The sequence below is a fragment of the Apus apus genome, chromosome 2 (assembly GCF_020740795.1).
Source record: "Apus apus isolate bApuApu2 chromosome 2, bApuApu2.pri.cur, whole genome shotgun sequence".
NCBI classification, from domain to species: Eukaryota; Metazoa; Chordata; class Aves; order Apodiformes; family Apodidae; genus Apus; species Apus apus.
The window spans coordinates 76546874-77659183 of record NC_067283.1 but is presented as its reverse complement, the minus strand read 5'-3'; the positions used below and the strand labels follow the sequence as shown (position 1 = coordinate 77659183).

At 38.0% G+C, this 1112310-nt stretch overlaps 1 protein-coding gene across 5 annotated transcripts; it reads right to left on the bottom strand.

Moving 5' to 3' along the window:
* Positions 1 to 155819: 155819 nt before the first annotated feature.
* LOC127380456 (cadherin-12) lies at positions 155820 to 701560 on the bottom strand. Of its 5 annotated transcripts, XM_051609381.1 has the most exons (14): positions 701321 to 701560; positions 534289 to 534355; positions 383074 to 383217; positions 320751 to 321160; positions 276947 to 277241; positions 226154 to 226273; positions 220589 to 220756; positions 203329 to 203516; positions 193581 to 193834; positions 175330 to 175466; positions 167372 to 167493; positions 165726 to 165843; positions 160852 to 161103; positions 155820 to 156899 (listed from the first exon to the last, which is right to left on the bottom strand). In XM_051609381.1, the coding sequence occupies exons 4-14, from the start codon at positions 320973 to 320975 to the stop codon at positions 156403 to 156405; spliced, it is 2376 nt and encodes a 791-aa protein (XP_051465341.1). In that variant the 5' UTR covers positions 320976 to 321160; positions 383074 to 383217; positions 534289 to 534355; positions 701321 to 701560; the 3' UTR covers positions 155820 to 156402. The 5 variants fall into 5 exon arrangements, with proteins under 5 accessions (XP_051465341.1, XP_051465345.1, XP_051465344.1 ...); XM_051609385.1 differs by lacking the exon at positions 160852 to 161103; XM_051609384.1 differs by lacking the exon at positions 226154 to 226273.
* Positions 701561 to 1112310: the final 410750 nt, after the last annotated feature.

Here is a 1112310-nt window from a genome sequence, read left to right as displayed (position 1 = left end):
TACAGGAAAGAGGGAACAAGAAAAACTTGACAATGGAGGAATACAGGAATTCATGAACGAGGGAACGAGAAAAAATCGACAACGGAGGAATACAGGTATGGAGGAACGAGGCAACGAGAAAAACCTGACAACGGAGGAATAGAGGAATGCAGGAACAAGGAAAATTCGACAACGAAGGAATACAGGTATGGAGGAATGAGGGAACGAGAAAAACTGCACAACGGAGGAATACAGGAACAAGTTAATGAAGAAAACTCAACAACGGAGGAATACAGCTATGGAGGAACGAGGGAACAAGAAAAACTTGACAACGGAGGAATACAGGAATGCAGGAACAACGGGAACGAGAAAAAATAGACAACGGAGAAATACAGTAAAGAGGGAACAAGAAAAACTAGACAACGGAGGAATACATGAACAAGGGAACGAAAAAAAAACAACAACGGAGGAATACAGATATGGAGGAATGAGGGAACGAGAAAAACTCGACAACGAAGGAATACAGGAATGTGGGAATGAGGGAACGAGAAAACCTCGACAACCTAGGAATACAGAAAAGAGGGAAAGAGAAAAACTAGACAAAGAAGGAATACAGGAATGCGGGAACAAGGAAAAGTCGACAACGAAGGAATTCAGGTATGGAGGAACTAGGGAACGAGAAAAACTCCACAACGAAGGAATACAGGAACGAGTGAACGAGAAAAACCAGACAATGGAGGAATACAGGAAAAAGGGAACGATAAAAAATAGACAATGGAGGAATACAGTAATGCGGGAATGAGGGAACGAGAAAAACTCGACAACGGAGGAATACAGGTATGGAGGAACGAGGGAACGAGTAAAACCTGACAACAGAGGAATACAGGTATGGAGGAACGAAGGAACGAGAAAAACTCCACAAGGAAGGAATACAGGAACGAGTGAATGAGAAAAACTAGACAATGGAGGAATACAGGAATGCGGGAAGAAGGAAAACTCGACAACGGAGGAATACAGGTATGGAGGAACGAGGGAACGAGAAAAACTTGACAACGGAGGAATACAGGAATGCAGAAACGAGGGAACGAGAAAAACCTGACAACGGAGGAATACAGGAATGAGGGAACCAGAAAAACTCAACAACGGAGGAATACAGGAAAGAGTGAACGAGAAAAACTAGACAACGGAGGAATACAGGAATGCGGGAACAAGGAAAACTCGACAACGGAGGAATACAGGTATGAAGGAACGAGGGAACGAGAAAAACATGACAACGGAGGAATACAGGAACGAGGGAACGAGAAAAACTCGACAACGGAGGAATACAGGAACAAGGGAACGAGGAAAACTCAACAACGGAGGAATATAGGTATGGAGGAACGAGGGAACGAGAAAAACCTGACAACGGAGGAATACAGGAACGAGGGAAGGAGAAAAACTCGACAACAGAGGAATACAGCTATGGAGGAATGAGGGAACGAGAAAAAGTAGACAATGGAGGAATACAGGAACAAGGGAATGAAGAAAAGTCGACAACGAAGGAATACAGGTATGGAGGAAGGAGGGAACGAGAAAAACCTGACAATGGAGGAATACAGGAACAAGGGAACGAGAAAAACTCGACAACGGAGGAATACAGGAATGCAGGAACGAGGGAACGAGAAAAACTCGACAACGGAGGAATACAGGTATGGAGGAACGAGGGAACGAGAAAAACTAGACAATGGAGGAATACAGGAAGAAGGGAATGAAGAAAAGTCGACAACGGAGGAATACTGGTATGGAAAAACGAGGGAATGAGAAAAAATAGACAACGGAGGAATACAGGAACGAGGGAACGAGAAAAACTCGACAACGGAGGAATACAGGTATGGAGGAACGAGGGAACGAGAAAAACCTGACAACGGAGGAATACAGGAACTAGGGAATGAGAAAAACTCGTCAACAAAGGAATACAGGTATGGAGGAACGAGGGAACGAGAAAAACTAGACAATGGAGGAATACAGGAACAAGGGAACGAGAAAATCTCGACAATGGAGGAATAAAGGAATGCGATAACGAGAAAAACTAGACAACGAAGGAATACAGGTATGGAGGAACGAGGGAACGAGAAAAACTCCACAACGGAGGAATACAGGAACAAGGGAAGGAATAAAACTCGACAACGGAGGAATACAGGTATGGAGGAACGAGGGAACGAGAAAAACCTGACAACGTAGGAAAACAGGAACGAGGGAACGAGGAAAACTCGACAACGGAGGAATACAGGTATGGAGGAAGGAGGGAACGAGAAAAACCTGACAACGGAGGATTACAGGAACAAGGGAACAGGGAAAACTCAACAACGGAGGAATATAGGTATGGAGGAACGAGGGAACGAGAAAAACCTGACAACGGAGGAATACAGGAACGAGGGAATGAAGAAAACTCAACAACGGAGGAATACAGGTATGGAGGAACGAGGGAACGAGAAAAACTAGACAATGGAGGAATACAGGAACAAGGGAATGAAGAAAAGTCGACAACGAAGGAATACAGGTATGGAGGAACGAGGGAACGAGAAAAACTCCACAACGGAGGAATACAGGAACAAGGGAAGGAATAAAACTCGACAACGTAGGAATACAGGTATGGAGGAATGAGGGAACGAGTAAAACTTGTCAACGGAGGAATACAGGAATGCAGGAACGACGGGAACGAGAAAAACTAGACAACGGAGGAATACAGGTATGGGGGAACGAGAAAAACATGACAACGGAGGAATACAGGAACGAGGGAACGAGGAAAACTAGACAACGAAGGAATACAGGTATGGAGGAACGAGGGAACGAGAAAAACCTGACAACGGAGGAATACAGGAACGAGGGAACGAGAAAAACTCGACAACGGAGGAATACAGGTATGGAGGAACGAGGGAACGAGAAAAACCTGACAACGGAGGAATACAGGAACAAGGGAATGAAGAAAACTCAACAACGGAGGAATACAGGTATGGAGGAACGAGGGAACGAGAAAAACTAGACAATGGAGGAATACAGGAACAAGGGAATGAAGAAAAGTCGACAACGGAGGAATACTGGTATGGAGAAACGAGGGAATGAGAAAAAATAGACAACGGAGGAATACAGGAACGAGGGAACGAGAAAAACTTGACAACGGAGGAATACAGGAACGAGGGAACGAGAAAAACTCGACAACGGAGGAATACAGGTATGGAGGAACGAGGGAACGAGAAAAACCTGACAACGGAGGAATACAGGAACAAGGGAATGAAGAAAACTCAACAACGGAGGAATACAGGTATGGAGGAACGAGGGAACGAGAAAAACTAGACAATGGAGGAATACAGGAAGAAGGGAATGAAGAAAAGTCGACAACGGAGGAATACTGGTATGGAGAAACGAGGGAATGAGAAAAAATAGACAACGGAGGAATACAGGAATGAGGGAACGAGAAAAACTTGACAACGGAGGAATACAGGAACGAGGGAACGAGAAAAACTCAACAACGGAGGAATACAGGAAAGAGTGAACGAGAAAAACTAGACAACGGAGGAATACAGGAATGCGGGAACAAGGAAAACTCGACAACGGAGGAATACAGGTATGGAGGAACGAGGGAACGAGAAAAACATGACAACGGAGGAATACAGGAACGAGGGAACGAGAAAAACTCGACAACGGAGGAATACAGGAACAAGGGAACGAGGAAAACTCAACAACGGAGGAATATAGCTATGGAGGAACGAGGGAACGAGAAAAACCTGACAACGGAGGAATACAGGAACGAGGGAAGGAGAAAAACTCGACAACAGAGGAATACAGGTATGGAGGAATGAGGGAACGAGAAAAACTAGACAATGGAGGAATACAGGAACAAGGGAATGAAGAAAAGTCGACAACGAAGGAATACAGGTATGGAGGAAGGAGGGAACGAGAAAAACCTGACAATGGAGGAATACAGGAACAAGGGAATGAAGAAAACTCGACAACGGAGGAATACAGGAATGCAGGAACGAGGGAACGAGAAAAACTCGACAACAGAGGAATACAGGTATGGAGGAACGAGGGAACGAGAAAAACTAGACAATGGAGGAATACAGGAAGAAGGGAATGAAGAAAAGTCGACAACGGAGGAATACTGGTATGGAAAAACGAGGGAATGAGAAAAAATAGACAACGGAGGAATACAGGAACGAGGGAACGAGAAAAACTCGACAACGGAGGAATACAGGTATGGAGGAACGAGGGAACGAGAAAAACCTGACAACGGAGGAATACAGGAACGAGGGAATGAGAAAAACTCGTCAACAAAGGAATACAGGTATGGAGGAACGAGGGAACGAGAAAAACTAGACAATGGAGGAATACAGGAACAAGGGAACGAGAAAAACTCGACAATGGAGGAATAAAGGAATGCGATAACGAGAAAAACTAGACAACGAAGGAATACAGGTATGGAGGAACGAGGGAACGAGAAAAACTCCACAACGGAGGAATACAGGAACAAGGGAAGGAATAAAACTCGACAACGGAGGAATACAGGTATGGAGGAACGAGGGAACGAGAAAAACCTGACAACGTAGGAAAACAGGAACGAGGGAACGAGGAAAACTCAACAACGGAGGAATACAGGTATGGAGGAAGGAGGGAACGAGAAAAACCTGACAACGGAGGATTACAGGAACAAGGGAACAGGGAAAACTCAACAACGGAGGAATATAGGTATGGAGGAACGAGGGAACGAGAAAAACCTGACAACGGAGGAATACAGGAACGAGGGAATGAAGAAAACTCAACAACGGAGGAATACAGGTATGGAGGAACGAGGGAACGAGAAAAACTAGACAATGGAGGAATACAGGAACAAGGGAATGAAGAAAAGTCGACAACGAAGGAATACAGGTATGGAGGAACGAGGGAACGAGAAAAACTCCACAACGGAGGAATACAGGAACAAGGGAAGGAATAAAACTCGACAACGTAGGAATACAGGTATGGAGGAATGAGGGAACGAGTAAAACTTGTCAACGGAGGAATACAGGAATGCAGGAACGACGGGAACGAGAAAAACTAGACAACGGAGGAATACAGGTATGGGGGAACGAGAAAAACATGACAACGGGGGAATACAGGAACGAGGGAACGAGGAAAACTAGACAACGAAGGAATACAGGTATGGAGGAACGAGGGAACGAGAAAAACCTGACAACGGAGGAATACAGGAACGAGGGAACGAGAAAAACTCGACAACGGAGGAATACAGGTATGGAGGAACGAGGGAACGAGAAAAACCTGACAACGGAGGAATACAGGAACAAGGGAATGAAGAAAACTCAACAACGGAGGAATACAGGTATGGAGGAACGAGGGAACGAGAAAAACTAGACAATGGAGGAATACAGGAAGAAGGGAATGAAGAAAAGTCGACAACGGAGGAATACTGGTATGGAGAAACGAGGGAATGAGAAAAAATAGACAACGGAGGAATACAGGAACGAGGGAACGAGAAAAACTTGACAACGGAGGAATACAGGAACGAGGGAACGAGAAAAACTCGACAACGGAGGAATACAGGTATGGAGGAACGAGGGAACGAGAAAAACCTGACAACGGAGGAATACAGGAACAAGGGAATGAAGAAAACTCAACAACGGAGGAATACAGGTATGGAGGAACGAGGGAACGAGAAAAACTAGACAATGGAGGAATACAGGAAGAAGGGAATGAAGAAAAGTCGACAACGGAGGAATACTGGTATGGAGAAACGAGGGAATGAGAAAAAATAGACAACGGAGGAATACAGGAACGAGGGAACGAGAAAAACTTGACAACGGAGGAATACAGGAACGAGGGAACGAGAAAAACTCAACAACGGAGGAATACAGGAAAGAGTGAACGAGAAAAACTAGACAACGGAGGAATACAGGAATGCGGGAACAAGGAAAACTCGACAACGGAGGAATACAGGTATGGAGGAACGAGGGAACGAGAAAAACCTGACAACGGAGGAATACAGGAACGAGGGAACGAGAAAAACTCGACAACGGAGGAATACAGGAACAAGGGAACGAGGAAAACTCAACAACGGAGGAATATAGGTATGGAGGAACGAGGGAACGAGAAAAACCTGACAACGGAGGAATACAGGAACGAGGGAAGGAGAAAAACTCGACAACAGAGGAATACAGGTATGGAGGAATGAGGGAACGAGAAAAAGTAGACAATGGAGGAATACAGGAACAAGGGAATGAAGAAAAGTCGACAACGAAGGAATACAGGTATGGAGGAAGGAGGGAACGAGAAAAACCTGACAATGGAGGAATACAGGAACAAGGGAATGAGGAAAACTCGACAACGGAGGAATACAGGAATGCAGGAACGAGGGAACGAGAAAAACTCGACAACAGAGGAATACAGGTATGGAGGAACGAGGGAACGAGAAAAACTAGACAATGGAGGAATACAGGAAGAAGGGAATGAAGAAAAGTCGACAACGGAGGAATACTGGTATGGAAAAACGAGGGAATGAGAAAAAATAGACAACGGAGGAATACAGGAACGAGGGAACGAGAAAAACTCGACAACGGAGGAATACAGGTATGGAGGAACGAGGGAACGAGAAAAACCTGACAACGGAGGAATACAGGAACGAGGGAATGAGAAAAACTCGTCAACAAAGGAATACAGGTATGGAGGAACGAGGGAACGAGAAAAACTAGACAATGGAGGAATACAGGAACAAGGGAACGAGAAAAACTCGACAATGGAGGAATAAAGGAATGCGATAACGAGAAAAACTAGACAACGAAGGAATACAGGTATGGAGGAACGAGGGAACGAGAAAAACTCCACAACGGAGGAATACAGGAACAAGGGAAGGAATAAAACTCGACAACGGAGGAATACAGGTATGGAGGAACGAGGGAACGAGAAAAACCTGACAACGTAGGAAAACAGGAACGAGGGAACGAGGAAAACTCGACAACGGAGGAATACAGGTATGGAGGAAGGAGGGAACGAGAAAAACCTGACAACGGAGGATTACAGGAACAAGGGAACAGGGAAAACTCAACAACGGAGGAATATAGGTATGGAGGAACGAGGGAACGAGAAAAACCTGACAACGGAGGAATACAGGAACGAGGGAATGAAGAAAACTCAACAACGGAGGAATACAGGTATGGAGGAACGAGGGAACGAGAAAAACTAGACAATGGAGGAATACAGGAACAAGGGAATGAAGAAAAGTCGACAACGAAGGAATACAGGTATGGAGGAACGAGGGAACGAGAAAAACTCCACAACGGAGGAATACAGGAACAAGGGAAGGAATAAAACTCGACAACGTAGGAATACAGGTATGGAGGAATGAGGGAACGAGTAAAACTTGTCAACGGAGGAATACAGGAATGCAGGAACGACGGGAACGAGAAAAACTAGACAACGGAGGAATACAGGTATGGGGGAACGAGAAAAACATGACAACGGAGGAATACAGGAACGAGGGAACGAGGAAAACTAGACAACGAAGGAATACAGGTATGGAGGAACGAGGGAACGAGAAAAACCTGACAACGGAGGAATACAGGAACGAGGGAACGAGAAAAACTCGACAACGGAGGAATACAGGTATGGAGCAAGGAGGGAACGAGAAAAACCTGACAACGGAGGAATACAGGAACAAGGGAATGAAGAAAACTCAACAACGGAGGAATACAGGTATGGAGGAACGAGGGAACGAGAAAAACTAGACAATGGAGGAATACAGGAAGAAGGGAATGAAGAAAAGTCGACAACGGAGGAATACTGGTATGGAGAAACGAGGGAATGAGAAAAAATAGACAACGGAGGAATACAGGAATGAGGGAACGAGAAAAACTTGACAACGGAGGAATACAGGAACGAGGGAACGAGAAAAACTCGACAACGGAGGAATACAGGTATGGAGGAACGAGCGAACGAGAAAAACCTGACAACGCAGGAATACAGGAACAAGGGAATGAAGAAAACTCAACAACGGAGGAATACAGGTATGGAGGAACGAGGGAACGAGAAAAACTAGACAATGGAGGAATACAGGAAGAAGGGAATGAAGAAAAGTCGACAACGGAGGAATACTGGTATGGAGAAACGAGGGAATGAGAAAAAATAGACAACGGAGGAATACAGGAACGAGGGAACGAGAAAAACCTGACAACGGAGGAATACAGGAACGAGGGAACGAGAAAAACTCGACAACTGAGGAATACAGGTATGGAGGAACGAGGGAACGAGAAAAACCTGACAACGGAGGAATACAGGAACGAGGGAAGGAGAAAAACTCGACAACGGAGGAATACAGGTATGGAGGAACGAGGGAACGAGAAAAACTTCACAACGGAGGAATACAGGAACAAGGGAATGAATAAAACTCGACAACAGAGGAATACAGGTATGGAGGAACGAGGGAACGAGAAAAACTTGAAAACGGAGGAATACAGGTATGGAGGAACGAGGGAACGAGAAAAACTAGACAATGGAGGAATACAGGAACGAGGGAATGAGAAAAACTTGACAATGGAGGAATACAGGAATGCGGGAACGTGGGAACGAGAAAAAAACGACAACGGAGGAATACAGGTATGGAGGAACGAGGGAACGAGAAAAACTTGACAACGGAGGAATACAGGAATGCAGGAATGAGGGAATGAGAAAAACTCAACAACGGAGGAATACAGGAACGAGTGAATGAGAAAAACTAGACAATGGAGGAATACAGGAATGAGGGAACGAGAAAAACTTCACAATGGAGGAATACAGGAACAAGGGAATGAAGGAAACTCGACAACGGAGGAATACAGGTATGGAGAAAGGAGGGAATGAGAAAAACTTGACAATGGAGGAATACAGGAATGCAGGAATGAGGGAACGAGAAAAAATTGACAACGGAGTAATACAGGATCGAGGGAATGAGAAAAACTCGACAACAGAGGAATACAGGAACGAGGGAACGATAAAAACTAGACAATGGAGGAATACAGGAATGAGGGAACGAGGGAACGAGAAAAACTAGAAAACGAAGGAATACAGGAACGAGGGAACGAGAAAAAATAGACAATGGAGGTATACAGGTATGGACGAATGAGGGAATGAGAAAAACCTGACAACGGAGGAATACAGGAACAAGGGAATGAGGAGAATTCGACAACGATGAAATACAGGTATGGAGGAATGAGGGAACAAGAAAAACTTGACAACGGAGGAATACAGGAATGCAGGAATGAGGGAACGAGAAAAACTAGACAACAGAGGAATACAGGAACGAGGGAATGAGAAAAACTCGACAAGGGAGGAATACAGGAACGAGGGAACTAGAAAAACTCGACAACTGAGGAATACAGGTATGGAGGAACGAGGGAACGAGATAAAATAAACAACGGAGGAATACAGGTATGGAGGAACGAGGGAAAGAGAAAAACCTGACAATGGAGGAATACAGGAATACAGGAACGAGGGAATGAGAAAAAATAGACAACAGAGGAATACAGGAACGAGGGAACGAGAAAAACCAGACAATGGAGGAATACAGGAACAAGGGAACGATAAAAACTAGACAATGGAGGAATACAGGAACGAGGGAACTAGAAAAACTCGACAACGGAGGAATACAGGTATGGAGGAACGAGGGAATGTGAAAAACCTGACAACGGAGGAATACAGGCACAAGGGAACGAGAGAAACTCGACAACGAAGGAATACTGGAACGAGGGAACGAGAAAAACTAGACAACGGAGGAATGCAGGAACGAGGGAATGAGAAAAACTCGACAACGGAGGAATACAGCTATGGAGGAATGAGGGAACGAGAAAAACTTGACAATGGAGGAATAAAGGAACGAGGGAACGAGAAAAACTCAGCAACAGAGGAATACAGGAACTAGGGAACGAGAAAAACTAGACAGCGGAGGAATACAGGAATGCTGGAATGAGAGAACGAAAAATAATAGACAACAGAGGAATACAGGAAGGAGGGAACGAGAAAAACTAGACAACGGAGGCATACAGGAGCGAGGGAACGATAAAAACTAGACAATGGAGGTATACAGATATGGAGGAATGAGGGAACAAGATAAACTTGACAACGGAGGAATACAGGAACAAGCGAACGAGAAAAACTCGACAACGGAGGGATACAAGAATGCAGGAATGATGGAAAGAGAAAAACTTGACAATGGAGGAATACAGGTATGGATGAATGAGGGAAAGACAAAAACTAGACAATGTAGGAGTACAGGAACGAGGGAATGAGAAAAACACAACAATGGAGGAATACAGGAACGAGGGAACGAGAAAAACTAGACAACGGAGGAATACATGTATGCAGGAACGAGGGAACGAGTAAAACCTGACAAAGGAGGAATACAGGAACAAGGGAACGAGGAAAATTCGACAACTGAGGAATACAGGTATGGAGGAACGAGGGAACGAGAAAAAACTGACAACGGAGGAATACAGGAACAAGGGAAAAGGGAAAACTAGACAATGGAGGAATACAGGAATGCGGGAACGAGGGAACGAGAAAAACTAGACAATGGAGGAATACAGGAACGAGGGAATGAGAAAAACTCTACAACGGAGGAATATAGGAACGAGAGAATGAGAAAAAATCGAGAACTCAGGAATACAGGTACGGAGGAACATGGGAGCAAGAAAAACTTGACAACGGAGGAATACAGGAATGGAGGAATGAGGGAAAGAGAAAAACTAGACAATGGAGAAATACAGTAATAAGTGAATGAGAAAAACTAGAAAACAGAGGAATACAGGAATGCAGGAACGAAGGAATGAAAAAACCTAGACGACGGAGGAATACATGAACGCCAGATAGAGGGAACGACAAAAACTAGACAACTGAGGAATACAGGAACAAGGGAACGATAAAAACTAGACAACGGAGGAATACAGGAACAAGGGAACGATAAAAACTAGACAATGGAGGAATATAGGAATGCGGGAACGAGGAAACGAGAAAAACTAGACAACGGAGGAATACAGGAACGAGGGAACGAGAAAAACTGGACAAAGGAGGAATACAGGAATGCAGGAATGAGGGAACGATAAAAAATATACAACAGAGGAATACAGGAACGAGGGAACGAGAAAAACTAGACAATGGAGGAATACAGGAATTCGGGAATGAGAGAACAAGAAAAACCTGACAACGGAGGAATATAGGAACGAGGGAGCGAGAAAAAATAGACAATAGAGGTATACAGGTATGGAGGAACGAGGGAACGAGAAAAAATAGACAATGGAGGAATTCAGGAATGCAGGAATGAGGGAACGATAAAAAATAGACAATGGAGGAATGCAGAATGAGGGAACGAGAAAAACTAGACAACGAAGGAATAGTGGAAGGCAGAAACGAGGGAAAGAGAAAAACTAGACAACGGAGGAATACAGTTATGGAGGATCTTGGGAATGAGAATAACTAGACAACGGAGGAATAGGGGAACGAGGGAACGAGAAAAACTGGAAAACGGAGGAATACAGGAAGGAGGGAAAGAGAGAAACTAGACAATAGAGGAATACAAGAACGAGGGAACAAGAAAAACTAGACAATGTAGGAATACAGGAACAAGGGAATGAGGGAAAGAGAAAAACTAGAAAACGAAGGAATACAGGAACGAGGGAACGAGAAAAAATAGACAATGGAGGTATACAGGTATGGACGAATGAGGGAATGAGAAAAACCTGACAACGGAGGAATACAGGAACAAGGGAATGAGGAGAATTCGACAACGAAGAAATACAGGTATGGAGGAATGAGGGAACGAGAAAAACTTGACAACGGAGGAATACAGGAATGCAGGAATGAGGGAACAAGAAAAAATAGACAATGGAGGTATACAGGTATGGACGAATGAGGGAATGAGAAAAACCTGACAACGGAGGAGTACAGGAAATTGGGAATGAGAAAAACTAGACAAGGAAGGAATACAGTAATGGAGGAACGAGGGAACGAGAAAAACTAGACAACAGAGGAATACCGGAATGATGGAATGAGATAAACTGTACAATGGGCGAATATAGGAACGAAGGAACGAGAAAAATTAGACAACGGAGGAATACAGGAATGGAGGAATGAGGGAAAGAGAAAAACTAGACAATGGAGATATACAGGAATAAGTGAATGAGAAAAACTAGAAAACAGAGGAATACAGGAATGCAGGAACGAAGGAATGAAAAAACCTAGACGACGGAGGAATACATTAATGCCAGAAAGAGGGAATGATAAAAATTAGACGACGGAGGAATACAGGAACGAGGGAACGAGAAAAACTAGACAATGGAGGAATACAGGAATGCAGGAATGAGGGAATGAGAATAAATAGACATCGGAGGAATACAGGATTGAAGGAAGGCCAAAACTAGACAACGGAGGAATACAGGAAAGAGGGAATGAGAAAAACTAAACAGCGGAGGAATACAGGAATGGTGGAAAGAGGGAAAGAGAAATCTAGACAACGGAGGAATACAGGAAAGAGAAAACCTACACAACAGAGGAAAACAGAAATGAGAAAAACTAGACAATGGAGGAATACTGTAATGCAGGAATGAGGGAATGAGAAAAACTAGACAACGGAGGAATACAGGAATGTGAAAATGAGGTGACAAGAAAAACTAGACAATGGAGGAATACAGGAACGAAGGAACATGAAAAACTAGACAGCAGAGGAATACAGGAACGAAGGAATGAGAAAAACTAGACAATGGAGGAATACAGGAATGGAGGAACGATGGAATGAGAAAAACTAGACAACGGAGGAATACAGGAAGGAGGGAACAAGATAAACTTAACAAAGTAGGAATACAGAAATGAGGGAGCGAGAAAAACTAGACAATGAAGAAATACAGGAATGCAGGAATGAGGGAATGAGAATAAATAGACAACTGACGAATTCAGGAAAGAGGGAATGAGAAAAACTAGACAACGGACGAATACAGGAATGTTGCCTTTCGGGGAAAGGCGTGATGACCTGGTTCCAGAACGGCACGGCGGCCAACCCCAGGCTGCTCGGTCCTTCAGCTCACAGACAGCAATGTGGTGGATGGCAAATGACATTTATATAGTGTTTACCGTGGTGTTTATATGAGTTAGGTCTGTGGTGTCACTTCCATCTGCTTACATCGTGAACTAAGTGCTATTGGCTATTAGGAGAGGGGCCTTATCTTTCCGTACAGCGTGAAATCTTCCAGCCACCGGACCCTAACTACCCACATTTCCCCCTTCCTTATGCACAGTTAAAATTGGTTAAAATGTGACAGTCTTAAAAAAGGATATGTTAACAATCTTAAAAAATGTGTTACAAACCTGAATAGAAAACATAGTGCACGTTAGACAAGAGGTAGTTGAAAGTAATGAGGTATCTCTAGAGATAGCTACAGGAAATTCTGAAGAAAAACATTCTTAAAGCAGTTGTTGGCGTTCTATCAGCATGATGTCAACCTTCTCCAGCCGGCTCTTGACAAACGCCACGAGCCTATTCAGTATACAGGGTCCAAAGATCAAGGTTATCAGAATCATTGCGACTGGCCCTATCAAGGTGGATATCAGGGTGGTCAGCCAAGGTGAATAGTTAAACCAGGATGTAAACCAGCTTTCCTGCGCCTCTCGTTCCCTTTTCCGTTTTTCCAACCCCTCTCGCAGTTTGGCCATCATGTCCCTCACTATCCCGGTGTGGTCCGCGTATACACAACACTCTTCCCCTAGTGCAGCGCACACTCCCCCTTGCTGTAAAAACATTAGATCTAGTCCTCTCCAATTCTGCAGCACTACTTCAGATAATGATCTAAGTGATTGTTCTAGCGCACTTATTGATTGTTCAATTCTAGCCAGGTCTTCATCCACTGCTATCCTCAAGGCACTGAATTCTTTATTCTGTTGGACCATGGATGCCACTCCTGTGCCTACTCCCGCCCCTCCTAAGATCATTAGGGTAGCTATTGTTAGTTCTGTAAAGGGTTCTCGCTTTGACAGATGATGTTCTGGGTTAATCAGAGAGTCATAGACAACGTCTTGGGGATGGTAAAAGACTTTAGGGACTATAGCTACCTGGACACAATATTCTGAGGATTCATCAAATTTGTCCAACGACAGACAAGGTGTAACTCCCGTGACAGAGCAAACCCACTTGGTATTGTCGGCCGGTACTAACCACTTTGCAGGGATTTTACCTTGTACCTTACTATCACACAGCTGTTCTTTGTTCTCGGGGACTTTACCTACACACACGCCGCTTCCCACCACCCGTGCTAGTGTGATCCCTTGCTTTTCTGTCTCCCATATACACTGGGCCAGATTTGAACCATTCATTTGTAGGGGTGTGTTACTTATTGCTACAGCCTCATAAAAGGGTGGTTTTATTCCATAGCACAGCCAACAATGCTCCGTGAGATTTGGATTAGTTTTGTTCAGTATTTGGTAGCTAGCTTGCATCATTTTCCAGAGCGACTCTCTATCAGGAATTTTGGTGGTGTGTGTTGTCATGGGAGCTTTTGTCAGTTTTTTCCTGATTGTCCATCTTTTTAGTCACATAGTTCTGATTAGGGATAGTCAGGGCTTTGCTGATAACTGCTTGGTTGGGGCCTACTGGCAGCGGATCATTCGAGACGACCTCCTTTTTTATGAGGATTAAGCCACCTCGGTCGGTCCCTGGCTCTGAGTACCTTACTCCCCAAACTTTTCCAAGTAACCAACTGTCCTCTTCGGGCTTGGTAACATTTAAGAAGAGGAACTGACAAGTTCCACGCCACCATCCTCTCGGTAAAGCACACCCATATGGACCCCACTGAACTTTTAGGTATCTGTCTTTGCCACTACCCGATATCCAAAAAGGGGCTATGGTCTCACATCCCCAATAATTACAGAAGTACTGGCTAGGGGAGTTACAATACCCTTTCCCAGGGTTTGAGCTGGGACACATGTAAAATGCTAGGTCTACCGTACATCTGTTTTTTGGGACAAGCTGACAGAGACTGGCACTAAAACTTGGCACACCTGATGTTATTTGAGTTGCGATAACCTGCTGATCCTTGACTCGAAGGAGTGACCATTTAAATGGCTGGTGAGGGTGTGCTAATGTTACCTGTCCTGCAGTGACAAGTTCTAAAATCAAGATCACACAAAGACGTCTTAGCCCCCCGCCACAGAGGCTATGTCGCCGTTGTTTGGGTTCTGCCGGTGTGGAGCTCTCTGGTGTGGACAGGTCACTTGTTGACTTGTCGTCTTCTGTTGGCACCGGGGCGTACGGGTTACGAGGGCGTCCGATGATCTGGACCTGTGGAGAAAAACTCACAGTTTTCATTAGTTTTATTCTGAAGGTCAGGTTTAATGGACTTAAGTGGGCACCATTTGACTTTTCCATCTTTTTTAACAGCAGCATACCCTCGCCCCGTAAGGACTAGTCTCCACCCTTGTTCCCATTCTCCCAGCTCATTTCTGATTATGACCAACGGATCTTCTTCTAACGCCCGAGTGGCCCAGTGTTTTTGGGTTGGGCTATTCATCTCCTCCCCCCTGGGAAACTGATTGAGTGCCAAAAGAGCGGTCGCTAGCAGGCGTGCTTGGTCTCCTGAGGGAATGGTGTTGACAAACCCTTCTGTTTTTGCCAGCAGCTCTAATTTAGATTTCAGAGTTTGATTGGCTTGTTCAACTATGGCCTGTCCTGTGCTATTATAAGGAATGCCTTGTGTTAGGGTGATATACCATTTCAAAGCAAATGCCTGGACTGATTTGGAGACAAAATTTGGGCCATTATCTGTTTTGATCTGATTAGGGATGCCAAGCCACGCCATGACCGTTAACCAATGTTGGATGGTTGCTTTAGAGTCAGTTTTAAGGTGTTGCGTGGCTACGATCACTCCGCTATAGGTGTCTACAGTTACCGCTAGCCACGCCCGAGGTTTCAGCAACTGGCAGAGCATAAAATCTGTCTGCCATATCACACAGGCTTTAAGACCTCTGGGGTTGACTCCACTGGACCATAGGGGTGTTTTCTGACAGTGAGGACATGTGGCTACTATGTGTTTTGCGTCAGTGACTGAGATCCCACATTTCTTTGCTAATGCTTTTGCTCCGATGTGAAGGGACTCATGTAGCTGACGGACATCTCTCAGCGTCCACAATCCTTTTGCTGCGGCGTCTGTTTTATCCTTGCCGGTTTGAAAGAACCCTTTGATTGGGTCATGGCTGTTGACGTGGATGACCGATATGGTGCCCTTTTGAGAAAAGAGTGCCTCTTCCAGCATTAGAGCTGCTGTGGATGTTGACACGCTGGGTCCTGACATGGCTAAGCAAAGCTTGGCCACAAACATGGAATCAGTCACAATGTTGAGGTGTTCCATTGGGAACAGTCCACATGCCAGTACCATGGCCATTGCTTCCAGCTGCTGGACTGAAAGTGCACAGTCAGTCATTTTGATGCAGTGCCATTCTTCTCCTGACTGCCATACTGCTGCCGTGGTTGAGGTAGTTGAGGATGCATCTGTAAAAACTGTTGGTCCCTGTTGGGGTCGATCTAAGATCTTCCGTGGGAGGTCGATGTCGACAAGTGCCAGCATTTGAGTCCATGGGGGTTTTGCAGCGTACCGGACTTCTCCACCAAATCCAGCAAGGGCTATAGCTAGATACTCTGACATTGACACTGATTGCATTGGGAGCTGTTTGCGGAAGGGTAAATATATTCTGGCTGGTTCGATGCCCAGGTGTCTTAGGGGGAGTTTTCTGCCTTTCATGATGAGATTACCAAGGCACTCAACTCCTGGAGAGAATGCACGTGATGGTTTTCCCTGGACTATCCATTGTATTGGTTGGGCTTTTTCAGGGGGCCCCTGGGCAAGTGCCCCTACTCCCCCTCCCTGTGTGAAATGTACATAGAGATCAACTGGTGTACCTGGGTTCCATCTGGCGAGCGTGTTTGATGATACCTGTTGCTCGATGAAGTCAAGAGAGTTCATTGTTTCTGTTGTCAGTGTTTTTTGTTCCCATGGGTTCTTCCCTTTCAGAAGATCGTGCAGGGGAGCCATGATTTCAGGGGGTATCAGGACAATATTGTGAAGCCACTGCAGGGATCCCACTAATTGTTGCATATCATGGAGTGTTTTGATGTCCCGGTGGATTTCATTTGAGGGGGTGTTATGTAGGAACTTGTGATCCCCACTCCCAAAAAGGTTACACATGGTCCCTTTTTAATTTTTGCGCTCGCAATTTCAAAGCCGTTTGTTTCCAAAGTTTCCGAAACTGCTGATACCAGTTGGTCTACCTGACTTCCTGAAGGCGCGGCGATCAAGATGTCATCCATGTATTGAATGATGGTTGCGGTCGGATTGCTGCGTCAAACCGGTGCCAGCGCTCGATCCACTGTGATCTGGCAGATGGTAGGCGAATTGATCATTCCTTGAGGCAGCACCTTCCACTGGAAGCGCAGGTTGGGACGTTGGCTGTTTGGAAACACAACAGAAAAAGCAAACCACTCCCTGTCTTCCTCATGAAGGGGTATAGAAAAGAAATAGTCTTTAATATCAAGGACGGCACCAGGCTGTCCCTCTGGTATCATGGAGTTCATGGGCAACAACGTTTGAATGGGACCCATTGGTTGAATTCTCTTGTTTACCTCACGCAGGTCATGGAGGAGGCGAAACCCTTCACCAGACCGTTTGGGTATTACAAAAACTGGGGTGTTCCACGGGCTGGTGGAAGGCTCTATGTGACCTCGTTGTAGCTCGCGGTCAACTAGCTGAAGAAGGGCATCCATTCGAGGCTTTGACAGGGGCCACTGCTCGACCCACACTGGGTCGGATGATTTCCACATTAGTCTAATTGGTGGGAGTGGGTGTGCGGCAGTGGCCCTCAGAGTAAATTTGTCACCCTGGCTTTCAAAAGGGTTAGAGCATCCCTTCCCAACAGAGGTGGGACTCCTGACATGACATATGGGAAAAGGGTGATGGTTTTCTCTGGTCCTTTTTCAGTGTGGAGTGTGATTGCTACCAATTGAACGCTCTTTCGAGCCAGGCTTAATCCCCCAACTCCACCCACCATGGGGGCATTTTCCAATTTCCAGTGCTGGGGCCAAAGTGTCTCAGGAATAACTGTAACATCTGCTCCTGTATCAATCAAAAAGGGAACACTAATGGTGGTGCCATTTGAGATATTATAGAGGGAACAGGTCCCCCACACCACCGGTGGGTTATCACACTTTACTGCCAGGGCCACCCAGGGGTCTCCCCCCCAGGAGGTGGTCCTTGCTGTCCCTGGGGTTGAGGCTGGTTCAGCTGGGTTGCTGGTTGGGCTACAAAGCTGGTTGCTTCTTGAGGGGGCGGCGGGTTCAGAGGCATTTCGCCCCACCCAGGGTTGGCATAGTTGGGCCGCCTTGAGTTCCAAGTGGGAGAGGGCTGTGTGCGGCCCTGGTACCCTCTCCCCCTTCCGTTTCCCTGATTTTTAGATCTGCATTCCCTGGCAAAATGGCCTTTCTTTCCACAGACCCAACACGGTCCTCCGGGCCGATTTAAGCGGGGGGAGAGCGGTGTTGATGGGTCCCCCAGCTGAGGACAGTTTGCTACCACATGGCCTGCCCGACCACATTTAAAACATGCCATCACATTAGCCATAGCAGTACACATAGCTGTCTGAATCGGGGCTAGATGCTCTTCCTTTGCAACATGCTTAATCATGTCTGCAATAGTTGACCCCACTGGCAGCGATCGTAGGATCTCCTTGGTTGCTGAATTGCACTGCTGACGTAAGCAATCTGTGACAACTGGGCCTTTCGCTTCAGCAGGTAGGGTCGAGGAGTCGACCGCTGCCTGGAGGCAATCCACAAATTGTGTAAAGCTCTCACTTTCATTTTGCCTAATTGTGGACCATGGTGATGGGTTAGCAATAACCCTGGAGGCTGTGCGAATGGCTTCTCTGGCCGCACGAGTAGTTGTCATAATTTCATAAACCCGCAGGCCCACGGCCTGCGCTTGGGGGGTGATCATTGTTGGATCTGTGCCCATCAGCCGTTGCAGGCTGGAGCCATATAGTGGGTGATCCGCCCCAGTGACTTGGGCTAGTTGCCTCGCACAGTTGTCCTCCCATTCCTGTTTGAAAACAAACATCCCTGCTCCACCAAAGATCAATCTACAAGCTTGTCTTATATCGAATGGAAGCATATCATCTCCCCCAAAAACACCATCTAAAAGTGTAGAGACCATGGCAGAATTAAGCCCTTTTTCCGCAACTGCCTTAACAATTGCTTGTATTTCCTTAGGGTTTATTGGTGAGTGGACCCTCTGTCCCCTGTCCGTCACCCGGACTGGGAATGCTCGCATGGCCGGTGGGACCCCTTCGGCACACGCAACCTCTACTCTCCTCCAGTCGGTGACAGTGTTTTTCCCTCGCGGTCCCTTTTTATTTGGGATGAGAATGTTTTTGCTTTTGACTCTATATATTCTCATTTCCTCCTCCTCTGAGTTTGAATCGGTAACCGGCCACTCATCCCGGCTGGTGTCCGATCCGAAGTCAGAGCTCGACTGACCGGCTACTTCCGGTTCCCAGTACCTTTTTGTTGAGCTCCGGCCCCGCCCACTCCCCTTACGGGCGGGCCATTGCCTCCCCCTTGGCTCGTCCCCCCCTCCCGGCTTGCTCCGCACCCAGCTTGGTGGGGGATTTGCCCTACGAAGGCATTTTTTCAGATAGCGACTCTGGTTGGCTTTCTGCCCTTCGTTCCTGCTCCCGTCCTCCTCCGCCTCGCTCACGGTCCCATCCTCCTCCGCCTCGCTCACACTCCCCTCACATTCTTTCACCTCCCCCCTCCTTCTGTGTGCACTTGCTGATACCAACTTTTCCTCCCTTTTACCATCACGGGCATCTTTACCTCGCCCCCCCTTTTTTTGTTCAGCGCCATTTTGGAGCGCATAGGGCGGCGGTTCAGCCCGAACCTCCTCAGACTCTGCTTTCTTGGCGGCGCCCCGAGCCTCCTCCACCAACCCGCCCCAGAAGGATTGAGCTCGTTTCTGTCCCTCCGTAAGCGGGTCGGGGTCCGGAGACCGAGGGGACGCATCACCTTCCCTCAGCTCCGCCACCCTTAAACCCTCCCCAGACTCAGCAAAGCCATCATCACCCGGGGGGTGCAAAGTCTGTGTGGCTGCCCCGACTCCCAACTTCGGGGTGGCCAGCAAACAGTTCTTTGCCGCCCTCCAGGTCTCCTGCTCCTGTATAGCCTTCTGCAATGCCTGCACGACTTTCCCCCACGACTTAAGGTGCTTCCCACGACCCAAGAGCATCGTCTCCTTAGCCAACGCTTTAGAGCATTTGTCCCACACCTCAGGGTGGAGAATATCTACCGGCTGGTCAATGACCCCGATTTCCAAAAGCCTCACAACGGCGAGAGTAAAATCTTTAGCCTTACAATCTATACCCCACTGCTTATGTAATTGCAATACGACCTTAACATGGGCTTCCATCCTCCTTGTCGGTCCGCTCCTCCCCGCCGGGACGGTCCTGCCTCTCCGGCTGCCGCTTTCCTGACTCCAGGCGAATTTCCCGATTCCAGGCGTATTCCCAGGTTTCGGCACCACTTGTTGCCTTTCGGGGAAAGGCGTGATGACCTGGTTCAAGAATGGCACGGCGGCCAACCCCAGGACGCTCGGTCCATCAGCTCACAGACACCAATGTGGTGGATGGCAAATGGCGTTTATTAGTGTTTACCGCGGTGTTTATATGAGTTAGGTCTGTGGTGTCACTTCCGTCTGCTTACATCGTGAACTAAGTGCTATTGGCTATTAGGAGAGGGGCCTTATCTTTCCGTACAGAGCGAAATCTTCCGGCCGCTGGACCCTAACTACCCACACAGGAATGCAGGAATGATGGAACAAGAAAAACTAGACAACGGAGGAATACAGGAATGCAGAAACGAGGGAATGAGAAAAACTAGACAATGGAGGAATACAGGAACGAGGGAACAATAAAAACTAGACAAGAGAGGAAGACAGGAACGAGGGAACGAGAAAAACTAGACAACGGAAGAATACAGGAATGAGGGAATGAGAAAAACTAGACAATGGAGGAATAAACGAATGCATTAACGAGGGGACCAGAATAACTAGACAACAGAGGAATACAGGAATGGAGGAATGAGGGCACAAGAAAAACTAGAGAACGGAGGAATACAGGAACAAGAAAAACTACACAACAGAGGAAAACAGGAATGAGAAAAACTACACAATGGAGGAATACTGTAATGCAGGAATGAGGTAACAAGAAAAACTAGACAATGGAGGAATACAGGAATGAAGGAACAAGGAAAACTAGACAGCGGAGGAATACAGGAACGAGGGAATGAGAAAAAACTAGACAACGGAGGAATACAGGGATGCAGGAACAAGGGAATGAGAAAAACTAGACAACAGAGGAATACAGGAAGGAGGGAACAAGATAAACTTAACAAAGTAGGAATAGAGAAATGAGGGAGCGAAAAAAAAACTAGACAACAAAGAAATACAGGAATGCAGGAATGAGGGAATGAGAATAAATAGACAACTGATGAATTCAGGAAAGAGGGAACGAGAAAAACTAGACAACGAAGAAATACAGGAATGCAGGAATGATGGAATGAGAAAAACTTGACAACGGAGGAATACAGGAATGGAGGAATGAGAAAAACTAGACAACGGAGGAATACAGGAATGCAGAAATGAGGGAACAAGAAAAACTAGACAATGGAGGAATACAGGAACGAGGGAACAATAAAAACTAGACAACAGAGGAAGACAGGAACAAGGGAACGAGGGAATGAGAAAAACTAGACAATGGAAGAATACAGGAATGAGGGAATGAGAAAAACTAGACAACGGAGGAATACACGAATGCATTAACGAGGGAACCAGAATAACTAGACAACGGAGGAATACAGGAATGAGGGAACGAGAAAAACTAGACAACAGCAAGCGTGAAGATGGCCAACCCTGTTTATCAGATACTCTTGATCCACTGGAAGTTACAGTTGCATTGGAGCATAAAAACATATAAGCAAGAACTGGGTAAGGAAAAATACTAATTATTATTTACATTTAGAAGAAGCAAAAGAATATCCAAACTATCTAGTCAGTAACAGCTGAGAAAGAAAAAAGTTTGAACAGTTTTCCGACATAAAACCAAGTACTGGTATTTTATTAAAGGTGAGATGTACAGACAGTCTTTGGAATGAAAATAAAGTGTACTTTCGTGGAGACTATATTGTAAGATGTTTGCAGTCTGGGTACGTTTCAAAGTCCCAAAGCACTCCAGGAACAACAGATGCCAATGGTTGTCTTTCAGCTCTATCTGCTCTGGACATTTGTAAATTTGTCTTATAGGTACAGACTACCTACAATTGTCTCTACAGTGGATTTTGCTCTTCTGGTGTTACAATTCATAGAAGAAAGTTCAGAAGCTATAACCACTTTAAATATAGAGCTACTAGCTGACTTAGCAGTGTTAGCTGAAAAAAGAGATTTACATCTGCACTTTAACAGGCATTTAATGCATTGTACATACATGATAGTCGATCCAGTGGCCTCAGTCAGGAATAAGCTGCATTACACACCATCCACAGGAGAGTTTCAGCCCTGTCAGACTCAAAAATCTTACCTCTCACCCCTGCCAAGGCCTCTGCATCTGTCTGGGTGTAGGAGTGATGCATAGCATTGTATGGATGTGAAAATTACTGGAAATTACACCAGCTAGTTAAACAGGCTAAATACTATGCAAATCTCTGATTTCAGATTAATTAAAATGTTTAAGAAGAAAGCTGCCTCTTTCCCCCATTATTTTATTGTATTTTTATGTTTTAGTGGGGACTCTGGCTTTACTCCTGTAGAGGTTTTTTATTAGCTTATTTGTTTTTCTGTTTTCCAAAATACTTGCCTCTGCATTTTAAAATTTACATAAAATCCGTAGATTTCTGCTAGTGTCTAATATGAGAGGCCTGATAAAAGTACAGTGTTGGCTGACAATACTATGATTTCTCCTGCACAAATCCTCCATCACTTAAATTTTGGTAAGTTAAAGGGACAATAACGGAGCTACAGGGTCCTATTATCTTAGAATAGAATCATAGAATGGGTTGGGTTGGAAGGGACCTTAAAGATCATCTAGTCCCAACCCCCCTGCATGAGCAGGGACACCTCCCACTAGATCAGGTTGCTCAAAGCCGTGAACATTTCTGGGGGGGAGCATCCACAGCTCATATGGGCAACTTGCTCCAGTTTCTCACCTGCTGTGAAGACTTTCTTCCTAATGTCTATTCTAAGTCTACCCTCATCAAGTTTAAAGCTATTACCCATTGTCTCATTGCTACATGCCCTTGGAAAAAGTATGTTAAGTAAAAAGACATATAGCTTATAAAATAAAATTTCAATTCTTATTAGACTTACAGATTTACTACCTTCATCATGAATCTTAATAATTGTGAAAAGTGCAGTGTAGACCAAGTGGCCAACTATTAAGCCCTCCTCCATGTCTTGCAAGAAGATACAGGCAGTCTTGCTGTGTTGTCACACAGCAGAAGCAAAAAAGATTGTCTGGGAAGATGAAAATCAAATAGAGTGACATCTCCTAATATTTGTATCAGTCTTTCAAGGAAGAAGAAAAAACTGAACAACACAAAAAAACCCAACCAACAAACAAAAACAAAAACAATCAAACAAACAAAAACAAAACAAAAAAGCCAAAATGAAACAAAAAAAAATCCACATAAACATAAAAAACAATAACAAGATAAAACAACAAGAACACCCCCCCGCAATAAGATGACTAGAAGTTTATATTTGCCTTGACAGAATTTTTGGCAGAGAGTAGAACAATCTAACCAACAATCTGTCATCATCTAAGTTGCATTCACGTACTAGCACTTGAAATGGTACGTATTCTTTTAGCAGACCCACTACCTTCCTGATTCAATCAGTGGTATGTTGCAGCATGGCAGCATGTTTCAGCAGGTTTTACCTCTGTGACCTGAGAAATCTGGACATGCTGTGTTCAGTTATTAATTACTAAGCATATTGTCTTCAAATATCTAAAGACTCCCTGTGAGTCTTCTCCAGTGATGAAATAATCTCCAGCAAGTTTTTGTTCTGAGACTTCAGAAGTAAAATGTTAAATGAAATATTCACAACAAAATTAATCTCGCTCTGTCTGGCATGAAAAGTGCAAATGGTCCCAAGGTAATAGACAACAACCCTCAGTAACAGTAAACAGAGTTACAGCTTCCTTTTGTAAGTTGTATCTTCAACTGTGATTTAATTATATTTTGTTATTTTCATTACTATTCAGTGTTTTAATTCTTAAAAGGATAGATTTGGATAATTACGTGATTTGAATGAGATAAAGATTTTCAACAGTGTATTCTTAGAAGAATCAGGCTTCAGAGAAGGGGGAATTCTGCTAGGGGAAGGGATTGACTTCTCCAGGCTTTCCCAGCAAGCTTCTGGCAGGACAAGAAATAGGAACATGGTCTCTTCAGGCCATGCCTGTTGTTCTTTCCGGCAGCCTACATGGCTGCTTTTTATAAGTAACAGTGACAAAAAGAAGGGCCAGGAAAATGCCTTTATCATAAACCACTAAGCAAGATGCTTCCAGCAATTGTTGAGCCACTGATTTGCAGTCATCCCTCAAAACACTGAGCATGAAGAGCAGCAACTCTTTTCATCCTTGCAGTGCCTATCTGCACAGCACCGGCATTAGGCAGAGAACGAGCTGCCTAATTAGGAAGGCTTGTCCTGGCTTTAATGAAGTTAAGAACAGCTGCTTTAAGTTTTGTTATTGGACTGTGGATACCATTAAATACGCTTTGTCCCCTTCCAAATGGATCTGTTCTGTGGCCTTTAGCAAATCAATAAATCTACTTAAACAGGATGGAAATACTCTGACTTGGGAAGTGCCTTGTGTAAGGTTTGCCAGCAAGTTCCTGGCTGCCTGCTGTTACCTCCTAATCCAAAAGGAGTAATCACCATTTAAAATGACATGTTGCACTATTTGTAGCATTTTCTAAAAGGCTGCTTAGCCAGGTGCAACTCTGATCTTACAGGGGCAAGACACACAGCTGCAAATGAATAGAAATCTGGAATTTTGTAGTGCCAGTGAGACAGAATCACCAGATGGAAAATTTAGCAGGAATGATTATGCTTCTCCCCCTCTGCATTTCTGAATGAAAAAGAATGCTTGAATGCTGAAAATTATGACATATTAAACAATTATTGTGAATTGCAGATAGCTGGCTCAGATATACCTGAGGTTCTAAAATCACGAATGGCCAATTTAGCAAAGCATTATTTCATGCTTTTGCTGCAGATTTTAGGGGAGCAGGGAAAAGTGCACAGAATCTCATCCTAACGGCTTCCAGTGGTATTGAGAAACCCAAAAAATGGCAAAGAGGGAATTAATATGCAGAAGGTTGTCAATCTATTCTATTCAGAATAACACAATCTACTGGTTTGCCATCAGCTATTTAGTAATTAAAAATATCCAGCACATATTGAAGATCTCACCTCATAGGCGAAGAGTTACACACAAGCATATAGATGTTGTATCAGATTATTTAGATCACTGGAATATTTTTAATGAGCACTTTTTTCTTTGTGAGACATACTGTCAGGATGGGGGATGTAGGGAGGAAGCTGTTGGAAATTACCTGTATTTATAGTGGGAATAATCTGACTTTTTGAGGAATTAACAATTTTTCACAAAATGGCATTTTTCTAAATCTTATTAGTGATAGTAGGTGAATTCAATTGTCACCAAAAATCGTAGGAACCATATATAGGTAGATTATAGAATTCACCCTACTGCATGGGAAGAAAGCCAGGAGCCTGTAGCATTAGGCACTTCTTTCCATAAAGCTGTCTTTTGTGTGCTTGCATACAAGTATTTCAAGACGTGGATATATAGAGATATGCCAGGAAAGTTTTTTGTCTTCATATCTCGTAGAACAGTCACACAGGTAAGTTGTCTCAGCTTTTATTATTATACAAAAATAATATAATATTTTTATATCTGCCATGTGAATAAAGTATTTTTAAAATTATAACTTTTTAGATAAATTTTTAACTTCCTGTGTTAAGACCTCAATGTGACAACACAACATTGAGGGTAGAAAGTACTGGCTTTATCCTTTGCCAAAGGGGTGAAATAAGGACACCTACCCAAATATTTTCTTGTGCGTCTTCTGAGGATTATTCTGACCTGGTTGGTAACAGCCAAATCTGCTGAAGTTGCTTCAGTATATATATATGTTATATAGATAAAATACTGATTAAATACGTTTCCTGGTCTTAGAGCTACATCATTTGAGACAAAGGGACTCGAGCACTGATCTAGAAATCAGGAGTCCAGGTTTCCTTATTGTGCTGTAGACTTTCTCTGTCAGGGCCTGACTTTGGATGTCTGGTACCTAAAGAAAAATGTAGGAATTTACAGGATTTGCAGAAGCGACAGGTCTTAATTCAAGCTTAACCTATATGAAGACTAATTCTGAAGGTACAAGCTGTGGACTGAGGTCACCGAGGTTCCAGCTGCAAAACAGAATTCTCTGTGGCTTTGAAACTCACCTCTCTTTTGAATGAAGAACACATCTATAAAGTGGAGATAACAGTGTGATATTGGACAGAAAAGAATTTAGAAGTTCTGAGGGGATCCAAAACAAATAACTTGATGCCGGCGGCGAAGGAAGCAAGCAGTCCAGAATCAATGTGATTGATAAAGCAAGCTTCAATTTATTGAATACACAGTGTTACTTTTATACCCTTTTCCAAACCTACATGTAGTGAATTCATTGGATAGTAACTACTTGTAGTGATTTCACTGGATGGTAACTACTTGCAGTGATTTTATTGGATAGTAACACACATCTGAGTTCCAGGGTTCTTCCTTGTTTTCTATTATTCTACTTCTCTACCTTGTCCTTGAGTTAGTTTAAGCTAACAGAGAGATTGTTTATACTTGTGTTAGGCTAAAAAAAAGAGATTGCTTGTACAGCTGCGATTTGTGTTACACTCTCAAGGCCTCTCGAGGAGATAGCAAGGGCCCATGGCCCTGCTGCTCAAGCTATTCTGCAACAATTCCCCCTTTTTCTTTTTGTACAAGCAATATCTTATCAGACAATTTTGTTACATTTTTCGTAATACAATGGTAAGCTATCTTGGTTACAATCACAATAAGCAATAGTATAGCAACCCAACGCATTCCCTATGTAATGATTGATACCAGCCAGGGAGAAAGTCCTCCAAATATGGATGTCAACCAGGAGTCAAATGGATTGTTGTTAATTGTGATTTGCTGAGTGTGTTCCCTTAACCATTGGAGCTGCTTATGAATGGAGGCACTATGATCTGATAGATTGAAGCAACACATCCCTTCAAACTCTGCACATCCACGTCCTTGGCCCAAGAGTAAAAAGTCAATGGCCACTCTATTTTGTAGGACAGCATGCCGTAGGTTGTTCGTGTCTTGGGCCATGGCACTTAAGATAGCCGAAGTTACGTTAGCTTGTTTAACGGCCCAACATGCCAATTTTCCAAGGGATGCCAATGCATGTGCAGTACCTATACTAGGTATCATTGAGGCAAACACTCGTGCCGTGGTTGACCATAGTGCCACTTTGTCATTACAGTGTGGAGTCAAGGTATTTAGGGACCTTCTTGTGCGCCTACCACCATTGGTCAGTATGTTGCGTATTTGTGTATGGTCTAGGTGTAGCAGTGTTAACTTTCCCAAATAACAGGGTCCACCAAAGGTGTTCTTGGGGATCCCCTGCCAGGCACGATCACCACAAATTAAGAATATTCCCGGAGGTAAGGCCTTGGCAGTACTATTTACCCAAATTGACTGGTTCCCCAGTTTCTGCAACCAGAGCTCCCAACCCTTGACTCACTTAAGAGTTAGTTCCACAGTAACTTCCCTGTGACTGATAGTCATACCCAGCAGTAGGTGTGGTCACGTTTGTCCCCCTTTGGGATCCTGCCAACATTATACAAGTCTGAGTCCAATTTTCTGAGGTGTTACCTATTGTCATGGACCCCAATAAGTCTACCTTCTGAGGATCCCAAGGTAGGCTAACATTCAACCCATTTATTAATTTAGCACTACAGCCACTAACCATTGTTTCATTCTCACAGCTCCCATTACTGTGTTTCTTAAAATGACTCCGGTCATAGGAGGGCACCCCTATTAAGCATGTACGAAATGGGTCTGCAGCTGATGCAAGAGATAAACAAAAAGCTGATTGACCAGTTTGATTCGCCTAGGTAACCCACAGATTCTGTCGAGGACTAAAGTCAAGGAGGATGGCCTTTCCTCCATTAGCTACCCAAGTTACCAACACTAGACAATTTAGAACAGTCCAACCGCTCAGTCCCATGATCTCAGGGCCTTTAGGCAGCTTCTCTTCTATGGGTCGTGGTTGGCACCGTGCGAATCAACAGTCACTGTATCTTCTCTTTTCGCTGGACGTGTCCACTTGCTGGGTACCCACAACGGTCCTGTAAGAGTACTAACACACATATAACCTCTACCCAGATACCGAACCTCAGCAGGGCCCTTCCAGATACCTGTAGCAGGATCTCTGTACATCACATACAATGGTTGTCCCCTGTGTTGTCGGTTTTTCTCGAGCCCACTGTGAGTATATGCAGGTGAGGCCTCCTGATCAGCAAAAATACAAAGATAGTTCATGACAAATAACACCTTAAAAAGCTCTTCCTGAACATCTAAAATATCACTAAATTTCGCTATATACATTTTCAGAGTTTGATTAGCTCTCTCCACTATGGCCTGTCCTATAGGAGAGTGAGGCACCCCTGTAACATGTTGTACCCCCCATTGCTGGCAAAACTTTCGCATTCGCTCACTAGAATATGCCGGGCCATTATCTGTCTTAAGCTGCCTTGTAACTCCCATCACAGCAAAACAGTTAGTCAAGTGACGGATGACATGAGAGGCTTTTTCGCCCATCTGGGCTGAAGCCCACACAAATCTGCTAAAGGTGTCGATGGTAACACGGACATATTTCAGTCACCCAAACTCAGGAACATGCGTGACATCCACCTGCCATACCTCATCCGGGCCTAGACCCCAAGGGTTCACCCCAACCCCAAGACCTGGACCATGGTGGCTGCAGGTAGGACATGCCTTCACGATACCTCTTGCTTCTTCCATCGTGATGTTGAACTGCTTGTGTAGACCTCAAGCATTTTGATGAAACGTTGCATGGGCCTCTCGAGCCTTGGTGAATTCATTAATGGGCACCGTCACTGACACTAACTGATCCGCCCATGCATTGCCTTCGCCTAGTCCTTCACTCCACTGATGACTCCTAATATGCAGAACTGCATATGGCTCCGTCCTATGGAGTATAGCAGCTTGTAACTGTCTCATAAGATCAAACAGACGAAGGTTCTGGATACCTTTGATCCTAGCACTCTCTATCTGTTGGGCAATTCCAGCCACATATAGTGAGTCAGTTATCACGTTCAATGGATCTTGTGGCCAATGCTTGAATGCCCAGACCACGGCAGTTAATTCCAGCGTTTGCAGTGTATCACCAGGTCCTGCTTCCAGAGTAATGTGACGCCACTGGTCTTCCTTGAACCACGTTGCCGCTGCTCGTCGTGATCGTTTCCCAGCATCCGTAAAGACTGTAATGGCTTCATTCAGGGGCTGCTCACTTCGCTTTGGTAGCGGAAGCCATTTATGTTGGCTCATCCACTTTAACACTGGTGTTTTTAGAGAGCTGATATCTCTTGGGCAACACCTAAGATGCTACGTTGTAATGCTTGTGAGTGTTGCAAATACCATTCCAAATTGGCTCTTTTTATAGGAAGATATATTGTTCCTGGTTCTTTCCCCGATATCTGTAACACTCGGGTACGGCCTTTTTTGATCAATTCAGCAAGATCATCCACCTGTTGTTGGATTGTTGTCTTAGGCCGTACACCGGTGAATAACCATTCCAGGACCTTAGGCTCCTTCTCCCGCTTTTTCTTTTTGCACTGTGTCAGTGCACCAACAAAGTGTGATGCTCCTAACAGAATAGTCAAGTCTATATCCAATAGCGGGTCAAGGCGGTCAACTGTACGATCCACTATAGTTGTAGCAATCTGGTTGATCTTGCTGCGCTGTGCAGCTGTGAGTGTCACTGGCTGCACAGGATCAGTTCCTTTCAACAATGGCCGTAAGATTTCTAGCTCATTGTTGGTAATTCCAACCACAGGATGTAGCCACTGCAAATCTCCCATGAATCTCTGGGCATCATGTAAGGTTTTGATGTCTATCTGAATGGACAGTTTTTGTGGCTGAATGTGTGATTCTGTAATAGTCCACCCCAGGTATTTCCATGGAGCCTCCCGTTGAATCTTGTCAGTAGCTATAATTAATCCCTGCTGTTCAAGCTGTTGAGTCAAGAACATATCATGGTCTCGAGAAAATGGAGGTTCTCGAGCGATCAGAATGTCATCCATATAGTGAAAAATCAAGGCCTCTGGCCAAGCTGCTCGAACGGGTTGTAATGCTGCATCAACAAATAGTTCGCACAATGTGGGACTGTTCTTCATTCCTTGAGGCAACACTACCCATTCATAGAATCATAGAATCATAGAATCATAGGGGTTGGAAGGGACCTCGAAAGATCATCTAGTCCAACCCCCCTGCCAGAGCAGGGTCACCTAGAGTACATCACACAGGAAGGCATCCAGGCGGGTTTTGAATATCTCCAGAGAAGGAGACTCCACAACCTCTCTGGGCAGCCTGTTCCAGTGCTCTGTCACTCTCACAGTAAAAAAACTTTTTCTGATATTCACCTTAAACCTCCTATGCTCCAATTTGTATCCATTACTCCTTGTCCTATCACTGGTCATCACTGAAAAAAGCTTAACTCCATCTTCTTGACACTGACCCTTTACGTATTTGTAAACATTGATGAGGTCACCCCTCAGTCTCCTTTTCTCCAAACTAAAGAGACCCAGCTCCCTCAGCCTTTCCTCATAAGGGAGATGTTCCACTCCCTTAATCATCTTTGTGGCACATTGCTGGCTCATGGTCATCCTCCTGTCTACCAGGACCCCCAGATCCCTTTCACCTACATACCGGTTGGCCGGGGCCTCCCGGTTTATAGCAGGTACTGTAAAGGCAAAACATTGTGTATCCTTAGGATGAAGTCTGATTGTGAAAAAACAGTCCTTTAAGTCTATAATCAATAGGTTCCAATGTTCGGGCAGCATTTCTGGATTGGGTAGGCCAGGTTGTAAAGCCCCCATGGATTGCATCTGTTGATTAACAGCACGTAAATCATGTAATAGACGATATCTGCCAGATTTCTTTTTATGTATAAATATAGGTGTATTCCAGGGACTAGTAGAGGGTATTAGATGTCCTTGCTGTAGCTGCTCATTCACTAGCTCATGCATTTGCTGTAGATTTTCCTTCTTCAGCGGCCACTGCTCGATCCAGACAGGTTCACTAGTCAACCACTGTAATGGAATCGGGAAAGTCCTCACAGTGACCGCCATCAAAAAGGCCTATCAGTGGTCAAAACAATCCCAAGCTGATTCAAAACATCCTGACCAATCAAGGCATTCACCTTCTCGGGTAGTGGCATTACTGTTCTCCATAATACACTGCCGTAATAATGCTCCCTTCATCCACTCCTGCACATCTGAACGATCAATTGCATCGGTAACTCTATCCACAAAACTAGCAAATGACTCTTCCCTGCCCTGTTTAATAGACACATAGGACGGGGTGGGTGGTGCTGTCTTAACCATTGATATAGCTATGCGGGCTAACCACATTGATTCACTTAATACTGCCGGACCTAGTTGTACCTGCATATCCACAGTAGCAAAAGGACCTACACCCATCAAATGTTCCACCGTAACACCATGCAATGGGTCCTGCTGATCGCGGGGGATGTTAACTACCCTGTCACAAAGTCTATTCCAATGTGCCTGCCACAACATTAATTGAGACTGCGTCATAATCATTCTCACAATTGTCTTAACATCTGGGCAAAGAATTCCACTGCCCCAAATATAATTCAACATTTGTCTGGTAGGTTCACTGTGTAACCCAGATTCATTTACGGTAGCACATAACTGTGACAACAGCTTCCAATCAATAGGACTATACTCTCCTCTTGCCCCTTGATCTGTAACTTCAAAGAACACCGGAAAGGCACAAGATTTCTGCATAACACTTAACAAGTCATGATCACCCTTCTCAATAGCTGTTCGCGAGATCTCCTGCCAGTTTAAATGCAACACTCCCGCGGAACTTTTTCTGAACTTCTCTTCCCGATTACTATCACTTTTCACTACCAGCTCGTTCTTATGATTTTCTGCTGTCTCTCATTTCAACTCCTCCTCGGCATTCTCTGGCAGTCTGCCTTCTCCATTATGTTCTTCTAACTGCGGAGCCGATGGCCCCCCTCCCCCAGAAGCACTAGCAATCAAAGGCTTCACTGACACCGGACACCCTGTGGGGGGGGTGGGCACGTAATCAACCTCTAACTGAAGCTTGCCTGCCTCTTTTTCCGTACCTACTCCTCTCAAGTGACTGGAAGCAACTGCTGCTATTTTTTCTACTGCCTGATACTGTTTAAGACAACTTATCACTGCCTGCCACGGCTTCAGTAATTTTTTTGCATGCTTATCACCATCTATTACCTTATTCCATAACAAATCACCATACTCTCATACAGCCACGCCTCAACCTGAAACAACGCACCTGGATCCTTAAAACAACCGTGATCTTTCCCAAAAGCCCGTTAACTCCTTTTTAAGGTCAATATCCTTTACTGCCCGCTTTTCTAAAAAGCGTAATAATAAATCAAGGGCTACCCCACTTTCCATTTTCGGCCAGTATATCTATATATCCCTGACCCTTAATAATTTAGTGCAGCCTTTTACCTTATCTTAGAGTGCTCTCTTCATCAATCGTCATGAGTAGCCCAATAATCCAGATGGTGAACCTCTGCTATCAGGTCAGTTCAAGCGCGGATTAGCCTGTCAAATGCCTGCATTCCGTGGCTGATCTTCTGCTCCCTGGTCGCTGCTACCGGTGCTTCTCTGGAGCTCCTGCCGACTTTGGTGACAACAAGGGATGGGGGTCCCTGTTCGGGCGCCACTTGCTGGCGGCGAGGGAAGCAAGCAGTCCAGAATCAATGTGATTGATAAAGCAAGCTTTGATTTATTGAATACACAGTGTTACTTTTATACCCTTTTCCGAACCTACATGTAGTGAATTCATTGGATAGTAACTACTTGTAGTGAATTCATTGGATAGTAACTACTTGTAGTGATTTCACTGGACGGTAACTACTTGTAGTGATTTCACTGGATGGTAACTACTTGCAGTGATTTTATTGGATAGTAACACACATCTGAGTTCCAGGGTTCTTCCTTGTTTTCTATTATTCTACTTCTCTACCTTGTCCTTGAGTTAGTTTAAGCTAACAGAGAGATTGTTTATACTTGTGTTAGGCTAAAAAAAAGAGATTGCTTGTACAGCTGCTATTTGTGTTACACTCTCAAGGCCTCTCAAGGAGATAGCAAGGGCCCATGGCCCTGCTGCTCAAGCCATTCTTCAACAACTTGATAAGTAAGAAATAAAATAGTACCATTTCTAGAATCTGGCATCGTCTTCTAAGCTGGTGAGAGTATGATACATTTATTTTGTTTTGGATGGGAAATGATCCTGGAAAAAATATAAGGAAGGAAACGGAAAAATTACAACAGTTTACTTGAAGAATCAGCCTTCTCTAAAAAAGGGTAATTTAGCATTGAAATTATTTTATTGTCTTCATATTCAATGTATAGAAATTAGATATATGCTTTGGGACGAACACAGGAAATTAGTATCCCTGATTAGCCTTTCAGATACAATCAAAGTAATTTAAAACGTGACTGACACAAAACAAGATAGTGCAATACTGACATTTAAAGATAATGTTGATTATTGTGAGAATTTCAAATAAATGTAATGTTTTATTTTTATGGAGAACATGTAATTGTGTTTTTAAAATGAGCTTCTCATAGCTGTTCCAGTGAAGCAACTAAGAAACACTAACCCAAGAATAATAATATTCTAGTTTGATCTAGTGCTTTTTTGTGTGAGTAGTTCTTCCTCCTTCTTATTAAGTCTTATTAGTATGGTAAATCCTGGTGTTCCCCAAACTTAGTTACAAATGTGTGCCACAACAGTGAAGAAAGTAATGAAAATTACAATTCTCAAGAAAACCTTTGCTGGGACAAGAGCCCTGCAGTGAAACTAGGAACACAATCGAGCTATTTTATTGCTCCACAGCATTGTACAGTTAGATGATTAATGGACATAGAAACCTGAGACAGCTGGTGCATGAACTGATAATTTTGTGTTACATATAGTACACATGCATGCATGCAAGAATGCTTGTGTATAACATTTTGGTGAAAGTATTCTGTTAAAAATACTTTCTCAGTAACAAGTGCACTTTTCAAGTAAACATATATCTTTTACAAAATATTTCCATTTTTCCAGATATTTTTAAATGAAAAAAAAACCAAAACACAACAAACAAACAACAAGCAAACAGTATGTAAAAAAGCACCTGTATTAAGGTAATAGATGTAGTCATTCCAAGATGACAAGATTGAGAGTAGTTTATGTCAGCATTACATTCCTAATAGAAGTCAATAGGCCACTATCTAACAATGGGGATAAAGGAAAATGTAATAGGTGTTTCAAAATCTGTTTCCACGCATTTCTAAACCCATTCTCAATTAAGTGGAGATTGATTTTATCCCAAAATGACAGAATCCAGGAAGTCTTTTGAATACTGAATATCCTTGAGGTCTCTATTGTCTAGGTCTCTAGCTACAGGAGCTAAGGAAGGTAAGAGATAAGTTTGAAGGGGCTGTATAGTATGTAAAAACCTGTGGGGACTTCCTGCTTTCATTCAGGAGCTCAGACCTTTTGGATCCAAACTTTTACAAATGGCAAATAATCAAAAAGGTCCTCCTACATATTCAAGCACAGAGAAATTATTACAACACCCATCAAACTCTTGCTTTTCCTGTCTTCTAAATTTTTCGTACTGCACAAAATCAGGCACCATGGAAGTGAGTAAAATGTTTGAATGATGTGCTCCAGCCTTAATGACAATTGTTTTTTCAATTTCTGTGCCCAAGCCAAAGATTGCAGAAGGTTATTCTGTCATCTAAAATTGTTTAATTTGCCTATGACAATGTATGTAAGAATATCCTCTGCAATCACTAGCAAAGATCAATAGGCATCAGCACTTCAGTTTCCAAACCTTAAGACGACATTTCATTTGGACCTTTATAACCATTATTCATCTTATTTATTACTGGATCAATTTCATTTAAGACCAAGACTTTAAGGACAAGACATTATGCCTTCAGAATGGTAATTTCTCAGAAAGCACACTTCTAAATCAGGTCAGGAGGACTGAATCACAAATAATTTGGTTTTCTTCTCTACATGACTTATATAAAAATATCTTTAGAAATGGCAGCTCTAGATTGTTAGGAAATAGCTCAATTCCATGAACATTCAATTCAAGTCCATGGTTGAAAATAACAAAACAGTAGAGAGTTGATAAATATTTTTCTCTCCGTTTTGTAATATATTTGTGTTATTTCCTTTCTTTTCACATAATTTTGAAACTGAGGACTGTTGTGATCATCTCATCTAATAGTCCACAAAATTTCATTAATGAATTCTTGCATCAAACCTGTAATTCCTACCTAAGCAAGAGTAGGTGCCATTCAGGCAGACACTCAGTCTTGGTTCAAACCCTTCAAGTGATGGAACAGCCCTCACAGTCGTGGTAAATTACTGCAGCTGCTAGTCACTCACACATATTTCTAATCTGAACTTCTCTAGAGTAATTTCTGATATTTTTTGGCTTTTCTTTGATAAAGTTTCAAATATTTTCTTATCATCAACTAAAAGGTTCTCATACGTGATGGGAATGTTATCCTTAATTTTTTTTTTTTTTTTAATAAAATTGATAGCTTTAGATCTTTTTTGTGTGAGGCCTGTTTTCTAGATGACCGATTCTAATTTTGGGGATTTTTTGCTACAGTATTCTAGAAAACAGCCTTATTTTGAATATCATTGCAGTCACTGGCAGTAAATCAGTTCCCAAAGATGGCTGGAAATTTCTTCACAATTTGGTCATACATAAATGTCTCAAAAAAATACTTGTGACACTTTTTTGTTTGACTAAAAAGAACAGATATGACTACTTATTTTTTGTTGGTAGCTGCCACAATAAGATTTCAAAGTGGCAGTAAAGATGTTATACTTTTAATTTGTATTGTTGAAAATACCAGTAATAGTTAATTTAATTTAAATCTGCCTTAAGCAATATAAAAGACAATAACTTTTCAATAAACAGAGTCTAATTACCAAAGTCAAAAGGTATAGGTATTTATTCACTACAAAGAAGCATAACTTTATGGAATTCTGTCAAACTACATTGATTTATATCACCCCATGACAAGAACTAGAGCTTTTCTTCTCCATGATTAAGTAGATATGTTCAAACTCACTATTTTACAGTTGCTGAATTCTCCTGCATTTACTAAGAAATAGAAATTTTACCATTTAAAATAAAATTTTATTTTAAAATAAGAGCTGATCCATTTTATAGATCTCAAAATTATGGAATACTTTTCCTGTTCTCAGTTTTGAAACTAAAATCACTCACTGTATCACAGATAATTAAATGCATATCATCTGATGATATAGCTATGCAATCCATTCTAAAACAGCAAAGAGTAAAATATAACCAAAAGTAACTCTGAACACTCATAATAAACTCCATCAGGAAAAGAGCTGAATATTGCATTTATATACATATACATATATTATTATAAAACACATCTGTGCTACAAACTTATAAAGAACCTGTCTTTCGTTAGCTGATGAAGTGAGAAGATCATTCTCTTTGTTATGTTCTGTTCAAGGCTTTTTCTTTTTCTCAGAAAGGTTTTCAGCACTGCAGAATGGCTTACAGATGCCTGTATGCAGAAATGCTTGCAAGAAAGAGGACACAGACAGCTGTGAAAAACGTCTCAGAATTTCCCCTTTTTTTACTACAAATAATCTCTAACAAATATTAAATGTTTAATATAAAGTATGCATGTGCACATATAACATAGATGTACATATTTAATGTACATGTAAACATATACAGAAACTTCTCAAAGAAAAAGAAAGTGTTGAACTCTCAAATCCTCAGTGTGAGGTGGATTCTTGAATGAGGAGATTACTGTAAACAAACCTGATAATCTCTGCTATCTCTTCAGTTTCATCCTGAAGATCTCTACCTTGAACTAGGGTAAAACATGAAAGTTATATGAAGTTGACCAAGGATAATCAAACTAAGGCAATTCAAGACATGCAGAAAAGCAGAAAAGTGTAGCCTGAGAAAGTTTCTCAGTTGAGGTTTTAAGTATTATCTAAGAGCTTGGTGTGAGTTTTGAGGCTTGTTCTGAGAAAATTTAAACTCAAAAATCTTTCTGTTCATATGAGCCTAGGACCTTTCATAGCTCTGGAGCATTACAGCAGAGTCTTCATATGCGTATAAACAGAATTTATGTAGTTATTATGGAGACTTTACAATCCAGGATAATATACAGTAGTCAGATAAAAAAACCTTTTTTTTACAGAATATGAACAGAAAATACCTAAAAATGCCAATTAGATTAAAATGCATAACATTAATTTGACCAGAATTTAAAAAATAAAGATACTGAAATGACTGCTTTTTTCCTAAAAGACTGTAAGTTCCACTTCAACATGAAGAAAAGCTTCTTTACTTAAGGGTTACGGAGCACTGGAACTGGCTCCCCAGAGCCAGGTTGTGGAGTCTCCTTCTCTGGAAACTTTCAAGACCCACCTGGACTCTTCTTGTGTGACCTGCTGTAGATTCTGTGGTTGTCCTGCTCTGGCAGGGGGGCTGGACTCGATGCTCTCCAGAGGTCCCTTCCAACCCCTAGCATTCTATGGTTCTGCAGTTCCGCAATATGGCTGAAAATCCAGTTTTCTTTATATTTAAATGGATTATTTTGCTAATGCTAATACATTTCATTTCAGCCTTAAGGTCTTAGATTTCTTTATAGAGAGTTATATATTATGATTGACTACATCATTGGTTCTTATTAGTATGATTGACTATTATTGCCTATTTCATAGTAAAATACATGGACATATATGTATTACATATAAGTCTATATGTCTTTATGTGTCTGTATACTTATGTATATATGTGCATATGTTACATATGTTGTTGCATATTATAGATGAAATGTTACTGCATTTCACTGAAGTGTAGTATATGACAGTACACAGCATGAAATATATAAAATACTCTGTATTTCTATATTATAGTGTTCAATTTTTTACTACAGTATAGCGTAACATGTTATTTGTTGTTATAATTTATGTTATATTATATATTATGCATATGTTACATTTTGACAAAGATTTAAAAACCTTTTAATGTTTTGGTATATGTTAATGTTTCATTCAATATATAAATAGCAATCAAAATTTGGTTTTACTAATTAAAAGATGAAGTTATTTATGAAAAATAGCTGTTACATTTTCTGGGAAAATCTAGTACTGTGCTAATAACCATAAAAAAATTGAAACAACTTTTCAAATTACATGTAATTTAAAGTTTAAACAAAAAATGTAAATGCAACTGTTTTTCGAAATGCCGAATTTTTGTTCTACATTTTTTATTCAGTCTCCTTAAGTACTAGAAAACAGTAACATTTCCTTTTTACTCTTTCACCACGTATTCCAGATTCCAGGGTTTTGGTGTTTTGTGGGTTTGTTTGGTTTTGTTTTGGTGTTTTGCTTTGTAGGTTTTTTTTCCAAAAAGTTCAGACAATGAAAAGTATTCAATCATGCATTTGCTGCACATCTAGAAAAACATCCAAACTTCATCTGGTCAATATATTTTACGAACAGTGGAGAATGACCTTGAAGATAAGAGTGGCTATTGTATGTATTACCCGAAGAACTTAATGCCATAAGCTCATCCTTCAACTCTATGGAGCAACAGTGTCTCCTGCTGGTCTATTAGTAGCAGAAGTCAGGCAATTATTAAAAAAAAAAAAATTTCCACTCGATTTCAGTTAACATATATCAAGGTTCTTTCATATTAAGCCTAAGAATCTAGTGTAAATTGTTGCCCTGGGAAGTGGTTTTACTAAAAATTAGTTTGAGTACTTTAGATACCTGGAATTAAATGTGTACATACATACTTTGGAAGCAAATCTCTTCCTTGGGGGAAAAAAAAAAAAAAGTCTCCCTGAGCCTGTGGTCTCACCACTCCTTTCTTATGACCCAAATGCTCTTCCCCCGACCCTGGCCAAAGTTATACCAATTAGAACAATTAAGCACTGCTTGCACTTGATGAAAAATTTCAGTCCCTTCTGAAAAGAACGCTTTCTAAATCATCCTAATTCCTTCAATTTGATTTTTTTTTGCTACACACATGAAAGAAAAGAGAGTAAATGTCTATCTTCAAATTCAACTTCAGACAGTTTACTTGATGAAATATGTATTTGCTTATACATTTCTCTCTAGGGATGGCATCTAAATGTGCACGTGGAACTTGACAGCAGAGCTTTATAACCTCATATTCTACTCATTGATCTCTGATTGTTATGTACTAAATAATTAATTTCCTAATTATCTAAAAAAATATTTAAAGCTATAAGCCTTATATACAGAAATTCAGTAGTGTGAAAATACTGTGGACTAGATAATACTACTTGTAAGTATGTCTGGTAGGCAACGTACAGAGTCGAATGTACTTAGAAAATATTTCTTCCACGCCAGGGTTACATTCTGAAATTAGGTTTCATTTGACATTAAGTTATTGTGCTATGCAAGACAAATATGCCAATAAAATATCTGAATGCATATATGGAGGTGGGTAACAGAGAAAGCTAGTAATATTTCAGCATCTATGAAGAATATCATACAGAACAGGTAAAGAAAGCCATGCTTCTTTAGAATGACAGATATGCCTTCTCTTCCCGCCCCCCCCCCCCTCCCCCCCCTTCTTTTTCAGTGACTAAATATATATGAAAGGTCATACAATAGTAAGCAGAGAGAGACATTCCATGGAGGACCTTGGAGTCCTGGTGGACAACAAATTATCAATGGAACATCAATGTGCTCATGTAGCCAAGAAGGCAAATGGTATCCTGCAGTGCATTAAGAAGAGTGTGTCCAGCAGGTCAAGGAAGGTCATCCTCCCTCTCTACTCTGCCCTAGTGAGACCACACCTGGAGTGTTGTGCCCAGTTCTGGGCTCACCAGTTCAGGAGGGACAGGGATGTACTTGGGAAAGTCCAATGAAGGGCTACAAGGATGAATAAGGGACTGGAACACCTGTCTTAAGATGAAGGACTGAAAGACCTAGGGCTGTTTAGTCTGGAGAAGAGAAGACTGAGAGGGGATCTTATTAATGTTTACAAATATCTAAAGAGTGGGTGTCAAGTGGGCCAGTCTCTTTTCAGTGATGCCCTTTAAGAGAACGAGGGATAACGGTCACAAACTGGAACACAGGAAGTTCCACCTCAACATGAGGAAAATCTTCTTTACTGTAAGGGTGACGGAGCACTGGAATAAGATACCCAGAGAGGTTGTGGAGTCTCCTCCTCTAGAGACTTTTAAGATCCATCTGGACATGTTTCTGTGTTTCATCTGCCCTAGGTGATCCTGCTCTGGCAGGGAGGCTGGACTCAATGATCTCCATAGGTCCCTTCCAACCCTTACTGCTCTATCATTCTATGCTTGTATCAGAAACCTTAAGGACAACAGAGAATGATATGCAACCAAGTATTACTCAGCTTAAGTCAGGCTTGTTGAATTGACACACAAGAAAGTATTATCAAGGTACAGAAATAAGACATATTCTGACCTTGTTGAATATAATGAAGGGTGGCACTTGTATTTCTTCTAGCAAATGTTATGCAGTAAAAAACTGCTGCTCTATGCATGGAAGATTGTATACTTTTTAATTTAACATAAATAGAATTGCTACATAGACATTTAAAGCCATTTGAGTTATTTTTTTAGTATTTTTCCTCAAATAAAGTTGCTCTTCCTATTATATCCAAGTTCACTTCAAGTGAGTTCATCTGTATAAATTCTTATATAAATTTATAAAAGGTCAATAAACATATTGAACTTAAGATGAAGCTTAGCATAGGCTAAGGAATACATAGATGACATAGTAGCTTAGTTTCATTTGAATTTCAGACCTGCAGTAGTTTGAGATATTCCTGTACCAAAGCTCTGGTACATTTTACACAAGAGCTGCACATATAGAAAATTCAGGTGCTGGAAAGCACAAATTTGGGGATGCTCAGATATTGGTCTCTTTTCTACTAAGGCTGTGATTATACAGACACGTACGTTTTCTTATTAAAAGCCTAGTATGAGATTTTAAATCTTTGAATATTGAGGCTCTTTTTAAAGAAGGTGTCAGTGTCTGCAAGTCTCGGTTCAACCAAATTGTTCTCTAAAAAGTAAGCTTTCTGATGTCTTTGATAATACAATTTCTGTACAGACTGGAGGAGTTATACCATATGCGTATGGTTCTACTGGCTAAGATATCCAATATAAGAAACAGATAATATATAATGGCGCCCAGGTTTGCCTTTTAAATTCTCTGCTCGGGTCAAGAGAGGATGAAAAGGGAGAACCATTTCAACCCTGGGTGAAGGTACAACCCCAGATGAAATCCTCCATTGATCTAAATTATCAATTATATTGTGGTTGCAGTGGATCAATGCTGGCTGCTTTCATCTGAAAGACTGGTATGAAACTTTACTATGAAAATGTGATTTGCAATTTTTCAACAGGTGTATTGAATTGAAAACTAAATTTGTTAATACTGTCTGTAACTTTTAATCAATGGCTACACAATTTCAGTAATGACTCCTTAAAATTAGAGTTATTGAAAAGGCATACAAGTAGTGATAAATAGAGTAAGGTGGTATTGATTAGCCCGTAGAAGACATTGATTTGAACTGTAAACAGGTATTATGCTGGAAGAAACTTATTACTGTATGTCTTTTTGCCACTCTTGTTCTAAGTTGCCTGCAAGCAGATTCATGGTATTTATTTGATTATGGTTTTAATAGGTTTTTAATAGCTTGAGCAGATTTATGACTGAAGAAACATGAAAGTCTGAAAAAAATAATGTAAAATGGATCGAAGGCACAAGTTTCCACAGGCTTTTTGCATTTAATAGATTGTGAATTTTTATGATTTACTGAACAAATATGCTTACCGTATAAATGTAAGTATTTATACTGTACCTGCAAATAAACTTTCTCAGAATATAAGAGTTGTGCACAACCTTTTGTCATCTAGAAAATATGTTTCATCGTTACTTTAGCCAAACAAGAAATTTTGTACTGACTTTTGCAAAGCAAGTACGTTATACACGCACATGCTGTGTGAGTGTATTATTTCAGAAAAATAAACTTGCAAATTACTAGAAATCTTTCTGTTTTACTGAGGAAAAGTAGAATAATATTCTATCTAATCTACAATGAAATATATTATCTTCAAGGTCACTTCCAACCAGGATGATTCTATGATTCTGTGATATCAAATGACACAACAACATAAAGAACTAAAGAATCAGGAGTACAATAATAATATGCAATGTTTAAACAAGAAAAAAAAAATGGTCCTCTATGCATCAATGGGCTTTTAATCCAAATGTGACAGGTGAGGACTAATGTTGCAGCAGAAATATGTCTAACTGGTAGGTAAGAAACCAAAAAGGGAAAGAATATACATAATGTTTAAAACTATAAGAAGATTATAAAAATATAATTAAGAGAGAAAAGTTATACAAGCAGCAAATCTACACAGGTTAGATAAAATTCAGTAAACTTAAGTTCTGCAAAAAAAAAAAGAAGATAAAAGATTCTTGTTAGAATCTTACTCTTCACATCTGCTACAGCAGTCATTGCTTTGGCTACTGTTGCTTATCCCTGCTCTCACCAGCACAAATCTGTGTTGCTAATTCTGTACTTGCACTGTGTGCAAGCCTCTTATTGATGGCGGTGGAAATGTCAAGCATGAAATGTGTTCACTATACGCAACAGATTTCTATAATGAGGAAAATTTTATCCCAATTTTGTCTTCAGATGTAACACAGATCTGTCCTGAGAAAAACATGTACAAAACTGGGTTCTTGCAACAAAGCTCAAGTTGTATCTTTTAAGGAGCTGATTGTCATCTCGTACTAACTGCATACCCCTCGATTCTGGTAAATTCAGTGCAAGGACACCCAATGAAAACATTTCTGAAAGGGATTTTGAGCCTTCACAATCTGTCATTTGGCAGACAAATTATATGAAACAGTTAAAAAGCCACCACAGTTATATTTTTTACTGGTCTCATTAGGAGCTGAACACTTTGTAAAATCCAGAAATTGGATCTAAATGTCATCTTGTCTTTTAGAAAAAGTAGGTTACTTATTTAACTGACATAAAAACCAATGTTTTCAAACCCATTTTGATCTAAGCTTAAAATCTAAGAAAAACTCTATTAATAATACCTGACAGCTCTATATTTTTCTTTTTCTATACATCCATTTTAAAATATCAGCTTCAGTCAGAAAAAAAGAGAATAAAATTCTATTTAATATACAATTAAATATATTGTTTTTCTATCAAATGACAAAACAACATTAAAAAAAGAACTCATTAATCAGGATGACAATAAGAATTGGCACTGTTTAAACACAGAAGAGGGTCTTACAGAGGTTTTTCACTTTTTTTCCCAGTTTCCTGTATGCTGAATATAGTTTAGTGTAATGCAGCATAATTTCATAATATATGCCTGCAACTTTGTATTTGTCCACTGTTAAAAATTCCATTGTGTTGCATTTGCAAAACAGAGTTATTAATTTTTTTTTTTTTTAAAGTTGCCATCTTGTTTTCTAGAAAATGTAATTAAGTCATTTTCTTTTGCTGAAGTGATTGAGGAAAATAACTAATGCAAAATGTGAAAGCTTATATGTATATTTTATGAGAGAGGTGGAAAAGTTGAAAACAAGCTATATGACAAAGAAAATTAGGACATTACTCTAATTTGGTATGCAGACAAAAATTTTCTCATAAGGATTCAAAGTTGCATGTCAGCTTCATAAAAAACTATTTAGAGTAACCAAAGTTTTATTGTTTATCCACATCTATCACCCACACATACATGTACACACATAAACATACAAAAGAATAAGTATAGCGTGGAATCTGGAGCTCCTGATTAGCATTTCTTTGCAGGAATATTTTTATATTTCTAATTTGAGAGCACCCTCACATAAAAGAAAAGGATACTCTTAAAAAAATCCCAAATGTGAGAGTGATGCACACTGAACAATAACATCATTCTACTCTGGTGAGTATTGGCAATGGTTAGTGTCACCGTTTGACTCAGGTCCGACAACAATGCTCTCGATCCCCTCCCCCCCCCACCCAGGTAGGGAAGGAGAGAGAGAAAAAGAGAGAGACTTGGCTGGATTGAAAACTAAACTACACAGCTTTAATTAAAACACTAATGAATCATACCAGAAAATATATACAATTATATACAGATATATTCAGATATGGGCAAAAGCCTCTCGCCTCCCCCCACCCCCAGCAACTCCCACAGCACTCCCCTGAACTGGGAAGAGTCCCGAGGAATCCTGGAGCCGCTGCTGGAGAAAGCAGAGAGTTATGAGAGTCAGGAGAGCTCGAGCCTAAGGGTCGACGGTGATGGATGACAGAGTCCTCCCCGGACGCCGGCCATGGACGGAAGAGAAGGCGAGAAAAAGCAGGACGCTGTCTTCTATAATCTCTGACCTTCCTTTGAGCTTACGTAGATATATGGAATGGAATATCTTTGGCCAATTTTGCTGTCTGTCTTACTCAGCCTCCCACGGGGGGGGTCAGAGATCTCCCCATAGTGTCTGAGCCGGCGGAGTGAAGGTGTAACCTTGAAGCCTTAGTAGTTAGAAAAACATTCCACTGTCTTATCAGCCTAGCAGAACACACAGTTGCTAGTTAAAAGAAAGCTTACTGAAGGAAAAAAAAATCAGTGAAAAGAAAAATTGGCTTAATCCTGGCTCAAACCAGGACAGTTAGACATGCTGGTGAGACATGAGATTCCTCTGACATATAGAACATGTTCTAGAAACACTAGGGACCACAAAGTCCCAAGGAGAGAAACTAAAAAGGACCAGGTACCTCATAAAAGAACCACAATGGGTCCTGGATGAATCACAGTGGTTCAGAAGCTGTAAACAAAACTCCCTAAAGAACCTTCTCTGAGGGTTGCTGAAGGAAAGGAACAAGACAACCAGGATATCAGGGCTCAGAAACCTCTTCCCATCCAGGAACAAGACAGGTGCTGGGTGAGTGGGAGTTAGGAAAGGCCTTGGCAGGGAGCTTCCCCCTCACTCAGGAGCAACTCAGAGCCCCAGCCTTTGGCCCCAGGCCTGCTTCAGCCATGACGTGACCTGACCCACAACCTTGTCACCTGCATCACCTGGATGTCGTCTGATATGCTTTCCCTAGACCTTGGCCCCATTCAGCTCTCTGGGGCATGGTGGGACTGTGCCCACTGGGTCAAAGAGGGGATGATGTGGATCTGCTGGCCTGCAGGCACTCATTGGCCCAAGGTCCATGGCCCGTGCTGGTCCCTAATCTATCTCTCTATACCTGTCTGGCTGGCTATCTATCATGAAGTAGCTACGCTCATGTTTCTTTAAACCACAAAGTTTTCATAGCTAACAAATTTTCAAGCAACACTATATTTACTGTCAAGATGTCTCTAAATCTAAATTTGCCTGTATGTTGTAAAAAATAATTATTAATATGAATATTTATTTTGTAAATGCCTTTACTGGTATTCAGAAGTCATACCTCATTGCTTTCCAGTTTCAAAAGCTCAAGTAATCCAGTCAAGGTTCCAAAAGATATTCTTGATATGACTCAACGATCAGTCACACAGAATATTAAGCCAAGGCAGACTACCATCTGAAATAAAAACAAACTGTTAATCCTGCACGTTGTGCACAGACACAGAAGTTTGAATTTTGGATAAAAAAATCGTATACTGCTTTTTCTTATTTTGTTAAAATGCTACTCAGTATTCAATGTTAGGTATAGGTTTATGATGGAAGTTTTGTCATGGAAACCTCCTGTTTCCATGGGAATGTTTACCCAAATATAGTATTTCATTAAAATAAAAAATTGTGATGTTTATTACATTTGAATACTTAGTTACTTAGAGATTTCATCTACATTAGTAATCTTTTTTCTCTTAGGCAATACAGATGCAGACAGCAAGAGATATACTGTTCTATGGCAAATATTTTCAAATGCCAGCAGCATATAAACAGATGCAATAGTCTATTCTGCAAAGGGCCTGAAACAACAGGTCTGGAAGGTGCAACGTATCCTCTTTATAGCAATGGTATATTAAGTGTGAAATGGAGAGAAAACTATAAACATTTCACTACTGCTTAGGCAGTCTGGATCATGAAGTCAAGGAACCAACCCAGACCCTAGCTACTCTCATGTTACTAGGTGTATACAAATTTACCACAGGCTGATGTCCAAATGCAAAAAACTGCAGCTTAAAAACAGCCAAGAGGACGGATTAACAGTTTCTACATTATTTTGTAAGACATTAAGATGTATGTAAAATATTAAGTAAATTGAAATTAACAGCATTTAATAACATAGGAATGTACTTTAAAACATAATCATTGTAATAAAATAAATCCTTGGGAGTTTTGCAGTCTATTATAGAATTTAGTATTTTGATAAATTTCCCTCAATATATTTCCCTTAATTTTAAAGAATACTGAGTACTCATAGGGTAGTAAAATGCAACACAAAGGAAGTTCCTCTCCTTCTTACCCACTCTCTCTCAGTGTAAGTTGTACAGTGGGGCAGGTTACGCCACATGGACCATTACAAAGAGCCCCAGTTCCAAGGCACTGGTCCCAATACTGGGAGTGGAGCATGGGGGTACTTCAGCTCTGAAGCTTGGTCTGCATGCACTAAAGAGTTCAGGCAGATAAATGTGATCTTGTTCAGATGGAAGGATCACTTGACACGTGATCTTGTTCAGATGGAAGGATCACTTGACACAAAATGTCCTCAACTGGAGCATGAATTCAGAGGGTGTATGATTAAGATTGAATAGATTGAGCTCAGCCTAAGTGCAGTCCAGGCAATTTCTTGGTTCAGATTGAAACATCTGAGTTTTACCCTAATTGATTGACATAGTAACAGGGCTTAGGAAGAAGAACTAATGTCCCTCCAACCCTAGCAAAGGTCTTTGTTAGTGAGGCTTGCTTTCTATTTTTTAAAAGAACACAGCTTTAAACAGGAATAACAAAGCCAAAGTTGATTCACCACTGAAAAAATATGTAATGATGCTTAATGTATTACCCCAGTTGTTGAAAAGCTTTTCATCATTTGGGACATTTTTTCTCATCAATCTGATACTATTGCCAGGAGCCTGAGGACACTAGGAGGCCTTAACAACACAGCCCAGCCTCACCTGGGGCCTCTATCCTCACCTGCTGCCCCTGGGACCAGGGTTCCTATTTCAGTGCAGGTCTGGGCCTTCCACTCTTTCCTGACCTGAGCTGTAGGTGCATCTGTCTACTAAGCTGTCTATGGCTGTGCTTCTTGGAGGGTTCTTGGACCTATGCTGTAAATAACCTCACTTCAGCCCTGTTTTCTGGTTGGACCTCTCAAATCTGTGCTATAGCTCCAGTCTTCTCTTTCACCTCATAATATCTTGCCTCTGACTGGGTTCTCTGGATGGAACCTGGCACTGTTTTGCTGTTTGCTGTACTGTTGATGTCCTCCAATGCTAACACCTGATTCTCCCTGCCATGATCAGGTACTGTGGGGCAACACCTGTTGGAGAGAGTACTGCCTGTTCTCAGTCACCTTTAGCCCTTGGCTCCTCCTCCATTGTGTGGCAGTCACATTCCTTCTGCTTCCTGGAAAATGAAGGAAAGGGGGACACAGCTAGGATGTTTTTGTTAAAAGTGCCTGTAGCAAGGTGCATGCACTAAACTTGGCTGTAGGAATTACATCAAGCTAAGCAGTGATTTGCTTAGCCTCACAGATATGGTGACAGTTCCGTTACACATGATGCCAAAGACGCCAGAGATGTTGAGTTGATTTCATACTTTAGGGACCTGTTCGGAGATCACACTAAAACCTCTCCTAAATCCTGTTGGGGCTTACAGCAATAGTAATTATGCAGTGCAGAGTCTATTTCTCACCATGTTTCCGTCATGACACTATCCAGTCTACTACAGCACCTCTCTCAATGCTTGGAGATGTGGTTTTTCTGCATTTTTACTACTGCTGCCTCCTCAAATATAGTATATATAGTAAATATAGCCATGAACACTGGCAACCAATACTTTGTCTCCAATTACCATCTGCACAACCTATCTTCAGGCAGCATGCCCAGATTTGTGCAGCAAAAGAATAGCAGCCATGAGACCTGAAATCTCTCCTATGCATGGGATGGTCTGGCTGGGCTGGAGACTGCTGACAGAACAGAAGGAAAATTTGTTGTTGTGGGCAGGCACAGGCTGCTCTTTTTGACCTTCCCAGGCAGAAAACTCCTGTGGCTATTTTAACATATTTAACACTCCTTGAATTCCTCTTGTAGTCTTGCCTTCATGTTACCTTAAGTGCTACAACAAAACATATGGTAATTTAACCACAAATCACTAGAAAAAGAATACAAATTCTTTTCCTTTTAGAATAATTGCAAAACAAGTTTTATGCCTACAGTTTCATGGATGAGACATTTCAGTGTCATGATTTCCGTCTTAATGGCTTAATCAAACAGGTTTTAAGGTTTATGTAATTTCTTATTAATCTACTTACTGAGTATAAAATAGCTGTGAAATTCATCATTGCTTTTATATTTCTTGAGGAAGATGAGTGTTTGGTATGTATTTTTTTAGGACAGCTCCTTGCTGGAAAAGTGAACAGTATTTTTGAATTCTAGTTACAGGATTTAAACTTCAAAGTTGTGGGGTTTTTGTCATTTTATCATTTTGTCCTCCAAAACCAGACTGTTTTGTGTACATATATATATATATATATATATATATATATATATATATCTGTACAGAAACAAGCTTCAAAAATCACAGGAAAAGTATTTTAGCAATATCTCTGAAAGTGGCATCCAACAGCAACTTTTATTACTGCAAAGGATACTATAAAACAGATTTTAACCTTGTGTCTGTTCCCACATTGAATTCAGGCTCTTCACTGTCAGGGACAATTATCTTTTTTATGTCTTTATCCTCTAACCTGTATCTCATTGGTTCCCTCCTATCTCACAGGATTCATGAGACTTTGGTAGAGTGTCTTCTAACAAATTTTAGTATTATCTACAATTTTTTTTGAGCTCAAGTTCATCACATCATCGAGAATGGAAAAAATGCACCACTATTATTTGTACTAAAAGATCAGGACAACCCAAATAAGCTCAGGATTTACTGTGCTTAATTACTTGCTCTGCCAATGGAGATGGTTCATAGAAGTAAAACTGGGAATATGGTAGGTACCTGGTGGTGTCTTCATTTGAGAAAGTGCAACTCAAAAGCCCTGATTCAGCAGAAAAGATAGTACTCTAGGCCTATCTTTAAGCAATTTTCTTCATTGTTTGTTAGCGTTATTCTTAGGAAATATTTGGTGCTTAAAACTAGGAACACATTCCCAGATCTACAAAATAAGTGGCTTTATAACACTCTCACGGAAAACCTGTTGCAGCCATAGAACTTGAATTACTACCTCCTTATTATTAATCTAGAACCACGACCTTAAATTGATTTATTTTGTGGACATATGGATAGCAGAATCTTGGCTTTTCTACATCCACTCAGGCTTCTCAGTTCTACACTGATGGCAGGTTTACAGATTTTAGCAGACAAGTGTTTTTTCTTTCTGTCCATGCAGTCTTTCAGCATTTCTAAGAGTCAGTTTATTTTTTGTTTCTGACTGAGAGCAAGAGATCACACTAACCAGTTAAAGTAAACCTGATGTAAATGAATAAAGGCTCTTTTAAGCCTATTGAGACAAAACAGAAAAACCAAGGAGCTCTAAGACGACTTTGTTTTACTGAGAAGTAGTCTAACATGACAGTTAATGGTGAGACAATTGATGCTGACTTGAATTTCAGTTAACCTAGATGTACACAGGTATCTTAATAATGCTACTTCATTTTCATTGAAGGTTTGTGTAAGAAAACTGTCCTATTGGGTTTGTGTTTGGGAATTTTGGGGGATTTTGCAACCTGAAAATGAGAGGTGAGAGAAGAACTGGAAGAAACTCATGTAATGACAGAAAACTAATTTTGCCCCAAATGAGCATATAATGCATGAGTCATAAAGTATTTACCTCATGCTATTTTGTGGAGGAAATGAGGTGCACTTAGTACAAGTTAACCTTTTTGCAAGCACGTCACTGGAAGGACTTAATTTCTAACTCCTGAATGATCATATGACTTACTCTGTCAATGTAAAGACCAGAACTGAACAGCACATCTTTCCAAAGGCAAAAGGGCACTTTTTAATGTTACCACAAGCTGTCCTGCACCTGTTCTTACGCTGAAGTTTTCACCTGATTCACTTTGGGGAGAATGTTACTTAGCATATCATGTTGTTTACAGTGAGGTTTGGTGCATAAAAAACTAGAAATATATTAGAAATTATGTGAGGACAAATTCTGTTTCAGACTTCAAATTACTCTTTCAAAATATTTGTACAGGATGTTGAAAGATGCCTTTGCATGCTCTTTAATAGTGCTTAATAGATTTTGGTGGAATAAAACATTAAATCCTCCCTTTGAATACAAAGGATTTAAAGCAAAACTTTCTAATACAGATTATTACTGATAAAAGAGACTCTTCACTGTTTTGTGTCTGAAAAGGTATGGATAATAATAGATGATAAATACTTTTTGTTCAAAGACATATCTTTTATATTTCATATTTTATCAGACTGTTAAAGCACATCAGTTACTAACAGAGCATTTCCTTTACAAATACAAAACAAATTAAAAATAATGTCTTACTCAAAATTGCAGCACCTTATGAAAAAATCTCTCTTCTCTCTAATCTTTATCAGCTGTATGCCTATTTTATTCTGACAATCCTGGGGACAAATCCCTTCCTTCAGAATGCCCGCAGTAACTCAGTGAAGTGCCACGTCCCCTGTGCCCCGTCTCCTCTGTCTGCAAACAATTTCTAAACCAGTTTCTTGCTGCTCTCACTGAGTACTGAAATCTTACCTCTTACAGGACGTAGGAACTGCTAACCAATGCCTCCTGTTGAGATGAGAGGTTTCCCCACATAACCCTGGCTGTGTTGTCAGAGAAATTTCTGTTGAGCTGGCACTGGTGATTTAGCACCTCCAGCCATTGCACCACCATTCCTGAGTGGTGAGCTCTTCCTCACTCAGGGAAGGCTCAGCAAGATCCACCTCTTCTGAGTCATAAGTTTCTGGCTTGAGAGTAACACAATGTCACCCCTGCATGAAAGAACCTCCCCAATCCCCCACCAAGGTCCCTCAGAGATACATCTGTGGTGCTGCTGGTATAGGCTGCTGAGCTGCAAGGTGTCTCCTGTAACACCTGTAACACTGCTGCCACATACTCCTCCCCTTCATATGCAACGTGGGACTCTGAAATAGCAATTTATCTTCAGGACTGTGCAATTGAGTAACAGAGTCATTACTTCTAATACAGCATCTGATTCTTTTAATTCTACCAGGCTTGCAGATTGGTTGCAAACTTTCTTTAGCATGCTCAGGGCTCTGTCTATAAAACAGTGTAACTGTTTGTAATTCTCATATGAGGGCTAAATATCAGTTAAAATAGAATTATTCCATTAGGTAAAGGCTTTTTTTGTGTGTGTTTGTACTCTACAGTTGCCTAAATTAAGTATATGGAAAAAATAAAATTGCTGTTTGTTTTCTGGCAAGAATAATAATAAAAAAAATTTCTCAAGTTTTTCAAATATCAAATGTTTAAAATGTCAAAGATCTATCATTAAAAAAATTCCTTCATTCTGAAAACATTTATATGGACATGATTATCATAAAACCTTGGAACATCATGGTATAGTAATATTAAGACTATGCACTTAAGGGAAATAGAGAAAAGCTGCTTGATATTTTAAAATATAAAGCCCATGTGTTAGAAACAGATAATGTGTATTAAACTATTAATAAACTAAAAACTTTGTAACACCCCGATATTGCGGTTAGAAAAAAGGAAGTACTAACAGAAAAACACCCATGTGAAACTGCCAAGCTTTGCACAATGTATGCTTTGCCACCGCCAAGTATGTATTATTAAACTGCCAAGCTTTGCACAATGCATGCTTTGCCACCGCCAAATATGTATTATTCAGCAAAATGTTATATAAACCATACCATATATGGGAAAGGACTAAAGGAGTTCATGAAGAGGACACAAGAGGAAGAGTACTTACTTCATCCCAACGATTACCAGGAGGCAGAAAAGGACCCCCTAGCAATAAATCGTACATGCGCAGAGTACAACACGGAGGGAAAGCAGAAGTACACGAATACGGAAGAAGAAGAGCATAAAAGACTGGTGATTTGGTTTAAGCGTGTGGCAGTAGTGGAGCGCAGACTCCCCTGTCACCCAGCGCTGCTTTTGCTCGCTTTCTACTTGCTATGAATCAATAAAACCTTGAATATTACTCAGTTGATTTAACGAGTAATTTTTAACACATGCGTAAGTATAAAAAGGTGTTCCGTTCGGGCGGGATCGGGATTCCTGGAATATAACGACTGAGAGGTTCGACATACTGAACCAAGTGAGTGCGGACCCTTTAGTACTACGTTTCCCAACTCCCGCGAGGGACTGGGCTAGGAACGAGGGGAGCGAGAGTGAGTGTGTGTGACGATATTCCAGAAGACGGGGGCAGAAGGAAGCAAGCTTTTGAACCCCATGGGGAAGGTCCCCAAGGATACCCCTCTTGCATTTATGTTAGATGATTGGAGATATTTTCCTGGAACAGCAGGGAAAACTAAAGAAAAAAATGATAGAATATTGCACTAAGAAATGGGGAGGGAAGAAAATAAAAAAAGGAATAACATGGCCTGTTTATGGGTCAGATGAAGATTGGGTAAGACAACAATTGAATTTCTGGGTGAATGGTAAGAATCCATTTAATCCAGAGGAGAGTGCATATGCAGCAATTTGGGTAGAAAAGCCTCAGACCTTCTTATTTTCTTTAAAAGAAAAGAAGGAGAGAGAAGAAAAAGAGGAGGAACTTTTATTAAATCCACCCCCATATGTTCCTCCGGCACCGGCACCGGTACCACCACCACCTCCAGTAGTGCCAGACGTGCCTAATATTGCAAATCATATAACCCCTCCAGTTAGGAGGAGAACCAGGAGTCAAAAAGATCAGGCTCAAGTGTATCCCCTAAGGGAGAGGACCCCAACCTGGAATAGGATATGTATCTGTTCCCCTAAATTCGGGAGATTTAAGGGAATTTAAGAGGACTGAAATGGGGAATTTATTAGATGACCCATTGGGTGTAGCCGAAAGGTTAGATCAGTTTTTGGGACCCAGCTTATATACATGGACAGAAATGAGCTCTATATTAAGTCAGCTGTTTACCGCTGAAGAAAGAGACATGATTAGACGGGTAGGAATGAGACTATGGGATGCCCGACATGCCCAAGGGCCACAAGCCGACATCAAATGGCCTCTCCAGAACCCAAATTGGGACAATCAAAATCCGGAACACAGAGTCCATATGGGGGATTTAAGAACTATAGTCATCCAAGGCATTCGGGAAGCAGTACCCCGTGGACAGAACATTAGCAAAGCCTTTAACGAAAGACAGAAAAAAGATGAAAGTCCCACCGAATGGTTAGAAAGGTTGAGGAAAGCTCTGCAGCTGTATTCTGGAGCAGACCCACACAGCCCTTTGGGACAGGCTGTATTAAAAACTCATTTTGTGGCTAAATCTTGGGAGGATATTAGAAAAAAGCTTGAAAAATTGGAAGATTGGCAGGATAGAGGTTTGGATGAGCTGTTAAGAGAAGCTCAGAAAGTATATGTAAGGAGAGAGGAAGAGAGTACTAAACGGCAGGTAAAGATGATGGTTGCGGCAGTTAGAGAAGACAGGAGAGGACGTCCAGGGGGATTAAGGGATAAAAAAAGGGCGGCCAAAGAATGTAGAATGAAAAGATCAGGGAAGTTGTTTTTACTGTGGCAAAAAGGGACATATTAAGAGGAACTGCCGAGAGCGAATTTGAGATGAGGAACTGATAAAGGCAGAATAGGATAGTCAGGGGCTCTATATTATAGGGGATCGGAGTCACCAAGAGCCCTTGATAAAATTAAAGATAGGTCCCCTAAGACAAGAGTTCACCTTTTTAGTAGACACAGGGGCAGAACGATCAACAATTAGGAACCTACCGGAAGGATGCAAACTTTCTGATGAAAAAGTTCAAGTTATTGGAGCAAAAGGAGAACCTTTTAAGGTAAATAAAATTAAAGATGTAGTATTTGAATCAGAAAACAAATTTGGAGTGGGTGAACTCTTGTTGGTTCCCGAAGCAGATTTTAATTTACTTGGACGGGATCTGATAGTAGAATTACAATTAGAGATTAAAGTGGAAAACCAAAGATTGGCCATTAAAGCTTACCCCTTGACGGTAAAAGATAAACAAGAAATCAATCCCGAAGCCTGGTACTCCCCAGATTCAATAAGTAAACTTGACATTGCCCCGATAAAAGTTCAAATCCAAGAACCCCAAATTCCCGTACGAATAAAGCAATACCCCATTTCTATTGAAGGAAGAAAAGGGTTAAAACCAGAAATAGATCGATTATTAACTCAAGGGATTTTGGAACCATGCATGTCTCCGTTCAACACTCCTATTTTACCAGTAAAGAAATCAAATGGTAAATATCGATTAGTTCATGATTTGAGGGAGATCAATAAGAGAACAATCACCCGGTTCCCGGTAGTGGCAAACCCATATACTTTACTAAGCCGATTAGGGCCACACAATAATTGGTATAGTGTTATAGATCTAAAAGATGCCTTTTGGGCATGCCCTTTAGCCGAGGAATGTAGAAATTATTTTGCCTTTGAATGGGAAGATCCAGATACTGGACGAAGAAAACAACTTAGATGGACAGTACTTCCCCAAGGCTTTATTGTATCACCAAATTTGTTTGGACAGGCCCTAGAAGAATTATTAATGGAATATCAAGTATTGTCAGGGAATATATTATTACAATATGTGGATGATCTATTAATAGCAGGGAGTGAAAAGGAAAAAGTTAGAGAAGAAAGCATAAAATTGCTTAACTTTTTAGCATTAAAAGGGTTACGAGTGTCAGAAGAAAAACTTCAATTTGTAGAAGGAAGAGTTAAATATTTAGGCCATTATTTAATTAAAGGACAAAAAATAATAGACCCAGAGCGAATTAGAGGAATATTGGAATTGACAATGCCTGGAAATAAAAGACAAATAAGGCAAGTTTTAGGTTTATTTGGCTATTGCAGGCAATGGATAGAGAATTACAGTGCAAAAGTAAAATTTTTATATGAACAATTAACCAAAAATAATTTGCCGAAATGGACTTTACAGGATAAAAAGAACTTTGAGAATTTAAAGAAGGATTTGAGTCAAGCACCAGTCCTTAGTTTACCAGATGTAAAAAGACCTTTTCAGTTATTTGTAAATACGGACAGAGGAACAGCCTTTGGAGTTTTGACCCAAGAATGGGCAGGGAAAAGGAAGCCAGTGGCATATTTATCGAAATTATTAGACCCTGTAAGCAGAGGATGGCCAACATGCATATAAATTATTGTAGCAGCAGCATCATTATTGGAAGAAGCAAACCGCATCACTTTCAATGGAGAAATAGTTTTATATGCACCTCATAACATTAGGGGGGTATTACAGCAAAAGGCAGAAAAATGGCTTACAGATAGTCGATTATTAAAATATGAGGGAATTTTAATTGAATCGCCTAAATTGTTACTTAGGACTGTAGGGGCAACTAACCCGGCTGAATTTTTATATCAGGGAGAGAATAACACAGAAACACTACATGATTGCTTACAAACAATAGAATGCCAAAGTAAAATAAGGCCCGATTTAGAAGAAGAATTAGAAAAAGGGGATATCTTGTTTGTAGATGGGTCATCTAGAATAGTAGAAGGGAAACGGCTTTCTGGGTATGCTATTGTTAAATTGGAAAATGGAGAATTCAAAGTTATGAATTCAGGACCTTTAAATGCTAGCTGGTCAGCTCAGGCATGTGAGTTATATGCTCTTTGGAAAGCTTTAGAGTTATTAAAAGGAAAAATAGGCACAATATACACCGATTCAAAATATGCATATGGGATAGTATATACATTTGGAAAAATTTGGGAAGAACGAGGTTTTATAAATTCACAAGGAAAAGGTTTAGTTCATGAAGAACTTGTAAGAAGAGTTTTAAAGTCTTTACGAGGTCCACTTGAAATAGCAGTAGTTCATGTTAAAGGTCATCAAAGAGGCACGAACTACAGAATCAGAGGAAATAATGTAGCTGATGAAGAAGCCAGAAGAGTTGCTGGTAATTCTACCACCCTTTTAATGGTAAAAGAGACCCCAGACGCTTTAAATGAAAAAAACTTTAGCTTTAATAAAAAGGAAAAAGAGAAATTGTGTCTTATGGGAGCCAAAGAACAGAATAGAAAACAAGTGTTACCTGATGGCAGAGAAGTTTTACCCCAAGGAATGGCCAGAAAAATAATGACAAAAATATATCAAAAAAACTCATTGGGGAACTCAAGCTTTAGTTGATCATTTCGAACAATTATACTCTTGCATTGGGGTATATAACGTGGCAAAGACAATAACACAAGCTTGTGAAACATGCCAAAAAGTAAATCGAAACAGAAATAGGCAAAGACAACTGGGAGGGCGACCCCCAGCAATTAGGCCTTTCTCAAACATACAAATTGACTTTACTGAACTTCCCAAGGTAGGGAGGTACAGATATCTTTTGGTAATAGTAGATCATTTAACTCATTATGTAGAGGCCTTTCCCACGGGAAGAGCTACTGCCAACCAGGTAACAAAAGTGCTGCTCGAACACATAATACCTCGATATGGTGTGATTGAAGTTATAGACTCTGATCGCGGGCCACATTTTACCTCAAAAATTATAAAAGAATTATCGGAATGTTTAGGAATAAGATGGGACTACCATACGCCATGGCATCCACAGAGCTCAGGGAGAGTCGAGAGACTGAATGGGGAAATTAAAACAGTGTTAACCAAATTGATGATTGAAACGAAATTATCTTGGTTAAGATGCTTACCTATCGCATTATTAATTTTGAGAACTAGACCTAGATCTGATTTGGGAATTTCTGCGTATGAAATGGTATATGGTATGCCCTATAATATTGAAAAACCACAAGAAAATGTTTTGGTACAAGACCAAACCTTAGAAGTATATATTTCACAATTGTCAAAACATAGGGAAGAATTATGGAAGAGAGGGTTGATAGTACAAAGACCTCCATTGGACTTGAAAATACATAATATAAAACCTGGAGATTGGATCCTAATCCGGGTATGGAAAGAAGAGACTTTGAAACCTAAATGGGAAGGACCTTTTCTTGTTTTGCTTACCACAAAAACTGCTGTAAGAACAACGGAGCGTGGTTGGACTCATGCAAGCCGAATAAAAGGACCTGTGTCCCCACCTCAGTGGAAGGTCATCAGCCCTCCAGGAGAAACCAAACTGATACTAAAGCGATAAGCTCCGAATGATTTGGACTTGGTTTGAGAACTTATCTTTTTATGTACAGTGTATTTTAGGAATCATAATAGCATTGGTGATATCTTTAATTGTATATTATTTGTGGAAAATTGTTAAATGTGGAAGAGGAATTTGTTTCCATGAATAGAAACCAATCACATATAGAGGAAGTAGGAACAATAGATTTTGAGAGATTAGATTATAAAGTATCCTTGATTTTTACACCTATTTTAGAGAATTTATCCCGGGTAATAAAATCCCAAATACCCAAACCTCCTTATAATTGGAGGAAAGTAAGAAGCCTGATTAATAATTTTAGGGACTTATTAGACCAAGGGCCAGCTTATGAACCCTGTACCATTCGTTATAGCAAAAAGTGTAATGCAATAATAACTTTTTGCTGTGGAGGTTGCTCACTAGTGGTGCAGGAATGGAGATACGATCTTTTTAACTGGTGGTGTAGCAGATGCGACAGAAAATTTCAACACCGGTTACTTTATCAACCAGAATTAGAAGAGGCAATAGAACAGAAGCTATTTGAGTCAGCAGAACAATACCAATTGGCTATACTACATGTGAATCTTTGCCAGTGGGTTTCAGCAATCACCGCCCATTTAAAATCTAGTATCATATGCATCGGACGATGCAGGGAACCAACAGAAGTTGAAGGTTGAGACCCCTTTGGGTAGTACCCGCTGCCGAGAAGAGAATTAACCTCGTAACTGGTTGCAACCCAGTTGACGAGCGAGGCAGGGAGAATAACCCTATAAAAGGGAAAAGTCTAAGACCTGAAACCTGTTGGACACCAAGATGTTGACTATTTTGATAACAAGTATTTCTATACTTTGGATGAGAGCTGGAAATCCACATGAACCTATGATTTGGAAATTAGTTAATTTAGAAAATCCTGAAACTCCAATCAGAGTAAACTCAAATTGGACAAATGTAAATTTTACCGTATCTTTGACACAGCTAGTTACAGGGAATCGTCGGGATGGAGCAGACAAATGTAGAGGTTTCTATGTATGTCCCGCGTCAAATCCAGGAAGGAACTATTGTAAGCTCCCCTACCATTTTTATTGTGGGTATTGGGGTTGTGAGACCTGGGCCTCAGATTGGCTAATTTCAGAATCCAGTAAGGATAAATATATTCATATAGAATGGTATCCCCCTAAATGTAAACGACTGACTATAGGCAAGGATGGTCATGTATATGGACATTGTGAAGATGAGGGTTACTGCAAAGAAGTAAACATTAAAGTCCTCAGGACTGAGGAAGATTCTTGGCTAGCAGGGAAAATGTGGGGAATAAGATTCTGGGAGCCAGGGCCAGATAGAGGGAATATGTTTCAGATTATTAAAACAAGAATGCCGCATGATTCCGCCTCAGTGGGTCCTAATGTTATAATAGCTCCTCCAAAAACACCTAAAAGAAATCAAGAATTGCCCAAAATAGCGAAAGTCAATTCAACCATTATGGAATTAAGAAACCACAATGATCCACAAAATAGGTCAGAAATAGCGATAGCACCACACAAAAACTTTCAAGACCCCTTGTGGGAAATAATGAAAGCATCTTATTTAGCATTGAACAACACCAAGCCAAATTTAACTAAAGAATGCTGGTTATGTTTTAATGTTAGACCACCTTACTATGAAGCAGTAGGACAATCAGATAAAATTAAATGGTCAAACAGAACAAATCCCTCAGAATGTCCTTGAAGTGAGGACAAGCAGGACACCCAGGGAATGACTTTACAGCATGTAACAGGAAGAGGACAATGTATTGGTACTGTCCCAGAGCAATATAAAGGATTTTGTAATAGCACGATTCATAAGACAAGAATAAAGCAAAAGAGAAGTGAAACCTACAAGTGGGCAATACCGGCTACAGGAGCAAAATGGGTGTGCTCAGATATTGGGGTGACACCGTGTATATCATTACAAGTATTTAATGTATCTCAATTTTGTGTTCAGGTAATAATCATTCCACGTTTAATGTACCATCCAATGGAAGATGTTATGCATCATTTTGAGAGATGCCTCAGTAGACAAAAAAAAGAGAGCCAATTACCGCAATTTCCTTAGCTACTTTGCTAATTGCAGGAGGTGTGGGAGCTGGAACGGGTATAGCCTCAATTATTAAGAGTGAACAAATGCAGGCATTACAAATAGCAGTAAATGAAGATCTAATTAGAATAGAACAATCAATTAATCAATTGTCAACCTCGGTCAAGTCTCTTTCTGAAGTAGCCTTGCAGAATAGAAGAGGTTTAGATTTGTTATTCCTCAAGGAAGGAGGATTGTGTGTAGCCCTCCAAGAAGAATGTTGCACATTCATAGATTATACTGGAGTAGTCCAAGATTCAATGGCAGAACTTCGAAAGAGACTAGACCAACGTAAAAAAGATCTAGAGACCGGTACAACATGGTATGAAAATTGGTTTAGTGCAAAACCATGGCTAACTACTCTTTTGTCTGCTCTGGCTGGACCATTGGTATTAGTTTTATTGGGATTAATATTTGGACCATGTATTATAAAATATGTGTTACAATTTGTAAAAGAAAGATTTGATATTACTAAATTAATGATTTTGACTTCTAGAGCTGAATATCAACAAGTGCCACAAAAAGTACCAGAAGCATATTGTACCTGTGGTACTGATAAATATGCATATCTCGAATGTAATTGTAAACAACCTTGTGGATGTGATTGGAGATGTGAAGCTTGCGGAAGATTTATAGAAGCAGAAGAGATAGTTTAATAACATAGGATAAAAAGAAAAAGGGGGGAATTGTTAGAAACAGATTATGTATTAAACTATTAATAAACTAAAAACTTTGTAACACCCCGATATTGCGGTTAGAAAAAAGGAAGTACTAACAGAAAAACACCCATGTGAAACTGCCAAGCTTTGCACAATGTATGCTTTGCCACCGCCAAGTATGTATTATTAAACTGCCAAGCTTTGCACAATGCATGCTTTGCCACCGCCAAATATGTATTATTCAGCAAAATGTTATATAAACCATACCATATATGGGAAAGGACTAAAGGAGTTCATGAAGAGGACACAAGAGGAAGAGTACTTACTTCATCCCAACGATTACCAGGAGGCAGAAAAGGACCCCCTAGCAATAAATCGTACATGCGCAGAGTACAACACGGAGGGAAAGCAGAAGTACACGAATACGGAAGAAGAAGAGCATAAAAGACTGGTGATTTGGTTTAAGCGTGTGGCAGTAGTGGAGCGCAGACTCCCCTGTCACCCAGCGCTGCTTTTGCTCGCTTTCTACTTGCTATGAATCAATAAAACCTTGAATATTACTCAGTTGATTTAACGAGTAATTTTTAACACATGCGTTATTAATTAAGTCTAAAGAATATGCTTTTAGTTACATAAACTGAGAATTCCTTTAAATAGCCTTTTCAGATAGGCTCAGTTTAAGAGTCATGATTTAAAATAAAATTTAAATGTAACACAAACATTTGGTTTCAAGTAATGGCTCATTACTCTACACAAGTATTTGATATAAGTAATGACTTCACTAATTATTAATTGAATATCATTACTTTAAATAGGAGATGAAAAAGAGTTAATTTAGGGAAGCCAGGAAAAATTGTAAGGTTTTTTGAGCAGAATCAGAGTGAACATTGTTACAAGGCCATTCTGTATAGAAAATTACTTTTAAAATGTTAAACTAGAAAATGCTGAATATAAAGAATATTAAATAGGAAAATTATACATAAGAAAATTATTTTGATAATCAACAATTTCATTATTTCATCTACACACATACAGATCGTGTTAATTAACTTAAATGTAAGTGTGAAGGACCAGACCTTTCCTCACACGAATATAACATGCCCTTTACGTCAGCAGTCACAACTGGCTTAAAGATGGGTGCTCCACGTGGCAGTTTAAACGCTCTCCTGCCTGCCTCCTCCCCCAGAAAACAACAACTCCAACACCATGAGGAGGTAGCTGCTGCTAGCTGCTAGCTAGAGAGGAGCAGTGGCGGGAAAACGGCAACAATGTTGCAAACGGCAAGTCTGCCTGGTAACAGCAGTGGCGGGAAAAAGTCCCTGCCTGATTGGCTGAGAAGCCCCAGAAACAAGAGACTGGCCAATTGAAGCAATGGAGACCCATAAAAGAGACAGCGCGCCTGCTGCTTGGGGGCGCGCTTTTGGACGGACACTGAAGCTGCTGCTTCTGCTTGCCTTTGGGGGGTGACCTGCGCCTTCGGGGTGCCTGCCAGCCAGAGGTTCCCCGCTCTTGTTTCTGCTCCTGTTTACCTGCTAGTCCTGGCTCCCGCTTCGTCACTGCAGCTCTCAGCTAGTCCCGGCTCTCGGCTAGTCCCGGCTCCCACTTCACCTGCAGTTCTGGCTAATCCCAGCAGACCCGGCTCGCCCGCAGCTTTTGCAGTCCCAGCTCCCGGCGTGCCTGCAGTTCCTGCCAGCTTGCCAGTGGTCCTGCCAGCCTGCCTGCGGTCCTGCCAGCTGCTACCCACCTGCAGTACCTGCCCGCTGCTGAGCACGTGTGGTGAGACTTCTTCCTGCCACCTGTGGTTCTAAGACCGGGTTGCAGGGGAAGTCACCCGCAGCTACTATAAAAGTACCTAGACCATCTCAGGAACAAAGTAAGGGATTGTATTTTGGGTATAATTCTCTCCCTGAGGTGTTCCTGTCTCACCTGCACACAAACCGTGACCTTATACGGGACAAGCGTCGGGCAGATCCCTCTTCCCCTGTGTGTGATAATAATTAATCTGGGTGTGTAAATAAGGTTTACCTATACGTGTAAGTATTAGAGCATACGTATGTTCTTGGTATTTGGTGGTTTAAAGATATTTTACAGATCTATGTCTTTTAATTACTCCGAGTTTCCTGCCCCAAATTGTTTTATTTTTTCCCTTCAATAAACTGTATTTGTAAATTCTAGTTGGGGATTGGCTGCTGTTACTGGAAACACTAGTGAGCATTGAACAAGTGTCTCACCCGAAAAGTCAGTGCCGAAGTTCACTGCTCGTCTGTGAGAGGCAAGCGCTACGTGGGGACCTCTCGGCAGATCTGGATAAGTTAAATTCACTCCAAAAAGGAGATATAATAGGTTGCAGATCATGACAGTAAGTTCAAAGACCACATTTGGAAATATTTTAGGTAACAAAGTTTTTTAACTTTATAACAACTACGCTCAGATTTACAAGGCAAAATTCCATTAGATAGTTACGTCATTTCAACCATGTAAATATAAAATCACAAGCCCATGTATGCAAAAAGGCTTCAGTTTTCCTAGAGCCAAGGGGGGATATATTTGCAGTTTTTGGATATATAAAGTGGAAAAGACATGGTGCCAGCAGTATCTCAGTTTGAAGAAGTTTCACTGTAAGAAAAGATCAACTTCATTAAAGAATTTCTAGCTATATGAAGGGCATTTTAGTGATAAGACAGGAAGTTGTTTTGCATGAGAGGTTTTATTACAATTTACATTAACAGGGTGTTCAAGAAATCTTGTATGAAAAGGTTAGTTGCCTTTATCCATAAATCAGTAGTTCTGTTGTTTTGATGAAGTCTGAAATATTAATTATGCTCTCTAGCCACAGAGGGGAAATTGAGGGTAAATACAGGTGTATACTGAATTTTAATTCTACTTGCTGGTACTTGCTTAATTTCTGGACATTTACCAATACATGTTTTAAAATGTAAATGTGAAGGGCAAAAAATCTAATATGTTCTGTACAAAGGACTGACATTTAATGGAATGGATATTTAATCTAAGCATCATCTTATGAATACAGGATCCTGAAATACACAGACAAGGACTATTGAACCTGGATATTAAGCAAACTGAAATCTGACTGGTGGATCATTAATGTGAAACATACTGCATTAGTGATTATCTTGATTGGTTGTTATCATGGAAGTTCATTTTGTTGTCTGGTAATGATTAGGTAATTATTTAGAGTCAATGAGTTCACATTAATCAAATGCTGAATGTGGAAATGAACATGGGAAATCAGTAAAGATGAGCTGGCTGACCTTTATCAGCAATTATTACTTACTGAAATTTCTGTTTAATATCATTTCTCAAAGGCAAACCAGTACATTTTTTCTAATATAGTACTAATATCTACTCAGCACATGTACCATTGTACTTGGGAAGTGAAATCTAATCTTCTTAATACAAATACATTGAAGTGATTTGAGACAGTTCTTAGAAGTACATGTTTATCAGTCAAGGGGAAAAAAACATCTCCACATTGTTCCAACTTGGACATGGGAAACTTAGGAATTTTTTTGTCTTAATAAGTCTAATTTCTGTGAGAAGATCCTTTCATGTACTAGCAAGATTCCAGCAGAGAAAGAATGTAAGAATAGAGGGAAATGAGACAAAACTAGGTGAAACAGCAGATTTTTTTAATTAAAAAACAACAACCAAAAATCAAAACAAACAAAAATAATCAAACAAAAAGAAACAAAACAAAAAACATCAACAAACAAACAGTAAATCCCTAAATCATAGTATCTTAGAAACTCATTTTGGGACTTCTGAAAACTTCCAGACTGTCCTTCAATTAGTCGCTGAGGGTTGGAAGAGACCTCTGGAAATATTCTAGCCCAATCACTCTCCTCAGCCAGGGTCAGCTAGAACAGGTCAACCCAGACCATGTCTAGTCAAGTGTTGAGTGTCTTTAGGGATGGAAGCTCTACAACCTCTCTGGGCAACCTGTTTCAGTGTTTGGTCACTCTCACAGTAAAAAAACAAACAAAAAAAACCAACAACAACAACAAAAAACCCAACACTTGTGAATTATTCATCATGGAACAATGAGCTCCATGGTTCAGTAAAATATTCTTACTTGCAGAAGTAGTACTCTAGTGTTATTTCTCAGAATCCCACAGCCACTGCAGTAAAATAAAGGTATCACTTCTGGATAATAATTAGAATCCACTCTTGGCATAGGTTTTAAATATTTTTGTCTAAAACACCTTTGTTTCTCTGAAAATAATTTTCACATCCCGGAAATATATCAGTGTCCTCTCAAGTGTCCTGTGTCGTGTGAATTGCTACCATTTTATTTTAGATACATATTTGGATGCATTGACTTTAACCTAACATGCCAGAACAGGAAAAGGTGCAGGGTAACTACACAATCTGAAATCTTGAGAATATAAATATTTACTGTCTAAGGTTCATGAAAGGAGTGCTATGTTTATTTAAAATTTGTTGATTACCTACCTAAATAAACACCTACTTTAAAAAACAAAGTTATACTGCAAAATAAATAACTTTAAACATATACCTTGTTGAGAAAACTGGCAGTGTTTCTTCACCTAGGGTTCAGCTTCTCTGCTCTGCCACTTATGGTCTCTGCTGTAGCCATATTTGCTGGTTCAGAAGCATTTTTGCTTGCATGTAACATCTCTGTATTCCACACAGACTAAACTAGTAGTGAAGTGAGCCATGTGGATCATGTAACTTGGATAGCCCTATGACTCGGCGTCCTTGGTTCTCCTCGTGCAAGAAACACAAAGCAGAGAAATTTCTATTAAAACAGTGTAGATCCTGGCAGATTTTTTTTTTTCCCAACCTACTGCTTGGTCAGTATTAACAGAAGGCTTTCCTGTGTTCAGGTACCTACTTTTGTGCCAGAGAGTGCTCAAATATATTTAAGAATTTTAATAGTATTTTTCTTCAAATTAAGGTTGAGGTAATCATAGCCTCCTAAATGTTTCCTACCAAGAGCATCAGTAAATAGAGTGCAGAGGATTTTTCAAAGAAGAGTTGATTTATGTTTTTGCAAAGTGACATAGAATACTATTATACAGTATTTATAATGTGAACAGAAGCTACTATGGTATGCTAAGACTGACACAAGCTCTTTTGGAGAAATGTATTTCCCCTACCTTTATTTTCTGTTACAATTACTTTCTGAGAGAAAAAGGTGACCATTTTAAGTATCTGGTTCAATTAACATCTGCACAGACCAGTTTAATTACTTATGTCTTTTATATATATATATATATATATATATATATAGTGAGAATTCACACTAGCTGTATTTTATATGCACATATGCTTCCATGCTTTTTAGCTACTCTTTTAGCAGTTACTCTGATTTTAAACTACATCCTTATCTAGTGGGGTTTGTGCTGACAGTTTTATGTTGGAATGTTCATGTGTGAATGAACTCTTTTTTAAAAGGAAGTGTTTAAAGTTGAAAATCTACTTCTTCTTCTTTTTTTTTTTTTTTTTTTTTTTTTTTTTTTTTTTTTTCTTAAGACAGACTTGATTGTGTGTATATATATATCTGCAGTTTACAAAGACAACTCTTTCTGTAATCATGGAGAATTCACCATGGGAATCATTGTTACCCTTTCTTCACTAGACCAGTTCATAGCTGTGTTGTGCAGCTCTAGCTCAAATTCAACAAAACTGGTATCTCCAGGGGTAAGCCTGTGCATATGATTAGCAGCTCCATGGCACATTCAAAGCCAGAACAGGCTTGTGACTCTCATGAGGTAAGAGCAAAGGCAGCACTGTGCTCCGTGCCTTCACAGAAATGTATTCACAAGGTGACTTCATGCAGTGACACTGGAAGAGCTCTGAAACATATTCCCAGCAAAAAATAATCCACCTACGAGAGAATAGTTAGAGTAATTCTGTGACTTGAATTCTGATGTTGAGGGAAGTCCAGACGAAACAGTCTTTAAGATTTTACAAAATTAATTTGCCTAATTAGGTACAGCAGAGGTGACAGTATCCCTGGTGCACCAAGGAGTGTGCTTGTCTTGACAAGTTATGCATGGCCAGAAAAAAACAGTAATTTCCTTTTGACAAGCATTATTACTTATAATTCATGTTAATGCCACTACAGCATTAATGCAAAAGGATAAGCAGATAAAACAGAAGCTACTTGATCAGCCTCTGGCGTCATCCCCCTGGTGCTCACACAGCAAGCCACAGACAGCCCTTTAGCTTTGGTCCCATGGCAGATGAGACCTGTTTTATCACTTCATTCTCCTCTTCGGGCATTCTGCAGCCTGTCCTGTTCTGCTGTAACAGTGGACAGCTAGGCAGGCTGAGCAATGGCCCATGACACTGAGGGAGGCTCAGGGAGCCTAGAGCTGGTGAGCTCAGAGGTCTGCAATATTCAGTGTTTGGTAGGTCTTTGCCGGGGAGACCATAGCAGAGGGGCCTGGATGGAGGAGCCCAGGGTTTTGGGAGAAGCAGGATGGTGGAAGGGACCAAGGCACAGCATCAGTAACAAGCTGCAGCTAAGAGACTGTAAATGCACGGGGTATAAATGTGACTTTAGTGATGGAACACACCTTTTTGGTTTGGAATCATGGTTTTAAGTTATGGCAAAAAGTGGCTTAAAGCTTTGGAAACATGCCCATCATGGACTTCATAGAGGAATTTTAAGATAACACCTACTTTTACTGAAAGAGGATAATTCAGATAAATGTTAGGAGCTAAAGCGTTCATTGAAATACCTCTTTTCACCAAAATCCAATTGTGTGTAAACCAAGTGGTTGCAGCTGCCTTGCTGCAGCTTTATTGCCATGCCATGGATACCTCATAATGGTTGTACAAACTTGGATTTCACATGGCTTGATCCTTCGCAAGTAAAATTTTGTAGCACAAACATTCAAAAGGGAAAGAAACAACCACAGGGAGTTGTTCTGTGTAGTAAAGGGCTGTGAAAATGTCAAAATATTCCCCTGTTATTACTTCAGGGTAAAGTAATAACTGTGCCATTGTGTAATTTTAGAAGAATAATAAAATCTGAAATTGTATAACCTCAGAGTGGCAGCAACTGCTTATGTTTTTTGTTGAGAAACAGGGAAGAGACTTTTTCTCTCCCTTGATGTGACTGTGATTTAGCCAAGGATGGAGTTCAACATAGTTTTTAAACCAGTATTTACATTTTTGTAGATATCAGTTTACATATGGTAGTCTGACCCCACCATACTAAACACTGAAGGGACCACACAGAGCTGGAACTTACCATAAGTAAATAGCATTCTTAAGTTACTGTTTTAAAAACTTAGTGCCCTTGATCCCTAAAAAGAGTGATCATCTCATTATGATCTTCCTTCTTTGGAAGTCATTAGAAAATTACTGTTACTGGGTGAATAAGTTTAAGGACGTTTCTTATCTTTAAGAGCTGCAGTTCTAATCACCTGAATAATATGGCTCTTCTTTGTTTATTTATCTATATATTTGTAAAGGAAAATCTAGACATGTACTACAGTATATCTCTATTTACATATATATATATGAATATATTGCTTTATATTGCTACTCTGTATATATATTTCTATATATCTTCCCATACATAAAGTAACTCTCCAAAATAGTTTTCCATTCCTGACAGTACTTAGTTATACCTGTTGTATCATATAATTTAAACTTGAAATTGTTCTGCCTAAGTTTAATGATTAAAGTATTCAGTAGATACAATTTAAACTTTGTATGATACAAATTCTAGCCTGGGAAACTATGAGGGTTATGCAGGGGGAATAAGATAATTAGCATAAAAAGAACCATGAAGAATCTGCTGAAAATAAGGAAAATAAGGAAAAATCAGGTATACAAGCTCAAAAATAATTACTATTACAGAAGTAAATCAGAATTTAGGCATCTGGACTAGTATTAAATATAGTAACAAGAATGGCTAATTCCTGAAATTGAAGTAATAAAAAACACCTGTGCTTATAACTACAGTAGATAGATGAAAGAACAGTTGATACAATTAACATATCAAATGATTTAGCCTTGTGGAGAAAACAATGAATTGAAACTTTCTGCCTGCTTTGATAAGTCTTTATTTTCATGGCTAGCTACCAGAAAATCCATGGAAACAAAATTGTACCAAGTTTGCCGGTTGTTTTCTGTAGTTTCACAGAGATCACTTGCTTTTAAATTCTAAGTATTTAAATTTAAATTCAATTTTGTGATACATAATACATATAAATTAAACTTTAGGTCAGAGAAAAAATAGAATTAGGAACTTTGTTTTCATAGAACTGACAAAACCAAAAATACCCCACCACAGTTGTAACAAAGTACTTAATGAGCCTGCCAGATGCTGAAGACATTATTTGTAGAAATTAATTCCACCCATTTCTAGCTTTGGGAGCTGTATTTCTTCATTTGTTCCTTTAGATAGCAATTTCAGTAAAAACTATTTATACATTCAGAGCTTATGGAGGTCCTTCAAATTTATACAAAGTAGTATATGATCAAATTCCTCATATTATGTAGACCTAACATTTTTTTCAATATCCACAGAAGTAATTAATCTGGTATGCACTTAAACTGTCTTTTACAGAAAATATCAAAAAATTATGTGTAAATGCAACACATGCTACTGCTGTTGATTTAGGCCGTCAGACATATTAAAGATACTGCTTCAAGAAGTACCTGAGATGCTGTAGCTGGAATAATTTTATGCAGAAATAGTATTTTAATACTGTCTCTAAGCATAGGCTGCTTGTACTAACAAAGCACACCTTCTCTGTGCCTCACTTCAGCAATTACAAAATATTGAAAAGGCTTATCAGGTTTGTTTTTTTTTTAATTCTGAAAATGGATTTTTTAACAATTCCTTTTATTAATTTGTTACACTTATTAGCAGCCTACTATTTTCCTGTTGCTTTATGTATCTCAATACTGGTCTTTTCATGACTGCAAAATTACTTACCTTTAGGAAAGTCAGAGCTCAAGGAAAGACACTGAAGATCATGTAGCCTGAAACAGAAACTCAACTTCATGGGAGCTTAGCTTATTTTTTAAAAAGTAGGTTTTTAAAGGTGAGTTTACTGGAAGATGTGTATTGTAAATACACATACGACATTGATAGCAGTGTCAGATCACTGCAGATCATTTCAGAAGAATGTAGCTCTGGTTCTTACTGCATGTTTACTTATGCTGCCAGCTTTTATTCTACTTCAGTCTAGTGCTATAAAGTGTGAGCTCTTTGATGCAGAACATTTTTATTCACAGTTTTTTGCATTACCTAGTGGTATTCACTAAAGATAATAAATAGGTAGTGTCCTTTGGAGTCTGTGAGTAGTTATAACAAAATATTGAACATGTTTGGAGTGTCATCTTTCTAGCAAAGTTCACAAAGTTCCAAGTTCTTGCACTTCTATTGGAAAAGAAACCAACTGGTGTACAGTAGTACAACTGTTATACAGAAGGGGTTACACAGGCACTATAATCCATCTCTCAGGAATCTTAGCCTAAATGCATAATTCAGATGATCAGAAATCAGCTTTTGCCAGAAAGACTGACTCTGTGAACAGAAATGAGAAAAGCCCTGTAGTTAATTAAGTCAAGGACCGGATATGTGCCCTGTCTTGGAAATCTCCAGTATCACAGTATTTTCTTCCAGCATTTAAAGTTCCTAAGCTTCCCAGCACTCTCTGCAAGTAGTATCTGATAACCAGAACAACTATTTGTAGTATAATTTTGCTTATGAATCATAGTTTTGCTCTAAATTTAAATAACTATTATTTAACTGATTTTATTAGAGACATTATAACTGATGTCTATAATGAAACATCTAATACCTGAAAAGTTGTAGATAAGGAACCTTCTTCCTTTTGCCTCTTTTATTTATTATATATTGGTTAGTGGTATAATAAGAAAGATTCTTTTTATTCGAAATCAAGCTGACTGAAAGGAGGATGTACTTTTAAGTAAGCAACAAATTTACCATAAAGTGTGGGTTCCTTTAGTTACATTGTGTCTATTCCCAATACAATTCTGTCTTAAAGGATTTACTGATGTCTGGATCTTGTTGGAACAGTGATTTCCAGCTTTCTTCATGTAAGTGAAATGTTTTAATTATTCTGGGGAATCAGTTATATAGTGGGTGCACTGCTATCTGTGTGTGTACACATAGCGTATGTAAAAATGTTTTTTGTCTTCTCACAAACAGTGTAATTTTATGTGCATCAGTTATTCAGATACTGCATTCGAGTGTTATGATTCTGTCAATGTAACTGTTTTTTTGAGCTCAGTTTTAGTAAATGACCTCTTTAAATGTAAGATTAGAATATTGACATGGCACCTTGATTCTCAGTTAGTCCTTAAATTTCTTACAGCTAAGATCAGAATAGGTCAGCAATAAAATGGTCCTGTCAGGTTAACAGCCAGAGGAAAGCTTTGAAAAGTAAATCTGCTTAGCAAAGGGAACAATGATATGATTTGTTCCACTAAATTTACTTCAGAATTAAAAGGTGAATCTTTGTACATTTAATAATTGTCAGAATTCTCCTGTTTTGAAGAGCCATTGACTTGAAAAATGTATCTTGAAACACACTGTGGCCCAGATGCATCGCTTTAGATGTGAGACAGTTGCATAGATATATCCCTTCAGTTCTCACTGCACTGATGCTTACTTAGCTTCTTGGAGATTTGAGAAGACTGCAGTGAGCTACCATGTCCTTATAGCAATGTAAATCTTCCACAGGTTCCTGGCATCAAGGTCAAATTTACTCACTACAGAGCCTTAATTACACTTTGGAAGTACCAAGAAATAATCCTGGAATGCCAATTTGAGCCAACAGTCTTCACCTGCTCTAGTCACTTGAATTTGCTTTAATCTGTAAGTAGGCATATAGATCAACTTGGACTGTTCGTGTACATGGGAAGCAACTAAAGTCAGCCATCTGGAGTTTCTGCCTTACATAGCAATTTTGTGTAGGATTCTCTGTGAATGGAAAATTATATGAGCACTTACTTACACATAGTTTTCTGTTTAATAGATTTAAAGGACTTTTTAACATCAGATTATGGAGAACTTAAACAAAAAAACATACACCAAAATGTTAAATATAGGTTTACTACCCATTTTCAGGTAAAGAGCTAAAATAAGGATTTTACAATTAAGCATATTTAAAATAAACATTTATAGTGAAAGACCACAAGCCAACATCAGGTACAGACAGCATATGGTATTTATGAACCCAGTGATAAGTGGTAACAAAATAAAAGGTCGCAATAAACAACCACATGGTGCAATGTGACACCAAGTAATATGTTACTTTGAATTTGAAATTTGAAATTATGAGCTATACCAGAGCATCTTTTACCTGATATTTTGAAAGATTCTCATGCTATTAGGGGCTTACTGGGATTTAGAAGGACTTTATTACCTAATTTCTGTATTATCTTTTTGTCAGCTCAGAGATGAGGTTTGTGATTTTGAACTAATTTAAATTATTTATTAAAGATTCTCTTTAAAACAAACTAACTAAAAATTAATATATATATATATATGTAAATGTATCTATATTTAAAGACCAAACAAAGGTGGTTTTGGAATGTATTTTAAGAGCCAGCTAGACTTCTTACAAAGGCATGTAGTGAGTGGACAAGGGGTAATGTCTTTAAACTGGAAGAGGGTAGATTTAGGTTGAACATTAGGAAGAAATTATTCACTATGAGGGTAGTGAGACACTGGAACTAGTTGTCCATAGGATTTGTGGCTGGCTGTTTCCTGGAAGTGTTCAACAGCAGGTTTGATGGGGCTTTGAGCAACCTGACCTAGTGGAAGTTGTCGCTACCTGTGCAGGGGGGTTGTAACTACATAAAGGTCCTTTCCAACCCCAATCATTCTATGATTCCATTATTTTTCTGATGCCTTCTTGATAGACTTGGGTTACTTTTCTCCATACATACATACATACATTATATATATATATATATGTGTATACATATATATATATACACACACACACACCCCTGAGGCTCAGTATAAAGTCAGGGATCATAGAAGTCAAGCCCCTTCCTTCTTTTTCTTCCCTTCTCTTCCATTCATGACCAGAATCTGGGGAGGACTCCATCTATCCATCACCATCGATCCCTAGGCTCATGTGCTCCTGACCCTCAGAACTCTACCCTCAGCTCCTGTCTGATTTACTGCTATCTCTGGAAGCAATGTGGGACATCCTGGGTCTGCTCACAGCTCAGGATAGTGCCATGGGAGTTGCTGGGGGTGGGAGGCAATAGGGTTTTGTACATTCCTGCACATGCTTGTATATGATTGTACAAATTTTCCTTTATTATTAGTATTTAATTAAAGCTATCTAGTTTAGTTTTAAATCTGGAAAGTCTCTCTCTTTATTCTCTCTCTCCTTTCCCTACCTGGGTGGAAGGGGAATGGATTGAGAGCATTTTGTCATTGATTGAATTGCTGATCCTGAGTCAAACTGTGACAAATATTTTAAGATCTGTTAAAATATTTTATCCTTTGCAAAAATAAATGTATTAAAAAGAAGCAACATCAACACAGCTCTGTAAATCTGGGACATGTTAATACTAGTAAAGTGTGTAAGAGCATAAAATACTAAATTCATCAAGTTGTATGGCTAAATAGCCCATATACAAACACATAACAGCCAGAGGAAAGAGAGCATAATGTCAGAGACTCATACACATTACCAGCTGGGAGTTGTTAAGCTTCAGTAAACCTAACCTGAAATAAGAAAATAAATATTTCAAAAATTTGTTTTACAAAATTTACAAATGGCCTATATATCTAAACTATACTAAACTAAAAGAAAACTACTCTGAACTTGGCATGGAAGAGTGGGAACTTTTTGCATCATCATCTTTACCTCTTAGCATTTAAATATTTCAAAATGGCATGTCTCTAAAGCAAGTTAGATGGAGTACTTCTTATCTACCCTGTAGGCTTGCATATGTAAACATAGTGGTTTCCAGATCAATCACTTACACCAGTGTTTACAAGACTGAGCATTTCTTTATCCTCTCATCCAGTTTTGCTGAAACTCAATGAAAGCTTATGCAAATAATAGAATGGTGATGCATAGAAATAAATTATGTTGCAGTTAGTATGTTTCCTGGTTTTCATTGTCCTTTTAACTTTCTGTTGCTACCTTCCTTTACATATTCTTACTCTGTTCACAGCACTGATGATACTCTTTGAAGGCTTCCCTTTAAGTCATACACATCTAGTCTTCAATTTGCTGAGGCCCTCCAGGTAATTACGTATCTCCATTTCCACATAGGTTTTCTATATCTGTGTATCACTGTAAAATGAAATAGAATACTGGGATTACATTTGCTGAGATTTCCAGTTGAATGTCAGAGGCTAGTGAGTCTGAACTAAGCTTAGAAGTATCTTTGGAGGTAGCCTTGCCCACCCGGCATGTCTACATGGGTCCTTCTTAGCAGCCCTCCCTCTGGCTGCCTTACTTGTCCTGTTTTTGTTTTCAGACTTCTGGAAATAATTTAGTTGTGCTGTCATGCAGTGAGACTCCCTACCCCCTGGTCAGGAAGCCACCCTGCCTCATAAAATCATGGTAGGCTTCCTTGTGGATATATTCCCTTTAGTGTGCTCCTTTTATATTTTCTTGTCTGTGTAGAAAATGTCCAAGCCAGCTGAATCAGGTAAATAAAACACCTAATTGCTCTCCTTTGCCTCATCATGCATCTAACTATGGATCTTGAGAAAGAACCATGAAGTAATAACATACCTGAGCACTGACATCTCTTTTCCACTCTGGGTCTAGTTTGATACTGCTCCCAATCAGCAGTTGGCTTCTTTGCAGTGATTTTTTAATGCTGGAACAGACTCTGAGAAAAAGCACAAAGAAAAGCCTGACATCTTGTGTGGAGTGTCACATTTTACTAGTAAATACAACCTGATAAAGATTCAGAGGCAGCTTTCTTCTTTGTTTGGTACTTCATCAATTCAACAAGTGTAGCATGTATTCTGACAGTTCTACAGCTTATTATTTCTCTTGTCAGAGTTACTTCAATGATCAGTGTATTGTGTGAGAACTGCTACGCATAGTAACCTCATTAATAATAATTCCCAACATATATTAAGTGCAGAGATATTGCTATACACTGAGTGAAACAATTTCTTGGGTTAGAATAGCTTCCAGCAGGAGTTTGTGCATTCCAGATACTCTGAAGTATCCTCTTGTTTCCGTTTTGGCAGAAAAAAAGAAATTATCCCAGAAAGAAGTCCTCCTTGATATAAATAGATGTCTCATTGGCAGTGTCAACCCAGAGACCATCCATATCACTATTTTCAGTTAGTAACATGAACACTGAAATTATTCAGTCCTTTTTTGAAGTCCAGTTATCCTAATAACTGATTAAATTCTTGTGAGGAATTAATCATGTGCCTGTCTGTGAAAATTACTTTAGTGACAAAGATATGGGACTGAACCACAACTATGGTGGTTAAGCCTATAGAACTGGGAGGTACTTCTGTGCCAGTGAGGTCACTGCCTTTTGTTATTACCTGGATCCATGTATTATAAGTCTTTTCAGAATGCTGTACACTCTGTATGTTGTACATATACTTTTCAGAAAACTCTACAAGAAAATTATAGGTGGAGTTTCAAGGAAATTATTTCTCTCCCCCCTCTTCTTGTCCCAGACCATCCCAAGTATAAAAGAACTCAAATCAGGAAAAACAGATCTGAACTGTTTCTGCTCAGGCCTAATGCCACCATGTTTTCCAATGTCCATTGCCATTACCAGTGTTCAATCAGTCCTGAGCAGGGCATGGTATGGAAATATTTTTTCTTAATTTTCCTCATGATTCCTTCTGGTGCTTGGCAGCAGGTGTCATTCTCTCTTTTAGACAAGAGATCAGGAAGAAGTAAAGAAGGGGATTTTCTGTTCACACAGTAATTTTGCTTCAGAATTTCACAAGGAACATGTTAATAGTACAGAAGGATTAAAATTACAAGTATGAGGTAAGGACAAGATAAAATTTAAATCAGGAAATATGTAGTGTCATTTCTTGAAAATTATTGAAATTAAATTGAGACAGAGGATTACTTTTATCATGATCCTATGAGTTTACTTCCTAAACTCAACTATGTTTTGAAATCAAATTGCCTATTTGTATTTTTATCACAGAATCACAGTATTGTCAGAAGGCACCACTAGAGATGATCTAGTCCAACTCCCCTGCTAAAGCAGGATCACCTAGAGCACATTATTCAGGACTGCATCCAGGTGAGTCTTGAATATCTCCAGAGAAGGGGACTCCACAACCTCCCTGGGCAGCCTTTTCCAGTTCTCTGTCACCCTTACACTGAAGAAGTTTTTTCTCATATTTAAATGGCACTTCCTATGTTCCAGCTTGTGCCTGTTGCCCCTCGTCCTACCACTGGGAAATACTGAAAAGGGTCTATTCTCCCTGCACCCACCTTTCAGATACTTGTAGGCATTATAAGGTCTCCCCTTAGCCTTCTCTTCTGCAGGCTAAAGTCCCAGCTCTCTCAGCCTTTCCTCATAAAAGAGATGCTCCAGTCCCCCAGTCATCTTTGTTGCCTTCGGCTGGACTCTCTGTAGTAGCTCCCTGTCTCTCTTGAACTAGAGAACCCAGAACTGGATGTAGTATTCCAGATGTGACCTCACCAGGGCAGAGTAGAGCGGCAGAATGACTTCTCTTGACCTACTGGCCTCACTCCTCCTTACACAACCCAGGATTCCATTGACCTTCTTGGCGGCAAGAACACATTGCTGGCTCATGGATAATTTACTAATTTACTATCTACCAGAACTCCCAGATCTGTCTCCTCAGAACTGCTTTCCAGCAGGGCCACACCTTACCTGTATTGGTGCATAGAGTTCTTCCTTCCCAGGTGCAGGACCCTACACTTGCCCTTGTCGAACCTCATTAGGTTCCTCTCTGCCCAGCTCTCCAGCCTGTCCAGGTCACACTGGATGGCAGCACAGCCCTTAGAGTGCCAGCCACCCCTCCCAGTTTTGTATCATCACTGAACTTGCTGAGGATACACTCTGTCCCCTTGTTCAGGTCATTGATTAATATGTTGAACAAGACCGGATGGAGTATTGAAGACTGGAGTGACTTTAGCCTTCCTTCAGTCCTCAGGCACCTCTCTTGTTCTCCATGACCTCTCAAAGATGATGGAGAGTGGCCTAGCAATAACATCTACCAGCTCTCTCAGCACACTCAATTGTGTGCTCTTTACACACCAAACACATTTGGTTTTATGTGGTTGTTTTAAAAATAATTCTCACTTTTTTTTTTTCCTTTTTTTTAATAAAGAGCCTTCAGCCTCTCTTTATTCCATATGCAATTTTGCAGTAAAAAGAAAACTTCAGATAGTTTATTTGAAATGTCTGAGAGTGTTACTTGTTTTCTCCTTGCTTGACTGTAATACTGAAACTGTAATAAAATTTTCCTTAGCTCTGCTCATTATCATAGTAAAAAAAACAATGTTGCTTACGGCAGTGTAAAGATACTTAGTGCAGTTTATAAGGAAATCTGCACAAGTTTAAAAGAACTTCCTGAACATAGCTTTTTTTATTATTATTATTCCTTTTCTTTCCCTTTTTTTCTGTTGAAATATAGGTGCTGTTGGAGCACAGAAGACAGGAAATTAAGAAGAAATTACTGTTTAAAAGCAGACTATTACATATACATCAGATCAAATAACTTAAAATGGGAGTCTTGATTTCTAGAAGTAGTGTGTCCTGCAGGATGATTACCCACAAAATGCTAGAAACTAGCACAAGAAGTTTCCTATCATTACTTCAGATTGCCAGTTCTTCCTTCAGCAATTTTATAAATTAGAACATTCCATAAAATTATCATGGAATCACAGAATCACTTTGGTTGGAAACGCCTTTAAGATCATTGAGTCCAACTGTAAACCTAACACTGCCAAGTCCACAACTAAACCTTATCCCTAAGTGCCACATCTATACAGTACCTCCACAGATGATGACTCAACCACATCCCTGGATAAGGACATAGCATATTGCAGGAAAACATAAGAATCTGGCAAAACCACACCACCCCTTCCACAAAATGACTGTCATTAGTCCTAAGAAGAATGTGAAAAGTGAAAAAAAAACCCAAACACATAAATGTGAGAACTCTTGAATCTCACAGCTACTTCAGGCATGATTCTTTGAGAACGTTCAGAGTTTTGTATTCTTAGGTTAAAAGCATCACAGAATTACAAGACTACAGAGATACACATTATTATTATGGAACCCCTGGAAATCTATCATTTTAACTTCACACAAGTGACTAAAGTACAAAGCTGGAGATAACATACCACAATCAGCTATTGTGCCACTCAGAACCTTTTCATCCAACATAACAGATGAGCCACTGGACACATACAATCACCTGGATTAATCATATTTAAATGCTCACACTAAGATCAAAATGGAAAGCCAATCCTCTTTCATGCCATGATCTCTAGATGCTAGTAGACAGGTGAACAAAAAGTACTGTACCTCATCAAAATGAGCGAGTCTTCTCTCAACAAAGCCTGAGGGATTTTAAACTCTGAAGAGCCACTAAAACAACATAAAGTGTCCTACTTTCATACTCCACCATGCTGAGATATTGCACCTTTCTTACAATTATTTTCAGAATCTCAATTATAGTAGGAAATGTGTATTTTTCTTAAAAAAAACAAATATAAAAATCAGCATTCAAAGTCACTGCAGAAAATAAATGTTGTACTGAACTGTGACAGTGCTCACACAGTTAAATCTTTTATGATTAATTCATCCATTACAGCCATGGTAAGTTGTAAGAGTTAAAGAACTGCACTCTGAAAATAGCTAAATTGACAGCAATTCAATTTTTTCCTCCATTCCAGATATTTAAAAGAAGCTCCAATTTAAATCAGTCTAAATTCTCAATAACTTGCACTGTTAAGTTTTTTGTATTGTTTCTACAAGAGGAAGGGGAGCATCAACCAGTTATAGTGCAGTGCAAGCCAGGTAACAGTCACTCCTGGATAATGGCCAAATAACTGGCCATATGGGATTGCTAACAATTGAGTTTTAAATGACCTTACACATCTTTTAATCAGTCAACGGCCAAGTCTGGGTGCATGTTGTCTAACAGCAATAGGAGCAAGTTCCCAAATACTAGTCGGACTAGATATTTTACTGGTCAGTTTATTTTGAGGCTAAAAGGAATGCTACATCTTTCGCTAGAAAAGATTGACCAGCCACAAATCTACTGGACAATCTGTTTCAGTGTCTCACCCCTGCCATAGTGAATAATTTCTTCCTAATGTCTAACCTAAATCTACCTACTTCTTCCTGCTAGGATGGCCTTTTGGCAATCTTGCTAGTTGCAGCCTACATATTAATTACCTATACTGTATAAGCAGGGACTGCAATTACAGAAATGCACTAATACATCCAAGTACAATCAATATTAATTCTATTGAAAATAGTATTGATTTGTAACTTCCATCACAAAACGATACAATGTGTATTGAAACTTTGTAATCATAGTTAATCAGAGAGAAGTAGTTACCTAACAAGGCACTTCTTATCCCATTTTATATTGTTTCTTTTTAATTCTCAATATATTAAAAAATACTTATTTTTGAGTGAAAATACTGTTTGTTGATTATGAGTCTCATTTGTGAGAAATGTAATTTTCCCATTAGAATATTTTTTTACTCACTTGTGTAATCCTGAACATGATTATTAGCATGGATAATTGCATACCTTAATATCCATACTAGAAGTGTACTGTCCATTGTGTGATTCTAAGCTATCATTTGCTGATCATCATAAGAAGGAAAAATGTTTAATGTCCAGGAGAGAACTGAGCCTTCAGTAAGTAATTATTCTCTCTATATATAAAATAAACACATTAAATAAATGAGGAAAACCAGATTGTATAAAATGATGACATAGATTTTTTTACATATTGGTTTACATATATCTTAGTCCTCTAGCATCGGCTAAAATTAACAGTGACTTTTAAAGCCAATGCAAAGGAGTAAAATTCTATTTGAATCAACTAAGCAATCATTCAGTAATAAGAGAGAATTTGGTCTCCATCTCTCCATTAATATGCCAGGTTTAGCATTAAAATATTCATACTAAATATTAAATTTCCCTTTAAATTACTAAAAACTTCTCAAACATCACACATCAATATAGAAATTATAACAGTATTTCATTGAGTGGCAGCAATCACATTTTATTGAACCCCATAAATTTTATTGAAAAATATTCTTCAGAACCTATTAAAAGTATACTTTATCATTAGGTTTTATTACCAATCTGATACTTAAATATCTTAGAGGAGGTTAGTACAATTTCTCTTTGCATAATAATCTATTAAATGCATTATTCAGTATGCATCTTTGGAGGTAGCAATAGTACACCTAAAAGGCAGTTTGATGCAAATTAACTTTGTCAGTGGATCAAAGTATGTAGATACCTCTTTTCACTCATATGTCACCTCTGTGCAGTCAATCCATTGTCCACTGGTGGTTTGTGTTAGTTGGCAGCAATGGACACTGAAAGACTGAAAGTGCTGAGACAAGGTATAAAGAGAGATACAGAAATTACAAAATCTGAAATGTCTTTCAAATTATTTCTGAAGAAGCATTTCTGCTTTCTTCAGTGAAGTTTATTCTAAGAGTTGAGAAATGCAATATATTGACAGTGGGTAGCAAATTCTTTTTTTTTTAATTTTCGCAGAAGACAATGGGCTTGTACTAGGCAAGACCATACTGTGTATTCATTAATCCACTTAGTATACATTATCCACCCATTTCACCCATCAGCAGACAGCAGATGTACTTCTTATTTTCAATTGTGTAACCTTAGACCAAGCTATTGGCATAAAAAAAAACAAAAACAGAAACAAAAGCAAAAGCAAAAACCAAACCCAAACCCAAATCCAACCAACCAAACAAAAAAAATTAACCCTCAAGAGACTTTGATGTTTTGTGAGATGCTGTCACCCAGACAAGCACGAGCCTGTGTCCTTGCACTGGTATCTCCTCCCCAGGGGCAGCACTTGGCTTTTGTCCTTGCTGAATTTAAAAAATTTCACAGGATCATAGAATGGTTTGAGTTGGAAGAAACCTTAAAGATCATCTAGTTTGAACACCCCTGTAGTGAATGTAAATGTAAATTCCTTGAGTTTTGTGGACAAGATCAGGAACTTATACCTGCTTTTAATGGAAGCACCACAAATAAACCACTACAAAAATTATTTTAAATAACATCAAATTAAAAAGTAGTGTAATTATTTCTTATGGGATTATCAGTTCCAAACTTTTATGGTGCAGCAGAATTAGACATTGTACTAGCATAGTAATAAATTACAAAACCAAACCAAACCAAACAACAAAATGAACACCTAAAAACAACAAATGAAACAAAAAAAACCAAAGCAAGCAAACAAACATTTTTCCAGCCTATCTTTCATAATTTTGTACTGAAAGAACGTTATGCAGTCACTTAGTAGTCTGCTCCAAAACTTCATGGCTTTAGAACTATCTTTATATGAAGATACTGGTACTGGATAGCACCACTTCAAAATAAATGCTGAAGGCTTTGAAACAGGTAGGTGTGGGATAATAGCCTCCCAGTGACATGACGTTGTTTTAACAGTTGCTACTCAAAGATGAAATTATTAAAAATGAAGTGCAAAGTCTATTAAACTTTCTAGAGGTTTTGTAAACCAGTATTTCTTATAATCCTTGATATTATAAGTCTCTGTAAGTGTATATTATTTTACTATTTGTAGCGCTCCCATGATCACAGTGTTATGGAGCATACAAGCATGCTGGAGAAGTTCCTTCTTCCAGAATCTAAAATACCAGTATAAAACAGGGGACAGCACTTTGATGCAACCAGTCTGAACAAAGTAACAGATGATATTTTTCATTTCCACAGTTCTGTACAGAGAGAAAGCCTATTTGAAAGTTTAATGGAAGTGTTAATGCCTATGTGATAACTTACAGCAGAAATACATAGAAGGAAAATGTGGAGATTACTTACTAAGTGTCAAAACTAAATTTGCTCCTTTAGATACACTACACATAGTTTATCTACTCCACTGCTCTTATGCAGTATAAAGAACAAAAGTTCAGGGCATAACAGATTAATGAGACATTAATAGCAATATAAATGAGGAGGTTAGGAAATTTACATTACTGTAAGCTACAAGATGGATTAATGTAAATTCTGTTTGCAGCCTCAGATTTAATTCATCGGTGTTTCCAAGAGAAAATGCATTGTTTGGAATATGCTTCAAGAGAATTGTGCAGCATGGTTATATTACGACTGTATAACTTGAGACTTTTATTATAAATACAGAGCTTAATTCCATTAAATGTAGAACAGTTTCCTAATGGAATATAGCTTTTATTTGGTAGCGAGGTGAGGTAATATCAGTTCTGTGTTGAGGTCTCGAAATACGTGAAACAAAAGTATAAACAAAAGTGGTAAATATTACAGAGGTCTAAAACTACATATTATTTCCTTTATCATACATACTCATATGACTACTTTGATTGCTTTTCTGCAATTTTGTTTAAATGTTTCCTGCATTAAAATTATCAAATTATTGAATTCAAGTAAATTTAAAATTTAAAAAAATAAAAATACCTTTCTTTATTATGAGTTAGAATAAAATAGTCATAACACACTGCTGATACTTAGCTGTATGTTAAGACACAATTTAGAAGAGAATTTAAGAACAAATGTAAATAATTCACTGCCTAAGGGTGGACTTGTCTACATGTGTAAATGTAATTGTTATTTTTCTCTCTTTTTGTATATTAGACCTGAACACGATTATTTAAAGCATTTTGACAGTTTTTATGATTGTCTTTTGTAGCAAGCAACACCTGAAATGAGGCAGAACTGCAGTTTAGTACTGTAAAAATTAATTTATTGAATATGAATACAGTTAAAATGGTTAGACTACCCTTCTTTTGGGGAATTCATACTTATGTAAAAGATAGGAAGCAAAATAACTTATCTGTAAAGAGAATTAGGCCCTTTCATGGCTGCTTTCTTTCCATTTGTCTCTGCCTGCCAAACTGCAGTTCTGTGGCAGCTCTTGCTGTAGCAGCTGCCACTTTAAACCAGCTCTGTCAGTTTAAGGCCTTTCATATAAATGTAAAAGTAATCTGCAGGAAGCGTGTTTCTATAATTCTGTGCTATTAGCAAATTAAATGTTTAAGCAATATAGGCTTGTTGTTAAGAAATTCTTTGAAATGTGGAAGCCCCAATGACATTAAAACTATGCTTCTAGTGTTACAAGGTGTGGGAAACTGTTCTTTTCTTCCCCACATAAGTCTAAACAAAAGGAGGACTGAAGTGCAGTTGGGCATTGAACCTGCCTTATTTGCTAAGTTTAATATCCACTTATGCTCTTGGTATTTTCATGTTGAAGATAGCTTTGTCACACCCTGAATTTTCTATTTATGCCTTTAAAGAATGGGAGATTAATTAACTTGGGAAACAGCTTAAGTCCGACCACATATTATTCTGCTCATTCTTTTATTGTTGTTATTAAATACTTGACTTATGTAAAGGCAGTAATGTGCTCTGTTTAAATTCTATTACAAATCCTAGAAAAAGCCTTTCTCTGTAAGTGCAAAAGCTATTGGTTTCTCTTTATAAAGAGATGAGTTATTTCAGTGTATATTTTTTATAGGCATGACAGGAGACAAGTTGAGCAGTGAATGTTGGCTTTATGAATATTTTTCAGAAAAGTGGTTCCATTAAAATATTATCAGAGTAGGAAAGAATGGTTTTTTTGTTTGTTTTGTTAAAAAAATATTTTTTCTCCTGCAGCTCTTAAATTTATTTCCTAAATTCTAGATAAAATGCACGTAACTTTCCTAATCTTCAGTGTGAAGCCTTTCAGAGGTACAGTAACAGCTTACTCACTACATCATTCATATAAGATCTGAAAGCCCAACACTATGCTCTTCCTTCGCTTGACGTGCATGAAAATTTAGCTTAGTCTTTTTACGTTCCTGGTGGTCAGACAAGCCATCTGTATATTGGTTATTCTCTATTTTGTTTGGAGGCCTTGATAGGTATTTTTGAAGCTTATATTGGTGCATTTGTACATGTCTGGCTACATTACAGTCCCTCCTCACTTTTTATGTTTGATACACTTACTAGTTGGTGGGTGAATTTTGATATATTGATATGTATCAGTCTGATCATATCTATTTTAGATCTGTGTCCTCTTGAACAGTCAACATTAATCTTGTCAGCATGGTGAAAGTCCTTGCAGATCCTTACAGATCTTCAGCCCCACACATTAATCTAGTATATATTATCTTTTTTTTCAGAACATTGTAATGTGCTAAACATCATACAGGGGGGAAAAAAAACACTAAAAAGAAAAAAAACAACAAACACAAGACCAAAACCAAAACAACAACAGATTTATGATTGCAGTTTAATTTTTTTTTTTTTTTTTTTGTCAGTCACTACGGAAGTCCCGGAAAAAGTCAGGAAGTCTAAGGCACTGATCATTTATAACTTCATAAATCATTCCGTTTCATTTTGTACAATGAAATTACAGTTTTGCATGTACCAAAGATCTTTACTCCACATTGTGTTTAATGATGTTCCTCTGTATACTTTCCTTCTCCTACAAACTTGGTAATTTATACAACTGCAAATCCTTAAAAGGAAAAAAATTACATTTACTAGAGTTAAGTCATCAAGTGATCAAGCGATTTAAATAATTTGCTTTTAACTACAAAGTGTAATGAAGACTTGAGTACTTCTTCCTTGACTTATTGCCAGTCTCTTATCATGGTGAGAACTTCCAGTGGAAATCAAAGGGTTTGGCATTTGTAATAAATGAGAACATGGATTTTTAACATTAGTATTAATCATGTCAGCAAAGGTTACAGACAGAATAGATGATGTAAAAGAATAAACAGGGTAAGGTAGTTTCTGGGATATATCTGCTGACATAATTTAGAGGCATGCCAGAGCAAATTAGTTTTCTGTTCTGTTAATAACTGTTAACAAAGTTAATCCTGACTTTCTGTTTCCAGCTGTGTATTCACCCTATGCCAGCTATTTTAAGAGAAGGTCAGCTGTGTAGTAAGGGTCTGGGAGTCTAAAATTCTTCATATGTTAGTGACCATGGAAGTTAATATAATGAAGTGAGTAAAAAAAACAGCTTAATATTTAGATTACAGGTCCTTGTCAGGGTCATTTTGCCCATTGTTGAATTAACATATGAGCAAGTAATAAACACTGATATATTCCAGTGCAATAATAATAAAGGTAGACATATATGCTGTGGAAATCAGTCTTTCCTCTGTGAGTAATACACAATTAAAACTTAAAATTGGAGATAAAGGTAGAAGAAAGGCTGGATGAAGAAATGCAATGTTGAATTGAAAGCCAGCGTTGTAGGAGAAATGGAATTTAGTGACAAAGTGAAGATCAAAGTACATGCAAGGCAGAAATATTTTAATAGATTTTATGATGAATAGCACACAAAATGAGATGTTATAGTCAAATGGTTTAGCATATCTGAGTCACACGTCAGAAAGAAAATGTATCTAAGAGGTAAGAAGCTTGCGGACACAGGGATTTTTTTATAAGTCTGCATGAAACAAGCAGAAATTACTTGGAAGAAATAATTAAAATTTTAAACACAAAATGAAGTGATTTGCTTGTAGACAAGTAGTTTAATTAAAAGCAAAGGGAAATATTTATTTTTAAATATTATCTTGCTGAAAATGTCTAAGATCAAGAACTAGTACTGTGACTGCATGCATCAAACTTTACTTGCAAGTCAAGATACAAATGAATAAGCACAGTTAAGTACAATCTTTATGGGTTTGAGCCAATTAGCCTGTGAGATCGATGGTATATTGCAACTGTAAGTGCAAATTTATGAATGTTGAGCTTTCAGATTTTTCTTCTCTATTCTTTTGTGCAATATTGTGTCCTCATACTAGGGAGACAAGGAAAAAAATCATGGTAATAAAAAGTACATTGCTATGCACTGATGCTGGAATAGGCCTATTGATAATAATTAATAAATATATAAATACCTTGTTTATAAAGGAACAAAAAAAAAACACCTTTCCATTTATGGATTTCCACAGAAACTGCCTGAAAAATCACCATTACTGTATTCATAATAAAAACAGATTTTTTAGAAAAAAAAAAATCTGTACCAGTTTTACAGACTCATTAATATATTTATGACTCTTTCTATGTCAGGCTGTTACACACGTAAGGATAATCAGTATTACATATTATGGTCTGATGCTGGAATGCTTCATCACTGCTGAAATGTCTTTCTGACATGCAGAATATAGCCAACTGCTTGATAAGTGCCATAGTAAAGTTCCAATCAAGGGACATAAACCCTTGCTTCTTTCCTAGAAGATCAAACTGCCATTGAGTTCAGATGCTAGTAAGCAGAGTTGGCGCTTTTTTTTTTGCTTTTTTTTTTTTTTGGCATTGTTTTTGTGGGCTTTTTTTTTCCTTGGTTAGTAATAGTTCAGGTATATTCTTGGCCCTGGGACTACAATCAGAAGTCTAATCATTCTAAAATTTATTCAATAACATACTATAGGTCAGGTACACTTTCCTGAATGATAAATTAAAAACACAGTGGAGTTTTAAACATGCTGAAAGCTCCCCCTGCTGCTGCTGAACCATTAAGAGATGAGTCATCCCTTTGGATTTTGTGTTTAAAAGAAAAGCCAAGGTCAAACGTTACAAGCCAGCTAATGCTCAAATAATATTTATTTCAATAATGACATTTTCAGCTGATGAAAGACAAAAGCTAATATGTTTGCATTACGGTTGAATTACTATCGGAATCATAGAATCCTAAGGGTTGGAAGGGACCTCGAAAGATCATCTAGTCCAACCCCCCCGCCAGAGAAGGGTCACCTAGAGTACACAGGAATGCGTCCAGGCGGGTTTTGAAAGTCTCCAGTGAAGGAGACTCCACAACCTCTCTGGGCAGCCTGTTCCAGTGCTCTGTCACTCTCACAGTAAAAAAAAATTTTCTGATATTCACCTTAAACCTCCTATGCTCCAATTTGTATCCATTACTCCTTGTCCTATCACTGGTCATCACTGAAAAAAAGCTTAACTCCATCTTCTTGACACTCACCCTTTATGTATTTGTAAGCATTGATGAGGTCACCCCTCAGTCTCCTTTTCTCCAAACTAAAGAGATCCAGCTCCCTCAGCCTTTCCTCATAAGGGAGATGTTCCACTCCCTTAATCATCCTTGTGGCTCTGCGCTGGACTCTTTCCAGCAGTTCCCTGTCCTTCCTGAACTGAGGGGCCCAGAACTGGACACAATACTCCAGATGCAGCCTCATCAGGGCAGAATAGAGGGGGAGGAGAACCTCTCTTGACCGACTAACCACCCCCTTTCTAATGCACCCCAGGATGCCACTGGCCTTCTTAGCCACAAGGGCACACTGCTGGCTCATGGTCATCCTCCTGTCTACCAGGACCCCCACGTCCCTTTCACCTACACTGCTCTCCAGCAGGTCAGCCCCCAACCTGTACTGGTACATGGTGTTTTTCTTCCCCAAATGCAAAACTCTACACTTGCCCTTGTTGAACTTCATCAGGTTTTTCCCCGCCCAAGTCTCCAGCCTGTCTAGGTCTCTCTGAATGGCAGCACAGCCTTCTGGTGTGTCAGCCACTCCTCCCAGCTTAGTGTCATCAGCAAACTTGCTGAGGGTACATTCTGTACCCTGAATCATGACATAAGAGAAAAACTATGGTAAGAAAGAAGTTATTTCAGTTAAACAAAATGAGGAAAAAAGTTAACCATACAATCCTTTTTTTAAGCTGCACCACTGTTTCACATAGAGAGGAATATTCAGTGTATTTATTTGAGTCACATGTGTTTAATGTTATAAATCTATTCTGGTTAAGATAATTTAGCAAACTCTGAAGATTACACTTCAGAAATTTGGGTAGTTTATTGTTGTATTCTGTAAGTAAGGTGCTGTGAAATTGCTTAAATTGAAATGATTCTTGGACTTAGCCTGAGTTAAGGTAACTGTTTTCCAGTCTTCACTACTGTATTGACGAAAAACATATAAATACAGGATAGTTACATACAGGATAGATACCTTTATACCATTCTGCTTATGAATAATGTGCTTCTGTCATCAATAAAAAGCAAAAAGTCAGTTGATTGGAGGATATGTGAAGATAAATTACTTCTTTTTGGGAACTGATTTAAGAATATCAACAAATACATTATGTAAAGAGTATACTGTGCTCAGATCAGACTGGAAGTTACATCAGTGAAATTGAACTAACAGAAATTAAAGGAAAGCATCTAAATAGCATCCAGATAGAAGAAAGAAACTGGAACTTTAATTATTTATTTATTTCAATTTTATGTATTGGGATTCTGCTGTCTTTGACATGGCAGCAGCATCACAATTCTCATTTTTTCCTGTGTTTTATTCTCCTCAGAGTGCTGGTCACATTTCACTGTCTTGATATTTATCACTCAAACATGTAACAAGTTATTCAGGCCCATTTTGTTCTCAATTTTCATAATCTACAGTTATCTGTGTTTGTTTTTGTGTTGGGTCTACAGTGACTGTTTGCCAGGTCCTCACTTGGCTGCTCCATCACACCGCCTCCTCAACAGGATGACAAAAACAACAACAACAAAATAAAATGGAAAAGCCATCTTGGTCAAGACAAAGACAGGCAGATCACTGACCAGTTACTTCCTCAGGCAGAAGACACTCAACTAAGGCAAAATTAATTTAATTTATTGCCAACTAAAAATAGTTTTGATGTTGAGAAACGAAGACAAAATGCATCTGTCCTTCTTCCCAGGCTCACCTCCACCCTTTCACTCCAACTCCTCTACCTCCTTTCCCCTGAGGGGCACAGGGGGATGAGGAATGGGGAGCTAAAATTCTTAGGGCATATGTAATCTAAAACTGATGGCTTTTACTTGAAGCCTGTTAGGAAGTTTTCTTAGAAGCTGACACTATAAGGTACTAGCTGGCTTAAAAGTGAGCCATCAGTCTGTGGCTCAAGTGACTTAACAGGAAAACTGATTAAACCAAGACCAAGATCTGTCTGCCAGCTCAGGTTACAGACAAATAAGAACATAGTAAAGCTAAAAATTTAATTATGCAGATATCAAACTGTTAGTAAATTTTGTGTAAAAATGATTGCTATCAGAATTTAAGCCCTAAAAATTTTCATACAAAAACTCATGAAGTCTTATTTTCAGCAGGACTTCTGTAAGATCTTAGCTGAACATACAATTCTGTTCTGTATAGAGTAGAAGACAGAGGACAAGTAGAAATTATTTCTGCATCACTTCTATTTTTAACACAACTTTAAGTTAAATTCACATTGACAGATTAACCCTTTACTTAGTTTGAGTTGTTTGGAGGTTTTTTTCTGCCATCAGCTAACCTGTTTTTCTCGCTTTTTCTGAAGTTATATGTGAACAAAGGTGAACAAAAGGCAAAGTATGCCTAGCCTTTTGATGGATATGCAAGGGAAGAAGAATGAAACACTTTACCTTCCATCTTAAACCAAGAGCAAGTGCAGCCCTTTTGTTCCTCATAGAGTTTCTTTTTATTCCCTCATTCCTGACGTACAAGGAGTAGAAGGAAAGAACATGACCACGCATTTCATAGGAGGACACATATTCTTTAGCACTGAATAGAATTTCAGTAGGCATTTTTTCTCTTGCCTGGTTGGTGCAGAGTTAAATAACCCCCATAATGTGACCACAGAGGGAAAGCTTCTAGCTCCCCTAGAAATGCAAAGAAGCAGTTTCAAATCCATATTATGTGGAAATTGAATATATATCATGTAGTGAATTAGCTATGAATTATCAAAGGCAAAAATCAGTGAAGGAAGGGTTAAACTAGATAATACAGAGAAATGTATGAAGCTATGTCAAATGGCAATGAAGTGACATGGCAAATACCTTCCATGAAAGTTATTTAAAGATAACATTTAAAACTGCATGCACAGTATTCCTGTCTGACTTCTTGACAGCAGGGTAAGATACAAAAAGAGTCAATCATATTACCACTAGTTCTGTTTCAGAACTAGTCAGTATTTAGTTCACCATTTTAAAGGCATACGGGACAAATACTAACTAGTAGGATGATAATAAAAATCATTTAACACTTACAGAATTCACAAAATCCATGAGGAAATGACAGTAAAATGAGGCAAACGTCTAAAATATCAGCATTAGATCTGACTAATATTTCACATTTCAATGTTTTGGGATGATTACCTACAAATATTCATTTTTTAAGAAGGGTTGCCCAGTGTAACTTTGGGCATAGCAGATTTTTATTTTTTTATTAATGTTTTAATATCCTTTTCCTGCTTTGCACAGTTTAACTTGAATTAGATATTAGGCTTTTGGGGAAGACCTGGCTCTGTAGTTGTGCATAAAAATATAACACGGACTGTGCAGCTACACTGTTAGACATGCAGCTTGAGCTGAAGGGTGATAAAATAACACAGTGTTTGCGAATCGGTCTGCCGACGGCGAGGGAAGCAAGCAGTCCAGAATCAATGTGATTGATAAAGCAAGCTTCGATTTATTGAATACACAGTGTTATTTTTATACCCTTTTCCAAACCTACATGTAGTGAATTCATTGGATAGTAAACACGCATAGTGAATTCATTGGATAGTAACTACTTGTAGTGATTTTACTGGATAGTAACACACATCTGAGTTCCAGGGTTCTTCCTTGTTTTCTATCATTCTGCTTCTCTACCTTGTCCTTGAATTAGTTTAAGCTGCTGTTTGTGCCACACTCTCAAGGCCTCTCGAGGAGATAGCAGGGGCCCATGGCCCTGCTGCTCAAGCCATTCTGCAACAATTCCCCCTTTTTCTTTTTGTACAAGCAATATCTTATCAGACAATCTTGTTACATTTTTCATAATACAATGGTAAGCTATCTTGATTACAAGCACAATAAGCAATAGCATAGTGACCCAACGCAATCCCTCTTTAATGATTGATACCAGCCAAGGAGAAATTCCTCCAAATATGGATGTCAGGTAGGAGTCAAATGGACTGTTACTGTATTCCTTAAACTGGCTCCAGTCATAAGAGGGCATCCCTATTAAGCATGTACGAAATGGGTCAGCGCTGATGCAAGAGAGAAACAAAAAGCTGATTGACCAGTTTTATTCGCCTAGGTAACCCACAGATTCTGTCGAGGACTAAAGTCAAGGAGGATGGCCTTTCCTCCATTAGCTACCCAAGATACCAACACTAGACAATTTAGAACAGTCCAACCGCTCAGTCCCATGACCTCAGGGCCTTTAGGCAGCTTCTCTTCTACGGGTCGTGGCTGACACCGTGCGAATCAACAGTCACTGTATCTTCTCTTTTTGCTGGACGAGTCCACTTACTGGGTACCCACAGCGGTCCTGTAAGAGTAATAACACACATATAACCTCTACCCAGATACCGAACCTCAGCAGGGCCCTTCCAAATACCTGTAGCAGGATCTCTGTACATCACATACAATGGTTGTCCCCTGTGTTGTCGATTTTTCTCGAGCCCACTGTGAATATATGCGGGTGAGGCCTCCTGATCAGCAAAAATACAAAGATAGTTCATGACAAATAACACCTTAAAAAGCTTCTCCTGAACATCTAAAATATCACTAAACTTTGCTATATACATTTTCAGAGTTTGATTAGCTCTCTCCACTATGGCCTGTCCTATAGGAGAGTGAGGCACCCCTGTAACATGTTGTACCCCCCATTGCTGGCAAAACTTTCGCATTCGCTCACTAGAATATGCCGGGCCATTATCTGTCTTAAGCTGCCTTGTAACTACCATCACAGCAAAACAGTTAGTCAAGTGATGGATGACATGAGAGGCTTTTTCGCCCATCTGGGCTGAAGCCCACACAAATCTGCTAAAGGTGTCGATGGTAACACGGACATATTTCAGTCACCCAAACTCAGGAACATGCGTGACATCCACCTGCCATACCTCATCCGGGCCTAGACCCCGAGGATTCACCCCAACGCCGAGACCTGGGCCATGGTGGTTGCAGGTAGGACACGCCTTCACGATACCTCTTGCTTCTTCCATCGTGATGTTGAACTGCTTGTGTAGACCTCAAGCATTTTGATGAAACGTCGCATGGGCCTCTCGAGCCTTGGTAAATTCATTAATGGGCACTGTCACTGACACTAACTGATCCGCCCGTGCATTGCCTTCGCCTAGTCCTTCACTCCACTGATGACTCCTAATATGCAGAACTGCGTATGGCTCTGTCCTTTGGAGTATAGCAGCTTGTAACTGTCTCATAAGATCAAACAGACGAAGGTTCTGGATATCTTTGATCCTAGCACTCTCTATCCGTTGGGCAACTCCAGCCACATATAGTGAGTCAGTTATCACGTTCAATGGATCTTGTGGCCAATGCTTGAATGCCCAGACCACGGCAGTTAATTCCAGCGTTTGCAGTGTATCACCAGGTCCTGCTTCCAGAGTAATGTGATGCCACTGGTCTTCCTTGAACCACGTTGCCGCTGCTCGTCGTGATCGCTTCCCAGCATCCGTAAAGACTGTAATGGCTTCATTCAGGGGCTGCTCACTTCGCTTTGGTAGCGGAAGCCATTTATATTGGCTCATCCACTTTAACACTGGTGCTTTTAGAGAGCTGATGTTAATCTCTTGGGCAGCACCTAAGATGCTACATTGTAATGCTTGTGAGTGTTGCAAATACCATTCCAAGTTGGCTCTTTTTACAGGAAGATATATTGCTCCTGGTTCTTTCCCCGATATCTGCAATACCCGGGTACGGCCCTTTTTGATCAATTCAGCAAGATCATCCACCTGTTGTTGAACTGTTGTCTTAGGCTGTGCACTGGTGAATAACCATTCCAGGACCTTGGGCTCCTTCTCCCCCTTTTTCTTTTTGCACTGTGTCAGTGCACCAACAAAGTGTGATGCTCCTAACAGAATAGTCAAGTCTATATCCAATAGCGGGTCAAGGCGGTCAACTGTACGATCCGCTACAGTTGTAGCGATCTGCTTGATCCTGTTGCATTGTGCAGCTGTGAGTGTCACTGGCTGTGCAGGATCAGTTCCTTTCAATAGTGGCCATAAAATTTCTAGGTCATCGTTGGTAATTCCAACCACAGGACGTAGCCACTGCAAATCTCCCATGAATCTTTGGGCATCATGCAGGGTTTTGATCTCTATCTGAATGGACAGTTTTTGCAGCTGAATATGTGATTCTGTAATAGTCCACCCCAGGTATTTCCATGGAGCCTCCCATTGAATCTTGTCAGTAGCTATAATTAATCCCTGCTGTTCAAGCTGTTGAGTCAAGAATATCTCGTGGTCTCGAGAAAACGGAGGTTCTCGAGCGATCAGGATGTCATCCATATAGTGAAAAATCAAGGCCTCAGGCCAAGCCGCTCGAACGGGTCGTAGCGCTGCATCAACGAATAGCTGGCACAATGTGGGACTGTTCTTCATTCCTTGAGGCAACACTACCCATTCATACCTGTTGGCCGGGGCCTCCCGGTTTATAGCAGGTACTGTAAAGGCAAAATGTTGTGTATCCTCAGGATGAAGTCTGATTGTGAAAAAACAGTCCTTCAGGTCTATAATCAAGAGGTTCCAGTGTTCAGGCAGCATTGCTGGATTGGGTAGGCCAGGTTGTAAAGCCCCCATGGATTGCATCTGTTGATTAACAGCACGTAAATCATGTAATAGACGATATCTGCCTGATTTCTTTTTGTGTACAAATATAGGTGTATTCCAGGGACTAGTAGAGGGTATTAGATGTCCTTGCTGTAGCTGCTCATTCACTAGCTCGTGCATTTGCTGTAGACTTTCCTTCTTCAGCGGCCACTGCTCGATCCAGACAGGTTCACTAGTCAACCACTGTAGTGGAATCGGGAAAGTCCTCACAGTGACCGCCATCAAAAAGGCCTATCAGTGGTCAAAACAACCCCAAGCTGATTTAAAATGTCCCGACCAATCAAGGCATTCACCTTGTAGGGTAGTGGCATTACTGTTACTGGTGTAAATACAGCTCTTCCATCTATGATGATTTGAATCCTCTTCTGGCTCCGTTGCACTGCAGAAGCTCCTCCGACACCCTGTACACTGTCCATCACACCCTGCAGTGGCCAATGAGAGGGCCAAACTGAGCTGGAAACAATAGTCAGGTCAGCTCCTGTGTCCAAAAGAACCATAAGCTGTAATGATTCGTTGTCATGCTTTAACACTGCGCTGACTAGAGGGCGATGATCCATGTGCATAGTAAGCAAAGTAAGTCCTCCAGTTGAACCGAATCCTCCGCGACCTCGCTCCGGAACTTGAGGGGTCTGTACTGCATCCGTTAGTTGTTGCATAGGGACGAGTTGAGCAATCCTGCTTCCTTTTGGAATAAACATAGGAGGAAAGTGTGTCTGGACAACTACTTCAATTTCTCCATGATAGTCTCGATCGATGATACCAGGAAGTATAAACAGTCCCTTTAGTCCACTGGACGAACGTCCCAACAATAGTGCTCCGTGTGTCTGTCCATTAATCATCACCGGTCCTTTAACTCCAGTAGGAATCTTTTGAGGCTTGTTATCAATGAGAGTCACATCTATTGCGGTTGCCAAGTCCAAGCCGAGGCTTCTGGATGTTGTAGACTGTAATTCGTCGGTAGTTCGCAGTTGTCGTCGCAAGATGGAGCCGCTGCTACATGAACTGCTGTTGGTGTCCGCGCGCTGCAGTTCCTGGCGCTCTGCCTGAAGACCGATTTTGCGGAAGAGACGCAAGGGCTGCTAAGACTTGGCTCTGGGCTTGCACTAAATTGTTCCCTAATTCTTTCACTGCGTCTACCAACATTGCTTGCGGTCCGACCGGCACCTTACTCATCCGCTCTAACATTTCCTCTACGGAAGCATCCCCGGGCAGCGTCACAATAATAGCCCTAGTAGCGGCATTACAGTTCTCCATAATACACTGCCGTAATAATGCTCCCTTCATCCACTCCTGCGCATCTGAACGATCAATTGCATCGGTAACTCTGTCCACAAAGCTAGCAAACGACTCTTCCCTGCCCTGTTTAATAGACATATAGGACGGGGTGGGTGGTGCTGTCTTAACCAGTGATATAGCTATGTGGGCTAACCGCATTGATTCCCTTAATACTGCCGGACCTAGTTGTACCTGCATATCCACAGTAGCAAAAGGACCCACGCCCATCAAGTGTTCCACCGTAACACCATGCAACGGGTCCTGCTGATCGCGGGGGATGTTAACTGCCCTGTCACAAAGTCTATTCCAATGCGCTTGCCACACCATTAATTGCGACTGCGTCATAATCATTCTCACAAGTGTCTTAACATCTTCTGGGCAAAGAATTCCACTGCCCCAAATATAATTCAACATTTGTCTGGTAGGTTCACTGTGTAACCCATATTCATTTACCGTAGCACGTAACTGTGACAACAGCTTCCAATCAAGAGGACTATACTCTCCTCTTGCCCCTTGATCTGTAACTTCAAAGAGCACCAGAAAGGCACAAGATTCCTGCATAACACTTAACAAGTCATGATCACCCTTCTCAATAGCTGTTCGCGAGATCTCCTGCCAGTTTAAAAGCAACACTCCCGCGGAACTTTTACTGAGCTTCTCTTCCCAATTACCATCACTGTTCACTATCAGCTCGTTCTTATGAGTTTCTGCAGTCTCTCGTTTCAACTCCTCCTCGGCATTCTCTGGCAGTCTGCCTTCTCCATTATGTTCTTCTAACTGCGGAGCCGATGGCTCCCCTCCCCCAGAAGCACTAGCAATCAAAGGCTTCACCAATACCAGGCACCCTGTGGGGGGGGTGGGCACGTAATCAACCCCTAACTGAAGCTTGCCTGCCTCTTTCTCCGTACCTACTCCTCTCAAGTAACTGGAAGCAACTGCTGCTATTTTCTCTTCTGTCTGATACTGTTTAAGACAACTTATCACTGCCCGCCACGGCTTCAGTAACTTTTTTGCACGCTTATCACCATTTATTACCTTATTCCATAGCAAATCACCGCACTCTCGCCACGCCTCAACCTGAAACAACACACCTGGATCCTTAAAACAACCGTGATCTTTCCCAAAAGCTACCAGGCCCGTTAACTCGTTTTTAAGGTCAATACCCTTTACTGCCCGCTTTTTTAAAAAGCGTAATAATAAATCAAGGGCTATCTCACTTTCCATTTTCGGCCAGTATACCTATATATCCCTGACCCTTAATAATTTAGTGCAGCCTTTTACCTTATCTTAGAGCGCTCTCTTCATCAATCGTCATGAGTAGCCCAACAGTCCGGACGGCGAACCTCTGTTGTCAGGTCAGTTCAAGCACGGATTAGCCTGTCAAATGCCTGCATTCCGTGGCTGATCTTCTGCTCCCCGGTCGCTGCCACCGGTGCTTCTCCGGGACTCCCGCCGACTTCGGTGATAACAAGGAATGAGGGTCCCCTGTTCAGGCGCCACTTGCCTACGGCGAGGGAAGCAAGCAGTCCAGAATCAATGTGATTGATAAAGCAAGCTTCGATTTATTGAATACACAGTGTTACTTTTATATCCTTTTCCAAACCTACATGTAGTGAATTCATTGGATAGTAACCACGCATAGTGAATTCATTGGATAGTAACTACTTGTAGTGATTTCACTGGACGGCAACTACTTGCAGTGATTTTACTGGATAATAACACACATCTGAGTTCCAGGGTTCTTCCTTGTTTCCTATCATTCTACTGCTCTACCTTGTCCTTGATTTAGTTTAAGCTAACAGAGATTGTTTATACTTGTGTTAGGCTAAAAAAAGAGATTGCTTGTACAGCTGCTGTTTGTGCCACACTCTCAAGGCCTCTCAAGGAGATAGCAGGGGCCCATGGCCCTGCTGCTCAAGCCATTCTGCAACATCTGTCTGCTACTGAATTACTTTGGATGTGAGTATGTCACTGTCATAATTGACATTACATTAGAAAAGTACTTGTTTCCTTTCTTTTTCAGAATATTAAACTGATACGCACCATTTCAACACATAATGAGAATCAGGATGTTACTATAAATAATGTATTATGTTAGGATTCAGGAGGACTAGGTTCTGCTTCTGACTGCTGCTGCTTTTACAGAATATAATTCAATGTTCTCTCTTCTGGGGTGTTAGTAAACATTATAAATTGCTATAATTTTGTTTCCATGGATTAAAACTGTTGCTTGCTCAGCCATTACATTTCTTGTTCCACTTTTACATGCTTAAGTTGTGCTTGTACAAGACTTTGTATTAATTTATAGAAGTATCCTTAAGTGATTCTAAAAACCCCCCACACTGCAGGATTAATCTGGAAATAAAAAATGCTACTTTTTTTAGGGGTCTGGAACTCAAAACATTAACAAACTTCTGAATGGTTTCAGTGACCTTCATATTTCAGGGTGTTTTCATTTGTATTTTTTTGACATATCTGTGGATGGAAAAAAGCAAGGGAAGTACCCTTAACTAGCAGATTTATTGTCAGTGTCTAGATATGAACAGAAGGACTGTAGGCGGTGGCAAAAGTGATTAGTAGGACTGTGTCATCTGTATTAATAAAAACAACACTTTCTCAAAGGAAGATGTACTGTATTTTCTAAATTGTTGTTTATTACTGGAGTGAGGATCAATGATACAGTACTGCTAGATGATTTTTTTGCCTTGATTCACTGACATGGAGCTCTGTACTTCCCAAGGCTCTAGGTGAGATCCCCACCAACTCAGTGCATGCAAAAATGTTTTTTTCTAGTAATCTGAAATGTGCCTTTCTCCTCTTATGATCCCTGTGAGATAATATCTTGCTCCAGCTCACATATATCATCTAAGGCAGCACACTCTGTTAATCACCCCTTAGATATATTGAAATAATATGATGGAGAAGAGCTATTCTTACTGAACATTTTAGCATTCAGTATTTACATATGCTGGGTTGGTGTGGGATGCCTAGTGTTCATCAAGCTGCTGTATCACTCCCCCTCCTCAGGTAAGCAAGGAGAGAAAACTACAATGAAAGTCTCATGGGTAGAGATAAGGACAGGGACACTCAGCAATTAACATCATGGGCAAAAAAGCCTCGACTTGCAACTCACTCACCAACTCTTAAGTGAGTGAGTTTAGCATGAATTGCTTGTATCCATTATGAAGATTTAAAAAGAAAGTGTATTTTTTTTAGTTCTTCTTTGTAGTCCCAAACTGCACTTCCTGATAATCTTTCTTGAGGCTTTGGAAGGCTGACTTTTAGCTGTGATTGAATGTTTCACACTCCCCTTCCTCCCCAAGGTTCTTTTTTAATTGCTTTCCTGGGATATGTTACTTAACACACTCCTGTCCTCAAGATTCTCATAACAATTAGAGCAATCTGAGTATAAACTTGGAGAAAAATACTTAAGTGTTGTCTCTTTTTTCTATCTTAATAAATGGTCATTTTTTGTATAAAGAATGAATATAATAGCATGGATAGTGGCTCTGGGAATAGATACTTCATTTGAGAAATGGCATTGGCATTTAACTCCTGCATTCTTGCTTTTATTTGATTTCTGCAGGGATTATCCATCACAGCATTCTTGAAAGATGGGATTGGGGAAGCTACTTATATCTCTAATTACCATTAAAGCTCTGAATTAAAGCCAAATATACAAATATTTATGCTTCCGTTTCCTGGGGCTACAAAACGCTTCATTCTGGATGCAGAGAAGTTTAGCAGCTTTTTTATACCAAGAAGAAGTTAGCTGCAGTCTTGCAACATGGAGACTCTGAATTTTTAAATACGTCTGTTCTTCTAAATTTTCATCAAGGTCTACTGTAGACATTTGTTTTCATCATCTTGCTACTGCAGTTCTAGTGCAAAAAGGAGTTTTTGCTGAAAAACGTACCTGATTATATAAAAATCTATATGAAGTACAGAGTCTATGTGAAATCAGTTTGTAAATCTTCTTTGCCAACATTTAAAACAAAATTTTGTTTTGATTTAAGATTTACTTTTCTAGAGATTTTCATCCATGTTGTAAACACTTTATTTTTCTGCACTTCACACACTATTTCTTCAATGCAAAATTTTGGCACTGGTCAAATTGTTCTTAGCACAGTCAGCATTTGGAAAACTTTTTTCTTAAAACTGAGACATTCTCCACTAAGATTCCCATCTGTTAAAATTCTTTGGAGATATGGATAACTGGGCATCTCTAGAATTTTATATGCATGGTGTGGAACCTGATCTTTCCCAGTGTAAATTTGAGTCTGTGCCATATGTTAGAAATCACAACTGATTGTGATGGCTATTTAGCTGAATGTTTTCATTAGATCTGATAGCTTCTTCAGATATGAAATGTCATGTTAAGTGCGTGTTCTGATATGCATGAGTAGGACTGATTGCCTGTACAGCTGTGCTAAATTTTCACGGTTGTGTTTAGGGACAGGTACTGAATAGCAGTTTTCCAACACAAGATCAGTTTAATTATAATTGCTTTTGGATATGTATGTAAAATCACTTGGAAGGATAGCAGTGAGATTCATAAGAGGACAGTACCTAAAACTATTTCACCTAAAGCTTACCTGTATCTTATTATTGACTTGCTGCTTTTTCAAAAAAACAGTGAAGTAGTGAAATAGTCATTCACATTTCTACATAGGTGGAAGACGTGTGTAGGTGGAATAAGGTTTGAAGCATATGCGCATGCATTGGAGGACCCACAGTTTCTCAAATTAATTCAATAAAATTTAATGGTTTCTGCGGATGTGAGCAGGAAATATAAAAGGGCTGTTCAGGCCCTAGAATTAAATACAGAAAGTAGTATTTTAGCAATGGTTAAGGATAACTATGGCAATCACTGAAATACTTAGAACATGAAATCTCTTAGTCCATCTTTTATTCACCTTCCTAGTAAGTGGTCCATGTTCTTGATCTTTAGGTTAAGTAGTTACACATTTTCTATTTCAGCCATAGTCGCGATCTGCGACCTATTATACCTCCTTGTTGGAGTGAATTTAACTTATCCGGATCTGCCAAGAGGTCTGCACATAGCGCTCGCCTCTCACAGAGGAGCTGTGAACTTCAGCACAGACTTTTCAGGTGAGACACTTGATCAATGCTCACTAGTGTTTCCAATAACAGCAGCCAATCCCAAACTAGAATTTACAAATACACGGTTTATTGAGGGAAAAATAAAACAATTTGGGGCAGGAGACTCAAAGAGGGTAATTGAAAATAAAATATCTTTAAAATATCTTTGAAACACCAAATACCAAGAACTTACATATGCTCTAATACTTATATATATAGGTAAACCTTATTTACACACCCAGATCAATTATCTATGAGGGGAAAAGGAAGGAGGGATATGCCCAACGCTTGTCCCATATAGGGTCGCGGTTTGTGTGCAAGTGAGACAGGAACACCTCAGGGAGAGACTTATACCCAGAATACAATCCCTTACTTTGTTCCTGAGATGGTCTAGGTACTTTTATAGTAGCTGTGGGTGACTTCCCCTGCAACCCGGTCTTAGAACAACGGGTGGCAGGAAGAAGTCTCACCGCACGTGCTCAGCAGCGGGCAGGACCACAGGCAGGCTGGCAGGGACCGCAGGCAAGCCGGGACGAGCCGGGTCTGCTGGGATTAGCCGGGACTGCAGCTGAAGCGGGAGCCGGGACCGGCTGGGAGAGCCGGGCTGCAGGAACTAGCCGGTAAAGCGGAAGCCGGGCTGCCAAAGCCGCGGGCGAGGCGGGACCAGCCAGGACTAGCACGCAAACAGGAGCGGGAACAGGAGCGGAGAACCTCTGGCTGGCGGGGAACCTCTGGCTGGCAGGCACCCCGAAGGCGCAGGTCACCCCCCAAAAGCAAGCAGAAGCAGCAGCTTCAGTGTCCGTCCAAAAGCGCACCCCCAAGCAGCAGGCGCGCTGTCTCTTTTATGGGTCTCCATTGCTTCAATTGGCCAGTCTCTTGTTTCTGGGGCTTCTCAGCCAATCAGGCAGGGACTTTTTCCCGCCACTGCTGTTACCAGGCAGACTTGCCGTTTGCAACATTGTTGCCGTTTTCCCGCCACTGCTCCTCTCTAGCTAGCAGCTGGCTACCTCCTCATGGCGTCCCAGTTGTTGTTTTCTGGGGGAGGAGGCAGGCAGGAGAGGGTTTAAACTGCCACGTGGAGCACCCATCTTTAAGCCAGTTGTGACTGCTGACCTAAAGGGCATGTTATATTTGTGTGAGGAAAGATCTGGTCCTTCACACATACTCAAACACATTTTTGGCTCTTAGGAAGCATTCAAGAGAACTTACTTTATTTGATAAAACACTTGTGGTAGCTGGGAAAATAAAAGCAAACTCTGCATTTGTGGATGTGAAACTGGTAATGTTCTTCCATTATACATCCTAATCTATTTTATAGACCAAGCTTTCAGGACAGCTTTTGAGTGCTTGCATTAGTCTCCTGAAACTCCAACAACTGTGTTGTAAAAACAAATATTATGCTTGCAATTTTTTTCTAAATACTCTATCCTTGCACCACTCACCTTAGTTGCAGAGGTGGGATACATAACTTCTTTTATACTTTAAACATGTGATTAATTTCTTGTTCTTGCCTTCCTTCTGGCTTCACAAGACAAGAAAGAAGTGACATGATTTTTCTCTTTCCATGATCACATAATTTAATCCTCCAGTGCAGTATTTCCGTTATGTTGAATTGCTGTCTCTAATATTATGTTCTCATTTGTTGTGTGCTATAGCAGGGAAATTATACTGTGTAGTGCAATGACAACACTTCTCTTACAAAATTTTACTATTAAATGTTGTGGCTTTCATGATTCTTTTTAAGTGTAACAGAGGGATTGTTTATAAGGCTAAACTATGAATTTGTGTATTTATTCTAGGAATAATTTAATACTGGCTAATGAAGTCAAGTCATGTTCCTGTTGCTTACATGATATGAACTTTACTCTGCTTTATAAAAATAAGCTTATTTCTGCAACAAAGTCTCTTTGATGGAAATGGGTAGCTAGAAATTCTGTAAGCTAAGGCACTGTAATAAAAAATCTTAGCAGTTCCAAAATACTGGATTTTAATTTTCTCAGTGTGCCAGCAGTTCTGCATAAGCATACACAAAATTAAAATATACACAGTTTTTAGCGTGTTGTATTTTAAAATCTAGTAGCTTGTCTGTTTACATCTGATGAAATTTCTACATGTATTGATTTTTTTTGTCAAATTCCATGTTGCATTGCACAGTGTTTCAATGCAAACTTGCAGATTTGGTGATGAACTAAAATAATTCAGTGTTGATAGCATTAGCATAATTTAGGAATTATTAAACACAGAGGGATTAATATTCTGTAAAATACAGGGGAAAAAGTTAACCTGGTTTTGTGTTGTAGAGTGAGTACAATGCCATTAAAATTGCTGTTTGTCAATAGCTGTTGCATCACTGTTAATAAGATAATTTTTTTAAAAAGCAGCTAAATGTTTTCCTATACATATAAAATTAGCATTAATTTGCAATTTCCTAAGGTACATTTTATTTAAATATATTTTCTATGTGGCTTGTTTTGCATTTCCTAAGATTTTAGTTCATGTCCCATGATAGAAGAAAATGGTCACCTCATCACCTTTTGTTTTTTGTCTGCTTTTCTAGTGGCTCTCCTGCCAAGCTTATGCTTTGTGTTTTGTGCCTCCTCTATATCAGACTGACACATTCTGCAGCTCCTTTCAAAATGCAGGTACTGCAGTCATCCAGATTGATATTTGCAATGACAGGGCCATGGCATTGAAATCTTCTTACTGAGATTAGAAATCATGCATGTTAGGTTTGAGATTTGGCACTGCCTATCTGTTTAGACATTGAGTGCTAGAATTTGAAAAATATGGAACAGTTAAATAATCTAAAGCAAATGTTTAAGCCAAAGGTACATCTTAACCATCTGTCATTTGCTGTTTCCTTGAAATGATGTTGAGAAGCAAAATAGGTGGGCCTTTCCCTATGTGTTGTGTCTGTGTGGCAGGGCTTTGGTAGGAAGGGAAGTGTGACAGGGGTGGCTCCCCTGAGAAGCTGCTAGAAGCTCCCCTGGTTCCAAAATCCTGACCCATCTCTGGCCAATGCTGAGCCCTTCAGGGATGGTGATAACACCTCTGTGATTAACACATTAAAGTAGAGGAAGCAAACTGACCCAAGGGCAGAGGAGAGGAGGAGGTGAGAACAGATACCTGAGCAGAGATATAAAGATCAGTGAGAAAGGAGGGGGAGGAGGTGCCAGAGCAGAGATTCCCCTGCAGCTCATGGTGGACCACGGTGGAGCAGATGTGGACCTGCAGCCATGAAGGACCACGTGCCAGGGGAGGTGGCTTGTGCCTGAAGCAGACCATGACCCTGGGAAGCCCACTCTGCAGCAGTCTGTTCCTGAGACACTGCACCACATAGGAGGGGCTCACGTCAGAGGGGTTTTTGAAGGACTATTTCCCATGGAAGGGACCTCACACTGGAGTAGGGGAAGAGTGTGCAGTCCTCCTCCTGAGGAGGAAGAATCAGCAGAGACAAAGTGTGACAGACTGACCACAGCCCCTATTCCCCATCCCCCTGCATCACATTGGGGAGGACATAAAGAAATCAGGAGTAATTTGGGCCTGGGAAGAATAAAGAATGGGGAAAAGAATTTTGAAGATCTGGTTTTGTTTCTTTTTGTCCTGCTCTGATTTGATTGGTGAGAAATATTTTTTTTTCCCCCCAGTCAATCCAGTTTTACCTATGACTATAATCAGTAAACTCTGTCATTATCTTGACCCATGAGGTTTTAGTTATGTTTTTTTCTCCCCATCCCATGGCTGGAGGCGGGCACAGAAAGAGTGAGTGGCCAAGTGGTGCTTTTTACTGGCTAGGCCTAAACCATGACCCCTGCTTGCCTTAATCACTCAGTAGTTTGGCCACTCACTAAGAATTGCCTTCCTAACCTGAAAGGAGTTCGACTCGATGCCAGAGCTGTGATGGTTGCTTCAGAATACAGTCCTTAACATTCATGAAGTTTAACAGCAGGAAAATTGATCACAAAAATCAGATTGAACATGATCTCAGTTTGTAGGAAGCTTGAGAAGATTAAAATAATGCATTTGACCCAACTGTATTGTGTTTGTAGACTCACCCATGCTTTTCTGAATTAATAATGCTGAAAGGAAATACATGGGAGGCAAGTAAAGCCGAACTTGTGTTTCACAACTCAATTAAATTGAGCAAAAATTAAAACCAGCTACTCTGAGCTTAATGAACAACTAGGAAAAGGGTGAGATGTTCTTATGAATGCATCAATTTGAGAAGTGCTTACAAATGGACAAATAATTATAGGAAAAGTCACTTTGAAAGAGAATTGTAATATGCTTGTGGAATTTTTTTCTAACTATTTATCATAAGTAGAAGGAAGAGTAGTTGCTGAGCCAACAAGATGTCTGTTCTGGAATTTGTGATTTTTTCTTTGATCTTCTGTTTTGCTGATTAACAAAATTTCCTGGTCTGCTTTCTCATCTTTCATAAAGGTGTAAGTACAATTTATGCTACTACCCATATGACTTCATAATCTTACAATATTTCATATTTGCTTCATGAAAGATGCAGTCTTATATTTTCTAGACAATTACTTTTCCACATGAAGGAGTTATCTTTCCTAAAGTTAAAAAAAAAAAAAAGAAAAAAATAGTTTACTCTGTCCTTTCATTTTCCATCTTGAACCATAAAGAACTACTAAAACATATTTTGACAATTTTTTAAGTCTTTTACAGCTAGAAGTGGTTCAAAATAATTCAATAATATTATTAGAAATTATAGCTGCTGTATCTGTACTGTACAGTTCAGTGACACCAACAACCACATCCTTGCTTCACTTAAAACTTCAAAGAGAAAGACCTACTTGATTTTATTTCCGACAAGGGAGGCATGGAGAAACTGTTGGAAGGAGACAATTTTTTTCCTTCAAATTACTTTTGAATGCTATGAACCATTTATCATTCTAAGAAGTGGTAGCAATGGAGTTTGCCACAACAGATGGAATATTAAAAATATCATGTTACCAGTGAGACAATGTTGTTCATTACACCTAAAGTCATGCTGCTGCATTTACTGTCTTGGTTTTAATGATATAATTTAAAGAGACATAAGGAACCTGGAATTGATTACAAGGTGCAAAAGTTGTGTATTTAAGGGTATACAATTTGAAACAGCCTGTACAATGCAGAAAATATCTTAACCTTATTGATATGTACTTCACTGAGAGAAATTACTTTGAAATATTTTGTCATTGTTAGGATTTTAATGGCTTCCCATTAATTCTTGTCAAATATGACACAAATTTGAAAGGAGAAATATTTTTTTAGTGGTATCCTCCCTAATTAAAGCTCACATCTTTCAACATTTATAAAAAGGATCTGTTTTCTTGCAGACCAGTGATTCATTCAATGAAGAGGCTTAATTTTCCTGGTGTTCACTAAATCAAACTATCCTTTTCTGTCTTCTAGAGTGCAGTCTTCAAGAGAATAATAAAAAAAAAGAAAGCAGGAGTATGATTGTGGCTATAATGTGAGCTTCTAAAATCACTCATTTTATTAGCTACCTGCATTGTGGATAAGTGCGTGCTGTGGAAGACAATCTTGTAATAATTTTAGATTTAGGTTGAACGACCACACAGAATGGATCAAATTAAATCTCTGCAGAAACTGGTATTGTTATTTTGATGAACTCTTGGTGGCCTATCTGAAAACAAAAACAGTATGTGCTTAATTATGTTTATATCATAGCTTAAGTCATTAAAAGATGGCATTTTTCCCTTTTAAAAATTAATCAGGACACATAGATTGAGTATTTCTGTAAATTTAAACATAGGTTATTATTTCTATTTTGCTAAAAGCACCTATGTCACATTTACAACATGGCAGTTAGTACTTATAGCTGCCAGTACATCCTTTTCAAAGTGTAAAGTTTAACTCCTTTGATTTTGATCAACCAAAAAAAAAAAGCATCACCATCAGTTTAAGTGAATAGATACTATAATGAAATGTCTTTAGGCCTGAAGAGAAAACAATGTTTTAAATGCTATTCTGGATCAATCTTGTGGGATTTAAGCAGTGCTTTCTCAACATTTTAAATAAACAGCCAAAAAACCCAAACTTCCCAAACCCTAGAATCTTTTTTTCAATTATCCTGTAAACTCCAGCCTCATATAGAGTTAGATACCAAATTCAGTGAATTGGGCAATGTCAACGTTTGACTCAGTTTGACAACAATGCTCTCGATCCCCTCCCCCTCCCACCCAGGTAGGGAAGGAGAGAGAAAAAAAAAGAGAGAGAGACCTGGCTGGATTGAAAACTGAACCATGCAACTTTATTTATAATACTAATACGTGATATAAGAGTGTATATATATATATATATATATATATATATATATAGTGATTATACAAAGGTGTGGTAGAAACCTCTTGCCTCCCCCCACCCCCAGCAACTCCCACAGCACTTCCCTCAGATGAGACAATTCCGAGGAATCCCGAAGCTGCTCCTGGAGAAAGGCAGAGAGTTACGAGGGTCAGGAGGGCTTGAGGTCGATGGGTCGACGATGATGGGCAGATGGTGTTTTCCCAGACGCCAGCCACAAACAAAAAAAGAGAGAAAAAGACAGAAGAAGGAAAGCAGACAGAGAGGCAAAGCGAAGCGGCGAGAGAGCAAAGCAGGAAGGAAGGAAGTTTTCTTCTGTCATCTCCGACCTTACCCTGAGCCTACGTAGATATATGGAATGGAATATCTCTGGCCAGTTTTGCTGTTCGTCTAACCCAGCCTCCCACGGGGGGGCCACAAATCCCCCCGTAGTGTCTGAGCCGGCAGAGCAAAGGCACGACCTTGAGAGCTCAGCAATTACAAAAACATTCCAGTGTCTTATCAACCTAGCAGAACACACAGTTGCTAGTTGAAGAAAGCTCACTGAAATAAAAAAAAATCAGCAAAAGAAAAACTGGCTTTATCCTGGCTCAAACCAGGACAGGCAAAGAAAAGCTTTTTCATATGATTTTACTGCTTTGAACAGTATTTAACAGTATTTAACCTGAGATTTCTGGGATTCAACAGATAATCTGTAATCAGAACCACAGAAGATAAAAAGCCCTTGTAAAATAGTCAAGGGATAGTAAAGCACTACAATTTATACTTCAGATACTTAAAAGTTTAAGTCTTGTTCTGGTATTTTTATCATTACTTTACCATTAGGTTCTTCAGCCCTCGGCCATCTGTGGGATTCAGTTAATAAGTTTAATATAAAATAGAAACATATTTGTGAGACGCCAGGCGCTCCCAGAGATATTTAAGATCTAGAACCCAGTGGGGCACTCAAGTAGGCATAAAAGCTTGGCTTTCAAATCCTGGCTTTCTGGGCAACAGAGCAATAAGTAAGTTAATGGGCCTTTATACCTTAGATGAGTGTTCTAACAACTGTACCATAAAGTTTTGGAGTATAAGAAAAATCTGTAAATGCTTGGGTTTTTTTTCTCTCTACAAAATTGAAAAACCATTGTCCAAGTGCATGTTGACATCTCATTTATTTAGAGGAAAGGTAAGCTATTTCTTATCTACCCTTAAAATGTAAATAAGAATCTGTGCGGGAGGGGTGGAAGGGGCAAAATCCCTGAAATGCCAAAAGGCCCAAACCACTGTTGAGAGAGTATAATTTTCTGGAAAGCTTCAGTTCTGCATCTGAGGGATGCAATTCTTCTATTTGTCTGGCTCCCGTCTTTTAGGGCTTTAAATTCTCCCTGCTGTTGACATTTGCTAATGGCTTTCACATCTTTGACCAGTTCATTCTTTTGGGATTATCCAGTCCAGAAGAGCATTTCCTGTCCATGGTTTATAGAACACATATGTCAAGAAACCATCTTCAGGACACTATATATCTCCTGGATGTATGTGCCCAACCCTAATGTCCTTCCAGCAGATACTAGGATGATTGAAGCTAAACAGCCTGGCTGTGTGACTCATTAATAAAAAGCTCTTATAGGAATAATTTAAGGTTCCCCAAAGTTATCTCTTTGCAGCTATTGCATATCTATGAGGCTATCAAAGCCTATTTTACTATTCTGTTTTATACATACATAATAGTATGTATAGTCTAGTAACTGTGCTCTAAATGATCTTTGACCATGATTAATATCCTGCACATCAGAAATAACAGTAGTTTTTAATTATTCATTCAGTTAAATTTTTTATGAAGTATTCTAAAACATTAGCAAAATCTTTGAGGTTTCAACTGAATGAATGCTGATGACTGTAACTGTCAGCTAATTGAGTTTAAACAACATTATAAAACATAAATGGTAATTATTTGATATTTGAAGTCTGAGCGATCTATACTTTTTTTAGCATAGATTTCCTTCTGCAAATTTAAAAAACAATTCTGAATCAAATTACAAAGAGAACTAAGTTTATTATCAGGTTCTTTGATTGTTTGGGTTGAGTGTGATGTCATACTGACTTTTTAGATCAGAAGAAACTACACATATGTCTACTTCAATAATCCATAGCAGATGGTCCCCAATGAAAAAGCAGTTTTTGTTGTATTTGCAACTTCCAAAAAGCATCATTTCATTTTGGCAATAATTTAAAATCATGCAGACCCTATAAAAATATTTCAGCAATGAGATGTTTTTGCCTTCTAGTCCGGAAAACAGCTGATTTCCAGTTTTGGTGTGGGTCTCACATTTAGTCTGTCTATCTTTAAAACGTGTATTATCTATCTGAAGACTCATCCTTGGTTAGGTACTACTATTTATTAGCTGTTTTCTTAACCTTCACTTGGATGAACTAAACTGATTGAATTGTTTAGTTCTCTGAGTGCAGTGTCAGCTAGATTGCAAACCTCTTTTGCACACCTTCTGTGAAGGAACAAATACTCTACATCTCTACCTCATACATTTTATTCATTGTTTTAATGGAAATTGTTTTAATCCTTAGAAGTGTATTGTTGTTACAATAGAAGCAACAAGCATAACAAATAAATTATGGTCCATAGTGGAAGAGGTTATACTTGCATGAATTTCAACTATTTAGGCTCAATGATTTCAATAATTCTTTTGCTGTAGGTAAAGGAATCTAATTTATGGATAGTATTAAAGACTGGATAAAAAAAAATTAAAAATTAGACTGAAAAGTACTGTATTCAGTAACAAATTGAACTAATTTGCAGGTAGGTTTTACCATATCGATTCAGTCTGCCCCAATATTCTCAGGAAAGAATTATGTGATGTATGAGATATGTCTATTGTGAGAGAAGACTCAGCTTCCACTGTAAAGCTTGTTGTTTTGTTATTATTATCCCAATAATGTATTATCCCAATAATTCGTAAGAAGTAATTACATTTAGTAACTTAGGGCATCATGGGGAATCTCTTAAAAGCTCTTAAACTGAAATTACTATCTGTGCTTATACAACACGTGTGATCCATCTCAGATTAACTATCTGCCAGGTATGTGTACCTGTTTGACAGTCTTCCACTGCTTTATATTTTGAATTATGAGGAAACATGAGCAAATTAAGCAGCTTCTTATGTTACACATGAAAGAAATAGGCAAATGAGCAGCTTTCTGATCTTACAGGTAATTATACATATATATATTTGTATGTTTCTTACCCAGTACATTTGATCAATTTTTTGACTAAGTAATCATTTATAAAATGCTATTTGATCTATTAGAAGTGAGCTGTAACCTTAGCTGGGAATTTTCTCCTTTGGTACTTTTAAATTTAGCTCTTAGCCATACTAGTTCTTAAACATACCAAAGGCAATCTACAAAAGGTCTGGTTTAGATTTCTACCATTGTAGCTTGGAAAATCTTCCATATTTTAATTTTTATTATGTTTTACTATTTTATGAAAATATTACATAAGCTGTATGACAACTCTGGGAAATAATAATTATATCTACGACTTCCAAAGAGTACTGAACTACTTTATATGACAGATACGAAGTCAAAGTATTCCTAATATTTTTCAGGATCACCATAATTTTATCCATTGTCTTACCTAACTTGAAATCTCTCTGTTCTTCCAGTCAATTTTTATTTCATATTCACATTGATAATTACAGCTACTGTACAGGGGTAGAATGAACTAATGAATTAGGTAGAACTAATGAACCACCACATAAGCTGAAGGTGGGGGGGAAAAAAATCAACAATCTCTTTCATCATTTCTAATTAGCCCAAAATTAGATTACATGTTAAATTTTTACTCACTCTTCAGTAGGTGAAAGAAAGTAGCAGTCACACACAGGAATATGCATTACTTTACTCAATTATAAATAAACTCAGTAAGGCGTGACATATTGCAAATCACATTGTCATACATTAATGTTTTGGGGTTTTTTTAATATGATTATTCTAACTTTAGATACTTGAGTATTGAAATATTACTCTTATTCATAGAAAAAAATCACAAAGAAAAAAATCAAGTCTTTTCCTTTTGATCTTTTTAAAGCCATCATTAAAAAGACTTAGAATAGAGATGTATAATATTCAGTCATTTTCATGAACCGTAAGAGATATAGCAAGCAGTGCATTATTTCCCACATAATTTATTTATCAGGGAGACAGTGAAGACATGATTTTCCAAGAATACTATGAGCAAACCCACAGCCAGAAATAAATCTGCCTTTGTTTAGCCCATATCCATGACTAAACTGAAGTAGTTTGCTCTCTCATCTAATGTTCCCTCCCCGGCCAAGAAGGGGAAATCTGTAAGAGAAGCCCCATGAGTTGAAATATAAACAGATTTCATGAAATAACAAAACTAATAGAAACACCAACATAAGGTATGTAAGCTTATACTCAACCTGGTTCTCAGGATGTAGCAGAGGGAACAGCAAGCCAAGAGGGAAGAGCCTCAGGAAACATAGTTCCCCACCTTCCACACACCTTTGCCTTTCATAGTAAACGTGATGTAAGTGGTGTGGCATACACTTGTCAGTCAGCTGCCCTGACTTCAGCTCCCAGCTCACTTGGGGCTGCTGGAGGCCTGTCCTCCACATCTGACCTATGATTCAGTCCCAGTGAAGCCAGGACAGGAACTTACATCTCTGCATGCTTTGCGCACATGGTTCTAAACACCTGTGGAATTTCTGCAGTAGATTTCTGTAATTGTCAAGTCAGAAATGTCACCTTTAAAATCCCAGGCTTGTATATAGTAATAAAATATTTTATCCCTTCCTACTGTAATGTATGGTGAGAATCCTGTTCTACAGTAAGTACTTCACCTTTCCTATGGTGCAAACCATAATTAAGGCACTGTCTCATTGTCCTGGTTTGAGCCAGGATGAAGCCAGTTTTCCAGGACACTCATCAAACATTTTGATCCTCATAATTTTTAAGGGAATTGCTCCACTCAGCATTTGAAGAAGGTTCATTAATGCTGACATTTTCTCTGGAGATTTTTAAAACCAGTTTGTAAATATTAATAGTGTTTAAAATTACATTGGAGGCAGCAGTTTTAAATGTAAAAAAGACATCCACATTAGGTTGCAGATTAATCAGAAGCTGTAAAAATGGGGCAACAGGATGTGTTCCCACTGGAGCAGGGTAGAGGTTTAAATGCCTCTTGAAATACCCATGTAAATTGTTACTTAACACTTATAAATTGGATTCATGCCTTCCTTTTCATAACCACAATTGCCATTTTGTATTTAACTTTACACTTAACTTCTGGTATTTCCTGACACTTCTTTTGCTGGCAAGATGGAATGCAAATTTTGAAATATGATTCAGCATAATGGAAACTTGCACCAAGTAGTGCTCTTATACTCTGCAGTTGTATTCTGAAAGGATGGTTTTAGTAACCTTGGGGAAAAATAATTTCCACAGAAATTGAGCTTGTATTTTCTAAGAAACTTTAGATAAATGTTATGAGCCTTTGAGAAGTTATTAGATGACACAGCTTTCTCATTTTTGAGTTTTATCATCTAGCTGAAGCACTTTGAAGTAGTCATACAGATTTACGTGGCAGGGAAAAGTCAATTACAGTCTTGAATTATTAGCAGTTAGAAGGTGATACATGGATGGATAAATTCAGAGACCTCCAAATTAGTGATTATTGTAGAGATAGAAATGCTCAGCAAATACATGTGTTTAAATTTATTCCATTAGGAGCTCACCATGCTTTTTACATGACTGTGTACAAGTTATTAAGTTTAAAAACAGGTATTAATTAAACACAGCTCGAATGTACACTGGTGTGGGAAGTACTAAGTTTTCCATAAGTATGTTTTAATATCTAAGTAAGTGTATGCTGGAGAACTTATAAAGTAATATGAGCAGAGTCCTAGGGCATACTTGCATGGCACACTGATGCTCAAACTAGCTTCAGACGAGTTATTGTCTGCACAAAACAGTGCAATGCAATTCTGCACTGCAGTTCTATTGCTTGGGGTTCCAGTGTCCCAAACTAAAGCCCTAATAGTGCCTCATTACTTCATTGGATTTATCACAAAGCTGAATTTTATGGCACTACTATTTTAAGTCCTAGAGAAAGCTTAACTGTGAAGTAGAAAGATGTTCTTTCTAAAATGGGGTACACGATGGTGAGGTAGAAACTACTCTGTACTGCACTATCATGTCATCAGCAGCAAGCGTTGCAGTGGTGTCAATGTTTGACTTAGTTGGACAACAATGCTCTCGATCCCCTCCCCCTCCTACTCAGGTAGGGAAGGAGAGAGAGAAAAAAAAAAGAGAGACTTGTCTAGATTGAAAACTGAACCGTGCAACTTTATTTAGAATATTAACATGTGATATTAGAGTGTATATATATATATATAGTGATTATACAAAAGTGTGGCAGAAGCCTCTCGCCTCCCCCCACCCCCAGCAACTCCCACAGCACTTCCCTCAGATGAGACAACTCCGAGGAATCCCGAAGCTGCTTCTGGAGAAAGGCAGAGAGTTACGAGGGTCAGGAGGGCTTGAGGTCGATGGTTCGACGATGATGGGCAGATGGTGTTTTCCCAGACGCCGGCCACGAACAGAAGAAAGAAGAAAAGAGAGAAAAAGGAAGACAGATAGACAGGCAAGGCGAAGCGGCGAGAGAGCGAAGCAGGAAGGAAGGAAGTTTTCCTCTGTCATCTCCGACCTTCCCCCGAGCCTACGTAGATATATGGAATGGAATATCTCTGGCCAGTTTTGCTGTTCGTCTAACCCAGCCTCCCACGGGGGGGGCCACAGATCCCCCCGTAGTGTCTGAGCTGGCAGAGCAAAGGCACAACCTTGAGAGCCCAGCAATTACAAAAACATTCCAGTGTCTTATCAACCTAGCAGAACACGCAGTTGCTAGTTGAAGAAAGCTCACTGAAATAAAAAAAAAAAATCAGCAAAAGAAAAACTGGCTTCATCCTGGCTCAAACCAGGACATTCCACCCCTTATTCCATACCATACATTACGTACAGGCTCTATACCTTACCAGTTGCTAAATCAAGAGTTCTCTCCCAACGTCAAATTACCCTGAGGTACATATTGTACCTCACCATCCTCCATCATCACACACCAAGTATGTCCAGGTCCCTGAGCAAAAGCAATACCCCGGACAGGTTTACCTTTGCCTGAAGCAGGATAGACCCAGACACTTTTACCCAACAAGTTTCTTTCACATACCACAGGGACTTTATCCCCATCTGTAGTATGCAAAAGGTCTGATTGAGCAGCCCCAGCCCGATTGATAGATCCTCTGGTATTAACTAACCAGGTGGCCTTTGCCAAATTTTTATCCCAGTTTTTGAAAGTTCCACCCCCCATTACCTTTAGGGTAGCTTTCAACAGACCATTATGCCTTTCAATCTTCCCTGAGGCTTGTGCATAGTATGGGATATGGTATATCCACTCAATACCATGCTCTTTAGCCCAATCAGTAACCAGACTATTTTTGAAATGGGTCCCATTATCTGATTCAATTCTCTCTGGAGTACCATGTCTCCACAGAATTTGCCTTTCAAGACCTATGATAGTATTCCTGGCTGTGGCATGAGGCACAGCATATGCCTCCAACCATCCTGTACTTGTCTCCGCCATTGTAAGCACATAGCGCTTACCCTGGCGGCTCTGAGGCAGTGTGATGTAGTCAACTTGCCAAGCCTCCCCAAACCTGTACTTTGACCACCTCCCCTCATACCACAACGGTTTCAATCGTCTTGCCTGTTTAATTGCAGCACACGTTTCACAGTTGTGGATCACCTGCGCAATAGTGCTCATGGTTAGATCCACCCCTCGATCACGAGCCCATTTGTATGTTGCGTCTCTGCCCTGATGACCCGAAGCATCATGGGCCCATCGAGCTAGAAAGAGCTCACCCTTGTGTTCCCAGTCTAAGTCTACTTGGAACACTTGGGCAGCCTCATCTGCTCGTTGGTTGTGTTGATGTTCCTCAGTGGCTCAACTCAGAGGTACGTGTGCATCTACATGACGTACTTTTACCACCAATTTCTCTATCCGAGCTGCAATGTCCTTCCAGAGGTCAGCAACCCAAATAGGTTTACCCCTTCGCTGCCAGTTGTTTTGCTGCCACTGCTTTAGCCAACCCCACAAGGCATTTGCTGCCATCCACGAGTCAGTGTAAAGATAGAGTCTCAGCCACCCCTCTCGCTCAGCAACATCCAAGGCCAGCTGGATGGCTTTGACCTCTGCAAACTGACTTGATTCACCTTCTCCTTCAGCTACTTGAGCAACCAGTCGTGTAGGACTCCACACGGCAGCTTTCCACTTCCGGCGGTTCCCTACAAGACGACAGGAGCCATCGGTGAAAAGGGCAAACTGTTTCTCATTCTCTGGTAGATGATCATATGGTGGAGCTTCTTGAGCTCGTCTCACCACTTCTTGTGGTGGCATTCCAAAGTGGGTGCCTTCTGGCCAGTTTGTAATTGCTTCCACAATACCTGGATGATTAGGTTTCCCTATTCGAGCTCGCTGGGTGATTAAAGCAGTCCATTTACTCCAAGTCATATCGGTGGCATGATGAATAGGAGAGATGTTATTCTGGAACATGAATCTTAGCACTGGTAATCTGGGCACCAGGAGAAGCTGCGCTTCAGTGCCGATCACTTCTGAAGCAGCTTTAACTCCTTCGTATGCTGCAAGTATCTCCTTCTCAGTTGTGGTGTAGTTGGCCTCGGAACCTCTGTAGCTCCTGCTCCAGAAGCCCAAGGGTCGACCTCGAGTCTCTCCTGGTGCTTTCTGCCAGAGGCTCCAATTGGGACCATTGTGTCCAGCTGCAGTATAAAGCACGTTCTTAATGTCTGGCCCCGTTCGAACTGGACCAAGGGCCATTGCCTGCACAATCTCTTTTTTAATCTGCTCAAAAGCTTTCTGTTGGTCAGGACCCCATTTGAAATCATTCTTCTTTCGGGTCACCTCATAGAGGGGTTTCACAATTTCACTGTAACATGGAATATGCATTCTCCAGAAACCAACAGTCCCTAAAAAGGTTTGAGTGTCCTTTCTAGTTGATGGTGGGGCCATAGCTGTTATTTTATTTATCACATCCATGGGGATCTGGCGACGACCATCTTGCCACTTGATTCCCAGGAATTGGATCTCTCGTGAAGGTCCCTTGACCTTACTTCTTTTCACAGCAAAACCAGCATCCAGAAGAATTTGGATGATCTTTTTACCTTTCTCAAAAACTTCTTCTGGTGTGTCACCCCACACAATGATGTCATCAATGTACTGTAGGTGTTCTGGAGCTCCACCCTTCTCCAGTGCAGCATGAATCAATCCATGGCAAATGGTTGAGCTGTGTTTCCACCCCTGGGGCAGTCGATTCCAGGTGTATTGGACTCCCCTCCAGGTGAAAGCAAACTGTGGCCTGCACTCTGGTACTATAGGAATAGAGAAGAATGCATGTGCAATGTCAATAGTGGCATACCACCTAGCTGCTTTCGACTCCAGCTCATACTGAAGTTCTAGCATGTCTGGTACAGCAGCACTGAGCGGTGGTGTCACTTCATTCAGGCCACGATAGTCCACTGTTAGCCTCCACTCGCCATCAGGTTTTCGCACTGGCCAGATGGGACTGTTGAAGGGTGAATGGGTCCTGCTGATCACGCCTTGGCTTTCCAATTGCTGGATCAGCTTATGAATGGGGACCACCGAATCTCTGTTGGTGCGATACTGCCGTCTGTGCACCGTTGAAGTAGCAACTGGCACCTGTTGATCCTCAACCTTCAGCAACCCCACTACAGAAGGGTCATCTGATAGGCCAGACAAAGAACGCAGCTGTTCAGTATCCTCAATCTCTACAGCCGCTATACCAAAAGCCCATCGGTACCCTTTTGGGTCACGGAAGTATCCTTTCTTAAGATAATCTATACCAAGGATGCACGGAGCATCTGGGCCAGTCACTATAGGGTGCATCTGCCACTCCTCACCAGTAAGGCTCACATCAGCCTCCACAACAGTCAGCTGCCGAAAGCCTCCTGTCACTCCAGAGATAGTGACGGAGTCTGTTCCCTCATGATTCGACGGCACCAGTGTGCACTGTGCACCCGTGTCCACCAAAGCTCTATATCTTTGTGGTTCTGATGTGCCAGGCCATCTAACCCTCACAGTCCAATAAACTCGGTTATCCCTCTCCTCCTCCTGGCCGGAGGCAGGGCATCTGTAAGGCTGAGCATTAGAACTCGATGAACCATCCTGATTATTGACTGATGCAACCTTCCTCTTGGAAGAACCATCTCCTGGGTTTGTTCTGTTTAGTAGCTCTTGCACACGCAACTGGAGAATATCAGTGGGTTTCTTATCGCAGACTCTCATGTCCTCTTTAAAATGATTTTTCAAGAGAGACCACAGGTGGCGTCGCAGTGATTCCTGTCTTCCTCGCTGCTGTCTCGTAGCAGGACGTCTCTTATTAATGACTGCAACACATGGCCCGTCGTCTCTAGGGAGAATCTAGGGTTTACTTCCCCATCCATTTGGCATCCTATTCTTTCTGTCAGTCACATTTTCAACGGCTGAGGTTTGAAACTGAAGAGAATCAGAGATGATGTCTCCATACTGCCGTGCTTTGAAAGCCACCTCACGCACAGTTGGTCTTGCACCTTCATTAAAGCATCCCATGAAGGAGAATATATGGGCATGTGCTGCTGGCACAGCCTGAGCAAATCTCCGGAACATCGGTGTGTCACACTCAACATCATCAGGATTTGTAAGTCCATCTTTATCATAGATAACTTCTCTCACAGCTATCTCTCTCAAGTATGTGATGGCTTTCTCAAGAGTGGGTGTTCTACTCCGGCGCCATTCAATGTCACCCTTGTGGGGGTATCTCTCTCTCACAGCTGAAAGGAGTCGGTCCCACAGGGTGGTAGTTCCCACCTTATTACTAAGTGCTCTGTCAATACCAGCATCTCTGGCCAGGGATCCCAACTGCTTGGCTTCTCTTTCATCCACGTTGTGGGTTTCAGCACCACTATCAAAGCATCGGAGCAACCACGGAAGAATTCCCTCACCCTCGATGCGGGTAAAGTCCTTTCTCATGAGGCGCAGTTCTTTCATAGAGTGAGGATAGAAAAGGTTTTCGTCGTCATCGTCGTCGTCATCATCTGATTGAGGAGGGCCTGCTGTCGCTTTATCCGTTTGAGAGTGGCCTGGTTTTTTATCTGTCTGAGAGGCACCCGCTCCATCAACTGTATTAGAATCCTCTTCTTCTTCGTCCCCCTCACCTTCTGCTGCTTTAAGGAACTCTGGACATCTCAGACGAGAGCGGGTGAAAAGGGTGGAGCGCTTTGCCTTTGCCTTGCTCCTAGTCACAGGATCGACTAGCCTGATTTGCGATGGATCAGACTCTATCTCTGTAGGAGCAGTGGTTTTTGTAGCAGTAGGAGTGGTGGTATTGGCAGCAGTGGTGTTGGCAGCAGCAGTGGCAGCAATATTGCCTGTGGGGGAATGGCAGTGAGCAGAACAGCAGCTGGCCCTACGCATCCACATTATATTATAAACATTCAGCAAAAACATTCCTCCTGTGACAATGCTATTCAGATCAAAAGCTGGGAGATTCAACTTGAAAGAAAACAGAGGTTTAAAGATGGACCATCTAGAACTTATACTAAGGCTGTACATATACAGTGCCCCCATAAAGAACAGTATCATAATCCCTAAAATGACCAAGCCTGTGATTATACGGTTGATGATGGCTACCGTTCTATCAATAAACCACAAAACGATCACAAGAGCAGCCACAAAAAGCAGAATGCTCTCGGCTGCATACCACAAGTATAGTTGCAGGCTTGATAGAAAATCTAGTAGATTCATGGCATCAAATGTCTGTTCAGTTTTCATTCCTTCAAGAAATTCAGCAAAATTGCTCGCCATTGTTACGTGAGGGATTTCTCCCATCAGAGATGGAATTTGTAATCTGGGCTTAAAAATTCGAGCCCCACGTTGGGCGCCAATAAATTGTTGTCAACGTTTGACTTAGTTGGACAACAATGCTCTCGATCCCCTCCCCCTCCTACTCAGGTAGGGAAGGAGAGAGAGAAAAAAAAAAGAGAGACTTGTCTAGATTGAAAACTGAACCGTGCAACTTTATTTAGAATATTAATATGTGATATTAGAGTGTATATATATATATAGTGATTATACAAAAGTGTGGCAGAAGCCTCTCGCCTCCCCCCACCCCCAGCAACTCCCACAGCACTTCCCTCAGATGAGACAACTCCGAGGAATCCCGAAGCTGCTTCTGGAGAAAGGCAGAGAGTTACGAGGGTCAGGAGGGCTTGAGGTCGATGGTTCGACGATGATGGGCAGATGGTGTTTTCCCAGACGCCGGCCACGAACAGAAGAAAGAAGAAAAGAGAGAAAAAGGAAGGCAGATAGACAGGCAAGGCGAAGCGGCGAGAGAGCGAAGCAGGAAGGAAGTTTTCCTCTGTCATCTCCGACCTTCCCCCGAGCCTACGTAGATATATGGAATGGAATATCTCTGGCCAGTTTTGCTGTTCGTCTAACCCAGCCTCCCACGGGGGGGGCCACAGATCCCCCCGTAGTGTCTGAGCTGGCAGAGCAAAGGCACAACCTTGAGAGCCCAGCAATTACAAAAACATTCCAGTGTCTTATCAACCTAGCAGAACACGCAGTTGCTAGTTGAAGAAAGCTCACTGAAATAAAAAAAAAATCAGCAAAAGAAAAACTGGCTTCATCCTGGCTCAAACCAGGACAAGTGGAGAATACTTCAGCTTCCTCAGGGCTCCTGTAAATTGAAGTAATAAGCTAAATGCAGCTCTACTGATTAGAAGGATTTTGAACTCCCTGCTTTTTGTAAGAAGTTAGCTTTGTTGGCTTATTCTGAGTGTTGTTACTACTGAGAGAGAACAAATGGTCGATCGTTATAGAAAATGTTTCTTCTGAAACTTAATCATGAACCACATTTCTAATCAGAGTGAGTACTATAGTTTAATTCAGAGGAACTGCAACCCTACAAGTAAAAATAAAATACAGAAATAAATGCTCAGGAAAACACTGAATTATGGAATTATAGAATCTTAAAACCATTTAGGTTGGAAAAGACCTTTAAGATCACTGAGTCCAACTGTAAGCCTAACACTGCCCAGGCCACCACTAAACCATGTCCCTGAGTCCCACGTCTACACATCTTTTAAATACCTCCAGGGATGGTGACTCAAATTAGGTGCCATAGTTGTTGCAGTGGTATAAAGCTATTTTGCTTTCCAAAAAGCTTAAGGAATTTGAAATGGTTGCTGTGACGATACAGTTTTGTAGTTGCATCTTCTAAATTAGGAGTGATTGCTTTTATTTCTATTAATTGCTCAAGATTATACATGGAGTAAGCAGTAAAAGAACTTTACAATTCTATTTTATGTTGAGTTGAACACTGCTGTATGCCTTCAAGCAATTTACTTTAAATTTAATATAAAAGTGACATATTTCTGTAAATTTATTAAAGAAAAAATACTACAGGATACTTGAAAATTAGTTCCTGTCAGACATCCATGGGTATAAAGATAGGATTTGGTTATGCATTTCTTCTGGGATTTAGTTAGAATTTCTTTTTATAAAAGGAAAATCTCAATTTCAGAAATATAGCTATGTCAAGTAATGCTTTATCTTCATTCTTTGTTCATTTTCCTACAGGTTTTTACTTTACAGTTCTTCCCACAAATTTAAAAGTTGTCAATTCTGAAATGGCAGTATGCATTTTGTGATGATACCATGATGCCATCTCAAATGCAGTGTATTTTGTATCATGCAGTGCTTGAAATGTCATGTTTATTCATATCCCTTTGTGTGATAGGGTGTGTCACATATGCACAGGATGAACCAAACCAGTGTCCATTATTATGATGTATTATTATTTAGAGAACTGTTATGCTTGGCTGGACTAATGAGAATTTTTTTTTTTTCTGGTCACTGCATAAATAATATGAAATGAGCCAGTGTCTGCTCTGAAAAGTCCACAGTCTAAATAACCATAGACAACAAGAATAGCAGTGTCCTATTATGTAGCTATGCACTTAACAATGAGTACACTTTGCATCATCTTGTAAATAAAATCTGTGAACATACTGGAGAAAAATCAATTAGTAGTAATTTCTGAATTAAGATTTTTCCTGTTGAGACTGGAAAGATTTTAGGTTTCATAAAAGCTTCTGGCATTTTTTAATCATTTTTTATTTGGGCTCCAAAGCCAGTGAGTGTCAGTTGAAGTTATGGATCTGGCTTGGTAGCTGTGAAGCCTGTATGAAGGATGATGTCAGATGAATCATAGAACACTCGTCTAGGTACAATTAAGTATCAGCAGTTTCATCACCTCTCTTCACTCCATTTCTAACCCTGTGTCCTGCATGGGACTTGGGTGTACACTATAGGAAGCTCAAGCCCTGCTTGGGTGCTGTAGTGCGGCACCCCAGCAGTAATGGCCTTGCCCATCCTCCCTTGTCAAGCAGTCCTGCTCTTGATGCTTTATAGCACAGCCCAGTGGAGCTCAATTGCTGTTGCTGGGTAACATCCCTTTATCTCTCAGTGTCTACCAGGTGATGGGCATATACATACCCTGTTTGGAGTGCACCTGCTCTTCCAGCATGAAGTAGTACTTCATATTGTTGTATTTATTTATTTATTTATTTATTTTCCTCTGTTTCTCTTTCTGTCAGAGAATCAAGTATCACTTCTGATACTTTCTGCCTGAGGTTTCCTCAAACGCCACTTCCGGCATCTGTATCTCTCCTTGTTTGAGCCAGGATAGGACTAATTTTCTTTCTAGTAATTTTACTTTTCAGTTAAGTATCTCCTAAGTAGCTGCACTTGCTGAAATTAACAGCAACTTAATTTGTTTAATTGCCAGCCTGGTGTTAAACTGTGACAGTATCATTGTTGACAGCCACTTTCTGATGGTGGCTACTGCTGTAATTTAGTGAATGTAAGTGGAGTTAGAACTCAAATGCCACAGAGTTGTCAATCTCCCTAAGTTGTAAGCCTGAGCCTTCAGAGAATACGCTGGTTTGTAATATTGTTCTGTATTGCTGGCAGTAGAGCAGTCCATCCCTAGCTAGTTTCAAAAAGGTAATAAGGGGAAAGAGATGACTTGAAATGCCTGAGGCTCGTGTATGTATAATATACTGCTTCGGAGCTCCCATTTTTTTTCTAAGAAAAAAAAAATACTTTCTGCACATCAGGATCTTTTGTCTCTTAAATAAAAAATCCCACCTTAATTTCCTTTTTTACTGTCATTTATCTAGGGAAATGCAGTGTTCTTATCTTACAAAAATTCCTAACCATTTGTGTTGCTAGTTTTTTGGGGTGTTTTTTTGTTTGCTTGGGGGTTTTTGTGTGGCTTTTTTGTTGGGTTTTTTTGTGTGTGTGTTTGGGGTTTTTTTTCAAAAAAATTGTTCTCATAATGAGTCTCATAATGAGCCCATTTGTTCCTCTTCTTACATATAAATGATACACTGTAGTTCCACCCATCAGCCACAAGCCACCTATTCTAGTCTAGTTTAAGTAAGCTTTTAAGGGATTAAGTTCTCTTTTCCATGCCACTCTCAAAAACCACCAGTCTCATTGCCTTCAGTGCTTTTTCTTACAGGAAATAACAGAAAAGTCTAATGAGAAAAGTGGAGAACTGAAGGTTTGGACATTTGTCGGCTTTTCATTGTACCCTTTTCTAAGACAAGATGAAAAATAGTTGTGGAAGATGCTGAAAAATTATCAAGAGAATCTTTTTTCAGATGCTGTGAAACTATGGAAGAAAAAAAAGTAATGTATGTCATATGAAAAAAACAGGGTAAAGATCTAAAAAAGCAGTATTTTTAGTACCATTCAGTGCCAAGGAGAGAATTAAAAATACTGTGAGATTTTTTGCTATATGAAGAGCATAAAGTCAATGTAAAATATTTACAGAGGAATAATTTAGCTTTACAGCCACACGAAGTAGTTAACAGTGATGTACCCAGTTTGCTATCCAGTTTTTGATTGAGGGGATGTCATCTACTTGGATTTGTGCAAGGCATTTGACACTGTCCCACACGACATCCTGGTCTGCAAACTGACAATACATGGATTTCACAGATGGGCCACTCAGTGGATAAGTAATTGGCAGGATGGCCGCACCCAGAGAGTTGTGGTCAATGGTTCAGCGTCCAAGTGGAGGCAAGTGATGTGCAGTGTTCCTCAGGGGTCAGTATTGGGACCAGTGCTGTTCAACATCTTTGTGGGTGACATGTGAGCAAGTTTGCTGATGATACCAGTGTGTGGAGTAGTTGACATCATAGAGCGAACAGATCCCATCCAGAAGGATCTTGACAGGCTGGAGAGGTGGGCCAATGCCAGGCTCATGAAGTTCCACAAGGACGAGTGCAAGGTCATTCACCTGGGTTGGGGCAAACCCAGGCACAAATAAAGGCTGGGGGAAGAATGGCTGGAGAGCAGTCCTGAGGAAAAGGACTTGGGGGTGGTAGTAGATGAGAAGTTCGACGTGAGCCGCCAGTGTGTGCTCGCAGCCGAGAGAGCCAACTGCATCCTGGGCTGCATCACAAGAAGTGTGGCCAGCAGGGCCAGGGAGGGGATTCTGGACCTTCTACACTGGACCTTGGTCATTACATAAACCTGCATACCAGAGTATCTTATCACTTTTGTGCTCACCAAATTGGATTCTGCAGTCTCTCAAAATTACAGTCTCTCTAAACAGAAAAATTAGTTCTGTGCCATCAAAACTGGGACACTGAGGCAAGAGGAAAGAAATTACTTTTGTGACTGTACAGCAAAATCTTATGCTGAGAAATAAGATGCTATGTCTTTCTTAATTTGCTATGCCTAATTTTTACAAATCTAGATGTTAAAAAAAATAAAACAGGAGAGGGGCATGGTAATTTTTGGAAAGTCCGAATAAAGAATTTCTAGTAGAACCTTTCCAGAACTTTGACCAGACTCTAAAATGTGGTTTTGCAACAGAATGTCAATTGAACTTTGAATTTGTAAATATTTTGAAATTAAACTCCTTGGAATAATTTTAAACAACTTGCTATATTGACAATATTGTACTTCTTTCACCAGGAGACTTGCTCATGTCATCAGTTAATAGGTGGAGACAAGTTCAGTTTTATAGCCATCATGTTCTCATTTGCTTTTGAAGTCTCAAGTTGCTAATTAGCAGTACCCACCATGCTTCAATATAAAATGACTGAGAGAAACAAGGAACTCATAATCTACAAAACAATATCTGTGTATTATATTCCCTCTCCATTGCAACTACTTACACTTTATTTCACATTATTGAAGATGAAAAGATAAACTACTTTAACAAAAATTCTAAATGTGATTCATTATCTTCCCAAGGAAATCAACAATAATTTCTGCTTGGTAATTTAAGAGGGAGAAAATGGTTGCTTCTTCAAAGTTTGGGAAATATTCTTTTTAAGTTTGAGAAGTTAAGGCTGGTTCAGATTTAAATTCAGGAGGAATAATATCAGGTAGCTTTTTATATGTGGAAAACTACAATGAAGCTTTAAACCAACAGAAAACAATCTTATGGTTTATTACAGTGCCAGAAAGTGTGGAAGAAAGAGGGGTAAATGCAAAACAAATCCAGCTATTTAAACAGACAATTTTCACATTTACACTTTCAGTACTGTCAGATGGATCAGACTCTGAGATCCTTCATTATTATGTGTCCTTGGAGACAAGATTTTCTAAAATGTTCTGATAAGATATTTTGGCTTAGTATGTACTGTTCATGTTTCAGGAGGCTGTGATTACATTTCTAAAACTGGAGTCTTTGCAATTCAGTACTGTGATGTTTGTTTCTGTGCTGAATTTCACCTGGCAGCTTTCTGGGAAAAAAGAAAAATAAGAAACCACAGTTGAGGTATAACTGAAAAGAGCTGGATTCTGTAGTGGATTGACATTTATAGTACATATAAATGTAAATTATTTTTTAAATTATCAACATTTTCACTATCTTCATGCTTAAATGCAGAAATGAGCATTAAATAATTCAATTCCTTTCCACTCATGTTTTATGAAAGTTTAAAAATAGGTTCCAGCAGAAATGCCTCCTGACACATCCAAGAATCCCCTTAGAGAGTCTCATCTCTTGGTTGTGATCCACAACACATCCATCATAACCTTAAAAAAATTGCTGGTTATAAATTCTATTATATTAACAATGTTAGCAACCTACATAGCAACTATAAATAACTGAGTAAAATTTATAAAAGCTGTCTCCATTTCACACTTTAACCCACAGGAACATACTAGTACAAAAAAATTCCAGCTCAAATTAGAGGCCTCAGAAAAAAATAACCAGAAAATAATCAGAGATACAGCATCCATCTTACCAGACTTCTTTGTAGACCAAAGGAGGGGAGAGAGAAATCAGAGACTTAGAAACAAATGAAGGCATATGGATAAGAAGACAAGTGTGAGTTTAGTACTGTAGTTAAAAGCATTCAAGGATTCTTGCTGCATTAGCTGTGAGAAAACAGTGTGGAGAAAAAGTGGCTGGATGGAATACCTGGAAAGCTCAGTTGTTAATGTAAAGCTCTACAACATCAGCACTTTCTTTCAAAGTAGCTCATCAAAGGTTGTAGCCATTACACCAATTTAAACATTTATTTCATACCCCTACAGAGGACAAGATAAGCACATTCTCTTGCCTTGAAAAAGACTATCTAATGAAAAAGAATGTCATTGGTCACAATTGTACTGGAAGACATCCCTTGAATACTAAATTACTGAAAAATTGACTTGCACTGTTTCCTCCTTCTATGCCTTAAAAAGAATCGTAAGTATGCAATAGATATTCTTAATAATGGAAGCACTGCCTCTTGATCTTGTTTTTGTGTTCTTCAGAAGTGAGAAGATAATAATGAGATTTAGGTTGCATGTCAGCATATTTCTCTCTTCCTGCCTCTTTTCCTTTTTTCTTTCTTACTTATGGAATGTTGGCAAAGCTGTGCAATTTTGTTTCCATTTACTCCTACGTTTTCAGTGGGCAAGAATTCAAATTTAAACAGAAGAAAGTACAGGATAAATGGAAAATCACATATAATACCTTGATGAGAAAGCACTCGGTGCCTTTATACATGCTGTAACAATTATGTGACAGAATAGCAACTGTACCATTCAGAATTACTGACTTAGACATTTGAAATTGTTACACTTGTTTACAAATAACAATTATACAACTGCCTACACTACTGGATAAAATTTATGTATCACCATCTTTTGATTTTATTGTTTTATTTTTCCACAGAATCTCTAAGAACAAACAAATAAATAAATAAATAGTCATAGCAAGTTAAAAAAGTGCTCTGTTTAATGGAAGAAACAGAGAGTTGGGAGAGAAAAAATATTTTACAGAGAACTAGATAAAGGGAGAATTTAGTACTCAGGGGTAGCTTTCACAAGCTACACTGCCTCAAAAGCAACTTCTCCCAGGTTAGTACGTGGATAATTTTAATGATGGAGAGATGGAACTTATTCTACAAGAAAAATATATATTTGTCATGTAAATAAAGCTGCAATGGTTTCCCCCACTCTGCACCCTCCTGATTTTCTGTGCATTTTCACAAATAATGCTGTGCAAAAATACGTTTAAAATATATATTTATACAGTTAGTCACAATTTGCTCTTGGAGTGGCTAGATTCTGTCAAGCTGTGTAAAAATTTTCTGCAGCATATATAAAACAATGCAGTCTACAGCCTTGTTAGTGATATTTGTTAATGACACGCATTATGTTTTTGCGGATATTGATAGTGGAACAAAGTTAAATAAAGATCACTAAGTGTGTTGAGTCTGGAAAGGAATCAAGAAAACAACATGTACGTACCTGGATCAAAGTAGCAACTGTATCATGTTGACCAAAGTGATTGTGGAGTCTCCATCTGTGGAGATGCTCAAAATGTCAGTTGACAGAGAACTGGATGACATGCTAAATCTGAAGCTTGACTAGATTACCTTAAGAAGTGTCTTCCACCTACTAGATTTTTGTTATTAGAAATTTCTAACCACATAATCTTTCAATGTTATTTACACTGTCTACTTTAGTCTACTATGTGGAGCAAAACCTTTCTATGGTATAACCAAATGATCTTTGGCCACAGTCATTTGTGATCAATTATACTGTGATATTTCCCATCATCAGTCCTCCTTATCTGTTTTTGTTGCAGTCTTATGCTCTGGTGTTATTCAGTTTTGGTAACATTGACCTTTTTTCTTGTCTTGATAGTAGCATACTTGGATGCCCATTATATAGTCGGGCATAGTTGCAACTATCTAGAAAAAGTAAGTTATTTCACTACCAAAAAAAATTTTAAAATGTAGTTTTCCTCAAGAAGTCTTGCTTTCTGTGGCATAGTTGAACACCCTATCCATATAGAACAAGTACCTATTTTGACTACTCTGCCCTTGAAATGGCACTCATTTTTTCTTTTAGAGTACTATTTTCCTGCTGGGACAAATAAAGGGAAATGGATACTAAAAAAGATTAAGGTATAAATAATCCTCACTGCATTCTGACTCCACTACACAGAAAATAAGCTGAATCACAGCTACAGCGTACACTGCAGAATAAAAACATACCCTTTTTTATACTTCAGTATTCTTGGATTATAATTTGGAAATTGTAAGATTTTTTCATATTATAAATATGTTTTTATGAAGATAATTACAACAAAGACAGTTGTCTTGTCCTACTCAGTGGATTTCAAGGGAGGTGAAACTTTGATATACCACAAAAGTGCTCACGTGCCATCTCAGTGGCAGTGTGTGGTGTATAAAAGAAGCCATGACAAAAGGCCTAGAGGAACCACAACAAATGCTTTATTAAGAGATCACTACTTAGATGCTAATGGCAGGTGTAAGAAGCCAAAAATAAATATATCAATATTGTTTTTGCAGAAGCTATGAATATATATACATACACTGTTTTTGCAAAAGCTATAGGTATGCTGCATTAGGTATAACTGTAGAGAAAATTATTTCTTAGAAGTAAGATGCAATCAAAGGCTTCTGTGGTAAAGCTTCAAAAGAAAACCAGTTCATACCAGAATAGCGGTTAGAAATTCCAACCTTGTAGGCAGGGCATGGGACCAGGTAAACAGGGGTGGGCCATCAGGTGGTAATCTTAGGCATATCGGATAGGCTGTAAACCTTGGAGTACCTAGCCAGTGGGGAAACAAGGAAGGGATAATTCAGTCGAGATTAGGGAATAAAAAGGAGAGCTGAGTCCCCCACCCAGTGTGCCTACTTGGTGGGTCACCAGCTCTTGCAAGAATGTAAATAAAAAGCTGTGCTTCACTGAGAAGTCTGTCTAAGCCTGTGTTGTCAGCTATTGCAGCATTTCTCACAGCAGGTAATCACAAAGTTGTTGACTCACAATGACTACTCCTGTAACCAGTGAATGGATCAAACTAGGAAAAACAGCTAGGGTTTCGTAGCCTTTTAACTCATAGAAGAAGAACAGGTGAAGAAGAAAGAAAGATGGAAAGACAGATTAGAAGAGAGGATAGATATCACCAGCATTACAGTGAGGTCTTTCTCAGCGTGCTGCCCAGCTCTGCAAGCCTCCAGCCTCAGGTCATGGTCCACAGGGTAGACAAGCACATGGTGCTCTTCCACTGCTTTTATAACATCTTATCAACCAGAGACCACCCTGGGGGAGGCAACATACAGTTGAGGTTCTGCACTTGTCCAGTTCATCATTCTGGAAATTTCTGGGGTCCACAGCTGCACAGTCAGACATTCCACAGAGCTCTGGAACGGGGCTGGGTAGGTGAGAGACACACACGACTTCTTCCAAGGTGATCCCTGTGGTCAGCACATGCGTAGAACAGTGGATGGAAATCTACCAGGGGAGGCAAACCAGAGAGGAGCCAGGGGGAGGGGGATAGCCTCCTGCACTGTTCATGCTTGCCTAGCAGAGGACTCCATCCTGAGTTGTTTGAGACACAACAAGGGATGTTCCACATACCCTTGTCAGTCACCGAACACTCTCTGATAATAGGTTCTAGTTGCACAAGCAGAACACTGCTAAGAGAAACTCCCTGTATAAAGTCTGCATTACTTCTGAGAAAATACAGACAACACATTTCTGGCACTGAATAAATTCCAGGTGCAGTTCTATAACATTAATTTAAGGAAACTTGATTCTAGAACAACAAATTTTAGATGCCTGGTTGCCAGCAGGATTATGTTTATGTGATGACTGACAAGAAAAATATGGGAATTGAGTTCCTGGCAAGAAGCAGATGCAGGTTGCAAACATTTAACAGGACATTTCTAATGATCAGAGGGAGGAAGATATGTAGAAGTGAATTCCTGCCCACACAAATCCTGTCTAATGCCAGGCAAAATAATTGTCCTTTTGGCAGGGCTAAACTAGAACATTTGTTGTGGGATAGTATAATAAAAAAATTGCACTTTGTATGAGAAAACATAGGTAAAGATAGATAACTGTCAGTTGCAAATACAAGGAGGTTGTACTTTTTTAATATAAAAAACATTACATGAAAAAAGAAGGAAGGAACTTTGTAGTGTTAATTATTATATTAAACTAGTCTACAGGTGTAATGTAATTTCCAAGTTGCTTATTGTAAATAGTATCATATTTTTATTGCAATGGGATAATTTGGCTAAGAGGAAAATGATTTGACTGTTTTTCACCCAATTAGTAATCCCCATTCCTTTTATTTTTACTTCTGGTTTTGAGAGCAGATTTCATGTGGAATGAAACTACTGTTGTAATGAAACATCATTGTACCTTTAATAACAGTCATTTAGACAGATTCGTACTTCTTGCTGTGCACAAATAGCTCAGCAGTGTCACTTCAGGACAGTGTAAACCAATGGATGTGCAGAATCACATCATCCCTTACGGAGCAGAAAAGATTTTATGGCTGCAATCCCTACTACACTGTAGGGATTAGTTTACTGTCTTACCAGTGTCATTAGTCAATTCTCAGAGAGGAGTTAGAGCCCGGGCCCAATATGCTGCTGGTACATAATTTTGGAATTACTGGGCAACCTGAGAAAAGATTATTTGTGCACTGTGTCTTTTATTGAAAATAAGGCTGGGAGAGATTCTTTTCAGTTCAGTTTTGGAGATAAGCACAATTTAGTGACACAAAAGGAGGTTTTGGTGACCTGAAGGAAGAAACAATGATTCTGATATGAGAATTTAGTCAGGTGGCTAGGTCAATATTGAAGTGTGCTCTGTGATCCTAGCTAGCCATGCATTTCACCCACGTCATTTTTGGAGGGGCTACACTGAGGATTATACCTATCAATTTAATTCAGAGGTTTAAATCCTGACACAATGGGAGAGGCTGAAATGAGTTTTCTCAGCTATCAGAATAGAAGTGAAAGATAATGTAAAGAGAAAAAATCAAATATTTTAAAAATACTTGCATGCAGAATTAATATGTAGTTGGATTTAGATCTATTTTAGTGTTTATCCTCCTGCAGCAGTTTGATCCTTATCAGGTGCGCTTTGTAAAAAGCCAATAGAATTTGAAGAGTTCATACTGAAGTAAAACAAGTTCTTTTGTTTCTGCTCAAAATTTAGAAATTAAATTTGCAAGGAACTTAGACGTGTACTGATGGGAAATTCTCTTGTCATTGATTTATGGAAAACATTCACGAGACATTAAGGTCTCACTGCAACATGAGGTAAGAAGGATGAGGAAAGATGACCGAACACATATTTGGCTAACCTAAATAGATAAAACATCTCTGTCGTGTGCCCAGAAGGCTTGAGACAGACAACACACAGAAAAAAAATAAAATAACCCCGCAACATTTAATGGTTCAAAGCAGCAGTGGCTTTAATGTCACAGCTGTAAAACAATAGGGTGAAAACCAATGGGCATGTTGAGGAAGGAATACCTCTTTTGCTTTGTCCTTGATACTGTTTGACCTGACTTACAACTGTGGGTTAATTTCTGCTGTGCTTCTTATGCTGACAGGTAAGGAGTTACACAGACACACACACATTTGTGTGCTATAGTTTGAAAGAAGGACTAGATTAGCAAGTGTTGCCCTCTGAGTTCAACCTGGGCTAGAAAAACTCGAGTCACAGATTGCCCCTTCTCTTCTCCTCAGAGGATGAATATGCCCCAATTGGCTAGTTTTACTTTCCCAGCTTGGGATCAGCTGGCTACACCAGGTATGTCTCTAGAACACAAACTCCTGGAAGGGCAAAGTGAATGGGATATGCAGGAGGAGCCTGACCTTTCTAAATTTGCCAGATAGCAACTGTTATGTTACATTTTAGGAGTCTGCACTGCAAATGAAACCCCTGTAAGTATTGTTGTATGTTTTACAAGACAATGTGAAGACCTCCAGAACGTTTCTTGCTGGGATGTGATTTCTACACTGCCCTTTATCTTATGCTTTAAACATATACACAGTATGATGAGTGTTTCATTGCAACACAGAGAAAAAGTAGCAATGCATGTTTGACCTGGGTGTCATAGCCAAATATGTGGCTAGGCTTCAGGATGCAGCACAGGCCAGTAGCTCGAGTACAAATGCATTAGGGACTTTTAAAGTACAATTTTTTATAGCTTATTAGATTTTAGATAATGCTTATCACTCCTTCAGTTCTCAGTACTCAGCTTAGTCCAATGATAAGAATACCTTTAAGTATTTCCAAGCCATGTTTTCCTTTTGGTTAATTTTAAAAATTTTAATGATGCAGCAGTTGTTAATGTTGTATTCCTAGTGTGCAACAAACATTCATGGTTTTATCAAACTCATGCACATTTAAACTGTTACACCTCTCAAATGTGGTTTGAGTAAAGAGAAGAGGGGTTGAGAACTGGTGATAGAAAACAGAGGGAGTCACAAACTGGCAGAATTTCAGACAGAATACATATGGCATAATTTCACAAAGTAATGTTTATCTTCAATTTAACTTCCCTACACTTATTTTATGAGTGAATTATTATTTTATTTTCATTTTTACTTTGTTTTCTTCCAGAATCATTTGTCTTTGGGGCAAAAAGCTTTTCAGAAAGTTTCCTTTAATGGGATGGCTGAGGAAAGGTGAGCTGCTGTGACTACATATCTGTCATAAAAAATTCTGTGATAATTTTCGTGGGAATGATCGTAGAGTAACATACTGATGCTCAAGCTAAAAAAAAAAAAAGATAAAGACTGTGGACTTGATTTGTTATACTGACCTTTAGTGCCTGGGGATTTAGTCTGGGCCAATTCTCACTCCTTGGGCTATGACCAGATTAATTGTGTAGTCTGTGAGGAGTGGGAGAAGGGTGGGAAGGAGTCAGAGAACAGGATGTGGTCAAGAAAACCCAAAATGCTTCATTTTGATCTTTCAACTTGTTCCAAAATGAAGTCTCAACTCCACAGTTGGTTAAACTGAAAAACAAACAAAAAAGACCACAAACAAGATAACAAAACAAAAAACTTTATTTCTTTTAGCTGAAGTAGAAAGTGTTTACTTTGGTGGAGAATTATGTTTTGAGGGAATAGGGAGAATGCCATTCCTGTAAGTAACTAGAAAGTCTATGAATAGTAATTTTTTTTGTGGTGATGCAGCAGACAGATCAACACAATCAGTTATTTGCACAGCTCTACCTGCAGAATTACTTTGCAATCCAAATGGTAAAAAACTGTATTCCTTAAATAACCCACTGAAGTTATTCTTAATAAATTGTGTAATTTACTGTAGATGTAAATTAATGTAGCTACATTGCTTAGTCTTGCAAAAACTTAATTGCAATTCAAGTTATCATCTGGTGATAGTGTCTTGGCTACTGTGGCCTTCAGATGCAGAAAGGGACAACTGTCCACCCCCAACTCTCCCTGACATCTCTCTACTGAACACCAACAACTGTCTGCTGGGACAACTCTACATACATGAGCAAATGACACACTGTGCTGCACTTCTACTTGCCAGCTGGTGCTGCACTGCTACTCTGCACTGCACAGCACCACGCAGGTCCTTGTTGCATGTGGCAGCTCCACAAAGCCCTTGAACATCGCTGGGGCTCTGTGTGGCACTGCAGGGAGCCCCGAGCACCTGGCAGCAAGCAATCTCTCTCAGGAGGTGGAGGAGGAACTGCTAGCAAGTTCATTTGTGCCCTGCCTGCAGTACACATTGCATCGGGGGAGGAGGAGCAAGCATGCAGACAAGGGGGTGAGTGGTGGGGAAGGCCATGGGGGAAGTTGAACACCTGAGCACTGCCAGTGGGAGAGCCTGCCATTTTGAAATACAGAAATTAAAACTTTGGCCAGCATAAGAATGGCCAGCTAACACATAGAAGGGACAGGTGAGTTGGGAGAATTATGGGAGGGTTTTTCTCGGGAAGCTGAGGAGCATATAGCTGCCCCACTGCAGGGAGGATCGGTGGTGCTGTGTTGCACAGCAGGGAAGAGTGGCACAGTGCCATGTGCCATCTGACAATCCACTTAGAATTGTCCCAGTGGAGAGCAGTAGCGAAGCATCTGGCTGAGATTTGGTGACAGCAAGTTGGCAGCAGCTGGTGGTGGACAGTTGTCCTGGACCCCTTTAGATGAGATGCAAGGAGTGTGAGGTGCAAAGGGCCTGGTTTTTGGTCAGAGTCAGCATTTTATTACATTATCTTTACTAAGATAATGTAAAACACAAAACTGGTCTGGGTACAAACATTACAAATAAAAGGTGGCATCTGGAATTTAGCTTGATCAAGTCCTTTATATCATTAAGGAAACAAAGTGTCCTTTTGCTTGGTTATGAAGTACAGAACAAAAGCTAGCCAGCTAGCTCTACTACCTATTCTGGAGACAAAATTCAGAATAAGGATATGCCACAAACACTTTCCTGTTAAATAATCTATAAACCAATACTAATGATTTTTTTCTAGTGCCAGAACAGTAATTTTCATAGCAAGCTATGTCTACATAAATTAAATATTCAGCTTGAAGTCTGAGGCACAAGGGAAAGCCTTGCTTGTCTTCAGGCTCTCATCACTGTAAGTGTTGAAACTACAACTCTTATGGAACTGCATAAATTCATATGGATGCAAACCCTGGACTTTTCAAGCTGGCAGTGTTACCCCCCTGAGAAATGCTACTGAATATTGCCTTAAGACAATTTCTGCAGAGTCACTTCATAATGCTAATGCCCATTGCTTTGATGGTTTTGTCTGGGGGTAAAAATTAATCATTTTCACAGAGGGGATCTAGAAGGCAGCTTATACACATCATTGTTGATGTGATGGCATAGTTCATTGGCTGGACCATGGCTAGGATTCCAGCCTAGTGTTGAATTAGCAGTAGTGAGGAATAACTGGCTCTGCTTTTCCTATATCTGCTGACTCTGGACCTGTCCAGGTATCCAGAGACAGCCTGCTCACTGCTGCCTCCCCATACTTGATGTCTCAAGCAATTAGAATAATGCCTCAAAGGGAATGAAGCAGTGACCCAGTCATTCCCTTTCTCCTGTACTTGCTGTTGTGTCCTGGGAGAATAGGGAAGAACTAGGTTTCTCTGATGCACTTTTCTAATTCTAAATACTTTCTGCCAGGCACCATCTGTCTTCACAACAAAACAATAGAAACCATAAGGTAACACATCCTGTACTGAAGTATTGGAAAAAAACTGAGGTTTTGTTTGGTGGTTTTTACTGGTATTAAAATAGGTGATTAGTTGTCATGAGGTGCCTCATGAACATTGTAGTTAAAGAGAAGAATTCCTGTAAAGGAGAGCAGAAAAAAACCATGTCCCATTCTACCCAGTGATTGTACAGTCATTTCCAATTCCCTGGTTTACAAAAATAAATGTTTGCAGGGCATCATTTCCCACAGTAGCTGGTGCAAGCCCTACTGGTCACTAAGGGACTCATGGCAGGATTATCGTTCTCCACAATTCCCACACTATCTTGAAGAAGCAATTTTCCATGCAGCTAAGTTCCTATTCCACACTGGTTTAGACAACTTTGGCACATTTATCTGTTTACTAGCTCCCAGTGGATCTATTTGAGATACTGTAGGAGAGTCCTTCTGCCCTCTACCAGCAACTTGTTAGTATTTGGTTTTGTTTTCGTGGAAATATATGTGCTGAAAACAAGTTGTTGAGCAAAATTGCCATATTTTTCTATTGAAAAAGTGTTTTCATATGGTTGCATAAGTTTTGACCTGAAAAACTGCAAACTTTTTGTTAAAAACAAATTCATGCTTAGAAAATGTAATTTATCTGTTATATCCTGTTGAAATGAATTTCAGTAATCTGAAATTGAAATATAGGAAATATTTCAGGTTTCTTTCCTGAATTAATTAATGTTGATGTCTAGGAGCACTTCGAAAATTTTTTTCAGTTCTCCCACCAATTTAAGATGAGAATAATTTTCAGAATTATTGCACAATGGGGGAATTTTCTTTCTGCTTTTTTTATACTCCATAAAAAATCAGTACCAAGTTCTATCTTTAGAATAAATCATGTCAAATGATTAAAATTAAGCCAAATAGTAAATACTAAGATAACTACCTTGTAACAAAATAATTTCCTTTTTAAATTAATTGTTTAGACCAATATTCTGTAAATCTGTGAAAGTCATGTTGAGTTTACATTTTTCTCTCTCTGGGTTTGCTGACTGTCTTGCTGTGATCTTCATTATTCAGCACCTTTTCAAGTGGAGTTTACCTGGTTATTGCTGGGTCAAGGCTGATTAATCCCTGAAGCAACAACACACTGCATCCAGGCAGTCAAATCAATAACCATGGAACAAAGGTTAGCTGGTAAATGGGATTAGGTCTTCTGTTATGAGGCTTTAGATCTACACACATCTAAAATGTTAGTTTTCTCAGCATCTTTCCCTTAGAAAGCCTGTTCATTCTAGCAGAGGTGAATGAATCCTGCTTCTTCTAAAGAACAATTGAATGTTGCATTCTTCATCTTAAGTGTGTGGCCCTGTGTCCTGGTTTGAGCCAGGATTAAGCCAGTTTTTCTTTTGCTGATTTTTTTGTTGTTTTTTTCCTTCAGTGAGCTTTCTTTTAACCAGCAACTGTGTGTTCTTCTAGGTTGATAAGACACTGGAATGTTTTTGTAATTGCTGGGCCTTCAAGGTCACGCCTTCGCTCTGCTGGCTCAGACACTGCGGGGAGATCTGTGGCCCCCCTGTGGGAGGCTGGGTTAGATGGACAGCAAATTGGGCCAGAGATATTCCATTCCATATATCTACGTAGGCTCGGGGGGAAGGTTGGAGATCACAGAAGACAACTTCCTTCCTTCTTCCCTTCCCTTCTCTTCCGTCCATGGCCGGCGTCCGGGGAGGACTCCATCCATCCATCATCGTTGACCCCCAGGCTCGAGCTCTCCTGACCCTCATCACTCTCCGCTTTCTCCAGCAGCAGCTCCGGGATTCCTCGGGACTGTCCCATCTGAGGGGAGTGCTGTGGGAGTTGCTGGGGGGCGGGGAGGCTTTTGCCCACACCTGTATATAATTGTATATATTCTCTTATATCTTTCATTAGTGTCTTAATTAAAGCTGTGTAATTTAGTTTTCAATCCAGCCAAGTCTCTCTCTTTTTCTCTCTCTCGTTCCCTACCTGGGCGGGAGGGGGAGAGGATCGAGAGCTTTGTTGTCAGACCTGAGTCAAACGGTGACATCCTGGGATATTAGTTAAGCAAATATTTAATTATTTTAATCTAAAGTGGTAATAGTAAAATGAATAATGACTGGTTTAAATGTAGATTAGAACTGAATAAAAAATTTCTTGTGGATACAAGCTTCCAGCTACACAAGGAAAATATCTTTTTTTTATTAATCTTCTACTTTGTCAAATAACTACAGTTCTTGCTTAAAGGTCAATTCTTTGAAATAATAGGATAGTTTGCATGGAACTATCATTTCATATAGTGTTTTATTAGAAACAGTATACTTTTTTCACTTGGGACCCTATGCCCTTGTATATCATGCTGCCCTCCAGACAAGGGGAAAAAAATTCAGGTCATTCTTCAGGCTTAGCTTCAGTCTCTATTGTAAGCTAAAACATCCCCACAGGCAAGCTTTATCAGCTCTTCGAACAGATTGGTGAAATGTGGGAGAGATCTACATTCATATCCTTTAATTATAGTCCCCAAACACTTACACTGGGGAAAGGTAGGGCATTGCTTTGTAAAATTCACTAAGAATCTGATTAAGTGTGGAAGATCTTCAAAAGACTCAAATACTTTGGTCAATTTTGTTGTCTCTGTAGTCCACTCCTCCCTGTGGGAGGGCTGCAGATAGGACTCTTCTGCTCCTGGTAGCATCTGTGGCTGCAGATTCACTGGGTAGAGTGCAGTGACCTTCAAGTTTCAGCAGTAACATAAACATTCCAGTGTTATCAGTCCACTAGCTGGTAAACTTGCTGCTAGTTAAAAGAGCGCTCACTGAAGGAAAAAAAATATTTAAAAAAATCAGTAAAATGAAAATTGGCTTCATCCTAGCTCAAACCAAGACAGTTCCCTAAACAGAGGATATGTATTCAGGTCATCAAAGATAACTATGTCTATGAATCCTTGGGTTAGATAGCTGAATGGTCCATATGAGTAATGTATAAAGATTATTTCATTTATTCTGATTGTTACTGATTTGCTTGATTAACGCCATGGTCCCACATTATTAAAACTGCATGGATACTTGTCACTGATGTCAGTATGTGTGACTTCAAGTCCCCTAAAGTAGACTCATCTGTATTTGCTATGCAGAAATAGAAGTACCTGAATGATACTGTACTATAGAAAAGACATAGTCCAGCCTTCACCACTTCCTGGAAGAAATTGTTTTATATCTAAGATATACAGGGAATTTCCATATATAGCTTAAACAAACAAATAATCCTTAAATTCAGTTAAAGGAACTATTTACCTTACACAGATAGTTAAACATTTCTCTTGAAAGATGAGGACCTGCTGCTGAATAATTTCTGAAATTCGAAACATTTGCACCTTGTATCTATTTTCATTCACACCTTAAATTCATAAACCTTATTAAAAAGCAGTTAAAGGAGACAGTAATGCAGATGCAAGATTTTGCTATCTATTTCTCACTGCTAATATTTTCCTATTAAAGATGTATACATTTAAGTGTGTCATGGTATAGACAAACATGACTGAATTAACACTTAGTGAAGAGAAAAATAATTTAATTACAGTTTGGAGAAATGAAATCCTAACTGCAAGCAGAGCCATGTCCTCATTCTCATTCTTGTAGAAATAATAAAATCTGAAGTATTCTTTTTTAGAGAAAGGTGCTGTGTAAGAGGAACATTTTGTAATTGTGACCTTGTGTCTTTCTTCAAGAGAACATTTAAAATCACTTTGTAAGCTGCTTTCAAGAATGTTAGTGTTTTGACAGTAGACTGAAATCTGAGACTGCAAAAGTTTTCATAGATGAATGTGTTTTGGTATAACTACACATGAATTTACATAGCATAGATTAAGCCCGTAAAACCTATGTGATATTCTTTCCTGGATTCACTAAAATAAGTATTGTGTGGTTTTTGCATGTGTTTATATATACACAAGTACATTTTGCTTTCATGCACAGAGACAAATAGTCTGAGTATGTTGTACTTTTAAAAGATAAGCATTTCAGGTTTTTTTTAAATGGAATTTTATGCTTGTTTGCAAAAAAAAAAAATTATGTGAAAATTCCTAATTTAAAAAAAAAAGCTTGTTTATACAAATCATGAGAGAGGGCAGAAAGGGCAGAGAGTAATTACATTTGTAATTAAACAATTCCTAACAAATAATTCAAACAATGGTAATATTCTGCTAAAATTGGAAAATACTTGTTTTTCAGTTAATTTTTATTTTGTGTTTGCAGAATTGAATCTATAATTCATGGTAAAAAATAAGGATTGCATATCAGAAAACACTAAAGAAAAGCATACTTCCACTGACGAGCAATACAGTTTCCCTTTGTTTATGTTCTTTTATAGTGTCACTTACTTCAGAAGTCAAGTGCTTCCTAAAAATTAACTGATTTTTTCTCTTTCCTCCAAGGTAGGAGAAAATTCTCTCTCTCAGCTTGAAATGGGAAGCAGTGTCAGAGAGATTTGTTTTTTAACACTAACACAGGAACGGATTGTCTGAATTTCATGGTTACTGCTGTAGAACCAAGGCTGGCAGATTGATATGTATGGTAGGGGACACTATAGATACTCATTGTAGGAAATAAAAATTTTAAAATACTTAAAAAAACCCAACCAAAACCAACCAAACAAACAAAAAAACATGCTAAAAATCTGAGAGGCAAAATAGTGGGATTATTTCTGTTATACTGAAAGGGGAATTTAAACAGATAGAGAATTTTAAGAGGGATTAAGGCAGTTGGCCATTTTGTTTAGATGGTGTTAAGTAGCTGCTAGTGAACCTTTGAAAATATCCCCAGAAATCTAGAATTATTCTTCTTTAAACACTGAACTGTGACACACAAGCTGGCCACCTACTCAGTCCACATTCTTTGTATAGTCAATGAAGACAGCCGGCCTAAGATGAGGCTGCAACACCCACTGAAGAACCCTGTCCTATTTTAGAGCAGAGGAGACTAAATTAGTCTGAGACACTAGAACCAAAGAGAAAATCAGCACATGTAATTAAATATCCATTTTTTAATTATTATTTTTTTCCTTAAACCAGCTTCTCTTGTATTCTTCTAAAGTCTGCAGGTTATTGCTCTTTTAGACACGCCTGGCATATTGATGAGCTTGTTTTCCACTGAGAAACAGCTTTCTCAGAGGTTCATTAACTTCTGAGGTGGAGAATGAAACTTCTTGTTAGAGAAAAAGACAGAAATACCTACATTAATATAGTTTCATAACATAACAATTCTGTATAATATTTAAGGATCTTCTGTGGCACAGAAAAGAAGATATCCTTGTTTCTTCACAGACAGTCATCTCTGATGCAGAAGATACAGACACGTTCATAATTGCATATACAATGCTGATAACCCCAGCTGGTTCATACAACTGGATTATTTCTGCCTAGAGAGCTCAAAAAAATCTCTGTATTTCAATTCAGGATATGAATCCTTACAGTTCCCTGTCCTTCATGTCAAAACAGGCAGGAGGAGAGATTTTCTAACATGCGTCAAAAGCTTGTCTTCCACCACAGGTAGCCAGTGATTGTCAGTCCACAGTGCATAGCCTCAGACTAGCCAGTGAGGCTTTTAATATTGTTTTATGGCCCAGTTTACTATTAAGGTAAATGGAAAGCAGATAACTTTTGTGAGAGTGTGAGAAAGCTCATTTTCATATTGTGTTTGTCATCCTGGCCTCAGTTCAGTATAAAAAAATTCCTACCTTTAACAACATGCTTTTGGCTTGGAGAGTTCAACAGGTTATTGATGTGCCCAGAATGTTCCCTGTGAAGCTGCTTTACAAAATCAAGACAAAATGAAAGTTTTGTAAAAGCTTTAAGATGCAAGCAAAATGACATGAAGTTGCTAATTTAAAAAGTATTATTACCTACTGGCAAGATTACTAATGTAAATATTTTATTTATTTATTTATTAACATCTCCACAATCATAAATATTTCTTTAGCAGGAATTATGATGCAATTCAATTATCCTGCATTAACACATTGCTAGTAATGTGTGTTTACAGCCCAGAAGTCAACCATAAAGTGGGCTGCATCAAAAGAAGCATGGCCCGTAGGCCAAGGGAGATGAATCTTCCCATCTACTCTGCTCTGATGAGACTCCACTTGGAGTACTGCCTCCACTTCTGGGTCCTCAACAAAATAAGGACATGGAGCTCTTGGAGCAAGTCCACAGAAGGGCTGGAGCACCTCTCCTGTAAAGACAGGCTGAGAGGATTGTGGTTGTTAAGCCTGGAGAAGAGAAGGCTACAGGGAGAGTTTGTGGTGGCTTTCCAGTAATCTGAAGGGGGCCTACAGGAAAGCCATGGAGGGGCTTTTTACAAGGGTATGTAGTGATATCATAGAATCACAGAACAGTTTGAGTTGGAAGGTACCTTAAAGATCATCTAGTTCCAACCCCTCTTTTAAATATATTAAATGTGTTAAATAGCAGCAGTCCAAGTACCAACCCTTGGGGAACACCACTCATCACAGTTCTCCATCTGGACATCAAGCTGTTAATCACAACTATTGGAGTGCAACCATCCAGCCAGTTCCTTGCCCAGTGAGTGGTTCATCGGTTGAATCTGTATCATTCCAGTTTCAATACTAGGATGTCATGCAGGACAGTGTCAAAAGCTTTGCACAGGTCCAAGTTGGTGACATCAAAGTTGTGGCTGTCTCGTCCTTGGAAGTGTCCAAGGCCTGGTTAGATGGGGCTCTGGGGAACGTGATCTAATGAGAGGGTGTCCTTGCCAATGCAGGGGGTTTGGATCTAGATGATCTTTAAGGTCCCTTTTATCCCAATCCATTTTTTGATTCTATTATTCTATGACTCTTCAAAGAGTCTGGTCTCCCTGTGGGCATTAAGTTTTACCCTAACAAGAAATCAGTACCAAAAGCAAGTTTTGAAACTTAACATTTAAGTAAGGTGATGTACAACTGTTGCCTGATGTGTAACAGGCTTGCAGGATCCATACTCTGCCTCCCGTAGCAGTGTAGAGGATCCTTCTTCTGTCACTATTAAGTAATTTCTTCCCTGTTGAGGTCTGTCTGATAATGATACAGTTAAATTAATCTCATAAGTAAGCTGCCACAACTCTTGATGACTTGATCAGCACTTTTGTTATAGCTGAATTCTGTCTATTCCTCTTAATAAAGCTGTGAGCACTTAGCAGGAGAAGCTTTACACTAAATACAAGAACTGTGGAGAGTCATTGAAGGGTACTTGCTATTGATTTATGCATGTGGCATGCACAGAGCCTTCCAAAGTGTCAATATGCATCGCACAGTGCTGTTCTGTTTGGATTCGTACCTCTCTTTACAGTCAGAGCTACTGCTGAAAAGAGATCAGAGCCTGTTGATTTCTTGATAGCTAGTATTTGAATGCCAAAGTGTTTTTTTTCTTGTTTCTGTCAAGTTTTAGGCAAGCTGAAATAACTTTATGATCGAAAGAATCGTTCTCTATGATGCTAGCATATCACTATAGATTATACAACTAGGCTAAACCCCACACATACTGATATGTTGCTTTTAAAAATATTTGCATAATTTTCCATAACACTATCAAAAGCTGTAAGTTCAGTAGGTACATGACTGCCTTCAACAAGAGCTAATGCTGGCAAACCTTTGCTATGCTGAAAAGAATAGAGAAAACAACTGGTGTGAGTCTGTGAATTTTTTCATACTGAACAGGCTAAGAAATCGTATTTACATGGAATTTAGCATAGTTTGTACTAATTCTTTTGAATTTTCAGTCTGAATTAAAATGACAATTTATCTCTTCTAGAGTTTACAGGAATGTCAGTGTCGACAGTGAGGTAACCTGAATTTCAGCCTTTATTTCTGTGATCTCTTACATATTTAAAAACAAAAATTAAAATTAAAAATTGTTGTCATTACATTGCCATTTCTTAATACACGTAAGGCATTTTTTGTTCCTGGTACTAGGATTTATGCTCACTATTTCAGGATTAATTTGAAAAGTCCAATATTATTAAAAAAATAATAAAAAAATAAGCCGCCATGCATGGTATATCAATGAAATATTTATCTTAAAAAAATAAAAATAAGAAATAAAATAGAAATACCTAATGCTATCTGCTATGATTATTTTTTTTTCCTTAAGGAGTAATTACTGTTTCTAGACATATTTAAACTATATTGGGTACTGCAAACTTTGAATGTACTTTAACAAAAGTGCCGAGGTCCAGTTTCCGTGGCAAGCCGGGAAAGAACATGACACACCAGTATGATGTAGATTCAGTCCATGTTTATTAGGCTGCGTGCAGATTATATAGTCTTAGGACAGCGTGTACACCACCCACGTGGCAGAGCAAGGTTTTTGAGTGGTTAGTGCACACTGTTTACATGTCCCCATTCCCCTTTTAATTGGTCCCAACTCGAAACCCTTTGTCCAGCCTCCCATCCTGTTTACCACACTACCTGACTGCTGTACGTCATCTTCACTATCTAGTTCCCACAGAATGGCCTTCACTGTTTCTCTTGTTATCTAAAGTTTCTCATAATCATTACTAACTAGTTCCCACAGAATGGCCTTCACTGTTTCTCTTATCTAAAGTTTCTCATAACCATTCAGCACAGCTAGGGCCCCAACACAGAAGTATATGTGTCCAGTTTTTGAACACACCAAGGCCATTTTCTACTTTGTGAGGACTCTTAAATCTACCAGCCACAAGAGAGCAGCAAAGACCCAAATTGTCTGGGTTGTCAGCGCCATTGACAAAACTTGAACATACCAGAGTGGCTTTTTGATTCTTCCACTTCCCTTTTTCTCTCACCATCAACATTTTAGGAAGGTCATGTCAGTGCTAGCAGAAAGTCCATCAATGCAGACTTTTAAAAATAACTGGACAAGCCTTCCATGATACATACTTGGTGACACTCTTGCATGAGGAAGGTTAAATGGCTTTCAATAAGCATATCCAACATTAATTTTTAATGCCAAAACCAATTGGTAAAGCCTGTTTTCTCCACACTATGGATGAGAGGAAGTGGATCATGGTGTAAAAAAACTAACTCTTTTCCTCTGTTCCTAAGGTGCAGAATATGAAATGTTTTTCTGTGATGCACCGCTTTAGTAGTATTTCTTCTTCTGAATGGCACAGGTTGTTCAGATTTTTCTGTCACATTGATTACAAAGCATCTGAATACAGTGATCTTTGTTTTTAAGTTTCAATTCTCTATTAATTCCACAAATGGAAACTTTGTGTAATCTAAACCAAAAGAATCCCCAAATATCTAGTGCCTTTTAAGTACAAAGTAATCTTAAATGGCAAGACTACACATTTAAGGTTTCTGTGTATTTTCTTTCTGGCATTAATACTTGTCAGAAAATAAACTTTAAAGAAATAGAAATGCATTAAATTTAGATGAATAAGAATGAATGACCTGCAGCCCCCTTGGCTTGTGCTACACAGAAAATTTCACACACAGTTGTGAAGCTTTTGTTGTGAATTAAAATTCTAAAATCTTCAAGCTGTATGCTTTGGTATTTCGCTGGTACTATGCGGCTGTTTTTAGAAAGGTGTTGAAATTCCCATACTTCAGGCTCCTTCATTGAGCAGATGTAAGCCAGGATAGTGCCATTTTCTGAAAACTTATTGCTGACAAATGTGAACATTACCTGAACCACTAAGTATTTGTGGTAGGAGAAGCTGAGATTTTCCCGGAATTAAACTTATACATCACATAGAGCTAGAAACTGATCATGGTGGTCACTTTCTTAGTCCTCCATTGTTATCCTGGTATAGGTGAGAAGTTGGACGTGAGCCACCAATGTGCAATTGCAGTCCAAAAGGCCAACCACATCCTGGGCTGCATCAAAAGGAGTGTGGCCAGCAGATTGAGACAGGCGATTCTGCCCCTCTGCCCTGGTGAGACCTCACCCGGATTACTGCATCCAGCTCTGGAGTCTCCAACACAAGGATGATGTGGACTTGTTGGACCATGTCCAGAGGAGGGCAGGGGAAATGATCAGAAGGATGGACCACTTCTCTTACGAAGACAGGCTGAGGGAATTGAGGTTTTTCAGCCTGAAGAAGACTCCAGGGGTACCTTATAGAGATCTTTCAATACCTGAAAGGAGCCTATAAGAAGGCTGGGGAAGACCTGTTCACAAGGGCGTGTAACGATAGGACAAGGGGTTAATGGTTTCAAGCTAGAAAATGGTTGATTTAGGTTGGACATTAGGAAAAATTATTTAATATGAGGATGGTGGAACACTGGAACAGATTGCCTAGTGACGTGGTTGGGGCTCCATCCCTGGCATCATTCAAGGTCAGGCTTGATGGGGCTCTGAGCGATCTGTTCTAGTCTGAGATGCCCCTGCTTATTGTAGGGAGGTTGGACTAGATGACTTTTAGAGGTGCCTTCCAACCCAAAACATTCTCTATGATTCTGTGATTCTATGATATCATTACTTTTATTATAATGCTAATATAAACTTTTTGATAAGTGACTATAAAGTTGATGCTCATATAGAGCAAGTAGAGATGAATGGTTGGCATCTCTCTTTCATATTCTATTTGCCCTACCCATTAGCTCTTAGGCCCCATTAATCATAATCAGAACTCAGTCTTCCAAGTAGATAGCATTGTGGGGTTTTGTTTATGCTAGCTTTGCCTTGCGCATACTGGGAAACTATGAGTTCTCCATACCTATTCTGTTGAGTGAGGGAATCAAGTTCTTTCAGCAAGTAAGTCCTTTTGTGTTTTCTAAATGTAAGGGCTGTGTACTGTCCCCTAAACTGCACTCCACACTTGTTTTTTTGTGGAAAAGGACTACATACATGACTGTCATACCTAATTTCACACGTATGCATTTAGGTGACCTGTCTCAAAGACAAAAAATAAATTGCTTATCAGTAGCTAGCATTTTTGAGATGTGTAGTCCTTATGTTCATTTGTGTTGTGCTCGCCTTTCTTCTCTCTAGCAAAGTCATCTTCAGCTGTTTCTCAGGACAAATGAAATAATTGCAAAAATTCTTCTTCTAATATAGAATATAACAAGCGAGCGGAGGGAGGCAAGGATTACAGCATATCTTATGCAGTTAGAGCAAGAGGATCTCAATGCCTGTGAGTAGTAGCATGAGTGTACTATGACACCAAAAATATGTTAAGCAGCATATTGATTGTTCATCAAGATTTGTAATGATTGCGGGTCTATTGTGAGCTCTTCACAGACTGTTGCAAAAATATGCGTTAGTGGACAGACAAGATATTAACTGCATATTTTAGGGTGCAGCAGCTATATTCAAGACAGAATTTTTTCATCATCCCCAATATGTGATCAAGAGTGCCAGCACATGAACAATCCTACTTAGGCTTCAGAGCAGAACAATATAATAGTAATTCAGTTTATTAGTGAGCATCTCCCGTAGTAATGATGACATATCACTGCTCATAGATCAAAAGAAGCTTTGGTACCTAAATTATCCATTGTGTGATTTTCTGTAAACATGGAAATTGTTCTAGAGAGGATGTTATAAATAGGTTAGTAAAAAAGACTGAACCTTTGGTCTGGAAGGTGAACCTAACTCTAGCACTATATTAGTCCTGAGTTTGTGTTTCTTTTCCAATCCATTTGCATGCTATTACCATAATTTCTTAGTAGTATAACATTTTTCAGTCAGTCATGCTGACTCAGTCAGTCAGATACTGCAGGCAGTAAGAGCCTGAGTTGTGTGAAAATACATGGTGATAGATTTCTTTGTGGTGCTATCAGGACATTCAAACCAGCAAAGGCTTTGAAGCCTTTCCAAATTCCTTCTTGTTTTTTTTTACCTCTTTTTACACAGCACTGTTATGCTTTGGACAGAGGTTATCTCCACCACAGAACTGTTGATTTTGTACTATTTCATCAAAATAAGAAATGTCAGTCTGAGTCTCTATACTGGAATGATTAATCGCAATAGAATTGCCAGATTAATGATGAAATAATAACCTTATGCTCCTTTAGATGCTTGGAAAACAATGTATTGAAATGTATTGGTCATTTTAAAAAATACTTTATCCAATTTTCAATATTTCTTAAAAATACTCTGCATTTGTTTCTAAAAATTAATAATTTAGAATAAAAAATATTACCAAATTTGATTAAATATATTTAAAATTAGCTTATTTATGATTAAGGGAAAGAAAAATCTACAAACTGTTTAAATACAACGTGATAAAGGAAATTAGACAGCACCATATTCAGATGAGTAAAGTTATTTCCTGTGTATTCCTAAATGTACCAGTCTGAAGGAAGGAAAAAAAAAAAAAAAAAAAGCTTGGTTTTAATGTAAGAAACCTGGGGTTAGAAAAAGAGATTTTACTGTCTAGGTAGGCAGTATTCTTAAAATACTGATGAGCTTTTTCTGCTTTAAATGGGATTTAATTTGAAAGATATTGACTTATATTACTGTCCATTTGTCCTAGTGTGCTGTACCTCATTTCTTTCAGCAGCACCTCTTCTGTATGTCTGATGAATCATACTAAAACTTTCTGAAATGCTTTAAAGCCATTCATGAGTAGGTTCATGTATTTGTTTTAAACACATTTCCTCACAAAAGTGCATTTACTGTTCCAGCACCTAGAGATTACAGACTATTGTTCTTTCTATAATTTAAAAATAAAATTTCATAAAATATATCATGTTGTCAGTGAAAATTTGTTCTGTAACCCAGAACAGACTTGGCAACACAAAATTACTATTATTTGCATATAAAAGCCTTGTGTCAGTGTAAATCAGAAGTGTCTCTACTGGAGTTCATGGTGTTACATTACTATAAAACATGGATGACATCCAAAGTGAAACATTTGAAAAAACATCCTACAACAAAAGGATATAAGTAAAAAACCAAACCAAACCAAAAATGAAAATAAATTGTTGGTTTACTTTAAAAAAATCTGCAAAGTAGTTAAATAGCATATTCAGATGCCCTGTCACACACAAGGAAAAAAATATTCTGATATCTCATTAAAAATTGCATATTGTTTTCCCATGGATTTTTCATAAAGATAATTTTTTTCTCACCTAAATTGTACTTCTTAAGCCCTTCATGTCTGAGTATTGCAGGAGGAATGCAGGAAAGTTTACTCTCCATATTTTAAAAAATTATTACCTGCAGTAGGCTCTTCTGCAAGTGCTTTTGATGCTATAAATAAGACAAAATTCTTCAGTTATGTTAAATATTGCCGACTCAGCATGTGCAAGCACAGAAAAAAATTAGCAGATGTGGAGCACTTAGGAAAAAAAACCTTCTTTACTCTCTTTTATTGAATGATTACAGAGAGCAACTTTATGCCAGAAAAAAAAAGGTCAAAATGGTACTTCAGGTTTAGCTGTTGGACTAGATATCTAGGTTTTCTGTACACTTCAGAAACGTGAGTCAGAGCAGCCAATTTATTAGCCAAACACTGAGAGGAAATTGGAGTGTACCTAACTAGATCTAATTGAAGCATTTTCAGTCAGAGTCCTAAGAAGCATTTAAAGACCAGTCTGCACTTTTTCTTTATTGATCAAGCTCAGCCTTCTTGTAAAATGTGTATTTCAGTCTCTCTGTTGAAGGCAGAGAAGTTTCTGGAAGGAATATATAAATGAAGGGTCATTCTTGAGGCAGGGAAGAGGAGTTTGCCAATGACTTTTCAGAGCCTGTAGAAGGTGCAGTATTCACAGTGAGAGAACCCAGACTGCAGAGTGCCTTGCTTGCAACCCTAAGCTTTCCTGTGGAACGTGTTGTTTATGTTTTCCAGGTTTGGCTTAATAAATCACATCCTCTTTTACACTCAATTTTACATAGCTTCAGTGGATGGTGTGAAGAACACAATAGTAGCCTCAATGCACTCTTGGGAGAAGCAAGTTGTTTATTAGCTCTAAATACTAGAGGGCATTAAATCTGGAGATCTTAATTTTTGTGTGCATGCTTTAGGTACTGAGCTATTGCATAGGAAAGAGTGAGTTTCTTATCATTTGGCAAGGTCTGTTTTCTCATTTATTTTGATTGATTTCTACAAGTGACTTTTGCAGCCCCTGTGATATGCTACACTTATACACGAGATTGCCATTGACAATTTAAAAGAGGGAGGATTTTCTTCTTCATTTCAGCAGGATGGATTCAGATGTTTTACTGAGTACTGTCGAGGACGAGGCAGTTGGCCAAACGTAAACAGGAAGAAGAATGAAGTGAGAGAGGATTTTGAGGATTACAGTAAAAGATTTGTTCTGCTGCTGGCTTTCTACTTTAACCCAAAATTCTCCATAGAGAAGATATCTTGATAAGAAAGGAAAACCTATGGACACCTCCTCCAAGAACCTGGCACACTATCTTGGCAAGAAAAGTACTCTTCAGAGCACATTTTCAATTGTGCATAAATGAGGCCACACCTTTTAATTGCCAGACCAGCATTAAACCATGGCAGTGGTATATAGGTGCCAGTGAGAAGGTTTCAGATTACTTGTTCTTCCTCACACCTTTGGAGGCTGCACAGGGTATGGCTACAATGGAGTTAGCTTTTCCTCATAACAACCCTCTGTGTTTGTGACTAAAATGGTATCAATAACACACCAATATTTTGACTATTACTGAGCTGTCAAAGCTTTATTTTTCCCAGTATGCCACTTCAGTGAGTAGTAAACCAGGAGTGCACAAGACATTGGGAGCAGACACAGGCAGGACAGCTGAGTCCAACTGACCAATGGGATATACCACAGCACATGATGTCATATGGGGGCGAGGTTTTTTCTTGGGAGGTAACCATTGCTTGGAGGACTAGCTGAGCACTGGTCTACTTGTAGGAGGTATTTTCTCTACCACTTGGTTTTGGTTTTTGTTTTCTTCCTCCCTTCCCCTTTCCTCCACTTAATAAATTGTCTTTAGCTTTTATCTTGACCTGTGAGTTACCTGACTTTTAGTCTTCCCATTTTGTCCCCCATTCCCATGGGGGTGGGGAGTGAGCAGATGACTGTGTAGTGCTTAGCTGCTGCCTGGGGCCAACCCACCACAGAGGCTCTGTCATGTGCAGAAAAGAAGGCAGATTTCTGAATTCCTGAATATAGTGAAAATAATAAGCATGACAAATCCTGATTCAGCTCAGTGTCCTAACAAAATGAAGAGGTCAGTCATGGCTCACAACTTTTTATTTCATTTTGTTTTATTTAATTCAGCAATGCTTTAGTGCAAATAAATTAATGGTCTCTGAATTATACATCATACGTGGTGTGCTATTTCTAGGGGCACCATTCTACCCTACAGTCTTTTACAGATCATTTCAATTGGAAGAATGGTCCCATTTAGCTTTTCCCATGTATATAAGATTCTTCTGCTGCTATAGTGTTTGAAATGGGGGTTTCACTCTGCTCATGACAGCAGTTTTCTAGAGCTATTACCTTGATGAGTTGTCAAATCAATACACTGTTTCATAAAATCTGAACCCTGACAGGGCTGTCTCCTCTCCATAACCATCAAGAGAGAATTCAAGCACATCTGTCAATTTGGGCTGCAGAGCACTATCATCCAGATAGGCAACAACTCAGAAAAATCCCTGTGCTCAGTGTCTGTCATTGAATATCTCTGGTCAGCAGATAGTATAATGAAATCACTTCATTAAATCCAGCAAACTTGAAAAAAGATAAACTGAATTTCTGTTCTTAAATTTCTCCTTTTAAGAATTGCAAAGTAATATCTTGCTGTACTGCGTTTGAAACATGTTTCATTTGTTATTGCTAAGTATCTTTCTCATAGAATATATTTTTCATAATTTAGGACTAAGAAATAAAAAGAATAATAATAAAAAAGAAAATATAGATTCTTATCTAGCTATACAAAAAAAATGTTAAATACACCTAGCAAAAGAAATAGGACATAACAGCTCCGGCGTCCTTCACCTCCTCTTTGTATCTCCTTTCCTTTGCAGAAGGCAGGTGAGTACTGTAGAGCAATGGGAGAAAATATACAAAAAGCTTTGATGTGATTACTTTTTCCCTTATTAAGTTTATAGTCTGGTTTCTGCTGAAGTCAGCTTGCAGAACGTTAATTTGATGTTTGTTCATTCTGAAACATCTTATGTAAACCCAAACTACAATTCTTCACCTGTAATGCTGTGTCATGTATTTTTTGTCAGATGTTTCTGCCATTAAAGTTCAGCTGTAATCAGATATGCAGTAAACCCCATTAAGTAGAAGAGTAATGAATGCACAGGGAGATAAATGCCTAACTTCAAAGTAACTCAAAGTGACTAAGGCAGCTGGGGTTGAAGGCAATGGGAGCATCCTGAATAATATCCAATGTATTGCCCTGACTACACTAACTACAGAGAGGAAATTAACTCCCCAGATAAAATTAAAGATGCAACTATTTACTGCAGGCATGTGACCAGATAATGCAAGACATTCTGTTAAGGCATACTTACTTTTGACCTTTCCTAATATGATTCTGTTTTTTTCCCCATACACCTTGATAGCTTCAGAGAAAGAAGGAAATTAATTTATGCTTCTTGAATTATTATATACTTCTTGACAAAATTATATGCTAGCAAAGCACGCATTTGACTAATACATGCCCAATGTTCAACATATAAAAACAATAAATTACCTCAAACATCACAACACAAAGCAGGAGAGAAGTAGGCTGCACTCCTGAACACTGGGCTAACACTGGCCACCCCATCGATCCAGCCAGTCATTACTTTCCCCCTTCTGTTTCTTCATGTGTTCCCAGGACACGGGGAAGTAACCAGGATGTATAACCTTTAACTTTCAAGTTATCATCTTTACACAGTAACTAAATATATAGATTTTTTAAAATCTAGACTAAGGCAAACTGTGACATCATCACTGACAGCAATAGGTATTAGTATCCCTGTTAAAGATAAAAGCGTGTAAGTACTGTATGAAGGTGTTCACAATTGAAGGAAACACAGCAATTAAAATAGTTTAAATATGATGAAATTACAAAATATGCATGCATATATGCATGGGGTGTGTCATTAAAAAAAAGAAAGAACTGGCATGGCATTATTCATGCAATCTGGAAAATCAGAATTGGGGGAATGGTGATTTGAGTTAGATCAATTAAATTTGCAAGAAAAACATAAAAGGAAAATTAGATTGGTCAAACTGGGGTAGTAACCTTTTCCAGAACTGGCATAAGCTGATACTCCAGCAAAATATGTAGGAACAGACCAGGTAATGTAACTCCCCTCTGATGCTAATCAAGAACTATTAAGGTATTTACTGAGCCAGGTATGATGCCTCTGTATTAATCAACCCACAAATTATTACTTTTTCATGAATATGTCTAGCCTGTTTTTCAGCCCTTCTAAACTCTGAGCCTCCATGACTATCTGAGCTACTCATCATGGAAAGAACCACCTCTATTATTTTTCATTTTCATCCCAAGTCCCGCTAATTTCAAAAGATACCCCTTACTTCTTGTACTAGAAGTGGCAATAAATAATTTCTGTCTCTCCAGTCTATCTAGATTGCTAGTTATTTTACAGATTGCTAGCCTATTCTTTCACTTCCAACTGAGATGTCTAAAACTGTCATAATTAATACGCATATGTAGTTAGGTCCTGTGTGCCATTGAGTTGATTAGATGTTAGGAGCCTAAATACACAGAATGAGTTTTGGGGAAGTCACAGGATAGCTGAGGCTGGAAGACACCTCCGGAGATCATCTAGTCCAACCTCCTCGCTTGCAACAGGGTCAGTTAGAGCAAGTTGCTCAGGGACGAATCTACTTGAATTTTTAGTATCTGAGGGTGGATACACCACAACTTCTCAGGGCAGCATGATCCAATGCTTGACTGTTCTGACAGTAAATAAGCTTTTTTCTTAAATTTTGAACAAATTTCCTGCACTCCAATTTGTGCCGGTTTCCTCTTGTCCTGTCACTGAGAAAATTCTGGCTCCATCTTCTTTACTTCCATCCAGGTACCAGGTATTTATACACATTGATAAGATCCCCGTAAGCCCCAAGAAGTATTGTAACTGGGACCACAGCAATGAAAGTAGGATAGAAAAAAAAGGTCTGGGGACTTTTGTTGCAATCTGAAGTTGAATAAAGGAAGTTTATCAATTAAAAAATAGAATATATTTTTTAAAAAAGGAAATAAGCCCCCCCAAAAAACCACAACAAAAAAACCCACAAAACAAACAAACAAAAAACAATCAGGAATTGACCTTAGTTTTGCTCAAAATAACAACTGTTGCTTGTGTTCTGACAACTGACCTCCTTCTTCATTTAAGTAAGAAGTAAAAAAGGAATCAGGTTATTACAGATTTGCAGTTAAGAGAAGGTGGTACAGGGGTATAATATATATATTGATTTTCACTCACACTTAAATGTCACCTCAATAGGGTTATTATTAGAAGTCATATAATTATTTGTTTTCATGAAAGTTTGTAAAGCTAAAAATATTTCTATACACAGAATATTGGAATGTTTATGCTAATAATAGTAATAAAACTAATCAAATAACTGCAAAGAATTTATAAAAAAATTCCAGCAAGTAAAATTGTGTCATTAATGTCATATGAAATGCCTGTAGTATAGTGCATTATTAGAGATTGGTTATTTCATAGCAGCACAGTCTCCTGAAGTCTTTCAAAACAATAATGGAGGTAAATCTGAAATTAATATAGCATCTGCAGAACTGCATTTTTAATTAATGTGAAGGATAGGTTGTGTTTATGTGGATATGGACACGTTATTCTTAAGGCAAGAATATTTTCCAGGTAGTCTCTAGAATAATATTGTCAGTAATCTGTTGAGTCATCTATTGGTCTTTGCTGGATAATGAACTCTGCTTGCATTACCTACAGTAAATCCAGTGACTTTATTTAGAACAGCAAAAATTTAGAGCATTTTTTTTTAAATAAGTACAAATTCTAAAAATATAAAATATTCAAACATATCTTCATGCAAGAGTCATCAACTACTGTCCTTGCTTTCCAAATTCTTGCTGTTTGACTCACTGACAATATTGTAAACCTACATTTCAAGAAGAACGGTATTTTCATATTTATGTGGTACCATTCTTAAATCCAAATATTAGAAATCTTTTATGTTCTGATCCCATAGAGAAATTGCTGGAATGTTTCCTAAGTAGTAGCATTTTCACCTTTCATGGGAGGACAGGGAACACTTTTTCCTTCTTCCCTGAAATTCCTTTTAAATGTTCTGTTAAAAACTGGCCTTCAGTTCTCTATGTCCACATATAAGATTATCAGATAGATTTCTTTAGCTACTTCCCTTCTTAGCTGAATGCTTTATATTTAGAGTTTTATTTCAGCTCCTCTAGTACATTTCACAACTATTTAACTTAAAACATGCATTTATTTATACCAGTGAATCTTTTCAATGCCTTCATGTGCAGAGGGCATTTTACAGAATGTTTTGTGATTTACAGAGGGGGCACTGTTAAATTTAAGATTATGCTAGATGTTTGTGCATTGGTATCTTTTGGAAATCTCAACAAAAGTATTTCTCTCAATTCTATACCTTCTGTGCTTTTAAGCATTCACTTACCCAGTTAATGGATCTTTCCACAGTTGGGAGAAAAAGACATCCACTTCAACATCTTGATTGTGCAAGTGTTTGTAGATATAGTGCTTAAAAATTTCTGTAGTTCTATGATACAATTTACAAATGCACTGAGGCTCCCTAATCCTGTTGACCTCATGTCATCTGAAATGCCTTGACATATTTTAAACCTCATAAATTTCCTATTTGTCTAATGAACTTTTTAAAAATAAGGTATTAAAAACCTGACAAGAGTCTTTCAGAAAGCCGGTGAGAGAACATGGAGTAAAAAACAAATTCCCTGGATCCAAGGTTACACATAAATGAGAAAATAATATTTTTCTTTAGTTTTATAAAACTGCTAAGTTTAAACTGTTTGATCACTCTTTAAAAAAACAGTTCTTAAAAAATATTAATTATAGTTTTATAGGACAATTGCGTAAGTCATTACATACCAATTTATTTTTTAAATCTTCCTGGAGGTTTATTGATTATGTGACAGAAACATCTCTGTTACAAACTTCTTAAATGTAAAAAATATGCATTTGGTATTAATTTAACATAAAACAACTCACTCTCAAATATGCATTATGTGTAGCAGCATGTTTAAAACTGCGTTTTGTGTCTACCCATTTTGGAAATCAGGCAGGAAGTCTAAGCAGACTGTCCTGCATAGAGCAAATGCCAACCTATTCAAGAAACCTAGCATTCACCCAGTATCCACTGGGTGAATACTATACACTACAAATACGATTTTGCCAGAAGCAAGAATTCCAATGTGATGTTAAAAACTCAAATGCTGCTCTCACTTCACTTATGTTGACTTTACTAGTGAAATACATGTAAAGGAGTAATAGAATTGCCAAGAGCAGAGTTTGGCTATAGGATTGAACATCTGTAAATGAACAGTGTAAGATGCTTATTTTAGCTGTGGCAGCAGGGTAGAAAACCTCTGTTACATGAGGAAGCATTGCTAAGTAGCCCCACAAGTGCAAATTTTGTATGAATCAATCTGTGTTGTAAATAGTAGCAAATACTTTTAAAAATTATTTTTAAGAGCTGTTTTAGACCTACTCTGCAGTAACACGTTGCCTTTGCTAGGATGCCAAGATGTGGGAAATTAACATTACCTTCCACACAAAAATTGCTATGCTGTCAAATGGGCCTCACCACTCCATTTGCTTCCTTGCCCTGTGTGAAAAGAGCTTTTGTTGGTTTAGTTTGTCTTTCAGGGAACAGAGAATGCATTTGCTGATAATGAAAAAACACACAAACCTTTCTTGTTGCTATATGCTATGTTTCTTCCGCAGCACTCTGCTGGTAGCAGCCATGCCAATCATGCTTTTAATGTAACCCTGTCCAGTTGTACCAAATTATCCAAAACTTATTTCAACTACACACCTTTTAAAGTCTCATTGGGGATTAATGTGTACAACTTTTAAATACCTTTATGTATCCCCAAGAGAGTAAAGGGAACTTCGTGTATGTTAATATCAGACTTGTGAGCTAACTATACCTGATAGTTAATAATTCTTCAGTGGTACAAAAACTAAGCAGTAGACCTGATGTGAATAAAAGACTTCTTTCTGATTAATGAAAAACTTGGGTTGACCTTGCCAGTGTCATTTATCACAAGTAGAACCAAAGCAGATTGCATAGTACTGCAGATTTTGGAAGGGTAATATAAGGATATATGCACTTTGGGGGCCATAAACCATTGTCTTACAAAATGTTTATGCCTTAAATAATCAGAAGAAGTCAGATGAAATAGTTTTATGAGAGATCTCCCATGGCATAACACTTTGCATATATCTGTACTTCAGTTACTTGCACAGCTACATGCATGCATGGGTATGTATATAAAGTATGGATAAACATACTGTTGTTGTTTTTTTTTGTTCTGAGTCTGTTAATATTTTAGCAAGAGAAAAATTATTAAGGTTTCCATCCTCTGAAGGTTTTCTAAAATACTTGATGTGGGCCTGGCAGTGAAATATATGCTGAACTGCAGCAGATGAAAAATAATTCTAATATGTGTGGCTGTAGTACTTAGAGAGTAGCAAACTAATTGCAAAGAAAAGTGATATGGAGTTCTTTACATAGACTTTTTAGTGACATTTACAAGGGAAATAAATGTCTTAGTACTAAAAATTCAATAATATTTTTAAAAAACACTCTCCACTTTATGCTGTCGTAATAGTCTCATTTTAAAAGAAGAGGGGGAGCCAAATGAAATTTCCTTCACATAAAGGAACAGCTGCTTTCATCTTTTTATTATTTTGAAAAAATGCAATATTTGCATGAACATTTTAAATCATTTGATGTATGTTTAGAACTTTTTAAGTTTGGGTTTTACATCTTAGGAGTGAGCAGTAAGTAGCATTTTCAATTTAAATTTTCAATGAAATTTTGGAAGAAGAAATACGAAGTCTTGACATACTGTTTTCTTCTTTTTAAAAAAACAAACATAGCCCCCAAACACAATGTACACCCTCCCTTAGTTTTAGTCATTAGATATACTCCTGGAAGTAATCTCCACTCTTGTTCTAAAAGAAGTCAGCATGTTGCTATTGCTTCTTATCTTGAAGTTCTTGTCCAATTTACTATCCAGTTTTGTAACACCATCACAGCAGACTCTTTACCACTTAAAAGTTTCAATAGGCACTTTAGTGGAATTACGAAAAAGCTACCACTCTTCCACCGTGATGCCAGAAAGCTATCTTCTTTCTAAGTCAGGTCAGTAAACTGTACCTTGTAGGCCTGAGTTTGTCTCAGTGTAATTCCAGAGCAACAAAATAACAACAACAAAAAACTGTGTATATTACAGGATTTATCTTTCCTTCGCAGATCAAAACAAAACTAACAGTATGATAAATGTAGTAAATTGCTGGAAACCATTGCAGTCTTTTATAATCAAAGGAATCCTGTCCTATTATAAAGCTTAGGTTTATCTTTTAAATTTGTTGTCGATTTACTTTTCCTTTTATTTCACTGTTGCAGTTTTACTTAAGTGACTTTGTCAGGGTTATAACTTTCTTCTCCAAACATGTCTGCCAAGATCTTAAAGCGAGGTCCCCAGTCACTCAGATAATCATAATCCTGGTCTGCCTCTGTAGTAATGGAGTCTATAGAGCTCAGAGACTCTGCCACAGATCCATTTCCTTCATAAGCGTAGGTTGCCAAGGAGTCATAAGGGGGGGCAGTTGGATCTACATCATTTTCCTGCAACCTTTGATTAATGAAATCTCTTATGTCTGTGTTGTCTTCTACTGGTGGTCTCTGACGTGGAAAACGCAAGGTTTCTGGTTTTATGTCCCTGCGCATTTTGTTATCTTCAATCACTTTGGGATTCCTCAGGGCACCTATGTCAAAAGCCTGGGTGTCCTCTTCTCCACCTCCTTCATCATCATAATGGATGACATTATCTCTGATGTCTTCTTTAGAGGTCATCAGGGTGTCCTTTTTCTTCTGCCTCCGTAGTGCTACATACAGTACCACAATGACTGTAATGAGAGAAAAATGAAGTTAAGACATGCACAGAAATAATTTGGTAGTCTAATGATGTATCATTATATCTTGCTTTGAAAGTCGCAAGCAATCAAAGGGACTTTTTTTTTTTTTCCTAGAAGATGTGCTCCTACTATTCTTTTTAAAATAGCATTGCTCTAGCCAATGAAAAATAATTTTTTCTTCGATGTGTGAGTCTAGCTCTTCAGTGCTCGTTGTGCTGCTGAAGGAAGTGACAAATAATTTTCCTACTGGCCTGCTTTGCAAACAGATAGAATTAGACAGGACTTCAGCTTTTTAGTTCAGGGAGACAGAGAGATGTTTTGTTTGTTTTGGTTTTTTTTAATATGTCTTCCATAGCAAAGTAGAGAAAAATCCCCAAAATTCCACATTGGAGAGGAAAAAACCCCACAATATTAGAGAAAAAAAAAAAAATAAAAATCTTCCTTCAGTGTTTTATACAGCACACTTAGGCCTCACCAGGGATCTGCTTTAAAAAAATCCCATGTTATATGGTTTTAGAGAGACAAGGCATCCAGGAGAGCTGGTGGATTTTCAAGTATTACCTCCTCCAAGGTCAACTGTGGTCCATCCTGATAAGCAGGAAATAAGCAAAGGCAGCAAGGGGCCTGCATGGATGAATAAGGAGTTCCTGAGTAAGCTCACACATAAAAAAAAGATGCACATGAGAGGTGAAAACAGAGACAGGTGAGCCAGGCAGAATATACACTGACTGTTTGAACATGCAAGGATGTGGTAAAGAAAGTCAAAGCACATCGAGTGTTGAATCTCATGAAGGACGTAATTAGCAACAAGAAGGGCTTGAACAAGTACAACAGCAGCAAAAGAAAAAGTAAGAAAAATATGGGCCCACTGCTGAATGGAGCAGGAAACCTTTTCAAAAAGGACACAGAAAAAGCCAACCTACTAAATGGCTTCTTTGCCACTGTCTTAATTGGTAAATTTGTCCTTCAGATCTCTGAGACCACAGGGAAAGTCTTATCACTAGTGAAAGAGGTTCAGCTTAGGGAACACTTTAACAAACTGGATGCACACAGGGACATAGGAGCTGATGGGCTGAAAACGTTTGTTGAAGGAGATGACTGCTGATGCACTTGGGAGTTCTGGGCCCAGTTCTGGGCTCCTCGATACAAGACAGACATGGACCTCCTGGAGTGAGCCCAGCGCAGAGTAACAGAGCTGATTAAGGGATTGGATCATCTGCCAAATAAAGAGAGGCTGAGAGAATCGGGACTGTTCAGCCTGGAGAAGTCAAGTCTCAGGGCAATCTTATCAATGTGTATAAATACCTACCGGATGGAAGAAGATGGAGCTAGAATTTTTGCAGTGATGCCCATTGACAGGACAAGAGGAAATGGGCCCAAATTGGAATGCAGAAAATATCTTTGTTACTGTCAGAATGGTCAAGCATTGGATCGTGTTGACCAGAGAAGTTGTGGTGTATCCATCCTCAGAGATATTAAAAACCCAAGTGGATTTTTCCCTAAGTAACCTGTTCTAACTTACAGCAGGGTCAGTTAGACTAGGTGATCTTCAGAGTTGCCTTCCAGCTGTGATTTTGTTATTCTATATAATAAAAAATGATGCAAACAGATTTTATTCCAAATGACAACTCAATAGCAAACAATAGTTTGTCTTTGAAGATACATTTCATTGGTTGTAAAATCTACTTGTAATAAACTGGCATTTTTTCTGTTTTTAATTCACTAACTGCCTTTGGTAGAAGTAACAGTGTTCTAAGCACTGTTGTTGAAGTAACACAATAATAAATACAGGAATTGCAATGATTATAAATTAATGGTCAGACTTGTGTGGCCTAAAATAACTCCTAATTCTGGTAATATGTTGCCTGTCTTTTCTGTAGAAATTAGTTCAAGAAGAATAACTTCAACTGCAGTTTTAATGACCATGTGTCAGACAAGGTACACAGCAAAGAATGAAAATCCAAAAGTAGTTTTTAAACTGATCAATGGAATAGTAAGGAGAAAGTCTATATATAAAATAAATGCCATTCTCTTAGGTTACACATAGCACTGGAGTTCTCATTCTTTACATATTAGTTTTTCTGGGTAATATTTCTAGGCTGATTGGAATTAAGGGAATTATTAAAGGAACAAAACCACTTTTCCAAATCAAATCTCAGGAATTCAGTAATTCAGTCTGGTGTTCTGTGCAAAGCAGGAATTAAAATATCTTCATTAGTGTTGTATATGCCAAGAGCACCAATCAGCAGACGACTTGGTAAGGAGTTCTTTGACATAATTATTTTCTATTTTAAAATAAAAAGTATATTTATTTCAACAAACCAGTAGAGAAACAAATACAAAGTTCTGTTGAAGGCTTCAATCTAGCACATTTTTGGGAAATTCAATCCTCCAGTATTACTGCTTCCCCAGATATTCTGCTGTTGTAAATGATGTCTGATAAAAGCACCAGGCTATCTGTCACATAGTTCATACTGTCCAGATTTCTGGACACAAAGGTAGAAACTTGAAAGGCTTTGCTACATAAATGTGTTTAAGACCCCTAGGGACTGCAACAGAGTGTAACTGCTCTGGAACAGAGAGCTTAGATATCCTGGCATCCCTGACTTAAGACATAGCTCTAATTGACATCCCTTCATGTGAAAGTAAGTTGGTGTTGTCTTTTTTTTTTTTTTTTTTTTTTTCATAATGGATTTTATTTGATGCTGTGGCTCACCCCCAGCTCCTTTTATCTAGGAAAACCCTAAAAGTAAAAAAGTAGTCCCAAGGAACTGTGGAAAAAGAGACAGCATTAATCTTTCTTCCAAAAAACTGACCTAAGGTTGGGTTGGTTTTGTTTTTAATATTTTTGTTTGTTTGGGGTTTTTTGTTTTGTTGCTTTGGTTCGGTTTTGTTTTGTTTTTTAAAAGCTCTTTGGAATGGGTGTATTTGTTACTAATTCCTATTCTATGGGAAGTATGACTGTTTGTCATTCCCATTTGCAACATTTTTCTCACAACAAAAATTTTTTACACAGAACAGAAATTCTGACTTTTACCCACTGCTACCAAGAAGCTGTTTATATAACCCTGAGCCTTTGCTAATTTACTTAAGTGGTAAATACTGTTTTATCCATATGCAAAGGGACATCCATGTCATATTCTGTGTCTACAGCTATTTTTGCCTATGCATTATTCCTACATCAGGAAGAGAGTGAGACCTAAGAAGCCCACTAGTATCAAGAAGAGATATAGAGTAGCTTCTGTAAGAATCAGTCTGTTTTCTGCAGCCCACATTGTGCCTGTGTAAACTACAAAGTTGATTTTATTTTCTTAACAGTTCATGAAGGCTATATAAGTAGTATGGATATGAGTATCGACTGCTTTGGGCATGCTGTAAATAAAGCAATATTTACATATACTGTAGATCAAATGACAATGCCACCTTACGGAATCAACACCTGGCTGAAATTAAAGTCTTCTATAAAGTTTTACATGGATCTGGCCAGCCACAGTCCACATTACAATTATTTTCTCCCCTCTCATTTCTTTGTTCTCCTTTTGCTCAAGTTGGCATAAGAAAGAAAATAAAGGCCCTTACTAAGTCCTTACTGATGTTACTCTCAGTAGGACTTGTCTACCTTAGCAATAATTTAAAAATATTAATTCTTCAAGAAAAGTATTTAAACAAAACTGTTTCAGAGAAAAATCTGTAATTTGAATTCCACTGAAAGATGGTTCTCTTAATGAAATCAGAAATGTGTAGGTGTTGGCAGATTCGTGGTCATGGCCAATGCTTTCGGATGCTTTTCCAAAAATGCAGAAGCATTTCTGGAAGTTCTCATAAACTGCTACATATTTTTAATGGCTTTTGTTAAACAACAGATTAAGCTAATAGCAACACAAATTAATCCACAGGTGAATAATCAGAGAAACACACCTCAAATGTTTTAATGAGAACTAACCTAGCAGTATTACAATGCACAACAAGATTGCAATCAGTGCTCCTGTACTGAGGCCTACTGGTAGGAAGATTGCTTCCACGTTGCAGGATAGGATGGTGCCATCAGAATCACATCTGCAAACACGGATAGTCACTGTGTTTGTGCTGCTCTGGACAGGGTAACTGCTATCTTCTATTACTACTGGAAGAAAGTAGAGCTCTTGCTGCCTTCTGCTGTAACCATTTCTCCTGGTTTCAATCCCAGCTGTGTTGTCTGTAAAACATGGTACAGTCATTACAGGATTTTTATTGTATACTTTAATTCACTGTTTTAGTTTGTATCACCTTTAGCAACACGCAGCTATTCTGGTTTTGAAATTCAGTGAATGACATGGTTTATGTAATTGCTTTGTTTTATCATTACAGAAGGTATTGCATGCTGATTGGTACAGCTATTTTTTGCAGAGCATTAAATAATATTCAATATCTTGTAAAATTGTTAGCTTGCCAGCTAAAATTTCATATAAGTTATAAATAATAACTTGAAAAAGCATGACAGTTATTAGGAAGGCTTTTCTGGTTTCCTTTTCCCTTTATTTCCTTATATTCCAAGCCTGTGGTCCCAGGGACTTTAATTGCACATAGATTGAGAATCAAGTCTCTATTAATTTATTTCCCTTTAAAACTGAAAGTAATATACCTAAAAAAAATAATGCAAAACCCCTTCAACTTTCCTGCTCAATTAAAAACAAGTACATAAATGAACCAAGTAGTTTTTAATCACTACCTTTTCCACGAGTTAGTCATGAACATGTTCAGAACTCCTAGAAGTTACGTTTTGTTATTTTTTCCTATCAGAGATTCAGTTACGACTGCTTTTCTTAAATCAAACAGAGTAGCAAGGGAATGATGTGCAGATTAGAAGAATTACATTGAAAGCAAAACCAAAATGGAATTAGCAGGGAGTTAATTAGCTGACAGTTCTGAATGAAGGTAGCCTGCAGCAGTCATCCTTTTGCCATCTCACCCATGTGCTTTACTGTATCTTTAGAAGAGGTCACTTGCTGTCCATATAATGACTTTCATCCCCTCTTGGAGTAGAAGGATTAAGGGCTCTGAATGCAATACTCAAATACTTGTGTGCAATTCCTATTAAGGACAGTAAGAAGGAACTCTAAATACCTAACATCAGATATATTATGGTCAAACACCACTGAGAAAGCACATGACTGACAAAGTGTATATATATTAAGTCCCCTTTTCATCAAAATCACAGGGACATGTCAAGTTTGGTGACATTTGGTTTTGAAAAAAAAAAAATTGTTTCAAAAAATATTTGAATCTAACTTCCATATTCAGCTGGTTCTTCCTGTGATTAATCATCTTCACTGTAGAGTTTTTAGATCAAACTTGAAGTCAGCCAGCTTAATCTTATTTTATTCTTATTTCTATTTCTATTAATACAATTATTTCTGTCTTTTTTCCCCCCTCTGATTGCAATGTTCAAGATCACTTTAATACATGTTGCAGTGTAACCAAATGACTTTCCATTCACCTTTAAGGAAAATCAAACAGACTTTGAACAACTTCTGTTGCTCTTCTCTGACCCCTTTCAATTGTTCAAGCTCTTTTTGAAAATATGGACACAGGCATGCATTCAGACTCTTCACAGAGCAGCCTGGAGCTGCCGTTTGAAGCTGAGACATCTTCTGGTTCTTTAGCCTTCTGGCTAGTTTCAGAATGTGCATGTCAGTCTGAAGAGAAGGAAAATTCTCTCTCTTGAGCAAGAGTGTGCTCAGCAAACAACCACCCCTCTAGGGAGCACAGTGAGGCCAGCAAGGTAGAAAAGAAGGTGGACAGTTCAGGTGGAAGACCTCCAGCTCTGGTGGATTGGGCTCAACACTGCTGAAGGCATAGCTTAGAAACATAGTATTTCACTGTGTTTATATTTAGAGGGCTCCAAATGGCAACCTTTAGCTTCTCTCTTGCTTCCGTCTTCATTAAGTTATATTCTGAGGAGGTACAGAACCTGGAAAAGTTTATACTCTTGAGTGTACTAAAACCATATTACACTGCTATAATAACACACCACTTGTGATTTTTAGCCGTATAGAATAGCACTGGTTATTTGGCTTCTTTATGTCTTTAAAAATGTTAAATAACACCTTTACTTGTAAAAGTGTTAATTATAACACAGTGACAATATGGTTTCCTCAGAAAAAATAAAAATTCCTTTCACAGGTTACCTGCTTGGTACTTAAATTGTTACTAACATTGAGTGCTAACTCAAAAGATAATGGCATTTATGTTATTAAAGGGTTTCTGTAGTGACAATAAGGTTGTTATACCTCTAAATGGTGCATAGAACAGACATTCAACCTTTTTGGCAAAAGGCAGAAGATACCGAAAACACTGTACAGAGTTTCTGTTTGGTCAGGTTTTTCTAATAGCTCTGTAATAACATCCAAAATTTTAAAAATACCAACACAAAACCAAAAACAAACAACAAAAAAACTTTTTAAGATTGCAAGATACTCCACAAACCTTTTTGTTCTGTATTTCTTATGCTTAAATAAACTCTGTACTTACTTTTTTCGTTTTAGTAAATAGCAAGAAATGCTTTTAAGAGTGTGTGTATAGGTATGTATACACAAAAACTTTTATGTATGAAAAATTGTGGGTCTATGTGATTTCTAATTCTATATTTTATGGGAATATTGTCTTAGTTTTTATTCAGTAGAGGAAGTTTGTTAACAGACTACTGAGATCCACAGTAATCTTGGTGTCAACATTACTGGTTTAAAAGGGGAAATTAATTTTCTAATAATAGTTGAGCAATTTCCTTATCAAACACATACTAAGCACATGTCACAAAAGCTGTAAATGAGAAAGGTCATTGAGTTTAATTACTGTGTAGTTTTCTTAAGTTTAAAGACTCTTTTGAGGAATTTAAATATGTCAGAATGACTTACGGAGGACTGGAAGGCTTATATTTAAAACAATAATTTGAAATTATTTGAAAAAAATAAATCTTGTTGACATTAAAGGGTATTTTAGTAAATGGACAGAAAGAAAGAGATTAAAGCTGTTACTTTAAAGAAACATTGACCAAAAGAGCAAAGGTATTTAGAAATACACAGTATTGGTGCTATAAGACTACGTAATTACAAAGGTACTATCCATATAGCCTTCAAATATGTTGAAAAACAATCATGAATATAATTTAAAAAAAAAAACAAAACAACACCCCAAACTATTATATACTTTTTATTAAGCTTAATTCTTATAACCTACATAGTTAAATAAGCAAAGGAATGTTACTGAATTAACTTTATTAGATGCCATTAGGTATTCTTTCTTTGCAGAGTAATGTAAACTGTTTTTTATGGAAACCTTATTATATCACAGTCCTTTAAAGACCACCTAATAGTTGGTAAGCTCATTGTTAAAGTGTTTTTCCTATCGATTAAAATAATTAGTGGTAAAAATGTACTACATTTTATTATGATGTCTTAGCTGTTCAAAAGAATGTTTGAAGATATTTACCTTAGGAAAAAAGGTCACTGTTTTAATCTTGGCTTGTTCTTTGCAATTTAGCAAAAAACATTCAATTGAAAAAGAAAGAAAATAAAAATATCAGTTATGACAAATAGTGGGGGAAAAATCAGAAATGTTAATTATATAAATATACAAATAAGAGTATTTTGGGATGTTATACCGCATCGGCACTGTCCACATTTTGAACTAATTCTTCTGCTGAACTATGCACCCTCCACAAGCGCAATAGCTAGGTACTTTCAAAACAGCAAAGTAGTAGTATTTAAACAAGGCAACAATAGTGCTTTGTTTAAAGGTTTACCTGTGTCCTGGTCTGAGCCAGGACAGAACCAATTTTCTATCTAGTATTTTTACTTTTTAGTTAAGTCCCTTCTAAGTAACTGCACTTGCTGAAATTGACAGTGTTTTCCAGTCAGTGTCTGCTTCTAGGACTGATAATGCTCAATGTTTATAGTTACTGCTGGAGAACAGTATGCAGAAGCAAGGCCACTCCTTGTGCTCTGGAAAGAAAATGGGGGGAAGGGGTCACACCTACAAAACTTCCTATGGAGAGGAGCTGTCGAGACAGATGACCAAAACTGACCAAATTAATCATCCCATCCCATACATGTCATACTTGGTATAAATCTGAGGGATCACGAGGGTCAAGATCTCTTCATCCATGACTGGTGTCCTGGAAGGACTCCGTCCATTTCCCTGCCTTTAAACCCGATCCATGTGTTCCTGAATTCGTGCGTTCCAGCATCCAGCTCCAATCTGCTGCTGACTCCAGAAGCCCAGCCCAAGACTTTCCCAGGGCTGCCCTGCAGCCTTAGTGGTGAGGCTTAAATAATTATTCATTATTTATGAAAATAATTTCATTAATTTATTTTTCCATCTTTAGTGTTTCATTAAAGCTGTGTAGTTTAGTTTCCAACCTGTAAATCTCTCTCCCTTCTTCTCTTTCCTTTCCCTTTCTGGGAAAGAAAAGGGGTTAATAGAGAGCATCTGTCATTTGCTTAATTGCTGGCCCTCCATTAAACCATGATATTGTGCATTGGTATATCAGTTATTCCTGAGATATTGAATGATGAAAGGGAGAAAGTAAAACAGGTAGCAGTGTTTTTGCAGGCCTGTAGGGAAATCTCAGCCTTGGTGTTCTGACAATTCTTGTCCCCTAAAAATGAGAAAATGGAAGAGTCTTGAAATTATATTAATGTTTGTTCTGGATAGTTTAACAATTAAAAATGTCAAACAAAAATGTTAAGACTGTAGACAAGACTGTAATACAAAGTAATCATATTTGTCATTATAATCACGCTTGCTGCTCTGAAAGAGAGAGGTGGGTAAGCAACTTACTTCTGTAATCATGGACTGTGAAATTTGGTTTGTTGGAAGCCTCAGCTGACAGTCTGAAGGAAAACCTTTGACCAGCTGGTGACAAATCTTTGTCTGCTGCTGTGACAGTCTGTATCACCTGGAACCAGATCAAGATTAATTTTGAAGTCAATTCCCTTTTCTGAAATAAGAAGTTTTGTAGAAATGCAAAGTGAACTTCAAATGAAACAACGGGAAGTGAAATCCTGCTGGATTACTGTCATTCCCCTAATATAGGGGAGAGTGGAGCCAAGAAGTCTGAATATTCTTGCCTCCAGAGAACTTGTGATGTCTCATAAGGTCCCTCTTTGACACTTCTGAAGGAAACCAGAAAGATTTATTCTAAATTCATAGCAGCTAATATTTGTACTTTGTATCTAAATACCAGTGATTGTTTTCAGGTGAGTGATTACTTAAAAACAGTTTACTTTATCTGCTACTACTACTATCTGTGAAGGCCTGTACATGTTGTAGTACTTCACAGAGCTGCATCCTAATTTTACAGTTCAAAATGAAGTAGACGCAGTTCAAAGGTCTGTACCATATAGGTGTGAAGGAACTTTGGGGTCCCATAGTCCTATCTGCTAGACTTAGGTAAGCACAGTGAAGTTAAAATGTTCCATAGTAAGACTGCTGTTGATCTTTTTTCAAGTAAGGCATTTTATGTAACAAAATCCTAAATATTTTTATTTTTTGACAGCTCTGTACTTGCTCAGCCTTCCCTTTCTGCTGTTAGTGCATGGATAAGGTACTAATTAATGGTACCTGATAAACTAGAAATTAAATTAGGATGCATGGTAATTAGCTAAACCATATATATATATATGCACACATATATACATATATAAAAGATTAGATAAGAATATCACATGAAGTCATGGACAAATCTGTAATGAAGGCAAGAAAATTCACATGGACTGATTATATATTACATACATATAAGGAGAAGTCACTGATTACACAGCAGGCCGAATATAAACCTTCCATGGATGGCAGTAACTCTTAAAGTTGAATAGCTGAATTTACAAGTCTTGTCTTGGAAAAAGTATTAGCTGTTAACATGTATGATGGTCAGCCTTGGTTATTTGCAGCACTGTGTTTGATTGCACAAATTTGGGCAGAAGGAGCACATGTCAACAGCTTCGGGGGCCAACTTTATTAATACTGGCATCACTCATTGTACAAAGTGATATTCTGAATCTGAAATAGATTTTGCATGCTATGTATATATTTGAAACTATTTATAAAAAGTTTTCCAGAGGATTGTCCTTGGAGCTGTAAGTTCTTTTTCTCAGAATAGGACACAAAAATCTGAGTAATGCATATATTCACTGCAGTTTATCCTTATATTTAAATGTCTTTAAGGAAGGGATTATTTCCCCTGTCATAGCTATGAAACGCACAGTAAAGGGTGGCTCAGCACATATAATCAGGGATAATAAAAATAAATAGACAATAAATCAACCATAAAGTTAATCAAACAGAATTTAAAAAGGTATTTCCAACACAGATATTTTATTTATAGAAGAATTCTAACCATGATGTCATTTTTAAACCCAGAAATTTCTATGCTATAAAAAAAAAAGGAAAGAAAAACTAAAATAGCAAGCATTAGAAATTTGAAATACCTGTCCTGGCTTGGCATTTTCACATACAGATGTCTCATAGGGAACTGAAATTTCAGGAGGAAACTCGTTGACATCCAGGACATTTATTATAACGTTGACTTTGCTGGTTAATAGTGGGTTACCTATAAATGATTTTTAGGAGAAAAGATTAAGGAGTACTATTTATGTTAGCTGTCATCAACAGTACCCATGACCTGTTATGATCCCAGTATTGTGACTTTTAAAAGCTCTTGACTTTTGTTTATTTCTGATTTGTGTTAAGGAGTACAACTTCTTATTGTTTTGTACCAAACTTGGAGCCTTTACTCTTTCATAGAGTAAGGAGTCAGTCAACATGATTATGTTTCTCAGAGCATAAGTTAAAGAATTTGAAATTGTACCTGTAATTAAAGATGCAAACTTTTCTCAGATCACTTTCATGGAGTCTGTGAAAAACACTACCAATGATTAAAACGGAATTCTCTTTTCCAGAATGGGATGCAGAAACTCAGGATTCATTACTTAGCTATTGTTTACATATTCGAGATATGAAGGAGCTAAGTGGATCATATCCATGTAAAAGATGGAGAAAAGTAAGAAAGATATAAAGAAAAATCTTGCTGAAACCCTGACAGTCAGTGTCAAATTTAGCAGTGAAACATGTAGAGCTAACATTCAATTTGTGGTTAAACCATTAGGCTATGTTGTAATAGTTATGTCTTTATAAGTATTTGAAAGCAGGAAATACTTTTGTGCAAAAGAAATTCTAAAAAACCGTTAATATTATGTGCCATACCAAAGCAAATAATCTTCATCAGTTGCTAGATGCATTTTATAAACAAGTTTACTTGTAAATGTTATATCTGATAGAAAGGAGACACAAATTCAATACAAAACAGAAAATATTCCCTTTTACTTTATGCTGACACCTCTTGCAAGATAGCAGATACATTAAAAAAGATTAGCTGGTGAGTCAAAACGTTAATTATTTTATCCTTTTTCATTTAAGAGTGGCAGCCACCTTACAGACATAATTAACTACTCAAGACATCTATGCTATGAATCAGGGTGGTGTAGAGGTGACAGCATGGGGCCATGGTTAAGTATAAGAACATTTTTCTTGACTGTTCAGACATAATGGAAACTTCAAATTATTTGCATTAGCTGCTTACTTTACAGTTTGTATAAACCTTTACATTTCTCTTGTTTATAACTAATACAGCAAGGGGAAAAGTCTCCTCATGGTGGCGCTGTAGAACGTTTATGATTTTCTTGTTCTTAGGAACTACTAAATGAAGTGTTTTCAAGAAGCCTCTGTCAAAACCAAAAATTACTCCCCATATTCCCCAATTATTTCCTTCACCTGTTTACAAGTAAAGGACAAACTGGCCATCCTAAAACTCGGCTTGGAATCTAAAAAAATAAACCACAAAAAACCACTACCCAAATCACACAGTATTTGTAGTTCCTTCCTATGAACATATCTAATTAATAATGACCATATCTAAAAAAGTCATTTTACATCCTCAGTAATTTCCAGTTCAGCATCATCCCTACTTGCAGAATGTCTCTTTGGAGAAGAGTATGGAGCAGTATAAATGAAGATAGTTCGGTCTAGCAGCCGGGAATTAGGCAGTGGTTCTTCAGATGTTCATAGAGCCACAAGTAATCTAGATCACATACTCACAGTTGAATTGGTTCCTTTGTATAATAGGAAATTAAAAAATAGCAATATATTATTTTAGTAAGTTGAGCAGGACCCCAACTCTGAATATATAGAGACAAGTAAAGCCCTGAGTAGGTCAGGTCCACACAGTTGCTGGCAGAAACAACCTAACCTAAATTTTCACTTTAGCAGTACCCACTGCAAAGAACACAGCAAGTAATATGCAGTAACTCAGGTCTTCCTTTAGTTTTTATACATTTATCTTAAGGTACAACAATGAAAAACAGGAGTTCAGGATACATTCTTCAAACACATTTAAGATTAATGTGTTGCCCTGAAAATACAGGCATAGATGTTAGCTTGTTTCTATTTAGGAATTTGTTAATGATGCCTTTTCAGTAAAAGAATGAATGCATTCCAAATGTATGCATAATTTACATGGGAAATATTAGCTGATTTTGATAATTTCTAGTAAACATGTAAGTTTCTGTAAGAAGTCTGTTTAGGCTATATATATTTTTTCAAATATCTTACATAAACTATTTTTTTTAGCTTTTTGGAACAATGTACATATTATGGGACTGTGTATTTTCTTAAACATTTTTCCTTCCCTCAAAATCATTATAGGATAGCATGCTTTGGAAATATACCCAAACAAGAATATACTTTTACATGTATTTGTCATGGATAATCTGTGATTTATTGTCTATGATTCTTTGAAAGATATATTAGAGGCCAAAATCTTTTCTTACTAAGTATTTTAGCAAGGTAGAATTTTAGCTTGCATAAACGGCCAGCAAAAAATCAAACATGAAATCAAACAGAATTACTACAATATAAGATGGACTTACGTTTGAGTTTCACTTCATTTCTGTGATTAATTTTCTTTCTGGTTTGCACTAATATCAATACAACTACTCATGTGTATAAAGGAAGACTGCATGAAGATTGTGTACAATTTTGAATTAATATATAATTACAAAGACCTGTAATACTTGATGTGAATGAGAATGAAGAATTGTATTTCAAATACCACTTTGCAGACTTCATCTCCATTTTCTCTGTTTTGTTTGCTGTTTGTTTCAAAATCTAATCTTGTTGAGCCCTGTGAGCACAGCAGTGGTGTGCATCCTGGTATCAGTGAGTAAGTCACTGAAAAAATCTGCTCATGCCTTTTAAACCCAGATTACAAAGACAATGAGACAAGTTGGTTAAATTGCTAGCCTAGGAATTCAGAAATTGATTTCAGGTTTCCGTTCTGCCTCTAAGATACAGGCAAATTAATTAGCTCCTTCCTTCTCCAGTTTTCCTTTCTGTAAGACAGTGACAACCCTGCTTCCTTATTTTGGTCCAGTACCACCATCTGTTAACATCTTTTTGGCTCAAGGATATTACAGCAGTAGAAAATATGCAAAATACTTTGACTAATGGACCTGTGAAAACTCAAACTATCTGAAAATACTGGCCATTGAGGAAAACTGGTGATTCCTTAATCCTGATTATGGTATGCAGGAGAAGATGAACCACATCTTGATATTTTCTTTAGCATTCACAAAATTTGAGCCTACAGTTAGAGCAGCTGGGAAGATGGTTTAGACAGGAGGCATTATGTTTACTCTTTATTTATTTTCAACCTTAACTAGCATCTTGAGGACAGGAAAGCAGAAATAAGATCTTATGCACCTTATCTATTTCCTCTTTTGTAAGATGGAAAAAAATATTCCATACTAAGTAATTAAACAGCACACTAGGGAACTTCAACACTGGACTCGGATTTTTTATACCTTTAGATTGTTACAGCAGCCCTTGGCCTGGGGCAACTAGTGGTCTTGTGAACAATTCACATGTATGTGCTGTGAATTAGTATGGGCAAGGGCTCACTCTAAAAGAATCGATTTACATTTGGGCTCCCTGTTTGGAATGTAAGCGTGTTTAATGGCATAGAAATAGGGTACTCAGTGCCAGCAGGCCTTTGCCCTTGAAACAAATGCAAGCCATGTCTGATTTATTAGTTTGGATGGAGTCTGTGGGTTCAAAGAATGTTCAGAAACAGCAACTATGGAGGTTACTAGGGTGTTGATTTATTCTTAGAAGAACTCAAGGAATGAAAAGAAGTATGGAGAAACTGGGAAGTGAAATGGGAGAAAAGATGTTAGTCTGAAACATTCCCTCCCTGTTCATCCATTTTGTTCTATATAAAGGCTGTGGGGTTTTTTATTTCTACAGATGAGTAAGGGAGCTTCTGCTTTCAAGCCTGGAGAATAGAAGACTCAGGAGGGGCCTTATCACTCTCTTCAGCTACCTGAAGGGAGGTTGTAGTCAGGTGAGGACATGGCCTGAAGCCGTGCCAGGGAGGTTTAGCAAGCCTGCTCATGACCACGGCATCATTTTCCATATATAGGGGGATGATGGCAACACAGGTTTAATTTCCTTTTCTCTCTGACTTGATGGGGATAAAACTGGTTGTCTTTGTCTTGTTCAAGTAAATATGATTTTCAGGATGACCGTTAGGATGTGTCTAAAAATTGTGCAGTTGTGGGTTTTTTTGTTGTTTCTCTCTAACAGAGAAAAGATAAAATACTTATTTTAGCAAAAAAAGTAATTTAAGTAACATAAATTAATATGTTTATTACTAGTTTGCAGTCTTTTTATTTTAAGGAGACAAGGTCATGGAGAACTGAAAATATTTAGGTAACAATAGTGCCCATTCCTGAGGAAGGTTTGTGCAACCTTTCATACATAATCATGTATATCACAGAATTACAGAATCACTCAGATTGGAAAAGACCTTCAAGATCACTGAGTCCAACTGTTAACCCTACTCTACCAAGTCCAGCACTAAGCCATATACCCAAGCACCACATCTAAACAACTTTTAAACACATCCAGGGATGGTGACTTAACCACCTCTCTGGCCAGCATGTTCCAATGTCTGACAACCTTTTCAATGAAAAAGTTCTTCCTAATGTTTGTCTAATCTAAACCTTCCCTGGTGCAGCTTGAGACCCTTTCCTCTTGTTCTGTCATCAGTTAGTTGTGAGAAGAGACCAGCACGGACCTCTTTACAATGTCCTTTCAGGTAGTTGTAAAGAGCGATGAGGTCTCCCCTCAGCCTCCTTTTCTTCAGACTAAACAGCCCCAGTTCCCTCAGACACTCCTCATAAGACTTGTTCTCAAGGCCCTTTACCAGTTTCACTGCCCTTCTTTGGACATGCTCCAGCACCTCAATGTCTTTCTTGTACTGAGGTGCCCAAAACTGGACACAGTATCTGAGGTGTGGCTTCACCAATGCCAAGTACAGAGGGACAATCACCTCCCTGGTTCTGCACATTATTTCTAATACAGGCCAGGATGCCATTGGTGTTCTTGGCCACCTGGGCACACCACTGGCTCATATTCAGCCTATCAATAAGAACCCCTGATTCCCTTTCTGCTGGACAGCTTTCCAGCCACTCTTTCCTAAGACTGTAATGTTGCATGGAGTTGTTTTGGCCCAAGTGCAGCACCCGGCACTCTGCCTTGTTGAACTTCATACAACTGACCTTCACCCATCTAGTCTGTCCAAGTCTCTCTGTAGAGCCTTCCTACTCTCAGGCAGAGCAACACTCTGTCCTGGTTTGAGCCAGGACGAAGCCAGTTTTTCTTTTGCTGATTCCTTTTTTTCATTTCAGTGAGCTTTCTTCAACTAGCAACTGCGTGTTCTGCTGGGTTGATAAGACACTGGAATGTTTTTGTAATTGCTGGGCCCTCAAGGTCGTGCCTTTGCTCTGCCGGCTCAGACACTATGGGGGAATTTGTGGCCCCCCCGTGGGAGGCTGGGCTAGAGGAACAGCAAAACTGGCCATAGATATTCCATTCCATATATCTACGTAGGCTCGGGGGAAGGTCGGAGATGACAGAAGAAAACTTCCTTCCTTCCTTCCTGCTTCGCTCTCTTGCCGCTTTGCTTCGCCTCTCTGTCTGCCTTCCTTCTTCTCTCCTTTTCTCTTTCTTTCGTTCATGGCTGGCGTCTGGGAAAACACCATCTGCCCATCGTCGTCGAACCATCGACCTCAAGCCCTCCTGACCCTCGTAACTCTCTGCCTTTCTCCAGGAGCAGCTTCGGGATTCCTCAAAATTGTCTCGTCTGAGGGAAGTGCTGTGGGAGTTGCTGGGGGTGGGGGGAGGCGAGAGGCTTCTACCTTTGTATAATCACTATATATATATATATATATATATATACACTCTTATATAACGTATTAGTATTATAAATAAAGTTGCACAGTTCAGTTTTCAATCTAGCCAAGTCTCTCTCTCTTTTTTTCTCTCTCTCCTTCCCTACCTGGGTAGGAGGGGGAGGGGATCGAGAGCATTGTTGTCAAACTGAGTCAAACGTTGACACACTCCCTGCCAACTTTGTGTCATCTGCAAATGCTCTGAGGGTGCATTCTATCTCTTCATCAAGATCATTGATAAAGATGTTAAAAAGAAGTGGTCTCAACACTGAGCTCTGGGGAACACTACTCGTGAGTGGCCACCAACTGGATTTAACTCCATTCACCATGACTCTCTGGGCCCGGCCATCCAGCCAGTTTTACCCAGCAGAGCAGGTGCCGTCCAAGCCATGAGCAGCAAGTTTTTTCATCAGAATGCTGTGGGAGACAGTGTGAAAGGCCTTACGAGGTCCAGGTAGACAATATCCACAGCCTTTCTCTTATTGACCAGTGCCAAAGCACTGTTCAGTACCATTTTTCTCTAATAAGAAATAGCAATTTTAGAGTTTCTACATTAGCATTGAACAAGAGGCATTTTTTTTTTATAACAGAAGTTCTTCAAATATAGTATTCTCTCTTCCTCTTTTTCTTCAGATAATTTCTTTTCTTCTCTCTAACCTTTTTTGGATATGCAGTGTGTCATCCCTAAAATACCAGCCTTTATTTCTGTGCCAGCTCTTGGTCAGACAACTGCATATAAAGTTTTGACAATTCGTATGCCTCAGATCCTACAAAATATTGCCAATTCCTGGTGTAGGACTGGTATTGCAATTAGTATTTTTTTTAATGTTATGGATAACAGTAAATGTATAAATGTTCTGAGGTATGCTGAAATTAAACACTAAGATGTCTTAGGTGTAGATTATTATCTGAACAATTGTTAGAAATGGGGATTTTGTAATATAGCCTACCTGCTATAGCATTACATAAACATGTTATTACTATATATGTGTCTACAGAAAAGGAGACATGGAGATTTTAGATAGTTTTAATTACTCTTGGGAATAATTAACAGATTCACAGCAAGTTTACTAAAACTGCTCCCTCACTGCAGAAAAAAAATATAGAAATCTCAGATGTTCTTTGGTCACCACTAAATCCAAATAGTTAAGCTATACTGAAACACTGACCATTGCAAGATCTCCCTTCTGCATCTGCCTTTCAGTTTCTCTGGAAACAAATTACAGTTGTGCTGGACTTTCTGCTTTAGAAATTTGCAACTCTGGACACATAAAAAATGCAGAATGAATAGGAAATACAGTAGGGGTCCTCTTCTACAGCCTGTTGATGTCAACAGAATGACTTCTGTGATATTTACACTACAGCTAAGTGACAAAAAGCCATGTATTAAAAAGTATGGTATAAGCCTGTGAGAGTCTCAGCTTGACAGAATCATGAAAGAGGAATGCTATCCAGAAGGATGGCAATGAAGAAAGCTACAGCTACATAATGCAGCGGAAGAAGTGAGCTCTTATTAAAAACAAAAATAAAACAAAACAAATGCAAACAAAAAAACCACAACAAAACCCTAAAAAAGGCAAACCAAACCAACCAAACAAAAAAACAACAATAAAATCCCCCTTACAAAACAAAAATAATACGGCCCTAAATTGGCTGTATTTGGCCATATTGGCCCTAAATTGGATTATAGTGTACTTTTTGTCTGAGAATTGAATGAGCCTTTACATTTTTCTGCCTTCAAAAAGCAGATGGATCTGTTATTTGATTAACTTATTTAATATAGAGGGAATTACAAAAGCAGAAATAAGAAACAGGAAGTTTCCATACAGCTCCTCATGTTCTTTGTGCTGACAAAATGGTGTTCAGGTTCTAAGGGAACTGTGCCTACAGAAGGGCTACTAGGAAAACCTTATTATACAGAGATGTTTGAACATCACACAGCCTCACAGTGAGTCTGGCAAAATGATAACTATTCGGTCTTCTTAAATAATCACTTGGCAATATATACATGCTTCACAGCATATTTATGCTTGAGCACTACATTCTGTAAAAAAAAACCCACCACATTACCATATTAATTCAGTTTGTGTCATACTTACTAACTTTACTTGCAAGTATAGAGAAATTGTACTGCGCTGTGCTTTCTCTGTCCAATAATTCATTAGTAGCAATGGTTCCTTCAGTAGCATCTATTGTAAAGTAGCTGTCCACATCATTCTTCCAATCAATGAAGTATCTATATGTGAAAAAAAATTGAACAAAGTAGATGCAAATGTGCAGAGAGTACTCATTTTACATAACAGCAGTCTAGTTATCTCAAAGTTTGTTTGTTGATTGGTTTTGGTTTTTTTCTCCTTCAAGTTATTACCATCCTTTCAGGAAGAAGACAGTTGCTTATTTATCTTTTGCAGAGTTGAATGCTCATGGGAAAATAATAAAAGATTTAGTATTTCTGGTGTTCAGATTATTTGAAATATTTGATCTCTCAAGCTGATGCACAGCTTCTGTGACCCTGATCACTTATACCAGTCACTTTTCAAAGTGACTGGTATACCAGCACTAGATAGGTTTATAGTGAAAAACAGAAAAGATATGTAAATAGAGCTTAAAGTTGAATAGCAATGACAAGTGGATCAGATCTGGTCTCTTCACATCCATTTGTAGCTGTCGTAGGCTGGAAACAGTGCCACCAGGGTTGCAAAGAGGTGTCCTGCTGGACATATATATACAAGCTGTTAGCACAGTCTACTCAAAGATCCTTCACCTAAGGGATGTTGGGAGAGTCACAGTATGGGAGATAGAGCATGCTTATTTCCTTACATCTACAGGAGTCATAGAAGGCTCTTTGCTTTTGGGAAGAGAGGGCAACTTTCATAGGAGCTGTGAGAAACAGGGCAATACAATATTTTTTTTTTTTTTTATTCTCCTGAGCCTTTGTTTGTAAAAAAAGTACAAATATAGATTAGATTCGAAACTCAAAAAGTGTATTTGTTATTTTTCCCTAGCAAGGTCTTAATAGAAAACAGAGATGTGCTTGTAAACATAGTTGCTTAAAAGCAAAAAGACAATTACTCTAAGCCCACTTCCTTTAAATGCTAATTAATTTGAAAGTATATTTCCACATTTGATGCTACTGTTTGTAGTCATAACATAATATTTTTTCTGATGCAGTGCTGCCAGCTACAAATTTGCTTTTCATTGTTAGTCTCTTCATACCTTGATGATTTTTTCTCAAAAACTGGGCAGCATGAAATTGAGAAAGCCATTTGTGATCAGTAGGCAGTAAGAACAAAATGGTAGTCAACAAGTACATTTGGAAGATCATAAAGACCAGAAGACTGTTCCTATGACAGACATCTCAATGCATGTAAACAAGTGAAAATAAGAATAAAAAGTAGTATTTCCTTTTCTGATTAGTGTGAATTATGGGAAGACAATAGAAGGAATGTGATGATAAACACTGTGTTTATTGTTGTATAAGGAAGAAATGGTAGAAAGGGATATATAGCGTATTCCCAAAGAAAATATCTCAGATTTGGATTCAAGAATGCAAGTAGTTAAGGAAGACTTAAATAAAAAAAAACCCCTCAAATCAGGAACCATTCTCCTTTGGAGACATTTTGTTTAATCAAAATCACAAGAAAATCTTATCTGTAGATGAAATAGGCTATTTCATCAATTGAAAGCCACCATTACCAGCTCACTGCTTTATTTTAAAAGCCTCTGAAATTATTAACTAGAGGCAGCATGTATATTTTTACGCAGCTGAGCAAGCACATTTTCTTGAATGTGATAATATATACCCATATTTGTGTTTTCAATCTCATTGTTCAGAATGTGGTTAACATAAAATTTATGAAAAATATAGAAGCCTTTTATTAGAAACATCATTACACTTAGACACTCAGGAACAGTGAACTTAACTTTTTCAGACTTTGCATTTTTAATAGATTATATTTTTTTCCGAAATTAAATATGCAGCCACACACAATAAATGGGATCAAAGCATGAGAAAGTAATTATCTTACCTTTCCTCTTAGGAAGATGAACTTTGTCTAAGTATTCTACACACCAGAGTGTGAGCCAGTGAAGAAAGCACAGGGCCTAATTCAAAACACAGTGTGATAACCTCCTTCACCAGGAGGCTTTGAAACTACAGAAAACACATTCAGTTTCAACACTGTTATGTTTGAAGTTGAGTTCAAGCATGAATATTTGTAAGATCAGACTCTCATAGTCTACCTGCATGCATTCACTCGGGTCATTAACTTCATGTATAAGCCCAGTGCATCTACTCCTAAACATAAGAATCAGCAGGATAAGCACTGTAGGACTAGCACTACTCCTGCTAAAACTAATGGCAGAATTCCTCTTTGGCTTCACTGGTAGTGGGATCTGCGGGAATTGAATCGTTTGATAAAAACAGAACTGTAACTTACTCAAAATTATTCTAAGTTAATTTTCTTTTCCTGCTTTAACACTCTGGAAACTCTTATGCCAGCATTGTTAGCATAGTTAATAGCTAGCATCTATTTATTTATTTGACTGTGTCATTATCATTAAAGATGTCTCTTTGTTCTCTCTGTATGTGCTGCACAACTGGTAAAATTAAGGGTGACAGTGAGTTATTTAAGCTCTTCTTACCATCAGAAGCTATTCATTCGATTAGTCTACAGAGGCAAGAGGAGGGGAGGAAGTATTTGCGATGTATTGCCTAAAATATATATATATTTACAGGAAAAACTGCAAACAAGCAGCAATTCTTCCTACTTTCATTGGTTGTCCATATGCAGCACCCATGAAAATATATCTGGCAGAAGATCCCCTTACAGACAACTCTTCTGGCCATAATATTGCTCCTGGACAATTCAGTAAGTCTGTAGGGCTTAGTAAAAGAGTGAATGGGACCCCATTTGGCTGCTTTTGGAACATCCCAAATAAAAGGTAATTTTGGGGGGAAGACCTGAGAGAAATGTAGGTTCCTTTTACATCCCCAAAACACTCTTTCATATAATCTGACACACAATGTGAGATTCTTTGTAAACAGCAGTCTTTTACTTGGAAAAAATGTTTTCAAGTACAGAAGAAATGGAAAATGGTCTCCAAAAAGAAAAATCAGTAACTTTAAAGAGGCAAACCCAGGTTTCTGGGACATAAAGCCTGACATTTGTTGTTAGATTGTGACACAAAGAGGAATGCATTGAAATACTGGTACTAGGACAGCTGTCTAGATCTTCTAGTCATGGCCTAGGAGTTTGAAGCAACTGAAGTTGGTTTATTTGACTGCTCAGAGTTCCTGCAAGACAGATTATGGATAACTGCACTAATCCCAAGAGGCAGCTCTCTCCTTGAAATGTTACGAAGACCTGCCACAACCTTACTCATTGACATAGGATAAAGCAGTATTATTTTTCAGAATGACCTGAACAGCTCTAAACAGCAGAAGATTGACATATTTTTCATATTCACTGACAGGGAAGAATCTTTGAACTATACGTCTTCGTGAATATACTTCCCAGTAGAGGATTCTGTGCCAGATTGTATTGTTGAAGTGTGGGGAGACTAAGTGTGGAAGGACATACCTTTGCTAACACTGTTTGGATCTTCCAAGAATAGTGATATTTGTATATCAAGTACAATAGAAGAGTCAGAATTAAAATGTTTGGTTTCTTAAATAATAAGGGTCAAGTCTGAAGGACTTATTCAGAGTGTTCACTAAGACACACACTGGTCTCCTAGGGGCTCTGAAAATAACTTGCATTCATTTTGGCTAAATGGTGAGGCTGTATGTAGGTGGGGTCTTACAGAGCACCCCCTTGAAAGAGGGCTTATCTTTTGAAGAGCAGAGACCAATGGAGAACACTGTTTTGAGTCTAGCTGCAGTGCAGAGAATAGCAGACTACTTGATGAAGTACTTTTGAATACATGACCAACAGCAGATGACCCCTGTGAGAATAACAAGTACTCTGAGCCATCAAGCAGACAACTGTAGTTGCTTCAGACTCTTATACCATTAATGGAAGAACTGGACTGCTGTCCTGCTACTGCTATGGAAACATGCATGACAACGTGCTCAGGAAGGATGAGAAGTGGCAGGAGGCTAAGAAGGCTGTGAAGCTCAGGACTTGAGTTGTGGCTTTTGGTTTTAAAAATGTGGATGGGAAGACTTCCCCTGTCAAGTAGGGATTGCCTTGGAACAGTGGGGTCCATTCTCACTGAAAGTTTGTAAACCTTGCAGAAGTGTTTCTTAGTTGTTCTGTCTTGATAGTGACAGCAGTGGTGACAGAATGCAACAAAGGAATCATATAACGAGTTACAGCATGCAACAACTTACAACATACTAGGGTTTTTATTTTCTTTTTTTGTTTTTTTTACTTTTCAGTTCATTCTTAAACCCAATACAGAGTATGCATTTGTGTTCGCATGAATTGGTTCTTAGTAGGGATAATCACCAGCTGTTCCCAAATTTGTAGAGGAAAGCAAAGTGAAGCTTAGACTAAGCCCAAGAGAGGAGCTTAGGAGAAAGTTACAAAGGTCCTTTACAAGGTTATAGCCATTTGTTTTTCTTTTTCCAAAATTCAACCGAGTATTCTAGTCTTGCTAATATTACCTTGATAATGAATAACCTATACTGTTGCTGTTCCATACTGAATTCTCCCTTGCACTCCATATACACAAACAAAAACACACAACTGTCTGTTGATATTTCTGCCACGCAAAATATGTTACAGCCACCATTGGTAGTCAGTATCATTTTCTCTTCTCAGCTCTCTTTTGACAGGGTTTTATTGCCTCCAAAGAAGGACAGTTTTAAAGTACTGGCCTAAGTATTTTGTTTTTCAAGGACATAAGGACATCATCTTACGAGGTGGTTGTGGTTGCTGTGATTGCTCTAATGACAGAAGCATTCCCAGGTCTTCTTTTGAAGAGGGTGTCATAAATATAGAAGAGGCAAAATAACAGGGAATGAACAGGTACTACAAATATTTACCAGGTGCACAATGTTGGCACAGTGAAAGCTGGGTCATATAAAGGTCTAAATGCTCTCTTGTGCATTCCTACCCCAAAGGCACCCTGGTGTATTTACCCTTACTTGTGCTCATATGTACCTGACAGTTACATCCATCTGTACTGAAAAGCAGCATCTAGGTCTCAGACAGGCTGTTGTGAGATCATTTCAGAATGGAAGGTCTCAGAGACTAAAGGAACAGAGCAACAATACTTTGCCCATATGCACCCATATCTCCTAAAAAGTTAGAACACAAGCAGGAATAGTCATGTGTAGCTCTCCCATATAACTGCCTATGAGATGTATGAAGGGACTTATGAACCTGGAGAAAAAAATATATTTCCAGAAAGTTTCTTTTCTGATACTGGACCTGAAAGATGAGTAATTGGTAACATGGCTGACCTCTGTCCATTTGAAATGGAATATGCAGTTCTTGAAACTTGTTCAGGGTATCACAACCATGCAATTCATGGCATGAAATGAGCAAGGTAAAACAGATGTAAGAATGTCCATTTTAGAGAAAGAAAAGATTGCTTCAAAGTTAGACTGGGAGGATTAAGGCCAAATGCCACTGATACCAAACTCTAAAGGAGTTTCAGTTAAAGGGTGCTAAACCACAGAAGATTGGTTTGGTGCAGTAATAGTGAACATGAGAAGAGCTATGATCTGCCCAAGCTGTTGACAGGAAGAGTGAAGAAAAGCTGCTGTCTACACCCTTTGTCACTGTTTATCTAGTAAGCAGGGAAGAGAAGCATGGATCACACCCCTAAGATGCTGTTAAGCTGAAGACAATCAAACCAAACTTGCTTCTGCTGTAACAACATAAAATATAGAAAATCATCTGAAGGAATAAAGTAAATTATACCATTGGAATTGGCATGAAAATAGAAAGCAATCCTCCAATTCAGTGAGCAGTAACACATTTAACATTTAATTTCTAGCTGGCTTTTCCTTATATTTTACTGTTCCACAAATAGGGTACAGTAATTGCAACCAGCCTTCTAAAAGGAGAAAAGGGAAACAAAATATTAAAAAAGATGAGAGAGGATATTCCTTTCATTTTTTTATATTTGATAGAGTTGTCCATCATCTGCGCAACTCATCAGCATAAATATTCTTGTCTGTATTTCAATTTCTGTTGTGAAATTGTACCTCTTGTGAAATTACTTGGTGCCTCACTCAATGAGTATCCTTGACTTAAAAAATGTAGCAGCAATATGAGCTCAGCATAACGAGAAATTAGGCATTAGAAAGTTCATGGCTTCTGACCATTGTGCCTTTGGGCAGAATAGACATTTCCTCAAAAATTTTAGTTTTTAGTTGGAGAGTGACAAATAGCCTGGTTGATAGAGGCACTTTATAAAAATATCTCAACTTGTCTCAATTCACACTTCGCTGATGTAAAGCACATTCCTTAACAGTGAGATAGAACACTGTTTTCTGAGAGAAATTTTGCAAAAAAAGAGGTGAGGAATTAATTAGAAATTTGCTGGAATGTGACAGTTCAATATTTGTGTACAAGACCTTCAACTGATTAAACTGTGTTCACTTTAAGCTTTATTTAAATACTGAAGTGCAGGTAAATGAAATTCAGAGTTTATGCCAACTTGGAACAGTTAAATACCATGCATCATATCTGGAATAACAGGTGAGAATCTAAAAAAAAAAACCCAAAAAACTTAGAAATAAAGGAAAGATAATGAGATGCATTGGGGAAATATGATCAGTTAGGATCTTTTTGTAATTCCAATACATATATAATTAAATAGATGAAAGAAACATGTAAAGCAAGAGTAGCAAAAAGGATGAGGGACTAGAAGAATACAAATGAGACCTTAGGTATGATTTGACTTCCTGGAAGTCCAAAGGAATTTTCATGAGTAGAATTATTATGTGCTGTGGATGGAAATTAATAAATAATTGCATATAAGGAGATGTTGAGAAAATTATACCTCTACAACAGAATTTTGTCCTGGATATCATGTCACTAGATAGATATCAACAAATTGGAGGGAAGTTGAAGAAGAGGAAGGAAATCTGTCTTGGATCTATGTATTATGAGTTATAAGGAAAGAAAAAAAGAACTAAAATGTGTTTAGCTTGGATAAGAGATGACAAAAGGGAGACATGATAATGGTCTACAGATATCTGAAGGATTTAAACAGCGAGAATGAAAAGGTGGTTTTTTTTTTTTCAGCACAGAGAAGCTGAGGGGCAAAATTAAGAAAGGGAAAACATATTATATAGCAAAATCTGTCTGGCAGTGATGCACACAAGTGGAATGATACAGGTTCTGACACTTGGTAACACAAAGCTAAGCTGGGTAAAGTAATGGAAACTGTGCAGGTAGAGAAATTTCTAGAAAGATAAAAAGGGACGAGACCTGGGACACCTCCCTCCCCCCAAGCTGCTGCTGGCCTGTGGATGTAAGTTTGAATGGGGGGAGCAGCTGTGTCTGTGGGGAGGAGAGGATGGGTCAGGTGATCTACATGGACCAATCACAGTGTTCCTGTGCATGTGCTCAGTACTAAATGGCTCCTAAGAGCGCCCCCCGGTGGCCTCTCTGGCTGCTGTGTTGCCTGGCTGGGGGGGCTGCTTTTTTTGTCATCACTGTGCTGCTACTGTTCTCGCATCCTGATTTCTTGCCAAGAAGAACAGTGTTCACTGAGAGAGGTTGCCTTCTGCCTGAGTAGGACTGGCTCAGTTGCTCCAAGGCTTTTGGGTACTGTCACTAGGACCCCGGACTCAGGCACCTCCATCTGCTGCCAACTCCAGTTTAGGGCTTTTCTGATTGGGAAGTAATTGCTAACTGAGGAGCATGGGTTCCATCATTACATGTTTGTATGTAATTTTCCATTATAATTATTATTGCTATTATTTAATCAATCCCACTCCAGGTTTTTTTTTTCCCAGGCTTCAAGTCTCTCTGCTTGATTTGCCCTTTTTATCTTTCCCTGGCAGGGTAGTGAGGCCATAACAGCATCTGACGCATGGTTATTTGGCTAAAACCATAACAAATAAAATTACTTTTTCTTGAATAACAGTCTGTTGATATAGAAGATAAATGTCTTAGTATAATAAAAACAAATACAACCTCTCTTGTGCAGAGACCCTAGTTTTTAATACCCTGGGTTTGGTACATTATATTCTGCTTACAGGGAGTAAGTCCAGGTAGTCTTACCAACTGTCACATAAAAACATAATCAGATATATTTATAGTGAGAATTATTAGAAAAATCTGATGCTGATAACAGGAAAATAATATTTACAGTTTTCCTGTAAGATTTTCCTGTCATTAACCAACAAAATGTGAAGCATGTGGTACTATTACAAAGTGGCAGATGGTAGGTTTATTTGTTTATATATATAAATAATTTATTAAGCCATATTACTTAATGGGAGCAGAAGCTTCCTGTAACTTTGCTGAATATCTTCAGAATGCTGTTGAGGCATTAGAGGTCAAACCAAAGGAAAACATGACTGATTTGCTGTCAGATCTTATCCTTTGGTTAATCCTGTGGATACTAGCTAGATACTGCAAGAGCAGTACCCATAATACACATAATTACCTTGGTGCTTAATCTTTTTTTTCTCAGAGAGAGTTACTAGGCATGAGGGGGGGGAACCCAAAAAAACCCCAAAACCAAAATACAACAGCAACAACAACAAAAACCCAACAAAAAATAAACCCTAGCTGAAATGTGAAAAGGAACCAGCACCACCACCAGTCCGTACTATCTATTCCCAGTAACACCTAACAACATCTCTAAGTGCCCAGTGAGACACAGAGAAGGGCATCTGTTGCTGTTCCACATTAAGAGATTATCTCCTATCCTCACCTCCCTCCTTGCTTCCAGTCAGTATTAATCCTACAGTTCTGCCAAACGCAATTTTCTCATAAAATTAAATGGACCAGTTTGTAAAGAAGTATTTTTATTTCAGCTCTTTTCTAACCCAGCTGTGTAAGTGGCAGAATTGTCTTTCAAAGTATACCAGATTGCACTTGCCACACCTAAAAATGAATACACTCCCCAATTTACTGATATATTAAAAAAATTTCTGGCAGTTTTACCATTACTTTGGTGTGATCATTCAACTCAAAATACCATATATCTTGATGATTTTGTAGAAGTTTTTGAAGGTACTTAGTACTGATGTAAAGCTGTTGTAATAGTCCAAACTGAGTGTTTTTAAACATTCCACAAAAGTAATGTGTCTAGTCTTTTAATGGAAGAGTAAGCTTTGTGTTTGTTAAAAAAATTGGCATAAAAAGCAGAAAGTGTTTGGATTCTTTCTATAAAAGCCCAAGTAAGTCTTTGCACTCCTCTGTCCCTTTTTCCAAAGGAGTTCAACAGTATAATCTCCCAGACTAATCTGCTATCTCTAGCCTTCCCAGAATGAATCTTTCCTATAATACACATCATGTAACGATGCTTTACAGAAGGACAGATGGAATTGACAGACTTTGGGAGAAGGAGCAAACACTTCTTGTCAGAATGTTGTCATCTATTTTGACTTGGGCAAAGCATTTGACAGCATACTGCATGACATCACTGTCTCTGAATTGGAGAGACATGGACTTGATGGATAGACCACTCAGTGGGTAAGGAATTGACTACATGGTTGCACTCAAAGAGCTGTGATCAATGACTAGATGTCCAAGTGGAGATCAGTGAAGAGTGTCATTCCTCAGGGGTTGGCATTGGGACTGACATTCTTTAGCATCTTTGTTGGCAACATGAGCAGCAGGATCAAGTGCACCCTCAGCATATTTGCTGATGACACCAGGCTGCGTGGTGCAGTCAACGTGCTGGAGGGAAGGGATGCCATCCAGACAGACCTGGACAGGCTTGAGAGGTGGGCGTATGCAAGGCCATGTGCAAGGTCCTGTACCTGAGTCGGTGCAATCCTAAGCACAAATACAGGCTGGCTAGAGAATGGATTGAGAACAGCCGTGAGGGGAAAGACGTGGGGGTGTTGGTTGATGAGAAGCTCAACATGAGCCAGCAATGTGCACTTGCAGCCCAGAAAGCCAACCATGTCCTGGGCTGCATCAAAAGAAGAGTGAATGAAGGAGGTCGTTCTCCTTCTCTGCTGAGCTCTTGGGAGAGCCCACGTGGAATATTTGTCCAGTTCTGGAGCCCCCAACAAAAGAAGGACATGGAGCTGTTGGAGTGAGTCTTGTGGAGGGCACAAATATAATCCAAGGGCTGGAGCACCTCTGCTGTGAAGACAGACTGGGAGAGTTGGGGTTGTTCAGCCTGGGCAAGAGAAGCATCTAGGGAGACCTTATAGTGGCCTTCTAGTACATGAAGGAGGCCTACAGGAAAGCTGGGGAGGAACTTCTTACAAGGGCATGTATTGATAGGATGAGGCTCAACAATTTCAAACTGAAAGAGGGTAGGTTTAGATATTAGGACAGAATTCTTTTTCTGTGTGGTGAGACACCAGAACAGGTCGTCCAAAGGAGTTGCAGATACCTCCTCCCTGGAAACATTCAAGGCCAGGTTGGATGGGGCTTTGAGCAACTTCATGTAGTGGAAGGTGTCCCTTGGAACTATGCAATCTTTAAGAACCCTTCTAATCCAAACCATTCTATGATTGTCCTGTGCCTATCATATTTATGCCTTTCATGTAACATACAATCTTACACATTAAAAGATAATACAATTTGAGTCTTCTGCATACTGCATGACTGGTTTCAGTCCTTCATACATGGATGCAGACATTCTGCATTTTTAATCAGGAGAGTGAAGGACTAGTGATTTTAGCAGTCAGTGGCTCATCTGAGTAAAATCAGTGCAAACAAATCATACTTTGCTTCTTGAAAATTGACCATTATACAGAATTAATTGACAGGGAAGCAGTGGCTGTCGACAGCCAGACTCTAATGATGGGTCAGAGTCAAGCAAGGGAAGCTGTTAAACTTTTCATAAGCCTTATAACTCTTACATAAGAATTTTAGTAAAACATGCTAGGCAATCTAGGAAATAAAATGTGCTGTAGTTCAGTTATCAGCCCTTTGAAACTGCCAGTTCTGCCTGTCAACAAATTCCTGTGCTTCCTCTCCCCTCTCCCTTTAAAGGTTTTGCTCATTTGCTTATCAAACCCTTTAGTCAGCTCCATTGTCTGCTCTGCATTTCTCATTACCAGCTGAGTATCTTATCAAAAGCCACTGTCATTTGGAAAATGCATTGTTTTTATTCATTTAAACATCATTTTTCCTGCCTCATTGAGCAGGCAGAACTGCAAGACAGCCAGACAGAGGGAAAGCTTTCTCTTTTAGTTTAATTAAATTTCTGTTGTTTGGACTATGAGCAGCAGTAGAAGGCATGTTGGACTTAACCCCTTCAACCCCAGGCTTTGCTGGTTTTAGCTGAGGAAAGGGCATGCTGGGATGAGGAGCTGAATGTGTAGCAGTATCTCTATCAATGGGCAGAATATAGAAAGACAGGGAGCAAATCAGTCTCAGTGAACCCCCCCACATTCATAAGAAACCTGAGAGAAGGAAAACAGATGTGATGACTGTCAGATATTCAGCCTCAATAGAAGCTGAAACTTTGGACTTGCATGCATATGATCTAAACACCACAGGACAAGACAGAGAAGTTTCATGGGCCTCTTCTCCCATGCCTGGCCCAAAATGCTTTGTCTTCTGATAAAGAACTGAGGCAGTAAGTAGCATAGTTGCTATAGAGGAGAGCAGGTTTAGTGGCATAAATTTAACAGGAATAATCTTAGATTGCTTTGGTTTTGCATCATGTAAATATTAGCTCTGTTCTATATTTTTTGTATAATAAAATCTAAACAAATCTCTCACTTTTTTCCCCCATAAAAAGGCTGAAGTAAAATGCTGATGCTGAGACAATCAAAGAAAAAGCAAATAACAGCAATCATGCTAACTGTAGAGAAAACTGCAGCACACAGTAGAGAGATTTTATCGCTTGCTTAGATCCTCAGCTGGGACTTACTTGGGTTGTCAGCTGGATCTACAAGAGGAAACAGTGAAGTCAGGAATTGGAGGCTGCATTCTTGCTCTGAAGCTGGTTTGGTGAAGTACTCAAAAGAGATTATTCAGGATAGCTCTGACACTGCAGGAGCTGATGCATTTTCCTTTTTCATTTCTCCTTCCCAGTCCTCTGCACATATAAAGGAACTCAGAATTTGCAGAGATCAATATAAGTATGGAGTCACCCTTTCAAAGGTTTTACAAATTTCATGAGGGCCTCAGGCAAAAGTTTCTGGATAAGCACCTCCTTGCTCCCCTTTGCACACTGATGATCTGACGTGAGCCAAGTCAGGTGTCATAATTTGCATCTAAAATTGGTTCTTCTCTCCTACCTGATCTGGAATTTCAGGTCTGTGTTTCCTCCACACTGTTTTCAGATTTACTGCCTAAATTAATCTGTTGTTATAAATCTGTAGACTTCTTACTTAAATGAATTCTTACAGCAGACTTTTAAATTATTTTATTTTTGTTTGCACATACTAAAGCAAACATATGCAAACCAAATATATGCAAAACTCTGTATGCAATACTTATTAAACTATTGTAATAAACTTGAGAATTTTAAGACAGGAAAGTAAAGCCAGTGCTTACAAACACACCTAAAGGAGAAATTAAAATTGAAAAGACCTGAAATCTGACTACATTGTGATGGTTAAAATAGTTATTATCAGGAAAGGGACATAAAATCATTAATTTAAAATGTTGGGAAGCTTGATTTTGTAGTAGAAAGATGGTTTCAGGTTTTAATTTGTGTACCACTGTGCAGAATAACCCACTAATGATTCCCTGTAGCACATATGTTTTTGTTAGATGTTGGTTTAAGCCCTGACCCTTTTTAAATCTCTTAGTGTCAATCCCTGACAGGTTCACAGCTTGAGGTAACATAACTGCAGCCATTAAACCTCTGTTTTAATCTCACAATTGCTTTCTAGAATGTTTGAGAAATCAATTGCTGGAGAAATTTGAAATAAGAGCCCTTGATCAAAAATCAGGAAGACTATTATTTGAGCTAAAGTAAAATTGGAGTATGTGCCTCTGGGATGTGAACTGGCTTTGTAAAATCACATCACCAGGTGGTAAAAGTGCTGTGAAGTAAACCAGAACTATTATGGTCATATTGTTCCTTTCCTCTCTCTGAGTTCTTAGCTATTCTCAATTAATTTAAAAGCTTTCCCTACCAAGCTGGTTTTTTTCTGCCTTGGAGCTGAATGCACACTTCTTGATTTTCAGCCTCCAACTGCCTCTCAAACAGGTCATTCATTGAAAGCAGTAGTCCATAAATGTACTTGATCTAAGCATACTTTTAGACCTAAACTCCTGATTGGCATTTTATAGCTTAATAGGCTTGCATATGTGAATTGAAGATCACTTGCTGGTTTTCACAAGCTGCAGTAGGTTGTCTGAAGGAACTGGAGTTGTTTAGCCTGGAGGAGGCTGAGAGGAGACCTTATTGCTTTCTGCAACTACCTGAAAGGAGGTTTCAGCAAGGTGGGTGTTGGTCTCTTCTCCCAAGTAAGAAGTGATAGAACAAGAGGAAATGGCTTCAAGTTGCACCAGGGGAGGTTTGGATTGGATATTAAGAAAAAATTCTTCACTGAAGGGGTAATTAAAAACTGGAATAGGCTTCCAAGGAAGGTAGTTGAGTCTCCATCCCTGCAGGTGTTTAAGAGCCATGTAGATGTGCTTAGGAACATAGTGTAAGCACTAGACTAGTTAGGTTAGTGGTTTGTAGAGTTAAGTTATGGTTGAATTCAATGATCTTAAATGTCTTTTCCAACCAGAAAGATTCTGTGATTCTGTAAGCTGATGAATTACTAGCCTCTCCCAGTTTGTTTTCAGTTGCTTTTGACTTGCTGGACTTAGAAAATAGTATTTCATGCTACATATGATTCCAGAAGTTGATCTAGGAAAATTCATGCATGTCAAATGAATCCTAGCAATCTTTTATTTGGGAAGGTCTCACTTTCCTCCAGTGCAGGCTTTCTGACTTGCACCAGAAAGTACTCCCCTGTACTCCATGTTCCTGACAGTCTTGTGAAAATCCACACAGATCAAAAAGTCAGCCTGCATGTGCTCCAAAATTACTAAGAAGGGTTTTTCAGCTCACCTCTGGCAGTTCTCAGTGAACATGCGGCAGTATCACGGATACAGTTACCTTCCCCACCAAGGAATGATATATGACCACTTCAGACTTAAGTCTATAGATTTACAATTAAGTTAAAAGAAATCTGCACTTTTTCTGGTAGCGGCTACTTGTAGTAGCTCCAAGATGATCCCTGGAACCAAGGTACCACAATCCTTCAATTCACAGAACTGAGTCATTTGTCAGCTGACCTGTGGTCACTGTCTGCTTCTGTGCACCTAATTAATTGCAAATATGAAATAAAACATTAATTTAAACTATCATTATTCATTTAAACTGGCATAAAATTTTGTTATCCATATCTTGCTTCATGTTAAAGGTAAAGCAGAGAGATACAGTCAGTCGCTGTGACTCTGCTGAAGAGCAGAAATCCCTGAAGCTGTAAGAAAGCAGCTTTCTTTTTGAATGACAGTGTATCCACAGAAGAGAAAGGTTTGAAGAGAAGTCACCTTCCTGTTCAGTTCTTTAAAACCACCCAGATGTTGAGAAGCAAGCTAACTCTTTCAAACCTAGAGAACTGCAGAGCCATACATGTGAATGTATGGAGAGGAACTTGCAGGAAAAGGACAATAGAGTGGAGGATGTGACTGCCTGAGGTCATGAAGACAAAGCCTAGAAGCCAGATAAGTAAACAGAGGAAGAGTCAGAAAGTCAGGGAGAAATAGGAAGGGGAAGAAGGAATTTGTTGCCCTGTTTAATAGATAGATGGGGAAGTTTTTGTGTATATAGCAGCTGAGTGCTCACTGAGTCAAATGAGACTAGAAATTAGGGAATCTGGTGGGGAAAGAGCAGATATGTTGGCCAAATATAACCCTTGTGATTCAGAGAAAATTTTGGGATAGTAACCTAGTTTCTACAGTCTACAAAGAAGATGAAAGTAGCTGGAACAAAAAGAAAAAAATACATCAAGCCACTGAGATAAAAAAGTACATCTACTATCAGAAGAAGAAAGCAATGCAGCAGAATAGGATGTGGTTCAGGAAGAAAAAGGCAGAAACCAGCTGTGCAAGAAAGAAAGATGGACTGTGAAATAGGAGACTGGTATTAGACTGCCAGAGCACAGGATGCTCTGGCATTTCCTAAAAGGGTGGGCTACTAAGAGGACTGAAAAAGATAGCAAGGGATCTGCAGCAGGAACTGAGAGGTACTGGTGCAGGGGTTTCAGCTAGTTAGTCTGGATAAATTAGAACTTGAAACAGAGGTCTTAAAAGTGGTTTGGAGACTGGGACTTCAGTAAAAGGCAAGGGATGGAGTAGAGCTAAAACTGAGACAAAAACACACAGGAAGCAACAGAGCATGACTGTTCAAAACTCACCAGAGCAGCTAAAAAGGAAACAAAATTATTGAGTCCCACAATCTTTTATTTGTGCAAAGCCAACAAGCCAACTGGCAGAGCATTTTGTCCCCCTAGTGCAATACCATATAAACAAAAATATCTGTAACTTAATCTGTAATGAAATGAATAGGCTTGAGGTGCTGGAGGAGCTAGATGTCCCAGTCTTTCTATGTGTGTATGTAACTATAAGATTAACTTTGATGTCACAGGATAGGACTTTCTTTTCAAAGAAAAAAGCAAATTCATAAAATGTGCGCCCCAAAAAAAGTCAGAAGAATTATGGGTTTAGAAGGTCAAGCACTTCCTGTTAAATATGTAATTTCAATTAATCTTGTTTGTGCTCGTACATCAGGATAAAGTGTTTGAGAATTCAGGAAGTAATATACTATTTGCATTTTCTGCATCTTTACATAGTAAAATATTTCACTGCAAAAACAGAACCTATCCATAAAAGTTTCTAGACCACTGTGAACTAGTTCAGAAATTAAATAAGGCTTTTCCTTTGGAAGCACAGACAGGGAATACAGTCTTGTCCCTAAGATTTTGAGGGTGTTTGACCTGTAACTAGTACACATGACTTTTTCCTTCTTTAATATCAAGGTGTCATAATTCTGGACTTGGACAGGAAAATGCACAGTCTCCACAGCTTTTCTGCCTTGAGTGGTTCTTGCAGTTCATAAAGCAAAACTCCTGAATCAAGCAGAGAAGATCTGAAGGACAGTGCTGTGGCATAGAATATGAAACTCATTGTAATTGGAGTCATATCTGGCATTCACGTCAGGAGAAAACCTTTTATGTTTTATGCCAGAAAATCATCACCAAGGAAATCTGAAAACATCAAAGGTGTCAATGCAAAGTTGATGAACATTACAGACACTTAGATAAAGATCACTACTTTAGAAAATATTGCAGATAACTCTATGTGTACTTTCTTGTTATTTAGACAGCTCTGTCTGTGACATTCATGCATGTACGGACACATGTAACAGTGATCTTAGGAAGTCCTGAGATTCCTTATACCAAAAGCACCAGAAACTTTACTAAAAGCATTTGCATATTTACACATTACATACATTGAAATACTCTACAAAACATGTGCTGATACTTTACTTCTCCCCACCCCCCCCCTTTTTTTTTTCTTCCCCTCACAGATAGTTTGTAACCATCGTAAACTAGAGGACTCTGAAGAACATGAGATCATTGCTCTTTTCAGAAGTGCTTTGGGATTTTTAATAACTACAAAGTACATAGGACTTCCTCCTAACATTTATGCTGTTTCTTGCAACACTGCGGATAAAATGGGAATAGACAAAGCAGCTCTCCTGAGATACATAAACTCCAGATTTAACACATTTTGAAAGTCAAGTGCATTGGGGTAATGTCCCAAAAACAACTTCAAAGCCAGTCACCCTTGCAAGTGTTGAATACCTGCGGTCCCTTTTCTCCTTGTGGTTAATTTCCTGTTTCTCACTGAATATGTACTCTCTGCCTTTCCAGTTCAACAAATACTATACCACAAAACTGTTTAAAATTCCTGACTTGTCCAAAAGCTTGATTCCAGTAACAGAAGCAAAGAGAAAAATAATATAAACCTCAACATTGTCAATGGCTTCCAGCAAAATATTTTTCTTTTTCAAACAGTTGAATCCAGTCTTCATTCTTAGCTGTTACCTCCCCCTTCCTGATGTGTCTAGCATAACAGAGCTGAAGCTTTTGTCTGATGATATGGATTTAGATGCTACTGCTGCTTCCTCTCATGTGAGCTGCTCTAGCCTGCTTTGTTCTCCAGAGTTGTACCTTCTGTTGCATACAGTGCAGATTGTTTTTTCTATCCCAGCTTCTATTGTTTGGCAGCTTGTTCTTTTTGTTGTTGTTGTAACAGGTATCTTAATGGCCAAACTGCTCTAGGAAAACATTTCATGAAAAAAATAATTATTTTATAGAGAAACTGTGCCACCCAGCAAATTGTATTAGCTGTTTCCTTAAAGTAAATTATTTGCTTTTCCATGTTAGTTTAGAGAGAATATTTACACAGAAGATGCTTGGATTCTTTCTCTAAATATGATTAAATTCATGGAGCCATTCTTTAAATCTATGAAACAATCTAGATTTTATCCAGTCAAAAGAGTGTAATTGGTTAGGCTACAGTAAGAAGCTGTAATCAAACACAACTTATGCTTTCAAACTAACTTATGCTTTCTAACTTCTGGTCATATACCTTTTTTTTTTTTTTTTTTTTTTTACTTTCCACTCAGAGGATATATACTTATGGAATATTTAACACTAGTGCATCAGGAGCTAACAGTTGCAGATAGTTTATTTTCCTGCTTGCACTAGTCAGCATTGGATACAGGTAGGATCTTCTAGCATGGTCAGATCTCCAATAAACTAGTAAGAATCTTATCTAGGAGGGTTTGTGAAATAAAAAAATTCTCACTGATGAGTTGTTATATATTCAAATGATTCTGCTGTCATATGAAAAACTGTTCAATAATATGATTAAAGGTTTGCTATCTGGTTGCAAGAGAGTATGGACTTCAACAGAATATGGACTTCAATAAGGCTATTTTCATAGGCTACCACCAGGGAAAAAGATTCCCATTTCAATCTTTGTTATGTAGATTTTGATCTTTCTTCAGGGGAGGAATGTGTCACAGACACATGAAGAAGTATTTTTCTGTATTATACAAGAATTAATAATTTATTTTTTTTTAAATGGTGAAACAAACATTAGTTACAGAAAAAGACCTGGAACATTTTATGTCTTCTTTCTAAGTTCTTTACCAGTGAATCTCACTCTTAGCAGCACTTTGGGTTGTATGAGATTTATTGAAGAAAGAAAAGCTTTCTTACCTAACTGAGCTGCTGCCAGCATCGAGGTCTTGTGCTGTCACTGCACCTATAATGGTCCCCACAGGTGTATCCTCATAAACCTCCATTGTATACATAGGCTTGCTGAAAACTGGAGGTTCATCCATGTCCAACACATTTATCTTCACAGTGGCAGTATCTTTGAATGGACCCACTGAGTGAAATCGATGGTCAAGATGGAGATTGGAGGCCTCAACTTTAAAAGTATATGCCTTTTTTGTTTCAAAGTCTAATGGCTGCAGAAAGCAAAAGAAAACAAAAACATTGATTTTGACTAAAGATTGATGTTCTTGACTAAAGATTAAATATTGCAAAATCATTTTGGTAGGATTAGTTTGGCAGAACTTAAGCCACCTTCAGTGTAAACTTCAGCTCCTGAACTAACCATTGAAATTGGTTTTGCAGTTCTTCTCATGCTAAGGGAGTTTCTGAAAGCACCCAGGTTAATAACACGCAGGAAATTACTGTTTCTCAACATAAAACACAATCAGGATGACTAGCATAGATGTAAACAGTTACACTGTAGATGTCTAAAGTTAAATGAGTGAAATTGATTTCTTGCAAATGTTGCAAATGCTTGCATGTCTTGCAAATGCCGTGTGTAGGTTGGCCAGAGATACGCATTTGCAACTCCCATGCACAGGCGATAGATAAGCTGTCTCTAGCTGATCAAGTTCCTTAAACAGAAGACTTCAATTTCTTTTAGCAGCTAAAGCTTTCAAAGGACCATGACAATGATGGAAATGAGCCCAAATAAAAACTGTGATGTATACCAATGCGTCAAACCAAACATCAGATGTGGCTTGGAATGTGAATTCAAGTTTTCCGCCAAAATGTCTATCTTAGCTGGGAACCGCTGTTCACCCTGTGTATTCAAGCTGCACATACGCTGAAAAATGCAGACTTTGACTCTGCCTTATGATCTTAGGTATATTCCATAAGGTCTTGAAGGCCTTTTGTTTTCCTGTGTGGGTTTTTTATGGAAATGCATCCTCTAATCAGATTGTTTTGGTGTCCATTTCTGTAAATTTAGAAAAATAATAATCTCAAAAACCTTAATGCACTCTTATTTAGTTAAAAGGTGCAGAGGCTCTGTTTTCGGTTAAAGGCTTTAGCTACGTCAATCCCACGTTTTTTGTTGACAGTGTTTTTCCGATGTCTGGGTAACACTGGCACCTAGTGGTTTCTGCTTATAATTGTCAAGTTGGAAATTTTTCTAACGGGAAAGGGCATGCGATCTGGGAAAGAGAGCAGGATCACAAGTGTATGAGCAGTAATATTTCAGTATCTGTAACTTCTTTTTTTCTCAGACATCATTACTGCAGAATTTACAGTCATTTGTCACAGCTAGAATAGATTTAAATTCTGCCTTTTTCTGTCTTTATCACAACAGGACATAATTGGCCAGATGACTGGCTGGTGTAAATTGAACTAGCTCCATTAAAATAAATTGAGTTACCTTGACTTACATTAAGTGAACAGCTAGCATAATTATTTTAAATGCTTATGAAATATTTTATAATTGTATAAGATTAGATGGTCAGTCTTTTTTGAGCTGGGGATTTAAAATTAGCCATCCAAGTCTGTATGCCATAGAAAATAATCAATCTTGAAAGCCAAGTACTGCTAACCAATCCATTATTGCATGCAAGCATCCTCCTGCAGATAAAATTCCTAGTAAGAGCCAGTGTGAGTTGCACCTTCATGACTGGACTTAAATAAAATAGGCTAAGAAGAAACAAACAAAATTAAGTGTGGAAGATCTTCTTCCCTGGTGGTGAAACCCTAAGCTGTTACCTTCGCTGCAAGTGGACATGCTGCTTCATTATCTACATTGATGTCACACTGCCTTTTCCCATTCTATATTACTTATCTTCACTGTTATGCAATGCCAAAAAATTGCCCCCAAACAAACAAAAAAGCACCCACAAACTCTTCTTCAGCTGATTATATAAATTGTTAACCCATTTAAAAAAAAAAAAAAAAGTAAAAATAAGGGGAGAAAACTTGGCCCCTACAGAACCAGTCTGGAAGGGAAAAAGTCTGACTATGAGGGGTCAAGGTGGCCTGGAAGGCCAATGGCATCCTGGCTTGTATCAGGAATAGTGTGGCCAGCAGGAGTAGGGATGTAATTCTCCCCCTGTACACAACACTGGTGAGACCTCACCTCGAGTACTGTGTGCAGTTCTGGGCCCCTCACTTCAAGAAGGATATTGAGGTGCTGGAGCAGGTCCAGAGGAGAGCAACAAGGCTGGCGAAAGGACTAGAGGGAAAGTCTTATAGACTGAGGGAGCTGGGGTTGTTTAGCCTGGAGAGAGTCTCTTCAACTACCTGAAGGGAGGATGTAGTCAGGTGGGAGCTGGGCTCTTCTCCCATTTAACTAGCAACAAGACATGGGCATGGCCTGAAGCTGCTCCAGGAGAGATTTATGTTGGATATTAGGAAGTACTTCCGCACAGAAAGGGCAATTAGACATTGGAATGGACTTCCCAGGGAAGTGGTGGAGGCACCGTCCCTGGACGTGTTCAAGGAAAGGCTGGATGTTGCACTCAGTGCCATGGTCTAGCTGTTTTGGTGGTGTTAGGTAACAGGATGGACTTCATGATCTTAAAGGTCTTTTCCAGCCTTGGTTATTCTGTGATTTTTGTGTGTATCTTTCATACCTCAAAACCTGCATTAAAACTATTTAGATTGGTTCATGTGATGCGAGAATATATTTGAAGATAGATGGGCTAAAGGAAAGAGCCATAATCCATGTGGTTCTTGGAAGCTGTCTTTCACAGTTTTGTTTCAAGACTGTAGTACCAGATCATGGTCTTTGGCCAGAGCCCAGTCACAATACTTGTGATGCAAAGGGAAAATAAACGTTGTTTTGGGATGGCCAAAGGAATGGGATTTCAAGCAATTCTGTGTATTAGTGTGCTTTGGCTGGCATATTTTAGTGCACAGCTACCCAGAAATCAGGTAAAGTAGCTTCATTTCTTCTTTTCCCCAAGCATTATGGGGCAATGTTATGTCATATTTTTGAAAAGACAGTTTGACACCATGAAAGGAAAATGTTTTCCTGCTGTAACCTCAGAGCAACTTGTTCTTTCTTTCAGTCCTTCTATGGGTCTAATGATGTAGTTATAGGTGAAACAATATGTGGCCAATGCAGAGCACAGATGGCACTCAAGAGACAGGCTGAAAGTGATGAGCCATTGTCAGAGAAAGAAATTTGTGACAGTTGCTGACAAAATAGCAGAATTTAGCCTTTCAGTATAATATATTTAGCATTTTAATATGTGAGGCTAAACTGCAGCTGAAATGTCTGCTGAAAGATGAGGAATGTTGCAAACCTAGGATTTAATTTCAAAACAAAAAAAGATTTTGTACAACATATGTAATGCAGCAAGAGTATGGTTTCAATGTATTGTGCTTACGGGGAATCCATGCTATGATCTCCCGATCAGTTCTGGTTCCCGGTTTTGCACAGTTATCCATATAGATAGCTATAGACAGACAGTCTCAAATTTTGGCATTTTTCTGCCCAGAGTCTGCCTGAAAACAGAAGAACTGAATGTTGGCCTAGGTCTCAGGCAAAGCTTTTTGGATGTTTAGTTTTAAAGATGTTAAAATAGCATTTATTTGTATTTCTGCTTTTAGTATATACCACTAAAATCTGTGAAGGACATGAGTGGTTGACACAGTATTTTAGCTGTCTTTTTTAAAATTTAAAATATTTTTTTTCTATTACTTAAAAAATGTCTGACAGTGTTCAGTCCTGTTTTCATTTAAAATCTGGAATTATGTTAAGGGTACAAATATAGCAGAATGTTTAAATTAGAAAAGCACTGTAAGATTATTGAAAGGTGTTTCAATCAAACAGATTTTAATGGAATTACTTCAAAGAATTTTTTATTTTTTTTTAGGTAACCAATAGAAATATTTATTCCTTCTATAAAGCTAAGTTTGAATAAGGCTTTTATTTTACAAAACTGTCAGGTTTTTCCACAGTAAACAGCATTTTTGCTAATATTAAGGCAATGTCTTATTAACTGTGAAATATTCAACAATTAGAGGAGTATTTGTAACTGATATTCTAAGTACCAGTGACAGAACAGATGTATTTGGCCTCCCTGCTGGTTCTTATCTGCCTTTTCCTGTGTTGCAGTTACAAGCTGCTCTATATAGTTGCGTAGTAAAGCACTATCAGCATATACACAGCTGTATGCAGCAAAGGCATTCCACAAACCCCCAAATCAAATAACATATACTGACAAATCACTTTATCTTGCAGTTCTGGAAGTACCGTGAACTGGGCCCATTTAGTATGACTAGGAAGGCACATAAACAGCTCCATGTCAGAAATAAATATATTTTGAAATATTACTGTTTCCCATATTCAAGGTAGAAGTTAAGGAATGCTACTATATAGGTGCATATGTATGTACATTTATATTTTAGATAGACAGATAAATGAATAGGTAGATAGATGAATAGATGGGGAAAGAGAGAATTAAAGAACAGAAAGAAAAAAAATAAGGGATTAAAGATATAATGAATTATTATAAGAAGCATGGCAAGAGTGGGAAAATAACTATCCTGCCAGTCTAAAGAGGCAGGACCAGAAACTACAGAAAGAGATTTTAATCCACACAGAAGAGATACAACTGTACTGTTTAGTGATACAGGCTTTCATGATCCACAATGATGGAAAAAACATATTTTGGGATAATACTGTACACTCCAGGACATATGGATAATTGCAGACACTAACCACATCGAGAGAAAGCACATAGTAACTTAGGCTTGTCTTCATACTAGCGTTGTGCACTGTGGAACAACAATGTCATGTGTAGCTGTCTAGAAACCTGGCAACAAATTCCCCTTGAAGATGGGTTGAATGTCTACATGTTTTGTGAAATACTGCCATAAGACCATTTGCTGTGCATTGGCATGTTTCAGTAACTGCACTGGATATTAAAAAGCATAAGGAAATAAATGGTATTATAGAGCAGGTTGATTTATTAAAGCTAGCTCCAGGGGAACCAGGAACATTCATTAATTATGGAGACAAGAATCTACAATAAAAAAGAGATCTGTAGGCCAAAACTACAAAAAGTGCTTTAGATTTGACCAAATCTGAAGTAATTGTTTCCAGATTTGATGAGAAGCAGGCAAAATACATATGTTCTGTATCTGAAGAACAGAAGAAGCTGACCAATGTTAGGGGTTCAGCTGTTTGCTGCTCTCAAGCGTCTTACCAGTTTCTGCAGGTGCCTTTCCCTGTTCCAGGAATATCAAACCAAACAGGTGTATCTGCAAACTCCTGTGGCTGAAGAACACCCCTTCCTCACTCTGTCAGTCTTCTCTGTGGCTGTCGTGGTCCTTATGATTGCATCTGTATCTGGTTCACCACTTTCTGCCTATACTGAAGGACTTAATATTGCCTGCTCTTCCTCCTGGAAAGGTAAAACTCCAATTCCCACTCCCACGAACTGATGAGTTATGATTATAGGCAGCCAGAGCCCATGTACATACCTGCAGAAGGTATTCCCTGCCTTGGGAGAACGAAGGGGAGAGGTGGGTGACTAGTCTGTACACTTTTATTAGTAAAGCAAGTAGTAGTGACAACTCAATTCTGGCTGAGGGATGTCAGGAGTGTGCCTTATGCTCACTATTATGATGTACAGATGTTTTTACATCATGGCAATGTCCCAGCACTACATACGTGGGCTGTCCCATGAGCAGGACAATTCAGCTTAGTCGGCAGTCAAACTTCTACTTATTGACTCCAATTAAAGGCATCTAAAAAGTTGTGCCTGATGTTACAAGGAGGCATACACACCAAATACCTCTGTGCAGCTACTGGGTCTGTTCATTCTCCTCCCATTTTCTGTTCTTTTGTCATTGCTGAAGTTACTATTTCTCACCATGCAGTGCCTTGTCGTCTCTCTGAGATAATGTGATTTCATGGATACAGCTTTGTTGCCTGATCAGTTAGTGGTACCCAGTTTACAAAAAAAAAAAAAAGATTCAGATATTCCCTGAACTTCCACTGACCCATATAGAGAACCTCACCTAGCACGTGCAGCAGTGTAGGATCGTACCACGTGAAACCTAGAAACAGTTTTTTTTTTCCTGGGTTTTAATGATACCCTTCACAAATCAGCAATGTCTGATCCAGGGCCAGGGCTTGAACCCTGCTCAATATCTGGATTAGCTCACACTGAGCCAATTAAGAGGTTTCTGTACACAATGTGCTTATCCTATAATCTTATCCATAGTTTAATAAATGTAGTGCCAAATGTTCAGTAAAGACTGGATCCTTCTGTTTTCTGTTGGGTGTGGTCATTAAAGATTTCTTATAATTTTCACTAAAATCAGGATCTTGCCTGGGAAACACTACTCTACATGCCACCTGAGGCCACTACACTCCATTACAAAAATAGTAAGAAGGTCCCTTTTGTCACTGCTGCCTGGACCTTACTGTAACTTGTTGAAGCATTGAAGTAGGATGACAGATACTATGTAAATGTAAAACCCAATAAATACTGTATTAAATACAACCAGACAAGGGAATAAATCAGCCATTCTTTTCCTAATATATTAATATTTCTTCCTCTTACAGAGAAATGTATGCAACACTATCCTAAAACCAGACATTTCCCTCTCTTTTTGCTGATGCTGTTTTCCTTTTTTTTTAGAGATGGGAATCTGGGAATCTACTACATTACTATCCACACAGTGGTGCTAAGTGATATATGGAACATTTCTTTAGCAGAACATAAGAAAATTTATTCCATTTTTAATATATATGTAAATAGCACAAGACGAGTATTAATCAGGTTTATATTGGATCATAGCACGAAAATAAATCAGCAACCAAACCAAATTATTTAAGATGTGCACCTCATCCAGCTGTAGTTATTTCTGCCTATTTAGTGTCCAAAAAGAAGAGCCTCCACCAATGCACTTAGAGCACTAAAAGGAACAATTTGGCTTGTGCAGTTTTTTATCATCAAATGCATTTTCCAATAGTCGAGGACAGCTCAATTTTCCTCAGTTTTGAGATAATAATATCTCCATGGTTTTGTTTGGGGTTTTTTTGCATAACAACACAGCAAAACATAACAAATCATCTCTGCAGTGATTGACAGTTTCTGGCTGCAAGAAATGTTTTAGGAAAAATACAAGCAAATTTTATAAATGGTTTTGAAATAGCTCAAAACTGAATTACTGCAGCACTTACAGCATCAGCATATGCTATGATACAGAAAAAAGTGCAATCTTGTTTTTAAAGCACATAACACTTTTTATTAGTGGCTTTGACTGTTTAAATCCATAATTGAAAGTGTTGGCCCTGTTCATTGACCAGCTTTGATTTAAAGGACTTAAATGCATATCTAACTTAAATATTTGCATAGTTCAACAAAGTCAAATCAGTCTTTTGAACACCATGCAGTGTGAAATAGCTTCTGTGCAAGCAAATAAATAGTGCTGTTTCAGGCTTGTGCAGTACAGGCAGCATGCGTTTTAATAGATGTCTACAGAATTATGAATGTCCAGCACTTCTGAAAATCTGAAAAACTGCAACCCATGCAAACACATTTATAGTATTACAAGCACAGAGGATATGAAAAGACAAATGAGTTAATGGTATCCTTAAGAACATGGACTGCTCTTGTTAAACCTGGGATCCAGCAGAGAATTTAAGTGGATGGATTTTGAATGCTTCTGAAGTGCCTTAAAACACTTGGATCATTTAAAACTTTGTGAATGAAACCTTTTCCTAAGAAAAGTCTTGTGAAATACAATGTGTAGGGACTGTATAAAGGCATTATTTCCTTTCCACAGTCCTTCACAGAACAAAGGTGGCATTCCCTGACCTTCACAGCCTATCACTCTCCCCAGGCTTACCATGATGAAGACAATTAAGATTACATTTTTTCCCCTCCTGTTCAGTGACGGAGATCTATCATTTACACTAGGCAATACCAACCAATGTTCTGCTGCTGTAAAAGTGCCCTAAAATTTTAGAAAAGACAAATAAATGCAGCAAAATACAGAGACCAACTGTAAAGTATCTGGATATAGATTTAGTTGTGTCAATTTTTTTTAAAAGTAGTGATTCAATTAGATATTATTTAATTTCCCATATAGCAGTCTCAAAAGTGGCCAGGCATTTTGCCTGTCCTGGCAAAGTCATATATGGATGCCTTTCATCAATAACAAATATTGCATGCTGAGCTGTTTGAATCTGCAATGCCAATTTGCATGATTTGCCTATATAGTCTAACATATATATACTTAACCATAAGTATTAAAAAGTTCCATTGCTGTATATAAAAACAAGCAGCAATCCAGGGAGACCTGAATCCTATAAAATGCTTTATGCTTAAGCATTCATTTTTCAGTGGTTCCCACTCATTGCTGTTTTTGACTGCCAGTGCATATGGAGGGGCATGCAGCTGCTCAGCCTGACAGTTTCAGATGGAACTATTTTTGAGTCATCTGCATAGAGGGAAAGAGGTGATCAGAATTATTTTTTAAAATGACACCAAGATTACAAATTCACGTAACGAGGAAGCAGTATATTCAAACTTTTAGTCCGAAAAGACAGGGGGGTGTGAAGAGTGGAGTTTCATGTCTCATTGACAAGTAACTTCACATGGGTATTGTAGCTTCCATTTTATGTCACTGGAACCAGCAAAGAAATAAGTGACTTGACATCATCTGGTCCTCTAATGCTCCCATGGATAATTTACTGTTGCCCAAGTCAAGAGGCTGAAGCCACAAATTTTGTTGCTAGAATGAGTATAATGCAAACATAGATTAATGGTCAGAGCTGAGGAAAATTTAAGCACACAAATTCTAAATTTCATTGCAAATAAAGCTTCTTTTTTCCTAAAGCTTGAGTTAATACACATGTTCAGAACCCTCGTCTTCCCAGACCTTTGTTAAGTGTTTAGCTCAAAAGTGTGCTCATTTTACAAAAATTACATCTAGAAACATGAGCTGTCTATAAAACATAACCTGGCCTTTCAAAATGAGCTGCTGGTTCAGATTTCTTTTTTATTAAAAAAGTTGATCATTGGTGTACTGGTACATGCCTGGGCTCAGAAGACCACCGTTTGTTAAAATGTGACTGTCCCTGCTTTGGATCTGTCCTGTTGAGTGCTTTAATCACTATATTCCAAATGACGCTTGTGCTTTCCATTTTTTGAAATTCATTAATTCAGTAACCTTGAAATTATCCTAGTACACTAAAGAAACAATCAACAATTGAGATGCAGTGTGCTCCTTTATATGAATATCTGATAACCAGCTGTTGGGGACATTATTAGGAGACTGGAAGTAGGACATGTCATTTTGCAACCACTTGTGAATCCTCTATCCTGAGCAGACTACACACAGCACTGTACAACAGCTTCATTATTAAAATAACATGCTGTGAAGTGGAGCATTTTTCACATAGTTTTACATGGAAAATTTTCCATAAAAGATAAATTATACTTTCTAGACAGAGATAAGAATTACTTTTCTGCCACGCAAATGGACGTTATTTGTGAAAATATAACCTAATTCTATATTAAATTAAACACTACACTATGAATTCTTTTAATACTAAAAATCACAACCACCGCTTCTAATAAAGGTACTCTGTGTACTTACCAGGTATAATTTAATACTCTTACCTAGTTTCTCATTTGAGACATAGGTACATTACACCCTACATACCACATACCTTTTTCAGTTTTATGACTCCTTCCTGGGTGTTGTCATCTGTTGTGATGTCAAACAAGTTTCCTCCATCTCCTGGAACTATGTTGTACTCAATTTCTGCATTCTTCCCAAAATCAGGATCCACAGCTCTGATCCTTCCAATAGCAGAACCAACACGAGAGGACTCAGGTACTTTTAAATGGAAGATACCTGTGATTAAATAGTAAAGAGTAATTCTTGGGATTTCTTGATGATCAACATATTATGTCAGATTAAAATTGAAAAGCTTGTGTGAAATAAACAGACAAATAATCCAAATAAAATTATGAGATTGAAAACCCAGACGATTCAAAACATAGGCATGTTTCACCCACTGGACAGGCTAATTTACCCAAATTTCTACATATGTTTCAATACAACTGTAAGGACTTCCCTATTTCTATCTCTTAAGCCAACTATCTATATTATTAAATACTACTTGTAGACAGAATGTTTATAAGCATTTTATTCCTTCTGTGTTTAACAGTTTTTAGTATTTGAGTTTTTATTTTGTTTTAGAAAACATATATATGCATTTCACAGTAGTAGAAAGGAAAAAAAATAATGGAAAAATAATTTTTGCCCATTCCTGTAGTATTCAGTATCAAAATTACTCTTAGTATTCGTGAGAGGGGATACAAAAGGCATAGTTTACAGATTAGCCGCCAGAGGGTGCTCTTACTAAAAGGTAAGTGGCAAACATTTTTAGCTCTGCACACTTCTATTTTCAGTTTATTTACTATTAATGGTAATAAAAGTTTAAAAAATGCCCCATAAATTACAATTTTAAAAAATAATAATTACTGATGATATGTGAGGACAAAATGGTTTCATTCAGGGAACCAGTTGCGTTGAAACACTGCTAGATATGAGAGTTAAAATAGCTAAAAGACAAGATCCAAAGCATTTTGAGTCAGCCTTGACTTTAATGACACCAGTAGCAGCAGGCCTTAGTTTAAAACATATTACCCTGGCTTATTACACTGCTGCTGAAGTGCCTGCCTCTCCTCAGTTGTGCCTCTTGCTGGGGTTGTTACCTTGCCCAGCTGCCAGTGAACACCACTCTGGCTGGTATTTCCAATGGGCAGGTATTACTTGCCTTCCTCACACAGCAGCCTTGCTGTCAAAACTGCCAGCAGCTTTTGGAGAAGACTTCAGCACATCTGTGGTGTTTGATTCACTTCATGCTGGCTCTCAATAAAACTAGCATTTGCTTGTCCCAACATTTTGCTTTCCTGGGTCACCCTGCAACAGCTCTCACAGAGCAGCCCCTTTGACACAGGAAAACATCTGCAATAACCTTCTCTGTTCCACTAAATGTGAACATACAGGAGGAAATGTACACCTTTGTTTAAGTACTATAGCAGGATGGGCATCAGTGACTGAGGCATATCAGGGGGATGTCTCAGAGTTTTCCACCTGCTATTGGTTCAGTCATACTTCACAAAATAAGACTCTGAAAAGCTGTATATCATGTAACAGCAGGATAAATGACTTCTGCGTCCAGTCACTGAATTAAACAGTTCCTTGTAGTTATTACTTTACAATGGATGCTGTGTCAGCTTTTTCCGCCTTACAATACTTAGAGGTGAGGAAAAAAGTGACATTAGCACTGCTGGATTATGAGAAAACCTGCTCTTTTGTGAGCTAGTAGTTTGGGCTATGGTACCTATATAATTGTCTGCTTGATTGCCTCTGAAAAAATGTGTTTTGTTTGCTTCCCCCATCTGTCCATCAGTATGCAAAGTATATCTAAGACCAAAACTTCCTTTATTTGTTTAAGAAAATCCCTAAGTCAAGTCTGCTTGTGTCAGCATCCACACTTGCTCTGACTGAGCTACTAAAGGTTGGGCTATTGTCATTTCACTATTTTTTACAAGGGAACATGCTAAAGGAATCTTTCCTTCTTTTTCCAAGGGAATATACTAAAGGAAGCCTTACTTCTTCTCTTGTTTTTTTTAACAGTTGCAAAGGATCACTATGACTTAAAATATTATCAAGATGACAGTAGCTTCAGCTGTTTCTTAGTTGTACATCAGTGACTTTGAGTAAACTTTTAATGTATTTACAAATATACATATTACTGGGTCTCTGCTATGCAAGTATTCAGAAGAGGTGGAAGAAAAGGAACCCAAGAGGGCTCTGCCTACACTTGAGTCTTATATTATGTTTCCACAACACAGTTCCAACCCAGACGCCCAGGTCTTTTACAGACACCTACATTGCATGACAGAAATCATTGCTGCAGTGTTTACATTTTTCAGCCACATTTGGTGAATGTAAAATGTAAGAGCATACGATAATGGATTTTTCCTTCTTTGCCTTGTTGATATATTCTTAGTGAATAGAAGAACACTCAGATTTGTTAAAAAGCAAACAAACAAACACCATCACCCCCCCACCCCCCCAATTCTCTGTAAAATATTGTACCTGGCTGTAAAGCATATGGGACTTAGATGAAGTCCAAGAAACACTACATTACTCATTTCAGATTGTTTAGGCTTTTATCAGTTATTTTCAATGACTTGGCATTTCATCACTTCAAGAAATTCAACGCCAGTAAAGATGGGGTCATTCAGATTAATTTGAAACTGAAGTAATCTTCAACTCTGCCAGAGTCAGATCTCTGAAGATGTAGTATGTAATTACACTGCCATCGTCCTCATGTAATAGTATTTTCACATCATATGGAAGCTGTTAATGGGGCTACTGTGACAACAGACTTTCAGAATAAAATAAATTAAAACAAATCATGAATTTTGTTGCCAGCTCAGGGAAAAACTTCAGGAGTTGAAGTATAATGAATAGCATGAGAGCCTTTTTTTTTCCCCCTTATAAAACAGTCTTTGTACAGAGGACATTTGAAATGATCAATACATGCTACACATGAAATGTAACAGAAAGACAGTTTTGTAGCTTTTTATTTTTCTGTTTCTAGAAGACATTACTTGCTATGGACTTTCTCAGTTTAGCATTATTTAGTTTTTATTGTCCATTTTACCTGTGTACACTACTACCTCCACTTGCTATAGAGGTATATTGAAACAGGGCTGAGTAATAGGCTTTTACTCCCAAAGGTCCTGAAAACCATGTTCTCTGCAACTTCTAGGAATGATGGAACAAGCGGTTTAGACAAACTTACGTAGCACTTGGTTACGCTGCTCCGACAGTTCTGTCAGATTTTATAGATTGCTTCATGTGACTTTTCTGCCTAATTTTTTTTTTTTTCTACTTGCAGAAGTCTCCTCTGAATGTGTTTTCTAAGTTTGCTGTTCGGTTTTGTGAAGAATGAACGATATAGGATGTAGCAAAGGAGCAAGCTCTTATTTCTCAGACTGCACTACAAAACTGGATTTTGCAACTAGTTACACTTTTGCTGATTTCAATCATCTATATTGCATGCATGTCAGAATACTTTCACATACAGGAAAGCTAGAGGGAATATAATGACTGGTCAAGATTTTTCACCTTGTTGTAAATGGAATTTTAAGAAAAAAAAAAAATTATCTTTTCTAGGTCAAAAGTCATGTGCCAGTTGACATGCTTAACTAACACTTCACACTGAAATTACACTTAAAATTCAACATAGAGTTTAAAACTAGAGAAAGCTCATTGATTATGTAGCTTAACATAAGTGTTCAGCCATTCCCTTATAAAGCCTGTGTTGCCTCTGTTGTGATTCAAGGTGTAAAACTGCCTTGGAGTTTCAAGTTGAGCAGCATCAGTAAGAATGATAAAAATAAATGCGTGCTGATGCTGAAATGACTGAGAGGGCTTATTACTCAGCTCCAAAAGCATTTGGTAAATCGAAGTGGAGGTGAGCTAACAACTAATACATGCTGCCTCCTAGTTTCTAAAACAAAGACCATTGCAAAGCTCATAGTGGGAAGAAATCAGAGGCAAGTAAGTGTCATGTAATCAGTTGTCCTGACTGAAATTCAGCACACATTTACAGGTCTTCGGCATTATTTATCAGTTTTAGTTTTTAAAGCTCAAAAGCTGTTATGGAGATTGATTTTTACTTACAAAGGGGTTTTTTTGGTGTTTTTTTTTTTTTTCTCCACACCTGCCATTTATAGGCACACCATCATTTACCAAAGTTTTTCAGTTCTGATGAGAATAAGAAATGAAAACAATAATTATATCTCATCAGCAAAATAATCATTAAGAAATTACCCAGGTTAGCATCTAAAGACTTAAGCTAACTTCATAATGACCAAAAAACAAACAGTTGTAACTGCTACTTGAGCTATTTTTTTTCTGATCTGTCACCATACATGCACTGTGTGTATGCAAGATTATCCTCTCCAGCTTTTTCTTCGTCTATATGTTTTTCAATTCTCTCTCTGAGCTGCTAAAATATTGCATTGCAGTTAATCATGCAAACATGAATCTTATAAGCAACAACATTGAAATAAAATTATTTATTTATTTTCAATCTAAATCTTTAGGGTGGATTGTTTTTTGGTGTGTTTTTTTGGGGGGGTTTTGTTTGTTTGTCTGTTGTTTTTGTGTGTTTTTTTTTTCAGGAAAACAACAAAACCAAACATATTTATGCATATTGTAACATTCTTGTCAGCTTAAGTTACCAAGACATTTCATTTTTTACCCTGGCCAGGTTATAAGGGCATTGATTTCTGTCTGTTTAGGAAGAATCCAAAGACAACTGTTACAAGAGTGTAATAGGCAAAAGAAAGAACACTGTAAATACAATCAGATACTAAGTATACCAAACCTGTTATATCAGCTACAGCCTAATGATGAGGGACACCTGATGTATGTGCTCCTAAAACTGGGAAGATGTGATATAGCACAGCAGAGAGAGACATCTTTCATGTCTCTCCCAGCTGCAGTTCTGTGCCTTGCAGAGGGCTAGGACCTTGCATAGGGAAGAAAAAGAACAGGCTCTGTGACCATGTGCTCTGGTGCCCATCACGCATCACCTGGCATAGACTGGTAAAACTTCAACTATGGCAAGGCTTCTTCCATCTTCAAACCCACTGCTCTGAGTTAGGGTTTATGGTTTCATTAGATATAGTATAACCATTCTTAAAAAGTCCTGATTCTCTGCAGTGGATCCCAAGGTCTACATACAGCAAGAGCTACAACTGCAGAGAACCTGGATGTCCAAAGGTCCCTAGTTCTTCAACACAAAACAAGCAGAAGCAAAACCGCTTCTGAGTTTGATCAGGCTCAAGTTTAGGGTAATCCACACGACAGAGCTTCCCCTGAGCTGGCAGCTGTCAAGCCAGGACTCTATCAGCCCCTCAGGTGAGCTAGCAGACTGAGTTTTGGAGCCATCCTCTTTCTTCCTTCCCTGAAGGGAAGTCTACTAATTAAGAAATTGTTACCAATTAAAGAAATCAGAAAAAAAATCCAAAATATAATTAGAGAATCTATATTTTGGGGTATAATATAAAAGCTTGCATCAAAAGTCTTTATGCAAGTTCTGTAGTGCTTACAAAAATTATCAGGATGTAGCATGCCTCACAGGTAAGAAAAGGACACTTTTCAGGAGCAAATGTCTTCCCTTCTTCAGAATCTCAGGCAACATGTACTTAGCATTTATCAGGAAGGTCTATTGGTAATATTCTGGTGATCACATAATCACTATTAAATAAATCAATACACCGATACCCTCTATAAAATTTAAATTGTATTATATATGTGAAATGTTAACATGATAAAAAGTATATTGCCAAGGATGGAACACAGAGTTTGCAATGCTCTGCTTAACATCTCTGCTTCTTAAATATCTTGAAGAAGCTTTTTCATATTTTCTTTATTACTCTGGCATAAAATATAATAACACAATCATACTATAATTCATTCACTCTTAAGAATGTGGTCAAATACTTTACTTTGGGATCTCAGCCAAGTGCTCTAAATCATCTGTGCTGGAAGAATCATTTTTCTCTCCATCGACTAAGGAAATTAGGTCCTTATCTTTAGTCCTCCAAGTCACACTAAGTTGCATGCCTAAAATCACCTAAACAAAACACGCTCAAGATCTGTATTAGTCAGAGGACTCTCTGTGAAGGTTCACATGCTTGTTGGGTACATTTTATGTAATTGGTTTTCCCTAAAATACATATTACTTTTCTTCACCATATTGTCACAGTCTGAAGCAGAAAATTATTTTTTAAAATTTTTAAATAAAAAGTGATATCACCAAGCACATTTTACTGTTCTTTGTTCTAAGTTTGGGGTTACTGTATGCAGTCTCCTTAAAATACTTGTGTTTCAGTGTGTCATATAGACCAAAAAAATATGCCATAGGATGGCAGTTGGTTTCACATTTGTGGTCCCTAATACTTTACAGCAAGTATGCTTATCAAAAGTGGTATTTTCATCTTCCAATTTAAGTGCTTAAAGGTGAGATATCTACATAATACTGCTTTTTAATGAAATCTGCAGGTAGCAAGTGCTTAATTATAGATAGTTCTCTTAATTTATAAAGTCAACAAATTTGCTGTAGAATCCATCAAGAGAAAAATAATTGTCATGAATTTGAAAGAAAACTTGAAAGAGTTCCTCTAGAATATTTATGTTATTGCTTTTTAGTTTTATAGCTTGCTTTATGCAAAAATTCAACTAAACATATTTTTTGGACCCAAGAGAAGACATTTTCCAAACTGCTTGGCATCTGCAGCTCCTATTGCTGTCAGTAGGAAACTTTGGATTGTTGCAAGCACATTTTGGGCTTCCCATTTAATGCTTTTTCAAAGAGAAGAGAACATCTAAAATTTTGACTACAGCTGTGGTGGTTAGGTTTTTTCTGACAATCATGAGCCTAAACTATTGTGATTATAATGAGACAATTACATATGGTCTGTTTCACTTCATGTTGCACAGTAGCCTTTAACTTTTCAGAAAACAAGCACAAAATGGTCAGAAGCAGAAAGCCTGTATTGATTTCTTGTTTGGATGTAAGACCATGGGGAAAAAGGTAGATGCTGCCAGAAATTACAGTGATGCAGCAAGTGATATTAGAGTCACTTTGCAACCGATTCTCAAGGCACTGCAAGGCAACATGTTGCTGTTAAATCTGTAGCCCAAGCTACTTTTCTGTATCAGAGAGTACGTGGAGGTGCATGCTACTTTTAAGTTATTCCAAGGTTACTGTGGATAATTTCATGCATCCAATCTAAATAATCTCTATGTTTTGAATTAACAATTTCTTCACCACTCCCCACAGAAAATGCATTGGGGTGGAATGAATGTCATGCCTGCCAAAGGTTGTCGAATGTCTATGAGCTGTATTTTTTACACCTTTTATACAGATGGTAGCAGATGTAAATGACAATTATTAATGACAATCACCTCCTATGATGATAATGATGTGTTTAAAAATAACTGACCTACAAATCTTGCTGTTAATGATCAGTTACCACTTCAACCTGATGACTGGAGGGAAATAAATTGGGTAAGTGCAGACTAACAGTGGAAATTTTTGACCAATAGATAATATTTATCTTCTAACCTCTGTTGTTTTAATTTGTATTTCTTAGACTATTGCTTACTGTGCAATCATATAACTACATTTTACCTAGTGACAACTTCCCTATATTTTTAATTGGTTATGAAACAGTACCAAGAAACAGCTACATTTGTTTTCATGCTCTGCTTTGCATCTGAGAGTTCAATTTATTTCAGTTTAGGGTTTTAGAGCTTTTTTTGTTTCACTCAATCAGTGCTCCAAAAAGTCCTCTAAGAATAGCCTTTGCTAGTTAGGCATTCTCAAGGAAGTTAAAAGGCAATACAAATGTAGCAGACATCACATTTCCCAAACATTTAGTGTTTTGAGAAAATCTGTGGTAACTGAGTATTTCCTCCTCCAGTTAATTTCTCAGGTTTTTTAAAAATATTATTCCTCAGTTGGGTAGTTCAGTCTGGATCAAATGTTTCACTCTTCAAGATGCTTTATGATCAAGTTCATGCAATAGTGACAGTTACCAAGAAAAAAAACCACACACACACACACACACAAAAACCAAACAAAAACAACCAAAACCAAAATGTCTCTGGGGAGCTTTTACTAAGACTACATCGAATTCTGGAGGCAAATCAGCTCAAACGGAAAGTGCCTGAAAACTTCTGGGGTGGAAAGGAGTAAGAAATACCTAAGAGAAAGCTGGCATAAGTGTAAATAGAAATCTGTATAGATATTGAATTTTGTATTAACTCCTTTATGTTGCACACCCATGAACAGTAACAGAAGCCTGCTTAACTGTCAGGTCTTATGACCCAAGGTGGGCTCCATGGCCTGGACTGCAAAGCATAGGCTCAAAAAAGGTACAACTGTACAAAGAAATTTCAGTTGTACTCTGTGGCTCAGAAGCTATCCAGTATAGAATGGCCTGTTTCCATGCTATTAAATTAATTTACCCATAACAAAATTGGTCAGCTTCATGGAAAGTGACTGAAGAGAATAATTCCCAGTCCGTGCTAATTTACCCAAATGCCCTGAATTTGTGTGAAAAAGCTTTACTTGGTGTTGGTCAAAACTGTGCCCAGTGACTGCACTAAGGCTAACAGTACAGATTATTTAAATGTCCAGGAACTTTCCCTGACACTCTTATGTCCTTCTTTAAGTCCTCAACGTATACCTTTTATGTAAAAAAGTCTATAATTGCAGAGGCTTTTTTTATGACTGGCTGTCAAATATGTAGCTAATTCGGGTGGGTCCAATATAAACATCAGGCAAAGGGCATTGAGCTGACAGTGTAGTGGCCAAACCAAGCAAGATGGAGCTCCCAAGAGCTCCTCTGGGATGGTGAACACTCATGATCCCAGTACAGCAAAATGCAGCGAGACTCAGAGCTGGAAGAGAACCAACAAAGGATTATTTTAGCAGTATTATTACTGGGAGAAAAAACAAACACTTGAGAAGGAGAAGATGACTACACAGAAGTTCTAAGATGAAAATGAGATCAAGGATAAATTTCTGTCACTTTTAAGATAGGGGAAACAAAACTGCATATCTAACACAAGGATAAACAGGGTGAGGAGGAAAGAGAAGGTCAGAGGAGGGGGAGACAAAGATGCAGATAGTACAGAGGTATGAGACTTGGAAGGAATCTGGATGGAAGAGGAGTTACCATAAGTCCTCCTTTGATTCCAGTAAGAGCACTATGCAAATACTGGTCTACTAGTATTCATTCACGCACTGATTTCAGTATTGTGTTGCTGGTGTGAAAGTTGTAGTTAAGTGACTCACTGGTATCACAATCCAAAATTATAATGATCTCTTCATGTCTGCTGGTTTCATGATTGGCTTCCAATTGCATGGGCTCATTTCTAGAATTTTTGCATTCCTGTCTTCTATCATTCCTTGAAACGGTTGGTTAAAATATATATTCAACTAAAAAATACAGTTTTAATTTAAAACTCACAGGTGAATGGAAATCAGACTTGCTTCAGATTTTATGACATAAAAAGGTTTATGCTTGGTTTACAAAACCAAACTGGTGCTTTTTTCCCTTTATGTTTTATGGCATAGTGGTTAGAAAATAAAGATGGAGTAGGTCCAGGAGTCAACCTTCCCTCCCTTTCAGATTCAAAGCAAGCTCTGACTCACCTTGCACCTAATCACTGCCTGCAGGCTAGTCTGCAATGAATCTGTCCACCTGTCTTGTGTAAGTATCTCCCATTTGGTATAAAATAAATAATTAGCTGCTGGAACTGAATTAGGACATCTTGCCTGCCAGGCAAATTCTTAAATCAATGGAAGATAGACTCATTTTCATTGAGTATTCAGAGCCAATGAAGTTACAAGTGACATATACAAAGCACAAATTTTAACAGGTGTCCAGAAAGAACCTGATACTTCTCTACCTAAATAACTTCCCAGAAAGTTAAAATACTTAATTAGTACATCAAAGCTTTGAACCTTAATCCCAGGTAAGTTTTCTAGCAAATTGTCCAAATTGTCCATGAAGAGAGAGAATAAATATCCACTGAGTTTGTTTTTTTGTTTGGTTTTGGTTGTTTATTGTGGGTTTTTTTCTTAATTCAAAACCTCTGCTTTCATTATTTTAATTTTTTAGAATACTAAACAGATTACTGTCCTAATCTCAGTCTTTTTCTGTAAATGTCTAATGTACTACTGGGTAGAATCTGTGTTGCATTCTTCTGAATTCTTTAAAAGCAAATACCGTTATTTGAGAAAGTTCTCTTTCATAGACCACTCATCCAAAGCAGTGAGTTAAAATATTTTTCTTTCTGTCTCATGTGGACCAGAAGACCTTTTATTTGCATTCTGCATCCAAATCCAATTTTGCAATAAGATCTCAGCAAGACTGGTTCAAAGCCACATGAATGGAATCAGCCACATTTAGTTTACTGAGTGAACAAAAATAACCTGTTTTTACATAGTAAAATCTACACTAAACAGTATGTGTGCACTTTATCTGATGTACTAAGTTTCCTAGAATTATAAATAAATAAACATAATAAGAGTATTCAATCCTCAGAGCATAAGTATGTATAGGCAGGCTATTCCAAGTTCAGCACTCAGGTGTCTTTTCTTTCAAAATATTCTATATATTTTAATACTTGAAATAAAACCTATTAAAATATGCCACAAACCAATAAATAATCACTGAAAATAGATGCTACCTGAGGGTAACAACACGCAAATTGTATTCCTAATATCATAATTTTGAAATAGATAATAGATAGCTCATTGAAGTAGCATGCAAAGTTTATACAATTTAGAGGAAAAAAAGGCTGGCTCTCTTTATTAAGACTTTTTTTACTTGTACTGAAATTCCTGAATTTGCATCAATGAAATATATATTTTTTCTGTTTTCTGAATTGTCTGCTTTGTTGGCTTTTCTATTTAAGATTGTTGTTTCCTCTGCTGTCTCCAGTGGAGAATTTAATACATTCTGTGAGATGCATTGTACTGGCACTCTTGAAGTCAAAATCCAATTAGCTGCAGACTTCTACAGTATGGACAGGCAGATGATGTGCAGAGGACCAATTCTTCAACCTTGCCTTATTTAAGGTGTCATTAGCAGAAAGACGAATAGTTGCATTTCTTTTTCCAAGCAGGTCAGCATTTCTGGAAATTTGCCATGCTCTTTTATGCAAACTAACTTGATGGATTTCACCAGGATGCTTCTGGGAAGAGCAATGACAGCAAAAATCTGGCCCTTGTGATGTCTAGATGTTGCTCTAGAGCCGTCTGAACATTTTAAATGTGGTTGCCAAGCAGCCCTGATAAATGGTTTCTGAACATCAGAGAGCTGTTTTTTAAAAGCCAAATGGTGAAAAAGTAAACAAAATTCAAGTACTGGGTCCAAACCTTCATTAATTCTTCTTCTGTTAAAAACAGTTTACAGTCATTCCCCTACAATATTGATTTCTCCCGTGAGTTGGAAATAGTATGATAAAACATAGCTTTGGCCAAATAGTTCTTTTTGAATAAGAGAAGTAAATTAAGGGAGTGTCACCTTAGAAATACACACCTTAAAAATAAACCCAACTTATTGCTGACTTTGTAAGACACTTGAGAATGGTCTTTTATTTGCTTTGTTCAGAATGGAAAGTATATACTTTTAAAAAATCAGTTGCCTTTCTTCTATACGAAGGCCTTATCCTCTAAAAGTATATTTATGTCATATTGAAATAAAAAGACATACTATGACTAAAATGATTCACATGCTTTTATTGCTTAGCATAGAAGGGTTTATTTTTCTAAACTGTTTTCACAGTTGCTCTGTCATCAGTGAACAAAAAGAAGAGACAGGGAAACTGAAGCACAATAACCTTACAAAGTATGAATCAACCACTTCACTTAATTGGTTTGATTCCATAAAACATAATTTATACCAACTAATTATACAGTTTTTGTCATTTAAATGTTTAAGTAAATATAACCTAGCCATCCTTCCTTTAAACTAATTTTAAGAGTTGGAAACAATCCACATCTTTCCTTGCAGCTAGCTCAGAGCTCAGAGTGGTCTAATGCTTGATGCATTAAGAGTTAGCCCATTAGCTTCCAGGAAGGATGTACTGACGTGTCTTTTTACATACCCAGCTATCGTGTATTGAGTAGCTGAGAGATAAAGGCCCTTCAGGATCAGGATGCGTGTCTACAGATAAACACCTCTTATTGACTCTTCTCTGTTTAAAGGCAATTTTGTGTTATACCAAATTTGCATTTAATTGCTTGAACATTGATGCTATGATAGGAAAAATAACTTTCCTTTCAGTCTTTCATTAGTATTTTCTGGTTTGGAAAATAATCAAACATTGGTATGAATAATTTATTTAATATTTATGAAAAAATTCTACCTTTAACAATGAAACATCCACAGTAATGCAGGAAGTCAGTTTACTAATGAAGAGCCAGGCAAGACTTTTCTAAATTACTTTTGGAAAGAAATTTCAACTAATGAAATAATTTAGATTCATTTTTCCTTCTATCTATAAAGAAAATAACAATTTTCTAAAGTGACTCAGTTTTCTGAAATGTGGGCAAAACAACTGACAGAAATGTTTAGGTATTTCCCCTTTGTTGCACTCTCATTACTGTGAGACATGCAAGGTGGGAGTTCCCCACTGACTATGTTCAAAAGCACAGGTTCTAAATAAAAAATTACATGTTCAGCAGGATAGCTGGTGAGTTTTCATCACCGGATACTGATACCCTACCCGAACCTGCCTGTCTGCTTAAAGGACCCTCAATGAGATGAAGGTGTTCTGTGATACATTTTTTTTTGCAAGCTTGTAATGTATTATTTAGCAATGTAGCTTCTTCCAACTATTAATAATTTATGCTCTCCCATTTCTGCTGTGAAATCTGTTTTTTCAGTTTAACTGAGTTCAGAAAATAAATTTAAATTGTATTCTGTGATAATATCTTCTTATGTGATAAGGTAATCTATAGCATGGCATCTTTGATTTCCCCGGTCCTGTTATGTGACGCAAACACTATCTGTCCTGCAGCAGATAGTGTTAAAGGACTTTCAGTCCTGTTTTTCAGTCTGCACTTGGACTTGGTGGCTTTATTGGCCAACAATGAGTAATGCTGGTCCCTGCAAAAGAGAAGGCTCTGAGGTGTTCCCAGGCCTGAACTTGGCACCTACCTAGACCTGTTTCTAAGGCTTATTTTTCACATAAACTAAAATTCTGAACAAGTATCCTTTTATCTATTGTAGTCAAGCAAATTAAAAACTCCATTTCCTAGCGGGGATTTACTCTTGAATCACACCAACCTTTTCAAAGAAAAAAACAGAGAAATACAGATGCTATATTAGAAAAGAATTCATACTTAACTTTTTTCTATCAATTATTTTTGCCTACCTTTAATTAGCACATACCACTTAACCAAATAGGACTGGAAAAATAGATCCCTGTTTTAATTATTTTGATTAAACAGAATTCTTTAGCTTACGAGAATATAAATGTTACCTGTAACACAACTCAAAAAAAAAAAAAAAAGTATTTCAGGTAACTGTCTGCCTTGATCAAGCTTGTTTCAATGCTCTGGAGTCCCCATAAATGGCATTTTAGTTGTAAGCCATGATAAATGTTTATTATTTTCAATATCAAGAAAAACATCCAATATCATTCTCTTCTGTTCTGTTGTGAGTCACTGCTATAATTCTGCTCCTGTGCCATTTGATATAATAGAAAGGAAAAGTTTTCAACCCTATTAGCATGCAAAGCACAAGACAAGCTTTGTCTCTTGTGATTTTTCTTTATTTTTTCCTTCTGCATAGCAACAATTGGGCAAAGACGCCATAACTACAGTGCATGCATTAAATGAGGCCTCAAGGCTATCTTCTTCAAAGACACTGATATATTCCATGATTTCTCTGTGTCATGAACACTAACTGATGCTACGTGAGACTTGTGTATTTTTTGCAACACCATAGTAGATGAAGGCATACAATAAAATAGAAAATTACTAAGGCTCCTAACACCAAAGACAGTATAAAATGCAACTGAAAATCAGTCATGGAAAAGAGCAGTGGGTCCAAGAAACTTGGCAACACACTGCGTTTTTCAGTTTTCTGGCAGTTACATTATTTCCTCTTTCAATTGTGCTATGCTTCCAGCAGCAGGGTCTCCAACTGAAAGGAAGGGGCAGATTGCAGTGGTGTGTGGCTTAATAAGCAGTAAGGAGAAGGACAGTGGGACTGGTGGTTCAAAGAGACCCTCTGGGATGATTTACTTGTTAACCAGATTTGAGGCATCTCACAAGTATTTTGGTAGGATGTCAGGAAACACAAGAAGGCTCCAGTGGCTGTAGTCCATGTGAGCTCTGACAAAATAAGGTAAGACTGGGGAGAGGTCATAAGTGTGAAGCTTAAGAGGACAAGTGAAAGCTGAAGTTAAGGGCATCAATAGTAGCATAGTCTGAAAACTGTCTCACTAGGTACAATCAGGGAGAGAAAAATGGAAAGGCAAAGTTTTTAATGCCGCCAGAAGGAAAAAAAAGTGTAAGGAGAAGGGATTCACATTATTGGAAAGTAGGAGCATTTTCTAAAGACTAAGTTATGATAGGGAAGATGCAGAATTCATTTCATTTTGGCTGTAAGAAAAACAGGCTTCAGAAAGTTTAAAAACTTTCCTATGACCACTGTGATTCTAAGTGAAAAGTTCAGGAATACTTACAGGTGTTGGAATGATTCTATGAAAACACACAAATTCTTCACTGAAGAATGCTACAGAAGGGGATGGGAGTTCAGTAGGAAATGCAGAAATAGTAGATCACACAGAATAAAATTAGGGTCCAGTAATGAAGAGAAAGCAAGCCACAACATAAAGCCAAGGGTTAAGATGGGGACGAGTACAGGCAACTTTAATGTCTAATGCTAAACAAGAATCTCAGCGTAACAGGTATGTTCAAAATCTGTGGGAAATAATAAAATCAGTCAGGCAGTGCAGTACCATGAGCAAAATACCCAGGGAAGGCAAAGTAGACCTTATCAGGGGAGGAATAATGATGTTTGTTAAAGGAAACTCTAAGTCAAAAGAAGACTCAAAGAAGAGAAGAGTATTAACACTAGCTAGTCAGGAAAAGTTCTTTAGTTCTAAATTTTACAAGAACCATAATGAATTTAAATGCAGTGTTTGTGCAGGAGCAATAAAGGCCAAGATTACATGATGACTGCACTCAGCTTAAAAAAAAAAAAAAAAGTGAAATAAATAAAACTGAGAGATACTACTATAAAAAAATCTGAATGGAATAGGGGTGTCTAGGAACACCATTCTGAAGATCCACAGCAAATGGACAACAGCCATTAAAACACAAATCAGTAAATGTTAACAACATATCTAATAAAAGCAAGAACACAGTTTTTAAAAAAAAGGAGTTGTGTCCCAGGGAAGAAAACAGAAAGAACGATAAAATCTGATTTGTCTCTAAAACCACAATAAAGGAGGCAAAAAGAAAACGAAAAAATAGTTTGAATAAATCTCTGGCAAACAAGCTAATAATAATTATCTTTTAAAGACATCTGGAGGCAAAAGCCTGAGGGGAACTCTGTAAAGCCAACTCAAAATTGAGATACAGAAGAAGTGCTCAGAGAACATAAGAGCGCAAATGTAATTCTTAATAAATTATTTTTGTGTTCAGTGTAGAATATCTGCGGAATTTTTCTATTCTTTAATCCTTCTTTATGGGGGACTCAAGAGAAGGTTAAATTAGCAACAGAAGCAGTTGTGGAACGAACAGACAAAACAGTAATACCTAATTGGGATCAGCTGTTACATGCCCAAGAGCCTGAAGGATGAAATAAGTGGACTATTATGAAGTGTAGTATTTTGCTTCAAACCACTGTGACACATGAAGGCTTGGAGGTTCTAATATATAACTGATTTTTTCCCAAAAGATTTCCAGGTTCAGGGGAGTTGAGGAGGGATATAACTGACACGCACAGGGCAAAACAATAGCAGCAGGATTAATGGTCACAGGGAGATTATGCCATATGGAAAAATACCGCGTTGCAGCTTTTCCAAATAAAGTTCATATTCAGCTACACTTTCTGAATTCTTTAAAGAAGTCAATATGGAGGCAAATATGTAGGGTTGGATTCAAAACAAACAAAGGAAAGCTGTTTCTCGTGCAATATATGATTAATCTGTGCACCTCACTAACATAGGATGTTGGGGACTCTGATACCTTAGATAAATTTCAAAGCAAAAGGACAACCTGATGTAAGAAAAATCCACTAGGGGTTGTTAAATACAAATACACAATCTGGGCTAAAAATCCTTAGAAACTGGGAAAATGTTCTGGAGTACTTTTCGGCCCTTTCTGAGGTACACCCTCTAGTTACCAGTGTAGGAGACAGAAGGCAGGCCAGATGGATTTTTGTCTTGACATGGTCATTCTTACATGCCTGTAGAAGGGCAATATACTTGCATACTGATGAAAAAAAGAAGATGTATTTTTAAATGAGAGAAAACTGTGAAGTTTCAGGTGTGACTTGGTACCTAAGGAGCATTTAATCTACATAAAGTGGAATTGCTATTCATGTGGAAGAAAAGAGACAGAAGGTAAAAAAAACTGCCATGATTTTACAGCAAATTCACATGAATGTTCTAATATAAAATTGTCTTACTAAAAATTTTTAGCAGATATTAGTTTTGGCATACTTATCAAGGTTTATGATTGATTAGTGTCTGCATTTCAGAAGTACAAAATATACAAAACCTCAATAAATTAAAGGGCATCAGTGATAATCTTGTTAATTATAGAGACAATGAAACTCTTTAGATTAGCATACTTCTGAAAAGTTTAAATACTAATTGATATGAAATGTTATGAATTGTCAGAGGATGACCATTATTTTGAGACTGTGTTTTCAAGGACAGTCTGGGCCAACACATGTAAAAAAAAATCTGTTGCAGATTATCAAAACAACAATGCTTAGCATGAGTCAGTTCTCTTTGATACCTGGAAGTTTCAGGTTATAGTCTTTTGTCTTTTGAAGGGGATAATCCAATTTCCCTCGACAGAATAGTATTTCCCAAAAAATTTTCAAGTATAAATAAAAGGAACTCTCAGTCTCAGACTTATATTTCCTCTAAAACATTTAAAAAATCATACTTTCCAATCAAGCTTTATATTATCTATGAAAACAACAATATATTCTGTTAGGGTTTTTTTCATAATTTACTGTTCTTCTTTCTGGATCTCAATTCCTTATCCAAAGGATTTTTCACAATAATACTTTCAATCCTGCTTATTTGAAAATTAGTGCATTTGGAATACAACATACTCTTAGGAAATCTGGGTGGGTTGTCATTGACATCCGTGAGAGTAATGTTTACAGTGGTAGTACCAGCTAGTCCTCCCAGTTGTCCTCCCATGTCCTTGGCTTGGATTAGAACTTGATATTGTTCTTTCACTTCTCTGTCCATATTTGGCAAAGCTGTTCTTATTACACCTACAAGAAGAGATGGGAAAGAGAATGAACAAGTAAACAAAAGGCCGTGATTGTCTAGTATTATATTTTAATACTGGATATTTTGGACCAGGAAAGGAACCCTTCCTGAAGGGGTGATAAGAGAAGTGTTCACACAGAAACACAAAAATAATCTGGGCTTTTCAAAAGTGTGTTCATCAGCTATTCAATTACTCAAAATCACTGCTGTGTCTTTTCAGTCAGGACATGAATGGCTGAAAGAGAATGGTGCATTTTCTCTAGGGCTGTGAATGGTGTAAGCATAGATTTGCCACACCAGTACTGAAGAATGCTGAATTGTGCAGATTAGGACAATGTAGGAAGAGATGCCCATGTGTTTCAGAGCCTGCATCTTCAATTGTTTCCAACCAGTCACTCACCATTACAGTAAAGCTACTGTAGGCCAAGACAATATCCCTTTTGTACAAAAGGAGGTCTTTATTAGAAGACTCATCTCTGCTTGAGAAAGCTTTCTTGATATAGCATGTATATGCAGTGAAAATTTTATGAGATTTCTTAAAGAAAGGCAATTAAAATATCATGGTAAGACATTAACCAAATTACTCTTAATCTTTATAGTGATTTTGGATAGCTGATGTCTAAATAGGTATGCCATGTCTCTTCTGATTTGTTAGATACAAGGAAGACTTGGAGAGAGAGAGAGGTAATATAAATCATAAAAGTAGCTGCTGAGGTTGTAAAAAGCCATAAGGGATAAGGAACTCATGCCTTTATCTTGAAACTAGTTATAGAGGAGAAAATGCATTTCTTTGTCAAAATTTTACAATATTATATTGCAAAATGCTATATAATCAGTAATAGTTTTCAGAAAATTGCTAAGTGCAGATTGGTGCAGATAGCATGCACAATTGAAAAATAAAAAAAAATGGAACCCTGCTTCTCCTCTATGTTATTATCGATTTAATAATATAATTGTTTAATACTGTTAGATTATAGTGCTTGTTCAGAGTCTAAAATAACTTTGACCTAAATCTCTTTTTTTCTGGAACCTATTAAAATTCCTGTTGAATTTAATTCTGTAACAATTTCCTTTCTCTCCACTGGTAACACTGATTATGAAAATTACAACATTAATAATAGCTACTATTTTCTACCTCGGCATGGCATATACTGTACTGCATAGATCTGGAGTATGACTAGCAAATACTTTAACACATTTAGATACTGCAACATCTGAGTTTTTGAAAACAATCACTGTTGTTAAATGTTTTGTTTATTTCAGACAGAAATCTTGAATTGTAAAATTGTATTAATATTAATGTGATATTCATAAAGAAAAAAATAATTTGTATATAGGATTAATATTACTATATTTCCTCCAAAATCTCTTAATCCATGTTTTGCATAGTAGATACTATATCTTCTACAGTATTTTACAACATCCTTGATATGCTCATTCTAAAGAGAAAGAGCTATAAGAACTAAAGACTTCCCTTGATATACCAGCGAAACAAAATAGCAGTAAGTATAAAAATCTGAAAATGGGCAGATAGTAGGTTGTGTGCAGGAAATGCAGTTCATCTGAGTGTTATACATGTGTTATGTACAACTGAGTGGCTTTCTCAGTTAGAAATATCACAGATAGTCTTCAGAAAATGAACTGGCTGTCACTCTAGTAGTAAAATTCACAGCCACCCACAGTTTTTTCCTGTATGGAAAGATAAGGGCATTCTCTATATTTTTCTTTAAAAAAACCTTTGTCTCAAAAAAACACCAATGAAAATAATTTTCATGTCCAGATGTTCATAGGCATTTTTTTCCTTTTCTACCTACTCTATTTCAAAAGAAAAATAAAACCAAAAAGCAAACACAAAGTCAAAACCTGAAAAATACTCTTTCTACCAAAAAATCCCCATCAGTTCATTGGGATGTGGATAAACGTGATTTAAAGTTACCTAACCAGCAAAATAGAAAAATAAAATGGAGATTAAAATCCCTGGGAAAGAAAGGACTATGAATTTTGGTATTAGAGCTCCAGCTTCTCAAAAAATACCCAAACTTTAAATCAAAGGCTTATTATAATGTAGAGGTCTTACATTCATGTAATGTTGTTTTGAGTTTTTTTAAGCCCTTCTACCTTAAGATTTTACAATAAAGATTGCTTGGTTCCAGAATTGAATAACTGCTTTTTATTTGTTTTTCTTTGCAAATGTCATCAATATGAAATGTGCAGATCAGTATGGTTTTGATGACATTGCTGAAAATTAAAATAGTATGTAGAGAAACTGGGCCAGAAAATATATTCTGCACATCAGAAAATTGGGCAGAAAGCTGTTTGTCAAAAAGAGCTTTTAGTAACAGGAGAGAACATACAGAGGAAAGATAAGAGAGGTTATCTGTCTTAAGAGAACTGCTCTGTCTTAAAGAAAACACATTAAAATCAGAAGAGCAATTTCACAGCATGAAAAAGTAACCCCCATGTGTAAGATTTGAGGAATTAAAATGTGCCAGTCCAAGAGCTGCTCTCTAGCATGGATTGTAATGCATTTAAGCTTCCTGCTAGAACAATAATAACTCTCTTACTTCCACATAGTTTACTCTCCTCCAGCAAAGCACTGTGAAAAATTAGGAAGTCAGTAAAGAAGAGGAGTAAAGGGGCAGCTGTCACATTCAGACCCATAAAGGTTAAAAGCTATTTAACTGTACTAGATTAATGTCAGAGTAAATATTTATCACCTATCAGAAATTGTTTGAGAAAGGATTAAGTGTAAAGTCATGTGCATGCCAAACAAAATCCTTATTTCACATATAAAATTATGGTCAGTGATTTCACTGTTACTGCTTCACAATGAGATCTTGAGGTAGTAATAGAAATTTCCACAAGTATATCAGCTTTTGTATGGTAGAAGCAAAAAAGTAAGCAGAATCTTTAGAACTGTTTGGAAAGGAATAAAGAAGTGTTATGCTTAAACCATTTTATAGACATCCATATGAGCAGCCTTCTTGAATACTATGTGCACTTTCTCATACCAAGAAGGAAGAAAAAAACAATCAGTGGTATGTAATAGCTTCTGTTTAAAGTCTTCAATATAGAAAAGAGGCAACTGGGAGACAATATGAAGAACATAAGTTCATGGGGAACTAGTAAATAGGAATTAACTATTTGCTGTCACATGCAAAGCAAGTGTGAGGTATGAAATAAATTAAGAGGTGTTACATTTCAAAGAAGAAAGAGGAGCTGTTTTTTTCACCTAAACATTTTTTTGCTATGGAATTTCTAGTCACTGGGTGTGCAGATACTGTGCTTCTTGACAAGTCGAACCTACTGGGAAGTGGGCCAGTTGTGGAGGAGAAATTCTGCCAAAATTGTAGTTATATGGACACAGTTAATCATCCAGGAACTTCAAAATAAGCTGTTGGAAGACCAGAAATGAATTTGGGGTGCATCACTAAACAATCATTTTATCCTTCACCAGAGCTGAGCAGGTCATCACTTTTGGAAATATGATACAAGGCAGCATGGACCTGTAATCTGACCTAGTATGGATGTTCTTAAGTTATTTACATAACTACAAAGAAATGTCTCCAAAATGTCACTAGAATGCAAGAGATGGGACAATAAACAAACAAACAAACAAAAAAGCACCCAAAATGTCAACCCAGAAAATGCTTATCCATCAGTAATTTTGTACCAAAATGGCTGTCTTCCCCTTTCCCGTCAAAACCACTCTAGGCAGGTGTCTCACCATAAAACTTTGCAGTGAAAAACAACTGTATCATCCCCTCAGTTATAAAACTAGGAGTTGAAAATGCCAGATCTGTAGTGCTACCCAAGACTTCTGGATTTTAGAGCAAAGCATTAACCAGCATCCTATAGATTATTACTCACATACTATTACCTCTGTAGTCATTTTCAGACCCACAGGCAACTCTCATATTGTGATCTATGTAATGTAAGACAGCTTACAAGCACATTTTGCTCACAGAAGCAGGATTCCATTTTTAAAAATTATTATTATTTTATTATTTTATTTGTTTTTGTTTTTGTTTTTCTGGTATAGGATTTTAAGCTATACTAGTCTAGCTGTTCCATGAATCTTCCTTTACAGCTGTGTCTATTCTTTTAACACCAAGGTCCTCCTGAGTAACTCATTAAAGATATTAATAGGCAGATGTGGAAACAGTGGGTTTATATGATTTTCCAGGGATAGCAGGGTGCAGGACTACACCTATACTCCACTCACAATTCAGTGAATAATATATGAGAGCAGATGATCTAGCAACTCAAATCACCATGGGAAAAAAAATGTTCTTCTTCAAGTACTAATAATTATTAATTTTTTTCTTTGGAAACTTGTACTGGAGCTACAATTGTGGCTTCAGTAAAGGTTTCCATTTAATTCCTCCTCATTCTTTCCAATATTTAAAAAAAAAAAAAAAAAAAGGTAAATACTTTTTCTTATGGCAGACACTTGAAGAAGTCCCATTTTGGTTTGAAAAGTAAAGTTGCTAACTGCAAATTGCAGTATGATCTGCTAAATGGAGCATGTGACAAAGGAATGTGCCCAGTGAGGATAGTGCACTAACAGCTTTATGAGGCTCTCACTCCAAAACTATTGACTGAACATAGATAAAGAGTCTTTAACACACAATCTGACATTCAAGTATAGCTTCACTGGAAGGAGAAACTATATGCTGAAAGGGGCATATGTACAACTATTCCTGTAACATTCAGGATGACACAATGCATGTCATTCACCATGTAGGTTATTGGGTCCTTAACTGAATTACTAAATATAGAAAGAAGGATGACATTTAGAAACATAAGACCTGATACATCATTAACATGACTACCAAACTTGCAAATACTTCAGTCTCTTTAAACATATCCTTTTCTGCTCACACATCCAGTAACCCCAGACAACTGTACTATGCCCCAGGAAAAGAGGAGAGCAGGAAATTATTATCTGCTTCACAGTCTCATGTTAGGTCTATATAGCAAAACAATCATTGCTAGATAATTTCTGACTGCATGTTCTACAAGTAAATATTCTGAGATAAAAAAATCTAGAACCAAGATAAAATACTGAATCATCAAGGAAAAAGCCAAAATTAGAATGTAACTAGCACATAAAATTTTAGTTATAGAGAAACAGTAAAGTATTTAAAAAAAAAAAATGTTCAATGTATACATATTTTAGATATTCAAGGACTGATTGGAGGACGAGGTTTCTTCTGTTTCTACAACAGACTGTAATTCATTCAAAAACTACTCAATACTGAATGATGTCCATAGTTACTCTCTGGCTTTTGGCCATATCAGCCTAGTTCATATTTACTCAGAGAATAAATGAATATGAATCAAATTAATCAAAATCCAAAGTATAAGTCTTCCACTGACTCTGATAAGCTATTTACCTGTCTTTGGATCAATGGAGAAATATGGCTGCCCCTGAAGAATGCTGTAAACCACTCTAGCACTGTTTCCATAAGTGGGATCATCAGCATCTGTTGCCTTTACTTGAAGCACGTATGCACCTGCAAAGAAACACAGGTAATCACATTTTCAGTAAAGAGCAGTGATCAGGGATATTTCAGACATATTAGTCCTGGTGCTAGTGTATTCTGTGTAATTCTTGTTCCACTGGAAAGAAGCCAATATTAAACCAGTGAATTCTTCATATCTATGCTAGTAACCAACTAGATAACATCTGAGGCATAATGGGAAGGAAGGGGAGGCCAGAACTGGACACAGTATTCCAGATGTGACCTCACCAGGGCAGAGTAGAGGGGTAGAATGACCTCTCTCAACCTATTGGTCACACTCTTCCTTATGCACCCCAGGATTCCATTGGCCTTCTTGGTGGCAAGGGCACACTGCTGGCTCATGGATAATTGACTGTCTACCAGGACTCCCAGATCCATCTCCTCGGAACTGCTTTCCAGCAGGGCCATGCCTCACTTATATTGGTGCATGGGGTTCTTCCTCCCCAGGTGCAGGACACTACAGTTCCACTTGTTGAACCTCATTAGGTTCCTCTCTGCCCAGCTCTCCAGCCTGTCCAGGTCATGCTGGATGGCAGCACAGCCCTATGAAGTGTCAGCTACCCCTCCCAGTTTGGTATCATCACTGAACTTGATGAGGATACACTGTTCCCTCATCTAGGTCATTGATGGATATATCGAACAAGACTGGACTGGGTACTGACCCCTGGGGACACCACTGCTTACAAGCCTCCAAACTCGACCCTGCTCCATTGATCACAACCCTCTGAGTTCTGTCACACAGCCAGCTCTCAATCCACTGCACTGTCCATTCATCTTCCCCACACTCCCTCACGAGGATGTTATGGGAGACAGTGTCAAAAGCCTTGCTGAAGTCAAGGTAGCTGACATCTGCTGTGAGTTGCCTTCAAAACAAGTGTTTGGTCAAGCAGCTCCTGAATCTGCCAGTGCATCAATTTCTAAATCCATTAAAAGACTACTGCAGTCTCCTAAATCTGAAATTCACATTCCCATGGTAAAATGAAATTAGGTGTTTGGTGCAGCCAGTTGTCTTTAAAATCCAGACTTGAGTCTTCTTCCCTTTCCAACACAACTCAGTAGTAAATAACAATACTATGGACAAAGATACTCTACTGATACTCTACGTTTAGACATGGTTATATACCAGATCTACTGCAGTCTGCTTTATATTACAACTTAAAGGGGACTCATACCATGGAGTGAAAGAATTGCAAATGAAGAAAGAAAACAAACTGTAAATGGCAATACCCTTGTCCCTCATGCAAGTCACGAAGCTATTTACCTGCATTTCCCTATTGCCTCCTAATGAAAGTAGTGTTCAAATTATAGTCTTCATCAAAACAAATGGCCACATATTTAGGCTTTCCCATCAGCTTTGAAGAATTAATACTTTCCTATGATTTTCTGTGCAAATGCATGCTGGAATTTGTAATGCTCATCTGGAGTGAGTGAAGATTAAGACAACCTACGTGAAGGACAACACAGGGAGGAGGTTTATCCACACCATTTTTGTTTTAAAAAATATTCTTTATTTGGAGGTCATTTGACATTTCTGCAAGAACACCTATGGAATACTGCAAGCACTTCAAGAGGGCTACTTTTCTGTAATGAAAACTGGCAAGTTTTAAAGGATGTTCACAATCTAAAATGAACCTTAATGGACTTGTTGAAGTTCACTTCTCAGAGTCCCTCACTGTTAGATGCTCCATGTGAAAGGTCCTTCCACTTAGACAGGAAAGTAACTCATTGCCAATGCAGCTGTTTGGAAGAATTTCCAGTTCCCAACTGCCCCCCCACCACATTTTTTTCCTTGTGTGATTTATTCATTTATTTGTAAAAGTTCAGATAAGTCATCAACTCATTTATTTACCATTTTACTCTATCAAATCAATACCTAGAATAAATCTGATTTTGACTCCTTATGGTTAAATGACATTTCATTATTGCTGTTATAAAAGAGGCCAAGAAGGACAGATGATCTTTATTTCATAGATTGAAAACTACTTATATTTTCTCTCATTATGCTTATCTTTTTACGCACATGGTAGAGTGCATAAGTTCAATTCAGATCTGCAGTTAAAGATAAGCCAAAACAAAAAACCATATGCAATACATAAAACGCATCAGCATGACACTGAATTAGTGGAATTCAGAAATGTTTTTCTTCCAGGTGAAATAAAACAGAAAAACACACCCCAAAACCAAAAATTCTATTTGGCTTTGATACTGTCCCAGAAAACATCCTTGTCTCTAAAATACAGACATGGATTTGGCTGGACCACTTGGCGGAAAAGGAATTGCCTGGATGGTTTCATTAAAAGAATTGTGGTCAATGGCTCAGTGTCTGAGTGGAGACCAGTGAAGAATGGCCTCCCTCATAGGTCTCTGCTGGGACCAGAATTATTTAACATCTTTTTCAGGGACATGGATGGTGGGATCAAGAGCATGCTCAGCAAGTTTGCATATGACACAAAGCTGAGTAGTGTGATTGATACTCTAGAGGGAAGGAACAACAACTAGAGTAACTGGAGAAGCTCAGGAAGTGGGGCCATGTGAACTTCATGAGGTTCAACAAGGTGAGGTGTAAGGTCCTTCACATAGGTTGGGACAACCCCCAGTATGAACACAGGCTTGGGGATGAAGGGATTGAGAACAGCCCTGCTGAGAAGGGCTTGGGGGTACTGGTGGATGAAAAGTTGGGCATGAGTGGGCAATGTGCACTTGCAGCCCAGAAGGCCAGCCAAATCCTGGTCAGCATCAAAAGAAACATGGCCAGCATGTTGAGGGATGTGATTCTTCCCACCTGCTCCACTCTCATGAGACCCTATCTCGAGTACTATGTCCAGTTCTGAGGCTTCCAACATAAAAGACACATGTACCTGCTCAAGTGGGTCCAGAGCAGTGCCAGAGAGGTGGACCACCTCTCCTGTGAAGACAGGCTGAGAGAGTTGGGGTTGTTCAGCCTGGAGAAGGCTACAAGAAGACAGCTTCTTTTCTATTTTATGAAGTTTAGGTAAGAAATGTTCAATTAGGATATTGAAACTACCTTAATCTTTCTTAATATTATTTAAGCATTCACATATATTTAAGATGTTGGCATGTGAAGTATTGAATATTTTAGTTGGGGGATTTTTAATAAGTAAGTTGGTAATTTTTCATAAACTTAATCCTTAGAGTGTCTCAGGAGACTGAAAGAACAGACACAGCAGTAAATGTGTTTTTGCATATCCAAAGCAAAGCTACTGTGACTGAGAATGGATTTTGGAGCTCATGTCCTACTCCATCATTTGTTTACTAAACGCCAGCTTAAAACTAATCAGCATCCTCTTTACAGAGTAACAACCAGATCCCTGTCTTTCTAAAACCACTACAACCAACAAGCTCCTGCTACACCATCAGGAGCAGCTTCCTCCAAACCAGACACTTAACCAAAACGAAGATTTGATGAAAGACTGTGAGTCAGAATGAGCGCTTTCATGGTGATACTCACAATGGAGTTTATGTCACTTTTCATTAGACTTTACCATGTAGTCATCTACACTCATGCCAGGCATCTGCAGTTTGTTTTGAAGCAAGGGCTAGGCACAGGAAATGTGGCAGCACTGATCTGCTTGTACCAGTGATGCACAGGTAGGCAAGTGAAACATCACAGCTGAATCCCTATCTAAGTTCTCATGCAAAAAAATGTGATGTTGCAAGGAAGCTGCCTGCAGCCATCAGCCTGCCTGCAAATTCTGACATTGACCTAGTAGGTCCCTGATGATCCCTGTCCAGACCAATTCTTAGTTGTCTAAAAATAATAGTTTATATATTCTTAGGTACATGCTCCAGGTAATACAACCTTATTACACAAAAAGAAAGAAATGTAGATTTATAAGCTATGTTTTATTAAGGTAGATATTTAAAGTCACACTTTAGTCTGATAAATAGCAGGCACTGAATATGAAAAATAACCTATTTTACATGTATAACAGTTTCAACTGTACTAATTCATCTGCCAGATCTTTTACAACAAAGAGATAAAAAGTAAAGCTCGTATTTTATGGGAAGTCAGGCATGTTTTTTTAATGTGCCTCCAGTCTTTTACTAATTTAAATACATACCTGATGTTCTAAACAGGTTTTCTGAAATTGGTTTCTTATCCTTCCAGTATTATCAAACATTTCCCATTGTATCTAACAAGCTTTCTATTTTATTGCAAATCATAAAACCAATATACCTTTAAAAGTAGACTCTAAAATCTAATTATTTTTTTGCAGGCAATAATACAGGGCACTATAGCTGTAAATCTTTAATGCAGAAAGTTAGTGATGGAGGACCACATTTACTATTGCTCATGACATTTTAATTAAAGGATGGACTCATAGATTACTACATGGAGTAATCAATTTTTTGTTGTTTGGAAATACTTTATATAATAGTCAGCATTTAAAAAGACATGTTTATTTTAGTGTGCATTCAACAAATAATTTATATCAGATATTATTAAATGAAGAATGCAGATATTATTAAATGAAGAATGCAATTATGTGCTTAAGTAGTTATTTCTGTTTCAAAAAGAAAAATAATGCTAAACCATTCATACAACAAATGCTATGGAATTTGTATGAAGATTATATTTTCTTGAAAATATTACAGACAGTGTTGGAGTCTAGTATTTTATAATAAGTTGATTTAATCACAGCAAGCATACTGGCCTGTATCTTACTCTGGCTGAAGTCCAAAAGTAATCCAGCAATAACTGCAAATTTAATGGAGCCCAAGTTGTCTTAACTCATTGGCCAAACTAACTAAAGTAGCACTAAAAAAACCTCCCAGTTTATATTAGATGACAAGGGTGTACTGCTAGAAAGCCTGGATTTATACCATAATGAGAATGTTTATGAAATAAGAATTTAACTGCTAGGACTATTACAGTTTGTTCTGGCAGTCTTTCATTAGTAAAAATGCTACTTTGCCTAAATCAAAAGAATCTCTGAAGAAAGGGCAGTATTAAGTTTCTTCCCATCCAAAACCTACTTGAACATTTGTTAACATTTTTTAATACACCCATTTTGTGTTGTGTTTTTTTTCCCATACTGCTTATGAATGACCAGTCAAAATACTTTTTAAAGAAATATTCCAAAAATCCTCAATTTCAAAACAGAACTATTTTTCCCCACCCCAGATTTTTTCCTTATAAAACACTAAAATATTTAACTGTTGCACTCTTTGAGCTTGGAAATAAGTTTCACCATCAACAAAGTGTGAGGTATCTTACTGGCTGTGGAGCTATTGGTTACCAAAAAAACCAAGAAGGAAATGATAATTTCTTATGTTTAGTTTGTTGAAGTGAAGGGTATGATCAAGAATTCAGAGAACTCATTTGGGAGTAGATAAATTGTTTATTTCACTGTACAGGAAGATGAGAGGATTCAAGGCTAGGAGGAGAAGACAACTGATTTATTTAGACATGGTTTCTGCAAAAATAATGTATAGTTAGTAGAACTGCAAAGATGAAGAAAAAAGGAGGTTGTGATATCTTAGGTCTTTTCTCATTAACATCCCATTAAGTTTTGCAATAAATGCCAAAATTCAGTTAAGTAGTGGCAGTGCATAATTTTCCATAGAAAGTAAGGGGGACCTGCTTCGAGGCTTGAAGAAACAGGAAAGGGATGGATGGGAGCAGTAAGGTTTGGGGATAGTTTAGAAGGCAATGGTTACTGGAAGTGAAAGCAGAACTTGAGCATGTTGTAAGTGTTCCACAGCCTCTGGGAGGAGCCTCTCGCCGCTCCTCACAGATCAGAGATTCAATCAGAGCAGCTTGCTCGGGCCCCTGTCCAGCCAAATTTTGAATATCTCAAATAACAGAGATTCCACAGCCTCTCTGGATGCTTCTATTGCACCCTGCCAAACAGGTTCCCAAACAAGATCAACTCTCCTCTTTTGAACTCAAGGGCTATCATTTTACCATTTGTCTTGTTCACCTTTTTTTCTGTCTTTTGTTAGCAGGAAACAAGTATGAGACATTGTATGTGAGTTTTCATAGAATTTTCTATTTGTAATGGACTATCAGGGTAGCTGCATGTACTCATTATGAGTAAAGATAGAACAGCAGGTCTTCTGCCGTAAGTTTTCTTTTTCTCCAACAAGACTATGTTGTAGCTAGAAGAGCTGTTACCATCTTGTTGTACAACCTCTCCCCTAACACATTTTGTGTTTTTGTCCCTGCTATGGAGTTGTTGGTGCCTAGTACTTTTGAAAGAAAACAAACAATTGCACAAATGTTTTTTCATATGGGCAGGAGGAAGGAGGGACAGACTGTATTTTATACAATATTCTTCCTAAACTATTCCAAGAATAGCACCTTGGCAACCCAAACAATGTCCATCCTTTTTTCAGTATGCAAGAAAAAACTTAGTAAATCAACATCTACCTTTCTTGTTTGTTTGTTTGGCAATTTTTGTTTGGTTGGTTTTGTTGTTGTTGTTGTTGTTGTTTGTTTTTTAGGGGGGGAGAGGGGGAAGGAAAAGTGAATTTAAGACTCACTGCAGCACTACATTGCAATTCAGATCAGGAGATCCCTTGTCTCAATATATATTCCCCTGACCTGGCACTAGCAATTTTAGCAAATCTCCAGTACTGGGAGAACATGTGCATCTGTAAAAAGAGATGCTGACATTGCCCTTTTGGGATTTATCTTTTATACAAGAAATTATCAATAATATGTTTTGAAGTTATACTCCTAAAGCTGACTCCCACAAAAGTAATGTGAGGAAGGCATATTTAACTTGGAAAAGCCAGTTTCCAGTTTATTTATTCATGACTGTGCAGCCCTGATAATAACACAAGCTTGCTGGCTGGTATCTTGAATACCAGACACAATCAGGGAAACACACTTTTCCCCTGTTTTGCATTCCAGACACCACACTGAACATATATATTTTTTTTCTCTCAGCTGTCAGAAGCAGCCATGTCCACAAAAGCAATATTGGCATTCCCTTTTGCAATTGATGAAGAATGGCAGCTTTTTGCCACTACTTTTGCTGTGCTGGTAGCTAAAAGCAGCTGTTGCAAGTCTCAGCATTTAGTGCATAATCAAATATATTTCTAGTATCTCTAGAATAACATTTGATTTACAGTGGCAAGAATCCAGGGAGTTTGGAAGCTGGCTTTGTTAAGCTGAACCACATACACACTGTGATTTCATCTGGAAAACAATGCTTTCAGCATTAAGGCTTTTTGCCTGGCAAATTGGAAGATATGACATTGTGAAGGAGAAAGATATTTTTGTCTCTTCACTCTTATGTTGCAAATGCTTTATAAAATAGAACTAAGATTTTAGAAAGAGTCAGTACATTTTATTTCCCATAATGTTTTTGTCTCTTCAAGTTCTTCTTGCAAACTAATGAGTCAGTCCCTTCCTCCTGGCCATCCCTGTCTCCCTCATGGATGATGAGGGTGAACAGAAGCCTACAGCTGTGCAATTTTTTGACAATTATTAAGCTCAGAAATCAGCAAAACAATTATTTTCTTTTCCCTTTTTTTCTCCCTAACATCATCTGTTGGGGTCAGTCAGAATTAAGCCACTAAAGGCACACAATATGGCTAAGCTAAATGACTGTTAGCATTGAATCTTTATTTTATTTATTTTTATTAATTTAGGCTATTTATTTATTTATAAAGGCATCCAGCTGCTTACAGAGTCCCAAGGCTGTGATAATGTTTACAGAGGTTGCACTTCTGAAGAAAACGAGGATCTTGAAATAGCAGCTAATAGTCTATACCCAACATGCACATAAAGGAGTAGCCTGGTAAACTAACTGCTAGAAATAAAGTACAAGGAGAGCAGCACAAGAGCCAATTAGCAAATCCTAAGCTTAATATTTATCCATTTGAGAAACACATCTCTTGAGAGTGATTTTTCCTTTTTGTTTTCTAGGCTGTGGATTGTTTTCCTCTCACTGATTCTGACAAAACTTCCATTTGCATATACGAAATACAGCATTGAGAAAAAAAATAGCTTTGACTTTTGCTTTTATCATCTTGTCAACTTGATAATTTTTCAGGCCATGACTCAACCAGGACTTAATTTTGCCAGTATACCCATCATGGCTAGGATATGGGAGATAAAAAACCCCACTACATCCTCTAATCATGATACCTATGCTGGAAAAAACCCTGCTGTAGGTATCTCTGAACTAATAAAAGCATGCTTTTGTTGGTTTAGTTTATGTGTTGCAGGGAGGAGGTGTAAACTGTATTAGAAGCAATAAAGTTTTTGATATCAAATACTATGGTCTGAACTGGAGGGTTTTGCCAAAAATTCTCCGTGAAATTAGGTGTGTCCTGGGAACTAAATATTTTCTTCAATGGAATTGTAGAATAATAGATCTTAGCCATACTTGAGGCACTAAAATCTTAAGGGTTTGAGGAAAAAAGCCTCAGACTCAGAATAACAGCACAAAGAGTAGCTATTCATTCATTAATCTATAAGTGGTTTCTGTGTGATCAAAGTACTTTTCAGATGCAAATCTTCAAAGAAAAGGTTGAGTGTTAAGCTCAGTTTGAGTGAGAAAAGTGATATACTGGAATTGATTCCTAGCTTTTGTATGCTAATGCAACCTGATGTCATCATGTTTAGCTGTACAGCACTTGCTAATACCAGCTGCATGCTTTTCAAGAACATACCATCTTTCTAGTGCCAGATGAGAGTACCAGGAAAATAAGCATCTTTAAGCAACCCAGGAAATCACATTAGCTTTTCTCATATAAGAGTTCCTAAAGATTCTTAAAGTGTGGAAAAGGATTTGAAACTGTGATAGTTTTCCCCCTCCCTCATCTGCCACCTCCAACAAAAAACAACAACAAAAACAATAAATGCCAAAAAACAAAAACCAAACTAAAACAAGCCAAAACATGGTGGACATCACACAAAGAATTCAGGAGACAGTATGTCATAGTGTACTTCCTTTATTTTATTGTTTTAAGTTTTCATGAGCTGGAGTTTCACACATCAGTTCTTTAAATGTCATATGATTTATTCAGAACGTAGTAATAGGAAAACCTGAGCTTTACATAGGCCGTAAGAAGAAACAAGTGTGGAATAAATGTCATTCATACTGAATGTCATTAAAGTGACACTCTTTTGATTCTCAATAGATGTTCAGATGGTATATAGATGCTGGTTTATTTAATATTTTTTTACCAAGATGTTGGATCTGTTTAGAAATTATACAATTATCTGTTCACCAAGGCATCTTTATCTGAATCAAGTTCATTTCTACACCAGAATCTTGTGAAAAATCTTGTGGTTTTTGGCTGGAATGACAGATGTTTTTCAAGATCTTTCGGCCAGTTATATTTTACTAGAGCCATGCACTTAGGATCAAATTTTGATAACCAAATTTCATACTAATCTGGTGACATTTCAAGGAAAGTTATTTGAAGAGGTTGATGACTGAGTACTTTTCAAATTTGTTTTGCCTGGATCACAGCTCTTCCTACCTACTTAAAGCGTTGTGTCTTAATCTCTCAAGAAGAATGCAGAGAAGTCTTTGTTAACCTTTTATTTTCTTCATGGAAAATATTCACCTACATCTTTTTTCCTACAAAAAATCTACAAGTCCCCTAAGGACAAACTTAGCTTAGGCAGAGGCATGAGAACATGGAAAAATAACCTCAGAACACAACAATGTCGCCTACACAATCTAGTGGGCAATATGGTATTCCGTGAAAGATGATGATTTTTCTTTTATTATTTAATCAGAATATTGCTTTGAAGACTTTTTCTGCTCCTTCAAGATCAAAGTACTGAATAATCCATAGAATTTTACTCTGTATATTTGCATTAAAATTTAAAATGTCACTTCAGCAGTGAGAGGGGGACAGCAAACCCACATACCCATGACAGGGATCTGACTAGAGGAGCTTCAGAACTTGGAACACCATGGGTGTCTTCAGGCCCAACAAAAGGTTTTACTCATGCAAACTCATTTTTAAGAATAAGAAAAATGGTAAAAGAGGCATTGCTATTCCAAGCGACATTAGGCTAAGCCTCCATCACTGTATTTCAGGAAAAAAAGATGGAAGAAATCCATCATTTGAAAACACTCAAGGATAACATGGCACTATGTAAGTCCTGGTTCGTTTAAACCATGAAACACAAACCATCGTATCCCTTCCAAACATCTCTTACCTTTTACTACAATAGTTGGGCTTCCTAAAATGAACAAATTTCCTTTTCTACAGGAACAAGGTAAGGAGTAATGAACTGAACATATAGCAAGAGAGACCGAGGTTTTTGACAGATGAATAGAGACAACTTGCACTGTGATGACTATTTTCCTCAGCTGGGCTTTCTATGCTCCCCCTGTTGTAGGAATGGCCCAGCCACTTATGAAGGTACAAGCTGAGGTAAACTTCAGATTTCCTTCATAATTCACAACAGTTAAATGGACTTTGCACAAGCAGCTGAATCATCTTTGCAGCAGAAACTCCTAAGATACAGGTGGAACAAACAGCTGTCATCAGAAATCAGTGCAAGCATTCAGGTTGAGTGGTCAGTCTTCAAACAAAGCTCTAATGCTAACAGTAAGGACATATTCATTCATCTATCTATCTATCTATCTATCTATCTATCTATCTATCTATCTATCTATCTATCTATCTATACCTACCTACCTACCTACCTACCTACCTACCTACCTACCTACCTACCTACCTACCTACCTGCCTATTTACTAGAGGGATTTTAGTGTTACTATATTTTGAAGTTCTTGAGAACAGATTAGACATTCATTATGAATGTGATTGACCCTCACAGAAATGCATTACATGAATGTGAGATCTCTTCTAACCCTAGCTTTGTGATTCTGTGCACTGGATAAACAGACATCCCTCCCCTCACAGTATTTCTATGTCCTTGCACTTGTGGCTGTGATAGAAGTCTCTCTGCATTAGCATTTTAATTTCTTTCAGGACTGCACTTCAAAAGCAAATCTTTTGATTGTCCCCACTTAGTGTGGCCTGGCTAATATGGAAAGAACTGTTCAAGAATGCAAACTGGATTATTTGAAGCTAAGCTAGAAATTTTGCTGTAGGTGTGGTCTTGATGCAACACAGCTGTTAATAGGTAGGTATTCAATCCAAGAGGCCAGACGAGAGTGTATTTGAAATTGTGAGAGTGGTTATACTCTGCATGCCAAGTTCTCAGCACTCACTGTTTCATCACACAAATACTTTTCTGTTGAATCATAATACTATCTAGTGTGATGTAGGTAGCACTCTTTCTGTGTATAGCACCAGGAGTAATACTTCTCCAATCCTTTTCAGAACCTTTAGCTACTATGTAACAATTAATCAGTATAATTATTATTTTATGTAAGGAACAATTGTAATTTCATTAGCAAAAATCTATTAAGTTTTAACTGAAGAGAGAAAATATCATGGTAAGACTACTATGCATACTTAGCCAATTTCATAGCAATGAAAATAGAATATTTTAGTGATTAAGAGAGAGAATAAATTCAAACTACAAGGTCACACTGAACATATAGAACTTTTAAATATACCCTCTTAAAATTAGCTGTGAGAATTACTCTACTGTCTCAAATATGTTATATTAGTGTGACAATTCCCTTCTTTTCATGTGTCTGCATTCTGTTCTGCTTTTGATTTGGGGTTCTTTTTTCTAAAATTATATTATAACTGTCTAGTGTACCAGTCTGATTTGTTATTGATCTGAACTGTAAATCCCATTTTGTATTTACTTCACAGTTTGGATCAGTATAATGCCTTGACAATACAGTATTATTAAAAAAAAAACAACTCTCAAGCATCCTTCACAGCAGGCACATTTCTGGACCATGTGCTGCCAGACTAAGGACTGTCATGATTTAAACCCAGCTGGCAACTAAGCACCACGCAGATGCTCCCTCACTTGACTCACAGTGGGATGGGGGAGAGAATCAGAAAAGTAAATGAGAAAACTCATGGGTTGAGGTAAAGACAGTCTAATAGGTAAAGCAAAAGCTGTGCGCACAAGCAAAGCAAAACAAGGAATTCATTCACTCCTTCCTATTGGCAGGCAGGTGTTCAGCCATCTCCAATATAGCTGGAATCCATCATGCATTAATGGTTACTCTAGTAACTCTGAATGTTTTGCTCTTCCTTCTTCCTACAGTTTTATGCAGTGAGCATGATGTTGCATGATGTGGAATATCTCATTGGCCAATTTGGATCCTTGCTCTGACTATGCTCTGTCCCAGCTTCTTGTGCACCTCCACACTAGCAAAACATGGGAAGCTGAGAAGTTCTTAGCAACAACTAAAAACATCAGTGTATTATCAACATTCATCTCATACCAAATCACATCCTAAATACGAAACATAGCATTATCCTAGCTACTAAGAAGAAAATTAACTCCATCTGAGATGAACTCTTCTCTCATGAGATCCCACCTGGAGTACTGTGTCCAGTTCTGGAGCCCCCAACACAGGAATGACAGAGATGTGTTGGGAGAGAGTCCAGAGGAGGGCCACGAGGATAATCATGGGTCTGGAACACCTCTCCTCTGAAGACAGGCTGAGAGAGTTGGGTTGTTCAGCCTGCAGAAGAGAAAGGACCCTGCCTTCCATTACCTGAAGGGGGTCTACAAGGAAGCTGGAGAGGGCATGTAGTGATAGGATGAGGGGTAATGGTTTCAACCTGAAAGAGGAAAGATTTAGATTAGTTATTAGGAAGAAATTATTTTCTGTGAGAGTGGTGAGACAGTGGAACAGGTTGCCCAGGAAAGTTGTGGCTGCCCTCTCTGGAAGTTTTCATGTCCATGATGTATGGGGCTTGAAGCAACCTGGTGTAGTGGAAGGTGTACCTGCCCATGGCAGGGGACTTAGAACTGGAGGATCTTTAAGGTCTCTTCCAATCCAAACCGTTCCATGGTTCTATGAAACGAGTTTTCTTAAGGAAAGCTCAGGAGTTAAAGAGATGTCAGCATTTCACTGGAGGAATGCACTTCCCAGGCATACCTAGAACAGTATTCTGGACAAAAGGTCAAAGAAACATGTTTTTTCAATTTTTTATGCCTTACTAAGCATGTCTGTTTCAAGATACTACAGGCAGAGTTTTTCTTAGCCTCAGGAAAGACAGTGACTGAAGGAGAAGATTGGAATAGGGAGATCTTGTCATGCTCTTACTTCTATATCAGACTGTCCATCAACAAATTATTTAACTAGTTCTTAGATTCTACTTGATAAAATGGAAACACAAGCCTTCACACTTACAGTGGCAGATGTTCTTCTAAGTTCAATGCACAGTGATTTTTTTGTGCTCTGTAATGTGGTGATAATAGAGAGGTATTCTATTACATTACTAGTCATGACTTAATAATATACATAATTTGGAAATGTAGTGTTGGGCAGAACACCAGGCTATCCCAATCTAAGACACATAAAGCAGTATATTACATTCTTTAAATTCTTTAAAGTCATACATTTTAAAAATTATGGACTACTGTCAATAAGCTGTTCAAATGGCAATCTCATGAGCTGACAGAATTACAAAATATTGCTTATTTGAGACAGTATTTTATTATATTTAGAAGGCACCTTGTAACTTCTGGCTGTGCTAATATCTGGTTTTCTTTTTGTTCTTTGGCCTTATCAAAAACTGAAAGATAAAATGTGGCTTTTGGAACAAAAGAAAATCAAGCAAAAACATTATTTTAAGTTAATTTCAAGCATTCCAATACATGCAAAATATTTCAGTTTTGACCACATTAAACAGGCAAGAGCAAGAAAGCTTTTGTTTCCAGAATGGCATGAGGAGTGGAAGAGACACATATGCTGTGGGTGTTCTCCATTCAGCTGCCTTTTTTGGCCTGGGGAAGTTCAAATTTGTACTGCCCACATTTCTGGAAAATTTTGCATGTGTGACTACTTATAAACTTTTACATTTTATTTATTTAATTATTCACAAGGTTACATGCCTTTTTTTTCTAAGACAGCTTCCTGACTCATGCAATATCATTATTTAATTTTCTCCTCAGTTTCTTCTGTACGAGCATTCCTGATCAATTACAATTCAAGTGCTTTCAGCAAAATGGAATTATATTAACAAGAAAGCCTGAAAGACAGCCATTTACCTATAACAGGTTGAATAAGACCACTACTAGCAGTGAAACAAAAAAATTGGATCTTCTACATAAATTGTATTATTAAGTTAAAGCCTTTCCTAGAACCCTTTTGTGTCTACAATCAGATAACTGGCAAACAATTTCAAGATATCTCGATTTGAGTTTTTAAGGGAATGAACTCTTCACTAGCACACACATACACAAAAAAAAACAACAACTCAAACCTTCAGAAACAATTTCATCCTTTGTGACTCAGTTTTAATCTCTTGAGAGATTCAAGGCAGTGCTGTGATTCCAACATAAGCTACTACTATGTTAAGAAAAAAATTTGATGGAGAGGAGACAGAGGGTTTTGAAGTACTGGACAAAATATCTTCCTTCTCTTCTTAGAGAAGACTATTACTCTAAGAATAATCTGTTTTTAAATTGTTATTATTTTCATCAGTGTGTCCTAATTGTGTGTCCTGAAATTTTATTATTTAATTTCAGTCACTCAAGATTCCAATCTCAGCACTCTAGAAGTTAATGTGTGTAGCCACCCCATAATGTAGAGTGTTCATTTATCAACCAAATCTTATCTCATCCTGTAAAAAAAAAAAAAAAAAAAAAAAAATCCCAAATCCTCATGTGATAATCTGCATTATTGATTGAGTGGGTTATGGCTCCAAAAGTTCAAAAGAATTAGGCCAGATCTGATGACAAGTTAGCCAGCAGTCTTGGGATCATTCTAGGTAATATTAAAGGCCGTTGTTATATGTTTGTACCACTCTTCCTTGTCTGTTAGAAGTAAGTCAAAAGCCCAGATCTCTGCTCTCAAAACTCCTCTTAGGCATGACTGGCAAGCAAACTGTTCTCACAACTGGCCAAAGAGCAGATTTTTTGGCACTCCTTATATTTTTCTGAATTAAGAATATTTCAGGTCATGTTATTCTGCACTTACCTTTGTAAAGCCTTGTTTGAGAAGGGTGAGATCCTGTTTATCCTACAATTATCAGCAAGGCTCCAATTACCTTGGATAGTGAAAGACCATAAATATAAATGTTTATGTTTTGAAATTTGAAATTAATCTCGCTCTACCACTGTAGACAAAACCAAATGTTTGCTGTCATATTCTTACTTATTCAGGGAAACAGGATTAAAATTAAAATTTTCAAAGTTGATTTTGTGAGCTACTGACTGATTTTGAGCAGCCTTTCTTGTGAAAATACTGACTCAAAATATTGCTTGCATGATTCTGCATCCTATTCTTCAAATCGTTAACTATGCAGACATTGCATTCTGTATCCAAAACACGACTGAACGCTCTGGGAACTCTTAAAAGATTAGACCTCCTATCACAGATACATGTTGATGTATACACAAAATGGAAATTCAAAATATTTTGTCATCCCTTTTGCAAAATGGCATGCCTTTGAAAAAATATTTTTTAAAAAAATCTGGTTAGATTTTGAAGCCTTTAAGAAGATTTTGTGTGTGTTTTATGTTTACAGGAATAACTTCTCTAACTTACAAGATCAGCTTCTAGATTTTTTAGCATTTTCAAAATGATGATAGCCAGGGTTGTTTTACTAAATTCAGTTGAAACTCACACTGTTAAAGATTTTTAGAAAGGTAGTCCAACTTATAAGAGTAACTAAGATAGTAGAGGAGACAAAAAAAAACCCCAATCAACCAGCCAAAAAACCCACCAAAACCCAAACCTTTAGTAATTTTATTTTTTTTTACGTCCTAAATCTAAACATTTTAAACATAATTTTCTTCCCCAAGAGCCACAATCACATTTGTCAACTTAACTGATCCCTGAAATAAGATCCAAATTATTCAACAGTGTGATAAAATTAGTAACAAGCCTCAGGCATAAGTCAGCCGTTGTTTCTAGCATTCATCTTTGTTTTATTAAGTAGTAGAGACCTATGGCAAATGAGATCATTCTGAGTACTACATAGGATCTTATTGTAATTCAGCTGAACAGCCACTTATTCCTCCAGCAGAATAACTTTTTTCATTTTATTTTGTTTTTTACAACTCTGGAGTCCTTTAGAAGAAGTGGCACAAATGCATTTGCAAGTACATATTGCAGCTGTGGAAGAGGTGCTAAACCTTTCAGCATCTGAATGCACAAAGTTCCCAGCTTTCTTCTCAAACTTATGAAGGCTTCTGGTCATAGGACAAATGAGTCTCCAATAGCAAAACCAAACACAAAACAATAAAAAATGCCAAGTCTTCCACCCAGCTGCTAAAAGTATTCTCTCTGCTTTAGAGAACAGTGATACCTTACCTAGTTTGTTTACAGTTCCTCTCCTTGGCTGCTGAGAAGACTCATACCTTTTGCAATTTCAAGGGGCCAAAATCTTCAACAGCCGTATTCCCATTCCCATAGATTCCAGATGTCAAGTCACCCAGAGTAAAATGGGCTTCTGCTTCAAATTCATCCCATTTAATCTGCAGTCTCCCATGTTTGTATATTACATTTGCTTACTCTCCTCATTTCTTTTGCCATGTCCCCTACTGTGCCTGCTTTTCTGCAACCATCTGCCTTTTCCACCTGCCTCTTTCCCCCCTGGAACTGCCACTCTCAAACTTTACCCAAGTCCTGCTTGATAAAATGTCCCAGCAGCAGCTTCTGCTTTCTCTAGGTTTCTCTCCGCAGAAAAAAAAAACCTAAAAAAGCTCTTTTGTAGTCTGCATCCTTACTAGAAAGCAATGCTTCCTGATGCAGCCAACATTTGGCTCCACTGCATCTAGCACCAACAGGCTTCATGTCAAGAAGCTCGTAAAAATGAGTGTGTGTCACAACTAGCTAAACAATATGTCATTTTAATAAGATATCTAAGCAGTGCCAGGCCACTTCTAATTGTCTGGTTTTTTATTTATGTGTTTCACTTTCTCTGTGGGCCTCTATGTTTTTTTTATCACCCAAAGTAAAAAAACAAGGATATTTATAATAATTCATGTGAAAGGGGACTAGTTGAGGATAAATTTATAGGAAGACAGTGGAGAAAACAGGCTTATTGATTTGTCTGTTCTTGCAAATATAATGCAGAATACAGTCTGGTTTTCTTAAAATTCAGTAGGTGTGCAAACGCTGAACTGAATGAGGGAATGCACTCTTGGACTGTTATGTAAAAATGTCTAATTAACTTTCCTTTGCCACTTTCAATATGTTTCTACTACATTCGTGGCACTACTGGGCTTCTCAACGGTGACTGAACTTTGCAGCTGCAAATTACTGTCCTTCAGAAATTCTAAATATTTTCTTACGGAAAACTGGTAAGCACTCATCAGTTGCCAGTTGTGGTCACACAAAGAAAAATCCTGCTTGTCTATACTTATTATTTTACACTGCCTAGAATTCCATTTGTTTATTTAGGATAAACACAAATTTTCAGAAGTCTTCTGGAATATTTTCCTCTAGAGGAACGCAGATTAATGTTAATTTTAATCCAATAATGGTTCGCAAACTTTCTTCTCATGGACCATCATACAGTAGCAAGATATCATTCAGACTGCATGCTGTTTAGGCAGAAATGAGCGCAGGGAGTATTACGTGTTCATCTAGTTACCTGCTAAGTTGCAAACAGTGAAATGTAGCAGGGCAAGTATGATGGGCAGAAGGTGCCAGAATATACTATCCTCAAAGACCCCTATGGATATGGTCACCTATGTTATCTTCAGCAGAGCTAATTATTGATTACTCGAGACATTCATACCACTGGTAACCTACAGAACGCATTTAGCAATGACTGTTATCATATTTGAAAATAAAAAATTACTACTACAGAAGTCCCAAAATCAACTGAGATGTGCTGTAATGAAAGGAAATGAGAGTACCCAAATTTATCTATGTTTTTTTATTTTCTGTAGTCCATTACTGTGTCCAGAAAGCTTTCTTTCATAGAATTATGGAAAAATTTCCTTATGGAACCATTTTATAGTTCTGAACAGATAATTCAAGTAAAACCTTAATAAACTGGTTTAGTTTCTGAGTAATTTTTTTGTTCTCTTAATATTCACATGACATCTATTGTGCAAGGAATAGCTGTAATCTTCCACAATGCACAACTGTATTTGGGCAATTATATTGTTAAGTCACTATAACCTTTTTTTCTTCTTCTATTTAATTTTCAGCAGTTACAAAATACTCGGTTTTATGATAGAGAAACAGCCTCTAAATTATTATTGCAGTTTCTATTAGAAGTTTTCCAAAGAGACGATCCACCAGATGGTGCTATTCTCCTAGCAGGATGCAGAATTTGGTCCACGAAAGCTCCCAAATTCTTAACCATAATCTGTAGCTGCTGTTCCCCCTTTTATCTATGTCCTACACATTTATAAATGCTATGCTGACTTCGATTTAAAGTCTTAAACTTGGGAAAGCATCTGTTCCTGAAGAGAGGTTAGATGGGCAGAGGTAACCCAGCATGTTGCTCAGCAATAGAATTGCCTTCTGTCATCATTTGCTCGTAACTTCCTACCTTCTATTTGCTGAAGAAAAACATTTCGTGTTCTGATGTAAAACATGCATGCAATCAAGGAAACAGAAAAACCAAAAAGATAAATAGAAGAACAAAACCTTCCATCCCATAGTTTTTCCCTTTGTATCAGTATTTAAGTTTGTCTTACATATTTGCTCACAATGTCTTTCAATTCCCTAATATATTTCTAATTTTAAATAAAACAAAATAAAATATCTTGGATTTAATATAAGATTGAGCTGGATCTATCCACCAAATAAAATAAAATTTAAAAAAATCATAGGCTTATTCTGTTTTACTTTAAAATATCAATTCAAATTAGTTATACTACTTCTCAGAGAAGAATAATTTTACATTTACCATTCCATTATTAATCTCGTAAGACTGAAACAGTGAATGCAAGTCCAGATCCTACGTACACTGGGATGATGCCAAGCCTGCTTAACCTGGCTGACTTTTCTTCTGCCTAGGGCCGATTTCTACAGTGGATTGTATTACTGCTTTTCTAGAACAACCTTGTCTTCTAAAATTAAGCTAAAATGACAGGAGCCACAATGATGTTGAAAAATAATACAGATATTATGGCCCTAACTCAAAATTTGACAGAATTTGACTTCTATCTCCAGCCTGTTTGTTCTTATCAACTGTGGTCTCTTTTGATATCTCAGATTGTGGGAAGTATAACTGCATTCAAAAACATATATTTTTCTTTAATTTCCCTTCAAGAGAATTAATTGCTGCTCCTAGGCTGTGATGCAAGGGTTGACTTCTGCATTTATTATTTGTCCTTTTCACTGGGGCAATTCATTTAATTAACGAACAATGGCAGCAGTGCAAGAAAGGTTAAGCAGAAGCACTCTTGAAAGTCAGTCCTTTCCGCAGAAGGAATGAAAGATATCAGATAGTTTGACTTAAAACATTAGAGTCATTATGATATTTTGAACAAGACTCTGTAAGTTTGGAAATCCTTTATTATATGTATATTGATGCCCTTGTATCAAGATAGGTGTTTATTCAGGGTTCCTTAAATAAACATAAGAAAAAATTGTGGTTTGGACCAAAATAAAGCCATTAAAGTTACCTATTTTTGCCTTTTTTTGACATAGTGACTGTTATTGCCTATGATTAATGAGTGATGTTTGTAGGGACTGTGGCAAGAACCACCAGGGAATTCCTCTGACAGCAATCCACACACACCGAGGACTCCATACAGACTGATGATCTGGGGCAGGACTCACTTAACGGGATACATTCTTCAATAGCACTGCAGGAAGATATCTGAAATTACATGTTTATTTAAGCTTTTTATTTTCCAATGGCTTGGCTTCAACAATGCATGGCCATTAGAATGACCTCATTCTAATGATGTCCCATTTTTCCTCCCTTTCACTTCTTGATTACAAGGCATTAACAGAAGCATTTGTATTTCCAGCATTATAAGGAAATACGGAAACAAATATGGAATAACTAATCCTTTTTTTTTCTCTCATCGTCTAGTGATAATAAATTTGTGCCCTCCTGCATAAGAAGCTATGGAGTAGATTAAATTGTCTATTTTTATTGTAATTTTTTTTTTTAATAACAAGTAAACAAGCTATGTCACAGTAGGACAAACTTCTTTATGTGCAAGTTCATGAAAGGAAATAACTAAAAATCAAAGATGTGTTCTCATCATATAAGACATATGCTAGCTAGAAAAATGCTTCTACTCAGAACTGAGCCTTACTTTGGAAACAGAGGAGTGAAATGATGAGCTTTCAAAATCCATGGTCCCTTATATATAAAACACAGGAATTGAACATACTATGGCTATTTATTAAACATCACAGGGGTGTCCACCATTAGTTTTTTGCAAGAAAAAAATTACATATATCACTGCTCATAGGCAGCAGCACTAAGAAAATAAGTTCTTGCTCCACAATGAATCTTGTAAAGCACCCTGTCACCTTTGTAAATGCAGTTCATTCCATCCATATTCGTGCAAAGCTAATATAAATCGTATGTTAGTAAAACAAGTAACTTCAAGATTTCTTCCTTTTGATACAACAACTTTTTTTTTATAGGAGCAATCCCACTTCACCAAATTAAGTCTGAGGTTCTGTTCTGTTCTGTTCTAGATACTTACTGTAGTCTCTCTGGGCTCAGGGTTTGGTAAAGCTAAAGCTCATACACTTATCCCCACAATTTATTGTTGGCACATATGTCTTATTTTGCTTGATGCACAGAAGAGAAAGCTATTTGTCAGCAAGCTACAGGTATGCTACCATATGGCATATGAGAAAGACTTACCAAATCACACCTTCATGTAAGTATATTTAATGACACATTTCCACCTCTTTTTACCACAGGAAAAAGAAAAGCTCCTATAAGAGATATTAGGACTGCAAAAAGGCTGGGAAGACTTTTGTCCCTCCTTCTCAGTATGTACCTAGATATAAATCCCAGTTACTCCCATTCACTTCCCAAGGATAAAGCCTGGGAAGTGCTGACAGTTAGCTATCAGCATCTTATCACAGAGCCATTCTGGGGATAGAAAAATAGGCAGCTGCTCAGGACAACAGAGCACAAGGAGTGACAAATCGTCATGGCTTGCAAGCTGCTGCACCCATCACCCATTTGGCTTGCAGCTTGTGTCTGCTGCTGTTTCTGTGCATGCTTTATCAGGAAATGGCACTGGCCTCCTGAACAAAACAGGAATTCAACTTGCAGGACATATAAAACAGCTTGCTACCTGCAAAACAGCCAAGTACATAAAACCACCTCAGATGTTACCTAGAAAATAAATGGGCAAGTATTTTTTTTTTCTTCCCAACCCTCTGCAGTCATTAACCAATAAAATAAGTACTGTAAAACTTCAACATTGTATTAAAAATAGTTACATGATGTATGTGTTCTAAGGTTTAACACAAAAAAGATTAAAACAATTACAGGAGTCTAATTTTATGTTAAATTTAAAGATACTTCACTCCTGCACTTGACTTTATTTTTATCTTCTCTTTAATCTGCGCATATTTGAATTTTATTAGATGAAAAGTAAATATGAAAGGAGAATCTACCAAACGCAACATGTTCTGTTCCTCTTTTTGCTTCAGAAAGTTTGCTTTCAATTCCTTGAATTTTTAGGTCAGTAAATTAAAAAATAGACCACTTCAGCTTCCTTTTATCATTACACATTTGATTTTAAAAAGTCTTTAGGCAAAATTCTGTCCTCAGTTACACACATGGAGCCCACTGAAGTCAGTAATTACCATTTAATCAGGTAAATACCTTATTCTTAGGGAAAGAAGATAAGAATGAGAGCAAGGGCAGGAAAAGAAAGGATTCAGAGCACAAAATAATGGGCAGACTAGCAGAGATAATTTAATAATATAGACATATCTGAGGCTGAATGTGAGTATTCTCTTGTCCTTCCTCTGATTTTGTGAGTTAGCATTCATTTAAGATCAGTGACATGTCCATGTTTTCTCAGTTTCATTTAAAAGACAAAGGGAAAATTGTGTTTAGTTATAATTGCATTTATGAAGACCATGCAGCTTTTTAAGTTTTCACTATTGCTATTTGTGGAAGGCACTAAATACAGTCAGAGCAGAGGAATGAAAGGACAGTTGAAAGACTAAAAAGGCCAAAACCCTAAACCCTAGGATTATAATTCCCACCAACAGCAGAAGTAACAGTGGAAGCAGCGATGCAGACAAATTACATGCATTGCTACCACTATCTCCTCTATCCCTGAGCTAAGGTATCTAAAATTACATAGCTAGGTCTATGCAGCTTAATGTCGTGCTGCATTGAGATGAACAAGAGCTTTCTTAGGCTGTAGAAACAGAAAAGCCACAATGCCAACCTAAACTACCCCAGGCAGGCAGAGAGCAGATTGCTTTGGTTAAACTACTTTTAATGTCCATACTATTTTCTTAATGTTGTCTCGTAGCAAACACAAAAAAAACTTCTGCACCACCATTTGCTAGCAGCATTAAAAGTAGGTACAAGGTGAACCGCATGGGCTGCACAGCCATGTGTCTACTCTTGCACCCTGGAATCAGGAGACATAGCACTGTTAGCTGCTCCTACCCAGATCCATACCTGCATTTATAACCTTCTCTAGGTCAGACCTCACACAGCTGACTTGCCAGAACAATGGCTGGGAGCTCTCTGCACCTGAACCCAGTGCAATGTTCTCCAGCCTAGCTTGAATAGCCTTCAGAAGCAGCAGCTAAAGCCAAAACAGGTGATTTGCCCCTAAAAGGGATAAGGAGTGTTAATGTGATTAATTCTGTTTGCTCGATCATGGGGCTGCTACTTCTGAGCCACAGTAATATTTTAGATCTCCACATTCCTTTTTGCAGAAAGTGCTTTATTATGGTCTTAAAATAAACATTAAAAATTCCTATCAGAAGCACAACTGCACTGGCTGAACCAGAATGTATTGAAACATGGACAAATTACACAAAGTTTACTAAGCCATATTTTCAGTGATTAGCCTGGCTTCAATCAGATAAAGACTTGGGAGTCTGAGAGCTAATCCCAAGTTCTCGTAGATTTGTTGAGTCTGTAACTGAATTTGAAAGCACATGAGAGGATATTCTTTCAAGTAGGTTTCTGATACCCTGCATACCACTGGCCAGGAAAAACTCAAAACCACACTTGTTTATGATTTTTCAGAATTTTTGACACCACTCTCCACTAGAAAATGAGATTAAGATATATGTGGAATTGATCAAATAATGGGAAGAAGAATAATTACAGCATAATTAACTTTGAATTTGCAAAGTTGGATCAATTCCAGAAATGTTTTAGAAAAATGCACGTTCTTTACTGAGTAGGTCTGCATTTATGTAATTTTAAAATATAACTAAATACAATAGAGTGACTGATGATAAAATTACTTTCCAAGTGGCTGCATGTATCTTGTCAGATGGTTTCAACAGCTTCACAGAATCATAGAATGGTTTGGTTTGGAAGGGACTTTAATGATCATCTAGATCCAACCCCCATTCATAATGGTCAAATAAAGTGGAAAAGATAGATTCTTCTTGTTTAGTTTCTAAAATTCTACTTTCAAATTATTTTGTGGTTGTTTTGCTGGATTTTGTTTGTTTGTTTTCTTTAAAATATGAGAATTAAATAGCCATATTTCCTTGCTTTTCAGCTGGCTGCTGCAGCATGACTATGCAGCAACTTAGTGGGCATCCTACATATTCACCAAATAACAATTGGTGTAATTGTCTCTCATGCGAGACATTCAACAATAACAGTCTGAAAGACTGCCTTTTGAGGAATACCAAAACAGAGAACAATTTACAAGTAGACACACAGTAAGCATCACTTTTATTGTGTTTTAGTTATGTTTCTTGACACTTAGGTTGTAAATATGCATTCAAAACATCCTCAAAAAAACCATTCTGATTCACAAAGGCTGCCCTGGGGGTTTCAAGTTTATCTTCAGTTGCCATGTTGCATACTATGCAAATTCTTACATCATACAAGCCTAAATTTGGTGCATAGTCATTTTTTGAATATTGCTTTCATATAAATTAAACAATTGTACTCAAAAAATGACAATACAGCAGAAGGATGATACCAAAAGATTGACAGTTCAAAAATACGTGATTACAGGACACTTTACTGCAAATCACAGAATCATTAAGGTTGGAAAAGACCTTAAATATCATTGAGTTCCAACCCTCTGGGGGTCAGCAGAGCAAAGCAGAGGGGCAGAATCACCTCCCTGGCCCTGCTGGCCACACTTCTTTTGATGCAGCCCAGGATGCAGTTGCTCTCTGGGCTCCAGCACACACTGGCGGCTCATGTTGAGCTTCTCATCAACAACCACCCCCAAGTCCTTCTCCTCAGGACTGCTCCCTAGCCATTCTTCCCCCAGCCTGTATTTGTGCCTGGGGTTGCGTCGACCCGGGTGCATGACCTTGCACTTTGCCTTGGTAAACTTCATGACATTGGCACTAGCCCACCTCTCCAGCCTGTCAAGGTCCCTCTGGATGGCAGCCCTTCCCTCTTGGGTGTCAACCACACCACACAGCTTGGTAACACCAGCAAATTTGCACTCAATCTCACTGTCCATGTCTCCATCAAAGACATTAAACAGCACTGGTCCGAATACTGACCCCTGAGGGACACCACTCATCACCTGCCTCCTTTTGGACATTGAGCCATTGACCACAACTCTCTGGGTGAGGCCATCCAGCCAATCTGTTCTCCACTGAGCGATCCATCTGTCAAATCCATGCCTTGTCAGTTTGGAGACCAGGATGTCATGCAGGACAATGTCAAATGCCTTGCACAAATCCAGGTAGATGATGTCAGTTGCTCTGCCACCATCCACCATCTCTGTAGCCTTGTTGTAGAAGGCCACCAGATTGGTCAGGCACAACTTGCCCTTAGCGAAGCCATGTTGGCTGTCATCAATCATCTACTTATTTTCCATGTGCCTTAGCAGACTTTCCAGGAGGATCTGCTCCATGACCTTGCCAGGCACAGAGGTGAGACTGACCAGCCTGCAGTTCCCTGGGTCTTCCTTTTCCCCCTTTTTAAAAATAGGGGCCATGTTCCCTTTTTTTCCAATCAGCGGGAACCTCACCAGACTGCCATGACCTCTCAAAGATGATGGACAGAGGCTTAGCAATTTCATCCGCCAGTTCCTTCAGGACCTGTGGGTGAATCCCATCAGGTCCCATAGATTTATGCACCTTCAGGTTTTTAGATGGTCACAAACCTGCTCTTTACCTATGGTGGGGGGTAATTCACTCCCCAAGTCCCTGCTTTCACCTGCTGGGGCCTTTGTGTCGAGGCTGGAGCACTTGCCAGAAAAGGCTTCACACGAGCTGTGATCGTACGTTTTGTTTTTTTCTGTGTGAGACCAGGTTTAGAAAGGTAGAGCAATAATATAGGAACTTTTTAATTAAAAATGTCATTGTCTCGAATGCTATGGAAAATACACCAACATCTATGACGAATGAAGCATGGAAAACAGCACTGTGAACACGATGGTCAAACTGCTGGGTAAGTATTCTGCCTTGAAATCTTTTCCATGTCAGATGTCGCTAAACTCTTATAGTATGGTTCTACTGTGAAAATAATCTGTCAGAAAATAAGAGTTTCTCACTCTGGAGATCTGCTTCTTGTATTTACTCATGTGACTGGAAACATCAGACTCTATTCTAGCTACTTACATTCATTTGATCTGCAAGGCTGGCTGGCTACATAGATATGATTGAGTGTGCTTACTTACGTCTCTGGCAGCATGAACATAATTGTTAATTAGTTTCCAAGAACAAAGTCATAATTGCCGATAAAAATTCTGTATCAAAGCACAAGTGAGCAATTTTGTTCATGACAGCATTTGGGTAACGTGAGTTCAATACGTCTAGGCTTCAGACTACACCAAGCACTGTCAATGTTTAATACCTCAGATCAGAGCCGCAGTAAAAATTAGAGTGCTTGAGTTTGCCTCATATTTTAGAAATTGTGAAAAAAAACATTTCAAATGCTCACTGTGAAGGAAAATTGAGAAGAAACATGAGAAAGACAAACTATGGGGAGCCAAAAGAAAATTTTCTTCCATATCCACTGCAAGCTGGCAGTACATCTGCTCAGTGCCCCCCATCTGGGTGTATCTAATTAGAGAATACCTGGAATAGGCTCTCAGAGAGCTATTACGGAAACAGCTCTGCAGCAGATGCAGCTTCAGTCCCTAAGGGCTGAAAGATAAGGCTGCAAGAACAAGAGGACCACTGAGCAATGGGAATATTGTACTGCCTCATGTTGTAGTTCTGTACAGCAAAATGCTTCCAAAAGAGCTAACTTGGAATTTACATGAAATCCAACAGGGACTGATGATTGCACAGACCAGCAAGTACACAGACAGTGAAACAACACACTGAGACATAATAAACACATGCAGTCCCATACTGATGCATCACAGTTTCAACTGATGTGGCACAGATTTCTTTTTTGGGGTTTGTTTTTTTTGTGGGTTTTTTTGTGTTTTTTTTTTTCCCTGTAGGGAACCTTTTTTTTTTTCTGCATTTTTAAATTATTATTTTCGGGTTTTAATATAAACTCCATTTCAAATCACATTCAGCTGAAATTTAACACAGAACTTACCTGTTTAGATTCTGGGCAAAAACTTATCTTACAGATAATTTTCAGAGGTTAAAAAAATTACAGTACAGCATCAGCAGAAAAAATGATATTTTTCTCTTTTTCTAGCTTTTCTTTCCAGCAAAAGTATCATGTTTGCCTAGCATAGCACTTAGTGCTTATGTAGATTGAAAGACAACATTAAGCTTCTTTCAATAACATATACTGGTGAAAACCAGATGCAACTTCAGTTTTATTGGAGAAGTGATGTAAAACTGTTGTATGTGAGAGAGCTCAATTCCTTTTTTACTTATTGATATTGATCCTAAACCTCCTTTACTCTGCAAGAAGGAAGAGTTGGGATCCGGCAGAGCCTCATTTGGGCCAGCCATGTACCCATAGCTCATGGCACAACACCAAATACAGAACTGTTTAATCACCTTTACTGCTGTCCTCACAAGAGCTACCATCAGCCCTGCCATCTTCTTAAAATACAGCCATGCTCTTAAAACTACAAAACACATCAAGTATTACCTACTGTCACAAAGTCTATACCTATTCTCTGGGCTGTTGATTAAGTTTTGCTTTCAGAATACCTGCTGTTGCCTGGGTCTTACAGGCTATGGTGTGTGTCTCAGGTTCCTCACACTGGCTTGCTTCCACTTTGCAGAACAGAAGGAACAGTGCCCAAGGGAAGCTGACTGCCAAGGTGCTACAGAGCCAGGGTCCCACACACTTCTGCTCTTTGGCCTCTGCAACAGCCTGTCTAGTGCCTGGAGCTTGCTGTGAATAGACACTTCCAGATGCTCACGTTTTGGACTGACACCAGATGTGGACAGCTGAACAGGTCCTCTGTAATCATCTGTGGCCAGTTGCAGTCCCTTTGGCTGGAGAATCTCTCACTTCAGTTTACCCGAATCTTTGCATTTAAGCATTAAACTGTTCCTGCATAAGAGGTGATCTGAATACAGTGCAATATAATCCATTATGGAATTGTAAATATTAATGATGTTTGTACCTAGAGCAATGGCAACATTAATTATACTCTTAGGAAGAAAAATACAATCCTCCTTTGGTTTAGGCTAATTTCAATTAGAATTCAGTGCAGTTTCTCAGCATTATCACCTGCCTTTTACAGGCTCAGTGGGGTTTTCAGGCATAGTAAGGTGATTTGTCAGGTTCTTACTGGTAGCTTAATAAAACTGTGAATCAGTGAAAGCCACTGTACTGAGTAAATCTGAAGACAGTTGGAGATCAGCAGACTCAGCTTTGACTGTACAGTGCATCTACTCAATGTCATGAGGGTGATCATAGAATCATAGAACGCCAGATTAGAAGGGACCACAAGAACAATCTGGTCCAACCTTTAATCAAAGCTCAGCAGTCTAATGGCAAGCACAGGAATGCATTAAGTTGGCTGGGACCAGAGGCACACAAATGAAGTAGTGAGTGGCTTGCAAACCACTTTATTTATGCTTGTACTTTTAAAACACTAAAGGTACATGGAAAAAAAGGCTGTAATTCTATGCCTTTTCTAGAGGGAAAGAAAAGCTGTTTTGTCTGCTGATATTTGTCATCTGAGAGAGGCTAAAAATCCTAGTGAATATCTATTAAAAACCCCACAAATCCTAGAAATATTAAATACTTATAAATATTTTAGCTATGTTTACAGATCTGTACATACCTGCACACCAACATCTGAGGTAAAAGGCTGTTAGCACTTCTGCTGGGAACTCTACTATGAAAAAGATCTTGATATGCACAGCACATGCCATGCAGCCTCCAACCCAATCTCAGATCTAGTTCTCAGCACACAGCTGAGTCTGCACGAAGTTTGCAATAGCCATGTGGCAAAACTGAATCACACTTCAGCTAAGATTGTAATTATAAACATTTACAATATTAAAAGGTCTTTAAAAGGCTTTGCAATGAGTTTTGACCTTGGGAACAGTGTCATAAAAACTATTTGAATTTTGGAGGGTAGACTAATCACTGAAAAACTGAGGTTCAGCTTAATCAGAGATATTGCAAAATGTGACCTGAGAAGCTTTACTACAAACTTCTTTAAAGTAATACTTAGAAAGGTTAAAGCATTTTGTTTCAAAACTTTCATGCTTTGATTCCAAAATGAATAATTTTTTTGTCACCCTAACCTAAGAAAAAGCAGTTACTTGTGCAGATTTATTTGTATATCATAACTCTTTTTACTTGCACAGTATGAAAATAAATATTAAAAGGAAGGTAAATAATTTTGATGTACATTTCTCCCCAATAAGATTGGGTCCTGAAGATTCATCAGCATACATTTTTCAGAACTTGAGATTCATAAAACAGGAAAATACAATGTCAGAGCATTCATTGTCTCCAGATGAAAAATGGACAAAAAAGGAAAAATAGATTTCCTCTCACAGGTTAAAGATCTGCTTTAGGAAAGGGATCAGTGGCAAAAGTGAATATATTGTATATTACCCAAGGTGTTACATGCCATTTCTTACTGTGCAAATGTAAAAGGAAGGTGACGTGACCATCTTAAAAAAATACAAGTGTATGAAAAAAATGCCATCTTTAAAGGTCATTAGCCTTTCATACGGCCTGTGGCCAAAAAAGGGAAGAACAGTGAATGTTGTATGACACCATAATGTGTAATTTAAAATAGCACTGTTTTAAAATAAAGGTGAGAAAATATCCCTTAAGACAAAGCCCTGACATCAGATGTCTGACAAGCTTATATTATTTTCTTCTTAAATACTCTCAGCAGAATTTTTTTTCCATTATTAGTTTATTAAGCATGTAATAATTATAGGTCATCTGCTATTCTACATATAGTATGGACATTTAGCCAAGCAGTAGTTTAACATGAAAAGCTGCATGCCTTACATCTGTTCTAAAGTGTAAGTGCTCGGTCCTGCACTTTGGTCACAACAACCCCATGTAAAGCTACAGGCTTGGGGATTAGTGGCTGGCAAGCTCCATGGTGGAGAAGGCCTTGAGCCAGCAGTGTGCCCAGGGGGCCAAAAAGACCAACAGCATCCTGGCCTGCACCAGGAACAGTGTGGTCAGCTGGAGTAGAGAGGGGATCATGCCCCTGTACCCGGCACTGGTGAGGCCACACCTCAAGCACTGTGTGCAGTTCTGGGCCCCTCACTACAAGGATGTTGAGTTGCTGGAGTGTATCCAGAGAAGAGCTACCAAGCTGGTGAAAGAAAAAGAATAAGTCCTATGAGGAGAGGCTGAGGGAACTGGCATTGTTTAGTTTGAAGAAGAAGAGGCTGAGGGGAGACCTTATTGCTCTCTACAACTACCTGAAAGGAGGTTGTAGGGAGGAGGGAGTTGATCTCTTCTCTCAAGTGAATAATGATAGGACAAGAGGAAATTGCCTGAAGTTGCACCAGAGGAGGTTTAGACTCAATATTAGAAAGGATTTCTTTACCAAAAGAGTGGTTGGACACTGGAACAGGCTGCCCAGGGAGGTGGTGGAGTCACCATCCCTGGAAGTGTTTGAAAGAAATGTAGATGTGGTGCTTAGGGACATGATTTAAGCACTGAACGGGTAGATTAGGTTATGGTAGGTGGATTTAGGTTATGGTTGGACTTGATCATCTTCAAGGTCCTTTCCAACCAGGGCAATTCTATGATTCTAAAGAATTATTTCAATATGCTTGAAATTCATGCTAAGATTAAATGCTACATTGATTTGCAGAACTGGGGCATAACATCTGTAGGAATACTTGGGAATTTGCTGATATGTAGAACTAAAATTAGTTCTTTGTAAATACAAAGACAGCTGAAAAATGTTCAGAACTTATCTGAACATCTGTAATAAAAGTTCATGGGAATTCATCAGTCTAATTAAATAGATGATCTTGGTAACATTTCAAATTGTACTTTCAGAACATAACGCTACATACAGTACTCCTCTTGATTTTAAAACAGCTCATCTCACAAAATTCTCTGAATTGGAAGAATCCTGTTCCTTCTAAAAATATGCTGATCTTTTCCAGAAAATGGGATTTTTTTGTTTCCCATAGATAAAATAAAGTGTTTTTACACATATCATATTTCTCATGTGAAATTGAAGAAACAAAATATGGACCAGCAAACAAAATAAATAACCAAAATTAATACAGGTGTTCTCCAAATTGTAATACGGTACCATGTCCTTAATCTGCTAAGCTGTAAAAATACAATGTAGCTCAGGTAGCCATGAAAAAGTAGGGGGAAAAAACTGAACAACCAGGACCCTTATTTTTTTCCCCTAGATGTTGGAACAAAACCACATATCTCGGTATCAAACAATTAATAGAAAATACTGCTATCAAGAAAAATAATTCAGTATGGCATTTTATTTGTCTGGATTGGATGAGACAGAGTACAGTATAGAAGAGTATACAGTATAGATTGGATTGTAAAGGTATGTCTGTGGTTTATCTTCCTGATGATAAAAATGAATGTATTTCTGACAGTGAAAAGAGTATTTGCTACTCTCTACCAGATAAACTTTATGCCAGGGATTAAGTACTTGCTAGCACAGTATGTGATGGGAAAAAACAAATGTGCATGACCTGTGAAACTTAGGCCAGTCACCAAGGAGGGCTGCCACACTCCTGCATGTACACCTGCCTGTTCTCACTTAAGAGAGCTGAAATGTGCTGAGACATATGTGTTCACAATATCAGAAACACAGGAGCACATATTCTTTAGGTTGTGCCAAAGGAAACACTCATTTTTTTTTTTAATTTATGCCTATTATCTGAGTGTAAAAGCTAATATTGAAAAACACCTCTTAGAAGCCTGTGTGATATACTCACTTATCACAGAATAGAATGATAGAATCATTAAGGCGGGAAAAAACCTCTAAGATCACGCCCAACCATCAATGCAACACCACCATGCCAAATAAACCATGTCCTAAAGTGACATGTCTACCCATTTTTTTAACACCTCCAGGGACTGTGATTCTACCACTTCCAAGGGCAGCCTGTTCCAATGCCCAACTGCTCTTTCAGTAAAGAAATTCTTCCTAATATCCAATCTGAACCTGGTACAATTCTAGGCCATTTCCTCTTGTCCTAACACTTGTTCCCTGGGAGAAGAGACCAACCCCCATCTCAATACAACCTCCTTTCAGGTAGTTGTAGAGGGCAATGAGATCTCCCCTCAGCCTCCTCTTCTGCAGACTAAACAATCTCAACTCACTCAGCCACTGCTGTTAAGACTTGGTCTCCAGACCCCTCGTCAGATTTGTTGCCCTTCTCTGGACTTACCCCAGCAACTCAATGTCCTTCTTGTAGTGATGGGCTCAAAACTGAACACAGATTTTGAGGTATGGCCTCACCAGTGTGCCCCTCACGGGTGCATGATCATAGAATCATCATAGAATCATAGAATCATAGAATCTTAGGGGTTGGAAGGGACCTCGAAAGATCATCTAGTCCAACCCCCCCTGCCAGAGCAGGGTCACCTAGAGCACATCACACAAGAACGCATCCAGGTGTGTTTTGAATGTCTCCAGTGAAGGAGACTCCACAACCTCCCTGGGCAGCCTGTTCCAGTGCTCTGTCACTCTCACAGTAAAAAAATTTTTTCGCATATTCACCTTGAACCTCCTATGCTCCAATTTCCACCCATTACCCCTTGTCCTATCACTGGTCATCACTGAGAAAAGCCTAACTCCATCTCCCTGACACTCACCCTTTACGTATTTGTAAACATTGATGAGGTCACCCCTCAGTCTCCTTTTCTCCAAACTAAAGAGACCCAGCTCCCTCAGCCTCTCCTCATAAGGGAGATGTTCTACTCCCTTAATCATCTTTGTAGCTCTGCGCTGGACTCTCTCAAGCAGATCACTGTCCTTCTTGAACTGAGGGGCCCAGAACTGGACACAATACTCCAGATGCAGCCTCACCAATGCAGAAAAAAGAGGTAGGAGAACCTCTCTTGACCGACTAACCACACCCTTTCTAATGCACCCCAGGATGCCGTTGGCCTTCTTGGCCACAAGGGCACATTGCTGGCTCATAGTCATCCTCCTATCTACCAGGATTCCCAGGTCCCTTTCTCCTACACTGTTCTCCAGCAGGTCAGCCCCCAACCTGTACTGGTGCATGGTGTTTTTCTTCCCCAAATGCAGAACTCTACACTTGCCCTTGTTGAACTTCATCATGTTTCTTCCCGCCCAACTCTCCAGCCTGTCTAAGTCCCTCTGAATGGCAGCACAGCCTTCTGGTGTGTCAGCCACTCCTCCCAGCTTAGTGTCATCAGCAAACTTGCTGAGGGTACATTCTATATCCTCATCCAGGTCGTTGATGAAGATGTTGAACAACACCGGTCCCAGTACCGACCCCTGAGGGACTCCACTGGTCACACACCTCCAACCAGATTCTGCCCCATTGACTACAACTCTCTGACTCCTTCCCATCAACCAGTTCCTAATCCACCTCACTACCTGATCACCAAACCCATACTTGATCAACTTATCTACAAGGATGCTGTGGGAGACGGTGTCAAATGCTTTACTGAAATCAAGGTATACCACATCTACCGCTCTACCATCATCTATCCACCTAGTAATTTCCTCATAGAAGGCTATGAGGTTAGTCAAACATGATTTACCCTTGATAAAACCATGCTGACTGCTCCTGATGACCCCCATCTCCTTGATATGCCTGGAGATAGTGACAAGAACAAGTTGTTCCATCACCTTTCCAGGGATGGAGGTGAGGCTGACCGGTCTATAGTTACCCGGGTCCTCCTTCTTGCCCTTCTTGTAGACTGGTGTGACATTTGCTATCCTCCAGTCCTCAGGCACCTCTCCTGTTACCCATGACTTACCAAAGATGATGGAGAGTGGCCTAGCAATGACCTCCGCCAGCTCCCTCAGCACCCTTGGGTGCATTCCATCCGGACCCATCGTTTTATGGATGTCCAGATTACTCAACTGATCCCTAACCCAATCCTCATCTACCTGGGCAAACTCCTCCTTTATCTTGACTTCTTCTGGGGCTATATGAATCTGGGGCTCATGGGGAAATCCTGCAGGAGTAAAGACAGAGGCAAAGAAGGCGTTCAGCACCTCTGCCTTCTTTATATCCTCTGTCACCAGGGCTCCCACCTCGTTCATCAGAGGGCCAATATTGCCTCTAGTGTTAGATTTGGTAGCTATGTATTTGAAAAAGCCCTTTCTATTATCCTTAACCTGACTTGCAAGGTTAAGTTCCAAGGAGGCCTTAGCTTTCCTAATTGCCTCCCTACATCCTCTGACAACAGACCTATATTCCTCCCAAGTGACCAGCCCCTCCTTCCATGATCTGTAGATTTTCCTCTTCCACTTGAGTTTGCCCAGTAGTTCCTTTTTTAACCATGCAGGTCTCCTAGCTCCCTTACTAGATTTCCTAACCATTGGGATGCTCTGATCCTGTGCTCGCAAGAAGTGGTCCTTGAATGTTGACCAGCTATCTTGAGCCCCTTTACCTTCTAGCACCCTGTCCCATGGGATTTCCCTTAACAGTTGAATAAGGAGGCCAAAGTTTGCCTTGTGGAAGTCCAGGGTTCTGATCCTGCTGGGTATTCTGTTCCTTCCACACAGGATCCTGAACTTCACTTCCCTAGTCTTGCTTACCGCACTATTTTTGATATAAGCTAGGATACTCTTTGCCTTCTTGGCCACCAGGGCACACTGCTGGCTTATTTTCAGCTGGCTGTCAATCAGAATCCCCAGATCTTTTCTGCAGGGCAGCTTTCCAGCCATTCTTCCCCAAGCCTATAACATTGCCTGGGGTTGTTGTGGCTGAAGTGCAGGACCTGGCCCTTGACCTTGTTAGACCTCATACAACTGACCTCAGTCCATCGATCCAGCCTGTTCAGATCCCTCTGCAGAGCCTTCCTGCTCTCAGGCAGATCAACACTCCTGCCCAATTTGGTATAATTTGAAAACTAACTCAGGATACAATAGACCCCCTCATTCAGATAATTGATAAAGAAATAAAACAAACTGAGCTAACTGGATTTAATTCTATTCACCACAAGTCTCTGGGCTCGGCTATCCAGCCAGTTTTTTACCTAGAGAAGAGTACACCTGTAAAAGCCATCAGCAGCCAGCTTCTTTAGAAGAATGCTGTGGGACACAGTGTTAAAAGATTTACTAAAGTCCAGGTAGACAACATGCACAGACTTTCCCTTACGCACCAGGTGGGTCTCAGAAGGAGATCAGGTTGGTCCAGCAGGACCTGTTTTCATTAACCCATGCTGGCTGGGTCTGATCCTCTGGTTGTCCTGCACATGCCATGTGAGTGCACTCAAGATTAACTGCTCCATAATTTTCACTGGTACCAACGTCAGGCTGACAGGCACCTAGTTCCCTTAGTTCCCTGGTTCCTATTTCCAGCTCTTCTTGTAGAATGGTGTCACACTGGCAAGACTCCAGTCATCTGGGCCCTCCCCTGTTAACCAGGACTGTTGATAAATGATGGAGAGTCGTTTGGCAAGCTCCTTTGCCAGCTCCCTCAGTACTCTTTAGTGGATCCCATCTGGCCCCATAGAGTCATGAGTGTTCAGGTAGCATAGCAGATTGTTAACAGCTTCCTCCTATATTATAGGTGTTTATTCTGCTCTCCATCCCAGTCTTCCAGCTCAGGGGTCTGGGTACTCTGAGGATAATTAGTCTATTAAAGACTGAGGCAAAGAAGGTATTAAGTACTTCAGCCTTTCCCTCATCCTTGGTGGCAATGTTTCCCCCCCACTGCATCCAATAAAGGATGGAGATTTTTCCTTATCTCTTTGTTTTGTTGGTAATGTATTTGTAAAAAACATTTTTGTAATCTCAGCGGACAGATTGAGTTCTAGCTGGGTTTTTGCCTTTCTAATTTTTTCTCTGCATGACTAACGAGACCCCTACTCTTCTTGAGTTGCCTGCCCCTTCTTCCAAAGGTGGTAAACTCTCATTTTTATTTTGACTCCCAGCAAAAGATCCCTGTTCAGCCAGACTGGTCATCTTCTCTGCCAGTTTGTCTTATGGCACATGGGGACAGCCTGCTCCTGAGCCTTTAAGACTTCTTTCTTCAAGAATGCTCAGCCTCCCTGGACCCCTTTGACCTTCAGGACTGTCTCCTAAGGGACTCTTTCAGCCAGTGTCCTTAACAAGCCAAGGTCTGCCCTCCAGAAGTCCATGGTAGTGGACTTGAGGGTGGTAGTAGATGAGAGGCTTGAGCCACTTAGGAGCCACCAGTTTGCACTGGAGCCCAGAGAGCCAACTGCATCCTGAGCTGCATCAAAAGAAGTATGGCCAGCAGGTCAAGGGAGGGGATTCTCCCCCTCTACTCTGCTCTTGTGAGACCCCACCTGAAGTACTATGTACAGCCCTGCAGCCCTCAGCACAGGAAAGATATGGAGATGTTGAAAAGGGTCCGGAGAAGGGCTACCAAGATGATCAAAGGCCTGGAGCACCTCTGCTATGAAGACAGGCTGAGAGAGTTGGGGCTGTTCATCCTGGAGAAGAGAAGGCTCCAGGGAGACCTTATAGTGGCCTTCCAGTACCTGAAGAGGGCCTACAGGAAAGCTGAGGAGGGGCTTTTCACCAGAGAGGGTAGTGAGAGGACAAGGGGTAATGGTTTTAAACTGAAAGAGGGGAGATTTAGGTTAGACATCAGGAAGAAATTATTCACCACAAGGGTAGTAAGGTGCTGGAATAGGTTGCCCAGGAAGTTTGTTGATGCCCCCTCCCTGGAGGTGTTCAAGGCCAGATTGGATGGGGCCTTGTATAGCCTGGTCTAGTGTGAGGTTTCCCTGCTCACAGAAGGAAGGTTGGAACCTGATGATCTTTAAGTCCCTTCCAAATCAGTAAACACTGCCTTGGAGCAATCTAAAGTATGAATGAAATCCTGGCTTCAAGAAAAAACTTTAAGAATGTAACTATTCAGCAAATCACTTAGGCATATGGGTAATTTGAAGAACCTTTTTTAAAGTCCTGAAGCAAGTAAGATTAAATAGTTATACACAAAAGAAGGGATTTATTTGGGATTTATTATTGGAGTGACTGAAGGATATATAGTAGCTTCATTCCCTTATTGCATGGTCTTCCTTCATCATATTCTTCTGTTCCTTAACCATGGCCAAAAATTTAGCGGTATAATTGGTAGCCAGAAAGCTCTGAGGAAAAATCTAAGCTGTAACACAGTAACTTTCCTTACGTGCTCATTTTTCCAACTATAAAATAAAAGCAGAAAACATTAATTTGCCTTCCCCTGCTATCGCTGCAATATGGACAGATAAATCTTTATTACAACACTTAAATCAATTCTTTGTTAAAAATAATTTCTCCTATTTGATAATTCTGTGGCATCACTCCACTTAGTAAGTTAAACACTTTGCAAACACAGGTGACTGTAAGATAGCCTTCTCCTGATGTCAGTCAAGGTGTGCATGGCTGTATAGATACATTTTCCAAATATTTAACTTGTAATCAGGTTTTTTAAAAAGTGATATGTTGAGAAACTATTATTTCCTTAATTCAAATACCTGAGCTTAAAACAAACAAACAAAAAGAGCAAAGTTGGACATTGATGCCAAATTCAGTCATTTTCAAAATCTAAAGTAATAAGTCTCTGCTGCCTCAGTGTGCTCTTTCTCTAGTAAGGCTGTGGCATTTTTTTTAATTTTAATTTTAAGTTCGTGTAGCTTATTTGAGGTTTTCTTTAATATACCATTTTATTGCAGTGACTTATGTTATTTAAACAAGACAGAAGACAAAAAAATGACCAGTTCAACATGCTAAAGACTTGTGCTACACATACCTGCATAAATAAGGTATTTCAATATTTGTATGGCACAGCTATGATACAGTAGATTTTAGTTAAGGATAGCACTTCATGCTGTTGAAACAATCAAAGTAGAAAATCTACAATTACTACTAGATAGGAGTTTAAATCACTTACTCATTAGAGTTACTCTGAGCTCTGGGATTTGTTTTCCCCAGATTTACATCTCTCTTGCTTTTGAAGATCAAAATCACTTGACACGGGAGACCAGATAAAAGCAAGGCTTAAGTTGGCAACCCTTGCCAAAAAAACCCAACCAACCAACCAAAACAAAGCAAAACAAAAAAACAAAAACAAAACACACAGCCAAACAAACAAACGAACCAACCAAACCAAAACACACATTAAAAACCCCCAGAAACATACCATTCAAATGGTAAAGACCATATGTGACTGTTCTCTGGGCTGAAGTGCATTTTCACTCTTCACTTGTAGTGAGGATTCTGTTCTAGAAATTTAGAAATTTGCCTTTCTGTGCCAGCCCCACCCCCATAATGTCTTTTATGTTTATTCATAAATTCTAAAACCTTTGAGATAAGCAGACCTTGATATACATAAAATCTTGAACTTGTGAAATATCAAAGCTAAAATTAAATGTACCTAAATATGGCCTAGATATATTGCAACTTATCGCTTAGCTCATAAAAAAGCTTAACATTTTGTTATTGTTTTGATGAATCTACATCTGTTAACACCCAAATACAGGCCCATGCATCATCTGTCTAAAATCTGAGTATAGTAATTATTCAAGGTGTCTTGTCTTCCCTCTGAAATTTCTAAATAATTTACAATCCAAGGTATTGATTTTGCCAAAAGATCAAGAGTGGCAAAATCTGCCAAACAAAATTCTATCCTAACTCCAAATAAAATAATAAAATTTTTAAAATATAAAAAGATGTGGGCTATAAATTCATTATCAGACATATTTTAATCACTGAAACGAACAGGAGAATTTTTTATAACTCGCAGTTGAATAACACCTCTAGAATACTACCTATAGTTGCTCAAACTATTCAATTTTCAACCTTGTTTCAAATGAAAAAACAAACAAACAAACAACAAACCAAACAAAATGCTGGAATATATTATGTTGCTGATTTTCTGTAACTTGATTATTTCTTGACTGGTTGCTCAGAGCAAAGCTACGGGAAACAAATATGTAATTCTTCCTGTAAAATGCCAATTACATAATAATAATAACAATAACAATAATAATAATATCAACAACAATAACTATTATTATCATTATTATTATTATGCTCCTGGTAAAACCCCAGACCCTAAATGACACTTCTTTTGACACCCACAGTCATACTTAACAGTAGGAGGAGATTTTTCAATTATAACAGCGCATCAGTCTTTCAGTATTACAGCAGTTGGAGGGTGGATATAGAACAGTATTTACAGCATGACAAAGAAACAGTTTTCAGCCATCAGAACTTAGTTCTGAGAGAAAGACAGTGAACAGCCACACAGCTGTGAAGGTTTGTTAAAAAAGCTATCAAGTGGATTTTAATAATACACACAGACACGAGATACAGATTAAGTCACTCTTCTGTTATATGGTGGTTGAATGCTTATCTTCTATCTCTTAATTGAATGCTCAGACCATCACTCTCTTGAAGAAGGAGGAAGATGATCTGTTTTATATAGGATTATTAAATATTCATCAGGCTTAAAAAAGGGAAAAGAGAGAAAGACTGAGAAAGGCTTTCTGAACTGGTGGTTAAAACATCAGGATGTTTTCAAAAAATGAAATAATTAAAGCTGCATCTGCAGCATCTTGTATGCATTTTACATCTCATTGCAAAAATCAAAATAATGTAACCACTTTTTCAGCCACTTTTTGCATAGGATGTAACTCTGAACTCTGAAAATGTCACTGGCTTTCTTCTGAAACAGAATTATGTACATCTACTTTATGATTTCTGACAGTTCTTAGGCCTTAATTGACATCTAGCTGCTCAGCAGATTAAAGTTCAAATGGTTCTGCACAGGCAGATTGGGGACAGGCTTAGGTGACATTTTAGGCACTCATGAAACAACTTCATAGAAATTTACTTTTTTCCAGGTTCAGGCAGGTACTGAGATACTTCATTTGCAGTTAGATAAATAAATCATGTGGACATCTGTCTCTGCATAGCATACCCCCAAACACCTACTGTAATAATACTGAATTTGAACTGTATCTGATCTGTTTGGGTTCCAGAGATATTGCTTGGACTATCTGGCCAAGTTCCCAGAACATTTTGGTTCACTTTTATAACATATGCTAGCAAAATGTAGGTGCCTACACATTAGGGATGCACAACATTGCTTGAGTAACTTGGTGGTTGGTAGAGCTGAAGCTACTAAAAGCTATTTGGGAGTCTGAAGACTGACTAGAGTTTTCAAAACCCTTTAGGTGCTCTGCACTTAGTGATATCAAGAAAAAAACAACCAACCAAAAAAAACCCACCACAACAACAAAAAAACCACAAAAAAACTCCAAACAAGCAAGCAAAAACAAACAAACAAACCCAACCAACCAAAACCCAATAAAAAACCCAACACCTTCAGTGCCACTCTTTCAGTGCCACATTACCTTTGCAAATCTGGCCTGAGAATATGCTGATAAAAAAACATTCACAAACAAGATCCACTATTAAGTCTAAAACCTCTGTTTACTGTTGATGAAAGCAGTACTTAGACAATGCATACCGAGTCCACAAGTCAGCACTCAAATCATAAAACACATTTGTAAGCTGGGCAGGGAGGCTCTTGTGGGCTTTAATGTAAGGGGTCTTGGTAAAAGTACCACTGAAAATAGATCATTAGGACATCCCTGCAAGGTAGCTGGTGGTTTAGAAAGTCTCTTGCACTATGCTGCCATAAAACCTACCCTGTCATCATTGTTACTGTCCCCTTGTGCTACCCAAAGCAAATTGATAAAGGTGGCAAAAATATAAAGCATGCAGGCTGCAGCATAGGTATTACTGAACTGTGACAACTTCAGCTCTACAACAAATCAGAAGGATGTGCTGGTGCAGTTCTTATCCTGTATCTTTCTTTTAAATCAGCAGCTCAGAGATTTTTTTATTGCTGTGCATTGGCCCAAAGAAAGGATTCCTTCTTTACTGCTTGCCAGTTCAATTATCAGTTTCACCGGGGTTTTCAAATTTAGGGAGCTGCTTCCTTGCTGCCATCTTGTGATTCAAGCAGCCAGTCTGACATCTTGGCACCTTTCAGATCATTTATGGAAGGTCTTCTTCAGAAGGAAAGGCTAGAATTTTATTTTATTTGTTACACAGAGAAGGTGATGTAGAAACAGAGGATTCATTCAGAACCACATGCAAGAATCATGAAAAAATCCCAGGACTATCACACATCTGCTGAATACTGTATGATAAGGTTTGGTTTGTGTTCAGACATGAGGTGATATAGAATGAAAGCAGAAAGAAGAAGTGGATGAATTTGGAGCTACTGAACCAGAGAGCTAGCAAGTGGGGCTGATAATTTGAGCATATGTGTCTATATTATCTTTTGTAAGACCATAAATTTAAGGTTTGAGCACCTGAACTTGACCTTCAGGCATCTTTCTCACCTGAATTCTTTCAAGACTGCTGAAAATATTGGTAACTTTGCCCTAACACTTAAAGGACAGCAGAAATAAAGGGGGTTTAGAGGCAAGCAGCGAAAATGATTGAAAATTTTTGCATATAGAACTTTAAAAATTTAATCTGTTTAATTTAGAAATGAGACATCTAGACAGGGCATGATAAGAGTCGTATACAGTAGCTAGGACTATACCAAAGCTAAATTATCTTTTCTTATTAATCTTTACCTTCCGGACTGAAAGTAAAAAATGTTAAAAATAGCAAAAGGAAGAGCTTTGTAGAATGGCGTGATCAATTTAGAGAATGTACAGTCACAAGACCTAACAAAATGCAGATAGATAGGCTTGTAAGGTGATATTCCTACAATATGGAATACATAGCCATGTAACTATCTTATGTTTCAAGTGAGTTAGGATACTGCTTTAGATCAGAACAAATGGTAAAACTGATGCTTGCTGTACTAACAGCAATAAACACATATGGAAAATGAACTATATGGTTGAGGAGATATTCTCCAGCTGCAGATAACCCGACCTGGTTATTACTGGATTGACTATTGGAATTCATATTATCTTTTATCAGCTAAAATATCTACCCCAAAATATCATGCCAGACTCAGTGGGAGGACTAGCAGTCAATTAATTATTTCCAGTGAAGATCATCAGCTGTAAACAACTGTGTACCAAAATGCAAAAGCTTAGAGGAAATTGCACCTCTGAGGGCATCTGCAACACTCTCCATCAATGCCTGGTGTTGATTAGTGCAACAGGTTATCTTTGCTGGAGGACCATGCTATTTCCCTGCTCCCTCAGAACTGCTCTATAGAGTCTCACTCATACCTGGAGTGTCATTTATTTATGAATGAATATCCCTTAAGCTTCTTATGAAAATAAAGTATGGTCCTGAAGTCTGTTAAAAGAAACAATAGCAGTCTCTTTAAGAGTGCCAGTCTGAATCAAGTCCAAAGCAGAATTAGAAGTATTGCATTTATCTCCAGTAGATCCTAAAATGAAATCTGTAGAGTTTGTAAAGCTTTTCCTCTTTCTCTGCTATCATTCTTTACTTTCACACCTGCCTGAAATCAGCACTCATCTTTATTTCCAGTCATTTTCTCTCTAACCTTCAATGATCTCACTTTTATTGCTGGTTTCTGAACAAAATGTCCCCAGACATCACTGGCAAGTAAGGATGTCTGACCAGTAGAATATTGCTTTGCTGCGACAGGCTTTTGGCCTTTCAATTCATACTATTTCACTCCAGGAAAAAAATAAAATAAAAAATACTGGCAGTCCTGAGTTTTTAGCAAAGAGGACAGTTTATATCATCTCCATTGGTCTTCTTCCTATGTAGCTGTGACTTGTTAAGCTTGTAGGTTGACTAGCTTATCTGGGAAGCATGGCAACTTGTCTCAATTGTGAAGCATAGAAATTAGGAAACAGTCAAGCCTGCCAGGTTCCCAGCTCCTGAGAAGACCACCTGGCCTACAGGTTCCCAGCCAGTGCTTAGCTTGTCAGGTTGATATAAAAGATGCTCTTCTACTAATTTGGGAACCACCTGTTTAATTTGCCAGACACCAGCTAACCTGGAGGATGACTCAGCAGGCAGCCATCTAGTTTTTTCATAAGCAGTTTTGATAGAATTACATGTTTGCATCTTTCAATTCTACAGAAACTTAACAATAATGACTCTTGTGGAAAGGTTCAGCTCTTTTGAGACCCCTGTTTGTCAAAGGCTGGAGGGATGTCAGGCTCAGGTACCCATAAGATCTTTAATTGTTCCATAGTTAGGAAAAACCTATGGTGTATGGGATAGATATTGGGCTGGACTGCCCATCTATGCTGTTCCTTACTACAAATAAGGAGAAACATCAAGGAATCATTAAATCCAAGGCTTACAGACAGATACACTTACTAATTGGCCGTTATGTCATTTAAAGATACTTTAGTATGTGCTGTTCTTCATTCTGCAGATATTTTTAGACCTCTGTTTTATGTAGATTTTTTTTTCCCAAGGTATTATTTTTATCTGCAGTGCCTTTGCTGTAGACTTTAAGCCTATGGGATTCTCAACACAGAGAATAATTTGTCCTTAACAGAATATCTGGGACCCACAATTTATTTATTTATTTGTGCTTGTGATTTTTTTATCTTGGCTCTTGTTAAGCTAGATTCTCACAAACACATTTCTTATCACTCCAGGCCTTCCTAGGATTACATCTAATTTGCCACATGGAGTTATTTCTGCACACAAAATTAAAGCCCTTAATCATATTTGGTTTAGTGACTCCCATTTGCTTAGTAATCTTGAGACTGTTTTGCTTTCTGTTTTGTCCTTTGCTAGGGCTGTTGATTGATTCACACAATCCATCAGTGACTGATTTCTTAGACCAGTTATCTTAGTACAAAGTAACACTCATATCTGCTTTTATTGCTCTAGTTTACTGCAGTTATACATATATAAATGGGGATTAAGAATACTAGATGTGCACACACTGTCCATACAAAACATAAATATCAATCAATTTTAATCTTGGCCTGTTCTCATTGCCTACAGTGTCTTTATGAGATGATAGCTAGGACATGATTACTTGTCATAAATGAAGAGCTACCTCGTGCCAGTGAAACCTTGCACTTGTTTCTTCTGTGAAAAATTATAAATAGAACTGAGCTTATAAGCTAAAAATAGCTCAATGGCTGGAAAGCAACTTTAAACAAAAATTATATTCATTGCCATGCAGGCAGTAGCTTGAAAAGCACATTTTATAAAACGTTTACAGTCACTCAGTGGCTGAGAACAGTAATACTTTTAAAATATGTTTAATGTTTAAAACCACTTGGTGCCCAAAGGAACAACTCTCACTGAAAAGATATTTAATGTTCATTTTGTGGTAAGGAAAAAGCAACTTATTCTTAATTTTTAACATCTACAGCTGATCAGTGACTACTACAGCAACAATCAATACAACATGTTTGATGTTTAGAGATGCTATGTGCTTGTGTCAAAACAACTCCTACTCTCTCAATACTGCACTAAAAAAACATGCCAGTACCTTTCCCTCAGCAATAATATCATTAACAAAATAACTCTCACATAACCCCAGCAACTCCTATGCGATACATCTGGAACCTAAGATGATTATGCAAACCACAAGACAGTACCAATAATTACAAAGCTTCTCCTTATATACTAAAAGAATGATACTCAGCACCATGAAAATTACCAACATACATTTAGAGTAAAACCAAATAGCTTAATTTTAATAATGAAAGTATGGGATAGTTAATCTAACAGGGGGGTCTGCAGCAAAAGACTTAGGTGTGATGAAATATAAAATGTTATTTATTTTATGTTACTGCACTGGAGTAAAGTCAGTGTGTGGATAGGAACATAATGGCTTTATCTGCCATGACATGGGTGTTCAAGTTCACCCTCTTCCAGTTAAAGACAATAAAGTAGGCCTGTATATACATGAAGCAAGACTCAACTGCTTTTCATGAATTCAGCACTGCCATTGACATTTTGGGACTGTGAAACCTGCTATCAGAAAACACTCTACAGCGCCTCACCTTTTTAACAGTAAAAGCTTCTCAGACATTTTGCTGTGTCCATGTTTATGGGGTTCTGTCTGTCAGAGCTTTCATTTTACATAGGTTCTCCCAGCTAACAATATTTGCCCAATCTTGTTTTGCTGACAGTTTCCAACAACCAGTGTGTGAAGTGAAACTCACGCTGAGTATGACAATAGCCACAATCCTTTCATCAAGCAACCTTTGATTCTCTGCATTGTTTTCTTCCTTTTGATCTAAAAGGGTTTTGTCTCTAAGGTTTTTCACAGTAGTTGAAGCTGCCTAGGTTGCCTACTGTTGTATCATCATGTCAAGAAACACTTGTTTCAAGAGCATTTACTGCCTACTTGTAATTTTCTCTCAATATCTCTGTGTTGGTTTTTTTTCCACTTCTGTTTTGTTTTGTTTCTTTTTTTTTGTACAATGCTGCTTACACCTGGGGAAAAAACTCTTTGACAAAGGCTAAGCAACCACAACCTCTTTTTCCTTTTACTTCTTCCTTAAAACTCACCTTTCTCCACAGTGGCTATAAAATTTAGTGTGATAATCAGTGCAATAGTAATCTGTGTAGGGTAAGTTACCATCTGATACAGCTTCAAGATTTAGAACTGAAAGGCAGTGATGGGACATTAATTTTTCTAAAAAGTGGCCTATATGACCTAGGGCACTAGGTGTGACCCAGGAGATAGATGAATTGGTACACTCTGCAATAAAGTACCAAATCAGAGGACATGTTAAAACTACTCGGTGAATCAGTGAGTATATAGCTCTAGATTACTTGCATAGATAAACAGTATCTGATTTCCAAAAGTCAGGTTCCTAAGCAAAAGCTCTTAAAGAAAAAAGAGGGAATAGCCTTTTCTAAGATAACATCTAAATAAAAATAGAAACCAAATGGTAGGAATAAATTGCAAGTCTTTATATTAGAGGTAGATTGCCACTTGCATTTCCCTTGGATCTGAACTCCTAAGTTGGCAGTGAAAGAGAATATATACGCAGGTGACAGCTTGACAAAACTAAAGCTTGACTGCAAAGCATTACAGGGGAATCCTAATGTAACAGGTAACTGAGGACAGGGGATTTCAAACTGTGAAATACAAAGTAAGAGGCATAGGAATAAATACCTTATAGGTACTTTCACAGAAGTGGGCTGTACCTTGGTCACCTGTTAGCTCTTGATCTAGGGATCACTGTGGAAAAACCTCCAAAGTTTTCATCTTAATGATGAACAGTGGTCAAAAAAGGGAAAATGATTGATGGGAAATACTAGATGAGGGAAAAAAGCATAAATGAGAGAATAAACAAGAATATTAAAAATATTTGTGTCTTGATTATGACATCCAATTCCCATTATTGTCTCTAAGGACTTGATAACACCATAAAAAAGCATGGAAACCAAAATGGAGATGGAGGTGCTGCAGACAGGGGCAGACAGATTATATTGCCAGTTCTCTCTCCATAAGTTTGTGTAATACCCTTCAAAAATATCTCTGGCCTTTACAGATTCCCAAAGTGATATCTTCTGCAAAAGCCTGGATACGTTTTTGGAAGTCCTTAAAAATATATTGCCAGAAGCCAGGAATCTCTATCAAGGGAAGTATCCCTCAGTATTTGCTCCAATGCTTTACAGTCCTTCCTTTCCCAGCCTTTTATCAGTGTAAACTTCAGGCTAAACTCAGGCACACGATACTGAGAATGCAGGTTCCTACCCACCAGTTCATCAGGCTGCTTTTCCACAAATTGTAATATTTTCACATGAAACTACATAGACAGATATATTAAACACATGTTCCATTTGTGAATGTATATATATGAGCCTTTATAAATATTTAAGTGTAAGCCAATGTTTAAATATAATAGGTCAACTAAATATTCACTTCAGAAGGAAAACTGCCAGGCTATTTTTAGGATGCCAATACTGTGAAAAGCAAATCCATAACACTCTTCAATTAGTTGCCTTGCACCACGGAGGATAGCCAGTAAAAATAATCTGATACAGACTTTATAGTATAATTGACTATTTTAGTGTTACAGTGTAGTGTTCCAATTGGGGCAGCTTCAAACAGAATATTCAAGCTTAATCAGTAAGACAGCTATTTACTGTGAACAATTGCCCCCCTAAGCAATGAAGAGTTAATCTAGTGGAAATGTATTAAATGAAGTTGCCTAGGAAAGAACATATGGAATCTATATATTATGGAATTGATAGGTTTAGTGCAGTCCTAGCCGGTCCATGTATAAGCATAGAGGAATAATGGAAACAGCTTAGAAAACATGCAGTAGGCTGTGACAGAAGTTGCAAATTTGTCACATGTAATTCATATGATCAATTACACTCAGCATAGCCAGTGAAAGAAATGCATGAGAAATGCAGACATATTTCTGTGGATATTTTTATGTATAAATATATAAAAATACATAATAAGATCTTTTCCCTTAATGTGTGTTTAACACTGGTATGTCCTTACTCTAAGTCACCTAGAATATAGCTTTGATAAGGGTATAACCTTGGTTTAAACTCACAATATATTTGCATGCTTACATAAGCTGTAATGCAACACAAGCTGCCAGAAGCAACACAGTTGATTAAATTTTACTTAAGGACAACATATTTTGCTAATGCTAATTTACAAACTTGGAAATTACAGCTCCCTTTTCCTTCCTCATACATAAATTTCCATTTCTGCTTTGTCAAAAAATTTAGAACCCTTATTAAATCAAGACAATTTTTTCAGAAAAAGGTATCGATGAAACCAATTCAGTATCAGGAAAAATAAATAAATACATATTAGTAGTCCAGCCCTTAAGCTTTTATAAGTCTCTTCTTAGCCATAAAATAACAGCATAACAATCTCTGTTCTTAAAATATTAGTTCTGGATTGTAATCTGACTCCATCTCCATAGTCTCTCTGAAGGGAATTTTAAATCATTGTCCTTTCCAACATACATTCTTCACCAGAAAGTATTCTTTACCCCATTTACTATGTGAGCAACACACTGTCAGATTTGGAGGTATCAATATCCACCCACAATAGAAACTATGCACACTTAGAAACTACCAGAAATACAGTACCCTTTGTGTTACATCAGTCAGTAACTAAAGGGCTTTTCAGGAGAATATATTTATATTTGTGATTGGCTGTCCTCTCCATCATACATGAGCAGATTACAGTGCGTGTATGGAAGGAACAAGGCTAGATGGCCATTCAAACTTTTAGACTAAACCAGGTAAGTTTCCTAGTTTGCAGTGGGCTTACATTGGAGTTTTATAATACAGTAAACTCCCTGCTAATATTTTTTTCTTTGTAAAAGGCATAGAAGGAATTTGGCTCCAGTAAAGAATGCACCACCAAAATGGCAATCCCAAAAATCTCACAGTATGAATTACCATAATATTTTAAAATAAGTGGTATTGATAAGAGAGAAAACGAAAAAAATCCCAGTATACAGAAACAGTGTAAGTTTTTATAGAACCTCAAAGTAGATTTGAAGGGAAAAAACAAATTTCCACCTAAAACATGCATGGAAAATAACACACCAAAGTTCTAGAAAATCTACCATGAAAAATTTGGGTATGACAGATACGCCTAAATCGTATCTGTGTGCAGAAAACCAGATATTGAGGTCCTGTGAATTTCCATTTTTTGTACCTGTTCTATTAAAAAATCACAGAGGTCCAACTTTTTCATTGACTTGCAATTTTATTATAGGTCTGTGACTGGAACACTGAGTCCAGGGATAAATGCTAAAGCATTTCAGCCATCAAATCTTCAGTGACAGCAATTAGCACAAAGGTCAGATATGTTACAAAACTGAGAACAGTGCAGCCATAAAAATTTCTAGGATGTGTGCAAGGGCTCTGAAGCAAACTTTTCTGCCTAAGAGTTCCCAGCCCCACTCAATCCTCTCTTACGGCTGCAGATTGTGGTACCTCAAGGGTGTTTCATACAATACACTTTATTGCACTGTACAAATGGAATATATATACTATACACTGGTTGTTAAGTCATGAGGATTTTATTAGCTGCCTTGCTTCATTGTTCTTGATCAATTTTCATCCATCCTGTATTTTTCTTGTAGAGGAAAATAAGAACTGTTATGGATAAATCTTCTGAAGGTAGTGAATGAGACTGAACAAAGTGAAGTTCAAGAGGATGCATTTTTGTCATGGCCTCTGTTTCCAAAGGAGAATAGATTGAAAAGCATTTATTTTAAAATGCTGTACGCATGAATCATTTAGTCATGCAACTCCCAGTCAATGTAAAAGCCACAATGCATGGCACACCCTGAAGAGAGTTTCCCATTAAATACAACCATCATTAGCATTTTGTCTGCTACTGCACATACATATTTATGAAAATAAGAAAGGAAGGTGAATGGAGAGCAACAGAGAGACAGAATGAATACAAGCACTGCATTTCACTGTGTAAATAGCATTATTCATTATTATTTTTCTCATTTCTTTCTGATCAAGTCTTAAAAACAATTTAACAACTAACCATACATTCACTGGTGGGAAAACTTTATTCTGAACTTGCCACAGAAACAGATGTGAAAATATAACAAATGTTTTCCATTTATAAACATTAGAACTGTAAATAATATTACTGGACGTCTCTATAGGGGCGACAACAAGAGCGCACATATGTAGTGAATCTGTAGATGCACCTCTGTGGGTGACAATAGTGAACTCATCTCTACACATCTATGGGACCAAAATGATTATCTCTACGTGTCTACTCATATCATGTTTTATCACATTCTGCCTTTATCACAAAATTTAAAATACTAGCTCACTAATTCCATATAGTAACTTGTGTAGATATTTAGTGGCCTTCTGGATTGTATTTCAAAATATCACCCGCTGACCTGCATATCTAAAGGGGCAAGAGGATCCCTCTACACATTTCAGAAGGTTTCCAAAACTATTAGCAACTACAGGGAGCATTAAGTGACTAGTACTGGCTTGTGAAGTATTGGGAAAACACAGCTTAGGAGACAAAATGGCAATAAGCTGAAACTAGTACTGGGAAGTTAAAGACTTCCCAGCCCAGAATGAATTAACTTCTGCTACCTGTAGGGAAGCCTGAAGTGCTACCTGGCAGCACAACAAAAGCAGTGTGCTTGAGTTGCTAACACACTGCTCAGGACCACTTCAGAATCATCCATTAGGCAGAGAACCCATTTAGCGTATTCTCCTGCTCCAAACATGATTTTTGTCTTATCTGGCAAATGCCTATTTTGTAGAGAAAATTCTTCAAACAAAAAACCTTCCGTGCTTCAGCATCTTTACTACAGTTCACCTTTCTTTGGAGATAAATCTATTCTCTTTTCTATTCGCTAACTTTTTGAAACCTTACCATGTTTCCAGTCAATCTTCTCTTTTTCAACTTAAAAATCCAATGCACTTAATATTTTCTTGAATATTAGGTTTTTGAGACCTTGAGCCAAATTTGCTGATCATTTTTGACTGCTGTTTTTGCATTGTTGAGAGCCACATGAAGGCAATCATTACTTTTAGCACTCACAGTGTAGCAGGACTTGGATAAAGAATTGTCTCCTAATTCACAAGTAGGGGATCATGCAAGTGCTGCAGGAGTTTAACAGCCACAGACAGGGACAGTAAATGGCAAGATGATGCTGTACAAACTAATTCTGTGCAGCAGTGTTAGCTAGGAAGAGAGGAGAACACACTTCATCATGTGAAATAACAGATTTGGGTGTACACAGATCCCTGGACCTCAGTGTACCTGCCTTGAATATCTTTTTTTCTCTCTTCCTGTCCTCAGAGACTTTGACACACAAGCTCTCATTTTGCAGGAGAACAAGTTTCTAAATAAGCAAATAAAGCTAAAACAAAATGGTACTCTGTCTATTTCTAAGCACAGAGAGTCACATTTCTAATAATAAGTTTTAGAGGTTATATTTTCATTTCAGCCTTCTCCTTACTTTCTCAGCAGAAAATGCACATTGAGACCATTAAGTAATATGCAATTAGTTCTCAAGTGTTTAAAGATTCTTACTCACCTACTGGAGACATTTCTGGGACACTGGCAACATAAGGTCCATCCAGGAACTTTGGCTCATTGTCATTAATGTCCTGCACTTTGATGATGAACTCTGATTCAGGCTCTAGTGGTTTCTTGGTGTCAACATCCACAGCCTGAGCTCGGAGTGTGTAGAAAGGTTTTTCTTCTCGATCTAGGCTCCTTATGGCATGAATGTCTCCTGTGGTCTCATCAATGGTAAAAACGGTGCCAGCACCATCTCCTGAAAGGGTGTATTTAACAGTGCCCACTCCCTTGTCCAAGTCCGAATGAAGCTGGAGAAAGAAAAAATAAAAAGAACACAACATTAATGGCTTTTTCTAGGCTGGAAAGCATTTATTTTATTTTATTTTATTTTATTTTTATTATGTAATAAAAGGCAACTGAGGAACGAGTTTCATAGGTCCTTAACTGCCTTTAAATGCATGGAAAAAATGCAAGTAACATGTTATCTAATATTTTTATTGCTGTCTAGTACTCAGCACAGAGCATTTAAAAATTCTGCTTGCTTTCTCCCATGAATACTGTTCACTATTAAAACTGCATTGAAGGAGGTCTTCAGATTTGTTACAAACTGAAATTTAAGACCAAGGATGGAAAACCACGATTGTGAGATGGCATGAGTGAGTGTCAAAAGCTTTCACAGGCATGTGGCTTTCAGAGAAGTAGAAGAGATGTTAATTTTCATTTCACACACAAAAGCTTGACTGACCCTTAAACTGAAACTCAAACCTGGTTTAAAAAAGACAATGTACACCTCTCAATTACAGTAAACACTCAACAGAACTAAAAATACTACCTCTTTTAAATAAATACGTGATTGATTGATTGCCTCCTTTCTGAGAGTCATAGTGCAGACAGTTTGAAACTAGCAGTCATTTTGCTCATTGGAAGAATACAGTATTCAGTAATTTCTGCCTTAATTCTTTCTGCCTTAAATACCAATATTCACATTTTCCAGGCTGTTAGTATGCTAAATCTCTAATTTGAAAAAAAAAAAAAAAAAAAAATAAACTTAAGTTCTTGAACATTTTTGTCCATTTGATCAGTGTTTATACTACTATAGTGTGGCCATAAACGTTAGTTCAAATGCAAGAAATTTTGAAATCAAAATACAGTGTGATGAACTTCTTTCTCACATGCCTTCATTTGTTTCACACTCATCCTTTAAATACATCTAAGTGTTTTGAATACATACTCAAGGTTACATCACTGATGCTGAAAATCGCTTTTAAAACATTCACCTGTTTGTCCCATCTAAGGAAGACTAAAGAGATCTACTGTAATGGATACAGGTTGGAAGAGAATTTTCAAGAGTAAATCCCCTTATGCAGTATACCAAAGCAATTATGAATGTAGGCTTTATTTACATGATGTACTACCCAAGGTGAAATACAATAGAGGAAGCATGGGACATGAAAGGAGATTATGTAGAAAATGAATGACTGAGAAACTAAATGGTTTTGGTAATGGGGCAAAAAGCTAAGCTACAGAGAAAGAGGTAAAGGCAATTATTAACATTTATAGCTATTGCCTTGAAATTGAAAATAGGTCCTTGTGAATGTGGAAGAGGTCATGGTTTGTGGGACAGAGCGAACAAGAACATAATCTCTTCTTTGTCCGCTTTTTTATCCCATTATTCCTGCTCAGTGAATATACTAGATTTTGATCTTTCATCTAACTACCCCCTGCATGTGATCTAAAATTACCTCTCCAGTCTGAAGTAAAGCATTTTGCTTCTTGAGCACTCCTTCACTGTGGAAAGATTCAAAAGAAGTTAATTCTTTTCCTCCTAGGGTGCTAAATATTTTCTTGCTTGCAAAATGAAAAGACAACTGAGTCTGAGGTAATGAATGTTTATTTCTTCCTCATCATTTTAATTTAAGTGGCTCACAAGTTTCCTGTTGTTCCACTATACCTTGCTCAGTTAAAACTTAGTATTTTCCTTCCATTATCCTACAGAGGCTTAAAGACACACATGGACTGGAGAAAAAAAAAAATAAAAAATTATGAGACAGCTCAAAGAACAAATGTTAGAACTTTCTAGAGGGAAACACACCATTTTCTTACTTGTGTCCCTGTATTAAATAAAGTATATCTAGGCTTTATTGTGAAGTCTGTCTTGTTTCATACTCTTGGAAGAATATCACAGAGCAAAGGAATGTGGTTTCAAAGCAGGGATTTGTAAACGGGGAAGTGTGCCATGAATATAATCTCTACTTCCATCTCCAGTCATCAGATTTGGCATTAAAGATGAGATGGCTGAGTGTCTTTCTGATTGACAGCTGAAATTATGTTCAACTAGTAACAAATTGCACTGCTGCATTGCATGTGTTATTTGAGTGCTTGGATTACACCAAAGAGAAATAATTATAGTTGTTTCCCCAAGCTGGGGAAAAAGTTGAAAAAATATAACAAGAAAAAAGCAAAACAAAAGGTCCTATGAGAAAGGAAGAGTGACATACAAAGACAAGCACAAGCATAGCTTTTTTTTCAAATGTATTGGAGCAAACAAGCTTTCTAACTGGCACCATTAGCAATTCTACAGTTATAGATGTGTTTACTGTTCTTCACAAATATCATTCAGCTACTATAACATTGAAATAATTCCATTTATTTAAGCAGAGTTGTATTGCTTTGCTTTAGCTGGAATCTGTCACACTGTATTTATTCATCAAATCACGCTAATCTGATTTCAACGTAGTCTTCTTAAATGTCATTGCTGGACAACGGGCAAATGGATGCTTATTTGTAACACACATTGAGCTGTGCTATTTGTGGACCAATTCAACATCACAAAGTGTCTAATTACTGTAGGGGAAGAGCTGATTGATGTATTTAAAATGAACTAAATTCTCCAATAATAAAGGGCACAGAATACTGAGATTCAGATGCAAGGACAAAGAGAGAGAGGAACTATGGCCTGTTGGACTTGCAAAATGCTACAAAATAATAATGACTTTCAATGTCTAAATTTTTACAGAAAGCAGTTTAGTTTAAAGAATAAGTGCCTGCTAGTGTGTCTCTGATTTATATGTTACAAAGTATATTGCAATGGAAGAAAATACTTTTTTTTTTCTCTTCTTTTTTCCTTTTTTTTGGTGCAGAAAAACATAGAAAAGATTTGTGAGAGAACAGCTTTTCTGGCACTGTATCCAGTAGTAGTTTTGGTTTTGTATCCCATTTCTCCTACTTGCTTGTACTTATTTTCCAATTCTTGTTCTTCTGCTATTTTAGCAAAAGTAGAGTACAGGTGAACAAGTACTCAATTTTTACCTAAGTCCCTCATCAATGTGTTTACATTTCAGAATTACTTGAATTTACTGCAACAAGGTGGTAAAGATTATTGCTTTCACATTGATTTTTTTTCTTACTGTTTTGTTTTCTCTGCATATCTTATATATTAAAAATGTCACAAAGGTTTGGAAATGCAAGGGATTAATTTCTACTTCGGCTCAAATCTGCACTGCTTTTTCTCACTACCTAAGTAGCACAGAGTTTAGTGTCAGATCTTCGGCCAAATCTGCCCCAAGTGTAAAATCAATGATTTCTTGCAGCAAACTCTGTTAGTGCAGAAAATAATGAATATTTTTCTGTGATGGCAAATTAAGATACATCATCCCATAATTCTTGCTAATGTGTGCAAACAATAAGACACATGGCAAAGTAAATGACTGGTAAAAAAAATAAGTATTAATAACAAGATGGAGGCTATTGTGAAATACATTGCGTAAATCTATGCAGAAACTATGAGAGCATTGTTCAATCATATCCAATACAAGATACCTGATTGAGTAAATCCATGTGATCTACCAGTCTGATTCAGCATATAACTAGCTGAAAGCTAATCTGCTTCAGAGAGGATGAAATATTTGGTAACAACAAGCACACCTAGGAAGAATTATTCATTCAGTTCTCCAGGCAGCTACATCCAATTCCTAACAGGCATTTGTATCATTTTTATTTAGCAATGAATTAAGAGCTTACTGCTTCAATAACTCAGTGATATTAACTCCATGTCACTTTGAGGGTTCATACACCTGCACAAATATTTTGATATTACATATGAAATGCATTAGTTAATGTATTTCCAGAACTGCTGTATACTCCCAGTTGAGTTCAACATGGTAGTAGTATGGATCAGAAGTAATTGTTTCTTAGTGATAGTTTGCTCCCCAGTAACCTAAGCATCTGACTGCAAGCCAGATTTGTAAATTGGCAGACATAGGTAAAGAAATCAGAAACAAAAGAAGCTTAACAAATTGCAAGATAGTCTAGCCATAAAATGCAGTAATCGCTTTACCCTCACAGAACATGCAAGAACAAGAGCTACAGTGTTCACTAGGATTACTGTGATCTTAACTTCACAGCAGTAATGACATTGAAACATTGTTGTATTAATTTACTGGTTCCCTTTCTCAATTTCCCATCCATAGACAATAAAGGAAAAAAGGTAGAGAAAGAAGTATAAAAGTTGCAAGTGTCAAGGAATGTTTAATATCCTTAAATTATTCATCCTGGGATATACTTTAAGATTCTAGGTCCTATTCCACTGTCAATTTCACAGGCTGAAAAAAAAGCCACTGTTCAATTTATTTATTGCTAGTAGATCAATTTAAATGCTACATTGAAGTGCTATCTGGACTGAAAACACTGCTAAATGATCCAAGATATTAACCCTTCACTGTATGTAAAACAGTACTGGTTATCCATACTATATCTGTATCTTTACATCATTAATATTTAAGCAATATATTTTAGGACCTTATTCCATTATTTCCTTTGCCTCTCTCTACTTCAAAGTACCCCCAATTGCTCTGTAGCCACCCCTGTACTTCCCACCCCTGCCCTTTCTTGGGTAGGATGCACAATGAAAACTGCTTGAGAAGTCAAAATAGCCAGTTAATTCCAGTATTACCTAAGACTGCAAACATGGAATGATATCCTAAGTTGTGAAAAGCAGAAATAGGTTAAAAGCTCATTGTTGTATGGAAAACATAGATACAAGCAGATATATTCTGGCAATTCACAACTAAAAAGGTCTGTGTGTTGGAACAGGGATGCCCACTACAAGAGAGGCGGGTGTAAATAAGAGAAACATTTGATACTAACCATCTAAGATGACTTTCTGTTTGGAACATTATCTTTTTAAAAAATACTACCTCTACACACATTTTCTATTGGTAAGAACCCTATGGTCTACACAGATTGCATATTTCCTTTAAAAACTCAAAATTAGATTCTAATGCACTGCTCTTATACAAACATATTTTTCTTCTCTCTAAAAATACATAAAAGTTGACAATTTTCTCAAGATAAAAGGAGGGTGGTGGTGTGAGAGACTTTAATTCAGGAAACTGAGTAATAAAAACAGCAATACAATTGCTGTTACCAACTCCAAATATTTTTTATTTCTTCCCTCTCCATCTCTCTCACACACACACCCAGTCTGGAGGACATTTAGGGAAAAGGCAAGATCTGCTCACAACACACTCTGTGCAAATGCTTCTTCATCATAAAAATTTGGATTACCTAGTACATCTTCTGAATACTCAGCTAACATGCATTAATAAGGCAAGACTGCAGACTAATGCTTGTGCTGGGAAGAGTTAGGACACTACTACATAACAGGTCAGATTAACAAAAATCTGTAAAATAGTCATATGGAAAGAAGTAGCAACTAAAATCATAGAACCATTTAGGCTGGAAGGATGAAAAAAAAAAGTTTTTTAAAGGTCATATGGAAAAAATGTTTTTTTTTCCTTTAAAGAGTGAGCATTATTTGCAATAGGAAGGCGTGTCCTAGTACTAGTACAAGGCTTTTACAACAGATACCTAACCCATAACTAGACCTTCTTAGTGCTATGAAATTTTAAACATACTTAAAAATTTAAATTAAAGGATGTATATACATATATAAAAATATATTTTTTATATATATGATAATATATTAAGTATATACTAGTAAGTTGTATCACCATGACTAGTTTTCTTATGGATGTATCACTATGGCTTCTTCTCCTACATTTAGTAAAATATCTGCTTCCAAGAATAGGCATTTTTCTCTCTAATTTTTATTAAAATGGTAATAGACAACACAGTTCTGCATCTTAATATATCTTTTGTACACTGTCCAAATTAGATGAGAATACTTTATTTTTCAAGAGGAATTCAATAGAAAAGTTTTCTACTCTTTTTCTAATTATTCCTGTTTGGCAAACAAAGCTGAGTTTTATTTAAATTAAAACATGAATTATCCAATTAAAAAAAACACAAAACATTATCTCCTTCTGTCATGAGGATTTATTTTAAGCATACTAAGTCAGACCAGACTTCTCCAGTAATGAGTGTGGCTGCTAGTTAGTAATATGATGGCAAATAAGTAATTAGTAAGGAATAAAAACAGTATCTGATGTGGTCAGTTCAAATTAATCCTTATCCCTATCACCATCACTGACTTGAGGGACCATGGATTATTATTTTTCTAATTTTGCTCTACAAGAATATTTTTGTTGCATTATGAGAAATTCAATACTAACACTTGAAAAAGCACATTTCAAAATAAATATTTTTTTCTTTCATGAAGTGCAATTGTCCATGAACAGAAAAAAATACTACTAAATGAAAAAAAATTGCACTAGTAAAATATTGAAATAATGAAAATTTGTCAATAATATTTCATTATAATTTGATTTTACAGGTAATTGTGTATGTAAGTTACAAGTTGCATATATTTCTGACAATGATCTTACTTCACCACTTCAGCTGGAGTTGATAAATAAAGAAACATGGTTTCCTGGTCCTCTCTCGTAAACTTTAATTTAAGAATCACTATTGGAAATAATTTATTTGTTAAATTTTTCTTACTGAACTCATGTACTGCATGTTACAATGTGCTCTGTGTATATATGTTGATAGGTTTAAGTCCACAGTTATTTTGAATTCCATTTGAGAGAGCTATTCTGCAGAATGGTTAACAGATGATGGGACTATGAATCTCCTCAGGCCGCTAGGTATTAACACAAAAGTAACAACATAATCACAGTTTACAAAAAAAAAAAAAAAAAAATTCCAGTATTGGCCAGTAGACAACAACCGAAGAAAAAACTTCATGCAACTTATTAATTTCCAATTTCTTCTTCCTCCAATGCAATTTTATACATCCTGCTGAGGTAATATCAGCTACAATGCAGTGTGCAGCTACTGATGACAGCTAAGTGGAAAATTATTTCACCATCTCATTAAATTTTTATAATTACAAAATTTTTCAAGCTATTTAACAGAACACAGTAGAGAATGGAATCTGAAACCCTCATATCCAAAGACCTTAACACATCACATGGGAAAAGTGAGGTTGTGCCATGTATCCTCAGACATAGTTGTGGCCTCTTCTTTTCACTATTATGTAGTGGAAATCTACGATATACTACCTCCTTGTTCAAAGGAGTCTGTGCAAGACTTCACCTGTTACAAATGAAGGCATTTCAGTTGGCACCAGTAGGGCTGGTTTTACACCTGTGAAAGCACTGGTGCTCCCTCTATCAGTGTCTGGCTGGAGCCCTAGTGGCTAAGGAGGAGCATAATGCAGCTGCCTGAAACTGAGAAATGAGGAAAGGGAAATTGCCATAAAGAGGGATCTGCAGAAAATTAATCACAGCTTTCAGCAGCAGATACTTGTGTTCCTTTTCAAGGCAATACCTTTTTTTTTTTTTTTTAATTCTGAAAACTAAATGAAGACATTACAATGAAATTCTATATTCTTGCTATTTAACTGTGTGTGCTCTGCAAAACACCCAATAGCACTGCTGTATTTTTTTATTTTTTTTTTCCTAATGACTGCCTAAGCATGTTTATTAAGATAGTCTTTCTGAAGATTACCAGATAATCAGTGGTCAAAAAGTTGAGAATAAGCAGGAAGTTTATATTGCAAAAATGTCACTGAAATTAAGCCATTGGGAAAGTCGGATATTTTGGGGCTAAAATGAGGTGTTTATGCTTGTGATGCAAAGTGACAAAATATATTTTATTTCAAGAGTATAAGAATAGGATTCTTTTCCTGTAGAATCATTCTCTATACATGCGTTGAGCTATATGGCAAAAAAATAATGGTTTATTTTTCTTATATGTTAACTACTTGGGATTTACATGGAAAATACCTTTAGCATCAGTACCAAATCCAACACAATAAATAAATTAGATTTTTCATCTTATATAATAATGGGTCATGACCCTATGGACATTTTTTTTCTTGAGATTTAAGTTCCCGTGGAAGCTCTAGCTACAGCCGCTTGGTTGCACAGCCTTTTTATCATCTCACAGGAATTGCTCTACTACTGCCAGTGGGAATACCTTTGTGTAGGCTGTAGGATTAGCTCTGAATATGTCATAGAGCAGTGTATTGTATGCCATTGTGCTTCTGAAGTGACAGACAAAAAGAGAGCTGCCTGATGACAGTCGCCATGGCAAACAGGGGCTATGGAATGACATCCACTGCTGAAAGAGACCATGGCTCTGAGCATCTTTGCACTCTATCCCTTGGTGGCATTCACTTATCCATCCCAAATGTCTGGAGCTAATTGAGTTCCCTTGAGCTTCTTTATATCATACTGCCCCACATAGTTAAAGTAGCTGAATCATTTGCCTTTGTAAACCTGGATCTTCTTAAATTAATAATGGAAAACTCAAACTTCCTGCTGAAGTTGCTTTTCTGAGGAGGCAGCAACCTGTATGAGGGACAGTAGATGTGGAGCAGCATACCTCTCCATACCACAACTCCAACTAGGAGAAGACATGTATCTCCAACCATGTAGTCGTAAGTATCTAAAGGAATAGTAATCATTAAGCCAGTTATTTCCTACTGTTAATCAATCCCTAACACAGATAACTCTGATTATGGGTTAGCTGACTTCCAGAGTCTTAGAAATGGTGCACCTGACCACACACAAAGCGAATCTCTTGCCTAAATCTTGCTCCCTAACTCAGCTCTGCAAACTATCTAGATAGCTTATTCAGAAAGTCAAAGGCTTGGTATAGTTCCTAGAAGCATAACCTCCATAAGACTCCCTAAACTACGCTTACCGTGCTTCAGGAAGCCAAAATTCTGTGACATGCAAAGACATGAAAGGATACAGATCACCATATAGACTCTATCTGTTGCATTACCCAGTGATCTACCTATGCTGAAATCTTCTCTGTGTGTATGTCTCGAAGCTGATGATAATAATTTTTAGAAATCACTTATAAATACACAACTTTTAAGCACTTCTCATGGGAGCTCTGTCATAACTCAAAAATAGAAAAGCAACCCTCCCAAAAAAAAAACAACAAACAACAAACCAAACCAAAACCAAACCAAAACAACAAACACGAACCAAAACAAACAAAAAAACACACAAAAAAAAGAAAAAAAGCACACAACAACAAACAAACAAACCAACCCACAAAAAACCAAACCAAAACAAAGCAAAATAAAGGTTCCTGCAGTTAGAACATAAAAAAAGAACTGGAGCTGTCGGGTCTTCTCCTTTTCTGGTAAACACATAGTTGGAAACGTATGTTGGAAAAGTATCCGTTTTAAGTCCATTGCATTTGGAGAGGTCAAAGATTCTAAATGAACTGTAAAAGCTTATGGTTAATTTGACATTGATTGGAACTTTTAATAGCAAATAAATCTTCTCCTGTTTCATTTTTTATTTATATCATTATGGTCTTCATTTCCAGTCTGAGCTATTAAAGTCTGTTGGTGCTGATTAAGCTTTCTCCTCTTTGATCTTTGCCTTAATATATGTTTTTAATTATTTCAAATATTTTTCTTCACTGACTGTATTGCAAATGAATACTAAAACTCTCTTCCTCATGTATTTAAATTTAATGTTACAATCAATGCAAAAGACTGGTTCTGTAAATCATACTTGCAGTAAAGCACTGTCAATTAAGGTGTCTCTTTTTGTTTGATATTAACACACAAGAACAGGTAGGGAATGATAGAGCACAAATATTCTGCCTCAACCTGTCTATCACTGTGACAAGACATAATATTATAAAGTACCTGACCGTTTCTCTTTTCTAAGTAAGAAAAAATTCACAGAGGGTAAAAATATTAATTTTAATACATATATTAGAAGGATAATTTTAAGGCATTTATAGGTACAGAATTTTATGAGGAAAACTGAGTATCTTCTGAATTTTTAACTTGTCTTAAGTTGGCCCAAAAAACTCAGGTAAACAAGTGATGACAACACAAAAAAACACAAAACGATCCAGCAGTTACGAATCAATCAGTTTATCTTGATGTCAGTAAAGCATTTGACACCGTCTCCCACAGCATCCTTGTAGATAAGTTGATCAAGTATGGGTTTGATGATCAGGCAGTGAGGTGGATCAAGAACTGGTTGAAAGGAAAAACTCAGAGAGTTGTAGTCAATGGGGCAGAATCTAGTTGGAGGCCTGTGACTAGTGGAGTCCCTCAGGGGTCGGTACTGGGACTGGTGTTGTTCAACATCTTCATCAATGACCTGGATGAGGGTACAGAATGTACCCTCAGCAAGTTTGCTGATGACACCAAGCTGGGAGGAGTGGCTGACACACCAGAAGGCTGTGCTGCCATTCAGAGAGACCTAGACAGGCTGGAGACTTGGGCGGGGAAAAACCTGATGAAGTTCAACAAGGGCAAGTGTAGAGTTTTGCATTTGGGGAAGAAAAACACCATGTACCAGTACAGGTTGGGGGCTGACCTGCTGGAGAGCAGTGTAGGTGAAAGGGACCTGGGGGTCCTGGTAGACAGGAGGATAACCATGAGCCAGCAGTGTGCCCTTGTGGCTAAGAAGGCCAATGGCATCCTGGGGTGCATTAGAAATGGTTAGTGGGTCAAGAGAGGTTCTCCTCCCCCTCTATTCTGCATTGGTGAGGCCGCATCTGGAGTATTGTGTCCAGTTCTGGGCCCCTCAGTTCAGGAAGGACAGAGAACTGCTTGAAAGAGTCCAGCATAGAGCCACAAAGATGATTAAGGGAGTGGAACGTCTCCCTTATGAGGAAAGGCTGAGAGAGCTGGGTCTCTTTAGTTTGGAGAAAAGGAGACTGAGGGGTGACCTCATCAATGTTTACAAATACGTAAAGGGTGAGTGTCAAGAAGATGGAGTTAAGCTTTTTTCAGTGATGACCAGTGATAGGACAAGGAGTAATGGATACAAATTGGAGCATAGGAGGTTTAAGGTGAATATCAGAAAAATTTTTTTTACTGTGAGAGTGACAGAGCACTGGAACAGGCTGCCCAGGGAGGTTGTGGAGTCTCCTTCACTGGAGACATTCAAAACCCGCCTGGACGCCTTCCTGTGTGATGTACTCTAGGTGACCCTGCTCTGGCAGGGGGGTTGGACTGGTCTGATCAACACACATTCTTTATGTCAAGGACCAACAAGAAATTTGTAAAATACAAGCAGTAATTGTGTAATAGTAGAGTAGAAACTTAGGAAATTTTGTTCCCTCAATGTAAGTAGATTCAACAAATAAAAACGAGACTAATGAAGAGCTACTACAGAAAAAAGATCAGAAGTATGTTTTTGAGGTGGCTGAGTTAATGTGGTCACTTTGAAGGAAGAGGAATGAAAGTGCTTAAGGAGAGTACGCCTTGCAAGCCTGCTTGTGCATCACCTCCTGCATCATGACGACCATACTGCAACATGACACCATTTCATATTCAGAATGACAACTAGAATCAGAGGTGGAAGCCAGGGCATACAGGCAGAGGGAGGATACCTTGTTGAAAAAAAGGTTGTATTACTTTCAATATCCCTTCAAAACAGGAAAAAATGCTGACATAGCTGGCAGGGATATTAAATTTATTTCCTATTTCAGAGTTTTAGAAATAATAGTGAAAGGGTCATATAATAGAATCGTATAATCATTTGGGTTAGAAAATATCTTTAAGATCATCAAATCCAACCTTTAATCCTACTCTACCATGTTTACCCCTAAACCATATCCCCAAGCACCACATCTACACGACTTTTAAACATATCTAGGGGTGGTGACTCAACCACCTCTCTGGGCAGCCTGTTCCAATGCCTGACAATCCTTTCAGAGAAAAAAATAAATAAATTCTAATTTCCAGCCTAAACCTCCCCTGAAGTAGCTGTAGGCCATTTGCTCTTTTCCTATGACTACTTGTGAGAAGAGGCCAGCACCTACCTCTCTGTAATGTCCTTTTCAGGTAGTTGTAGCGAGCAATAAGGTCTCCCCTCAACCTCCTTTCCTTCAGGCTATACAGACCCAGTTCCCTCAGCTGCTCTTCATGAGACTTATTCTCTAGGCCTTTCACTAGCCCAGTTGCTCTTCTCTGCACCTGCTCCAGCACCTTGATGTCTTTCTTGTATTGAGTTGCCTAAAATTGAACCCAGTACTTGAGGTGGGGCCTCACCAATGTGGAGTACAGGGGGAGGATCACTTCCCTAGACCTGCTTGCAGTACTATTTCTAATACAAGCCAGGATGCCATTGACCTTCTTGGCCACCCGGGCACACTGCTCGCTCATATTCAGCTGCTTGTAGATTATCTACAACTGTTTACTCAATCAAATACAAGTAGGGTCTTCAGGAATGGTACCAGTCATTTCAATAGAATGTATATAAATACATTATATTAAATCTTAATGAATTAGAGAATGCAATAAATAAAGCAACTAAATTGGTAAAATACAGATAAGAGGTCATTCTCCCCCTCCACTCCATCCTGGTGAGGTCACATCTGGAATACTGCATCCAGTTCTGGGCTCCCCAGCTCAAGAGAGAAAGGGAACTACTAGAGAGAGTTCATCAGAGGGCAACAAAGATGACCGGGGGAATGGAGCATCTGCCTTATGAGGAAAGGCAGAGAGAGCTGGGACTCTTTAGCTTGGAGAAGAGAAGGCTGAGGGGAGACCTTATTAATGCCTACAAGTATAGGGTGGGTGCAAGGAGGATGGAGCCAGACTCTTTTCAGTAGACCCTAGTGATGAGGACAAGGGGGGCACTGGGCACAAGCTGGAGCAGTGGAAGTTCCATTCAAATATGAGGAAAAACTTCTTTACTATGACACTGACACAGGCTGCCCAGGGAGATAGTGGAGACTCCTGCTCTGGTGATATTCAAGACCCACCTGGATGCAGCCCTGAGTAACGTGCTGTAGGCAATCCTGCTTTAGCAGGGGAGTTGGACTAGATGATTTCTAGAGGTCCCTTCCAACTCTGACAATTCCGTGATTCCATGCTATGAAAAAACAGCCACCTCTGCTCTTGTTATTGGGGATGGAGAAGAAAGTGAAGAGCATAGAGCCATTTAACGCAGAGGGCAGCATGGTTATTACTAGAGAGACCTTGCAAGAGGGAAGAAGCAGGAAACAAACTAGAACAGCTGGGTTCTGTTGTGCAAAGTGAGAGTAAACATTTTCTTTTCTCAATTCACACACTTGGGTAAAATTTCTTTCCACTTTTAAGTTTTAAAAAAGGAAGAACTCAAAACAGAAACAACTTTCCCTGTGTGGAAATAATTCATAATTTCTCTCTCTCTCTTTCTAATTTTCCAGAACCTCAAATAATAATATTTTATTACCTCAAGATTCCAGAGATGGGATAAACTTGATCAAATTGTGCTTTTTGAAATTTTCACAATAAGCCTTCCATTAGACTGAAATTACTATGAAATCCTTCCATTGGTGCAGGATATTACTTGTTACTTGCTATGTGACTGGGGGTTTATCCATTTACTAATCTTCACAGAAGTAGGGCTTCTTTCACTGACAAATGTTACAGTTATTGATAGCTAAATTCACCTGGATTTGCAGTAGCTGCTAAATAATGATCAAGGAAGTCATATTCACAAAGGGAAGAATTTTTTGACAGTTTTTCTAAAAAATACTACTTTTGTGTGATAGATTATTTGCACATGCCCTTTTAGAAAATAACAACAGACTTAGCTATTAAATAATAATAAATTAATTGGCTGGAGACCTTTTAAGCATCGTACACCATCTATTTCTTCTGCTGTCTGTCTTTCATGGATTTGCAACACAGTTCTCAAGTTCATCATCTTGACACTTGCTCCAAGTAAAGAACTGAGGACGATGAAACATTTGTGCCTCTCTGAGAATACAATGTTAAAAGAATTTATAATAAAGAACAAATTTCTACTTTGTCCTGACAAACTGTGAATTGGGCACTTCAAGACAACATTCATTCTATTGACAGATGAATTTTACCTGTACCTGAAAGATACATATATATAGAAACTACATATATCTAAATGAGATGATGGAACACTGGTACCTTTTTCAAATTAGATCAGTCAATCCTAAACAAATTACCATCTGTTTTTTAATGAAACTCTTACTCTAGCAATATTTGCACTGTAAATTAAACTGCATTTAACAATGAAGCGTAATGCAGTCTAATCTACATAGGACAATAAGTCAATTACTGCTAGAATCTAATTAATTCAGGAAGGTAATATATAAACAGAGTGCTTTTGCAATTACACTTATTGACTAATGAATTTGACAAAAATGAGTAAGCCAGAAAGCAGTAGTTATTTCTGTTGTGGTTTTTTGTTTGTTTGTTTTGGTTTGTTTGGGGTTTTTTTGGTTGGTTGGTTGGTTTTTTAACAGGAAAACACTATAGAGACAGAAATTACAGAATCTGTGGAAAGTCAGTGATTCTAATTCTACTTAAAAAATTATTATAAAAATATTTCATTTCAGTGCAAAGTTATTTATTAGAAAATCTCACTCCTTTCAAGGATATCTGATGGTGATTTATATTCTACAGAATTGGATTGTATAGATTCAGTGCAGTGAATACTGCCTTACCAGAGTATTCTCTTGTACGTATTGCTTACAGTAATCAAAGAGTATTGCTTTCTAGCATTGAAGCAAGCTATATTTTCCTATTTCATTCAGGAGGCAGTATCTGCTTCCTGGACAATGACTACCAGATGCAGCCTCTGAAAACAGTGTGCAAACCACCTGTGGGGAGACATGCAAGGCTGTACTCTGCAGTGTTGCACTTTATTTACATATGAGGGATAGCATGTAACTGCCAAAACCCATAACCACAGTAGCGCACAGGTCTGTTTGTCCCAGCCACGTGCTTCATAGAGCTCTTTCTATTAAAGGAACAATGGGAAGCTCAATCAATAAGAACACAAAAAGAAAAAGGCTTTATGGACAGAGCTTCCCGCTCTACCCTCACCTTCCACATTTGCACAGGGAAAGAGCCATTCTTGTTGCGCTGCTATGAGATCCAATTTAGAGCTACATCCTTTACTCTAAAATTAAGTCTTTTGAGAGGCTAGCTTAGGGGTATGGAAACAATACAGCATTCACTTGTAGTGGGCCTTTTTAAGCCTTCAGAATACATTAATCCTTTGCTGCCATCCATCTGGCTTTGTTTTGAGTGCTGAAAAACATGCTTTGAAAAATCATCTAGCCAAGGCAAAAGAAAATATTGAAGTAAAAAAGAGCTTTTGATTTAATATATGTGTGCTTTAAAAGTGCGTATTTTTCATTTTAATGATACTTTTACAGGAAGTATGAAGTGGTGTTGTGGGATGCCAAACACCTGTCACAATGAAATTTCATGCTATGAAATCATGAATAAACTAAGTCCCAGCACACTTACAGACTTATCAGGTTGATGTTCTTCTCTAAGAATTCAGCTGAATAATACATTTTCTTTTAAAATTGATAAAATGAGGGAGACACCCTTGTGAAAGGTTTTTACATTCATAAATATATGAAGATTTTTTTGATAATTTGTTCATTAACTTAATGACCTAGTTAGACTGGGCTTAGTCAGCATGATTAACAAGGCATTACAACACCAATCTCCCATAAGATAAAAATATTTTTTAAATTAGTTTGTTTTAAACAGTACTTCTAAGTAATGGAGTTTTCATTACTGAAACAGCTGTTACCTGGAGCAACAGTAATTTACTTTCTTCCTAATTTGAGATAACAGCTGCAGCTAGTAGCACTGTAGCATTTCTGACTTCCCTAAGCATCTATTTTGTAGTCAACTGTGTTAGTGCTGTGGAACCCTGATGACAATTTTGTGACTCCTTTATTATCATCATCACCATGGAACTGACCATGGAATACAGGGCTCTTGGGATTTTTGTTTTCTAGTAAAACCACTAATATTTACCCTTGTAAAGATAAACCTACCCAAAAACATTCTTAAGTGTGAGATGAATGAGAAATGGAACCTCCATTTTAGAAGAGAAAACAATGTGAGAATGAAGATATCTCTTCACTCCATAAATTAAAAAAATGTGGTTTTTTCATACACATGACAGAACCTCAGAAATGTTGATTAACCTCTCCATCAAAGAAATTCTGATACATGCCTTCTCTACTGAAGAAAGTTTGCCCTTGAAAGGTACCATTTTCATCTTTAAGAAAGAGCAACAGGAAACATTTTCAGAAGACAGAAACTCTCCAGCATGCTCATGATCTGTGAATGTAATGATTTAAATGGTCTTATGAACAGGTGCTTCAGTCAGGCTGTACTCTACAACCCCAGCTAAGTGGTTACAGAAGAGTAGTTACATATCTCAGCTGGAGGGTGTTTATCCCTATGGCTGCAGTGCAGTGTTCTAACACACATCCCTCCTCAGCACAGCAACACAGATGCACTGGAACCACTCAGGGAAGGTTGTAAGGTGCTTCCAGGTGAATTCCCAGAAATTAAAAGAAACCTTTGTTTTCCCAGTATTAGCAGCTATGTTTTGTAGGTTGATCCTGCTGTTACACCCACCTCTCTTCCTCAGGAGTTTCTGTGTAATGCTACAACAGGGCAGCAGATACCAGCTCATTCTGTATTTTGTCCACTACTCCTAGACTTCCATCCCTTTCACAGCAGGCAGTACTTCTCAGCAAGGAAAGGCAAGGACAGGCAAAGTAATACACTACTTATGGCAACAGCAAATTAGCAGCACATATCAGCACTGCAGGGTGTATATAGGATTTGAGTAGTAATAACACTGTCAAAATCCTGAAGGTATTATGGACTATGACACAGGAAAGTTAATGATCAGGTTCTGCACACCTACGTTCATGTAAGAGCTACAGATGATAACTGTATACGAATATATAGAGGGCATTATCAACACTACTTAGAGAAAGGGAAACAGACAAAGAAATAGGGCACAAAAAATCTCAGTGGTACAATTTGTAAATAGAATTGGTTGAAAATATAGTGACTTTAATGCCAGTACTCTATTTTTTTAGCTGCCTTCCAGCACAATAGCAGCAGTAGATGAGCATTAAGTTTGCTTTTCATTCAAGACACAGAATCCCAAACAAGAATCAGAGAAGTGGAGCAGAATAATCTAACTTCATACAATTTCAGCTGGGAACACCTAAGAAATGATCAATCCTAGTAACTCCAGCTGATTCTGAAGAGCAAAGATAATGATTTCGACAGAGAACACCAACTAAAGCAAACTTGTCCTCCTTCCATGTGAAACTGAGTCAGCTCGATAAAGGTTCAGGGATGAAAATACTAAAGGTCAAGACAGTGGAACCAGAGGGCCTATGAGAAGAACATTTGGATCATTTATCAGCACAAAAGTAAATAATCAAATGAAGTTTCCACAGCTGCTGTTTTTACACACACAAATATACACCACATGTCTTCCATATGCTTGTTTTAAAGTAGTTCTTTTTCCTGGTACATGGAAGAGAAAAAAGAAAACACAGAAAAGAAGAAGAATTAAAAAAAAAAAATCAAACATGTAAATCATATGCATTACTAAGGGATGTTGCAAACCAGCTAGCAAATGTTTCCAAAATAAAGGGCAAATTAATTTTACATAGCCAAGCATTTAAAAAATATGTATTTTATGAGAATCTCACAGGAAAAAAACCCACAATGATGGCATTTTAGACTGCGTTCTACATACAAGATTTCACTGTCACAGACTGTGAATAATGTATGCAACCCTTCTCCTCTTTTTCATATAAAAAAGTTTTGAAATATTAATTTTTGTAGCTTAGAAAAAAATAGAGTGAATATTTTTGTGAGCATGTATTGAGGAGAAAGTACTAGCCTTCACAGGAATAAATATACTATTAACAGCATATACCAACATTTAAAAAATTATTTCTGTTTTTTGTAACTACTTTTACATTTTTTTTACACCAAAATTTTTCTCTTGAAAGATTCATTTTTGCGTCAGACTATCCTAATTTTACTTCCTTTTAAAAAAAATTAACTAGACCTCATGTTATCATTCATTAGTGCTGTGGAAAAAATCTGTTTAAATAGACCCTATTTCCTAAGCCAATTGATCAACAAATAATTTTTCATTTATTTATCATTATCCTTATAACATTGCATTGCCTGTTTCATACTTTGTCTTACCGACTAATTAGGATCAAGTTAAAATTTATTAAAATGGAAGTCTCTCAGTGTTCCTTGTATGTTGTTTCTTTTTCTCCATATCGCAAAAAATAATAGCTGAACATATTCTAACACAAATAAGACAGAGAATTAACCACAAAAGGATGTGCATGGACAAATGCAACTTTTACTGAGGCTTTATTTTGTACTTGTAGTCCAGCTCTAGACCTCACATGCAGGTCATTGACATTTTTGTGAATATATAAATGTATACATACATACAAACACAGACACACACATATATATACACTAGACTCCATGAATATAGCTTGAGGGTTATTTGTTATTTATTTAAAAAGTAGTTCAAGAGCACAATAGGATATACATATGAGCAAGCAATGGAAATTTTTGCTTAGGTACCTCTGTACCTTGGAAGCACATCCTCTGCACTTGCCAGAATGGATGCGGTGGCCCAGACAGACCTGCCACAAAAACATGCAGCTGTCCAGGTCTCAGACTGCAGGGAGTGCCACAACCTTCCATTGGTAATGGATGGCAGTACGGGAGACAGTTGTCTGAGGTGTGAATAGGTGGATGATCTACTCAGCCTGGTGGCAAAGCTATGAGAGCGAGTAGGAAGGTTAAGGAGCACCAGGGAGGCTAAGAAAGATACTGTTGGAGCCATGCTCTACTCTCTCTGAAGCAGAACAGTCACCAGTTACCAGAAATAAACAGAGATCAAGGGGACCCTGTATCTTGCCCCCAACAGGCAGACAGCAGTAGCTTAAAAACAAGGAGTGAATGGAGGCATGTCCGCAGTTGGGCCACAAACTCCCTCCTTGCACACCTCTTCTTCCCACATGCCTCTGTACAACAGGTATGAGGCTCTAGATGTGGAAGGCCAGTGAATGGATGATAGGGATGATGGTCCACCTATAATGGAGATGCCACCAGGGTCATAAAGGCAGACCCTTTGTATCACAACAGCATCCACTATGAAGACAGGTTATAGTTCTAGACAGCTCCCTTCTGAAGGGAACAGAGGGTTGAATATGCTGGACAGACCCTCCTTTTAGGGAAAGTTGATGTATTTCCTGGGACCTGGGTTAAGGACCTCACTAAGAAACTTCCTATCCTCATATGGCCCTTTACTATTAACTGTTACTCATCTTCCATATGGGCAGCGATGAAGCTTCAACGCACAGTCCAAGAACGATCAAAACAGACTTCAGGACCTTGGGACAGTTGGTGAGGGAAACTGGACAGAGGATACCTTTTTCTTTCCTTCCAGTTGTGAGCAGTGACACTGGAAGAGACAGATGCAGTCAGTCTATTAATACATGGCTCCATGGCTGGTGTCACTGCCACAGTTCTGGGTTTTTTTTATAATGGGTTGGCCTACACAGCACCAGGCTTGCTGGCATCAGATGGGATTCAGCTTTCTCAGAGGGGGAAGAGGTTCTTTGCCCCAGAGCTTGCAGGGCTTATTGACAGAGCTTTAAACTAGACTTGAGAAGGAAGTGGGGGGGGCGGTGTTAGAATAATAGCAGGCTTTCCTGTGACAAGCTGTGGGATGACATGCCAAGGTTAGAGGTGCTAGCGAGAGCTCTCAGCCTGTTCCTTGAAGATGGGATACATACACTGCAGCACACTTGCAGTCTTACAGAGATGAGCCAGGGGCTTCTGAGGTAACAGGAGCCAACAGAGAAGCACCAGAGAAATACCTCAAAGGAATTCCAGCCATCCCAGCCAGTAAGTCAGCTTCATGAGGGGCTCAGCTTAAATGCCTCTATGCAAACACACGCAGCAGGAGGGATAAACAAGAGGAGTCAGAGATGTGCGCATACCTGCAGTGCTATGATCTTACTTGCATCACAGAGATGTGGTGGGATGGCTCCTATCACTTGAGTGTTGGAATGGAAGGGTATAGGCTGTTTTGGAAGCATAGGCAGGGATGATGAGGAGGGGGTGCAGCCTTCTAAGTCAATGATCAGCTGAAGTGCATGAAGCTCCACCTGGGGCTGGATCAGGGGACATTACAGTGGGGCTCTGCTACAGACCACCCAACCAGGAAGACTGAGTGGATGAGGCCTTTTATGGACAGACAGGAGTAGCTTCACATTCACAAGCCCTGATCCTCACATGGGACTTCAATCACTCCAATACCTGCTGGAGGAACAACATAGCAGGGCATAAGCAATCCAGTAGGTTCTTGGAATGCACTGATGAGTGTCATTCTCCAAGTGACAGAAGAGCCAAAGAGGAGAGGTGCTATGCTGGACCTTGTTCTCACCAACAGGTACAGGCTGGTGGGGAATGTGAAGCCCAAGGGCAGCCTTGGTTGCCCTGACCATGAGATGGTGGAGTTCAAGATCCTTAATTCAGCGAGAAGAGCACACAGCAAGTTCACTACCCTGGAATTCAGAAGAACAGACTTTGGCCTCTTCAGAGATCTCACCAGCAGAATACCATGGGATAAAGCCCTAGAGGAAAGAGGAGCCCAGGAAAGCTGGTCAATATTCAATATCAAGGATCACCTCCTCCAAGCCCAGGAGCAATGCATCTCAACAAAGAGGAAGGCAGACAAAAATGCCAGGAAGCTTGCATGGATTAAGAAACTGAAACACAAAAAGGAAGCCTACAGAAAGTGGAATAAAGGACAGGTAGCCTGGAAGGAATACAAAATAAAATTGTCTGAGCAGCCAGGTGTGAGGTTAAGAAGGCTAAAGCACAGACAGAATTAAATGAAGAAAAAGAAAAGCTTCTATAGGTATGTTGGTGATGAAAGGAAGACCAGGGAAAATGTGGGACCTCTCCAGAAGGAAACGGGAGACTTAGTCACACAGGATATGGAGGAGGTTGAGGTACACTATGACTTTTTTGCCTCAGTTTTCACGGCAAATGCTCATGCCACACCACCCAAGTCACCATTTAAGCAATCTGCAGGTGCACAAGTCCATGAGATCCGATGAGATATCTCCATGAGTGCTGAGAGACCTGATGGAGGAAGTTGGTAAGCCACTATTCATTGTATTTGAGAGGTTGTTGTAGTCTGGTGAAGTTCCCACTGATTGGAAAAGTGGAAACATAACCCAGTTTTTAAAAAGGGAAAAAAAGAAGACTCAGGGAACTACAAATCAGTCAGTCTCACCTTTGTGCCGGCAAGATCATGGAGCAGATCCTCCTGGAAACTATGCTAAAGCACATGGAAAATAAGGTGATTGGTGACAGCCAACATAGCTTCACTAAGGGCAAATCTTACCTTACAAATCTGTTGGCTTTCTGTGATGGGGTTACAGAGTTGATGTATAAAGGAAGAGAAACGTATATAATCTCCTTCGACTTGTGCAAAGAACTTGACACTGTGCTGCATGACATCCTTGTCTTGAAATTGGAGAGACATGGACTTGATGGATGGACCACTTGGTGGATAAGGAAATGGCTGGACAGTCACATTCAAAGAGTTGTGGTCAATGGCTCGACATCCAAGTGGAGATCAGTGTTGAGCAGGGTTCGTCATGGGTCAATATTGGAACTCAGGCTATTTAACATCTTTGTTGGTGATGTGGACAGCAGGACTGAGCGCACCCTCAGCAAATTTGCCAACAACACTGGGCTGTGTGGTGTGGCCAAGACACTGGAGAGAACAGATGCTATTCAGATGGGCCTGGACAGGCTTGAGAGGTGGGCCTATGCCAATTGCATGAAGCTCAGCAAGGTCTACTGCAAGGTCCTGCACATGGGTCAGAGCAATCTCCAGAACAAATACAGGTTGGGTGGAGAATATGGATTGAGAATAGCCCTGAAGAGAAGGATTTGGGGGTGTTGGTGGATGGGAGGTGATTCTGTCCCTCTATTCTGCTCTGGTGAGACCCTACCTGGAGGACTGTGTCCAGTCCTGGAGCCTCCAACACAAGAAGGACATGGAGCTGTTGGAGAAAGATCCAAGGAGGGCCACAAAAATAATCAGAGGGCTGGAGCACCACTCCTGTGAAGACAGGCTGAGAGAGCTGGGTTGTTCAGCCTGGAGAAGAGAAGGGATCGAGCCTTCTAGTACCTGAAGGAGGCATACAGGAAAGCTGGAGAGGGCATGTAGTGATAGGATGAGGGGTAATGGTTTCTAACTGAAAGATTTAGGTTAGAGATTAGGAAGAAATAATTTTATCAGAAAACTGGAGCACCTCTCCTTTGAAGATAGGCTGTAAGAGAGTTGGGGTTGTTCAACCTGGAAAAGGCTCCAGCAAGTCCTTATAGCAGCCTTCTAGTACCTGAAGGGCACCTACAGGAAAGCTGGACAGAGACTTTTTACAAGAGCATATAGTGATAGGACAAGGGAGAATGGTTTCAAACTGAAAGACAATAGATTTAGATTAGCTATTAGGAAGAAATTATTTTCTGTGAGAGTGGCAAGACACTGGCACGGGTTGGCCAGAGAAACTGTGGCTGCCACCTCCCTGGAAGTTTTCAAGGCCAGACTGGATGGGGCTTAGAGCCACCTGGTCTAGTTGGAGGTGTCCCTGCCCATGGCACGGGTGTTGGAACTACATGATCTTTAAGGTCCCTTCCAACTGAAGCCATTCTAGGATTCCATGATTCTATCATGTAAAGATTTTTTTTTTTTTCTAGTACCTAGACTTTTTCAAGGAATGTAGCCTATGAAAGGTGTACATTACAAGCATGAAAATAGGACATATTTATTCATATAAATTGTATAAATATAAATATCACAAAGAGGTACTCCAAAAACTGAGGTAATACTCTCCTATTTTATACTACTATTCTGCATAATTTCTTCCTCACCTTCAGTTACTTGACTTTATAAATCACTTCTGCTCAGTAGCTCTTCTTAAAACACTGGAAAATTTAACTAAAAGCTAGGGAAAGTGGGCTGACTAAACATGCCTGCGCTCAGCTAGCCTTGGGTAGCTTCTCCAAATCTATTTTTTATTAGACATGAGCTGTACCTATATTACCAAGTAACATGAACCATTAAGAGTGGATCTGTAGAATGAAGCAGCTGATGCTGAGGAGTGCTTTCCACAATCAATACCTCAGGGTTTTTTTGCTGCAGACAAGATCTCATCTGGTTCAAAGGACTAAGTGCCAATTCATGTAGTGCATCCTCCTGGCTTATTTTTAGCCAGAAGTGATCTAATTTTTACCCTCCAAGACCTCTCCTGGTATGAACAATAGTACAGCAAGACTGAATGATCAAGAGATTTGCCTCAAAAGTGTAGTTTAGATTGGAATGAAAACACTAGCTATTGGAATGAAAATACTAGCTATCAGGCAACACACAAATGCCATGATTATGAAACATGGTCAGGACTTCAGTATTTACAAAGGATAATACCCACTTTTTATTTTGAATAAAAGTTAATTTTTTAGGAAAGGTCTAATTTATTTTTGGAACACAGCTCAAAATGGAAGTGGGATTTATTTTAAATTTTTATTGTAAAGAAAGGCAATTTCTCTTTAAGTCAAGCTATAAAAGCTATGCAGCTTTACTTCATCAGCTGGTTATAAAATTAGTGGTGGCATAATGTGTAGTGAACTGGAATTTAACAGGAAAAATGAAAATTGACTTTAAAATCCCTGAAGATCAAATTTCTGAAAAGGATTTTTGTTAATAAAGTCTGTCAATATTGTATTGGGTGTTGGCAGCTTTTAGACAACTGTCACCATTATCTTTCTTGGTATGCATTGGTTGAGGCCCTTCTTCATCTTGTCCTTTAGTTTGTAACACCCATAAATACTAAGACTATAAATTATTTTTAGCTATTTAAAAACATTATCATGATACAAGGTCAATAGCTTTGCAAACTCATTACATAATTTTACCTACATTTACCTTTGTAACTTACTTTTTTTCCTGCAGCTTGAACTACATTACTGGAAAGTAACACTGGAGATAAACTACTGAAGCAAATAACTTCTGCACATTCATCTAACTCACAGTATACCAACTGTCTGACATTACAAATATTGTAATAGAACCTGCACAAACAGCATCAAAGAATCTTTGGTTCCTGACCTGTGGATATTTGGCAGAGGGATTTCAGGCTTTTTTTCCCCAAATAAGATTTTATATTTTTCCCAGTAATGCAAAATTGTCTGTATAATGCATAAAATGTCATCAAATGTAGTACACTTCTTATTATCTTGTATAGCCTAAAGGAAAAGTATTGCAAATAAGCTAATTACTCATACCATTATTTTTACAAGTTTTAACTACTGATGCTTGGAGATAATTAAAGAAAATGAGCAGCCTATCAGAATTATTTAATAGTCTGAGGAAGATATTACTTCAGAATCAGTCTCTAGGGCTGGCCTCCCCAAAGAAACAAATCAATAATCTATTCCAAGGAACACAAGTGAAAAAGCATAAAGCATAATGCAGATAGATTATTAAGAATTTAACAGCACAATAGTTTTGATTACCTGTTTTCTCTGTTATTTTAGTAATTTTATAATCTAGTTTGAGAACCCATGAATACAGGGTAGCAGGACGCTCTGCCTCACTGGGCTTACCTCCGTTTCCCTTTGTGATTCAGTTGATCTTTGCCTCCCAGTCTCACACTCTCTGTCTCTTCACTGCACTTAGCATGGAGTTGGAGAGTTTCCACAGAAAGCAAAGGACATAGTAAACTCTGAACTGGTGACAATTTTGAAAGTATCAATAGAAGGCCAAGATGGTATCTGTGGCACCAGCTGCTCTCCTGTGTGGGAGAACATGGAACCCAGCTTCGCTCCAGCTAGGCCAAACAGAAACCAAACCAGAACTGATACATAAATGAAAGAATTGGCTTAATGAGAGAAAAGGCTTTATTGGTTTTTCCTTTGTTTTCCAATAGAGGATTTTGGAGGCATGACTAACTAGTTAAATGACAGCCAGTCACTTTATTCTATAAAAGCCTAGTCCCATCTTTAATCGGAGAGACCCCTGTATACTTTCCCTAGGAGGTGTGCTGGACCTTCTCACCTTCAGAGGGGAAACATGCTTGAGCAGTTACTCAAGAAGTTGAGAGAAAGGGACACCTGTCTGTAACCAAATAAAGTGTTAAGAAGTATCAAATCCTGATATATGAATTCTTATTAATATTTTAACTGGCTAATTTTAAATATTAAAGACAGTTTTTACTTTTAAGCTTTGAAGCTTTAAGACATTAGGATCCTTTTAAACATAAAAGACTGCAGTTGTATTATAACATTGCCTATAGGTATTATTTTAATCATTGCACTAAATCTAGCATAAGACCTACTAGTAAGTTGCTAACACTCAAACAATTAGCCTTTGCTTAATAGGTATTGACTATTCAAAAGTTACCTTCTTGTTTTTTTATCCTAATACCCTGCTTGCTACCCTACTATCTTAACAAGTGCAGACAGAACTTCCTACTTATCATTTCAGATGGTATCAAACTGTAGACTATTCTTTGTATTAAAAAAAAACATGCAAAAATAATACAAAAAAGCAGAAGAATGGACTTTCTAGTCTGTAGAGTTTCAATACAACTGTGTTAGTTATCCTGACAAACTATTCAGTGTTTCCTGTGTTTCAACTCCCTGTTTATGGAAGAGAGCTACTACTTACTTGTCTCACAGAGTCACTACAAGGATAATCATTGCAATGTTCAGACGCCTTAGTGATGAGGCCCATAAAAGCACCTCTCTGAATCACAGTACCTTATAGATATGGCAGTAAGTGGAAAAAGGAAATAACTAATTTTGTGTAGAATCAATTAAAATTTCTTTAAAAAACCCAACAAAAACAAAACTCAGAACAACAACAAAAAGTTCCTCCAAAACAAAATAACAGCTAACACATTAATTTATTTTTAATTGAAAATATATGTAATTTAACTACCCTTGGTAATAAAATTATGTTATAGTTTCTACAAGACTCACCTGGCAGAATTTCACACTCAGCTTGCCAAATAACAAATTATGTAGTAAGTGCAACTCAGAACCAGGCCCTACAAAAGCTTTTAGACATGGCAAATTAAATATTGCAATGAACATGTCAAAATGATAAATAAACCAATCTTGTTTGCATCCCACATGAAAGAACAACTTTTTTTTGTTCTGTGTTTTGCTATACTAAAAAAAAAGCCAGAATTATTGTTTCTAATACAGATAACAAGTGTGCTATAGCCCTTCAACATTTTGATAATACCACATTGGTCTATCAGGACAGAAATTATTCAAAATAAGTAAATAATGTACTTCTTTAAAATGCCACAGTAACACATACCTTTACTGAAAAGAAATTACCAGTAAAAATGGACAGCATTTCAAATTTTGAGCATCTTTACTACAGTTCTTAAACTGCACAAATCCTGTCTGCCAGAATCCATTAGGCTTACGCAGGAACCTACTGATTCCCCAAACACTCACTGTGTTGTTTTTTTCTCAGGCTCTACTACTGACCTCAGTTAGGTTTAAACTAGAAGTAGTTATCTGCTGTTGGGCAGATACAGCTGGATTTTACAAAGAGTAGCTATTAACTGGCTTACATGATAGTGCTGAAAAAGTGTTCTCAGATTCTAGAAGAAAGACAATGCATTGATAACTTCAATGACATTTCTTCCCTTGGCTTGTTCTGCAACAGCTTATGCTTCACTTCTCAAAGAAAAAAACATTTTTAGAGCAATTAGACTGCTCTGCACCACTTTTAAAATTATAATACTTATTGCGTAGAAGACATAATACATCAATAACATAGGCTGATGTTTTTTGACACAATAACTCTTGTTAACTACCAAATCTGTGTTTTGACACATCTGTTATAGAATACTGAAAAACTGTACTCTCTTCAACAGAGTAATCCTACATCAGCACCAAGATACAGAAAAAAATACTCATAATCAGCTGTGATCAACAGCTTACTCAGACACCACTGCTGAAAAGCAACAATCAGAAAAAAAATTGAATAGAACAACGTCTGCTGAATGGCACAGTGTCATCACCAGGGACTATGATTTACTCACTGCCATAGTCACAGGAATAAAGGGTTTTACTAACTAAAATTAATTTATTCCCATTATCCACTAAAATACAAGAACTGAAAATTCTCTTTCACCTACTTCATCTTAAGCTTCTTTAAAGCACTTTAAGGACCAGAAAACTACTTTTAAAAACCCAGAGAAGTAAAGAAAAATCAAAAGGCTGGTGTACACACTCCTTCCTGACAGGCCTAAATTCTTCCTCAACCTGCACACAAGACATCTACTCTCCTCCAATTTATGTGGTATTCATTTTTTATACCAAGATTGCATGCAAATGTATAAGGAACTCTGAAGGTTTTTGAATTTGTAAATTCAACAAGGGCTTCTTCCATAGAAGTACAGCAGAAGTACTTAGTTTTTGCTTTTCAGTTTATCAGGCAGTCAGACTAATATGACATGATTTCAGTTCTTACCCACTTTTACCAGTTTTCTTCAGTTTTGTGAAGCAGATTGCAAAGTACGATTTGAACAACCTATTGCAGTTGCTCAGAATGGAGTAAGATTTGTATAAAAAGATAAAAACATCACTGCAAGAAGACATACAGAAATATTAGTGCTTTGTATCTGTCTTTTGCAGCCACATTTGAGTTGGAGCTGGAGTGCAGGTACACCTGCAGTTCAGGGGTTGTCAAATTTGTGATACATGCAGATGAGCTTGCTTGGGAGGCTTCATTGCATGTGATGGAGTCCCCTCCCATGCTCAAGCTGGCCTGAGCACAGACTGAGCAGATTCCCTCTCATCTGAAGGCAGAGAGACAATCACACAGGCAGCATGGAAAACTGGGTGTGCAGGCTGCAGCCCAGTCTTTCAGCTAAAAGGATACTAAGTATGACCACAGCCATGCATAATGTAGACATTCAGCACTTAGGCCAACTGTAGAGATAAGGGGTCCTCTGAGGGGCTTGTAGGGGGCCTGAGCAGACTCAGTTCTTTTTAAGGATCTTTTAGAGGAAGATCCTTTGCCAGCTACAGTGTGAAATGGTAGGTACTGAGAGAGCTTGCAAGGTGTGAGTATGTGCAAGTGTCACAAAATTCTTGCTAACTGGATGTTTTTCTCAGCATCACATTGAAGGGGACTTTAAAGACCATCTAGTTCCAACACCCTTGCCATGGGCAGGGACACCTCCAACTAGACCAGGTTGCTCCAAGCCCCATCCAACTTGGCCTTGAAAACTTCATGGGAGGTGGCAGCCACAACTTGCCCAAGCTAACCTATTCCAGTGTCTCTCCACCCTCACAGAAGATGAATTCTTCCTAATAGCCAACCTAAATCTAGCCTCTTACCCTTTACAGCCATTACCCCTTGTCCTGATTCTGTGATCTCAGCAGGATGCTCCTCAGCACTACTGTCTTAAAGTCGCTAAACCAGTATTATTACTAATATAGCCACATTCACTAAAGAACTAGTACATTGAAACACAAAGTACTGCAGATATTTGCATTTTACTTAGAAAGAGTAATGTTTATATTTTCACTGGGAGAAATAATATTTAAGTAAATAGATTAATCTATTTAGAATGGAAGTATTCTTTGATCATATTCTTGCCCATCAAACTGTTAAAATGACTTTCAACCAAGTTAAATTAATCACTTCCAGGAACAAGACCAAAACAAACACTTCTCATTTAAGGTCTCTCATTTACATTCTTTCCTAGATGGAGAACTTCTCTTACTGCCAGTGATCCCCACAGAAGAATGGTGTGCTGCGCTGTCTGAATGTGGCTTCCAACCCATAACTCTGCGTCTAGCAAAGGCCAAAAGTGGGTATGTGGAGAAAAGTATAGGAGAAAGCACACTTCACCACGTAATTTTCAAGCCTCCAGTAATTTTTAGAGACATTAATGACAACTCTGTAGTTACTAGCCTTCAGTGGATTGATTTTTCATTAATTTCTTCACTTTCCTTTTCATACACATGAAAAATTCTTATACCTGCAGCACCCTGTGGCAGGGAATTACCTATTTTAGCTCTATACATTTTGTGAATCATAGAATCAATCACACAATTGCTAGAGTTGGAAGAGACCTATAGAGATCATCTAATCCAACTCTCCCACTGAAGTAGGATAACCCACTAGAGCACTTTACATAGAACGGTATCCAGGCAGGTTTTTCGTATCTCTGGAGATGCAGGCTCCACAACCTCCCTGGGCAGCCTATGCCAGTGCTCCATCACCCTCACTGTAAAGAAGTTTTTCCTCATATTTGAATGGAACTTCCTATGTTCCAACTTGCACCTGTTGCCCCTTGTTCTGACACTAATCACTTCCTTTTCGTTGCTCTGAATGTGCCACCTCTTGGATTGATTTAATATCCCCCATCTTGCCTTGGTGAAGGAGGGATTCCTCCCCTTTCACTTCATCATACTGTTTGAGACATTAAGGAGACTTTTCATATCTTCTTTATCTCTTTTCCAGGCCAAGGAATCTCATCTTACTCAGTTGTTCCTATCAAGGAGTCAGTCCAAAGGTATTGATTTCCTTTGTATCTTTCTTTGTACTTTTACCCGTTCTTTGGGACACATGTCCTCTTTGAGACCAGAGATAAATAATTTACACAGTGTTGGACATATAGGCTCACCAGAAATTTAGATACAAAGCTGTATTGATGAAAATAATTTCCTTCTGCTGCTGCTAGCAATTTTTAACATCCCATTTGCTTTTTTGGCCCTCACCACACATTGAGCAAATATGCATACAACTATTATAAAACAAGATCTCATTTGAGAGAGATTATGGTTGCCTCAGAGCACAATGCTTTATTAATGAAGTTATAATTATCTCTTCCTCCCCTCAGTATGTACCACTTCATATAAAATTTTGTCTTATACTTTAATCCTGTTTCATAAGGCCCTTTCCCATTCTTCCTATTCATCCTTTGTCTTTGCTAACGCAAGTATTTCACATGAACAGCAAACGCTGTCACCTGGATACTCATACCTTTTTGCACATCATTTATGATAATGTTCACTAACACAGGCTCCAGCCTAAATCCCTACTGATAATGAAGTATCAAAAGAGTATCCAAGATGAAACATAGAAACCTTTTTTCAGTGACCAATTAAGTATTTTCATGACACTAAAAGTGAATAATCCATTAGTGATATTTTTTTTTAGCAAGCAATAGAAAGGTCATAATTACACTAGTTCAACAGTATCAATAGTAACTCTAGCTTACATGTTCAGGAATAGACTGTTAAAGTAAATACAATGTACTCAAGAAATAACTTCTGTAATTAAAGTTGCTGCTAGAAGACAGGAGTTTTGTTCCAAGCTCAGCTTTGTTCTACACAGGCACTTTTTTCTCTTGATGTAAATACAAGGACAACTACTGCACTCAACTGTTCAGAAAAAAAAAAAAACACCACCATATTTCTCAAGCATTTTTTCACTATTTAAGCTAACACTGCCATAGCTCAGTCATAACATTTTGGCTACAATCACCGGAACCAATAATTATAGAATACAATGTTCAGGTATGTGAACCTAGAGGAAAAATATCATTGTTTAATTAGCTGTTAGTGCAGTGAGAGAACTTAATTTACACTGTGATATTATGTATGGGGCATCCTTTGCAATCCTGCTTTCCTGCTGAAGTTGCAGGAGTCCTGCCAGCTCTAAAAGAAGGATCTTGACTCCCTCCATTACTGTCTATCTACACCTTTTTTGCTATAATTTCTGAATTTTCATAAAATTGCTCTGCCTTGCCATCTTGCTTCTTGAGTAGTTCTTTAAATCTAATTTCATCTATGTTATTTTAACTTGTTTTTTTTAATTCCCTTTTTATATTTTCTAATGTAGCAACAGTTAATAGTGTGGAAGTTTTTCTTATACCGATATATGAAACAAAGCCTTCTCCAGAAGAAAACAGAATATAAGCTAATAATTAGTAATTAAAACTGTATTAGATTTACTTTCAGCCTGTGTCAATGCTGTCAGGGCTGAAATCACCACTGAGGAGATGGACTTGGAGGTGTCGGTTGATGAGAAGCTCAACATGAGCAAGCAATGTATGCTTGCAGCCCAGAAAGCCAGTTGTGTCCTTGGCTGCATCAAAAGAAGCATGGCCATAAGGTCAAGGGAGGTGATTCTGCCCCTCTGCTGAGCGCTGGTGAGACCCCACCTGGAAGACTGTGTCCAGTTATGGAGCACCCAACATAAGAAGGACATAAAGCTGTTGGAGCGAGTTCAGAGGAGGGCCACAAAAAAGACCAGAAGGCCACAAAAATAAATAAATAAAGCAAAAATAATCAGAGGGCTGGAGCACCTCTCCTGTGAAGACAGGCTGAGAGGGTTGGGGTTGTTCAGCCTGGAGAAGAGAAGGCTCCAGGGAGACCTCACAGTGGCCTTCCAGTACCTGAAGGTCACCTACAGGAAAGCTGGAGAGGAAGTTTTTACAAGGGCATGGAGTAACAGGACAAGGGACATTTTGATGTCTCCTAGTCCTGAACTCACTTTTTCTCCTCTTTCATGCAATTAATGAAAACATAGTTCTCATCTTTGTTTCATCTCTGAATACCTAATTTTCATTACTCCAAGGACCACAGGCAAGAGGTGTTGCTACTATCACTTCTTTACTTCTAACTTTCCCACTATGAACTACCTAAATAAATCAGTAAGTGAAGTCACTCAATCAATGAGAAATGTTCTAGGTTGCTCATCTTGGAAGATGAAACTTCCAAAAGTAAACATTAAATGAAAGTCTGACTTCCTTATGGGAGTTTTGCATTTCTATGGTTCTACTTCTTTCTCAGGCTTTCCCATGCAGCTGTCAAAATGGTTTTGTCTTTCCCATACTTTATGCAATATATAGGATGGAAAGCTTTTAAAGTTATCATCTTTTTCACCAACCAGATGTGAGAGAGAAAACGGTCGCAGTTCAACACAGCAAGATGAGAAGTACAGAGTTCTGCCCGGCATTGTGATTCCTCTTACAGTTTTTTTACTGCTTCATTTCTCCTCATCAATTTTCTTATCTGTAATAAATTGTGACAATGCTTTTACTTGAAAACGTGCACGGTATAAAATCAGTCAGACAGCTTAGTAAGTCTGGCTCATGTGATCATGCTTGGTCATGCCTTAAATTATCATCCAAGGATCACCAAGGCCCAGCAAGAGTTTCACTCTGCACACAGAGTTGGGTATATAAATTACGGTGGGTTAAAATTGTACTAAACAAACTCATTATTATAAATACTATTTGAAAGATCTTTTAAATTAAAATCGTCCAGAAATTAGTACTTGTGATGTCATGCATCATGGGAATCAATTAACACATTACTATCAGTGGTCTCTAAAACAAGTCTCATCTCCTTGAAGAAGGCACCACGCAAATGACTAATGGAAATAATATGCAAGTTTCTCTCTAGTATTGTTACTTCAGCTGTGGGCATATATCCCAGTTTGAGCCAGGATAAAGCAAACTTTCTTTTTACTGGTTGTTTTTGTTTTTTAATTCAGTGAACTCTCTTTTAAGTGGCACATTCGCAGAAAGCAGCAGCGAGTTTACCAGCCAGCGGACTGATAATGACCAAATGTTTATAGTAACTGCTGAGAGACCAAGGATGCTTTGTTCTTCTTGTTGAATCTGCTTTTTCAAACACTAAAAGAGTAGAAGGGTCATATCTACAACACTTCCATAGGGAGGAGTGGACTAGACAGTTGGGAAAACTGGCAAAACACATTATTCCATCCATGTATTTACAAGGCACTTAGTATAAATTCAGGGATCATGGAAGTCAAGTTCTTCATCCCTTCTTCCATTCATGGCCAGAATCCAGTGATGACTCCATCTATCCATCTCATTTGATCCCTAGACCCACGCATTCCTGACACTCATAATTTTCCCCTTAGCTCCTGTCTACTCTTCTGCTGTCTCCAGCAGCAGTGTGGGACTATTTGGAACTGCTCACAGGTAAGGAGAGTGCTGTGCAAGTTGCTGGGGGTGGAGGGAGGTGATAGGGGTTTTGTACATTCCTGCACATACTTGTATATATCTGTACATATTTTATTTTATAATTAGTATTTAATTAAAGCTGTCAAGTTTTCAGTCTGGAAAGCCTCTCTCCTTATTCTCTCTCTTGTTTTACTACCTGGGTGAGAGGGGGAGGGGATTGAGGGCATTATTGTTCCTGGTTTAATTGCCAATCCTGAGTCAAACCATGACAATAATTTATTGGTGCCCAACGTGGGGATGTACCTTAAGCCCAGGCTATAAATTCTGATTAATTGGCTGAATGTTTAGAATTCCACCTCTGATGGGAGTATTCCCAGAGACAGCTACGGGCAACACTTCTGCTGTATATGTTGACAGGCTGAAAACTGGACAGATAATTTCTGCAATGTTTTTGCTGGACTTTTTTCCCAACATGCAGTTGTACATGTGGTATGCAGCTGGGATAATACTGCTCTGTGTAGCTGCTCTTGTTACTGTTCTATGGTTTATTGACAGGACTATAGCCATAATCAACCATGTAATAACCTATCTAGTGACCACAGAGGTTCTGATACTGATCTGTATGGTGGCACTGTATGTGTATAATACAAATTCTCATGTGAACAGAAAGATCTATGTTGGTAATGGCAGTAGCAGGTTCCGTTTTAGCTCTCAATTTTCCCTCGGGCTGAATCTCCCAGCTCTTATCTAAATAGCATTGTTTCACTAGGGATGTTTCTGCTGAATGCTTACAATGTACTGTGGATGCGTAGAGGGAGATGCCACTGCCACTCCCCCACAGGCTGCTGCCACCACTGTTGCTGCTGCAAAGACCAAGGCCACTGTCACTCAATCCAAATGAGCAAAAGTTAAACCTGTGACCAAGAGTGAAGCCAAGGCAAAAGGTCCCAGCCCTTATCCCCATCTGAAATCTCAAAAGTTTCCACAAGAGCAGGAAGAGGATGAAGGAGAAGATTCTTCTCAAGCAGATGGAGGAGCAGGCCCCTCTCAAGCAGATGAGGATGAGGATCTTGTCCAGCCTTTCTTTCTAAAGGACTTGCGTCTCATAAGAAAGGACTTTAACTGCAATGAAGGTGAGCTACTTCCTTGTTGGTTGCTCTGATGTTTTGATAGTGAGGCTGACATCTATGGCATGGATTAAAGAGAAACCAGGCAGCTGGGATCCCTGGCCAGTGATGCCAGTATTGATAGAGCAATTGGTAGAAAGCCAGGAACTACCACCTTATACAGCTGACTTCTTTCACCTGTAAGAGAGATACCCCAATAAGGGTGACATCAACCGGCACTGAAGCAGAACATCCACTCTTGAGAGAGCCATCAGGTATTTGAGAGCATTAGCTATGCAATCTAGCTATTACCTTAATCTTAGCTATTATCGGTGATAACCATGGGATTAGAAATCCTAATGAAGTCCTGTGTGACACACCCATGTTCCAGAGGTTTGTGTAGGCTGTACCAGCAACACATGCCCATATATTCTCCTTCATGGGATGTTTTGAGGACTATGAAAGACCAATTGTGTGTGAATTGGCTTTCAAAGCACAACACTATGGAGACAAGATCTCTGATACCCATCAGTTCCACACGTCAGCCATTTAAAAAATGACTGACAGAATGAATAGGATGCTGGACAGATGGGAAAGTAAACCCTAGTACCTCCCTAGAGAAAGTGGAGCTTGTATTACAGCCATTAAGAGGAGATGTCCTGCTAAGAGACAGCAACAAGAGAGATGGGACCTGCTTTGATGCCATCTGTGGTCTCTCTTGCATGATTAATATAAAGAGGGCATGAGAACCCGGGACAAGAAACCCACTGTTATTCTCCAGATACATGTACAAGGGCTGGTAAGTAGAAGAAATGGAGGAGATGGCCCTTCCAGGAAGAGAGGTGATTTAGTCTCTAGTGACTGGTCCTTCAGCATAGATACCTACCAGCACAGAATCTGGTAAGTTAGGAAAAACCCTTATGACAGCTTTAAATGAAATATTATTGTGACTCTCTTACCAGAAACCTAGTAGAAATATAATTTTATTTTAAAATAGATTAATCAGAATATAGATATGAACAGAGACCAGTTTTTTTTTTCTTCAAAGAGTAGTAGCTTTCAAATTCACTGCATATAATACTTGCCCTTTTATTTTTTCTTTCAAGTTAACGTTTGTGAGTAACACCAAAATGATAGCCACAGCACTGTAAATTTGGCTGAGAAAAGATTCTGCACAAGCAGTGCAAAACTTCCTTCGCAGGCTGCCCTGTCCTGCAGACACTCCCCCAAGAGGGAAATAACTGTAAAATCAGAGTGCACATTCAGAAAGAGCTGTTGATTTAAACCTGATGGAAAGTCATCAACATTCATTTCATTATATTATAAACTATCCACTATGAAATGCATACATGAGTTCTATGCTGATGCTTAGGATGATTAGGTTTTAGAAAAGTACTGGTCTAGTCACAGATACAGAGCTCTGCTTCCTCCAAATCAGCGCTGTTCCTGCCTTGATGTATGGTGAAACCACTGAAGATGATGAGGCTTTCTCAGGCCTGAGGCAGATGAAAAATACCATATTGTTACGTGCACCCTGTACTGCCAAAGGGCAGTTGTGACTATTATATTTTTCACCTGGTAAGAATCATAACAGCAACAAAAAAAAATCTGTAGTAATTTGTATGTGCATAATAGAATGGAGGTTTAAAGAACAAAATGTTGCAGAACATACATTATTCCTTAGTAAGATAGTATCTTGCAAGCTGAGAATATTTAGTTGTTGTACACCAGATAACAGAAGAAAAATGTCTGCCCCTGCATGTCACTATTGAGCCATAAAAACAAACAAGGATTACAGCAAGATTTTTAATGTTCTGGTGGGGTCACACCCCCTTGAGCCACTCCTGCATTAGGGCAATTAAAACTGCTACCTTGTTAGTCATTATAAACTGTGCTGGGACACGGCCATGCTTGAGGATCATAGATGATTTCTATCACCACTGATTGAGAACTGAGCTTTTAATAAAAAAAAAATATGAATGAACTTTTTTATCTTAATCCACACGTGCTGTTTTGCATGGCCTTCTGGAGCTTTATAGCACCAGGAAAACACATAAAACACAACCAAGTAAGTACATGAGCAAGCCTTATTTCACTGCAAGCCTTCCACCATCCCTTCAGTTTTAATGGATCACATGATAACATCATAGAATCATAGAATCATAGAATCATAGGGGTTGGAAGGGACCTCGAAAGATCATCTAGTCCAACCCCCCCTGCCAGAGCAGGGTCACCTAGAGTACATCACACAGGAAGGCGTCCAGGCGGGTTTTGAATGTCTCCAGAGAAGGAGACTCCACAACCTCTCTGGGCAGCCTGTTCCAGTGCTCTGTCACTCTCACAGTAAAAAAAAATTTTCTGATATTCACCTTAAACCTCCTATGCTCCAATTTGTATCCATTACTCCTTGTCCTATCACTGGCAATCACTGAAAAAAGCTTAACTCCATCTTCTTGACACTCACCCTTTACGTATTTGTAAACATTGATAAGGTCACCCCTCAGTCTCCTTTTCTCCAAACTAAAGAGACCCAGCTCCCTCAGCCTTTCCTCATAAGGGAGATGTTCCACTCCCTTAATCATCCTTGTGGCTCTGCACTGGACTCTTTCCAGCAGTTCCCTGTCCTTCCTGAACTGAGGGGCCCAGAACTGGACACAATACTCCAGATGCGGCCTCACCAATGCAGAATAGAGGGGGAGGAGAACCTCTCTTGACCTACTAACCACACCCTTTCTAATACACCCCAGGATGCCATTGGCCTTCTTAGCCACAAGGGCACACTGCTGGCTCATGGTCATCCTCCTGTCTACCAGGATTCCCAGGTCCCTTTCTCCTACACTGCTCTCCAGCAGGTCAGCCCCCAACCTGTACTGGTACATGGTGTTTTTCTTCCCCAAATGCAAAACTCTACACTTGCCCTTGTTCAGGTGGCAACCTGAACCTTCATCAGGTTTTTCCCCGCCCAAGTCTCCAGCCTGTCTAAGTCTCTCTGAATGGCAGCACAGCCTTCTGGTGTGTCAGCCACTCCTCCCAGCTTGGTGTCATCAGCAAACTTGCTGAGGGTACATTCTGTACCCTCATTCAGGTCGTTGATGAAGATGTTTAACAACACCGGTCCCAGTACCGACCCCTGAGGGACTCTACTAGTCACAGGCCTCCAACTAGATTTTGCCCCATTGACTACAACTCTCTGACTTCTTCCTTTCAACCAGTTCTTGAGCCACCTCACTGCCTGATCATCAAACCCATACTTGATCAACTTATCTACAAGGATGCTGTGGGAGACGGTGTCAAATGCTTTAATGAAATCAAGATAGACCACATCCACCACTCTACCATCATCTACCCACCTAGTAATTTCCTCATAGAAGGCTATGAGGTTAGTCAAACATGACTTACCCTTGGTAAAACCATGTTGACTGCTCTTGATGACCCCCATCTCCTTGATATGCCTAGAGATAGTGCCAAGGACAAGTTGTTCCATCACCTTTCCAGGGATGGAGGTGAGGCTGACCGGTCTATAGTTACCTGGGTCCTCCTTCTTGCCCTTCTTGTAGACTGGAGTGACATTTGCTATCCTCCAGTCCTCAGGCACCTCTCCTGTTACCCATGACTTACCAAAGATGATGGAGAGTGGCCTAGCAATGACCTCCGCCAGCTCCCTCAGCACCCTTGGATGCATTCCATCCGGACCCATCGATTTATGGATGTCCAGATTACGCATCTGATCCCTAACCCAATCCTCATCTACCTGGGCAAACTCCTCCTCTATCTTGACTTCTACTGGGGCTATATGAAACTGGGGCTCATGGGGAAAGCCTGCAGGAGTAAAGACAGAGGCAAAGAAGGCATTCAGCACCTCTGCCTTCTTTATATCCTCTGTCACCAGGGCACCCACCTCATTCAGCAGTGGGCCTATATTGCCTCTGGTATTAGTTTTGTTGGCTATGTATTTGAAAAAGCCCTTTCTATTGTCCTTAACCCGACTTGCAAGGTTAAGTTCCAAGGAGGCCTTAGCTTTCCTAGTTGCCTCCCTACATTCTCTGACAACAGTCCTATATTCCTCCCAAGTAACCAGCCCCTCCTTCCATGATCTATAGATTTTCCTTTTCCATTTGAGTTTGCCCAGCAGTTCCTTTTTTAACCACGCTGGTCTCCTAGCTCCCTTACTAGATTTTCTACCCATTGGGACACACTGATCCTGTGCCTGCAAGAAGTGGTCCTTGAATGTTGTCCAGCTATCTTGAGCCCCTTTACCTTCTAGCACTCTGTCCCATGGGACTTCCCTTAACAATTGATTGAGGAGGCCGAAGTTTGCTCTGTGGAAGTCCTGGGTATTCTGTTCCTCCCACACAGGATCCTGAACTCCACCATCTCGTGGTCACTGCAGCCAAGGCTGCCATTGACCACCACTGCTTCAACAAGGCCCTCCTTGTTGGTGAGCACAAGATCCAGCAGCGCTCCTCTTCTAGTTGGCTTATCCACCATTTGCATTAAGAAGTTGTCATCAATGCACTGGAGGAACCTCCTAGACTGTGAAAGGCTGGCTGTGTAAGTCTTCCAGCAGATATCGGGGTAGTTAAAATCTCCCATGAGGACCAAGGACTGTAATTGTGAGGCTGCTTTCAGCTGCCTGTAGAAAGCCTCATCAACTTCCTCATCTTGATCAGGAGGTCTGTAGTAGACCCTCACAACTGTATCACCCATACCACCCTGCCCTTTAATTCTTAGCCACAGGCTTTCAACTTGCCCCTCATCAGCCCCTGCACAAAACTCGATACATTCTAGCTGCTCTCTCACATAAAGAGCAACTCCACCACCTCGCTTCACCGACCGATCTGTCCTAAAAAGCACATAGCCATCCATGGCCACATTCCAGTCGTGTGAGCTGTCCCACCATGTCTCTGTTATTGCTACCAGATCATAACCCTTAGACCGCACACAGACCTCTAACTCTTCCTGTTTATTCCCCATGCTGCGTGCATTGATGTACAGGCATTTCAAGAAGCAAGTAGAGCACACTGGTGGGACCAAATCCTCCTTAGACCACCCCCCTTCAGGCCCTGGTATGTTTCTCTTGGGTTTGTCCCTAACAGACCCAGTTTTCTCCCCTTCCCCCTTCACATCTAGTTTAAAGCTCTCTCAATGAGCCCTGCTAAGTCCTGCCCCAAAAGCCTTTTCCCCCTCTGGGACAGGTGCATCCCACCTGCCACCATCAGGCCAGGTGTCTCGTAGAGCAGCCCATGGTCAAAAAAAACAAAGCCCTGCCTTTGGCACCAGTCTCGTAGCCATTCATTGATAAGTAAACTCTTCCTGTTTATCTCTCCACCCATTCTTACAGGAGGTATGGAGGCAAACACGACTTGTGCTCCAGACCCCCTAACTAGCCGTCCCAGGGCCCTGAAGTCTCTCTTCATTGCCCTTACATTTCTTGTAATAATTTCGTCACTACCAACCTGAAAAATCAGCAGTGGGTAGTAATCAGATGGATTTACCATACTAGAGAGTTTCCTTTTAACATCTCTAATGCGAGCCCCAGGGAGGCAGCAGACCTCCCTGTGGGATGGGTCTGCTCGACAGATGGGCCCTTCTGTTCCCCTCAGAAGGGAGTCTCCCACCACAATTACCCTCCTTTCCTTCTTAGTTGAAGAAGTCCTAAGTCGTGGAGCTGAGCAACAAGTCCTAGGCAGTTCACTAGACATATCTGTCACTCCAGCCTCATTTTCCTGTCCCTGAAGTTCCAAGGCCTCATACCTATTCTTCAGGGGCAATTCGGAGGGTGGAGGGAGTTGGGAGGGTTTTTTCTTGCCTCTCCGAGGACGGACCTCCCTCCATTTCTCCATGTCCCTAACGTTCTCTCCTTCTGTCTGAGGACAGGAGGGGAGGGGATCCGTCACTTCTTCTAGCACCTCTTCCTTCTGCCCTTGCCTCAGGGTTTGGCTCCACCAATCTATTTCGCTCTCACATTCTCTGATGATTCTAAGTCTTTCAACCTCCTCTGTCAGTCTAACCACCTGCCTGAGGAGATCATTGATTTGCTCACACCGCACACACGCGGTGCCACTGGCTCCCTCTACTACCAGTGCCAGGCTCAGGCACTCGCTGCAGCCAGAGACCTGCACAGCTGCGTGCCTGCTCAGAACCTCCGTCTGAGTTCCCATATCCTTTTTCAATACGGTTTTAGGGGGTGTTGTGACCATGCTAGAGAAATTTACCGGTGTTCTCTGCTTCCTGCCTGCCCTCGCTCTCCGCGTGCGCTTGTGCTCCCCGCCCTCGCTCCACTTCCTGCTCCTGCCGCTGCCGCTCTCTGCTCTGCGCTGCCGCGTGCTCTCATCGTATTCCAATTATGCTTTGTAGCCTGGGTCTGCTTACATGGATCTCTGCTAAAGGGGGCTATCTTTTCTTTGGCAATCAGATGGATTTTTATGGTTCTTCCATATGATGCAAGCAGATGATTTCCAAATTTTTATTTCATATTCAGGTTAGACGGCTCTTAAGGTGTCAACATGAAGACTATTTCAAGATCTCTAACTGTGAGCTAGACTAATCCTCATCAGTTTCTAAGCTATATTTTGATTTGCCACTTGACACGTCCTGAGATATTCTTCTAAAAACAGACATAAAAGGAATAGTGCATTGGCTGATAACAGCTGACATTAATCTGTGCTCTCTTAGAGGTGGCTTTGAAAATTAACTAGTCACCCCTAACTGTTTAATGCAATTGTCATCTGAATTAATAGACATATTAAACTGCTACTTATAAATAATTGTGATGTTATTAATGCAGCCTTTCTATTATAAGTAATGTAAAAGCCAAGGAACATATCACTATATTGTGTCTGGCTATGATGGCTGGAAGAAGATAAAAAAACTTGTGATTTCAGGTCAGATGAAATATCCTGCCCTTTATCATATACTTAATATCACTTTAAAATATAGCACAACAGTATTATGGAAAGAAGTACCTTCAAAAATATGATTTTGGAATAAAGCTAATTTATGGTAAATATAAACCAAATGGATTTCTTCGATCAAACTAAATTGAATTTCATACCTTAAAAATTTTCTGTAATTTAAAAAAATTACATAAGATCTAAATATATTTAATAGTCACTGTTGAGTGTATTTCAGTATGTTGGCAATGGTTTAAATTTATAGAAACCATGGCTTTCAGCATCAGTATTTAAAACCACAATTTTTTTAAAGAACGTCTCCCATTCAGTGATATACCTTCTTAGACAACTTTGTGGGGAAAAACAGGGAAAACACATCTCCATCTGTTTTTTTTTCTGTTGTGATTTTGGTTTGTTCTGTTCTTTTTTTGTGTGTGTCTGTTTTTTTGTTGTTGTTGTTTTATGGTTGGGGTTTTTTTGAAAGTGATCTTAAAGAGATTAGGCAAAGAACTATGTAAAACCTGACAAGTTTTTTTTTTCAGGTATATTAAAGCAAATAATAATATAATATAATATAATATAATATAATATAATATAATATAATATAATATAATATAATATAATTGTTGAAAAAAACAGTCATTCAGAATGAATTACATTATTCAGGAATCAATTTTTTTACTTAATGTTATTGATGTATAATTAAATATTCAAATTTATTTGAATATTCACCACCAATATAATTCCATATTTTATTTTATGGGGTTTTTTTAGGTAACAGTGGTATATCATATTCTGTCTAGAAATATCACGATTGTGTGTGCTACACTGTAATTAGATCTTTCCTCATATTTGGAAAGTGTTTTTCCACAACTTTTAACAGTTAAAAAAAGTCTTAAGAATTCAAAAACATGACAGGCAAATCTGTGATGCGATAATGTTACTCTTCATGAAAATATCAGGTTAGTTCAGAAGTTGCTTATAAGCTGAAATTCAAATGTACTGACAATAGTAAATTATTGTAAAATTATTAGTATTTTGGCTGCTTAGAACTGACACTAAATGATGACCCAGGCTAGCTTAAATAAAGGTCTTAAATAAAGTCTAAGGAATTACAGTGATGCAGCAACAGCAACCCTGTCATCTGAGGTAAAAAGCACAGGAATCACGTTGTCTGTGCTACAGCATTGAATGTGATTAAAGTCCTCGTTAGCATCGGTAGCTAGTGGCCAGAACAAACATGTGTTAGAGAAAGTGTCATTATTATCAACCAGACATCACAAAGATGCAATTTTTCATTATGTGACCCCCCTCTCTTCAGACTGTAAAACATTATATTATCTTTGTGATATAAGGATACTGCTTCTTGTAAATAATTCTTACTTTTTCAGTGTTTAACACTAGTGCCTACAAGTGCAGTATCCAAGTACATTTTTGTCTGGTTTGTCAAATCATCTAGTGAACTACATGAAGTCTTTTGCTGTTTTACTCATGCATCCTCTATTCAGAATAGTTTCCTGGAAGGGTAGGAGGAATAATTAATTTTCTGTGAATTCTATTTAGGAAAATAAAATAAAATCAACAAAAAAACAATCCACATTCCCAGTTTTTAATTTTTAAAAAGTTAAACATGTTATTAAAATAAAAACTGAAGCATGATGCCTCCTTCTTATGGAAGGTGAATTTGAACCTCACTGTGTAGGCAAGTGGAACCTGGGGACTCAGGAACTGGGCTCTTGACCTCTTATTTTCATTGAGTAACAGCCTTTAATTTAACTGAAAATTATATACAACATAAATTATAGACTGTGCTACTATTTTTTCAGGTTTTATTTTCAGCTTTCCTTTCTGAAAACTCTATTATATAATTAACACTTGGCTATCAAATTACTTATGCTGTAATACAGAAACAGTGACCATAAAATGAGAGAATTCCATACATTCTCTGTATGTTTATGTGTGTCAGCACACAGACTATAAAAGCTATCATGTGAAACAAGCAAACAAAAAAATTACGTACTTGAAAATGATCTGAACAATCTGAAATAAAAGTAAATTATACTGAGGTGCAGGATAACAGAGCAAAAAGCAGGTATCTCTGTTAGCTGAAATCTGAATTGGAGTAACCATAACAATCATAGAAATGACTGCACATTTTGGGCTAGAGACTTCTGGTTTAAATCTTATCTCTGATATCTGTCTGGCATTTGTTGCTAAAAATAAGGCTGTTACAGTAGATTAAATTAGTTGTGCACCATAAGTATCTCAGAACTTCCATTTTATGAGGGGGGACAAAGAAATGAGACAAACATACAAAGGTAGAAAGTAAATGTTATAAACTTAAAAATAACAATGTCTGTATTGACTATATGGGAGGCTGAATTGTGAAGGGGATGAACAGAGAGAACTACCGTCAGTTGAAAATTTTCCCACCAGAAAAAGGTACACAATTATAGCACATTTTACTATTAATCTGTGTCATTTCAGCTTTAAAGAAAGAATAAAAAATTACCTTTCCCACATACTGAGGTTCAGAGCCCATGTACTCCTCCAGCACAAAAAATTGATTCCACACCCAGCCTCGTTTGACTCGCTGGCCAGATGATCTGCTCCCTGGCACTGGGACATTTTCTCTTGGCCCTCCTAAAGTCTGTTGTGGTTGTGGATGCAGTGGTGTTAGAAGACCTCCATCAAACAGGACCCAGAGAAGCAGGGATAAGCAGTTCCTTGTAAGCATTGGCAATGGCTTCCCTACAGCAAGTAATAAAAACTCCAGCACTTAATGCAGAGCAGAGGAATCCAGGTTTGAGGTGTCTGTGGCCTCCACCACTTAGCTTCTGATTTTATTGCGGAAATGCTAATGCAGGCATTAATCCTTCTGATGACAAGGTTTTTGCCGCATTAAATTCCATCTAAAGGGACCTATAAAAGAGATTTACATGGCAACATCAAATTACATAAAATTACAATGAAGTGTTCATCAAAATTCTCACACCTAGTTAGTTTCTAGAGACAGAGGAAAAGATTAGGAATCACAGTTTTAAAAGAGATTGCTATTTTGATTGTAGCACAGAGCTGCTCTAGAACACTGTACAGTTATTCCCGGAATAGTTCATTCTTGCTGTGCTTAGCATTACTCTTGTGTCTGTCTGAGCATAAGCCCATCGCCTTTGCTTTATGACCCACTTATTAGACAAAACTGTTACCTATCAGTCATGTAAAAAATATTTACTCTGGATTTAAGCAGAAAACATTGAGGGAAGAGGGCACCCACTCTTCCATCCTACTGTCCAGAGCAGGAATACTTTGCTTGTTATCTGTTAGAAAAACATGTTGAAAGCATCCCTTTCTGTCTGAGGATGGACTTTGACAAAGTTTATACTGAACCTTGAACTCTGGAGGATAGTTTTGTATGAAATCCACAGGAAATAATAAATGGGAAATAGTGTCCATACAGCTAAATACCCCAAAGCTTCCAACACACCATATGAAGTCTATGACTGACATTTTATTCTCACAACAAACCTTGTATCAAAATGATAGCCATGTTGTTCTTCAGGACTACTGTCAAGTATGTTAAAAAATGCAGTCCTGATATATGGAGAAAATTATAGAACTGCAGTCAGCATTGAAAATGAAACAACATGGAAGCCAGTAAGATAAGACAGTGATACTTATTTGTACTGACAAATGCCAGGTACACAGATTAAAAATAAATCAGTGCTAACTAACTACCGGGCTGAGACAGAGCTATCACATCAAGGTGACAATTAAAACTGCGTTTATCCTTGTAGCAGCCAAATGCTATCAGCAACCAAAAAAACAACCCTAAAGGCATTGTTATGCTCCCACATTGCTCTTTTTATACCAGCACAGATCATGTTAACAGAAAGACAGGTAGGAAAATATACTGTGTTTTCTAGCCACAATATAATTAACAAGGGATGCTTTCCTTTTGTATTTATTAAATGTTCTGATTCATTGCCTGAAATTAATAAAATGACAGTGCTAAAGGTTGCAGATATTTAAATATTATTAATGTAAATATTTAAATATTATGGAGTATGAAACAAGCTCAATAAAACATAGCCCTAGCTGTCAGTTGCAACTTTTCACCAAATTCAGCAGCAATAAAACTGGTGAAAATGACTACTCACACCATCTAAAAATGCTATGACCCAGGTCCCAGTAAAGACATAGTGAAGACTGCTAAATCTAAGCAATCCATTCTGAAAGAAATTGGAGCTATTCTACAATTTAGATTTATTCAATAAACAATAACAAATTAATTATCTTGTCTCATTAAGACCTATAACCTAAGAAGGAAGAGACAGCCTACTCTACAGTCTCCTCGTTGTCAGATAAAAGAAATAGCGGTTGGAGGATTTAAGATGGATGCATTTTAAAAACAAGAATACAATTTATATCACTATGGAATTCACCACTTTATTAGGGCCATATTGTATCATCCATTTTTAAGCAGAAGTTTCTACCAAATCAATAGAGCTCTTCTTAAAAATCAATGACACAATATGAACCTCAGAAAAGAATAAACAGTGAAGTGCTTAACCATATATATTTTTCATTTTCAAACACTGCCAATGGTTATATTTGCCCTATGAACAATATTATTACTATCCATAACAATAAGTAATAGACATATTCTTATTTGTTAGGTCCATGCTGAAGTATCTAAATAGAAAAGATTTATAACTGGGAGCTTGGAATACCTAGCAAGTTTGAAGATGTAAAAAATCCACCCTAGAAAAATGTTCTGATTAGAAAGGCTATGTTTTAGGTCTTAATTTAAAAAGAGAAAAAAAATGTAGTGAAAAGGTATCTAGTGCAAATGAGTGTTTTAATTCTGCCTTCAGAAAGGATTAAAAATGATGGAAAAACTGTCTGCTCATTATCTTTTAAAAAAATATAAATTCTTTTTTGTGCTCAAGACATTTCAATTTTTTCCACCTAGAGTAAAACACTCTTAGGTACAATGGGTACAAACTTCCCACTTATATTACCATTTGTGCTCTATGGATTTTATTCAGCAAAGAACCCTACCACACTAGACAACTGCACTCAATATATTCGGCATGTACTTCCATTAGCAGCTTTTTTTATTTAACACTTCACATGACTTTTTCTCTCTTCAGTGCATTCAGTGGTCTGTAACATCAGGTTCAGATTGTGTTCACCACAACTCAGTTCCAAACTCCAGTGTCTCTCTTGATCCACAGCTGCAGAGCATGTGCCTAATTTTTATGGCAAAATCATGCTAATCATGAAACACAGCAAAAAAACAAAACCAAAGAAAGAACTCGAAGTATCCTTTTGAATAGCTAGCCATAGATGGGAGCTGGAGATAACATTAAAAAAGTGGTGGAATAGTCTGCACTGCTTCACAAACCCCAAAATCGTGCTCTGTTCAATTTAACTGCTATACCACTGCTCTTTGCTGAAGAGGCTCTCTACAATATAGTTCTTCCAGCAGAGCTCTGCCTCTGGCCATGCCTGTCAGTCAGGGAGCTTTTAAAATGTTATACAGCACCAAAAGTAATGCAAAGAGATTGAAGGACTTCAATGAAAGGAGAATAATTCCCCCTTGGCTGGAAGGTTAGTAGCCAAGTGCAAAAAATGAAGCACTTTAACCCATTCTCTGTTGGCCTCCCGGACTGACTCCCAGAACATGTACTGCAGAGACATCAAAGCACAAGGCCATTGCTTGCTTCATTCCCTACAGCTTCCAAAGGTGATCAATGGGAGGGTCAGAGAAAAATGATTAGCTAATTGGTGTTGCAGCCCAGGACTGCAGCACAGATGCCCTCATCACCTGAAAGAGAGCTCACCATGAAGAATTTTTAGTTTTGTTTGTGGGAGGCTTTTTTATTATTATGTTCTTATTTTATTCAAAGCTCAGCAGTTAGAAGGCCGATAATTGAGAATCAAGTACTTTGGCACTCAAGAGAACTAGTTCAGTTTGCTGCTGTGTGACACTTGAGCAGTAGGGAAATAAGGCAGCAGGTCTCCCCCTGCTGCCTCTTCTTCTCCAGCATTTTATTGCTGGCTTTGGAGGAAGCCTGGTGGAAGTAGCCTAATAGAGTATGTGTAATAATATCGCTGGAACTTGCACAGCAATTCAAAGGCTAAAATCGATATTTCTTTTAGTCTGTTTTTAGCGGTTTGTATTTTCTTTTTAAGCTACATGTTAGCCATCCAGATTGGATGCCTAAACCTGTCTTGGAGCCTTTATGTTGTCATATGCTCATGAGACATTTAAATCTATCACTCTCATGTACCTCTGACCAGAACACAGCTATGAAAGCTAGAAGACAGGGATTTAGAAATCCAATCAAAACATTTAGATATAAGGCAAGTAGTATGTTTCCTAATTTTTAAAGGAATTCTTTCTTCTAATACTCATGAAGATATGCTTATATAGCAGGAGAGTTCAGCACAAACATGCACTCTCAATGCATCTCTTCCTCATAGAATATGAAAGTACAGAAGGCCAGATTTTTCTTAGATTTTGCTTTTTTTTCCCAAGATTAGCTGTTGATAGTGATTTATTCAGAGTATCTTATATGGATTTAAATATCATTATGTGTTACTTAATTAACCCATAAAGAGATCTACAGAGGGAGAGCCTATATGAACTTACCCCTACAGAGGCTTTTATACACTGAAATTACATTTATTTGTTTCCCCTGTTGAAAAAGGGAAGTGACGCAGGAGCAAGAATGGACAATCTGTTAAAACACAGTAATTAAGAAACCTCGATCCTATTTACTCTGTCTCTAAAAACTGCAGGCTTAGAAACTCATGAAATGCAAATGATGAATTAAATATCACTACTAAGTTTATTTTTTGAGAATAACAAAATACAGTATAAATGGTGCTCCTGCAAAAATATTGATACTGACCTGGATTATACTGCCATTAATCACAAAAGTCTGAGCAAAGGAATATTTTCCATATAGCAAAACTGATGCATGCTTTTACGGCTGCAATAACCCTTAATCAAAGACAGCTATGGCACCATAGACACAAATCACCTCACCAAGCTTGGCAAAGGTTATCCGGTCTAGAGAGGACAGCCATACAGCCTCTGCAGTCACTAGCATGCATATAAGGCCTGACTTAGGGAAGTCTTTGAAAAGAGACTTTAAATTATCTTTGATCTTGTCATAGTTTAATCTCAGGAAGCAGCTCAACCCTACCCAGTAACTCACTCCCCCTGCACTGGGATGCAGAAGAGGATCAGAGGTGTAAAAGTGAGAAAACTCATGTCTTGAGACAAATACAGTTCAGCAGGTAAAGCAAAAGCTGCATGTGCAAGCAAAGCAAAACAAGTTCATTCACTACATTTAATTGGCAGTCAAATGTTCAGCCATCTCCAGGAAAGCCAGGTTCCATGTTGTGTATACATTACTTGGGAAGACAAGCATAATCACTCCAAATGTGTCCCCTTTTCTTCCTACCCCCCTAGTTTTATTGCTGATCATGACATCCTTTGATATCCCTTTGGTCAGTTGGGGTCAGTTGTTCCGACTGTGTCTCCTCCCAAGCTCTTGTGCATCCTCAGGCTACTTGCTGGTGGGGTGATGTAAGGAGAAAAGGCCTTAACACAGTGCAAGCACTGCTCAGCCATAAGGAAAACAACACTGCATTACCAACACCATTTTAATTACAAAAAAAACCCTCAGCACCATATGGGCTACTATGAAGAGAGTTAACTCTACCCCAGCCAAAACTAGTGAAGATCTGTATGAACTATCGACTTGGATGAGTTGATAGACATGTAAGAAAGACTAAAGCTCTATAAAGCACTCAAAACTGTCTTCAGTCCAGCAAAGCTGATAACTGGGGTCTAGGGCAACTGTACCCAACCAGCTCTCTGCCGAACCCTCCTACACAGCCAATGCTCCCCTGGGACAACCCTACAATAACCAGGAAGTGGTGCTTGTTCAGCCCTGTGAACAGAACCACAGGGAGCAGGCAGCTCTGCTCATGGGGCTTGGATTTTTGCAAGGAAATCTTGTCTATATACATAGGGGAGTTCAACTGTGTGTGTCACACAATTTGAAACACAAAACATTAAAGATGAAGTAAAGGCGACTCAACCAAACGTACTGCAACTTGTTTCAGGTTGCAGTCCTGAACATCACTTCTAAAAAAATGTGTTTTGATGCTTTTTAATTGCATTTGTTGAACATAACTTTAAAAAAATATCTCATAAAAAAAAAAAAAAGACAGCAGATTTGTCTAACAATTTTAAATCCATTAATCTTGTGAATATTAACAGCTAGGCCCAGAGACAACAGGACTGAGAGATAACACACCAGTTTTCTTAACTGTGAGAACATTCAACTCATGTCTCTCAACATTCTGGAATCCCATTACACTGGGCTTACTTCAGTGCTCAGTAATAACTCTTATGCTTAGTAATTTATCTCTTTTCACAACTGGTTTTGATTTCTTCTTACCCTACTGACATATGTTCTGTTGGGATTGGCAGTTGTAATGAGTCTTTGACTCTTTTCTAATTATTGACAAACTAACCAAAAAATCCTTCATAGTTTTTAAAACATCAGAAATAGAACTTCTATTTCTGTTCTTTAAAACGGGGCGGGGGGGGGGAGGTTGTGTGTGCCCACTCTTACAGCATAGGAGTAATAAGGTCATTACAGCAACTAGGCAGGATCTAATAAGGTCATTACAGCAACTAGGCAGGATCTAGTTAGACTGACAACAGCTATTCTAACTAGAGAGAACAGCCATCTATAAATAACTTCATCCAAAATACTCCTTAATTGGTTCCTTCTTTTTTTCAGAACCAGATGTGTTTCATGAAAACTCAACCAATACCCAGAGCTGTCTATGAACAGCTAGTGTCTCCTCAAGAAACTTTTCACTCAAGTAAAACTTTCCACTCTCCAATCAATGTGAAAGTGTTCCCAACCTAAGTCAGCAGTTAAACTCAGATATGTTAAAAACAGCTATGAGGTATTTTGTGTACAGTCTCTAAAAAAGATAGAACAATATTCCTGTCTGACTTTAATCTTTGTAAATCCTCGTGTCTCTCATGTGCGAGTGTTTATTTCCCAAATTCAAGTCTAACGAACTGAGTAATTTTATAACAGATACCTGCCGTGAATTTCAGTAACTATGGCCCAACACTGACAATAGATGAGGGAGGTGCAGGAGAAAACAGAGGGCCTATTTCGGTGACATGTACTACTGCAGTCTTATCTGTCTTGTCCAGAGAAATAAATGCAAATCTTATTTGTGAAAACAATTTTCTTTTCAGATCCTTTCCTACCCTTCTAAATTTTAAATCAAAAGGACAAGAAAATAATATATTAGAAGAGAGACAGGTTTTGTCATTTGTGTAACACTCACACTCCACAACATAAATTACTAGAGGCTTCCTCTCACTACCCCATTTGTCCCCGTGTGGTACACAAGTGGGCCTCTATCAAGTGGTATGAATATATTTTAACAGTTTCAATTGTGCAAGTACCTTTTAAGTTAATAAATTAAGTAAAAAAAAAAATAAAGGTAAGTGTTCCTTTGTCTCTATTTTGTTGGTCATACATACATGCCTCAGCATTACTAAAAATACAGGAAATAGATAACTTTACATGTGAAATGCAAAATCTCATCAATCTTTGAAAGCTTATTTACAATTTCAAAATAAAACCTGTTTTTGGAAACAAAAATATCCATAAAGACTCATAAGCCATTTTCAGTTAGCAGTGATTTAACTTAGAAGTAAACCATATATAATCTTATGTTTTTACTGTAACATCTTGCTTTGAATTATTTTAATAGTCAGATAAAACAGTATCAATAAAAATCGAGCATATATTTTAAAAACATATTGCACCCAATATCCTCAGACTTCATGAAAGGCAGTAGTTCCTTTTTCTTTTGTCTTTGCAATTTTCTCCCTTAATTTTTTCTGACCTTCTTCCATGATACAGTGAAAATGCAACTGTATAGTAGATCGGTGGTTTATGATTTATATAACTTATTTCAAGACATATAATGAGTAGTTTGCTTATTGCATGTTTTTCTTTACTTTTTTATAATAAGCATAAATTTGGCTATTTACTACAGTTTGCAAAATTAATCAATAATCCCTTTTTAAGGTTAAGCTCAGTGAAACAAAATGCTGAAATAGTCCCTTACGAAATTGGACCTCAGCTGAACTCACAAAGAACAACATTACAGAGAGGATGATGTCATACCTACAGCATTATAGATTGCAGCCAATCAATCAGATATATTGTAATCACTAAGGGCACAGTCTTATTTGACAAAAAAAACAAACACAACACCTTCTGGCCTCAAGGTAGCAATATTGACAAATTTAGTCTGGAGCAACCTAAACAAACACTTCCCTAAAATAAGTTAATTAACCTTTATAGAGACAGATAGATACAAACTTTGTCCAGGCATAAATGATGTACTGAGACAAAGACTAAGCTGGAAAGAAAGCTAACACTTTGCACTGAAAAGCTACAGAGGGAGCTATTGCTTTGGTGGAAATAAACATATATTTTCCTGATGTAACTTCTGAGCTGTAGTGAAGTATGACCCACTGTGTGGTTCTGCAACAAAGAATCATTGAGGTTGCGATGACATCAGCCAGCTCCTACAGCATTCATAGATGCAACCCATCAGGTTCCATGGACTTATATAACTCCAGATAGTTAAAAGTGCTCAAAACCTGATACTCCTCCACTGAGAGTAAATCTTCCTTGCTCTGTTCAGTAGCACCTGGTACTTCTTGATTTTCTGAACTTTCAAAGCCTCACTGGCAAACACTACAACCAAGTCTCTCTGTGAAGACAGCTTTTGTTCTTCATGCTAAGCCAGTATTTGAGCCAAAGTAAACTCTCTCATTTGTCAAGCCCTCTTCTCTTCTTATTAGGAAAAGAGTCTTTGAAAACCCCAAGAAATTATAGAGATAATATTAGCCTTTCTTTATTATTACTAGTAATTTTATTTGTTAATGTGGGATCCCAAAAGACAGGTATACGTTCTATGCTTCTAAATAAAAGTAGTTTAATTTTTCAGAGCCACTATATACTTCAAGTGCCTGGTGAAATACTTAGAAACCTTTCAAGGAACAAGATATGCTGTGTACTCTAAGGACTTACAAACTAATAGGCATAGAGTGTAGATACTTCATAGATATTAAATGCACCAAATTAATGCTATTTGGAAGACAGAATTTTAATCTAGTGAACAAGAAGATTATCTCACCAGCTCACCTATGATATTTATATGAAAAATTAATTTATTTAATATAAACCTATACATTTCAATATTTTTGGGCCACACTTTATTGTATACATAATAATAACGATTTATTTGGTGACATAATTGTTATCTGGATAATATTCACATGTAAGTAAAGAAAGTTCAGTTTGCACAGTTAGTTTTATAAAATATATCTGTAAGTTAAGTCATTTATACCTCTCATATTCTTTAAAAAGGTACTCAGTTTCCTACCTTTCTCTAAGAAAGACTAAAATACTTTCTCATCATTTTGTGACAGATTATTAAAAAAAATAATAAAGTGAATAATTAATTCACCGTAAAATCAAGTATTTGCTTTGCTGGGTGTTAGTAAGGTGTTAAAAGCAATTAATTATATGAAATACAGTAGAACCTTATTGCTCAGAGAAATTCCAGCTGAACTGCTTTTATGACTGCCTCACCTTAGCTAAAATTTCCTTGATGTTACAGCTTTTGAATTTCCTCTGAGAGTTTTATCCCCAGAATGACTCCTATTTTCCATTTCAAAAACAAACTAAAAAATGTCTTTGTTTTTAGCCCTTTTGATATGTATACACATTTTTATATGCTTTATGGCATTAAAGTGCCTTAAAACCCAAACCTTGCAACTTAGAAATTGAATAACGTTTTACTTTTGAGACAATTAATGGCTCTTCTACTCCTTTGAATTTGTAGCGGAAAAAAATAATTAAAAAATCATGGGATCATAAAATTGCTTGGGTTAGAAAAGACCTCTAAGATCATTGAGTCCAACCAGTAATCTAGCACTGCCAAGTCTACCATTAAACCATCTCCCTGGGTGTCATATATACACATCTTTTAAATACCTCCAGGGATGGTGACTCAACCACTTCGCTGGCCAGCCTGCTCCAGTGCCTGACAACCCTTTCAGTAAATAAATGTTTCCTTATATCCAATCTAAAGCTTCCCTGGTGCAACTTAAGGCCATTTCCTCTTGTTACTTGGGAGAAGAAACCAATACCCACCTTGTTAAAACCTCCTTTCAGGTGGTCATTGAGAGTCTCCCCTCAGCTTCCTCTTCTCCAGATTAAACAACCTCAGTGACCTCTGACACTACTCATAGAACTTGTCCTCTAGACCCTTCATCAGCTTCATGGCCCTTCTCTGGGCATACTCCAGCACCAAACTGTCCTTCTTGTAGTGAGTGGCCTAAAACTGAACACGGTATTTGAGGTGCAGGTCCACCAGTGCTGATTTCAGAGGTAAAATCACTTCCCTGTTCCTGCTAACTACACTATTTCTGATACAAGTGAGGATGCTGTTTGCCTTCTTGGCCAGTTGGGCACACTGCTGGCTCATTTTCAGATAGGTGTCAACCAACACCTCCATGTTGTTTTTTAGCAGCCACTCTTCCCATGCCTGTAGCATTTCATGTGGTTGTTCGTGGCCCAGGTGCAGGATCTGGATCTTGGCCTTGCTGAATCTGATACAATTGGCCTTGGCCCATAGATCCAGTCTGTCTAGATCTCTCTGCAGAACTTTCTTACCATCAGGCACACCAACACTCCTGCCCAACTTGGTGCCATCTGCAAACTTACTGAGGGTGCACTTGATCCCCTCATCCAGATCATTGACGAAGATAATAGAGAGAACTGGTCCCAGTACCGAATCCTGGGGAACACCACTTGTGACTGGCTGCCAACTGGATTCAACTCCTTTCACCACAGCCCTTTTGGCTCAGATGTCCAGCCAGTTTTTTACCCAGTGAAGGTTACACCCATCCAAGCCATGAGCAGTCAGTTTCTCCAGAAGAATGCTGTGGGAAACTGTCAAAGGATTTACTGAAGTCTATGTAGACAACAACCAGTGCAACAAACTCATGGGATCAACAAGAACTTTTAATTGATTCACCACTTGAAACCCCATATACCTCAGCTGTCTAAACTGTCAGATGCATTTCCCACTATTTACCTGCTAGCTTAATTCTGACACACAGACAGAAAGGAATTTCTAGTGAGCACCAAGGCAAGAGAGACACTAGACAAGAGCCCAGCAGACACACCTCTCACCTGGCATGTGTAAACCAGAATTTCTGTTGGGCAGTTCCAAACCTGGACTGGCACTAAGGTCACCGACTTGAGAGCCATAACAATATTCTGCTTCACGCTGGGGAAGGCGTTTTTCCTCCCTGTTCTGTCAAGCATTTGAAAAATCCCACTTTCCATCTCAAAATTATTGAAATATTGTAGGTTTACATATGACTATTTCACATGATGTTTCTGTTATACTTGTTTTCTTAATGATGGAAAGCTCAGAAACACATCTATTGTCCGCAAAGGAAACAAAAAGAAAAAACAAGGTTCCATGATTCACGTTTGTTATTAGCATGGAATAGGCAATTCATCCTCTAGGATGCATACCCCCCAAATGCAGAAAGTAATGTGTCTTCTGAAGGCACTTTCCAGCTCAGTAAAAAAGGCTCTGCTTCTCTGTGACCTGTGTTAGCCATCATTATGGTATTCAAGCATCACTAATGACAATTAAATATTTAACTAGCTAGCATGTGGGGCACTAGTTGGCAGAGTGGTTGGGCAGCAGCCCCTGTGAGCAGTGAACAATCAGAGTAGAAAGAATTATTGTGATTATATCTTAATGAGGTGGCTAAAATGTCTCTCAGCTAATCAATGAAAAAGACTTACCCACTTGGTCCTTGTTCAGGAACAACCTGAATAATAGTTACACAAATAAGAGCTTTCAGCCAGATTATAGAGACTTCTGTATTTTACCATCCCTGAGAAATAACCACACCAAATTATGTAAGTGAACCTGCACACAAGGTGCAGGGAATTGATAATTGCCCCATAAATACCTAGATGAGTGTCAGCAACTGTGCAGCATTCCAGTTGTATAACTTGCTCAATTTAAATAAAGCAAGAACAAAATATAGCACCAAAATTCCAGGTGGTCAACACATTGATCAACGCATCCCTTTATTGCTCATTTATTAATCACCTTCCCTATCTGTCTCTCTTACCTTTTATAAAAATTTTAGAGCTAGCATTTAAAGGGCAAAGAGAAGAGAGAGGAAATGGGAATGTATTGTTTATTAAAATGCAACAGCTAACACAAGACATGAAGTTAATAGTTAGACACCTAAATGAAAGAGGTCTGCTTCTCAAAGATGCACTCACTCAGAGGCTGGTGTGCAAAGAACTTGGGAAAATCAGGACAAGATTTTAGACACATATTAGCATAGGGCACAGTGTACATCTTCATGTAAAATTTGGGGTTTCTTTACTTGTGCAAGTACCAGGAAAATTTACAGCATCCTCAATAATGCTTTAGTTCACATGCTTGCTCTCTGAAGGGATCTTTGAAACAGAGCAACCAAACTGTGACCTATCCAATTCTGAAGAACACTAGAGTCTTTTCAAGTTTTGGAGCAAAACTTTTTAAATTGACTTTCAGAGCTGAAGTCTCTTTCAGCCTAAGGGAGGTAGCAAAATTTCACCTCTGAGATGTCCCTTTTGTTCTGCAAAGGCTAACCATTCCACCTCCCAAACGAAAAAAACAACCCCAAACCAACAACAATAAAAAAGTATATTTTTCTCAGAGTAAAGGCAAAGCCAAGTTCTACAAATCCTCTTACCGAACTCTTTTGTTTTGTTTTTCCTATGTGTATATTTATACATGAATACTAATACACAAATATATACATAAATATATATATATGCCTCATAAGAAAAATGAAAGTTTATTCCTTAGAGGCATGCCTAACAGTGGTAAATTGTCAGAAAAAACTTCAAATACATTGACTGCTGGCTAACATAAATTAACCTTCCAAATACAGTATAAAAATCCTTTCCAATTCCAAATTTATATAAAAACTAAACATTTCTGAAGGATGCAACCAATTATAGGACTTCCTCAGAGTTTTTTGAAGTGAAGGTTTCCCTTCATTTCCCTTACCATTTACACTCCAAAAAAGACTCAACAACAGAGTTGCTGTTCTCCAGTAGAAAAAACAACAAAAACCAACAAAACCAAGCAGTGACTTAGTACATCTTCCATTTTCTACAAAGTGCAGTGGTCCAGTGTCTAGATGCAGAAATAAGAAAATTATGTCTATTCTTCAACTGAAAAAAAAACAACCCTGAAATTAATGCATTAACAGAATTTAATCGTTTTTTGTATTTGATCTTGTTGCTTTGTTGTGTTTGGCTTTTTGTTTTGTTTGTTTGATTGATTGTTTGTTTTAAACACATATTTTACACATAATCTTGATGTTTTCTAATCGTATAAATTAGGAATATGATTCTATATTCCATTCTCTATCCACTAAGGTAATAAGTGATGACATTATTAAGAAAACACAAAGAGCTCAAATGTGTTAATTTCCAATTTCAGTTTTGTGATGCAAGGAAATTCAATCATACTATTCTACACTCAATTTAGCTTTAGTAGAGACCAGAATCTGGCTCTATATTCTTATTCTATGTTTTAATTATATTATATAGTCATTCACAAAACTTTTGAAGCCTAAATAATACCTCCCACAGCTACTAAACAACAACTTTGAAGGATGATGAAGTGCAAGCTTCATATTCCAAAACCATTTCGTTCAAGTACTTCTGGAATTGTATAATATCACTTAAGCTTTTAATAATGTTAGATGAATTCTGAATTTGGCCCCAAATATTTATTTTCCAGCTATCAGTTTTATAATGAACTAAATAATTGTGAAGAAAACTTTTAACAGTTTTGAAAGAAGAAAAAACCAAACAGTTGCATTTAAATTATCAACTCAAATGGCTGAAAATATTTTGAAGTCCATTACACCTATTTATATAATTTTGTAATTGTTCTTTACAATACGGTGATGCAGTCAAGTTTTAAACATCAACTGAGATAGTAGATTACTTTCCAATACCATCAAGTGATAATCCAAAAATTCAGAGATTTCATTAAATTACTGATTTTCCTTTTTATTCAGTTAGCAATTATCTGTTTGCAAACATGATATCTCTTAAGACAAAGACTTGGTTGCCTATTTCAGAGTTCAGAATTTTACATTGGAATGGATAAAATATACTGTTGCAGAACACAGTACATTATTTTGATCCTAAAGCTTATTGTTGTTCCTAACAGATTTACACAACCAAATACTTCTGGTGGAGGGGTTTTTTGTAGGTTTGTTTGTTTGTTTGTTTGTGTTGGTTTTTTGTTTGTTTGTTTGTTGTTTTGTTTTTTAAATCACAGAAGTGGTAACATCCCTATAAGTAGGTTCAGTATTTCAGAGCTGCATAAATTAGACTGCTTAGCAAGGTCTGCTCTTGGCCTCATTCAGATTCGACAAACTGAAGCTTGTCAGGATTCTTGCACATCACCTTTATTCAGTAAAGACAGGCTTACTGAGCACTGTTTAAGACGAAAAAACATGGTCACTTACTCTGCAGTTGCTTGCACTCCACTCATTCTGGTTGTAACAACAGCAGATTCACCTTGTTTAATAGAAACTGCTTAAATAATTTCTTCTCCCTACTTCAGTCTCTCTTATCGAATAGTGTCTAAAGTTAAAGACCTGATTTGACTAATAATTTTTTGCTATCTACATAAGCATGTATGTGAATTATAGTACCTATTCATGCTTTCAAGTACTCATTCATAAGCATTTTACCAATATAAGTATTGCTTTGCAATACTGCTGGTACTCTGAATCATTTAAGTCAGTCAGAAAAGTATTAAGAAGTAAATTATTCACGTGTCCTCTATGCTTAATTTCATTCTTAGAGCATGCTTTGGCATCTGTATGCCTACTGGGATTCAAAAATCTTCTGTAAGATCATTTTACTACAAAAAAGACTCACTTGGATACAAACAACCTGCCACCAAGCTGACAGCAGACTTTTCATCAGTCACAATTATATCTCCTTCTATCTCCAATTTTTTCAGATGTGAAAATTCAATTATTTAATGAGTTGTGTGAGAATAAGCACTACCTCATTATTTTGAGACTCCGTGTAAGATAGTCAGCTCTTAAGAGAAGGAGGGGTACCTGCAATTACCATGTCACTCCAGAGGACTGGTCTGAAAGGGCTGCCCTTGTGTCTCTTCCCAATTGTGTGAGCAGAAGCATGACAGGAGACTTATCTATCACCATTAATAATCAGAGAAAGCTAGGCTCCTCGAGCACTGACTTGGATGAAGAACAAGATTAAAGATGATTATGAAGTTGCACATGAGTTATTAGCTGTTAGCCTGATGTAAACATGACTAACAGATAATGGAATTAGTTTGGCTGAGCAGAAATCACCTGGAGAAGCCTAACATTTGTCTTCTACCATAAAACATTTCATAGAGGAGACAGAAGGGTAGGGAAAGTCTTGCATGTTACTTTGCGAGACTGGGTGGAGTATGACATTGCTTGGAACAGAATCCTCTCAAGAAAGTAGATGTGCTGTTTATATTTGCACAGGCACCTGGGAGCTCACAGGAAAATAAAATTACTGTGGGGAATCATAGAACCATAGAATATACTGCGTTGGAAGGGACCCATCAGGATCATTGAGTCCAACTCCTGTCCCTATGTAGAGCACCCCAAGAAATCACAGTATGTGCCTGAGAGGATCATCCAAAAGCTTCTTGAACTCAAGCAGGCTTGGTGCTGTGACCACTTCTTTGGGGAGCTTGTTCCAGTGCTCTGCTGCCCTCTGATATCCAATCTAAACCTCCCCTGATTCAGTTTCCTGCCATTTACCCGAGTCCTGTCATTGGTCACAGGAGTGAAGAGATCAGCACCTGCCCCATCTCTTCTCCTCATGTGGGAGCCATAGACTGCAATGAGGTCACCCTCCAGCCTCCTCTTCTCCAGGCTGAATAATCCAAGTGACCTCAGCAGCTCCTCTTAAATCATCCCTTCCAGACCCTTCACCATCCTTGTGGCTCTCCTTTGGATGCTTTCCAATAGCTTGATGTCTTTTTTATATTGTGGTGCCCAAAACTGCACACAGTGCTCAAGGTGAGGCCGCACCAGTGCAGGGTAGAGTGGGACAATCACCTCCCTCAACCAGCTGGCAACACTCTGCTTGATGGACTCCAGGACATGGTTGGCCCTCCTGTCTGCCAGGGCACACTGCTGGTTCATATTCAGTTTGCCATCAACCAGGACCCCCATGTACCTCTCTGCCGCACTGCTCTCCAGCCACTTGTTCCCTAGTCTGTACTTACCACCAGGAATGCCCCATCCCAGGTGCAGAATCTGGCACTTGCCCTTGCTAAACTTCATGTGGTTGGTGAGTATCCGCCTCTCTAACTTGTTGAGGTCTCTCTGCAGGGCCTTCCTGCCCTCGAGGGAGTCAACAGATCCTCTCAGTTTTGTATCATGAGCAAACTTGCTTAGAATTCCTTCAAGTCCTGTGTCCAGGTCATTGATGAAGATGTTGAAGAGGGCTGGGCCTAGAATGGAGCCCTGCGGGACTCCACTAGTGACCAGTTGCCAGCCTGATGTTACCCCATTCACTGTCACTCTTTGTGCCCAACCTGTGAGCCAGTTGCTCACCCATCATATGGTACTCTTGTCTAGCTGCATGCTGGACATTTTGTCCAGGAGGATACTGTGAGAGACAGTGTAAAAAGCCTTGCTGAAGTCCAGAAATATTACATCCACTGGCCTTCCTTGACCAATTAGGTGGATTACCTTATTGTAAAAGGAAATGAAGTTTGACAAGCAGGACTTTCCCCTCTTGAAGCCATGCTGGCTGTGACTGATGACTGTGTTGTCCTCCAGGTGTTTTTCAATACCTCCCAGAATAATCTATTCCATAATTTTACCAGGCACTGAAGTTAGACTGACTGGCCTGTAGTTTCCAGGGTCCTCCTTCTTGCCCTTCTTGAATGTTAGAATAACATTAGTCAGCTTCCAGTCAACTGGGATCTTTCTGTATTCCCAGGACCTCTCAAAAATCATTGAGAGAGGCCTAGCAATGACATCAGCCAGCTCTTTGAGGATTCTCGGATGGATCCCATCAGGCCCCATGGTCATACAGGGATCTAACTGTAGCAGCAGATCCCACACAAGTTCAGGGTAGGTCAATCCTTGTTGGAGTCATGGTCCTCCAGTTTTGGCTATTGAGGCCCCCCTGATCCATCACCAGCATCGTCTGCTTGACTTACAACATTTTGGAATTGCCGGCTCCCGTGCCCTTAGGAGGTGATGTTTAAAGAGTTATCAGCACTCATGAACGCCACCACCTGGACAAATATTTTCCCAGGGGACTTGACTCAGAAGCTCCCTGAGCAGCCTGTAGTCTGCTCTCCTCATGTCCAGTGTTGAAGCTTTGCTGGCAGTTTTTCTCTTGTCAACAGAGATTTTGAACTCAATCACCTCGTGGTCACTGTGGCCAAGATGACCTCCAATCTCCACTTCACTCACAAGATCCTCTCTGTTGACAAGCAGCAGATTAAGGAAGGCATTTTTGTGAGTTGGCTGCCTTATGACCGGTTCCATAAAGCTGTCATCCAGGTGGATTAGAAATCATAAGAAATGGCCTGGGTGTGCTAGCTGTTATGTTGCTCCCAGTTGATTTCCGACAAGTTGAAGTCCCCCGTAAGGACTTGTCCCTTTATTCTTATCCAAAGACTCTCAACTGTGCCACTGCCAACTATAAGCGCCATACACTCTAGCCCTTCCATTACATACAAAGCCACTCCCCTGCCCCTTCTGCCCTGCCTGTCTCTCCTGAAGTCCGTACCCATCCAACAGGATGCTCCAATCATAGGACTCCCAACAGGTTTCACTTATGCCAGTAATGTCAGATCTCTGTGACTGGGCCAAGGCTTCAAGTTCATCTTGTTTATTCCTCATGCACACACTAGGGAAGAAACACTTCAGGTGTAGTACACTGTGTCCAACACCTTGCAAAGAAGAATGAGGAATCCCATTAGTGCTTGTTTCCTGAAGTTTTGTCACATCATCCCATTGCTCATCATTGGCAACCCTGGTTTTGTCCCCTACCCCCTTCCAAGCTAGTTTAAAGCTCTGTCAACAAGCCCTGCTAGCTCCTGTGCTAGAACTCTTTTTCCCCTCTGAGAGAGGTGCATATCATCCTGTTTTACCATCCCAGGTGTTGAGCAGATTATTCCATGATCAAAGAATCCACCATTTTTCAGCTTATGTCACTCTGGGAGCTATGCATTGACCAGGTAAATTTTTTCTAGTCTTAATCGTATCATCCCTTGTTAACAGGAGGATCGAGGAGATCACAACCTGAGCTCTCAAGCCTTCAACCAAACATCCAAAGGCCCTAAAATCTCTTTTAATTGCCCTTGGACTTCTCTTTGTTATTTCATCATTGCCTGCTTGAACAACAAGTAACAGGTAGCAAGCTGAGGGCCTTACTAGAGTAGGGAGTTTACCCAAGCCCCCAGGAGACAAGAGACATCCCTGTGAGTTGTGTCCGGCCTGCGTATTGGGCCCTCTGCTCCCTTCAGAAGGGAGTCTCCTATTACGACTACCCTTCTTTTCTTCTTAGCAGAGGAGGCCACAATGCAGGCTGCAGTTGGTTTAGTTTTGGGAGGCACATCTACCTCAGAAGGACCTTCTCCCTCCTTATCAGTAGTCTGTCCTAGTTCAAGGACCTCATACCTGTTAAAGGAGGTGCCAGACCTGCTTGTTGGATTTTCAGAGGCAGGAGGAACCTTCCTCCTGGTACATTCAGTGAACTGCTTCCAGCCCTTGTCATCAGCAGACTCTTCACTAGTTTCCCTGCTTGGTTCTGGGTTCACCTGCTTCTCCACTGGAGTGAAGGATCAAGACTCCTGACAGTCTTGAGACTGAAACATCTCTGAAAATAAACTGCTGATCTCTTTCTTGCTTGCTCAGTTGCTATGTAGTCTGTTCACTTCCTCCTCTAGCTTCTTCACCTGGCAGCACGGCTCTTCAACAACCACACACCTTTTACAGAAGGACTGATTGTCAGCCCAAGCCTCACAGAGAGGCACCAGACACTCCGGGCAACTGGTAACCTGAAGAGCTGTATCTGCCATAGATAGGGCAGCCTGGCTGGAGATCTCCACTATATCTGGACCAGTAATCCCACTAGCTATACAGACTGAGCTTTTTGGTGTGCCAATACCATACCTCCAGAAGCTTACACAAGTACACTAGTAGAGTCTGTTGCTGCTGTTGGCTGTGCCTGATGCTCAGGAAGGAGCCCTGCCACTCATGTTGCCCATGCAAATGGGAATGGGACAAACTGACAGAAAATGTTTCTGATCTCAAATAACTTTCTTATAGTCCCACCTTCTTCAGTAAATATATTTCAGTAAACTATTGAAACTAGTGAGCATTTTTCTTAAAAGGATTTTTTTTCTCTAAATTTGTGTATTTACTTTGTTACTAAATTTGTACACACTTAAAAGTCCATGATATGTTTGGGTTTTCTTTTTTGTTGCTCTTCTTTTTCTTCATTATTTTCAACACCGTGTAAGTCAATGAACAGCAATAGACTTGACATTTCATTGTTAAGCAGACACTAAGGAAACTAAAGTTGGAATCTAGCACATTTGCCTGCAGGAGAAAACAAGCAATTTTTTCCTGAGAAATCAGTGATCAGACCTTAAGAATAAAAGATAAAATGTTTTCTGGATTTCAGATACACAGAGAGACTTCTAGACAAGCACAAAGAACAATAATGGTACTGTGACAGATCTTTAGCAAAATAACTGACAAAAAATCTGCTTATGCTTATTAAGGAGGCTAGAAACACAACATTGAAAAGTGTAACATTCACACAACCTGTGACAGAAACACCAGAAAAATAAAAAAAAAAAAAGGGGGGGGGGGCAGAGAGCAGGGGGAGAAAGAGAAAGAAGAATAATCACAAGCTAAACTTTAATCCTACCTTACATCCCTATTTTTTCTTATGAAGAGCAAAGAAAGAAGATGGTCAAACATCAAGGAAAAAAAACATGGGGTGGACTGCGTGCTACTGAAAAAATTTAATTTCTTTTGCATCTACATAAAGCATGAAGTCAGTGGTATATCAACCATTCAAAATTCATCTCTGTGTGTTCATTAGCTCCCTTTTGTTTTGCTAATGTTGATCAGGAAAAAGAAAACAGAGAAGAGAGGGGAAACATTTGTGAAAATTATGCTGAAAAAAGCCCAACAAATAACTTGCCCCTTTTCTGTCCACTTTTGTGAAATGCATTTTAGAACAATGATATGAATGACAGAACAAGCCTTTGTGATCACAGGATCTGGGGGCATTTTAAAGTGACATTTCAGAAGAAGAGAAAGCAGATTGCGGGGGGGGGGAAATCTGTATACATCATTGTCACCTGCAACAAACTCTTCAAGTCTCTTAATATCCTGAAAAACTAATACTGGAATTTTCTCATTCTTACAGTAGAAAGACTGAAAATCATTATATACAATCGATGCTGTAAAATTCAGTAACTTAATCAAGGATTAGGGCCAAATTTGCTACAAGGATGTACTGCAATTGCAATTCCGTGAATACTTCTTACAAAGCCTATACATTTCCTATGGCTCTCCATTTGTTTTTTTTGCACATGATCACTGCAGAGAACAAGTTCTAGGACATCCAGGACTACTACTCAGAACAGCTTCTGAGAATGGTGGGATACGAGTACACAGTGCCCTGGGTCAACAGCATAGAATCATAGAATCATAGAATCATAGAATCCTAGGGGTTGGAAGGGACCTCGAAAGATCATCTAGTCCAACCCCCCCGCCAGAGCAGGATCACCTAGAGTACATCACACAGGAAGGCGTCCAGGCGGGTTTTGAATGTCTCCAGTGAAGAAGACTCCACAACCTCCCTGGGCAGCCTGTTCTAGTGCTCTGTCACTCTCACAGTAAAAAATTTTTTTTCTGATATTCACCTTAAACCTCCTATGCTCCAATTTGTATCCATTACTCCTTGTCCTATCACTGGTCATCACTGAAAAAAGCTTAACTCCATCTTCTTGATACTCACCCTTTACGTATTTGTAAACATTGATGAGGTCACCCCTCAGTCTCCTTTTCTCCAAACTAAAGAGACCCAGCTCCCTCAGCCTTTCCTCATAAGGGAGATGTTCCACTCCCTTAATCATCTTTGTGGCTCTGCGCTGGACTCTTTCCAGCAGTTCTCTGTCCTTCCTGAACTGAGGGGCCCAGAACTGGACACAATACTCCAGATGCACCCTCACCCATGCAGCATAGAGGGGGAGGAGAACCTCTCTTGACCTACTAACCACACCCTTTCTAATGCACCCCAGGATGCCATTGGCCTTCTTAGCCACAAGGGCACACTGCTGACTCATGGTCATCCTCCTGTCTACCAGGACCCCCTGGTCCCTTTCACCCACACTGCTCTCCAGCAGGTCAGCCCCCAACCTGTACTGGTACATGGTGTTTTTCTTCCCCAAATGCAAAACTCTACACTTGCCCTTGTTGAACTTCATCAGGTTTTTCCCCGCCCAAGTCTCCAGCCTGTCTAGGTCTCTCTGAACAGCAGCACAGCCTTCTGGTGTGTCAGCCACTCCTCCCAGCTTGGTGTCATCAGCAAACTTGCTGAGGGTACATTCTGTACCCTCATCCAGGTCGTTGATGAAGATGTTGAACAACACCGGTCCCAGTACCGACCCCTGAGGGACTCCACTAGTCACAGGCCTCCAACTAGATTCTGCCCCATTGACTACAACTCTCTGACTTCTTCCTTTCAACCAGCATGATGTTCCTTTGGTTACTGTGAACCTTTTTCCTGATGGTGCTTTTTGGTTGTGTTATTTTTTCTGCTCAACAGCATATGCTCACCCATTCCACAAACCCATTTCTCAGCTGAAACACTAGAACCAGTTTTTTAGTTTCTTCCAGAGTCAACCAGGGAAAACAGAAGTAAAAATCTGAAGAGAGAAAAAAATGCTAAAACAGTCCTCTTTTAAAAAAAATCTGTAAATCACAAGGCAACAAAAACTTCATTCTTTGACCTTCTTACTACAGTCTTTTGCATTTGCTACAAACAATAATATATTAAAGGAGAATTTTTCTCCTATCTTTTGAGGAAACAAAAACGGATAATACAGCCTTCAGTTTTGCACTGGAAGAAGATGTAGGTAGATTTTTTTTTTCATGTTCCACATACAGAAGTAGTTAAACATTATTTTGGTATGGTATCATGTCCTTCTATGGACCTCCTCAACATGCTGTTCATTCAAAGCAGGTTCAGAATGTTTACCATGTAAATTTTTGACAGAGTTTCCATTATAAAAGAAACAGAGTTTGTGTCCCCTGCATCTAAGACACTTAATACGCAACTTCTGAAAATACTGACACAAGTACAATTCTACTGTAAGCTTTACAGTTACAATGTTAATAGATACCTTACTAGTGTTACATTGAATTCTATTCCTGAACTTTTTTTGGGGAAAAAAAAAAAAAAATCTGACATAGCACGGTAACTGTAATGCAGGCAAATCAAGAGTATATAAATTTCAATGAAACAAAAATTGGTTTTCAATTTCTTCAGTCCCTGAGTAGGAAGAAAAATAACCAAACCCACAAACAACCAAAAGATGTTTTTGTGGAAGTAATGGCTAATTTAAGGAAAACACGAAAGAAAGAAGTTTAAAATATAGCAGTATGGTTATTTACAGTCCAATAGTCCAGCTTGTGGGTGGTAAACATGAAGCACATCAAGCTTCTTAAAGATCCAAGAAAGTATTTGCTACATAAAAAGTTGCTTTCATTTAATTTCTTCCAAAGACTAAAAACTGGTGATAAAAATAATCAAAGCGGTGTATATTTTGGGAGTGTTCATTTATATGTCCACATATACCATATTAATATATGTTTCAGAGTGTAACACATATGACTTTCTAAGCACTAATGAATAAAACATCTGAAAAAATAGTCACAGAGTAATGACAACAGCAGCTATATTTCACAGGAAGAGAATTGAAGGTAAAGAGCAGTGATCTGAAAAAGTCCATCAGGGCAAGCAACAAAATAGACCAAAACTAGGATCCAAACTAAAACTAATCCTGTATCTTCAACATTTATTTGGTCCTTCCTGGATTTAAGTGATAGATTAAAAAACTAAAAGGCTCATATCTAAACAGTTACGTCATTTTCAAAAGCTGCATCCTAAGACTACAAAATTGGATTAATAGCTGAAAATGTTAATTAAAAACCACATGGCAGAGCAAGTGCTTTCCTCAGCTTCTGAGATTTCACTTCTAAGATTGTCTGTTGGTGCCTTAATGTTGCAGGAAATCACATGCACAGAGCATGCAACATGCATTTGCTTTTATGAGCACACATGTAACCTTGAAATGCCTCCATAAAAAGCACCTGAAACACCACCAGTTTCTTTAATAGCTTAGAAGCTCCATGAAAGCCCAAGTTTTCAGTGAAGGAAAGCAATTCAGTGGAAAGTAAATTTCTCATTAAGGTGTTCACACCTGATGAAAATCTCAAAAAGGCAAAATAAAACACAACCCTCAGATGAAACACCATCTAATTTGTTCCATGCTTCTGTTACACAATAAGCTCTCTTTTTTGAACAGGCTTTACTTGACCTTTTTATCCCAATGAGTGAAAGTAGCTGTTTCTCTTCCACTTTCTGTTCGTTCCCACTCCAGCTTCCTCCTTGGGAACTTACCTGAATATATTTGAACTTTCATCACTTTCCATTTCCCCTAACCCAGGAGGCAAAAAAAAATTCATTCTCCTTTAATACAATACAGAAAAAAAATGTTTTATAGTCCCAATAATCACAGCTGCTTGTATCGTATCAGCAGCAGAAAATCAGAAACAAGTGGTTACCTAAAATGTAGGTGATCTATTTCTCTGGTTCTGTTTTATAGACAATATGGACTCATTTTCTCATAGAGGTGGTAACATGCATTACAAAAGACTGCAGTAGACTGAATAACTTAGATGGCATTTTTTAGCCTTTGCAAGTCTGAAATTCCACTAAATTCTTAAGCCAGCAAATATCTAATCAACTTCTTGGTCAGCTTGCTCTCTTCTCCCAAGGAACAAGAAAAAGGACAAAAGGAAATGGCCTCAAGTTGTGCCAGAGGAGGTTTAGATTGGATATTAGGAAAAATTTCTTCCCTGAAAGGATTGTCAGGCAGTAGAACAGGCTGCCCAGGGAAGTAGAGTCACCATCCCTGGAGGCATTTAAAAGACTTGTAGATGTGGTGCTTAGGGACACAGCTCAGTGGTAGACTAAGCAATGTTAGGTTAATGCTTGGGCTTTATTATCTTAAAGGCCTTTTCCAACCCAAACTATTACAACAAAATTATTTTATAACATATTTCTTTGTCAAACATGCTTGAAGAAAAAAAGATTAATGGAATTTCAGTTTCCCTGAAGCAGGTAAAGTAAATGGACAGTAAAATCATACATGAGGCAAAGTTTACTGGTGAGTGGCAATGTATTACATCATTCACACTCAAAATCCTGTGAAATTTCTGTTTTTCCTGCTGTACTGCAAATTCAGGTTCTCTTTTTAAGCAATCAAAATGCATTTAAAGAGTCATCACAAACAGACACATTTTTAAAAAGTCAGTCCATCTGCACCTTTCTCTACCCTTTCAGTTTTCAATTGTCCATATAACCAAAGAGGTGATTATGTTAATCTTTGCAGACAGTAACTGTTGTGCTCATGTCAGAGCTCAGAGTCTTAGATGGGATCAGGAACAGACCAGAATTTGATTTCTACTCTCCTGACCTGTAGTTCACAAAGTTATTGCAAAAGTACTTCCTGGAACTCCCAAAGAGACATATCAAGAGGTATTTATCATTTTCAAAACCTGTGCTGGGCTTGTATAAGAGCAGAAAACTTCCACATATTCATACCATGATAAGCCTACTCATTCAAACCAGCCTCATAAACTGAGTGTTAATGATTTCACACTAGATAATAAATGCTTATTTTTCAAGGCTTCCACTCTTAAGTATTTCGGCATGATGTGGTTGTTTGTTTTATAAAATGTAGATAGGCAAATTATGTCATACTTCCCAATTTGTGTCACAAATAGTGTATTTAAACCCTACTGCATCCTACAGGAATCACAAGTGGCTTTAAATGAGACACCTATGTCTCCTTTTGACAGCCAATCAAGAAACAGCAAAAATGAGTTAATGCAGCTTAGCTTTCTGTATAGCACGTTAGGGGACTAAAAAATTTAAACTGTCATAAAACTGATTTTAAGCCATGTGTTACACCGCATCTTTCTCTTCTACTCAGGAAAGTAATTTCTATAAACATTACTGACACATTGATTAAATCAACTAACTGATTGGTTTTGGTAAAGAAGAAAAAGCAATGTAGCAATTTCAGGAACTGTTATTTTGTAATGATAACTTTGTTATTAAAATAAGTATTATCTTTTTTCTTTTCTTCTTTTTTTTTTTTTAATATATGCAATTTTCACAATTCAGGTGTGACCATGAAAATTTGTCTGCCACTCACACTCTAGTAGCATGCCACTTCATTGGGACCACCGCAGTTCATATACTTATTCTATAACCTCACTGCTTACCAGATAATCTATTACTACCAGATCATCCAGCCTCTTTTTACCCAGGTGATGCCAACACTCCCAAAATTACTTTTGCTTTAGTACTTGCATATTCACTTTCCTTAATATAAATTTCCAGAACAAGACAAAAAAAAACAAAACATGCATGTGACTGGTGTGATGGCTGAACCATTATTCAGTTCATAGAAGAATAGACAAAAATCTTATCTACTTTGCAAAAATTACATGCTCCCTGGGAATCCTCAGCATTCACACAAGCATCACAGTAGTTTGTAGTAGTACAGTGTGTGCAGGCTACTATGACTAATTGGAAAACCTTTCTGGCTCTTCAAATCTTTACTAGTGCTTGATCTATGCAGATTAAATGGGCACTTGCTCTATTATCTTCTGGATATACCAAACATTGTTTTGGAGAGATAAGGTTTAGGTTTGTCCTATCCTTATAATATCTTAGTGATAAGCAGTTGCCCACACATTTAAAAATCATTTTAACAGAATCCAATTTAAAGCAAAATTAATATTTACCTCCAGCTTTCAAAATAATTTTTTAAAAAAATTTATTTTAACCTTTCTTCATCTCTACTACTTGTATCTCTACTACTTATAAATCTGTTTGAAAGAGTGACTTGGTATATTCAGTTAAAGTTACATCTGGATGTTTTTGTCTTCCCCTCTCAAAACCAGATGCAGCTGCTATCGTCTCACAGGGAAGGTGGCAGCAAGACATAAGCATTTTTTTCCTTACTTTATACCCCAACCAGCACTCTCTGAGAGACTGTCTGCTTTACTGCCTCCATCAAAAATCATCACCTGTTGGTGAGATGTTACATTCCTGGAGCTGTGCTCCCCCATCAAGTCTCCCAAAACACCCAGGCATATTCCATCTTTATACTGGAAAATAACTGTATATGCTGCATACACAGGAAATCAGCTGACTGCACTTTTTGAACAAAGTAAGTACTTTTCTGCTTCCTTAGTTATGTGTGGTTTATATCCTGTGCTTCATTGAACAGGTAACAACCTTTTACTCTGTCAAAGAGAAATTTCATCCCCTCTCCTCCTTTGGTGAAGCTCTGATATATACCATTGTGATATAAAATCAATAAACACTACTGAATTTGTATCTATTTTTCTTCTATATAAACAAACATACTTCACAAATATTCTGATGTTTTACAGATATGTAGCTCATTATTACTATCAAGATAAAAAACGGCAGCAATTAGTCACTCACATGACTGATCTTCAACATTTCTTTCTAAGGCACTGTCAACTTCCTCTTCCACTTTGAACTGTACAATGATAAGCAGACCAGGATCTTTCACCTTCATTACTGCATGCTGAAGATCACTGACACTTTTTTGTCGTTTTTTTTTGACACTTATTTGTGTTAATTATGTGGATTACTGACTCCCACATAAGTCTACTTCCAATTTTTACTTTTTTACACTTTTTACTTTTTATTTTTTTACTTTACTGCATGAAATCTCAAACAGAAGTCTCAAAATGTTTTTCTTATTCCCATATTACTAAATGTAAAAGACCACAGCAATATAGGAGTGTGAGAGTTATTTTTTCAGATTAAGCAAGTGGTGATTAAAATCCTACATTTTGAGCATTACTTTTCTTGTCTGCTATCCATCAGCCTTTCAAAGGACTCAGAACTGTATAATATGTTTTTAGCTTACTGGGGATGCCCAGCACAGATGCTAAATTAAGGTCATATTTTAATAAAATGTAAATAGCTAGATTTTTTATTATTATTATTAGCAGTCAGCTAGCTGAGCACTTCCCATTACCAGCAGAAGACACAGCCCAAAAAATGGATTACATCTTTCCTCATATTGCTCATGCTGTCCTAAATTGTGATTATTTCAGTTTTATTAACAAACTGTTATTTTGCTAGTTCACTATATGACAGTACAGGGCAGCAGCTGAAAAGCACATATGATTCTCCTTCCTTGCAGGTTCCTACTTTTCTTTTTACACGTAAGGATTTACAATTGCTAAGAGGTATTTGGTTTACTAACCACCAGTTTAGGCTCTGTAATCTGTAGCTTGCACTGTTGGCCTATGTAATGGGCTATCACAGCTTATTCTATTTCCTTGTGACCTGAAATTCATATAATTAAGTCAATTTTTATTTTTTATTTAATCCAAATGACCTTTATGACTGTTATGAAAATATATTTTTCTCTGGTGACACAGTTTCACAAGTCTGTTCTTTAATTGAAATCCTAGTTTGCAATAACAGTGACATATGGGATAACTTTGAAAGAGAGTATATGTGAAGTCCCAGGCTCTAATGACTTAAATCCAACCTGCAGTGTCTCATGCTCAGCTGTTGCTGGACTGCACTGTACTGAATGATAGGTCTGTAATCAAGCTCCTGTCTTTGCTCTATGAACATCTAAATGTTGTAAACAGTGGTCCCCACAATTTGTGCAAAATCTCACATTCTTAAAGATCTTTCCTCCAAGCTACTAGTGGACAGATCAATAACAGTCAGTTTCAGCAATCCTTAATACACTTTCATAAAAATATGTATTTATACATTCTCACGGATCATGGCTGAAATCCCTTTCTCATTTTTAAAATGTTTCCTTCCAGCTTTTGTTCAATTTTGTTATTTACTTATTTATTTTAACTAACAAAGCATAGGCTTTTATGTTATTACTCCAAATAACAGGCACAATACCTATGTCAATATCCTACTTGGAAGAATCAGCAGATAGCCTGAAACTTGGCTTCCTATAAAAATATTCCAAGATTTGATCTCTCTAATAGACATTCTTTCACTTTCTCAAAATCCTTACTGGAAATTACATCTTATATCCCACATACCTTCCAGAATAATAATTAAAAATAAATAAATAAATAAATAAACACTGTTATTAACCAATCCATGACTGTGTTGTGCCCATATACTGATAAAGCAAGTCATGTGTCTATATATTGCTAAGGCAAGTATTCAAGATGGACTTTGGTATCTTGAGATCTACTTATAAATGTTGCTTTGTTTACTATATTCCTTAATACTTTTTCCTTTACTTTCCCTTCATACTATTTCACTTTTTACTATTTTCCCTGTTTTCTCTGTTTGTGTTTCATACGGTCTAAACTTCTAGCTCTTCAGTGCTCTTCAGTGCTGCTCAGAATCTCTGGTCATCCTCCTCCATTTGTTTCTTCTCTTCAGATTAAATGTTCAAGATGATGAGGTCCATTCCAACCCCGACAATTCACTATATACAATGAATTTTACCTTCTTACTCCCTTGTCACCTGATTCGTAACTATTTCACTCTTTCTGATGTAGAAGTGCCAAATCTGAAATTACTAATTGTTTTATCTGTGCAGATTATCTATTATTATTTAACTGCAATTTTGGTCAGTTACAGCTCAGCAGGTATTTTCTCTTGTCAAAGTTCACCCTTTTTTCTAGCCTCTGAACACCAGCAGCCCTTGCAAAGCAGCAGTCTATTACAGTGCTTCCATCTTCTTCCAGACAGGCTTGTATTTACTTACGTCTGCAGACTAAATTCTGGGGTTTTATGGTTTCCAGCTCTGAACTGAGTGTGCACTTCTGTCTCAGGTATTTTGTCTAGGGTTGTTGGCAGTGTTCTGAATTCTGTTTGTTGGTTCCCTAGACAGCAATGTCACCTTTCAGTAAAATTATAACAAATCTCACTGCCACATGCATATAATGTGATTATGTGCAAAACAGCCTCCAGGAACAAGCAAAGAATGAGTAATAGCAATGTTTCTGAAATCCAAGTAGAGCATTCTGACACATGCATTTATTGCCTTGCTTATTCTTTTTCATCTCTTCCATACATGTATGGATTCACTTAAATTTGCATTAATCCTTCCCAGTCCCTTGAGCCTTGAAGTCATGAGTACAGAAGTAAACTTGGCACTTTTCAAGTTCTGCAACAGATCTGGTCACATGAGATGGACAAAAGGACACTTAAAAGCAACTTCAGATAGCAGTATGTTTCTAGCTACCTTTGGTGTATTGAGATGCAGCAATGATAAAAAGTCAAATAATTGATCATAAGTAATTTCTACTTTTTGTCTAACTTTTTTTGGTTTAACTTTCAAATTAAAGCTACTAACCCAAAATCTGATATGGATGGAGCAGAACACAGATTTCCATATGTTTCATTTTTAATCTCATTTGTCTCTAGGACAAATCTACTTTGTGGGTTTTGAGCAATCAGTATCAGACTGTAGAATCTCTCTCAAACTCTGCTCTTTAGTTTTACACACAATACTATACATATTGAAAAGTGACCTAGCTTTGTATCAGTCCATACAGTTACAGATCATAAATCAGATGATTTATGACTAGCTAGCCTATGCCTGACAATGTTTGTGAATGCACGTTGATAGGAAGGTGGCATTAAAATAAAAAGCAGCAGCTCTGGATTTAAGTACACACAGATAAAGTAAGAAGGCTCAAAATTTACTTCCAGGTGCATGACTCCTTTGATATACACTATAGAACTATATAGTCATGAGCTGGATTATTCTTTCTGCCATTTTTCTTCACGTCTTCTGATGTTTTCCCCATGATCCATGTTAGATTGATCTGCAAAACTACGCATACACAAACCTTCATATGGCTCAGGACACCACACTGTTTCTTATGCTAATATTCAAATACATATATCCTGACTTTTCACTTGACCAGAAGATGAACTACGTAAGACCAAAAATCAGGTTGCCCTTTCCCTCACATCATGGATAGAGATGATACACTTATGTGACTGAATGCTCAGACATAGCAAAATATTACATGATGTAAATACATCTGTGCAATGCCATTGCACAAATGAACATGAACCTGCCACATGACAGACGTGCTGTTAGTCATATGAGAGGCAAGAGGCAAAAGAAGTCAAAAGAAGACATAGAAGAAAGGGCCATAAAGAGCAGAACACCATGAAAATGGTAGTAACATTGCACAAGTCTAAGAGGCCTCCAAGTCAAGTGAGCCACAGAGGAAACCTGTTGGACATGGCTGTCCATGCAGGATGTATTATTGCTTTGCTTTATAGCTTTAATAAATATATGGGACTTCCTATTGCATAAGATAATGTAGAGAAAAGGTAGCAAGGAAAGGTAAGCATAAAGCATAAACATCTCAGAATCCATTGGATGAAGAAAAAAATGTTATCTTATGACTTACATTTTGTAAAGTATGTAAGTGGTTAGGACATTAAAATATATATATGAATGAGAGCGCTAACATCAGAAATAGCTAAGAATTGGTCTAATCAGTTTTCCAGAGATTCTGAGTTACATTTTTAAGTTTAAACAATTCTTAAGAAAAACAACTGGGGCTGTAGGCTATGAATTCTAAATTGTGTCCAGCTTTACACAAAAAGATTACTGTTTGCTAACAAATAGAATACATCAACAGCTTGGTTTTAATTGTTTGTCTCATGTTCACAAAAGGATTTAAAATCTGAAAAGACAAATAATCTCTTTTACAGCAATGTTAAATGAATGTACATATGCATGTAAAGTACAAGTATCCTATTAAGACACTACATAAAAATCTAACAGTCCACTTCTGATATCATCAAGTCACATCAGGTAGCTAGATTCTAGTTAATTAAATACGCAGCAAGTAGCTAATACAGTGCATAAAACTCTTACCTTCATTGAACTGTAAGACCTGAAATTTCCTTGCAAAGCAAATGCAACGAAAAGGAAATACTGAACAGGGATGAGGACAAAAAACTACTGAATAGCTGAGCATCGACCTATAAATTTTGTAGGTATATTTATGGTGGCCTAGTTTTTTTTTCTACCTTCAGAGATGGAGCTTATTAAATTAAATCTAAAACATGCAATAATTCATTTAGTCAGCACTGCAACACATCCAGTGTTCTTCATCTGTCATCATGGCATTATGCACCTCCAGTCTGCTACACATTGAACCCCATCTCTGTGATGGAAACCAAGCTCAAATTAAAAAGAATAAGAAAAGTATTCAAGTATCTATTTTAAAAGTTTGTGAGTCTGTGTTATATTACAATATTTGATAAAAAACATTTTTGAAATGAAAATAATAATCTTCTAGGATATTTTGCTTACTCAGCTGTAAGGGCCAGAATCATGTCCTATTTAATTTTTTTAAAAAGGACTACTAGTGGCTTCCTTTTGCTGATAAATGAAATAGACAATAGAAAATAACCAAATTGTATAACTGAACGCTTTAGTCACTGAGAATGGAATCACAACTTACATTCAATTTGCTTCACCTCTTCTACAAGAAGTTTCAAAAATTTACATTCAGGTCTTTAAGTATAGTAGGTTTCCATCAACCTTGTTGCATTTTGGAGGTGCAGGTAGTGGGGACACATTCATAGCACTTCAAAGAAGCCTGGGTCTGCTGCACTGTAACTGTTCTGCATCACATATTTGGGGCACCTTATTTTGTAAAGCTTATAAGTTCACCAAAAGCACAATCTAAAGCTCATTTTGAAGACTGAGTATATATTTAATGATGTGTATATATACTATATATATACACTAAATTATATAAATACATTCAATAATAATGAAAACCAAATGTACCTAACATATGTAGCCTAATGGTTAGCTTCACTCGAGACCTGTACCTTCAAGAGAAGTAGAGAGAAAATGTCCTGCTGGAGTTGAATTGTTGACAGCAGTGGCTTTAATTAGGCTTCACTTTGGTTCATGTCATTACTATTCCTCTTTCTGTATACAGCATTCTCAGAACTATGGAGAACTGTCTAGCCAGTCTTAAAACCTAAAGTCAACTGTCATTCATTCTTCCCAAAGCCACGAATCTCTGGATTGCATGTGACACACAGTTCTTTATCAAAGCTGTCATTATTGATAAGGAAAGTGCTGATAACTTTTTCTTTCATAAGAAAATGCTGCCCTGGTGGAACACCTACTCTTCAGCATATCATAAAAGAAGCTTCTGAGAAAGACTTCATTATCAGAGACAGAAAAAGACTCAACACACAAAACAATTCATCTAGCACTAATCAATGGAGCAATATGGAAATTAGTATTAAGAACTCAAATTTATCTCCATAGCATCAATACAAATTAGTTGAAACTCTCAAGACACCCTATTCGCCTTCAAATCACACACACTACAGTAGTGTTTCTCTGAAAAAGTTAAGCGCAAAAGCATGTTGATAGCTTTCTGGTTCTTTTTTTCTGCACTGTGGTGGTTTTTTTGTTTGGTTTTTTTTTTATTTACAGCTGATTTTCTTTGTACATTGTTGTGTCAAACAAATTTCAGTCCCTTCTGTATTGCATGTTTCATAACTATTGTTACCTTGAGCTCTTCCTAATACCTTAACTTTCAATATTATTTGTGTTGTGTACATTAGAGTATTCCCATACAGATATCTAGGGCTAATTAATTACCAATGTTAATTTTGAAAGATTTCAGGGAACCAGAATTTATTTTTTCTGTAACAGAATGTACCATTCAAATACTCCACCCTCCCTTGTTACTAATCTTTCTTGACAAAATGGACCTTGTTTTTAACCAAAAGTTTTTGTGCCTTTTTTTTATTTGTTTTATTGAAAAAAAAAAATAAAAACCCTTCTGTCTTAAACTTCTGAAATTTAAACAAATTTAAACCAAACAAAACCCAAAACCAAACCAACCAAAATAAAAGAAAACCCTTTTCTAGGGAACAAGTTTTTGATCTCGTAATTTGCAATCACTTGACTGTATGAGTCTTGGAACAGCTTAACCCTGCTGGAGTACTGGGAGTTGAAAACAGAGCCATAAGTCATTCAAAAACTAATTTCCCTTAGATTTACAGTGAAAGCTCAGCTTTGATGTATGACATATATGTCCCAACAAACTGTCCATTCTTAATGTTATCATGCTTCAGCCACATGCTTCCATCACTTAAATATAAGGTATAAGGGACATATAGATCACTGGCACAGGACTACAATAATGAATTAATAAACCAAAAGTGACAGAGAATGCTTTGAAGAAAGCAGGTATGATGAACAGACATCAAACAGTGTGCTAAGCCTCTGATTAAGCAATATGCTTCTCTCCCAGCCCTAACTTCAAGCATGTGAGCAGTCCTGCTGATCTGAACCAGCCTCAAACCTGGCACAGTGGAGGGCACTGGGGGAGCAGGGCATCCCCTGCCACAGGAGGAAACCCTGCCACAGCTTTGCTTCCATTAGGGACAAGTCAGATATGTGTGGTAGCAGTAGCAGCAGCAGATGTTCAGGGTACAGATGGCCTGGAAAGTGGAGGCTTTTGGGAGGGTCCGGGGGGGAGGGGGGGGTGATGACTGGGCTTCCTGATGCTTTTGGGTTCACCAAGGGTAAGCCCTTACCAACATACTGTGGAGACAAATTGCCACTCTGCCTCACCACTCTTTCACAGTCAACTCTCACAGGGTTTTGTTTTGTCTGAGGGTTTTTTTGTTGTTTTTTTTTGCTGTGCCCATAAAAGGCAATTTAAGAAATGCACAGGAACATTGATGAGTTCAACACATGCATAGCTAATAGATCTCTTGCTCAGCTTACAGTTGCTCGTATATTAAATTCAATGACTATGAAATCTTCCTGTCCTGAACAAGTCACTAGGGTACCTGGAATTATAAAACACAAAACTAAGATCCAATGTGGGGGAACTGAAAGCCTGTATTTTAGACAAACAAAAATTAGGAAAGATGCAGTGAAATATGGAATCAAAATTAAGCCTTGGTATATGAATAAGAGAATTATATTACAAAATGGAAAAAAAACAAAAGTGGAAGAGAGAGGGAGAGAAAGAGTAGAAGAGCAAACGAGAGGGAGAAGGAAAGGAGAGAAGAAGAGAAGGGAGGAAAGACCCCTCCAGTAGCAATGGAGTTTAAAGCTTTGAGCAGAACAGGAAATGCCATTTTGTCTCATGATTTGGAAGAGCAGATATATATAGAAGATTTAACCTAGAGTTTCTACTGCCCAGACTACAAGATTGGTCTTGGACCAGGAGTTGCAACAAGACGGTTTTTGCCAACTCCAGCCCAAAGGCTGATACTTGGCTTACTAATGAAACCCCTAATTTTAGGCAAATTTCAGATATCCCCTTCAAGTCAGGTCTGCAGCAAGATCTTGAGAGTATTGTATATATTACAAGTCCTTCAAAAATGCCCTATGAAGTCTACACCAAAATTACTAGACTTCCACTGCTTCCAAGCCAGTATTATCATAGAATAAAGCAGCCTGCTTTAAGTTACTTCTCATTCCTTTTCAAATATCTGATCTTCATCCCTGCCTGATATATGTAAGACCATAACTCACTATAACACTGGGAGACTCCTGAATTTCTCATACAGCAAAACAATTTAGCTTAGCTCATGAAGAATAATTTTTAAAATATCCTTCAAGCATCTTCAAGCATCACAGTACTTCAAATAAGTCATAAAATATATTTAATCAAAACAACATCAACAAATTAAAAAAGGTAACGTGCAAGTTTTTACTTTTTCTCAGAAACCAAAGAAAGCCAACAGAACAGTTGGTAAGAACTAAAAACATTTATCTTATTTTCTCTTTCTTTCTGAAACTAGGGAAAACATTTGAGAAAATTCCCTTGTAAAAAGAAATTTCCAGAGACATTGGCACTATTTTCTCCATTTGCGTGATCACTCATGTCATCAAGTGAAAACAGTGTATGAATCTCAACCATAAATACAATTATAAACCTATTTTCAAGTTCGGAAATCACCTGTAATATTATTGTGAAGCTTCTATATTACCTCTTTCATAAACTCATGTTTATTGTATCCTAATGTATCTTTAAACTTTGTTTGAAAACTTAACATTTCCTTTCAAACTTTGTTTAAAATTCTGATATACAAGAGTTGCATTGTTCACCTCGCTCAAATGGCATACCAAAGAATAAAATTACGAAGTACCTTTTTTATAAATATTTAAGTACCTAAATGTAGGCAGTCCAAATTATATAACTTAAAGAAAACGGGGTATTAAAAATTACAGCCTTATTTAAACATACCTTTTAAACTTAGGAAAAGAAATATATATTAGCTCCTAGATTGTGAGCCAACCACAAGCTCTGCTCAGTGTTTTTTTTGTTGGATTTTTTTTTCAGTTCGTAAAGAACTAAAGGAATACTGCTGAATTAAAAGCAATCCTACCTCTTAAAAGGCTCACCCTATGACATCACTGAAGCATCAGAAAATTCATCTGCTAATGAACACCTCGAACCGTGACTACATCTATGACAAAAAAGGCTTTGTCTGGCTATGCATAATTAAATTATCTAATTTCACAAAAGAAGTTTGTATGAACATATTTTTGTCCTACTTACAAGACAGAAGCTTATCTGCATCTATGTCAGCAGAAGAGATCCATGGAACTAACTGTACAATGGTAATTAAAGCATTAGTGTAAGATTAGGAAAAGATAAAATTTCCATTGAATCTAAACCAGAGTATATTATATGCTGCAGAAAAGAAAACAAACAAACAAACAAATCAACCGTCTTCCCTGCCTTTGTAAGGGCTTACTCTTGTTTAAAAGTATAAACAATTATTAAGCCTGTTCCAAGTCTTCAAATTTATCTAACTATCCATCTTCATTTTAACATAAATGTTGTGGGTTTGAATGTTTCATATTCTTCAATGAAATCTCACATTACTATGTACACATAAAAATTACTAGAAAACATTCTGCAACTCATCTTGTTAGCAGCATGTTCTTGCACAGGCACAAATACTCAAATGAGCAAGCATTGAACAGAAATGCATTCCTCATATTCTATTAAAAAAAAAAAATAATAAAAAAATTACAATCTCCCACATTAATGTCTCTCAGTCTAATTTTCTCTTTATAAGCAAAGTGATTTAGTTTTATAAATTATATTACCAGTTGGCTAGGAACTGTATTTCTGTAGATTCTACAGCACTTTTGTAGTTTTACCTAGCTTAAATTCCTTGAAGAAGTTAGGTGTCCACAGTATGTGAAAACAGGTTGGGTGGAGAACAGATTGAGAGCAGTCCCGAGGAGAAAGGCTTGGGGGTGTTGGTTGATGAGAAGCTCAAGATGAGTCATCAATGTGCACTTGCAGCCCAGAAAGTCAACTGTATCCTGGGCTGCATCAGAAGCAGCATGGCCAGCAGGTCAAGGGAGGTGATTTTCCCGCTCTGCTCTCATGAGATCCCACCCGGAGTACTATGTATACTTCTGGAGTCCTCAACACAAGGACGTGGACCTGGTGGAGGAGTCCAGAGGAGGGCGACAAAAATGACTGGAGGGCTGGAGCACTGCTCCTACGAGGACAGGCTGAAAGTGTTGGGGTTGTTCAGCCTGGAGAAGAGAAGGTTCCGGGAGGACCTTATAGCAGCTTTCTAGTACCTCAAGGGGGCCTCCAGAAAAGCTGGGGAGAGACTTTTTACAAAGGCATGTAGCAAAAGGACAAGGTATAATGGCTTTATACCGAAGAGGGGAGATTTAGTTAGACATTAGGAATAAACTCTTTATGATGATGGTGGTGAGACACTGGAACAGGTTTCCCAGGGAATTTGTGGATGGATATTCTCTCCCTTTAAGTTTTCCAGGACAGGTTGGATGGGGCTTTGAGCAACCTGGCCTAGCAGGAGGTCCAACCCAAACTATCCTATGATTCTATGATTCTGTGTAGATGATTGTTTCAGAAGATAATTAGAATATGTAAATGTAAGTACCTAATATCTCCTCTTCATCTTACATAATTCCTCGTGTTTTCAATTTTTTTGTCATAATCACTGTGGCAACTTCCTTCCTCCGCTCAAAAATCCAGGGACTGGCTAACCTCATAATAATAGAACAAAACTGTCACTCCGCTGTTACTTTAGTTCTTGGTAAACTTAAATTGCTTTAAAGATCTACGCTCTAGTCCACAATCACATCTGACATATTTGTAGAAAACACACATTACAAAAACCCTACAATTTTAGTAATTAGTTTATTCTAAACCTGCACATTGTGCATAGAATAAAAACAAAGATGCACATGGTCATTTTTTGCAGCTTTTCACAAATGTCTAGCCCAGAACAGAACCTGAGCTTTCCAAGGTTTCCATTGTACCTAGAGCAGGCACCTAGGTACCAGAATTGTGAAAAATCTGTGATTGGTGTATTTCAGTACTTATTAATTGATCAAATCTCACTTAGCAATTCCTACACTTCAAACAATCCAGACCAGCTTCTCCCAGTGAGGCTTGGTTTAAAGACCTTGCACCTGGAGAATAAACTCCCTTGAAGCACCAGCCCTGGTAATCTGCATGTCTTTCACGATCCCAGTGCAGCTCAGGCTATTAAGTATGCTAATAAAGCTTCTACTGTCTAGTAACTTATGCACAACACTATTTTTACAGCATTATATTTAAAATGTTTTGACAGAGTGTTCTGAGAACATGCAGCTGAATATCAAACTACTAAATTACAGGAATTCTTTAGATGACATTATAGCTGATATGCTGTATGTAACACAAGCACATGCTCAAATACAGTCAACGGAATTTATAGTTCACAAAATTATGAAGATGGCATTAAGAAATTAATAGAAATCAACATTTCACTGTTTTGGGAGGATGAAACTTTGTAGCATTATTGCTTTTGGTGTTTTCCTTAGTTCTGTCTTAAAACACAGGCATATAAAACTGATATTAGTAGATCGAATTAAATAAAAGACAGTAGCAGGTAAAAAATACTACTTGCCTCCCAGCTCACAAGAGATAGGATATATTGCTTTATCTATTTGCCACAGAAAGGTACAAGAAAAGGTACATTATTGACCTTTCTCCTCTTTGATCTTTCTCTAAATTATTGAAACACTTAACACAATGTTTTGTTGCCAATGTAGAAAATAAACCAAACTGATACTGAACAGACAGCCTCAGAGGTCTGTTATCCCGTCCATGTATGCACATACACTCTGTTAGCATTAATGAGAATTATCCATGAATATGAATGAGAGATCAGACCCCTTAATTTGTTTAGACGAGACTAATTTTAATCAGTGTGAGCTAATGTATAATTTTGTAGCACACTTGCCTGGTTGGTGAGTCAACACATTCTAGGAGCGCCTGTGTAGGCTGAGGATTTTTGAAACAGAATAATGTTAAATCATTTGTCAGGAATATTACTCTTAGGGTACTTGTACCCTGGTGAGGAGAAGAGGAGCCATGGTGACATTGAGCCTCCTCGCAAAAGCAAACCAGGACAGAGAGTGAGTGTAGAATGTCAGAAGCATGATTTCACATTGAAACCCTATTATGAAAAAAAAGAGTCCTACAGCCATCACTGGTCTGCTGTAATAAGTCTTTGCTCTTGTTTACTAAACACAGGTCAGTAAACACAGAAAAAAAACCCCAAACCAAGAAAAAATATTTAAATGCATTGCACGAATATTACCAGAACACACAATACAAGGTGAGAACAAAGACCTGCTCAGGGAGAAACCTATGATGCTTTGACCTCCATTTGAAAATTATTTTCAGTCTGAAAGTCTGAAAAACAAAACTCTGCTTTTATGTGAAATACACTATCTTTCCACTGTTTCATTTTTTTTGGTAATCATTTTCCTAACTCTATTTTGTAAAACCCACTCCACAGAGATCAGACTTCTTTTTGGAGATGCTTAACTGTGAATAAAGTGCCTGTTTCCATAAATAAAAAGAACACAGAAACAGATAGATGTAGAAACATTTTTTTTCCACAGGAAACACTCAGGACATCTCCCAGAACTGAAGACATATATCTGATGGTAAAGAACAAGAATTTGCACCTGTAAAAATGTATCTATAAAAGAGACCAGTAGTGTAGACCCATTTGGAATATGATGATCCATAGCTGTGATTAGGCCTTTTGTGTAAGCTTTCCTTCAAGGTTTCACATTATTGGATGTTCAAACCATCTATTTGACAAATTTATCTTTCACTTTTTAGAACAGCTTTCAACTTTTCTCCTGTACTTTTTGAGGTTCTGTGTGAAACCATGAGTAACTCGCAGAGATCATCTTAAACAACAATCTGTATAACCTTGTATTACACCCCAAAATTAGGCAGTCTGAAACATACACAACTAGAAATATATAAGAAGTTTAAGAAGTTCTAAAAATATCCTTGTGTTACTGTTTTTCTGCCTTGTTCCCACAAAAAACAAAGAGATTTTGCAACTGAATTCCGCACAAGGCCAGCAGGATCTAACTAGTAATTGACACAAATACACTGCTTGAGTTTCAACAGACATTTTTAGCCCACTGAATGATGGAAAAGTGAGCAGTCCACACAGAAAGCCGGATTCTTCCATTCCACTAAGTTGCATCACTCTCAACAGTTCAGTGAGGAAGAGAAGAGAGAGAAATGGTATAAACACACCTGTAGGCAAACTCTCAGTGCTGTATATGTAAAAAAATGGCACACACTTGGATATATGCAATTTAAGACATGTTCTTAAGAGAATTTATGACAGGAATCATTAGCATATAGCAACAAGCTCATAATAAAGGCAATTTGTCACATGGATTTCACAGGAGAGTAAATTTTCTTCTTATACATACACAAATATTCACTTGTTTGTTTGTTTGTTTGTTTGTTTATTCCAAAGGTACTGTTCCATCAAAATAATACCCACAATGAGAAAGAGAAGTACAGTATTGAACTGTCTTTTTCATCTCAGTAAAGACTGAATGCTTTTTAAGGCAGACAATGCATTTCACTACTGATTTCATCGTATGAAAATATTTTATGTAAATACTGAGATTCATATTAAGTCTTAAAGATAATTAGTAAGAGAAACTCCTCTGAGATTTCTGTTTGGACTGTTTTAAAAACATACTGCAGAGTGAGGATAGAGAAGAAACCAACTGGATAGTGGAATTAATCTGAATCTGAGAGGATACTTGGTAAATTATTAGCACATTATTACCACTATACAGCTGTTTTTCACAGTTTACAAAAGTATTAAAATTAAAGATTGTTCTAGGAGTTTTCTAGAAGAATACTAGTTTACTGCTATCTAATGTCATGTAATATTTATAAGATAAGAACTTATTTACATCCGCCATTTCGGTGAAGCCACTGAGGTGAGGAACACCAGAGCAAGGGATCATGCTGGTGGACCCCTTCTGCAGCGGCTTAACCTCAAGGAAACCCTCAGCAAAATCAAGGAAGAGAAGGCAAGAGAGAGAGAAACTGAGAGAGTGGGAGGGAGTCAGTCCCAGTCCCTGTCCCTGGGTGGGGAGTGAGAGCTTCTGGGGAGCGGCAGCTCTGACTCACCATGGGCAGAGGCAGAGGGACAGGGCCTGACCCCCTCAGGTAGAAGAGCAGCTCTTGGGGAAACACAGCGACCAGGAGCAGTAAACAGGGCCTGGCGCGGCAGTTTGCGCGGCAGTTCGCGCAGGCAGAGCGTGCGGAGGGGGGCATGGGCCCCCTCTTTGGTCAAGGTAAGAACTCTCCTGTCTACAGAGGGCCTCATCTCCTCAGTCATCCTGACCAGGTGTCCTGTAGCAAGCCCCCACTGTGATATCACCCTCCCTTTAATCCTGAACCATACGCTCTCTGTCAGCTCCTCATCCATCCTTAGGTGCAGCTCATTACTGATGATTACCTTACTGTACTCATCACAATTAGTCACATGCCTAAATATATTTGGAAGTATTTTTGGTTAAAGATCCTAAGTTTCTCATATTAAAAGTCGTAGTTTATAAACAATTATATACCTATTCATAATGAAAACTAAGTCCATGAATCTCAGACATGAAAAATTATGGATAAAATAATTAAATAAAACAATTCCTGATGCAAATAACTTTCTAAATTTGAACACAGCTTCATACTTAAGTGATCTACTATATCCCAGTTCTTAAGCATTACTACCTTCTAATCTATACACCACTAGCTCTTCTGAATCAGATTTGCTGCTCAAGCACAGTTACACAGACACATGAAGACACAAGATTTGTTGATACTAATTGAAAAGAATTCTGAATCTTCCATCACAACATAATAAAGCTTGGTAGTGAACTTTAACTTAACTTCTACCATTACCTATCATACCTCAGATAGAAACTGATGACTGCCAGGTAACTGCTTGCTATGGGTCTTGATTAACTATGCATGAATGCATAGAACTTCTGGGTTTAAAGTATGTCTAGTAGCTTCAGTTCTTGCTGCCTATGAGATGATGAATAGCAACAGAATTCTACTGCTTATGTTTACCAGAGCTTTGGAAAAAATCTCTTCAAGATTCTCAATGGTATAGCTTTCACCATGATAGTTTAATGTTTTTTAAAGCCTGACATAAATCAAATGAAATATTAAACTCAGAGGAAATTCTTCAGGCAAACTGAAATTAAATAATCATTGGTCTTTTTAATGAATGCTTTCATTCAACTTTTTGTCTAGTTGTTTATATTTTGTCCCTTGTTTTTGGACACATTATCTCAGACAACCATATTTTTTAAATTATGTTACAGAGTTGATTATCTACACACAACCTATACATATTCAAAAGTTCATAAAACTAATTATAATAGCAGCAATCTTTTTGCTAGTTAGTTGTGTCAACTTATTTCAGAAAGCCTTGTTTTGTGAATTTCATTGCACGCTTCAAACAAGAAAACTGAACTCCCATTTAGGGTACATATGCAAATACTGTTCCTTTTCTTACCACCTCATGCATTTTGTCTTATTTTGGAAAGGCATCAATATGTTCTTGGCTAGATGTTTTTTGCAGCTTCACTTCTAGGAAAAAAAATATTGCTAAATTCAAGAATCAGAAATGTCAAACAGAAAATTCTGAAACATTTGGCCAGCCTAAAAATTTGACTTATATTCAGGGCTGGGCTCAGAGACCCTGCCTGGACCCAAAATACTCAGCGAGCATTATCTTCACGGGTAGACAGCAGTGCAGTTCATACTTTTCACAGCAGCATATCCTCCTTTGACATCTCTTTCAGATGTCTTGACTTTCCCATTTTGAGAGCTCTGGAAAGCTCTGAGTTATCAAACCAAAAGGCAAACACCATCCTGGCCTGCATCAGGAATAGTGTAGCCAGCAAGTCTAGAGGGATGATTGCTCCCCGTATGTGATACTGGTGATGCCCCACCTCAAATACTGTGTTAATTTTTGGGCACCACAGTATAAGGACATTTAGATGCTGGAGCAGGTGCAGAGAAGGACAACAAAGCTGGTAAAAGATCTTGAGATAAGTCTTATGAGGAGAGCCTGAGGGAACTGTGGCTATTTAGTCTGGAGAAAAGGAGGCTGAGGGGAGACCTTATCATTCTCTACAACTACCTGAAAGGACGCTGGAGAGAGGTGAGTGCCCATCTCTTCTCACAAGGAACAAGTGATAGGATGAGAGGAAATGGCCTCAAGTGGTACCAGAGGAGGCTTAGACTGGATATTAGGAAGAATTTCTTCACAAAAAGGGTTGCCAGCTATTGGAAGAGGCTGCCCAGGGAAGTGGTGGAGTCACCATTAATATTTAAAAGTCATTTGGATATAGTGCTTAGGGACATGGGTTAGCAGTGGACTTGGTAGAGTTAGGTTCATAGTTGGACTTGATGATCTTAAAGGTCCTTCCAACCTAAACGACTCTGTGATTCTATGTTATTTTTATGACTCCTTGAAAGAAGGTCCCTTGCAATCAAATCAAATAAAGTTGTTAAAATTAGTGCAGTTAGAAAGGAGAGTCTTGAATTCAGGTCTAGAAAGTTACAGGGGTATAAAAAGAACCATCAGTGTCCTTCATACTGTTTTGAACAACTGTTCTCCTTGACTGTTGTAGAGGTAAGAGCAGTGCCTGCTTCCTCATGTCTTTTGGATTATAATTTGTCTCTGAGAGTATAAGCGCTGTAATTTTCTTCCTTTGTAAAACTGAAATGATGCTGTCTTATGTCTGAATTGTTCCTGTCCTGAAGGAATACTCCCCAAAGCAATACTCCAAAGAAAATTTTTGCTGGGGTTTGGTATACAGGTCTGTATTGCTTTCATCCTAGCCTACTGAATACATCACTACCTTACCTCTACTCTGTTTCTGTTCGCCTTCTGTATTTTAATCAGGTTACATAACAATTACATGGCTCCTGAACTTTAGTGGAGGACACTATAAAATCAGTTCCTTCTTACTGATCCCACACTGTATATTGACATAAAAGAATCTACATGATTAACAAAACAGCATATTGCTCTGCCATCATAAACATAATTTTGCTTTTCCCTAGAAAATGATGTCTTACATTAAAAGTTTCATGCTTTCTTTAACATTCCATGCTTTTTGCATCAGTGTGCTGATGACTCACATTTATTACTGGAAAAATTCAACTACAAAGCAATACAAGGCAACAACTGTCATAAATAAAGAACACACACAACCTTCTGCTAACTTTACATTTTCAAAAGTCCATAGCTGTATTTAAATTTCTTATGGCTGCTATTGATTCAAAGAAGTGATTATGACATTGATGTACACAGTGCTGAGTGAATGCTGTCAAGACAGCTCCTCCTGTGTTTTTAAGATCTGGTTCTGGTTTTGGGTTTCTTTTGTTTTGTTTTGTTTTTCCCTTTTGACAAACAAAGTATTGGATCTTGATCCAGTACCAATGAAATCAATTTAACAAATATTTCATTCGATCAAGATCTGGTATTATTTTTCTTTGGTATAACGTACAATTGAATAGTCACTCTAAAGTGAATATCATTGATAAAACATACTTAAGGAATTGTCCCAACAAATGTGTCATTGATCTCACTGTGAAGAGCTTATAGTGATGTGAGATAATATGTCTAGACACCTAGGAATATAACCTTTTAGAATTTCTTTCACTTACGTGACTATAGCAATTCAACCTGAAGTAGCAGAAAATGCAAATGTGATCCTATCAGACAGATACGGCTTGTATCTGTTCTTAGGGAAGCTAATAACACACTGAAATAATCTCACTGAAGTCACTTGACTTAGTTGATATGTTTGAGACATAATATCCTGTATCTACTTGAGAGAAGATTTTACATGCTGCATGAGGTTCAAGGTGCACTTTCAAACTGCAACTAATGTTACATAGGTGATCTTCACAAATAATGTGTTGGAGGAAAGAACAAATTGAACATATGAAGTAAAATGATAAGAAAACAATCCTTTTTTAAGAATTTAAAGAATTTAAAGAATTTAAAGAATACTCTCTTACATGACGTAGTCAGATTAAATGCTCTGTCAAGTCTATCTCCCCTCACTAGTTTTATGTGAATAGCAAGTCTTTTATTGCAAAGAAAAATGTAAAATAGTTGATACACATAGAATATAAAGTGTTTGAGTCAAGCTCTATCTTGGCATAATTTTTACTACAGATGTGGTAGCATTATTTATGTACATGTATATGTCACGGTAAGATGTACAGGGCAGAGGGTTAGATAAAAAGTTATTCTAGCCTGGTTTACATGTGACTGAGACTTCACCATTCTTCCATGACGTTGGATGGAAGAGCAGCAAAGGAAGCATTATCTCTCTTTGTGAACAGAGGAGCACAGGGTTTGCTGCTTTCAGGCTCCAAGAGAGCTCACAAAGATAAACTACTCTTATAGACAGAGAATCAGCTCTAAGACATAAGTTACAATTATTATTCTAACATCACAGCAAGAGCTTCTACCCTCCTTTAATGCCACGCAGTCAAGGGAGTTAAACAAAAGAGAGGAAAGTATTTCCTTTCCTTACTGATAGACTGAAATACTTACTTTCAAAGTCTTTCATAAAGAGCCCCTAGTAAAAAATTGCAGTCTGATTGTCTGACATTCAGTCACTGTTTGCCTTTACGGGGTGACTGCGAAAACCATTTCTCAGGTACTATTTCTCTGCGTTCAGTAGCTCATTTTGATCCCAAAAGCATTAATCCAGACAGCTTGCATTTCTTCCCTTACAGTCATGTAAGATGTACTCTACTCAAATTAAGGAACATTGACCTTGAAAGGAAGGGAGGGAGGGGAAATAATAAATCCCATAACCAAACCCATTCAACAGCCCAGACCAAGATCTAAGCTCTGTCAAAATGATTTCTTATTCCATTTTACTGAAGCAGCACTATGCTTTATCACTTCTGAGTTCATGTTTTACAGCTGAGGTAGCCCACTTGAATTGGTAAGTTGTTTAGTTAAAGTATACATGTGCTGTTCACATTGTCAGTATGATTTAAAACAAAAGAACATTTTGCAGGTGAAATATAGCCACAACTGCAACAGGAAGGTTGTGGTTTGACTAACCAGGTCCTGGTTTGACTGATGAGGTCCTGTTTTACTAACCTGATCTCCTTCTATGACAGGGTGACATGCTTGTTGGATGAGGGAAGGACTGTGGAAGTTGCCTACCTTGATTTTAGCAAGGCCTTTGACAAGGTTTCTCACAGCATTCTCCTAGAGAAGCCAGCTGCTCACGGCTTGGATGCGCATAAGCTTTGCTGGATGAAAAACTGGTTGGATGGCCAGGTCCAAAGAGTTGTGTTCAAAGGAGTTAAATCCAGTTGGCGGCTGGTCACGAGTGGTGTTCCCCAGGGCTCAGAGCTGGGGCTGCTCCTGTTTAACAGCCTTATTGATGACTTGGATGAAGGGATAGAGTGCACCCTGAGTAAGTTTGCAGATGACACTTAGATAACACTGCTTCAGGGCAGGGAGGCTCTGCAGAGGCATCTGGAAAAGCTTGACCGATGGCCCAAAGCCAATGGAATGAGTTTCAATAAGGCCAAATATTAGGACCTGCACTTCGGCCCCAACAACACCCGGCAGCGCTACAGGGTTGGGGAGGAGTGGCTGGATGGCTGCCTAGCAGAGAGGGACCTGGGGGTGCTGATTGACAGTCGGCTGGACATGAGACATCATTGTGCCCAGGTGGCCAAGAAGGCCAACAGCATCCTGGCCTGCATCATGAACAGTGTGACCAGCAGGACCAGGGAGGTGATTCTGCCCCTCTACTCTGCTCTCGTGAGGCTGCGCTTGGAATACTGTGTACAGCCCTGGAGCCCTCAGCACATGAAAGATATGGACCTGTTGGAGAGGGTCTAGAGAAGGGCCACCAAGACGATCAAAGGCCTGGAGCACCTCTGCTATGAGGAGAGGCTGAAAGAGTTGGGGCTGTTCAGCCTAGAGAAGAGAAGGCTTCGGGGAGTACTTGAAGGGGGCCTACAGGAAAGCTGGGGAGGGGCTTTTCATCAGAGAAGATAGTGATAGGCCCAAGGGTAATGGTTTTAAACTGAGAGAGAGGAGATTTAGGTTAGATATTAGGGAGAAATTCTTCACTATAAGGATGGTGAGGAACTGGAATGGGTTGCCCAGGGAGGTTGTTGATGCCCCATCCCTGGAGGTTTTTAAGGCCAGGTTGGATGAGGTTTTGTGCAACCTGATCTAGTGGTAGGGTTCCCTGCTCATGGCAGAGGGGTTGGAACTTGATGATCTTTAAGGTCCCTTCCAACCTTAATGATTCTATGATTCTGTTCAGCCTTGGTGAGGCCGCACCTCAAGTACTGCTGTTTTAGTGCTGTTTTAAGCACTGCAGTATAGGAAGAACATTGAGGCCTGGAGAGGATGCAGAGAAGGGCAACTAGGCTGATTAGGGGTCTTGAGAACCAGCCCTATGAGCAGAGGCTGAGAGAGCTGGGGCTGTTCAGCCTGGAGGAGAAGAGGCTGAGGGGAGACCTGAGAGGAGGTTGTGGTGAGGTGGGTGCTGCCCTCTTATCCCTAGAGACTAGTGATAGGACAAGAGGAAATGAGGTCAACTTGCTTTAGGGGAGGTTCAGATTGGATATTAGGAAAAATTTATTCACAGAAAGAGTGGTGAAGCATTGGAACACGCTGCCCAGGGAGGTGATATTTCACCGTCCGTTGAGGTGTTCAAAAAAAGGGGTAGATGTGGTGTTTTGGGAGATGGTTTAGTGGTTATGGGTTGTAGGGCAGGTGGTTGGACTTGATGATCTTGAAGGTCTTTCCAACCTTGATGTTTCTGTGATTCTGTGACACTGAAAACAGAAACACTAAAGTACATATAAACAATTGTTGTGTCTCATTATGCTCCTTCTCTTTCCCAGTTACAGATATACTACAGTTAGACTTGTGACACCAGTTACTCTGTAGTGGAACTGACAGCTTTAGATATTCTGGGAGCTTCTGCCACAATCACAAGTAAAATGGGTCAGGTGATCTTAGCTAAACATAATGTGCTACTACTGTCTGCACTGCACACACATTTACACACAAAATGCAATATAATTTGGACAAATGCTAAATTTGCCTTGTGAGTATGAAATGTGCAGATGTTGAAACACTTTAATAAATTTTGACTTTAAAAATTATGCTTTCCAAGTCACCAAAGTCCTCAGTTTACAACTGTTGATGTTTACACTTCATTACACCTGCTAGTGGTGTTAAGAGATATTTTTATCAGGGGGCTTGAGTCACTGCACTTCTTTGGTCAGTCAGGGTGCTGCTTTAATAGAATAGATCCAGTATTGTTATACAGGAATAGGCTTTTTTTTTTTTTTAAGCAAAAGACTCTGTATTAAAGTGCAAACCATACCCAAAAAAAGGCTATTTGCTCAAACAGCAAGGAAACTGAAGGCTTTCTTATTGTGATTTACAAAGAATGAAACCTGGATCCAGCATGCTAGTGCCCCGTGAGTCTGTTTAATTTCATTTTTATGTTATTGTAAAATCTTGTGAAGGCAATATTGAAAGTTGTGCTCATTTTCTATTATACTGCAATCAGTGGCAAACTCTATGCAGTCATAGAATCAATGAATCATTAAGGTTGGGAAAGATCTCTAAGATCATCAAGTCCAACTGTCAACACAAAACTACCATGCCACTAAACCATTTCCTGAAGTGCTACATCCACATATTTTTTTGAACACGTCCAGGGATGGTGACTCCACCACTTCCCTGGCGAGCTCTTTCCAATGTCTGACCATTCTTTCAGTAAATAAATTCTTCCTGATATCCAATCTGAACCTCCCCTGGTGCAATTTGAAGCCGTTTCCTCTGGTCTTATCACAGGTTACATGGGAGAAGAGACCCATCCCCAACTCATTACAATCTTCTTTCAGGTAGTTGTACAGAACAATAAGGTCTCCCCTCAGCCCCCTCTTCTCTAAACTACAAGCCGCTCTTCGTAGGACTTGTGCTCCAGACCCTTCACCAGCTTCATTGCTCTTCTCTAGACATGCTCCTGCATCTCAATATCCTTCTTGTAGCAAGGGGCCCAAAACTGAACACAGTATTTGGGGTGGGGCCTCACCAGAGCCAAGTACAGGGGAACAATCACCTCCTTAGTCCTGCTGGCCACACAAAATTCCTGATGCAGGCCAGGGCGCTGTTGGCCTTCTTGGCCACCTGGGCACACTGATGTCTCATGTCCAGCCAACTGTCAATCAGCACCCCCAGGTCCCTCTCTGCTGAGCAGCTCTCCAGCCACTCCTCCCCAACCCTGAAGCACTGCCGGGGGTTGTTGGGGCCGAAGTGCAGGACCCAGAACTTGGCCTTGTTGAACCTCAAACAGTTTGCCTTGGCCCATCAATGATGTCTGATCAGGTCCTGCTGTAGAGTCTTCCTACCCTCAGGCAGATCAGCATTCTTGCCCAACTTAGTATCATCCACGAATTTACTGAGGGTGCACTCAATCCCTTCATCCAGGCCATTGACAAAAATATGAAATAAGACTGGTCCCAAAACTGAGCCCTGGGGAACACTGCTTGTGACCAGCTGCCAACTGGATTTAACTCCATTCAACACAACTCTCTGGGCTTAGCCATCCAGCCAGTAAATGTAAATTTTCCATGTACATTTACAACATTATCAGACTACAATGAATCTAAACACTCCTCTACCTGTACTTTGTGAAATGTGAATAAATAAAAACTTGAAAGTAATGCAAATGAAATCACTGACAAAAGATCCATAAAATTTGGAACTAGGTCAAAAGAGAATGCATTAGTATTCAATATAATTCAGTCTTAAGTTTTAATGTTCTACTTCTTTTATTCTTGCTGCCAATTGATTATCTTTCCGTGAAGTTTACACATTACCATTAAATGTTAATAATATATAAATATTAAACACACTTTGTAAAGTTAGCAACACTATTCATATCTTAAATCTCTGTAGGTGATACAACAAATTACTAAAATCAGTTTCAGTGGTCAGAATTATAAAAATCCTGTATTTATGGAATTGACAGCAATAAACAATGGGCAAGATACAACTGATATTTAATACAAACATTTCTCCCCACAGAACTGCAGATAATGGGGATACTGGTGTTAGGAAAGAAAAGCCAACACTTTTAAATTAAGACATTTTTCTTAATACTTCACTATTTTCTATCCTTTCTGTCCTCTGTATGCAATACTTAGAAAATGCTGTAACCACCTTAAGACTTTGCATATTCTGAACAGCTTAGTAATATTCTGTTCTTTATTTTGCTCAAGAAAATGCAAACCAACCAACAAAAAAACCCACAAAATAAACCCTCTGCAGCACTGACAGGCTGAAATGTCACTACCAGATTCCCCACTGCAAATCCCTGTCAGGTAGGTTACTGTTAAAAAAGCAAAGACTAAATTGTGCATAGCTGCTTTAGATTTTAGTCCCATTTGGTGACAATAGGTAGCTAAAGTATACATGTGCGATAAACTTAACGAACTCTGAAGGTGTTAAATTATTGTGTTGACTCAAATTTGTTTTTTAAGAACTTGGTTGACTTCACAGCTGGTGAGTTGACCTGGGATCCTATCAACACATCAGCCTTCAAAACAATGGAATGAAAAAATAGCGCACGGATACTATTAATGACATTTTAAAGGGCCTGTATGACTAGTATGGCTATGATTTTAAAGAGTTAAATTGTATTATTGAACTAATATTTCCTTTCATTCCATCTGCCCATCATGTGAATCCCTTTACAACCACACAAAAGAAAAACTGTACACAAGAATGAATGAAGCTTTTTTAAAAGAGTATGTGAAAAATTGTGGATCCAGTGTAATATGAAAGATCTGTAAGATGAGCTCATCTGACACATCCTGGTTTAGTCCTTTGGCTGAGTGTCTGGTTTAAAATTACAGATGCTGGGGAGTAACTGTTAAGCAAAGGAATATAGGTGAAAGGAATAGTCTCTTTTAAGTGGGGAGTTGGTCCTGGGGAAATTACAACTGCAGCACTTAAAAATAATAGCAGATAGTCTGATTTTAGAGAAGATATATTTAAGAGAAGAAATACTAGAAAATAAACAATAAAAATTGAATGTGATTAGGAAATTTCCATTCAAATAATGAGGGGTGTATAGATTTCATCATACAAAGTATGTAAGGACTAGAGGAAGATGTAAACGCCTCATGCTTTGGGTATTAAACCAATTTCAAACGTTGCTTAAGATTTATTTGGCATTAATCTGAAAAATGAAGGTGTTCATGTATGTGTATACTAGCAAGAATGCCACTTTTTTCCTCAGATGCATTTACTAATCTGTACACAGAAAAAGGAACTTCCTTATCTGCTAGTAAAATCCATCACTAGTTAAATGTTCATTCTTTGACATTAGACAGTCTGAGAACAATAGAGAAGAAATATTATAGATATCCAGGAATATAAATAAGAAGTGTAATTTAGAAAATGCATATTCTAATTATAGAAAGTAAAAGCTAAATATTTTTTTCTTTTTCTGTGTCATTCTAGATAATCTACATGACTCTTGGCACAGCACACGAAGCCTGGTATTTATCAGCCAAAGAAATCGCTCTTCAAGGTAAGAATATTGTTTCACACCACGTATTTAAGAAACAGACAGTTGTAATCTCAATTGTGAGTTAGAAATACAAAAGTAAAAAATTAAATGTGTATTATCTTCAATTTTAATAAAGTGCATCCAATTATGGGGAGGTGGGGAAATATTTGGAGATAGACTCTCTTGAACTAAAGATTTATGTTTGTTAGTTTCCTCCAGATGTTCAGACCATATTATTTGTACAGGTATCTAAACCTGCCTTAAAAGGGCATTTCACAAACATATTTAGCAGGGAAAGAAAAAAAAAACAAACAGGAAAGGGAATGAGAAGTGGTTCACAAACAGGTTCAAAGGAGAATAGTAAGTGTTAAATGGCAGCAGCCAGTAGCAGTTCAGCCTCCCCTGAGATGGCAGCAGTTCATTTCCCCTGAGGGAGCAGAATGAGAAAAGGTTGTAATTACTGGCTGCCATTGTTAGTGAAAATAAATACACTGCTTCCATATTCACGTAGAAATAAAGCCTCCATTCCTTTTCCTCCCACCAGTTCCTTAATCCAAACTACAAATGCTTCTGTTTATGGCTATGATAATCCCCAGGTTTAATATCTGACAGTAGAGTAATTTGTGCTCACAAGCCAATCTCTTGTAAAAGTTTGAGTTAGGTATTGTTAAGACAGTGACTCGGTATTTCCTTAGGCACAGAAAAAAAAAACCCATGATGATAGGAAACTGTGATGGGAAACATGACTCCCAGGACACAGTTGAACTAGTCCTCTACCTTTCTTCTGCTAAATGGAAACAAAATGAAGGAAGAAAACAATATCTTGAACTTTTTGTTGGGCAGATGGAGCACATTACAAATGTTGGGAAGAGAAGCCTCTCTCTGCACAACATGGGGGAGAAAAGGAATCAAACCAAATTAAATATTAAATAGCAAAGGAATATCAGCAGAGAACTAAAAAAAAAAATCAGTACTGATAAACTTAAATTTGTCCAGGAGAAAAAGCTCAACAACTTGCTGATGGCAAGTCCTGACATCTTCACCTAGTCTCAAATGGTCAGAGCTGCTGTACTGTCCAGCCCATGACACTTCTTAATGACCACTCAGTGAATTAACTTGTCCATTATTCAACATCCTGGCCACTGAATGACGCTTCAACTCAAAACGTACCTGTACAGGAGAAATAAAGAGGTAAGAGCTCTGAGAATTTGGCTTTGTTTATGCAGTTCATGAAATTTCAAAGCTCTCCTGAGTGCTTATCAGACCTACACGCTTTGTTAAGATTTTCTAATTGTATCAATCATACCCAGTGCACCACCCAGCCACACCCATTCTCACATGCCAGATTCAATTCCCAGCCAATGCAAAGGCTGCAGGTTTAACCTCACCTGGAGTACCATGCCCAATCCTGGAGCCCACAACTAAAGAAGGACATGAAGCTCATGGAGAAAGTCCAGAAGGGGCATGAAGATGATCAGAGGGCTGGAGCACCTCTCCTGTGAGGACAGGCTGAGGGAATTGGGGTTGTTCAGCCTGGAGAAGAGAAGGTTCCAGGGGGACGTTATAGCTGCCTTCCAGTATCTGAAGGAGCCTAAAGGAAAGCTGGGGAGGGACTTTTTACAAGAGCTTGTAGTGAGAGGATGAGGGGAAACAGATCAGAGCTGGAAGAGGGGAGATTTAGGCTAATGTGTACATCAGGGAGAAATTCTTTAGCGTGAGGGTGATGAGACACTGGAACTGGTTGCCCAGGGAAGCTGTGGAAGGCCTGTCCCTGGAAGTGTTCAAGGCCAGGTTGGATGGGGCTCTGAGCAACCTGATCTAGTGGGAGGTGTCCCTGCCCATGCAGGGGGGTTGGAACTAGATTATCTTTAAAGTCCCTTCCAACTTAAACCATCTATGATTCTATGATTCTATGACCCAGCTCCTGGTGAAGTCAGAAAAGGATAAATTGATTCTTCATCCAGATTTGACCAATCTCAATTATTTTGGTTTTGCCATTTCTATAAAATAGATCCTGCCAGTTACTTTGTTGCTGTAGGTTTTTTAACTGTGGGACAATATACTAAGCAGATTTGACAAGTGCTTTTAATTGTGTGGTCAGTAAACATGAAATCCATTTAAATTAAATTAAAACTAACTTATGCATTTACTGTAGTAGGGCTGCTATCACAATACCTTCCATAAAATATAGTGTATTGTCTCAAAGAGTGATGAATAAGATAACCTTACTATAAAACTCTTGTAAATGGCTATCAAATAACATCTAGTTTTACCAAAAGACTGAAAATTTTTATCATTTTAGAACATTAAATTACAACATGCATGTGATTGCATTTTCATATAAAATTATCTAATAATATTTAAAATTATTACTTAGAATTAGTTTCCCTTCTAGCGGCTGTGTTTTGCTTCTGTAGCTGAGCTAAACATTTTTACATAATAAAGATAAATACTAACACTTTCATTTGTCTTCCTAATAATTTTCAGAATAAAACCAAAGATTTAATAATGTTTTAAAAATAATTACAGGGAAAAAAACCTTACTACTGTCATATATCCTACTCACAACATTTATCTTTTTGTTATGGCTCTCTCTGTCTTTTCAAATATTTGCCTTCAGTGGTACTGATGCTACTAAAGAACATTACATTTGGTAGATCTGCATTAAAAAGAACTTATTTTTCCTGACAAGCTATTTAAAACATCACATTTATGCCTTACGAATTGCATTTTTTATATATTTATATACATATATCCCATGAAACCTAGACCCACCTGACCCAAGTCTGTTTATGTGCAAGAAGCACACTTCCTATTTGGGGATATTATTGCTGAAGAGATATGAAGGATATATTTTCCAATACAAATACTGTTGTTTACTTGCACTGGGGAGGGAGAAAATACTGTATCAGAAAATTTAGAAAAGGTCTCCTAAACCAGCTAGTACTGATACAGACATGAGTAATATCAGACCAATATTCTTCAAAAGTGAAATCTGAAAACAAGAAGGGCAGGAAAACCATCACCACCAACAGATATAACCTTCAACACTTGTATGCTTTATAGTTTTGGAGTGGATAAGACCTCTAGTTCTATTTTCTTAATAATTTTTGCACAAGACATAAAGGTACAAAGTCAGAGGCAAAGAAATGGCAATATTTCCCTACCATGGTATCTGCCCAAAGAAAATCTGAAGAACAGCTGCTAGAAGGAGAAATGCCTGATGCACCTGAATGTTGCATTCAAAAATTTTTAGGTAGATCAGTTTGTGGTTTGCCTGGTACAGCCTTCACTGACAGAAGCAACTGAGGTAGGCTGCATGGTAACCCAACTTCACCTGCTGTTTATCAAATAAGTAAGATTGTATCAAGTTAGATTTATTAAATCTCAGCTCTTACCTGAAATAGTAATCTATCACTAGGTTTCTAAACACAAACCCAGTTCTTACCTACACTAGGCAGAAGACATGCATGCATTTAGAGACAGTTGTGAGAACTTTCATTCAAGAGAAAATTAAAACATAGCAACCTGGCATTTTTACCAGAACTAGCATCCCTAGGTATGTGTCACAGAAAGGGCTGTATAGCCACCAGGCAATGAAAAATGAATGGTAATTCTGGATATTCAGCATCCCCCTTGCAGCCTCTCCACAGAACTGTAACAATAACATTTAGAAAGATAGTTAAGTATGTGCGTTTTCCATTTAAAATATGCATGCTCATTGATCACAAATAATCCAAAATAAGTCATACAGTTATTACAGAAAAGTGAGCTGATTAAAAAAGAGTGACCTTTAGAAAACATTAACAAAAAAAATATCCATTGCTTGTTGGAAGATAATGCTCCATGGAGTTCCAGGCAGAAGAAAAAAAATCTACTTAAATAAACAAACCAACCCAGTTTAAATAGCAAGCTTAGAAAAAAATACTTTTACAGGGGAAAAAAAACAACAAAAACAACAACAAGAAAACCAAACCACCAAAAACCCTAATATTTCCTGTGTTGTTGTTTTGGTTTCTTTCGCTTTATCTAGTAAAAATGTCCAGATGCTTGCCCTGATAGCTCTGTTCCATTCTGCCATACACAATATCTCCTCCAGGCAGCCTAGGATTACTCATGTTCTTGGCTGCTAGAACTCATATATGTCCTTGACTTACACATTTTGGCTCTCAGGTTTAGAAAGAGTGACAGGTAATTGCTATGTGCTGTATCTGATGGGTAATTCAAAGCAGGATTGAAGTCCATTGATGGACCTGAATTTAGTTGCTTACACTTTCTGTGCACCAGACAAAGGACATTTCCATTCCAAAGAATAAAAGAGGGGAGGGAGGAGGAAAGCAATGAGGATACACAAGGACAAATGCAGAAGAAAGTGATAGTGCCTGAAAATTTCAATTGATTTATATGCAGTTAGGACCAAAAAAATGGGGTAGAAGTCTTTACGATGAATTACAAAACCATCAGAAAGAAGTGATGCTCTTCAAAAAACATTTAAATTAGCAAGTTCATTTGAGTGTTTTCCTTATTAGCACTTACCTTCTCGACAACACCTCTTCATCGCTGTATTTATTCTGACACACCCACTCTTTCAGGCAGAAGTCAAGTATATGACATTTTATCTCTTTATTTATTTTGACATATGTGCTCCTTTAAGTAGCAGTTCAGAGAAAGAAGGGCCAAATTACCAAAAGGTCTGTTTCATAGAAAAACTGATTACTACCTTCTAGAAGGTCAGATTAAAAAAAAATAAACATGAGAACATGAAACACAGCTTATATGCTGAGAGGACCGATCATCACATGGTGATAGGGGAAAAAAAAAAAAAGAAAAATGGATATTTTTTTGAAAGGCATAGGGATTAATTTTTTCTTCTTTTTCTTCTACCAGTGTAAATCAGGGCTTCTGCAACATCTGCTTAGAGTTACAGTGAGGTAAATCTGCACTAGACAGGTTTACTTCAGCCCTAAATTACTACTAATTTACCCAAAAAAGAAATAAGAAGTGTTACTTGTGACAGGGAATCCAATTAATTTTTATTCCATATACAATTTTCAAGCTATATAGTTAAATATTTAAAATTGTGGTAAACAAGCATCAACATTATTATTAATACTTTAGGGAAAAATGAATACAGTTAACAAGCAAAGACAAAAGTTTCCCAAATGGAAATGAAATTACTTTTCATTTTGTTGTATAATTAATACTCCAGTTTAATGACTGAAATATTACTTGAACTTGTGAACTTAGATTTGGCAGAATGGATTCATCATCAAATGTCTAGCAAAACTACTGAGTAAAAGTCTGCTCAGACTGTTCAAGTCAATGGAAATCTAGTCAAGAAACACTAGTTTTTAGTTTTTCCTCATGCTACAGATATTTTTAATTAACTGTCATTACATTGTACTGTCTGGTATATTTGTTGCATTTCACAGGATCATTTTTATTTGCAGTATTTTGTTAAATAGGTAAAATGAATCATGGGATGGACCTGCCTTTATTTTTTTTTTTCCTTTTAGATTATAGATTGAACTATGTATAAACCAGATATATCAAAGTGTGTAAAATGCACACAGACCCAGTATGCCTGAGGACAGAATGCCAAGAAGGTTATTATTAATAAATGTACTTTTTGATCTTCATATAGGCTTTTAAGAATTGCTTAAACTGCCATCTCAACTCCATACACAGGAACACCATACTATATATATATATATATATATATGAAGGGTCCAAGGGGACTGAAGAACACAGGGGAGTGGTAAGGGAACTCAGAACCTAGGTTCTGACTTCAAATCAAACCCTGCATGTAGTAGTTGAACTGCATGAACAAACCAGACCAAAATCTTTGTGAAGTGAATAAATGGCCACAGAGAAGTGTTCATCAAATGTATGTGTGCATTTACAATTACATTTAGCACCTACTGGCAGTCTTCAGAGAACACCAACCAAGAACCTACCTAATGCTTATAAACTCTAAATGACCTAGGTCAAAAAAGCTGGATTTTGGTATCAGTGTTGGAGTACAATCTTGTTCAAGAAATGCCAAAAGTCTTGTCTGCTTTCTGGAAAAGGGAGGGGTTTGCATCCTTATATACCTTCACTAGAAAAAAAAAGAAAATGGAAATGTTTTTCTAACCAAGTCAGCCACAAATGTATTTTGTAAGTATATTTAGTGTGCTGGACATAATATTAATGTGGTCAGTGAGTAAACGTATGCATGAAAAGAATAATAATTCTGATCTAAATTCGGAAACAAAAACTACCCATCCAAGTCATTTAACTGAGTATTTATCATCTGCTTTGGGGACTGTTCTCAATACACTGTACTCTGAAAGTTGAAGGACAACATAATTCTGGTACATAAAAAAACAACTTTTAAACTTCTGTGGGAGACAGCACTTTATTTTGTTTAAGCACTTTAGTTAGATACTTTCTTATTTTGAATCTCAGACCTATATGTTTCTTACGAAAGTCTCCACAAAGGTTTCCAGTCTGAGCTGTGATTACAGGCCTCGGCCATTGTGCACAATAGCACAGAGATGGACTTCAGCTGCCACAGACCCCAACTCACTCTCTGCTGCTAAACAGGACAGTAAACATACCTTATATTATACATATGTCAACCATTGCTTTCATTGCCCTAAATAATATTGACAGCCAAGACATATGCAGGAGAAAGATGCCACTACAGCCCCAGAACTGTCTGGTGTACATCAGTGAGCCTGATCTTTACAGGAAGACTTTCTTCATCCTCAAAACTGAAGGGATACTTTTGAAAGGAACTGAACCACAGCTGCTCCTTACAGTGCAGTATCTTAGCTTTCATCTGGTTGAGAGAAAAAGAAGCCTCTTTAAATGATCCATTGCAATGGTATAATTGTAAAATATGTTTCCTTGACTTCTGCTAAATACCATGTTCAGTAATAAATATGGTGATGTAGGTTTGTATTTTACTTTCATATAGATATTATCTACCCCTGAAAGTTCTTTTTCCACCCTGAAACTACCAGGCTTGAAGTGTCAACAAAAAAGCAGACTGAAGGCTTTCTCCCTCTCAAAACACCACTGAAGCTTCAAAGCTATGCTACAAAAATATTGCCTCAAGAAGTATTCATCCAGTGACACACGCCAAACCCAATGCCATCAGCAAGTTACATCTTTGCAAAACAAGTGGACCTTAGTGAAAGTTTCTATTAATACAAAGGAAGATAGGGTTTGAAACTCATTCTTTAACATGGTGTACCTATGACAAAGAGCAATAAAAAGAGAAGCCAGGAAAAGGTAGTAGCAAACTCTACATTTGTCTCTAAATCAACTAATTTTGAGTCTGAGAAGTTATTCAGAAGGTGCAACTTTCAGAGTGGCTTGAAAATGAGAACACCTAAAAATATGCTGAAAACTTACATATTTTAAAGTATATATATAAATATATACACTGCAAGATACGTTTCTTCTCAACTTCAAGGTATGAATAACATTGAGAGATATGAGTTAAAACTTGCAGAGCTTTGTTTCCATGAACTAGTTAAGAGCATGTGATTTCTGTAGTGCAGACACACAGACCCCAAACCTGGAAACAGAACTAGCATTTACTGTGCTAGCTACTTACTGTACACTTCGATACAGCCCCTGACACAAAGAGTATACAATCTAAAACAATTAAAAACACAGAAAAAGGAGATAAAGAGATGGTAGAGTGTTGGAGTACACGTATCCCATTCATGTGAATACAGGAGTGTTTATGGACGGGTTTTCTGTTTCAATTAAAATGAAAAATTTACACAGGTGGACCATGGGAGAAAAGCAATGTTCTTGCAGCATCAAAGGAAGGAAGAGAATGTATGTGAACCTGATGAAGCATCCAATCATGGTAGATTAAGAAAAGGAAAGGAAAAAAAGGAGAATGCTAAAAGGAACAGAATGAAAAGGAACACTAATTCTTAGGAAGAAAAATAAGCTATATGAAGAGGAAGGTGCTACCCAGGGGTGCAAGAATAAATACCTAGGAACCAGTCTAAGAAGATAACAGAAGGAGCAGGGATAACAAGAGTCTGGTGGGATGCAATGGTCTCGCTAGGAAAGCTGATGTTAGTTCACCAATGCATGTTAATAACAGAGTGCTTGAAAAGCCTCCCTTTCCGGTAAAGCAAATTCCCCCATACATTTGAGAAAGGAAACTGGGGAAACTTACTAACCCCTGAAGCTTATTCTCTCTCACTGTGACCCTGTCCTCTTCAAATTACATATATGTTTGCCTTACATTATCTGGATTATTATCTGTAGTAATTAAAAGTTGTTTTCTTTTTCATATATCACTATCATTGTTTCAGCAGGACTGTTCCTTGCTGTTGTATGGTTGGTTTCAAGCCAGCTTTCAGAAAACTCTCTTTGCTTCTCCCTTTTCCAAACCTCAATATAAAAAATTCTTAAAAAAGCTCCTAAAACATTAAAGCATTAGCATAAAAAGCTGACTTTCAATGAAGTTGGCCCAAAAGGAATCTTCTGTCAATAATGAGATGTAGCTTGAACTCTGCATACAGCTATATATTTAATGCTATTTCATATGGCCTTAGACTGAAAAAAAAAACAAGAAACATAAAAAAAAAAATTAAAGTTGAAGACGGGGAACTAGGCTATACTAATGTCTTCCACTCTATTTCTGTGTAACCTGTGTTTCCATGTGTGCCAAGTCTGAAAAGCTTAAGTGAGTCAGATGCCCCAAATTATTTGTTTAATGAGGAATGATAATTCTCCTATTGAAAAGGTCACTTTTGGAGCATCACTACATATGAAAAAGCCCAGAATCCATTCATGGAAAAGATCAGAAAATAATTATAACATTAGTGTCTACTTTTATCAAAACATGAGGAAAACCAGAATTTCCCTGTCACTGGTGAACTGATGTCTCATACAGTTTCTGAGGTTAGCATACCAGAAATTAAGTGCTCTTCACATAGAAGAAGATAGAACATCTGATCTTGTAAAATAATAACAGAGATGTAAGTGCATTTTGTAAGATTTGTTTAGAAACCCACAGACACACTACCATGAAAGTGTAATTTATTTATATTTTACAGCAACAGCTTTGTGACATAAAAGGGGAACAGAGCCATCATGTCAAACAATGTTTATAGTCAGTCCTTCTGAAAGACTGGAATGAAAGTTCCTGCTCTTTGTTTGTAATCTGGATGTCTGCAACTGCATAGGAATTGTTTACACTAGATTTTTTTATTTGTGTTGCATTAAGTTATTGTCTTTCAATTTTTTGAATGAAAACTCTGATGCATATTAATGAATACTAATTATTCTTAGAAACTATTGATTATTCATGAAAGGAAAAAAGTGAAGACAGGCATAATGGAAGCTGATTTATGCATTCTAATTTTTCTGCCTCAGTCAAGACTTCCATCTCTGTCTGGAAGAAGCACAAAACTTAGCACGATATATTAATGTAACAGTAAAAAAGAAATGAGCCTTATACTAGACCAAAATGAGGATCAGTGCCTGTCATGACTTCCAAAATTAACTTCCTTTCCAATAAACAGTGGATATACTGAGTCAACGTTGTAAGAAACATTCTTTCAGAAATAATTTTCAAGGAGAGTATAATGATTGACAGTTGAAACTGTCAATATTCTTAGTACATTGCCCCAAAACCTGAGGTCATTCTCCTATATGCTTATGGTTTTGTGAGAAAGAGAACTTGGTATTTCTCAGTGAAAAAAAACTAACATAATAAGTAACAAACCTGCAGACAACCAATATTTCCCTGAATCGTTATGTTTGTTTTTTTCTTGTTCACTGTTGGTTTTTTGTGTGTGGGGGAAGGGATGGAGCAGGTCAGGGCCTTGGCAGGTATTTTTGGATGAAATAATATATCTCCATATTGAGCAGCTGAGCTTTAATGCAAATATAGTGCTATGAATTGTATTATGAGCATTAGATGATAACCAAATATAGAGATATTTAATGTCAGTAAACAGTATTAGCTGAAAAAAAGCACTCCAATTAATTCACACTTTTTTAAACTGCCTAGGAGTTCTACACCTGTTTAAGACAGCAACATTTGAAAACAGTTAACTTTCCATTAATCTTTTCTTTGATATGACAGATTTTTAAACACAATGTGTAAATTTTTGTGGGCAACAGGAAGAAAACTCACATCTTTAATGCAATAGATCTTAATTTGGTCCTTTGAAGTATTAGAAAAGTTTGGGTTGTTTACTAGCTCCTCAGTAATATCTATGCTGTCAGGGGATGTAAAGTGTGGACTTGACTGAGACTATCAAATTCAATTCACTTTAGACATTTTAGGGTGGATACACCATGGGTACAGCAGGTCATCTAACTAACTCCAGGCTGTGTAAGTATCCCTGACTTTTTCGTATTAATCATTTAATCTCTCGAGACAGCCTTCCTCATCTGCTCTCTCTCTTTTTGTTCCAGATAGAGATCTTCAATTATCAGTCTATTTCTTTTGATATGTCACACTTTCTATCCTCCCATGAAAATTACATCCTCTCCCTCTTCAATCAAACACTTTCCCCCCCCCCCCCATCAACTGCCACTTTAATCTTCTGACCACTTGTATTGAACCAGCAGCCCCTCTCACCCTTATCCTTGCACAGAACTGCTAAACCTGTGAAAGCAACCACTCAAACCCCACCAGCCTCTGAGTATAACATTACACATCAGTCACAGTCCTCAGTCTGACAGTAACCTGGAAAGCTGCATGCATATTCTTGACTCACAGCTCAAAAAGCCCTTTTTGTCTCGTTTAAATGCCATGGGACTTTAAAGCCTTGCGTCTACAAGCTTCTGCTTGCGAAGGAATGACACTCCTTATCCAGAATGAAGTTTTATCATAATGTACTTTTTCTCTGCAGCTGCTGTGCTTCCTCAAATAGATGTAGTAAGCACAAAGGGGGAAAGTGTGCTTGCCGCTTCTCCTCCCTTCTAACACCCCTGCTAGCTTCTAACATTTTTTTTCAGGCTTCAGAGAACCACTGAATCGGCAGTTACTGCAGCCATTCATAAGAAGCTCCTTAAAAACGGCACCCCTCCAGGGAGGAGTTCCAGGCTGGGACATTCGTCTCTGCCCCCAGCCCTCTCCCCACACGCGGCTCCGGCTCCTTTGCTGCAGTGCAGGCTGCCAGTTTACTCAGTTTGAACTTTCCATGGAGAAATTCGGCATGATGCAGTCAGCCAGATAAAGCAGCACTTACCTTAATTGAAATCTTTTTTCGAGTAAAGCTGGAGCATCAGTCACATCATCAGTGATTTGGAGGTAATCTAAGTTCCAATCAACACCCTCCGGGTAGCTGCATACTGCTCTGCCTTTTTGTCGTTGACGTTGAACTCTTCACTGTCTAAAGGAGAGAGAGAAAGATAAGCTGAAATCCTCAGAGGCTCCTGGGGAGTGAGAGAAGAGGCACCAAAGCAATGTTTCTTAACATGAGATTCTCAGCAAGCGTGCTCAGGTCTGGAAGATCGTGTAACTGCTGTGATAGGCTCCTGTCACGTCCCCTGAGCCGCGAGATGATCATTGACCTGATTAGCTCTGAACACTCCCTACATGCAGAGAAAGCACTGAGAGGATTGGTAGGTCGCAAGGGAATTGAGAAAGGCACCAGGGCCACTTGGGAATCTTCATTCTTCCAGACTAATGGATGTGCTGCAGCTGAGGCAGTAATTTGTGAGGAGGTTATGCACAATGTTAACCATCTGAGGACTTAAACAAATGTGCTTTTGCATGCTGTTTCTCAAGGTGCACCAGCATTCAACACAGGGTAGAGCTGAGTAATTAGAGGCTGATGTAGTCATTTCATAATATAAGGCTTCCTGTATGAGATGTTCTGTAAGCTGAGAGAGAAAGTGGGTTCATACATTTGTCTCTGACCCTGGAGACAACCGCAGCTAATGGGTGGAATAAGTGACATTAGCATGGTGGGCTCATGTTTGCCCCCAGATGGCAATCAATCACCATGGAAAGAAAAAGAAAAGAATAACAAAACCCAAGCAGACTAGAATTATTTAACAAAGTGTATGTGGCAATTTAAATAAAATGTGGAGAAAGAATGCCAAATTCAGCATAGAGTAAAATCAGTAGCAAACCACAACCATGTAACTTCTCTTCTACACTCGCAGTAGAGGGGAAAAAAAACAACAAGGAATGCATATAAAGGACCTCATTTGCCTTTCACTTACACCAATACAAATAAATCTATTAAAGATGACACTTTAAATTTAGATGGGGAAAGAAGAATGAGGTATGTTTGTTAGCTCTTTTAGATTCTAGGGTATTATGGAAACTCGGTTTTTGTGCATCAAGCACTCAGCCTTGTGGTCAAATGAGTTTAGCCAAAGTATGTCAACTTCTATGACTATCCTCATAGGCTATTTTTCTCCTTGGACAACAATTAGGGCACTATGCAGTTGACAAAATTTTCATTCAGCTTTATCTATGGAAATACGAGTTTGAGACTAGGAGAGGAGTTCACAGAATAACATACTTAGTAATGGTGGTCTGATGCACCAATAAAAAATTGATAGTTTTATTTTGATAAAAACTAAAGAAGATTTGGAACCTATAGTAGCAATGATAGTGTATATGCAGTTATTGTAAGTTATTCTATGAATGCTGAAATAAAGGTATTAATAAAAATATATTGACATTCTTAACCATGTTTATTTATTTGGGTCTGCTTTTATCCACTTTTCAGGTAGATTACCATAATTATATTTGAGTAGGATAAACAGCCAAGAAAGCAACTTTTAAGTTGTTCAGCAAATGGCAGAGAAAATGGATTACAGATTTACTTTCTGAAAACATTCACAGCAGAAATCTTATTATTACAGAGAAAACAGTGTCATGTGATTTAAATCACTCAGCAGTAACCAGAGAAGTTTGAACCTCCAAATCATTTAGCAAGACATAGAAGAAGACAATGATTTCTCACTCTTACTGCACTCACCCTAAGGGTAATGCCTAAGAAAAAGGCAATAAATCTAAGTGTCCCACATTCCCACTACACAGTCCAGCCTTTCTGCAAGCCAACTTTTCTAACTCCAACAGTGCTAGCTATATAATCTTCATGATCCTCTCTCTCTTCACACCAATCAAAAGCTATATGCAAAATCTGAATAACAAGACTGTCTTTGGCGGAATTTCATATTCAGACAGCAAAATTCTTAGAACACAGGTTATCTTTTAATATCATTTACAGAATGCCTGTCACCCAGGGATTCCTGTTTCACCTGGGACTATTGGAAACAAAATAATAATTAGTCAAATAAGCAGGCTTTTACACCTACCAATATAAACATAAACACATTATTGGCCTTGACTAAATGGCTTTCACGTGTCAAGACTAAGGTGATTTGTTCCTACAGCTCTCACTGAGAAAGAGGTTACTCTCCTTATCCATGAATTTGTACCTCAGAATGGACAGCAGGTTAACCCAACACTTAACAATCTTACCTGTTCTGACATGGCATCTTTCATGAAACAGGTAATCCAAAAAAACATACTGCATCATTATGTTTTCAAATACAATTAAATTAATTAAATATTTAAAAAACCTTATTAAGACAAATTTTTGGCCATTCCTGAAAGCTTTCAATTTATAGTTACTTGCTGTTTTGTTTACCTGAGACCTAACTCTCACCAGCCCAGAAATTTTCAATCTTTCACAAACTGCCTTTCCACAACCTAAGAGATCTTCATGTCAGGAATACTTCTGTTACTATCCCCTTTTCAAATCTCTTCAACTATTTTTATACTAAAAAAATCCATTATTCTAATATAGATTGTAATCTTTCTTACTTAATATTCTGATTGTCTTTTTAAGGTTTAAAAGTCAACATAAGTTGTAACAGAATCATTTTAATTGTTTCTTACCACAAGTAAAGGTCTGAAAAATAAACCAGTAGGTTCAGAAAAGGGACTGAATCCTGAAGTGACAAAATTTGAAGTGACAACATGATTTAAGTTTGTGCAGAAACAACTGGAACTTACTGTTAACTTGAACAATTGGGTAAAAAACTGGTATTTTAAACTCAGTGTTAACAAAAGGATACAGTAATTTGTGTCACTCATAAATTTTGCTGCAGTTTAAGTATCAGAAGCAAAGTCAGTTGTTTTGGGTCCTATTCCAAATCTTAGACATCAATTAACATTCTTAATTCAGTTCCTATCAACAGAGGTTGGTTCGTGCCATAAGACATTACTGTAGCAAAGAATTAAAATATACACACGTGAGGAAATTTGTAAATCACAACAGGATTTAAAAAGTCTACAAAAGAAAAATTTCTTTATTTTGGGATTGTTCTTCAATAAGAAGTAAAAATATTGCCTGATGGGAAAGACAAGATACTAATCATGGGGGGAAAAAAAATCTCCTGCCAAAAAATATAATCTAATATTTAAAAATTTGGAAGACCTTTACAGTATCATTCCATAAGCCAGAATATTTTTACTGTCAAAGGTCATTATATATATTGATGCTTCACTGAAAGATTAGCTTAATTGGTTTGGGGTATATTTTGCCAGATTAACAGCATTTTTTGAAAGAGCTGAATTTCCTAAACTGGTCATTTGAATAGACAGAATGCCAAAAATAAATACAAAAAAGTGATATTAGTGTAAGTTTCTTAATATTCAATACAAAGATCATCAGTTCAAAGACATGAGCCACTGTGGGACTTCACCATGTACCAATATAAATTCAATACAGAATAAAAGACCATAGAAGAACACTAAGAAAAGTGATGGAATCACCTCTACACTAATATATTAACAACTTTTCTGCTGGTCTAAATTACATATCCAGTAGATTGCCTCATCTGTGCTGATGCTCAGGAACTCAATGAACTAGAAGTTCATCGTACCTATACTCATAGATTCAACCTTTGGTTTGAAAAAGATATATTATGCATAACGTACTGAAAGCATCAATTTGTTCAGTATTTTATTCTTTTTTAATAAGTATTTAGCAGAGGTATTGTCTGCATCTTTTTTTGGATTGAAAAACAGTAACTAGAAATCAGGTGTGGAAATACGCTAGGATAGCAGCTAAACCAGCAGAATAAAAGACTTTATAGAAGAGACTGAGGAAAACCATATTTCTAGTTGATTCCTCCAGAGAAAAACATGTAATAGATCACTTAAAGAAGAAAAAGAAAACCATTTGAACTTTCACAACCTTCAGATTTTCTGCATTTTAGCAACCATTTTTTCTCAGTGACAGCTAGGGACAATCAGACTAGATAACTCAGTAGTATCTGACAATTGCCATGCATTTTAGCACTGAAATTTTACTTTCATCCTCATTAATTTCAAAGGGACAAGCTGAGCAAATTGAACTCCAAAGTCTCAACCGGCTTACATCAGCATAGCTGCATTGATTTAAGTGGAACTGTACAGCAGATTTATAAATTAGTGTGATCTTATGTAAAAGCAATACAGTTTGTCATCAACGAATATTACATCAGATTCCAAAGATCAATCTTCCAATTTTTTTGTATTTATTTTTTTTTTCCCTACACTTTCTGGCCACAGTGAGTACAGATAACACAGGAAACTTGTTTGCATCTAACAGAAAGTGTAATTTTGAACATTCAGTGCTTTAGTTCAGCACCTTGTTCAACAGGGTCTGGATGTTAAGTTAAAAATGTGATCTGCATGGAAGGAAATAGCTGAATTCTAGCCATATGCAGTGGAAAACTGCTCACTTAATCAAACTTCTTGTGGCTCAGACAAATCCAAAGCAATTTTACTCTTATCTGGCCACTGCTCTCACTCTCAGTTCAGCAGTAATAATCAGTACCATTCTTTTTACTTAGGCTAAACTTCCAAAGATAAGGGAAGTAGTACAGCTTATTGCTTTAAGACATTTCTGATTACAGTATGCAGTGTGCAGTTTGAGCTTTGCTGTACACTTTTATTAAGCAAGGGTGGTAGACTGAGACATTTCAATGTTAGTGCTGTCTACTTCTTCAGAAGCCTCCTCACAATGTTGGAGATACTTAGGAGGCAGAGGTTGCCATGGACTTAAGTAAAGGTCCACAAAATGCATGAAGAAACAAATTAAAGTTTGGGACTGTCCTAATAATACAGTAGAATAATTCCAAAAGCATAATGAGAGTGGGAAGGCTGGTGGTGACAAAGTACTCCACCATTCAGTTCTGGAAGGTATTAAGATTGTTCTTACCAAGAGTAGGAAACTTAGGGGCTGAGATAGTATAGAGCCCTGTGAGTGAAAGAAAACATGGAAGGACAATGTTTTTAAGGATGTATTCACATCTGGTAGAGAAAAGGGAAGTAAAGGTAGAAAGAAGCTGTGCCATGGAAACAGCCCACCACTGTTTTGGTTATGCCTCCTCAGTTTTCCTACCATCCGAGAAAAATATACTTTGTTTCACAGAGGAATATCCTTCATGTTCAAACACCAAGTGAATTATGGTTGACAATAATTATAAAGAAAGAAAAAGAATGGACAGTTATTTGAATATATGTGCCTGCAAAGCTGTTTATTTAGAGGTATGTATTGTAAAGGCAGTTTTGTTATAACACTGAGTTATTTCTGTTCAGTGTTTGGTCTGTCTTTCTGTATTAACTGAGAACCTAATGGCTACTAGAATGTAGGACAGTAGAAATTTTACATACCAAGGTAGTTTATCTCTGCTAAAAATTTGTGTCAGTATTACGTCTATACAGTTCAACTGAAAAGAAGTTGCACAGCTGTAACCAAGGGCATGGCTTTGTAGCAAAGTGTGACATTATTTCTGGTCTGGATCTCCTTTTTGCTGGGGGCTGTAGACCTCCTTTAGGCCCAACAGCAAAAAGAGGAACACACTGCAAGCTGCACCACAGGAGCAGTGTGGGTGACATAATGACTCACGGGCATCCTTTCTAAAGTACAATTCCTCCCTTGCATTCTTCTTTCTCAGGTGAAGGGAACAGTGTGATTTGTGGTGTGACTTGTCTCAGTAGCAATTTACAACAACTTCCCAGTAAAATCTGTCTGCTTCCTTTTGCCATCCACTTGTTTTAGCATGCAGGGATATGGGAGAAAGGATAGATAGTGCAGAAAGTAGTGAGCAAGCATCCAATATACTGCTTCTAACCACATAAATATCTTATACCTATCCATTAGCCTCCATTTTTCCATCTGTCTGAATAAGAAGGGGTTGCTTGTCCTATTGAAAGGGACAAAACTGAACTACAATTTAATCTTGGGATTCTCCCTGGCATTTTTATAGCTGAACCCTGCTCTGATACTTACTCAGACTAATACTATAAATCTAACACACTTTATGGGCCACATTTTTGGTGTCATAAACCATCATATCTATCAATTTTTCAAGAGAACCACAGAGTTTTAGAATGCCTAGAGAAAATCAGGTCTTTTGAGGTGACAATATCTCTGCCTGAGTTTGTTCAGGCAAAACTGGATTCTGGAAAAGCTCAGAAATAATAACAAATATAAGCATTAATTAAACCAAGCTTTCCAGCAATCCTGAATTGAATGTCTCTGACTATTTTTTAGTCTTTGGGGAAATTTTCTTTTTTTGTTTTGTTTTGGGTTTTTGTGGGTTTGTTTGTTTGTTTGTTCTGTTTTGTTGTTTATTTTTTATTTTAGCCTTAACTACTTTTCCTTACATTATACCATTCTTCTGTTTTTCAGTTTGTCCATTTCATAGTAATCTTCTAATCTGTTGTGGTTTTTAAATTATTTTAAAATCTGCTTTTTCTCTTCAAGTATTTTTGATATACTTACTCTCTAGGCATAGGAAACATCGTGTTTCTTACCTTAATCTGCTCTCTTTCCAGTTACTCATTCCTTAATAATGTTTCTCCCTGCACAATTCCAGTATCACAAATACTTCCTATCTTTTTTTCTCCAAGGATTATTTTACCCATCTTTCTTAACATTCCTCCTTCATTGTTTTATTGCTTTCTTTTTGTCAGTCTTAGAAGGAAAGGTACTCTTATCCTTTTTTGGCAGTGTTAGAATAGATAGACAGAGAAGGAGAAAATAGAGGGAGAATATCAGCGACATTTTTTCCATATACACATGAAAAATTCTTATATAGGAAAAGGAATGAAGTGCTGACAAAATTGCTTTTAGCATCACATTCCCTCAACTACTGTTCAGGAGGAGCTGGAAATGCTGTAAAGGAGCATGACTGCAAAGTTTTAATTCCCAGTTTTCTCTCATTCTTCATGGTCTGAAAGAAGTTTTCTCTCAGTTAACAGACACCAGCACCTTGACTGTAAAGGATGACTTTCTTCTGCACAGTAAACAGAGAAGCCTTTACTATGCTATAAAGAGTACCTGGAACATTATTTTAATGCAAAGCCCTGAAATAATAGGTTGATGGGAACTGTGGCAAGTAAGACATGCTCTCATTCAGAGTCAGCACTCTCCCTTCATGTGTGACCATGTTGGTTAGCACGTTGGCTAGATCCTGCTGTGGGAATATTCTAGCTAAACCACACCAAGCTGACAGTGGACAGGAGAGTAAGGCAGTCCCTTATCCCAGTCTTCTGAGCAGAGTAGGACTTTCAGAGCCTTCCAGGAATGTAATTTAGTTTCTTCTGTGTGCCTAATGGCAAGACCATTACTCCCGAGAGCACTGTACTGCATCCAAGTGTTTAATAAGTTAAGTGCCTTTCATGACGTAAAGAAGCTGAACTGCATTATGTATATAGATCTTATTTTTGGATACCAAGGAACATGAAGATTTCAATCTAGTATGTAGACAGTGACACTAATTAGAAGGACCTAACCCTGTAGAGTTTTCTTCTTGTTTGTGCCACTCACATCATTAACCCTTCCAATGCTCTCCTATTGCAGACAACAGGCTACATATTACTAACTCATTAGTTTGTTTATCTATAGTCTATAAAAAAATATGATGCTTCCTTCCATAGAGCTGCATGTTATTCCTCATCTGCCTGTTTTTGATTCTATCCTGCACTTCAGAAACATCAGTCTCATGGGCCTCTTTTATTATTGGGTTTCCTAGGACTTCCTTTAGATGATCAGCAGAGATAGAAGAATGAAAAGTCACTAACACAGAAAACTGTCATCTTAATTTTTCCATCTCATAGTCGTTATTTACAATGGGGTCTATCAGTGCCAACACTGTAAAAGCACAGAACACACAGACTCAGATCATGATACGAAATGTGACACTCAGCTGGACCCAGAAGAAAAGTGAAGGGGAGGAAGAGGAGAACGGAGAAAAAAATTGTCTCCTTAGCTCAGGCAGCCCAAACAAATGCTGTGTCTGAGCTGCAGCCCTTTCACTCAGGAAAACAGAAACAATGTTTCAGCAACATAAACTTGAGACATCATATCCCACAGAAGGAATAAAGAAGTAACATCTTCAACTCTACTTCACTGCAGCTTGCTGCCAAAAACCATTACAGAGCAGGCTGGAACAGAGTTTCTTTAATACTTTCTTGCTGTGGAAACATATTGGAAGAGAACATGCTTCCAGAAAGCACAGTCACATTTTACCTCTTTTTAAGATGTTCTGGTTTGGTTTGGTGGGTTTTTCGGTAGCTGGGAAGGGCCCCGGGAGTGGCTCTGGTAAGAAGCTGAGAAACTCCCCCCGCTCCAAACCCAGCCAAGGATCCCTTAGAGGGACAACAGATGCACCTCTGCCATTAACATACAAAAGAACTGATATAACATCTGAGCAGAGAAGGACTTGAAGGGAGAAGAGCTGTGATGGGGAAGGAGAGCAGTGCTGGTGGTTGGTGAGGAAGAAGGGGAAGAAGGTGCCCTAGTAGAAGTTTCCCTGCAACCCATGGCAAGATGGCAGCTTTTCCCCCCTGCACTCATGGAGCAATGTGGTGGAACATTCCCTGAAGGCGCCGGGAAGGGTGAACTTGCCCAGTGGTCTTGGATGTTGTGGCCAGAGGATTTGCTGCTAGTGGACTCTGATTACGCAGCTTTGGAAGACCCCGGTGCCAGGGGAGGTGGCTGTTCCCAAAGCAGCCTGTGACTCTGTGGGAAGCCCAGGCTGGAGCAGCTCCAGACCTCGTGGGAAGGACTCATGCAGGAGAGGTTCGTGGAGGACTCTCTCCCGTGGGAGGGACCCATGGGAGGGAAGCAGGGAAAGACTGTAAAGAATCTTTCTTCCTGAGGAGGACGGCACAGCAAGAACCACCAGCCTGTGAACTGACTCTAAACCCCATCCCCTGTCCCCCTGTGCCACTGGGGGAAGAAGGTACAGAAACTGGGAACAAAGTAATTTGGGCCCAGGAAGAAGGGAGGGGTGGGATAACATATGCAAGCACTGCTCTGTGTGTTGTCTGTGTCCTGTGTGTTTCATGAGTGTGAAATTAAATTATTATTTTTCCCCAAGTTGAGCCTGTTTTGCGCGGGACCTTAATCAGTGAAGAACCTTCCTCATCCTTTGTCTTGACCCATGAGCTTTGTCCTCCTCATCCCAGTGTGTGTGTGTGTGTGTGGAAGCTGAGTGAGCAGCCATGGGGCTGTTCCTTTGTTGTCGTGTTGGGCCCAAACTATAACATAAAAAAATACGGTTTGAGGCAGTTGGCTAAGTAATACGATTTGGCCTCCAGTGGTTAAACTGAGTAGAGTTCTCTAGCCACAGAAGACAGATGACTCATACAATACATTAAAAAAATTGTTCATGTTAATAATTGTATATTTTCTGGACAGGAAGTATCATTATGTGATCATACTCATTTTGGACCATTAGCCTCTCTTACCCCTTTTTCTGAATCTAGAGGAATGAAAGATGGCTTAATTATAGCACTAGGAAATTACCTCCCTTTGAGGGGTAGGGGGTGGAGAAGATGGTGTTATAAGCACAATACAAAGTTGAGACTGTAGGATATTACCTTAAAATACTTATTCTCAGTTTCTCTGCTTCATTTGCCTCTGTAATAAATAGCATGTTTAAAAAAGACGTATATGGATTGAGAGAAGAATTTGGAAGCCAGAAGGTATTGGCCTCACTTCTGAACTTCAGAGTTGCATTTTCCCTTGTGGTTGAAAGTTGTGATTTGTGATTGATGTGAAAATGTGTAATATTAACACTGTCTGTTAAAAATGGTCTGTTAAAACCTTCTATATGTGTAGTGTCCTAAGTAAATGCTCCATATTCATTCATGTTAATTTGTCTCTTTACAAGCACAGCCAACTAGCCTGTGTTCAGCTATCTCCTGAACCATCTATACTGATTATTAATCAGTTTGCAGAAACCCTGTATCTTTTTTCTCTCCCTACTCATAAAGACACTTCTGAGAATAATAATTACACTGCTTAGCCTTTATATAGTATTTCTTGTCTTTCAAGTGCTTCACAAATATTAATTCATTAATTAATCTTCCCAAAAGCTCATATTACTTCCATTTTAGAGATGAAGAAGCATTAGCAGAGAGGGCAAGTGACCTGCCTGAGGCCATGGAGAGTAGAGAAAGGGGAGAGGACTAAGGGGAAAGATGCTTATCGCTAGAAAGAAATGGAGGCAGATGGGACAATTATGATGATGGTTCAGCAAATATTCATAAGATTCCAGTGAAGAATTTAACATACCACCGGAGGGCAGGCAGTGGTAGCCCTACCATGTATTATACAGTCACTCAGTATGCCAAAGGATCCAGAAATAAAAAAAAAATATTGAATTGAAAAATAAAACATATTGTGCACTTGAACAATTTTTTAAAAGCAAAGCACAGTCTGTTCTTAGATACTAGCAAAATCTTAAAAGTAACCATAAGCACAACATTAAGGTCAGGATACTAGAAAATTCTCATTTATTGGGCATCTCATTTGATGTAGGGCTATCTGTACTGGAAATTGGATCAACTAAATGCAAAAACTGTCCAATACTAGTGGCATTTATTTAGTTAGGATTTTTATGCCTGGGTTCATTTTGCATCTATCGAGTCAGATAGACAGCATACTATCTGTAAGACTAGATCTAGAGCTCACATTTAGTTCAAACTGTATGTAAAAAACCAGACTTGCTTCTTAAACCTTGTCTTTCTGTTTTCCAAATAACTTCTTTTTAATCCTCTAAGTGCCTCACTTAATTTTTAAGTTTTTTTAGTTTTATAATAAAAGGATAAATGTTTGTTCCACTTGCACTTGATGCAGATATTGACAATTTGTATAGAATACTGTATTGTGTTGATCAGTGATGACAGAAACAAGGTGGCAATCTATGTCCTCTCATATTCAAAACTCTCACATTACACTGATATCCAAGAGTACAAAAAGCCTTGATAAAAATGGAGTGCAAAAAAGCCCCTGTTAATTCCAAACACTTGTGTAAGATATGTGCTGCAAGGTCCAGTGCTAAAAGGGGAGCTCCCATTCCTGTGCCCTGTGCATTTCTCTCTCAAGTTATCCCCTTGTCTGGAGAGACACTTAAAAGGAAATGTATTTCCCTGGAGAACAGATATGCCTGTTCTGTTTCCTGGGAAATTATTTTCTTACCAAGGTCTAAGAATCATAGAATGTATGGGATTGGTAGGGACCTTTAAAGGTCACCTAGTCCAACCCCCCTGCAGTAAGCAGGGGCCTCTTTGACTAAATCAGGTTGCTTGGAGCCTCATCAGGCCTAACCCTGAATGTCTCCAGGGATGGGGACCACGCGGCCGCGCAGAGCGGAGCGCGGCAGCGGCACCGGCAGCAGTGAGAGCTGTTCCTTTTAATTACTGAGAGAGTTTTGAGACTGGGCCGAGATTCACGGAGACTGTAAAGCCAAAGCGGGGAGACTCGAGACTGAGCAGGAATCCTCTGAGGAACCGGAAGGCTGACGTGAGGAGGGCATATCTGAGAACCATGACTCCCTCAGAGCAGCGGCACTGGCAGCAGCCACCGCAGAGAGCAGCTCGAGCCAGGTTAGTGGGTCGGCACAAGCCATTTAGTGTGGGTGTGTGAGAGGGCACACAAGGAGCAGCAAACAGTGCTTGCTTTCTTTTAGCTAGACAGACCATCATGGTCACAATGCGACCGAAAGCCGCAGTGAGAAAGAATGTGGGAACACAGACTGAGCTTTCGTGCAGATATGAGGCCGTGCAGGTCTGGGGCTGCAGCAAATGCCTGAGCCTGGCACTGGTACCGGAGGGAGCCAGTGACACCGCGTGTGTGCAGTGTGAGCAAGTAAGTGATCTGCTCGGGCAGGTGGCTGAACTGAAGGAGGAGGTAGAAAGGTTGAGAAGCATCAGAGAATATGAAAACGAAATAGATTGGTGGAGCCACATCCTGAGGCAAGGGCAGAAGGAAGAGGTTCTGGAACAAGTGATGATCCCCTTTCCTCCTGTCATCAGACAGAAGGAGAGAGCTGATGGGACAGGGAGGAATGGAGGGAGGTCCCTCCTCAGAAAGGCAAGTGAAAACCCTCACAGTCCCCCCCCACCCTTCCAAGTTGCCCTTGAAAAATAGGTACGAGGCCTTGGAACTTCAGGGCCAGGCAAATTAAGATGGAGGGGTAGATCTATCTAGTGAGTCACCTAGGGCTTGTCACTCAGCCCCATGCCTTAGGACTTCTTCAGTTAAGAAGGAGGGTAATTGTGATGGGTGACTCCCTTTTGAGGGGAATAGAAGGGCCCATTTGTTGACCAGGCTCATCCCACAGGGAAGTCTGCTGCCGCCCTGGGGCTCAGATAAGATGTTAAAAGGAAACTCTCTGATCTGGTGCAGCCCTCTGACTACTACCCACTGCTGGTTTTTCAGGTGGGCAGTGATGAAATTGTTACAAGGAGCCCAAGTGTAATGAAGAGAGACTTCAGGGCCCCGGGATGGCTGGTTAGAGGGTCTGGAGCACAAGTAGTGTTTGCCTCCATACCTGTTGCAAGAATGGGTGAAGAGATAAACAGGAGGAGTCTGCAGATCAATGCATGGCTAAGTGACTGGTGCCAAAGGCAGGGCTTTGCGTTTTTTTATCACAGGCTGCTATATGAGACACCTGGCCTGCTGGTGGCAGGTGGGATGCACCTGTCCCAGAGGGGCAAAAGGCTTTTGGGGCAGGAGTTAGCAGGGCTCATTGACAGGGCTTTAAAGTAGATATGAAGGGGGAAGGGGAGATAACTGGGCCTGTTAGGGACAAGCCCAAGAGAAGCATGCCAGGGCTTGAAGGATGGTGGACTAGGAAGGATTCTCACTCTGTTGTTTCATTTGAGAGTAAGGATAGATGTTTAGAAATCATGGAAGCACCTGAGAAGTGTCTGGTAGGAAATGGAGCCCACAGTGGAAAAAAGGTGTTGGAATCATAAGCTCATCTGAAGTGCATCTATACCAATGCATGCAATATGAGCAACAAACAGGGGGAGCTTGAAGCCATGATACACCAAGACAACTATGACATAGTGGCTATCACAGAAACGTGGTGGGATGCATCACACAACTGGAGTGCCAAAATCAATAGCTACAAGCTCTTTAGGAGGGATAGAAAAGGAAGGAGAGGGGCTGGAGTGGCCCTGTATGTTAGAGAATGCTATAAGAGCTTGGAAAACAAGTATAGTCATGATGAGGTTGAGAGTGTTTCGATTAGGTTAAGGGCCAATAAAGCTGACACTGCTGTGGGAGTCTGCTATAGACCTCCTGACAAAAGCAGTGAGGTGGATGAAGCTTTCTATAAGCAGTTGAGAGAAATCTCCCAGTCACTTGCTGTTGTTCTTGTGAGGGACTTTAACCTCCCAGACATCTGCTGGGAGTACAACACAGCAGAGAGGGAACACTCCAAGAGGTTCCTGGAATGTGTGTAAGATAACTTCCTCACACAGCTGATAAGTGAGTTGACCAGGGAGGGTGCCCTCCTGGACCTGCTGCTGGTGAACAGGGAAGATCTTGTGGGAGAAGTAAAAGTTGGAGGCCATCTAGGGCACAGTGATCATGAGATGATTGAGTTTTTGATCCTTGGAGAAACAAGGAGAGGGGTTAGTAAAACTGCCAACTTAGACTTCCAGAGGGCAAGCTTTGACCTGCTCAGAAGACTGATTGACAAAGTCCCTTGGGAGGCTGCCTTGAAAAATATAGGAGTCCAGGGAGGCTGGACCTACTTCAAGAAAGAAGTTTTAAAGGCACAGGAGCAGGCTGTCCCCGTGTGCTGGAAAAACAGTAAGCAGGGTAGACCAGCCTGGCTAAATAGGGACCTTTGGCTGGACCTTAGGAACAAAAGCAGTGTGTATGACCTTTGGAAGAGAGGACTGGTCACTCATGAAGTCTATAAAGATGAAGTGAACCTATGCAGGGTGAAAATTAGGAGAGCCAAATCACAGCTAGAGCTCAAACCAGCTACAGCTGTTAGGGATAATAAAAAAAATTTCTATAAGTTCATTAACAACAAAAGGAGGATTAGGGAAAATCTCCATCCTTTACTGGATGCAGAGGGAATCTTAGTAACAAAGGATGAGGAAAAGGCTGAGGTGCTCAACACCTCCTTTGCCTCAGTCTTTAGCAGTGCAACTAGCTGCTTCATGGATACCCAGCCACATGAGCTAGGAGACAGGGAGGAGATGCAGAATGAGGTCATCACGATTAAAGAGGAAGTGGTCAGAGACCTACTACACCACTTAGACAGACACACGTCTATGGGACCAGATGGGCTACATCCAAGGGTGCTGAAAGAGTTGGCAGACATGATGGCCACCCACTTTCCATTATTTACCTGAAGTTCTGGCTAACTGGGGAGGTCCCAATGGACTGGAGGGTAGCACATATAACACTCATCTAAAAGGAAGGCAGAAAGGAGGATCCGGGAAACTATAGACCTGTCAGTCTGACCTCAGTACCATGGAAGGTCATGGAGCAGATCATCTTGAGTGTTATTATAAGACACATAGAGGATAACCAGGGAATTGGCCCAGTCAGTATGGGTTTATGAAAGGCAGGTCCTGCCTGACGAACCTGATCTCCTTTTATAACCTGATGACCCGACTATTGGACGAGGGAAAGGCTGTGCATATTGTCCATCTGGACCTCCAAAAAGCATTTGACACAGTTCCCCATAGAAGTCTCATAAAAAAAAATGGCTGCTCATGGCCTGGATGAGCATATGATCTGTTGGATCAAGCACTGGCTGGACAATCAGGCCCAGATAGTGGTGGTCAATGGAGTCAAGTCCAGCTGGCAGCCAGTCACAAGTGGTGTTCCTCAGGGCTCAGTGTTGGGACTGTTTCTGTTTAACATCTTTATTGATGATCTCGATATGGACATAGAGTGTATTATCAGTAAGTTTGCAGGTGACACCAGGCTAGGCAGGAGTATTGATCTGTGTGAGGATAGGGAGGCTCTACAGAGAGACTTGTATATATTGGATCGTTGGGCTGATGTTAATGGTCTGGGCTTCAACAAGGCCAAGTGCCGGGTCCTGCACTTGGGCCACAACAACCCCAGGCAATGCTACAGGCTTGGGGAAGTGTGGCTGGAAAGTGTCTGGCAGAGACTGACCTGGGGGTTCTAACTGACAAGCAGCTGAATATGAGCCAGCAGTGTGCCCAGGTGGCCAAGAAAGCCAGTGGCATCCTGGCTTGTATGAGAAATAGTGTGACCAGCAGAAGCAGAGGGGTGATTGTCCCCCTGTACTCAGCACCGGTGAGGCCACACCTGGAGTATTGTGTCCAGTTTTGGGCACCTCCATTCAAGAGAGATATCGAGGTGCTGGAGCGAGGACAGAGGAGCGCAATGAAGCTGGTGAAGGGCCTAGAGAATAAATCTTATGAAGAACTTTTGAAGGAGCTGGGAATGTTTAGTTTGAGAAGGAGGAGGCTGAGGGGAGACCTCATCAGTCTCTACAACTACCTGAAAGGTCACTGTAGAGAGGTTGGTGCTGGTCTCTTTTCACAGTTAATTAGTGACAGAACAAGAGGGAATGGCTTCAAGCTGCAACAGGAGAGATTTAGACTGGACGTTAGGAAAAAAAAAAATTCACAGAAAGAGTGGTTAGACACTGGAATAGGCTGCCCAGGGAGGTGGTTGAGTCACCATCCCTGGATGTGTTTAAGGGTGGTTTGGTTGTGGTGTTGGTGGATATAGTTTAGGGGAGAACTTTGTAGAGCAGGGATGATGGTTGGACTCAGTGACCCCAAGGGTCTTTTCCAACCGGAATAGTTCTATGATTCTATGGGGCCTCCATCAAATCTCTGGCCAACCTGTTCTAGTGTTTCATCATCCTCACAGTAAAAAACTTCTTCCTAATGTCTAATCTAAATCTCTACCCTGCTCTATTTAAGACCATTGCCCCTTGTGCTATAGCTACATAACCTTGTAAAAAGTCCCTCCCCAGCTTTCTTGTAGGCCTCAAATCCGAGAGAAAATTTGATTATTCTGTTTTGGAATAATAAATAGATCTTTCCTTATGGAAGATTTTTAAAGTAAAAATCATATTTCTCTCTCTTTCTTGATTTCTACATCCTTTTAAAATTAATTATCTGTGTAAAATATATTTAAGACATATTCCGGAAAAAAATTGCCTGTAAATAACAATGAGGAATGAAGCCTTTATTGACACGATTTTGATATCACTAATACAACTTTCTTACTTTCTCATGGCTTCAGCTTTGCAGCTACTAAACATGCTTACCAATCCAGTCACTGATAACAGCAAGAAACTTAGTTATAATCTGAAATTTTGTAGCGTTGAGAAACAAATTGATTGGAAAGAGCTTCTGCAGCACATTGTAATCAGGATGACACTATTCAGTTTGTTTTTTATCCAGTGATTAAATTTTTATTTAGCTCCTGTGACACAATGGTGTTTCTGTTACGATAAAAAATTAATGATCACAAAACTTTTGTAACAGATCACACACATAGCTACAGGACTGATGAGGAGGATGCTCAATAATGACATGAGGGTAACATGCCAGAAATAAATACTGCATTTTGTCTGGAAAGTTCAGTTAGGTTTGCTTTGCTTAGACTAGCCTGTTGAAGGCCTGGGTGACTCCACAGATAACTCTTGCTGAAATTCAGAGCACCATAAAGAAAGAACTATAGCAGACAGGAAGAGTGGCAAAGCAAACAAAAAGCCTGGCTCAGCTGTGATGTGGTTCAGCATGGAGGAGAAAAAATGGTTTATGCAACTGGCATAAAAATGGAAAGGATACAGACCAGAAGCCCTGAGTTTCTTTCCAGGTAAGTGTTACAGCTGCAAGGGTATGCATAAGCTGCTGCAGCTTCATCATGTGTTCCCTTTCTGCACCATATTTAAACTCTAAAAGGAGTTTAATGCAAAGGAAAATGCAGATTTTATTTACATGTCTCCAAAATTAAATTTGGAGGCTGCTGAGAAAGGATGGACCTTAGAAGTGCTGGTTATAGAAACTGAATTACTGTTTTGGAACTAAATTATATTAAACTATTATTTATTTATTTATTTTACTGAAATCTGTACCAAAACCTAAGCAGTGCTATGCAGTTCAGTGCTGTAAGTTAAATGAGGAGTTATCAAGGTAAGGCATCTATGAGTTCTTAAATGTTGGGACTTTACAAGTAAACTAGCTTTACGTATCTGCTCATCTTTAATAAAAAATGTTTAATACAATATGAATGTTGCTGATGTTAATATTTTTAATTACCTAAAGTTATTCTAGACTAGGCAGGAAAGTTTCAGTTTTACTTTTCTATCTCTCTTTATGTTTGCATAGGCTTTAGCCTTGTATTCTTCAACCAGGAAACAGAATGTAATTATTCTGGATGTCTTCTTTTATTACTTAATTAAAACTATAGAAAATGGCATAAAGTAAACTCACTCTATCACATTGACATTTGCACAGCAGCACATTTGCAATCAAGCAAAAGCATATTTGTCCAACATAATTAATGATATAAAAGATACAAATTATTTATTTATTATGATATTAATAAAAGTATTAATATTTTGAAGAAAAACAGCATTTATAATAAATAATCCTGATCTCCGTGAACATATCAGGATTAAATTGCTTTAATGTAGTTTAGAAAATAATTAAATACAGACTTACACTCATATAAAAGAACTCTACTGCCTTGTGAACAATGGTAAAATACAAGTCTCGGAACAACCTCTAAGTAAGCACTTAAATAATTAGTATATTGTAATATTGGATTAATTTACTATGCTGTATCATTGAACTTTAATTCTGAAAGTGCTGCTTTTTCAAAGGAAAGCTCCTGTACTAATAATGAAAGTCTAGAAATCAAGTTCAATACCTAAAAACAAAATAGAAAGAAGTGTCTGTACTTTGTGTCATTTATTTTTGTGAAAACACAAGTGTGAGATTAACATTACATTCACACACATCACTCCTTCAAAACCCTGAATCTTCAAAACAAGGAAAGAAGGAATAATGAAATAATGGTTAGGATAGGCCAGAAAAAATCTGGTATCTGAGTATAACTACAGATCTAACAGAAGGGAGATTCACAGGCAATGCCCGCCTCAAATGAGTCTCTACAAGTAAGTTATCTGTTGTTCTTCCGACACGTTTTTACAGTGCTTCAGTCACTCTCCAAATAAGTAAAATACTTATGAAAGTGGCACTTCTAAATAGTTGCGCTGCTTTTCAAGAGCTTGGGGCTTCCCCATTGTTCATGTCTACCTTCAACTCAACTTTTTATCCTTTTTGTCTAAAGTTGCTCAGATGGTAAATTATATTCCCTTTTGTTTGTAACTTTTTGCAGACTATTTTTTGAAGAATACAGGAAAGCTAAGGAAACAATGATGACATATGTACCCTTTCATTTATAACACAATGCTGTCTGTTTCTATGCCTCATTGTCAATGCTAATATGCATACTCCCAGACACTTTGCTTCCACTTGGTATTATACATTAGCAATCTTTTAATCCAGGTCTCACACCATGAAGTTCAAGAATATCATGTTTTGTAAAACATCAGACACAAATATTCATATTCCAGAAATTATGAGTGATTTTTATCCTCAACATCAAGCAGCCTGGGAATGGTTGCAACTCGCACGGACATCTCTTAATTAGATCAAATGCCAGTAACAGCATATCAGGGCAGAAAAAGACAACTGCAAGTTAGCTGCCCAAATACATGTTTTACAGTATCACACTCAGCAAACAGTAAGTTTGAGAACAAAGGAACAATGCAGGATGTAACCCTCACATCTCATAAAAAAATCCAGCCTATGCTTCAACTTGCTTCACTGTGGTCTCAAAGAAAGTTGTTCCAGTGATTTAAGTAAGATTATTTACATGAAATTTCTAGGCCAATAGATCACAGGCCAGACCTTGCATACACTTCTTCAAGAGACTACCCCTACTGGTGCAGATACAAGCCAAAAAAATGAAATTAACTCATTATATCACACCTTAATGTTTCCATGACTGACTTCTGATGTTATAATCATGTTCATAAACACAGTTTACTCAAATTACAAGAAAACATTCTAACTTTTTAACAACTCACTGATAAGCTATGATATATATGTGTGTACATATAGATGGAATTACTCATAGGAAGAAAAGGTGTTATACTATATCCTAACCAAAACCAAAGTATTCAGAAGTTTTCAGAAGGTATGCTTTGGTGCAAATGTATTAATTTTCACAACTAAGACTCCCACTGTAAAGAATGCTGCAACATTCCTGTATGCCTTGCAATATTGCTAATACTGCACAATCTCATGAGTGATTTATTTCATTGGGTTCATGCCATCATAATGAATCATCTTATTTAAGCTAGTAATTTAGGCTACTGATAGTCCATTATTAGAGAAGAATGTCAGTAAGTTTTCTACCACCTGAAGAGAGATGTATTTCTCAAAATGAGATTTATCATTCTTGGCTGGCACCTAGCTCATTTCCCTTTGATTATTAGAAGATCATGGACAATTTTCTAAAAGAAGATGCCAAAATTCTAGACAGTTAACATTAGGTGAGGAGCATAGTCCCACCATTACTTGCCTCAAGCTTTCTTTAGTCGAAGTGTAAAGAAAAAATATTTATTTACCTATCGGAAAAATAAATCCTGGTCAAGTGTTTTGTCCTCCTCTATCAAGCTTTTACAGCTACATTCCTTAGCTTATCAAATAGATATTTCCAGAATCATATAAGCTAATGTCATAGCATGTCACTTTACTATAATAATGATAAGGTAATACTGCGCACACCAACTTCAGCTAACAAAAACATGATGAAAATGCAAAGCACAGGTACTCTTCTTTGAGATCCCAAATGTACTTCATAAACTATCAACATACTCAGACCATGCCATCTCATTAAACAGGTATAAATCTTTTACAGAGCGGAACTTCAGCATTAAGTTTCTCAACTTAGCTAATACTGTGTAAGTACGTGTTCAAACTTTTAAGCAAATAATCTCCTTCTACAATTTTAACTTTAAATAATTTCCTTGTTTTTATCAAAGCAGTCTTACCCAAATTTTGATCTGTTTGTAATTATTTTTCCTCTATGACCCTGGCTGGGGGAAGGAATAGAAGATGAGGAATACAATTGCATAAATTTAATTTCAGTATCTTAGATTTTCTATCTTACTCATCATTAAGTCTTTTCCTACAGGAATGCTTTTGTTACAGGGTGAATTTTCAATGTAAGAAATTAGCTAAGCCAGTCCCTACTGTTCCTGCCTCTAAACAGCCAGGAAGTACTGCTATGCTTGAGGTAAACCAAAAAGTAGGACTGGTATCAGTGGGAAGTGAATGGACACAGCCTGGGTGAGTTGCTGTGTTCCTTAACAAAAGAGGTTTATGCTGCAATCCAATGACAGGATAAATCTGTTAATATAATAAACGAGAGAACAGCTGTGACAGATAGCTATTGTAATTTCACAGCTGAAAGTTCATGTCAGTCAGATGTAATATATGATAGCTGTTCCTGTAAACAATAGGGGCATTCCATGTTTTTAATATCGCACTGTAAATGTCTTATCCTCAATTCCTTGGGAATGCCATTCCCATACTTTATCATTTAACACAGCTGTTACGCAACAAGAAACTTCCTTCAAAGATCGTGGTATTCACATATTCCACGTTCAAGGAAGCAGTAGGTAAATGTTAGATCACATTCTCTTACCAACAAAACAAAGAAACCAGACCTTTACACTGAACACAATGTCTTTCCTGCTGCAAAAAAAAATGGAGATCAACTCTATATCACACTAACAGCATCACTTAAGTGAAGCACAAAGGCCTCCTACATAGCAAATACTTCCATTAACTACCACAGCTTTGCATATGGGACTCAGAAATTTTCCAGATACTGGCAATTCACCAATTCAAAATTAAAAGGTATCTTCAATACAAGAGACACACTTGTCCACATTCATGCATCAGACACTTTCCATAACTGATATACTCTCCACAGGTACACATACTTCCCTGCCAAGCTACAAGGAGATATTTTCTCAGCAATATTATGGAGGAATCTGTGAACACTTCCCTTAGAAAACAGTGCAGAAAGCCATGTACAGTGATTTGAACCTTCAATATTACACCTTTCATGCAAACATGTAAATCTATCAAAAACTAAAATTACAAGTAGTTGAAATTTAAAACATTTTTTCATCAGACAAAGCTGAAAAATGCCCTGAAAATTCTGAAATAAACTATTTTAATTTTTTTTTTCAGTTTTTGCCCTGATAAATTCCAAACAGACACAAAGCTGATACATTTTTTACTTGAAATATAACCTAATTTTGAAATCTTGTAACCTTGAAATAAAATTGCATTTGTCTTGCATGCCAATGTACTCAGTTAAAATAAATAAATTAAAAAAAACCAACACCACAATATGACTGTCAAATATACATTGAGTAACTACCTGAATGAAAAATATTTGATGCCAAGAAGCAATGCTGAGCCTTTAAGTGAAATCACTGAGGCACATGGCATATTTCTTCATTACGCAGGAGTAGAGAAAGATGGGCAAGGCAAGGTAGCAAAGACGGGGGAAAAGCTGTTTAAATAACACCTTGTCAATATCTTATTTTCTGAGCAAATTATCCATGCCTATGTGAAAAAAGCAGGTAGAGAAAATAAGTGGTATGCCTGGCTTGTCACTATGTCAGCTGTTACCTTTACTGAAACTAAAATAATTTTATTTTTATTGCATTTAATAAAGTCAATATCGTCTTCCCAGGGAATTCATATTACATGCAAATTTTTAATAAGCACATTAATAAGAACATTTCTGTCAGAAAATACGTGCCAAAATGAAAATGTTTTGAAATAAGGTTTTCTTATAATTTGTTCTGACAACAAAAATTTGTTCTGTGATTGGTTGACCATGGCTGAATGACAGGTGCCCACCAAGCTACCCTATCACTCCCCTTCACTACTGGACAGGGGAGAGAAAATATTACAAAAGGCTTGTAGGTTGAGGTAAGGCAAGGGAGAGATCACTCAGCAATTACCATCATGGGCAAACGAGACTGGACTTAGGGAAATTAAACTAATTTATTACCAATCAAATCCAAGTGGGATAATAAGAAATAAAACCCAAATATTAAAACACCTTCTCCCCACCTCTTTGCTTCCCAGGCTCAACTCCTGATTTTCTCTACCTCCTCCTTCCCAACTGTGCAAGGCAATCAGTTCATCACACATTGTCTCTGCCACTCTTGCCCCTTCACACTCTTCTTCTTTCCAGCTTTGGGTCCCCTCTATGTGAGACAGTTCTCCACAAATTTCTCCAGCATGCATTCTTCCCACGGGCTACAGTTTTTGTACAAAATGTTCCAGCATGGCTCTCCCCCAGAGTCACAATCCTGCCAGCAAACTTCCTCCATCATGGTCTCCTCTCTTCATGGATCCACAGGTCCTGCCAGGAGCCTGCTCCAGCACAGCCTCTCCATGAGGTCACAGCCTCCTTTGTCATCCACCTGTTCCAGGTAGGGGCCCTTCATGGGCTGCAGGTGGCTATCTGCTCCACCAGGGACCTCTCGGGGCTGCAGAGGGACAACATGCCTCACCATGGTCTTCACTACTGGCTGCAGGGGAATCTGCTCTGGTGCTCTGAGGACCTCCGCTGCTCCTTCTTCACTGACCTTGGTCTCTGCAGAGTTGTTTCTCTAACATATTCTCACTCTCCTTTCCAACTGCATTTGTACAGGTGTTTTGGGTTTTTTTCTCCTCTTAAGTAAGTTATTAAAGAGGCACTACTACCATTGCTGGTGCATGGGCTTGGCCTTGGCTAGTGGAGAGTCTGTCTTGGACCTGGCTGGCATTGGTCTATTGACCACGAAGGAAGCTTCTGGCAGCTTCTCATGGAAGCCACCCCTGTAGCCCCTCTCCTCACCCCCACCAAAACCTTACCTAGCAAACCCAATATACAAGTTAAAAGTGTACTGGAATCTCCAATATTCTCATCTTAATATTCTTTTTTATATTTGATGTTTTGTTCTGTATTGTACATTAATTGCAATAATAAATTATTTAAGAAACTGAAATAAAAATAATGTAGGTTTAGGATTTGGAGGAATCTAGTTTCTTTTAAAAATAATTTCAGTTTGATTGATTAATTCACTCCTAAGTAGGTGAAATACAAATCTAAAATAGTTTTCATCTTGATTTCAGTTAAGATTTTTCCCTTCTTATCTGCATTGTCTTGAAATAACAGAAGCCATTTCAGCTACAAAGACACCTATGGCTAAATTCCCATTCAGGTCAGACTTTCACCTTCTGATGCTTATATTTTGTCTTTTATGTCCTTCACTGTAAGCACCAGGCACTGGGTAAATGAAGTCCAGTGGAATTAAACAGAGATGGAATTGGCATGAACAAGGTTTGCTATTGTTTACCCCAACAGTACAGCATGGTTATTGGGAATAAAAAGGTTATAATGAGATTAGAGTGTGGAACAACATGAATTCATTCTTATAACAGTGATTGTAATGTTAATGGGACATCGTACAAACACAACCCATCCCATTACATTTTAAAGAATTTAATCGTATCTCCGTTTCCAGCTGCAATATACATTCTTCTTACTGTAATAAATTCACATGTATTATGTGTAAATTAAAAATAAAGAGGAAATCAAACCTCATACTGTTCACTTTTTTTTATTTCCCCATCTGTCACTGTGCAATATGTGAAGCAACAGATAATATCACCTCTGTATACAACCCCAACTCAATACTGATAACTCCATTTTCAATTCCTAATGTTCCAGTTCCAGACACATGAAGGACAAGAAGGTGATCAAAAATAGTCGGCAGGGATTCAATGAGGAGAACTCACGATTGACCAACTTGATAAAGATCTTCGGTGAAATGCCTGGCTGAGAGGAGAACAGTGGATACTGTCTACCTTGTCTTCAGCAAAGATCACGTAAGATCCTCATGGAAAAGATGTTGAACCAAGGGCTGGATTAACAGACAGGGAGGTGGATCACAAACTTGCAGAACAGCCAGGCCCAAAGGGTAGTGATCAGAAGCACAAAGTCTAGTTGGAGGCCAGTAACTAGTTCAGGGGAAGTTTAAAGAAGAAAAGCACAAGTTCTGCACCTGGGCAGGAACAAGCTTATGCACTAGTATAAACTGGTGACTGACCATTCAGCTTTGCAGAAAGGACAGCTGGGAAAAGCAGCTTTGCAGAAAAGGACTGTGGGTGGACACCAACTGAAACATGAGCCAGCAATGACTCCTTTGCAGCCAGGGCGAATAATGGTATCCTGGGATCCATTAGACAAAGTGTAGCTAGCAGGTCAATGGGGGTGATGTAGGACAACTCTCTGCTGCCAGCTCTCCACAGCCATTTCTTTGAGGCCAACTCTCCGCATGACAATGCTGTGTAGTCAACACCACACCAGTCAGCAGATTCCACTGGTCCTCCCTGATGCCCAGTGCCGTGTCAGTCCTCCTGAGTGCACAGCAAGCTCCGCAAATTATTAACGACTAATTAACAATGAGATAAAGGCAACAATGAGATATAGACAACTAGATCAACTACAAAACTACAACTAAATCATTACTTAATCATTCCTTGTTGTGCGGGGTTGAAAAGGCTGCTAGGGTGGTAGGATGCTGTGCCCATAATCTGAGGCTAACAAAACAGCAGGCTCTTCTGCCAGATGGCTGACTTCCTCCTTCATACCCAGAGCTGCCCCCAGAGCTGCTTCCCCCCCTGCTTCCTGCTTGCCTCCTTGGCTGCTCGCTCCACTGCCTACATGCCTCTTTTTCCTCCCCCTAGTGCAATGTGTCCTGCAGGCAAGGCAAAGAATGAGCTCACTGACAGTGTCCCCTGTGAGATACCACTCATCACCAGGCACTCAGGGCTCCCTGTGACACCACACAGAGCCAATGCTCAAGGGCTGTGCAGAGCTGACTGTGTGGCATAGAGAACCAGAGGCATCTGCTCACTCACATAGAGCAGTCTCACATACAGCCAACTGCATAGAGCTGTCCTGCAGACAGTTGGCCATGTAGAAATGGACATCCAGAGTTGGCTGTATAGAAGTGAGCACAGAGAGTTGGTTGCAGAGAGTTGGCCACAGAGAGCTGTTCCTTTCCACACCTGCAGTGCTAGGTCCAGTTCTGGGCTCCCCCACACAGAAGAAATATACAGCTATTGCAGAGAGTTCAGTGAAGGGTCACAGAAATTATTAAAGGACTGAAGCATCTTCCATATGAGAAGAGGCTAAGAGAACTGGGCCAAAAGGTCCAGGGGGATCTTTATAAATGTGCATAAATACCTGAAGGGAGGGTGTAAATAAGATGGACCCACGTTCTTTTTGGTTGTGCCAAGTGACAGGAACAGAGGCAACAGGCACAAATAGAAATACAGAATGTTCCCTCTAAGGAAAACTTTTTCACTGTCAGAGTGACAGCACTGACACAGGTTGTGCAGAGAGCTTGTAGAGTCTCCATCCTTGGAGACATTCAACAGCTATCTGGTGACAGTCCTGGGCAACTGACCCTAGGTAGCCCTGCCTGATCAGGGGATTGGACCAGATGACCTCCAGAGCTTCCTTTCAATCTTAGCCATTCTGCAGTTCTATGAATTTTAGGTATTGATGACAATGTCATAGGTGTGACCTAAGAAAACTGAGGATCAAAATGCCAATATGCTTTCATTTTGCTGACACACATATAAAAAATTACATTACATTTGTTTCATTTAATGTTGTTTTTGGCAGAATGAAGGACCTCAGATTTTTGTCCTAAAACGACTGAGATTTATCAAGACTATTTCATACCAATATGGTCAGTTCCAACAAAGGGATAAAGCAATTACCAAAAATAATACTGCAAGAACAATTGCCAAAAAAGCACACAGAAAATGTACATTTATAAAAACTGTAATGCACAACCAAATAATTTGTTGTTTATATATCCATAAAACAGGGAGCTCTTAAAGCCAGAATTTCTTTCAGGGTTAAAATACTAGGAGCTGGATGAATATGAAAGTAAATTCAAAGATCCTCCCAATTGTGTCCTACAAACAATACCTGAATTACATCATTCTGCTTTGTGACTTTCCACAGCAGCAAGAGATGACAACATGACATTTTTTAATAACCCTACTAAAGTGGCAAGCATTGAAATACAGGAATAGTTTAGGTCTTGAGGCAGCAGCAGAACTAAAGACAAGGATAAGATGCTGTTAGAATACATATTCAATGTACTCCAAAGCCATTATTTTTTAAAGCAAATAGGATATCTGTGCCAGTCTCCTGCAGTTTTACTGTGTTGTTTTGTTATTTGATGTTTCAAAAAATGTGTGATAAGCAAAAGCCCCTGAATTTATGTGTGTCCTACAAATGCTATCCATGTATAATACAAAGATATTTGATTCAGCATTTGCTACAATACTCAATAATCTCTAAGTAATAAGAATTAAGCTTTTCTTTTGCTTTTTGGGCTTTCTTAAGAGAAATCCAAAAGGCGGTGAAAGAGAGGAGGTTCCTAAAAAGAGCTCTGTAGTTCTGCAGTTACTTTGCTATCAGCATCCTAGTCAATGAGTTCAGAGCTAGTATTGGTTTATTTATGAAGAGAAACATTAGTATCTCTAAGCTGAAAAGGTACAACAGCTCAACTTCCAATATGAAGACATGCATCATTTTCTATATCCCATTTAGGTGGCCTCAGGAACAAGCAAAGCAATAGCTTTTCTTTCCTAGACATAATTTTAATTGTCTTCTACTTCACCTTCATCAGATTCAATTGACATGCTGATACTCCTAGTATTAACATTATAGTTAGTTTCAATCTGGTGGCCTTAATCTACTTCTACATGAGGGGACAAGTGAGCACTCTATCATATTAAACTTGAAGCTGGGGTCCACTGATAATCCAGACAAGGAATTGTGCCGATACTGTTTTCTGACCTTTGCATTAAATTTAAAAATAGAGTAAGCACTTGAAATAAACTTCAAACCTTTCAGCAGCCTCAAAAGATATTTCTGTACTGTTAAATTAACCAGTGTCTGTGAATGTTCCTGAGCACTGGGATCAATCATTCATGCAGCAAAATTATCAGAATAGTTTCTGTCACACTTGTGGCCTCAATGTTTTCTTGCTAGCTATTTCCATGCATTGCATGGAAGTAGCAAAGAATAACAAGGAGTTTGCATGAAAGCATCTTGTTCTGAAAGCTAAGAGAGTTAACTTACATTGTTACTCTCTGTTCTGTACTTTTTAGCCTCCGTCCCAGAGAATCACAGAAACAGAATAGTTTGGGTTGGAAGGGACATTTAAAGGTCCTCTAGTCCAACTCCCCTGCAATAAGCAGGGACATCTGCAACTCACTAAGGTTGATCAGAGCCCCATCGAAACTGATCTTGAAAAGTTTCCAGGGATAGGACTTCTACCACATCTCTGGGCAACCTGTTCCAGTGCTTCACCACCCTCATTGTAATAACCCTTGTGTGTTTAATTTGTTGATACAGACATAGTCAAAGTGACAAAGATTGGTAAGGAAAATTTCTCTTAATGATGTCCCATCGGGATTTCAAGGTAGGCAAAAGGAAGCTCTCATGGAAATTGCATTATCTATGTTGCATAAACTTAGAAGCAAATGTAAAAAAAATAAATTCTGCCTTTCAGGGCTGTCAGGCACTTAGCTAAAGCTCCAGCTTTACTCAGTCTTTATGTGAAGTGGCTGAGGGAACAGGGTTTGTTTGGTCTGGAGAAAAGGAAGTTCCGGGGAGACTTCATTGTGCAGCCTGAAAGGAGGTTGTATCGAGGTGGTAGTTGGTCTCTTCTCTGACAGAACAAGTGATAGGACTGCAGGAAATGGCTTCAAGTTTCCTGAGGGCAGGTTTAGATCAGATATTTAGATTAAATTCTTCACTGAAGGGCTTGTCAGGCAGTGGAGCAGACTGCCCAGGGAAGTATCTGAGTCACCAACCCTGGAGGTATTTAAAAGACATGTAGAAGTGGCACTTAGGGCCTTGGTTTAGTGATTGACTTGGCAGTGCTACCTTAACACTTGAGTTTTATGATCTTAAAGATCTTTTCCAACTGAAATGATTCTATGATTCCATCATTCTGTGACAGAGAGACACAATCAAAGGAAATTTTCAGCAACCCTGAACAAATAAACAATCAGTACTAGACACAGATGCAATACATCATGACTGAAAAACGAATTCACATACTGTTTAATGTAAGAAATCCACCAGACAATGGAAGACATCTAAAACACAAAGGAGAAACAAGCGGTTTCTAACTTTCACACCGTATGTCTTGTATGTATTATCAGGCTGCTGAAGAGCACTTTACACTGTTCAGGCACTTTTCGCATTAAAGATCTCCAGTTCTGACTGGTCTTTCTAGAAGTAGACATTCTCAAAATATGAGTGATCAGGGCTGCCAAATCCTGCATTTGTGTTTCATATAGACAAGTGCTGAGGTACCATTTAGTCTTAAATTCAGTTCCCAGAATAGCTCATTTCCACAGTGTAATGAGGTGGGGTTATTTTTTGTTGTTGGTTTGTTTTTCCCTCCTGATTCATCAAAAATCTATTTTATAGAAAGCAAGCCCTGTGTCTGCTGGTCATTTAGAGGAAAATTACTAAAAAGATCAATTCTCTTTCTGGGCTTTTTGTTGTTGTTTTTTGTTTTTACATCTTCAAAGAATGTTACTTACTTTCTAGCTGCTATTATTACTAATTTCCATCCCATTAGTCAAGAGAGATGCCATGACTCATAATGAAACAGGAAAGCAGAAAACCCTGCAACTCTTTAGTATTTCAGCATTGCAGACAGTATGATGGCAAATGCTAAAACACTTCTAGATGTGTAAGAGCCAGATCCAACTCTGCTTACCATGGGTCAGAAAACTTCCACTGATAGCAATTGATTTTGGATCTGAAGCAAAACAAGTGAAGAATACAATGGAGTAATGTAGCAAACTTCAATATTTTGAATTCTTTAAATTGAAAAACGTCAGTCTGATTCAAGTATATGCAAAATACTTAGTGTTGAACTTAGTTATTAATAAAGTCTCTCTCCCTTGGTACTGTTTGTTTTGGGTTTTTTTCAAAGGAAATAAAATTTGGTAATTTAATGCCCTTAACTTTTTAAAATGTAACCAAGATAAAATGATCAGGAGCACAAATAAAGAGAGATAACAGAATTAATCTCGTTTAAATGAACTGCTTAGAATGCAATATTTAATTTAAGTTTTTCTGATACATATTTGCTTCAAAATGGAAAGTAGCAGGTATATGGAAAATCCTCAGTAACAAATTTGTTCCAATAGAAAATTTGTTCTGCAAAAAGTGAGGGTTTTTTTTTGTTCCTAACTGTGATGCTAAATTATACAATATATTTATCAGAACTAGAATTCTAGGACAAGATGCTGGAAAGTCCAGTTTTATTCCTGGACTCCCATTGGACTCACATTAGATAATTTTGGTTAGCTGTTTTTCTGACTTGGTTTCTTTTCTGTAATGAATATCTTGTAAAGGAATTATATATAATTTTTAAATAAAAATATTTGTGATAAAATTGAGGGTTTGTTACCTAGCTAGGTCTATGTGATATATGGAAATAGTTTTATATTATGGTCTTTACTAATTTTTACATCTTATTAATAATATGTTGCTCCTCATTATAATGTTAAAAAATACATTTACTTCAAGCAGTTTTGTTTAAAATTTGACAAGAGTATTCCATTTAATGGAAAAGATTGCTTTAAAAAAATACTTGTATGAGTGACTGCTATCACCCTTTGGATTCCATAGTCAAATTATCATCCTAGCTATCAGTCTAAAAGTAATATCTCTAACAGCAGACTGCTGCTTTGGAGTCAGGCTGCAATTCGAACAGCTGACTCCCTGTTCAGGTTCACTGCCTACCAAAATAGCCAATCTTCTGTGAGAAACACTATCAAGAGCCTGTTGATTATTTTCAGGAAATTCATGAGAGCATCACACTAACAGTTTATAGAAAAAAATTATTCCTTGTATGCCCCTCAGGATATATCTATAGAACAGTAGGTTCACTGCAACAACTTTATTTCCAAACCACAACATCCCCATAATGTTAGGCAAATTGGTCCACTAAGCTTTCCAAAATCCTTTTCTTTGATGATATTCTCCTCCCAACTGGTAACTTAGTTTAAAATATTTATCAAGACATGAAGGAAACCTCTGAGATTTACAGTATAAAATAAATAATGGGAAGATTATATATAAAGTGAACTTTAAAAATATGCTGCCCTCAGTTGCATGATAACAACTTCATTCTACTGTATGCTAGTTAATATCAATGGCAAATGTCACATATTTTCCTGCAACACCATTTTCAACTTCACAGCTCCACCAAATCAACATTACAAACAACACAAAAATAACATAACTGTAAAAACCCTATAAAAGAAAATAAAACTATTTATATACATATATATATTTGAATTACCATATCTTAAATGGAGCAGATATGGAAAAAGGTCAAATGAAAGAAGATAATTTCCAATCTGCACAGGTGCATACCCTATTCAGAGAAAGATTCCCAACCAAAGTCTGCTCTGTAAGTTTTTAAAATTCATTTCTACTGTGTCTGCCTTGAAGCAAGAAAAGGAGGGTATAGAGCTGTAGTCATGAGGACTCTGGTAATCCAGTGTGCTACCTGCTACTTACTGCTCAAGCCGTTTCTTCTCTGAAAGAACAGGTAGACTTCTTCTAAGGAATATTTCTTATCCTCCTGCTATTAGAAAAACTCTGTCTTGAAGTAAATGTAAACAGTGAATTTTGCTCATAATTTGCCCATTCACTACTCCAGGTAAATGAAATACATTTCTGTTCTACCTCAGACTTACAGACCTATGATTCACCAAAGGACTGAATTTCGTGCTTACATCTTCCCTTGTCCTGGATGCTAGGAGCCGAAAAGTATATTTGCATGAAATATTTGTCTATCAAAATAAAACATTGTAAAAGAAGATGTTAATAAAAACCCAGAAAAAAAATGTGTATTTTGATAGTAATCTTTCAAATAGAAGTAGACCTATAGGTATCACAAATCAGTACTAAGTAATTATTTTAGGTGACCAACCTGAGTTCTTATAATGAACAAAATTTCACTTAAAGGGCAGAATTGTGTTCTGGAATTTAGTACTCCTAAAAGCACGCAAAATTAGGGGAAAAAAAAAAAAAAAAAAAAAGGCAACACAACAACAATGATGAATAAAACCAAGCCAAACCACAATGCATAAGCAGTGAAGCCTTAAAAACGTCCATAAATATTAAAACTTCCCTTTTGGGATGCACCTGAGTATCACAAAGAAAACAAAACTTATCCAATAAAAGGAAGTGGATTATTTCATTTTACCCCACACGTCAATCAGTCTAACTATTCATATTCTGAAAATTATGGGATCATGTTAACCTCCTCAATGACACAGTCTTATTTATATTCCTAGTGTAAATTTATACTTTTCAAAGTAACCATTCAAAATCTTATTCATCACATGTTTGAAACAAACATGCAACAGCATAAGCATTACAAGGATGTTGGCATGGAGGGGTGAAAGTATTAGCACTATGATCAATTGGATTTGACAAAACAAAAGCTGTAGGATTATCTTTGATAGTTCAGAGCAACTTAAAAGGATTCAATAAGAAGACATATTAGGCTAACAGAGCTATGGAAAAGCTGAGGATAAAAGTGAAACTCTAAATAAATACAGTAAGTCCTTTTGTTTTTATAGACTTTTAGCCTAAAAGTCTAGAGCATGAAGTATATGGTCACTGTACTCAAGCAGTGCTGAGAAGAAAATGTGCAAATCTGAAGACTGAGTAGTAAAGATACTAGCCCTTGAGCAATCTCAGCTTTAAATACTAAGTTAAAGGTGTGCAGTGCTAAAAATGATACAGTCTTGGATATTTGCTATAACAAAAATCAAAGGAAAACTACTTTAGAGCCCCCAAAAGGAAAAAAAAAAAAGGTAGAAATACAAACAGTATAACTTCAAATAGCAAACTGGGATATTCAAGGACAGTTCTTGACATGCAGATAATTTATTCAGCCATGGATTTTTGTTGTGTTTTTTTTTTTTTTAGTTGCCTGATAACAGAAGAAATTAGTCCATACATCCTGTGCAAGTATCTGTTTCCCTCCCTAGACTTGCAGCATGCTCACTGACTCATACTACCTCTTTTTATCTTTTAAAAACTCCTCTACCTGTCTCCTCTCCACAGGAGAGCTCACTCATGGAAGATGATCAAAAGTTTAGTTATGGAATATGCAGTGTGGATATCTAAAAAAAGTAAACTCATTATACACAAATTTTATGGATTCAATATGTTATATTGTGTATCTGAATAACAGGAGAATGCAACTGCATTCAGTGTAGGACAGTGATTGAAAAGGTGGATCCATCCATGATAAGAAAACAACAAAATTCAGAGATTTGCAGAAATTAAAATAGATGTAAAGTTCACCTAACTTGCACTCGTTGCTTTGCCCCAATTCACAGACTGGATCAATGTAACATTAACAGAGCCCCAGATAAGAGAATATTCTGAAGCCAAAAATCATAAATTACAAAATGTGTGCCAACCCTCACAGTGCAAGCAAGCCAAATAAAACTACCTTAGCTCTCTAATAAATCCATTCAAATCTGTACACCATAGAATCATAGAATTATAGAATGGTTTGAGCTGGAAGGGACCTTAAAGATCATCCAGTTCCAACCCCCTTGCATGGGCAGGGACACCACCAATTAGATCATGCTTTAGATTTAACCTATGTCTGCAAACCATCAGGTTGTGCATTCCTCTAGGTCATACAAAAAAAAATAATTAACTGAAAGATACAAAGAAATATTTCATAAAATATTATATTTAATGTATTTTTAAATATTGTTCCATCCTAGTTTTTTTATTTGCATCAACTGTGACACCTTAATACTTAATTTCAGGTAGGCAAACAGTTCTGAAAACCTCAACAAATGTAAGGGAGTATAAGAGAGCATAATTTTCAGTTTACAGATCTCTGAGTTTTGTAGGTAATGTGCTCCATTGAACATGCATTTGGTAGTTAAAGGAAGTTTCCTCATGACATTAAAATCTCCTTGAACTCAAGAGGTGTAGGTTCAAATTAGAACAAAGGGATATTTGCTAGGTTCCAAAATGCAATGCAGTATCATAGATAAAGTGCCATTGTATTCTCCTCTGTACAAATAATTGTGAAGGAGCAAGGGCTGCAGAGATGCATATGGAGCACTTCAAACTGGCATGCCCAGAAAATATGATCCCGGAGGGACGTAAATGAATTGGACTCCTTGAGTTCTGAATTCTATCACAAAGTGAGGCACTGAATTTCTGCATTAACTAACTCAGACATGAGTTTCAGCTGAATTCAGGCAAAATGAAAGTACGCTCTACTTTGCTCACAGACTAATTTGTGCTGTCCAGCACTAACAGTCTGATCATAAACTAGGCAATATTGTCTCTCCAGATGGAGAAGATGGAGCTCAAAGAATACATCTCTGGGTTATTACATTCAAAGTAGTGTTATGGGGAAAAGAACATCCTATCTATAGGGAGCCTAACAAATAGATATTAGTCTAGTTATAGTAACACTTCTAATCCAAAATAATGCAGAAAAGCATTAAATTGTCCTTCTCACTTTATCTAGGTGCATTTTTTTTTCTTATGTTTTTAACTTTAGCCATGGCAAGTGATCTCAAGAGAAAACTATCCAAGTTTGTGGGTTTTTTTTTCCATATTGAGATACAGCAATAAGAAAACTGCCCAAAACAAAATCCAAACAGAGCAAAGCTATGCATTACACAGCTAACAATACCCTCAAGACTGAAAGAGATTGTTCATCTTTCTGTTCTACTTACTGGGAAAAAAAAATCTCAAAAACCTGCAAAGATTGCTATGAATAGCCATCAAAGCATCTCTTTCTGGAGGTGTTTCTGGTGATACTGCAGACAATTAGCAGCATGTTTGCTTTCTCAATAGATTTTGCAGTACCTTTTATGAATAGCTTTACTACTAGGTAAGAATACTTTACTTGTGCTTAAGGAGCATTTCAGTGATACAACAGCCTTGTTTCTTACCCCCGGGTTTCTTCTCTTTTCTAGAACAAACACATAAAACTTCATATTTTAACTTAAAGAAAAATCAAGCACTTGTACCTAAACATTTACCTCTCTTCTCTTCTTTTCTTTCCTATTTTAATATATCAACTACAATTATCTCTCACAGGTTTACATTCTGGCTTATGCAGTTAGCTCCACCTCACTTCACTGAGAGCTACCTAAATACAGAGAGCACTAAATCAACAATCCTGTGGTTTGAAGCTCTGTTCCTTCTTCCATTTCTTTCCTCTTCTTTCTACACTCCTCTCTCCCCTTTGGAAGCCACTTTTTGCAGAGGAAGCTCTGGAGAGTTACAGTGCAGGAACCCCTGTGCCAGAAGCCAAGCCCCAGGGTTTTGGTTCCCAAAGTGTAATCCCTGTACTGAGCTCAGCCCTAAAGAGCTCATGTAGCAGCAGAGTTGACAACTAGATTGGGGCTAGTAAAGTGGGGGAATTCGCTCTTCTCCTTTTTCTTATCTCCCCTACAGGTGTTCCTGGCCGTCTGTCTTTTTCCTCAGTTCACAGAAAAGCCATCCAAATCAGGTCACAAAAAAGAACAGAAAACAGAGTCCTCTGATCTCCTCAGACTATGATCAAAGACAGAAAACACACTGCAGCAACCCAGAGTTTTTAATCTGGATCCCACCTGTTCTCACACTGCTTCACTAACTGCCTCTTTGTTTCTCCGTCTCAGGTTTTGGGCTAACAATGTGAGCCACCAGCACTTCTGCTGCCTCCTCTCCATACCTAAGTTTGCCCAGCTGGAGTTGCAGGCTGGTAGCAAGACCAAGGCAAAAACACCTCTCCCTTCCCTTTCCTCAGTTCTTCCATGAGCCTCCAGCGCCCAAACTGCTTGTAAAATGAAATCATGCAATCAGCTGGCTGACTTGTCACTAGCTCTGCCTTCTTAGTCTTCTGCTATCACCCCTGGCCACTTGCAGAGACGTATTCGCAGAGGGTAGCTCACTGTGTGACTGTGCTGGGATCACCAAGGGGTTTACCAACATCTTCCACCACTGGTTACCCTAAAAGCCTGTCATGGGCAAGAGGGACCTTGTTGTGTCTGTGATACTAACAAAGTGCTGCTTGTGTAGCTGATATACTTACAGTTTTTAAAGTCCACATCCTCAAATACAAAACAAACAAACAAAACAAGCAAAAAACCCAATAACCATGCAATTGAAATTGTTGTAAAAATCATGCTCTTCCTATCTCCTTGTCTTCTCCACCCTTGGTTCTAGGATATGCCCACCCTTCCAGGGCTCACGGGGGTCTGAACATGGGCTGTCCCCTGCTTCCTCCAGAGGACCAATACGTGGATGCAGAGAATGGCAGGGGGACTTGCAGCAAAATTGCCACACTCAGCCCTTCACCAGGGAATTTGCCATGTCCATGAAGGAGGTTTCTCCTTCCTCAGTCTTGGGCCCACTGAATTTTATTTCCATACATTCCCTCAGCATGGCCTGCACCATTGTGCAACTCTGTCTCACACTGGGGATGGGGACATTTGCTCCAGACAGTGGGTCGGCCATCACCACCCAGGCCAGCACAAGGCCCTGTGAGATTGATGCTAGTAATAGCAAAATCACATTTACTGGGTTTCAGGGTCTCACTCTGTTGACTAGCTGGCAGTAAGGTGCAGAGAGGGGAAAGAAAATAATTACGGTAATTACAGGGTTGGAGTATGAAGAATTAATTTAAATAAATAAATAAAATTGCTAAAAGCAAGCAGGTGCATTTTTGGACAAGATGGGGAGAGATGGATCTTGTATTATTATTATTTATTTTCTCTGCTGGTCCAACAGAAGTCTAAAGCTTTCATTTCCTCTCAGGATTGCTGAAACATAGTGTGTTATATCTAGAAGCTGACTACTGCACAAAAATTTCTCATTAAGTCTGTCTGATGGCCAGTGTACATTAAGAATAAAGACTCAGCAAGAGAATGGTTAGCCCTCAAGACAACATGGAGAAAGAGGCATCTTAAGCTTCTACCAGTCATGTGCATTCTGTATCTTTTTGTTCTCTTCACAGAAGACCAAAGAATTTAAATAGGGCCAGGTCCTATATAAGAAACTAAAGATAATTTAATATATAATATTTGTGCATGACATGGAAACTTACTCTGTCCTTAGTAATTTATCTTTTCTGAAGTTAAATGATTTCCAGCTGAAAAGTTGCAGACTGTCACTTAAATCCATCTCTTGATTGTTTTTTAATCACTTCCTGTTTCTGATCCACGTTAATTTCTGCCATAATGAATTTCTAAAAAGCTCTCTTGTTCAATTTCCTTTCTCATGACAAGGTAAACTTTAGTCTTTGTCCTTGCTTGACTCACAGTCAGCTTCTCTTGCAAGATGCAGTTTTACCAGAATTCAGATTGCATATTTACATGTAATGTTGAGGACAGATGAGAAATGACAGATGTACTTAGTTTCCAATTGCATTCTATAAAATGTATTCAATCTCTGCTAATACTGATGTTTTACATTACATTTAAAGATGGTACTTTATTTTAAAGTGCCTGAAATCTTTCTTTGCAAGTCAACTTTTCCTGAGGTATCAAAAGTAGAAAATAATTGCTGCAATGAACCGAAAAGCCTTTTATACAACTTTCTGAAAAATGAAAAAGGCAGTGAGGGAAAGGAATGAAACAGAGGGTCAGAGGGATTTTCACCACAGGCAAAGTGAGAATACTCCCCTAGTATGTAGCAAACGGCAACTCAGAGTCTGCTGATCTTTCACATACAAAGTGACAGCTCTCTTAGACATTCTGGAATATTTTGGGCTCAACATCTCTCAGTTGCCCTCACTGAAGATGATCAGATCATTCTATGCATACGGTGAACAATTTTTTAATATTTCAAAATTTGATGAATTATGATAGAAATGTCTCATTTCAAAAGCAAATAAGTATATCTAATAGTTGAAAAAAAAATCTGATTTTGCATCATTATATTTAATAACAATTGAAAAGAGGAATCTGTTCTTGAATCTCCCACATGGTAGGGGAGTGCAGCTGTTCTCTTTTTGATAAAAAAACTACCACATGGATTTCAGAAAAATTCTCAACATTGTTATACTGACATGAAAAGAACTTTGCTTTGATGAAAATAACATTTTTCAAGAAGAAAAAGTATGCAAAACTAAGAAACGTATATTAGTTAAAAAAAAAAAAAAGGAAAAAAAAAAAGAGAGCAAGAGACCACCTGTTTAACTCATTTAAAATATTTATCAACAGCTGTGTTCAATGTTTCAGGACATAAAATTAGGAATCCATGTTTCAGAAACAGAGTGACAGTGTTTGGTATTAAAAATTGGCAATACTTCAGATTACACAATTGAATGTGATGGATAAATCATAGAATCATAAAATAGTTTGGGCTGGAAGAGACCTTTAAGATCAGCTAGTTCCAACCCCCCTGCCATGGGCAGGGACACCTTTCACTAGATCAAGTTGCTCAAAGCCCCATCCAACCTGGTCTGGTAGCATTGTAGTAGCATTTTAATATAGCATATCTTAAAAGCATTCCAATTGAACTAATGTGTGTCTATCCATCTCCTTCATGATTTCCAGAGTAGACACATTAAAAATAATTTACCATAGATAAGGAAAACCCAGTGCTATAAATGTCTTCATAAAATAAATCCACTTGAGCAATCATTAAACTGGATGAAAATCAGGATCACTTACCCTCTACACTGAATAAACTCAATTTCTACAGGCTTCTGATATCATGTAACATATTATGATCTTTAGTGAACTTGGGATTATTTCTGAAATGTCAGAGTGGCAAAGCACATGCATTAACTAAAGTGTTCTGAGAAGTAACACTGTAATAAATGTTTATAATTAGGAATATTGTTTTACAATAAAAGAAGTTATGGCAATCCAATCTTATTTTACCAGTGCAAGGTTTGTAGGAGAAAAGAACTGACTTGTAGAGAAGGTTGGTTCTGTTTTACCTAAACATTTAAACCTTCCTGTATTCAGACAGCAGACTCGGATATTCAAGGGGGTCTTCTTCATGCTATGTCACATGTGATTTCAGTTACTTTGTGGAGATTCTTCCGCACCAACACAATTAGTGCAGAGCATATAGGCAAGTAGTAACAACTGAACTTGAGAGTTAAAACTGAATCCAGCTTTCTAAATTAAATATGTATAGTTTATACTGCAGGAGAGTATACTGTGTTCTGGGATCTAGCATCTCCTGTCCACTTGGGACATTGAGCTAAACATAAGGAAACTGGAATTACTGTCCTAGTAAGAATACCTACAGAAGTGAAAGAAGGCACCTTGATTCATTCTGGATTGGAAGAATAAGCTTCTCTTTTGACTCAAATGGAAACAAAATTATTTTAATTCTGTTTTCCCCAATGAAACATTCCCTCAAATAATTTTAATTTACTTTATACTCCTGTGAAAATCATAAGCAGTAACACTTCCAAGTTTTATAATCAATTACACATATACAACTTAATGGTCCTATAAAAAAGAGGGACAATCTGGCAAACAGACTGAACAGTTGCACTGTGGAATCACAGGGGCAAAATTCTGTCAGAATTTCTAAGTCCGTTAGGTATTAGAAAGACATAAAAAGTGTCTTTACACTTAGCAAGGCCTTTTTTTTTTCCTGTTGTATCTGGTTCCCTAAAGTAGGCACTTGTTGGTGAATTGACAGAGACATTATGACAAACCTAAGCTGAAGCACTTTGTTTGGCATTCTAGGGAGCCGTGTGGTGTCAAAGTAGGGTGAACAAGCCCCTGAGTGCTCTTGAGTTTGCTGCCATTAATCCCCATTAGATTTGCACTGAAGAGCAAGTCAAACAAAATGCTGCTGAGCTCACAGAACATACAAAACTGCCTCAAGCAGAGAATTCAGTGGAGTAGATTACAGTATAAGATTGTACTTAAATGTTCTAGTATCCTTTCTTCCCAGACCAATGGAACCTGAAAGCTGTGATTTAAAAGATTTGTTAGCTTGCTGTGTTATCACACAGAGTGTTAGGAAGTTAAGAACAGTTCTCTCTTCAACATTTAATGGTCAGTAAGGACAGGAAAAGCTCAGGAATGCCCTTTGTGTTCTGCTGTCCAAGGTCAATGACAAGGCCAAAAGACCACTGAAACAGAAAAGAAAATAAAGGAAATTATTAAAGTGAAAGAAGGCATGCTGATGAAAAGGTGTCAAGGAGGCTACAAAAACAGTTTTTCTGAGTTGCTATGAGACAACACAAAAAAAGAAGAGTAGGATGTTTGAGCAGAATTTGATACGGTCTAAAGGCTAAACAGGTCAGAAACTGCTGAAGCATGTGCAGAAATAAAAATACAGACTGATCCTCAGCATGGCACACCCTCCAATTTCACTCCTGACTACCATGAAGAAACTGCAGATGCAGTGAAAGAGCACAAAAACAGCAATTAAGAGGGCATTTTGAAAATGTTAGCTTTTTGTGGTTATTCACAAAACAGTTAATACAGTATGATTCTTTTTTATATACTCCCTCAGATATCCATATACTTCAAATGTACAGAGATTACAGACCACTAGGTTTAGATATAACAGCTAACCCACTACTTGCATCTCCCACACGGTAGGGGAGTGAAGCTGTTCTCTTTCTGATTAGAACACTACCACATGGATTTCAGAAAAATTCTCAACATTGTCTGCCTAGATTTTTGTGAAGCATTTGACACTCTTTCTCAAAGCACTCTCCTGAAGAAACTGGCTGCTCGTGGCTTGAATAGGTATATGATTTGTTGGGCAACAGCTGGTAGCCTGGGCCCAAAGAGCTGTGAATGGAGTTAAATTCAGTTGGCAGCTGGTCACAAGCAGCATTCCCCAGGACTCAGTTTTGGGATCAGTCTTGTTTAATATCTTCATCAATTATCTGGATGAGGGGACTGTAAGTTTGCAGGTGACACCAAGTAGGGAGTGTGTGTTGCTCTGTAAGTGGGGAGGAAGGTTCTGCAGAGGGATATGGACAGGCTGGATTGATTTGGCCAAGGACAAATACATGAGGCTAAACAAGGCCAAGTGTCAGCTCCTGGGCCACAAGAACCCCATGGAGCTCTACGGGCTTGGGGAAGAGTGAATGGAAAACTGGCTGGTGGAAAGCTGACTGAATATGAGCCAGCAATGTGCTCAGGTGGCCAGGAAGCCCAACAGCATTCTGGCATGTATCAGGAATAATGTGGCCAGCAAGACTAGGAAAGTGATTGTCCCCCTGTACTCAGCAGTGGTGAGACTGCACCTCAAATACCATGTTTCAGTTTTGGACCACTGACGGCAAGAAGGACATTCATATGCTAGATCATGTCACAAGAATGGAAACAAAGCTAGTGAAGGGTCTAGAGTACAAGTCTTATGAGGAAAGACTGAGGGAACTAGCATTTTTTAGTTTGGAGAAAAGGAGGCTGAGGGAAGACCTTGTCACTCTTTATAACTACCCTAAAGGAGGTTATAGCAAGACAGGTGTTGGTTCTTTTCCCAAGTCACAAGTGACAGGACGAGAGGAAATGGTTTCAAGTTGTGCCATGGGAGGTTTTGATTGGATATTAAGTAAAGATTCTTCATTGAAGTGGTTGTCAGGCTGCCTGGGGAAGTAGTCAAGTCACCATCTCTGGGGGGATTTAGATGATGTATAGATGTAGTCCTCAGAGACATGGTTTAGTCTTGGACTTTGCAGTGCTAAGTTTACGGCTGGACTTGATGATCTTAAAGGTCTTTTCCAACCAAAAACATTTTATGACTCCATGAAAAACCTCTGATTAGAAATTTAGTAAGGCTCTGGTTAATACATAAAGCTGTCACCATAGCCACATGTGCTTTTTGTCCCTTATATTTCATAAACCTGTAGTACTTCTGAAGAAGTGAAAAATCATTGAAAAATGTATTCAGTCTTAGATTGGTAGTGACATAAAACTGGCCTCTAAAAATGTAACAATTAACACTCAATAAGAAATTACTTTGAAATGTTTACCAACTTACAGATTTCACATTAATAAGGAGAACAACCTCAATGAAGATGTTTGTTTCTTTCCTAGGTTTTTAAAGAATCTCATCCTTTCATCTTTCATTGAAAATGTAGGCCCAATGGTATAATTGAACTGGGTGGGTTTTTTTATGTCAATGTAAGATCTTACTGACATCAGCTTTTATGAATGTTCGTGGATAATTTATCTGATTATCAAAAAGGCACATCTTTATTAAATAATTATGTGCACTTGCTAGGATTTTTTGGCCTGCTTTCTTTTTATTAAATTAAGTTTAAAAGGAAATAAAGTTATTGAATAAAAACATGAATGTAACACAAATCTCAGCAGTTCTCTGTTGATGACATCCAATAAAACCTGTGAATCTTAAGATTTTCACCACAGATGAAAACAAGCATTTGCCCTAAGCAAATTATGAAGGATTAGATATGCCTTTGTGCTACATGGGATAAGCAGTACTTCCCATGTTTCCTCAAAAAAAGGCAGAACAGTCTGGGTTTGTTTTTTTCCAAGCACAGATACAGTGTAGTACATAATAAAATTGCACTCAAATTATATTTTGTCATGTGGCAGCTAGCCAAAATAACTGATTTTATTGCCTTCTATAATCTTATATATTAAAAAATTAGAGTGCTGTTGCATTCTCTTAACAAAACTAAGTCTTGAAATACACAGTAAATAAATATATATACCCTATAAATATCCATGTATTATTATCTCCACATATATTCTTAACAATTTCAGCTGTCCAAATAATTTTAATCCTGTGTCATTCCTAAATTAGTATTTTGCCCTTTTATTAATTCTTCACATCAATTACTTGCTAGTTTTTGCCACTGCAGAGTTTTCTTTGGCTTTTCTGTTCAACATCTACTACTTGAGAAAGATTCATTAACAGCTGGCAAAAGATATACCTGCTGTTCAACAAAACTCGAGCCACATAGTTGCAGTAAAAGCTATGTCAATACTTCTGCAATAAAAACTGTTTTTCTTAGATTTATAACTAAAATATAAAGGAAAAACACTTCAAGGATGAAGCTCAACATATAAGGTCATAGCCTACAAACTTGTTTTACCAATTTTCAAACAAATTGATTCTGCCATTTTGAGTGCTGCATGTGTAAATCAAAACAGAAATTTACCTGTTTAAAGCTAAACTCTGTTGGTGATTTACTTATCTGTGGCAGCATCAAGATTTCTATGGCCTTTCATTAGGAAAAAACTTAACCTTCAACCTAAATTGCATCTTGCTGATTTTATCTATAAAAATATATAGATACCTATATTCATATGCATAATAGATGGCTTTGTGATCCCTGAAGCTGACATCTCCCTTTGAAGGCTAATTCCATTCTAGAACACCTCCATGGATGCACAATGGCTTATATGAATTACAGACATTACCCGTATTTTATGTCTGTCCTGCTGTGAAGGTGCAGTTTTCCAAGGGGAAGATTAAGCACAAAATGCATCACCACAGTTGTTCCAATCACACAGCTGTGGCCAGATGTGGCCTGTCTGCCCTTGAGTGTCATGCTACCTGGCTGAAAACCTCTGGTCTTGCTGGGCTTTGTATGTTCAGGAAATGGTAAATAGACTCATCCTTCAAGCTGTACTTGCAGACTCTGTGTGCACAGCAGACCCATTAGGACCTCCATGAAGACTCTTACTTATCTTGAACACATTTTAAAAACTAAACCCAGATATTTATAATCAGTCTGGTTTACTTCTGTCAACACAGCATTAAGTTGTACAAATGTAAATGTCAAATAAACACTTGTTCCAAACATCATTTTCTCATGATCTAAACTGATACATATTAATATTTTGTAAGTGATGGGAAGATGAGCCCTTGTACTACTGCAGTGGATTTAATAATATACTTGACCTAATTCAGCAATTGCCACTGACAGTACAGCTAACTCACTTTCTTATCTTTTTTACAACTGAGAAAGTTCTCGTTTTGGAAACAGAGTTGACTCATATTATTCATTTCTAATACTGAAGGAAGATTTGTCAAGAGGCCTTCGAGAGGTTCACTTTCTCTCTAGTGGAAATTTGCACAGGATGGCTTGCCAGGAACTATATGCCTTTGAAGAAATCTGTACATCACACTGAGAATGAAATGGCATCTTTAGCTCGAGACAGTACAACCTTCTTTTACAATACCATTTAAGAAGTAAAAAAATCACCTCTGTGTTACCTCAGAGATTTCAAATCATCAGACATAAAATGCACTAGTCCAGCTGAAAATGTAACACATGTACTATGTAACATGGTCTGGAAACATTTTTCTCAAGTCATACTCTGTCTTGAAAGCAAGACAAGTATTACAGTGGCTAATTCTGCAGTGATTCATAGCTCCTTTTTACTGTGGTATTTTCTTCAGCCCTATTTTAACTCAATAGTTGTATATTGTTATTTTCATCTCCAAGCTACCTTCCACTGACCTACCTGCAACTAAGTCTCTCCTTCATCTTCACTTTTTATATGATTCTGCAATTCTCTTTCCCCCCAGCCTGTTTTTACATTCATAATTATTGAGACAAAATACTTGGGATGTCATGTGGTTTGGAGTAGATTTATTTCCTCCCTCTTTTCCAATTTAAAATCTTTATTTCTTTTCCTGTTTTAAAACTTGCTTGGAAACTAATCTCACTGGGTAGAGAAAGATCAGGGGACTTAATCTGGTAGGAACAGCACATTTCCACTCCTCATAGCTCAAAAAACCCGAATGATACGGGCTGACAGTTGACTGAATTATAACCTATCCTGGCTTCCGTCACCTTGGTGAATTGTAAAACTACTAAATCATGATGAAAACCATGATCAGGTGTCCTGGTTTGAGCCAGGATTAAGCCAGTTTTTCTTTTGCTGATTTTTTTTTTTTTTCCTTCAGTGAGCTTTCTTTTAACTAGCAACTGTGTGTTCTGCTAGGTTGATAAGACACTGAAATGTTTTTGTAATTGCTGGGCCTTCAAAGTCACGCCTTCGCTCTGCCGGCTCAGACACTGCGGGGAGATCTGTGGCCCCCCCGTGGGAGGCTGGGTTAGACAGACAGCAAAATGGGCCAGAGATATTCCATTCCATATATCTACGTAGGCTCGGGGGAAGGTCGGAGATCACAGAAGACAACTGCCTTCCTTCTTCCCTTCCCTTCTCTTCTGTCCATGGCCAGCGTCCAGGGAAGACTCTGTCCATCCATCATCGTCAAGCCTCATCACTCTCCGCTTTCTCCAGCAGCAGCTCCAGGATTTCTCGGGACTGTCCCATCTGAGGGGAGTGCTGTGGGAGTTGCTGGGGGTGGGGGTAGGTGAGAGGCTTTTGCCCACACCTGTATGTAATTGTATATATTCTCTTATATCATTCATTAGTGTCTTAATTAAAGCTGTGTAGTTTAGTTTTCAATCCAGCCAAGTCTCTCTCTTTTTCTCTCTCTCCTTCCCTACCTGGGTGGGAGGGGGAGGGGATCGAGAGCATTGTTGTTGGACCTGAGTCAAACGGTGACATCAGGAGAGGAAATCACACACAAAACTTTTTATCACATTGGTGATTGCAGCCTTGATTCTGGCTTTCCATCATTTTACTAACTTCTTGGTCTTTCAATTAACAACACTACTTTAACAGTTATTTCCCCTCTTGCTCTCCTAATTTAATTTTTTCTTTAGCCTGCTTTTCAGACAGTTCTTTTAATCTTTTTCTCTCTATGCAGAAGTGCATTGAAGCATTTCAACAACTACTGAAAAGTTTAGCTGAACATCACAAGAACCACTTGTGGTATTCAGGGGGACTGGCAGAAAAACCTCTGAAAAGTCAACAGTGGAAAGATATGTGCATCATGGCCTTGAACGATCAGTTGTGCAAATGTATTTGTACTCATGTGAATTCACTGATTTTCAGCTTTTGAGCCTTCTCATTAATTTCTCTCATCTTCTGTCTCTCCATTTGTCCAAGCCTTTTTAGGTCATCGTTCTTTGCTTAGAGAAATGGTTGTGTGTTGCTTTCTATATGTTTTTATTTGGCATTTATTGCTGTAATAAGTAATGAAAATAAAAACATTTAACTTTCATATACCCAGAAAACCAAAGGAAGTTTTAAATCAAGAACACTTTCTAATATCCTGGTCCTTCCTCCTCTTCTCCACTGTAGAAACATTAATTATATTCCAGGAGTCTAACTGGCTTACTGAATAACCTGTTTGAATATCTTCTTTTTCTGCCTCAATTTACTTACATAAACATGTGGTTAGCATGTTTATTAAGTACACTGGATGTAACAATGTTAGAAACAGATTTTTTTTTATTATTTTTTTATGGTAAGCAAGCAGAGTACATATCTAATCACCACTGGGAAACTTTTCACAGAAGTTCAGATGTTTTTTCATGAGCATAAATAATGATGGGTCAAAAGGAATTGGGCTTTGCCCAGCCTCCTAAGCTGGTACATCCTTTTTAATGGAAGAATCCCAAATGCTAAGGCAATTACACATTAATTGTTCAACAGGCTGTTTTATTCCAAAGCTATGGTATAATTTTCAGTACAAGTGAACATACTCCACTAATGGAGATACAGTCCTGGAAGTTTGTCATCACATTCACAAATAACAAAACCCTATGATCTCTGTTTTTATTGTATTCTAGGAAGAAGGGGAAGACTCAGTGTGAAACTTTTACTGACTATTTAGAGGTCTGAAAAACTGACAAATTTTACAATTAATCATCAATTAAATATAAAAGCACAAATTTATTGAAAACTGCAAAGATAATTAGGAAACGAAAAGCTTGTGGACTTTTCCTTCTTTGCAAGAGGAGGGAGAAATTGTAAATAACTCCTTTCTTTATGGAACTACATTTTCCATTATTTCAAAAAACTATTATTTGCAAAACTGTTTAAACAGTACTCTGGGGTAAGATCATTAAGTTCTTCGGAGGCAGCAAAGGCAGGAAGTATATCTGAAATCTGTGAACATTGTTCTAATGCAAGTTAGTAAAATGTGTGTTTCTACTGGAAAAATTAGTTGTTAAAACTAGCAAAACATTAATAAAATTTACCTAACAGAGTGTCTAGACACTTTTCCAGTCACAACAGAGATTATATAAATTAAATATTTGAGATAATAGAAGACTACATCAAGAGAAAAATAAATAAATAAATCTGGTTTTTTTTTTTAAGTTAAGCACTACCAGAGTAGGAAATAATTTGAGTTATGCCCTCAACTAAAATAAGATCTGACAGACTGAATCTTCTCTTCAGTGTATTTAAAACCAAATTGAATGAGTTCAAATTGAAGAGTATGGCACTGTGGGTTCAGTAGGATCTCAGGGACATATAGGGCTGCTGAATCAATCTCAGGTTTTTTCTGATAATTACTGTTGGGAGGACAATTTTCCAGATTCATGTAAAGACTTCAAGATGTCATTAAAACTATATATTTCAGGAAAATATTACCTAATCTGATATAGATATAAGAGTTGTCATTATTCTTTAATTAAAATAAACTTTGAAGTACATGGTGGCTTGACATGCTAACGAAGAACTCATGAAGTTTTAAGAAAGCACAAAGGAGCATGATTATTTGTTTAAAATAAGAATATGCTGTTCTGCATATTTTATTTTTTCTCTCCTTTTTTTTCCCCAAAATAAGATCCACTGTGTACAGTGCAGAGAATACCTTGGAAAGCCTCAAGGCTGTACATCTAGTTAATTAAAAGACAGGAAAGACAGGAAAGAAAGAAAGACAAAGAGAGAGAGAAAGAGAGAAAGAGAGAAAGAGAGAAAGAGAGAAAGAGAGAAAGAGAGAAAGAGAGAAAGAGAGAAAGAGAGAAAGAGAGAAAGAGAGAAAGAGAGAAAGAGAGAAAGAGAGAAAGAGAGAAAGAGAGAAAGAGAGAAAGAGAGAAAGGGTCTTCTACATAAAGTATCTGCTTGTAAAGCTAGAGTAACCACAATAAGCACTGATTTGATTTATATAACTCTAATAAAATTAACTGTACAAACAAACCTTTAGAAAAAATTACATACAGATGCATACAAAATTGCCAGGCAAGTCTTATAGTGCTATTGTACTTAGGAATTCTGACTCCTACCTTAGTGATCTTAGTGCAATGCCTTAAAGCATGTGGAAAATTTTAAGTCTGTGTTGAGGCAAACAAGGGAGAAATTCAGACCATTAGAAAAGGGAGGGGTGCAAAAATATTAATGTATTATCAAAAGCTTATTCATATTTCTACAAAAGTCTGTACTGCATATAGCCCCAGTCAGGGAGAGAAACAAATCTCAGACTCCGCTAATTGTAGTTAGAAGCTAATGCAAAATGATAACAGACTGAAAACCTTCTCATTGTCTCTAGGGACATAAAAGGCTGTTGTCCTCAGCAAGTGGAAAGTCAGGGAGAGTGAATGCAGGTGGCTGACATCATCCCATCCAGCATTAAGTAGGAATGATTACCTAATTGGATAACCTTCTGTTGGCTGGAAGACATCGTTCAGAAATGGGTGATCCCACCCTCTTGCCCTTGCAGCAGGTGGCATTCAGTCAGACAAATACAAACATTAATGTAAAGAGCAGGACAGACACCAGCTGTAACTTCCATCTATTCCAACACCTGGGGAGTGAATTTCAACAGTGCTGCTTGAGGGAACAGAAAATGAGATGTATTTTAACAGGCTAAAAACTGAATTCAGATTTTAACATTTAGGTCCCATGCGCAGAGCCATTCCAGATTTTCCAATTACAGGAAATCTGACAAAGGATGTCAAAGACAAGTCTTTTCTTTCTAAAAGGGACTTCTATCCTTTAACGGACTGTTAATTAAAGAAAAAGGAACATACTGGTTTTTAGGGATTACACAGCTTTAAGGGACAGTGAATGGATGGTTGGCAGCTGAAGATAGTGAAAGCAAGGGGTTATTTGTATTGGTATGTATTCTTCCTTTGTCACTTGTACAGATTCCTAAAATTCTTTGAATATAAGTTTCCCAATAATACGGCACAGATAATACTGCTTTTCCTCCTGCTTTTTATTTGTCCTGTCTTTTAGAGATATCTAGAGTGGGGCAGAAACTCTTCTGTTTCAAAGCAGTTAGTCCAACCAAACCATAATCACTTCAGGTTTTCAAAACTTTATACCATTATTATTAGTATGTATTACTGAAGTCCTCTACCAGAAGCCAAGCCTGTACTCAAAACATGAAGATATCTACCAAAGCACTTGAAAAAATCCTTAACCTTAATACATTCTGTAATATATGAAATTCAGGCATGTGCTTAAAGGTTTGGCTAAACTGTGGGACAGCTCAAATGCTTCTTTAAATTGCAGCAAAAGTCTGACAGAATACTCACGTATCTGAAAATATAATAATCCATTTTTTCTGCAAAGATTCAAAATATTCGTAACACAGGTCTTAACAGAAGGAAAACAAGCAAACAAACAAAAAACAAACCTAAAAGAAAAAAAAAGCAGAAAAAAAGAAAAAGAAAGGCTTTAATTACAAACGCCAAGCACAAATGGGTAATTGATATCATAGCGTAGGCAGAGACTCATTTCAGATGAATGATGGGGACAATAAGCAAGAATCCTTAAGGTGTTAACCAGAATGCTTTCTTCTTCAAGTCCAAGGCCAAACCTCTCAATCACCAGGTCCCAACTCTTCCTTCATGGACTGATGGTTTTGCATGAGTTTGCAATTACAGTAAATGGATCTGACATGGAATGATTTGGGGTGAATTATAAGCACTTTGCTGAAAGTTAAGTCCAGAGTGAATATCCAGACTGAATTCTGAAAGTCACGAAGAGGGTATTACAAAGATACCGTTCAGATGCCAAATGTCATAATTCATAAAGCTGCTCCTGGGAAACAATCCATAGTAATCTATTCCTGCAGGCTAAATGCCAGCTTTACTGCTGGGAATTATGCCCAGGCAGTAGACTTGTCTACTGGCAGTATATTCTGGCCTAATCAGTCTGCACAGGGCAGAATTAATGACATAAGGAGGCTACTACTTTTTAAATCACTACTTTTTAAACAAACAAAAAAAAGGACCATGTGTCTGCGATATAAGATGCTGCAAAATTTAGGAGTAACTGGAGTTTCATTATATTCCTCTGGAACTACAGAATGATGAGGTAAATTTATGATGTGGCTATACCATTTACTAGCTCTTTCCCTCTTCTAATACGTTTTAGGTCCCTTAGCAAGTAAAACAGGAGAAAAAAGTAACCTAACAACATCTCCCATAAGGGAAATCATGGCAAATTTCTAGATCTAGAGTCCCTGATACAATAAAAAGATTTTAAAGTAAACAAGTAACAGATGTAAGAGCGACAAAGGCAAAAGAGTGACTTGCCAGAGAGGAATCGCTACCCTGCAAGAACTGGCAAACCCCAAGGGATGTACAAAGAAACCAATCAGTACTAAAAAAGTGGTCACATTTTCAGGAGTTCATAATATACTTTCTGTTTGCAAGCAAACTTTTTGATTGTTTTAACACAGTCCAAACCACACTGATACCCTTACTGACTTACTCATGATCTTGAAGCCAAATTTATGTAACAGGAAACAAAATATTTGTGAGAGTCAGCATGCTGATCTGATGACAGCACTTCTGTTTCCAACAGATAACTTAAAAATCCTAATCCCTCCAGCCTATTAGCACCCAAATACACTAGGGAAACTCACAGCTGCCTCTTATCAGTGCAGGATCCATGTACATAAGGCGGAGGCTCAAATATACTCAAGACTAAGCTTGTAACTAAATGTTTTGACAAAAAAAAAAGACAAACACAAACAAAACACAGAAAAAACCCCCACAAAACCCTCAAACAAACAAACAAAAACCCTCAATACAACCTCAACAACACCAAAACCAACAAAAAATCCCAAAGCATGCATTAAAAATAAAACAAAATAAGGTTAATCTTTGAAAAAACTGTAGCTCAGAAATACTTTGTGTGTTTCAATACAACTAATTGAATATAAACCCTCCTCTCTACCCCCATCCCCAATACATCAAATCTTAAAGCAATTGTTAACTTTACCTTCCAAACAACATGAATTCTTGGCCCAGGTTCCGTAATAAGAGTTATGAGGATGTTCCAAAACAGTTGCCCTCAATTTGTTTGTATCAGTTAAAATAAACTTATTAGTTTATAACTTAAATCATACAGTCACTACAGCATATGAGTTTTTATGAATAGCTTATAGGGACGGCAAGTTTACCACCTTAGTAACATTTGGGGAAAACATGGTGTTTGTTACAGAGATGACCACTCATTTTATGGCATCATCAGGACAGAAAATCTGGCCATTGTTTCTTCTTGTTAAATAAAAAAATTGCAATGAATTACCCAGACTAGACTGGCTAACAGAGCAAGCCACTCTTCAGCAGATTACCCCTATCACCTCTAATAAGAAGTGCCAAGGAGTCTTTTATGACCACAAATGTTTAAGGCCTAATTTTACATCTCAGAGTAGGGCTAAAAATCTCAGTAGGGTTGTGGCATATTGCTGTGCACATCATAGACACTATAATAACTGAGAGGATAAATTAATTTTGAAGAATATAAAGCAATCATTCTTCAAAATACGTAAGCAGTGTGTCAAAATAAAATAATCTGATGTACTAGAATATCTCTTCTGACACTTCCCTTCCCTAGTTCACCCTTACATTTTACTACTTGCAAGAACTATCCCTATTTATAACATCAAGTACGCAACAGTACCTGGATTACACATGGTAGCTGCTCTGTGACTTGCGGAAACATTTCAATATGTTTCTTAAGCTTTTCCATAGGAGTAGGAGGAAATCGTCATAGACTTACATGAGTATCTGTTTACTTAATCTCTGACCTCTTGAGTCTTTATGTTCTGTACTTATGCCCTGGATTCTTGCAACACATTGCCATATGTCATTAAAGGGTCATTAAAGAAACTAGTCTTTTCACATTCTATAGACTATCGCTCAGTAGTGCTATCCACTATATTAGTATTACTTGAATATGAGTATGATTAAATTAATAATATGCTATTCCATTGTGAAAGTATATTTATATGTATTACATGTAAATTAAATGCTATATTCTGTTCAGTCTTGTGGTGTTTTCAGTGAGGAACAGGTGGTAGTGACTTCAGGAGACTGAAGTCTCTGAAATGTCAGATTTCACACTACAGGTTGTAAAGGCGTGAAACAAAGCCAATCTTTAAAATATCATGCTTTGAATCTTTTAGCCTATTAATCAGAGGAAAAAAAGTTACAAGATGACAACATCCTGCATGACAACAGTTAACATCATGTGGTGTGCAATAATCTAAAAATTAAAATTTATGATGCAGCAACTGAACCTCTTCAATTGTGGTGACACGAATTGTCAGCAGCAAGTAGCATACTGTATTAATATTTTAGTTAAAATTCCTGGACTGTACAGTTGTTAATAAGCTGCAGTTCAGGTTGAGAATATATGGCTGTTCAATATAACTGGGTTATGAATAATCCTGCTTATTACAGAAAAAACAGCCTCCTATGAGATTTAGAGCAGACATGTCAATTGAGCAGAGTCCAAATGTTCTCATGTTCAAATGTATGTCAGCAACGAACATAGGTCAGTACAAATCTCCCAGCCTTATGCAAACACATGCATTATGCAAACAGAGGTTGAGAGAGTTAGGGTTGTTCAGCCTGTAAAAGAGGTGTCTCTGGGGAGACCTCAGAGCAGCCTTCCAGTACCTGAAAGGGGCCTATAGGAAATCAGGGGAGGGACTTTTCACAAGGGCTTTTAGTGAGAGGACAAGGGGTTATGGATTAAAACTGGAAGAGGGGAGATTCGGAGATTCAGGCTAGACATTAGGGCGAAATTCTTCAGTGTGAGGGTGCTGAGACACTGGAACAGGTTGCTCAGGGAAGTTGTGGAAACCCCATCCATGGAAGTGTTCAAGGCCAGGTTGGATGGGGCTCTGAGCAACCTGGTCTAGTGGAAGGTGTCCCTGCCCATGCAGAGGGTTTGGAACTACATGATCTTTAAGGTCCCTTCCAACTCAAGCCATTCTAAGATTCTTGCACACTTAATCAAAACGTTAACCATGATAAAATACAGGTATATCTTAAGAATACCCAAAAAATTTGTAAAAACAAAAATCTCCCATTACTTTATGTTTGGATTAAGGACTGACATCAGGAAGACACAGAAAGTGGCTCTTGAAAATAAAAAGTTAGCACTAATGATATCATTTCACACGAATCTATGTTTGATTAACCTGACAAAAATTACTACCTATGGAGTTGTATAAAAGGTTTGAGATGAAAAAAAATATGCACTGAGAGGACTCTTAAAAGAGATTCTTTCCTTGCTTGCCTGACTACCCAAAGATTTAAAATTGTGCTGAGATGCAAAATTACAATGAATTATATAATTGCTTCATGTCCAGATTTCACTTAGTCTTACTACACTTAAAAGTGCACTGGCACACTGGACCTTACTGGGAATGAGTGGTATGTGAAATCTTTGAAAATTAAAGACATTTTAACTTGAAGAACTGTAAAGGAATAGTTTTTTTAAAAAACTCTGGAAGTCCCTGACACAAAATTTTTCCTGCATTAGGAAAAAAAAAAAATAAATCATAATCCTGAAGTAATGTGACCAGAAATATTTCCATAAACAGAACTGCAGGAGGATAATAATTTGGCAGCAGATAATGCTATTTAAATTTTCAGACAACACTGTAGTTATAAACACAGGGAACACAAATATAAGAAGCAGGTCTAATGCTGGTGTCAAGGAGAAACACAAATAATTTGCTCTCTAGACTTGTTTTGGTTACAACGAGATTTAATAAAATCAAGTATAGTTAAAGCAATAGCACACTAATAACCTACAACACATACTGAAGTGACAAATGTTATGCCTGCACAAAGCATACACAAGCTCTCTCCATCATGCCTGAAGCATCTGATAGGAAATAACAAAGTTTTGGAGTTGTAAGATCTGTATTAATGCAGCACTACACGACATAATGGTGATTACTGTTTCCAGACCATTTCCGCTCTGTGACTCCACAGCTCAAAAACTTCCTCAAGATTGTCAAAATCTACCTGAGTAGATTTTGCCAGAATATACCGGTGTAGAAGCACTGTGTTGAGCTGTTAGGAAAAGACTGCTTTTAAATAGCATGTTCACTGCATTCTCTTACCTGTGTACCTCTTTATCACCCTGGCTGCAAAGTCTCAAACGTATCATCACGGAATCATGGAATCATAGAATACAAGATTGGAAGGGACCTTAAGGATCACCTGGTCCAACCTTTATTGCAAAAACATGGTGTCTACAAGATGGCTCAGCACTCTGTCCAGCTGAGAGTCCAGTATATAGCGTAGCAGCCACTGATCTCCAACTCCCCTGGCAAGTACAAATACTGACAGTATTCTGGATATGTCAGGTAAACATCTAGACATCATAAAACAGTGTTGCATAAAAAAGGGCAAAGTTTGCCTGTTTCAGAGTCCCCAAGAGGACTTTCACTGAGACAGCTTTGCAAAGCTGCTGCTTCAGAGTCCCACCAAAAGGACTTTCACTGAAGCACTTCGCCCACCTCGGAGCCCTAAGAACTGAGATAGTTTTAAGAAAAGTTAAGATTATTTATTGATGAGATAGTTATAACAAGTTCTGGATAGCCATTGAGAAATCCAGTATCTGCACAGATTTGAGGTGAAGACAGTAAAGACAAAATAAAACATCTAAAAGAGTCAGAGGTGCAAGTCTTATCAAAAGGCATCCCCTTCTGGGGGAGAAGAGAGGATTCAGCCACATTGACCCATCCAGATAGCTGTTGAACTCTTCCTCCCAAAAAAAACAGAGGATTCTAAAACTAATTTATACTAATTGACGTAATGGGATGAGGTCATAAATAATTTTCTGATTGGTACCTTTGTAGGCTCATATTAATTAAGAAAGGGGAGGAGAAAAAAACCCAGTGTCACTCTTAATGCAAATTTCTAAGGTGTCATAATTTCCATTGCTTTGGCTTATCGCTTTGCTCCAGGCCACAGAATCTTCATCCTGTTCCAGAAGTCATGCTAATTGCCAGTTATCAAGTTTGCAGTCAAGATGCCCAGGCCTGACACCAGAGTTTTATTTTGGCTGATACCTTTGGCTAACCCAATGGTCTATTCCTTCTGCCTGTACTCCTTATCTGATGAAGGAAACAGTGATTTAGCCTGCTGTCTTTTGCAAGAGAGTCTCTCCCCAGAGGGGGTAGGGGTAGGCAGACTGGCAGGACTGCATTCCTTTTGTTAAATTTAACCAAAGGGTCTGTCCTCCCACAAAGACTAAGGAAATTAAATTTGAGGTAACAATGGCAAGTAATTTGATCAGTTCAAAGACTAGTGCTGGAGTTTTTCCAAAAGGTGACACAGATCTGTGTTACAAATTGTACTTTCTAGCACCGCACTACACTATTCAGTTAAACTCATCCTCAGCATCAAAACAGTGGATAGTACCTAACTCCTATAGTTATGACTGTCACACTTGATTTTGAGCAGCTCCCTAGTACTTACCATGGCATTTGTATTGGGTTTACTTTACTCTAAAACATCACTACATATGAATATATTATCAAACTTCATTTTCATGCTATATTTTTAATAGGTGAATCTGGTATTATTATCCATTAAAAAACAAAAACTAAAAAAAAACACCCCCACAAAGAAAATAAAAGGCAAATTAAAAAAAAAAAAAAAAGAAAAAAAAAGAAAGTAATGCAGATTCAGCAATACCAAGATTTATCACCAATTTTAGCTTTTCTCAGTATGTTTCCTCCTGGGAAAAAAATCAACTGGGATAGTAATAAGAAGCTGTTTCTAAAGAACATCTTTTTTTAAAATAAAAAATACATGTTTATGTTTTTAAAAGAACATATTAACTCTATAGAAATTATTTTTATTGGAGTGAAAAGACTTTTTATTTGACATATGATTGATTGATATTTCAATTTATGAAGAATCTTGACTTCTTTGTAGTATCTATGTTTTCTCATATTTTTCAAGTGTTGAGAAAGGAATAAAAATCAGAAGATAAATAATTTGTACAACTTTCACTGGTTGTATTTAGGTGTCCCAGATCAAGTAAGTATATATTTTGCACATATTCTTTATCAATGTCTCCTATGACATACCAGTTCTTTCAATATACAATACCATCCTTGGCAGACTTGGTTAGATTTTACTTCTATAATTTGCTTATCTGTTCATAACCCCACCAAATTAACTAATTCAGCAAGCATCTAATCATATTACCTCATCTATATACTTCTTAACTAAACCGGAGATGAAAAAAAGGTGATACTTGATCACAGATTTGGATTCTGGATGCAAGGTTCATTCATTGTTAGATTTAACTGCATACATAAGACAACATATAAGATAGATATTGCTTATGATTAGTGAAATGTAAACGAACGTGTAGTGCTTTCAGCTTTCATTTCTCTTACAAATTGCAAAATGTCTAAAGAGTTGTGGAGTTTTCCTGCTTGCTAGGAATAATGTAAATAATAAAAATAATAGTAATAATAATTTAAAAATCCCAAAATATTTCTCCCACACTACCAAGATTATGAATTTGATTCACAGAATGAAAAGTCTAAAAATCATATGTTATTTTGGATAAAATGACAGATATTCAGACTCTTAATCTGTGTAATAAAATCAGAGAGCTAACCCTGCACAGACTGTCGAATGTCTGAAAAGATGTCTATAGTTTGAGATTTGAAATTGCACTTTTATGCTATATTTTCAATGCTGCAATGTTTATTATAACCCCATTCCATTTATCTAGATACTGGAAACAGTAATTATCCACCTAACTACAGGATTTAAAACCTTAGGTGAGACTGAAAAGCAATTAAGTTTGAACATTTGTTACAGCATTAGTGCCTATTTTTTCTGATTATGCTACCACCAATGAATACCTGCTCCAAAACAATACTTTACTCACATACCACTTACTACTGTTTTATATATAGTTTCAGTAATCATTACCAGAGAAAATTTACTCATTTATTTAAAGAAAATTACTGTCTCCACATCATGCTTCCACAAACTCTTCACACTGTGACAAGTCCTTCTCAAGCCTGAGAAGCAGTTATGCATAACACATCTGTATGCCTAATTATTATTCCCTCATTTTCATTGAATCATAGAATCATAACATGGTATGGGTTGGAAGGGACCTGTAAAGGTCATCTAGTCCAACAGCCCCTACAACAAGCAGGCTGCTCAGTGCCCCATTCAACCTGGCCTTCAGTGTGTCCAGGAATGGGGCACCTATCACCTTTCTGAGCATCCTGTTCCAGTGTTGCACCACCCTCATTGTAAAAAATATCTTCCTCATATCTAGCCTGAAACTACCCTAATTAAGCTGGGGAGGGGCTTTTCGCCAGAGATAGTAGTTTCCCGTGAAAGGCTGGACCAGACAATCTTTCACGGTTCCTTCCAAGCTGGGCTATTCCATGATTCTGTGATAGTTCTAAGATAGTACAGTTAAGGTCTCATAATCATACAACTGCAAACTCATTTTCCATTAAAAGTTTATCTATGAAGCAACACGTGATGAGTGACAAAGGTGGCTTATCACTCTTCAATGCAGACCTGAGCCTGGACTGGTACAAGAACTCATATCTTCTTCATTTCATGTAAGATTTGAGATTGCTAAAAGAGTTTATTTGTGGCATTTCAGATGTTCTATAGTCTTGTTTGTTTTGTTTTTTGTTTTGTTTTGTTTTTCATTATATAAATGTAATTTTCAGGAAACTTCTGATCCTATACTTCTTTTGAAAAAGTATACTGAATAACCAGGCTGCCTGGTTTTGCAGTAAGCAAAATATGCCACATGGAAATCAAAACAAGGAATCAGACATGCCTGAAACACACAAAAAAATTATATTCTTTAACCCACTGCCTGTGCAACCAGTACACAAGCTAATTACTTTAAATATACCTATTCAATCTAATTTTGTACTATGGCATATCCCAACAGTGACTGCAGGACAGAAATGCTTACTATATCACTTGCAGTACTGATAGAATTTTTGCAATCAATACAGCTCATGTGAGGTAAACATTTACAACATGGCCATTAAGCTCATTTTGGATTAATGGATGAATTTTTAAAAATCTTTGCCTAAACCCATCAAACGGAGACAGTACAAACAATATCAGAAATAATAAAACATTAAAAGAGTAGATTCCTTAAGAACATTCTTTCATGGATTATAATTCAGAGCCTTGAATGTAACACTGATTAAATACACACACACACAAAATTCTGAATGTACTGACAAATGCGTGTTAAAAGGGACACCACATGCTCTGCTGAAACCACAGACTTTATTTTTATTGTGCATGGTGGGGTTGTTTGTTTATTTTGAAGCTAATAAATTCACCAAAACCCATCCATAATTTATTTTAAAAGTTAGAAGACTGAGGAAAATACATTTTCTAGTAATGCTTCATTTAATCCACCTGTTTCTTGAAAGTCAAGCCCTTGCCAGTCTACAGAGTAAAAGAAACAGAGCCAATGCAGACAGGAATGTAACATTTAACCAACAATTCCATGTCTTACGTAGACTCACTATCACAGTAGATTTTTCTAAACCTTAATGCTATCAATAATATAATACACAAATATAATAGAAGCATATGTTGTTTGACTTTAATTTTTTTTTTCTTATGAATGCAGTAGAAAAAAAAAAAAATGTTTTCTTGGCAAAAAATAATCTTATGGAGTCAGTTTTGAGACTGTGAAGCCAGTGATAGCCCCACCTGGAATGACCACCTGACTGTCCCAGCCCACCTCATCTCTTTCACAGTTAGAATGGGAATAATGGCTTTCTGCAGCTCTAGCACGAGCAAATCAAGCAGTGCTGCCATGGCCTAGAATCAATGTCTGATATTTTTGTCATCTCAGGCAACTGCCAGCTTAGCCTACGCCTACAGAGTCCTGAAGTTTGTCTGTAGGATTTCCTTGCATCTGGATCTTGTCTAGATGCATAGTATTGTAAGACAACAAAAATTCCACCCTTCGTTCACTCAAAGGAAGTGAAATGCCTTTCCACTCATTACCCAGTCTCAGATAGGTGAAATGTGGAGTAGATTGGAAATTAAATTTAGATGTGAATTCCAGCCCTGCTCAGAATAGGACAAAAGCAGGCTCTCATCTTCTAGTCCTACAGGGACTGAAGAGCCACTTTAAATTGAGACCTAGCACTCTTTTGCATTCATCATGATGTCTTTGCTTACTATACTTCAGCAACAAAAGGACTCCAAGACAGAGCATTACAGAGCACAGACTTGCCTGACCGTGCCATGGATACATTTTCAAAGTTTCAGCAAGAGATGTGATGGACATTTCCCTACAACCTTGATGCTTGAAAGGACTCCCACATTTTTCCTCTGCAATTTTTTTTTCTTCTCCCTTGTTTGGGTTATGCAGCTAAGGTGCACAGAGCGAAGTATCAGATATCAGAACAAAGCCTCATAAATCCATCCACAGTCCCTGAGAATCTAAATCTGTTAATGTCATGGTAAATGCAGTTTGTCTCTGGAAAAGTTATAATAAAGAGGATAATCTGTATCAGGATAATCCGTCTTTCTAGCTTGTGGTCATTTTCCCAGGACCCCAGGGCTTACTCCTGAAATGCTCCATATAAGAAAACTCCAGAGAACACTGAGTACTAGCCTTCCCTTCCTGTCTTAGTCACCTAATATTTTTGTTAGGAATGCAGAAGAAAACACAACTACCCTTGTGCTTAATACATTTCGCTGCTGACATTGAATTCAGAAGAGATGGTGAAGAACATCACAGTAATTCTTGTCATACAATCTTGCATTTTCTCTGCCAACACAATACAGTTATCACGTATTGTGCTGTTTGATGTTCTAACATTTTTATTACATATAGTCATTTGCAAAGGTAAGGACTGTTATGATGACCACAATAGCCCTTAGATAGTACTTTTCATCTTCAGAGGATGTGACAGGTACGAGCTAATTAATTCTCATAGCCCTTTAATTCTGTTTAGAGGGCTACAGAGATACAAATTCAATCCTAATTAATAATGAGCTCAACAGTCTCAGGTTTACCTCTAGAGATAGAGCAGGCTAGTTAAAATGATACCGTCCAATGTCAGAAATATTATTTTTTGCTGACATCAATAGCAATCTGATTTTATATGGCATGCCTGAAAAATGAGGGATGGTTAAGTCTAGCAGAGCAATGAACCGTTGGTTTTTAATCCAGTATATCTCGTAAGTCGTTCAATTTTTCAAGCCTGTGAATGATCCTACAGACTTCAGCTTAGACGCTTACATACAACCACAGATTGTTTACATGTCTGGGAATGCAACAAGTGCTTTCAGGATGAGGCTGGCTGTGAATACACTACTAAGGATGAAGACACAGATAGTTCTGATATTTAATTCTGAACTTGTTCTTTTAGATCGTGCTCTCTCTGTTAGCTACCCAAGAGGCAAGTTGCCAGTTCATTACCTTCCCTTTCTCCTCTCTATTTTACTGTGCATAAAGGCAGCAGGCATGTATTTGAGATGTGCACTGAACTGTAGCCATACACTTTATTATACACACTACATGCACCAGCGACTATTAACATCTGATGGTGCTGAAAGGCTGAGACCATTAGATATCTAGTAACGCACTTATCGCTGCAGTGCTCTCTGTTTGGCTGGTATGTACTCACTCATTCCATAAGAAATATGGAAGAGTCCTGCTGCAAACCTACTTTTTATATATGTGAACTGGAACAAAGAATCAGCCCACTGAATCAGTATGCCAGTGAATAATGGCTAGAATGCCTCTTAGAAAGCTTCTTTAAATAAGAGGGGGAAAAAAATATAAAGTGATTCAGTGATCCTCAGACACACATACACATAAGAAAACATTTTATTTGCAGGGAGATGGAGGTTTCCCATAAATCTCATGGGTCTTAGGAAAAGAAATTACTACATAGCCATTCTTGTATCTAAAAAGTCTCCCTTCCTTGGCAAGCATCACATCATTCCCTTCCTCTTTTCTCTCATTTCTTGCCCTTTAATGGCAACAGTTTCCTCCGGATGCATAGAATTTTCTGGTTTGAGCTACCCACCAGGTGGTGTGAGAAGCCTGGGTGAAGAAAAAACACTGATACCTTTTCATCCACCATCAGCACTTTCTTTTAAGCACATATAAAATAGGACATTCCAAGGAACACTTACCATGATTATAAGACTGACAGTTACTTCATCTTAATCACCACACAAGTGCCTTATATATCTTATGCCCTTTACAGCTTTCCATTCCCCAAATTCTACATGCCATTGCTCTCTGCATTTTTATTTTGAGTCCAACCCACGTATTTTAAAATTTCTTCCTGAAATTAGTATCTTTTCTGAATTATATACTTTTCTTCCAAAAAAAGGTATGATGGCTAAGAGTTTTTTTCCCTTGGCTTAACTCAAGCTCATCATTCTGCCCAGTTCCCACGCCTGTCTCTTCCTACTGCATTATAGCTTTAGGAATGTACATAAGCCAGTTTGGCAGCTGTGTGTAAGGAATGACAAATCTGCTGACCTCCATTAAACCGAAGTTGAGTATACTTGCCTTGGCATTTTTGGAAGGATAATATAGTGATGGAGGACTATTTCATAGAAAAGTATCTTGGGTTCATTTCCTCAGGTGTTTACCACAGCCTTTAGTGAGAACAACTAGCTGAACACCCCCTTTACTAGATGGTGTTTACAGGTGTCTAGTAGCCCTTTGGTTTATAGACTGCATCTAGGAACTACCGGACACAAGTGCTGAAATCTCTAGACCTCCCAAGAAGCCAAGTACACCTCAGACCTCCACCCAGAGGATAATCTAATTTCCACTTTAACTTGCTATTAGGCATGTAAAATATGAAACATGTTAAAGCTGAAGCCAGAAAATCAAAAGCTAAGCAGATTCATATTTTATATTTATTCTTCATAGATTTTATAAATTAGACTCTTATACAGTATTACAGCCCAAGGAAGTTTTACGGAAAGGCTAGAGTGCTCATTAAATGAAAGTTAAAAGTATGATTACTTGCTCTCTAGTTCAGAAATCCTAACACAAGGAAACACTAGAGGTGACAAATCTCCTAGGGAGAATTCCTTCAATAAATACATAAATAAGTAAATAAATAAATAATATTTTTTCTCTGGATCTGATATTTCTTTGGTACAGAGTCAGATTCATAAGTTTCAGTGCAATTTTCAGTCCCTAATACATTTCAGGTCTAGTAAAGAAGTCTTCTATGCCTAAAATAACAGCAGTTATTTTAAAATAATCAATGCATCAGACAGATAGAGCAACCACAGCACATTGAGCCTTGAAGAAAGATGTTATCTTAATGTTCTGCAGCCAAAGAGAAGGACAGATTATATTTATATTACCACTGAATATGAGTAAGAACACTAAAGGTTATAAGGTTATTCCATTAACAGGAACCATCACCGGTCAGCATGAAAATTATGTTTCCGGACAAGGTCTTGGGAGAATTGTAACACGTCTATTGATGTTATTTTTTATTCTGCCTAAATTAAGTGAAGGCTTTACCTTTAAAAGATTTTTATTCTGCCATAGATCAATATTCAATTGTATGTTTCAATTTATCCTGTCCTGTGTACTGTAAAAACTTTCTTGCTTGATTTATGGGGATATTTAATTGGCAAAGGCTATACATGTAACTGTTTGTCTTAGAAACAGCAGCTGCAAGTCATGTAGAACTCCTTAATAAGACTTTAGATTGAAAGTTTCAATTTCAAGATACATTAATTTGGGACATTATTCTCTGAAAAATACAAAGACACAGTCTATGTCCTTCAGCCTCCTCCCACCCAAAACCTATACAAGGTATTATTCTCACAGTTATACGACACCTAGGAAAGAATTAGGAAGACAGTGCTGATACAGTTGTGTTATGATCTGGTTGGTTTAAATGTCAGTCTATGGCTCCTGGAGGTCCATCACTCCACCCATAATCAAGCTTGACTGCTCAACCATCAGCTTTAACTAGCAAGAATAAAAAGACACATCTGTCTATGAAAATGGTCAAGTTGGGTTTCCTGGACACCAAGGGGAAGGTGGAAATATCCTTGATTTCTAGCTATTTGCTCACTTGTGGCATTCGTGGCATACTTACCAGATGTTTTGTTCTGAAGCTAATTCTCCCATGTGCAAGTCTACGCTTTTGTACAGGCAAGAGGGGTCTGAAACTACAATTCTCAGAATGAGAGAAAAGGGAAAACTCTTCTGGCAGGTCTGTGATGGAAAATTTAGACAAGAGTGAGTATGCCGCTTCTAGATTATGAGACCAGTAACTCTCATTACTCTCATTAGTGGTAGTGAAAAGCCTTACTCCTCCTCTTCCCTTATCAGTAACTGTCCTCCAGACTTTCTTTTCCAAATCTATCCTACAATAGGAGCAGTTCTATTATCTCAGATAGGCTCCCCACCTGAAAAAACTGTGTATGCAAAAAGAGTATTTAGAAAAGGTATATTGTAATCTATAAAAACAGGAATAAATAAAAAATGTTATCACCTGCAACCAGAAAATATATATATATATGTGTGTGTGTGTGTATATATATATATATAAGCTGAATAATTACAGGAAATCTGTTAATTTTTTTAAGTATTTGAAAGATCCTAAATTCTAACAATAAACAGGCTCCCAGAAGTTAAATATCATGCACAGATTCACACATATTATCCATGGAGATGCAAAATTACACTCAGAGTATTACATGTAACACCTATACACTTTGTGGGGCAGGCAAGGTCATTCTGAAATTATCACAAAGAACCAACATAGAGGAGGTGGGATATGAAGTATTCATTCTTAGTAGCCTTATTTCTCCTGTGAGGAGAAAAGGTGCATTGCTCACTTGCTCATTGCAAAGAAACTAGGTAAAATTCTAGTGAAGCTCTGTATTTGGTGTGTGAGTTAACACTTCTTTTGGGTTTTTAAATTATTTTTTATTTATTTAATGCATGAAACTATGTTAATAGTATGTAGCCTGAATGTCAGATCTGCTGCAGTCTGTTTAATATGGGATCCTAATACTCACAACTATCAAAAAAGATTCAGAGATGAATATATATTTATAAGATATTTATGGATTACTTAATTATCTACCAAGAATTTCCTGAAAGAAAGTAACTTCAGGATAGATAGAACACTTCTCTGTGTTCTCTGACCTTTTCTGTACCCATAGTCCAGAAGCGCTTGGTGGAATGGCAAAAATAAGACCATTGTCTTCTTGGATAATACTATATTCTGCCAGTAACCACTTGGTTTCCAAGAATGTAATCAATGTAGAAGATGACAAAAGCAAAAATAATGCTTTCTTTGCTTTCTGATAGGTGGGACAGATACTGCTTTACCGTGTCTGGTCTTCCAGTCTTTAAACTGTTCACCACTTCATCAATTTAACAGTCCATGTTAAATTTGTATGTTTCAGACATATAAGTATGTGAAACAACTTCAAGTTACTGACAGAATAAGCACTGAATATTACTCAAGAGAAAGTTTATCTCTGTGGGATTTTTTTATTCTGGATGGCAGGAATTCTTCAGACCTTCCTGTATATAGTTCTATTTTAACAGGTAGACATAGGAAAGTAAAAAGCCTAAGTTTAGGTTTATTTTACATGTAACAATAGCAAAAATCGATCCACTATTACCCTCAGGTCTTTTCCCACAGGGCTGCTCTCTAGCATGTCTAGAAGAAGTAACAGTAGGATTTTTCTGAATAAACAAAGAGCATTATTGTTCGATTTCCTAATTTATTTCTCATGTGCTTTCCTGGTACTGAAAGTTATCATTTCAGGCTGAAGGTTTAAAGTCATTGCAACATTATCTGCAAAGTATTCTACATTTTTATCTCAGCTGGCTTAATGAATTCCATATCCTTCCATTACATAATAAATGTAGTTGAAGAGCAGTTACAACTAACGGGACATTTGACACTCAGGTTTCTACATATTTCTTGTGATGCCTCAAGCAGTTTTGTATATTGTATACCACAATACACGTGATCATTAAATATTCAATGTAATCATTGCTAATTAAAGCTTCTTACAGTAACCAGTCATGCAAACTTTACAGTGCTGATAAATTCCCAATGGTCTTGTTGTTCTTTCTTTTTCTGATTATACCAACTCTGTTCTCATTTACTAGAAATTATCAGGTCCCACTATATGAGTACCTGTATTTTTAATGCATTAAAATAGAGCTAATACTGTGCTTATGGACCCAGTGAACTTTACTTTGCTGGGGATGTTTACAAATGGTTTAATAAAACCTTTTTAAGAAGAGGTCTTTTAGTACCTGTATAAATGTATCATGTGCTGCAAAAATTAAGAAATGTAACAAGAAACCGCATCATAGTCTTATTAATTTCTGGCTAAGAACTGAAATTGTTTTAAGGATTTTAAGGATTTCAGTAGGTTATATTTTTTAATATACCTGAAGCATATTTATCTGCTGAATGTACTGTTGTAGTAATCTCTGCTGCTAAATTATCTCCTCATAAGTTACCAGCATAGCATTTAGCCTATAAAGACAGATAATTTGATTAATTACCATCACAATAATTCTTTCTCTATGTTTTTTTATTTTACTGTTCTCTTGTTCCAAGCCACTAAGAAAAACATTTAAACCTGTACTGAGTGTAGGTGTATAGGGTTCAATTAGGTACTCTCTTTCAAAATAAGAGCTAGGGATAACAAGCTAAAGTAAGAGAAGCCAGGCTCAAAACAGATGGTTGAATTGTAGAATTTCTTTCCAAAGCATAGTCGATAGCCTGTTTCATAGGAGGTTCAGGGGAGACTTGAAAATTCATGGACGATGAATCCAAAGATGGTTGCTATATACCTAGATAAAATGTTGTTATCAAGAGTTTCTAACCTGAAGATAATGGAAGGCTGGAATGATATAATAGAATCATTAATGGTTTTGGTTGGAAAAGACCTTTAAGATCATCAAGTCCAGCTGTAAACTTAGCACTGCAAAGTCCAAGACTAAACCAGGTCCCTAAGGACCACAGCTACACATCTTCTAAGTCCTTTCAGGAGTGGTGACTTGACCAATTCCCTGGGCATCCTGTTGCAGTGCCTGACAACTATTTCAGTGAAGAATCTTTTCTTAATATTCAATCAAAACCTCCCATGGCACAACTTGAGCCCATTTCCTCTTGTCCTATCACTTGTAACTTGGGAGAAGAGAACAAGACCCACCTTGCTATAACCTCCTTTAGGGTAGTTATAGAGAGTTACAAGGTCTCCCCTCAGCCGCCTCTTCTCTAGACTAAACAACCCGGCTCCCTCAGTGTCTCCTAGTAAGACTTGTGCTCTAGACCCTTCACCATCTTTGTTTCCCTTTTTTGGACATGCTCCAGCACCTCCATGTCCTTCTTGTAGAAAGGGGCCAAAACTGAACACAGTATTCAAGTTCTGGCCTCAGCAGTGCTGAATACAAAGGGATGATAACTTCCTATACTCCCTTCTAGGCCTTCATCTTGATCACTGTCTGAGACAGAATAGTAGGTTACATGAACGGGAGATATTCCTCAATTTAGCCATCCATATGCTTTACTGCAAGTGTGAATAAACTAGCAATTCACTACTTTTTGTCTATTCCTAACATAGCATGGGAAGAAGAAACATGAAGAAGTGCTAAGTTTAACTGTATTTCATTAATTGTTCTTAATTTTTTTTACAGTGGAATTTCAATCTACCTGAAAAGCATGGATGGCACTAACTAACTGTCTCATTCATATGTCCAACTTCAAATAGACCAAATAGATTAAATCTACAGTGCTCTTACAACTTTTATTTAATACTGCTCTGATTTTCCTTTAGGATTCATAGATAATCATGTAAGAAAAAGACCCATGGAGGCTTTTCTTCTTCCCCAAAACAAATCTACAGCCAGACAATTGTGATAAATGTCGATAATATACATCTGCAATTGTTCCATCCTTTATGGGTTAGTTGTGGGATGAAATTATGCTCAGATGTAGATCAATGTTGCATCTCTTTCCATTTGTTCTGTCTTATTCTGGAGTGAATTAAAAAAAATTCCCACTGGTCTTCTTTTTCCTTTATTCATTTAATCTTAACACTTTGCAAGCTTGTTGCTAAGAGATAATCAAGAGAAGAAAAAACTACATATAGAAACTAAATAAAAGTCCTTACTTTGGGAGAAAAAAGCTTCCAGAGTGCCTAGCAATCTTTCCAGCTGGCATGAGATGTAATGTATAGTATACAGCAACCCAGCTCTGTCCTTTACATCAGAGAGAGATTAGTTGCTCCACACAGACTATAAACTACAACTAGCAGCCTTACATAACAAGAACAGACAGCCGCAATCCACTGAAACTGGTTCAGTGCCAAAAGCCTCCAACCCGCATTATGGCCAGGGGACCAAACCATAATTCTTCAGGTAAATACTTTCCACTAAATGAGTCTTTTCATTTCAGGCAAATAAGAAGGGCAGGCAGCAAATGAGAGCACAAGAGACAGAAACTGGAACATAGCAGCAGCACAGCTATAGCAGCCCACATCCAATATAATTAGCAGTCATTCTGGAAAATGCTAAGGAAGTCAGATCAAGCACTTCGCTTTTGGAATTAATACCCAAGGCTACATCATGGCAGGGGTTCAGAGTTACAAAACTAGGGCTATGAAGGGTGGAAAAACACAGGCTATGTGAATACCATTTGCTATCCATGCAGTTTTTTAGACTCTAGGAAGACTTGTCTAAAAAACTTTATTCAGTCTTTTCTCCCAGAGACCAGTGAATACAGCACAAACAGCAGCACAAATGGTAGTTATCTACTGCTAGTCTTTTTTTTGAGGGTATTCCTCTCAACTGTGTACAGTTGCAGCATAAGCAGCATCAACCAAATTTCCTTTATTGGCCAAACATCATAAAATACCACTTAGAAGTTACAAAGGCAGACAGCTTGTCCTATCAGGAAGATATAGGTAGCAATATAAATTATGTCACTTCACAAAATGACCAACCTGTAATTGAAAAACATTTATCTTGCCTCCCTGTCCTTATCCATTCTTGTTAGAATACAAGTCTGTTTCTGAGCAAACCTGTTTCCTGAAATCTGCTTCTGTGCCTTTGATTTTAGAAGGTGCTGAGAGTGGAATCTCCTTAATTTAGTCATAGTGAACTACAGTTCTTCATTCCTTAAAAAGCCCAGATCCTCTGCAGGAGGAAGATGGGTGCTGGATCAGGAGGAGCATTAGGAAGATGGGGACATTACTCCATTCTGCAAGCAGCAGTAGTGTCTAGGTGCCAGAGAGGTTCTCTGGTGTGCAGGAGAGTAAGGGCCCATGGGACAGTAAAAATGTTGTCTTGAAAGAAGACACAGTGCGAATAAACAGGGTTTTTCAAACACCCAGCCCTTCAAAATGGGAGGTAGCCTTTTTCTAGGGATTAGTAAAATTCATTTACGCTTATCTAATCTCAGAGTAATAGCAAGCCTGGAGGACAAGAGAACTCTTCAAAGACAAAGAAGGCCAGATAAATTTGGTTTTTGTCTCTCACTAGCAGACAGAAGATCAGAAGTCAATGTTTAGTCAGCCTAAATCAAACACTTCCCCATCAATTTGACATACCCCATTCTGCTGAGAGTTCCATCACTACTCAAAAACTCAGGTAAAGGACTACAAGGTTTTTTTCAGAGCCTGTTCCATTGTTCAATTATCTAGATTATAAACTGTTAATGTCTCTTAAATTGTGAATTTATTGCTTGTATTAAGTATAGAATATCAGATATTTACCAAGGATCAAAAAAGTTTGGCTCCGAATTTTGAAAACTTAGGATGAAAAGTTATTTTAAAAATAAGATAATTCATTGTGATAAAACACACAGAAAGAAAAGCCACAGTGCTATCCGTATGCTTACTTTTCTTTAATCTTAGTTTCTGATTAAGCACTGAAACCTCCATACACAGCATATTCCACTTACAAAAAGAATTTCTGTTTTGCCATACTTTGTGACATGCAGGAATTGTTCCAAGAAAACTGCATTTTTATGAAGCATAGACTATTCAACATAGTATATTTAGTAAAATGATTTGCCTACAGTTACTTTGGGCAACAGAGTACATACTCAATATAAAATTGATTTAAACCATAGGCTAAGCTACCAAAAATACGGAGATCCAGCAGATTCATGAGCCTTCTGGGGATTTTTAAAGATAAATGCTAGAGAAATTTTGGAAAATAGGAGAAAGATAAACATTAGCAACAAGATGTAACAGAGGCTTGTTTTTTTCCCTGTTCCAGAGAAAGTCAGGAATAAATGTCAGTAAATCTCCATAAAGCCATTTCCCAACGATGCAAACACATGTATGTTCTTAAGCCCAGTGAGGACTGGCAACAGTAATCAACCAGAATGCAGGAAAACGGTTGTGCAAGTGAGACCTAAAAGGTGTACCAGGGAAAACATGAGGTTGGCTAGATTGGCTGATGTTAATTGCCCTTGCTCTTATCCTTCCATCTAGTTACTTATGACTCACAGTACATAAAAGAAGAAAGAGAACCACAATGCTTATAAATAAATGCTGTATTTCACTGCCATCAAGGTTAGGACCCAGATGGAATGATTTTGTGCAGCAAGACCCCAAACACAGTTACTTTTCTTCATGTCACCATTCCAGTACAAGTAATACCATTACAAGCAGAAGTTTCCTACATACCTCTATATGGAACTAAGTTCCTGATTATAAAACTAGTCATTATGAAAGGTTCTACTCTGTGTTTTCAAGCAACCAAGTCTACCATCACTGAAAATTCAATTATATCTTGTATGAATATTTCACAAATTAAATTTCATGAGATGTAGTTGGGTGAACAGAGTAACTAAATTAAAATTTTATTTATAATTAAAACCTTATCAATCATTTCAAGAACATTAGCAGAACCTACATTATATATTTGCTTCTCTAGTCCCTTCAGAAATGGTAGTGCAACTTGTCAGGCAGTTTAAGTCATCAGTTCTGTGCAGCAAAGTCTGTGGCAAGGCAGAGAGCATTTACAATGGATAGGCAATGGCATAATAATTTATTACTCTAGTGTTATGTGTACTATGCTAGAAAACTACAAATATATGGAGAAGCATTAAATTTCAAAATTACTGAGATTTTAAATTTTAAATAGGTCTGTATTCTAGTAAGCTGTGCATAATAATAAAGGAGGAAGGCAGGGAACAAAATGAAAATAGAGACATTACAAGAAAAAGATAAGAACCATTTTATTTTAGCGTCTGTATGATTACTTAGCCGTTAGGTCAGAATGGGACTGATTGAAAGTACCATAAAGTAATTAGGACCCTTTCCAAAGAGTGAAACAGCAGAAAAGTGGAGGGATACAAGGCCTGGTTGGATGGGGCTCTGAGCAGCCTGATCTAGTGGGAGGTGTTCCTGCCCATGCAGAGGAGTTGGAACTTGATGATCTTTAAGGTCCCTTTCAACTGTAACCCTTCTATGATTCTGTGATTCTAGGATTTTGAAATTGGAATAATTATTTCCCTTACAATTATAAAATAGAAAATACCAATACATTTGGCTGATGTATAGCTTCCTCAACTGGTATTGTTACGCTGTTAAAGTTCAGATTATATCTGAGAGTTCATTAATAGATTATCCATTCTACAGAGAATAACTACTTTCCTTTTCTGTCAACACTGAGCTAGTCATCTCTAGACAGAGCATGGTACATTGGAATAAGCAAAACTTTCAGTAAATTTGGAGACAGCTGAGGAGTTAGCCATTTGCCAGCATGAGTTACTGGATCAAAATCAAACTTCACAACACCTCGTCCATATCATTTCACGCAGGTAAATATATTCAATTTTATCAAGAAGCATTGCTTTACTGTTAGATAAAGAACATTTTCACCAAGATGATTCCTAAATAGAAAGCACATAACACGCAGTTCATTACACTCTGCTTCTGGTAGAAGGACCAGTAATATTAAATATTAACACCTAAGTTAATTAAAACTCTGCCTTTTCCACAATGTAGTACTTGATTTTTTTTTTATTAGCATTAACAAAATATTTTGCAAAATATGTTAATAAACTTATGAATCTAACAGTCTGCTAACAGAATGAAAAAGCTGTGAAGAACAAAGTCCTAAGTCTTGTTTTGAGCTCACTGAAAGAAATAAAGGAATCAAATACATTCTCCATCCTAATACATTTACATAAGCAACTCATTATCCCAGAATTCTGCTTATTAGTCCTGTGAAAACATGAGAGGTGCCTGTTGAGTTGTGTTACTCAGCAATTCCTAACCAGCTCCTTGCACAGGATGTCTCTTAGCAACTACTCTGCTGCTCATCCAAAACTGTTTCATGTTCTCTGTGACATATTTAGAAAGCTGTGGGCTGAAGCAGCAGTAGAGGACCCCAGACCTTCGAATGTATGACATTAAGGTGCAAGCCCCATTGTGCTCATTTATGTGAAAGCACTTAAGTCTACTGAATAAAATTACTTTATTGTATTGCAACTAGGGGCAGAAATAAAGCAATAATTGATTTTTGGAGTCTGCATTACCTTAGTAAGAAGATCCTTAAGTTGCTATATGTCTGGCTTAAGTGCAAATGGACAGTAGAACCATGAGATGTCTTGGAGATGCATGTCTGTCTCCTTCCACAATGTCATCTCAATATCCTTCTCTGCATATCAAGCACTTATAGCACTTCACATGTGCCATTGTTTTTAAACTAGGACAAGAGTACTATCTTTCCATCATATTATATTATATTATATTAATTATATCATATTGTATCATATTGTATTATATTATATTATATTATACATGAGCATGAGCCAAAGTTCAGGATATCCTTCATGAATAAAAATGTGTATGCTTTTGTTTAAATTCCAGTGAGTACAGGGTATTTCACTGTTTTGGTGATTTTGATAATTATAAGCACATTATCTAGTTCTATAAATCAATATTTATGTTTATTCCTCTTTTTCTCATAGCATTCAAAGCTTTGTAATCTGGAGCAAATTAATGTTCTCAGCATCTTTGTGAGGCAAAAAATAAAATTCCCCTTTCCCACATAGGGTATAGAAAAACTAAATGTTTCTGAAGGATTGGAGAGTTGAACCCAAACATTTTTAATCTCAGAGTAAATCTTGTCTCCAGTTAAGTAATTACTAAAACAGCTGACAAATGGATACGTGCTTTCATCTGAAGCCACCAGAGTAATCCAACAATATTTTATGAACACATATCACGTAGGGTGATTTCTTGCAAAAGATCCAAAACGAAAACTAGGCTTCTTGTTGCAAAGGGAATTATAAGCCAACAAGAATATTTTGGTATTTTTATTGGGACTAACTGCTATAAGGTTGCTAATAGAATGGCAAAAGTCAAAAGAAGAAATTAAAAGAAATATAAACAAAAAAATCATCTGCTTGGGAACAGGAACAAGAAACAAGAACATGACTCAGCCCCACAATCAGAATTTTAACTTGGACAGTGATAGGAAGTAAAAATGGCTACAGCTAAATGCTTTCATTTGGATTTGTCTTGGTCTAAAGAGGAGAAAATTTATACTCCAAGTGTAATGAGTATTAAAATATGTCAACCAGAAAACAAAAAAGTGAAATCCTTAAATGAGATTCTGCTCTTAAGTCAAGAAACATTCATTAGTGTGATGTTGAAGGAAATTAAATAATTCTTAGAGATTGGGAAAAGCACTGGAGAAAAAAAAGTAGTTCTACTGTATCAAGAATAGATTCCTGTTCTGCCCAATTAAAAAAAAAAAAAAAAAAAAAAAAAAGTTGTATTATGTTGGACTTAACCAATCTTCTTTTAATTAACGGACAACCATTCTTCTTAGAATCACAACTGACAGTGTACAACTGTACTGAATTAGACCTATGTCTTCTTCATCTCACCTATGAAATAGAGCAGAAGGAGAAGGATATTACTCACATTTAGTTATATTTTAACAGAGAGAGCTAAGAATATTTTGTCCATTCCTAGGCATACATGTGTTATCATCTGTACATTTAAAGCCCTTGCAAAGGGAAAGTGAAGGACCGTTAATTCCTTCCAAAGTTCATGCTCATGCTGTCTGAAGGATATTTGCTACTAAAAGAACTTCAGACCAAGACATACAGTAGGTGGGATGTTCTTCTTGGGAGACTAAACAGTTCATCTTAACTGCATGTTTTCCTCACTGCACGTGATAGGTTTCTCATGTGGTACATGACTGTTGTATGTTACATGCCAGGCTGCCTAGAATCTCCAGTTATTAGCAAGCACATCTCCATGTTGACTAGATTCCAATGGTCGCCTGAGAAATCCTGAATAATAAACTTTGTACACTTAGTGTTTTACAAAAAAATAATCTCATTATATCCCATTATTGTAATAGGCAATGGAATGGCAAGAAAATATTAACTACAGTACAAATAATGAATATACTACATAATTTAGTGAGTATTTCACATTTCAATTGCTTTCCGTAATTCTTGTAGGAGTAACCATAAAATGAATATGCTGTACCTTTAAAAAATTGATTTAATATCCCTCTCTTTTCTGTATAATTTTGAAACTATTTAATTCCTGAGTTTTATATGAAACGGTGACATCATTTTTTAAAAAGTAGTATTTTGGGGAGCAACATTAAAATCTTTAATTACATCTAGCACTGGACTTCTTTGAAAATATTATAGACTAAGGTCTGAAGAAAATAAAATAGCAAGCACTGTTATACATCTTCATATGACAACATATGAAAAAACTTGGAAATGAAACACATTTAATATTGTATTCTTGTCACTCATTAATTACTTTAAACAATTTCAAACATCAACATTTAAAAAATCAAGTAATATAAAAAATTACTTCCTAAATGATAACATTGTTTAGATTCATGCAAGAAGTTTGAAACGGGCTAGTCCTGTTTAAATGTTTGGTTTGCCTCAGCTGGAGGGAGATGGGGGAAAAGGGAAGCTGCACAATCAAAGGACATGCGTACTGATGATGTGACAGTGATTGTCATTTCAGAGACATGAAAGAGAAATCAGAAGACTTCTTGAATCATGACAATATTGTAGAGAAAACTGAAAGCAAAAATAAAATTAATGTCCAAATATACTTAGTGGTTGGACTAGGGCCATTATCTATTGAAAAAAATAGCATTACAGTTAGCATTAAAGGAATGAATTGTGGTAAAAATAAGACCTTACTTGATTTGCTAACTAATCAAGACTAAACACTTCTTCAGTGTGCAAATTTTTTGATCTTCTTCTCTTCACTTTAAAGAGGTCTTCATAAAACCAGAGTTTGGAATAGAAGAACAAATTAGTTAGAAACTTAGAACTCCAAGAAAGAATGTCCTATCTAAAAAATGAAATTACTGACTGTTTCTGAAGAAAGATATGAATGGGTTTAATTGTTTTTTCCTAATTCCATGTGGCAAGTAATATTTTTAAGACTGTTTTGAGTGGGAAATAAACATTGCCAGAAAATAAAGAGGGGTCAATGGTCATGTCAACCATCAGAGTGATACAACCTTTTATGTTGCAAATGTTGACTTGAGTGCACTCCAAACATTGTTAACTCATACCCAATATCCAAACCTGAACTCCACTAGTCGAATGAAGTCCCTGTGACTCTCTTCACACAAATGCAAGAGCTCTCTGAGTATATAATATAATAAAACTCTGCTTTCAGCTACCTTAACAGTGGATTTTGATTTCAATTATGTGTAACAAATGAATTGTTTTGATTATTTTGAAAATTTATCTTAGTCTACATGCTATCGATTTCCGTCAGCTGAGATGTGATGCATGAATAGTGAAGCCTGTGCACCTAAAATAATCCTCTTTAGTAAGTATAAAAGTAAAAAAAAACCTCTTCATATCTGCATTACAGGAATCTGACATACAATCTGTCAAATCAAGTCCAGTTTTGGTGACTATGAAAAACTAAGTGAAGGTAAATTCTGTCATGTAACATTCATAATATTTACTAGATAGTGAATGCTAACAGATTTTGTTTTGCTTGGTGAGATGAATTAGTAATTTGAAAGAGATCACCTTCCAAATTTCCTTTTTGTCCTCAGCCATATCACTTTAAAATAGTTGCCTTTCATATTTCAGTTAAGGACAATTTTTCATAGTTTAATTTAACCCTCTAACAATATTTGCTAGTAGAGAGCCAGTAGGTATATGGACTACAATGCATTATGTAATGCAAGCTCTACTATATACTCAAGAGGGAAAAGTAGATACCTATTTATTTCTCCACTACATGACTTTACATTTGAAGTACTTATTAGATTCAGCCTGTAAAGTTCAATATATTAGGTGACACTGGTAAAAAAAAACCAAAACAAAACCAAAACTTAAAAGAATACTTGACATCCCAGTGCAATGTAGTCTTTCCTTTGTACCTCATTTTCATCTGGTATTTATCAAGATAATTGAAGCAATCTCATTTGATGCCAGCAGATAAACTGGCTAGGAGTTTGCCACTTCCTAGTATATCAATAAAGATGAAGGAACTGGATTCTGGATTTTTCTTCTTCTTCCTTTCATCCTCCAAATAATCTACATTATATTTGCAGTGACTTTGTAGATAAGAACACTTCTTAAATTATTTCATAAGCTAAACTCTTTCAAGATTTCTATTTCTTACCTCTTTATTCTCTAAAAATATTCCCATTTTCTCATCACTTTACTATTCCAGTCTTAGCTTCTTTTGTGTTTTCTGTCAGTAGTATGATCTTCATTACCATACTGTCACTGCTGTTGCTATTGCTATACTTCAATGTCGCTCATGAATCATAGAATAGCTAGGGTTGAAAGGGACATTAAAGATCATCTAGTTCCAACCCCCCTGCATGGGCAGGGACACCTTCCACTATACCAGATTGCTCAAAATCCCCTTCCAAACTGGCCTTGAACACTTCCAGGGAGGGGACATCCACACTTGCCCTGGGCCACTTGTTTCAGTGCCTCACTGCCCTCACACCAAAGAATTTCTTCCTAAAATCTAATCTAAATCTCCCCTCTTCTAGCTTAAAACCACTACCCTTGTTATCACTACATACCCTGGGAAAATGTCCCTCCCCAGCTTTCCTGTAGGCCCCCTTCAGGTACTGGAAGGCCTCTATAAGGTCTACTCGGATCCTTCTCTTCTCCAGGCTGAACAGTCTTAACACTCTCAACCTCACAGGGGAGGTGCTCCAACCCTCTGACCATCTTCATGACCCTGCTCTGGACTTGCTCCAGGTGCTCCATGTCCTTCCTGTGTTGGGGGCTCAAGAACTGGACACAGTACTCCAGGTGGGGTCTCACGAGAGTGGACCCACTCACATTTATTTCTTAGTTGTAGTACAGATATATCCCTTATTGCAGCTATACTCCAATGAGTCTTTCAAACCAAGCTTTCTTCTGAAGTTTGAAATTTCTGGTATGCTTTGTTTCCTTCTTTTGGAGTACAAGTCATTTTAGAGTAGTACCAGACAAGTCATGCCAGTCATAAGCTCTGCTGTATCACAGTGCTGCATTTATACTTTACAGCACACAGCATGTTGTACAAACTTAAATGTGCCTCCCTTTTCTAGTAGGTTTTCTTTCCTGGTACTTGTTCTCCACATTTTTTACTCCCTGCAGTTTAAACTAATCTACAATTTATCTATTCTCATCTCAACTTTGAACTGTCTGTAGTCTGAATTCCCTAACTCCATGTGCTCAGCTTGTTCCCTTTTTTTCAGATGTTATTATGCATACAGGTGCAGTTGCCTGGTTCAGGGTTCTTAACTTTCCCCCTACCTCCTAAAGCTAGGATATTCAGCCATGTTCAAAAAGTGATCAATTTCTATACTATCATTTCATGGGACATGATGAACATAGAGAAAAGAGCTTCCTAATGGCACTGAGAGCAATGACATTTATCCAGGAAAACACAGAAGCAGAGGGATACATGTACAAGCAGAAGTTCCTTTTCTAAGTTGTAAGAAGTTTCTCCCCAAATTCTGCTAGGTTCTTCCTGCAGGTAAGATGTGCTACTGTGTTCAGCACCAAGAAGACCGGTATTTTGTCTTCAGGTGCAGGAAGACAGCAAATGCTTAGAAAGGAGCAGATAAAATAGGTAGGGTAGCATTCCTTTTCACCTTTCAACTGCCAGTGGCAAAAGGATTATCACATTCAGACGTTGCATCCAAAGTATTACATTTAATGGACATCATGGGAGCCATTCTCCACAAAATTGCATTTCACCTTCTAAATCATTGTACACTTTTGGTTTTATCATTTGCCTGATAATCTCACTACAGGTATTTTCTTTTTTTTTTTTATGAATTGAATAATCAGATAACATCTCTTCTCTGTTAAACAACACATAAACCATAAAAGCAAGCTTTTTAGTGTGAGCTGCACAGAAGCATATTAAGAAAGTTTAGAATTTAAACAATCTGTGTTCACATAAAGCACAGTATTAGGTTTGTTTGTTTGTTTTAAGATTAACTCTTGATAAAGATGGTTATATTCTCAACTATTTGACGAAAGTCATCATGCTTGCTGTGCAATATGTTATTATCAGAGGTCATATGAAATTCTTAAGCAATTATTGCACACATAAATAAAACCTTAAACTGAAATTTTTAAAAGCTTGTACCATTTGTGAGAAAAAAAACCTTTACGGTTGCATAAGCTAATTTCTTTGTATTGACCTCTTTTGAATAGAGTTTTGCAAGTTATCTATTTTAAGTTCAGCAGCTTCTATTATTTCCCTTATTTGCTGAGAGAAATTACTGGCATGATATTACATCTATATTTTAAATATAGATTTTCAAAATGCATATAAGGAAAGCATTACTAGTTATTTTCTATTTCAGATTAAAGGTGTCAGAAGGTTGAAAAAAATTCATAAAGGCATAATTCCTGACCAAGAAAACAAATCTGCTCAGTGATAAATGGCCAAAGCAGCAGTGAGGGGAATAAGAAAGTATATGGCTAAGACAGAATAATTTTTAAAATAAATTCTACCTAACTGCACTGACAGTGTAGCACATAGGAAGAAGCAGATCCCACTTATAGGAATATTACTGCTTCATATAAAATAATTTATTATTCCTTCCTACAAAATTCCTCTCACCCCCAGTCAAAAGCTTCTTAAAGTTTGACTCATAAGTCAACACAGGACTGTTTCTTTCCACACTGTAAGGATGTTTATTGAACTCTCAAGTCCAAATCTTGCATGCTATCAGGTTTCTAGTTGCTCAGCAACCAATCCATCATCTTTACTCCAGTTATAAAAAGTTTTATAGCCTTTCCATCTTTAACTAAGGTTTTCTATCTTTCCACTATACTTCTGTGCTGGGAAATAAACCAGGACCTGCAGGAAACCCCTACACAACCCTCCAGCTTAAAACACTTAGAACTTGTATAGCAAGTACTTTATGCCCAGTACAGCTGCTGGCAGAGAAATTGGCTCTGATCTTACCTCCTACATCTCCCTGTAGTTCAACTGCTTCTGCTGGGTAGCTGTTTATTTCTCTTTTCCCTTCATATCCCTGACCTTTTTTCTAATGTGTTGAGCTGAGTTTGGAGTCACAGTGATGAATGAGATGTGATGATCGAGAATCATAGCGATGGTGCAGCGTGCAGGGCTGTTTCTCGGGCACCATAGTAGCAGATGGAGGAGGGGGGAAGTGGAAATCTGACAGGTTTAGCTTGCTGACAGCTCATGTTTATAGGCTCTGTAAAGAATACAGATGAGACAGAGGAAAGGCAGAGACGACAATGACATAATAAATCTTAGCCACAGTGTTTTTGGCCCGAAAAAGTGAAGAAATAAAACCAAGTTTGGGATGCTGTTAATGGTTAGGCTGTCACAGATCTGAACCTCTTCACTGTCTGCTTCCCTGGAAGAGATTAATAGATACACTAGACTCCTCTGTACAGTAGTTCTGCCATCTGCACAGAAAACTGCAGCCCTCTCTCCCCTTTGACCACAAAATATTTTAGTAAACAAGTTAGGTTTTCTAGTTCCAATACACAGAGTGATACATCCGCATACTTCTCACCTATACACTCCAAAATACCTAAAGGAGAAACTTTGTTTAATACTTGGAAATGCTTTGAAGATTAAAACTAAATAAATAATTTTTAAAAGGGTAAGTGGTAAGAATAAGGACCAGCCTCCACTCTAAAAGCAGCAATCATCTCCTCAGTTGCTTCGAACACCATACCTGTTTCACTTTAGTGGACCTATGCCAGTTTATATCAGGTGATGTTCTTCCCTCTAGGTTTTATTTGGGAAAAATTCCAAGTAAACTTTGAGTAAATTCCAAACCTTCAATAAATACTTCAAGATTTTAGCTAATACCAAGTTTTTGAATGTTTATCTTTTTTTTCTTCTCTGATGTCACATATACATTAAAAGTCTCCTTCACTCTTTTGAATATAACCAGCATGAATGCCACTTTTGTGATGCGACCTGATTTTCTACCACACCTCCAACAGACTACATCTTGCAAACAGACTTTTTCAGAGCTGTTCTCATTGCTCAAGTTCCACTGATTCCTACAAGAGCTACAACTTCTTACAATTCCCACCTATGAAAAAATAAGAGCAAGACTCTAAACTATCACTGAAAAATACTCGTTATACTTAACCATTTATCATTACCATCAAGTAACAAATGACAGTCAAAGTAAGAGCAGACTTCTACTTAATGGCAAGGAAAATGCAATGTTCCTTTTTTGTCAGAAGCTGTAAAGACTTTTCATTCGTCTGAGTCCAGTGCTAGGAATGGAATATCTAGTATTTACCTTCCTGTCCTTTGCAGATTATCCTAGTGTTGAATGCAGTAAAGAGAAGGTGGCCGTTATACCCAACTGAAGTAACAGAAGAGGTAAAAGAGGTCATAAAGCACTGTAATATAGACTAAAGAAATATACTGAAATATATATGCATGTGTTTCCCCCACTGTCTACCAATATTAACATCTATTTTCAGGCCAGGTCTCATGCTTTTAATAGCTTATTTGCTGAATGGAGGCCAGTTTGGCCTCTAAAACTATGCATGCCATCAACATGCAAAAGTGTAAACAGTTCAGCCTTAGTTTTACAGCATGTGAAAGGCAGAAGCATAGAGGACAAACAATGGTGTTTCCTGCAACTGAACATTAGACCAATGCACCTTTGCTGAGTCAAGCACTTTATGTGCTAAATATATACAAAGCAAGATTCATAGAAACACCAAGTTTTCGTGAAGAACAGACTTCTTTAAGGCATGTAAAAAAAGAGCACAGGAATAATCACTAACCATTCTTGAAATAGATAATTATTCTCTTCCAGTACTTGGAGTGAGGGGGAAGACTTTCACCTTCAGATCTCCAAGAATTATATATAAGCTCTCGATAGTCAGTCAACTAGCGAAGTATTGTTTTGATAGCATATATCAAGAGTTTTGTAACGTGCTGAATTAAGCAAGTTTAAGTGATTTATCCAATATCTCCTAGAAAGACAAAAAGCACAGCATAGAAATTCTGATTCCAATCTCCTGATCTAATTCTGAAATGAGGTTTTATTATATGTGACTGCTACTTTAGAAATGCTTGTCCTGGACTACCAAGTGCTGTATTAAATGGCGTATACTTAGCAGCTACATTATATTTATGCAGAAAAATGTTATTTCTTGTAGTATCTGTAGATAAACAATGGCAACACAACAAAAAGGAAATTATCTACAATAAATTGTATTTGGCACACTTCTAAAATGCTATCAGCTTTTCTTCTATAAAAATAAGGAGGATATGAAAAAAAATAGTAAAAATACTTTAATAATTGTATACAGAATCATAGAATCATAGAATGGTTTGGGTTGGAAGGGACTTTGAAGATCATCTAGTTCAAATCCCCCTGCCACGGACAGGGACACCTTCCTCTAGACCAGGTTGCTCAAAGCCCCATCCAACCTGGCCTTGAACACTTCCAGGGAGGGGGCACCCACAGCTGCCCTGGGCATCTTCTTATTGTCTAACCTAAATCTACTTTTGTCCTATCTCTACATGCTCTTATAAAAAATCCCTCTCCAGCTTTCCTGTAGGCTCTCTTCAGGTACTGGAAGGCCAGTAAAAGGTCTCCCTGGAGACTACTTTTCTCCAGGCTGAACAACCCCAAATCTCTCAGCTTGTGTTCACAGGACAGATGCTCCTGCCCTCTGACCATTTTCATGGCTCTCCTCTGGACTTCAACAGAGGAGAAAGAATAAGAAAAATGTATGGAGTACAAACAAACCAAACAAACAAACCACCAATATGCAGCAAAAAACAAACATGCAGGATTAATCAGTTTACGAACCTGGTACTCACCAGAGTACCAACTCTCTGTGTTCTCTTGAAACTACTGTCAGTTGATAAGGATTGTTTTTCATGGTAGTTAATTTTTTCCATGTACAGCTTCAGCTGAAAACTGTCAAAATTACAAGCTAAGCCCCAAGCTTTTACTGCCTGTACTGATCTTTAGAAACAGATTAGAATAAAAAAGACTGATTCTGTGATTAGTTTTGGTAAAGGGGAAAGAAAGCAGCAATTTTTTTATAATTATTCCTGCATTGTCTTAATTCTAGTTCTTCTAATCTGCTAACTTTTGATGACAGCACTGCCTAATGCCCATGCCTGACCTTGCCCTGCTTTGCATTAGTCTCATATTTCCCTGAAATATAGAGCACCTTAAAACAAAAAATCTCACACAAAGCCATGAGAAGTGCCTGTTTTCTATCACCTGGTAATTGTTTTCACAAGCATATGCATCCTCCTAGCATTTTCTTCAGAATATAAAAACAAACCTAACCTCTAGAGTAAAAAATTCTTATATTTTGTTCTATGTTTTTCAAAAAATTCTCTCTGGGGGTGTAGCTGAACAGTGAGAGAAAAAAAATTCTGGTAGAAACATAAAGTGTCTACCCACCGAAAGTCAAGCTGTCAACTCAGCTGGGGATGCTTGACATTCAGTGTTATATTCAGCTGAAGACAGAATGAGTGAGACTGCAGCTTAATATGACGATCATCAGTGGAACTGTTTCATCCCAGAGCTGGGACTAGAGTCCTGGTCATTCCACTTCAAAACCAAAGATGGCAAAGAAGCCTACTTGAGTCAAATTAGCTGAACTAACATGTTATTTTATTAACAGAGTTAGACTTAGCACTAGTTAACTTCAGGAAACTCCCAATACTTTTGCTTTGACAACTGCTTCAGAGAAGAAATAATTGAATTTAGGAAGAGATCGGATTGGACTCTTTGTCACTTATTTCTAATGGGAAGTCTGTCAAACCTCAGTAGTTAATTAAAATCCCAAAATTACTCCTTTTCTTGGTAGCATGCTATAGGGGCTCACTGTACATCAAAGATAAATTACAAGGCCAATGCTAACACCAAACTCAGAAGGGAAATTATATCTGTGTCCTGGAGGACCTAATTCCAGTATTCAAGAAGAATCAAAGGGTCGATTTACCCAAAAATTGGCTTTTTTACACTACTCATTTTGTGAGGAAAGAATAGCAATTGGATCTGGGAACCTAAATGTTCTGGGATATAACATACAGCTACTTCTCCTATTCCGTACACAGGTGTCTCAGGTCTGCAACAGCACCATACTTCACAGAGCTATGTTCATATTTGAAAAAAACTGTGAGGGAAAAGTGCCAGTTAATTCTCTTCTGTAGCATAACTAGAATTCTTCTATCATATAACTTTTTCTCAGCCCAAGTGACCTCTTGGATGGACAGCCTGGGTCTTTTGCCAGTTGACAGTGTGACTGGATCCTCTTCTTCAGCTTTCTATTGCTAGATACACAGAAAATTTCTGACTTGTACCAGGGAATTAGGCTGTAGATGCAAATAAAAAAGCTCTGAAGGGAACTTTGCCAGCCTCCCTGAGGTCTTCCTCTTTTCACTACAAAACAACACAGGAGAAATCTAGCTCCAAGAGGGGACATAATTATCTAACCAAAGAGGCTCTGCATCAGTAATTATTTTTTAGAACATAATTTTAACTTTGTGTTCAAGTAAGTGAAATACACAGCTTTTCTGCCTCTATTATCAAGCAGGTAGAGTTTCCTAAATAAACAGCACAACCAGATCGTGTGTGGTTCTGTAAAATATCTAGCCTCCAGGTGTCCCATCTAACTGACCAGCATCTAAAAAATTCAGTGAGATCTTAAGACAAAGCTAAAACCATCAAGCACAAATCACACCCTTTTTGCACAATTTCCAAATCTTAGATAACACTGCAGAGCTAATGTAGCCAGTTTTCCTGGGAAAAAAACTCTTAAGTGTCATGAAAAGGAACAGCCTGACCCCTAAAAGACACACTGAGGAAGGAATAGCACAGAAGGAAGCTCAGACTGTGTATATGAGATCTGTAAATGAATAAAGACATTCTCAAAAGGGGTCCAAAATTACATAGTGAAAAGGCTGTCTAGTAAGGATCTCCTCACGCTATCAGCAGGGCACACCCAGGAATAGCAGGAAGAGTTTATAAGCATGTGCACTGACTCCCTGAGGCACTTCACAGTCTGGTAAGAGAAGAGACCTTGCTGCTTCTTTTTAAATCCCGTATGAAGCATGATTTACCCAGGGAATAAAATTTGGCAATGGAGGAAGAAATGCAAGAATTTATCACCACACATAAAACTTAGGCATTTTTTTCTTTGCATGAAACTACAGTCCTTTCGGTGTTTAGTGTTTTTTGTGGGATTTGTTTGGTTGTGGTTGTTGTTGTTTTGTGTCTAAATTCCCTAAATGCAACACACTATTTTAGGACTAAGCTGTCGCTTAGAAGAAAATAAATCTTAGTTGTCCAACTTCATTTTAAGAGAACAGGCTAAATTCTCTCTTGTTTTTTCCATAAATCTTAACAGTTTGACTTACAGAACACAGGTATATAAAAAGCTGTAAGAAATCCACCAGCTTCCTCTGAAAGAACATACAAAGGGAAGCTCATTGGAGAGCTTCAATCCAAGCTGGTAAGACCTCACCTGGTATTCCTCTTGGCGCAATACTGGATCTTGTTATCAGAAAAAAAAAAAAAAAAAAAAATGAGGTATGAAATTATTTCCAATGTTACACACATTACCAGGTCTCACAGATGAAACAGAATCTGAATTTAAGTTTTGGCATGAAAAATAGTGTTGGAAGTCATTAAATCAGCTTGAATATAGCAGGATAACATCCCTGTTAGAAAATCTGAATTTGGTGTCACCATCTTTCTCAAAATAAAGTGTTAATGATTCCTGTTGTGAACTTCTAGACTATGAAATTAATTCAAACAATCTGTTTCCTCAGGAACTGAAGAAAATAATTTTAAATACATAAAAAGGAATAAAACCCAGCAACCTTAACATTATTTCTAATTCTATCATCTGATCACTGACTTTTGTATTTTTTCAAGAACTGTAAGAAAGTATAATAATATTTGTCTAAATACATCTGACAATCTTCAGAGTAAAGTCTCAGTGAGTCAGACCACACTCAGCAAAAATTTTCCTGAGTGAGGAACTGATGATTTGTCTCTCTGTGAATAGCAATGCACCTCCATGCTAAGTATGAAAACTATACCTATGTGTGTGTATAGGTACATACATATATATATGAAAAATATAAACAGTACCTATCTGTATATTACATATACGTTGTGGAATCACAGAATTGTGAGAGTTGGAAGGGACCTCTAGAGATCATCTAGTCCAACTCCTCTGCTAAAGCAGGATCACCTAGAGCACATTAAACAGGACTGCATCCAGGCGGGTTTTTAATAACTCAAGAATAGGAGATTCCACAGCCTCTCTGGGCAGCCTGTTCCAGTGCTTTGTCACCCTCACAGTAGAGAAGTTTTTCCTCATGTTCAGATGGAACTGTCTGTGTTTCAGCTTGTGCCCACTGCCCCTTTTCCTATTGCTGGGCACTACTGAAAAAAGGCTGACTCAATCCTCTTTACACTTGCCCTTTAGATATTTATAGACCTTGATAAGGTCTCTTCTCAGTATTCTCTCCAGGCTAAACAGTTCCAGATCTCTAAACCTTTCCTCATAAGAGAGATATTCCATAACCTCCCTGGGCAGCCTGTTCCAGTGCTCTGTCACCCTCACTGTAAAGAAGTTTTTCCTCATATTTCAATGGAACTTCCTGTGTTCCAGCTTGTGCCCATTGCCCCTTGTCCTGTCACTGGGAAGTATTGAAAAGAGTCTGGCTCTTCCTCCCTGCACCCACCCTTGAAATACTTGTTGGTATTAATCAGCTCCCCTCAGCCTTCTCTTCTCCAGACTAAAGAGTCCCAGCTCTCTCAGTTTTTACTCATAATAGAGATCAAATCTCCCAATCATCTTTGTTGCCCTCCGCTGAACTCTCTCTAGTAGTTCCCTGTCTCTCTTGAACTGGGAAAACAAAATGTCTTTTTTTGCTAACATTTTTTATCACCAGGAATTATTTGTCACTAAAATGCTTTCTGTTTGGACACTGAGCACAGAGCAGCTTTTATTCTGAGTTCTCCTTGAAGTTAAGAAAAAGGAACTAACATCTACATGTCTTGAAGTTAAGGTGAGAGAAAATTCATGAAGCTGAAAAAATAGAGTATTTGGGTGATTTGTGTGCATTTAAGACAGAAAGCTTTCAAATAAAAAGAACCAGAAATAAAATGTGCTGGTGCAGGAACCAAAGGACCTACCTGCAAGTTCCAACAACCCCATTCACAAACTCCTGAATTAGGGCTATGAGAAGCAAGCAGAATACAGCAACAATGCTCAGATTGCTAGTTGAACTTTAGGCAACCAATAGGCAGTCAGGCTGCCTTATCTCAACCATGTGCCAGAATCTGTCCTTATTCTGCAACTGTCCAGCTGTAAAACATAAGGTCCTAACCCATGCAATCAAGCCTTGAGAAAAGTTACAACTTGTGATTCAAGTACTTCCCTCCCTAAGCAATATTTATGCTTCAGGTACTTCACACAGAACTAACACCTGTATTCTTGGATGTATAGATCGTGTGTCTAACTTAGAGAATGACTTTACATATTTGAGCAGGATGTACATTTCTGGGGTATCTATAAGACATTAGAAGATCCAATGCTTGACTAGATACACAACTAAAAGAAAATAAAAACACAGTGTGTTCTGGCACTTACTTAGAGGTCAGCAAATCAGTGAACCTGAAATCAATTAAAATTTGGTGAGCTGTAGCATTCAAATGATCAGTACTTAAAAATTCAGGAAAGGGTCTGCATTACAGGAAAGTTATTATTCAGCCCCCACTTGTCAAGACTGATAAATGGCCATCCTGCTGGCTTACTAAAATGAATTACCACAGACTACAGCTAATGTTACTGGATTAAAACTGGTAAAGACTATGACCTACGTGGAGAAAACACGTAATATGTATTTCTTTGTATAAAGTAACAAAGTAAGTAATACCAAATATTCACATACTTTGCACATCATTTATGGAGGTAAACATACCAATATTTTTTAACTATACGAATAATTATCATTAAGTAAATGAACAGTGTTTTTAGAACTATATGAGTACTATTTTAACAGTTTGTTATGACTTCACTGTCTCACACATCTAGTTTTATGATATGTGAAAAATGATGTAGCTGTATCTTATTAAATCAAATTAGACACCACATGCAGCTTAAGCAATTGCTGTAATTACTCTGTAATTTCTAAAATATGTATAATAGGAATACACGAATGATATAAAGCTCATTTTTACGTAAACAGAGTAACTAATAAAGAAATCTCAAACTCTCCTGACTGTCAAAAACAATATGCTTGCAAACTTTAGAAAGGACTGGCACAGTGCCGTCAAAGACTTTAGAAGAAACTGGGTAATCAACTTTCAGCATAACAAATACATGCATAAAGCATGCAAATGAAATTCAATAGGTATTATATAACAAGAACTCTAGGATATGAAGCTATGATTCACCATTTGTTTATTTCTCTGGATAATAAAGACTAATTGTGACTGTGCTCATTTGAATTGGAAAAAAGCCATCAATCTCATTATTATAATACAAATTGTGGGAGGTGGCTCCTGCTACATCTATCCTTGTTATATTCTCATGGCCTGTTCTTCCTTTGCACTCCTACCACATGCAGTTTGAGCTGGACAAAAGTTCAAAGTAAAATTTCTAAAACTAGGAGTCTCAGTTATTACTGAGTTCTTCCATTTTCTCAGCCTAGACACCACCATTTTTTTCACCAGTGTTGCACCAACATAACATTGTCTAACACAACAGGAAGTCAAACCCTTAGTATATACTAGAAGCTAAACAATAGCCATTTAAAAGAAATTTGTGTACTAAGGCCAAAGAAATAATGAAGATTACAAAGGATATAAAAGGAATAATATACAAACCTCTTCTGTATTTTATATTGTGGGGTGTATACCAACTATTGTACATGATCATTTGCATAAACAGTGCTTTAGCTATTGCAAGTGAAACCCCACTTGTCATTGCTTACTCAACCGTATAACTGAGAGTTAATGGGGAGATACGAAGATTATCCTGCCTCTGTATTTTTTGTCTGTTGTTAGTTTTCATTATTCCCTTCCCAGGAGTCCAGCACATTGAAGTGAACAATTATGTCTTTCATGAGTAATTCAAGCACTTTGAGGATTTTTTTATTAAATTTCTTCATCCTTGCCTAGAAAATAGTCACAGTGCTCACTTACATTGATCTTCTATGATTACATGAGGGCTAGAAAAAAAGACTCAGTGGCAATTCTTTTTAAGTTTCATTAGTATTATCTTAAAGGACATCACAACAGGAATTATTTATGTTTGTTCTACAAACAATTCTCGGTTTTCCATGTACATTTTTCAAGAATTCATTGTTACAGAGAAATTATCCTTGAGCAAAGTGCAATTAGTTCCTCTCCTAAGTAGAGAGGAAAAGCTTTCTGAACCCTGTAAAATACATGTTATGGTTCAGTTTTTATGAATGTTCTTTTCAGGGAGAAGTTCACACTTGCTTCATGATCTGGTGGAAGCCAGGTCCCTGAAATCTCATTATTATTTTTTACTTGCACTGTTTCAGTTCAGAAGAGTGTCCTTCACCAGCACATCTCTTGTTTTCAAGCACTGTGTGCTGCAATACAATGGTTGTAAACCAAACAGAAAAGTTAATGATTTTACAGATGTGTAATGCAGGCAAAGACTAAGCAAATTAGTTGCCAAAACTTAAACAGAACGTCTCTGATGGAGGCAAAACCAAGACAACTAGATTACAAGCCAATGCCTTAAATACAATATGAAAGAGAACTTTGGTAAGTCTCATTGTTAGAGATCCTGAACACTATCATATAAATGTTGATCTTCATTGCTTTCTCACCTCATTTCCAAATTCAACTATATTTTGTCATGGGAAAGAAAGACGGAAAAATAAAACCACTCGTCTGCTTATATCTGCAACCATTCTATCTACTTTGTACTAAATTTCTCGCAAAAATGTTTCCAAAAAAGACCGAGACTTAGTAATACGCTACATAAAACATGACACTATTTTCATGGAGGTTTAAGGTTAAAATCTACAAAAAGCTACATAGCACTTTCTACTTACTGATCTCAAAAAATGAAGTTATGTGCAGTTGTACCTGTAATTCAGAATAATGATGAAGTGCCTTTTCTAAAGCCCAGAAGAAAGCCAATGGAAGAATATCCCACTCTAATGCCCTACCTAAGGAACAGAGGAACCTCCCCTCAAAAATATAGAATGATTTGTTCTAACATACAAGTGATAATTATCTAATGGGAACTATCTACTTTTTCCTGAAACCTCTAGCGGTTTTGTTCTTTATTGATATATCATCAAACTTCCTGTCAATTGAAATAACTTTATTTGTTTCTGGCACAGGACAAAAGTGCAGAAAGAAGTCAGAGTGGGAAAAAAAAAATAAATAAATACAGTAAGCTACCACATAAAAGCATCAGCACTGAAAATACTTTTCTGTCTGTTCTACCTGACTACTAAACAAGGTTTAGCTCCTAAGAAAGAAGCATGTCAACACCTGTAAATTACTTGAGGTTTATACTCAAATATTTATTTGCGGACACAAGACAAATCCCTCAGTCTGCTTCCTACAGTATTTTGTTTTCTATTTTCCAAAATAGACAATGAGGGTAGACTATTAGAGATTCCTTGTACTCTTCAGTATAACAAAACAGAACATTTTGATTCAAGCTTAGTCTGCATACCTAAACAGCTTCAGAAACCTGTTTCAGCATATGGAGAAGCAGAACAGCCTGGCAGAGTTCATGTTAGAGAAGACATTTCAAGTTCTGTTACTTTTGGCAAAGGTTTTGCATAGTTATTTATTAGCATTCCTTAAAGAAATCAAAACACACTGGTAAGTATTTAATGTAAAGTGATCAATACTGAGCAATGTAAAAGCATGGCTGACTTGCTACAAAAACCTATAGCCAGTGGGCTTAAATTCATGTTGCATACCATGACCACAGAGAGTATGTACATAGAATACAAAACCACAGATGGATTTTAAACAAATGGCAATCCATGAAAATGTTTTTTTTTTTTCCCAGACACTACAAAATTCTCATAGATTTCAGAAAGCCTGAGGGCAAACAAGGTTGCTTGTCAATTTTATAGACAAATTTATACCTGTAAAGGCCCCATGAGGTTCTAAGACTCAAATAAATGTCCACTGATGCTGCACTTGAGCTTTTGAGATCCATGTCCCCCAGATGGATTGACATTGTCTGAGACTCATTAATATGGCAAGACAGAAATTCTAAGTATTGGGCTGTGAGATATTACTCCCATTTTGAGATTCTAAGAGGTATTTTCACTAAAGGTCTCTGTGCCCTTAATTTTGTAGTACTCTTCATGGAAAACAATGTAGTGCACACAAAATAATGTTGAGCAGTGAGACCAATTACAAGCACAGTGGTAAAGAAGAAGAATCTAACCAAAGCAAGAACAGGTTCAGTGCTAACGTTTACAGATGGCTTTCCAGCTATTCACATTCCTACAGTACTATTATTCTCTTGAGTCTGCTGCTTCTTTAAGTATTTTCAAAAGAAAATATGGTTCATAGTCCACTCCTCCTCTATAGGAAATTTTGAATCTCATTTGTTAGTACATTTCTTCCTCTTTTTCATTAGGCATCTCACTGCCATAAAATCATATAGACAGAACAGGATTCATTTGCAGAACAGCAACAATTAGTCAACTGAACAGGTACTGTTTCAAGAAACTGAATACCCTCCACAGGATTCCAGGTTTCCTTTTCCTTTTTTACCAGTTGAGAAGAGCAGAAGCAGTAGGAACCACAGGACTCCTGGAGGAATTTATACAGACCTAGACAACATGTAAGACTCCAGCAAAACATTTACTGTTTGCAAAGTCCAAATTAGCTTAATTGCTCCCACCAACTTACATGGACTTTACATGTGGCCTCTAAATCTCCTCTTTACGCAAAATCAGCAATCCCATCAAGACCTACATGTTTATTAATTTGTATCTTCAGAAGTTTTGTACATTTAGATTTTGGAAGTGAATATTCACTTGAAGATTGATTCTAAGAGTTAAATATAACTCTACCCATCAGGGAACTTACAGCAGGGAGGTTAATAATATTGTTTAAGACATATGTATTGAAAGACAAAGGCTAATGTAGCAAAAGCAATTTTTCACTTCCTGGTGAAAACCATCATAAATACATAAATACGATGACCATAAACATAATTTAGGCTTTTCCACAATAAAATACATGTTGGAAGAGAAGCCATCTGTCCAACATCTAGCTAAAGAACGGCTTGCTTCAAAGAGAGATAAAGTTACTCAGGTCCCTGTATGTTCTACCAATTTCCTTGATAAATAACCCTGTTGCATGACATGCATTAAAACATCTCTTTTTCCCCCTCAGACAAGATTCTTTAATAGTGCAGGACATGTTTTTGATGCATTTCTTGTGTGAACTACCAAAAGCTGCTTTTTCTTTGTAAAAACAAAATCTGAAGAATACCACAGCAATAAAAAAATTAATAATGTATGTGAGAATCACAACTTAAAAGTAAATAACATTTTTAGTAATGAAAAAAGAAAAAGAAAATTCCTTGTTTAGTCTTCTCATAGCCATTCTCTCCTACAACAGTAGAGGCAATATGTGAGGTATGGATACACTGAGTCATCATTTACTCATAATTTTCCCCTTAGCAACAACTCTGCTACTGATATTAAATGACCAATACCTCTGCATCATACACAAAATGCAAAAGGGGTGCCACAGATCAGAAAGCTCTTTCTACATAATAACTGATCATTTTCAAAACTGTCTTTGAAGAAAGATGAGTTTATTCTCATACTAAGAGAGATTAAAATTTATCAATTTCAAATTTGGGAAGACAGTTTACAGGTCTAACACTCCCTCCTGAGATGGGGCATCTACTGCCTCTCTAGGCAATCTGTTTCAGTGTTTCACCACCCTGACAGTAAAGAACTTCTTCCTTATATCCAGGCTGAATCTACCCTATTTCAGTGTAAAACCATTACCCCTTGTCCTATCACTACATGCCCTTATGAAAAGTCACTTCCCAGCTTTCCTGTAGGCCCCCTTCAGGTAATGGAAGGCTTCTATGACGTCTCCCTAGAGTCTTTTCTTCTCCAGGCTGAACAAATTCAGTTCTCTCAGACTTTCTTCACAGGAGAGGTGCTCCAAACCTCTGATCATTTTTGTGGTCCTCCTCTTGACTCACTCCAACAGGTCCATGTCTTGTCTATACTGAATGTGCCCTCTCAGAAACTCCTACCACTTGCTGAGAAAAACTAATCACATTTCTGTTCAACTTACTATCACACACTGCATGTTTAAATAGACTGCTCAAGAACACAGGCAAATTGCCAGAGGATAACTGTACTGTATTAAAACAAAACAAAACAAAAACAAACAAACAAAACAAAACAAAAAAAAAAAAAAGGAAAAAAAACACAAACCACTTTTATGTCCTTGTTTAAAATCTGCTCTGGATTCTCTCTGCTCTGGTGAGACCCCACCTGGAATGCTGTGTACAGTTCTGGAGCCCTCAGCACAAGAAAGATATAGACCTGTTGGAAAGGGTCCAGAGAAGGGCCACCAAGATGATCAAAGGCCTGGAGCACCTCTGCTATGAAGTCAGGCTGAGAGAGTTGGGGCTGTTCAGCCTGGAGAAGAGAAGGCTCCAGGGAGACCTTATAGCGGCCTTCCAGTACTTGAAAAGGGCCTACAGGAAAGCTGAGGAGAGGCTTTTCATCAGAGAAGATAGTGATAGGAACAGGGGTAATGGTTTTAAACTGTGAGAGGGAAGATGTAGGTTAGATATGAGTAAGAAATTCTTCACTGTAAGGGTGGTGAGAAACTGGAATGGGTTGCCCAGGGAGGTTGTTCATGTCTCATTCCTGGAGATTTTTAAAGCCAGGTTGGATGAGATTTTGTGCAGCCTGGTCTAGTGGTAGGGTTCCCTGCTTGTAGCAGGGGGGTTGGAACTTGATGATCTTTAAGGTCCCTTCCAACCTTAATGATTCTATGATTCACACAACTGTACCAACCATACCATTCACAATCAGCAAAATGAATCTCATGTATCAGGGTAATGATGAAACCCTTTGGTTGTTATATAATATGGTACAGTATCTTGAGAAATTAGTAACATATCATAGTGCAAAAAATATGTATGTAACAGGCATAGCTTGCATGCATAAAATACAAGAACCTTAGTTTTACAGTTGTCTATGTAGAAAAATTTCTACAGAGAACAGAACACAGATAAATTTATGTTAATAAATAGTTATCTTTTCCTTTAAAATTAAAAAAAAAAATCAAGCAACAGATGTTTCTCCTATTTCTTCTACAAATTAATATGCTATTTTACCAAGACTTTCTTGTAAAGTATTCCTATATTAAAAATGTCATCATATTAGTAAAGGCATTAAAAATTTCTCTAAATTAAGATAACTTATTTAGTGTGTTAATACTACCTATAAATGAATGTTCTTTGTTTGGAGTTTCTATCATCATGATTACTTTCTCTTTAATTTCTGCTTGTTTTTTTTCTTCTATATGTTCAGCTGCAGAACCAGCCCGCTACTCATGGGGGAAACTCTCTTCTCCACTCTTAGAGTGCTCACATGAAAGTAGGCCAGGCAGTATGATCCATAACTGCCTTGAGTAGGAGGGAGAAGACGGGAGTAACTTGCAATGATGAAAGGAGAAAGGAAAGGAGTGAAAATATAGGCCATGTTGGGAAGCATGAAGCTGTGGCAGCCAGTTACTAGATGCAGCAGGGAGAAGGGAGTGGCCAAGTTCAGGGCTAGTGTCAATATTTTCAAATGTCATTTTCTTTCCTTTCTTGTCTAAGAAGTCAAAAAGTTAGAAACTTAAAAACACAAACTACTTTTAAAATTATGATTGAGGTTGCTCTAAAAATGTACTGATGTTACATTATATAAACACATAAATAAAAAAGAATAATATTAACATAAAACTTTATGTTAGAGAATATGCTCAGACATCAAAAATGTTCTTTGGAGTATCTTCAGATATTTATAATGTTGTTCCTTTATGATGAAAACTGAATAGATTGTTTTACAGAAGTGAAAGCAAATTAATTCCTGAGGCTGTTCATATAAATTGGTATCTGACACCAGATATTTGACCAAGAAAGTACAGCAAAGGAGAGATGACGGTCAATGCAGACACTTCTTAAGGGATAAATCTAGCTACTTAGTCCACTGGACAATCTTTATATAGCTCTGTAAACAATCCATGAGAAACTTTATTGTGCTTGAATCGATAGACATTAACACAGTGCATTTCTGTCTCCTATACAATCATCTTGGCTGCAGCAATTTCCATTCAGACATTCCTTCTTCCTTTCCTTTCATTTCTGGTTTATACTAATTTCTTCTCTCTTTTCTTCTTTGAATGTTTACATTTAATTAAAGATTTCCACCTATATTTATCAGCAGTGTTTGATCTAAATTACAAGAAGAACTGACATACAGTCCTAGGTCATACAAAGTCTCATTACCTTGTTGATTATCCCCGGTATTTTTGAGAGAAGGTTTCATTACCATGCAAATAGAACTAGCTTCTTTATTCAGACAGACTAATGTTTAGTGTTTTATAAATTATGTCATGAAACAATTAAACTCATCAGAAGGTACACAGCAAATGAAATTCATATTGCACGTACTAGTTAGCATTGCCACAAAGAATAAAGGGAAAATATGATGTTTGCTGTCATCTCTAAGTTGCCACTTTTTTTAGTATGATATAGTTTAAAAGCTCAAATTCAGGCCACACAACAAAAAGATAGGACAAAACTGTTCATTTGAAATTGCTTGTTTGTATGCTTTCTCTGGAATAATTTATTTCAAATTCTGTTAACAGTAACACACAAGGCATTCACCGCTGATGTTTCTAGAAGATTGGACCATGATTCATTTTGGCCCTAGAGGAATAAAGGTCAGGCTAAGCCAGAAAAACAGGTAAATGCATTGTCATTCCACTGAGAATGTACCAGAGCAAAGGAGGTATCAGCTGACAAGTTGACACAGTCAGCTCTTAGACTGGTATGATATTCACACCACCTGCGTTATGCAGACTTTAATTGGGCTTTTCATTTCTGTGCTCTGAAACACTGTATTAACTCTTGTATTATCCTTGAGCATTTAGGGACCACAGTCTTTTAATTTATGTGCTTAAACTATACATCTTCCTCTTCCCTTTGTACTTTTAAAAGAAAAACTACAAAAAGAAAACTCCAACTGACCAGTAGGACAGAAGAGAAATAAAATTGATACCTTTCCCACTGTGCCACAGCACTCTAAGTTCTCACCCCCAGTCTCACCTTCATTTCAGCAAATCAGTGGTTTCCTTGGGCTGCAGTAAACTATACACATTCAGTCTGTTCCTAAGAAAATGTTCTCATTTTGTCACACTGGGAACCTGGCTCCAAATTTGCTGCCTCTTTTTAGCAGCCTCCCTGTGCTTCCTGTGCTACGTGCTCACTTCTTGGCTTGGCTCTTACCCAAATGCTCTCCATAGTTGCAGCCTGTGGCCCCAGAAGACTTTAGTCTTCCATTCCTTCAAGCATGTTCCCAGGGCTACATCCATATCACCATCCTTCAGGAATGTTTATGCAACCTTGTAATTCTCTTCTTGTATTAATATCACAGTATAATAATCCCCAATAATAGTATATAAATAGTTCTGCTCACAGATAAAAAATGGGTGAAACCTTCTTCAAAATAAAATAAGCAATAAAAGTTCACAGCTTGAATGTGAAAAGGGTTTTAAAAAATTATTCTGGTAGGTAAGAGTGAGTACATGACAACTTCCAGTTGACGTACTGTTGTGGCTTTTGGGGCATAAAACCTTTGTAGGTCCTGGATTACTTTAAACAATCAATGCTGATATCCTGTATTGAGTAAAACAGACATCTAGCCAAACAGTTTAGTCATTCATTCAGTTCTGAGCTTATTTGATTACCAGAAGTGATCTCCCAGACACACAACATTAACCTTCAATCAATAATTACTTTAATAGTAGGTGGACTCCTTTTTTCAGGCCTCTTCCAGCTGCATTACTGTGGAATTGCTATTTGGATAATGATTAACATGCTCAATACATCAAAGATTAATTCTTGTGTACACTGGAAGCTGCTGCATTACATATTTCCATATCATAGTTGCTATCTTCCAGTCATGGACCCTGACAATGACAGGGTTTTCATCACTTTCAGAATATTCTTCATGATGAACAGGGATTTTATACTTGTGGTAGTCCATAAGGCAGAAAATGTTTAAAATGTCATTTGCAGGAACCTTCATATTCTCTGAATTCTGAGTTGCTAGAAACAGTGTTAAGATGGATAAAATAAATGTGGATGCTAAGCCTTTACCCCTGTATTTTTTCTTCAGTTTCTAATGTTACGAACGTAATCTATAAAAAGGATGATAAAAAGGGTAGAAACACAATTTTGTTCTTAGCTCGCCTCTGTTGAAACAGAGAGCCATTAGGAATTTTCCTCACAGTAAAATTTTAGTTTCCAAGAGGTGGACCATGTTGCCAGCAATACCATCACACAAGATCACACACGAGAATCAACTCCAGCAAAGTTATAGGCAGGAAGTCATAAATATGACTTTCTAATACAGATTAAGAGCTGTTCATCCTTGCAAGTTATGAGTAATTTGCTTTTGACATCACTGGTGCCAATATTTGTTCCTGAACAGTTTACATGTACCACAGTCTCATGAGGTCTACTGTAAAATAAGTTGTTTCTGCCTTCTAGTCTGATATAGAATCACAAACTAAAATTAAACCTAACTTTTCACTTCCACTAATTGGACATAAAACACACACTCCAAAATTTGGAGCTTGGATGAATTTTCATATCATGAACTTTTTCACGTGAGCTTTTTCTAATAAAAAAAACCAAACCAAAACAACAACGTGTCAGAAACATGGAGGACAGAAAAAGAAACAAAATATCACTTCCCTGTGTTTTCAGACACTGCTGTACAGTGAGAGGAAACCATGGCCATAGTTCTTTTGTAAGGAAATTCAGGAAACAGGATGAAATAAAGTGGGAAGAAAACTACAGAAAATGGCAAGATCACTCTTAGAAGTTCTGGCTTATTTAGGATTAGAAAACAGCATTTATGCTTATCTTTAAAAAAAAAAAACAAACTCCTTAGGCCATGAGGATGGACTGTATGTCAGATCCATCTGATTTTTCAAAGGATGTCACATACAGAAAACAGATCAAATGTTGCTGCTCTCACTTGAAAGAAGACGTGAACGTGATTGAATAATGACTATGATCTGACTCAAATTTAGTGACAAAACAGACTTTTCCACTCTTAAGTATTTCACCAAGAAGTCCTATTCCTTCCTACTTTTTGACTTGGATATGGTAATACTTTTTGAATGTCATTGCTACTGTGATCATTGTAACAGTTGTCCTGTATCACTCAGTGTTTCAGAGGTGGAGGTAATATTCACTTATTATTTTTTAAAAATTGAATTATTACAGTGAAAAACAGTATATTCACTAAGAATATTATTTACATTAATGCTTATTAATTCCAAACTTGACATACATTTTCACTCTTACATTTTTATTGACTTGGAAAGAGCTTTGCTTGCTTAAAGTTCAATGGAAATTGCATTAAAAGGTAATGAAGTTATTAACTTCTGTTAATATTTGTCAGGTAATAAATAATCAGGCTCAGTTTTTTCATCTTTCTATTATCACAGACACAGTTCCAGTAGGTCAAATCCTGGCAGCCTCAACAAGTAATAGTAGATGGCTCATATGATCATCTGTATGGCTTAATTGTTCAATATCTTTGCTAAGAGGAAGAGAGTCAAAGGAAACAGGTGAGGTAGATCAGAATCAAAGGCAACAGTTCAGATAAGGACTATGAGAAAGGTCAGACCAAGAGAGGAAAAAAAAACACACAAAAACATTGGCAGCATACCGGTTTTGTACTTTGCCACAAGAAATAAGAAACTATGAAGACTGGACTTCACAGAATTATTCAGTGTGGAAATAAGAAAACAGATGTGTATTCTACCTTGTGAAATCTATTGGACTTTGGCCACCCTTCCTGTCTTTGTAGATGTAAAGTTTCAACATATTGATTTACATGCTTCATACTTACCTGAAGTTCTTTATATATATAAAGACCTAACCTTTATTGAAATGAAAGTCTTATTTGCATGATGACAGTAAAAGTGAATTCTTTATGTACAGCAGTGGACAAAAATGGCTAGTCTGGTCTGAATAATAAGCCTGCATTCTGGAAGTATTTGATGGCCAGTAATAGAAGCATTCTGAGTCTTTAATTTGCTAAACTATACATGACTGCTATATTTTCTGTTCAACCTTTTGCCTTAATTGCACAATTCTGTGTCTCACCAGGCATATACAGGAATGAAAACCTGCATTTGCTAATAGTTTTGTCAGCAAAAGGCCAAAATTTCTGAAACTGTGACTGACAATTGAACATTTGTAAGTCTTCCCTGGTTATTATTACTTGTGAAGAAATATATGACATTGAAAACCAGCTATTCCTACATACCGACCTATCCCAAGTACATGAAAAATTCTCTCTGAATTTAAATATATTTTCAATAAACAGTTGTTTCAAATAGAAGACGGCAAACTACATTTTTTTTTTTTTTTCACCTGCATTCATCATTGAAACTTGTAATATCCACAGCATATTTTAATCCTATCTGTGATATTTTATTTCCATCAGGGAAGGTTCATGGATAAGATCAGGGCATGACAGTCCATTAAGAGCCCACTATCAAAGAGCTAGTGATGCTGGTTGTAAAGGAATCAAACTGCACTGCAACATTGTTCCCTGTCCTTAGCATGAAGGCAGCACCTTAATGAAATGAAGAGAACTGACACAGACAGATGAGAACTCAGTGTGACAAATGCTTTTAGAGGCAGGCAGAGCCAAAACAATTTGATGCAAGCAATACTATGATCAATAACACCTCATAGGATTGTAAATTCCATTGTAAATTCCCCCTCCCCCAATTAAAAAGGTTTCAGAATAGTGGTAGTAAACATTTTCACCAGATCCGTTTTGGGAAGAAAATTACAAGTGCCACCCTGATGCATCTTTTGTGCATGTTCTGTAAAATTTATCAGTAAAGGAAGCTCTTCAGGTGTTCTCAGTTGCAGCATGTGTTAACTAGTCCAGGTCACTAAAGACTACTAGCACAGTGAAAAAGATAATGCAATCTCTCGGAAATTTCTGTGAAAGAGTGGGTACAGCAAAAGTATTACAGAATCAGAGTTGCTTAGGTTGGAAAAGAATTTCAAGATCATTGAGTCCAACCGTTAACCCTACTCTACCAAGTCCAGCACTAAGCCATATCTCCAAGCACCACATCCAGAGGACTTCTAAACACATCCAGGGATAGTGACTCAGCCACCTCCCTGGGTAGCCTGTTCCAATGTCTGACAACCCTTTCAGACAAAAAGTTCTTCCTAATGTTTAATCTAAACCTTCCCTGATGCAGCTTGAGGCCATTTCCTCTTGTTCTATCACCACTTACTTGTGAGGAGAGACCAGCACTGACCTCTTTACAACGTCCTTCCAGGTAGTTGTAAAGAGCGATAAGGTCTCCCCTCAGCCTCCTTTTCTTCAGACTAAACAGCCCCAGTTCCCTCAGCTGCTTCTAATAAGACTTGTTCTCAAGGCCCTTTATCAGTTTCATTGCCCTTCTTTCGACACGCTCCAGCACCTCGATTTGTCTCTTGTGTTGAGGTGCCCAAAACTGGACACAGTATTCGAGGTGTGGCCTCACCAATGCTAAGTACAGAAGGACAATCACCTCCCTGGTTCTGCTTGCCACACTGTTTCTAATACAAGCCAGGATGCCATTGGCCTTCTTGGCCACCTGGGTACACTGCTGGCTCATATTCAGCTGCCTGTCAATCAGCAGCCCAAGGTCCCTTTCTGCCAGGCAGCTTTCCAGCCACTCTTCCCCAAGCCTGTAGCACTGCATGTTGTTGTTGTGGCCCAAGTGCAGGACCCAGCACTTGGCCATGCTGAACTTCAAAAAAACCCTTGTTGACCACAAAAAAACCTTAAATCCCAAAATAAAAATTGTGTAGTGTTCTCAGGCTAAGCAAAGTCACTTGATCAAACAGTAGCTGAGGTAAACTATCAGCATATAGCAAAGTAAACAGAAAGTGTTATGCAATGTCACATGGCAACATGCAAACCCTTACCTATTTGGCAAAAATCCCCACAGAATAGATTAATTTTCAACGTCACTGTTTTACCACAGCACCTTTTTATCAAAGGTCAGCTTAAAAATAGTGCTGCTTACTATATTTTGGGTACACCAACCATTTTAGTAAAACCAAAAAAAGCAGAAAATCAATATAATTCTGGAAAATCTAGGTTTTGGATGGAGTCAAGTGTCTACCACATTGCAGTATATAACGTTCACTGAAACAAACAAGATTTAAATGGAAATTTTTCTTATTTAAGGAAATGGTCAAATATTTACACTTTCTTAAATATCTTCCCCTATATCTATTGGAAGACTATCTTGTTGATAGTGAGATGCATTTGAGAAAATTTTCAATGTGCTATCTACACAGTTGATCAAAAAAAGCCTTATGTCATAGACTCACAGAATGGGTTGGGTTGGAAGATCATCTTAGATCCAACCTCTCTGCACTGGCAAGGACACTCTCCCAGTAGATCATGTTGCCCAGAGCCACATTCAGCCTGGCCTTGAACACTTCCAGGAAGGGAGTATTCACAACTTCTCTGAGCAACCCGTTTCAGTATCTCACCAACCTCACAGGAAAATATTTTTTTTTGTAATATCTCATCTGCCTTTTTCAGTGTAAAACCAATTTCCCCTCATCCTAGCACTATGCCCTTGTTAAAAGTCCCTCTCCAGCTTTCTTGCAGACCACCTTCAGGTACTGGAAGGCTGCTATAAGGTCTCCCTTCAGCCTTCTCTAATCCAGGCTGAACAACCCCAGCTCTCCCAGCCAGGTACTTTGTGGCTCTCCTCTGGACTTGCTCCAGAAGCTCCATTGTCCTTCTTATGCTGGGGACCCAGAACTGGAGGCAGTATTGCGTGTGGGGGCTCATGAAAGCAGAGTAGAGAGGGAAAGTTACCTCCCTTGACCTGCTGGCCACACTTCTTTTGATGCAGCCCAGGACATGGTTGGCCTTCTGGGCTGCAAGCGCACATTGCCAGCTCATGTTGAGCTTCTCATGACCAACACCCACAAGTCCTTTCCTTAGGACTCCTCTCAATCCATTTTCTGCCCAGCCTGTAAGTGTGCTTGCGACCCTTGCACTTGGCCTTGTTGAATTTCATGAGGTTAGCATGGGCCCACCTCTCCAGCCTGTCAGGGTCTCTCTGGATGGTATCCCTTCCTTCCAGCATGTTCACCACACCACAGAGCTTGGTATCATTACAAACTTGCTGAGGGGGCACTCAATTCCACTGTCCATGTCACCGACAAGATGTTAAATATAGCTGGTCCCAGAACTGACTCCAGAGGAATGCCACTCATCACTGGTTTCCATTCAGACATCATGCTGTTGATGGCTACTCTTTGAGTATGACCATACAGCTAATTCACCCAGCTGTCCATTCATCAAGTCCATCATGTCATAGAAAGAGGTCAATGTATAGACCCTCTACTTAGCTTCTCCTTTACCTAAGTAGGGAATTCTTTCCTCATTTAACCAACCACAGCTGATTAGACACACTGCTAAGTTTTCCCATTTTCAGTTTCAGTTCTCATTCAGTTTCACAAGTATTTTCCTCTCAGTAAATTAAGAGTAGAATTGCTGTATTCTTGCTTGCTATGTAGGTCAGTTACTGGATCATGTAGGCAAAAAACTCCACTGAGATAACGAAAATTTATCATCTCTTTTAGATATGTAATAGAAATGTGTCATGGAGATCAATAATTAAGCTGCTTGAGTTTGACGTACATATATCAACTGATAAAGGTATAATAAAGCAAAGCATTCTTTTACAACTCTAGTACTGAAGGTGAAACAGCAAAAATTAATGCATCTAAAAATGGCAAAATTACATATTTTTTTTCTGGCTTTAGAAGTCTTTGTAAGGACAAAATAAATCATTGCTTTTCTTACCTAAGAACTGCATTTTAAATGGCAACAAACAATCAATGAAATTGCTCAGGCTGAGTCTGTGCCAGGCTAGAAACTTGTATTCTAATGCAAATTGTAGGATCTTTAAAACAGTGACAGTGTCATAGCTCTAGTCTGAAAATAACATCCACAACAGCAGATCTATAGATCTGAATCAATTATAATCTCTCTATCCAAGTTACTTTGCTGATCTTCAACAATTATTTTACTTTATAAATAAAGAAACTTAACGGCTTTTCTCAATTCCCAGATGGGAAAAGGTAGGCTTAATTTATTTTAACTATTAAGAGATAGTTCATATGCATATTAGTAGAATTCTGATAAAAGAAACAGCAGCCTGTCTATGGCATCTTTGTCTCTTAGATTTCCAGACTGCAGGATATGTAGGTTGCTGATGTCTTCATTTTTTAATGGACAGGAAAATAGAAACCATTTTTTCCTCTTTTCAGCTTCCCTAAATTATCTAGAGCCATTTATGTTAAATACTAAAATAAACATAATAGCATTGGCAATGTTTGCTGTCTCTGCAGTATTGTAACCTATGCCAAGATTGGTATGTTCTCAACTAGAGACTGCAAAATGTATTTGTAAAGTAGGAATAATCAACTTGGAATATTTTAGTATGATCCTACAGAAAGAAAAAAAAAAAAAAAATCATTATTTTGCACATAACTCTGGATGTTTATATGAGCTATCTAGGAAAAAAAAAAGTGGTAACTGCATTTGACACAAAGCCAGTGGCATGTGAGTTCTAACGAGAAGCAATTTTATAAAGTTATTATTTGGTAAACTGGGTACATCTGAGACACATACATGTGTATATCATTTGGTATATCCCATTCATATAAATCAAGAACACGTCATACCAGTGAACAGTAAAAGAGTGTCCTCTAAAATTGTCTGGGAAATACTTAGGGGTGGATAACCAAGTGATTCTTGCTTACAGTATAATGAAGCAACTGGAAAACCAACTTGATTTCAGGTGTATATCAGTAATGAAAAAAGATCTACTAAAATTCCAGAGGAAAGGTGACCTGTATAAAGCTATTTGCAAGATCACTTATACAACAGTATGGTCGTTTCTGCAGCTGCACCTTTAAGGTGCTGAAGGACCAAAAAAAGGCCCATGGGGATGATCTGAGGTATGAGAAACTTCTACATAGTGAAATACTATGAAAATCCTTCATACTTCCTCTAATGAGAAAGACAAAGAGATTTTGATCTACAGGCAGACAGTTTGGGACAAATCTTGTTGTTTTTTTTTTTTTTTTAAAGTCCTTTAAAGCAGGTGAAAAGTTCATAATGGTAAATAAGCAGAAGCTGAAAGTGGGAAAACTGGATCTAAAATTGATGCCATTCTTATTTTGATTTTCGTAATTTCAGCCTCTTTTGACTTTGGCATCAGTGAGCTTTCATCTCACCATTGATTGATTTCTTCCAAAATCTCTGAAAAGTGTTAAGAGGTTTCTCCTCTCTGTTTTGTCCTATTCATTATTTGTTACTTAATTGAAAAAAATTACTTACACAATTGCATATCCAATATTATACTGAATCGTTTCTGTAACAGTGTGCAATTTATACTTTAATAGTTAACTTCTCTCATCTAGCATACTTTGGATGACTCAAGCACCATTAAACTGCAATTTCTGTGATTGTCCATCTCACTCCTGTTTTTTCTTTAATTGACTGATACCACATTTATCACATAGGCTGTAAAGAGCAGCTTGTCCTGGAGAAAATGCCAGACCCCTTCAGGAAATAGTCACAAATGACAGATGAAATTTGGATCTCAGTATGAACTTCTTTGCAGCTCACATTGTTTGGAATATGATGTAGTTTAATTAATCATTAGCAAAACTACCACTCTGGAGCTAGCAAATTATCAGTAAAGATGACAGAAGATGGCTGTGGTATTAGATATGTGGTATTTTGGAAGAGGCAAAATGCTAATTACGTACAATAATACAAACTTTAGAAAGGGTCTGGTCTCATAACAAGGATCAACATGGTGTAGTACAGTTCTTCCTTTTCTCAACAACGCAGTCAACCCATGATCAAAACTGGTACAATTCTGAAAGGAAGAGTGGGGTCCATCTGCTGTGGATAGGTTGGAGAACACTGCAGCCAACATCCTACCACAGTCATCTCACATTCTCATTGACTACTAACAGCTACCTGGAGAATTTATAGCTTTAAATTCCCAACAGGCCAGAAAGCTGAGCGAGTAAACGGCAAAGACATAAATGCATACATCTCTCAGGAGTCATCATGAAGTCTGACCCTAATGGATCACTTATGAAGTAGTTTATATTAAATACTCCCCAGTGGTGCCTGTCAAGCATGTAACATATATCTAAACTGAACACTGATTTCTAACCAGAAAGAATCTGAAATTTTTAATGTCTTATCATTTCAAGGAACTCCAAATATTCACAACAATCAAAGGCAGACAGTTAATCTCACTCAAACATAACTATATAGAATATTATACAGTGCCTTAAAATGTAACTTTTTTGTTGAAAAGAAAGATGATGGCCATGTTTTACTTTCTTCTCTGATGATCAGGATTGGTTTCTGATGTGTTCTGTTGAATGAATGGATGTCTCAACACATAGTTGATGGGCAGCAGGATGGGCTTTACTATTAGGTTCATAGCATGAGCAACACTAACCTGAAAAACAGTTTACTGTCCACTGTTTCACAGACTCAGAGAATCACAGAATTGTTCTGTTTGGAAAAGACCTTCAAGATCATCAAGCCAAACCATAATCTAACTCTACCAACCATTAAGCTAACTCTACCAAGTCCAATGCTTAAACCATGTTCCCAAGCACCATATCTATACGTGTCTTAAACACCTCCAGGGATGGTGATTCAACCACTTTCCTCAGCAGCCTATTCCAGTGTCTAATGACCCGTTCAATTACGATTTTTTTCCTAATATCCAATCCAAACCTCTCCTGGTACAACTTGAAGCCGTTTTTTCCATATTCTTCTGTTCATATGTGCCAAAAAACAAAGAAAAGGCTTCTCCAAAAACTATTTTGCTGATGTTAGCTTATATATTATTTAAGCTTCACTAGAGATCTCCATCTTTTATACTGCTTTAATCAGTGAAAACTGTGTAAGTCCTTACTTTAAAAAAGTACCATGTTTCCTAATGTAATACATTTTAAAGCTTGAAGTGCGTCCTAACTACATTTGACACTAATTCTCTTTTCATCAGTATTATTTTTGAGTACTTCTCCCCCATTTATGATGCATCATGCATCATAAAATGATGCATGCATATCTTAAAATTGGTTTCTTGCTCACATCTGAATTCTGCCAATTCTGTCTCTTACGGTAAACAGGTTCGCCAGCCTAATTTATAAGATAATAGCACTTCAAAATCCTCTCTGTAGGACAATTTCGCCCTCATTCATTTCCTCATGCAGAAGTTGTTTTGGGAGTTATTTAAAGGTTAGTTCACAAGTGATAATATACTAGTGATTGAGACTTGTTGATTTTGTTTTTAATTTTAGTTAATAACTGGTAACACCTAATAATTAGATACTGAAAGAATTCATTCTTTGTCATGTTGAGTTACTTTATTCTATGTTTAAAAAATGTCTGTTATGCAGATTTCTTGAAAAACTGCTGGGAAGGCTTGAAGTAAGACAGGCAGAAATGTGTGAAGAAACCAATTACGAATATACAACTGCAGCTTTTCACATCACTGCGAGCTCTGACTTTTTGTTGAGGGTAGTGCCTTTAATAGGATGAACTAAGCAGGTCTCTCAGACTGTAGTTTGTAGGCAAATTGCTGTGGCATATGCAGAAAAGGATTAAAAATTTTCTTGTTTCCGTCATATCTCACGAAAATAAACAGCACCAAAATTCACCTGGAACAACTGTGTAAATACTTTTTCAATATTATTTTTCCATGTAAGGGATTTTATAGCTGCCACAGAACGACTCTGGAACTGCAAAGGGGAAAAACTTAGTCTTATGAAACAAACTCATGTTACATAGTATGCAGAAAATTTTAAGACTTTATAGATGAGTTATACATAACATGATACTTGAAGAATTTATCTTCTTTGTGAAAACAAAAGAGAGAAAAAAAACCCACAGTAATAGCAGGAATTAATAAAACAGATATGATACATTAGTGAGAACAAGAAAAAGTCCAATCACATTTGTTTTTAAAAAATAAACATCAATTTTTCTCTTGCATTTAAGTGACTAGCACGTGATATTTTGCCACTCCTATGCTAGATAAACAAGAGTGTCAATAGTCTGAAGATGAATCATCTTCTTTTATGAACTAAGTGATTTGGTTTGTTTTAAACCTCCAACATATTTGTCACACACTGATTTTGAAGAGGCTCTTGCTTATCAGTGTTTCTGTGAAAGCACTAAATCTGAACTATAGACACTAAACAGCACTTCCAAATAGTTCTGCAGACTAACTGTTTAATTTTTGTGTCATAGTAATATTTCTGAGCCAAATCTCTTGGTCTGAGATAAAGCGTTGCTTTGATGACTGTTTTCCCAATCTCATTTTTTACTTAATTCACTGCTCCCATCTTCACCTCCTCCCTGCACTCCTGCTAGGTCTGCTACCTCACGGTATGTCCCCACTGGCCTTCTAGGTTTGGGAAGGGAAACTGCCTCTTCCTGCCAGCTTCTGCCTGATGCTTACTACCAATCTGCAGTCCTCTATCCTATTGTTAGCATTGCTGTATCTTGCTAGGACACCCAAGTCAGTGGTCTATCCTGAAGGATGTCTCACACTGAGCTAACCGAACCAACCTACCCAGGAAGCACTTAACTTCATTTTCCTTTTTGTTCTTAGGTATTTGCTGGACAGACAATAGCTTTGTGCTGGTTTTGCCTGGAGGGTGTTTTGGTAGTGGGGTAGGAACCCCACAAGGTGGCTCTGGTAAGAAGTTTAAGAGCTCTCTCCACCAGCAAGCCAAGAAGCCATCAGAGAGAGACAACAGATGCACTTCTGTGATTAACATATGAAGGAATGGATGTAAGGCCTGAGCAGAGCAAGCAGGAAAAAGAGCTGAGCTGGAGAGGCAGAATGGTGCCTGTGGTTGTTGAGGAAGAAAGGGAAGAAGGTGCCCTACCAGAAGGGAGGGGTGGGGTAACGTATGTAAGTGCTACTCTTTGTGTTGTCTGTGTTCTGTGTGCATTTGATTAGTGTGAAATTAAATTATTATTTTTCCCAAGCTGAGTCTGTTTTGCCTGTGACCTTAATAAGTGAAGAACGCTCCTTGCCCTTTGTCTCAACCCATAAGCTTCTAGTTGGCCTTTGTCCTCCTTATCCCAGAGTGTTTGTGAGCGTGTGCAGGGGGAAGTTGAGTGAGTGACTATGTGGCTGTTTCTTTGTTGGGCCCAAACGAAGACAAGCTTTTGTGATTGAGTTAGCCATGTAAATATAGGATATATATAGGCAGTGTTCATTGTTTTCTTCAAAGACTTGGAATTTGCCGATTTATTGACACAGCTTGGGCTGCATAACCGGTCAGATTATGCACACAGTATTATTTTTGACCCTTCATTTCCCTCTAATCCTAAAATCCAATTTGTTTTATCAGTGTCCTGATAGATGGTGAAGGAGAAAAGAAAGTACTTTAAAGGAAACAAGGGGTACCAGGACAATTTAAAAAAAACATTTTATTTTCTGTAGTCTTGTACATGTAAAAAAAAACCCCACAGTTAATTGAGCATTTAGGGCTCTAAAATTTGTTTCAGAAAACAGGGAACAAGAAGGATTAATCACCTGTTTAACATACTTCGTATTGATCTTTGTCTTACTTAGACACACAGGAGAGTGTTTCAGAACAAGGTATGAATGATCTGCTATTTTTGCACCTCCTCTCAGCAGCTACAAAGTGCAAGCGAACTTTTCTTTCTTGTTGTTTCTTCACGTATAAAACTCCAGGCTAGACTTTCAGTAGATATATACAGGCACAAATGCCCTAAATTTTAAATCAGAGGACTGCATTTCCAAATCTGAACTGCTATATTTTGTGTTAGCCCTGCTCATGAATGGATAATCAAATTCCATAGTGGTCTGGGAAGTCCAAAGCACTGTATTTGGCCTTGTTTAGCTATTACATTTCTCCAGAAATACTTAGGCAGGTTTAAGAGTTCTTAGAGAAAACTCTAAGTAAAATTATATTTTATACATATAAAAGGATAAATTATTATACTGAAAACTAAAAGTATAAATATTCTCTTTTTTCATGCTAATAAATAGATCTGAGATAGAGGTTGTTCTACTGTAAAAAGTCTTTCCCAAAATATCAACAATATATATCTTAAGTGTAGTTACAAACAAGCGCACACACACAAGAAGTACATGCACAGTGAAATTTCATTTTGTTAGGCACTGTACAAATATGGACAAAAGTACAGCTTCCCAACATAAAAATGTAATAGTTAAAAATATATTATAGGTTAGCATTTTTTAGACTATTGAATATTCTTGCTGGATTTTAAAAGACAGTATTGATCTTTGGATTGTCATGGAACTTGGCTTTCAGCTTTTCTTATTTTTTTATTGGAAGCATTAACTAGTCTTGAAAGTGATTATATGTTCATACAGTAAAGGTTAGTAAATTCACTCTGTTTACAGCTCATTTACAACTGTCATACATTTACATAAAACACTGAAATAAAGTAAGCACTAACATGCTTCTTTGATTATGATTTTCAACCAATACAGCTACAGAAACATCTACCCTTAATACAGTCTGAATATGATAAAGTATTATCTGTATATTTTTTTCCTACTTTTCAATTTCTTTCTTTAACTTTGTGACTACTACATATACCCAATTCTAAAAATCCAAACATGTGTATGTATGTGGGTATATGGGTAAATATAAGGTATAAGGGTAAATGTCACAGTAGTTTTGTGCTGTGAGGTTTCCCATAAAAAAAAAAAAGAAAAAAAAAAAAAGAAAAAAAAAAAAGCCTTCAAGGGATTTAAAGCTGTAATTTTGCCTTTATGTTAGCTACACCCACTATGTTGTTTCTTTCAGAGCTGCCACCTGCAACAGGTTTACATCATTATATAATTCATGTGTCAAACTTGGCCTTCAGGATTACTAAGAGATTTATCTATTCACCCTTACTTTGCAAAACTGAGTACTTTGAACCTGAAATCAGCTACCAGATTTAAAAATTCTCTGCCTAACGAGCGAAAGCCTACCTTGGAAGTGAACTCTAGCAAACTGATACTTAAGGTCATGGAATACAATCGCAAAGCTGCAATTCAGAACAAATATATGTGATTATAAATCATCCAACACCCCATGAGCTTCTTATATTTCTAAATAGGGCATTTTTAGAAAAACATGACTGGTGAGAAAACTCATTTTCTATCACACTTCTGAGGCAAAGTAGGAAGTTTATTGTAGTCTAGTGAGTGATACAAACTTGCTTTTGGTTAAGGTAATCAAAACTTGCTTTCTTCTCCCCCCTTCCACAATCAATTCTACAAACAAACCCAAGACATTTTGTAATTTGCAAATTAAAATTTTATTTAAGGATGGCATAAACTAGATTTTTGCTCATTTTTTTTCACTGTGACCCAGATTTCACTTGGAAGTTTTTCATGCTTTGTTACAGAAAGTACAACTAAAACTGTGAATTTGTCTTTAAGAGACTGTGAAAACAATCCACTTACAATAAGAGCAATTTCATTTCTCTTTTACATGTAAATGCAGAATGTGTTTGATCAAATACTACCATTTCACTTAATTCTCTATCATCTTTTTAACTAAAAAAATGTACATATAATTTTTCCTGTGTGGGTGTGTGTATAAAGAAATGTTTAATGCCTAAATTACACTTGAAGGCAGAAAACTACACCAGAATACAATAAATAACTCAACCAAAGAAAGGATTAATGCACAGAAAGTAAACTTATCCCCACATGTCAACACAGGCTCTCTTAGCTGTAGTTAGTGCCTCAAACTATTTTTGTACTGTATCTTTTTGTACTGTATCAATGGGTTTGTCATTGAAAATAACTGAAAGTATCTAGTACACATATTAAAGAGACATAATAATAACATGAGTGAGGAGAGAATGACATATCTTTTTCTCTCTCTAGCTTTGGGTATGTGGGGTTGTATTGGGGGATGTCTTTACTTTATCCCCACACCCTTCTCTGCTTTCCTGAGTGGGTCTAATAACTTAGCCCTGTAATTCCAATGGTGTACCAGCTTGTAAGGATATGAGCCCTTGGCATATAGGTAAATGGATGCAACATAGATATATTGGCCTCTTAAAAAAATGTAATACTAACATTTTATAACATATACTACTTATCTAATAACCAAATTCCCAGAATCAGATAATATTGACTTAAGAGTTTAACAAGAAATCAAGGAAAGAAAAAATGAAAACTAATTATGATGTATAACCTCTCACTTAAAAATCACTTGATACTTGTGGACTGAAGGGAGGCAAACGTGGATGCTAGTTTTATAAAGTTTTCAAAAGGATTTAAGGAACTTCAGACTTGTTAATAGCCATCATAAAGGATAAATAAAATAAAAAAAAAGAAAAAAAGAGGAAAAAAATTATAATGGTGGACTTTTGGGTGAATACTGTCTACTTGGGAAGGGACAACAGTCATTCCTTTTAATAGAAGCAAATGTTGCAAGACACTTGGAATCACCTAACTTTTCAGCATATTTGGATAAGATTGACCAAGTTCTTGTGTATTCCTTGGATTTCCAAAAGGCTTTTGGTAAAGTTCCTCACCTCGAGCTTTTAAGAAAACCAAGCAATGACTTTGTGGACCATTTAAATATATGAATTAATAGTGTAGGAGAGCTATTTCACACAATGGATTGGCAGTGATTGGTGGAACTCCTCTAGAGTCTGTGCTCAAACTAGTTCTGGCACCTGTGTTGTCTGACATACTCATAATAGAGGCAAGCAGTGAAGTGAGTTGGTTTGCTGATTAAGTTATTTAAGAGAGTAAGGACAACTGCAAAGAATTGTGGAAGAATCTTAGGGGCCCAAATAATGCAATGACAAAGTTAGATGTGAAAGTCATTATAGATTATTACAGAATTGCACATGGGGAAAACCACATTTGCTTCCAAAAATAAACAATTAACTCAAGTTTACCATGAGGAAGCTAGCAAAAAAACAGGTAGCAAAAAAAAAAAAGGAAGCCACTGCTAGAAGTCAGGAGTGAAAGAATAGAGGAAAAAATCAGAAGAGAACAACATCCTGCCATGGTATAAATCTGTATTTTCCCATATTGTATGGACAAATAAAATAAAATAAAATAAAATAAAATAAAATAAAATTAAAAAGTTAGTTGTCATCAGTAAAGCTAGTAGCAGCCAGGATGAAAGCAAATGATAACAAGTCATTCTCCAATAGCACTCACTGCTGAAATTAACTGTGAATGGAAAAAGGTCTGTATAATTCAAAGATTAGTAGCCAGGCAAATCATTTAACACCTCAGGTGTCCAAAACTATTTGTAGAATTGAAAAGTAACCATTTTCCTTCTTTCTGCTGTTCCCTTTCTATGTGCTTAGATCCACTGTTAAAAGACAGTTGAGTTAGATCTTTGACAGAGCCATTACAGCTTATGTAAGCTGCACCATCTGAGTATTACTCCTATATATGCCCTCTGCTTTTTTCCCATTTGTTGAGATTTGTAGTATCTAAGACCCAGACAGAGACAGAAGAGTAAGAATTAGACTAACATTGCAAATGTTAAAAAGAAACAGTAGTTTGTTGCTAGAATAGCTTTGATTTTTACATATATATATATATATATATATATATATTTCAATTGTAGCATAGGAGATTTGTTCAATACCAGTCCAGACTATTTGAACTTCCTTAAAAAATTATAATATGGGATATAAACAACCAGCATGACATGTAAGTTATCATGTATATTCTTTCAATCTTGAAATAAATTGCCAGGAACTTATCAACAATTTAATCAACATATTCTGAAATGGTTTGCTGCACCAAAAAGAAACTGTTAAAATATTATATGGTGTAATGGTTTGGCTTAGAAGATACTCCTTCATACATTTCCATATTTCCTGAGATTTTAATAATCAGTAAACTCTGCTTAGAGCATATGAATGTAATAACTATTAATGATTTGCATTGAAACTATTTCTGAGTTCACTTTTTCCATTTTAGAAAAAAAAAAAAAAAAAAAAAAAGGTACCTAAAAGTAAAAGAAATAATGTTTCAAATCTGAATGCAAAAAGCACAAGTAAACTGAAATGTAATTCTCTGGATGAAATGCACTTACAAAACATTAGAATCCTGAATAAGACAATAAAAGAAAGCAAAGCTTTAAAATTATTGAGTCATTAATGATTGGGTTCTATACTTCCCTGAATTAATTTTCAATGGATCCTCCTTAGGAGTATGTGCAGGATATTTTGAATTTGTTTCTTGCTTTAGCATCAGGCACATAGCTAGCCTGAAAATATATTCTAGTAACTTCTGATTTACACAAGTCTTTTTCAACCATGTTCTATCTTTGTTTGTGCTTTTAGTTTGGCATCTTAGTTACTCAGACTAGAGTTCAATGTTTTGATGTTTTCCAATTTTTTGTTTAGATTTTTTAATATGCTTAGGTAAGAGAAATAGCTATTTCTGTGGAATGTTTTTAAAAAAATGCCTCACTTCAGCTTACCAAAAAAAGAATTAAAAATCAGACTTTGGAAAAATTCACTTCTGGAGTTGTAGAAGGGAAATTGGGTAAGAGGATGTTATCGTGAAACACTAAAAGTGGGGCCAGAGGATAACGGGAGGAAGAAAAATGAGCTTTACTGTGAGTGGTAAACAGATTCATGTTGCCAGCACACAAAGTTACCACTGATGCAATCTTAGAAAATGGAAAACAACTCTTCTCTAATTGTGTTTATTTGACTGAGGATGGCATTGGTAATTGTTTTTTGCTGATTAGTTAGCACTTATAAAAGTAAGTTCATGGCTCTAGGTTCATGTTACATGGTAAGACTCTTTTCTATCCATGGCCATGTCCTCCTTCTCTCTTACCAAATAATTATGGAAAGAAATAAGGTGCTTTTTAAAAATATATATATAACCAGATAGTCAATTGAAAAGCAGAGAGAATAAACAATGAGAATAACCAGTAGCATTTTGGAAAAAAAAAAACAAAAAAAGAAAACACCACAAAAAACCTCCACTCCATGGTTCACAGATAAAGAACTAGTGGAATAACTCTGCTTGAGATCATAAACTTAATCCATCCTGGACCATGTGCAGTTGTGGAAAGGAGACCGAGGAGGAGGAAAGGTTAGTGAATGAGTGTGCCTCTGTAAATAACAGCAACTGTAGAAATAAAGCAAATTATTTTCAAGAGTACTAGATTTAAGATGTCTCCGTGAAGTCAGAGCTCACTGGGAGTTAGAGGCAAAGTAGATGCTCTTTGACATCATCTTCCATCAAGCAATGCCAGGCATGCAGCCACATTAGGCAGTGCTATTGTGGCTGTTTACAACTGGGCTGTTACTGATCTAAGAAACCACCTATTTGTTCAGAAGTACCTATTGTGGCAACATACCCAACTCTTAAAACCACCAGGTGGTACAGAAGCTTTAAAACAGTGTACAGACAATAATTTATCTTGTCTGGAGTCTCAAACAAAAGAAAGCTTCCATTTGACATTTAGGGCACTGAGGTTAATTAGTTCTAGGGATTTTTAATACAATGGAAAGGAAATTAGAAACACTCAACACCAAGCATGTATTTAGTATTCATATGGCTTCACTCAAATACATTATGAATAATCTCCTTTTGTCTCTTTTCTGTATTTTTTTTATTATACTTTCAACCGTAGCTACAAACTACATTTCAAAGCATTAGTGTCTTTGCATCACTGTATTACAAATTCTGTATCATCATCACCTGCTATAAAAGTAGACTGACAGAATTCCTACCAGAATTATAGTAGGGAATTGTGACTCTTTGAAAGGCAGAACAACCATTTATTTTTTACCATAATATGTGGTTGAATCATGAATGTCAAACATTATCTCTATATGTTAATAAGAAAGTCAATTGCTTTGCACAATTCCCTTTGATTCAGAGACCATGCAAAGTAACCATCTAGCTTGTATCTCACAGTAAAACAATGTTTCTGCTAAATTGTTTCTAGATAGATTTTTTTTTTTCTCCACAAATCCCTATAGTACTTTGGAGATATTACTGGTTTTTCATTAAAATAAAACAAAACAAAACAAAACATGTGTCCCACCCCAAACAATCAAGGGGTTTTTCTCAGTGGAAATAAAACATTTCTTCACAACTTCTATTCACAATAGTATTTTTCAGAGCATTGGAGCAGCACTTTGTAAGATAAGATGAGAAGAATATATAAAGTGTATGAAGACACATATTGTGTCTATGTCTGCTAAGAGTCTGCAAGTGAAAAATGTGTGATGTGTCTTTTTTCATTTAAGTGTTGAATTATTCTTTTCCTCCAGACAAAGGTTCTAGTAAGTTTTGCACTCATTAATTTGCTATTTCTGAGGTTCCTGCATTTTCTATGCCAGGCACCATGACTATTATTATTATTATTATTATTATTATTATTATTATTATTATTATTATTATTATTATTATTACTGTATTGCTTAAGTGTCCTAGTTATGGATGAGGACCATTGTGTTAATGAGATCCTGAACAAATACAGAAAACTGTTATACCATCATTTAACATCTTCAGAATCACTGAATGTGCTCTTTGTTCTGGTTGCAAGCCACTGCAGGCAAAGCTGAGCTATGACCTTATTTTCAGTGTAACTATTTCTAGCTGTGAGGCTTTATCCAGTAATGACAGTATGTGAGAGTGGGCCTTGGATGTGCACTGCCTGGTCTACCCATGAATTAAAAATACAACAGCAAAAAACTGTCTTATCTGTAACATGGAGGTTTATAGACCAGACTCTTGATATGTACAAAAGAGTTATTTTATAAACATTCATTTTCAAGAGATCAGCAGGTCAAAGAACTGTTTTAATCTCTCATTGTAGCTTTGGCTTTACTGCTGGGGACTTGTTTTTGTTAAAATTTATGTGCACTTAACTGTCATACTATACAGCACTAATTTTGATTAAAATGTCATACAATTAATGAATACATTCATTACGTTCCTAGTAGCTATAGAAAGCATGGAATTCTGCTGTATTTCCTTGTTCACAAAGACAACCAGAAGATTTAAATGTGTTGTAAGTAAAAATAACGCTACTTTACAGTTTCATTCTGTTTTCTCTATTTTAAATTTCAGAACACAGCACACCTATGTTTACCATACCGTATCACACCTACCGTACCATACTAGTTTTAGGGTTCAAACAAGAGATACCGGTCAGCAAACAGATGACCTAGGATCATCACTTAAAGCATGCATATTAAATTATTATTCTAATTAGTATTTTAAAATGATCCTTTAAAACATTTGTCAGATCAATATTTATATTCTCATTGCTAGTTTTCTTTACATTGATGTGGTGGGTTGACCATGGCCAGCTGCCAGACACCCACCCAGCTGATCTCTCACTCCTCCACCTCAACAGAACAGGTGGAAGAAATAAGATGGAAGAGCTCATGGGTTTAGATGAAAATCCCTTTTCAGTTACCATAATATGAAAAACATTCCTGACTTAGGGAATCATAGAATCATAGAATCCTAGGGGTTGGAAGGGACCTCGAAAGATCATCTAGTCCAACCCCCCTGCCAGAGCAGGGTCACCTAGAGCACATCACACAGGAATGCATCCAGGCGGGTTTTGAATGTCTCCAGCGAAGGAGACTCCACAACCTCTCTGGGCAGCCTGTTCCAGTGCTCTGTCACTCTTACAGTAAAAAAATTTTTCCTGATATTCATCTTAAACCTCCTATGCTCCAACTTGTATCCATTACCCCTTGTCCTATCACTGGTCTTCACTGAAAAAAACTTAACTCCATCGTCTTGACACTCACCCTTTACATATTTGTAAACATTGATGAGGTCCCCCCTCAGTCTCCTTTTCTCCAAACTAAAGAGACCCAGCTCCCTCAGCCTTTCCTCATAAGGGAGATGTTCCACTCCCTTAATCATCCTTGTGGCTCTGCGCTGGACTCTTTCAAGCACTTCCCTGTCCTTCTTGAACTGAGGGGCCCAGAACTGGACACAATATTCCAGATGTGGCCTCACCAATGCAGAATAGAGGGGGAGGAGAACCTCTCTTGACCTACTAAAAATCTATTTAATTTACTGTTCATTAAAACAGAGTTTCCCGTTAAAACAGTTCTCCCCGCAAGCACACGGGATGGGAAAGGTGGAGCTGTGGTGAGTCCACAACAGCTCCTCTTCACTGCTCCTTCCTTCTTACACATTTCCCTCTTCCTGCCCAAGGCCTTTCCTTGGAACTGGCCATGTCCAGTATGAGGCAGTCTAGGCTGCTCCTCACAAGGGCTGTCCCTGCAGCCACATATAATGCTGTCAGCACCTGGTCACTTGCACTCAGCAAAACAAAATATTCATATTATATATATATAGATAACCTATATATCTCACATATAGACACAGATAAAAAAAGCCTCGCTGAAGTCAAGGTAGATAACATTCGCTCCTCTCCCCTCATCTAACCAGCCAGTTAAGATGCCATAGAAGGCTATCAGATTTGTCAAGCATTATTTACCGTTGGTGAATCCATGCTGACCATTCTCAATAACATTCTTTTCTTCTACATGTTTAGAGATGACATCCAGAATTATTTGCTCCACTACTATTCCAGGGACAGAGGTGAGACTAACCAGTCTGCAGTTTCCTGGGTCATCCTTGTTGCCCCTTTTGAAGATGAGAGTACCACCGGCTTTCCTCTAGCCCTCAGGCACCTCTCTTGTTCTCCACGACCTTTCAAAGATCATGGAGAGTGGCTTATCAATAACATCTGCCAGTTTTCTCAGAACTCAGCACAGAGGGTGGATCCCATCAGGGCCCACGGATTTATGGAGGTCCATTTTGACTAAGTGGTCTCTAGATCAGTCCTCCTCTACCGAGGGAAAGTTTTCCTCTCTTCAGACCTTTTCTCTTACCTCCAAGGTCTGGGATTCATGAAGACTGACTCCAGCAGTGAAGAGCAAAACAAAAAAGACATTCAGTAACTCTGCCCTTTCTTTTAAAGCTTATATTTTAAAGCATGTGTAACGCTTAATAATTGGTACTTGTAAAATATGTATGCATGTGCAATGTCTATTTAATTTCTTTAACTTTCTGTCTTGTGATTTTTAATGTAATTTCATGTCTTTCTAAACCAGATACATAGTCCTGAGAGCTTGGTTTTGCCCAGAGCATATTGCACTAGGTAGGATTCTGGTCTTATTTATCCATACAGAAATTACAGGATTCCAAATAACTTTTTTTTTCCCCTCAAAGAATCACATCCAAAAGTTTTGGTGTATGTCAGGAAAGGCATTTATCATGGACCTTAACATCTATCTTTTAATAATACAGACAACCAAAAAAAAAAAAAAAAGAAGTATTATTTAATATGCTTCCATATATCAGCATTTATAATCCTTGAACATACCTTGAGAACTTCTAGGAGTTTCTGAAGAATCACAGAATTACTGAATGGCTTGGGTTGCAAGGGATCTTTCCAACCCCCCTGCATAGTCAAGAACACCTCTGACTACACCAGGTTGCTCAAAGCCCCATCGAACCTGGCCTTGAACACTTTTAGGGAGGGCGTATTAACAACATCCCTGTGCAACCTGTTCTAGTGTCTAGCCACGCTCACAATAAAGTATTTCTTCCCAATGTCCAGTCTAAAACTAAACTCTTCCATCACCCCTTGTCTCATTGCTTCATGTCCTTGTGACATGTCACTCCCCACCTTTCCTGGAGGCTCCCTTCAAGTACTGGAAGGCCACTATGAGGTGTCCCTGAAGCCCTCTCTACTCCAGGCTGAACAACCCCAACTCTTTCAGCCTGTCATCATAAGAGTGGTGCTCCAGCCCTCAGATCATCTTTGTGGCCCTCCTCTGGACTTGCTCCAACAGGTCCATGTTCTTCTTATGCTGGGGACCCAGAACTGGAGGCAGTATTCCAGGTGGGGTCTCAGAAGAGCAGAGTAGAGGGGGAGCATCACTTCCCTTGATCTGCTGGCCATGCTTCTTTTGATGCAGCCTAGGACACGGTTGGCTTTCTGGGCTTCAACTTCACATTGCCAGCTCATGTTGATCTTTTCATCAACCAACACTCCCAAGTCCTTCTACTCAGGTCTGTTCTCAATCCATCCTCTGCCCCGCCTGTATTTGTTCTTGGGATTGCCCTGACCCAGGTGCAGGACCTTGCACTTGGTCTTGTTGAACTTCATGAGGTTGGTATGGGCCCACCTCTCAAGTCTGTCAAGGTCCCTCTGAATGGCCTCCCTGTCCTCCAGTGTCTTTGCCACACCACACTGCTTGGTGTCACCTGCAAACTTGCTGAGGGTGCACTCAATCCCAATGTCCATGTCACTGACAAAGATGTTAAACAGCTGGTTCCAATTCTGACCTCTTTGGAATGCCACAGGTCTCCATTTGGACATTGATTGAGTGTCACAAGCCAGCCAGTTACTTATCCACCGAGTGGTCCATCCATCAAATCCATGTCTTTCTAATTTAGAGACCAGGATTTCACGCAGGAAAGTGTCAACCGCTTTGCTTAAATCCAAATAGATGACATCAGTTCCTCTCCCCTTGTCCACCGATGCTTTGACCCCATTGTAAAAGGCCACCAAATTTGTCAGGCCCAATTTGCCCTTACTGAAGCCATGCTTCTCGTCTCAGATCACCTTCTTGAGTTCCACGTGCCTTAGCATAGCTTCCAGGAGGATGTACTCCTTGATCTTGCCAGGCACAGAGGTGAGACTGACTGGCCTGTAGTTCCCCAGGTCTTCTCCTTTTCCGTTTTTGAAAATTTGGCTTTTCCCTATTTCTAGTCAGTGGCAACTTCCCCAGTCTGCCATTTCTCAAATACTATGGAAAGTGGCTTTGCAGCTTCATCTGTCAGCTCCCTCAGGACCTATGGATGCAACTTGTCAGGTCCCACAGACTTGTGCACCTGCAGGTTCAAACTTGCTCTTCTCCTACTATGGGTGGATTATCCTTCTCCTGGTCCTTGTCTTTGCCTTCTGTGACTTGGATGGTTTGTTGTGAGCACTTGCCAGTCAAGACTGAGGAAAAAAGTAATTGAGTACCTCTGACTTCTCCATATCCCAGGTAACCAAATCTGCTTCTTCCTGGAGAAGTTCCACATTTTCTCTGGTCTTTATCACTGACATAACTACAGAATCTTTGCTGCTTGCCCTTGGTGTCTCTTACCAGGTTTAATTATATCAGGGCTTTAGCTTTCACAACCTGATCCCTGGCTGCTCAGAGAACTTCTTTGTGCTTCTTTCAGGCTAAATGTCCTTGCTTTCACTCTGTCATCGTTAAGGTCTAACCAACAACAAAGAACCACGTAGCTGCTTGGCCAGCAACAAAGAATCATGTGACTGTTCACTCAGACCACCCCTCTCCCACCCCACCCCCCATTGTGGAATGGGGATGACAAAAAACAACTAGAAACTCATGGGCTGAGGCAAAGACAAGGAGGGTTCACTCACTAATTACGATCATGAGCAAAACAGACTCAACTTGGAGAAAAAATAACAATTTAATTTATCACTAATTGAATGCACACAAGACAAAAACAGAACAAAAAAGCACAGCTTAAACACATTACCCCCAGCACTCTCTTGTTCCTGGGCCCAAATTACTTTGTTCCAAATTTATCTACCTCCTTCTCAGCAGCACAGAGGGCCAGGGAATGGGATTTAGAGTCAGTGTGTCACATGTTGTCTTCTGCTGCTCCTTCCTCCTCAGGGAGAAGGATTCCTTACAGTCCTGCTCTGCTTCCCCACAAGGTCGCTGCCATGGGAGAGAGTCCTTCACAAACCTCTCTGACATGTGTCCCTCTCATCAGGTGCAGTACCTCAGGAACAGACTGCTCCAGCACAGGTTTCCCACAGTCCTGGGCTGCTTTGGGAACAGTCACCTCCCCTGGCACAGGGTACTCTACAGCTGCAGGTCCCAAAACAGGATTAAGACTTGTATTTGTTAATAAGCCTGAAACTACATGTATAAAGGAAAAATGTTATTGTCCATGTGATTTTGCTTTTATGGTCAAAATATAATTTCTGTACTAAAAACCTGAGTTTGTCTTCAGTGTTTCTTCCTTCTACCAGTGACAAGTGTAAGGAAATTCCATTACTGAGTATCTGATATATCCAGGTAATAGTCAGTAGCATTTTACAGTATCTAGGCCTGCACAAAATGAGATCATTAACTTCACTGCTGTAATTATTATCTGTATTATTAACTGCACCCTTAGCAGTGGAATTAAATTCTTATCTTTTCCAGGTACTGCATCTGAGAAAGTGAAGGTCCCCAGTGGAAAATAGTTCTGTCACTAAAAGCTGATGCGTTCCCTGTAATTTACTTCCTTTCTCTGACTTATCTTTGCAATAGTGTCAAATAACTTTTTAGCAATGAGACTAGACCACTTTGTAAAGGCATTGAGAAACTCCACTCAGTGTATCTTTCCCAACTTGCACCAGGCAGACTTTTACCAGGCAATTTCAGAACTATGCCATTCCCTTGATATCATAAGGCAGTAAAATTTGATTGGGAGACTGGAAGAACTAACACCATGTTGGCCTAGCTGTATGGAGATTTTCTTGAGGATTTGCTGTACATCAGTGTTGTTCTACTGTTTGATGTCCCTGTCATTATCAGAACAGAACTAGGTCCCTTATTCCAGCTAAAATATGTTGAGACTGATGGGTTCAAATGCTGCTGGTTTTGTTTTTCTCCTTAAGCGCTCCCCATTCCCCATTTTCTAATTATTTTCCTAGAGCTTCTTCAAAAAATATTCAAACCTTTACTCAGTGGAAGTTTATATTCAGAATATCCTGCTAATAAGGCAGCGGAAACCTTCTGAATCACACCCATATTTCTCATATAACTTCCTCATAACTTACATTCCTTTTCTTTTTCTAAGAAATTTAATGTGAAGAGGAAATGCAAACCACAGGCAGTATATGAGTGAAATCAGAAGAACTATGCTACTTAACAGTGGCTAATGGACCACTGTTCCAAAAAGCTCTCCTCTTGTTATTTCCAATTTTAAGAAGGCATGAAGACATTGATTATAATATATGCTTCAATAGGTGAACCTATACTAAACATCTATATGACTTATGCAGAAATAATGTATACAATTCTGTGCAAAACTAGTACTGGTGACCATTTTGTCTGTGCATAATTCAAGTTAGATGATGTGGGGAAAATTACTTTTTGTCCCAGAAATAAATGGACAAGCCAAAGAAAGGTAGTTTCGTGACTTTAGAGTTTTTTTACTAAGCACAGGTAAAATTATAAAATACAATATAGTCGTCAATACCTGTATTTTTTGAACCACCACATCTGCATAGCTTTGACTAGCATTAAAAAGGTGAACTGCATTTCAGAGATCATTTATACGGAAGTTTGGTTTTCATTACCTGGTATAAATCTGCCTCAGAGACATGAAGATGTTAATTTATATAAGCCTGCTAACTGAAAAACGGAATCTAGTAATTCCCCCAAACTAAAAATTTAAAGTAAGTTCTGAAGATATAAAGTATAGAATAAAAAATGTCTCTTATCAGTGTTTTAATATCGTTATTGTGTATTATCTTCCTTACCTTGGGAAGAGAATAGGGATGCTGCCAGGTTGTGTATGGATGAGGTCAGGAAGGCCAAAATGTGGCTGGAGCTGAACTTGGCAAGGGATGCAAAGAAGACTAAGAGGGGCTTCTACAGGTATGTCAGCCAGAAAAAGGTTAAAGAAAGCATATACTTTGACGAACACAACTGGTGAACTGGCAGCAACAGACCAGGAGAAGGCTGAGGTACTCAACCACTTTTTTGCCTCAGTCTTCTCTTCCCACACCACTTGAGTGGATGGACTGCCAAGGCAGGGACTGGGGGAGCAAAGTCCATCCCACTTTAAGAGCAGATTGGGTTCATGACCATGTAAGGAACCTGAAAGTGCACAAGTCCATGGGACCTGACAAGACGCATCCTATAGTCCTGAGGGAATAAGTTGATGCACTTGCCAAGACTTGAAAAGTCATGGCAGTCAGGTGAAGGCCCAGGAGAATGACAAATGGGAAACATTTGATGTATTTTTAAAAAGGGTAGAAAGGAGGACCTTGGGAACCACTATCTGTCAGCCTCACCTCTGTGCCTGGGAAGATCATGCAACAGATCCTCCTGGAAACTCTGCCTTAAACCTCAGTTTATATTGATGGGAGACAGAATAGTCAGATGTGGATTTATAGTCAGGCAAGCATCAAGAATAAATAGACTGCAATATTGTAATCTAGGTGCTCCAGGGTAGTTTGCATATGCCCCATTATTTTTTGCAGACAAATCCAACCTCAGCACATCATATAGTTATTCTGGACATTATTCTTCCTATGAAATATTGTCAGAGATAAAAGTACCCATAATTAAAACATTCCAGAAACCCATTCTTGTTTCTGTTCATGTGTGAGAATAAATGATTTAATGGTTCCTTCTGGTTCTGCATTCACAACTCAAACTGCTGCAGGAAGACAAGTATAATTTCAGTAGATTTTTGATATGTGACCAGAAAGAGATCTGCACATGTCAGAGAAGTTGTGCTCTATGTATCTATCCAGTGCAAAAAAATACTTTGTATGTGTATAAGCTCATTTCCATTTATATGGCTTCATCTTCAGTCTCAGAACAATTTGATACTGAAAATACCACTTAGCATTCTCTCTAGCATTCAACAGAACTGATAATTTTACCAGGTTACAGACTTAAAATATGAATATTTTGAATGTAGGCCCAAACCGTGACATTAAAGCACTCCAAAATATCCTAGAGAGAAGTTTGCAACACAATCAAGTGCCAGGTGACAGAATCCTTCCTTTTGTGTAGTCCTTCATGGAAAGGTAATACTCCTTATTCAGTGCAATATCATTTTAAGTGGCATAGCTTGTTTTCACAGCTACAGTTGGTCAGGTATATGTTGATCAAAAAGAAAATTAAGCAAGACTATAATATTTGCTGTGACTCCTTTTTTATAGATTGCATGAGAATAGGAAGAAACTCAGACAGCAATTCCTTGCTCAGCTATAAATTGCATTATGCCCTCCTCTTACTTATGCTTCCTGTGATTATGATCCAGAAAACTGATGTGTTTGCTTGCATTAGCATAATTTTTTCAGAATTACAAAGTACTTAATCCACATAGAAGCATCATTATAAAATGGCTGACTTGTTGCAAACCCATGGCTGCTGTCACTACATTTAATTATACTATCACACAGTGTTTTATTTCATGTAAGTCATACATTACTTCTAGTGTAATCTGAAACTGCTCAAAAAATAAACAAAGAAAAGGTTTCTTCATGGAATTGGTAAAAGTTTTTGGCTCTACCATGGTTTACTATAAATCTGTGTTGGTTGGAAAGAAACAGAAGCCATTATCAATGTTAAAGGGCTATGAGAACTTATGAGACAGAAATAACAGAGGTTTTTCTCACTCTTATGTCAGTGAACTAAAACCTGCACATCTTGCATATTTCAAGCTACTGAGTTACTAAAAAATGAACTGGTTTTTGGTGGTTATGTGAGGGTTTTTTGTTAGTTTTTTTTTGTTTGTGGTGTTTTTTTTTGTTGTTGTTGTTTTGGTTTGGTTTATATTCAGTGCTTTTACCCTCATCATTCTTATCTCAATTTATTTTTCCTCAGGTATAATCAGATGCATCTAAACTGCAGCTTCTGAGTAAGGTCAAATAATTGTCTTACTTAGGTGCCATAAAGAGTCCTTACTGTAAATTTTCAGATATAAACTTCTTACTCACCCTGCAACAGAACTAATGTATTTCAAATTTTACTTCTGAATAATTCCTCTGACTTATATCTGACATAACCAAGCTGAGCTAGGCTAAGAAGAACCAGAGATCGGTATACAAGAACTGCCAAGGATCATGCTTCAATCAACAACACTGACTAATAATGCCTATTTTAATGCCTTTAGTAAAAGTAGCTCAGTCCCAAGATTGTTTAAAGCACATTAGACATCACAGCTACTTCCTTTTGTCAATTACACGAGACTTGGAACAAAACTGTTTTGCCAAGTAATTGTCTGTATATGTGACTTAAAGCTAAGAGAAACTTCTAGCTGCTACAGTTGTAAGCTTGTCTTCAAGTACAGAACAAGTTTCAAAGGAAACAGTTATAACTGAGCTGTGCCCAAACTCATTATTAATTAAAAACCAAACTGGTTCCCCAAACACTACAATCCTCACAATCTACATTTCAAGAGAACTCTTTTATGGAGCTGGAAGAGCTCTTATCTTCTTGTCTCCTTTGCTGAATCTCATCTGAAACCTTCATTATAGCATCAGACACACCTTGTAACAGTGGCAGACAATGTTCCTGAAGATCTTCCTTCTGCCTGTCCTTCTCATGCGTTATTTCTTTCTTTTCTCTTACCTAATCTGAAAGGACAGCTGGAATCTGATATCCAGAGCAAAAGAAAACTTAAGTTGGAAGAGGAAAATATTAAGAACACATCAAATGGATAATTCCTATTCTGTAGAAACCTAAACTGTCATTGAGACTGTGAATCCTTCTTCCCTTTATTCTGCTGTTCTCCAAGATCTGAGATACAGCATTATCACAAGATATACCAAAATGTAACCAGGTAACTAAGGGTTAGTGGAAAATTCAGCTACTGCTTAACAGCTGCAAATTTTGTTGTTCACACCTATTTACAATATACTCACTCAGAAGCTCAAAAAACAGATTTTACTTTCCTAGAGGTTTCATCTTCACATTATTTCACCATGACTGATTTTTATTCTCATGTTTCTTATAAAGACAGTCAACAAGACTGCTTCATTTACATTCTTATTACTGCTTCAAAGTCACTAATTACAGGCTTCGGGCGTTTTTCCTGCCTTCTATCATTTTTATGAAACAAAGGTACTCAGATGCAGATACACATATAGCTAAACATTACACATTTATGCATATTAACATATATTAAGAAGAAAACAAAAATACATAACCATAGACAGAAACAGCAATGCAATTTAGGGACACAGATTATGATGCATTTGTTCCTCAAACACTTTTCCAATTCAGCTATAAACACATTTAATCAGAAAGTTTCTGGGTCTCTCTACATATGCAAGCATGCAAAGGTACTAAAAAAAAACAAAACACTTAATCTGAAAAAGATCTATTTTAAGCAGAGTTGGTAGCATTAGGACTATATTACTGTATCTAACAGAGTACATAAATAATGCTTTACATTTCAGAATATTTACCATGTCCATTGACAGGTTTTAGATTTCTTAAAAGCACTATCCAATATGAAGTGTGTATGCTTAGCTGAGCCCTGGAAAGTATAAGTTAAAATGTCATAATGGGCATCTACATTGTTCACCTTTAATAGCAAGTTTCACCAAATGAATGTGTATTTAGTCAAGAATCCTGTTAATTACCCATCCTACTTTCTCAAACTCATGTGCTGGCATTTCAATGCTAAAAGACAAGCCACAAAAATTACCAAAAGTTCAGTCAGCAGAGTAATCAAACTGGTTCTCCATATACATAAACCTATTGAGTAAAACAAAGCCCTTTTATATTGGTATTTCTCATGACAGTATTGCACAACATAGGCAGCCTCTAGGGACCTGCTTCTATTTCAGTGAGCAATTTAATTTTCAGCATAATTTGTCATATAATTGTGTCTTTAAATTTAGTCAATCCATTCATTTGTTCACATAATTAATTCTGATTTATTTTCAAGCTCTCATCTTGCAGTTGTTTCATTTTTTCATTCTTTGCTTGTAACTTGCTGAAGATTACATGAAATTTTCAGATCCTTTGTCTAAATCCTAGACTGAAAGTTATAGCATTTTTTTGTTTTGTTTTTATTTCAATGAAGCAATGATCTACAATTTCCATTTAAGGCTCTGGTAGGAACAATATTAAAAAGGAATTCCATGGCATTTACTTGTCATGGTAAAAACCAAATCTCTTTCACAACTATGGCTTGTGTGTACATTTTATGAAAAAGACAAGAGAAAATGTAAATCCCGTATTAACTAACCATGGGGGTTTTAGATTTGTATGCAATAAAGATACACAAAGCAAAACAGCCTTACAATGAATGTAATTATATACATGTGCTGCATCAGTATGTGTCACTTGTATTTCAGCTGGACACACACTAACTGCTCTTGCTATCCTTGATTTTAGACCGCTCCTGACAACAGAAACTTTACCCTAACAAGACTAGAGAGGAATAACTCTTTGGTTGTTTTCTTCCTATGTACAAGACTGATTGAAGCTTTGGCCAGATTTCTGGGGCAGGAACACTATAAACCATGAATAGGTTTATTAATATTTCAGCTTTTCTTCTGTCTTCAACATGTAGATGGAGCAACGGCTCCATCTTTTACTGTTGCAATAAAGTATCAATTTATTATAGCAATAAATGAAGAAACATAGGTTGTGGTTCTTCCTTATGTCAATGACTTTTAGTTTTACAATGTATCAGAGTTTGCCAAGTTCTTACTTATTGGGTGCCAGATCTGTACTGTAGAGGAGACCTCTGTTTTGGATTACACTGAAGTAATAATGGTATGATGAGGAAGCACCTGGACACATATGCAAGATTTTATGTTCTTTTTCTGGGGCTGTACAGCTGTTTCTACAGAATCATGGAATTTTTTGTGTTCAGATAAGATCTTCACATTTTAAAATTTGTGTCCATTTCCTCTTGTCCTTTTACTAGCTATCACTGACTTTCTGTCTCGCTATCCTTCATTCCTATCAGGTATTTACACAAGTTGATAAGATCCCCTTGAGTCTTCTCTGCTTTATGCAAAGCAGTCTTAGCTCTCTCAGTCTCTCCTTTTATGTCAAATTCTCTAGATGCTTATACATCTTTGTGGCCCTTCAACAGACTCATTTCGGTTAAGTCCGTATCTTTCTTGAACTGGGGAGCCCAGAACAGGATGCATGACTCCCAGAGTGGTCTGATCAGTGCTGAGCAGAAGTGGAAGGATCACCTCCCTCTACTTGCTGGCAACATTTCCATGTAGTCTGAAAAGCTATTGGTTGCCTTTGCCACAGTGGCAGGTTCTTCTCTGCAGAGGCTTTCAAGGTGATGAGCCCAAGTATGTACTGGTGCCTGGGCCTACTCCTCCCCAGATGCAGGACTCTGACTTTTGCTTTGTTGAATGTCATGAGGTTCCTCTCTTCCCCTTTCTTCAGTCCCAAGTCCCTCTGAATAGCAGCACAACTATCTGGTGTACCAGACAGTCCTCGTAGTTTTGTATTTTCTGCAAAGTTGCTGAGCATGCATTGTGCCCCATCAACCAGCTCATTACTGAAGATGTTAAACAGTACTGGCTCTACCCTTGACCTGTGGAGTACTTCACTAGTGACTTGACTATAACTGGACTTAGTGCCACTGATCACCACCCTCCTGGCCTGGCTATTCTGTCAGTATTAAATCCATTTCATTGCCCACTTAGTTGATTTGCACTTTTTTTAGCTTTTCTAAGGATGTTATGGGAGATAGTGTCGAAGACAAAAGTCGAGGTAAAAATATCTGCTCCTCTATCTTTTGTCCACTCAGTCACCTCATTGTAGAAGGCTATCAAGGTGTTTAAGCTTGATTTCTCATTCATAAGTCAATGATGACTACTCTTGAACACCTGCTTCTCCTTCATGTTTAGAAATGGTTTCCAGGGACTACAGTGAGTCTGAACAATTTTTCCAGTTCTTTCTTGGCCTTCTTGAAGACAAGTAACATTTGCTCTTATCCAGTCTACAGGAACCTTTCATGATCACCATGACCTTTCAAAGATAACTGAGTGGCCTCACAATGACATCAGCTAGCTCCCTCAGTACACATGGATATAACCCATCAAACCCCACGGACTTGTATATGCCTAGTTTTTTTAAGTGCTCCCTCTAGAGTCTGGTACTCCACCACTGAGGCCAAGTTTTCCTTGCTCCAGACTTTTCTCTCCAGTTTCAGGGACCTGGGGTTCCTGATGGCTGATCTCTATGGCAAAGACTAAGGAAAAAAGGCATTAAGTATCTTTGCCTTAGACACAGCCTATGTCAGCAGCTTCCCAGATGCTGTGTTTTATTTTCTGCTGTGTTCTTTATGCTATTCAGGTACTCATAAAAGCTGTTCTAGTTTGACGTTTACATCTCCTGCCAAATCCAACTCCAGGTGGGCTTTTGCTTTCCCATATTACTATATACATATGTCATACAGTATGCAGTGTAACATGGAACCATTTGGATTCCTTGTTGCTATTAATAGGAAAAAAATTGGCCAAGAAGTTGCAATCAGTACTCATTATATGCTTAGTATTTCTTGGATCTACAGAAAAATGAAAATGCCCTAGGAAAGAAAACCCTATTTTTTCATTACAGGCCTGTAACAAGAAGTGCATAGGATACACCTTTGTGTCAGTTTCCAGAGGAGGTTTGAGTGACACTATTTTTTATTTAAAAATGTTTCCTCAAGGAATGAGCACAGTTTGAAAGACTACCTCTGGACGTATCTGCATTCTGTAGTTGAGACGGGAAACTAACTGCCAAAATAGAAGTCAGCTCAGGCTGAAGAACCGGGAATTTCTAGAAAGGATCTTCAACTGTGTATTAAAACTTACTGAACACTATGCTAACCCAACTCTGTTGGCATATGGCACAGGCTATAAAGCTTTCTTCCTTTTTCATATTCCAAGTTTTGAACTCTGTAAAAATGTATTTGTGTGTAAAATTGTATTTTAGGATATTTTGCTTTGGGTGGCTTTTGCTTATTTCCCCCAGTTTTTTTCAGGAAACCATAAGCTTACAACACTCTCTGGTAGTAGGATGCTCCCTTGAACAAAGTTCAAAGACCAAATGTTGAATATATTTTGTAGTGTGCTATGGAAATTCAAATGAAGTAAGTATATAAAAAGTCACGGGAAAGAGGAATACAGGTCTGAATAAAATATTTTGAACAATATTTGGCTAAAGCCATCACACTTAGAACTTCTCTGATAAAGACAGCAAAAGTATTTTGCCTGCTTGTGGTGATGCAGATACCTGGGTTCACTGAGCCACACTGCAACAACAGCATCAGCCAACATTGTTCTTGCTTTAATTACAATTGCAGCAGGTGCAACATAGCAAGTCCAGCAGGCTGATACAATCCGGCACTTTCTGACCTGGCCTATTGGAGCAGTGAGCCTAGGTGGTTGGGTACCTGTTTGTCCTAGTGCAGCCATTTGGGGAATTAGGCACTCCCTAACCATACTGGAAGCTGCTATTGTAACAGTTTTGAAATTCTGTATTCTTCTTAAGCTTATCTTCTTATAAGAACATCATGCCAGACAAAAGGAAATTAGACTCTTGCACCAAGATGTTTGTTTGTTTGTTTGTAAGGGGATTTTGTTTTTTGTTGTAGTACTACCTTAGAGGATTGATTATGGTACTGCACCTAATTCTGTTTCCTGGTGATAAAAATATTCAAAGAGAAGGTGGAAAACAATTTACATATATGAAATCCCAGAGACAAGAAAAAAAGAAAAGCATATGTTTGTTCACACTGAAATACATACTTTCATCTAAATAATTATTTGTGATAGATATAAACCAGAAGCAGCAGTAATAAAATGAGAACTAAATGTTTCTAACAAAAATAACCCAATTAGCTACAATGACAGAGATAAGAAAACTTTTATATTTACTAGAAATACAGTAAGATTATATGTTCACATATGGTGAAATCACTAGAAATGTATGAGAAAAATTGTTTTGTTAATAAACATTTATGTACCAGAAAAGTGGAATCAGGTCTGATTCAGTCTCACATGCAATTCCAGCATATATGTTTATCAATTGTTATTTTAATAAATTTATTTCCTGATCTGATGTCTCAATATGGGCTCTGTGACTTCACAACTGGTTTTCCAGCAAATCACAGTAGTACTCTAAATCTTACATTTTCTAGAAGGCATTGGCTTGGAAAGCAACAGCTTCAGTAATTGCAAAAGAAGCAGAAAAACATCTAAACACATCATCTTTACTGGTTTACAGTGTGCTTTTTCTAATGTTACAATTACAAATAGAAAAATGCCATAATCAGCATGTAGTGTTCAGTTAATCTACCATTTTAACTCTTCTGCTCTGTGGTCTTTTCTAAAAAAAATCATCAACAACAACCAACCAAAAAAAACCCCACAAAAAAAAACCCCATTTGTTTGCTACATTAAAAGAGAATTCTAAACTTTAAAAACCTACTTACTTTTGAAGTCATATAAAGAACACCCATACCTATTCCCATGCAAAGTCAAGACTACATTATTCAAGCATCTACAAAAAAAGGGAGATGGAACACTTTTTTTTTTTTTTTTTTTTAATCTCTGCTGTATTTGTTTGGGATTTTCTTTACCTGGGATAACAACTTCATGGTATCAAGTCATGAGGAAACTTAATTCTCTTTACCAATAATTAACAGTCCCTGACTCAGTTACAGATTGTAACCGGATTATGACTACACCCAGTAAATTCCATTTACAGCATTTCTTAAGGTGTCATTTCATGATAGAGGTTAGTTGAGTAGAATCTTTACAGACATGAATGTCAAAACTAATGCTTTGGAAAGTGTTGGGTGTCCCTTTCTTCCTCTGTGAGCTTTCCTTAACCCCTTGCCCCACCCCAGTAAATCTAAAGCTTTCATTATTTGTACCATCTTTTACTTCGTTTTCACTTTTGCTCTTGACACTTCCCTTGTTTCTGTTCTACCTAGCTTTCTCTTTCCTTCTTTGTCTAACCTATCTAATGCATACTTCTTCCTTTGTAATAACAATAAAAGCCAGGTGACAAACAGGTATAACGAAAATACATTCCATATAGCAAGATAGAAAGTGGGCTCCAAGAACAGCTTACAATTATATTTGACCAAGTATACTGTATTAGCCAACAAATGCCACTGCACAAGACAGCATTTAAAAAGAATTCTCAAACAGTCTCACTCTCAAAACCAAGCATAAATACCCCGAATCAGGTAGAATGTACATTTTTAACCATTACATTGCCCAAATGCCTCTGCAGTCATATAGATTTACCTCAAATGCTTTGGACAATTTAGTGTCTACCTTCATCTGAAAACTTCTAGAGATGACATGATGTACTTACACTTAGACAATGAGCTCCACACAAGCATAGCAATGATGCCAACTTTCATTTAGACTGATTGTCCCAAGAGAGAACAGTACTGCTGCCCCTTCTATATATCATGGTAAGGGACCAAGAACTGGCATGAATCATGGGAAAGATGGATATAATACTTTTGCTTGAGAGGTTTCAGTCCAGCAGAATGTCTTATAGCCAGGCTGCAGAATAAGTCATAAGAAGAGCTTTCAAGAATTGTTGAATTTTATATTCTACAAAATAACATAATTTTATTTGTCCGTTAACAGAGGAACATGGAACAAGCAACACCTAAAACAGCAGTTACAGTAATGGAGGTCTGTCTTCTAAATCCCACTCTAAGGACTATAAGGCAAGTAATGTAAAATGCCTCATAAAATAACTGGACTCAAGCATGGAGTGGAATTTATACCTACTCTTTATTTTTGGTAATTCCATAAGACTTAGCAAAAAATCTCAAAACGGAAGAAAAAAAATCAGTTTGTCTGTGTAATTGTAGCAGCACCAGATGTTGACCTTTCAAATATCTTTTCTGAAAATACTTTCAAGAGACAAATGTACCAAATAAAAATTCAATTTAAAATTCTATTACCAATTACTTGCATGTAGTTTTAGTTCCAGACTGTCACAATTCAGTGAAGTCTCTTATACCTAGATTGGCTCAGTGAGCTGCAGTATTATTTTCTTTTATACCATTTTGACAATCAAAGAGCTATTCTCATAAAAGGTACCAATACGCACAGAGCATACCTCCCACCTTTAACAGCCACTCCACATCTTCCACATAAGGTTTTGCCAAATGGCATCAACCTTTTGCCAATTTTTTTATTATTATTAGTGTATAACATGACAAACAGATTTTGGAAGTTAAGATAGACTTTTATATCTCCCTTTTACTCCTCTAGCTTTCTCCTCTCCAGCTTATGTGCATTTACAATATGATAAGACTTTGATCATTTAACAGTGGGACTCTTGCATCTCAATCCAAAACACATAACCAGATCATGCTCCATACTGAGTCTCAGAATGAAATAAAGTGATACGGACAAACATTTCTTCCAGTAACAACACAGAGAGCTTGTACAGTCCTCTTCCCTCCAAAACTGCCTTCTGCACTCACCCTTTATGCCCACATTAAAATAAATTACAAAGACTTCCCTTCTTCTCAAACCCTTTCACTGCAATGCCTTCTTAATGATCTGATTGTCAAGATTATGTTTTGAGAATCACAGTTTTTTAAATCTATTCCTCTCTTCCTTCTGCTTGTAAGATACAGCTCCCTACAGTGTTGTGGGGAGGATGCCAAAACTCGTTTAAGAAAGTCTCAGAATTCTCTTGTCATATCAATATGGGAAAAATGTGAACTACTACTGAACACAAAGCAGTTTTAACTGCTAGTTAAGCATTTATTTGTTGTAGAAGACCTCAAGAAATGTATTAATCATTAAAAAAAAAAAAATAATCCACATAATATAGCAGAACAGATTTATGAAGGGCTGCACTAAAATAAAAACAAAATATGAGATTATGATTTTATCCTCCCTGCACACCCTGGATACGCGTTTTATGACTGTAACCCACATATGGAAAGTGGCATAAGGAAAAACGATTACACTGACAGAAAATGCTTTTTGTACAAAGGTAACAGTGTATTTCAATTAAAAAAAATTGTGAGTATTATGTGCAGATCATGGCTTTGGAACATATACCAACCCTCTTCCTTCTGGTAGAGTCTAGAAGTTCAAGGATGGAAGCATTAACAGAACTTTCTTGAAATCTTCATCTAAGCTCAGAGCACTAATTAAAGCTTGATTTCAGCTCTTGCAAGCTACTGAGGAAACCATAGAGGGTATTTTCAGAATCACGGGATAGAAGAGAAAAAGTAAAAGGCTTCCTTTGGGTCTCATTATAAGATGAGAGTTTTCAAGAAAAGCAGATTATCCAGAAAATGACATGGAAATCTAATTTAGATATGACGGAAAATATTACTTGTAATCTATAGAATGTGGTCAGAACAATAAAAAATAAACAAACAAACAAACAAAATGAAAACAGAAATCACTGATAAGAGCTTGACTAAACTTTGCTAAACATTTTCATATTCCTGACCATCTTTATTTTCTGAGATGGTGGGGTGTACTTGCAACCTGGGTATGGCACATACTCCACAGACTCTGGTGCCTCTTTTATGTTTTCATGTTTTCAACTTACGCAATCACAGCATTTTCCTCCAGGAGCAAGGATTGCCAGGGAGAGACTAAAGCCACATATTTGAAACAAGTAAGAACATCTTTGCAACAAGCTCACTAATCATTATGAAGTTTTTTATTTAGTATTTTTATTCAGCTTCATCAGGGGATGCAGACCAAAGCCTGCAGGTTGGATGGAGTCTAAGGGCATATGTGGCAATGAAAGTGACTCTAGCACTGTCCATGAAAACACAGATTAATCTGGGGTGTCTATAGGAAGTGCCCATCTGAAGTGCCTGTACACTAATTTGCACAACCTACAAAACAAACAGAAAAAACTGGAAGTAGTTGCAGACCTCTGCCCTCACTGAAGCTACAACTCATACTGTGGGACAGCTTGTACAACTGTAAAAACACGATGTATGGAGAACAGCTCTTTAGGAAAGACAGGCAGAAAGGAATAGAAGAAGACTGCACACTCTTCTCTCTTAACATGGGTCTTGACAATAATTATGATGGTAGCAAAGCCACTGAAAATAGGAATATTTTTACATTTTACAGGTCGACTAAAGATGATTTTGCATTATTTATCAGTAATTGTAACAAAGCTTACCACATTTGGTGCATTAGTCACTTTTCAAGTCCTCATAGTGGACTGACAAGTGCAAAAAGTCATGTAAAGACAACAGATTCTACAAAAACTTCCACCATAGATTTACGAAACACTTGAAAATTCTTAAATTCTGCAATTACAGAAAACAAGCTTGCTGCTACAAAATTCTGTGAAAGCACAGCACAACGATATCCACAGTTAACTGCATAGATCATTACTTTCTGTCACCAAATAATGTTTTAAGGTTGAACAAAAAATCCTGTGTATGGCCAATACATGAGATATTGAAACTTGTGCAAGCAGACTTTTCAACTCTTCTTTTAACCAGCTGCCAAATTATATCTCTGAATCAGAGAAAATATTTATATTTTTCAGTCTTGAATATTAATATTGAAATGTTGGCCCTGCCCCAACACACACTTCCCTACACACACTTACCCAACAACCCCCAGCACGCAAGCAACCTTACATATGAAAAGACAGATGTCAATGATTTATGTAAAGTCTTAAAAGCAGAACAACACTACCAAGTGCATGAGAAAATTTGGCATCATACCTCTGTGAAGGACCAACTATATCAAATAATTGATAAACTGATCAGAAATTCTGCTTATCTAAAAAAATAATACCAAAAATACATGAGACAGGAAAAACATTTCACATAGTAGCTCTATAAGCTGTCAAAACTGTACTTCATGTTTTGATTTCAAAGAACAACATTAATTTGATTAATGATTTTCTTTAAAAGTGCTCAAAGATACCAGAGGCTGTCTCTATAGCTTGAAAAAAAGGTTTTATGCAGGTTATTTGTAAAATCATTATGAGAGATTAAGAGAAAATCATGCACATGCTTCAGAATTATGCATTATGTATTCAGTATTATGGAGGCATGCAACACCTATCCTCAAATCCTAGTTATCTCAGTTTCTTGAAACTTGTGCCAACTTATTATCTCCTTTGCCACCACAGATGAATCAGGAAACAAATATTTTCCTTCCAAAAAGAGAGCTGAACACCCTACAAAATTTTATAAAATAATAAAGTTACCAAAAAGTGTATCGAAATACATCAAAATCTATCATAAACTCAACTGGAAGTGGCACGTTGAAGCACCTTATAATTGATCTGTACATGTATGGGGGGAAAGCAGGAATGCACAGTAGAGAGAAAAATACTTAATACTGTAATAGAAAACCCCCTTCTCTAAAGCTTACAATAAAGCATTCCTATGGCAAGCTATCTTGCCTCCCTTTCATGTGTGCAATATCTTCTTTTCATCCACAGACATCTGCTACTCTCACTTATACCAACAGCTGATCATGTAAGTAGGGACAACTTTTTCTAAAGCGTTGTCCTCGTTTCAATTTGGATAGAGTTAATTTTCTTTCTAGTACCTGGTATGATAACTGTGTTCTGGATTTAGGATGAGAAAAACATTGATAATACAATAAAGTATCATTTGCTTGCCAAGCAATGCTTACACTAAATCAAGGACTTTTCAGCTTCTCATACTGCCTTGACAGTCAGGAGCTGGGAAGGGGGACACAGAAGCTGGGAGGGGACACAGCCAGGACAAGTGACCCAAACTAGCCAAAGGGGTATTCCATACCATATGATGTCATGTTGAACAATAAAACTGGGGGCAGTTGGCTGGGGGGGCAGTGTAAGCTGCTCAGGTATTGGCTGGGCGTTCATCAGAAGGTCATGAGAAACTGCACTGTGAATCACTGGTTTTGTATATTCTTTTATCTTTATAATTTTCCCTTCCTTTTCTGTGGTATCAAATTGTTTTTATGTCAATCCACAAGTTATACCTTTTCCTCCTGATTCTCAACCCCACCCCACTGGGGCAGGGAGTGGGAGAACAGCTATGTGGCTTTCAGCTGCCTGCAGTGTTAAACCACAAGAAGCTTGCATGTTTGTTCCCAAAACATTTTGAACTTCCTACTGATCCACCTAGGAGAATCCAGAAACAGAGATGGTATCTATTGTATTGCTCATTTAATATATGCTTTTTAAATTTAGATTTCTGCATAAAACTTCCTCATAATGGTATTAGTGCTTTCACATAACTCAGTATTTACCTTTTCTAGTCCAGCCCTCGCCTCAGTCACAGAAGAACCCTTTCATACCTCATAGAAAATTATTGTGGCAGAAAGGTGCTTTGTATCTTCTAATTTGTTCCTAGTGCCTCACTAGTCAATTCCTCATTTCCAGCTAAGGAAGTGCTGGGATAATTGAACGCAATTGTAGCACAGAGCATTTCTATGCTCTACTTTCCAGTTTTGTCTTTCATTTGTTTCATCATCAGTCATTACGTAACTGTATGAGTGCACCTGAAGAATCCTGGCACTGTGTAAAAGCATATGATATGACTCCAACTAGGACTCCAAAAAGCTTATTTTCTACTGTGACAATTTCAATTTACTCAAAATTTCACCTCCCAGGCTGATCTGCAATTGTGAAATTTTATATGACTTCTGATTCTAAACAACATTTTACTCCTCTCTCAAATTCAAGACATGAATTCTAAGTTGACATTCTGTACAAGGAAGGTATTTTCACCTAAGGTATGAAACAGTTTCAATATTCCTTTTCTGTCTTTAAGTTTTGTTTTTGTTTGTTTGCTTTTTTTAATTAAGGAATAAAGAGCTTTTGGGTAGAGGTCTGTTTGAGCTTTCCATTTCAAATAAGAGGTAGAGCCAAGGGGAAGTATCAGATAATTCTCCCTAGCAATACCCCAAAACCTCACAGAAAGATTATTTTGCATTTCTCTCAGAGATCTGTAGCAGTTGCAAGCACACATTTTGCTCAGCATGATACAGATATTTCAGCATTCCGAAATTAAAAACACACCCTCAGTAATGAAAACACAGCAAAAAAATATGAGGAAACATTACAAAAGTAAATGCCCAGTTCAGTTTAGCAGAGCTTATGCAAATCACCATATGTCAGCTCAAGCTAAGTGGTCTTCAGCTAATAATGTTTCATTGTACTGCACTTGTCTAGCTCATAATGTCAATAAGACCATCTGATCTTGATATCATAAGTTATGGGATGCAAAATGAACTGCATATTACAAGGTTTCTGGTAGGTGAGATTACAACCAGAATCAATCCAAACTAGCATTTTTACTGGCTTGTTAATCTTTTAAATTTCCTGGAACATACTTGTTGCCACAGTATGAATTACCTTAGTTGCAAAGTTCACAACTTGCATAATAATATAACCTAGTGTTTTATGTCATAATATACAATGCTTTTAAATTTAGAGAGCCCTTACCATGTTTGTTATTATAAATAAATCAATGTAAAATGCTACTTAAATCAAATAAGCAACAGACCATCTAGATGTGATTTATAGCACAAACTTTACATCCAACAATGTATGCCAGACAAGATAACACAAAAGACTTCAGTAAAAATTGGAGATTCCCTAGTTTGGTCTAATATGATGCACTTAATGGCAAGTAGATCAGGTGATTACAATAGAAAAGTCTGTGAAGCTGTCCCCAATGACTGTATTCATCTAAAACTGTCAGTGGTGAGGGAAAAATCTCAGATAGTGAGATCTTATCAGCCACAGCTTTAAATACAATTATTGACACACTTAAGAATAAGCATGTCAATGGAACACATTCGTATTCTAGTGTCATCAGGCATTAAGTACATGGACTCCCCCCTCCCCAATATCCCGACTCATAAAAGCAGCAGCTGTCCATCAGCATGGAAGAATTGAGGTGTTTTCTTAGCAGAAGCTTGTATTTTCAGAGAAACCATCTGAGACATCTTGGTTCAGGCACACATCCATTATACTTGATAACAATCATCTGACAGAAGATTAAACCAAACTAAACTAACACAGTATTTTTACTTTTTACTGTTGTGCCTTTATCACTTGATCAAAGCAGTGAAATACCACTGTAACTCACATAGTCTACAACTAAAAAGAGTTTTTATTGCTTCCAATCTGTTTACAATGAGGTCTGTGAATTATGACTGAAAGCAAAAGGTACAACAGGACTGTGGAGCAAAATAACACATTAAAAAAGTCTGAACGTAGAGGGCATATTTTAATAATACTCAAATTCTTTCCTTAACAAATCACAAGAAAAGAGTTATGGTTTGGTCTCAAGCAACCTTGCTCTCAGTGTACCAGGTAGCACAATAGAGAAGACAACGGAGTGAGCTACATCAGGAGGCACACCTGATGCAGCATGTGGAGAGAAGAGACTACATTCCTTATCCTGACTCTCTTCCTAAGGCTGAAAATGAATATACTTCAGAGTAGACTACTGCTATTTTCACACATAGGAAACAGAAAATTTGTTCTTTATGTCAGAAAACAGAGGATGAACTCTCTTTCAACTACAGCTGTTATTTCTATTTCAGATAACCAAACTTTGAAAAATGGTAATGGCTTGCTTTTTCGCTCTTTTAATGAGCTGCAAAAAATCTGGCACCTTATCAGTGTTTTATTAGAAGTATTTAAAGATACACACTGTGAATGTTAGAATTTGGGTTGCTGTAATTTAAAGAAGATTGAGTGTTTTTTTCAAAGCTGTGTGAAAATGTACTGTTATATTTTAACATGATTTGACATAAATCTTACAGAGAAAAGTAGTGAAACTGACAGCTAAGTCAGTCTTTGAACAAATCCTGACACACTCACTGTCTGAAGGCTTTTTTTTTTTAAATTACCTCCCAGTTATATCACAGACAATAGGGGTTTGAAGTCAGGAAAGCTTTAAATCATTTTAGCATAGTCCATGCATGCACAATACAAAATATATTCAAATTTTCTCTTCTCTGCTCTCAGAAAACTCTGTGTTTTTAACAGAAGCTTCTGTTCTTAAATGTCTCTAGTAATGAAGACTTCATGCTTCCTCTATTTCACTGGCATTTTTGCCATTATAAGACTTTTAGTTATATCCAAGTCTTTCTTGCTATAAAATAAGCAATCACTTAATTCATGCCCTACTTGTCCTAAATCTGGACAAGTTATTGTCCCCTTTATTATGTCAATTGAAGATTTCTCATTTATTCCATCTACTCTGACTTTACAGCCATACTTATTCAAAGGTTCTCTCATGTCGTATCATGTCGTGTATTTTTTTTAACAGACCAGATATGTTGCTCTTTTGCAAAAGTCTCCCCTTTTTATTTTTGAAAGTATAATGACCAAAACATTACAAAAGCATTACTGAAGCTGAATAGAAATAAAAAATGGTCTCCCAGAATACATATAGAGTCACAGACTAACTCGGGCTGGAGGGACATCAGGACATCTTTTGTCCAATCTTCAGCTCAGAGCAGGGTAAACTGTGAGGTCAGACCAGCATGCTCAGGGCTTTATCTTGAGTGTATCTAAGAACAAAGACTAAAGAGTCCCTTGGGGAAGCCTGTTCCACAGTTTGACTGTCCTCAGAGTTAAAATATTTTTCCTTATATCCAGTCTGAACCCCACTTGTTTCAGTTTACTCCTGTTGCCTTTCATTCTCCACAGTGCAAGCCCATGAAGAGCCCAGCCCTATCTTCTTGCTAACCCACCTGCAGGTGTTGGCAAGCTGCTGTTATATCCTCCCAAAGCAGTCTCTTCTCCAGGCTAAACAAGCTCTGATCTCTCAGCCTCTTCTCACAGGGCAACTGCTCCAGCTCCTGAACAGCTTGAAGATCCTCTGCTGATCTCGCTTCAGTTAATTGTTGCCCTTCTTGCATTGAGGGGCCCAAAACTGGATGTAGCATCTAGATGAGGTTTCACAAGTTCTGAATATAAGCGAGATAATCCTTCTCCCTCAGTTTCCTCGCTGTGCCCTTCTGAATACAGTCCAGGTGCAACCTCTGATGGCCCCAGGTTAGACCCGAGGCACTTTGTCACAGGCTTTCAATTAGTACATGACCCATTAACCAATACCCTCTGGTTCCAACTATCCAACCAGCTTTTTATCCAGCTAATTTTCCACCCATCCAGAATGTAACCCTCAGTGCTGAAAGTGTTGAAAGCCTTATTTAAGTCAAAGTAAATAACACCCATTGCTTTCTCCACAAATTCAGTAATTTCATCACAGAAAGCAAACAGATTGGTCAGGCATGAATTCCATTGGGTAAATCCATGCTGACTGTTGACAATCACTACCTTATTTTTCATGGCCCCAGACCCAGGCTAAAGGAGGATTTAATGATTTCCCCGGAAACTAACATGGAGTGTCCATAACTGTAATTCTCTGTATTGATTTTTCACCCTTTTTTGAAGATGCGTGCAAAATTTTCCACCCTCCAGTCAACGAACCATGACCCAGACTTTGCATCCTACATCTTGACATGATTTCACAGAGCCATCTTCAGTTTGTAATCCCTCTTCCCCTCCCCCATGCACCTGAATACTACTATAGAATCATAGAATCATCAAATGGTTTGGGTTGTAAGGGACCTAGAAGATCATCTAGTTCCAAACCCCCTGCAAGGGCAGGGACACTTTCCACTACACCAGGCTGCACAAAGCCCTGCTCAATGTGGCCTTGAACACCGCCAGGGTAGGGGCATCCAGAACTTCCCTGGGCAACTTAACCAGTTGTTCCTCAGTCTGTATTTAGTCTCTGCTGATTTCTGCAGGATGTTTCATTTGTCTAAGTTTCACCACAGCTTTTGGTGATTACTTCTCCATTTTTCAATGTTATTTTGAATTCTGAGTCTAGCCTCTAAACACTCAACTCTCATTAGACTTTTAGATGGCAAAATTATCTACAAAACTGATAAGCAATATTTACTTTTCACCACCCACTATGTTAATGACAAAATTGAATAAAGCCAGGTCTAAGACCAAGGCAAAATCCTTATGACACACTTTCACTCCAGATGTAAGCCACTGTGTCATTATGCAGAACAGTTCTGCAACCAGCTTTGTGCTGTTTCTTTCCTGATCCATCTAGATCAAACACAAATTAAAATGCCATATGAAACAGTACCAGAATCCTTACTTTATCAGGATTTATGACACCTTCTGTTTCACTTCTATCCATAGAACCATAAGATTAAAGAGCTTCCATGTAATTTATTCATAATCTGTGCATTTCTATCATGCAATTTAGCTTTTAGCTCTTGTTTCTCATTTTTAGAACTCAGAATAAGTTAGGTCACTCATCAGCAAACTAGAAGCTTATTTTGTTAACATTACAACTATGTAATAGATTGCATTGATCCCATCTATATCTTTTACAACAGCAGTCTTAAAATGTAAAGATTTTTGAGGGGGTCAGGTGAATGATGGATATAAGAAAGGAACTAAAGATTTTTTGGGTTTTTTTTTTTCATCTTTAGTGAATTTATATTGCCTGGATTTTAACATGGTCATTGTGAAATAAAATCAATAGGCCTATGTTGCAACAGCAGCCAACTGAAAGATCTTTTCGAGATAGGAGTGGCAGCATGATGTTCCAGGATGGACAGCCAGCAACACTGACAGAATAATTACTTACAATCAAGTCATCTGTAACACTTCAATTTTGCTTTTTTGTGGGTGTATATTTTAAGAAAAAACCCTATTTTAATTAAAAACAAACAAACAACCTGAAATTGTTTACAGCAATTCAACCACACTAGAGTTGGATTTTCATACTCAAATGCCTTACTTTGTATTTTACTTCAGCTAAACCTCAGATTTACATCATAAAAATACCTTTCCCCAGGTGCAGTGAAAGTAGAAAATCCTATACTATTTGCAGTGATTTATAATCAACATTGCTAAAAATTAATTGATTTTAGGAATGAGTCATGCATAGCGTGTTAATGGCCACAGCCTCTATGTGCTTTATTTCCCTGCATAGTGGAAGAGTTTTCAATAGATTGTATTTCATATTCAAGGTGGTAGATATTCCTATCTTGTACAATAGGCACTTAATGATTTTACAGCATTTTGTTCACAGGGTTTTTTACCCCATGAAGTCTGACTGAAATTTTTATAGCATGTTGTATATACCCAGTGGACTGTAACAATCTGAATTTCTGTGATATCCTAGGAATACATATTTAAGTAATTCTTTAAAAGTTTGTAACAGTTTATAATTGAAAACCTCAGCTCCATTACTTCCAAAGCTTACATAAGTCATACCACTAAGCCACTGCAAGATCAGTGTCAGGCTTACCAATGCAAATCAAGATTTGTAGACCCTAGTTCTGTAGATGCTCCCATAATGCTTACTAACGATGTCCTGATCAGATAAACAAATGCAACCATGGCATCCATTACCAAACAAAATCCCCTGGTAAGAAATGGTTTGTAGCAAAAGAAATGTGGAAACACCTTTTAGCATCTTTATAGAGTCATTACACCCCAAACAACAGGATATTAAAATATCCATATTATTCCCATAAACCCTAGAGAGGTTGTGTAGAAAGTACAGAACTTTCTCCAGTCCTTCATGGACACACAGGTTCTGAACCAACAAGTTGACAGCACAGAAGAGCAGAAGGAAATGCTTAAAAATATCTTGATTGACTTCCATGATTAATATCAATTTCATGTTCAAAGCATATGCAACCAGCATAGTGACACAGTATCACTAGATGCATTATTCCTTTGCTGCCTGGCAAACAAGGACAACATTTCAATAGCAAGAACGAAGAAAACTGCATCAGTACAGCTTCTGCTTAATGACTGTCTCCTTGGAGAGGCAAAGTATATTAAATGTAAATTGAATTCCTACTTTGCTCTTGATAGCATTCATCTAAATATGGGATTAAGACTGGGAAGAACCTGTGCAAATTTTGACCACACCAAGCATTGAGTAAAGTTAGCGCTTCAAGTCGCAAAAAAGGTAAGAATTTTTCTAAGTGAATTCCACTGAGTTTTTGAACACATACTCAAGATAGTGAGCTTGATATTTTGGCTCTTATCACTGTATGGATCTCAGCTTTTGATCCTCTAAATGTCACCATTCTTTCACACTCCCTTCTTTCTGAAGGCATGCTTGCTGCAGTAAGCAGAATGCAAGCAGATGCTCACATAATGAGTGTAGTACCACATAAGGATGCTCAAAAGTTGAAGACTAATTGTTATGACAGCCCAGTGACACCCCATTGCTAATAAGTCCTTTTATTTAAAACTAATTAGTTTTGGCATGATGCTGTACTGGTAAGATAGCAGTATAAATTGCTTTGAAGTACAGCAACCCATGACTCTCAGTGCCACAAACCACTTTCTGAAATAGTTAAGATGTAGATAGATTTTTATTTTCTAGTCCTACTTTTACCTAAATTAATAGATTCTGAGGTTTTTGCTAGGTTGTGGTCATTCGTCCTGGCCTTTAAGATATCAGCACTGTTCAAGTGTATTCAAAATACCAAGATTCAGTAGCTGTGTAAATATTTTCATGCAATTCTCCATTGCTAATAATCCACAAACAGCAACAACAACAGAAACAACTAAACAAAATAAAACTCCACCAAGCAAAAAAACCATCAATGTCTTTTTTTTTTTTTTGTAACTTAGGCTTAACTCCTGAAAAAACTCAAAAGTTCCAGAACATTCTATTTTCCTTGAAAAGTTTTAAAAGCAATTTCTTTGGGCAGGTATTTCTGTGGCATTGTAACAACAACTTGTCATTTTCTTCTTATCATTGTTTTAGATTAAAATAAAAAATTGCATAAGTCTGGTTTAATGTAACTTTCATTTCAACCATGTGAAGCAAATTTGGAATTTCCTTAAGAACTTGATTACCTTGGATCACTTTCAGACTTTGTTTTTGGAAGTCAGAATTCCATCAGGTGTAGTCTTTGAAACTTCAATATTTGTTCAATCAGCTTGTAAAAAAGGGTAAAAACTGATCCACACTCAGAAAATTAGTATCTTTCAAAATTATCTCAAATTGGATTTAAAATCTGAAGAATCCCAAAACAACAACATGTTTTGAAAGGTGCATGCATTTGTGCATGAAAAGATTACAAAAAAACCTCAGTCATTGAATGGTTTGGGTTGGAAGGGACCTCGAAGAACCTCCAGCTAAGCAGCTATAGTCTTAGATATACTGTTGTATTCAGCACCTCATCAATCTACTTTCCTAAAATAGCATGTCTATGTCCATAATCCATACTACAATTTATAGAAGGCTTTATTAAAATTAATAAAAAGACTTCTTCCTTAGGCCAAATTGACACTCCTACATACAGTTTTTGTAAGTTCACCAAATAGCTGGCTGTTTCCTTCATTGATTTACTTTAATGGTTTTAATGAACCATGGGCTCTTAACCAGTGGTCCATTCCAGGACACACGGATGCAGTATGAAGTGTTTTATAAGGATGAAAAACTGTGCATGTAGTACACATGTATGATATGAAAAAAAACAACAGTATTGATGGGAAATAAATAATCTTCAAGTTTACAAGAAATCACAGAAAGAAAGAAGTCTATGTACAAATAGCATCCTAGCCCAGTACTTAGTTTCATTAGCAACTGCATAATTCTTGCCTACCATGGTAGATAGAATCACAAAATCGTTTTGATTGGAAAAGACCTTCAAGATCATTAAGTCCAACCATTAACCTAGCACACTGCTAAGTTCATCACTTAACCATGTCCCAAAGTACCAAATTTACACATCTTTTAAATATAAATACTTCCAGGGATAGTGACTCGACCATTACCCTGGACATCCTGTTCCAGTGTTTGATAAACCTTTAAGTAAAGAAATCTTCCCAATAAATAACACTCAAGAATTAAAAGGAAAATTCCCACTGAATTGAAGCCAGATATTCAAAGCTTTGAACCATATTGAAATACCATCCAAGGCAGAATACAGATTAGTTTGATTTATAGTGCTGATCAATTATAGTGCTGGATTCAATTTTTAGAGGTTTTAAAAGTTTTTATCTTTTCTTAAACCAGAAAATTGGAATAAGGTTTTTCATAACTGTTTTCAAACACTTAGTACACTTGCTTGCAAAATAGCCTTGGTTTCCTTAGCATTATTATTTATAGACCCCAAACGAATAATGCTTAGATACCTCTTCATAATTCTATCATTAAAAGAAAGATTACTCAAATCTTGCACTTCCAGTGTAGACTTCAGGGGGATCAGAATTAATGCAAAGATCTTTAAGCAGCTGTATTCTTTAACAACAACAGTAGTAGCAGCAGTAGTAGTAGTAGTACTGCTAATAATAATAATGGAATGGTCTTGTCATACATAATTTGTTTTCTAAAATAATTTTATATTGCATACATACATATGTGACCCTCTGCCTACATGCCAGAGACTGGAAATAGTTGACAGAATAAATATTTGGAATCATGGAAAAGAGACAGCTCCAAAGACTACAGATTTATTAAAGGCTTTCTTAAAAAATATCCAGAAGAGAACAAGAAGGACCCACAGTCACAATGTATTCTTTATTTGTAGCTGAGAGGATAGCTCACAAGGACACCTAGAAGAAAAGCTAAAGCCTACAGAAATACAGTTGGGCTAAGATAGTATGACTTGTTCTAAAAGAATTAAAGAAAAGGTACCAGCAGATGATGTTACGCTTTGTCTCCTAAGCCTGCTAGCAACACATCATATTCAAATTATTAATTGTACTTTTTTATTCTACTACCAAGAAAGTTACTGAAAATGGGGAGTAACAAAAAAAAATCCTTTCTGACTGCTCAGAATTGATCACTGATCTCCAAGTGTTGTTTTCCTACCGCCTTTTGTGTTGTGTCTATTAAGCAGAGTTTCCAAACATATTCATAAACATGAACATTAAAAAAAAAAAAAAATTAGAAACAAACTATTGTTTTACTTAGAAACAAACAATGGGCTCAGTCAAGAATCATTCTTTTTTTTTTCCTTCTTTTGTGGAAATGTAAATTATTCCTTTAATAGTAGGAATACTTTTAAAATCAGTTTTTAAATGTTTTCTTTTTTTTGTCCTTTCTCAAAAGGTAGGTGCTACTGTAGACCCAGAGAAGCTTTTTGAAAAGCCGAAACCCTTTATCCCTGAAAAAAGGTTACATGCAGAGCAAATTGTAATCCTTGGTTTTGCAATATTGCTTTACAAGGTTAAGAAGATGAATGTTCATTGGTTTTAATCCTTACCATGATTTACGAGGATCTGGGTATCCTTTCCCCAGAGTATCTAAAACTGTGCGGTTGTTCTGCCTGCTGCTTAAATTACAGAGCCATCTGCAAAATAAATTATGGATTGTTGTCCCACAACCAAGATGCCTCTTTATCTCTCCTGTAGTATTTCTTTGATAACAACAAAAGGATTTTTTTGCCTTGTTTATCACTCTCGTTTTGCCATACTGGGTGATACTATGATGACCTGGATTGCTGCCTGCTATGCACACTTTAAAACAACACGTTCAGCTGTAAAATCCCACAGTGAAAACGAGGGGAGGGAATGGGCTCTGAGAGACAGGGCAGACAGCTACATCATTTTTGTTTTGTGCATTAAGCTGTTCAAAGTTTACAAATCTAGAGCTTATTTTCTTCATCTTAACAGAAATTCATGTAGCTAAATCAAACATTTGAGAACTTAAACCCATTCTGAATGAGGCAAATATAAAGCTTTTTTTGTTGCTCTAGTGTATATGAAAAGTCTATCTCACACAGCATAGATGTACATCTGTGCATCTAAAATAGTGTAATGTGTGAAGCTTATAGCATAACAATGAGAATTAGATCATTATCCGGTTTAAAATTTTAAGCCATATTATCAGTATGTGGCTAATTTTATAATCTTGCATTTCAAAACTTTATTTCATAATCTATGCAATTAGAAGATAAGATCATTATCAGTATAAAGTCAGCTAACTGAAAGGAGGCTGTAGTGAGGCAGGCATTGGCCTCTTCTCACAAGAGAGTAACCGGTAAGACTAGAGGAGAAATGGCCTCAAGTTGCACCACGGGAGGTTTAGACTAAGAATTAGGAAGAATTTATTTACTGAAAGAGTAGTTAGGCACTTGGAAGAGGCTACTCAGGGAGGTGGTGGCATCACCATCCCTGGGGGTATTCAAGAATCGTGTAGATGTGACACTTCAGGGCATGCTCTAGGGGGCATGGTTGTGTTTTTTGTGGATTGTGTGGTGTTGCTGGTTTTGTGGGATGTGTGGTTGTGGGGCATTTTGTTGTTGTTTGTTCAGGTGGGTTCTGTTGTTACCTCCTCCTCCACTGCCAGTGCGTGGTTGAACTAGGTGATTTTGGAGGTCTTTTCCAACCATAACAATTCTGTGATTCTGGGATAGTTTAAAGTAACTGGTCCAAGTTTTTAAGTCTTCAGAAAAAAAAACAAACTAACCAACCAAGGCTCTTCACAGTACAGATGCAGCTACTTTTTTACAATAGTATGTGTTTCCCTCTCAGTCTCTCCTCTCAATCCTATTCATCCTTTGTGGACTGTGAATCACTGTTCCAAACAACAGATATGCTTTAAAGTGACATCAAAGCATGCCAAGGTTCATCTTTGTGCACACAAAGGCGTTCTCAGAAGGTATTCTAAGTGCGATTCTCATGAAGTTTTAGATAAAATTTAGTAAAATAATTCCACCTTACTTGCTCTCTATTATGCCTCTCATTATGGTTTCATACTGTCTACCTGAATTACTTGAAACAATATGCAATTTTGCTTATAACTTAAAGAAAAACAACACCCAAACCTTTTAAAAGCAAGTGCATGGCAATATATCATTATTTTTCAAATTAGAAATGACAGTCACATCTCTAGCTCCTTTGGCACAATTCCAGCAATCCTAGTCAAGATAACAAGTGCTAATAGCACTGACATCAGAGACCCCCTTTTTACGTATTCAGTTAAGTCTGGCTGGTGTGGGTGATACAGTTGTGGGGGTCTACTACAGACCTCCAGATCAAGATGAGGAAGTTGATGAGGCTTTCTACAGGCAGTTGAAAGCAGCCTCACAACTACAGGCCCTAGTCCTCATGGGAGATTTTAACTACCCCGATATCTGCTGGAAGACTTACACAGCCAGCCTTTCACAGTCTAGGAGGTTCCTCCAGTGCATTGATGATAACTTCTTAATGCAAATGGTGGACAAGCCAACTAGAAGAGGAGCGCTCCTGGATCTTGTATTAACTAACAAGGAGGGCCTTGTTGAAGCAGTGGTGGTCAATGGCAGCCTTGGCTGCAGTGATCACGAGATGGTGGAGTTCAGGATCCTGTGTGGAAGGAACAGAATACCCAGCAGGATCAGAACCCTGGACTTCCACAAGGCAAACTTTGGCCTCCTTAATCAACTGTTAAGGGAAATCCCATGGGACAGGGTGCTAGAAGGTAAAGGGGCTCAAGATAGCTGGTCAACATTCAAGGACCACTTCTTGCGAGCACAGGATCAGAGCATCCCAAGGGTTAGGAAATCTAGTAAGGGAGCTAGGAGACCTGCATGGTTAAAAAAGGAACTACTGGGCAAACTCAAGTGGAAGAGGAAAATCTACAGATCATGGAAGGAGGGGCTGGTCACTTGGGAGGAATATAGGTCTGTTGTCAGAGGATGTAGGGAGGCAATTAGGAAAGCTAAGGCCTCCTTGGAACTTAACCTTGCAAGTCAGGTTAAGGATAATAGAAAGGGCTTTTTCAAATACATAGCTAACAAATCTAACACTAGAGGCAATATTGGCCCTCTGATGAACGAGGTGGGAGCCCTGGTGACAGAGGATATAAAGAAGGCAGAGGTGCTGAACGCCTTCTTTGCCTCTGTCTTTACTCCTGCAGGATTTCCCCATGAGCCCCAGATTCATATAGCCCCAGAAGAAGTCAAGATTAAGGAGGAGTTTGCCATGGTAGATGAGGATTGGGTTAGGGATCAGTTGAGTAATCTGGACATCCATAAATCGATGGGTCCGGATGGAATGCACCCAAGGGTGCTGAGGGAGCTGGCGGAGGTCATTGCTAGGCCACTCTCCATCATCTTCGGTAAGTCATGGGTAACAGGAGAGGTGCCTGAGGACTGGAGGATAGCAAATGTCACTCCAGTCTACAAGAAGGGCAAGAAGGAGGACCCGGGTAACTATAGACCAGTCAGCCTCACCTCCATCCCTGGAAAGGTGATGGAACAACTTGTTCTTGTCACTATCTCCAGCCATATCAAGGATATGGGGGTCATCAGGAGCAGTCAGCATGGTTTTATCAAGGGTAAATCATGTTTGACTAACCTTATAGCCTTCTATGAGGAAATTACTAGGTGGATAGATGATGGTAGAGCGGTAGATGTGGTATACCTTGATTTCAGTAAAGCATTTGACACTGTCTCCCACAGCATCCTTGTAGATAAGTTGATCAGGTATGGGTTTGGTGATCAGGTAGTGAGATGGATCAAGAACTGGTTGATGGGAAGGAGTCAGAGAGTTGTAGTCAATGGGGCAGAATCTGGTTGGAGGTGTGTGACCAGTGGAGTCCCTCAGGGGTCGGTACTGGGACCGGTGTTGTTCAACATCTTCATCAACGACCTGGATGAGGGTATAGAATGTACCCTCAGCAAGTTTGCTGATGACACTAAGCTGGGAGGAGTGGCTGACACACCAGAAGGCTGTGCTGCCATTCAGAGGGACTTAGACAGGCTGGAGAGTTGGGCGGGGAGAAACATGATGAAGTTCAACAAGGGCAAGTGTAGAGTTCTGCATTTGGGGAAGAAAAACACCATGCACCAGTACAGGTTGGGGGCTGACCTGCTGGAGAGTAGTGTAGGAGAAAGGGACCTGGGAATCCTGGTAGACAGGAGGATGACCATGAGCCAGCAAGGTGCCCTTGTGGCCAAGAAGGCCAACGGCATCCTGGGGTGCATTAGAAAGGGTGTGGTTAGTAGGTCAAGAGAGGTTCTCCTACCTCTTTATTCTGCATTGGTGAGGCCGCATCTGGAGTATTGTGTCCAGTTCTGGGCCCCTCAGTTCAAGAAGGACAGGGATCTGCTTGAGAGAGTCCAGTGCAGAGCTACAAAGATGATTAAGGGAGTAGAACATCTCCCTTATGAGGAGAGGCTGAGGGAGCTGGGTCTCTTTAGTTTGGAGAAAAGGAGACTGAGGGGTGACCTCATTAATGTTTACAAATACGTAAGGGGTGAGTGTCAGGGAGATGGAGTTAGGCTTTTCTCAGTGATGACCAGTGATAGGACAAGGGGTAATGGGTGGAAATTGGAGCATAGGAGGTTCAAGGTGAATATGCGAAAAAATTTTTTTACTGTGAGAGTGACAGAGCACTGGAACAGGCTGCCCAGGGGGGTTGTGGAGTCTCCTTCACTGGAGACATTCAAAACCCACCTGGATGCGTTCTTGTGTGATGTGCTCTAGGTGACCCTGCTCTAGCAGGGGGGGTTGAACTAGATGATCTTTCGAGGTCCCTTCCAACCCCTAAGATTCTATGATTCTATGATTCTATGAGATTCTATGATAAGTCACTGAGATACAGTCTTAACTTTGTAATTCCTTTTGACTACATCAGAAGTCCACAGATTGGTAAGAGAAGATACATAACTGAAAATTGTGTTGTGCTGTTTGTCCCAAAGAACAACAAGTAAAGACAGGCTTGAGCCCCTCCCAACTTTGTATCTGAAGTTTTCATCAAAATTTTATGGCAAATATACATCTTGAACTTTTAAGTATTTGCCTAAGATATATCACACCATTAACAAAATGCGGCCACATGTAAAATAACTTGTCTTTTATATCAGTCACACAACAGCACTGGGCAGCATAAAAGTATATTATCCATTTAAATCAAAGATTGTATAAAATGGAATTTGGGAACAATGTCTTACCATAAATAAAATATCAATATTTTTTAATAAACATGATATATACAGGCTTTTATTTAATTTTCCACTGAAATTAAACCAGAACCAGTCTTAAAAAGCTCGTCATAGCTTTTGCCTTTTCCATATAACTTCATCAGAGGACAACTGGCATCCAGATTTTCCAGTGATTGCAATGCAATTACAAATGAGTGTTCCTAGCAAGTATTCAACAAAGCTGTGATACATGGAGTATTACTGAACTTAATCGTTCCATGTCACCTGTACTTCTCTTCTCCAGGGTGCAATGCCTCATAGACCAAATTGCTACAAAAACACCCAACCCAAAAAACTCAACAACCTTTGCCATCTTCTGGAGACTGTGCTTCAAAGTCATTTAGGCTGTTACCTCAAAATACAATTAACTTCAAGTTACAAACTTCATATCTGCCTCTAACTGATTTTTTTGGTCATTCTCAGCATTACATTCTTGCCAAGAATGTAGTAAAACTAGTTTACAGTACATTACATAAGCAACAACCAAAGTAGACAAAGGTATATTAATAAACATGAGGAAGCCTATGACATTGTTTTTTACTCCTGTAAATGAGGTTCTGCTAAAGTATACATTTGAAATTAGTCAAATACCATTTGACAAAAAATAACAACCTCCAATTATGATAAAAAATCATTATAAAAATAAAGTTCAGAAAGAGAAAATTAGTTTCTATCTTTTAGGAGGTGCAGAATACACTGTAAAGTTACTTTTATTTTCTCCAATCTACACAAAATTTGAAATAGCCTGAAAAAGATAACACACAACACTGTCCTTTGTAAATAGTCAACTGGTCAGTTGTAGTTCAATCTCTAGATTTCATCAAGTATTTCTGTTCAAATGTCCATCAAAGATAACACACGTCTGGATTTCTCCAGCTCAATTTAATGGGCCTAAAACTGACTTGTGTTTAATACAGAAATAACAAAAGTTTAAAACAAAACAAGCAAAGAAACAAAAAACAAATACACAAAAACCACAACAAAAAAATCCCAAACAAAACAAAACTAAAAAAAAACCAAAATGAACAAACCCCAAGCAAAACAAAAAAAAATCCTGAAAGGTAAGAACTAAATCCATTAGGTTTCACATAATGAGTTGTCCACAATGACTAAAAGATTCTTAGAGATTATACAGACAAATAGAGATTTTTTTTTAAAAGCCCACGTGTAAATATGATGCCACATCTTCCAAGTCCTTACGTAAGTGAAGTTCAGACCTTAGATGGCTTCATTCACCAGAATCCTCAACTGATGGGATCACTATAGCCTGTATAAAACATACAAAAGTTAAACGGTTGTTGTCAACAGTTGTTCCTCATTAGAATGAAGAAAATAACAGAAAAAAAAAGAAAAAAAAAAGAGGGAATGCCTTATTAGGGAACTCAAAGTAGCATTAAAAAAACCCACAAAACTGATCACCACACAGCACTTTTCCTGTGTCTGTTGTGTGACTAGACTAGCAAGGTGAGGAGCAGGACATAGATACCTCTTTCCACTGAGGGAGCCCACTGAGCAAGCACTCAGAATTAAGCTGCTCACATTCCTTATAGCTGTCTAAAACTCATGGGATTTTTACAACCAGTAGGCATTACTGCAGAAAATCATATTATGGCTCTGATTTGTATGCACTGCCTTGGCTGGGTTTCCTTTGTGCTAGCTATCATTCATCACAGCATGGAAATAAACATACAAGGATTTCTTTGAAAACGATGGAGGAGTGATAATACACGCTAGGGACATCGCAAATAATGCTTTATTCTTTTCACAATGGTTTTGCAGCCAATTTTGTCACTATCATAATAGTATAAATAAGTATCACATGTGGTGGGATGTTTTTTTTTCTCATGAATGTAAAGTCTATAACTCACAGCTTCCACCAGCAACCCATCCTGAACTGGTTTCTGTTAGAGCTCTCAGACACATTTTTATCTGAACCTTGATCTAATATTTAGAACACTAGGAAACCAAAATCAACCATTTTCCAATTTTTTCTATATTGGAATTTTGTAGACAGAAAATGAAATTGAGAGAAAAAGGAAATTAAAAAAAAAAAAAAAGGGTGTCCAAATCTAAGGCTGAAGTTATATTAAAAGAGAGATGGCATCCAGATATAAAACTATAAAAGCAGAGAAAACTCAAGGGAAGACAAAAGAGACCTGGTGATTATCTATTTGCATTCTTCCACACTCCAGGCAGAGTTCTTATCCAAGGTAAGGGCTACTAAGGAGACACCTAATATCCACTCTGTGCCGAAACATTATATTATAATAAATTGAGTTTTTTAGAAATACACAAACCCCAAAGTTGCAATGAACTGTATGAAAAGGGTTATAAGCTATTCAACCAGACATTAATAACCCCAATCTCCATACTACAAGTAAAGATTAAAACAAAAGTAATAATATCCTACAATATACATTGCATATCATTAATGTATAACTTTCTATGAGTTAATACATAATCTCTTTCAGAGCTTTAGGAAGCTACAATATTTTATTTGGGGAAAAAAGAAATCACAGCATTTCCTTTAACTTCATTGGAAGTATTTGTTCAATAACTGTCTTTAATTTTGAAATTATTACTGCCATTCAATCCCATATTTCATATGACCAATTAATTTTATTCCCTGAGAATGAACTTACTGTATGAGCAATTGACTCTGACTCCAATAGGTGGTACTTTTCAAATACTCAGACCACATGTGAGTGATAATCTCTTCTTCCCTTTAAATTTTCCATATTTGAGAGGCAGGAAGCACCAGAACCAAACCTACCCAGTTTAAAAAGAAAATTCCTTTTAACTTTCTCCATAAGAAAAGCAGGATTTTAATCACATTCTTTACTCCAAGCTTACAAAACCAACCACATTCACTTTCCTTTTTAAAAATTTACTTGTAGTCTTTATATTTAAAAATTAGTATATCTAATGACAAAGGAAATAAAAAATTAAAATGAAAAACAAAAATCCACACAAAACCACACCAAACAAAAAACAGTCCAAAGAGACAAGAATCCCAACACTGTTCAGGCATTTTCTGACTCAGAAAGTGAGTGCCTTCTTACACAAAATAAGTATTCAAACCAAACCAAAACAACCTGTTCATTCTCAGTGTTAGTTCTTCACATTATTGAATTGGATTTGATAGCAACAATATTAGCTTCATGGATCGATAACACTTGTTATCAGGTAAAAACAGCAGTTGAAGTATGCATTTAGAACTACAGACAATGCACAAGCCCAGGGTCTGCTGATGTAGTGGAAAGTCAAGAAAAATAAAGAAACCAGCTTTTAGGTGTTTGCACTGCAAGTTCCCATTCCCTTTAAAATATTGTTAGTATGCAGCATACAGCCCTAGTAATTTATTGCTTGGTTCCTCTTACCAAAACTATTGGCAACGAGAAAGAGATAGCAGTGACTGTTACTGCAAATAAGGACTGGAGTGCTTCTGCAAACCTTATCAATTTTTTCACAGTTGCATTGATTAAATTTTAAAAATCTTTCCTGCAAATACCCTATTTACTTGGCTGGAGGAAAAGTACAGCATGAGAATTATAATAAACAGTTAGGATTAATCATTTAGCCTGAGGAGGCTTACTGGGAACTATGGTGACATATGAATTCACTGGAATATATTTGTGTTCACAGAGAAGTTTTTGAATGCATTTACAAAACAAAAGTTAAAGCTGCCAGGACTGTGATCCTACGTGAAGCTGCAGGAAGCAGCAAGAGATGCAGAACACATGTATTTGGTAAAATAATATTTACTTTGATTTACAAATATTTTTTCAAAATACACTATTTAACTATTAGATGTCTAACTTGTACTACATGAAACTACGGCTCCTTACTCTCTTTTCATTTGGTATGTGGACTAGCTTTTGTGTTGGTGCACCCTTGCCCCAGCCAAGGGAGTGGCAGATCACAACTGGGGATAAAGGTTATTGTCCTGGTTTGAGCCAGGATGAAGCCAGTTTTTCTTTTCCTGATTTTTTTTTTTTTATTTCAGTGAGCTTTCTTCAACTAGCAACTGCGTGTTCTGCTAGGTTGATAAGACACTGGAATGTTTTTGTAATTGCTGGGCTCTCAAGGTCGTGCCTTTGCTCTGCCGGCTCAGACACTACGGGGGGATCTGTGGTCCCCCCTCCCCCCATGGGAGGCTGGGTTAGACGAACAGCAAAACTGGCCAGAGATATTCCATTCCATATATCTACGTAGGCTCGGGGGAAGGTCGGAGATGACAGAAGAAAACTTCCTTCCTTCCTGCTTTGCTCTCTCGCCGCTTCGCCTTGCCTGTCTATCTGCCTTCCTTTTTCTCTCTTTTCCTCTTTCTTTTGTTCGTGGCCGGCGTCTGGGACAACACCATCTGCCCATCATCATCGGACCATCGACCTCAAGCCCTCCTGACCCTCGTAACTCTCTGCCTTCTCCAGGAGCAGCTTCGGGATTCCTCGGAATTGTCTCATCTGAGGGAAGTGCTGTGGGAGTTGCTGGGGGTGGGGGGATGCGAGAGGTTTCTGCCACACTTTTGTATAATCACTATATATATATATATACACTCCAACATCACGTATTAATTTTCTAAATAAAGTTGCACTGTTCAGTTTTCAATCTAGACAAGTTTTTTTTTTTTTTTTCTCTCTCTCCTTCCCTACCTGGGTAGGAGGGGGAGGGGATCGAGAGCATTGTTGTCCAACTGGGTCAAACGTTGACAGTTATGGTTCCCATCTTGAAGACATTTGCGAATCTGGTATCCAGGCCTGTTCTTCTTTTCACATTCCCTTTACACCAATATTTATTCTTGATAAACAAAAGATTTTTCATGCAAGATACAAATTTTGGGCATGTCACATGCATGCAAGGCAATTTAGAAAGAATTTCCTCATACTGACAGGCTTTTTTACCCCTCACTTCTTCATGTACTTTTCAATATTCTTACTTTTACATTTGTCTGCACTGGTGTGTTTACAGAAATTCGGAAATTGAACAGAGACTAGAAAAACAAGAATGCCATGTAATTTTTTAACCTCTCTCCAAAATAGTAATAGCCAATTTTGTAAAGAACACTTCCATCTGGGTTTATTTGATAAATATTCTCTCTAACACAAATGCAACAATATACAGCTAATAATGCTTTCATGTTTACTCGCTCACAAATCAGTATTAAAACAAAACAGCACTAACTCCATTGCAGAAGCCTGAAATTCCCGTGATAGAATTCAGTAATAAAGCTTCAATGGACTACAGCACTGCAGGGTAAGTCTTTGCATCTACCCCTCCATTTTCCTATCTCTTCTACCTCCAGTAGATGGAGGCCGGTGGCTGTCTAAGGGAGTTGCACCAGTTACAATGAACTATCAATAATGTATGTCATAAAATTATCATATTTGTTCACCGTTTTAGCACCTTGTATTTTACAAAGACACATCTGAAAGGATTCAAAAAGACCTTATACAAATGCAATGGGTTTCTAAAATGGCTTTAACCCCAAGCAGAAAATGATGCAGCAACTTCAAGATCAGTGTCATTTTAGTGTGACAAAACTTTCAGCAATATGAGTATTACTTGAGTTTTAAATGGTCCAATGTTATTTTTCATTCTCTCCTATGTTTTGTCTGCCATATAGGCAAAGAGTATAGAAAAAACTCTACTAGCTGGACTAGCTATCTAGTAAAACAAGACAGAGATTATAATTCAGATACTGGGGACTGGGGGTTCAGGTGGGGCAGAGTGGGTGGTTTTTAAATAAAAGCAACCTAAGGTCCCACAGTGACAATACACAGCAGACAGTCAAACTCTAAGTTGAAAGTGATTTAAAAGAAAGTTAGAGAACAACCAGCTTGCAGAGGACTCACAGAATAGATTGAAGAAACAGGCAAACTAAAAAAACAGTCAGGAAGCATGCCTGTGGCAGCAACATTCTTCACAGGTAAAAAGAATTAAAGGAAATGGATAGTGAAGGAGATGGTAAATGTAACCAAGTTTTAAACAGAAGAGTAAGAGCAAGGCAAATGTAATCCTCACAATTTTAATATGACTCTCTGCATTCTTAAGATGCCCAGCAAGCTAAAAGACTTTTTTACAGGATTAAATTATACTGGTTTCAGGTGGCACTAATTATTAACATTAGACCATCCAGTTAAGGAGGAGAAAACACAATGTGACATAGACAAGCAGCTGTAAATCTTTAGCAGCTCAATTCAGGTATCCATGGATTCAAAACAGATCAAGCACAATTCCAAGGTCAAATAGCTACAAACTGACAAAAAAGAAAAGGTCTTATTGCCACATATTTTTCCTACTGAAAACAGTAAAGCCAACCCAACTTATTACAAATGAGAATTATCATTATAAAGGTTTTTTGAGTTCTGTTAGATATAACTTTCACTTTTACTAATGTCAGTCAGATGTGGCATATGGATTAATAGGAACCCAGAGTTTTTAATCCCTTAACAAAAGCCTGATTGCAGCTGTGATGTTTTGAATGTGCCAGTGGACCACAGCTTCACCCCTCCCTCACCTCCCAATGTACTTCTGAGGATGGGAGAGTAAAGAAGCTTCCTTGTTCTTTCCTTCCTTAAACCCCTCACAATGGGAGTAGCTACTTTTGCAATGAGAGTACCAGTTCACTAGGAACTGGAATGAAACCAATCACCCATTTCACATGGCAATTGCATTTCTATCAGAGAGTAATGATTTTCAGTCACTACTGACTTGGCTTGAATCTGAACTACTGGCTCAAAGGTCAAAAGCTTTCTAACCAATTATCAATCTCCTGGTCCATCCAGCCTCCTCTATTATCTTGACTTCCTTTAGAAGATTAATGCCGTTGCTATAGTTTAATCAAATAAGCCTTCGGCTCTGACATTTACTTCCACCCTACACCTGGCTTCTTCAGAGAGATGAGTCAAGAAAACCATAATAAAATTACTACTATAAATACCACCTGAAAATTAAATATTGACTGTTCAAGATTTATTTAGAAATTAAGACAAGAACTCTGTCACTACAATGAGTATTATTTTATGGTCTCTTAAACATCTGAATTTTGTCTGAATTTTCAGACAGGAATTCCTGTGGCTTCAAACATCCAGAGCCCAATATGGCATACAAAGGTGTTTAGCCTTATTGATTAGACATTCAATATTTTCAAATAATCATTGGAATACATATATAGGTGACTTCCTGAATATGATCTTCTGGACTCCAGCCTGTCTGCCTTAATCTCCCTTTCCCATAAAGATGTCATGTAGTACAAGGATAAGGTTGACAGGATTACCTAGGATCATTCACGACTGGTTGTGATACTAGCGAGCAGTTGATTGCTACATACAGATTCAGAACATCATTATTTTCCTAGATATTTTTAGTCTTCTTCATCCCCTTTCATATCGTATATATGCCCCATGAGAAATGTAAAGTTCCTTTTAAAGTTCTACCAAAACAAACAAACAAACAAACAAAAAACAAACAACAACAAAAAAACAGAAAATAAGAATTTCAGATTATTTCTAAAGATATCTAGCTTCTCAGAATACATCATCATGGCCTCTCAAAATATTTTTAAGTATTTTGCTCTTGGAATCACTCAGAGAATACTTGTGCTGAATGCATATTCAAGGAACAACACAGAACCAATGAAGAATTTACTATACATAAATTCCTCTGTGAAATGATGCCATGCCTACTTGGTTAATAGCGGTAGGAACATAATTTCTGTAAATGGAAAAACAAAGGGCTATTTCCTTAGTCTCTCACTATTCCCGCTGTACACACTCACACACATTCATAAGCGCACATCCATATATCTAACTTCTTTCTACTAGATAACAGATGTTTATTACATGCCTTCTTTTACATTTAGCATATTTATCATTGATATTTCTTCCTTTCTTGTGTTTAGTAATTCTAGTTGATTTACTTGATACAAATATAGAAAGTCTGAAAGAAAGCAAAACAAAAATGTTGCCTCTGCTTTCACTCTAACAGTACTTCCAAAGACCACACTAGCTATGTAAAGATTGAATACTATTAAAAGAAATACAATATGCTGAAGCCATGTGTTCTCATTTTATATCTAACATTACTATGCTTTTGCTAGTCTTATTATTGTAATATAACGGATTCAATCTAAACTCATAAGGTGGCCATCATCCAGCACATTCAAATACCTTCTATCCCCAAAACAATTTTTATACTAGCAGTAGCAAACACCTTTTTGAAAGCAAGATGACAATGTAATTCTGTCCCATCCTCAGAACTATTTAACAGAAGCCTGAATGAACAAGCACTTTCCCTCAAGCGTCAGTGAAATGGCTGAAGCTGGGATATTGTGCTTGCTGATGGAGATCAAGCTCTCTGAACAGAGGCTGAGTAGAATACAGTGCTGACATAGTGTTCATCATGAAAAATTATCATCCATTAAACTAATAACGTTTTGTCCTATCTTAAAAATAAGAAACTTTTCAAATAGAGTGATGGCTTCTATGCAGTGGTTTTGTACAATTGCAAATAATACCAGATATTTTCATTTGCTTCTAACATAATCTAATAACTTCAAAAGTACCAATTTCATTTCTTAATGACGAACACATAACTTCAAAATTCTTTGGTATTACTGGGACACAAAAATGCCAGAATGTTCATTTTAAATTTGAAAAAATAAAATTAAGACACTATTCAACATATTTGGCTGCCAGTTAATGAGCTTGATTTTTATTATAACCAGATTAATTTATGTATTCTCTCACCTCTGCAGTGAGAACTGTTCTAGCACTTCTATTAAACATAATGACAGTGTTAATAGTTGTTTTTTTTTTATTCTGCCATTACATGCACAGCTTCTGGCTATGACTGCTCCTGAGGGTACTAGATCTCATTTTGTTTTGTAAGGCTTTCCCCAACAGACAACCAAGCTTACAATTTTTATTGGTTGCTTTTGGCAAGTAACCGATTTTTTGAAACTGAGTAACATATTTTGGTAAATTTATTTCTGAAGAAGCTGTAACAAATTCACCAGAAACTATCTGGTGACTTTCTGGGATTCTCATCTGGGATTCTCATCTGCAGTCTTCTTTGGTAATCATATTGTGCTGTTACATCTGGTCAAGAGATGACTAGTAAAAGGTTTTAACAATTTGTGGTTTACATGTAAGTTTTCAAAATCAACCACAGTTAAAGCTCATATTTTCCAGTAAAAAAGCTACAGATTCTGAAAGGAAACACTACTGCTTGGTTAGAGCAGCATAGAAAAAGCAAGTCTTCTAACATCATAACAGCAATGTATGAAGAAACTACTGTGCTCACAACCAGAGGAGATAAATGGTTGCAGACCCACAAATCACAGTCACTTGGTAACTAAGTTTTAAAAGACCAATTTTCTGCTAAAAAAAAAACCAAAATAAATAAATAAATTACGTTTTGACAACTAATATTGGCAATTCTACAGTTTTGACATTTCATGATTTAAAAGAAAAATGCATTATTAACTTCCATAGCTTCACAAGCAAAACCCACTTTACTGAATATCAGCAATTCACAGTGTGGTCTATGAGATTTAGCTTTTACATGATTTAGGTGCTAGGTGCTTTACAGGTATGCACTGTAAAGTAGAAACGCTAAGGTCTGCAAATAAAAGCTACCCAAGGTACCTATGTGATAAACATATTTTGCATATAGTATCATGTGCAAGTACAAGGAGGTCTTATTTTGAAAAGGCTGTGAAGTAAAGTTCTGTGGTTAAAACCTAAATCCCTCCAAAAGCTGGTGGACATAATATTGCAGATTCAATACCTTCATCTGGTCTCAAAAGTTCAAGCTCTTCTGAACCTCAAAGGCAGGAATGGCAATTATAGGAAGCATGGCAGTTTACTAATTAACAACATGCCCACACTTTATTCTTGGCAGATTGTGGATGAGTGTTTACACTTGTAAGAAAAAAAGGAAAAAAGAGTGAAAACACTGACTCCTATTCCCTCCTATCAGAAAATAGTTTATAACTAAAAACCGTTTCGACCCTCAAGCTATTTACATTATAAATGAAAAAAATCCCTTATGATTAATTTCCTTAAGAAATCTTAAAAATGCATGATTTGTACAAAAGTGATGTGATGACAATAAACATGTAAGTTTGATAATTAAAAAACAGTTTCACTGCAATATTAGCTCAATATAAAGAATAACAGAATCACAGAATAATCCTAGTTGGAAGGGACCTTGAAGATCATCAAGTCCAACCATAAACCCTATAAAACACTCCCAAAACTCCCCATGCCTATGCAGACTAACAAAAATCAAGCAAAAGTAGTACACCACAAAAGCTGCTAGTTTCTTTTAAATTAGTTTCTTCTGTTCTAGAATTTACTAAATATAACATCTCTCAAAAAAACACCTGTGAAGATAAAATCTTATGCAACTATTCCTACAAGGTAATGGGATTTGGAAGTCATTGAACAGCAGCATGAAGTCAAATCACCCAAATGTCCTCCGGAGGATCTGAAAACGTAGCAGCAGAAGTCCATTTAACTGTGGTGCCAACAGTCACAACTACACAGATGTAGCAGAGAGGGACTAGGTACAGTTCTAATTGAAATCCAGGTTTCCTTTCATCTGTCTTCCTCCTCTCTAACTATTAAACATGAAGTGACAAGAGCTTTCTGCTGATGAGCTTCTGTATAGGATGAATTTCACTCAATGACTGTTTTGCTTTAAAACATATTAACAAACATAGTGTAATTCCAAGTTGTTTTGTTGGGTTTTTTTTTTCTGAGGCTGAAAAAATTCATATGTATGTGAATTTTTCATAGAGCAGAAAAATTTTATTTTCCATCATTTCCTTTTTTGCAAATATTGGAAGTGGAATTCAGGCATTCTAATTACAGGCTATTATTATTTACTCTGACACAGCAATAACTATGCAGCCAGAAACTATGTTCAATAATATAATTTTATAGATTTTTTTCTATAAAACAAAGTAAAATTTAATATTTGTATTAATCTAAATTATAAAAGATGTTACTACTTGCTTAAAATGTACCACTTAACCCATGAAGTTAATAGAACATTATATGCCATCTATATTTCTATGCTTTATACGTTTTCACATGTAATTTCTAACATGTAAAACCATGTAAATGTTGGGAAGAAGTTAGGAATAGGTATCTATAGTAACTCCTTCCTATGAAACAACTTTCCCAGACAGTGGGATTATAAAATACAGTAAAGGTATAACAGTAGAACATCACCTTGTTATTGTCAGTTCAAGGACACACTTGGGGATTCATATGGTTGGGAAAAAGTGCAAAGCTGTGATAAGTGCTGTGTCCTATTACAATTTCATAACAAGCACTGCAACAGTTTTACATTTGAATACACCCACTGCAGAACATGAAAACTTTATGATTTGCTTAACAACCAAACACTGGATGAACACTGTGCATAAGAAAGGAAAAAAAAAAGAAAGATTCTGGAGTAGAGGTAATGCTCTTGTTTCTCAACAGAGTAGAGATCCACAGTCTTTTTATGTCTGCAGCAAGTCACTGAGATGAGAATAATTTAGCTTAATCCAGCTGGAACAATAGAACAAACAAACAAAGCAAATCACACTCTTCTCTATGTTTTCCTTGTTCACTGAAGCAAGCATCACTGCCAATAATAGCATTGTCTGAGGCTAGGAAGTCAAACTGAAGTGTTTAATGAGACAGTAGGTATGTCTTGCAGTTCTGTTTAAATGTAGCTACCAATCCAAGATTCCTCTTGGTTCTGAGCAATGCACCCATTAGTGATGCTCACAGCATCCTTGACAGGAGAAGGAGGTGATGATCTTTTAATGTTTTATCTTCAGGAGCAAGAGCCTCAGGCAGAACAAAGAACTGGAGTATAACACTGTTTCTGATTTCTTTCTCTTCTTTTTGCAACAATGTATTTTGTTTGTTGAAATCAAACCTCTCACCCAGATTGGGAGAAAAAGCAATGCACCTTTGACACTGAGACTGGTGATTAATTCCATAATTCACTAATGAAGGAGAATGGATGCATTTTGGACAACCATGGGCAGGCAATTTTTAATTATCTGGAAACTCCATTTAAATTTCCAGCTGTTATTCACAGTTAGGAGCCAGATGTGACCCTAACTTTCACATCAAAGGGATCTGCAACAGAACATGTGTGATACAGGTAACCAAAAGCCTGGCCTGTAGGGCAGCTGCTCCATACTTGGTGGCTGGGAACCCTCAAGCACTGAACCTGCAGACTCGCTCTTGATGCATTCAGATGATTTCAAACATATTAGCTTGTATTCTTTACTAATAAATTTTATTATAGAATGAGCCTAAGTTCCATTTTTCTTCAGTTAAGCTACCTGTCAGTCTTTTAGTCTTGTTCTTAATGTATAAACGGCAACTTCTGTAGTAACCTGACTGCAGAGTATGTGCGCACACCCTTCTGCTTCACCTGTTAACAGAAAGAGCAACACCTACTCATCTATTTGTATTTCAATATAAACCTGCTCAGCATTAGAGGTCTATCCTGCCCATTAATCTATCAGTATGACCAAAGCTTGGTCCTAAGTAGCCAGAGTTTACAGACTCATGTCATCCAGTCGCAGTTGTCCATCAAGTCTGCTTATTGTATGGAGCATCCTGTTGATAAACCAACTAAAAGTCCTAGAACTCTTGATGTCTGCTAAATATAAATTTCAGCCAGTTCGCAATCAGAAACAACAAAATTAGGGGGCTAGATTTTAAACTAAACATGGTAATTTTGCTTCAGGGTATTACTAGTGCATCATAATTTTCTGTTATGAGTGATGGGAAGAGATGGAAAGTCACTGCTGTCTATGATACATGCTATACAAAATCAGCTTTGGAAAAAAAACAACAAACAAATAACAAAAAACAACCCACTCCTATCTTTATTTTATAGTCATTTGAAGGAATAAAAGCCTACTTTACAAACCACAAAACTTCTAGAAATAGTCTGGTGGTTTTGTTTCAGTTTGGTTTGTTGTTGTTGTTTTTTCTTTGTATTTTCAGCCTTTTAGTCTTATTTATAGAAAGGATTTTCAGAAATGCATTATGGCATTGACACATTATACAATGAGTTTTTCTGGGCATATTTACTAAGCTCACATCCAATATGAAAGTGATAGCTAGTGCTTAATCTGCTACAAGACTATTTTACAATAGCATGGATTTAATTTGGATACAATAAATCTTTTCAATCCAACTCTGATTATTCTTAACCAGTTACTTCTCCTATTTTAACTCAGAGTCTCGGCACTAGTAGAAACCTGAGACCAGTTGAAGTCTGGATTGTGTTGAAGGAATCAGATATAACAGAGTGGGTAGTGAGAGCCAGAACTGGTTAGAGAGGATGGTGTTTCCATCAGACTGCTGTCATGTCTGACCAGCAGCATTCAGACACTACAGAAGGACCCTCAGTCACTACAGTTCCTGGAGTAATTCCTACTGTTGGGCACCAGGGGAAAAAAAGGGCAAGGAATTCTGCATTCAATCCTGGGCTAACACTGACCTGAGCAAGTTTGTGTACAGTGACAAGGAAACCATAAATTAATGAAAACTGAAATACTAACATTACTTTTGTCAGCACACTGACATGACAGTTCTGGAGGTAACTCACTCATTTTACTAATTATTGCTTTGAAAGGGTAGTTGAGAATTAAAAAAAAAAAAAAAAAAAAAAGTCTTTATTACAAAATATTCTATTTGACAGGCATTTTCTCAGATACAAATGAAGCTGGTAAATAAGACTGTCCTACTGAACATTTCAACTTTAAAATCCTCTGTTTACATATAACATACAGTACAGGCACACTTTAGATTAAGGTCAAATGCTCCTATCTGTAAAAATTTGGTTGGCATTTCTTAATATTTACATCTCACTATTCAAGTTGGATTTGGCCTCCATCTGTAAGATAACATGCAGAATATTCCCTCCAAAAATCCCCACTTCCCTAGAACAACATTGATTTTCTTCTGATAGTGACTATTCAGGAGAGCAATGCACTACAGAAACATACAGAAACAAAAGGGCTGAAAAATGAAGATTTGAAATGTTTCTAACCCCAGCATAAACAGAACAAAAGAAACAAAAAAAGCCCCAAATAAACAAACAAAAAAAGTAGGGGGGCTGCAAATAAGTTTTTGTATGCATTACGTTATACGATAGCAAAAACTGTAACAATGCCATAACAGGCAAGTTAGTAGTATTTAATCCTTGTGTCAGGAAACAATTTAGCTGGAAGATTTGTTAGTGGCTGTTAAGAAAACACTACAACTTTCTTGGAGCCTGTAAAAAAAACCAAGTAACTGTCTAATTCCTGAAGGACTGATGAGGATGGAAAATGGACGTGCTTTTTGTTTGTTTGATTCAAATTCTCTTGGCAAACACCAAGCAATTTTGGGAACCAACACAAGAAGTGCATGAAAAATGGGTTTAAAATACATTTACATAATAACCTAGCAATTTTACACACATTTGTTATAAAAGGGATCAATATAACAAGGTGTAGTTTACTGAACATTCTTCTATTTGGATTTTTATTTTAAGCATACAAAACACTGAAAGTACAAAATCATCGTTTTCAATGTAGTTTTGAATTAAAGCTCTTCAAGTAGTAAAAAATGTTTCTGTATTGAGAAGTCTTTCTGTGCACAAGATATATTAAAAAACTCATTTATTATCCTAATATTAAAACAAAACATTGATTTATGTTGCTCTACATCTTAGGTTCTGAGTATATTCTTTTTTTAGTAAGTGTATTTTACATCCCTCAAAAAAAAAAAAGTTTCTGAGCATAGAGGTGCTTCATATTTGGTATCACATGAGGAGACAAGTTATGAACTAATTTCATCATACTAGCAAGCACTGTGAAATAAATCAAAACAATTAGATGCTATTATATTGTTTACTTTTTGTGAAACTGAGGTTTATAATTGCTAACGCACAAATCACTTGACTGTTTTCAATGGGAATTCTGTTATGAGCATAAAGGAAGTGCAAATTATGCATAAAATCTATTAAAGCAAATTGTGTGACTGTTTTCTTGCTTAAAAGCAAAAGTAACATGGAAGTGCAAGGTTAGGATCAGGTTAGGATCTGTTATTTGGGTTCTCAGATCACCTGGAGATAGTTTCTTCTTACTGAAAGAACCATATTGCTTACCAAAAAAAAAAAAAAAAAAAAAAGCATTGCATTAATTTCTAAAATTATCATATTCAGATGCCCATCCCCCATCCCTGCGTGTTTCCTAATTATTAAAGGAGAAGCATACATCTCTTAATGTAAGTTAAAACATAGGTAAGGTTTCAGATGTGCTTGTCCAAGGAACCATGACCTGACATCCAGATGCAAGTAAAGAAAAGAAAGGAAAAATTCAGCAGCTGCCACTGCCACAGGGGTACCCCACATTAGTATTCTGAAGGGAAGCATTACTGACACAGTGCTTCAGAAACTATCATAGTTATGAGCCAAGTGAGTAAATTAAAAACAGTATGATAGCTGTCTTCACATTTTTACAGCCCAAACAACATGATACTTGAGATTGGGTTCTGTTTTGGCAACAAATTTTTACAAGCCTGATGCTGTGATTAAACTGAGTCGTCCCCACACCTTTGCTCCTCAAGGGGGGCAGCACAAAATGCATATAAAATTTCATCTCTGAAGCTTTCCAATTATAACAGGAGCCCAGGAAGTTTACCCATATGACAAAAAGTTTTTGCAGAAAGGTTTAAAAGATAGCTCCAAAACAGCTCTCCAGAGACCTCCTTCCATTTACTTTATTTTATAATTATTGGTTTCCCTAAAACTAGATTAGCTCTCTTTATCTAAAATGATAAAACACTGCTAGTACATTTAAATGTTTCTTGGCATGAAAAATGAGATTTAATAATACAATGAGAAATAGAAGATTCTCAAGCAAGTAGACCAGTGTTAAGTACAGTGTAAATACAAGGCATTTCCATGATACCAGAGATAACACTAATTTATAACTGCACCATTCTTTTTTTTTCAGGGTATTTTGTTACAGACTGTCAAGATTTATCAAAGACTAAGAGAAGAATTACTTTTTCTAATTTTGGTATGCAAATAATGCAGATAAATGCAGATAAATGCAAATATGCAGATAATCGTGCAAATAAGAGATAAATATGAAATCAGAGAACAGCCAATTTGCCTTAACTGTATACCTGCAATAAGACACTACAGCTTTTTCTCTCTTCCCTGTAATTAATATGTTGTGCCTGTGCTCAGCTCAGCTCTTTTGAAAAATAAAATTAAAACCTCAGCTCTTCTCTGTGTACTTTCTTGTGTTTTAGTGAAAAACTAAATAGATTTGTTTTTTCAGGGAAACTAGTAAGGAAGACAATGTGAAAAAGTATGTATTCAACATATAGACATTTCTATACAAAAGATCAAATGGCAATAAAAGTGGAAGTGAAAGCCTCCCCACCATTCTTAAAGACCCCAATCAGCCCCGTATGTGACATACATGGATGAAACTTCTAGTGGCTTTGCTCTGATTAGCAATATATCTAATTTAACCTAATAACCTAAACTGGCTAGCATACAGAATAGGAACTGTAACCTGAAAGTCACAGTAGAAAGTTTCATAGCATAGTAAATTAAGCTAACAGCTAAATAAATTAAAACATATTACTGAGTGATCTATTAAAAAAATGCAGAATTCATAGTTAAAATAAAGCCTGATTCCTCATGAAAGACAATATTGTCTTTAGATGAAAAAAAAAAAAAAAATTGTTTATTTTATTATACTAGTATACCCCAACATGAGACAGGATTACCTGCCACTGTTCCCAAGGGATTTAATAAAAGTTGCTTATGATGGAAAATACTATGCTTATGATGCTTAGATGGAAAATATTTTGGTTTTCTCTCTACCGTATATCACAGAACCCAACTGGTACAAAAGGAGAAGCAGAGAAGCATAAAAAGAAAATTAACAGAGACACACACACCTAATTAAGATAAAATTTTTGAGATAGATATGCATAAAGAGGTGGGAGCACCTTAACGATCTGGACTAAATTTGAATTACAATCTTTTAAATGAAACATAAAGGAACTCCGATAAGAAAAGGATTGTACAAATTCCTTGTATACTTGTGCCACCTACTGGATATTGCTGAAAGACGACTGTAATTAGAAATTAAAAAGCACATTCAGTTTGCTGGAGGAATTCCAGCAGAAATCAGTCTCTACATATTCCCTGATAAATTAAAAATGGAATCGTAATAATACAGCTGGGTGTTCAATATCTCAGGAACTTCTACATCCACAAGCATAGCTCCTCCTCTACTTCACAACTTGCAAGTAAACGTTTCAAGCTGCCTTGAACATCAACTCCATTCTACCCAGGTCAGATACTTTAGAAGATTTTTTTCTGAAATTAGTAAACTGAAGAATCCAACTGTGTATACAAAGATCTTCCCACATCTGCAGAGCAGCAGTAGTAAGATTTAAGATGCTGAGTGTCTATTTTGTGGTCAAAAAACATGACTGAAAGTTCATTATTGAGTCCCCTGTCTGGAGAAATGCTCTCCAGTTAAATAAGTGTCTGGTTGTTTCCTCAGAACTATTACAAAAAGTTAATCACCATCAAAGACAAGTGCCAGAAACTTTAATTTGAAAGATAAAAATACAACCAGAACCACAAATATTTTAAAATTCGACTTTTATGGTAAATTTGAGTTTTATCAGAAAGATTTAGAAGACTCTAACCAAACAGTAAAACATATGTGCTCTGGGTCACATACACTGGGCTGTGTATGTTCCTATTCATTCAGCCTTGAAATCTGTATCAAAAACAATAACAAACTCTTCACTACAAAAAGATAGAAAAAACCCACTTTTTTCTTCATGGAGTTGTTCTTTTTATAAGATTACCTTAACAACTGCAACAGGCAGGAGGAGTCGCAAGGAAGATGTAACTGACCAGAGATAAACACTGTTAAATCACCATCTGATCTGTCTCCAGATTCAAAGGAGAATAGCAAAACTACGTCCAAGCTAACTGTGTTCACCTGCCTTGGAAATCTTACTGCAAATTGTATCCTCATCAAATTTAGCAGAAGCCACTTGGCTTATTAACATTAGGGGATGTGATAACTGACCTGGCTCTGACCAAATGAAATCCCTATGGACTCTGGAAGGAGATAAGGTCAACGTATCCCACAAATGGAACTGACTGGGACGATAATGGGTTGCTCCTCCCTCTGGAAAAGGCACACACATTCAACAGCTTGCTTTTCACTTGAGTATCTGGGTGCACTTGATGCACTGCATACGCAATGCAGGAAGGTGAGGAAACCCAGTGTGTTCCTCAGGGAGATTTAACCTTAGGGGCAAACAGCCCTTGATTTGAGTTTATGTTACAGCACCTATTAGAGAAGGAGCCACCTGAACCAGAGGAGGATGAGTCTCACTGGAAAAAACTGAGCAAGCTCAGCAGTGACCCAGCCTGAGCTGGCTTTGGCAGCCAACAACTCATGACAATCTGCTTCTCCTGTCTTCAACACTACAGTTGAGCAAGACTGAAAATATAACAAGACAGAAATTCATCTACAGAAAAACAGGGAAGTAAAACAAAACAAAACAGAACAGGTAAGAATGCTGAGAACACCATACTTAGGTTGCCTGTAATAATGATATTAATGTAATTCATTCTTCCATTCTTTTGGACATTTCCATGTCCAAAAAACAGGCAGAAGTGTCACTCTGCACTTAAATATAAAACTTTATGCTCTTCTGCCATAGTCCAGCCCCAAGATGCTATTATCGAATCATAGAAATAGAAGTATCTGAAATTTTGATAATAAAGTACTTCAATGTAAATTTATATTACCATTCTAAGAAGTTTTTTGAAGATCAGTGAGATCTGAACACCAGCCTCCTCTTGTCCCAACTGTTCTTGATCAAAGTAGACTCTCTCCATAAAATTTAATTCATATTCTTCCCCCAGTCAAAAAAAGGCTCAGACTTCTTTTTTTTAAGACTGGAAAACTGTGCAGTTCTCAGAAAGCAAATGAAATGTTTTTGAGGTTCTTTTTGTACATTTGAATGATATTTTTATAAAAGTAACTCCTTGTTAAACTGAAGTATGTAATCCCAATTCGCCTTTTACCAAAACATAAGGCTGTATACTGGCTGTACAGTGCTTTAAATAACAATGATGGAGTGCATCCAGAGAAGAACTACAAAGCTGGTGAAGGGTTTAGAGAATAAGTCTCATGAAGAGAGGTTGAGGGAACTGGGATTGTTTAGTTTGGAGAACAGAAGGCTGAGGGGAGACCTCATTGATCTCTACCGCTACCTGAAAGGAGTTTGTAGTGAGGTGGGGGTTGGCCTCCCGAGTGGATAACAATAGGACTAAAGGAAAGGGCCTGAAGTTGCACCAAGAGAGGTTTAAACTAGGTATTACGAAGAATTTCTTTACTAAAAGAGTAGTTTGACACTGAAATAGGCTGCCCAGGGAGGTGGTGGAGTAACCATTCCTGGAGGTATTCAAGAATCATGTAAATGTGACACTTCAGAGCATGCTCTAGTGGACATCCTGGGGGGTTTTCTGGGTTGTGTGGTAGTGGTGGTTTTGTGGGCTGTGTGGCTGTGGGTTTTTTTTTTTTGTTGTTTATTCAGGTGGGTTGTGTTTTTACCTCCCCCCCTGCCCGCCCTCCTGCCTCCAGCTGGAAAGCTAGACTAAGTGTATGAGAAAGGGTGTGGTTAGTAGGTCAATAGAGGTTCTCCTCCCCCTCTCTTCTGCCCTGGTGAGGCGGCATCTGGAATATTGTGTCCAGTTCTGGGCCCCTCAGTTCAAGAAGGACAGGGAACTGCTTGAAAGAGTCCAGGGCAGAGCCACTAAGATGATTAAGGGAGTGGAACATCTCCCTTATGAGGAAAGGCTGAGGGAGCTGGGTCTCTCTAGCTTGGAGGAGACTGAGGGGTGACCTCATCAATGTTTACAAATATGTAAAGGGTGAGTGTCAGGATGATGGAGCCAAGCTTTTTTCAGTGATGACCAGTGATAGGACAAGGGGCAATGGGTGCAGACAGGAGGTTCCATGTGAATATCAGGAAGAACTTTACTGTGAGAGTGACAGAGCACTGGAACAGGCTGCCCAGAGAGGTTGTGGAGTCTCCTTCGCTGGAGACATTCAAAACCCACCTGGACGCATTCCTGTGTGATGTACTCTAGGTGATCCTGCTCTGGCAGGGGGGTTGGTCTAGATGATCTTTCGAGGTCCCTTCTAACCCCTAGGATTCTGTGATTCTGTGAAGTGATCTTAGAAGTCTTTTCCAACCATGACGTTTCTATGATTCTGTGAATTTTTAAACACTCACTTAAACATTGCATTAATTATACTGTGCAACTCAAAAGTTGTGATGACAAATAAGAAATTATTTTAAAATTTACTAATTTTCTATCACTGAACACTGAAATAAGCTTAATCCACGCCTAGAGTTCCTCAAGGATGGACAGCTTTAATATGTATACCACACATTTACAGCCAGAGGCTTGTCGAATGTGGCTTGAATTTCATGCAGTTTCTTGTTAGACGTGTATAATATCAGGGTTTGATATCAGGGTTTAATATTAGGGTTGTGCAATATTTTGGCTTTCCTAAACTGGATTGACACTGCAAGTTAAGACTAAAAAACTGAACAGAATAGATCATCTCTGGATTTGGTAACACCAAGCTTTTAATCCATTCTACTAGATCTTACTGTTCACAAGGTAACAAAGTCTACATATGCATCCAATTAATGGTACTACTTTAATGCAATATTGCTGTGCTGGTCTGTTTCTGTTCCTGACAATATTTATCAGAAACAGAAAATATTAAGGCATAATAGAAATTTACACAAATTAAATCTCCAATTACGAACTCGTTTTTATTATGCAATCAGGTGATATGTACAGAAATTCAGAAATAAATAAGAAACGTTAATGCAAACAAATAAAAAAATCTTGCCAGTTACCATGTTATCTTCTGAAGAAAAGGGCTGAATTTCCATCATAGCCTAAGATCATAACTTTATTATTACAGGACATGCAGGTTTTACAATGAAATTATTGTTAAAACATGTTCTACCTTGATCTGTTTATATTCTGTGTAGCATGGTTTCAGTGAGTTATGACACAATCTGTAGTGAAAAGGTAACAGCAGGCCATAAAATATCAAAAGATAGTTAAAATTGAGCACAGCACAAAAACATGGACATATTCTCATATATTTGCCAGCCATTTGCCAAAGTCTGCCAGCAGACATATTGAGACCCTATTTCCAAGTGCTTTTAATATATAAATATATAAAATGGAGGATGTAAAATTTGTTTTGTAGAACAAAATATATACAGCATGCTACGAGGCCAAAGCATTTACCACCTTTATTTCAGGGAGAAAAAACAAACCAAACAAAAAACACAACCACAAACAGAAAATCAAAGAAAGGTGGTCTGTCTAATAAATACATACAAAAATGTTAACATGAACATTTTCTCCTAACAGTATTGTCTGATATTTACATCAGCACTGCATCTTTTCCAAAAGAATGTTCCTGTGGAATATAACTCCACACTTCCTACACCAGAGACTTGGCAGAAAGGATAAGCTTTGCCAAAACACTTAAAGGTAACACTTCAGGAACTTTTGGGAGTGAAGATGAACAAATCTTTGGACTTGTTTGTCTTGTTATCTATTTTACACATCGTGAAGGACAGCATCTTTTTTCTGGTTGTTGAAAATCTAGCACTTATTCAATTTTGATTGAAAGGATGTATGTGCACAACCAGAATTGCTGAGCTTATGTGTAGTATTGGGAGGAACTCATTGGACAGGTAGAGAGATGGCAACATATAACAGGAAGAATTTGCAAAAAGGGTGCATGCCAGGAAAGAAGATCCAGCAAATGGATACACTGTCAAGTTTTCAAAGATGACAGAAAAAGTGATTCTCCTAAAGATCTAGAGGTGGATGTGTGAAGTTTGCTGCAACTGAGGATGTAACTGGAAATCATTTGGAGAGCAAGGCCATGTGAAAAACACTCAGATCTACAAGGACAGAATAAGCAGTGAGACACTGATTTCAGTTCCTTTTGTTTCCAGCTGTCACAAATTGAATATAATTTATTTGAAAACCTACACCTTCCTCTAGCTGAGCTTTTATTAAACGTCAGTTGGAAGCCTTCTGGTATTTTCAGTGCATTTATTTAAATAAAAGGTGCATTCAGATAGATTTACTCCAACATAACGACTGATTTGGACCTTGTCAAAAATACGTATGTAGAGTAGCAATTAACATTTGATAAAAGTCATGAGCACAGAACAGTGAACTTTTCATGTGTATCCTACAACAGCATGGCACAATCCAACTCCATGGATACTGATACTAGTGTAGTTGAAAGGTAAATTATCTTGATCTTCATCAGTATTAAAATAGACATTTAAAGCTGACCGAGAATTACTTAAACAGGAATACATGAAGCAGCAGTAAAAAAGTAAATACTTAAAAGATATTTTGAAAGGTAGGTTTGTTTTCAATATTTTAATACATTCACAGTCCTAAGATGCAAGAAAATATAAAATATAGAAAGCTAGTAATTTCCAAGAATGAAGACATTTCACACACTAGTTATATAAAAGAGAGAGTGGCAGTATGAGCTTCCATAAACACCCTAGTAAGGAAATTCATGTTTTTAAGAAAGAGGACGACTGAAGGCTTTTTCTTCTCAGACTATCTTTACAGTTCTCCAGCACAGAATGTGCTATCAAACTTTTCTCCTCAACTACAGACATCTGAAGAATGGTCTTTTAAAGTGAAACCTAAGATTTGTCAGTTCCTTTATTTCAGAAGCAGGGTTTTAGGAAAAAAAAAAAAAGAAAAAGCTAAATTTACAGTATATGGCACACTCTACAATTAAAATCATCAGGTGTGATGACCTCTGCAATACACAAGACTCAAAGAAGCTACTTTTAAGAACAAAAGTGCAAAAGAGCTCTCTTTGTGTCCTACTTTCAAATTTTCAACAGACTACCCCTAAAAGGACTAAAGAGAACAGTTTTAATTTGAAGAATAAACATAGGGGAAAAAAAAGAAAAAAAAAAAAGGGAGAAAGCTGTTTCTTTCTTTGAATCACCTTTTCAGAGTTCTTCTAACTCAAGTGTTTAGACTAGCTAAAATTGCACTAAAAGACTCAGAAAGAGCAGGTTCACATTTAAAGTGAAAACTCCAAGAAATTTCAAAATTATGAAAACTCTTTTTAAACTCCTAATTAAAATGCTATGCAATACTTTGAGAGTTAATTTTCAATCTTGTACTACTAGCAAAACATGAATTTTGTATTTCATATATGAGAGCCAACATTTACCCTAAATACAAAATCCTGTTGTTTTTTTTTTTGAGGCCAACCCCAAATAATAACTTCCATCAAACATATTCCCTGTCAGTAAGCACAATAGAAGCAAATGCTTAGTGACAACATAAGCTTTTAAAGATTAGGGAATATATGCACAACCAGCGAGTGCTGAAGGTGTTACCGTCTCTCATCCCTTCCAGGTATTTTTAATCCTTTTCTTTTCACCTGGATGCTTAGACCTCAAAATTTTCAAAATAGTTTATTCAGAAACCTTTCAGGAGATTCAAATGTCATCCCATCATTATAAAAATAGCCCCTCACAGACACTCAGCCTAAGGAGTAAGTGGCTCTCACCATCAGCATTAAAGAAATGCTGGTGATGGGCTTCAGCACCTCACCATTGCTCTGCTCCAGGAAGCCTGAAGCTCTCAATGTCAAGGTACAGAGAAACATAGGAAGAGTGGGCAAGACATCAAGGAACAGGGGGAGGTACTCGTAAGTTCTTAAATAAGCACATTAAAGGTAGTATTAATGAGGTTTTTCTGTATTATTTTGGACTACAAATATTATTATTGCAAATAGACTACTGCTAATTGGATTTTCTAGTAGATTTTATTACGATTGTAATTAAGCTAGTAGGAAAAAATCTTGTCTTTAAGTGTATCTCTTTTGCACATAATATTTTGAATGCAAGGATGAGGCATCCACAGTGCTTTCACTGTCCAGCACAAAAGAGCAATGAGCTCTTAAGCAAGTGAAACACCAATTCCAGTATTGCACTTCCAAGGATCAAAGTAGAAGACCTGTGAAATATTCTTTCAAGTCTGAGGTTTTAATGGTTCAGGAGGGAGTTATGGGATAAACAGACACACTTCTTGAATAGTTCAATGGGAAATACTGGAAAGCCTTCTGAGAGCAGTCTTGCTAGGCCAACAAAACTTTAGTTAACACCTCAGGACTATGATTAATCTGAGGTTAGTTAAGGTAACACCAAAAATACCAAAATGGGAAATTGATATAACAACAATGGCTCTAAAGAGAAAAAATATAAATTGTTGTTTATCTGCTAGGAGACAAGGATGAAAAATGGTGGGATCAAGGTGGATCAGCAGTAGCATGCACAGCAAAAAGGAGAGAAGAGGGGATGAAAGCAGCTGGTTGTATGCGAGCAGGTGCAAGTCCAGCATCTGAACACAACAGTTTACTCTGTCTTCTTAGTAAACTCTATTCCAAACTACTCCATACTTTCTTTGTGAATGTCATCTACTCTCTCTGTGTGTACACACATGGGACACTAGCAAGTTTTATGCTTCACTAACCAGCAAGCAAAGGAAGACTGAAGAGATGATAGGTTTCTGACAGGATATGGGTGTGAACATAGGTGAAAAGAGAGCAATCAGAGAGATCTCCGATTGTGACTTTAGGTCTCTTTAGCCAGTAAGACCAGGATTGGGTCATGAACAGTTCATGCTTACATGAGTGCTGTTTGCTGGTATGCAGTGCCTGAACAGCTAGAGGTGACGTTCTGTGTACATTGATCTGCTTATGGTCAGCCACGCTCACAGTGTGTGTGTGTTAGGATATACACACTGGCATATTAAGAATAACGGGAATGGGAAAAGTGGCAACTTGGCATTTAGCAAGGATGAGAGGACTTCCTCTGTCTCTAGCAGGGCCAGAAAGGCGAACTCCCATCAGTCCCAAAGTCCACTGGTCTTCTCTTAACATACACAAGCAATGAAACACAATACTGAGCTGTATGTTCATTTATGTTCTATTTATGTTCATGTAGTAATCTACTGTATTTAGCTTCAATTAAATATTTATTTGTATTTGGGTGTCTCATAGATGCATAATTTGCTCTGCTCAATATATATCATTTATCAAACAGACAATAAAAATTCCAAAGACAGTAGTTACTGAGGCTCTTCAAAGAACAAGAACTTGATTTTTTTCTTCAAACTGATTATCTAGCTCTTAAAGTGACAGAGTAAGTTTGACTTTTGTAGATTATTGACCTGGTTTACTTTACATTTCATTGATAAACTATTATCATATATGATGGTAATATAATTGCTGATCATGCACACTTTACACAGAACCCTGCCACCTCTAGCCTGCAGGTAAATAAGTGAATGCAGAAAAAACTCCAAGGAGCACCTATACAAATGCTCCAGTTTCAGGTACCTTAAACCTGTTTAAACCCGCCACCGCTCCCACTGCGATACACAAGGCAGAGGGAACTCGCATCACTTTTCACGGAGCACCTAATGCTGGCATTTAAGTCATGAAAATAATTACTCCCACTAGTATCTACTATAATTCTGGCAGCTTTAAAAAAATTTATCCATTCTGCTTCAAATAGTTATACTCAATTGCAGACTGTGTACACAAGTTCTATTAAAAGAAAGCTGACATTTCAACAGTTCAGTAAATAGTAGCTTTTTTCCAGAGCAATACTAAGTTTTCAGGGTTCTGGTTTCTGAGAACGTGGATTTCAAGTTCATTTAGAATTGTTTTTATATCTCTACTAATTTCCTTAAATAATTTAGCAACAAAAACATCAACAGGGAAATTAAGGTCTTCCTCAAGAAGACGCAAGATGTCCTTTTTAACTAAAAATTTGGACTACTTTTTAACAACTATTTTTACACTGAGCAAGAGATCATTTGATCCTGTATTTGATCAATGCACAGAAAATGCATTTATAAGAGATAATGTCAATTGGCATTAAAGAATTTTATTGCTGAACAATATTGGTGTGTGATCCATTTCAGGCTGTACATGCACTTGGCTCTGTAGTGGTGGTGTGGAAGATGTAACTGGTCATATATTGGGCTGAAAATATTAATTTTCATCTACCTTAATACAATTTGTAAATTAAAAGAGATGTTGTAAAAGTACACACAAATTACCATATCTAACATTAGTTTTTGATATTTGCAAAGGATGCAGACTTAAGAGTGTCCTTTTTCTGTATGTTCCACCCCACATAACCACATTCACCCAATTTGTATCAGAAAAGAACAAACCAGACTGCAGACACATCAGTGAACTTTTCACAGTAGTTTGAATCAGCCTCATCCTTACACTACCAGTTTTGCTGCCAGAAACCACATAAATAATAACAACCAGAGGAATACTCTGTAACTTCCCCCTTTACCTTTAGTGAACAGCACTATGCTTATGTAGAAAAGTAACAAGGTACTCTCCATCCCCATTACACAGATTAAGTAGCAAATTGAAAGCCTTTTACACAATCTATGTAAATTTACTTCGCCAGTTCCTAGCTATAATTTCCACTGGCTTTTTATTACTATTTTTGCAGTTTTGCATGAAGTCGTCCTATTAATCTTAGTCATCTCATGCACCTAAAGAGCAAATAAACTAATATATCCAATATTTTATCTGTCACACAGAAGGTGAAACACAAACTCCCTTCTGAAATGCGAAAGCTATTTGCTACCTGCTGCAAATAGAAAATCACCAGGACCAAAATTACTGCTGAAGCAATATATTATAAATAATCACATTTTATTAAAAAAAAAAATAAAAAATCAAGCAACAAGTCAGGTGATACACTTCATCCCTAAAAGTCAAGACATAGGAAGTACTGAGCAGTTTTTGACAGCAGAAATTACTACAGATGGTGCTTTCTTACAGTTCTTTTGTTAGATTTTCTTTTACTTTCAAGAAAATTTGTGGACAATTTATGATTTAAAAATAGCATTTTTATATAATGAATGTCTTTTTTATATCATAATAAAATTCCTAAAATAATCCTCCATTAGGTAATTTGAATTCATCATTTTGATCCTATAAATGCTGCTGATGAGGAGGGGCGGGGGAAGAAAGAGTACAGAATATGGACAAACATTTTCCAAAATGATCAAACAAATTCAAGTTAGGTATTACAATAAGTAGAGCCTGGTGAGAACTGGTACTCATAATAATTTCATTTTAGTAACCTAATAAATATTTAAAATAAACTGAAAATTCCAGACACATGGCAGTATTCTCCTGGAGATTTCTGGCAGAACTCCAGCACATCCTCCTGGAAACTCTGCTAAGGCACATAGAAAATAAGGAGTTGACTGGTGACAGTCAACATGGCATTACTAAGGGCAAATTGTGCCTGACCAATTTGGTGGCCTTCTACAACAAGGCTACAGAAATTATGGATAAGTAGCAAAGCAAATGACTTCATCTATCTGGGTATGTGCAAAGCCTTTGACACTGTCCCATATAACATCCTGGTCTCCAAACTGATAAGACATGGATTTGGCAGATGGACCACTCAGTGGATAAGTAATTGGCTGGATGGCCACACCCAGAGTCTTATGGTCAATGGTTCAGTGTCCAAGTGGAGGCAGGTGACGAATGGTAGTAGATGAGAAGCTCAACATGAGCTGCCAGTGTGCGCTTGCAGCCCAGAAAGCCAGCTGCATCCCGGGCTGCATCAAAAGAAGTGTGGCCAGCAGGGCCAGGGAGGTGATTCTGCTCCTCTACTCTGCTCTGGTGAGACCCCAACTGGAGTACTATGTACAGCCCTGCAGGCCTCAGCACAGGAAGGACATGGACCTCTTGGAAATGGTCCAGAGGAGGGCCACAAAGATTACCAAAGGGCTGGAGCACCTCCGTTATAAAGACAGGCTGAGAGAGTTGGGGCTATTCAGCCTGGAGAAAAGAAGGCTTTGGGGAAATGTTTTAGCAGCCTTCCAATTCCTAAAGGGAGCCTAACATGAAAGATGGGGAGAAACTTTTCACCAGAGAGTGTAGAGATAGCAAAAGGGGTAATGGTTTTAAACGGAAAGAGGGAAGGTTTAGGTTAGATATTAGGAAGAAATTCTTCACCATGAGGGTAGTAAGGCGTGTATTTGTGTGCACTGACATTTATATGCATGTTTCTCTCTCTCTTTTGGTTAAGGCACCTGGGAGAAGAAAGGACCCAGGACCAGCCGCTGGCCTGCGTGTAGGGACCCACAAGGTGTGCATGCCAGTGTATGCAAAGGGGTTCATAAATACTGCTGGTATCTAGGCTGCAGGCCGAGGAGTTACATGCTCAGTTACCAGCAAATAGGAAGGCAACGATCCAAGGGCAGGTACTGGGCAGAGGTACTGGGCAGATCGAGCCCAGATGCTGCAAGGAGACATACTGTACACATGTAAATATATGTCCAGTAATGGCCCTCCATCCTGATCAGTCAGAGGAGGGAACAGGATGAGGCACAACTTTGGCCCTCAAACACATGACTTCCCATGGAAAAGTAGAATTGTGGAAGCTTACCAATACTATGCAGACTATGCATGGGGCTGTAAGATGTAAGATATCTCACTTTATTGGTTTGCAATTCATTTATAACAACTAAGTTTTTAATTTGCATCTGATGTGCAAGCCTTAGGGACCACAGCCAAAAAATGCTCTTTCCAGGCTTCAGCTAATAGACCTTAAACTAGAACATGTTACTGATGACCTATGGCAAGGGGGCTACCTCCCCTTCCTCCCCAATCTCAGCATAATTATTTATGATGTTTGCACACTAAACAGATGAAAGTTTAAAGATTTAATCTCACAATCCTCCCACTAGAAAATGAAAACCATAAACAAACAGAAAAACACCACCACAAAAAGCACACAGAGCACTACAGCTTGAGTTTACCAACATGCTTTTTTTTTCCCCAGGGACAGGGCACTTAAAATAGCTTACCTAACATCTTAGTTCTAGCAGTAATTAAGTATTTTGTCTGTCTTGCAGAAGTGATTAGTAGTATGGATTTCAGCTAAAATGGAACCTCTATTTGCCAGCTCTGAAGATTTACAAAACCTTTTTCCAGTTGAGCTTTTAGAAATTAGAAGAGTCCCAAACAATGAGCCAAATTGAACTCGGTAGTAAGATGACAACTTAAAGTGATGTGTAACTTTGTAACTGTAGTAGGACAAGATAGAGCCATATTAATTCACTAGGCTTCCATCTTCAAAGCAGATCACAAATTTAACACCAGAGTTAATTCACTAAGGTATTTAAGTGAACCTACGTTCTGTGCTTGAAGACAGGATTAACTGAGCCAGGAGTTTCCTATCTCTGCCCACTAGCTGTCTTTCAGCAGGGTGAGGCTGTCAACTCTCTCCTTATGAGAGGGCACAAGAGGTATTGTCACAGTTTAAGCCCAGCCAGCAACTAAGCATCACATTGGCTTCTCACTCACTTTCCCCTGGTGGGACTGGGAGGAAAAAAAATATAACAAAAAGTTCTTGGGTTGAGACAAGGACAGGAAGGCTACACTGACCAATTCTGGTTGTGGGCAAAGCAGACTCAATTTAGGGGAAAAAATCCGTTTAGTTTGTCATGAATTAAATCAGACCAGGACAGTGAGAAACAAAACCAGATCTTAAAAAACATCCTTCTCCACCCCTCCCTTCTTCATCGGTCCAAATTACTTAGCTCCAGATTGCTGTACCTCTTCCCCAACAGCAGCCCAAAAGGACGGGCAATGGAGGTTGCAGCCAGTTCCTCACTCATCTATGCTGCTTGTTCCTCCTCAAGGAGAGGACTCCTCACACGCTTCCCCTGCTCCAGCTTGGGATCCCTCCCATGGGACAGAGTCCCCAGCCAGTGTGAGTCCTTCCTATGGGCTGCAGTCCTGCATGAACTGCACTATTCGGTCCTGTCCACGAGGTGAAGCCCTTCAGGAACCGACTGCTTCAGCATGGGCACCCTACACAGACCCACCACAGGCAACAAATGGGAGAAGAGAGCATTGGGACCGGGGACTAGATGGCTGCCTAATAATAAACCCAGACCATTTTCACAAAATGTCAGTGAGTACTGTGAGAGCAAAAAGCTTCAAAATTCCAGCTTAATTAAAGCACATTTAACACAGATGTTGCTACTAGCAACATAGTATCACTGTCATTTTAACCTCTCCTATCAAGGTTATTACTGCCTGTCTTTCAGAATATAGCATATTATCTATTCCTTAAACATATAAATTATCTCTGAATATACAAATAATTTGCAGATTTTCTACTTACTTTGCACCCAGGCAGCAGAAAGTAACTTTTCTGCAAACAGGATTTTTTTTTATGCAGTTCCTTTTCTCTAGACATTAATTTTATGGGGAGCAAACCAGTTCAAAGAAAACTGTGATGAGTTCTATTAAGCAGTATTTATTAATATTGATTTTTTTAGGTGGGATTGAGATTAACAAAGTATTGCACTGCTTTTCATTCTCTCAAATGTCATGAGTCCTTTAATATACATGGATACCTTTTCAGACTGCCTCCAGCACCTGTAGTTCACATTTCACACATACTTCCTAGAGCTGCTGAGAGAAAGAACAGGGACAGATGCTTTTTACACTGTAGGCTATCCAAATGAGTAGTTGAAGAGGTCAGAAGCATGACCGGTCTAAATGCCTTACTGATTTAACCCTAGGGCTACAACAGGTAGAAAAACATTTTTGTGTAGTGTACTGTCAGAAGTTACTCATCTTCTACAAACTTCCTTCCCTTAAGCAACCAATTCAATTTTTTTACAATTGAGCCCCCAGAAATACATTTTTAAATTAATTTGCATTAGAAAGGGTGGACATGACTGGAGGATAGCAAATGTCTACAAGACAGTCTACAAGAAGGGCAAGAAGGAGGACCCGGATAACTATAGACCAGTCAGCCTCACCTCCATCCCTGGAAAGGTGATGGAACAACTTGTCCTTGGCACTATCTCTAGGCATATCAAGGAGATGGGGGTCATCAAGAGCAGTCAACATGGTTTTACCAAGGGTAAGTCATGTTTGACTAACCTCATAGCCTTCTATGAGGAAGTTACTAGGTGGATAGATGATGGTAGAGTGGTGGATGTGGTCTATCTTGATTTCAGTAAAGCATTTGACACTGTCTCCCACAGCATCCTTGTAGATAAGTTGATCAAGTATGGGTTTGATGATCAGGCAGTGAGGTGGATCAAGAACTGGTTGAAAGGAAGAAGTCAGAGAGTTGTAGTCAATGGGGCAAAATATAGTTGGAGGCCTGTGACTAGTGGAGTCCCTCAGGGGTTGGTACTGGGACCGGTGTTGTTCAACATCTTCATCAACGACCTGGATGAGGGTACAGAATGTACCCTCAGCATGTTTGCTGATGACACCAAGCTGGGAGGAGTGGCTGACACACCAGAAGGCTGTGCTGCCATTCAGAGAGACTTAGACAGGCTGGAGAGTTGGGCGGGGAGAAACATGATGAAGTTTAACAAGGGCAAGTGTAGAGTTTTGCATTTGGGGAAGAAAAATGTCATGCACCAGTACAGGTTGGGGGCTGACCTGCTGGAGAGCAGTGTAGGTGAAAGGGATCTGGGGGTCCTGGTAGACAGGAGGATGACCATGAGCCAGCAATGTGCCCTTGTGGCTAAGAAGGCCAATGGCATCCTGGGGTGCATTAGAAAGGGGGTGGTTAGTCCATCAAGAGAGGTTCTCCTCCCCCTCTATTCTGCATTGGTGAGGCCGCATCTGGAGTATTGTGTCCAGTCCTGGGCCCCTCAGTTCAAGAAGGACAGGGAAGTGCTTGAAAGAGTCCAGCACAGAGCCACAAAGATGATTAAGGGAGTGGAACATCTCCCTTATGAGGAAAGGCTGAGGGAGCTGGGTCTCTTTAGTTTGGAGAAAAGGAGACTGAGGGGTGACCTCATCAATGTTTACAAATACGTAAAGGGTGAGTGTCAAGAAGATGGAGTTAAGCTTTTTTCAGTGATGACCAGTGATAGGACAAGGAGTAATGGATACAAATTGGAGCATAGGAGGTTTAAGGTCAATATCAGGAAAAAAATTTTTACTGTGAGAGTGACAGAGCACTGGAACAGGCTGCCCAGAGAGGTTGTGGAGTCTCCTTCTCTGGAGACATTCAAAACCCGCCTGGACGCCTTCCTGTGTGATGTACTCTAGGTGACCCTTCTCTGGCGGGGGGGTTGGACTAGATGATCTTTCGAGGTCCCTTCCAACCCCTAGGATTCTATGATTCTATGACATCAGATGTACGCAGCTCAAGATTAGGCATACAATCTATGTCCACAATTAATGGGTACAGCTTCCCAGCTTCTCTGCATGCAACAGTAGATCAACAGTAAATACATCTTTAAGTTTTCTTTCAAAACTGTGGCCTTGCAGTGCAGATTTCAGTTAGAAATCTGTCCATGGACTAATGAAGCTTCATTTCCTACAAACATGTGCCTCACTTCACCTTATACTCATTCCCGCAACATTCTTATTTTTGTCCTTTTCCTCTGTGCCATCTGAAGCCTTTCATTTTCCTTCCTTCCAAATCCTACCTTCCCTTTTTGGCTAAACAGCCTAAAATAGGAGTAATATCCACAACCAACCCCAGCAGGTACCAACTGCTCACCTGGCACACCCACAGGTACACCCAGGTGCATTTTCACCCATGATGAAACGCAGGCTGCACTCTGCCTGCCTTCCCTCTGTGCGTTCAGAGAGGTAGACTCTACTACTGAATTTCACAGGACTTGCAGGAATTCCTTCCTTCCATTCAGACTTCTGCCTGACAAATTCAGGAGGAACTGGCCAACAGATTAAAAAGCTATCACAGATAACTTGACAGTCATAGACTCTGTGACTGTATCAGGAAGTCAGTAAATTATTTAAAATAACGCTGAAACAGAATTTCCTTATATACAAACACACACCAGGACTTTCTTAAACTGGATTTCCATTGGTTACAGAAATGGCAGGATAGGTTATTCTTGTTTTTTTTCAACTTGTAGTTACAAATCTCCACAGCCCACAACGATAATTTACCTCTGACAGGATTTTCTTCCTGAGTGCCTGCGTCATTGATTATCATGTAGCTGATGCAGAGCTCCATTACTTTGTACTGTAATGTAACTAAGGTTACATGGACTGATTACTAAATTACTTACAGGGTTAAAATGTTATCATTGAAGTCAGAGAATTCTTCAGGGAATTAACAGATAGAGAGCAGGTAACACTTCCGCCAAAATTGCCTTGACTACTTTTCTCCAAGCCTCAGTGCAATGAGTGCCACCCAAGTTTTCTTAACTCTAGTTTAACAAATGCAGTGGTGTCAGAAATAACAGTTCCACTCTGGCTTCAGGGTTTGGCTAAGCAAACACACAAACAAACTTAATTGTCTTCCCTACCAGTTCACTTCATCTACTGTGTTCCAGCTGCTGTTTCCCTGTGTCCAGATCACAAATATAATTACAGGCAATTTCATTAGCTGGCAATGCATCTTCAAAATACACAATTAAATACGCTGATTTAATTATAACGCAAAAATATAGGACTGTTAGTCAGGTTCATTCTACACAGTTTATGTATTTTGTCATTTCCCATTCTCTTTTTTTGAATTGTAACTTCTTCTAGAGCTAACTAGTAGAAAACAACACAGGGCAAGTTACCAAAACCAGTAAAAACAAAACAATATAAAATAGATCTAGTTAACATAATTTTAATTTGAAATATAATGTAAAGGTAATATTAAATTGTAGAGAAAGAAAATAAAGTAAATAATCAGAAAGAATAAACTATTTACATAAGAAATACTGTGCATTTGATGTTAAACTAGGCTAATATTTTTTCTTCTTTCCTGATTAGAAGAAGTATGTCCAGCAATTCTCCAACTACTTTTTACAGTACTAAAACTGACATACAAACAACCACTTTAGGGAGGCATTACGTTTTAGCTTTAGTCACCCTGTAATGCACCTGTTCTACTTACAAGAATAAACTACTCTTACAATACAGAGTTATTTATCGCACCATCAGAAGAAGTCTTCAAACTCCATCTCCCAAAATGCAATTTATGTCTCTCATTCAACAAATATTTTATATACAGTCTTAGTTTTGCCTTTAAAGCCAGTTACGGTAATCTAATGATAGAATAATCTTTATCTAATGATAGAATAATGTATCAGAATGGGTTAATAGTGATGAGTAATGGTCCACAGTTGAAACAGATAAGGAAAGCAGAACTTTGGGAGGCATTCATGGTCAAACAGATAAGAGAATTATGGTGAAGAAACAGAACCTTAGGAGGCACCTGGCATTTGTACAAGCCACAGCTGTGGTTTCTTCAGTTCCCATGACTAGAACATGGACAGTGGCTGCATAGAAAGGGCAGCCAAAGGACAAGGGAGGTAGAAGACGACAGAAAACTAACACCTGAGGGGGCGTCATGGACCCCAGACCCAATTGGTCACACATGTATGTTTGCCTCTTGTGATGTAACCTGGCCGGGATGACTTGCAACACAGGCCAGACCAGTCCTGGAACTCCGTCCCCCCCTGCTAAGAGTATAAACCAGGGTTTTTCCCTGATGACATGGGGCTAGTGTCAAGGTCACTGTTGCCTCTGTGGGGATGCTGACGTAAAGCACTGCACCTGCTGACTGCCTCTTGCACCACACAATGCTACACTTGAGACTGTGGGTCTTCATCTCTGTCGGGTTGCTATGTATACACTGTAATGTGTAACGCTGCATTTTGCCAGGAATTAGCAGCTTAATAAATTCCATATGCTTTGCTCATTTTTGTGTGCCTGTGTCTCCCCATTTGAGCCGTGCAAGGAATACCCAACTCCACTCTAAAACAAGTAAGTCCTTTTTTTCCATCTTGGAGAGGTGTCCAAAGTAATCACCAATACAAACATTACGGTGTTTTCAAAAGGATATCACTTAACATTTCTTGGCTCAAAGAAGTTGTATGTATTGTATGGGATTAAGCAATATGCAACATTTTCATTTTGTGACTGACATACTATAGATTCAGCTTTTTTAAGTAGTCTTACTTAGCCGATTTGTGATTACCTGGATTTCTACTGATTTCCTAGACTGAAAGCCTGCATATGCAGGAGATTTCAGCAGCAATACACAGCATCTTCAAAAAATTGAAGAATTTTAGTAATTTTAATTTGTTTCTTCTGTCAGAGTCTATGTTGCACAAAATCTTATCACTCATTATAAACTCCTGGTTTATAGCAAAGCAGAGCCAACAACCAACTGTAGCAGCAGAAATCAAAGAAAAAATAATGGACACAGCTACCACTTTAGTGTGGGCTGAGACAGACAGTATAAACTAAAAGAAATATAGAAGTCAAGAAAGATCATTACATTGATCATTAATTCTTTGCTAGTTTTGTGTCTAATACCATAAAGCAGAGACAAATAACATCCTCTGAAGAAAGGTCTGGTACTAACAAAAACTGTTCATGGAGTAGAAGAGAGACAGCATCAGTTGATTACCTTTTCTCCTTTCAGCCTTTGCCCCCTTCAGACTTACTAACTGCTCCAGAACAACAGATCAAATACCTATGGGTTAGTGATGAAATGTTGGTCAATCCAAATATCTGGAAACAGCAGCTTGTAGGTTAGGCATGACAGCAGCTGGTAAAGCAGGTAAGTATTTTTAAAAGAAAAACTGAAAGGTTAAGAAGTTACAGCTTTAAAAGAGTTACTCACACTTTTATATCCATGCAGTGTCTGCTAGCAGAAATTTCTCCTGATATATTGGCACAACATGCTACAAGGAAAGGAAGAAGCTAGCTGATTGCTCCTTCTGGTGCAGTGAGAGTATTACAATGGGTTAAATCACGAGTTTCTCCATGCAGCGATTTACTCTTTTGCATCTGAAACAAGAAATCCAACCAGCTGACACAGCTGCATCTGAGTCTTACCTATATGATAAGATAAAGTCAGTAGAACAGTAAGACCTAGCTTGTACCACCTCAGCTTTCCGTCTTAGCTGACTCCACAGGTCTTTAGTCTGGAGAAAGAGGTACATAGCCAAAAAGGGCAAGTCTTCCCACTTTAAGTCCAACTCGACAATCCTTATCGCAACACATGTGACTTGAGAGGCTTAGATACACAACTAAAACCAGACATGAACATTTAGGATGTCAACATCAGTGAAGAGGAAAATGCCATGGAAATGGCAACAACAAGACAAGACATCTTCCCTTAGGAAGCATAGGGTTTTGTTATCAACACCTCCCCAAGGGCCATGTTGGGTAAACAGGAGCAGGTGAGAAGGAGGAAACACAATTCAACACTGGATACTTTTTACAGGCATAGGCTGTTCACTCTTATTCACAAGAACTTTAACACAGCCTGGTAACTCAACTGCAGAACTTGTACAATTTCCTAAACTTCTCAGATCAGACAGCCAACAGCACAGTCTATTACGCAGAGATTTCATCCCCCTCAAAGCCACAGAGGAATAAACTAGGAAGCATAAGAGGAGAAAGTCCAAATTATGCTTTTTAAACTATTAATCCCAACAATACACCAAACTACATATAACACAGGTTTCATTTGTCTTCTATTTTTAATAGAAATATGTTGAGGAATCAAATAATCAATTCTCCTCTTTGAAACATTACATCTCTAACAGGATTTTTAACCTGTTTTACTCAAACATAAGAATGCAGGGCTGGTCATCATGACACGAGAGAGAAAGACAAAGTGTATATGCACACATGTATATACACATATATTTGAGTATAGCTAGCACATTGTTCAAAAGACATGTCAAACACCTGCTTTATGGCTTTGACATAGCACAAGACCATAAATTGACATGCCATAGCAAAAGAAGAGTTAAGTTTTTACTATGCATTTGTGTGGATGTGTAGAACATGCAGTTACTACATTATGCTGTCATGCTCAGAGATCAGCACTGCTATGATGCTCAGCCATATAAGCTCACTGTCAGAAAGATTACATTGATGTAACACTGAAAACAAGGACAGAGCCTATGCATACAACTCTGTTGCACTCAGGCCACGAGCAAAGCAGGAATACAATCATACTAAACTACTTGAGAAAGTGATGAGGATGCTTGTGAGGGAAAGCAAAGCTAGATTTACCAGTCCTTTATGAGGTACTCAGTCCCTTCACTTTGCTACATAGGGTTTTTTCAGTTTTGCTCATGTTCTTCCTTAGCCTTCAACAACAATCCATCACAACTGGCCAAATATTCAATCCTAGGGGTACCAGAATAGATGCTCTACCTATAGATATAATACTGCCAGCCTCATCACCCTGGAAATTTAGAAAAAAGGAGTTATTTTCTCCCAAAAGTTAGGTGTCTGCAATGCACAATGATACATGACTGGTTTAGTTTACGCATAATACATATATATTCCCACATTTAAAGATACGTGTAAATGAATGTGTGCACACATGTAAACATCCAGTTACGAATACTGACAGGCAACAAATTCTTTTTACACCAGTTATTCAGGTTCCAATTATTCAGAAAAATTACCAATGCATAAAAATGCCAATACCACTGTTAGAATAAATTAAGATGTGGGTATTTTGGCAACTGTTGTTCTGCATTATCGTCAGTGCAAACATGCCTTATCTTATCCTTTTACCACTAACAAGCATGAGGAAAACAGGACTGACTAGTGTCACCCAAGTTACATGACACCCAAATGCTTCAAATGGTATAGTACTGTACTATAACAAGACTCTCTGAACTATTAGCCATATATTATGCACATATTTAATAACATTCACATGTTACATGTATCAAGATAGTGGTCAGGCTTTTTTTCATTAATCCAGGAACTGGTGGGCTAGATCCAGTCTGAGATTTTTTATGAAAGATGATCTTTGGGATCTTTCCTATTGAATCACTGCATGGAAAAATATGGAAAAGCACTTATTGGAAAAATAAGTGTAATAAATGAGTGATGAAGGTTGTTATCCTTAGCAATACACTCACAAATGCAATAAGCCACATACTTTAGTATTTTATCATATATAGCTACATACTTTTAATATTTTACCATATACTTTAGACATACACTTTACATACACTAATACTTTAATACATCTTAGTTATATTAATATACCATGGGTGTATTAGGTATATACCTTCACAATAAGGATGTCAAGGCAGGCTTTGGATAGGCTTGTAATATTTAATCTCTGTGAAAGATGTGATGTAACCTGTGAGGGTTTTTGTATTACAAGTCTGACTGAATTGTAGGACAGGTTCATTGTACAAGTACCAGCAGCAAGGAACTTTTTTCTCACTTAAGAGATGCATATAGTTACTCTACAGTAGAAAATTACTTACCAAAGCTACTCCCTAGCAGAAATTTAAGGGAAATAAAGGAAACTAAGGAGATGTTTTTAAACTAGTGTTAATTGGCAGTTTTGAGCACAAATCCATTTATGTTCCTAGGAAGCCATTCACAGCAAAAGCTGGTATTTTCAGCAGAAAAATTAAAAAAAATAAATAAAATTTCAAGATCTGCTTTGCATAATATTTTTTTTAAAAAACAATGAACTAAGTATACTGAATGAACGTTGATCACATGATTTTAAAGATCAGCAGTTGCTTCCAGCTTGATTTTTGCTAAGCTTGCAAACACACACAACTTACTCTGAAATGTTTTCCTGATAAAAGTCTAGAAAACTCCACCCACTCTTAACCAATCTTTAAATGGTAAGACAGGGTATAGTTTCTTTTCTTCATAACTACAACCAACCATGGTAAACAGGTTCTGATAAAATTTTGCACCTGAGTTCTATATTTCACAATCATTTTGCAAGGTTGTCATGAAGCATGCAGGTACACAGTGACAATATCAGAGAATGTGACTTTCCCTTCTGAAATTAAACACACAGCATTTAATTTTATGTAGTTCACAGCTTGAAACAAGCATATAAATTATTTGGTAAATACGTGCATCATAATATGAGTATCTTTAAGATTCCTTCCCATGCAAATCATTCTACAGCTCTATAATAAAGACACTATTTTTAGTAAGGTTTATGTTCTTGTGTATTACCATGACCTGTAGGTGCATAAGCCAGGAATGGTGATGACCATGCAAAATTAGCAGAATTTTTCTTTCTGCATTTTCCTTTCTACATTAAGATTAATCTTAATTCCTATTATTATGCAAGAACAGGAGTATTCTGTATACACAAAAATTACTTACATTCCAGTAGTTTGTGTTCATTTCAACATCTATCAGTTTACCCAATGTTTACTGTTACTCAATTACTTCATAAACAGGAAACTTTCATTTGCATCAATTATTATTGTGATGATGAAATATTACTTATTCTCACTGTTATGCTTCCAGGGGCAATGCTTTGGGCTCTGCATAAATATCAGAAGTTTTATAAGAATAACATTAGTGAACAAGACTAATTCCTTTATTTTCCCTAATTTTTTTTGCAGATTATAGAATTCCGTATCTTGAACTATAACCAGCACAGTTCAATATGTAATACTGCCTACATAAGCTACTAAATATGCTGAAAAAGCAATCTTTAGTTTTATCCTTTGTATAGTTTCCCATATAAGACTTGAACTGTATTACTTAGTATACAGATATAGAGAACAAGTGACTTACCAAAACAATTACTCATCTGTTTTGCCAATTGACTTTTTTCTTTAATTTCACATAAGATTTTCAAAACCTTTCCTTACATCAAAAGCAAAAATAAGAGAAAATATTGCAGCTTCCTCGGTTCCAAAATACATTAAGCAAGCTAATACTAGACAGTTTCTTGAATCTTACCACGCAGGTATTTGTGGATTTCAATTCACTCTCATAAAATTTATTTTAAAATTTTACCACCTAATCATAGCAAGAATATGTTATTCTGGTAGTTTAAAACTACAGAAAGAAAATATCTTGCCAAATCCTACTCTTTCATACCTGAGTAAGCAGTGCACTAGCAAAGAAAGAGGTAGTGCCAGTCAGAGTGCTGTAGCATTGATCAGCAACTCCCACAGGTTTAGGCATCAAAACTGCATGTAGCCTTTTCCACCATTTTAGTCACCTGTCAGTGAGTGACATTTCACCAGACTGAGGCCCTAACAATAGCAACCACCATTGCAAAATAGAATACAAAGCAGCTTTTGACAAGGGAATATGCAAGAAAAACATATGCAGCCTAGGAGTGAAAGCAGAAAACACATAGGGCTGCAGATAAAAAAGGACACATTAGTTATATATTTATATATATATGTAAGTAGTATAGTGATAGAAATAAAAGACTATGAACAACTATTATAGCACTGACCTGGTATTTCTTGTTGTAATGTCATCATTAAACGCTATTCCTGGACTTGCAGAAACTTTCTGAATTAGAATTTGGCTGTATTTGCTACCATCAGCTGTGTTTTAGAATCACATTAAAATGCCTTGGACTCTAAAAACAGTCCCTGAAGCAGTCATCAAGTGTTGATTTTTTTTTCCTTTTAATTTATGTAACAATCATAAGGAGCATGAATGGCACTTGAATGATTAGCTTAAAAAATAACATTAAGAGTTGAATAAAACTTAGCAGTTTGCAAGCAAATACGATCCAAAATGACTGCCAGTAGCAAAAGTAACTCATAAACAACAACATAAGCTTAGAAACAAAAAGGAAGAGCTTTCAACTCTCTAGGTGGGAGGAAAAAAAAAGACAACACCCAACACTAAAAGCCCCTCAAAATCCAAACCCTTGAACAGTTTCTAGAGCTTTAAAACCTAGAAAGTTGCCTAAGCTGTTGGACTAACTTTGTCTCAATATTCTTAAACTAGTTCTGTAATTTTGAATATTAGCTTCCCCTCTGTTCCACTTAAACTGGAACATTACCACCATGCTCTACATACATAGGTTTTTTCCTGCATCATACATCAATGTTGGTAATTAGTAGTTGCATCATTATGAAAGTTGCAGAGTATTTCAAAATTGCTTTATGGGAGCAGTGAGAAAAGGTATGGGGGAAGAGAATATGATAAACAGGGCTCCTCTGTCCAAGAGCATGATTACTCACACAGAAATTAAAACATTTTGTCTGTGTTTTATTACAAGTTCCTTTTGTATTTCTCTTATATTTGCTTCTTTACAACAAGTCAAGGTAGGCAGATACACTTGAGGAAACAAAGCCTTAACCATAAAAGTCTTGACGAAGTGAGACCAAAAATGCAAGCTGATCACAAGGCCAAAAACAGGTAAAATAGAAGTTTGTACAGATACATTACAATGCAGACAAAACCAGTATTGCTTCTTTTTTTTCTTCCTTTCCATTGAAAATTAACTTCAGGTCATCTACACTGAAAAGTTTTAGATAAACTGCAGTAAAATTACAGCAGGATTTAAAAATCTCTGTGAAAGGCAAAATATTACAAGAGATCCTCTGGGATTAAGTCTTACTTATTTCTCTGTCCAATTTGAACAACATCTCATTTAGCCCAAAAAGAAGAAAACCTGAAAGTTAAAAAAATGAAGGTAAATTACTAAAATACGCTGGGAATGGTTTTTGGCTATTTCAGAAGTCCAAGGTAGGCAAGATTTAACATGTAAGCATGGTTATGTAAAAATCAGTGGTCTCCTTGGTAAAGGATAGCAAATTTAGAATTATTTTTTCCACCACTTGATGATTTAGAGTTACTGGTGGGAAGAAGTGAAGATTCATCAAAAGCTCAAAATTAAATACAATTAATGAGACACACTGTCATAAATGCAACTGTCAAAAGAATGAAAAGGAAGTCAATATGAATGTAGGGATTTATGAAATCACATTAAATGCAAAACATTAACAGTTTTACAAGTAGTTTTAGCTAATGATGATTTTATCACTGAAAATCATCCACAGAATATCTGGCTCAACAGCCACTAGTGACCTGCAACTCGGATTAAAGAGTAGTTTGCATATAAAATTCTATTTTTCAGTCAACTGATAGAGTACTAAATTGTCCTTTTAAATTCAAAGAAAATCTCTTATAAATTCCATGTTATAATTGCCCTTGTTGTTTTGGGCTCAAGAAGTTTCAGAGAAAATCTACTAACATGTATTTGTTGGCTGAGCTGATAAGACAAAAAAAACCCCAAACTACACATAAAATGTTCTTCCTAGACAATAATTTCTGCCTTTGGCTGAATTTCTTTAATGGTTACAGATTAAATGTATTATGAATAGCAACCTGGAAGGGGCCACACATCCTCAAAACAGCAAAAAGTGCTTTGTCTAAACTGGAATGATACAGATTCAATGGATGGACTACTCGTTTGGTAAAGAACTGGTTGGTCACATTCAAAGAGTTGTGATCAACAGCTCAATGTCCAGATGGACCAGTAATAATTGGTGTTCCCCGAGGGTTTGTACCCAGACTGGTGCTATTTAATAACTTTGTCAGTGACAAAGACAGTGGAATTGAATACACCCTCAGCAAGTTCACCAGCGACACCAAACTGTGGTGAGGTCAACTCTGTGTGGTGAGGAATGGCATCCAGAGGGACCTTGACAAGCTTGAGAAGTGTGCTCATGCAAACAGCATGAAGTTCAACAGGGCCAACTGAAAGGCCCTACACCTGGGTCGCGGCAATCCCAAGCACAAATACAGGCTGGGTGGAGAAAGGATTGAAAACAGCCCAAAGGAGAAGGACTTGGGGGTGATGGTGGGTAAGAAGGTCAACATGTGCCAGTAATGTGCAACTGCAGCCCAGAAAGCCAGCTACGTCCTGGGCTGCATCAAAAGAAGCACAGCCAGCATGTCAAAGAAGGTGATCTCCCTCTTTACTCTGCTTTCATGAGACCTTACCTATAGTACTGTGTCTAGCACTGGAAGAGGCTGCCCAGGGAAGCTGTGGATGCCCTCTCCCTGGAAGTGTTCAAGGCCAGTGCAGGGGGGTTGGATCTAGATGATCTTTAAGGTCTCTTTCAACCCAAACCATTCTATGACTCTATGATTCTATGATTTTTGTTGATTGTATCTATTATGGAAAAGGTTTTTTAATAGCACTCTTTCATATTTTTTTTAGCACATTCTACAGAGTATTACTGAAGAGTATTGCTTTATAGTCTTTAGCAGAGCAATTTTAAAAATTGCCATGAATAATCTCATTTTGTATTAGATTCCTAAAGCAAAGAACTTTAATTTACCTCTGATTGAATCTTAGAGAACTCTTCCATGAGCTTGAAGCAATTTCAAGTAAGTATTTCCAAGTATGAATATAACTTCAAAAGCAGATGCATCATATTACTAAAGATGTAATTCAACCCAAACAGTTAGATAGTTGCCCAAGTAGTTTTGTTTTGGTTTTTTGGGTGAACTTGAAAAAAAAAAAATTAAATTCATGATATATATTTACTGTATTAACATCTGAGGTACAAAGAACTCTAAAGTACATTTTTTGTCAGTGATAAAAAAAAAGATTCCATTTTTGTAAGCCAGTACCATTTTACCCTTGGTAATACAGCTGTCAAAGTCAGTGAAAAAATTAATATAGATTAAAAAACTCTGTTTTCTTTTTAGAACAATGTACAGATTAGCCAGAACACCCCTGCATTAGGCAGCAAGTTGATCAGACAGTGTTTTGTGCTCCAATTTAGAAAATCATGATTCTTCCTACTTTCATCTGAAATCATAGAATCATAGAACATACTGAGTTGGGAGGGACCTTTAAAATTTTTAAGACCTGGTCTCAATTCTGTGTTGATCCTGCTTTGAGAAAGTTGGACAAAGTGACCTCCTGAGGCCCATTTGAACCAGAATTCTTCTACAATTGTAACAGAAATTAATGTATGTGCTTTGGCAGAAACAGAGCCTTTGATTTTAGTGGGAATCTTAACTAATCTAAATATTCATTTTAATAGACAAGCCTATGCACAGTCTTCTGTTACAAACTGCCTTCACCCAAGAAATGCAGAAAATAGAAGGAAAAGTTCAGGCCACACAGCATACGTGATTGGAATCTCAACCAACTCCCAGCGTGATGCTGCTGAACTACAAGGGATTTTGGGTTGTTTTTTTGTTTGGGTTTGTTGGTTTTTTAGCTGTTTCCTTTAAACCTATACACATTCACATCCACACATATATCTAGTAGTATTTGAAATGAAGTGACATAAGCAGTTGTACACACATGTATTACTGGCCAGGTCCTATTTTGCCAAAGATCCAGACATGCCATTACATACTATGTTTTTACCCTTATTCTCTTTTACGTATTTCCCTTGTTGCACATATTCAAGTCTGTTCTCAGCAACTAGATGACTCAATAACACAGCAGTATACCAAAGTTATTTTCCCATTAGTGAAAGTGATAAACACATTGATGAACCAGTCAGTTCGTAAAGCTGTTTACAGTACTGTCGTTAAAGTAAGTTGGTGAATTAAGTTCATATAAAGAGGAGTAAACACTCATACCTGAAGATCATTTAGACTGGAGTTCAACAGAAGCATGTATTAGTACAGCTACAAAACCAGATTAGCTCAGCTAACTCTCTGTAGACTCCTGGTAAAAAAATATTAGAATTAGTCCATGTGCAGATATGAGTAGTGGCAAGAATGGGATCACTTGTGTTATAATTTCATATAAACACCCTTATCAATAACAAGGATGGGGCCTTCTCAGCAGGCAAACAAGATTTGGCATCCCAGTTGTGAAGCAGTAAATTATGTGCTACAAGAACTTTTAAGTTAAATAAACCAATCCCAGAAGGCAACTGAGAGAAAATGCCATTATTACAGGGAAAATCTACAAGGAGAACAGTACATAAGTGAAGTTGTGTAATTATGCATGCTTTATTGCTAAGAGTGACAATTACTACCAAATGAAAGATGCAAACTTTATATTCTTTTTACAGCTTAAGCTTTTTCTGCAGTATGAGAGATCAGTGCTAGATTTACCTAAGTCTACTGATACAAGAAACCACAAACCTGATTCCTTCCATCTTATACTCTGTGGGTTGAAACTGAGAAAGAGCCAACATATTCTCATTTGCAGTTGAAATAAAATACTGGGAGCAAGTTATATGTCAAGAAAGCAGCTGACAGTGTATCTCCCTAAAGCTGTAGCTACCACCTCATCTTGAAACTAACTAGACAGAGACATCATAGATTTCAGCAATTGAACAACAAAATAGATTTGTGAGAAGCAGCACGGATTTGTCAGAAAGTCAAACTCATCTGTCCTGCCTCACTAGTGATTACAGCAATCAAAAAAAAATCAAACATAATATTTTAAAAGAAAAAAAAAAATCTTAATGTTACAAAAAACCTTAAAAATCTTAATCAGGCAGAAAGCAAGTGCAAGAGAATTGCTACTTTCTTTAAAGATGCTGTGTATGCATCTACTATTTATTGTCTCATAATCCTCATTTATTTCCCTTGAACACTCTCTTCTTCTCACCTCACATATTTATCATATATGCTTCATTATCATATGCCTATGTCTTTCCCTTTGACTAACAAGAGCTTTTTCTTAGTGGCATATAATTGTTATTCTAGTTCTCTTTCCAGCTTGGAAACTTATGATTGTTTTCTTAATTAACTGTTACAACTATGCTTATGGAAAACATGGGAAAATTAAGTTGGGACTCAACAATTTATTAATTTCCTGTTTCAAAGTAGGGCTGTTTCAGAGCTTACCACACACTAGTTTCATTTGTTTGCCATTCATTGTGCTTATAGACTAAAGACTGTTGCTCAGAAACAAAGAGAGAAAGGTAAAAAAGTTCCACATTTTCAAAAAAAAACCCTTTTCATTTCAGGATCAGTATCTAGCTTTAAGAAAGTAGACATATCATTAGGAAAACAGAAAACTGACTCCTACATGTTGGGTTTTTTTCTAATAAAAAATGGTAAGAACCTGCAAAACACAAGCAACCCTAAGAACAAACCATTTGAAAAATCATGGCTTGGTGTTGCATGCCAGATCAACTGGTTTGTAGGAAGAATTGATTGACTAAGTTATGACTCCCAGGACTTTGGTATCAATTTTATGAACTATTCAGCTATTTTTTTAAAGAAGTACCGTAAGTGCAATACAGACAGAAAGTTATTAGACCATTATAATGTGCTGCCATGTTAATGATACAATTTAAAAAATGACCATTACAAACAGATTTATGCAATGTATGTGAAAATTAATTTATAATATTTCTAGCGGTCCGTTTTGAGAATGGCTAGTTCTTCATGATACCTCCTGGATCCCATAGGACAAGGAGTCATTTAGAAACTGGATAATGAGCAATATCAAAACATTTCCTAAAGCCTATGTTTTTACTGAAAATTCTACAAAGTGTTAGCAGAAAACTATGTAGGAAACGTAGCTGCTTATGTCTCCAGTAAGGCTTAGAAAATAAAAGATAAAAGCGATGTGTTTCTATCAAAGAGTTCTCAGGAAAACAGTTGTAGCCTGAGCAGCAGTAGTAAGATAATCCAATTTTTAGCCTAGTACCTTAAGGAAACCATAATTCTTCCTGCTGGCATCCTCCAAAACCTGGAAACAGATGAATGTAGCTGAAGGAACTGCACACAAGAAATCCACATTTTAACTGCTTGTGTGTTATTTTAATATGCTTGCCTGCTTTCTAAATCCAACACAAGATTGTAAGTGCTTGCATATATTTGTACTTCACGCCTCTTAAAAGCTAACCTTCTCAGCATATGAGTGTCTATTGCTTACCAGTTGACCTTATACAACTATTATTTACCTGTTTTTCAGATCATTAAAAAAATATATAGTTAAGACAATTTAATTCAGAATTATTTTGTCCTGCTGGAAAATACTTCAAATAAACAGGCAAAAAAGGCTCCTCTCTTTCACAATGTGCTAGATGTATATGTGTCTAAATAACAATTTGTGATCCATTCACTCTTCTAATAACCTAGGTAATAAAGAAGCATAGTTATAGTCTTTGTTGTACCAATGCAATAGTTTGTCAGTCCTTCATTAACTATCTCCTAAAACATATCTGCAAATCGAATAGTGATCAGAGGATTACAATTCCTCACCTATGCAGACAGACTGAGAGAGATGGGGTTGTTCAGTCTATAGAAAAGAAGGCTCTGGTGTGACCTTTTTGCGGTGTTTATTATTATATGAGGGGCACTTACATGACAGACTGGAAAGAGGCACTTTACCAAGGCCTACACAACTAGACAAGGGCAACAATTTCAAACTTCAAAAGTGTAGATTTAGGGTATGTGTAGATTGGATATAAGAAGAAATTTTTTGCTTGTTTGGGGTATTTTTATTTATTTTATTTTTTTTTTATTTTTTTTACATTATAAGGTTGGTGAGAACTGGAACAGACCCAGAGAAGTAGTGGATGCCCAATCCTTGAAAGTATCCATCAAGATCAGGTTGGGCCGGTCTTATGCAGCCTGGTCTAGTGTGCAATGTCCCTGCTCAGAGCAGGAAGGTTGGAACTTGATGATCTTTCAGGTTCCTTCCAACCTTAACCATTTTGTGATTCTATGTGACTGATGATACAGTTATGAGAAAAATAACTCTGCTCTTGATCTGAGTATTATTTGTCACTCAGCAACATATCTGATGACATAATCATCTGCATCTTATCTACACAGAATTCTTGCTTCAGCAAAAATAATGACTTGAGACTAAACCAGCCAACTCTAACTAGATATGCTATGGAAAATCAAATAAATAAATAAATAAATAAATAAATAAATAAATAAATAGATATTCTAAATGTCCATGTGATACTCATTCCTCTCTCAGGTATGATAGGGATACAGAAAAACCTACTCTATTTTTTGTTACACAATAGAAATATTTTTTTAAAAATACATCAACAGTGATGGCAGGTGAAATTTTATCTGCATAATTACAGATACGAAAGGTTGGATAATTCAGAAGAGATGATCCTATCCAATTCTGTACATTCACTGGATTTATGTATCTTGCATACTTCAACTTCGCTAACCTTTATACAAGAGTTTTTCCATGGACTGATAATGTGAATCTCAGTCTGTGGAGAGGACAGCTTTGTATAACTACTTCATATCAAAACACAATATTGCTTTGCCAGTATTTTTGTTTACCTCTGGGAAGGCCGGAATCTTTCTGTTTCCTCAGCACTCCTCATTTTAAGTAGAAAAACACCAGCACAACTACAGCTGTCTCTCACAGTCGGAGCATAGCTTATTTCTGAAAGCAAGTGCTAGTGCTGGAAAAATGAGCTATGCTGAGTTAAATGTCAATCAGTGCATAAAATATATAAAATGTAATAGTGAGAATTATTTCAATATCTAAGACTCAGAATGTTAAAACCCTGTTTTTACAGGATAAAAGCTCACACCCAAGGGAGGGCAAGCAGTGGAGAATTAGAAAGCTGCATACAAGGTATGAGATGTGCTCCTCAGCAGAGAGGAAGAGAGAAAAGTATCTCTGGAGACCATTTAATTTGTCACACTCTCCATATAAGAATCAAAAGCAGAAAACAACATAAAGCATATAGATGTTTTTATAAACTATCATTAAAGCTTGTAATTACATTTGCACTACATGCTTTCCTATGTCGTTATCTCTGAAACGCATTAACACTAATTATTGGAATTCGCGTGATATAGTTGCATAGTTAATCCAAGTCTATGGGGCTGGATGGGACCAACCCAAAGATACTGTCCTGTTTTGAGCCAGGATCAAGCCAATTTTCCTTTTAATGATTTTAATTGTTTTCCTTCATTAAGCTCTCTTTGGATTATCAGCAAGTTTTCCAAATAGTGGACTAATAACACTGGAATGTTTATTTTACTGCTGAGACTCCAAGGTCACTTTGCTCTGCCACCTCAGGGATGCTACCAAGAGCAGAAGAGTCATATCTATAACCTCCGCAGGGAGGGCTGGACTAGACAGACAGCAACCAAAGTATTCCATTCCATATATCTATGTAAGCTTAATGTAAGGTCAGAGATCACGGAAGTCAAATTCCTTCCTGTTTTTTCTCCCCTTCTCTTCCACCCATGGCCAGTGTCCAAGGGGGACTCTGTCTATCCATCACTGTTGATCCCCAGGCCCATGCATTCCTGACCCTCATAACTCTCCCCTCAGCTCCTGTCTGCTCTGCTGCTCTCTCCAGCAGTGCTCTGGGACATTACAGAACTGCTCAAAGCTCAGGAGATGCCGTGGGACTTGCTGGGGGTGGGGAGAGGGAACAGGGTTTTGCACATTCCTGAACATACTTGTACATAATTGCACATATTTTCTTTTGTCAGTAGTGTTTAATTAAAGATGCCTAGTTTAGTTTTCAATCCATAAAGTGTCTCAATTCTCTCTCTCCTTCCCTCCCCGGGTCGGAGTGGGAGGGGATCAAGAGCACCGTTGTCACTAGTTTAACTGCCAATCCTGAGTCAAACCACGATGGATACCTAGGGAGAAGTGCTCATCAAGCCACTTTCCATAATCTGTAAGCAGTTCTGGCTAACTGGACAGGTTCCAGTTGACTGGAGGTTAGCAAATGTGAGACACATCTACAAGAAGGGCCGAAAGGAGGATCCAGGAACTACAGGCCTGTCAGTCGGACCTCGGTGCCAGGGAAGGTTATGGAGCAGATAATTTATAGAATCATAGAATCCTAGGGGTTAGAAGCGACCTCGAAAGATCATCTAGTCCAACCCCCCTGCCAGAGTAGGGTCATCTAGAGTACATCACACAGGAATGCATCCAGGCGGGTCTTGAATGTCTCCAGCGAAGGAGACTCCACAACCTCTCTGGGCAGCCTGTTCCAGTGCTCTGTCACTCTCACAGTAAAAAAAAAAAAATTTGATATTCAGCTTAAACCTCCTATGCTCCAATTTGTATCCATTACTCCTTGTCCTATCACTGGTCATCACTGAAAAAAGCTTAACTCCATCTTCCTGACACTCACCCTTTATGTGTTTGTAAACATTGATGAGGTCACCCCTCAGTCTCCTTTTCTCCAAACTCAAGTGACCCAGCTCCCTCAGCCTTTCCTCATAAGGGAGATGTTCCACTCCCTTAATCATCTTTGTGGCTCTGCGCTGGACTCTTCCCAGCAGTTCCCTGTCCTTCTTGAACTGAGGGGCCCAGGACTGGACACAATACTCCAGATAAGGCCTCACCAATGCAGAATAGAGGGGGAGGAGAACCTCTCTTGACGGACTAACCACACCCTTTCTAATGCACCCCAGGATGCCATTGGCCTTCTTAGCCACAAGGGCACATTGCTGGCTCATGGTCATCCTCCTGTCTACCAGGACCCCCAGATCCCTTTCACCTACACTGCTCTCCAGCAGGTCAGCCCCCAACCTGTACTGGTACATGCCGTTTTTCTTCCCCAAATGCAAAACTCTGCACTTGCCCTTGTTGAACTTCATCAGGTTTTTCCCCGCCCAAGTCTCCAGCCTGTCTAGGTCTCTCTGAGTCTCCAGTCTCCAAGTCTCCAACTAGATTCTGCCCCATTGACTACAACTCTCTGACTTCTTCCTTTCAACCAGTTCTTGATCCACCTCACTTCCTGATCACCAAACCCATACTTGATCAACTTATCTACAAGGATGCTGTGGGAGACAGTGTCAATGCTTCAATGAAATCAAGATAAACCACATCTACCGCTCTGCCATCATCTATCCACCTAGTAATTTCCTCATAGAAGGCTATAAGGTTAGTCAAACACGACTTACCCGTTGTAAAACCATGTTGATTGCTCTTGATAACCCCCATCTCCTTGATATGCCTAGAGATAGTGCCAAGAATAAGTTGTTCCATCACCTTTCCAGGGATGGAGGTGAGGCTGACCGCTCTATAGTTACCCGGGTCCTCCTTCTTGCCCTTCTTGTAGACTGGAGTGACATTTGCTATCCTCCAGTCCTCAGGCACCTCTCCTGTTACCCATGACTTACCGAAGATGATGGAGAGTACACTAGCAATGACCTCCACCAGCTCCCTCAGCACCCTTGGATGCATTCCATCCGGACCCATCGATTTATGGATGTCCAGATTACTCAACTGATCCCTAACCCAATCCTCATCTACCTTAGCAAACTCCTCCTTAATCTTGACTTCTTCTGGGGCTATATGAATCTGGGGCTCATGGGGAAAGCATGCAGGAGTAAAGACATAGGTAAATAAGGCATTCAGCATCTCTGCCTTCTTTATATCCTCTGTCACCAGGGCACCCACCTCATTCAATAGTGGGCCTATACTGCCTCTAGTGTTAGTTTTGTCGGCTATGTATTTGAAAAAGCCCTTTCTATTATCTTTAACCCAACTTGCAAGGTTAAGTTCCAAGGAGGCCTTAGCTTTCCTAGTTGCCTCCCTACATCCTCTGACAACAGTCCTATATTCCTCCCAAGTGACCAGCACATCTTATGGCACATACAGGATAACCAGGAGAAATGGTCCTTTCAGCATGGGTTTATGAAAGGCAGGTCCTGCTTGACTAACCTGATGTCCTTCTATGACAAGGTGACCCACCTAGTGGATGAGGGAAAGGCTGTGGATGTTGTCTACCTAGGCTTTAATAAGCCTTTGACATAGTCTCCCACACATTATCCTGGAGAAAATGGATGCTCATGGCTTGAATATGTGCATGCTTCACTAGGTAAAAAACTAGCTGGGTGGCTGGGCCCAAAGTGTGGTGGTGAACTGAGTTGAATCTAGTTGGCAGCCAGTCACAAGTGATGCTAACCAGGGCTCAGTACTGGGGCCAGTTCTCTTAAAAATCTTTATCAATTATCTGGACAAGAGGATCAAGTGCACCCTCAGTAAGTTTGCAGACGGCACCAAGTTGGACAGGAGTGCTGATCTGCTTGAGGGTACGAAGGGTCTACAAAGGGATCTGGACATACTGGATCAATGGGCTGAGGCAAATCATATGGGCTTCAACAAGGCCAAGTGTAGGGTCCTGCACTTGGGTCACAATAACCCCATGCAGTGTTACAGAGCCTGGGGAAAACTGGCTGAAAAGCTGCTGAAAAGAAAGGGCCTGGGGGTATAGGCCAACAGCAAGCTGGGTATGAGCCAGCAGTGTGCCCAGGTGGCCAAGAAAGCCAACAGCATCCTGGCCTGCATTGGGAATTGTGCGGCCAGCACGACTAGCTGAGTGATCATACCCTTGTACTCAGCATTGGAAAGGCTGCACCTCAAATACTGTGTTCAGTTCTGGGCCCCTTACCATAAGCACAACATTGAGGTGCTAGAGTGATCCAGAGAAGGGTAACAAAGCTTGTGAAGGGTCTAGAGCACAAGTCTTAGGAGGAAAAGTTGAGGGAATTGGAATTGTGTGTCCTGGAGCAAAGGAGGCTGAGGGTAGACCTTACTGCTTTCTACAACTACATGAAAGGAGGTTGTAGTGAGATAGATGCTGGTCTCTTCTCCCAAGGAACAAGTGATAGGCTGAGAGGAAAAACCCTCAAGATGTTCCAGAGGAGATTCAGATTGGATATAAGGAAAAAAAAAAAATTACTGAAAGGCTTGCGAGGCACTGGAGCAGGCTGCCCAGGGAAGTGGTTGAGTCACCATCCCTGGAGGTATTTAAAAGACATGTACATGTGTGCTTGGGGATATGGTTTATTGGTGGACTTTGCAGTGTGCTAGGTTAATGGTTGGACTTGATGATCTTAAAGGTGTTTTTTTTAAAAAAAACAATTCTATGTTTATACATATGCTGCAAGTGGCTGTTTGAATATCCAAGCACAATGCATCTCAGGATGCATTTTTCACAGTTTCACAGGATGTTTTCAATTACTTGATGAGAAGGAAATAAGATATTTTACAGACATGATTATACTAAGCTGCAGAAATTGTGTTTTGATTTAAACATACTTTCCAGAAAATTAAAATATAACATCTAAATATTACAAGAATTGTTTTTTTTCTGCAAAATTAAGTGCTGGAAGAATTTTACAACTTACATTTTCTTATAAAACCACTAGTGGCTGGATTATGTTCAGAAGGCATCATTTTAACCTAACTGATGTTCTGAACAATAGAATTTATTCTTACTCATTTAGTACCTGGAAGATGGTAGCACTACCTTCTTAGAAGCTGGGTTCCTGAAAATGCTGCATCTGCATATGAAACTGCTAATAGCAGTTATCTATTGTCACAGACATCTGTTCTTTTGGATGAATTAGCTAACTGGTCATATAAGAATGTTTCAACCCAATACTGAACAACACTTTGTTCAAGCTAAACTAAGTTAATTAACCCTAGCTTCCAAAGACTGACAACTTTTTAGAAAGAAGATAACTGCAATATAACCATCAAGTTGAGGAAAAATAACTGCCTGTATACCGTATGAGTAGTCACAGATAGCATATTTATGAGCTAAAGTGCTAACAAGACAACCTGTAAAGATGCTGGAATAATCACTCATTTGCAGTCAGTTAAACTTGAGACTCTTTTTCTACAACTTAACAGAAGCAAAACTTAATGGCCATGAAAATTCTTTGATCTGAACATTGAGCTTTTTTGCCCTTATTCTCATTTTGCAATGCTCATCACTACCTGACATGCTGGCTGACAAATTATGACAGTTAGGAAGAAACCACTAGCTACCAGAATATATGAAGTTATATATTAAAATTACACTGGGACTCCAACTTTTTGTTGACATGAGACTGAAACACTGAACATGTACTAAATTATCTTATCTGTGAGGATTTAAATAGAATAAAAAGTATTTATTCTGACAAGTCTTTCCTCCCTCTGTAAAAATTCCAGAGTACCTCCTAGAAGAGGAGACCTGGGAAATATCATTATAAAGGGACTTAATTCAGATACAGGCTAGTTTTCTTCAAGACTTTCACCATGGCTTGTCACACCAATGGTGAGACATAGATACAGTTTGAACAGAGGAGGTTCCATGCATCCTCAAAGCCGCTAAAACACGTATCCCAGAGACCTGGCACATGTCAATGAAACTTTGCATCTCTACTTCTCACCAGTGAGCTAAGTCTGATTACTCAAGCTCAGCACACAAAGGGCTTCCAGCATATACTTTTAAGTATTTCCTTTGGCTTACACCTACCTTCTTACAAAATTACGGGCTTCCTTGTGGGTAACCAGCAAGAAACAGACTATTCACCAATCCACAGGTAAATTCTTAAGCCAATCCCAAACAGACAAGAGAAAATGAGAAGACAATTCCATTATTACAGTTAAAATAATGTGATAGTAAACCAACTGAATGCTTTTACTTTTCTGAATCTAGAAGCATTTTTTTTTTTTTTTTAAGTTGCCTTAGCCAAAAGGGCATTTAACTAATGAGCTCCTTTTCCAATGACTATCACCCTGTCACTGACCTTGGAGACCAAATATAACACAGATAGACACATTCTGTCTGCAGGGCATATATCCTCATGCTACAGTTCCCCAGTCAGTTGACACTTTTCAAAAAGGTCTAAATTCCCTGATAAAGAACATCTATCCCTCTCTCATGACCCATTCAGCTTCATTTTGCTCAGACAGTGACAGGCAGTTTTGTGCACTAGAGACTGATCCCTTGTAAGCTCTGAATCACAGGGCTGTCTAAACTCGTTTTCCTCCTGACATTATCCCAGGCAAAATTTCTCCATAAAGCCATAATGTCATGCCAGAATAACTCAACAATTAAGGAAACACAGCATGACCTCATAAACAACCAACATGACAGATAGCTAGGGAAGAGTAAAGAGAGCAAAGTAAATTCCTCTTTTCCACACTCATCTGTGAAAGACAACAACATGTCGGCTATTTCATGTAAACCTGCTACAAACCTGCTACAGTCTGAATCTTCTGAAGAACAATCATTAAAAAGAAAACTCAAAAAGATAACTTATGAAAAGTATTTTAAGGACAAAGCAAAGGCAAACAACATAATATTTTCAGCAAAACAATCTAACAGTAACTCAAAATTATTTCAACTCAGAACATCTTCCCCTCTGGAGACCTGCACACATTGCAACTGGATAACAGTAATTTTCTATTGTAACTAAGAACACTGACAACTAGTAAACACAGCCGGTTATTCGTAAGACATTATACTGCATTTATAATTGCTGGGTTATGTGATAAAGCTAATCTGCAGACCCACAAAGGAGCTCAGAGACGCAAAGGCAGGAATGGGAGCTTAAATAATGCCCTGCCCAAGGTACTCCCAGGCCCATCCCAGGAGCCGTCAGCCCATCAAAAGCCCATCTCCACTAGCCCACAGGAACACACAAACGCAGGTGGGAACCCAAACCCAGGACTCCCAAAAGAACACACCCCCTGTCTGGACCCCTCACAGTGCTGTCCCAGCAAAGCCTGAGCCCTGTTGTTCAGGCATGGAAGCCATGACCATGAGCCAATGGACCAGCTCTACAGATCACCTTTCAGACTGAGGTTACTGCCCAGGGGACACACTGTAGGATGCAGGGGAAAAGCAGATCAGGGTTACAGGATTTATTATGGGATGCTTAGGGGAGGAACCAAAGTTGGGGAAAAGGAGACGTTCAGGTTATTTAGGCAGGAACAAGAATGGGAAAACAGGCGAAAGAAGATATAAAGGCCAGGTCACATGTAAACAGTCAGATGGTCAGGACATTAATCCAGACACTTTCAGTGCCTGATGAGAGCAGCCTGTCCTATTATATTAAGAAGGCTTACTACCTCTTTCCTGCATGAGGAGATCATATGGTGTGTGCACATGTGTATACAGGGTTGAGAGTGCAGCAACTGGGGTTGGAACATTCTTTGGGCAGCCTGTATGTCTGTGCTGATAGTGACTGGAGCAAATACAGGTATGCAAGTAAACATGTGATCATTAACAAAGATCAACTTGGATGAGCTGTCGAGTGGGTGAAGTGACCTGGGAGCAAGGAGGCAAGCTCTGGATCATGAGAGCACCTGTGCATCTCTAGAGGTGAGAGCAGCCTTGCGCTCAGCTGTGGAACCAGAGTAGTCCTAGCCAGCTCAGGGCAGGAGTGGGTGGACACATGCATACAAACATCCACAATCTGTACCAGCAACTGGAATAGTGCTGCAGTCTTGGGAGGCTTAAATGTCCAGGTGACAGCAAACACCAAGACTGGAATACCAGGACAGCTGACAGAAAATCTGAGTGAGCCTAACCGCTGGAGAGATCCAGATATGTAGACATATATCATGTTCTCACCAATGGACTACCATCCTGTTCATCATGATCAACAAGAGAGGGAAGCAGGATGTGACGACTGTTGCTCTGAGTGTCTGTCTCATCTGCGTAGCTGGCCATGGATACTTAATTTGTGCGCACCTATGGGAATACATCTTCTGCCTGGGTACTGGCTAAAGTTGGGGACATGGAGCTGAAACAGCCTCACCTTACCTCTCAGGCTGTTGGATCCCTCAGGAAATTTTTCTCTAACAGTGCTCAGTTGGTCTTTTTGGGATTGCTACACACCTCATTAACTTCACTAGGGTGCTCTGCCAAAGTCCATCATATCTAGAAATCAGAAGGAAAATACTCCAAGTGTATTGTTGCACAGCATTTAAGTCCAAGGACTGTTAAATGACATGATTCTGCCACAAGAAAGAACACACTGCAGTTGTTGGTCCTTGGAGAAACTCTCTGAAAAAAAACTGTTTGGTACATATCCTACTGAAAGTGTCTGTTTGGCTGGTAACATGCTGAGTTAATTTTGTTTTGCTCTTTCATTTCCTGTAGATTACAGATGTAACTTAACAAAATAACCTACCCACACACTCTAATACTTACAATACTAGAATATAGACACCTGTTTTCAGTTATTCTGAAGATCACTTAAATCTCAGTTTAAAGGTAGTAATTTCTAGTAAAATAAAGTTTTCATTATGCAATACAAAGACAAGTTTTAATTAGGTCAAAAAAAAATCTGAAAGCACAAGCAGCTTGGGAAAGTTTTTATATTATCTAGCATTCTAGACTACAGCAGTATTTATAAGAGTAAATCCATCCTAAAGTGAGACAAGTAACAAGAAAAGGAAGCCATACTATCCCTAAGTCAGGGATTTACCCTAAGATTTTGTCCAGAGTGGAAAGCCAAAGCAATTCTGCTCTGAAGAGACAATAAAATTTAAAATATCCATATGTGTATGTAACATCCTTAGCAAGAAAATATCAACTTGATTCCCTAGGCTTTGTGTATATGTTCTCATTTGGGTGCATTAGAAAGGGTGTGGTTAGTCCGTCAAGAGAGGTTCTCCTCCCTCTCTATTCTGCATTGGTGAGGCCGCATGTGGAGTATTGTGTCCAGTTCTGGGCCCCTCAGTTCAGGAAGGACAGGGAACTGCTTGAAAGAGTCCAGCGCAGAGCCACAAAGATGATTAAGGGAGTGGAACATCTCCCTTATGAGGAAAGGCTGAGGGAGCTGGGTCTCTTTAGTTTGGAGAAAAGGAGACTGAGGGGTGACCTCATCAATGTTTACAAACACATAAAGGGTGAGTGTCAGGAAGATGGAGTTAAGCTTTTTCCAGTGATGACCAGTGATAGGACAAGGAGTAATGGATGCAAATTGGAGCATAGGAGGTTCAAGGTGGATATCAGAATGTTTTTTTTTTACTGTGAGAGTGACAGAGCACTGGAACAGGCTGCCCAGAGAGGTTGTGGAGTCTCCTTCGCTGGAGACATTGAAGACCCACCTGGACGCATTCCTGTGTGATGTGCTCTAGGTGACCCTGCTCTGGCAGGGGGGTTGGACTAGATGATTTTCGAGGTCCCTTCCAACCCCTAGGATTCTATGATTCTATGAAAGTGTTAACAGTGGGTAGCTCAGTAGACAACGGCTTAGAAGAATGACCTTCTTTGTTTTTGTTTGGCAATTAAAGCCAAAAGTTGTTCATAACACAAGCAACCTTTTACTGCTTACATATACACTAGTATCTGGAGTGAAGAAAGTGAGAGGCTCATTGGGACTTGAAATCTTTACTGTAGTTCTAACAATACTAATAGCCTTGAAGATCTGAAGTTTCAGCTACCTATTGCTACTTTCAACTCTTCTGATTTCTAAAATAATTTCAAAAATATTTAGATATTTTCAGGGATAATTCTGCACCTTTCAAAGTAAATAATATTTCGCAAATAATGTACACATTTTTCTACCTAAGAATCAAGGACTGGGCTAGTCTTAAATTGTGAAGCTCTTTGCCATGCATCATAATACAGACAGAGTTGAGAACAGATTCTATATTAGCTATTGAACAACATACTACAGACATGATTTTTTTTTTTTTAATGCCGATATAGTTGATACACTGATATACATGCTCATATCAGCAGAAATGTCAGACAATAACAGCTATAGGGAAGGAGAAAAGTACCCCTAGCAACTTCTGTTACCAGATACAAATTAAGCTCCAGAGCACCACCTAGGGCACCTTCCTTATCATCTCTGTTCAACACTAGGGAATAAGGAATTATATCTATAATAATAAAGTAGACCTGGGAATATTAAGAGACACTCAAGCCACTGTGAAGAAATTATGTGTCCTTTCTAATATTCTAATTTTTCAGCTTTCACACCAGGATATTGATCAAAGACTGCTTATCTGGTATCTTAAAATGGTCCCCAAAACTTTCTTGTTGCTGAAGTGTGAACAAGAAGTGCTTAGAGGAACACCAGTGAAAAAGACATAGCCTAGTGGATGGTTCGTTGACTTGGTTTTTAACCCTCACAATAGAGGTAGTTCTGTTCCAGAACTCAGGAAACTTCCCAGGTACTGTTATAAGCTACTGGTGTAGACATCATTTTAGCATTAAGATAAACAGACGTGAGCAGGGAATGACTAAGACAGTCTCCAATTCCTTACTAGGTTGCAGCAATAGCAGGTATTTCTTTGGGATGAGTTTTAGGATGAAAAAATACATAGCTGTCTTCCAGATAGGGAAGCTACAGAAGAAAAATAGGATTCCTGTCCAGCTCTAGTGATTTCCAGTTCCCAGGTGGTGAGAATTCAACGTTTTGGGAATTTATGAGTATTCTCCTCACCCCTCACTCTTCCTGAAGGGTTCCTAGCACTTAACTATTAATAGATAGATATACAGATGGATGGATAAAAGTGCCCTAGCCAGAGATGAAATCCAACACAGGTATCAAAAGTAGAACATGGGTCACAAGTCTAGCAATGAAGAAGAAAAATTCTAACTAAAAAATAACCCCAAATCTATAGATGCATAAGAGAATGTCCATATGCACAGAAGACTTTCTAATAGTCAGTGACACATTAATTAGCAATGTATTTCTATGCTGCTATTGGCCTATTTTAGAATGAAGTTCTGCCCTAAAAAGAAATTGCACACTGTTATCAGCAAGCAGCAGCAAAGACTGTTTATACAGAAGACTCTGCTAAGTTCAAGGTACAAATTCCTGCTGATACTGCTTCCAGTGTTACCAGGCATGGAAATTTCCTTTTTTTGCAGTAGGTAATTACAGTCCAGCCCAGTGAATCTGAAACATAGTTAACTGCATCTTGACATTTGCTGTAGTTAGTCATAAGCCCTGCTGCCACTGTGCACCAATGGAAGGGGATTCATCCAATAAAACATTTATCTGAAATGTTTCATATGCATCCATAACACTGCCTAAAAAATAGGTCTTTTTTTTATATATATATACAGTCCTTCAGAGACGTGTTGAAGCACAGGAGCTTCTTACCAGTTCTTTTCCCACTGGTTATCTCTCAAACTCCTTGTTCTACTGAGCGTCTTTATATTTTTTGACAGAGAAGCATTTGCTCTTTGTAGATTTTTCAAATAATTTAATCTGTATGTTGGCAAGAAAGTATCCTGAGAAAAGCAGGAGGGAGAAAAATTCCTTTCCCTGGTAAAAAGTTTGTATACATCCTCTAACAAATGAAGCCATAATCATCCCTTTTCCATGCTAACAAACCAAACACTTTCAGCAGAAAACATCATCGTGGACAGCGTTTTTAGTAGGGCCCGTTGCAGTATGGCAAAGGATAATGGTTTTAAACTGAAACAGGATAGATTTAGATTAGCTATAAGGAAAAAAATTTTTAAGGTGAGGGTGGTGCAGCACTGGAATAGGTTGCTGCGAGAGGTGGTAGATGCTGCATCACTGGAATATTCAAGATCAGGTTGTATGGGGCTCTGAGTAACATGATCTAATTGAATATATTCCTGTTCATTGCAAGGGTTGTACTGATGACCTTTCAAGGTCCCTTCCGACCCAAACCATTCCATAATACTATGACTTTCAATATAATAACCTGATTTGAGCAGTCTCCCATTATTTCACTTCCATTATCAAATTTTTGTCATCCACTAAAAAGTACACACATCTAAAATCACCATTTATGAAGAGCAGAAGGCAATACTATATTCCCCTGAAAAAGTCCAGTTTCCTGTTTTTACTTAAACCCAAAGTTTATTTTATCAATGCTGCTAGGGTCGTGCAATTAATATGAAGCTAGTATAAGTCTCTGTGTATGTTAAATATGCTTGAGGACAAGGTTTTTAGGTTGTCTACATTTGCCACACTGGGGGACAAAACGACTTCTCTCTGTATCCAATCTCTGGCGTATAGATCCATCCTACACTTCCTAAGCATTTCAGAAACCATTTTAAGCTTATATCCACAATGATAGTCTGTATTCTCTTGCCATTGAAAAAATATTATTCTATCTATTCAGTAGTTTGGAAATTGAGATTCAGGAAAGCTAAATGACTTAGCCAGGACCACTTAGGAAATTCACAGAAGAACAAGAAATTGAATCTAGGTGCTTAACCTTGCATCCCAGATAATACATTAAGTAATTAATATTAATGAAGTATGCAGGATCCCAAATGGTACAAGTTTAAAAGGATTACCTATTTTGAAAAAATCTTACATTTCAGTCTTTTTAATAATGAGAACTTATATGTTAACAGAAGTGGGTAAAAAAGTTAACATTGCACGACAAACAAGAGCTATTTACTGTGTCTGAAGTCTAAGGTCTTCCACAATAAGTAAGGATGCTAGAAGTACTGGGAGGTCCTTCACTCTGGTCACTCTATAGCATAATGTTGTGATGACTTCAAACACACTAGTTATTGTTGAACTTTAAAGTAGGCTTAAGAGAAAAGTGTCAGTGTAAACATTTGCATGCATTCATTTCTCTCTGTCAAATTTTTCCACAAGCCTAGCTCACATTTCCAAGCTTTATCTTGGAACCAACTTTTATCGCACCAGAGAATACAGACTTTTAGTGCAGAGTAGAAGAGTAAGTAGGTTGAAAAGAGCACCATGATTTATTACACAAAAATCATTATTTCAGTAAGAGACAAAAATATATTAAAGGTTAGAAAAAGAATCTATAATTTCCAGAGCAGGAAGTTTGCTGTTTCTGTGAGAAAAAGACATTTATAAGGATTACAATTTAAGAATATATTTTGCCTCTACAGAGATTATAATTTTCTAGACGTGGTACTGACAACATATGCACACTATATGCTCCTATACTGGTTTAATACACATTTATATCTTTGTGCAAGATTTAAAACTAAACTTTATATAAGGATTTTAAAATATAGTTATAGATATTCTGCAACAGAAGATTGTAAAAGCTTACTTTTGTATTAGCAGCATACTCCCCAAAGCCCCCGAACGTAACAAATACAAGCTGCTACAACCACCTTTGAACCAGAATTAAAGCCACTACAATTTCAGTATCTCTTATGACACAGAGTATCAGGGAAAAAATAACAGCTATGGGAGAACATCTCACTGCTCAACTGGAGCCTTTACAAGTTACAAACTAATCAGAATAATTCCCAGACAACATGCTGTGATATTTGCATTGTCAGCTAGTTATTATGATTTATTGGAAAAGTGGGACACTGATAGCAGTACAATGGAATCACACGGTGATAGCTGTAGCAATCTCATTAGACAGCTTTTTCCACTCAAACTTTGCACAGCCGTTGTCTTCCTTTCTCAAAGCACAAAGGGCAAATGAAAAAAAGGAAAATAAAAAAAATCACAGGTCTTTGACTTCATAGATTTGTGTACTCTCTGCTTTCTTAAGTTTTCTTCCTATTTTTTCTGTTTTTTAAAAAAGGAGTGCTTCAGCAAAACCATCACCTCAATAGAGCCCTAGAAGCAGTCACAACAGTGAAATCATTAATAAAGCTGAGTATTAGCTATTTTTCCCATCAATACTTCCACACTCCATAACCACGGTCAATGCATCAGAGCACTTACTTTGACTCAACATAATGGTAACTGCTCATGCCTCACCATCGATTTAGGTTTTCATTCATGAAAAACATGATCCATCTTTGAAAGGCTAAACTCTATTTAACCCATCATCAAAAAATAAGGGTGTCCTTTACAGACTTTCAAGTAGTCTGATATCATATATTCTTAAATGTGGAGGTGTTTGGGATTTTTTACTAGATTCTACTAGAATCAGAAGAATTCTACAATAACAATCAGCAGCTGGGAAGCTAACACTGTACTCACAAAATAACTATTTACATGGCAGCAGTACCTGCAGACTCTTGTTCATGTTCAGGGTTTTGATTGTAACAGTCACTAAAAAGTCATAAAAAGGTCTTTCATCAAGAAAACCTAAAAATTACAGAGCTATTGGAAAATACCTTGAAATTTAGGTTTATTGTGGGTTATTTTTTTGAATGTAACTGTCATAACTATTACATTCCATGTCTCCAAAAACATCTTCATAGAAATGTAAACAACACAGGGTACAGAATTGGTCCCAAGAAAGTTTTGAAAGTTTTAGCAGCACTCTGCTCTTGGGCACAGTCCTGGAAGCTGCTTCCATTTCAAATCCTATAGACCAGGATCCAGAAAAAATGCTGAAGCAAATGAGACAAACCTTTTTCCCTATTCCTTCCCTCTATAACCAACAAGGCATTGATGACACCAAGCTAGGCAGGAGTGTTGATCTGTGTGAGGATAGGGAGGCTCTACAGAGAGACTCGGATAGATTAATCGTTGGGCTAATGTTAATCATATGGGCTTCAACAAGGCCAAGTGCTGGGTCCTGCACTTGGGCCACAACAACCCCAGGCAATGCTACAGGCTTGGGGAAGTGTGGCTGGAAAGTGTTTGGCAGAAGAGGACCTGGGGGCTCTAATTGACAAGCAGCTGAATATGAGCCAGCAGTGTGCCCAGGTGGCCAAGAAAGCCAATGGCATCCTGGTTTGTATTAGGAATAGTGTGACCAGCAGAAGTAGAGAGGTGATTGTCTCCCTGTACTTAGCACTGGTGAGGCCACACCTGGAGTACTGCGTCCAGTTTTGGGCACCTCAATTCAAGAGAGGTATCAAGGTGCTGGAGTGAGGACAGAGGAAGGCAAGGAAGCTCGTGAAGGGCCTAGAGAATAAATCTTATGAAGAACACTTGAAGGAGCTGGGAATGTTTAGTTTGAGGAAGAGGAGGCTGAGGGGAGACCTCATCAGTCTCTACAACTACCTGAAAGGACACTGTAGAGAGGTTGGTGCTGGTCTCTTTTCACAAGTAATTAGAACAAGAGGGAACGGCTTCATGCTGCAACAGGGGAGGTTTAGACTGGACATTTGGAAAAAAATTGTCACAGGAGTGGTTAGACACTGGAATAGGCTGCCCAGGGAGATGGTTGAGTCATCATCCCTGGATGTGTTTAATGGTCATTTGGATGTGGTGTTGGTGGATACGGTTTAGGGGAGAACTTTGTAGAGTAGGGATGATGGTTGGACTCAGTGATTCCAGGGGTCTTTTCCAACCCGAATAGTTCTATGATTCTATCACATAAAGACTGGTGTTTTGCCTATCCCTGTGCAATCACTATGACACTGGATATCAACAAATACCATCAGAAATAGGTGCTAACAGATGACATTTTCACTGTAAGGATGTAACCAAGCATTCAGGCAGTATGTAAACTGAGGCTTGCAACAGCAACTCCAAAAAAACTGAACCCATTAGTTTACGGTGTAATTGTAACTTGGCTGAAGAAGTCTGAATTTAAATTACCAATTAAGTTCTGATGACAATGGTTTGTCTATAAGTTGCTGTTTGTGACTCACATATATGGATTATACCATTTACAGGCATCACACCTTGTGCATTTTACTGTGTGAAAAAAGCACCACAAATGGCTAGGACCTCAGGAAGGGATGAAGTTGGGTATCTATTGATTGCTTTCCGGGCCTTTAACGAACAGTGCTAGCAGTCAATCACAGCTGTATCAGCATGACTGCAGACATCAGTACTGAATAAAAAAGAAAAGCTGAGATCAGGAGAGGATGTCGATCAGGGACAAGGCTACAATTGATGCCTGGGATAGTATAAGACGCTATACTCTGCTTCAAACATACATACAGCATTTCCTTGTGGGAATGGAATGCCACTCCTTCCATTTGTAAGTACACAAATATTATAGAAAAGTATTTCCATTTGTGGAAAAAAAAATAAACTAATAAAAATTAAAAATGGTCATAGATAGCACTTCAGAACCTGTAGTTTTAAAGGCATGTTCATGCACTGTGGCAGTAGATAAGCATTTGGGTGTCGGGTGTTGCTTTTCATTTTTTGGAGAAAGTAAGTTGCCGCTTTTAAATCACTCCCTAGAAAAAGCAGCTTTTAAATAAAAGCATAAAGAGTCCCTGAAAAATAAAGTGCTTACAAATTGTACCTTGCTGTAATCCTATCTCTAACCACATCCACAGCCCCCATTTTCTTCTGTGCATCAGCAGCAAAAAAGCACATGTTCTCCATTCACTCCATTTGGGATGAACACTTAAAAAAAGACTTCTGAATACAGCAGACTCCAGATGTTTCAGATTGCTGTGTGGGCACAGAGTGAACCTATTCAGTTTCACAGCAAGAAAATAACATGAAGTAAATTACCTTGCCAGGACATCGAAGTGGCAGAGATTACTGCTTTTCTTCCATAATCATCAGATGATTAAAGAGTATTTTCCTCATTAAAACCTCTTACAAAGGATCACTGTTATCCAACTCTTCATTTACTCATTGAACTACATCTAAGTTTTTACTTCTCTAATTGCAATTTAATACAAAGCTCTTTAGTCCTATAATGTTTTTTTTAAGAAAAAAGAAAAGGGCTTTATTACCTACTGAGTAAGAACACTGTTTTCATTGAGAGAACCTGAATTTAAAGCTGCAAAATTGCAATGTGATTTGTTTTTAAAACAGACCAACAATTCATAAAATAATCTGAACAAAACAAACCAAGGTTAAAAAACTCACCAGGGGCAGAAGGTTGGCACAGCAACCCAAATCTTCATTAGCTTGTAGCTAGCAGAAGTGGTGTCAGAAAGCAGTAACGCAGGTAGAGTTCAACTGCTTTCTCCCTTGCTAAAATAAAAGCTCTCCCACATAATATAAAAACAACCAAATCTCTGAAAAAAATTACAGAATCTTTTAGGTTGGAAAAGACTCTTCAGATCACCGAGTACAATCAAAAACCTACCACTGCCAAGTCCACCACTAAGCCGTCTTCCCTACCAGAAAAATTTATTAAGACACGCGACCCCCTTTACACAAAGTACAAGAAATAGGAAAAAACATCACCTGCTGTTGGTGCTGCCAGCAGAGATGGCGGGTGCCCGCCATGGCGGCCCCGCGCCGGACACAGCCGGTCCCAGCGGCTCCAGCGGCCCCAGCGCAGGGCACAGCTGAGCCCCTCAGCCACGGGCGGGCGCCTCGGGGAAACCTGGGTCAGAAAGGGCAAAACGCTGCCCGGCAGCCAGGGCTGAGGGGAACGGGGAGAAACAGCCCTGCCAGCCCCCGGGGGAGAGCGGGAGGAGCCAGGAGGGGCTGCGGGTGCCCCGGCAGAGCTGGCCCTGCGGCCCGGCAGAGACCCCGGTGAGGCAGGGGTTTCCCTGCAGCCCCTGGGAGGGCCCGGGATGGAGCAGGGAAAGTGTGAGGTGGAAGGAGGAGCAGAGAGGAGGTGGTGTAGAGTGACCACAATCTCTCACTCTCCCCCAGTGCTACCTGGGGAGGAGTAGAAGAGATGGGAATGAAGTGAAGTACAGGAAAGAGTGGGGGAGACAAACTGTTGTTTTAAAGTTTGTTTCTTACAATTCAAATCTGTTTTAATTGTCCATGCATTACCTTTCTCGGAGTCAAGTCTCTTTTGCCCATGATGGTAAATGTAAGGGATTCCCTCCCTCTATCTCAGCCCACAAGCTCTTCTGTCTTACTGTCCCAGAGGGGACATGAATGGGTAGCTGGGTGAGCATCGGACAGCCAGAAAAAAATGTAAGATCTTAAACAAAACCATTAAGTTAAAAGATATTTAATACCAGCGTAAGACTGTGTATGATAGAGGTGTGTTAACTTTTCAAATGCAAGTGCCAGTGAAAAGATACTTGTGGTAGTGCCTTGTGAACCACTTCAGTTGAAACCAAGCTGACATGCTAACTACCAAAACACATCCCCATTTGGAGATTTTTTTTTTTATTTTTTTTTTAAATATTGCTTTATTACCAATTTGCCAAAATTTGTAATGCAAACAAAATGTTAATAAGCAGCTAATGCAGAAGTGCTTTAAAATCAATGTGAAATAACTCTGTCTGCTATGCACATCTATGACTAAAGTTGCTAAGTACATCAGGTAATTTCCACTGCTCTTGTATTAAAATGTTAAAATTTTGGTCTCACACTTCATTGCCTTCCATTTCATCTTTATTTGACTGTATACACATTGTAGTTAGTTTTCCTAATAGATGTATACTGTAAGCAAACAATTATCTATAAAGTGTAAAAAGCAAGAGAAGAGAGAAATTACTGAAGACAATTATTTTCAACAACTTTTCCAGAGTGTAGACTCGCTCTTTCCACAATAGGACACTAAGCCTTCTGTTGTGAATTTCAAATACTGGACAATAAGCCTACTTTTCTTAAGTATCTCCTATGGATGCAGGTGGCAGTCTTCAAATCACTAGTTTAAAAGCAATTATTTGACATCAAACAAAAAAGTTTGATGTATAGGAAAAGAGGGTTAAGGATTGGGCAATCCTCAGGGAAAGGCTGAGAACAAATTGCAGTGTTGAACATAAAGAATAAAAGAGTGCTGAAAAGAAATCTGCAGATAGTCCTTATAAAAACACTTAAACTGCTGGGGAATAGTGTGGAAAATAATAATGCAGTACCTATTTTTAAATAATGCTGCTAAAAAAGAACCTGGAATTTGCAGCCTGGTGAGATTTGACTCATTACTGAGTAAACTAATAGAGAATCTAATTAAACATAGGATGGCAGAACAGTTGGATAAATATAACTTCATAGGCTCAAGCCAGCATGGCTCCAGTAAGGGGAGAAAGGGGGTGGGGAAAAGAAAGCTCACTCCTTTACCCAATAGAGTTATTCTTTGCAAACACTTGTAAACAGGGGAGGGGGAGTAGGGGAAGGCTGTCTTAATTAACTTCAGTTTTCAAAAATAATGTAATTAGATCTTTCCTAAAGGAGTATTAATTTTTTAAATTACACATAAGGATATTAATTATTTAGCTTTATATCACCAGCTGTGTACTGGGTAGTTTTTTAAGGGGCAAATATCTTGATTTAGAAACTAATTAAGCAATCGGAATTGAAGTGTAAAAGTTATTCCTCAAAACAACCACAGATATTCTAAAGTAGAAAAATCTCATGGGTATATGCAGTTCATGGTTTGGAAAAGGAAATAGCTAGCAAATGGATGACATTTGGCAGTAACACCACCCTGTTTCTGTCACAAAACATAGTGATCTGAGAGAAGCCCAAGATGGAACCACATGCTTATAGCCATTGAACAAACAAGATGATGACAGGTAAGATATAACTTGTCTATTACAAAGTGTGAAGATTGTGTCTAGTGAACAGAGGGTTAAAACCCCTCTGACTCATTCTTTAATGATTCACAGAAGGTTATTTATTTATTTTTCAAATGGGAATTCACCATAGGAAACTTGATAGTTAGTTGTTGGATATTAGAAATACAAACAGAATACTTAGGTAGGTTGAGAATGTTAGTTCTACACAGAAAGAACCTACAAGAAATATGCAAACACAAGCAAAACAAACCACCATAAACTATAAGTGGAACAACCACCTGATATTTTCAATATGAAATGAAACTTATGATAACCATTCTTATGTAATATATGGAAAGTGTAGAAACTAGGCACTTATATAACAGCTTAGCAGTCTCAACCTTCATATTTCATCTAACCCTCATAATCACAGGAATTTATTATCTCTACTCTCCTCCTTCTTATACTATACATCTAGGTCATTTTTGAACACTGCTAAAAATGCAGCGTATTGGAGGACACAACAGAATGGTTTACCATTGCTAGCTCTGGCAGTTTGCCAAACTTTAATCTAGCTCAGGTGTGTCTAAACTACATTACTATGACTCTATGAAAGAGTAAGCCATTTATTCATCTAAAAGGGTTCCTTTCCCAGAAATAACAAACATTTTAACTGCACATCTGCCTACATTTTAAACCTAAAGCTTTCACCCAGTGAAGCAGAACAAAGAGTATTCTTCCAAAATTTCTATAGAGAATGGTGAGGTAAAAAAAGGGGGAAAAGAGTATTGGGTAAAGGCTCAAAATGATCTGGAAATGTTGCCACTGTCAGTCAAGTAGTTGTAGTATTAGAATAATTCCTCTTCTTTATATCCACCAAGGAAAGCAGCAGAGACTGTGCCTGAGGAGTTTCTAAGGATAATGAAGAAGCAGTAAGGGTAACCCTTCAAAAGAGCCACAAGGCTAACCAAATTTGCAGAAATAACCAGCCAACAAGTAGAAACATCAGCTAATGTTAGGTGGAATATCCTTACAGTCAGAGGAACATGGAGGGGACCACAAACATGTTCAACAGATAATGATTCCCAGTGCCTCCAAGCAGAGGTGGGTGACACCTTGCAGACAGGTTGGCAGCACTGAGCAGCAACCAACTCAGAGGGTCAGGGTTTCCTCTGGTATCTTGCTGCACTTGAGCAGTGAGTGCAAGCATCTGCACCCTGCTACCTGAATGGTTGCATGCACATTTTGCACAGCACTCACTGGAATGATGCTTTTCTTACAGACCTTAGCAAGATACCCTTTTGCAATTAATAGGCTGACACTCCCCAAGATCTTATCAGGTCACAGGAGTTCCTCCTCAAACTCCTCCCCAGTTCCAGCTCAGAGCCTCCCAGGGAGCTTAAGCAAGAGGAAGGGTGGTGGAATCTACTCGTGTTCTCAGATTCCTGACTAGCATCCCTCTAGATAGCTTTGGCATCACATGATACTGCTGAGGAAGATCTGCTTATTCCCCTTTCAGTTTACTCCAAGTTTCTGGTAATGTGAGACTCACCTCCATCCTTCTTTGTCCCTCATTTTTTTAATTTTATTTTTTTAAATCTATTGAAAAGGAAGATATCTGATTGAAGGTGGCAGAGAATCAAGCCACCTGGAAAGCCAGAAGAGCACTAGCCACCGATACATAAGGATGAGCAAGTACAGGGCAAGTAAATGGTGAAAATCTAAGAAATAAGAGAAAGAAGCTGGCATATTTAACTCCTAAGAAAGACTTCTTCTACAAAGCATATCAGCATCACAATGAGGTACAGATGATAAAGCAGGGTGAACAAGTTCCCATGAAAGCTAAAAACAGCCAATGCTGGAAACAATGAAATGCTATATGTTCAAACAAGGTTGGGACTGAATTGAGATTAAACAAGCTATCTGTGTCAACAATTAGCATCAAGAACACATAATTCAATACCAAAACAGAACAATTAGGGAATTAGGTCTTCAAAAGCCTGAAGGTTGTCAGGGAGTTCCCTAATATTCGCAGGTCTAATTTTCCCTGTATGTTTGTGCCTCTGGGCAGAGTATATTGGGGTTTGGATGCCTTCAGCAAGCACTGGAGGTTTTTAGGTCTGTTTTTTTCAGTTCTGCTACCTTACTAACCTCATTCAGAGTTGAGAGTTTTGATTTTTGTTCTTTAAACTGCCTTGGAGACAGTATTTTCTGTCTCTCCCCTGAACCACCTTTTTACTCCCAGTTTGTCTTCTACAATATTTGTTTCTTGGGTTTCTCTAATCTCAGCAGGAATTTTTCACATTTTTTTCCTAGGAGGACACATCTGGTCTGACCAAGGAACCCAGCATATATACCAAACAGCATTATGTGCTCAAGAAAATAGCCTTGGAAACGTGGATCAAAAACAGCCTGATGGAGAAGAACTATGGGGGGATGGTGGATGAGAAACCAGAGCCGGCAATGTGCGCTTGCAGCCCAGAAATCCAACCCTGTCCTGGGCTGCATCAGAAGAAGCATGGCCAGCAGGTTAAGGGAGGTGATTCTCCCCCTCTACTCTGCTTTCATGAGATCCCACCTGGAGTACTGTGTATACTTCTGGAGTCCCCAACACAAGGACATGGACCTGCTGGAGGAGTCCAGAGCAGGGCCCCAAAAATGATCTGAGGGCTGGAGCAGCACTCCTATGAGGAGTAATGGATCAAAACTGAATGAGGGGAGGTTTAGGTTAGATATTGGGAGGAAATTCTTTAGTGTGAGGGTGTTGAGACATGGAAACAGGTTGCCCAGGGAAGTTGTGGAAGCCCCATCCCTGGAAGAGTTCAAGGCCAGGTTGGATGGGGTTCTGAGCAACCTGATCTAGTGGGTGGTGTCCCTGCCCATGCAGGGGGGTTGGAACTAGATGATTTTTAAGGTCCCTTCCAACCAAAAGCATTCTATGTTTCAATGATTCTGTGATCTCTTCATGGGATATGCTAACCTATAGATTCTGAACATTTTACACTATAGTTAGTGTCTTCATCTCGGTGTTTGATAGCTCTTGAAGAACTTACTTTATGAATTTGTCTGATCGTTCTGTGCAGTTATACTTTGGTATGGTAACAGAACAGAAGCTCTACATATTTTCTTTGATACAGTGCATTTTACTTCATATATGCAGCTAGTTAAAGCTCACATTGAATGGAAGAAAGATTGAAGTGTTTTTAATGGGACTGCAGATTCTGTAGAAAGCACGTCTGCAGTACTCCCTGGAGTGGAATACAGAATATTGAATGCAGTCATTCAGCAGCAACCATAAAGAAAAGCCTATAGCTGTAGCAGCAACTTATTCTGATTATGCAGCATCACACAGCACAACAGTAGTTAAGGGTGCAGCTGATCTAACTACATACTGGTACACTGAAAATGTATAAGCATCAGCAGGATTTAATATCTCTTGTTTTGGAAGTGTTACAATTCTATTGCAGCATGCTATGCGTCAAAACCATCCCAAGGAATTCAATTACAGGTGAAACATGGAAAAAATTTGTTGTTCTGCCCTCCCCATTGCATTATATGGAATATATTCAATTAAAGATATTAAATAATCTAAAAGCCTTAAAAAGCCCAGATACAACAACACATACTACCTTCTAAGGCTGTAGTGTAATAGAAAAGTTGAGACAGACAATAAAAACTTAAAACAACTGAATTTTCTGGAAATGTAAGACAAACACTGTGTATTTTAGCTCAGACAAGCCTGTGAAGAATTATGTATTGTCTAAACTTACAGCTTCCTGTAATGTTAAAGTGCAGCAGATTAATGTTGGAGCATGTATTGGAATTGCACTAAAGGTGCTCTGGAGAGCCTTTTAATGGCTCTCCTGGAACAGACAGATCTTGAACATAAAAGTCAATCAGCAGGAAATGCCATAAAGCTTACAGATAATGAAGATAGATAGATGTTGTCTCAAATGTAGGTTAGCCAGCGAGGTGGCCAGATTTAATTAATACTTAATGACTCACATGTCTCTGCTTCCCTCTGCATTTGCAAAACGTTTGAAAGCGTGACTTGGTATCTATTTAAAGCTACATTTCTAGGTTCCACAAAGCACAAGGCAACACTGTACTTAACCTCTGAATTTGTTTTCTTTTACATAGAAACAGGGTGTGTGTTTCATCCAAAGGTGAAAACTCAGGATATCTAATTAAATTATATCTCTTATCCTTCCTAATTACCCTTTAACAATTATTCTTTTACAGGTATTACTCAGCAGGGATGGAATATAGTAAAGATTAACAAAACACTTATGCATTTCGGTTGATAGACAATTCTAAAGCTTGGTTTCTATCACATACTAGTTTAGCTGTCTTTATCAAAGCCCAGCTGACTGTATAATTGGATCAGACACTCCAAACATAATAGATATTACATACAAAACTAAATCCTAGCATAAGAGCTTAAAAAATTTATTGGGCACAAGCAAATAAATTCTTGTGCTGGTAATTATTCATAATTGCCCAGAAAATATGTTGTTCTTCAAAGACAAAGAGAAGAAAAAGAAAGAATGGGCAGAGTAGGGAGGAAAAAAACCACAATGATCAGAAGAAACCCAGCCATATTTGACAATATCTGCTTTGACAATTGCTTGGAAAAGAAGAAAACTATCATTTTAGATCCTTGCTAGTAGTTAAAAATACTTGTTTAAAGTGTTCATGTACTTCCCACTAATGTTCTCTTCTTCACAAAAACCAGAAAGAATCATAGAATAATAAAATCATAGAATCATTAAGGTTGGAAGGGACCTTAAAGATCATCAAGTTCCAACCCCCCTGCCATAAGCAGGGAACCCTACCACTAGACCAGGCTGCACAAAACCTCATCCAACCTGGCTTTAAAAGCCTCCAGGCATAGGGCATCAACAACCTCCCTGGGCAACCCATTCCAGTTCCTCACCACCCTTACAGTGAAGAATTTCTTCCTAATATCTAACCTAAATCTCCCCTCTCTCACAGTTTAAAACCATTACCCCTGTTCCTATCACTATCTTCTCTGATGAAAAGCCTCTCCTCAGCTTTCCTGTAGGCCCCTTTCAAGTACTGGAAGGCCGCTATAAGGTCTCCCTGGAGCCTTCTCTTCTCCAGGCTGAACAGCCCCAACTCTTTCAGCCTCTCCTCATAGCAGAGGTGCTCCAGGCCTTTGATCGTCTTGGTGGCCCTTCTCTGGACCCTCTCCAACAGGTCCATATCTTCCTTGTGCTGAGGGCACCAGAACTGTACAAAGTATTCCAGGTGGGGTCTCACAAGAGCAGAGTAGAGGGGCAGAATCACCTCCCTGGTCCTGCTGGCCACACTTCTGTTGATGCAGCCCAAGATGCAGTTGGCCCTGTGGGCTGCGAGCACACACTGGCGGCTCATGTCGAGCTTCTCATCTACCACCACCCCAAGTCCTTTTCTTTAGGACTGCTCTCCAGCCATTTCCCCCCCAGCCTGTAATTGTGCTTGGGATTGTCCCCACCCAGGTGCAGGACCTTGCACTTGGCCTTGTTGAACTTCATGAGGTTGGCACTGGCCCACCTCTCCAGCCTGTCAAGGTCCCACTGGATGGCAGCCCTTCCCTCTAGGGTGTCAACCACACCACACAGCTTGGTAACACCAGCAAATTTGCTGAGGATACACTCAATCCCACTGTCCGTGTCTCCAACAAAGACGTTAAACAGCACTGGTCCCAATACTAATTCCTGAGGGACAGCACTCATCACCTGCTTCCATTTGGACATTGAGCCATTGACCACAACTCTCTGGGTGAGGCCATCCAGTCAATTTCTTATCCACTGAGTGGTCCATCTGTCAAATCCATGCCTTGTCAGTTTGGAGACCAGGATGTCATGCAGGACAGTGTCAAATGCCTTGCACAAATCCAGGTAGATGACGCCAGTTGCTCTGCCACCATCCACCATCTCCGTAGCCTTGTTGTAGAAGGCCACCAGATTGGTCAGGCACAACTTGCCCTTAGCGAAGCCATGTTGGCTGTCATCAATCATCTACTTATTTTCCATGTGCTTTAGCAGACTTTCCAGGAGGATCTGCTCCATGACCTTGCCAGGCACAGAGGTGAGACTGACTGGCCTGTAGTTCTCTGGGTCTTCCTTTTTCCCCTTTTTAAAAATAGGGGCCATGTTCCCTTTTTTCCAATCAGCGGGAACCTCACCCAACTGCTACAACCTCTCAAATATGATAGACAGAGGATTAACAATTTCATCCGCCAGCTCCCTCAGCACCCGTGGGTGAATCCCATCAGGTCCCATAGATTTATGCACCTTCAGGTGCATAGCTTTTGCATAGCTTTAGGATCTCAGATATTTCATACATGGTAACCTAATTTTGATTTTAGAAATATGGTAGGTTACATTTTTTAGATTTTGTTTATCCTACAAATGCTTATCTACAGCTCAAGTCTTCAACTGGGAAAAAAAATCAGTTGAGTCAAAGATTCTTTCATATTAGCAGAGCTTAATGCCCTGCAAGACTAAGCTGTCATAAATTAATGGTGGTTAACACACTTGTGAGAGTGCCTGTTGTCTGCCAGTAGACTTCTAGATTGATTTGGTTACATGATCAGGAATAGAAACTGGACTGTGTTTTGTTTGTAACTGTATATCATGAACCAGAATTAACAGCAGAAACAAATCATTAGCTAACAAGAGGTGCATGATACCATCAAAAAACAAAGTAATTTTAGTTGTTTGTACTTAAAAACAGTAGTTTCTTGACCTAAAACTGAATTGTGACAGTTTTACAAGGGACTGCATGTGCATGAAAAAAAACTCCAAGGTGTGCCAGTGTTAGCTCAGTATTCATTTAGGAATTCAGTTATACCTGAACATGAGAGAAGCAACATAAATGAGAACAGAGTAACTTGGCTTCATTTTTGTTTATCAACTAAAATTAAATAGAAAATTTGAGAACACAGTCTATATATAGTATATGCAACATAATGGCTTTAAATATTTTTAAGATAAAGAACAAAAGTGGAAAAAACCCCAGCATTTCAAAATATTACTGGTTTTGATATGTTCTTGCAGGTACTGAAGGCACGTCAGAAGAACAAATGTGAAATAACTTTAAAGGATCTCCACTGCATTCCTCACTAAGCATGACAAAATTTTGGAATACCAGTTTTTATTTTTGAATCACCTTTTCAAAATCGAACAGTGAAGTCTAAAACTATACATGCAAAGGAAGGCTGAGTTTCAGAAGGGACTGAAGTTTTTTCGAGGATATCCACTAGGCTGACATGAAAACATTCCCCAGATTTAAGCCAGAAAAGCTCAAGAAGTCAAGCAAATAATTAATGCATGCAAGAAGTTATTCTTAGAGATACAGTCACACAGCTAAACACTCGATTTTCAAAGTACCATCCTATTAATTCTATCAAACTACTAGCATTTTACAGATTTTCTTTGTTAAGAAAAACCTTAGTAATCAACCTGCTTAGGCATATGTTTAGTTTTGAAATCCATAGGACTTAAGCACACACTTAAATGAATTATTGTTCCTTCAAAACAAGAATTCCATACAGGCTCTTCAGAAATAGAGAAATCAGTCTTCGTATTAAACCTTCAGGGTTTGATCAGTATTTTGTTAAAAGAAAAGGCTGTGGTTTTGGTTTTTTTTGTTTAAACAGAGGGTTTAAAAAAAAAACCAACACAAACAAACAACTGCTTAACAGTAGTAGCCTGTAGGACTGATGCTGTATGTGGTGTACAGTCTCCATGAAAGGAATAAGACTAAACAGATCTAAAGTCTAGAAAGCTACATTCAATCTTGCTAACATTAAAAAAAAAAAAAAAAAAAAAAGAAGAAGATAAATGGAAGACACTAAAATAATGCACCCACTAAAATTATAGTAATTATTCAAGACCCACACCCTTAACTTTTTCATCAGTATATATAAAGGAATTAAATAAAAGCAGATACAAACCTTTTGCTAGTAGGAAAACATCCCAATAATATTAATCACATAAACACAACTAATAACCACCTCATATGAATCAAAAGACATATTTTTTTACATCTTCTTTGCCTTCAGCCAGAAGCTTCAAGAATCATATTCTCAAGGAAATCCTTTCTAAGTTGTCCTGCAAACCTGCCAAACAAAACCAGCTACATTCAAACTGCTCAGTAATACCATTTTGGCTGCTCTGAGATCGTTCTCCAGTAGGAAACCCTCACACCAAAACCTCAGTCATGCAGAAACCAAGTGACCCCAGCTTCTTCTAGCTGCACAGCTGCTCATACTACACAAGACAAACAAAGGGCTTTAGGAGCAATTCCATGGAACTTGTCTCCACTATCCCAACTCACCATAAAAACATTCAGCAACACCATCAACCCACCCACCTGCGACTTCCTCACATAGCTATTTACCCTGTTAAAAGAACAAACAAAAAATAACTGCTTTTCTCTGACCTAGCACATCAGGTGTCCTGCTTCTAGTTCATTAGGCTCCATAGTAGAAGCTTTCTGCAACACTTACTCTACCTAATTTTCAGTAAAATGAAGGTAATAAAGAAGGAGTTAATCTTTAAACTTTCTCTGGGAGTATAGCTGAAAATACTCTCTGAAATTAGTCCAGCTATGCGAACGTGTTGGTGTGATTTTCACACCTGCACATGCTCTCCTCTCATTAACTTCTGCCTTCTTTGTGCTGATGCAAAACCACACCAAATAACTTTGATACCCAATAAATAAATTTGATTGAATGGATTGATTTGGTAACAGAAAGATTATAACAATACCTTGCCCTGCTGTCTCAAAGTTTACAGTCTACAGGTAATTCTCACTGAATGGGAGGTAAACAACATTTTACTCTGACCATTAGCAAATGAGCAGAAAGGCTGCTTCAGGTTATCATCATCTTGGTCTAAATTAAGTCCTGAAGCCATCACAGAGGGCTTTAGAACATTTATGCAGCTTGTATATGCCACTGTACACAACAAGAAGTTTTATGTGACTACTGTGTGGCTAGTACCCTCACCAGTAATTTACCAAGGAAAATATTTCTTTGTACTTAAAAAAAAAAAAAAGCATAGAATAAAAAATTTAGACTTAGTGTATCCTAAAATACCTGTAATGTAAATGAAAGAATATCATAACTAATAAAATAAGAAAATACAATAAAGGAATTGTAGGAAAGTGGTGTAATTTGCAAATAGATTATCTTATCAAAGTCAGTGAGGCAAAAAATACATAACTCTGTGCTTAGTAATATTTTCCCTGCAATTGACAGTGATGAGTTGTCTGCCTGGTGTTGTGGTGGTTGGACCTCTTATTAGGATGTTTATTACTAATTAAAATTTCAAATGATCTCTGTGCTACATGATGTGCTGTAATTCCTGGCCGAGCAATCAGAATAAGCCATGAGATATTGGTCATTTAAAAAAAAAATACATTCTGTGTGATATTTCTCAAGGACTAAATCCAGTGAATGTAGAACTATGTTTGACTACATTATTTGTCATTTCAAAAAGCAGAAACTGGTCTTGGCTTCTTTCAAAGAGTCAAAAAATAGCTGCAGTCAAACCAAAGACAGAAGTAGCTTTGTTTTCATATATATTCATATATATTTTAATGGAATTACTTGCTTGTTAATAAATTCTCTCATTCCATTCATATGCTTAAGCAGATGATCCTCCCCCAAAAATTACTTCTTAATTGTTTGCCTTGCTTTTTTGTTCTGGTATTGGTGATCTACCCTTCCCTATTTTATCTTCTGTTCCTTACTTAACAAGAAAAAAATTCAAAACACCTAAAAACCCAGCTGCACTATGGTAACTGCTTACTTCCAATATATTTTCCCTTTTCTTTTCCTTTATCAAATAAGTTGTTATATTTTAATTCCTTGTCACATTCTTAAAGCATATCAATATATAGAGAGTAACTGCAGCATTCAAAGACAAGAAACCACAAAAGGCTTGTAACTAGACTGCAGTCTGAAAGCTGTAAATAGAATGTTTTTTATCTCACTGCCCTTGACTTGCTTACATAATTATTTTACGATTCATATATTTTTATTTCCTATTTTACATCTTGCTTGTTTGTGATAGAGTTTTCAAAGAAAATATATTTGAGGTACCAAAAATAATTGAAAAATCCAGTTTCAAAATGTCATCAGAAAATTATACTTCCATCCCTAGTGTCTTTTCTATTTATTGAGGAAAATCATGCCCAGACAGCCAGGTGACTCCTGGACCAAGTCTACCCTTCGCAGAACTCTGAAACGGGAGAGTTGCTTGGAACAGATTCGGTGAGGGCTGGGGCATGAATAATGGCACAGAATGAAATTTAAAATCCTCACTAGAGTCCCCACTAGAGGAGAAATGCTCTACTTCTGCCAAAAGGCAAAGGGACTAAATAGTGGGACAGAAAAAAACCCCACAACTTTTCAAGTCTGTCTTTTGAGAGAAAGAGCACACATTTCAGAAAAAGATATTTAAATCTTAGAGCACATAACAAAACCAGCTAGCACCTTTAGAGAAGAATATTCACCTTCACAAGCATCTTTTTACAGACTGATGGCCAGCCTAGTTCACTCATCTTGAAAGGCAGGAACCCTGCCAGATTCAGAGGTCTGAAACTTAACCTTCAGTACCGTACCACACAGTATAATTTGGATTAACACCTGGCAATAGTTGAGCTAGTACATTAAATCCAACTAAATCTAAAATATATAAATGGAAAGTAGCTGAGCACCTCCAAAGTGTAGCCAAGAGTGCTTGCTCATTCTTCCCTCCACTGTGGGATGAGGAGAAAGTAAAACAAAAAGCTTGTGGATGAAGACAAGGACAGGGAAGGTTCACTCACCAAATATGGTGATGTGGGGAAAAAATTCACAACATCACAAACTTGCTGAGGGTGCACTCAATTCCACTGTCCATGTCGCTGACAAAGACGTTAAACAGAACCAGTCCCAGTGCCAACCCTTGAGGAACACCACTCGTCACCGGTCTTCATTTGGACATCAAGCCATTCACCATTACTGCTTGAGTGCAAACATCCAGCCAATTCCTTGTCCACCAACTGGCCCACCAGTCAAGTTCATGTCTCTCTAATTTAGAGACAAGGATGTCATGCGGGACATTGTCAAATGCTTTACACCAGCTGCTCTTCCCTTATTCACCAACACTGTAGCCCTGTCATAGAAGGCCACCAAATTTGTCAGGTGTCATTTGCCCTTAGTGAAGCCATGCTGGCTGTCACCAGTCACCTCCTTATTTTCCATCTGCCTTAGCACAGTTTCCAGGAGTATTTGCTCCATGATCTTGGTGGGCATAGAGGTGAGATTTTTTTCCTTTTCCCCTTCTTAAATATATTAATTGTGGGGACATTATCACTGTCACTGATGGGCTTGACCTTGCTCAGAGACCTGGGAGCAGGGAGAGCTTCTTGCAGCTTCCCACAGGAGCCAACACTGTGGCCCCTCCCCCACGACAAAAGCTCCCTCTCCTCCCGCCCCAGACCCATTACAATATGTTAAAGTTCAGAGATAGGAAAAATCATCTTTTCTCATACATAAATATCTTAGCTCAAATGCCACGGAAGCCTACAAAACAATTACATGATAACAAAAAGGTTGTTTCTCTAGTATTTGAAGGAGGGTGGGCTGAGAGCTTTTCTTTTCTCTCTCTTTTTGTTTCTCTTTTCCTTCCTTTTTCAATTAAGTCAGGACCAGAACAGAAGAGGAAAGTCATAAAAAATATGCAATTTTCAAAATAATGCGCAATATATTCTAAGTACCATATCTTGCCAAATGTTTTCAATAATTTACAGTATATTCTTTGACTACAGTCATTCATCCGGTGCTAGCTACAGATGACTCAGTAAAAAAAATACCAAGACCCATCTGTACTTGAGTATTTATGACCACTTTTCATAAAAAATACTATATGCATGGATTCAACAGAATAGCTACTCATGTGAGAAGTTCCTAAGTTCAGTCAATTCAACTAGAAAAAGCATACTAATAAAATAAATAAAATCCAGTATTTCTGAAGTCAGTGAGTAAAATATTTGTGTTCTATATGTTTTCATTAATTCCAAGTTTTACATTTGGCAGTAACTATGATTTTGCTAAAATAGTATATGCCAGACATTATGCATTTCTGAAGTATAACTATCTGCTACCACCTTTGTGATAACATGCATTTATATGCTTTCAAGGGCTTATAATTTTTTGTTAAAATATGGTGAGACTTACAAGGAGTTATATAGAATTATGCATACTATTATTTGAAATGCCTACTATAGTATTCAGAATTTGGTTGCTATCCACTATTGCAGGAGAGGAATTAAGCTTATTTAAATTTTTTGCTATCTCTTTCTAATCTAATGGAAATGCAGCTATAAATGTATATTTATTTTAATCTAATGAATGTCAAACTGTTATCTACATAGAAAAATAGCAATGATTAATTCATGCTGAATGACGTAGGTGCAGAAATATGTCAAATTGCTACTTAGGTACTGTATTTTAAGAGACATTTTCTAGGGTTATCCATCTGGCTTTTCAGCTGGTAGAATGTTCTGTTTGTTCTACTGTTTCAGGTATTCACAGAAACTCTGTTGATGTGTAATTGTTCTTGTTACTGGATGGGACATTATGATAGATGGAAATGTGAAAGCATTTTTGATTACTTAAGCTAGAATCTTTAGACTGGAGTCTCAAATAAACATTGTAAAGCTGAAGGATTTCTCCTAAGGTAATAGGACTATTCAACTATATAAGAATTAATCTGAACATAAGATGTCCAAAGAGTAAGTCTAATTTGACCACATATACAAAAGAAGCAGCACTTCTTGAAGTGTTGTGATAGTCTCTTCCAGTTCATTGCCTAGTTTGAAAGTGTGACAGTACACAAAGGAAACCAGAATGTTCAACTGTTTATATATCTCAGAAAGCTCAGTTTCAATGAATTCAATTCTGTAATGCAAAGTCTGCAGAGCTTAGTGATCTGGACCCAAAACATTCTTAAAACAGTGTTTATCTTTGCTATAAAAGCTTAAATCCAACAAAGCAGCTTTTATTTGCTCTTTATTTGACAATATGGCTTTAATTTATATTTTTTTAATGAAAAAAAAGCACAACACAACAGAAAAAACTTCAAGTCTATACATTTTGAGATATATAAATCATATTAGAAATCTGAATCTACAGGATTAAAATACATTACTCTCTTTACTGTTATCATGGAACCACAAAATATGCCATAAATAGAAGTTTGAGTGAAACCAGAGAACAATTGCCAGAAAACGTGATGGGATAATAATAATAATAATAATAATAATAATAATAATAATAATAATAATAATAATAATAATAAGCCAATACAATAGAAAGAGAAGTAAAAGATAGTGATTTAGATTTATCATCAGATTTACCTTCAAAACCAGCTTGTCTGTGGGAAAAAATATGCTTGAGTAAACCAGGAGTTTAAATTAAAATAAATTATGTATTATTGAGCAAGTATCCTTACAGATTTTTTTGCTACAGAACAACTAATGATTTTTTTTTTTTTTTTTTCCCCCATTCCAAAATAGAGTGAGATGAATCAGAACAGTCATTCTCATTCTAGAATGAGGTATGGGAATTAATTTACAATGGCTTTTTCCATGCTGATCTACCTTGGCTCCCTGTCTGGAAACACGCTTTGGGCCACAATATTTGCCAGTCTCTGTATGTGCACGGAAGCAGATGGCTCCCTCTGCTGAGGCAGCAAATCTGACTCTAGTTACCAGGAGGAAGAGGAAACACTATTTCCATTTCTGGTCTCATCTAAAGGCAAAGATGGCAGCCATGCAACAGCTGGTTGAGATTATTTAACTTGATTCCATAATATGTACTCCTACCAGCTTTCCACAGCCTCAAGTCCCAAGAACTTAATCAATTATTTTCCAAGTGTGTAAAAGAACTGAATTGATTATTAAAATGGCAAGACATAATACAACACTTAGAACTGCAGTTACAGTAGTAAATATCTAATAGCTATATATTTTAAATTTCACAATTAAAAAGCATTTTTGTCCCTCTTTTGTAGCATCTTTGTTTCTCCCATTCCTACTTTCTCCCCTAAACCTCACAAGCAAACAAGCACAGAGTGAAGAAAATTAATACTTTACACTGAGTCACTGCTGGAACACCTCTGCAGGTATCAGATACTGTTTTTCAAAAGTTTTTAGGAATTAATTTTAAACAGTAACATGGATCAGGGCTATACTGAACATTTCAAAGCCACCATATGGAAGAAAAAGTTCATATTACTTCTTCAGAATGCCATCATGAGGACTTGAAATGTTTTGAGTATAGACTTCCTGACTTGGAAAGTTTAAAACGGATTAGTATCAGCACAGGGCTACAAGAAGAAAAACAAACAAACAAAAAAATAATATACAAATTGTTTTGCTGTTGCTCTTTCTCAAAGGAAACCCCATGTTGCAATGTTTAGTGCTCTCTGCAGACTAATCAGATCCTTTCATATCTAGGTTTAAGGATAAATAAAAGTCCAGACCCTCAGCAATGATAAACTGATGTAACTCTATCAAGCTGTATACGCTGTGCTTACTCAAACTAATTCAGGCACAGCACAGCTTTCTTTTTTCTTGCTTTATATATATCCTAAACCAGAAGTGAGTGTGTTCCAGAAATGACTGCCGAAAAGAAGGTTGGCACTTGCATAATCAGGCCTCATTTACAGGTAAAACATATTTCCTTGCTTACTAATTAATGGAAAGCTTTAGCAAACAGAATAAATAGGATTATTATTTTTTTTTTTTCACAAAACTCTGTAGCTAGGAAAGTTCCAGGGACTTTTTGTTTCATTTCAGAGGCTGTAATGAATATTTTATTTTTTTCTTTTTTTTTTTCTTTTTTTTTAATTCCATGTAGATTTGTTCTTGCTGATAACATGATCTATTATTCTCCAAGCTATGGTGAGATTGCCATCCCTTAAACAGACAGCACTTATTGGAAATTAAACCTCTACTAATGTATTATAATTATTACTTTAGAGTAATCTGCTGCTCCAGCAGGGAGTCAGAACTAATCATATGGTAACGTTTCTTCTGTGGAGCTGTTAGTATTTCTTCTATGCTGAATATCCACAGAATGGATCTAGCCTGAGGCTGATTAATGATCTTGGTGATGGAACAGTGATTTGTAGCTAAATCAGCCCTCTCTGGAAGCAATTCAGTGTTACTTCAGTTAATAGTGTTAAATAAGTGCAAACAGTAACTTTGGTAGTCCAAATGTAATCTATTAAGGTGTGATAGGCAATAAACTGAAGTAAATAAGGGAATTTCTGCCATTCATGCATTTAATTTGTACGTGGAACAAATCGCAAAAACAAATGGAAAGAAAAAAAAAACACAAAACAACCAACATTCAAATGTTCACTGCTGTCACAGTTTAACTCAGGACTGGCAATGAAACCAGTAATAACAATGCTCTCTAACCCCTCCCCCTCCCACCTAGATAGGGAAAGGAGAGAGAGAACAAGGAGAGAGGCTTCTGGATTGAAAACTAAACTAGACAGCTTTAATGAAATGGTAGTGAGAAAATATGTACAAATACATATAAACATGTGCAGGAATGTGCAAAGCCTCTATCACCTCCCAGCACCTCCTAGGGCACTCTCCTTAGCTCTGAGCAGTCCTGAAAAGTCCTGGACTGCTACCAGAGATCGCGGCAGAGGAGACAGGAGCTGAGGGTAGAAGTCAGGAATGCAGGGGCCTAGGGATCAAAGGAGATGGATGGACAGAGTCCTCCCTGGACACTGACCATGGACAGAAGAAGAAGAAGAAAGGGGATTAACTTCCATGATTCCTGAATGTATACTGAGAGTGACATATATATGGGATGGAATAATCTGTTCTGCCAGTTTTGCCATCTGTCTACTTCTCCCTACAGGAGGGTCGTAGATCCGACTCTTCTGCTCCTCTAGTGTCTGAAGCAGCAGATTCAACAAGCCGTGGTCTCCCAGCAGTAACTATAAACATTCAGGCATTATCAGTCCACTAGCTGGGAAAACTTGTTGCTAATTTCAGTAAGTGTGCTGCTTAAAAGAGAGTTCATTGAAGAATAAAAATCAGTAAAAAGAAAATTGTCTTCATCCTGGGTCAAACGAGGACAACTATACAAAAATTAAAACCTGGGGTACTACTTCACTGAATTGTCATTTCCGAAACAATGTAAAAGAGGAAATTAAGCAGCACAGATAAAATAAACAAGTGTTTCTTCTTCCTGTACAGTCGTACAGAGGAAGCTGAAGAGTAAGTTTAGTAAGGGGTTAAAATGTAAGTGAAACAGAAGTAGAACATTGGTGGGTTTACCCTATAGGATCACTTTTTTCCTTGTAAATTCTCCATGTTTCAGAATACAAATGTTTCTAATATGATAGCATGATGAGACTTTAGTATAGTTAGATCTCATAGATATAAAAAAAAAGAAATTACTGTCACCTCCAATCACAAGTTTTTAAAGAGATTCTTTTAATTTATAGTTTCGTATGTGATTGGAATACAACTTCATGAAAAACCTTTTTCTGAGAAAAAAAAAAGAGAAAAATAATTTCAAAGCTTTAAATACATTTATTACATTTCTTTAGCCTATAATAATTATTTGAAATAATATTTAGTATTCTGAATTAAAATTTAAAGCTGCATTTTTCTTGAGCTAATATAACTTTGTTCTTCGGAAGCCCGAATAATTCTGATTGTAATTTTGAATTATTAGTTTATTTTCCATGTCTCTTCATTTCCAGTCTATTTTTTTTCTTTTTTTTCTTTTTTTTTCTTTTTTTTTTTTTTTGAGGGTGTAGGCAAAGGCAGTTTTCTAGCTTCTAGCTGTTGGAAGACAACAGATGTATAAAAATATTTTTAATTTCAGGAAATGCTCCAGAAAATTGAAAATGTGGATGACTGGAAATGTTCTTAGATTCATTTTAAAATACACATTTCTATATTTTTGCCATTCTTAATTTTAGCCTAGAGGAAAATTTTCTGAATATCATGTAAGCACATTTCCCTATAGACTGATAAACAGATATACAACAGGCAATTATAAGGTGTCAGTCCATCAGAGCAGACATCACTGCATCAGATAAAATCTCAATCTTAATTTGATGAAAACTCCAACTGACTTATCTGCATTATTACCTTTTATTCTTTTTCTGCTCCTGCCTAAGTGTCAGGGGAGTCCCTGCCCAGTCCTAGGGCAGTAGGAAGCCCAGACATGCTGACCATCCATGAATCCACACCGTCCTCCAACCATTTCTCTTTTTCACTTCTCCCTTCATACCCAGTCCTACACCTCAGCCTCCAGTCTGGCTTGCAGCTGCCATACTATGTTTTTAAAGTTTTATCAACTCAAGATTGCCTTTGGACAAGTAGTGTCATAAATGAAAATCTTCAATTAAGACAGCTGCACCAAAGCACAGAGACACTCTAGAGGCAGTGAAGCATTTGTGGAAAGTCTATTTGTTACACAACCCACCTCTAAAGTGATTAGACCCAACCCTTGTAGCCTTTTAGACACCACTTGTCACAGAGTCAGGACATTTTAATATATAAATACTTCACTGGGAAGAATATTTTATGGGATCTGAGGGACAGATAATGTCAGCAGTAGCTATCAGCTAGATTTTCTTTGCTGTCTGAGACAACCTGGTTCCTGTACTTTAGTTTCACTGAAAGCTACAGTTTTATTCTTAAAGATCTAAAGACAGATTCAGTTCCTGGCTCTCTACAGACAGATTTAGTTCTTGGCTCAAATTCTGGCTTTTATTTTGAGGCTAATTTTTTAGAAATCTTTTAAGTCTCACATTTCTTAGAAATCTAAATAATTTTACTTTTGAAATTCAAACATAGTGTATCAAATCAAAGAGCTTGTGAGACCACAAAATACTGTCACAGTTCTAGTCTCTTTCATAATAGATCATCTTTGCTAGACAAATGGCATTTTCCGTATATGGAAGTGCCTTATACTTCCATATACAGAAACTTGCCAGACATATGTCTCAATCAGTGAGTTCTTAGCTATTCTCATGTGAATTGTTTTTTCTAAGATTATGGAAAATTCCATTCTTATGAAATAATGTATTTCATGAGAATACATCCTTAAATGATGGGAGAGAGATAGTGAAGAATAATGAAGAGAAGGTATCACAAAAAAAAAAAAAAAAAAAAAAAAAAAAAAGTTTTTTTTCAGTTTGCAATGTGTTTCAGAAACAAAGAAGGCAATTAAGTAATTGGATCTTGATTGAATGGGAAAGCACTAGTATTAGTGATGCTGTTGCAGAGAAATGAGGAGAAGTCCTGAAGGACGATATAAATGTATCAGAAACCAAGTCCTCTGCCCTTCAGTTCTTTACTGGACACTGTACTACAATGCTAAACACGTTTAATTATATTTTTTTAAATTACCTATTAAAATATGTATCTTTAATAAAACCAGTTGAAGAATATATTATAAACTGGTTTATATCTTCTTCTTCCACTATTTCTGTAAAAAAAAATTACTTTCTGCTGCATACTGCCAACTATTAAATAGCTTTTTTGGGCATAGCATTACAATGGGGGTATGAAAACTGGACCTAACAACTTCTCTTGTCTCATCTGAAAAACAACCTCAGAGGAGCATGTGCCTTAGAGAAAGACCATCTCTTCCTCAGGGACTGTCATACTTTGTTGGTTTTGGGGTTTTTTTATTGTTTTTCTTTCTCCTGGTGATGGCACATGGGTGTTCCCACATCACGCATCAGCCTTTAATTCAGTCCTGCACTGGAAGGAACAAAGATGGCAAATCTACCTCCACTCATGGACCTTGCGAGTGGTTGCTCTCAAAAAACTACTGAGAAGAGATAAATTCACAGCCTCCTAAGAAAACTAATGAGCTTCAATTTGTCTGACAGTTCTGTGGTTTATGCTCGATACTTTTGTAGGGTCAGGACCCTGACTCATATCTAAACTCAAATGAAGATGATTAAAGCTAATACGTTATGTTAGCCTTGAATTGCTTCCTAGGTAATTGATAAATTCAGTAATGGAGGAAGGTTAAACTAGCATACACTTTGGAGAGAATGAAACCTGTCACAGATTGATACATTTTTATATGGCACTCCTTTCCACAAGAAACTGAAAAGCAGATTCCATTAAGTTGTGAGGAAGGAAAGATTCAAGGTGACACAATGTAAATGGACGAAGTGCATACTGTTTCTAGTTGTTTAAAACTAGAGACTAATTTTGTAAATATAGAGAAAACAAGTTTCTTACAGAAAACAAATTTGGAGTGCTACATTAGGTGGCAACACTCCTTTGAAATTAAATTATTGTTATGCTTATTTAGTAGCACAGTTTCAATACACTTTTGCTAATATGAATTTTTAGACTAAGAGACACTGCTTAAACAAACAATATACTTACAAAAACGTTCAGTTATTTTGCTACAGAATTTTAAACCCTTAATTTCCTGCACTAGAGCTGATCTGACCTGAAGAATAAACCAACAAGGCATAGCTCAATTATGCTAATAATTCAAAATTTTGATTTAGATGTCAGAATGGAGTGGTAGAAGATTATGCATATGCACTTTAGTATCTCTTAGTTAGCTTGTCATTTCTAGGAAAACTTTCTGCAAATTCTGTGTCCTCCAGGATACAGTTTGAAGCATGCCTTTCACCACTGTTGGAGAGATGGTAGTTGGTTGATGACAGTAAGAAAAAGTCACAAGAACTTCTAATACAGAAAGGTTATTCTCACTAAACAAAAACTCTGTTTTTTATAACCAGATGTCCTCTCTCCACCCAGGACCAGACAAAAGATAGAGAGAAAACCAAGATCGTAGCAAAATAGCAATAATAATAACCCGTGATATGCAGCAAGTGACGGCCTTTGTTGTTTCTGGGTTGTTGCTGTTTTTTTTCTTTGATATGCTCCTCTCCTTGAGAGAGAGTTGTGTATTCTGCAGGATGAATATATGAAAAGTGCAGTGAAGTGAAAGTTAACAGAGTGAATTGACTTGCGAAGTAGTGATGTGGAAATGAACAAGGTGTGAGCACCTGAATCTCCCCTTGTGTAAAAGACACCAAAATAGAAAGCCAAGGAAAAGAAAGTCTGAATGTGGTTATTAAAAACTTTCTTTCAATGCTGAGACAATGGAGCAAGCCTCTTTTACAATCCATATACCAGTTTCTTAAACCAGTATAAGATTTTGCCACTATTTGATCAAATGGTGGATTCTTCAATCAAAACTGTGAAATACAGCCTCAAATAGCTTTTTAAATAACAAATAATCCTAGCTTACTTCAAAATAATATTAAGACTGCAAAATTAAGAAACATTAAGAGATGAACTGTTCCATTTATTATTTTCCATTTTGCACACACCGACACTATGACATATGGCTGTTTTCCACAAAGTACTTCTCATCCAATGAATGGGGTACTTACTCCATATGTCTTTTTCTTACTGTTTCTTCAAAGTTTCACAAGATAATGAAACACTGATATCAACTTTTCTGTAATGTGGCACAGAAACAGAGTTTCATTTCATTCAAGTGTGAAAATAAGGATAAGACTGTCAGAAGCATCTAGTAAGCATCATCAACTGTATGTTTTTTCAGAACACTTCTCATAACAACCTTAAAGGCTTAAAACACAGCTGTGGTTAACTTCAGGTTTTATGTGTTAGGGCTTCTGCAAGTCAGTCATTTTAAGTTTTCATAAATGAATGATACCCAGTTGTTAATAGTCCCATTCAACTGAGTTTTCGTAACCATAAAAGAAATCAGTGACTGAGACAGAGAGAAAACACAATTGTTTGTGGTAGCCTGTAGGTCCCTGAAAATTAATCTTTCACCATATCAGGCAAATATACTGAAGTGCCACCAAAAAAAAAAAAACAAATTCTTTAACCTGTTCCATGAATTTGACTAATCCCTAAAGAACTCTGTAAAATTAATTGGAAAAAATAATATTGCAAAAATAATCAATATTTAAACTTAATCTGAAGTATGTACACAGAACAAACAGACCAACTGCATTTTCCTGGTATTATACAGGAAGTTAAATAATTATGATTACTAAATTGTCCATAGTTTTAGTCACAGAATGATTCAGACTGGAAAGTATGTCAGAGCAGGGTCAGACATAGGACCTGATCAGCTTGCTTAGAGATTTATCCAGCTGTGTCTTGAAAACCTCAGAGAAATGTGCTCTGCTGCCGGAGTGTCTTCGGAGTGATTGCCTCCCCCTCTTATAGCCAGTCTGATCCTCTCTTGTTTCACTTTATGTATGTTAAATCTTGTCCTCCCAACAGACACTGCTTTGAAGAGCTCAGACTTCATCTCCTCAGTAATCCCATGTGAGGTATCCAAGGATGAAAGCAGCACAGCAATGGTCCTTCTAATGGATGAAGCCATCCCTCCAGGCTGAACAAGCCCTCATCCCTCAGCCTTTCCTGAGAGAACAAGTGTTTCAGATCCCAGCCAGCATGGGTGGCCCTCTGTTGAGCTCATTCCAGCTAATGTGTCATTCCTGTGTTGGGAGACTAAAACTGGAATTAGTATCCAGATGTGCTCTCATGAGTAACTATCAACATCCACAAACCTGTCATTTTATCAAAAAAGCCAATCAGACTGTTGAGGTGTTAAACTTGGTAAACATTAGCCTTTGTAAATACCAGTTTAATATAAATTTTTCCAAACCTCAATTGAGTAAAATAATTGGACCTGCTCTTTGCATAACAAAATAGATTGTTCTACTTATTCCATGTACAGCATTAATGTCCCAAGTAAGAAGAATATCTCGAATTTATAGATTTTGTGGGATATAAACAGATCTATTAGTACTCCATCAACCAAATATATATTTTTAAGTGAGTTGAGCACCCATCACCTCAAGTTTAATTGTTACCTGATGTTACCCTGCACAAGGGACAAGGATAGTTAATATAAGTGTCAGGCATGACTAACAAAAATGAAGCAGCTTTTTTACAAAAAAAGATTAATGTTTAAGAGCATACTACAGTGAATTGAAATTTACTGACAAATACTCACTTCATATTATAATGTCTGACTTGCATTAATAGAAGTAAAAAAATTGTTTTTGTAAAATTCAGTTCCAGATTCTGATCTCAGTTAAACAAAGATAAATCAACCGGTGGGATAGGACATACACAAATATAGCAAATAGATAGATTTTCTAACCCAGGTAATTTAAGGGTGCTTGACTTCTAAAATTGTACAAGTAGAGTCTCCTCCAAAGACAAATTAATTTCATTGGAAGTAATAATATTTTGAAAAGTGCCAGAAGCAAGCATATATAAGGTTCACAAAACATTATTTATATATTAATGATTTAGAAATTTATATTAAGAATTAAGAATTTTGGAATTACAAGTTTATTCAGTGGTCAAATGTAGAAATGCCATACACGGAGAATTCAGGAGACCATATCTTCAGAGTCCAAAATGTATTAAGACAGGCTGAGAGTTGGGGCGGTTCAGCCTGGAGAAGAAAAGGCTCTGAGGAGACCTTATAGTGGCTTTCCAGTACCTGAAGGGGGACTACAGGAAAGCTGGGGAGGAACTTTTTGCAAGGACATGCAGTGACAGAAGAAGAGGGACAACAGTTTGAAACTGATAGAGGGTGAGGGTGGTGACACACTGGAACAGTCTGCCTAGGGAAGTTGTGGCTGTCCTCTCCCTGGAAGTGTTCAAGGCCAGGCTGGATGAGGCTTTGAGCAACCTGTTCTAGTGGGAGGCATCCCTGCTTATGGCAGGCTGGTTGGAACTAGATGATCTTCAAAGTCCTTTCCAACCCAAGCCATTCTGTAATTCTATGAAACTGCTAAAAGACCTGCAGAGGAGAGGGGGAAGAGAGAGCATACCTTTGTGCAACCTGCCCATGGAGGGGGGGGTTGGAACTATAAGATCTTCAAAGTCCCTCCCATGCCAAACTATTATGTGATTCTATGATTCTCTGATTTGATGAGAAAGAGGCAAAGCAATATGTGAAGAGAAAAGGTACTTTGGATTACTTACAATAAGAGCAAGAGACATTGGCCTGTACACTTTTATAGATGCTGCACAGAAAGAATGAATAAATCGTACTTAACATCCATTGGGGACATAAAATGAAGTAAGAGGCTTCAATTGAAGCTTTAAGTTTGATTAGACATTAGTAAAACCTTTAGCTGTAAAGACAGTTAAGCACTAAATTAGATTGAGGCTGTGAGATTTCCATTATTGGAGATATTTACCAGGATTTGAAATAACTCTGTCAGGAACAGTTGGGGCAACAGAAACATGGTCTCTTTTGGGTTTGTTCTTTCATATTTGCCATTTAATGTAAGATCATATTTTCTTTCATGCATTTTAGGAACGTAATTACTTTACATGCTGCATGCTGTAAAATCTACATTATTCTACTGGAAAAGAAACATCAGTCAACTTCCTGACAATGATTTGTCTAGATGCTGTAGAAATAGGAAACAGCCATGTCCCAAACATTTCCTTAAATGAAAAGGGAAAGTAAGCAGGATACTAATGGTATTTGAGTAGACTGTTAAGATGGAGATAGCTAATATATAAATGTTAGTGTTAAAAGCACAAGGTTACCTGTATTAGCTAACTTTGATGACATCAAAGGTTTTTATTAACAAGTGGGAAAGGTATTAAAGAATTAATATACAGACTATCTGTCTCACTGTTATTAGCAAGCTAACCTGCAGTCTTATAAGGAATCACAGAATCATAGAATCATAGAATCCTAGGGGTTGGAAGGGACCTCAAAAGATCATCTAGTCCAACCCCCCTGCCAGAGCAGGGTCACCTAGAGTACATCACACAGAAAGGCGTCCAGGCGGGTTTTGAATGTCTCCAGTCAAGGAGACTCCACAACCTCTCTGGGCAGCCTGTTCCAGTGCTCTGTCACTCTCACAGTAAAAAAAATTTTCCTGATATTCACCTTAAACCTCCTATGCTCCAATTTGTATCCATTACTCCTTGTCCTATCACTGGTCATCACTGGAAAAAGCTTAACTCCATCTTCTTGACACTCACCCTTTACGTATTTGTAAACATTGATGAGGTCACCCCTCAGTCTCCTTTTCTCCAAACTAAAGAGACCCAGCTCCCTCAGCCTTTCCTCGTAAGGAAGATGTTCCACTCCCTTAATCATCTTTGTGGCTCTGTGCTGGACTCTTTCAAGCAGTTCCCTGTCCTTCCTGAACTGAGGGGCCCAGAACTGGACACAATACTCCAGATGAGGCCTCACGAATGCAGAATAGAGGGGGAGGAGAACCTCTCTTGACCTACTAACCCTTTCTAATGCACCCCAGGATGCCATTGGCCTTCTTCGCCACAAGGGCACATTGCTGGCTCATGGTCATCCTCCTGTCTACCAGGACCCCCAGGTCCCTTTCACCTACACTGCTCTCCAGCAGGTCAGCCCCCAGCCTGTACTGGTACATGACATTTTTCTTCCCCAAATGCAAAACTCTACACTTGCCCTTGTTGAACTTCATCAGGTTTTTCCCCGCCCAAGTCTCCAGCCTGTCTAGGTCTCTCTGAATGGCAGCACAGCCTTCTGGTGTGTCAGCCACTCCTCCCAGCTTGGTGTCATCAGCAAACTTGCTGAGGGTACATTCTGTACCCTCATCCAGGTCGTTGATGAAGATGTTGAACAACACCGGTCCCAGTACCTACCCCTGAGGGACTCTACTAGTCACAGGCCTCCAACTAGATTCTGCCCCATTGACTACAACTCTCTGACTTCTTCCTTTCAACCAGTTCTTGATCCACCTCACTGCCTGATCATGAAACCCATACTTGATCAACTTATCTACAAGGATGCTGTGGGAGACGGTGTCAAATGCTTTACTGAAATCAAGATAGACCACATCCACCGCTCTACCATCATCTATCCACCCAGTAATTTCATGACAGAAGCCAAAGACTAAATAGGCCTGAAGAATTGTCCCTCAAGTTGTTCATATCTAGGCTTACCTGGGAAAAATATGTTCACTACTGCTTGTACCATGCTTCACTTAATTTGAATAAAGGATTTACAGGGTTTTCCTTGTGAAACCCTTCATGAAGAAGATTACATTTTTGATAATTCTGAACTATCTCAGCTATGGTGCTGCTTTTCAAAGCTATCTTTAATAAGAAAAATACAGGAAAATATTACAGACAATTAAGAAATAATGAAGACCATGTCATTGCAGCTGATGACAAAAGACAGTGGAGGGCATTACAATATATTAAGTTTGGATGCTAATCTGATGGAGTACTGCATTTTTCAGAAGTTGGATTAGTTTTATGTAACATCTCCATTAATTATCCAAGTGAAGGTATAAAGAGCACATTTGTTACAGGAGGTATTCTCATCACTAGAGTGAACAGACGTATTATGAAGAAGAACCTAGAGGTTCTTCTCTCCTCCTCCTCTCCTAGAGAGGAGAACAATTGAGAGGAAATAAAGTGAGATTCACTGAGAAAATACATGGTCCTAGAAATGTGTCTGAGGAAAACATTCCCTTCTCTCCACACTGAATGGCATCACACTTCTTGAACAGATGGGACAATCCTCATGTGTCACTTCAGTGTTATAGTCATGCCAGCAGGCACGGAAGTTAGCGTTAGAATCAAACCAAAACCTTACTGGTGAGAATCATACCCTGTGTTGATCTGCCAGCCAAGAGGCACTTCATGCTTGCCCTGAAAAGTATCTCTCCAACCGTTCCAAGTCCCATTTACACTCCTCAGACGAATATAAGGTTTAGTAATTAGTATGAACCAGGTACATAACCCATTTATGAATTAATATGGCTCACACCCCAAAGCTACCATCTTCTGAAGTTTCGAATGCTATGATTTTTTAAACTCAAGTAAAACTTAAAAAAATAATAAAAATGTCCCAAACATCAGAACAAACTCCTTTCAAATTTATTTGTTTTTCTTCAGCCACACTGTTAATGTCAGTCATCCATGCTTCATTACCTGGCATGAGGGCCTGCAGTTTATGGCTGCTCTAAAACAACTTGCTCAGAACAGAGATCAAAGGCAGAGATACAACCTCTCATTGTATCTGACACTCATCTGTGCTCTTAACTGTAATCACTCTACTACAGAGTCACGATCTTTTGAAAAAGCAAACTGGTTCTAATATCAGAATCAAGACTGCCATCCATTGCAAAGACATACTATCATGAATTATGCATTGTGTATCTCATTTGCTTCAGAAAGACATTGTGTAAATCAAAGCTTTTCTGTGTACCCATAGACATGAAGCACTAACCAAGTATTATGCTACCAGATGGCTTGGGTTTGCACTTTAAAACCTTATTCCACACATAAGTGCAGCATAGAAATGTGAAAAGAATAATTCTACAGAAAAAACTCTTATTTGCTTGCTTTCTCTCTACTTACCTTATGATTGCATTTATCTCTAGTTTTGAAAGAAGTTGCTTTAAAGGCTCTAGAACATTACTCTTCAGAAGTGTTTAAATATAACTTTTTTTGCAGGTCTGAATTTAAGAGCCTAGAATACGGATTCATCAGTAGGAAGAAAACACAGCAGAATTTTATTACAGAACTCTCAAAATGCTGCAAATTACCATATTCACTTTCAATTATAAGGGAAGGACATTGAAATAAGTCTATTTAATATCAACCAAATAGGACTGAACCCTTGAGCATTAACTACAATGCAGCAGTAGCCCCTGCAGGTAATATCTAAAAGTACTACTTTTGATTGAGCATGATGAGAACAAACTAAGGATGACTGTCAGAAACAACATTTACCTTTCTGTTTGATATATGTATGGGTTTATTCTGCTTGCCTCTTAATAACATCTGCAATTGACTGACTACAGAGAGAGGATGTCACAAGCCTGTTATGTCAAGTTTTTACAGAGTAACTGTAGAAACCCCTGGGAAACAAAGATCAGGTCAAAACAAATACATTTTTTGAGGAACGACATATCTCTTGTGAGGATCTGCCTAGCTGCAGAGCTGGAATGACATGCTGTAGCAGGTAGACATCTTATAATCTTTTCTATATGGGAATCAAATTTCAAGAAAAAGCTAGTTTAGTCTTGCACCTCACTACTTTCATTTGGAAGATGGTTCCAAAACCTTTGTGATTCTTAACAGTTAGAAATCCTTTAGTTGCTGGCTGAATTTATTCAAAGTCTGTATAAGTAATTATTTGCTGTAAGGCCAGTAGGTATTTTGTACATTTCCTCAATCTGTTCAGTCCCACCACATGATATAAGTAGAGAAAGTGACTATGCTCTCCCAGCCCTTACTTTCTTTTGGAGCAATAGGTTCTCTGTTGTTCCCCATTTCACATTTTCATTCAGACCGGTAGTGACAAGAGGAGGTCTCTAGCCTAGTCTCCTTCTGAGGGCAGGGTCAGATCTGAGGTCAGACCAGGTTTTTCAGAGCTGGTCAGGTCTTGAAAAGGCTTGAAATACAGTGATTGCAGAGCCTTTCTGGGCAGCCTCTTCCCTGAGATAAGTGTCCCCATAGTGATTTTTCAACCCCCTTTATTAAAAGTCAGAATATCTTTTGTTTCAATCTCTGACCCTTATCTCTTCTCTGGTTGTGCACTTCCATAGCCTGTCTCTGTCTTCTCTGTAATCCCCCCCACAGCTACACACAGGCTGTTTTTATGTCCCTCCACAGACATTTACTCTCCAGGCTGAACAAGCCCTAGACCTTCCACCTCTCCTCCATCAGAACTGTTTGACCTTTTTTTAATGATACAACTACCCTCTAGTACCTTGAACTCATTAATCTAGTTTTGGTTTTGCCATATGCCTCCATTTTTGCCTTAATTCTCTCTGCCTTACAGGCCACTTTATTTTGGTTCCATGCTCTCCATTACGATCTTCATTGAAAATCAAGGCAAATGAGGATTTGCTTTAATTTCCACCTACTTCCCATTATATAGCAGTCCCACTTCTTTCATTATTTTTTCTTATTTTATCCGCATAGATGGAGAAACCATGCTTTTCATTTTAATTCCTCTGCAAACTTGACTTTTGGCAGTTCCTACTTAATTCATTACCAAGTCCTAAAATGGACTTAATTTCCTTTTCCCTCTTCTAATCAGTCCCTTTTTCCGCTGTCTGCTTAATCATAGCATCTTTTGAGAGAGCTATTCTTCTGAAATTGACTGTTTGTCCCTCTTGTAATGAAAGCAAGCCCCAGATTAAACCAAACCAGATCACACCAAAATGAAACTCAAGGAAATATAATTACTCTAAAATTAAATTATGTCAAACTAAGGTAAACTAAAGATGAGAAATTCAAGATGTATTCATGTCAACACAGTGACTCTAGCTGAATCTAGACTCATAGTGACTCTACCTCCAACTAGAAAATGTACCCAGAACATGTTGCTGTACTGTAAGGATTATCTGCTTGTAGGATTAGGAAAGCAATATCAAGCAAAAGACAAAAAAGATTACTCATTTACCTTTTCATATTTATATTTTTAAGGGCTTTGTTATTCATTATTCAGTAGCTCAATCAGACTTTCAAATGTTAAGGAGTGTAACGTACACTACTCTTTCAACTTAGCTTTCAGATCTGTGGGAGGTTTCTATTTGTTAGCAAATTAGCTAAACAAGAAATAATACAAGGTTATGATTTACTTTTTTTCTGATTAAATGGCCACTATCAGTTTAGAAGGCAGCATTAATTGAGGAAGAAAAAAATTATTTTAGTCAGTTTAAGACCTCTGTATACTGGAGTTTATTCAGAATCAGCTCGATGTGCACATCAACCTGGGCACCTTACTTCAGTCAGTAAAGCATTTCGTTTTCAGAAAAAAATAAAAATAAAAATAAATTAGTGTCACACTGTTCTCACTGGAAAAACATGCAAATGCTTTTGTTGAAATAGATGCAGCAGACACAGGAAGTGTGAATTGAGGTTGTCAATAAAACCATGAAAAAAGGTAGTTTTCATTTGGAAAATATGTGACAGGAAAAGTATTAAAGATACAGGGACTACAGGTAAGCAGACTCAAATCTATGTAGTATGGTGGTTTGTTCCTTTTTGTAATGCCTTGTATACACCCACAAACACTTCTGATTTTTTGTTTTGGAAATTAAAGGCTATGCCTACTGCTAATGACCCAGGCAATAGTATGGTGTTAGCAAGAGGAAATGTATTTTAAAAGATGAATAAAAGACATACCTCAACATTTTGGGGACAACAAATATAGGAAGACAGCACATTACAAGTCGTCTCTTTGCAAATCTGTTAAGTTCAAAACCAAGAAATTCAGCACCGTATTTAGATATCCTAAATTCAGACTATTTCTTTAATTACCTTCAAAGATTTTAAGTTTTATTATATAACTGGGCAATATTTAGCAGTAAGAGGTCATAAGGTAAATGTGACTAGCGAAAAACCTACTATAAGACAATTTTGTGATATTTCAGCAGCAGCACCTCTTGTCTATCTGTGAAGATACAAAGGAAAACATTTCCAGACCCTGTTTACGTTTAAGTCCATCTGATAAATAAATATGAAGTAGATGCTGGCCTGTTGCACTCTGGTTTGTCTTTTTCTCAGTGCTCCAAAAGTTGTGGTGCAAGCACCAGGGAGCCAGATGTGGATGCAGAACTCTAGTAAAAAATATAACTGCAATAGTACTGAAAAAAAGGTGAAGAAAGAAGGGATTTTGAGGTTTGGGTAGCAAAAGATTAAGTAAAGAGTCAGGGAGAAGGGCAAGAAACACCATATATAATTAACAGCACATATTTTCTTGCAGACATCCATAAAGCCTGAGAGCCTGTAATCCTAAACTGCAAAAGCTGTTAGCTAAATTCCCTCTTGGTTACCTGATAGTTGACCTATTCAGAGGTCAGTCTATGTAACAGCCTAGACTGATGAATGGAAGAAGGAAAGTTTGTTTTGTACATCTGATGGTCTGAAACATTTGGTGACTCTAAACGTGAATCAGCTTACTTCTCTGAAATAATGACTGCTTGCTTAGGGTTTTGAGTATTCATTTGCTTGGTTGTTTTCGGCATACGAACAAAGGTACAATAATACACTGGGACTTCAAAGGTTTTTAAATTTGTCACAGAGAACGCACAGAATCTCAGAAGTAAAATGCTATGTGCAGCCTGAATTCAGCCATCTTGTGCATAAACATAGTGAAACAGCCTTTTAAGGAATGATCATGTATTATCTGTGGGAAAAAAATGTGCCTATTTTTGAAAGCAAAATTTGCATCAGAAATCTCAGGCAATTATGAGTCGTGAAGGAGAAAGTACAGAGCAGTGATTTTTAAAAGTTGCCTAACCCTTTGTTGTTGGTAACTTTTGAGTGCATCCTTCTGCTGCTTGCACACATTTTTCATGAGCATGTATAAAGAGGCCTCTATAAAAAGGTCTAAGAGGAGGATGTTACCTGGCAGCCACACACGTACACCTTTTCTTTCCATCCCTCATCAAATGGATAGTGTCCATGTATCATTTTGAACAACAAATAATGACTAATAAAATCCCAGGTTTCTTACCTTTTATCGCTCTGTAATGGGATACAAGCAGCATGTGCCCTTCCCTGAGAATAAGTGCCATCCCCAATATTATTAATTATAGATACTATCACTGCCTCTGGAGAGATTTTATTCTTTTACCAAAGCTTTTTTCTGCTTTATTGTCTTTACACTTGTTTTCACTAATTTAAAGCCTGCATAACTCAGTCCAGCTCTGGCTGGTTTTGCTTATAAATGAACCTCTAAATTCTTACTAGCACAGAAGGACAGGGTAGGGGATATATACCGTTCAATCACGTTGGTTTGTTTACAATTTAATAACAAAGCATCGCCTCTCCAAAATGAGGCCTTCTATTGTTAATACTCTAGACTTCCATTTCAAGTAATCCAAACAGACTCCATGACATATTAAAAGAATGAAAATGATACAACTGGAGTACAGAAATATGAAAATACCATTCTTAAGACACCCTTGTTCCTTTGTATTTGGAATATTCCTTCTTGTCTGATGTCACAATGGTAGCTCAGGAAGAGAGCCAAGGATGGAGCTTTGTCTTTGGCACAAAGCAGAGTGCTATTCACAGAAAAATACTTTTTTTCCCCTATCAACCCTTCACATATTTCCATGATTCAATGTACTATTCTCCTGATACACATCATCTTCCACCCAAAGGACATTTCAGGTAGCCTATGCAGATCTCTGTCATTCTAATTAATACTGTGTGGCAACAATACTACACTGAAAAGTTCTGTCAGCCAGCCAATAGATGAAACATGCCAGACTTTTACTCTAGTATAAATAAGTGCTTGCAATATGGACAGAGAACCTCTGATCTTCAGAATTCCCAAGTAATTTTACTGTCCTTTGAAAGCATTACCTAGAGTTATTGACAGTGCAGACATATTAAAGAATTATCATGCCCCAGTGAAAGACTTTGTCACTGAATAGATTAGACTTCAGTTAGGCTAATTAGAAATTGGATGAGTGGGGGGGTGTGTGTTAGTGATCTCTGCAAGAAATGATCTGTAGAACTCTTAACATCTGAAAAATTATAATCAAGATCATTAAGTGAAACAATACACAGAGCTTCCTAAACTCAGAACCCAAAAGCTTCTAATCTCTACAGAACTGTCTGCATTCAAGTGGCGGGGCAGTGTCTGCACTAAAACATTTAGTTTCATTAATGTATTTCTTCATACACAGATTTTGCCAGACTAACAAATCCTAACAAAATACTAGACCACTCACCACTGAACTCCTGACAGAAATCTTACCTGTATATGGGACTTACCTTCCTGTATATGGGACACAACTTGACCTGCAACCTACTTAGGACACAGTTTTAGAAATTTATTTCCTTCTAATGGATTTGATAAAAATACTAAGAATACTCTTGGGGATAAACAATATTTATTTTATTTTTTTCTTAATATATAAGTATAGTTTTTGTCTTAAAGTTTGGTTCACAAAAAATAAGCCTGAAGCAGATAGTAAACATGGAGTGTATTATCCCCACAGTTAAATTTTGTCAACACTAAAAACAAATGAAAGAAAAGACTTCTGCAAAATTTATGAACCAGCTAGTACTATGACAGAAAAATATAAATAAGGTGTGACATCACAGTAAAGAAATAATTTATGAAAAAAACAAAAAAAAACAAAAACCCAACAAAAAAAAGATACAATCTGGGAAGCAAGTGAACAGAGATACTTCAACCTTGCAGAAGAGAAGAAAAGTTTACAGAATAATGAACAATTCTGCTTGTAGCAGGTAATAGTTCAATGGTGGTACCATTCCACTTTTGCAACAAGAATGCTTGCATATTAGATAGGATTTTGGGTGGCAGATCAAATTCTAATTTGGTATAGAACTTTGGCTTCAGTGGTATCCTTCACTGATTTGTATTTTGCTCATAAATCTGTTTCAAAATTTAAAAACAAACAAACAAAAACCAATCCAAAACCCCCTCTTTTTACTCCTTTAGAAAGAAATTTAAAAAGCCATTCAGAACGTAAACAGTAGGTGACTAACCTTTCCCATTAATTATTAAATTTTGGGAGGATAGAGCTGTATTTTCAAACCAAAATAAGCCTGTGTGCTGTTTTCTGACTTCAGTCACAACTCTCCCTTGGCAAAAGAAAGATTTTTCTTAGCAGTGCTTTTGGAGGGATGGTCATCATTTTACAGATCTTGGTCTGGTAAAATACTAACTATATCCTCAGAGGTACAGATTGCCCTTTATTCCCTGTAAACTCCAAGCAGTTTGCAGGAGCGAGCCCATAAATGGCATTTTAAAGTGTTTTTTATTGTTCCTTTACATTCATTATATTACTTCATGTCCTGCCATTTGTGTGCAGCTCATTTCAAGCATTCATTTTCAGTGCAGAAGATTCTAGCATCAGCAGCAGATGTGAAAGTAATGACAGGCTAAGAAGTGATCTGCAGGCTGATTTTGGAAAGCACTTTATTTGGCTCAGAACAAATTTGGTTGTTTAGAAGACCTGCATCATAATCACATTCATCTTCAACTTCTGGGAAAAAAAAAAAAAACAAACAAGAAAAAAACACCACAAACAGAACAAACTAAAACTTTTTGCCTATAAATTTATTATATGGCCAAAGTAAATCCTTTAGATCACTATAATATAAAAGATATAAGAAAAAGGACATTTAAGTGAACACTAGTAGAAAGGCAAAAGGATCCAGAGGGAGTAGAGGTAAATCAAAATAAGAGAAGAAAACATAAATGGAGAAAAGGAATAGAAAATAAACTACAATAATAAAGACAGAAGGGGTACTAAATTCCTTTAATCTATAAAAGGACCTAGTAGGGGAGACAACAGAGAACAGCATTCCTGTCTATCTGTTCACTTCCCTCGTAGGCCCAAGCAAGAATCTTAACTTTCAGAGAAGGGAATGACCCTCTATCCTCAAGACATCAACCATGAAAAACTTTACCAGAAGTCTGACATTCATGAAAGTTTTACATCTTTTCCCACTGCAGACTGTCATTTCCCCTCACCCTCATCCCAGAGCTCTTAATTTTATCTTCTCTCCTAAGCCTTTTTTCTATCTCCACCTCCAGCCAAAACTCATCTAATTGAGTAACCTGTTATGTTTGTCATGGTTGGAATTTCTGAATCCTGAACACAATCTGCATTTTCCAAAAATTGTCTCTAGGGGATTCAGATGAAGAAAAAGAGAAAATTAAAGGGCAACAATTTTCTCCCTAAAACTGAAATAAAGTCACACAACTGTGCCACTCCAAAACTAGGCTGAGCACCACAGATAGCTGAAACTCTAGGCCATGGGTTACTTCAGTTAATACCGCTCAGATTTGAAAAACAAATTGTTCCCACACACATACACAAAATAATCTGAGAACATAATCTGAGTATGTTCTTGCTATAGAGCTTTTAAACCATTTGACTACATTTTGTAACTTGGTATTATAGTTCAATGGTGGTTTAAAACTTTGAAGAAATTATTACAATCCTTAATTAAATCCCATAGGTTTGAATGTATTACTACAGAATCCTAGTTAACTTACATAGACTATTTGATGTAATCCTTATTTAATCATATAAAAGGACATTACACAAGAGCTTACCTGCTTTACATAAGGAATATATGCATGAGTAATTCTGTGTGTGTCTGTCTGGGTTATTTCCCTAATTTGTCTATACATATGCTAGATATTGAAAACAAAAGCAGACATGACCGAAATTCATTGGAAACAACTTCTTGTCATGGAAGTTAGAATATTGCCAAAACTTTTGTTTGAAAAACTGACACCTTAAAATAATTAAAGAAAAGTTGGTCTTAGGGTGTAGATTAGGGAAGTAACATGGAATTTAGTAGGAAGCAAAAAATCCCACTCCCTTAAAAAATTACTCATAGAAGAAAATTACTGTCTGTTGCACAAGAAAAACATGACACTTCCTGGCCTCCAAAACTTTTCAACATTCATAAAGAGAAGCAGAGAAAACAATATTGTTATTTTGATAACTTATCAAGGACAAGAACAACCTGTTAAGTCAGAAAAACTAAAAAAAATTATTTTTCTTTAGTATCTTGTCTCAGGTTTTGCTGATCATACAGAGAGTCTTGAGTATATTTTCTTAAATTGTATGTTGCTCAGGAGCCACACTTTCTGCTTTGGTCAGCCAGCTGTCTCACTGGGCTGCTAGTGGTTGCTTTTTGTCCCTGCACGCCTTCCTCCTGAAGAGCTGCTACTCAGAAAACAGGCTGAAAGTACTTAGCCTGTTCTGTCCCAAGACAGTGCCTGTGTCACCAAAGGACTACTAGGCTTAAATCAAACTTTACAATCTTGCAGTGTTTTAACAGCTCAGTTGCACTAAGCTGGCATCTTTGGAAAGCCTTGTTATAGTTCCAACGTGCTACACAGCTATACAGACTTTTCATGGCTTAACCCCAAACTGAAGGAGAGCTGAATAAGTTCAACCCAAAGCATTCTCAGGACATCTAATACCACCCTAAAGATGAAAATAGGCAGGGACGCAACTGCACTCTCCACCTGCTAGAAGAAAAGGCTTAGAGGCAAGAAAGAATTGAGATTCAATGAGAAGGAAGATGCTGAATCTAACCACGGTAAAAGAAGTTACAGATGTTCAAGCTCTAATGGAGTTCCTAAGTAGTGGAAAAGAGCTAAATGAAACCAGGCAGAGAGAAAAGCTGAAATAATGTGAACATAAAGAAGGCTGTAATGGCCCATATGAAAACTCTGTGTAGCCTGAAATCCTAAGGGTGAGTAACAGACACCGTGGGAAGGAGCAGAAGCATCAGCATCGAAAATACTAATTTTGTCAAAATAAATAATTAAATATCTAAGAATATACCTGCAAATGAGATTGCATCCAGGTGACATTTGCTACTGGTCACTGCTGTATAGCTTTTAAACATACTTTTAGCTCTAATAAAATTCCAGGGCTTTCAGGGCTACTTTTAACCTCACATCTTTAAAAAAAGCAACCTGTTGTGTTTTTTTTACTTTAAGCCCACCGAAAATTGTCATTACATGCTGCTTTACTTTTGCATGGTGGGAACCACTGAAAAGCTATTTCATCCTCCACTTCTTTATACCATTTTGTTATGGTATTTATGGACATATATTGTAAGGAAATATTTCAAGAAAATCTTCCAATAGCTAGGTTGTTTATTATTGTTATTGTTATTATTATTATAGAAGGAAAGGCATTTCAAATGCTAAAAGATGTTCTAGATCTTTCAAAAGGATATTTTGATAAGGTTAATTGGTGAGAAAGACAGTTAAGATGATAAGAACTAGTTTTTTCTAATGATGGATCTAGGGTATTAATTGTATATTGTCGCTCACAATTAATTAGTTATTTGGCTTACACAAAGACCGAGACACTTATCATCACTCATTCAAGCAGTGTCTTATTGTCATTTTTTATCTTTCAGCAGGTAAATATGCTTTTTGGAGATAGCTCTATTAGTTTCACGTAATTACTCACCATACATACTTCATTTCTGTTTCCTCCAGCTAAAAGGATTGGGAGATAATGCTTACAATAAAATACTGTGTTTTAATACTAACTTTCTAGAGAAAGTTAATTTCTGAAGGACTTCTGAATTCTTTCAAAATACACAGTCTCTGCCAACCTGGGTATTTTTTGTCAGTTATCCCCAAATTTTTAGTTAGGCTTTCTTAAAAATTAAAAGATAGAAACATTCTTTTACAGAGAAATTTTAAATGGGAGAACCTGGGTATATGATAGAACTCTAAAATGATCGATCTTTAAATATCTGAAGTGTATTCAATGATTGGACCTTGCAAGGGGATGTCTATGGCAACTTGTGTTACAAGTTCTCTTTCATGTTTTCAGCTTTTATTTTTAAAGTTTTTTATCTCATTATAAAAGCTGTAGTTAATATAATTATGTCATACAGTGGTGTTTCTCTACTACATTTTCTCTTTGAGAAAACTGTTTGTTGTAACAGCTGGAGATGTGGGAAGTATGCCAAGTATTTAAATGCCAACAAATTATTTCATACCTGTTTTACCATCCGTGTTGCTAGACATTGGCAAAATATCTTTAGGGCAGAGTGTTCCTTAGAAGCTAAAGATATAAACAGTTGCATATAAAAAATGGCATAGTGGGAGGAAGTAATTCCTGTTGCCACATAAAAGCCCTTGCTATTAGATTATACCTTGGCAATCAAACAGAAGATAAAAGTACAGCTAAGATGTTACAGAAAACTCTGAACTGATTCTTGCCAGGAGAATGCTAAGCACTGTTAGTTGGGTAATGTGCTATATTTCCTGGAACATCACCATAAGTCATAGTCTCAATATCTACTTTCCATTAAATCTACAGAACTTGACTACAAGTATATATTTATTTGTATAAGTAACTCTGCTTTCTTCAGGAACAAAACAAATATCTGTATTCAACCTTTTCTCAGAATTCCTAGGTATTGCAGTAAGAGGGTTTTGGGTTTTTTTCCCTGAACAATATCTGACTAGGAATTTTGTGGTTGCTTCTATGGGTTGAAAAAAATATGCCACTTATATCAAAAGAGTAAACATCAGAAATACGAATAAATGGATTATTGACTCGCCCAGGAATGCTTCTCAAAGGTTTACTAGTTGTAAGTAGCCATACTTTTATCTACTCTGAACACAAAATACACAGGTCTCAACATTTAGTTTAATAATAAGTTTATGGAATCTTGGTTTTATTTTGCATAATTATTTAATCCAAAATTAATTCCCTGATTTTCTAAAGAAAACTTAGAATTTAAAATATGTGTGTGGATGTTCAAAATTGATTCTCTCAACAGGAAAGACTATATGTTTAAAAAGGTTTAAGGTTAATCCATGCAGCTCATTTGCATTTAAAACCCAATTGGCAGAAAATAAAGGAACACACAGTCAATTTTAGATAGTAAAGTGCTTTGCTCTAATCCAGAAAAAAAACAACCTCATAAAAATATACAGAAGAGCATCTCAACTAGGTTGTTTCCTGTACAATAAAAGTAGAAGTTACCCAGAACTCAGATTGTTTGACAAGCTGAAACTGTGTGATAGCCATGTAAAACAGAAACTGGTTATGATGAATCTACATGCATGGTATCCTTTATGTCCATGGAAGTCACTATTATAACCGCTTCTAACTTAACTGCTGGAAGAACGGATATTAAATATTGTTGGATGTATGTGCACAAGATTCCATGGACGGTCACTGCTGCTGGACTTTGTAAGCCCATTCTTCATCTTCTGACACGGATGAAATATTTCCACCCTTTTCATGCCACGTATGTCAATGAACAAAATGTTTTACCTACTTCTACGTATTAATTTTAAACAGATTTAGTAATGAAGTGATAATGGTATAATAATTCTAAGTAACTAAGCATTCAGAAACAAAATTGGTTCTTAGTTTTCCCAGTTGCAATCAAGATAAATAAAGCTGGCCTACTTATTTATAAACTTATATTAGGGTAAAAGAATCAGTCTAATGCAAGTTGCAAACCAATTGGAACCATTAACTTCAGCAAGAAGAGTTTTCCTTTATATGAGCTTATCACTGTTTTAATCTCTAGCTCATTTTGTTGTGCAGAAAATTAAGAGTTAAGCAACAAACTTAATAGAAATCCAGAAAAATGTTATTATTTTGTTAATAGATCTAAAGAAGAAATACCAGTTTGTTTCTATAGAGATATCACCACAGATTAAAAAATATTTAAAATATATAAAAATCAATTGCTTTTACTGGAAAAAATACCTGTATTTCCCTTCTAAATATCTAAAGTTTTAGTTCTTAGAAATGTGCTAAAAAAAATAAAAAAAATAAACCAAGAAAAATCAAGAACCTCCCTTGACCTACTAACCACACCCTCTAATACACCCCAGGATGCCATTGGCCTTCTTGGCCACAAGGGCACATTGCTGGCTCATGGTCATCCTCCTGTCCACCAGGACCCCAGGTCCCTTTCTCCTACACTGCTCTCCAGCAGGTCAGCCCCCAACCTGTACTGGTACCTGGGGTTGTTCTTCCCCAGATGCAAGACTCTACATTTGTCCTTGTTGAATTTCATCAAGTTTCTCCCTCCACAACTCTCCAGCCTGTCTAGGTCTCTCTGAATGGCAGCACAGCCTTCTGGTGTGTCAGCCACTCCTCTCATCTTGGCGTCATCAGCAAACTTGCTGAGGGTACATTCTGTACCCTCATCCAGGTCATTGATGAAAAATATTGAACAGTACCGGTGCCAGTACCGACCCCTGAGTGGCTCCATTAGTCACAGACCTCCAGCTAGATCCTGTCCCATTGAGCACAACTCTCTGACTTCTTCCTTTCAACCAGTTCATGATCCACCTCACTACCTGATCACTAAACCCATACTTGATCAACTTATCTACAAGGATGCTGTGGGAGACGGTGTCAAATGCTTTACTGAAATCAAGATAAACCACATCTACCGCTCTACCATCATCTATCCACCTAGTAATTTCCTCATAGAAGGCTATAAGGTTGGTCAAACATTACTTACCCTTGGTAAAACCATGTTGACTGCTCTTGATGATCCCCTCATCCTTGATATGCCTAGAGACAGTGCCAAGAACAAGCCGTTTCATCACCTTTCCAGGGATGGAGGTGAGGCTGACCGGTGTATAGTTACCTGGGTCCTCCTTCTTGCCCTTCTTGTAGACTGGAGTGACATTTGCTATCCTCCAGTCCTCAGGCACCTCTCCTGTTGTCTACATTTGTAAGGGTCTATTATTGTCATTACTAATGTTACTGCTGTGCAAAAAGATCCACAATTCATTAGTGTTTCTGCTTTTTTTCCTGATGTGCTCATGGAAATGTAGCTGTCCCCTGCAATGACAGTGAGCTTTGTTCCTTCCAGCGTTACTGCTTTCCAGCTGACAGTGAGCATGCTGATTTGTTTTTGTTGGTTATATTAACTGCTTCTCTCCCCAGGATGACTTTATCTTGTTTTCATCCATGTTGGAATACCCTCCAGTTTCCTATCCCTCTTTTTTTGGCTAATAATTACAATTCCACCCTAGTAAGTTTAATTTGCGGATTTCATGAATAAACTGTTTTTTCTCTTCTCCAGATAGTCTATAAAGACATGAGATATTTCTATCAAGATATTTCTATGGAGCATTCTGGTATTGTTATGGTTTTGCATATCTTCCTTTATTTAGGTGTTTCTGTAGAAAGTGGTCTTCTTTTTCCATATGACTGTGAATTGGGTTAATATTTTTTCAGATAATACATGGAGTAGTCTAATTTTGTTTATTCTAATACGCAATATAAGCGTCAGATATTTGCTTTAATTATCAAACTACTGAACAGATTCAGCTTTAATGGACTAATCGTGATGACTGTCAGTTCCTCAGTTTTAAGGCTAGCTTTCCCTTGATTTTTTTGTCTGTTTACAAGAATACTCAAGGGAAATGAGGCTTGAAGATCACTGGGAAATTACGTTCTTCTATTGATCTCAGCCACAGTATGGGAAGACAAACGATTCTTAAGTGGAAACTCAACACAGGGACATTTATATGGGAACTGGTATTCTAAACAAACAACTTTCTTAGAGAATTCTTGCAATGTATCTCTAGGAAATAAGACAATAGCATTTGGGTTTATTAAGCTTTATGTGTTACTATAGTACAATTTAACACCTACTAAAATAACTGGCTAAAAGTTGATAATTTACTGAATTACTGCCATGAACTTTCTCTATAAATAAAAATTTCACATTTCTAGTTTGATTGATAGAAAAGCAAGTGAGAGAAAAACAACTATGTCCATATGCCACTAATGCTGCTAAAAGTCTAATCTGATTTTACCATTTTCCATTGAAAAGGCTTTCCTCAAGGGAAGTGGGATAAAATGTAAAGTACTTTTGCTTTCTGCTTTGACTTTTACTGACAATTCAGTTTCCGTATTAAATGTCAGAAATAGTTTTCTAAAGTCAGTGTTTCCTAATATTATGCTTCGTTTATTCATTCATTTTTTTCCCTTGTTTGATCTTCTTCAAACATATTTTAACACTACCTGGATGACATTTTAAGTTACTATAGTTTCTCTCTGCCATTAATAATTAATCGGTTACTAATACTCCTTTTTATTATAGAAGTCTGCTTATTTTAAGTAAAGAAAAACAACATTAATATTCACTCAGCCCAATTCCAAAACCAATACTACTTTTCAGTCCAAATCCTGCAAATATTTATGCAGTTCTACAGAAACACATGTCCAGTTCTGGGCTCTCCAGTTCAAGAGGGACAGGGATCTACTTGAGAGAGTCCAACAAAGGGCTATGAGGATGATTAAGGGACAGGAACACTTGCCTTACAAGGAAAGGCTGAGAGACCTGGGGTTTTTCAGTCTAGAGAGAAGACTGAGGGGGGATCTAATTAATGTCTATAAATACATGAGGGCTGGGCATCAAGAAGGCAGGGACAATTTCTTTTCACTTGTTCCCTGTGATAGAACGAGGGGAAATGCATTCAAATTCAAGGACAGGAAGTTCCATCTCAACATGAGGAAGAACTTTTTTACTGTGAGGGTTACAGAGCACTGGAACAGGCTCCCCAGAGAGGCTGTGGAGTCTCCTTCTTTGGAGACTTTCAAGACCTGTCTGGATGCCTTCTGAGTGATCTGCCCCACTGTTTTTTTGGTCCTGCTCTGGCAGGAGGGTTGGACTCTTCGGAGGTCCCTTCCAACCCCTAACATTCTGTGATTCTGTGATTCTGATTCTGTGATTCTGTGATGTTAAACAGAAATTAGTAAGATAAAGCACTATGCTCGAAAGCACTGTCCACTTTCAGTCAAAATGCAGCATGATTCTTTAAAAAACTTAATCTCTGAAAAGTTGGGCTCTAGAAGGAAGTTCATACTGTACAAATTGCTTTACTTAAATCAGTGTCACCCTGGTTAACTACACAGTTTAACAGCTACATGAAAAAGAAATAAATTTAGTAGGTACACATGGAAGAGTTTCCTTTAATATAATAAGTTGCTTAATGTAAGAAGGCATTTGATGGCCCCTCCCTGGAAGTGTTCAAGGCCAGGTTGACTGGGTCTTTGAGCAATCTGATCTAGTGAGGTCTCCCTGCCCATGGCAGGGGGTAGGAACCAGATTATCTTTAAGGTCCTTTCCAAGCGAAACCATTCTATAATTGTATTATTTACGATGATTTGCATTCTGAAAGGTAAATAAAGTTAAAGATCAACTGAAAAACTGAAGTAAATTTTGTGTGATTTGTTTTTGGGTTTTTTTTGTTGGGTTTTTTTGAGGGTTTTTGTTTGTTTGTTTTGTGGTTGGTTTTTTTGTTTGTTGGGGGGGCTGGGTTTGTTTTTTGTTGCTTGTTTTGTTTCATTTTGTTTTTTTTCTGTTGGATTTTCATTTTTTACATTAAAATGTAATGGTTCTAATGGTAAAACTAAAAGAAAGCATTTATTAAGTTCAAAATTCTTCCACAGAAGATTTACTGGAAGGCTCAATTATTATTTTGATTTTTGAATATCCATGATATCACCAAAGTTGCCAGAATTAAGAAAAGTTATGGTAGTGATGATTTTGCTGAATACAGAAAAAAAGCTTTATACTGTAAAATATAATTAAAAAACACATTTTCTGGAAAACAGCAGTTTTAATTAGTAAGCTCATTATTCCAATTCTACTTCAATGAGTACTATGCATAGCTTCAATGCAGCTGAACTGTTCTAAAATATGACTAAGAAATCAGAATTCACAAAAAAGTTTTCTAGGTAGGACTATATAAAACTCAGAAGAAAACAGCACGAGCATAGTGATTTGGCCAATATTTACTTTTCCTTATAGTTTAAGTGGGCAAAAGTCTGTTTTACCCAGATACAGTTGCAGCAAGATTTATAAATAATGACAAAAAGTCTGCTTAGTTCTTGCCCTGATGCATGCAGATAACCCTTATTAGTGTCAGGACGTAATGAGAATTTGTTGGGTGAAAAGAACAGACCTCCAGCAGATTGTACATTTATTTTCAAGGCTCTGTTTCAGAAACCAGGAGCAGTTATCTAATTATCCTGTTGATAAATACTCTTATAATTAACAATACAGAGAAACGTTCACTAGCTACCATGGAATTGTATTGATAAAACAGTGGTTTCAATACACATTGTAGTAAAAAAGAGTTACTAAAAAAACCAGAAAAACTAACTTCTAGAGATTTGAAAGTTTAAAGCAGTCTAATACACTTTGAGCAATATACTACAGATTTTCTTATTTCTCACTATAAAAATTGTCCAAAATATTTCCAGTTTTCTCTTCCCTCATATACTGCATGGTGTTTTGGTTTCTTAAAATAAAGACCTTAAATTAGGATTAATAATATTCAGCTGTAGTAAGGATACCTTTGGGAATTGTTTATTCAACAGAAAAGCGGGGGTTTTCTTGAGAAAAGAGCTGTTGGAATCTAGGAGAATAAATAATTCAAGATAGTTCTCTTCCTTTTTGTTTCAATACTCAGGTGTATATGTCTCATCCATAAGAAATTCCAAACACTTCTTCAGCCATCTTCATGTTCACATTGCTGTATTTAACCCTTTCATCTTTATTCTGTGAGGCAAACCAGGGAGATTCTGCAGTCATATGGAATAAGCACTTCTAAGACTGCTAGCTTATTTGGGAAGGCAGAAAGAACAAACACTCACCAAAGAGATAAACTTGAAAGTCAAAGAATACTAAAGAAGCTAACATAAACCAAAAGGTTTGTGTTGATGTTCCTACTAAGCACATTCTTAATGTTTATCCTATGCATGTTTTGCAAATATCAAAAAGATAATTTCCTGCAGCACATCTTTTTTTCTCTATTAAATTATGCAGAAAGAGAAGAAAATCTTCTCAGTATTTTTTAACTTTACAAGAGTTTTTCAGCTGCAGGGATTCTGCAACAAGTACAAATCAATGGCCAAGAACTTAATCATTGCTCTTGGGGTTCTGGTGCACACACTGAGGAATAGGTAATAATAAGCATTAAGGAAAACCCCTTGGAACATTTAAATTATAATGTATCTGTACACTGCAACAGCTCCCTGAGAAACACAGTGTCACATATAATAATACAGAGCCCAGAGATAACACAAAAGACCATCTGTAAGCTTTGAGCAGATGTAACCTCTGAATACTTGAGCTTATCTTGGTCTTAACGTTTGTAAAATTCAAAGTACATCCTCAAAAATGCTACTAGAGTAGGAACAAATTCAAGACTGGGAGAGTTATCTAGATTCCTCTGAAGCTGATTCTTTGCTCACTGATATTTAAAAGCCTGTATATGTACCATTATCCTGCGTTTTAAGGAAAAAGTTTTTTGTATACATAATAAATTACCTACCAATTTTATTTTTCAAATGAAATACCCTACAAACATAAAACATGACTGAGTTGGAATTAATTTCATTATGATAGCAGCAAATAGTCAAAGTTCCAGGTAGAATGTGGTTTGTTTAGGTGGATAAAAGGGAAGAAGGAGAAGGGTGGAAGGAGAAGGGAGAAAGACAAAAAGAACATAAAATCCTATAAATCCATACCTACCATATATTATAAATTGAGAATTTCACATACCCTGAACTAGCTTTAAGGATGTCTATACACTCTCTTCCCAAAGGTATCATACACCTAAGTGGAGCTGGAGAATTACTGAATAGGGCTGATGAAAAGCATGGATTTAATGATCCTGTATTTCTACCTGGATAAACAAAGGGTATCAGTCTAGAGTGCTGTAAGCTTAGTGTGCTTTGTGAGCAATAATAAAACTGACTTATTCAGTTCAATAATCACTTGCTATGAAGAGTAAAGACTTAAATGGAAAGTAAAATGTGTATTTCTTAGTTTTTCAGGTGCCCATGAATTCCCCAAACCATAAGTCTATGAAAGATAAAAGACAAGACTAAAAGTAACGTAAAAAAGCAGATACCAGACTTACATGTGAACAAGGTTATCTCTACAGGCTAATAGAAACTACAAAGAAACACCATTTGTAAGACAAAACTTAGAAGTTTCCACCTGTTTACAGGTTCCTTATCTAAGAATATTGAAGGAAAAAAAATCAACCACTGCAAGACCCATAAAATCTCACCTGATTCTTGCTAACACACTGAAAGTTCTCACAGGAAGACACTGTAAGAAAAGTACAGCAAGGAAGATATGTAGAAAATATCAAAATTACGAATATTCATTAAAACTTGAGAAAGAGAATGTTTAAATGGCAATCTATGCCATGCTGACTTGATTCTTGAGTTTCTGTTTTTGGAAAATTATGTTTTTAAGATACATATTTAGGACATGATGAATTAGGATGAAAGCATTGAAATCTGTTACATGTATCCTGGCCACTGAGTTCTTATTCATACTAACCATTACTATTCTCTAATCCCTAACCAACTTGGCAGTCCAGCTATAGCAACAACAAGATCTCACCAATAATCATCACCTTCCCTATAGCCAGAATTAGTACATTGCCGTTGGGCTGTCAGTTCTTGTCAACATAATACATTCATCATTTTTAAAAAATGAGAAGGGAGTTACTAAAAAGGTGTCACATAATTGTGTCCTTATACTTCCATTCCACTAATAAAACTGTGCCCTACCAATTCCAACAGGGAAAAGCAAAAGGTCAGAAAGATTTAAAAGTCATAAAAATGTATTAATTGCCACAGCATTAGGCCATCTGTCATGAAGCAAGAGTCTTTGTCCGCAGCAGTGGACTCAGCTATATCAGTAGTGTAACTGCTGCTCAATAGCTATATGTTAGTTTAGCTACTCCTGGAGCCGACATTTAATTGAAACTCAGACTGGCAGAGTACATGACACCCTGTTGTTAATTGGTCTTTAGAGACTGTTAAGAAGTATGCCAATTATCTGTAGCTCCAGTCTCAAAATAACAAAAAAAAAAAAAAAAAAAGGAAGAAAATTAAAGAGAGAAAATAATAAGGTCACCTTGTCTTTTTATTAATAAGCACCAATAAAAAAGTATCATTTTTTAAAAAAAAGTAAGACTTTGTGGCATTGTCTTTGGACACAGACTTGAAGAGAATTATGGCATAGCAGTTGTTCATGTACCACTAAGGCAGGTGACCTAGAGATTGTCTGATCATAACCAAAAGTAAACTATTCTTTCTAGGATTGGGTTAAGAGCCTCAATTAAGGGTGTGTAAAAAATAATGCACTGTAAAATGTCAAGATACTGGAAGAAGATGGATGAGGGAAATAAAGCAACAAGTGATCTGTGAGAGAGTCCTAACCCCCTTCAGAGAAGATAACTTTAAGAGCTAATTAGGGAACATTTCTCAGTACAAACAATCAGCTGTATTTTCTGCTGCAAAGTATTTAAACTTGGAGAAGGGGAACAAAAATGTTTAGTAATCAATGCAAAATGTAAGACACAAGAATAAAAAAATTTTTGTAGTATTCAGTAATACATTTTACCTTTTAAATCACCACTTAGGAGCTAACAGCCACATTCTTTAAACACTAAATCTTTCCTTAGATCAGAGAATAATAATTTAAATAACACACTCACTCTAACATGATTTTGCATTTTTATAAAAGTGGCTCACATTGTCCTATCATAATAGCATAAATACTTATTTTAAGAAACAAGTAAAGGGAAAAAAAGCAGTCCAGAGCCAATATATATAATCAATAGGAATTCTTAACAAAGTGAGTTAGTTTCCATAAAATATTTTAACTTCCATCTCTCCAGAAGAAAAACTAATAATATAATCTCACATGCAGTTGTATTTAGAATCAGGATACTTAATATCTATACCTAGGAATTCAAGCCAACAATTGGCTTTGTCTTAAAAGTCAAGTTGTTTACACAAATTTTCCTTGTTATTGTAGGAAAAAAAACAGTAATTTTTTACCAGGAAGAATATTCAGGGAATTCAACTAATGGAAGTTTTCTCTCTTCTAACCATCCTTCTCTTTATTCATTAATTCAAGAGTCTGGTGAATGTTAAGAGTCCTATCCTGCAAAATCTTAAGCATGCAAGGCATGTAGAAACACTGTGTATAGTAACAAATCCTCTGTAGAATACTGCTAGGGACAGCAAAGGTACCTCACATTTAGCTAGTCAGTCAAACCACTTTACATCTTTGTTGAAATGGATGAGGGAAGAAGGACAGACTACTAATATAAACAGTGCTGCTTAAGGTAGTCCTCTTTCCCCTCGAAATGATAAAACAGCAAAATGTACATCTACGTTATCCAACAAAGCAATCTGCAGAAAATGCAAAGTGCTAAATGTGGAGCAACAAGCAGAATAACCATGTCAACAGCCATGACAGTTGTAGCTAATGCATATTGGGGCAGCACCACATCACTGCAGTGGTAAAGCTTTGGGGCCTTTATGAAGGTCTTTGAAGAGCACTGCACTCATCATCATTTCAGCAGTTCTGTGTTTAAACCTTAGTGTGAATGACTGATATTGAATGCCTAAATGAGTATTTTAGAAGGATTTCAGACAGAAAATTCTCAGATGCTCATGGTAAATTTCTTTTGATAAAAGAGAAAAAGGACTGAAGAACCCACACTTCATTTCTGTGGATCTGATTTCTATAAGACAATTTGATTGTGGGACTTTGAACCTGCTTCAGGGTGTGAACTAACAGACCTGGTCATATAGGTCAGACAGAAGCCTGTAAAAAGAGCTCCTGATTGTAAGTTTCCATGAGTTGACTGTTTACATCATCATGCTTTCACATATTCAGCAACAGGAATTAACTGAAACTGAATCTAAAAGTTCAAATATCTACCCTACTACCCAATATTATTGAAACACAAAAAGTCTGCAGAAGGGGGAATTTATCAACACAGGTCCTGTCTGCAGCAGGATGATTTGGTGTAATAAACTTCAATATAGAGAAAAAAATTGCATTATTGGAAAATTGCTTTTGCCTGTACTGATTTGTAGGAGATAACTCAGATGTGATGCTGGAAGAACATAATTCTTATGTTAATTTCTTTTGTGGCTCATTTAATTAAATGAAGAGTTCGGGCTAATTAAATAAGCCTCTCTTTTAAGGTAAATCTCAGTTCCTCTTCAATACATAGAGGCATGAAAAGCTTTGAGAAATGTACCACTTGCTGGGTTGTAAACTTGCTCTATCACCCTGAGGTCCATTGCATAGATCTGAAGGTCAGGTTTTACATTTCTATACTGCTTTAATGGTTCATATATTTTTATTTTATCTTATAAATGTGTATCCAAAAGTTAAGTTAGTTTTTGGGGGAGTTTGGTTTGGCTTGGGTTTTTTTATTGCACAGAACTATAACTGTGAACTGTGCTTCAGACCATTACCCTTTGCTATTTTGGATACTGTCTGTCTAAAGGAAATAAAGCCACAGGACTATGGTCTCAAAAACCAGGAAGACCAATATAGGAAAAGAAAGCTATACATTTTTCAAAACTCTTTGAAAAAAAAATTGTTCTGTGTATTTCTTGCAGTCCTTTTTCCAAATGGCCCAGATTGCTCACTGTCAATGATGTTTTCTGTCAGTAATGATTCTCTCAATATTTGTACTAGTTGAAAAAAATTTTAACCTATCAGCATCAATAACTGACAATTTAAAATTCATCAACATTATTAATAACTAAAGAGTTATTAGCCTTCTACTTTGGTACATTTTATGCATGGGGAAGCACAAACTGCCATGACTAAGTAAAGGAATTAAATAAAAGCATTGCCCAAGACTAAGCATGATTTTTTTTTTTTTTTTTTTTGTAAGATACCTGAAAGCCATTGTACCTACCATTTAACAGCTTCTTCTGCTCGGCATCAGACTGTTACGATTATACATTCACAAAGAAGTGTTATAAACTCAAACTTGGTTAGCTAAAATAAATAATGCAATTTATTCTGGAATGCAGAAAGACTAATAATTACTAATTTTATTTTTTTTTTAATATTGTTGTTAATGATAGCTCTTTAAAGCGAATTGACATATTTTAATTAGTTTTCACAGGATGTAGTTAAGATAAAGTAGCTGAAATGTAAGGTAACATAGAGGACTAAATAAGATTGACTATAAACTTTACTCCTTAAAGCGAAATTTCCTGTTACTTTTTAATTATTCTCAACTACTTCAGAGAATCACACAATCACAGAATAGCATTAGTTGGAAGCAACCTTTAGAGGTCATCCTGACCAGAAGATGTATTATAAATGTATTTATAATACATTAGTTTAATTGTTGACATATGGAACAACATACTTCATATTTAATTTATGTAGGTATGTATCAGTCATAATTCTAACTCCAGTTAAAAGCTATTCATATAAAGATGTGAATGAGAGATTTCAGTGTGGAATAACTGCTCACTGCTTGGTTGCACCTTGTTTTCCACTTTGATGCCATTACTGCAGAGCAAGAAAAACTGTAAGTTTGTCTATAATAAATGTATATATTAAAAAAATCTAATTGTTAAAAAAAAAAAAAAAAGGCAAATTTAGCCAAGACTATTTTGTTTTAAAGCTGCTTTCTTCATCTTAGATGCTCTGTTCCTAGAGAGGGAGCTCTCATGATTATCGCCCATGCTCACCTGAGGATCATTTTGAAGAATCAAATGTCTCTATCCTCCAGCAGTTCTTTCATATTCCAGAAATTGTAATTCTCTGTCTACACGTGAACCATTGTTATTTCTTGTCAGAGATAAACCATGTTCAAAAAAGATTAATGTGAATGAGCAAGAGAAGCAAGGACTGAAAACTGAAGCATAGATGGTTGCATTGATTTCTCCAAAGCTACTCACTAGATCTGGATTCAGTTTCTAGCACTGCTGGAGAATAAAAAACTCCAGTATAGTTTCTCATACTTGAAACTCTAAGGACACCGTTCCTTTCCCTTTTGATTCTTAACTTCTTTTTCTATGTCCCAGCAAAGATATCCAACACAGGTTTTTAAAACTAATCTTGTCAAGGTTGGTTGAAAAACTGCTGCTAACCTCAGATCTCTGTAAGTATCATACTTTTAATAAGGTTATATCAGTGGTATTTTCCTAAAAATAAAGAAATCTGAATTCTTAGTTGTTCTAGATCAGTCTAAGTTCACTGATTTTAAAGGGTCATTACCTATTTATACAATTTGAAAAAACTGGTTGATGTTGTTTGTAGTTCTAAGCAATACTTCTCTTTGAGTAGCTTGCAGCTTCTTGTTGAGATAATTACAAATACCATTTCTTTTCCACTGTTTAAATCTTGTATCTGCTTACTGTAACTCAAAAGAAAAATAATTCAAGGACTACACAGAAACTTGGAAATCACTTTCACCTGAAAACACTTAATGTATTAGATAAAAAGTAACAGTAGACATGTTGTGAAATCTTTTTCTGATCCCTATTTAAACAATTAGATTCTCTCCTTAAATAATCTAGATAGAATTGTTTTAATCAAATAAAGAAGTTCAAGAAAATATATTTAAGAAACTTGGTAGTTTAAAGTTATTTGCCATCAAGATATTTACATCTGCTGAGTTCTACCTTAGTAGCAATTAAGTTACTCAGTCAGAAGGATTTTTATAATTCCTTACGTCACTGGAAGATCGTTGATGAAAATAAAAATCTCCTTTTCTTACAGCCTTGATCTGAATAATATGAAATGATGGTATTTGCATTATCTAAGTGCTATCATTGGCTAAGTGTTTAGAAATTGGAGGTTCTGTCCAGGCAATCTACAACAAATGTAATGGTGCTGTGATTTCTTCTCAGCTTGTCTATATGGTGAAGTTAAATTCAGTCAATTAACTGTTTGAGGTTTCTTTTTGGTTTCATTGGGCTTTAGCAATAATTGAAATATTGTTTCAGACACCCCCAAACACTTAGCTACACTACTGAAAGATTTATATATATATATAATTATTTTTTTTTTAGTTTTGAAAAAGACTTTGAAAACCTAATTCTTGAAGTTTATAAACATTGAGGAGATTCTGAAAATACTTACAAAACATCAGAGACTGGCTAAGTTCAGTTAAAAATTTGCTTTGGCAATACAACTTCTAAGCTTCTCAATTATTATCATCATTGTTATTGTTATTATTTTCTTGGATTACCATTGACGGAAATAAACTTTTTACCATCACAGCTGATTCCACTTCGATCAGGAAATGGGATAATAAGAACTTCTGAGGTCACTTTCAGCCTAAATTTTCCAGTGATTCTGAGATTAGATTAAAGCATTCATGAGTAGAACCTCACACAGAAATTTCTGCACCAAGGCTATAATTCCTATTTGAGCTGTAATATTACCAGAAAGAACATCTAGGTTCAACCGAACTACGAAAGAAATCACCAGTAATCTCAGCAAATTGTTGAATAGAAAATTAACTTCACTTTAGTACTTTACACCATAATTTAAGTCAAATTTGACTTTTAAAATTGTATTCCAGCTACAAATATACATTCTGACTTTTCTCAAAGCAAAACCAGATTTCAAATACCTCTTCCCTATGTTTAGATATTCATAGTGTGTGAAAGCTGTACATGATGTCTTCTTAGAAAACAGCCTAAATCAATAGAGGGTGTAGGAGGGGTAGTATACCTCCATCTGACATGTTTCCCAGAACACAAATCATTCCTGCAGCCCTTTCCTGACTATCTTTGTAAATGGCCTAGACATCTTCTAAATAAATCCATCACAGAAAAGCTGGGTATCATTCTTGGTAATATTATTGGAACAGATACAAGCAGTAAAGCATATTGTCGTGCATCCTGTGAGTTGGGAGCAAATTTGGGTCTGAAATGAATGGCATTTCAGAATTATTCTCAGGAGATAATGTTTAAACTATTTTTTTTCTTTTATGTGATATCTGAAAGGTTTTGTTCTTTCAAATTATCCACGGCTTCAGCTAAAAAAAAAAAAAAAAGGTAAAATTGTTAGATAATTTGTATGACATTGAAGAGCAAAAAAACTGAAATGAACATAGCATATCTTTGGAGTAGATGTAAGCATTTTTTTCATAAGGATTTTGATTAGTACGTTGGGTTCTTTTTGCAATCAAAGAGTTATTTTGTCAAGAATAACAGCAAGTTTGAGAGGGGGAAAAATAAAAGATGGAGGCATTAAGTTGATCACTAGACACCAGATTAATTACAATAAAGCAGAGTTTTGATTTTAACTATTACTATTCATTGCTGTTGCTTTCTACACATATGCTGAAGATAAGAGATCCAGAACAGGACAAAGCCAAGTTCAATAGGTCAAAAAACTGTCAGGTATTTCTTGGCTAAAATAAAAAATATCTCAGGCTTTGTAATACATCTCCCATAGCAAGTAATGATTCATATTCATCAAACTCTTCCTCCTTTCAGTATTATTTTCCTGATTTAGAGATAGAAAAACTGAGTTTGAGTGAATTATCAAATAATATGTAATGGGATTACAGTAAAATATAATTTCACTGTTATTAGAATATATATAGTAGAGCAATATTACTTACATCTAAGCTTTGTTTTATTAGAACCAAACATGGACTGCATGGATTCAATGCACTGCAGAGTTTTTTCCACTGAGAACTTCTGTAATGATTGTATTATTTTTGGGGCAGAATAACTAAGAAAAACTTGCTAATTATACATGTAAAAACTTGCTAATTATACTTGGAAAATAAAAATAAAATCATGCAGTAGCATGTTCATAAAATGTAATTAATATATTCTTTTACTATTTAGAAAAATGTGTTATTTTAATGAACATTTATTTCTTAATCCAAGTGAGATGATTTTATCACTTTGCACCTTGTATAAAAAATCTTATTCAAAATATACAAATGTGTATAAAGTAATAACACTCTAATTTGTCTTGTGCTTTCATGATTTTTTATAGCCCTCTGAGTGGATAAAAATTAGAGAAGAATCAGGACCAATAGTTTTGATTATTATTTCTATTTCAATATTAAACTCTGACTAACATGCTGTTTCAATTGAAATCACAGCTATTCAAGAGCAGAATTTCCTCCATGTTTAATTGCTTTTATAGTATTATGCTGGGAAAAAGGTCAGGGAGGAAAGCCTTTCATTAGAATAAAGATAAGAGGCAGCCACAAGAGCAAACAATGTGTTATGAAGCTGGATAGCAAGTTCACTATACAAATATGTCCAATACATCATTGTCAAGGTGAGCACTTTGCATGATGTATTTCTTTCGCCACCTATTTTTTTAGCTGTCTTAGTTTTTCACTGTTGTGGGCACCTTAAATATTTTTTTAACTTCTGGTACAGTAAGGAGTTGCTGCTTGAAAGCAATTTATTGCTTAAAATACTCTGGTCAAATTCTCATGTTGAATACAAACTATAAACCTCCAAATTTAGGTCAACATATCTTTCCAAATAGCAACCACCAGAAACCCAGGTAGTTTTCTGAAGTTAAAAACATCCAGGAAAGGATTAAAAAAATCTACTAGGAGTAATAAATCCTGATCAATAACTTAATAAACTTTAGTTCTTATTCTAAATAAATATTTATCTGTTTTTCTTTTTACATTACTTTGGAAAAAGGTGCTCAATGTAAGGAGGAGTATGCCTTCATCATAGCCCCATCTCCTCTTGCCAAATAATTAAAATTACTTTCATACACAAAAGTCACGGAGATACGGATTTTCAATAAGCAATTTCTTGATAATCTAGCCTGGACTACGGCTCTGGGCTCGCCAGTTCAAGAAGGATAAGGAACTACTGGAGAGAGTCTGGCACAGGGCCACTTAGATGATTAAGGAACTTGAGCATCTACCATATGAGGAAAGGCTGAGAGAGCTGAATCTGTTCAGCTTAGAGACAAGGAGGCTGAGGGGGGATCTCATTAATGCTTATAAGTATCTAAAGGGCAGGTGTCAGGAGGATGTGTCCAGACTATTCTCAGTGGTGTGAAGTGACAGAACAAGGGACAAGAGTCACAAACTGGTACACAGATGGTTTAACTTAAATATAAGAAAATAGTTCTTTACTCTGATGGTAACAGAGCACTGGAACAAACTACCCAGGAGGGTTGTGGAGTCTCCATCCCTGGAGATATTCAAAACCCTCCTGGACTTGTTCCTGTGTAATCTGCTTTAGGGGATCCTGCTCTAGCAGGGGGTTTGGACCAGATGATCTCCAGAGGTCCCTTCCAACCCCTACCATTCTGTGATTCTGTGATTCTGTGACTGATTTGATTTAAATACTTAAAGTCATTAATTCTTCCCACAAATGTCCATTTTTTGCCAACACAATAGGCAAATTTCTATTAAAAAAAACTACACACACAACAACAAAGACAAAAAAAAACACACAAAAAAAAAAAACCAAACCCATCACATTGTCATCTTCTTCAAGGTTATTTATAATGTTCAGAGTTTTGAGTTTCATAAATATGAGAAGAATCCTACACAAAATTTGAGGTGGATAAAAGAGTACAGGAACTTCCTAATGTAGTTCATCCTTAGTAAATAAATTAACTGTTCACATTGGGATTTCTCTGTATAATCTTGTATTATTTTCATTCTTGCACTAGTCTTACATCACCATTTTTTATTTGCAACAAAGATTTACAGCCCTCTATCTTTTGACATATTAAATCAAAGTACAGCCTCAGTTGCAAAACTGTGATTTTGAAGTTTGTTTTCCAGTCCCCTCATTGATGAACCCGGAAGGTCAGAAGACAGAGAAATTCTCTCTGGGTGGTAGTCAAATGAAGTAAATGTTGATGTCTTCTCATCCTGTGAATTGCCTATCACGGCAGATAAATCCCATTCATTCACCATAATTAGTACTCCAAGGTGAGGTGACTATCTGTTTCATGTAGTACTACAGCATGAATTAGAGAGAGGAAGGGAAAAAAATTCTCCCAGCAGAGCTCAACATGACAGACAGCACAAATCAATTTTAATTAATTCTGCCTCTTTAAATCTGCCTGCTCTTCTGGAAAGATTGCTATCTGCATCAGGCACTATGGCAAGATAATTAACAAAACACTGCAGGGCGCTGATAGTGCTAGCAGCCAATTTACTTGGCAACATCTTGGTTTTATGAGAGTGCCAGGTTAGAAGGTCCATTGTATTAGGAGAGGGATTTGTGTTCTATATTCATGTAAAAAAATACTCATCTTTTATGAAGGAACACCTTGTGAGGTTTTAATTATATGTCTTCAAGCAAGAATTAATGAGAGACACCTTCTGAAAAACAACTTTCCTGTTATGAGGCAGAGACTGCTTCAATGTAAGATTGCTGACAGTGAAGAGCCAGTAGGTCAGTCCTATAAAGTTAATCCTGGGAAGCATAAGCTTATGAAGCATTATTTTGTTCTGGTTTGTTTTTCATGCTACTTGACACACATTCAAGCCACGTACTGACTCTTCAGAAACAATATCTCTGTACATTACATTGCTTCATTTTCCAGTAAGCCACTTAAGGAAGTGTTACAAAATACTACATCAAGAACAAAATGTTGACATTACTAAGTAATGATCTAACTTCCAGGCCAAACACCTCAAACTAGTGCCTGTCCTTCAGAAATGGTAAAGCAATCAAATGCAAAATAATGAACAAGAACTTACAAATACTGTCTAAAAGTGTAATTAAAAATCAGTAGCACTTAATGATAATTTAGCAATAAACTGCCAAAATGTTTCTAGAAGAAAAAGGACAGTAAGTTTGTACTATTTAGATTTGGGGTAAAAAAAAAGTGGCTCAGACAAAGCACCTACTTGGTACGAAGTCAACCTGCTCTTTTGATAATCTAAAAAATATTTTCTCAAAACAGGTATCATCTGCCTTCTAGTTGACATGAAATGCTAAGTTAATAAAAATTGAAGTTTTTGTTCTGGTTAACTCCAGAGAAATATGACTGCATGTTCATGGATATTCCAGGGCAAATCTCTACTGATATTTCACTGTGTGCACGGTTAGTATTCATACAAAAATGGAGTTAGAACACAAACTCTTTGCAACAATGGTGGCATTGTTATTTCCACTTAAATAATAACAAAATAATACATTCAATTTCAAGTGGTTATCATTCACAGCTCTTGCACAGTGTTACAAGTGCTTTGACCTATAAGTAATATCATTTAGACTGAAACTGGTATGTTTTACTTTGCTAAATTAGGATCTCTCTATGTACTAGGTATAGGTGTGAAGGTTTACTTTGTCAGGGAAACTGCAGGAGTGGCTGCTGTGGAGAAAGATCAAGGCTCCCCTGTGCTGCAAACAGCTCGTTCCAGTCTGCTGGAGAAGATTTATCCAGAAATACAGCAACCTGTGGTGAGAACCTACTCTGGAGCAGGGAAAAATTGTGAGAAGAAATAAGAAGCAGAGAAAAAAATTCTATATACTGACGGTTACACTCCTCTCCCCCCAGTTCCTCCCCATGCTGCTTAGGGAGGGCTTAGGAGTGAAGGAGAGAAGCATGATAAAGAGGGAAGGAAAGGTGTTTTAATTATTGCCTTTTGTTTTTCACCAGTTTAATCTATTTCAATTGACAATAAATTAAATTAATTTCCCTCAAATGAAGTATATTTTGCTATAACAGTAACTGGTAAACAGTCTCCCTATCTTTATTTAAATCCATGAACTTTCTCATTTTATTTTCTCCCTCTATCTTGCAAAGGAATGCGAGTGAATGAGCTGCTGGTTTGGCACTTGGCTGTTAGCCAAGGCTAACTCACCACACTTTTACAACTGGATAAACTTCCTATTTATCTCCCTACACTTATCTTAATAGCTGAATCTGACAGAAAAGTCAGCTCTACTTTTTAAATTTCCTTTTTCTTGTACACTGTGGGACAATAAAATTTTAATTTGATTAATACTTTTGTTTGCTTGCTTGCTTGTTTGTTTGTTTGTTTAAACAAACTACTGTGCTGCTAGATCTCTTTCATTTAAACCGTTAACTCCAGGGGGTGAAAATATGAATTTACAATCTTTTCAGTTCCCCAAGAAATTCTACAGTTCTGCTTACAGAGATGATGTACACTAAAGACTTTGAGATAAGAAACTATTCCCTTATCAGCAGTTACCTCAATGAGCAATGTGTATGTCCATAAGAGAAGTCAGCCAGAACTCATAGTGTCATGAAAAGTACTGCTACTGTTTTGGTTTTGTATCACATTCATCTTGAAAGAATCAGTAGGACTGATTCATTCAACTTACAATTGCACCGTATGCAATTGTATATATCAGTATTGTAGCTTCCTCTCCAGATCTGTTGAATTCAACAAGAGCTCCTTATTGATGTCCCATGTGCTACAGCATGTACTAAAATTTCAAGTTACTCCTACAATCCCTCCATTAAGTTAATTGAAAATGGTCAATTGTGAAAGATTTTATGTAATTTTACAGATCATCTACTCCATACAAAACTGTTAAATACTTCAAGGATATAAGTCTGTTCCTTGTAAGTGTAAATTATAATTGCTTAATCATGACAGAAAAATGTTCTAAAGATAAAGTCTTGAAGACACTAGTGTTCTCTCCATCATCACAACTTCAGGGTATTATTAATGGGTAAGAAACACCCCCACGCAAAGGAATGAAGCTTATGAGCACCACTTAAGCTTTGCCTAAATGGACATGTCCCAGCTAATTGTATGAATGACAAACTCCTCCTTCTCCAGCCACAGCAGTATATAGTATTGGGGATGCTTGGTATGAATCAGACCATCTGCAGTTAAGATACTTTTCTTGCTTCATGGAAATCAACTGAAAACAAAGTGCATATTATAGTTGACACAAAATTTAATATAATCCAACAGTGTTCTCTCACCACAGAATAAAGCAACCAGCACATTAAATTACATTATGACAACTACAGCCAGCAGACCATTTACCACAGTCAGTGATAATGAAGCCACACCTAGAATAGCGTGATCAGTTTTGGGCCTCCATGGTGGCGCAGACCCTGCTGTTCACTGAGCCATGTTGCAACATCAACATCAGGGAACACTGTTCTTGCTTTAGTTACAACTCAGGCCCAACATTGTTCTCGTTTCGCAGCAGGTCCAGCAGGCTGATACAATCTGGCACTTTCTGACCCGGCCTTTTGGAGCAGCAAGCCTAAGTGATTGGGTCCCTTCTTGTCCCAGTGCAAATACAGCAATTTGGGGCAACTGGGCACTCCATAACCATACTGGAAACTCTGCTTGCAGAATGTGCCTGAGAACCTTCTTGCTCGAAACACAGGTCCACTCTGAAAATAGCCAAAGATTACCTAAACCAAGTCGTAGCTATCATGGAAAAGTACTGATCAAAGTCTTGGATCCTATAAGTATTGGTCTTAAGAAGGAGGACCCTCAGAGCTATCTGGGATTGCACTGAGCTGCAGCTCACATCACATGTTTCTCACAGAGGAAGCTGGTTCATCTGATGTAAAGAGTAAGTAGGCAGCCACTTCCCTTAGGCACAAAGAAAATCAAATTATATCGGGCTGGCATATTTGACTCCTTTGGGTAATCAGTGGGGGAACAATGCAATTTCTTTTGTGAAATTAGCTACCAAAATTTAACATCTTAACAACTTAACCTCTGTATCTGTGTGTGTTTGTGTGTGCAATTTAATTTAGAAACTTCATTAGATTTTTACTTTAATCTCTGTATTGATTATAACTGATTCTTGATTAGTGATTAAGTTATTAGGAATTAATATAATTTAATGTTATGATTCATTATAACAGTGTTAAGCAACCTTATTTTACTGCAATTTCAAAACACAGCAGACCAATAATTATGTGTTAACACAATACACTGAAATCCCTACACTTAAACCCCTTTAGTTGTAAACTGTTGACCAAGTCTGGGACTAGGAGTGGATTCAGTCACACCCAGACTCCTCTCTGAGGTGTTTAGAAAGCACTCTGAACCTCATGACTCATCAGGGGGACTTCCTCATTCTTTTCCATGATCCCTGTGCTAATTGCTCCAGCCCATCCTGACTCCATCTCCGCCTATCCCTGTGTCAGCCATTTCCCTTGATCCCTGTGTAAATCACTCCTATCCATTCCCAACCCATACACATCCCTTCCACACAGTAATAGAGTGAACTGTAACATCAAATTCTGTTAAGGCATTACAGGTCACTTTTATAAATTTATATTAAAAATCAGCTTTTTGTGATATCCCTTCCAGTGATTCTTTAAGCAACATTAAGATCATCCACTCTTGCCTGTGAGATCCTCACTGCTGAAAAAGTAGAAGGTTATTAAGATGGTCAGCTCATGACCTCCAAGAGAGACAGAGGGAGCTAAGCTTGTTTAATCTGGAGAATTCAAGGTAAAGGGGCAATCTAAGAAAAAACAAGTACCTGAAGGAAAGTTACAAAAATGACTGGGCCTAACTCTTCCTGGTAGCGGCAGACAACCAAGTTAAAGGGGAAGTGGCTAAAATTAGCAGCCTGAGAGGATCACAGAACATATTTGGTAATAAAATAAAAATAACAAACAAACAAACAAACAAAAAGGCAACCTATACTAGGAGGATACTGCAGCTCTAGAACACTTCACCTAGAGAGGTACACAGTCTCTGTAATTGGCAACTTCCAAGACAAAACCACAGCTGATGCAATCTATTGGTGATAGTCCTGCTGAAAACAGAAGTTTGGATGGCCTTCAAGAGTGCTTCTAGCTACTATTTCTATCACAAACTCGAAAATGGTATGGAGTAAAACATGTCATACTTAAGACTAGATGCCCAGTCACTGGATTTTGGGGTTTCTTTGATAATTCTCTCATGTCAATAGAATTGAAAGCTATTAAGAAAAAAATCACTATCTTCATAATTTATCTCTTCCTTACCCATTATTTGAATTATTTTAAAGAACCCTGTAAAATATTGTTCTGGTTTGGTTTGGTGGGTTCTTTGGTAGCTGGGAAGGGCCAAAGGAGTTGCTCTGGCAAGAAGCTGAGAAGCTCCCCCTGCTTCCAAATCCCTGCCAAAGATGCATTAGAGGGACAATAGACGCACCTCAGCGATTAATATACAAAAGAACTGATATAAAACCTGAGCAGAGAGGCACTTAGGAGGGAGAAGAGCTGTGCAGGAGGATGAGAGTGGTGCTGGGGAAGGAGAATGGTGCTGGTGTTGTTGAGGAAGCAGGGGCAGAAGGTGCCCAAGCAGAAGTTTCCCTGCAACCCATGGCGAGATGGCAGCTGTCCCTCTGCACTCATGGAGGAATGTGGCAGAACATTCCCTGAAGTCGGCAGGAGTGGTGAACTTGGCCACAGGACTTGGATTTTGTGGCCAGAGGATTTGCTGCCAGTGGACTCTGCGCAGCTTTGGAAGACCCTGGCGCCAGGGGCGGTGGCTGTTCCAGAAGCAGCCCCTGACTCTGTGGGAAGCCCAGGCTGGAGCAGCTCTGGACCTCCTGGGAAGGACTCATGAAGGAGAAGTTCGTGGAGGACTCTCTCCCATGGGAGAGACCCAGTGGGGAAGCAGGGAAGGACTGTAAGGAATCCCTCTTCCTGAGGAGGATGGCATGGCAAGAACCACCAGCCTGTGATCTGACTCCAAACCCCATCCCCTGTCCCCCTGTGCCGCTGGGGGAAGAAGGTACAGAAACTGGGAACAAAGTAATTTGGGCCCGGGAAGAGTTGGGGTAACATATGCAAACCCTGCTCTGTGTGTTGTCTGTGTTCTGTGTGTGTTTGATTAGTGTGAAATTAAATTATTCTTTTACCCCAAGTTGAGTCTGTTTTTCCCAGGACCTTAATCAGTGAAGAACCCTCCTTGTCCTTTGTCTCCACCCATGAGCTTTGTCCTCCTAATCGCAGAGTGGGGGGGGGGGGGGAGGGGGGTGGAGCTGAGTGAGGGGCCATGGGGCTGTTCCTTTGTTGTCATGTTGGGCCCAAACCACGGCAAATGTATTATTAAAATTCTTTAGTAGCTCTTCCTAATCACTATTCATCTTAATTCTATCACACAGAAACCAACTGAAACTTAATGTGCACAGAAATATTGTTTAAAATAATATTTTCCCCCGCACTACATAAAGAGCAGCTGTTTCATATGCTACTGAACTCAACATCCAAAAGGAAAAGAAACAATATTTCTCTTTGAAGTTCAGTTCCTTGAGAAAGAAGGGCTAGTGGCCATACTTCAAAGAGAAGTTGCCCTTCATACCTGACTGTAGCACTTCAGAGAGAGATAATTTACCTTTCTGGTGAAAGGCAGGCCTCTCAGCAGCTGAGCCGACTAAGAATTGATGTAGCTGGCGGACTCTGGAATCAGGTGACAATTTTCTTTGAAGTTTGGCTGCTCATCTAATTAGCATTTAAGACATGTTGAAATCATTTAACTTCCTTTTTGATTTCATCCAGATGTTCCCAATTTAGCTCTTAAAAGTTGTAGCATGACTTTAAAAGGCTCTAAAATTCTTAGATGGCATCATGAAGTTTTTTGACATGCATGGTAGATGTATTAAACTTTTGCATTTCTATAATACCTAGACTGCTATCTGCAAGTGACAATATCCATATCTGTCTAACAGAAGTGGACTGTAACTATTTGTAAAAAGTGGAGTGTCTTAATTCTTGTAACTCTGATCCTAGAGAAATGGTAAAAAATTCAATGCTTCTTTGAAGTATGTAAGGATGAAAATTTTTAAGTAGCTGTCACTTTGCACTTCATTGTATCTGTATGGTGAACATCTACACAACTAAGGAAAAGGTCAGACATGCTAGAATTCTGCTGCATAACATTTTCCTAAGTGGAATATTTTTCCTAGATGCATTATACATTTTTACAGATGACCTTCATAGAATTTAAAGGGCACTGCTCATATGGTCTGTGGGGGCTTGAAATAACCATCATATCTCTTCAACCTATGAGGGGCCTGGCAACTCAGAAGTAGAAAGTTGTCTATATGGGGTTCAGAATTGAGTTTTCATCTTTCTGTAACTGCCATTTTCATTTAAGGCATTTTAATGAAACATCCCCCAACCAAGCCCTACACAGTTCTGGAAAGCTTAAGATATCTCTTAAAGGACATCTTTAAGAGAATAGCTGGGGAGAATTAAATGAAGTGTTCAGAATGAATGAATGACTAGTTTGGACATATCTTGCTGACTGAGACTTACACCCCTCAAATTATTAGAGCTGTAATCTTATTGACCAACGGCTTGGCACAAGACACATGTATATGACACATAAGCACTGACTTCAATCTACCTCTTACAAATACTTGCAAGGATGGACTTTAGAAAAAAAGAAAAAGATTGAAAATCCAGTTATCAAAGCAATTCAATGGCTTCAAACAGAGAAAACTGTGCAACAGATAGAGAAATTTTACTTTAATATGAATGAAGACAAATATGTGAAGAACTGAAAAACAATGAAAGGAGAAAGCCAAGGTAAGCTTCAAGAAAAGGAGAAAGACAGTAACATTCAAATATAATACAAGACAGGGAATACAACTGAAAATATTTTTAAAATAATATATAATGAATAGAAAAAAAAAATACTATGCCAGTAAAAGTGTTTTTCCTATTCTATCCTTTTATCGCTAAGACAACTCTCATTTTATGTAATGAAAAGTAACCTTAAGAGAAAAATTGTTTTAGAAAGACAGTTCAAATAAATTAGTTGATGCTTCAAGAGTCATCTGGTAATAGCATTAAGACACTCCAGGGCATATTTTACTAGTCTATTAATACAAACTTCAGCTGGTAAAAGTACTCGGCCATACAATGCACCTGAATTGTATATTAATTGTCAAATTAAACATGTTCTGCTGAGTTTCAACCCTTTCATATTGTCACAAGTACATGTAGGTGAGGTGTTGAAAGAGTTGGCCGATATGATCACCAGGCCACTTTCCATTACTTACCTTAAGTCCTGACTAAGTGGGGAGGTCCCAATGGACTGGAGGGTAGCAAATTTAACACCCGTCTATAAGGAAGGCAGAAAGGAGGATCCAGGAAACTATAGACCTGTCAGTCTGACTTTGGTACCAGGGAAGGTCATGGAGCAGATTAACATGAGTGTCATTAGAAGCTGTATAGTGGACAACAGAGAATCAGGCCCAGTCAGTATGGGTTTATGAAAGGCAGGTCCTGCCTGACAAACCTGATCTTCTTTTATGACCTGATGACCTGATTATTGGACAAGGGAAAGACTGTGGATATTGTCCATCTGGACCTCCAAAAAGCATTTGACATGGTTCACCATAGAACTCTCATAAAAAAACCTGGCTGCTCATGGCCTGGCTGAGCACACAATCTGTTGGGTCAAGCACTTGCTGGACAATCAGGCCCAGAGAGTGGTGGTCAATGGAGCCAAATCCAGCTGGCAGCCAGTCACAAGTGGTGTTCCCCAGGGCTCAGTGCTGGGACTGTTTCTGTTTAACATCTTCATTGATGATCTTGATAAGGACATAGAGTTTATTATCAGTAAGTTTGCAGATTACACCAAGTTAGGTGGGAGTGTTGATCTGTGTGAGGATAGGGAGGCGGTAAGGATTCTTTATAGCCCCAGAGAAACAAAGAGGTAACTGAGAAATTGACGTTCAGGTTTAGGCCAAGTAAATTTATGCATAAACTGAACTGAAAAGTTGTCGCTCTTGGCTATAAATTTTACCTAAGGCAGGAAACCGGCATGTCACTTAAAAAAAAAAAAAGAAGAAGACATTTTTTCAAGTTTGGAATATTAGAATAATTTTGCTACCAGGAAGCTAATCTAATGTCTGCTAATGCTCTGTAGGCAAATTCATAGCCATATTGCACTTGAAGAATAATAAATGCAATACATATAATATATGGATGCTTTTATACATTCAAATTTTCACACTATGTATAAAATGCATACTACATGTACATATATATATATAAACTATGCCTACATGTATATGTACACACACTTAGATAAGATGTAGTCTGATTAATACTAGTTCCATTAGGCATTTTAATTTCAAGACAATTAAGTCTTATGAAATATCTTGACTTTGAAAACAAGTAAAATATATGAACTACATCCAGTTCCTTAAACAGATCATAATAAACACGTATTAAGCATCATTATTAAAGTAAATTACTTATAAATTCAACTTATCAGAAACTGATAAATTGTAACTGCTATTCATTAAAGCTAAGCATATGGAGTAGTACCACTTAGTGTCCTAATAAAGTATATACTGAAATTACTTTTCTATCTCAAGTGTTGGTAATTCCACTGCATATGTATACCTATATTCTTAAGCCTAAATCCAGTGCTTCCTGGATATGTATGTTTCAGTATTTCTTATGTCTTGGCTTGCTGCCATATCCTTTTATACTAGTTGAAAGATAAGGAAGTCCTGATTAGGAAATATTTGAATGATGGAAGTATCCCTGGTACATTCAACAACTTGTGCTGGTAATTCAACCAAAAGAACATCTTGTAAACTGTAGCATACTTCCCACATCTGAGTTTGAGGAAGCAGCATGCTGAATCAAAAAATTAATTTATCTAAACTTCTACCAATTCTATGCAGAAAATTTCGCAGTGATCTTTTCCTAGTTACATAGCAGAGAATGCCCCAGACAAAATTCCACTTGGCATAATTGTATTTCTCTTAATCTAAATTCAAATCCCTTTTATAGTGTTAAATAGGTATACTATTTTTGACAGGCTATCTTAAGTGCTGGAAATTCATATAATTTCCGTGTAGACAGTTTATGTGAGTTGATTCAATGTGCTCATAGTGCCATTTTTGAACTTCTAGGATTCTTAGATTGGAAATAAGAAAATTCAACATAAGATTCTATTACCATTGTTTCATTAAACAAGTTCATTACTTTGTTATATGCACAGTTTTTAAACTCATTTGGAAACTAGATGTGCAGTATTTTCCCACGCCCACCCTTGGAGAGGGATTATTATTATTTTTACTTCCCATTCTTCTGTTAAACTTTCTTGTCCACCATTCTGTCCATTCTTTTCAATGGGTTTTTTCAATGTCTCAGTTTATATGGATGTAAATTTACATGCAAATGTTTAGTGTATTTCTGAAGAAATTGTTGATGTGATCAGAGAGAGACAATTCATTTATATGTAATTCAGGTATAGGCTTACCAAGCCTTTCACCAGAGCCTCAAGTTTGAAAGCTGCCACCAGGTTGCCAGCTGAAGCCTGAGCTCATCATAAATGCTTTAACAATTCTGCACCTTGCAAGGACTCAGTTCAGATCCTCCTGGATCAATAGGCCTTATGGATTTTCAATATGGGCCTAAACAAGTACAACTCTCGCTCTTGACTAACGTGGTTGATTTTCATCAATCGGCTCCCTGAGATCCCAACATTATAATACTATTATATTCCTGAGAAAAGACAAAACATTAAATGGGTGAAATCTCACTAGAGGACACTCCTTTTATCACGGCAGTTTACTAGAAACATGTTACCATTCTGAGCTGGTTTTATAATTCTCTGGCCAATTCCCTTTTTGAAGGCTATTCCACTTACAGTCTGCTGGTGTTTCAAATGTCGTGTTTTCAAACTTAATAAGAGATATCTGTATTTTGGATTATTGTTGTCATTATTATTATTTTATTTTTTTTATCTTGACATGGTTTTCTTATGTATGCATATTCTAATTATTTTAAATAATAGCCATTGAATCCAGAATCTTCATCTTAGCTTCCTTTTTTCCTCTTCACAGTATCACATTGCTATTTTAAGTTGTTCTCATAAATTCAGAAATCCCTTATTCTATCTAGATTCTGTATTTATATAACTGTTTCCCACTCACTTTAACTTCCTTCTTTTCAGTGCCTTTTTCTTCCTTAGCCATTACCGTACTTCTCTTTTCATATTTCTATCACCCTAAAAGGGCTCCTTGTTTTCCTTGGTTGGGTTTCTGTCCGTTATGTTTTGCATTCTGATATAAATGTGGGTTCTCTCCTCACCTTGGCATGTCTAAATAATTTATTTTTCCCTTGCCACAACATCTGCAAACATTGTGAACCCAGACCTTATGCAAATCTCGTTTCTCAAAATTACACCTGGTAGTGTTCTCTATCCTGTGCTCTTGCATACATGTAGGTTATATATTTTTTTTCCCAATTTCAAAAGCCCACAGTACTGCCAATTCTACAATTACAATGTTCCTACAAACATTAGCAGCTTTTTGTAATTATTACCCTCCATAAAAATGATTCCCAAAGGCGAAAAAATATTTTTTTTAAACTAGGAAGTGATTCTGAGTCAAAGGCAATAGGTAAGATAGCTGTTACGCTCGCCCTAGTTTCTGAAGTCTAAATTCAGCAAAACTCCAAAGTGCTTGCTTTAAATTAACTGATACATAAATACCCAAAGACAAGTGCTTTGCTGACATGAACTATATAAGCAGATTGCTATGCTTGGTGGCACTGATTTTCCTCGCCACTCTCTCTTTTTGCTTCTGGAATAACTGACTTCTCTGAGTAGATTCAGTGTTGATACCCATAGCTATAATGTCTGTGGACATAAATACAAATGAACATGAAAGATAATGGCTTATTTCAGGTAAGACATATCAATTTGCTTTATCTACTAGTAGCTTGTGCAGCAGACTGATCTCCAACACAGTCTGGGTTCTCATAAAGTGGCTTGAAAAAGGGCATAGCATTGAAAATGCTAGGATGCCGGCGGCGAGGGAAGCAAGCAGTCCAGAATCAATGTGATTGATAAAGCAAGCTTCGATTTATTGAATACACAGTGTTACTTTTATACCCTTTTCCAAACCTACATGTAGTGAATTCATTGGATAGTAACTACTTGTAGTGATTTCACTGGACGGCAACTACTTGCAGTGATTTTACTGGATAGTAACACACATCTGAGTTCCAGGGTTCTTCCTTGTTTTCTATCATTCTACTTCTCTACCTTGTCCTTGAGTTAGTTTAAGCTAACAGAGATTGTTTATACTTGTGTTAGGCTAAAAAAAGAGATTGCTTGTACAGCTGCTGTTTGTGCTACACTCTCAAGGCCTCTCGAGGAGATAGCAGGGGCCCATGGCCCTGCTCAAGCCATTCTGCAACACTAGGAGATACTACTTAACTATGTGAACACCACAATGATTCACGTATGTTAACTGTACCAAACGCAAGGCATTGAAACTGATAATGTTCACTTCTCCTAAACATACCAAAGAAGCCCTTGGTATTTCCTTAAACAACCCAGAAAACTGCCTTTATATTGCATAAATAGGGCCCTTTGTAGCAACAAAATTAATTCCTCCAATAAAATAAAATTTAATTAATATAAAAGATAAAACTCTATGGGGAAAAAGATATGCCTGGTTAAACTAATTATATACTCTATAAATTGTGTAGGAATCTGATTTTTTTTTTTTTTACATTATTTGATCATTTAAGAAGAGTTTCAGTTTAAATGTATGGATAGAACAATCAAAATGTGATTTTGAGAATTCTCATACAAGTGCAGTAAGATTCATAAACAGAAACTGAACATTTTGCAACCCTTGTTATTACTGAAAATAAAGATATCATCCTCAGGCTTAGTGGGAAGTAGTTTATAGCTCATAGGCCAGGCATAGCAGCTTGCATGCTCTCCCAACAGCACACACAGGAATCTCACCCCTCCCCATTTAGTCATTTAACTCTCTAAAACAATCATTTCAGTCCAACTTCTTCTTATATCATACAGATAATCAGGTTTCCCTAAGGCACTTGGACTACATTTCAGGGTAACAAATATTTTTTAGCCTCTCTTATTCTTGCTAGAAAGGTAATAAATTATAGTCAGAATGAAAGCTGGATGCTACCAATCAAAATAAAAGCAGGTCCTTTTGTACTGTGTAAGGATGAACTGAACGTATAAAAAGGTATCTATAGTGCAAATATTTCTGAAAAAATTTCCCCAAAAAAAGATCTTACTGAAGTTACATTAATTGAAAACTAATCAGTTATAACTTAACTAAATAAGACAACTACTAGTCCTTGAATAGATGAAAAATACTGGGTACACATTTTTTCTTCAAAATAAGTTGTATCAGAAACATAAGATTTGACTTTCATTTCAAATTCATTTTTTTCTTTCATTCTTTTCATTTTTACATCAGAGACTACTTAAGATGTACTAGAGAATCAGATTCTCACAGCAGAAGTATTTTAAGACAACACTTACACATATATTTTTCCACTTGCATGCTTTTTTTAATTAAAACCTTTATAATTCACCTTAATTCACTTTCAATAGGTAGAGCTAGGAAAACTAGAATGTGAAAGTAAAGAGGAAATATAGACTTAAAGTTTAGACACTCATTTGGGATTCAAAGCACCAGGGTTTAGTGGGAGAAGTAATTTATTTTCAGTACCTCAGCTTGTAACAATTCTTTTCTTAGAGTAAAAAAATTAGTATGATGTGGTGAATCCAAACACAGTATTCCAGGTAAATATAGAGAAAGACAAGGTCCCAAAGGTCACCAACTTGAAATATGTCACCACAGTCCTATTTCATCTTGGGGAAAAAAATGTACTTCTTGGTTGTTAAAAGTATTCAGAAGCACAACTTTGCAAGGTCTAAAAGATTTAGTAAAACATCTCCTTAACAGTGTAAAACATCTCCTCAGCAGTCACGCGTGCACTAATGAGCAGAATTTCACTCAAATTCTAATATTATTTTTATTAGTTATATACATATATATATATATATTTAGGTTTTTTTTCCTTAAAAAAAAAAGGAAATAGGGAAAAGAGGCTCTGGCTAAGGTCAATGTCACCATTAAAGCATTAGAAGATCTAAGTTCATTAAGACAACAAAGGTCTAAATACAAAAGGAGTATATAAGGAAATACGTGGCCTGAAAAGGTGCAATTTAAAGTCAAGGCACCTTAAGCCCTGATACTGTTGCACAGATAGGGAGTTCTGTCTACTGATGACTCTCATTTCCTCTCAGGCAGGCAGCGACTGTGCCAGACTCATGAGGAGAACTGAAATAATTGGGCAAGACTTTATCAAACTAGCTTGGGTCTCCAGTTACATCAGTTTTTATGTTATTCAAATTCCCAGCCAGTCATTAAGGAACAATAGTCACAGAGAATTAGGAGGGTTTTATTTGATTCTTGACTTCAGGAGATCTAAATGTTGAAAGACATGTAATGCAAAAGAAAACAGAAAAAATAAAACTAATTATCTTTCAAAATACATCACTTCTTTTGTGATGCTTCACCACTCGCCTATAACATGCGAACAGCAGTACTTCCTCTGTACTTTGGGGGAATGTTCTATGAATTCATTAGAGACTGTAAATAGATAAAACTATAATAACCAGGGCTGTATGAATACCAAAGCCTGAGAGACAGAGACTAGAGTCAATGCATCCTGTCCCTAACTGTAACTAATGGGAGAGATGCGGGAGGAAAGAGTAAAGGAATAATATAACAACACAAGTACTGATGATCTAAATGGGAAGTGAATACTGTGCAGCTAAGTTCAACTTCAGAAAAGAGCATTAATTTTATACTTGGTAAAAGAAAATGAAAAATTACAGACAGGTTTGCTGAAACTACACAGTATTCTCTTATATAAAGTCTTTTAGACCTAATGCTTTTGTAAAAGACATGCAAAAACATTAATTTCATGGTTGAGACCACATTTTATGGGTTTGATTTTATAATATTCCAAATCTATGTAGGACTACAAGTCACTTCATAAAAGAAAACAAAACACTGCTAATATTTTACATGCTAGAAGAAGACTTTCATCTAAGATGAGACAAGGAGGAGTGGAAGCAGATCCAAGCTCGGGAGGGCAGATGAACCCCTTCCCAGCCTCCCTCACCATACCACTTGCACTTGCACAACAGGTATGGAGCTCTGGAACTAGCAGGCAAAAGAGGAAGTAGATGAAGGTCCATCCAGAGGACTGCCCAAAGGAACTCAGCCACCCCCATGCATTAAGACTACTAATGTTACCAAAAAAAAAAAAAAAAGGAGAATAATCATTGTAGGTGACTCCCTTCTGAGGGGAACAGAGAGATCCATTTGCCAACCAGACCCATCCCACAGGGGAATCTGCTGCCAACCTGGGGTCTGGGTCAAAGATGTTACCAAGGAACTCCCTAACCTGGTACAGCCCTCTGATTATTATCCCTTAATAGTCATCCAGGTTGGAAGTGATGAGGTTGAGGACAGAAGTGCCCAAGCAATTAAGGACTATAAGGCACGGGGGCGACTGGTTGAAGGATCAGGAGCACAGGTAGTGTTTTCCTCAATCCTGTCAGTGGCAGGGGAAACTACCTTGAACACTGAGGGAAATAGAAAGATGCAGCTGCTTAACATGTGGCTCAGGGGCTGGTGCCACAAGCTGAATTTTAGTTTCTTTGATAATGGGAACATTCATGTGACACCGGGCCTGCTGAGGACAGACAGAGTTCAGTTGTCTCCAAAGGGGAGAAGAATTCTCATACGGGAGTTGGTGGGGCTCATTGATTGGGCTTTAAACTAGGTTGGAAGGGGGTGGGAGGTAAAGCCAGGCCTACTAGAAATGAGCCTAGGGGTGGTGTGCCCATGTCAAGGAGGAAGTTAATAACCCAGCTCAAGTGCATTTACACTAATGCATGCAGCATAGGAAACAAACAGGAAGAGCTGGAAGCCCTTGTCCAGCAAGGTAACTACGACCTAATTGCCACCACAGAAACATGGTGGGAAGGAACCCAGGACTGGAATGCTTCAATAGATGGCTACAATCTCTTCAGAAGGGATAGGCAAGGAGAGAGGGGAGGAGGGGTGGCTCTATACATCAAGGAGTGATTTGACTGTATAGAGCTCAATGATAGTGATGACAGTGTGGAGCATTTACGGGTCAAGATGAGGAGGAAGCCAAATAAGGCAGATATCCTGTTGGGAGTCTGCTACAGGCCGCCCAACCAGGATAAGGAGGCAGATGAAACATTTTTCAGGTGGCTGGCAGAAGTCTCAAAATCACCAGCCCTGGTTCTGGTGGGGGACTTTAACCTACAAGACATCTGCTGCAACAATAATTCAACCACAAGCAGGCAGGCTAGGAGGTTCTTCTAGTGTGTGGAAGATAACTTCCTGACACAGCTGGTAAGTGAGCCTACCAGGGGAGGTGCCTTGCTGGACCTGCTGTTCACTAACAGGGAGGGAGTGGTGGGGGATGTGGAGGTCAGAGGCCATGTCAGGCTTAGCAACCATGAAATAGTTAAATTCTCGATACTTAGTGAAATAAGGAGAGGGGTCACCCAAACCTTCACTATGGACTTTCAGAGGGCAGAGATTGGCCTGTTTAGAACACTGGTTAAGACAGTCCCATGAGAGTCACTTTTGAGGGGCAAAGGGGTCCAGGAAGGCTGGATGCTCTTCAAGAAGGAAGTTTTAAAAACACAGGAGCAGGCTGTCCCTGTGTGTTGTAAAACAAACTGTTGGAGAAGACAACCAGCCTGGCTGAACGGGGAGCTTTTGCTGGAACTCAGGGAGAAAAAGAGCTTACCACCTCTGGAAGGAAGGACGGGCAACCCAAGATAAGTACAGGGAGCTTATGAGAACGTACAGAGAAAAAAATAGAAAGGCAAAAGTCCAGCTGGAGCTCAATTTGGCGAGTACCATAAAGGACAATAAAAAAAGATTTTACAAATACATCAACAGCAAAAAGAGAACCAAGGAGAATCTCCATCCCTTCTTGCATGAGAAGGGGGGCATGGCAACCAAGGATAAAGAAAAGGCTGAAATACTTAATGCCTTCTTAACCTCCATCTTTATTAGTCAGACCAGCTGCCCTCAGGGTGTTCAACCTCCTGAGAAGAAATTTAAGATTGGAGAGCAGAATAACCTCCCCATAATCCATGAGGATGCAGTCCGAGAGCTGTCGCAGCACCTAGACATTAAAAAGTCTATGAGGCCAGATGGCATTCACCCAAGAATACTGAGAGAGCTGGCAGAGGAGATCGCCAAGCCTCTCTCTATCATATATCAACATTCCTAGATAACAAGGGAGGTCCCAATTGACTGGAGGCTTGCCAGTGTGACTCCCATCTACAAGAAGGGCCCAAAGAAAGATCCTGAGAACTACAGGCCACTCAGTCTGACCTCAGTACCAGGGAAAATCATGGAGAAGCTCATCTTGAGTGAACTCATGGCAAGTGCAGAACAGACATGGGATCTGGCCCAGCCAGTGTGGGTTCAGGAAAGGCAGGTCCTATTTGACCAACCTGATGTCCTTCTATGATCAGGTGATGTACCTGGTGGATGAGGAAAGAGCTGTGGACACTGTCTATCTGGACTTTGGGAAGGCCTTCAACACAGTCTCCCACAGTATTCTCATGGAGAACACACTCAAGCCTGAAGAAGGGCAAGAGGAAAGCTATGCTACAAGTCTAAAGTTTGTCTCTTGGTTTAGTGTCTTTAAAAATGTCATCTTGTTAATTTTGACAGATCTAGTCCATGGCAGTAAAGGATAAGATGCAACTACAACTATATGCCTCAAATCCAACACAAAATCTGTTTTGGTTTTCCATTTCCCATTTGATTTTCAGGCATTTTACACAGTCATTGAACTTTCCTTTGTCCTTCTCATTAAAAAGTTTTAAACATTTAGTGTATTTCTAGCCGCAGTGCTAAAATACAAGAATATCTGTGTGTTTGTTCTAGCAGACAAAGTTTTCAAAAAAGACAAACAACAACAACAAAACAGCCAATGTCTAGAAGCTAATGTTAGCTGAATGTAGCCTTCAAATGAAGCATACATTTGTTTTCACAGTAGCAGTAAATTAGCCACTGGATACATAAGCCAAGCATTGCAGAGAACTATCCAAACCAGGAACTTGTAAATAAAAAATGGTATACGATTTATAATACTAATTAATCAGTCCAAGTCCTTCACTCCATGTTGCTTGTGAACTCAGATCAGACCAGCTGATCAGATTAGTTCTTTCTGTCCTTCATGTCTAAAAATCTATTCACTACAATTTTAAAAGGTTTCTTAGCCACCTCCCCACTGCCCCTAAGGCTGTACCACAGCAGTGCTGGTATCAATAGCTGCTGGAAGAGCCCTCTTATTTTTGAGGCCAACATTTAAATTGGCTGTTGCACCACTGTGGAGAAAGCTTTCTCCCACTACTTTTTGGGAAGTCCCGTCTCTGGATCATTGTATTAACAAGTATCAGGAAGGAAGAGATGGTGTTTATTAGCACATTTTCTCTAGTCTTTGCCCAGACTAAGGATGATTTTGATTTGCGGTGAAGTTTTCTATTATTTCCCCCTTTCTCACTGGGCTTTCTACTGAGATTAAATTTACAGCTGAAGCTTTCTGAAACTTCCAGCTGAGGCAGAAAGTCAAAGTTCCTATGCTAAGGAGTCACTGTGCTGTATCATTGCCTCTGGAATGTTCCTTTCTGAAGGGAGTTCCAGTAGAATTTAGCATTAATTTTACTACAGGGCTCTTGTATGCACTGTATGAATATAACTCTTCCTGGCAGACAGACAGGTGAGCATATGTGAATAAAAATAACTTAAGTGCTAACTTCATGAATCTTGGTGAAAGATGTTAGTGAAGCCAGCTGTACTATTTATTACTGGTATTCAATAGAAGTCAAGAAGTGATGGCAAGAAAAAGAACTTGATGACATATTTACTATAAATATTTAGGTGCCATTTCTGGAGAATGTGGGGATTTGTAAAATGTTTAAAGAACCAGAAGAAACCAAGAAAGAATACTAGAAAAATGTAAGCAAGAGTCATCTCATTTCAGAAAAATGCTCAAGATTTTGTAAAAGACTGAAGTATAAATATTTTGGTGACTGACACAGTCAGTGGAGCACTAAGGATTCCTAAATCCTACTAGCTATTCTACCAGCATCTCTCACCCCATATTTATATTGCAACCAGTATGCTGAAAGTTGTTCAGAAGAACAGGTCTCTCTCCACGTATTTTTTGAAAGATGTATTAACTGAAGCATCATGAGAGAAAAGTCAAAATTGCAAATATTTTCTTAGGAATAATAAAATACTTTTCTATACCTCTTCATGGCAGTATGAATTTCAAACAATTTTGATTCTAATATATGCATAATCAGTAGGTCAGACAGAGAATGAGACTGATTCTACAGCTTTGTCATCATTTTAGATGTATGACAACCTGCCTTCCTGACAGACCATGGACCTGGGAATTTTTTTTCTAACAGAATTGATCCATACATTCATCCTTAAAAAAAATGTTCAGCTTTAATAAGCTAGCGTGAATTAATCACTTTAAAAAATCTATGGTTTAAAGCTTTTATCAAAAGACTCAGCATACTCTACATATAAAAACAAGCACAAATGATACATTAAGATGGAGAATATCACTAGAGAATACAGCTATTGAAAAGTAAGGAAAAAAACAAACAAAACAAACAAAACAAACAAACAGAAAATTAAGAAAGAAAATATGGCAACCAGGAGAGTATTACATGAGAAAACAATATCTCTGTGGCCTTCCAACATTGCAATTTACAGCATATGTTCTAAACAGAAAAACAACATAAAAACACAGTAAATGTTAGTGGGGAAAAAAAAACCAAAAAAAACAATAACTAAAAAATCAGTGAAAGTACAGAGTTCTAACCAAGCAGTCCTAAGAAACCTAAGGAAGTTAATGCAAGTTGCTGAATTTTTATAGCATTGCTAAAATTACCTCTATGCCAAATAATTAAAAGGGTATACTGTTTTTCAGGAGATTTCACAAAAAATAATAAAAAAATATCCTAAACTAAACTGGTAAATGTAGATGTAACACAGAAAATTACTGTCCATACACTGGTTTTCCACAGTTCAACAGGGAAAGAATTAGGAAGACAGTAAAATAATTCTTCCCCCAGCAGTTTTAATTCCAGAGGGGAAAAAAACACCAAAATGACTGCTTTGATTCTCTTGATACCTACATAACCCTAATTTTTTGGTCATATCTGAATCTTTACTGAAAATTTGAATCTGAGAACTTGCCTTCTGAAAGCATTAAACAGATAGTACTCTCAGAGATCTTATGATGATTTTCTCAGAATCCCAGGCGAAAAGAAAGTCGTCACCTTCATGATTACTGTAAAGGACACAGATTCCATTTCTGTAGCATGTAAATGTGCTAAAATGCAATGCAACATAGTATAACAATCTTAGTCCAGATAGTTCTTTTGTCTGAAGAGACCACCTTCACACAATTCTGTCTTACTATTATTTATTAAATGGATTGTCTACCAGACATGTTCTTAGAGAATTCACTCTGTATTTGTTTCTTTAAATCTAAGTTTTAACCTAAAACAACCTAGTTTTAAGTGTTAGGGGGTTAACAAATATTTCAGTTCAAGAATAGAAGAGGTCAGCTTAATAACAGCCTGTTCTCTTGATTTTAAGAGGACACATCTCTGTCCAGAGATGATTTTCAGCACTTTAATCAATGTTTCGGTTCAGGTATCACTGACCTTTCATGCCATAAGCACTGGTGCAACTACGTGCTGTAAAAGAGCAAGCACAATTGGCACATTAATCACAGTATCCATTGTTAAGCTTGATCTTGTAAGGAAGAGCATATAAGAGAAGCTTGAACTTAAATTACAAGAGAGATAAAATAGTGTATCACAAACTTAAGTGATGTAGAAAAGAGAAGACAAAGACATATCAAACAAAAAAAAACAGATAAGATGGTGACATAAAACAAGACAGACTATGATTCAGACAGATCTTTGCCTTGGAGGAAGTCATGCTATCTTTGAAAACAAGGGTAAAATGGGGCTTATCTCCTCTTGTTCATCAAGAGGAAATTAGCTTCACTTTACTGTGCTATAAAGAAATCCCTTCCAACAGACCTTTTTTAAGGTATAATGTTTAATTACATCAGACACCTTTGACATTTCTTCATATAGTCAATTTGAACCAGTTTTGTTTATGAATATATCAGCAGACATATACAGATCATGTTACTTTGTATCAGCACTTCCATGATACAGCTTTAAGTGAATAATTCAGCATATACTTAATTTTCTCTGTCTTTTATTTTAAGGCTGGAAAGTTCACATTATGTATAATTTCTTTTGAAACTAATAAATGGTCAGTACATAATTGACTGTTAAGGGGACCTGATTAGATTTTGTTCTCATCTGTATGTTGAAAAATACACAGAAGTTGTTACTGTTCCTCCTGTTTTCCCTATGTAGATGTCTATAGAGATCTGAGTCGATCTTTAGTTCTTCCTAGTTGTAGAAAAGCATTAATTTATGAAGTCTGACACTAAGTTTTCAGTATAGCCTACATTTGTTGTACTTTGTGTGAAGACTATACAAACTGCAGTATCATTTCATAAGGTGTAGTCCCTCAAGTGAATGTCAAAATCTACTCAAATGCTACTAGATTAAGAAGATACACTGAATATTAAAACCACAGAACAAAGGTCCTTTTCTTTTGTACACTTTTCAAGTCTTTCCTTAACAGGATACACATACTTCATGTGTGGCTAGAATTAAAAATGTGTACTTCATTAATGGATTTTCTGGTTCAAAATAGTCCTATAACACTATTGCAGGGCACTCTACCTCAACCATGACCTCTGAAATACCTAAGATCCAGCTGTCATTAGAAGGAAGGCAGAGAGCAGAGACATACGTTTCTAAGCAAGGAACCAAACAAAATTAAAGTAATAAATATTTGAAAGTTTAACTTTTTTATTATTATTTTATTGCCAATTAAACCTACTGAAAGAACCCATGCAAGTTAATCTTAACTTTATGTCTTTTTTTAGGTTTTAAAAATCAAACTGTCCTTACTCTAATTAGAAAAAATGAGTTTTATAGTATTTATTTTAATTTCTATATTTTTGTTTCCTTCAGTGGCTGCTGTTAGTTTTCACAATGTTATTCTTATTTCAAAAAGACAGATTTACAGAATTCAAAAAGATGTAAACTTACTTTGCACAATGCATATCTCAGGATGAATTACTAGTACAGTCAACTTAATCCACTGATATTAGCAGTGCATATAACTGAGAAGGTAAACAAAAAATTGATAATCACTTTTTTATTAGAAATAACATACCCCAAATGTCATTAACGCTGAAACATTTCAGTGAATTCCACCTCCAGTTCTGTTTAACCAGGAGGTCATCAGTGGCAATAGTAAAAATTCTGATGTGTTATTCCAAAATAAAAGAACCTAACAAACCTACTTCAAACAAATTATTCTTGCTACTTTACAATGTGGCACAGTGAAGAAACAGTCATTATGAAGATGAAGACAAAGAAGCAGTAAACCTAACCAGGCAAAACACTTCCAAAGCCTTCTCAGAATAATCTTGATAAACACGCAATAGTTTATTTACCTGAGAGATTCTCAGTGAAATTCAGGCATCTTCAACCTCCAACAATATATAAGCTATTATTAGCACAAATAGGATGGGCATGTTGATTTGGACTGGCCGGACATGAAGCTCCAAAATTGCCAACTTGAGGAGAAATTACTTTAGAACATTTGATAAACAAGCTGGTAAGAAGTTTACAGTTTTCTACTTTCATTCAAGTCAAAATACTGTCAGCAAGACTGATGTCAATTACAGGAAGCAAAACTGAATTTTATCTTCAACTAGAAAGTGCAGATGCTTTAATTATAATTCTTTCTATTAAATATTTCTAATTTTCAAGCAATTCTGGTTTTGTATGGAGATATAGGTCAATTTTAATTTTATTCATACTTCATTCCAAAAGGTCTGGATACTCCCAGGTCTGATTCTCCAGGTTCTTGTGATTTTATAGCATGTCTTATTAATGAGGAATTTTTAAGTCAACCTCAAGAAAATCTGTGAATGTTAAAAAGTCTTTAAGAAGGTCCCTGAGAGGCTGACTTGTGTACAAAAGATTGGTTTGTTGCAATAATATAGGTCAGCAGTTCCCTTATTATAGGAGGACTGGGAAATTGTGGGAGTAGTTACTTTGGAGAACACAGTCAGGTCAAATAAAATAACCACCTACATCAGTATCTGGTCTCTTCCAGTGATCAACAAAGTGTATCTGGGGGAGGAGTGGAAGAACATGGCAAGAAGTGAGTGACATTTCCTGAGAATATTCTCCCACCTCCACCCTTCAACACTGCATCAAGCCTTCCCTGAGTCAGGTTTTGCTATTTACTAAACCTTGAGATTCTGATTCCTGCATATCCTCAAACATCTACACACAGCTTATGACTCAAAGTCATAAGCTATCCTACAGCTGGCATAGTTTCCCAATAAATTCCTTGTTGAAATACAGCAGTGTTTGAAAACAAACAAACAAACATAACATTGTATAAAACCCAACCGAAACCAGCATTTTCTGCCAAAGGAAAGGTTTTGTTACGCAAGTATGGAAAAGAGTCTCTTAAGCACAGAAATGGATTTTGGCCATGCCATTATATTATTCTAATTAAAATATCCTATCAATTTGGCCAGTCTCCCAAAAGCCCTGATACTTTTCGCACTTTAAACATGCATAAAACAAATCAGCTCATTTTAATTATTTTCCATTTTAGGATTTTTTAATTTTATTTTTTATTGTAACAGTTAACAGGAGATAAATGCTTTCCCAAGATTGTCTCTTCCTTGAAATTTATAGGATTCTTTTTAAATGTCATTGCTCGTTCTTAATATGATCACTCTTTTTAAACCAGTATTTAGATACGTGATCAGAATTACTACGTAAAACAAAAAACATCCTACTAAAGGGTTTTCTTTTAATACTACATAGACTTTAGGTCTGCAATTCACTGTGGCATTACAGAAAAGTCTTTGGGAATTATCTGAACTCAATTTTTTTATTTGCTGATACCAGAGCATAATTTCACACCAACTACAAATTCCGACACTTCACGCTGCTCGAAACTAGGACGGGTCCTGCCAAGAATCTGTGACAGTGAAAACAGTGCCATTGTCCCAAAACAGTCTTCAATAATTTCTTCAGTTGAAGAAACATTTTTTTTCCTGCTTTCCTTGCTCATTTTCTTTTTCATTATTGGATAATCCCTCCTTACTTTCTCTTTCCTTGAGGTCTACCAGGTTGTCTGGTCACTGTCCTACATACGAATACATCTTGAACTACATACACCACATCGAACAACAGGAAGCACTGCCATATGTGGTGGAAAACCAGACAGAGATATTGGGAAAGGAGGGAAAATATTGCTTATGTTAAGAAAAAGCTACAGGAAAGTTCTACAAAATACGTCAAAAGGAGAAAATATAACAAATTGAAAATAGTACTGAATAAATGAGTTATCAGTGTTCAGGTGGCACAAATGAGCAATCTGAACATAGAAAAAAGTGCGATTCAAAGATGTGGATATAGAACCATGTGTGCAAGTATCAGTGAATTAAGTGACATGTATTGCTGTATGAAAAATTGTATATCAAGTGTTTTAGACAGTTTTGTAGTGTAATTATCCCTTCTCTTTGGTGTGTTTCTAAGGAGAACCTGGGGAAGCGAGATGTGTAACTCTGAGAGGCAGACACATTCAGGTGTTTTAACATCTTATTAAAAGTGTACATAGACATTGTATCTTGCTTTTGCTACCTCTGTAGGAAAGTCAGATTTAAACCGAGCTCAAAAAACTCTTTATATTGTCTCCTCAAAGTAATCTTCCTTGTTTTGTAGATTCATTTATTTATTTATGGGCTTTACTGTAAGGGCTAGTGGATGACCCACCATAACAGAGAAAATTTCTTTGGGGAAACTGCAGTAAAAAAACATAGTAAAACACAGCCTCATTTGCTTGTCTTATGAAGATTTGTACTTTTAATTTTTAAGTAATTTTCGAAGTAAGAATTACCTCAGATTGGTTTTGCTGTCATTTGTGCTGCCCAAAATTTAAACCTTACTTTCTTAAAACCGTCTGCTGACACTACTGTACAGCTAACGAAAATAAATAGAATCAAAGTCTGCTTTCAGTCATCCAAGCCATGACTTCAAATAATGCTAATCTAAATAATAAATACTGAAATATAATAATTTTTAAATACTGAAACACTAAATACCAGGGTTAGCACATATCATCAATGCAGGGCCTGATAAATAACTGGATACTTACCCTACCAATTAACTGCATTTTAAGTACTCTTAAATGGGTGAAAAAGACAACTGTAGACATATGAATCCATACAACAAACTGCATCTACTGGTGAAGATGTGTAGAAGCTAATTAAGCAATGTAAGAAAAGGATTTTATCTAATATATTTATGCCCAATGCATGAACAGCAGCTACCAGTTTCATTCATGTGGTTTGCTTTCTGACCTGATGATTTTTAGAAAGCATTAGTTTGAGGTAAATTGTCTTGAAATGCTTTTATTATAATTGTTTCACTGTGATTTCTTGCTAAAACTGGTCGGTTTTACCAGAGACAATATTGTACAAATGTACTAAGTTAATGTCTGCAGAGGTTACTGTTCACAGCAGTAAAATGCATCTTAGTCCTCTCTACAAGTAGTTCCATAATAACTGATAATTAAATCCAAATAGTCAACATTACAGCTAAAAAACCTAGCAAGATAATTTAACCATTAGAATGACTTGAACACAAATTAAAGACTGAGAAAGATAATGAAGTACTGACAGTATTCTCCACTTTCCATTTATTCTGCTCACTGAGGTTCACATTCTCGCATAAGCTAAGAGAACAGGAACTTTTGTAGAAGTAGAACTCTTGTTTGTTTGTTTGTTATAATCTCTGCCAGTCTTTATTCCACCACTGCCCTTTCAGGTGTAAAGTTTCAAGGGGCACACATCCAAATACTGTTTTGAGGATAGGTGTGGTATAGTATTTGCTAAATGAAATGTTACGTCTGCAGAAGCACCAGCTCAGTTACTCTCTAGCTGACGTACCAACTGCTCTGCTTCACTGCTACCTCTCTTTGTCAGCACGTGGCCCCTTATAGAAAAAAGAATATTGTACCAAATTTGATAAGAAGTACCAAAGAGAATTTCAGTGTGCTTACTGCTAATAAAAATTATACTAAGAAAGTTACTTTAATTACCTCCACATTTGGATGGCAACACATACTGAATTACCTGTAAAAGCCTTATTCCGTTGCACAGAGGATAATTATCACCTATAAGATTAAAAAACCAAGTATGGAATAAAGAAGGTGACCTTAAATGTATTCCTTGCAGAGAAAATTGATAATGCTTCTTTAGGAATTAGGAAGATCTAATAAAATTCAATGTGTAATGAATGAAATCAATGTGAAATGAAAACAAAAATTTCTTAGTATGGAAACTGGGTTTTGTGGGAATTAGAAGCTCCAGTAAGCAAGAGAAGGTGGAAATAACTATGATAATTACAGGTACAGAAAAGTATAAGGAAGTATTCATAGTACCTCTTCTGTGTTTTTCCTCAAATTTCTGAATTTACAGTTTGAAGCTTGGTGGATTTGTCATTGTGACTGATCTATGCATTCCCTTTCTACTATGTAACAACCACTATGGAATACTCCTTTTCTGAACTTATCTGTGACCTAATACACTTTTGCTTGGCCCCTTACCCAGACAGGCAGGAAACAACATGAGCTGTGGTTGCTTCAGACTCAGTGTAAACTGAACAATCAGCTGGCTGCTCTCAGCTTTTGGACAAGCCTAAAAGAACAAGGTCTTAGCTGTTGGAAGGCCCAATAACTCGACTTGAAGATGGCATGCTGCCTATAAATCTTATCTTTTTTTTTTCCCTGCTGTGAAAAAAATAATTATTTTTTTTTAATTACTGTCTCTCTGTTCAAGATGCTAGATAGGCTCAAACTTAAGTAAACACATAGGTGGATATACAGAAACCAAATTTATGCATAAACCTCATTTTCTAAGGAATCTAAGCACAGTTTTTTAAGGATCAACACTGATTTCATGGCAGGAATTTGAATTCATTAGGGAAGAAGGTAAAGGCATAAAAATTACATTGAGTTTGTATTACTGTCGCTTAAGTTCTTAAAATCATTAATGTTGCAGTTATTTAAACAATAAAAAGATTACTGGATGGCTAATTTTTTTTCTACAGAGAGAACATTATATTTCCTTTTCATATGCCAAACTTTTCTTTTCAAATAAAATATTTTGTTTCATAGGACATTATGTTATCCAAATTTTGAAGTTACGAAGATAGGTCTCCCTAGAGGTGCTGTAAGACATTCACTTCTAAAAGAATACTTAGAGCAACACAATCTTTGGGTCTCAGAGGACAAAATCAGTACTCTTTCAATTTATCAAGAGCAGACAGAGCCACCGTGGAGGTATCTTTAAGACTGTGATGCATTTTTTTACTGTTTAAAGATTGTGATGAACCAAAGTTGCATTAAAACCTTAAGTTAACAGGGAAATTATTTTGGGAACTAGAAAGGGGAAATTGTTGAGGCTACTTTTCTACATGTCAAATTTACTATTAAAACATTCTTCAGACACTGGGAGACCTCTGTGGCATCTCTTCTTTCACTTCACCTGCAGGTACAAAGATGTCGCTAATCTTGATTTAGGATCCTGCTAACTACACAAATTTTCAGAAAGAACATGATCTAGGAAATTTAGATACATGACATAAGATACTATACCTAGTAGCAAACCAATTGCTAATGATATCAGTGCTATGGGTTTCTATCCTTTTAGCTTTCTATTATATACTCTGTAAAGTAGTATCATCTGTATCCATCCATGTTCATATCTTGTCTGTATTGCTTTCTTTTTCTTTACTTCTTATGTTGTATAAATAAGATTTTAAATAAAATCAGGCCACATAAAGAACACAACATGCACATCTATGTGGTCCTATCACCCCACCCTGCAGCTTTATTATCCCTAACTGCTTATTTATTATCCCTTATCCAGTGTATAAGAAGACATAGCAAGTGGCAGCTGGCTCGGATAGATATTTTTCGTTTGGTGTCATGGGGGCTCCACTACAGAAGAGCTCATAGACACAAGGAAGTTAATCAGATGTAGTCTTCCGATTAAACTGAAACTGGACAAAATCTGATTTTCAGCATATGGAAAAATAGTAAGAGTAATTATGTTAAGAGTAATTATGCCAGATGGAACTATTAGATACAGCTTTACACATTTAATTTGATTCCACATAGAGTCATATGTATTTGGGAAAATATTTTCCAGCTTTTTTTAAAATATGACCAATAAAAGCATACTCCTTCTTTCTCTGACTGAATCACATCTTATGTTTGAAGTTATTGTCCATAGGTTATATCCATATAAGCAAATGAAATATTATACAGGTAAAAATATAAACATATCCCATATCATGATCAAGCCACAATCAGAAAACTAGGATTCAGGCAAAACCAGAGTAAGGATAGTCTTCCTCAGGGAGAAACTCCATTGAAATATCTGCCTGAACTGTTAATTAACATAAAAATGCTAAATAAAAAATTAGTAATTTTAAACTTGCCAACTTACTTCTCCATTCACATAGCCAAGCACTCAAAAGTAGATTCTACTCCTCTACCTTCCCTATTTAAAGCCTTCTTGCCCCATCCTACTTAGTGTTACCGCTTTTTTTTGTTCACGTAAACTAAACCATGAAACAATGAAGCAGTCAACATACTGGAACCATTCATAAGCTATGCACTATTTGGTCCAGATTTACTTGGCTGAGAAGGCCACAGACCTTCTTGTAATCCACCTGCTGTGATAGTCACAGTCTCAGTACAGTGACGTGGGAGATTCTTGGTGGCTCTGTAGCCCTGCTTACAGACAGGGTTTTCACATTATTAAGAGTACAGCTGCACTGGATATAACCATGTCAGGCACTGAAATAGTTAGCCCTTTTCCAAGGCTACTGGTTCTCACTTAGCATATTTCAAAGGATGCAGGCAGATGAAATCACTTGCAAAGCTATTGTTTTAGTTTGTCAGGAGAGAGACTAGCACCTGGAGAGTATTCGTAGGTTACCATCAAACAGGATAAATGTACAGCCTGTGTGTCTGATAGATGTTAAATACTTAAACAAATAAAATATTGCACATTTTTTTAAAGATTGCTGAGATGTCTGAATCTGTGTGGAAATGTCAATCACATGAGTTTTCCTTAAAAATATTTTGTAAAAGCCCTTGCTGCAAGTCTTGAAAAGATCTGACAGGAGGTGCTTGAAGTGGACAAATGTAATAAAACTAATTCTGTACCTTTTAAAAAGCATGTGAAGAGTCTAGATCACAGGCTGTTTTATTTCACCTATTCTGGTTGCCTAGTTATTCAAGTGCCCCTACAACAAGAAGAATTGTTAATGAAGTACTACTGCTTTTGTAGCAAAGGAAACATCATAATATGTAATGTTTAAACAGTCACCTGCATTAGGATTCAGCTCTGCACAACAAAATTCTGTAAGAACCTCTGCAGAAAACCAGTTACATTGTTTACATATATCTAGGAGTTCCCACCTTGCTCCTCTAAGTAATTTTCTCAAAGACAGCAACATACTATAGGGAGATTCTCTTCTATTTACAGACAAAGATGCAGAGTTATTGAGTGTGTCTCCACATCCTCAATTCCATGGTGCAACATGCATTTCTACAAAATAGAGAAGAAAAAATAGAGGTGCAATCAAATAGCAGGACACTGAGACATCTGTTAAGGTACAAATATAATGCAGGTAACTAGAAAAATATTCCAGCTTTTCTTGAGCTTAATAAAGCCTCAGGCTTCTTTCTCTGTGTTTGATGCATTTGAGAACTGTTGTTTACTGCAGATGTGACCCAGCTTTCTTGGAATGAAGGCTCCTTAAATCTAATACAGTAATATTACTGAAGTATGTTACCTCTTTGGAATGAGAGAAGGGAAGATACGGAAAGAACAAAAGAGGTAGAAATAATTAAAAGAAAATAAAAAATGCAAAAGGAAGTACAAAAAAAAATTAAAAGCCTAGAAGAAGGGATAATATGGACACTGTCGGGGTGTTGGGGCCACACACATGCATACACACATAAAGAAGATGCCCTGCACATCACGGATAAGCTCTGCCTAAAAAAAAAAAACAACACAAGAAGCAATCTTACTGCAGAAATAAACAGAGGCAAGTACACAGTTTTGTGGTGTTTTCAGTGATTTCTCCTTGACAATAGGTTGGGGTTTATATGCAATTTGAAACAATATGAAGCAAAGGTGGCTGTACATGACTCAGTCTAACATGCTGCATGTGCTTAATTACCAGCCATAGAATCAAAGGAAATAAAAATTACTCTGAAGCTTGTTGCTTAAGCTCTCAGTCAGGCACATAAACTGCTCTTGTGTGCAGCTGCATTACAAAGACATAAGCACTTTTTCATTATTTACTTGTATTTTAGCCATAACTTCAAGAGTTTTTGCACTGTGAGACAGATTGAACACACTGGATCTTTCTTCACAGCTACCTATTTCTCATTGTCTGCCTTTCTCTTGAACCATTTTGAATCAACATTATTAGAGGAGGAAATAAATGCAGCCAAAATATATCCCCTAGATTAGAATATTAAAAAAAAAAAAAAAAAAAAAAAAGTTGCATTAAGAGATTATTAAAATGTAACTTTTTTCCATTACATTTTCACACTTCAAATGTTCCCACTCCTCACAGACAATATTAAACCATCTGTAAGAAGTCTGAATATAAATTTTAGACCAGCTAATAGCACAGAAGGTAGCTCGTCTGAGATTTAGGAAGACCAAGGTTTAAAGACGCTGCTCGGCCCAACTCAGAATAGTTATCCAACCTGCCTCTGAAAGCATGGCTAAATAGTCTGCCCACTACTGAGTCATTTATAATTCCTGTCCCCACTAACCATCATTCAAAGTTTTATAAAAATTTAAATAACTTCCTTGGAGAGACTCTAGTTATAATAGTATGGAATTGAAGTTAATTACTTAAAATGATAGCTATGTTGAAGCCAAGACATATAGAGATTTAAAGTTTATTTTTTTACATCCCAAAAGTATTCCTTAACCATTGTGCTAAATTCTGCTTTGACATCTGTCTTCCTCTCTCAGTTTTCCTCCATCCTGAGCATACAAAACCTCTTGAAGCAATGACAGTGTCTCAGAAGAACTAACTTTGACTAATGAGAATTTTACAACCCCTGCACCATAGATACCTTTCATGTTTGCTCCAAGTTATCAGATTCCCATATACAAATACATATACTCTTTTTATATGTGTATGAAGTTATCATGGGGATATAAGTAAATTTGATGCCACCCTTGCAAGAAAAGAGTATGTACAAATACATAATAAGGAAAGTTTATATCTTTGTCCTCTGTTCTTCCCCTAATACATGTAAACCAGCAATGCAGGTAGGCAGAAGCACACAACAGACACCACAGCATAACCAGACTGATAAAATATAATTGCTTTTTAGGAAAAAAACACCTAAATTAAATTTTGTACTCCACATTTAGATTTGGCAATGAAGCTATAACAATCTCAGAGCTATGTTGTTATCACCATCAATTTGGCCCATTTCACCTGTTTTGACGTTAAGCAAAGTACACAGAATGCATTTACACAAGCCAAAACAAAAATAAATGCCTTGGTCTCAGGTGCAATATTGACCTACTCTGATACTCAGAAACAGAATATACACAAATATTGCATATTGAAAAAATGTACTATGTCATTTCACAGGAGAAGCATTTCATTTGTTGTAAAAAATTACTAATTTGACAGATTGCAGACAGAGTAATGTTTACAATATTTTAAGGTTCACCTTGTTTCCTTGCTCTTTTGTGCTGTTTTGGCAGTAAGAGATCATTCATGCTTTCCTTTTTTTCTGAGTGCAACGGCAGTGCAGTAAATTATATCTGCTATTAGTTTAGCCAATCAGAAACTCTGATTAGTTGTAGTATAATTAAGGAATAATGAATGGGGAAGTGACAAATTTCCTCTTCCTCATTTATTTTTGTAATTAAATTGCATACTGTGCATCAATCAAATAATCTACATTATTAGAATTTGCAAACTTTTTTTGGAACCCACGTGTTGCTTTTTTGGCAGAAGCATTTATCAAGTTTTATGGCCAGCTGTCAGGAAATCATAAGGTACCAACATTAAAGTATCTGATAAATGTCCTCAAAGAAAGATGGAAAAAAATCAGCTGTAGCTATTAAAAGAGTGCTGTAACAGCATGCAGTGTTTCCACTAGGTGTGGAAGCGGGTCAGAGCTTGATGTTAAGATAATTATTTAGGTTGTCAGACAACAACTACAGCCTAATAATTCTCTTGAGCTCTTAAATGCCTACAATTTATTCTGTGGTATCGTTTGTCCTTCTTTAAGTCTTGATCCAAAGCAAAGAATTGATAGAACAAACCGAGTGATGAATAAATTAAGAGGTGAAAATCTCTATAAAGAAGATGGATAAACACAACTTTCCACATTATGAAGTTCACAAGCAACAGATAAAACATACTTTGGGGGCTTAAATCTTATGCAGAAAACGTGGAGCTAGGAAGTAATAAATAGGTTAGTTTAGGAATGTTCAAAATCTAGGGATTTACTTTTGAAAACTTTCAGTTTTTCAGGAAAAAAAAAAAAGGCCAAAATACAAAACACAATTTTAGCCAAAATGCTCAGTTGGAAAAGTTCCTTGATGTCACATGATAAGGGGAGTTAAAGATTTACAGACTCTTCCTTTTTTTTTAATGGGACTTCTATCTGCCCCTACTTACTGGACTTTGCATGCTGTTACACAGATCAAGACTTCTGAAACAGAAAGGCCACCAAGGCCATAAGGCATTTTGTGGGGGAAGGAAATCTGAGCACTTAGCTCCTACTTGAGAATTAGAATGCAACAGAAGGATGTTATGGCTCTAAATTCCTTTGAGGATCTCCTTTTTCCTTTTAAAATATTTAGACACTAACAAGAACCCTAACTATCCTTTCAAATATGTTAAAAAGAATAATGACTTCAGCATGTATTCTCACCACATATTTTCAGATAGCAAATAAATAAAATACTTCAAAAATTCCTATGTAGATATTTTGTCATTCTGACACATACCATTTCTTCTTTCTAGGGATGGATTCCACTAGTCTTCATGAAAAAAATAATAATGGAACCACCAATTTCTTTTAAGCCATCTTTTTCACTGCACCTTTTTCAATGCAAATAAAATAAGGACATAGTGATACAGATATGTCAAATTATATTTACATATTGAAGATTAAATAGAAATGAAATAAAAAAGTTTTTGTTATACTTGACAGAGAACTTAATCTACAACCATGAGAACTGACACAAACATTGAAATCTTGAATTGTTAAGCTTTTATGCTTCGTTACAAAAATTACTCCGCTGTAAAATTATTAGTTAATAGTTAAAACTATGGTTATGGTTTGAATGACAGACAATCTTTGCTTTGCTTGCAAAAAATGCCCATAGTTCACATTCCCTGGTATTAGTCTGCAGAGTTTGAAAGATGGGTCCTTGTACTCAGAATATGAACCAATTCTGAATGTTACTTTGATATGATCAAAACACCAGAATTTTTTTATACATTTATCACTGGAAATGGGAGCTGGGAAAGAGAGAGCAAGATCCTGGATTTTGGTCTTGGCAAATGGTGAGCTTGAATATTCCTTCAAATTTCAGTAGGCCCTATGTGCTTAAGGAGGAAAACACTTCAGAGAAATAAGATTACGTTATTTTAAGCTTCCAAACACAGGAATAGAATATTGATCCTCAAAAGTCATTATATTGTTGATGCAAGGGAAGGGAAAAGGAAGAAAATCTCTTTCTGTTCATGTGTCAGGGAACTATGACAAGGGATTTCTGATTCCCAAATTTGCTGCAACTCTCAGCAAAATTAAAATACGCAAAACTTCTCAGAGTTCTAATGTAGCAAGCATTTTTAAAAAAATAATAATTAAAAAAAAAATCAGTATTTCATTGTGAATATATACCACTAAGCAGCTGGGAAATCTAGTGTAGGTTGGAAATCTGCTTACAGTTTTGAGGTCCTTGTACAATGGTTTTAGAGCAGAATAAGTCTTATATACCGAAAGCCAAATCTACTGTAAGGTAATTAAACGGCTTTATTAATTTATTGTAAGTTCCTATTTTTTTTCCCATATTCCATGGTCAGCATGACACCACAGCAATATTATTTTAATCACATACAATTATAATTCTTATGTTTGATTTAAGCAACCAACCTCCTCTATATTGTTCCAACTATTTAAGAAATGTAGTTTCTATGTGTGGGTGGGTGAGAAAATAAGTTGAAAGGGTTAAAAAAATCATATTGTAAAATATTTAATCACCACTTGACACTGTTGAGTGCACTACATTTGTCATTGTCTAGAAGCAGAGAAGGGGGGGAAACAACATTAACAGGTGCTTTTCATTTGGACTTTTCAGTATCAGTGGCTTTCCTTAGAAAAGTGTTCTTGAACCATGTACAACTATTCTCTCTCCCTAGTGACAGAAGCTGCTGGAGAATCTTTGAATACAGCTTTAACAAAATCAATTCATTGAACAACAGCTTTACTTCTTGTTGAGATTTATTCCTTACTAGGTTAGTTGACAACAAACTAAGACGCTATTTTTTTTTTTTCTATTTCCCTAGGTCTTACCTCTTTCTATAAGAAAATATAAGGAAACTATCCCTCTGCCCATTCATGTTTTTGCTTATATGTAGTATTTATTAACTAGGAGTGGTTTATGTTCAGGAAGGTTTAGGGCTAGTGAGGTTTATGACAGTTTTATTAGAAGCATTTAAAGAGATTTGGTGTTTTTCAGCAGCTGGACCCGTGAGCAGCCTGATGATCACCAAGTATAAATGCAGTGGTAGGCACGAAAACCCAGATCACCCCCAAAAATGAGAAATAAACATAAACCCTAAGAGCATTCTGCAAGGATTTACAAGCACATTTGAAATTTCACCTCTTATCCTAGCACTCAAAATGTTTTGAACTGCTGTGCCTAAGTGAGGACAATCCTTCAGACAGTGTGGCAGCACTGGAAAATGAAATTATTATGTTGGTACTGCAGTGTATTTACAACTAGAAAACATCCTTTTTTTTTCCCTTCTCAATGTGACTACCCAGGTGAGTGTCTCCTGTGTGATAACTACAGTTAGTACAAAAGTCTTGACATGTTTTCTTTCTGTTGGAAATTGCTCCATCTTCATGTTACACTCTCAAGATGAGATAAAAAAAATAAATAAATCACAAGGCACTCAACTTGCAAATAATCTCTCAGAGCAGGTCAGGGTCAGCTAACTTTCACTATCAAAAAAAGAAAAAGGCAAGTAGTAAAAGTCACAGAGAGACAGATCTGATTTCTGCTAATGTCCAGCCTGTCTGCTCAGCCAGATGGCCAACTGAACCACAAGAGGAAGGTGTCACAGTCACAGAGAAACCTGAGCCTTTCCTGCTTTATCATACTCTAGCCAAAAACAATAATTCAACAGCAGTCAACAGAACCCTAAAGGCTTTGTGTACTAGCATGCTGAGTTTTCCTGTAATCACTGTGATATCTCCAGGAACAAGGGCTGGCATGACTCATTATTTGGATGTGATAACATGACCCATACAAACATTAGGGGATAATGGGCAAGTCTGCACTCTGCAAATCAAATCACACCATGATCCATCATTAACCTAAGTTAGCTATTGCTTTATTGAAGTAGCCCTGTAAATGAATAGGTCATAGTCTATTTAAAAGCTGAGAGATTTGTTAATGCTCCAAGGACTTGTATTCTGTTAGAACATGCAGTCTGAGTATAACTGAAATTGTAAGTATGCTCTTAAAGAATAGGTAGGAAAGAAGCTAAAACCTAAAGTTTAGACAAGACTTATTTTAGAACTTCCCACTGAAACACACTTATTTACACATATATAGAAGGGTATTTTTATGTGTCTCAATTTAAGTTTTGCCTTAAAGAAGGAATAAAAAAATCACTAATTTCAAAATGTTTCATTCAGCACAAATTTTATAGTGCAAGATGTTAAGACTTTGAGACTGAAAATTAATGCATTTTCAGTTAATTTGAATCAGCACTACATGACAAATTAACATTACCCTTCACAAAAGAGCTTCAGAATTCAGCTTAGGAGATTTTCAACTTTAAGCCATTTAATCGCTACTTCAGGAACTCTGGATTTTGCACAGACATAAATCCAGGTGTTAATACCAGTTTTTCACTGTTCAGTTTAGATAATAGGACTGAGCTTCAGAACCAATTAAGACAAATCTTTCAAAGAATTTCCCCCTTTTTTACTGCCTCCTGGCAGCTTTAATTGTGGGTGCAACAAGGTATTATGGATACCATACTTTAAGACTGCTGACTCATATATGAAGAAGGAATAATTTTCCTCCTAAATTTTCCTAAAATAAACCTTAAAAAAATAATTATTTATTTGTAAAAAATAAAAATGTTTTCCTTCTCTCTTGACACCTATAAAGCTTGTAGCTGTTCTTTGCAAAAAGGAGAGTAAATAAGTTGGTCTATTAAGCAAATTGTTATAAACTAGTTTTGCCTGACAAAGGTAGTAAAGGGCTTATCAGTTGAGAGGAAGAGACACTCTCCTGGAAATGCATGGGTAATTTCGGAGGAGTATAAGCAGCAGAACTTGCTAAATAGTGGAGAAATTGGTAACTTTAACTGAAAGCAGTTTTATTTGCTTTTGGGATGGGCAGATTATTTTCTTCCCCTTCCTTCACCTTCACCTTGAAAAATTTAAAATTATCTATGACTACTTCCTGCATGACCATTATTAGCTGTTCTGAGTATACCTTAGGTGTTTTAAGGGAGTCCATCTTGCACTTCTCATGAATTCCAGGGTATTCACACAGAGTAACTTTGATTAAATTTCTAAAGGTGTACCAGAATACATTACTAAATGTTGTCATACATGGTATTTTGCTGTTTTCTTTGTTGGGGCATACTTTGCTTTGATATACTCAAAATACATATTTATCTCCTTCATACTTTCTCAGGTCCCTGATGGACTGAAATTCACTAGAGCATACTGCTTTTACTGACAAGAGCCTGAGTATAAGGGTAGGCAAGTTTTTTCCTCCAGTCACGGCTTCAAGGAAGACATTCATATTCATGATTAAACAACTCTGTTCACTCTACTGACTTGGGAGCCAAATCCAGTGCACAGTGCTTTCCTGTGCACAATAATGAAGTCCCCATGAACCATATACATCTTTTGCTGAATGTTAAAGACACCTGAGCAAGGTACTCTTATCAGATGCTTCTGTAACTTTGAAGTCTGTCTTACACTTGTATTTCTGGTATATCTGGTGATTTTGTATGATTATGTTTAGAACTTAAATAGTATACCAACTTTTATAGAATTACAGAATCATAGAATGCATTGGGTTGGAAGGGAATTCTAAAGATCACTTTGTCCAACCCCCCTACAATAAGCAGGGACATTTCTAACTAGACCAGGTTGCTCAAAGCCCCATCAAGCCTGACCTTGAATGTCTCCAGGGACGGGGCCTTCACCACCTCTCTAGGTAACCTTTTTCAGTGATCCACCAAGTTCATATTACAAAACTTTTTCCTAATGTGCAACCTAAGTCTACACTTTTCTAGCTTAAAACCACTGTCTCTTGGCCTATCATTACATGCCCTAGGGAACAGGTCTTCCCCAGCCTTCTTATAGGCAGGCCCCTTTCATGTACTGGAAGGTTGCTGTAAGGTTCCCCTCCCATAGTCTTCTCTTCTTCAGGCTGAACAGCCCTAAATCCCTCAGCCTGTCTTCACAAGAGAGGTGCTCCAGCCCTCTGATCATTTTTGTTGCCCTCCTCTGGACACACTCCAACAGGTTCACACCCTTCTTGTGTTGGGGGCTCCAGAGCTGAACGCAGTACTCCAGGTGAGGTCTCACCAGGGCAGAACAGAGGGGCAGAATCACCTCTCTCAGTCTGCTGGCCACACTCCTTTTGATGCAGCCCAGGATGTGGTTGGCCATCTGGGATGCAACTGTGCATTGGCAGCTCATGGCCAGCTTTCATCCACTGGTACCTCCAGGTCTTTTCCAGAGAGCTGCTCTCCAGTATGTCTTCCCCCAGTCTCTATTCATATGCACTTAGCCTTGTTTAACCTCATGAGGTTCACATGGGGATGTCCCTGCCCCTCTGGATGGCATCTCATCCCTCTGATGTATCAAGAGGTGGTAAAGCCACGCTGGCTGTTCTGAATTACTTCCCTGTCCTCCATGTGCCTTATTTTGTCTACTAGGAGGATCTGTTCCATGAGCTTCCAAGGCACAGAGGCGAAGCTTACAGGTCGGTAGTTCCCAGGGTCCTCCTTTCTACCCTTCTTAAGGGTAGCTAGACATTGTTTACCTTTTAGCCATTAGGATTCTATGCAGGCCACTGATCAGGTGTTATTCCTGATTTCTATTTGATCTAGTAATGAATAAAAATGGATTTTCTCAGTGTAAAGGGGACACTGATAAATTAGAGAAGGGCTTACAGAAATCAACATAACTGCTTATCACAAAACTTAGAAAAACAGGACAAAAAAGCTACAATCTATTCTTTAATCACCTTCTCTCTCTGTCACAGACAAGCAAATGACACTGAGAACTTTGTTGTTGAGTTAAACACTGTAGAAATAATAATTACATTGACCTGAGAAATTAATTGGTTTTGCCTCAACTACCTGGATAAGTTCTCAGAACCCAATATTAGCAAAATTTTGTTTGTTTTTTTCTCAATTACATATACTGGTTTTTAAGTGGACAGAATTAGTCTCTGCTCCTATCACTGGAAACTGATATCATGCTATCATAAAAAAAACAGAGAATGAATAGCATATTTTTATATGGTACATTTCCTATAGACCTCACACCTGTTTATACACACCCACTTATGTACACCAGAAATCCATCTGTATTTGCAGTCAATAACATATTTTGGGCAACCTTGTGGCTGGTGAGAGCACCCAGTTTTCATGTGTTGGCAGAGTTCAAGTAGTTCAATGGGTAGTTCAACGTAGGTTTCAGGACACAAAACACCATCTGAAAGACTTCTGAAGTTTCAAAAGGTAAAATGTATCCTCATTAAGTGGATGGAACGTGTCTGTCTTTTAATACAGAAAGATACTTGACACATCTTTCAGAAACAGCTATTGGAAAAACAGAGGCACTCTCCTATCTATTTCTTTCTGCCTAGTTTAAGTGACCACTGTAGGTCTTCTGCACTGGGCTGAGATACCTATTTCTATTAACCTAGACATTAAGTGAAACATCATATTCTTTTGAGTCACACAGTGGCCTTACTTAGATGCATTCACAGACCTGTTTTCTCATTCATCTGTACTCTTGTGTGCGAAAATTCTTCTGAGAGTGGGCCATAAGAACAGCTTGAGGTCTGAAGTTGGTTACCTCATGTTTATGAGTGGTTAGAGAGAGAATATACATGATGGGAAGGTCAAATGTTTGACCTAAAATATAGCTTATAAATTAAGAAAGAGGAAAGACAGGTGTTAAGAAAGTGGAAGACTGGTAGGACACAAATCACCCCAAGGCCACACCTTACAGTCAGGTGAATCTTCATTAAGTTTACATGTTAATATTAAGTAGTGCTTAATTAATTCTTCATTTCCCTATATTAGTCCTACCAAGCATATATCAGACAGCAAAAATTTCATAAGAGAATTTGTTCTGACCAAGTCTGCCACGTGAAAGAAAAGGGTTAGACCCAGGCCATTCTGCTAGCTGTTGGTCCATTTCCAAGGAAACCCACAGTTTTATGGCTTCCTTTAATCATACCAACCGCAGCTCCCGCAAGGACCTTTACCAGCAGATATGCAGTGAGCAGGGCAGCAACATGGTAGGTGGACTCACTGCCTGGCCCAACGCTTGCTCTTCCCCCAGAAGACAGTACTATCTTTGAGAGCATGAGAGTCACCAATCAAGGTTAAGCCAGCTTTTTTCCTGCTTTATGCTCCCAGAGAGGCTAGGATGAACCAAAACTGAAGAAAATTTCTGTAGGAAGAAATACTTACTGCTGGAATGCAACATGAAAGATATTGAGGAATCAAGCCTGTCATGCCTGTTCATTGAGCCATCCCTTCAGTGAATCATGCAGCTTTATTTCTCTGACAAAGACCAAAACCAGGGCTATTTCCATCAATGCCAGGAAAGTTGAAGCAGAGGCTTATGTTTAATTTATATTTTTCTAGATAAGTATTTTAAACCAAGAGATTTCAATACTATCATTTCCCTATCTACCATAATTCTTTTTTATTATGCAGTTCCATCCCCCAGATCCTTAACATGTTCTCTGTGAGACTAAATGTTATTATTTTGAAGTGTTTACCTTTTGGTGAAGTAATTTTAAAGGTGCATCTCTAATTCCATACAAGTCTCATCATATTTCATGCTGTTGTCAAAGTTTTCAGTGGTTCGTAAGACATTATGTACAAAACAGAACTGAAAAAGAGACTACTTTTGTGGGTGAAGGTGTTGCCCAGTCTGCCACCTCTGACTCGGCTAGCAGAGGACATGCGTTTTGAGAATATCTGTCATTTAGTAAGTGACAATGGGAACTATAAGGCAACAAGTGCAACATCTACTTCAGAGCATCTACTTTGAAGCTGTGGCCAGGGAATCTCAAAACTCAGTTTATAACTATATTTTCTGTAGACAGTAAGAATCTATGTACTGAGACAAAGCAGATAAGAAACATAAGGCAAAATATGAAGCAAAAATTTGTTACAATATTTCAAAAAGTATAGTTATAACAAACTATGACTTAAATTAATTTGATCTGGCAGGGAAATGCAACCACTTTGTGGTGTTCAACAAAGCAACTTTGTCAAGAGTCCCTCACAAATGGCTTCATTACATAAAAGAAAACAAATCAGTCAAGGTAAAACAAAGAACAATATTAGGAAAGACGATCAGATTTAAAAAACTGCCAAAGACAATATGGTTTACCCTCTGTTTTACTCAGTAACAGTGTAGGCTCTAGAGTAAAGAGAGACTAATATCTTGCACTGCATCTCGGGAAAGAAAAAAAAAAAAAAAGAGTACTTTATTTAGCAGAGAGCTTCTTAAATCCACACCAGTGTATATGGATCATATTAGTCAACTCCTAAGTGGCATCCTAAACAGACACAGACTTAATTGTCTTTCTTAAATTGGGTTCTCTGAACAGCTACTTGTATTAACAAGGGATTATGGAATATGTACTCCCTTACCCTAGTTTTCACCTTAAGAAATGTACTGTCAGGTTTACTTTGTGGAATCTGATATATCACAATCCAAAATAATGCACTTATGAAAATATACCCTGACATTACTTCCACTACTATGACAGGACACCAGCTCCTAACTGTAGGCCAGTAAGAGTGAATATACTGAGACAAATTAATGTACCACATCAGAGCCTAGTGCTCCCTCCCCATCAAAGACTCTTGGGAAAATGAATTCTAGAATGGAAGAGGCACCACCTTTCACGTAAGATATTATATTCCAGTCCCTTTAGTGAACAGTCAGTAGCCTAAGAAAAAGCAAAAATCACATGGTATTTTTCGTAACACGATGTTATAACACTTCAGACAACATCCTTTCCTAATAGCATTTGTCTCTAAAGCCTCTGTTGCCACCATGCATCATAATTTATTTATTTGTGATAGTTAAACTTGGTGAATGCTATATAAACTCAAATTCTGTTCAGCCTTTAAAATGTCTCATACAAATGTCTCCATTTAATGGGTATGTATAAACACACCCAAACTTGTGTATACATACAAATACTTTTAAGTGGAGGCGTCTTCATGAGTCATTTAAAAGCATAATAGTATTTAGCTTCATATTACAATTTTCACATTCAACATCCCTCAAAGTGCTTTGCAAATGAATAGCCTAGAAACCAACCAATATACTGATGCTACAGGTAAATACCTATAATCTGAAGTGGAGCAGATAACAGAAAAACCTGTAATACCTCTGCAATCAACACATGAATAGAAAAGCTATGGTTGAATTAAGTAAAATCAAAGACACTATAGAATCAACATTAATTTTTTTCTTGTTCTGTGCTTCTTACCTGCCTCTCTTTATTAAAATTATTTAATTTACAGGTTCAAACATATCAGCTGTCAGAAATGAATGACAGTATGGAAATGAGATTAAAATGTGACAGTTTTACTCGGCATCATACTGAAAAAAAATCACTAAATTTTATTGTTGAAATTACATAATTTAGATCTTGTAGACCTAAATATTTTTCCTTTATATATTTAAGTGACCAGGTTTCTCTTCTAGACTTTCACAAATTTATGAAACTTCAGTTGGAGCTATTCAACAATTTATCCTTGGCATTTTATTTGTAGTTTGTAACTCAGTACATACACACACACACGTATATATCGCTGTTTGCCAATATTATTAAAAATATCCAGAAAACAGCTTGGTATTCTTAAAAGAAGGAAACATGACTGTGAACTGGATAACTATGGTAACTTAATGAAAATGCAATTTGCCATCACAAAATTATTTGATACTATACTCACATCTATGTTGTGAGGTATTGGAAGTACAAGCAACAGAGGCAAAACTTGTATCAAACTTCTAATATTGTTAAATAAAAACTGATATATAGTTAGAATCAGTAGTAGAATGCATGACCAAAATGCAGCTTTTAAAGTAAATCTATCCAAACTTAAAACATACTCAGTTTCGTTGCTGTAACAGCGTCAGGTAATTATCTCCACAAAATAAGAATACAGATGTAAGGATCACATACACTATTGTATGCTCTTTAAAAGCATAAAGAGAAGAATAACTAATATATTCAAGAACAAAAGGTATGATGCCTCCCTGGGCAGACACTGTCATCTTCAAAGTGATGTATGTGCAGAATTCCTGTTTATATAACCTCCTCAAGAAAGCTGATATTCGTGATCAGTTCTGCCTAACAAGAAAAATATGTTCCAAATAATCTTTGTTTTCCTATTTTAAGAGTCAGTTAACACAGGGGAAACTATGAATGTTGGATCAGCTTTATAGTAGGGTGCACGTGGGAAGAAGAGCCCACTCCCTACCAATGAGATTGCAGCACATACTTCGGTGGCTGTATGAGCAGACGATTCAAGCCTGTGTACCCAGCCCCTTCCTTACCTGTGTGCTTCATCACAAGTTTTTACCCTGACTTTATCTCCTCTGTTTTACTGCAACATTTTACATTGCATGTGCATGTCTGAATACTTTAGAAAGGTTAACATGCAACTAACAGATCCTCTGAGCATGTTAAAGACAGTTTATCTGAGCTCTGTATGAATATAACAATATTTGAAAAAAATGGTGATGCTTTGCAGTTACATGTAACATACCTAGTTCTCTAATTACGTGATAACCGTTTAAATATTTAATTAAACAGAACTTCTTAACCTTTTATAAAGCATTTATAACCACGCCTTTAAGACAGTGTGAAAGCAATATCCAGATAAAAGCAATAAAGCCAGAAACATAATACAATTTTCATACTACACAGATGTCACGTTCTCCTATAGTAAAGTATTTAAATAATTGAATATTGAAAAAGCTGTCAGCCTAAAAATTACTTAAGGGAAACCGATGTAGGAATTTGCTAACCTATAAAATTTTTAAATAATCTCAAGCACTACTATTGAAATAATGGGTTATTTAAAATTGAAAGAATGCAAAATAAGCATTTGCTTTCTTTCTGAATACTGATTACTGTTCATCTTTTTCTTCAGAACAAAACTCCAAATGATGGGTACAGAATGAGAAACTGCATATAGCAAGACAACCATAACATTGGCTATTCTGTTGTCTGTCCTACATTTTATGTTACCGCAACTGAAATAGTATTTTTTTCTTATATATTTGGAAAGAAAAAAGCAAAGCGTTAAACATCATGAGGGAAGTATGTCTACACATTGTGAATGGAAAGGAAATTGTGGGAGATCATGTAATCTCTATACCGTTCAACGCAACAGGTAAACAAATACCATATACCTGACATTCAGAGCCGAATGAGGAGGATGGAGGGGGGGCAGCAAATTAGTCCAAATAAAGTAAACTTGAGTAAAAATGTCATATACGTGACATGTGACAGATGAGAAAGACAAATAAAATTACTTTTTAAATAAGTCTCTTCAAACTAAAATATTTTGTTTCTTGCTTCCCAAAATGAGAATCTGTTTTTCCTACCACCTGTAACAGGAATACCAATCTCAGCAAAGAGCAACATCAGGTAACTAGTTTGATCAGACGAGATGGAAGTCTTCGGTCCGCAGGTCGTTATGTTCTGGAGCACTCAAATCAGTTCAGCAATTAACTGCTTATGATTTCCACAATGTAACCATCTGGCTTTCAGATCTGGGGAAATGTTTTGTAAGAAGCCCTGAAACCTCTTAAAACATGCTGTGATCAATGAAAGGTCTAACATGATGTTCAGAGGATTGAAATGAAGACCTCCTGACCAATTTGTGCATGGTTTCACAGAAAACATTTAAAATCCAACCCCCCACACCCCTTTATTTTTTTTTTTTTAATCTGGAATGCAGTCACATAGACAGAGCAAAAGGTACATTATCATAAGACCTACTTAGTATTCCTGAATTGTTAGGCTTTTTGTGATTTATATTTGAACTTGAAAATAGAGAAAAAATTACCAATAACCTCAACTGTTTGTTGATGTTATCCAGCAGTGAAATAGTCTGCCTTCCTATCTAGCTCTGTATAGATATTTGCAGATACAGAAAAAACAGTTAACCATCACTCAGTGTGCAGAAAATTAACATAAAGACCAGCACCATCACAGTGCATTTTGAAGGAAAATTTAAAATACAAGAAACATGTATCCTTCTTAATCTAGACTAAATACTTTGAAATGAAATGCCAAAGCCACAAAGCCATTCACAGTAAAATATGACATTAAGTATTTATCAAGATAAGTACCTTCACATATCTCTGTAATCGGCATACCTGCATATGATTTATAATTCAGGGCTAAACTCGCCATTAAAATGTTTGTATAAAGATTTTATGCATGCTCTACTGCTCATTACATGTCTAGTTTGTGGACTACTAATTTGAAACATTATAATAATAAATCAGGGCTTGATATGAAAATCTTGTTTGTCAGAACTAAATTTTATTTCTCACCATTAAATTAGTTCTGCAGTGGTTTATTTATTTATTTATTTATTTTCAACAGAGGCTGCTCAGGTGTTTTCAAAGTTGCTTCAAGTTTAATTTGCATTTCTTACCTCCTCTTATTTAACTGAACCTTATCCCTTTAAAGGTCAATGCCGCAGAAATCCGCTTCCCTCCCCCCCCCCCCCAATATTCCTGCCTTCCCTCACACACACAAAAGATTAAGGGGGGGGAGATACAAAAATACGGCAAATCCATTTTCAGTCCCTCAAGTTTCACATCATCCCTTATTTATTCTCCCGCTGAACAAGTTCCCAGTTAGGCACGACGCGTTTTCCTGTTTATCAGCACTGATCTTACCACCCACCACAACCAAATAAGTTGCACCCATGTTCATGTGTTTCAGAGCCGCTGCCCGACCTGGAGGAGGGCTGGACGCCTGCAGAGCGAGAAGGGAAAGATGCAGCTCCTTCCTCTCCCTTCACTGTCCTCTCCCCCTTTAGGCACTGCGGACTTGCACACTTTGTTTAGAACTTACTGAAGTTTTGCGATTCCGAACCGGGATGAGCAGGATATAGAGCCTGCAGATCCACACGGGCAGATACCCCGCGTGTGCCCCTGCAGCTCCTCCGTGGAGCCAGCCTCCTTTTGTGCGGTGTTTCAGGGCCTCCCCCCGCACCCCGTGCCACAGCCACTGCCACGGCGATGCAATCCCGATTTCTCCTCCTCCCCCTCCCCTGAAAAAGAAGCCTTACCTGCCACATGAAGCTGCAGCAGCACCAGCAAGATCAGCAGCAGCATGCACAGCAGCAATACCTCTTTCTCTGAATCACTGTAGCAACAAACTGCCCTTTCTCGTGTTCCCCCTCATTCACAAAGGATCTCACAAGCATGAGAGACAGGTAGAAACCACTTTCTTACTGGAAGAGGTTGGCTCCCTTCGCAGAAACGACCGAATCCCCTCCCTGTGGTTCCCTACACATTTACCCTTTAGATCAATACTGCTCTTCAGCAGCAGCTTGAGCTCAACTGCAGCTGATAGAGACTAGCCAATTGGTATTGAGGATTCCCTTTCTGCAACCCCCTCCCACAAAAATACAGTGTGCATTTGAAATTTTATTAGTTGTGAAAAGTAGTTTTAACCCCTTACTTGAAAGCCACTCCATGCTTAAAGAGGTCCAGATAACCTCTCATTTTCTTTTTGCATTAAGAAAAGCTCTGATTGACCAAAATAGCCTCACCTGGATTCTTTAAAGCTGGTAACATTCAGCGAGAAAACTAAAATATCTCGAACTGCAACCAGCTGACTGGGAGGATGATGTGTTTGCAATCTAATAGATCTAGCATACGACAGAACAAAACAGAAAAACCCAAAGAAACTACATTGCCATCTATCATCCAGATATCATCATCATTTTCCCCCCACATCCTTCCTCTATTTCTGACCTCAAGGCATGTCTGAACTACAATCAAACAAGAAAAAAATTACTGAAATTGTAACATACATAGTCACAATAACATGCCTAAAAAAGATATTATTTTAATTTATTTTTTTTTGCTAGTGCTGAATTTTATTTAATGGATAAGGCTTTTTAATTTATTCGAGGATATTCAATGTTTCCCATTTGAATAAATTACTTTTAGACCCTCAAAGTAAATATGCCACATTCTTGTCTGTTGACATTTATTTGCAGGCAAGAATTGCTACAAAATATGTTAAGTATGGAAGCCTGTTTTTCTAACATAAAAGCAAAAGGTATGTTATATGGATTACTGTAAAATAAAACATTTTAAACCAATTTATATTAAATATTTAACAAAAACCCCTGGATAAAATGTACAAACATAAGTCAGGCAGGTCTGACATGTCTAACTCTGTCTCCGCTACATGGACAAAGCAATCTTCATACTTTCAAAATCCTGAAGTTGGTATGTGCAAATTAGACAGCCTGCCTAGTAAAAGCACACTTAGGTTTCTGCTGTTTAACTGTTAAGAGCTCAGGGATATGTAACATAATATTCAGTTGACAGAGACAGGCAAATGAATCACAGATACATGCATAGATTTTAAAGTGGCAGACAGCAATTTAGCTAATTCTAGTCAAATGGGGAAACAGGACTAACTGTGTAACAGAAGGTAGCAGTCGAGCAGTAGATGAGTCCTTTCTCTCAGTCTGCTCAATTTTCCACGGTCAAAGCAATGGCCATGTACTTTCTTCTGCATTACAAAGACATAGTTCAGAAAGTTTTGGCCTCTGCATATGGGTCATTTGCAGCCTGTTAGGCTCATTCATAAGATCATGACAAGCAGGCTCAGTTTCAGAAGTCCTTTTTCCAGAAGTAACTTGTGGGAGAGGATATGGTGTACTGAGCTGCTTTAGTAGTACCTGCAAAACAGTTTCGAGTTGCCCATCTCTTAGAAATTGCTTCCTCAATGTGATGCCAATTCTGAGCATGGTACCTCTAGCAGAAAAATCTGCCTGGTCCAAACTTTGTCACTGGAGGAGCCTGGAAAAGTCTGTACCAATCTGCTCATGTGTGCTTCTCAGATCAAGACAGACAGAATCCCACAGAAAGTAATAAATATGCAGAATATACGCTGGGAAAAGTAGAATATGCAGGATATCTGAAGCATACCAACGTCCTAAAGTCCAGAAACACAAGACATTACTTCCAGATTGATTACACTATGCACATATTTATAAATACACACCCAACTGGTTATATAGTGTAAAAACCCCTGTGTTGCTGTCCAGTTGCAGGAAATAGGTAGGTGTTCCAGCATGCCAGAAAATGAACCACAGATGTTAGACTACGCTAGGACCAACTAAGATTCTCTGTCTTTGTCCATGTTAGACACTGTTTTACCATTGGAGTCAAACTGGATCTAGCTTTAATACTTGCTGACTTTACATTTAACTAAAACCAAATTTCTAGGATTATGTGAAAAGAAGACATCCCCCCTCCTAGAGTAAATCACTTGGGAGCCATCACATTAATAAAGGAGCATGACAAAACCAAAACATTCACCTTTCAGCAAGCACCATGCCCACCAAGAAGAAAGACTAGTATCAGAGACAGGGGAATGGTCTTCTCCACATTTGATCAGCCATGCAGCCACAGTGCTGTCTTGTAGCTCTTTCTCATCCCTTGCAAATACATACAGTAAAGAGGACAAATGTGTGCTGAAAACTAGTACATAAGGTATTCATCAAAGTCCTGCTTCCTCAAAAAAAAAAAAAAGTCGTTACTGTGTAGTACAGGAAAATGGCGATAGTTAACCAGAAAAAAACATATGCCCTAAGAGTTACCTCTTAGAATTACCTAAGCCACTAGGTTCTCCTCTTAAGTGTGTTTTTCAGAAAGACAACTAATGGAGTCCTATCTTTGCTCTGGAAAAAGCTGAGTGTCACGACAGGTTCAAATAACTCTTATGAACTCAACAAATCAAACTCTTTCCTTTCCTGTGGTCACGGTTTGGGCCTAACACAGCAACAAAGAAACGGCCACGTGGCCGCTCACTCAGCTTCCTCCCCATCGGAATACACGCTGGGATGAGGAGGACAAAGGCCAACTAGAAGCTCATGAGTCAAGAAAAAGGACAAGGAGGGTTCTTCACCAATTAAGGTCACCAGCAAAACAGACTCAACTTAGGGAAAAATAATAATTCAACTCATCAAACCCACACAGGACACAGACACACACAGAGCAGGGCTTGCATATGTTACCCCACCCCTCCCTTCTTCCCGGGCCCAAATCCTTTTGTTCCCGGTTTCTCTCCCTCCTTCCCCCCAGCGGCACAGGGGGACAGGGGATGGGGTTTAGAGTCAGTTCACAGGCTGGTGGTTCCTGTTGCTCCTTCCTCCTCAGGAAGAAGGATTCCTTACAGTCCTTCCCTGCTTCCCCACGGGGTCCCTCCCATGGGAGAGAGTCCTCCACGAACCTCTCCTTCATGAGTCCTTCCCATGAGGTCCAGAGCTGCTCCAGCCTGGGCTTCCCACAGAGTCACGGGCTGCTTCGGGAACAAACACCCCTGGCACCAGGGTCTTCCACAGCTGCACAATCCAAGACCACTGGCAGCAAATTCACATTCACCCCTCCTGGCGCCTTCAGGGAATGTTCCACCACGTTCCTCCATGAGTGCAGGAGGACAGCTGCCATCTCGCCATGGGTTGCAGGGAAACTTCTGCTGTGCCCCTTCTTCCCCTTCTTCCTCACCAATCACAGCAACCACCCTGCCTCTCCAGCACAGCTCTTCTTTAAGTGCTCGCTCTGCTCAGCTCTTATCTCAGTTCTTTCTTATGTGAATGGCAGAGGCATCCATTGTCTCTCTAATGGCTCCTTGGCCGGCTTTGGAGCAGAAGGAGCTTTTCAGCTTCTTACCTGAGCCACCTGGTGGGCCCTCTCCCCCACTACCAAAAAGCCCACCAAACCAAACCAGCACACCTGTCCATCATGAGAATAAGACATGAAAGTGTCTTCAAGTCATTGTACTTTAGAAGTGTAGTGACTGAAGAAGAATTTACTATATTCCATACTTTAAACTAGGAGATAAACAGCAAGTACAATTTTCACTATAGTCAATCCTATTAATTGGTGACAAGGCATTTCCTTTTGTGATACCGCAGAAGTCCTTGCATGCCAGTAGAAGTAAACTGAATGAATTGCAAATTGTTTACTTTTTTTTTTTCCAGAAAACTCAAGCCTCTTGCTTTCTCTGGCTAGATGCTCAGAAACCTCTTAGGGTCCTTCAAAGGTCGGTATTAAGAAGATGCAGGCTGGAAAAATACACACTATGGAGTCTAAAAAAAGTATTTCCCACTGCAGACAAAATAAAGTCTGAGAATTTAAGCCTTGCAGCATTATGGAAGCACATCTATGTGAATGACTGAATTTATTTATGCAGATACTTATTCACCTGATTTGCAGGTGGTAGAAATTATGGTTTAGCAATTTCTATGGAGAATTCTCTCATCTATATGTCAAGTCAGGATTACAAGCTCAAGTGCTGTGTATCATAGGTAAAAGAGATCTGAGATGTCACTGATGAACTGTCTAAATCTACAAATATTTACATGGATGTATATATAAGATCAGGTAAGCAGTCTTTGTCTGAATTTCCTTTTGTTTGGACAACCTTATTCTAGACAAGATTCAAAGAGAAAGCTTAATTTTGTTGGCACACTAACTAACATTCTATCATGACTTCTGCAGTTAGACCTACTTAAATTTAAACCAATGTAATAACCTACCTCTTAGTGTGCCCTACCTTGTTCAGCAGTTATCCATGTAACCATCAGACTTAGGCTTTTACTGGAGTTATAATTACACATTATTATGGTGACACCTACAGAAACCAGCCAGAGATTAAGCATTATTGAGGTAGACCCAAGTAGTTTTTGAAGTGCCTCCCTAAAATTGCATGCAAAGTCAGCAACAGAGATGTCACTTCCAGTTGATGTCTAATCTCTCCTAGAAACCTGTGGGGACAGAGAATTCACAGTTTATCAACTAGCCTTCTCCACATTTTAGCTAGGTTTACAAATGAAAGATTTTCCAGGTGTTTAGCTTAAAGCTATCTGCTTTAAATTTAAGACCTCTGTGTTTTGCTCTACTATGGTTTATTATAATGTGGATTATTCACTTCCTTTTTGCTTTGATAGTTCACACAATGCAGTTCTGAAACACAGATATATAATCTCTAACAATTCCCATTCCTTCTATCTCTTTTCACAGGACTTTTTGCTTCCTAGATTCTGATTGTTCTTTTTGCTCCACTCTTTTCCTCTGTTCAACACATTTCCCATTTCCTAAAATTAAATGCCTAGTACCAGATACAATAGGGCTGCTGTGCTCATTGCTGGTAAGGCACATCCTGAGGATTATTAGAAATGTAATGCCTTAAAATATGAGCACTGTCTTTATGCAGGGTCAATGCTGTTCTTCTCTCTGTCATGCTGTTATACTTGTAATCAGTCCCTTCTCTAAAGAACTTGCGTTTTAAATAAAAAAGAAGAGAGAACTCTCAGATTAAATCAGCACAGCAGCACACTATGAATGTAATAGCACAGGCATGACTGGCTGTTTAATAGTCATCAGTGACACAGGAAATGAGAGGGAAACCAGGATGCAATAGTGTTTGCACAAGGCATTTTGAACTTCTCCTGTTTCTTATTACACGCTTCCTCAAAGCTTTCAGCTTGCCAATATCACTGTCACTACCTTTGTCTCTTCCAAACTACCTACTTTCTAAAAAGTCTGTATGTCCACAAATTGTAGAGTCTTTTATCTACCTACTTATTGGAAGATTAATCTTTAAGACACAAAACCTAACCTGCACCACACTTAATTTGCAAACTGTTTAATTAAAAATATCTATTTACCTATTTTTTTTCAAATTTGTAATCTATACCATTTCTTGGAATGCATTATTTGGATTTGTTGGTTTTTTTCTCTTGTATTCAATAGAAAATTGCATACGTACCAGTAAGAAAGGACAAATAGATTTCACCAGTTGAATAGTTTTCTTTCCTGTTTCAGTACTAAGTCCCACTTTGCCCAGTCTACTGTTGAAAATATTAAACAAAACATCAGGAAAATATTCTTGAATCCTTCTATTACCTCCATTTGGCACATGCCTACTAATTCAGTTAGTTTTGCCCCTTACCTCTATTGGCCACACACGCAAATGACTACTCCTCTCACTTTCCAGTAAAACAGTGATGCTTTTATGCATTCATGGAACCAATATGCCAGACACAATCATATAGCTAAATCATACAATTATGATGCCTGTCAAAGTGATATGGACTAACGTTCATCCATCAAAGCTGAATGTGTGTGAACTTAATTAGCATCACCAGCACCAAGTAGATTATCAACATGAGAGGGACTGGAAAGACTATTGTACTTTTGAAGAAATACTGAAAAAATTATGTCATTAGCACAGATGAGAACTGCATAGTTACCATAGATTGGAAATCAGCCCTAAAATACATAGGCAGTATTTAATAAAATAGTAATTTTATTTTTAATATCTATACAAACTTTGCTTTTAAATAATGTATTATACTGACTTACCCTTCCTAAATGACAAGTTTTCCATGTTATGTATTTCGATAGTATTGTTGAAACTGTTGTGCTCTAGCAAGTTATAATTGTTTTCTTCTGAGGATAAGTACATCTCCATAAATTGTTAACACTAACCTTAGAATCTTGGAAGTGTTTTCACAGGAGTGCAATTATAAATACATACATATTAATGTCATCCATTTTTAGTAATTTCTTATTTTACTACATCTCTAACAAGACAGTGAATTTATTTCAATGAGAAGTAAATTTATTTTTCTGCAACTCAGAAATTCTTTGTAAATCCCAATATAATACCTTCTCTAAGCAACAGACGTTATCTTTAAAACAGTGTTACATTTCATTGATGTTGTTTTAATTTCTAAGGGAACTATTGAAAAGATTTTGCCATGAATTTTATATACCTGCCTAGATGATATATTCAAAGAAAGATAATGACAGTTAGTTTTCTCTGAAGAAGCACAATAAACCTAACTGTTTCCAAATAAAAAGCAGGTTTTTTACAATTCTTAAAAGTGTATTCTTTACGCTTGCTAAAAGACAGTCTCTCTAGGCTAAGATTGCGACTATGGACATGAGTCCTCATCTCCATTCTGTGTTTAATACTAGTGCTCCACATTGGAATAACAATTTTATACATGTAGATCTCCAATGAGTTTTAATAGCAGTAGCAGCTTGATTTTCACAAGGACCTAACAGAGAAAAAGTAAGAGGAAATGCTTATTTTCTATAGACAAAGTATAGATAAGTTTTAAAGCACTGAGTTGGAACAGCGAACCATAGAATCAACCCTCAGATTTATCACTAACTTTCCAGATCTCTTTAGAAAGTCATAGTACATACTTGCTTGCAAGTCGTCTATAAAAGAGCAGCAGAAATTTCATATGAACCTATTTAAAGTGATTTAATATCTACTGATGAAACTGGATGCAATTATTATGATCTCAAAAATCAACACATTGTTTTTCAAGTTTCTTGCAACTTTTAACAAGTCCACTCATTTGTGGATCTTGGTACACTAATGTGTGAAATGAGAATACAGGCACTTTCATAAAGATAGAAGCTATTCTGAGAGAAGATTAGATATGTTTTATATTTACATATTAGGTACTGGGGCACTTAATTTGCCACATAATTCCCAACCAATGAAAGTTGTTTCTTTTTTCCTGGCAGTCAACTTAGTAAAAACCCATCAAGCCTGATGATACATACACTGGGATGAAGTGTTGCCTCAGTGGGTATTATGGCACTCTCTTTGAGAGGCAGCAATTTTCACTTAGTTCCTACTTCCTCTAGTCTATTCACATCCAGTTTGTGCTCTTTCATGAGTCAGCCTGAACAGAAGAGTGCCTTCCCTTTTGCTTTCACAGTATACCATTTTATCACCTTTAAATTCACTACTCTCTCATCCTAAGGCTGGCAAGATTTATCAGCTACTGGATAAATGAATCCAGTATATAGCATGGTAGTATTTCATTCAGTACTCTCCACAAAGATGCCTGAGAAACATCAAGGGACCTCCAACCCCTATATTTACAGCACATATGTTCACAGTCCACAAAACATCTATTAGTTGGGAATTATTTCTTTGATTCTGTACCTTGTTTACTGCTGATGTACATATGCTAGTGCATCCATCTATCTTGGTGAAAATAGGCTACTACTGTGAGAGGAAAAAAACAAGTAGTTTGAAAATAAAAGCAAAATTCACAAGAGAACCTTTTCAGTCCTGGCCAAAAATAAATAATGAACATGTATAAGGCTTATAATTGCCCCAAATTACAGAAAACAGGAAGGCAAACAATAATCTATCTTTCAGCTTAAACTGTATGCTTATAGTATCTTAGCATGGGCAAATTGCTATCTTTGAACTTAAATATTTACATTTTTAAATGTTTTACAGAATTAATTTCAACAACCTTTCAGTACTGTCTACACAAATTTTTTATATTTAGACTGACTGCTCACTGCTTCAAAGTGCAATAGAAGAAAAGGCATTGAAAAATCATATGGAACAACAATTCTGCCAGTGGCTAATAGATCTAGATGAATCTCAGAGCATGAAAAAGACAGTTGTGTATAGAAGATAATTGTCAATACTGTTAGTAACTACAATACACATTCTGTTAACTTTACATGTAACTAACTAATCAAAGAAAAACATGGGCTTTATGTTTGTTTCTAAAATGCTGCATGGTGTCCTTCTCTCCCTTGCTCTTTCTTTCTCCATGCACACTATAGAAACAAAGGAAACAAGCTGTTAACTGTGTGAAACATTAGAAAATGGTTAATTTTCTCATTCAGTTTTGAGTTGAAAGTATTCTTGAACAATTTGTCTTTCCAAGAGAATACTGGGGAAAAAATGGTCCAAAGTTTATGTTAAAAAATCTTGAATTTGTACTTTCTTCCAATACTGTTGTTTCAGAAGAACTTTGAGTCAGCAACACACAGTCCTGCTGCTATTGGAACAAGTTGTCCCTGATTGTGACTGAGTGGGTCCTAACCAGTCTTTTCTTCTATGTCAAGAGCAGAAACAATGAGGACCACAGGAAAAATCCTTAAGTTGTTTTTAGCAGAATAAGTCAAGAAAAATAGCACAGAGTTGTGAAGCCCACTGACCCTTCCCCCCCTGACTAGTTTTTCTTTTTTTCTGAGATCTAATGCTATGCATAGCCCCACTTCCAGGGAGGTGTGAAATTGATATATTATGTAAAAACAATAAAGATAATTTAAAATTATTAAGAAATGAAGGTTTGTCTTTAATGTTTGGAATATTGAACCTATATAATAAAATGATGGTAGAGTTATCATGACAGAAATTAAAAGAACTTACAGACAAGATAGTAAAGGGTGTGGTGATTTATTGTATAATCTTATGAATACTGTAGTGGTTAAATGTGACTGATCAAAATCTGGTGCCTTCTCCCAGGAAATGCTAGCAATGGGTGCCACAAAGATGACAGAAAACATATGTGAAACTAATTTTCTGATCCTTCTTACATTTGGACTTGCTCTGTGACTTCTCGAGTGAAAGCTGAGACCTCATAGTATTTGATTGGGCTGGATGGTATCTTGGTGGCTGGCAATCCATATTTTCTTTTTATAAGGAATTGCTACTGTATGTGTTTATTTCTGGGAAGGTTGTTACTATACAGAGAAAATCACAGAATATATGAGTTGTTAATATGTGAACCATTTATTTTCCCTATTTCCCCAACTGGACAAGTAGATTACCTCAGTGTTCATCCATTGCCTTCTAACTCCCCTTTTGTTTTTTCTACTTTTCTTCAAAACATAGCAATGAGAACAAGTCAATGGATGATAGAGACAGATGTTACTGTAAGGTATTAATTTACTAATGTTAGGTAATGATAATATTGCATAAGTAATACCTGAAAAGACAAAACCAGCAGGTAACTAAGAAGCATGGATGGAGTGTGGAAATTTGCTTGAGTTAAAAAGATATTTTATTTGGAATTTCTCATGTGTTTTAGCACTTCACATATTTGATTACATACCAGGGAGACTGTATTCTGGACAAAAAATTAAACACCAGGGCAAAGAAAATTAAAATAAAGTAAATGGAAAGCAATGACATTTAATATCCAGGAGTATTTATCAGTTCTGTTTCATTTAGAAAACTTTGATTGCACATCAATTGCAAAATATTAATAGTAACTTGACTAAGTCAAGTGTGTAGAGCTGAATAGAGTAAACTTTGTTTTGTTCTTTTAAAGACAATTTACCTTAAATAATACTATATATATATTCACATATGAGGCCAGAAACTACAGTATATCATAGCATGTAAATGACATCTTGTAATGAACTACTTTTCTTAAAAGAGTTTAGAAGCTGTTATTGCATTTAAAGCATGATTTCCTGTCTTCAAGCTTGACCTTGCAATTTTCATGTTCTCTACTTCTTCTAAATAAGTATGTGAGAAAAAATCCTGATTAAATTAGATGTCTAGGATAAAATTCTAGTCATGATGTTCTTAGTGTTTTAATGAAGTTCAAAGCTGAGAAAAATCTAGAGAAAATGTTTGACAGTAATTCTTAGCCAAATTTTGCTAGTAAAATATGTGCTTATATCCTTTATTTCTAAGACAGAGGAAATCCAGTAGTTCTTCGGCAGCTTTTTTGTTTTGTTTTATTACCCTCATTAGAAATATGTCTTCAATTTTAGAAAATGGAAATATAAATAAATTATTATAGCTACAGCTATGCTATGATTGGCAGGCAAGGGAGGTTATTCTCGCCCTCTACTCCTCTCTCATGAGACCCCATCTGAAGTACTGAGTCCAGTTCTGGAGACCCCAACACAAGAAGGGAGCAAGGAGCTTTTGGACTGAGTCTAGAGGAGGGCCAATAAGATGATCAGAGGGCTGGAGCATCTCACCTGGGAAGACAAAGTGAGAGAGCTGGGGTTGTTCAGCCTGGAGAAGAGAAGACTCTGGGGGGACCTTATAGTGACCTTCCAATACCTGAAGGGGCCCAACAGGAAAGCTGGAGAGGGACTTTTTACAAGGGTACATAGTGACAAAAGACAAACAAAAAATCTGACAACAACGTTCCATTTCTCTCCTGCCTCCTACAGTGTCATAGTATGAACTCACCTTCGTAAAGCTCTTTAATAACACATCAGGCAGAAAACTTTGTTTTTTATAGAATACTTTTCCTGTATAAACTTTTGTCAAAAAGCCACATAGCACATATATTGCAAACAGACAGCTGCTGTTGGTAAGTTTATGATATTTCACCTTCCTTGTAGTATATATACAATGATATTATAAGTAATGTGGAGTTTTTCCCTCTTTTTTCGCTCCCTTACTGGTCACTGAGACGATAGTATAGACAGTACGTGTAGAAATGAAAAGATAATGCTTTCAAATTCTCTGCAAAGCCATTCAATCTCACTTCAACTCAAAAATCTGAATTTAAATACTTGTATTTGTTACCTCATAGTACAATCTCATACCTTAAACTTTCGAAAAGAATACTTTGAATTTTTCAGCAGTTTTATGAGATATTGCTTTAAGCTGCTCTTGAACCACTTTTCTGTTAAGAGTCCGGAAACTGTGTGCAAGCTAAATTTCCACAAGCTTGTTTGGTGCTTTTCTTCACAAATCCACAAACAATAGAACTAATACATTTCCGGAAGCAGCATTTCAGCAACATAAGAGCCTGGCAGTCAATTTTCTGATCTAGGGAGTCAGTAACCCAATTACGTGGTTTGGTTGTGAACAGAGGCTACAATGTGATAGTACTTTGGTAAAGAGTGTGCAATGTATTTTCAGAGATGAAATAATAGATGTTAGCTTTCTGAAATAAAATTAAGCTTTTAAATATTTATTTATTTATTTTTAAAATTACAGATAATATCCATCCTAACACTACTTTTAGTCTTTAACAAGTATCCTCGATTAAATGTAACATAAAGCAACACCTTCAGTAACTCCCAGAGTTTAATTTCTCTTAAAATGAGTAATTAGTTTGCCACAGAAAGTATATTTCAAGCACTGAATAATTCTATATTCTTGTCTTAGCCAAATCTCATTCCTGACTACAAGAGACTTAAATTAGTGACATGCCAAATGAAAACCTAAAAATGTGTAAATCCTGTAATTATGTGAAGTCATATATTGTATTAAAAACACATAAGGATTACCAAAAAATCACCAATGTAGAAAGACTGTTCAGAATTATCATAGTGAAGGCAAATATCCAGAGAAATTGTAATACATATTTGATAATTCCACTCATTAAGCAGTGGCATCTGAAGAAGCTGAAGCTCTGGAACTAGAAATCCACACTCCGAACATGTCTAATCCTGTATTTAAGATTAAGCACAGGAACACAGTTGTTGTTACATTGGAGCAAAACAAAATAATAACTACTTTCTTGCAGTTTTCTCACAGGTGCTCTTTTTCATATTCTTCCATTAAAACAGTTTAGCATAATTAAATTAAAAAGGATTCAAAGTATTTTTCTAAATTTTGCAACCAGTGTCACCACTTGTAGCCTTTAAGGGCTGGCAGATGTAGTAGCATAGTTTCTCTTTCATTTGTTGAATGTTGCCTACAATTATTGCTGCTTGAGAAGAAACGTGATGTGTTAGTTGTTTACGCCAGAAAGTGACGGTCTCCACAGCACAGAGATAAAATCATCCTTTTCAGTGCGCAATTTAATAAGCCTGGGGGCAACAGCTGCTGTCATTTCAGCTGTTTGTCTTCAAGTCTGTACTTTTTGGTACCTCAAGATGCTATTTCTTTTTTAAGCAGAGCCCAAAGCTCACAAAGTCATCCTCCAATGTAAAGAATATAAATTCCTAACTCGTACTAAACTAAATAACCACCAGCAAGCTTCATCTGGAGGTAGATGCTCATGAGTCCAATTTAAACTGCAGTCAATCACTTTCTATTTTCGGGTGCTGCAGTGTTATCTCGCACTATCTGTTTCTAGACAAAAAAAGCAAAAAAAAAAAAAAAAATTGAAAAAATAAGCTTAAAATATACAAAGCCTCTGATTATCTTCTCCACCAGAAGCAGAAAATATCTTCTATGTGTCGTATTTGAATACACAGATCACTTCCTTATAGATTGGTGGAGCCAAACCCTGAGGCAAGGGCAGAAAGAAGAGGTTATTGAACAAGTGATGGATCCCCTCCCCTCCTGTCCTCAGACAGAAGGAGAGAACGTTAGGGACATGGAGGAATGGAGGGAGGTCCGTCCTCGGAGAGGCAAGAAAAACCCCTCCCAACTCCCTCCACCCTCCGAATTGCCCCTGAAGAATAGGTATGAGGCCTTGGAACTTCAGGGACAGGAAAATGAAGCTGGAGTGACAGATTTGTCTAGTGAACCGCCTAGGACTTGTCACTCAGCTCCACGACTTAGGACTTCTTCAACTAAGAAGGAAAGGAGGGTAATTGTGGTGGGAGACTCTCTTCTGAGGGGAACAGAAGGGCCCATCTGTCGAGCAGACCCATCCCACAGGGAGGTCTGCTGCCTCCCTGGGGCTCGCATTAGAGATGTTAAAAGGAAACTCTCTAGTATGGTAAATCCATCTGATTACTACCCACTGCTGATTTTTCAGGTTGGTAGTGACGAAATTATGTTCAAGCAATTGCATTCATATTCCTGAAGGCTGTAAGAAAGGATACAGTTTTAACCATCCAGCTCTCATCACTGCTAAGAATCAGTTCATTTGAACTGAATTTCTCTTGAGGAATATCTGGAATTAATTAGAACTGATTGAACAGCACAAACTGTAATTTGTTGATACTTCAGCAAATATCTGTTATCAGTTAGCTCCACAGTAGTGGTAAGTCACGTTATTTGTTCAGAAATACTTGGACATCTACCGGTTTATTTCTAAAAAATGCTGGTGAGTACTGAAGGGCTTGTGAATGTCTGCATAAATTTTGATTAATTTCCATATCAATGATGCATTATATATTATTCCTCAGTCATTATTCCTCAACAGTTATTTTTTTCCTAAAATTCTGGGCTAATGACTGAACAAATACAATGCCATGTGATTTAAAGAATAAGTCACATTCCAGGAGTATTGAAGAGCAAACAATTAAAGACATAACCATATCAAAATTTCACAAAGAAAGTTCTGGATTGTATTTTCACATTTCACAACCAACATAAATTAATGTTATGGGCAACACACTGTCAGAAACAACTGAGGATGTCCAGGATACTCCAGGTATTGTTCATTCCTGTAACATATAATAATATTTATCAGAGTATCATGTAATGATTTGTGCATATAAACAGACATGAAGACGCTTTGGCTTTTGAGGTTGTAATTTTTGGGGCAACTAGTGTAACTGTGCATAATGTTGTGCAGGAGTGCACAGTCTGACTTGCAACAGATGAATAAATAGCTAATAATAGTGATAATGACAAGTAGGCAGCTAGCAAAACATGCAGAAAAGATGGTGTTGCCTCTATAATAATAAGCTCTTCTATAAAATTGAGAAGCTATTCATAAACAAAGCTTGACAGCCTTTAGACTAGCATAGATATTCACAAATATTAAGTATTACATTTTTAGGTGTATTGTTAGAGTTGTTCTCTGTTTTTTCCACAAGAGAATGAGGATGACAGAAACACACTAATAAAGGGTTTTTTGCTGCACTCAAGATGTATAGCTATCCAAAACATGAGGGGTCAGTAACTGCCTACAGACAACAGACAAGCCTTCACTGGTAGCTACAGCAGAAAGATCTTGCTGAATTTTTCACTTAAATAGAATTTTCCTTCCCTAGTTGCCACCTCAGTGGATGTAGTGTGAGGAAGTGCCTGAACAACAATGTCCTCCCTCCTCCCCTCCCTTGACTTGCTTGCTCCCTTTCTCCCACAAATCAGAACAATCAGCAGGTTCTGAAAGCAACCATGTCGATTCTCCTCACTAAATATTGAAATAATAGATTTGGGGCCTCATATAAATTACATTATCTGCTGACTGGAACCAATGGACCAGAAGAGGAGGGAGGTAACAATACTCTGACAGACCATAGATTAATGTCATCATGCTGTTTAAACTTCATCTGTTCTATGTGCTTCAGAGGCTAAAAAAAAATTGCAAGCTAAGACACTAATATCATCCTATTGTGTTAAAGACACCTACTAGTCATGTCCCAGCCAAACAGGGATTTATGACTCAGACATAATTCTTCCAAATATGCCTGCTGTTCATAAAAGGCAGAGATATATCACTCAAAAATAACATTGAGACAGGAAAAATTTTATACTTCACTTTGCAACATTGACTTTCCTCCAGAACTTACAGAAAACTATCCATGTTTTATGAGTAGGTTTCTGTCTGTACTAGATTTGTTGCTACAGCTTCCAGATCAGGTGAATTTTTCAGTCAAACAGAAAAGGAATATTTTCAGATAGAGTAGAAAGATACATGCAGGTCTTTGTTTTCTAAAACGCTACACTGAGGATAAATAAAATTACACATCACATAGCCTGTGTAATGACCTCATTTAAACTATCCATTTTGTTGAAACTACTTGCTACTACAATTCAAGTACATTCGCACTGCCTTTTCCTAATGAGTCTTCCAGATTCCAATTCTGGCTTGGTTCTCCTGTAGGAGCATGCATTTAAGAGTGAAATTAAAGTAGTAGGTGTATGGAGAGATACACAGATGCTTAGTAGGTCTATGATGTAACAAAACATGGACATGTGTTCTTTCACTGAGTCCAGTTTCTGCAATGTGATCCTCGTGGGAGTCCCTGGCTGTTGGAGAGCTGCTCAGATGGCTAGGGGTGCAGAGGGACATCTTTTACCTGCTACATCAGCTCTGGGCTCCTTCTTATGCCCTAGCACACATACATACACCTGTATTCAGTCACCGTTGATATGTTCTTAGTAAATCATTAGTATGGCAACAAAATAAATATCTTCCAAACTTGACTTCCATTTAATTTCGCTCGCATCTTCAGGAGGGACTTTGCTTCTTTTTTAGAAAATGTATATTTGCAATAGCTTCACCTTCCAAAGAGACAACTGTCTTTTGGTTACAGATGTCAGAAGTGATGATATTCATGGATCTGTTCCTTCCTCAAGAATACTTTTTAGTCCTTCTTCTTAATGAGCACCAGCCACCCATGAGGGGTAGTCCCTGAGACACAACCAGCTGACCTCCTGGCTGTACAGTACACTTAATGGATGTAGAAAACTTCTATGCTGAGAATTAAAAATGTCACTTGCTTACAAAATTTGAGGAAAGTTTAATATTGTGTTTATAAATCAAGACTGTGTTACTCTTTATTTCTCCCTCTTGAACAGTTTTCTCCTTAAAGAATGTCACCTGTCTGGTTAAGAAGCAGAAATACCATCTAAGTGATAAACCATAGACCTGAGGAGAAAGCAGATAAATACCCAGAAAGATCTCATGAGGTTGCTTAGGGGCTAAATTTTGGTTTTATGTATTTCCATATTTCCCAGTCAGGATGTACATTATTACAGCTCTTACAAATTAAATAGAGTTAAGAGAATACCTACACCAGCAAAAAGCCTATCCAGTGCATTGTTTTATGTAAGGTATTCTGGAGAATACCTTACTATTTCAGTGATCTACTACTCAAAATAATCTGTGACCATATTTCACAGTTTTATACCAGTTTTAGCCCACAATGAAAGCTAGAAATTGGTGAAAGGGTGGAGATATGCCTTCCAATCCAAATGAAAGCCATAATGTCAGAGTTCACCATCACTTTGCTCACTGAGGTGTGCTAGGACTGCACCCATTGGGGAGGGCATGGCCTGTGGGCACCCACCAGCCCATGGCCCTTCCTGGCCCCTTACAGACCTGGAGCAAAATTTCATTTCCCCGTTACGTTTGTGCCTAGTCTGCTACTTAGCTCAAGTTAAACACATCACTTTTCCCAGCAAAGACACAGTTTGTGGTTACTCTTCTGGAAGCCCAGGGTGGTGCTGGTATCCCTGCAATTTACTGACTAGCATCCATTCAAATCAATCCTTGGCAAGGCCACCCTACGTATACCTGTCTAACCTGTCATAATTTCGTAGGTACAAACCTTTTCTGTCTGTCATCTGAGCCTTCTGGCTGTGACTAGCACAGAGTCCAACATACTTCTGTAAAAAATAAATTATAAAATTTTAAATTACCTGATCGACACACAATGAGAAGAAATAATGTGACATGCTGCTTGAATTTTTGTCTTTGCTAATGTAGTCAAGTATTTGTTATCACAGCATTAGCAGTTGCAAGCATTCATTATCAGCTTCCTCCCAAGATCTCCAGACTATCTTAAAAGTAATGAAAAAAAGCATGCTTTGGGGTTCTGCAGATTTCTTTCTTAAAATGAAAAAACCCCAACAAATCCAAACAAAAACTCAGGATACATTTTAGATATATTTTCAATTGATCATCTAACACTTCAGAGCCTAAAAACATTTTAAAAGCTAGCAATGTATTTTCCCAGAAAATAATCTACCTGAAGACCTGAAAATTTACCAGAATCATTGTTCCGGGGTGGGGTGTGTGTGTGTCTGTGGAGTTTGAAGAAAATATCAAGAGTAACAATATTGCCCTAGAAATATATCATTGCTATTTTTTGCTATTTTTAAAATCTTGTTCTCTAGAATCACGTTTTACAGTCAGTAGTAAAAGTTACAAAAATCTCTTGGTCAACCACTCATGTGAAGAAGAAAGGAGGACACTCAAACTTTGCATACTTCTCCTGAAGTAGCTCAGAGTTCTTACTCTGTTCTTAAAGGAATATGAACTTAAAATGTTGCCTCACTAAGTATCTGCAAATGCACCACATGTTCCAAGTTTATGATGTAAATATTTATTTAAAAGCTCTTCAGGGCCCTTCTTTGTAAGAAATCACAGTAAAGCATTGTAGTCTATGAATTCAACAAACTCTGTAATTAGTAATTACAAAACATAAAATGTAGTGTCTTCCTCCATGCTATTTAGCCTCCCAGTTGCTGAATGCTTTTTCCCTTCCTACACTGTATTTATTATTCTTCAAAGCCACTGTTTCCATTCACAGGATTATATTTATGCCCTACATGCTTAACTGAATACATTAATATGATAAATGTTAGAAAATAATCAGGTTAGATCAAGGAATCAAAATATTACATTAATTGGTTGTTCTTCTAAACATTCTTTATTTTTTACTATGCAACATTTTTTTTCTGGAAGTCCACAGGACCCCTGGAGCCCTGTGTTGCACTTCCCCCAACCATTTCCACCTCGATGGGAATCTTCCTCTATTCTCTCTCTGGTAAAGCGACTTTGTAACACTACAAAGTGATATGAGCTATTAACCACCCAATTAGCCATACAAAGTTACTCAGCCTTCCCTCTTCTCTCCAACACTATGTGCCTCCATCTGTTTCTCCATCCATACTTTTGTAGGAGTTTTTGATGGTGCAAATTGGGATAAAGATAAATTTTAAAAAATAGTGATAGGAGAAGGGAGATAGAGGAGGATTTCTAGAAAAATCTGATACTGGGTATACAAATGGGAAAAAAAAAATAAAGGAAAAAAGAAGAAGAAGGAAAAAAAAAAAAAAAGAGTAGTTTGCCTGTTGCCTGCCTGAAAGGCTTTTATCCAACTAATTTTCTCACTGCAGGGGGAAAATGAAATTGGCACACACTTCTCTGGCAAGTTGTTGGAGCCTGAGTGCCCTGACTGTCAGCCTCTCCTCTTCCCCCTCTAGGCTGACTGCCAGCTTGCCTCTGACTGTTCTGGGGAAGCTGGGAATACAGAAATCTTGAGGATGTGTTTGAGACTAAGAGCTCCCATTCACCTTTTTCCTGTCAGGTGTGTTTTTTTTAAAGTAAAATTAAAATAGAGTTTTATTAAAATTAGGAAGAGAAGAAGAGGCCTGGTAGAAGAAAATCCAGTTGGTTTTAAGGTGTCTGACCCTCATTAATGACCTCAGAGAAAAGCAGTATAGAGATTTGCTTCTTTAGAAAAAGAAAATTATATTTGTAAAAGCAAATAAAAATATATTAAATGATATTTCGATATTAATTGAAATTAACATGATGCACTAAGTAAGTGTACTATCCTGAATTTACTGCCAGGTCCTATATATTTTATACAGAGAATAAATAAACATGAACATTTTCTGCTTTGGAAAGGAAAAAAGTAACAATTATTATTTTTTCAACCGGTTCCTAAAGTTGTAAGTTAATACCTCCTAATTTTATGTCTATCATGTCAAGGCTGTAACCATAAATTTGTATAAACTTCTCTCTCTTTTTAACAATATCTTGCATATGTATGGCTTACTTTCCCTTTACCCATATAACTGCCTACAGTAATTTGTTGGTGGCTGTTGTGAATGGCTTAATTAATTTAACAAATGTACAAGAAACAAGTGGAAACTTTAGAAAATGGTTTCTGGCTGACCAAGTTTTGCTTACTCTTTCAGTTTCATTCAGTAGGATGCAGAAAAATTCCTAGAGGCAGAGATTATTGTGTGTAAAGAAATACAGTGTCTGACGTGGCAAATGTGCATAGGTTAGTAGTTTTTCAACTAACAATGGATTAAAGAGAGTGTTGGCGGCCAGTAGCTTAAGTCATTGCTAGGATGAATGAAGAAACCAATCAATTAGCTCTCAGATAAAGCATGGAAAGTAACAGCTCCAGTGAGCTCATCCCAGTGGGCTGTCCCCAAGCGATTTTTCAGGTCACGAACAGTTTCCATATATTGGACTTCTGATATTAAATATGGAAATAGACATTGAATGTGATCACTGACAACAGTAAAATACATGGTATGTTATGCTTTATAATGCCTTTTTCCTGTCATTGTCTACAGGTTGAGAGACTACCTTACTGATACATATATGCTTTGTATTAAACTTCCTCCAGTTAGTGCATGTTGTTATTCAATCTTTGATCCTCCAAACAGTTAGATCTGAGTGGCAGAGATGGCTTAGTGAAATTACTGCTTCTCTTAGCTCCTTGTGATTATTCTTATTTGCTTATCCTCATAGCTCATATGCAATACTGCTTGGCATGGCACCAGAGCCTGAGTGTGTGTGCTGACTTGAGGGAACCTTTCCAGGTTCAGTGCTGGCTGCATGCTGGCTGCTCTGTCCAGTTTTTTCTTCCCATTGAGATTTTTGTGGCATATTATGGAAACAGCTGTTCAAACTGCTATCTTTCACTCCTTCCCCCTGAGATTTCTATCATGTCTACTTCAACGCTTATAGACTGTGTTCCTTATACATTCCATGGTTGATTCTTGAGGTTTTTCTTCATACTCTGATGCTCTCAAGATCTGCTGTACCCTTTAACCATTCACAATGATAACTTCTAAGCACATTTGCTCTTTTGAAGCAGTTTTAAACAGAGTTTAGCTAAAACATGAAAGTGTCAATATGTTGACAGTGAGATATTGAGCACATTATATCAGGGAGCACTTAAAACCTTTTCAGATTTTAACCTATGCAACCTCACATGATTTGTGGCCTAGGTTCCCCAGAACTGACACAGAACGAAGTTGCTGTGCCTTAGCAAACATCAGCTGAGCTACTTTTCATATACGTTGTTACATTCTCAGCTTGCAACAAATGTGAAGGAACATGGTTTGTCTTTATTTAATTACTATGGATTAAGCTATACTATATTTGAATGTAGTGTGCAGATACACACCCTTAGTTCAGTTAATGCCACATTTTGACTGGAAGTGTGAGCAGCTAACGTAGTAAATATTTGCCACCAGGTTAGTGAAAGGAGGGAATATTTGAGCAAGAGCTCCTTTGCCCTGACAAAGAGAGGTCTAGGACAACTCATTCTCTGTGGCCAGCTCTATGAGGGACGACCCTAGGTCGCACGGTACCGCACCACCCATCCTTGCCAGCACAAGGAGAGATCTGCAAAGCCCAGCCCCTTAAAGCGCCTGGACATCGGCGGAGGCTCTGCTGGTGCCGTGGGCAGCCCCGAGCTCCTAGCAGCGAGTGGTCTCTCACAGGAGGCAGAGGGGAGACAGCCGGCGAGCTCGTTCCTGCCCTGCCTGCACTACACATTGCATTAGGGGAGGAGGTGCACCAGGCAGAGGACGAGCGGAGAGCAAGCAGCAGGGAAGGTAAGAGCGGTGGGGAGTAGCTCTGGGGGCAGGGAGTAGCTCCGGGGGCAGCTCCTGATGGACGGGATGGGTAGCCGGCCACCTGAGCGCTTCCTGAGCACTGCCTAGCAGGAGTCGGCTTCTGTGGGTGTTTTGGTTGGTTGGTTGTTTCTGGGGGAGGGGGCGGGCGGGGTGGGTGTTGTTTTTAAAATTGACGGTCTTGTGAATACGGCCTTCCACCCCCCCAGCGTCTTCCTCCACAGCCCCAGGCTACCGGAAACAATTAATTAAAGATTAGACCACCACCCAACCCCCGTTCCCCGACTCCCGGAGTTGCCCTCAGATGAGCCAGTTGGCCACCTAGAAATGGTTGTGTAGAGTTGATAACGTAGAAAAAAGTCTGCAGAGAACTGGCGGCGGAGAGTTGTCCCATTACGGAGAAAGAGAACGCCATCAGCCAACTTCGCTATGTTTCCTGGCAACTGCTGGACAGAACTGAGTGTTACGGGTTGGCCTCTCTGTTTTGCTCATGGCGTTTCAAAGCCTCTGTAGCATCACTGAAATCCCCCGGAGAGAGGGAGACCTAAGTGTAAAAGGATCATTTTGGTTTGTATCGTGGAAGTGAGTACAAAGGAAGAGCCACGTCACGGTTTTTCCTTGTCATAGCCTATGGCACCACCACAAATGTTGCTGACTGTACTGGAGCTCAGATTTACGGCTCCATCCTGAAGTTTATTTTTTCTGCTGGGAATGGCACACAATGACATGTGGAATAATACTATTGTTAGTCTTGCTGTAAGGACATTTCTTTCAATGTATATATTTTCATTATTTGGGTTCCAGGAGCTATATTATTACAGGCTACAAAACACATAAAATATATGTTAATTTTTAATATGTAAATAAATAATTATTACATAAAATATAATCTAGAATGAGGATTTTAAACGCCCCAGTCCAGTCACCACAGTCTTGGTTTATGTAAGTACTTGCAATTTCATACAGAGTTTGCTCAAGGCCAATGCAGAAAAAATTTCTTCTCTATTCATCTGCTGTCTAGACAGGCATACTTTAAAGCTGCACAAGTTGTCTCTGGGTTTCCCTGCTAATGACTGTATCAAATTTGTTCCAAAAGAAGAGCAGTGAACTTCAGAGACATTTATTGCAAGCATGACATAATTCAAAATATTTTCTGAAACTTTAATAGAATAATATATTTTTGATTATGGGTACGATGATAAATTAAACATCAGCACCAAAGGGCCAGTTAGGTAAATGTTTAACTTTAAACAAGGTCTAGCATATGGTAAAAAGAAAATTATGAAAAGGAGGCAGAAGAAAGCTTACATATGACATGTGTTTTTGAAAAAATTAGTCTTTTGCAGAGTTATGAATTTAGCACCAGCAAACCCAGGATGTTTCCTTCTAGTATCTGTATTTTACAGTACAACGCGCTTATGAGCTAACATAACATATTCAGGTAATAGTCACTGTAAAAAAAACAACAACAAACTAAACCAAACGTATTTTTTATCCAAAGCTTATTTGACAATTTGAAAACATGTATATCTGTTTATGCTTAAGAGAAGCCTTGTAAAAGTAATTAAATCCTTTACAAGATTCTGACCCATGCTCATTGTTACTGCCTACCATATAGGCATATGGTGATAAGCACTAAGGTCTTAATATACTCATATGAAGATATCAAATTAAATCTCAGCTATGTGCAGCAAGGCAAAAAAGAAGTAATATTTATTTTTGTTTCTCCTAATTTTAACTGTACCTACAGGAAAAAAAAATCATTAGCAGCAGTCCTGAAAAGAGTTATAAATTAAAAATCTTTTTTATAACTAACATATATATAAGGCTACAGAAACATTTTGAATTATCATTTATTTCCTTCATCTATTCTAAAAAGTAATTTGTTTTATCAGTCTCTTATTACCAGGTATTTATTTTGTTTGAACTACAAAACAATAATCATGCATTACACAATTTGAGCTCAATACGTAACAACTGTTCTTTTTTATTAAAAGAACTCATAATTCTTTGGTTTTCTATCCATAAAACTGAACGATCTTGAAATTTCCAGAATAAGTACATGACACATCCAGCTCCTGTGATAATTAGACTGTCAATAACACCCTTCCTTATGTCTATTTGAGTGTAAACAGGATCTAATAAATATTGTGGTTTTAATTTAGGTTTAACAAGCACGTACTTAAATAAAGATTCAAAGAGTTACTTTGGTAATTATTTTAGGTACCATAAGATTCTAAGAATAACTTTTTTTTTCTCATGAAACAGAAGTCTCCATAGATACAGTCAATGCAATGGTAGGGATATTTTTGTAGTTCTCAGCTTGATAGAATCACTTAAGGTGGATATGAATTCACAGGTACATTTTTTAACAAATTGCTATATTCTGATTCATCATTCATAATAATATATGACCAGGAAATTAATAGTTAGTTACCCATGATGCTTCAGCTCAGTGGGTGTCAGAATTCTCCCATTAAGTCTCATAAATAGACTTTTCAGGCATGACATTTTTCATACACTCCATATATGACATACTATTTGAACCTGTTGTTTACCAATGGAGTTATAGCTACACAAAAGGAAACTTTATAATATAAATTATTATGGAGGGAGAAATCTTAAGAGCTTTCTATTATTCTGTGCCTTATATTAGCATGGTTGTTAGCCCCTACTGAGATAGGTTAAATGAATTGTTTTATACTCTGTATGATTCACTGTTCACTGGGAAATTGCCACAAGATCCTCTAGAAATTTGTTGTAATTTATTACTTAGAGTAATCCTATCAGAGATGTTAAAATTCAGCTTCAGCTCTACATACAGTGCTTACCTCCATCTGAAGAGATACCTTTCTCACGGGGCCTACTGAGAAGGGCTATCCCATAAATAAACTGTACAGCTGGAGCATGGGTTGAACATGTTTCAGGAGGGAAGCTCAAAATCTTCCCAGGAAAATTTCGTAACATCTCTGCTTTGCTACCCCTTCAGTAGAGCTGGCATTAAAAAAGTGACAACAACAACAACAAAAAAAACCCATAAAAAACCAAAACAGCAGAAAAAACAAAACTCAAAACAAAACCCCAAAACATAAGATACATATGTTCAAGATGCGTTCAAGGCACTTAAATGCAACAGAGTGATGGCCTGTCCTAGAGGAAAGTTGTTTCACTGCAGGTAGCACTACATACCTTAACTTCTGTGCGCCTTATCTAGTTCAGGCTTCAAAGAATTACAAAAACAACCAGAAGGTGTGACACTCCAGAGGAGAAATGTCACATTTGAGATGACTAATTCTGACTGTAGCAAGTGATACCCACTAACCCCCGGCTGCTAGCACTGAAAAGCCTCACAAAGAGGACAACTTTAACAAGAACTTTTAAACCAGAAATAGCACATACTGTATATATACACACATAATTCTAAGTATTCGTACAGATCTAAATATATATATGTATAAATATGGTTCAAGCTTAATTTGCCTTCATGCCAATGGCAGATGAAGGTTGAACCATATTTTTATATCCATGCACATGGGGGATCTGCAGTTAGCCTTTCATTTAAAGGTACAGCACCACCTGCCGTTAGCGTGTGTCAGTATATGTAAGCACTGTTTTCATATATTCTAGTTCACTTGAGTTGACCCTTCTGGGAAGCTTGTATGTCTACAGGTATTCTAGTGGCATCACTGAGGGTAGGATGACATGTCTAAGTTGACCACGATAATTTTTGCTAAATAAAATTCATTATTTCGATTTGGATAGGGCAGAAATTAAGGCAGTTACTAACCTCTTGTTAGCATGTGTGTGAGATTTAATTTGGTCTTGATTAGTAATACTGTAATTTGCCTCACAAAGACAAAAGAACACAACAAAAACAGTTTCAAGATTAGGTAAGATCTCATTAAAAGGGAAATCTTCAACATGCCTTCATGTGGAAAGTAACTGAATTTTTCTAGAGAAGTTTGTCTCATGTTCTCTTAAAAATAACATTTGTAATTATTTACTTCTTCAGTTAATAAGAATTAATATCTTACTATATCACAATGTCCATAAATTCAAAATTGTAACACTTTATTACGATTATAATTTTAAATATAATATCATCTGATGAGAATTATATTCTTATTTATACACATTTCTCAATGCTTAAATACCTAATATTTAATGAGAATAAAATTTCATTTATATACTTTCAATTAGCACTGTTGAAATATCAGGCTATTATTTGTGTTATAACCTCTACACAACAGGGATTATATGTGTTGTTATTGGATTGTTGTTGATTTTTGTTTGTTTTTTGTTTTTTTTTTCCTTTGTGCTTGTGCTTATGCCTATGAAGACAGGCTAAGAGTTGGGTTTGTACTGTCTAGAGAAGAGAAGGCTCAAGGGAGATATTATAGTGGTCTTCGAGTATCTGAAGGGGCCTACAGAAAAGCTGGGGAGTGACTTTTACAAGGGTGATAGGGTGAGGGGTAACAGTTTTAAGTGAAAGATGGTAGATTTAGATTAGATATTGTGAGGGTGATGATACACTGGAACAGGTTGCCCAGGGAAGTTGTGGATGCCCTCTCCCTGGAAGTGTTCAAAACCAGGTTGGATGGGGCTTGGAGAAACCTGATCTAATGGGAGGTGTCCTGGCCAATCAATGGCAAGGGGCTTGGAACTAGAGGATCTTTAAGTTCCTTTCCAACCCAACCCATCCTATGATTCAATGCTTAGTGACTTCTATAGTAGAACCCTGGCCTGGCTTCAGCTTCACACCAGGAAAGAAAAGTAAAACCAATAATAACAAAAAAAAGTGTTTCCTAAAACATCTAAATCACATCTCCGGATCTGCTTCAAAAACTCTGATAGGTGAACCTAAAGAAAACACAACCCTCCCACCCCTAATAAGTGTACTGGAATAACATCTCTGAATTAACATCAGAAATTGTAATTTGTTTTTTTCAATCTTCTATGTAAAATTTCAGGTCAGTAAAAATAATTTTATTCTGCTAGGTTCTCACTGGAAGGAATTAAGCAGCTGCAATGAAGCACTGGTGGAGTACATGATAACCCAAATTCTTCCAAGCATTTTTTGCTGGAGTCCTGAAAATTTCCATTTAGGAATGCATTTTTTTGTTGATTATAAATTTATTTTCGACAGATCTTTTATAGTGCCCTCCTGTTTTGCTCTTCACTTAAGGTTACTACCATCAACATTTTCAGCGATCCACTGGAGTTGCAAGTACTGTATCCTTAGTGTGTGTACTCAGTGTGAGAGAACTGGCAGGATATGAACTGACTTGTGCCAATACCATTATTAATTCTTCAGGTGCTGTCAGTAGCTTCAGGCTACAGAAAAGTAATTTACTTAGAGAATAGGAAGGACTTTTATAAAACCTTACAAGATGAACAGCCATTTTTTGCTCTAAATACAGACAAACAGAATTTCCAGGGAATAAGCAAATAAATCTTAAAATAGCAATTTATTATCTGGTGCTTTGTTAGTGTATATTTTCTGGAATTATATTTATTGCTATGCATATTTTAAAATCTGCTTGTTAGGAAAGTGCTGATTTTTACTGCCTGATGTGCTAAACTTCCAGTTTTAGTCCTCCTTGGAAACTGAGGGCTGCACTAGAGAACTTCCTGAACTTTTCAATCAAATAGAATTGTAGAACATGCGGAGGAACCAGCCATACAATAGTTTTAAGTTTTAAACTTATATAATAATTTAGAAATAAGACAGATGTGAATTAACTAAGTCAGAATTAATTATATGGAATCCACATAAATTTTAGCGAATATTTTTGGCTGAGTAAAATGAGCACATCGTTATAAATATATATATATATTTGTAAATAAATATATAAATATACTGAAATAATATTACTATTTCAGATGTCCAGAAAAAAATATTTCAGAATTTCACTCAAAAAGTTTGCTTTTTAAAATAATTTTTGGTTGGATTTCTTTTTAGATAACTTCACAATAAAACAGTGTCTTGTTTCATCCTGAATACAGTCAATACTTACATTAATCCCAAATAACTTTGGATTTCTGTAGTTGAGATACTGAACCAAATTACAGTATTCATACAGATGTGGTCAGAACCAGAACTCTTTAGATGCAGTTATTCAAAATGTCTGTTTCACTAGTGCTGCTGTTTTGTATGTTTATGACAGTAAGTTTAATTCAGTGTAAATACACACTATGAAAGATGCAGACTGGCCAAGAAGTAAGCAATCTTTGGAAATATGGGCAAGAAACAAATGTAGCTTTAATGAGGCACTATAAAATCTGAGGTATTTGGAGATTAATATTGAAAAATGATGTTCTGCTCTGGACAACCAGTAAGACTAAAATGTTACTTAAGCAGACACACTAATGGTTAATCAAGATTTTTTTTCCTAAATCTGGGTTTAAGTTATTAACTACAGCCAGGAACAGTTTTTCTGTGGAGGTGAGCAGACTAATAGGACTCAAGTCAACAAGTTACCAGCAAAATGCATTAAAAGACTTTTTCTAGAGCACATGATGAAAGAACAAATGCTTATGTCTTCCCTTTTCCCCAGACCAGAATCTCAATGAAACAGCAGTTTCATTGAGCCCTGAAAGTGGCTGGTGCTTTAAGCCGCATACAAAATTGAGTCATTGTCACATTCAAAAGGTGACTCCAAAGAATATTTAATAGATATGCAAAGTTCTGAACCTTTTTCTTTTGCCAATTTTGTATGGCTGTGTTTTGCTGTGTTTTAATTCAGCTAGGTTTTTCTATGCACCTGGTTATAGCAAAGACAGCAGGTGATAAAATGAGACAAAACCAGGTCATTTGGATAAAAAACACAGGTAACTTGTAGCACCCAGAACTCAGTTGATCATTGACTTCACAGATGGAGGTGGGGGGAGGTGAGGGAGGAGAAAAACATATTTTCTTAAGGTTTGTACCTTATTTTCCACAGAAAATTATATTAAAATTAGTTTGGAAGACCTTCTAAAATTTGGATAGCCAATACAAAATAAAGTTCACCTCCAGACTTTCCAGGAATAATTTTCAGTATTTTGTCTACTGTTTGAAAACAAAAGAGTAAAACCACAACAACAACCTTTTAAAAAGATGCAAGTCAGGATGCAGCCTCCCTAGTTAACTCCCTGTGCTTGTATAATTGGTTCTTCTCCCAGCCCTGAGTTGCTAATTAAATCTCAGTAGTAACCAACTCCTCAGCACGTATTTAGTACAGATGTTTTAATTTACCAAATTTTCTTTTCTTTGCTTGTTGCAACTCTGGAGGTTTCCCCACTTTTATTTTTGTTTTATTTCTTTCTTTTACAATCAGATAGAAGAGAAAAAAACATCTGAATATCCCATCCTTCATTTTTTGTGGTCACTGTTGCTTTTTACACACAAGATTAACCCTGTAACCACCTTTGTGCTAATGACAATTTAAGTTTCTCCGTCCCTAAAAAAATAAAATAAAATAAAATAAAAAGTGTTTATGCACTAGAGCAACAGTAATTGAGTTTCTACTGGATTATAAAGTCATGTTAAAACTTTTCTGCCATTATGTATTCATTTTAGATTTTGTTCAGATTTGAATCTACAGAAACACAACTACAACTCCTAAAAAATCAGCTACTTCACAACTAAGGCAACTCTTTCACAAAAATCATCTATAATTTTCGTCTGCAAAATCCATAAAAGAAACAAAGCTAGCATGTTAAAATAGACACTTCCAGAACTATGAAATCTGTTGTGCATTTTAATGCATACCAAGTATTCCTCAATAAATCTTTCTGATCCTATGTATTATTGAAAGGCAGAAGAGGGAGGGAGATACCCTGACTTCTGAAAAAAACACACAGAAATGAAAAACTGTAAATGGCAACACAATTTTATAGTATGTATTGTTAGATTCTCAAAAAATTCACAAGAGATGGGACTCTCTTGGTACAAATGTTGAAAGTATTATCACCTGAAGTATGAGAAAAGACAAGAGCATGGCACAAATGTCTATCAGTTATTACCTAAGAAGAAATAAAAGAAGCAGAAACCTGATTAGAAGTATGTCAGGTGTATAGTTAAAAATCTTGCATGCTTTTCTGGATAGTTTTTTCTCTAATCAAGTCTTTGCTGGTGTTCTGGAAAGTGTTATTCTTGGTCTATTTCAGAAGACACGCTGTTCCCTCAGCACTTTGTGCCTATACACACCAGACCTGAAAGAATATAGATTGCACTAGGAATAATGCTTTAAAAGCAGGACCTTCATATCAGCAAGAGAAAAATGACAATGACATTGGCAAACGTATTACAAAGCAGACAACTGGACCATAGCAGTTCACATTGACTTGCCAAAAATACATTATTTTTTTCTTACTTAAACTCAGCAGTTTTGCTGTTCTTCAGACATTAACAACTGCTTACAAAGCAACTGCACTTTATTAATCTTATTTTTTGCTGGGTAAGTGAACTTCTAAGAACTGTCATTCTTGGATGTTGCTTATTGGTTTGATTCACCTTAACTTCCAAGTAAAGATATATACATTGACTGGGAATGTTTCTTTAAGAGTCAACTCTTACTATGTTTTTGTTTGGGTTTTGGGGTGGGAGGAGGTTTTTGTTTGTTTGCTTGTTTTTAATTTTATAGAAGTCTGATAAGAAATGAAGTAAGAAATGTTTTGCTCCACAATAGGCAAACCAATCTGTGCTGAAGACACAGTGGTCCTCAGTATATAAGGGAGTTTAACCTCGTCCCAAGGAAAGAATCCTTGCTTGTGGATACAGCACATGAGGCATGGTTCCAAGGTTTATCTTCTGTCTGTTTCACATTAAAAAGCATGGGTTTATGAGAGGCTGCCCTGGAGTATAAACAAAAGTCCAGTCAAGTGGTCACCATTAGAAGATTCACTGCAGATATGCATCCTGTGTCAAAATTAAAAGACTGATAGAGCAACACCTAAGGACTACTGTGAAACAACACAAAATGACAGTGAATGCAACCACCTTGCACCTAGCTTTGCCTGTCATATTTGGGTTATCTTTGTTTACTACATTTCAGATTTCAAATTTACTAAAGAAGAAAGCTACTTTGCAGTTTGCTTTTCATTTTGTTTACATAATATAGTCCTATATAATAAATATACAATTCACTTCTACATCATGAGTATAGATGAAATGCATAAAAGGTCTTACAAAAATTAACTGTGTGAAAAGATCGAATAAATTAAAACAATGTAATGCACTACAAGAAAATCAATGGAAAAGAACATAATAGCTACTGTACCTAATGTGATTTTAGTTTTGTTGTTTTGTTTTTACAAGAATAGAATTTACACAAATTTTGGAAATTAGATTTCCACACTTGCCAATTATGAGTATTTTAATCTGTTCTGCTTTGAATGATGTTTTTTTTTTACTACCTGTAACGAATCAGATTTTTAAAGATGTAGCCCCTACAGTCAAGCAGTATGTTACCGATTTTTACAATTGTAAAATGAAAAAAGAACTTATGCTAGAAACACAAAAAAAAATAAGGCTAACAAGATTATATTACGTCTCTAATCTCCTAATTAATAGGTCAATTCATACATTATTTGGAAACTAACAGTTTTTGTTTAGGACTGACAATGGCACAATGTTGCAAATATATTTTACTATCAAAACATTCTGCTGTGGTTTGTGGAAATAAACTCCGGTTATTGCAGTGTGATTCCTACCAGACTCCTGTGTTTATCATAACAGTACAAACAAAGTTAATACAAAGAAAAATCTTGCCTTCTGGTAATTTCAGAAAAGCGGTCAAGATACCCAATAACCTGTAATAAATCATAGAGTCATAAAATGGTTGGTGCTGGAAGGGACCCTTCAAGGTCCTCTAGCCCACCCCCCCTGCAGAGAGCAGGGACATCTTCAATTAGATCAAGTTGCTCAGAGCCCCATCCAACCTAACCTTGGATGTTTCTAGGGATGGGGCATCTACTACGTTTCTAGGCAACCTGTTCCACTGTTTCATCACCCTTATAATAAAAAATTTCGTCCTAATATCTGAACTAAATCTACCCTTTAAAAAAAAAATCCATTACCCCTTGTCCTATCGCAACAAGCCCTGCTAAAAAGTTTGTCCTCATCTTTCTTATAAGCCCCCTTCAGGTACTGAAGGCTGTAATAAGATCTCCCCAGAGCCTTCTTTCCTCCAGGTTGAACAACTCCAACTATCTAAGCCTTTCCTCATAGATGAGGTGTTTGATCCTTATGATCATTTCTGTGGCCCTCCTCTGGACTTTTTCCAACAGGTCCATGTCTTTCCTATGATTCCTTCAGGTTACAGGTGGTGAAATCTAAGTGGTTATTAAGCAAATCCTTCAGAGAAAGAAGAGATTTTCTCTTATGGCTTACCTACACACAATTTGCTTATATTTTTACAAGTCTTCTCTGTGCCTGTATTTCCCATCTAAACGTGATTACTTCATTTCTTCTGGTGTTTGAAATTCCTTAAAGTTTTGAAACACCATCTCTGTGAATAATTCAGCAAAAAGGAACCTAAAGGAAACTTACTGTCAATGGATCTAGCTACTACTCTAATGTTGAAGTAATATTCCTCTGTTGTAGACTTTCTTCACATAAATTTCCCCCCAAAAAAACTCGATGTAATTTTTTTAATAAGAAATTGTAGATAAACTCATGTAATCCTGTTTGATATTATTTCTTTGAAATGTCTAAATGGCATTAAGGCTATTTGAAGCACAGTCTGAGTTTTTACTTTTTTTTTAGGGTTTTCTTAATCCATTTTGTACATGGAAAATATATGTAAATTCAACACCTGAAATTATGCAAAAATAAAAAATTTCAAGAAACCTGATATGAAATATTTTTTTCATGCAAATAAAATGTATTTTATGAAGTTCTGTTTAAAATTCCTGTTTAATATTAACCTTCAGAGAATGTTTAAAAATGTATTTTTAGAGATTTTTCTGTCATTTGTTGACTCTTAAACAAAGTAAATATTTAATCAACATACCAGGGGAGAAAGCCACCTGGGCAATATAGGCTATTACGTTTCATAAAATGTTAAGTAGCAGTATTTAGGTGGTGAAAAAAGCTTTATTCTCTCACTGGATACTAACACTTTCTATCTTTCTTACAGTTGGACAGCTTTCTATCCTACATCTGCTCTTCAAAAACTTGAATAACATGGCAGTAGAAAATTAAGCATCTCTGTGTCACTGATTCGGTTTGAATATCTGTGAATTATCAAATGCATTAAAGACCAATTACTTTTTATCAGTTCAGCCTTAATATCAGCTATCATCTACTAATAAATAAAATAATAGCAATATGGACTATATATCAGTTTGCAAAATTCTGAAGTCAGCAACAGTTTTCTGTGTGTGAAATGATTCAATCTTTGCAGTTAAAGAGACTTGAGGTGTTCTAGAAAGCATATAATGACTTACAAAGTTAGGATTTTAAGGAAATAGTTTCATTGAATCTGCTTTTCAAACAAAGAAAGTAGGATGAAAAAAATCTTTGACTCTTCTAGTAGTCACCAAATATCCTACCTAAGCTGTAAAATACTTGGAATTAAGTAACACCAGATGGGCTTTCTCCTTTCTTTCAAGTTTATGAAGGAGCCAGTATATACAATCTGAATGTCTCTCCATCTCTGAAAAAATGAATAATCTTTCTAAATGGCTCTACCATTAATAATTTTATTCCTCTTTCTTTTGAGAAACCCTGAAGTTCTGAGAAACATTACAGGCACTTGCCTTGTTCTTGCTGTCATCTTTCTATTTCTTTCCAGAGAGGCCGGCAATGTACTGGATTTGTACTACTACAACTTTTTTTATAGACTATTAAATTTTCCAAGAATTTTAGGTGTTTCCAGAGTGACTGCCTACATAATAAAGACATTAATCTATGTAACCAGGCTAAAATTTTATTGCCGTCTAGATTATTCCATAATTATTTTATGGAAGTGAAAAATAAACTTAAAATAATTTGATTTTATTGTGACATTGAAAATGACACATTAAAATCAATATATAACAGCTGGCAAACTTACTCGTTCAAAGTGGTATTGTCACCACTCTTTCAGCATTTTTGCAATTCTATCCAATTACAGAGTCTAAAATCTCAACTATGATATTTTAAAAACATATCCAAGTGAATCAAAAAGACTAAGTTGTGATCAAAATTTCTACTCTAAAATTAAGTTCAATATAGGCTTATTTTCAATCTGCTTTAGCTAAAATTATTATTCTAATATGTACTTCATTTAACAACATGAATATCAATGAGATTTTCCATCAATTTACTGTTTTCACCAACACCATGGTTATATATATTAATGAAATTTATATTAATATTTATTTTAAAAAATTATATATAAATATTTAGAGCCAAATGTATGTTTTAAATTTGTTTCTTTTAAACAATGAGAAAATGAAGACATTTCATATTGTAATTAGAGAGTTATACTGTTAGCATTGTGTGTCTTAGTAGGGTTGTAGTGGCAGAACTTGAGAACAAAAACTAATGCACATTAGAAAAAAAGTATACAACCACCGGGTGCATCTACTTGAAAGGTGCATCAGCTCTACAGGGAAAGACACAAATTACTGTGATAGAGAACAACTATTAAAAAAAAGAAGATGCTGAAAGAAAAAAAAAAAAAGGCACGAAGACTGGAGCATTCATGAAACAGATTACAAGGATCATTTATGCTCACAAATGAGCAGTCTTTGAAAAATAAACAAATAGGTAGACTTTGAGTGGGAAAAAATGAAAATGTTCAACCGAGAATAGTAAAAAGAAATAATCAAGTGCTTAGAACTTACCAACATTACTTATGACACAGGATGTGATACCATCACTATTGCTGTCTTGGTGATAATTTTTGCAATGAGATAGCATGACTCTTGTGACTTGGAGAAATGTCAAACCAAAATTAGGGCAGAGGTAACCTCATGGTACATTTGCAGGAAGAAAGAACACAGGGGAAACTTGTGCCTGTGCATTGAAAATCACTATTTTTTTCTCTAATAACTTTGATCTTCCATTTTTCTCTCAACTCACTTCTGAATATTTAAATAGATTTTTTTTTATTTGGCAAAACTTAAGAAATGAGGCTCAATGTTCTAATGTAATAGTGAAAGACAAGTTTTCAACTCAATAAAATGCTGATAGTCTTCTGAAACCCCTCAAATGTCTTTTCAACTGCTGCAACAACAAACACGACAGTTCGTGAGCTGGGTATAAAGGTAAATCTTCAACAATTATGTATTTTCAAAGAAAGCAACTACAGGTCTACCCTGCTGGAGGTAGGTAGGTAAAAAGAAAAAATGGCTGTATTTAATTTCTAATAAAATAACAGTATTTATGTGTCTGCCACAGACCAGAATGTTATTACATCTCTGTCTTTAACTGGAACATTGCATTAAAAGAAAGTATAACTAACTTATAAAATCAGATGGTATCAGCACTCAATGGATAGACATGAAGCAACACTGTATTTTTCTAGGTGAGAGATGAACTTGTTAAAGCAATTGATATTTTGCTAATATTCTGGTAAATTAGGCTCATATAATTTTCGCTATAAACAATTAATAACCATCAAATTTCTACATTTTCTGTATTGGGTCTGGCTGGGATGGAGTTAACTTTCCCCACAGCAGCCCTCATAGTGCTGTGCTTTGTATTGGTAACTAGAATGGTGTTGGTAACATGTCACTGTTTTGACACTGCTGAGCAGTGCTCTCACAGCATCCAGACCGTCTCTCCAAAACTTTCTCAGAAGACAACAGTCAGTGGATTGGCAAGAGGTTGAAAGGGGACATAGCCAGGACAACTGACCCAAAGAGACATACTGTATAATGTCATGCTCAGCAGTAAAAGCTAAGAGAAAGGATGAAGCGATGGGGGGAGTTATTTGTTATAGCGGAACTTGTCTTCCAAACTAACCTCTATACATATCGGAGCCCTTCTTCCCAGGAAGTGACTGGACATTGACTACTCACAGGAAATTTTGCTCTGCTTTGATTCATTTTGCTTCTGTGTGCAGCCTCTGATTTGCCTCTTTAAACTGCCTTTATCTTGATCCATAAGTTTTTCATCTTAATTTCTGCCTGCATCCTGCTGAGGAGGGAGAGTGAGCACATGAGTGAGCACATGAGTGGGCACCTGGCAGCCAGCTGAGACCAACCCACCACATTTTCATTGCTCTATTTTCTTATTTAATTACTATTTTTGAGGGAAAAAAAAATTATGTCTTACATCAACAAATATAGTTTTAAGAACTGGTCTTCCAAATTCCTCTCATCTCTGACATATTTTGTAAGGATGTCTCAGTTTTCTCCACTAGCATCTTCAGAACCAATGTAATTTTCCTTCTTAGATCATTCTGGAATGATGATTCTTTGAAGATCATAGAATCATAGAATCATATAATGGTTTGGGTTGGAAGGGACCTTAGGGATCCTCTACATCCAACCTGCATTGGCGGGGACACCTCCCACTAGAAGTGCTACTGTAGCTGTGCCACTGCAAATAATCAGAAAGCCCTGTAGCAGAAGAACAGAATGGCATAGAGCTTTCCCCAAAAGCTGTCCAAAGAATTGGTTGTTTTACCTGGTCGGCATTCTTAAATTAGAAAATGGAACATCTGCTGAGTCATCTTTCATCCAAAGATGATCCAAATATGACTAGAAATGAGTCAGATCTCCCAAATTCCACCAGGTCAGGGGACACAGGATTGTAGGAAACAGAGTTCACTACATTCAAGTCTAAGTGCTGTAACTTCTGCTGGAAAACATAATATAAATTAGAAGAGAAAATGGATAAATATGTTGGTTAAAAATTTATACATAATTCTGTCCTTCACTCTTTTAATATTTGTCATTGTGAATCATGCAAAAGTCAGAGGAAGAAATGACAGAGAAAGACTGCTGGTTTCACAGAAATTTCTAAGAGAAAATGCCTATATGCCTAATAGTCTTATATAATAAAAAAAAAAAAAAAAAAGGAAAGAGGTCTTTATAAAAAAAGAAAAACACTACTTCTGGAGCCTTATGTTTCTTCTGCATAGTAATATATTTGCATTAACACAAGTCATGATTGACAACTGATATGCTGTATTTGTTCTGAAGCTTGAATTAGAAGCAAAAAATTGTTTTGCACTACAGAAATTATGTCAGAGTGGATGGCTTGCCTTTTTCTTTTTTTTTTTTCCTTTTTTTTTTTTTTTAATGTTGCATAGCTTTATGTCATGTCATATCACATGCTGTAGCTGACAAGTAAGATAAAATACTAGACCAGTACAGCAGCCACAAAACACCTTAATCCAAGAGAGTCAACTGCAATGTAAATGTACTGCATGGACAATCATAATTAAAATGAAAACATCCAGGATGCACCCAATAAGTGATGAGATATTATTTCCTTCCTTACTTTAACAACAATAAATAAATTTGGTAAACATATCTAAAATTATATCTTTGATATATTTTAATGCTTTTATATTTCACCTTGTGATTCAAATACTGGCATTTGCTACACAAATTAGAAAATTTGGGTGTGAAATTCTGTAGTGTTCTCTTTCCCACCTTTTCCATATACTGCAGTATTTTGTTAAGGCTGGAGTTTGATTTTTTTTTTTCATAGAATCACAGATGTGCAAGACATGTTGAAAATTGGTTGTGAAGGCCATCTAGGCCAGTGTCCTGCTCCAAGCAGGTCCAGTTAGGCCAGGTGTAAGGGCTGAACAGCAGAACGAGGAGGGGTTCGAGCAGTTCACCGCTCCCCTCAGGCTTTAGTCGATACCTGCCGAACCCCCCGCACGGGTAGTACGCGCTGCTGCTCAAAAGGGGAATGAGGAGGCGGAGTGCGGGGTTTAGACGTGTGGATTACTTTATAAACAAAACAGAGATGCACAAAGACACAACTGTAGTACAAGCCTCCGAGGATTGTTGCGGTGAAGGGAGGTGATTCAGAACGCGTCGCCCTTCCCCCCGCCGGGGCCGCCGCTCTGCGTGTGACTCTGGGGGCGAATCCAGAGGGCGGGAAGCAGGGAGCTCCGCGCGCGGGTCTGGCGCGCGGCAGCCGCAGCAGGGGCGGCGCGCGGCGGGTCCCTCGGGGCGGGTCCCGCTGCGCTCGGCGCTGCTGCTGCTGCGGGGCTGCTGCGCGGGGCCCGCCGGAGCATCGCCGCGGTACCGCTCACCTCCGTAGGCAGCAGCCGGTGCCGGCATCAGGCCGCACTCCGGGTGAATACATACATATATTTTTTTTATTATTATTATTTTTTTTTTTTCCTTCGTATCTAACCAAACTTTACTGAGCTCCAGCTTGTTTTTGCTGCTTTTTGTCCTACCACTGTGCACTTTCAGAGAAGCCTGGCTCTGTTTTCTCTGTGGTCTCCCATCAGGTACTTCTATGCAGCAGTAACGTCTCCTCTCAGCCTTGTGATCTTCGGACTGAACAAACCTGCTCTTTCTGCCTCTCCCATCATGCTTCAGCCCCCTTATCATCATGGCCGTCTCTGCTGGCGTGTCAGTGACTGTCTTGTGCTCTGAAGCTAAAAAGTAGACATGGTACTTCAGATACGGTCTTATAAATGCCAGAGGGGAGAAATTGCTTCCCTTGACTTTCTGAATATTTGCTAAGACACCCCGAGATGTAGTTGCATTGCATCACTGCAAAGGTATGCTGCCGGTTATTATGTTTGTAATATGCAATTCAGTTAAGGTTCTGCCGTATTGTCAATGTGGTGCTCTTCTCTTAGCACACAGTGCATCCAGTTAGTAAAATGGATTGTGCAAAGTAAGCGTTAGTGACTTACGCAAAGGAAAAAGTAGCTTTGAGTCCAAGTTCGTGATTGCAGCATGTCACATCCCAGCACGTGGTTATGGCTAGAGTTCCCCAGGTGTGGTGGTCGACCGTCTCTTAGTTAATCTCTTTTACCAAGCCATTTGGCAAGATCAACCTCTTGAATTGTCTGCGTGGTACTCTAATAAGTAAGACAATTACTCAGGAGGCTTATAAAACACACAACTTTACTTGAATAAGATTCTAAAGTTTGTGAAAAACACACTACACTATACTCTCAAAGCAATGCATTACAACTAGCAAAACTTAGCAAAATTGTCAAAGCAACTGGTTCCAAAAAACAAAGTTCGGAATTATGTTGCCCTTATGTACCAAAAATAAGGTTAGAAAAAGAGAGATATGAAGAAAAGGGGTTAGAAAAGACATCACAACCCTTGGATGCAGCGACAATCTCAGCGTGATGTTGTGATCCTTGGATGGTGGGTGCACACCAAGTGTCTTGAGTCTGCATCTTTTATGCTACCTGGCCTCACCTTTTTGGGAGGGACCTGGTGTATCTTGCACAGACTCAATGTTGAAGTTTAGAGTGTTCTGGAAATGAGTCAGTGGGGCATGGGGGTCCAGGTGGTCACTTGGCTCCACCAGCCAGGTTGACCGAGCAATGACCCTTATTTCTGAGTATGTGCCCTGTTTGTTGGCTTTACACAGGGCCTTCTCAAGAAGGTGCTCTGCTTCTGCAGAGCCCCACTTGCTGCCCGCTGTTCCTTATCGAATAAGGACAGTGTCCTACCTATCAGGTTGACTACTGAAGGTGGGGCTCCCCTTGCATGAACTGCATCCAGTTTATCACAGTGGCCACCAAATGAGGGGCTCTCCTTGGGAGAACAGGGATCCAATGAGGATCCCACATGAGCACAATGTTCAGTTTGTTGGGGCAACTGTTTTGAGACAATTCTTTTTGGGACTCTACATGGTGTGGTCACTGCATAGGTAAAGCCACTGCTGACATGTCACTTTAGCAGTGGCTGACTGAAGGAACCATGAATGACAGACATTCTTGCTCAGTAGTTTGTGTTGCTCTAGGAGAGCACCTGGTAAATTATTGATCATATGATGATGAATATTGACAAACAGAGGAATGAGAAATTATGACCTATGAGTTTCTCTCAGGATATCACAGATCAGCCTACAGATACAGATGAGGTAAAGAAAAGCCTGTTTTACATTGAGAAAGAGTCAGCAAATAGTCCTCATGTTACTGCTACACTTACAGTTGCTAAGGGAAGCATCTAGCTGTTGTATATCCTTGTTTCACCAGATGTCATTGAAGGAAATCAGAAGACAGGATCCAGATGCATATTCTCGGATGAAAGGTCTGCCAAAGCAGGATTTTATAAGACGTAGGAAGAATTTATTAAAAGAGATGGATCTATAAAACCAGAATTCTCTGGCTGTTTTCTTACTGACTCTCCTCCCTCACACTTCCCCTAAAACTGCTTCACCCTTCTACCCTTTTGTTAGGCTTCCTACTTTCAAACCTTTGACTTTCAAGTAAAAGTATATTTAAGACATGGTGATAGAATAATTGCAGTATCTGCAGTGACTCTGCTATCTCACTTTACATCTGACTTAAATTGTAGGGGGTTTTCTTTCTGTATTTTTTTTGTTGTTGTATAGCTTTTGGTTGCCTTTTCTTTAAGGAAGGAACCTCACCTGGCAAAGAATTATCTTCCAACAAATACTTTTAAAATTTCTCTTTTAGTTTATTTTGGAAATGGAAAAAGCTTATATAAAGTTTACTAATATTTAGTGCACTGGTCAGAAGTATTATATTTTGTTTACAATTTGGGCTATGTGATACATGGCTTCTGGAATTAATTTGATTAATTACTATAGTTTGTGTAGTTTTTACTTCCAATAAGAAAAAGGAATAATTTTGTTTCATCAAGAATTTTTTTCTTAGGAACTGGGAAAGTTCTGAACTATGCATTTCTAAGTATACAAAAAGGACAGAGCTATTTTTTTTTTTTTACTTTTAACCGTAAAAATAAAATATTATTTTTTTGAATGAATATCCATTGAAGTGACAGCTCAGCATCCTTTGATCCATGCACCCTTGCTCTGAAATATGATTTCTACTCTGATGTGTCAATTTTGGGATATGCAAAAATCACTGAACACCACCTTAAGTGTTTCCCATGATCCCTCTCAAAATAATATTCTAGGATTTTACAGTATTCAGTTGTCATGTAAGACACCTAACAGTCAAGATTCTGAGATAACAGTAGTAGTTAGGAATTATTTCCTATATGCATCTGCATGATTATTTATAAATTGTATATCTAGAAAAAAAGTTATTTTAAAATAATATTATGATGCTTAAATTAAAAAAGATATTTAAAAGGAGTATGCTGAATTTAAACTTACAAAATGGTAACAGAAATGTCTTCTTGGTATCCACAACCACTCTCAGTATATTTCAACAAGTCAATTTAAATTTTAAATAATCACAAGTGACACTGGAAGTTGCATCTCTGTTATGCCTGTCAGATACTGTTCAATGTGATCAAGAGGGCAATTCAAATTTATAGAAGACGCTTTTCATCATATTCTTCAGAAGTGCATCTTATTTGAACTTACTGATGGAACAAAGAACAAAAAACCTGAATAAAAGGAAACCTTCCTAACTTGCATATGGTCTGATTCTAGCAGCCCGTGGCCAGCATACAAAAAATTTTCATACTTAATTGGTTGCTACTCTGGGTTTATTATTTTGACACAACTTTCACAGACGATACTGAAGTGATGGATAAGTTAGCTGCTGCTTAATCATATAATGTTCTATTGCATCACATCTAGGCAATACAAATTCAATGTAACGCGTGTGCAGTTTTGCTAGTTTTTGGAAATGACGTCATTCAATTGCATGGAAAATTAGCAGTTGAAAAACAAGGAAATCTCTTGTAGTCACACAAACAAAAACTATGTTCAGCATCCCACCGCTATGAATTTTTAAAGAAAATCCATTATAATCACTTCACCTAGCATATTAATCTAATTTTGGGAAGGAAAAATATATAGTGATTTCAACTGCTTTCAAATCATAACACATTTCAGAAGGTAAATGTCATAATTAGAGGATCAAATAAGGCAACATTGGTTTAGGGGGGACTGATGACCCCTCCCTGGAAGTGTTCAAGACCAGGTTGGATGGGGCTTTGAGCAACCTTCTAGTGGAAGGTGACCCTGCCCATGGCAGCAGGGCTTGGGACTAAAGGATCTTTAAGGTCCCTTCCAAACCAAATCATGCTAAGACTCCATGAGACTTAGACATTTTTCTTTAAGTGGCCAGTGATAAGAAATCCTAAAACATTATTCTCCAGCAGCACACACAAGTATTTGTGCAACAGAACAATTGTCACTCATTTCTCATTTCTTCCACACTGAGTTTATCTCTGGCATGTGAGGATAAGGAATATTCTATGTGGTCTGTGGGGCAAAGATCATGTATTTCTATCAATTATGTGAAACCCCTATCAATTCAAAGAGTAAGCATTGTAAAATAACAACAACAACAATAATAGTATCTGACCACTGATGGGTACAAAATTTAAACACTTCTGATTGTCAAAAAACCCCAACTAGCCGTGCAATTACTACTAGTATCTAAATAGGACAGCCATCCCAGTTCAAAGTAATCTCAGAGTTTTTAAGAGAGACATTATGAAGACTGCCCTGTAGCTCTGTATGCTAAGAGGTCTTGTAAGTAAGAGCTGTAATCAGTTGCTGTGTCTACAGTAGGCTTTTTTTTTTTTTTAACAGACTTTTCATACCGTCCAGGTATGGCAAGTTTTACGTATGTTGACAGTGATGGCCAGAGACGTTCTTATGTAGAGTTATACATATGCTAGGGCTGAACTTTCTTTGGCTCAACAGACACCTAGAAGACGACAAGGTTTCATTTTATAGAAATCCTCTTGACAGTCATATTCTCACACTATATAGAAAACCAAATCTTTAGGTGAAAAATTGCCAAAATGCCACTGATGAACCTAGCTTCAAGGCCTCAGATTCTTCTCCAGGAACTCTCCCCCACTGGGTGACATTCAGAACACAACAGCATGAGATATTCTACATTACCAAAATTTCAGTCTAGTGAACTGAGGTAATTGCAGATGTGAGTATTCAGCATACACAATTAAAATGTTTCTGTGACATACTGAGACAATGCTAAATGCCCCCACTTCCCCCCCCAACAAATTCTTAAACTAGCCTAGCATTTCTGAAGCTTGTGTTCATATTAATGCAACTCAGAAGATAATTCTGCCTATTATTTCCTCAATGTTTTTGAGTCCTTCTAGGCTTTCATGAATGTAGGTTAACAATAGAGCAATTTGTCCATAATAAACAAGTTTTTGTATTAGTCAATGGAGATGTGATTGTTTCAGATAACTACTAATTTAATCTTTCAAGGTCTCTCAGAAGAAATTCTGGCTAATATCAAGATTAATCTTTTAAATATCTTCTCCGATGCACCATGAATTTGATTATAACAATGATTCCCAAAGCAGTTACAGGCATACACAGTGCTGGAGATGTAGTGTATAGATCATGTCATGCCCCAGAAGCAGCAATAGACTCACACCATAATGTGACTTAGAATGTCACCTGGCAGCGTTGGATATAATGCTGAATTTCAATATATACTCTTTGTATGGCCTTATGTATTTTTATTTAAAAAACAAAGTAATAGGAATTTAATCATAGACTCACTTGTAAGGTCAAAATAGTGTCATATGTCTTGATATTAAATAGATTATCCTAATATTATTTATTTTCTTTAAAAGATGTGGAAACATCACCCCCTCTGACATCTAATATTCACAATTTTAAGAATTATATTTTTTTTTCTGGATAATATTTCAACTTAAAATATAAGTATTAGCTCACCTGTGCTTAATCCTGCATGTCATTTTTCAATATTTGTATCCATTTTCAGATGATAATGTTGTTAAACTTCATACATGCAGGCTGAAACTTTCCATAGTAGATATTTACCTCATTGCGTTAATATTTCAGTTGCTTTTTTAAAGTCAAGAAATGCTACTTTGTTTTGTTTTGCTTTTTCACAGTTGCTTCATTGAAGCTCCAGTAGGTTGAAATTTAGCACACAGTTTGTCAGAGATGTATCCTTTGCCATTCCTCTGGAAAACGGTACCAAAACAGAGTACTTCTGCAGTAGACCCTTGATATGGTTCTGCCTCTGCAGACTGCCTACATAGAGCTTGTTTCACGCACCTCACTCCTTTGGCATACACCAAAAAAGAGACACATTTCAGAAAGTGCTGCTCTGGCAGCTGACAGCTTCAGTTGTGCCAGCCAGCAGGCAGGTACTGGGAAAGTGTGTATTGTTATCACATGTCAGCATGAACCAAAGCTGAGGCCCTCATGGTCTCTCCCTCTCTCTCTGGCTCTGCCGTGTGCTCTTGCCTTCCTTCTCACATCAGCCGTGGCACAGCACAGCCAGCTAAAAGCTTTTTAGCAGCAATTGTTCTCAGCAAACCCATGAATGTCTGTGCCAGTGCCAGCAAAAGTAGAAACTATATGAACACAGAGTCAGACACTATGAGAAAGTGAGGAGGGCACTGCTTAGAACTGTCATGGGACTGCGCTCTCACTTCCCATGCTTGTTGTGGTTCTGCCTCCTGAAAGCCAACCAGACCAGGGTGAGAGGGGGAAGCAAAAATGAATGTAAGACATAGTAGGAACAGACTACAATTAATAGTACTCTTAAATGCAAAAAGATCTGACTCTAAACTAGAAATTGTGATCAGTGAGCACCTAAGCCAGTAGCTGTAAATCCCATAAATCTCTCATAGTACTTATATTGGCTTAAGTTTTCAAGCATGTAATTTTCTGACCCCTTTTAGAACACATATGAAAAAGGTCACAAAACCAAGGATTACAAAATTTTAGAAGACTGGCAATTTTAAAACTGCCTGTCCAATTCTAGTGGGCACTTCTCGTAGGATCAATAGTCCATTCGCTGCAGATTTTTCACAGCTCTGTACATGGAAAGCATAATTTTCAAGGAACAAAACAATGACTGCACATTGAAGTATGTATTTACAGTGGGAAGATGCTGAAAAAATCCCTACAAAACAGAAAGAATACATTACAGCTATGGGGACTAGCCCTTTGTTCTGGAGAAGTAGTTGCTGTCTTTTCTTTCAAAATTCCTGTGCACTAGTAAACTTTTTTTACCAGTAATTCTTTATATAACTGGCATCATTTTGATGTTCAATTTCTTTTAAGTAACCAAAATATAAAATTTGCTGACAGAGCTTGGTAAGTACCCATAGGTGGCTCAAGATTATTAAATGCTATCGAAAATGGTAAATTAATTTAATGGTAAACTAAAATGGTAAATTAATCTTTTATCCTTTCAGATTTAGATTCAAAATCAGTGGGTGTTTGAATAATTTTTAGTTTATCTTGTGCCATTTATCCATCTGTTTAACTGAGATAATATTCCTTACCTCTCCTGGAGAGGAATTTTCAAGATGAATAAAAGTTTGTGAAGAAAAGTCCACTAGTTTTTCCATAGGCAGTTTAAAATGCAGATAGTATAAAATAAAATACGGTATGACAGTAGAGAATGAATGCTGACATAAAATTAAATTGGGTTCCAAATACCTCTTATGACATTGTTCTTTCTACTGAGTCACAATTCATGTAGAAAAAAATTGTACTGTAGATTCTTCTGCACATGCATTCCTATGATATAAGCCAGATTACCTGAATAAATTTCTGATCTGCTAGAACATTTGAATATTTGGATTATCTATGCTAATAATTGATAACTTATGGATGGATGAGCTTGTTAGAACTGAATGAAACACATACTTCTCCATGTCGGATTGTTCTTGTTTTTCTCCTTCCAGATATTATTAATTCCTCTTCCTAAAAACTCTTATCTGCTCATTTCTGAATCTCAATAGTATTTTATGAATAGCAGTCTGTTAGGTGACTGTAAAAGAATTAAGGCAACAACCCAGTTGCAAAGGAAGTTCTGAGGTTAAAAACGTTTTACTGCTTCTCTGTTTCATAGCATTGGCAAAAGCAGCTAAAAATCACAATTGCATTTTTTGGTACAGATCATATTAATATTCTTCGTCTATGTGCTAAGTGAGTTAAACTTTATGCCCTTCAGTATTATGTCTTTATACTTTTTTTCCCACACCTTGGATTTGTGTTGGTTGTTTGTTTTTTGGTTTTTTTAACCAGATGCACAATATTTCCACATGTTGAATCATTTTCTATAAATGGAACCCATAATTTTCTTTCCATTTTTTAAAAACCTGGTACAGAACTGGCTTGTGATTTTACAGGTGAGATACGTTATCATGTATATGTCTTTAAATGCTCCAAAAACACAAGAGTTAAAAAATAGTTTAAAATTCTCCCTGCGTTTTTAACAAGATTAATGAGTTAGAAAAAAGGAGAGTTGCTGTGAGAAAGCAGCAGAATTTGGGATTCTTTGCTGCTTAAAAAATATGTGGTGTTGGATAGGCTCCAAGCTACCTGCAGCTGGAAAAACGGACAGATACTTTAATTCTGAAGCATCTCTTTGCACATTCTATTTTTATTCATGCAGGAAGGAAAAGTTAGTGGCCCAATATTCAGCAACAGAAAAATCAAAAGGATGTTAGTTTATTATCTCAAAACCAGTAGTTACTAAACAGTCATTAATTCTATGTTCTCTATGTATATATTGGTCTTAGAAAACAAATAAAACATCAATCTTCAGCTCTCAACTGGAGAAGAATTAATATGTCCATAGTTTTAGCAATGGCATTCCATCTGAGTAATCAACATGTCTCCAAAAGCACCTGCAGGAACAGACAGCTACATAATTTTACAGATTTCCTGCATGCAAAACACTACATAAGTTGTGCGAGTTTCTTTAGGGAATTTGCTGATAATGTTGGGCAAACTAACATAGCTGTATGATTTCGAAGTGTCAGAAAAGCTTTAAAATGAACTTTCATTTACTATAGACCATACATATATAGTGGGTATGTGTTAATATACACACAATCATAGACTTATGCTTATAAATAAATGAAAAAAAATATTTAAAACCATATATTGGTTACAGTTTTCTCAGACAAGGATAGGGAGGAAATAGTGCATTTAGAAAATACAACAAAACCAGTGTTATCACTTTCATTGCTATCAAATAGAAGGAAACAGTCTGTTTTGTGCTGGCCTTCTGGAGAAGAAACTAATAAATATGCATGTGTAAAAGCAAAACTGTTTATGCTACCAGCAAGTGAAGTAGACCTTCAAAAGGCTTTAATTTTTAAGTTCCTTGTTTTGATCTTTTATTTTCCCCAAATAATCACTTTCACAGTAAAAAAGAGTATAGGCCATCCCTGAAACAACATTCTAAAATTTAAACCCAAATATTTTGATAAGATCATCTCTTTCTCTTATCCATGGAACAGTTCTAACCATCATCCTTTGCAGAACACTGAGAATATTTTAGAATTATTCATTAAAACTTAAAATGTAGTGCACAAATTGCTCCTTCTATAGGATTGCAGCCTTGAATTGTCTAATAAAAATGTTAATATTACCACAATAAGCAAGTTAAATAGAGTGATAGACCTGCTAATCCAGGGAAAATAGGAGAACGTCTAAAAGGCAAAAAATTAATAGAATCATGGTATGGTTTGGGTTGGAAGTGACCTTAAAGATCGTGTAGTTCCAACCCCTTGCCATGGGCACGGACACCTCCCACTAGACCAGGTTGCACAAAGCACCATCCAATCTGGCCTTGGAACACTTCCAGGGATGAGGCATCCACAGCTTTTCTGGGAAGCCTCTTCCAGTACCTCTCCACCCTCACAGTAAATAATTTCTTCCTAATGTCTAACCTAAATATACATTCTTCCAGTTCAAAACCATTGACCCTTGTCCTATCACTACAAGCCCTTGTAAAAAGTCCCTCCCCAGCTTTCCTGTAGGCCTCCTTCAGGTACTGAAAGGCTGCTATAAGGTCCCCCTGGAGCTTTTTCTTCTCCAAAGTGAACAATTCCAACTCTCTCAGCCTGTCTTCACAGGAGACAAGCTCTAGCCCTCTGATCTTCTTTGTGGACCTCTGGACTTGATCCAACAGCCTCCTGTCACCCTGCTTGTGTATGTGTATGGACCCCAGAACTGGACAGAGTATTCCAGGTGGGGTCTTACGAGAGCAGAGTAGATGGGGAGATCCACCTCCCTTGATCTGCTGGTCATGCTTTTTTCATGCAGCCCAAGTTATGGTTGGCTTTCTTGGCTGCAAACACACATTGCTGGCTCATGTTGAGCTTCTCATCAACCCCTCAAGTCCTTCTCGTTGCAGCTCTTCTCAATCCATTTTTTGTACAGTCCGTAATTGTGCTTGGGATTGCCCAGACCCAGGTGTAGCACCTTGCACTTGGCCTTCATGTGTTTTTCATGGGCCCACCTCTCTAGCCTGTCAAGGTCCCTCTGGATGGCATCCACTCTCTCCTGTGTGTCAACCACACCACACAGCTTGGTGTTGTCAGCAAACTTGCTGAGGGTGCACTCAATTCCACTGTCCATGTCACTGAAAAAGATGTTAAACATCACTGGTCCAGTACTGACCCTTGAGGAATGCCATTCATAATTTTTTCATTTGGACATTGAGCTGTTGACCACAACTCTTTGAGTGCAATCAGCCAGCCAATCCCTTATCCACCAAGTGGTCCATCCATATCTTTCCAATTTAGAGACCAGGATGTAATGCTGGACAGTGTCAAACACTTTGCAGAAATACAGGCAGATGATGTCATTTGCTCTCTGACAAAGTCTGATTTTTGATTCTCTCACTGTCTGAAACAGTCTGAAAGTAGAATACTAGGGCTGGGGCTTGATTTACCCCTTCCTTTGTGGAATCATGTGCAGCAGTCTAGAAAGAGCTTAAAATGTCCCTGTATCAGCACAGTGACACGTAATACTAGTTCAACTGTAAATAACTACAGTGCACAAGAAGACAGTAAGTATGTTCTAAACCAGAAGGTAATTAGGAAATTATTCATTTTCACAAGTCATTTCCAGCTGCAGCATATCTCCCACTGCTCTGTGTAAGACTGGATGAGAGTTTCCAAAAGAACCCTCCTCCTGGCAGTGTGGTACAGGTTGTGGGACAGGCAGCTTGGAGCCACTGCTGTACACCAAGGGCACAATCTCACTCGGCCCCACGTAGGTGATCATCAGGCTGCTGGCAGCAGTCTGTGTCTGGCAGCAATCCTGCCCATCCAGCATCTCTTGGCTCTAAACAGGGGAGAAAACAAAAAACTTCCCATACAAAACTAAAAAAATAAGTCTGTTTAAAAAAAAAAGTTTTCCCTTGTTAAAAGCATTTGTTTAAATTTGTATAATGCAATAGTGAAACAAAGTTTCAACAGACACTGCACAAGGCTTTTGAAGGAACAACACCAGAGGGCTGACTGCCAGCTTTATGAATCTAAGCCTTTAAAAATTCTCTCTTTTCTGTCTATGATTTGATTCAATTTTAAGCAAAGTCCACCTACCTGCTTAAAAACAACAACAAAAAGCTTAACAGTAAAGATGTCTTTTGGAAGGAATATGAAAGGATAAAGGACATTTAAAATAGAAGAAAGAATTAAATTGGAAGGTTAAGAGGTCAATCAAGTTTACTAAAGATCTGGAACTAAAATCCAAGGCATACAGAGAACTGAGACTGAAAGATGAAAGGATCTAATAAAATAATACAATAATAGAATGGTTTGAGTTGGAAGGGACCTTAAGGATCATGTAGTACCAACCCCCCTGCTTTGCTTGTCTGAAACAAACATTGCATATGCTTGTCTGAAACAATAAGCAGTATCAGAATCATCATGGAAATTTTATTTAACCTTAAAATTGTTTACCCATCATTTAAATGACTAAATAAAATTTGTCTTGATCTATGATATTGTCTGTTTCGGGAAGTGATCATCATCCTTTCTGAGGAAGATAAAACTCCTAAGTAATATCCTGTATTTCCTATTAGATGCTAAGCTGTTGAAGGTGTAGCTGGTACAGAAGCTAACTTTGTTTATGGAGTTTATGATCATGTCACTTGTATTCTTTCCAGGATGGATTTTTCTCTCCAGTAGAGTTGCACTGCCATACAATCATTATACTACATGGATGGTTCTGGGCATAGCTTGGGTTTGCATGTTCTGTTCTCAGAAACCTCCAAGTATAGTTTTAAGCAGAAAGTGAAGAATAAACCTGAAACGTGTTATTTTTATTTTCAGTCAGTTCATTTCATGTTTGAACTGTTCCGTTCAGCTCCTGTGTACTAACATAACTTTGCACAACATCATCAATTAATCTCTGGTAGAAATAATTTAACCAATTTTTAACCAATGGTTATTTTGCTTTTAAAAAATAAAGTAGTTGTTTCTGATTCCATCTCATCTCACATGAGTTATCAAAAGTAAACACGCAAGTCTTACAACATAAAAAACTAGGTAATAACTTATTTACCACTGCAGTCAACTGAATGTGGAATACTGACTTCACTCATTGCTCTGTATCCTCTGTTATCCTCCAAGCAACAATATTTTTCTTATAAAACAGAAAACGGTAAGTTTACAGAAGTTTACCTTTGAAGGATGTTTATATTTTGTTGGTAGATATAGAGGATGGACTGAAAAGCTGGTCTTGTATATTTTGGCAGCAAGAGTTTGGAAACTGAACAGAAACCTGCTTGCTTTCCACACAGCAAAATGGCTTATTTGCAAATGGTGTTTACAGAGAATAACCTACTGAAAGCTTTAGAAATTATTTTTTGCGTGTATAGCTATAGTCTATCCAAAGCAGCATTCTACAATTCAACTAAATAATTGTGTTTGTTTTGTTTTGTTTTGTTTTTAAGAATACCCAAATACTTTAAACATAGGATACTTTATAATTAGAGAGAATATTACTGGTTTTTTTAGACTTTATAACTGAGACAGGATCAAAAATAGAGAAAGATGAAGTATTTTGGGCAATTTTTTATTCTAAGACTTCTAAATCAGTGGCATCATAAGCCAATTTTAATGAGATATGACTGCCACAGAAGTTAATCAATATTTCACTTCATGGTGCTTCATAGCATCTAAAAGTAGTCAAGTTATAGATATCTATCCAGAGAATACTAAGGACACAAGAAAATATTGAATATTTATTAAGTCAATCAGGCTTTAACATTACCTAATGATTTTATGCACTACAGATAATGAAATTTTGCACTTACATGTTTAGATGTGAAGTTTTTTTTTTTTTTTTCTAATTAAAAGCAAGAAATGTAAGGAATGCCAGGTAACAGAAAATAGTATGAAATATTCAGCCATAGTGATGCTGGTTATTAACTGAAATAAGTACAATTTTGGGGAAAATAACATAAAAGAGAATAAAGAAACACTTCAAATAAAAACAGATTATAATTAGAGAGATGAAGTAATTTTACAAGTTTCTGTGCATAAAAGTCGCCTTCATGTTTCAGGAAGCTGGGCTAGCTTTCTGGAATACCACCTAGCTCCTTTTTCTGCTCAGAACTTGAAATTAAAGCAAATATCTTCACTCTGTGTGCCTTCATCAGCTTACTGCACACCAGGTAATGGACCCTGCTTTTGGGACAACAATACTACAAAAGGATGCCTATATAGAAACTACCCCATCTTGATCATTAAATAAATAGAAAACTATACAAAAGTGAACATATAGTGCAAAATTACATAAACCAACATACCATCATTACTATTTCACCAAATACCACTTACTATGTCTTTAATGTTAGCTTTCAATATTGTCTGTCAAAAGGATACTTTATTCTTTTTCATCCACACAGTCACCTGCCAGCAAACTACTGCTTTCTGAGTTATGACAAGTCATCTGTCACTCCACAGGGCAAAATATTACTTGAAATAAATGACAATACTCAGATGAATTAAAAAAAAAAAAAAAATTCCCATTCTGGAAATGGAAAGCTGTTCAGTCTTAAAAAAGGTTCTTCATAATTTTCCAATACAGAACAGCAAAAAGAAAAACCTCTAAGATCAGCCTCCAAAGCAGCATAAAAACCAATCAGCAAACTGCTTCTTGTGACGATGCACGAGTATATAATACACTATCAGGCCTTGGTCACCTTGGCCATGTAGCCTGTTTTGAACATGCACATACACATGCACACTCCTTTCCAAATTCAATGCTTGTGAACACAGTTTCCTACCAAAGTAGGTGTTGGAGTAAATCAAAAACACAAGCAAAACAGCAGAGGTTGCTGCAGTGTGCACTGTCCTAGCTGGCGAGCAGCCAGAATAGTTCCTGTATAATCGATACATAGATACTAATCAGGTATTAAGATAAAGCACTGCTGGCTCTCTGTCCCTCCTTTGTGAGGTCTGGGGCAATTTCATCATACAACTATCTTCATTCAAAATTGTGTTGACTGAAAGGTGCATCCATTTATAAATAAATACTTTAAAGAGGACACAAAGCCTAGAGGAAAAGCAGTGCCATATGCAGTTCCATTAAGTCTTCACCCTAATGCGCAAAGTGTAAAACTACTATTGCACACACTCTCTGCACTTTAAACTCTGAAATATTTCAAGACTTTTTTTTTTTTTTTAAAAAAAAGGTTTTGGCAATTTTAATTTATGTTTTTCTTAATACTTCTTTAATTCTTGTCTGTGTTTTAACGGTTCAACACCAGGGACTCAGAGATGAAGTTTTTCAAAAGGAAAACTCCATAAAGGACTATCCAGTTGACAAATGGCTGCTATCTCACACTCTTCTCAATGTAAATCTGACTCCTGCCAGTGTAAGATGCCTGAGTATGTCCTAGGTTTTTATCCGCTGGGGAAATAAGAAGATGTAGAGGACTGTTTCTGGAAGGTATAAGTATATGATAACAATAAGGAAAAGGAATACACACTGTCTTTGTGAAGAATGATGTTGTGGAAGCAAATGGAGGGATTGACTGGAAAGAGGCAGAGAGATACTGGGGAATGTACTTCAGCTACTTCAATGCTATTCTGGCAAAACAAAATAGCTGTGAATGCAGTTTAGCTGATGAATATAATCTACTCAACCTGTGCTATTTAGTGTTGTAAAGCAGAATAAATTTAATACTGGATCTGCTATAAAGTTAATACACAAGTTAATAATTTAGGATTAGGGTTTAGTGGATTTGGTTTCCGCTGCCTTCAAGTAAGCTGCATTGTGGCTTAGTATTGTGGTTTGAGAAGGACAGAATGTAACAAACTACTGAACACCCGAACAAAAATTAAACTCAGGTACTTCTATTAGCAAGTCTTGTTCATGATATCACTCACATTTCTTTTACAGACACTTCTATAGTTACTATTATAGGGACAGACTTTTCTAAAATCTAAAATCACCTCCATATGTATTTCTCAAGAATGGTGGATTACATTTCAGGATAAAAATCCCTCATTTTTTTGTGTTCCGATAACATGTAAAAGCTTCCACCTAGACTAGAGTAACTGCTTAAGCGTTGTACGACTGCCCAACAAAAAGCAACCAGTAAAATAAAAAGTGTTTTAAAAAAATGTCCTGGTTAGAGACAGGACAGAACCAATTTTCTTTTTAGTAACTTTACTTTTCATTTATGTCACTTCTAAGTATCTGCACTTTCTGAAACTTAACAGCATGTTCTTCAGTCAGTGTTTGCTTCTAGGGCTGATAACTCAATGTTTATAGTTAATTATATGAGTGGTATGCAGAAAGGCTCTTGCTTATACTCATGCCAATAGAAAACAAGGTCACTTCTTTGTTCTGCTAAACTTCTTACATGCTGAAAAGATTAAGGGAGGAAAAGGGGTCCTTGGCAAAACCAAGGAAGAGCAGATGAGAGATAGAGAGAGAAATGGAGAGAGTGGGAGGGAGTCAGTCCCTGTCCCTGGGCAGGGAGTGAGAGCTTCTGGGGAGCAGCAGCTCTGACTCACCATGGGCAGAGGCAAAGGGACAGGGCCTGACCCCCTCAGGTAGAAGAGCAGCTCCTGGGGAAACACAGCGACCAGGAGCAGCAAACAGGGCCTGGCGCAGCAGTTTGCGCGGCAGTTCACGTGGCAGTTCGCGTAGGCAGAGCGTGCGGAGCGGGGCATGGACCCCTGCTTGGCTCAAAGTAAGAACTCAGCTAGTGATCATCCTCCTCCCGAAGAGGACCTAGCCATGGTATCCACTCGGGCAAAAACTGTTGCCAGGAGGACAGTGGCAACCAAGAGAGAGGTCCCTCCCTCTCAAGAATGCAGCTGTCCAGGTCTCTGGCTGCACAGAATGTCTCAGCCTGGCAGTTGTATCAGAGTAGAGCAAAGAGAACACCTGTGTGTGCTGTGACCAGGTGAATGAATCACTCAGCCTAGTGGCTGAGCTGAAAGAGGAGGTGGAAAGATTATGGAGTATCTGGGATTGTGAAAGAGAAATAGATTGGTGGAGTAATACCGTACCATCCTTGAGACAAAACCTTAAGGTAGAGGCTTCACGAGAAGTAGAGGATCCTCTGCCTTCCTGTCACCTGGCAGAGGTAGGGAACCTGAGAGAAGAGGGGAACTGGAAGCAGGTCCCTGCTCGGGGCAACAGGCGAGCCCGCTCCCAGCTACCCTCACCTTCATGTGTGCCCTTACAGAACAGGGATATGGACCTGGATCAGGAAAATCAGGTAACTGAGGTTACTGGCCAAGATCCATCCAGGGAGTTGCCGAGGCAGTCTGCCCCATGCGTTAGGACTGCCTCTGCTGAGAACAAAAGGAAGGTAATTGTTGTAGGGGATTCTCTTTTGATGGGAACTGAAGGCCAGAACTATATGTCAGCCAGACCCAACCCTAAGGGAGGTCTGCTGCCTCCCTGGGGCCTGGGTTAGTGATGTTACTGAGAAACTCCCAGGCCTGGTGCAGCCCTCTGATCACTACCCACTAGTGGTCATGCAGGTGGGCACTGATGAGGTTACCAAGACAAGTCCCAGGGCGATGAAAAGGGATTTCAGAGAACTAGGCTGAATGCTTGCAGGATCAGGAGCACACATGGTCTCTTCCTCAGTTCCTTCAGAGGCAGGAAAAGCTGAAAGGACTAGGAAAACACACCCGATTAATGTATGGCTTAGAAGCTGGTGCCGTTGGATGAATTTTGGGTTTTTTGATCATGCAGATATTTACAGGGCACCAGGTATGCTAACAAACAATGGCACGGAGCTATCAACAAGGGGGAAAAGGATTCTTGGCCAGGCTTTTCAGACTGACAGTGGGAAAATGATAATTTGTAGGACAGGTTGTCTGTTTTGATGACTTTTGAAATAATTTCTTCACAACAGAAATTTCTCACCCTATGGATTACTCTATAGTCATTATTCTGTTTGCCAGGATTTGAGAAGTACTTTGCTTATTATCTAATGGTATTAACCCAGTGTGTTAATCCTAACAGCTTCAGCTGCTTAATGTTTCTTAAACATAGGATTTTCTGATCACTTCTGCTACTAAGAATTTGATTCACCTGATGACAAATTCTCCTTTGCATGATTAATGAGCATTTCTTGCCATAGTAGTGCAAGACATCCCTACTTTACAATGCTGGTAGTGCCTGGCTGCAAATGTACTGTCTGGGGGATGAGGAAAGAACGTCTAGAGTACTTAAAAGATCACACATTGTTTTACTGATGTAGAAAAATGGTGCATGGCATATGCTAGATCTTGTCTTGTGAACAAAGATGTTAATTGTGACTGTTGACCATCCTAGCTACCTGCTACATTTAAAGGAGTATGTCATTCCATTTCCTTCACAGTTTAATTGCCACTGCTAATGGTGGTGGCTCCATGAGTTGCATAGCTCTTCAACTGTTGCATCTCACCACCCCCTGCTCACACTACTCCAGTGCAAGAGCTCATGAGAGATGTAATATGGAAGGCATCTCAATAATTAAGAGGGATTCACCTTTTCATTCCTTTGTCAGCTCTACAGCTCCCTTCTGTGGCTGTCTACTCACTGCAGTGGGATGCTATCCACTTTCTGCATCTGGATTTCATCCCACAACTTCTTGAACACAATTTGGATATAGGACATTTTTCATTCTCCTTCTCAGATTATTTTTCCTGGGGTAATTTAAGACCAGACACTTGAAATCGTTTGAGTATGTATTCCTCAATAATTATTATTTTATTTCCAAAGAAATTGCTGTTATGCTCAACTAGAAACAGAAAGAAGCAAATTGCAAGACATTCTCAATAATTCTTTAGTAGTGCAAAAAGTCTGGATTAGCCCCATCACTCAGAATTTTACCTTCCCCATTATATTATATTAAAACACAATTAATTATTTTTCTGCATGGTCTGAAGACACATGCAAGTGCAAACTGGCTTTCCATCTGCTTTCCAATTATTTTCATATCAGACATCTAGGTTCAGGAGAGCATTTTAAAAACTGCTAATAAGGTCCTGCATGATTTCTCATCAGAGATAACAGAGCTTCTCACAGGTATAAGAATCTATTATATTGAGTCATTAAATTCCTAAATCTACATTTTAAATGTCAAGCTGGAGAATTTTTGCCTTAATGATATAAAATTAACCTCTCGTGCTAGTTTTTATATGTGTATAAATAGATCAATGAAAATCAATGATAACTGGAGATAAATGAATGTAGATCATACTGTACCTGAAATGTGGTTTAGTGCATGAAACAGAGCTTCAGCTAATGTGATGTATTTCAGATTTTAGAAGAATGAGTAAGTTTACTCAACAGAATTTACTTCTTAATTGTACAATAAAAATTATTTCATTTCACTGAATCAAGAGAAAGGACTTAGGAGATGCAGGTTTTATTTCCACTTAACTCTGGACCTCACAAGGTACCAAGAATATCCAGTTATTCTCCATATCTCAGTTTTCCAATATATGAAATAAAAATTCTATTGACTTCTGTAACACTGTGAGATCTCCTGTCTGAAAAGACAATTAACAGAATTAAGTAAAATCATTATGAGATTGTACAGTTTCAAAATTATCATCCACATTTCTGACATCACATCAGCTGACTCACCTGCAGACTTGCACGTTTTCCTCAAAAATTATACAAAAATATAGATATTGCATTTCAGTCTTCAATGAAGACTGAACTTTGTGGCAATGCAAAAATGTTTTATTACTTGCACTGCTCTGAAACTACTCTTTATTTATTGATTTTCATTAGTGAATGTTGGAATACTGCAAAGGCTATAAATAGCATAAATGCATAAAATAATATTTTCCATGTGTCTTAAGAACAAACTAGTGTGTCAGAATATGAGTGACTTAGCCAGAGTAATTTTTTATTTCCATTCAATCAACTATTCATAATTTTTGTAGTATCCAAAGTACATCTAGAAATGCTGATACATTTTTCTAGCAAAATGCAATAATTTAATAGCGTATTATTGATCACTTATTCACTTTCAGAACTTCTAGCTAGTAAGTCTATCACATCTATCCATATGAGAAAATAGCCATCTACTCTTACACATATGGAAATTATCAGAGTTTTGGTAATGAAGCTTCGGAAAGGAAACATTCTCTGTTTCAGTGGTTGGTTTTGAGAAGAGTTTTAAAGTAATTATTAGGTAGAGATAAGTAGGAGAAGAGTTATTTCTCAAAGACAAACAAGGAGGAAATACCTGTGGTTAACATCTACAAGAAAACACATATTTAAGATTTTCTTTGAAATAGAGTCTTTGAAGAAGAAAGACTTTAATCTAAATGGAGTAAAGTGTATTAAAAAAATGCCTTAGCTCAGTTACCGTAATTACTGGAGTTAGTGGCCCTCATAGTAAATCAAGAAATAAATGGTTCTTATGTACTTTTTTGCATTTTCTGAAAATTAGTAACAAGTATATGTATCACTAAAGACTAAATTATAGTTTTGTAAAACAGGTTAGAGTGAAACAAAACTCTGATGAAAGGTTACCATTACAATTAAATCCATAGGTCAGTGGGCTGAATTATTTAGTCACTAAAAATTAAGGTTTGGTTTTTTTCTGTGTTGCAATTTTCTTTCTTACATCTCACTGATGGATAACATCTATCAGTTTCTTTCCTCCTCCTTCCACAAAGTAGCTCAATGTTTACAAAGACTTAACAGCTAAACATACAGGTCTTTAGAAAGAAGATAATATGATAATACTTTCTTAATACCTCCGCTGCTTACCTAAAGGATTCCCCTTCTATGTTGGAAGAGATTTCCCTTGAGGAAATTAAGTATTGTAGTATAAATCTAAAATATGCCACTGCTACCTCTATGCTCACTTGCAGTTTGAATGAGGGGACATATTTTCCAAAAGAATAAACCTGAAAATTCACAATATTTCCTCTTTTGGGGAGGGTGCTTTGGGATGCAGTAAGTTATAATCCGTGAGATAAAGTGTATCTCACTCAAGTGAGAACAGAGTAGGATCTTAGAATAACAAGAGGCTTTCTCAGAAAATTGGTCTCATTGATATAAAAATTGTGAATCACCTTGAGGATGTACAGTCCATGCAGAAAGGGACATTATTTTAATCAGGTAAGATTTCTGACCCTTACACCCTAACGTGTTTCTCACTCTACTTTGGAAAAAATAGGCATAAACCCTAGGCAAGTTAAATAGTGTGTTCTGAACAGAATCTTTATGTCCCAGTTTCCCCTGGGTGGGAAATATTTGTCTTGAAAATACGTTGCTAAGACAGCATGCTAAGTGACTTATAGAAAGATAAATAATTTGATGGAGCCTATAATGGTAGGATTTATTACAAGCCCACTATCAAAAGATAATAAGCAACAATCTTCAGATATTTTAATTTGTGGGGTTTTTTAACTGATGTAAAGAAACCATCAGTAATACATGAGTAGTACATTCTATCATTGGTATAAAACTTTCCTTCTTATGTCAAGGATGGAAACTAAATGTAAGATGTATGTTTGTGTGTGAACTTACTTTAGATGAGTTTTTAACACAGAAGCCCAAAGCAGCATCCATATTGTTACCAGTAAATTACATTTACTATGAAAATTAGAATTTCTTATCTGTAACTCAGCTAGGAACCTCTGAATCTCATAAGCCATGCATGTTAAAAAGACAACAAGCAACTAAATGTATGAATCAGACCTTTTAAAGTGGTGGTTTCCTCTGGGAAAAGGTAAGTCTTTATTCAGTTACTCACTATAGTCAAAGCTGAAAACGTCAGCTAACACAGGTATGACAAACAGATTATGCAGGATTTGTTAAGACTGTAATAAATACCACAGCAATAGCATGAAACTGGTCTTTTTTTGTTGATTGTGGGACCATCAGAGTGAAATGAATGCTCAATTTCACTATAGTAATTTGAAAATTAAACAGCTGTTCAATTTTTTTGTCTATGAAGATAGTATTAAAGCAGCATAAAGGTATCGAGAGGCATCTGTTCAACTGCACATACATCTATCTCAAGAGATTTGCTAATTTTTCTGTTTCTAAATAAATCTTCATTTAAGGATACCAAATACTTTAAAAAAAATGCAAATTGAACATAAAAACTCTTTAAGGTATACAAGTACTCCATGCATTTTAGAAAAAAAAAACAGATAGAAGAATAAGCCCAGGGTCAAATAATATATTGAAAGCAGAGTCCAACTGAGCAGTTTCCAATCCTATTGCTCAAGTCTGGCTGCTTTCTGACCACATCGCTGGGGTCAGACAGATTTCACACAGAATCATTTGTCCCAACAGGTAGAGAAAAAACACTGCCTCTACCTGCTCACTCCACAGTTTAAACCCAGAAAATGTTACAAGACAAAATTGAAGCACAGTTGCTATACAAGAATACTGTAAAATAAACAGGAGGACATTAGGTTTACTAATCATCCTTAAAACTCTGCATTTTAGGAATACATAATCTTTTTATGGTTTATAAAACCTCCTTAAAACCATGAATATATCAATTATCAATATATCAGTTAAAACATAAATATAGCAATATAGTTGAGGGTAAGTGAGCCTTTTGAGAAAAACGTTTCTATCTTGCATTGTTTAAATACAAATATAAACTAGCAGAGGAAGGCAGAGAAATTGCAGGAAAATATCAGTTCCGAATTGGAATTATATAAATGTGACCTGTAGAACTGTGTAATTCCTCTTATAGCGAAAATTTTATTCAAGATTCAGATTTGAATAAAAATCTTGTAATAAAATAACCTCCAAATAATCTCTGAATAAAAAGTTACTTTGTTCATAGCATGTCAGTCACATAGTGAAGCAAAAAAACTAATTGACTAAATAAGCTTAACCTTCATGATTGTAATTCCTGATTTTTACACCAGATGTTTATTTTTTAGAAGTAATGAATATCAAATAGCACATTTAAACATTTGAATTAATGTGATAGTAGACCAACGGTAACACAAGCCTAAAGTCCAGATTTTTCATTCAGTTCTAATGTGAAGTAAGAGACTGCCTGACTTACTAGAATTTAACTGTTTAAGCCTGTCATATACAGAGGCTTATGCCTCTTAAAAATAACTAGAAATGGCATCAGCAATATTTTCATCACTGCTGTTGGATTACTTTGTTTTTGACAAAGATTTACGTTATAAATCACAATTTAGACTTGGTTAAAAGTAATCCGCTAAGACTGACAAAATAAAAATGTTTACAGTATTTAAGGAAATTGCACTAAAATTTACCTGCATAAAGTCTTGGACAAGCTTAAACCAATAGAAGTGTGGTAGACCTCCATGTATAGTGCTTTGAAGAGAAATGTATATTTATATATTTCAAAGTTGGACAGTTCTATCATATCTTAAGAGTATTTCAGTTCCTTAGCAAAGGTACTGCAGCTTTTCTGACCAGTTAAGCAAGTCCTCATTTTCTAACTAGTGATGTTTATTAACATTTTTGCCTGAGTTCTTATCAACCAAGTGTAATTGTGATTTATTAGTTTACCATAAATACTAAGCTCTGTTACTAATCAGGATTCATTTAAGATTTTGGAGAAATCTGCACAACTTTATTCTACTCCTTCCTTTGACTATTAAACCTGTACGTATATCAGAAAGAGCAGATCGGAAACATTCTGTGCTGTAAGGACATTTTAAACCTTTTGTTTAGCATGGCTAATATTACAGTTGACATCTTGCATAGCAGTAGCAGCTGATCAAACTGAAGAAAGAAACACTTTGAAAGGGAATGTATACCTCTAAGGAAAACAGCTGAATTCATACCAGAGATCTGGTTATTTCAAGTACCCTCTTCAGCCATTTTCAGCCTCAGTATCAAGGGGCAATGATGCTCCTGTACTTTGATTATTTGCTCCACAGTCACACGTGATCTGCCACAGGTGAGACACAGACCACAGATAGAAAATGAAAAGCAGGCTGCAAAACAAGTTACAGCAACAGAGATACAAACCAGACGTTAGCTACATTTTGCTGGCTGCTTTTCATGCAAGAGAAAAAAAGAGAAAACAAAAGAGTCACATGGTTTACGAGGCAATTTCTGAAACAAAGGCATTAAAAAAGCAAACAACAAAGAATGCCTATGGCTTTTGATAGAAAAAAACCACAACACTTTAACTGATCTGCAAGTGGAAGGAATACATTTAAACAAATGCAGCAGATGGAGAGCAGAATAACATCTCGAGTTAATTTATTTTTGAAGCACACAGTTTTATCATATAATTGAATTAGAGTCAGAGGATGAAATAACCTTTTTCTTGTTCTGCATATTGTTCTCACAAAAAACAAGCATATCAAGTTGTCTAAGTTTTTTAGAAAAAATCAGCCTAAAATTTAAATTTTTTTACTTAATGGATCTAATGTAAATCTGCTGGTCAATGAATGTGCCTAAGTATAGCAGCAAAATGGCTAGTCACCAGCTGCCTAGACTGCTTTATTATTTAGGCATCACCAGAACACAATATTTGTCATGCAGGTGTACCAGCTGTGTGATCCAGCAACAATTCCAAGTGGAATGTTTCTTCTGTCGTATAAGATACATGCTTTAGCAGCTATCCTCTTAAAAATGCCTGCACTACAGTGGTGTGTAAGAGCTACAGTCTTCCATACCTAGACTGACTTCAATATAAATTTAGAGCCTTGAAATTAATATGCATGTGCAAACAAAACAAGATATTTTCATCTCTGGAAACACAGAAAAACCCAATCTGTTCTATTAATCCAGTAGCTAACTTATATTGTTTCATGGAAAATGTCCAAGCTATCAGTTAAAGAAAATAATCCACCCTGTCAGAGGTTTTTTCCTTTACTTCTCATGCAGGCAGGTGGGTTACCCACCAGCTCATGTTGCATACACACTCCTTACTCCCCGATATCATATATAGCTATAGGAAAATTTCTAGACAATATGTGAAAGTTAAGTTACTGAAGATTTAAAAAAATAAAAAAATGCGTCTCCATAGATCAGCTTAAACTTTGTTGGTTTTCAAATGGATCTTCCAGGAAAAAGGATAATCTTAGTGTATTTTTTGATCAATATTCCCACCAATCATATTCCTATCGCTCATTCATACCCTTAGTGTGGAATTTTGCAGTGGTAAGTCAGGGGTAGTCTATGTACAAGGCAGTCTTTAGCTTTCATGTCCTTAGAATTCCAAACATTGTGGTCTCAGAACATTTTTCCCCCTTTCTGAGCTCTTCTATTTTATGAAATGTCTTACTTTGAGGCAATAAAGTAAAATATGGGAACAGTTATGAGTTCCAGCTTTAAACAAGGTTAAGTATCATAGAATCATAGAATGTTATTCTGGAAGGGACCTCAAGGATCATCCCGTCCAACCTTCCTAGGTAATAATGTAGTTTAAATGAGATGGTTCAGCACCTTGCCTGTCAAACTGAGTCTTAAAACTGTCCAGTGCAGGGGAATCTACTACATCCCTTTTGGAGATTATTCCAATATCTATCTATTCTCATGGTGAAAAATTTTCTTCTGGAGTCCAATTGGAATCTCCCAAGCAGTAACTTGTACCAAATACCTCCTATCTTTTCCATGTGACTCCTTGAGAAAAGACAGTCTCCATCTTCCTGGTAGCCACCCTTTATGTACTGGTGCGTAAGACCCAAATGATAGCCAGTTCCACTGCCTTAAGCACTTCACAAATCCTGAATCATCCATGAAGAACAAGTCACAGTTGTAAAGGTGTAGAAAACCATATGAAAAATAATTATAATACACAGAATACATAATTGTCTTGAGAATTAATAACTGTGTAAATGCCACATTAGATTATTATTTGGTTTAGAAAATACTATAATAACAGAGGAAGGAGAAGGAAGTGAAAAGAAAGAAAGTACCTGGCAAATATGGACTGAAGCTAAGATGAGAGCATCCAAGAAAAGGTTTTGCAGAATAGCATAATGTTTTTACTCCTATTTTGTCAGCTTCAGACTCAGGCAAATTATGAAAGGATGCACAGAGCTAACTTAAGAAAAGATAAAATGGATAGTCTTTAAACCTCCAAATAATACTTTTGGCAGGGGAAAGTGAGAATATTACATCTACACTCTATCAGTTACAGAAATGGTGGCAGTAGGAACTGCTCTGAATTTATCAGATTTAAAAAAAAAAACACCAAAACAAACACATTTTTTTCTCACATTTGATTTTATTCTGAATTGGCCTTTTGAAGAGTAAGACATCTTCTAGAAATTCTGAATTAACTACTTAATATAATGCTTTACTGAATTATTGACTTAATACAATGCTTTACTGAGGGCTAGATAGAACAACTGGGGTCCTGAGACTGATGAAGTGTTTGACAAGGTTTTTTACAGCATGGCCTACAACATAGGTCTTTCAAAGACAGTTGGCAGTTTGACAGTGCACAACTAACTTTTTATATGGCATCTGTGTAAGAGCTACATCTACTCTGTGACAGGTAGGGGATCAGGTAAGCTGAGATAGTGTATTAGTTAAGACACTGAATTTTACTCAAGTTCTTTTTATCTTGGATGAAAATTTACTATGGGAGAAATTTAGAGCTGACATAAGCAAGATGTCTGGAAGGACAGTGAATTTCTATTGAGCTTAAATCAAAGCTATCAAAATCCATTAACAGATTTTATTCTTCTCTGCAGTGGAGATAAAACCAAAAATCTATTCCAAAAGGCTCTTTTAAAACTGTTTATACCATTACCTGTACTAAATATTCCCAGTTTTTTTCTTTAGATTTTTCATCTACACTCACTTAGGTCTAATCCATTTTGCTGAAAGGGGGCTCTCCTGTTCCCTGCTCCACCATCCAAATGCTTTTTTTTTTTTCCTCTTCCGGTGATGACCACTTCTGTTCCTCTCAGCTGATCTACAATGACCTCTCTGGCTCACTTCCCTCTACTTAGTTCCAGGACGGAGTACACAGCAAAGTTTACAATAAAAAGGCTGAGTCTGAGGGATTTGCATAGTGATCAAGTCCTAGCAACACTTCACACTTCTAACTACTAGTAGGATTGTACTTCATTGTTTCTTGAGAACAATGAGTGTAGAAAACCTGTATATTCTTTTAAATGACAAAAATGGTAATGATCTGTAAACTTATATACAAAACTAATAATAGTTGACAGCTGTTTTTCATGTGAGACTTTTTTCCCTGTGCAAATCATAATTTTAATCTATTTAGAGATGATACACAGTCCACAAATGTGGACTCAGCAAGGTGATCTCATTAAATATTCTCCTTACAAGAGGAAAAAAAATTACCTGTGTCAGTTCTTGAATGTATTTGCATATTCAGCTATTCAGTTATTCAGTATAAGTGAATGAACTGCTCCAGGCCAGATCATCCAAGTGAATAAAAATCTGCAAGCAGCATTGACATCCTAGAACTGAAACAAAACTGAATATGGAAAAGGAGCATATCTACTGTCTTTACTTGCTATTGCTTGTTAGCCTCTCTGAAAAGCAAGTGTCCAAGAAGCCACTGAAGTATTCATTGTGTTGCAAGCTGCTCGAGAGTGCTAAGCTATGACTTGGCATCTTCAAGGTCTTTTTTTTTTTTTTTTTTGGAATGAGATTTTGTGGTACCAGGTGCACAGTAGAATTTTTCATAACCTATTCAGCATATCTTCCAATGACAGGTAACTTGTCAATACATACTTTACTTTCCTTCCCTTGCTACAGGTTGGCAGCTTCTGCACACTTTTCATTGTGCAGGTGCTATCTTTTGGCAGACTTGTTCAGATAACAGAGCAATCCAATCAAAATATCACTGGGAACCCTTGACAGAACATTTGCTGCTTTAGAAACATTTGCACTCACCATATGGCAAGGGCAGCTTAGGCTATGAAACTGTGATAATTTTGGGTTATACTCAGTGAGGGCATCTGAGATTTATGAGGGCTAAAATTCATTAAGTGTTGACAAAGCCATCCAAATGTTTAAAGCAATTTTGTAGGATAGTTCTAGAGCTGAGTAAAGGAGAAGCATTTGGTGTTCATTGCCACTTATACAAAGATGTATGTATTCCAACGACCGTTCTGTACCTTACAACCACCAACCTGTATTAAAGTGAGACAACAGCTTCCTATAGCAAAGGAGCAAAATGTAACAGCTTGCAATACTAGACATATTGTTTGCATTTTTATTCAGCATTTTCAGTAACGTACTTAACAGATCATGAAGAATGATAATATGACAGGCATGATCATCAGATTGTTCCTTTCACGTTTTAAAGACATTAGAGTTCTTAAATATGCCACACTTTAAAATTTACTTTAAAAATAGAAGCCTCTGATTTGTGTTTACTGCAATGTTCAGAATCAGAATATTTTCTATGTTCCCCGATACGGAATGTACAGGTAACGTGCATCTGTGAAGGACCGGGATGTTCCTCACATGAACAGAATACGCCCTGTAGGCCAGCACAGCTGATTTAAAACGGCTGCTCCGTCAGGCACCTTAAACCCTCTCCTGTCCGCTTGCCTCCTCTGCCACAAAACAGCGACTCAGACTCCATGCGGGAGCAACCAGCCTGCAGGCAAGAGCAGTGCCGGGAAAACCGCGGCGCCGCAGCCAGCGAGCCCGCCCGGGGAGGTGCGGCCGGACGGCAGGAAAGTCCCCGCCTGATTGGCCGGGAAGCCCCGGAGCAAGAGCCTGGCCAATCAGGGGCCCCGGCAGCCATAAAGGAGCTGCCTGCCGGGGGCTCGCTGCCGCTCTGCGGGCGGGCGCGGGGCGGGTGGCAGCTGCGCTACTTCTGGCGGGTCGCCCGCACTTCGGGGGTGTCTGCTCACCCGCACTCCCCACTTGTATGCGGTCCCTGCGGTACCCTGCTGACCACCTGCGGTGAGGCTTCTTCCCGCCACCCGGGGGCTCCAAGACCGGGTTGATATGTAAATGATATGTAAATGCCTAGACCGTCTCGGGAATAAAGTAAGGGATTGCATTTTGATATCATTCCCTACACAAGGTGTTCCTGCCCTGGCTTACCTCCACACAAACTGCGACCCTATACGGGACATGCGTCGGGCATATCCCTCCTTCCCCTTCCCCCCCTTGGATAATAAGAGTTAATCTGGGTGTGTAAATAATAAGGTGTATTCATATATAAGCATCAGTACAAGTGTTTGGTGTTTCAAAGACCCCATCTCTCCTGAACCCTTCCTCCCCTAAATTGTGTTAAATTCATTAATGAATTGTTTTATTTCATTAAACTATTAATTTGCGTTCAGTCTGAGTGTGTGGGTGTGGTGGGAGGTGCGATTCAGGATTCCACCTTTTACAAGTCCACTTGCAGAGGCTGCTCCTCAGGGAGGCCAGTGCCAGGGGCAGATCCTTTGGTTCCGCTAACAACTTTTCCAGTAAGGAAGGCGAACCGTGTTTTAACAGCCTGACAAATCGTGCTGGTTCACCACAGCATCTTGCATAATTTCATGCCATTGTTATAAAATCTCACCATAAACAGTTGGAAAATATGCACTGGTATAAAATGCCTAGAACCAATTAAAAACATTATTGCCTGTTCATATATATACACACACCAGATTTAAGGGCAGTAGTATTTTTACATGATCATGTTTCAGTGGCAACAGCAGCTTTTATTCCCTTTTGCTCTTCAACCAAAGGAGATTCTGAAAAGCGCCTGTAGCCCTTTTCTGTGAATAGCAGGTTACTAACTAGCCAAGTGTTCAATTTATTTTTTTTTTACTTCAGTGGAAGAGATTCCATTGACAGAAGGAAAATGATCCCATAAATGATGAAAACCATAACATAAGGGCAAATACTCCTTATTTTCAGTTTATTGTTGGGGGGAAAAAAAAAGAATACATGTGTTCATGGTCGTGGAAGTGGTACAGTTGTAAGTTATACATCCCACACACAAGAGAGTGTTCTGTTCCTTTCATGCTTTCTTGTCATGATTGTTCATTTTTGTATTACCAAGTTAATAGATTATACAATAATAACTGCCTTTTACTTGTGCTCTAAGATTTATATTTTTGTACACTAGTAAGTGAAACATTTCTTGTTGGTGACTGCTTCACCTTCCTCAGCATTGGTTCCAATAACTAGTTTGATGTCAGAAGACTAATTATTGTAAGCAAGTCAACTAGAGTTTCTTAATTCCAAAGAAATTTTGTGAGATCTGTTTTAAGAAGAGCAAACCCAGGTAACATGCTCATATTTCCCAAGAGACCCAAAGGCAAAAGCTCACCTAACTTGAGCCTACTCCAAAAGACAATAGACTCCAGAGACCATCTTTTTCTTCCTCTCCTGATGTGATATCAGAAGGACTCAGTTTCTGCCTAGCCCATCCTGTAACATGAAAAACTTACAGCATTAGAAATAAGTGCCCTGCTTGAAAAGCTTCTATAAACCAGCAGGAAAAGTGGATGGAATATAGGAGATCTTGGAACACAAAGTGGCTGTAATGCCTATTTTGTTTGATCTCCGAGCCAACAGCAGGGCAACTCTGTTAGGATCCAAAACAAATAAAACCAAACCACAACCAAAATGTCTGTGTCTTTCCTTAGCAGGAAGAATGAAAAGCATATATACATCCTGGAAGAAAAGCTCACTTTACTGACATTTAAAACTTAATTATCTTTTCCCCAATGTAAAAATTACAGGCAACTAAAAAAATCCCCCTTCCTACCACTTAGTCTGGGCTCTATGTTCATAGGGGTGCATCGCCATTTTACTGTCTTCAAGTAAGTACTACAGTTAGGCTAGATTATTCCAAAGTACCACAGTGGCCAGTAACACCACTGGAAAATCTGCAGGAAATTGTATTGCAAAGAGCATGATCCTGGGGGCTGGTAGTCCTGAAGTGCCGTGCTGGTATGCTGTTTAGAGGTTGATATTTAGATTACAAAAGCCTAAAACTAGGAAACAGAGAAGAGAAATACCATATCAATATAGACTACAGATTGTATTTTCATGAACTGCAGCATAACTCTACAAAACAGACAAAGGGCTATGACAACTTAGTAATCAACGTAGGCCATCTACTTTCTGTGAACAAACTCTTAGCTCAGATGACATGTAGGATAAGACAGTGAAAGGTGGGTTTTTTCAGAATCTTTATATATATCCCTATTGTCTTCCTTCCTCATATATATATAAAAAAATCTTCTCATGAACTACAGAGTGTTTTATGCATTTTATGAACTACAGAGTTTTTTTCTTGACAATTAAGCCTGGGAAAAAAACCCCAACAAATTAAAACCAGACCGTAACACTAAAAAACCCACATTCTATTTATGTATCTACTCGGTAACAATTCACAGATATTATCTGAACAAACTATTACAAAACAGTATTTGCAAGTTCTAAAGCTCCATTTAAAAAAATTTATGATCTAGATATTCTGCAATGCGAACAGGTCTAGAGAAGCTTTTCATCTTTGCATGGGAAAAAATTGACAGCAATGTGTACAAGTGGAGCTTGAAGGTTCACTTTATTATACAAAATTGTTTGCTGCTTAGTTTTAAGTACACAGTTACTCAAATGGTTGGAAATTAATATTTCTTGAAAGATAGCTAAGTTACCTGAACACATCTAAATACTCCAGCACTTGCAGGTCAAGCTATCTAGTCAAGATTTATTTGGGTGTAGTATTGTAAGAATACAGAAGAAATTTTCAAAAATATCAAAGCAAATCCTCCTGATTTTTAAATAAGAAAATTATTATGCTTTAAAAACAGTCACTAAGAAGAGTGGTACACTGTCCAGTGTATAACTTTTCTGTTTCCACATTTTATATACAAGTTAGCTTACTGTGTATTGTAAATATTGTTATCCTATTTTATTGTATAATGTGAAGAAACCTTAATTTAAAACCTTATTTTACACATACTCTTTTTTTTGAAAAATAAAATTTTCAAATGGAGAAAATCCTCAACACACCCCTTTCCACATGAAATTTTTCACATGGTTAAGATAATTTTTCAGCTGTTTTTTTCCCCGTATTATTTTCTGAGAGTAGCTGGACTAAGTTGCAGCAGCCTTCATATGTACTTCTGATTGTAATTATTACCATTCAGTATATCAGATCCATACCACATTTAGACATGCCATGAAAACAGTAAAAATGCAAATTATTCACTTCCCCCTGTCTTTTCATTCTGTCCTAAGAGTGAAGGGTGATGTTTAAAAGACAGTTTAATGCTTTAAATACTCAGCAAACTTACAGTTCTATATCTAGTCATCTTCCAGCGATCTTAAACATAAACAAATACATTTTAAAATTCTGAAGTGACTTCTAGTACCCTTGGTACAAGAAGGTAGAACTGCTATAGTTCAATGTATATGTTCCTTTGGACTACTCTAGCTGTAAGATGAAGTGTATGAATTAAGTGCTTTGCTTAAGAGGACCATTAATTCCTTACAGTGCTCTGAATGATGTACACTAATAGAGTGCACTTTGAAGAAAGTGTGGTCGTGCATAACGCAGCAAAGATTAATGTCTACAGAGGAGATGAAGGTTTCTGTTTCCCCCAGGGTAGGGATCATTTCATTACAGTCACAACTCAAGTTATATGATCAGCATACAGAATGTTAGTTCAGAGTATAACATATATTGGAAAGGGGATATGCACACAGTCAGCTTTAAGCGCTTGAAATAAGGCAGAGAAAAACTGAAGCTCCTCCATAGCTTTACACAGGTGCCCTGCCTGCTTGAGCTTCCTTCTCCAAATCATTCATCCATTTGAAGGGTCTTTTTGCTAGCTATTCCTTTTAGAAAGAGCTTTAGGTTCCTGAAGTTAGATTGTTAAGTGTTACTGAGTGAACACTCCTACAGTTTCTAACATCTAAATAAACTTTTCAGGTGTAAGGATATTAATCATCATTAGCTTTGTTCACCTCCATTGACTGTATTAAAGTGGAAGAAAGCATTTCTATGGCTTACCTTCCTTTCTCTCCTTCATCTTCCTCTTATTAAAGAGCACGTTATTTTGTTCAGTCCTGCAGTCTGCAGAATTGTATCTAAACAGGTAATTCTGTACATTAAAGGAATCTACAACCACTTCCACAACCTATTTTGAAATGTAAATTATTTTACAAAGCCCCAGTCATGGTACTCCGGAGTGCCATATTTCATTTATTGAAATTAAATGTAGATTATGTGCTCAATTTATTTGTGATGTCCATTCCTGAGTGTCTGCAAGCTAATATTATGGCGCTCTAGGTTCAATCTTCATAATTTTGTCTAAACACAAGGAAGGACTCCAGCACATAGATCATCAAGTCTCATTTATGCTGTGCCTGCAGGTGATGCATTTGTTCCTTTAAAGAATGTGTAAAGAAACTGAGCTACCAAATGGGCTGACCTCTGTATCTGTTTAGATCAAATGGAAGTCTATCAGATCTATCAAAACACAGAGGCCAGGTTTGCTTTGATGCATCCTAACCCTGTTGGAGGCAGCTGCACAGAGATTTAAATAGTCACAACAGAAACAATGAATGTTCACAGACTTATTTTAAAAACAAGCCTTTATACCATTACTGAAAACAGGTACTGCTGTGAAATGGCACTACAAGAAGGAAGAACCTGAAAGTATAAATTAGATCTACTACAACCACTTCAACATGCTTATTATCGATAGCTACAGCAATCTAAAGATACCCAAGAGCTCCAACCGAAACAACAGAGAAGGAAAAGGTATGTAGATAGAATAATTGCTATATTTTATCACTTTTTTTAAATTTATTTTTTACATTCAAGCATTAGACTAGAATCTTAGTGGGGGGCTGGGAGGGACATTTTGGAAGCAGTTTCTCTCTGGTCATAAACATTCTACAAAGGTAGAAATAGCTGTAGGTTGCTACTGTGTTGGTGTGTCACCTGTTCTCTACAGCCGCTGGTCTCTGCTGAGATCCTGGCTAATTGGTAGGTGCTATCACTATAAGAATCAAAGTATGATGTTATGTGGATGCTTAGTTTCACACTGAGAGTGTTTGATGAAAACATCAGAAACTTTAGAAAAGTGGCAGGAGTAGAATAGGTCTTACGTAACAGACATATGGTTAGACATAGTATAATAGTATTATGAAATTTCTTTGCTTTTATTCAAGTTTTCCTCCCAAAGGATTCTGAAGTATTTTTAGGACTTCTATTAACTATTCCTTATTATTGAGACAGGAAGAAACTTTAGACTGACATAGAAAATCTGAGCTGAATTACTCAGCCTGGTTATTAAGTCCTGGTTTCTTAAATGTAAACAAATCGCAATTTATGACTGCAAGAAAAAAATTGTTTAATCTAGATGTTTTATTAATATGTATATATAGACCTCAAAATAGAATGCGTGTTTTGTGTGTTTTTCTATACCACAGTGATCTTTCCAATTGTGTGGGAATCATCCAGAAGAAAGTGTCAAAACAGACATTTTATCGGATGAAGAAATTTCAGTATTGGAGATGTAGGTGATGAAGGCATGATGTTTATTTTGAATTCGAACTGAAAATTTGGCCTCTATCTATTTACATGGGATCCGTACAGTTATAGGACAGAATTTTACATTGCCAGAGTGATGTTGTCTCAGCTGCTTTTATATTGATTAGCTGTGCTGTCACAGATTTATTTTAAAAACCAAGTCTCTCTTGTATTGCGACTGTTTTTTGCTTACATTTCCTTCACCCGTTAAGAGTGAATTAAAACGAAAAGCCTTTAATAACAAACTTACTGTATGTTTGTAGAGATGTGTATGTGGCTGACAAGGCAAAGAAAAAGAGTTATGAAATACTGTCAAGTTCTACTCTCCTGATCACATCGTTTGTCAAGTTATTTATCAGTTTAGTAACATCAGCGTAACAATAAATGAATAGGAGAACTACAAGGAAAGAGCAGAATGCAAGACAAAATCTGAATTCGGTTCTCAGCTCTTTGTCAGCACTCTTGATTAAACCATCCATGTGTGAGTTGTACAATATTTCTTTTTCCCTCCTGCAACTATGTGAATAGCAAGATGCTTGTAGCAGGATATACATGTTCCACTTTTAACACATATACTAGTCTATGCCAATTGTGAAAACCCCCAAGATAAACTGCAGAATTTTTAATGGAGTGGTAAGTATTCAAGAAATGGCTGCAATCAACTTTAGAATAAATTTGTATTTACCTTCATTGCATATTGTAACTTTTCAAGGACAAAACACTGAATTGTTTGCCTGAATCTTCAAATTAAGTAGGAATAGAAGTTTGGATTTTTTTTGTTATCAAAGAAGTAGAGTGACCCACAAAATGGTTCCATACAGTTTGTTGTGATTTCAATTACAGTGTAGTTTTTTTTCCTGTTAATTGTAAATAGACTTCAATAAACGAGGAGCTGAGGAGTGGGAACACTGAAAGCTGGTTACTTTTTGCCTTCATGAAAGACTAGAAAAATGTTCTTTTGGTTTTCTTCACCATCCAGGAATAAATTTTTTATTATGGAGTTCAGGATCCTGTGTGGGAGGAACAGAATTTCCAGCAGGACCAGAACCCTGGACTTCTACAGAGCAAACTTCGACCTCCTCAACCAATTGTTAAGGGAAGTCCCATGGGACAGAGTGCTAGAAGGTAAAGGGGCTCAGGATAGCTGGACAATATTCAAGGACCACTTCTTGCAAGCACAGCATCAGTGTGTCCCAATGGGTAGAAAATCTAGTAAGGGAGCTAGGAGACCAGCGTGGTTAAAAAAGGAACTGCTGGGGAAACTCAAGTGGAAGAGGAAAATCTATAGATCATGGAAGGAGGGACTGGTCACTTGGGAGGAATATAGGAATGTTGTCAGGGAATGTAGGGAGGCAACTAGGAAAGCTAAGGCCTCCTTGGAACTTAACCTTGCAAGTCGGGTTAAGGATAGTAGAAAGGGCTTTTTCAAATACATAGCCAACAAAGCTAATACCAGAGGCAATATAGGCCCACTGCTGAATGAGGTGGGTGCCCTGGTGACAGAGGATATGAAGAAGGCAGAGGTGCTGAATGCCTTCTTTGCCTCTGTCTTTACTCCTGCAGGCTTTTCCCATGAGCCCCAGATTCATATAACCCCAGAAGTAGTCAAGATAGGTGAGGACATAGTAGATGAGGATTGGGTTAGGGATCAGTTGCATAATCTGGACATCCATAAATCGATGGGTCCGGATGAAATGCATCCAAGGGTGCTGAGGGAGCTGGCGGAGGTCATTGCTAGTCCACTCTCCATCATCTTCGGTAAGTCATGGGTAACTGGAGAGGTGCCTGAGGACTGGAGGATAGCAAACGTCACTCCAGTCTACAAGAAGGGCAAGAAGGAGGACCCGGGTAACTATAGACCGGTCAGCCTCACCTCCATCCCTGGAAAGGTAATGGAACAACTTGTCCTTGGCACTATCTCTAGACATATCAAGGAGATGGGGGTCATCAAGAGCAGTCAACATGGTTTTACCAAGGGTAAGTCATGTTTGACTAACCTCATAGCCTTCTATGAGGAAATTACTAGGTGGATAGATGATGGTAGAGCGGTGGATGTGGTCTATCTTGATTTCAGTAAAGCATTTGACACCGTCTCCCACAGCATCCTTGTAGATAAGTTGATCAAGTATGGGTTTGATGATCAGGCAGTGAGGTGGATCAAGAACTGGTTGAAAGGAAGAAGTCAGAGAGTTGTAGTCAATGGGGCAGAATCTAGTTGGAGGCCTGTGACTAGTGGAGTCCCTCAGGGGTCGGTACTGGGACCGGTGTTGTTCAACATCTTCATCAACGACCTGGATGAGGGCACAGAATGTACCCTCAGCAAGTTTGCTGATGACACCAAGCTGGGAGGAGTGGCTGACACACCAGAAGGCTGTGCTGCCATTCAGAGAGACTTAGACAGGCTGGAGACTTGGGCGGGGAAAAACCTGATGAAGTTTAACAAGAGCAAGTGTAGAGTTTTGCATTTGGGGAAGAAAAACGCCATGCACCAGTACAGGTTGGGGGCTGACCTGCTGGAGAGCAGTGTAGGTGAAAGGGACCTGGGGGTCATGGTAGACAGGAGGATGACCATGAGTCGTCAGCAGTGTGCCCTTGTGGCTAAGAAGGCCAATGGCATCCTGGGGTGTATTAGAAAGGGTGTGGTTAGTAGGTCAAGAGAGGTTCTCCTCCCCCTCTATTCTGCATTGGTGAGGCCACATCTGGAATATTGTGTCCAGTTCTGGGCCCCTCAGTTCAAGAAGGACAGGGAAGTGCTTGAAAGAGTCCAGCGCAGAGCCACAAGGATGATTAAGGGAGTGGAACATCTCCCTTATGAGGAAAGGCTGAGGGAGCTGGGTCTCTTTAGTTTGGAGAAAAGGAGACTGAGGGGGGACCTCATCAATGTTTACAAATATGTAAAGGGTGAGTGTCAAGACGATGGAGTTAAGCTTTTTTCGGTGATGACCAGTGATAGGACAAGGAGTAATGGATACAAGTTGGAGCATAGGAGGTTTAAGATGAATATGAGGAAAAATTTTTTTACTGTAAGAGTGACAGAGCACTGGAACAGGCTGCCCAGAGAGGTTGTGGAGTCTCCTTCGCTGGAGACATTCAAAACCCGCCTGGACGCCTTCCTGTGTGATGTACTCTAGGTGACCCTGCTCTGGCAGGGGGGTTGGACTAGATGATCTTTCGAGGTCCCTTCCAACCCCTAGGATTCTATGATTCTATGATTCTATGGTTTCTCTTTATAGCAGTTTTTTTTTTTAAAATCTTGATTCCTCTCCTGGGGGTCTTAACATTTTATTAATAACAATATGTTGTACAACTGTAAACCTAGCATGAATAATATTAATATTTGGAAAGATTAATCCTTTTTCAAAGCTAAGCACGTGATTCATTAACATGAGAAGGTCACCATAAGGGTCTGCTACACTGAAGTTTACAGTTGAAAGATGCTTTTTTTTTCAAATTACCTTTGTAGAGATCAAAAGTGTCACTTGGTACATTGATGAATTCATTCTAATTGCCAGTGCCATTATAATCAGTGTTCTTTTAGACCTGCTGCTTTCCCCCTCTTTACTCCATCTTGACAACATGCTAGATAGATCACCCATGTATAAACTCTGACCTGTATGTTTAGTTGGGCATATAGATAAGATACTTTCCTGTGTGTCCCCCAACTCTCATTCCCACTCCCCAAGAGTCTACACTATTTTTCATGCCTATAAATTAGATATACAGACTTCTGAACTATCATGTTTTCAGCTAATTTCAGATTACAGTATGAATAATCTAAATCTAACCTAAACTTTGATTAAGTAACTATGCAAGTAAACAAAAATTTTAAGCATAATCCCCTTCAGACAGGAAATGATCTGAGTATCTGGATCAGATTATACCTGCCTTTTTTTACAGTAGATGATGGGTTTGTTTTTTATGTGGAAGACAATTTAAAAAGATTAATTGAAATTAGAAAAAGTTAACCATTAAGTGCCACTAATAGCTTGTTTTAAAAGCCAGTTGTGAAAAGTTCTGGATTGGACTGCAATATATGTAAATGAGAAACTTGTCTTGGTAGAATGACCACTAAATTACTTTTCTTTGTACGAAACCTGAGGGTTCTTGGGACAATACCTAGGATTCTTGACATTTCAACTCTTCAGACTTGTTTCTTACTGACTTTTTCCTAAATCTTTGATTCATGTGATTTGGTATTTCTTTTTTATTGCAAAGAAGCATTAAGTCTTCAATATAATGAATAAAAAAGGTAAAAGTGCAAAATCTCAACAGTTCATGGCATAATGAAGTAGGAAATACTATAAATATTAAGGGTAAATCAAACATGCCCACAGCTTACTTTATGCTCCGTCACTAAACCCATACTTCTCTTCCTCTTTGAAAGAAAGCATGTTCCAGTAATTTAGTATGGAAACATACACTCTAGGGAGAGTTTCATTTAAATTTTTGCAGCTCATAAAAATTACCTGATCAGGAACGTTTATAATTGTCACATGGATTGTTGCAGAATGTCCTACCATCTATTTCCCTCCAAATTCGATAGCAGTACCAGGAACTCATTCACAGAGTTTGGAAAGTTGGCAGCTACACTGTGATACTGGAATTAGTCATGTGAGATCAAATCGTGAGATACTAGTTTAAAGTGTTGAAGCATTCCCTGAAGCAGCTTTCATTTAAGGTATTAAATGTCATAATTTTCATACTTCATTAACTCTGTAATTAAACAGGGAGTAACTTCTTTCACTGCACCAGGTCTCCATATTAATTTGTTGTGTCTTGATGAGTTCTTGTTTACCTCAGAAACTAAACTGAAGTAATCACCTTAATTTTTGAAGGAGTATTATATATAATAAAAACAAATATTTGTCTCTTAGAACTTAGAAGCTGTAAATACCAATATTTAAACTTTGTTCAGTCCTACTTACTTAATTAGTTAATTAAGAGAACCATTTATTCAGCCAAGTAATTTTTGAACACTAAAAAATTGAAATAATTAATACTAGAGTAGTTAAAAAAGATAAGGCTGACACTGGGGAAAATTTTAATTAAAATGAGATTAAATCATGTCCTACCTTCATAATTTACTTACGCTGTTACAATTAGCTAAGTGTTTGATTATTTAAATCTGAATTTCTAATACCTGCATCCAAGGAAAAACTAGATATTGATGACAGAGAATTGCCTGTCCCTATTAAGTCCTAGTGCAGTCAAAATTTGAGTCTAAGACTCTTACATTTTCTTCAGAAATCAAATCATTTAAACACTAGACCAATAAAATCTGGCTATATAACCCTTTTGAAACCTCTATCATAACTTCCAAACACAATTTACTACACTGAGGACTACAATACTATTGAAGTGACTTATTACAAGAACACAGTTGCTGATTCTGTGGCTTTTAAGAATGAGATACATGTAGTGCTAATCCATATCCATTCCACCAGCCTTTTTCAGGGTAATTATACCAGAGGAATATTCTTAAAAAATATGCAGAAACAGGAGTATGTATATGCTTATGTTGTTCTCTAAGAGCCTCCTGGAATATGAGTTTACATGGCTGAGAACTGCATAGCTAGCATTAAATAATCCACAACTCTTGGGACTTCCAGGAAAGAAGTGGCTAGGTGACAGAGTAATACTAACATATTATTACATGCCATAGAGTAACATTCTGCAAGCCCCATTCATAACATGAAATCCCTGCATGTTAGGTGCTGTATGTTCCTTCCTCACCACATCTGTAAGAGAACTTAAATCATTAGACAAGATGGGCCAAAACTAGAAGGTAGTTCTCGAATGCAGAACATCCATGGTTTTCCCAACAAATGGGTTCTCTCCCATGTTCCCTTCAAAGGAGCTGCAATCATTGGGGATAATTAAGCTACTCACTATTAAGTAAAGACATAGCCAGTAAAACCAGAAGTGTATATTGCTAACTACTCTCCTACACTCCTGCCATGAAAAGAGGAGGACAGCTGAAAGAGTCCCCCAGGATAACTCAAAATAATCTGCCAGGACTACAAAGAAAACACAGAGATTACCTATTTTAACCAACTTGATTCAATGTCAAATTTAAGTGCTCTACATTTACCACTGTATTACTTGCTATTGTTTGACTTAATACTTCAACTGTAAACATGAGAAGTTAAGAATCTGAACTTCCTCTCCCTCTAGTATTTCTTTCTGAAAAGTTCTAGAGGGAAGAACAAAAAATCTTCCAGGAAGAGTAACATGTAAATAATATTTTTTACTGTTGCTTCACAATCCTAGAAATTGAGATCTCATCTAATTTTTATTCATATTCAAGTCAGAATGGCTAGAAAAAAATATTAGTTTCCTCCATTGTCACTGCATACATCTAAATCAGTAACAATTTTTCTAACAGCAAAATGGTGTCATGTAGTACACTCAATATCAAAATGTACTTTAGAATTTCCTATGAACAACACTATCTCTTCACCATCACCTAACACTGCATTACATAAACCTAAAATTCTTTCAGCTCTCCAGGGCCCGACAAGGGTCGACTATCAGACAACCAGTGCTATAACCATATATGCCTGGAAATAAACTAAGAATTTTTTAAAAAACCTCAATTTCAGCATGACATGCTAATATAATATCTTTAAAATCCTCAGGTAAAGCAGCAAATAAAACTCATGATAGAAACTGAAATGGAGAAACAAGTTCAGTTCCTGCTTCTGATAGTTGTAGTCCATAGATGTGTGGTGTTTATTTTATTTGTATTTCAGATCCCTGCCAAGTTGTTTAGTATAGGGGAAGAAAAGAGTTTAATGTATTATGATCTGTTTGAAGCTTAAATAGGAGAGTGAATTGTATCCTGATGCATTTAAAAGTACATACCGGAGTAGATCCAGCTGCCATTAGTTAGGTTTGGAGAGGAGTTTTATTTAAAATAAATACTAAGAAACAATAATGTGTTTGATAAACCAGTAACAAGTTCTTTTTAAAAATCTGACATAGCCTAACATGTGGCACAAAGTGACTGCAAGTGTTTTTATACTCACATGAGGCAGTTAATTTTAAAAAGTAGTTAAAAACAAATGAAATCTTGAAGTGGGACTAACTTAATGATTATTAACCATCTGAGGCTAATCAGCAGGCATCAGCACTTACGATTTCTTAAGTCACCTTCCAAGAAATCATCAGGACCTTAACCTGTATTAATCCTCCTATTACTTAAGCAATGGAGATTCATCTTTCAGCCTTGTTACAAAAGTCACATCTTGCTGCAATTTGATAATAGAAGTGTTCTGTAATGTCAGGAAGCAAATAAATCTCCACAGGAACATTTAATCCTGTATTGTACTGACAACACTGTGCAAGCTGCACAGATCTGTATTCAGAAACCTTTTCACTGATTTCAGCATATTCGGTGTCAGATCCTACAATCTGAGAAAGCTCATCAAAAAGTACCTTTGACATACTCCCATGGCTTCCCCAGCCAGCTGAAGAGAGACAATTTTTTCAAAACATGATCTTAAAATTAGAACTGTAAGGTGAGGATGCTGTAAGTTTCTCAGAAATGGTAAGATTATTATGAATACTCCTGCTTTTTGTTGGCAACAACATGAACTTATATACTGCAAACTCTTGTTTTTTAGTGGCTCAAGACATGATTCCTTATTTTAACAGACTTTCTAAATAAAGCTGATTCTGGCATCGAATGGCAGGAAACATTTTTAAGAGTATTCTAGTGGACTATAAAAAGAAAAAAAGATTAATGGTTCAATTGTCCAGCTAGATTAAAAAAGGAAAAAAAAAGCTATTGTTTAATAGATTTCAAAAACATGGAAGAAATATAGAATGCTCTGAGATAGTCCACTAGTAATATGATTGTCAAAAGACTGGGTTTGCTGTTTGTTGTTTGTTTGTTTTTTAAGAAAAAGAATGGATGCACAAGTAGTATAGCAACAGTAGAAGCTCTAGTAGAACAAGAACTTTTGTATCCTCTCTAAGAGCAAGGGTTGGAAAATTTAGAACAGGTGACTATTTCCTATTTCTATTTACGCCTGCACAATGTGCCACCACCTTTTTGCACATTGTCACAGACTGCAGAATAAAGCCATGTTTGTCACAAAACTCCAAAAAGGTGAATTGATACTGAAAAAGGACCAAGTACTGATATTAATTCAAAGCATATTAGAAGAGATGTTATATCTGATGAGTCAGGCTTCATTCTCCATATCTAATTGCAGATACAGATTCTTTTGTCCTTTGTTGAGCACTACACAAGTCAGACATCAGTAAATGAAGCTCGAGTTCAGTTTAGTGATGCAAAACGACAGTTCTTGTTTTTTTATGCATTTTGAACATGATTGCACTAGACTTCACTAGAACAAAAGGAAGATGATTGTAAGGGAAATGGTACACTTAAGAAAATGAAAAAAGATAAGGCTGTACTGATTATATTTAAAAATGTAATCCACAATGCAGTTCTTATGTTCTTTAAAAACTTTAAATATATTTATACAAGTGACTAGTAAATTAATGTTTTGGAGTTAGGGCTTTTTTGGTTGTTCTTTATTTTTATTACTGTATTATGCGAGTGTGATACCATCCTTGTGACTTTGAGATTCAATTGCATACCATATTTCACTACATGCCACAAAGCCTGTAGCGCTACTAGAAGTCAGTATCAAGCTTGCCCTTCAGATCCTTTTGAACCAGCCCTCCACCAGACTTTGACCACTCAAGTAGGGTCCCCTTTACTATCTGGATATAATGGGACATTGTACTTGGTTGTGTTCTAGTGACATGTGGTACCTTGTAAAGTGGGGATTGTAATTTATAAATTCGTTACACCCTTATGTCAGAATTATTTTGTTTGTTCAAGTAACTTTAAAAAACATTCACCTTAATCTAAAATAAGTACAATGCAAATCAAAGCAACTGTTTAACAAGAAACGGAAAATTATAAACACTTGTAAAAGACAAATAATTGAGTATATGCGTAGCATCCTTGTACTACCATGTCATTAAATAGTCTTATCCCTTTTTTTCTATAAAATCTGCGTGACCACATTTAGGATTGTGGGTTCAAGTTATGCTACAGATGCTATTTAGAGACTGTGTAAGGCAACAAACAGATTATTAAACTGTTTTTAGAGACCTTCAAGATATTCACAAAGGGAAAGTGTAAAAGATCTCCCTTCTCTGATCTCTTGGGTAGGAGTGGCAACAGCAGTGATGTTGGTTCTAGAGCTGAGCTTTCTCTTGAATTCCTATGTTTAAAGCTCCTTGCAGATAAAATCTTTCACACTAAAACATTTTTTCCTTTCTCCTGCAACATAGTCTGTTCGCCCTCTTAAAGAGAGAGAGGGTGGTTTCAGTTATGAAAAACCTCTGCTAGGTTAAAGTAGCGAATCCCTAAAGAAGGGTAAAACTCCCCTTCTTTCAATGGTTTCTTGGAATGCTTTAGGGGGAATGCATGTTTCACTGGAACTTATATTCTGTATCAATTGGGACATGAAAAATTATTCAGATATCTTAGTAATTACCTATTAGTTTATTACTAGTAAAAAGTATGTGGAGGGTAAATTAATCTGGGGTAACTGATTCTCAGTTTCTTTTTTAGGCATAGAGTATCAGTAAGTTATTTTCTTCTAGTAAACAACGTAGATAATTAGTTTTGTCACAGAGAGTAAATTTCAAGTAGAGAGTTGAATTAGAAAAGAGTAAATTTATTTGCTACAGTAAGTGTTAAGTGTAATGGTGTTCATCACTTGGGTTTATTTGAAGATAACAGCATACAACAATAGCTTTATTACTACTGCTTAAATGTTTCCATTCTTAAAATTTCTTTCTCAGGCTGTGCAAGTTTTTCAAACCTAGCTGAAAACATTCTTTGCTGCAAGGTCATATCCTAAAGCTCCATCAAAAGGCTAATAAAACCAATGCATGTTTGAAATGCTATCTCAGTTCACAATCCTTTTAGAAAAAACCCTAGTATTTCTAATTTTAAAAGATGCCTGCTAATGCATCTTAGGCTACTTAGCCCTAGAAATAGCATGTGTTTCAAAATAGCTAGTAATTAGTAGGTGCTCATCCCTGCTTCAGATCAACAATACAAGAAGTGATCTCATGAAAGGACCATAAAAATAAGTTATATCAGTAATTTTATCTTTGATAGCACTTGGAATGAAGAATTAAATTTAGTAAGATTCAATGATTTTAACATTACATCATATATTTTAAAAAAAGAGAGACTTATTGGTTAGGCTTTATTTTATGACCTGTGCATTTGCAATGTAGCACAAAATATACAGCCACAACACTGAATATTCAAGGAATTCATCCATGTTGTATGGATGAGGGTGATGAGACATGGGAATGGACTGCCCAGGGAAGTGGTTGATGCACTGTCCCTGGATGTGTTCAAGGAAAGGCTGGATGTGGCACTTAGTACCGTGGTCTAGCTGGTGTGGTTTTGTTAGGTCATAGGCTGGACTTGATGATCTTAAAGGTCTTTTCCAGCCTTGTTGATTCTGTGATTCTGTATGAAAGTTGGATTACTGAGATGACAGTTTCATGGATGGCATGACATTTAATTCTGTGGCACTTAAGACTTCACCTCACAATGAATTTCATTTGAAAAGCCATTTGTTGAAAAAGGATATGATACACCTTCTTGAGCTGAAATGTGTTGCAAATAGGTAATAAAAAGGCTAATAATAACTCATAGTTTCATATTTTTCACACTGTCTTGCAAGTAACTGATAAATAACAAATACATTGGTAAATGTAAAGCAATGGAGCAGCTTTTGTCTTGAAAAGGTCAGTGTCACCATTGGTTTTATTTGCAGACATCAGAGCTTCTTATCAGGTGTTGAACAAAGCATGTCAGACACTTAGCTAGGATTTCTACATATGCATACTTGGCATTTCATGTCAAACCAGAGGGCAGTGCTAAAAAGTGATAATTTCTCACCTGAAATTTTTATCACTCCCAAAGTGATAATTTCTCACTTTGAATTTCTAACACTCCTAAAGAAACATTTGTTTAATATATGCCAAAAAGATAAAATACAACCCTTAAAAAGTGTATTTTTATATATTTTCCTTTTCCAAAATTGTTTTCTAACTATTCAGACATTAAAGGTAAGTTTTAACAGACCTTGTTAAACCCAGCAATATATGACCAGTTCCCTGCTTCAACCATCCATCAAATCTCTTGTGGATACTGATGAATTTATGTGTTAGTTTGGAAAAGTGTTACATTTGATTGTTTTAGATTCACTTTTATGATTGTAACAGAAATGAGAGAGGTCACATTCTCTAAAGATACGGGTCTAAATGCCTGTCCTGCCAGTCACTACTATGTATGAGCATGTATACTTGACTTTCAGGTTTCAATCCTTCAGTTCATAATGAACATCACTCTAGTTTCCTCCTAAACTTTTATTAATTGCAAGCCCTTTAGTGATGCAACTGTTCTTGATGTGTTTCTGGAATGTCACAAACTGATTTTTATCTCTGTTTGCTTATTTACAGTACCAATGAAAGTGAAGTCAGTGGGGATGAGAAATAAAACCAAAACATAACAAAACAGAGGACCTTCCTCACATTTAGAATATTCTAATAACTAAAACCACAAGCAAGAAAGTGAGAAGCAACCACTGCTGATTATTTTACAATGACATGACTTGAGCGTTATATATACAACAAGAAGGGAAGTAGGATATACATATTTCAGATGTAAGAAAAGAGTAACTAGTAAGGCTATTCAGGAAATAGCCTACCCATGCCTCATTTGTGAATGGAGAGTCCACTTAACTGTCTTAGGCTGTCAATTTGCAGCCCATGAATGAATGGTAAATCTAAGAATGTTTTTAAATTGTTTTCAGCAGAAACGTGGTTCCATTTCGGTAACACCATGAAGTTCGTATCTTTCAGTCCACATATTTACCCTGTGCTCTAAGTCTGAAGAAGATTGTTTCTCACAGCACAAAATTATAACTGTATTTTAATTTGTTACCATCTACAAACTCTCCATAGAAAGGCAGGAAGCCCTCTAAAGCAAAGTCAAAATATCTGGCTTTGAAGCTTAGTGTGTGTAGGTATGTTGTCTATGTAATTTTTATACAGAAAAAGTCAGTAAGAGGTCACCAAAACCTCATCCAGATGTCAGTTATTAAGCACAGTCCAAATAATTGTTAAAACTCATAATTGTCATAATTTTGACTTTTTTAAAAATGTAAACGCATTACACAAATATCTTGCAATAAAACAAGTTGAAGTTAGAAGCAAAAACATACGACATCTGAAATGCTCAAGTAGTTTTTTTTTCCTAGAATTATGTATTTATCAAGGTGTTTTATGATATTTTATTTAAATGATTATTCAGAAGATTGATCTTTACTGGAATATTTTTGTTGCCTGCAAAAAAAGAAAAAGGGAAAAACCAGTGGTCTTCCTTCAGAGTAACTCAATGAAAGGAGTGAGATTAATTCTGCTACAACAGGCTTGTAATTAGTTTTTGTTTACTTAACATGATCCTTAACAAGGCCAAATGCTGCGTCCTGCACTTTGGTCACAACAACCCCATGCAAAGCTACAGGCTTGGGGATGAGTGGCTGGAAAGCTCCATGGTGGAGAAGAACCTGGGGGTGATAGTTGACAGCCAACTTAACATGAGCCAGCAGTGTGCCCAGGTGGCCAAGGCAGCTAACAGCATCCTGGCCTGCATCAGGAATAGTGTGGTCAGCTGGAGTAGAGAGGGGATCACATCCCTGTACTTGGCACTGGTGAGGCCACACCTCAAGCACTGTGTGCAGTTCTGGGCCCCTCACTACAAGAAGGACATTGAGGTGCTGAAGCATGTCCAGAGAGAAGCTACCAAGCTGGTGAAAGAAAAAAATCCTATGAGGCTGAGGGAACTGGGATTGTTTAGTTTGAAGAAGAGGAGGCTGAGGGAAGACCTCATTGCTCACTACAAGTACCTGAGAGGAGGTTGTAGGGAGGTGGGAGTTGGCCTCTTCTCTCAAGTGAATAGTGACAGGATGAGAGGAAATGGCCTGAAGCTGCGCCAGGGGAGGTTTAGACTGGATAAGAATTAGAAAGAGTGGTTAGACAGTGGAGCAGACTGCCCAGGCAAGTGGTGGAGTCATCGTCCCTAGAAGCGTTTAAAAGAAATACAGATATAGGGCTTAGCAACATGATTTAAGCACTGAACAGGTAAATTAGGTTATGGTTGGGGGATTTAGGTTATGGTTGGACTCAATCACCTTCAAGGTCCCTTCCAACAAGGATGATTCTATGATCCTGAAGAGAGAGCTAATGGCCATTATGAGAATAATGTTACTGGGGATAGGAAGGCAAAGTTTATGAAAAGCAGACATGCAAAGCATCCAGAACAGCAAGCTCAGGAGAGCAAATTGGCAATATGTTCAATATATTTCATGATGGAGACGAAGACTTCATGATTTCATGAAGGGGATGAAGAGCAAGGGGATGAAGAGCAAGTAGAAGCAGGGTAATTGTACAATTTCATTTTTTTTAAGAAATAAGACAATGGTGTATTAAGCAGCAGAGAAAAAAAAAAAGCCAAATTATTAGGGAAAAAACTTAAAACAAAGTAAAAACAAGGCAATAGCTTGAACTAGAAAGTGACTAAATAGGAGTAGCTAGGATTGCAAGGTCCATCTCAAGCAGTAAAGGGATTGTCAGTACTAGATATAGAGAAGCTCCATGAAGGATGACAAGTAGATGTTTCTCAACATAGTTTTCACACTGTTATTGTTTGTAACAGCAACTGTAATACACATTTTCCTTAATTTTTTAAGTGCACAGATAAGCATTTCATACATTCAAGAGTAATGAGCTGCCTGATTAGAGGTATGTATTTCAGTACCCTTTAACAAATGATCAAAAGAAACTTAGATCACATTCTCTCCATTTCATTTTTATGAAATACGTCTCATAAACATCAGTCCAGGCAGGAAAATGTGCAAAAGTCCATTGAGAAAGCATAAATCACCTCTGAAAACTTATTATCCAGTCAGAAGTTTACCCTGATACTCTCCATTATGGCCCAGTGTTTGATCCCTATTTCTCTGAGTAAATACTTCAAGAAGTAATTCCATTCAGCCGGTTAGAATCCCATTTAACTATGCTCCTGACTAATTTGTGAGCCCAACTGCTTACCACTGGTAGCAGAGGATTTAGCATTTGAGCTCACATGTCAAGTGGACATTTGACTGCTTAACTTTTCTCTTACACATTGCAAAATAAATCTAAGAAGTTTAACATGGTAAAGACATTGGGCAAGAAGTCAAGCACACAAGATCAATTAAAGTATTCAAGTTCTCTCAAAAAAGAGTTTGTTTTAAAGATAAACTAAGCAATAATGAAATTGACCTTCAGCAAATCATTAAAATTGTATTCAAGCGGCTTAGCTAGAAAGATATCAGCAGACCAGTAAGCTAATTCTAACTTGTGAAGAAAATAATGGGGCAAGGAAGTATGACAGTCATAGGTAAAATGCCATTTTATTAATTTTTAATTAAGTAGGGCTAACAAAACAAATTTCCATCTAAACTAGGTCTTAAGAATAATTCACCTTCAAAAAAAAATCTGAGAAATAAAAACAATTGTTGAAAAACTGAAAAAGCAAAAGCAAATGCTCAAATACTGTCATCTGGGGAAAAAAGTATGGAAGCCTAAATTGCAGTCAGAGTACCTACAAGTCCCAGTTTTCCTTCCCAGAACTACACCAAATATACCACAACTCCAAGTCTTCCCTATAACATCATGAGAGGATCTCCAGGTGTGATACCAAAAATACATCCAGGATTCATTCATCCCTAATAGACAACCATTGAATAAATCACCTTTCGTCATTGCTAATACCACTGAGTCAGAGGCTTAGGTTGCCATGCCACAAAAATCCAAACCACAAAAATTAACCTGCATTTGCCTTGGTATTACTGCACAAGATGCTCTTAGGCAGTGTCTACAGATCCAGCCCTACATTTCTGTTTCCATGTTACTAATGATGAAAGAAATCTCATGCTGTTTTAGGCAGAGAAAAAGACTCTTCTTAGCAGTAGTTGTTGCTCTGACCCATGTAGCTGCTGCTTCTTCTTAAGTGTCCATATCCTCCAGGAACTCTTGCTGGGAAGACGTTCCCTCTCCCAGCTCTCTGTTGTCTTTGCCACGTATGGAAGCTTTCCCTCCCTTCCTGAGCAGCTTAATAAGGTGTGTTAATCACCTCACCTGCCCTGGCACCTGGAAAAATCCCAGTTACTAATGGTAGCTAGGCTCACAAGCAGGCTTGTGAAACTGGTACCTGGGAGGTAAGAAAACAGTTTTGATTAAAAACACAAATCATCTGAGTTGATGAATAAATTACAGCTCTTTCATGTCTTAGCAACTGACACAGACATCACTGACAAGAAAACCACAAGTACTTCTAAAAGGTAAGGAGGCTAGAAAGGTAGAGTGAAGACTACACATGACTATCTTTGGGAAATTTTTATTTCTTATTTTGCAGGTACATATTTTTTTCAGTTCCGTGAAAGTTATGTGTGAAGTAATCTTCATTATAAACTTCTAGAATACCAGTACATTTTCCCATTCAGCTTAGAGAGTCTCTATGAGAATTTACTTTCTTCAGCATCTCAGAGTTGGATAGGTGTGTTCCTGGAGATGCTGATTAGAATATACTATGGTCAGCAGCAATCGAAGTTTCTTAATGTTCATTTTGTTGTAGCTACTTTTTGCTTTCTAAGAAAAAAAAAGGTGAGGAAGATTTTATGAGAATGAAGACAATACTAATGGAAATAATAAAAAGTAATTATCTACTATGTCTATTAATCTCACAAAATATTATTATGTGGTTTTTCTGTATGAAAACATACATTGGACCTTTATTTTCCCAGAAAATAATCCCTTTAATTAATAAACAACCCTAAATTTGAAAAAAAGTACACATGCTTGTGGGCGAAAACCAGCCTCAGAAAGGGGTAAAGAATAACTACAAGTACATTAAAAATAATTCCCTTTTCCACTCTTGCCATTTGGCATTCTTTTGAAACATATATAGTGGCCTCTCTTAGAGTAAAATTTGGACTTGATGAACCACTGATGAGGTAACTGTTAAATCCTGTTTCTGCTTCCCTTTGGTGATAATTTTTGCAGCTTGTGTTTTGTTGTCACTCAGTGGAGGAGAGGCCATAGTCCCGTACAGCAGTTAGGGAATAGCAGGGGCAGTTGTGTACATGCTAGTGCAATCACACCATTTACAGATGTTTAAAACTTCCCATAGATGGAACCTTTAACTTTGGTTATAGCTTCAAAAAAGGGAACTAGAGGCAGTAGGTAAAAGTAGACTGAAAGGCAGTAGCTATCTGCCTGTCGTATAAGCGGAAGAGTATCTCATGCCATAACACTGTATCTCAGACTGAGGAAATGTGCCTAAGAAACATTGTGGGAGATACAGACAATAGAAAACCAATGTGATGGATATGGAGGTTAGAAAGACATACTGTGTTCTTGCTATGTATTTTTAGTTATCAATAAATATGCATTTTTCTACTTTTTAATTATATATATATATGCGTTTCACTCAGACATTGTAATTAGCTACATGGAGGTATCAGTGTATTTGCTTATAGGGAAGCTTTCGAAATGCTTACTGGACTTCCAGCACCTCTCTGGTGGATTCAAGAGAGTGTTTCGAACTTATAAAACTATAGCAGAAGAATAAAGGGTAAGCCTAAAGGATTCTCTTTCAAGGAACTGCAGTGGAAACGTCTCCCAGACTTTTGACATCTAGATGCTTCTTTCTTCCAGCTTTATAGTGAGTCACTCCTGGCAACCCTTCCTAAAAAGTTGGCAGCTGTGTTGAGAAGCACTGTCACAGAATGTTACCTCTTCTGTAAACAGTTTTCAGTTTTGCCACTCTGACATTATGCACAGAAATTGCAACTGTGCTTTCTTTTAAAGGTGTAACTGAGGTTGTCTTGGGAAGAGAGTAACCGTTTCCCATTGCTTCCTTTAAAACTGAAACTAGATTTCCAGTATCATATTCCGTTTCAAAAACTGGAGCCTGAACTGAAGAGATAAAACATGTCATCGTCATTGAAAATTAGAAGAAAAAATAAAGAGGGATTATGTGGGAGTTTAAACACACTTTATAAACACCAAGAAAAAGACTTAACAAGGACATAATGGGTACTGTTGCTGCTTACACTGCATTTAATGTATCTGTTTTCCTTTTTTATTTTATTTTCAAAATTTCCCACTTAGTTTCCGAAGCACAGAAACCCATGATCACTTCCCTAAATGCCATCTTAAATTCAGTACAGTGAATTTAATTGGAAGTAGAACCCAATGAGTGGAAAAACAAGTACAGCTCCAAACCCAGTGCTTATACCACTGGGGTTTGATATATGCAGAGAATGCATGGCATGAAGCTCAGCAAAGTATCAACACTAAAATTAGTTAGGCTGACTTGAATAATTTGGAAACTGATTCTGCAGAGTCCAAATTTTTATGAAGCCTGCCCTGTGAAATTGCATAAATGTAGGGAGTAAGGTTATTTGTAAGACTAGACTATTTTTATATTACTGGGCCACTTTAATAAAAAATATCATATTTGTGAGAGAATTTGTAAATCCAGTGAAATCACCAGTAAAAGAAAGACCAGAAGATCCAGCATAATTATTTTTTTATATTTTAACATTCTTAAAAAAAAAAAAAATCACAATTGGTGAAAAACTTACATCTACAGTAGTCAAGAATTCATTTTTTAAAATTCATTTAAAATATTTCTGTAACTAGAAATGCCACTAACCAAAAAATACTTCAATACATTGTGTAGTATTTTGATCCTGCAAAGAAGGTGCTGTCACTGTGTGAGAAGGGCTGGCAAGAATTCATAGGATGAAAGAAGGCAGGAATAAAGAGGAATAATATATTCATCTATAGTTGAAAATCATGTTTGATTTTTTATGATAATTCAGTTGTCCAAATGTGAATTCTCACCTTTTGCCAACTCAATATGAGAGAGAAAATGAGAAGCAGAGCTCCAAATGAAAAAAACAGCATTCATCATTTCAAAGTGACTAGAAAACATCAAGAATAAATCAAACAAATCAAGCATTGTGGTAACTGTTTTACAGTGTTACACTTCTTTACACCTATTATTAATTTAATGACAATTCATATTTACAGAGGGATACCCAGGTAATTTAGATTCAAAATTAAAGAGGCTTGTGGTAGAGCAGTTCAATGTTAAGTGACTGAAAAGTGGCTACTAATTTAAGGAATAACTTACTGCTGGACTGAGCGAGCTAGTACTTCTTCTGTCTTTCTTTCTGTCTTCCTGTCTTCCTGTCTTCCTTTCTGTCTTCTTTCTTTCTTATTAAAAAATAGTAAATTAATCTTAACTTCCACTTGGGATTTTAGCTGCCACGGTAGCTGAGATTCCAAATCACAGACATCCTGATCACAGCAGAACTGTCACAGTGGGGTACCTTTGCTCAAAAGTTCGAAATTTCTAACACACATTCTGGTGAACAAATATACCTGTGGTGACATTTATGAGTAGAATCTATTCAACACGAAAATGTCCAACTAGGTTATTAGTATGGCTGACAGAACTTGAAGAGTAATATTAAGCCTATCTGTCTTTGATTTCATTAGGCTTAAATCTGAAAGGATTTGCCATTCTGTAACATATTGTTTGAAGTTATTGTAATTTTAGGTATTACATGAGATGTTTCTTTTTGTGTTGCATGTGTACCAGTTGTACAGGGGGCAGTTGGAATGGACATTAGAACACATTTCTTTACCAGGAGGGTGGCGAAACACTGGAACAGGCTTCCTAGAGAGGTGGTCGATGCCCCATGCCTGTCAATGTTCAAGAGGCATTTAGACAATGTCCTTAATAACATGCTTTAACTTTTGGTCAGCCCTGAAGTGGTCAGGCAGTTGGACTAGAGGATTGTTGTAGGTGCCTTCCTACTGAAACAGTCTATTCTATTCTAACATTTGCCTGCTAAACATCCGCTTCTTGCTGTGGCAGTATTAATCAAAAGGAAGCACACTTTGCTGCAGAAGTTGATACTGTGAAGGAGGAAAGGTGGTGATCATGGAGTTGTCCCTTCTGTGTTGTTCTTTCCTCATATTTGGGTTCATTTATTTCTTTCCCCTTCATGAATCAGTTTCAGTTATTCTAGGGTAGTTTTATTGCCTGATAGATTTTTGGTATTTTGTTCATGGTTAAAATGTTTAGAATCATATTATATGGGAGAAACACACTTTCTGCTACTAATATACAGGTTTTCCAAAAGCTCAAAAACCAAAACTCAGTTAAAAGGTTCCCTGGGTTTAGTTTAGCTTCATGGTCTTCTGCTGCCTGACTCACGTTCAAAAGTTACTGGCAATATTAATGTCTCAATTTGGCTGAGATGCAAACTGACCCAGAAATAGTCCCTGTGCCTATAGGCAAGTTCATCCTTCCCTACAATGCTGAGGAACATATGCAGGTCTCACATAGTGTCCCATAAGAAGGGGAGTGAAAGAACAGAGAAGTTCCAGCAGTCAAAACTCTGTTAACAATCCCAGCTGGGTACATATACTGTGTTTTAAAGCTGTAGCTGCAAAGTAAGAGATGACGAAATAATTTTTCTAATCATATTTCACAAATATTTTCTAAATAAGCACTGGCCATGGCTGCAACAGCAGGTACAACCTAAGCAACATTACTTCCTGCTGCTCTCCCAGGCCAGATAATTTCCTGGAGAAATTTGCATACCAGAGTATGCCCTTGTGGCTAAGAAGGCCAATGGCATCCTGGGGTCTATTAGAAGGTGTGATTAGTAGGTGAAGGGAGGTTCTCCTCTCCCTCTCTTCTGCCTTGGTGAGGCCGCATCTGGAATATTGTGTCCAGTTCTGGGCCCCTGAGTTCAAAAAGGACAGGGAACTGCTTGCAAAAGTCCAGCGCAGAGCCACAAAGATGATTAAGGGAGTGGAACATCTCCCTTATGAGGAAAGGCTGAGGGATCTGGGTCTCTTTAGCTTGGAGAAGAGGAGACTGAGGGGCGACCTCATCAATGTTTACAAATATGTTAAGGGTGAATGTCAGGACGATGGAGCCAGGCTTTTTTCCGTGATGTCCAGTGATAGGACAAGGGGCAATGGATGCAAACTGGAGCTTAGGAGGTTCCTTGTGAATATCAGGAAGAACTTCTTTACTGTGAGAGTGACAGAGCCCTGGAACAGGCTGCTCAGAGAGCTTGTGAAGTCTCCTTTGCTGGAGACATTCAAAACCCGGCTGGATGCATTCCTGTGTGATGTGCTCTAGGTGACCCTGCTCTGGCAGGGAGGTTGGACTAGATGATCTTTCGAGGTCCCTTCCCACCCCTAGGATTCTGTGATTCTGAAAAAAAAAAAAAAGAAAAAAAAAAAGAGCCACCTGCTCCTTGAGGTTCTGTTCATGGTGCTGAACGAGTGCCATAGGCTGATGATCATGCAATCACCCTGGCAGCGAGTCACCAGTGTAGAAGTGTCTGGTGGCCAGTTGTTGGCAGCCAGTTGTCCTAGAACCTAGCATGATGGAGCTGCTGAGTACTGAAATTTTTATATTCAGAAAACAGTGCAACATTCTCAAGTGAGGCATAACAGTCTGCATAGGTAGGCACTACTTAATACCTTCTACAAAAAAACCTCACAAGGATTCATACATCACTTGAATCTTGTACTTTAAAATAATTAAAATTGTTTTTAATATCATAATTATTCTTAATCGTCTTAATGTGATCACTTTTTCTCACTGCTCTTAAGTTTTCCAACAACTGTGGTAACTGGAACATCTTGGTTGAAACAGAAATATCCTTCATCCTTCTAGCATACATTTTTGCCATTAGTATGGCACAGAAGTGAAATGATTCCTCAGCGTTTTAGGGAAGCAATAGCTTTGGCAGTTAAAGACTATTAATGACGTCTCATAATCTTGTCACACTGCTGTAATTACTTCTGTCATCACTATATTATACTGGCAGCCACATCTAGTATCTTTTTACTTCTCATTCCAGTTTCTTATATAACAAGGGGACAAGATGTGTTGAGACATTAAATTTTGGAAAGACTGTTTTATTATTTTTCAAATAAATTAACTCCTACATACTTGATTAGATATTGCTATATCTCAGAGTTAAAATTTAAAGTATAGATTTAAATATCCCATTTAATAAAATATTGCACACTTGGCTGGAACATGAATGTGTTACACCAGGAAATTTGTTACTAATCTAGTACCAGTAATTAAGCTGATATTCTACTGTAGAAAGAAATTGTATAGATAGCAAAAGGTAGTATTAGAAACAGTAATTCAAGCCTAATGAAGCAACATTAGCACTTTTATTTTGTACTTTCTGATTAGGAAGTCTGTTAATGAAATTGGGGCATTTACTTAATTGCTGTGAACAATTATTTTCAAATTAAGCCTAGCAATTAAATAACATGATTAAACTCATGGTACAAGCTTTTTAGTAGAGATATGGTAGATTTCAACCCTGCTGTATTATGCATGGTAGTCAGAAGTGCAAAATCTTCTGATTAGCTAATGTAAATTAAGAGCAATGCCATTTCATTGATAACATGAATGGATATGTATAAAGGGAAACAAACCTACCTCTATTATGGAGGTCAGATGACAGCCAGAAAACCTGTTGTAAAAACTAATTATATTGCTGATATTTTCTCCTTATTTCTTCTATACAAAGGAAAGTCACAGATATGAAAGCAAATTAATTGTATTAGTCTGCATTCCATGTAGCAGAGATGATGAAATGGTTTTTTTCTCAAGCTGAAGCCACAGTTGATCCTGGAAGCCCTTTAAATTAGTAGATCCCTCTTAATACCACACAGGAGATTTTCTGGTGAACATACTGAGATAACTGAATAATCTGAATTAGTTTTATCAGTGATAGTAAGATTGCAAGATGATGGGTATGATTTCATAGGACATGTATGTTTCCTTGAAACTATGAAATACCATCCATCAATGCAGAAGACTAGATCTGTCATTGCATCTCACATGAAATACAAATCCTCTTGCATTCTACTTCTTGATTCCAATAATAAAAAAATGTCTTGAATGTTGGAAAGGTTTTATTTCTATGTTCAACAAACAGAAATACTAAAAATATATGATGATGGCAGTATTACAATCACAGGGACAAAAGAATATTAATAGCAAGAAAAATTTAGATAATGCTCTTCATTGCAATAGGTCAGCACTTGCTTAGCTATTGTTCTTAAGTAATTAAGGAACTATATAGAACTTGATGGGATTTAAACATTAAGCATATTCTTAAATGGTTTGATCAGAGCCTTACACAGTGTAGACTGCAGAATACCTGATGTGAAATTATATACCTAAAATATTTTAAAAAATTAAATGGAAAAGTTTGAGTAAATTTGGCCTACGACTTGAATTATTTTTTCCCAACTCAGAGTTTCTTTTGACATCGTTTTTTTGGATTCAGATGCCACTCAATATGAAGTAAAAATGTGAAAAGCAGGAAATAAAAATAGCATAAAGAGAAAACGTAAGAAGAATTAACACACACTCTCTTTCACATTAAAAGAAAGCTAACTATTGGTCATATTTTGCTTACTATTTGAAAGTGTCCAATTGAAGACATTCATTTTTTGAAATCCTGTGTTTCGTTACAGCAATCACCCTGAACACCTGTCTAGCTATTAAAAATTTCTGATTAATGTCAAAAGTTGCTTTTGTTCTTCCTTTAGAAAAACAGGACTAACACAAGGAGATGGTTTTCTTTTTAATATTTACATGATGAGAAATATAGTCACCATAGTACTGTATAATTTAATATATCGTAAGTGTTCACACAACATATTCAGCAAAGTTGTTACAGAACTAAACATATTTCCCAGGTATTAAATTAACATAGAGAATGGAGTAACCTATGACTAAGTGTTATGAAAAAACTAAATAAGTTAATGACTGTTGGGAGATAAAAGGTTTACACAGTTTAACATTCAGAATTGCCTGCCACCAAGGTAAACATCTTACAACAAAATAAGGATCTCTGCAAACACTTTAGTCATGTGAATTTATTTTATATATTTTTCCCCTCCCAGCTGATCATTGTCCTTTCTTTTCCAACTAACTGCCAGAGTCTCAGGTGCACCAGGGGGCCCTGCAAGCTCAGGTGTGTGTCTGAGTCTGCACCTTGGGCCCTGTGCCCATATTCCCCATAGCCTGGCTGGGTGCCATGGCAGGACCCAGGCCACAGCTGCCAGGCAGGCACGAAATGACAGGGAGCTAGAAGAGGCCTTGGCAGGAGCCTCCTTCTGTACTCAGAAGCTGCCTCAGAACCACAGCCTCAGACCTAGCCCTGCTTTGGCCATGTGCTCCCCCAACCTGACCAGTACCCTCACACATACACCTGGCCCATTCCGGCATCTGTCACATCCTCACCTGGTCTCATAGTTGCCTTCCCAACAGAAATTACTCATTCAATGACCATCATCTCCTGACTCGTGGATAGTTTTCTTGGATAGTCTCCAATTAAGAGAATTCAGGGGCAATGCTTCATCACATTTATTTCAAAGTGAAAGAATGAAAGTACATCTATACTTCTATGAAAGCCTTAGAGTATTCTGCAAGACCCTTAACTGTAATTTTTCTTTATTGAATTTGGCTTTTAACAAAATTGTAAAACACACACAAACAAATTTTAATTCAAATATAAGTAAGGTTGTTCAAAGTCAGTGAAGTATTTGGTTTGGTAACAGATGCTATATGGTGAACTCTTCCTTAAGGTTTTGAAATCTGTAAGTTGCTGGCATGTATGGCATTTTACAAATTTAATATTTTTTCCTGTAGTATAACTCAGAGATCTCCTGTGCTACCAACTAATCTGCCACACAAAGGCAGTAGGAAAAACCCAGTGATTCTAGAAAGGAAAACTCTGTGCATGAGAGGCCAAATATCCAGGGGATGGAGTGTGGATGAGAGGGACATTACTTCATTAGAAATACATAATAGTAAGCTTTGCAACATGCAAAGGAAGTGCTGGAGTAAAATAAAATTAAGTGTTTATTACTTCAGTAGAAATATCATAAATGAAGCCTTAAAAGAAGTCAAAAGGGGATCTAGCAACTGTAATAAGAAACAAATGTCAGCAAGACTAAAGTAGCATTGTTTGAGGTTACAGTGTGTCCTGGCTTCGGCTGGGATGGTTTAGTCTAGGATAGAGCTAACTTTCTTCTTAGCAGCTAGAAAAGCACTATGTTTTTTGATTTAGTATGGGATTTGGTATGAATAAAATGTTGATAATACACTGATGTTTTTAGTTGTTGCTAGGAGATAAAGGACTCCTCATTTCGCTAGTGTGCGGGTGCACAAGAAGTTGGGAGGGAGCATAACCAGAACAACAGATCCATACTGGCCAGTGGAGTATTCCAGATCATGCAACATCATGCTCAGTATATAGGTGAGAGTTGGCTGGAAAAGCACTATCTGGCTCTTCTGGGGTTGTGGTTTTGGGATCTCTTTCCATCTCTGGGATTGTTAGCTGAGAATGTGCTGGGCCCTCATTGATGGGTGGGGAGAAATTGCATTGTGCGTCAGTTGCATGTATTCTATTATTACTATAATAATAATTACATTACCATTACAGCTACTGTTATAATATTTATTTAATTTTTATTTCAACTATTACATTGTTTTAACCTCAACTTAAAAGTGTTTCTGTCAGGATAACAGGAAGAGGGAATAGGACTTTTTCATGTAACAGGCAGTCCTGTTATGTGTGGCTGGGAGTGGGCCGGCAGGAACTTGATGAAGTTCAATGGGGAGAAGTGCAAGGACTTGCACCTGGGAACACATAACCCAGGAGTGTAGTTCAGACTGCTGGGATCCACCTGGCTGGAGAGCAGCCCTGTGGAAAGGGACCTGGGGGTCTTGGTGGATAACAGGCTCAACACAAGTGAACAGTGTGCTGCAGCAGCAAAGAAAGCCAACAGGATGCTGGATTGCATCAAGAAAGGCATCACCAGCAGAGATAAAGACGTCATCCCACTCTGCTCAGCAGTTGTCAGACCATACCTGGAGTATTGCATTCAGTTTTGGTCCCCACTACACAAAAGGGATGTGGACAGACTGGAGAGAAGGGCCACAAGGATGATCAGAGGACTGGAGGACCTGCCATATGAGGAGAGGCTGAGAAAACTGGGTTTGTTCAGCCTTGAGAAAATAAGGCTTTGGGGAGACTTCATTCCCACCTTCCAGTACTTAAAGGGTGGCTACCAAGAAGATGTAGATTCCCTATTTACAAGGAGTCACATGGAAAAGACAAGGGGTAATGGGCACAAGTTGCTCCTGGAGAGATTCCAATTGGACAAAAGAGGTAAATTTTTCACCCTAAGGACAGTCAAACATTGGAGTAGTATTGCAAAGGAAGTGGTAGATTCCCCCCCATTGGACAGTTTTAAGTCTCAGCTTGACAGAGTGCTGAGCCATTTCATATAAACTATAGTAATACTTAAAAAGGCTGGACCAGGTAATCCTAGAGGTCCCCTACACCCTGGCATTCTATGATTCTTATTGCAGGCCCTCTGCCTGCTCACAATTCTATATTTCCCTGGGGAACAGTATTTACCTGAACTTCTCTGTTAGTTCTTTTCTTTAGAACAGATAAATCTGCTATCCACTGAGTGAATACTATTTGCCAGGCAATACTGAAACTCTTCCTACAGCATTTTTGAGAACATAATTTCTACCTGAAAAGGCAGGACTCTTTCAAGAAACGTTGAACACCATACCTCTGCAGTTCAGCACAAGTTGCTGGCCTCATCACAGGCATGTAACTAAACTTTGGTGAAATTCCTAGTCAGAGGTTTGGATTCCCGTCCCTGCCCAGAACACCAACCTGCTCTGCTCCCTAGGTATTCCCTTGAGCAAGTCTCCACTAGTGTGATTATCAGTCACTGTACATAATAGGATGGCTCTTATCCTCAGGCAGTAGATTTGAACCTGCAATACTCTGCCATTTCCCAGTCTGTAGATTCTCTTCGCTCATTTGCATGTGCAACTCTTTAGACACTCATTCACAGGAAGATTGCCAAAATCTCAGTTCAACAAAATAATGTGGTAGGTACCAAGAAAATGTTCAAAATGCTGAATTTCACAGAAAAAAAGAAGTGTTTCCAAACGCAATTCACAGCTTATATATAGTTTGAGGTGCCTTGCATCTTACAAATTTTCAGAGTGCAGCACTGAGCAAAAAGCAGAACAGTTTCCCTGCAAGAAGGTTTGCACAGCTCCCCTGCAATCACATTGGGGGAAATTACTTGCTTTGTTCCACTGTCAAATCTCTGCAGAAGTCCTCCCAGAATTCCTAACGGCTGCTATCCTTTGTCTGTATCACAGCAATAGTACTAAACTCCTAGAAAACATCCATTTGAGTCACTATTTATGCTGAGATTATTAATGGGAAAATTTACATCATGTCATTATACTTCCCTACCTTATATAGTCTTGTACTGATGGACAATCTATACCTTAAATGTAAAGAATTGGGGGAGGGCAGGAATGACAGTTAACCTTGAAATCATGTTGCATTGGAAACATCTGGGAGCCTTGACTAAACATAAATCATAGCAATCTTATTTTGTTTGCTTTATGAGAAATACTGATAAGATTGTAACTTGGTTATACTGTTTACAACACCCAAAATCATAGGAAGTAAGGTCACTCTGACCAACAGGTATGCAGAGTACATGCTGTGCTGCACTAAGGCACAGAAGTAATGGATAATGATAACTGATAGGGTGTTTAAGCATTTATTGTTTGTGATCTTTGGCATTAATGTAAATAGAAATGTTTAATAATTTTCTTATAGCTCACCATTTTACCAATTGATTAAAAAAATAGCAATAAAATAACTAAGATATATTTTACTAAGTCATTGTGTATAAAACCTATAAGCTGAACTCCAGTTCTGGAAGTAATTCTGCTGGATCTTTGCACTTCTAAGTGTCTCTGTAACATCCGTAGGACTCCCTGGGGGTCACTTCCATACAGTGCTTTGGAGTGTATCTGTATGTTTTCTGTGTCTGGCCAAACTTTTGGTAGATTGCCTATGCTGCAAAAAGCTGCAAAAAACCTTTCAGTCCTTTTCATCCACAAGGTTGTTGGTTAGAATTTAAGTAGTTAGATAATCCTTAGAGGATAGATAAATATTGCTCAACATCTTTTCAAATTCCTTTTAGGTTTGTCAGTTGCAGATTGTTATAAAAATCTTTCTCTAGTGTGCCTATATAAGCACTGAGCAAAGTATCAAATCAAGCATGTTATTTTAAAATAATATTTGGATATAAACTTGATCAACTAAACCTGATTTACCACTATAGTCATCTCTGTTCTGTATTCTGCTTTAAATAGCATTATTGTAGTATAAATGGTGTATGTTAATTTTTAATTTTCCTGACAATATTTCTTTTATATATATATGAACAAAAATATAGGTCCCTGGAAAAAAAAAAAAGGCAAATTAAACAACTGTAAACTAGACCACATGAAGTCATTTTTAAAGGAATGTAATTCCTGGACAAAGGCAGCTCTGGATCTGACTTGCCTCTGTTGCTGTAGTGGCACACTGGTAATTCATGTTTAGCTTATTGTCCACCAAGACCTTTGGGTCTCTTTCAGCAAGGTTGCTCCCAAGCCAGACACACCTAGCTTGTAATGGCATTTTTTGTTATTTTGTGTTAGGTGCAGGATTTTGCATGTCTTTATTAAATTTTATGTTGTTCTTGCTAGCTCACTCTTCCAGACTCCCCAGGTCTCATTGTAAGATGGCTCATCCTTCTGATGTATTCACCTCACCATCCAGTGTGGTATAATCAGCAAAACTGGTGAGGGTGCTTCCAATCTCAAAATACAGATAATTTATGGAGATGTTAAACAACATGGGGCCCAGTACTGACCCTTGAAAGACTCCACTTGTGACAGGTTGCTAATCTGAGTAAAAAGTACTGGTTACCACCCTCTGGGTGTGACCTATTAGCTGCTCTCCTACCCATCTCATAGACCACCCATCTACATTTTATCTTTCCTGATTGTTCAGAGAAGGCTGTGGGAAACAGTGTTGAATGGTAAACAGGTTAAGTAAGGAAGTATTTTTTAGCCCTATGCAGTATCAGTAAAGGTAATTCTGGCTATGATTTGGTTGCTTATTTTTCCAACTGAAATGTCAGGAAACAGAAGGCTTCAGAGAAAAGTTTAAAACGTATTTTGTGGGTTGGCAAGAAATATTTTTTATAGGAAAGCATACTGTAGAAAAACTCAGTCTGTGTGGCTTATTACAAAGCAAAAAATAAAACACAACCAAAACCTAAAAAAAAATAATTAAGAAGTAATTAGTTTACTGTTTATAACTACCTTCACAGAGAAAGACATGCTGGCTACTGTAAAACTCTAAGAGTCTAGTAGCTAAAGGCAAAAGAAGAAATCATCCTGAGAAATTAAAATCAGAACTAAGGACAAATACATACTGTTCTATTTCTAGTTAAAATTTGAAATTCAACTAGCTTTTAAAAGCCACTATTCTATTTTCAACAGATCATGACTAAAGAACAAGGACAGAAATTTGAATTCTTTGCCTCCTTATGTCCTCAAATGAACTTAAAGTTTTTCTAATTTAGCTCTTTGGTAAAATAAGATCTAGATAAACTAAGGTCTGTTCTACATTTAACAAACACTTGTGCAGCTTATCAGCAAAGAAAAACACTTTTTTATCCAGCTCAAAGATATTATTCAAATTTAGCTTTAGAAATTAGAGAGTGAGGATCAGAGTTCCATTGAACAATCTTTTTCTTCTTGGAACTACATTGTGGTGATTCTGTGTTTAAGTTCACAGGAGCTGCACTGCTACAGGAGGTCCTATTCATACTGAGCCTCAAAGAGGCACTCAATAATTATTTGATCCTAGAAAGGCATTTATTAAATATCCATAACACCAAGGGTCTCAAAACCTTGCATATACTGTATTTGCAGAAGGGTTTTAGGTTGAATGAGATGTGTAAGGTGAGCATCAGCTTTGAAACCTGTCATCTAACAATAAAACTTGTGTGTTCTTATATTCATTAATGCACTCTGCTCAGTCACCACAACCACCTTTTTTCCCTTCCTCTTCTGTGGTAACACCATGGCCACTCCATCTTTTCTCTCTTTCTCCTCTTCTAGTATTAAGGTCAGAGTCCTTTTCCTATACTTAAAGCTAGCTCACCTCCTCTTGATCCAGCACCCAATTTGCACTATGCTACACTAGACATTGAGCAGTCTTTAGAGTAGAAGTCTCTGAAAACCTAGGCATTTCATATTCTTAGATCCTGTGAGGCAAGAGAATCAACAAACAATAGTTTGTCATTGGTGATGTCATACTGTTTTGTTTTGTTACTATATTAATTTCATTATTGAAAAGACTGGAGGCAAGTGAAGATGAGTACGCTTAATATTGTTCCATAGCATGAGCAGGTGTTACATGAGTTCAGGATGTATAAAAAATGTCCTTTCATAAACAAGTGGAGGTAAGCCTCAGCTTGTTAATTTTTCCCCATAACACTTTCAGCATAAGCATTAACAGAATAGCTTCCAACCTCAAGGATATCAAGCAAAATTATTTTCAATCTGTTTTGTCTACAACTTTGAATAAAATTACAGCTTTTATAAATAAGATTTATGAGGGTTTTCTTCAGTCACAATTAGAGGAAGTTAAATTTTTGTTTTAGTGAAACATATTCCACCAGAAAATGCTGATTCATTGACATTACATATTACATAGATATATTTTACTTCTGACCAAGCTCTGAAGAGATCACCTTCTAAAAAATTCAGAATAAAGAAAAGTATTTGTTTTTCTTTCTAATAATATGCTGTAAAACATTAATTGCAAATACATTTGTGTTAAACTTTTTACTCTACATATAACATTACCAACTTTATATCAACTAGTAATCTTGGTAACTGTGGCATTCCTAACAGCATCCAACCACTGTAATATTTTGCAGTGTGTACAATATCTAAAATACAATTCTGCAATTTTTTTCACGTAACAGTAAATAATGTGCTGAAGGAGCTTTTCTTTTAAGAGATACTGACCAGAACATCCTGTGTACAAAGGGCTTGTACACAAGAGACAGAGTAAGATGGTGTTGAAACAACCAGGGCTAGGACAGCAGAGTGTAACAAAAGACAGATGTCAAACTATATGACAATGCGAAACAAAGCGAAGAGGGGAAAATATAGAGCTAGACCATAAAGTCTTTAATGAGATGTAGAATAGAAACTGTCCTCCTTTTCAGTACATATGCAGAATGGCAGTAATTTGTGAGAGTAAGAGGCATGTTTACAATCAAGAGTGTACTGGAGCTCTATGTCTGAATATGAATCTATCAAATTTGTCCAAGACTGTTTATGGTATTTCAGCATTTCCAATTCAAACTGTAAAGCAGGAATGAGATAAACACTGTCAGAGCCTAAAAAGAGCTTAACATAAAATTGGATTCTAAACATGAACAAAATTTTAAAGGTCTATCACTGTGTTCTTTGTGAACTGATTCATCAAAAAATCTAATTAAATGAAAGCAAAATAGCTCCTTAAAAATGCTATTTAAAGAGAGTGCTTATAAGCACAAAAAGGAAGACACTCAGAATGCATATCCTGTCTCTTCTCATTGTTTTTTTATTGTGCCAAATACTGCAGGTGTCACCAGAAAAACCTGGTGGAAAAAAACATGCACTGCAATACCTTGCACAATAGGGCCACTGCAGATGTAGACAATCATTTTCTCTTAGAGTTAATCCTATGCAGATACCTTTGAGTATAAAAAAGAATCAGTTCAATATAAATTCAATGTGAAGATAATTCAATACAAAGAAGACTAAATAGGAATGTTAGAAACATTGCATTGAGTTCCTGTTTAGAGAGGGGAAAAAACAGTGTCTATTTCTTTTTACATGGACTAAAACTAAGTCTTTGGATGGATGACCAGAATCCATATCTGTATTGATCCTAAAATAATCAAAAGCAATGACAAGAAAATGATAAAATAAAAAGAATAAGAGATAGATACACATAAATTTTCATTCAGGAAACAGCAGAATTAGATATGTTAGCTGCCTTCCAGTTTCACTATCTGTTTTCATTCTAAATTGTTTTTATTTTCTCTATAATTAAATATTTTGTAAGTGGGTGCTATATACACCTTGTTTGCAGTAAGTTAGAGCAATTCCCCTGTCAATGAAAAGATAAGTTGTAGTAAAGTAAAATGAAGCTCAGGTTCAGTCCTGAATTAAAGCCTAAACCAGTATGGCAGTTAGACACATTAATTTAATTTGTGTCTCTCTCCCCCAAACTTTGACTTAACATTTCTCTTTCTGATTTATCTTATGAAAAACAGTATAGACAGCGGCTACTTCTATTAGCCTGAAACAGAGACATTCTAAGCTAGAAACCTATAAAAAAATAAATCATGCTTCTGAACTTAGTTTTTTAATCTGCAAACCAAACAGATTCTAATGAAATAAATTCTCGGTCTATTTCAGATTTGGGGGCTTATATGAAACATTGCTTTATGTATCAAAGTACTTCACTCATATCCTTAATTGAAAAGACTGCTGTTCCCATGTTCTGAAACTTTGGTACCGGGAGTCTGAAAGAGTAAGTAAAAATCCATACATCCTCACTCCATGGAGTAATTTCCTTTTTTCTTAATTAATTTTTTTTTTCATTGGCTAAAGTCGTGGAACTTGCATGGAAGAGTAGATTTTGCTAGACAGTGTAATATACAGTGAGTATACAGTTGAATATACAGTTCTGTCTGCAGTAGCCATATTTTGGTAAGAAATACTCCTAAAATACAAGAAAATAAAAATCCTAGCTTGGTCTTATTATTAAGCAGCACTCAATGCATGAAACATGGCATTGACAGCCATGAATTATGAGATCTATTAAAGAAAAAAAAATCATTAAAAGTCCCTATGCAGCATTTAGAAACTTAGACTAGAGAACAGAAGAACTCAGACTAGAGTAGAAACCAGATTTCAAAAGGAAGAAAGGAAAATATTGTAAATGGTGCCAAGAAATGAGTCTGCATGCAGAATTGAGCATGGAAGATAAAGACAAGTTGATGAAGACAGAGTCTTTTCTATTTCACTGAAAAAGCAATGAGAAGTAATACGGATTCTAGAAAAATGCCTGAAAAACTTTTACAGCTGGTAAAGTTATTTAGTGAGTGAAATAACCCTCAAGCAAATGAGATGCTCTTTTCATTTGAAACCAACTTTTCTTCTTGAAACCAAGAAGAAAAAGGTGAAATAGACTAATGAAACTTGACCTTCATATGGAACTTCTGGAATGGTACAAATTCCGTACTTAGAGTCATAATTTCAGCTAACAGGAGTGATGGTTCTGAGAAAGAGATCTAGCAGAACAGCTGGATACAACAAGCAAACTTCCTCCAAAAAAAAAACCCAAATGCAAACAAATTATCCAAGGTAAAAAAAAATGGATGCAAAAAAGTAACTTTTAAGTGAGAGACATGGAGGTAAAGTCACGACAACGTAAAACTCAGCACATTCTTGAAAAGTGTAATGAGAATCTGGATAACTGCTCAGGCCTGTATAACTTCTATCCTATTCAGCTTCATTGCTGGCAAGTTTAATGATAGTCCAAACGTATCTGCATACACTACTCTGTAGCATAAGTATTGGTAGCTACTAGTACAAAGTCAAGGACAAATGTAAAGAATATGGGAGGCAGGATGGATAGCCGAATCAAGAACACAGAAAGTAATACAAAACATAAAAGGAAGAATGCCCAGCAACTAAGCAAGACAGGAAAAAAAAAAAAAAAAAAAGAAGCAACATATAAAGTAAATAGCAACTACACACCTGCAGCAGAGGAGAACACCTGCAGTGGGGCTCTAGCAGACTCAGACATCTCCAATATGCACACTAAGCAATAAAAAAGCTGCCAACCATCCAGCTGCCATATTTACAGTCATGCAGTTGGATCATTGACCCATTTCTCTGCATTGTAAAGTCAGCAGCAGTTTAATCTCAATGGCATGAAACTGTAAGAGCCTGGAAGATTGTCACCAAAGGTTAGGGGATGTACAATAAAACTCTTCTGTGATGTGTGGGTAAATTCAGGCTGTCAGTAAAAAAACTCACAGAACAAGACATTTCACTGCTTTGAGTTTATAATAGCTGACACACAGAGGTGCTGGAAGAGAGGGGGCATCACTATAGTTTCAGCAGTGGACTTGTAATAGCAAGACAACCTTTAAGTAAGTTGAGAATCGACATTGAGACATACAGTCTGATTTATCCATGGAAACGTCATTCACATTTCTTGCTACACAAAACGTGTTGTGACATTTTACATGTGATATGTCAATTTTTCTCACGTCTTAGAAGATATTGCAGGACATGAATCCATTTGTAAAGTTACTCTAGGAAAAGACAAGTCTCAGACAGTCAAGATTATAGCCAATGATCTTACCCTGTAATAGAAAGAAATACCAAAGAAAAGGCAATCCAGAGCTATGGACAACAATATGACAACCACTCAACAACCACTCTTAAATGGCTGCCAATATCTGAGTAACATCCTAGATGAGGACAGGCTGAAACTGATACAAGAATATAAAAGCAAGACTACTGAGTCAAACCAAAGATGCATCTAAACCTTCATTTTTTATTTTTTATTTTTATTTTTGTCCTCTTTCTTAAAAATCTGTAAAGAAAATATTTGGAAAAACTATGTGATGCTTAATCGTAGAAAGAAGGGAGAAACAATCCAGGGAAAGGGAAAGTTATTGCAGCACTTGTAGTTGTTTGCCTGAAATAAGACTGGAGCTCTGCCTGACGTTCAAGGTGGGTGGCATGAGAAGCAATTAATAAAAGACTTATATGTATTATAAGTTATAAGTTATTGGTATATAACTGAATTACTACTGTTCCCAAATGATTTTTTTGGCTTGCAACAATTTATAGGTGAGGGACATTCCTCCAAAGGTGGTATCTCTGTATTAGAGCCCTCAATGGATGTCTGTGGGTTATTCAATCAGCCTTTGGAATGAAGTGAGCTTTTATGATTATTGCAGGCTTGATATACTTTATGCAGAGCCCAAAAGAGAAACCTGTTTACTTCAGAGAGATTCCAACCAGAGAAACTGAGAACCACTGAAGAAAAGGTAAGTAGAAAAGGTTTGAATAGAGTCCATTCACTGAGAGGAACAGCCATCTATTTTTCCAGATTGTGCATGTATATATTAGAATCCTTTGAGCCCTTTGAACAGCTAATACCCAAAATGCAATGTAAGACTATATATATACATTACAAAAACAAACAAACTCATAAAGAGGCATCCTTAATGATATTTTGTGCTAATAAAGCATCCGAAGTTAAAGTGTACTGTCTGAAAGTATTAAAAATTTGGGCAACATTACATTTGTGAAACTTCCTCCAGGTGTCTTGAACACTTTCACAAAGCTGTTTTAAGTACTTGCTCAAAGTCATGCTGCAAATCTGTGCCGTAGTGGGGTACTAAAATAGGGTTTCTTAAATGCTAGTTAGTTTTTAACCACCAGCTCTTACTCTAAATGGGGACAATCGTAAGTAGATAGAAGTGAGGTAAAACCATTATCCAAAACTTTTCAGATAATCTAATATCCGCAACACAAATCTGCTGAACCTTAATGCTGTCTTTTCCTCAAATAATATTTTCAAATCTCCTTTATGGCAGAAATATCATGGAGATGCTTCCACAAACTTTAAAGTATGATTTATTAGGGATGGGCTGAAGGGAACACCAAGCCATTTGTAATAACATATTTACTTCCAAACTGAATAGCAGCAAAACTTTTGTCACTCACACAGTATTGTAACTGAGACAAAATGTCTTCAGGGCTTGCATTAACAAATAATACACTATGAGTGTGGCTTTTGCAGATCGTTTGGTCAGTCTTGGCAAACTAAAAATGACACAAACATTGGCTTTCTATTATCTAAGAAGTACACACCTAGGAACTTCACTGTACTTAAAAATAATTGATGCGCATAATATTAAAGGTATGTTACCTTTACTGAATATTGACCTGTGTAATAAAATAATTGCTGAACTGGATCATGGAATGAGGTGGTTTATAAGAAAATTATGTTATTGTAACATTGTACTCTGGGGGCATGAAGCAAATAGGTAAAAACTGTGATGTTATTTAACTCTGATATAACTGGAATAACTGATGTTATTCCTTAATAACCATAATTATATCTACATCAAAATAATAGTGAATACTTTTCTTTGTTTAAAGTAAACTGTTCCTATGACAGTCAAGCACCAGAATGGATAAATAAAACAATGACGGTATTCTCAGGAACAATAGGGTACTTTTAGTTTCCTCCATTTGTCACTTGATGCTCTGCAGCTTGCCAGACTTAGAATAAAAATAAATAATGTCTGGCCTGACTGCTTAAAGTGACAGCCCTTGTCAACTGATATTATTCTGTCATAGGAGTTATGCTACACGGTAGAAAGCAGATCTTTTCATTCTGAGTGACAGAATCAAAAAGGTCACTGGAATGTTTCCATTCAGATTTCGGAGCTACTGAAATCCAAAAAACCTAGTGCTTGCTACTTATGAGCATGTTGACAGCAAAGCACTAGGCAGCACATTTCAAAAAGCTCTACTAATGTGAATAAATACATAATGTAAGCAAAAAAACCCTCTAGATATCAACAACTTAGCTGTGCCACCTTCTTTACACTCATCCACTATGATACAGGACTACCTATTTGAGGACCAAAATTACATCTTTTTTGTTTGTATTTCAAAGACAGAAAAGAGTTGGAGAGTGCATGAGGGGCCTAATCCCATCCTCTCTCATATCTGCATACAAGGTACACTTCTGAATATGAGGTGTTCAGAAATATGGTTCACAGATTGAGCCAAATGTGTGGAGGCAGCTGGAAAAAATCCCTAGAGTTCTAAAAAGGATATTCAGGTTACAGATCTTCATGTTCCAAGGTTTTATGGAAAGAGAATGTACATCAACAGTTATAAAGGGAAATGTCAACTTGTACTGCTTGGGAAAGGGGCCTAGTAAAATTTTTCCGTGACTCACCATTGCTGCCTGTTAAACACAGTTAATACAGGTAACAAAAATATAACATAAAGCTAATGTTGATGTATGCAATATCAAGAGAATATAGGTTGTAAACAGGTTTGAATTTGCTGACATATCATGAAACTAATCTTCATATTAATGGATCATGTAGTTGTGGAAATACATTGAGATTGTGATTCTGTACTAGCACTAGGTAACCCTACAGAAGCTTTGTTAAACAGTGTTGACTGAATGACATATGACTGTAGTTTGCAACATGTCAAAAGGCATAAAGACAATTTGCAGTATTTTTTCTGTTCTTTCAAATAAATTCTCTCATTAAAGTAAAATTATTCTTAGTAGGATGTCTCCCTATGTTTAAACTCTTTGATTTTAGAAACCATTCTTCAAAGGAAAAATAAAAGTGCTTATACTAGGCAGAAATTTGTTCCATGTATTGATTGAAAGAATTCCTAGGACTGTTCAGGCAATTTATAGCTGTGTATTGGTTTAACTTTTATCTTTTCTTTTTTTTTTTTCAGAGCATGACATTCAGTTTTTCCAACAGGTATAGTTCCAGGTTTTTGGGTTTCACGTAAAACCGTTCAATTCTTCCCAATTGCTTTATTCTGCTTCCATGTATTTATTGTTCAGTTTTGTTGCAAATTTATTATTTTTTAGTATGCAAAGCCATATATGTGAACATATACTCAAGTAGTATGGTTATTATCTGGAGACTGTCAAAGTGCAATTTTTTGCAGCTGAAAAACTAAAGTTATAAATACATGGCTAGAGTTAATTTATGAAGTGAATTATAATATGTTCCTAAGAGTAATTAGTATTTACTGCACTTACTATCATTATTTTTATCCATTAAAATGACTCTATGTATTTCTGGGTTTTATAAGGCAATTTTACTCTCCCTTAGATTTTTAATATCTATGGAATAATTTTAGTGGCAATTTTTAGTGCTCTTTCTTTCTCAGCAGTCAGCTTTTCTGTTACAATTCAGAGGTTAGTGATTTTTACCCTACTTGAATAACCTTTGTTGCAACACACTGCTGGTCAGCCAACGGGCAGATTAAAAGTGTTGCCCACTGCATGAGTAGTTGCCAACAAAGGAGAATATACTCATAGGAAACTGATCTGTTTTTAAATGGTAATTCCCAAGAAAATACTTCAATGCCCGGAAGTGTCACAGCATTCTGCTCTCAAGGATTACTGTTTAAATTGTATTTTTCCCAGTTAATAAATCTGTGCATATTATGTTGCCTTTAAAAGAATATTTAGTGTAAATATTTGCAATTATTTTCTGAGTTTGCAATTGGCTAAATTTGGGGTTGACAGCTTATTTAGGGGTTTCTTTAATGACTCAGAGTTGAAAAAAACAGTCCCCTGTAATTGATCTCTAGTCATCTAACAGCACTTGGACCCCTTCACCTAGCTGAAAAACATAACCTAACCTAGTCTAGCATGATACTCAAACAAATGCTATCAGAAAGCCCTGCTTGGACTTGGACTTTTATACATGAAGGCTTAAATGTGACTTCTGGCTAATAACTATATAAATAAGCAAAGGAGAAAAAGGAAAGTAAAAACCAAAAATAAATTTTGTAAAGAAAATAGAAAATCCTGATGCTTTCAGTAAAATGCTTTCCAGTGCAATTGTTTGCTCCTATCTACAAATTTGAACACCAAAAATTGGAATGAAGGTTAAAAAGTCTGTGTTATGAAGAACTGAAAAGTACTTTGTGAAGCTTCATGTAACCTTATACTTAACTGAACGGGTTAGTCTCGTGACTCATGGTGTCACCCGTACAGCCATTATTGAGGCCACACTAAAATAAAACCTGAACCTGTAACTATTAAAATAACCCACCTTTGTGGTTATATCTAAGGTGGACCCTTTTGGTTGTTACTGTTTATAGGTTGTGTTAATATGTGTGTAAGCATAACTGTCACGGCAGTGACAAGCAACCAGAGGAGGAGCAGGAGCAGGAGCAGGAGCAGGAGCAGCTTTTCAAGATGGCTTTGCCATAAAAGCCAAGAACTGTCTAAATACCTACCTTCCTGGTCCAGCTGTGAAGGCTGACAGCAGAAGATAAAAGTGAGGAGAGGAAGAAAGTGGCCATTTTTTTTCAGAAACTTTGTTAACCGAGCAGCAAGGGAGAGCAAAAATGGGAGTCATGTATACCCCAAGGATTGTAGCTATTCTTTTTACTATTGTGCATGTAGTCTGTATTTTGGCACCAAATTTAAGAAAAGGAATCAAAGTGATGGTTCCACATCCGATTCCATTCAGACTATTAGGAAGGTCCAAAAGGCAAATCTAAAATGCAGATATTTTGGCCTAAATAATTTCTAAATTCTGCAATAAGCAATGATAAAAACTGTCTCAAGGTATATTTATTTTACTTAAAATGTGCAAAATGTTACTATAATAGAAATCTCAAGTAGAGAGGTCCTTGACAAACAGTATAAATGTAATAAAGCTTAAATAGATGTTATTTTTGTCTCTAACTATGGTTAGTGGTGTGGTATTCAATTTACACTGTACAAATATATTTTCAGAAATTTCCTCTTGGATAAAAAGCATTTGATTTGCTGCCCAGTTTCATCACAGTAATTATTGTAGGAATCTGAGCAAACATTGTAAATCATTAGCTAATGAAAATGTGTTCATGTGTTTCATGCAAAAATTTAATAGTATTATTGCCATCTAAAAAAATTACAAGCAATTTTAAAATTAAAGAAATAAGAAAATGTATCTTATCAATAGACATGTCTGCTAAATCAGATGGTTACATAATGGAATGTCTATCAGCCAGCATTCCAGCATTCAGAGAATGGAAACTGAGAAGTGAAAGCATCCAGAAAAGTTCTTCTGTATTTTACTTCTTATTTTTGGCTGGAGATACAGTGCAAATAAACATTCAGCTGAAGGGAATAAAATGTTTTCTTTTTGTTCAAAAGCAAAGACTTGTGCCTTCAGCATGCTGAAATACAGAATTGGCTTAGCTGTATTTTTCTCCATTATAATCTTTATAGAGTAAAGAAAAAATAGGTAAGCACATATAAACTCATTTTCAGGAAGGCAATGAACAGCTCCTACAATGGTAAGTCCATGCACACGGGCAAGAACTATTTCTGTTTCCTTCCTTCTTTCTTGAAATTGAATTCTGTGGGAGAAACAGCAGCTTGGGGTTTTCAGCCAGGTATGCAAAGGCAGGTGCAACTTCAACAGCCGTTCCCTCCTTCACTCAGAAGAAGTAGCTGCATTTTATCATTAAGTTCTTTGTAACTTTGAGCACATTAAGCCAAGCTCACTGAGGCTCCAAAGTAGTTCACAAAGTATAGCAAATATACTGTTTGTTTTTTTCTTCCAAAGAAAAAAATAAAATGATCCCTGAATTTTGGCAGAATTCAAACCTGAGGAATTTTATCTGAAGAGATGAAAGCATTAAAAGTTGCAAGAAAGCACTCAGAAAACCCTATCTACAGGATTTTGCAATCTGTTTTCCCCAAAAGCAGACATATGGAAGAAAAAAACAAATTTTGCCTCTAATAGAAATTCTTGGTGAAAAACGTAAAGCAATACTATTTATTAGATAAATGGCATTTTTTTACATTTATTCTTTATATTACAGTTGTGTGTGGTGGGAAAGACAGAAGCCTACACAAAGCATATCTACAAGCACAAATTAACACTGCAAAATTGAATATCTGCCTTAAGTTACATGCATGCTTGCATTAAAAAAAACCACAACAAACAAACAAAACCTGAAAAGAAAAAATCCGGTTGAAAGATGCTTTTTGAAAATACAAGACTATGCTCTTGCAATTTTTAAATTGTCACACAAAAAAGTTAGTGGTATATTGTGTATTCTTTTCCCCATTAACATAGAGGAAAATGAAATGTTTTGTTTCAGGGGAAAAAAAGAGGAGAAAATGCTTGTGTATTTCAAGCACTGGTTCCCCTCCCCCATCATGCAGCCTCTTCTGGTGCTTTGGAAATTTGTCTTGCCATCTCTGAATGAAAACTTTGCTCTTTCTGCTCCCTTAACATTACACGTGGAAACTACTTCTACTTGAAGTGGTTTTAACGTACATCATCTGCCTTTCTGTCTCTCTTTATTATATTGCTATGTAGATGGCATTTAGTTAGGCATGCTGCTATCATTTCAAGGGCAATGGCATTTGCAGGGAAGTACCTGGGTCCCTTGCTAGGAATGTAAATGCTTTAAATAAAATGGCTTTCCAGTTTCTGCAAAAGAGTTTGGGAACAACTTGAAAGTTTCTGTATTGGGTGAGTCATCATATTTTGTTGCCAGAGAATGACAAACATCTGACAAATCATAACTTGTCTAGAAATGAGAATATTACTAAAATAAATATTTCAATCACCCAGGAGAAGCAGCATTTCTGCAATGCAGATTTTATTTTATTAACTGTATTTGCAATTGAATAATGGAAAAGGCTACAGGGACATTAATCTGCTCTGTTTTCTATAGAAAAGAGAGTGATAGGGGACTTGGAAGCTCAAATGGCAATTTGTACACTTTATCTGATTACTCTTGAAATACAATAAAATAGTATGAGAAATTATTGCATTGTTATAGTATACAAATATTTGCAGGCAATTATAAAAAAACAAGAAGCACAAAACATGTATTACATTTTATTGCTGTGGATTCTTTTATAGTTAAAAATAAAAATCATGAGAAACATTCAGAAAGACAACTTATGCAAGAGGCATTGTGGCTCATAGGACTTACAAAACAGATGGGACTTTTTATTAGAGCTGGGCAAATCAAATAACAAGTATGTTGAATAGCATACTTATCGGATATACTGATGACAGGAATAGGGCTTTATTCTCTTTCTGTGTTTAGTAATTTCACAACAGTGTGAAATTCACTTAACTTTGGTGGGACAACTCTGCAGGTAGATGTTAAGAAAGATTTATCTCATTGCTGCATATAAAGGGCCATATGTCAAAAACTTCTCCTGATCCCATTATTTTTTACATTTTTGATAAACATCCATAAATAACTTCAACTATTTCAGCTCTTTTCTCCATCTTTTTAAAATGAGATTTTCTGTTATTACTAATATTATTTAAAATATAAAAAAAAAACAAAACCAAAACACAAAAAAACCCCATAAAACAAAGTACCTATTCTTCCTTTCCTGAGCCCTAAGTATTATCTCTAGCTCTTCCTCTCCCAGGACATATTGGATAAGGCTGCTGTGTTCTGCCATTCTTCATAAAAACAATGTTCAGAAATTGAATAAAATAGGAATATAATAACATAGGACAAACACAAAAGAGCAGTAATGACTCTGTAGGCATTAGATTTCCTTGAAGAGAGGAAACACACCTAAGCTTATTAAATTTAGGTACAAACTTCTGGGGAAAAAGCCCACTACTTTCAGCTGATGGCGAGGGCAATTTGATTATAAAACAATATTTAATATTTTTGTCTATTCTCAGAAATTGATTGGTATACAGAAATAATAGCACCTAGGGCTGAGAAGCAAAGGACACTTTCCACTGTCATACTCTTTACTGTCTGTATTACACAACAAGGTTTCAGAGAGAGGTGCTTGGAAGATGTTTGTTAAATATTATATCTTCCTCTTTTAGAAGAAGTAACATAGATATGAAGAACCCTCCACTGACTCTGAGATGGAATGCACCAAGCTAAGCACTTGTATGTGCTGCTCATGAACAATCAAGCAAAGCTGAATGGGCTAACAGGTGTTGTTATACTGGGTATAGCCACAGTTTCTCAAGTCTCCAGCACAAGAAATAACAAATTTGTGATCGTGCTTCCCAGAATGTCTTGCTTCTGACATGACTGTGAGATTGGTTGCTCAGGGGGACATCACATCCTCTTTGTGCCTTTTGCTCACTATAATAATAACAACAATCTGTTACTGCCACTAGTTTTACCCCGGATTAAGAATGGTGTCTGAAGATAATGATCTTTGAATCTGCAGCTAATCTCAGAACATGTGCAGGTAGATTATGAGTCACTTTTTAAAAAACCAAAACAACAAAACTCTTCAATAAAGCATTTTTCTTGTCAAAGAATATGAATATACTAATTATCTACTATTGTTGCTGTGAGCTCACTGGAGTTGTAACAGAACTTGGGCCAATATCACAGAAGATTCCTTATCTAATCCTGTCTCTTACTAAGAAGATGAGCAGCCTAGAACTTACAGAACATCTCCTAGCTTTCTCTTAGGAAAGGCAGCAAAAATTGGAAAATTATTCTAATGTTTTTGTAGAAAATTAAGAATTCATGCCATGGAAAGCATGACAATGTTAATTGTACTATATAGAAGGGATTCTTGCATTTTGGAATTCAATAGATCTGATTTCCTTTTTCTGACTTTATAACAGATTTCTTCTAAAAACCTAAGTGAGTCATTTCACCTTTGCATGTAATGATTTCTAGTTTTTCCAAAGCAGTGTATTTCCATCCCTTTGATCCTTCTATGTCTTTATGTATATGTCTTTACACTTTCCAGGGAAATGACAGTTTAAGTGGACAGTGAACACAAAGACATCCTCAGCAACTAGCCCAGAATCAATTTTAACTCATTGTCAGCAAAGAGCAAACAGACAAAATTAGTTTTCATCTATTAAGTCTTGTAAAGGTCCTCTCTTCAGAAATCTTAATAATTGAAAACCTCATGCTTTACATGGTTTCAATATACTGTGACAGCTAAAATAAGTAGTGTAGGAGCATTAACGTATACATTAGATTACAAGATGTTGTTACAACGCCATTGAGAGGATGAATTAATGTTCACCTAAATTAAGGCAAATGTATTTCCATCAGTATGTGACTATATTATGCTGCAATATATATTTCCAGATATCATTCTGTTTTGTTCCCTAGGTTATTTGCTGCTTCTTTGAACTAGTTTCCTTCAAAAAAAAGGCATGAAAAGAGGCTGTTCACAGTAAGAATTGTATAATATATTGTAGATATTGGAAAGTTTATCATGCAAGAGGCAGAATATTTCAGAAAAAGCACATTATAGAAGTTGAATATGATCCTGAATAAGCAGATTTCCCCTCCATCCCTTTCAACATGCCCAGAATGATAGATTAATAGAATGTTTATGTTGGATGGGATCTTAAAGGCTATCTAGTTCCAACCCCCCTGCATGGGCAGGGACACCTCCCATTAGACCAGGGTGCTCAAAGCCCCATCCAACCAGGCCTTGAACACTGCCAGGGATGAGGCAACCACAATTTCCCTGGGCAACCTATTCCAGAGTTTTACTAACCTCACACTAAAGAATTTCCTGATAATGTCTAACCTAAATCTACCTTCTTCCATTTTGAAGACATTCCCCCTTGTCCTATCACTACATGCCCTTGTAAAAAGTCCCTTCCCAGCTTTCCTGTAAGCCCCCTTCAGGAACTGGAAGGCTGCTATGAGATCCCTCTGTAGTCTTCTCCTCTCCAAGTTGAACAACCCAAACTCTCTCATCATGTCTTCAGTGGTGCTTCAGCCTTCTGACCATCTTTATGGCCCTCCTCTGTACTCTCTCCAGGAGTTCCATGTCCTTCTTGTATTGGAGACCTCAAAAATGGACAAAGTACTCCATGTGGGGTCTTATGAGAGGAGAGTTGAGGCAGAGAATCACCTTCTTCCACCTGCTGTCCACGCCTCTTTTAAAGCAGCCCAGGACACGGTTGGCTTTTTGGGCTGCAAGTGCACATTACCAGCTCATGTTGAGCTTCTTATCAACCAACACCCCAAAGTCCTTCTCCTCAGGGCTGTTCTCAATCCATTCTATGCCCAGCCTGTAATTGTGCTTGGGATTGCCCCCAGCCAGGTGCAGGGCCTTGCACTTAGCCTTATTGAACTTCATGAGATTGGCATGGGTCCACCTCTCAAGACTGACAAGGTCCTTCTAGATGGCATTCACTCCCTCCTGTGTGTCAACCACACCACACAGCTTGGTGTCGTCAGAAAACTTGCTGAGGGTGCACTCAATTCCACTGCCCATGTCACCAACAAAGATATTAAACAACACCAGTCTCAGTACTGACTCCTGAGGAACGCCACTCCTCACTCATATCGACTTGGACATTGAGTCGTTGACCACTACTCTCTGAGTGTGACCATGATGGAAAGCATTTTTGCAACTTCATCTGTCAAGTTCCCTCAGGACCAGTGGATTCCTCTCATCAGGTCACATGGACTTGTGCACTTTCAGGTGCTTTAGGTGGTCTCAGGTGCCTTAGATGGTATCAAACCTGCTCTTTTCCCACAGTGGGTGGATCTTCCTTCTCTCAGTCTCTGCCTTTGCCTTCTGTGACTTTGGTGGTATAGCCAGAGCCCTTCTGGTGAAGACTGAGGCAAAAAGGTAATTGAGTATCTCAGCCTTCTTCATGTTGCACGTGACCAGGTTCTCCTGTTTCCTTCTGGAGAGTGTCCACATTTTCCCCAGTCTTCCTTTATCACTGATGTACCTGTAGAAGCTTTTCTTGTTGCCCTTGATATCCCTGACCAGATTAATTTCTATCTAGGCTCTCCTACTCTGATCCTTGGCCACTTGGACAAAATAAACATTCCTCAACTGATGTAACATCAAATTGTTTTAAAAGTATATAGAGAATATAGAATGTAGTATATAGAGAATTTTGAAAAACTAAATACTGATACATCAAACTTGTCTTCTCAAATTTGGAAGTATTTCTGACAGTATTTAATAACATTTGTTTCTTGATTCTCCAACAGTTATCTGGAATCCTAACAAAACAAATTGATTTTTCAAATATCCATGAAAATGCACAAAATATTAGGAGCAAAGGAGAGGAAAAAAAAAACTTCGTTGGTAGTCTGTGTAGTATTGAAGTACTAAGGGTTGGACAATAGCTCCAGGCCAGAGTTGACCTACAGATGAACCCTCTTTATATTTTGTAGTTAATAATCTTTGGGCTAATTGGTATTGTGTTAGGTTGTAATTAGCATTTGAAACATATAAGTTATTTTACCACTCTCAAATCGCTTATGCTGATGTCAAACCAGATATTGTAGGGACTTTTGCATTATCTTGTGCAATTTACCACCAAAATATGGATTATGCTGATCAAATGTCTAGATGGGGTATTTTGGGGAACCCCTCCAACTGCGTTCTGGGCCCTGGCCAAGCCCTTGTGTCAGTTGATCAGGGGGTGTACCACCAGATGTTTCCACACAAAAGAAAATGCAAGTCATTCTGACTTGCTAATTTGGCTGGACCCTTTTGCAGTGAAATTTGGAGACCCCACCTACCAGTGGACACACTGCATAGGATTTCCCAGTTGCCAGGAAGGCATGTTTGTTTGTAGGGGTTATTACATCATTTTTAACCTCAGTCAGTAAAGATAAGCTAACTTCCTTGATTGGACATCTGTGTCCTTTGTGCTGACCCTGTCCCTTTGGTAAAGCAAAAGTTGGCAAGACAAGTATATTCACTGCAATAATATTTTTTTAAATCACTGTAAGGCTGGATGAGATCAACTAAATAAGGCCTATATGCAATTATAATAATACAATAGATAAATAAATGTTTAGGAGATAGAGTGAATAGATAAAACCAGTATGCATTACTACAATTAATAAATTTATATCAAGGTAAGTAAAAGTTAATGAGTTAATTGTAAATCTCCTATTTCCCAAGTTTCAAGTTTTGATTTTCCAACCTTAATTTGTTTAAAGGACTTATAAACATAAAAACCTGAAATATTTCATAAGCACACCATTGCAAATAAAAAAAAAAAAGGTAAAAAAAAGTTAAAAAAAGGAATGTGCATCCTCATGGGTGACTGGATTGGGGAACATTTCCTGTTTAAGTAATGTATAATGATCATGGCCCAGTAACTTAATGCTTTACCCACTCAACCATCTGTCCTATCTTACATCTAACATTTTAGCTATTTAACTTCAGAAATGAAAGTTCTAACCAGTAAAGTTTCTCATTAATGTAAAATGTGTAATTTTTATTTCTGCATAAAAAAGATAAATATCATCATCCATTTTAGGCATATGAATTAGCTCTGATGCTATAGAGACTATAATTTTTACAATGAAGCAAAATAATTAAAAGAATGATTATAAGAAAGAACAGTAACTACACTTTCTCCCCATTTACAGTCATACCTGCTTAGAGATCAAATTGTACTTTTATGCTAAATTAAAACAGCATTTTCTGCAAGAATGCATTATGTTTCTGAAAGGCAATTGCAAATGTCTTTGTGAACTCAGCATTATTTTGTGTTCTGCAGCAAGCATTTTTGTTTGTGTCAATTAATCTGTAATTCTACTTGTGAGAGTGAAAAGAGGACATTTTATTTGGAGTACCACTTATATACTCCTACTCTATGTGAACTTCCTTGTGAGAGTTTTATGCAAGGTCTCAAATCAGGCAGAAAAATTGCACGTAATGTTTGATCTGAATGCAACCTCCTAACATTGTCACTCTCAGCTGTTTTTGAGTCTTAGAATTCAGATTCACTCCCAGATGCTATAAAAACGATGCCAGTTTTGATAATCATATTTTATTACAAAACTAATAAAATTTATTTTATTTTAGAGATAAGCTTGTCATCACTTTTTGTTGCAAAATTATCTCTAGGAACCACTAGTCCTTATTCTGTCAAACATCTACCACTTCACCAAATTTATTTTTATCTAGCTGCCTTCCAGGAAATGAGAAATGTAACCAGATATTACCAGGCTCCTTCCTTCTCCTAGCATCTCAAACTAAAACCAGGTGAAAAGAATTACAATAAGTGTGTAGCTACTATGTTTACTAGGAGATCTCTCAGAGAAACGGAAAGGGTTGTTTACTGTCTCCTAGAATCCTAAGAAACAACAGGAGAACATCTGTTCTACAAATCTGTACCATGGGAAAACTGGTTATAAAGCTATTCTATCTTGCTGGAGCAGTTTCAAGAATTATAAAAGGACTTGGTTTTACCTGGTCATTCTTCATTTTGTCAGGTATGTCCTTGAACTCCCTGGTGAAGGACAAACAACAATTCTGAATATAAGTTTCAAGCAAAAAAGTGTAGATGTTTCTAACATCTCAGAGTGTACTAGATACGTGACAAAGCCAAACAAAAAATGACTGTTCTTGTCAATGGATAGCACCAGCCAGGTAATCATACCTTTAACAATTGTTTTGGCAGATGTGGTGATCCAAGGCTTTGCAAGATCCCTATTGGCACTGGAGATGTTCTAGGGAAGATTTGATTTGCAAGGACAGTCTCCCTCTCAAATTCACAGTCATAATAACACTACCCTTGTTCTTACAACAGGTGCTTTTATGCATGCTGTACAGAGCTAATGACATTTAAGACTGGCTGATTAATTAATTCCAAGAATGAAGTACTAAGTACTTCAAATATTATAATGATAGTGTAAGTACAAAAAAAAATATTGTCTAAAACTGCCAGCAATAAAATCTAAGAATAATAAGTGACTAATATTCAGAAGCAGGATACCGTTGTGTCTTGAGGGGGCTCAGACTAATTTTATAATACGAGTGTTTAGAACCCTAGGAGATTCAGGGGGCAGAATAGAGAAGGGTCAGTATTCCCTTCCATTTCCTGCCATGCTCTATAAAAACCAGGAGGACAGGAAGTCCACTCCTTCCTCTTCCCTTCTTCCTTCCTACTTCCTGCACCCAGAAGTCTTTGAGAGAGGCTCCTGGCCTTTGTCATCAGTTTTCCATGTGTTCTGCAGGATCCAAATCCATCAGGTGCTGGGAAAAGCCTTGGACCCTTTTCCCAAGTTGGCTCTGCCGTGAGGACATTTCAACACTTGTATCAGCCATCACAGAGATTGAGTTTTGTATATATTTGTCCCTTATCCCACATGTTACTATCCCTTCCCTGTTCTACTAAACCTGTTCAAGGTTTCACTTTCAACTTTTAAGTCTCTCTTCCTTACTCCCCTTTTATCTTCCCTTGGGAGAATGGAGAGGAGCAATAGAGAGCCATTCTGTTCTCTAGGTTTTGGTTCACCCTGACCACTAAACTAGGATAGAGACTAAAAAAATTGTAAAAATTTTCAGGAATCAGTATAAGAGCTTGAATCAAGGAATCCTATTAATGTATCTCTCTGGCTTATTTACTGTACTTGTTTGTAATTTCTGAGGTAATTAAATTCTTTATCTAATGGCAGATAAGCAATTCTGTAACTACTTAAAAAATGATTTCTGCCAGCATAGTAACTGGTTTGTGCTGGAACAGATGTATTCTTATGTAGGATTATTGTAATCCCTAAAGCTGATATTCTTGATCTTAACTTTCACTCCCTGGGGGTCATACTTTATATTGACTTTAAAGTGCGATATCCTAACAAAAAAGAGAAAATCTTTTGAAGGATTATTGCAGAGAACTGCAATAGAAATTATGATAAAAATGGTATAAGTGGAGAATGGACAGGAATGTCTGCATGTGGAAAAATCACAGGGAGCAAACTAGAGAGGGAGATCTGTAAAAATGGCGTGGATTGATGGCACCTAGATGGACATATGGTCAACATCCCAGCACACCTTGGCACAGCCAGATTGGGAAACCTAAGAAAAATTAAAACGAAGTAAAGCCAACCCTTAAGTTAAATGAAAGATTAAACTGCAAAAGGTAACAAAAGGAAGTTAAAGAACAGAATAGGGGATGTAAGACACCCAAATAGGGAGACAAAGGACAATGAGTCCTGATGAATCAGAAACAGGCCAAACTATACAAATAAAAGGCTGCAATTCTTGTCAGCTTCTAGGTGACACTAAAAGGCAAACCTAAACCCAGCACGCACTGCCTTGGCCTCCTAATTTCCACTCCTATCTGTGCACACATCTTGGCTATTCCCTTCCTCCCATAACTCTTTCCAGCTTCTACTTCTGCTATGTCTGAGCAACAGGAGCAGCTGCAGCAACAGCCAGGTAGATTTGAGTGTATTTTCCCCAACTTGATACCCTTCAACTTTATGCATCTGCTTGAGTACTCTATGCATGAGAGAAACTCTCAATCTAGGCTTCTCTCAGATTTTTTTTCTAAATGTTTCCTTTCATGAATACATTACATGCACAGTTCCAAAGTCAAAATAACTGTCAGTTTAAAGTGTCAGTGGTTCCTGATATTTATAATGCAGTGCTGCATAAACTAAATATAAAATTATTTAGAAGATGTCTGCACTAGCTATGAGGACAAGGCAGAGATCAATCAGACAAAGTATCGAGCAAAACCCTCTGGGACTCCTTTGTGTCCTTATTGGTTTTCCCTGCAGAGACTTCTTTCTCTCCCCAGATCTAATAATAATTTTGCAATTCTTGTGTTAAAGAAATTATGACCACATCCTGGGAACACCTTAAAGGATCTTCTTCCCATGTTTTCTGATTTGCTTTTTTGTCTGAGAAGAGACTTATTAAACATTTATCTTCCAGGGCTGGATGGTGGATTTCTTGAATAGACATCAGTTTAATGCTGATTTAATTTCCACATGCTCAAATGTTTTCTGAGATAATTTTTCCCATCATTCTGTCCTAAATTTAAAAAGTTTTAGCTGTATTTATGCTTGCAATGTTTATACACGGTTTTCTGAAAGAAAATGCATCATCCATCTCAAAAGGCAGTATCTGAAAATCTAATTTCTAAGCAGCCTGGTTTTGTGTGAGTGTACCCCATACTTTCTTCAGTTTTGAAAAAAAAGTTATATTGCTGCTTCAAGATGAGATTAATATTTCTAGTAGTCTGTCTTATTTGGAAAATCAGCAGATTGTGTGCTTTCTGCTGTGATGATCCTTTAAATCTTTCCTTGAGTCCAGAATCTGCAAATGTCTATCAGCTCCTTCAAAGTCTGACAGTGCACAATAGATTTCTGAAAAATTAGCTGTGCAGGCTAAAAAGCTTCTCCAAAAGCCAATAGCTTAAATAAGCAGCATTTGAAACAATGCACATCAAACATATCCATAAGATCTGGTATTAGACTGTTTAAATTGATGCCTACTTCTGACTGTATTAGGACAGTTATTTTCACCCTGTGCATGTGTCTTCAAACAGCACTGGAATGCAATGACATGTAACTTTGCCATTTCTGAGTAATTGTTCTGGTGTATCGAAATCCCTCTTCAGAAATATCAAAGACACCTCCAGTAGCCCTGCTCGGTTCCATGCAGAGGGCATATAAGGTGCATGATCTGAGAAGTAAGCAGCAGTGTATAAGAAACTTTCAAGAACTGTTTTGGATATATAAATACCTTACTTTAATCTACCTCTCTCTTTTAACAGGGAAATAAAAATGAAACAAGAACAAACACAGAAAATAACAGCATAAATATATAGACTTATGTTGTTACTGAAGAGTATTTCCACATCAGTTCCTTACTGTCATATCCTTGTCTAGATTTCCCATCAGGCTGTAAAGTCAGACAGAATAACTATGAATTTTACATTAACCTAGTATCCTCTAGGACTACATTTTATCACATCACAGCCAAATATGATCAGAAAGTTGCATTGTTTACTAAGGGTGAGGCCCAATGTTGTTTTATAATTTTTCATCCTGGACTTACATAGGGTCCAGACTGAGTGAATATATGAGTAAAAGTTCTAGACATGTTACTGCTGTTTCTTTTCATTGTCACTAGAGATGAAAGGGGTATTTATTAGTTTTCACTCCCTCTTTCAATTGAATGAATACCATCTGTTCAACAATGCATTTACACTATTGATAAACAACATCAAGGGGGGGGGAAAATAACCACATTTTGCATGATCATTTAACATCCTTTCCATTTTCACTATAATGTACCTGTCCAGATATTTACAGTTTAAAGTACGGCAGACCACACTGTGTCTGTCAAACAACACATAATAATAGCCTGCATGGCACTGAATGGTATAAATAAAATGATCCCATAATCTGTGTCAGCAAGACACAGTCCTAAGTGAAATGCTAAAATGGGAAATCCCATTCTACATCTTTTCTTGTACTTTTTCTCAAGCCCCACAGGACTGCATCCTGTGATTATTTGAACTGTAAAAAGTCAAGTTACTCCTCAGTTCCTTCCTACTGGATTTTTGGAGGACCTGTTAGAAGAATTTTGTAGGGATGGACTGAAGTACTACAATCTGCATCACAGTGGTTTAAAGTGCAATTTTGCTGCAAAGCATCTTAGTATCTGTAGGAGAAAAAATTGAACTTGTATGTTAGTCCAAGATAAGCCAGCTAGACAAGTATGAAGGCAATAATAATTTTACATGAGATTTTTTGGAAGTGAATAGGACTCAATTAAGAGCCCAGTTAAGCTCTGCAGCAAATAAAAGCTTGAAGACATGTACGTGCTTCAAGATAGAACATAAGGGCACAAGTATCACATTAAATCATTGTCCTGGTTTGAGCCAGGATTAAGCCAATTTTTCTTTTCACTGATTTTTTCTTCCTTCAGTAAGCTTTCTGGTAACTAGCAACTGTGTGTTCTGCTAGGCTGATAAGACAGTGGAATGTTTTTCTAACTACTGAGGTTTCAAGGTTACACCTTCACTCCGCCGGCTCAGACACTACGGGGAGATCTCTGACCCCCCCGTGGGAGGCTGAGTTAGACAGACAGCAAAATTGGCCAAAGATATTCCATTCCATATATCTACGTAAGCTCAGAGGAAGGACAGAGATCTTAGAAGACAGCTTCCTCCTTCTTCTCGCCGCCTTTTCTTCGGTCCATGGCCGGCGTCCGGGGAGGACTCTGCTCATCCGTCACTGCCGACCCTTAGGCTCGAGCTCTCCTGACCCTCATAACTCTCCGCTTTCTCCAGCAGCGGCTCCGGGATTTCTCGGGACTCTTGCCAGTTCAGGGGAGTGCTGTGGGAGTTGTTGGGGGTGGGGGGGAGGCGAGAGGCTTTTGCCCATATCTGAATATATCTGTATATAATTGTATATATTTTCTTGTGTGATTCATTAGTGTTTTAATTAAAGCTGTGTAGTTTAGTTTTCAATCCAGCCAAGTCTCTCTCCTTTTCTCTCTCTCCTTCCCTGACTGGGTGGGGGGGGAGGGGATCGAGAGCATTGTTGTCAGACCTGAGTCAAACGGTGACAATCATCAGCATAAATTTCAGTAGGAAACATACTTTAAGATATTCTGCAACTTGAGCACCTTACTGCCTGTTTTTCACAATTCATTTTATATACAGTAATTTGAGGGACAGAGTGCTCAATATAACAGACTTTAAAACCAAAAGAGCTTTCCATTGATACCAATTAACTTGAATAGGGCCTTAAGAGAAAACAAAAACAGAACCAACAAACAACCACCACTACCATAACCAGAAAGCCCTAATTAAGCAGATTTACAAGAAACTCCATATAATTTATATAAAATTCTTCTGTACATGGATCAAATAACTCTTGATCAGAACACAAACTACATATGTTAATTATTGCTATTCTGGTTAGATTATATTAATCATGCAACAGTTCATGTGTGAAGTTGTGGCTTGTGAATTTTTTTGCCTGTATGTAAATTTAAATTAAAATTGGCTTACTTATGACCTCCATAGTCATTCAGAAGAGTAGAAGGAGAAAAGTACAAGAATGTTGACATTTATATTCCTTTGGAATGTGAAATATTAATGGCTTTGTTCTAATCTTATAGTGGAATTAATATTAAATATTAAAAATTTGTAATTTAAAAGAAATAAAATTTTAAAAGATTGAAACATTCTCATTTGTTTTCAAAACATTTCAACATTCTATTTGTTTTCATTTTGAATTATGTTAACCCTAAGTGTTACTGGTGGTTTATGTGGGACATAGTTCAGGTATTTCTTCATGCATAAAACAACACAAACAACATTACTTTATTAAAGGTATAAATTTTGTATTTCTTACATAGCTAAGACTAAGCCTGCCAAGGCTACACAGCATCAATAATTCAGCAATGTATCTTTAATTTCTTTGCAAGAGATTATACAAGACAGAGTTCTTTATAGTGTCCAGTGAAGATTAAATAGAGTCCCATGAATGGCATTGGTCTTTGGATAAAATTTTAACTGTTGTTCTCACCAATGACTTGGACAGGAGAGGACATGAATTCTCAGATGTCTTTCTGAAATCTTTTCCATATAGAAGACGTTGCTTGAGATCATCTCATGAACTATAGCAGTTCCAATAATAAGTGCTGGCCCTGCTTCAAAAGACAAAATTTTGGAAGACAATCTGTCTCTCACAATGTGCATAAACTCAGTTTTCAGTAGCTGGTGCCAACCAATCTATTCTACATAAACTGAGCTGAAGTTCTCCAAGGAGATTTCCTATTCAGGTTCCCTAGAGTTTTTGTAGTTGCCAGCCCATATCGAATTTATAGAGGAGGGAAAGACAGTCAAATATGAACCTAGCTGGTCTTCTTAGAAACATTGGGGGAAAAAAAAAAGGTTTTCATCCAAGTTCCTTGTGACAATTCAGCCTCAGAATTATGAAAATACAGCATGGGGATGTGAGACACAGAAGTATAAGAGAGTCCTAAATCCTTGCAAAATCTGTTTCATCATCGCAAACTCCCTGTCTTCTTGTCCATCAGCAAATTGCTTCTCTCTATTCTCTTGTTTCTCTGCACCTTTATTAGACATAACACCTTTTCTCCACTGCACCTTGCTCTGCCTTATTCCATCTCAGTCTTACCATACATATTGCATGGTCTCAAACAAGAGTAAAATTCTCATCTCTGTATCCATAATTCAAATTCTTTGCTGTCAGAAGGACAAATTTGTTAATTTCTTATGATCAATTAGTTAATGTTTGCATTACACCTAAAACGTAAATAACTGTGTCCTTCAGGTGCTAAGTGTTTAACTTCTACAGTTATTTATGCAGAGTGCTCCTGAGTTTTCTCAGAAAAGGCAGTGTTTCTTTGTGCAGCCCATCTAGACAACATTTTCACCTGTTCAAAGAACACTTTTATGCTTTGTTCCTTGTAAGAACCATTCCATATATGGAAGCACAGCACTATAAGAAGTTCAGACACAGCTTACACCTTCTCCCTGTTTATGTATTTATCTAAAAGCTTTAGAGACAGCAAGTACTGATCCTTCTTCATTACTCTGGAAAGGAGACTTCCTGAAAATATTATATAATGCACTAAATGTGTATATTAGCTGTACTTTTCACTAGGCCTGACAAATGATCAGTCAGCACTTTTTGTGTTAACTTCCCCATGTTTGATGTATAATTTATCTTGAAAAAATCTGTACATTGTTTTAATACCTCCATGCTAGCATTATATAACTATTCATGACTGCCCAGGTCAATATAACAGACCAATACTAATAACGAGATACAGTTAAAAGTTTTTATTAATCTGTGCACTTAAAGAAACCAATGCTGCTTTTCTCCATCTGTAAAGGTGTCCTGTAGGAATAATCAGAAAAATAAAACTTTTTGTATCAGTTTATTTTTACAAAACTATATGAACAAGTCGTACAAGAGAACAAGTCAGATGAGGAGTGGCTGAGGGAACTAGGGTTGTTTAGTCTAAAGAAAAGGAGGCTGAAGGGAGACCTCATCACCCTCTACAATTACCTGAAAAGAGGTTGTAGGGAGGTGGGTGTTGGCCTCTTCTCCCAAGTAAATAATGATAGGACCAGAGCAAATGACCTGAAGTCACAGCAGGGAAACTTCAGATTGGATATTAGGAAGAATTTCTATACCAAAAGAGTGGTCAGGTACTGGAACAGCCTGCCCAGAGAGGTGGTTGAGTCACCATCCCTGGAGGTATTCAAGAAATGTGTAAATGTGGTACTTCACGGCATGCTTTAATGACCAAGGCTGTGGTTTTTGTCGGGTTTTTTTCTTTGTTTGTTTTGTTTTAATTGTTGTTTTGTTGTTCTGTTTTGTTGTGTTGGGTTTTTTTTAATTGATGGTTGGACTCAGTAATCTTAGAGGTCGTGTCCAACCATGATTATTCTGTGTGATGCTGATGATACTGTATTTGTTAATGGAAAGCTTTTTTAGTTAGGAGACAGTCAACAGCCCTCATATTAAGCTGAGGAGGAGTAAAAGGAAAAAAAAAAAAGCAAGAACAGTGAACAAGTAAATGCTTTTTCTGTTGTGCCACACAGATTATTTCAGGGACTAAAGAAAAGATTTATGGTTTTCCTACTGTCAGGGGTCAACTGCAAGGTTTCTTACCACTTCTCTCACCAGCCATTGTAAAGCAACAGGATAGCCCTTTCCTTTTGGCGTTGAGCCCTGCATGGACCCAGTGGGCAATTGTGCCTCCACCTTCATTAAATATCATTCAGATGTTGATAGCAGAAGTTCTTCTTCTGCAAAGGATATATAAAATCATACTGCAGGTGGGCTGCCTTTGGTTTTACTGTCTTATGCATGCATATGGCACAGTTAGTGCTATGTGTGCACCTCACGTACATGTATCTCAGCTAAATTTAAACTAGGTAAGGTACTGTTGCCAGCATAGCTGCAATGACAGAGGGTTCAGCACAGACTGCAACAATTTCCTAGCAACAGCATCAGGAGCTTCATGCTACCATGTCCAAGATATCAGCAGTTTGAAAGGGGTTTAAACAGGGGTTTAAGCCTATACATTATCTCCTACACCTGTAGTCACTTCAGAGACAAGAAGAAAGAGGTACTCAGAATCAATTTATAGTGTGTAAAGGTTTTGCCTAAGGATAGTGATCTTCAGTGAACCTGCAATGAAATACATATCAGTTTAGCAATTTAGTGCAGGTCAGTTTTAAGTCATTTGTGGAGTGGGGAGAAGTTCCTGACCTACTGATCTGACAACATTAAGACCATCTATAGCTGGAGACTTGAGGTTATGGTACTTCAGCTGTCTTCTCTTATTTGCATATTTAGAGAAATAAAAGGATAGTTATTAAAATGCCTAATATAATGAAATGCATTTAGCTACTGCATATGTATAACAAAAAGCATTATTCTTTGATATATATTATGAGTTCCATTAGGGTCTAATTTCAACAAGACAATTATAAAGGATCTGGTGGGGGCCATGGAAGCATGGCTTTACCTGCTCCAGCTACTTAAATTGTTTTTTCTTTTATCTTTCACAGAGATATTGTAGATCTTTACTTCTTACAAAAAAAAATATGACAATCCAAATCAGCATCTGATTATCAAGTGAAACCATGACAGGAGGTTTCTTCAAAGCAGGAAATGTGGTACTACTTCAGAGTTCAGAGAGCCTTTCAAGAGGAGTGGCCTAAATCTCACCCCATCTGAAACAGTTCTCCTGGAACATGAAACCTAGGATACTGAGTCTCATCCTTTTGCCCTTGTAAAATACTCTAGAGGGGTTACTCCAAATTCATGGTATTTTAAATAAATTTTTTAAAAAGATCAAAATCAAGTTATCAGATGTACCAGACACTTTTTCTTTATTTTTAGTAATTTACTCTGCTTCACAATTAGATTTTTTCACATGAATCATGCAGTATTATTCACCAATATTATTTTTTAGACTGTAAATTAAATTGTCATCACAGAGTATTCAGAATTGGAATAATAATAGTGAGCTGTGGAATATGCTGTTTAATTCTGCAATTTGATATGGGCATGACAGTTTGTTGCATGAATTTTTGGTACATAAGTTTAAAGCCAGTTCTGCTAATTACTACAAATATTATTTTCAGAGTTACTTTCAATTAAATATTATGCATGTGTATCTCTCTGCTGATGGAAAAAACAAATCAGGGAGAGATGGAATAAATAAATACATTTAGAATAGAAGCACAGTGATAATTTGTTTTGGTTTGGTTTTGTTGCTTTGTTTTGCTTTTTTGCTTTGTTCTGTCATTTGGGGTTTTTTTCTCATTTTACTCTTCATTGACCTCAGAGAGAAGGGTAAAAAACACTGAAAATACTGAATTGAATTTTTCAAGAAAGTCAAGAGATCCTTTTTAATAGTTGAGATCATTAGAATTTATGTAAATTGAGGCAGAAATCATGAGTATGAAACCCCATGAGAAGTTAAGTAAATTACAGGAGTCACTAACCATAAAACTTAATTGTTTAAAAAGAAGCTTCACTTAAATAAAGCAGGTATCCCAGTGAACTCAAGTATTTTCCATATTCCTTGCACTTTTAATGTTTTATTGAAAAAACAATTATATCTTGGAAGTATTTAAGTTGAAATTCAATGACTGTCCGCTAGGGAGACCAAAGCTTAATCTTTGAATTACAAAGGGTCGATCATCTCACCTAAACATGAGATGTCTACATTCAGACGTGTCCAACTCTGCTAGTCATCCTATAATTCCTTTTGTAGTCGGTGGAGAGAAAGTCTTGTGGATGCAATTTTCTTTTTTCCACTTGTTCTCTTACTCTTCTTCCATGAATTTTCTCTGGAGCGGTATTTTATTTCTTTATTAAATTCCAGCAGAGCGGTCTCTAATTAAATTAGTAGCTCTTGGGCAACAAGGACTTAAAAGTGTCAGCATTAAGTTGAAAGTTGTCATGCATCCTCTGTGAAGTGTTACACTTTTTTCAAACTTTCCCATTAAGTAAAAAATACAAAGCCAAAGGAAGACAGCTGCGTCCCCAGAAGCACTGGAGCTGAAGTAAAAACATACATGTCTTGTTCATTAGCTGAATAAAATTATTCTAAGACCCATCCACTCATTAGGAAAACAGTGTAAGGAATGAAGTATGAACAGCCCTTCCAAACAGCCTCCCCCATCAGACAAGTCAGACAGACATATCTTCTATCCTGCATTTTATTGTAGTTCCACAAATATTTGTTTCCTGAATGAAATTACTGCATTTCAAAATCTATTATTCTCTGATAAGGGTGAAAAGCCAAAGTAGCCTCACAGATCTACACTTGTGTTTACATTCTGAACTGTACACTGAATTAATAGCTTCCTAGGAATACATTATGAATGCTAAAAATTGCTTTGACCTTTTTAGTTAAAAAGTATGACACATTTAAAATAGATTTTTCCCTACAAAAGATCTATTTTTGACAAATCTATGTTTTTCAGAAATAAATTTGGAAAGACAAGCAGCTCTGGGTTTGTTTTGTGGTTTGCTTTTGTGTTGTTTCGTTTCTTACCTCAAAGCAACTATTGTTTTTAAATACAAAAAACAATGTTAACAATGAAAAAGAAAAGGTAGAAATTATTTTTTACCTACTCCTGATGATTTATTATTAATATTGACTATTATTTTAATTATCTCAGAGGATCAGAACAGCTAGTACCTAATTGCAATCAGCCTTCATTCAAAAGGGACGTTTTTGTGTAATTTGTACTCTTCCAGTTTAATAAGTATTCTGGATAAATGGATTTAAGATCCCAGAGAGTATTTCTGATGCTCTAAATAAAGCAGAAGTGCTTTACTGTTGGAAAGACTGACTGACTTGTGGAAGGCAGACATATCTCCAGAGGACAGTGTGGCACATCTCTGTCCTGAGTGTTTAGGTAACCTTGTTGCATGGAAATATTTGGCACCTGATTTATTTTGAATGCTTCTCAGATTTTATTGCTTTCTACTAAGCAGTCTGTTATTTTATGCTGATCCAATAGTCAGCATTCCTTACTGATTCCTGCCACATCAGGCACATAGACTGAAGTCCATTTTATGAAAGACTTCATATGATCCTTAAATTTGGATTCAGTTAGTAGATTAAGGCAGCTAAAGCCAATGACTGTTTAGTGTGTATTTTAACCTGTACATAACTCTCTAGAATACACACTAGAATTCAGTTTCAACTGCAAAGTGACAATTATCCATGTAGCTTCCCAATAATCTATCCAATTAATCAGACACAGAAGGTAATTCAGCATTAAACAGACCACACTGGACTTCATGAAAAACCTCTGTAGCATTCAGTCATCTGGTGTTAGCAGACCCTCTGTAGTAACCCAGAAAGCATTAAGTCAGTGGTAGAGAAAACACTTTTAAGGACCTGACCCGTAAAGTTTATTTCAAGTACCATAAGCAGGGATTAGACTTTTGCAGTCGGCACTGTATTATCCTACCAGATGCAGTTTTCACAATTTATTTTCTGTTCTTCATTACATTGCTTAAAAAGCCACAAGATCAGCTTCATTTTAGAAAATCAAACAACCTAATAAAGACTCATGATAAAGTGTCATATTTTCACTTCATTTTCAGCTCATTTTCTGACCACGTCAGACCACAGGCTATCATATTTACTTTTGGTTTAAGTGTTGAGAGTACATATGTGGTCAAAAACAAACTGGGCTTTTTTACTAGGAAAAGCTTCACATAGGCAAGCTGGAGTCAAACTATAAGTTACGCTACCTGGGTTTATAGTTTAAGTTATTCAGACCTCTAAGTCAGACCCTGTTCAATTTATTGATGTGTGTAAAGTTTAGTCATGTGAACAGAAAATTTTCCTTCAGGAAAGATTCCTACTCCAGTAGGGATAAACTGATCACATTCCATTTACCTACATACACGTACCTGCACCAGAAAAAATGACTTCTTTGTTCTCTGCCATGGTTTGACTCAGGATCGGTGATCAAACCAGTGACAGGAATGCTCTCGATCCCCTCCCATTCAGGTAGGGAAGGAGAGAGATAATGAAGGAGAGAGACTGGTTTGAAAACTAAACTAGACAGCTTTAATTAAATACTAATGATAAAAATATTTGTACAATTATATACAAATGTGTGCAGGAATGTGCAAAACCCCTATCACCTCCCCCCACCCCCAGCAACTCCTCTGGCATCTCCTGAGCTGTGAGCAGCTCCAAAATGCTCCAGAGCACTACTGGAGAGAGCATCAGAGCAGGCAGGAGCTGAGGGGAGAGGTACAAGGGTTAGGAATGCACGGGCCTGGGGACTGACAGTGATGGAGAGAAATAGTCCTTCCTGGATACCAGCAATGGATGGAAGAGAAGGGATAAAGAAACAGGAAGGGAGTTGACTTCTGAGATCTCTGACCTTACACCGAGCTTACGTAGATATATGGAATGGAATCCTTTGGTCGCTGTCTGTCTAGTCCACTCCTCTCTACAGGAGGGTTACAGATACGACTCTTCTGCTCCCTTAGCATCTGTGGTGGCAGAGCAAAGTGACCTTGGCATCTCAGCAGTAACATAAACATTCCAGTGTTATCAGTCCACTAGCTGGAAAACTTGCTTCTAGTTAAGAGAGAGCTTACTGAATGAAAAAAAAAATCAGAAGAAGGAAAATTGGCTTAATCCTGGCTCAAACCAGGACATTGTCTGTATTAATATTTATTAAAAAATTGAATGTTTTAACCCTGATATATATTATCTCTTTCTATACAGATTCATGTAAGTATAAAAGAATAGGACTTTTTAAAATCCCAGTGAAGTTTCTTAGGACTTGGGATCAACACAACAAAACTTTAAGGGTATCTATTGAGAATGTTTTCTCAAAATCACATTCAGATACTTAGAAACAAAGTATTAGTGAAATGGCAAACTTCATGGTAAAAACTTTTTGGGATATAACGTCATCACTTTTCAAAATGTAAATTAATTTAATGATGAAACACTTTCTAGTCAACAGTATTGTCTGAAGATACTTCTCATGTATTGAAGGGAAGTTTATACTTGCAGAGATAATTTATGCAGTAAGTAGAGTTAACCTTTCTTCAGTAAAAAAGACATACTTTAGAAAATAAACTGTTGTGTGAGTTGCTAAAACTTTGTACATGATCGTTTTGTGACAAAGCTGAAGCCTTGAAACAGCTTTGAAGTAGAAGTTTGGCAGTGCTTCAAAGCTGAGAGATGGCACTACATGAAGGAATTTTCCCCCTTTTCCCCACATTGAAAATAAAAGGAATAAGGCAGAAGGATGTGTTTAAATGGAGGAAAGATTAAAAATGTTTTTTCCAAGTGGGTAAAACATAAAAAGAAGAAAAAAAAACAACCACAAAACCCAAACAACATGTGTTTCCTTGCTTTAAACACAAAAAAGAGGTATAATACGTCTGAAAGTACCTTTCAAAGAAGAGCATGGTTGACAGAATTGTCCAAGTTTAAGGTTAAAAATTATATAAATAGTTTTGAAATAGAGGTAAACTGATAATCATAGAATCATAGAATCATAGGGGTTGGAAGGACCTCGAAAGATCATCTAGTCCAACCCCCCTGCCAGAGCAGGGTCACCTAGAGTACATCACACAGGAAGGCGTCCAGGCGGGTCTTGAATGTCTTCAGTGAAGAAGACTCCACAACCTCTCTGGGCAGCCTGTTCCAGTGCTCCGTCACCCCCACAGCAAAAATTTTTTTTCTGATATTCACCTTAAACCTCCTATGCTCCAATCTGTATCCATTACTCCTTGTCCTATCACTGGTCATCACTGAAAAAAGCTTAACTCCATCTTCTTGACACTCACCCTTTACGTATTTGTAAACATTGATGAGGTCACCCCTCAGTCTCCTTTTCTCCAAACTAAAGAGACCCAGCTCCCTCAGCCTTTCCTCATAAGGGAGATGTTCCACTCCCTTAATCATCTTTGTGGCTCTGCGCTGGACTCTTTCCAGCAGTTCCCTGTCCTTCTTGAACTGAGGGGCCCAGGACTGGACACAATACTCCAGATGCGGCCTCACCAAGGCAGAATAGAGTGGGAGGAGAACCTCTCTTGACCTACTAACCACACCCTTTCTAATACACCCCAGGATGCCATTGTCCTTCTTAGCCACAAGGGCACACTGCTGGCTCACGGTCATCCTCCTGTCTGCTAGAACCCCCAGGTCCCTTTCACCTACACTGCTCTCCAGCAGGTCAGCCCCCAACCTGTACTGGTACATGGCATTTTTCTTCCCCAAATGCACAACTCTACACTTGCCCTTGTTGAACTTCATCAGGTTTTTCCTGATGTTTAGAAGAGAGATTTCCTCAAATGAATATGCCATTTCTTCTCCAGAAATTTTGAACTATGTAATTTTTCTCAGTTAATCTTTTATAAATTAAATCAAACAATTAATATGTCCTTCACTGATGGTTCTTTCATTCAAATTTGCCCTTAATGAGAAAAAAAAGAAGCAATTAAATTAGAAAGGAAGAAAGACCCTCCAGATGTGCTGTCAGAAATGAAACCAACTCCAAAGAGATCCACATATAATGTGAAGTAATGGAATTATAAAGCATTTTTGAAATAGGTTAAACAACCACCTGTCAAATACTTTATGTACAGCTGTTCAAAGTTTGGGACAGTGAAATGGAGTGCATGACTTCTCTAACAGTTATAATTTGGTTCTTCTGGGGTTATAGCAGACAGAAATGCAGATTTTAAATGTACATTTAGGTTAGATTAAGTTGTTTTCATTATGTTAAAAGAGTATAGCAATTAAAAAGTGCTGCAGGAACCTAACCTGCATTTCAGCCTTCTAAGCCATGGATTTTTTTTTTTTTTTTCTCATTTATGGCCAAGGAAAAACTAACAGAAAATAGAAAATATAGTTTGTAGACTTGTAATCCTAATAAAATTGTGCAGAAAGCTGGAGGGTTATGATTTGCATAGGACACAATATAGGAAAGAATACATTTCATTCACAAAGGCAGGAAATTATAAGGACACAATCATGGACTTCAAGATCAAGACTTAGGAATCTAATCTTAAACTTGTATTTGTTCGCTGGAAAAAGACAATATTCTGAAGCAATGGAAAATGATAGTCCAGTAAAAGGCCACTCTGTCCAAAGAAGAGTGGGAATGTAACAGCATCATTGCAGGTTTTCTTTCCATGCCTTATTGGGTTTGCAGTGTTACTACAACTTGCCTAATAGTACTGTAATAAAACATCACTCACATGAACAATGCAGAAGCCTGTGTCCTCTTCTGTAAGATTTGCTAGAGCTCCTACTCATAATAATCCAAACCCAACAGGTCAAAAATCATTCAAATGCCTGCACCCAAAGCAAAACACACATCTTCAGTGATTGTGTTTTTAAAAGCAGTCTATTCTTTAGAGTTTGCCTACATCACAGAAAGCCCTACTGTATGTTGGCATCTTTACAGATTAAGTTTTCATTACAAGTCCGTGATATTCAAAATCAAAACAAATAATTGGATAACCAGATTTTTCTTACCAAATGACACAAAACAAACAAATACATTACATCCATGGCAATAAAAAAGCAGAGAGAAAACCACAGCACTGTTCAAGAATATAAACTCATCTCTCTGCAACAGCTCAGAGAAGGGGAAAACCCCAAAACAACAAGAGTTCCTAACCAAATCTTGTCTAAGAAAGTATAAAGATAATAATAAAAATTCAACAACCTTCTGTTATTAACTAATAAAATATACTCCAAGCTATTTTCATTCTCTTCCTTCTGAAGTAAGTTGCACTATTATAACCCCTTCCTAATTAGCCAGGACTTCATACTGTGCTGATGTTTCTCTACAGTTTTGGCTCCAGGAGTCAGCATATTTCCAAAAACAATATGTCTTGTAACAAAGGAGTACAAGTTATCATATGGAAAATGTTACATTAGGATACTGCATGCTTTTTTACTTGGATAAACTAACTACAGTCTACACAAGGAATACCCAGAAATATTTTTCCCTGTAAACAATTTATATGCCATGTTTTCACCCCTCTTGATTTCAAGGTCTGCTGCTTTTCTCCCCGTTTACTTTTCATTAATCATAATAGTCAATAGGGCTCTGCCTGTAGGTGCTTACAAAATAATCAGAATGGCACAACTGCATAGATGCAACATTTACGTTTTTTTACATACTGACAACCATGCAAAGAAATACTAAGCAAAGGCCTCAGAAGCGCAGTTATTTGTGTCTGCTGATCATCAGATTACAAGTTTTATAAATTCACTAATTATTTACTAAATTAAATTTAATAAACTAAAGTTTACTACAGTCACTAATTGTACCATGAATTTCATATTATAAGGTAGCTAGAACAATATATGAGAGCATTGAAGATATGAGTAATATCTCTCCTGTTAAGGAAAGCTTGTATATATAACAATGCTCAGAGGAACTACTTGTGTTTAAAGCTGATATCTATAATTCTGGAGACTAGATAACTGCAAAATATTTGCGTGTCTGAAGTAAACAATTTGAAAAATAAGTGAATACTTGTCTGATGTCACTGTATTTCCTGAATAGGTCTGAGAGAACATAATTGCAGTTCTTTCCAAGTGCAAGATTACTGTAAACTTAAAAAGGCAATTTGAAAATTCTTCTTTAGATTTTGGGAGAAAATAGAAGATACAGTCTTTCAGTAAAAGAGATGCATTATTATTTTATATTATTTACTACTCATGTAGGGTTTTTTTACATGTTTTCCATGCTTTCTCCCTGACCCCACTTCAGCACTCTTAAAGAGCAGACTATCTCAAGGATCAACTAGCAGCTGTTTCTGACGGGTTTGGAACTATCTTGCTCTTTACCAGTTAGGAGGATCCTTGAGTTTTCTCTTATAGCATGTACTGAAGCATGGTCTCAGAATTAACACTGTAATCCCCCCACTATTGGAAGAATCATGATTATATTTTACAAACTGTGAACTCCTTTACAGTTGAGGATTAATGTGTTTAGTTTGACAAAATGTGAACAATCAGCATTTATAAATCTAAGATGACAATCTATAAAGAATTCAGAGAGGTATGGAAGGTAACACTCTCTCATTTTGTTGATCCACGTACAGAGGCCATGTTCAAAGTGATTAATTCAGAATATAATTGGTATCTCCCTTACAGCTACTTAAGAGATTCTATGCTAGATTTCTGTATTAACTACAACTGTTATCTTTAAATTACATTCCTCAGACAAAAATGAGAAATGTACTTCTCCCTTAAAGAGATATTTTGTTTATATAGAAAAAAAATTAAAGGATAGCTCTAGTGCTCTAAGGGTTATTTTCTCTATCATCAGCTACCAAGAGAAAAATTTCAGCAAATGCTGTAATGTACTCTCTTCTTCCAAGTAAGTAATATTTTCACAATAGAAATATTTTACTTAAATTCAACTGCCTTGTCATCTAAAATATTCTTAATGCTATTTTTTTTGTTCAGAGCTACCATAGTGCTTCTTTGATTATTGTATCTTTTTCTTATAGAAGAATGAGGTAAATAATCTGCTGCAACTCTTTCACAGGGAACCTTATGACTAGCTCCTTGTCCTCTATCACAGATTCAAAGAGATGTGCCAATACCCAGTAATGATCAGTGTCACTTTCAAAGTGGCATGTATCTCACTGCCAATGTTCACTTCACAATTTCCCAGCAGCACATGCTGCCATCAATCTCTTCTTTTGTGAAAAATAATTCTTTCCATTTATGTATGTGGAGTGACAGTGACCGAGTTGTTAAAAAAAAAGATACTGCAGTGGCTATGTCTCCTTACCACCCAAAGAAAGCCTTCATTACCAAACTAATCACATCTACGAAGAGCCATTTTACTAGCAGAAGAAAGGAGATGTCAATGTGTTCCTCCACAAGCGTTCTTCACTACAAATGGTACTTCTACACATGCTAGTGGACAGGAAAAATGCTAATTTCATAGAGCTAAACAGATGATTAATCATTAGAACTGAGCTGAATTACTTGCTCTCCCACTCCACCCCTCCAAAAAAAATAAAATTTATTCACGCACATACACACTATTTGCCCCCAAGACATGAAATTGAAGTGTAGCTTAAATTAATGCTAAATCTGACTTCATGCTCCCTGGCAGAAAAATTAGATTACTTTATATTATTATGAGTACTGTATTAACAAAATGTACTGCATACAAATAGCACTTACGTGGGTAAGGACTCAGACATTGATTTGTATTTTCCAGAACTCTTCATTACCTTCCGTTACTTTCTGAATCAGAATTCTTCCCATCATATCTCTTACAGTACCATAAAAAAAACAAGCAGGAAAATATGAAATATGGTATTAACTTCTTTATAATTTTGATTTAAAATATACATACCAAATTAAATACAAAGTCAAGGAGATATTAAAAGTGCATTGGAGTAACATCACAAAAATACTCTTTCATACTTTGGTATATTTCACTATCACAGTTCACTATAAAGATCCAAATCCTCCATGGAAAGAAATTAGTTCAGAAGCTTGGAAATAAAAAATATATGCAAATCTATGCTCCAAAATTGAAATCAGAAAAATTAAGTGAGTTTTAGACTACAGATGTTCACACAATCTTCCAGAGAATCGGGTGCACTAGTTTTTCAGATGAAACTGCAAGAAGAAGATTAATTACAAACATAGCTACACTAGTTTTGATTTTAAATGCTCAAAGTAAGATCTTTTATTTGGGATTGCAAGGCTATGAAATGCACAAGGGAAAATTATCTCAATTAAAACAATTTTGCTTCTTTCACCCCCAATCAGAAATCTGCTGCTATTGGTGAAACTTGGCCAACTCAATAGAAATAACAATAAAATAAGAAGGAAACATCTATATTTAGTACTCTGTCTGTGCCACTTCAAATAAACATAGTTTAAAGAGAAGAGTAAAATACAAGAAGGCATTGCTTTGTTTTTTTCTTGATGTACCTCATGTCTACAGTAGTTAAACAAACTAAACGTTTCATTCCCATCAAAGTCATGCCAGAAAAAATAATAAAAACACATGACAAATTATTGATTTCTGAAATGTTACAAAAAACCCAGAACATCCTGGCGCCACCTTACATGATGTAAATACAAAGCAAGAGGTTATGATGTCTCTGACATCTTCTGAAATGCCACGAGTACAGTTTTACTGATTGCTACAGATATTCAGATTTGATGGGTCTGAATATAAATACCCTTCATACTTACTTCTCCACACAAATTATTTAATATAGAATCAGGTGCTGAAGCTCATTCTCCTTCTAACATTATTAATGATTTCAAGGTTTGCAAGAAAATTCTCTCTACAACTGTTTACTTTCTTCAGGAATCACAAGTGCTCAGCAACATCTATGGTTAATGCTTAGCCTGTTGAGATAAGATTCTTGATCAATAATTAAATATTCTTAATCAAAAGTTTTAACTTCCGCTTAAGGGGTATTGAAAGAAATGAAAAAGTATAAGGACAATTATTATTGCTTTGTGGTACATAACTTTCTCTTTACCCTTGTGCTGTAAGAACAAATACCTATGCAGTCAATAAATAGCAGCTCATCAAGACAAAGCATCAGGTTGCATTTCAGGGTTCTATCCTGCTAGCAGAAGTGAAAAATCTATATCAGTACGCCTGGGACATGAGAAGAGCACAAAATTGCTCTGAGCCACTGTGCTCACTGATAAATGGTACACTAAGAAAAAGACATTACTTTCCTCCCTCACAAGTAGCACTAATGGAAATCCATAATAAATTATTTTCAAGATCACGTTTCTTATTATTTAAATTCTCCCTCAACATATAAACCAACTCTGATATGTACAAATCTTAAGAAACAGACAGAAACTCAAGCTGTATCCTGGGACACAGAAAGCTTTCATAATCTACAACTAATAACATACAGAAGGAGGATCGTGTAACAGTTACTACTGCCTAGGAAACAAGAGGATTAGATTTGATTTTCTGATCCTCCCCATACTAATAGTCCCTCTAAAAGTTAGGCAACTGTCTCGGTTCTTCAGCTAAACTAAACAAGGGGCACAACAGTGTAACTGCAATCCCTGTCTCAGTACACAACTTACCTGTTTTCTACACTATATTGCAAATAAATCCATTTCTCCTCTCCCATGCATTGACTTCAAAGTAGGACATGAATGTGTGAGGTAGGAGAGGAGAGGAGCAGCCCCAGAGCTCACAAAGGGGCTAGGTCTGCAGATCCTATGCAGCACACACCTCTATGAATGCTCACTAGCTTTCAACTATGGAATGTTATCAAAACAGCTACATCTCATGAATTATTAGCAGTTCAGACTTTGAATCCCTACCGACACAGTTTCAAAAGCTAGTTGGAGCCCACCTCTCACCAAAGTTAATTGCATTTACAATATTGATCCTAGACATTACAAATTAAAATTAATTACTTATGCAACAAAAAACCATCTCCGAAAGAGCTCGTGCAGACCACACTTTGTTCTATTTACTTTATATCTGGCCAGAAGTAGCTATTTTGTCACTGTGTTGAGTAAAAAATGCCTACAGTACAGCAGCCTAGCCGAACTGGAGACAAGAACAGTATGCAAAGGATCATGTCAAGCTTTAGCCTGTCTCTCTTGCAAAGAGATCAGTGATAACCCACGCTTGGATAAGCCTCATTAATTTCCTTGCTGTCCCATGCTAAAACTTTGTGCATTTCATGGCCTTTTAACACTGTGTTGGCTGAACGGCTATCTATTGTGAACACTGCCAAATAGGCGCTAGAGTGCTCTTTCCTGTACCAGTGATAGATCATCATTTGGACACAGCACATCTTTAAGCAAATAGTAACACACAGTACTTATTTCAGAAACAAAAATACATTTTACTGCAAGATTCATGGTAAGTGATTTAGAAGTGCTTCCCTTATGATTATTTTTGGTCTTTATGAACATAAAACACATGGATAGATGCAGTTTCTGGGTAGCTACTGTTGGTTATCCTAAAAGGCAAGTCATGACTGCCCATAAAATCAAGCGTAACTGTTTTTTAAACAGCAAACCAAGTAAGTTAGAAGCTATTACAGTTTGCTAATTATATTGCATGGAGATGGCAGATTCCTCCATGGAGATTTACCATTGCTATATTTCTCTAAATAGAGGAACATGTGAACAAATTTAAAATTTGTTTCTTTAATATATAGGTAGAGAATTTCAAAATACACAAATCAGTATTAATTTAGCTAGGATTCACAAAATATAGATCTACAAAAGCAACTAATATAGCCAGTTTAATTGAAATTTATATTTGTTCACATGCTTTTATTCACTTTTTCCTGTAGGATTTTTTTTTTTTTTTGCATAAAATCAAATGCGAGAGTTCCACTAATTCAACCTCACACAGTTCAAAAATAGATATAAAACATTTAAAAGTTATTTCAAATAGCTTTGTTTGTATATGTCTTTCTTATGAAATAAAGACAATGTTCAAAACTATAGGAACTTCTAAGCACGACAGGGTTTTTTAACCCTTTTTGGAGAAACAAGTTAAAAATATGAAACAAGAAAAATATGGAACATTCATTTTTATCACTTTCATACACACAAGCACACATACCAGTTTTTAGAGCTTCACTGCGTCTTGAATTAGGATATCAATATAAGTTTTCAAATATTTTCACAGAACTAAAGCTGAAGGAAAAAAAAATTCTTTCAGACACAGTGGAGGTAATCAGACTAGGAACTGGAGCTATTGGTTCTTAAAATGTGACACTGAAACATTCATCACAAGTTTCTAAAATGAAGTAGATTTTCAGAATTCCTTTTAGGGAAAAATAAAAAAAGTGCCAGTAGGAAACTGTTGTCTATCCAGGCAGGGCAGCATGACAGACTTCCTGGGAATCTTTAAAGAAAATGGAGGAAGAAAAACTTCAGGATAAAATGGAGAAATTAAAAGTGGAAAAAATAAAATGTACCCATACTTTGAACAATTTAAAAAATGCTAAAAAAATATCCCCCAAAACCTCACCTTGAAAGAGTCCTACCATTTTGTGAAGAGGAGGCCACATCCACAAAATCACATCACTTATAAGAGGATATAAAACATAACTTGTTTCTGTAATTTTAAATCAGCTACTGTTCAAATATGTCCTTCCTTGTTAAGTGACACTTACTTGTAATAACTATTGTAATAACACATTCAAAATCAGTTATACATACAGGCTTGTGGCTTTGAGGTTTTCCAGAAACAAAAAGCAGGAGTGAAAGATGAAAGTATATTTTGTTGTTAGAAACAGTGGGTGTTTCAGACTTACTGGAATGGGAAGGAGTGTTAATAAACTCAGGGAGATAATTCTAGCAGGAAAAGCTAATTTGTCCCATTTCTTATGAAGTGGATTATTGCACTTACTCTTACCTTTACAAAAATAGAGCTGAAGTAGTGCATGGCTAACAGCACTGGGGAAAAAAAAAAACAACACCAAGAAATGTAAAATAGTTTCAAAAAATATATGTAACAGAATTTAATAGAAGAAAGAGTTATAGGGCCCATTACAAAGGGGAGGAAACTATGATTTTTCAGGAAGCCATTTCCTGTGCTGAGAAAAAATGTATGTTAGAATTGTGAGGTCATCTTCATGTATAGCAAAGCTGTTAATGTTCAATAGCACAGGTCAGCTCATTATGCGCTTCAAGCAGAATTACTGTAGGAAGAACAGGAGAAAAAAAATTAGCAGGTTGAACTTTAAAAGAAGTAGGATGTTTCAAGCTGCTGAGGAATCTGGATTGTAAAAATAAATCCCTGAGAGATCGATTAGTGGCTAGGTAATGGCAAAAGGCATTTGATAAATTGCAGAGTTATGTCATAAACTTATTTATTATATGCCTATGCAATTTGTCATAAGGGCTGTCTCATTTATCACCACCCCATGTGAGATGCATATATTAATATTGCACACTGCTATCATTGCCTGACAGCTTATGATCCTGTTTTCGAAATCCATACATCACTTTTCCCTACTCTCTCCTATCACAAGAAATTCTATCTAGTAGTATTTCCAGATAAATGCTGAGAAAGGATGTCTGATCTACCTGAAGTCATATCTTATGCTTTTCCCAAATCAAATTAATAATGTAGAAAATAAATTATGAATTTTCATTTACATACTGTAGGGTGAGTCACTGCCATCCTGTTGCTCACAGATTTATAGTGTCATGATACGTCATTGTTCAATCAGTAAAAGCAACCTGAAACTTTCACCCAGTGGAAATGCATCTTGTCAACACTGTTCAGCTATAATACCTTTTTAACATAAATGGCTGATACATGAAAACACTTCTTGCTGTTGCTGGTATTTTGTGAGATCATGTTAGCTGTTAGCAAGAGCTAAACATTTCTTTTCATTGAAATAGCTACAACAAAAGCTCAAATTTTATGAACATTCTTAGACTTCATCTTGTCTACACTGAATCATAATAGTAATTACCAATGAGTCAGCTAAGGCTGTCATATGAATACTGAGTCCTCTATGCATTGGGGTAAAATGGTCATTGAAAGCTTTTGGTATAGTAATTTTGGTTATTAAGCTGGTTCTGTCAGCACCTAATGAGTGACACATAATTCTTGCTCCCTTTCTGTTTCTCTAACTCTTTCAAGCTTGCTGGTTTTATGAGATATGAAGCTGATAGTAGTTATGAGCTCCAGAAAAACTCCCCATTGAAAACCATCTATGAACATATTTCTTGCACCTACATGACACTAGAAGTCCACGTGGAAGAAGAACAGTGCTTTATGAAACAAAGGGATGAAAATCATACGTAATAAAATGGAAGAGCAACACTCTGTTACAACTGGAGCTCTCAAGGAAATCAACAGATGACTAAAAACATTTAAGCAAGTATTGATTTTGTTCATGTAGATACCTGGAGTCACTAGAAAGTAAACTGAGCAAAAAGCCATCACTAGGGAAAAGTGCATAATTGATTTTCCGGCATAGCTTCAACGTTCTACAATTAAATGTTTCAAGCAACTAACCTTTTATTAATTCTTTAATTTCAAATTTTCAGCCTTTTTTTTAATCATTTTTTTCCCCCTAGATTTTCTAAGAAAACTCTGGCAGTCTGCCTTATTTGGAAACAGTACCTTACTCTGTTCTCTACTTCTTCCTGAATAAGGCAGTGGAAGTTAAGTTAAAATTTTTGGCACAGTTTACAGGATTTGCTGTGGAGATGTGAAGAACAAATTAAACTAGAAATATACTATTTTATGTGTCATTTTGAAAGGAAGAAAAACTAACTATATTTTCAGGCAAAGAAATGCACATAACATGCAATTTAACAGACTTGAGCAGCTTTCTGCCTTGGAAATAGGGCCATAGTTTGCAAAGGTTAAAACAGCTTTGTGAAAGCACATGGAAAAGCACTGCAAGAACTGAAAAAGAAACATGGCATACAAACAGCACACACTGTGCAAACAAAAAATCATTCATGAGAAATCTTCAGGACAGAGGTACATTCTTAATATATCCAAAAGAACTGAGCTCTGGGTGATTCCAAACTAGACAATACAAGTCAATATGATAGATGAAGTTACATTACAGTATTTACCCCAAGATAAACAGGAAAGCTTTAGCTCACCTGATGGTTATCTTTCTTACTTCAGGGTATGTGAGAAATGCATAGGTGAAGCTAGAACTTAAAATGTTGACATATATGATTTTTGCAGGAAATTGATTGCTTACAGTGGGTGAAAAACATGTCAAATAGTAAATCTAATTCTAGGACCAATCATGCAGAAAGGCAGTCAAATGTTAAAGATTGATTCTAAGATGTCTTTGCCAGCACCGGGAAACTGTCAACAAAATACAAAATTAAGTTGACAGAATTCAATTGTTCTGTCACAGAGGCATCTAGAAAATGTTGGCAGTAAAAATCTTAATGACAAATTAGATTGATTAAACAGGATACAAAAAAGAAAGTGGAAGAAACTACCAAACTGATTAATATCTCTAATAATTTCAAAAGTGCAGTTAGTCATACAGCTCATAATACACTACAAATATAAGAGAAGAAAATACTTTCACATACCCACCACTTCATTTGAGGTGGATTCAAGGTGTTTAGATTGGCCATTCCTAAAACTTTAAAACAAGGGTTGATAAAGCAGATACACTAGAGCACTTAGTATACCAAGAAAAACATTCTATTTGCTAAAGCTGATAGTTTATAATAGAGAGATGATCAGGGAACATGAAATAAGAAAATCCAGATACAAACAGCCTGCAACAGTAGCAACGGTAGTTTTGGATCCTTGGATCAAATGGTTATTGGAAAATGTACATTATTTTTTCATTATTACACCTGCTATCCAGAAATAGCACTGCTAGAGCACAGGAGCTGTAGTAGTGAGCAACAGTGTTTGATAGATTGTTAGAAGGTCAAATGTTTTGTGAAATGTATATTTTTAAACACATTACTGTCAGCCCAGTAACTGATTAAATAGCCATAACATTTAAAACATAGCTATTTTAAATCTTTCCTGTAAATGAAAAAAACCCAAACTAAAGCAAACTAAAACAAAACAAACAAATCCAAACAAAAAGCTACACGTAAACACAAACAAAACCTCTGAAAATCCAACAACCCCAAATAACTCTATGATCATAAAAATATCAACATTTGTAGTCATAAGACAATGTACTCAGGTATAACTGGAAAACAGGCACCCAAGATGGGTATTTCTCGTGAGGCTTATTTTATAAGTGATAACTAAGGATAACCCTTCATCTTTTCACTTTTTGTAGAGAAAAAGAGGTAGAAAAATACACTTTAAGTTCCAGAAACTGAAAAGGCTGAGTTGATAAGTGGAAAAGAATGTATAAAACAATATTAAATCTAATCCACAAAAGGCTTCAGAGATATAGGAGGTAAAGAAAGGCAGTTCAGGGTTAACTGTACATGTGCACTTCTAAATAAAAGTAAATCCAAAGAATAAGATTGAGCACAGGACTCTGGGCCGCTTGCTCCTTAATTAACAGCCCAGGTCTATGGTGAATCTCACTGACAGATAATTTCTGGCCATCATTGAACAAGCAGAAGGAACAAGATTATGCAAGCTTTGTTTCCTTTCACTACTGCTAAGTTTTTGCCTTTGAACCCTCTGCATGTCTTCATACCACACTTCAGGTTTATAGCACAATGCCAATGTGTTTTGCAGAAAGCATTGTGCTGGGCAGTAACACAAGTCTCACACTTACACATAACTAAAAAAAACAATGTAACAAAATAACAGTTCTTTAGGGCCACAGGAGAGCTGTCTAACACCGCTGAGTTATGCAGAGTGGACAAGACCAGTCTATTCTAGGGAGAGCAACCCCCAAGCAGCATGAATATGAGTCAGTCTGGGCTCCTCAACTCTAGAATCAGGAACCACTTCTTGGGGTTTAGGACAATTGGTCACTGCCAACTGGCCACCAGACACTTCTTCACAGCTCTCTGCCAGAAAAACTGTACACTGATCAGCAAATGGCACGTGATTCAACACCACTCCTCCCCGCTGTGCTACTTCTCCCCATGCATGATGAGGCACTGTGCCACCACTTCTCCCCATGCAGAGTGAGTTCCACAAAACACTTGACCACAGGCAGGGGCTCTGAGTGGCTCCATGGGGACCCTTGAGTGTTTGGCAGAGAGCAGTTTCTCACATGAAGCCAAGTGGGGACAGCCAGCTAGCTTGTTCCTCCTCTGCTTGCAGTACACATAGCACTAAGGGGAGAAAGAGGGAGTGTGTGGTGGGAGAGCCAGCGTAGGGTAAGCTAGACACCCGAGCACTGCGAGGAGCGAAAGCCTGTAATTCTATTGGCCTTTTTTTCTTTGTTATTTTTTTTTTTTAGGGGGTGTTGTTGCTTTATAAGTTGAGGGACTTAATGGGAACAGCATCCTGCCACCCCAGTATCCTCCTTAGCGCCAGGCAACCAGGAATGTGGCAAGTCAGCAGTTTTCACCACCACAGTGCTCCACACCCATCTGTGCAACACACGTGGTAGAAACAGTAACAGCGTGGCTTTGGGGGCTTGGCAGGAGACAGCAGGGCAGCCGCGTTCTCCCCAACTTCCCAAGAAAAACCCTCCTATAGTCCTCCGCACTGACCCTGCATGCTGCTTGCATGTTAGCTAGCCACTCTTATGTTGGCCAAAATTGTAAATTTTTTGAGTCTTCTCGAAGCAAACTTAAACTGAAGGTTTCCATGAGCTAATATTTTTTTGTTTTGATTCCTGCCTCGTTATTTTTATTTATTTATTTATTTATTTATTTATTTTATCTTCAGGCAATTTAAATATTTTATCAGTAGAAACAAAACCCATGTCAAACTGTATTGCTCTATATTTTCAATTGTCAACTCCTTAACACACAGACCCAGGAGATTAAAATTGTGTAAGACAGAGACATATTCATCAGAAATTATCACTAGTGTATAAACTTTTCAACAGTTAACAATACAACTCACTATATCTCAACCTTATTTTTATTCCACTTTGAATTAGACTCAGCCAGAGCAAACTGTTAAATGTATCAACAGTTTCTCTTTTTTTGCAATAACAACAAAAAAATTCTCAAAAACACACCTCATTATGCTTTCCAATCCATACCTTTGTGTGCTGTGCAATGCGAAGAAATGCAGCCCAACACTGAGGAAGAAAAAAGAATAGCTGGTGGATTCAGTCTTGATTTCATGCTTCTGTTCTGGATTTTACCTGCTCAGGTGCTGGCAGCAGCAGCAGCAGTGGGGGTGCCAGCAGTGGGGGGGCCAGCAGTGGAGGTGCCAGCCATGGTGGCGCCCGTGCGGGGCGGGCGGGGCTGCCCCGCACCAGACACAGCCGGTCCCAGTGGCTCCAGCGGCCCCAGCGCAGGGCACAGCTGAGCCCCTCAGCCACGGGCGGGCGCCTCGGGGAAGGTGAGGAGGAAGGAGAGGCAGAGAAGAGCTGTTGTGGACTGACCCCACACCCCATTCCCCTGCTGCACTCAGGGTCAAGAAAGTAGAGGACTTGGGGATAAAGGAATGAAGATGAGTTTGGAATAAGGAGGAATGGTGGAAAGAAGTTTTAGTTTTGGTGTGGGTTTTTTTGTTTTTGTTTTTTTTCACACCACCCAACTCTATTTTTAATTGGCAAGAAATGAAACTAATTTTCCCTGAGTCGAGTCCATTTTGTCAGTGATTTGTAAGGGATCGCCCTGTCCTTCTCTTGACCCATGAGCTCTGCCACCTTATTTCTCTCCTGAATCATAGAATCATAGAACTATTCAGGTTGGAAAAGCCCCTTGGGATCACCAAGTCCAACCATCATCCCTACTCTACAAAGTTCTCCCCTAAACCATATCCACCAACACCACATCCAAACGACCCTTAAACACATCCAGGGATGGTGACTCAACCACCTTCCTGGGCAGCCTATTCCAGTGTCTAACCACTCCTTCTGTGACAATTTTTTTCCAAATGTCCAGTCTAAACCTCCCCTGTTGCAGCATGAAGCCATTCCCTCTTGTTCTGTCACTCATTACTTGTGAAAAGAGATCAGCACCAACCTCTCTACAGTAACCTTTCAGGTAGTTGTAGAGACTGATGAGGTCTCCCCTCAGCCTCCTCCTTCTCAAACTAAACATTCCCAGCTCCTTCAAAAGTTCTTCATAAGATTTATTCTCTAGGCCCTTCACCAGCTTCGTTGCCCTCCTCTGTCCTCACTCCAGCACCTCGATACCTCTCTTGAACTGAGGTGCCCAAAACTGGACACAATACTCCAGGTGTGGCCTCACCCGTGCTGAGTACAGGGGGACAATCACCTCTCTACTTCTGCTGGTCACACTATTTCTAATACAAGCCAGGATGCCATTGGCTTTCTTGGCCACCTGGGCACACTGCTGGCTCATATTCAGCTGCTTGTCAATTAGAACGCCCAGGTCCTTTTCTGCCAGACACTTTCCAGCCACACTTCCCCAAGCCTGTGGCGTTGCAGGGGGTCCTGATCCTGTTGAAGACAGGGAGAGAGTAGCTGGGTAGGTGACTGGCAGATAGTCAATGTCAACCTACCATGCTCTCATAATACTTACAAAAAAGCATTGTGCTGGAAGCCTGAAGCTGTTCCACACACAGATTTTGTGTTGACGCTAACCATGAAGCAGCTACAAGCCATTGTCCCGGAAAACAAATGTCTCTAAAAATCGTGGGTTGCATTTTATAGATTTGAAAAATAAACAGGAAGCAATCCCTGTGATGAGATGACTTTGCATATTTTAAGCTATTTATTTGTTTTTTTTTCTTTTACTGGAGATGCCTCATAAGAAGAATGGGCAAGTGGATGGGGATGAAAATGAAAACACTGGATTGGCTAAATATCTTCTGTTTATTTGAGCAACTACAATAGTAGAATAAATATTCTACTAAAAATCAAAACATGAATAGAATCACAGAATCATTAAGGTTGGAACAGACCTTCAAGATCATCAAGTCCAACCACATGCCAACTACTGCAGCCACTGAACTATATTGTGAAGTGCCGCATCTAAATGCTTCTTGAACACTTCCATGGACAGCCAGTTCCAATGCCTCACCTTTCTTTCAGTAAATAATTTTTTCCTAATATTCAACCTAAACATGCCCTAAACCCATTTCCTCTCATTCTATTACTAGTTACTTGGTAGAAGAGACCAACACCAGCTTCTCTACAACCTCCCTTCAGATAGTTGTAGAGAGCAATAAGATCTCCCCTGAGCCTTCTCCAGACTAAACAACCCCAGTTCCCTCAGCCTCTCCTCGTATGACATGCCCTCCAAATCCCTCACCAGACTCATCACTCTTCTCTGGACACTCTCCAGGACCTCAATGTCTTTCTTATACTGTGGCACCCAGAAGTGAACACAGTACTCAAGCTGTGGCCTCAGCAGCACTGAATTACAGGGGCACAATCACTTCCCTACTCCTGTTGGACACACTGTTTAGAAGTACTGCCAGATCCTTTTCCACTGGGCTGCTTTCCAGCAACTCTTCCCCAGGCCTGTAGCATTGCATAGGGTTATTGTGACCAAAGTGCAGGACCCAGCACTTGTTAAGCCTCATCCCGTTGACCTCAGTCCATCAATTGTAACCTGTCCAGATCTCTCTGCAGTGCTTTCCTACCCTTGAGCAGATCAACACTCCCACTCAATTTAGTGTCATCTGCAAACTTGCTGAGGGTGCACTCTATCCCCTCATCCAAATCACTGATAAAAATATTAAACAGAACTGGCTCCAACACTGAGCCCTGGGGGACACTGCTTGTGACGAGCCACTAGGTGGATTTAACTCTTTATCACAACTCTTGGGGCCCAGCCATCCAGCCAGTTTTTAATCCACTGAAGAGTCCACCTATCTGTGCCAGGGGCCACAAGTTTCTCAAAGAGAATGCTGTAGGAAACGGTGTCAAAGGCATTGTTAATGATGATTGCCATGACTCAAGTATTGAAGTGAATGGCTTTAAGCTCTTCAGAAGGGACAGGCAGGGAAGGAGAGGTGGAATGGCACTCTATGTTACAGAGTGTTTTGGTTACATAGAACTTGACAAATGTGATGGTAAGGTTGAGTGCTTATGGGTATGGATTAGGTGGAAGGCCAAGAAGGCAGACATCCTTTTGGGAGCGTGTTACAGACCACACAACCAGGATGAGGAGGCTGATGAGGCATTGTACAGGCAGTTGGCAGAAGTCTCCAAGTTGTCAGTCCTTGTTTGCACGGGGGACTTCAATTTACCAGACATCTGCTGGAAATAGAATATAGCAGAGAAGAAACAATCTAAAAGGTTCCTGGAGTCTGTGAAAGATAACTTCCTAACACAGCTGGTAAATAAGCCTACCAGGGGAGGTGCCTCACTAGACCTACTCTTTACAAACAGGGAAGGACTGGTGGGTGATGTGCTGGTCAGAGGCTGTCTTGGGCTTAGTGACCATGAAATTATAGAATTCTCAATTGTTTGTGAAGTAAAGGGGGGGATGATGTAAGTAAAAATGCTACCATGAACTTCCAGAGGGCAGACTTCAGGCTGTTCAGGACACTAGTTGGCAGTGTCCCTTGGGAGACAGTTCTGAAGGGCAAAGAAGCCAAGAAGACTGGATGTTCTTCAAGAAGAAAGTCTTAGAGGTGCAGTGGCAGGCTGAGGGCCACACCAGACCAGGGACTTACCTACTAATATCCCTAACCTGGGCCCCAGGGAGGCAGCAGACTTCTCTATATGAGGGATCCAGTTGACATAGGGGACCCTTAGTTCCCCTCAGAAGGGAATCACCTACCATGATTACCCTCCTTTTCTTCTTGATTAAGCTAGGCCCAAGGTGTAGGGGTGACTGACTCACCCTAAGTGTCTTCCCAGATGGACCCTCCTCTTCATCCTTACTCACCAGGTTCTCAACTTCCAAAGCCCCATACCTGTTGTGCAGTAGTAACTGGGAGTGCAAGGGAGGCCAGCAGGAGATTCACCTTATTCCCTGAGGAGGGACCTATTTTCATTCCCCCCATCTTTATAGATCCCCTCTTCTTACCTGGTGGCAAGAGGGTAGGGGATCCTGTGCTTCATGTGGGACTGTTGCTTTTGACCCAGGGATGGGAGGGTCTGACTCCACTGATCTATCTCCCTCCCACACTCCCTGGTACTCCTTAGCCTCTCCATCTCCTCCTTCAGCTCTGCAATCAAGCTGAACAGATCCTTTACCTGGTTGCATCTCACACAGCTAGTCTCTCTGCTGTCCTCCAGTATGAACGACAGGCTTAGGCACTCTCTGCAGCCGGAGACCTGGACAGCTGTATGTCTGTGTGAGACCTCTGTCTGGGTTTCCATAGTCCTCCTGGCAACGGCTTATGCCCAAGTGGAAAAGATAGCTAGCACTCTTCTGGAAGGGCAGTGACCAGTAGTCAAAATACCTCTGGAGCCAAGATGGGGCCTGCACCCTCCCTGCATGCCCTGCTTGTGTGAACTGTTGTGCAAACTGCTGCACCAAGCCCACTCAACCAAGCCACATTGTGTTTGCCCATCCTGTTCACCGAGCTCCTGGGTCGCTTGTGCTCCCTAAGAGTTGTACATGGGCAGGGCTGTCACCCTGGTCTCCACACATGCTGAGGCAGAGCCATCTCCCATTGGTCAGGATCTGTCACTTGCTTGGGGCAATGAAGCAGGCTCCCTCTCTCTCTCTGCACTTGCTGCGGCTGCTGTGGTTTTGCCTCCACAGCAAAGAGCCCCACGACACAATCAGCCACGGTCCCTCTGCCTTGGTGACTGTGTTGAAAATATATTAATTTCAAACATTCTGTGTCCAGTTAGTATCTTGATTTTGATGAAGAGATGCACAGGACGTGTGTATCATTGAAAACATGGTGTTAGGACTTGGTCAATCAAAGAATAAAGAACTCAATAAGCCTGATCTAATTTGTGACAGAATTAAAATTCTCAGCCATGTTAGGCAGGAAAGCTTTGAGGCTGAGCCTCATCAACAGTATTTTAGCTACCAATTACTTTTCATATTCAAATATTTTCATCATAGAGCGGGGGACACAAGATCTATCTTATCCAAGATATGAAAGAAGTACTGACCATAGTTTGTAAACACTGATACAAGGAAAAGATGAATTTTAGATGGAACTTCTATCTGTTTAGTCAGAATAACAAAAGTAGATCAGAAGCACATTTTTAAGATTAGTTGACTAAGGGGAAAAAGTTGCTAAGGAATACTGTGGCTTTGCCATAATCTTACATTTTTACATCAAAATTGGATGTACTTATAAAGCTTATCCAGACCATGAAAGGCTGGATAATGAAAGAAGTTCCAAGAATATTCCTTAGAGTAGACTGACATTTGTTCATTCTAGCCCCAAAACACATGCTTGCATGAACTGGTGGTAACAATGAAGCTTGAGAAACTTGATAAAGCTAGCTAGATATTTTCTGGCATAAAAGTTGTCATTTAGTTCACTAATTCTTAAGTTATTTTCAAGTGCTGTATTTCAATTTTTCTTAGTTCATTTGTCTATACATAGTAAGAAGTTAACAGGAAGGACTTGAATGACATGCCAAAGAGATGTATTGGAATGAATTCTTGCTAAATGGTGAGCTGTTACCTGTTCCTCAGATTCACCTGGCATGTCATGATAAACATTTTTTCCTTATACTCTGTTTTATATTTCAACATTTTAATGACAACTATTGATTCTCATGTATTTATTTTTAAAGTTTGGTGCTATTTCTGTTTAATAGGGAAATTCATGGGCTTCACTTGCTCTACGTTTTACTTTCTGCGTACATCAGATTCTGCTTAGAGATCTAACATTTGTTCTCAGTATTCATGCCTGGACATCATAAAACTTTTCAAACTGCTCTTGAGATATAGACAGTTACCACAGCTTGCACTTAGCATTTTTCAACAAAGCAGTATGCTCTATTACGTGATATTTTGAAGCAGTATCCTTGGAAAGAATCCCATTTTATGCAGCAATTTCATCTATGTAGTCATAACATGATTTTATACTTGGAAGAATCTGTGCTGCTTCTTTTTGCCACCCATGAAGAATTACTTTCAATCTGTTGTAGGTCTAGGTCATTTTATCTGTTTGGTGGAGTGTTACATATTTTGCTGAAGAGGTGGACAGCACCAGCATTATTTAGTCTAGTTATTTCTTCATGCAATTCCCTTCCAAATGTATATGTTACTTTCAAAGAATAAATTTAATTTAACAAATATTCTTTAATGCTAATTGTTTGAAGCTGATACGACTTTTCAGAAATTGTTTCACATGTCTGTCAAAATTAACCTCAAGTGATTTCAAGCCCAAACAGTTCATGAAATCACTGACAACTAGATCTGTTCTTGCTTTTTTCTTATTATATTGTGACTCAACTGAAAATCTAAATCACAACATAACTAATCTATCTTAATAAGAACTAATCAGAAAGCCTTTTTTATTGTCCGATTTTACTATAAATACTTGTATGTATGAAATCTTCATCAGATAGTATCCAGTGCAATGTGTATTTATAGTGTTATTTATAATATCTTAATTTACAGGTTTTTTGTAATTTGGGTTGCTTATGTCTTTTTCCTAATCATTTTTTGCTTAGTGTTTTTGCCATTATGAAGTCAAAACGTCTTTGGAATTTTGTTCACAGAACTCTAAAAGTTCAGACATTTTTGTGTTTGCTTAAGTAATTTGCAAATGTAGATTTTATCTTTCAGCATTAAAAAGGTGCATTAAACTGGTAATGGCATTATTAGATTGGGATATTATATGAGGTGAAGGATGGACATATGCACTTACACACACACTTATGCCTAAAAAACAGTACTCCAGAACCTGCTACACAATAAGCTGCAGCACTGTGAGGCAGAGAGCTTTAGGAACAGAGTTGAAACCACTGTGAATTTAATGTTTACTATGCAAATCTCACTGCTTGGAGCCCTTTTTCCCCTTCTCTCCTCTCCACCTGGAAGAGCATTCATCTTACTCTCTACCTGTGGCAAAGCAAAGGAGAAATACACTTCCTTGTCCTTTAAATCCCCAAACAAAATCTTCTCAAGACACAGAGAAACACACCTTTGAACTCTTGCTGTTATTTAACACTTTCAGTTTGAAAACTGCAACTTTTTAGAGCAGGAGGATAGGCAGAAGTACCCACAAATCTCTGAAATTCTTTTACTCCAGCCTGGAAGAAAGAGTAGCTTGGGAACAGGAAAATTAACGAAAAAGCTGTTCCACAGCTGTAGTACAGTCAATTTAGAAGTTATTTTTGGCTAAAATAACCACAGAATGACTGACTGTATTACATTCCCATGTATTTAGAACAGTAGTCTTGCAAGTCCACATGATGCAATATTGCTGCTGCTAGTAATACATGCCACAGGCTCTGTACCAATTACAATACAAGGGCTCAGGACTTGTCAGTCTGAGTCTTCACTTGTGCTTGTTTTAGCTGTAACAGCATATAGCTTGGTGATGCAGAGAGCATAACTGACCTTGCTTTAGGTTAGCTTTCTGAAATTGCACGGATTTACTTCTAAAATAAATTAAACACATGTGATGAAGGTATAATGAAACCAAACAACCATTACATAATTAAGCCTGTGGACTGGTAAGAAGAGAGGTGTTAGCAATGGATTAAAATAATACAAAAGCAACCCCAAGTGAAGCGAGTCTGAAGAGGAAGAAAACTCCCCACCAGCAATATTCTTCTCCTTCTAGAAAAGGAATCTGAATGCTTACACCTTGCCATAAGAACACTCTGGAAGGGCGAGCATGTCACCCAGTGTGTAGAAAAAAAAAAAAAAAAAAAAAGGCATTATGAAGTGAATCGTTACTTGGAATGAGCTGCAATATTATGTATTTTATTCAGAAAAATGATAATTGTTTGTAGTAGTTTGATTAGACTGGCAAGACATTAATTAGTCTCCTAGTAAATACAAGGTGTTCTTTAGCCCACACATTGCAGAGGGTGCAGTGCAGCAGAACATATTTGCATTAGACTAATTTATACAAAATGGTACATTCCTTAAATGCATTAATAATAAAATTTTAAAAAATATCTGCTTTTAAAGCAAAGAAGAGGTAAAAGTATTCTTTCATGCATGCTCTTAATTCTTTAATATAGGTGCCCATCCACAAGTCTTTAAATTATTTTAACAAGCTGAAGTATTTCCTGCACAGATTAATGCCATATTACTATTATAAAGTGAAACAGGTGATTCTTCTGATTTTCCACAAATTGCCATGGACAGCAAAACCCTTAGAGACAACATTAGAAATAACAAAAATTGTTTAAATTGAGACTGAATTCCCATGTAATAACATTAATAATTATTTTGGATCAGGGTTTATGAATGTCAATAGGGAAAGTTTTCATTGCATCTCTTATGTTTGCTTCCCAAACTGCCAGTTTTTTCTAATATTTCTGCTAGTCAAAAAGCTTTGACATTCAAAAAAGTCATCCAGAATTGGTCTACTAAGAGAATACTAAAGCACAGCTCACACAGATCTGTTCATCACCAGTTTAATCAGTTATAAGTAATACTGTATATTTTGTGGAATTATATCACTGTCTCAGCAGTTCAGTAGCACACCATATGGCAGCACACGTGTGACTACAGTACAACAGTATGTTAAAAGGTAGATAAAATATTTTGGATTAGTAAATTGTCCCCCACTGTGTTAACAATTTTTCTAGCCAAATTCACCTAAGTAGAAAGAAAGGAAGAGGTGAAAGTTCTGTCTGTGAACTAGTGGATAATAGTTCACCAGCTGGCCAAATGATTCTCAAGTACTTTGGCGCATCTCTAGATAAAAATTATTATGGTTCAGAGGATTTGATTTAGACAGGAACATTTGTCAAACTGTAACCAAACTTTTTCAATTTACATTAGTTAAGCTATGAAGCTGAACTATGGCAGTCACTTCCACTAATCTATTAGTTAAAGAAAAAAGCCACAAAGCATGACTTGCCCTCAAATCTATCTATATCTGTAAGCAGATGTGTATATTCAGTAATGCGTTTTAAGCATCATTAATACTGATACAGAAAGATTCTGCAGTCATCTTTCATAACCATAGGTTTCATGGATGCAATCTGCCTGAACAACCTTCTTCAGCTCAGAGTGTTCATCTGTCTTGTAGAAATGGTTCAGCATTTTCATTCATCATTTGAATGAGGTGTGGTAAAGCTTCTTTTTTTAATTTTTTTTTTTTTTTTTTCAAGCTGAACTAGTGTATTTTCATGGACTGTGCTTTCTGAGCCCATTAACAGTAATGATGTTATATGGTTCACTCTAGTTCTTTCCATGGGCTGCTGGTCACATCAGAATAAATAATAAAGAGGCAAAGCCTTCCTGTATGGGAAATTCATGGCTTCACTGGAGTGGGGTGAATGGAGAGCACTTAAAAGCTTCAACTAATAGAATCCGCTATTGTACACAAATGAAAAAAGAAGCAGGCAAACACAAGTAGAAGAGGGACCCATCAGAAACAGAAATTAACTCCAATATTTTCTTACCCATTTGTGCTCATACACATTCACAAGGATAAACAATGAGGTCTTTTATATGGTCTTTACAGAATATTATTTTGAACTGCCTATTCATTGCATTCTGTTAGGTATGTGAATAAAAATGAAAGCTCACAACCCTCACTGTGCTATAAGAACTTAAAAGCTGTGCCACATTACTATCACATTCTGAGCTATGCTGCATCATTCATCTCCCCTATCTCAAATGATTTTATGGCACCCGGAATCATGATGATCACTATGTTTTGAAATCATCTTCAAATTTTGTATTTATGTGGAGGAAGGAATTAATAAATTTATTGGGAAATTGCTCAGCTTCCTTCTTCTACTCCAAGAGCTGGGCTGCTCACATCTATATGCAGTTTCTCCCGCACCTTTTCTCATCAAAGATCAGTTGCCCAAATAAGCTGCACATTTTGCGTCTGCTAAATATCTGTTTTCCAGAGAGCTCTGAATGTGTTGCTATGACCTTGGTCTAAGCTGGAAGTGACAGCGGAGAAAAAACATAACTCAAAGGAGATGAAACTGATACTCTCAATTTAGGACTGCCATGACCTAGAATAAGTGAGAGTACTTCAGATTATAAACTACAGTTGTGCTGCATGGTCACCCTAGCATACTCCACTGAGTTATCTGCTTCTTGAGTGCCTGCAGCATCGAAACATAATATTATATTGTCATAAAAGTATATTTTCTACAGTGAGCTTAACTATAAAGTAACAGAATAACTACGTATACCAAAACAAAAAACCCACAAACAAAAACCAACCAAACAAAAAAAATGACACTTCTTTGCTGATCCAAGTGAGTTGAGAAAGCAGTATCTAAAAATGACTTTATCAGATAATCAAAGTGTGCTACAAAACAAGCAAACCCCACCAAACCTTCTAGGCATTCTTTACAAAGTTCCATAAAGCAATTGAGGGGAAAGAAAAACACAAAATAAACCCCAACACATAAATTTGCCTGCTGCACATAATGAAGTAAACAATGGAAATATTCTGGGTATGCACTCCAGATGTTGACAGTGAGTCTCTTTCAGAAGCTAAGTAAGGGAAGAGAGGTTCATTCAAAACCCTCAGGAAAACTCATACAAAACAAAAGTGTCATTCGGCACTACACAGAAGAACAGTAACTTATAGACAGGAGTGGAAAGTACCCATTTTGACTTTATCAACAGCAGTATAGAGAGGAGCAAAAAAACCCCCAGCTAAAACAATATCACTTTTTTGTTTTACTTTTACAATTACTTGCACTTCCAGCTGTTCGTTTACTCTAACATCATGGACTTATTTTTCCTTTGTTCAGAGAACACGAGATATTTTTCAGCTAGATCAGATGCAAAAGACTATAGACTATCAATGATGCCTGCAGATACTTAGACGACATGAATTAGAAGGCATTTTTGGCTTAAGAAAGCCATGGCTGTTGTCTTGGAGACCAAAAAAAATTATTCCAGACTGTTTTTTTGAGAGGGATGGCATTACAAATAACCTTCACGTAAATGTCTTTTCAATGCAAAATTGTCCTGAAACTTGAATGCAATATCTCTCAAGTTGAAAGAAAAAGTGACACCACCCCTGTTTTAAGACCGCAATCTTAATTCCATGTTTCTAGAATCGTAAGAACCAAATAGTTCAATATTCACAAACCTTAATTGGTGGGGCTTTCAGTGCAGCCACCATAGATACTACAAAACTTGCAAATGTGGACTTTGTAAAAGATGCTGAACAGGAGCTAAGAAAGCATGTTTTTCTTTAAAAGTATGTTAACAGATGGTTTAGAGGATTGAAATGGTTGTGCCCAGAGGATGGCGAAGAAAGCATCAGTGAAAACTAAGCAACAAGTAAAATTGAAATATTGATGTGTAGTGGACTATGTTTAACTTCCTTTTGCAAATCTGAGCAGGCACTGAGAGGACTTTTACAGTGAAGAAATTGTAGAATGACTCCCAGGTCTTTGATCCTATAATTGTGGAAACCTGCTCTGGCAGGTCTATTTACTTTGAATCCCATACTCCAGTGTCTGAAAGAGAAGCACTATCAGAGAGTTTATCAGCAAGATGTGTAATGCACAGAGGTCAGAATCAATAAGGATTTGCTTCTGACACTATAGCACTCAACACTGCACTTCATGCAGCAGTTATTTTCACTAAAAATATCTTCCTGATTGCAGGCCACCTCTTATTTTAGCACCAGCCACTGAGATTAAAAAAGCACTCTCCATCAAATGTATCGTTTATTTATAAGGATTCCAAGTGGGGGACAGCAGTGAAGCAATTTATTTCCTGTGGATTCCTGCAGAATGCAAACAATGTTATGACAAAATGCCTGCTTTTTTAGAACTAAAGTTGAGAAGTCCTTATTGTTTAAAGATCAGCTATTAATAAAAATCCTTATGCTTGGTAAGACCTAATGTACCGGATCAGAACAAAGGTTAATTTAGGCCAGTGGTCTACCTATAAGAGTGGACAATAATGGAATGTTGAAGGAAAATGTTAAAAATAATCATATAGCAATAGCTATACAGCCTTCCCAGTTCTAAAGATCTGATTGAGGAAAAGCCTGACTCATAGATGGTGAAATCTATACACCTTCACAGATTATCCTTCTATTAACATCATCAGGATAAACTGTTTCTAATGAAACAGAACTAAAAGTACAGCAGATGCCCAGCATTCACAAGCCAAACTTATCTAGATTCCAGTGATAATTTAAAGTACTTAGAAATTTGCTGTGTAGGTTGGAGATTTAAACTTGAATCTTTGGAACAAGGGGTTCCCATAATAGAACCTCTACTTGAAATGGCATTATAAAATCTAAATATGCATCCCTCATGTCTCATTATACTTGCATAAATTATTAGCTTTATTAAACTAACTGGTGCTACAACTCACATTCATTAGTTTCCAAAACACAAACACAGGCTACCAAAAACTGTCCAGTTTTCCTATGATCCACTTGCTTTTATGGATATGCCTTTGTCATTCAACCTGTCCTCCCAGTAAAAATATTTCCTAATATCTTAAGAGTGAATTAGAGGCATGCTACTAATACCACAAATGACTGATGTTTTTGCTTTTATTTTTTTTTAGGATAACAGGAAAAAAAGCATCACAATTTGTCTCAGAAAATGTGGACTATTTTTAAGAAGAGTTTTATACTGAAGGCTAACTTTCATGCAGATTATGCAAGAAAACAGGAATATATTGTAGTAGCAGGAAGGAGAGAGAGTGTGAGATTGTTGACCCAAACTAATGTGGTCTGGAGAAATGCAAAACATTAGCCTACTTGGAGAAAGAGTGTGTAAGTAGACTTACCTCCACATGGTTGACTTTTGAGATAAATGAACTCCAGTATGAGAAAAATCAGGGTTTGAAGACAGGCCATTAAAAAACCATGAACACTCAGGAAAAAAAAAATAATTGTAAAAGAATGTATGTATCTGTCCACTTCACACTGTGTGAGGGAAGGTTGTTGCTGAAGTTGAGATGACGTGGCAAGCAAGAACACTGATTGACCAGACTGGCTAGATAGAATCATAGAATAGTTAAGGTTGGAAGGGACCTTAAAGATCATCAGGTTCCAACTTCCCTGCTATAAGCAGGGACACCTCACACTAGACCAGGCTGTACAAAGCCTCATCCTGACCTTAAACACCTCCAGGGATGGGTCAGCTGCAACCTTCCTGGGAATCCTGTTCCAGTACTTTACTACCCTCATGGTGAAGAATTTCTTCCTGATGTCTAACCTAAATCTGCCTTCTTTCAGTTTAAAACCATTACCTCTTGTCCTATCACTACCTTATCTGGTGAAAAGTCCCTCCCCAGCTTTCCTTTAGGCCCCCTTCAGATACTGGAAGGTCACTATAAGGTCTCCCTGGAGCCTTCTCTTCTCCAGGCTGAGATGAGTCAGTGCATCTAGTTAAATACAAAGCTTAGATTACATAACCAAGGAAGAGCACGGAGTAAATTAAAGAATATAGGTGCATATACCCCAGTCTGCCTCCTTGCCCCACCCCCCACCAAAATAAACCACCCAACAAGCCCAGAACAGCAAACTCTGATGAAACCAAACTTAACCCAAAACTCTAAGGCTCCAAATAAATTATTCTTGTTCTAGTGGCTTTTAAAAGATTAATGTCTAAATAAAATATGGTGGGGAGAGTTTGGCAGAGAGGCTAGAGAACTGCTAAAAAAAGACCAAACTCATTCTTTCCTATTTCCACAACACTGTAAAACATGGTGCATTCACTTATCTAGTACCTTGCTTTATCATCTCTGTAGTAAGAACTTCACCTTTCCCTTCCTCCCATACACAGTAACTTAAATGATGTATGGCTCAACAACGTATACTTTTGTTCACTTTTATCAAAAGAAAAATGAGAATGCTTTGGTAACCTGAAAGGGGGGAAAAGGCTGTTGGAATTCTTCATGTCTCAAAAGGTCAGCCAAACTGTCTGCATCATATATTTGCAGTCTCCCATTTGGTAAATTCTGGGTAATCCTCCTGCAATCAATATGTATATGTCTAATATAATGAATGTTAGCAGACTGTATGCAGGTAATTCCATAGACCAGTTTCTGCCTCTGGAAGGGACTGATTCCAGGTTGTATCTCCCTATACCTTAATTCCGCATTTGCTTTCAGAGGCTTGTGTTTTGCTAGAGTTGATCATCTAGAAGGGCATGAACTATCTGATAACATTACATTCTGAACATTCAAAGAATAAAAAGAGTCCCTTCCAACTCAAAACATTCTATGATTCTATGCTAACTTCAGGCTTGGAACAGGAGTTCCCAGGTGTCTGGTGACAGTGAAAGCAGTGGTCATCACGTAGAAAAGATCACAGTGGCATTCCAGTTCTTCTCTTCCTCCTTCTATTGCTAGTATCTTCATCTTATGGCACCATTTTCTTCTGTTTTAGTCCTTATTTTAAGCTGTTGATGAAAGTTTAGATTTTCTCCAAACTTCATGAAATTATATTACAGAGCACTATTTGATGTGTCATGAACTACATACCAAACTCTGTCATCCCTTTCAGCTCTGCTCTGTCATTAGAAACAAAACCATATTCAAAGGTACTCTCTTACACTTTCAATTAATATTAGCAAATGGTAGCATCCTCCCTGAGGGAAACATGAGGAAGTCAGCATAACTTTCAAACTAATGTTACTTTTTAACTATAAGATGTGCAAAAATACTGAAGTTTTTTAGAGGTATCATAAGATACTTCTCATTGGAGATTTTTTTAACAATAGTCAATAAATCATCAAAAAATAAGTAAAGCTTCAGTATATAAAAACTTCCTCCGTGCAAAATATTATTCTAAATTATCACAAAGACTTTCTCAGTTTCACACTTCATGTTTCTTTCAAATGCTTATAAAAGTGGGATCTGTAAAAAATAATGCAAGGCTAGAAAAGTCATATTTTCAAGGATTAAATTCATGCACATTTATGCAGAGAACAAGGATGAGAGAGGCTGAGCAGACAAAGCTTGCACTTAAATATAAATTTAAAAATATTTTATTATCTTCAACAGTTTACTCAGACACAATACCTCCTTCTCTCAGTGCTGGTCTACTTCCTAAAAAATCAAGGATATTCTTTCTACATCAATATGATTATGCAATACTTAAGAATGGAGACAATACTTGGTAGCTTTTTTAGTTTCAGACACCTAAGCTCAACATGGGAGATCATATCAAGCAAAGAGCATTAGGAACACTTTTTATTGCTGTAAGTTGCCATCTCACAAAAATAAAATAATTTTTTAAAATTTAAAACAATAAAAAAGAAAAAAAAAAAATAAATGTTTTGTGAACTTTCTTTACTAAGTTTCTCATTACTGGTGTAGATTACACAGATGTTGAGTTGATTTGTGAATTTAGAGGAAGAACTGAAAAACAATCAGGATTCACCACTGCTGAATAAGCTATTAAGTTTGACACTTTCAAGGCTGCCTATAGAAATAAGATTTCTTGCTATTTTAGATAGTTTTCAAAGTATTAGGTTCCTAAAACATTTGACCTTCAGTATATCTACTACAAAATTAGGATATGATTTCCTCTGAAAAACAGTATCTAAGGGAATGAATAAGGGTTTGGAAAATTAATGAGATCCTCTATGACTGTAGAGCAGTCATCCAGGCTCATGGTGGAGACCATAAGGAGTGAAGAACCTTAGTAATTATTCTAAGTGTCTGCTATAATTTGTTATAACTTAAAAATGAAGTAATGCAATGAGGAAGGTACCATTAAAATTTTTGAAAGTGCAAGGTGCAAAACAAGTAATATAGTCACTGTTAATTGGAATCAAATTACTCCCTTGTAGTTTGACAAGATTTATTTAAGAAAGCCCTGACTTGGTAAGAGTAGAAGCAGTAAAGATGATTAAATGAAGGAGGGAAGAAAGATGAGGTAGAGCTGCTTAACTAAGAGAGGGAAAGGACAAGGAGGAATGGTCTCTATTTCCTGGCTTTAAAAATGTCTGATCACCACTAAAATTAGTAGTTACAGAACAATGTATGGGTTTTTTTGTAATGTGAAAATATAAATATTTATACACAGGAAACCCAATTGCTTTATCAAGACAGTGAAAAAAGACATCACATCCGTTTTTCAGTATTGTAAATGAGTGGAGGTTAATTTTTAAAGAGGTGCATAATTTTAATCCAAGTATCCATTTCAGCAATAGCAATTTGTAACCACAGCTTGTGACTCCAAGCTCAGACTTTGAAATTAAAGACTTGGGAGCAGCAAAAATGAGAAAATTTTAGCTGTCTGAATAGCCACCGTTGGTGGAACAGAGAAATATGCACTTCCTATACTCCGGTGAAAAAGCAGATTACCCTATTTTCTTGTGCTTAATAAGAAAGGGAGTTTTCAAGGCCTGAACATAAACCTGTTTTCTTCTACAGACCTTTTTAGCAGAAAAATGCTCATAATCAGAAATAAAACTACAGGAAAGTTTCACCATAACTATGACATGAGAAATTAATAGTTAACCTGCAAAAATCCTTTTAAATGTTTTTGAAGTCAGGACAGAATTTGGCCAGAATCTGATGCTTTCAAAAACTGTTAAGTGTTGAGGTTTTTTATTTGGTTTGTTTTTTTGTTGTTGTTCTGTTTTATTGTTTTAATGGAGATCAAAAGGCAGAGGAAGTGGGAAGAGTTAGTTCATTAACTCCTGAAAATCAATGCTCACAATTACCTTTCACCATTCTTCTTAGCAGCTAAGAGTTCATCATGCATTAGGTCATCAAGGACGGAATTCAGGTGCCTGCACTTTGGCAGAGTATGACTCCTGCGTCCACCTGCTCTTCCATACAGTCTCCTGTAAGTTCTAAGTGTCACCTGCTTTACCTAAGCAGAAGTTCTAGGGCATCCTGTATAGCAGTACATGCAAAGAGTAGAATATGGGAAAATGTTTACGCTGCAGCTGAATTTGGAACAATATGTTATCTATAAGAAGAATCTGATATTGTTCTAGAAGGTTAAGGTTAATAAGGTTTTAAGGTCATTAATATAATGATAAAGATTAGGAATGGTATTCTATAGTTGTACATGAACATCACAGACAATCGGAAGTAAACCTATGAATGCTTTCCGTGTTTCATCAATGAAATATGCATACTGCACCATTATGGGTTGTTGTTTGTTGTTTTCTTTTTGATGCACACCAAAACCAGACCTCTTTCAGAAATGGATAGCCTTGGTCTCACTTTGAAGTGCAGCCAGATGCCTAGCTTATTGATTCTGGAGCTATTTTTGTTTTAACTCTGGGACACCTATACAAAAGGCAGAACAAATAAAAAAAACTGTGTAATGAATCCAAAGCATATTTTCCTGTAGTAAGTCAGAAAATCAATTCTTGGGAACAGATACTCTTCTGTGCCTTACACTGAGTCACTAACTGTTCAAGAAAATAAAGACATTATTTGTTCAAGGAGTTGGCAAGACAGTAAATCATATTTGCCTTTTCATAATGATCAAAATAGTTTTGTGTTGTAAGAGAAAAGGAGGTGAAGTAGGAACTATCCATTTGCAGGGTGAGGGAGAAGACATATTTTTCAGGTATTCATTAAACACCAAATAAAAATAGCATGTCCTCAGGAAAATCCTCAGATGTTGCTGGAAGGTTTGCAAACTAAAATGCCAGTTCATTGGGGAAGTTGTAATGAACTGATTCCCACAGATGTGACTTGAGATCAGTCGGGTTTGTTGGTCTTTTTGTCTTTCATGACATTTAGAAACATTTAACCCTTTCTCTTCTACTACCAGAAGTCTCATGATCAATGGAGGTGTACTGTGTTTTAAAAATTTTTTCCCTTCTCTCTCATGAGCCTTAATTTATTCTCTTCTTGAGATTTGGTGGCTTTTATTCTGCTTTTCAATATGTGTGTGTTTCTGGCAAACAAACCAATTTAAAAACAAAAGCAATGTTGTAAACCAGAAAAGAGCAAAGCACATTGTGTTTAAAGGTTAAGAACATTGGTATAAAATATAATTATCAAAAACAATTTTTGTGAAAACCATTTTTGTAAGCTAAAAATAAATCCACAATTACCATGTACAGACACTCAGTGTTGATAAATATTTTAAACAAAATATTTTTTTATAAAATTGGTTCTCTCATTCAGTTTAATAAGGAAAAAAATAAGCAGATGGCAGCACAGTATGTGCCTTTTGGATATTATAAGATTGATGTCTATTGCTGAAATGTAAAAATTACCTTGTGGCTACTTCATCAGTATAGTAAGCTATGCTGTTTGAAGTGCAGAAACAAACATTTAGAATTATGAGTTCATTCAGCATGCAGAAGAGTTTTCTAAGTGAATTACAGTTCAAGTTCTGAACAGTCTTTTTACTTTAAAAGTCTTTGTAACATCACAGTTAAAAGATCTCCTTAAAGCAGCTATTAGTTAGGCTTCCTGCCTTCATTTAATATGCCAGCAATAAATATTATAGCTACAATAAACTACACAATTCCTGAAAATTGCTGTTATGAGATCTTCTGCAACTCAGAAGTTAATTAAGAAAGGTTATACTAATAAAATGTAGTATGACACAGTATGTTCCACAGCACTTAAAACAGTCAATTTAAAATATGTCTCTGGAGTGCACAGAAGCTTAAATATAGTTGGGAGTTTGTTTGACTCTAAATACGAATTTTTCAATTTATTAAGGATAAATTTTTTTCACCTGAATCCAAATGACTAGAGTAAAACAGTTACAGTGTCGAATACAAAAGACAGTTCTTGAAGGAATCATAGAATCATAGAATCATAGAATCATAGAATCATAGAATCATAGAATCCTAGGGGTTGGAAGGGACCTCGAAAGATCATCTAGTCCAACCCCCCTGCCAGAGCAGGGTCACCTAGAGTACATCACACAGGAAGGCATCCAGGCGGGTTTTGAATGTCTCCAGCGAAGGAGACTCCACAACCTCTCTGGGCAGCCTGTTCCAGTGCTCTGTCACTCTTACAGTAAAAAAATTTTTCTTGATATTCCTCTTAAACCTCCTATGCTCCAACTTGTATCCATTACTCCTTGTCCTATCACTGGTCTTCACTGAAAAAAGCTTAACTCCATCGTCTTGACACTCACCCTTTACATATTTGTAAACATTGATGAGGTCCCCCCTCAGTCTCTTTTTCTCCAAACTAAAGAGACCCAGCTCCCTCAGCCTTTCCTCATAAGGGAGATGTTCCACTCCCTTCATCATCCTTGTGGCTCTGCGCTGGACTCTTTCAAGCACTTCCCTGTCCTTCTTGAACTGAGGGGCCCAGAACTGGACACAATATTCCAGATGTGGCCTCACCAATGCAGAATAGAGGGGGAGGAGAACCTCTCTTGACCTACTAACCACACCCTTTCTAATACACCCCAGGATGCCATTGGCCTTCTTAGCCACAAGGGCACACTGCTGACTCATGGTCATCCTCCTGTCTACCATGACCCCCAGGTCCCTTTCACCTACACTGCTCTCCAGCAGGTCAGCCCCCAACCTGTACTGGTGCATGGCGTTTTTCTTCCCCAAATGCAAAACTCTACACTTGCTCTTGTTAAACTTCATCAGGTTTTTCCCCGCCCAAGTCTCCAGCCTGTCTAAGTCTCTCTGAATGGCAGCACAGCCTTCTGGTGTGTCAGCCACTCCTCCCAGCTTGGTGTCATCAGCAAACTTGCTGAGGGTACATTCTGTGCCCTCATCCAGGTCGTTGATGAAGATATTGAACAACACCGGTCCCAGTACCGACCCCTGAGGGACTCCACTAGTCACAGGCCTCCAACTAGATTCTGCCCCATTGACTACAACTCTCTGACTTCTTCCTTTCAACCAGTTCTTGATCCACCTCACTGCCTGATCATCAAACCCATACTTGATCAACTTATCTACAAGGATGCTGTGGGAGACGGTGTCAAATGCTTTACTGAAATCAAGATAGACCACATCTACCGCTCTACCATCATCTATCCACCTAGTAATTTCCTCATAGAAGGCTATGAGGTTAGTCAAACATGACTTACCCTTGGTAAAACCATGTTGACTGCTCTTGATGACCCCCATCTCCTTGATATGTCTAGAGATAGTGCCAAGGACAAGTTGTTCCATTACCTTTCCAGGGATGGAGGTGAGGCTGACCGGTCTATAGTTACCCGGGTCCTCCTTCTTGCCCTTCTTGTAGACTGGAGTGACGTTTGCTATCCTCCAGTCCTCAGGCACCTCTCCAGTTACCCATGACTTACCGAAGATGATGGAGAGTGGACTAGCAATGACCTCCGCCAGCTCCCTCAGCACCCTTGGATGCATTTCATCCGGACCCATCGATTTATGGATGTCCAGATTATGCAACTGATCCCTAACCCAATCCTCATCTACTATGTCCTCACCTATCTTGACTACTTCTGGGGTTATATGAATCTGGGGCTCATGGGAAAAGCCTGCAGGAGTAAAGACAGAGGCAAAGAAGGCATTCAGCACCTCTGCCTTCTTCATATCCTCTGTCACCAGGGCACCCACCTCATTCAGCAGTGGGCCTATATTGCCTCTGGTATTAGCTTTGTTGGCTATGTATTTGAAAAAGCCCTTTCTACTGTCCTTAACCCGACTTGCAAGGTTAAGTTCCAAGGAGGCCTTAGCTTTCCTAGTTGCCTCCCTACATTCCCTGACAACATTCCTATATTCCTCCCAAGTGATCAGTCCCTCCTTCCATGATCTATAGAATTTCCTCTTCCACTTGAGTTTCCCCAGCAGTTCCTTTTTTAACCACGCTGGTCTCCTAGCTCCCTTACTAGATTTTCTACCCATTGGGACACACTGATGCTGTGCTTGCAAGAAGTGGTCCTTGAATATTGTCCAGCTATCTTGAGCCCCTTTACCTTCTAGCACTCTGTCCCATGGGACTTCCCTTAACAATTGGTTGAGGAGGCCGAAGTTTGCTCTGTAGAAGTCCAGGGTTCTGGTCCTGCTGGATATTCTGTTCCTCCCACACAGGATCCTGAACTCCACCATCTCATGGTCACTGCAGCCAAGGTTGCCATTGACCACCACTGCTTCAATAAGGCCCTCCTTGTTGGTGAGCACAAGATCCAGCAGCGCTCCTCTTCTAGTCGGCTCATCCACCATTTGCATTAAGAAGTTGTCATCAATGCATTGGAGGAACCTCCTAGACTGTGAAAGGCTGGCTGTATAAGTCTTCCAGCAGATATCGGGATAGTTAAAATCTCCCATGAGGACCAAGGACTGCAGTTGTGAGGCTGCTTTCAGCTGCCTGTAGAAAGCCTCATCAACTTCCTCATCTTGATCAGGAGGTCTGTAGTAGACAACTGTGTCACCCATACTACCCTGTCCTTTAATTCTTACCCACAGAATTTCAACTCGCCCCTCATCAGCCCCTGTACAAAACTCAATACATTCTAGTTGCTCTCTCACATAAAGAGCAACTCCACCACCTCGCTTCCCCACCCTATCTTTCCTAAAAAGCACATAGCCATCCATGGCCACATTCCAGTCGTGTGAGCTGTCCCACCATGTCTCTGTTATTGCTACCAGATCATAACCCTTAGACCGCACACAGACCTCTAACTCTTCCTGTTTATTCCCCATGCTGTGTGCATTGGTGTACAGGCATTTCAGGAAGCAAGTAGAGCACATCGGTGGGACTAAATCCTCCTTAGCCCATCCTCCTACAGGCCCTGGTATGTTCCTCTTGGGCTTGTCCCTAACAGGCCCAGTTTTCTCCCCTTCCCCCTTCACATCTAGTTTAAAGCTCTCTCAATGAGCCCTGCTAAGTCCTGCCCCAAAAGCCTTTTCCCCCTCTGGGATAGGCGCATCCCACCTGCCACCATCAGGCCAGGTGTCTCATAGAGCAGCCCATGATCAAAAAAGCCAAAGCCCTGCCTTTGGCACCAGTCTCTTAGCCATTCGTTCATCATTAAACTCTTCCTGCTTATCTCTCCACCCATTCTTGCAGGAGGTATGGAGGCAAACACGACTTGTGCTCCAGACCCCCTAACTAGCCGTCCCAGGGCCCTGAAGTCTCTCTTCATTGCCCTTACATTTCTTGTAGTAATTTCGTCACTGCCAACCTGAAAAATCAGCAGTGGGTAGTAATCAGATGGATTTACCATACTAGAGAGTTTCCTTTTAACATCTCTAATGCGAGCCCCAGGGAGGCAGCAGACCTCCCTGTGGGATGGGTCAGGTCTACAGATGGGCCCTTCTGTTCCCCTCAGAAGGGAGTCACCCACCACAATTACCCTCCTTTCCTTCTTAGTTGAAGAAGTCCTAAGTCGTGGAGCTGAGTGACAAGTCCTAGGCGGTTCACTAGACAAATCTGTCACTCCAGCTTCATTTTCCTTTCCCTGAAGTTCCAAGACCTCGTACCTATTCTTCAAGGGCAATTCGGAGGATGGACGGAGTTGGGAGGGTTTTTTCTTGCCTCTCCGAGGACGGACCTCCCTCCATTCCTCCATGTTCCTAAAGTTCTCTCCTTCTGCCTGAGAACAGGAGGGGAGGGGATCCATCACTTGTTCTAGCATCTCTTCCTCCTGCCCTTGCCTCAGGGTTTGACTCCACCAATCTATTTCGTTCTCACATTCTCTGATAATTCTCAGTCTTTCAACCTCCTCTGTCAGTCTAACCACCTGCCTGAGGAGATCATCGATTTGCTCGCACCGCACACACGCGGTGCCACTGGCTCCCTCTGGCACCAGTGCCAGGCTCAGGCACTCGCTGCAGCCAGAGACCTGCACGGCTGCGTGCCTGCTCAGAACCTCCGTCTGAGTTCCCATATCCTTCTTCAATACAGTTTTAGGGCGTGTTGCCACCATGCTAGAGAAATTTACTGGTGTTCTCTGCTTCCTGCCTCCACTCACGCCGCTCTCCCCCTGCCCTCGCGCCACTTCACTTCCTGTGATGGCCGCTGCCGCTCTGCGCTCTCACCGCTGCCGCTGGGTTATTTATAAACAATACCTTTATCGAAGAATACTCCCTACTTGGCTCCAGATATTTTAAGAGCCACTTCCTTAGAGGCATAAGCTGGTAAGCACAAATCTTCCACTGCATATTTGCTGCTCAATATTAAAGAAGGTTTAGGCAAAGGAAGGCTGACTGCTGTGGAAAGAAACATGGATTGCAACTCCATGGTATTTTACAGGCAGTTGCAACTGGCTTTGTCTGCACTTGAGGCTGGCTGGATGTAAGCCAACAGCAGACCAGAAGATGCTGAGGTACAATTAACATGGCACTGAGTCTGAGCTAATAAGCCTTGCTGGGACACAGGGCTTTCAGGCTCATGTGGCACTCAGGCTCAGTGCCGTGCTAACACAGCTACATGGCTTCCAGTTTAGAGCTGGCTTGTACCCAGATGGTTCAGAAAGCAAGCAAGGACAGCTGGTACTTGCTCTGAGCATGGAGAAGATTTACTACTAACTACGACTGCCTGCAGAACACAAACACAGTAGTGAGTGTGCTGTGAGCAGGACCTTCTGCTTCTGCTCCTCTCTGTTCAGGAGAGATGTGGAAGGTACTTGGAAGGCAAGGTGAAGGTATAAGCAAGGGGAGAATTTTACCAAAGACACAATTCCTAGATATATTTCTTCTGTCAATCTTCAATGACTACATCAATTATGCTGTCTTTCTATGACATTGCAAACATGATGCCTTGTGTTCATAGAAGAAAATGGCACAAGTATTCTTGTGCTTGATGGATGTGGTACACAGAAAGATCACATCTGCCTGTGACAACACTCAGACATAACAAAAAATTCCCAAATCAGCTTGCACAGTCATGTTCTGAGTTCACAAAACATTTGGATTGTAACTCAAAGCCCAGTCTATGGGCTGCAGGAAGCACGAGGATTCACAGTGAAGTGCATGAACCCAGGTTTCCAACTTAGGGACTCCATTTGAGATAGACAAATGAAAAAAAGTCTAACGTAAGGCTCAGTTTATAACATCAACAGTATACATATCAGGATGTTAACTCAGGATGCAATTCCTCTTACTCCAATGGGTTGGGAGTCAATTATGAAAAAACAACATCTCAACCACATCTTCTCAGTTTTACTAGATTATACTACTACAGTGGGTTTAAATATCAAGCATAAATACTAATAGTCTCTGACTTCTTGTTTACGGAGTTGTACAAAGCATGTATTTTGACCTAGTTTAAGTTCCTTTTCAAATTTCCTCTACTGCTTCTCACTTCTTTCTTCACCTGTACTTTTCTTACAACAACTTCTTGAGGTTCCCCCTACCTCCCTGTTATGTCCCACCTCAAGAGGAAGGTAAGTCTTGATTTGTGAATCCCCTTGGTTGGATAAAGGTGAAATGACACTCAAGGTCCATATTTAAACATTAGCTTTAATTAGAACTATAGAAGGAATAACTTATAAAGGCTGATATTATATATGCTCAGGCTGTGTGATCATAAAGGCTGATACTTTGATTATAAATGTCGATTATACATATATATATATATATATATATACAAGCTGACTGACTTGGGAAAAATCACAGTAGGCTTTGAATTATTAATGATTTTAGGAAAGAAAAAAGAGAGTGAGTGTGTGTGAGAAAGAAAGAGAGAACAGGAGAAGAAAAATTGGAGAGCTAGAGACATCACCAGTTCTGAACCCAGTGCTGGACCTGCCAATGGGGTTGTTCAGTGTGAAAAGACAGAATTCACCAAGCTTTGTTGCATACCCTTATTTATGGCTCCAGCACTTCTGGGAACTTCTCTCTTAATAACCACATCAGCTGGTTCAGTTGTTCCCACTTGCTATGTAAATCAGCCTGCATGCTCCTTGTAGGTGGGGAGTCAAGTCTTTTTGGTCCTGTATTGGGTCAGTGGTCACGATCTCACCCTGGTGTCTTAACCTTTTCCCCAGTTACTTCAGGTTTTGCTGGCTTCATGCTTTGTGGAGTGATGTTTCCTTTGTTATTTCTCAAAGTTCCCCTTCCCTTCAGTTCTTGGGCTGTTAGAACTCTTCAAGGCTGTTATACAGGCTTCTGGCATTTCTCAGCAATCTTCCCTTTGTTTCAATATCCCCCTTTTCCAAGAGGTTTTCAGGGAAGAGTTTCTGTGAGTGTTTGAGACATTCTCTCATTGCCACCCACACCCTTCTTACCAAACAGTTCTTTGTTTCAGGGGATGACAAGTGAATAGGACCACTACCTGGGAGGACCTGTCCCTTCATTTGGTCTCCTAAACCCCCCCCCCCAAAAAAAAAAAATAATAATTCTGTAACACTTAAGCACAAGTTGCTTTCCTTCCAGTATGTGTCTTGGGTACTATTTAATACTGGATCTAATTAGCAGGTTTTGGAAATCCATCCATTTTGTAATAATCGTGCAACCAAACACTGATCATTGTATTATGTAGTTATATAAAATATAAGAATCTCAGTGTTACTTGGATTAAAGCAAGGGTTATACTGACCACTGCAATTTCAGCATGTGCAGATAAAATTAGATAACCTTCATCCATCCTGAGAGCACTCTAGATCTGACAGCAAAGTCTTTGAAGCTGACATTCTCTTTGACATTACTCTAACTCCAGTGGAATAAAAATACTACTTAGCACTTACATAGCACTTTTTATGTTCAAAGCACTTTGCAAACATTATAATTAATCCTGACAACAACCTGGTGAGGCTTTTAAGAGTCAGCCTCCCCAGGTGATACATAGGAGAAATTGAGAGAAATTACTTGCCTAAAAAGAGAAGTAAAAAAATAATGTTTGAGAGTTTCCAATTCCTTTTTCAGTGTTTTGATCACATCTATAGACAGCATTTTGAACAGTATTTATTGCTGCTATTAGCCCATTATAATGTATTTTAGTCTTAAATCATAAAAGGTAAAAGAAAGAAAGGAAAATTCATGTGCTAAATACAATACAGAACCACATATTAATTAGTACTGTGAATATCCTGTGAAATGTGTTTTCATTACATATGGTACCTACAAATAAATAAAACCAAGAGCAATAGACCCAAGATCACTGTGATACAGTCATCAAGTCAGACGGGAATGTGTTGAAAACTCTTATAATTTCCATTTCTTTTATAGGCAAGATTTTCTACTCTTGGAAGCATTGCTATCATTTCTCTGTTGTGTAAACCTGCCATTTTGTTTCCTAACTATGTAAGTAATCTTTGCAAAATCCCAACAGCAATAAAGGCATGGGGAAGGCAGGTAGAAATCCTTTTTGCAATGGTTTAGTCCCTGAAAGATACAAAGGTGGCATGCTTAGCTCAGTCACTACTCTTGCAGGCAAACAGTTGGGAATCTCCTGCAGTAGGAACTCATTTTAGGTATTAAACAGAAACAGCCTTTTTCCCCCCATCTGAATTTGAGGACCAAGGCCAGGAAAGAAATTGTGGTTTCCTTCTTCTTCAGTGGATGCTGCAGTAACTGTCTGTGAGGCCACCCACATCAGCACAGCCTACAAACCAAATATCAAATTATCATAAAGACAATCCAGACCTGGGAAAGCATCAGACTAATCCTCTGCCTGGTCTGCAGAAAGAGGTATTTCTCACCATTCTTTTCCTCCCTTTTATGCCTATATGACTCTATAGGTATCAACAAAATGGTATGACATGAAACTTCAGAAATACAGTGAAAATGACTGATCAGTACTAGCCACTGAGAATAATTTGAATGCAAATGAGAGTATAGTAATCTTTCAGATATTTGGAGGAATTATATTACTGTAGAACACTTGTATTGATTGTGGTTTTAGGATCTTAGAGAGAGAATCATAAAATCACAGGATGTTTTGGGTTGGAAGGTCCTTGAAAGATCTTCTACTCCAAATCCACTGACATTGGAAGGAACATAATTCAGTAGATCAGGTTGCTAAAGCCCTGTCCAACCCACCTTTGAATACTTCCAGTGATAAGACAACCAAAATTTATCTGGGCAGCCTGTCCCAGTGATTCACTATGCTTACTGTAAAAAATTACTTCCTTACGTCCAATCTAAATCTGCCCTTTTCCAGTTAAAAACCATCGATCTCCTGTCACTACAGGCATTGGTAAAAAGCCTTTCTGTCTTTCTTATAAGCCCCCTTTAAGTACAGAAATGTCTCCCTTGGCCCTTCTCCTCTCCAGGCTGAACAGTGCCAACTCTCTCAGCTTGTCCTCACAGGAGAGGAGTTCCAGCCCTCTGACCACCTTTGTGGCTCTCCTCGGGACCCACGCTAACAGGTCCAAATCTTTCCTGGACCATGTATCTGTAAAATCCCTTATTTTCCTTTGTACCTCTTGCCAAAATCAGCTCTAACTGTGTCTTAGCTTTCCAAATCCCATCCCTACACATCCAGCATCCCTGTGTTTCTTGCAGGATATGTGTCCCTGCTTCCACTCCATGTGCAGAAAGGACAACCATAGCCCGAGGAAAAAGTAAACTTCAAATTTACAAATGTCCTTTCTGTGGATTCAATCCATGATACATTTCAGACTTTGAAGTGAAGGCAAGCTCTGGCTTTTTATGTATTCTTGTTAACAGTACTGAAATTATCCACATCTATGAATCACAGAATTTATATGAATAAGTTAATTTCACAAGCAATGTCAGTTTATATCCCCAACTGATATGATTTCAGACACAATATAAGTAACAGAACCTTCCCTTATACAAAATGCAGAGCAACAGGAATGTAATCTTCAAAAGCTGATGTGTAGAGACAGAGCTACTCAAAGTCACGCAAAGCATACATGACAGGGCTTTTAAGCCTTGTGCCTTTCAGGAACGATTAGATACTATACGCTGGTTGCCTTTCACTTGGGAGTTACAGCTATGAATAATCACCCAGAGTTTGGCACCTTTTTAAAAACATAAAAGGATTAGTTTTTGCTATCAAAAGGCAGCCAAAGGAGGAGGTGATGCTGGCACAGTTTCATCTAACAGTATATGCGCCGTCACCCTGAATGCAATTAATTTCTCTCCTTTGCCAGAGAAGATTTGAAACACTGTTCCAGCTGCCCTACAGAATGTCTTAGCCACCAACCTAACACCTGTTAGGGACAATGGTGTAGGACCCCATTGCTGCTGGTTGGATTTTTAAAATAATTATCATTTGGGCCACAAAAAAGAATGGTGTTAATGACTTTTGGTGGCTAGATCACTTGCCTGGGTTTGGGACTCTGGACTATGACATGTCAAGTTCTTAATAAAAAAAGTGACAAAATACCGATTCACAGACTACATTGTAACCCACATGTTCATATTAAGTGCTGCAAACAGAATAGGGCACAAATGGGGTTGTGGGCACTACCAGCCTCTTCTTAAATCTAATTGTCTTAAATAAAGTCCTACTCCAATGCAAGTGCATATTTGGATATAGTATTAGATAACTATGACTGATTAATAAGAGAAGGTAATGCAAAGGGTACCAGAAAATGTGATCAAGAAAGAATTGTCTAATCCTGAATTTTTTCCCTCCTATTAACACATTGTGGATTACTAGGTATTGAGTATTAATCAAGTTTTATATGTTAATATTCTTCATTTTTTTTCCCCTTACCTCCCCCCCATTTTCACCAAATTCCAGGGTTTTGCAAGCCCACTACCTGGAACTGAAAACAACCCACAAAAATGAACAAAAAATGGAGTCTTGGACAAGCCTAGATTGTGGTTAATTTCATGCACTGCATTTACCTATATTAGATTCCACCATATCCAAGCACAGCCACTCCTCTGAAAAGTGATTATAAGACTAGAACAATGTTAAGGTAGTTGTTAGGCTCCCACAGCTAAGAACAAGCTTATGTAAAGCCTAATTGATAACTAAAGAGAACAACACCAGTTGTTTGCCTGTTCAGTATTGTTTTAATAATTTTTTTGTCTCCAAGCCTGTTTTTAATCTTGTCCAGTGTTATAAGTAAAAACTGGAGTGCTTTTACTTCTCTGAAGTAATGGATCAAAAAAAAAAAAATAGAGCTGAATGCCTGAAATCCAAGGGAAATATGGGGTCTGTGGAAGCAGCTTTTATTATTGTAACACCAGTGCCATGCATAATTTTATAATACAACTAATACTACAATATTAAAGTTTCTAATATAATGCACAGTATTCTGATAAGGTAATAACATATATAAGCAGCGTGTTATATAACACTATAGAACAAAATATTTGTATCAAGTGTTTTGCTTATTAGGACTTTGCAGAAGCTAAGATGAATTATTCTTGGTAGGGGTTTTTTTGCTTGGTTGGTTTGTTTTTGTTGTTTTTACTAGTGTAAAAAAATTTCTTCTATTTTGGTTACTTTTTTGTATCAAGCATTTATCATGTGATTCCCTTTGCTTTACAAATTTTACATAAATGCCAGATTTTTCGCAGTGTTTGCAATTTGCACACAAAGCCAAAGAAACTACATTTTTAGAATGTATTGCTTGCTTCTGCTTCTGTTAATCCCTACAATCTCATTTTAAAACCCCAAACTTAGAAGGCCACAAAACCAGACATATATGCGCTCATATCATATTGCAGGCACACAGACAAGTGAAACACAAGTAGACAAATGCAAGAGAAGCAGAATCACTTACAAAGAAAGATGCAGACTCATTGTAAAGTGGAAGAATAGTAGTGAAGATCTATGCTATAAGTAGCTCCATTTCAGTGCTCTCATTTCAACAATTTGCATGCAAAAGCAATACAGTATTAGCACAAGTATTCTGCAACGTGGCATAATTGCTGGAGCAACATAAAGCTCATATATTCCAAAAACGTTTGTATACATCATTTCTGCAATAATGTCAGAAGTAAAAGAGAGAAAAAACAACAACAAAAAGTGTAAAAGATTTTCTGAAGGAGGAGGGTTAAAAACTTTGAGTTCAGCAAAGTTTTGATCTCTAGCTACTTTTAATTTCTTCAACCTACTTGTAAGCACAGAAGAAACTGTTAAAGAGCTGAATGCCTTAAGAAAAATGTCAAAGTAGGTGTGTATATCTTATTAACTATTGTTTTTCATCTAACTTTAAAACTATTCTACTAAAGGCAGAAGTTTATCTGTGATTAAAAAAAAAAAAGCAAAAAAAAAGCTGTAACTTCTGCAAACTACCTAGCCATTTCTCCAGCATCAGGGGATACTAGCAAATGTAAAGCCTTTGGGTCTATATTGTGTTCCTTTTAGAACAAACAGCTGAGAAGAAAAGAAGATTCACATTGCCATAATTCTTCAGAAGTCCCTAGCTCTAGATCTTTAAGGGAAAGTCAGATACAGTTTAGAAATCTTCAGGTTACTTTCTAGAATATTGAAGGCAAACTATCTACTGGCCTGTCAAGGAAAGCAAAAATCCATTTTTGCTTTCCTGGTCTTCTTCAAAATCAGAGAACTGGAAAAATTCAGTTACACTTCTCTACAGTTGATATTTCCAAAGCAAAATGGCAGTTTATTTCTAAAAACGAAATATTATATAAGGTTTTAAATAAATAAATGTGATAGAGCACCCAGTATAGTAGTGCAGGCTGTATTTCTGACCTAGATGGTAGAATAAATGTTGCCAAGATCTCTCTTATATTCTTCTGGTTGAGTCTGTATTTCTTATTATCCGGCCAGTCTCCTAGATCCCCGTCCTTTTGCTGGGTATGAATGCTATTTCATATTTGAGGATACCATCTTATGAATTACTTGCAAGGAGGAAGGAGCTGTGCAACATAGTTGTAGTTGTTAACACATTTTTACACCAAGCCTGTATCATACAGGCACACAGATGAATTGACTGCACAACTGAAGTATCCAGACAAAGCAGCTCTAGTCTGGTCTTCCAGCTGAAAGCTATGTATGTGGAAGGACAAGTCTTCCTTTCTGCACCAAGCTAAGTTATACCAATATTAACCTCCAGGAAAACAAACAACAAAACAATAAAAACCTCTAAAAAAATAAACAACTATTTTGTTAAAGCAGGAAATTTAAACCTACTTTAAACTGATGAAAGTCTGCAGCTCCTAAAGGCTGAACTTCTAGGTAAAGAGCATAATAATACAACAAAACAAGATAGTACTCATACAGAATTTTGCAATCCAACATGAATATACATAATCAGCAGTCTAGATGATTCATAGTTAAGGTGATATAAATCAGACTGACATAAAAATTGAAACATTGATATGGCACTTGTTCAAACGCTATATTCCATATGGAACTGAATGTGCCCTGCCTGTGCTTTGTGCTGGCAAGCAGCAATGGAGCTATGCTAGCACAGTGCTGAGATACAGCTGACCAGCTTAGCCAGAACACTCTGCAGCTAAATTATTAGTTTTCCTCTGGCAAATCGGAAAGGCTAATGCTTCAAGGGTCGACACCCATGCTGCCACGGTTTTACTACAGCAAATTGGTTTTATTTATACCCCTGGCTCCAGGGACAGTGAACTCAGGAGTAGACAAGAAATCGTGGCATCGTTTTACTGCACAGAAGCCTCTTCTGATTAGAAAGCATGCAAGGGATGTTTGAAATGTGTTGGACTTAATCTCTCCAGAACTACTGCAGTTGCAGTGGTACCTTCCGTGGACAGAGCTTTGCTTCTCTCACTGCAGGAGAGCAGGGATAAATCTGCTTTAGAAAAAAACAGATAAAACACAGCCAGCCGTGCCTTTAAAAACACAAAAGGATTCAGGGTCTTAAGTATTTATCAGTTCTTCACCCATTTCTTCTGTTTATGTACTGGACCACATTTTAGCTGATACAAACACGGAAAACTTGTAAGCGCGTATTATATTTTGCAGTAGTAGCTGAGGAACTGCCTCTTTGTATCTCGCTCACAGTCTTTTGTTTTAGAAACGACAGGTTTGCTGCCTGCAGCTGCAATTCACCCATAGCACTGGGGCACCCCTTTTGTCCCTACTTCGTGTTCCCTCCTGCTTGCCCTTGCTGGGTTCTTTTCCACCCGAGGATGACCACAGCCCTTCTTCTCAGGGGCATACGCTGTTCTGCACGGGAAGGACCTCTGAGGCATTGCAACCTTTGGATTTTATTCCTCTCCGTGGCTCCGCTTGTGGCCCCTTACTCATGCACCTTGTCGACCCTTTACAGGAAAGGCTTCAGGGTCTCTCTACCCCAAACTATAGTAGTCTTTTTTTTTTTTTTTTCTATTTCTCTTTACCGACTGGGTACATTTACACATCCAGCTTTTCCCCACGCGCACATTTTGAAAACTTTTGAAGTAAAGTGGTATTTTAAACACATAATCTCAGTGTGTGTGTGTGTGTGTGTGTGCTTCTAAGAGGAGCTTATCAATTTGTTCTCTATCCAGTGGCAGCAAGCTGGCCCCAAGCCAGGGATGGACCCACCAAAATAATTAAGAAGGCTATCCTGAATATATAACTTGGTGTCAGAAAATCCTGATAAACAAACAAGGCAATTGGGCCCTGAGATAAGGCGGTCTCAACCCAAAACCGGATTCAGACCGCAACACCTTCTCACCAGATGTGCCATACTCACTTTGCAACACTCGTTACCTTCCAAAATCTGCCTCTGAGAGTATCTTTTTCTAATCTGCAATATGGTGGGAGCCAAAGTGCTTGGCTGAATCCCATCTAGTGGTTTGGTAAACACTGTTTAGATCACTGCATCCATTCCCTGCTGCTGCAAAGCACTCATTTAGCAGCCTCCCTTTTGAGTATAGTGAAATACTGTAGTGAATTCTGCATACCTGTCCTTCTCAGAAACCAACCTGATTTGTATATGAGGATGATGGTAGGGAGGTTTTCTTGCACAGAGGGTATACTGCAAACAAATCTGAGCCCCTGACATCTGCAGAGCACCACAATTCTGTTGCTGTTATGCAAGGAAAATTTATAATGCAAGGAAATTTAAATACCAAAAAGCTGAACTTCAGGTGGTGTCTTAATTTCATTGTTTTTGAACCGTTGTTTAAAACTTCCTGTCTCAGAACCCCGTAGATCCAACATTACTGTGCTGCTACACTGGTAACACAGACAGACACACTTCTGCCGATCTGTCACTGACATATGTTTTCCATGTGTGTGACTAGAGAGAGCAGGAAAATTTTTGTCTTAAGACATCTCCTTAGCTCCAGAAGCAGCTGAACATTACATTCTTTCTCCCGTGACTCAGGTGAATTCAGATAGCTTGGGGATGGCTGATGGGGTGAAGCTCAAATATATCTAACAGAGGAGAGCTCTCAAATCTGCTCTAGAATGGCTTCAAGTACCTATAGCTAACTAGGCATCTGAATACTGGGGACACCAACTACCATCCAGAGGATAAAAACAGCCTATTTTCTCTCTCATCTTTTATTAGGAGTTTGAATCTGTGCTGAGTGAGAGACTAAAAATGAGTGCTAAAAGATTAGGCCTAGATTTTTTTAGTGTAGCTAGTATGTTTTTCTAGCAGTAAACTAAACTGCTAGTTTACTAGCAGGTTGGTTTGTTTTTTGTTTTGTTTTTTTTTACATTTCAGGTCACGTCTTCTCAAAAACCAGTAAAGGGAGATATAATGATCCTGAAATAACACTTGCCATATTTGAAACATCTGCTCCAGTCTGCACTTAAAATCCTCCCGTGTTTTCATAATTTCTTTCCATCTTATCACGTATTACTCAAAACAATATAAAACCAGAGGTTTTCTAAGTTTTCAAGGCATTTGGAAGGATGAAGAGACATACACATACCTCCACACACATCCATAGAAATTAAAACGTAATATAAATAGCAGTGTTTACCATTTAGGCAGTTTCTTTATAACATCTCTTCTCTCAACTCCAAATCATTTCAGACCTTTTATTCTCTCTAAGGACATTTCTTAGGATCCTGCTGAGAACTCACCTAAAAGTCAGACTTAAAAAACAACAGGAACAAAAAATTTTAAAAAAAGCACTCCTTCGGATGGTCATATATTGCCATTGTGTTTTGAAGCACTTTTCTCTGAGAAAATGTATTAAATTACTGTAACATATTAGACTCTGGCTATGATGAGGAAAGGGAAGACTATTGTTTTTGAAAGGTATTTGCAAGTTATTTTCAGGATCATTTTGGGATTCTTTCTTTATAGGAAATTAATAGATATAATCCACTGGTTTTGTCTGTAAGGTGAATGATTGGATTCTTCAATTGTGAAGAGACTGTCTTCTTTATACATTAACACTGTATAATCCAAAGCAGAAAATGTGACAAGAGGAAAAAGGCATCCCAAGAACTCGAGACAGTGCTATAAGCAAAATAGCTCACTCAGAAAATCCTCTGGTATCAACTAAACTGTCCTACTTTATACAACTGCTGTTAAAGCTATGGATCTAATTATACCCTAATATACAACAGGAACTCAAAAGAGCTCCATTACTCCAGGCATGCTAAGAGACAGGCATAGCAGTCACATTGTTGGGTTCACTGTGACATCCCTTCATATAGCAGAGTTGATGATATCTTTTAAGGCCACCTCTCCAAGATTGCTACACTTAGTCAGGATATACCCTTTCAATTATACTAATTTTCTAATTTAAGAAGGCTGATCATATAAATTGCCTGCCCCTGTCAGTGTACTGTTTCTATGAACTCATATGCTTCCATTGAAGATAGTATTTGTATACTGATTTTATCGTCTAGGAACCTGATTTCAAAGAAAGAAGCAGGATAAGATCACTGGATGTGAAACAGACTCACCAGATAATTAATAAAGAATTAGACTAAATACCAAGTGATTGTTTTATCACAGCAAAGTGACAGCAACAAGTTAATACGATCTGGACTATATATATATATTTTTTTATTTTTTTTTAAGATTGAAATAGTGGAAATTAGTATTTTATTAATTTATTTAAAAATTAAAAATGGAATGTTACTTAAAACTTGATTTTAAAAATCTCCAAATTAGTGATAGAGTATTTTAACCTAAATTTCATATTGCATTAATGAAAAATCCAAAATTTAAATTTGTGGTTTTGTATGTTTGAATGTGTGACACTTCAACACCCAAGCTAGCTGACATCACAGTCTAAATGCTGATATCTACACCCTGGTAAAGCCATCCACACCACCAGCTACATCATGTGCCTTTAGTTATTTAGTTTGCTGGTTGTTTGGGCTTTTATAAAATGTGTTTTGTTTTGTTTCATTTTTGTTTAGTTTGGGGTTTATTTGTTTGGTTTTGTTTCTGGTTTGTGGGGGGTTTTGTGTTTGTTGTTTTTTTATTTCTTTGTTTTTGTTGGGGTTTTTCTGTTTTTTTGTTTCTTTGTTTTAATGGTAAGGGATATCTCATATAGCCCCAGAAGAAGTCAAGATAAAGGAGGAGTTTGCCCAGGTAGATGAGGATTGGGTTAGGGATCAGATGCGTAATCTGGACATCCATAAATCGATGGGTCCGGATAAAATGCATCCAAGGGTGCTGAGGGAGCTGGCGGAGGTCATTGCTAGGCCACTCTCCATCATCTTCGGTAAGTCATGGGTAACAGGAGAGGTGCCTGAGGACTGGAGGATAGCAAATGTCATTCCAGTCTACAAGAAGGGCAAGAAGGAGGACCCAGGGAACTATAGACCGGTCAGCCTCACCTCCATCCCTGGAAAGGTGATGGAACAACTTGTCCTTGGCACTATCTCTAGGCATATCAAGGAGATGGGGGTCATCAAGAGCAGTCAACATGGTTTTACCAAGGGTAAGTCATGTTTGACTAACCTTATAGCCTTCTATGAGGAAATTACTAGGTGGATAGATGATGGTAGAGCGGTTGATGTGGTCTATCTTGATTTCATTGAAGCATTTGACACGGTCTCCCACAGCATCCTTGTAGATAAGTTGATCAGGTATGGGTTTAGTGATCAGGCAGTGAGGTGGATCAAGAACTGGTTGAAAGGAAGAAGTCAGAGAGTTGTAGTCAATGGGGCAGAATCTAGTTGGAGGCCTGTGACTAGTGGAGTCCCTCAGGGGTTGGTACTGGGACCGGTGTTGTTCAACATCTTCATCAACGACCTGGATGAGGGTACAGAATGTACTCTCAGCAAGTTTGCTGATGACACAAAGCTGGGAGGAGTGGCTGACACACCAGAAGGCTGTGCTGCCATTCAGAGAGACCTAGACAGGCTGGAGACTTGGGCGGGGAAAAACCTGATGAAGTTCAACAAGGGCAAGTGTAGAGTTTTGCATTTGGGGAAGAAAAACGCCATGTACCAGTACAGGTTGGGGGCTGACCTGCTGGAAAGCAGTGTAGGTGAAAGGGACCTGGGGGTCCTGGTGGACAGGAGGATGACCATGAGCCAGCAGTGTGCCCTTGTGGCTAAGAAGGCCAATGGCATCCTGGGGTGCATTAGAAAGGGGGTGGTTAGTAGGTCAAGAGAGGTTCTCCTCCCCCTCTATTCTGCATTGGTGAGGCTGCATTTGGAGTATTGTGTCCAGTTCTGGGCCCCTCAGTTCAGGAAGGACAGGGAACTGCTTGAAAGAGTCCAGTGCAGAGCCACAAAGATGATTAAGGGAGTGGAACATCTCCCTTATGAGGAAAGGCTGAGGGAGCTGGGTCTCTTTAGCTTGGAGAAAAGGAGTCTGAGGGGTGACCTCATCAATGTTTACAAATACATAAAGGGTGAGTGTCAAGAAGATGGAGTTAAGCTTTTTCCAGTGATGACCAGTGATAGGACAAGGAGTAATGGATACAAATTGGAGCATAGGAGGTTTAAGGTCAATATCAGAAATTTTTTTTTTTACTGTGAGAGTGACAGAGCACTGGAACGGGCTGCTCAGAGAGGTTGTGGAGTCTCCTTCTCTGGAGACATTCAAGACCCGCCTGGATGCCTTCCTGTGTGATGTACTCTAGGTGACCCTGCTCTGGCGGGGGGGTTGGACTAGATGATCTTTCGAGGTCCCTTCCAACCCCTATGATTCTGTGATTCTATGATTCTATGATGATCTCAGCCACTTGATTAGAACAAAGGAAAAGCAAGAATTGTTTTTCTCACAAATTTTGCAGCAGCACTATAAAACATTTATGGCAAAAAAACCTGTTTCTTTATTCTAACAGGTAAAGACCAGTGTGACTTGTTTGGCCAATGAAGACTAAGCAACAGTCAAAACAAGCAGTTGAAAGGCAGCATTGACTATAAATCATGAAACATGAGCGCTTCCTTGGACAATGAACCACTCTGAAAAAAAAAACAAAACAGGAGTCAGTTTCTTGTGAGGTATTCCTCAGAGACAAAATTGAGGAATTCATATGATAAACCATTAATCATAGCTTATTCACACCATTTTAATTACTCTTTTCACAACAGTCTAAAGAGAAAAGCTCAGGGGACCCAAAGGCTGGAGACCATTGATTGTAAGATACAGAGTATCCTTTATACCTTTATATCAACAGCCTGCATGGGGACTGGAGTCAATGAGTAGAAGCTAGTATCACCTGGTAAACTTCATGGTTCATGGAAAAAGAGCAGGTGATTAGCAAGCCAGGGGTATCAACCAAGAGCTGCTGAATTAATTCGTAAGCAATTAAAAGTATTCAGCCCTTTACAGGATACAGCTCTAAGGGCTGTAACAGAAACAATGACAAATGGCTGTTTCAGACAGCAGGACTAAGGAGATGAAGAAGATGCAGGGACTTCTGAATACTGCAGCGGTCCCTGCTGGTTAGAGTGAAACACGGATGCAGTGACTGTCATGCTGTCCTTATTGAGAGGTGAAAAAGCTGAGTTTCCAAGAGCTGAAGAGGCCAGGCTTTTCACATGGAATGAGTGGTGTCCTGGCCTTCTTAAGAGCAGAATAATCATAGCACCAGTCAAAAGCTTTTGTAGTCTCACATCAGTCACAATCCACCTTGCAAATTCTGGCTCAAAGCTCCACCCTTGACTGAATTAAAAACAATAAAAAAACATTTCAGTAAAAGTGAAAACTGCTGAAACCATCATGAGATAAGTGTATCCCTTTTCTACTTTCAGTAATGAGATTTTCTACTTTGAGTGATCCAAGACTCGTGCATGAGAGCAACTGACAGAAAGCAAAAGAAAGGAGAAGTTAAGCCCCAAAAGAGCACCATCAGGACACTTTTTTCTTCTTTTAGGCATCAGAATGAAATTTTTAAAAAATGAAGGTATAGGAGTATATTCTGAGAACAAAAGCAAAAAACAAACAAACAAACAATAACAACCCACCAAACCCCCTATTTTCAAATGCTTGATTTCCTTGAAAAAATCTGTCTTTCATTTTTAGTTACTTCACTATTCTGGGAGTGAGACTATAGGAACAAAAAAAATAAATAAAATTCCCTCCAAAAACCCCCAGCCAAATTACAAAAGAAGCAGTACTTTCAGTGTGATTTCTATGTATGCATTATACACTTCACTATGTCTGACAAGAGTCTAGGAGAGTGAAGATTGTATCTACAAACACGGAAAGCAAACAAGTCTGTCTGTTCCAACTGTTATAGACACAAATTTGTTGTCCACAGTTATATTACCCTGACTCAACCTGCCACCTTCATTGAAAAGTTCATTTTTCCACGTTACAGCAGAGGTTGAGGTAACAGCACAGCCTTATCACTGAAAGTCTCAGACATGTTTCTTTTTTTTTGTTTTGTACTTCAAAGTAGTCCCACTTTCCCAGAGCACTGTCACAAAGTACTTCTGTGGAAAACAGATTAGACAGATTCAAATGCAGTGCAAATGTGAATAGAATAAACAAGAAACTATTGCAGAAGCATCCAAGTCTTGTAAGTTCTGGAAGCTATAGGATACAAGCCAAATTTAAAGAGGAAAGGAGACTGATTTATCCAACCAACGATCATTTTCTTCTTAAATGAAGTTTTTACCAATAACAGTTTTCCGTTGATTGACTACACATTGGCGAGACAACGATGCTAATTCAGAAAAAGACAGGACATGATCCTCAGAAAGTATTGAAGGAAACAGTATGAAGTCATCTCTGTTTTAAAGCTTTTCTGAAGAATCTTCATCTGTTTTTAATTTGCTTGAGGCTACTGACACTAAGTGGCAGGAAAGGTCAAGCCATGCCATGGACGCATGCTGTCCTGCCCTAAATGCTCTATTACCCAGTAATGTCTATGTCATAAAAGATAATAGATTGCTCTTTTGGGTGGTGTCTTGGTACCTCAGCCTTAGCAATACTAGGGGCCTGCTATTTACAATGCTGTACCTTTCCACCCAAGCTGTGCTGGCAGTGCTTCCTAGAACCTTCATGGCTTTATTTTCCTTTACTGCAGCTGTTGTGATGCTGCAGGTCTCATGCCTTGAATCTGGAAAGCCCAATAGTGCTGTTGTAGCATGTATGGACCTTTCTAGTACATCTTTTTGTATTTGAATCTACTTAAACATCCTGTGTTAAACAACTGTCAGGCTGCCAAAACAGTCTATGACATCCCTAAAAACTTGCAGGCAATTTAATGAAGCAGATTTTGTTTTAATACAGTTCTCTCCTTTTGTTCTCCCTGCCCTCAGAAAAAAAGCTCCAATTAATAATTTCCAAGCCATAATCTGTTGTTGAATTTCTCTTTACCCACTATTAAATGTATGGCTTCTGTGAAATGAGGAAGGAGAGCTTCAGAAGGAATTGTAAATAATGTCAATCCCATGGGATAAGATAGGATCAAGCAGTACAAGCCTCTTCCAGTGGTTCATCCAGCACTTGATTGGCAAAACATATTTTTGTTTCGGATCTCTTGGAAATACTGTTATCAGATGGAGAAGTCTTTTTAACTGAAGAATTTCATCTCACCTCTCAACATACTAAATCGCTGCCTTTCTAACTCACCTCCAGACAGTTACACTGCTATTGCTCCAAGCACAATTGTAATTGGGCAGCTAAGATTGTATACAACCTAGAGCAGAGACATTTTAACATTCTCTGACTATCCTCTGTCTCCTCCAATCACACAGTAAAATTATGATTTGCATATGGAGGTGACAGAATGCTGCAAAGGCCCAGCCAGTGCATTATTTCTGCCCATGGCTCTTTTGTCTCTTAAGCAAAGGTGCACTGATTCCTGGAATTCCAGCCACATAAGCAGTGTCCTGTTGATGTAGGCCCTCAAATGAGATGGTGGTGCTCCTGAATGGGAAATATCTACCTCCTGCAATCAAGGCATCAGAAGAACCAACCACTTTTAAGGCCTTTGTAACTGCCTACTTCTTCCTCTCAAGGGCACATTATTCCCGATCAAGGCAGCTGTTGGGATAATTCTTTACATTCTTCTGTGCCCCTTAGAGTAACTGTCTCCTGCTGTGTAAACTTCTGTCCTAGTGCTGATGAACAAGCCAGTGCATGTAGGAGCTGAAGACAAATAAGGCAGTTAGAAAATAGATGGGGAAAATATCACAAGCTGGCATTCATGGCACTAGAAAATGGTGTGAAGATAAATGTTCCGAGACGAGTTTATGAAGACCCAAGCTATTTTTATGCAAAGCAAGTTGACAATCCAGGCTAGCACATACATTATTTTATTTGGAAAACAAGGAACATTAAAAACTCACACTGTATATTTGTAAGCAGTGTTCACTTAAGATTAGTACTAGCAATAAAGCAAGCAGTTTATATAAATTATTTTACAAATTCTAGGTTTGACTGGCCACACTGCTTCAACCACTTCTGCAGTAGCAGATTAGAGCCCTTAGTTTTTCTTTCCAGTGGAAAATAACAGGAGGCTTTGATGACTATCTAGTGATGCAATCAGGAAGACACTTAGAGTTTTGTCAATGGACTCCCCTAAACCCTATTTAACTATGAAACACTTTTCCAAGACTTACTCTGATTTTCTATAGTGTTTATTGCTTCAATTCACTTTCGGTACATTTAATTAGCAAAAGACACAAGCTTTTTAGAGAACATGATCCACTGGTTCTGCTGTTCCCAGTTGATAGTGATCAGCCTCTGCAGCTACCTCATTTTAGTCCAGCTTCTGCTCTTCCTTGGCAAACACATAGTCTGATCTCTGGATGCTTGAATGCCCAATCCCCTGCTTCTCCATACATTTATCCTGAATCCCAGCAAGTCCTTCTTTAGTCTTATTGTTCTACAAAGCAATGCAACAGTCTGCCCAATTACCAAGAGAAGAAGTCTCCTTCTGTAAGTGAGTCTTGTGCTGGCAGACATGTTGGTATTTGGGCAACCAAAGCTGAGCAGGAGACTGCAAAGCCCTGGCAGGGGAAGATCTGATTCAAATCCCATAGTAACTGTGAATAACCTCACTCTACTTCATTAGAGTTTTGCTGAAGCCAGAACTAAGCTTAATGTAGACTATATGTGTATTATACTAGACTGAGGATAAGATCACAGACGACTGTGTATAATTCCACTTGGGCTAATATATCCAGAGACTGAACTGTACCAGACTACTTACTTGTCGCTAAGAAGGATACTCCCAATACTGAAGAATAATTTTTGAACGTAGGTATTTAGTAACAGTTACCTCAATCTGTACCTTTGTGCTTAGTCTCTATAATAAATTGAAGAAAATAAGAAATTCAGATGAGGGGCTTTGATTATTCAAAAGAAAAGAATGACAACAAGTATATGAATTTTCAGCTACACCTGGAGTGCAACATGCCTTCAGACCACCACCAGTAGCACTGCAGATGTCAGAGACCTGAGTACTTCCCCACTCATGGAGGTTTGGTTGCCAGGGCTCAGAGTCAGCTCAGAGCCAGTGCAGCTGCAGGCTGTCACCTTCCTGCAGTAACAAGGGACAAGATCCTTCCAGTCAGCAGTGCAGAGAAAGCCTCAGTGAGTGCCAATCCCATGCCCACCAGAACAGCTTTTAGGCTAAATCTTTGCCATTTGGCCCCCAACTAAGCTACATCTCTGACCATATCAGAGCCTTACCTGTGCTTGGCCAGGGGCCCTGTTGATCTGGACCCTGACCCACAGGCTGACATTCCAGCCTGGCATCAGCTCTTCTGCACTGATTTGGACTTGCTTAAAGATGAATGGACTATATCTGACCCTAGTTACCCTCAGTGGGCCACGTCCTGTTCCCTTGCTGGGGAAGACAGTGGGATGTACCCTGACTGGAGAGGCCCCTGCCCTGCCAGGCCAGGTGTCCCCCATGGCTCCCAGCACCCTGACAGTATGGTGGATTAAAGTACAGAAATCAAGAGGTAGCACGGTGAATTATTACTTCTATGTCACCTGCTATGTAGATTTCAGATAGAAAATGTACTTGGACATAGAAATGCACCACTACACTGGGTAACTGAAAAGTAGGCATAGAGAAAAAAAAAAAAAAAGAAGAAAAAAAAAAAAGACTAGGCTATATTAATGCCATATAGAATCATAGAATGTACTGGATTGGAAGGGACCTATAAATCTCCTCTAGTCCAGCACCCCTACAGTAAGCAGGGACATCTCCAACTAGACCAGATTGCTCAGAGCCTCATCAAGCCTGACCTCCACTACCTCTCTAAGCAACCTGCTCCAGTGATCCACCACCCTCATATTAAATAACTTTTTCCTAATGTCCAACATAAATCTACCCTCTAGCTTGAAACCATTGCCCCTTATCCTATCCTTACATGCCCTTGTGAACAGGTCTTCCCCAGCCTTCTTACAGGCTTCTTTCAGGTATTGGAAGGTTGATATATGGCCCCCCTGAAGTCTTTTTCCACAGGGCTGCTCTCCAGCATGTCTTCCTCCAGCCTGTTTTCATATTTCTGGTTGCTTGGCCCAGCCCAGTTAAACTTTCTAATATCCTGATTTATTATATTACCTTAATACTTTCTTATTGGGAGGGACTTGTAGTACCAGGGAAGTTGAATTTGTGGCACATTAAGATCTTAAAATCACTGCAACATTAGGTTGTTCTTATTTCATTGAATTGTTTATTTCTCTTTGCTTTTCTCCAGACCACTGATCTTGCCACAGTTAAAAGTACTTTTGGTATAAATACAAAACAAATCAAAAGACACTTGTTACAAATCTCCATTTTACTCTGATCTTGGCTGATAAAGAAAATGATAGTGAAGTTATAACTAATAAAGTTAGTACTAATGCCATAAATTGGCAAGTATCTTTACTGAAGTGTGTGGAAGAGAGGAATTAATTGTAGGAACACAGTTTATATCTTAAGCTTCCTATTATCTCGAAGATTATACCATTTGTGTTTCAAATGCCGTCTCAAATATAGTGGTCTTCCATGGGACTATTAGGTGACTGCATGCCTACACAAGAACAAATAATCTGTTTTCAGCTTTCCTGAGGAGAAACAAATACTTCTGCAGAGTGGATTATATGAAAGAAGTGATTACAGAGATGTCTGCCAAACTTACTTACAAGAGCTTCAGTCCTAAGTGACAACTCAAGCTCGAGACCAAACCCATCACTGCTTTTGAAAGCTGCTATCAAAACCTGTGCAGTTCAGTGCAGACACATTAAAGCCTGTAAAGTATTATTAAAGTCATTGAACTGACAGTAGACTAAGTCAAACTCATCTGCTTTCATGTTTACCAATGAGATGGAAGTAATTCCTGAAGCAAAAACTTCATTCACCAGGAAAATAAACAAAACCATTTCTTTCAGTTTCTAGAGGTTTCGTATTCTTTGCACAGTTTGTATAAAGACAAAGTTTCTTCTTCCATTTCCTCTCGCTTTCTCCCTATGTTAAGGCTAAACCCCCAACATTTCAGGTTTGTTTTTTTGTTTTGTTTTGTTTTGGTTTGGTTTGGTTTTTTTTAAATGGGAATTGGGAGACAGGATTTTTTTTTACTTTTCCTCAATAATATTTCCACGGCAATATAGACGGTACATTTTTATATGTATATGCATTTGGACACACATTTCAACAGTGCACTGACAGTTATTTCTTGGTGCAAGACAAGGAAATGGATGTTTCACAGTGGCTGGAAAAGCTGGCCTGTTGAGGAGGAATGAAATAGCATCCCATGTTGGCATTATTAAGCTGTAGTCATTCTGCCATGGGTGTTTATGGATCTGTGGATGCGAAAGTGAAGAATAATCCATTTTCAGGCTTGGATTCTTTTTCCAGAAGTAACCTTTTCTTACAGAAAGCAAAAATCCTTTTTGAAAAAATAATCCCTGTGGAAAAGATATTTTTCTGTCAAACTCAGTTCTCTTTAAATTGTGAAAAGGCATCACATGCACAAACAGGTCTGTAAAGTTTAAAAACCTCACAATATAATACAAAATAGTGGTCTGTACATAATAGCACTGAATAAGCTAGATCTATAATAAATTTAGACAGCAGAAGCATCTCAGGGGTAAAGTTCAGTGTTTTACAGTAGTGTCAGGTAACAATACTGACTGCTTGGCCAGCACTTTGAAGATAAGACTTACAGAAATTGACCTTGATATCACAATTAGATCATAATCTTTGCATGAAATTAGGTGCTTACATCATAATGAGAAAATAATACTGCTTCTAATGTATTTTTTTTCTCAGCTGCTAAGATGGCATGGGTTTATTCTCATTGCCTCACTCTCTTTTCTTCACTCATGAAAGAGCTAATATTCAAGAAGTATTATTTCTTTAGTGTTTGTTATTGATAGTAAGAGTTTTCTTTTCAGAAAAGTAATTTGCTTTCAATTAATGTCAGCAGTCATACATTTCCCTCCCAGCTTTCTGGCAATGCTTGTTCCAGTGATTTCCCATTTAACCTTTAATTCCCAATATCTGAAAGTCACTTCACAACTATGTAATCAGACTTGTGGGGTGGCAATAAATCCCATCTTCTATTATCATAGAACAGTTTGCTTTGGAAAGGTCATAACTGTCCAGCCCCCTGCTGTGGGCAGGGACACCTTCCACTAGATGAGGTTGCTATGAGCCCCATCCAACCTGACCTTGAACCCTTCCAGGAATGGGGCATCTACTACCTCTCTGGGAAACCTGTTCCAGTGTCTCACCATCCTCAGTGAAGAATTCCTTCCTTGTATGTAGCCTTAATTTACCCCCACTGAATTTAAAACCATTATCCTGTGTCCTTTTGTTACAGGCTCTGCTAAAAAGTTTGGCCCCATATTTCTTATAAGCCCCTTTAAGTACTAAAAGGCCATGATAAGGTCTCCCTGCAGCCTTCTCTTCTTCATTCTGAAAAACCCCAACTCTCTCAGCCTTTACTCATAGGAGAGGTGTTCCATCACTCCAGTGATTTTTGTGGCTCTTCTCTGGACCTGCTCTAGCAGTTCCATGTCTGTCTTGTGCTGAGGACTATAGAGCTGGACGCTGTACTCCAGATGGAGTCTCACCAGCATAGAGTGGAAGAATCACCTTTCTCGACTTGTTGACAATGCTTCTTTTGATACAGCCCAGGACACGGCTGGCTTCTGGGCTGCAGGTGCACGTTGCCAGCTCATGTTGAGCTTTTCATCCACCAATACCCCCAAGCCCTTCTCCACAGGGCTGCTCTCAATGCCTTCATCCCCCAGCCTGTATTGATGTGGGGACTGCCCTGACTGGGGTGCAGGTCCTTACACTTGGTGAACCTCATTACACATTTCTCAAGCTTGTCCATGCCCCTCTGGATGGCATACTGTGCCTAGGGCATGTCAATCACATCACTCAGCTTGGTGTCATCTGTAAATTTGCGGAGGATGCACTAAATTCCACTACGTCATTAATGAAGATAATAAACAGTACTGGTCCCAGTACAGATCTCTGAAAGTCTCCATCTGGACACAGAACCACTGGTTACTACCATCTGGATGTGACCATCCAGACAGTCTTATTATCACCAGTATGTGCACTCACAAGACTAATACTGACCTGATTGTATTGTTTCTTAGATTATACTAAGAACAGGGAATTCTTACATCTGTCTACAATAACACTGAACCTCTGGGTGAGCAGTTGTACCTAGATCTCAATGACAAGATAACCCAGTCAGGAATTCCCAGCAAACAGGTCCCAGAGCCCACGGATTTTAAGTTCCTTGGAGACTGTGAGAAATGGAGAGAGAAAGTCAATTAAACGTCCAGCAAGAACCACCTCAGATACCTCTGATCTTTGCAAACTGGATGCCACTGAGATCTCCCAACCACTGGGAAGCTATTAAGCAGCTATAAAAAAATCAAAACTTTGCAGAAATTAGTTACATTATCTTTGAAAATTCAGGTCAGCCAACAATTGCCAGCTGTGGCTTAAGCCATCTCTGTGGTCTATGCTTAAGAAAGTTGTTTACTTTGGTTTTCAGAAGACTTACGAGGTATGATCTTAATGATTCAAAACCTCTGAACCATTTCACAAATTTTGAGGTTACATTTAATTCCACGAAGTCACTGAAAACATGAATTAGGTAACAATGTGATGTCAGATAACAGTTTAGATTAAGTTCATATGGAATAAAATTAGTGTGTAGTCTCACTCAGGATGAGCTTTGTACTTTGTAAGCCTGAGATGTAATTTTTTAAAGGCACAAATTAAGTCAGATGTGATTGGTGATTTACAATGTGATTTTAATACTTGATTTCCATTTCCTTTTTTCAGGATGGAGATTGAACAAAAATATTAGACTTCAGCAGTTAGACAGGATAACTTCATCTTTGATGGTTTTGAAGATCTAAAGGCTCTGATTCAGGAGGGTACTTGGAAAATCTTAATATGTAATGTTTACTCTTGGTTACCCTCCTGCATCAAGGCACTAACATGAAAGTGGCTTTGCTTTTAGGGATGATAAATAGAAAGTGAGAAAACTACTCATTTTGTATACAAAGATAAAAAAGGCGCTTATGCATATTTCTGACACACAAGTACAATTTGTTGCTATACAAAAAGCAGCATTACAGATTCGACAGTAATGCTTTGGTCAAGGGAAAAGCAATTTGGAAAACAGGAACTTATAATTACCTTAAGCAGTATAGTTTTCTTTGTAACAATGCATACTCTTAGAAATACAAATACTGTTTAAAATTAGAGATATTAAGAGGAAATTTACAAATCACCATTTAGAGAGAGTGATATATACTCCAGAACAAAACATAAACATGGAAAAGAAATGTTAAGAACAATGTAACAAGATGTATTACCATAGTGTGCCAGAAACAAGCAAAGTTGTTTTAGTTGGATTTGTGAATTTAATTGCCTGTAAAATTGTGGGCTGTTTTTGTTTGTTTGTTTTGGCTGGTTGTGGGTTTTTTGTTTTGTTTTAATCTATACCTACCTGCAATACTTGATATCACATTTAAAGCATGTATGGTCCCTTGAAACTCCTTGAGGCCCTACAACATGATAGTTTCCCAAGTATATGTGATTTCATTGTCCACTGAAAAATTTCATATGAATATGCACTGTTTAGCCAAGTGCTGCAACATCATAGTTCAATTCAGACTTTTTGTTGTCTGTGTACAATGTAGCCAGTCTCCAGATCTATAAACAGTATCTCCAATGCAGCATTAAGTAGCAGATCTTTAATAGTTCTAAATGCTAAGGGTCTCAGTTTCACCTAAAATCAACACTATCTTCTATATGAGATGGGGATTACAAAACCAGATTCTGTTCTTCATGTGATAGTCACTGGATGCTTTGAGAACTGTTGACTTGGTAATGACTGGGACTGCGTAGGCAGCATGACAGATAGATATTATGAAATCCGTAAGAGCTCACCTGCAGCTTTAGATATTAGAAATGGATTTTCTCATGTCACAGTCCTGCTTCCATTGATCAGATACCCATAGGGAAAAAACGAACAGAGGGAAGGCTGAATTTAAGCAGCAGGCCACAGTTTTCTTAACTCAGCAGCTGTGAGAAGTACTCACCACACACTTTGTCTTCTCAGATACCAGGCAATTTTTTGAACCCAGAGAGGAACTAGAATGCTCTTTTAATGCAATTACTGCTGTGGGGCAGGTTTCCCCTGGCTTATTCCACAGCAGTTGGGTGAGTTCTGTATGCTTTTGCAAAGGAAAGAGAGAACCATAAAGAGAAACACCAAATGTCCAACTCGCCTGAGTTCCCCAGCTCCGTTTCACGTACTTGTGGGGTTGGCCTATTTATCATTTACTTGAAGTGAACTAAGCACAGAAACCAACAGTAAGAGTATTCATTTGCTACAAAGTATTAAAATTGTCTCCAATAGGAAAAAAATATAAAATCTTCCTGATCCATAAAACAGGAAGTCCATGAGATGCACAGAACCTTGGAAAGGTGGTTAACTTTATCAGGAGAGACAGGAGGGCATTGAAAGTATTGGGTTGCCTCTATAGGACCTTGAAAAGCTTTTAAAGGGATGGGAGAGTGAACCAGCCACCTGCCTTCTTTCTGCTTTCCATCGCCAGGAAATACATCTGTTCCCCTCTAGGGCATACCTTGAGTTGTCTGAGCACCTGAGGCCTGACACTGGGATTACTCTCATATTATTCCTAGAACCCACCCATCTTTGCAAACATCCTCTGCTATCTATTTCTCAGATGAAAAGGGAGATACTAACTAGTATGAGTATTTCACCAGACAGGGTAGTGACAGGACAAGTGGTAATGGTTTTAAACTGAAAGAGGAAAGATTTAGGTTAGACATCAGGAAGAAATTCTTCACCATGACGGTACTAAGGTACTGGAATATGTTGCCGAGGGAAGTTGTGGAAGACCCTTCCCTCGCGGTGTTTAAGGGCCAGGTTGGATGAGGCTTTGTGCCACCTGTTCTATTGGAAAGGTGTCCTTTCTCATAGCAGGAAGGCTGGACCTGATGATATTTAAAGTCCTTTCCAACCTTAATGATTCTATGATTCTGTGATTCTATGAGTTATGCTCCCAGAGCTTTTAGGGGGTTAAGAAAACTTTAGTAAGGCTTCACTCTTTGAGTATGACATGAAGCTAAACAAACTCTGGAAAACACAATGGAACAGCCACATCACAGCACTGACTTTTTAAAAGTAGTTGTAGGTTTTCAGGTCAAACGTCATATACTCACTTGTGCTTTCATGTAGCTTTCTGCAGTATTTTATAGTTTATCAGACAGAAACTGAGTAAAAAGAGCTGGGGGATAGAAAATGTCAAGGTGAGAAAATATCTAATACCAGTACCTTAAAAATGCCTAATATAAATTTAAAGCTGACCGCTAGGGCCTGACAAAAATTAAATGTTTGTGGTATAGTTTAAGGTATTTGATAGAAAATGCTAACTTGTTTGACCACTTATTAAGAGAGATTATATGCTGAATCCAGTCTGCAATTTTCTGTGATGACTGAAAATGTATACAAAAAGTAATAATAAATCAGTGGAGAATTCTTCAACCAAGTGTTTTATCTAGCAAGAACACAAGCTAAAATAATCTGATTATCAGCTGTCCCTTTTCTCTATATTATCCCTCCAGAAAAAGAAACATGGGCCAGTAAATATAAGAGATTTCTCAGAAGCTTCCACTGTTGCCCTGCAAAACAGTTCCAGGACCCACCATGATGCACCGGTTTCTGATTGCACATCTCTAACTGCTTTAACTTGAAAATTCATAGCCAAAAGATGATGCTTGTAAGAGAATCTAATGATGATAATTTATTTTTTCATCAGTTCTTACATTTGTAGGTATAATGTGTCAAATTCTCAATGCTATATTGTTCCTTTGTGAACTACATCAGTGTATTCAATACCCTTATATACTTAACTGATTTTAAGCTTAGTACTTTCTAAGTGTTTATTACTTTAATTTATTTCAGAATGCTAAAAATTCTGATTTAAGTCATATAAGTTCCTTACCAATTAGTATAATATTTATTAACCTAGAACTACTGTGATGTGATATTTCTTTCCAGGAATATGCTGTACTTTCACATTTTAAAAATGCCTAGTTGTCTGAATGATTTATGATACATAATTTTTATTTTTTTTTTCTTTGCTTGAAATATGACTATAGTTACATACGCTAAGAAATTTAATTAAAACATACCTATTATGCTCTGGGCAAACCTGCCAGAAAACTCTGCTATGTTTAGAACTAAGATTTTTTCCCCATGTTTTCCCTTTAACAGCAAGCATTTTATTCAAGAAATGTTGAAATTGTCGTATATTTTAATTGAAATATTACAATAATCCTCTCCCACGTTTCATTATAACGCTTATTGATCATTGTAATTTCCTCTTGGATGGTTTGCCATATTCAGCTTCAAAAAAACGGTACTAGTGAATCCAGTGCCAGAGTTTCTCCTCCCCCTGGCTCCCCATACTGTATAGTATTTGTGCATTGGTACATTCATACATTTTTTCATACAGGTTCTATGGCTGCCAAGCCTTATCAAACATTAAGGCAAATTTAAGGTAATTTTTCTCTGAATTCATACTTGTTATCAGAATTCTATTTATTTTTTAAAAATAGTAGTTGGATATTCCTTTCTGTGTACAGTAATAGCAATCACAGACCTGGGATAGTCAGAGGCCTCATGTTTCATAGTGAAGAAAATATTTGATGGTGACACCATCTGACAGCAACAGGTGCTTCTTCACATAGTTTCTTGCCCTTCAATTACATTCATTTATCTGTACAGTGAGAGAAAAGGTCACCATTTTGCAATATAGAAACTAATCTTCATTTAAGTGGTATTTTTTATTTTAACATAGAGTTGTTTCCTCATCCTGATCACACTACAACTCCACAAACAGCCTGGGAATGCAAGGGCCAGAATGGGGACAGGAATGATTGGACATGAAAGAAGGTTACTTGAATATCAACAGACACTTTGAATCATAGAGGTACTGGCTTGCTCAGAGGCAGTAACAGCTAAAATTTTCTTAGTTTTTAAAATGTTAAAATGGACCTCTAATTCTCCTTTTTCCTTCCTGGAGGGAGATGAAAGAAAGGGCGAAAGACTTCATGTTAAAAATGGCAGCTTTTTATTTTAGGATACCATCTGAAAAGTTTGAACACTGTGACAGCAGCAGTACAAAAGCCTAAAGAAAATAATTTTGCAAGCATTCAAGCCCTGCACTGCTTATTAAGCAATCCACTTCCCCATATACTCAGAACTTCAAACATGTCTTTGCTCTTAACATTTACTTTCAAGATTTATAGGCGTACTCACTGTGTCTGACATAAATGCTTTTACGCATATTATGCTTGCAGAATCTCATAATGGGCATGCAAATTGATATTTATTCACTCAAAGCCAATAACTACACATAAATACTGCTTCTGCAGTTACTCTAGTCTATCCATTGAAATCTTCTTTCAAACTCTTTTCCAAGCAGTGTTCATTAGGAAACATGTATAGGGGTTTTTTTTTGTTGGTCTTTGGGGGCTTTGGTGTGGGGGTTTTTTTGTGTTTTTTTTTTAAAGCATTAGTAGGTAAACCCACAAACAGATGCAGAGGCTGTGGAGCAATTACTGCAGCACATCACTGAAGCTGCCTGCCCTCCACTGGGAGGTGTTAGGCAAAGTAGAGCACCAGAGCACAGGCAACAGCAACCCTTCCTCCCAGTATCTTAACTGAACTGGTGGTTTATATTGTCATTAAACCAATTATGCACAGTTTTACTTTCCCAGGCTCAGAAACAAATTATAGAGGCAATGAGATCCTTGCCCTGACAATGATGGAAAACTGGATCAAGTGCTCTGACTCATTCCCTCTACACCCACAAAACAGCCATAATAATTATCAGGTTTATGAACATGACTTAGCTTAAGATTGTGATGCTCTGATATGTGAATTCTATAGCAAACAAACACAAAATGCTTTTAACTGCCATTTCTTTAGTCAAGTATAATAACAAAAGTCATTATTTCCTTCTACTACATTCAAATAAATAAAACAACAAACACAGCGAAAACAAACCCACCATTTTCTGATGCAGTTACAGCTCTCATTCTGAATCCGTTTGTTATAACACCGGATTTCTCTCATAAGAACCGTAGATGCATTTTTGGTCTTTGTAAATAAGAACATACACACACCAATGGTCTGTACTGTTACTAGGTTGAAGAAAGCAATTGTGAAATTAATTATGCTAAGCTTTGGGACAGAAATCACAACTAGAGTTACTGTGCAGAAGTTTTCTCAGTGACAGACAGAAGATGTGTTGTCTTCTCATTCAGTTTCCCAACTTATGTAAAGGTTAAATCACCGGCATTATAATTCTGATAAAGAACTGTTAGAATAAGGTATGGGATGCTATAGAAGAAAATTGATCAAATATTTTGTTAACTCCTCTGGGCATATTAAGAAAGGACCTACTCTGTGCATTAGCTATGTGAAATTAAACTTCACCTATATTCTGCTTTGAAGAACTTCCACACTACAGCAGATCGATCAATTTATACTGGTCAAACAAGTACAATCAACATGATAAATTAATGTATTTGGTTTCAATATAATGACTGTTCAGAAGCAAAACCAACCAAACCTATGATGTTTCCATCTATGATTTCACACACTCTAATGACTAGCATTTGCTAATTCAAGCACAAAGTACTTCTTGTTCTTATCATTCAGAAAACAAAATTTCTTACATTCCACAATACATATTAATTTCTAATTGTACTGTCGATGCGTTAATAAGATACAGCACAAAAATTTTATTTCTAGTGGGGAATAGGAGGCCCTCATTTTATATAAGAGAGCTAGTTGGCTTAAATTTTTGAAGACATAAGGCATATTTACTATTCTATAATTTAATTAAGAAATAACCAAAGTTAATTTAAACTCAAGGTAAAAGGTAATTTTATTATTTTGTATTACAGTTTGGAAGATAAAAGGGCACCAGCTGAAAGCTTCAAAGAGTGGTGGTGAACTGAAAATGAGATGTTGATATAGCATGTTTTATACTGTGCAATTAGTTGGTATTAAGCTAAGCTGAAGCCATAAAGGTCATTACTTTTGGGATACTTAAAGCTGGGACAACTTTCTTACAGTATAAAATTACATATTCATCCTTATTCTAGAATTATTTGGGAGTACTTGTGTGCCAGTTACTGTTCCAAAAGTGGCTATTATTTTTAATGTAATTATTTTTTAGACTTAATTATGAACACAGCTGAAACAGTGATGGGCAGTGACTGATTTTCCTTGATTAATATTCTGCTGACATTCTGCTAGCACTATTACTCTGAAATTCCTTCTTTCTTTAAGCTATCATTGCTATCTCAGGAAACCTCAAGACGCATGAAAAAAGACACCATTCTGAGTTAAACTTGTCAGTATTACTTCCTTGGGTGGGAATTATGACATTGCTGCCATATTAGACTGCCTCCACATAAGATGACCAAGGACTAAGGTTTCCAGCTTCTGAATTTGCTTCATGATATTAGGTACTATACCCTGAGACAAGCGCTAAGTTCCAGGCTGGATGCCTGTTTTCAAATTGAAAGTACTATGGCCCTGAGACAATTTCATTAGCTTTTTTTCTTCAATTCTTATACATCAATCATAAACATGTATTTAAACTAGTGCTTGAATGAAGGCTTTTTTAGAAACTATTAATTTATATTTTTTTGTTCTGTGAACAATATTTCTGTCCTTAGTTGTCCTACTCAATGCTTCAACTTCCTTCTATACCTTGTAATTGAACCCAGTCTGTTCTCCAAGACAACTCCAGCAGGCAAAAAGACATGAACTCTGGGTAGGCCAAAGCTATTCACACACTGATTAGGCTCCCCAGGTACATTAGGAACTTCTGTTTGGTTTTTCTGTCAGCAGTGTTCACTTATTTTTATCTCTGCTGTATTAATCTGTCTTTCTCACAAAATATGTAGGAATATTTGAAAATAAAACTTTGAAAACTGTATCCTTTTAAAAGCATGCCAAAAGTTAACCAGTGCATTCAAAAGTTATTGTGAGTAAATCTGACTGACAAAGGTAGTTAGTAAAACTGCATAGTTCCCATTCCATTCCAGAAGTAGAAGAGGGCTAAAACTGAACAATAGTCTGGGAAAATCAGATTTCTGGGAATAGAATTGCATTTAGAAGAAAGAGTTTGCAATTTCTCGCTATTGAAAAATGATAAATTCTCAACAGTAGTAGAAGGATATAGATATAAAATTTAATTTAGGGAGGATTTAGACACAGCATGATTAATTCGTGATATCAGGGGATTAACCCAAAGACTTCGGGTGGCTTTCTTGTCATGTCTTGTAACGTCAGTCCATTTAAAGATTTGATTTATTTAGAAATGTCACAGTATTTTAACATCACAGAATAATATAAAAAGGAATTACTATTAATCCTAGTTATTAGCAAATAAATCAGTAAAATTGTAGTTCTATCAGTGCTAAATAACTAGAGGATACACCCCAAGAAATCTTCAAGTATACTTCAAATAATCAGTTTCTCGGGCTTTGTGACTGCATTACTAACATTGTCGTATTTAAAAGTAGAGAATTTTGACAAGCAAAAGTGCTGCAATATCTTAAGTTCACTCTAACACATCCTCAGACACCTGACAGAGCTCACTGGAAATAATTATTCCAGAACTGGTCATCAAAATTTCTCATCAAGCACCATATCTTCGGAACTACTCATTATGTTAAGTCTACCAGCAATTCCCAGATCATAAAAGCATTTGATTTTTAATTTTAATTCACAAATTTGGAAATATTTTTAACAGTGTATTTCACAGCAAAATCATCCTTCTTTTCCCTGCCTGGGTATTGAAGCAATAGCCTGGGTTTACATCAAATGTTTTTGTAGTGCTGTCTTGTTAGAGTGCAGAACACAGGAACGGTGCTGTGAACTATTAACATCAGTATGGTTATTCTGTCTTTTAACCTCAGTTACAATGGTACCCCAGCTTAATGTATTTCCATTTATCAGTCATGTTTGCTGAAAGGTTATAATGCAACACAAGAGAAAGATAGAACTGGAATTAAAAAAAAAAAAAACAAAACAGATCCCCCATTTTCCCAGCAAAGCAGAAAGGAATTTGCCATATCAAAACTACAGAAATGAATGCATATATCACAGACATATTTCAACTACTCTAATGACCTTCTCCTTCTAAGAGGGTGTTGCATAAAAGGATATGAGTCTGCAAGGTGGCTGGAGAAGGCCATCCCATTGAGTCACGAGGTTCAGACTGAACCCCTTTTGCTCCTCAGTGAGGAGTCTAGGTGCAGCTAGATCTAATCCTAGTCCCAGACTCAGTCAACAGTTTATGTCTAAAGGGTTATGTGCTCACAGCCACCTGTTACGGCAAGTGCTGGCCTGTTTCAGAGCCCCACAAAAGACTTACACTGAGACAGTTTTGCAAAGTTGAAAAGATAGAGAATTTACTAAGGTGACAGATATAACAAGTCCAGAATTGCCATTGATAAATACAACAACTGTATTAGCAATAAGTGTCTCAAAGCTAGCTGAATAATTAGCTAAAGTATAGGAACAATTCATCCTGTATCTTCGACAAAGTAGAGGCACAACTTCTTACCAGGAAGGCATTCCTGCCTGGGGAACAGAGAGGTCCAGGGCCGTCAACCCGCCAGAAATAGTTGAGATTCTCTTCCTCAAACACAGAGGATTCTAAGGGCTATTTTATACTTCTTGACAAGGTGGGACCGGGTCATATCTTGTATGCCAATTGGCTCCTAACAGGCTAATGATGTTATTAATTAAGAGAGGAGGAAGAAAGTAGAACCAATGCATGCTGTCGATGTGTACTTCTTCCCAGCCATGTTGGTACAACTCTGGCTGTAAGTCTTTGCCTCCAACTGTTGTTGGCACATGACCTTCACCCTATCCCAGCAGTCGCATGAATTACCAGGGCTGTAAAAACTCCCAAATTGCCAGGTTGTAAGAAGCTTCTAACATCTGGACTGGGTCTTGACTTACATAAACAAGTTGTTCAATCTTCGCACCTGCTCATTGCCAGGAAGAGATAAGTGCACTAAGCTAACATGCTTTCCTATCCCCAAGCTGATACAAGATAAGCACACCAATTTGGGACAACTCTGATCAATTTCCTCACAGAAAGAAAACTTAAGAAAACAGCCAAGAAGGCCAACAGGATCCTGGCCTGCATCAGGAATAGTGTGGCTAGCAGGAGCAGGGAGGGGATCATGTTTCTGTACTTGGCACTGGTGAGGCTGCACCTTGAGTACTAAGTTCAGTTCTGGGCCCATCACTACAGGAAGGACGTTGAGATGCTGGTGTGTGTCCAGAGAAGAGCTACCAAGTTGGTGAAGGGCCTAGAGAACAAGGCATACAAGGAGTAGCTGAGGGAACTAGGGATGTTTAGTCTGGAGAAGAGGAGGCTGAGGGGAGATCTCATTGCCCTCTACAACTACCTGAAAGGAGGTTGTAGGGAGGTGGCCTCTTCTCCTAAGAGAATACCAATAGAACCAGAGGAAATGGTGGCAGGAAGTTGTGGCAGGGGAGGTTTAGATTGGACATTAGGAAGAATTTCTTTACTGAAAGTAGTCAGGCACTGAAACAGCCTGCCCAGGGAGGTGGTGGAGTCACCATCCTTGGATACTGTCCTGGTTTGAGCCACGATTAAGCCGATTTTCCTTTTACTAATTATTTCTTTTTCCTTCAATAAGCTTTCTTTTAATTAGTAACAGTGTTCCAACTAAGACTGATAACAATGGAATGTTTTTCCAAAAATCAGTAAAAAGAAAACTGGCTTCATTCTGGCTCAAATCAGGACACAGCATATATGAGCTATTTTTCCTTTCAGGGAACTGGTCAATTTTTGGGATTCCAGGATACCTTTGGAAAGGTCACTGTGAGCTTATTAATAAACTAAGGAAACAGGTACAGGTACAGGTAGCTTACATTAAGATATATAACATGGCATTTAAAACAAAGAAATTATGGACTAAATTATAAGGAAATGTCAGCTCAGCAGACCAAACAAGCAAATGAAAAGCTATAAAGAAAATAGCTGTGATAACTTCAGTCAAGTTCCTACTTGTTGTAGGAAAATAAATTTCCATTACTGAAAGCAATTGAGTATTTACTACTTTCTGCATAGAATAAAGCTGTAAGTTCTATAAACCAATATCATACATGATAATATTATGTGGCAGCTCTTAAAGTTATTGTAGGACTGTTCTACACATTCCAACACACCTGAAGAGACTGGCACAGGCCAATGGGTGCACACATGGGCACAGGTTACAGGGTCTGTTGATACCAACTGCATCTTTCATAAAGGCCTTAAGTTTTTGAACATATCTCTGAATGACCTAGGAGGACAGAATAACTCTAAAAGAGGAGCAGACTCCACTTAAAATCAATGATACAACAAAAAGGTCAGAGAAAGGAGCTAGCTAGGCACAGGTGGGACTTCCTGGTGTTAGAGAGCTGACAGAAATGGAAGACTCAGAGTGGAACTATTTTGCATTATCTCACCTCACAGGTTGAGCAAGTTGCCTCCTCTGTTCTGTCCTAAACAGTGCCCATTTCAGTCAACTGCTTTTAAATCATTAAGGTGAGGTCCACCATGTTTATTTTGTAAATAAAACTTTGAGTCAGATTGAATAATTCAGAAGCACACTTTGCTTACTTTGAAATGCCTTGGAAATAATTTAAACCAGATTTACTTCAGAGCAATGAAGCTACTTCAAAATATCCTATTCTAGATCTTCAAGGATACCCTTAAACATTAATTAATTATCCACATTTACTATTTAAGAAGAGATGCTCCCAAATGATGAAGAATTAACTTCATGCCAGGAGAATATCATACTTTGTTAAATATACCTTTATGCTTACGTAGTATTTCCACTGTTAATACTCCAAATATATTAGTAAAGAATAAAACATAGGACTTTCCTAACATTCGTTAGGAACATAGAGTAAGTACATGGTTTTGAAAAAGCAAATGGCATACTCTAAAAAAACCAAGAGTAGATAGTAGTACCATCTTCCCTAGAGTAAAGGAAGAACAATTTTGATATTTACAGTGTTACTCTGCTTAAAAGTTAATATAACAAATCAAATGCCGGTTTTGAAATTCGTATGAGAGGCCAAATTTAGAGGTTGAGTTTAAATTCAATAACGAGTCAGATCCGTTACCACTGGGACAGATCTGCTGCTTAGAGTCTCTGAACAGTTCAAGAGATGTACGTAATTCAGACAACCACAAATATAACAATTTTGGAGGATCTCAGGACAGTGGATTTCAGCTTGGAGGCTATTATCACGTTTGGTTAGGCAGTAATAGCACATTACCAGAGTTTCAGGGCTTAATCAGTACACGGACAGTAACAATATTGCAACTCCCAACAGAACATAAAGCATCTTACAGCACTATTGTGTGATAAGCCGGACCATTATTCCTATCTACCAAGAGGACTGGAGATCTAGAAACTCAGGCCAGCGGTACTCTGATCTTAGCACCAGGCATCACTAGTATATGTAGAGAAGGAAAATCACAGAATCATTCTTTGTTCTGGCCCCAGGCTTATTTCCAGCAAGCCCAATTTTGTGCCCTTCCTTCTTCAAATCTAGTTTAAAGCTCTCTCAACTAACCCTGTTAGCTCTTGTGCTAGGATCCTCTTTTCTCTTTGAGAAAGGTGTACCCCATCTATTGCCAGCAGGCCTGATGTAATGTAAATTGGCCCAGGGTCAAAGAACCCAAAGTCCTTCTGGTGACACCAATTTTGGAGCCAGATATTGATCTGCCAGCTCTTTCTGTTTATTGCCTCATCAATCCCCACAACTGGAGGGATGGAGGAGAACACCCATTTGCTCCTCGTCCCTTAACCAGTCATCCTAAGGCCCTGAAGTCTCTCTTCATTGCCTCTGGATTCCATCTTGCTACTTAATTACTGCCTACCTGAAAGGTCAATAATGGATAGTAGTCCAAAGGCCATACTAGGGAAGGAAGCTTTCTCTGAAACTCTTTAACCCAAGCCCCAGGGGGGCAGCAGACCTCCCTAAGAAGCAGGTCCAGTCTGCATATTGGGCCTTCCACTCTCTTCAGAACTGAGTCACCTATGACAATGACTTGCCTTTTTCTTTACTGGAGTGGTTTTCATGTGGGGTACAGTCCAACTCAACCCTGGTGACACCTCCAAGCAAGGTGAACTGTCATCTTTGTCAGCATTCAGTTTCCCTTCCAAAGCACTGCAGCTATTATGCAAGAGTAATGGGAAGGTAAGCTGCTGAAGAGATTTGCCTGTGGTACCTGCTGCACTGGGCAGGAACTTGCTGCCATTTACCCCTGTCCTCTAAGTGAGCTGCATCAGCCATAGCGTGTGCAGAGCTGAGGGATGCCACAGCTTTCTGCTGGGTGGAAGCCACCATTCCAAGTAGAGCTTTGGTGCCCTGCTACACAAACTGCCATGCATTGCTCTGATCCTGTGCTTCTGATTGCTAGTGCTCCCAAGGCCGCTTTTTATAGGTGGGGTAGTGTCTGTTGCTCTCATCCCTTGTAGGTATCTTAATAAATCTAGGTACTGTCAAAATAAAGAAGATAAAAACATTCTGGGTTGAGTATTCAGATTTAGTGTTTGTGCTGACCCCTGCAAAAAGGCCCAGCAATACGAGGCCAATAACATGTTAACAGTATTTTTCATTTCAGCATTTTATAGAAGATTACTGCCTTATCCGCCCAATTCTTGAAGTACTGCATCACAAAGCACCATTAATGGGAATGTCCTTTCTTAGTTGTTTCCTCATTAAAAAAAAGAATCCCTGAAGTGACAAGTGTAATAAGGAAAAAAAAAAAAAAAAAAAGAGATTACTCAATGTGCCAAGATCTGCTTTCACCAGCAATAATTTGATTAGTCTGCTATAATGCCATAGTCTACTCTCCATGCTCTGTGGATGAATTCAGCAAAACTTAGCAGAGGTAAAATTTTGATAGCCTCTCTTACAGCTGCCTTAAAACAACCCTTCATTTCACTGTCAGTTCAAGGCTAGGCTTTTTTCTTCTCATTTTATTCTCCCCCTTAACTCATCTATTACCTTCCAGTTCATTTTCAGCCTTTGTACAAGTCTGTGATGCCTCATATTTGAAAAAAATTATAAAGGAACTTTTTATAGCACAGCAGCATATTCATTTTTTCCTCTAATTTCCATTGCCAATTTACTGTTATTGCAAGTGCTTTTGCACAGTATTCAAGTAATGAAATGCTCAAATGCTCACAGAAACAGCACGAAACTTGTTTTTTTCTCTTGGAAACTGGAGGCACCACATTCCACTCTAAGTTAGTCTGTTTCCTTATTTTCTGTATTCACACTGTCCTGTTTAATACATAGATGTCCTGTTCTTGTCTCATCGCAGATAAGACCAAATGAATTTGCTGCCCCTCCATTTTCCTTTGTGTGTCGTTGTTCCAGCATGATTATTTTTCTTCCTTTCTCTTTAGCTTTTCCTTGACTTTTCAGATCTATATAAAGGATTTTAAATTTTATTTATTTTTTATTTTAATTTGGAAGGTTTACAAAGCTGTGCATTTGAGGGGAATTTATTGCAAGTTAATTAAGAAAATATATTGCTGAGTGTCCCGCTTTTTTCTGTCACTTATTTATAACTGCATACAATCATTTTCCTGTCCACTACTCTAGTTGATTTGTTAATACATTCCATTATTGTATGTTTGTATTAGTTTCCCTTTCTGAAAGGAAATACCTGAATTTCTTAGGATTATTTCATTTTTCTTTCTTAATTTTAATGCTAGTTTTGAAGTCTTTAATGATATTGAAGATTGAAGAATCGTTGCATACACGACAACCTATGTTCCTATTTACTCAGATGAATAAAAGCTACAGAGCTGAAGCAAGAGCAGTCATAGTTTATCCAGCTTTTCTTGTCTTCTGACAATTTATTGTAATTTTTTCACTTGAATTATTTTTAGGCTGCATTAAGTGAAAAGTTTTTTTTGTCTAAAATTCAATATGGTTGCATGTGATCCTATTCTATTTGTTTAGACATTATTGAAGTATGTAGACTACAACTGTTGTAATCAGTGTAAGAAAACTAAGAACACAAGTGATCTTGAAAGCAAGTAAGTGGAGTCTATATTCAAGATTCTTTCAAAATTTCTTCCATTAAGGAACTAAAAGGGAGTGATGCAATCCCAGCTAGGGAGTAATTGATTTTCTCTTTAGTCTTTGTTCCCAGTTTTTTTTTTAGCTTGACTGGAGGGGTTTTTTTGCCTTTCTTCTTCCCTCTATTCTATCAGAGCTCAGGTGATAGTAAATATAAGTGCAGTTTGCTTTTCAGAAGTATCCAACCTTGTTTTGCCACTTGATACTTTTTTCCAGCTGGGACTCAGCATTGTTAGTCAGGGCCAAGATCTTCCAGTCCATTATTCATCACCATATTCCAGCACTGAAGGACCAGGGCCAAAGACGATGAGAGAATCTTTGTGAGGAGATCTGTCTCTCTAGCTACCAGGAGCACAAGTACTCAAATTAGACAGGAGAAATGGGTGCCATATTTAGCTGCTTGTCTTTGTCATGTTATGTGGGACTACTCTTGGATTATCCTGAAACAAGGAGAAAGACACAAGAAGCAGGAAGGCTGACACCGGTAAAGCCCATACTCCGTTCAACAAATGCAGCTTTTACTGCAGTCAGTGACCTAGATTCACTCTCATGGCAGTACACAAGCCATACTAACAGGAGTGATACATCACCCTTACCTTTTTACCTTCCTGCTTGTTATCCGTGGAGACCTATTTAAGAGCAATCACCACCACTTGGTTAGGCATGTGTTCACACAATACCATAGATGACTGTTCAGGCAGGACCGACCTGTTCCCACCTTTATTTCTCCTATGCCCTGAAAAACGTATTCTTGAATTTACACTCGTGCTGCACAAGATCTGCTTGAGAACACTGCTGGAAAGCTGGCTGCACCCTGCTAAAATAAAGTTTCCTACCATAAAGGACAAGGACTCCCAAGAAATCCTGTGAACTGGTCCACCAATAGAGTTCTCTGTGCACTATTCAAAGCATTTAGATATTAGGTAACATTGTGGTAATTTATTTTCACCTCCTGTATAAAATGAGAATGCAGGTTTTATTTCACTGCTGCAGATACTGGGGGGTGGGGGGGTGCAGAGATAATATTAGTATGTCTAGCTGACCTTATAGTATCAAAATGAAAACCCCATAAAATCTGAATTTTAAGAGCAAGGGATTATGTTGCTCTTCTAAAGACAAACAGTTTGATTTCTCTTTTTCAGCTCTCATTTATATCTATGCACTTGATTAATTTATAGTGACCTTAAAAGACTTATTGAGCTAGTAAGATTTTATATCAAAACTTCACACTAATAGATATTTTATTGAATTGCTATCCCTGTCTTTTCAGACAATTGCTCAAGATTGAAATTCCACTTAGAGTGATGCAAATGATTACATAAAATATAATTTGTTGTGATGGGACACTCCTCAAAAGGTGGACAGTTTGAGTGTTTCCCCTCCTTCTTCAAGGCATTAAAATAGGGCAAGTATACCTTTAAATTAGGCTTCAGGTTAGCAGAATTAGACTTGCATGTTACTGAAAACTAGGACATTGTATTTACACCACTTACATACTATTGGATTATCTAAACGTGGGTAGAAGTGCTGCAGAGACTGCAGCATAGGCTATTGCTTTTTAACATACAGGTCCAGCTGTAAACAACCTGGTCTGGTGAGAGATGTCTCTGCCCATAGCAAGGGGGTGGAACTAGATGATCTCTAAGGTCCTTTTCAACCCAAACCAGTCTATGATTCTAAGATCCACTCCAGAGAGTGGAGTTTTTAAAAAACAGAGTTGTTTTTAAAAAGCATGGTACATGTGGGAATAACAAAATGTGGGGGATAACTTGTTCTGATATTTATTAAGGTGGTGGCTGAGAAGAGATTCAAATACTTGGATGATTGTGTGTTTGGCTACAATACAATGGCACAAGTGTTAATGCAAAAGCCCTTCACATTAACAAGAAAAAAGCCAAACCTAGTCTCTCAGGTTGCTATTTTACTCAACAATGGCTTCCCAATATTAGCTGCAGATGGATAGGACTTTAGATCATGAGGCAGTAGAGGAAAATTCCAGACTTACAACCACAATGCAAAATCTATGGATATGGACATGCTGAAAAATATGGCATGTGGTTTGGTAACTTCATTTTTCTGCCCCCAACACTGAGTTCACATGAGGCCGTAGGCATCTGTAGCATTCCAGATGGCTTCACAAGTAAAGATCATGGAGGTATCAGTATATAATTGATGTAGAACACTGGCAGGGCAAGGAGTTCTGTGGCTAGAAGACAACATACAGTTTCTAAGACAAGAATATTGTGCATTCAAAACCTAGGCTAATGGTAGAGTAAAGCCTCAGAAAACTGCCAATGCAGTGGATATTTAAGCAGTCCCTCGGCACTGTTCTTCACCTGACAAAGCCTGCAGCCATCTCTAAGTACTGGTACATAAACTTCCAGGTATGAAGTTGATTTTAGTCTTTGGTTTTTTTTAAACAGATATTTCACATGAGACCTAGTCAGAATGTACACAGACTTGAGAAAGAAATTTGTGGAGGGGTGGGGTTCTCCCCTCTACCCCTCTTGAAGAAATGTCTTCTGTAACAATGAAAACACAGTCAAGCAGGGACAAGTTTTGAGAAGTTTCAAAACAGCTTCTTATAACAAGCTTGATAAAAAGCAAAATGTAGAATCATGGGGAAATTTTAAGATAGATCCCACAAAAAAAGCCCACACACCCCCAAAAAATCCTCTGGGCTACCATTAAAGTTTTCAGCAAGACAGTGTAGTCAATTTTAAGAAACTCCATTAAATTAAAATTTGAGAATGATAAAAGTATATGGCAGAGCCAGACAGACACACCAAAAGGACTACATGTATATAAAGTCCCTTTTTTCATCAAAAAGAAAAAACCCAATAATTTAATAAGGATCTAACATTACTTAAAACTTTGTGTGGAAGATTGATCATTGCTTGGACCATGATGTAGGTAAGAATGAGAATCAAATGCTAATAGTAGCATCAGAATTTTTTGTAAGACTAAAGTCTGTAAAGCAAACACTTAATTGTCACAGGAAAAAGGCAGAAACCCCATTACTTGAACTGGTTAAAGCTGGAGTGTCCAAAGCATCTAGCTTACAACACCCTGTTGGGAACAATCCTACACCTTCAAGGCACTGGACAAGATGACCTCAAAGGTCTTCTCTTCCCTAATTTCTTTGATTTAATGAATAAATATGAACCTAATCAGAATAAGTATACTGTTTACCTAAGCAATAACATTCAGCTAACTAGAGCACACAAGGGAACAGACTGCTCTTATGTTGCTGATTAAACAAGATCAGAGAGCTTTAAAATAGGCTTTAGAGTTTTAATATGCAGACCTTGGTATGCATTTGTATTGTAATAACCCGTTTATAACCTTGGATCTATGAAACATAAACCTTTAGATGAAAGATTAATTTTAAGAAAATAATTTGTAACATGTGAAAACTACAAACTTAAACTCTCTAAGATTACATGTAAAATGATGTGGTTTAAGTCTTCAGACACAGAGGCTGAAAGAAAGTAATTTCACAGAGAAAGAAAATGAAAAAAGTTATTGTGGTTTATGACCCAAGGCCAGCTTGGACTATATGATATTCCTGGTTACTTTACAAGTTTTTGTGTATTGCATTCCTGCAGATAAATCTAATTTGACTATGAATTTAGAACCAGGTATCATTTGCATCACTATTTTGAGCTTTTCTTGCACAAATGTGGCTATTGACTCAATGTCCTACAGTTACTTCTTCCCCATTCAACTACTTAAGCATTATAAGCAAATTAAGCAATTTCAACATGGCTATGAGTTACCATTTTTACTTCCTATATTTACACAGTTTTACTAAGGCACATTCCCTAAAAATCTGTGCCTATAAAACTAGCACACAGAAATGCTTTTATAGCAAAGCAAAAAAGAGGTCACAGATCTGGTCAGACTGACCATACTCAATATAAATTCATTGCTTACTTACGTTATTATGTCTCTACCACATTTGACTTAAAAACTCTAGATATGAGTTCCTTTTGAATTGTGGATTTGATTTTGGATTTTTGGCTTACTATACATTCAAAATATAGCAAATATGAGTGTATGCTAATCTCAGCAGAGGAATCAGACCTAAAATAAGGTCGTTTCTATTCTTAAATTTCTCAGCCACCATATAGTTATTGAACTGCTGTTACTGTAACCACGTAGCACCAGAACAAAACAAAACTCTTCTATACTTAAACTCATGTTGCTTTCAGTATGAGATTAGTAATATTGCCAAAAGCTTTGCAAGTAAAGTGTCCTGCCACTTAACAGGCACAGTTATTTTAGTATCTGAGGGTGGCTCATAAAATCTACTTTTTTCTGGTACATTCGAAGGACTGCAAGATAACATAATTCTAGCTATTGTGAAAACCCACATGAATATAAAATAAAAGGAATTTGTAAAAAGGGGGAAACATAATTCTCAGGACTTATTCACTGCAGAAGCAGGATCTTCTGACTTCTCAAAATAATCTCTTAAATGGATGTATAACATCCTTATTCAGCATTAAACAACTTCAGAATTACTTAAATTCTTTAATAAAAATAAACAAGACAAAGAAACCACAAAGCACAAAGAATAAAAAATAATCATCACTATATGTCAATCATGCCTGCTTTTTAAGTGTGTTGTACTGAAAATTTTGATAGAACTAACAATTGTGAAATAAAAAAGGGGGTTACCCACAGTAAGATATATGCACATATCCTCCTTCATCCAGCTTAACCATTGACTGCAACTATAATTTTGTAATAATAAGGAAAGTTGCAGTATATGCTTTAAGTGTAGAGATATTTAATTAGTAGAGAAATAGAGTATTTAGGGAATAAGCTGTAAAAAATTGAAGAGAGAGCTCTGGAGATAAATGAGTTTGCCATAATTAATGCAGAACATTTCATTAATTTTATTACTTTCAGTTTTCAGTTAGCTATTTAGATAAATCAATTATGCATCATGAAGTGAATTGAATTTCTAATTTACTTAGTGAATTAAGTGAACAATGATCAGATACACTTTTTCTTTTAAGCATATTCAAACAATCAGAATCTACCCAATGAGCCAAGATACTTCTATAACAAGTTATAGTTCTTCATAGAACTCAACAGTTGATGGGGTGGCAGGCAGAGGCACAGTTAGGTCTCATTAGCATGATGTCCCACTATTGGTGGTTAGTAGAGCTGTAGTATTGTAAGGAAAGACACTTCTAAGCATGTGGAAGAGAAGAAGGTTATTAGGAGTAGCCAGCATAGATTTACAAAGGGGAAATCATACTTGACTAATATGATAGCCTTTTATGATGTCGTGGCTGGGTAGATGCAGGGTGACCAGTGGATGTAGTCTGCCTTGACCTTAGCAAGGCTCTTCCTACTGTCTCCCGTAACATCCTCATGAGCAAGCTCAGGAAGTGTGGGGTAGAAGACTGGACAGTGAGATGGATTGAGAACTGGCTGAACAACAGAGCCCAGAGGGTGATGATCAATGGTGCAGAGTCCAGCTGGAGATGTGTAACTAGTGGAGTCCCCTAGGGATCAGTGCTGGGTCCAGTCCTGTTCAACATCTTCATCAACGACCTGGGTGAGGGACCAAAGTGTATCCTCAGCAAGTTTGTTCATGATACAAAACTTGGAGGATTGATTCACGGGAAGGCTGTGTGGCCTTTCAGCAAGATTGGGACAGACTGGAGAGCTGGGCAAAGAGGTTCAACAAGAATAAGTGTAGAGTCCTGCACCTGGGAAGGAAAAACAAAATGCATCAGTACAGGGTAGGAAGTGATCTGCTAGAGAGCAGCTCTGTGGAGAAGAACCTTGGAGTCCTGGTAAACAACAAGTTAGTTCTCCTGAATTTTTACAACAGACTGAATATATCACCAACGACCTCAAAGTATATATTCCATTTCACCAAAGGTCAGCAAACTATTGTAGATACAACTTGGTATTATTCTTAGATACCTATTTTCACCTCCTGACTTGTATTCAGATTCTTGCAAAATGCTAATAAGCAAGTCACAGCTTTGTGCTGCACCCACTCATCCATAAAATAAATAAACTTTGTTTTATATATTTGTTCGTTGTAGGTTTTTTTTGTTATTGTTGTTGGTTGGTTTGTTGGTTGTTGTGGGTTTTTTTAGTTAGTAGCAGATTTACAAAGTCTGTAGTTATGCATCGCTAAGCATGAAATCATTCTGCATTTATAATACCAGAATTGAACCCCACAACATTTAGAACAACTGGCCTTCTATGGGAATCTTGCTGTCTCTCAGTCCTTAGGAAAAAGTGAGAGCGTGAAGGAAAAGGAGGCCTGAGGAAGCCTAGGGTTAATTTAAACACTGGTATGTGTATGAAACGTCTGAGGAATTCGTAATGTTAAATTTCTGGCAGGAACAGATTCATAGAGGAGCAAGTGGTGAAAGGAGTATGATTAACAGTTTCACATGACTAATTTATTACATTGCATATGATACATACTGCCTTGCAGGTTCTATTGGAATATAGGCACATTTTTTATTCTGAAGAGAATGCTGTGCCATGCAGTTTTCTGCTGCAGTTGCTGTGCAGACTGGCTATGACAAGTACTGCCTAGTACTTGGGAACTTTTACTTTACCTCTTACAGTGAAAATGCTGGATACAGTTACTTCTCAGGAACAGCTTATTCTATTAAAACTTCTGAACAAGAGTATTTCCACATACTGTGTGCTAACATCTTTCACTCAACAGTGTGTTAGAGGAGCAGATACTGACAAGACCAGGTCACCAGCTTCTATTTTAATCTCAATAAAACTACACAAAGCCTCCCAGGGTCTGTTTCCCTGCAGCCACAGTGAGGAAGAGGGGACTGCAGGCATAGCATATGTGTACATCTCACTGGGAACATTCTGTGCTTAAGCATTGGCAGCTGTGAGACAGAATACTGTATATTTTATTCTTCAAAGATTTAGAAGCCAAATTGGAGTCTCTTAATCAAAAGATTTCCTTCTGTGGGTGACTATGCAACTTTATATTTACTATGGAATTTTTGCATGAACTTAAACCCTAGAAGGCCTAAATTCTGCAGAATTTCTGAGTGAAATATCTGTCATTATTACTGTACTGCTTTAGGAAAAATAATGAAATAAAGGATTATAAAAGTTAATAAATACAATGGGAGGCCATAGTGTCTCATCTATTTAATGATTTAGAAATAAAAGCCATTGGAATAGTTTAAGTGACTTTCTAGATAGAAGTGAAAGATGCATTTTCAGGTTTTTGCAAGTTGGAAAGACAGGTGATGGTGTCATATCACAAGATGGATATGCAACTGCAACTCAGATGTTGGGAAACTCCTCCCAGATTGCTTGCATCCAAACAGCTGGCTTCCAGAGGGAGGTTGGAGCAGAAATGCTGATGTTCAACAGCACTTGGCACAATAGCCAAGTTCCAGACCCAATGGAAGAAAGCTAAAATGTTGCCTATGTATTAAAAGGTAAATGAGGAAATCGGTAGTAACAGCTTGTATGTTCAACACCTTTAGCAATGACCTTGATGATGGGACAGAGTGTCTTCTCAGCAAGTTTTGCTGATGACACAAAACTGGGAAGATTGGCTGACTCACAAGAAGGCTGTGTGGCCATTCAGCAAGATTTGGACAGGCTGGAGAGCTGAGCAAAGAGGAATATAATGAGGTTCAACAGGAGCAAGTGCAGAGTCCTGCACCTGGGAAGGAACAACAAAATGCACCAGTACAGGCTAGGAGGTGATCTGCTAGAGAGCAGCTCCATGGAGAAGGACCTTGGAGTCCTGGTGGACAACAAGTTATCCATGGGACAACAACATGCCCTTGTGGCCAAGAGAGCCAATAGTATCTTGGGATGTATTAAGAACACTGTGGCCAGCAAGTCGAGGGAGGTTCTCCTCCCCCTCTACTCTGCCCTCCTAGGACCACATCTGGAGTATTATGTCCAGTTCTGAGCTCCCCAGTGCAAGAGGGATAGGGATATGCTGGGAAGAGTCCAACAGAGGGCTACGAGGATGAGTAAGGGACTGGAACATCTGTCGTAAGAGGAAAGTCTAAGAGACCTGGGGCTTTTAGTCTTGAGAAAAGAAGACTGAGAGCAGACTTTATTAATGCCTATAAATATCTGAAGGGTGGATGTCAGGAATAGTCCAGTCTCTTTTCAGTGGTGCCTTGCAGTAGGACGAGAGGAAATGGCACCAAGCTACAACAGAGGAAGTTCCACCTCAACATTAGGAAAAACTACTGTGAGCATGATGGAGCACTGGAACAGGCTGCCCAAAGAGGCTGTGGAGTCTCCTTCTCTGGAGACTTTCAAGACCCATCTGGACAGATTCCTCTGTGATCTGCCCTAGGTGTTCCTGCTGCAGCAGGGGGGTTGTACTTGAAGATCTTCAGACGTCCCTTCCAATCCTTATGATTCTATGATTTTATGATTCTGTGATTGTATTTAAACAACTTTTTCTTAGCAATTAATTTACATACACAGACCTAAACCAGGGGTTTCCTCTCCTGGCTGACTTTTTCCTATTCACTTTTTGTTTAGTCACTTTAACCAGCAATATATCTTGCTGTTACATCAGAGTTTATTTCTGCATCTTTTTCCCAAAGGTAATTAAGGAGGTTTGATATAATTTACATAACCTTCTCTTAAGGCCATTGGTATGGATAATTAGAACATAAAGGTGCTAGGGTGCATACAATAAGAGACGGCACGCAGTAATTTCTGAACACTTTAAATGAGATGACATATATATTCATTTAGAGGGAAGAATAAGTTGTCTACAACAATGTTACATCTGTATCTTGTTGGTAATTTTATTTCTAACAAAATAAAGCTGCTTTTGTGGCCCCTGACAGTATAGAATGCTCTAATGATGCACAGAGTCTGAAAATACATATGTGCATACATATGTATGCATGCACACATATAAACCAGTTCTTTGTCACCAAAAAGGGAATAAACTTTGGTTTACAGCCTCCTATATCTGTGCATCCTGAAACCATAGATTTTTTTTTTTTTTTACATCAGAATTAAATACAGGCTTGACTTTTTTCTATTCTCACCTTGAATGTGCTAATTTAGTTAAGGGAACAGTTCATTACGAGACACAGCCTAATATGGTTGCCCTTGACATCAGCTGTCTCATCAACCTGTCTCAAGGAAGCCAATTTTACACACCTAGCTTTAATGATTATGCTCACATAAATGAAGAAGAACACGAATAAGAAGTTATTACTTTCTTTTTCACTGTTTTCTAAAGGCAGTCTCTTATGACACTGCCAAGTCTCTGGGAGAATGAATATACAGTAAAGTAGCGTTACTAGATTTGTTCTCAATTGTTACTGGTTATTGTTATTGTTATTGTTAATTAACCAGTTTACTTTGTCCAACCCAAAGGAGCTTTGAATGTCTCTCTCACACTGTGCCTAGCACAGACATTATAAACTCTGGCATTAATATTGTTGTCCTCCCCCATTTTTAGTAAAATGGATGTTGAGCAAGATATTTTTGTTTCTAGCTTAATTCCATGGGAGTGCTACTTATTTTTCATTATAACCAAACAACTGGTTAACAGAATAATGGGAAAAGTTCTTTTTACAATAAAAACAGCCTTCTTAGGTCTTTTGCCATTGCATAAAAATAAATTATTTTAAGTTTGGTAGCTCATGTCTGGGGTCTGCTGCAGTGAATTGCATCATGGATATCTGTAACAGACCCTACTCTTGGGCTGCCTTAGCATCTGCCACTAATCCTCTGATTTATTTTTATTGTTTCAGTTTTATCTTCCCTGACCATGCTGCTGTGAGGGTTCACACTGTACACTGAAGACACTTATTTTGAACTTCCTCCAGTCTGTTTCAGTGTAGAGTCCAGCTTCTGGTAATTCTCTGCTAATAATGACAGAGGTTTCACTGTGGACACTGACACCTGGCATGTACCCAAAGAAGAACAGCTGTTCTTGTACAAAAAATATAGACACGTGATTGGATTCCGACTGAAAACTAGGATTTTAAAATTAAAATGGTAAGAAATAAATCCAGATAGTTTGCAGCCATTCCTCTTTTTTGACTGCTGTTTTCAGAAGGTAGAGTTTTCAAGAAGATCCCTAAATCAGTTTCATTAAGACATTGTATATGTGGATCTAGCATATTATTAATAGGGAAAGTTTAAACTGATAAATATAAATTCAGCCTTTCATACCAGTCTCACATAGATGGATTGGCAAACTTTCCAAGCATGAGTGTGAAACACAAATGGATCTAATAGAAACGACGTCAAATCAGGCATAAGCTTCTTAAACCCTTACTACCATAATCTCATGTAGTTTTTCTGCATTGACCTCAATCACACTTTCTTCCAGAATCTTATTTGTCCTGGTTTGAGCCAGGATAAAGCCAGTTTTCCTTTTGACTCAGGTCCAACAACAATGCTCTCGATCCCCTCCCCCTCCCACCCAGGTAGGGAAGGAGAGAGAGAAAAATAGAGAGACTTGGCTGGATTGAAAACTAAACTACACAGCTTTAATTAAGACACTAATGATATAAGAAAATAGATACAATTATATACAGATATGTTCAGGTATGTGCAAGAGGCTCTCGCCTCCCCCCACCCTCAGCAACTCCCACAGCACTCCCCTGAGCTGGAACAGTCCCGAGAAATCCCGGAGCTGCTGCTGGAGGAAGCGGAGAGTGATGAAGGTCAGGAGAGCTTGAGCCTAAGGGTCGACGGTGCTGGATGGACGGAGTCCTCCCTGGACGCCAGCCATGGACGGAAGAGAAGGGAAGAAGAAACAGGAAGGAAGTTGTCTTCTGTGATCTCTGACCTTCCTCTGAGCTTACGTAGATCTATGGAATGGAATATCTCTGGCCAATTTTGCTGTCTGTCTAATTCAGCCTCCTATGGGGGGGTCACAGATCTCCCCGTAGTGTCTGAGCCGGCAGAGTGAAGGTGCGACCTTGAAGACCCAGCAGTTAGAAAAACATTCCAATGTCTTATCAGCCTAGCTAGAACAGAATGTTGCTAGTTAAAAGAAATATCACTGAAGGAAAAAAAAAATCAGTAAAAAGGAAAATTGGCTTCATCCTGGCTCAGAGGAGTGCGGTGGGAGTTGCTGGGGGTGGTAAGGCTCTTGCACATACCTGAACATATCTGTATATAATTGTATATATTTTCTTATATCATTAGTGTTTAATTAAAGCTGTGTAGTTTAGTTTTCAATCACACTTTCTTCCAGAATCTTATTACTTGCACAAATTTTGAACATCGCTGTAAAAATCATTGGCACAAGGTTTAATTTATTCTGTCATCAGTAATGAGTTTGCTATTTTTATTATTTCTGCTTAACTGTGATTTTTCAAACTGCTTTGAAATTCTTAACAGCCCATTGATAATTTTTCTGTTGTGATGCAGATTTTTTAAACTCATTTTAGCCTCTTGTCTGTATAGACCAATGCAAGCTAAGACAGGAGGACGGAAGTCAACATCTTGGTTAATGAACATTGTTCCAATTCCCATACATGAAGTCCTGCTGAAATTTTATCAAATTGATCTCAAAACCACATTAATGGTGATTTTCACAGCCTGTAAATTGGAGCTGTCTCACATCAGGCCTGCTCAGTGCTCACAGAGAAGAGATTTTTGTCTATCTTTGTTCATTAGGATGTGGCAGCAAAGTAACAGCCAAAAGCATTGATAACTATGATACTCATAACTATGAATGACAAATGCATTCAGAAGATTAACTAATTTACTCTGACAATTCTTCAGAGCATCTAAATCTATGAATAGGTAATTCCCTTTGTTAGGGCATATTCTGAAATTTGCTAGACTGATCAAAGTCTGAAAAGCTTTAGTTTACAGCCTAAGGGCAGAGAAAAAGACATCAGACAGATCCAGACCCTATGAGGTCACAGATTGCAGTCCTAGACAGAAATACAGGTGACGTATTATTGTTGTTGTTCATTTTGGTTTTGGTTTGTTTGTGGGATTTTTTGGGGTTTCTTTTGTGTGTGTATTGTTTTGTTTTGTTTTTATTTCTAGACCTTCTCATTGACAGTCTTCATACTGAAATTAGGACTCAAATTTGAGCACGTTATTTCAGTATTCCAGATCTGTCTCCATTTTTTTTTTAGGAGAATATTCATTGGGTTTTTTTAGCATATGTATCTTCTGTGTAGCCTGACAAAAAAAATTATGTTTATTGTGTCCAAAGATACCTGTAAAGATCGACAAATTAAAAATGGCCACACTGGAAATGTTTTCCAGATTTGCTTTGTTATTGTGGTGGGTTGACCATGGGCAACAGCCAAATACACATGCACAGTGTTGCTTCCCCTACCTGTCCAGGTTTTGCTCTAGGCTGGAAATTAAACAAATGACAGATGCTCTTTATTAACCCCTTTCCCTTCCCAGAATGGAAAAGGAAAGAGAAAAAGGAAGAAAGTCTTACGGGTTGGAAACTAAACTATAAAGCTTTAAGGAAACAATAATGAACAAACAGAAAATAAATAAATATACACAAATATATACAAAAGCAATACCATGCTCCCACCCCATAATGCTCACATCACGACTGAGGCTGCTGAGCAGGCCCTGGGGAAGTCCTGGACTGGACTTCTGGAGTCAGTGGCAGACAGGAACTGGATTCAGGAATGCACAGATTGTGATCAAAGATGGAATTCTCCCAGCATGCCAGGCATGGATGAAGAGAACTTGACCCTTGTGATCCCTTAGATTTATTGAAGTGGGACATGTATGGGATGGAATACTTTGTTTGGTCACTTTTGGATCACCTGTCCAGTCCACTCCTCCCTGTAGGAAGGTCTCAGGTATGACATTCTCAAAGCAACAGCCACCTTGGAAGCCACTGAATTTTTTATTACTGGGAACAGTGTTAGGTGGTATGGAATGACAATTCAGGTCACCTGTCCTGGCTGGGTCCCCTCTGAGTCTCTTGTCTACCCCAAACATACTCACTGAGGACACAGAATGGGGGAAAAGAGAAAGGCCTGATGCTGTGCAAGCACTCTTCAGAAACAGTTGGAACATTGGTGTGTTATCAACACTGTTATAGCCACAGATGAAAACACAAGAACTCTATTTAACTCCATCCCAGCCAGATCTAGTACATTTTAAAAGAATGTCCAACGAGTGTATCTCATAAACTGAAGTTCATTAGTTTTGCTAGAGGCACTTACATACTTGTGATTTTCTAGCATTTATCATGCCATGAAATCAACTTCAAAAATAAGACTTTAACAGGCTGGGAATTTTTTATTTTCTCCTCATTTGTATTAACCTTCTATAATGTACATATTTATACATTAGCTAATACGAGTTGCACTCTGTGCAATCTATGTGGCTTGATAGAAGCTAGTCACCATTTGCTTTTAAATTTTTATACTATTCAAAATTAATAATAGAAAATATTAAAGTACAGTACAACAAATAGTATAGTAGCTAGTAGCTGACTTTTGCTTGCTTTTAACACATTTCCAAAATATTTCCAAAAATGTTTTAAAGAATGCTCGACTAAAATATAGGGAACTGCTATAGAGACAATGAATAGCACGGTTTGCCATTTATTTTTTTCTTTTCTTTTAGTGAAATGAGCTGATGTTCTAAAAATTCCTCCTTGTGTTTTTCTCTATTCCTACATACTTGTACTATATCACTATTTTTTTTTTTCAGTCTCCTAACTACACATAGGAATCTAAAAAGTAGTATTATATGAAATTTTGTAGCCAAAAATGCAGTAGCTCCACATGAAGTTTTTGTTTTATAAGATAGCCTCTATGTATTCAGTCCAAAGGAATTTATGAAGGAAGGCCGGTATGACTCCAGTCTTCAAAAAGGGCAAGAAGGGTGATCCAGGACACTACAGACTGGTTAGTCTCACCTCTGTCCCTGGAAAGGTGATGGAAAAAACCATTCTGGGTGTCATCTCTAATCACATGGAAGAAAAAACAAAGTTATTGGGAATGGTCAACATGGATTTACCAAGGGGAAATAATGCTTGACCAATCTGTTAACCTTCTCTGATGTGATAACCGGCAAGTTGGATGAGGGGAGGGCAGCAGATATCATCTACCTTGACTTCAGCCACCATAATCCAAGGGAAAATGGTTAGCAATCTGCTGCACCACTTAGACATGCACAAGTCAAGAGGCCTGGATGGGATACACTCAAGAGTATTGAGGGAGCTGGCAGAAGTGCTCACCAAGCCACTTTTTGTTATCTGGTTAGCAGGTGTGATGCCCATCTATAAGAAGGGCTGGAAGGAGGATCCAGGAAACTACAGGCCTGTCAGCCTGACCTCAGTGCTGAGGAAGATTATGGAGCAGATCATCTTGAGTGTTGTCACATGGCACATAGAGGACAACCAGGTTATCAGGCCCAGTCAGCATGGGTTTATGAAAGGGAAGTCCTGCTTTACTAACCTGATCTCCTTCTATGACAAGGTGAACTATGTAGTGGATGAGAGAAAGGCCGTGGATGTTGTCTACCTAGACTTTCATATAGCCTTTGACACTATTTCCCACAGCATTCTCCTGGAGAAAATGGGTGCTTATGGCTTGGATGAGTATACTCTTGGCTGGGGAAAAAAATGGCTGGATGGCCAGGTCCAAAGAGCTGGTGTATAGAGTTAAATCCAGTTTATGGCCAGACACAACTGGTGTTCCCCAGTGTCTGGGCCATTTCTCCTTAATATCTTTATCAGAGGTCTGGACAAGAGGATTGAATGTATCCTCAGTAAGCTTGCAGTTGACATTAAATTGGACAGGAGTGTTGATCTGCTTGAGGGTAGGAAGTCTCTGCAGGAGGACCTGGACAGGCTGGGTCGACAGACTGATTCCAACTGCATGAGATTCAAAAAGGCCAAGTGCTAAGTCCTGCACTTGAGCCCAAGCAATCCCATGCAACACTACTGGCTTGGGGAAGAGTGGCTGGAAAGCTTCCCAGGGGAAAAGGATCTGGGGGTGTTGATCGACATCCAGCTGAATAAGAGCCAGGAGTGTGCTCAGGTGGCCAAGAAGGTCAACAGCATCCTGGCTTGTACAAGGAATAGTGTGTCCAGCAGGACTATGGAAGTGTTTGTCCCCCTGTGGTTGGTACTGACAAGGCCACATATTGAAGATGTTCAGTTCTGAGCTCCTCACTACAAAAAAGACACTGAGGTGCTGGAGCAAGTCCAGAGAAGGGCAATGAAGATGTTAAAGGGTCTAGAGAACAGGACTTATGAGGAATGGCTGAGGGAACTGGGGTTGTTTAGTCTGGAGAAAAGGAAGCTGAAGGGAGACCTTACTGCTCTCTACATTTACCTGAAATGAAATTATAGCAAGGTGGGTGTTGTTCTCTTCTTCCAAGTAACAAGAGACAGAACAAGAAGAAATGGTCTCAAGTTGTGTCATCTAAGGAGGCTGTATATTAGGAAAAATTTCCTCACTGAAAGGATAGCCAGGCATTGGAACAGGCTGCCTTGGGAAGTGGCACCATACCACCATCTCTGGAGGTATTTAAAAGTTGCAGATGTGGTGTTTAGGGACATGGTTTAGTAATGGACCCAGAATGGTTAGGTTTACAATTGGACTCAATGATCTAAAAGGTCTTTTCCAAGCAAAATGGTTCCATGATTCTATTTGCAAGGGCATAGTTTTGCTATATAAATTACTTCTTCTTAAACCACTTAATATTCACCATCAAAAACAAGCATGGAATTACCATCATACTTTCAGCTTATTGTAAGAAAAAGAACTCTGCAGTGATGGAAGATTTTACATTAGACCTTTTTTTATGTCTTGAAAAGAGACATGATAGCTTTAAAAGTAATACAAAACATTGATGACCAGGCTAGAATAATCTTAAACACTTCGCTTTAAAATGTAACCCAAATATATTTGTAAACCAGAGTGGAAGATTGAAGGTCATTTAATGTTGTGGACTTATTTTAAGCTGGCAATAAAATAATTAAATAAAAGAAAGGGGAAAAAAAAGAAAACAGGGTTTTTTTTGAGGAGCAATAAAAGATAAGCAAATAAGATAAGGGAAAAGATCTCAGAAGATCTTGATAGAGTCCTTGAGTTCTCTACCTTTTGCTAATGAATTAAATGTGTAAGGAAAATAAATTGGCTAGAATTTAAATATATGACACTATCCTAATTGACTGCTCCAAAACGGTGGTCTTTCACTAATGACTTTATATTTGTTTTATCTGAATGTATTTAGTCTTACTTCTATCTAAAATAAAGGAAATAGCAGACCCATTATTAGGAATAAAATCTGAAGAATGCAAATGCATAGAAATGAGAAAATGTTAACGCAACCTTCTTCAGGGTTAAATAAAGTACACATATAATGCATGAAACCAGCCTCTACCTCTAATTAAATTTTTAAATTGACTACTCTTAATACACTGCACAATCCTCTAAGATTTTAAAGTCACCTTCTAAATCTAATTGTGAAGGATCTTTTCCTCTTCTTCTTTTCTTCTTTTTAAAGTATAATAAATTATTCACCTCACTAAAACACAGTAAAGGTGATTAAAATCTGGGAAACTAAAGACTCTGCAATAAAGTTCCAATGGAATGTATTACTTTGTTAGGGATAAAAAGCAAGTGAACTGTTACAATTGTCACTAAAACGTATATCAGTACCCCATTTAAAGGTTAACTTAAAAATGATTTTTTTTTTTTTCATAAAAAATACAGAACTTGGAACTGGCTTGCTAATTAAGGTATGAAGTGCCCAATGTCACTGTAGTATGACGTTTCTATATTTGACACACGTTGTTTGTAGTCAACATGTCTGATCATAGTCTGTGTGGGTTGTGATAAAAGTTGAGAGAGTCAAGAAACATGCTGTACCTATCAAAATCTAGATGTTCGAAGAGAGATTTAAATGATGCTGCTTTAACATAAAAGGAAAGCAACTATAATCAAGTATCTGTCACACTCAATTAAGCAGTCTTGAAATATCACAGAAAAAACAGAGCTGGCTTTTTGAAACTGTAGACAAACCTGAATTTTGCCAGGCCTACAACTTAAGTCTTTATCTTCGCAATGATGCCAGAGTAGGTATGAAGAAGGAGAGGGCGCAGAGAGCTGGCTGTGATTAACAGGGTTTTAGTGGGTTGCAGCACATTTCAGTGAGACATGGGTGTGCAAGTGGAGACTCCTTTAGCTTTTGATACCTTCCAGTCAATCTAAATTTGGGAGGGAGGTTTATATTTCTAAACCTCCTTCTTTTTCTTACCTTTTAAATCTTTCTTGACTGTTTTCTCTAAATGTTCCTTTTCCTTGTGCCCTCATGCTTTCTAAAATGGAAGAGAAGCTGTACCTCTAGTCATGAGCCTTGTCTGCAAGAAGATCATGTGTCTTTTTGACCTTTTTATATTAGTGAAGGTTTGGGAGAGTCCTTGCTTTTTTAACTAGCTGCACCAAGGCCCAAGGTCTAGGACAGTCACAAGGCCTACCTTATAAAATGCTGAAGGAGTTGCTACAAGGACCATAGCAAGTTCCAGCCATATTTTGGGGTGAAAGGGACTTTTTAAGCACTAACTCTCAAATTACTTGTTGGGTGCTGGCAACTACTCTGTCTACATACATGTTAAGGCTTGTTTTCTGAGGAGACCAGTTTACACAGAGTGAACATTACATCTTTATCAGCAAAAAATTGCCCCTACTCTGCATTGCTTTCTGTACTTTAATAAGGTTGTCATCTGGGAAACCTCTTTCTTCTAATGACTAGGCTTGGCTTTTTGCAATGCCTAACCTTTTTTATTTATTAATTTATTTTTATTTTTTTTAATTTTTTTATTCCGCAGCCTTGCACACATTTTTAAAATAAATGTCATGCTCTCTCCCAGGGACTCAAATGCTTTGTTTACCTCTAGAACACATGGAGCCAAAAAAGAGAACTTTGGGACAAAACTAAAAGTTGGGTAATTATCCACGTATTAAAAGCTTTAAAGAGAGTGAAAAAGAGCAAGCAGAGAGATACAAAATACCAGACAAAAGAGTAAGACTTTTCTGTGGATACTGTCATAAATTGTCTACAGAAAAATTAAATGATATAGCAGCAAGTAATCACAGACCTAGGCACTTTTTCGTATGAGGAAAGATTGAAAGAATTGGGGTCACTTCCAGAGAAGGCATGAGGAAAGAGATAATGCATAAATATCTGCTGCTTCAAAGAGAGGAAATTAATTGCTCATGTCCCGTCTCCAGTAGCTGTATAAATCCTTCACACTCCTTTATCAACATGATTATTTGTAAAAGTCTTTCTAATGTCATTTATGCTGGAATATATATTATCAGACACTTTATAGCATACTGTAGATACACAGCATGTAGCTGATTGTGCTTTGAGGTAACTGAATTTTTAACACCATTTCCAGCTGGTTTTCCTCCTATACTATGCCTTTATCCAGTCTAGATTTTACAACATCCAAAGACATAGAAATGTGATATCTGCTGCATAATTTGAAAAAAATTATATAATAATTTGATTTTTTCCTTAGGCAATGGGTACTAAAAATTAAGTAGGTTCTGATCATAGGTGGAGATCAGACTTAATTTCCCTTTACCATGATAACTAGCAAAACAGAAGCAAAAATAGATCCTACATCATCTTGGTCCAAGAAATGTTCTTCAATGCTAAAATAATCTTTTAAATCTTAAAGTGCTAAACAATGTACTAAACAATTTATCAAGCAAGCAAACAAAAAGTAGCAGAATCAAGAAAATAAAGTTTTAATCATGAACAATGAGATCAAGCATAAAAAAAAAAAAAAAGCGGCACTTGTCTTCATGATGATTCTGCACACAGGTGCAGATAGACTATTTTAATTTCTATTACTGCCCTGGGATATTTTAATGCATCCATCTTAAATAAAAAATGCAGATGGATATTGCTGTTACATGGTAATTATATTTTTCCCACAAATTAAAACACTACTTTTTTCCTGTTAGGTTTTTCACTAACTTGGCATAAAACTACTTAACTAGGAAAAAAATAATGAAGCAAATAACTGCAGGGAAAAGAAAGCTGATGTAAGCTGTTAAGTATATTTACTACAACTATTAGGGCAGATAAATTCTTCAGTAACAATTTCTCTCACTAAAAGTACAATTTATGTAATACTGCCAAGGACTTCGATATAAAGGGTGATCTATTTTGAAAGTGAAGAGATGGCCACGGGAATTAATTCTTTACTGTAGAGAGTAAAACTGGTAAAGGCCCCTAACATATTAAGTTCATTTATTTTAAAAAAATTGCTTTCAACTAGAGCTAAATGCTGGAATAGGCCTCTCCTCCATAAAGCCTTTTTTATCCCATCAGTCTAACAAGAGAGGTGTTCTGGCAGATTCAAGATATTCTTTTTCTTCATTATTCCACTAGAGATAGGAAGTGCAAACATTTCATGGACAATTATCTGCTTGGAGCTGCTTTTAACCTCAGTGTGGTATTTCTTTCAATTTGCACTAACATGACAGCTATGGTAGGTCAAACTGGATCATGTTCCATCATATGAACTGTTATTCCATATATCCTGCAACATTTATTATAAAAGTTAAGTGCCTTCTATTTCAAGCAATAGTTGAAGAAGTACTCAGTCTGCATCAAGGTTAAGAAAGCTAAAAAAATTTCTAATATTTCCTAGAAGAGAAAAATAGATGACAGAAACAACTTAAGTTCAGGAACTCTAAGATTTATATAAAGAATGTAGGGGTTTGGTATTTTTGTTCTTTTTAATTTATAATTTTAAAATCTAACATTTGGGAAAAAAGTATTTATATTAGAGTAAGCAAAATAAAACAGTTTTTTCCTCTGGAGTACATGCAGCTGTCTCCAAGAAGAACATCCCAAGTATTTGTGAGGGGACAAAAATTATCATTAGATTCATGCAATAGTTCCATTGACCTAAATATGACATATGCCTTAATACAGACTTTAGCTATAGAGACTAATTTCAACTATGTTAATTGAAGGAAAAATAAAATAGTATAATGGAGTTCTCCAGTGTTGGAGAAAAACTGGACAAAAATTGGACACATCTGACTAAGCATCAGACCACAGCCTGCTTTCTAAGACAGACATGGATTCAGCTAACGATAATTGTAAGCTAAAAAATGACGTATTATACACTCTCTTCCTCAAATATATCCTTTTGTGTTTTCATATTGCAGTACTTTAATTATAATTGCCCTGGATGTTAAAAAAAATACAGATATACACCAAAATACCTTCAGATGGATATGGAAAAGTTAGTTGTCATGGTGATCTTGTAACCTTACTTCACTAAATCATTCTCAGTTCAACACAATTGCTGCCAACACATAAAAGATAAAATTATTTAAATTTAATCATATTTTTTTCCTTTTCTCAATTGTGACAAGTGCTCTTTAACTTTAGCGAGAGGTTTGCTACATTTGTCTCCCTTTCTGGCATGCATTTTTCATGCATTTTGAAGACGACAATTCCTAATCAGGAATGTGTAGCAATTGTGACAATAAAAAATCCTATGTTATTATATACAGCAATTTTTTAACCCTTTCAGTCTGCTCAGTTTGCTTCCCAACTGGACTTTCTTCCTAGAATATAAAGCCATGCAGGACATACCATAAACACATCCTATTTTTGTCATATTTTTTATGAGAAATGTGTAAGAAATAAGCAGAAATGTTCAAGAGAAAATTTAAAACTTAGCAGTTATATCTGGTCCAAGATTTTTAAAGGCTGTTCATGTTCAGGTAAAGTTGTATGAAAATCAAGGCATGATAAGGAATGGGTGATAGTTTAGGTATGAATGTACGAAATCTGTGGTACTGAAAGTATCCATAAACTATAACAATTATCCTAAGAACTGAATGGAAAAGAAAATTGATAATATTATCAAATCCTTGTTCCTGGTCAATCAACATAAGCAAGAAAAGTCCCTATGCTGATATTTTAGCCAGATTCCCTAGGTAATTTTATATATCGATATTTTATATAGATAACTGGAGAGGTACAATCTCTTCAAAACTTAAACGTAGAAAGTAGCTATACCCATTCAATATTGCTTTTTATTAGGTACAACACTACACCTCCCTCAGCAGTAATGCAATGACTTTGTCATTAATGCACTCCAGCAACCTCCTGGGCAGCTTGTGCTCTGCAGCATTGCCTTTCCAGCAGATGTCAGGATGGTTGAAGTCCCCCATGAGAACCAGGGCTTATGAACATGATGCTTATTCCAGTTATTTAAAGAAGGCCCCCTCTACTTCTTTCTGATCTGTTTATAACAAATAACAGCATGACATTGCTTGGGCAATCTTTCATCAACATCCCACATCAGACACCCAGGCTAGCAGCAGATGTCTACAGATGATGGATTGACAGGGTCTTCCAGTGTTATCACTCACTGCTTCCTCCTGATACTCACACATGGCTCAGGCTCAGTTAGCTTGAACGTTTCAATGGATGGAGCTCCCAGCAGCTCATGTCCTGGGAAAGGCACCGAACAACTTCCGCACCTGCAAGTATTCAGATGGAGCAGGAGCCCTCTTCCTGGTGCCAGAAACCACAAGCTGCCAGCCTTTTGCCACAAGAAGAATCTCCATTTCCTAACCTGATATGCACAGACTCTGCTTGCTCCTCCAGCTGGGACTTTGGCCCCTGCAGAGTCTCAGTGAAAATCCAGTGAAACGCTTGTAATCTCCGATGCTGCATACACTGCTGACCTCTCCTGGTATTTCCTTCAGCTAGTAACGCATATCCTCAACTTTTACATCTGCTTCAGGCTAGGAGATCATCTCCTGCTGCCTTAGTCTCAATAAGAGGTGCCGGTCACACCTGCAGCCCAAGAACTGCAGTCCTGTATCCTCCCTCGGGACCTCACTGTTGTTTGAGGCCTTCAATGTTACAGAGGAAGTTATTTCAACCTCTGCTGGAAACTGGGCCCAGTGACACTTTGCTGAAGGTTTATATGCTGTTCTGTGCAGCTGCTGGCCCTTTCTGTGTGCTCATCTGTATGAAATGCTGCACAAATTGCTGTGTCTCTTGGTTATCTCTGTTAGCTGCACCTAATAAGTAAAGGCACCTATGATGATCTCTTGTTGAAAAGAAAACAGATTACTAGTTTCACCTTCAGTAAAAGCTGATCTGTGAACTATAACTTCAGGTAAAAAAAACCCTAAGCATATAAAATCTTTCAAGATCTAGAAAAAGGATAGAAATGGCAGCAGAGAGGGTGATGGATTAGAGAAATCCATAATGAAAGCACATATTGCATATTACAATACATTGATTTGGCTTTTGTTTTCGGGATGTATGTTCTAGCACCTGTAGTTACAAATTAAACTAGGCATTTTAAAACTGACCTTAATTTGAGAAAAACAGTTTCACTGTGATCATTGTTCATATACTGTTTGATTATTTTTAATCAAGCCTAATCTGCATTAATGCATATTCTTAGGACTTGGCAAACCTGACAGCCTTTCTGCTACTTACAATTTTATGGATGAAAGAACACCAAAAAAAGTAAAAAGGATATAGTAGGTAAAATTTTTTAAAAAATGAAATCACATTCTTATGAAAAATGAGAGCATATTCTTTAAATTATAAATCTCACAGAGGTTGCTTGTTTTTTTAATTATTAATTTTTAAATAAATAAATAGAAAAAAAGGGTCATAACAGAGATACAAGAACAGGGATCTATTTTTCAATATAAGAAGGATTAGGTAGCCTCCTAGAGTAATAATCTGACAAAGATTATTAATTTAAAATATTGCCTCTGGTTAAACATGACCTTGAGCTGCAGATTGCTGAAGGCAGGACAGAATACCACAGAAGTATTTTTCACACTCTACTAATAAGCATCACCGGAAATAGCATAATGGACTAGATTAACTTTGTATATAGCACAACTGTGCTTATGTTAAGAAATGTGAGGATGCATTATGTGAGTGAACAAGCATATGATCCCCTAAATTTTATCTGCAAATTATCAGTAAATTTTTGCTTCGGGACTCTTTATAGTACAAATGTTTTCTTACAAAAAGCATTTTTGCTTGAGGACCTTGCGTAAGATGACATTTAGTCAAACAAATCACCATATAGCCTAAATTGAGAACTAATGGGAAGGCTCCCATGAGTAAAGTGAATGAAGAGAGGGGTTTTATTACTCTAAAGCTGTATTTTTTGTTTGTTTTGGAAGAGAAGAATAATTTTCCCTTTTTAATGAGAAAATTGTGTCCTCAGAAAAGGAAAATTTACAAGTCATTCACTAGTTTTAAAGATCTGTGGGCAGCCTTTTCCTTGGTGCCCAACTTCTCCATGACTCTAACACAATTAAAAAGAAAGAAAAGTGTGTTCACAACTTACAGCTGCCCTAAAGATTCTCACTGAACACTACAAATTTTGTGTTTGATGAGAAGATTCTTGTGAACTATCAAACGAGACAGTGGGAATGGTCCTTATTTTTGCATTCAGTTTTTTGTGCAAGAAAGCTAAGTAGGGGGGAAGCTGAGGAATCTCAGATGCTGAATCCATCCATAAAAAATTACAAAATGATTGACGCTTCCAAACACAACTGTTAAGTGCTTGAGGATGTAAAAGATGTAGCTGGATAGTAGACTCTAGAGGTCAAATATACTACCAATGTGGTAAAATGGACTTATCCAGGAAAAACCTAGAGGCAAAAGAAAATGCCTACAGGGGAAATTAAAAAACAAACAAGCAAAGATGAACAGCAGCATAGGTAAACAGGAATACAAGCTAACAATGCATAACAAAAAGGTCTGCATGACTTAGAACAGGAGAACAGATGGTAGCCAAGAAGGTGACCTTGTAGATCCTTACTATCTGAGATTTTCACATATATTTCCATGTATATACAGCAAGCCTGCTTTGTAAACAGCTTCGAAACAGCATGTATTTATTCACACTAAGAGAATTTCCCTTCCCTTCCTTTCCTTTCCCTTTCCACTTGAAAACTGATATTAATTTGACAAACATAGTTTCACTGTGGTCATTGTTCATACACAGTTTGATTACTGTTAATCAAACTTAATCTGCATAAACTTTTTTTTTCCTAGGACTCAAAAAACCTAACCGCCTTTCTGCTAGTTATATTTTTATGGACAAAAGAACAGGGGAAAAAAAGGTAAAAATAATATAGTAGGTAAATTTTTAAAAAATTAAAGCCTCATCTCCATTTGAGGTTTCATGAGAGCAGAGAGAGGGGAAGAATCACTTCTCTTGACCTGCTAGCCACTCTTCTTTTGATGTAGGCCATGATACAGTTGGCTTTCTGGGCTGAAAACACACATTGCTGGCACATGCTGAGTTTTTCATCAACCCTGGGGCTGTTCTCAATCCATTCTTCATCCAGCCTGCATTTGTACTTCGGAATTGTTCCGATCCAGGTGAAGGGTGTTGCACTTGGCTTTGTTGAAATTCATGTGGTTTGCACAGGCTCACTTCTCAAGTGTGCCAAGATCCTTCTAGATGGCATCTCTTCCCTGCAGTGTGTAGACCAAGCCACACAGCTTGGTGTTGTAGGCAGACTTGCTGAGGGTGCACTCAATTCCACTGTTCATGTTGTAGATAAAGATGTTAAACAGCACTGGACTCAGTACCAACCCGTAAGGAATGCTGCTTGTCACTGATATCCACTTGAAAGTTGAGCTGTTGACCTCAACTCTATGAGTATGACCATCTAGCCAATTCCTTATCCACCAAATGGTCCATCCATCAAGTCCATGTGTCTCTACTTTTGAGACAAGGCTTTCATGTGGAACAGTGTCAAATTCACAAATGTCTAATGCTTTGCTTTGTCCAGCATTTCCAGATACTCATTTCTCAAGTTCTGCATTGTGGTAGAAGTTGTTTGGTATGCAACTCTCATTTAACCCTTTCTTCAGCAGCCTGCTTCTGTGATAGCTAACTTAGGCTCATTAGCCAAAAAGCTCTAAAATATTCATTCATTTCAACATGAATTAATAAGGAATTAGTTCCAGTTTTGGTTATGCTTTCATGTACAGCAGATAACATGAGTTTGGGAGACAGAGAGTACAATTTTGGAAGATGCATTTAAACTCTATGGTGATAGACCAATATCTGGCTAGCACGGATGTATCAGTGAAAGGTTATAATAAAATGTTCAAGAACATTTGAACATACAGAGAACATACTGGGTAGAAATAGTTGGCATTTAGCTTCAGAAACTTAAGTTAAATGTGGAGAGAGAGTGTCATGACTCTTGAGACCCTGAGGGAAAGGTCTGAAAGAGCAAGAACAAATTGCAGAACAGAGAATAGTGCTAGAACTGATTGAGGTCAAGCAGCGTGAAAATAGGAAATTCTCTTATAAATATTTTTTCTCTTTCAGACTTTGTGAACCTGATAAAAAACAAACACAAACAAAAAAAACCAAAATCAGCATTGGTGCAGAATGAAGAACTACCTTAATGAATGAAGCCTCCAGCATTGTTACTATGAGTAAAATTGCAATAGAAATGAGTCGTAGCTCATGTCTGATGTCAACAAGTCTTGCTTTTGGCAACATTACGTTGTTTTTAGTGCAGTTCTGAGGCTTAGATCACAATGTACTTTCATAAGGTTTCCTTCCTATCTGTGCTACCTGTGAAATCAGACAAGCATAGGAGAGAAAAGAATTTTATCATAAAACAGTGTTATTTTTTTGGCAGAAATAATTTCAAGAACAATCACCATACTGTTCAAGATCTTTCTATTCCTTTAATACAAAGGAATTCCTTCAATACTCAGTCAGAGTATTACAAAAACCCCTCTTACAAAAAAGGATGCAAATTTGCCTTAGAAGGAGGCTGTTTTTTCTACACAGTTTTCTGATAAATCATTTAATTCTAGGGAAGATTTATGTATGTTGTTACAGGAAATTTTGCTAGAAAATATTTTTTTTCTCCTTTTCTCACTTTCTCATGACTTTCTAATGACTTGTGTGAAGGGAAATATGGGGTCACTTTTTTGCATCTGAAATTCTTACATCACTGAATCCATACCTTAAGCAAGAAATAAAGAAATACTGAGCCAATACAAGTTCAAAACCACACAACATTATTCAGTGTTTATTTTAGACAAGAAATCTATGTATTCATTTTTCAGCATTTTATATCTATGTTGCACTGCCATTGGATGGCCATTCACAGGGAGGGGAATCATCACAGAAACAAGCAATATCTGAGACATAGTCTACCAGATCAGACATTGGATAATTAAAGAAGTACAGAATGGCCATACTTAGAATCTCATCAGAGTGGATCAAAGAAGCACATAGTACTTGAAGATCTGAATTCAAGAACCTTCTTGCTGACAGGTGATCTCTGCATTTCCACAGGATCAGCATCAGTGCACTGGGACTTCCTCCTGTATTACTATAACTAAAAAAATGCCAATACTGGGTCAAATGGAAAGATTCATCCCACTATACATGTAACAGTTTTAAAACGGGATACTTAGAGAAAGGTATAACTGGTCAAACATTTTATTGATTTTTATCTCAATATACTCTGCAAGCTTTCAAAAATCAATGATTTCCTGAGCTACACATTGCATTTATTTTTAGTATGCCTTCAGTAGGCCATCTCTCCACTTACTTTTGGGGTCGACAACCTCAGCTCAGCACTGTATTCAATAACACTTCAAATTTTATGAATATAGCACCACAAATTTTCTTAGCACAGCAGGCAGAGTGGTTTGGACAGTGATGCCTGTGGCTGGGGCTAGGCAGGGGCTGATGATCAGGGCTCAAAGGCGGCTCCTGAGTGTAAGGGAGAGGCCCCGCTGCAGTCTCAGGGGCAGACAGCTGGAATGTGGCCCTGAACTCAGACATTCCAATACCAGGAGAGGCAGGAGAGGGAGAACCCTCTGACAAGAGCAAAAGGCACATTAATTTCCTTGATTTCTACTGCAGAAAAGCCTCACCTACAGGCATGTTGCAGGGAAAATCTGCAGTGAGGAGGGTGGCATTAGTCATCGACGTCTAAATAGTTGTGTAGCTAGTTTCTATCCTGCTGTAGCAAAACCTGCCAACCTTGTCAGTGCAAACTTTGCAACTGAGATTTTTTTCTGTGAGGTGCTTTCATTTCACATTTTGTCTCTATAGGTCACAGCACTAGACAGTAGGTTGTAAAATAATAAAAAGAGTAAGATGATATCTTGTTCAGCCCTTAAATCTCAGATCACTTCAATGCATGGCACCATGCATATGGCAAAGATGGACTGCAGTTGCACCAGCATTTTCCTTGAAAGATCCAGAAAATAGTATAAGCTGACTGTGTGCTTGGGTTGAGCTTGTGAGTTCATGAGTGACAAATAGTCACTGCATTATTTTCAAGAAATTTCTGACTTAACATAAAACAGTAGTACCTAATTCAAACAAATAGCATCAAACTTGCCTCAAAGACTATTCCTGCACCACTTTTCACTGACTTGTAAATATTTGTTAGGCAAGTACAAGCAACACTGTGCAGTTGCAGCCTCTAAGATCACAATTCCAACTTGTTTCTGAACTGGCAGAGTGCCTTTACTGATGGGACATGGTACAAAAATTTCTCTGATGCTTTGTGTTTACCTCTGTCAAGATCTTCCTCAGATCCACACTCTAGCATCAGTGCTGAACATCTCATATCATTACAATCATGTGGAACAACCTGTGCTAACTGCTCCTCAACTGAAACCTGAACCTACAGAAGAACGTGCAAATGTCAGTATCTTGCACATAAAAGCTCCTCTTCAGGGAGTCCTCCCTCTTTTTAAGTGTGTAATCTGAGGCACTGCCAACACTCATGAGCTGCTGAGATTAAAAACAAAAGTAGCAAAAAGTAATTATCTTTTGTGAAGATATTATGTTATTGTACTAGGTGAAAAATCCCATTTAAAATTAGGAAGCCTTAGTGTTGCTCCTAGGAAACTGAAACCTCAATAGACAGTGCAAATTAAACCAGCTATTTTTGAAAGTGTCCTGTCAATATTCTGCTTCATACAATTGCCTTTAGATGTTTTTATTATATTGTCAAAACTGATAAGAAAACAGTAATCACCTAATCTATGCTTCTGCATATAATTTGCAACAAGTTCAATGGCCCTTCTAATTCTTCTTAATAAAATGTTGAGTATTCCCTGGTATATTGAAATATTTACTTTTTTACATTTCTCCTGTTTATCTGCCACTCACTGTAATGGACAACATTTCACCTTTTTCACATTTCTTATTCTCTTTCCTATTTCTTTTCTTTGGGGAAGAGAAACCCCATGTACCAGTACAGGTTGGGGGCTGACCTGCTGGAGAGCAGTGTAGGTGAAAGGGACCTGGGGGTCCTAGTAGACAGGAGGATGACCATGAGCCAGCAATGTGCCCTTGTGGCTAAGGCCAATGGCATCCTGGGGTGTATTAGAAAGGGTGTGGTTAGTAGGTCAAGAGAGGTTCTCCTCCCCCTCTATTCTGCATTGGTGAGGCCGCATCTGGAGTATTGTGTCCAGTTCTGGGCCCCTCAGTTCAGGAAGGACAGGGAACTGCTGGAAAGAGTCCAGCGCAGAGCTACTAAGATGATTAAGGGAGTGGAACATCTCCCTTATGAGGAAAGGCTGAGGGAGCTGGGTCTCTTTAGCTTGGAGAAAAGGAGACTGAGGGGTGACCTCATCAATGTTTACAAATACGTAAAGGGTGAGTGTCAAGAAGATGGAGTTAAGCTTTTTTCAGTGATGACCAGTGATAGGACAAGGAGTAATGGATACAAATTGGAGCATAGGAGGTTCAAGGTGAATATTCGAAAAAAATTTTTACTGTGAGAGTGACAGAGCACTGGAACAGGCTGCCCAGAGAGGTTGTGGAGTCTCCTTCTCTGGAGACATTCAAAACCCACCTGGATGCGTTCCTGTGTGATGTGCTCTAGATGACCCTGCTCTGGCAGGTGGGTTGGACTAGATGATCTTTTGAGGTCCCTTCCAACCCCTATGATTCTATGATTCTATGATTCTATGATTCTTAGTATTATTTTCCTGTTTATTCATAACAGTAACAGTTCAAAACTTTAGAATGAAACAGGTAAGTTTCATTTGCCAAGATAAAGACAATGCTTTATCACAAGTTTTAGATTTTTGAAGAAAAAATTAGGAGCTTCTCTGATCTGAACAGATCATCAGTGAATAGTTAAAATTTTTTTTGTACAATTAAACACAAAAATCATAGTTCCATAGTAGTAAATTTAATTGAGCTATTTTATCATATTATAGCATCTTGCTTTAGAAATCCCTAGCTGTGAGGATAATTTGCTAGAGAAAATCTATTTCACGTTCACTGCCAAGTTAGTTTATCTGCAGATTACATAGTGTTGTTTCAAATCTCAGTAGAATTTTTGTATCTGTGATTCAGTTTTTAAAGTCTTGTATTTTCAAGACACATTAGGTAAAAACCATATTTCTACTGGCTACTGTGAAACTTCTTTTGTCTGCTGTCTTGATCATAACCACTACAAAGAAGAGGGAGTGCCCATTGAAAGTGCGTAACAGAAGAAATTATTGTTGTTTTCCTCAAACATTAAGGCAACATTTCCACACTTTCCAAAACAGGACTGGGGGAATGAACTTGCATTTTACATAGCTTCAGACTTCTTATAACAGGTCTGAGTTTTGAGGAAAGAACCACACATGTACAGAAAGAAAAAAGGACTTTTCCTGCTTACGTCCTCAGTGTTTTCACATGTGATGTCCACATGAGTCACTATGAACTCCGGGATGGGGATTCGCTACTGTATGAAACTCTGTCTGGGAGAGCTGATGTAAAGGCATATCACATAGACTTGATGCACCAGAAAATGGGGAACCATTGAGGAAGGGATGGAGAGAAAAAGTAAGCTGACTAGATGACAAGATATAAACATCAGCTCTGCAAAAGTACTCTCAAGTTATACAGATGGGGCAAGAAGGCTTTTGTGAAGGCTGCTGTGCAGGATGAAGCAGTTCCTAAAGCATAAGCTAACAAAACTTGCACTGGATTTTTCTGGGTTTCAAAATGAGGAAAGGTTCAAGAATGTATGGTGAGGAAAACAGTCAGAGAAGACTGAGTGAAAAGAATTAGAGACAAGGGAAGTTCCATGAATGGAGTCAAAGATGGAAGGGATGAAAATAAAAATTAGGAAGGTCAGGAGATCTGAAGATATAAGATTCCTAGACGGGGAAACTTCAGGAACACCAAGTGTAAAACATCTGTGTTAATATTGAGAAAATTAAAAAAAACCAGCATAGGTAAGAAGGAGGGAAGGTCAAGGAAAGGTGCTGCTGCCATCATTCTTTGTTCCCTTTCAGAAAGGTCTGCTTGTCCCATTTCACTGGCTAAAAATTGGCTGCTACTGTGACTTTTACAACAAAAAAAATGTTTTCAGTCAGCAATGTCTTCTGTGGTATCATATTGCACATACGGCTGCACCATACCAAGCCTGCAATATTGCAGAGATATCTGAACTTTAAATTTTCAATTGCTTTCTTCTTTCCCCCTCTTCTTTCAAGCATGGACTTTGATTAGATCTACAAATATGTTATATATCCTTCCTTCATGTTCTTGCTGTCTCTAACTGCTCACAACTACAGAATTTCATCTTCAAAAACCACCTCGTGCCTTGGAATTACTAGCTGGATATATAAGTTAGGAGAGACAAATGGCAGTTTAAAAAATACTGAAGGTTTTAGAAGGCCTGAATTCAATCTTTGCTCATATACTCTTACACATCTCAGATGGGTAATGCATTTCCTGTCATTTATTACTAGGCTCAGTTGAAAAGATAAGCAGCATTTGGAATATATGATTTTGTAATTCAGTCTAAGGTACTAAATCCAGACACAGTGGTGCAAGAATTGAACACCAAAGCAACAGCTTTATGTACCTGCAATTTTTCATCATCTGCTCTCCCGGAACTCTGATTAAATCAACAACATGGTTTTGGTGGTCACTTTGTCTGCTTCATTGCAGCATACTGGAAGATAAATCCCAGCGCCTGCTCTTTATTACTGGGAATTTTTAGCTAAATGTGTTGATTTAGCCCAAATTACTTATAAGCAGTGTCAGATAAATTAAATATTTCTAGGTGTGTATTTCATTAAAGCTTTTAAATCAATTTTATTAAGGCAGTAACTCACCAAATCAACATGCTTAATTGGCCAAATAAGTTATACAGAGAGTAAGCAAAGTGTCACAGTCAAGTTGAAGGCTTGAGAAAAAAGAAATCCATGCTCATGATGGACTGCACACTGTGCAAGATCTTGGACAAGTAATTTATACCTAAAACTTCACATTTAGATATAATTTTTGGCTCTCCTATTTTCTTATCAAAACTTTGCAATGAACAGGAGCCATCGTTAGAATATGAGTTGCTGTTTCTCCTTTCCTTGTCTGCCTTATAAAAAAACCTGGTCTCAGAATAATCTTTTTTCCAAGATTTTATTCCTTCAAGCTATACGACAAGTGTGGCACTACCCTATAAAGGAGAGTTGTGGGTCTCAGAGCTACCATCAAAGAATTGAAGACCCATATATCTCTTCCATTGATAAAATTTAGTTCAATAGGTTTCTTAAGTTTGGTATCAGCCTAACTTTCTAATTTGACTTATTCAGTATTTAAATAATTAAAAAAGTTCCTTATTTGATGTCATGAGGGTTAGCATGCCATGGACAATGGAAAAACTTGGACAATATGTTGACTGCCCTTTCTTGCCCTAATTTGGTTGCCTTTGCACTGTACTCTGGATTTTGAGGGGTTAATAATGAATTAACATGATTTTGCACAGTGTTTAAGTCTCAAATGCTGCTTAAAGTACTAAGGAATGCAGGAAAAGAACTGCTCTCTGCTCAAGTGTCTGTTTTCTGTTGTTGGGCTGTGGGGAACGGTCCATCTTCTCTTCCCCCACATAAGACTAAACAAAATGCCTTTCAAGCCAGCAAAGCAAGAGTGGTGTCTTTTTACTGATTTAGCCAAGGACAGAATGGAACAGGCCTCTTGCTCTCAGATAACTCCACAGCAAGAAAAACAACACAAGGGCAGAAAAACGGACAACAAGTAAAAGATGCCTCTGACAGAGCACGTACCTGGCCAATGCTAATTGGCTAATTTGAACAGTGGTACTTTCTCGAACAGTGATTTCTGATCTATAAAAGAGGGCAAGATCCGCAGGCGGGTGCTCTCTGCCTGACCGGGACGAGACCCTGCTGCAGCACCTGAACCTGCCCGGAACGCCAGCCTCGCTGTCCGGAGGAGCCGAGAGGAAAAGGGGGGGGGGGGCCGCCTGTGCCCGCTCCCCGGGGACCCTGCCTGCCCAGCCTAAACCAAACCGGACCAAAGTAGGAGCTTGCCCAGCCTGCCCACCCACTTCGGGACTAAAGCCGTGCTCGCCGCAGCTGCTGCTGCTGGGAGGGGTCGCCCCGGTTCCCGGGAAGCCGCCCCCCCAGGGATCTCCTGCCGAGCCTGCAGCCGCATCCCGGGAACCACCCGCTACGGAAGGAGGGTAAATGCGCACACACACACACACACACTCACTCAAACTTTCCTGCCGGCCTCAACTCGTACCTTTTCACTCCATTGATTTTACACTCATCCTCGGAGTGTGTATTTAATAAGACCATAGTACCTTTGAATCCCTTTTCCAATATACACCTAGACAACCTCTCCTGAACCTGGTTCCCTTAATTAGTGTTGACCCTTAATAAACCGATTAATTCGTAAACTAAACATTGGTCTCAGTAGCAATTTGTGAGCGTGGTGGGAGTGTATTCTAATCTACCCTCTAAGATACGGCCCCGCAGTGGCCGTTCCTCTGTGAGAGGCAGCGCCGCGTGTGACCCTCGGGCTCGTTCCCAAACCTCTCCACACTGGGGGGGGGGGGAAGTCGCGGAAGCATCCTGACAGCCGGGAGCCCCCGAGACCGGCCCGCGACAGGGGCACAGTGACTTACAGAATAACTTTTAATGGAATGAGCTTGCCTTTGCCTGTGCTTTTTAGTTACTCGAGTGTGACTATCCTTCCTTCTCACACAAACTACTCTTGAGGCAGTACTGCAGTAATTTTAGGCCTGTGTTAATAAACTAGGTTATTGATAAATGAGTGGCACCAGCAGTTAAAATAACCCACAATAATCTGATTTCCATTCACTTTCATGTGCTCTGTGAAAATCTATTAAAATATAAGAAAGTACTATGAGTTTTCAAATTAGGCTTTTTTTCCTATGATTTTAAATATTCTGGAAGTTTACAAATACTCTAACAGCAAACTCTATTAAGTCCTGTATGTTTTCACATTTCTCAGGCTTTCAAATAGCATGTTTATCCAGCACTAGAAGCCAGTTAACAAACATAATACCCACAAGTGAAAATATTGTGACTTTGTCACTTAACAGTACAAACAGCAGCAATTAGCAGAAGCCTTGCAGGTCACTTTTAACAGAGAGTAAGAATGCATAATGTATGCATTTCTTCAGTGTAGTTTGCTTGTCTCAATGTAGGCATTTACACTCTTAACAGGTTTCAGGACAATAGTCTTCCTTGGGAGTATTTGCACTTGCTCAGGGATCCCTCTGTCACAAGGACAAAAGAATATTAAACAAACTGGAGAAAGTTAACCTCTGGATTGTTGTATAGATCCATACTCTAATGATACTGCCTCTACTTAAAACCTGGAATAATAACAGACATGCAGCAAATACTTCCAACATTGGGTATTTGATTACATGCTAGAAAAATCTGTTTCTTGTGACAATATTGTAAAGCAGTAGCTAGCACTTATTTTGGGGCTTTGTTACAGCTCCATCATGGTTAACAGAAATTTATACAAGACTTATTTCAGAGAATCTTACAGAAAAAAACAACACAGTAGCAGTGATTCAGAAAAAAAATTGTAGTAAACTAAATTATGTAAAGACAGGCAAATAAATATAAGTAATTTAGTCTTTTCAAGAGATAAGAGCTAAATACTGTGCTGAATTCCATAGTTTTACTGCATAGAAGGAATGGTAAACTATATTAAAAAGCAACATCTGAAATAAACAAGGAAGGAAGAGGGGCTTTCTTGCCTCTGGCAGTGCACAGCACCGTCTCCGGACACTTCTAAGCTATCCAAGAAAACTGTAATTTTTCTTCTTGGCTTATGAAGCTACTTCTGAAAAACCGAATGTTTGCTTCTGGAAAACAATAGGCTGACCCAGACAGCAAGGTTTATTGAAGTATTATGAAAATAGTGCCAAGTACTTTCCAATGCTTTGAATTGTTGTTTTGTTTTGTTTTCTCTGAGCTCTTTTTCAATGTGGAGATTTTAGTGTCATGTAACTGTAGCACAGGACCTTTATTTATAGAAATATAGCAGTAATATTACCATTTTTGTCTGTTAGTCATTGATGTACAGAAGCATAGAGGGTTTGGCAGTAAACAAGCTTGAGTTCATCCCTCCATTTGTTTTATTTATTTTGCAGTCTATTTTAAATGGATTCTCTCTTGGGTTTCTTGCTTCTGCAAGCAGTAAATCAGGCAGTGGAGTGAAAGAATGCTTGAAAGGATCACAGCACCAGCTGGGTTTAAACAGCTCCATTGTGTCACAGCAAAAAGGTCAATTCCACTGTAATGAACCCAGTGTTTAGAAAGATAGTGTCTCATGCCTTTCCACATAAGTGTTGCTTTCATGTAAGTGATGTTATTATTCCTAGTGTGACTGTGTGATCAGATCAATGAAATTCTATTCCTCCTGAAAAGTGGTACATAACATTTTGCTTTTAATCCTCAATTCAAATATGTATGTGTATATAAAACTACAGAATAATTGTCTTTACATTAATAAGATGTTATTCAAGTTTCACACACACAAGAAAACCCAACAACAAAATACAACTAAAACCTAAACAAAAAGCCAAAACCAACCAAACATACAGAAAAAAACCCCAAACCTCCCCCCCCAAAACCCAACATTCAGTTTTGACCTAGTTCTATGGTGAGAACCATAAGGTAAGAAACTGCAAAATTCCACATTAGTCCTCAGTATAACAAGCAATATATTAAGTATTCACCAGAATCCTGGGCTGTGTGGTTAGTAGGTTGAGGGAGGTGATTCTTCCTTTCTACTCCACTATTGTGAGACCACACCTGGACTACTGTGTCCTGTTCTGGCCCAACACAGGAAGGAGCAAGCCCAGAGGAGTGTGCTGAAGATGATTAGAGGGTTGGAGTACATATCCTCTGAAGACAGGCTGAGACAGTTTGGGTTATTAAGCCTGGATAAGAAGAGATTCCAGGGAGCCAAACATTTTCAAAGATCTTCCTTTTGAATTTGCTTTCCACTGATTTAGTAGCTGCCAGAGCTAGTTCAAAACCATTATGTGTCAATTGTAGTGCAAGTAACTGAAACCCTACTGAGTTTTAGCTTGTATGGTAAGTAGTTGAAGGTTTTTGGGTTTTGTTGGCATTTATTATGTTTTTGTTTGTTTGGGGGGTTTGGGGTTTCTTGTTTGTTTGTTTGGGTTTTTTGTTGTTGTTTTGTTGGTTTTTTATTGGTTTTGGTTTTGGTTTTCTGTTTGTTTGTTTTTTGTGAGTCTGCCATTCACAAGGTGGCTGCAATGGTTATGGGGCATAGAAAGAGGCAGGGGAAGTGGGAAAGGCTAGACAAGAGAACCAGGCCATCAGACTCACTGGGACAGACAGGGTATCTCCATTTTGTTAACCTGTAGTCCGTTGATTATGGTAGGGGAAAGGTCTGTATTCTTGCAAATGTGAAGAGAGAAAAGGCTGCAGGAAGACTTCATAGCTGTCTTTTAGTATCTGAAGAGAGCCTACAAGAAAGCTGGGGAGGGACTTTTTGCAAGGGCGTGTAGTGAGAGGACAAGGGGTTATGGTTTTGAATTGGAAGAGTGTAGATTTAGCTTAGATATTAGGAAAAAATTCTTCAGTGTGAAGGTGGTGAGGCACTGGAACAGGTTGCCCTGAGAAGTTGTGGATGCCTTGTTCCTGGTAGCATTCAAGGCCAGACTGGATGGGGCTTTGAGCACCGTGGTCACGCAGGGGGGTTGGATCTAGATGATCCTTAAGACAAGTTCAAAAGCAAACCATTCTGCGATTCCATGATTCTATGAAGTAGGTGATAATGCATAGACCTATTCCTTTACCTATTAATAGCAAATACAAAACATTTTAGAGGTAACTTGCAAGAGATGAAATATGCAAGCATGTGAATATTCATGTGGTAGTGAAAGGTTACATTTTGTATATTTACATGTGCAATGATTCACCTGTGTTCATGTTGCAGTAAAGAGAAGCTACATGTAGTTGCTGTTCAACCTCTGCAGTTCCTAAAGTGTCTAACCTCACTTGTAATTATGCTAGATTTAGAAGATGAAATTAAAAACTCTAAGGAAATGGAGCTCAAAATTCCCCAAGGACTTCTAATGAATATGCTGGATCAGAGGTCACAAATAATGTAGAAAATTATACAGCATCCCAAGTCAGAGGTTATCAAGAACAGTACTTACAGACCAATTAAGGGAACAGAGAGAGCAGCCTGTGTTATGTATTTCTCTCTTTAACACAAACTGGCCATATTGTGAACAGGGCAGAGTTCACTGCTTTTGAAATAATAGGTTGTAAAGTGTAGATAATGCTACAAATTAGGTTAAACAAATAATGATCACAGATGTGGATGGAATAGTTGGAAAATGCAAAAGCAAATAGATTCAAATATTACCTCGGATTGCAATTTAACATTTGCTACTATGATATTGCAACCATATTTCTATGGTGTAACTAGGGCACAAAGCCAGTCCCATTTACAGGAAAAGTAATACTGAAGTAATGGCTATATTGGGACATGTTACAAACATTGCAACATCTACTTCTCTGAATGTATTTTAGGTTAAAACTATCTACATTCATTTGAAAACCATGATTATATTATCATTATATATTGATCATTAAACATAATATTTTCACACACAGATGCCGAATTTTTTGTGTGTGTGTGTTGAAATGTCACTCCAGTAATGCTTTAGAATAAAATTTATCATCTTCATCATTATTTTCCTTTAATGACATAATATCTCAATGCAGGAGATTGAAAGGAGGCAAGAGGGAAAAAGAGTTATGAAAGTGGGTCTAAAAGAACAGGGTATCAATGAGTTCAAAATTTCAGTTTCCAAAATATTTTGAAGATGCCTGATGATGATGTTTTTTGGAAAAGCTTGTCAGAGACATGGTATCTAATTGGATGCACATTAGGCAGCTATTTTCTTGTGACTTCATGTCATTACTTTTTCATAAACTTTATCATGAACTAAAAAAAATGCAATAGGAGGACACAGGTAAGAAGGAGAAATAAATAACAATAATTAAAAAACCCAACATGGAAAATGCAGGCATAAAGCTGTAGTGAAAAGACTGAGCATAGAGGAAGGAGGTGATGGAAGTCAATAAGCCAATCAATTCAGGACATAGAAAATTCTGTCAAAGCTATAAAAACCTGATCAGATATTTAACGGCAGCAAGAGAAAGTTTCTGATGATCTAGCTGTTGGCTGTCACTCATTCTGTTTGCTGTAAGTACATTGAAAATTCAATTATTATAATATATTCAATTTAGCAGCTCAGTATGACTCTTGCTATTTAATTTAAAAAGCAGTCTTTGAATGAATGAGTCTCATTAAGATGTTACAATCAACTGGAAAGACTGAAGATTTTTCTATTTGAGAAATAGTATGCTTATAATTTACTATAGATTGTATAAAAGAAATGTCAAATAACATGAGAAGAAATGTAAGGACTAGCATCTATTTTATTTCAGATGACAAATCTTCTTTGATTTGTATAACAGTAACATAGAAAACAGCCTGAGAGTTACAGTGTAGTAAGAAACTTCATGTGGTATCTGCCTACCACTGTTGGACTGGACTGCTAGCATGTCACTATTATTTTCAATAAATAATAACAGAAAAATAGATATTATCTAGTCCCTGCCAATTACTTTCAGTTTCTTCTGCAAGAAGAATTCTAGTTTGATGATCTTTCTTTACAGGCAATTTAGAGGTGAATATGATGGCTTTCACATCCTATTAGCTGATCATACACTGTTACAGAGCATGTACTTGTTAGCTGATTTATACATGGCCCACTACCAGCCATTCTGAATCTCTCCTGGGCCTCCATCAATGAAAAGTAGTGTCCCAAAAATCCAAATCTGGGTCACAGTATAATAAAACTATTCTGCACATGTAATTAATCAATATTGCCTCATTCTGGGCTTTTTCACTCGTCCCTCGGGTATTTGAGTACTGCTTCAGAGCAATTGATTTATGTGCTTATTCTTGACATTATGTTACTTGAAAAACTGTTTTACAAATTGATTCAACATATCTTTTAGGCAGTTAAACTAAAGTTCTCTGAAGAGTTATAAAGCTTAAGCTTTGCAATGTATTAGTAGAAATAACAAAAATGAACAATCACTGCCACACAAGAAAGATTTCGTAGGTGCCTCAGTGCCTTCTGCTTCAGTTCTCTCCTGAGAATCACATTGTTAAAATCAGACATTGACGTTTCTCATTTTATGCTCCACTTCAGCATGATATAGTTAATGTTAGACTGTAAGACAGCAAACTTTACAGTAGCCTTTTACTGCTGCTCTGTGTCTTCCTGGCTTCAAAATTCTCCCGAGCTTTAATTAGGGTCTTTACATCCCTTAGGTTTTCAACCTCTTTTAAAAAGCAGCAGGTTGTCTCGCCAAATGCTGCCTCAGGATTTGTCTGACTATTTAATAGCTATTCACTTAACAGAACTCTTTAGTACAAAACATGAAATCAGAAATACAATCTACACTGAGGAGATGTAGCTACTTGTCCTTCCACAATAGCAGTGACTCTAAACCCTGGAGCCACAGTATTACTGCTGGGCTGGCTAATTAAGAAAAAAAAAAGCAGAACTGAAGAAGGACCAAGACTGAGTACTGAACAAAACTTTCCTTTCTTCCTAGTCGGAAGACTAGCAAGTGCCACCATGTATTTTTAGTGTCTAATATGTATATATCTAACAGCTATGTATTTTTGTACCTATTAAGGTTATGTATGTGGGCAGTTTCCAAATAATCAATTATTTTGTCTTAGTCAAACTGATGAAGATATAGAGCTGAAAGTCCTCCCATATGCTGTTTACAGCAACAACAAAAGGAAAAATACAAAAATTCAAAGTAATTTTCAGGAAAAAAAGCCTCAAAACCAATCTGATCCAAGGTAAATAGATTAAGTAATGGTGTGATTTTTTTCTTTTATCACGTAATCTTCAACAGTTGTCCTGTTCAGTCTATATTCTTGCAACTTTCTCATAAAGTCTACAATAGATTTCTTACAGCAGTTAACACTTTTTTATGCTTGTAATTTTTTATGTATTATAATTTAATAATATCATATTTTCAATAATGCTAAGCTAAGGCGTATCACAAATGAACACTGAGTACTAAATGCATGAGGGTTACTAAAGCAGGTCTTATCATTCAGGAGATGGAGAAGAGACCATCATGCTAAGTTTGTAACCACAGGCACGATCTTGATTCTGAAAAGAAACATATGAATTTTAAAAAAACAACAACCAAACCAAACCAAAAAAGTAACAACAAAATCTACAGGCCATGAGTCACAAAAAATTACAGTAAATGTAGTGATATAAAATTTTCTGTTTCTACTACCCAAGCTAAAATATCTTTATCAGACACATATATATAATTACATACAGAGCCAGCTTCTTTAGGTATCTACACTAAACATTTTGAACATGCCCGGAATTGGTGCATTGTTTTCACTACGCAAAATCTACAGCAGTGAAATTTCTATGCAAATGGTTCAGTTGTCTGTGACTTAAGGGGAAGGAAGAACAATTTCCTTTACGTTGTATTATATTTTGGCTTACTGTTCACTTCCACTACCTAATGGTGCTTTGTACTTGACCTTGAGGCAGGTGGTGTTACTTATTAAATCATGTGGATATTAGAAGTATCAAATACCTGGATGTCCCTTCACAGCCCAAAGTACCAACTAACAGAGGAGAGGTGTCTGGCATTCCTTAAAACTGTAGTCATGGATCAGCAGAAGAGTCTACCTTCTTGCTACATGCACACATTTCTTTCAATAAATCCTGAGTACACAGATGTCACAAGGAAACAGAGAATTCATCTTAATCTTTGACAGCAGTATAAACACTGCAGTAAAGGAATAAATGAGGAGTTATTTTCCCTTGTATTTATCTAAATAAATTCATTTCTTCTGCTGTTGCTGAGAATGACATATTCAAGAAAGGCAGAACAGGGAGGTACTAGAGTTTAATTACTCCTCTGGAGTATTCAAACAGCTACAATAAATAATACCTAAGCAGCTTCCTTCTCAGGAAAATTTTAATTATGTGTCCTGTGTATATAACTCCCATGGGAACTAACAGAGACTCATTTGTGTACTGTAGCCGGGGCAGAATAAAATATCAATATTAATAATTGAGGGACTTTTTGTTGTTTGTTTGATTGGTTGGGGTTTTTTTTGGTTTTTTTTGAGTATAGCTTAAATTACATTATGCATGCCTAGAACAATATGATAAGCATGGAAAAAAGTTACAAACTTCTTGTAAATGACAAACATTGTTTCATTTACGCTCATCCTTTTATTAAATTTATAGTTATGTCAATTACTTATGGCAAGACTTGAATCAGTCTATTTAAATTCAAATCACACAACATTAACTCTGTAGATGTGTTGACAGAGTATGCTTTGTCATCAGAAATGGTAATGGCTTCAGTACCTTTCAGTTTTAGTTTAAACCTAGATTAGCAAAATTATTTTAACAGTCTCTCCTGAGGAAGACAAATTATCTCTTTTGCATCCAAATTCTCCAGTAGCACGGTACTTTTCTGACTATAGACACAGAGAGAAGTAAAATGCTGTGGAATATATTCTTACTATATCTTGAATTGCCTAAAGATTACAATATTATTATGCTGCAGTTAATACTCTAAGTACTTTCCTCAAGCTGTAAAACAGAAATACTAAATATTAATATTAAACAGTATTTTAGGTTCTTTAGGTCTGGCAGGAATTAAAACGATATAATCAGAGATATTAAAGATAGAAAAAATATTTTGTGCTTTGTTATTTTTGTTAAAAGTCAGATTCATTGTGTTGATTTATAAACTGCAGTCCTTTTTAGATCAGTTCATAATTTGGCTCTAATGATGTAGTTATTATCACATTTCATAACCTCTTTTTACCACCTACACTTCCTGTAAATGAAGAACACAAGCAGAAGCTTAATTATAGTTGCTTGCTGAATATTTACCTCTCAGCTCAATAAATCATGATGGTTCCTCTCTTCCAAAGTCAATAACTATTTAATATTCTATTAGGCTGATGGGAATAAAAAAATAGTAAACTATGTTTATGCCATAGTAATGTAATTAACTAAAATAGGGAACACTTCCCCTTTTAGTTTAAAGGGCAATAAAACATCCGTTATTCAAAGAATGTGATCATTATAAAACTTTGGAAAAAAGTGAACCCTGTAAACCTGGATTTAATTCAGTTTTCTGAGTGGAAAGTTAAAAAAAAGAGTAGAATCGAAACCTTACTACTTTGGTGCCATACTATTTCTGAAAAAGACCTTTTTGAGTCCTTAGCTGGTGATAAGACAATTCTTGTTCATTTTTAACAGATGTGAAACTACAGAAATTGTCACCACCTGAAGATTCGGCATGCCGCATAGTTAAAAGTACGGTTGAGAAAAAGACAGAGACATTCCTTATCATCATGGGTAAAACCTGCCTGGACGCCTTCCTGTGTGATGTACTCTAGGTGACCCTGCTCTGGCAGGGGGGTTGGACTAGATGATCTTTCGAGGTCCCTTCCAACCCCTAGGATTCTATGATTCTGTGATTCTAAACAGGCCCAATTTCGGGAACCGCTCCTCACAGGGGCCGCCCCGGCAGCACCCTCACTGCTGGCAGCACCTAGACACCTGCACCTCAATGCACATAACTATAATTTGTATTAAGAAGCAGGAGAATGTAAATTGCATCACCATATTTGCTTTTTAACTCTGCACACAGTAATTTAACTTTTATTTCATTTTACATTTAGTCCCATCAGCTTTTAACATTACAGATATGCACAGACAAGCAAAGCATGAAACAGAAGAAGTATTTGGGGCAGTATGGTTAAACAAGGCTTTAGATTCACAGGATGATGGGAAGACTGACCTTAGTTCTATTATGCAATGTATCTATGTATATACACTCTAAACTGTCATTTAGAATATATTTGATACACACAACCATGATGGACTGGGAATTATGTTAAGATGCTAAAGCTGAAGCTAATTCATGGTGGGAAAATACACATTACACTTTTTTTGGTATAGTCATCTCTTATTTGCATCTGGATAAAGGCAGGTCCAGCACCTCCAGTTTATTTTAGTAGAGGAGAATCTATGCCAAGCAGCCTGGAGAAGGCATTTGTGGTGCTGACTGGGCTTCTCAGAGGGCAGTTTTTGGGTGCTCCGATGAAGGGGTAGTCACCATGCAAGCTATAGGGAAACATAGTTTAAATAATTTGAATCCCATTTAAGAGGAAACAGAAGCCACATAAATTGCAATTGTTCCCACTCTCTATGGGTTTGAATCTACCAAATTAAGAAGATTTAAGGACTTCCCAATGAAACACAGAAGACTCTCAAAGTAGTTTTAAGAATCATAATTTTTAGTGTACAACAATTTCATGGCAATCCCACTGGCAATAAACCTGGCAGAGTCAATAATTAATTTTAACACCTCTGACTACTAAATTAATATTTTCTTATTAAAAGTACATAATCTAATGAATTCCCAGTTAGTAATTCCACAGATGACTATAACATTTACTGTTGTTCTTCCCTTATTTTGTTTATCAATGTATGTTTAAGTTTGGAGTGAGTTGCAACTTTGTATGTAGGTCCTTATCTCAGCTAAGAAGCCATTTAATAGAAATGTAAAATTGTTCAGTTGCTCTTGAACTGTTGGTATTTGTTACCTCCATAAGAAGCTTTTTTGTTCTGTCTCCAGCTGCAAGCTGTTTGAAATTAAACCAAGTAGAAGATCCTCTGACTTAAAGCAATACATTATTCCCAAGAGAAATCCTGACCTTTTATAGCTTCAGAAAGAAGAAAACAGTTTTTTTTTCTCAGTTTAGTTTTTGCTCGATAGTCACACAATGTAGGTGGATGCAGTAAGCTTTGAAATGGGAAGATTCTGGTTTTAGCAGTCCAGTGGTATTGTATAGCTTCCACCAAAGTGAAAACAGGAACATCTGCTGCCTACCCATGAGCAATGTGTTCTCTCAGTGTGTGAGACAACATACCCTGAACACAGTAAAAGATTCTGCCTACAAAGTATACTGTCTTTAGAGCTCCTTCTGCATTTTGCAAACAAGCTTCTCTTTTATACACATATGCAAACTCGTTAGTTTACAACAGCACTGCCAGTATTGCATGAAGTCAGAATCCTGTACCATTTCTGCTCTGAGGTTAATTTAGAGCTCACAGGCAGCTGGTTGCTCTCTTTTATTTGTCAATTCTTGAACAGAAATCAGGGGAGCACTATTCTTGGTCCACCTGGTAGTATAAGGTGCAGTTACCAAGGCACACTAAGTCTGTCAACAAATGCTGATGTTTCTTCCTGGCTGAGCCTCTTTGTTTATCAAATAATCCTTTTCAGTAATAAGGGAGCAGAATGTAAACATGCTCTTCACAAATTTGCAATGTTTGAACATCTGATTCTTTAATGTTGTGAACAGGAAGCACTGATGAGCTTTGTGACTGCACAGTTTGGTTCCAATTAAATTTTTAATGAAACAAAAGTCAAGCCCAACTGTGACTTGCAGAGAAGGCTTGATTTCAGCAGTGCTGTCTTACGGCCTTTAATTTGTCCAGGTTTCTCCCATTGAACATAAATGTTGATAGTTGACAAGTCAGAAAACACTGAACAGAGCACCGAGTGTGCCAAGCAGTTTGCTTTTCTGAGATGTCAGCTGATTTTATTTTTTAAATTATTTTCAGTGTTTGTTGACAGACTGGCAATCAAATCTACCTTGAACTTCCAAGTTCATTCAAACCTATTTTCAGCATGGATATCCCAGGGTGATTGTAAGGCAAAGGAAGCAAAGTGTTCTTGCACCATCAAGCACAGTGCTTCAAGCTGATGGAAAATGTTTGAATCTATTTAACTTCTCTGTAGGAGCTCACAAAGTTCTGTTGCTTTCTGCCACTACTAAATGCCATAGAGGCCAGTTGCTTTCAAAACTCCCAATAAAACCTACTGGTGTTGCTTTAAAAGGAATGTAGCAGAAGGGAGGAAAACTAATTTAAGAAACATTTGCAATAGTGAAATAGTACTCAAAGCTACGGTATTTATGATAGTAGTCAGTAGCAGCAGCTGACTGCCTGGATTTAAATGGCAATCCGTTTGGCAGTAGAAATTTTTTAAAAATGCAGATATTGCCATCCCTTCTCTACATACAACCAAAAAACTGGGTGATCTGACTCACGGGTACTGAACTCTAACCAATCAGGTTAGGTAAAGGAAAAAAAAAAAATTAGATCTCAACTATGCTTCATTTAGCAGTCATTCAATGACAATTTTGCTGCCAAAAAACCCCAACAAACAAACAAACAAAAAAAAAACACAACCCAAAGCTTTACACTACTAAAGAGCTGTCAAGAAACAGTAATAGCTGTCAAGAAAAAGTAACAGTAAGATTATCAGAAGTACAACACCTGCCTTTGGATCAGAAGGGGTTTTTTAAGATTTGGTGAGAAAGAAAGGCCACGTACTCTTGATTCTTAAATACAGATTTAGGAGCATTACTTGAAGCATGTCATTTGGAGAAAATCTTGCTTGGAGTTGACAACATCATGATTAATTCCATGGAGTTCAAAAGATGATGGACCTAAAAGCTATCCTCCAATCCTGCAAAGTTAATATTTGTATTTTGCAGAGGCACTTTAAATGAATCCTCTTTTGTGTGAATAATAGAACCCCGGTAATTTGAAGAACCATATTTCAGAAGAGGAAAGATATATCTGTCTATAAAAACTGCGTCTACTCTTTCAAAGTAACTTGTATTCACCAACAAGAAACAAACAGTCTGACCCTTAAGGCTGTGTTAAAGTTGTAGATGTAAGCAATGGAATATGGTGGACATCAGAAAGGATTTATTAGTATGATTTTCATACTGCTCCTGACTTGTGCATGTGCGTCTGTGTGTGCCTGTATGATATGTTAAAACTGGAAAATATTTAGATTACTGGTGTAGGAATGATTCTCAAAAGTATGTTTTTTAAAATCTTTTTAAGCTATTTTATTTGAAACCCTCAATCAATGCCTTTGGAGACTACTAAAAAAATCGTACCGCTGTGATAATATTTATCACAGTAATCTTATATTTCCTCATTATTTGATTTAATTTTACCATGCCTACCTCTTTCTCTAAGTCTTACACTAATTTTCCTTATTCCTTGGAGTTAACACTTTGTTGAAGACAATATGTCATGCTTTCTTTCAGTCATTACTTACTCTTGCAAAATGTTCTCTTGCAAATTACTCCCACAATTCTCTAACAGTATTTTGAGTGGTTTTGCTGTCTTGAATCTTTCAACTGATTTAGGAAAATGTGGTGCCTGTTGTGTTTTTGTGGAAGCAATTGCATTATTTCTCATTTAACATCTTGTGCAAAGCCTAGGTACTCTCATATACAAATGTTTTCAGAAAGATCATGTATAGACAAAGGCATTGAGCAATGTATATAAGGGTGATTGTCACAACCCAGATTAGGCAACCCAGGGAGATCTAGATTGGACACCCTTGTTTTCTAAACTCCTTCTCAGAGAGGAATCTACGTGTGTCTGGATCCAATCTTAGTCTCAGACCCGGCCCCCTCAGAGAGAGCGATTAAAAAGTTACAGTCCAAGGAAATGCTTGACTGTCAGACACCCCTTGATTGGATTAAGGTGAAATGACACTCAGGGTCTGCATTAGAACATTAGCTTTAATTAAAACTATAGAAGGATTATTATATATGCTCAGGCTTTGTGATCATAAAGGCTGATATTTTGATTACAAAAGCTACAATAAATACATCCTCAAGTTGTGCAATCTGGAAAACTCATGGTAAGCCTTGCATTACTTAATGATTTTAGGAAGGAAAAGAGACAGAGTAGGAGAAAAACAGTTACACAGATAGATAACAGAAAACTGTCGGTCCTGGATCCAGCTTTGGTTGGGCCAAGGGGAGAGGGTTGGTGTCAGTGAAGCTCCCAAAGTCCTCCATCACAGCTTCTTGTTTTATAGGTCTGTTTACTTTAGGCATTTGTTTCACAACCATAAGTAAGCATGGGTTAATCATATCAGAGCAACTGGAGTGGACCTCTGTCCCCTCCACTCCTTCATTGTTATCTCTATCATTGTCATTGCCACCATGGTTGTCTCCATATACAGGCAGCAGGCCATATGCAGATCATTATTTCTGTAGCTGCCAGGTAGTCCTGTGCCAGGCAGTCCTTTTGTTTTGTTTGAGGGCTTAGGTACAGCAGTACATGATTTTTTCAAGTAACATTTCAGTTATTACTCAATCAAATATTAAAATTTGGACGTTACATCTGCTGTGTTAGCTTTAGCTGGAAGCTGGAGTTGTAACTGGAAACAGAAAAACACTTTGGTATGCAGTCATAATCCTAGGCACTGGCACCATACCCATTGCTACTGTGGCTGCCTTCTTTCTGTAGAGAAAAATATGTTTTAAAAATTATTCTCAGTGGGTTTTTTTATAGAACTTTGAGCCTCATGAACACACAAAATGACTGTTTACTGTAATTCATTTTACTGCCCATTGTTTCTTGGTCTCTTTCACTACATTTTAAGGAACACTCCTAAAATTTATTACTTTGGCACTGCTGTAAGTATATAATTTAATATGTTAAGCATTCCAAATAAAAAGTTTTGCAGTTATCTCTTCAAAATATGTGTATTTTTCTTAGATCGTCAATGGATTAGTGTAACTCTAAATGGTTCTAAGATGAATTTTTGCATTGGGTCATTATGGAACCTTTAGCTACTTAAGAATCCATTTGTTTTGCAACATTTTCCATTTATTTAATTGCCATTAATAAAGTAGCCTGTAAAAAAAAAACATTCATACCTGAATCCAAGTCACTATATATGTGCTTGCCCAGTGCTATGAAAATACTACAAAAAAAAAAAAAAAAAAGTCATATATGCTATAGATTTTCAGTCATCAAAAGGAAGGAAAAGGGGACACAGACTGTTCTGTTAGCAGCCAGAAAGCATGCTCTACTCTTTAGCAGTAAGAGAGAAAGGAAATTTTTCTTCAGCAAACAAGTGTGAATGGATAGCACAGATACCATGTCATGGTCTGATTTATTACATAAATATATTATGCCTTGTCTGTTTAGGCAGACATAGGACATTTAAGTCACTGAGAAAAGCTCAGGCCATTAACTCAATCATCAGACTGTACAAACACATAATTCACTGGAGGATTGTGCACACATTTTATGTTGCATGGCACTGTCAGAACCCAGCATCTTCCCTTTGGAATGATGTTACTGCTCCAGAGAATCCTCTGTTCTTTTTAGAATCTTAGCATGGTTAAATTGGGAAGGGACCTTAAAGATCATCTCATTCCAACCTCCCTGATATGAGCAGAGACATCACACTGAACCAGGCCTCATCCAACCTGGCCTTGAACACCTCCAGGGAGGCGGCTTCTGCAACCTTCCTGGGCAACATATTCCAGTGCCTTACTACCTTCAAGTTGAATAATTTCTTCCTAATATTTAACCTAAATTTATCTTCTTTCCATTTAAAACCATTACCCCTTGTCCTATCATTACACTCTCTGATGAAAATTTTCTCCCCATCTTTTCCATAGACTCCCTTCAGGTATTGGAAGGCTGCTATAAGGTCTTCCCAAAGCCTTTTCTTCTCCAGCCCCAAATCTCTCAGCCTGTGTTCATAGCAGAGGTGCTCCAGCTCTCTGGTCATCTTTGTGGCCCTCCTCTGCACCCTTTCAAACAGCTCCACGTCTTTCCTGTGCTGAGGGCTTCAGCGCTGTATGCGGTATTACAGGTGGGCTCTCACCAGAGCAGAGTAGAGGGGCAGAATCTCCTCCCTGGCCCTGCTGCCCACACTTCTTTTGATGCAGCCCAGGCTGTGGTTGGCCCTCTGGGCTGCGAGTGCACACTGGTGGCTCATGTTGAGCTTCTTGTCTACTACCACACCCAGGTCCTTCTCAGGGCTTATTTTTTTGCCTACTGGCAGTCTGCAGAGGGATGGAGGAGAAGATCAAAGAAAAAATTAGGCTGGAAGGGAAAATGGAAGTACTGTAGACTAGCCTCCCCACTGAGAACAACTACTGCATTCAAATAATGTACATTAAGGAAGCCAACACAATCGGTCCCACTAGAGCCTGTGCAGCTGGCATACTTACTCCTTTACAGAACTAAGGCTGGGGAGCAGTGACCTGTGTACTCCAACTTCACCAGGCAAACACAAATGCCATTTGAGGGTATTCTGCACAGAAAGAGTCTGGCAAATTTCTAATTGGCAACATGAGTCAGGAGATGTCATTTTGCAGGATTTACTTAAAACACACAGGCAATCTTCCAAATTAAGATTCATACCTAAGACATTTGATCAGCTCATGGATAGGTTGCTAAACCTCTATGATATTTAACATGGAGTATGAAAGCAAAAAGAATAAATAATAAATTTCCTTTATTGTAATATACCTGGCTAAAAAACATGCTGCTTCAGGAACTGGTTTAACAGTATAGGAGCTATGTCTGCCCTAATGTCAGGGACATGCATTGTAGAAGCAGAATGGATGGTACCAACTCTAAAGCTGCAGCCACCTGGTTTACTTTAGTCTGCCATGGTAACTCTCCAGCAGTCATTATTGTTACCATAGAATCATAGAATAGTAGAATGGTTTGAGTTGTAAGGGACATTAAAGATCATCTTGTTCCAAACACCCTGCATGGGCAGGGACACCTCCCACTAGATCAGGTTGCTCAGGTCCCATCCTGCCTTCCAGGGATGGGACTTCCACATCTTCCCTGGGCAATCTGTTCCAGTGTCTCACCACTCTCACAGTAAAGAATTTCCTCCTAATGTCTAACCTAAATCTCCCTTCTTCCAGTTTTGATCCATTACCCCTTGAGCTCTCACTACAAGCCCTTGAAAAAAATTCCCTTCCTGGGTTACCTGTAGGTTCTCTTCAGGCACTGGAAGACTGCTATAAGTCTTCTCAGAGCCATCCCATTTCCAGGCTGAACAGCCCCAATTCTCTCAGCCTGTCCTCATAGCAGAGGTGCTCCAGCCCTCAGATTATCTTTGTGGCCTTTCTCTGGACTTTCTCCATGGCCTCCATGACCTCCTTATGTTGGGGGCTCCAGAATTAGACATGGTACTCCAGGTGGGGTCTCATGAGAGCCGAGTAAAGGGGGAGAATCATCTCCCTGGCCCTGCTGGCCACACTTCTTTTGATGCAGCGCAGGACGCAATTCACTTTCTGGACTGCAAGTGCACATTGCCAGCTCACATTGAGTTTCTCATCCACCGTTACTCCCAAGTCCTTCTCCTCCAGACTGTTTTCGATCCATCCTCCACCCAGCCTGTATTTGTGCTTGGGATTGCCTCAACTGAGGTGCAGGACCTTGCACATGGCCTGGTTGAACTCCATGCAGTTTGCATGAGGCCACCTCTCAAGCCTGTCAAGGTCCCTCTGGATGGCATCCCTTCCCTCCAGCATGTTGACTTCACCACACACTTCAGTGTCATCAGCAAACTTGCTGAGGGTGCACTCGATGCCACTGTCCATGTCACCAACAAGGATGTTAAATAGCACCGGTCAAAGCACAACCCTTGGGGAAAACCTCTCACCACAGGTCTCCATCTGGACATGGAGACATTGGTCCAATGTTTATGTTACTGCCGAGAGATCAAGGACACTTTGCTCTGCTTTGAATACTAAAGGAGCAGAAGAGTCGTATCTGCAACCCTCCCATAGCGAGGAGCAGACTAGACAGACAGCAAAGTCCAATCTGTGAATGGGTCCCTCAGTACCCCTGAGAAGGGAGTCCCCCATGACTATTACTCATCCAAGGCTCTTCATACACAGAAAAAAAAAGAAAAAAAAGAAAAAAAAAAAAAAAAAAGCCAGTGAAAATGTGGAGTTTAAGTTTCTTCTGTCTTTATAATTCAACTGCTCTGCCTTTACACTGAAGTTTTCAGGAAAGTCCAAAGAAAGCTTCTGAAAACTTTTGCCTGCCTTGCTAACATGCATAAAAAGGGTCATTGTGATCCAAGATTGTGTTACCTCTTGGTAACTTCAGGAACAGTTGTTGGAAACTAAACCCACATCAGCTTTAGTGACTAGAATATGGCACTGTAAAGTAATTTGTATGTGGCTCTAATCAAGGCTGATTACACTTTCAATGACCTTGGGCAAGTTACTCAAGCTCTTTGCTTGCCTTCTTTTTCACCTGTAAAATTAAGTCAAAGCAGGACTTCATTGGAAAACAGATGCTGCCCCAGACTTGCGTTTTTCTGATAAATAAATTATAGAAGAAAATATAATAATTAATAGCTAGCAGTCAGCACATAGTAATTATGTGGCCATATCCATTATGACTGTATGTAAACAAAATCAGTATTCATTAGAGGATATTAATGTTATCAAGCATTGCAAAAAAGGCTTTGGTGCTTATCAAAGACTTTTTGGTTTTGTTGCTGTTGTTGTTTTTTTATTTTGTTTTTTCCCCCCATGCAGCACAGCCATTCTTTCATTCCTTAGTATTGTGTACTTCTATAACACAAGCAAATATTGATATAACATGGATGCATAATGAAATTTAAGCAAATTTTGAAAATGCTTTTTTTTACTGTTTCATACCTTTATGCATGAGAAGCTTTTATCTTCATAAAAGGGAAAATTTACAAGCAATTAACATAGAGTCAGATTCTGTTGCAGTTTAAACTGGTGTAAATATAGCTATTCTGCCAAGACCAGTGAAGCTGGCTGTAGTATCAGGAAAAATTTATTTAAATGTTAATGTCTTGTAGGATACTATTTAATGCAGTGTTTTGTTTTGTTTTTTCTAAGTGGAGAAGCATGTGAGGTGAGGTTCTGCTTTGGGAATGTTTCAGTGTAAATGAACATGATCTTTACAAAGATTTTTGAACAAGCATGATTGATGGAAATACATTTTTCCTTGTCCATAAGTATAATAATAGATCAAACAAGAAAGCTTTTCATAACTGCAATTCAATTGCTGTAACTATAAAGCAGGATGGAAAGCATAAGATTACTAAGCTGCTAGACAAAAACATGGCATTGCAGAGCTCATTTTGTAGGATTAGTGCTTGTTAATACTGCTTATGTATTCAATTGTAATTCTACAATAGGCTTGGAGAAAAGATTGAAACAAGTAACCTACTTAATCCTGAATACAAAAATGTCACTAATTGAAAGAAACAGAAGAGACTGCACATTTGAAATGTGCACCATTGGCCTGTTATTTAATCAATTGATATTGAATTGAATATGCTTGATGTGGAGGGTTGCATTCGTATATAATTTGTCGGTCATCTTACACCTTGAAGTTGCTTCATCCTTCATGGAATCTGGGTGGAATATGAGCACCAGAAGGTCAACTATGTTTAAAAATTAAATACATAAGTATGGACACTGGTAGTGCTAGAAATGCAAAGTTGTGCCTATTGCATATATTTCACACTGCAATCAATAAAAATAAATTATAAAAATAATCTCGATAATCATGTTAATAACTTAAGCCATATTTATATGTTACTGACAAAGAGAAAAACCTAAGTGTTTTGCCCTTTTTTACTCCTTTTGCATCAGAAGACAAATTTGGAGGACTGTATATATAGACCTCTACTGGATTCTTCAGTGGGTAGATTTACTGATAATATCTCAGGCACTTGAGAAATGAGCAATTAATGGGACTAATTTTTTTCCCTTCCTCTTCAAATCCTCTGATCTCTCCTTCCCTTGAGACGCTCAGTCAGTTCTGATGTTGAATACTTTGAGACTAGGTTGCTGCTGAACACGTCAGCAGGGGTCTGATTTTCACATAGAAACTTCACTGTCCTTCAGGTAGTGGTGTTCTTCAAAATGCTGTATGAAAATAATTCTTCTTATTTCTGCAGAATATCTGTAGAATACTTTCTGTGTTTAGAACTGAGAACTGTAGGTAAGATGCCAGAAGGAAATACAGAACTGTCTCCATATTTAAACCACATTCATCACCAAAGAAGCCCTCGCAAAACCACAATATTTTAATGGTATATTGTGTTGCAAGCTTAATTCTTCTACATGTTTTCATCCTTCAACATTTATTACTTCAAAAATACATATGTGACCACTCAAAAATGCATCCATCTGAAGTATGTAAGTCAAACAAACAAACTCTTTTTTTCAATACAAATTAAAAACTATTGATCAGAATGCAGTATTATGTGATGCACTATAGAAAAAAATTGCAAATGTGAGAATAGGTAGGCATGAGTATGTACACACAGGTGACTCAAAGATGCAAATGAAACAGTATCAAACAAGAAATTATTTAATTAATAAAATTTGGGTTCCTATCTTTTTATATAAATGAGGATATTTCCATAGTTCCACTCAATTTAAAAGCCTATCTTTCCCTGTATTTATATAAAAAATGAACAGTTTTAATTTACATCAGCAGGAGTCACCCACCTGGGCTCCTATAATTCCTGAGGGTAGACAGTTTAGAGCAACATCAAATATTTCAGGTTGAAGGGAAATTATGACAATCTAAGTGCTGACTCAGATAATGAAACTCAATTTGTGTGAGCTCTTAGAAAGTCCAAAAATTCCAGTAGTCTTTGAGTAACACCTCTGAGGAAAAAATACAACACCACCACAACAAAACAACAAACCAATAACACAAAAACAACACAGAAAAAGTGTAAATCTTCAGTAAAGTCGGACTCTAGTGAAGAACAACTGAATGGTAAGCAGCTACATTTAGTTAGAATGATGAGTAGCCGCATGGGATCTAATCTGCAGCTGATGGTGAGCCAAAGAGCTGTGCAGACTGGATGTGAGCAACACTGGCACATAGCTGCTTCTGTAAGTGCTGCATTATAAAGATGAACAGGACAATGCACTTGGGCCAAAAGTCTTGACTGCCAGAGAGTGAGCCAGTGACAGTGCAGGAAAGTAGGGAAATGGAAGCAGCTCAGACTATCCAGATGAAATAACAGAGGGAAGGATCGCTGGATAAATATCAATATTAATGTATTATTTTCCATATTATTTAAGATATTATGCTAATAGTTTTGTTAGAATAGGATTTTTAGACAAGAGCTAGTTTTATTCTTTTAAAAATTTACCTTCCATCTTCAGATATAGAAAAAGCATTTTTACAGGCACTTGGCATGCAGAAATTCCAAGGGCTCAATGCATGTTTAGTATTCAATTCATTACACAAATCCCTCTAAATTTGGTACACAGGATAATACTGATTTCTTAAATGAGTCAGGCTCCATTGAAATGGAGAAGAACAGCATGCATGCATTTGCATCCAGAATGTAATGGATAATTTGAAGATGAAGCTTTGCTGTGTTCAGTATCACAGAAAATTTGAAAGTTACTTTCCTTTAGCTATTCTTCATGGCCAGCTACCATATTTTTCAGCAAGAAAATATGGAAGAAATCTAGACTATTGGTTCAGTAAGAATAAGAGTAGAGTCCTGCACATGGGGAGAAAAAAACACCATGTACCAGTATAGATTAGGGGTTGACCTGCTAGAAGTAGCCCTATGGAGAAGGACTTTAGGGTCCTGGTGGACAAGAAGTTATCCATGGGACAGCAATGTGCCCTTGTGGCCAAGAGAGCCAATAGTATCCTGGGACGCATTAAGAACACTGTGGCCAGCAGGTCAAGGGAGGTTCTCATCCCCCTCTACTCTGCCCTTATAAGACCGCATCTGGAGTATTGTGTCCAGTTCTGGGCTTCCCAGTTCAAGAGGGATAAGGATATGCTGGGAAGAGTCCAACAGAGGGCTACAAGGATGATTAAGGGACTGGAAAATCTGTCATAAGAGGAAAGTCTAAGAGACCTGGGGCTGTTTAGTCTTGAGAAAAGAAGTCTGAGAACAGACTTTATTAATGTCTATAAATATCTGAAGGGTGGATGTCAGGAATGGGTCTATCTCTTCTCAGTGGTGATTCTATGATTTATATGTAAACTTCAAACAGTAGTTCTTTCACAGGAATACAGTTCAGGGTCAAATTTAAGGAATCCATAATAAAGCACAGATTAGATCCTCTACATTACGGCAAAATTAATCTGAACTTTCTTGTATTCATAGCACTGACTTTCATATCCCTCTTATATGCAGAAGGCTGTTACACACATTCTTCTACCTCTCTTCTCACAAAAAGCCTTTAAACAACTGCTTCTTCTTTAGTTTATGCAATTTAATTTTTTTGCAAATCAAAGTATCTTTCAAAACAATCAAACCATCTACCCCACAACCAGCCCAAACACACACATTTCTGATGTGCCAGCTGCTTCTTCATCCGTTTCCCTCCTTCATCAGACAGTGCCAATAATGGTGTCCTCATGCTGCCTGGCATTATGAAGACCAGGGAGACATTTTTCGTAGAGTTCAGGCCTCTGCCACCAGGTCTGTGTATAGAATAATGAAGTAGAACAGCAAGGCACGTAATAGTGAAACTTCTGAAATTCAGGGGTGATAAGTTAAAATTTTATAGCAGCCAACAGGATTTCTTAGCATTAAAAGGTTTAAGTTGCAGGTATTCTAAATAATGAATTACATGCTATTATAACTAATACGCAGATATTTCAATTATTAACTACTTTATGTCAAACACACATTTTTGACAGGGCTAGATTATACTTCTGAAATTCACATTTTTAGAGAAGTATCTCCAAATTTCAGTGGCAGTATAAAGTCTACTGCTACCTGGACAAATGGAAATCTTACAGTAGCCTAAAGATTCATATGTCTGGGTTTTTTTTCTGTTTTTTTTCTGGTCTGTTTTTTTTTTTTTCTTTTTTTTTCCCCTAAAGTGGGGAAATATGTAACTGTTGAAAAATGCTGCTTGCAAATGGCCAACTCTGTTATCTGGTGTTTTAAAATGATTGTGAAAAGGGTCTTTACAGCTTTTTGTTTTGATGTATTTTAGTTGTTCTATATTAATTCAAAAGACAAACAAACAGACTTTTCTCTGTGATAGCAAAAACTTAAATAAATGGATTACAGCTGTCTGAAAAGAATTACTAGTTAGAAACTAGTTTGGAAATAATTCTATTATCCCTTTGATGATGGTGATGGAGTGTAGCAGTAGAACAATTTGTGATCTTTTATCAGTTTGTACTCTACTTTTTTTCCGTACAGCTAATCCCAATACACAGTAGCAAAAATTTTTATATTAGGTTTGTTTGTACCTATAAACAGAATCACTAAAATATTTCAGCTCTAGCAAAAAAAGGGCCTCTGAAACTCAATGCCATTGCTTGTTGGACTAGTCATGAAGAATGTCAGCTTTCTTAATTCATCAACCTGGCATGTACAGTCAACTTGCTTTAAGATCAAATGCTTGAAAGAAAGATCTGAAGGCCTGAAATAATACTCAAGAAGAAACAATCAGTGTTATCACCTCACTTTCATCTTGGAGGGTTTATTTTTCTTAGGTTTCTTTTTTCCTGTATCACCACAGTTCTAAACAAACATAAATCAAAGAAAGAAATGAAAAAGCTGAGGTAAAAAATGGTAAAATGCACAAATTTGGGCAATATTTTTCTTACTAGCTTTGAGCATAAATCAAACTTTCCTATTGTATAATTTATTTACACTGGTTTCCTGCTGCAAATCTTTACAGACCTAACTTGGAGACAGGTAGTAAACTGCCCTTGATTGTATTAGGAATTCAGCTGACTAAAAAATGAGTGGCTGATATGGAGGAGCAGTTGTACTAATGAGAAAAATTTTGTTCTGACATGATCTCTTAATTTTAAATTATCTTTAGCATAATCACCAATAATCCAGATTACAAATATTCTTGCTTGCTATGGGTTGAAGAAAAAAGAGGAGTTTCTTATGCATTGCTCTAACAGTGTAACTAAATGTCCTGGTTTGGGCCAGGATAGAACCATTTTTCTTTTCAGTGATCTTAGTTTTCAGTTAAGTCCCTTCCTAAGCAGCTGCAGTTGCTGAAATTAATGGCATGATTTTCAGTCAGTGTCTGCTTCTAGTACTGATAAAGCTCCATGTTTACAGTTACTGCTAGTGAATGGTGTGCAGAACCAAAACCACTGCTGGGTTCTGAAAAACATCTTATGCCACAGAACCAGAAGGGACTAAAGGAGTAACACCTGACACCCTTGTCTGGGGAGGAGCGGGCCCAACAGGTAACCAAAACTGACCAAACAATGTGTTCCATCCTGTATGCATCATACTTGGTATAAATTTGAGGGATCATGAGGGTGAAGCTCTCTTCATCCGTGGCTGGCACCCTGGAAGGGTTACATCCATTTGTCTTCCTTTGATCCCAATCCGTGGGTTCCTGAACCCCTGTGTTCCTGCATCCAGCTCCCATCTGCTGTTGACTCCAGGAGTCAAGTCCAGGACTTTTCCAGGGCCTGTCCTGCAGCCTCATGGTGATGTTAGTGTTGCTGGGAGAGCGGGGGGCACAACAGGTTTTTTTAATGGATTGACATATATTCCAGTATTTTCCTTCATCACTAATGTTTCATTAAAGCTGTGTAGTTTCCAACCCATAAGCCTCTCTCCCTTATTCCCTCTCCCTTCCTTGTAGGGAGAAAGAGGGGGATAATAGAGAGAAGTCTGTTATTCATTTAATTGCCAGTCCAGCATTAAAACGTGTCAGATCTATTGGCTTGTTAGCTTGAACCCAGTTTTAAATTATTACTAATAGGCTGAACAGTTTGGATTTTGACTCTGGTAGGAGGATACCTGGATGGCTCCACTGAGAGCATCAGAGGTTTTCTCTTGGAAGACTCAAAGGAATGAAAACCATCATGTCATACCTTTAGCATGTAGGGTATGCAATATGTTGCTTTGTTCACAGAATCACAGAAGGGGTTGGGGTTGGAAGGGCTCCACTCCTGCTTATTGTTTTGTAAATTAAGGCATGTTCAGTGTTAATTTCTACTTTTTTTTCTTTTACTGCTACAGTACTACAGACTTACTACATTCATAACATTTAAATATTTTTAACTTTGTGTGACTCCTGTATTTCTTATATAAAGAGATTATTCAAGGAATTTTCCATCACTCCTTTCATTGACATTTCTTTTTTTGTGTAAGAATTATTTTTTTCCTCTTCTCTTTTCCTTAAGTGACAAAAGGTAAATGTTCTCAAGATATAAGTGATGCATAATAGAAAATGTGAGTTTACAATTGTAGAGATAACGCATAAGCAAAAAATTATGTACAAAGGAAAGCTAGTATTTTGTAACTCGTAATAGATGTTTCATTGCCTATATCACTACTAATGTTACAAATAATTATGCCATATTTTAAAAATATGTAGTCCCATTTTCAAGATGAACAAAATTGCAAAAGAACTAATATCACCTATAAGATATGTTTTGTTTAAGCTGTTGATCTAAGCTCCCCCTATAAACAATAAAGAAAACCAATCATTTACAGTATCTACCTATTTCTACAGATTACTGAGGAAAACTAGATGCCAAAGGCAGAGTAAAATAATCTCAGCTTGGAAGTCTAAAACTCACATAAAATTTATTTTTGTTTTCAATTGAAATGCTTGACATTTTTTGAAAATATGCTAAATTTGCTAATACCTGATAGCTCTAGGGTAGCTCAAATAGCCAAAGGATATCAGAAGTGTTTATCTCCTTAAATACACACATATATGCACACACACAGAAATATTAATATATATGTACATACAGGATGTCTACCTATTGCACTTCAGGTGTTGAAGATGTGTTTAGGGAAGTTAACCAAGGTTTATCTTTAATGTATTGAGTAAGTCTGCATAATTATAAAAAAGGGGGGGATTTGTATGTTTAGTGATACTTTAAAGAATCCCTAGGTTTAAGTTAGACTGGAGAAAAGAAGATGTGATTAGCTTTTTGACCTTTAGCTGGTTATGAGAGATTACAGAGTTTAGTAAAACTATGCCTCTGAAAATTTTTCTAGTTCTTAATTAAGCATCTGTAAAATGCACACCTACATGCTTGATATTTGCAAGCAGAATAAAAAAACCAAAAGGCAAAAATAGAGAAAGCACCCTGAGACAAGAAATGTCAACACTTGCTTTCTCTCCTTTCAGAGAAGTAGAGTCTGAGAAATAATTAATAAATACTCCTCTTAACTCAATTTGTTTGGTTGTATTGATCTTCCTTGCCTCAGGTCTTTCCTAGTGAGCAAACAACAGACACTTGACCTGTCTTTTCTCTTTCCTACTATGAGCTTGTTCTGAATCTCTGATGGACTATGACCTCCTTTTTACTTGAGACAGAAAAACTTATAACTGACTGCGTGGCTGTCAGCTGAAAGAGCTTCTGCTGGGTGACTGTCTGCCATGCCAATAACCTAATTATAAGCCTTAGCCTCTCCTTCTACTGTTTGATGAGTGCACCATCTACAAAAGTAAAAAAAATTCCATAACCATTCTTTTGAATTGGAATCATAGAATACCCCTCAAAAACCATTTCATACTGTAATGCCAGCTCTTTGCAGCATGTAAACTCTGGATATGTAGAACAGTCTATTTAGGGCCTTTTGATCCCTACTTTGCCTAATGCAGAAGGCAAATCTGGGTCTGCTTGTTGCCATTATTTAAAAATTATCTTTAGGAGAAACTGAGAGTTAATGATTATGGTTAAATTTTTCATATGTGAGTACTGAAAAGATTATGTGTTAGAAATTCCAATATATGCTGCTTAGAAATAAATATACATCATCAACTTCAGCCTCAAGTTAGGCTTGAGGTTGATCACACTGACCAATGGGAGTCACTTATCAAAAAGTAATGAAAAATCAGGGCATGAAACTTAGTATCTTCCATTTGCTAATTCTGCCCATATTTTGTTCAGCTACATTTTAATAACATCCTTTTTTATTCCTGCCTCTAGTCCTGAAATTCTAAGCCATCTAGTTCTTCACATGTAATTCTTAGCTAAGACTGCCTCATTGTTGCTAATGAACAGTGCTGCTAATGCCTTTAGAATCCTGTTTCCATGTTTGCCAATCGTTTTCTCCTCCTTGATTTTCAGATTATAGATATTTCCAAGTAGTGACTGTTTCCTTTTTTGGACTTTACCAATTATAGGACCACTGCTTAGTAAATGATAAACAAATAATGATGAGATTTTTAATGATAAATCACTTTCCTGTATAATCCTTTCAGGTTTGTTTTTCAATTATTGATCCAGGCCCTCTTGTAAAAGAGCTAACTTGTAATTTACCATCAACTTAATCACTTTGCAGAAGGTTCATCATGAATAAGTGTCTTACAGCATAAGTTCCTTAATCAAGCAGAAAACTAGCAGACAGCAAAACCCAACCACATGAAATCAGGTATGCTTAAAACACTCTCTTTCAGCCTATTTTATCTAGAAGACTTTTGAAGTAAGAAGAGGAATTGAAACATGATGTAAAATTAGAGAAACAGTTACAGGCAGTTAAACAAACACATAAAAATGTGGAGACACAGGAATATTTTTGCAGGAAAATTACTTTACAATTTTATTTTTTCTTTCCTCTTTTCAGAAGTTTATCATCATTCTTAAGTAATAGAGATGGCAGCCAGAGCTTATAAACTAATACATGGAATGGAATGCAGAACACCATTTAGCTGCTTTTGTCACACTCCATTTGAGGTAAAAAAATTCTTGAAACTTTGTCTTTTACCTAGATGAATAGATTATTTCCCCAATCTAGACTAGGATTATTGAAATGAGGCATTCCTGGAAGTCCCTGATGACACTTAAATTCATTCATGCGATGAGATCACAGGTAGCTGCAGGCCTTCTTTGCACTGCTGTCTTTACTTCTTTTCTTCTTTCAAATTCACAATAATTTAAAAATACTTCATGAGGCAAGAGGGAAGTTAAACAAGTCAAAGAACAGTGATTGTGGGAAGTTTTCATAGACTGTGGAAAGCCTTATACAATTAGTCTAGCAGTTTGGGACCTTTTTTGTGTAAGGGTTGAGATTACATTACCAAGTGGGTAATTGCAACTTCCTTCGAGGTGGATTGAAGCTTTCAATTTGAGGTGCAGGGAAATTAGGCAAATGCTGAAAGTTGTTAAAAGATATTAGATTAGTGACACACAAATCAAAAGAGTGGACACAGCAAGTAAAATATAAATAGTAAACCCCACTGTATTATCTTTCCTCATGTTTTCATGGTTAGAGAATTTCAGTGCAAAGACATGATCTAAAAATATATTTCTCTCGTTTTTCCTTATCAAGATATTAACATTATTTTTAGATAATTTTCAAAATTTCTAGTCTTTATTAATTTAATGAAAATAAACAAAAGCATTTAGAAAAAAAAAAACAAACAAAGAAATAAAAACTTTTAAGAAAGTAAAGTGTAATATAGAAAATCAGTAGAAGGTTTGGGTGTAGGTTTACAGGTTCTCCATCAAAAGGAATAAAAAAAAAGGGGAAAGTCGTTCCATTACTTATAAAACTCTGTCAGCTGAGCAAATTACATTCCAAAATTATACCAAAATTTTAAAATAAATTTTGTTGATAATTTTGCTTCTAATAAAGACCATGCATGAAGCAAATCTTGATGAATGGTATACCTTGCTTTAGGGAAAATAAAAACTTGAATGTATCACACTATGACTTTCTGTAAGGCAAAACAAATCTGCCACATGCTTGTTCACTTTTGACTGTGCTAAAGTACTGATAAACCAAGATCTGATTTTCTGCTAGAACCAGCTTTTACTATTTGAACTTATTTTATACCTCTATTCCAACTTATTTTCTTTCCTCATCTTGTGCGAAGAGCAGGTAGCTTGTGCTACTGCTTAAAACCTGGGAAAATTTAAATCTCTGTTATTCAGGACCTCAATCACCAGATTAAAGTTAAAAGCTGTGGTTCAAAATCCAGTCCAATGACTGTGAGTAAAATTAAAATATGGGAGCTTATTACTATATACGTATTTTTTTAACATAATCACTGGCATGGACTACTTCCCCCCTCACACCCTCGTGCTGTTAAACCAATAGCTACAGAGAATTTGTTAAGAAAGATTTAATTTTCCTTGTATTTCACAGATCTCTTGAAATATATTAACATGAAGAGGAATATTTCTCTTTATTTTCTGATGTCACTGTTTGACTCAGGTCTGACAACAATGCTCTCGATCCCCTCCCCCTCACATCCAGGTAGGGAAGGAGAGAGAGAAAAAGAGAGAGACTTGGCTGGATTGAAAACTAAACTACACAGCTTTAATTAAGACACTAATGATATAAGAAAATAGATACAATTATATACAGATATGTTTAAGTATGTGCAAAAGCCTCTTGCCTCCCCCCACCCCCAGCAACTCCCACAGCACTCCCCTCAGCTGGAACAGTCCCAAGAAATCCTGGAGCTGCTGCTGGAGAACGTGGAGAGTGATGAGGGTCAGGAGAGCTCGAGCCTGGGGGTTGACGGTGCTGGATGGACGGAGTCCTCCCCAGATGCCGGCCATGGATGGAAGAGAAGGGAAGAAGAAGAAGGAAGGAAGTTGTCTTTTGTGATCTCTGACCTTCCTCTGAGCTTATGTAGATACATGGAATGGAATATCTCTGGCCAATTTTGCTGTATGTCTAATTCAGCCTCCTATGGGAGGGACACAGATCTCCCCGTAGTGTCTGAGCCGGCAGAGTGAAGGTGCGACCTTGAAGACCCAGCAGTTAGAAAAACATTCCAATGTCTTATCAGCCTAGCTAGAACAGAATGTTGCTAGTTAAAAGAAAGCTCACTGAAGAAAAAAAAAAAACAGCAAAAGGAAAATTGGCTTCATCCTGGCTCAAGCCAGGACATCTGAACTCTTCGTCGAAATATGTATTATGCATTTTGGGCTTCAATATTATTCTGACTATTTACACTTTTTTATTCCCTTCACGTAAATATTCATAGACTGACAATTTACACTTTGACTGTCACAACACACTGTCATACAGCAAACAGTGATGGATACAGCTCCTATCTGAAGGGGGAGAACATGTAGCCATCACCATGGCACACAATGTGGCATTGGAAACTGGTCCAGAAAAGTGAAGGCAAAAAATCCCTTCCAGAAGTTTTCGTAAATCCATGTCTAGTGTAACTCTGAATGCATAATAATAAGACAATGTAAATTTGTGGAAAGATACTAAAGTGCAAGGCTATAACAAATTTGCTCTTGACACCACCTCTGCATTACTCTGGTTTAGGCTAAGATTGACACAGCGGTGCTTCAAGCTTTTTCCTCCAACACCAGAGGAACAGAGACAAAAATGGTGCTGTAGTATAAGGCAACAGATGCCAGCAGCTAATACTACCTTCTTGTTAATTTCTTCACTATTTCCACTTTATTGGAATCTCTTTGATTTTGTCCGATTTTTCTCTGTGGGTAGATTAGTAATATGGCATGTGCATCTAAAGCATGTTATCAAGGATTAATCCATTGCTCTACAGTACAAATAACTGTCATGTGATGCACTTCACTGGTCTTATGGTGTTCCTCCCTGCAGGCTACTCTGAAATGTCACAGATTACCTTGATGTTTCCGAAAGGCACATCAGTGCAGGACACTGCTTTCTGCCATGGTACTCATTGGTCATGCTGAGAAAAATCAGTCTCAATTTATACTTTGCTCTTACTCTAGTCTGAAAGAAGGAAAACCCCACAACTTAAACATTACAACCTTTGGGGGAAAAAAATGAAAGAAAAAAAGAAAAAAAAAAGAAAAAAAAGAGGAATAAATGAAAGTTTTGGCTTTCTGAATTACACTCAAAGTTCTAAAAAGACAAAAGAGAAGATGAGAAATAGAATTTTGTAACCAGCATTTAGTTATATGTAGAAATAATTTTGCACTGAGTTTAAAGACATATCCCATGGTTTTACAGGTACATATATCAGGGGCAGAAATGGAGAGTTATAACATTATAACGTATAATTCTAACTACATATGAACAAAGTATCTTTTCTGTTCTTTAACTTAAACTATGTGTGGAAAAATGCATATTTATACATAAATTGATACCTTCTATCTTCTGTGGTAATGCCTAGAATCTGTGTTTAGAATGTTTAATGAATTTTTGTGCACACAAACAAGCTTATATTCTAAACACTAACGTTTTTACCTTTTTATGTCAACTTTGTGGCTATGGAGGTAAAAGAAGCAAAAAAAGGATAAGGGAATGAAAAGCACAGAATTTTAAAAATCAACAGTCTTCCATGAATTCTACCCATATATAAATACTACTTTTGGTAAGAAGGTAGATGACGTCAGTTGCTCTGCTACCATTCACCATCTCTTAGCCTTGTTGTAGAAGGCCACCACATTGGTCAGGCGTGACATGCTCTTAGTGAAGCCATGTTGGCTGTCACCAATCACCTCTTTATTTTCCATGTGCCGTAGCAGACTTTCCAGGAGGATCTGCTCCATGACCTTGCCAGGCACAGAGGTGAGACTGACTGGCCTGTAGTTCCCTGGGTCTTCCTTTTCCTCCATTTTAAAAATAGGGGCCATGTTCCCTTTTTTCCAATCAGTGGGAACCTCACCTGACTGCCATGACCTCTCAAAGATGATGGACAGAGGCTTAGCAAATACATACCCATATATCTTTTGATGCTTCTGTGAGACTCAGTAGTGTTTTATAATTTTGGTGGTGTATAATGTTGGTAATATATAAATGTAGTAAAATAGTGGTTTAAACATGATATAAATAGTGGCTTACAAATGGCTATGTATTTCTCTAATAGTTTCTGATGTAGACAAATGTTAGTGTTTCTACTTTAAAAAGAGAACTAAAGGTCAAGTGATTAAATGTCGTGCTCAAGATGAAACAGTGAGTCTTCCACAAAATTGGGAATGTAAATACTCAGGCTGAAGTCCTAATCAGTGAACTACTTTTCTCTTTATTTACCTGAAAGTACAATTACATAAATTAGTCATTTTCCCACAGTTCTGTTTCTTCTTTTTTCTCTCTGTAACTAGTTTTAGTTAATCAGCTGTCTCTGGCACTGAAGAAAGGAATAAAGTGTGTCCTGTTGACAAAGACTTAACATCAACCATACACAGCAGGCCTATATGAGCATTTCAAAGTGCTTCTGTTAAAATTTAACTAAATAAAAAAATTCACTGCCAGAGCATTAAATCTGTATATCAACTTGAGAATGCTTTAAAGTATAGGTTTGGAACTAGAAAGCTTGGCCTAAACCAACATGAAAAAACCCTCCAGCAGAATGTGTACAAAACCATGAAATGGAAAGGGGAAAAAAAAAAAGGACTTGGCACATGCAGTTTAATTTCAATAATCAGAGCACTTTCAGTTTGTCATCTATTGTGATAACATACTCTTTCAAACACTCCATCTCTCTTAGTAGCATCTCCAGCCTCTTGCACATGCATTTTATTCCTTTTGGCTCCAGTTTCTGAAGCTGTTATTTCCTAAAACTTCCTAACTCCCCAAAAGGTATAGAAAATTCCATGCTTTAGCTGAAATAAATCTCATTTTATGTGAAAACAAACAAACAAACAAATGTAAAGTTTTGTGGGGAAAATGCAGTTTTCTGTCTAAAATCAAAGTGATGTTTATTTGGCTGCCTGTCCTTTAGGTATATGCCAAATTAACTTCCCACTCTTTTTTTTTTTTTGTAGGCTGAGTCTACTTTGAGTCCCTGATTTTCAGTAGCTAGCTAGCTAGTACTCAGAGAATGACCATAAACTTAGTATCAGATAGTGGGTTTTTTTACCCAAAGATTTGCTTGTCATACACACATTTTAAGGCTGGATACCATTTCTTGTACCTAAGAATGCTTCCGGATTTTATTATGCCTTTCTAGTTTATATTTTCTCAGCACACTCCATTGTCCAGTCCAGGCAGCCAGGGCAGTGTGGCCAGCACTCACTGGTTGTCTCATGACCTAGGGACACCCAAGACTGGGGTTTGTCACTCTGTGATGACTGCGGCTGCTCATGCCTTTAAGGCAGATGGTATCACACAACCCCAGCTCTCCCCAGGGATGTGCGAGTCAGCCACACACAAGTAATCAGAGCAGCCAGTGCCACACAGACCAGGACCAGGCTGGCCTCACAGGTCCCAGAGCCTGCACTCTCAGAGTACTGTGGGGTCACAGGCTTTATCAATGAAAGGCTGTCTCACTTTCCTTTTCATTCCCTCTTCAAGGTTGAAAGGGCAAAGGGAATATTGCCAATGTATGGCAGTCCCATGAATAATAAATTTTTTGGTTTTCCTATTTATACTTCTGCTTTCTCAGAATTGAATATCAAATGAAAGAGATATGCCATGCCTTCTTCACTGAACATCACTTGTAGTCAGTTTTCCAATTATTACAGACATCTGAGACCCTGGTACATCACCATAATTGTAAATAAATGTCCTAAACCCCTCCACGCTCATAAATGATACAGCTAGGGCATTGTCAGTGTTCTAGTTATCCGCAATGACAGGACCACTATCATTCTGAATTCACATGATAGATGAGCTGTCCTAGAAATGCCTATGACTCTGTTAAGCTAGGTTGTTAATCAGGGATGGAGATAGTGTTCCTGTTACTCTGGTTAGTGTTAATAATGCCTGCAGTAGTCCAATAATATAATTCCAGCATTACCTCTTCACACGTTTGGCTCTAGGTGATTTATGGATACTACCAAGTGACATATCCCACAGCTATGATCTCAGTAACTACCCGTAGAAAGTTTCTTAGCAACGTATATGAAGCAATTTCATATTACACTGTGATTTAAGACAGAACCTTCATTAAAGTCTGCTACTTTACAACTAGAATCTTTTTCTGCAATCAATACATAACCAAGGAAAAGCAGCCTCACACAAGAGTCTGAGGCATTTACACCTTATTACATTTTTATCTGTCGCTGCAAAACAGAGTATGAGTCACAGATCTGTGTTCCAATAGATCAGAGTCTGATGTCCTTACATACTCCTTTTTTGCTCTACATCATCCTTAGGTTTACCTGGGACTATCTAAGTTTACCTGGTCTCCTGTTAACGGTTTACTAGGCAAAGGCCTCCGGAGAGAAGGTCTCTTTGAGTTTTCTCCTCCTTCTCCTCTCCTGAGCAGTGTTTGACAGATTCATCCCCAGTAAACTTCCTGTACTGCAGAAAGCAGGCGAGTTATTAAGACTAAGCATAAGGAAGCCTTAGCTATGCAGTAAGGGTAATCTTATGGCCATTTTGTGCTAAAAGTTCAAAAGAATTCTTTTGGGCTCTGACTTTTTTTGTCTACAGTTTAAAAATAGCATTGGCCCTACCTTGCCTTGTAACATTTGTAACTCTTTCAAGCTCTACATTTATATCTGCACACGAGCTATTACTTCTTTTTCATGCCCTGTGATGGAAATAGCCTATACAGTTAATATTTCATCATCATTATCAGAGATAGTTAATTTAACCTAAAGATGTTTACACAAAGTTCCTATTTAGTTCAAGCTTTCCTCCGTTTCCCAGATGCTCCAAGCACACATTCTAGATGCAGAGGAAAGTTCTAATCCCCAAGCAGACATTGCTGTTACCTTAGCACCTATCTGAGCTCCTTATTTAAGTCTGACTACAGCAGCTCAGACAGCAGTATCGCACTTTGAGCTCTGAAAGGCACAATTGTCCACTGTCAACTGTGAACTCTCTGCCACCAAATCTCCACGTGCTAACTCTCTTCTGACTCTCTGCCAGGAAGACTCTAGGTAGATTGGCAAATCATGCACAGCGCTGCTCTGGTCCTCCCTATGTTGCTCCTCCCTGCTGCCTGGCATTGTGCTATCGTGCTGTGACATTCCTTCCTGCTGCACAGCACCATGCTGGTTGTCCCTGCCATGCATCAATGTGCTGCTGGTCCTCCCTGTGCACAGCAAGCTCCACAAAGCACTTGAACATAGTCAGAGGTCCTGTGTGCATCAGAAAGCCCTGAGTGCATGACACTGAGCAGTCTGTCATGGGAGACAGAGGGGGGACTACCAACAAGTTTGTTCCAGCCCTGCCTTTAGTACATATTGCAATAGTGTGGGGAGGAGGAGGATCACACAAACTGAGAGGCAAGTGGCAGGGGAAGTGGGGGAGGCCAGACATCTGAACACCACCTGGGAGGAAAGACTGCTGTTTTGTCATACAAACCTTGAGATTTTGAAAGACAAAAGTTAAAATTTTGGCCAGAATAAGGACAGCTAACTAAAGCACAGGTGGGATAGAAGGTGGGTGGGGAGAACTACAGGAAGGTTTTGCTTCAGGAAGCCAGGGAGCCTAATGGCTGCCCTGCTGCAGGCGGAACTGGCAGCACGACCCTGTGCAGCAGGAAGGAGCTGCATAGTGCTGGGCAGCAGGGAGTACCAGCAGGCTGCGGGGCAGTGGAGAGGAATAAAGCAGTGCAGCACAGCAGGGAGGACCAGCACAGTGTGTTGCACCATTTGCTGATTCGCGTAGAGCGATTCCAGCAGAGAGTCAGTGGTGTAGCAGCATCTGGTGGAGAGTTGATGGTGGTGAATTGGTGGTGGTGAGTTGGCGGAGTACATCAATGACAGTGATAATGCCCCTGTGATTAACATAGTTAGGGAGAGGAAAAGGAAACTGCTAAAAGATCTGCAGGGCAGAGAAGAGGGGAACATGAGAGCAATACCTGAGCAGAGATACCAAGCCCATGGAGGATCACACTAGAGCAACCCATAAAGGACCACAGTGGAGCAGATGTGGACCTGCAGTCATGGCAGATTCCATGCCAGAAGACATGGCTGTGACTGAAGAAGGCCATGACTCTGCGGGAAGCCCATGCTGGAGCAGTCTGTTCCTGAGAGTCTGCACCTTGTAGGTGGGACTCATGACTTAAGTTAACTGCAAGAAAGAAGTGTATAAATTGTGGAAGAAAGAAGTTTATAGATCATGGAAGAAGGGGCTGACCATTTGGGAAGAATACAAGAATGTGGTCAGAGGGTGTAGGGATGCAACAAGGAAAGCTAAGACCTCCTTAGAATTAAAACTAGCAAGGGAAGTCAAGGACAACAAGAAAGCTTTCTTCAAGTATACTGGAGGCAAAAGGAAGATGAGGGGAAATGTGGGCCCACTGCTGAATGAAGCCGGTGCCCTGGTGACAGAGGATATGGAGAAAGCGGAGTTACTTAATGCCTTCTTTGCCTCAGTCTTTACTGCTAAGACCGACCTTCAAGATATCCAAACCTTCCAGACCACAGAAGAAGTCAGGAGTGATGAAGACTTTACCTTGACTGAAGAAGATTGGGTTAAAGATCAATTAAGGAAACTGGACATCTACAAATCCGTGAGCCCTGATGGGATGCACCCACATGTGCTGAAGGAGCTTGCAGAAGTCATCACTAGACCTCTCTCCGTCATCTTTGAAAACTGGAAAACAGGAGAAGTGCCTAAGGACTGGAGGAAAGCTAATGTCAGTCCAGCCTTCAAGAGTGGCAAGAAGCAGGACCCGGTTAACTACAGGCCGGTCAGCCTCACCTCCATCCCTGGAATGATGATGGAGCAGCTCATTCTGTGGGTCATCACTAAACACATGGAAGAAATTAAGTTTATCAGGAGTAGCCATCATGGATTCACCAAGGGGAGATCATGTCTGACTAATCTGATAGCCTTCTGTGACAGTGTGACAGAACGGATAGATGCAGGGAGAACACTGGATATTTTCTTTCTCTACTGTAGCAAGGCTTTTGCCACTGTCTCCCATAACATCCTTGTGGATAAGCTCAGAAAGTGTGAGCTAGAAGAGCGGACAGTGACATGGATCGAGAACTGGCTAAACAATAGAGCCCAGAGGGTTGTGATCAATGGCACAGAGTCCAGTTGGAGACCTGTGATTAGTAGTGTTCCCCAGGGGTCAATACTTGGCCCAGTCTTATTCAACATCTTCATCAATGACCTGGATGAGGAGATAGATGATTGCTGATGATACAAAGCTGGGAGGATTGGCTGATACACCTGAAGGCTGTGCAGCCATTCAGTGAGATCTAGACAGACTGGAGAGCTGGGCAAAGATGAACCTAATGACATTCAACAAGAATAAGTGTAGAGTCCTGCACCTGGGGAGAAAAAGACACCATGCACCAGTACAGATCAGGGGTTGACCTGCTAGAAGGCAGGTCCATGGAGAAGGACCTTGGGGTCCTGGTGGACAAGAAATTATCCATGGGACAGCAATGTACCTTTGTGGCCAAGAGAGCCAATATTATCTTGGGATGTATTAAGAATAGTGTGGCCAGCAAGTCAAGGGGGGTTCTCCTCCCCCTCTACTCTGCCCTCCTAAGACCACATCTGGAGTATTGCGTCCAGTTCTGGGCTCCCCAGTTCAAGAGGGATAGGGATATGATAGAAAGAGTCCAACAGAGGGCTACAAGGGACTGAAATATCTGTCATAAGAGGAAAGTCTAAGAGACCTGGGGCTGTTTAGTCTTGAGAAAAGAAGTCTGAGAGCGGATTTTATTAATGTCTATAAATATCTGAAGGGTGGATGTCAGGAATGGTCCAGTCTCTATTCAGTTATGCCCTGCAATAGGACGAGGGGAAATGGCACCAAGCTACAACAGAGGAAGTTCTACCTCAATATAAGGAAAAACGTCTTTACTGTGAGGGTGATGGAGCACTCAGCCTGCCCAGAAAGGTTGTGGAGTTTCCATCTCTGGAGACTTTCAAGACCTGTCTGGATGCATTCCTGTGTGATCTGCCCTCGGTGTTCCTGTTGCAGCAGAGGGGTTGGACTCTACCTTCAGAGGTCCCTTCCCTCCCCTAGGATTTTATGATTATATGAAATTAAATTGGTTTTTTCCCCCCTGTTGAGCCTGTTATGCCTGTGACCATAATTGATGAGGGAACTCTCCCTATCCTTGTCTCAAACAACAAGCTTTTCTTTCCATTTTCTGCTCTCCACCCCACGGTGGGGGGAGGAGAGAACAAGTGAATGTATGGTTCTTTGTTACCAGCTGGGCCTAATCCATGACAAAACTGTATAACTTTTGAAGTGTAACTAAAAATTCACAAGGTGTATATATAGGTAAGAGAATATCGTAAGTGCTACTTTTGAGCACTGCAAACGTCATTTTTAAACTTCACTTCTCTAAAAGTAAATGGATTTATTAGTTGTTGCAAAGAATGGGTCTAAATATTATATGAAGCCATAGAAGAAAAGTGTAGGTAACAAAACCTCTACATTATTTTAACCCATAAGTAATCATATAAATACATCTGTAGTTTTGTTTTTTTTTTTGTTTGTAGAAAGGGGGCATTAAATGAGTCTAATAATGATTGCTAGGAAACACTAATTCTGATAGCGCCTATTCTACCATATGGACAAAACAGGTGTTTGCCAAGGGCAGCAAATAATATAGGGCAAGAAAATATTTAATGGCTTTTGCATGCATAAGTGAATGTGCGCCAGGTGGATCAGCAAATAATTTAAATATACCAATAGCAGGAAAAAAAGTGGGCTAGCAAAATACCATATTTCTAAACTGAGATATATTGCTGCATTATGTCCCTGTCTAGCACTTCATTTTTTGCTGCCATGATGAGTCAGAATGTCAAAATGCCAGTTGAAATTGGAGTCTCGAATGTTCCAATTACACCAGCCCCAAACATGACTGCATCATATCAAGAGACACCTGAAGAATATGAATTCCATGCAAATACCATGCAGAAAAATTTCAAGAGGTACATCTTATAATTCAGTGAGTATTCTTTGTCTATAGCAAAGATGATATTTTTTTTTTTCTTTTTTTTCTTTTCTGCTTTTACTATGACATTATGTAGTAATGTTATAAAATGTCAATGTGGTATCACAAAATGCTCGGTGCAGTGACTAAGAGTTTTTTTAAACATCAGAAAATAATACTTGATAACCAACAGTATAGTAATGATACAGATTATAAGTTGCTGAGGCAAAATATCTTACTAACAACACAAGCCAGGGGTTCCTGAGGTAACAGAAGCCAACAGGGAAACACCAGTGAAATACCTTTAAGGAACTTCAGTCACTCCAGCCAGTAAATCAGCTTCAATGGGGACCCAACTTAAATTCCTCTATGCAAATGCATGCAGCACGGAGCATAAACAAGAGGAGTTAAGAGACATGTGCATACCTGCAGGGCTGTAGTATTAATTGCATCATAGAGACATGATGGGATGGGTCCTATAACTGGAGTGCTGAAATGGAAGGATATAGGCTCTTTAGGAAGGACAGGCAGGGGAGACGAGGAGGGGGTGTTGCCCTCTACATCAGTGACCAGCTGGAGTGTATGGAGCTCTACCTGGGGAAGGATGAGGAGCTGACTGAGAATTCATGGGTCAGGATCAAAGGAAGGGCAGAGACAGGGGACATTATAGTGGAGGTGTGCTACAGGGCACCACACCAGGAAGAATGAGCCAATGAGGCCCTTCATAGACAGAAAGGAGTAGCCTCACATCCACAAGTCCTGGTCCCCATGCAGGACTTCAACCATCCAAATACCTGTTGGAGAAAATACAGCAGGGGATAAGCAGTCCAGGATGTTAATGGAATGTGTTGATGATGACCTCCATCTCCAAGCGATAGAAAAACCAACAAGGAGCAGTGCTATGATGGACCTTGTTTTCACCAACGAGGACAGGCTGTTGGGGAACGTGAAGCTCAAGGGAAGCCTTAGCTGCAGTGATCATGAAATGGTCTGTGCCATGGATGACAAGTGTTTCAAGGAGAATGCTGTGGGAGACCGTGTCAAAGGCCTTACTAAAGTCCAGGTAGACAACTCCCACAGCTTTTCCCTTATCTGCTAGGTGGGTCACCTCGTAATAGAAGGAGATCAAGTTGGTCAAGCAGGACGTGCCTTTCATGAATCCATGTCGGCTTGGCCTGATCTCACCATTATCCTGCACTTGCCATGTGAGCACACCCAAGATGAACCACTCCATAATCTTCCCCAGTACCGAGGTCAGGCTGACAGGCCTGTAGTTCCCTGGATCCTCCGTTCAGCCCTTTTTGTAGGTGGGTGTCACATCGGCAAGCTTGCAATCATCTGGCACCTCCTCTGTTAACCAGGACTGCTGACAGACGATGGAAAGCAGCTTGGCAAACTTCTCTGCCATCTACCTCAGCACTCTCAGGTGAATCCCATCCGGCCCCATAGACTTGTGAGTGTCCAGGTGGCATAACATGTTGTTAACTGCTTCCTCCTGGATTATGGGGAGTTGCTGTTGCTCTCCATCCCTGTCAGGAGGCTGAATACATCAAGGATAATGGGTCTGACTATTAATGACTATTATAGACTGAGGCAAAGGCATTCAGTGTCTCAGCCTTTTCATCAAGCCTTGATAGCAATGCTTTCCCCTGCATCCAATAATGGGTCCACATTCCCCTTGACTATCTTTTTGTTGTTAATGTATTTGTAAAAAACTTTTATGTTCTCCCTCACAGCAGTGGCCAAGTTGAGTTCCAGATGTGCTTTTGCCTTTCTGATGTTTTCTCTGCATGACCTATCTAGATCCCTGTAGTCTTCTTGAATTGCTTTCCCCTTTTTCTGAAGGTGGTAGACTCCCCTTTTTTCCTGAGCCCCTGCAAGAGCTCCATGTTCAGCCAGGTTGGTCATCTTTCCTGACAGCTCATTTTATGACACATGCGGACAGCCTGCCCCTGAGCCTCTAAGACTTTCTTCTTAAAAAACATCCAGTCTTCTTGGCTTCTTTGACCTTCAGGACTGTCTCCCGAGGGACACTCCCAACCAGTGTCCTGAACAGTCTGAAATCTGCCTTTTGGAAGCCCATGGCATTTTTACTGACCCCCCTCCTTACTTCACAAAAAACTAAGAATTCTTAACATTTTTGTCACTGACATGGACAGTGGGATTGAGTGCACCCTCAGCAAGTATGCCAACAATGCAAAGCTGTGTGGTGTGGTTGACACACCAGACGGACGGGAGACCATCTAGAGGAACCTTGACAGGCTTGAGAGGTTGGCCCATGCAAACTGCATGAAGTTCAACAAGGCCAAGTGCAAGGTTCTAGCACAAATATATGCTGGGTAGAAAATGGATTGAGAATAGCCCTGAGGAGAAGGACCTATGTCTCTTTTTCCATTCCATCTTTTATCTCCTGCCACCATCTACTCCTTGCTGTATTTTTTTCACACATCCTGTTGAATCCAATACTTGTTTTTTTATTCATTCCAGCTCTATAATCCAGTCAAAATAATACCTTTAGGCTGTCTGGCATATTTTCTAAGTAGCCATCTCTGACCCAGTATTGACTACTTTTGTAGACTACCCTTTTCTATTTTTTCTTCCACAATTCATAGGGCTAACTGGATGTAACCTCTGTTCTTGCTTATACTAGCAGAGATAATTCAAGAACTAAGTTACTGGGGCATTGGATCACTTGCTTCTTCTGTCTACGTTTTTAACAAAAAAAGTTTACATACTCATTTCCACACCTAACTCAAACCTAATTGACTTGGCAATAAGAAGCAGACTTGGTCCTAGCTAACTTTTTCAAAATAAGATTCCTTTAGAAGAGTACAAAGTTAATTCCATTGCAAAAGAAAGACCTTCTATCATATAAAAATGTCTGGAGGAAAGCAGCCTCTCCCTTAATTAAACAATTATAAAATAATTTAATACAGACAGAATTAAATGAGTAATGATACACAAGTGATTTCTTTCCATATATAGAGTCGCCTCACCTCCCCAGTCAACAATCACTGTATTAGCTATTTCCTGATCCAGAAAGTAATAAACTATTTGTTTCCTATTGAAATGCAGCTCATTATGCCTGAAAAGAAGAAAAACAGAATTCTGTTTATGTGCCAACCAATACCATTAACAGCTCCTGTGAAGAAAAAAAGAAAAAAAATCAATTTTTGGGGGCATAAAAAATCCTGTATGTCCCTTACAGTCACTTCTCTCCTGCACTTACAAAGGCTGCATATATTTAATTTGAAAACAGATGGGAATGGATAAAAAGAAAATATTCTCTCATTCTCATTTCCATGTCACATAAATGTATCTACCCACAGAAATCTCATTTCTGCCTGGATTTAGATACCATTTGCCAACCTGTTGTAGAATATCTCACTATTCTCTGTAAGTGGCAAAAATAGGATAATAGACTGAAAGGCAAAGCTGAATTTAAAACATTATGTAAAGGATACGCCAGGGACATGAAAGGCAGGAAAGGGCAGTGATACAAATATTGAGTCACCACAGAAGTACGATCATTTATGATTCAAGAATAGAATATGATAAAACACTTATATCTCCTACTGAGATGCAGATGGGACTCATTGACAATGGAGATTGGTGACAGTGAAACTATGTAGACAAAACTGACCAGCAATGTGCTTTCAAAGGCAAACAACTGCCTGAGGTTAAAAAGAATAACAAAAACCAGCAAGAACTGAACCAAACAGAAGCTTTTCCCGTGCACATCTACTGCATCCAACTTGGCACAAATTAGACAAAATTTACCTGTGGAGCTTCCACCTGCTTCTTTCCTTTAGCTACTATTGGCTAGCTTAAGGACATGTGTGATGATCACTGGGAGGTTAATGGTGTACTTTTAGTCTAGAAAATGTATATGATGGCATATCCAGAAAAAGAAGATGACTTGCGAAGAATTGAATATACCTGATCCAGACATGATGGTCCCCATTTAATAATTTCTGACACACCACTAAATCGATAATCAGGACTGTTAGATTAAACCAAAGGGAAGTGCAATTTTATATTTTTTTAATATATATTTTTTTACAATCTAAGTCTTGAAATGCAGGATTAATGATATGCAGGCAGTACAGGCAAGAGTTGCCAGGATCCCCATTTTAGCAATAAGTACTCCCTTTCTCTGGTTGGAAGGAGGTATTTTAGAGTCTGCTTATACATTTTTCATTTAAGAGTTCATTTAAGGCACAGATGTAGCAGAGGAAGTGCTTTGTAATGCAGGACTCATCTCTCCCAACATAGTCTCCCATTCCCTACCCTGGAGAGTCAGGAGCCTTTACTTGGTTCTGTTCTCTCTTATTCTGAAAAACCCTGCAGTCCCAATGCATGCTGAAAAGCCTTGACTGTGTGAATCAAAAATGATCTTATTTAGTATCTCCAGTTGCACGGCTAAAGCATCTTTTTCTCCTGCCTTGTATAGTCTGAGGTGAAAGTGGCTAGAATTGGTGGCTGACCAGCCCATGGAGAGCAATCCAATCCAAGCAGGCAAGCTGCTTCGTGAGCATTCCCAGGTGTTATCGAAGGAAAAGGTGAAATTAAAAAAACCTCTTCAGTCTCTGTGGGGAGCAGAAGACAGGAAGTTATACCTTGGATTCTAAGAAACAATATAATCAGTAAGTGTACCCTCCTAACAATTTCTATGTGTGGTTATTTTGTGCAGCCAGGTAGACTGTTTAGTTTCCTCCAAAACCCATTAAAATGTTCCTAGTGAATGCCCTACCAGGTCCTGTTGAAATGAAACTGTGATTGGTTTGTGTTATGTTAATCCATAGCAGCAGTGTTCTGTCCTTCAAATATAAATTAATCTTAGGGTACACAAGTCCAGCTATACTAGACCAAAAAAATCAGAATATTTATAGATATTTACAGAACTCCAAGGAACAGTGTAGCAAAAAAACCACAAGAAAACAAAAAACCCCACAAAAAAACCAGAAAGAAAACAGTCCTTTGCTTTATTTCTTACCAATATCAGAAAATGACTGCATCACATAATTTGAGCTGTGACAAATTTTATTTTGTGTCCTATTAAAAGGTACAAGCTCCAATCAAAGACTAACATCATACTGTGTCAATACTGCTCTGACAAGCAATACTGTTTCTTAAATAGCTAGGTCAGAGAAACTAGGTCAGAGTTTTCTTTTCCCCAGCCGCCACTTTGTACCACTCTGAAAAGCTCCTTTCTCATATGAGAGAGGTCTTTTACTTTTACTGGAGATTCAGCCTAGTGAGAAGTATTCCAGTGTTGGAAGAAAGTGGGAACGTGAACAATCAACTGAAAGAAAGAAAAGACACACAAAAAGAGGCAGTGGAGGCATGACCAGGGGATAAAGAGGGTTGCACTGCAACAAGAGAGAAAGGGGTAGTGGTCACCCTGCAGAAGGAATCCAAGGAGGAGAAGGTCCTGCCTTTTGGTACAGGCTCCAGAAAGGGAGTATCACAGCAGAAAATAGCTAGGAGTAATTAAGTCAGGGCAGTGGTTTCTGGCAGTTATGGGCTCACTCTGATCTGTTCACATTCCCATTGAAGCCACCTCCATGTAACATAGTTCTGAGCAGAAGTCAAGGCAGTAAGTATCATTCTCAAATGTACTGAAGAACATCCACCACTTGTCAAAATACAAGTCAACTACTATTTCACTTAAGAAGGGTTCTATACATTTTTAATTTGCTAGTGACATGTACACAACCCACGTTGCCATCATGTATCAAACTTTTGCCTGGCATGAACATGCTAAAGTTGATGATAAATGATACCTAACTGATTGCTTAGAAAGGCTGGCTTTGTTGTTTGTGCGTTTTCCAGCTACATCCCATCTTACTACTTGCATATGATAAATGCAATTGTGATAACCTCTGCTTACTGTTATAATTTATATAATTGACTGTTTATTCAAAGCAATTGATTCTTTATTCTATTCATATCTCTAAATCCCTTCTTCATAACTGAGAGTAGTATTTGTAAGAACCATATAAATCAATGTGTTGTAATTGACTCATATTACTATTGTCTAAGCATACTAGATTTCAGTTAATTCATAATTAGCATTTGCATCTGACTGAATCATGACAGTGTGTACTGGGAGTATCTGAATTACAGGTAGTAAAGGGAGTTACCGTTTAACCTAGAAGTTTCACCTATATATAATACAGGGACAAGAAGATTTAATGAGATAAGCCAATACACCCAGTTATTACTACTCAATATCACACAGGCCAGATACTAAAAATTCTTCAGCCTTTAGAAGATCACATTTTCTGAATTTTTAAGATTTTTTTATAACACTGCATGTGTAAATTTAGTGTTTGAATCACTGTAAAAAAAATACAGAAGAAGAAATTTAAAGAAGTACCCAAAAATCAAAGTAGAAAATGGTTTGTCTCCATGTTTCTCTCTTTCTTGAGTACTGGTGAATACTAAGAGAAAGTAAAATAAATTGAACAACAGTATATATATATATAAAAGATATATGTATGTATGTATATATGAAATTATTTCCATTGAGAATCATATATACATCGAGTGTTTCAGTATAGCAGGAATTGGTAAGACAGAAATCACATGTTCTAGGATATTAACAGAAACAATTGTCAATATGAGTATAATGGTGAATAAGGCTTCTGTTTATACAAGAAACATGCTCAGATTAGTGTGTAATTTCTGTGCTCTTGCTGAGATACTAGAGCACTTTTCAATTAATGTAATCAATACATGGCAGGAAATGGCAACACTTCAAAAATCATTATTCAGAGGTTTACAAGAAATGGTACTCATCTAATATTTTCAATCCATCTGAAGCACTAATTATAGAATATAGTGCTATCACTCACTTCATTACAGCTACAGGAATCAATTAACATAATGTCATCACAGCTCATCCTTCCCTTCTTTAGCTGAAAGCTAAAATTATTAATTGACTCATGTGCGGTAGATGGCACACACAATCCTCTGCAGACTGGAAGCACCAGTTTCTCAGAGAAGCTGCACCCTAAGCTGCCTAATGGCCCTTGTCACCCTAGCAGGTAATTAAAAGGCTTCTCACTTTGGCAATTAGGCAGATGAAAAGCAGATGGAATGCTCCACTTATAAAATGAGGGATGATGCTCATACTTTGAGGAAGGAATGATAATATTTTGCCATTCCATAATGCCTTTTCTTCAGGGATTTTAAATAAATTAATAGGCATTAATTAATAGGACCTTGTAAATTCCCTGTGAAATACTTGTGCTACTCATCATAAAAGAGAAAAAAAATAATTAATTGCCTCAATTTCCAGAAGATAATTCTTTTTGAATGCCTCAGCACTGGTGATTTTATTATGTTTGTGGAACAGTTGAACATTTCTGGTCTCACTAAAACAAAAAAATGTGAATGACTAGCACTATTGGAAGTCAGATTTCGGGTGTATTTTGTGTGACAACCAGAATTCATGCCCAGTACTAGCACCACTTAAGAGGAAGAAACTTGAAAATTAACCTGGTGCCAGGCAAAACTTGCTGCTAATGCAGATACCGTAACAGATACAGTTATATGGTAATAATTTGAAACATAATGGTAAATATTTCCAGTTAGTCATTTTGGGACACAAATTTATATTTGTACTAAAAACATTTGAAGAAAACCATATATTAAAGTTTTGACTGGTCATCTGGTGAAATTATGTGTTCCAGTTATTCACAGAAATTCTGTTTTCTTTTCTGCAGCATTAGTATGAGTGTCAGCTATTAACAGAGATAACATCCATGACTATAAAAGAACAAATTTATTATAAGCACACTGCAATGGCACTTTTATACCTCCTATCATACTGTAAATTATTATTATTTTTTTTTAATCTTTTGCATTTGTTCTTTGGGTAAAACATCTAACAATTTTTAACTGACCTATATACGTAAGGAACATATAAAAATCAGAGAACCTATTTTGCCAACACACTAGCCATCAATATGTACCTCTCCTTCAAGTACAAGGCTCCTTGAAGAAGAATAAAATAAATGAAACTCAAAGCAGTTTAGCACAGATGTAATCTTTATTGCTACAAAACAGTCATTGTAAGACAAATATTATTTTAGATGAGTCCTTTAAAAGACACTGCAAATCTTCTGAATTGAGGTTTTCTGTGCAGGAAGTGTGCATTGTCAGAGTCGTGAGCCACATCACTAAAAGGGTTTTTGTTGTTTTTTTTTCCCCAGTGGGTTGCTTGCAAGGAGAGCAGTGAAACAGGTCTCAAGTTTTTCTAATACAAGGTGTTTGGGTTTTTTTTTCCTGCAAACACTTTGAACAAAACTTCAAATTTTAATCAAAACACTTAGAATTGGGGAAATCTTGGAAGATATTCTGTCAAACACATGTCCAAGAGCATACCAGCACTTATAAGAGACAAGAAGCACCTTATAAAGTGTGTGATGATAGATATCACATACCTACATGCAAATATTTTCAACAATAATTACTTAGGTTAGTAAGTTACTAGAAAATTAAGTAGCTTCTGTGTAATGCAGAAAGGTTAGCTCTGATTACTTCTAATAGGACACATTTCAGCATGGAAAAAAATGCTACTAATTAAAGAGATTATGTAAGTTTCAATGCTTAATCAGTTTTCTTAATTGACTCATAAAAAAACAAAACAATACATTTGAAAAGTTCTTCAAAGTAAAGAAATAAGGGAAAAAATATGTATCTCCACATTGTTAGATGGATTATTAAACAAGGCTTTCTGGAATTACTTAGACAGGAGGTTCTGGTTAAGAAAAACAAATCTCTCAGCAAACACGCTAAACAAAAAAGCAAAATATTAGGAAAATTTAAGAAATCAGTACTGGAAATAGAAGCAAATAGATATATACTGCATAGTCATTAACTTGACTACATACTGACAGCTGAAGTTAGCTGTTTTGAAAAGGAACAGAGGTTTCTTCTTTTGGCTGGAAACAAATTAAAAACTTGTTTCTGAAAGACAAAAGTCTTATGTCCATTTACTCTATTCTTTTACTGATTTTATCCTGAATTGAAGCTTATTTGATCAAGTCAGTAAAATAGCAGAAAAAACTAATGCAGGAAAAAGTGCTTTTCTGTTTTCAGGAGCGGGTGTTTGTTTCTTTGCCAATTTAGCAAATTTAATTTGCTACTGTATGTTCAGCATCAGAACCAGTATAGAACACAGACTAGGAAACAAATATCCACAAACCGGTATTTGGGAACGAGATCTTTTGATGGAAGTAAACTATCTATTCTGCTGCAATAGGAAATACCCTGAGAAAGCACACTCTTCTTTCTCATTAGTTTATGAAAGGAACAATGATAAAACCCTTCTAAACTGATTAAGGAACTCATTCTTTCCCTCACATGCTTTCCCCTCATGTTCTAAACTTACCTGTAGAGGCAAATTAGCTCTGGTAACTACTGGAAGAAGCAATCGAGTTGCTAAGCATTAGGAGAAGCAATCTTTTAGTACAAATTTCTTTGTCACAGGCAACAAATAACCACTAGCAATACTACAGGTCTATTTTTAATTTGTTATAATTATTTTAATGAATGAAAATCTTTTGAATTAGAGGTTAGCAACTCTTAAACAGGAAATTATTTAAATTGTGCATATCTCGACTCATGAGCCAGCCTGCACTGTAAAAGATAAATAGAAGGCTTCAGTTCACACTGAGAAGAAATTTTATTCATTGATGGGTGTATATCAGGACAATTCTGTTAAAAGGTAGCTGGTTTTAATGTTTGGGGACATGGGGTATTTTTGTTTGGGGGTTGCTGATTTTAGGCAGAGGTTTTTTAACTGACCTCATGCATTTGATGAGAACTAAGATATTTAAATATACTTATTCAGATTGCCCAAATTATAATCAGTGTAGCAGGGTTCAGTACCAATTTCCCATACTAAGTTTGGAATAATTTCCAAGTCAAATCAACAAATAAATAGCATAATCTCTGCTATAACTTACCACAAATAGGAATACAAAAAAGAAAAAAAACATGTTGATGTTTGTTCTCCTATTGTTCTTTCCTTTCAGGTTTCCTTTAGTGCCTTGGGTTTGGAATGCTTTTGCTAGTACTGGTCTGGCAGGAAGCAGGCCTTTTTACCCTCATTCTAGCCCATCATCCATGACTAGGTCTTGGCCCTCCATAAGGCCCACCAAGAACAGATGTCTTTATAAGTGGACTATAAATCTGTTTTCAATAGTTATGCATTCAAATTTTGGTAGGAAGACCAGGAAATAGGTCTTTGGCTTAATTTCTGAAACTTAATCTTTGCCATTTCTTCATAACCTGTTTGATGTTAGGCTTTGAAGATGTGAACCTTAATTTTCACAAAGGCAAGTCTGAACACATGCCTGTTTGCAAAGGATCCCACTTAGTGCTGCATATTTTTTTTCACACCCAGAGTAATAAAGCTGCTTGTTGCATACTGGAAGAATACAGCTAGGGAATGAATAAATAAGGCTTTGAAGATTTAATTTGAAGCCCCACTCTTCACTGCCACACCAACAAAATAATGTCATATGATCACTGCAAGAGTGCACCAATTGTGTCACTGTTTTGTAATTGACATTGATATAATGTGCATTTTGTATATTTACAGATGCTCATATATAATATTACAATTAAACAGAAGGTTTTGTTGATTACTAAAGACTGAAGCTAGTGTAAAAGTGTATCTCTGTCATTACTGATTTTTAGAAAAGGTCAGAGCAGTGTATTGAGTCAGTGAGAACTGCTAAAAGTGTAGGTCATCTTCTGTGAGTGGTTGTGATTGAATTTTATAAGACATCAAATCTGACATTGCCATGTGGTGCAATTCAGTTACTATGAAAGTTATTTGTAGATGGGTTTTTTAGTAGTGGTAGTTTCACTTTACCTTCCACATGCACTTAAATGGTTTACAGCTTATTCATCTTATGCTCTTACTCACATGGAATGAAAAGGACTATGACAAGTCTGAAGCCTGTAAGAGCTTCAGCACTTTCTTATGTTTCACTAAACCTTTCTCAAATGCAATCATTACAGGAAAAATACGCAGCCATTAAAAACTTGCATTCACAATGTGTATTTTTTTCGGTATTAGTATAGTATTCTGATAGGAATTTATGAAATCAAACAATAAAGATTTATGATCGCTACTCAATAACATTTCAAATATTATACATATTAAATTAAAAGACAATGCTATTATGAGCAAAAAGCCAATAATGCAGTAAAAACAAGGTAAGTGTAACCATCATTATGCTTTCTTCTTATGTTATGTGAAAGTAACTGCTATACTACAAGTATTTAATATATTTTTAGTTTTTTTCTGAAGGTATGAAGTTTTCTGTGATCTTGAAATACATATCTTCTTTTCTTTGCTGCTTCAAATCTACTGAAGCCAGGAGTTAGCTGTTAACTTTTCCTCTTTCGTTAATTATTTTTGTTCCATCAAGGATTCGTTCTGTAGTTCATATTGGGTGTCACACCTGATTCTTATAGCAAAGTTGGCCTCCATCTTGTTAGTCTTTTGAGTCTGGTAACATTGCAATGAAAGATGGTTTGAAAAGAAAGAGCAAAGGTTACTGAAAAGAAAAATCACATTTTTTTCAAATATATAGATATTACCAATATTCTGATATGCTTCAAACGCTCATGCTTTTTAAGGATGATGTATTGATGCATGATACATTTTTTGGTGCACAATGAATTGAGATGGAGGCTTATTTTTTGGTACTATTAGATAAATTTTACCAGGAATTAAGTTATTTTACATTTAGCACTTATGTAGCAGGTCTGTACTACAGGCCAAATATTGCCCAGAAATGTTGCAATCTGTGTGACCTGCTAGCATCTTGAGTTGTCTGTGTATGTGCTAGTACAGCAAGTATGTGGTAGCAGACAGTTGGCAGAGGAAATTTGTCCTAGATCTCTCTAGTGGGACAGCATGAGAAACAGAAAAAGATCTGACTCTATGTAAGCACTGTTGACCCCTAAAGAAACCATCTCTGTATTATCAACACTGTTTTCATCACAAATCAAAAATATAGCACCATATGAGCTACTATAAGGACAATTAAATCTATCTCAGCCAAACCCAGTACACTAGTGGAGTCTAGGACAGCTGTCCACCACCAACTGTCCTACCACCAACTCTCCACTGGCAATTCACCATCCACAACTCTCCTTTGGACGCTTCTACACTGCTGACTCTTGGTTGGGACAACTTTATGTGGATTGACAGATGACGCATGGTGCTGCACCCTTCCTCCCCGCTGTGCCACAGCACTGCATTGCTCCTCCCTGTGCTACTGCTCCCTGCTGCGTGGCACCACACCACTAGTCCTCCTGCAGTGGGATACCTGCCTGCTCCTTGGCTTCCCAATAAAACCCCTCCTGTAATTTACCCCACCTGCTTTCTATCCTACCTGCACAGTAGATGGCCATGCTTCTGCTGACCAAAATTTTAATTTTTGTATTTCAAAACAGCAAGGCTTGTATGACAAGATGGCAGGATTTTCCGCTGGGCAGTGCTTAGGTGTGCATCTTCTCCCTCACCTTCCCTGCCACTAACCCTCATTTGTGCCTGCTTCTACTCTCCTGATCTTCCCCTTCTCCTCCTCCCCTAATGCTGTATGTACTTCAGCTAGGGCAGGAATGAGTTCACTGGCAGTCCGCCCCTCCATCTCCCATGAGAGACTACTGGCTGCCAGGTGCATGGCGTTCCCTGAGGTGCTGTGCAGAGCCCCTGCTAATGTTCAAGGGTTTTTCAGAACTCATGGTTCTTGGGTAGGACCAGCTGAGCAATGCCACACAGTGGCGAGAACAGGCACAGTGCCAGATGGTGGGGACAAGCAGAAGACTGGCAAAGCTTGGGATTGGAGGGAGGACCAGCACAGCACCATGCACCATCTGCTTGTCTGTGTAGAGTTTTCCTGATGTAGAGACAGTGATGTAGAAGTGTCTGGCAGTAAGCTGTCAGGATTGACTTGTTGGCAAGAAGTTGGTTGCAGCAAACAGCTGGCAGTGAACATTTCTCCCTTTTTGCACCAGTGAGTAGTCAGGGGGAGAACAAGAATTTGGGAGGGGACACAGCTGGGACAGCTGGCCCCAGGTGACCTAAAGGATATTCTATACCATGTGACATAATGCCCAGCAATAAAAGCTGTGGGGAAGGAAGGGGAGGACATTTCAAGTTATGACATTTGTCTTCCCAGGTAATCATTATACATGACAGAGCCCTGTTTTACTACAAGGTTATAGGCTGCCATGCATAATCTGCTCTGAAGTAACTGCTGACCAAGTGTCAATGCATCATGATGACACCAATTAACAGAAAAAAATGAGCTTTCCCTCAAAAAGGACCTGGGAACCAGTTGAATAAATAAATGTTTGCACCAGGGAACAGAGAGGGGGTTGGCTATCACAGGCATTTTCCCTAGCCAGGGACTCTCTGTTCTCCCAAGACAACCTCAGTGTCTGTATAAACTCAAAGCTTCTGTTAAGAATTACATAATCACATGTGATTATATGCTTTAGTTCCCTCTACAGCAACTTCCTAGGTTAACCTATAGGGTTTGGATGATCATGAATTGCAGTAATGATCATGCTGCACTTACATGTCTTGCTGATACAGAGCCATGGTTACTCCAGCCCAAAAGGCTCCTTTCAGGTGCTGAACTTTGGAGACCTACTGGTACAAGGAACAGGGATAATCTTGTGTCAACAGTCAGGCAGCTGTGCACAAATACAGGATTTTGCCTTTGTGATCATCCCTTTTCTATCTAATACATGTTATAGAGCCTCCCTTGGAAGACTCTCCCCGTCTTCAATTATCACCCCTTCCTACAGGGTGAGAAAGGGATGCTTGAAATGACAATGAACAGGACTTGAGATTGCTCGTATTTGCTTGCATTTTGCTGCCATAGTGTAAAAGTCTTAAGCTCTCAGTAATGTAAGTACCACACAGCAGATTGGACCCTATATAAAAAACAACCTAAATATCATCTCTGGCATTCTTATAGCTTTGTCAGAAAAAAAATTATTCTTTAGTATCTAAGTGTCCATTTCTACCCTTCCCCCTGCCCTAACGCATTTTTCCTTCTCTATGTGAGTCCTAGCCCATTGTTTAGTTTGAATACATCATGAGCAAATTAACAAAGAAACAGAAATCATCAAACAAGAAAGTAATTCTTCACCAAGCTTAGGATTTTTCTACTTTTGGTGCTATACCATAGCACCAAACAGGAGCAGCCCCAGTACTGAGCCCTGGGGAACACCACCGCCAACTGGATTGAACTCCTCTGAACACAACTCTTTGGATCTGACAAACCAACCAGCTTTTTATCCAGCAAAGCGTATGTGCATCCAAGCCATGAGCAGCCAGCTTCTCTAGGAGAATGCTGTGGGAATGCTGTGAGAATGCTGTTGAACACCTTGCTAAAGTCAACGTAGGCAACATCCACAGCCCCTCCCTCATCCAATAAGCGTGTCACCCTGTCATAGGAGGAGATCAGATCAGTCAAAAAGGATGTGCTTTTCATGAATCCATACTGACTGGGCCTGAGCACCTGGCTGTTCTGCATGTTCTTCAAAAGGGTACTCTGGATGGTATGTTCCATCAGCTTCCCTGGTAATGAAGTCAGACAAAAAGGCCTGTGATTTCCCGAATCATCCTTCCGTCCCTTCTTGTATATGAGGGTAACACTGGCTGATTTCCAGTGTGCTGGTACCTCTCCAGTCAGCCCTGATTGCTGGTAAATGATAGAAAGTGGTTTGGTGAGCACCCCTGCCAGCTCTTTTACCACTCTTGTGTGGATCCCATCTGGCCCCATAGGTTTGTGCCCATCTACATGGTGCAGCAGGTCACTGACCATCTCCTCCTGGATTGTGGGGAGATTGCTCTGCTCCTGGTCCCCATCCCCTAATTTAAGGAGTTGGATTCCCTCAACATAACTGGTCCTGCTACTAAACACTAAGGCAAAAAAGTAATTTAGCACTTCATCCTTTTCCTCGTCATTCATTACTATGTTTCCTCTTACATCTAATAGGGGATGGAGGGTCTCCCTGGTCTTTCTTTTGCTGTTAATATATTTATAAAAGCTTTTCTTGTTATCCTTTACCATGGAGGCCAGATTAATTTCTAGGTGGGGTGTGGGCCTTCTAATTCCCTCCCTGCGTAGCCTGACAGCATTTCGGTAGTCCTCATGAGTGGCCTTCCCCTTCTTCCAAAGGTCATAGATTGTTTTTTTCTCCCTGAGTGCCAGTCAAAGCTCCGTGTTCAGCCAGGCTGGTCTTCTATTCCACCAGCTGACCTTAGAGAAAGTGGGGATGGCCTGCTCCCACACCTTCAATACTTCCTCCTTGAAGAGTATCCAGCCTTCCTTAACTCCTATACCCTTCAGAACAGATTCCCAAGGGTTTCTAGCAATCAGAATGTTGAACAATTTAAAGCTTGCCCTTCAGAAGTCTAGGGTGGCAGTTTTGCTGTCCCCCCTCCTGGCATCTCTAAGAATAGAGAACTTTAACAGTTTGTGGTCGCTGTGCCCTAGACAGCCTCCAACTGTCACTCTCCTACCAGCCCTTCCCTCTTTGAAATGAGCAGGTCTAGCAAGGCACCTTGCCTGGTTGGTTCACTCACCAGATGTGTCAGGAAGTTATCTTTGACACATTCCAGGAACCTCCGGGACTGTTCCCTCTCTGCTGTGTTGTAATTCCAGCAAAAATTAAGGGAGTTGAAGTCCTGCACAAGAACAAGGGCAAACTACTGTGAGAGTCCCATTCCTTTTTACAAGTGACCACAGTAAATGCTGATTTTTATGTCTCTTATGTTTCATTGTATGTGCTGTGAGGATTCCAGGGATGAGCTATATAGTTTTTTCTTATTTACAAATACATTTTGCATATATTTTTAATACAGACAAATACAGACATATAAGCAAATTCTGGTCAAAATAATGAAAAAAAAAAACATTGTCCATGGCAGCAAACAGAAATGCTAACATAATAAAATCCAGAGGTAAAATAAGTGCAAGAGTAAAGCATAATATCCAAGTGTGGTAGAGACTGCTGCTAAATCTGATTACTTAAAATGAAATAAGGGTACTGAGAAAACAAACCTAAAAGCACAGAGATAATGAAAGTTTGAGCTGCTCAGGTAGGAACAGTGTGCATGTAGCTCTTAGAAAAAAAGTTTATATAGTCCTTTAGAGGCATGTAATGTTCAGCAATAGCTTGTAAAGGGTTTCATCAGGAGTGTTAGCTCAACTATAGCTCCTTTAGCAACTAACGCATAGAATAGACTATTCTGAGTTGGAAGGGACCCATCAGGATCATCGAGTCAACTGCTGTCCCTATGTAGGGCACCCCAAGAATCACGCCATGTGCTTGAGAGCATCATCCAAATGCTTCTTGAACTCAAGCAGGCTTGGTGCTGTGACCATTTCGCTGGGGACCTTGTTCCAGTGCTTGACTACCCCTCGGGTGAAAAAGCTTTTCCAGGTATCCAACTTCAACTTCCCCTGATTCAGCTTCCTGCCATTTCCTCAAGTCTTGTCATTGGTCACAGGAGTGAAGAGATCGGTACCTGTCCCATCTCTTCCCCTCGTGTGGAAGCCATAGACTGTCATGAGGTGATCCCTCAGCCTCCATTCTCCAGACTGAATAGTCCAAGTGATTTCAGCCACTTCTCATAAGTCATCCCTTCCACACCCTCACCATCCTCATGGCTCTCCTTTCGACACTCTCCAATAGCTTAATGTCTTTTTTAGATTGTGGTGCCCAAAAGTGCATGCAATGCTCAAGGTGAGGCCGCACCAGTGCTGAGTAGAGCAGGACAATCACCTCCCTTGACCAGCTGACAATGCTCTGCTTGATAGACCCCAGGACACGGTTGGCCCTCCTGTCTGCCAGGACACACTGCTGGTTCATATTCAGTTTGCCGTCAACCAGGACCCCCAGGTCCCTCTCTGCCGCACTGCTCTCCAGCCACTTGTTCCCTAGTCTGTACTTACCATCAGGAATGTCCCATCCCAGGTGCAGAATCTGACACTTGCCCCTGTTAAACTTTGTGTGGTTGGTGACTGCCCATCTCTCTAATTTGTTGAGGTCTCTCTGCAGGACCTGCCAGCCCCCGACGGAGTCGACAGCTCCTCCCAGTTTAGTATCATGAGCAAACTTGCTCAGAATTCCTTTGAGTCCTGTGTCCAAGTCATTGATGAAGGTATTGAAGAGGACTGGGCCTAGGATGGAGCCCTGTGGGATCCCACTAGTGACCAGTTGCCAGCCTGATATTACCCCATTCACTGTCACTCTTTGTACTCGACCTGTGAGCCAGTTGCTCACCCATCGTATAGCATGGCTGTCCATCTGTATGCTGGGCATTTTGTCCAGGAGGATACTGTCAGAAACAGCCTTGCTGAAGTCCAGAAATATTACATCCACTGGCTATGAGACACTTCTATGAGACACAGTTCACTGTGGTAGGTATGTGTCATCCTGATTTAAAAATTCGGTGGTTCCCTTTGGCTAGTGGGAAAGCTGGTGAAAGATAATCTGTAGCTCTACTTTGTGTAAGCCTGCTATGGAACAGCCTAATGGGCAGGGAAGGAGAAAAATGTTGTTGCTTTCTCTTGTCCCTACAGCCTCTCAGGACAGGGACTAAGAAAGGGGAAGGTAAGGGGGGATGTATGGAGGGATATGCTTTTTATTTTTTTTTCTCACCATCCAATTCAATTTGTAGTTGCCAATAAAGAGAGTACTTTTCCTCAAGTTGATGATGGTAACTGGTAACTGGTAATGGATCTTCCTGTCTTTATCTTAACCCACAAGCTCTTCTATCTTATTTTCTGCCCTGTCCTGTTGAGGGGAGGGAGTGAGAGAACAGTTGGGTGGTGATCTGGCATCTGGGTCAACCCACCACAGTTTGTTAGAACTTATGTTAGTATGAACACCGCATTAAAACACTTGCTAAATTATTCTATAAGTTTTACTTTACACAGCATCACCATCAGGATTTTAAAGAGGCCTTCATACATCAAGAAAATTTAAACAATCTGAAGATTCTGATGAAAACTGTTTGGGCATTTCTTTATGATGAATCATAAGATAACTATTGAGCTTACATTATGTTTTTATTATCAGATTTAGTAATATTGTTATATAAAATTATATTCTACTAATCTGCGTTTCATGAAATAATTTTAATTGCAATTTAATTATTTATTCCCCCCCCCTCCCCCTGAAACCATTTCTCTAGCTAGGTAGATTTTTGCTTCCCGTATGGTTCATAGGGTTTAACCCAATTTAACATTTTATAATACTTGAATTTCCATCAATAGGAAATATAGAAGTGGTGATGAGAATTTTCCTGGGCTTTTATGAGAAGATGACTTTTCTTTTTTTCCTCAAACAAAATAAAATATGTATAAAGGTCACATGAACAAAATATTAAAAAATCACTTTTGGACATAGTATTCCATTGTCCTTCAGAACTGCCTGTTGAGCCAAAATAAGCTCTACCATCTACTACAGATGAATCAGTTACGCAATATACAGCGTTTCACTAGGGTCTTCACATCCTATTTACCTCAATGCACTAAGAAAATGTAAATTGCATCTATTCACTGTTAGTTCAACATTGTGTATCCTAATTAGACTTACAAGAAATGACTGACTGTATTTACAAAAAAATTCACTAGTAAAAGTGATTTTATTTACAGTTTTTAAACTACAGTTTTATCCTAGACATTCCTTCTGTTGGGTAGGCTGAATGTTTACAGCTCCAGTAATATCTGATAAAATTTGTTTATTAGTTAAAAATAGGAATAGTAAAAAAAAAAAAAAGAACTTATTAATGAAAAAAGGGTTGGTTTGGGGTTTTTGGTTTTCAGGTGTTTTTTTTTCAAAAGGTTCTAGGACATAGGATATACTCAATGCTAATTTTATTTTTTCCCCCAGATATTCACTAAGAAAATCTTTGAATAAACTAATTTTAAAAAGTAAAGAAATCTGTTATATTTAATGATAAACATTATTTTATAGACATTTCTATTGCCTACGCCTAATTGTTTACTAAAAACAAACATTTTACAACCTTTTTTTTTTCTTGTAGTGTCCTGAAATAAGGAGATGAAGAGTACCCAACACCAAGGCTATGTCTATCTCCAGTAACTAGAGTGTGCAATTAAGAGTGAACTTCTAAGAAATATAGTTGACATTGAGGACCAACATCCACACTGAATGAGAGTACAGGGGGTGCATTAACACAGATTCTGGTGTGTTCCCATGGCCTGACTGAATATCCACTAGTGGATACAGTGTACCAGGTGTCTTCCTAAAGCTTATCTTTTGTCCAGCATCATTCAAGAGAAAGAGTTCATGAACTCCAGGATCTCTCAATTTCAAAATCAAAATGATGTAAGCAGGTGTGAATTGGGAGATCCAGAGCAAAACATGACTCCTGATCCAAAGCAAAATGCTAACGCAGATGCACTCAAAGTGGAAGGAATAAAAGCAGTATGGTTTTCAGACAGAGCGTGGCAAGCAGGAGTGGGTTTTCCTGCATTGCTCTGCTGAGGCACAATTCCCCTTACTGGAAGCATTACCTTTAAAGGAAAACATTTACATTCAGCTTCTGACTCCCATAAAGCTAGACTCAAAGATGCCCATAGGTGAAATGTTTCATATATCATTCCCTACCAAAACGGTGTGTTCTAATGAACCAAATGTAACATCTATTTTTAATATAGAAATGTATCTGCTTCTTAGCAGAATGTCTTCTTAGGCTGCTCAAAGCATTAATTATGCTTTTCCTGTCCTAATGCGTCAAAAGGCGCCAATAATACTTTCCGTATATATGATCACAGCTTAAATTTCACATAGTGATACACTTTTTATGTAATTATCTTCTCTACTTATCCTAGCATTGCAGACCTTCATCTCAGTTTTGATGACACTATATTTCATCTAACACTTGAATAAAACTTATGCCAATATATACTTTCTCTCAGCCTTATAACCTTTTGAGTCTCTTACATTCCATTAAGCCTTCTACTAAAAGAGACATCTCAGCTTTACTTAGATTTCCCTCTCCCTTCAATTTCTGTAAGAGCTGTATTACACTTTTATTTAACCAAGGGATGAGGATTTTTATTACCTTTCAAGCAAATGGATTAAAAAGTATTTTTATTAGCTTCTCTTACAGCTGCATTCACCTCGTTAGTATTTAAAAAGTCAGTATCATAATTTGTATTTTTTTTTTTTTCTATTGCCTATAAACGCTCTATTTCAGTCCTAGGTTAAAATGTATGACATTTTTTTAGTGAACAAGTTGACTTTTTCTCCTCACACTCTATTTTGAATAACTTGTGTAATGGAGGCAAGGAAAGCCCAGCAGAAACACTTCAAAATATTTGAGCAGCGGTTCTGGCTTTCACATTTCATCCTTGCATTTGAAAGAAGAATGAATTATGACATACGGGAATAAAGTAGTATTATGGATTGAATGGCAGCTCTAATTACAGAGTGTTTTTATACCACTTCTCCAAGTATAAGACATATAGCCAGAAGAACGTCATAACATTCTCTGCTTCTCATAATCCCATGCCAGAAAACTGTTGGAAAGTTCTGGACTCTGGCCATATTCTTTCATGTACAAAGACAGCCCTGAAGCTTCCTGCTCCTTCTGCTGCTCCTGAGGACTAGGCTGGGTATAAGCTTGTATATTTATGTTGATATTTGTTCTAGGTTTTTTATTACTGTAAATCAATTTTCATTTGAACCCACAGGGCTTCTTTCCTGATCCCCCTTCTCAGCTGGGCTAAATGTAAACAGTGTTAAGGGAAAGACCTGAATGCACAAATGATGAAAATCAGATCACAAGTCACTGGGCAAGTTTTCAAATAAAATTCGGTGAGGCAAAACTATGACCAAAAGTTAGAGAAAAGGTTCTGAATCTTTCTGGAGAAGTCTAGGTGCCTAGAAGCAGGCTAGACATGGGAGTCTGAGCAGGGTTTTGAGAAATGGTGGGGACAACCAGCTGGCTACAAAATATTCTGAGATGAGACAACAGGAAAATCTGAGAATTAAGGATAAACAAGTACATTTGACAAATACTGCTTTATTGTTTCTGTGCTGCTTTAAGAGCTCATCCTAAGATTAAGTTGTGTCCCTGTAAAGAATACCAAAAAATAAACACACACAAAATAAAAAACAAATAAAATAAACAGAAGACCAACTTACAATACTCTGAAAAGCAATGAGTCTTTCTCAAGGCCAAGAGGAGCAGAAAAGGAAGTACTCATGTCAGAACACAGGTGGTCTGTAAAAAGTTCTGTCTTAAATTACATATCCTTTAGCAACAAGTTTTTAATGCTCCCAAGCGATAATTTTTACCTCATATCAGAAACAGAAGATGTACTGTAAGAAAAAATGCAATTTTTTCATCAAATATAAGTTTTGAAAGAGAATTCTGGTCAGCTTTCTGGCTAGCACCCTTTACAATATCTCTGAGTGAATTGTGCGGTAAACTATCAAATGCTGACTTTTGAACAGAGTCTGTCTTAGACAGTATTAAATGCATAGAGTGAACATGTATAATGTAGACGTAGGATATTACAGGGATAGATGGAGGCTATTAGTGCATGCCATATGGGCCTGAGTATTTTTCTGAATAACATTAAATTAATTTGCCCTCAACTTAATGCATCTGCTATTTTGAGAGGAATAAAAAGTGCCATTAGTAATGAAACTTCAACAATATTTAATGAGTCAATGATATACAAGTAGAAATGTCAAACACCACATAATATTAAAATACAGGGCTTTTGAAGTGATGCTGTCCAAAATACTAGCTTCTCAAGGAATGCTCATGAAAAATATAAGTACAAAAAATAACTTCTCAATATATCAAAGATTAATTTATTAAATGATTTAATTTTTAAAGTATTTTTAATGGACCAGATTAAGCAATTAATAACTGTCACGGTTCCTTGTCTCTCTCTCCTGCGTGGCTCGACATTAATGTTGCTGTTTCAGACAACACGACAACAAAAGGAACAGCCGCATGGCCGCTCATTCATCTCCCCACACACGCACTCTCTGGGATGAGGAGGACAAAGCTCATGGGTCAAGACAAAGGACAAGGAGGGTTCTTCACCGATTAAGGTCCCGGGAAAAACAGACTCAACTTGGGGAAAAATGATAATTTGATTTCACACTAATCAAACACACACAGGGCACAGACAACACACAGAGCAGGGCTTGCACATGTTACCCCCACCCCTCCCTTCTTCCCGGGCCCAAATCACTTTGTTCCTGGTTTCTCTCCCTCCTTTCCCCCAGCGGCACAGGGGGACAGGGGATGGGGTTTAGAGTCAGTTCACAGGCTGGTGGTTCCTGCTGCTCCTTCCTCCTCAGGAAGAAGGATTCCTTACAGTGCTTCCCTGCCTCCCCACGGGGTCCCTCCCATAGCAGAGAGTCCTCCATGAACCTCTCCTTCATGAGTCCTTCCCATGAGGTCCGGAGCTGCTCCAGCCTGGGCTTCCCACAGAGTCACGGGCTGCTTCGGGAACAGCCACCTCCCCTGGCGCCAGGGTCTTCCAAAGCTGTGTAAGCAGAGTCCATTGGCAGCAAATCCACTGGCCACAACATCCAAGTTCACCCCTCTTGGCGCCTTCCGGGAATGTTCCACCACATTCCTCCACGAACGCTGGGGAACAGCTGCCATCTCACCATGGGTTGCAGGGAAACTTCTGCTGGGGCACCTTCCCCTTCTTCCTCACCAACCACCAGCACCGCTCTCCTTCTCCAGCACAGCTGTTCTCCCCTAAGTGCTCCTCTGCTCAGGTCTCATTTCAGCTCTTTTGTATGTTAATTGCTGAAGCGCATCTATTGTCCTTCTAATGGCTCCTTAGCTGGGTTTGGAGCAGGGGCAGCTTCTCAGCTTCTTACTAGAACCACTCCTGGGGCCCTTCCCCTGCTACCAAAAAACCCACCAAACCAGAACAATAATATTTGGCCTTTATGGTCTTTTTTCTGACGATGTATGATGGAACCAGATATATGCTAGCTTAGAATTCTACTTAGTTTTAAAAAATTGACTTTTTGTTTGTTTGTTTGTCTTCTGAAAAGCTGTGAAATACATCAGCTTTTTGCTTCATAATGAGTTTGATACACATGATCAGATGCCTGGAGCACAAAAATTGCTTATCTGTAGCTGATGTAAACAGTACCACTGAGGAAGATGAATATTTAAGGGCAAAAATATTTCCTGTAATGATTAATTGAAATGTATTTTTATTTTATATCAGTGCTCACATAATGTTTTACAAATAAATGAAAACAATTGATTTTATTTTTATTTTCTTTACATTATCATTACAGATATTAAAGGAGATGCTAACAGCAGTATTTGGTGTTTTTTTTCAAATAGGAGTCAAGTAAAATTCTGAAACTTAAATGCATTTTGACAATATGTTTACATATAATGATATCTTCCTAATTCATACCTAGATTCATGACAAAAATTACAGATTTAGACTTAGAACCTCTAGCTAGCTCACTGAGACCACGTCTACAACAGGAAATAGCTATGTTAGAGCATGTGAACTGAGATCAGTTTAGTTTAAACAATTTAAAATTTTAAAATCAGTATTTTAATATGAAGTTCATTAAAGTGTTCAAAAGTTATTAGTATTTAGCATAATTTTAACTAGGATATTGTAGAGACAGCAGCTTTTATCGTAGATTTAGGTGAGACATCAGAAAGGAACTCTTCACCGTGAGGTTAGAAAGGTGCTGGAACAAGTTGCCTATGAAGGTTGTGGAAGCCCCCTCCCTGGAGGTGTTTAAAGCCAGGTTAGATGGCATTTTTTACAGCCTGGTCTAGTGTGAGGTGTCCCTGCTCACAGCAGGAAGGTTGGAACCTGATGATCTTTAAGATCCCTTTCAAACTTAACCTTTCTATGATTCTATGACTTTCTCTCAGCCTTATAATCAAATCAAATATATATGATTTACATATATATTTGCATGCATATATGTACAAATACAAGTGTAGATATCCTTATAGATATGCATTTGTACATGAACTGTGTGCAAAGGGTGCATCCATTGTGTTGCCAGAATTTTTCATTGGTTCTGTATTCAATGCAGGTGGGCTTTTCTTGTCATATAAACATATAAAAAGCTTAAATTCATGAATGCAAACTTAATTTTTATATTGAGTAGATGTATAAATTGTGATGAAAGTATGATCTCCAAGTTCTTCCTGAAAGCACCTTCCAATGAGAAACAGAAGTACAATCTGGGTTTTTTTTATATTCTTTACAAAAATACTATGATATTTTCCCTGTGTCTTTAGATAGCAGTTGTCTATGATTGGTTTTATGTCTTATTTTTTGAAACTCAGGTTTAAGCATGAATAAAAATATTCATATGTGAATAAATTTACAAAATAAAATTGGAATTTACAGATGCAACACACCAAGATAAATGTCAGAAGATTTAATTTTGTTTGGTTTATTTACTTGTAAGAGATCAAGACAAAAACACCCTGAGCCCAAACAAGGTTGACGAGGATATTTTTTTTCCCAAAAATATTTTAAAAATTGTGCTTGTCAGCTACTAATTTTTATTTACATTTGAATTTCTTCTTGGCTGTCAGTTTAAGTCATTCATGTCTTTCACAGTGCTCTTGTGAAACAGAGCATATTATCTAAGACTGCACAAGAGATTCAGCTTTACTTCTGTAATCTAGTGCAAAGGGTTTTAACTAGATACTTTGCTCTAATTAATGTCTCACTCTTTGGGTTTAGGTACCTAAACATGAGAGAATTTATACAGTAATGAATTTTCTTGTATTTGTTTTGATACTTGGCTTCTGATCTCAATAACTAATGCAATGCAATATTTGATCTTACCAAATACCATTTATTGAAAGGAACAGCTAGCTCCCGTCATGCAAAACTATGATGAATTATAGTTTTGTAAACCAGTAAACATCACTGAAGTTTAAACTCCAGACAGATACACAGAAGAATTTACAGAAGACAATAGGGTAAAAATGTGCAATAGCCTTCAGTTTTAAAAATTTCTATAGGCAGCATTTTTTTATATTATATAGATCATGTTGGTGCTTAGTTTTTTCAGAATGTTATGAAAATTATTTCTGTGTAACATTCTGGTTTAGAATTAAACATTTAAGAGCAAGCAACATGAAAATATTCAGAAAGCAAGATCCTCAGCTACTCTTACTACAAGCTTTATAGAAAAGAATATTTAATAGCAGTTACAAAATTACATTCACAGATACCCATTTTTTTTCTTAGTGACTTGCAGAGGAGCCAGGGACCCGGACGCCATGATGGTCACAAGTGTCAGCCTTTATTATGAGGTTACATCGCATTCTTATACCTTTTCCTCTTGTCCACGTGCCTTATGCTTCCTTCCCGTTGGTTAACAGCTTCTGTTCATGCGTTCTATCTTACTTTGTGATAGGTTACAAGTTTCTTACATTTTCTTACAAGAATGTCAACACACATCTGTATCTCTCTCATACCTTCTTTTCCCACAAACATGTTTTTCTCTAACTGCCAAGGGCACAGCTGTAGTTTGTCGAGATCAAGGCTGCCTGTGGCCCGTAGCTGATGCCCACAGTGATTGTCTTTACATAATTGGTAATGCTGTAAAAAATTAATCAGTCTTTCCCTTAAAAGAGTTAAAGCACATGCTCTCACTCTCACTGTTACTTCTAGATCCATTTCCAACAAATTCAAATTTACTCAACTACAGCTTGTTCACCTGCCACTATTTCACCTAGGAAAAAAACCAAAACAGGAATGCTGTTCAATTGACCGACACGGTGAACAGGTTAACTGAAGTGCAAATTAACAATATAAGCTTATCACCCAGAGCTCTGTGTGAAGAGCTACAAAAATAAGCCAATGTAGCGTGAAACAAAAATTCATCTGCTTTTTAATGAACAAACCTACTAATACAGCTTGCAAGAGTACATAGGACGGATTCTTCCTCTAATGGTGTAATACTTTTTTGCTTTGGAAGTCTTTCTTCCTTAATATTCTAAAGTTTTCAAGGTGTTTGAAGTTTCGTATTCTCTGTGACCTCATCTCAGAACCAAAAGAAGCTCTTCCCTACCAAATTGACAACATAATTGCATACGCATGTATATTATGTACATAGATTTGTATATTCAACTGCACACAAATTTGGAGTTGGTTTATTTCCCATTTTTATTAAAGATGACAGAGTTATGGTTATCTGGTTATAATAAAATTTTAGATCATTAGGCTGTAAGTCACCAAGCATTTGAGAATGCTCAAGTTTGTTAGAGTTTTTATCCACTTTCAGCACAAATGTGATGTCAAAAGTCAGCTTTCAGAATCAGAGGCCTCAGTTTCCTGGTGGAGTTTTCTTTATGACAGTAGCAGAAGGGATGGTTCTAAAGTTTTCAAAGACTAAATTCTTCCAACTCAATCATTCTGCATCCTTTGAAGGAAGAAGGAGATAAAGATTCAGAGCCTGAACTAAACTCTTTGAGTAAACAAAGAAGAATATATTGACACCAGAGGTGGTAGTTTCTGTAGGCTGAGATAGCAAATTGCAGCATACTACCTTTATGCATTCATCAGTCTGTTTTCAGCTGCTTCTATATACAAATCAAATAAGCTGTGCAAAGTGTAGAAATGTTCTACTTATATGTTTCTAAAGGTGTTGTTTGTTTTTTTTAAAAGACATATTTAAGTGAACAAGTGAATGCTTGAGCTATAGTAGATAAAGTGTTCTAGCATCAATTCAACATGGTCCCAGCTAAAGTTGTGCTAAAACAAACTGGAAAAAAACCCCAAACCTTAGTTAAATATTATATTAAAAGTGCTTCAAAGAAATTACTCAAGGGAACCCAGTTGTATTGCTTTTCCTTTTGATAAACTTTGATAAGGTTATTTGGTGCCAAAGTAAGTATTACCCCTTATCAAAATTAAAGTTTTTGACACAGAGTGGCAGCTGAGAAATGAAAAGCTCTTTGAAAGGGTTTCCAGACCTCTGTTCAGGAATATTTGGAAACTTATTTTATAATTCACATTTTCTTTGGTGTCCTAGGGAGTTTTTTTACTCTAACTAAAGTGTCCTTCAGAGAAATAGTGCTAACACAGCAGTGTGCACTTGTCCTGAAATAGGCTCTGTCTATATTAAGGATTTACAGGATTAAACTTATGGGCTGGAATACTTTGTGCTAACAAAATACACTGTTAAGATCAGAGCTGGGCACTTTTTCTCGTAAACAAAATATTTAAAGATAAGTGTACACTTGGGCATTGCTGATTTTGAAAATAAATCTAAGGTTTTTTAAAAGTTCCATCTGGGCCAAAATAAGGCAGGTATTATTGAAATATTATTGCTTTTTGTTCAAAAGCCAAAAGGTTAGTGCTCTATTGCAGGACAGCTAAATTCATTTTTGTTGTCCACCTGGTGATATTTTAAGTCATAGTCCTAGGACTTCCAGGTAGTTTCACTATAGGAAAGATTATTTTTAAAAAATGTCTTACTAATCATCAACTAACTCTATGTCGACATGACAATCAGTGATGAGTGGTGTCCCTCAGGGGTCTGTCTTGGGACCTGTACTGATTAATGTCTTCATCAATATCATCTTATAATGACATACTGGGATCTAGTTCACCCTCAGCAAGCCTGCAGATGACACAATGTTGAGTGCTGTACTTGACATGCCTGAGGGATGCAATGCCATCCAGAAGGGCCTGGACAAGCTTGAGAAGTGGGCCCATGTGAACTCATGAGGATCAATAAGTGCAAAGTCCTGAAGCTGGGTGAGGGCAACCCTCAGTACCAATACAGGCTGGGGGAGTGAAGAGATTGAGAGCAGCTATGGAGAGAAGGACTTGGGAGTTCTGGTGGATGAAATGCTGGAAATGAGCTGGCAATGTGCACTCGCTACTCAGAAGTCAACTGTATCCTGGGCTGCATCTAAAAAAAGGTCAAGGGAGGTGATTCTGTCCCTAAATTCCAACCCTGTGAGACCCCACTCAGGGTACTGTGTTCAGTCTGGCGTCCTCAGCACAGAAAAGACATGGGCCTCCAAGAGGAGGGCCACGAAGATGAGCAGAGAACTGGAACACCTCTCCTGTGAGCAAAGGTTGGAAAGGCAGCTCTGGTAATACCTTAATGCAGCATTTCAGTACTTAAAGAGCTTCTAAGAAAGATGTGGACAGGCTTTTTAGCAGGGACTGTTGCAATAGGACAAGGGATAATGGTTTTAAACTGAAACAGGCTAGATACAGACTAGACATAAGTAAAAAATTTTTTACAATGAGAGTGGTGAGACACTGGAACTGATTGCTCACAGTGATGGCAGATGCCCCATCTCTGGAAAGGGTTTAGGCCAGGCTGGACATTAGATGCTGGATCTGTAAGATTCCAGCACAAGAAGATATTGAATGCATCCATTACAATGAGTGCCCTAGCCATTAAATTAAACACACACAAAAAAAAAGAAAAAAAAAGAAAAAAAAAGAAAGGAACAGGCTTGAGATGTGGGCCAATGCAAACTGCACGAAATTCAACAAAGTGAAGTGCGAGGTCTTGCAAGGTCCTGCAGCTGACCTGGGGCAATCCCAAGCACAAATACAGGCTGGATGGAAAAGGATTAAGAACAACCCTGAGAAGAAGGAGCTGGGGGTGATGGTTGATGAGAAACTCAATGAGCTGGCAGTGTGCACTTGCAGCCCAGAAAGGCAACCACATCCTGGGCTGCATCAAAAGAAGCATGGCCAGCAGTTCGAGGGAGGTGATTTTCCCCCTTTTCTCTGCTCTTGTGAGACCCCACCTGGAGTACTGTGTCCAGTTTAGGAGCCACCAACAAAAAAGAGGACATGGAGCTCCTGGAGAGAGCCTGGAGGAGGTCCACAAGGATGATGCTGTATCACCTCTCCTATGAAGACAGGCCAAGACAGTTGGGGCTGTTCAGCCTGGAGAAGGCTCTGAGGAGACCTTTTAACAGCCTTCCAGTACTTGATGGGGCCTGCAGGAAAGCTGGGGAGGGGCTTATTACAAGGGTGTGTAGCAATAGGACAGGTGGTAATGGGCTAAAGCTTGAAGAGGGGAGATTTAGGTTAGACATTAGGAGAAAATTCTTTAGTATGAGAGTGGTAAGACATTGAAACAAGTTGCCCAGGGAGGTTGTGGAAGCCACATCCCCAGAAGTGTTCAAGGCCAGGTTGCATGGTGCTCTGAGAAATCTGACCTAGTGTGAGGTGTCCCAGCCAATACAGGGGGGTTGGAAGTAGATGATCTTTAAGGTCCCTTCCAACCCAAACCATTCTGTGATTCTATGATGACATCTCTTTGTATAATTTGTGAAATAAAAAGTTTTAGAAATTTACTCCTTTCTTCTCTTCAATATTATTTCAAATGTTGTTTTGGGTTAGTGTGACAGGGTTTTGTTAGCCAGGGTGAGGGGTGGGCATGTGGGGAGGGGGGTGCCACATGGGTGGCTCCTGTGGGAAGCTTCTGGAAGATTCTCTGCTCCAATTTTGTCCCTGTCTCTGATGAAGGCCAAGTCCATCAATGAAGGTAGATGTGCCTCTGCAATTGCCATATTCAAGAAGGTGAAAACTAAACTGCAATAAGACCTGCAGGGCAGAGCAGAGAGGGAGGTGAGAGCAATACCTGAGCAGTGATACCAGCGTCAGTAAGGAAGGAGGGGGAGGAGACGCCTGAGCAGAGGTTCCCCTGCAGCTTATGTTGAGATGTCAGCTGTCCTCCTGCAGTCCGTGGAGGATCATGGGGAAGCAGTCTGTGAAGAACCATGGTGGAGTAGATGTGGACCTGTAGTTGTGGTGGACACTGCATCAGTGGAAGAGACTGTTCCCAAAGCAGGCCATGACTTTATAGGAAGCCTGCACTGGAGTAGTCTATTGCTAAATGACTGCACCTCGTGGGGGGTATTCATGTTGGGGGGAGGTTGTGAAGGACTCACTCCCACCACAGGAACACAGCTTTGGATTGGGGGAAGGCTGCAAGCAGTCCTTCCCTGGAGGAGGAAGGAGCAGCAGAAAATAACATGTGCTGAACTGACCGTAAACCCGAACTCCCCATAACCCTTTGCCACTGAGGGGGAGGCAAAGGAATCAGGAGTGAAGTAGTTCTGGCCTGGGAGGAACAGAGGGGTGGGGGAAGGTATTTAAGATCTTGTTTTGTTTTATCTTTCTTATAAATTAAATTTATTTTTTCCCCCAGATGAGTCTGTTTTGTCATGACCATAAATGGTGAGTTAAACCCTCCCTGTCCTTGTGTTGATTTATGAGTTTTTAGTTGGATTTTTTCCTCTCTATCCCCTGGTGTGTGTGGGGGGAAAGGCTTCAGTGAGTGGATGCCTGGCTACTGGCTGGGCCTAAACCATGACAAACTTTATCTTTCCACAATAAACAAGTGCATTTACTGACTAAGCAGGATGGGATTTTCAACAAGTAGCAGTGCATGCAGTATTTTTTTTATTGTAAAACTGGCCAGTGTGCTGCCACAGACTTCAAAGAAATAGCAAAGGATAGTGACTGAGGGGAGATCATACTATATTGGGGTCAATGTTATGGTGTGAACTTGTGAACTGTAATTTCAAGATGTTTTCTAGGGCTACTATTTATCCTAATTTTTTAAAAATTTTTCTTTTGTGCATTTTCCTCTTTCTTCCCTTTCCACTTCTACCTGTCATATACGAAATCTTTCATTAGTGCTCTAAAAGAAAAAGGAAAATAATTAGAAATACTATGATTTTACAGTTTATCACCCAAGTAGCTGTACTTCATTTAACACGATATATAATGGAGTATCACACAGAGCAGGGAATGAGAAAGTTTAAGTGGTTTCAGTGCTCACAATGCAGAAATTGGAGCAGGATCAAAATCTCACTGCTTTTGCCCTGCCTGTGATGAAAAATCTTCATGGGTACGTTTCATAGGTAATTTGTATTGCAGTTTAAGTCATGAAAAGTGAGCCAGATTCCTCTAACATCTGATTGACTCATACTATTTTCCCCAGGAAAGAAAAAACTTGCTGCTTTATCTCTCATGGGACTGAAAATCTAATGACCAGTCTTGATTATTTGGTGCTATTTTTCTCCTCTGCAAACCATAGCCTACCTGCAAGGCTTTTTACTTGATGGATGGAGGAAAAATCAGTGAGCTAAGTGATCCTCATCTACAAATTTTTTATTTGCAATCCATCTCCATTGTCTCTAAAAAACTTGTGTGAAACTGCATTTCGCTTACTAAATAAAAATAACCTCAGTCCAAATGCAGGTTGAGATGCTTTGCAGAGATAGAAAATATGCATGAAGTAATGTTTCATGTGCCAAAAACAAAGGAAAAATCATTACCTGAAGATGTATTAGCTTCTAAGTCTTCTAATACCATCGCTCCGTATAAAAATGAATCACTTCTACTGCTTGTCTGTTACACTCATTTAGCAAGTGGTCTACAAAGTGTTTTCTATTAGTTGCAAGATACTTCAACTTAAGAGAAGACATAAAACATGGTTTAGCTGACTTTTATGGCAACCCTAATGAAACTTTCTGAACCTTTGTGGATAATATTTTACAGAAAATGGGTAATGATGGCTGTATGTACAAAAAGGTTGTGGGATATACAGGACACAGTAACAGTTTCAGTTACAAAATATACAACAGTGTGTTCCAACATTTGCAGATTGTAAATTTCAGCATTATTCTGCCTGGCTTGTACTGTCTGCTGGAGCTAAAGAGCTAAAGTAGATATCCAGAGTAAAGCGATGTAGCGGGACTCAGCTAGACCCACTATAAAGGAAGTATGACTGGAGGCTTGCCACTGTGGTGCCCACCTGCAAGAAGGGCCCGAAGGAGGATCCTGGGAACTACAGGCCTGTCAGCCTGACCTCAGTATCTGGGAAAATCGTACAGAGGTTATACTGAGTGTGCTCACATGCTAAGTGCAAGACAATCAGGGGAACAGACCTAGCCAGCATGGGTTCAGGAAGAGCAGGTCCTGCTTGACCAGCCTGATCTCCTTCGATGACCAGGTGATCCACCTGGTGGTGAGGGAAGAGCTGTGGATGTTGTCAATTTAGACTTCAGTAAGGCCCTTGACACCATCTCCAACCCATTCTCCTAGAGATGCCAGTAGCACATGACATAGATAGGTGCACTCTTTGCTGGGTGAAAAACTGGGTGGATGGCCTAGGCCAGAGTTGTAGTGAATAGTGTTTTGGACACCAAATCAGGCAGGAATGTTGATCTGCTTGACAGTAGGAAGGCTCTGCAGAGGGACCTGGACAGAATGGATCGATGGGCCAAGGCCATTTCTATGAGGTTCAATAAGGCCAAGTGCTGGGTCCTACATTCTGGTCACAACAACCCCAGGAAACACTACAGGCTTGGGGAAGAATGGCTGGAGAGCTGCTCAGCACAAAAGGACCTGGAGGTGCTGGTTGACAGCCAGCTTAACATGGTCCAGCAGTGTGCCCAGGTGGCCAAAAAGGCCAACAGTATCCTGGCCTGCATCAGGAAAAGTGTGACCAGCAGGGGCAGAGAGGTGATTATGTCCCTCTACTCAGCACTGATAAGGCCACATTTGAAGTACTGTTTATGGTTTTGGACCCCTCACAACAAGAAGGACGTTGAGCTGCTGGAGCATGTCCAGAGAAGAACAACAAAGTTGGTGAAGGGTCTAGAGAACAAGTCCTACGAGAAGAGGCTAAGTGAACTGGGATTGTTTAGTTCAGTGAAAAGAAGGCTGAGGGGAGACTTCATTGGTCTGTACAAAGACCTGTAAGGAGGTTGTAGTGAGGCGGGTGTTGGCCTCATCTCCCTGGTGAATAATGATAGGACTAGAGGAAATGGCCTGAAGTTGTGCCAGGGGAGGTTTAAATTAGGTATTAGGAAGAATTTTTTTTTTTACCAAAAGAGTGGTTGGGCACTGGAGCAGGCTGCCCAGAGAGGTGGTTGAGTCACCATTCCTGGAGGTATTAACGAAACTTATAGATAGGGCATTTCAGGGCATGCTCTAGTGGGCATTGTGGGGTTTTCAGGGTTGTGTGTTGTTGTTGGTTTTGTGGGGTGTGTTGTTCTTTTTTTTCCCCTGGGTGGACAGTTAGACTAGATGATCTTAGAGGTCTTTTTCAACTGTGACTATTCTGCAATTCTCTGAAGATAGTTTTGAGGACAAAAATCAGAATTGAGAATTACTGTAATTTTTGGGCCACTGAAGGAATTGATGAAAACACTCCCTGTGGTCCTGATCCTTCAACCAATTGCTCCAGTGCCCTGAAGTCCCTTTTGATCACTTTTGGACTTCTCTCCACAACCTTATCACTGCCAACCTGCATAAGCAGTAGTGGGTAATCCTTGGATGGCTGCACTGGACCAGGGAATTTTCTAATAATGTCTCTAATTCAGGCCCTGGGAGGCAGCAGAGTTGTCTGTAGAATGGGTCTGGTCAGCGTAGTAGGTCCTTTGCTCCCCTCAGAAGGGAATCGTCTGTGACAATTACCCTCCTTTTTTATGTAACAGAGGCAGACATTTAGATGGAATTACTTGGGTGGTATGTGAAGCAAACAGATGATGGTGCATGTACCTAGACTTTTATTTCTAAACTGTTTCAACTGATTGTAACTTTTAGGAATGCACTTTAGGTAGGAGAAGCTGCTCTTTTTGTCAAATCATTACAACATTGAGCATGAATTCCAGTAAAAACTTCAAAACTTTCCTGAAAGAAAATTCTTTAGATTGTCTGATAACATTGGCTGACCAAGACATGGCTGGGGAGTGACTGTTGTTCAACCTGTTGTATGAACTGTCCTAATTTCCTCTCCTGAGCTAGCAGGTGGGTACCTGTACACCTAGCAGGACTCTGGGCTTGCTTCCTGTGATCAAGACAATAATTCAATTGACTCATCGTTAACTTCATGTTATATTTAAATAAAACCAGGGAGAATGGCTAACTATTGTGTCATTGCTGCTGCACACTGGGCAAGGTACAGCTAAAAAGAGGTGAAAGGAAACTGCATCTTTCCTGGACACAAGTGAACCACATCAGATGCCAAACAGGCAGGAAGACCACTGCCCATGAGAGAGAGGAATTCCCTAACTTAGCAGCAGAACAGCCATGAGTCAGACTTTGGTGTGACAAGAAAAAAACCCAGACTCTCCTAAAGACCCAGTGATGACTAGGATGCCCTTGACATTCAATAAATGAGCATGAATTTGGAGGTGATAACTTGCCTGATTACAGCGTGCAGGGCTGAGGCAGAGGGAGGTAATAACTTCCAGAACCTGTATCTAGTAGCAAAACTGAATTTTCTTTAATTCAAAATTAATTTCAATATAGATGATGTTGTAATATAGCATCATTAAATATGAACAGCTTTCTGATGTCTCTTTGTGTCCTTATTTTAAGAAAAATACAAAGTTCCACCTCAACACTCTGACTGGTGTGGGATCTCAGAGCATAATAAATGCTCACGTAGCAAATTCTTATAAAACTAAGTGTGCCAAAGTGTATACAGACTTAAATTTCTGGATTTAAAATAGCTAATAAATTTATATTATGAGGTTTTTAACAGTTCTTCTCATTTTTGTCATGTCAGCACACACTATTATACTAAAATGCCAGGGTAGCTAGGGCTGTCTATACTGTCTGTCAGACTGCAGCTCCAGATAACTTTCTTGTCTCTCTTCTACAGTGCAGATCATTTGACAGAACAATGCCAAATCCCAGCTTTGTCCACAAATGCTGTTTTCAGAGTGAAGCCGAGATGTACTTTTTAATGAGCTTGCGTGTAGCATTTTGAATATTTTTTGAAGTGAGACTTTTAAAAACATCTATTTACTAGCATATTCCTAGTGAGCACACAGGAATATGGAACTGTGTCTACAAAATTCTCAGTTTTCTGCAGTTTAATATCACTCTAAAGAGGCAATTTGGCTAACTAAAGCCACATGGACATTTGCAAAGCCTTTATGGAGATGTAGTTGATTAAAAGAATGTAGGAAGCACTAGCCCTACTACTAATGACATGGTGCTGAGGAACAGGAGACTAGAGAGCTGGTTTGCAAAATGCTGAGCTAAGAGTCATTATCCATATGATCTGTAGATTAGCAGCACTGAAAAACCTGGGCATTTCAAAATATAGAAACATGAACAGTTTTCTACATGTTAAGACTATGGAACCTAGTAAATATTGAAAAGAGTTGGTTCTCTGTCATAAATTACTTTTGAATTTAGGGGGAAAATAATACTCAGGTACAATGTGGGGAAAGTTCTTAAAATAGTCACATCTTCCTTAGCACAATATTTCCTTAATATCCTTAATGCATTCCTTATCATGGTATTTCCTCCACATCTCAAAATCTGGTTGGCGCAGAGTCTAGTTGCTGGCAGTGCTCTACAGGGGTCAGTGCTGGGTCCAGTCTTGTTCAACATATTCATCAGTGACCTGGATGAAGAGACAGAGTGTAACCTCAGCAACTTTGCTGATGATACAAAACTGGGAGGAGTGGCTGATACATCAGAGGGCTGTCCTGCTACTCAGTGAGACCTGGACAGGCTGGAGAGCTGGACAGAGAGTTACCTAATGAAGTTCAACAAAGGCAAGTGTAAGGTTCTGCACCTAGGGAGGAATTACCCCATGCACCAGTACAGGTAGGGTTGACCTGATGGAAAGCAGCTGCGTGGAGAAGAATCTTGGAGTTCTAGTGGTCAAGAAGATAACTGTGAGCAAGCCATGTATCCTTGTGGCCAAGAGGACAAATGGCATCCTGGGGTGCATTAACAAGAGTGTGGCCAGCAGGTTCCACTCTCTCTCTACTCTGCCCTAGTGAGGCCACATCTAGAGTACTGTGTCCAGTTCTGGGCTCCTGAGTACAAGAAAGACAAGGAACTACTGGAAAGAGTCCAGTGGAGAGCTACGAAGATGATTAGGGGACTGGAGCATCTTTCTTATGAGGAAAGGCTGAGAGAACTGTGTCTGTTAAGCCTGGAGTAGATTGAAGGGATCTTATCAGTGCTTATAAATATCTAAATGGCAGATGTCAAGAGGACGGGGTCAGACTCTTTTCAGTGGTGCCCAGTGATCAGGAATAAGCTGTTCACCATGCCATGAATGGAAAAGTGGGATACTAGCAGATATAGAAGTGTGAGTTTTTTAAAATTATTTTTCTGAACATTCCAAGAAACACTGGCAGCAGGCATTCTGATAATTTGTACCCCCAATAAATCATCTTCCCTGCTAAATGAATATTTAATAGACTGAGCAATGACAACACAACATGCAAAATTCGCAGTTTGAGTATAGGCTGTCTGCATGAAACACAGCATGTGGAAAAAAGAGATTTAATTAGTATCTCTTTCTGTGACACAAAATATCAGAGCAAACAAACACATTTGTTAAATGTGGAAAACATTCCATATCTTCAGAAGTTCTATGCTTTTCTCATGTTCACTTCATGCAGACATTCATACAGAGAAATAATTTTTGAAATTTTGAAACTGATTTGGCATGACAGACACATAAGGCTTAATTTAATATTACACAAATAAAACCAAACACTATAGGAACTATAAAGTCAACTGTAATAAGAGCAACATGCCTAGTTTAGATGACAGAGAATATTGTAGTAAAAAGGGTGACTTTTGACTGAAAAACTACACTAACAAGTAATCCTTGGAATCATAAATGAAGAAGAATGCATCCTGCAGGGAAATATGGGTATCAACTACTTCTCATCCTAATGCTGTCAGTCTATACGACTTTTTATGGTGATATTTATACTCATTTCACCTGAATGTCAAGTACAAACACAATGGCCAGTTTTTTTCTCTGTGAACTAAAAAAGTAGTTTACCTGTGTTACTTCTGGAAGTGCATAGAAGGAGACCTATTTTTTAGAATACATTATACTGTCAGCTTTGATGATCTGCTTGTCTTCCCTCTGTAATTGTCCAGAACAGGTAATGGAATTAGAAAAACTTATTCCTTCACAGGGATGTCATGTGTAATTCAATGAAGAATTATTTCCTTCTTCATCATACAAGGGAGGCATGTCTAGAAATCCCACAATGATTCTGCTACTGTGTAAAAGGGAAGGGAGACAAAGATTTATAGCTGTCCTTTCAAAGTGCCTGTAGAAAAAAGTGTACTGTAGAAAAAAATCTGAATGAGAGTATTTAAGATTAATTAACATAAGAGTGAGGCTAATAAAGCTGCAGTGAGCTAAACTTCATTCACACAATCCTTTAATTCCTGAAAAAAATAGTTATTAAGCAGGAATAACCAAATGCTGTGTAGATGGTTACATGAGTTACTGCTTCTGGAGAAAATTTGATCTACCAAGTTGAACCTTAAATTCCATTTTGAAAACCTTATAAAGAAAACTAATTAAATTTAAAACTAATTTAACTAATTTTGCTTGGAAAACTCCCTTTCACTATGAAATTAATTTAATTTTCAATTTGGAAAACTTCTAAATAATATTTTTTATCTTTTCTTTCTAGGTATAAAATTGTGTTGACTTTCAAGTGAGTGGGATGATTCGTTCTTCATTCTGTGTGTTTATGTTCTGTTAGCTATGTAACTATTTTGTGATATCCCTGGAGGTTACTGTACATGCAAATATGCCAATAAGTAATTAAAATAACTGATTACTTATATAACAGGACATTTAAATATTTGACTACCTGTATCAAGTGAAAAATAAATCAGTTGTCTGACCATCCTTATGATACTGATGAAGGTAAGAACAATACACTAACGTAAAAGATGCCTACTGTGATATACACTCCATATTAAAAATATCACCAAGCACCACTTAAACTAAAAATTATTTCAAGAGCTTGCAAAACCTATGCAGGATACAAGCATTGGATTAATTTGAAACTTAGTGTAAAATCTTCATAAAACCTAATGAAACTGAAAATATATCTCAGAAATTACACTGAATAAAAGGAAGAATCAAATACTATTTAGAAGTGTCACAATAGCTCTTCAGGATAAAGAGAGTGTGAATATAAAATTGAAGAACAAATAACTCAGTTCATATATAGTGTCAGATTTCAAGTTCATGAGTTTAAGTAGATGCAACAGCTATCCACGAAAGTGTGGAGTTAATGAAAAGTAACAGCTGGTGTTATGTGAATCCAAAGAAGCCCATGAAAATAATTATTTTTTCTCAGCTTTAATGAGACTATAAAAAGAGTAGCATGTAATGCTCTACATTTGAATATACAATCTTACATTCTCATGCTCTTGATCACTCACACAGTCCTGCCATTAATCTGTTGACTATCTGTTAACCCATCATATACTCAAACCAACACCAGTGTTTCTAAGAAAACAATGGCAGAGTGGCAACAAAAATAGTTTTTCTTTGCTGCATTACTTCTTCAAAATAGTAACATCAGGGACACTACAGTATTTTTTTAATTTTGTGGAAGTTCCCAATCTGCAGAAGCACAGTGAGAGACCAAATTAAAAGTGGTTGGTTTTTTTGTTGTTGTTTTGTTGTTTGTTTTTTCTTCTTTTTTTTCCTAATAACTGCTATAGCACTGAAAGGTTGCTTTAACACAACAGAGCATAAGCAACTTTTAAGTATTTTTAGAAGTTATGGTCTAAATATGCTTTTTCCTGTACCACTGTATAAATGGTGATACGAAAGCTATAATATTGCCTCTATCTGTTTATTAAATGACTTGTATTTTTAAATTAAGCTGTTTTGTTTTCCAGGCTGGAATAGAGTTTTTTCCTAGTAATTGATACAGTGCTGTTTTTTTGATTTAATGTGAGAACAATGTTGATATCACACTGATGTTTTAGTTGTTTCTAAAAGGTGCTTACATTAGTCAAAGACTTTTCAGCTTCTCATGCCCTGCTAGTGAGATGCTGCGGGGGCTGCACAGCCAGGACAGCTGACCCATACTTGCCAAAGGAATATTCCATATCATATGACATCATGGTCAGTATCTAAACTGGGGAGAGTTGGCTCAGAGGTGCCGTGGTTCAGGAACTATCTGGGCATAAGTCAGCAGGTGGTGAACAATTGTGCTGTGGATGACTTGGTTTGTACATTCTTATTATTATGCTTTTCCTTTTCTGTCCTATTACTTTGTCTTGATGCCAACCCACTAGTTTTACCTTTTTTTTTTTTTTCTAATTCTCTCCCCCATCCCCACAGAGTAAGCACAGGGCTGTGTAGTTTCAGCTGCCTGCCAACCACAACACTGATGAAAAACAGGTATTGCCAGACAAAAGGCAATTAAGTCTTCATCCTTGGACATTTTCAAGTCTCAACTGGATAAAGTCCAGAGCAACCTTGTTTGATCAATTTTCCAATGATTCCATGATTTCAGAGTGAATAAAAACTAATAGAATACTTTTTTCTACAGCTCTAAAATTGCCTGATGAACGTCTAGGTTTTCAAATTACAATGTTGCAGAATCAGAATGCCCTATTTATTTGAAACAAACCAAGTGCCTGTTTCTGCATTTTTTTATTTTTTTTTTTGAGCAAGTACTAACCATTAAGACACTGTGACACCCAAATTGTAGGTGCTTAAGTTCCTCATTAGTTTTAGTCTTATTCCTCATTGTGTGTAGGCTTTATGCAATTTGGGTGAAGTCAGAGAAAAAAAAAATAAATCTTAGTTTTCCTGTCATTGGTAATTTAAAAAGCAGATTTGCAGAGCAACTTGTGCATTAATGCCAGGCTTTAGGGATATTTATATGAACCCTTTAAATTAAACCCTTCAAATGAACTTTCTAATCCTATAGAACTGACAGCCATGCATTCAGCTAAGTTTATTATTCAAGTCATAATGATTTATAGACATTTTAACAAGTTACAGCCCATGTGTTTTCATGTCTTTTTGAAGATTGGTTATTTGAATTAGCTATGCAAGTGTATGAATATTTCTTATAAGATGCTTAACAGAAGACATCTTTTAACCCAGGATTTCATCCAGCTGTTTGATCAGAAATCGTATTTCTGCAAACAGCTGATCTCTAAATTGCAGTTTTTCTTCAAAGTGAAAGCATGTTCCTTACACAGCTTACTTCTATGTTTTTTATTATTATTCTTATAAAACTGTAAACCAACATTACTTCAGCTTTATAAATTCAAATGCAAGCTATGTAATTTTAAACAATATTTTCTCTAAGAAGATTTGTAATAAGTAGCTTGTTAAACTGTCTTGGAAGTTTAACTGACAAACCTAAGAGCTCTTGTTAGCAGTTGATTCTTTTGAGACAAGTAAAATAAGGTATGGCTTTGTGAGACAGACAGAGGAGGACAGGCGTAAAAAGAAAATGCTTAACAACAGTTTGTTTAGGGACCAATCTAACTTTAAACTTTTTATCTGTGACAGTGAAATTTGTCTTGCAGTTAGCCCTAAATATGAGCAGTTATGACTGTATTTGTTATCAGAATATCTAGACAGTCAAGTTCCTAATGCAGATAAAAAAAAAAAAAAAGGTTTTATAAACATTATTATTTTAATTTTCACCTACATGTTCTTCTTTTTTTTTTTAATTTAAATTTGCAGCAGCCACTGTGCTAGAGGAAGTGCATTTAAAACTTTTTATGTTGATCAAGAGCATTATTGTTGCTGTTTTAATTGTTGATCTTGAGTCAAATTGTGACGTAAGTAATTCTGTAGACAAGGCATGCTCACTAGCTAATGGGCAGGCAAGCAGAACACACCTTGCTGTGATAGAAGCATTTCCCCTCTGACTCCTCTGAGGTCTGAGAGCCTCCTGCCCAGCCCAGCAACCTCCCTCATCCACTCCTAATCCTGCTTGTGAAACACAGCCGTGAATGTAGAAGTGGGGGGAAGTGCCAGTGTTCTTTAGTGAATGTTGCTAGTTTGTATGTATATTTAATGATACACAGAGAACTGAAAACCAAAAAAGTCTGCCATTATTTATAAGTTGCTTATGTTCAGTGTCATTATACTATAGCAACTGTCCTTTCAAACCATTTCATAGAGCACACTACTTACTGAAGATACTATCTGCACACTTTTCCCTTGCCATTCACAATACTGCAGGCCCCCTGGTGAAATAAAATTACTTTCTGAACAGCAGGGACTGAAATAGAAAAGTGTTGTGAAAATACATCTCCAATTGGCCTTTTAATGCAACAAGCATCAAACCAAATGAACTATCATATGGGAAGAGAAATAATCAGAGTTTTTTTAGCCTTCTGCACATCACCAGATTTACTGGATCTGTCTTGGATGGAAGTAACTTTCTTCACAGGAGCCAGTATGGTGCTGTTCTTTGGATTTGTGACTCTAAGAGTGTTGCTAATACATCAACGTTTAGGCTGCTGCTGAACAGTGTTTTCACAGAGTCAAGGCTTTCTCTTTTTCCCACTCTGTTCCCCCAGCAAGTATTCTGGGGGTGAGCAAGAGACTGGGGACACAGCCAGGACAGCTGACCCCAACTGATCAAAAGCATATTCTGTACCATATGATGCTGTGCCCAGCAATAAAAACTCCAGGAAATGAGACAGAAGTAGGGATGTTGACAGTTACAGTGTTTTCTTCCCACATAGCTGCTATGCATGCTGAGGCCCTGTTTTCCAGGAAGTGTCTAAACATCTGTCTGCAAACGGGAAGCTGTAAATAATTCCTTCTTTGCTTTGTTTGCACAAGTATCTTTTGTTCCACCTATTCAACTGTTTTTATCTCAAACCACAAATCTTATTGCCTTCGATATTTTTTTTTCTCCCGAGCACATGACAGAAGGGAGTGAACAAATGGCTATGTGGATGTTTGGTTATTAGGTGAGGTCAATCCACCAAAACAAATGCCAAGTGGCCCAACATTTAATGATCTCTGTTACTGAGATATGGACAGAATCAAACTCACAAGAGAAATGTCATCCACATACAAAACGTCCAACTGAAGATTAAAGTTTCATGATGGGCAGAGTTAAAAATCTGGATGTCTTTTCCACAAGCAAAATCTAAGGTCTTGTCTTGTATTATAGTTGTTTTAAAATGATGTAGGCTTGCAGACATCCCTTATAGAAGGATAGTTGCTATACTATTTCAGCATACTTGCTGAAATCATTGCTCCTTCATTGTGCACAGAAATTTGTCACGTAAATTCCATGATTAGTGATAATGGAGTTACAAAACAACCTGAAGTGCTATAAATTCAATAAGATCTGCCACAATTAAAAAAGGAAGCCAAATGTAACATCATAGAATTGCATCACACTCCAAAATGAAGAATATCTGACCTTTTGCACTAACACACCGAAACTGTTGCCAGACTATGCAGCCAGAGGATTCTCTACTTTTGTTTCAATATCAACTTATTAGTCCCAAAGGGAAGATGATTTATAGCCAGTCATACCCTGAGAGGAGAGAAGAAACCTAAAGGTATGAAAGTCAACTGGAACTGCCCTAGAAATATGATTAATTCCATTTCCAGGTAGTGCAGAATCATCTGTGTTGTTACGGGTAAGCCAAGTTAATTTGTCTGAGGCTTTCAGACAACATGTCTACACAACGCTCAATAGGAAGGATGAAGGATACTCAAGAGAGGAGACAGGGAAGTGCAGGAAGCAAGCACCTTGCTTTCTGGAGTAGTCCAAAATGTTGAGTGGCATTTGAAATAGAAGAGGTGAAGAAGGACAAGTGGCTTCCTGTGTGTGTGTGTCTGGTCTGCACTGCATCTCTCATTCAAGTTTTAACTAGCTTAGTCCAAGATTGGGTGTTCTGTTTAGGTATGCCCTATACATTGAAGACATGTCTTTTTTATAAGTCTGCTTCACTGCTATTCAGTGGTGGTGTGCTATTTCATTGCCTTTTTTTCAGTAGAGAGGGGAACTCCTCTGTGGTCTAATTCTGAAACAATTTTCACTGAAGAAGTAAATATGAAAAGAGTGGGTGAAAAATGAAGCTGCTGAGACACTGTCTTCCAAATAACATTATAAATTTCTCCTGGACACGAAAATACAGGAAGATTTGTATTTGATGGTACACATAATATCTAAGATGTTTATCAGAGGTAAAGCTCTTCTGCATTTAATGCCACAAGCAGTTGGAAACTAAAATGAAAAATAAAAATTAATAATGGGCACATTTATTTTGCTAATGTACACTTAATTGAAATTCACAGCTTTCAGTACTATTAATTGAAATTGTCTGCATATGAATGAAGACGAAAAATTTGAAAGTTTTTTTTGACGTAGTCACAAACACTTTAGAGTCAGCTTTTGAATGTTGTATAATTGCATTTTTCAAGAAGGAAAATACCAGTTATTTCACTGCTTAAAATAATTTAATTTGTAGTCCTTTTCAACAGGGAGAAGTAATCATCATGGAAAGAAATAATTAATTCTACTTAGTTCTATTATTTACCATAGAACCTATGAGTATTAATCACCATACTATCTGAATATCTTAGAAACACTGAATTATGCCTCAGTCCACTGACTTGTAGGGAGTTTGTGTTACTCCTGTTTTATGCTTCTGGAATTCAATGCATACAGAGATAAATATACTGATTTTTCAGAGTCACTTATCATCTCACTCTCCTACTCATTCATTTCAGTTGGGATTGCAAACCACGAGTCATTATTTTTCTTCTATAACATAAATACTTTGAAAGTGCCATTTTTAAAGAAACTTCCTGACTTGACATAAACTGCCATATACATTTGGAACATAATTTTACATAAGTACAAGGATGGAGAAAACTGAAAGTACCAAAGAACTTATCTGTTCGCTTCCAGCTGCTAGCTGAACTCTTACTAGCTGTTGAAATAAACAGAAACAGGGAGCAAAAAATGAAAATATAATTAAGCCTTTGGATTGTTTCTTTCCTCTTATTTATTTATTTGTTTGTTTGTTTGTTTGTTTTTCTTGTTGTATTTGGAAAAACACAATTTCTTGCCTGTCCAAGAATAAATGTTTCATGCGGTATAGCAGGCATTGCTTATGGCTGAGGATAAGGCTTAGATATTAGTAAGAACAAATGAAACTAAGAAAACCCTGTAACTAAAGTGTCAGTTCAAGATACCATTGTAAATTACTCTTATTCTCACAAGATATTGCTCCCATCTGCTACTGACTCCAGAACTTGAGTCTGGGACACTTCCAGGGCCTGTCCTGCAGCCTCAGTGGTGACATGGGCATTATATGGGGGCAGGGAGCACAACTGTGCTTTTGTGTATACGTGTATATAAATCATTATGTTCCTTTTCATCACTGTTGTTTCATTAAAGCTGTGTACTTCATGTTCCAACCCGTGAGAGTCTCTCTCCCTTATTCCCTTTTCCTTATAGGAGGATGTGAACAGAGAGAAATCTGTCATTCAATAGCCGGCCCAGCATTAAACCATGACAATGAGGCAAAGATACGCTTCTCCATTGTTTCTAATGAACTGAGATGCTATGCAATCTAATGCAAGAAAAGGACAATGGGAGAAGCTAGAGGAGAAAAAAGGTAAGAATACATTTCCCATGACTTTCACAAAAGATTCTGTTCAAAGTTCAATACCTGGAAAGGAACGCTATTAAAAATAAATAAATAAATATTCTGCTCCTTTTTTCTAGACGTAAGTAATGTAAAGCATACAAATGTGACTCTTCCGAGCTCTATTTTTTTTTTTTTTAAGTGCAATTCCAGTAAAACTGAAATTCTGCTTGCACAGCATGATGCATTAGCAATTCAGGGTTATGATTCTAAAAGAAAATTACTTTGCCATTAAAGCACAATTCTGCAAATCTCATTTTTCCAGAATTCAACACAGAAATTTCTATATAGGAGTAATATGATACATTGTACCATCGCTTCATATCGCATGATATCAGGTTAGACTACGAGCAGTTCAGCAATTCCTCCTTTTGCTTTATTGATACTTAACCTACTGTATAAGTACTTGAGTAGTGAGTTGGTCTAAATAAATATGAGTATATTGAATTCTAAGGAACTACTGCTAAGATAATGCACAGATTGAGTCATTATCTTTTTTGAACTAAGGACTTGATGAAAGAACACACTCTGTCCAATATATGTAGGTTCAGACCACAACTGCATGTACCACGCAAGTATGTACAAATAACTACACACCATGCTGTACACTGACTTAAGATTATATAAAAAGAAAAACTTAATGATCAGAAAACAACTCAGAACTTTTAAGTCTTTACCAGAAAGCCTTATTCTGGTTTAAGATAGCCTGTATGTGATTTTATTTCCAGAACCTCTTAGTGAATTATATCTTACCTAAAATCCTCATATATTTTTAAGATTGTATTTCAACAAGTGAAAAAAACCCCACAACACCTGCTGTTACAACATGTGATTGTAATGGACAGATAGGAGATTCAGTCATCCAGTATTCAACTACTTTGAAGACTGCAGTCTTCAATATTGTAAAGCCAGAGATCATTATTTGTCATTAGCAATAGTTGACACTTTGAAAAGAATTGGTAAGATTTGATGAAAAAAATCCAACTGAAATTAGTATAAGCTTTGAAAATACATTTTATTTCCATTACATACCTCTAGAAGGAGAAAAGGGAGTATCGTGAAAACATAAGCAATTTACATCTAGACATTAAATATTTAATATTTGTGTAAATATGAACAAGAAGTAAGATTGTGGTGTATAGAGTACAGGCTTCAGACTGGAAAGATCAAGGAAGTGATCCCTGTTTGTTCTCTAAACTCCTCTCACAATGTTGCACCATGTGTGTTAAAACCACAGTGCAGCGTTCCGTGCTATACATCCCATTTACGATTTAAAATGTTTAAGAAACAGCAGGTGAAGAACTGGGCTATCACAAGATGATAAATACAATTTATTTGTACATTATTAAGGATGGAGGAATAAAAGCATTCCATAAATATTGCAAAAATTTCCTTTTCTCAAATAAGCATGTCTGTTACGAATGTGGTCTCATGTGATTTCATATTTGGACTTTGTGCTAAAAGCATCCAGATGGTGTGGTAAGAAAATGTTCCAAAACCCATAACTGGCATCCTTGCTTGGGGTGACAGCTTACAGCTAATTTGTTATTTCCTTATTCTTCAATAAACAGAGAGAGCTTTGTGGAAACACTGGAGAAAATTAAAGTCTTTAAGAATTTATGACATGGTAATCTTCACATTTTCCATCCAGCTGACAGTGTTCCCTTTGGACTAACAGAGTATTTGTTACTACACACTGCCCTTTTCTTTACCTTCCTCTTTTAGAAGAGCAGTTTCTAAATCTATCTGGCCACAAAGAGGCATTCCTTCAGTCAGGATAAGGAAAAAAAATGGACATGATTACACTCCTGGACATATATCCTTCCTTTTATTACATCCTTTCATTTTAGCTCTGCTAGCATCATTATTATTGCCTCATAAAACATAGCAATGGTACCATTATTGCTCCTGCTCTACAAACATTGTAGATGTTGATAGCACAGAGAATAGTGAAGACAGATTTCATCACACTAAAATCAATTGGAAATGCTTTCAGGTTAGCTGAGAAACAAGCATGTAAATTATTAGACCAGTTATGGACCAGTTTCAAAGCTGCCTGCAAACACTAGAAGGTCATCCACCCATATCTCTGGGTTTTTTAACTTGTCCTTGGTAACTCAATTATGTTTTCAGCTGCATGATCAAACAAGAAGTTTGGATTTGAAGTCTCACTTAAATTTTATGTTTCCATGACCAGGTTTAAACTTCCGGGCTTATTACATACTTTGAGTTCTGCTATAGATACTATAGTGTAATACACAAAAAAATCTAATGGTATTAAAAATACTACATCAACTTACAATTACTATACTTGACCAATAGATCAAGTCACTGAGTTAGCACACCACCCTCAACTAAGACACATATGAAATACACCTTATTCAATGTCAACCACATTGCCACATTCAATATACTTGCCAGGCTCTTATTAACAACATTCTACAACCAAAGTAGCAAGAATTACAGAAAAAGTTGAGATTTGTTAGCAAAAGTATCATGTAATAACTGTTCAACATGCATACCTATGCATGACTCTCATCAGTTATATGGTAACATGTTTTAATCATGGTTACATGATGTTTGACATGGAAAATAAGCTGCCTGCTACTCACAGGTATTAATTGGCTCGTCTGCAAGATGTTCCACATTGAATTTTCAATGTGAACACAACCAACATTTATTTAAAGACAAGTAAAAACATTTCTGACCTTGACTATATTTCATAATAAAGCAGAAAATCCCCAGCACAGACCCAATTTTCCTCTCTGAGTCACCTTTCAATAATTGTGTGCAATCAATTCAATAGCATTGAATCAATGTAACTTCTGAGCTGCCTAAACTGGAACTGCCTTCATTCTTATTTCATTAACTGATATTACAATTATTATTTTCCTAACCTTGAATAGCAAAACAAGCTTTATGGCTTAAAGCCTACTTGGTCTGCTAAGGACAATTTCAGAGAAGCAGAAAAAGGAAACTTAATTCTTGTGGAATGAAGATCCATGAAGGCTCTAATAAAGCATGATCAAGCAGAGCACCACAAGAGTAAATACCTGGTCAGCAGAGATCCTGTTACATGCATCTGCTAATTCCTGTCTGTCACAGCACTGTAAGGATCAGTGTGTCAGTAAGCATAAAAATGTACACTAATTTAAACTAAGACCCATTTCATAACATTTCAGATGGCACTGTATTTCTGTACATATTCTAAAAGTGTCATATATCACAATCATCAATATCTGATACTTAATTTGTTCTGCACACTCTGTCCATTACTGTTTACTGCTACTGGGTTTTTTTTTGCTGATAAAGAATAATGTTAAGAGGGACATATTCTATTCTAGTAGCAGAATTTTAAGGTATAACCTGCACTTCAGTAACGGACAGCATTTTTTTTTTTTTTTTTTCCAGTTTTTCTGTAGGGCATAGCAATGTCACAGATCACAGTTGACAAACCAGTCAGAATTATTACAGGATGTTCGTCTTCTTACTCGGATGACATAATTTCTTTATTCAATGAATCATTCCACTGAAACTGATGAAACCACAACTTGGCTAAAGTTCTCATCAGCCTGAGCATGAGAATCTGGCCCTGATTTATTCCATCTGCTCTTTCAGGGTTTCAGATTATGAAATGTAAGTAACAAAATTTAAAAAAAAAACTTAAACAAAACAAGAGTCAGCAACCACTAATAATTAAGGGCTTTTGAAGCAGGTGACAGAATAATTTATACTCTGAAAGAAGTAAAAGTCACTAACTGTTCAGCTGACATACAAAAATATTTTCTCTAATTAAGTGCACCTGTTTTGTCTCTTACCAAATTTATCCGTCAGGTTGAATCCTTTGGGAAAGTTATATACCTTGGCAGTGAAATAATGTTCTAATCACTTATTAAAGTCAAAACTTTTTATTTAACCAGTGCTATTTGCCACGTTCTGTAGATGTTCATCTGCATTCTAATGTACACCTGAGTGACAGCTGTATAAACTAACATCACCTGATGTTAGTTTATACAGCTATATAATAGAAGTATGATGCTCATACAGGCTCAGGGAATAATGAAATTACATCTTCACTGTATGATCTATTAATCATTTTGGTATGACTGAAGTAAATTGAATGATACAGAAGTTTGAATACAACAGTCAGATATTTTAAGACAACCTTTTTTTTTGTGAAGAAAGTAGAAGGAGAAATAATTTCCCTTAAAAAAATGAGGCTTTTTTTTTTTTTTTTTTTTTTTTTTTTACCAGTCACTGTATCAAGTAATTGAATTCATGCTTAGAGAGATGTATCCTTTAAAAATCAATACATTTGCATCTATCATAGGCTAAAATGATAATTTGGAATTATTAACTTAACACACAAATATGAAATTATATCACTGTCTTCCATCATAAAATATTCTGAAAAGTAGTTCACTATGATTTTTCCTACCTTTTGCTAAGAGTTTGTTTATGCAATCGAGAAAGTAGTAATTTGTCAGATATTAATTGATTATCATTGAGGAAATTTATTCCTGCATTCATACTCTGTCCAGAAAATGCAACTAAGGACGGGGTTACAATAAAGCTCAGTCCTTAGTAGTTTGTAGTAGATGCGGGAAGAAAACACAAGGCAGCGGTGTAAACTTTGGAAGACAGTTCTGTTTCTGTCATGGAGCCCAGCTTTTACATGAGGCTGTAGTCTTCAGGAAGATATGTATCTGAGAAAGATTCTGGGTATTTGTTCTGTGTTCATACAGGTTGAGGAAATTAACATCCATTAGTAAAGCTTCCCAATAGTACAGTAACATAAAAACAAACAAACAAACCAAAACATGATCTGCAATATAAAGCATTTTAATATTTCAGGATTGTTGTAATTCACAGCAGTACTAGGTAAATTTAATTCTAATTGAGCAGAGTAAGAATAACTCCTATTCTGTTCTGGTGCAGAGGGTTGTTCCTCCCCAGATGTTGGACTCCAGAAAGCTTCTGTTGGCCCATATCTCCAGCCTCTTGAAGTCACCCTGAATAGCAGCATACCCATCTGGTGTATCAGCCATTCCCAGTTCTGTATCATACGCAAACCTGCTGAGGGTGCACAGGGTTCCATCACAGAGTTCCTTATAAAGAGGTTAAACATTATGGGACCCAGTATTCACACTTGAAGTACATTACTAGGGATTGGTCTCCAGCTGGAATCTATGCCACTGATCACAGTCCTCTGAGCCTGGCAGTTCAGCCAGTTTTCAATTAATCTCACTATTTGATCCATATTTTATCAGCCTGTCTATGAGGATGTTATAGGAGACTGTCAAAGCCCAACTAAATCCAAAATAACATCCACTGTCCTCCCCTCATCTACCAAGCCAGTAATCTCACTTTAGAAAGGTACTAGGCTGCTTAAGTACAATCTCCTCTTTGTAAATCCATGATGAACACTGTCAGTCACTTTCTCAGCCTTCCTGTGTCTGGAATAGGATTCCAGGATTATTTGCTCCATCAGCTTCTGAGAAATTGACATTAGGCTGACTGGCCTTGTAATTTCCTGTATCCTCCTCATTGCCTTTCTTGAAAACAGGAGGACATTTGCTTGTCAATTGCTGTCATTGCAATGATATCAGCCAGCTCCCCCAGCACTCACAGGTGTACCCCATCAGGCTCCTTGAATTGTGTGTCCAGTGAACTTCAATGTTCTCCTTCTTTACCAAGGCTGACTTCCTTGCTCTTGACTTTCTCACCTCTGGGACTCAAGATTCCTGAACGCCAGCCTTATCAAGCAAGGCCAAGACAAAGGCATCAATGAGTACCTCGGCCTTTTTTATGTCCTTTTTCATCAGTTCCCCTGCTCCATTTAGCAGAAAGTCCACATTTTCTCTGATATTACTTTTGCTGCTGATGTCCAGTGTCTGCTCCTGTGAGTGATAACGCTCAATGTTTATAGTTATGGAAGAGGTAACAGCATGAGTGGTATTCAGAAAGGCTCTTTCTTATACTTATTCCTATAGGAACCAAGGTCACTGCTTGATTCTGCTAAACTTCTTACATGCTGGAAGTGAAAGGGCAGAAAAGGGGTCACACCTCCTAGCCTCCTGTGGGGAGGAGAAGACCAGGCAGGTGACCCAAAACTGACCAAATGAAGTATTCCATCCCATAGGTGTAATATTCAGTATAAAGCCGAGGCATCACAGGGGTCAGTCTCCTTCTATGCCTGGCATCATGGGAGGACTCTGTTCATTCTACCTTTCATTCCAATCTGTGTGTTCCTGAATCTGTGCATTCCTGAATCCAGTTCCCATCTGCCACTGAGTTCATAAAGGATTTTCCTAGTGCCTGTCTTGCAGTGCCAGTGGTGACATGAGTGTTGGGGAGGGTAGGAGGAGAGGGGGGAATTATTCGTTTTCTATATACTTGCATATATGTAATTATTGTCTTACCAATATTATTATACCTTTTGTTTTCATTATTATTGTTTTCCTGAAGATCTTTTTTTGGTTTGTTGGTTTTTGTTTTGTTTTGTTGGATTTTTTTCCCCCCAACCCATAAGTCTCTTTCCCTTTCAGTTTTTTCCAGGAAGGGAGAAGTGTTAACAGAAAGCATTTGCCATTCATTTATTGCCCTGCCTAGCCTTAAACCATGAGAATCACAAGTGGGAGATGATCCTAAAGCTTTTCATATCCTGATAAAAGCTTTACCTTTCTTATTTAAAAATATTCTTTGAAAAGTGGTAAAGGTTTCAGTAAAATAGTCTTAATGTTGGCAAATTTTATACATTTTACTTCCTGGCTATTCTGTAGACTATTAGAAATGGTACATCTAAAAGTTTGCAAAAGATCTGAAGTTAAAAGAATATCTAACAAGCGTAGAACAAAATGGAGAGTTTTGGCTCAACTTAGCAGATCATTAAAAAGTGAGGCAAAACCAGTTTTTTTTTCTTTTCAGGGATATTAAGCTTTTGCTTCACATATGTGGATTCACTTGTAATGTGATGCAACTAATGTGTATAATAGGTTGTACTTCAGACAGATCAGCTGACAGAAAACATAAGAACTTCAGTTAAGTGTCTTACATTCAGAACAGCAACGAAAACAGCAAAATCAAGGATAAAAAAAATACTTGATCACAGATTAAAGTGAAAACAAAACTGAAGAGTTTAAAGACAGTCTGTATTTACACGAGGGTACTTGTTGCTTTCAACATTTATTATTTTCTGCTTCCTCTTTTTTTTTTTTTCCTTTATTATTTAGTTGATTACAGACCTGATTTTTGTAGTGATCTGTAACTGAAAAATATATATGGAAAAAAAGAAAAAAAATTAACCAAGAGAGAGGAAGGTAAGTGCCAAGAAAGAAGAATTATGCAAATGAAAACAATTGCTCACCAGCAACTGACTGATGCCCAGACAGTCCCTGAGCAGCTGCCCCCCCCTAAACTGCCCTCAGTTTCATTGTCAAGTAAGATATCACATGGTAGGTGATATCCCTTTGGTCAGTTGGGGTCAGCAGTCCCAGCTGTATCCCCTCCCAGCTTCTTGTGCACCCCCAGCCTACTCACTGGCAGGGTGGTCTGAGAAGCAGAAAAAGCCTTGACTCTGTCAGCACTTTATTTCCAGTAAAGGAAATATTCCTGTATTATCAATAATGTTTTCAGCACAAACCCAAAGCATGGCCACTAGCTGCTATGAAGAAATTTAACTCTATCCCAGCCAAAACTCATACAATATCCAAAAAAAACATTTCACATTCCTTCTTCACTTACAGCAATAGAAGCATTTGTTCAGCCATTATGTGTGCCAAGATAATTTTTTTTCCTCCCCTTGAATACTCTTTGTGGGCTTGATAGAGACAGAAATAGAAATCGTGTAAGATGGAGAAAAAAAATAATAATAATTGCATAATAGGCAAAGAACTTCCATTTTTGACATAATGAAAGTGTACTTTGATGTTTGGGCTACAAGGCCACTATGAATCATTTCCCGTCTTGCACAAATGAAGTATTTGTCCTTCATTCCACATGCATCAATTTGGTGGCCTTCCATGACAAGGCCACAGAGCTGGCAGATAATGGCAATTTACATCATCTAACTGGATTTGTGCAAGGCATTTGACACTGTCCCACACTACATCCTAGTTTCCAAACTGACAAGACATGGATTTGACAGACGGACCACTCATGGATGAGACAGATGGACCACTCATGGATAAGTTGGACAACTGGCTGGATGGCTGCATCCAGAGAGTTGTGGTCAACGGTTCAGTGTTCAAGTGGAGGCAAGTGATGAGTGGCATTCCTCGGAGATCAGTACTGGGACCAGTGCTCTTTAACATCTTTGTTGGAGACATGGACAGTGAGACTGCATCCTCAGCAAATTTTCTGATGATACCAAGCTGTGTGAAGTATATGACACCCTAGAGGGAAGAGATACCATCCAGAAGGACCTTGACAAGCTTGAGAGGTGGGCCGATGCCAAGCTAATGATGTTTAACAAGTATTCCTATATTTATGTTGATGATTCACTGTGCTGCAGAAGATAAGACATCCCAGAAAATGATCTTGCTATGTTTTAACGTAACAGCCCAGATTTTATTAACTTTTCTTTTTTTCTTTGTAGAGTTGTTTGAGTTACAGTTACTGCTGGCTTTTCATCTGGGCTCTCAGCAGAGGCAATGAGTAAGGCAGGGACGGGCTTGTTGATGTAGGTTAGACATCAGTGCAGGTCACAGCTGAGCCCCTCAGCCATGGGCGGGCACCTCGGGGAAACCTGTGTCAGAAAGGGCAAAACACTGCCTGGCAGCCAGGGCTGAGGGGAACGGGGAGAAACAGCCCTGCCAGCCCCCAGGGGAGAGCGGGAGGAGCCAGGAGGGGCTGCGGGTGCCCCAGCAGAGATGGCCTTGCAGCCCTGGAGAGACCACGGTGGGACAGGTGTTTCCCTGCAGCCTCTGGGAAGACCCCGGGCTGGAGCAGGGAGAAGTGTGAGAAGGAAGGAGTGGCAGAGAGGAGCTTTTGTGGGCTGACCACATCCCCCATTTCCCACACTCCTGCACCCCTCAGAGGTGGAGTCAGGAGTGAAGGGGTGAAGGTGAGCCTGGGCAGAAGCGGTATGGAGGAGAGATGTTTCAGTTCTTGAATTTTTCTTAACTTTCAAGTCTATTTTTAACTGGCAATAACTTAAATTAATTTTCTCCCAAGTGAGTCTGCTTTGCTTACAATGGTAACTGGTAAGGGATCTCCCTGTCTTTATTTCACCCCACGAGCCTTTCTATCTTATTTTCACTCCTGTCCTCTTGAGGAGGGGTAATAAGTGAGTGAATGGATGGGGATCTGGCATCTGGCTATGATCAAACCACCACAACGTTATAGAACTTAGGCTAGTACAAATACTTCATTAAAACATTTGCTTGAGAGGTTGGCTGGATGGGGGTCAGACCAACCTAGTAGGTCAAGACAGCACATCTGCTTAACAACCCTATGCACATACTGACTTCTCTCAGAAGTGAGATGAGGAGGCAGATTTAGTTACTGAATGCATGTCAAATTATCCTCAGGGAATTATGCAATGGCCTTAAGCCCTCAGAAGTAGTTTTATTCTTAGAGATCTTTAAGTAACAATCTTCTTCTGTATATCTGGCCTCAGGGGAGTTTGCTTGCTATATTTGTAACTGTGCTGGGTACAATAATCAAGTATACACAAAAAGCGTTTGTGACTTTATACACAGGAAGCCGCTGGATATGAAGACTGTATCTTTATGTAAGTAAACATCTACTTGTGTTGTTTTTCCCTAACTGCACACAAATATGTGCTATTTGCAAATCTTTATATATAGGCTAGTTGTACATTATCAAGTGAGCTCTCAGTGAAATAACATTTTCTTTACTAGTATAAGTTGTTCATTTATCACTAATCCTGACTGCCACATAATTTGTAGCATAAAATGAACATCTGTCTACTGAAGTAATGCTGATCTGTGCTAGGGAAAAAGAGCCTCAATTGGCTATAAAGATGATGATGGTATTGTTCTTTCCTGGAATGAGAATCAAATACAGTGAATTTTAATGTAACTTTCTTATGGATTGTCACAATCCAGTATTCAGATACGTGGCAATTTTTTACGATCTTGCCGGAACAAAACAAAGGTAACACAACGTCGGGTGCACAAAGAGGCACCGGGGCTGGCGTGTGGTCTTAGGAGAGATGGGGCAGAACCCCCTTGCTTGCTAATGCTCCTCACCGCAGTGGGAGGCTGGTGTGGCTGGATTCTGCCTTCCCTCTCCTGGTATGAGCCGCACAGCAGCTGCTCCCTTTGTTGTCCAGCAGGACCTGAGAAGAAGTTTAAAGGTGATCCCAAACAGTGAAATTAAGACACAAACAAGGTCAGATGTCATGGGAACAACAAACTTTTATTAGGGTAACACAACAAAGTCCCTAGAGCAGATAGGACAGGGAGGAAAACAGAGAGAGAAAAGAAAGGAGAAAGCAGAGATACAGAGGACAGCAAACAAGAGCATAGTTACCACCACAGTCCAGCGATGTCGTCGGTGGGGAAGTGGTTCCTGGTGGGGAAGTGCTTCAAATGCACCCATAGAGTCCCAGATTTTTATGCAGTTCTTGCCCACTGCACCCCCACTTTTATTCCTGAATAAGGGAAAAAAAATCCTTCTATCTTCTCCATGCTCCTCCGAGATAGGAGGGGGGTAGGTATGGCTTCAGGGCTATGTCCTGCAGATAGTCTTTGGCTAATTGTTGAGGCTGAGACAACTGGCACCACAGGATTAGTTTATTGCAGTGGAGTTTCGGTCCTAGGAAGTGGCTTGAGACCGGCACTCTTTGTCTTGTCCTGCTAAGTTGGTGGTTTTCATGAGATATCATATCAAGGCCTGGTTATCACTGGATATTCTGTTCCCAGTGCCAGCTGTAGATCTCCTTTTTCTCCAAGCTCAGTATGTCTCACACTAAACTCCCCAGTTCTCAGGTACACATCACAGGAGGGGAAGCAAAAACGGTTGGGTGGGTTGCTGAGACATCTCTTTAGTCCATCAACAAATGTTAACTCTCAGATGCCACAAGACAGACAACAGATATCCTGAGTGCCAAAGTCCATCACGTATCTCTTGGATTGTTCAAGACAAGCACTATACATCCTGAATGCCATATGGATCATATAAATGTAATTCACATATAGTTTTGTTATCCTACCTACATCAACTGTATTGTCTCCATTTTAGAAAGATGTTACTATTTAAAGTCATGAGCAAATCTGCTGGAAGTCAGAGCACAAGACTCTGTCCAGTTCTTGCTCCACTGCTCCCAGAAAAGATCAAAAATGTGAGGAAGAAACTTTTTTCTAGGTAGCATTAACTGACTAATTAAAATCAATAATAATAATAATTCACAACAGTGACATAATTACCAACTCTCCATCCCCCCAGATCTCTCAGCTAAAGGTGCTTATATAATACTTCTGACTCCTACTTAGTAGTCTTTTTGTTTCTGCACATAACACTTTTTGTAATGAAGGACAAGCATAGAATGGTTTGGGTTGGAAGAGACCTTAAAGATCATCTAGTTACAACACTCTTGCATGGACAGGGATAGCTTTCACTAGATTAGGTTGCTCAAAGCTCCATTCAACCTCTTCTTGGAACGCTTCCAGGAATAGGGCTTCCATAACTTCCCTGGGAAACCTGTTCCAGAGTCTCACCACCATCACAGAAAATAATTTCTTTTGAATATCAAACCTAGATCTACCTAAATCTATCAGTTTGAAACCATTTGCCCTTGTTCTATTGCTTCATGCCCTTGTAGGCCACCTTCAGGTACTGGAAGGCCACCATAAGGTCTTCCTGGAGCCTTTTCTTCTCCAGGCTGAACAACCCCAACTCTCTCAGCCTGTCTTCAGAGGAGACGTGCTCCAGCCCTTGGATCACCTTTGTGGCCCTCCTCTAGACTCGTTCCAATGCCTACATGTCCTTCTTGTGATAGGGCTCCAGAATTGAACACAGTACTCCAGGTGGGGTCTCACCAGAGCAGAGTAGAGGGGGAGACTCACCTGCCTGGACCTGCTGGCCACTCTTCTTTTGATGCAGCCCAGGACATGGTTAGGCTTCTGGGCTGCGAGAACACATTGCTAGCTCACGTTGAGTTTTTAACTTCCACCAACACCCCCAAGTTCTTCATCTCAGGGTTGTTCTCAATCTATTTTCCCCTCAACCTGTATTTGTGCTTGGGATAGCTGGTCTCCATTTGGACCTTAAGCCATTGACCACTACTCTTTGAATGTGACTATTCAGCCAATTTATTATCTACTGAGTGGTCCATCCATCAAATCCCTATTTCTTCCATTTTACAGACAAGGCTGTTTTGTGACATATTGTTGAATGATTTTCACAGATCCAGGCAGGTGATGTCAGTTGATCTCCCCTTGTCCAGTAATGCTGTGACCCCATCATAAAAGGCCACCAAATTTATCAGATATGATTTGCCCTTGGTGAAGCCATGCTGGTTGCCACCAACCACCTCCTCATTTTCCATATTCCTTTGCAGAGCCTTCAAGGGGATCTGCTCCATGATCTTCCTGGGCACAAAGGTGAGACTGACTGGCCTATAGTTCCCCAGGTCTTCCTTTACTCCATTTCTGAAAACGGAAATGTGTTACGTTTCCAGTCAGTGGAACTTCACTACAGTGCCTCAACTTCTCAAATATGAGTGGCTTTGCAACTTTATCAGCCCATTCTGTCAGGAGCTGTGGATGAATCTCATCAAGTCCCATGGACTTTAACACTTTCAGGTGCCTTAGATGGTCTCAAACCTGCTCTTCTCCTACAATGGATGGATCTTCCTTTTGCCAGTCTCTGCCTTTGCCTTCTGTGACTTGAATGGTGTAGTCAGAGGCCTTGACAATGAAGACTCAGGCAAAAAGTAATTTAGTACCTCAGCCTGCATGATGAGGTTTCCTGTTTCCTTCTGGAGAGGGCCCACATTTTCCCTAGTCTTCCTTTTATCACTGGTACACTTGTAGAAGCTCTTCTTATTGCCCTTCATGTCCCTGGCCAGGTTTAACTCTGTCTGGTCTTTAGCTTTCCTAACCTGATCCCTGGCTGCTTGGAAAATTTCTTTGTACTCCTTCCAGTCTGCCTATTCTTGCTTCCACCACCTGTAGACTTTCTTTTTACATCTAAGTATATCCAGGAGCTCCTTATTCATCCATGCAGGCCTCCTGGCATTCTTGTCTGCTGTTCTTTTTGTTGAGATGCATTGCTTCTGGGCTTAGAGCAGGTGAACCTTGAATACTGATCAGCTTTCTTGGGCTCCTCTCTCCTCCAGGGCTTTATCCCATGGTATTCCAACAAGCAGATCCCTGAAAAGGTCAAAGTCTGCCCAGTTGAAGTCCAGGGTAGCAAGCTTGCTTTACACTCTTCTTGTCCTCAGGACCTTGTATTCCACCATTTTGAGGTCACAGCAGCATGGCTGCCCTTAAGCTTTATGTTGTTCTCCAGCCCATCCTCATCGGTGAGAACAAGGTCCACTTTTTTCTTTAAAAGGTTAAGTATGTCATTCTCACTTAGAGAGCAAAATTTAAGTCATCTTACTGGCACAAGTAATTGAATTTTATGAATTATATAAATTGGATCAACTTCTGTGTCATTGGTTCCTTGCTATCAACTGTGTTCTCACTCTTTTTACATTTAAATTTCAGGGAAAATACCTAAAATAAATAATGGAACTATTTAAAAAAACAAAGTAATCAGCATTGTCTTTTAAACAGTTGCCACATCAATGTGTCATGTGTCACACAGTACCAGTACACTTCTGAAAGCATTTCATCAATATACAGAAAAATCTGTTGAGGATTACCTACTGCTGCACATTTTAAAAACTTACTTCATTTATCTTTTTGTTGAAACAGATACTTTCATGTAATGCAGATTCACTTACATTCATCTCAGTGCAAGGATTACTGCATCCTAGGAGTGCTGACTGATTCTTTGACTATAAAGAGGACTCTTCACTTTCTTCACTCAGTTGGGTGTCAAAATAAGGTTAAATGGCATCATAGTAAAAGGTGATGCAGAGCAATAATTCGTTTTTCAGAGAAAGCTTTCCCATGGGTAGTCTGGCCGTTATCTTTTGGTTATAAGCTAGCCTTGAGCACATAAGTGCATAAATGACGCCAGAAAACTTCCATTTCCTTTTAGAGCTATTGGAATAAGTTAGCTTTTTGGTTTAGAAAGAGAGCCCTTACAGATCAAAAGCATGTATCCATGGGAGGCAAACAGGCATAGGAGGAACATTTTATTTTTATTATTTATTTTTTAAAAATATTTCAGAGCAACAAAGATTTTGATATGGATTTTTCAAATCATTTTGAATCTATTCAAGATAGATTTGAAGAAGTAACAGCATGAAACTCATCTCACCTGAAACAGTAGAAAAGAAGTGAGGGGAAAAGGGGAAAAAGACATGGTTGGCCCTCCTGGCTGCCAGGACACACTGCTGGTTCATATTCAGTTTGCCATCAACCAGGACCCCCAGGTCCCTCTCTGCCATGCTGCTTTCCAGCCACTTGTTCCCTAGTCTGTACTTACCACCAGGAATGCCCCATCCCAGATGCAGAATCTGGCACTTGCCCTTGTTAAACTTCATGTGGTTGGTGACTGCCCATCTCTCTAATTGTTAAGGTCTCTCTGCAGGACCTGCCAGCCCCCGAGGGAGTCAACAGCTCCTCCCAGTTTAGTATCATCAACAAACTTGCTTAGAATTCCTTTGAGTCCTGCATCTAAGTCATTGATGAAGATGTTGAAGAGGACTGGGCCTAGGATGGAGCCCTGTGGGATCCCACTAGTGACCAGTTGCCAGCCTGATGTTACCCCATTCACTGTCACTCTTTGTGCTCGACCTGTGAGCCAGTTGCTCACCCATCATATGGGACTCTTGTCCAGCTGCATGCTGGACATTATCCAGGAGGATACTGTGAGAGACAGTACAAAAAGCCTTGCTGAAGTCCAGAAATATTACATCCATTGGCTTCCCTTGATCAACTAGGTGGGTTAACTTGTTATAGGCTGGACTTGATGATCTTACAGGTCTTTTCCAGCCTTGGTGATTCTTTGATTCCGTAAAAGGAAATTAAATCTAACCACACAGTTGCATTCTGCTAGGAAAGATGAAGAGTTTTATGTCCTCTTCCTCAGGGGATTTATGTCATCTAAGGGTGTTCTCAGTAATGCAAAGAATAATCCTTTAATACTACAAACTTTTTCTTAGTTGTAGCTTGTAGCAATGAATGCATTGTGTTAAAGATTAAATATTTAGCTTATTTGTTAATTGCGTTCCATTTCCTTTGTTGTACTCTTGTAATTGTATAGTACAACAGTTGACAAGAAGCTGTAAGTTATCCTTTATGTAACAGCTCTCATTTAAAAAAAAAAGTCTTACCAGCTTCTGGTATTCCTAAGGCTTAAGAAAAAAATGGGAGTTGTGCAGTCATACTCAAACATTTTAGTAAGTAGACAGAATTCTCATTGAATTTGGACTGTTGTACAATAGGTTTGTGTTATCACATGATGAGGGGCAAATTGTTTTCTCCTATTTAAGAATAATTTTTCTTGTCAAAATAGAAAACAATTGGAGAATAACTATTTCTCAGCATTTTTTGAAATAGTTAATTTACAGTAAGTGCAGTTGAAGCACTGTGCTCAAAAAGGAATTTAAGATAAATGATTGTCTGATACTTTGGATGGGATGAATCTCTCTCAGTATTTCAATATCTGCTATGTATGCATCTGAGAAAGTGAGTTAAGTTTTTCAGTCAATAAGATGAAATTCATGCTTTTAGGAAATGACCCCTGTAATCTATTTCAAGTATTTTCTTTACAATAAGATAAATCATGCACTTCAAGCATCTCTTATTTCCACTGGTTATAAAGGACTTCAGACACATAGTTCAGAAATGAGCATTTGATCCAGTGAACCTGACAAGCTGAAGTTACCTCACAAGTTAAAGCTGCATGTGTCTTTGTTACTCTCAGCACATATAACTATCTTCCAACTGCTTAGTTTTACAGAACTACTTGTTCTGTATTATTACTGGTTGTTTAGTCTGATGATAAAACTATGGCATAAAAGCAATTTTGATTGATTGCAATCTCATCTGTACAAACATCTCAAAAAAATATGTTCAAGAGATACAGCCTCATTTCCACTGAAGGATGTAAACACTGACAATATCTGCAGATTTCCAATATGTAAATTAAACAAATATTTGTACTGCCTGTGTTTGTCATTGCTTATTTTTTAAATAATAGAACATAGTTTTAAAATGCTAACACTAAATATTTATAAAATTATAACAGCACTGACAGAAGTTGATGACTCTTATACAATTCATCCTATGACAGGACACTTCCTCAAGACAGAGTTCGTAACAGAAGCACACTGTGTCTGTCACTCAATACAAAGCTCATAATAGAAGCATATTTTATCTGTCACTTCAAATCCTTTTTCAGCCAGGCTTAACAGATGTCTGAGAAAGAGCACACCACCTGAAAATAGCTACAGTAGCTGATGCCTGTAATGTTACTGTCTGCTATCTACAATTTTCATAACGCAGTGAGTTAGCAAACATGAATTTACAGTACTGCTGTGAAGTGTGATAAGGCAGAATATCACAGAATCACAGAATGTTAGGGGTTGGAAGGAGCCTCCGAAGATCATCGAGTCCAACCCTCCTGCCAGAGAAGACAAAAAACTAGTGCAGATCACTTAGAAAGGCATCCAGACAGGTCCTGAAAGTCTCCAGAGAAGGAGACTCCACAATCTCTCTGGGGAGCCTGTTCCAGTGCTCTGTAACCCTCACAGTAAAGAAGTTCTTCCTCATGTTGAGGTTGACCTTATTGTGCTCGAGTTTGAATCCATTGCCCCTCATCCTGTATCACAGGGCACAAGTGAAAAGAGGTTGTCCCTGCCTTCTAGATGCCCAGCCTTCATATATTTATAGACATTAATTAGATGCCCCCTCAGTCTTCTCCTCTCTAGACTGAAAAGCCCCAGGTCTCTCAACCTTTCCTTGTAAGGCAGGTGTTCCAGTCCCTTAATCATCCTCATAGCCCTCTGTTGGACTCTCTCAAGTAGGTCCCTGTCCCTCTTGAATGGGGGAGCCCAGAACTGGACACAATACTCCAAGTGAGGTCTCACCAGGGCCGAGTAGAGGGGGAGGAGAACCTCCCTTGATCTGCTGGACACACTCCTCCTAATGCACCCCAGGATACCATTGGTCTTCTTGGCCACAACAGTGCATTGCTGTCCCATGGATAACTTGTTGTCCACCAGGACTCCAAGGTCCTTCTCCATGGAGCTGCTCTCTAGCAGGTCACCTCCTAGCAGGTACTGGTGCATTTTGTTGTTCCTTCCCAGGTGCAGGACTCTGTATTTGCTCTTATTGAACCCATTAGGATCCTGTTTGCCCAGCTCTCCAGCCTGTCCAAATCTCACTGAATGCCTACACAGCCTTCTGGTGAATCAGACAATCCTACCAGCTTTGTGTCATCAGCAAACTTGCTGAGAAGACACTCTGTCCAGTTGTCAAGGACATTGATAAAGATGTTGAACAGGACCGGACCCAGAACTGATCCCTGGGGAACTTCACTACTTAGAGGTTTCCAGCTGGACTCTGCACCATTGATCGCCACCCTCTGCACTCTATTGTTTAGCCAGTTCTTAATCCATCTCACTGTCCAGTCTTCTACCCCATACTTCCTGATCTTTCTCACAAGGATGTTCTGGGAGACAGTATCAAAAGCCTTGCTAAGGTCAAGATAGACTACATCCACTGCTCTCCCTGCATCTATCCATTCAGTCATAGCATCATAGAACACTACTAGATTAGTTGAACATGATTTTTCCTTGCTGAATCCATGCTGGCTACTCCTCATAACCTTCTTCTCTGCCATGTGCTTAGAGATGACCTCTAGAATGAGCTGCTCCATCACTTTACCAGGGATGGAGGTGAGGCTGACTGGTCTGTAGTTTTCTGGATCATCCTTCTTGCCCCTTTTGGAAACTGCGCACGCAGCCCAGAGAGCCAACTGCATCCTGGGCTGCATCAAAAGAAGTGTGGCCAGCAGGGCCAGGGAGGGGATTCTGCCCCTCTACTCTGCTCTGGTCAGATGCCACCTGGAATACTGTTTACAGTTCTGGAGCCCTCAGCACAAGAAAGTTATAGACCTGTTGGAAAGGGTCCAGAGAAAGGCCACCAAGACGATCAAAGGCCTGGAGCACCTCTGCTATGAAGACAGGCTGAGAGAGTTGGGGCTGTTCAGCCTGGAGAAGAGAAGGCTCCAGGGAGACCTTATAGTGGCCTTCCAGTACCTGAAGGGGGCCTACAGGAAAGCTGGGGAGGGGCTTTTCATCAGAGAAGATAGTGATGGGACCAGGGGTAATGGTTTTAAACTGAGAGAGGGGAGATTTAATTCAGATATTAGGAAGAAATTCTTCACTGTAAGGGTGGTGAGGAACTGGAATGGGTTGCCCAGGGAGGTTGTTGATGCCCCATGCCTGGAGGCTTTTAAAGCCACGTTGGATGAGGTTTTGTGCAGCCTGTTCTAGTGGTAGGGAGCTCCAGGAAGGCAGCAGCTGTCCTGTGGGATGTGTCCAGTTGACAAATGGGCCCTTCTTTTCCCCTCAGAAAAGAGTCACCTACTACAATTACCCTCCTTTTCTTCTTAGTTGAAGAAGTCCTAAGGCATAACAGAATAAAAGAATTGATGATATAAAGACTAGCAAAGTAAAATGTTTTCTTAATATCCACCTAGCATAAAATCTGACAGACTATAGAAGCCAAGAGATTTTGGGATCAACACCATGTAACAGGAAAAACAAACAAATATGGATAGTCTCTACAGTGCAATATGCATTACACTTTGTGACAAAACTAACAGTGTCCCTTTATCTGAAGTGGACTAAACTAATATATTTATTGTCTTAGAAAAAGAAAGTTGTGAAGGCTGAACATCTGTATGCAATAATGAACATTCTGTAATTGAAAATAAAAGAAATGTCAACTGTTGCACTGTAAATTGGTGGAATGCTCTCTTGATTTACTAACAGCTGGAATCTCTAATTATTCTGATATAATGAGGTACTTTAATTTTTGCTAAAGTACTTTTCAAAAATCTAGCGAAAGACTTGTCTTCATGAGAAAAAATGCTGTTAGCATTTATCAACAGTATGTGCAATCTCATTAAATTTTTCTGGTTTTGGCTCCACCAGCATACTTTCACCTGTTGAGGTGACTTAAATCCTCCACATTGCAAATTTAGTTAATCATGTAGCTAAAACAAAAGGCATTTATTTTTCAATTTGTGCTCAAAGCTGTGTTTTTGGTTTTGGGGGCTTTTGGTTTTTTTTATAAAAAACACGTAGTAAGTATACAATTTAGCATTCATATTTTCCCTTGAGTTAGTGTAGTGGCGCAAATAAGTGACAGGAAACACTTCTGAAAAGTAATTTCCAACACAAAGAATATGCATCTTAAGGATACCCAAGCTCCCTATTTTATTTTTAAAGCCAGTGCTATCTTTTCTACCTTACTTTGGTAGCAAGCAAATTGATAAACTCTTGGTTAAAAATACTATTAGTATTTTTTCCTGAGCACTTTTATAAAGAAAAATGCTCATTTGTGTGTTCATGCTATCAACTTGTTCTACATCCTCTTCAATTTTAGACTTATCCTCTGCTGAGCCATCATCAAAAATAGGGTATAGCATTTGAATTGCTACCATTCTTTCATAGTGTAACATCATGAGAAGAATAATTTTAGTTTCTCTGTAAAGGCCTTGCCCTCTTTGCATGCTCTTTCAACAACCTGATCAACAACTAGCTCAAAAGACCCTCTAAAGGGTTTCTTGATTTTCCTGCCTGAAGAAACTTATACTGTTCATTTTGATTCCTACACCAATTGCTCTTCAAAACCTTTTGCTTTAGTTGTCTTAAATTTTGGTCTGCCAGAATTCTCCGTATTTTCTACTTCCATTCTGAAAAAAAACAAAACTGACTTCAGCATATAGAGATGGTTTCTTATGTCTAATGATGTTCTTTACCTTTTGCTTAGCTAAATGAGCTTTCTTGTATTCATTAGTGCTGTACTTTTTGGAAGGGGCCCTTCAGTCATGGCCATAAAACCTGTAAGGATTTAATTCCCCTAGCTTGGCTTTTTAGCTTGTTTCTAAGGAGTTCCTTCATTTTTACATAGGTTCATTTTCAGTGGACTTACAGGCTTTTGCAAATCCTGTGAAGATACTGTCTATACTTACAATCTATATCTATAATTACAGTCGTTGTTGTTAAAAAGTTACTCCTCAACAATAAAATCTTTAGCCAGACCCTGAACACTGTGTGGCACCAAATCACAGACTGCACTTCCTTTTGTGGATTCCCCATGCAGCAGCTCCATGAAATAAATAATCACTTACCACACATAAAACTTTCAACTGCATCATATCCTGACATTGTATTTGGCCCATACACATGGCAGACGAAGAGAGAGGGGAAGAAAACAGAGTCTCCCATTGCACTTTAACTTCACTCCCTTGCTACCTTTTTGTCTGTCTCAGCATACAATGACTGTCTGAAGACTTCGCTCCATACAGATTCTGCATTACTTGCTGGGATGTTTAAATTTTTTTTACTTTATTCCAGCTGTCTTTAACTTACAGTACTAATTTATCACCAACAGGGCTTACTGTGAATTTCTTATGCATTTTGTATTTTAGTGTGCCAATGATGGAGTGTGTTCCTTTCACCAGTCTCCTGTGACTGGTGACTTCATGTATGGCCAGTCAAGAAGGAAGATTCAGGTTAGACTTTGAAACATAATGTTTAGGAAAAAAAAAAAAAGGAAAAAAAAAAAGAAACCTAGCAATAGAGGCTTTATTATTCAGGTAATTTGGTGATTCCTTTACTTATTGCTTCACAGTTCGTTTTATGAATAGTGGTCATCAGCTGTTACTTCTGCATATCATAACTTGTCATGGTGTTTTTCTTTGTACATTTCTTACATACCTCTAATACATTTTCCTGCCAAGTTCCTCTGGAAAGTGTATTGTCATGAAGGAAAAAAAAAAAATCATTATTTGTTTGATATAAATTTTTCTTCTACTAATATTAACTAATGATTTGATAGCCAGACATTAGAAAGAAGACATGATAATATTTCAACAACCTGAACACTCAACTCAGGCTGAGTCTTCAGGATTACTATTGACTCAAATTCAAGCAAGGTAGGCTAACAGACTTAGAGTATAAGGCTGCTTTTCACTGCAGTGCTAATTATTTTGCATTCTAATTAACATCTATCGTCAGATAATACTCTACAATTTAATTACTCTTCCTGTCTTTTTTTTTTTTTCCTAATTTTCTTTCTTGTCTCATGGCACGGGAATATTTAGTAAATACCTACTCACTGATACTTACTCTGCCATATGCTCCACAAATATCAACAAAGGAATAATGAGACAGACATCAGAGTAAAAGGAGAAACACTATCAAGATAACACAATCTTATGTCAGAATGCAAGGGAGAATTCTTTCAGCTCAAAACAGAAAAAACTAAGAATATAAGAGAAAACAAAATAAACTACTTAGAAAAAGTAATTCTAAAATAATCCACCTTTGTCTTGTCTTCCTTAATCAGAAGAAACAAGATACATTGCAGAAAAATGAATCTTGAGAACAGGAAGTAAATTTTAAACAAACCACCGCAGACTGCTGTGTGTTAACAATGTAACATTTTTGTGGGGTGGGAGCAGGAGAGAAGCCCAGATTATTTTTTAATTTCTATACTACTCATAAAATCAGAAGTCTCAGACAAACTCAAGAACGTAAGTGTGTAGTACAGATGCAGACACATATAGACACATGATTACATAATTATGGTCTATCTTGATGGTATATATTGATTAGCAGAAGCTCATAAAAGAATGTTGGAAACATATGGGATGATTTTTCTTCACAAGCTATGTGCTCCACTGTAAGTAGCAATCGTATCAAATTGCTGAAAACACAAAGACAGCTTCAGCTTTGTTTATGCAGACTACATCTCCAGAAAGATAATGTGCTTTGGCATCACCCTACAACTTAGCTCTCCCTTCAGGGAATGCAAATACACATAAATGCTTTTCAATGTTTTTTCTGTTTTGTTGAGATCTAGGTTGGGTTTTGGTTTTTTTTCATTTTTATATTAGGACTACTTCTGATCACACTGCTATGGTTAAGATTAACTCAGCATTTTGACTGTTAAAATATTTTCAAGAGATTTTAACTTGCCTAGAAAAATTACCCAAGACTTCAGTGTGTCACACAAGAAACTTAGGCTGGTATAAAAATACTCTTTTATAAGTAAGACCTCTCTCACATTTAATATAAGGTTTTATCAATATATTGTTGAGGTTTTTTTTTAAGTCCAAGTGAGATATATAGATACATATTTATATAAAACACATGGACAATTCTATATTTTAAGTGCTTTCTTGCCAAGCTTCAGCTACATTTCTTGTTATACTAAAAAAAGCACACATTGTTCCAAATAAATTTAGTTTTGGGTATGGACTAGTGTTTTACTCTAAAATGAATCAGTAACAACAACTTCTAAGTGATATATGTAGAATGTAAATGTATGATTTTCTTCATCTCTGGAAAAAATAGTACCTAAGTGAACCAGAAGAAAAAAAAACACACAACAAACTGCTCATACAAGATTTATTTTTTCCATCTTTATGCCAGTTAGCTCCATCCAAATAAATTGCCCCAGGTACAGAATGTAAGGCAGAATCAAGCCCAAGGAATGAATAAAAACTCTACCCTGTCCCATTTAAATAAATAAATAAATAGATAAAGCAAAACCCCAGAAACTCCATTATGCTGTACCTACACAACAGTTAGGAACAGTCCATCCTTAGAAGTGTTACTTTTAACCATCACATCTTCTCCTTTGTCCCAGTCTATTTAATGAGAAATCTGATAGCCATTTTCTAACACTGAACAGTGAAGAACAATTGCTGGCATTTGTAATATGGGTATCTCCATGTCAATAATGCTGGCCACAACACTCAGGTCACTGCCAAAGTTTTCTGTTTAATCATAACATAAGGTTACCAAACTCTGAATAGTCACTTAGGAACCATGGTTGAAGAATACACTTCACAATCCAGGCTGTTCATTTAATAAACTACCAGCCTGTCCTGATTTGAGAGTACTAGGACAAGAATTTTCTGTAGTTATACTGACCTGAGATCACCCAGGACCCGCCCAGCTGCTGCCAGCCTGTGCATGTGGTAGTCACAACGGTGGGAAGCAGCTGTGGCTATGGGGAGGTGAGGAGGAGAGGATGGGTCAATTGACCCAAATGGACTAATCACAGTATTCCTTCCCATGGTGCCCTGGTTGGTGTGCTGGCTGGACTGGGGTTTGCTTGTTTGTCATCCCTCCCTGTGCTGCTGGTATTCCTGTGTCTTGTTTTCTTGCTGGAGGAGATCACTGTTCATTGAGGCAAGTCACCTTCTCCTGCTTCACCGAGTAGGATCAGCTTGGCCACTCCATGGGTTATTCTGGAACCTTACCAGGACGCTGGACTCAGGCATGCATGCATGTTTCTGAGTCCAGCATGGGACTTTTCTGGTCAGGAAGTAATTACCAACAAACGAGTGTGGGTTCTGTATTTGCATGTTCATTTATCTATTTGAATATCTTTGCATATTTGTATATATTTGTATGCAATTCACCATTGTTTCATTAAACCTATTTCATTAAACCTATTCTGTTTTTCCAACCTTAAAGTCTCTTTACCTTATTCCCCTTTCATCTTCCCCTGGGGAGATAAGAGAGCATCTGTCACCTGGTTATTGGCTAAAACTGTGATACAGCCATGTGCAGGCTCTAAGACCCAATGATATTATCCGTGTTGCCTGGGGTGCCAAAGGGGTCTGGATGATGTCAGTGGCTGCCTCAGCCTTTGTTCAGAGCATGGCCAAAAGAACAAGGTCTCAACTTCTCTGAAAGCAGGGTAGGGTTGGTTTAGAAAGAGATTTATATATGGGCATTCTAAAAGTTAGGACAAAATGACAAAGCTTTGTAATAATTACGAAATCAAGATTTGAAAAGGTCATTAATTTCTTTAGTTAAAGGAAATCAAGCCGCACACTACAGAGATTTGAAGAACACAACTGAATTTTATGACAAGAGCAGTGTTTCTCTGAAGTGATATAAAAGTAGATGACTAGCTAAAAATAACTACCATAAAAATATAGCCAAAGAAAAGCAAGAATACAATTCATTAGACTAAAATGACCCTGTGCACTGAAGTAAACTAGCCAGTATTCTTCAGAAAAGCAATCAGTTGTTTAGTGTTCTGCCAATTTGAAGAAGCAGATGTGTCTTATCACACTTGCAGCAGCACAAATATAGTTGAAGAAATCATACATATTTCAAAGTGCATGAAACTAACGTTTTCAGAAAGGAGAACTTTAAAATGGATAGAATATCAAGTTACACTTTCCAAAAAGTGTGGAAGTTCAGTGAGACCAGGATTCAGTTACATAAGTCTTTCAGACTTGGGAGGAGCTGAAAATATACCTGGTCTATTGAGTTTCAGGATACACAGTCATTTATAAATATGGACTTCGCAGGAAAAAAAAAAACAAAACACCAACAAACAAAAAAACAACAACCAAAATTTTTAGAACACACTTGAAGTCCAAATATAAATCCAAATGCAAGGACACCTGTTGTTGTTTATCTTGCCTACAATTCAGGTTGTGCCAACCATTTTCAGGTTTATTTATTTGTTTCTACTTAACAGTTACAGATAAAGATTATGATAGCAGAGTTGGAGACATAAATCTTACTAAATAGGTGTCCCTGTTTTGGGTGTGAGGAGATGAAGAGGGATTCAGGCCTGTCAGACTACCTGAATAGTAAGAATTGTTTTTCCCCCCAATATGGAGGATTCTAAAGGATAATTTTATATCTATTGACGAGGTGGGACTAGGTCATAAGTAGTGTGCTGTTTGATTATTAGCAGGCTAATGATTAAGGAGGCTTAATAATTAAAGAGAGAAGGGAAAGAGCCAGCATTTGCTACAGATGCAAACTCCTCCACTGGTTTTGTTGATACAGCCTCTAGCAATGAGGTCTTGCCTCCAGCCTTGTTAATGCAACCTTGGGCCATGAGACTTCTGCTTCATTCCAGCAGTCGAGCTAATCACTGAACATAAATCTTTCAGTGCCATTAATTGTCAGGTCATAAAACTTCAAACATCTGTGCTTTGTCTTGGCCAGACAAGAAAGTTGCTCACCCCTCCACCCCTACTCATTTTCAGGTAAAAGATAAGCACACTAAATTAGCCTGCACTCTTGTTCAAGGCAGGTACAAGATAAACACACTAACTGGCTTGAATGAACAAGGAAATCTGTATTCCCACAAACAAATCTTCAACAAATTCAGATTAATAAGCAGGCTATATGCAAGATAAGTCAACATCAAGCACATGTCAAATTTAAGTTATGCTATTTTCCACAGAAAGTCATATGGAGTAGAGTTGAGAAAGCCATTAACTGTATAAATTATAGAGATTTTATTTTGCATTTTTAATATATTGCTTAGTGCAAGAGTACAAAAAAAGTAATTTGGCTTACAGAATAAGGATTTAAAACACTATCAATCCAAATATCTTTCTCCCCATAAAGCAATTTATTGCTGATGAGCACTGAAAGCTTACTCGGGGAAAATCACTCGGTAAAGCTTAAACATTATCTGATTATCATTTGATTGTTTAAGAAAAGGCAAACATGGTGCTAAAGATTTTTTTGTAATTGGGTATTTTTTTCCTAAAAAAAAAAAAGATGTATTGGGTGGGAAATGGTTGCAACACCAAAAAGTCAATTACACCTATTATCCTTAAATGCTAAACTAACACATTATTAGTGCATACAGAAGGGAAACAAGTTTGTCCATGGATAACTTCTGAATCTTTAAACTGATGCAGATACCAGCAGAAGGAGAGGTCTCTCTTTTGCCTTAGTTTACTACAGATGCTTTAAACACCTGTCAGGTTCACTAATTTTTGCAGTCCATCAGGAAAGATACAAATACAAAATGTATAACCATCCACTGAGACTTTTTAAAAAACTCAGTTCGGGCCTCTGTAGTTTTAATTAGCAATTTTCATACAGAAAAGTTACAGACCATTCTAGGGAATGTAGCCAAGTATGATCCTTGTATGACACAAAAAAAAGAGTTTCCCATTGTGGCCCCGCAGAGACCCCACTGGAGTAGGTGTTTCCCTGCAGCCCAGGGAAATGCCCCAGGCTGGGGGAAGGGAAAGTGTGAGGAGGAAGGAGTGGCAGAGGAGCTGTTATAGACTGACTTTAGCCCCCTGTGTGCCCCATTGGAGGTGGAGGTAGAGGAGTCAGGAGTGAAGGGGTGAGGGTGAGCCTGGGAAGAAAAGCAGGGGTAGGCAGAAGGTGTTTTATTGTTTGTTTTTTTTCTCATCATCTGTTAGGTTCGAACATCTCATTCCTTAACCGTTGTACCAATTAGTCTTTATAGTATGAAATTGTATTAACTCCCTGAATATATATATATATATATATATATATATATATATATATATATATATATAAAATAGAATCATAGAATGGTTATAGTTGGAAGGGACCTTAAAGATCATTGAGTTCCAACTCCCCTGCATGGGCAGGGACACCTCCCATTAGACAAGGTTGCTCAAAGCCCCATCCAACCTGGCCTTGAACTCCTTCAGGAGTTCACTCCTCCCCCCACAATTCTCTGGGCAGCCTGTTCCAGTGTCTCACTACCCTAACACTAAAGAACTTCCTCCTAATCTCTAACCTAAATCTCTCCTCTTTCAGTTTGAAACCATTACCTCTTGTCCTTTCACTACAAGCTCTTGCAAAAAGGCCCTCCTCAGCTTTCCTATAGGTCCCCTACAGGTACTGGAAGGCTACTATAAGGTCACCCCAGAGCCTTTTCTTCAGGCTGAACAACCCCAAATCCCTCAGCGTGTCTTCAGCTGTCCTCCAGCCCTCAGATCATTTTCATGGCCCTCCTCTGGACATGTTCCAACAGGTTCACAACTCTCTTGTGTTGTATACTGCATAATTATGCATTAGCAAGGATGATTAAAGAAACCCAGCTCCTTGCAAGGAGAAGGACAGCTCCCACTCTGAAGAATAAAGGCTCCATCTGGACTACTGTGATAATGTCAGCACCCTAGCCTGTCAAACACCTCTATGAATACTTCATATTATCTGACATCATCACAAAATCACAGAATGTTAGGGGTTGGAAGGGACTTCAAAAGATCATCTAGTCCAAACCTCCTGCCAGAGCAGGATAGCCTAGAGTATCTCACACAGGAATGCATCCAGGCAGGTTTTGAACATCTCCAGAGAAGAAGACTCCAGAGCTTCTCTGGGCAGCCTGTTCCAGCATTCTGTCGCTCTCACAGTAAAGAATTTTGTCCTTATATTTACATGGAACCTATGCTCCAGTTTGCACCTCTTGCCCCTTGTCCTGTCATTGGGCATCACTGAGAAGAGCCTGGCTCCATCCTCTTGACACTTATCCTTTCCATATTTGTAAACGTGGATGAGGTCACCCCTCAGTCTCCTTTTCTCCAGGCTAAAGAGACCCAGCTCCCTCAACCTTTCCTCATAAGGGAGATGTTCCACTCCCTTTATCATCTTTGTGGCTCTGTGCTGGACTCTTTCAAGCAGTTCCCTGTCCTTCTTGAACTGTGGGGCCCAGAACTGAAACAATACTCCAGATGCGGCCTCACCAGGACAGAGTAGAGGAGGAGGAGAACCTCTCTTGACCTACTAATCACACCCTTTCTAATACACCCCAGGATGCCATTGGCCTTCTTAGCCACAAGGGCCACATTGCTGGCTCATGGTCATCCTCCTGTCCACCAGGACCCCAGGCCCCCCTTTCACTGCTCATCAACAAGTCAGTGCCCAACCTGTACTGATATATGGGTTGTTCTTCCCCAGATGCAAGACTCTGCACTTGCCCTTGTTGTATTTAATTTAATTTCCCACTGCCCAAGTCTTCAGCTTGTCTAGGTGTCACTGAATGGCAACACAGAATCATTATAGGTAAGTACTGTGTCCCAGGACATCTAGATCAAGAAAGCAGCAGATGGGTGATGATGTCATAGAATTATAGTTGCTTTGCAATGCAGGGGTATGTGTGTTAAGTAGTGATTGCTTAAATCATGTTGTACTTGAATGCTTGAAAGGTACAAGAACCATGTGTAAAAACACGTTTAGTGTGCCCCAATATGAACAGGATACCTCATGAAGTTCAACAAAGCCAAGCGCACCTGCGTCAGGGCATCCCCCCATATCAATACAGACTGGAGGATGAAGTGATTGGGAGCAGCCCTGTACAGAAGGACTTTGGAGTGTTGGTGGACAAAAACCTGGACATGAGCTGCAATGTGCGCCCACAGCCCAGAAGGCCAACCATATCCTGGGCTGCATCCAGAGAAGTATGACCAGCAGGTTGAGGTAGATTATTCTGTCCCTCTGTGCTGCTGAGACCCCATCTGAAGTACTGTGTCCAGCTCTGGAGTCCTTAGCACAGAACAGACATAACTTTGGGATGAGGTCTGGAGGAGGGTCACAAAAATGGTCATATGGCTGGAACACCTCTGCTATAAACAAAGATTGAGAGACTTGACGTTATTCAGCCTGGAGAAAAGAACGCTCCAAGGAAATCTTAATGTGGCCTGTCAGTACTTAAAGGGGTACTGGTTATAAACTAAATGAGGTTAGATTCAGGCTAGCTTCTGGGAGGAAAATTTTTACAATGAGGGTGGTGAAACACTGGCACAGGTTACCTAGAGAGGTGGTAGATGCCCCATCACTGGAAACTTTGCATGCAAGGTTGGATGAGTCTCTGAACAGCCTGATTTAGCTGAAGATGTCCGTTCTCACTGCAGGGGTCTTGGGCTAGGTGACCTTTAAAGGTCCTTTCCAACCCAAACTATTTAATGATCACTAATGGCGATAAAAGACTGAAACCTTCTGAGCATCCTTGGCATTAGCAAGTAATTTCAAGGAGACTATTTATAGGGAACCTAAATACCGTAACAGAAATATTTTAACTTTTATAAATAATTTTTTTCAGGTAAAAAATTTCGCTGGTGATATTTACTGAGCCAACTAATGTGTTACAAAATTAGAAGAATTACAGAATAGCTGAGTGATGCATTTTAGGAGCCATATAAACTGTCATATTCTCTCAGTCCATGAACCAGATAATTTTATCTTAATTATACATTCTTAATTCCACTGCTCTAATTAATACACCTTGTCACTGTGCATGTTTGCTGTTCTCAGGCTTACCTTTACTGCTAGTCTCTGTTGAAAGTGCACTTTCATAGAGGGAATTTAATAACTGCTAAAACTAAAACAGATAATTGCAGAAAATTGCAGAATGTTAAAAATGGGTTTTAATTAGAGCTATCATAACATGTCTGAAGGAGTAAGTGCATCTACAAATCCAAGGGCTTTGCTAGGAGACTGGGGGAAAGAAGAGTTATGGAAAACAAGCTCATAAGTACAGCACGGCAAGGCACTGACCTTAGATTGAACTCAAATCAACAGTTCTGGAAAAGCAGAATATTTATCTGACAACAGGCATTTGAAAGCCAATTAACAAATGAATTACAAAAAAGACATGCAATAAAATGTCACTGTTCTATTGAAAAATAATAAAACTATAAAACTTTGAAATAAGTTCTGTTCTGCTAGTCTAGTGATGATCATGGTGTATGTAGGTGGGTGGGGAAGGGTTTTCCCTATTCTTAAGGCTGTGAAGGCTAATCTGACATCAGAGACACTGTGGGACTCTATAACTAACAAGTCTGGGAAGAAGCAGGAATAGGAATGTATCAAGCACTGCCACCTCCAGCTGGAGTTACCTCAATGTAATTCCTGGTTGAGGGCCTCTAGAGTAATAAAGGAAAAATAATTAGGCCTTTTGAGGAAGCAAGAGTATCCAAGGACCAGTCATGGTACTTGCAGCCACATTATTGTTAGTGTGTCAGTGTAAGATGGCTGAAGAGTAATCTCCATGCACACGTGTGGTACCAAATATTCACCTTGCAATCCCCAGGCAAATTAAAGCTTGAAAGATGAGGCATGTATTTTAAGCAGATCAGACATGACAGATGAAGTGGCTATAGTTGCAGGGCTCAATCTGATGGTAAAGACAATAACATTCCTCTTCTTGTATGCATTCAAAAGCTTTTAGTCCAATTATATGCAATGTCATTTCCACTATTGTATCATGCAGACACTTTAGTAATTGATTTTCAGAGTAGAAGGAAGGACAGTCTGTAACAGAGGAATTACTGCTGGCTACAAGCACATATTTGTGCTATACTTTCCAAGGGATGATTTAATAGTGTACTTTGTTTATCTCAACAAGTATCACCCCATCACCATCAATACAGCCTTTTGCTAGAAGCCCAATTTGGCCTACAAAAGCAATGTCTTTTTAATATCTAATACACCCTTATATTAAACCAACTTTTGCTTATTACACCAGTGATATAAAAGAACATGATGTTAGTTCCTTCTTGCATCTTTATTGTTGGGGTTTCTACCATGCTGTAATGAGATAGCTTCACATTGTGCTGTTTTTCATGCCAAGAGACAGTATCCGTGATTAAAGCCCTGTGATCTCAGTACACTGCTAGTTTCAGCCACAGTTCAGCTATACAATAATTCCTATTTATGCTTGTGGGAAACGGTTCTTTTTCTTCCCCACACAAGTCTAAACCAGGCCTGCAGCTCAAGGACAAATGAAAGCAAAACAACAGGTGTGATACAAGGCAGGAAGGATGCGCAACAAGTTATGCATTGCCCCTACTAGTCATTGCCCTAACTTGGGGCTCATGGATGCCAGTTGGCTCTGGACAGTGACACTGGCTGGACAGGTGGGTCACGGGGGTATAAAAACCAGCGAGTTCAGCAGGTGGGACCGAGGCCTCCTCGGACGCTTCTGCGTGGGACACCTCCCTGCTGCGGACCCTGGCACTGGGGCTCTGCCGACCCCGCCTGCCCTGCCTGCCCTCTCTGCCCTGCCTGCCTCCCCGCCTGCCTGCCCGGGGATCGAGCCTAAGCCCTGACGGTGAGCGTGCGGGGATTCTGAGCCCTGCGTGCCGGGGTTCTGACCCTGGAGGACCGGGTCGTTCCCGCAGCCGTCGGGGCCGGAGCCCCCCCAGTTTTGCTGCCGGGTGCCGGGAAAACCAAACCGCTGCCGCCGTGAGGGGCTGAACCCCCGAAACCACGGATTTCGAGATCCTGCCGGAGCTGCCTGCCCGGTCCGCCTGCCGCTCTGCCCCGGGTCGCCCCTGTTACCGGGAAGCCGCTCCCTACGGACACGCTGCCGAGCCCTGCCGGCTGGAAAAAAAAGCCGCATCCCAGGAGCCGCACGCTACGGAAGGGTAGACACACATGCACACACAGAGACACACTCTAACTGTCCTGCTGAGCTCAACTCCTCCCTCTGCTTTGATCCACAACCCTCTCTCGGAGAGAACGCCTTAAGGGCACAACACTTTTTGCGTTACCTCCCTAAAGGACACATTACTACTGCATATATACATCCCTGGTAGCCATTTGTCAACCCTACACTTTCCCTAAACCTCATCCCTCAGTTTGTGTTAACCCTCAATAAACCAGTTCATTCGTAAACTAAACATTGGTCTCAGAACAATTTGTGAGCGTGCTGGGGGTGCATTCTGACTTCCACCCTAAAACACGGGCCCGCAGCGGCTGCTCCTCTGTGAGAGGCAGCGCCACGTGTGACCCTCGGGCTCATTCAACAGCCCCTCACATCGTGGGGGGAGTCGCGGAAGCACCTGACAGCCTTAGCCCCCCTTGCATCGGCTCGCGACAGTGTTCGTGCTTGATGTGAAGGAATAAAACAGATATACATGCATTATGCCATGGCTTTGTTTAGGAACAGTGACTTCCTACGGAATTCATGAGGTTTGCATTTCAATATGTGGTATTTGTATGACAGCAATGGTTGATAAAAAAACTCCAAAACTATTCCCGTATTTTTTTTCTGTTAAATATGCATAGGAATGGCACTGTATTTGCATGATACCATAACAGAAAATCAGTGTTTTGCTGTGGGACTAGATGGTATCAGATCTTCAAGCAAATATCAAGCAAATTACCAGTAGTTTAACATGCATAATATTTGTCTTAGTCATGAACAGAGCAACAGTTATCAGTAAAATCTATGTAATTTAGTTAATTTTATTTCTGTTTTCAGATAGGTGCTTTATTTTATTAATTTGATTAATTTGATTTTATTCAATTTCATAATAGGTGAGAACTTCCAAGATACTGTTTTAAAATAGGATAAACAGATCTAGAAAATGCACAATTTAGTTCACAATGTTGGACGATCAACATCTCTTATTCTCTCTGAGGCTTCAGCTTTGCAGGCTGCAAGGTAATTTTTGAGATTAATATCTAGCAAGCTAGTTCAGGTATTCAGAGTATTTTAACTCTCTTGGAGCAAAGATCTGTTTCAGACTTCTTTACATATTACTTTGATACACTGTCGCGTGAGGATAACCTACACTATGTGTTTATTTTATTGGTAGGTTTTGCTACCCAAGTAGATCAGGGGGTCAGTTTTTCAAAGTACTTGTATTGTGATAAGCTTCCCATTTACTTGAAGTTTTCAGGTACCTGGGGAACAGTTTTAGGAAGATACTAAACTGCTTTTGAAACTGGTCAGCTTTAGGCACAAAAATGCCTTGACAGTCTGCTGCTTTAATTAATTTAATTAATTTTTATATTAAATATATACACTAATGGTACTTTGAAATTATTTTTCAAAAGGAGCAGTCTTCCTTGGTGGAAGAACAGCCTAGCAAATCTTCTGATGAAGGTCAGCATGGAAAAGGATTTTTGACATAGGACTTAATGGTGCAAAAATTACTGACTGTGGTGAGAAAGTCTGCAGTTAACACCAATGGCCTGGATAAATTTCTTATTGATTTTTGAGTCATTTTTCTATACTTCGTTTACCCACTTTTACTGGAAGCCTTTAAAAGTAATCACAGCTCAAGGCTGGTGGCCAAGTAGATTGAAAACTGAGTTCATTTCAATGCACCCATTTTATAGACAGATTGCTCTTCTGCTGTACACCCACCTCTATGTTGAATAGTCCAGAATTGCTGCTAAAGTTCTAGCACCTATTATCAAGTCTGCTCTCCTAGATATCCTACATGTAAGCACAATCCTTTTTTTTTAAATTTAATTTAAGACATCTTGTAATAACGTTCTTCCTTATAGAGCACCACTGTCGCACTGTGACAAACTTTGTAAAACAAAACACAAGTTTCTACACAGCTCAATTGAATCTGCTCATTTTCTATACTTCCAAAGCTATGTACGGAGACTTATATTGTAGATTTGAGGTAGATGCTTAAAAATACTGTAATATTCTCTCAGCATATTTCATATATATCTATATGGAGATATTTATTAGGTTCTTATATTTTTAGGTTTCCTGATTTTTTTGGTATCTATTTCTGCTCTCTTTTATTGAGAAAAATATGTTGCTTTTTTAAAAATGATAATATATAACCCCTACGTAGACATATACTTTAAAGTGTAGATTTAGTAGCACAAATGCTACAGAAAATTCCTCCTCTCAAATTAGAAAGCCATCAATGCATAAATAGTTGCAAAAAGGAAGACAAACCATACCTTAGAGTACAACTTGGTCCACACACAACATCACACTCCACATCACACACCCCAGAAAGATTTTTCACAGAGAAATTAAAAGAAAAAAGTCTCAGTCATTCAGACAAAGGAACTTTCGGTATCTTTTCAATTTCTGATGCTGTCCTGGACAGTCAGGATATTGAAATACCCAAGATACTTGTCTAATATCAGATCTCTCCAGTGTCTGATACATTGTAAATCATGTGGCAGGACAGACATTAAGTGGACCAGGGATTTTACCTTCTAGTAATTCCTTAGGACTGGTCACATGACTTCCTAATTTCAGTCTAGTTCTAAATTAGAGACTGTGAAGCTTTACAGTAGAATAATGAACACCACCAGAGTATTGTGAAAAAATGTTCCTATGCTAAAATACTTCAACGTTCTTACTTAATGTAACTTCATATGCAAGTTAGTTACTAGTTTCACTTTTAGTTAATGTATTTTGAAAAAAAGGGGAAGCATAAGTAATATGCTAAACACAGAATATTAGCACATATTATCAGTGTCAGCTAGAAAACATTTTATCAAAATGCTTTTTTAAATGATGAGCCTATGCACAGACAGATCTCCTACCACACACTTCGTAACTGTCTGAAATCACAAGTTCCACAGACACTTTAGTCACTATTCCTCCTTTCTATGTTGTAGAAGAAGGGCAAACACCACCTGAGTCTGTTCTCCCCAACTCTGCTTCCTCTCCTAAAATCCGCTCTTGTTGCCCAGAATTTTGGCCAAAAAAAGTCTAGCTATATGTTTCTGTCCATTTTAGGCTTTGAGATATCAGAGCTGCATGCTAAGTAGACACTCCAGCAGAACTGCTCAGAAATAAAAACCAAGTCTGTTCTTTAGTGTTTGCAATTGATTTAGGACCCAGAAGCATATTCCTGTTTTTCAAATGTTTCTCTTCTGTTACATTATTTCTCTGTGTTCCTGGTTAAAAAAAAAAAAAAATAAAAAAATCTATGGTCCTATCCAACTGCTTAAATTTAGTAAGTTCCTCTGGGGTCCTTCCTGGCAACATGCATGTCATTTTATAAATGAACCTTTGTCATACACTGCGTAATTACATTGCAACTGTTAGATGTAGCAGGACCAAACCAATCTGTAGTTTTCTTTCTGATTTTTGACTGCCTAAAATGTTAACAAGTTGTTAACTAAAAAGGCTGCAGTAAGTAATAAATTATTTAAAATTAACATCACAGCTCAATTAACTTTATAAATATTACCATATTCTTTAAATCATCATATACATAAATATATTGATGAAAAATATGATCCAGATTTTCTTTATGTTTTTTCTGTGCTTTACGTAAAAATATTTTATTCAGATGTTTGTTTGTTGTTTTTTTTTAAATAATCAAGACATAGTTGAGATATATCTGTATGATTCAGTTGCCTCAGTTTAACATTAGAAGCAATTAGCAACTAGTTTAGTGACACTGTATCTGGTAAAACCTCCTGGAATACCCATGCAAATAAAACAATCAGATATCTGAAATAATGCATCAGATCTTTTGATTACTTGGCAATCGCAGTTCTGTGCTCTTAAAGGCTAGCATACGTTGTTTTAGTCTGCTTGCAACTGCAGACAGGATGAAGAATTTGCCATATTATTTCAATAAAAAAATTAGAGGAATTTATGCACATCACAGAGAAACCCTAATTATAATTTTTTTGGAATTTTTTTTCTATGTCATACTTCCATATATAGGTGTGTAGAAAAGTAGATGGTAAAGCAGGCATTCTGATTTCTGATATGAAAAAGAAAGCTTTGCTTAATGACTCAAAAGACAGTTTTTAGAGAATGAATCCAATAATTTATGGTGCTGGAAAGCAGTCTTAATTGGAAAGGGGAATCAAATTACTGAAGTATACTTGCTAAATAGTGAAAATCAGTTTGCAAGTCCAGCATAGGATGTTCGTATTGCAGCTTTTCAACAGTAAATCCAGAGTGTTTTGCAGAAAAAATGTTAGGGTCCATATGAAGCCCAAGCTTTAATACTTTCCCAGTACTAATAATCTAATTATTTTAATGTGAACAAAAATAAGTAGCATGATCTACAGCACTTAAAAGAGTGTATCTGTACATGACTGTGTAGATTATTGCAGATTATCTGAGCTGACTGAGTATGAGAGAACATCTGCAAACCATTTTACCTGATTATCTTGTTCCCTTTTAGTAGGCTGAGCTCCTGACTGTGGCACAATTGTGTGTGCCAGAATGATGCAGTGAGGTCACACACATGTAGTACATCTGGCTCATCCTTAACAGCAACAGACTTAATGCAGATTCACTGTGCATTCGATTCAGCTCCTGGACTTGGAACAGAATCATAGGGTTGCACAATCATTTAGGTTGGAAAAGACCTTTAAGATCACCAAGTCCAAGTGAGATTAAATAGACTAAAGCATGTGCTAATGGAAAGCAAGAAAATTTACACCTTTATGTCCAAATATAGAATTTAATGTGCTTCAGCTGAAAAATAAACTGCCCATGAACTTCAGTGTAAGCAGACAACTCCTGAAATTCCATCTTTAGTATTTTCTGAGATACATATCTGCAGCATTGATACTAAAATGACAATGATGTAATTTAAAATTACAATATATAAATTTAAGTATGACTTACTAGCCTTTGAAAATGGCTGTTCTACAGAATAATTTTCTAATAGAATTGTTAAGATAAAAATAAATATTTTTAATAAAAAATATAATTACTTTCACCGCCACAGCAGGTTCTTAGCAAACAAGTAAATCTGATTATATATATATATATATAAGATCAAAAGATACCCCACAATCAAATTCAACAACAGTGTATATTACATTCAATAATGTGGCTCAGGAAATCCCCAAAGCACTAAACCCCAGGAGGAAACATATATAAACTTGTATTTTTCCATAAGCATTTTACTATCAGACAGCTATGTGCAGGAATCCTGACTAGACCTTTAGTCTGGCTCAGTATATGCCTTCTGTACTAAACAGGCTTCATGTAAATGTTCTATGTTAAATTCTGCTTTTTTCTCCAGGTTTATACTCTTCTTATTCTTATAAAGCCATACACAGTTAATCCATTTGTAGATTTGTACAATTTACTTCTAGTATACAGATCAATGTATTTTATGGTTTGTAGAACATACGCTTCCCTACCTCTCCACCAACCTTGATGGAGCCTAGTACTTGTGACCTTTGCTGCTTTCTGTACCTGGTTCCCACAGGACAACATCTACATCACTAGGCATTCATTTATGAAATTGTGGCCCTTCCCCAGGACCTTTTGCCTTCTCTCCCTTTACTAACCTTCTGAGCCTGCAATGTTCTATGTAACTCCATTAATAACTCCTTCACGTAACAGGCTGTTACCTGCTGTTTCCCAGTGCAAGGCATACTTTACCTTGGACCCCTGACTTCTCAGACAGGCTGAATGGCTACATAGGCTTTTTTTTTTTTTTTTTTTTTTTTTAAGCCAATGAAAGCCACAGGGTTGTTATGGCCTTATCCCAGCAGCCCAGATCCATTGCCTGACTTCCACAGTGTTTGCTCCAGTGCCTATGGTTCAACTGTTAGGCAGTTAGAAGAACTATGGAGTTACTTCGGTGGTCCCATGAGCCAGTGAGACTCAGCAGCTCCCAGAGGTACTCTCCACCTTTCACCAACACCACTTCCAGATCAGCAGCTATGTTTACAGACACAGGAGGAGCCACAATGAGATAAGGTTCAACCTTCCTTCTGCCAGTGAGCCAGGTGGCTCATTGCCAGTATACATGTAGCCATGTTCACTGTAGTGACTGCCATTTTGATATCTAGAGTTCTATGTCTCCTCTGTCTGACACACAACTAACATCCTCAAGAAAAAAACAGAGAAATGAGGATTCAGAGCAGCAGGTACCCTCGTGCACCAAGCCTTACTCTTTCCTTGCTGTATTCCAAACTTATCTTGCAAAAATTACACTTTGCCCACTCCTAGACAAACATCCAACTTCCCTGATATGTTAGCCATACCTTGGCTACCCTGACAACAGTTGTACAGCAGACTGAGGAACTCTGCTGAGACATGGAAGGATACTAATTCCCACTTGTGCCATCTATGACTAGGAATCTATTTGTGCTGATTTGGTCTACACAAGTACGTCAAGTGCACTATCTGTTTTGTGCTCTGATACAAGATGCCATTGTAGGGATAGTGAGACAAAGTTGTACAGTGTCACAGGAGTGATATGCCCTGTCTGGCCATTTAAATGCCTACTGCAAGCTTTCTAGATGAGAGATATTTCTTCCTAGTACACAGTCACTACTGGGACTCATGATGGGTACAGATTTCAGCTATAACAGTACAAAACAGTGGCCGATGACACTATATTCATTAGTAGCAAAAATCAGACGCTAGCTATGTTAAGGGTAAATCACTCTTCCATATATTTATCATGTAAGCTTCATTTTAGCAGGTTTGCCTAACACAAATTTTAACAAATTACAAAACCTTTTCATCAAAGAACCACCATACAATAAAGGAGATCATCAACTGAATAAACTAGAGAAAGGAGCTTTAGATATTTGATGGGAGCCGGTGATAAAAGCCCTGCACTAAGTAAAACACAATTCTTATCTATCTAAAGGAGCTGAGTATTGATTGCTGAATTCTACTAATGGAAGAAGGCAAAGGAAGAAAAACGAACGATAGTGTCTAAACATCAGATTACAAATCACATGCAGATCTTGAAGTCCTAATATTGGGACAAAGCTACAATCTCACTGTCACCACAAACATTCATGACAAGTCACGAGATTGGAATTTAGGAGGACAAATACAGAACCAAAAAGGGAGGAAGTATTAAACCTCAAGAATATATATGTGTTCTAAAAATGTAGCGTTGAAGAGACTAAATTTTGTTTCTGGATGAATATAAAAAAACCAAACCAAACAAAAAAACCCCAACAAAACCAAACCAAAACAAACTCAAAGACTTGTGATGACAGTGTCTTTTAAACTGTTTTACCAAAGGTAGGAAACAGATATTTTTGGCAACAGAAATTGTGAGAGGTGGTGATAAATGGAAAAAGTAATTGTCCAATACTGGTTAGAAAGCAACACAGGCACCGAACAGAATGCTCTGGGGAGACTGTGAAACCGGAGTTATTTTAGGAAACAGCTGTCTGCAGTCTTGATTCCAACTGACAGGAGGTGGATTAGGAGGTGGATTAGAAGGTGGATTAGAAGGTGAAAGGTACAGGGGATGCTCACTGGAGAATCAGGTTCATGATTCAAAGTAAAAGAAAGGAAGAAGGGGGTTGACATAATAATAATAATAGTATAATTATTTTTTTATTAAGATATATTTGGATCAGATGAATAACATTGTAAAATTTACTTTCCATGGGGAAAACAAACAAACAAACAAACAAATAAATAAATGTTGCAGTTATTGAGAACAGAGATTTCCAGAATTAGAGGAATAACAGAAAACTGCATTAAAAAATGCAATATACGTAAATAGGGATTTCTGTTAGGCTTTGGGTGGGGCAAAAATCAAAATTAAGAAAGGATGTCATACAGAACATGAAAGCAAAATTACAAAATTTAGTCGGATTCTGCAAAATCTGTACAGGCATCTAGGGATAAAAGCTGGAAGATTAAAATACAAAATAGATTATGAACATAAGGAGACAAAAGTTCTATAAATACATCATAAGCTTGAAAACACAAAAGAGAAGTGTAGATTTTTTTAAATGAGAAAAGATATTATAACAGAAACATTTCAAGAAGGATATAGGTTTCATTGGCATATTATCTTTCTCCATGTGACCAGACAACAAATGTAGTTAATTCTAATATTGAAACTCATAATGAAATTACATAGTAGAAGGTATTTAAATATATTTGATGCAACCAGGTGGGCCAGAGTAGGAGTGTAGAAAAGGAACAAAAAAATTGAGCACTTAATGAGATAGCTGGAGTAGTATCTGAATCACAAGTAATTACCTTTGAGTTCTCATAGCAGAGAATAGTTTTAGGAGACTGAAGAAGGAAAAACCACAACATTCCCCTAGGAAAAGGAAAACTTGTGAAATCACTGACCAGCCACAGTATTTCTGGTGTGAGGAAAGATACTGAGCGAAGTTATTAAACAGCCAATTTATAAGCACTCTACAGGAAAATAAAAAGGCGATAAAACCCCACCAACATGGCTTTCTCAAGAGTAAATCATGTCAAAACAATTTAATTTCCTTCCTTGACATAGTAACTTTTAGTGTAATGGACAAGAAGGAGATAGAAGTTGAGATTGCTTCTACTTTAAGATAGCTTTTTGCACAGTGCCACATGAGACCTCATAGGGAAGCCAGAAATACACAGGCCCAGTCTGAACAAAAGGTTTAAATAATATTGAGGATGTGTAATACATGCTAACATAAGAGATGACATTACTACACAACACAGTATAAAAGCAAAAATGAGGCATAGGCCTTCATAAGCTCAGTCACTAAATGGTTTCCTGTTTATGTCCTCTGGTTTCAGTGATGGTGTTTCCTTATTGCAGGTTTTGAACTTAAGCTGAACTGAAGATACATTGTGGTTTAAAAAAGACATTTTACTTGTAATTACAAGGAGAATAACATGCAATTTTAAAATATAAGTAATGATAGCCAAATATTTGTATTGTTAAACAAGGTAAGTCTTGTTTAACCTCAGCCAAGATGAGCAACAAGAACCAGCCAGAATGAGGTAAAATTGTCTGAACTTGCTGTATCAGTAGCAGGATCACAAGTCACAATTTGAAGGGCTAAATTTCATGTAATAAAAGAGAACTGTGATCACCTGTGGTGCATCCAGTGGCCAAGCATTTATGTAACTTCAGAATGATAACCCAAAAGAGAAATTTCCTCCACAGACACATGCAATGTACAGATACTTCAGGACACTGAAAAACTCCATGATACTGGTGTCAGGAGCCGATGCCAGCGGGCTACCGGCTGTCAGGTGCTTCTGTGACTCCCCCCACAATGTGGAGAGGTTTGTGACTGAGACCGAGGGTCACGCGTGGCGCTGCCTCTCACAGAGGAGTGGCTGCTGCTGGACCGTGTTTTAGAGTGGAGGTTAGAATGCACCCCCACCGCTCCTACAAATTGCTGCTGAGACCAGTGTTTAGTTTATGAATTAACAGGTTTATTAAGGGTTAATACAAACTGAGGGACGAAGGTTCAGGAGAAGTAGACTAGGTATATATCAGGAAAATAATTCAAAGGCACTATGGTCTTATTAGATGCACACTCTGAGGGAGAGGTGTGGAATCAATGGAGTGAAAGGGTAGGAGCTGAGCCCGGCAGGAGTTGGAGTGTGTGTGCGTTTACCTTTCCGCAGCGTGTGGTTCCTGGGATGTGGCTGGCAGGGCTCGGCAGCAGGTCCGTAGGGGGTTCGGCTTCCCGGTGACAGGGGTGACCCCCCAGCAGCAGCAGCAGCAGCAGCAGCGGACGCGGCTCCTCCGTGAGTCGCCCGGGGCAGAGCGGCAGGCGGACCGGGCAGGCAGCTGCGGGCTCCGGTCCGGTTTGGCTTCGGCTCCCCTGTTAGGCTGGGGCAGCTCCAGCCGGGCAGGCTCCGGCGGGCAAGGATCCCTCGGGAGAGGGCTGGGTCCCCACGGAACGGGTACGGGTGCCCCCCACTTCGGCTTCTCCGGGCAGCGGCTGCGGGGCAGCCCCCCTGCCCTCTGGGCTCCTCCGGGCAGCGGGGCTGGGTTCCAGGCAGGTTCAGGTACTGCAGCAAGATCTCCTCCCGGGCAGACAGAGAGCCCCGGGCCTGCAGATCTTGCCCTCTTTTATAGATCAGAAATCACTGTTCAAGTAAAGTACCACTGTTCAAATTAGCCAATTAGCACTGGCCAGGTACGTGCTCTGTCAGAGGCATCTTTTACCTGTTGTCCATTTTTCTGCCAGTTGTCATGACCCTTATGCTGTTTTCTTGCTGTGGACGTATCTGGTAGAGCAAGGGGCCTGTTCCAGTCTGTCCTTGGCTAAATCAGCAAAAAGATGCCACTCTTGTTTTGCTGGCTTGAAAGGCTTTTTGTTTAGTCTTATGTGGGGGGAGAGAAGATGGACCATTCCCCGCGACTGGCTCACATCAGATTACCAAACTGACCAAATGTAGTGCCATTGGACTGTAAAAGTTTTGTAATTATTTTGTAGTAATTGAAAAACTTAGGTAAAAAATGATCTAACCCTTATGCTACAACAGCCCTGTCCATGATATGAATTAGGATTGCAGCAAGCAATTATAACAATTTTGACCAATGATCCGACAGGGCAGAATTTAGCAAGCCATGACCTATGGCATAAAACAAACAAAGGAACCTGTTAGGTTAATATACTCTCTTAATGTAAAGTCACAGTTACTTAAGTCAATCACAGTTCATTTCATAAGAAGTAAAGACACTAATTAGTGTTCTCTTGAACAGAGTTTGGGATCATGGGGTCATGACACTACAGGCAGCCAGGAGAAAGAGGGAGGAAACATGGAATCAGGACATGAGGATAATTACAGATGTCAGACATGGTAGAAAGTGAGATTCCACCCCTATTACAGGAGTACTGAAAGCTAATACTTCACACAAGTCTGGTTTTCCTGTTACCTAACAAAACTGAAATTCTTCCCTGTCTTAAGACCCTTTTGATTCCTTGGTCTTCTACTTTGAAATCGAGTTATGCTGTTAATAACAGGCCTAGATGTGCCAACAACAAATATCATAGTTAGAAATCTGATTAGGAAAAGAGAACATTTAGCCATACATCTAATATGTATATGTATAGTTATGCATGTATGTGTATGTATTTATGTACATATGTCTACATGTATATATGAACCTCATGACTGTCCATTAGTTTTAGGCTAACCTTAGTGTCCTGAACTGGACGAGATAGCAGACAAGGTCTATATGCACAGAACAAGATTTATCGCAAACAGCACCGAGATCTTGATTGTTAGTAAAATAAACAAGCACAAGCACAACCGGCTTGTGGGGAAACTGGGATATTAGAACAGAACGTTGAAGCCATAATGCAAGGTATCTCAACAGTAAAATGTACTACTAATAATGAAGTCAGTCAATAAAGATTAATCATTTAAGTGCCAGGAACTTACTTGTTAGCAGGCCTTATACAAGATCTAGAATATCTTAAAATTTAAAACTTAACAATGAATGATTGCTTAATGTCTAGTTAACCAATGAAGACATACAGGGAGTTAATATCTCCCACCCTTGCACAGACAAAATGTCCCTTTGTCCCAGTCGTCAATTCTAGAGAATTGACTTCTCTGGCAGGTATCCTCACTGGAGAGGAGAAGGTCCAGCACACCTCATGGAAAGGTGTATAGGAGTCTCCCTGATCAAAGATGGGACCAGGCTTTTATAGAATTAAGTGTATTGACTGCTATCATTTAACTGTTTAGCCATACCTCCAAAATCTCTCATTGGAGAATAGAGGGAAAGCAATGGGAAAGTAAAAGAAGGCTCTTTTCTCACTAAGCAAATTCTTTAATCTGTTCATTCTTATTTTATCTCTGTTTTGGGCCTAGTTGTGGCTGGGCTGGGCTCTGTGTTCTTCAGCACTAGAGAGCAGCTGGTGTTACAAACATCGACTTGGCCCTCTGTTTATACCTTTCAAGGTTGTTACCAGCTCAGAGCTTGCTTGGCCCTCTCCTTTCTCATGGGAATCTTTCCACTCTGGGCTTGGGCCTTTAAAATTGAGAGACAAAAAGCAATTGAACCATAGAGGGAAACTGAGGCAGGCACATTGAGAGATGGAGCGTCCTGCTACACTTAGTAACTTGGGTTACCAAGGGAAGGTCAGCACTGGAAAGGGGTCTTGGAGAAACAAAAGTACTATAATTCAACCATTGTTTATATGAGCAAGTTTTGCTGAGAATTCTGTAGATAACTGTTGGGTAGAAGATATCTTTGACTGGTTTTTACAACTTCCAGAACTTGGCAAACTAAAATAAAAATTACTGGAGCAGGAAAGGAAAAGAAATGTCAGAAGGTCTCACCCAGTGCATGCATATAGTAAACCAGTAAAAGACATGAACAAAAGATACAGGATAGGGGTACATAATTGCTAGCACTGAAAAAAGAATAGTAAAACAAAACATGATGTCCAGTCCCTCTAAAAAAGGATGACCACTCAACATCTCTTTCCTCTCTAAAATCATGTTGCTTTCCAGTATTTTCCTATAAAACAAACAAACAAATAAAGCTCAACAGCCTAGTTAAAAAACAATGTAAGATGAGTGCACAGCAGGTTGAAAGTCACATACATATTTGAAATTCACTCAGGCTACAGGAACGTATGATGTGAGAGTCTTTCAAACGCTTGAGATGGACCCAGTTTATTATTAGGGTTTTTTATGTATTGTGCATCCTATAGGATACGATCTGTTCTTTGAGAATTTGCAGATGCCACCAAACCAGGAAAAGAGTAAATGCTTCCTAAGACCAATCTGAATCAGCTTGTCAAAGTAGTTTCTGACTCAAATTCAGTAAGATGAAGTTAACAAATGAGGAAAGCAATATAATAAGAAGCAGAAGGAAAAATCAAATTCAGAGATATAAAAACAGAGAATAGCTGTCTCATAGTACTATTGTAAAAATAGATTTAGAAGCTTTAATCGACTGCAAATCAAATCAAAGATACAATATTGTAATAAAGTAAAGAAAAATAAAATGGAAAGTACAAAGCTCATTTCTTGGATTTACTTCACCTTGTAAGCAATGAAATTATTCTCCTCTTATCAGTTTTATTAACATCACAGCTAGAATATTTCCCCCCGTGTATAGCAATACATCCCATGCAGGGGGGTCAGAATTAGATGATCTTTAAGGTCCCTTCCAACCCAAATCATTCCATGATTTTATGGTTTTATAAAAAGCAAATAAAGAATATCTGAGGAGACAAAAAGCACAGCAGAATGAGAAAATTGAAAATACTGTGAGATACTGAGGATATCTTCCCAAATCCTCAAATGATGGTAGAAGAACTGCTCTGTGTTTATTAGAGGTTCTAAGGAGAGTTACCTCGATTTCTTTCTTAGTGGAAGTTCCCAAAAGTGAGCCAACAGTGAACAGAAATGTGCCACAACTACAGAGAGCAGTATCAACTGGTTCTCACTATTGCACAAGGGAAAAAAAAAAGCAGAATCTGCAACAAGGAAGACAGAAGTACTAGGAAACTAAAACTGGAACAGACAGGCACTAGGAGAGACACAAATTTTAAGAACTTAGACACATCAAAGCAGAATACTGTATTAGTCTTCTCCAGTTCTACATTTCTATGATTTTAGGAGGCTAAAACTAAAAGGTGGACCTCCTTTTGCCACGATTTGATAATATTCAAAACATTAAGAAGTATGACAGATTTATAAGACATGAGATAGTATTATCTGAGACAACAGCTCTCTGGTTAAGATGTCATCCACTCAACTGTTTTAAAAAAACTTCCTGTGTAGAACACACTCATGTCAATATATCTAAGTATATCTGACCACGTTTCTCATTATGCTATCATTTTTGCCCCTTACACCTGTGCTTGTTTGAAAGACTCTGCAGAGACCAGGTACCCTCTATAGAGATGTGTAAAATGCTGTCATGAGGGAAGTACGAATGAGAATGCATGAGTGTTTAAGTACCAGAAAAATAAACAACAGAGAAAAAAATAAGGTATATATTTAGAAACAGGACAGAACTGACAATAAAAAGTTGATAAGCACTGAAGCAGGTGTGTTTGCTACAAGACTACAGTACAAATACTCTTCAATAGAAGACCTACACTTTTATAACAGATGGATGGCAACCTGTCATGTGTGATTCCTCTTCTTTTAATTTCAATGGGAAAACAAACCTTAGCCATAAGATACAGAAAATAAGGCAATGGGCAGCAAAATTATATGTGATCTATAGGAAGTTATGTAAGGAATGAAAGATCAGACCGTATCAGGTGTTGACTCATAAGAACTATAAAATATTTTAGCCAAAAATTAATTCATTGTAACCTGTCAAGAAGAACTTAAGAGATTCCTTGATAGCTGGCAATCTTGCCTGCTATGTCATGACAAGTTATGCTGACTTAAATAATTGGATATACACTTCTTGGTGTTAGTACGAAAAAGTGAATCAAATACATAAGGGAATTATTATGAATGACTGAACACATTTTTGTTTAAAACAAAAATTCTTTTTTATAAGGTTTTGCTTTGAGTTTTCTTACATTTTGTTCTTACTCAAATTCTGGAACTCTTACTGAGAATAAAGTCAGAACGAAGCACAAAATTATTGTCAAACGATAGCTTTCTGCTTATGACTGAGCAAACAGATTTTCATTCACAATTAAATTAAATTAAAACATGTTGGAGGGAGCTGAATTTAGGTTAATTTTTTGTTTGTTAAGTAATTTATTTTTTCTTCAATTTGTGAATGTGTTCTATAGACCTTTGTGGCTGAAGGAAAGTTTGTTAGAGGAGCTCAGTTACTACGTAATAGTCCAGAGGCAGCAAAATAGTTTCATAAATAAAATTTACTGCAACTTCAACTAGAAAGGTATTTTATTGAGAATGTTTCATTTTTTTCCCGTCATACATATTATTTTTTTACGTTTGCATTATCTAACAGGTGAAATTAAATTATTTAAATTAAAGTGACCAGAATATCATCTCCTCCAGCAGCAGTATTTTAATTTTCTTTAAACTAATCAGTATTTTTAATTTTTCTTGTTTATTTGTTTGTTTTTCCCACATAATTACTGCTTTTAAGATTTTTAACATGCCAGAGGTGTTATGCATAAATTCCACTTAAGAAATTATGTCCTTTCTTAGTCTGACAATTGCATGCAGGAGATGTAGAAGCAAGACGTCTTGGCAAATGTATTTTCTGGCTTCAAAACTCTGACTTAGGGAAGCCAACAATAATTCTGCCCTGTGTGTAAAAGCTCATTGCAAGATTAATTTGAAGTGCTGAAGTTTTCTCTTTAATATAGTCTTAGCGTTCTGCATACTGTGATGAATATTGATCTGAAATTTAGAGCCATCTTTTGGAGCAATCTTTTACATATCTGATAATATTTCTCTAGGACAATGAGGTGAGATGATTAAAATGAATTCTAGTGGCTAAGACAAGCATGAAATGCAAGGCTATAAAGCCAGTACTGCCAATTTGTTTGCAGGCAATGCCCCTAAGTCAATTGAAGTATATGTGAAATAAAGCCATTAAATGTAATTTATATTCAGTGGAGAAAGGCTGTGGAAATATAATGTGTGGCTACAGGCTTTGCCTTTCTCATCTCCTAAAACAGACTTACTAACACTGAAAATTGCTCAACATTTTTTTGTTTCAGTTTCAGTTGGATAAAAGCAACTCTTTTTTCACATGCCTTTGACAGCATGCAATATTCTGCCTGCCTCAAACTCTTTATTTGCCTTTTATTTCAAAAGCCCCATCACCTTTTTTTTTTTTTTTTTTTTTTGGTCCAGGAGGACAATAGTAATAGAATCATAGAATCATAGAATGGTTAAGGTTGGAAAAGACCTTAAAGATCATCAGATTCCAAGCTTCCTGCCATGGGCAGGGACACATCTCTCTCTCCACAATGTTCTAACAGGTAATTGTCTCCTAGTTGTGCATTTTTTCCAATTTATCATCATCCACCAACTTGTAGAAGGAACATTTCACCCAGTCAGCAAATATTTTTTTCCTTTTATACATGAAAGAAGTGCATTCTGAAACTCATGACCATTTATTTAGTCAAATGTCCATTGCACAATGTTTCCAAGTCTTTAATTCAGCTTTCTTAAGACAGCTGTCAATTACTGTAATGGCAGCCATTACAGTCACAGGGAAGAAATTCAGCTGATTAGCCATCAGGAGCTCTACTGCACTTCCTCACATGAACAGCTACTGCCATTTCAGCGCTTGCACTGTAGCTTGTCTGGCTGCTGTTTACTGTTGCAGGAAGCTGTATACCTCCTGTATGATCTGTATCATCCATATCCTGGAGATGTCTAAGATAAACTATGACATCTCAGCAGGTGGGTATATTTAAAAAGCTGAATTGGTCCCAGCCACAGGATGAGTTTAGAGATCTTGCATGCACAAGCACTCCAGCTTGTAGAAACGGAAACTTACGTCTTAACCTCCAGCTGAATCATGCCTAGTCTTCCGCGTTATTTTTAGACCTATAATTGAGCTATGGCTTTTTAAACTTTTGTTTCAAGTGCTTTGAATGAGGTTGTTGCAATAAAATGTCATTGACAAAAAAATTCAATTAATACATTTAAGAACTGATTACCCATAAATAGAACCCGTTTTACCTCAAGAAGAAACTGAGTAAAAAGAAAGATGTAATTAATTAAGCCCACCTAGTAATATACTTCTTCACAGAATCACTCCTTGTCTTCCAGTAAATGCATTAACATGTTCAAACTTATTTTAAAGACTGACATAAATATTCTGATATTTATTATATAATGTTCTGATTGATTAGCAGAGAAGTCCTGTTCCTTTTGACTGAAGCTAGACTGGCATTATTACAACAGACAACTACCTATCCCAGGCACATTACTGAGAGTAAGAAAACACCCTCATTAACAGTCAGTCCTGTCAGTCTTGCTGCCAGTGCCCTTAACTTTGCACAAATTTTTTGAAAAAAGTTTGGAGTTCCTCAGAATAGCAACATACTTCTAGTACACTGAGCACAGCAGCATCTTTTCTCTGGAATTAGTAGGACTATAATGGGTTTTGAATGTCTCAGCCCTGAAGACTATTGTTGGCACGGCCGTGATGATTTCCTTCCAAGGGAAAAAAACAAAAAAAGCCTTGTCCCTTTGGAGGGCACAAATGAACAAGATTTGTCAGTTGTCATTCTTCCAAAATTCATATTGCTTTTCTCCTTCAGACAGCAAAATTCAGTTTTTTTCTAGTCTGTTGAGGGCATAGGACCAATTCTGACTACAGTGGTCAAAAACGAAAGCTCAAAGTCCTTTAAAGTACAGTCATTTAGTCACAGTAATAAAGTAAAATGGTTCCCATCCCTTAAGATGACTCCAAGGGTAAGTAAAGTAGGAATCCAGGCATGACATGTATCCACAGTCCTGCTGCAAACAGCAGATAACGTTTTTTCTACTGCTGACACTTTCAAGTAATAGATTAGCTCCAAGAAATTCAGGCTTCTTTTTCTTAGCTCTCCTTCTGCCTTCATGAATTATTTTCCCCGAAATCTTTCAGACTGCTACTCAAAGCTGACTGCTACAGCTTTCACACAGCCTTTTCTGATATGTGATGGTGGAAAACTCCACAGCTTCTAAAAGCCATGAAAAGGATGTTCAGTCAGGACTGAGTAAGCAGAGAAAGAGAGAGAAGCAGTGGAAAAGTGAGCTGAATCTGCTGCTCATTCTGTTGTTTCCATATGGTCTAAATTTGGAAAGCAATTTTTACTCTGTAGTCCCATTTTTAAAGTGGAACTTTTCCTGTTTGACAAGATTAGAACCCTTTGTACATATCTGGATACCCGCTTTTATGAAAGGACTCATTAGATTACTTTTTACAATGTGAAGTTTATGAAGAGTGACCACTAAGAAACTTATGGAGGTGTGAGGATTTCTTAAGCATGCTAACAATGGAAACATGACTCAGGTCCCTGAGAGGAATGAACAATGGGACTGATTCAACCTTTATTTCTCTTATGGATAAAGCAATGTTTTCTCTGGATTCTTTGAGGGTAGTTCAGTATTTCTTTACTTTCAAAAAATATTTCCTTTTAATTCAATTTTCTTGCCAGTCAGCAAAAGAAAATGTTGCCTCTTTGCCACAGAGATGCTTGAAGAACCCTCTGTATTTTTTTTTCACTGGTGAAGAAAGTGAAAACAGTTATGTTAGCATATCTATGTTTGTTATGGACACCTGTGGCAATATTTTAAGACACATTGTAGGGAAGTTTTGTTAAATCTTTAAGTAATTAATCTTGTCTTCATCCTTCAAGTAGTTATTTTCATTAGGACTATGACATTATAGCAAAAATCTCATTGCTCAACAAGAACCTCATGCTACAGTCCACGTTAGTTAGTCTAGTCTTTTCTCGTGCAGCCAGTTAACAGCAGCAAGATGAGCTGAGGTTTCCAATAGCAAAAAACTCTTCTGTTATGAAAGCTCAAGAGGGAACGTACATGTAATGAACAAGCCGTCAGCTCTTTCAGACAAAATGATGATATCACTAATATGGTTTTATTTTGCTTTCCAGTATCAAAAGAGAAACACTCATTCTAAAAGACTGGTGACTATGGTAGGTGCTATTGTTTCCAAACTTTTGCCCAAAATTGTTATAAATGTAACAACTTCTCTAAGCCAGCTATCAGCTGAGATGAACCCATGGACTGTATGTGTATTGTTTTAAAATTTGTGACCAGAAGAAATACTTAGGTCTGATCTTGTCAGCTACTTATATAATACACTTTCATTTCAAAATTGGTCTGCTTGGAATACTTCTTGATTTAAATAATCTGCAAACAACGTGAATATAAAAACAGCTGTTGAATTGATAGTAACCTTCACAGTCTATGTATCTATGAAGCAGAAGTGCAATGACTTTAATCATTCTAAAGGTATATATATTCTTATTGTATGGGCTAACTTATGGTTAATGAATTGCACAAAAATAAATTGAGAGAAATATACTACTGCTTGATAATCATGGCAAATCAAATATTGATGATGTGAACTAATTAATGAGTGTATTAACCAGAAGGGAAACTGGTTACACATATATGAACTACAATAAATATATTACTTTTGAACACCAGAAAAGCAGAGATATTTGGACTTTTTTATGTACCAAAGGAACAGACAATGCAATTGGATTTTGATGTGGTTTCTGAAAATTGTCTTGCCATCTTGATTTGAAATCTGATAACAGAATAGTCTAGCACTCAGGAATGTAAAGAAATGCAAGGCACAATAAAATATAAGAACTGTGCAATGTGTTTTGTCAATACTGGAAACCAATTTGAAATACATACAATTTTAAAAATTCTGCAGGTTCTTTTGCAGCAAGTTAGATATTAAAGTAGGGATTTTTAATTTTTAAGTATTTTCTTTATAATGATACTCAGTCGGGTGCTGATAACAGTGACGATGACACCATAAAAGGTAGATTAAGGGTATATATATTCTGCAGAATCAGGGATCTGAATTTTATCCTTGGGATTTTTTTGAGAGTAATAAATAAGAAGCAGCATTTTATTTTCCCATAAGCTAGCAATGTTCATCATAAAATCATAAAATCCAAGCTAGTATGCAAGAGCTCATTAAAAGAGTGAGTGTAAGAAAAGGATAAAGAGATGTTTGAAGACAATCACACAAAATTAAAACAGAAAAATATATGCAGAGTAGCATAATAATAACACTTTGTGCATTAGTAGAACAGTTTTAAAATACAGACATTAAGAAATATGCTCTAATTACAAGTTCTCTTGACTGGAAAAAATTTTTTTGCACCTGTGCATACCTTTGAAGCAGTCACATAGACAAGGTGTTTGGTATATTTTGCACAGAAACTGATTATCCAATTCAAAATTCATGTAAATGGGAGAAAGGGATTGAGAGAGTATGAGAAATACAAATTTAGTTCTGTTAACAGCAAGCACTTTCCTGTGTCAGTGTTGAAAGTGAATGTGACCAGCACTTCAACATTCCTTTAATTTCAAATGCAAACAGATTTTTATTTATTTTTTTATAAAATAATTTATCATGATAGGAATGCTTGGACTCAGAAACCTGTGCTCATGATAAATTTTGCATTTCATTGAAAAATCAAAGAAAAATTTCATAACTTTGCTTATCTGATTAATTCTAAGCTAAACAGATGTGGCAAATGCTATGCTAACCTTTCTCTTTTGCTATGGAGGAAAACCCTAACTGTTGTAGATTTCACACCAGAACGTTCTTCTTTGCCACATTATTTATATTTTGGGACATGTGATCCATCAGTTTCAGGCTTTGACAAGCCTTAGATTTCTCATTAAATGTAAATTAACCTAAACCACTTTTTTTTTTTTTTTTTTTGCTTTATGCATTAAAATGTGATCATTCAATACAAAACTGTATTAAATCCACTACAAATAATTGCATTTAAATTGCAGTCTCCTTAATAAGGAACTAGATCTAATTAGATTTAACTGAGATTTTAAAGCCAATATCAATATTTATTTCTAAAATAAACCTCCTGAGAAGTGATTTGTGTTTAATAACCTGCTTCTGTAAAATGTGTCTACTGACGGGTTCTGAGACTTGTATTTAACGTTTCTTAAATTGGTTTACTTACTGCAGGTGTCACTTAGTCTCACCCAGCCTCCTCTGTCACCCCCAAAGATTTTTGAATCACATAGTAATTCCTACCAAGTTTGATAGAAATGGATGCCTGAAATAGTTTAGTTTCTACTAGCTTTGTGGAAAGCTAAAACTGAATTGGAGAGAGATACTAGTTTGCTAGCTACAGGAAAGGCTGGCAATTCATTTTCTAGTTGTCTAAACAAGCGTAAGATTTTCTTTGTATTAATAGCATTGACATCGCTGCTTGTCTTATTAAAAAATTGCATATCTGAATCAGAGACACTGATCTGTAATGTGTTTATTGACCACATTTTCTAGTTTGGTACAGAATTTTCAGAAGAATTTCTCAGCAGAAAATATTTACAGTACTGCACTTCTGTTAATATACAACTGCAAATAAGAAAAAGACTTAAATATCAAAAGCTTTTCTTTAATCAGTGCCCCTTAACAGTGTAGGCTGCATTATTGTTTTCTTTGGTATCTAGGAGTCAGATACCATATGCAAAAATACATAGTCATTTATGTGTTAGTGTAACTCAGATCAGTGTTAATTTGTTTTGAGCTTCTAGCCATGTGGCCAAACTATTCTACTGTAATTGTATGCTGAGGAAAGATGGAGTCAAATCCTTGAGGGACTCTGTCTGCACAGAAGGCGATGAATAGGATGTCTTCCCATACATGCTGTGGAAGTACAAACTGAGCAAGAGTTGAAGCACCTGTTATCCCCAGTGCTGTCTGTGGACAGCTGGTTAGGGCCTGTGGGCCACCTGTGTCTGACCCATTTATCTTTGGTATGATTAGTGAAATTAATGGTGCTGTAACAGCTTTCGAAACACTTGGGAGCCGAGGCAACAAGAACTTAACCTAGATATGCAGGGGAGTAAACACTGCATGCCTGTTCTCTTTTTCCTTTGCTTCTCTACCTAAGAAAGGGCAGAAAGTGTTCAAAATATATCAAAGTTAGCACAGTAACAACATTTTCCTCCTTCCTGTTGTCTGTCTATGTTTCAGTAACTATAAACACTTATTTGAGGCAAAAAAAAATTTTTTCATATATCGTACATTTCTACATTTTTTTTCTTGCAGCTGACAGTTCTGGTTTTGATGCATTTCTGTTAAAATATCAGTGGAGTTTTCAATTATTCTTGCACAGGAATCTCTATTAATTTAAATTAAATAAATATAACTAAATCACTAAATTAATACATTGATTTAGTACCCTAAATTAATTAGGTTACTAAAAAGTAGTTCTAAAGAATGGTGCTTGTTATTCAATATGCAGGAACTAAACAAGTTACTGTTCCAAAACCAACTGAACTGAAATTGAAGAAAGTATTTTTATTTTTGCTTGTCTTCTCTCCAAATAATTGAAATGACACTGCTCAACATGTTAGCCTCTGATACGCATCTCACTTGCACAGATTTTCCTACAATTCAGACAAATGACCTTTACTTTTGACCTGTTGAAGACAAACTTGGTATGTCTGATAAAATTCTTGCAGTAAGATACTCCTTGCATTGTAGGTATTTCATTAGCTCAATGTACATTGCTCAATGAGGAGTAATAGCAATGAGAAATCACTACACACAAAGGCATGAAACGCAAAGCCACTTAAAGAATATCACTCTCATACTGCTTTCAGATGAAAAATAGAAAGGAAGACCCTGGGAACTACCAACCTCACGTCTGTGCCCTGTAAAATCAAGGCATAGATCCTCCTATAAGTTATGTCAGGGCATGTGAATGACAGGAAGGTGATATAAGACAAGTCAACATGGCTTTACCAAGGCTAAGTCCTGCCTGACTAATCTGAGGGCCTTCTACAATAGAATGACTGCATCAGTGGATAAGTGAATAACAGCTGTTGTAATCTCTGTTGACTTCCATAAAGCCTTTCTCACAGTCTTCCACAACATCCTTGTCAATAAATTGCAGAGACAGTGGCTTGATGGATGGACTATTAGATTGATAAGGAATTGTCTGCATAGCCATATCCAAAAAATTGCAGGCAACAGCTTAATGGATTTCAGTAACAAACGGTATCACTCAAGGGTCCATTTTGGGTCCAATACCATTCAATATCTTTATTAATTTCATAGACCGTGGGACTGGGTGTAACCTGAGAAAGTTTGCAGATGACATCAAGCTGAGTGGTGCAGCTGATTCACTTGAGGGAAGGGATGCCATCCAGAGGAACCTGGACAGTCTTGAGGAGTGGGCCTGTGTGAATCTCACGAAGTTCAACATGGTCAAGTGCAAGGTTCTGCACCTGGGTCAGGGCAATCTCGATACCTATAAAGACTGAGTGATGAATGGATTGAGAACAGCCCTGCGGAGAAGGACTTGGAGGTACTGGTGGATAAAAAGCAGGACATGACCTGGCAATGTGCATTTGCAGCCCAGAAAGCCACCTGTGCCCTGGGCTGCATAAAAAGAAACAGGTCCAACAAGTCTAGGGATGCGATTCTCCCCCTCTACTCAGTTCTCACGAGACTTCGGCCTGGTGTGCTACATCCAGCTCTAGGGACCCCAGCACATGAAGGACATGAAATGGTTAGAGTGGAGCCAGAAGAGGGTCATTAAAACAATCAGAGGGCTAGAATCCCTTCCCTATGAAGAAAGGCTGAGGGAGTTGGGATTGGTTAACCTGGAGAAGAAAAGGCTCCATATGGTGTCCTTCCAATACTTAAAGAGGGTCCACAGGAAAGATGAGCAGGGATTTTTTACCAGTGCTGGTAGTGATAGGACAAGAGATAACGATTTTAAACTGAAAGAAGATAGATGTAGATTAGAAGTAATTTTTTATAGTGCGGGTGGTGAGACACTGGAACTGGTTGCCCAGAAAACTTGTGAATGCCCTTTCCAACTCAAGGTTCTCGGATTTTAGGGCACTGAAGTCTGCAGAGGCTATGGCTAAAGAACACTAAAAAGAAGTTTATTACAGTCCTTGAAACAGGACAAGTAGCACCTGACTTAGTTCAAAGAGGTATTCAAGCTGCAGGTATGTTAGAAGATACAGCAACAGTACTTGGCATACTTTAAAGTGATCTCTAGTTATGTTATAAAAAGCTTTTCATAGGGTCTCCACTACATGAGTGACACTGGCCAGTCCTCTAGTAGAGTGAGTGAGGTACATCTTTTATTAAAATTGTCTATCAGCTAAAAATGATAATGTATATGAAGTGCATGTGCTGCAAAAACAAGCTAAACAAGGAACTCATTGCCAGATCAATAATGTCATAGCAAACAAGCCCTATTGACTCAACAGGGTTGTTACACTGCCAAAAATTGATAGCTTAACTGCAGAGCAAAAATATGAAACAGATGCTGAATAAAAAGCTGTAAAATGTAATTATTCAAACACAGACATGAAATAAAAGTGTCATCTGTTGTGAGATGTAGATTGGTTTTAAATATTTTGACATTTAAAACCAGTTTTCAGTAGAATCAACTAACATTTAGAAAGAATACATTTTATCATAGTTTTTATCATGCTATAGAGCATAGGAATAAATTGTTAGATTATAATAGAGATGTGTCTTTTTTAATTTTTCACTGTGTTCAAGTCTGATATTGTGTTTTCATGATAGCCATTTAAGATTTTCCTGGAAATTAAGAAAAATAATGGATTTCCAAAGGCTTATCCTTAATCAGTTTACTCAGTGTCTAAGTAAATTATGTCTGTAGACTTGTCTTCATTAACTGTTACAGAAAAAAAATAATAATTTTAAACATGCAAAATTAATGTGTCTTTCTTGTAAACAACTGGACAAGTAGTTAAATGTCTGAGCTTCACTATGTTTAGACATTATTCAGCATTTTAAATACCTAACTTCTGGGGTCAAAAGATTTTTTTTTCTTTTTTTTTTTTTTGTGAGGGGGAAAGGGGTTTGAGGACTTTAAAAATTGAGTACAATGGTATAGAAGATCTCTGAAGAACTAAAACAGATAAGTTTAACTAAGTTTGCCTTAAATTTATTTGTGTACATTCATTATATTATTTTCATACTTTTAAGAAAAGAAAATTGTTTAAATCAAATTTATAATTATGAAAAACACAAATAATTATTTTGTTGATATTTCAAGCTAATATATCCTACTTGATTTGATGTGACACTGGAATATTCTCAAAGCAATATTTTTCAAACGATCTTTCTAAGTAATGTTTTTAAATTTAAATATGCAGTGCTTTGCTATAGAAAACAGAATAGTGAGGCTGTTGTGAATAGTCATAAGGAAATTTCTTTGTTTATATAAAATTGGAATCTAGCTTAACATTTCTAAATCACCTAGGAGCTTTGATGATGTACATTTCATTACAACTAAAATACATGGGTTAGTTTACTATAAGCATTTACAGTAGAGTAGAAATTACATAGACTCACAAATACAAACCAACTAATTTCAAACTTTCCTACAAAAAATCATGTGGTTTTCTGCTTTGACTTTGAAAACAAACTGTAGCAGATTCAAGAATTATAATGTGGTATATATTACTGACATCTGATTTCTTAGACACTAGATACTATCACAGAACTGATTATATAGTCTGTAAACACATGATTAGAAATCAAAGTGATGACTGTTTAGAAACTGTATAATGCTCAAGTCTTCTTTCTCTTGTATGGGAACAGCTGCAATAAAATTAATGCTTTTAGAGTGATAAAGCAAGAGGCATGTAACATAATAAAAAAAATAATCATATAACATCTCATAAAAAAACCCAAACCAGAACACATTATGTAAATGCAGGATATCAGATAAAACTTAATGTTTCAAAATTCAGTTTTGAATACTCTTGTATATAATTTGGGATAGGAATAAAAGAAATTTAAGACATAATTTTTGAGATAAGGGATTTGGCCATAGGAGTGAGGAAAATTTTAACTTCTCATAAATAAAAATGACACATACAAGAAAATATTGAGCCAATGAGTGACTTAATAGCTTTAGTCATTGGAAAAATCACTGTGAGGAAAGCTATTACTCAGGTAGTAAAAAGACTGTTTCCTTCTGTCAGCTACTTTACTGATGAATTCTCATTGTTTTCACAGCTGTTTATCTTTTACTAGTTTATTATGACATCATTGATATAGGGAAAATAGTTGTTATAATTTTTCCTTTTCTGATCCATACAGCTGTTTCTTAGCTACATGGTCAGAGGATTTAAGAAAAACTTAACTCTTTTCTTCACTCTTGTGAGGAATTCAAAGAGCTGAAATGGCATGAAAGAGTAATAACAATGCAGTTGAGACAGCACTGCAGAGTGTGGCCTTCCTATAATAGAGAGTGGAAGATTGAAGATAAATTCTTCAGAGGAATCTGTCATACAATGCAATGTTGCTTAAAATTATACCAGAGAGGAAAAGAAATAAGGAAGAGATCCTTTCTTTAACTGAAAGTTTATTCCCAGAAAACAAGTGTGGGGAAAAAAACCCCAACACAATATTAAGGAGAGAAATTTTTATAAGGAATGACATTACCCATGCTTTTAAAAGCAACTGTTATAGGCACCTACATCTTTTAAAAGCCTATTTACCAGTGCAGTTTATGTCACTCTACACTGACTATGTGCTCCTCTGGAAACAGGGAGGGGATCAAATCACAGAACACTTTGCATTACTTGGAAGCATGACAAACCTCAGAAATGTTTTGTTTTGTCAATATACTCAATATACAAAAAACTAAGTTCTGTGTCAGTGTCTGTGCATGCTCTGTGTTGGAAGTCAAATGGTGGATGACAGCTGGCAAACCTTAACATTCAATTAAAGATGGATCATAATAAACTGTGAAGGTTTTACTGATGCTAGGTACATCACAAAATGTTATTAAATTAGATTTAGAAAGAAAAATAACTGTCACCAGGTTTTTAAAAAAGCTTGAACCTCATGTTCCTAAAACGGCAGAAAATGCTGCATCGTACTCTGTATTCCATTTCACATGAAGAGTGATCTACATCTTCAAAGTTATCCTCCAGAAAAGATCCAATCATTTTAGTTATAATAGGGGAGATTTAGGTTAGACATTAGAAAGAAATTCTTCAGTATAATGATGATAAGACATTGGAATGGGTTGCCCAGGGAAATAGTGGAAGCCCCATCCCTGGAAGTGTTCAAGGCCAGGTTGGAAGAGACCCTGAGCAACCTGATCTAGTGGGAGGTGTCCCTGCCCATGCAGGCATGTTTGAACTAGATAATCTTTCAGGTCCCTTCCAAACCAAGTCATTCTATGACTGTGATTCTATGATAATTCACAGAAGATGGCACATAGTCAGTGGACCAGAGAGCTGGCTACCCATTTTCAATATGATCCTTTATTTTCTTACAAGGCTCACTCGGGCTAAGGTACCTCTTTGTTTCTACTAATTTTGATTTTAGCTTTATCTTCTCTTAATGCATGTGCTTTTTAGCATCTGGTCACTCACTGAAGTTCAATCAACAAATCTCAACATACTTAGACGTTAAGCATAATAAACAGTACATCCAATATACCCCATAATTTTTCATGCTTCTTGCTACTGCACCTGAAATATCTGACATTATTTTGACAGAAATGTAAGGGGTCAGCATGTTTCACTTTTAGCAATGATGAGCATGGTAGATACTTCTAGACCTAGGAGAAAGAAAAGACTCCTAACCAACTGAGAAGTGGATTGAGATCTAATCTATTCCTACTCATTCAATGACTTGTTTTACTTGTATGGGGAGAGCATGTAGTCAGAGCAGTAACACTTCTTACTCATTCTGCACAGATGAAGATGATTAAAGTAGTTGAGAGCAGGAAGAAAAAGCAACACTTTAACCTGCAGTTCCCAAGCTTTTCTCTAAATCACAATTCCACTAGCCCTTTCCAAGTGCAAAAGCCAAATTTGTGGAATTAGTGTCTTGATCATGTAAAAGGAACAGTGCCTGGATAAATTATTCTGTTACTGGATCTCTCATAGCAAAGGTAGTAAAGAAGAGAGTGATGTCAAGGCAGAAAAAGGTAGCAAGCTATCTTTTCATTGCTTTTCTTAGTAAAGAACAGAATGGACGCATACTACAAGGTTTAGGATTATCCAGCCTCTCCCTGACTGCAGAGGGAAAAAAGCACCTGCTAAGCAAACAAAAGCTGGAAGCCACTTGTACTGTTCATTTAGGAAAACTGATACTAATTCATTTCCTCCTGATGTCCAACTTAAATTACTACTGTCAGGTGAAGAACAATGCTGCCACTTATTGACTGGTACTGCTACATATGGGACTTACTAAGTCCTGGAAGCCAAACTGTGATCTTTTCCCACTGTCAAGCTCATGGCCAGTCTCAGAGATGCCAAGGTATTTATGGATCTATGTGCTATGACCTGGTGTCATAGATCACTGTGGAAGATACTTTCTAGTAGGTAATATCATATTATCTTTGTGGGCATTTCTAAGGGATGCACACATATGTTGGAGCACTATTTCTTTTCTACCAGTCCTGCAAGCTTATTTGAAAGCCAGTAACTGAATCATTTAAATTCTGTTTTGCACCCAGAATCCTCAATATGAAGATCGCAAAAAAGAAGCATAATTATTTTCTCAATAAATTCTTTTCCACAAGAAAATGGAAAAAGGATTGAAAATAGGGCTAAATATCACTAAATCTGGTTTTTATTGATTACTTAATTTATGAAAATATTCTGCACTTTCTTTTCCAAATATAGTCTAAAGTGACACACAATTTTTTGTGATCCTCAATTACATTAAATATTTTACTAGACTCAGAACAGAAATGTGAGCAAGCTTATGTGTCTGACATTCATCTCTGATTTCAATATATTTGGAAGATGATTTATTTATTATTATTTTATGTTCAGGATAAAGATCATTAGTTTGTAATAAATCAGGTAAGATCACAGACTTGTTGTAAGCACATAATACATTGGAGAGGTAATTACTGATGAAAATAAAACTGTCTTTGTATGCATGTTTAACTATTTTTTATATATGCTGATTTTTATAATTCTGTACCATTCAAGCCATGCAGTTCTACTGTCATGTCAACATGCCTTTTCTCACACCAGCAAGATACAATTATTTGCTAGAAAGGAATGGATGTCATATACCATCCTTAGTATGGGAATCACTGCTGAAAATACAATTGAATTAAAATAGGTTTAATTTCTCTTATCTTCACAAGTTCTTTTGGTTGTTGTTTTTTTGTTTGTTTATTTTGTTCTGTGTTGTGTTTTTGTTTGTTTGTGGGTTGTGGTTTTTTTTCAGGGGGAGGGGTGTGGTAAACATAAAAAAAAAAGAGAAGAGTGATTTCTCTTACTGAGGAATTATACCAAGTATGTTCAGAGTATAAAATAAATCATCAAACTCCTTTCCTTCCACATGAAACAATAAATAATGTTTTGGTGCTTTTAAAATTTTATTTATTTTTATTTGTTTTCCCAGTTGACAGCTTTCCTTAACATATTTTTTTTAAATTTAGTGCCATAGCAAATAATGTAACTGCTTAGAGTCACAGTATGTGACAAAGCTTAAAATGTAGGAAAGCAATCTTGCACAGTACATGTTTCATCCCGTCAAGCCAAACAGGCATTAATGGGCTTCATTTAAACTTGAAAGTTTCACCACAGGGTTTTTGTTATCAAGAATTGCTACTCAAAAGAAATATGGCTTAAATAAGTGAAGATACATGCTACAATTTTTGCAAATGTGAAAGACATACTGTTACCCTGTAAAGACATTTGACATTTGTATTTTGGTTTTATTCTGAACAGCTAAAGGGAGATTAGCCTTTGATCCCTTATAAATGTAACAACCTGGAATGCAAACATTTTTCAAATCTTGTTTCTCTGTACCCTTCAAACTCTCTGTGGGCTATCTAGGTCAGAACCAATACAATAACAAGCACAAGTCTGGTTGCATCAGTCTGTGATCATTCTGTGGTATTATTGCAGAGACAGAACTTGTCAAAATCTTTTCATTTGGTAATATAAAGACTTGCTGTGCACAGCTGGGATTCAAAAGTTAAATACAGGAATCAAATACACCCAGTCCTAAAATAGCAGACAGCATTATGGCATATTGTTTCAACTGTGACACATCATCAGTTATAAAGCTTTGCCAGAAGTTAGTCTACATAACTTGAATTGATACTACTGTAGTAATAGCTGATTATCTATGCAGTTAAATTACATGAAGTACAGTTCACTCCAGCACATGGTCCTGCTGTTTCTCTTTGTGTTAAACCTTCTCTGAGCAGGTGTGATTTTCTCCCTACAGATGATACATTTTTTTCTCATCTGAAAATGTGGCCTGATTTATTCTAATACTCATGGTCACTTTTCAAGAAACACTAAGTCTTTTCATGTGTTTATTCACAGAAACACGTGATGTTAAGGGTTGGAAGGAACCTTGGAAGATCATTGAGTCCCACCCCACTTCCACAGAAGGACCAAAAACTAGTGCAGATCACTCAGAAAGGCAGACAGGTCTTGAAAGTCTCCAGAGAAGGAAACACAGTCTCTCTGGGGAGCCTGTTCCAGTGCTCTGTACCCTCACAGTAAAGAAGTTCTTCCTCATGTTGAGGTTGACCTTCCTGTGTTTGAGTTTGAATCCATTGCCCCTCATCTTATCACAGGGCACAAGTGAAAAGACCTGCCTTCTTGATGCCCAGCTCTCATGTATTTATAGACATTAATTAGATCCCCTCTCAATCAGCGTCTCTCTAGACTGAAAAGCCCCAGGTGTCTCAGCCTTTCCTTGTAAGGCAGGTGTTCCAGTCCCTTAATCATCCTCATAGCCTTCTGTTGGACTCTCTCAAGTAGATCCCTGGCCCTCTTGAATGGGGGAGCCCAGAACTGGACACAATACTCCAAGTGAGGTCTCACCAGGGCTGACTAGAGGAGGAGGAGAACCTCCCTTGATCTGCTGGACACACTCCTCCTAATGCACCCCAGGATACCATTGGTCTTCTTGGCCACAATAGTGCATTGTTGTCCCATGGATAACTTGTTGTCTACCAGGACTCCAAGGTCCTTCTCCATGGAGCTGCTCTCTAGCAGGTCACCTCCTAGCAGGTACTGGTGCATTTTGTTGTTCCTTCCCAGGTGCAGGACTCTGCATTTGCTCTTGTTGCACTTCATTAGGATCCTGTTTGCCCAGCTCTCCAGAATGTCCAAATTTTGCTGAATGGCTACACAGCCTTCTGGTGAATCAGACAATCTTACCAGCTTCATGTCATCAGCAAACTTGCTGAGAAGACACTGTCCTGTCCTCAAGGTAATTGATAAAGTTCTGTGCAAGGATGTTCTATTCAGATAACTTTGGAATATCTTGTACAGTCAATTTCCCTGCTCCTATATCATATAAGATTGTTGCATCCTTATCTTTCCTATCATGTTTCTTTCATGTATGTGCTTGTATAAATGGGACACTGTGAGGGACCAGCCCTCAGGACCTGCACTTGTGGGAAGTAATGTTGAAACCCTATTGTAACCCCTCAAACAAAGTTTCATATGCATCCCAAAAGGCCTGCCTGAAAGGGTGGAGGCAACAATGATGGCTTGCATATGGCCTGTGGCCTGCATGTACAATGATTGAGATGCTGACAACCAGCAAAGGGGGAGGTAAGCCTATAAAACAGGGGGCTGCAATGGTGGGCCTTGGGAGTGTCACTGACACCAACTCTCCCCTGTTGTCTGGCCCAACACTGTATCCAGGACTGGTGATTTTCTGTTATATATCTCTCTAATTTCTTCTCCTATTCCCTCTCTCTCTCTCCCTTCCTGAAATCTCTAAGTAACACATGGCCTAACCACTATTATTTTCATGTTGTGCAGCTTGAACATGTACCTATTGTAACTTTTGTAATCCAAGTAATCAGCCTTTATGATCATGTAACCTAAGATAGTGAAGTATCTGTATTCCTTCTATAGTTTTAATTAAACCCAATATTCAAATACAGACCTTTAGTATTGTTTCACCTTAATCCGATCAAGAGGTATCGGACAGTTGAACATTTCCTTGGTCTGTGACATTTTAATCACCCTACCTGGAAGGGCCAGGTCTGAGACTAAGGTTGGATCCAGCCACACCTGGGCTTCTCTCTGAGAAGGAGTTCTGACAGAAAGGGACTCCAATCTGAATCTCCCTGCGTTGCCTTACCCAGGTCATGACAGACACTGAGTAAATCTCCTTTCATTTACAGAAATTATTAGTGACTGGGAGCACTGTTTTCCAGGAAAAAAAATAAAACAAACAAAAAACCAAAACAAATTTAGAATACTGTATGTTCACAATTCTATCATTTACTGCAAAATAAAAAATACAATAGACCTCAGATATAAAGTAAGTGTTTCAAAATCTGGAAAGAATGCTTGAGGGCTTTTAAAACTTCCATGTTCTTATGTATCTGCTGGGTACCTAGGTAACCATTGCCTTTTAACTGGGAATTATAAAGACTTCTCAGGAAACTTCTGTATCAAAATCTGCAATTAAAACCAGATACAAATTCTACAGTTTTTTTCTTCTTTTGTGGTTGCATTTACCTCTCAAGCAAAAACATTATCTTATTTCCAGCCATGTCCTATGTTTACCTTAGTCATTTTTAAGTTAAGCCACTATGTCCCTCAAGTTCTCTCACTTAAAGATACACAGAAGCATATTCCTTTATGATAATGCATTTAAGTAGGAAATGTTTTTTTGTCTTTGACTAGATTTTTTTGTCCACATAATTTATCTGTTTCTTCATCTGATGACTCTGCACCAACAAAACTCCTGGGCAGTAGGAAGCAGAATCTTCTCTTGGCTGAAACACAACAAATTTCTCACCATCTCCAGCCATCTCAAGACTAGCATGGGAAAATGAAAAGGCACAAATGGAAGAGATTGCATCATTGAAACATAGCAACTCTGTTCTGTTTACAGTCATGTTAATGTCAAGCAGTGGGCAAGCACTTTTAAACATTATAATCAGAATCAGCACATTAAAAATCAGTTCACTTTAATGCTAAATTTGGAATTATTTACAACACCAGAAAGAGGGTTTAATGTACAATGACTTGCAGTCATTCTCTGAATACGCAGCAGCAGCAGCCCAAGCTAGCCAGTAAGACCCTTGTTGTCAAAAAAGATATTGAAAGCAAGAAAGAAGGAGTAATTTGCCAGTATACGTTACCTTGGTACATCCACATCTTGACTGCACTGTGAAGTTCTGGTTTCCATACCACAGCACAAAGGATATAGATGAATGCATCAGATAAACTGAAATGATGGTGATGGGGCAATTGCCTTTCAAAGAGGAATTAAAAAAGCTACAGACCTTCTTGGAAAGGTTGAAGTTGTGAGACCATGTGACTATAGTTTACAAAATCATGGAGGAGTGGAAAAGTCAAATGCAGAATTTTGGGGTTTTTTTACCAAATAATTGAACTAGATGTATTTAATGAAGCTAGGTTTAAAACAGATGGAAAAAAAAAATCATTATAAGTAATAATTTGGCATTTTTTGCCATGGGAGGTGGTAGAGAGACGCAGGATTAACAAGTTCAGAAAGGGTAAAACAAGTACATATACAACAGGTCTATAAAACATACTGAAGAGAACAGGAAGGCAGGTATACTCTAACATCTTTAAACCCACACACATGGTTGCTGGGTAGGATGAAGACAATGGATTCTAGAAAGCAGAAAGGCTTTCAAGCTCTTCCTTAATACTGTGTGCTAGTTCCACTGTGAGAAACCCACCCAAGGTTGGACCAGTAGAGCATTTCTTACTTCTTTAATTTTCAAGCCCATTTAGGTTGCTATATTGAAACTTAAAGTTTGAAAACACCTAGACTTTGGGCAATGATAGTGAATAACAATGTCAGAACTGGGAAAGCACCATACTGTCCCTTAACTGCATTTTAGACTACAGGTAGAACTAGTGAGAGAGCAAAGGAAACCTTTCCAGCTGTTTAAGGGACAAAGCAAAGGTTATCAATCTCCAAGGCCATACTTAATATGAAAACAGAAATAGCAACCCAGGAGAAGATAGTTATGTTAGAGAAAACTCAAAATCACTTGGGTGAGACACATTAAATGAAAGCCCTGACAGTAAACTTCTATCCTTCTATTGTTCATTTATAGTGCATTATGTTCTGCAGTCTTTGGTCTTTTTGTCCAGCAAGCCTAGCATCTGAGGTTAAAACAAACAGTTCCTTGCTGCTGTAGGGGTCATTCTCTTTTCTGCTACCTTTAATATTTGCCCATACATTTATTCCCATTCTTGTTTATCACAAGATTCTGCCATCTACACTCAGCCTCTCACCTTGCCTTCTGTAACTTGCACTCCAAAAGCTTTCCCTTTAGCAGGCTTGAGTTGCTGTATGATAGTGCTCAGCAAAACTCTGTATTAATACTTTACATAACACAGCTGTACCATTTACTTCCATGATAGTGCTGCTGTTTCCTACTTTATAGGTAAAATCTTTTTCCTCCAGCCCAGTAAAATTTCCTCACCTGATTGCAGGCCTTTAAATACAATGTTACTCAAAACTTTATTTATGTCAGGAAATCTGCTGAGGCTAAGTAGAAAGTCTCCAGTGAAAAAAACTCTTACATAGGCTTAAATGAACTGGACTGCCTTTGTACAGAGCTGTATTTTTAAAGAAGCATTATTGTATATACACTCATAGTCAGATAGAGATGTTCTGCTCTGCATCCATTGCCTAGATTTTTAAAGAAAGACTCCCCCTTTCAAGGGAGTAACATCATTAGGTTCAGCTAGATTATAACTGTCCCCTATTGAATATGACATCGTGGGAGGCTGAATATGAGCTGTGGTGGTTTTTTTTGTTTGTTTTTGTTTTTTTTTTGTTTTGTTTTGTTCTGTTTTGTTTTGTTTTGTTTTGTTTTGTTTTTTTAACTGGGAATGCATTTTTGTTTAGTAAAACGTGACATGCAAGGACCTTTGAGCTCTTGGCCAGTGAAAATGGGCTGAAGTGATGAACAAGAATTGGCCTCAAGGGCAGGAAAGGTAAGTAACTAGTGAGTGTCTTCCAAGGACATAAGTCTCAGGTGCTCATTAGCCAGACTGTGCTTTCTCCTGGAACAGGAATTGTAGTACACTGTGTGATTCTCTTGGGAAGTAGCTCTTGATCCACACAAACCTGTGACTGAGTCCTACATAGGCTGTTTTTCTCAGATACTTCCACCTGTGATCACCAACACATATATCTATATGAAAAAGGGTAAATAATGCTTTGGAAAAATAATTTAATAGTTTATTTATGACCCACTAATCTCAAAGCATATTGACTTAACGGGGGAGTTGCCTAATCCTTCACAGGTCATCTTTAGAACTATTTTTAGACTAGTTGACATTTCCTAATTACATTTTTTACATCTGAGCCATGTTCAGAATCTCAGAGCAAACCAGTGTAGAAGGTTGGTTTATGTTTAATAAATACCAAATTACAGTTTTTCAAATAAAAAGCTAGTAAAATGAAAATCTCGATGAATAATCAGCATAGTCTTAATTTTTATGTGAAGACCTAACTTTCTTCTGGTTTTGGTGTACTGAATCTGGAGAAATTCCATAAGAATCATTACAGCTGACTTAGATTGGTGTCACAATGAGGTAAATCAGAAGCTGATTTTTATACAGAAGCTGTTAGGCCCTAACAGAAGCTGTTAGGGCTTCACATTACCTACATTAAATGTAACATGAGAGTCATAACAATCTGACCATTATATATCAGCTGTAGCAGCAATGTGGATGGGAGAATTTCTTTCCTGTTGTTGATGTGCTCCCATTGTTATTTCAGCTTGTGTTCCGTTATTAAAAATATGGCTATGCCTTGCTCTTTTTATGTACTGGTCCCAAATCAGTAGTACAACTGCAGTACCTCATAAATTGAAAAAAACATTTTTTAAGTTTCTATAAGAGATGCAGTTCATTATTCCAACATGATCTCTAAAAGTCAGTCCATGATAATAATATTTCTTCCACACCTATGAACATGCCAGTGATCCTGCTACTCATGTTCTGAGTTTGCTATTAGGAAGTTAATAGTTTCATAGGAAAAACATCAAGGACTGTACCTCTACAAAACATTACTGAACCCTTGTGGGAAGATAAGCTTCTTTAGAGCATGAAATCATGTTTTTTCAGAAGGTTACAGAATTTAGAGAATGTAGCCTTGATTGAAATATAAATATTAAGATGTTAGTTTCAGGATCACATTTCTAACAGTTTTATAAGCATGAAAAAGCATCAACTGAAAGGAATGATGTTCTTTTGTGCATGTAATTAGTCCATGCTAGTCTGCATCATGTCAAGCATCCAAGTACAGTAAACCTGTGTGACATGTCTAAAACTCATCTGTGGATTAGTTCCTCTATAGAGTGCGTGGTGCTTCCCCTCCCTCCAGTAGCAGTGCTGAACTATGTTGCCTTAAGGCATTCATAGAAATCTTAAGGGTGTACAGCTTAGTAAAAAGCTGGTACCTTTTCTACAATGTAATTCACCCATCTCTTTTGACAGATAAGACTGAAGTTATTTTTAATGCCTTCTTACATTTTAATAGGTTCACCCTTTATTTTAAATGGAACTTAGATGCCTTCTCTTGCATTTTTATTAATTCATTGTAGAGAATTGCATTGCTTTTATGAGATTAGAAGTTCAGCAGGAAGGAATAATAATTTAACAACTGTTCCTTACACAAAATTTACAGCATGTTTTCTCTTAAGAAAAACAACCATGCAGGAAAATGAGAATAACGTGTGACTTGTGATACAAGGCAGATAATGCTTATCAAACCAAGCAGGATACTTGTAAAAAAGCCTATAGGTAAGGAGGTATGAAGAGAGGAAAATATAAGTCTTCTGTAACAGATAATCTTCTCAAGTCATTTATTGAGATCATACATTTAAAAAACAAAGGGACTAGTTTTTTCCTCCCCCATGGAAAGAGATTGAGTTCTAAAACTGAATTCCAAAGATCTCTTGAGAGCAATCTACACAGTCGAGTAAAGGTACAGAAATACGTGCCAATAGCACAGACTACTATCCACTGTGACTTTCATATGGACATAAATGACAAAACAAGACAGAACCTGGGCAGAGTCAAGAAAGTATATAAAACCCTGCAGGTGCAGGAAAAAAAAATAGGTGCCCAAGTTATATTTTCCTCTATGTGGTGGTCTGGGCCTAATCAACACAGAACCAGCCATGTGGCCACTAACTCATCCCTCCCACACACACACACATGCACAAACACTGTGGGATGGGAGGACAAAGGTCAACTAGAATCTCATAGGTTGAGATAAAGGACAAGAAGGGCTTCACTCACCATTTATGGTCATGGGCAAAACAGACTCAACTGGGGAAAAGCAATAATTTAATTTACCACTAATCAAATGTACACAGGACACAGATAAACAAAGAGCAGTGCTTAAATATCTTACCCACACCTCTCCATTCTTCCTGGGGCCAAATTACTTTGTTCCTGATTTCTCTCCTTCCTTCCCCCCAGCGGCACAGGGGGACAGGGGATGAGGTTTAGAGTCAGTTCACAGGCTGGTGGTTCCTGCCACTCTCTCCTCCTCAGGAAGAAAGATTCCTAACAGTCTTCCTCTGTTTCCTCATGGGGTCCTTCCCATCGGAGAGAGTCCTTCCCAAACCTGTCTGACATGAGTCCTTCCCATGAAGTGCAGTGCCTCAGGAGCAGGCTGCTCCAGCATGGGCTTCTCAGACAGTCACAGGTTGCTTTGGGAACACTCACCTCCCTTGGCACGGGGTCCTCCATGGCTGCAGAGACAAGTTCACAGGCTGCAGGTCCACATTAAACCCTCCTGGCATCTTCAGGGTGTGCTCCACCGTGTTCCTCTAGGAGGGCAGGGGGACAGCCTGCCATCTAGCCATGGGCTGCAGGGGAACTTCTGCTAGGGCAACTCTATCCCCTTCTTCCTCACCAACCTTGGGATCTCCACTCAGGCACTACTCTCACCTACTCTTCAGGTCAGCTCTTCTACTTTGGTCTCTCTGCTCTCATGTCTTATATCAGTTCTTTCATATGTTAACTGCAGAGGTGCATCTATTTTCTCTCCTGTGGCTTAGCCTTGGCCACCTGAGCCAGGGGAACTTTTAGTAGCTTCTTACAGGACACACCCTTGGGCCCCCTCCCCTGCTACTGAAACCTTGCCAGAACCAAACCAGTACATTCCAATTTACCAGTTGCCCAAAGGAGACAGCCAGAAATAGACGTATAATGCATATCAACTTCTCCCTGTGTGACTGGTGCAGTTGTGAAGGTTTTGGCTTTTATGACAATTGGACATTCTTTCATGACTGTAACTTGTTAGGGAGGGATGGAATCCACCTGTCTAGAAGAGGCAAGAAAATCTTTGGCAGCAGGCTGGCTGACTTGGTGAGGCAGGCTTTAAACTGAAGGTTTTGGAGGTCGGGTTTCAAAATGGCAATGCTCACTCCATCATGTTCAACTAAGAAATAAGCCAGGCCAATCACAGCACTGACAGACATTCCTTACCTCCCAAGATTAGAACCAGAAGGCCAGCCTTGTCAAGGATGTGTATGGCTATGGTATATCCTCTTGCACTCCTCCAGGGAAAACTGCATGCTTGATTTCCTGAGATGCCTGTGCACCAACACATTCAGCATGGGACATACAAAGGAAGAATAAGAGATCTGAATCGACCTTGTACTAACAAGCAAAGATGGTTTCGTTGAGGGCAGCCTTGATTCAGTGACCACGAGATGGTAGAGTTCAGGATCATGCATGGAAGAAGCAGGACAATAAGTAGGATTACTTCCTGGACTTCAGGATAACTAACTTTGCTCTCTTCAGAGGCCTACCTGGAGGAATACCATGGGTTAGGTCTTTAGATGGTGTGGGGGGTGGGGGCAAGAGAGCTGGTTAATATTCAAGCACCACTTCCTCCAACCTTATAATAAGTGCAATCCTGTGAGTAAGAAATCAAACAAAGGCGGCAGGAGAACTGCATGGATGAGCAAGGAGTTTCTGGAAGAACTCAAATGGAAGAAGAAAGTTTTCAGAATGTGGAAAAAGGGACTGGTCACTTGGGACAAATATGGGAAGGTTATCAGAGTATATAGGGATGCATGAGGAAGCCCACTTGGAATTAAATCTGTAAAGGATGACAGGACAGACTTCTTCAAGTACAACAATAGCAAAAGGAAGACTAGGGAAAATGCGGTGCTGCTGCTGAATGAGGTGGGTGCCCTGATGACAGAAGATACAGGTAAGGTGGAATTAATATATGCCTTCTTTACTTTAGTCTTTACTGCTAAGGCTGGCCCTCAGGAATCACAGACCCAGAAAGTAAGGGAAAAAGTCTGAAGAAACTTTCCTGTGGTCATGAAGGATCAGGTTACAGATCATTTAGGCAAACTGGACAGCCACAAATCCATGGTCCCCGAATGGATACACCCATGAGTGGTGAGGCAGCTGGCAAATGTTATTGCTAAGCCACTCTTAATCATCCTAGAAATGTCATGGTAGACAGAAGAGGTGTCTGTGTACTGGAAGAAATCCAGTGTCACTCTGGTCTTCAAAAAGGGCAAGAAGGAGGACCCATAAAACTACAGACCAGACAGCCTCACCTCTGTCCCTGGAAAGGTGATGGGATCCCTCATTCTGTATGTCATCTCTCAGCACATGGCAGACAAGGTTATGAGGAGTAATCAACAGGGGTTCACCAAGGGGAAATCATGCTTGACCAATTTGATAGCCTTCTATGAAGGCACGGCTTTGCTGGATATATGAGGGGAGAGCAGTGAATGTTGTTTAACTTGACTTTAGCCAGGCTTTTGACACTGTCTCTCTCCCCTCATAGGCAAGCTTAGGAAGTGTGCATTAGATTAGTGGACAGTGAGTTGGATTGAGAACTGGCTGAATGGCAGAGCTCAGAGGGTTGTCATCAGCAGCAAAGAGTCTAGTTGGAGGCTTGTAGCTGGCAGTGTTCTACAGGGGTCAGTACTGAGTCCAGTCTTGTTCAACATGTTCATCAGTGACCTGGATGAAGGGACAGAGTGCAACCTCAGCAAGTTTGCTGATGATACAAAACTGGGAGGAACAGCTGATACAGCAGAGGGCTGTCCTGCTATTCAGTGAGACCTAGGGACAGGCTGAAGAGCTGGACATAGGCACCTAATGAAGTTCAACAAAGGCAAGTGTAAGGTTCTGCACCTAGGGAGTTCCTACATGCATCAGTACAGGTTAGGGGCTGACCTGCTGGAAGCAGCTCTGCAAAGGACCTGGGGGTCCTGGTGGTCAACAAGTTAACCATGAGCCAACAAAATGCCCTTGTTGCCAAGGGGACAAATGACATCATGGGCTGCATTAAGAAGAGTGTGGTCATCCTCCCTCACTACTCTGCCCTAGTGGGACCACATCTGGAGTACTGTGTCAAGTTCTGGGCTCCCCAGCAAAAGACAAGGAGCTACTGGGATGTGTCCAGCAGAGGGCTACAAAGATGATTAGGGGACTAGAACATCTCTCTTATGAGGAAATGCTGAGAGAACTGGGTCTGTTCAGCCTAGTGAAGACTCAGGTGGGATCTTCTCAATGCTTATAACTATCAGAAGGGCAGGTCTCAAGAGGATGGGGCCAGAATCTTCAGTGTGCACAGTGACAAGATAAGTGGAAATGGGCATAAATTGGAACACAGAAAAGTCCATCTGAACATGAGGAAAACCTTTCCTGTTAGGGTGACAGAGTGCCAGAACAGGCTGCCCAGAGGGGTTGTGGAGCCTCCTTCTCTGGAGATACTAAAACCTGCCTGGACGTGATTCTGTGCAAACTGCTCTAGGTGAACTTGCTTTAGCAAAGGTGTTGGCCTAAATGATCTCCAAAGGTCCATTCCAATCCTGAGCATTCTATGATTCTGTGATATTAATTGGATTCTCAGTGTTTATGTACCAGCACAAATTCCTTTCATTAACTGCTTTCTCAGCATTGCTCAGAGCAGCTTTGTGTAATAGAACCAAGCTAGAAGAAAATTCCCTCTAACTTAATGCCAGCTGGAGTTGCTTTTAATAGAAAATCTTACTTTGTAAGAGTCTCATCCTGAAAATTATCACTGCATATATCTGTAAAAATACTTTGCAGCTTGTGCCTTGTGCTCTTGATGGAATTGTCTGTCAGCCCAGCTCTCATATTTAACTAAATGTCTGGGACTCCACGCATTTTTCTCCCTGGATTGTCACAAGCGAAATTCTGAAAGTCTGAACACTTCTGTTCCTTTGCTGCTTAAAGATACACATTAAGATCCTTTGCTATTTAAACAATAAAGCAGCTTTTGGTGTCCTGTGACAATCAGTGTACTGTATATCATTGCTAAATTACAGCAAATGTTTAGAATTTCAAAACACCAGGTAAGAAAGAAAGGGAAGTCGTCTCTGGGGCTTTGATGCCACAGGTGATGAATGAAAAAGGAAAGCAAGAAGCCTGTGAGGTCATGGTAGACAGGAGGATGACCATGAGTCAGCAGTGTGCCCTTGTGGCTAAGAAGGCCAATGGCATCCTGGGGTGTATTAGAAAGGGTGTGGTTAGTAGGTCAAGAGAGGTTCTCCTCCCCCTCTATTCTGCATTGGTGAGGCCACATCTGGAATATTGTGTCCAGTTCTGGGCCCCTCAGTTCAAGAAGGACAGGGAAGTGCTTGAAAGAGTCCAGCGCAGAGCCACAAGGATGATTAAGGGAGTGGAACATCTCCCTTATGAGGAAAGGCTGAGGGAGCTGGGTCTCTTTAGTTTGGAGAAAAGGAGACTGAGGGGGGACCTCATCAATGTTTACAAATATGTAAAGGGTGAGTGTCAAGGCGATGGAGTTAAGCTTTTTTCAGTGAAGACCAGTGATAGGACAAGGAGTAATGGATACAAGTTGGAGCATAGGAGGTTTAAGATGAATATCAGGAAAAATTTTTTTACTGTAAGAGTGACAGAGCACTGGAACAGGCTGCCCAGAGAGGTTGTGGAGTCTCCTTCGCTGGAGACATTCAAAACCCGCCTGGACGCCTTCCTGTGTGATGTACTCTAGGTGACCCTGCTCTGGCGGGGGGGTTGGACTAGATGATCTTTCGAGGTCCCTTCCAACCCCTAGGATTCTATGATTCTATGATTCTATGGAGAGTACTTGCTGTGGAATCAGAAGTTAGTATTGGCAGGGGCCTGCTGCAAGGAAGCCTGCAGCAGCTGTCATTCTGAACCCCAGTTTCACAGGTTGTGGGCTGCAGGGCAAAGGAGCCAGGGGGACACCGACATCAGTGATGAAGAATAGTGATGAAATTCAAAGCAGATTTGAATGTAAAGATCATGACATGCTATTTCTAGGCTATTAAACGAGTTTACACAAAAAAACCCACTTGAAGTTTCCATGACTACAGAGTGTTAATTAAACACATGGCTTAAAGACAACTTTGGAGGATTAAAACTGTAGACTTAAAAATCCAGATCACATTTTCAAAGACCAGCTGTGCTTTTCCACTTAAGGAATTTTTTTCACTTTAATATGGTGCCTGCTGTTGACATTATTTTTTTTTAAAGGGAGGCAAATTTGTACAATTCAAACATGGAATATCTTGCAATTACAGTCTTCTTTGTGCAGTCTCATAAAACCAGAGTTCTCTTAATTTTATACAGAAGAGACCACATGGTCTAAACTTCTATCAGGTGTACCTTAATATACTTGATTTTGATAATTCTTGTATTTATTTCTGTACTTGTGAATATACAGCCAGAGCTTAATAGAAGACAGATGTTTTGCCAAGTAAGAAAATTATTTCAGATTGATCAAATTTATGATTAATGTATGATACATGAGTGCATCCTTACTCCAAAATAAAGCGGCAAAACAGTTAAGTTGCCTCTCATTCCTGTTGCAAAAAAAACAAGTAGAAAAAAAATCTGTGTTCAAGTCCAACTCGATTTACAGAACTGTTACAAGATTTCCTTTGAATACATTTGAAAGTGTTTAGAAGGACAGAGTATTTTCTAATAATATGAAACTGTACATCTCTCAGAGACAATACCTATTTTGTTAGGTTTACAAGTGTTTAGACTGACCTGAGAAAGCATACTTCAGCACACTGCAGAATTTTATTATCTGCATCATACAGATGCTAAGAAGTTGTCATGGCTCTCAAGGCACAGTCATCAAGGTTTTACTCCTATGGAATTGAACATGTGGTGAGCGAGAAAAGACTAGTACCTATGAAATGCCTGCTTCCACATAGGATTAGGATGCAGGTAAGATATATGCTTAAATCAACAAGATAAGCCAGTTTATATATATAAACATTGTCAACCTGAAGCCTAAGAAATCACAATGACTGAAATTTATTGAGAGCCTAAATAAATGGGATTTTTAAAAAATCTTTTGTGTAGATAATTTTTATTATTTCTTGCCATGTCACAGAATGACAGAATGACAGAATGGCAGGGGTTGGAAGGGACCTGTAGAGATCATCTAGTCCAAACCCCTCTGCCGAAGCAGGATCACTGAGGGCAGGTCACAGAGAAATGCATCCAAGTGGGTTTTAAAAATCTCCAGAGAAGGAGACTTCACAAGCTTTCTGGGCAGCCTGTTCCAGTGTTCCATCAACCTCACAGTAAAGAAGTTTCTCCTCATGTTGAGGTGCAACTTCCTATGTTCTAGCTTATATCCATTCTTCCTGGTCCTATTACTGGGCACCATGGAAAAGAGACTGGCCCTTTCCTCTTGACACCCACCCCTCAGATATTTAAATGCATGAACAAAATCCCCCTCATCCTTCTCTTCTCAAGAATAAACAGCCACAATTCTCTCAGCCATTCTTCATAGAAGAGATGTTCAGTCCCTTAATCATCCTCATAGAGCTCCGTTGGACTCTCTCCAGTAGATCCCTACCTCTCTTGAACTGGGTTGCCCAAAACTGGGTATAGTATTCCCAGTATGGTCTTACCAGGGCAGAGCAGAGGGGGAGGACAACCTCTCTTGATTGCTGGACACACTCCTCCTAGTGCACCCCAAGACACCATTGGCCTTCTTGGCCACAAGGGTACCTTGTTGTCCCATGGATAACTTATTGTCCACTAGGACTCCAAGGTCTTTCTCCATGGAGCTGCTTCCCAGCAGGACAATCCCTAATCTGTACTGGTCTCCATTCACATGGACTGCTACTATTCTTCACTGTGACTACATCAACTTAAAAAAAAAAAAAAAAAGTTATTGGCAATTTTTTTGTTTTTCTTCTTGTGCATCTTGAGCCCTCTCCTCAGAACAGTGCCATGAGCAGGGTCTGTATGTGGCTGGAACTGAGGCACCCACAAACACACAAGCATTACTAGGAAAAAATATTTTTTCCAATCAGCACTATTTAGCATTCTGATAAAAGAAAAATAATATCACAGGTCTTTATGTCGGTTGTGAATGCACTACAGAACAAATATTCAATGGTTATTACACTATAGTACAACTACTTAAGAATTCCTAAGCTTTTTTTTTACTAGGCCTATCATGGGTAATAATAAACCCAAATGTGCACATTCACTCAAAGGGAAGCCTCCCTCTCAGGTGCCTGGAATCACTTGCACAACATGGGCAAGGCTCAGTCAAAGATATCTCTATAAGTGTGATTACTTACCAAAGATGAAGTTACTCAATCTTGAGAAGTCTTCCTGGGTGGTATCCTGAACTAGGGGGTAGGCTCTCTCTGAGACCTACTGCTCCAAGGGAAAACCTAACCAAGGACTTCCTAACCAAGGGAAGCATGAGTGCTCTGCCACAGGGTCTTCTGGGTGTAAAATGAAAATCCATCCCTGAGCCAGAAGCCCTGTTGAACTGAAGTCTTAACATGGGAAAAGGAAAAAAACAAACACCACCTGTTTATCATTAATACATGCTTTTGTGTACCTATAAATGTAGAGACAGTGCTAAGAACTCTGATGGTCCAACCAATCCAGTAACAACCTATTAGTCCAAGCTCTCTAACAAAAATGAAAAGACTAATTCATGGTTGGACTTCATGATTTTACAGTCGGATTCTATGATCTTAGAGGTCTTTTCCAACCTAAATGTTCATATGATTCTCTGGTTTTACTAGCAACAGAGTTCATATTGTCATTTCTCTCTTGAGGATGCCCACCCTTCAGCTGTTACCTCTCCCCCCTGGCAGGATGCAAACCCTCACAACACTCCTCTGGTCCTATGTTGCCAGCTCTGAACTTGGACTACAACTCTGGACTTCTGGCTACACCAAGGTAGCAGCACTCTGAGGCCTTTTGCTGCTGGTGGCAGTTTCTGCCTCCTCAGCCTTGGACTTGCTTGTGTATTTAATCACATTTTGTCAGCACAGCCCATGCCACCCCGTGTACTGCACAGGCCTGGTTCACCCTGGGGGAGAGGAGTATCACTTCCCTCTTGGGACATCAGTGCCACTTGGCCCCAGACTCATGTTGATGGGTGGCCCTGAGCCCCAACATGCTTAGTGTGGCCCAGGGAAACCGTGGACCGTGATGTTCTGTCAGCAGAACTAAGGATGAGTAGTATATGGCTTGAACAGGAGTTGATCTGTTGGTACAGATAGAAATCTGGTTATGTCTACAACTAGGTACATTATGCACGAGAATTTGTTGCTCTGGCTCCTCCGGTACAAGTACAAATTTAAACAGGCCATTAATCACAGAACACTAATGTATTCTTCAGAGAAATAATTTACAATCTGTCTCTGGGTGGAAACTCTGTGCAAACAGCTACTTTCAGATTGGTTCACTGCTGCATTCAGTAAATCTGTTTTTAATGGTGCTTGCTTTACTCCACAAAGATGAGGAGGGAGATATTAATGGAGCTATAAATGCATAACTCCCAGTGATAAAACTTCAGGAAAGTAATACTTCTTCTGTTTCCATAGGAACTACTCTCAAAAATGCCATCTGACTTGTGTTCACACAGCACTCTGCCAAAACATCAGTTTCTGGCTGACTCTGTCCCCTGTCACTCCTTCCTGCCCATTTTCCATTTCTTTTAATATTGCGAATGCAGGCATTTTGTTGACCATATCAGGAAGATGAAGGAACTGAACAATGCAGAGAACAGAAGTTGGTTGGATTTTTCAAGCCAGATCAACCCCTGAGTAGCTCCCCAGGCTGCCACAAAAATGATTTTGGGAGCACAAGCTGGGCAGTGGCATGAGAGTAAAGGGAGCAGCCGGGGTACACAGGGGAGCATGAACTGCTTGGTAACAGCCATGTCATCTTAAATGCAAGACAGGAGATGGCTAAAGCATATTAGCCTGCCCATACATAGGATCATGTCCTCTTAGATGCCAGACTGGTACTAGAACAGCAAGAGCCAAGTCAGAGGCTTATAGTCTGTCAGCAAAACTAGGAGGTAATTTTCTTTATAATCAGCATATACAAGCAGTTGATTGTTTTCCAATGGGATCATAATTCCTCTTGTTGATTACCCTAAGAAGTAGATGAAAAAATACTAGTCAATGATACCTCAAGACCTAAACCATTTTCCTAATTGTTTATTGTTTTTATAGCCAGATGTATTTTTTTATCTTATTTTATATATCAAAGTATGTGTAGAAAAATTTACTTTTTCAAGGTTTTTTCAGACATAAATGTTAATTAATTTGAAATACAGTGAAATAAAAAAAACATGGTATAATGAATTGCAATTTTTAATTGCTTTTCTGTTTCCAGATAGGACCAACAGACTGCTTTAATCCTTCTAGTTTCATTGCCTTGGACCTACATAGTTAATAAATTAGTCTAGGCTTCAGGCTTGCTACTTAGTTTTCCTTTTTTTCCTTGGCTTTATTCCACAATAAGTCTTAATGAGAGTTAGGAACTGGTTCAACTTTGGCTCCTTTCCACAATGAATACTAATCAGAAATGAAAATTAAGTGCAAATCCAGATATTTAATATGCTGTATTTCTTCATGTTTGAAAAAACTTTGTTTTGTCGTATCTACTATATAGAAATACTAGATAACAAAATGCTATCTCCCTAAACTTTGTACATTACTTACATATGTTTTGATAGATTTAAATATAATTTCTCTGAAGTGTTTATAGAATGTTGATTAGACTAGATGAGCATCGAAGTCTTTAACATTATTAGCTCACATACTATCTGAAGTTATGGCATGATAATAAAAATAAGAAACATAGGAATGAAGAGGTCAAGTGATAAGATCCGAGGTTGTAGGGTACAGCCTTTTTCTGTACATGCTATTTATGAAAAGGAGGAAAACTGCAATTGTGTTAGCTTAGTCAAAAAAAAAATAATTCTTATTTCAGCATGAAGAAGTGTCAATTTTCAAGTGATATTATTGCAACAGGAGGCATTTACAGGAGCAAAAATGTATTTATTGATGTTTGCCAAGAGAACTGGGCATGCCTGAGCACCCACAACCAGTCTGCAATAGAGATGTTATAACTTGTCTATTTCAATCCAAGGACTAAAAATGTCCTATTCAGTATCTCAGACATGGGATAAATAAGGAAAAAAGCAAGCCCATCTTATTTTTCTCTGACAGGTTGCTAGGTCTTTCTTTATGACAGCTTTAATAAAGGTTGAATGGATAAGAGGGTAATGCTCTGAGCAAAACACATGCAAAGCTGTGAGACCTAGCTAAGAAAACTTGGATTAACATGCATTATATGAAGGAAGCACAAATAGTCTCATCAAAATATATATCAGAATATTGCAGTGCTCAGATTCATTTCAGCACCAGCAGGAAGAACAAAGGCTTTGGAACTGCCTGGAATTGAAAGAGAAATTTCAGTGTCGCCTTGTAGTTTTTTTGTTTATTTTTCTTTATACGTCTGATAACACTTTGAACCTTTGAACAATTAAAAGAGTAGCACTTTTTTTTTTTTTTTTACTATTTTTTTTTTGTTTGTTTCCCGTTGCAATCAAATGAAGGATGTTTTGTGTGCCGAGTTTGGAGAAGCATAATTATATTTTCCTTCCAGCTACCCCCACATGTCCTGCATTCAGCCCCTGTGAATAAAATACGGGGAAGTGCTTCCTTGTAAGATACCATTGGATGATCACTGAAATAAAAAGTAGAAGTTGTATGCTTTCTTTAAAAAGCCTTTTCCTGGAGTATCTTCTGAACTTGACTGTTCAGGTAAATATTTAAAAGAACATATTTATGAAATAATGCAATAAAATCCCATAGCCTAAAGATTAAATATCAAGATCTGTTTTCCATTAAAGCCATGTACACTGACCTTTAAATTCTGTTTTTAGGAATTACATAGCAAGGACTTTATTTTTCATGTTATAGCAGCTTTGTTTACCTGCTGCTAACTCTCTTCTCCATCTTCCTTTTTCTCTCTCTTAGGGGAGAAAAAAAAGTTTAAAATTTCTTTCAGGTTTGGTGTTTATATAGAATTTGACCTCTGTTTCATTCCAAATAAGTCATAAAAATGTCCATAAATATAGCTTTACAGATCTTTTGCATAGTTCCCTCTTTATCATTTGCTTCATCTATATGCCCAGGAACCCCTAGAAATGTATGAATACGTTTATAGTTAAACTCATGAAATTGCGTAGTATCATACAGAAGGGCACACTTTGCCTATCTGCCATCTTCCCTTGTTTACCTTCGTAACAGTGAAGGTAACAGTGAGCAAACACACAGTAAATGAAGATGTTGATGCATCCTACAGTGCTTTCCTTTTAGAAGTGAGCTCTGCATTATTCTCAGAAAAACATTTCTTGAAACAGCAAATAGCGTTTTTTACTAGAGCAGCTTTGTTTTGACTGATTTTTAAACTTGGATACACAACTCAGGATGTGAAAGCATTCAATGTATGTCTTTCAATGCAAATTAAAGGAAATTGCTTTTTTCTTCTGGGAGCATTGCTTTGAAGAGACCAACTTTTCTTATCAAATACTCATCAGTAAAAGCACTATTCCTGTCAAGACTTCGAAGTGGATGGTTTCATTTGGGATCCTTAGTCTATGTATTGTCACACCCCATTTTTTTAGAGACGAGCAAACTGAGATGACTTTTAAAATAATAAATATAATAACGACTGTAAAGAGTAATTTCTTCATCCTAGTCTTTAAAAAATAAATTAGACAATTATGTCACATTGAGAAAAGGGATTAAACTCTGTTTTAGGTAGATTTTTTTATACCACACTTATCACCAAAATGTCTGATCATGTTCCACTATACTAAAATATATTATTCACATCTGTTCTACTTATCTTGCTTTTTAGTGTTTGCATCATATTTATATGTGTATGTAGATATATTACCACATGCTTGTATTAGATTAGGAAAAAATACACGGAAAAAGAAGAAATAAAGTTCATCATGACCTTTAGTTTCTAGGGACTTTATGATCACTGCCTGAGAAATTGTTTTCTGTTTGATTTAACAGAACTGCTGAAGTTGGAAGGTACCTCTGGAGATCATCTAATACTAATTGTTTTTTCACAGAAATGAATAATTAATGTCACAGCCATAGGAAATCAAGTGTCATACATCTGAATTTCCACAGCATCTTTCCTCCCCAAAAGTGGAAGCAGGGTGATTAAAAAAATAAAAATACAGCAGAATTATATACTTGAAATAAAAAAGTGCTAAGATGATGATTAAGATATTCTTTTGTTTTCTCTTGACAAATTACATTTGTCTTTCTTAGATAATGTTTGAATGCAGAAAGGATTTACTAGAAATTCAGAGAACTAAAGACAGAAGGAATTAAGAGTTCATCTTATGTGTTCCATAATTATGCCCAAAGAACAGAAACTGGCTGTTTCCATAGTAAGGTGATAACTTCTGATATGTCTGTAACATACATATTACTACTATGCAGCTGTCCTGATCTGATACTCAGATACATGGCAATTTTTTATGATCTTGCCAGGACAAAACAAAGACAACACAATATCAGGTGCACAAACAGGCACTGGGGCTGGTGTGTGGTCTTACGAGAGATGGGGCAGAACCCCCCTGCTTGCTAACACTCCTCACTGCAGTGGGAGGCTGGTGCAGCTGGACTCTGCCTTCCCTATCCTGGTATGAGCCACACGGCAGCTGCTCCCTTAGTTGTCCGGCATGACAACCTGTGAAAAGCTTTAAAGGTGATCTCAAACAGTGAAAATAAGATGCAAACAAGGTCAGATGCCACGTGCACACCAGACTTTATTGGAGTTACACAACAAAGCCCCTAGAGTAGATAGGACAGGGAGTTAAAAAACAACAAATAACAAATTGGAGAGTGATGGGCAGGAAATTATTTTACTTGACTTTTAGCTTTTAAATGTTACTGGAGCCTTATTGGCTTGTTTTCATTCTCCTTGTTTGTTGGCATGATATGGAGATGTAAGGCTTGAAACCTCTGCACCAACGAGTCTTCCTGTTCTGCTCAAGAAGCTCCCAGTACCTCTGAACTCCTGCCTGGGATTTGGAGGCTGTTAGCCAGACTAACCTTCAGCAAAAAATGGGAATGAGATTATCCACTTGATTTTCGACAGTCACATTATCTAGGATACTAACAATTTTGAGATGACCACAGAGATGACACAAGTATGTGGACAGTAAATACATCTGCCCTTGGTTTTTGCAATACCAAAGGACTACACAGTTAGAGCTCCTATATTTTCATACGGCGAGCAGGACTTAGGAGGAAGGACCAGCAGGAGCACAGGGAGACATGGGTGGTCTTTATGTGCTCAGGCTGGTAATGATCTTGGGGGTATGGAAGAAGTCAAGAAAAGAAAAAACAAGTGTGAAAGATCCTTGGTAAAAATAACAACAAACCAACACAACCAACCAATCAAATAAACCCAAACCAAACCAAAACCAAAACAAAGGAAAAAAAAAAACAACACACAAAAAAATACCCAACAAAACACTGAGGGGCTTTGAATTTGTGTGAAGCAGCTTCCAGTTGGTAAATAAATGCAGAGTTCCTGAAGGTTGTAAAGCTGTTTGAGATAAAATTACAATCAGGGGTATCAGGATTTTCAGGTTCTTGTTGGCAGAATGGCTTTAGTAGGATTGGAACAAGATGGCTAAGCACAAAAGTTGATTATGTGAAAGCTGAAAAAGCCTTGTAGTTGATAGCTATGACTGTGCATTTTCAAAGAGATTGCCTGAGTTTTAATCCCAGCTCTGCTTCTGCTAATTCTTTGAAATTTGACAGCTAGTCTATTTGAAACAAGAGTTGCCTGGCTCAGGGATCGAGACAAGAGATTTTTATTTCAGAATTCTGTACTACAAAGATACAGTCTCAGTACTTCTTAGAGCCACTGTTTGGCTCAGGATTAGCGATAAAACCAGTGACAATAATGCTCTTGATCCCCTCCCACCCAGGTAGGGAAAGGAGAGAGATAAGGAGAGTTCCTGGATTGAAAACTAAACTAGAGAGCTTTAATTAAATACTAATGACAGAAGAAAATATGTACAGTTATATACAAATGTGTTCAACAGCAGAGCAGACAGGAGCTGAGGGGAGAATTATGAGGGCCCTAGGGATCAGTGGTGATGGATACACGGAGTCATCCCCAGATGCCAGCCATGGGCAGAAGAGAAGGGAGGAAGAAACAGGAAGGAAGAGACTCTACTTCTGTGATCCCTGACTTTATATCGAGTCTTACGTGTGTAGATATGTATGGAATATCTCTGGTCAAATTTGCTGTCTGTTCCTCTCTATGGGAGGGTTGCAGATACAACTCTTCTCCTTTAGCATCCAAAACCGAAGCAGACCAAATTGTTGTTGGTGTATTGCCAGTATCTATAAATATTCCTGTGTTTTCAGTCCACTAGATGGAAAACTTGTGTGCTTAAAGGAAAGCTCACTGAAGACAAAAATATCTGTAAAGGAAAAGTTGGGTTCATCCTGGCTCAAACCAGGACACATACATTCATGGCTTTCACCTCAATGGACTTTTATATATTACTAAGAAGTACATTATATACATTTTTACCTGCACTTCCAATTAATGCGTAAAACTTCATCAGGATTTGTGGCCAGGAGTTCCATATATGATGTGCGATCACAGAATCTTAGGAGTTGGAAAGGACCTCAAAAGATCATCTAATCCAACCCCTCTGCCAGAGCAGGATCACCTAGAGCACATCACACAGGAACGAGTCCAGGCGGGTTTTGAATGTCTCCAGTGAAGGAGACTCCACAACCTCTCTGGGCAGCCTGTTCCAGTGCTCTGTCACTCTCACAGTAAAGAAGTTTTGTCTGATGTTTACATGGAACCTCCTATGTTCCAGTTTGCACCCGTTGCCCCTTGTCCTATCACTAGACATCACTTGTTCTCTGCCAATACAAAATTTCTGTGTCTAATTCTTGAGCAGAGTTTATTGAGTCCAGATGGATCTTGATAGTCTCCAAAGAAGCAGACTCCTCATTCTCACTGGGCAGCCTGTTCCAGTGCTCACCCTCATAGTAAAGAAGTATTTCTTCATGTTGAGGTGGAACTTCCTGTGTTGTAGCTTGGTGCCGTTTCCCCTATTAGAGGGCATCAGAGAAAAGATACTGGCCTATTCTTGATGTGCCTTCAGAAGTGCCCTTCAACAAGCCAGCAGTAATGAACATCTTACCTTCTCTTCCTAACTCAGATCATAAAGGTCATTAACCTTGAAATATGTTGCAGAAGAAATACCTCATAGAGCTTCATTATAGCTCATTCAGTGACAGTGGTGGAGAGATTTATTTATGCTTTGGAGAGCAGAAGCTTGTTTTTGTTGCCATTAAGGTTACTCTCCTCCAGCTAAGTTAGGAATTTTTGATCCTTGTCTTTACCTTGCCCATCTTAACTTATGCTCAGCAAAACTAGGAGTAAGAAGCTACTGTTCTTTTTTTTGTCACTTCTCCAGCATAATTTCATAAAAAAGAATTAAGAACGGGTTCTGAAAGTGGAGACACCTCTTCATTACCTCCTATATTTTCAGTCTAGCAGGCACCAGCCTTTAAGAAGAAGGTTCCTCTTAAAGTCTGACTGCACTTACTCAATCTTAGCTCTCATATTTACTAAACTGAATAATTTCATAGAATAAGCATCACCTCATTACATGTCTTCCTTTCCAGGTGATTAATAAAAAAGTTTAATACAAGCATTGGCTGTATCTTAAGCCCTTCATTATGAAAATTGACCATCTGTTCCTACTAGCCGTATCAATCTCTTAACCAATTACTGAAGGATCTTGCATCTCATGGCTGTTTCCTTAGATAAGTGATGAATGAACTTCTAAAGTGCCTCTATAAAATCAAAGATCATATCAAATTACCCTTCCTTGTGCATGTACTCTCTGATTGAGTTCCCTGGTTTGCCCTCACAGCTTATCCTTCTCTGAGCAACAGGCTGGACTAGAGACCAACTGAGGTCCGTTCAGCCTGTGACTCCACTAAAGAAATCCGGTTGACTATTCCTCAACATGTCACATTTATACAGGAGTCCACTAACTACTATTTTTCCTACAGTTTCTGCTAATTTGACTTACAAGTATATCTTAGTGGTGTGTGATTTCACAGATGGCCCTTTAAAACAATTTCCACATTGTTTTCCATTCTTCAGTTCCTGCATACTTAGATGGCTTTATTAATTAAATGTGCATACCATAGCTGGAAGTTGCAGATCACTCCTATTTCCTCCACTAGTCTTTTCTTTGAATTCCTTAAGAATTCCTTTTAATATGCTACTGTTCATTTTACCTTTTTACTACCTAACCTCTTTCATATGCATTCTGAGTTAAAACAAATCATGACAACATTTTCAAACCACAAGTAAAAGTTGAGTTGACAGAAATAATTAATTATTGGCATTTTTGAAGTATCGTATCTGTCATCTCACTCATCCTTAGTTTGTTGGGTTGGCATTCTGATTTTGTTTTGGGATTGCCACCCCACACCTCCACCCCCACACCATGGTGACCTGTTACTTGGTATCCCACTGCATTTGATCGCCAAACTCCCCGAAAACTGATTTTATTTAGCATAGATTCCATGTGCTAGCACAAGGATTATAGTTCTGAGCTCCTAAAGTCTTTTGTTTTCCCAAGCTATTTCCATGTAGTACATATGTTCCCTAGTACCTGCTTTGAAGTTTGACATTGTATTGCCATAGAACACTTTAATATTATTGTCACGTTCTGTCCAATAATTTGTGAAATAAAGTTGCTCCTCCTTGGACCCATCTCCACTCCATTTTTGCCTTGTGGAAATGTGCCAATCCCCACCTGTCTGGGGTGAGGCTTCCACGCATGCCCAGAGAGGAGTGTCTGAGGCATGACCAGCTTTGGAGGTGGGTAGCTTCTTACCAGGAGGTGTGTTTTGGTATTATAATAACATTATAATGAGGAAAGTTCAACTGAGGCTTCCTCAGTGTTGGCACAGCAAGCGTGATCCATCTTCCTTGACAGCAGTTCTTCACTTTGCTGCTTCAGTAGGATAGACCCATACCAGGTACCAGCACTTTGCCTACCTCAGTCTGTTCTCCATGGTTTCTGCATCTGCAGCAAACCACTGCCAACTCATGTCAAGATGTTAGTCCAGTTCTTGGGGTCCAGTCACTGATGACAATGTTGACACAATACTGATCTTCTGATTGACTCTTACAGCTTCACAGGCTGCTGTATTTCTCTTAATAATTTCCTTGCATCATGTTTTATTTTGAACAGTCTGTTCAAAAAAGAGAGATCACAAGATCCATATATACAGATCCATGTGTATGATGAACGTCCATAGGCAATTAGTTTTAGATTCAGTCAACAGCAGGAATTATGGAGAATAGTGGAGGTAATTGCCAGACCTAACTGGATCTTATACTGCTTTGAGAATGTTTTTCTATGAGGCTGTAAGATTTAACTCTGTAGCACTCCTTCCACTGAAATCTCTGCCTTTTTTTTTTTCCTTTCAGCACCAAAACAAGTTTCAGAATGAAGTAATTTAAGAACAACTAATAATAATGGCATCCTAGGGGCAGAAGATAGGCCGCATACCATTCAATATTGTTTGTATAGAAATGAAAACACAAAAAACTAGCTATGAAATTACCTAAAAAAATGGACCTTGACTTAAACCCTTGAAAATAAGAAGACATGCAGAAATATTCCTTAACATGAAAAAAAATACATAAGATTAACAAAGTCATCTGTCTTGCTCTCTTTTTTGGCTAGCAGTTGCTGGCTTTGATCAATGCTAGAAAACAAAATGAGTAGAAGCTATTACATTTTTATTCTCTATTTTGTTAAATTGATGAAAATACACATTTCATCTGCTTTACATCTGGTACAATTATGATTTTACAGAGCTCTGTGAGTGCTGTCAGGAGATGACAGAAGTATTTAGTCTTTGGCAATTTAGGATGTGAATATTTTGACAGCTTTTTTATCAAACCAGATTCTACAGATATTCTTTTTCCACATAATTTATTTCAATTTCTACAGGTTGTAGATTCAATGCCTGTAATGCATGAAATAACAGCTAATATTCACAGTACACCTCTACATGCATACATCTTGAAATAAATGATAGATTTCCATTCAAAACTGAAACTTAAAATATTTTACAGGGTTCCTGTGTATCTTGTAGCAGAGTATTGAACATGTTGTAAAGAGTTTTCTACTTAGGAAGCACCAACAGGCCATATTTGTGGCTGAAACATACTAGCAACTAGAAATGAGAGTTTGAGCTACACATCTGCTTCTTTGAGTCATTCATATTTACCTTCCCAGGGTAATTGCAACTTCATGTCTGTAGCAGTGGATCCATGATCCAATAAAATCGGAGTGGCAGTTACTGTTATTCATATCCAATATTTTAAAATAATGCATTGGGTATTTTACCTTCTGGCTTTCTATTGTTTCAAAACTAAGAAAAAAAAAGCAACACACATGCAAAAAACCAAACCAAACCAAAAAACCACAAAAAACCATAAAAAACCAAAACCAACCACCACCACCAAAAAACCAAAAAAACCACCACAAACAAAGAAATAAAACATTCCAAAGGAGCAGGCACTTCCTGGAATGCATTGATGTCAACTTCCTTTTCCAAGTGGTAAAGGAGCCAATTAGAAAAGGTGGTGTACTGGACCTTGTTCTCACCAACAAGGATGGCCTGGTAGACAATGTGAAGCTTAAGGGCAGCCTTGGCTGCAGTGACCCTGATGTGGTAGAATTCAGGATCCATAGGGCAACCAGGAAAGTCCACAGAAAGCTCACTACCATAGACTTAAGGAGAGCAGACTTCATCCTCTTCAGGGAGCTGCTTGATAGGGTATCGTGGGATAAAATCCTGGATGGGAGAGGAGCCCAAGAGTACTGGTCAGTATTCAAGGATCACCTCCTCCAAGCCCAGGAGCAGTGCATCCCAACAAAGTGGAATGCAGGTGAGAATACCAGGAGACCTGAATGGATTAACAAAGAACTCCTGGACAATCTCAGATGAAAAAAAGAAAGTCTTCAGAGGGTGGAAGCAGGGAAAGGTATCACTTTCAAATCATGAGATAATGTCAAAATACTTTTCAATACTATATCTCATGGAAAAAACCAGGATTTTTTCTCTGTCTCTGTCATGTGTTTCAGGTAACATCTGGATTATGGTGTTAGGTTTTTTTTAAATGTCACATTTGTTATCTAGTGTTTAGGTGCCCTTTTGAGACTCATTTAAAAGCTTTCATCTGAACCTCTATCACTGGGGAAAAAAAATGTTTTCCTTCATGTTTGAACTGGCTGCTCTGGTTTTTATTCCCATTTCAATAACTTTCTATAACAAAATTTGTTTGCAAAATAAATACAGAAGAAATAATGAAAAATTGTCTAATTTTTTTAATGTATAAATCAAATTATAGAACTAAACTTAAGGATGTTTACATTGTATCTAATGTGGGTGAAAAGCATTTTTTAAAAAGAGACAAAATTCAGTTGTTTCAAGCAAGGAAAAAGATAAGGCTAAGAAAGATACAAGGTGTTCTTTGTTTTCATTTTTAGTAAGAGAAAATGTAAGCACGTAGTTTTTTCTAGCTGCGTCTACTCTGTCACAGGATCTTGTTACTCGATTTTTTGCAAAATATTTAGGGCTTTTTAGCATCTGAAATGTTTCCAATAGATTCCTGTCTATAGATTTTCCTTCTCTTGTAGAAAATCAATGTATTGAATGTTAAAAGTTTCAGTGTACAATGTTTGGATTTTTTTCTCCACACTTCAAATAATTTTTTCTCTTTTCTAAACCTGTCTAAATAATTTAACACCCTTTTGAAATCTGAATGAAATTGGTGACGGTCCTTCCATATTTACATACCTAATGTGTAAATTGAATACTCTTTCTCCTGATTCTTGCTTTATCATTGTAAGATTTTTCCAAGACTACACTTATTTACCTAGCAATATGGAAAATTTGAGCTTCCTTGACCAGAACATGTTACTGAGAAGCCCTGTTACA

Excerpts from the sequence above, each read along its gene's own strand:
- LOC127380456 (XM_051609381.1), bottom strand. The coding sequence starts at position 320,975 with ATGCTTACAAGGAACTGCTTATCCCTGCTTCTCTGGGTCCTGTTTGAT. Across the intron at positions 277,242-320,750 it reads AACCTCAGTATGTGGGAAAG|CTTCATTCGGACTTGGACAA; the intron begins GTAATTTTTTAT and ends TTCTTTCTCCAG. Across the intron at positions 203,517-220,588 it reads CCCACCCAGATTTCCTAAGA|GTATCTTCCATTTAAAAGTA; the intron begins GTATGTTGTATT and ends ATTTAATCACAG.